We start from the raw sequence: 1,086,624 nt of genomic DNA on the forward strand, positions 1-1,086,624 counted from the left end.
AGATAGCAGCAATAGCAACACCTTCATGTAACAGCAATAGCTTCCTGTGACATCAACAAGTAGATTGAAAGTGGAGGGTGCCCCTCATGGGTGTCTCCTGTTTTGATATAGAAGAAATTATATCTCATCCATCCCTCCAGCAATGTCCCCTGATATCTCATTGAGCAGAATTGGGTCAGATGTATATCTTTAATCATAAAAGCAACTAGGAAAATTATTATCTCAGATGCCAAGAAGAAGCAAATCAGCAAGGAAAGATGGGTGGGAGAATGACTGGTAGATAGGCAGCCAAAAGTAATTATCCTAACTTTCTACTCCTGGAGTCCCTAACCACGTTTCTTTCACCTCCATGCCTCCGCATCTGTGGTTTCATCACTGGAATGTAAATCCCCGTGTGTACAACACTCTCTGCACCTGGCCACCTCCTAGTTTCTTTTGAAACCTCAGCTCAGGCATCATCTCACACTTCTTACACCTCTACCTGCTGGATTAAATGTCTATCTCATTCTAATTCCAAATTTCTGTTCCTTGTAGTAATCTTTAACCTGCTTGATAATACAGACTGAATATCTTCCTCTATTATAGCTATAGCCCATTTTCTTTGAAGGCACTGAAATGTTTTTTAATAATCCCATGAATGGATCTGAATATACCAACAGTGGCTTCCTCTTTGTGGTTGCCCACATCTTTGTTAGCTACCAATGGCCAGTAGAGGGCACTATGGCTTTGGCTAGAGTGCCTTTCAGCCCTCCCTGATTCCTGCAGCAGAAAGCTTGCTTTGTTTTTATTTTCCCTCAAAGAAGTGCCGTTTCTGAGTTACTCAATAAAAAGATTGAAATCATGCATTGTTTATTTAAAGTTATATCTTGCTTGGGTAATGCATCCCTGGACTCCACTGAGGTCATTTAGAGTTATGGCATACCTCCATTGACTTTTCTGAGGTTTATTGCTAATATGATGCACACTTTAAATTCTCCTTCTTAGGCAGAATGTATGCAGCTGTTGAGTTCCTGAGAAGTTATCTGAAGAGCTGAAGTGGCCTGAAGAGCATAGTCTGGTGTCATCTGCTTTAAAGCCTATTCTATGCCTTCACCTCATGGAAAATCACTTAGACCAGGTTGGCCAAGGATGTTGTGCAGGTAAAGGTAAGTGTTATTTCAGAACTGGAGAGCAGTGGTTGTGGGGTTAGGAAATAAAGATAGTATATTGTTCATCCAGTTGTTCATGCCTTTAATACATGTTTGAGAACCTATTGTGTACCTGGCATTATTCTAGGAATAGGGACAAAACAGTTAAAATGAAACAGAATGAACCCCTGACTTCATGAAATTTACTTTCCAGGGAGGGAGACCAACAAATAAACATGTATAATACAGTATCAGGAAAAAATCCTATGGGGGACAGAAAGGGGCATAGTAAAGGGCTGGAGGAAGGTGCTATTAGAAGTAGGTGCCATAGAGGGCATAATAACACTCTGGACAGTTAAGAAGTTGCAGAAAATCCTAAAATCAGAAGGGTGCCTGGCATGTTTCTGTGGCCAGGAGCCAACAGGAGTTGCAGCAAGGGAGTAAGGGTGGGGGTAGATGAGGTCTGAGAGGTAGCAAGGGTGGATAAGGGAGGACCTGGTAGGTTTGGTAAGGAATGAAATTTTTACCTCAAAGTCAGTGGAGTGAGTTGATCTGTTTTACTCTTCAGAAAGAAAATCCCGACTGACCGTGGGAAGGGTGATCTGCAGCTGAAGCAAGCAAGGAGGCTAGCCAAGAGGTTATTGCAGAGAGCAAGGAACACTCAAGAGGTGCTAGAGGCAGGATAGTGGTGGCAGTAGTGAGGTGACCCACAGTGGTCAAATTAGGCTGTACTTGAAAGATTTTAATGATGGAATTGGTTTGGAGTTTTGATGGATGGTTTTATGAAGGGTATTACAAAATGGCCAAAGCCAGAGGACTCATTATTTTTCTTTCATTTTTGAAGGTGTTATTTAAACAAAGTCTAAACGAATCATCTATTTTAAGTTCTTTTGTACCCTAATGCCAAACCTAGAACCAAACAACTATGGTTAACAACAAGGATCTCTGATTTCAAATAACAGGGGTCTTCCTACATCATTCTTCCTATAACGTCCAGCAGTCCATTAGTCAGGCTTGGATGATGTGTAAGATTGGACTATTTTCTCTTGGTGTCCTCTGCTCCTGCCCTCCACCCCTTTCTGCTGTCTCATGTGGAATGGCAGCATTTCATTTCATTAGCTGCAGCAAGAACCTTTATAATGTTTATTCTTAGAGCCGCCCCCCTCCCAAATCATTTCCTATCCTGAGAAAGTAATGAAACCTCAGCATGACGGTTGTCATTACTTCCCAATAGGTTGGCAAAAACACCTTGGTTATACAGTCTCTGGGGTCCTATGCCTGTAATTCCAGAAGCTGCCACCAAGTGGTGCCTGCAAAATTTAACAGGTTACCTCCCTAGGCTCTGGGGAAAGGAGTGAGGAAGAACAGATTGTAAAAATCCAGTTGTTCCTTTCATTAAAAAAGATTTGCAGTTAATAGAAATGAATCTCATTAAAAACTGTACCCAATAACTTGGAAAGACCATTTTAACAGTAATTTATAACAAGAAAAGCCTGCCTTTTCACTCTTTCCTAAGTCAACTTCTCTGCTATTCAGTGCCTATTTTGGTCTCCTCATTTTATCTCCTCTTGTTTTACAAGAACCTCCTGATTGTAGTTTCCAGAATTATAGATTTGAACACATCAACTCCTCCCCCCCCCCAAAAAAAATGTTTGCCCCTGTTGTCTATAAAGTCTGACCTTCAAATGTCCTTCATAATCTGGGCCCAACTTGCCTTGATATTTGCATCTGTTCACACCCATCTTTTCAACCCTGCATTTTCTTGACATAGGACACATTCACATTCCTTCAGTCAGGGGGTCAACTCAGGTCTTTGCTTTCCTTATGCTCTTCCTCCTGCCTGGAATGCTCTTTCCTCTTCCTCACTGGAATAGCTCACTGATTTTCCAATGCTCATCTTAGAGCACCCTGCGGGAAGCCATCTGTGAATTACATGAGGATCTTCTCTCTGCATGGAAGGCAGGGAGATTTAGGCTTGGCCTTGGGATCTATCCATGGCTCTCCTAGGGCAATAGATTGCCCAATGCATGTGACCTTTATCTCTGCTCTGCTAGGAAGATCCCTCATAGTAGTTCCAGAGATGGGTGTAACTCACTGGGAACTGGAAAGCCCAAGTTTAACCTTTTTTGGTGAAGAACATTCTATGGAAGGCCTTTGATGTTTCCAATATAAATAAAGCAGGCACGGGCTCCATTTTGGCCAGAGTCTAGGAATTCCATCCATCAGAACAGCTTGCCTGTCCTGCCCCTGTTTTTGAAACTGCTTTCTGTGCCCTGTGGTCTTTTTGTTATTCTACTTTTCCTAGCTTTTATTTCTCAACCAGCCCATTCCACTGAGGGGAACCCCATTTCCACTGCCTGCATGGGGCATGAGCGGGACACCCCCTTGGAGGATCTTGCATTATCTTCCTCCACCTTTCCTCCCTGTGCTGCCACAAGATCTTTGAAGACTCTTGTGTCTCCATTGTAGCACAGATGCTAATGACTGAAGGAGCTGTTTGCTAAGGGATCTCTGTGTGCCTGTGACTCCTTTAAGCCTTTTCTATTTATGATAATATGAATAGTTTTCCGTAGGAGACTACGGAAGATCATGTTTTATTTACATTCTGTAATTTTTCAGGGTTTAGTAATGTACCAGAGGCATATTTCATGCTTATAAATTGCCTGTTGAGTAAAGGCCCAAAAATTTTGTTTTTGACTTTGTTGGCTCTCACACACTTCCTGATGATTGAAAGAGTTCCTGTAAGATTCTGTGAGAGTTCCTATAAAAATTCAGAGAAGACCTAAAAAAAAAAAAAAAAAAAAAAGAAAAGAAAGAAAAGAAAAAAGAAATGCCCCTTTTCATGGGATGAGGTTTGGGGAATGTTTCACTTTATAAACCTTGGGCTATGTTGCAATTTACAACAGATGGTAAACAAAATCACCCCATCTCCTATCAAGAGTATTTCTGACTTTCTGGCATTCAGTGTAGATTTAACATGTTTTGGATAGTAAGATGAAATGTAATTAAATTATTCAATGTGTTATAAAGTTTTATTCATGTATGTGGTAAGTCAATAACTTGGTTTTTGTCTTCCCTTCTCCTTTTCCCTTGTGCAATTTTAACTCTTTAAGGAGTTCCAATATAAAAACAGAGCATGCGAAGCATTTTCCCTGCATTCTGAAGTTTCAAGGGTCACCCAGAGTTTCTGCACTCTGCTGGAACTCAGAGTGTCACAAATGCAGGGAACTGTGTGGGTTTGGCTTGCTTCTCATGCTGCTTTGGACTCAGAAGGACAGAACATCTGCAAATACCTGCAGGTGTATCTGCAGGAAGAAGAGGAAGATCTGAATACTACCAGGGGAGCTTTGGGTGTGAAGGAATATTTTTCCATGAGAGAATGACAAGGCAAAAAAATGTAGGTAGTTAAATGATTAATTTATATATATATATATATATATATATATATATTAAGACACAAATGGTATTGGGCAGAGGCATCCTGCTGAGTACCAGAGCGGTATGCTCTAGTCCAGGGACAGAGGAAATTGTTTCTTAATGGACCTGAATTCCTTAGGGCAGGACATTCAAATATCATCAGGGGTATATTCCATCTTGGAGTCTATTACAGGGTCATAGATACTGCTATGAAGGGAAGTCTTCCCCTTCGATTCCAGAATAATTGTGATAAAAGAGAATCAGCCTCAAGTCCAAAGGAAACCTCCCTGTGGGCAAGCAAAGAATGGCATCAGTGGTACCAGAGGCACCTCAATGGCTGCTGTGGGGGAAATGAAATATCAGTACCTGAGATGAAGTGGCAGCAGTTACTAATTTTAATGAGTGTCCAAGAGAAGCTAGGATTGGGTTTCTCATTTAAGGACAAAGGAAACAGAAAATGTAGACAAGCACAAAATACCCCCAAACTCATCCAAATGTTGTGATACCAGTCATCTTGCCCAGGCTTGGTTCATAAGGACTGACCTGGGGTGTGTGTTCCTTGGAGCACACAAAGCATTTCCTTCACCATCATGCTGCGTGGCACCTTGCTTTGTTGATTGTGTACCTGTATCCCTTGCCAGACTGTGAATAAAAACTATTCAGTTTTGTACTTCTGAGACCCAACCCAGAACCTGCACTTCGGTTTATCAATCTATCCTGTTGAATGAATGAATTTAGGAGAAAAATCAATGGATGACTATATCAGGAGTTAGTCTGGCCCCTCCAGCACTGAAGCCTGACTCCACATGCTTCTAAAAAAAACACTTCCATGATCTCTGAGAACGTTTACTCCTAGCATAATCCTCTGCATTTCAGAGGCACAGGATTAAGAATAATTGCTTATCTCAGCAGGTGGGGCTGGGGAGAACTGATGCATGTTTGACAGGCCTTTTCAGTGGGTGGAAGACAAAAAGACTTTGTTTTGTTTTTATATTACTGTCTCCAGAAATGCTCTCTAGACTGTGCAGACACAGCCCAGCCTCCCAGAGCTCTGATATAGAACCAAGCACTGCACATTCCTAATCCAACCCTTTTGTCCGGTAGTTCACATGCTTCTCAGTCTCTGATAAGAGGTGAGCTTAAGGGAATGAAAGCTTGAGAACCAGCAGCAACTTCTCATGTGGGTCATGGGCGTCTCCATGAAGGTCAGCAGCAGATGAGGCACGCTACCATGTGTTTTGTTTTTATTTTTCTTTGTTTATGTTCTGCTCCCCTTGCTCCTCGCTTTCTCCTCCTCTTGCCCCTCCTTGTCCTGCATCAAAACCTTTGTGAGGATGCATTAATTTTCAAAAAGACAAACCCCCAAATACAAGCAAACATATGAACATTTTAAAGAGCAGAAAATTGGTAGAGATAATTTACATACTCAGACCCAATCTTTATATAAGTGGAAACCAAATGAAGACAGTTTAGAAAAAAACATCTTTTCATAATAAACATCATTGTATCTCCCATCCCAAGTAACTTAAAGATAACTTACCCTTATGGATGGGCTATGGAGAATCCTTGAATGAGACCTCCATTGACAAAAAACAACAAAAACTCCACTCTCATTTCTAAAATAATTATAAATTAGTTGACAGTTTTTTTTTTTATTCCAAAATGGTGGGAACATCTTACCCTGATGCAGTTATTTGAGCATGAGCTAGGGTGGAATTGTTTGGGTCCATAGCTGTTTTTCAGCACTTTACAATTACCCAACTGTGCTAAATTGTTTTGAAAGTAGTTAGATTTAAATAATTTGATTATAGTGATCAAGGTTTCTATGAGTTGTACAAACATCTAACTCTAAACATCTATAAAATTCTGTAGAAAAGACTTCTATCTAGATTCATAGGTGTTTAGATGACCTGGAAACTTCAGACCCCATCTGGTCCCAGCATTGATCCCCTGGAACCTGAGAAAAGAGAGGAAGAGGCAAGGTGAAAGGCTTGCTAGAACCTAACCTGGTGTCAGGATTGTCCAGCTCTTCTGGACTCAGAGAGTCTCTGACTTTCTGTGCTCTCTTTCCCCAAATGCACACTGAGATCTCAGATACTTAAAGCTTATCCTTAAGGGGGATGGAAAGCCTGAGGAAAAGTATTCCAAGAAAGAGAAGGAGCCACATCCTACAGGAAGCTCTATCAGCAAGAGATCCTCATTCCTTTGAAGAAGACTGTTGGGCCAGTCCTCAAACTAGGAAGCCTACAGGGTTATGGGAGCTAAAACAAAAATGGAAGAAAAAGCTGCCACCAGAAAATATACCCCACCCCAACTCTGTCTTTATATAAGTCTCTTTCATATATGTGGTGTTGTTCCTTGGCTAAATTTTCTAACTTTTTTCCCCCCATACTGGGGACTGGACCCAGAGGGACTCTACCAAGGAACTAACGATATCCCCTGCCCTTTTTAAATGTATTTTTTTTTTATTTTGACAGAGGTTCTCTCTAAGTTGGTGAGGTTGGCCTTGGACTTGTGGTCCTCCTGCCTTGGCCACTTCAGTAGGTGGGATTATCAGTGGATGCCACCATGCCTGGTTTGTAACCTTACTTTTGTAAGCCATTTACTTCTATAAGTGGGAGTAAGAATATTTGATATCATCTAATCAATTAGTTCTATAGTTAGTGCTGTGTTCATAAGGCACTTATAATCTGATGAAATCTGTTTTAGTGACCTAATAGCTATAGGAAAAGAGACAAATGTTATCCCACAGTTTGATAACATTTGTTATCAAATGGGTTAAATACTTTTTATACCATGGCTGCTCCAAACCTGGATAATCACTGGCAACATGGAGAACCTTTCTGGTTGGCCCTTAGAAACCAGTCTTTTTCCCAGTTACCAGGTCTTCCTCATGACCAATCAGGTAAGGACTACACTGTGCCAGGCCTGTTGCCCTGCCAAAAGGTACCGTGTTCACACCCTCTGACTTAGTCCACTTTTTCATTGCTATGACTAAAAGGATCTGACCAGAACACTTTTAAAAGAGGAAAAGTTTAGTTGAGGTTTTAGAGGTCTTAGTCCACAAAAGCCTGGCTTCATTCCATGAGACTAATCATTTCTCCTCTGAACCTTCTTGCATTGAATTTTTCTTTGTTGTTAGTTTTTGGAATTTTGACTCTTAATATATGTTGGTATAGAATTCTTTGAATTTATCATGTTGGAGACTTATTTAACTTCTTGGATCTGTAGGTTTATGTCTTACGCCAAATAGGAGGAATTTTCAGTCATTATTTCTTTGAATACTTTTTCAGTCCCACTGTCTTACTTTTCTTTTTCTGAGATTCCAGTGACATGAATATTAGATGTTTTGTCATAGGTCCCCATGTCTCTGTTGACTTTTTTCAGATGATTTTTCTCTGTAGTTCAGATTGAGTTATTTTATTGTTCTATCTTCAAGTTCCCTTTTTCCTGTTCTCTGCATTGTGCTGTTGATCTCTTTTATTAAATTTCTCATTTCAATTATTGTATTGCTTATTCAAAAATTTAAATTCTGTGTTTATTTACATATTAAATTTTCTTGCTGTCCTTTCTCTTTGAGGACACTATTTTTTTTTCATTTATTTCAGGCATATTTTTAGATTTTTGTTTTTTAGGATTGCTGCTTTAAAATTTTGTCAGATAATTCTAACCTCAGTATCATCTTGCTGTTGGCATCTATTTATTGTCTTTCTCATTAATATTTTCCTATCTCTTGGTATAACAAGTTATTTTGAATTGTACCTGAACATTTTGGTTAATGTATTATGAGACTCTGCATCTTATACAGGAGGGGTGGGGAAAGAGAAGTGTGGCTTGTTCCTGGCAGGTAGGCAAGGAAGCCCATTACCTATTGGGTCTTCATGGACACACAGAAGAGGGCAGGTGCCAACACATTGAAGACAGGAAGATGTTACTGCCATATGGGGGTGGGCGGTCAGGATTCCCACTTTGTCTCTATCGATATTGTGGATATCACCATGATGCACAATCCATTTTCATGCATGCTTGTCTTAAGATGTTGTACACAATAAGCAGTAGGTAAGGTCCTTAGCTTATCTGTATTTTTCTGTCTATCAGAGTGTTCTTATGTTCCTTTTATATACAATATCTAGGATTTTTAGCTAAGTCTAACAAAAAGTGTAAGGAAGAGGGTATTTACTGCTTCTTCACAGATGTAGAAATCTTAAAAAATAGTTTGAACCTCATGCTGTATGTATTTATAATTGTTCCCCTCTGGTATCATTTTACTTATCTTGCTCATCTTTTTCTCTTTTCTAGAGATTAAATCAAAGAAGTCTTGGTCTTTAGGCTCAAGATTTTTGGTAAGATTCTTTTTAGGTGATGCTGTATGGTATCTAAAGAGAAACTTTAGAACAATTAGATAACTTTAGAACAATTAAATACATAACCCACCAGAATTTGTGACATGTAAGTAACACGGTAGAGAAGATAAATATAAGAGCAAATCAAAGGTAACTAGAAAGAAGGAAATAATAAATATGAGAACAATAAACAAACCAGAGAACAAAAGAACAGAAAAATGGAATGAAAATGATAGCTTTTTCTTCAACAAGAACAAAAGATTGAAGAATTTCAAGCTAGATTCATCAAGACAAAAGTAGTAAATTACCAAATTAGTCAATTCTGATAGTGTTTGTTTTGAAATAAAAATTCTTTCCAATGCACTCCACATACAAGGGAACTCTTTCAGCATGATGCCCTTTCATTCTTCATGCTTGTACATGATTTTGTACATAACAAATTCAAGGTAAGCACAATAAACCATACCCAGATAAGCCAAGCCATGTAGGATGCACAAAATGCATACATGCACACATCTACCAGCTAGCCATGTCACTGTCTGTGTCATGAGCTGTAGCTATCCATATCTGGTGTTGGGCCTATCCATTCAGTTTCAAATGATCCTCCTATTACCTCCCAATAGCTCACAAGCTTCCTCCTTACAGATACCCATTTCCATAGGCAAACTTTAGGATTTTTTCAAGGTTAAGAACCATCTATATTTGTTGTGGTATTTATGTCTTTCTTAGTCATTTCACATATGTAACAGTATGCTGCTGTTTTTAATAGGTGCTTCTCTCTTCTTTTAAACATTTCACTAAAAATTTTTTGAATGTTATAACCTAATTTTACCCATAACCTGTGGTTTATATTATATGCAGCGCAGTGATTTCAAAGATTGTCTATGTGGTACAACTGACTGTAGTATCTGGGAACCCAAATTTAGTGTCCTTAGTTGTATAACCAGTTATCAAGTTTTTCTTTGGATAGTGGTGATCCACAGCATCACTGAATCCTACCCAAAATCTCGAGCCTGAGGATCAAGATTTCTAGATTTAATCTCTAGAAAAGAGAAAAAGATAAACAAGATTAGTGAAATGACACCAGAGGAGGAACAATTAGATAAATACAGAATGCTGCAGTCAGCCAAGCAAGTGGCTTGCTCTGATTGAATCCTATTTTGAAAAAAATCAACTATAAAACATATTTTAGTCCAGAAGGACAACTGACACCAGGGTATTACATATATTATGGAATTATTGTTAATTTTAAGAGTAACAATGTTATTACTTTTGAGTCAAAATGCCCTTATGTTTGGAAAGAAAAATGTCTGTATTTAGAACTGAAGTATCCCAATGCCTGTGATTTCCTTCAAAATGCTTCAGCAGTACACATACACACATGCATATATTAGAGCAAATATGAAAACGCACCCAAAAACATAAGAAAACAAATACAGAGAAATGCTATGGGTGTTGATTATACTAACTCTTATTTTTGTATGTTTGATATTTTCATATTATGTTATTATTACTTTACAAAATTCACATGTTAAAAGACTAAAAATATTTTCACCTCTCTTTCACAGAACCTTCAGAACTTCCGGGCCTTGTGAGTCCCAGGGTCTATTTATCCTGTCTGTACCAAGTATACTCAGCCCACTCTTATTGCTCCTGTGTTTTCTGTTATAAAATGCACTCCGCTCAAGCAGCCTGTGCCCATCTTCGGGATTCCTTGCATTCCTCCAGGATATAAGACTCCCATTGTATTCCCTTGTCTGGCCCCACAAGGGAAATTGAGCATAACTTTCTTTCTCACTTGGAATTTTTTTTTCTTTGAGAAAAGGAACAATCAGATCAAAGCAAAATCTGAAAAGTAAATAGAATTGTACTTAATAATCACCAAGAGAAGAGATGATGTATCAGAAGTTTGGACTTAGGGAATAAGTACCAAAGACTTCAGCATGGATGAGTAGCCAAGGGAGAAGGAAGAGTCTGGAAAATAATTCTAAAATGCGTATGCCCAAATCCGGCTTTCATGCAAAACTGGGCACAGCTTTCCCAACTCCTTGACAACTTGGAGCTGCTGGATCTGAGCCAGGACTGAAGGAAATAGATACCTGAGGACACCAGACACAGGCATAGCTCATGTGCCCACTGTTGCAGGGATAGCAGAGAAATCTCAGGGATGGGGGCAGTTACGGGTATTTAGGAATGATTATAGGACTTCCCTTTTTGTTTTCTTTTTCCTTTTTCTCCCACTTTTTTCTCCTTTAATTTTTCACTGAAGAGGTGATTAACTGTTGTGGATCCAGAAATAGTTTAAGCTAAACATAGCAAAGCTGGCAGGCGTTGTTACAAAATAGAACTTGGGTGTGGGAATGCTGCCTCTTAGCTATAATCCTTCCCTTGGGTGAAGCAGTGTCAATGCCATGAACTCAAACCAAGGTCAACTCTGAGAATCAAACACAAAGGTCTCATCACTTCACCTCAGGAGGAAAAGTTTGTTCTTACGGGTATGCAACCTACTTCAAGTCAGAGGACCTTTTTTTTTTTTTTAACAATAAACAGTATTTTTTATTATTTATTCTTTTTAGATGTATGTGATAGTAGAGTGTATTTTGACATATTATACATACATGGAGGTAATCTTTTCTAATTAGAATCCCATTCTTGCCAAATAAGCAGTGTTTTGAGAGGTGACAGAGACCATTATAATCATTATTAAGAACATTTGGAGCTAGGTCTGGTGGCACAGGACTGCAATCCCAGCCTGAGGCAGGAGGATCACAAGTTCAAGTCTAGACTGGGCAATTTAATGAGACCCCATCTCAAAATGAAATAAAATTAAAAGGAATGGGATATCGATTAATGGTAGAGCATCCTGGGTTTGATCCCCAGTACTGCAAAACAAAATAACAACAAAAAGAAGATTTAGTTCAGATTACTGATTTTATAAATGAGAACTATATAGGTAAGTTACACAAACCCACACAGCTAGTTGTGGTAGAAGCAAGACCCTCAGGTCAGTGCTCTTCCTGCCACAGCTTGTGGTTTTTGTTAATTTATGATTATTTTCCCACTAGAAAATATGATCAAACATGAACACAAACAGAATATGATTAAAACCCAGAAGTGATTGTGCATGGGCTCATTTGAAACCCTGTAAAACTTTTATCAGGTTCTAGGGTTGGGGAGGGGTCTGATGCTGAAGAGGGGAAACAATTGGCAAAATAATCAGAAACTGTAGTTAGAGGCATGGGTTGGGTTTTCTGCCCTGGGAGTACTTCGACCTCAGGGGATGCTCAGAGGTGACTCCAGGTGTGCCAACAGAGCATTAAATGTGGTTGCACCAGGGTTAGGGGCCTATAAGCACCATTTCCTGGCAGTATGTACTATGGAATTAGACTAGAGAACATTAGGAAATAGGAAACAGCCAGGAAAAATAACCACTCTGGATCCACACAGGGTGTAAGTAGAAGAGATCTCTTCCTACATCCAGCCATAATCCAGTGCATCCTGTATGGGATTCTGTGCAATTTATTATTATTATTTCAAGTAGAAACCTCACAGAAATTTTCTAGCCATTTATTTTTAAATCTTTTTAAAATATTTATATTTTGAAATAATTTGACTTTCATAAAGGTTGCAAAAATATTTCAGAGAATTCTCATATACTTTTGAGATTCCTGAGATGTTAACATGTTACAAATTTGATTTATAATTCTTTCTTTGAATCAGTGGAAATTACATCAAGACATAATGCCTCCTTATGCCTAATTCTTCAGAGTGTATTTCTTTTTTTTAAAGAGAGAAAGAGAGAAAGAGAATTTTTTTCATATATATATATATATATATATATATATATATACATATATATATATTTAGTTTTCAGTGGATATGACATCTTTATTTTATTTTTATGTGTTCTTGAAACAAGGACTTTCTTTATGTAATGGCAGCACAATTATCAAGACCAGGAAATTAATAGTCATATAGTTATCATTCCACTCTATAGGCCTATCTAAATTTTACCAGTGATCACACTCATGTGTTTTGTAGCACAAAATGAAGGTACTTTTCCAGTGCAGGCTCCAATTTTGGATGGCATGATGCAGTTGGTTGTCTCTCTTTCCCCTTTACATCTTCAATCTTTTTCTTGTCAGACATTTCTGAAAATTACTGGCCAGTTAATACATGGGATCTCTTTCATTTGAGGTTTGTATGATGCTTCTCTATGATTAGATTCATGTTATGCCTATTTGAAAATAATACTCTAGAAAAAAAGATAAGTTTTTCTCAGTGCATAATTTCAGATGGCAAATGATATCTATTTCTCATGATAGAGTTAGAACAGATATTGCTATGTTGCCAAAAGTGATTTTTAAAAATTTGCCTCATTTCTTCTATATCTATTAGTTGAATTTCTTTGTCATTTGTTTATTTAGGTATTTATATGGTATGGACTGATGACTCTCATTGCATTCTATGGGTTATAATCTATAACATCAAAATTTACTTGGGCCTCAAACTAGGACAGTTGAAGCTGGCTCCTTGTCCTTTTGGCAAGTCCCCACATTCTACCAACATGAAGGGAAGAAAATCATAGTTTATGATCATAAATACACTTACAGCCAATAGAAGAATCCAGAAGCTCACAGGATATCTCTTCAGGAACATGTGCTAAGACTGTGGCTATCTGCGTGTGCATGGGGTAGCTGTGTCCTCTGGTAGAGAGGATGCCCTGTGTTCTTCCCCCATCTTGTTATGAACCTACTATTGCACTGTCTTAGCCCAAGGTTTCTGTGTCTGCTTGTGTCCTTGCCATGACTATTGCTTCCCCTAGGAATCTGATCATGTCCATGTCTACTAGAATTGATTTGTTATGTTCCTGAGAAGTAATTAGCCCTATTTCAGGAAGAAACTGCATTTGGGCCAATGTTGGCATTCTAGGCCCCATTGACTCTTTGTCAGCCTGACCATGGAACCGTTCTGAGGTGGGTTCTCTGGATGTCTGCACTCTGAGCTAGAGCTAGATTCTGAGCCCAATGCTGGCTTATCACTGGCTAGGCTTTTCTAGGACCCTCACACCTTGACCTCATAACCTGATTTTCTTTAGCTACAGACACCCTAACTAGCTAGCAAATGTTCTTTTCCTGAACACCTGGGATGATGTTGAGGACATTGTTTCTCCAGCTCCAGACTGTTAATATTATTCATCTAAATAACAGAGCTCAGATGAGAAAGTGCCTGTGAAACATTAAACTGCATGCTAAGCTTAGTTCTTGCTCTGTGGACAAACCACGTGATCTTCCTACAGACCCACCTCAAACACTTTGTCCTTATACATTGTGTGCAGCCACAACACATGGTCAGCAAGTGCTTGCTGTCAGTATGCTAGGCTCTCTCACCCTTTAGGTATTTTCATGGTCTTCTGATGAGACTTGTTCATCTGCTCCATCTTGCTCTATCCAGCTGATTCTTGTAAATTCTTCAACGTCACACTAAAGGCTACTACCTCTCTGTTGCCTTCCTGTTTCCTGCAGCCTTACTCTGCCATCAAATCCTACATCCCCAGCCATCTCCATATTAATCTAATAACTGTAACATAGAGCAACTATGTGTACATCAATATGTCCACTGCAAGCCTAAAGGCAAGAGCCATACTCTTGCAGTTCCATGTATCTGACCTCCTGCACAAAGCCTGGCATGTTCCAAAAGCTTCATTGTTACATGAACGTGGTTCCATGATGAAGAGACTGGGAAGCAAGCTGCCAGGCATATAAGCTTGAAGGTCTACAAGGTCAGCAGAGTCAGGATGTCACCAAACCTTGGGACAGAACTCATGAGAGGTGGGATAGGATGATGTCATTCATTTATGTTCTTCTCAAGTACAGCAAGGAAGGAGGAGAGCATCAGTGATACCAGAGAGGAAAGGTGCAGTTCTCCCAGCAATCACCGTTCAATCAGTGTTGTATTCCCAGCTGCCTACTGGACATTTCTTGGACACTGAAGACTTGGGATGCCCAAAGCTTAATTCTCGGTTACCTTCTCTACCTCCAGGACTTCCTCCTTGTTAAGGGTACCACCACAAATGCAACTCCTGAGCCAGAAATCCAGGGAGATGATGACATCTCTTTTGCCATATTTCCCACATCTCGTCTACCACCAAGACTTGTCAGTGTTTTTGCCTGGACACCTTTGGATTCTGCTTGTTGAATGTCTCTTAATTTCTTCTTTACCCCAGTGTCCCTGTCTTAATTCAGACTACCACCTTGCCCAGACCAAACTGACCTCTCTGTTTTTAGTTCCCACATGTCCTCATTTTCTTAAGAAATATTAGAGGCAACTCATAGTCAACAGAATAAAATATTACTGCTTTAGCATGACTTAGATTCTCCTCCTCACTCTGGCCGCTTCCTCCATGTTGGGCTCTATCAGTTGAGACCATTTTTGAACCACAGGTTTCAGAATATCCTGATGTAAAGACTTGAACCAGCAATTTCCAAACTGGCAGACCAAGGGTATCTGAAATGACTTGTTAGCAAGAGGAGATATTAAAACTTCTTACTCTTTTTCTAAAACTAAAAAGTCAGAATTTACTAATATTTAACATAAAATTATATTAAGTATAATAAAATTACATTAATATGATTATATTTGATATAATTCTTGTCTGGTGGCTTCACTCAGTCTTTATGCCACAGAGTGGCAATTAGATCTCCTATAAGAGACAGCCTGAGGGAAGATGTAGAATTCCAATGGCAAAGAATGCAGTTCATGTGTGTCTGGCTAAGTGAATTCACCTTCTTGGTTTTGTGAATTTTCTTTACTTTTTGGAGGGGGAAAATGGCAAATGACTTCCTCTTTTAATTTTTCATTGAAGTACAATTTATAAAACTGATATATACCATTGATTAATTTTACCTTTTATAGAACTTCTTCAAAACTTCAGATTAATGGAATCTCACAGAGTATGGTCTTCATGTTTGACATATTTTGCTCATTATGGTGTATTTGAGATTGGTAGGTGATGTGTAAATTTGTATATGCTTGACTACCTAGGGTGTAGCCAATTTATTTTCCAAAGTGTACTATTTTACACTGTAAGTCAGTGGTATATGAAAGTTCAAGTGTTCCATATCTCCCCAGCACTTGATATTATTTTCCTTTTTATTTTAGTCATTCTGGTGAAGTGGCATTCACTAGACTTTAAAATTGAAGTTCTCTGATGACTAATGATCTTGAGCACCTTTTCATATACTTCTTAGACATTTGTATGTCTCCTTTTGTAAAGCGTCTAAGTCTTGTCCAACTAAAAATATTTTGGTTGACTTTTGTTATGAATCTGTGGGATTCTATGTATAAGTATTACATCAGATGTGTTTATTGCAAATACTTTCTTCTAATCCGTGACTTGCCTTTTCGTTTTGCTGGTGGTGTCTCTGGATGAATACAAGTTTTTAAATTTTTTTGGTGGGGAGGTACTAGGGATTGAACTCAGGGTCACTCAACCACTGAGCCACATCCCCAGTCCTGTTTTGCATTTTGTTTAGAGACAGAGTCTCACTGAACTGGTTAGTGCCCTACTTTTTGCTGAGGTTCCCTTTGAACATATGATCTTCCTGTCTCAGTCTCCCCAACTACTCGAATTACAGGTGTTCTATAATTTATATATTTTCCCTTGTAGGCTTAGTATTTTTCATATCCCATATAAGAACATATTGCCTGATTCTGAAGATTTTCTTCTATGCTTTTTTCTAGTATAGAATGAGAGTAGAAACACACATAACCTCTCAGCATTATTATGAAATTAATTCTGAATTCGAAGACTCCCTGAAATGGTCTCAGGGAGAAGCTGTGAAAGCTGGACCACATATTGGGAGCCTATGCTCTGTATCTTTACTAATTTTTTTTTCAAATTTTGTTTACTCTTTTATTTGAAGTATAAGGTTCTATAATTCTAATAGTGGATTTTTCCACCCTTTAATTCTGAAAAATTTTTGTTTTTGTTGTTTTGGTGACTCCAAGCTCCTTTCATAGGGAATGAGAAACCAGAGCTCATATAGGTTTAAAAAACACATATATTCTACCTCAGGGATCAGAAAAAGCATAGCTCCATAGTCTGGCCTATAATCTGTTTTTGCCTCACCATGAAAAGAATAGTTTTTATACTTTTAGATATTTAGAGAGGTGAAAGAGGAAGGCAGAGTCATTTTGTTAGATATTGGTGTAAGCATTTACTTCATTCTATTTGAAACATACACATTTGGGATTTTTATGTTTCCTGATGAATTGACATTTTATATGTCTTTTTCTTTAGTAATATACTTTGCCTTGAAGTCTAGTTTGTCTGATTTTTATATACTAAACTACATAGTTTTTGTTTATAGAAGTCTTTATATACTAAATTATATAGCTTTTGTTTATAGAAATAATAATTTCATAGTGATCTTTTTCCAACCATTTGTGTTTAACTTCTCTGTGTTGAGATACATTTTTTTTTCTAGATGGTATATAGTTGTTCTTGCTAATTTTTTTTGAATACCAGTCAGACAATCACTTTCTAAAGTTAGGTTTAGTCCATTCACATTTAATATAATTTAGGTCTTTAGTGGTGCAGCTGTAGTTTGCTCTTGGTATTTGCTTTTTAATTTTTATCTGTTTTGAGGTTATTTTAGACATTAAAACATTTGTATCTAATTTGTTTACCATGGAGTGATATGCTACTTCATATATAACTTAAGATCCTTAGCACCATACTTTTATTTATTTCCTCCGTCCTTTGTGCTATTGTTATCTTATATTTTATTTTTATGTAGATTACATGCCACACAAAACATTGCTTTAATTTGTAGTTTTTACATACAATTATGTGAGGCCTTTCACTATGTAGCCACAAATCCATCTACAACTCAGGAATTTTTCTTCTGTGATTTATCTAATTATGTTTAGTGATGGTCTTACCCCTAAGTCTTCTTTTATTTCCTTTGGGACTCATTTGTTTTTCAAGCTGCCTCAATTAATCCTCAAGAACTTTCATTTTTTTACCTCATGTCTTAATTTTTTACTTTTTGTCTTATATTGTTACTCAGTTCTTTAAAATATTTTTTTCAAATTGTCTGGCTTGTGATTTCAGTCTTAGTGGTGATCATTTTTGTCAATTTGCTCATTGAATTTATAATTTTCAATTGTTTTTCAGTACTGAGTGGCAATTTTTGTGTTGTCCTTTAATCTTTCTAATAACTGGTTTTGCTGTCCCATTTATTGTTAGTCTCCTCCTGCAGCTTCCTGCTGACTGCCAGACACCCTCCTGTATAAGTGTTATTAGGTTTGATTGTCTGCTCACTTGGCTTAGCTTCAACTCTGATGCATATTAAGTGGTGCTGTCCCAGGAGCAACAGGAAGCTCGATGGTCTCTGCTCCTTTGAGACAGTGATGGAGCAACAGATAGTTTATCATTCTCTACTGAGGTGTCAGCATAAAAATGAAGCCTTTCTGTTTCCCATACTCCTTAGGTTTTCCCACCTAAGGAGTAGAGAGAAGAAAGTCCTTTTTAAAAACACGATGGTAAAACATCTCAGGGGTGGGGAGGCAGACACACTTATCCAGGCCCTGTTGCACATTCCTTGGGTAGGGTGAGAGATCGGGTTTCCCATGGATCTCAGTGGTCTAAGTTTCTGGGTTCATGTATTATAATCCTTGACCTTAAGTTCTCCAGTACTGTTTCTAGGTTCTTACCTGGCCCAGGTGGGAGGAGTCCTGTACAGTCAGTAATCTCCAACTTTACCACTGTCAACTGCAGTCATGACAGTGCTAAACTCTGGAGATACAGCTGGATTGGAGAAGGGAGTAAAGCGGTCAAGACACATTCAAGCTGTCAACTTTCCAGGATTCTCTGCCCTAGGGACTATTGTTAAGCAAAAGAAGGAGGACCACAGAATGGCCAAGGTCCACATCATGTTCTCCATTGAATGGTTTGTGAAGCAGTATGGTACTGAAAAGAGGAGGCTTTGGAGCCATTCAGCCCTGGGTTAGAAGCCCAGCTTTGTCACATGCTCATAGGGGGCAAGTTACTTGAGTTTGTGAGCCCTAATTTTCCTTCTCTGTAAAATAAGGAAAATCAAAGTCCCTTCTTAGAGTTGCAAAAATTAAGTCAGACAAAACCTTTAAAGCTCCTGGCATATTCAGGCAGCACCTTCTCCCCCTTTTTAATAAAAACCTTTTTTTTCTGCTAACTTTCCCCTATTTTCATCCCTCATTCCTCAGCTAATAGGCACATTTCAACCCAGAACAGAGCTACCCATAGAATCTCAGCTCCAGCCCAAGTTTTCTGGTTTCAGCATTTTCTCAGTTGTGTGGCTATGCAAAGCTACAATATGTTCTTGTATTGTAAACTGCAGTGCACCACACCCAGGCTGCCCTGAAACAGGATAAATTGATATTACAAAGAAGCAGGGTTTAAAGTGAAGAAGGAATATTTCTCCCAGTGTTGGACTTAGCACCAGATGTAGCCCTTTGTAATTAAAAAATGTGAGAGAAGCCAGGTTTGGGCAGAGGGAGAGGAGCAAAAAGAGTGAAGGAGAATTGAAGATAAAGTGGGACTGGTAAAGGGACAGGGACAAGGATAGAGACTGAGAGAGCAGGGGACTGGAATCAAGGAAGGAATGTGCAGCTCAACTGCTTTCCCTCTGAACAGGTCCTACAGAGCATGCATGGGCCTCAAGGGGAGGCAAGGCAACTGCCTGTCCTCTGTCAGCAGCACACAGGCAGAGGAGGCCACCAGCTGATGGACAGCTTTTCTGCAATTTATAAGGCCACTGGCAGGTCTGGTGAACCCAGAAAGGCAAGATGCAGACTAGTTGGAAATATTCTCCATCCAAGACACTCTTTATTTTTGCAAAGTGCTGCCCTTCATTTATCTTTGTAGTCTCCTGTTGTTAGCTCTGCTCCTGAGCTGGTGCTCACTGAATGAATCTGGTCTCCATGCATTGGCTCTAATGCTTATTAAGGAGGCTTAAAGTCACATCTAACTCCTGGCAGTAACCCCATCCTGGCTTTGCCAGCTGTTCATGGAATTGGGGTTGACTATCAGCCTGACTTAACTCACTTTTCCTTTCTGATGTGACTTTATTTTCTTAGCCCTTCATGATCTGAAAGTATCCTGTTTTAATGTCTAAATTTTCCAAGATACTTCCTTTATCATCTACATCACCACAACAAAGATAGGAATTACATTAAAAACTACTACTTTTTTTCTTTTCTTTTTATGGTGCTGGGGATGGAACCCAGGGCCTTGTTCATTCTAGACAAGTGCTTTACCACTGCACTATACTCTGAGCCCAGCAACTACTGTGAATTGATCACTTATGTGTTCCATTCATAATTATAGCACTTAGTGAAAGTGCTATAATTATGAATGGAATATACTATAATATATAATATATATAATACTATATTATCAGCAGCAATTGTTCAATCAGATTAGCTAATCTATCAATGTGAGTGAAGGAAAAGAGAAACCATAAGTCAGAATGAGGATGGTAGGTAGGAAAGAAGTTTCAAGAAATGACTAAGGATTCAAGTAATTTAAAGAAGACATGGTTAAGTAAGGAGGCTAGAAGGACAACGTAGCTATGTTTCCTTTACATAGTTTATAGTTTGTGAGCTTCAATTTTTATTCTCTGTAAAATAAAGGAAGATAAAGTATAAAATGCTTTACATAGTGTTTTGGTTAGGGAAGGCAAATTGAATGCTGAGGAGAAATTTTTAACATTTTCTGGTTGTTAATACATAAAAAATACTAAGATGCAAGGCTTTCTAAAATCCAAATTGTCCTAAATGCAATTTGTCTTACAATTGATTTGTGCACCCAAAATTAATAATCTAAGCCTCCCCCTGAAGAAATTATGGGGAAGAAAAAGAAGTGAACTCGGTCCAAAGCAAGCAGAAAGTGGGAAATAAGAAAGATAAGAGAGTAGACACCAATGAAATGAAGAATAAAAAATTAGATATAATCAGTGAAAACAAAAGTTGATTATTCTAAATAGATTAAGTTATGGTTCACATTTATTCCTCCAAAATTTATGTATTGGAAACTTAATCCTCCATGCATTAGGAGGTGGGAGTTCTGAGAGATAATTAGGTCATGGGGCTCCACCCTCCTAATGGGCTAAGGCCATTATCGTGGGAGTGGGTTATTTACAAGAAGGGGAACTTGGCACCCTTTTCCTCTCTGTTTCATGTGATAACTTCTGCCATGTTATGACACAGTAAGAATGCCCTTACCAGATGAGATCCTTGATCTTGGACTTCCCAAACTCCGGAACTGTGAGCCAAACACATTTTTATGGTTTATAATTTGCCCAGCATGTATGTTACGTTATATCAGTGAAAAACAGATTAAGATCAACAAAATTGAAGCTATTTAAACCAGTAGTTCTCATCCACAGGTGATTTTGCTGCCCAGGGGACACATGTCAACATCTGGAAAAATGTTTAATTGTCATATCTTGGTGTGTGTGTGTGCGTGTTTGACTAATATCCAGAGGATAGAGTTCAGGAAGGCCACTAAAATCCTATAATGTATAATAGCCTCTTCATCATAAAAATTATTGAGCCCACATATTAATAGTGCTGAGGTTGGGTGACTGCTCAACAACAGAGAAAACACAACTTACCAAAATCAGGAATAAAAGGGGAGACATTATTGATGCACTTAAACAGAAATTAAAAGCATTATAAGGTAATACTACTATGAACAAATTTATTTCAACAAATTAGAAAATTTAGATGAAATAGGAAGATTCATACAATGACTCAAATTCATGAAACTGAGGAAGAAACAAAAAATCTGAGTAGTCCTATAATAAGTAATTTGATTATTAATAGAAAATTTTCCCTCATGGAAAAACCTAAGCCCACCTGGGTTCTATAAAACATCAATTTTTCAAAAACTCTTCCAGAAAATATAGAAAAGAACACTTTCTAACTTCCATGAGGCCATTTTTATCCCAAAACCATAGCCAAAGATATCACAAAAAACCCTACCAATAGTCCTCATTAGTCTAGATGCAAAAATACTCAGCAAAACATTAGCATCATGATTCCAGCAATGTATAAAAGAATTATATACCATGCCAAAATGGGATTTTTGCCCATTATTATAATGTTAGTTTAATATCTAAAAATCAATCAATGTAACGCCATATTAATATAGTAATATGAATAGAGGACAAAAATGTTATCTCAATAGATGCGCACACACACACACACTCACACACACACACAAAAAAACATTTGACAAGGTCTAACACTCATTCATGATTTAAAAAAAAAAAAATTCCAGGCTGGGAATGTGGCTCAGTGGTAAAGTGCTTACCTAGCATATGTAAAGCCCTGAGTTCAATGTCAAAAGACAAAACAAAAACAAAAACAAACCTTTCAGTAATCTACAATGGAAATGAATTTTCTCAATTTGATAAAGGGAGTCTATGAAAAATCTGCAGGTAGCAGCATATTTATTGATGAAAGAGGGTCTGCTTTTCCCTCTAAAACTAGAAGGATTATTATATATTGTTCAATTTCACTTAAACAAAATGTACTAAAGAGTAAATGTGTAAAGTTAGAAAGCGGATTAATGTCTGCGGTGTTGGCAATGGAGAGTGACTGAAATGGGCAGACCCATCGAGCTTTATGAGGTGGTAAAAAGGTTCTAAAAACAAATTGTGATGATGGCTTCACAACTCTGTAAATTTACTAAAAATTATTGGATTATGCCATTTAAATGGGTGAATTTTCTGGAGGCTACATTGTTTTCAACAAAGCTCTTAGAAATTTCATTGTGCAAAGGGTGTGGGTTTTGTGGATGTGTGGGAATGAGCAGAATTTCTGAAGGCTTGAACCCCAGCCTTGGCCTGACCTCTAATTAACTATCATTGGTAAAATTCCTTTATTGTTCTGAGTCTCAGTTTCTTCATCATACTGAAGGGGCAGCACTATTTGATTTCAAATATTTCTTCCCCAGTTCGAACTGTCTATGCATCTGGATACTTTCATGTGAACTGTGGATCATAGATCAGGTAACTGAGGATTAGGTCCTAGACTTCAGAGAATGGTATTCTCTGCTTTAGAGGGTAAGATGTGAGGAGGGGACAACATCTTGGGGATCAATCAGGGCTGAGTCATCTGCTTTAAAATATGGCTGAGGACTGGGATTGAGATTCGTCTAAGCCCAAACAGCTATTGAAGTAGCCCAGTTGGGACTAGGATCCACTCCTCTGAACCCAATGTCAATGCCTTTTCCAGGAGAAGTTGTTCTTTCATTTTTCTTGACGAGGACTTTTGGGAGGGTCAGTTTGGAAGAAAAGTTGGCAGGAAAGGGCTCTTAGCTACGTGTGGATTATGTCTTCATGCAGAGAGATGCCAGCCTGAGTTGGAGGGAGCGGTGGATGGGTGGCAGGAGTGCTGCTGTTGTATGTCCAGCATCTACCTCACGGGAATGTAAACACACGCTTCCCTTTTCTAACCACATTGTCCCACTTTTCTCTTTTTTATGGGGTAAAGTCACTCTAAGCATCAGCTTTCAGCAAAACTTCTATTTATTCAACTGATACTTTATGCCTACAAAAACCAAACAAAAGAGGAACCATATAAAAGTCAAAGCACAGTAAACTTGTCAACCCATGACCTGACTTCACAGTCCCACCCTGATTTGTTTCTGGCTGTGAGCATGTGGGTCCTGGATCGTTTTTCTTCCCCCTTCCATGGTTTACTGCTTTTTCACCGCTTCTTTCCAAACTGGATCCCAGAGCATGTTAGGGAGACCCTCTGTCTGCCACCTTGTGGTTAGAAACACAAGTATTGGTAGCTGAAGTTCCTTGAAACTGAAGTATTCAGAAAGTTTACATCTGACTCCTAGGCTAATTAGAATCCTAATACTTGTGGTTAACTGTAAGAAACAGGTATAATTTATTAAGTGCTATCTACCCAGTGGAATGGGAAGTTCTTTATGTGCATTAATGTATTTATTTTTTAAAACATGAGATAGTCAGCTTTTTCACTGCTGTGACTAAAGAATCTGACCAGAACAACAGTAGTGGAGGAAGAGTTTATTTGAGGGCTCCCGGTTTCAGAGGTCTTAGTTCACAGAAGGCCATCTCCATTCCTCAGGGCTCGAGGTGAGGCTGAATGTCATGGCAGAGTGTGTGGCAGAAGGACGCAGCTGGCATCATGTTGATCAAGAAGCGGAGAGAGAGACTCTACTTGCCAGATACAAAAATATACACCAAAGCCACGCCCCGATTCCCACCTCCTCCAGCCACACCCTGCCACTTTAGTTAATACCCTCAGGGATTAACTCACTGATTAGGCTAAGGCTATAACCCAATCATTTCTCCGCTGATCCTTCTTGCATTGTCTCACATATGAGTTTTTCGGGGGACACCTCACATCCAAACCATAATAGGCTCTACTATCTCTATTTCCTGTTGGGGTGACTGAAGTTCCGTTGAGTGTTAGGGGTCATATTAAAATGGATAGACTGTTTATAGTGCTGAGCTCTTAAAGTAATCGTTGCACTTCTCTGCCTTGTTGTCCATCTCATCCTTATCCAATGTGCACATCTCTCTGCCCTAATATTATCAATGGACCCTCCTCAATGAGTGCAGGGAACTCACTGCACGGAGGGACTCCTTTCCATTTTTACGTTACTTTCTGCAGCTTTTATCAGGTACTTGTCCTGGAAATTTTGTATAAACAAGTTAAAAATCACATGACTGCCTTAAAAAAAAAAAAGGCCTCATATCCCTCTTCCACTTGATTCTCCCTCCCGTAAAGCAGCCCCAGTTCTTGGGAAGTATCTATGTGACAAAGTTTTGCATCTCCTTTCTACCTTAATTTCTCTTATTTGAACCTGGACCAGGTGTTCACTCCTCCCTCTTAGAATCCATGTAGTGTTAGGATTTGAGGTACAGAGGAGCAACATCATCACCGTTCTCTCTCTAGCTTCCGTATTTTCAATGGTACCTAAATTTTGCTTAGTTCTTAGTGGTTACATTATTTGGTTGCTTTCCATGGGAAACCCATTTTTATCTCTATACAGTTAAATAAAAAAATAGGTTTAGAAATCACAACTGTGCATATTATTAGGCCTCCGATACTTGTTAAGTAATATTCTGTATTTACTTCATCTAATTTCAGATTGATTGATTGCCTCTGTGTCTATTTCTACTTAAGCTTTCTGATGATTTTATTCCTTGACCTCATAATACAAATTTGGACAAGGACTTCTGCTGATCCTATTTAAAAATGCCCTTTCCCTCAGAGAGAGAAAGAAACCACAGATCTTGTTGTAAAAAGGGTGACTGGGCTGGCTGACCTTGCGGAAGGCACTGCATCCTGTGCCCATTCCTCTCCTTACTAATTGCCAGGCTGCATATTTGACAACAGAAGAGGCTAAGGAACCCTGCCCAGTCCAAGTTAAGCTTTGATCTTGTTGAGTTGCAAAAATTCTGTGTCAATGGCTAAAATTACCTAGTCAGGCTTCTCACCCTGGTCTAGAGTTTCCATCATTTGTTTATTTGTAGTAGGAAGAGATCATCTTCCAAAGTGGGTCAAAAGCAGATAGATTCAGCTCTACCCCCTGATGAGGCATAATAATTTTCTAAGTCTGCCTGGAAACTCAAATTAGTTCTGGATGCTTTCCTGTCACTTGGGTAGAAGGCTTATGCCCAGCAGTAATATTGATGAAGATATAAATTGTTGCTGTCTATCTAGTTTTTAACCAGCTCTTAAAGTTGTGTTTTAAAGTTCTATAGAGAAAAACAAATGGCCACAAAATGCTTTCTAAATTCTGCTTTTCTTGAAGCACTCATTCAGTAGGCCCTCTTTGTTGCCCTTCAATCATAAGAACATCTCCCCAGCTAGGGTCTTGTCTTGTAATTCTACGGGAAAGCAACTTAATCTGTACTTGCGGTTGTTACACCTTCCTGAGGACCAATGCAGAAGGCAATTCAGTAAGATGAAATTCGAACCTGCCTGGCATGCCTGATTTTTAACACACATCTAAAGCACATATTTAGCTGTCATCAGGAGATCTGACAGTTTATGGGAGAGGTGCTATGTACAAAGGACCAGAAGTGGGCATTCCCGGCACACACCCACTTAGAGCATGCTGTGATCTGAACTTCCCCTTTCCCTGGAGCCAAATACACAGAATGGAAAGGAGTTTCAACCACTGTAATAAAAAACATCCCATTTATAAGGCACCAGAGTAAGCCACAACCATGGTTTTCTTTAGGAGACACTCTTAAACGAGATATATGCAGGTAGAAACAAGTATATCCAAAAGCAAGTTTGCTCATCAAAAGTGTATGTGTGTGTGTTTGGTTTTGGCTTAAAGTAGTGCAAGGGATGTTTGGTTCCAGCCATCATCTGAGATTCTGGAACTCCAGTTCCTTAGCCCTGGGATTTCTCACTCATTGGGCTGCATCCAAGCTCAGCTCCAGACACACTGTCTCTTACAGTCATCAAACTCTTAATAAAGCACCACCTGATCACAAAATGTTGCTCTTTATTATCGTAGTTGATCTTCACAAATAATATTTAAAGTAGGCATTATCATTCCCTTTTTAGAGATGAGAAAAATAAAGTACAGAGGATAAGGATCTGCCCTATAAGGCCATACAACTAGTGGGTGAGTGCCTAGAAAATGGTGGGGCTGTCAATGGAGCCCAAGGTCTCCACCTCTACAGCTCATGTCTTAACTGCTATGCCTTACTGCTTCCATGAGACCTTCTCAAGTCTGAGCTCTAACCTTACCAAACCTCTCCTATTCAAACTAAATGTTAGGATTATACACCATGTCATCTAATGCTACCTCCAGCAAAATGCATTCTCAACTTAAAAAAAAAAAATCCTAGAATTTTCTCGGAGAAAGCAGAGACTCTATCAGGAGAGGGATTTGTACTTGGTTGTCATCTGGTCCAACTGTCCCCACACAGGTACCTGTCCAGCCTTTAGGTGACTCCAGCCCTGGCCCACCATCTGACAGCAACTGCAGGGGAAACACCTTGTGAGAATGGCCCATGTGAGCCCATTCAGGCCAGAAGTATGAGAAAGAAAACTAAATTGTTGTTGTAAGCACTAAGTGTTGGGCAGATTGTTAATCAGCAGTAGACAACCAGAATACTACCTTTAGAGGAAAAGTATTCCAGTTCACTTCACATCATAGTATTTAGTGTGTAATCCAGAAATTTCTCCCACCATTCAATACAAATTTAAAAAAAGAAAAAGGATTTCAATCCCACAGATAACCATTAGCTATTCATTTAAATCTTGTGGCCAAATTTCAAGATTCAAAAAATCTATCATTCTTTGCTGGTTGCGGTGACACATGCCTATAATCCCAGTGGCTCCGGAGGCTGAGACACGAGGATCCCGAATTGAAAGCCAGACTCAGAAAAAGCGAGGTACTAAGCAACTCAGTGAGACTCTGTCTCTAAATAAAATACAAAGTAGGGTCAGGGATGTGGCTCAGTGGTTGAGTGTCCCTGAGTTCAATTCTCAGTACACTGACCCAGCACCAATCTGTCAGTCTTTTACTCTCTTATGTTGTGTATAATATAACAGAACAGGCTTGTTGAGAGTAGAAGTAGGATGGAAAAGTCAAAATCCAAGGTCATTGTGTAGTTATTACATGACATTTATACTTTTGACATGTTTAATGTACTGTTGAATATGATTTTCAAATGATTTACTAACACTGTGAAAAGAAAAATTCATTACTTGAAGGCAGGCTGTGAACTCTCAGAATTTCAGAATAACCATATGGGTCACCAGTGTACAAACAAAGGAAGTGGAAATATTTTTTATAAATGCTTCCTATGTGCCCAAATATTTTCTATGTTCCAGGACTTTTTTGTGAATTATCTCATTTGACCTTCTTTCAAATAAGGGAACTGAAGTTTCCCTCATTTCATAGATAGAACAACTGCCCCAGAGAGGTTGTAATTTGGGGATAATTAGAGGACCCAGGACTTGAACATAAGTCTGATTCCAATGTCTTCTTTACCTGATATCTGAATACACTTCCTGGGTCCTAATGAATGGCTGAGGCCATGTGACATGTTTAATTATCAAAACTGAGGTGACTCAAGCTGGGCAACATCCTCTAGGAACCTCTTTCCTTTGCCGTGGCAACCAGCCATGATCAAGATGGCTGTCGCTCCCTTACTCTAGATCCTGGGCTGTCAAAGGTGGGCTGACTCCCCGGCCATGCTTTCCTCTACTCTGGCTATCCTGTGGCACCAAGGTTGAGTGAGGTGAGTGAGGTGCTGTAGTTCCTTGAGGCTCTCTAGGTATTTCCATCTTGTCCCATCCCATAAGTTTTGACTTGGAGGAGTAAGGCTCAGAGAAAGTCTTTCTGGCTCTCCTTTTATTCATCCCCCAGCCTTTCCTCAGCCAAAGAGGGAATTTTACCTCCTTCCGTGTGATGGAAAAACTTAATGGGGGTGGGAGGTGCCAGGGATTGCACTCAGGGGCACTCGACCACTGAGCCATATCCCCAGCCCCATTCTGTATTTTATTTAGAGACAAGATCTCACTGAGTTGCTTAGCACATCGCTTTTGCTGAGGCTGGCTTTGAACTTGTGATCCTCCTGCTTCAGCCTCCTGAGCCCCTAGGTTTACAGGTTTACCTGGCAGGAAAATTTAATTTGATATCATATCATGCCTCCTACCTGTGATGCCCAATGGCTGGTTTTATAGGCTTGTGCTCTAGTCTTAGAGGCCTGGCTTGTATCTTTAATACCAGCTCTTATAAATCAAAAACACGGGCTGGGGATGTGGCTCAAGCGGTAGCGCGCTCGCCTGGCATGCGTGGGGCCTGGGTTCGATCCTCAGCATCACATACCAACAAAGATGTTGTGTCCGCCGAGAACTAAAAAAAACTAAATATTAAAAATTCTCTCTCTAAAAAAAAAAATAAATAAATCAAAAACACTTGGGCTTCTCACTTACCTTCACCAGGAACTTGAGGAACTTTTTCATGAATCAGACAGCTGAGTTTTTCCACCGAGAACAATGAGCATTGTCCTCTACCTGTTGCTTGGCAGGTAGAGGAAAAGAAGTGAATAATAAAGGCAAAAAATGAACTCTTATTTACACCGCAACCTCCAACCATTTGTGTACCCACCCAGCCTACTCCCTTCACTGTCATCAGAGCCCTGTTCCAGCCTGGCCTCGCCTCTCATTCTCTTCCCCTATCTGCAATCTCCCTGGGTTACTGCTTCCATCACCTCACATTTAATCATCTTTATGTTTTCCCCATCAAGACACATATACAAACACTCAACTAAATTCCCCACCTGATTGTATGTCCATTTTTAATCTCCTCCTTGGGTGTTTTTGAAAGAGGAACACAGCACCCATTACTCCTAACCCCTTCCTTTTAGACTTCCAATCCACTGGGCCTGTGGCAGCTTTATCTCACTTAACCCTTAGCAGCATTTGCTCCTGTTGACCATTGCTTCTTAAAGCTCCTTCCTCCCCTGGCCCATCCTCTTCAGGCTTTCTGGCCACCTCTGGCCTCCCTAGTGAGCCTCTAAGCTTTCCCATGTTGTTGTTGCCGCCTGTATTCTCCTGTGCCTTGCTTTTCTGCCTGCATCTCCCTCAAGTGAACTTATCCACCACCAAGGACTTAGTCCCTCTTTGCCCCAACCACACCTTTTCCATCCTGCATTTTTTTTTTTTTTGCAGGAGTGAGTGTTGTCTCTTTGACTGTTCACTTCCTGGTGGTAACAACCCTGCTTTTTCCAACAAGTTTAGGGTTCTTCTATCTTACAAGCAGAACATTTCTTTTGGTTTGTTTTTTTACTCTCCAAGATAAGTCAAAAGATAAACTTTGTCACATTTTAATTTCAGAGTTTATTTGAGCAGACAGGGATTCATGGATAGGGCAGTTTGAAACTAGAGTGGTTCAGGGCTCCTCCAAAGGAGCACGAGAGTGTGGTTTTCATAGGATGAATGTAAAGCAAGGCAAAGAACCATTTGATTGGTTGAAGTGGAGAAGCAGTCTTACTTGGTTGGGATCATTCTAGTGGAAAGCCTCTGTTTAGAGGTTAGTGGGCAGTTTCTGACCTATTAATCTTAAGTTTCATCTTCCTAGAATATGGAAATGAGTTGGACTTTGGTTTGCTGATGTAGAAACCTAGGGCACTGGAGCTGGCTTGGTCCAATGGGCTCACAATTAATTATTTTAACTGGTCTTATGCATTTCTTTCAAAATGAATTGCAGTATTTGCCTGGGAGGCAGGAAGGGAAGGGCACTGCCTCAATTAGGTCCTGTTATAGCCAGCATTTGGGTGGTGGCCCTTTTGTGAGTGTAAAGATTCTTGTTCTATCCTCCAAAACTTTGCACAATCAACTCCCTCCTTCCATGTCTGGAACATTCTTTACCTCCCCTCCCCACTTTCTGCTTATCTCTGCTGGAATGTAACTTTCTCTAACCACCTTTTATTACCTCGCACCTCTCCATCACTCTCCATCCTCCACCTGACTCCCCACATCCCCTTTTCTTAGCAAATATCACCATGTGACATATTTTAAGTGATGTGTCTATTTTCTCCTTTTGGACTGTAAGCTACAGGAGGGCAGGAAATTTTGCTGCTTTGCTTAGCATTATATCTCCAGTGCTTCAGACAAGGCCTGGCAGACTCAATACATATTTGTTGAGAGGATGAATGAATGAATGAATGAACAATATGTCTTTCCATGAGAAGAGGTAATTCACTGCAATCTATTTAAACTGTCCTACATAAATCACATCAGAAATCTGGGATTCACCTTAGTCTTGTTCCTCTCCTCAATATTCAATATCACTCAGTATCAATATCACTTTTACCCACTCAGTGTCTCTGAACTTAGTTCCTGTCTCTCTGCTTTCATTCCCAGTTCAGATCCACATATCACTATATTGTAGCCTTGGCTTCATGCTAAGTTTCTCCATGTTACTCCTCACTCTCCAAATGATCCTTCCCACTATAGCCAAAGGGCGTTTCCAGCACACAAAGCTGCTGGTGATACTCCCTGGCTCAAAAGACTTCAGTCTTCCTATTCCCCAGGGTTAACCTGATCTCTTTTGCAGACATGCAGCTCTTGACAACCTGGCTTCCTCTTAAGTCTGTCGCCTCACCTGTGAGAGCTTTCTCCTTGGACTCAGAGCTCCACCCAACCAATCTCCTTCTGTGAGTTCAAGAACCAGGACATGCTAGAAACACAGGGGCTCTTGGATAGGGAGTGGCATTATGAGCTGAAAGTCTTCACAGACTCCAAAACAAACAACACACACACAGCTCTTGCCTCCTCCCACCCCAACCCCCTTCTATGTTCACACAGGGCTCTGTTTCCCTTTGCCAATTATGTAATTATAGCACTTCATTGTAATTGTCTGGTTATTAATCTCATCCATCAGACAGTGAGCTCCTGAGGACAAGCTCTTTTCATGTATTGTTTGTTTGCTCAGGGTCTCAAAGGGAAACTAGTGCAGGGTGGGCACAGCGGAAATGTGGGTTGAAAAGATGACGGGTAAATGTAATTTAAACAAACACATTAATTTCATTCACATAAACAGAAAGAAAATTCAATTATCTTTTTTAAATGGGAAAAAAACAAGTTATTTAAAAATAACCCCTCTAATTAGTAAGACAATTTTAATGTTTGACATCTAACTTTCTCCAGGGTATGCAGAATTATTGAGTGTTATTTTGAATTTGTGTACCTATATTCCTTTAAAAGTGAATGATTTTAGTATAGAGAAAAATACAACTTGAAAGAAATCATCCACATAATGTTCCAGCTTTTAATTTAGGTGCTATGAAAACAAACATGTTTAGTGTGTTCCTGCAGCAGGTGTGGGACGAGTGGGGCAGCCATTTCTCTGGGCCACCTCCCCAGCATCCCTCCTTCCTGCCCCGGGGTTGACAGCACTTAGAAACGCGGAAGTGGTTGTACAGTCTCCAAGGTCTATTTAATCTTTGGCCTAGTTACTGAATTTGCCAAAAAGGAGGCCAATTAGTTCCAGGTGTGATGCTGGGGTCTCTGATGTGGAACTTCCCCATTGGGAAGTTGGCTCACACCTGCCTCCGAATGGCTCCAACATTATTACCCAGCCTTTTCTCTTGCCTATGAGCTGGGAAGGAAACTCTGTTCACTTGTTTTATTTCAAAGTCAGTGTCCCATATCTCCTTGAGAATCAAGAATGCATTTGGTAATGATCTTTCCACAATGTGAAAATTCAGTGCTATTTAGGTCATACAAGTTATAAGTTAAGAAATGGCCCTCTGAAAGATTAGATCGCAAAGCTTACTTTTATTGGAAAAAAAAAAAAAAAAGCATTTCCCCCTTTTGACAAGCTCAAAAATACATCTGTGTTGATGAAGCTGGTCTTGCCCCTCATTCATGATGTGGTTCTTTTTGCCCAAATGGGTGATTTGTCTCCAGGGAGACTGATGTAACAGTTTTTCTATGAAGGAGCATAAAGAAAAAAACGTGATGAATTTCACGTATTGTAAAAATCCCTGCTTAATGCTTTCCAGTGTAGAATGCTCATCTTATACACCCTTGAAATGTTCCCAATTATAGTGTTCTTTTTTCCAGCCCTTGGGAAAACCAATTTTACTATTAGTTATACACACTTGTGGATCCATGTTTTCATTCTCAACCAAGAATCATGGCAAATTCTCAGCAGCTGATGTATATATGGGGAACTAACATTGTTCATTCTTTAAAAAGCTCCCTGTAGTATCCGATGTAATACGAAATTCATGGGGGCAAGAAGGCAGCCCCAACTCCCTAAATGCCTGTGGCTCACTTCATTCATACCCCAACTCCTGCCAGGCCCTCAGTCCCTGTGGTTTAAACAGAGGCCTGTAACCTCAGGCTTGAACTTTGGGGAGATTGTCCCCACCCAGATATAAAGAACATCTATGAGGAGAACATGAGGATTTGATTAGAAAATGTGTTCAGGAGGTTGGACGGCTATGTACCAAGAAATGTACTCTCATTCTTATGTAGTGTATAAAACCAGTGAAAAATTTGGGGTTGATGGAGAAATATTGGAATTCTATAGCCTAGGATGTGATGAACTCTTTTCAAATGGAAACAGAAAGTGCCTTAATTGTAGTACAAATATCTAACTTAAAAATCAAACACAGCTAAAAGCAGAATCAGGTAGGTGTGTATTTTCTGCTCCATAAAGATCACAATGCCAGGTGCCAATCTTATAAATGAACTCCAAAGAGCAAATCCTTATTGGAGCTCTAGAAAAAACAATATTTTCATAGTACCAACAAGGAACAAATGACTATTAAGCCACATTCTTATATTCTGTCCTGTATATTTACTTTGGACATCAAATTTTCTAAAAAACACCCAAGATCATTGTATGAAATGTGCTTCTAATACAGTAACTCCCAATCTTTAAAAAGGAAAATAACATAAAGCATAAAACAGTATGGCAATGTTTGTAGTGAAAAGAGCCCCTTTTAGAGTAATGCTCACCTTAGTCCTTTCCTGCTTCTATAACAAAACACTATAGACTGGGTAATTTATAAATAATAGAAATTTATTGCTTGTGGGAAGCCACTCCTGAGCTATTTAGCGTCTTCACTTAGCCTTGAGCCAAGGAGATTTTGGTCTGGCATTGCACACTATTTTGTGGCCCCTCCCACTTAATGGATTATACAATGTGACTTCAAGTCCCTCTGCTAGGAAGCTGCTCTGTTAGCTGTGGAATTGGGCATGACCCATTGGTCCTGGACAGACTACCTCCTACCTAATTTGGCAAAAGAACATTCTATGGAATACCTTTGAATTTCCCCCATATAAATAAAGCAAGTGGGGGCTCTTGTTCTCTCTTTCTGATGTGGAAGTGGACCCTTAAGGTCAAAGAGCCCTCCTGCCCTCACTTTCTAAATTACTTTGGATGTCGTGTGGTTTTTCTGCCACCTTCTTTTCTTAGCTTTATTTCGCGGCCAGCCCAAATCATGCAGAGGAAACTCGAATTCCACCACCTGTGCAGGACGTGGGTGAGAATTGCTCAAAGTTTTAGAAGCTGGGATAAAGATCAAGGTGTCAGCAGATCTGGTGTCTGAAGAGGATGAACCCAGTGTTCTCACAGATGGGACAAAATAGCAAAACAGGTTCCCTTAAAATACTTTATAGAGGTACTAACTCCATTCATGTGGGTGGGTCCCTGATGGCCAAATTACCTCTAAAGGCCCCACTTCTTAATATTCTCATTAGGAATTAAGTTGCAACATGATTTTAGAGGGACACAAATATTCTCACATTGGAGCAGTGAAAAAAAATTAGATAGCCAATGCTGGTGATAATTTACTAAATAAAATATATTCACTCAAACGTCAAGATAAAACTGATTTAGGAAAGTTAGAATTTGGTGCTTTGTAAACTTCTTTAGGTGAACACTGGTCCTAAGTGACAGAATAAGATTCTTTTGCCTAAAAGTTACTGAGAGATTAAAGGCAGATGACACACTGAAGTATCATTTAGATTTTGGATGTGTCTCTGAATCCATGAAAAATTCTGGGAAGAAAATGAGCAGAAATGACAAGGAGGCAGTTGTCATGCAATAGTTCTTTGAAAGACATTCAGAACTTTGCCTCAAATGAGTCTTGGTCCACAATTGGGCCACTGACCATTTGATACTGATGTTGAGATGAAACTTAAAATCATTGATAAGATACATTTCAACAGTCCCCCCATCAGTTCAATTAGTTGGTGTTAGAGATTTTGGAAACTTGACCTTCTGCTTATGAGTATCTGGGAAAACAGTGAGACCCATATCATGGAAGTTTGCCATGTTTATATCATAACTATATACATTATGTAGAGCACATGCATCAGATTCTCTGGAATGAAGTGGAATATAAAAATATTGCTTAATACAATACTAAGGCATAATTGAGCAGTGATTTTTGTTTCAAACATGTAAAATCAACTTTAGGGAAATATTCCTCTCTGATAACACTTGTAGATCTGTACTTGTTTTTAGACTTTGTTTACCTGTGAGTTTTTTGTTTGTTTGTTTTACAAAGTTTCCTATTTTAGTTGAATTAACAATAAGAACAACACTACTTGTTGGGGGAAATGTGATATACTGGAGTGATTTCCTGTAGGAATACAGAAAATGTCCCAAGTATTAAAGTCGAAAGATGTTTCATCTGGGGCATAAGCTCTCCATGGACCATTCTGGATACTCATTCTATTTGAGCAGATGTTCTCTTCATTTTATGTGGCCCTATGATTCATGCTCCAGTAGAAAGCAAAGGTGTTTTCAAAATTTTATGCACATCTATGACTCATTCTTATGCATCATGCATATGTACCTTTAATTCTAAGGAAAAAACAGGAAATTATTTGATTCATCTTGCCTTAATATACTCTTGTTGTTCCAGATAGATTTTTCTCAAGCTAAGTTGAGAACTATAATTAACTTTTAAACCCTTACCTCTTTATTAACACATTTTCTTTTGCTGTGCTGTTGTTGCTTTTTTTCTTTTTGCCTTCTCTTTGAATGAGAGTCTGACTGTAGTGTCCCACTAGCCATAAATCCTCTTGCTGGCCTGCTTCAACGTCCAACTCACTCCCCTTCCAATATTTCAGACCCTTCCTCAGCAGTCTCTTGGTCTGCAGAGCACTTGGCATGTTGGAGAGGAAGATGAAGTGTGTTTCCCTTTGTGTTGGAGGTAAGCTGAGAACAATCTTCTAGTAAATCACTCACTCTCAACCTCTTCATTGTCAACTATTAGCATCTCCTTTCCAAAAACTGAAATAATATCCCATAACCTGGCAGGTACACTATCTTCTAGGTTGAACTCATAGAGCGTTTTTTTAAATTCAATTTAAGTATGATAAAACAATAATTTTGAGTTGTTAACCAATGGAGTTCTCCTTACCTTCTTCTTCCCTTTGCCTCCCTTTAGATGTCTTTTCCCCCATTTGGTTTGGTTCCATTCAACAAGAAGATAACCTCAGTACAGGGATGTAACAGGACTTAAAACTTCCCTAGGTCTGTATCCCCCGAACCTCAGCACATCAACAAGATTATGCTAGGTGCCTCCAATGGGACCTTGAAAGAGAAGGAATGTCATTCAAGAGCATCATTCACTGATATCTCCCTCAAGAAGCAGAGTGAATTCTTCCCTTTCTAGTCCCTAGTCTGGGAAATATCTCCAAAAATTGGAATGAAAATGGAGACAGAGAGGTGCCAACTCTTGTTGGCCTGTGATGTTACATGTTTCTATACAGCATGCTGGGGATTCTCCAGAGACTGACTGTAGCCTGGCTTCTTGTCCATGGAGTAAAGTACAAGGAAGCGGGTAAGACTGCAGGGAAGAAATTGCTCTCTGCTACGTTTAGGTAGATGATGCCAGTCAGCCTCACTGAGATCTTTGTACCTCAAATGAGAACTAGAAAAAGAGAATAAATCTCTAGGGGCCATGATATTATGAGATGAAGTCTGTGGTCTTGGTCCATTTGTGCTGCTATAACAAAATTCCATAGACTAGGTAATTTATAATAAATAGAAATTTATTTCCTACAATTCTGGAAGTTGGAAAGCCTAAGATCAAGGTGCTGGGATTTAGTTTCTGGAATAGGTTCTGCTTCCAAAATGGTACTTTGTTGCCATTTCCTCATATAATGAAAAGTAGGAGAACCAAAAAGGGTGAATGCAGCATGAAGCCGCTGGTAAAAAGCCTTCATCTCATTCAAAGGGGCTCTGCCCTCATGACCTACTCACCTCCTAAAGGCCTCCCCCACAATACTACGACGTTGGTGGTTATGTTTCAAGATATGAATTCTGGGAGACACGCAGACCGTAACAGCTGTGACAGGAAAACCAAAACAGAGAGACAAGCTGAGGATCCAATGTTCCCTTCCCCGTCCAATAAAAATAACTTCCCTTTTTGGATGGCACATGTTCCTGAAAATCATGGAGACCTGAGGGAGGCATTAAACTTTATTAAACAAAAAATGTTAATGTTTTTTAAAGAATTCCTGGGTAGTGAATGAGATGTATACTCACTCATATTTGGCACTGCATTGCAATATTATAATGGTGACTTAATTTCATTAGTAAAAGTGATAAATGCTTATAATGACAATAATAATGAAAGAAGCAATAAATCATGCCAAATACCATCACTTACAGGTGACCTATTGCTTTAATTTGGAGCTGGAATGTCTCCCAAAGGCCTATATATTAAATTCTTGATTCTTGGCTTGGTACTATTTGGAGGTAATGGAACCTATTGGAAGTGGGGCTTAGTAGAAGGAAGTTTGGTCATTTGGGGCATGCCCTTGGGGTGAATATGGAGATCCCCTTCCATATGGATCTTTGCTTCCTAAGGGTCATGTGGTGAATAGCCCTTTTCTGCCACGTGCTCCTGTCATGATGTATTATACATCCACAGGCCCAGAGCAATAGGGCCAAGCAACCATGCATTGATAACTCTGAGACCATGAGCCAAAATAAACCTTTCATATCTTTTTAGTTTTATTATCTCAGATATTTTGTCACACTGATGGAAAGCTAACTAGCACACCAAAATAATGAAGGGGAATAATTTCATTGAAATGGAATCAACCATATGTGGAACAGTAAAGTAAAAGGCATTACACTTAATTTTCCTTGAATTTAGTATTCAATATAGAAAAACACTATAACAAAATTAGAGGAAAAAGCTAAAAGAATTAGGTGTACTTCTCATAATTGCTTCTTTACCACAGAAGATACCAGTTAACACAAGAATCCTTGAAAGTTAAAGGATAAAAACATTAAGAGGTTGAAGTCATTACATTTTGTTTGTAACAACATTTTTGACTTTATAAAGTATAAATTGATTCCCTACAGAAAAGATGAGATTAATATTTTTGTATTTCCTCCCACTCCACTTTCCCCAAATCCCATATTTAGTTAAAGTCCCATCTCAATGACTGTAGGCTTAATCATGTTTCCTACTTTGGCCAATGAACCGTGATTGGACATGATGTTTGCCTCTTCTAAGCAAAAGTATTTAATGTAAATGTATGCTTTGGCTTAGAACCAACTGGTTTGGCCTTCCACAATGAAAATAGCATGTTCTAAAGTGGGGCTATTCTTTCAGTCTGGCTTAAACAAGGAGAAAATATGTGGGGATGAACCCAACAGAACCACAGCTGATTTCCTATTTAATATGTGCAAGCTAACAATATTTATTGTTGTAATCCATTAGGATATTGATTTTTATTACAGCATCAAAAGCAGCAACAGTTGTAAACTTCATATATTTATATTTTGTCCTATAAATATGATTCCTTCACTTATTTAGATTTAGTTTTATATTTAAATATATTTATGGTTTAGTATCAATATTTTACCATGGTATTTCCATTTCTGAATGATTTATTTTGATTCATCTCTTGATTAGCTAAATTTCAACATCAAGTAGGTTTGTCCAGAAAGGTTCATAATTGTATGTTATGTTTTGATAATTTTTTTCAATTTTGTGAATACATTTTGTGGCCTATCTCTAGTTGAATACCAACTTATCTGGATATAGTATTCTTAAATTTTAATTCCTTTATTTTAAAGTGTTGACAAGAAAATTTAAAGAAATAGAAAAATTAGGTAAATGTTGCTATAGAAAACTTCAAAGGACAGGCTAATATGTTTTTTCCTTATAAGCAAATTTTTCTTTTGACTACATTTCTAATATATTCTTTGCTTATTTGTTTGTTTGAAGCCCATTAAAGAAGACAGGATATATATATATAGAGAGAGAGATCTGTGCAGATTATTATATATCAATTTTTTCTGGTCTTTTCTATTTTGAATTTTCTATTTCATGGAATTTTTAAAATCATAGCTCTGAATATCTGTTTCTGTTTCACTGATTCTCTGATGAAAGAATGCTAAATTATCCATATAGTGACTCATTTATTTATTTTAATTTTTAAAAATTGTGGTAAAATAAGCATAGCAAAATTTAACATTTCATCCATTTTTATGTGTGCAGGAGTTCAATGCATTCACATTGTTTTGCAACCACATCCACTATCCATCTTCAGAACTTTTTTATTATCTTACAAAACTGAAACTTTCTAACTATTAAATAATTCCCTATTCAGCTCTCCACCCACTCCTGGGCAACCACCATTCAACTTTCTGTGAATTTGATTATTCTAGGTGACATGTGTAGGTAGAATCATAAAGAACTTCTCATTGTTGCTGGCTTTTTATCCCCCCTAATATAACGTTTTCAGAGTTCATCCATGTTATATATGTGTCAGAATGTTCTTCCTCTTTGAAACCAAACAATAATATTAAACTGTGTGTGTATACCATATTTTGTTTGTTTGTTCTTATTAAATCGGTATTTAGGTTGCTACTACATTTTGGCTATTATGAATAATGCTGCTATGAACATACATACATCTATTTGACTTCCACTTTCAATTCTTTGGAATATTTATCAACAAGTTGAATTGCTGGGCAATTCTATATTTAATTTTTTAAGGAACTGCCATTCCATTTTCTTTTAAAAAACATTTTTTATAACTTAATTTTATTTCTGTATTATTTTTTTATGTGGTGCTGAGGATGGAACCTAGTGCCTCACACATGCTCTACCACTGAGCCCCAGCCCCATCCTCTGCCATGTCATTTTCTATGGCAGCAGCACCATTTTACATTATGTAAAATATAATATATATTTGTATTTGTGTAATCCCAGAAGTAAACAAAGATGCCACTTTTTCCACATCCTTACTCCCTTGTTTCCTGTTTTTTAAAAGCAGTAGCTATTCTAATGTGTCAGGTGATATATTTCTTGCTCTAACTCATCCACATGAATTATTTTTATCTATTTTCTCTCTCTCTCTCTCTCTCTCCACACACACACACACCCCATCTCTTCTCTATTTGCTGTTATCACTTTGTCATTCTCATCTATATTCACTATAATAAATTCTAGTAATTCTTTTTGTTCTTTGTTATTAATTACTTATTGATATGATCTTGTTTTGGTAATCAGTTTCCCTAGCTTTGCAGTGTGTATTTTCAACTCTGTAGTTTTATTATCTTCATTTACAGAATTAAGACATTTTAAAAATGTTGTATTTCAAAGCATTTCCAAGGAGTATCTTTCTGTTTCTTAGGACAGATTTTCTTTGAGACTAGGTTCATCATCTGTCTTTGCCTGCTAAATATCGTTGCTTCTTTTCTCATTTTGTGTCTGTTTGCAAAATTGCTATGCCTCTTCTCTTTTTGTTTATATTTTAATGCATGGTGTAGGAAGCGCTCACCAGTCTTTAAGAGACTACGAGTGCACACTCTGTGACACACATCCTTCTTTTTCTAAATCTACCTTTCTTCCTCTCTCAGCTAAAGTTTGAGGTATAAATTTATATTCTAGACTCTTTTTTTGAAACCTGAAGGCATTGGGAAGAGAGGGAAAGATTATTTGGGATTGGATGCAGTCTTTGTTAGAGCATATAAATTGTTTTAACAGTCCATAAATGCACTATGAAAGGTCCCAGTTCTGCTGAAGCACACCCCATTCCTTTGCTTTGGGCTATTCAATCAGCCCAGAGCCCAAGCAGCATTTTCCTACCTCAGCCTTGGATTCTTCAGGCAGATAGGACTTTCTAATCCTGTATAGGACTTTCGATCCTATAAGACTTTTCCTTGGCTTCTTCCTGAGTGGCCCACTCTCTCCCACAGGCTGCCCTTGTTCAAACTGGGAAATATTTCTAATAAATACAGAATTTTGGCTCTACTTTTTTCTTCCCCTTTGTCTTTCCCCTCCTCCTCCTCCTCTCCTCCTCCTTCTCCTCTTCTCCGTCTTCTCCCTCTCCTCCTTCTTCCTCCTCTTCCTCTTCCTCCTCCTCCTCCTTCTCCTTCCTCCTTTACATCCTCCTCCTCCTCCATTTCTAGAAGGTGGGGTAGAAAGCAAGCCATAAAGCAATATTTTGTTGTTTTTCTTTCACTAATTAACATTTAGGTCATAAAGTTTAATCCCTTTTTATTTTGGGGGAGATGGTTTTGGTTGTCTGCTTCTTATTTTTTTTTTTAATGCAGAAAGAGGAGATTTGTTATCAGAATTTATTCTGTCTTTACTGGATATTAAATTTCCAGTCTCAGGGCCAGAGGAAGTCTCACCTTCCCTCTAAGGAAAAGCAAATTTGTGGCTCTTCAGCACGGAGGGGATGTTTATTAGAAATCGCGACAGCTACGTTGACCTTATATTTTCAGTTACCCAGAATTTCAAGGAAAATTGCATTTTCTCCACCAATAGATGACAAGAGGGGCCTATGTTGTCATTACAGTGCTGAATTCTCGGGCTTGCTGTGCATTTTGAGAGGATCCTTTCCCTTTCCTGATATCTGTCCATCTATTGAGGAGTTATATTGGAGTGAAGTTGGGTTAGGAGGAAATTTGGCCTAAGAAGATGGAGTAGTTGGGGCAATTATTTAGTTGATTGGTGTGTTGGGGCAGCTGCTCCCAAGATGTTGGGTATTTTTGTTAGCTTGTGTTGCTGTGACTGAAAGACCTGAGGAGAACAATTTAGAGGAGAAAAAGTTTATTTGGCACTTCAGAAGTCTCAGTCCATAGATGAGTGACCAACTCTAGGGCTGTAGGCCCAAGGTGAGGCAGCACATTATGGGGGAAGAGTGCAGTCGGGGGAAACTGCTCAGCTCATGGCAGGGTCAGGAAGCAGAGATAGAGAGGGAGGAAGGGGCCTCAGGAAGAACAAGCCTCTAGGGCATGCTCTAGGGATCTACCTCCTCCAGGGATGCCTTACCTGCCTACAGTTACGGCTCAGTTAACCATCTCAGTGGATTAATCCATGGAACAGGTAACACCTCTCATCATCTAACTATTTCCATCTCTGAAAATTCTTAAATTGTTTTACACATAAGTTTTTTAAAATATTTTTTAGTTTTCAATGGACCTTTATTTTATTTATTTATATGAGGTGCTGAGGATTGAACCCAGTACCTCATACATGCTAGGCAAGCGCTCTACCACTGAGCCACAACCCTAGTCCCACACATGAGTTTTGAGGGATATCCCATAAATAAATCATAACACTAGGCAAAAAGAAATAGGCTACAGAAGGGAAGGAGGTGGGCTGTGGTTTGTGAGGGGCTGGGACTAAACTAGATTCTCTGCTGGCCTGCCTTCTGTTTTGCTACCCACCTGCCTTCTCATCCTGTCACGTCTGCCTTGCTGCTTTTACCTCACTGTTTCTCTGCTTTTTTAGATCTGTCCCAATCTGTGGTCAACTCTGTCCATAATTTTGACAAGGTAAAAGACAATGCAGAAATCGATTTTTTAAAATATTATTGCATCATTTCATCTGTATGTCAGTATAGATCCACTTTTGTCAATTATTTTAATCACCTGACAGGCCTTATTTTTGTCTCTGAAATAATTGATGATGATCTGATCTGGACAACTTGTAAACATCAAGATAAGGAATTGCTTTGTGCTTGTATTTTTGTTCCAACAGAAGAGTTTGTCCATATGCAACTAAAATGCCACAAATGCCAAAGGCACCAAAATTTCCACATTGATCCAGGAAGTAATATTTAAAATCTTTTCTGGTATGTGGGAAAAAAAATCATGTCATATCCAGGTGATTGACCCAATATCTAACACATCTGCATTGTTGATGTCTTTTGGCACCATAAATAATAAAACTTTGCATATGTTGGAAAAAGTCCAGAGTCTTCGAAATTCACAGGTGACCATGGGAAAGAAAAATCCCAGGTCACACATGGCTTGCCTTGCCGACCCTCACTGGGGCTGGGCTCACTGGTGCCCATGGGATCTGGCTTCCCAGGGTCACCCATCAGAGTTCCCCGTCACAGCTTGAGACCCTCCCAGGATGACCTATGTGACTACACAGGTGATATTGAGTTTATCTTCCCCTTGAACATTGATTCTTCCAAGAACTCAGGTTTCAGTGACATTCTTGCCTCTCTTCAATGGGGATTGATAGATCTCTGATTGGTGCTGAGAGTCAGGAAGAAGAAGGGACTTGGGGCATTTTGCCACTCTCCTCCCTGGGAGCTGGTTGAGAATTCTCTCAGGGAGATCTGGTGGGGTCATGAATTTTTCTTGGACTAGTCTTATATCTAAGACTCCTTTCCCTAAAAATGGAGTTTTGTGTCAGGAAGTTATGATCAACAGGATCATGACTCTGAGTTTATTGTTCCTGAAAAAAAAAATTCATACTTTCTTGGTGTCATTAGTAAGTGATAGCTCACCCCACCAGTTAATATTTCTGAAGAAATACATTTTATTTGAGGAGATAGAGGTAGTAAGAGGACAGGCCTGAAGCCTGGAGCAATTCTCTTCATAATTTTAATAATAATGATAATAATAATAAAATAATCCAAGAGTAAGTTTGTGTGAGGATTAAGTTTAAATAATAACACAAAGCACATAGCATAGCTCCTGCCACAATAGTATATGTTCAATAATAAAAATAACAGGGATTCTTGGAAACTCACCATAATAGACACATGTGTCTGCTATACAGTTATTGGTTATTTAACCACATAGAGAGTTAACCAATGTGAAATATGTGGGGGAGACTTCCTAAACCTACTACAGTAGGCTTTATTCCATAATTCATAGGAAAGAAATATTATATGTGATAACATATGTTATTATATAAGACTTAATTATGTACTCATGTTGAATGAAATATAGATAAATGGAAACAAGCTGCATTTACTCATCATTTAAAATATTATAGCTGATTTATGGAGCTCAAACATGTACAGGGGTACCTTAAGGCTCTTCTCTATGCTCATGGACCTTCTAAGTAGAAAACCAAAATCTGACTCCAAGTGTGCGGGAGTCATGCCAGGGCTCTGGTTCTCTAACTAAGCACACTGCTTCTTTTGCTAGCTATTGATTTGCTGGGCTATGCTTCAGGCTGTCACTCACAAACTCTTCAAAACTTTAAGGAGCTTTGATGTTGACTCTGACTCTGTGTTTGTTTATCTTATTTACTCCTCTTAGCTGCTCTGCAAGGTGACTATTACTATCATACTTTAGAGTTGGGGAAACAGAGGTTCAGGGAGATTCAGTCACACAGCTTTTTAGTGGCTGATTCCAACCTGGTCCTTCAGGCTCTTTCCTCTTTGACTCACCCATGCTCACCCAACTACCACCCACCCACCAACTTGGAACCTCTTCCCTGTGCAGGCAGGACAGCCAAGCAGGGTGAGGCCACCCCACCAGCTCCAGCCTCCTGGTCATGCGTGCTCTGAAGTTTAATTTAAGAGGAAGAGGACCAACCAGTGAGTCAGTGGTGTGGCTCTCCAGGGAAGCCTGCTTTTGACCCTCTGCTCCAGCCCAGCCCTACTAAGATCATTAGGCCTGACAGCCTCACAGCTGGAGATGTGGCCAGCCTGCCAGTGGCCTGATTGATGATATTTGTTACGGTCCTAACACTGGGTGTTATTGTTTTAGCACTTCATCTGTTTCCCTTTAGATGGCTGGTGGTGGAGATTTTCATCTTTGTCTTTTGATTAACCTCAAATAAAGAGGAAGCTAGCGAGCACCAAACATGTTTGGAAGGATTTCAACCCCAATTAAGTGCATACTGTAGCATGATTTGATTTGTGGGAGATGAAAAATAAGGAATTCAGAATAAATCACATCTAACATGAAACCAGGGACTAAATTTAGGTGCTTAACAACATGGAATGTATGGTTTCCTAGCCTTTAGTTTTAGGCTGCTTGTGTTGGCTGACTCTCCAGATGTTCATTGATATCCCCTAACTTTTTTGCCTTGAACAATAAATGTGGGAGTCACCATTTGAGCCCCATTCTCCTTATATGCTAAAAGAGTTGTAAGGAAGTCTGCTCTCTATGCCTTTATAAAATTTTAATAATTAGTATATATTGATTGTATGAATTAATGGTTTCATTGTGATATTTCCATACATCCATTTAATGTGCTTTGATTATATTTACCTTCTCACCACCCAGTTCCTCCTCCCTCTAGTCCTTTTCCCACCCCTAAAATTTCCCCTTCTACTTTCATATATTTGTATTTGTCTTTTTTTTAAAGATTTTACATGTGAAATGAAACATGTGAAATTGATTTATTTTGCTTAACACAATGATCTTCAATCCCAGTATAATTCTATTTTTTGGGGGGTGTGTGTGTGTATGTGTGTGTGTGGTATTGGGGATCAAACCCAAGGCCTTGTGTATGTTAGGCAAGAACTCTACCAAATGAGCTATATCTTCAGTCTCTATTTTTTTGCTTTTTTGAGGGACCTCCATACTGTTTTCTACAGAGGCTGTACTAATTTGCATTCCCACCAACAATGTATACGGGTTCCTCTTCTTGTCTTTTATTTTCATTGTAGCCCAATTAATGGGCTGAGATAGAACCTCAATGTTGTTTTGATTTGCATTTCCCTGATTGCAGAAGAGGTTGAGCACATTTTCATATATTTATTGGCCGTTTGTACTTCTTCTATTTAGAAGTGCTGGTTCAAATCACTTGACCATATATTGATTAGATTATTTATTGTTTTAGTGTTGACTTTTTTAAAAAATTCTTTTTCTGGATATTAATCAGATGAACAGCTTTCAAAGATATTCTCTCATTCTAATATGCTGTATCTTCACCCTGAGATTGTTTCCATTGCTGCAAAGGTGTTTTAATTTAATGTAATTCTGTTTGTCAATTCTTGCTAGTAGGTACTGAGCAATTGAAGTCCTGTTCAGGAAACCATTGCCTATAGCAATATCATAACTGTTCCCCCTATGTTTCTAAGTTTCAGGTCTTGCATTAAGGTCTTTGGTCCGTTTTGAGTTGATGCTGTCTATTCCTTGATGAAAGTGTGTTGCAAAATTAAGTGCATACTATAACATGATTTGATTTGAGGGAGATGGAAAATAAGGAATTCAGAATAAAACACATCTACTATAAAATCAGGGTCTAAATTTAGGTGCAAAATAAGTTCCCAGAGCAGCACATTCTCCTCTGGGAAATACACCTAGCCTAGGGAACCTGAGATCCACAACTGAGGTACTAGGCATCCTGTTTACGTGCCAAGTTGTTTCTTTATATTCTCTTTTCCTCACTCTAAATTCTTTATGTAAAATTTACCACAAGTAAACAGCAAACTCAGCAGTTACTAAGGAGCTGGTTTTTCTCTCCATGCTGTTCCACTGAACAACCTAGCAGTTTTAGAGAGGTCACAACAATCTAAGAATTCTTTTAGATCTCCATTGAACTCCTAATATATGATGCACTCCTAAACTAATTTGATTTTTAGTTGATGTCAGTTTCTTATTTATTAGTATAGATTGAAATTCTGCTATTCAGTGTTTATTTTCTAAGTAGTCCCTGTCTTACCTATGCATTATTTATTACCTCTCATATATTGTTTTATCATTTTAGCCTCTTTTCAGTAAGGGATTTTTGTTCTTCTATGTCCTCTTACTGAGGATAAGACATGGTTTCCTATGAATTCCTTCTGGTCACTATTATAAATCATCTTCAGATTTTGGTTCATCATGTAGATCTTCAGTGTTAGGGTCACTCTGACATTTTTGTAGGTCTGATGATATCTTTTCCCTCTCATTTCTCATTTTCAAAGAAGGAGAGATACACTGTTTTTCAAAGACAAATTTGTGCTTCCTCTTTGATCTCATTCTTCAAACGAGCACAAGAACACTGTACTACATGCCCAGCTTCTAGATCCATTCTCAAATCTAGGCTGAGAAATCGCAAGTGCACCTGTTACACTGACAAATACCACTCCCACCTCTTGACACTTTGGCCTAATGGAAATCCTAGAAGGCCATAATCCCTAGAATGTGCTGCTCCCTGGAAGCACCCTGTCTATTATGATTTTCTTTGGGGAATTGCACTTTCTACTCACTCTCTGGGATTTCATATCTCTGATGGAAATAGAAAAAGGAGCTGAGGATAGGGAGAAAAATAGGGCAAAGGATGGCACCAGGCCTCAACGTGTATCACCCACAGGAAGATGGGGCGGTGTTGGTAGGGTCTTCTCACCTACCACCTGTTCATTTGGGGGGGGGTGGCAGGGGTGAGTGGCTGACTCTATTTCCGGGAGTTATAGCACAAAGGATCATGGATTGTGTTTTAAATCCCATTTTCCCCAATCTTACAATTAATGAAAATTGATCCTCTATTCTGAAAATAAGTCATTTGTTTTGGTGGTGGTTTACGTTTTCATTTTTGTGTGTTTCTATTTAGGTATTTTGTTAGATGATTGAGAGAGACTGAATAAGGGATCCTAAACCAGATGCCATTTTAAATACAGCTTTTCCCAGTCTTCCTTTCTTAAAAGTAGAAAGCTCTTTATTTCAAAATATGGTTATGTTGAGATCCTCGTAGATAACGTACCACGTATGTGACAGGAAGAAAGGCCTATTCAGCTGAGACTAGTTCTCTAAGGCAGAGAGACGTCTAATGGGGAAAGGTTTCATGTAACAAAGTTCCTCATTGTCTGGAGAGTCTGCATTGACAGAAAGACTACATTGATGAAACCATCTGATCTTTTAACCCATTCCCCTTATGTGGAGAGATCCTGTAAATTATAATGATCTAATAGCAGAGCTTGGAAACACCTGAATGAAAATGTCATGCAACCCCGAGAGCAGATCGTGTTTTCCCTGCTCAGGGGTCAGTTACTGTGGGACACTGACCAATTTCCCTCTCTCTCCTGAGGATTGGCGCTGCAGTTCATTTCAAGCCCGTGCCTTCAGCCCACTATGACTTCATTACCAGGGGACACTTCCCACATGTGGGATGGGAGGAGGAGTACCTTCCTCTAGTCACAGGGATGTTGACAGAGCTGAGTCTTTGCTGCAAGGGAACAGCGTGTGGACAAATGTTTGGCACTGGAACAGGGCTTGGGCTCCAACATTTGAGCTGCTGAAGCCCAGCTAAGTCCTGCAGCCAAAACTGTGGAGTCCTAACAGCTTGCTCTACAAAACCTGAATTTAACAAAGTGTCAGTCTATATTCAGTTTGACGGACTGCCGTGCACACTGGAGATTCATGTGAAGGCCTCGGGATGAGTTTGGTTGGGTGGAATAAGAAGGTGTTTGCATGTGTGCTCCCAATTCCCTCTTAACAGAACTTGATGCCCTCATTCTTCACAGTTTTAGTAAAACACTATAGTTGAGAGGCTCGTCACATAAAAACTTTGAAACATCTTTAACAGTCTATTTTACAGAGGCCACATACTGATTTTTAAATCCTTGAAGTAATTAGGTGTTGTGGGTGTACTAGTGAGAAGTTGGTGGTAGCCTCTCTGCTCACGGCCACTCCATCATCCACACAACTCTCAGTAGAGAATTACATATGTGAGAATACTAATTAGACCTTGTAGAGTTGGCATTGAGATTGTGTGACCAATAATTGAATCAAGGCTTTCGCAGAAATCAGTTGTAGGAGCAAGAAAATGGACTGTTTGTTTCTGTACGTGTGTAGAAATCCTAAAGTACAGCATGCTCTCTCAGTTGTTCTGTCTGGTTGTCAATTTGATGAGCTCTTTAAGCACTTTACGTTTTACCATATTTTTTTTTCTGTCTTATATTAATCTTACTTCCTTCACAATGAGAACGGGGAAGATACTGGAAAACCTACAATCTAATAAAAATCTTAAGTTAATTTCTGGTGAGTACCATCTAGTCAAGAGCTAAGTCTTCAAATGACATTTAGCTTCCTACCATCTCTCTGGAGGTGAGCCATTTGCTGACAGGATGGGCTAAAAATCAGGCTAAAAATCCTGTCCCTGATTTGAGGCAACCAGGTTACTTCATGTTGGTTCTGGAATTTTCCCTGATGTCATTTGAGTTTCTCTGGTGAGGCTTAGACTCTTGGTTGGTTTCAAACTCTTGAGGCTATACTTGACAAACTATCACAGTCAGGGTTTTCTGTGGTTAACAACCAACCTCAAAAACTCAACCACTTACCACAATAAACACTTATTTCTCACTCCCAGTTGGATAAGTCAGCTGCAGCTCTGCTGGTTTGACAGGGCTCAGCTGGAATTTCCTCTGGGCTGTAGGCTGGGCTCATATCTGCTCCGTGTACCTTCTCATTCTACGCATGGGCTAAAGGGTCACCCGTATTCTACAGCATGCTATCCCTGGGAAGGAGAACAGACAGTCAGGAAGAGTGAGGGGGGGCTCTGCTTAAAACTGGCACACTGACACCTCCAGTCACAGATCTTTGGTCAAAGCAATTAATTCACAGAGCCAAGTCCAAGGTCCATGGTGTGGAGACATATATATACCTACTCGGAGGTGTGAGTAATTTGTATGAAGATGGTCAGAGATGTATTTTCCTATTACACAGACAGATCAAAGAGTTGAAAACAATAGTTCTACCCTACCATATCAACTATAAAATGCACTAAAAAAGATTTAACATAATTTACACATAGTTTATTAGATATAGATGTTCTTAGTTTTTCAGGTAACATCAGAGCAGAAGAGTGCCTATCTCAGTCGTGGCCTAATTTAATTTAATTTTCCTAGAGAACTAGAAAAGAGTTTTTCCACTAACCTCCACACTCAATGTCTCCATCTGATCATATACACATACTAGAGGAAATATTCATTCCATTGGAAAAGATTTATTGTTTTTTCTCTTCAGTGGGATATGTAGGGGAAATAGCTTGGGATTTGTTTTCACACAGACGCGAGTTTCAATCCAACTCAGGAACTAAATTATTTTAAGTTAAAAGTAATGTCAGGCTATTTATTGAACCTCCTATCTCCATTTCTTCATAAATGGTATGAGGGTCTCAAGACCTTCTTTACTGAATAACTCTGCAGATTAAAGGAGGTGGCCTATATAAATTATCTATTATAACTCTCACAAAAATTAATTTCCCTTCTCCTAAATCTCATACACCATCCAAGATAAACTTTATATGCAGATACCTTTACTAAACCATCTTTAACATCCTTCAGAATTCATCAAGCTGCTTCTCATCTGATCTCCTACAGTCTTCTAGGGGAAAGATACATGAACTGCTCCTAGGTTCATGAGTGGACTTCAGGAAGTTTAATGACCTAAACTTTTCTACTTTGGAATCAATGTCAAATGTGTATATAAATAATTTGCATCTTTCTGGGACAAACTACATAGCCTTTATGTGAATTTCAAAGTTCTGGAGGTCTCAGAAAAGATTCTAAACTATTAATCAAGGATGAACTGGATAGCTTGGCCCTTATCATACACCATCTTGTATGCTGGGTCTTGCTTCATGCTATTAGCTCCTTTACTCCACCTTAATTGTGACTTTCTTAAGGGGAACAGACATATCTTCCATAGCTAAAAATCTTTTACAACTTGTAGCATGGTTGAATGCTTGGTGATAATTAAAAAATAATGCTTATTACTCAGATTAATGTTTAAAAAATACTACCACCACATGCAGCAAGGGTGAATCAGCAGGTTAAACATTTAAAACAATGATGAGAGTATTTGGAGAAAAAAATCATTAAAAACAAAACAACCAAAAAGCTCTAGTTGCAGTAGTCTGTCTGTATCCATATCTGGGTCCTGGATGAATGGTGCCAACAGATTTTTATACTTGATCCTATTGTAGACTATGTGAAACATTGTATTAGATATGATCTAAATATGACTCTTTACTGATTGAAACTCATATCCTTACTTCACTTCCTATAAGAAATGTGGAATATTTTCAAGTTCATGAGTATGGCCACAGGTTGGAGGTGGGGGAGGGAGGCTGTTGGAGAAGGGACATGTTAACGGTATGTTGGAATGCAGCACAGTCTTGTTAGAGAGCTCTCAGCTCTCTTTGCAAGAGGAGCATCTCCTAATCCATAGAATGATGTTTGTTTGCAAATATGGAATGAAAAGAAAGGGATAAAAGAAGAAATAAAGATAAATTAACTTGGTGCTTTTTCTTCCTTGTCAATAAATATAGGGTTGATATCATTAACCAGAATTATAACCCCCACTCAAAGATGATTTTTTAAAAAAATTGATTTCAGAACATTTAAGGACTTTTACCTTATTGAAAGTACTGGGCAGGCTTAGAGAAGAAAGAATGGTCAGGAAACTTCGTGGATGATGCAAGCATGTTGTCAAAAGTCAAGGAGCCCTTCTGGTTCTATGGTTCTTCTTATTGGCTACGACTCTCAAGATTCTTCACTTCCACAAGATTTTCAGAGTGGTTTTAGGGAACATTGTCATCAAAAGCAGTGTGGTCATAGAATTCATAAGACACATTTTCTACATAAAAAATTCACAAGCATACATTTTCTCAAGTCAATTCTCTAACACTTCTGGAGGGCCAGATTCCATATGCTTAGCAACAATTCTATTTTTTGTGTGTGTTTTATCCTTCTTCTCAGCTTCCTTGCTAGACTTTAGGGAATTAGCAGGACTTACCACCAATTGGATTGCACAGCTTTTTGGCCTGGAGTGAAGCTTGCTATCATCAGGTATGTAAAAACCTTGCCCAGTGTAGTCAGAAGTTAAAGTCAAACCATCATAAACCTGCAGGACTTATGACCCTGAAAGCCCTGGGGGAGGTTCCTGGATCAGACCTCAGTGGAACTTTGCCCAAACCCCCAAATGGGAAATATATATGAACTGATTCCGTGCAGTGTGAAGGCTGAGGCAGCAGCACAGCCCTTTTATAGACTGATACAATGATAGATTAGCACACATTTAATCCTAGGCTGGGGGTTTGGAGGAGTCAGTCTTCCCCGGACCCTCCTCTTTGTTAATGTTAATAGTCCAGAGTGCTGGGCCTAATGGTAATTGGCATTTTTCTTTTGTGACACAATCGTTCTATATTTAAGCCAATTAGAAAGTCATTCCTTAAAGGAAGTGCCAATAGGACACTAGTGGGGCTGAAGTTTTCTGTAGGATTTTAGGATCAGAGAAATTAAAGGAGATCCTGCGTAGTTTAATAGTTATTTTGTGACCAAAAAAACCTTATTTTTACATATCTCAATATCATTGACTTTAAGAAAACCTGCTCACATGTACATTTATAGAACAAATGGATTAAGATCTATTGTTTACATAATCATTTTTTGTTTTGACTGGAGTCTTCATAAAGAATAAGTTTTCTGGTTATATTTAATATGTATCTGATTTGCAAATATTCCATGGGTTGGCTCTTCAGGAACCACCTTAGTGTGAAAAACAAGCTTCTTTGCAAAATTGTTAGAGAAAAGAGATGCCATGATGGAAAATATTTAAGATGTAAACACAAAGTTAAGATGTGATAGACTTTCTTGAGAAAAGCTGAGTCTGTCAACCTGATGTCTGGTGTGTACATGTAATGAAGTATTTTTGATTACGAAAGTGACCTAGCCATACAATCTAAATGGAAAGAGTGTAGTCCTCTATTAGCTTCCATATCGGATTTCATATTCCACCAGAGTTTAAGCAAAAAACAAAAACAAAACCAATTAAATTATAAATCCCTGAAGGAATATCAGAAATCCCTTTTGGATAAAGAATTTGCCTGTAACAATGGAAAGTTCCTTGTAGCTTGCACTCAAAGACACCCAATACACCCTTACCCTGAATTCTAGATATTTCTAGAAATATTCTGAATTGTCAGATATTTTGACTTGTAAGAAGCTCTAAATATCAGCAGTTGCAGCTGAAGACTTCTAAATCCTATTCCCATGTTAAGAGAAAATGAGAAGTAAATATAATTACATACAGAGTGAGTCTGCCAGAAAAACTAGGAGCAATGAACCTTTCTCCCCACAAGCACTGGGTAATTTCCAGGGATCTCTCTAATAGAGGAAGGTTGGCTGAATCAAGTCTTGCAATCTCCCTGATTTTTTTTTTCCTCCCAAGCGCCTTTTCTTCCATCTCTGAGAAATGCTCTGGAAGTCATTAAGAGGAATGAAAGAAACCATAGGATTTGGAGCTGTGCTGCAGTTAGAGTGACAATGAGAGCCTGGGGTGCTGTGTTTGGAAGGCAGAGGATGGGTCCAATGTCTCCATTTGCTTGGGCTACTTTGTCCTCTAAGATTTAGGTACAATTTGCATGAACCATGTGAAATCTACAGTTGTATATCTGGTGTCCTTTCTAACATACGTATCGATTCTTGGTGGTGGTGGACAGACGTGTGTCTGTGTGGGATGGTGATGGGGCTTTCTCTTAGTTCTCCATTGAATTCTTGCAGAGAACTCTCTGGGGCATCAGAGCCTTTTCTTCCTGTTCCTTTGTAGTTCTGTGTCATCCCACTTGGCACAATGCTAATCTCTTTGTGTCTGAAGTATACTGTGTGGAACAGCCCCACTCACGGGTGGGGACTGGGATTCACAATATACAAACCTGAAAAGGAAGCTCCACATCTCTCTCCCTGAAGCTTTTTTTGCTCCCTCGTGTTTTTGTCTAACTCATCCATCATCCTTCCTCTCCTCTCCAGTTCATTCACTGTTCATTCTCTCCCCTCGAATTCCTACTTGTTTTGTAGAGAGACCAGTTTCTCTAATTTTGTGTATTAATTCAAACCCATTTTAGTTTGTCCTTAATTCCCAGACAATTCCACCAAGCCTAAACAAAGATGGTTGGTTCAAAGAAATTCTGTTTAACCAGGGTTAAGTAAGTACATTAGATGAATTCTCATTTTCCAGCTCTGGTGAATGCTTGTCACTCAGCAGTAAAAATATCTTTTTAAAAAATATATTTATTTTTTAGTTGTAGTTGGACACAATACCTTTGTTTTATTTATTTATTTTTATGTGATGCTGAGGATCGAACCCAGGGCATCAAACACGCTTAGGCAAGCACTCTACCACTGAGCCACAACCCCAGCCCCATAAAAATATCTTTTTGAGCACGTACGTAAGCCAAGATTGTGGGGACTTTTAAACTCTTATTCACTCCCTCTGTGGACATGTAAGAGCAGAGGCCCTTTTTCATTGAGCCACACCACCTGGGCGGTGGGATCCTAGAGGCTCTGGAATCTCTCCTCTGCTCATTCCATCCCTTTGGGGGACCAGGGGTAGAACTGAGCAGAATACACAGACCTTTCTTTTCAAGTTCTTTCTTAAAAATCTCCTAGTGGTTCCAAGACACTCCTCCTTCCTGTTTCCAATGCCTTGCCACTTATAGAGCTGCTTCTAAAATTCTCATTCAAATTGGGAACGGACACCTCTCTTGCAGTAGACCAGCCCTGGTTATGACACCTTGATTTGAGCACAAGACAGCTTTAATACACACCTAATACTTCCCTTTGCACAAAGGGTAAGCTTTAAAATGCTGCTTGCAGGTCCGTTTATTCCTAAGTCCTTCATGGCAAAGGGTATAAACTTTAAAACCAGGCATATAGTTTTGTGAATGTTACTGTGGTTCAGTTTTCCAACATACTCCTTTCTTCTGATTTAACAGTAAGCTAGCAGATTTTTGATATTAAGGATAAATATTCCATTTCAACAGTCACTTTTCTTTGTCTCTTGCTGATTACTGTGCTTTGCTTAGGCCTGGAGATCTTCATGTTGCATGATTTGCTCTTTGTGCTTCAAAATTGCTCCTTCTAATGAGTGACTCATCCCACTACTCCGTGGACATCCGTCATCTTCTTGGCACTTTCTTTCCTTTTTTTTTTTTTTTTTTTTTTTAGCCTTTGAATTTTGTTTCCTTTGAAGCTACAGCTTTTTAAAATAGCAATTTCAAAGTTTTCAATGGCTTTATACTCATCAAAAAATTAAGCATTTATCAGAAATAACAGAAATAGAATCATCACTGTGTGGACTAACAGACCAGATGATGTTTGAGTCCAAATCATCCCAATGAGAGAAGCTGCAGGGGGCGAGCAGAGCTCAGGGTATTTTGCTTTGGGGTATCGCTCTGTAAGTTTTGAAACTACACATAGATGATCTCTGCGTATCTTACTACTAGGAGTTCTTGCTGGCTCACGAGAGGCTGGGTCATTGGACAGTGTTGACCTGTGCTATAAAATTAGCATTCCTAAATGAAGCTCCATTCTGAGACGAGCTCACTAATCCTAAACTTAAGTGAAGCTACTTTCTTTCCAAGGGGCCTCCTTCTCAGACACTGGCAATAATTTACTCTCCCTTTCTTTCTTCAAGTGTCTTAATTTGTAACTCAGCGGGAAGAGGAGAGAAGAGGTGGAGTGGACATTATCAATATTTTTTGCTGAAATTTCTCTTTTCTCTCTTCCATGAGGCCTAGATATCTTTATTGCATGTAACTTTCCTGGTGATCATGCTGCTGCTTATCAGAGTTCCTAAGAAAGATTTTCAGATTAAACTTCTCATCAAGATTTTTTTGCTAGACTGATAAGAATTAATATCAGGACCTGCAAGGTTTTTTTCCTCTATTTCTCTCTGGACTAGGCAGTCTCCAGTAGTGAAATACATCTGAAGATTCAGTGAAACCTCTGCTATTCTACTACTTTTCCATCCCAGGGGAATCACAAAGTGGAAGTGGAAAAGCTAGATGTGGTCCCAGATCAAACATTGGTTTGGGCTGCTTGATGTGCTCATAGACCTCAAAAGAGCTCTGTTTCACTAATTTTATTGGCCTTTACCCTATAACTTAACCCAAAAGATGCCAAGTCTTTACAATAAATGGTTACCATGGAAACTCAGGGAAACCCAGAATAAACCCAGAGTATGAAATCATTGTTTAGAATGTCCTGGGCCTGTTCTTTCTAATTCTTGGTCAACGCTTTTTGGACAGGCATTCTTGCTGAGGAGGAGGCTTGAAACTTGACATGCTTCATAAGCAGATGAGATGTCAAACCTTTTCGGAGGGGCCCCAACTTAACAGTCAATGGCCCCTGCTCCAAACTTCATCAAAATGCCTCACTTAGCTTTAATTCCATACTAGATAAAAGGCAAACCCCTGCCTGTCTCTCTTGCCCAAACCTCTCAGCCTAACACCTACTAAAATCCTCTGCTTTTCAGTTTGAAAGCTGTCACATGAATATCTGTGAGACCCATTTTTTCCCTCTGTTTTAAAACATTGGTGCGTGTTAGTTATACAGAATGGTGGGTTTCATTGTGGCCTATTCTTATATACATAAAAATGTCGTTTGATTTATTTCAATCCCTAGTCACACCCCTGTCACTCCCCCTACCTTCCCACCTCCCTCCCCTGATCCCCCTCCTCTGCTCTAAGGATCTCCCTTTACTTCCTTGGTCTCTCCTTTTCCCCTGTTTATTTTTTCTCCTTCTAGCTTCTACATATAAAATAAGGCAAATGATATTTTTATTTCTGAGTCTGATTTATTTTGCTCAAAATTACGATCTGTGGGACCCATTTTTGTTTGAGGAGTGATATCACACCACCACCCCACATGAAAATAACAGGAAAAGACAGCTATTTGCTGCCATGATCATGATTAGTATATCTGTGGCATATTTTTTTTTCCTGTGATTTTATTTTTAACATGTTTGTGTCTTTATGTTAAGATCTATCACAGAAAGTCTTTTCAAAAGATTTATCATAGCTGACCTTGCTTTTATATTCATTATGAAAATTTCTCTCGTACTGTAGTTTACAATATTCACAATCAATCTGATTGGATTTAAGTCAATCATTGTGATTTTTAAAATTTAATCACATCTGTTCTTCCTTGTCCCCCCCCCCCCCCCGCAATTTCTGCCTTCTTTAGGATTGAGAATTTTTTATGATTTCATTTTATGGTCACTGTTGCATTAAAATATTATTATCTAGACCTTGTTAATTTAGTTTTCGTGGTTTTTCTAGGATTACAATCTCTTTTATATAAACTTTCCTCCTCTTCTTCTTCTTCTTTCTCTTCCTCCTCCTCCTCCTCCTCCTCCTCCTCTTCTTCTTTCTTTGTACCAAGGATTGAACTCAAGGGAACTTAACCTCTGAGCCACATACCCAGCCTATTACTTTTTATTTTGAGACAGGGTCCCACTAAGTTACTTACAGTCTTGCTAAGTTTGTGAGGCTGACCTCGAACTTGTGATCCTCCTGCCTCAGCCTCCTGAGCCACTTGAATTACAGGCTGTGCCACTGTATGCTATTTCATGTATAATGAAAGAAACTTCCAACAATATATTTTCATTTCTATAGTCTGTTACATTAGCTATTGTGGTCATACACGTTGTAAAACCTATAATACATTGTTCTTATTTTTACTTTAAAAATATATATGCTATAAGCCATACAATACATTGTTACTAGTTTTGCTTTATCTTTTTAATTGATTTTTTAAAAATAAATGACAGCAGAAAGCATTACAATTCTTATTACATATATACAGCACAATTTTTCATATCTGGTTATATATAAAGTATGTTGACACTAATTCATGTCTTCATAAATCTACTTTGGATAAGATGTCTATCACATTCCACCATCCTTGCTAATCCCCTGCCCGCTTCCTTTCCCTCCCACCCCTCTATCTATAGAAAAGTTTTAAATATCTATCTGAATATATTCCATAGCTGGTGTGCTTCATTCCTTTGTGCAGATTCAACTTTTCAGCTGCTAACATTCTGCTTGCTCTTGAGGACTTCCTTCAATGCAGGATTTCATGTAATGCATAGTAGCTGGAAATGAATTCTACATTTTTGTTGTATAAAATAGTATTTTTCTTAAATTTAAAAAGATATTTTTTCTAGATTTAAAATTTTAGTTTGATAAAGTCTTTTTAAATTCTTTTTTTCAACTTTCAACACTCTAAAAATGTGATTCCATTGTCTTCTGGCTCCCATAGTTACTGTCAATAAATCTATTATACTCTTATGCAAGTTCCAGTTAGGTAATATAGCTTTTCTTTTCTCCTTGCATTAATATTTTTCTTTTACATCTCTTAGGAAAAAAAAACTGTTTAGTGTGTTCCTTGAATAGGTTTTTGTTTTTGCATGCGTATTCTTTCTTTTTTTTAAGGGCTAAAGACCAAACTCAGCCTTGTGCCTGGTGGGCAAGTGCTCTATCACTAAGCTAAATCCCCAAGCATTTTCAGAATCATTGAGCTTTCTATCATCACATTCAGAAAGATTTTAATCATTATTTGTTATAAAATTTTTATTCTTTTAATTGCCACTCTTCTTCTGAGATCCAAAATGTGTATATATTAGACCATATACTATTGTCTCAAAGATCATTGCAATACATTTTATTTTTTGAACTTTTCATCTTGTTCCTGCTTTATTTGGATAATCTGTACTACTGTGTTGTCAATTTAATTATGTTTTCTTTTGAATGTCTAATTGTTTTCATTTTAGATGCTGTGTTTCTTTAAATATTTGCTCCTTTTGGTTTATTTTTGTGTCTTCCATTTATATCCTCATTTGAACATACAGTAGCTAGTGTCTTTGATTGCAATTTCATTCTATCATTTGTTAGCCTTTCAATTGAAAAATTTTCATCTTGGTTATTTTCCTGCTTCTTGGTATTTCTAATATGATATTTGATATGTTAGACATTGGTAAAATTACTTCATCAAATCTATGGATTTTATTGTCAACCTTTTAAGAGTGTTAGTCTCTCCTCTGGTGTTCACTTCAGTTTGCTGATCATTTTGATCTTCTTGAAACTTTTATAAACGTTTATTAGAGTGGTTCTAAAGTATCATACCCTTTAGGGATTTTTAATCCCTTTCTAAAGTGTCTTACTGGAGCTTCTACTAAATGCTTGACAAGATCAAGTCTCCCTACCTTCCAGGTACAACTTGAAACCATAGGTGAGCTCTGTGAGCCACTAAGTCCATAGCTATTGAGCAGCTGCTTTGTTAGTCTTCTGAATTTTAGCCTGTGTGTGCAGATTTCAGTATTCAGCTATGACACAAGCAGGCCCCTCTGCAGGTTCCTGAAGCTATTTCTGCATAGTTTCCTACTCCCAGAATTGCAGCTGGCAATTTCCAGTCACCTTAATTTTCTTAAAGACTTATCTTTGTCTCTTGTAACTCTGCCATGCTCTTCAGGGATGTCCATTTTCCTCCATGGTCTACAGTATACCTTCAGGCAGAAAGCAAGCCTGATTGTAGGGATCATCTGTCTTGTTTCTCTTAGAGAACAGAATCCTGTTGTGCATGTTGGCCAAGGGATGAAAGCGGTTCCCCCATGCCTGATTTTATAGTCATCTATTCAAGATAGGATAATCAAGCCTTTCCTTCTTATTCACAGCTTAAAGAAAACTTTGCAGCTGTGATTAAGTTTAGAATCCAACACAGAGAGTTTATCCAGATGGGATCAATGTAATCATGAATATCCTCAGCAAATGAAAGAAGCAGGTAAAAGAGCCAGAGTTAGAGAGGGAGACGTGATGACAGAAGTAGAGATTGGAGTGGAGTAGCCATGAGAAAAGGAATTTTTTGTATCATCCAGAAGCTTAAAAAGGCAGGGAAATTTTGTGGAGGTCTTTGTTATAACAACAATATAGGAGACTAATATAATTTTAAAGAAGACATAGTCCCTGTCTTCAAAGACATTGTTATCAATGCTTGAACCTTTCCAATAAGCCTATGTTAATCATTCTCAATTCAGTGTTCTTCATACTCCAGTAATAATTCCCAACTGCCAGACATTGGTGCCTGGCCATTATAGCTTTTCTCCTCCTTAACTTCTCCTCTCCTCTCCTTCTTTTCCTTCCTCCCTCCTCCTCCTCCTCTTCTTCTTCTCCCTTCTCCTCCTCCTTCTCTTACTATAACTTGATATCACTTCATACCATATCTATTAATTTGGGGATTGGCCTAAGGTGAATCACCCTGATGGTACCAGTTTCAGCTTCTCCCAAAGCAAATATGTTTGTAAAAATCATGAGCTTGAAATATGAATTATATTCTTTTTGATGTGCATTAAAATGTCCATATTTGCTAATATTATTCTTCCACATAACCGCCAAATTACTTTACAAACCATCAGTGATGCACATCAGTATTTTGGAACATCTAGCCATACTCTTCCCAGCATTTAGCAGGGTTTTCACATCACAGAGTTTTATGTTGGAGAATGCAGCTTGCTTCAATGAGGTGTGGTTTAACCAGCATGACTGCCAGCCAGCATAGCAGCAGTGATGGAAAGATTCCAGGGACTTGGTTTCTTACTGATGTATGATGCTATTAGGCATCAGTATTTAATCAGTTCTACTGAGAGCTAGTAGATATATGTAATTTGGAAAAGGAACACAGCTTTGAACTGTTTTAAATACTCCCTCCCACAGGCAATCTCTCAGTTATTCCATGCTAATATTTTCCTTGAATGAAGAGCAGTTGTGTTGTTGTTTTTTTTTTAAAGCACTCAAAAATGATTTTATGTCAGCATTCAAACTCCTGGAATTTGGTGTTGATTTAGGTAAACTTGCCAAATTCTGGCATGTCCTAAATAAAAGAACGCGCTAGAGACTGGAGAAGACACAGCCCAATTGTACACATGATGCACATCGTCTCCAGATTTTCTGCAGTTGTAGAAATGAGTTGGAACAGCACACAGGAGGCTATAGATTGCATATTCAGCAATTACACAGCTGATCAGACCAGGCCTAACTGAATCTGGCATAGTTTCCCAGGGCCGTGGTTTCCTATTCCTCTTTTCTTTTGTTCCTACCACAGGGTAAGACATTCTTGGACAATCTCTGAACTGTATTTATTTTTCCACCTCATGGACACAGATTTTTATTCTTCCAAATCCTAATATATGGTAACCACAATGAGGAATACATCACCTGTCCCCCATCTGGTTATGGTTTTGATGTGAGGTGTCTCCCAAAAGCTCACATGTGAGAAAATGCCAGAAGGTTCAGAGGAGAAGTGATTGGGCTGTGAGAGTCTTAATCTAATTAGTGAATTAATACCTGATGGAATTAACTGAGTTGTAACTGAAGTCGTAGGGTGTGGCTGGAGGAGGTGGGAATTGGGGCATGGCTTTGGGTATATATTTGTATCTGGAGTGGAATTATTTTCTCTGCTTGCTGGTCACCATGACATGAGATGCTTCCCTCTGCCACACTCTTCCTCCATGATATTCAGCCTCATCTGGAGCCCCAAAGAATGTGGCTGGACGTCTGTGGACTAAGACCTCTAAAACTATGAGTCCTCAAACTTTTCCTCCTCTCCAATTGTGCTGGTTGGGTCCTTTAGTCACAGCAGCAAAAAAGCTGACTGAAATACCGTCTCTCTTGCTCTGTTTTAGCAGAAAGAAGACAAGATCCATGAAACTCAGATTATATCATAGTTTGGCCACTGTTACAGTTTGCATATGAGTTGTTACCCCAAAGCTCCTGTATTTATGTAGGAGGTGAAATGATAAGATTATGAGAGCTATAACTAATCAGTGGATTAATCTCTTTTTAATGAATTGATAATTTGAAAGAACTGCCATACTGGGTGATAACTGTAGACAGATAGGGTGTAGCTAGAGAAAGTAGATTGCTGAGGGTGTGCCTTTGTAATATGACCCTGGCACCTCTCAGTCTGTGCTTCCTGGCTGCCAAGGGCTGAGCAACATCCCTCTGCCATGCCCTTCTGCCATGACGTTCTGCCTCACCTTAAGTCCAGAGGAATGGAGTTGGCGGTCTAAGGAATGAACCTCTGAAACTGTGAATCAAAATAAGATTTTCCTTCTCTGAGTTGTTCTTGTTAGGTATCTCTGTCACAGTGACAAAAAAATCTGACCAAAACAGCCACATACTTACTGTATGAGCTTAAGTAAGACCCTACGCTTTTATAAGCAATTCCTCCTTTATCTACAAGATGACAGTGATAATACCTTAAATTGTAGTTCAAATAACCATATACTATGAGCAAGGGAAAAAAATTAGCACAAAAGCTCTTTGTAAACTCTGAGGTGTCAGCTCTATTACTGTCACATTGTACTCTAGCATCTCTTTAGAAAAATATTTTATTAGTAATTTCTTGATTCTCAAAAATACGAGGAAGAGTGGGAAAAAATCAGACCCTGTTGTTCCCACCTTAAGACTCTTAAGTAGTTTTACATTTTAACTTTGAATCCACATCATCTGACCACGGCTTACCTCTCTCTGACTATATTTCCCCTTGGCTTATACCATTCTAGCCAAACGAGCTTCTGGTCATCTCAGACATGGCTGGAATGCTCTTCCTCTCTCACACAGTGGACGCCTGGTTGCCTCATTAGGCTCATTAAACACCTCACCTACCCAGACCCCCTTTCCTCAATTGTTGTGTCTTAAAGGATCTTCTGGCACCATAATTCTTTATCTTGATATGCTCTGTATTTCTTTCAGAGGGCCAACAGTGCATGTCAATCAGATAGTTCATTGTCTATTGGCAGTGAAATGTAAGCTCTGTGAGGAAAGGAATAGTTTCCTTTTCAGACATAAAAAATAAAGTTGCAGGAGGCATTCATTCTGCCAACAATCACACTGGTGCTCTTGGGAAGGAGCAGGAAGGTGGAGGGGGTGAGTTGAGCAAGAGATTGGAATCCTCTTCTGGATTTCCGTTCAGGAGGACCTGGTCCTGGGAATGCACAGAGCCTTTCATTCTTCTCAGCACCCTCTGTATCTAGCACAGCCTGGTGCACAGTGAGGCCTCAGTGTGTTTTGCTGTGTACAGAACGAAACACGCCTGTTTCTGTAATGGACTGAAGTCATGGCTGTTGTCCTTGTTACCGCGTATCGGCTCCTCATGAAGCTTCACTGCCACCTTGGGGACTCATCCTTTGACCACGCTCCATGCCTGGGTGTGCCTTTTTCTCTCCGACATATTGCTCTGCAACAAATCTTCCCGTGTGGAGACAGCGGGTGCTTCCCACCTTTCATACTACTTACCAAAGGGGACAGTTAGGAGAATTTGTTAACAATAAAAATAATTGATGACAACATTCATAATAAATCAGCTAAAACTTACTGTATAACATGCCCCATGCACTTTTCCAATAGTTTTGCAGATACTAAACTCATTTAATCTTTATAATAACCTTCTAAGGTAAATTACAATTACTTCTTCTTCCATTTTGTAGCAGAGGAAACCCAGATAGAAGGCCAAGTAAGTGATCAGTGACAGAGCTGGGACACAAGCCCTGGGCAGTCTGGCTCTAGGGACTTTGTGCTTAGCATTTAGCTATAAACATTACAGCCCTTCAAGGCAGATCTTCTGGGCTTATCTCCAGCCTTCTTGGGCCAGATGGTATACTTAGCCTTTAATTGACTGTTTAATGTTTCAGTTACATAAGGAACACATGAAATAAATTCTCATGTAAAGCAATTAACACATCCAAATAAAGGAAAAGTCCCCTTTGACCCTATAATAACCTCAACTTCTTCTTCCAGTGAGAGTCATTGTACCCAATCTGTGCATATCCTTTCTAAATATTCCCTATGCATACCTCTATGCCAATAGAGAATACAAAATATAGCTGTGGTTTCTTTGTAAATCTATAGTAACATGTAAAAACAATTTTAGCTGTAAAGTCCTTTCACTGACAACATGCTGTTTAGGTAGGTGGAGGGTTGAAATTTAGTTGGTACCCAATAATATGGCCATGGGTGTAGTTGAAATGTAATTTGGTAAGTAAGCTCTGCTTCTCTCCTGGGACCAGGGCTGACTGATCTATCAGGGCCAAGTTACAGTCAGGAGCACACAATGTTTTAGTTTCTTTTAAAAGTGAGAAGAAAAAAATGAATATAACAATAATAAATATGAAATAATGAATCCAGCCAAGATTGTATTTGTCTTTATACCAACATAGTCATGAAATATGACTTTGGATGTTTCATGATGGATACAGGCTCAAAGGCAAAGGTACCTAGGACAGGGGTAGGGGTCCCACCTGGGTGGTCCCCATAGTCCAGCAAGTACATGGTCAATGCCTGGAAAAAATAGGGGTCTCCTCAGACTTCTCCCTATGTTTAGGCTGGTGTCTGTCAGGACTGGTCAAAGTCATTCTAGGTTTTAGCTCAGTGGTAAAGTGCTTGCCTAGCATGTATGCGGCACTGGGCTTGATTCTCAGCATTGCATATAAATCAATCAATAAATGGGGCATTCCATAGATAGGGGTGAAATTTTTGAATATCACTCATACTCTCCATCTGTTCTGTTTGCTGATAAAGTATTGAAAGATCAACTATATATTCAACCAATCCACTATTTTTTTTTTACTCAAACACAGAGCCACCTCCCCAGCCCTTTTTTTTTTTTTTTTGTATTTTATTGAGAGACAGGGTCTCATTGAGTTGCTTAGCACCTCATTTTGCTGAGGCTGTCTTTGAACTCATGATCCTCTTGCCTTAGCCTCCCGAGCTCCTGGAATTACAGGTATGCGCCACCGTGCCCAGCCCAATACACTTCTTCAATCTTCTCCACGATTTCACAGATGGTAGTCACATTTATTGTTTAGTCAGTCATTTGGCTGAGTAGTTAATTTGAGCTCAGGAGCAAACATCATCTGGAGATAGTGAACTCTGAGAGCCTTGGTCCCAACATCTCTGCAGGCATTGGCTGGAAGGGACTGTGAGTTTGCTGCCCCTGGGAATTCAGAGAGTGTACTTGGGAGATTGTTAGGAAAAGGTTGGTCCATGTTACACAGGGGCATCCACGGCATTGTATGTGTGGGCAGAGGGTATACTGACTGGATGATCAACAGGTTGACAATGATATCTTGAAGAACCTATGCAAGTTCCACTAGATCCACCTCTGCTACATGTCCTTGGCCTCTGTCCCTAGCTTGTTGAATGAGCAACAAACATCTGACTTAACCTGGGCCAAACAGATTCTGTCCCACATAAGGATTTGAAATGAGAAACACAGAAACGCTTGTGTGGGAAGTGAGTTCAGTAATGGCAGAGCTCTAAGGGAGAAGTGAAAGCCTCGTCCAAAGAGAGGGAGAGAGAATGATAGACAAAGCTGAGAGAGTAGAAAAGCAGCCACACAGCCTGAAGGGAGAGGAAGGGCTGCTTGGATTCTGGAAACGTTTAATTCTTTTCTAGGCCTCCATGAGGCCTGGCTGTGTTTCTGCTTCAGGCCCGACACAGAGCCATTTTTGCTCATGCTCCTTTGTGTAGATTTCTGTTGCTTGCCTCAGATATTATCTCCTCTGCATGAGGCAGCACATTTCTTTATTTTAGAACACATGTGACCCCATTTCTTCAATTGGTGATAAACTCTGGATGGTTATTTTCTGTTTAAAGGAAAGCATAACTGAAGAATATTGTGGAAGTCTGACATTAGATGCTTTTCAGGTTTGCGATGAAAATATTAAGGAACCAATTGTTTTGTCATAGAAGTTGATTCTATCAAAGTACTTTCAAGTCTTTCTTAAAATGAACTTGCTTTAGTTTAGCCTGTCTGAGGAACTACTGTAATTTGGATAATACAGCTATTATTTTCTCTGGGTTAATATTTTGAAGAGCCACTAATCTTTTTCCTCCCTTAGGACCAAATCGACAAAACCTCAGTGATTGCTTCAGGGAATCTGTAGCTCATTTCAGGCATATACTTAGAAAGAAAGGAGAGCTAACATTTGGCATTTGTTATTTTGGGGGGTGTTGGATAACTTCACTTAGCATTATCTTCTCAAACGCTATCCATTTACCTGCAAATGTCATGATTTTATTTTCTTTTATTGCTGAGTAAAAAAAATATATATATATATATATATATATATATATATATATATATATATATGCCACATTTTTTTAATCCATTCATCCACTGAAGGGCATCTAGGTTGGCTCCACAGTTTAGCTATTGTGAATTGTGCTGCTATAAACATTGATGTGGCTGTGTCCCTGTAGTATGCTGTTTTAAGTTCTTTGGGTATAAACCAAGGAGTGGGATAGCTGGGTCAAATGGTGGTTCCATTCCTAGATTTACAAGGAATCTCCATACTGCTTTCCATATTGGCTGCACCAATCTGCAGTCCCACCAGCAATGTCCAGTGTACCTTTCCCCCCATATCCTTGCCAACACTTGTTGTTGTTTGTCTTCGTAATGGCTGCCATTCTTAGTGGGGTGAGATGGTATCTTAGAGTAGTTTTGATTTGTATTTCTCTGATTGCTAGAGATGATGAGTTTTTTTTATATATTTGTTGATTGATTATATATCTTCTTCTGAGAAGTGTCTGTTCAGGTCCTTTACCCATTTGTTTATTGGCTTATTTGTTTTTTCGGTGCTTAGTTGTTTGAGTTCTTTACATACACTAGAGATTAGTGCTCTGATGTGTGAGGGGTAAAAATTTGCTCCCAGAATGTAGGCTCTCTGTTCACCTCATAGATTATTTCTTTTGCTGAGAAGAAACTTTTTAGTTCGATTCCATCCCATATATTGTTTCTTGGTTTTAATTCTGACGCTAAAGGAGTCTTATTAAAGAAGTTGGGGCCTAATCCCACACGATGAAGATTAGGGCCTTCTTTTTCTTCTATTAGACGCAGAATCTCTGGTTTAATTTCTAGGTCCTTGATCCATTTTGAGTTAAATTTTGTGCATGGTGAGAGATAGGGGTTTAATTCCATTTGGTTGCATATGGATTTTCAGTTTTCCCAGCGCCATTTGTCAAAGATGCTATCTTTTCTCATGCATTTTTTTGGCACTTTTGTCTAATATAAGATAATCGTAATTTTGTGGGTTATTCTCTGTGTCCTCTATTCTGTACCTTTGGTCTACCATTCTGTTTTGGTGCCAGCACCATGCTGTTTTTGTTACTATTGTTGATATAAGGAGGCTGACTCATAGTGGAGTAGGGAGGGGAAGCATGGGAGGAATAGATGAATTCTTGATAAGGAAGAAGGGTGGGAGAGAAAGGGAGGGGCAGGGGATTAGCAAGGATGGTGGAATGTGATGGACATCATTATCCAAAGTATATGTATGAAGACACGAATTGGGTGTCAACATACTTTATATACAAACAGCGATATGAAAAATTGTGGTATATATGTGTAATAAGAATTGTATTACAAAAAAAACACAAAGTACATGTATAAAGACATGAATTGGTGTGAACATACTGAATACAAAGATATGAAAAATTGTGCTTTATATACGTAATAAGAATTGTAATGCATTCTGCTGTCATGTATTTTAAAAAATCAATTAAATAAAAAAATATATAAAATGTTGATATAACCTCAAAAAGAAAGAAAGAAAGAAAGGAAGAAAAAAAGAAAGAAAGAAAGAAAGAAAGAAAGAGAGGAGAGCTGACTCAACATAGGAGACTTGAACTCCCCTGAAATGTGGAGAGGCTAAAACTTAAACTAAGTTTATATAGTTAATTAGTAAAAGACGGGGAGAGAGTGGACATGGAATAGAGGCAGTATGTACATGTTTGGAGGAATTTGTTTCTAACAATAAATGAAAACCTAGGAGAACGGGCTCAATTGGGCTGCCACATATGATTGAGTGGAATCATTTTATTTACTACCTATAGATAACCTGAATATAATACCACATATTTAGTGGGGAAGCAATTGTTAAGATAAGACCTTTAACTTAACAAAGTTTATAATCAACTAGTTTGTGGGGAGTAACACTTAATGAAAAAGATGATGACAGGCCTTGAAGATAATTTTTAAACTTTTATTCAAATGATTTTTCATTCTGATCATAAACTTTTTATATATTCAAAACACATTACAACAACCAAAAAGGAAAAAAAGTCCCAGAGTATCCCCACAACACAGATGGTACCATATAACTCTGTAATGAAGGTTAATGTTTTAGGATACAGTCTTGGCGGAAGTATTCTTTTTTGTCTTCCCATGAGGACAGAAGGAATATGGGAATATTTGTAGCATCATTATAGACCACATGTGCTGCAGTGACTTGGCACAAGGCAGCTGGTTTACAGGTGCTCTGGTGAGGGCTGCCAGCAAGTCTTCTTTGTATTTCTACTATCACATGCACCAAATGATTTTATTGGATTTTCTGGGCTGAAGTAGATACTGCAGGCATTCCCTTTGGACTGAGCGGTTTGTCTTTGAATGTGGTTTCCAGAAACAGGTGACAGTAACCTTTTCTTTCTTAAGAAGATTCTTTGTTCTGGGTCATGCCAGGGATTGCTAGTTCCCTTTCTCTTTTCCTTTCTTAAAGGGAAGCTTAGACAAAAATGGACATATAAGTGACCTTAGAAGAGACAAATTCAGTAATGTGGTTCTAGTAAGATAATTCAGGCCAAGGCACATGGGTCATAAAAATTAGCAAAAGTCCTTATAAATGATGAAGCAATTATGCACATTCTTAGTCTTTTATCTAGAAGTATCTCAATGTTTGTTTTAAAATTAAATGTACACAGATTTTGCTGCTGGAATGCAATTGGCCTGCAGGAAGAGAAATAGTATAAGCAAACATAAGTCAGAGGGAGGTGGGAAAGGCATTTGTCTTACCTAGATGCCTCGCTGCTCTGTCTGAAATATATTTGCCTGGAACATAGCCAGCTGAGCTCTGATCTCTTAGCGAGTGAAATAAAGAGGAAAAAAAATAGCTACCCATACAACTGTGCTGAAATAAAACTGTTCTTCGTTAGATTCTGACCATTCCCCATTGTGCATTCTCGCTCGATGATGTAAAGTTGTTCGGGTGTGGGAAGCCATACCATGAAGCACAGGAAATAGTTTAAATCTTTGGAAATATTTTTAAGGTTAAATAAATGGGGGAAATGACTAGAGTTACATTGCCAACCACTTCAGAGTAAGTTCTACTGGCAAAAGTTTGCATTGTTAGTGTTCCTCTGAAAACAGACACAAATAAGGTATACTGGGGTAACCTCTCACATGCATTTGGCATGCTTTTGAGAGAGATGGTGGTCCATTTTCCAATTTCTTTCAACTCAGCTCAGCTCTAGGCAGCTTTCTGGGAACACAGTTAGGTACATTTGATCTGAAGGTGTGACCTGGATGTCTCTAGATGGGTGGTGATAAGTGGGAGAGATCTTAAGGGTTTTGGAAAATAGCATTACTTTCAACAAACCCAAGATACAAGTCTAAGCTACTTTTGTGGAAGTATGACACCTACTTGTCCACTATTCAGGTGTGATGAAGGCAAGGAAATCATGGGATGTTGGTTTTAATGACAAATATCTGAATGTCAAATCAAGAGGAAACAGAATCTCATCGGCTAAAAGTGCTTGTAAAACTGCCATGTTTTCTAAGGTAGAAGTAACCATTTGGCCTAAAAATGACAGTTTGTATGTGATCCTCATGACCACCCACTCTTGACGGTGTAAGAACAGGCAAAAAGTTTTCTTGTTCTGTTTCGTTTTTCATTTTTTGATGTACTAGGGGTTTGTGCTCAGGGTCTGGTGCATGCTAGGCAAGTGTCCGACCACTGAGCTACATCTCTAGCCTTTTATTTTATTTTAGTTTAATTTGAGAGATATTCTTACTAAGTTGCCAAGACTGACCTCAAACTTTCCATCCTTCTGCTTCAGCCTCCTGAGTAGCTGGGATTACAGGTGAGTAGCTGGGATTACAGGTGAGCACCTGTGATCTTTAGAGAATAGCTGGGATCACAGGCTTGTGCCACTGCACACTTCTCGAAACAGGTTTCTTGTTGCTCTTCCTTTTCTGTGACATCCTGACAATAGACTGCTTAATCTCCAAAGAGTAAGGCAGGGAAGGTAAAGGAATTAATTCCAAGATACTTTTTTAAAAAATATTTTTTTTTAGTTGTAGTTGGACACAATGTCTTTATTTATTTTTATGTGGTGCTGAGGATTGAACCCGTGCCTCACATGTGTGAGGTGGGTGCTCTACCAATGAGCTACAGCCCCAGCCCTCAAGATACTTTTTTGTTATAGACTAGATTCTGAGCTAATACTCTGTAAATCTGTCATTCTGTTTTATAAAACATATCATATATTATTATAGCTATATTTTAATGTTCATATTAGTTCAGCTAGTCTATTAATTCCTTAGGGTCATTCAGTTGAATTCTCTATTCCTAGTACCTAGCAAATTGCCTATAAATATCAGGTTCTTAATCAATGCTTGTTGAATAACTAAATAAATTATAAAAATTAAGTATAAGATTACAATGTGGCTGGATAATTATGCCAACCTACTATTATGTAAAAAAATTAAAGAAATAGTTTATTGATACATAATTTGCATATTTACTTTTTCAAAATGAATAAGTCAGCAGTAATAATACTGTGCAATAATCACCACTCCCTAATTTTAGAACATTTTTATCACTTTAGAAAGAAACCTCATGGTCTTTAACATTCATTCTCCGTGCCATCCTCCTCCGGGATGTCTGATTCCTTTCCTTTAGCACAATGTTCTCAAGGTTCATTCATGTTGTACCATAGGTCAATACGTCATTCCTTTTTATGGCAGAATAATAGGCCATTGTGTGGATAGACCACCTTGTGTATTTGTTTAACAGTTTAACAATCTTTTTCGGATTTCTATTCTGCGGCTATTATAGATAATGATTATAGATAATACTGCTATAAACCTTTATATACAAGTTTTTACATGAATATAGATATTCAGTTCCCTTGGGTACAAACTTAAAAGAGTTTACATTGACACAAAACAGTATGTGTGACTCTAATAGTATAAAATATCCAGAGGAGGCAAATTCACAGAGACAAAGGAGATTAGCTTTTCGTATGGCCTTGAAAGAGAAGGGTCTGTAAAGTAAATTTAATGGGCCTGGATTTCTTTTTGAGATGATAAACCACTGGGTGAAATGATAACTCTAGCTTTTTAAAGAACCACCAAACTGTTTTCCAAAGCAACTGCACCATTTTATAACCCTACAAGCATTGATGGTTCAATTCTCCTTATCAACCCTTGCTATTACCTAACATTTTTATTACAGCCATTCTGGTGTGCATGGGAAGGATTATCTCATTTTGGTTTTGACTTGCATTTACTAAATGATACTGAGCATCTTTTCATATACTCGTTGTCCATTTCTTCTTTGGTGAAATGTCTGTTAAAATCCTTTTGTCATTTCTAAATTGGCTTGTCATTTTATTATTTATTTTTAAGAGTTCTTCATATATTATAAATTCATATAATTATATAAATCAGTTATATGATTTTTAAATATTTTAATATGTGAGTTTCATTTCCACTTTCTTGATGATGTCTTTTGAAGCACAAAAGTTTTTAAATTTCAATGAATTCCAGTGTATCTAGTTTTTCTTTCTGTTGCTAGTGCTTTCATTGTCATGTTTAAGGAAAAATCACCTAAACCAACATCACCAACATTTACACCTGTGTTTTCTTTAAGAGTTGTATAGGTCTAATTCTTAGATATGTGTCTTTTAATTTTCATTTTTAGTTAGTTTTCTATTTGTTGTGAAGCACCATTTTTTTGGTGGCCCAACTTAATTCTTTTGCATGTAGATATCCCATTGACCAAAAATACTTTCAACAATCAGTAGTGGTTGATTGTTATGATTTGGATATGCCTTATCCCCACAAGCACCTGTGTTATTGCAGGAATGTTCAGGGTGAAATGATTGGATTGAGAGCTATAGCCTAATCAGTCCACCAGGTTTGAATGGATTAAGTGGGGGGTAATGGTAGGCAGGTGGGGCATGACTGGAGGAGGTAGGTCACTGGGGGCGTGTCCTGAAAGTTCATCTTCCCTGCAGCCCCTTCCCCTTGCCCTCTCTGCTTTCTAGCCACCTTGAGCAGAGCAGCACTTCTCTACCAGGTCTCTTCAGCCTTCCCACCATGATGTTTGGTCTCACCTTGGGCCCTGAGCAGTGGACTCAGCCAATGGACTAAACCTCTAAAACTGTGAGTTAAAATAAACTTTTCCTCCATTAAGTTGTTCTTGTCAAGTATTTTGGTCACTGCAACAAAAAGATAACTAATACATTGATAGTCGAGAATATAATAAAATCTCAATAATTCAGATTATATTATACTCAAAAGTAATATGGATATTGACCTTTTGTGTTAATTGTAAAGAAATACTTTATGAAGAAAATTATTAATAAGCAATTTCAGAGGATGTTAGTGTATATATAAGATTCTTCAGTAAATCTGTTAACTGCATCTGTTCATTCTCAACTGTTACTTATTTGTATTCATTCATGGTTAAAGATGGTTGAGTACTTTGGTTTATATGGGCTCTTTGAGTTGCAAAGAACAGAAATGTTCATCATTAACCTTAATAAAAAAGGAATTTGTTGGAATGAGTTGAGAAGCTAACAGAATCCAAGTCTGGTGCCCATACCTTTGAGACGGCTTTTTGTTACTTAGTTCAAATTAGAGAAAGAGGCCTTTTGGTACAATAGATGTAAAAACTATATGGGAAAGAGAGTCCCCTTCTGCCTAATGTCCTCTTTTTCTTCAGATATCTTATCCTGAATCTAAGTGCCTTAATAGACTTCCTTCTCTCCATTCTCAGGAGTACAAACATTTCCATTCTGGCAATAGAAATGGAGCACAGAATGCCAACAGAACGTAGGACTTAGAAGGTGTGTGTTTCACGGAACAGATGAGCAGATGAGTGGTTAAAAAGACGAGGGCTGTAGAGAGGTTTCAGAAGAGAATTTTCCTACCCTTCTTAATGAGTGGCCATGGAATACCCACAACAGGTAGAGTGAGGGTCACCTGTTGTAGGTCGTCTATGAACACACAGGACTCACATTTGTCTACCTTGCCAACTCTAGGTGGTTTGAATTTATTTTTTTGATGCTAGAGTGAGGAATCAGTTGTACAGATTGGGGATCTCATATGTTTCTAGCTGACCTTTATCCTTACTGCACCATATAGAGACATAAGCAAAGGACAAGCACAGTGGGAGGTGATAAATTTCCTCTCTAATCAGTTTAGCTGCCTGACTTCCAATAGTGAGGTATGAAAACAGTCATTAGCCTGCAGTGAGTCCATTTTTTCCCCCTGACTAGTCTTCCTTCCCTCTGCACTGTGTCTGAGTTAAGGGGCACTATCTTGGCACTAATTTGGGAAATTATCTCTTTTTGAAGGACTTTCCCTACTCACTCTCTCATCTATGTAATTTCTCTAAGTTATAGATTCTGAATACTTAAAATCTCTCACAACAGCTTGGTATATCACCTGTTTCCCTTGATTCTACTTCATAGTTCCTCTGTTTTCTTTCAACTTCAGTTCCTATGGCTCATTTCTAATCTCTACAAGAAGGAATAGGGCTGGTCCAGCTCAGCCTTTTGCATTAGACCTCCTCTTCTGTGCCTTATCAGGTGCTGCTTTTTTTTCCCCCCAGGGTGTATTAGGAATTGAACCCAGGGCCTCACGAGTGACCACCGTTTAGATTGCTTGTCCTTGGTTAACTAGCTTACCCAGCGGCAGTTGTGTATTAGAGGCTACTGTGACTTATAATTGGCTACTTAAAGGCCAAGGGGGAGGGTTAACCAGTGCAAGTACCCCATCCTGGAAGCTCCATGATTTCCAAATCTAGTAATTACCTATTATGGGATGGAAATAATTATGTTTAACTTCTGTGGAAATATATATATATATATATATATATATATATATATATATATATATAAGTGAATGTTGTAGATATTCACTTCATTTAAAATAAAAAATAGTAATTTGATCATTTTAAATTCACTAATTCAACCATTTCACAAATTCTCCAGTAAGTGCCAAATGATGAGGCTTATATATCTTTAACAGCTTAATTACTGATGCAGAAGGATTGTGAGTTCAAAGACAGACTCAGCAACTTAGTGAGGCTCTATGCAACTCAGTGAGACCCTGTCTTAAATAAAGTACAAAAAAGGGCTGGGGATGTGGCTCAGTTGTTTAGCACCCCTGGGTTCAATACCCAGTACTGGAAAAAAAAAGGAGCTTGATTATTTTAATCATCCATATTACTTAATATTATAGAAGAAAAGTGATTTTTTTTGCTATTTTTTCCTAAGGTTCCTATATAAGGACTCATTTTTTTTCCCTCCTTGTGTAAGGAAGTTGTTTTAAAGGTAGAAATATGTCATAAACTAAATTAATTTCCCACCAACCCCAAACTTATGTGTTGAAGCCCTAAGCTCCATATGTGATTGTATTTGTAGATAGGGTCTTTAGGAAAGTAATAAAGATTAAATGAGGTCATAGGGTGGTGTTCTATTCTTGGGGACTAGGGCCTTATAAGAAAAAGAAGAGATTCCCGTGCTTTCTTTTCCCTGTATGAATAGAGAAGAGGCCCTGTGAAGCCACAGTGAGAAGTGCACTCTCTACAAATCAGGAAAAAAGGCTTGCTAGGGCCTGAATATTTGCATTCATCTCCCCAAAATTAGTATGTTAAACCCTAAAAGCAATAGTATTAAGAGGTAGAATCTGTAAGCAGTGACTAGATCATGAGGAATCTATAAGTGCCCTTATAAAAAAGGCTGGAGGGATTTATTTGCTCCTTCTGCCATGTAAGGACATATGGAAGCCACCATCTATGTAAAAAAATTGTAACTCTCAACAGCTTCAGAATCAGTTGGTACTTTGATCTTGGTCTTCCCAACTTCCAGAACCAAACAATAATTTCCTATTGTTTACAAAGTACCCAGTCTAAGGTATTCTGTCACAGTAGCCCAATGTAAGACAAAGTCTCACCAGAAACCAGCTTCAAAGGCATCTTGATCTTGAACATCTACAGAACTGTGAGAGGATAAATTCCCATTGTCTATGTGTCCTAACCTGCGTATTTTATTATGGTAGCCCTGGGAAAAGCAAAGGTTGATAGTCACTCACTGTGAATTCAGCTTAATTTTCTTCCCAGCCCATCTATAATGAGGTTTTATAGACAGCATTTATTTGCATGTTTGTTGCTAATCCCTTTCCCCTTTTATGATGTAAACCCCTCAAGCAGAGGAATTGTTTATCTTGGTCACTGAGGTACCCCCAGTCACAATTAGGCAAACTATATAGTCACTGAGTGAATGCACTAGTGATGGTGTTATGGTTGATATGTCATGAGGTGTCTCCCCAAAGATCTTGTGTGAGAAAATGTTAGAAGGTTTAGAGGTGAAATGATTGGGTTATGAGAGCCTTAACCCAACCAGTGAATGAATCCCATGATGGATTAACTGAGTGGTAACTTCAGGCAGATAGGGTGGGCTGGAGGAGGTAGGTGCCTGGGGGTGTGCCTTTGGGGTTTATATATTGTCCTTGTTTAGTTTAGTCTGTTTCCTCATGTGATGTCAGTTGCTTTCTTCCACCACACTCTTCTACCATGATGTTCAGCCTCACCTCAAGCTCCGAGGAATGGAGTTGACCATCTATGGACTGAGACCTCTGAAACGGCGAGCCTCCAAATAAACTTTTCCTCCTCTAATATTCTTGTCAGGTCTTTTAGTCATAGCAGTGAAAAGCTGAGTAAAACAGATGGGATTATATTGGTATGCCTTCATGCATCAGAGAAGGGCACTTTCCTCCAAATATTAATGTTGGACCCAAAAAACCAACATGCTTCTTCTCCTGATGCTTTCTGCATTTGGTCTTTGTAAAACCAAATTTAATCTTTTGCTTCAAAGTCTGCTTGTTCACCTTCTCCTTTGTCAGCACTTTTTTCCCCCAGACATTGGAAAAGTTGAAACTTCAGGTATCAGTTCTTTCCTACATCTCTTCTTCAAGGATGCAATATTAACTAGTGATTCATAGTACAGATTCTGGGCCACCCTCAGCAAATTATCAAGGGCCTAAACAATTTAGTGAAACCCTTCTCAAAAGAAAAATAAAAGGGCTGCAGATGTGGCTCAGTGGTTAAGTACCTGTGGGTTCAATCCCGAGTGTAAAACAAAATAAAACACACAAAAAAACCAGTATAGATTCTACAACTAGATTGCCTGGGTTCAAATTCTGGCTCTATTAATTAAATAACCATGAGGTTGGGCAAGTGAAGTAACCTCTCTGTGCCTCAGTACTTTTATCTGTGAAATTGTGGGCACTGCAAAGCCTTATTAATTATTGCAAGATTTAAATGAGTAATATTTGTAAATCACCTAGAAGGATGGCTGGCACGGAGAACATACTTAACAAGTATTAGGTATAACTTTTTAATATTCACATCATTTTTTTCATCTGCAGTTTCTCTGGGATATTTTATCCAATCCACCAGCCCTGAATTGCCGCTGAATTCTGGTCTTATGTAACCAATTCATATAACCAGCTATTCTACTATGACCTCCAAGAGTCTTGTCCTTTAATATACATGCCCTCTACAGTCTCCTCTCCTTAATTATGGGTGGAACTTGTGAATATGATGTAATATCACTCCTGCAGTTAAATTACTAATCAGATGACTTTGAGATAACCCAAAGGAGATTATCTTGAGTGCACCTGACAATCAGGTAAGCATTTAAAAGAAGGTGAAACACCAGAGAGATGTACTTCTGCTGGCCTGGAAGAAAATAAACAGCTATGGTGTGTGGACTGTCCATGCGAGTCACATGGCAAGGAGTTGTGAGCAGCCTCTTAGAGCCAAGAGCAATCCCTGTATGACAGCCAGCAGGAAAATGGGGACCTCAGTCACACAGCTGCAAGGAAATGAATTCTGCCAGCAGCTAGTGAGTCTGGAAGAGGATCCCAAGCCTAAGATAAAAATCACATCCCTGGCTGATCCCTTGACTTCTGTCTGGTGAGACCCTAAGCATATGACCCAGCCATCCCATCCCTGGAACTCCAACTCACAGAATCTGTGAGATAATAAGCAGGTGCTGTTTCAAACTGTTATGTTTGTGGGGATTTGTTACTCAGCAATAGAAAACACGTGTGCCAGCTGCCAAGTTTACTTCTCCACATCAGTGTCTACAATAGTAATCTCACACTTTACACACCCAAAAAGACTCTTAATCTTTGTCTGCTAACCTGCATTTTCTTTTTTTCCTCTTAGTAAGTCACTCAGACCTAAGAACTAGAATTATCTTTGGTATATCGCCTTCCCTCAGACCCTACCGACAATTCATTCACAAATCTTAGGCTCTGTCATCAAAATATACCCTGCATCTAGTCACTTTTCCCCACCTCCCCTGCTGTCACCTGGCCCAAGCCATCTCCATCTGGTGGTTGGACCCCTAAGTAGACTTCTAACTGTTATCTCTGTTTCATGAAGTGACCCTTCTTCCTGGGATTCCAGTGAGCATTTTAATGTAAATCAGGCCATACCACTTTTCCTAGGATTCACAATGACTTCTCACAGGACTCAGTAAAATCTAGATTGCTTTCTATGACCTCTAGGCCCCAGATAACTTGGTCCCTGGAGTCTTACTCCCTCCGTGTTACTGTAGCAGACTTCCAGACACGGTGACTTATAAATCATGGAAGTGCATTTCTCATGATTATGAAGTCCATGATTATAACAGCAAGTCTGGGATCTGGGGGTCTAGTGAGGGCCCTGATATCCACTTCATGTTTGGGAGGGGAGGAAGGCTCCTTCAAATATGACAGAGGAGCAGAAGAACTGAGAGAGAGAATGAAGATGACAAGGTCAAATTCACCCTTTTTAAGAACTATTCCCTTGATAATGGCAGAGCCCTGGATGATATAATCACCTCTTACAGTACTGCCTCTCAATACTGGCACCAAGCAAGGTTGCATTCCAGGGTGCTCGTACTTGTTTTTCCTTTATCTGGAACATTCCATCCCACATCTTCCATGATTTCTTTCCTCACTTTGTGAAGGTTTCTTCAAATGTTACCTCCACTAGCCCATTTCCCTGTTTGTCTTTTGGGGAAAAAAATCTCAACCTTCCTCCCTGCCCATTTGTCTCCATTGCTTTTTTTTTTTTCCTTAATATTTTTTAGCTGTCGATGGACCTTTTATTTATTTATATGTGATGCTGAGAATCAAACCCAGTACCTCACATATGCTAGGCAAGTGGTCTACCACTGAGCCACGACCCCAGCCCTCCATTACTTTTTGTAGTGGCATTGTTGGTGTTGTGCTTGTGTTCTCTCTCTGCCTCTGTCTCTTTGTCTCTCTCTCTTCTCTCTCTCTCTCTCTCTCTCTCTCTCTCTCTCTCTCTGTTATTTATTTGTTGCCTATCTCCAGTGTTGAAATATAAGTTCCATCAGGGAAATGACTTCAAGTTGATTGTCACTCAGTCCTCAGGCCTTAGACCTGTCTCTGACATAAGCAAGCAGGCACTTAAATAGTCTGTATTGAATTAAGAACATGGGGAAATATTTGATAAGTTTACATTAGAAGCAGAATTGTGACCTCTATCTATTCAAAAAAGTCCTGAACAGGATACTATTTTAAGGCAGGAATTAAGAGATCATACTGTATTGAATTGGGAAATGTTTGTGCTATCAAATTACATGATGTTTAGAGAAGTTTAATGCTATTGAAACAATACTAATGGTATCGCTGATGCAATTTTTGCTGATGTAAGGTTATGGGGGTTGAGCTCCAAGATATAATGTTGTTCTCATGATATCTTTTTTTTTTTGGCTGGGAGAGGTTATTTCAGTAATCTAAATGCTGAAATGTAAACTCTAGCCCTGATCAAGATAGACATGAAAATGGAGCTGCGATGAGTCCATGTCCTCGGTCAAGTACAGTCTCAGTAATCAATAGTAAACAGAACTAGAAAATATCCAAAGTCTATGTGACATGGGAAGTAGAGTTGTTTAGAGTTAATCTCATATTTCAGATATCTGGATGGAGCACAAGTTCAAAATTTCAGCACAACAACTAGATGCCATTGCAATGAAGTTTGATACGTTGGAAAGTTTTCCAGGGTATACACAGGACTTAAGTGATCCAAGATGTATCAGTTTTTAAGACCAAGTTTTCAGGTTTACAACGCAGTTCATATGTAGAGATAGCTCCACCCCCTTCCTCCTTTTCACAATGGAGAACATCTTTAAGAACATTGAGTAAATGGACTCTACCAGGTCAACAGTGAGTTAGCCCCCTGCACTGTAAATCATGACCCACTGTTGATGGAGAAAGCCGGAGGCATGCTCTTTTTCCATGTGGCATTGTAGGTTTTTACCTTTTCAAAACCATGTCAGCTGAAGTAGTGAATTTATTTCTTTTTTCTTAGTATGTCATCTCCTTATCAAGTTGAGAGTGGTGGTTTTTTTTTTTTTTTTTGAAGTGTTGGGGATGGAACACAGGGTCTCATGCATACCAGCAAGCACTCTGTGGCTGAACTACACCCCCAGCCCACCTGAGACTTTTTAAACAATGTAAATTGTTTAATTTCTGAAAGAAATTCTTATTCTAGTCTAGAATGGTGTAATCAAGCAAATCAACTTCTTTCTAAATCATCCTCAGAGAAAGGGAAACATAATGTTGTAATTTTTCAAACTTTTAGATATGAAAATATTTACTGTTTACTCAAAAGGGTCTATTTTGAACTCTAGTCAAGTATGAAAGTATGCTGTGAATTAAAAATCTGATCTGATAAAATGACACATAAATATTTGAACAGGAATTTTGGTCCTAATGCCCAGGGGATGGCTGTAAATCTGCCTGAAATACAAAGCACTCTTTCGTTCGAAAACTTCAGAGAGCCAACTATTTGGGTATTAAAGACTCCTGCCCAGATTACTGTTAATGCTAATCCTGAAGGAATTACTGAATAACTATGATTTTTATTCCTTTTAGAATGTCATAGCTATATGACTATTACTTTGCATGTCTCTATTCTGACTGAATTCTGGCACCTGCATTGTACACATGGATAGAAATCATGCTCTGTTTCTCATGAAGGTAAGTTTTTTTCTGGTTGATTGAAAGTTATAAAAAATATTTATTTTTAACGGATGTCTGTGTTGTACCTGTAACTTATAAACAATTTTATTTTGGATTTATTTAGGCAGTCACAGAATAATATTTTTAAAATTGTTTTTTAGTAATAGATTTATTTATTTTTATTTGGTGCTGAGGATTGAACCTAGCACCTCACATGTGCTAGGTAAGCACTCTACCACAGCTACAACCGCAACCCAGAATAATATTTTTAAGATAAAAAAAATTTACATTGACCAAAAATGATTCAGTTGAAGTAGTGAAAGCTTTAGTGAACAAAGTGGCTAAAGGACTTCGGGTATCTAAGAACATTCTAGCTTGCTCTCATCCCACAAAACTGCAGTTACTCTTGGAGAGATTAAAGCAATACAGACTTTCAGGAACTAACAGGCTATAATGAAATGTTCACAAACAGAATAACAGAAGAGTATCAGTGATCCTCCCCATCACTGGTTCCCACACATTTTGTGGATGAATAAAGAGCTAGTCTTCATTCTCCCTTCCTATTTGTAATAAGTTATGACCTGTGCCTCTTATTTTTGCTGCATGTTACCATGTAGGCGAATGATCACATTCAATATGTCCACATATGATGAGATACAGCAGTAGTAATCCACAGTGTTCAAATGGAATTCACTGGATTCAAATGCCTTAGAACCTCTGTGTGTCGCTGTTATTTTCTCATTAATCTTGACACTCCTGTAAGAGGGTAGAGGCTATGATTCCCAATTGACTTCTAAAGACCCAGATACAAGTAAATAGCTGAAGGTTTTTCAAACGTCACATAAAAAGTTCAAGTAGGGACAAGGTAACAGAATCCAGGCCCATGGACTCTTTTGAGTTTTGCTAGGTCCACAATGAGACAATTCATGGAACTTCACATTTAAAAGAAAATGTCTGTATCCAAGTGGAACAGAACAGGCATCCTGGGATTTTGTTGCCATCTTTTATGTGACTTAACTTCTTTTCACCCTTATTTTTCACAGGGGTCCTGGATGGCTTCCTTATGGAATTTACTTTTAAATTATGTAAAAATGATCAATTTTCGAATTAAAATTTATACAGTTGGGCAAGTTAGCAGGCCATTTTGATTGCCAAACTGCCACCTGTACTCTTACAGTTATGCAGGCCCTCATCCTCACACTTGGTGACCACTTCCACTGGCTTCAACACAGAACTCTAGCAGCTTCTCTAGTGGCTCCTTTTAAAGCATTTTTGAGCTTATGACCCATTTGCTCTGTCATAAAAGGCCAACTCTCAACTAACAGAGTTGGCTGTCAGGGATTTCTACTAATTCTTCTTCTCCCGGTCTCTGTCATTCATTCATTCTTTCTTTCTTTCAGTGACTTTTCATCAGCTGTCCAGGCATATCTAGCTCACTGCTACTCACAGTCCTGGAAACCCTCTGCTTTTATCCCTCAAGGAATTCACACTTTAGTAAAGGGACACACACACACCTATACAAGTGAAATAATGCTTTGAGAGGTGTAATAAGAGGGCGTGTCTGTAGTAGGGGGAAAAACAAATGAAGTAGAGAACTCTTTGAAAGAAATTTATAACTTTGAAGGACAAAAGGATTTGGAAAAAAAAGATTTAGCTATCGGTCTCTTCATTACAGGCTTGTTTATCATGAAAACGAAGCTAAAATATTTGGAAATAACAATCCTAGAATACATTCATAGATAGAAATATTAGGTAGTTTGAAGTGTATTGTTCCTAACCACTACACTGGGTCCTATGTCAGCAGTATTTAAAATCTGCTATTTTATTTGACTGGTACAATTTGTAAAATTTCCTTCCAGATAGATATTGATCCTCCACTTTGCCATAGTGCCACTTTGTTACTATCTAATACATGACCTATTTGCCTGTTTATCTGTCTGGCCCTTGAGGCTATCAATATTTATCATCTCTGTTTTATAGATATAACTGAAGTAGAAAAACTATCCCCCGGACCAGATATTTGACTATCAGGGATTTTTTTTTAGAATATTTTCACCTGGAAAATCAGTAGAAACCAGTAATAAATTCATAGTGGATCTCTTAATCCAACCTTGCATTTTCCAATCCTTCCTAGATAGAGGGAGAGAACTTTCCCAGTACCTGTAAAAGTCTGCCTTTAGTTCTTGAATGGGAGAAAGGAATGTGAGGCCTTACAGATTGGTGTATGAAAGGACTAGGAAATGCAAGCTATCAGGAGTGACATGTAATGGGAATCCGGCCAAGAAATAAAACATTTGCCTTTCAAGCCAGGCACTGGGCCCAAACCACTAGCTGAAACCTTTTATGGTTCAGATCCTCTTCATTTGCTCTCTAACTCTCCATCTTACTAGTTAACTCTGATGTTTTCCAAATATCTAGCAACTGGAATGTAATTCCCCAAAGTGAGGGATTTCCTCTGGGCAGCCACCCTGATCTTGGAAGGAAAGAAGATTTCAGATTCCACACTCTCTTCCTGGAAAGTCCATTTCAGATTCCTTTCTGATAGCCTAGGGGAATGGAAATGCCATGAGGGAAGACCTAAATTTCCCTGTTATTAGTGGAATCTAAAACAGTGGACCCTATTCTCTTTTGTGAGAATTCATGTTGGATTGAAATATTTTCTATGATCTATATTGATCACATAACCCATTTTTTCAGATTGTGTATTCCTTTTGTTTAGAAAACATTAAAACAGAGAAGGAAGATGCTTAGAAATTATTAAAACACACACACACACACAAACACACACGTTAGAATTTTTAGGTGTTAAATAGGACCTGGGAATGTGCACTTTTCACAGCAGGACAGGTGATTCTGATGTAGATGATCTAAGGACAATTCAGAACTCTCACCTCAACTATTGGTTCCAATTTTCCCAAATCCCCACACTCAATTGGAAAGGATTTCACTAGAAGACAGAAGAGAAGCCAATGTCATTGATAATCAAACCATCAAATGGATATTCAAGTCAAGATCATAGTTGAGATCAGTTTAGAATTTGTCTTTGAATGCTAAAATTTCAAAGACAAAAAAAAAATCACAAAAGAAAAAACAGTTTATTGAAATGTGAATAAATTCAGGATTTCTTCAACCTAAGAAAATAATTGGAAATGTGAGTTTATTTGTTATAAAGTTAGAAGAATAACAATGGCAAGAAACGCTGCTTGTAACGAAATTGAGGGATATGGTAATTAAATGAAATCATTAATATACAGTTGCCAAATTGGAAAGATCAATAAGGACTGAGTTTTGGATATAGATGATGTTAATATGGTAAGGGTTATAATTTATAAGCATTTCTTTGGAACTTTTGCTCAGTTTGTGTATTGATTTCCTTTAAGATATTAAGGACTGAGATGAAATGGAAAACTAATTCCTGTTAAAATGAAATATGTGTGGAAATATTTAGGAAAGTGCAAATATTGCATAAATGAGCAAATTCTTGAAATAATTCACAAGTGTTACCCTTTTATAAGGTACTCCTATAAACCTCAGACCTTATTTTCTCAAGTCTACAATTCACTTCAGATGATTAGTAAGGAGCTTTATAATCTCCGATAAGACTCTTTCAGACTTTGAAAAGATTTCAAGTGTGAAAAGCTTCCATAGGTGGCTAAAATAACATGCCCTGTTTGCACAGCCAACATTATAATTTGCACATGTAGTTGATAAATACATTCATGTGCTCTGAGTAGCAGTATCTGAGGCACAAGGATTTCTGAAGGCTCTGTTTGCTTGGTATATTTGCTCACAAATTGCTTTAAAAAAAAACTTCTGAAGGAGAATGGAATTAGGCACACATCACCTTTACTTCCAAAATGAAGTTTTTACATATTATGGTTAAATAAATCAAGATTGGTAGGTTAAGTCTATGTGCCTTCCTTATGTTTTAAATTTATTTCACATAATAGCACATAATGAAAAATAAAAGCTTAAATATAGGCTATATTTTTCTTTCTGTCTTTTTCCCCCAGCATAAAGACATTTAAATGTGTATTTATCACAATTCTGTGGTTTTCTTTTTCCAATTAATATACTTTCTTATAAAGGAAAGATTATAGCCAGTCTTCTAAAATTTAATGACTTTATGAGTCCTTGTGCTTTTTCTTTCTTCATTTTTTTCTCTTTCCTCTCTCCTGTTCTCCCCTCCCTCAGTGGACATGAGTCAGAATCTATTGTGTACCAGGCCCTGTTCTGAGCTCTGGAATATGAGGGTGAGAATATGCAATTCTTGCTGTCATGGAGCTACTGCCTAGTCAGGGCACAGGAAGCAAGCAATTACATCATAGTATGTGACAGTGGGACTTTACCTGGGAAGATGCTTTACCTACTCTTGTCGGGGAAGAAATGAGAATTCCTGGAGAATTTCCATTAGACTGTAACTGATTTATGGGCATTTCCATCTTTCAACTCCAAATTGCTCTCACTGGAAATATTCAGTTTTCTGATGTTCCCTAGACTTTCTTAAAAGCATTTTTCACTTATTTTCAGTCACCATGCTGTTGGCCAAAGTTTACCCATTTTCCTTAAGGAGCTATTATTTTAGGCTATTAAGATTTGGGGATTTATCTCTCAATAGCTGTTTCTATTACCCATCCCTAATCCTTGGCTGATTCAGGACATCTGTGGGATCCCACCACCAAGAGCAGAACCTGATAGAAATGCCAGCTGAGGTTGGGAAGAGGCCCTTCTCCTCTCCCCATCACCTGGACCTAAATCCAGGTAACAATTTGCAATTCCCATTGGCACACTTCTCCCAGCTTCAGTCCTGAATTTCTCTTATGTTCCCCTTCATGTCTTGTCTTGTCTTTGAAAATTTAAATATGCAATTTAAAGGGGAAAATACCTGGAGGGTAGGCATGGGAGGAATGGAGGAACTTTGGATAGGGCAAAGAGGAGGGAGGGGGAAAGGAGGGGACATGGGGGTAGGAAAGATGGTGGAATGAGAAGGATATCTTTATCCTAGGTACATGTTTGATGACATGAATGGTATGACTCTACTTTGTGTATAACAAGAGAAATGAAAAATTGTGCTCCACTTGTGTACTATGAATCAAAATGCATTCTGCTGTTATGTATAACTAATTAGAATAAATAAATAAATTAATTTCAAAAAAGGGAAAATACATGTTCTGAAAATTTTGCTTGCAAGTGGTAGATACCAAGGAATGACAATTATAGTTTCCTTTCTAAATTGTTTAACTGTATCATATTCTGTTAAAAACTATTATATGTATTAATAAACTTTAGCACATAGATGATAAAATCTATGAGACAAGATAAAAAGACAACTCTGAAGCTCTTCTGAATTTTTTCAAGGTTCATAATGTCTTTTGAATGTAACTAGTCTGATTTTCCCCGCACTGTGGCCATTGTAATCTATCAGGTTTCATGACTCTTTGAAAATCAAGAGCCAAATTTGTAGCCATAGTTCTTTATGGGATGTGCATTTGTAGTAAATTCATCCTTGATTCATATTTAAGGTTATATCCTTATTCTTATTTCTCATCCAACTTTTTTTTTCCAAAATTGAGTATCTTTATTGCTTTATTTAGTTATAAATTCAATGCATGCTTTAATTAACAACATTAAAAGAATATCAAAAAGCAAAGAACTTGAAGTATCCCAATATTTCCACACTTGGTCCCTACTACCAGAGAATGCTACTATTCTCACCTATTTCTAATAAACATCTTTTTTATACATTTTTAGTTGTATATGGACACAATATCTTTGTTTTATTTATTTATTTTTTTACGTGGTGATATGGATCAAACCCAGTGCCTCATGCGTGCGAGGCAAGCACTCAACCACTGAACTACAACCTCAGTCCTCTAATAAATATCATGATGTATATTTTTAAATGTTTCTTTAATAGCTGCCTTGAATTCTTCTGGAATATATCAGTGTATCACTGAATAGTGACTAAATGTTTTTAATAGTGCTTTACAATTTACAAAGTATTTTTCATGCTTTAGTTTTTAATCTTATAAAGAATGGCCAACAGTGTCTTTTATAACATGACCATATTTATCATTGCCAAAAATTTTTCTGAATTTCATTTTCTCACCACTATTTTGTTGTTCTTGTTTTAATGCTCCATTGCATCCATTTAGGAAAAACTGTAAGTTAAGCTCCAAACTCTACATTCACATTCTTCTCTGTGGATGTGAGATCATCTGTAGTTGTGTCTTTGAATAGGAAGGACACATAAGGATATGTAAAACAATAGAATAGGTAAAAATAGATTAGTCATTAATTGGAGCTCAAAGTAACAAATACTTTCATGTTATGCCTCATATCACAATTTGTTTTAATTCTGTTCTATGAGAAATTGTCTTAAGTTGTTCATGTGAAGAAACCAAATAAACAAACCCAGTGTTCTCATGTCTTCATCCTCGTTGTATAATTTCCCAGTACAATGTACTGACTCAGTGTTGAAGTTCTGACTTTTCTAGAAAAATCATACCAGGAGCTGGGGTTGCAGCTTAGTGATAGAATACTTGCCTAGTATGTATGAGGCACTGGGTTTGATCCTCAGCACCACATAAAAATAAATAAAACAAAGGTATTGTGTCCATATACAACTAACAAAAAAAATAAAAATAATCCACATATACAAGATGATTTTTCAAAATAAATGAACAGCAGTATAATATATGCTACTGCTTTCTATAGATGACTCTGAAAAAACTGAGGCTATGACTTGGTTCATTTTCCTTTTGTTTGGGCACTGATTTCAAATAACAAGCAAAAGGTGATTATGATAAACAGGAATTCTCACGATCCAATCATAAGTGACTAGTGAATCATTGCTAAGAGGATAGTTATTTGCTTTTATTGTATTTGCTAAGGTGGTTTTTATAAGCCATGGAAATCCAGGTCTCAGGAGTTATTCTGGATGTTTAGAGATACAGTCAAGGAACTTCAGGTGCTGAGCTTAGAGTACATACTGCACTTCATCCACCAGTTTCCTAGGATGCTTGGGAGCAGAGAGAACATAAACTGCTACTGTATGAGATATTGTGAAGCAAAACATACCAAAATACAAAAGCAACAGATTTTAAAATCGCATTCTCTTCTGTGAGAAAAACCCCTGTGTTGCACATTGAATTAACTGATTGAGATTTACCTACTTTGCACTACTATTTTCTGTATAATATTTTAGATTTTATCTTACAGTCTACCACATTACTTCTTTTTTTTTAAAGAGAGGGGGGGAATTTTTAATATTTATTTTTTAGTTTTCGGTGGACACAACATCTTTATTTTATTTTTATGTGGTGCTGAGAATCGAACCCAGTACCCCATGCATGCCAGGCGAGTGCACTACTGCTTGAGCCATATCCTCAACCCCCACATTACTTCTTTGGGGAAGTAATGGCTATGATCATCAAAATATTCCTACATCACCTTTAGGAATCTAGGCATATATACAGAATGAGTGTTTCATTCTCTCATTAACTCATCAATGTGGTTTGCATTAGAACAAATGTTTGGTGTCATTTATCAAACATTTATTTAGTGCACACTATGTGGTAGGTACTGATACAAAAATGACTGCAACAGGATACTGTGCTCTCTAAGGGCTTATACAATAATAGACCACAAGTATTTTGAAGATATAAATTTCTTTCATAAGTGTATTTTGTGAAAATTATCTGTTTTGAAAAAACAGGGATCATACTTTTAGAAAATATTTTTTCAGAATGGCTAACAGAAAACAGACACTGAACATTGTTGTTGACAAACTGAATTAAGAAAAAATTGTAGCCAAGTGCAGGTAAAAGTTTCTGAGGTCTTTTGACTTCTGAACAGAATTAATATGTCTGTTCTAAATGTAATTTGAATCCTTCATTATCTCTGTTGCCTTTTGCCACCCTTTAACATGTGGAGAAAGAATGACAATTTTTCAAAAAGGTTATTATTATATAAGATTTTCTGTGATAAAACCCCACCCAATGGGCCTCACCCAGAGAAGCTTATATATGTTATTAGACTCAAGAATGTTAAGTGTGTTAGATTCGGTTCCTGCTGGGCAACCATAGGATGTGAACAGTGACTCTTAAATGAAGGCATAATATATGGTTTAACCTCTTAACGGTTTGTGATGTCATTTTTTATGTGGTAAGAAAAACAAATGCTGTCACATTTTATACTTGAGACTCCTGCAAGCCAACATGAAGAGATTAAGTATGCACATTACTAACACTCTATCATCCATGCAGTTCAATGGGTGCCAGGAAATTGCAGTGAGCTCAAATACTTCTCAGGAACTCAGTGTTAGAGAATAGAAAGATAAGTCTGCTGATAAGGTCAGGAGACACTGTTTTCCCTTCGATGGAAGCAAAGGTAGCTTAGAATACTTTGATCTAAATGTTAATTCATAGAACTATGTGTATCTAATATTAGCTAACCTGTATGCTTTCAATTTATAAATCAAGAAATACAGTAGCTAAGGCTAAAGAAAAATCTGTATATTTGTTCAAAAGACAGAATTAGAACAGAGATTAAACTGGGGCAGAAAGTAAGTAAAACTGCTGGTTTCCAGTATTTACTTTCTTGAAATATGGTTTTGAGTCATATTTGTGGGATGTAAACATACTACTTTATGTTTCCTATCATTTTTTTATTATGCACATAATTTAACAGTTTGTAATAGTTGAAGCCACATGTCTCTGTGGACTGGGATATTGTTGAAACAGCTTCACTCATGGGAGGAGACTTATAACTATATAACTCAGGTATGTATATTTTCTTTGAACAAAGTATGTGACATTCAGCTTGTCAAAAATGAACATTTTGCTTCGCTGAGTAGCTTTGCTCTGTGTTTTGCTTGTCTACTGAGACAAATAAAGGCTGACAAGAAGGGCATTTCTAGCTAGTTAAAGAGCAAAAGGGGAATAAAGCAGGATTCGAGCCAGTTATCAGAAAATTCCTTTCTTACCGAACATCTTATATTATCATCTAATGATAATATAAAATGATATGCTCACTAGAAATAATTTAATCTTAAATTTGGGTAACAAGACTGTGGATATCCTTCCTCCCTATGTTTCTAAATATTTAGTAAAAAACATAATGTGTATTGTGGTGAACTTTCTGAATATAAAAGTTATATTCTTTTTGTTTTCTCCTCACTGGGGACACTGACATGTTGATGAGGAACATAACTGGCTCTAGAACAACCTTCATCCTGTTTTTTTTTTTTTTTTTTAGAAGAAGGAAGTTTTTGTGACATTTTATTATCTATTAAAGAGCTACATGTAAGACTATGGATTTTTATTGGGAGTTTGTACAACTTCCTGTAAACCAGATCTTGTCAATATTCAAACATATTTGAGCCTCCCCCTGTGTATAAAACAAAGAAATTAACCCTCCTTCAATGAATATACTCCTCCTTCCCACCACAACCATATTTTTTTTTGAAAGTTTTGATTTTACTCCCTGTAGCTCTCCTCTCTTCCTATTTAATCCCCAGTCCACCCCAGTCAGAATTTGACTCCCAACACACTACGCAAGCAGAACCCAGTGACCTTCATGCTGTCATACCATGGAACATTGTTCAGTCCTTTTCCTCCTCGTCCTCACACACTACGGGACATGGCTGAGCATGGCTTTTTTCTCGAAACTCTCACTTCTCTTGGCTGTGCGGGAACATGAGCTTTGAAGGCATTGTCCTTCCCTCCCGATTCCCCTGATCTAGGTGGCATTTGGTTTGTAAGAAGTCGTTGAATATACTATTCAAGGAAGGGAAAAATTGGAGAACGCTTATTTATGAGTTGAAGGCAAGAGAGGATTAGACCCAGAAAAAGACAACACTTAGCAGAGGGGCAGGATGATAGAAAAACACAGAAGTAGAAAGTGTTCCCATTCAACTGATTTGGTTCTGAGTAGCTGGAGCTCTGTTTCTGAAAAGGGGAACGACAAAGGAAGAGTTGGAGATTTGGAGATAGTGGAGAAGATTTGGGGGGAAATGGGTGGGATGATATGAGAGGGAGTGGATGCAGAATCCACAGTTGGGCAGTGTTGGGCATCCCTCTTGAGGGTGGTGAAGAGGATGTTTTGGCAATGCTTACCTGTCCTGTTCTGTGGCTTTACCCTGAAGTGCTTGCTCCTATAGGGCAGGCACCAAAGCAGTTATCTGGGTTCATGTTGAATTGAGTCATGATGGGAGACCAAAGGGTTAAAAGTGTAGGGTATTATAAACAGTGTTATTGAAATAATGGGGTCTAGGAGAAAATACTGGATAAAAAGAGACAAGAAGAAAAGTGAGGACTGGGGGTGAGTGGGATCCGAACAGAGAGCAGTCAATGGAGAATAAGTACTAACAAGATCAACTGAGGGAGTGAGAGCCAGCCTGAGTATCATGTATTCCCATGTTCCATGAAACCATTCTTTCAAGTTCAGCTTGTGGTGGCCAGATCTCTCTCCTGCTGCAAGTTGTGGATGGTCTTGTGGTCTAGAGCAGGGATTGTGGTAGGACAGGCACCGAGGTGAGACAAGAGTCATCAGTGGTGGCTGTGGTCTTCTGATACCCCATTTGGATCCCAAGACCTGAGGAGTGTGACATTTCTCAGGCCTTGTATCATAGTGAAGTTATTAAACTATTAAGAAGTAAAGCATCTGCTTCAAGTAGTCTTCCTACATTTTGTCAAGAGAACTTGGTCTTCAGTGGATAATGAGAGTGCTTCCTTGGTATCCAGTCATTCTTTAAACTATGGATGAGGTATATTGATTGCGAGGATTTAAAATACCTACAGGTCATAAAGCAAAAACTGAACAACTGGTAAAACTGTGCTATATGCTAACATTTAAGGCTGGGGGCTGATAAAAGGATCTGTTGGCCCACTGGTATGGAGATGCTCTGGGGAGATGCTGCCTCTTCATATTATATGAGCACAAACAATGCTTTCCTTCTCTTTTGGGGCTTTTCTCCACTATCCATGTACATTTATAGCACTAGAATTTTTTCCATCTTACACAGTTTATGGCAGTATCTTCTTGGATGGTCTTCCTCCTTTTAGACTTTCACCCTTTTTAAAAATTCTATACTTAACTGCCCTATAATTAACTTTAAATTTTTGTTTTCTTCTATTGCCTCATTATTTAAAGAGTAGAGAAGCAGCTTGCTCTTCTCTAACCACTTTGAGGTAGGAACCAATTCATCTGCCTCTTAAGAGACATTAGACACTTCATTACATTTTTCTGGGTCTTAGTTTCTTCAACTAATTAAAAATAAAGTGTGGCTATTAGATGATCAAATTCTTTGGGGTTTAGAGTATGTGGCTGAGTTAGAGTTCCCTCCCCAAACTGAAATCGTGTTGTTGTACTCCCCTCTAGGGCCTGGTTCCAGTCCTAGGCTCCTTAACCATTGAGTTTCAGTGTTCTTATATGTCATAGTGGGATAATCTACATCTATTTTGAGTATTGCTTAAAGACTTCATTCAGTTTATGTTGCCTAGCACTGATACCTGCTATACTAATTCCTTCTTCCAGCTTGGTGCTGGAGGTATCCCTCACAGAACATGTTAGGTCCACCTCCCCACCAAGCACAGCCTTGCCCTTTTCGGCAGAACCTGGCTCAATCATCCTAACAAGACATTTGTAATCCTCCACAGAAATTCTTTCCTGTTTCTAGCTTTTATGACCTTTGTTCTTTGTGTGTGTGGGGGGGTGGTGGTGGTGGGGGTATTTGGTGTTTTGTTGTTGGTATTATTTATTTTAAAAAATTATGACTTAATAATATTTAATTTTAATAGCTTTTCCTTTTCTCTTCATCAATTGAAATTGAAATTCTGGCTTTAAACCCCTTTAAAAATCTCTAGATGTTTTGACCTTTGAACTTTTTCTGAAATAGAACAAAAGTAGGCTGTTTTTTCACTTCTTTCCCCCCCCCACTTGTTGGGAACTCAATAAATGTGTATAGTATGACTAAATAAGTAAATATACTGGTCTGAGGGCGTAGCTCAGTGGCAGAGCGCTTGCCTCACACATGTGAGGCCCTGAGTTCGATCCTCAGAACCACATAAAAACAAGTAAAATAAAGGTATTGCTCCGTTTACAACTAACTAACCAACTAAATAAAACTAGGTGAATATACTGAAAAACAGCCTCCTTTACTATTTAAAGCACAAAACCTCATGCTGGATATAAATGATGACGCTAGCTCCAGGAACATTCATTTCCTATCTCTTCTACCCTGTCTTTGCCTCTCATTCTCGGTCAGCAGTTTGTGTCTGGTCCCAGTCGTTGGTGGGCTACAACTAAGCACAGCGCCTGGCCTGCAGTAGGTATCCAGGAGTATGTGGATTGAGTGAATGGTTGCTAGGGAGTACGGTGGTGGCGTCTTAATTTCATGCTGGGCTCATCCCAAGGAGCGCACGTGGGAACTTCACAGAAGTGATTTCGCGAGGCTGACTCTCCTTATCCTGTGAGTTTACTGAAGTGGGGCCAGCTGCCCGCCTCTTCCAGCTTCACTGCCAAAGTTGAAGAGGGGTGGAGTGGCCTGGAAGACGGCTGGAAGGAGGGTGGGGGATTTGCTTTCTTATAAAGATGCTTTGGGAGGCTGACTCTGGAGTGTTAGGTTTTGAGGAAAAAATAAGCCTAGGTCCCAATGGTAACCGCCACAGAGCACAAGGTTTATTTTCTGTTAAAGGGAAGGTTTGAAAGCGTCAAAAATGTAATAAAAGTGAGGTGCAAATCAGAGTAGGAGCGCCCTACCTTTACCCCTGTAGCCCCGGTAGAGAAAGACAACTAGGGAAGTCAGTTCCATTGAACCATTTCTTGGGCTCCCAGCTGTGCACCGTTTTCTGTGTCCCTACCCAACTGTGGTGGGTCTCCTTTGCTTTTCCCAAGTCGAGGTTGCAAAACAAATCATCATCATCAAAGAATCCCCATGAGAGCACAGGTCCCCACAGACAAACACAGTAAAACGTTCAGTTCCGTCCCATTATTTGGGGTTGTGAATTTCTTAATCAACTTCCGTCCCTAGCCTCTGGAGGGTCTTACGCTGCGCTGCTCCTAGGGCAGCAACAAGTCTGCAGAGCTTGGGCTCTAGGGAAAGCGCTCAGAGAATGGCCTCGGGGATTCGTTCCCTGGAAAGTTTCAGCATCCTAGGAGAACTTTTCCTTTTCCTTTTCCGAGGGCCGGCAGGGTGGCATTCCAAACTTAAGCAAAGGTGGGCAGCGCGCGATCCTCCCCTAAAGAACAAATAAATAGAAGCTAGAGCGCAGCTCCTCTCGGGTTTCCCAAAACGCGCAAGGCTGTTGCTGCCCGGGCGGCTGGGTGTCTGTGCTCCCCGCCTTTGCTGGGCTGACACCGGAGGGGAGGAGCAGGAGCCGGAGGGGGTGCTGGGGCGGGCGGGGTGGGGGGAGCGAACCATTTTGAGCCAAGACAAGCGGCACATTCACAAATAACGCCCCCACCCCGAGCGCACGCGCTCCCATTGAAAGCTGCCGGGCTCCGCAGCCGCACCGCTGCTCCGAACACGCACCGCCAACCCCAGCGCAGCCTGGCCTCGCGCGGCTCACGCCTGGAGCTGGGTCGCTGACTGCAACCGCGCAGGAGGCGGCTACAGCTTCCAGGGAGGGGTCTCTTCCAAGACTCCCTTTGGTCTCCGCGGGTGACCATGGCACGGCAGGAGGCGCCCAGAAACCCGGGGTTCCTGGCCCGCCTCCTCGGTGGCACCTGGTGCCTGCTCTATGTCGCCGGACAGGTAGGGCAGCCTGCGTTTCTAGCGTCCTTCCTTCCTAAACTCTTGTGCTCTGGTGGGGAGCGTTACAGCTTGGGGCGCGCTCTTTTCCGCGAAGGTCTGTTCCAAGTCTGCGCCACCACCCGAGCTGGGACAGGTGGAGGAAAGCTAAGGCGAGCCCCGGCGGCAAGCTTCAGGCTGGCGGGGTCGATCTGTGCCCTGAGTCCTGAGACCCTGCCCCGGCTTCTCGCCGGTGCCGCCTAGGTCTTGCTTCCCGTGTGTAGAGTCGGGGCGAGAAGGCGGCGTCTGAATGGTAGAGCTGTCATCTCTCGGGAAGCCCGCGACCCCTCCACCTTTCCAGACAGTCTGAGGAGTCCCCTCTCTGGCTCCTGGGGGAGCCTCGGGGCGGTGCCTGCAAGACAAGGGTGCTGGGATACTCCTCCTCACTTCCGCTCTTCAGCGGACTCGGTGAACTTCTGACACAGTCACCCTGGGGCCACCGGTGGCTGAGTGTCAGGGCAGAGCGGACCGCAGACCAGGTGGGCTCTCGGGTACTTCCAGAGAGCAGATGAGGCGGGCGCACGAGGGCTGGTCCCCACCACACTCTGTCAAGTCCTCCCGAGGTTTTCTGCTGGGTCACACAGTGTACAGGAATCGGGGAGTTCTGAGTGGGTTGCTTAGGCCCCCAGGCTGCGTGCGTAAAAGGACCCTGAGAGAAAGTGTCTAAATCACAGTTCGTGGTATATGACTTCCAGACTGGAGGGAGCTGCTTAGGGAAGGGGGCGGGGCCAAGAATCAAGTCAACGTCAAGATGCTTGTGGTATCTAGCCTTGGCTTGTTTTTCAGAGTCAGGTAGCTTTGGCCGAAAACCTACGATTTAGGCAGTTTGTACATAATTTGACGACATAGATTTGCTTTTCATAGGATTACTTGGGTTATTGGGGAAAATACTCAGTTACTCTTGCCCCAAATTATTGCCAGATAGCTTCCTTTTGTTTCCTTAGTGAGACTTGTCCAAATCAGGGGGCGGGGTGGGGGTGGGGGTTCCTGCCCTCACTTTTACTTAGTGTTTTGAAACTTGTTTCGCTATTTCTCTTATTCTATTTCTGTATTTTAATTGTTGAGGTGCACTTCTTGAGGTTGAGAGAGGATCGAAAGTGAATTCTCAGAAGGACCCAGAGCCAACTAGGACCTGAGAGGCTACCTTAATCAGTGATAGAAATTTCCAGCTGGGAACACCTGCTTAGATAGGAAAAGTTTGTCTTAATTAACAGCAGGTTTTATTCCCACCATGCCTTGTTCCAGGCAGGCCTTCTCATCCAAGGCTGCATAGTAGGGTTACCCAAGGGAGCTCTGGAACTCCCTGTGCTAGGGTCACTGCCCCACCTGAATTACATGACTAGGGGAGAGGGGAGGCCCAGGCTCAAGATTCCTAAAGTCTCAGGTGATTCCTTGTGCAGCTAGGTTGAAAACCGCTGTGCAAAAATGACAACTCTTAAGGTGACCTTTTTGGAGAATTATTCTCCAAAAGTAAACAGAGAACAGAAAAAAGGCTCAGGAGTCTTGGCATGTAGTCTCCAGTTCTGGCTCTGCCCCTAACTAGCTGTGTCATTTTGGTCAAGGTCCTTAACCTTCCATTTCCTCATCTGTAAAATAAGGGTGTTGGCCTGTGTTCTCAAAGGTATTGCCAGCTCCAACAACTCCAGGCAGGTTGACTTCAAACCAGATGAAGACAACTTCAGTTTTATTTTTTTTTATACCCACAGGAGAAGTTCTACCTTATCCTTAAGATTTTGTTAACATGTCAACTAATGTTGGATGTAGCAAAAATGCTAAAGAGGAGTTTAATTCAGTTTCTTAGACTTTTGACATATATAATTTTAAATACTTTCTACTTTGCCTGTTCATATCACTTCAAGTCATTCCAGATTTTGGCCTTCAAAACAAATTGATTTTCCTAACATTACACACCTGTCCTTTCTTGCACCAGGTCTCAATCATGTCTTATAGATGAGGTTGATAAAAGCAGATTTGGGCCTTGTGTGTGGGTTGGCAGTGGCTTATTATCTAATTCCAAATGGTTTGGTCCTTTTCCACTCTTCAGGGCTATTCTCCACATGTGAACAGCCTGATTAAACTTGAGGAAAGGGTTTGGGACAGTTTAAAAATGGTAGCTGGTGGGCAGGGGATGTGGCGCAAGCGGTATCACGGCTTGGTTGGCATGCGCAGGGTGCTGGGTTGGATCCTCAGCACCACAGAAAAATACAATAAAGATGTTGTGTCCACCAAAAACTAAAAAATAAATATTAAAAATTTATCTCTCACTCTCTCTTAAAAATAAAAAAGTGTAGCTGGTTGGGTAGAATATAACCTGGTCAGGTGTTTGTCAGAGAAACTCTTTTTTTTTTTTAACCTTGGACATTATGTAATTATTGAATTACATAGATTAAAAAAATGAGGCTAGTTAATCTCAAATCAAGGAGAAATCATCCTATAACCAGGAAACAGTGTCAGATGATTTGAACATTATTTGAAATTTACATATTCTTTAAACTTTTCATTTTTTAAATTAAAGTACTCAATTCATGTACATATTACCAGACCTCTCTTATATATATTGTAGAAGGATAGTCTGAGATCAAGATCTACAAATTAAAGTGAATTACAGCAATAGCTCAGAGAACAATTTTAATACAAATGAAAATTATTTGGAAATCTCAACATTTCTTTCTTACTATATTTCTACTTTCAGAAGTTACTTCCTTTTCCTTCTAATCTGCCTGAATTAGTCTCCTTTCAGATTCTTTTCCGCTCACTCCTTAGGTTTATAAAACTGATTATTTTACTGATTAATTTCACTTCATAAGCTGAACCTGAACTCACCCTCTTAGCCAAATTTTCCCCCATGAGAATGGGTGTAACTAGTGCTTTTAAATAGTAGGTATTATCAACTCTTTAATGATTTCTACAAAACTAACTGTGACAATGAAGAAAGTCCATCAAGAGAGTGGGTTTCCACATCAGTGCAAATCTACTACTATTGCTGTAAAAATGTCACTTAGTGGCAATTTGTGTCCTTTTGGTAGTATATCAATGATGGTTCATTAAAATATAAAGATTGAATATTTTTCACTTCCAGTGGTGTTCTTGGTGCTATACTTGCTAGGAATTCAGTAGTGAAGTAAATAGTTCTAGAATGGCTGACAAGCATCTATGCCTTTATGGATAGATTTTTCAACTAGGGAGCTTGAAAAGGACTTGCTTGTCTTTTATTGGTCTGTTTATGTGTTTGCTGTCATTTATTTTAATTTTTAGAGTAACAACTACTGTGTGGTTAAAAAATACTACTAAGAGCTTAGAAAGAAACAGCAACTTCTTGCTCCACTGTTTTTCTTAAGCTTAGATACCATCCCTAGAGGCAATCATTTTCATTTTTATTGTCTTGAGGTATATCTGGCATACAGTAAACTACACATTTAAAATGTACAACTTAATAAGTTTTGATGTATGCATACACCCATGACACACCGTTATCCCAGTTTCCTCATGACCTTTTGTGATGTCTCCCTCTCATCCATATCATTAGGAACATAATTAGTTTACATTTCTATAAATCAGTTTACATTTCTAGAATTTTTTCGTAAATGGGATCAGACCCCCCACATCCTTTTTGGTTTGGCCTTTTTCACTCAGTATAATTATCTTGTGATTATCTATGCTGTATCATATATCAATAATAGTTCATTGCTTTTATTCCCCCTGAGTTTACACTGTATGGATTTTTCATAGTTTATTGTACATCAACTTTCACCTATTAATATCCAGTGTGTTTCTTTTCGGCTATTATAAATAAAGTTGCTATGAACAGTTGTGTACAAGTGTTTGCACAAATATGTGGTTTTTATTTATATTATGTAAATACCTAGGAGTTGAATGGCTGAATCATATGTCAGGTGTGTGCTTAACTTTTTAAGAAACTTAGTTTTTAAAGATGACACCGTGGTCCCCCCAACCTATGGTTTCACTTTCTGTGTTTTCTATTCTCTGTTGTCAGCTGTGGTCTGAAAATATTAAATGGAAAGTTCAAGAAATCATTTATAAGTTTTAAATAACTTATGATTGTATTGCTAACTGTTCCATATCATTGTTGTTTTTGTTAATTTTTTACTCTGCCTCATCTATAAATCAAAGTTTCCCATAGAAATATATGAATAAGAAAAACCATTGGTATTACCTGAGATTTTAAGCATTCTCTGAGTGTCTCAGAGAATATTCCCTGAGGATAAAGGAAGGCCACTCTATCATTTTACGTTCTTAGAAAAGCTCATGAGACTTAGAATTCTTCTTATCTTTGCCAACCCCTGGCATGTGTGGTGCTTTATTTTAGCCATACCTGTAGTAATAGTTTATTCTGTGTTTTAATTTGCAATTCACTAAGTATTAATGATGTTGAACATTTTTTCATGGGTTTTATTTATTTCATGGGTTTATTTGCATATATATTCATTATCACTTAATGGTGGATAAATGTTCTGAGAAATGAGTCATTGCATGATTTTTGCCATTTTTTGAACCTGATAGAGTGTACTTACATAAACTATGACTATTCTGATGTCACTAAGTGATAAAATCTTATGGGACCACCATCATATAAGCAGTCCATTATCTACTGAAATGTCAATATGCATATTATGCATGACAGTACTCTTTGGAAAAATTTCTATTCAAATATTGGTTCTTTATTGAATTGTTAGTTTTTTATTATTGAGTTTGGAGAATTCTTGATGTATTCTGGCTATGTCTTTGAAGAAATGCATGATTTGAAAAAATTTTTCTCAGTCTGTGGTGTGTCTTTTCCTTTAATAGCATCTTCTGATGAAGTTTTTAATTTTGATGAAATTGGACTTATCAAATCATTTCTTGGTGTATTGTGATTTTGCTCATTTCTAAGAAACATTTGATCTACTCAAGGATCACAGAAACATTTTTCCTAAAAGTTTCTAGTTTTTGGTTTTACATTTAATCTACATATCATATTGAGTTCATTTGTATGCATGGGCCACAGTTCAGTTTTCACATAATTTGAAATTCGATTGTTCTAGCATAATTTTTTGTAGAGATTACCCTTTCTCCACTATGCTGTCTATATACATACCTTCATTAAAATCAGTTGTCTATTCATGAGGGGTCTATTTTTGGGTTTTCCATTGTACTTGAATGAACTCTTTGTCTATTGCTATGCCAGTAGCATGCTCTCTTGTGTACTGGAGTTTTATAAAAGGTCATTAACTCAGGAATGTGATCCTTCCAACTTTGTCCTTCATTTTCATATCATAGATTTGGTTATTTTATATGAATTTTATAATCGGTTTGGTAGTTTAAAAACATGCAGGGATTTATTTGGGAGTATTTTAATTTATAGATTTATTTTGAGAAAATTGGCCTCTTGACAATACTAAGTTATATGATCCATGGATATGGTATATCTCTTTATTTGTTTAGGTCCTTTAAGCCATATCAGATTGTTTCAGTATGTAGTCTTACACATTTTTGTCAGCTTTATTAATAAATATTTCTTTTGTTTTTCTTTTTGTGCTCCTTTATTATCTAATTTAATATTATTAGAGTATGTAGTTATGTTGTCTGACTCATTTCTGCTACTGGTTCTTTCTTTTGTTCTTTCTTTTTTTTCCTGACTAATCTGGAAAATTTTCAATTTTATCAAGCCTTCTTAAAGAACCACTTTTGATTTCATGAATTTTTCTTTGTTGTTCTTGCTTTCTATTTCCTTGCTTATATTTTCATTTCCTCTTTTATATTATTTTTTTCTGATACTATTTTGAGTTTTATTTGGTCTTATTTTTTTAGTTTCTTAAGGCATATGCTGAGATCATAGCTATAAGACCTTTTTAGTTTTTTGATATAGCTTTTTAATGATTTAAATGTTATTAAATTCTTATTTAGTCATATGCCATAAATTTTGATGTATCAGTTTTATTCAGATCAAAATATTTGTTATTTCACTTTGATTTCTTACTTGACCAGTGGGTATTCAGAAGTATATTGTTTTGTTTCTAAACAATACAGGATTTCCCAGATATCTTTATGTTATTGATTTTTTAATTTAATTCCAATCTGGTCAGAGAATACATGTTATGGAACTTGAATTTTTAAAAATTTGTTGACACTTGTTTTATGGCATAGAGTATGTTCACTCTTAGTAAATACACTCATATGTGTGTTTGAAAAGAACTAGATTTTCTACGGATTTGTGTCTTCTACTTTTTTCCTGGCTGTTGTTTGGTGGAATAGTCTATAAATATCGATTAAGTCCTGTTGATAGCATTGTTCAAATCATCTGTACACTTACTGATTTTCTTTATACTTATTATATTGAATACTGAGAGAAGAGTATCAAAATCATCATCTATGTGGATTTTTCTATTTCTCTTTAATATTTATTTTTTAGTTTTTGGCGGACACAACATCTTTATTTGTATATGGTGCTGAGGATCGAACCCAGTGCTGCACACATGCCAGGCGAGCGCGCTACCGCTTGAGCCACATCCCCAGCCCCTACTTATCATATTTTTTTCAGGGAGTTAACAATTGCCTTGGTAGAAAGAAAATTCTTAATTTATGTAATTGTCACTCTTTTCCTCTAATGCTACATAGACCTATCATAATATTACGAATACCTTTTTCAGGTGCCAAGGCACAGTACAATCCTATTTGTTCCTTTGCTGGGGTTTCTCCTTCTACAGTCTTGGGCTGTCTTCCTATCTGATTGCTTTCTAAAGAGTTGCCCACTTAGCTGTCATACCAAGACTTCCCTCTACTGTTTTTATTCTGTCAAATTTCCTATTACAGATTCCACAACCATAAAGTATGAGTATGGAAGTAAAATTTTTAATTAGTTTTGTGTCTAAAAAAATTATTCTGCTCTCACTTGTTTCTTACTTTGCATGGTTTATAGTCCTATGTTGAAAATAATTTTCTTCCTGTATCTACTCTCCACCATACCACCCAAGTTTTGAAGGCATTACTATATCTCTTTGAGCATCCAATGACATTTCTAATCTAGATCCTGTGTTGTTAGTCTGATTTAAAAAAAATATATTTCTAGAATTGTTACTTTATATCTGGTGCTCTAAATGGGGGTTGGTACAATTTTTCTGTAAAAGGCAATGTTGTATGTATTTTAGGCTTTGTGGGCCATACTGTGTCCCAGCTACTCAACTCTGCTGTTGTACATGAAAATAACCATAGACAATATGTAAATGAATGATTATATAAATGGAATAAGGCTCTGCTCCAATAAACTATTTACAAAAATAGGTGATAGGCAAGATTTGGCTTACGAGCCATAATTTGCTGAGTGCTATGTTGAAGTTTCATGATATTGTGGCTTGGTGTGGTTTATTTAAATTCATTGTGCTAGGTTATCTGTGGGCTTTCAATAGATCTATCTCCTTCAGTTTGAGGAATATCTGCTTTCATATGTCTTTGATAATTTATTCCCAATATCTTATATGTCTTCTTTATATGAAATGCCTATTAGTTATGGGTTTCCTATATCAAAAATCTATCTTTAAAAACATTTTCTCTTATTTTTATTTCCTTATTGTTATGGTTTTATTTACAAGATTTTTCTCAGTTTTATTTTCTAACAATCTTCATAGATTTTCAACCAGTATTCCTTTTTGTAGATAAACTCTCTTCTTCCCTCCCTATCTACAACACCAGGTGTCTCCAAGTTGGAAGTCTTCTTTCTTGAAGTTTTACAGGCCAAATTGTCTTGCTTCTCATCATTGTCTTTCTCTGGAGGCACAATTCTGTTCAGCCAGTTACATCCTCCACGAGTTTTCCATATTCCAAGAATTTATTGGCATCTTTTGTCTGCTGTTGTCTCCTTTCCAGTTCTCTTGTCATATTTATTTATTTACTGTTATTTTAAAAGACATTTCTGAAAGAATGGAGAAAATATGGTGTTCAATCTGCCATGTTAGACTAGAAGTTAGCACTATGTATTCTCTTTCATAATTCCATTTTCTCATCCTTACCCGTTTCCAAATCCCATTAAAAATCATTTTGGTTATGATACATACTTTTCCAAGACTGATGCTTTTCAATTCTCAGTGTGAGACTTTGCCCAATATTATAAAGAAGACACTGAACTGGAGTTCTAGAGGTCTGGGAACTGGTTCTGGGTATACTGACCCTCTCTGCAACTAAGAGACTCGGGATTTTATTGAGGGAATGGAATCATTGCTTACCTTCTGGGTTTCAAACACAATAATACATACTTTCTTCATTTTCATTTTTGTGTTTTAGTTTTCATATCTTCAGTAACTGTTTCCATCTTATTTCATGCTGTTTTAAGTAAAACAGAGTCTAACCTATTTGCTGATAGATGCAGCACAGTAATATTTTGTTTTACAAATTTTGGTGTTCATATTTGGAAACAGTTTTATGAGGGAACATGGAGTTAACATGATGTAAAGATCTGGCCTTGAAATATCATCTATTGTATTAAAATTTATTCTCTAAGGTGTGATTGATATTCAGACTTTTTTGTAGTAGAGAATAGAGATGAGGTAAAATGAATGAGGAAATAGTTCTGAATAGATATTAATTCCATATCAGTTTTAATATTTTGTTTTGTACTAGGATGATCTCTAAGTAGAGAATTGTGCATTTTGGGGGATGATGGGGTGGGTGGGACAGAAGCAACATTTCTTTTCTACCCCATTCATGACATGGGACTGCATAGCTGGAAGAAGGCTTAGTGATTCTTTAATCTTGTGGTTCACAAAGTTCAGCATGTGCAAGTCAGTTTGGGGAATATCTGCTTTCATTTTTCTTTGATAATTTCCTTCTCAATATTTTATCTGCCATATTATATACTTCCAGAGGTCACCAAGCATAGAGATATCTGACTAAGTGCTTAGAAACTTTCAATGCAGATTCCTGAGCCTCACACTCAGAGATTCTGATTTACATGAGTAGGATGGGCCTAAGAATCTGCATTTGTTACAGGTACTGCCCTCAGATACCCAGAGTTGGACTAAAGACCACTTTTGGGGACACACTGATCTGACCTCTCTTACTTACAGATGAGAGAAATAAGGTCCTAGGCAGTTGAGTGACTTGTCCCAGTTTGGTGGGAGTGGACCACGTGTCTCATAACTCTGTTCAATGATTTTTCCCAGTAGAGCACACACTATTATTTTAGTGTCTCGTTACATCATGAACTAAAGATATGAACCACCAGCTTAAAGTGTCTTTATTTGTAGTAACCTCAGTTTTTTATAAATGGTTTTCAGATGTTTGGGAATAGCTTCAGCTCATAGTCACTCTGCAGCTGAGGAATGGTCAGGAAAAAGGGAGAGGAAAGCCCTCCACCCTCTCCCGCCCACAAAACCTGCTGGAGACTGGCTTCTGTGTACTTTCTGTTCTAGCCATCATGCCCCTAGAAGATTAACAGATCCTTAGTTAGAAAACTGTCCAAAGCATCCAGGAATCTGACACTTGATGAAATGAAGAGTACATGCTGCTGAACACCTTCCCTTTCCAAGTGCGATGTAGCAACTGCTGCTACATTCTTGGAGGGAGAAAGGAAATGTTTCATGTGCCTATTATTTAGGATGTTCTCCCCATCTCAACCACAAACAAGCCAAACAAAATACACGCATACATTCTACACTGAGTCATGCATAGCATGTGATGTCAACCTACATATGGAAAGAAACGAAATTTTCTGTACTGTTAATAGTCATTGTTATAATCTTGTGCATTTCATGAAGAATGATCATTGTGAATTTTCTTTCAGAAGTCTGTTGCAGAGAAAATGGCTGTTATTAAAGAATGCCTTTTTACTGATACATGCTGAAATTCGATTTCTCATGTTCTAACACTCCTTCTAAAACTCTATATAAGGACGGGAGAGATTATGTGCAACCAATGATTGCGAATCATGGTGGCTTAACACCACAAAGGGTTATTTCCCCATTTGGCCACAGCTCCGGTGCAAATTGTTGGGTACTTGGTCCACTGTGTGCCCACAGTAATCCCTGCTGACAGTAGCTCCATCTCTACCTCCACACCCGTGGCCTCCAGGGCAGGAAAAGGAGGAGTCTAAAGGAGTCTAAACAAATACTTTCACTCTAAGGCCATGGACATTGCTTCTGCTCACATGTTATTGGCCAAATTCAATTCAAGAGGGTGCTAAGTATAATGTTATCTTGAACCTAGAATGTTCACTTTGTGGCTCTGGTTTCAACCTCATTAGCTTTTCCAAATATTGAGACTTCCAAGATGTGGTCTAGATATTTAGGTTTTCTGACTGTGCATACTTGTGAACAGAAATTCTTTGACATGACTGTGAAACCACCTAAAATTATCTTTGACTTTATCATTTAAATTTTTTAAAATTTTTTTATCATTGTAAGACATAAGCTTTACCATCTTAACAATTTTTGAATACACAGTTCATCCCTATTAAGTACTTCATTGTACAACTGTCACTACTCGCCCCTCCAAAATGAACTTTTTTCATCTTGCAGAATTGAAACTATACCCACTAAAAAACAACTCCTATCTTCTCTTCTCCAGCCCCCAGTGATAATCACCATTCTAATTTCTCTGCCTACGAACCTGACTATAGTACGAGGTACTTCATAGAAATAGAATAATCCAGTATTTGTCATTTTTTTATGACTGGTTTATTTTGTTTAGCATGGTATTCACAAGTTTCGTGGGTGTTATAGTATTTATCACAGTCTTCTTCTTTTGGGGGGCTAAATAGTGTTTCTTTGCATAAATACACACACAACATTTTGTTTATCCATTCATTCATTGTTGGACATTTGAGTTCCTTCTGCCTTTTGGCTATTATTATAAACACTGGAATTCCACTTTGAGATCTCTCTCTCTCTCTCTCTCTCTCTCTCTCTCTCTCTCTCTGTGTGTGTGTGTGTGTGTGTGTGTGTGTGTGTATACACACACACACATAAATAAGTTGTCCAAAATCATGTTTATATATATATATATGTATATATATATAAATTTTAAGAAGATTGATGTTATATATATAACGAGAGAGTACATATAATATATTCATATATTTGTATATATATAATATATATTTATACATTTTATAAAAGAGAAACAACACCTGTCTCTGCAGACCTTTTTACTGGGGGCGGGGAAGTCTAAGAAATAATTTTCACTCAAATGTGGATCTAATAGGCTTTCTTCAGCAATCGTCTGCCAATGGTTAAAATAAAGGCTGAATAATATTTCACCCAGTTCCTATGCATTTAACCAAATCAACAGGTCAAAGGATTCTTTTGTTTAGTCTTGTATATAATCTGCAAGATAGGGGACAATATGTAGCTAAGACATTAGTTTTCCTCTAAAGATCCAAAAATGTGACAAAAAGAAATTACATTATATTCTTTTTGTGCATCTGAATCATACTGTGTGAAGGGGTGTCAAATATGAATCAGTATAAAATGAAGTCATGTAAACTAATTGCATGCATGGCATGATGTAGAATCTTGGGAAGAGTGCTAAGGGAAAAGGCAGAAGACCACAATCCAAACTCTGCTTGCTGATTGCATGACTTTGGACAATTACATAGATTTTTGAGTTTTTTTTAATCTATAGAATGAAGTTCTTGTAATTACATGTTCTAGTGTGCCAATGCCAATTAACCACAAAGTTCTAAAATGATAAAAATCAAAGGTTTTCAACTATTTTAATATAAAAAAACTCTTTTTAAAATTGATCTTTAATTGCCATAGTAATTGTATCTATTAATGGGGTATGGTGTGACATTTCAATGCATATATATATATATATATATATATATATATATATATACATATATATATACATATACACACACGCACACACACACACACACATACATATAATATGTAATGATCAGATCAGGGTAATTGGCATGTCCGTAACCTCAGACATATATCATTTCTTTGTGTAGAGAATATTTAAAAGCCTCTCTTGCTTGCTGCTTTGAAATATTCAGTTTTTATCAACCATAGTTGACCTACTATGCTGTAAAACATTAGAAGCTACACCTCCTAACCAATGGCATCCTGGTATGCCTTAACAATCCTTTCTCTATCCCCCTCTTCCTCACCTCTTTTGATCAACCTTTTAGATTCCACATAAGAAAATGACATATTTGTCTTTCTGTGGCTGATTTATTTCACTTAGTCCATTGTCTCACGGATTCATCCATGTTGCTGCAAATGACAGAATTTTATTATTTTTTATTTCATTGTGTATATATTCACCACATGGACACCTAGGTTGATTTCTTATTTAGACATTGGGAACAGTGCTGCAATAAACATGGAGGTACAGATGTCTCTCTGACATAATTGATTTCAATTTCTTTGGCTCTTTACCCAGCAGTGGGGTTGCTAGATCACATGGTAGTTATATTTCTAGTGTTTTGAGAAACTCCAGACTGTTTTCCATAAGGACTTTACTAATTTACATCCCAACAATAATGTGTGACAGTTCTCCTTTCTCTGTATCCTCACCAGAATTTGTATTTCTTTTTCTTTTCAAAAATAGCCATTCTAACTGGGCTGAGATGATATTTCACTGTGGTATCTCATTTTGATTTATATTTTGTATTTATCTGATAATAAATGATGCTGAAAAACTTTATTATATTTGTTGGACATTTGTATATCATCTCTTGAGAAATGTATATTTAGATCATTCACCTATTTATAATCTGATATTTTTTTCTGGAGTTGCTTGAGTCCCTTAAGTATTATGAAAATTAATTCCTTCTTAGATGGATCGTTCACAAATATTTCCTCCCATTCTGTAGATTGTCTCTTTATTGATTATTTCCATTGTTACATGAATTTTTTTAGTTTTATATAGTTACATTTATGAATTTTTGCTTTCTTCTCTGTGTTCTGGGGGTCATATTCAAAGCCTCTTTGCCTAGACTAATGTCCTGAAGTCTTGTCACTATATTTTCTTCCAGTTGTCTCGGACTTTTAGTTCTTATATTCAAGTCTTGGATTTGTTTTTAGTTGATTTTTGCATAGTGAGAGATTGGGGTCTCGTTTTCTTCTGCATGTAGATACCCAGTATTCCCAGGATCATTCATGATACCTAGTATTCCCAGGATCATTCATCTCAGAGATTTTCCTTTCCCCCAACGTATGTATGTTCTTGCTATCTTTGTCAAACATCAGTTGACAGTAAATATATGAATTTATTTCTGGTTGTCTCTTCAATTCATTGGTCTCTGTGTCTGTTTTTGTGCTTTTACCTGCTTTGGTGGCTACTATTCCTTTGTAGTATACGTTGAAATCGGGTGTTTCAATGCCTCCAGATTTCTTCTTTCTGCTCAGAGTTGCTTTTGCTCTTCAGGGTCTCTTGTAGTTCCATACACATTTTCAGAGTGTTTTTCCTAGCTCTGTGAGGAATACCTTTGGTATTTTGGTAGGAATTGGATTTAATCTGAAGATCACTTTGGGTAGTACAAAATTTTAATAATATTCTTCCAATTCATGAACAGGGAATGTTGTTACCCCTTTTTGTATGTCCTCTTCAATTGATTTCATCAGAATTTTATTTTTATTGCAGAGTTCACTAACTTTCTGATCTTCTTTTTTCTTTTTTGAATGCCTTTCATTTTTTTCTCTTATTTCATTGCTCTAAGACTTTCAATCTAAATAAAGTAGATATCTTCATTTTTTTTCCTGATCTTAGAGAAAAGGAAAGGAAAATCTTTTCCCCATTCAGTATAATGTAGGCTGTAGGTTTGTAGTTTTTGCTCTATTGCATTGAGGTATATTCCTTTTATACCTAATTCGTGCATGTTGAACCATCCTTGTATCTTTAGGATAAATCACCCTTGATTATGGTGTATAACCTTTTATGTGCTCTTGATTTGATTTTGTTGAGAACTTTTACATCTATGTTTGTCAGGGATGTTGGTCTATAGTGCTCTTATTGAGCCCTTGTCTGGTTTTGGTATGCTGGACTGGTAGAATGAGCAGGGAAGGGTTCTCCCCCTTTCAGTACTTTGTAATAGTTTTAAAAGTTTGATGGAATTTAGCAGTGAAGCTATCTGATTTTGAACATTTCTTCATATGGAGACTTTTTATTACTAATTCAGTCTCATTATTTGTTATTGGTCTGTTTAGGTTTTTGCCCCCCTGCTTCTACTTTGATAAGTTATAATGAGTCCAGAAATCCATCCATTTCTTCTAGGTTTTTCAGTTTTTTTGGTATACAGGAATTCATGATAGTCCTTAATGAGCCTTGGTCTTCTGAAGTACCAGTTGTACCGTCTTCTTTTTGTCTCTGATTTTATTTACTTGGATTCCCCGACCCCTACCCACTTCTTGGTTAGTCTAGCTGAAAGTTTGTCAGTTTTGTTTATCTTTTCCAAAAACTAACTTTTAATTTCATGAATCTTTTCTAATTTTTTTTGTCTTTGTTTTGCTTAATTTGTGTCTGCTTTTTGTTATTCTACTTTAAGTTTTCTTTTCTTTTTGAATTCTTTGAGTCAGATCATTTGGTTGTTCATTTGAAATTTTTCTCTTTTTTGATGTAAGCATTTATTGCTAAAACATTCCCTCTAAGTCCTGCTTTTGCTGTATCTCATAAGATTTAGTATTTAGTATTTTCATTTTCATTTATTTCAAAAAATTTTGTTTCCATTTTAATTTCTTCATTAATCCATTGATCATTCAAGAGTATTGTTTAATTTCAACATACAGTTGTAATTTCTTAAGCTTTGCTTGTTAATTTCTATTGTTTCACAGTGGTCAAAAAAGATCTATGCTAGGATTTTGACTGTTTTACATTTTTTGAGACTTTTTTGTAGCCTTACATATAGTCTATGTTCCATATGCTGTTGAAAAGAATGTATATTCTGTAGCTGTTAAATGAAATATTCTGTAACTTTTTGATTAATTTGGTCTATAGTATGGTTTAATTTTAACGTTTTTGTGTTGATTTTTTTTTTCTGTGAATGATTTGTCCATTGATGAAAGTTGGGTGTTGAAGTCCCCAACTATTACTGCATTAGAGTCTAGGCTTCATTTTGATCTAATAATTTTGCTTTACCTAATATAATTCAGTGCTCTTGTGTTGGGTGCATATATATTTACAACTGTCATTTCCTCTTTTTGAATTGATCTGTGTGTTTATGTGTGTGTGTATGTTTAGACAGGTTCTCTGTTGTCAGGTTGACCTTGAATAGTAGCTGGTACTGAAGACATGTACTACTTCTCTTGGACTGATTTCTTTATAATTATATGAGATCTTATTTTTCTCTATTTACAGTTTTTAACTGAAAGTATTTTATCAGACAAGAGTATAGCTACTCCTGATATACTCCTTCTATTCCTAACTTCATTACTTTTGAGTTCCAATTTGTATGGTATGTCTTTCCTTCTTTTTCACTCTGTGGTGAAATGGTTTCTTGTAGGTAGCATATTGTTGGGTCTAGTTCTTTTTTACCCTTTATTCAGTTAATGTATATATTTTAATGTGGGAATGTAATATGTTTACATTCAAGATTATTATTAATTAGTAAATACATACTCCCATCATTCTGTTAAATTTTTTCTGGTTATTTTATATATCTGTTGATCCTTTCTTCCTCTCTTAATGATTATCTTTGTGATCTGGGTGGTTTTCTGTATTGACAGAATTCGACTCTTTTTTGTGCATCTGCTCTACTGTTGAATTGTACTATTTTATGTTGTCATCCTTTCCATTTTAATGTAGTAACCTTAATGATTTGTTATAGGCCCAGTCTGGTTGTGATGAAATCCATTTTTCTTGTATTGAAAAATCTTTATATCCCCTTTATTTCTGAAAGACAGCTTTAGATATTCTTGATTGGTATTGTTTTTTCTTTTGGACTTTGAATATACCATTTCATTCTGTCTTGGCCTCTAGATTTCAGCTGAGACGTCTACTATGGGAATTCCCTTATAAGTGATTTGATGCTTTTCTCTTACTATTTTGTAGAATTCTCTCTTGTTCTTATACATCAGAGGGTTTGTACTATGCCTGGGAGGAGCATTTCTTTTGTTTGACTTTATTGAGGATCCTTTGAGATTACTGAACCTGAAGGTGCATATCTTTTCCCAAGATTTGAAAAGTTTTCAGCAATTATTTCATTGAATAGGTTTTCTGTGACTTTTCTCTCCTTCTGTCATGTTCATAATGTGACTGCTTGCTTACTAGTGTCCCATGAATCTCAAAGACTTTCTTTGTTCTTTGAAATGTTTCTTTTAATTTTTTTTATCTACTTAGTTTCAAGAAATCTGTCTCCAGAATCAGAAACTTCTCATTTTCCCTGATCATTTCTGCTATTGTGGATCTTTATTCTTTATTTTATTTATTGAGTTCTTTAATAGCAAGTTTTTTAAAAAAATTCTTTAATCTCTTTGCTGAATTTCTTATTTCTAAAATGAATTGTCTTCTTAAGTTCAATTCTTATATGTCATTGAGTGTCCTTTAAATCATTCCTTTGAATTCTTTGTAGGAAATCCACTGATTTCCTTTTCTTTAGGTTTCTTGCTAGAGTATACTGTGTTCTTTTGGAGGCATTGTGTTCCTTTCTCTTCTCATGCTTCTGTGTACCTACGTTGGTATTTGTGCATCTAGTGTATCAATTTGCCTCTACCAATTTTACAGGGTGATTTTCAAAGGAAAGACTTCCTGTTGACAATCTGTCCTAGGATATTGTTTGGATGTGCTACATTTGCTTTGGTTTCAGGTGGATGCTTTAGTGTCCATGGAGCTTCTTTAGCTGTAATCAGGGTTCTGGTGTCTTAGTGACTTAGGCTGCGGGGATTGTTGGGTTGCACTACCAGCTGGGATGCAGCTACCTTAGGTGTTTTCATCTCGGGATGCAGTACACCTACACCTGGATTTAGCTATGGGTTGTGTGGGTGTCAGTTTCCACAGGTTGTGTGAAGGTAGGACCTCCTTGTGGGCCCAGGAGGATGTGGCATAGCATGACTGGTTGGCATGGTATCTGGCAATATCTGAGGGATATGTGGGTGATTTGTGGGGCCTCTGGGGGACGAACTGCTTAGGGAGGTCTACCCAGCTTGAAGGTAGGTAGGCAGGACCAACCCTTTGCTTCTTAGTGCCTCCATAGTCTCAGCCTCTGAGAATGGTGCTTCTTTGCTTCTTAGGGCCACAGGAGGATGCCCTGAGGACTTGGACATCTGAGCCACTCAGGAAAGGCTGGAGGCAGCTACCTGGCTATATTATAGGACTCCAAGTGGGTGAGACCTCAGGATACTATAACATGAAGCTGTGTCTGGGTTGAAAGGGCACAATGTAAATTGGGTTCTTTCTCTTCGGAAATGCAGCAGCGTGGTAACCCAGCAGCTGCCCAGTGTGGGCTCAGGGCCTGTAAGTCCAGCAGTGAATGCCTCCGGAAACTGGGGTGTGAGTAGGTATTGTTGAGGGCCTCCTGTTTTCACCTTCCCCACTGAACAAAGTGCCTCTTGGGTTAGGGTTGGTCTTGAGAGATGGAATGGTCAATGCTATATGCTTAGCTCCTTTCTATATGAGGCCATCATGCATCTTTGTGCTCCACAATGTCCCTCTTTGGTCCCCAGGGCATTCTAATGCTCTTTCTCAAAAGTCCAGTGCCATAGCTGTTGCTTTTTTTTTTTCTGTTCTGGTTCTTTGTTATGGAAAGAATCACTTCAGGCACCTCCAGTCAGCTATTTTGCCTGGTTAACTCACAAAATCTTTTTTGACACGGAAAAATATGAATAATTCCTATTTGATGGTTTTTCTGTGAAATTAACATTGCATTGTGGCACTTGGCTGCTTCGACTCTTCAGTGACTTCCTGCTGCCTTTAGACCATTATTTCTCAGCCTTGTTTTCTCGTTATCACTTTAATAAGGAGACTTTTTAGTTATTTTCTGCTTGTCTATTCCCATCCTCATGAGATTTTAATGCCATAAATGTATCACCTATTTGTTTACAGTGGCCCTTTGGGGGCCACAAATGATTGTATTATGTAAGATCTACCTTCTCCCACTCCTAAGAGCCAATGTTTCATTTCCTTGGTGGCATTATTGCCCCAGTGAGAATGCATACCTCAGAATAGAATTGATAGTCCTCACTGTGGTCCTCGAAGTCTGGCCCCCTTCCCCCAGCTCTCCACCTCCCCTTTTACTTCCTCCCTTCTCTCCTCCTTGGTCTCCTTGCTCATGCTCACATATCCAGCTTAATGATGCCTTTTTTTTCCGTTTGAGTTCTTCAAGGTCACCAACACTGTTCATACTTCAAGGACTTGGCACAATCTGCTGTCTGCCTGGAGGGTCCTGTCCTTTATTTTTGATGAATTAATGTATGCTCATTGGTGGCCTATTGCTCAAATGTCACTTCCTAGAAAATCGTCCCTCATCTCTCCTAACCCAGTTTGGATTAGGTCACTTCTGACATTTTGTCTCGCGATGCCCAGTTTCCTTCAAGCATTTGTAATTTTTAATGATACCCTTGTTTGTATTTTTTATTATATGTCTGTCATTCTGAATACATTGCAAAATTGAGGACAGGGATTGACTGACTCCTCACTCTGTCTGTGTCACATTTAGTTCAGGGCCTGTAATTGTTGAAAAAAGAAATCAAGTGTTTTTGAGAATACATACAGAGACAAAAACCGTCCTGAAACTGATATTACTTGTAAAATGAATGCATACGGTGTTAATCTCAACAGTACCTATGTTTATATTATTACTTAAGGAACCATTTTATGTTATGGGAGAAAAAAAAAAAACCCTTGAAGTTTTAAAGTTTTAAGAGAATTATTTATTTCTTATTCTCATAAAGCCTAATTGGCAAGACTCAAGCAGAGGTCATTAATGGATCTGGTTTATGGAGGCTTTGTCATCTTTAACACATAGCTTCCAAGGTCACCCAGGTGACTGTGTCTGAATGACAACTGGGGAAAGAGCAGGTTGAGAACGACATGGGGATAGTCTCAGAGAGGAATACGTTGCCTCTGCCCACATTCATTTATTGCGATCCTGAGCAGATTCAGAGGGGTCCAAATCCGTATCGTCCCAGAAGAACTCAGCAAGGGAGGCTGTAAACTCAGGGTTTCACACAAGCTGGTCTCTATGATGATATTCTAGAAGAGGTTCTACCTGCTTCATCATTTAAAAAAATATTTTTATTAGTTATTGATGGACCTTTATTTATTTGTTTGTTTGTAGTGCTGAGAATCGAACCCAGGGCCTTGCATGTGTGAGGTGGGCCCTCTACCCCTGAGCCACAACCCCAGCTCCCACTTCATCATTTTTAAAATTCTAAAGCGAGATGTGATGGAGTAGGAAGAGTGGGTTAGACATGCACTATACAGACCTAACTGAACAAAAGAACTTGTTGCCAAACAAAATTTAATCTTCTCAGGCTCTTCTTGTGTAGCTGTGTTCATGACTATGTACAGATTAGCATTTTGTGAGCTGAATGTAAGCCCAGGTGGGGTTCTGGTTGGGCTGCTGGCACCATTGTCCTTAATAAAATGGGGCCTTTTTACTAACAGACTATTTCTAGTTCCCAAATCACCTGATAAGTCCTAGTCTTTTGATGAATTACAAATAAAAACCAGTGTTCCATCTCTTGGAACTGTTAATAAAATAGTGTCTGTTTGTTGGAAGAAGAAAAAAAAAACACCTCTTGCATGTCTGGTTCATAATACAACAAGGCAATTGTAACTGATCTATGAAATCAAGATACTATACTTTTCTCTGAGCCAAAGCTTACCTGGCCACCCTTCAGGTTTGCCATTCTTTTCTATGCCAGGGGATGCGAGCAGAAATACGAGCCTGGAGGTTTCTTTTGTGCAGTTTGTGAGCCCCTGTCTCAAGTCTCTCAAATCCTTAGCTAAAGAAAGAAAGAATTCAGAGCTTGGTGGATTAGATGGGTGCTGTCAGCTGTAGTTTTTCTCTTTCCACTGTAGCTTTTGAGATAAAACTTTTTCTTTTCCTTTATATCATGCGGCTAACTCTATTCCTAGCTATCTCTTTTGGAAAGTTTTGGGGGGAAACTCACCTCTTTGGAGACAACCTCTTACCTCCAAATAGAGGTTGTATATTTTAAATTGGCAAATTGGATATTTCCAAGAAGTGTAAATATAGTCCACATCCTGCCTCTTTCAGCTTGTCATTTTGTTACTGAACCTGGATTTACAAGCTCATCCCAGGGAAAACACAGTGTCCAAGAGACAAATGTTGGGGAGAAAGAAAGGCTTTATTCAGTGGCTAAAGATTGGAGGAGAGAGAACTTTTGCTCACAAATCTGTTTCTTTGCTCCAGGGAGCCAAGGGGTTACAAAAATAGGTTAGGAGGAATGATGGAGAGGAATGGGCTAACAGAAGGGAAGAATATTCATTCATCTTTTCTGGGACTAGGTGGAGATCTTCCAGAAACTCAGTTGCTACCTCTTTTCACTCCTTTTATAGTCTTCTGTTTCTGGTTAGGGTGGCTGGTAGTTGTCTTTAGCCTTAAAGAGGGGTAGAAAGAGTAGGCAAGGCTAGGTCAAATGAACCCTATATTACAGTTTTGAACAAAACATTTCTCGAATGTTCAACAGGTGTATATGTAGAGCTGACCCAAAAGTTAAGGCACAAAGAAGTCAGACTATATGGAGACAGAGGTGCCAACCCTTTTCATCCCATTTCAGTCACCCATTGGACAAATTCCTCCTAGATCTCGGATTTGGGAATTCCCTCAGTTTTTCTGGCCCTCAGTGGAAGTTCAGCATAAACCTCTGTATTAATAGTACTACAGCATCAAGAAAGATGCCCGTGTGACTTCACCAAGCTATGTTGAGGTGATGCCAGTGAAAAGTCCATGTTTTCAGCAAAAGCCTCCTTCAGGTTCTTGAAGAGGAACCCGGGCAAATGTTGCACCCCACAGATCAGGGACATTATTACTAAAGCTAGTGGGGGGCTAATAATGTATTTCCTAGCTGTTGGAAAATTAATAAGCTTTAAATCAATTAAGAGCAAGTAAACGTGTATGCTCAGAAAAATGAGATATTATATCCCATCTGATTCAAATGTCTGATATGTAAGGTCATTGTACTTTCATGTGTAATTATTTTTTTTTTAAAGAGAGAGGAGAGAGAGACACACACACACACACAGAGAGAGAGAGAGAGAGAGAGAGAGAGAGAGAGAGAGAGAGAGAGAGAATTTTTTAAAAAATATTTATTTCTTTTAGTTATTGGCGGACACAACATCTTTGTATGTGGTGCTGAGGATCCAACCCGGGTCGCATGCATTCCAGGTGAGCTCGCTACCGCTTGAGCCACATCCCCAGCCCTGTCATGTGTAATTAATTAAAACAAATAAAAAAAGAGCAAGTAAAGCTAAAAGGATTCATTTAGATTTTTCCTCAGTAACAATTTGCTTTTCTCCTTTTGCATAAAGTGCAGTTTCAGATCAGTTTTCTGTTCTCTGTGCCTCTAATGAAGCTTAAAAGTGATTGACATTTATCAGAAAGTTATGGCAGCCATGACAAGCAGGTTGATGAGGTCACACTGGCATCTTTTTAATTGGGATTAGTACAGGGGTTTATGATAAAGTTCCATTGATGACCAGAGCTAGACAATGAGGGAACTTCTAAATCCAAAGATCTATAGCTTGGCAATTTCTTTACAGCATTGCTAGTGTGCAACAAGTTGGTGGATAATCATCTTTCCCTGTGTATCATGAAAAATTATCTTTGGAGCAAGACCTCAATATAGAGGTTGAATGGAGAGGGATCTGTGGGCTCCTGCTGTTTAGAGTATTTGAGGTACATTTTATTCATATCCAACTTTGAATGTCCCTGTGTTTGGCCACATGCCATTTCCTCCTGGACTTTGTTCTAGGTCTTTCCCTGAGTAGAAGATCACTGATTAGGTGGAATTTTGGATGCCTGTCAACCAACCATGAGCTCAGGCAGTTCTTCCCTGCAGCTGTACTGGAAGTGTTAAGATCCACACCTGCTGAGAGCAGGTCGCCACTGCAGGGCCACCTTCCCATCAGCTGCTCCAAAGAAGCTCAGGCATGGAACAGATAAAGCTGAATGTTAGCCATGTGGTTCCTTGAGGCTGTTTTTGAGAGACAATAACTAATGATTGAATTTAAACTAAGTGGTTTATGTTTTATGTGTCCTGCTTTTTTCTTAGAAGTCTTAGTGGTAAATTCTTTTTTTCTTTCTTTCTTTTTTTTTTCTTTGTTAAAAGGTAGAGTAGAATTTTTTATCCAAAATTTTAAAAGCTTCTCCTCTAGTGTCTTGGGTGATTTCTGAATCTGGAACCTTAGAAACAGTAACAGGAAGCACTTCCACTAAGTTTATTTCATTTCCAAGTCTTTTCTCTGTGTTGGGTGGGGAAAAATGTATTCCCTGTAGTGCAGGCTATCTTGGAAAATGTTTTCATTTTGAATGCAATGATCTAAGTAATCAGCTTATTATTCTCCATGTTGTTCCTTTTTGAAACAAATACAAGTAAGTTGCAAGCTCTTTGGAATTTCTTCAGGGGTTCACAACCTTGGTACCTCCTCTTCTACTGTGACCGGATGGACAGTCATTTACCCACATTTCAGAACACACTTCAAGGGATTTGACTTCTTATTTTATGGATTTGATCAAACACTTATGTTAGATGATTTTAACTTGATAATTAAACCTTTGAGGAAAGGACTGTACCCTATCCATCTTGGGTAAAAAGTGTCCAGGGTAGCACAGTGCATGTTAGATACTCCTTGATTAAGCCATTAAACTGTATGTGATTCCTACAGATGCTGTAAGGAATTACCACGAGCCAAGTGGCTTAAAACAACAACAACAACAACATCTTTCATAGTTCTGGCAGGTGAAAATCCAAAATCTGGGTGCTAGCAGATGCCATGCTCCTTCTCCAGGCCTGGGGGAGAATCCATTCCTTGCCCCTTCTAGCTTCTAGTAGCTTCCAGCATTCTTTAGTCTTCCTTGGCTCATGGCCATATGTGTTTCCTCAGGTTTGAATCCTGGTGACCAAGATACCTGAAGGAACAACTTGGAGGAGGGAAAGTTTATTTTGGCTTAGGGGTTCAGAGATTTAGTCCATGCTTGGCAGAATTCATTGCTCTGGACCCCCAGGCAAAGGCAGAATATCATGATGGAAGCAGCCAGGAAGCAAAGAGAGGGAAGGGGAATGCAGGGAAGATGAACCCTTCCAGGATATGCCCCTATTCACCCACTTCCTCCAGCCACCCCCCTGCCTATAGTTACCACCTGGTTGGTCCATTAGCACACCTCATATGGCGGGGGGCACCTCATATTGAAACCATTACACCACATCACTCTAATCAGTCTTTGTGTGTATTTCACCTTCTCTTCTATGAGTGTCATTTTCTTCCTCTCTTGTGATGGCATTTTAGGACTCACCTGGAAAACCCAAGAAAAAAGTATCATTTAAAAATCCTTAACTTAATTGCATCCACAAAGATACCTTTTCCAGATTGTAGAGTGTGACATATTCTGGGGAGCCATTGTCAGTCCACTCCACCCACTTGTGGTGGCCAGTCATTGGATCCTTGTCTCAAAGATTCTGGTTTCAGTGTATCTGTTGACGTCAAGTCATTTCAATATCCACGTCTGGTTCTTTATTCTCTCATGTTTACAATGTCATGTCATGGCTCTGATATTGGCAGTCTGTGTTGTTAATACGGTATTTTATAAGCTCTTTGGGACTGAGGGTGAGACATTATAATTATCACCACTGAAACTGCCGTCATCTCCTTGAAGTGCAACCTGGTTATCCATTTGCTCACATGAAAACCGTTGCAATTGATCCTGACTCCTATTTCTCCACACTCCACACCTGATTCACTAGCCATGCTCTGACTCCTCCATCTAGGTGCAAATGCAGGTCACTTCTTATATCTCCAATGTGAACTACTTTGTAAAAAATGACATGTTTTACCTGGATTATTGGAAAAGCGCTATCCAACTGGTCTCAGTGTCAGCTCTGCTCTACCTTCAGTCTCTTCTCAGTGCAGAATCCAGGTGATCCTGGTCACCTTGAGTGGAGTCATGTCACTCTTCTTCTTAATATCCCCAGTGCTTTTCTATCTCCCAGGTGGCTTTCTCCACCCCATCAATCAGTCCACTTCTGTTCTCTACTTTTCTCCTTGTCTCCCTTTTTCTTTTGCTACCAACACTGGCCTTTGTGATGTTCCTTGAAAATGGCAGGCATACTCCTACCTCAATGTAGTATTTAGGCCTTAAAACAAAGCAAAGCAAAAATGTCTTTATTTCTATTCCCCTGCTTTAGGGCAAAAGGTACATGTGTATGTGATTTTTTTTTTCGCCTTCCTAAGTACAATCTCCTTGCTATTTACTAAGTAAAACTGTTTCTATTTGAAGTGAGTTTATATATAAGACTCCCCGTGCCTTATCTCATTTTATAGACTTGTTATATCTCCTCTTTGCAACTCCACAAAGTAACTGAAGTCCTCATTTTCTTATGCCCTTTTAAAAATCATTGCCTCTCATTTCTTAGTTATTGTTCTTTGGTCTTCACCTGTTAGGGTGCACTGTAGATTCACTGGCACATTTGAGCTCAAAGAGTAAAGTTCCTTGTAACCTCAGTAGAAGGGGCTGTGGTATGACCTTGTTTCTCTCATGCAGGGCCTGGGAGGGAGAGATGCAGACTGAGTACAGCAACCACAGAATGGACAGTGCAACCTCAGACAAGCCTCATAACTCCTGTGAGCCTTTGCTGGCCATCTGAAAGGGAAGGGGGGGGGGTTTGAGAATTTGATCTCTGTGGCCCTTTCCAGCCCTCACAACCCATGAATGTGAGTAGCGACACTGCTCAGGCCATAAAGACCTGCTAGATTATATTGTGGTCTATCCCTTTTCTAACCTGCTCTTTGCCAGCTTTTATGTAAAAATTTTCCACCCAACAGGAACACCAGAGGCAAGAGGGTGCCTGCTGCCAAATATCTCCCCAAACTCACCATTGCTTGTACAAATGGGCTTGTGCCAGAATTTGGCCTGCTTTAGTCCCCTTCTACAAATAAACTTTAAAGTACTCCCTTGAAGAGTGAGAAGCCGCCAGTGGTACTGGCAGTGAGTTTTATAATTACTTTATGATGCTTTCCATGTGATTTTTGGTTGAAGGGCCGTGGGCTAGGGTTGGTTGGTTGGTTGGGGTTTCTCACGGACCAGGTTATCCGTCTGGCAGCACAGAATGCAGCATGTACTGGGAGAATCCCTCAATTCACCCCTCTGAGAGCTGCAGTATATAGTGCCCATTGTCTCTGAGTTCCTACTACTAATGGCCTGTCCTGTTGTCAAGTGTCACGAGCTATCTGTGGGCTGTGTGTGTGTGTGTGGCTGTTTCGCATAGTAGCCAAATAAAGGGGGAGGCCTGGCACTGCGAACTCCTTGTCAGGGATTGATCTCAGGATGCAGGTGAGCTTCTTCCTCTAATTCTGCCTAAGATCCCACACTGCACCTGAGATGGGTGTGACTTGCCAGGATGTCAATCAGTCTCCTGACCACAAGACATCACGAAGCAAGACTCCACCCTTGAAACCTTATCCCTGACTCTGATGTCCCTGCTATAAAATAAAGGAAACATGGGCTCATGTTCTCTTTTCCAATACGCTCTCCTTCCCGTGTGGAAGCAGAACCCTTAAGGTCGCAGAGGTGTCCTGCCCTCGATTTAAAAACGACTCTGTGTTGTGTGATTTTTTTGCCGCCTTCCTGAGATGGACCTCAGGCCACTTGGCTTAGACACATTGACTTGGGTCTTGAAAGCATTTTCTCTTAGATGATGCTTCAGGGATAACCACAGGATTGATGAGGGATAACTGCAGCAGGCAGCCGTTGCTGGGGGCCAGCTCTGTGTCTGCCTTCTCTCTCATCCTCACTCTGGCACTTCCAGAGGGGCTCCATCTCTTTGAGGAATGAGGAGAGCCATTAGCAAGCAGTAAGGAGCTGAGCTGAATTTGAACCCAGCCCTTTCTGCCTCCACAGCTCATGTTCTCTGTTTCTGCACACCGCCTCTTAATCTCAGCCAGTGCTGGTCTGGGGTCCCTTCAGGTTAATTTGATGATCATGAAGTTGGATCTTAATTCCATAACATTGTTTATAAGGAAAACGTAGATTTCTATTTTTAAACAAATTTATACACTTTAATACCATTAATCTTTAGTAGATAGAGGAGGACTTGGTGTATTTGCCATGTTCCATTTCTTGATAATTTCTCAGGAACCTTATAATAAAACCTAAGACCATTGAGATAAGTTGTGAATTGGCCTATTGTACATTGTTGGGCATCTCATGCTTCCTCATCTCTCTCTCACTTAAAAAGCAAAATACTCCCCCCACCCAGCAAAATGACACAACTTGAAATCAGGGAAAGAGGAAAACTCTAATGCTATCTTTCAAAGCACACATATCTTGAGGTTTTCATCAAAATTGTAGTGTTTTTATAATTCATGTCCATTTTATTGTGACACAGTACACCTGCTTATTTTTAAAAAGAGAAATAATGGAAGTATAGGGAGAGAGGAAAGTGATGTGGACACTCAATAACTCTTCTCTAGTGATATCCTGATGAGTTAAGCATAAATGAATCAGAAACAGATGATTTTTTTCCCCTTGAAATACACATGGGTTTAAAAACCAAGGGAAAATATGTTTGGAAAAAAATGTTCTTTGTTGAAGTCAAAATGTTTGAATTATAATTTAGGATTTTCATAGGTTCCAGCAAGTAGTTGTGTGCACTCATCTTTAATTTAGATGGGGTGTGTCCATGAGCTGAGTATTTCAACTATTCTGTGGAGCTGCTGTCAGGGAGGTGTAACAGTCCTGTAAAATGACATAAGGCACAAGGGCCTTATGTGCAAACTCGTTTCACATGGGTTCTTGGGTATTGAGTAACATGTTTCATGTAATTTGACTCTTGAAAATTTCATAAAGTTTTACCTCAATCTTTGTGCATGAAAGTGGAAACAGTTTCAAAGGAATCCCTCCAGGTGCAATGCTAGGCATCTTTGCTCTCTGTCCTTCTGCCAAGGGTGGGGTGTCATCTCCATGACCTTGTGCTTAGCTGATTCTCCTTCAGTGCTTCAGGTCTAACGGAAGCCCATATTCCCCACAGTTTGTCCCACCAGCTGCATGTGTTCCTGGGAATTTCAACTTCACTGTGGAGTGGCAAACTACAGAAAGGTGTCAGTCAGATATCAGGAAAGACCCCGGACTTAACTGTAGCTAAGCACCAGAAGAGATTCCCAGGCATCTTCCTTCCACGGCATCCTGCATTGTTTTCTAGGCTTATCTTGTCCTGGGATCTTTGAGGAACTGTGGGAATGTTTTGAGGCTCATTTTTATAAAAATCATGGAGATGTCAATACTGAGAATATCTAAAATATGTCCCATAATACTAGAGGTCAAATTATTGCCCTTCCCTGATATTCTGGAGAGGTCTCTTGCTACCATTGGAAGTTGAACATGGAGAAGACGTTTTTTTGTTTTTTTTTTTTCCCAAATTATTAAACAGTTTCTCTACCTAATGCCAGTGTCCCTGTGTTAGTCAGCTTTTCATTGCTGTGACAAAAATGCCTGACAAGAACAATTCAAAGGGGGAAAATTTATTTTGGCTCAAAGTTTCAGAAGTTCAGTCTATCCTTGGCTGACTCCATTGCTCTTCTAGGGAAAACATCATGGTGGAAGGGCACAGTGGAGGAGAGTTGCTCAGATCCCAGCAGTCAAGAAGCAGGGAGAGAGGAAAAGAGGAACGAGGGAAAATGTGTGTGTGACAGGGGGCAGGAGAGAGAGATAATGAATGAACCAACAAATGAACATGTTCAAGGAGGCCAGAGACTAAACATAATCCCCAAAGGCATTCCCCTAGTGACGTACTTCCTGCAGCAATACCCAGCCTACATACAATCACCACCCATTTAGTCCATTCAAAGTTTATTCCTTCAAAAGAACTAATCTACTGATAAGGGTACGGCTCTCACGATCTAATTATTTCACTGCTGAACATTTATGAATTAACACAGGAGCTTTTGGGGGGAACACCTCATGTCCAAACCATAACAGTCCCTGTTGAAAAATGATCCCTCCTTACATTAATCATCTCTGCACCCTGAACTCCTATCAAATCCTTTCAAATATCCATCACTTTCCATTTTTGTTTTATATGTGTGTCAATTTTTGGTACATTCTATATACAGCTTACTAAGTTAGTCACAGTAACTGCTTCCTTACTTTCAGTTTGTAGAATATTCTGTACCACCAAATTGTTTTATCTTTCTTATTTGGTTTCTTTCTTTTCACTGGCAAAGTATTATTTCTTTTAGTATAAACACAATGTCATTTAGCCTCACAAAACTTCCTTTAACCAGATGCCTTACTTTTTAGCTCTGATACACTATCCAATTTTTCAGCTGTTTTTTTTCTAACCAAACTAGTCTTATTTTCAGTCACCTCCTTTTCCTTTTTTTAATCCATGAATTGTATTTTATGCTACTTTAATGTCTGAAATACTGACTTTTTAAAAAGCCCCTTCTCTTCACAATATCAGATCTTAAATTATACTACAGAGCTGTAATAAAAACAGCATGGGCCAAAACAGACCAGAAGACCAATGGGACAGAACAGAAGGCACAGAGACAAACCCACATTAATTCAGTTATCTCATATTAGACAAAGGCATCATAAACAAACATTGGAGAATAGTGCTGGGAAAACTGGAAATACACATGTAGCAAAATGAAGTTAAATACCTCTCTCTCACCATGCACAAAACTCAACTCAAAGTGGATCAAGGACCTAGGCATTAGAACAGAGAATAAAAAATAGGCCCAATGCTCCATCATGTTGCCTTAGGAACTGAATTCCTCAACAAGATTCCTAAAGCACAAGAAGTAAAATCAAGAATCAATAAATGGGATGTTATCAAACTAAAATCTTCTTTACAGCAAAGGAAACAATGTGAAAGATGTGAAGAGAAAGCCTACAGAATGGGAGAAAATATTTACCACCTGTACTCAGAGCATTATCTCCAGGATATACAAAGAACTCAAAAACTTAATACCAAACAAACAAATAAACAAAAAAACAAATAACCCAATTAATAAATGGGCAAAAGAACTGAACAGGCACTTCACAGCAAAAAAAAAAAAATACAAATGGTCAACAAATATATGAAAAAAATGTTTAACTTCTTTACTAGTTACAGAAATGAAAATTAAAACAGCACTGAGATTCCATCTAACTACAGTCAGAATGGCAATTATCAAGAATATAGAAATAGATTGACATATTGCCTTTCTAGTGTCTGATGTATTCTGCTGTCAGTCCTATTCTCTACTATCCCCCCTCCCTTCCCCTCCCCTCCCCTTTTCTCTCTCTACCCCTTCTACTGTAAATCATTTCTTCCATTTGTATACAGCAATCTGTATACGGGGTAAAGTTGGGAGTTCATAACCCGCTTGAATCAAACTGTGAAATATGATGTATTAAGAACTGTGTAATGTTTTGAACGACCAACAATAAAAAAATTTAAAAAAAGAATATAGAAATAATAAATATTGGCGAGGATGTGGGGAAAAAGCTGCTCTCATACATTGCTGGTAGGACTGCAAATTGGTGCAACCACTATGGAAAGTTGTATGGAGATTCCTCAGAAAAATTGGAATGGAGCTGCTATTTGACTCAGTTATCCCACTCCTTGGCATATACCCAAAGGGCTTACAATCAGTATTCTATAGTGATCCAGCCACATCAATGTTTATAGCAGCTCAATTGCCAACAGCTAAGCTATGGAACCAACCTAAGGGTCCTTCAACAGATGAATAAAGATAATGTGGTATATATACACAACAGAATTCAACTTAGCCAAAAAGAAGAATGAAATTATGAAATTTGCTTGTAAATGGATAGAACTTAGACTATCATGATAAGTGAGATAAAGCAATCCCAACAAATCAAAGGCTGAATGTTCTCTCTGATACGTGGATGCTAACACACAATAAGGAAGAGAGGGGAGGGAAGAATAGAAGTTCATTGGATTACCAAACAGGAAAGGTAGGGGGATTGGAATATGAAAGACAGTTGAATGAATTGGAAAAACTTTCCTTTGTTCATATGTGAATACATGACCAGTATAACTCCACATCATGTACAACCACAAGAATGGGAAGTTATACTCCATGTATGTATAATATGTCAAAATACACTCTACTGTCATGTATATCTGAAAAGATTAAATTATAAAAAGCCACTTCAATGTCTTTACATCTCATTCAAAAGTCTTTAAGATTCTTTTAAAGAAGTAATATATACTTGGTAATAATGATGTATGACTGTTGATATATATAATTCCAAATCAAGGGAGCTTTAGCTCAATGAAAAAAAGTGATTGTAATGATCAAATGATCTTGCTGAGGTTTTGTTTTTTTTCCAGCTAGGTTCTAATGTTCTGCATCTCTCATTCATTTGCTTATTTAGAGAACATATTTTGAACATACACCATAGTCTCATACTATATTAAGCACTGGAGATAGAAATATTAGCAATACATCACATTTGTTTTATAAAGGACATAATCTAAGGGAAGTAGAAAAATATGTTATACTTTACTGTATAAATATCTTATGCTTTAATATATTTGTACAGTATATCTACTGTGATAAATGTTTTAACTTAGTGCTGTATGCATGTGGAAGAAGCAGTGATAAAGTCAGCTCAAGAGAGGAGGGTGTCATTGAGTAATTGATGATGTACTTGAGTTTTCTTGATTGAGTGGGGAAAAGGGGAGAACCACGGTATTGGTAGAGCACAGTGCTGCAGAGGCATAGAAGCATGACAAAGGAGAATGTTTTGTCGGGGTAATAAAGCAATGGGTATGTTTATGTAGACTTTGGTGGCGGCAATAATGGGACATAAGTTAGGTGGTTGGTTATACCAGGTTGTAAAAGCTCTTTGAATCTTGGTAAGGTGTTTGGTTGTTATCCCAGTTACTTCAGGTTGTTTTATGATTGTTTGTGTGAGTTTGTGTGTGTGTGTGTGTGTATGTGTGCTTGTGTGCACGCGTGCTCATAGTTTAGCATAAAGAAATGAAACAGTTTGGTTTTCAAGATGGTAACCTTAGCATCATGGTGGAGAATGGATTTGAGGAAAGACCTCAATTGAGAAGATGGGTGGGGAGGATATATTCCAAAGATCTGGGTGAGTAATAATGAGGCCTTGAAGTAGGCCATGGATGTAGGGGTGGGAAGGAGGAAATATTTCTTCTTGTAGTAGAATTTGGTAGCAAACTGACTTCAAAGGCAACGTAGAGAGAAGCAACTGATAACTCAGAGATAGTATTTGTTTTAGTGGTAGTCATGTTTACTGATGTGGTATTGAAATTTAATGAATTAGAAATATAGGAAAAGGAACAATTTGGGGCAAATAGAGTTTAGTTGTTCATATTTTGAGTTGGAGTTAGTTGGGAGGCATCCAAGCAAACTGCCTGGCTGGCAGTTGGAAATGAAAGATGGGGCTATGAAGGAGGCAGTTTTCATCAGAAGTAGCAGTCTGTCATGTCCTTAGACTTCCATGGCCTGAATATTGTGCTTTCTTTTTTTAAATTGTATTTATTCTAATTTGTTGTATATAACAGCAGAATGCAATTCAACTTACACTTCACTTACAGAGCACAATTTTTCATGTCTTTGCTTGTAGACAAAGTAGTCACACCATTTGTGACCATCTAATTACACTGTCTTCCCTACCCCCCCTTTTCTTCTCTCCCTTTTTCCCTGTCTAGAGTTTGTCTATTCTTCCCAAGTTTCTCCTCACAACCCCACTATGAATCAGCCTACTTATTTCAGAGAAAACATTTGGCATTTATTTTGGGGGGACTGGCTAACTTCACCTTGCATTATATTCTCCAACTCCATCCATTTACCTGCAAATGCCATGATTTTATTCTCTTTTATTGCTGAGTAATATTCCATTGTGTATATATACCATATTTTCTTTATCCCTTCATCTACTGAAGGGCATGTAGGTTGGTTCCACAGTTTAGCTATTGTGAATTGTGCTGCTATAAACATTGATGTGGCTGCATCTCTGTTGTATGTTGGGTTTTTTTTTTGTTATGAGAAAGTTCCATTTTTAAATTTGTTTTAACTAGTTATACATGACAGTAGAATGCACTTATATACTTTGATATATCATACATAGATGGTATATAATTTCTCATTTTTCTGATTATACATATTGTAGAATCACATTGATCATATAGTCACATGCACACATAAAGTAATAGTGTCTGTTTCATTCTACTATCTTTCTTATCCCCACATCCCCTGCCTTCCCCTACTTTCACTTCCCTCTACCTAATCTAAGGTAATGCTATTCTTTTTTTTTTGCATTACAATTCTTAATACACATATACACCACCATTTTTGTATCTTTGTATATAAAGTATGTTGACACCCAATTCAAGTCTTCATACATGTACTTTGTATAATGATGTCCATCACATTCCATCATCCTTGCTAATCCCTGCTCCCTCCCTTTCCCTCCCACCCCCCTTCCCTATCTAGAATTCATCTGTTCCTCCCATGTTCTTCCTCCCAATCCCATTATGAGTCAACCTCCTTATATCAGAGAAAACATTCAGTATTTGTTTTTTTGGGATTGGCTGACTTCACTTAGCATTATCTTCTCCAGCGCTCTCCATTTACCTGCAAATGTCATGGTTTTGTTCTTTTTTAATGCTGAGTAAAATTCCATTGTGTATATATGCTACATTTTTTTATCTATTCATCCATGCTCCACTCGCACTAAGAAAGTCCCATTTTAATAACTGATCTTATATAAGGTTTTGAGTCTCCAGGAACAGTACGATTAACTGGTCTAGGTCTCCCAATTGCTGTCTTTTCCTCAAGTGACACTTTTATTTTTATCATGTTTATCGTGGGACCAACCCAAAGGTAATTGAGCACTATAGCCAAAATAATTAAATCTAGTCACATGGTTGGGGGAAATATGAGTGTCTGCAAGTCCTCTCATCATATATGAGTCATTAGTAAATACTGGGATGGATTCTCCAGTCCACACTGCTGGGTGTACTAGAGGTGGATCTGGAAACTATGTCCAATAAGTTTCTTCCTGATTCCCTTTTACCTGACAGCTCAATAGAACTATTATTGCAGCAAGCATCATCATTGGAGATTTAAATTTCCTTCCTGTTGAATCATTCGCGTAGCCTGTAGCATCAATTTCTTCAGATCCTTCCACAAGATTAGCTTCCTTGTTTGGTTTCTCATGGCCATCACTCTTCTTCTCTTCCTTTGAGATTTCTTCTTTTTGAGGGAAGGCTTCTCTGGGTCAATCTTCAGTCATTTGAATGTTGGTTTTATGTCCTCCATGCCTGATGGTGCATCCAGGTACTTAAATAGGATGAAAAGCACCTTCTGGGAAAATACAAGCATGATCTTTGCCCCACATAATCACTGGCTCTGGTCCTTTCCATCTGTAAGACTTGACCAAATTGACCATCTGTAAGACTTTTCACCAAACTTGGTCTAAAGGGCCTGTTGCTTGGCTGTTCGTAAAAGTATTGTCTGAGTGGAGCTGGCTGGTAATAATGATAATCCACCTTGGTCAGCTGTGATGATGTCAAAGCCTGCAACTCTAACTCCTCCTCCAGTGTGAATCACAGGGCTCCAATTGTTTGGCAGGCCTGGGGTAGGTCCAATCTTCCATTTTTTTTGGCCCTGAAGGAGGTAGAAGTGAGGTCAGAAATGGAGGCGGGCCACTGCCATATCTGTTCCCCTCCCCCCTCACCATGTAGCTTTTTGTTCTTTAACTCCACCTTGGGAACCAGGAGAGATTTCTGCCCTGTTGCACGGAGATTCACAGTCCTGCAGCAAATGCCCAGTCCTACCACAATTAAAACACCACCCAGGAGAATGTCGTCTTTGGGACTGGGGCTGAAGTACTTCCTTTAAAGCAGCTATGAGCATAAAACCTTGTAATTGTGTGGGACCAACATCTGCACAAAGGCAAATGAATTCAGACTGTTTCTTTACTTCGATGAGGTCAGAGTATGTCCTGACAAATTTTATTGGTGTTTTCAAATGCTAGCTATTTAACTATGAATTCAGAAGCATTTGAATCCTGTTAGTTCCCTTGTACAGGTATGCTATGAAATAGGAGAACTGTTCCTCCAGTCCCTGTTTAATTTGGTTAAAAGCTAACTTTGTTTGATCCCAGGAAGATATTTGGAGCCAGGATTTTTTGGCACATGCAGTGATCTGATCACAAATGACTAAATCATAATTTAATTGTATCTCTAGGTCTGCAAATTCTCCGGTGAAAGGCGAGTGACTCACCTGAGGCAGAGATTCAACCAAGAGATTTTGGGGGGCTGCCCAAAGGGGAAGAAAAGGAGAGGCAGAGAGAAAGAGAAAGGGTAGAGAGAGGAGAGAAAGAAGAGGAAGAGGGCAGAGAGAGAAGTATGCTGTTTTTAAGTCCTTTGGGTATAGACTGAGGAGGGGGATAGCTAGGTCAACTGGGGTTCCATTCCCAGATTTCCAAGGAATCCCCATGCTGCTTTCCATATTGGCTGCACCAATTTGGAGTCCCACCAGCAATACATGAGTGTGGCTTTTCCCCCACATCTTTGCCAACACTTATTGTTGTTTGTATTCTTAATAGCTGCCATTCTGACTGGAGTGAGATGAAATCTTGGAGTGGTTTTGATTTGCATTTCTCTGATTGCTAGAGATGATGAGCATTTTTTCATATGTTTGTGGATTAATTGTATATCATCTTCTGAGAAGTGTCTATTCAGTTCCTTGGACCATTTATTGATTGGGTTATTTGTTTCTTTGGTGTTAAGATTTTTGAGTTCTTTAATATATACTAGAGATTAGTGCTCTATCTGATGTGCTCTGAGGTGCAGGTGGTAACAATTTGCTTCAAAAACGTAGGCTTTTAATTTACCTCATTGATTGTTTCTTTTGCTGAGAAGAAGCTTTTTAGTTTGAATCCATCCCATTTATTGATTCTTGATTTTAATTCTTGCACTATAGGAGTCTTATTAAGGAAGTTGGGGCCTAATCCAACATGGTGGAGATTTGGGCCTACTTTTTCTTCTATTAGTTGCCATATCTCTGGTTTAATTCCTAAGTCCTTAATCCACTTTGAGTTGAGTTTTGTGCATGGTGAGGGATAGAGGCTTAATTTCATTTTGTTGCATATGGATTTTCAACTATTTGTTGAAAATGCTATCTTTTCTCCAATATATATTTTTGGCGTCTTTGTCTAGTATAAGATAACTGTAATTATGTAGGTTTGTCTCTGTGTCCTCTATTCTGTACCATTGGTTTACAAGTATATTTTGGTGCCAATACCATTCTCTCTCTCTCTCTCTCTCTCTCTCTCTCTCTCTCTCTCTCTCTCTCTCTCTCTCTCTCTCTCTCTCTCTCTGTCTCTCTCTTTTAACTATTGCTCTGCAGTATAGTTTAAAGTCTGGTATAGTGATGGCATCTGCTTCACTCTTCTTGGTAAGGATTATATTAGCTATTCTGGATCTCTTATTTTTCCAGATGAATTTTATGATTGCTTTTTGTATTTCTATGAGGAATGTCATTGGGATTTTTTGATTGAAATTGCATGAAATCTGTATAGTTCTTTTGGTAGTATGGTCATTTTGACAATATTAATTCTGCCTGTCCAAGAACAAGGAAGATCTTTCCATTTTCTAAGGTCTTCTTTAATTTCTTTCTTTAGTGTTCTGTAGTTTTCATTGTAGACGTATTTCACCTCTTTCATTAAGTTGATTCTCGGGTATTTTCTTTCTTTCTTTTTTATTGTAAATAGGATAGTTTTCCTCATTTCTTTCAGAGGTTTTGTCACTGATATACAGAAACACTTTTGATTTATGGGTGTTGATTTCTATAGACACTTGAAAAAAGTTCATTAGGCCAGATACTATTTATGTATTACTCTTATTTCTCTTAGTCATTTTCAAAATTCCTTGACAAATTGTTCCATTTATGTTTTTACTAAGACCACATGTTTTGATGCTCATCTCCTTTTTGTTAATTAAAAAAGTTGTGAGTTTTTGGGTCTTACAGCCTTTGGAGATAAAACAACTTCATTTCTTTATGCTATTTTGAAGTTGTAGTCATTTGCATAATCATGTTTTTTTTAATTGTTTTGATTTTTGTATCATAAAAGTGAAAAGCCAGGCATCTTTATTTCTTTGGCTTAGATCTTTCAGGTTGGTGATTTCACAATTGTGGTCTTTAAGACATCTTTGTATTCTTCTTATCTCAGTGGACAAATTTGAAACTTCTAAGGTCTGTTATTTTCAATTTGTAGTCATAAAACTTCACAGTTCAGTTTCCAGCGGAAGCAACCAGTGTTGCAGTTAGCCAGTGTCACTTTAAAAAACTTTTTCAGTGTTAATTTCATTTTTGAATACTTGCAGCTTATTCCTTATTTGAGGAAACCACATTTTGTACAGTTTTAGTATAGAAAATATGAATTTTTATAGTTGATATAGTATCCAAAATTTATCCTATAAGTGGGAGGATATTCTGTATGCTACTGCCATACATTAGGCCTCATTTTTCAAAGAGCTCTAAGTATAGAGTCAGGGATAATAATAAATATTTAATAACTACTATAAAGTGGTTGGTTTATGAACAAGAGAAATTTATTTCTCACAGTTCTGCAGGCAGGGAAGTTAGAGAGCTGGCAGATTTAGTGTTTGGTGAGGGCCCACTTCCTGGTTCATAGATGGCTGTCTTCTTTCTATGTCCTCATTTGCCAAAAGGAGTGCAAGTTCTCTAGGATCCTTCATTAGGGCACTAATCCCCTATCAAAGGCCCCAACTTTTAATACTGTCACATTAGAGGTTAGGATCTCAACATATGAATTTTAAGGGACCCCAAAATTCAGTCTATGGCAAATGATTTACAGATATTGTATGATTATTCCTTTCTATATGAGGTATATAATGGGTGAATTCATAGAGACAGAAAGTAGAGTAGAAGTTACCAGGGGCTTGGGAAATGGAGAGTTATTGTTTGATGGGTACTAGGTTTCTGGTTGGGATGATGAAAAGATTCTGGAAATGGATAGTTATGTAATGGTTGTACAACATGTGAAAGTACTTCATGCCACTTAATAGTACACTTAAAAATATTGCCTTCTAATATTAGGTAAAGTGTAAATATGCATCACTAAATAATCAAATCATTTAAATAATTTCTTTTTTAAAAAATTTGTTTTAATTAGTTACACATGACAGTACACTGGTCTTGACATAGCATACATTTGAATCAGATGTGATATAATTTCTCATTTTTCTGAGTGTACAGGTTGCAGAATTACATTGGTTATGCAGTCACGTATATACCCACAGCAATAATAATGTCTATTTTATTCTGCTGTCATTTAAATCATTTCTAAATTGATTGTTGATGCATATAAATTGTTAATATGATTTTTCATTTGATAACCAATGTCCCCGTCTGACCTCTAATATGTGCCACCATGCCCAGTGTAGACCTTATATATTTTTGATTGAGAACTTATTTTGTCAATTGGTTCTCAGGTACTTAAGTAAGAGAATGTTCTGAAAATGGAAAATATTTAAAATTTTATATTTTCACAAATGTATATAATTATATCATCCACTTTTTGTCTTTATATCTCCATTCACAAGATTCTTCTTTGATAAAATTTTTACAAGACAAATTTCATCAAATAACTTACCTCTATTAATGATCCTTTGTAACATATTTGCTAAATTTAGATGCTGTGAAACTTTAAGTCTTCAGAATATTGTTTTTATTGTATTATTGAATGTACAATTTCCAAATAAAGATAGGAATTCTGGAAATTCATAAAAATATTTTTCTCACAATGGAGCAATTCCAAAGTGAAGCTAAAGAATTTCATATTAAATCTTGCATACCATTTGGTGAGTTCTCATCATTTAATTATTTCAGTTGCTCCTTGTATTCATAAGATTAATTCCAAGGTCTTTCTATTTGCAAGCATTGACTTCATAATTGCCATTTGCAAAAAATCTTCAAAAGCTCACATGTTTTGGCTTTTCACTGATTGGCACTTTGAATACTAAAGATTTCTGATTGATTTTGAGCAGAATGCAATACATTTTAGTCTTTTTTTTCCAAACCAATCAATACTCAATACTATTGAAGAACACAAGGATTGATTTAAAAAATAGTTCTACAAGTTTCTAAAGTCTCACTGTTAATAGGGAGCAAGGAGAGAAAACACAGTGTCTTGCAGAAGCATGTTTTAGCAGCATTAGCTTTGCTACCAAAATGTCTCTATTTGCTTAATTGTGTTATGTATGTAAACTATGTGGCTCTATGTACTTATAATTACTAGATAAGTACACAGATATAGTTATATATATTATTGATATGTAGAGAAATAAAATCTGTAAAACTAAATGTGTGTTTGTATAGTTAAACTGAAATTTGTAAGGCATTAACCTTATAAGACATACCTGACAATAATTTTATAAATGACAAGTATTTTTTTGGTATTCTATCACAATTTGGGCACAATTTTAAATTATGTCAAGTATATTTCTCCACTATTCATTTCTTAATTTAGAATGAACCTTATCTTTACCAGGATGTGGTGTTCTACTTCATTTGCATTTGTGATTCTATCAGAAAAACAAATGCTCTGTTTTTGTTCCAGGGATTGGACCCAGGGGCACTTAACCACTTAGTCACATCTCTAGCCCTTACATGCTTATTTATTTATTTATTTATTTATTTATTTTGAAACAGGATCTTGCTAAGTTGCTTTGGGTCTTGTTGCTTTGAACTTGTGATCCTCCTGCCTCAGCCTCTCAGCTGCTGGGATTACAGGCCTGTGCCTCTGTACCTGGCCCAAAAAAATAATAAAATAAAATAAAACAAAACAAAAAAAGAAGCTCTTACCTTCGGTAATAACATTTTTAATTGAATTAGGAACAGTAGTTACAATATGGTTTCACTTAAGACAGAGAAAACCTACCAAACTTATTCTAGGAGTCAATCCCATGAGGAGTCAGGTGATTATTGACATTCATTTAACTAATTTCTCCTTGAAACTTCTGAGAACTTAATTATTTGAAATCTATGATAATAAGTCAAGCATTTAGAAATATCTATGCACAAGATTTACATATGAGTTCATTCAGCATTGCTTATAAATGGAAAATAATGTAAGATATCTAAATGCCCATTATTATTGGACTGATTATATACTCTGCAAAGTGTACCAAGTATTAAGTAAGTCTGTGTACCATTACTTAGGATGATATGACATTAAACTTGAAAGAAAAGAAAACAAAACCAAAACCTTGAGAGCCAGAAACAATACATGCAGAAGGGAAAAGAATATGTTTATTTAGGCATAGAAAAATTCTGGAAGAATACTATTTGTCATCTGTTACTGCAAAACCAACCAACCAAAAAAAAAAAAACAAAACACATTTTTCTTTATGCTATTGATTTTGTGTATGAGAATTTTGATCAGTGTGAGATACATGCTCACCTGTCCAAATCCAGAGAATGAACTTGGAAACATGAGGTACAATGGAATCTAGACTTTATTGACTGTCTTGCAAGATTGGTGTCTGGGTGAATGGGCCCCAAGAAAGCAGTTACAATTAGCATTTAATCCCCTAGTGGTAAGGTTCCTTTTCTGGTTCTTCATTGGCTGAGTACTATAGGATACACTGTCTTCCAGAATGTCACCTAGGTTTTACTGTCTCTAATTGGGTTATTTAAATATATGTATCTTTATTTATCCCACCCACCTTTGTTGTCTTGTGGTGGGAAGTCTTTTTGGGGTGAGTGCATTTTGACCAGTGCTCAGTTCTGATTTCTTAAGTTACTGTTCCTTAACAGATAATTTTATCTCTGTTAATTAGGCTGAACCCTTCCCCTAATTCCTGTTTGTCAAAGGGCTGTTCAGGTATATGGATTTTATATTTGCCACATTCACAGGTTGTTGTGTTATTCTGTGAGTTAACTACTGGTAACCATTTTATTTATTTCCAATGTGGTTGTTTTTCTTACATCCCAGGAATTTTAAATTTAAAGCTAAATAATGTATTCTGAAAATGGGCCACTGGACTTCCTGTTTCTCACAGGTGGGACACTGTTGAAGGCTTGCTTATGTTCCATATTAACTGGGGTCTCAGGTAAGGTAGCTTGAATGAATAGAAGTGGCTTACTTGAAGGGGCCACATTCCTACCCCATTATTGGATTGGTTGATTCTTTTCCACACCACATCCATATTTAATATGGTTTCTTCACGCACAAGTCTGGTGTCTGAGATGGGATATTTGGATGATCGGGTCATCTCTCTAATTTGTCTTTCTCTGTGCCATCTTTATGTGGCTAGCTTGGGTTTCCTAACCACATGACAGTCTCAGAGTAGTAAAACTTCCTATGAGACCATTCGCTTCTCACAGGGTGAGTGTTCCAAGAGGCCAGGTAGATGCCATAAGGCTTACGACCTGACCTTGGAGGTTCCCGAGCATTACTTTTGCCACATTCCATTTATGTGATCATGTTCTTAGTGAGCATATAAATCACAAAGACCAGCCCAAATTCAAGGAATTAGATGCCATTTTCAATGGTGGAATGGCAAGGAATTTTTATCCATCTTTAACCCAACTCGGGTAAGAAGTTAATAGTAACTGTTAATAGTAATTGTTTCTGGAAAGGCACTAAGGGTGTTAAGAATCTCAGAGAGACTTAAATTTCATTGGATATTTTTTTGGAATGGTTTAATTTTTAAAAAACCATCATGACATTTTGAGTTGGAAGAACAGCTCCCAGACCTAGTTATTGATGGAAAGCTCAAGGGGCATAGAATTGTATGACTTGGTGAGGCCTGGAAAGAAATAATGTTTGATTGTTTAATTGTCCCTAAGAATGCCCAAGAAACATCTGCTCTCTTTCCCAAAGAAGGGGGTTTGAGACTGAGAAGTAGGGAAGGAGAGGGCCAGAATGTTAGTGTATGTCATGAAACTTAAATTCCAGGAGGGAAAACAAATTAAACACAGGTATGTTTAGGGTTTTCACTTAAAATGGAAATCCTTCTGTACAGAAAAGCTTCATGTTTCCTGAATTCCTATTCCTTCCAGTTCAGCCATTTAATGTTACTGGACCTGGAGTATGTCAAGCCCAATGTAAAAAGGTACTGGGCTGCTTTGTGAACTCCTGAGGCCCCTCAGTAGCATCCAGATTGCAAGATAGGAGTTAAACACAAATGGTTGTGGCCTCAGCAAAAAATAATGGAGAACAAAGTAAATATACAAGTATATGTAGATATATCTTGTCCTACATATGTATGCTGTATTATACACAGAGAGAGTTATTGGAAGATTTAATGTGCTACCTTTTTTACATGCCATGACTTGCTTTTAATAGTATGGAAGGGCCTGCCTCTTGTGTGACTTTGATACCTATTTCCTGTGACCTTCTAGTTGTTGACAGCTGTTCAGTCTGTGCATCAACAAAGTTCTTCATCCCTTCCTGGACCCAGGGTGGCAGAGACTGTTGGTTATACTGTCAGCAAAGAGAGTTTTGCTATCTTAACTTGTTTAATTTGCCAAGGCTCAAGTTTTGAAAGATTCCAAATTTAGGATTATAGAAACATTATATTTCAGGCTTCTAGTGTGTATATTCCCTTATTCAACTTTAATTTTAGAAAATCACTTTTTTTAAACCTGAAATATTTGAGAGGAAAAGAAAATTATTCACTAAAGTTTTCATAAATGACAACCACATACCATGGAAAAATCCAGATAGTTCATTTTAAAAAGCCAAAAATGCATAATTATCCATGGGACTAATATTTTGCAAATCACATATTTTATCCAGAAATTTGCATTTTTCCTGAGTACATTTAACTCTACTGTACTTCTTAAAAGGTGGTTATAAGACCTTTTTTTGGAGACATGCCATCCATGTTTTGCAGAAAGACGATCCACGTCTTACAGTCAATTACCTACATATAGTGAATTGTTTGAAAACTGAATTTAATTTTTTTGTTTGTTTGGATATACTTCTTGGTATAAACAATATTGACAGTAGTATTGATAGAGTATCAATCTAACAATCGTATTGATAGAGTTGACAATAATTTTGGCGATGCAGTTTTCTTTTGACATAAAACAATTAGAAGTTCTATTGAGATTTCATTTAATTTAAGTGAATAGCAAAAGAGGATTAAAAAAAGAGGATAGCAAAGAAGGTTCCAGTATGAAACACTTTGTGCTTAGGAAGCCAGGTGACTGTACTTGTTTCAGAACGTTTGGGTGCTGGCATGCCTGCCTGTCTTCACAATGACCCAGTTTTAGTGCTCTGTTTCTTTGCTGGGACTGCTGAAAAGCCTCTTCTGTGAGCAGCAGTGGGTTTGCTGCCCTTCACTTGGATTGAACATTCACTGCTCTTCTTACCTCACTAGCTTGCAACAATTAAAATCACTCTACTTTGGTGCCTCTTAATTGTGACCATGAAGATGCAGGCTGAAATTGCATAGATGTCAGATAATCCAGGATGTATATTTTGTTTTCCTAGATTTTCACTAAAGTGAAAACACACACTTGAAAAAATACTCCAGTGTTCTTAATTTTAAGTAAGAAAAGTAGTATTCGATTGATTCAAATTCAAAGATGGATAGATGTCTCTTAAAACTCACAAAAATCAAACAAGTGTTCCCAAAGAACTCCCAGATCCACATGCCTCCAGTCTGAAAAACACTGCTGGAGAATCAGAGCTGGAGAGGCCCCCTGTAATCTCCTCCTCGGGACAGAATGCTGTCCTCCATCCTTCCTGACTTCACACACCCCTAGTGCTTCATGCTTGCTCTTTCTGCACCTGAGCATCCCTTAGATGCTAGTGGACTCTGACAGATACTGCCACAGGGAATGGCTGCCATCTTTGACCTTACAGTTTTGGAGCTCCTGATACCCCGGCTGCTATAGTTTGGATCTTGAATGTCCCCCAAAGTCCCATGTGTTGAAGGCCTAGTTGCTAACCTGTGGAGGTATTGGGAGGTGGTGAAAACTTTAGAAGGAGGGCCTAATGGAATTGAGGGTGTGCCCTTGAAGGGCATGTGGGGACCCAGGCCCCTTCCTGTCTTTCTCTTTGCCTTCTGGTTGCCATGTGGTAAACGGGGTCTCCTCTGTCATGTGCTCCCACTAGAATATACTGTGCTGCCACAAGCCCAGAACAAAAAGGGCCAATTAGTCATGGACTGAAACCTCTGAAACCATGAGCCAATATAAATCTTTCCTCCCATAAATGGATTTTCTCAGATATTTTATCACAGTGACAGAAAACTAACCAACACACGGACCCTCAAGCTTTCTCATCATCTCTACTGCTCAGGCCACTGTTCTCTTTGTAGCCTAGGGTTTGTCTCTCCACAGGTCAGCCTCCAGCAATTAGGAAAATGCTAACTCCAATGTGTTCTTTGTTCTCCCATAATGGGTTGAATATTCTCCTCCCAAGTTCACATCCACTTATAACCTCAGAAGATGACCTCATTTAGAAAAATGGCATTTTTCAATGTCATTGGGATGAGGTCATACTTAATTAGGATGGATCCTAAATCCGATGACAGGTATCCTTATAAGAAGAGGAGAGAAGATGACATGCAGAGGAGGAGGCTGTGTGAAGAAGGAGGTAGATAGCAGGGTGATGCAGCTGCAAGTCTAGTTAAGCCAAGGGTGACCAGGAGCCATTCAGCATCAGGAAGAGGCAGGGAAGTGTCTCCTCTCAATCCTTGAGAGCAGGCATGGCCCTGCCAACATCTTGATTTCAGAATTCCAGCCTCTGGGACTTCAAGAGGATAACTTTTTATTATTTTAAGCCACCCGGTTTGTGGTACATATGACAGCCCTGGGAAACTAAAACACCTACCTACCAAAGTATATTGGTCTTACTGTTTTACTTTTTTCCAACTGCTTTTGTTTCCAAAATGTCTCTTTTTTTTTTTCTTTTCATTTTTTGTCCGTTTCCATTCATGCCCTGCTATTTAAGAAGGAATGCCTATGTTTGGCTGGAGAGTGTAAAGCATTGTTCACATGAAACCGCCTTCTGAGTGCCTATTAACAGCAGTGTGGTATTTCACAATGGAGGACAGCAGAGCTCACTAAATAATATTAGATCTGTTTTTCCACTAGATGAGATAATGGGGAAAAGAAGCAACTTGTAGAAACATTCCCTCCATTTTGGAAAATACTTAGCAATCTTGTTTATCAAAGGCAAAAGTTTTCTGAGCAAGAATATCACATTAATTTTTGTTACAGGAAGATTATTTAGTTGACATTTTTCTTCCAAGAAAAATTTGTGGAGTGCTAACAATGTCTTAGTCTGGATCCCAAGCCAAAATAATTTTGCTTATCCCTAGATGAGGAATGGCTCATTAATTGAGCATTGGACAAAATGTTCTTTTCCTCTGTTTTCCTTAATTACATAAATTAGCTGCGATTTCTATGGCATTGTATGCTTTGTGTATAACACATTCCAGAGCAGTTCAAGTAAGGTGATTTAAAACTTGGATTTGTGTATCAAAACCAAAACCCATATTTATTCCATGCCAAGAAAACGAAAATAAGCCTTAAAAATTACTTTTGAGACCATGTGAGTTCTTGTCTGACATAAACAATGTGCACCATTACAGAAGGGTAACCCTATTAAATTCCATAGGAAATTTGGGCTTGTTAGAATTTGAGGCAGCAGTTTGAGGAGAGAAAAACATATCAGCTAGGTTTTAATACTGACATACTTTAAATTTCTGCCTAGTCACATTTCAGTTTAACCCTGATTTAATTTTTTTTTTAAATCAGGACTCTAACACTATTAAGTATCTCACAAGTAATTTCCAAATTTTAGAGACTTTTTGGATCAATGTTTAAATTTTCTGCCTGAGGGAATATCAAGTTAAAATAATTACTATATAATGCACTATAGTATTACTTCCAATTGCCAACAAATCCTCTACATAATGTAGAATGTGAAAAGGAAACATTATAGAATTTCTAAATACCTTGAGTGCTTAAATTCTCAAGAAAGGCAAACTAAAAGTTAAATTTATACTTAGAATTTTGTAAAATAGCATTTAGATTTTTATTTCTTGAATTAATATCATTTATCATGTAGTATGTGATTTAATGACTTTTTTCATCTTCTGCTTTAGAGATTTGCTTATTTTGGCTTTTATGTATGAGTAAATAATTGATATTATAGAAATAGATGATGACAGTCACCTCTCTCTACCCACAACTTTATTGTTTGAAATATGTCACTATTTTGGCTAAAATTTTCTTTTCTACGTTTTCTTTCTGAAACCTGCATCCTGTCCTACAGTATGATTTTCTGTGTGACTTATTTGTAAAATGTGTCTTTATGATCTTCTGCTAACAGTGCCTTGGCCATTGCTTGCCCCTCAGGTCTATCCCAGAAATAACTGCAAGGAAGGGTTGTGCATTAGTTAGGAAGAAGTTCAGATAGAAAGAAAGTCTAATATTACAGTGATTTAAACATGATATAAAAATGTATTTCTCTTTCTTATTAACACTGATGGTTCAGGGCTGGTTTCTGGTTTCATAGCCTAGGGCTCCCTCTTTCTGGGTTTTCCCATTGTATTATGTTTAACACACTGTTTTCAGGTGTGGTCAAGATGGCTGCTTTACCTCTACTGTCATAACTACCTTCTACCCAGAAAGAAACAACAAAAGGACAGAAGAGGGCATGCATGATTTGGGCAAGATTTGGTCATATGGATGTGTCTAGACTTGAGGGAGATTGAGAAATGTAATTTTTGTGCCATGTGGCTATTTGCCTAGCTAAGGATTTGGGGTTCCATTACTGTGGAAGGAGAGAAAGAATACAAAAAACAACAACAAAAAAAATAGAGGTTTTCATCATTGGTATAGAAAGATAAGTCAGGATGCCTTAGAGAAGGCCTCCAACTTCATCACTGACCACCTTCTATAAGACACCTGCTCTGGGACTCATATACAATTGTCATTCATTGTATAAATCTTAAATATCTCAGCTTCATGAACATACTTACTCAGAATGGCTTGCATAGGAAAGCATGAACACTGTCCTTTACCTTAAGGTCTAAGAAAAATGTTCTTTCTCTCTGTGTTCCTCTGTCTTTTAGCCTCCACCTATACTTTGTGTATTTAATTTACATTTTCACAAATCCCTTTCTTTTCATTCCACATCATCAGCTTGCACAGTGCCTGCCAGCTGGTAAATGCTTAATGAACAGTAGCTGTGTCAGGTCTATGACTGTATGATCTTTTTTCTTTCTTGATCCTTAACTAATGTGATTCTTCCTCAATTTTAAGAAGCATTTGCTAATTTTATCTACTTCTGGAAATAATTCAAGTTAAAAAAATGGTTTTAAAGTATACCTTAACCGTTTACTTTTTCCTGAATGTGCTTTATCTACCTTCGATTGAGAATCTTTGAGGCAGCTTAGTAGAATGCATCCAAAGGACTTTGGTACCATTTGGTCCTAGGTATGAACTTGGGCTCTGCAAAATACTTACTATATGAACTTGGACAAGTTTTCAATTTTTCCAAGCCCCTCCCCCTTTTCTGTTTGTAATGGACAAAATAACTTCGTGAACATTGTGACTGTAAGGAAAGAATGAAGCTACTTGTTTTCGTGCTCCAACATTTTTTAAGTGAATATATTAAGTTTGCAGATTTGGCTGATTTTGATTTGGGACACCCTTTGTCACTGTGCAGTACACCAATGGTGAGAGGGAACATGCTCCAGGAGGGAACTCTCACTCTAATTCCCTGCAGCTCTTTGGCTGGGAGGTCTTTCCCACATCCATCCTATCTCAGGGACTTGTAGGATGGAGCAGCATGGTTGTGGTCACTCCAGCTCTAGCTCATACTGAGAAACCCAAACAGGGTTCCATTTTAGGACACCCTGGAGACAGAAGAGTAGACTGAAGTAGAATGTTCCTGCTGATCCTAGAAAAATAGTACCTCACTGTTAGACAGAGCCTTGTCATGAAATGACATGTTCCCTCAAGCATGGAAATTTGGTCATCTTTATTTGTAGACTAGGATAAGAAGAGATTTGTAGAGGTTAAATGACCTAGTGGAGGATGTCTACAGGGCAGAGCTAGGGATTGGACCTAAGTGTTCAGGTCTTCTTGTATCTAGCTGACCAGGGTAGAAGCCAGAACACCTAGAAGGTCTCAATAGCCTTAGCTGGCCCCTGAAGGGCTATAATGAGATCATACACTATCCTGAAGAGAGAAGGGGAGGTCTGACCAAGAAATTCATTGTTGTGAATTTGCTTCACTCTTCATATCGCTCTTCACTTCCTGTCAGTTCTACTTTTTTCAACTTTTTTGTTTTTGCTCTATTTCTCAATATTGACATATGATCTTTGTCTATAGAAATAAGCCCTGGTTAAAGTCAATTTTCTGACATTTTCCATTTCTCAGTACCCTACATTACCTAATATATATCAAATGTTAGTGCAAAAACTAGGACCTGCTAGATATGTGTAAAAAAATGTCTCTTAAAGAGAATATGATCTAAATTATGAATGTTTCTAATTGAGGAACAATATCATATTTCAGGTTAAGAAATGCTGAGTTTTAGATCTTATAATCCTTTTTGTGGTGATTCCTTGGTCAAATTATACTATTTTTCTCATAAGATATTTTTAAAAATCATGATTTCTGATGTAGTTGTATATAGTTGTTTTAAAATTTCAAGTATGTTTTCATTCATTTTCCTTAATAGGTTCAATTTCTTTTCCTTTGAAGACAGCTTTGCACAGCATGCAGCTATTTCTTGGGTTGAACAGTGACATCATATATAAAGCACACGGCCTTGTTGCCAAGTTTCCTGGTGAAATAACTGTCAGTTGGTATTCAAGGAGCCACATCAATTGAGACTACTTCTCATGACATCATTCTGTGTCAGGGCTACCATCTGCGAGACAGGATTCCCTTTAACCTTCAAGGCACTGAAATGTACAATAAGCTACTTTTGAAAAAAATGCCTTTGGGATTAAAAAATGAGATTAAGAGGCTCATTTGAACAATATTATTAATTTATCATAATTGTCTCTAGTTCCTTTTTAGAGATGGGAGGATTTTCCCCCCATTTTATCTTGAAAAACTGTAAGCATAAGGAAGAGTCAAAAGAATTGTACTATGAAAAACCTATGTACTCTTGCATAGATTCTACAAATAACATTTTACAATGTTGATTATACCTTTACTCATCTATTTGTCTAGGTGGACAGAGTTTACAAACATCATTAGATACTAAAGAAGGCTAGCTGTTATATGGGGATATTTGGAAAATTTGAGGAGAAAATGAGAACATGGTTAATAGTAATTCAAGAAGGTATTCCATTAGAGAAGGAGCTAATTATTGTTCACATAATAAAATTTGGCAGCAGTATTGGTCAAAGTGAGATTGAAGGGGAAAGAATATTTCATATGATAAATTATAGGGAACCAGGAAAAATCAGTGCATTTTCAGGACGCCTTACACTCTGATGTCCCTGCGTTGTTGACTCTTAAGTCCTGCAGTCAGGAAGCAGGAGTCCTAGTGGATTCCTTCATTTTAATGTGGGTCATTTCATTATGTAACGTGGAGTAGTCCAGAATGAGATCCAAACTGAAGCACCCTGAAACTGTGATGGCCCTTTATCCTCTCTCGCTTCACAGAAATCTTTGTTAGTAGAGTCCTTCAATTTTATTGTTGAAAGATTACCAGGAATAACAGAAAGAGCCAGTTTTTTTTTTTAAAGGAATCTTCAGTGACAGCTGGAATAGTGTGGCACTGGCCCTCTTTTCCATCCCACTTAGTGATATTTAGCTGTGCCTTTGACATGCTAATAGACTTGTTCTCTCAAATTATTATTTCTTTCTTTGATATATAGCAGCAAAATTAGACAAATTGTTACAAAGCTTGCTAAAACAACAAAACAAACAAAACTATAAATTATGTTTTCTTGACTAATGTGGTTGTTGAAAATTGATCAAAAACTTTCTGACATTAGTTATTAGTGACACATTATGCATAGAAAAATAACCACTTCTGGGTGGTAAAAATATTTTGTTGGACACTTGACGTAATGCCCCTGTGCTCTGGGTGGCTTTAGTTATAAATGGCAGCTAACATGAGCTATGTCATTTCTGAGTGTGTGTGCTTTTTTAAATTTTATTTTTGCCCATGACTTTAAAACTCTTTTAGTTGAAATACATATTATCCAAACCCTAAAAACAATGTTCTATACTATATGATTCCATTAACAGAGCATTCTTGTAGTGAAATAGTTAAGGATATGGAGAAGTCTTAGTGGTTGCCAATGGTCAGGGAGAAGGGGACAGATCAGAGGTGAGTGTGGCCATAAAAAGACCCAGAAATGATCCCAGTGCGGTGATGAAATTTCTGAGTTTTGACAATGCATGTGTTTGTATCAAACTAAACACACATTCTGTGATATTCATCTTTACATCATTATAACAAATATTGGAGGCAATTTATAAAGAGAAAGGTTTATATTGGCTCGTGGTTTGGAGGTTTGATTATTGATTGCTCTCTTTGGGTTTGAGGTGGTACAAAACCACTTTCCACATGACTTGTCAGCAAAAGAGAGGAAAGGAGGTGCTAAGGTCCCACAATCCCTTTGGGGGAAAGATCCCAATACCTTGCTGACCTTCTATTAAGCTCCACCTCTTATAAGTCCACCACCTCCTAATCACCCACCTTTGGAACAAAGTTTTAACAGCCTTTGGGGGTATTTAAGATTCATACTATAGTACTTAAACACAAATGAGCTTGTGAAAACTGGAAATCTGAGTAGCATAGGTAGGTCATATCAATATCAACATCCTGGTTATGATATTGTACTACAGAATTATAAGATGTCTCTTAAGGTAGAATGTAGAAAAGGGCCATGGGATATGTCTGCATTTCCTCTTATAACTGCATGTGAGTCCACAATGATCTGAAAGTTTAAAAAAGTTTTCTTAAAATTTTTATTTAATGACTTTCTTTTGTGGGAAGGAATTATCTTTTTGAAGGATAGCTTTTCACATTCACTTCATTTAGCATTTTTCAGTCTAGCACATTTACAATGATGATGTACACTGAACAACGTGGAAGTTAAGTAGAATCAAGATGTAGACCAAGATTTGTTTTGTAGCCTCATGGCAATTTTCATTTTCTGTCTATTTCCTCAGGTATCTTTCAACAGAACAGTCCCAGTTTCTTCCCTATGAACATTTCACAGAAGAAAATAGTTTTGTAGTAGAATCAAAACACTATTTATTTTTATAAAAATAAATAAATATGATATTACTCAAATTTAGCATATTTTATACTTTGTATCTCCAGAGAATATACTTACATTAAATTCTAATGAACTATTATAGACCATAAAGGTATGCATATTGATTTTTTATTGATTAAATGTTGAATTTTTGACATTGTGGAATAAAAAAAAAATTCCATCAATGTTGATTACTAACTGATGTCCTATATTTAGCCTGACTTTAGAAACATTAATCATACCACTTATTATTTTAAGCGGTTACATCATTACAAATCAAACCAACTAGGTCCTAGTAAAGGTTGCTAAAAAAAATTCCATCATACATGATAAATTGGGGGTATTCAGGGTTTTAACAATGTCTACAAATAAATGGAAATTATTTTCAGAATTGCAATTCAGTGATGCTTGAGTAATTGATTCTGTGAGCCCTGGGCCCCAAGGGCATGCAGCTACCCACCCACGTATACGTGGTTGACTGCATCTCCAGACTGTGGGAATGCTGCATGACTTTGATTATAACTCTCAGATATCTTGGTCCTCTGGGTGATCTGATTCTACATCCAGAAGGAAAGCCAAGCAACCTTTTTGCTGATGACTATGCATCTGCTAACCAGGGACTACTGCCTGTTGAGTTGTTGCATCTTCTCTTCTTTGTTCTTCTCCTGCCAAATTTTGAACTAAAGAAAAGAAGCAAATTAATTTGCTGTTACTGAGTATCAGTGCAAAGGAATAGAAGTTGTTTGTTATAATGTTGTAAATCTAGTGTGAAGTGTATGAATTTTAGGAATGCTGAGGTCCTTTAAGAGATTCTAGAATAGATCCAGATTAAGTTGGGTCCAAGAAACCTTCTGAATACTTAAAAATGAACACACAAGGTAAGATTCTTGCTTCAAGGAACAAATCCATAGGGAACACAAAAAAGGACTATGTAATTATAATCACTATATATCACAGTGCCATGGTATAAAAGGTTAATTTACTGATTTAAAAAAAATTTTCACTGTAAAAAGGACATACAGAAAACCACGAAAATCAAATAAATTGTTTCAATCATTTTGCCAGTCTAATTTGCCATGATTTTTCTACTCTTCTATTCTTATATATCTATATATGTAATAAATATATATAAATGTATATATTTAGTTGTAGTTGGACACAATACCTTTATTTTATCTATTTATTTTTTTGTGGTGCTGAGGATCAAACCCAGCATCTTGCACACACTAGGTGAGTGCTCTACTACTGAGCCATGACCCTAGCCCCTACTCTTCTATTCTTTTTTTTAAATATTTATTTTTTAGTTGTAGGTGGATACAATATCTTTATTTTATGTGGTGCTGAAGATCAACCCCAGGGCCTCACATGTGCCAGGTGAGCATTCTACTGCTGAGCCACAACCCCAGCCCGCTACTCTTCTATTTAAAAAAAAAAAAAAATTTTTTTTTTTGTTTTAGGTGAACATTTAGATTTCTTTCTAAACAGTTTAGTATATCTTCTTTTCTCCTGTTTATTTACTATGGGATGATGAAAGTCTATCAAGTCTTGGTATTTACCAATAGATAGAATATGCAGCTTGCTCTTGGCTTTGCTCATTGACTACCTGTGAGCTCTAAGATCTCATTCTCTTTAACAGTTAGTGAGCCAGTTACTATGCACAGCTCTTAATCCAATATTTGGGGAAAAGACATTTGTCAATTGCAGCTTTAGTTATTTGAGAAGGAACTTTCTCTTATTTCCTTTGTATTTGAAAATGAAACAGCTGATTGCATCAAAGACTACATATTGCAGTGAGTGTTATTTCAAGGTCTCAGGATCACTGTATCTTTCTCCTCCTCCATCTCACGGTACTATAAGTATTTATTCCACACCTTCCATAATGCATTGTTCACCAGTAGCTCCCACTCTTTCCAGGTATGTATTTTTCCCTAGGTATTGTAGTTTCTAAATATGTATCAGAAGAGAAGAACTGAGAGCATAGAATGAAAATGGTACGTCCAGTAATTTAGATTCCATGTCCATGCTGTGGAGGAACGCATGCTCAGTTTTCTGGTTAGTTGAAATGCTAGGTCTCCCAGCCAAAGGATAGGCAAATTGGGACAGGTAAAATTATATCCCCATGTTTGTTCAGATTGGTGATTGTGCTTCATTTTAGCTGGTAAAGTTGTCATTGGTTACCAAGGTTGGTAGTTTCACTCCATTGACAGTGTAGTTAGAATTTTCTCCCAAGTCTGACCATGTGTTTTTCTCATGTATTGTACCTGGTTTGACTTCTGTCTACTTCAGGATCTTCTTACAGAATTTAGTGTAATATTGGAAAGATTTGTGTCATATAGTAATATATAAAACCAACATCCACGATTGAATTTTGATGATCAGTTTATTTAAAGATCTCTGAAAGACTTCTAATACATCTGGATTTTAAATATTTTTTTAAATGCAGAATAGTATATAACAGCATGCAGGTTTTTTTAAAACAGTTTTTTTTTTTTCTGTTCTAAGTACTTCCGATACTAGTCACTAATTGCACTGACCCATAAAATATTTCTGATATGCTTCACTGAGTCTATCTTTGGAAGATCCTTTCTGAGCTCTGCTTTAAGAGTTCCTATGATGAAACTTCATACCTCTTCCCACAGCTTCAGGTAGTATCTCATGGTTGAATTATATTTCTTATTTTTTTGAGCTTTTTTCAAGATTTATATATTGAGCCTCAGTTTTCTGGATACCATAGCATGAGCACCAACTCTGCATAAACATCAAAGACAAATAGAACAGAAATGTTAAAATCTAATTTGTTTCTCCTACTGGAATAATTAAGCTTTGTAGGGAATAGGAAAGAGATGTAAGATGAGAGACCACTTCTTGGGCAATGTTTGTCCTTCTTCAGCAGGGAGGGTGATGTGGCGATGCTTCCTGGAGTAGGAAATGAGACCAAGTTCCATGGAAGGAAGCTTCCAGGTAGAGAAGGTGGATGCTGCTTTCATGAGGTGTCAGGTTTCAGACACATCATCCAGCCATATTCTAAGAGGCAAAAAGGAATTACAGTCTGTCAACCCACATTCTGGTAGGACTTATGGTTATATGCAGTAATATTCTTTCCTTTACACGTTTTACCTTTTTTTCCCAGAGCTAAGAAATATGCATGAGCATTATTTAGTCTTAAATGTTCTTTGTCCTCTAATAAATGAGATCTGAAGAAATTTTGAACAGTATATTAAATGAGGTAGAACATCTAAGTGTAGATTAAAGACATATGCCTTACCTATATATTACTTTTAGAGAATGTTTTAAATTGAGTATTAAATAATTTTAAGTCTAACATTTGTAATTAACAGGAACACATTTTTATACAAAAAAATAAAGTAGTAGAAAATAATTTTATAAAGTAGGCTGTTATTGTAGCCAAAGCAAATTTTTGGTGATGTTAAGATTCGCTAATACATGCTACATTAAAAATGTACAAAGACTTCTTTATAAAGTAAAAGAAAAAAATTCATATAGCACACCACTAAAATGAAAAGTCACAATACTGTATGTATTGACAGATGAGGTAATATCTATGCCTCACCCCTGGACAACTTACATAATTTCATGTAGAGCCCAATCAGGGTGTAGTTTGGTTTGTTGTGTTAAAGGGACAATCACATAAACTTTCGTGTCTGCACTTTGGAAAAGATAATACAATGTCATAGGATGTTATGTCATATTACTGTAAAGAACTTAGGATTTTCATGAATTTGTTTAAAATAAAATTCTTGGATTTCTGTCTTCTCTAACATCTTGTTAATACCTTTTGGCTTGGAACATTATGTTAATTCAGGGATGTTTTCAGTGTCTCCACAGAATAAAAGAACATGTAGTGCTCTTTCTTATATGACAAAATAGAAGGCTTAGGGGAATACAAGAGAATAAATGACAGATAACTAGGATTTTTATGTAGATAATATATTTTATATATGTAGCTTTATGCACAAAAAAATTGAGTGACCTGGGGTTATCCTATGTGATGCTATATAAACAAAATAAATATAAAATTCTTTCAAAACTTTCAGTCTCTTGAGAAAAATATGGATATGTTAGAGGAAGATAATTTTTGCTGTATTTCTCTCATATGTTCTAGAAATAGTTTAAAGGTAGAGTAGATGACATGGCAACATATTTCCCTTGAGCAAAGAGCCAGGCTTGGTCTTAGTTGCTAATTTATGTCAGTGAGTTCTGCATTCCACTAGGGGTTTAACTTGGTTCCATTGTCAAATGTCCTTATATCTGGTGCCAGTGCCTCTTTCTTTTGGAAATTACACTGAAGTCCTTCTTTCTTTATTAACTGTGTATATACCTATGGAAAATTTAGGACCATCATAAATTACTATAGCAATCTTAACCCTACACCTCTGGGATGATCAGGTTCCTTAGCTTTGAACTGGTGACTTATCTTCCCGTAGTGTATTCAGAGCCTGCTGTACATTTCCACAGGGGATGTAGGAGTGATTTTTCCTTTGTACTCTGACCTCATCCTCCTCCTTCAGTTTCCATCCTTGATCATCAGAATTTCCACTTTAATGAATCTTCTACCATCTCTCCAGTCATGCCAAGAAACACATCGATGCTAGTGTAGACTTTTCCTACCAGGACCCATCATACTTTACTGACAAGTCCTTGAAGTTATCACCTCCACTCTACCCTGATTGCCTTGGAGCTGTTACTCAAAACCTGGCCATATCCTCCTTGTCCAATAATTCACATGAGCATCTCTGCTGTTTTCCTCTTTAAACCCTTCAATGACTCACCAGTGACCTCACTATAAAACTGATGCACTTGGACATGGAGTATAGGCCTTCTGGTGACTTGGCCTGAACCACCTGGACAGCCTGTCCCCTCTCCCCATCACCTTCAACTTTGTGCTTCAGTGATTCCCAACTGTGTATAGATGTGAAGGCTACCATCATGACCTCCCTCCTGGGCTGTTGCTCTTTCCTCTGTACCAGAATATTTCCTATTTCCCTTTTTGATGCCTTCCTTCTCACTCTTTTGTGACAATCTCATGCATTGTCCTCTTGGGGGAGGGGGCAGGTATCAAACTAGTTTTGTTCCCATCAGCTCGTAAGGCTGGACTATGCCTCTGGACTCAGCTGACACTGGGCACTCCTCCATTCTCTGCACTTGCCTATATATGCCTCTGCCATTGCACTTAGCAGAAATGTCTGCTGTGTCTTCTCTGTGAAACTCCATGCTTTTAAGGTAGGAGTCAACATTAATGTAATTAGGAAAGACCTTGGACTGTAGAAAATGGTAAATGAAACTTATCTGTACAATTAGACATATACCACCTGGCTTTCAATGATAGAACTTTTCCTACACATTTCCATATACATCTGCTGTTAAGTAAATGTGGTTATTAGTATGTGTAGAGTTATTTGCGCATATGCGTATGTAAATGTAAATAATTATATATCAAAGCTTTAATTTCTGAAATATAGCCTATTGTGATTTGTTTTGTGAAGGGCAATCAGCTTTGAGAAAATAAAATGAAGCGTCAGAGCACTGTGTTTTTCAAAAGATTGGGGGGAATGAGGTAAATGTGCCAAAGGAGTCAAGCAAACTGCCAAGTATCCTTTGAACATAAAAACAAATTTCTTTTCTGAAGCCAGCTATTGCCATTGAAAACAGAGTTCCTTGTCTCTCTCATCTGACAGGAACAAATTCCTTCAGATTGCAAACGAGTGAGCAGTTTTGTGACTTAAATTTGTTTTGGCTTCTCAGCATCCAAGGTACCTGTAAACTATCAAGGCTCCTTTAATTCTGACTTAAATGGACTTTTAAATCTAGGGCACACATAGTCATAGTTAATTAGAAGTCTTAGAATCTGAACATAACTAAATTGACCTGAGTATAAAATTTTAAAAGAACAATCCTTAATCTACAAAATACGTGTGCTATTGCTGGAAAAAGTAAACATTTATATGACTTTATTAAGGTAATTTTTTCCATGTCAACAGATATTTTTGAAGTGTGGCCAAATTTAAGTAGGTCTGCAAATTTAACTAACTGAAGCTTTTATTCAATTTTACATTATAAATCCTAGTTATATTTTAGTGGTTCTTCTGCCTGCGTACTTGAATATGCTTCTCCAGACACATTTTAACTACTTAAATGTGACCACTGCTCAGGAGGAAATCATACCTTTCTTATTTTATGAAGGGAGAAACCAATTTAAAGCACATTTTGTGTGCATTTTGCTTCTGGAATTCTAGTCAGAATTAGATAAAACCTTTTCCCTGTATTCTCCATATCTTTTTCTTTTATTGTTGAAAATTTTATTTACTTTTTTTCTAGATTTATTGAGGTATAATGGGTAAATAAAAATTGTGTTTTAATATATAAATGTGATATATATTTAGATATATAAATGATTACTACTATCAAGCAAATTAATATACTCATTGACTTTTGGGAGGGGGTTGGATACTGGGGATTGAACCCAGGAGCACTTAGTCTCTGAACCACATCCCTGGCCCTTTTTATATTTTATTTAGAGACAGGTTCTGGCTAGGTTGCTTATGACTTTACTAAGTTGCTGAGGCTGGCTTTGAACTTGTGATCCTCTGACTCCAGTCTCTCAAGCTACTGGGATTACAGGCATGCACCATTGGTCTGGCTTCATTAACTTTCTTGTGTGTTTGGTAAGAAGATTAAAATTTTATTCTCTTACTTATTTTCAAGTATACAATTCAGTATTATTAACTATAGTCACTACGTATACATTGAATCTCCAGAATTTTTCCTCTAAGTAAAAATTTGTTTGTATTCTTGCTGATACAATTGTATCTAGGATTGTTTTAATGTCTTTTTAGGATAGTTGGTTGATAGTGATAGAAACACAACTGGATTTTGGGGCTCGGGATGTGGCTCAAGTGTTAGTGTGCTCGCCTGGCAAGAGTGAGGCACTGGGTTCTATCTTCAGCACCACATAAAAATAAAATAGAGATATTGTGTCCACCTAAAAAAAACTAAAAAATAAACATTAGAAAAAAGAAACACAAATGGATTTTGCATAGAAATTTTTCTATTGTGCAGGTTTTCTGAGTTTATTAGTTCTAACAGTTTTTTTTTTTTTTGGTGGTGTCTTTATGGCTTTCTGTGTACCTATAAAATCATGTCATTTGCAAACTAGACAATTTACTTCTTTATTCCTGATCTGAATAACTTTTATTTTTCATGCCTGATTATTTTGTCTGTAACTATTATATTGAATGGAAGTGGCAAGAGTGGGCATCCTTATTGTCTTCTTTGTTCTGGAAAGAAAACTTTCAGCTCTTCCTTGTGGAAGTTGTAGTTGTAGGCTTGTCACCTAACCTTCATTACATTGAAGCTCCTAGTTTGTTGAAAGTTTTCATCATGACAGGATTTTGAATTTTGTCAGATGGTCATGTGACTTTTAGCTTTTGTTCTGTTAATGTGGTATATCATATTTATTAATTTGCACTTATTGAAACACACTTACATCCCAGGGATAAATTCTACTCGTCATGGTCTGTGATCTGTCTAACCTGCAGTTGAATTTAGTTTGTGAGTATTCTGTTGAGGTATGTTACATCTGTGTTCATCTGGGATATTGGCCTTATAATTTCTTTTCATGTAGTGTCCTTGTCTGGCCATTGTATCAGTATTGCTGGCCTCATGAAACCAGCTTAGAAGTGCTCCCTCCTACTATAGTCTAGATATGATTTGAATGTGTCCCTCAAAGTATCCTGTGCTGCTAGCCTGGTCTGCAGTGTGGTGGTGTTGAAGTGGTGGAACTTTGAAGAGGTAGAACCTAATAGAAGGCAGTTGGGTCAAGGGGGCACTACCCTTGGAAGCAACAAAGGTAGTTCACCCAGGATGGAGTTAGTTCTCCTGAAAACAGGCTGTCAATTAAACAGCAAGCCTGGCCTCTCCCCAACATGTTGTTTTCTGTCTTACCCCATGATCTCTCCTGTATCCAGTTGGTTCCCTTCTGATTTTTTTCCTGTTATAACACAAACAGGGGGCCCCTTGCCAGGATGCCAATACCATGCTCTCTAACATAGAGAACTATGAGCTAAATAAGGTACTTAATCTCATGTATTTGTTATAACAACACAAAACAAAGGTGCTTGCTTTTCATTTTTTTGGAAGATTTTGAAAAAGATTGGCATTAGTTTTTTAAATGTTTGATAGACTTTCCCAGCTCAAGCCATTTGATTCTGGGATTTTCTTTGTTGGAAGATTTTAGATTATTGATTGAGTCTCCTAATTCTCTATTGGTCTTTTAGAATTATCTATTTCTCTAAGATTTAGTCCTAGTTCCAGGTTTCTAGGAAATTTTGCATTTCTTCTAGGTAACCCAATGTGTTGGCATGTAGTTTTACATAGTAGTCTCTTATGATCCTTTGCATTTCTGTGGTGTATGTTGTAATGTCTCCTCTTTCATTTAGGATTTAGAGTCTTGTATTTTTTTCCTAGTCTACCTAAAAATTTGTCAATTTTGTTTACATCTTCCAAGAATCAGTTCAGCCTCATTGATCTTTCATATTGTTTTTCTAGTTTCTATTTCATTTCATTTCTTTTCCAATTTTATTATTTCCTTCCTTCTGCTAACTTTAGACTGTGTTCTTTTTATAGTTCCTTGAGGTACAAAGTTAGGTTGTTTATTGGAGCCCTTTCTTTTTTCTTAAGGTAGGTGTTTATTGCTGCAAACTTCCTTCTGAGTTTTTGTGCATCCTGTAAATTTTTGGTATGTTTCCATTTTTGTTCATCTTAGGCTATTTTAAACTTTCTCTTTGATATCTTCTTTGATCCATTGCTTATTTTGGAATGTGTTTAATTTGCAGTACAATTTTTCCAGTTCCCTTTCTATTATTGATTTCTGCTTTCATACCAATGTGGTTGGAAAAATGTCTGATATTATGTCTTAAGTTTGCTGAGAGAGAAAAAGAAAAAGGCAGTGTGTGGTGGGGTCCAAGATATAATCTATTATGAGAGTGTTTTGTGTACTCTTGAATAGGAACTCCTATTGCTGGTTAGAATACTCTGTGGATCTCTTAGGTCTTTTTGATCTAAAATTCAGCTCAAGACAAGTGCTTCTTTGAGATCTTTGTTTGGAAGACCTATTCAAGTGGGATATTTTTAATTCTCTACTTTTACTGTACTGCTATTTCTCCCTTCAGTTCTATTAATATTTTGCTTTATATACTTAGGTGTTCTGGTATTGGGTATATATATATATATATATATATATATATATATATATATATATATATATATATATGAATCATAGATTATGGTTATTATATCTTCTTGATGACTTGACTACTTTATCATTATGAAAAAACCTACTTTGTTTTTTGTTATAGTCTTTTACTTAAAAAGTCTGTTTGGGCTGATATTTATATCTGTATTCCTGCTCTCATTAGATTTCTATTTGTATTAAATATCTTTTTTCATCCCTTACTTTCATCACTGTTCACACTTCACCTCTGCAGTGTTGTATTATTCAGAATCTGAGTGTGTTCTTAAAGCTGAAGTGAGTCTCTTGTAGGAAACATGTAGTTCAGTCTTTTTTTTTTATCAACAACTTTGTGTCTTCTGATTGGAGAATTTAGTCCATTAAATGTAAAGTTATTATTACCACTGCCATCATTTCACTTATTTTCTGCTTTTTTTTTTTTTGGTAGTTTCTTAGTTCTTTTTTTTCTTACTATTTCCCTTGTGATCTGATGCTATTCTGCAGTGGTATGCTTTACTTCCTTTCTTTTCTGTGTTTCTACTATAGGCTTTTCTTTGTGGCTACATGGGGTTACATAAAACATTTTTTGGTTATAATAGTCAATGTTTTATTGTTAACAACTTGGAAGGACACCTAAGACTGGTTAGATATTCTTGGTTGGCAATTTTACTATTTCAACATTTTGGTATATGTCACACTCTCTTTCCTGATTTGTAGGTTTTCTGCCGAGATATCCACTGGTGGTTCTTAAGGGGGTTACCTTGTATGTGACAAGTGTCTTTTCTCTTGCTACTTTTAAAATTCTCTTTGATTTTGACAGTATGTGTTGGTGAAGTCTTCTTTGGGCTGAACCCGTTGAAGACTTTTGAGATACACAAACCTGAATATCCATCTTTCCCCCAATTTGGGAAGCTTTCAGCCATTATTTCTTGAAATATTTTTTCTCATCTTTTCTCTTCCTCCTCTTTTTTTAATCTGGAAATATTACAATACATATATTATAATACATGTTATAATGAAGGTATTGTGCCTGATGGTATTCCATAAATTCTTTAGGCTTTCCTTATTTTTCAACTCTAGAGTTTTGTTTGGTTCTTTAAAAATATTTCTTACTTTAGTAAACTTTAGGTTTTGTTTATTATTTCCCTGGCATTGTTGTTTTGCCTGTGTTCTCCTATAGCTCAGTGAGCTTTCTTGAAATAATTTTGAATTCTTCATCAAGCATTTCCATAGTGTTACAGGTGTTTTAATTTGTTTCTTTGATGTTGGCATTTCCTGCATATCCATGATCCTTTGGCCTCGGCATCTGTGCATTTAAAGAAATAGGTACCTCTTTCCAGTGTTCCAGAATGGCTTCAACTCAAGAAATCCTTCATTAATCAGTCCATCCAGATATTCAGGATGGGCCAGCTGTTAGCATCTGAGGGCAAGCTCACTGCTGGAGCCCTGTTGGAGTCCTTGGGTAGATCAGCCTATTATCTGGGTTAATGGGTAGATGGCCCTTCTGCCTGGTGTGTAGGGATGTGAAGACTGATCTGAAGCTTAGGACTACTGGAGTTGTCCTCATGCTGGGATTCACTGGAGTAGGCCTAGTATTGTAGTCTACAGTGACATCATGTTGTGACCTCACTCACCAACCCCATATGGAGGATATCAGTTTTTGTACTGTAATGCATGGGCTTGGGAGAGGGTAAAATTGGTAATGTGAAACTGTTCTTCTTGCATTCTTCAGTGTATCATTTTTTATTTCTCTGTCCTACCTATGTGCTGTAATTTCTAACAGATTCTATTTTTCATCTTTTTGTCTTTCTACATCACTTTCTGGCCAGTCTATTTTTCTCTGTTTTCCTATTTACCAATTCTCTTTTCTGTTAGCAAACATAGCTATTTATTGATTGATTTATTTTTGGTAATTATATTTTTAAATTCTAGAACTTAACCCTTTGACTCTTTTTAATCCTTTTTGTCACTGATATGGGCTGAATGGTTGTGTCCCTCCAAACTTCATGTGTTGAAATCATAATTGTCAATGTGATAATGATGTTGAGAAATGGGACCTTTATGCGGTAAGTAGATCATGAGGGTGGAGGCCTCGTGAGTAGGGTTAGTGCCCTTATCAAAATAACCATGAAGAGATGAATATTCTCTCATCCATGTGAGAATTCAATGGGATGGATGACTATCTGCAAACCAGGAAGAAGGTCCTCACAAGACACCAGTAATCAGCCCATCTCATGAACCTGGACTCCTTGTCCTCCAGAACTATGAGAAGTAAATGTTGTTTAAGCCACCAAATCTATTCTGTTATAATAGCCTGAATTGACTAGGATTGCTCATTTTTATGATTCCCTATTGCATGGAGATGTTTTCAAGATTGTCATTTATGTCACTAAGCATGGGACTTATGGTTATTTTGGCTATTTTAATCTCTAAAGTCTCCATAGGTCTCTTCTTGCTTGTATTTTTGTGCTGATTTTTGCTCATGTCACCATATTTCTTTGTATCATTAATTTTGACTGCTACCTTGTCATCAGTCTTGAAAATTATTTGCATGAACCATTGTTATGGTTGAGGATGAATGTGCTATTATTTGGATAGGCTTTTCATTTTCTTCAGCCAGGTACTTAAGGGTACTACCATTGAAAACCTCCTCTATATATGTATGGATTGAGGTTTCTTGACCTTCTCAAGCTGCTTACATTTTGGGTACAAATATTTTTAAGATACAATATATGACCACATATTTTTAAATACAGGTTCTGTTTATAATTTTTCTTCTGCTCTGTTATTTACCAAGGAATCTTTCTCTGCAGTCCCTAGAACCTCTTAAGTAATGGGTGAATGTTTAGTTCTAAGTCACCCTTACCATTAGGATGTAGCTGCTCTGGGCAGACATTTCCTGGACTTTGGCTAGCTCAAGTAATAAGTGCTTGAATGTGAGGGGTTAGTAAATGCCCTTGAGGTAATCTGGCTTGATGCTCAGATGATCTCAGAAGAGATATCATTCACAAATAAATCAGACTATTTGCTTTTATATTTCCCACATGCAAAATTATTTACTTTAAATACCAGTGTTCTTCCATTCTATCTGACAGTTTCCCTTGGAGTTTCCCTGATCCTTCTGGTTATACATATTCACTATTGACAATGACATTAGTTTTGTGATAAAGCCATGAACATTATACAACAATCTATCAAATATCATTTAAATATGTAAAAGTTGTGTCCTGTCAAACAGGAAAACTATGAATAGATTTAAGACTAAAACCAGGCAGGAAATAGACTATCAGAGTGTGTGGGATTGTAGACTCAATTCAAGCGACAGGATCAGTTAATGTGTAACCTGATTACATTTGTAGGGAATGAAATATTTTAAGTTTCATGCAGAATATGCAGTCTTGTGGCCAGCCTTGAAATATTTTTCAAAATAATCAAGCAATTCCAGTTTATTACTATTTACCACAATATACTAGTGCCAGTTCTTTCCTTGGGATTCCTTAGACCAGAGGTTTTCTACCTTATTGCTATCACCTGAATATCTCTGAGTAAGAAAATCATCCACAGAGATTGAAGTAAATTGGTTAGATTGACTCTAGATATTGTGTCACCCCTCTCCTGCCACACAACCTTTAAAGAATTCTAGGTGATTTTAATGTGTAGCCAGGATTGAGAAACTCTTCCTTATTAGATAGGTATGTAATTTAACCCTTGGAAGTTTAGTATTGACTATAACAATTAACAACAAAAAACAAATTAGCCAGACATGATGGTACATACTTATAATCCTAGTGACTTGGGAAATTGAGGCAGGAGGGTCACAAAATCAAGGCCAGCCTCAGAAGCTTAGTGAGACCCAGTCAAAATAAATAAATTAATAAATAAATGCATTGCATTAAATATTTGCATTACATTTTTTGGGGGGTATACCAAGGATTGAGCTAAGGGGCACTCAACAACTGAGCCACATCTCAGCCCTATTTTATATTGTATTTAGAGACAGGGTCTCACTGTGTTGCTTAGGGCCTTGCTTTTGCTGAGGCTGGCTTTGAACTGGCCATCCTCCTGCCTCAGCTTCCAGAGCTGCTGGAAATACAGGCATGTGCTGTCATGCCCGGCTTTGAACGACATTTGAGAATAAACTTTACATGTGTTTAGGTTTTAAAGTCTTTGTTAATACTTAAGAGAATTTAGTGTTATATAATTGACTGGACTTGAGATCATAATTTTAAATGTATAACTTATTTTAAAATTTGAGACTTTTAAATTGGAATGTGATATGGTAATTTTGTTAAATTTATAGACAGAACTAGACTGTTAAGTATACCATAAAAGTGTCTAATCAGATTTATTTAATAGCTCAGGAACATTTTGTTTGTTGGGCATTTGAAGCTGTTGTTTTCTAATTCCATAATTAAGCTTTAAAATGAGTATGATGCATATGGATTTCCAGTTTTCCCAACTCCATTTGTTGAAGATGCTATCTTTTCTCCAATGCATGTTTTTGGCACTTTTGTCTAATATAAGGTAATTGTAATTTTGTGGGTTAGTCTATGTGTCCTCTATTCCATACCATTGGTCTACCAGTCTGTTTTGGTGCCAAAACCATGCTGTTTTTGTTACTATTGCTCTGTAGTATAGTTTTAGGTTTGTTATAGTGATGTCACCTGCTTCACTCTTCCTGCTAAGGATTGCTTTAGCTACTCTGAGTCTCTTATTTTTCCAGATGAATTTCATGATTGCTTTTTCTATTTCTGTGAGGAATGCCACTGGAATTTTGATCAGAATTGCATTAAATCTGTATAGTGCTTTTGGTAGTATGGTCATTTTGATAATATTAATTCTGCTTATCCAAGAGCAAGGAAGATTTTTCCGTCCTCTAAAGTCTTCTTTGATTTCTTTCTTTAGGGTACTGTAGTTTTCTATTTTATAGATCTTTCACCTCTTTCGTTAAGTTGATTCCCAAGTATCTTATTTTATTTGAGGTTATTTTAAATGGATTAGTTTTCCTTCTCAAGGATTTGTTACTGATATACAGAAATGCCTTTGATTTATGGGTGTTGATTTTTTATCTGCTACTTTGCTGAATTCATTTACTAGTTCTAGAAGTTTTCTGGTGGAGTTTTTTTTTTGGGGGGGGGTCTTCTAGGTATAGAATCAAATCGTCTGCAAATAGTGCTAATTTAAGTTCTTCTTTTCCTATACATACCACATTAATTTTTTGATATGTATAGGAAAAGAAGAACTTAAATTAGCACTATCTGTCTAATTGTTCTGGCCAGTGTTTCCGGAACTTTGTTGAATAGAAGTGGTGAAAGAGGGCATCCCTGTCTTGTTCCAGTTTTTAGAGGAAATGCCTTTAATTTTTCTCCATTTAGAATGATGTTGGCAACAAAATGAAATTAAACTCTTATCTCTCACCATGCACAAAACTCAACTCAAAGTGGATCAAGGACCTAAGAATTAAACCAGAGACCCTGTATCCAATAGAAGAAAAAGTAGACCCTAATCTTTATCATATGGGATTAGCCCCAACTTCCTTAATAAGACTCCTATTGCACAAGAATTAAAACCAAGAATCAATAAATGGGATGAAATCAAACTAAAAAGTTTCTTCTCAGCAAAAGAAACAATCTGTGAGGTGAACAGAGAACCTACATCCTGGGAGCAAATTTTTACCCCTCACACATCAGATAGAGCATTAATCTCTAGGGTATATAAAGAACTAAAAAGCTAAACACTGCCAAAACAAAAAACCCAATCAACAAATGAGCCACGGACCTGAACAGACACTTCTCAGAAAAGGATACACAATCAATCAACAAATAAATGAAAACAAATGTTCATCATCTCTAGCAATTAGAGAAATGCAAATCAAAACTACTATAAGATATCATCTTACTTCACTCAGAATGGCAGTTATTATGAAGACAAACAACTTTAAGTGTTGGTGAGGATGTGGGGAAAAAGGCACACTCATCCACTGCTGGTGGGACTGCAAATTGGTGCAGCCAATATGGAAAGCAGTGTGAAGATTCCTTGGAAATATGGAAATGGAACCACCATTTGGCCCAGCTTTCCCTCTCCTTGGTCTATACCCATAAAACTTAAAAAATAGCATACTACAGGGACACAGCCACATCAATACTTATAGCAGCACAATTCACAATAGCTAAACTGTGGAGCCAACCTAGATGCCCTTCAGTGGATGAGTGGATTAAAAAAAATGTGGCATATATACACAATGAAATTTTACTCAGCAATAAAAGAAAATAAAGTCATGGCATTTGCACTTAATTGGGTGGCATTGGAGAAGATAAGGCTAAGTGAAGTTAGCCCAACCCCAAAAAACAAATGCTGAATGTTTTCTCTGATATAAGAGGCTGACTCATAGTGAGATAGGGAGGGGGGGCATGGGAGGAATAGATGAATTCTAGATAGGGATGAAAGGTGGGAGGGAAAAGGAGGGGGCAGGGGATTAACAAGGATGGTGGTGGAATGTAATAGACATCATTATCCAAAGTATGTGTATGAAGACATGAATTGGTGTCAACATACTTTATATACAACCAGAGATATGAAAAATTGTGCTGTATAAGTGTAATAGGAATTGTAATGCATTCTGCTGTCATTTATTTTTTAAAAAATCAATTAAAAAATCAGTTTGAAATGTTTGTGATCTTGTTAATATGAGACCAGATTTAATCAATATATTACTTGGTTTATAAATAGATAGTGAGATTTATAACTTAAATGTAAGTGTTTAAGGAATACTAGAATTTTTAATTGATAATTTAAGTTAATTTAATATTATTTCAAAGCGATAGGTGGTCCATTTTTAAATAAGCATTTAAGAACCATTCTCAAAATTTACTTTGGTGATGGCCAAGTTCTTTTACCTTTGCAAAATTAAAATAGTTTTTTCTAATTATAAAAGGGATACATAATTCAGAATACAGAAAGACATAAGGGATGAAATGAAGCACTCATAGCACCTGGATTGTATTGTGAGCAGGTATAACATCCTTTGTAATATTTGGCTGGCCAACTAATTAGTTTAATCTGTTATCTTTTTTTCTCAGCCATCTATTAAGCTGGATGGACTAAATCAGATGATATTACCTTTGCTGTTTTGTAGAAATGCTTGCTTTCCCTCCTTTCTTACTGTCTTTTGAATATCTTTTTCTTATAACTTTTAACTCTAAGGATTGTATTACATTCCATTATGGGACTTTATAAGTGTGTGTATATACAGTGTACAATTGATACACTTTTCTAATATAAACATTATTTTGAGGAACATATTTGATGACCATTTCCAGAAAATTTATTTCTAGAAGTGCAAATGAGAGATTAATTTTTGAACACCTTATCAAATTGTCTTCTAGAATGTCCACATACCTGCATGATTCTGAGAAATAAGCCCATTCTTTGGATGGTAATTGGGCATTTTCACATCACTTAGGTAATTTCTTCCCTTGGAGGGACTTTTGGTGTCCACAGTCTAGTTCTGATTTAGACTCTTCCTTAATGATGTGAGTTTGGAGGACAGAAGTAAAGTCTTAACCTTAACTTCACCTGCTTTTATCATTTTAGATGTTACTTGCATACTCAAAACCAATTTTACTGTTTGTCAAATGAGGATGGTAATAATTCCTGCCATTTATGTGAGAAGGTAGCTTATGGAAAGAGAATGGCGCACACCTATTTGGAAAGAATCACCACGTATGTTTCTTCTCTACTTAGACATGAGAAGATGGAATTTGGTTAGTTGCTGAAATGTGCAAAAGATTGGCAAACAATTTAAACTTTCAGTTCCTGCTTGAGTATCCCCTCTGATATCTTGTTCTCTTTTTGAGCTGATGTTTAATAAAAAATTTGAATCAACAATGCAATCACCACAGGAGCTTCTTACCTGCTTCTCATGACTGAAACATGTTTTAAAAGATTTAAAACATTAAATGTTACAATGTTAAAACATTAACACTAGATAACTTGGAAGATCATTTACAATAGTTACAGAGGTGATTCTGTTCCTACACATCATAAAATTTAAGTAGGCAGATTCAGTCACAGGAAAAAGAAGATCTTGAAAAATAACTTATAGTTCTAAGTACCACACAAAGAGATACTTGAGCTAAGGTACAAAGTCAGAATTAGCACACAGTGTGTAAGAAAAGGAGAAAAGGGGTGGGAAAATGCAGAAATATCTTGCCTTATGAGTTTGGATGCAGCTTAGTGAAAAGAATTTTTCCTCTGAAAGAGCAACTTTGCATCAGTTGCTTGATTGTGTGTGGACTATCTCAAGCTGTAACTACCACATGGGAAGCAACCTAAGCGATCATATGCTCTAATCCCTTCATTTTTATAGTGAGAAAAATGAAATTCTGGGTGGTTCTGAGGTACATTTGATGATTTCTTTAATGAGCAACTTCTGACATTTTTATCAGTATTAATTATCAACATCAATCTCTCTGTTTCATGGAAGTAGAGACTGACACCTGGAGAATCTGAACCGTGCTGACTGTGATAAGCCGAGTCCCTTGTTGTGATGTTCCTCTTAGCAGATCAGTACCCATTGCTGAATGTCAAGAATTCCAGATGACCTTATTATCTTGAAATTCTTCAATATGTGAAGGAAAATTCAAATGGATTGTGAATTCACTTTGCAATGCACACAGAAGCAAATGGCTAACAAATAACAATTTGGTTATTTGCACCTAGTTTTCTTGCTCCTGGGATATTCCTTGGAGGCTCTGAGATGATGAGTGCAGAAAGGTTTCCAGGAGTGTGTTTTATGGAATGTTACGGTACCAATCCCACATTCTCAACTTTTTCTATCTAGGGGAAAGTGGTTGTTCGAGGAAACACATTTCATGTTTTTAACTGCCTGGCTACAGTGACTATTGTCCTTGAGGTTTAGCTGTGGGTCCTCCCTGGTCACCCATGTAAAGGCTGACCCAGTGGTTTTCTGTGGAAGTCTATGACTTTTGGAAGCAATACCCTAGAGAAGTAGTTCTGGACATATCCCTAAGTAGGAAATGGAGATCATAGGAGAACAAAACTTGATGTGAACAAATACCAGAAAGTAAGAGTGATCTGTGATCCACTATCAAGTAACTAAATGGCCTCAAGTCTTCTCCATTTCTGTCAGATGTACTTGTCAAAGATAAAATGCATGTTCAACTTCAGACTGTTGACTTTAAACAGGACAGGCAGGAAGATCTGTTTAAAATGCCACCTGGTGTCCTTAGAGAGGTCCAAGTCTTCAGGTGAGCCCTCACCTTTTGCCCGTGCTAGCAAATTCTGAGAATGAGGCATGGCAGCACAATAACTTATTTCAAACTCCAGGTGTGTATGCCATACCAGTATTTGGCCTTAAAAAAATTTATTATAGATGTCTGGAATTGAGACTGTTGACTAGGTGCAAACATTACCTCATACTCCATTTGACACTTGCCCAGTTGGAGGGGAGATTATAAAGGTAAATAAAAATGTGCTAAAATGTAAACGTGTGCTATTTCTTCAGCAAATTGGGTTTTCTTGTTATAGCCATTTTAGTGTTTTATGAGTCAGATAATAGAAATCCTGAAATTAAGTACAGATTTACAGCTTGTTAGGGGAACACTTTCCACTAATCCCTTGAATTTTTCTTAGTGAGAATAACTTCTTTTATGTAATGTCTCTTTGAGAGTTTTCAGAGAGTATCTATGAATTTTGATAATGAACAAAGAGTGAACAATTGACATTTAGAGATCCAAAGTAGTGCACAGTGGCAGGATCAGGACAGTTAATGCAAAGTGGTGTCAGCACCATGGTGCCTGCATCTTGTCCCTGTCCTGTTGACAAGTCCCCAGGTGCTAAGCACCATACGGTAATTACGGGAGCTCTGATATCTACAGAGAAGTTTCAAGAACCCCCAGGGACAGCATAATTCTAATATATATAGAACTGAGGCTCTGTGTGCTGGTTTTTTTCCAACACATACATATCTGTGATATAGTTTAATTTATAAGCTAAGCACAGTTAAAGATGAAGAGCAACAACTAATAGCAAAATAAGATAATCAATATACTATAATAAAAGTTCTTTGAAACTTGTCAATTATTTATATCTAAAATTTTCCACTTAATTACTTTGGATTATGATTAACCACCGGTAACTGAAACCCCAGGAAACAAAACTTCAGATAGGGTAGGACTATGGTATTTTGGAGGGCCAAGGAGGCAGAAGAACAATAATAATCAAAACTGTTTGACCATCAGCAGTGAAAGTGGTGACATTGAATTAAATATCACAACAATTTGACATTGTTGTTATATGACACAGTTAAACAATATCACAAAAATCTGATCCATACAGAGAAAGCCAAGAGAATTTCAAATAGGTAAGAAAGAGGAAGGTGTTTGAAATATTTGGTTCAGTTTGGACTTACGGGCTTAGCATGTTTGTAATACATTGTCAAGCCACCTTTCTAAAATGGCTGTTTTGACTGATGTAAACCACCTGAAATGTGCCCAAGAAGCATCTGATAATGGAAGTATTGATTAGTCATCGAATTCTTACAGAACTCTGCCACCAACTTGCTCACGATAGCCCCATCTTCAAAAAGAAATCAAGGTATGGGAGAAGATGCCACCAACATGCTCACAATGTTCTGTGCTTGCTTGGGGGCCCTTAGCACCTTTTCCTGTCTCCCCTTCGAAAAAGTCCATATAATCAAATTCCCTGAATGTGTTGCTTGACTTCAGAGTCAAGTGCAGACTTGGTCATCAGAAGATGAGACGGGTGATTCTTGAAGGAGTTGTTATTTGCTTTGTGATACCATAAGATATGCATGCTCTTCTTTGCTGAGACCCCATCCCAGAATCCTAGCTCATTTTTTTAAAATCTTTGTTTGAATCACCTGGGATATAACAAATTTGTTTTGGTCCTTCAAACTAGTAATTGTAAAAGCATGCTCAATTTAATACTGGGATTTTTTTGAAAGCATGTTGCCTGATTGCACTATTCTGACATTTATGACTGTTTCTCCTTGGAAACCATGTGCAGTTAGTTGTAACTGGGAGTTGGTATAAAGGAGTGAATGAAGGTTTATTGGCATTGTTTTATTTCAGAGAATTTCTTTCAGAAGGTAAAATAAGAAATACTGACTAAATTGGAAAAACTGGAATGTTCTAGCCTATTAAAAGTATGACCTGATTCTTAGTTCATATGTTACCCACTATTGATGTCAATGCTGTAGCAACAAATGTAATATTGGGTTTCAAAAACCTACCTAATAATAATACTTTTCCACAATGAATAGTAACCAGTTAACACAGAGGACCCACAGGGAACGTATTGTAAGTGTCCCTGAGGATTATTACACTGGTGTGAAAAGTCACAGGAGTATACACATCCTGGGCCATGTGTTACTAGTTATATAATTCTTTTATATAAAATGCCTTTTATTATTTTATAAAAAAAAGAAATCAAGGTATGGGAGAAGATGGCCAAGTGAGTGTATCATCATTTAAAGTGAAATATCTTACTTCACCTACCGAGAAGAGCCAGTTTGATGTGAGAATCTGTTAATGACTTCACTTTGCTTCTGCTGATGTCAGCCTGAGAGTGTCTCTAAGCCAGCAGTTTCGAGTGAGATATTTGCCATTTTGGGGAGAAAGAATATAAATAGAAAATGTTAAATGATGATTTTGGCTTTTCTTTTTTTCTTTCTTTTTATTTTTTCTTTCTTTCTCTCTTTTTAAAAAAAATTTTGGTTTTTACACTTTATATGAAAATTGGTAACAAAGTTTCGTGTTGGTCTGGTTTAGCATTTCTCAACTTTTTTCATTATTGACCCCAAGGGAGCTTCTTTTGGGGGCTTTTTAATGTTACTCTATGATTTTACCCATTGCTCTAACTTTACCTGCATACATACGGCTAGGTACATTTAAGTTTGCCATTGCGAACTATCCATGGCTCTCTCGAAATTAAATACTAAGATGGTTTTTTTAATAAACTCCTAAGAACCAATTTTCATCTTTTTTGGAAATGATTATATCCCCACTGAAAATACATGATTTATTTGAAATACTCTTATGTATATAAAACTACATTAATTTTTAAATTTTCTTATTTATTAAAAACTTATATTCATTTCCAAAAAAATCAGAAGATGCAAAGAATATATAAAACTCCTCCCTACGTCTAACCTACCAAACACAGTCCTTGATAACTGCTTGATGTATGCATTTACAAATCCTCATCTTAGTATGTTTGTGTGTTTGGAATTTTAGGTGAATAAAAAAAATAGAATGTACAATATGTAAGGTTTTATAACTTGGTTTAGTCCTTTAATATTATTTTTAAACTTCTTTTTAGGCTAAAAATAGATTTTATGGGATCATTGTCACTGATTGAATGTTTGATTGCTTTATCACAATTTATTCCATAGGATGTTTTTAAAAAATCATTTAAAACATCATTGCACTTTTCTTGTAACTAAAACCTTTTTGCCATTAATTCCTTAAAATAATTTTCCCATAAAAAGAATTAAAAGGCATGCACACTTTAAAGTCCTTTTGCAAAAACCTTGTATCAGTTTATATTCTCACCAAATTGAGAGTGGCCATTTTCTTACAACTTCCCCAACAAAAAAATATTACTTTTTAAAACACTTGCTGCTTTGACAGGCAAATTGTTTTAGTAGGTACTTGTTTACTTCTACAAAGATATGGTCATTTTTTCATATACTTATTGGCCATTGGTATTTGGTTTAGTTTTTTTTATAATTTAGAAAATGAGCATCTGAGTCTTTCTTAAGCATGCAAACGTACAAGGTCATGATAAAAATTGTCTTGATGCAAGAACAAGCAGTTCCTGAATGTAAGTTTCCATTAGGGCAAAACAAGCTTTTGTTTTTAAGCAGAACTGTTAAATGAGAAGTGGGATTATTTAAACAGTCCTTCAAGGAGAGAATTAGGAGGACCAAGCAAGGCCTTTGGATTTAGCTTCATTAAATTTTGTTACGGTTTAGGTATGAGGTGTTGCCCAAATTGTGTGAGACAATGCAAGAAGATTTAGAGGTGAAATGATTGGGTTATCATCAGTAGGTTGATCCCCTGATTGGATTAACTGGGTGGTAACTGTAGGCAGGTGGAGTGTGACTAGAGGAGATTGTTCCCTGGGGGATGGTTTGGGCCATGGCTTACATATTGTCCTTGGTGAGGGGAGCTTGCTCTCTTTCTGCTTCTTGGTGTCATGCTTGCAGCTACTTTCTTCCACCAAATCTTTCCTCCATGATAGTCTGCCTCACTTTGGGCACAGAGCCATAGAGTTGGCCATCTATGAACTGAGACCCCTGAAACCGTGAGCCCCCAATATCTAACCCACCAAACACAGTCCTTGATAACTCCTTGATGTATGCATTTACAAAAAGCCCTCATCTTAGTATGTTTGTGTGTTTGGAATTTTAGGTGAATAAAAAAGAATAGAATATACTATATGTAAAGTTTTATAACTTGGTTTAGTCCTTTAATATTATTTTTGAACTTCTTTTCCTTTTCTGATTGTTCTTGTCAGGCCTTTTGGTCCCAGCAGTGAAAAAACTGACTGAAACAAAGTTTAAAAAATCTTGCTCAAAGGACAAGACATCTTCAGTTACTAATGTGGCACAGAGAAATCATTTCCAGTCTTATGTCTGAAAGATTACTGGATATGTGACCAATTACACCTTAAGAGTTAGAGAAGTAGCTCTTCTGCTTCGATATTTTGTAGATGACCTTTAGTCAATATCTTAATTATCAAATGTTTACATATACTATTACTGGTATGTTTAGAAACCTTTCTTTTCCTTTTACTTCGGGTAAGTCAATTCATAGTCACAAATAATTAATTTTTGCTAATACTCTCTATAGCCAAGAACTATTACTCTATGAGAGGAATCTTAAGGTCTGTGACTCTTTCTCATATTTTCCACAGTAGATTTATGTTTCAAAATATGTTATTGCACACATGTTATTGGCTTCACCTTAAGTTGAACTTAACATACTCAATTTCTTGGTTTTCACATGTAATTACCAAGACCCATTTTCAACAAAACCAAAGTAAATCCAGAAAACCAGTTGAGTTTTTAATGACGTATCTAGAAGTGATCATTTTCATTGCTTTTTTCCCCCCTGAGCTGAGCTTTGTTCCAAGATGATATTGGTTTGCTTTTGCAACTATATTCTGTAAGGATGATTATTGAATTGCTTCTGTCCAAAACTCTCTGATGTCAGCTATTGAGTTTTTGACATGGGGCATCATAAATGTTATACCAATTTTATGTGATAGGGAGGCTAGTGTAGGTAGAAAGATACATACCTTTTATCTGTGGTTAGAATACTATTATAGAAAACCTCAGAAACAAAGGAGATAATGCACTAAATGTAGGAAACATCATTTTTTTGACAGAAAAATCCCAAACACTTCTTAGCTTCATGAAACCTTTTGTTAGGATTTGGTTGGTTTTAGAATTTAATAAAGTGTAGAGACAAAGGGCATAGAATCCAAATCTGGAGGTGCTTCTTCTTATCCTAGACACTACTAGGAGTTTGTTGGATATGTTTTATTCTCACAATATGTTATGAGCCCCATTTAAAATATAAGGAAATTGAAGCTCAGAGAAAATTACTTCTCCTCAGTTCCACGTACACAGTGTATTCCTGGTCTAGAAGCAGTGTTGATATCATTCCAAACCTTTGTCCTTTCCAGGATAATCTGTGTAGTAAATGGAAATACAACATTCCTATTAAAGAAGTGGTCAGTGCCACATGATTATGTGGAGGGAGGTGGGGCTGAGAAGTACCTAGTAATGAGATTCCCACCTTTGGACTGATTCAGGACAATGGAACTACCACCTGGAAAAGCTCAGGAGCCATCTAAAGTACTATTTGAGATTCCATGTTTACCTTTTCTCAGACTTTGAAGAAGCCGAACCTTCTAAGGTATAGCTTATATCTTCTGGAGTCCCTCTCTGGATGGCCCCTGTTTGAGTAACTCCAATTTCCCACTGCATTGCCTGAGGACTCAACAACAACAACAAAATAATAAAATAAATAAAAATAAAAAATAAAACTTGAAAATCCTTGATTTTACTCTTACACAATTTCACTTTTATAGGAGAGCTGAAAATCATGTTCTCAACTCCCTCTGAGTTTTTCAGGCCACCTTCTCCACCAGTGCATACATGCTTGTGTGACTTTTGCTAGCGAGCCTCACATCGTCAGACAGTCTGAGCCTGGGCTGTACTGGAAAGACTTGGCCTTCATGAAGTCCGTCTCTTGTGCCAGGTGTTTTCATGTTCAAGCACTGGTTGGACCCTATGGTTACATGTACATTTTGCTCTTCATGTAACTTCCTTTACTAGATAAAAAAGTGTTCTGATGAATGACTCGGCTAACTCATGAAAATTTCTTGCTGTAACTTGGAGGTGCATTTGGGGAACATGAGTTAGGTCTCCAAATCCCCCAGTACATGTTATCTATCACCTTTGCCCCTGTTTTGGTCCACTTTCTGCTGCTGTCTCAGAGTGCCACAGACCAGGTAAGTTAAAAACAGCAGAAGTTTGGCGCATGATTCTGGAGGCTGAGAAATTCAAGATCAAGGGGCCTCATCTGGTGAGGGCCTCCCTCTTGTATGTTATGTGGTGGAAACATCGCATGATGGGACAGCTTGCACACACACACAGAAGGCGGTGTGAGGGGAGGAGGCCAAACTCCCTGTCTTTGTAGCCATCAAGTCCTGGAGATCACAACATTAATCTGTTCATGAGGAATGTGCCGTGACCTAATCACCTTTTTGAGGTCCAATCTCTCAACACTGTTACAGTGGCAATTAAATTTCAACCTGAGTTTTGGAAGGGACTTTCAAACTACAGCATTGCCTTCCCATTCATCCTCTTTGGAATGGAAACCCCCAGTGTCCAAGAGCTCTGTGCTCCTTCTCTCATGCCAGGACGTGTGCTGCCTTTTCTGCCAGCTTTCCTTCCCACCCAACTGATGTTTATTCCTGCCCTTTCTGCAGGTGAGAGGCCCTACTTTCTCATAGGCCAAACCTAATTGTGTGTGTGTGTGTGTGTGTGTGTGTGTGTGTGTGTGTGTAAAGCAGAAAGGAAGACCCTCTTCTAGCACACAGATTATCTTTTCCTGGTTGTGTGCCAGGCTCCTGTGGCCAGTTGTGGGAGAGCAGAATTGTGGCTAGCATGGACACCTCTTGCTGGGGGCCAGAGTCATGTGAAAGTTTATTTCCCCTGGCTGTGTTGTCTGCAATTCCCATTTGTTTAAGAAATGGGAACCTTCTAGTATTTTATTAGCATAAAATACATTTAATATCATTCACATTGCTTATTCTTAGCCATCCTTTTTGAAAGAATTTAAAAAAAAATCACCCTTGATGGTTTTGCTAACTTTGTTTTTTTTCAGGCAAATGCTCATACTTGGTCTTTTTAATATCTGGGAAGTAGATGCTAGTGTCCCATATCTTACAGAAAGAAAACTGGGAGGGCATGTGGCACAGGAGCAAAGATGAGATTTCCCAGTTTTCTGTCATTCCCAAATCTGTTTTCATTATGTTATCCATGCTGCTTCCCCATGTTATACGTAACTCTTCTCTGAATTTGGAAATGAAAGGGAATAAAAATTGTCAATATGAAGAGAGGAATATTTCTCTATTTGAATTTGATAAGTTTTCTGAAGTGAATAGCCAACCTATGGACTATAAATAATATCATCTATCCCACTGCTGTATTCAAAAACGATAGAGGCAAGTAATACATTCTTGCTAGTGTGGGATTTACTTCTCTAGAGATTTAAATAGCAGCTCTTCATGGAAGAAAGAAAGATCATAAAAATGCTGGTGGGTTATCTCGTCGGGTGGAGTTGTAAGAATTATGAAATCATGCAGAAGGGTGTAGCACACATCTGGCCTTTTATGAAGTTAGGGGAAAGTGTGACATTCATTTCTATTCAACATGTTCAATTATATTTTGGGTTATGGATTTTTTTCTTCCTCATTTCAAAGGTTTTTCCTCCATATATGTTTTCTAAGATTAAATGTGTCCCTCTAATACACTGGTGAAAATTAGGATGAAGTTCATGTCTTTTGTTTTTTTCATAAATAATAGGAACCTGTAATAGCTCATAGAGTTCTATTCAAATAGGAATTCTTTAGGTATTAGAAGTGTTCTTGCATTCATGTTGTTTGGTCATAAATCTCCATTTTTTCAAGAAACCTGTTCCAATCTAATGAAAATTGAAATGATTTTGTCAGTGTCAGAAATCTTGGTCACTGTTAGCCTTTCCTTTAGCTACTTTTCTTGCAAGAATTACATTGTTGTTATTAATGGTGGTGTGCTGGGGGATGGTTGATTCCTTACATTTTTCTAATACAAGTATTCTTTGGCTGATAGCTTTTGTTAATTAAATAGACTATTACATTCAGAGAATGTTTCTTGTGTTCTTTAGCATTTTCAAATTTCCTGTTGTCCTGAATTTCATTATAACAACTGCACCCACATCTTGTGAGATCCTCAGTTGAGGAGTAGTTAGGAATAAGAGATATTCCTTGAAATCTGGTTCACTGTATTAATAAGGTACATATCTTCACTTTGACTATTTTCAGAGAAATCAGAGAGGTCTTCAGAAAGTAACTTTATTGAGGTATTTTTAAATTTGATGTTCCTGCCATTTGTAGACCCATAGTGATACTTTTACTGTGTTTTTCTCCTCATTATAGATTATTTCTACACCTTGGCACAAATATATTTAGATATATTATATTTATTATATATATAATATTATGCATATGTAAGTATATATATTATAAATATATTTATATATATTTGGTCCTTGTCTATGACTGGTAGGGTGATCCTCCAAATATTTAACTATAGGTTCATCAAAGGCATTGACTAGTCTGAACAGCCACTATGGCCAATCACAAGGGACACCAGCTATGAAAAGCTAGAGTGGCTCTGTCCATGCATCAGAGTAGAGTAGTTGCTGTTTGGGGGATATTTGTGTAACATCTATCTCAAATAACCATTCTTTTTTTTTTTTGCCTTTTACTATGCAGTTAGCATCATAGGTCAATGAAACTGCTGACCGAGAAACCATACTAACAGTCATTTAAAGTGACACCAATGAAAGAACAATTAGAAAATAGCTCCTGTGCATTTTCATGTGTAACTATAATAAATAGATGGTTAGATGGTTCAATGCAATTTAGGAATGTATCTATTAGACTCTGGCTATATGCAGCAAAATGTACATACTAATTCACAGCACCATACATAATGTCTGAGAATTAGCTCTCTGTATTTAAGATAAAGTTGACAGGGCAGAGAGATTTGATTTGAATGCTGTTAGTTCAGTGGTAAATTTGGGGTCAAGGTTAAAAAATGAGACGGGTCATTTACAATCCTGATCTTGCACATTACTCTGAAGTTCAGGCACAAGCTCTTATAGGTAGACAGAAAAATTCATTTAAACATTTTGAAGTGATTTAGTAAAGTACACGTGTCAGTATTTTTTGTATACTCGAAATCCTTGAGATGACAAAATTAAAAAGGAAATAGGTGAAGCCACATCCTTTACAGGACCAAAATTCCCTGTGGCTGAAAGAAGACTTGGGATAAAGAGGTTAACTGTTTTTAAAGAGGAATGCAATTTGTTTATATTTATTTCTTTTTCTACACTGGGGATTCCTTCTCACATTCAGAATGTGTTGCTTAGTGCTGTCTAGGGAGTAATGAACATCTCTGACTCCATTTTCTTCTTTGCTTAACAGAAGTTAAGGGCCAGCAAACTCTTTTATTTAACTGTTCTTTGCATTAGTACTTACATATCCCTTTTCTAGATTAAGTAGCTTCCTTCAAACCCCTTCTTCCTTCAGGGCCTGGAAAGAAGACATGAGAACCACTTTGACATCCCTGTTCCTTGTTGTACCCAGTCAAGGCATGGGTAACAGGAAGGTTTTCTTTGAAGCTAGGCCTGCTTTTACTGGACAGATGCCAGAGACTGAGCATACCTAATCCAAAATCAAGATGCTTCAAAATCCACAACTTTTTGAGCAACGTCATGATACTCCAAAAGTTTGGGATTTGGGAGCATTTTGGGCTTCAGATTTTCAGATTCAGGATGCTCAGCCAGTAATGTATTTGCAAATATTCCCAAATTCCAAAAAACTCCCAAATCTGAAACGTTCCTGGGTATTTCAGAAAAGGGATACCCTTAATCTGCAGAGATAATGTAGCTAATTACTACATTATCTCTGCAGATTACAGGAGGAAAGCTGGTGGAATGCAAGGCACAGTGTTTGAAACAAAGGTATAATGTAATGAAAGACTCTCTAAGGAGGAAACTACATTTTGAACTTAAAGAAATTAAATACTCAGTTTCAGCATTTTCCTGAAACCTTTTTCTTTTGGGTTAATTGGGAATAGTTTGGTCTGAATTAATGAAAATAGTGATGAGTAAAATTTCAAGTAACTTCAGCTGTGTTCTTTAAAAAACTATAGTGATTTGTTTTAATTCTAATTTTTAGTCTGCCAATTTCTTGCCAGATTGTTTCTTCTCCGAAGGCATGCAGGGATGGGCCCCGCCAAGATTGCTCAAATTAATAGAGGAGGTACATTTATAATTAGTAGTTTTTCTCCGTAATAGAAGTTAGAATGCTAAAAATGTAAACATACGATCTTATTTGTGGCATAGTGGATAAAAATGCTGGTTCTGGAATCAGATGATCTAGGTTCAAATCCTGGCTTTGCCACCAATAGGACTTTGGACACTGTATCAATTTCTTTATCTCTAAAATGACATAGTATGTATAGCTAAGCCAGAGGGCTGTGCTAAGTCCTTAGAATAGTGCCCAGCCCAAAGTAAGTGCTCTATAAATGTGAGTTGTTATTACTGAGTAAACATCAGTCTTTTTTTTAACTGCTAATATTTTTATCACTCCCTTTCTCATGGATAAACTTGTCTCATCCATGTTAAATTATCACATTCTAAATTACCAGTGTTTGAGGAATGTTTTTACTTTTCTAGGTTTTTTTTTTTTTTTAATCTTTTGCAAGCTTCCTTTTGTTTTTAGTTCCTCATCCACTTTCCACCCAGCCCTTGCCTCCGGCCTTGATTAAGAGACCACACTCTGTATTAGTTATGAGGATGAGTGCAGACCGTGGCTTGTTTTTTTCCTTTAATGCTTTTACTTCCCTGGCACATAGACCAGAATGTTAGACAAGATGGGTTTGGGGATAGCAGAGACCCTTTCAGCACAGGGTGGACATGAGGCTGATGAAACCTCAGTGCTGCTTTTCAGTTCAAGTGTCCACGTCTTTGTTGTTTGTTCAGAATGAGCATGGAGGCAAAGACTAAAAACACAGGGATCCTTGGGCAAGACAATTGATTCTTGGAGAACTTTTAACATTGCACCATGGTTTTGAAAGGTCATTGGAATGCCACTCAGCATTCTTAATGGATGGGTTTCATTTCCCATATTGAATCCCAAAGTGCTTTTAGCTGCTTGTTAGTTGCCAACCATTTTTGAATCAGTTTTCTGTTCCTTCACCTCCCTTAGTTCCCCACTTTCTCCTCCTCATAGATCTTTGTGTTCCACATTTCATTCCCTGTATCCCTCTTACTACCACTTTTTTTTTGCATTTTTATGGTAACTAAAATAATTGTGCAGAGCAAGCACCCTGAGGTAATACCCATTTGTTTTTGCATATCTTTTTGGTAACATAAGCCACAGAAGGATGATGCCCACCCTTTTATTTACAAACAATGTACAAGTAATTCTACTTAACAGGAGATAACAGCTTAGGTTACTTTCTGATTTAACCTTCTTGCTATTTCAGATAAGAACCTACATAAACTTTCATTTGGGCAGGCATGCTGCCTAAAAATTGACCCTTTGATAGTGAAGGTCTCAGGGTAGTTCTGCATTCCACTGGTGCCATTAGCCTTGGATCTGCATGTTGAAAAGGAACATATAGAGTTGGCTTTGTCCCAATCAGTTTGGAATCTAGCTGAAACTCGAATAAAAACACTATTGAATTAAGCCAATTGGTCTAAAAATAGGCTCTCCAATTAGAATTTGAGGGTAGGGCTAAGGACTTTTCATTTTTGATATTATTCATGACAAACCAGAGTGTTGGTAACAATTTTATAAAGCACAATTATCTTGCTGAATAAAGAATGAAGCAGCCTTTGTTGTGATTAAGAATGAGCTTCATATATATTGTCATAGGGAACACACATGTATTATATTATAAAAGGGAACATTTGTCCCTCCTAAATACTCTAGCCAGGAAATTAATTTGTTGGAAGTCTTATTTACACATCTGTTAGTAACATCTATTACTTGTTAATTCTAAATAAGTGGCTCTACATTTATTAAATACAAGTATCTGAAAATAAAAATATTTCTTGGCAGGATCCCCAACACAGTGACACCCATGTTTCATTGCCTTTGTAAACAAGATGCCAGCTCTCAAATTAATGTGCAACCATTCCATGCGGGGGGAAGGGGAGAAATAATGCTTGCCATGAAGGGTTCTTTTGGTGATCATGCATGTAATACACACAGTACTCAGTACCTGCTGCTGTTTCACAAATGGAAATTAGTATTATTTTAAGAAAAATATATTCTCATTACAAATGGAGACCCATGAAAAAAAATCACCTTACTGGATCTCCTGTCTTCCAGCATCTGATGTTCTAAGTTAGTTACTGCCTCCAGCTACTACCTGCCACCAAAGATGCCGTGATGACAGCTGTGCGTTAAAGTCACCTGGAACAACTGGCAGTGCTGTTGATGTCATTAGTAAGGATGGGCTTAGTAATCTCCATTAATAAAACTGGGTCATTCTCCTTTAATAAAAACTGTTAGATATTTTCTATTAATAAAAATTGGACCACTTAGGTACTCACATAGTCCTAACCTTCCCATTCTTAACAATCCAAACAAAGGCAAATTTAACCCACTAAGTGGAAGCAGACGTTTGTTTACAGAATTCATATTTAATATGCACATATGCTTGCAGACATGTGCACACATGTCCACATATAACCATGATTGTAGAAGTTCAAGCACCATGTCATTCCCTAATGGAAACCCACATCTCTAGGAAGTCACAGCACAGCATTCAAAAAGAAAGGAGTGCACGAGAGAAAAGATGCAGAGTACGGTTAGCACACCTGTGAAGGGAATTTGGGGAGTGGAGACAGAGCTGGTACACAACATGCAACTAAAGACAGTGGCTTATTAGCAAAGCACTCCTAGGCTGCTGATCGTGACAAACAAAGTGCAGAAATGGTAGTGAACTCACAGGTAAAGCTCTATTAATTGAGTAACCTTCCTTGAAAGAAAGAAGAAAGTGTCTTATACAGACTGAGAGAATTTCACTAACGTTAGGGTATGTTTAGCTACATGTATTTTTTTCTTTTAATAATAATCTGATTTTATGAAGTCATCTAGGGAGGCTGAATGCTTTAGAAAGGGAAGTGGTAATGAGGGGAAAAGTCTTAAATGTCAGACTGTGGAATGGGTTGGTGGGTTCTTTGTAAGTATTTAATTTCCTGTCTGAAGGTAGATTTCTAGCTTTGTGTCTCACGAGTGAGGTGACCTATTGAGCCATTGGCTCTGACGTCTCCTGCTTTCCTGCCTGCTTTATCTCCTGGATGCCTAGGACAATTTGAGAGGAGACCACAGAGAGCAAGCATATGTGGAATACAAAGGCCCATGAACGCTGTGAGCCTGCTGTGCATCAAGTCGATGTAATTCACTTATTTTTTTTTTTTTAAGCGGTGATGATACACGCTTTCCTCTGGATGACAAATTACAGAGCACATCTGAAAAGCCCTCTCTTTAGGGAAAACATCCAGCCCCTTTGTGGTTCTCTGCATAGTGTCTTTATTATATATGATGATGAGTAAAGAAAAAGTAACATTCACCAAATACCAAAAAGAATCTGAAAACAGTAGAATCCAAAGTGTGATTGTAACAATGAACACAAAAATAATCCACATGCTGCACAGTAGCATTAAGCTAGAAGAAGCAGTCCTCTTACAGTTTTTTTTTCAAATGTCTAAAACATGAATTATGGCTAAATCCTATTATCTTTTCATTGTGTGGACCAGAGACTAAACCGGGTTAAGCCTATGACAGCATGTGTGGCTGTGAAAGTTAACCTCTGTGGGATCTAGTGAGCTAGCTGAAACCTGTGATACTGCCCAAGAAATATACCAAGAAAATGCCTTTACTTTCCCCAAAGAGTACTTTTCCCAGTTGTCATTAAGATCTTCGTCAGTCATCATGTATCTTAGTTATACTTGCAATGGGAAAGCTTTACTGTTGAGGATTTAATAATTGGAGATACTCATATTTGTCTTCAAGTCTCCAGCGATCCTCGTCACCTTTGACTACTTGATATGCTTCTCGGATCATCATTTCAGATACATCTCTTAAAATCTTCCCCACATAATATCTCCTTCCCTAATAAAAGTCAAGGTCATCCTGCCTGATCACCCTCCTTTGCTCTTTCTTTAGCTTACCTATCTCCTGTGGTTCCAGGATCAGACAAAGTGGAAGGATGTCTGTCTCCTGAGCCAAGTCCCTTTGTCAGGCACAACTTAGATCCTCTTTCTTCCGGCCCCAGGGTTCTTTCTGTATTCATCATCTTGATTTTTAGAACATGAATTTCCTCCCAGTCCTTCATGTACCTGGGAATTTGTAGGTCTCTTTTACCTTAGGAAAAATTTCCCTTTGAATCAAATATTCCTTGGTTGTTTTTTTTTTTAATTTTTTATTTTTTTTATTGGTTGTTCACAACATTACAAAGCTCTTGACATATCATATTTCATACATTAGATTGAAGTGGGTTATGAACTCCCAATTTTACCCCAAATGCAGATTGCAGAATCACGTCGGTTATACATCCACAATTTTACATAATGCCCAATTAGTAATTGTTGTAATTAATTCAGCAGATGCCTGTTGAATACTTATTTATCATGTGGTGCTAGTTGTCTGCAAGCAACAGAAACAGACTTTGCTTACCTTGAACCTTTGTTTAAGGAATGTACTGGAAGGCTACCAGTAACCTGTGAAATGCATAGGAAGGAGAATCCAGGTCATAGGAACTAGGGGAAATCTCTTCTAGGATGAATTAGCTTTAATCACTTTCCCCCTCTGTTTCACTTTCCCCAAATTTTAAATTCCTGGGAGTAACTGTCTGATTGTCTTGAGGATTTTCCCACACCTAGACCTGAGTGTGGAATACATGGATTGAGAATCCCACCAGTGTTTCCATTGCTGGAAGGAAGAGAGTAGGTATCAGGGAGGTGAAAAGAGTGATTAGCCCTCACAACCAATGGTATGTCGGGCAGCTTCTAGGCCTTTAGAATGGAAAGAAGAACAAAGTCAAACATATTTATTAAAAAAGGGAAAATATATGATCAAAGAAGTAGAACCGAATGTGAGACTGTAATACTAAGTCTAAGGATAAAATTATATACATATCATGAGTTACGTAGGAGAAATAGTCCCTTTTTAAAAATTAAAACTATAACTGTCAAAACCGAAATCTTGGCCCAGTCACGCTGTTTTGTCCTAGTGTTTAGACAAGATTGGAGCCGGTCCAAGATGAATAAGACAGTCCCTGTCTTCAAGACTCTTACAGTCCTTGAGGAAGCCTCCTGCAAGAATAAGCAATTTAAGAAATTAAAATAGAAAGTTAGCATATCACGCAGACATGGAGAAGGTGCCAATAATGTTAAGATGATGGACCAATTCAGAAGAGCTTTCCAGGAAGAAAACCTACCTTCGCTGGAAACTGGATAGAGGTCTGGTGTGACAGCAGGGAAAAGCATTCCAGGAGGAGAGGACAGGCAGAGGAAAGGCAGGGAGGTGAGAACCCTGCACATGGAAGACCAGCTGAGGGGACCACAGAGGAGCCAGAGGAGGTGGAGAGCCCTGGGCCTGCTGCAGCCTGCAGGAAAGAGCAAGTAGGACGAGGAGTGAGAATACCCGTTAGTGTGCGCAGGTAGGAAGCCAGAGGTAAACTGGGAAAGAGCAGTTGAAGTAGAAAAGAGCAGATAGAAAGCAGAGGTAGGGACTCAGGAGTATAGGGATGGTAAGGAAGTTGATAGGGAGTGGAGAGACTGTGCAGAGAGGATTAGATGAGAAGGAGCAGAGGAAGTTGACTGATGGCTGGAGGGGATGGGTAGTGAGACAGAGGAAGAGAGGGTGTGTGTGTGTGTGTGTGTGTGTGTGTGTGTGTGTGTGTGTGTCTGTCAGAGCAAAAGTATAAAACGTTGACCTTACATGGAAAGGATGACCAATGACTTACCCTCTGATCCTGGAAGTGGGGACTTAAGAGCAGGTGCCAGTTTGCAGGAATCTGGGGCAGGAAGAGAACATTGAGGGAGGACATTATTGACAGTTTCAATTTTGTCAAAGAAATAAAAGACTAAACATTCTTTGGAATTAGGTAAAAAAAAAAAATGAGCTGAGTTTAGATTCTGGTTCCAAAATGTAAGAGCTATGTGACCTTACTCTGTCTCATTTTCCTCATCTGTGGTATGGAGCTAATTAAAGAAGTAAACTTAAAGGACTGTGGTATTTTACATACATTATACCTGATATAATAAGTGTGACCCCCCATTCCTCATAAATACTTAAAGACATTATCTATTATTATTAAAATGTATGTGGACACAGTATTTTAATAAGCTACTTTATGGTATATGTGATCTCATGTTGAGTAGACTTTTGAGCTGTGTATTACAGGTCTGTCATTCATGAGCTGTGTGGCCTTAGGGATTATAATGGTATCTGCTTTATAGGGTTATTATGAGTATTAAATTAATTAATTAATATAAGATACTTAGGATTCTGCAAATGTTCATTATGATTAGCACTTTTATTTTTATCCAAAGTCCAAAAGAGTACTTAGCAGTCCACATTGTTTTCTATTTTGTTGGAAACTGAGTCACAGTGCAGAAGAGTGAAGTAACTTACTTAGAGCCAGATAACTAGGAAATGGCAGAGTTGGGCTAAAACCCAGATTCTTTGTCCCCAGATCACACTTCCTGGTCACTGCACTGTGACTGCTGACCCACTGCCAGCTTTGACCTTTGGCATCTCTTCTCCCATTCTCTGAATCGCTCAGCCTCTGTGAGTTCACCTTGACCCTCAGCTCCAGACCCACCCTTAAGTCCAGCCCAGTTCCACCCTGACTCTAGCTTCTTGTCCTGCCTTTGTGACCTGCTTGTCAAGCTGAAGCTTCTGACAGCCTATAAGTACATGAAGAGCACAAGACAAATAGAAATATGATTCACCCAAAGGTTGTTCTATAAATGCTTGTTGAAGGTCACAATTGCCTAAGAAAGACAGGATACTGTAATGCCTACAAATAGAAAGTATTACATTCGTTTCTGTGAACTAGTGAAAGAAATCTGTGCTGACCAATTCTAATGGTGCTGCCCATCTGGGCATATTCTACCTATACAAATCTGCCTTTCTTTCTTATCCCTCAACCAACTCTTACTGTAGCTCAAATTAGCATTTGGATTGAAGTATGGATGCTTGCTAAAAATCTGACCCTATTTCTGCTCTTATAGAAAATCTGCTGGAAATCTCAGTTCCATAGCTTATATAGCATCTTGACCTTTCTTTGATGTATCCTGCAATAGCAGACAAAAGTACCTAAGCATCAATATTCAGACTATTCCAAACTAACCTTGTTTTTTATAACAGGATTAGGAGACCCACATAGGCCTTCTGTGCAATCCAGCTTTACCATAGGAAAGAACACTTGTGTGAAAAACAGATTCTTCATATTTAGAAATGGGGTTCCTTGGGGTCAGATTTTATTTAATTTAAATACACTTAGGTTTTACATTCATATTGTTTTCCCACTTCGTGGCCTTAAAAAGGCAAATATTAAAGTTGGAAAAAAAGGATTTCAATAGTGTTTTAAAACAATTAAGCTATACCATGTAAATATTTGAACAAGTAAAAAGAAAATATTTCTTTTAATGAATTGTTAATATAATCATTTATATACAAAAGAAATAGTCCATATGGACTATTGAATTCATCAGTGTTTTAGGGAAAAGCAGTTTTTGTTCAACTGCAGAGGAAATGTTTCGTTTTAACCAGGAACAAAAGGGTTTTATACACAAATGAAATTATATAACTACATTAGATGGCAATTTAGCCAAATTTACTAACTTAAGGCCTAGGATTCTTTGACATCCCCTCTGACACCAGTAGGGACTAGTGTTTGCCAGTCTTACAGGGGTTGTGGAGTGGCGCTTTGATGCATGACATGCTGTGATTAAGAACTTGATCCTTACGTTTTCTTGGAAAACATTGGAAACTAGTATCATTTGCTAGAAGAAGAAATATTGAGGCAACAGAGCTTACAAAAGCATTGGCTAAAGGAAGAAAATTGAACAGAAATTTCAAAGTGATATAAAAAAGTAATGTACAAGGTATTACCAGCAGTCTGACCTATTTGGATCATTCATGTACTTAGCAAATACTTGAAAAGCACCAATCATGTGTTAAGCACTGTACTGATCCTTCTGCATAAATTGGTAAGCAAAATAGACATAGTCCCTGAGCTCACAGGGTGTGCAGATGGATGAGTCAGCGGTGACAATGAAGCATCAAGCATACTGGGAAGAATGGACAGCAGAGACCCTGAGGCCTGTACAACTTTCTAGAGAGGTTTGCAAATAAGGCAGACCACTGCTGTAGCATGAAGCTGAAGGACAGGAAGTGGCATTTTATTGAGCCCCTACTATGAACCATGTGCTTTTAGTATAGCATTATATTTAATTTTCCAAGGTAACTTCACCAAGGATGCCCAGCTTAGTGCCAGTCTGTACCGTATTTAGCTTCAACATGTCCCTTGGCTTTTGTTCTCCCCCCCATCATACCTATCTCCCTTAGTTTCAAGTAAATAATGACATATTTTATGTACAAAGATATTTAGATTGCAAACCAAATAGGTTTCAAACTTTAACATATTTTTTCTTTGGAGCTTCATGTCTGGGACATAGTTACTCAGCAAATGGAGGGTAAATATATGGAGCACAGTGGCAAGAATAATTAGAGGCACACTGACCCTGGTTTTGGTGATCAATGATCTTTAGCAATTGCATGATCTTTGGGTGACTTTACTAAATCCAGGCTCAGTCTCCCTTCTTCTCATACTCTTTTAACTGCCATACCGTTGATCATACGATGAACAGAAGACTTTTTATATTATGGTTAGTTTTGCACAGATCTGTGTCTTCTACTAGACACCAAGTCTGTCTCAAAGACTTATTTAGAAGAGACTATGAGATCATGTATGTGTGAATCCTTAGTCCTACCATAAGCTATACCACAATAAAATACACTCCATATGTTAGTCAAATTCAGTAGAGAGGTGGTAAATATTGAACAATCACCTAGGAGGGGGGAAAATCCAGCTTAGTAGCAATCGCCAATTTCCATAGTATAATATTCACTTGATTGTGATGTGACTGAGTGTGGACTTGGAACAGATCTACCAGAGCACTTCATGACATAATAGGTCTGCTCTAAACATACTCATGATGTGAGCAACCACAACAGCATAGAAGTGTAGGGAAATAATTTGAAAGTGCTGTATTTTTTACTTATTACTTTTAATTTCAATATAAATAAATTGCAGGCATACCACGGAATCATGAGTGTCTGAGGCAGGAACTTTCTTATGTTCATCTTTGTGTTTTCAGTGCTTGATATATGGCCTGAAACTAAGATGATTTTAGCAAATCAATAAATGGACCAATAAAATAATGAATAAATGCAAATGTAAAACCAGGTTACCTATGCATATGAAAAATGCCTTGGATACATTCCATGGCTTCTAGTAGCCTCAGTTTCCTCTTCTGGGAGCTAAGGGCCTTAGATGGATGAGATTGACCTAAGCCTCCCTGTATCTCTTACATTCTGCATGAGGCGAGTTCTGTGATTATGTCAACTATTTTCTTAGCTGTATGCTTATATTGTGATGACAACATTTTAACTACCTCATTTGGGACCTATGTACCAAGTGAACAGGATATTCAGAACTGATTTACTTTATCTTGAACAAAAATGAAGACAACTTGTTTTGTGTTACTATCGAATCATTAAAACTTTGTCTAGATTTGCTGAAACAAGACATTATTGTAGGTTCTTATATATTTGAAATTAATGAAACAATCTGGCTATTACAGCAGTAGAAAAAAATTATATAAAAATAGAGAAATTCTCCATTTTCAAATGTTTAATCAAAGCTTAAATATCAACTTTTTGGAGCTGTGAGCCTAAGATTAATTTTGCCAAGCACTTCCTTTGAAGATAAGATCAGAATGAACAATAACATTTTAACATAGTTTAAGCTGGGTTCCCCAAACCCATCTGATCACAGAACTTCCCTCCCCCGTAGAAGGTAGAAAAACTTCATGGAACACTGGTGTTTAGGGGAACACAGTTTGGATGCTTACCACTGATAACTAGCTGTGAAGTGGATCCTCCCACCCCCAGCAAATGGCTTTTAAACGGTTGCTTATATGTTGAGTAGTTTATATCGTTGATCAGTCTGTTTTCAGTCAGGTGCCATATTACCCAATTGTTAACCTGCTATGTAGTAAAATGCAAAAACAGATGGTATGTTAAAGTCATCTCAGAGTAAATGTAGAAAGACTAAGGATCATTTTCCTCATTCAGATTTCCTGAAGATACCCAGTGTAATTTGCCACCTCATTCACCTTATTTGTAAAATGAGGCAGGTGGTTTAGATAAGCCCCAGAGTTCATGATTTATACCTCTGTGTTCTTCTAGCCCTCAAATCTGTGATTTATACCCTTAGCCCATGTAATCATGCAAGGGAAAGTCTGGCAATGGGGAGGATTATGTCTTAAAGCCTTAAACACAGCCATAGAAGTAAAGGGGGAACCAGAGAGGAGTTTAATTAAGCTAAATGTTCTGATGTTTAAATGTTGACACACACGCCATACTTGGGTCCAAGAGAATTTTTTTTTTTTTTAAAAAAAATTTCCCCTGGGGAAAATAGAGTTGATTTACATGGTACTTCTTTCATTAAATTCAGTGAAGCCTGCAAAACTTGCTAATGAAGGGAAATTATGAAGTATTCTGGCTCAATTTACTTGCTCTTTCCATAATAATTTGGCCTCAGACCGTCTGACACAGAATCTGAAGTAATCAGATTTCAAAGAAATTAGCCCATCATTCTTTCGCTTCAAATTCAAAGAAACCATATTTTGCCCTTATCAGAAAGATTAAGAAGATATGATAAAACTGGAATGGTAATTTCATTTCATTGAGAGAGATTTAGGTTACATTAGACATGAGATTTTAAAATATTCTTAGATTTCTCTGTTGAGCATTTCAGTTTTTCTGAGGCAAGTTACAGCTGTGCCAGTAACTTGAAAACAGAGAAAAAAGGCTAGAGATGTTAAAAAAAAAAAAAAAAGGACTGGGTAGTGGGTAAAATGGTTAAATAAGCCTTCACAGTTCAGGAATTTGAGGTGTTTTAGGTGCCCTTCTAATCCATTCTGTACTTTGCAGTAATCAGCAGCAACATGCAAAGTGATTAAAACACAGCTTCAGTTGGAGACAGCCCTGTGCGCTCAGCCTGAGATGAAAACTCTGGAGCAGGGCTTGAGGCCCTGCATGATTCGGCTCTTTATTGCCCCCATCATCTTGAGTACATTAGGATAGGCTTCACATTATGGTTGTAGTTTATTCCATGGTATTATCACCCCAATGTCAGGAGTTCAATGCAGCAGATGATCCCATGAGCCAGGAGCCACTGGGGCCAGAGGGGGGACTCACTCTAGTCCACGCAGGGGACTCGGGCTCACTAAAGCATCCCTGCCTGGAATTGCCAGCACTTCTCCCTGAGGTGAAGAGTGCTCTGAGAGGTCCCACCTCCGCAGTTTGGTGTTCTGACCTAGAAGCCACACTTGGCATTTCTAGTTATGTGACCTTATCCAACCATGAGGGACCTGGATAAACCCGGGGACCACAAGCTTCATGTCTCTTGCTGGCTACTCTCCCCTCTGGGATGTCTCACTGTCATCATTACATTATTCGATTGGTTGTTCTTGACCTTGATGTCAATTTTCTTTAACATAATTTTCCTTCTCTGAAAATTTAGAAAATGGTATAGAGGATAGAGATCATATAAACATTTCTTAGATCTATTGAAAGTAGATGAAGAGGGTTGATGGGAAGGAAGGAGGGACAGGAAAAGGGGAGAACAGTGGAATGAATCTGACCATACTTTCATACATACATACATGAATATACCACTGTGAATTCTATCATCAAGTATATCCACAGGACACTAATTAAAAATAAACAAATTGCAGAAAGAGGGAGGAGAGTGGGGGAAGTGGGAAAATACTGGGGACTGAATTAAAGCAAAATTATAGTCCATGTTTTTGTGATTATGTCAAAATGTATTCTAACAGTGTATATAACTAAAAGGAATCAACAAATAAAATAATGTTGAGGTTTATTTTTATTTTTATTTTATTTTTTTTATTGTTGGTTGTTCAAAACATTACATAGTTCTTGATATATCATATTTCACACTTTGATTCAAATGGGTTAAGAACTCCCATTTTTACCCCGTATACAGACTGCAGAATCACATCAGTTACACTTCCATTGATTTACATATTGCCATACTAGTGTCTGTTGTATTCTGCTGCCTTTCCTATCCTCTACTATTCCCCTCCCCTCCCCTCCCCTTCCCTCCCCTCCCCTCCCCTCTTCTCTCTCTACCCCCTCTACTGTAATTCATTTCTCCCCCTTGTATTATTTTTCCCTTTCCCCTAGCTTCCTCTTGTATGTAATTTTGTATAACCCTGAGGGTCTCCTTCCATTTCCATGCAATTTCCCTTCTCTCTCGCTTTCCCTCCCACCTCTAATCCCTGTTTAATGTTAATCTTCTTCTCATGCTCTTCGTCTCTACTCTGTGCTTAGTTACTCTCCTTATATCAAAGAAGACATTTGGCATTTGTTTTTTAGGGATTGGCTAGCTTCACTTAGCATAATCTGCTCTAATGCCATCCATTTCCCTGCAAATTCTATGATTTTGTCATTTTTTAATGCAGAGTAATACTCCATTGTGTATACATGCCACATTTTTTTTTATCCATTCGTCTATTGAAGGGCATCTAGGTTGGTTCCACAGTCTTGCTATTGTGAATTGTGCTGCTATGAACATCGATGTAGCAGTGTCCCTGTAGCATGCTCTTTTTAGGTCTTTAGGGAATAGACCGAGAAGGGGAATAGCTGGGTCAAATGGTGGTTCCATTCCCAGCTTTCCAAGAAATCTCCATACTGCCTCCCAAATTGGCTGCACCAATTGGTAGTCCCACCAGTAATGTACAAGTGTACCCTTTCCCCCACATCCTCGCCAGCACTTATTGTTGTTTGACTTCATAATGGCTGCCAATCTTACTGGAGTGAGATGGTATCTTAGGGTGGTTTTGATTTGCATTTCTCTGACTGCTAGAGATGGTGAGCATTTTTTCATGTACTTGCTGATTGATTGTATGTCCTCCTCTGAGAAGTGTCTGTTCAGGTCCTTGGCCCATTTGTTGATTAGGTTATTTGTTATCTTATTGTCTAATTTTTTGAGTTCTTTGTATACTCTGGATATTAGGGCTCTATCTGAAGTGTGAGGAGTAAGATTTGTTCCCAGAATGTAGGCTCCCTATTTACCTCTCTTATTGTTTCTTTTGCTGAGAAAAAACTTTTTAGTTTGAGTAAGTCCCATTTGTTGATTCTAGTTATTAACTCTTGTGCTATGGGTGTCCTATTGAGAAATTTGGGGCCTGACCCCACAGTATGTAGATCATAGCCAACTGTTTCTTCTATCAGACACCGTGTCTCTGATTTGATATAGCTCCTTGATCCATTTTGAGTTAACTTTTGTGCATGGCGAGAGAAAGGGATTCAGTTTCATTTTGTTGCATATGGATTTCCAGTTTTCCCAGTACCATTTGTTGAAGATGCTATCCTTCCTCCATTGCATGCTTTTAGCCCCTTTATCAAATATAAGACAGTTGTAGTTTTGTGGATTGGTTTCTGTGTCCTCTCTTCTGTACCATTGGTCCACCCGCCTGTTTTGGTACCAGTACCATGTTGTTTTTGTTACTATTGCTCTGTAGTATAGTTTGAAGTCTGGTATCGCTATACCGCCTGATTCACACTTCCTGCTTAGCATTGTTTTTGCTATTCTGGGTCTTTTGTTTTTTCATATGAATTTCATGATTGCTTTCTCTATTTCTACAAGAAATGCCATTGAGATTTTGATTGGCATTACATTAAACCTATAGAGAACTTTTGGTAATATCACCATTTTGATGATGTTAGTTCTGCCTATCCATGAACAGGGTATATTTTTCCATCTTCTAAGATCTTCGTCTATTTCTCTCTTTAGGGTTCTGTAGTTTTCATTGTATAAGTCTTTCACCTCTTTTGTTAGGTTGATTCCCAAGTATTTTATTTTATTTGAGGATATTGTGAATGGAGTGGTTGTCCTCATTTCCATTTCAGAGGATTTGTCGCTGATATACAGAAATGCCTTTGATTTATGCGTGTTGATTTTATATCCTGCCACTTTGCTGAATTCATTTATTAGCTCTAATAGTTTCTTTGTAGACCCTTTTGGGTCTGCTAGGTATAGAATCATGTCATATGCAAATAGTGATAATTTAAGTTCTTCTTTTCCTATTTTTATGCCTTTAATTTCTTTCGTTTGTCTAATTGCTCTGGCCAGTGTTTCGAGAACTATGTTGAACAGAAGTGGTGAGAGAGGGCATCCTGTCTTGTTCCAGATTTTAGAGGGAATGCCTTCAATTTTTCTCCATTCAGAATGATGCTAGCCTGAAGCTTAGCATAGATTGCTTTTACAATGTTGAGGTATGTTCCTGTTATCTCTAGTTTTTCTACAGTTTGAACATAAAGGGATGCTATACTTTGTCGAATGCTTTTTCCGCATCTATCGAGATGATCATATGGTTCTTATTTTTAAGTCTATTGATGTGGTGAATAACATTTATTGATTTCCGTACATTGGACCAGCCTTGCATCCCAGGGATGAATCCTACTTGATCATGGTGCACAATTTTTTTGATATGTTTTTGAATCTGATTCACCAGAATTTTATTGAAGATTTTTGCATCTAGGTTCATTAGAGATATTGGTCTGTAGTTTTCTTTCTTTGAAGTGTCTTTGTCTGGTTTAGGAATCAGGGTGATATTGGCCTCGTAGAATGAATTTGGAAGTTCTCCCTCTTTTTCTATTTCCTGAAATAGCTTGAAAAGTATTGGTATTAGTTCCTCTTTAAAGGTTTTGTAAAACTCTGCTGTATACCCATCCGGTCCTGGGCTTTTCTTAGTTGGTAGACTTTTGATGGTTTCTTGTATTTTCTCAATTGATATTGGTCTGTTTAGGTTGTCTATATCCTCCTGACTCAATCTGGGCAGATCATATGACTTAAGAAATTTATCGATGCCTTCACTATCTTCTATTTTATTGGAAGTATAAGGATTCAAAATAATTTCGGATTATCTTCTGTATTTCTGAAGTATCTGTTGTGATATTGCCTTTTTCATCCTGTATGCTAGTAATCTGAGTTCTCTCTCTTCTTCTCTTCGCTAGCATGGCTAAGGGTCTGTCGATTTTATTTATTTTTTCAAAGAACCAACTTTTAGTTTTGTCAATTTTTTCAATTGTTTCTTTTGTTTCAATTTCATTAATTTCAGCTCTGATTTTAATTATTTCTTGCCTTCTACTTCTTTTGCTGTTGTTTTGCTCTTCTTTTTCTAGGATTTTGAGATGAAGTATGAGATCATTTATTTGTTGTTTTTTATTTTTTTTTTAAGGAATGAACTCTAAGCAATGAATTTTCCTATTAGAACTGCTTTCAATGTGTCCTATAGATTCCGATATGTTGTGTCTGTGTTTGCATTTATCGCTAAGAATTTTTTAATTTCCTCCTTGATGTCTTCTATAACCCATTGATCATTCAGTAACCTATTGTTCATTCTCCATGTGATGCATGATTTTTCCTTCCTTCTTTTATCATTGATTTTCACTTTCATTCCATTATGATCAGATAAGATGCATGGTATTATCTCTACTCCTTTATATTGTCTAAGAGTTGCCCTGTGACATAATATATGATCTATTTTTGAGAAGGATCCATGTGCTGCTGAGAAAAAAGTGTAACTGCTTGATGTTGGGTGGTATATTCTATATATGTCAATTAAGTCTAGGTTATTAATTGTGTTATTGAGTTCTATAGTTTCCTTATTCAACTTTTGTTTGGAAGATCTGTCCAGTGGTGAGAGAGGTGTGTTGAAGTCTCCCATGATTATTGTATGATGGTCTATTAGACTCTTGAACTTGAGAAGAGTTTGCTTGATGAACATAGCTGCACCATTGTTTGGGAAATATATATTTATGATTGTTATGTTTCGTTGGTGTATGGTTCCCTTGAGCAGTATGTAGTGTCCCTCTTTATCCCCTTTGATTAACTTTGGCTTGAAATCTATTTTATTTGATATGAGTATGGACACTCTTGCTTGTTTCTGAAGTCCATATGAGTGATATGATTTTTCCCAACCTTTCACCTTCAGTCTATGTATGTCTTTTCCTATCAAATGCGTCTTCTGTAGGCAGCATATTGTTGGGTCTTGTTTTGTGATCCATTCTACTAGCCGGTGCCTCTTAATTGGTGAGTTTAAGCCATTAACATTTAGGGTTATTTTTGAGATATGGGTTGTTATTCCAGCCATATTTGTTTATTTATGTTACTAAACATGGTTTGTTTTTCTCTTTGATTATTTTCCCCCCCTTTATTGTCCTACCTCACACTGTTGGTTTTCATTGTTATTTTCCATTTCTTCTTCCTGTAATGTTTTGCCGAGGATGTTTTGAAGAGATGGTTTTCTAGCTGCAAATTCTTTTAACTTTTGTTTATCGTGGAAGGTTTTAATTTCATCTTCCATCCTGAAGCTTAATTTCGCTGGATACACGATCCTTGGTTGGAACCCATTTTCTTTCAGGGTTTGAAATATGTTATTCCAGGATCTTCTAGCTTTCAGAGTCTGTGTTGAAAGATCAGCTGTTATCCTGATTGGTTTACCCCTAAATGTAATCTGCTTCCTTTCTCTTGTAGCTTTTAAAATTCTCTCCTTATTCTGATATGTTGGGTATCTTCATTATAATGTGTCTAGGTGTGGATCTCTTATGATTTTGCACATTTGGCGTCCTGTAGGCTTCTAGGATTTGGGATTCTGTCTCATTCTTCAAGCCTGGGAAGTTTTCTTGTATTATTTCATTGAATAGATTGCTCATTCCTTTGGTTTGGACCTCTATACCTTCCTGTATCCCAGTGACTCTTAAGTTTGGTCTCTTTATATTATCCCATATTTCTTGGATGTTCTGCTCATGGTTTCTTAACAGTCTTAATGAGCTGTCTATGTCTTTTCAAGTTGAAATACTTTGTCTTCATTGTCTGATGTTCTATCTTCTAAGTGTTCTACTCTGCTGGTAGTATTCTCAATTGAGTTTTTAAGTTGGTTTATTGCTTCCTGCATTTCTAGGATTTCTGTTTGTTTTTTATTACCTCTATCTCCCTGTATAGTTGATCTTTTGCTTCTTGGATTTGTTTTTGTAATTCATTGTTGAAGTGATCTTTCATTGTCTGATTTTGCTGTCTAATGTCTTCCTTGAGACTCCAGATCATCTGAAGCATGTATATACTGAATTCTTTATCTGACATTCCATTTGCTACAGCTATTACCTCTTCTAAAGTTGAGTTGACCTGCATTGCTTGTGGTCCTTTCTTTCCTTGTCTTTTCATACTGCTCACATTTCTTTCTGCTTGGTGAAACTGTTGTGTGTTTGAAATTTTCCCCCTATATATTTATATTGCTCTTGTATAGTTGAAAAGTCTCCCTTGCAGGGGCTGGCGGCGGCTCTGCTCCTCCTCCAATTGGGGTGATCTGTCTACCATGCTGGCGGGCTGCTGGGTCTGTTCTGCTGGTTGGTCACAGGTCTGCCTACCTTGTAGGTGCGGGCGGAGGCTCTGCTCTGCCCCTACTCCAATTGGGGTGACGTGACTACTACGCTGGCAGGTCTCTGGGCCTTTTCCTGGCATGGGCAGCAGCTCTGCTCTGCCCCTTTGGCCTGATGACAAAGTGAGAGAGACTTGGGTGTATGTGACTCACTTTCTTTACCAGGAGACCAACTATTTCTGTCGCCACTGGTATCGATGAAGTTATCTTCTCCACCGCTTTCTGATGACCTCAGATCTCTGCCATGTTGGTATCCCATGCAAATGGCAGCATTTCATTCCATTTGCTGGGTGACCAAAGCAACGGGTGAGTCCTGACCGGCCCTCACAAGCCCCATCTCAATCCTGTTGCCATTGCCTATGACGGTTCAGTTGGTATTTACCTCCACAGTATTCAGCAGGACCCGGACCGAGTAGTTGTTTCCGCGGGTTCTTTAGCCCTGGGCCAGAGCATTTCCGGGAGCCGGAATTCAGCCGCTCCGGGCTCGGTGTATGTTCTGATAGGAGCAGGCTCCAAGAAGCAGTTTCAGCGGGTTCTTTAGCACTGAGCCTGAGTAATTTGTCTGCGAGACGCAGGCGAATGGCAGCCTGAAATTACCTGTTCTATAGCTGAATGAGCTGCGATCAGTCGAAAACAGAGATGGTGACGTCAGCTCTCCAAGATGGTGGCCTCTGGCTTCCTCTGTAATCTGACCGGTGTGGAGAACCAAATTGGACTGCTTCCTTCCCCCGTCTCAAACCCAGAATTCAGCACTGAGTACAGTGTTTGCACAGCTGGCAGGAGCCCACAGAATCCGCAGTGCTGTATCTTTGCGTTGCTATCTCATCGTTTCCCAGCGCCCGCCGCAGACTCTAGCCGCAGGGCAATTTGCTGAATAAGCAGCGTGACCCTCTGTGTGGACAAATCGCTCGCATTTGAGCCCCAGTAGCTGATCCTCGTGCGATGAAAATCCTTCCTCTAGGTTTTGGAGCACCCCAATTTTGCGGGATATTCCTAAAAAGATAGCTTTTAGCCGTTCTAACTCGTCATTTTCCCGCACAGTGATGCGGTACACGGGGGTGATGCATTCCCTTCGCTGCCATCTTCCCTCCAAATAATGTTGAGTTAACAAAGAAAAAATATTTGTTGTTCTTCACGATATTCAGAAGAAATCTTTAACCCATACATTAATGTATTGAAAATTTAAACTCAAAGAATAATTCCACAACTGGTACTGTGTGTGATAAATTATGCACAGGGGCAGTTTTAGAATACCAAAGTACACTGGCCTGCTTTTCAAATTCAGTCTCACAATTTTCCAAGTTTCTCAGATGAAACTCAAGTAACTCTGAGAATTAACACAATTGTTTAAGCATATTCTTTTTTTTTATTAGAGCTTTATGGTTACACATAATAGTTGGGTTCATCCTGACAAACGCATAGATGCATTGAATTCAATTTCAGTTCATAATTCTCCCTTTTTCCTACCCCTTTCCCCTCCTGTCCTTTCCCATCTCCCTTTCTTTCCTCTACTAGACTTCCTTTCTCTCTCTATTTATTTATATTGATTGTTTCTTTTTTTACTTACTATTTTTAATTGATTTCATTTTTAAGTACACAATAGCAGAATGCATTACAATTCTCATTACACATATAAAGCACAGTTTTTCATATCTTTGTATATAAAGTATGTTCACGCCATTTCATGTATTTATACATGTTACTTTGTGGATTTTTTTACATTACAATTCTTATTACACATATATACCACAATTTTTCATTCCTCTGTTTGTATATAAAGTATGTTCACACCAATTTGTGTCTTCATACATGTTCTTTAAATAATGATGTCTATCACATTCCACCATTCTTGCTAATCCCCTGTCCTCCCCATTTCCCTCCCACCCTTCTTCCCTATATAGAATTCATCTATTCCTCCCATGCTCCCCCTCTCTACCCCACTATGTGTTAGCCTCCTTATATCAGAGAAAGCATTTGGCATTTTTTTTTTTGGATTGGCTGACTTCATTTAGCACTATCTTCTCTGATTCATAATGTGATCTTATCCTTTCCTCCCCTTTTCCTTTATTTTATTCTATTTTCCACATATGAGATAAAATATTCAACCTTTGAGTTTCTGAGTTGGACTAATTGCATTTAACATGATAGTCTCTATTTCTATCCATTTAGCAGCAAATGCCATAATTTTATTCATTTTTGTGGCTGAGTAGAACTGCATTGTGTGTGTATATACACACATACACATCTCACTATTTCTTAATTCATTCATCTATTGGCAGTCATCTAGGTTGATTCCATAATTTAGCTATTGTGAATTGCATTTCTATAAATATTGATGTGGCTTGGATATTTGAGGAAAATATCCAGGAGTGGGACAGCTGGGTCAAATGGTGATTCCAGACCTAGTTTTTTGAGAAATCTCTAAACTGATTTTTAGAATGGTTGTACTAGTCTGCAGTCTCAACAACAATGTGTGTTTTCCTTTCTCCCCACAATCTTGCCAGCATTCATTGTTGTTTGTATTCTTGATCATTGCCAATCTGACTAGAAGCTGAACATGTAATCTGAATAGAGTGAGGTGAAATCTTAGTGTAGTTTTGATTTGTATTTCCCTGATTGCTAGAGATGTTGAACATTTTTTTCATATTCTTATTGGCCTTTTATGTTTCTTCTCTTGAGAAATTTCTGTTCTTTTATCCATTTATTGATTGGTTATTTGTTTTTTGGTATTAATTTTTTTGAGCTCTTTGTATATTTTGGATATTAATACCCTATTGGAGGAGTACTGGCCAAGATTTTGTCCCATTCTGTAGGCTCTCTCTTCATGCTCTTAATCATTTCCTTAGTTATAAGAAGCTTTATAGTTTAATAGCATCCAACTTAGTGGTTGTTGGTTTTATTTCTTGTGTTTTGGGGGTTCTTGTTAAGGAAGTTGGTGCCAGCATCTATATAAGGGAGTGTTGACCCTATGTTTTCTTCTAGAAGTTGTAAAATTTCTGGTATAATTCCTAAGTCTTAAATCCATTTCAATTTGAGTTTTGTGCAGGGTGAAAGATAGGGGTCTAATTTCATTTTTTTTATATATAGCCATCCAATTTTCCAAAAACTGTTTGTTAAAAAGGCTGTCTTTTTTCTCCAATATATGATTTTGGCATCTTTGTTAAATATCTGACAGCTATAGGTTTCTGGGTTTGTCTTTAGGTCCTCAATTCTATTCCACTGGTCTTTATGTCTATTTTGGAGCCGATATCATGCTGTTTTTGTTACTATAGATCTGTAGTATAATTTCAGATCAGGTATTATAATGCCTCCTATAAATCATATTCTTTTATTTTTATTTTTATGTGGTGCTGAGGATCAAACCGAGGGCCTTGCACATGCAAGGTGAGCGCTCTACTGCTGAGCCATAACCCCAGCCCCTAAATCATATTGCTCTGAGTACTATATTATATAAAAATTACTACAAAATAGGGAGATAATAGCATATAAATTGAAAATGTTTTATTTATTATTGTTTGTATTCTTGATAATTTTCAAACTTCATATACATATGTTTATATGTATATTTAATGCTTTAAAATTTGAGATATTTTTACTAGAAAATTAAACACTGAGGAGATTTATTTTTATGGAAAAGGAACATGTCCAAATAAAGTATTAACAACAAATAGTGTATATATATAAAATATTTCACTTGATTTTGGGAATCTGTCTTGGTTTCCTTGAGAGCTTGAATTGGGAGAGATTAATAGTGAACTGAAGTATATAAGTTCTGGGGCCAAAATTCAACACCTGCTAAAGAATAGGTGTCAAATCATGGGATATTGAGGAAGAGGAAATCGTGGATATATTCTGTCCTGTTTTTCTGCTTTCCCAGCCCAGGAGGTAGAAATAGCCCCAATAGTAAGTTTCAAGCTTTATTATGTCAAATAGGACTCCCAGGCCTAGATTTGTCTCATTTGGTCAGTGCAATCCTGGACTTAAGAGCATTCTTTGCATAGTTACCAAACCCAAACAGTACTTTTCTAGGTATTTTAGTATTCTTTATATGTCATAAGTACTGGGCACAATTAATGTTTATCATGACTTTTGTATAATTATTCTATTTTGATAGTTATTTTATGTATTTTTGATTATTTATAATTCTTGAATATTTGATAATATAATAATTTATAAATATTGAATTATCTTATAAGTTCATTAGATTGTTAGTTTCTTGAAAATATGGACTATATGGAAAGTGAAAACTAAAATTTTCAGTTATAACTCAATATCCGGTATCTTGTAGAGGGTAAAACTATATACAAAAAAAAAAATGAGGAAAAAAAAAACTACCCAGAAAATGATGTGATGATACTGAAAATATTCTCAAAACTTTATAGGTCATCTAGAACTAATGTTTGATTTTGGGAAAAAAAAGTCAAAAAAGATCTTTCCAAACTATGGCAATAAGTCAAAGGTCATTTGACAGCTAATATTTATGACAAATAATAACCTTTGTTTGAATTATTGTCTCAATGACAGCCTTAGTCTCATATATCACAAAAGGTTTTTTACATAAAAGTAAAATGTTCAACATCTTTAATACACACTTGTTGGGTGAGGGACAGGCAACCACTCTTACCCAGTGATAATGGTATATCTATCCCTGAAAAGGACATAGAAGGTACTTCTCCTGCACTGGGAAAAGAATGCAAGATGGCAGCCCAGGTCCATGTTCAGATTCTCACATTGAGAGAAGGCAGGTTGAGATGAGGTCACTTGCTTGGTAGTCTGCCTTTTTTTTTCTCTTTGGGGTCTTTTGCTAGTTGACTCTTGAGCCTGTCAGAGTGTAGCTTGTTTAGTAAGCCCTTTTGCTGCTGCCACCAAAGGACCCAACAAGAACAGTTTAGAGGAAGAAATATTTATGTGACTCTCATGGCTCCATTGCTTTGGGCTCAAGATGAGACAGGACATCATGGCAGAGGTGTATGGTGGAGGAAAGTAGTTTAGGACAAGGTGATCAGAAAAGGGAGTGGGGGAGGGAGAGGGGGAGAGAGAGAATAAGCTCCACTTTCCAGGGAAAAAATATATATCCCAAAGGCATGTCCCCAAAGACCTACCCCCTCTAGTTACATCCTATCTGCCTACAGTTATTACCACGTAGTTAATTCCTATCAGGGGAATTAATGCAATGATTAGGTTAAAACTTTCATAACCCAATCATTTTACCTCTAAACTTTCTTGTATTTTCTCACACCTGAGATTTGGGGGAAAAATCTCATGTCTAAACCATAAAAGAGCTGAAGCTGTCAAGTGGAGAATTTCATAAGACAAGAACTCTAGAACTCAAAAATATTGGAACTCAAAGGAGTGGTAAAGGGCACAGAGCCTACCTCCTTCATTTTATGGATGGGAAGCCTGAAGCCCAAGAGGGTCCTTTCTGTGACTTGCCCAAGTTCACACAGCAAATAACATGAAAGGCAGGCTCTTGACCTCCAGCCCAGTGTATTTTCTGCAACACGTGAGTTATCTGAAGAAAGGAACTTAGAAATGCAAGGGTTGGGAAGAACTTGAGGGAAGATTCAAGTAGGTAGCTTTGGGAGAATGCTCCTTCTTAGACAGAGGAGTCATTCTTGAAAAAAATGCCCCCACACATTAGCATTTGGAGTTTCAAAATGCTCACTGGGATTCTCACATTATATATAACTGTGAAGAGAAGTAGGTTCCTTTCTTTCTAGAGGAAGAAATAGGTCTGCCCTAGCAGAGGGTCAAGAATTACAGTTGCTCTCTGCGGAGCCACATTCACCAGTGTTTGGCTTGGCTTGTCAGAGATGACCCCACTGTGAAAGAGTCTCCTCAAGAACCATGATCTCCAGGCCCCTGTGGCCAGTAATAAGGGTGGCTTTTGGAAGGCTGGTGCCTTGTAACAGATGGCTCCCATCTGACCACCAAGTCAGAACCATTTTTATGAAAAGGCTGCTGCTTTCCAGGGTTTCTGGCATGTGTGTTCCAAACAGGATCAAGAACATCTGGAGAACTTGGAACCAGAAATACACTTAGGTCACGGCCTCTAGGCAAGTGATCAGCAAACTGAGTCACTTGAAATCATCACTCTTTTTATGAAGCATTAGCTGTAGGTCTGGAAGTGGTACTGTGGCAAGCCCTTGTAAGTGGAGTCTCCTTCCCTCCACCCATTTTCTTGGGTTGGGCTTGTACCAGAGCCCAAGTCTCATATGTGAAGGTTGCTTTCCAAGTAAGGAATTTAGTAGCATGAGGAAAGAGAATAGCCATGGATTCACAGGGGAATGCTGAGACAGGTGGCAGGAGATCCAACCCTAGATCCCTTCTAAATGTCTATGGTGGATTTTATGAAGGAAGATGTGGGGTGTGGGCTTCTCCCAAGAGATTGGGAGGCCTCTGGACTCTTTCAGTCTTCTGCATCATCTTTCATAGTGTATTAAAGACAAAGTGGGGCTTTGTCTTTCTTGCTCCTTCCTATATATTCTGTATCTGGCAAGAAGAAACAAAGAAACAAAAACTTGATGCGTAGAGTAGAAATTTACTCAGAAATGGCATTTGTAGAAAAGGATCTTTATACTCAAGTTTGGAATTCAAGATAATTCTCTTTATTTTTTCTCTCCCACGCCCAACCACTATTTATTCATATAGCAGTTATGATTTTGGTACATAATACTTTGTAATTTTTTATTTTATTCTGTCATTCATCCTGTACTCTCAGCATCTAGAGTTGTACTTATTGAAAGACCAAAAGTAATGAAGTAATAAAAAAAATTGCCCATGAGGATCATAATCACAGTATTAATTTACATATGCAGCCTTTTATACATATCTTGCAGAGTACTTTCACGCATGTTGTACCATTTCAACCTTTGACCAAACCTGAGGGGATTTTGACTCCACACCAGGTTTTTGTTTTGTTTTGTTTTTTAGTGGTCAGAAGGATATCTAGGTTCCATAAATTGGGTTCATCAGAGCACAGACTGGTCAATGTCAGTAGTTTATATGTACATATCATGAGAGATGGAGGTATATGCAGGTCTTACTTCAAAGGTTTCAGTAAAATTTTAGAGTAACAAAGCTTTGTAAATTTTTAAATGAAGGAATTTTATAAAAGTAAAGATCCAATTCAAAAACCAAACCAAATAAAACATTTCAAAGGGACTCTAAAACATTACATGAGAAAATTCTTTAGTGTTTCTCCAGTCCCGGGTTTTGGTCCTACCAGCAGTTTTGTCTTTATTTATATCACTTAACTTGTTTTCCTATCTCAAAAATGGCAGAGTTGAAACAAATGTTGCCCCTATTATTTCCAATGAAAAAATTCATGCTTCTATTAGTGTAATTAAAAGAGTTGGTGGGACTGCAAATTGGTGCAACCACTATGGAAAACAGGCTAGAGATTCCTCAGAAAACTGGAAATGGAACCACCATTTGACCCAGCTGTCCACTTCTTGGTTTATGCCCAAAGGACTTAAAATCAGCATACTATGGTGACACAGCCACATCAATGTTTATAGCAGCTAAATTCACAATAGCTAGACTATAGAACCAACCTGAAGTGTCCCTCAATAAATGAATGGATAAAGAAAATGTGGTATATATACTCAATGAAATATTACTCTGCTTTAAAGAAGAGTGAAATTATGGCATTTACCAGTAAATAGTTGGAGTTGGAGAATATTGTGCTAAGTGAAATAAGCCAATCCCACAAAACCAAAGGCAGAATGTTTTCTCTGATATGTGGATGCTGATTCACAATAAGGCAGGGGGCACTAGGGAAGAATAACATCACCTTAGATTAAGCAGAGGGAGGGGAAAGGAGGGTATGTGGGGATAGGAAAGATAGTAGTAGAATAAAACAGACATTATTACTTTATATATATATGTGACTACATAACTAATATGATTCTGCAACATGTACACTCAGAAAAATGAAATCATGTCCCATTTATGTATGATATATAAAAGTGCATAAATGCATTCTACTGTCATGTATAACTAATTAAAACAAATAAAAGATAAAAATAGAATTCAAAAATTAAAGAAAATGAAACTAAAGTTATGTTATTAAAAAAAAGAGAGTTGGAAGGTTAGCCTTTAATCAAGTTGTGTGCTGCATAACATGTTTGTCAATGATAGACCACATATGTAGTGGCAGCACCATAAGATTTTATTGCCTAGTGATACTAATGTAGTAGCTATTTGGACAATGCAAAAATTACTTAATGATGAATTTCTTGGACTGTTTCCCTGTTGGTAAACCACATGTGAGTGTGAGCTATATGAAACATAGCATTGGTTCCTAGTGGGACTACTGCCTTTGTCAAAGTTATTGAAAATGCTGCTAGTGGAATTCTCTATATACAACATGGTTAGGAGTTACAAGTTCACATTTGAAATGTCACTTTTCATTAGTTTGTAACTGTTGGAAAATAGAGAACTGGGGTAAAGGGGATGTTCCTTATTCTTTTGAAGAGTGAACCACTAGAAGGTTTTCTCATTGCTCCCTTCTACAGATTACTTCTAGGCAAGAGGACAGTTAAGCACCTTTTAAAACTTCACTACAGATTGTATACTGAAAACAAGGAGTTCACTAATTGCACTTTTTTTATGTCCTATTTATGGTGTGGCCTCTCTCCAACTCCAGGACCTGAACCTGTGGAGCTGTGTGCCTATCTTGGGAATCACTTCCAGGATGCTGCCAGTAACCAGGACCACTTGCTCTGCTGGCAAGAGGCAATACTTGTAAATCACATGCAGAGTCTGAAATCCAGCACCATATGAAAACTCAGTACTGTTTCGGCAACCTTGTGGAATGGATTTGCAGTCACATCAAAGCATAATTTAGGAATGGGAATCTTGGGTATTTAGGAAATGCAAGTGTAACTATGGTTCTTGTTCCCTTACTGAAATGTTAAAGGATGTCTATTTAACTCCTCTGGAGAGAGAACTCAAAACTTAGAATTATTCCAACAACAAAATTAAGAGCAATGGTTTGAATATGATTCGAGTGTGTCCCCCAAGGTTTTATGTGTTAAAATTTAATCCCTATTGTGAGGTATCAAGAGATTGGAAACTTAATATGACTATGGAATTTACAGAAGGCTCATTTGAGAGGTGATTAAGTTTAGATAAGGTGATTAGAGTACAGCTCCCATGATTCAATTCTGGTGGCCTTTCCAAAAGAGAGAGAGAGAGAGAGAGAGAGAGAGATAGACAGACAGACACAGACAGACCTACCAGAACAAATATACTGGAATGTTCCCTGTCTCTGGCCATGTGGAGTCCTGAACTACTTCGGGACTCTGCCAGCAATAAGGCCATCACTAGATGTAAGTCCTTGACCTTGGACCTCTGGAACAGTGAGCTTAAATAGACCTCTTTTCTTCATAACTCAGTCAGTCTGTGGTATTGTGTTTATTAGAAAACAGACTAATATAATAGATTAGTGAAAAATTCACTACAGGCTTACACCTTATGCATTCAAAACCAAAACAATTTTAATGAACGGTCTAGAAAACTGCAGCTGATATATTAAAGTGGCCATCTCTGCATGCAAAGTATTTTTAACTGTGGGTTTCAAAGCAAAGTTGTTAATGCTGGGGGATCATGTTGGATCAGTGGGAATTGCTTGCAGAGGAATCACAGGGAGGCCAAAGCAGTGCAGGCTGATGACAGCTTGGGTCTGAGTCATCGAGAATGGCCTTCACTGATGTACTTGGGTACATCAGAAGGGTTTTTTTCTCAGTTTTGGAGTCATTTTTAAGAATGCATTGGAGCTTTTTGAGAATTACTCACTTCCTGAGATTTTCTCTTCTCTATTAACATTTTTAATGGATAAACCCAAAGTACATTGAGTATCAAGATAAACCAAGATAAAATTAATCTAGAGGGTAGATGTCAGGAACAGTCTGTGGTTAGTATGAAATAGTAGCAACAATGACAGAAGTAACACAAATGGGTATTTGCTGTGCTGCCCAAAGTATGCTAAAATGTAATTTAATCCTCACACCTACCAAATGGGGTAGGTATTAATGGTCCCGTTTTATTGAATTAGGTAACTAAGACTGAGAGAAAGTAACAGAATGCTCTGGTATACTGATGTGCCTTACCCTCAGAGCTAAAGAAAGGATAGGTAATAAATGGCTTGATTGAAGTTCCTAGGGGAAAGTAGGGAATTTGTATGATAATGATGATCTCATTCCATATTCTGATGAAAACTGAATTAAATTTTAGCTTCTAGCTAACGAAAAACTTCCTTTCCTCCTGTTCCTGCCACTGCCTTGGAGCAGAGGTATCTGATTCCAGAGCTCATTTTTTTTAGTGCCCTTTATTCAGAACTGCCTTTAGCCCAAGGACTATGCACTGACTTGACATACTTTATTGCTCTAGCCTCCTTATGACCATGTGGATTCCTGTTCTACTATGTTCTTCCCATTTCACAGCTGATAAAATGGTCTTAGAATGTTTACTTTTCATAATGCCTTGCACTAAGTTTTGGAGCAGGATATGAATCAAGGGTTGTATGACTGGATTATTTCCACAGGGCCAGAGGTTCCTATTGCAGGCTGCTCACTGGAAACACCTTGGCCTTCAAAAAAAAAAAAAGGTAATAAAAACCTAGATACCTCTCTACACCAATCAAATCAGAAGAGTGAGATGAGAGAGGACCTAGATCTCAGTATTTTCACAACCTCTTCAAGAGGTTCTAAGGTGTGGTCAAGGTTGAGAATTATCATATGCTACCTCCAGGTATCTTGCTAACATAAGCATCTCTTTTTTTTAAAAAAGTATTGCAGCTTACTGATTAACTTCTTTTAGTTACTTGACATTCAGTCACTTCTTTATAATCTTAAATGCCAGGTAAATGACATATGATCATTAATATGATCTGTTAAACTTTCTAAGGATTTGGATAGGCAGGAATTTTCCTAATGTGGGGTAAACACAAGAGAGAAAGTCAAAGATAAATATTTAATGTCCATCTTTCTGATAACTGTTTCTTTTAGAAAGATGAAATAGAAAGTGGAGATAGAAATGGAATTAGTAGGCCTTGAATTCAGGACTTGGGTTCCTGTGACATCAGAGTACCAGCTCCCGAGTATACATGCATGGTCTTAGGTAGACAGAGAGCAAAGTTTTTGTCATTGTCCTGTCCATTTGGTTCAAGGAACCCCTTCTTGAGGTCAGGAGACACAGGTACTTCTTGTCATAGTTTCTAGCATCAGTCTTCCTTCTCAAGCTGATAGTCTGCATGGTGTGGTGTAGTATGGAATGGTGCAGACTCTTAAGACTCTAACAGAATCATGACATAAAGGGTACTGTGAGAAAATATTTTCCCCAGTATTTGTAAGATACATGATAGTAGAGATCCTAATGTATGTAGTATTCTTTTAGTTCTTCCTGTGTACTCCTGCCCTGCTCCCCAAACTCTAGACACAGTAAATAATTATGGAATGGAATAAAAATTATGGGACAAATCTATTCTAGAAGTAAGGGAATCAGTTGGGTTCTTAGATTCCCCAAATTGATAATCTATATCACATCAAGTTTCCATGTATAAAAATGTATCTAATAATTCTTCTTGGTAATTATAATGTGAAATGTAATTTCTTTTCAATGAAGGACCAGAAGAATATGGTCTCTGGATTGAAATAGTACTTTGTGTCAAGTTTTAAGTAAATGTACTAAAACTATGGAAGGTGGCTTTATAGTAGAATTTGTGCTTTAAGTGATGAAAATATATATTATTTAAATTTAACTATAAATAAATTGGAAGATAAATAACAGTGGATATTTGTATACTAGTTGGAAGACAGTCACCTGGCATATGCACCCTTATTATATCTTCCCATGTCCAGGAAGATATTATTCATTTTCCATTATGCTTTTCTTCCTCTCTTTCTGGCTATGTGCTGGCATGGGCTCAGAAATGTTTTCAACACTGAGACCCATGCTGGGACTACCAATAGATTAGGTTTGACTCAAAGGAGAAACCTATTTTGCATTCCGAGAGCAATATAGTTTTCCCAATACCTCATTAACGTTGCTCTTTGCAAAGTTAGAAGTCCTATAAAATATAAGGTTGTGGTAATTATATAAAAGATGGGGGAGTCTTTCATATTCATTTTGATTGTTCAGTACATACCAAAGTATTTTTTAAGAATTTGCTTCCTCCATGTTCCTAAATCCAGCAGAGAGAACATCCTGCTTTCCAAGATCCTGCTTTTAACACCTGCTTACTTACAAGTGATGATGGTTTATTTTATACTCCTTCCATATTGGAGAAGTCAGTTGGGAAAAATCATGTTGCAGCCTTCCAGGGTAGATGTAAGAAAAGAGGCCACAATTCTCTCTACAGCTCATAGCATTGAATCTGTGGCACCTCTTATTCTTCTCTTGGTTTAGCACCAAAGCAAAATATAACTAATGATGTGGGGCCACAAGCATTTTTTTTTTTGCTGGAAATCCTGTCTTTAGAATTGAACATAAAATAATGATCAAATTTTCTCTTGAATTTAATAGGTCACATGGCCCTCCTCTATCCCCATCTAGAAGAGCTGTATACTGTCTAGATTTCAACTTAGGTAATTATATCCAACTTCTCAAATTCCACCTTAGTTTATGTGGTTCTGGTTCTCTTCCTGCCCCCATTAAAGCTGTATCAGCAAAGGAGGATTGTAGCATTCCTCATAGGAATAGACTGTCTTTTCCTGGTATAAGAAGTCTCTGCTAGATGGTATCAGTGCAATACCTGTGCACTGATAAAGCATGCCAATATCAGTGCACAGGTATTGGCATGCTTTATAACATATGGAGTGCCGCAGTCTGGCTGGGCACAATTCATGAGCCACTTGTGAAGCAAGATCTAACTTTATTTTTAGCACCCATGCAGCACCACACGAACTCTCCAGGAATTCCCTCAGAGCCCAGCTGCCCCCACTGGCTCTTCTGGTGAGCACACACAACCAGCACTCTTCCCACTCTTGAGGCCAATTGGCTGGGTCGTGTGGGCAGAGCCAAAAAAGTCCCCCAGTGAGCAGCTCTGTGGTCTGAAAGGGTGGGGAAACAGCCCAATGAGTGTCACCACAGAGGAGCCAATCAGCTGGAAGTTTGCTGGGACCGCTGTGAGCCAATCAGCTGGAAGTTTGCTGGGGCTGCTTCCGCTGTGGCTCTCAACAATGGAGTACCATTTTCTTTATCATTCTCAAACTTCTATCTTAATATCAGGAATTGGCAAACTGGCTTGTGGGCTTTTTTAGTACAACTCTCATGCTTAAAAAAATGGGTTTTATATTTTCAAAGCATTGTAAAACAAACTAACAAACCAAAACCCAAAAGAACATGCAATAGTGATTATATGTATGTTGCAAAGCCTGGAATATTTGCTACTAGCCCTTTGTAGAATAACTTTGCTGACTCCTGCTTAACATGATTATAATAATAGTAATTATGTAAGTAACACTCTTTATTTATATTTGTCATAAGATATCTTAAACATTCTTCATGTTTTCAGTTAGATATCTTCACAGACACTTGGTGAGAAAGTGTGGTAGGCAGCCTCTAAGACTGTTCCCAATAATATTCCACTGGCATTCATGCCCTGTGTACATTTTCTCTCAACTGTAAGGCTGTATTTAGTTATACCCCTCTAATGGATTGTTATTTCCTTCTAATTGCATATGGCAGGAGATTTGGAATGTATAGAATAAAATTATCAGGATGTCACCATGATTAGATTATAGAAGACTGAATTTCTAAGAGTATACTCTGAATTTTGAGAGTCCATTCTCACTCCCGTTGATTCCTTACTATGGGAGAAGCCAGCCAACATTTAGAGATATTGCTCTGGTAAAGGACCAAAGCTTGCCAGTTATACCCCATGGGAGTCAGGAAGCAAATTCCTTCCTCCATCACCCCAGTTGAGTCTTTGGGTGAGATCACATCCCTAGTCATCAACCTAACTGCAACCCTATGAGAGACCTGGAGCCAGAGGCACCCACCCAGTATATTGCATTTAGATTCTTAATCCACAGAAAGAAAGAAAAAAATATTATTTGAAGCCACTTCATTTGGGGGTAAATTGTTATGTACCAGGAGCTAAGTATAAATTTTAATACCTGAAAGTGAGATATTTCCAGTAACAAATACATAAAATGTGGGATTGGCTTTGGAAAACAAGTGCTAAGCAGAGACGAGAAAGGCAGTAGAATTTTTTTTGGGGGGGGGGGGTACCCGGGATTGAACTCAGTGGCACTCAACCACTGAGCCACACCCCCAGCCCTATTTTGTATTTTATTTAGAGACAGGGTCTCACTGAGTTGCTTAGCACCTCGCCTTCGCTGAGGCTGGCTTTGAACTTGGGATTCTCCTGTTTTAGCCACCCAAGTCGCTGGGATTACAGGCCTACGCCACCACATCTGGCAAGGCTGTGGAATTTGAAGGAGAATGTTAGTGTAAGCTTCAAGTGCCTTGAAAATATTGTTCACAGGATTTTGGACTTTGAAGATACCGAGTGATAAATTGCAGGAAAGTAAAGAAAATGCTATTGGAAGTTGGAGGAAGGGAGATATTATTTATGTAGTGGCAGAAAGTTTAGCAACACTGTGACCTGCAGTTACGTAAAAAGTAAAAAATATGCCTGCTGAATTGGGTGATTTCCAAGCAAGATACTGAGCACATTGACTTTTTTTTTCCCTGATAGCAGTGAAATGAGAGAAGGGAGAGAGAAACTGGAGGAAAGACTCTTGAACAAAGAAGAACCCAGATTTGATTGTTTTGAAAATTCTCAGCCTAAGTGGCAAGCAATGCTAAAATTAATAATTTCTAAACAAAGACCAAATAGACAGCATAGTCAGGGAGTTGTGATCTGAAGCTGAAGCTAAGAGTGTGGCTGTAAAACTTTAAGACCTCAGAAAGATCAAAGGTAGGGCCTCAGTGGACTTTTCAGTCACACGAAAGGATCTTAAAAGAGACTAAGGGTGTACCTCACACATCTTCTTAATCAAACATTAGGGCTTTTAGGAAGCTTATGATTCCTCTTAGGCATGACAGCAGGAACCTAAGATAGTAAAGGATTTACCTGCAAGATATTTGTAGATGTGACTTTTGTCTAATGCAAATGAACTAAAGTAGATTCATGGGAAATCCACTAAGGTCTTATAATAATTATATTATTGGATTCAGTGGAGCAGAGATAGTACAGAATGAAGAGAGATCTGTGAATCCTCAAATTCTACTATTAGGAAGCAGGGTGGGAAAATTGTTCAGCTGTGAATGCATGCCCTGCTTCCTTTAAAAGAAAAAAAGTTGACTTAGAGAGTAAATACCAAAGACTAACAGGAGAATTCTCAGACCTTGAGACATAATTAGTGTGCCCCTAATATGTTTATGGCTAGATTTTTGGTAGAATTCCTATATGCCAACAATTCCCTTGTGACTTTCATTTACCCTATTTGAACAAGAATGTGTAGAGGGGTTATCCTGTCACTGCCTCAGTGACATAATTTAGGCATGGAGAAGGGTACTTTTATCTTTAGTTTCACAAGTCTGGAGTTTGCATTTGAGAAACTGTGCTCAGGAAGTACATCTGAGGTGAATAACCTGGACCTGATTCACATAAGAAGATCTGGGCATAAGCTGATGATGTCTTTGTATGAAACTTTTAGGGGCCTTGAGAGAGGGTGGGTGTCATTTCCATGTGGAAGGGATGTGAATCATTGGGGGTTAGAGAGAGGAACATGTTAGTAGGCGCTACCGCTTGAGCCACATCCGCAGCCCAGGCAGTTTTTAAGATGATCTTCATCTACTGGCATTCATTCTCCTGAGTATGAACAGAATTTTGTTGTTCCTTTCTACCAGACTATTGCAGAAGCAATGAGAAGTTCTGATATTAGGTTATGAAGAATACCATGGCTTCTATTCTCTTTTAACTCACTTGCTAAAGAGTAAGCCAGCTGTTGTGAGGAAGTTACAGGTAAAGAGAGTACAGCCTGCCAATAGCCACATGAATGAGCCAGGAAGCAGCTTTCTATCTCTCCCAGTCAAGCCTTCAGATGAGACCATAGCCCAGGCTAACAGCTTGAGTGCAGAGAGTCCTGAGCTAGAGGCTCAGCTAAGCTGCACTTGGAAAGTTGACCCCCAGAAACTAAGAATTGTTTGTTGTTTTATGTTGTTAGATAAATAATTCAGGTAGCTACAAGTATTATTCATATTTTGTAGAAGGTGAAATGGAGGTATCAAGACCTACTCAATGCTATACAAATAATGAGGACTGGAACACAGATTTGAACCCAGGCCATGTGGCTCTAGAATCTATACTAGCAAAGATTATACAGAAACTGAAGCAAAGTTGATGAGAATTTCTACCTGTTGAATGAATAAGGACATAAACATTAAGAGTCTCTTTGCTTGTGTGTGTGTGTGTGTGTGTGTGTGTGTCTGTCTGTCTGTCTGTCTGTCTGTCTGTGAATGGGTATTTGAACATGCACACTTACAAATATACTCAAAGCGAACATTCTTAGAAAACAGAGATGATGTCCTTTGGGAACTTACCTTGTTTCTCTATGTTGCTGGGTACATAGTGTAAGTTTTAAATAGCCCCTTTGTTTTAAGTAGTATTTACTGGAAGCCCAGATTAGTTTTCTGCTACAACCAGGGAATTCATAGAATAGACTTTGGCCTCAAGCACTCAAAATTTAGGGAGAATATGTGGGGGTAAATAAGCTGAAAACAACTGGATAGGTCCTATAACTCAGATTCCTCCCTCCCCACCATTAATGTTTATGACAATGGACACATTATGAGTAAGAAGTGGATTTTAAAATACTAACTTAAGTAACTTTTTGGCACATGCAAAGGGTTATTGTTGTGAAGTAGTGCCTTGCCTAGAAAGAGAAGTCACTCACAACATTAATCACCTTTGTTTTTATTAAATTAACATGTTAAACATTTTTAATAGACTTTTATTTTAGAGCAGTTTTAGCTTCACAGTAAAATTAAGTGGAAAGTATATATATTTCCCGTGTACTCCTACCTCTGCAAATGCACAGCTTCTAAATAAGGCCTTGTAAAAGTGGAGTGGAATTGCCAGGTTTTCACTAAGAAATCTCCAATGGTACCATGTCATACAAGTAATGTAGTCAGTTCATCAGAAATTAATATGCCAGGGACACATGAATTCAGTTGGTTCCAGAGCTACAGTAAAAAGCTAAGCAATAACTTCTTTTTAAAGAATTTAATAAGCCTCATTATTTAATATGCATATGTTGCTCATTTTCTTTTTTGTAGAAGGTTCTACCATGACACCAAGATTTTGTAGACACGGATCAATAAATAGTTACACAGTTCCCATTTTTTCACCTTCTCCTTGGGCTGGGGTTAGAGGGATCTGTGATGTGCAGTAAGGGAGTATATGGCTTTCAGCTAGAGGAGGCTATTCCTGACAGATCTGATATATTGAAGACACTTTTGCATGGTAGCATGCTTTCCTGTGTTCCATAGGATAGGTGTTGACCATCATGGACAGTACCTCTTGAAAAGTGCTCCCCTGGGTTTTCCTGATCATCAGTTCTGTAGGCTTTTCAACCTGCTAACTGAAACAGCATCAGTAACTGTACTCAGTGATAGAGTGCTTGCCTGACATGTGCAAGAAGACCCTGGATTTAATGCACAGCAGGGTATAAAACAAAGCAGAAGACTCTCCAAACCAAAGCAAAACAAAAGATGCAAATGCCCTTGGCAGTATACTTTCAACACCACTTTTTTCCTTCCCAAAATCCCTAGTGGCCAGGGCATGGCATTTCAGTGCCAGTCAAAGGGTCTGCATGCCAGTTGTGTCAACATCATCTGGGATCTTACTAAAAATACAAATTCTTGAGCCCCACCCCAGGTGTACTGAATCAGGCTCTCTTGGGTTGGGCCCTTAGATTTATGCTTTAACAGGTGACTTTTTTTTTTTTTTTAACACACAAGTTTGAGAAGCTCTTGTGAGCCTGGACTGTAAGTTTGATTAGCTTTGTCACAGGTTCCTGAAATCTGAAATACACAGTTCTAGTGCTTTTGGCAAGAGTTACTTTGTTCACAGTGAATTTTTCTCTTCACACCTCATTTTTTCTCCTGCAGAATAGTGATATTTGAAATGTGGTTTGTAACAAATCACTTAAAAAGGGGAAACTCCTTAACAGAATATATCGATGTTCACGTACAGCTATATTTTCTCCCTGTGGTCCCCCTTACAATATTCAGCTGTCCAGAGATCACTTTCTTTTTTCATTTGAAAAATACTGTTGACATTACTAGTTATAACAGACTCAGAATTTAAGTTTGTGGTTGGAACCAAATCAATCCTTGAATCTTCTCTTTTCAAAACAAGTGATTGTTGTCATGGTTCCATGGAAACAAGCATACATTTTATGTGCCATTAAAAAACAATTATTAGCAAGATATAATAATGGTTTATTATAGATAAAAGGTTATTTAGTTATTTAAGTTCTCAGTGATGCTATTTAAAAGAAGACAGCTATCTCCGTATCTAACTGGAGGTCTTCTCATTAATTGTCAGTTGAACTGTGCCAGGAAATTATTCTGCCATTTTAGGTGCTATTTTAAGCTCAATGCAGATGTGGAAACTCATGTCAAGACTGGAAGAGTCTTAATCTTCTCTGTCTCCTAAAACGAGAAGATAATAAACACTTGTGACAAACCGTAATCAGGAACTGGCTTGGTATTAATGAACAGGTCAGAGGTGGCCATCAGGGATATTTCTGAAGAATGTTTATAGTGAAGGCTTATTGGCTTAGACCTGCAGCTCCATGAAAGAGGTGATAACAGGCATTGGCATGGGAGAGGGAGGGTAGAGAGAGGAGAAGTCAGCATGGCTCATTCTTCCCTCTCTTGGCTCCCCGCATCCAGGGGGTCTAGGACATGTCTAAACCACACCCCTGTATTCACCACCACCTTGGAGAGCTAGGTATAGTTTATCTCTTCTCTGTGCCCCATGGGAAAGACCATCAAAAACTAGGAGAAAGAATCCAAAATTGGATTTGGGCATTCCTTCTGCCTCGTATTAACTTGAGGAAGTCATAAATATTTGAGCAACTTCCCTGAAAGGGATGCAGCACTGAGACCTGGCAGGAGGCAAGAGCTTATGTCCTGTGTTTCCCTCCCTTTCCCAAGATAGTTGCTATTCTGTTCTGAGAGGGTGGATACCCCACACCATCTTTGCCTTCGGCTGTGACAACATCCTTTCCTATAGCTGACTATGAAAGTAAGGTAGGAAACCATAAATCCTGCAAAATTCTTTTCCCCTTTTCCATTTTTTTCCAGGTTATAGTATAAATATTAGTTTGTGTGAATAAGGCCAAATACATGATGGATTTGATTTTTATGTGTGTAATACAAGGCTTATAAATTTCTAGTATATTATATAGAAACACTCATTTACTAACAGGTGCCATAAAGCAAAACAACTTTTTAAAAGCTAGTAGCCTTTATAACCAAAATATGCACAGAATTTTGGTTGGCACATGAGCTAAATTATTTCCTATTGTGAACTTGAACCAGAATTCCATCTCTAATTTAAACTCTGAAAATATATATTGTGTGCTTACTATTTGACTGTTTTGGTTCAGGGACCACCATGCATGATTTGGTCTTTCTCTCTTCTATAGGTAATGTTGATCAAGGTCCTGGGCTCACTGGCCCCCTTTCTTGGGCTCCTTGTTCTTCTCCTCTGGCTTCCTGGGTTCCTCTACTCTCAATCTCTCTTTCCCTCTTCCTTTGTCCTTAAACATTTTTCATGTGACTTAGGCCTTTGTTGGTATGACTGGCTTAGAGGTCTTTCTAAAGTGGCAGTTTCCTAAGACTACTTCCAAAAATATTTCTAGATTTCTATTTCAGAATATTTCTCTCACTCTCTCTCCCTTGCCCTCTCTATATATTCAAATACACATATAACATATGTATATGTTCATGTGTGTATATATATATACATATATATGTGTGTATATATATATGCATAATGCTTTAGATTAGAACACTTGTGTACATTTTCTGTTTGTGAAAAATTTCAAGTAGCTGTTCTAATATTTTTCAAAAACTATTTTAGTAATTTATAATGAAAGAATCAGCTAGAGATCTTTCTAAAAGCAGATTGGTAGACCCTACTCCCAAGAAATGAAATTTAGTAGGTCTGGAGTGGGGCTCAAGAATTTGCATTTCTTACAGCTTCCTAGATGATGCTGTGTTTCAGGTCTGGAGAACACACTTTGAACCACTGGTCTAACACATTGTTTTAAGAGTCTATAGTATTACTTTCTTTGTGAAATAATTAAAGAAAAAAAATCTGTGGTAGGATATGTTTCTGGGAATGAATTACTGGATTGGGTTAAGAACTTCCGCACTAGAAACTTTCTCCAGATACTTTTAATAGCCAGGAAATGCCCTGCATCTGGATCATTAACATTTAAACCTCCATTCCTGTTGGAGGAGCCCTGGTGGTTGTTAGCTTTGGGAGCTTTTTCCTCATTGGGGGTAATGGAGTACTACGGCATACTCTCCAGATTTCTCCTTTCTGGTGGACTGGGACCATCTAGGCATACTATTAAGTGTTAGGATACTTGTGTAATTTTTCTATTTCTTTGTGTGAAAATTCCAAATTAGGTGCTCTTATGTTCTTCAAAGACCATTTTAATTATTTGCAATGAAAGTAAACATGAAGTTTGCTAAATGATCTAGACAAAATATAGTAATATAGATACTTCAAAATATAGTAATATAGATACTTCAGAAGAAAATAGTTTGGTAAAATGTAATTGCTGAAGAACGTCTACTTATTAAACTATAACAAAAAGAAAAATGAAAATACTATTTTCGACGAGATATTCAATTAAATTTTTCTTCTGTCTTTATTCAAATGTCTTCCCACCCTCCCAAAGTGCTTCCTTATCTTTATTTCTTCTTTTTCTGTCTTATCATTTTTATTGTATTATATCTGAAATTGATCAAATACTTCAGTATAGTATATTAATTAATGCTTTACTGATAAAATGGATCAATAGAGTTGTTTCTGATAATTATAAATATCATAATTTCTCTGCTTGTTAAGATTAAGACAGAAAGATAACTTTTAAAATCATACTAAAATGATTGTACTTATCATACAATAAGTATTTCTTACTTTACAGCCTGTGATAATGGGTTTCTTCATTTTTCTTTTACCTCCTTTTGAGGACACTCATTAATTGCTTTATTTCAATTAGTGAATAATGCTCCTTTAGATTGAATTAGTTGTACTTTTTGAATGAGCTAATCCAGGTTTTTATAGCAAGGTAGATGTTATGGTATCAATTTAATAAATCACTTAAATGTTCTCATTACGAAGAAATGATACTTACTATGAGATACAATGGATTTGTTAATAAGCTTGATATAATCATTCCACAAATATGTGTGTGTGTCAAAGTGTTATGTTCTACACCTTAAATTATACAATTTTTGTCAGTTAAAATATAAACACAAAGCCTAAGCCCACTTAAGGGCAGGGATCCCTTAGATTGTCGACTCCACTGCTTTGGGCCAAAGATGAGGTAGAACTTCATGGTGAAAGGGCCCAGCAAAGGAAAGCTGATCCCCTCATTGCAGGGTCAGGAAGCAGAAGAGAGAGAAGAGGGAAGGGGGAAAGGGCCACAGGGAAGATGGACCCTTCCAGGGCACACCCCCAATGACCCATGTCCTCCAGTTCTGCCCACCTACCTGGGTTATCAGTCAGTCTGTTCAAACTAGAATGGACTAATTAAGTTACAGTTCACACAGTCCAATCTTCTCACCTCAGAATGTTCCTACATTAACATAGGAGTTTTTGGGGGGGGCAATTCATATCCAAACCATAACAGTAGTTCTTTCTCTGTCATTCATGTCTTCATATTTGCTTCCACTCTCTTTATCCTGGTTTTGTCCTTATTAACTGACATTTTCATTAATGATACCAAGATTATATGAATGGTTTCATTTCTATCCTTCTCACTTTTCTACCCATTTTGGATATCTGGAAGATGTATCCTGGTCTTATGTTTATAAAATAACACGAAAGTTGTGTTTTTCTCTGCTCTGGACATTTCGGGCTCTCTTCAAGTCCTAAGCAATCGTAAACTTTTTGATCTGAAAATCAGAATGCCGAGATGTAACTAGAGTTAGGTGAAGACTGGGCATTCTGATATCCTATATCCTATATTCATATCCTATATTCTAACTGCATTATTGTGATTGTCCTGGGTTTGACTCCAGTGGCTTATAGATTTAGCCTGATGATGGAAGACTTTGCCTACAGGGGATTATAGTCCTTTTTAAAATAGTGATCATTATTTTAACAATTAAAATATATCTAACATTTAATCAAAGTACAAATTATGCTTACATCATTGTATTTAAACAAAAGAACATACAAGCAGTAAATGTCCTTCTTCTCATGGAGACTACTTTGTCATCTTACTTCAAATTGCAGTTTCTTTCCTTTGGGCCCTCCCGATCCCCTTTACCTTGTTCTTTTTTTCTCCCTATAATACTACCCACTCCTAACATTTCTTACAGTTTCCTTGTTTATTATCGTCATTGTCTGCTGTTCCCCCTGGTACTGAAGCTCTAGGAGGACAGGTGTCATTGACTGTTTTATTATGATACACTGAGAATGAAATCTGACAGTAGGTACTTTAATAGTAGGAGTTAGTAGTGGCTCAGTAATTATGTGTTGACTTATGAAACAAATTAGCCTATAAGTCATTTTGTCATGTTTAGTAATGCTAAGAACTATGCTAGAGAGGGGACCAGTAGTGCCAAACAAATAATGTGGTCCTTGTCCTCACCTAGTTTACAATTTAGTCAAGAAAATCTACACTGGCATTATGAGTGTTTTGCTGTAAGGACATTGTTCGAGGGTTTCTTGTGTAGGAGGTTAGTGAATCCTTCCCTGAATAATGATGACCAAGTTGAGATCTGGAAATCAGAATGATTAGAAGGAATTGGCTAAGTAAAGAATGACAGAAGGAGAAGGAAGCCTCTTCTAGGTATATTTAAAACATGACTAGTTCAAGGAATTGCAAGAAGTCAAGGGTCTGGGCAGTAGAAACTGGAGGGAAGGCTGGTGCTAGGAGGGGGCAGGGAAGAGGTTGAAGAGGACTTTCCAAGTCTTCTGTGCAGTTCTCACTTTCCCCCAAAGCCAGTGGACTCTCAGTAGGCTCTCCACTATTCTAGGTAATGCATTTCAGAGTATGAATATCTTCCAGTTGGCTTTGCTCCTCGGTGGAATGGAAAAATACTTTGTAAGAAACATGCACTCGGGTAGAGTAAGTCTAGGCATAACATCATATCTTATTTTTAGTATTTGTGGAAGTAGAGCCGTCACAGTTCTGACCATGGTATGCTTAATTTGTTATCAGCCAATGGCTTGTCGTGTAAGTAATATTCAGATGCTTGCTTAAAACAGCATAGCATGTTTTCACTAATCCCCAGAGTAATCAGATCAGTGACTCATACTGGGGAAGCAAAGAAAGTAGTTTCAGGAGGCATCAAAAAAAATTTTTTTTTTTGATGTAAGCAAAGGACCTACAATGATGCAGGTCTTCTCTATTTAACCATGTGTTAAGATCCTCTGGCGTTCATACAGGCCAAAGTTCAGACCACATTTTTGAGATGGCTTGTTTGAAGCTTTCTCTTAATTCTACTCCTTTCCTTCCTCTCTATTCTTTTAGAGTCCCCTGAGAGTCCTTCTTCCTGGTTCCCTGGAGGGATGACCTATCCCACTATTACACAGTGTTACTTCATGCACACCTGACAACGGATAACTGCAGGACTCCACTCTGTCCCATCTCATCTCTTTTGGTTCCTCTTAAGTGATCTGTTATCCAGTTTTTAGTATTATTAATTTATTATCTCTCTATGACTGCTGTACCCCTTGGAAGCATTTACACTATAAATGATGAAGGAGACATTTAATACATTTCCAGTAATGGGGCTTCCGGGCAAATGAGTTGGAAAAATCTTGTTCTAAGGAAAAAATAATAATATGAGGTGATGGGATCAAATTAGACCCTCTAATTTGATCCTTGTATAGCTAATATTTGTTCCCTTTCTAAAGCCTTTTGTTTCCATGGAGTATATCTTAATTACAATATATCACGAGATTTTTATGATCTCTGAGTATTTGTGGATGACTCTTGTAATTTGGAATGACACTGCTAAGTCCAACACTAGTCTTATAGGAAGAAGACAGGGCTGATTCATGAAATTGACATGTTGCCTAACTTCTGTGAGGCTTATTTATTCCCCACTCCCTTTTCTAAAATGCACTTCTTTCTATAGAGTGTTAAGCAAGTATTGAATGGTCATCAAATTAGTGCACAATTATGCAGTTTATACAAGTAGAAGATGTTATTTAAATACTTCCCTTAGAATTTCAGTGATTTCATTTGTAGAAGATTTACAGTGGCTGCTCTGAAAAATTTCAGTCTATTGCAATTCAAATACTGCCATGTTTAATAAAGTTTAAAAGGCTTATGTTTTATATATATTTAACTAAAACTCACAATTATAACTTCTGACTTGACTGAAGTAAAATCGTTCCATATAAGAAAAATACATTCTCTCTAAATAGAATGTGCAGAAATAGCGTTTAAAGATTTATTACAGAAACAAATGACACATAATTAAAATAAGCATGTTTTCCAGGAAAAAAGGTCCCCAGCAAGCCTCAAAACCGTGACTCTACTTTTGGACTTGTCTGGTCTAACATCTATACCAAGAATCTAAAGTGTTTTGGGTGATGCAATCCTTTATTTTAGTGATCATGATGATATGCCAAATCAAAGGGCACTCAGAAGAGTGATTGTCCTAAGAGAGGCAGTGTCCCCGGAGAACAATGACCTGGCTTAACCTAAGTCCCAAGTTGCTACCATCATGCCCATCAATTATGTGTGTGTCCCTTACTGGGAGGATCAGCCATGCCATCTGCTCATTCTACTTGTACATGTGAGCCTAGGCTGTTTATTCCAAGGTAGCTATTAATGGGGCAGCCGCTGGGAACATTCCAAAGTGACAATTTTGGTTGTTGCCCTTCTGGGCCTCTGGGAATCTTGGAATAGTCCTTTCTGCATGCACTCCAAAGTGACAACCAAAATCAAAACCAAAACTATTCCTGCCAGCATTTTAATTAGGAAATTAAGAAGGCCTAATCTCCCTGAAAGATCAACCTGCAAGATTTTTTTTTTCACTCTAAGTAAAAGTCAGATTTCAAAAGCACATAAACACACTGGTGATCATGATAGTTTTCAGCCTGATGGCAATTTGACTTTTTATCTTAATCTGTAACTTCTACATCTGATCTCTTGAATACACTATTTCAAAGGGGGATACAGAAGAGATGTGGAATATAGAAATCAGCTGGGTGAGGTAGCCTGACCTAGCTGACTCAGAGCCATTCTGGCTTTGGCCAAGTCCCTGTTCTGCTTACCACTAACTTTTCACATGGAGTTTTGGGGAGGATTGATTAGATAATGAACATACAGCTTCTAATAATGAGATGAAGGATTTGTGTTACTTCTCCTTCTCCATAAGAAGGAAAACATTATGGAGAAACCATCATCCAAAATTTACTGAGACCAAAACTCCCCACATAGCTGAAGGTCAGATTTTCAACAGTAATTACCCCTGACATAGCTGTGAACACAAGTGTAAGTTAAAGAATGAACAGATCACCTGCTATATAACTCACATACTTCATAGAAAGAAGAAAGCACTAACACAATGCTAGAAATTAGTGAAAATAAAATGGTAATCCAGGACCTCCGTTATAAGAGCATCTAGATTTTAAAGCTAACACTAAACGAGAAAGAGTTTTACAGGAAGAAAAAACGTGACACCACATAGTCTGGACCATTACTTAAATAACAAACTGTATTGTGGTGGAATGATACCTGTGCCTTTAAGAAAAGACCGAATTATGTTTGGTGTTTTTGTTTTGTTTTAATGCTGAAGATGGAACCCAGGGCCTCATATAAAATAAATACACAAGTGCCCTAGCCCTTGTGTATTTATTTTATAATACTATTAAGTGTTTAAGATTTGAATACATGAGTAGTCATTTTTTGTTTATCTGGAAAAGGTTATCTTGTGGAACATCACGTTGATAGAATAAGGACATATTCTACTTTTTACTTTTCAATGACAACAAGAATATTTTCCTCTAGGTTATTAAAAAAAATTTTTCCTTCTTCAAAGAACAACAGTAAATGAAAAGAGTGAGGCAGTGATTTTGGTGGGTTCAGGAATTAATAATGAGTATATCATTGGTGTATTTTTATTTTATGAACTTTTCTTATGGGATGGAATTTTTTTGTCTGTAGAGCAAACATTACTTACAAGAGGCTTTTCTTTTCCCAGTACATTAAGCAAACTGATTGTATTGGTTCCACAGGCTGCTACTGGTGGGAATTTAGAAAATTGAGACTGAGAAAATTCAACCCTGTGGAGAAACAAATAAACACCAGGAAAAAAAATGGTTTGTTTCAATATGTTTCTCACACTGACTATCATCTATCAAATGATGGTGTTGAAATTATGATTTTTTGATAACCCAATTTAAAAATTAATTTTATTCTTGAGGTAGGTTGATGATTAATTGTATTCTATAAGGAAGGGAGGTTGATGGTGAGGATATTTGTATATTTATTTTGCTAACCAGATACGGAATCTGATTTGTCTCTGTTCTTGGCACATAGGAATTGGCAAGTTTTCCTTTTTAGGCCTGTTTCTTCATATGCTTTGAAAAAACTGGATCTATAAAGGAGGGGGTTAAAATATAGCATTGTTTCCGCAGGAAAATTCTAGTTTATACCTTATCATTTTATCTGGTTTAACATTTTTCTAGTACTATCATTAATGTTACATAAAAATGGTGGGTTCTCCTAGGGTCTCATTCAGAGGGGTGTGAAAGGCAGGTGTAATAAGCAGAGTAGACACCACCCCTTATTAGAAGCAAGGTGACTCATATGTTCCTTGCAATGACAGCTTGCTCTCTTAGAAAATATAGTTCTTCTTGGACATGAGCATACAGGGAGAGAGAACCTCTTCCATCTTGAGTAGTGATCCGGGAAGTTCTTGATGTTCCTATCCCTACTGGACACTTTATTTTCCAAATACCAGCTGGTTGGGCTTTGGCCCATAAGTGCAAGGTACACAAAGTCTTCAGGCTACCAGTATGCAGGATCAGTGGAAATCACAGTAAATCATAGATTATGTGTAGATAAAATATATACAAGACACAGAAGGTGAGGAGTCTTGCTATAGTACATTTATAGCTAAATTTGAATACTCATGCTACAATGATTTTGTCATTTCATGTATAGTGTGAAATCTATACTGAAATATTTGTTCTACCCAGGTAGTTAGGATTATTTCAGAGTTAGCAGAGAAACACAACCTGAGTTATAGCCCTTATTTATTTTAAATATCTTTCTGAAAACCAGGTGAAATGAAAAATTATATTTTGGGGAAGTTAAACTCATTATAGCCTGAAGCTATAATTTCTGCTTGGTTGTCAAATGAGTGAGGTTCAGTTTAAATCATTAGTTGGTCTTCTGTTAACACTTAACAAATGATATTTAGTAAACCTATTTGACACTAATTGAGTTTTAGAAGTGCAGTTTAATAAAAGTTTTCATTTCTCCAATGATCAATGATCAGTGGGAAATATGTTAAAGGCTTGTTGACATTTGCTATCCACTAGGGGTGCCCGGGTGATACCAGTAACCATGTGAAAAACAAAGACACACAATTACAGGAGCATCAGAAGCTCGTTCAGAAATTAGTAGTTATATTCAGAAAACTGGATGTGGCAAGGATGATTTAACACATGCAGCTGCAGAAAGTGCTCTGCCCTCCCTTGGTGGAGCCTGCCCTCTCATTTGGAATAAATGGCTGCTTTCCTCTGAATTAATTCAGCTCATTTATTTCATTCTTTTCTTGTACAAAAAATGAAGCAAGAACCATTAATGTGTTAGATCTATAAATATTTGCAGAAGAATTTTGCAAATACTTAATGATGCTAGTCTTATGTCAGTATTATTAACTGCTTCAAATAGAAAAATTAAGCAAATTCCAGCATTCCATTTATAGATTAAAGGAAAAAAATGGAAACTAATTCTGTTGAAGATGAAATATTTGACACTATTGTAAATGCTATAATAAATTTTGGTTAAATATTCAAACATAATGATGCAATTATTTGTTTTTGCAACAATCCAATCACATATGTTGATGGAGGACTGAATCATAAAATAAATGATGTTCCTAAATTCAGAAGTCTGGAGCGAAAATTAATTGGAATTTATTGTGGAGTGCATGTAATTCATGATTATATCCAAATAAACTGATAGTCTACCAATTGTTGTGAAATTATAATTTTAAAAATTTATAAATATTTTGTGTATACAGATTAAGAATAACTGATTTTCAAAAGTGGCTGATGTTGAATTTTAAAAAATCCCAAATAGCAAAAAAACAACATATAATCACTTCAGCATAAAAGTATATTCTCTCTTTGCCATCCATAAATCAGATTTTGGAAATGTTTGAAACTTTGAAGAATTTCTCTACATCTATATCAGCTTGAATGTCCTATAATCATATTGAACTTTTTTTGTATCAGAGTACTCTAAATGTTGATTACATATTGTTGAAAATCAGTTGAGTGATGTCTTTGTCAAATTATTCATGAAATGCCAGAATGCTTACTTTTAAAGCTTTTTGTGAATTATAATTAATGAAAAAGAATTCTTGCAAAGAGTAAGAAACTGAAATTGTCTTCTCCATAAACATGGGAGGTACTGAACAAATTAAATCATGAAGCTTAAATGATATACAAATTATAAAACACAGAAATAGAGTATAGTAGCACATGCCTGTAATCCCAGCCACTTGGGGCCTAAGTCAGGGGACTGAAAGTTTGAAGCCAGGCTCAGAAAATTAGAGACTTAGTGACTTAGTGAGACCTTGTCTCAAAAAAAAAAGGGACTGGAGATGTAGCTGAGTGGTAAAGAGCCCCTGGTTTCAATTAATCCCCGATACCAAACCTATAAAGCACATTAATAGTTGAGATCCAAAGCCTTTTTAATGTGAATCTTAATTGAGGAATAATTGATTAACCTAGCAAATGATTAAAAAAAGAATTAGAACTCTAATTTTGGTTGACCTTAGTGAAATCATGAATTTCCGCCTTAGAGGAGACAAAAATAATATTTAGTTAACTGTTCATTATATGCCAGCAACTTATTAGGTACTATCTTGCTAAATCTTCACAAGAGCTTTCTGAGATCGGTTAAAATGATCTATTTTCTAGATGAAGACATGAGGGGTTGGAAGTCAAGTCACTTATTGAAGATCATCTATCACTAATACATGGGATCTGAAACCAGGTGAGCTTGATATCAAGGTCCCCTCTTCCTTACCACTCTTTACTGCCTCTGTATAATCAGGTTTATATCAGTTTTATTTAAGAAAGCTCTTATAGCCAGAATGATTCACTGTTACAGCTTTTATTTGGCTTATGTTTCTTTCTGGAAACCAGTTATAATGTAAAGTTATATTTTGTAGAGATTAAATTTATGAAAGCCTTGAGTTACAGTGTCTTCCAATAGTCAAATGGATGCAAATAAGATATCCTTTGAAATCTTGCAGCTCATGACTAATATGTAATACAGAAGGATTAAATTGTGAAGTGACGTCCTTTCAGTGCGTGATGGTTAATGGGTCTTTCACTTTAGAAATCTGCCAGCAGGAAATTATTCACATGGGAACCTGTGTGAATGTTCTGCCCTAAGGAGTAGTAGAAGCCAACATTGATAGCTGGATAATTACATGAGGATTCCTTTTGCATTGCAAAAATTAAGGGGAAAAGAAGCCACTCACTCACCCAAACAAATGATCAAAAAAAAAAAAAAAAAGAGAGAATCTTAAACAGTGTGATGCACACTAATCTTTTTTTTTCTAAATCTGTCACTTATCAGAATTACCTGGGATGCATAAAATAGTACATATTCATATCTCCTCTAAGAGCTAGAATAGCTGGATTCCTGATATATGGATCTGTGTTTTTTCAGAGCTTCCAGTGAGATTGATTGATTAGCTAGGGTTAGGAACTAACTATTGGGCCAGAATCCTGCAAGTACCTGGAAGCTTCTTCACTTTGTTAGTTGGGAAATTATTGCCCCGAGAAAGGGATTGAGTTCCTTAAAATTTTGTGTGTTCAGATTTTGGGGGTATTTAGAGAGACTTTCTGAGGTAACTTGATACTATATCTCTTTCCCTTCTTAGAGCAAGCCAACAAGCTGGTGGCTTCTGTTTACCCACACTAGATAGAGTCTGTGCTTATGAAGAAGCATGTTCCCCTGACTTCTAGAAGAGAGGTTTGGGCGGCAGCAAAGGTTAGAATACTGAATATTACTTCTATAAATACATGAAAAAGTTATTGTCAAAGTTTGCCAGCTGCTGATTAATAAATTATTTAAGGCCAATCCACAAGTAACCAGGTATTTTCAGCCCATTGATAATAAATTATTTTGTCTAATAAAATATAGTAATTCCAGATTTTAGTATATTCTCTTAAATCATACATTAGATAATGGAAAAGGAAAGACTGTCTTTAGAGATACTGAACAATTTTACTGGCACCAACTCAGAGTAACCCAGTAATCATCCATTCTCTTCACCCTGACTCATATTAGTTTCCCTTATTGAATTTCTAGTCAGTTTCAACAGTCATGTTATGTTCCTCCTTATGGATGCATGTCGTCCTACCCAGTAATTTTCTATAATTTCCCCCCTGTTACCCATGGGAACCATTGTTATCATCATGATCAACAACAAATATTTATTGAGCACCTGCTATGTGTAGGCTATTGCACTAGATGTAAAAATAGGCCTAAGTCATATTTCCTGTTGAGAATAGACTTTGATCTAGTTTGGGCAGTAGGTATTCACCAAGATCAAGTGCCAAGTGGCTAAGGACCAAACAGATGGTCAGAAAAGGACCAGGACTAAATAGATGCTATGTGAAATAGCTCAACTTGAGCCCCAAAGGAAAACTTATGACTTCAGTTAATAGAAATGCAGAGGCTATTGAGACATCAACAAAGACATAGGCAGGGATGATGGCAGTGTCTCTATGAAGCAATGAATAGATGAGGTGGAGAATTGTTGGTTGTTTTTCTTAAGAATGATTTCTGAGCTGGAAGATTAGAATTGGGCTTCGGGGCTCTTGTCCTATGTTTTGAACAGGGAGTTTTAGATAGATGGCAATATTAATAATTCATGCATTTGATTTGATTGACTTTTTATAACTTTACCACCTTCTTTAGAGTCTTATTACCAAGTAGCTTAAATATTAGAAAACTTAGAAACAGCGACTATGATAAACTTGAGTTCAAACTGATCAGCGCTTGCTCTTTCAGTTCTAGAATCATAGAACTAGCCACTGGTAGGGGCTTTTGAAAGTGTTATTCAATCCTTTAATTTTACATTATCTAGATTTATCTAACTCATCAGAAACTTATGAGCGGACCCATGCCAACAGTGTAGATTCATTGACTCCCACCCAGATTAAAGCTCTTTCTTTTGCAAGTGTGTTTTTTCTGGACTTATGAAATATTAGAAATTTTTTTCAATTGCTGAAGCTTGTCTAATTTGAAAGAAATTAACTCAGTTTTCTTTATAAATTTTGATCTTGATCTTGACTATAAATCAGTGGAGAGTAGATAGAGAAGACTTGTAGCAAGGTTCAGGACCCCAGGTTCTCCTGCAGAATCTCTTCTGCTGGAATTTGGTAACTCAGATAAGTACTATTCACATCTGTGGGTCTACTGGTGCCTCCTCAGTTAACACAGACAGTTTATTAGAAGAGCACTTAGGTACTGTGAAACTTTATTTGCTCTGAGTTTAATATTTTCCACACCAAATGGGTTACTTACCAGAAAGAAGAACTATGGTGCAACTGAGTATATGTAGTTGGAGAATTCTAAGATTTATTCTTACTACATGTTTCCTAAAGGGATTGGTTATTCTACTATTATTCAAGTTTTTCTTAAATCAGCAGTTGGACTTGGCATTAGTGAATGGGGCACCAATAAGTGTAACTCCGAATTGTTAGCACAAAGAAAGTGGTTTTGCCTTCTTTCTCTGACTCTAGGCAGTTTCAGTAAGAAAGAAAAAAATCTGCAGAGATGGTTTTGACTAAAACTTGGCATTATGTTTTAAGTCTGTCCACAAAGATGCCCATTCATGATCAATGAATGCTTATTAAATTAGATGAATGGGTAGATCCCAGAGGGAATTTCATTGCCCAAATACAAAAGCATTGCTCGTCCATAGAAATTCTCACGTATACTGATAGGTCATGGCTTTCTGCAGTGAATTTAACTCTCTTTTACCCTCATAGGTTGTAGTCATCTTCTTCCATGAGTCATCTCTTTTATTTAAAAGTTTAACCGTAGATTGTTTCCTTTAGGGAAAAGTTATGTGGCCCTTTCCTACTTGTCATGTTCACCTGGTGACTTTATTTTGTGTGTGATATTGACATTGGTAAATTCATGTATGTCAATAATCCCGTCTTAATCAACAATTTTGAAACAAAAATTTTCCCTGATTTAAAGAGAAGAAAGGAAAAGGGTCAGTGGACAGATATTGGAGAAGCCCTTTGTCATTAAAAAATAGAGGCCCTAGTACACAGGGTTGGGGAGGGGGATCTGTTCACAGCTGTCCTGGAGAAAACAGTCTTACTCCTAGATGACATATTTTATACTTACTATTTAAATCCACAAAAGCAAAATCCACAGTGGATTTGTAAGCAAATGGATAATTGGGGCTAAATTATGGGAGACACATCTAATAAGAGGAAATGCATTACTTTAGATATAGTTTTCTCTTATGTAATGGAGAGATTCAAAACAGAGTGGCTTAAATAGCAACTCATTTCTGTCTTACACGAGAGGCTGGCCACATGGTCCCTAGCTTCTGTGGTGCCTCCACAAAGCTGAGGACATGGGCTTGTTCTAATTTGTTAATCTGCCACCCTCCATGCAGGGCTTCCTTCTGGTAATTCAAGATGGCTGTTCAGCTCTGGTCACCATATCGTCAGCAGGAAAAAGAAAAAGAAAGATCAGACATGTTCTTTCATGTTAAGGCATGACCCCAAAATTGAAGTATCATTTCAACTCACATCTAATTGGTCAAAATATGACATATGGTTACATGTAGTTATATGTCAAAGATATATTGTCTTTATTTTTTATTAGTTATAAAGATATATTATCTTTAGTTTGGTGACCATATGCCCAGCTAATAATCATTAGCATGTTAGAAAAGAAGAATTTCACTCTGTCAAAAGAAATAAAATTTGTCAAATCCTTTTTTGTGTACTTAACTATTTATGTTAATAACCATGGAAGCTGTAATAAGAGCAATATAACCTATTTATTGAATTTTACCTCTTTCATTACTGTATCATGTCTAATCTTACAACAGCTCAAGAGAAGCGGTTATCTTACAGAGAAGAAAATTGAGGCTCAGAAAAGATAATCAATTTGCCCAAAGACACACAGTGAGTAATTAGCATATTTGGAACTGTAGATACCTTTACTGATGCATGCATTTCTCTAAAGATCAAGATAAAGAGGCTAGGCTTTCTTTTGTAGAATGAAATTATATCTGGGGCCGGGTGCAATGGTGCACCTACAATCTCAGCTTCTCTGGAGGCGGAGGCAGGAGGATTGTGAGTTCAAAACTAGCCTCAGCAATGGTGAGGCACTAAGCAACCCAGTGAGATTCTGTCTCTAAACAAAATATAAAACAGGGTTGGGGATGTGGCTCAGTGATTGAGTACCCCTGGGTTCAGGGGGGGGGGGGGAGAGAGAGAGAGAGAGAGAGAGAGAGAGAGAGAGAGAGAGAGAGAGAGAGAGAGAAGAAGGAGGAGGAGGAGGAGGAGGAGGAGGAGGAGGAGGAGGAGGAGGAGGAGGAGGAGGAGGAGGAGGAGGAGGAGAAGAAAGAGAAGAGAAGAGAAGAGAAGAGAAGAGAAGAGAAGAGAAGAGAAGAGAAGAGAGAAATTGCATCAGGAATGTGTTTGGGCTCAATCAAGATAGGTTATAATAATGGAGAAATGGAGAACAAGAAGGTGGTCTATGAGATGACTACATTAAGATTGTGGAGCCCAGAGCAAACTGAAGTGGAGAGACAACCATAAAATGACAAATGTAGGAGGTGTTACTCTTGAATCCTGGAGAGATCCAGTCAGAAACCACACCAGATATCTGAACAGAGAGACTTAATACAAAGAAGTGTTAAGTAGGAAGTAGATATAAAGTTAACTCAATAATGAAAGCAATAACAAGTAAAAATCAAAGGTAGTGGCTCTCGATCAAGAGAGCTACGCCAGGGAACGTATGTCCATGTATGATATGTTGTTTGTTGCCACAGCTTGATGGGGAAGTGTTATTGGTATTTTGGGGTAAAGGACAGGTCTGCTGCTAAACGCCTAAAATATACAGGACAATTCCCCATAATAAAGAAACATCCAGCCTGAAGTGTCAGCAGTGCTGAGATTGAGAAAACTTCCTCTAAGATATCAGAAGGTAGTGACTACAGGAAGCAACCACTCCCAAAGTGTAGAAGATTTTTGAAGGGCCTTGCGCTGAAATGGAGCCCTCTGAGAGGGGATGCTGATTGAGTGGTCCCTCTTGGCATTGGTGTGGGCATGATGAGACTAGTTTAGCTAAATGTTTGAAAAACTGCAATCGGGATCCAGTTGATCTAAGAGATAAGTTGGCACACTAGTATGTAATCAGGTTTATGTAATCATATGTACATACAAGCAGAGTGGAATGATGAAGAGTAATGCTCAATATTTCTAACACTGAAAGAAATATTTCCCCAACTATTTAACTTGGGGAGAAAAAGATGAATTTAGTTTGACCATTGACCCCAAATGGAATCATCCAGGTAAAGAGTGGAAGATTGTGGCAGACAGGGAGTGATGATAAAGATCTGAATCTTCCACCCAGAGGTCACCTCCAACTGAAGTCCTGTGAGAAGATGAGATCAGCAAAGGAGAACAGTGTTGAACACACGATTGTCAGAATTGCCTGTTAAGGAACAGGCAGTACATATTTGACATCACATTCCTGGCATTATTATCTTGGAAGAGTTATTAGTATTTTTTTTTTTAAGAAATGTTGCCATTCCAACCCTGACCATTACTGCTTCATAGTGTTTACTGGGTCATTATGGCTTTTATCTTTAAGCTATTCTTTTTTTTTTTTTTTTTTTTGTGTGTGTGTGTGTGTGTGGTGCTGGGGATTGAACCCATGGCCTTGTGCATATAAAGCAAGCACTTTACCAACTGAGTTGTATCCACAGCCCTTTAAGCTATGCTTAAACAAAATTTCTTCCCTGCTGCAATCAACCCACATTTTGTCTTTATGAATCTGTTCTGCTCATGTTTCTTTTAAACCAAAATGCAAGGATACACAAATTTCACGAGCTTTATAATTATACTTCCTCATTATATGAAGAAATTTTGTTAAAGACGAAATTCTAACTGGTTTTATGTACATTAATGATAGGACAGAAAAGAAACTAAGAAAATTTTGACTAAATTTTGATAATAATACTTGGAAATTGGTAAATTATAACAAAGATACTATGTTTGCAAGATGCATCATTTAAATGTATAACATTATATGTAAATGTAATATAAAATATTACTAATAGGGAAAATTGTGTATTACATATATGGCTACTCTGTAGTATCTTTGAAATCTTTCCATGATTCTAAAATAAAAAGTTTATTTTAAAAAGTAGATTTTAGGGGAGAGAAAACTAAGTTATAGATGAATAAAAGGGAACTTCTAGTGTACTGTTGAATAGAAAGGTGACTACAGACAATGATAAGCTACTGTTTGTATTTAAAGGAAGAAGATAGGATTTAGGGAATTTTCACCAAAAAGAAATTATAAATTTTTGAAGGAGTCAGATAAGTTTACCCTAATTGAACATTACACATTATATGCATTTTGAAACTCACACTGAACCCCATACACACACACACACACACACACACACACACAGACACACACAGACACAATTTTGTGTATCACTTTAAACTTAAAAAAAAATTAAAACCAAATTTCGTGAATGGTTGAGGGTTAAAAACAAGACATCCTTCATTGCCTCCCTTCAGCCTTACCAGCTTTGTTCCTGTGTCCATCTTCTCTTCATTGTGATCATGTGCTTCAGGAAGGCCAGTCCATCCCCAGAGAGTAGGTCCTATACTAGGGCTGTTGCAATAAAGTACCTCAAATTGTGTGGCTAAAAAACAACAGAAACTTATTCTTTGACAGTTCAGGAAGGCATAAGTCATAAGCTCAAAGTATCAGCAGGGTCAGTTCCTTCTGGAGTTTCTGAGGGAGGGTTCATTCCTGTCTCTCTCCTGGTTTCTGGTGGATACTAGCAATCCTTACATTCCTTGGCTTGTGGATAGCATTGCTGCAAACTCTGCTGCCTTCCCTGTGTCTCTGCTCTTCATCTCCTTTTTCTTTGTAATGACACTGTTCAATTCAGGATTCGCTCTAAATCCAATCACCTCAAGATCTGTAATTGCTGCTGCAAAGCCCCATTTCAAAACAACATCCCATTCACAGTTACTGGAGGTTACGACTTGGACATATCATTTGGGAGGCATGATTTTACCCACTATATCTAGATGGTTAAAGTTAATAGTAGTGGCCAGAGAAGGGAGAGGTAAGATTTAGAAGGAGCGAGAGCCCATGTGGTTCTACCTCTGAAGCCATCGGTTTTTATACTCCTTATTCTGTGGGTTACAATGTCTTTATTTTGAGTTGAAAGCTTCTGCCACTTCCAACTCGAAGGAACTCAAAGGAAGCAGAAAAGATACATTATCTTTGTTTATGTACTTTTGAGAGAAAACTTAATGACCTCAATCATCCAATGGAAAATTTCAGACAGTGTTTGAATTTTCTCACAACCTACTATGACATTGAATAAAAATTAAATTTATGGAGTTACAAATCTCATCATGCTTAAAATATCCTGCTCAATCTATAAAGGATTAAGTAAAATGTGGTCTCTTAAGCATGAACTAGTAGATTTTGATATAACAAATGCTTTAAGTTTATTCTTCAGTTTTCTGATACAAAGTTAACCTATCAAGAAGAAGCATAGAGAATAATGGGGCTCTATTCAAAGCAGTATCCAATTATCAGTTACTTGTGTTGGAATCAGTAATCTGCCACCTTCTGAATGTGATGTTTTAATGAGGACTCCTCTCTAAGAAGAATGAAAACAATTCATAATTATCTAAAGGATTCTAGCTCAGTTCAGATGCCAAATCTTTTTTTTTTAACATTTAATTTTTAGTTGTAGATTGACACAATACCTTTATTTTTCTTATGTGGTGCTGAGGATCAAACCAGTGCCTCATGCATGCTAGGCAAGCATTCTACCTCTGAGATACAGCCCCAGCCCAGATGTCCAGATACGGCCCCTGCTCCCCAGTGGAAGAGTCTCATTTTCCCTTGAGAGTAAGAAAGATGGAAGGATACAGAAATCTTTTTTTTAAAATTAATATTTTTTTACACAAATGGAGTACAACTTTTCATTTCTCTGGTTTTACGTGATGTAGAGTCATGCCGTTTATGCAATCATACCTATACATAGGGTAATAATGTATATCCCATTCCACCATCTTCCCCCCACTCCCCTCCCTTCCCTCTCCTGTGCCCAATCCAAAGTTCCTCCATTCTCCCTTCCCTCCCCCACACCCACCATTATGGAGCAGCATCCATTTATCAGAGAAAGCATTCTGCCTTTGTTTTGTGGGGGATTGACTTACTTTACTTAGCATAATATTCTCCAACTCCACCCATTTACCTGCAAATGCCATATTTTCATTCTTTAAGGCCAAATAATATTCCATTGTGTATATACACCACAGTTTCTTTATCTATTCATCTATTGAAGGGTATCTAGGTTGGTCCTACAGTTTAGCTATTGTGAATTGAGCTGCTATAAACACTGAGGTTGCTGCATCAGTGTAATATGCTGATTTTAAAAATTTCTATAGGTATAGACTGAGGAATGGGATATCTGGGCCAAATGGTGGTTCCATTCCAAGTTTTCTAAGGAATCTTCATACTGCTTTCCAAAGTGGTGGCACCATTTTGTAATTCCATCATCAATAAATCAGTGTATATTTTCCCCCACATCCTTACCAGCACTTATTGTTACTTGAATTCTTGATAATTGCCATTCTGAGTGGAGTGTGATGAAATTTTGGAATCATTTTGATTTACATTTCTCTAGTTGCTAAAGATGGTGAACATTTTTTCATATACTTGTTGATCAGTTGTATATCTTCTCTAAGTGTCTTCTCATTTCCTCAGCCCATTTATTGATTGGGTTATTTGGGTTTTTTTCGGTGTTAAGTTTTTTGAGTTCTTTAAATTTCCTGGAGATTAGTGCTGTATGTGATGTGCTCGTGGTAACGATTTTCTCTTATTCTGTAGGCTCTCTCTTCATGTTATTGACTATTTCCTTTGCTGGGAAGAAGCTTTTTAGTTTGAATCAATGGCATTTATTGATTCTTGATTTTATTTCTTGTGCTTTAGGAGTGAGAACTTTTTTATAATTTTTTAAATAAATACAGGGAACTCCTGAATTCAATGGTCAATCTTCAAATACACTGAGCTTATTGATTTTATATTTACTATTTAAATGATCCATGCTTATTACATCATTATTCATAGACTAGCCTTGCTCATGGTATATGTAGAATGGATGAAAAGAAAGAGGCACTTGCTTTGAAGCTTTTGGAAAGAAGGGTGACTTTGTGAGAATTTTGGTTTACATCTATATTCTAAAACAACTCGGCTATTTCCCTATGTTGGTGAGTTCCTCAAACCATGTCTGCTTAAATAGGTGTCAGGTAGACCTTAGTGGTCTACCTCTCACCTCATTGGCCATCCATGTCTGTTGAGGTAGGGGAGCATTGTGTTATAGCAATTTTCCAATTATTCTTCTCACAGCACTTTGTTCAGACATATTAAGTGCATATTCAGTATACAAACAGATGAATGTGGAGCTCCTGTTCTTAGAACAGAGTGCATGTACAAAAGAAATAGTGGCTTTTCACTCCACCCTTGAAAATCATCATTAATACTTTTTGGTCATTGAATCAGTCAACAAATATTGATCTAATAATTTCATTTGCAGATGTGGCCCTTGCCTGTCTAGGCCAGAAAGCAGGGACCAAGCACATGGGTACACAGATGAATGCATGCTTGCACCTGTGGAGAACGTCAGTCTGTCTTGTCCTAGACTTCCAGTTCTGTACTTGTGAAGATGATCAGGCTACCTAATGGATCTGTGCCTCAGTTATCTCAGCTGGAACATGAAACCACTAATAAACCCTGGAAGTCTTGTCCTGAATATTGAAGAGTAGTTGTGTACAATGGAAACTACATGGGCATCAGCAGCATTGTAGAAGACATTTAAAAAAAAATGTTGCTTCTTAGTTAATGTAGTCGTATTTCATAGTAGGGATGGGGGTGGGGGACAAACTTTTTAGAAATCAGAGCAAGAAATCCTTTGAACTTTTTGAAAATTATCAGAATTAGCACAAACCAAAGTGAAATTGGCTCAACAAGTTTGTTGTGGCCACCATCTTTGCAGGAGCTCATATTTTTGAACGTGGGATTCTAATTTGGAAATGAACTGTCTTCAGATTTCGCCACTTCTGTTTCCTCTAACTTATTATTTCTTTGATTCTTGCCCTGGTAAAACTGGGTTAAAATCAAAACCTATAAAGCTAAAGGAACAGCATTCTTGTGGTTTGTTCTTGTGCTGGATCTTAGAGCTAGGGGACTCATTCCCTAAGGTTCAGCCTCAACTTCATGGGGAAGGGTCTTCAGGTAGGGCTGTCACACCTGGGGTATGCACGACTCTGATGAGTGCATGCTCTGCTCCAGGTTTTATCCTTTGTCTCAATAACAACACAAAGAGGACGGAAGAGGGTGGGGACATCTCTGTCATTGCTCATTAGGTTGCACTTTTATTTTCTCAGAAAAATAGTGCTTTGGGGAAATAAAAATGTTCATGCTCTTTCACAGTAAAGAGATGAATTTATATTCAAAAATTATAAGAAAATTGGTTCAATATGTTTCATACGTGACACTCTCTTAATTGTAAAATCAAGGGACATATTCTGATTTCATAAAAACCTTATATTGTAATAATTATATAATGTGCTCCACCTTCTTAATTGTTGACCATTCTTTTCTCATTCTGAATATATTCATTTGACCATTGCTTGTCCAAATCATTTTGCTAACAAACAAAATACAAATATTGAAAACCATTATGATTATCCATCACTTTCATATTATATTCACTTATTAATTATTTGAACAAATACTCACTGAGCACTTACAGCATACTCGGCTCTGATTAGACTTCAAGGATATAACATGATCAAGACCCTGGTTTTTCTGGTCTGTATTTTCAAAGCCCTAACGTTTATCAGACAGGCTCTTTTGAAATGAAAGTGTCTTTGCTTTTTCTATAACTACTGGTGTGAGCTCTCATTAGTGGCACGGTTTAGGTGAATGTTGTGGTGGTGTTAAAAGTACTTTACTTTTTTCACAATATTTCAATAGCCTATATAGTTCCAGGTATAAAAGGACACAGATATTTATTTATAGTAGAAAATATCCACATTTTTATGAAACTATCTTTTTTCTGATTACATAGGAAATTTGTGTGTGTGTATACAGTGTGTGTGTGTATGTGTGTGTGTGTGTGTGTATAAATACATTGTAGAAAATTGAGAAAATATGGCAAAGCCCAAAGAAGAAAGCCCAGGAGGAAACCTCTATTATGTATTTTAGATTACAGTCCTTCATGTTTCTAAATATAGATATCATGTGTGTTAAGCAGTAGTGCAAATTATTGCATCTTTCTTATAGTTTAGGTATATTATTAGGTGCTATTTTATCCTTGAATAGTCCCCCTCTAAAAAGTGTTATAGTCAATTAACAGATAAAGAGACTTTGAAGCTCATAAAGGTTAAAAGACTTATTCATGGTCCCTTGGCTATTAAGAAGTTGCGGTTGAATGCAGGTTGATTAAAAAAAAAAAAAAACCTCTATCAAAAACTGTCTTTTCATCATCTAGATAGCTTTTCATATGTAGCCAGATGTGGATAACTAGAAATTGGTTTTATTCTAGTGTGAGGAATGCTTTATAATATGCAATTTTTTTTTTGGTATGTGATTCTTTTTATTTAAGGAAAAGGTTTTTTTTTTTTTTAAATAAATCTCTGTAAAAATAGTAACTGAACTAGTGAAACTTTTTACTTGGAACTTTTCACAAAGTTCTGTAAGCCCATTTATTTTGGTGTCTGAGCATGTGCTTCTTCCCAACTTGCACTGGCAGAGGTAAGGGAGTGGACTGGTGCCTGGGAGTTGCTGCCCAATTGATGTGGAGGGGCCATCACAGGGTGACCCAGCTTATTCAAGCTCAGACCCAGCTCTGCATTCTGTGAGTGGACTGTGACATGCATGTGGCCTCTACTGAGGAGTTTTTCCAAAGGAGCAAGATGAAATGTCAGGAATTGGTATCTCAATCAAAAGACTAAAGTAGTAACAGTTCTTTTTAGCACCTATTCATAGTCAGTTTGGTAAAAGCAGCTCTATAGCTATTCTTACAGACTGAGTTATAAAATAAAAGACTTTGGGCCTCACAAACACACACCAGTTTTATTGGCTCTGTTTTCAAAGCATTTGTTTATAATCTTTGGGCTCGTATTACCTTTTCTTCATGTAGTAAGTGCTGCCACAGGTCTGTCAAAGGAAGTGGGTAAACGGAGGGTCGGTCTCATTGTGCTTTTGTGGATTAATGTTTTCTCATGGAAACTATAAAGGCTAGTCTAAAAACTCTTCTATAAACTATAAATAAGCCCATAAGACCTACTTGAATGTCAGTGCATTAAATGCTTAATACACGTACAAAGACCAAATGGTTTTTTTTGCATTTCTGTGATTCCCTTCTAAAATTCCAGTCTTTCAAAGTAAGAACCACAAGGAGTCATACGCACATGCATCATTGGTGCGTCACCTCATTGTTGGGGTTTTGTCTTAGAGCGTGCTCCACATAAAATCATCAAATCCGCACATGCCTGCAGCAGTTTAAGACCTTTACGATAGAGAAGACTAATGAGGTAAGTTAGGAGGGAGCTCTGGCTTTGCTTTTGAATTTCCCAGGTTTTACAAGTCCATTTCATTCATTTGCCATCCTGACAAGGTTTAATATTCAAAATATGGCCTTGAAGCCCTCATGAGGGCAATCATATATTAACTATGCTTTCATGTTTAGTTTTTTAAAAGTTCAAAAACATACTTATTAGTTTGTGTTGCTACTATTGCAAAGTACATTTTTTTTTTAAATTTACTGCCTGAACACTTGACCAGATAAACATGGGTACAAACATTTTCCTAGGTTCTGCTGTATGAATCTTGGGGGTCTGCAATACATTTCACCAGATTAAGGAAAGAGGCCTCAGATTTTTAGGAAGGGTGACATTTTTTTTTTCCTTTCAGCAAAAGCAAAAAGCCTTCTTTCTTCCTCTGCCCTTTTCCTAAAATATTGATATGAGACGCAGTCTCATGCTTTGAAAAAGGAGAAAGAGAAAACCAAAGCACATTCTTCAAAGTTATGGAATGTTGATATGGCAAGGGTATTTTTAGTGAGGAAATCTGAACTACTACTTCGGGTCTGGTGGCAGGCTGGGATTCATAGAGTGTGTGCTGCCTGCAGGAGAGCTCCTTCCTCATCCCTGGCTGTTCAGGGTTGGCTCAGCCAGGGAGACTGCAGATGCAGCACAGAGGTTGATGTTACCAGCAGCTCCACTCCAGAAAGCAGATGAGTAATTCCACCTTCAGAGGGCGACCTGCTGGCACTTCCTCACACATTCTGCACATAAACAACACATAGGCAGCGGGTTATTTGCTGGCAAGGTATATTCTGTGGGAGGTGGAGAGCAAAAGAAGAAGCAATAAAAAGAGACTTAGATAGTTGAAAACTACAAATCTCACCATGGCAAGCAGTTCAAAACATGGTAACTGGCCAAGAGGAGGAGATGTGAGCACACAAACACGCGTCTGAGCTTTAAGACCCTCCAGGTAGAATCAGAGTGGGGAGATGCGCTGTCACTTCTCATCTAGCACATTCTCCAGACTCACGATGGGGCAACCTCCTGTAGGGCTCTGCTCAGCCTCTCTGCCCACCAGGTTTCTCTCAGTCCTCTCTCAGTTCTTCTTGCCCACTTTCACTTGTCTCCTTTTGCATGTTTCCTTTAGCATTAGAGTCTTAAAATATTACGAAGGCAAAAGAAAAAGGAGACATACTCTTATTGTCTGCTTTTCCCTTTCACCTGCTGGGGCCTCTCAGAATGGAATACCTTGAAGCTATGGATGCCTTAAAGGGGCAACTGTCAACTTGAGCTCAGCTTCCCACTGTCCTGGTAGAGTTGAATGTTCACTTTGGATAAAGCAGGGATCTTCCCCCTGGGGGAGGGGCAGCCTCTCTAGAGTGTGGAGACAACAGGTTTTGTCATCTCCACTAGAGAGAGTTTCTGGTCACTCAAGTTTTCCTGTGTGGGGGACTGATGGGAAGTATTGAGTCAGGTGATTTTTCTCTTCATAATGGAAAACTTTCCAGTGATAGCCTAACAGGAAACTTAATTATTTCCCTAACAACTTGTATTTAGGAAATTGGTTATGGGGTGTCAGCCTAAGGAATGCTCTTACGAACATTGTATATGAAAACATAAATATTTTTAAAGAGTATAAATAGTTTCTTAAAGAGTATAAAGGCTGTTTTCCCAACACGATTGACCAAAGCGTATCTATAAAACACTAGTGAGGACCCAGGGAAAGTTGGTCATAGATGGGTTTATAAATTTCCTTACCTTAGCTAAGATGCATATGTGACTCATGTTAAAAACAAAAGAAAAATTATATATGTTGATTGCACATCTAGTTCCCTGGAAAGAGCTGGGGTTTGATTTCCCAACAGGGAGGTAACTGCCCTTTGGGGTTAGGGTATAGCTCAGTGATACGGTTCTTGCTTAGCATGTGTGAGGCCCTCAGTTAGATTCCCAGCACAGCAAAAAGAAAAAAAAAAAAAAGAATGTCTGATTGTGGCCTGCTGTGGTCCTGTGGGTCCTATATCATGCTGATGCAGTCCAAAGTCACATGTTGCTGGTGGGTGCACCAGCCCTACCTGCTGCACACAACAAGTCTTCCATTCCCTCTCCTAGTAATGATCTCTGCAGTACTCTTCATCTGCTTAATTCTTATTACTGGGGTTCCAGTTTTAATGTTATTTTTTTAGGCAGTCCATCTTCTTTGACTTCCTCATCTTGTTTAGGTCCCTGCACTATTCATCTCAATTGTCTACAATATTTCTTCCTTAAGGCGCTTATTTCAACTGTGACTACATAGTTATTGGTTGTTGGTTTATCATTCTCTCCCTGGTAGGCTATAATTTTTAAGGCCAGGGAAGCTCCACTTCCTCATTTGTTATTTCTTCAGTACCTAGTACAAGGTATGGAACATGGAAGTATCACAGTAACATTTGCTGGAAGAGTAGTAGAAATATGGAAGAATGGATGTTTGGGAGAGTAAGTGAATGAAAGAATGGATAAAACAGCAAGTGTTTAGAACAGTATCTAGAATGTCCTTTCACTTCCTACAGAGTAAGCGACCTGAGTCTGATAACCCTAATTAAGAGTCAGTAGGCAAATGCCTTCATCGCTAGAGAGTTCTGCCAGATGTCAGATGAGTCTGTCTGCTGGTCCTGAAAGTAGGATTTCAACCCAGAGAAGAGACCAGATGGGCACACTGCCTTCCTGGAAATCTTTAAGATATAACTACCCTATTTACTTGAGTCTTCATTCAATCATAAGATTAACCATTGAAGAAAAAATATGATATCTCATCGGTATGTATGCCATTTATTACATTTCAGAATATAATGAATGCTCCAACCCTGTGAGTACTGTGAACATGCTCCCTTTTCAACAAATATAACTATAAATGAGGATTTGGGGATGAGTAGAATTTTACTGATACAATATAAATACTGGCATGGCTCACAGAAGGAAAATTGTGTTAGATCCCACACCTTTGACCCATAAGATGAGTCTTACCGATTCTTTCTAAAACAGAGATCTCACTTTGTTCTTATGCTGTGAATGCACAGAGAGACCATATTAAAACATTTTTGTCTGTACATCTATTGTGTCTCTACATCATTTTCTTTTATGAATAAGCCAGGGAGGAACATTTGCCTCTCATAAATCTTTTTACAAGAACAATTCCAGCAAAAGAAACTACAGATGTAACTGCCAGTTTTAAGTTTCGAACAAAGGACTCTGCCAACCCCACGTGAGCTTCCAAGTTGAAAACTTGCTGCACTTGGAAATTTCAAGGAGATTCTTACATCTTAGCATCAGAATGATGTTTTCCAATTATAAGAGCACGTTCTTATTTAAACCGAAGTAGCCACATAGTGTTTAATGTTAACTTAAGATTAACCTCTGCTACTTGGGCCCTATCTACTGTCCTCCCCTTCTTCTCTCCCTTATTTTCAAATGTCCACAGTTTTCTAGCAAATTCTGTGCTCCATTGGTTTTGGAGAGTATCACAAACCCAAACTCCTGGTATCCAACACTACACTCATTATATTCTCTCCTGAGTAAGTTAGTTTTACTCCTGGATTGTGAGCTCCTTGCAAAGATACAGTCCATTCCCTAGTGCTAGTAAAGCAACTAGTATCTTGATAATGCTCAGTAAATATTTGTAGAATTAAGCTAAAATGAGTATCAATTTTTTGTTGTTGTTGAATCATTTCTGGTACTAATTCGGTGTCAGATATTTTTGATATGTTAGAATATGCACAAAATTGCCATTTCTTAACACAGTGGGGAAAACAGGGATATGGAAATGGATATATTCAGAGCTGGTAATATTTAGATCTATGTGATCTATATTACAATAAAATTTATGGTTCAACTTTGATAGGGAAAATGAAATTTTTTCCTCACAAATGATGAAAGAGAAGTGGAAGGTTGTATACAAATGTGCACGTGTGCACACACCTAACATTAGTTCAAGGTCTATGGATAAAAGCAAGTCTAAGGTCTACTTGTGAATGATTACTCGTGAGAGCTTAAACTTGTAAAATCTTAACAAGGTTATTTGTGTACCCCATATTTTTATTTTTTAAGCGATTCAGTGGATTTTTTTTACCTCACCTCATTAAATTTTGAGACATTACAATTTAGAATTAAATAAAAATACAGAAATTACTTGATTTTTTCCAGCCTATATTATAGGTCTTACTTTGATACCATTTGGTTCTCTTTATGTGCATTTTTTTTTCTACTGACTCAAATGTTTGTAACAAACCTTGTTTAAAAAACAACTTGTATTTTACTTATTTATTGAACAGGTAATACAGTCACATATATAAAATTTAAGAGGTACAAAATAGTGTGATGAGTATATTCTTTCTCTGTTGGAATTAACTACTGTCATGACTCAGGTGCCCTTCTGGAATTGGTATATGCTGACTTATGCTTACACACATACATATACATTCCATGTATATGAGAGTGTACATTTTTTTAAATGCAAGAGGCAGCATACCATTTATCCTACTTTGCACCTGCTTTCACTTTAGAGAATATATTTAATCCTTTAAGCTCAGTCAAATATTTTTGTTTACAGTGACTCCACTTGTGGGTTCATGTATGTGTGTGTTTGTTGCAAGTCTGTTCAGTTACTGTGGTACATAACAAAGGTAATCCATAAAATGACCCTATGACTAAGCCACCTGCAATATTTTGTTTTCTTCATTTCAAAACTGCATGAAAACCTGGCTTCTATCCATTGAGGGTCACGGTCTTTATGATTATCCTTATTACAAGTTTTAGCTTCTGACACGTTGGGCAAGACTAAACACAAAACTACTTTAGTAAACTGCCTATAGAAATTTGGAAAGAAAACAAGAAATGCCTGTCATTTATTTCTTATTATATTATGCCTAATTAAAATTTTTTCATTTATGTTCTCTTCTGATATGTCTACCCTACTAAATTTGGTCAAACTAATGATAATAAATCTCACCATACACCTCTAACTTAAAATTTTCAAGTCTGCTACGAGCTTAGAATATGCTTCATAATATTTTTATATTAAGAATCAATGTCATTGATAATTTTTGCATATTTACTATGTATACATATTATGTTGCATGTTAATTCTTTGGCTTACCCATGCCAAATCATAACATGTCATGATCACAAACCTGTCTTTTGTTTCCTCTCCTTTTTATTTCTTTACCACAGATGTTAAACAGAAATTGCATCATCTAACTTAAAAAGTAACTCAAACTGAACTAGAGCATCATTCTACCTGTTAGTTTACAACATTTTCTTCTGGTTGGAATGTGGTATGGCTGACTACTTGCCTGTGTGATGAGAAGATGCTCCTTTTACACAAGGCTTTTCAGATTAAGGAAAGTCCAAGTTTGACCTTGAGTTACTGAACATTAGATTATTTTGCAGAGTATCACAGAATGTACTTGAATGCTATTGGTAAAGGTACTGAGTATACAAGAATATAATAGATATGTGTTAAATAGAATGAAATAAATATAATGTATAAAGTTGTCTAGTAATCAATTATCTTTATATTCTTCAGATATTTATTTAATGTGTGTCATATACACACTACCTAATATGTTTTAAGCAATCTACCTTTAAGTGTAAGAAGAAAATTGGTAAGAGGAATAACAAACTCTGTGTGTGTGTGTGTGTGTATATATATATATATATATATGTGTGTGTGTGTGTTTTTTCTGGGGTTTGAATCAAGACCTGACCCACTCTGCCACTGAGCTACACCCCTAACCCCCAAGAAATCATTTCAAATAGTGTGTAAATAGAATAATCATAATGATTTGGAATTAAGGAATTACACAGGATTCTAACCTTGAGAAAGTGCCTAGTTGGATAACTGTACTTTATCTATTCAGTCTATAGAATATAGTGATGGCACCAAAACCCAATTCTGATGGTTTCAAATTTTCAGCTTTTTAAAAGTGAATTTTCATCTCTTTCCTTTGATTTGTGATAGATGCCTTGATAAAACTTTCCATGAAACAGGCACTTGTGAACGTTGCATCCTCTTTGGTTTTTCTAATTTCTTTAAATTTAGTATAGTTTGTTCTTTAGGTTGTTGAAAAGAAACTATTTTTCATAATACATTATGCCAAGAAAAATTCCCTTACTAAAATAAATTCAAGTAATTTAATGTATTCTTATTACATAGGGCTTATATCCACTCTTCTGTAATAGTTAACTATGGGCAGCCTTTAGTAACCAGGGAGGAACATATTATATTCTTAAGAATATTATATTCTTAAATCTATTTTCTCTTTCATCTAAACATGTTTGTGGAGTTTTCATTTTCAAACTTGGAAGAAGCCATAGGAAGATGACAGGCTCAAAACAGGCATAATTCACCGCTCTGTTTTGTGAGTGAAGCCAACATAGGAAAGGGCCAATTGATGGGGACATGTGAGAATAGTGAAGAGTCCATCACCCAGGAAAGCATAATAAGACTTAGTTTCTGTGCCACAGGGAAGAGCTCCTGAATAATCCACATGAGTAGCATATTTTGATTTTGTTCATTTAGAGTAAGTAGGGTAAGTAAACTAGAGTCATCTTTAAAGTATCTGCCCATGCCTAAAGGTCTTTGGGCTGAAATTTTTGGCTGTCACAAAACACTTTTTTTTTTCAGCTTATTTCCCTTTGCTATTGCAGAGATGTTTGGCTCTGCACCTCCTTCATGAGTGGGTGTTCTGCACCAGAGCCAGGATTCTGATTTCCATGCACGTTTTGAATCAGCAATAACAGAGCTCACGTTACTCTCCCCCTCGTTGCCTCCAGTCTCTGCCCCCATTTATGGCATCATGTACATTTTTATGCATCCCCTCCCTTTTTCAGAGTGAAGAAAAAAGAAATAGGTAAACACAGATGTTCCTGCCATAGCTCCATATGGAAACCCACTTTCTAAACAAGCAAATTGTAGATCTAGGAAGTGCACTGAGCTGTCTTGAGCTTTCTCTCCTGGGAGTGTGCAGCTGCATGGAATTCTTTATTCAAAAGAGGAAAAGAAAATGGTGTGCTGTTGGGGTGCAATGGAATGATCAATGCAGTCTGCAGGGACGTGCAAGGAGAAATCTGCAAAATGTTCATCTCCTCCATGTCCCTTGGGGGATCCCCAGCCTCTCCAGTTGAAAGTTTACAGTAGCCATCTAGAGCCACTTGGAATTTGAGAACTCAGGTTAAGGTGAACTTTCCAGTTGTTTCTTTTATCATTCATAATTTATGAGTTTCATTTTGTCAGAATTAATTACACAAGGTTATTTGTAGGAACATAAAGTGAAAGTCCTATTACCTCCTTCTTGACCATAGTTTCTGTATTCACTTTTGAGAATACAATAGATTAATATGGATATACATTCTTTGAGGATGGGAACTGTCTATCCTTATTTATATGCTCATAACATAATACTGTGAACATTCACGAATGGATAGATGGATTGATAAAATGATTATTACACATGGCTTAAAAGTAATGAATGACTACATTTCTGTTCCTTTGCTTCCTTGATTTTATAGATTATATCCTCCTTTGAAGTTTAGAAATTATTAATTAAATGTTTTTATATATCTTCTTAGAAAGCTTTATAGACAGTAGGTAGGTTAATATTTTCGGGAGATTTTTTGAGTCAAGAATCTGAACAAAATATCAAATCTGACTGTGGCTCCTTCCCAACAGTATCATACTGATATTTAAATATTATTTCTCACAGTGATATTTGCTTGAGAGCTTTTTCTTTTTGTGAACTGTGAGTAAATCTGGCAACAAGAAAGTTGAAAAAGATGTGGATTTTTATTAAATATGTTTGAAGCAATTCAGTACCTTGGGGAAAAACAACTTCAAACTTCCAAGAGCTTCTCTACAGCTGGGAAAGTAAATTCATATAAAACCTTTTTCATGGTTAACTCCAAACACAAAGGCTGGCTCTGTACACCAGGTTCCTGTCTTACCCAGAGGGACAGATTCCCATCTCTGTTGAGATGTACATGCAAGGATTTCCTGTACACAGAGATGGAATAAGCTATTGCTTTTGCTGGCAATTTCTAGTCACAGAGTAGAAGACTGCAAGCCTTTGAGGATTTAGGTTTTCATGTGCATTAACTTCATGGTGCTTCATCATTCTCTTCTTAAAGATCAATCACTTGCAAGCTGTCTTTATAGTCATTGCCATTTCAGTATACTTTTAATATATGCCATTAAATCAGTTTACTTTGTGATGCAATTAATTTACAAGTGAACTTTAGATCACTACCCAAAAATAAAAACCATCGCGACCGGTCATAGATCAAAAGTAACTGTATGAATAAATTTGAAAAAAGCAAAGGGATGTCTTTAAATTGTGCTTACATGGTATTATCTGCCCAGGTTTCTGTGCTTGAAGTCTGTTCACTCTTTAGAAGATTTTTAAAGTATTAGAAATGAGTTTAAAAAATTGTATCACCACAATGATTCATTATTCTTCACTTAATCATAATGATTAAGAGATGAGAAAAGAAGTAAGCTCATGCTTATGCTATGTGATATAATTTAATACAGTGTCACTATGTCCTTTCAAAGCATCTTTTATACTCCCCACAATGATTTGAGTGTCTCTAAAATCCTGGGTACTGTACGTATTGAGGCATCCAAGTCTTAGGAAACTTCTTTGTAAAAGGAAGAATTTCAGCACAATAGGGTTTTGGTGTCAATATTAAAGAAATAATAAAGTTAGAGAATAACTTTCTCATGTTGCTGAGATTCTAGCATCACCAGGATAGCTAGTTTTGAGTGCATATGGAAAGAGTTATAAATATCCCTATAACTTAGATTCAGATGGTAGGGTTAATTAACTCTAATTAAATTTATGGTAGCTATAAATACCTAAAATAATTATCTCATTTTAATTTTATTTATCTTACTCCAAACCTTTTGAATACATATAATACCTTTATGTAATATATACCTGTATGTACAGCACACATGCTATTAGAAGACTAGCTCTTTATTGAAATAGTATTTTTGTATTTTTGACAGTGATAACTGCTATTCTCATTAGGTATTTTGTTGAATTGTCTTATTGATGTTTATTCCCTTAATTTCAGCAATAATTCCTGAGGAAATTTAAAACCTTTATGGCTAGGAGGTTTTAATGAAGGTAGTAACAATGGATTCAGTAAACAATCTGTTAGATTAGAAACAAAACTGGTTCAGGAGGAGGCAGACTATTTGGATTCTAATCCTGATTCTACTAACTGTGTAACTTTGGTTGAGTATTTAATATTTTTATGACTATTTTCTTATTGGGAAGGTTACGATGACAACAGTGGAACCTACTTCGTTTGTTTTACTTATTTAAAGAGTTAATATTGATAATGTATTGAACAATGCCTGGCATAGTAAACATTCAGAAGCATTAGTAGTACCATTCCTACTACTCCTCCTCTTAAATGAGATGAGAAATGTGATGGCCTAACATGCCTCTCATTCTATTTACACCATAATCATTGCTTTCTAACTGACATATTCTAGTGAGTTTAAATGGTGGGCAATTCTGATTTTGAGAACCATCATGCAAATTCATATTCCACTCTTTTTAGGGCATCATGTTATGTGAAGGGATATTCTTTCCAGTAAGGATGGAGGAGCAGGGTAACAGTCGACATACACACAGCTGTCAGCAGCACTAAGCTTTACAACAGCAGTAGGATAGAGGAACTTGGAGAGTCATGTCTGGAGGCGGTGATTAAAAGCTTGTAAAATAAGATCTATGGAGGAAGGCTGAAGAAATTTGGATTGTTTACCCTGGAGAAGAGAAGACTTAAGGGTGATTTAATGCTGTTATTGAAGCATAAGAGGGTTCTTTTCTAGATCCTTGTGGTAAGCTCCTCTGTAGCTCTCCTGAGATCCAAACAGGAGGGGGGCTGACCATGTAGTGGAGGGATTTAGAGTGGGTAGGAAAAGCTTTCAACAGTGGGATTTTTCTTTTTATTTCTTTCTTCTCTTTTTCTTTTTTTTTTTTTTTTAACAATTTGGAAGAGAGACTGTAAGTTCATTTTGTGTAGGTTTTAATAATAAGAGCCATCTGAAGTAGTTTCATCTTTTCCTGCCCTGAAGAATAGTGATGGGATATATGGCCCCAAAAGGCATCTTCTGCAAATCAGAAGAGGGCTGGTCCACCAGCCTTCTAAAAATATGCTTATTAAGATAGCAGCTCTTCCCACCATTATCAGTATAAATAGTACATATGGCAAATCCTACAAGGAAAGGCTTCAACCAAGTCGAATAGAATATATATCATAATTTTTAGTTATTTAAAAAAGATTATTAGTTATTGATGGATCTTTATTTATTTGCTTATATGTAGTGCTGAGACTCGAACCCCATGCCTCACACATGTAGAAACATGGACTTATTGCTCCTGGGGATGAAGGTTTTTGGCTCAAATCAACAAATTACATGTCCCCCAGATCCTTCCATAGGTTTTCCATAAGAGAGTTAGCAAGTTTTCACTGAAAATTCTCTATATGGCAACAAAATCAAGTAATGTACATTCTTTGCCCTCAAGACACTTCCATTCTAAGTAGTTAAGGTACTATGTAAAAGGACAATTGCTGTGCTATAGGGTCTGCATAGGAGCATTTTATCCTGGGATCCTAGAGAATACCTAACTTGGCCTTTTAGAGACAGAGAAGTGGGCAATGGAGGTGACCTTTGTGGTAAGTATAGAAGACCAGATTGATTAAAAAAGTAAAGGTACAACTGAAGTGTATTCCAGGCTTGGGATACACTTACATATGTACAGACATGAAGGTATACAGAAGAATGGATTATTTAGTTAATATGTATCTAGAACTGCCTTATCAACACAGTAGTTACTAATGAAATGTGGCTATTGGGAACTTGAAATGTGGTATCTGAGTTTTAAAGACAGTAACGAATAGAAATATATATATATATATATATATATATATATATATATCATAATTTTTAGTTATTTTTTAAAATTATTAGTTATTGATGGATCTTTATTTATTTGCTTACATGTGGTGCTGAGACTCGAACCTAGTGCCTCTCACATGCTAGACAAGTGCTCTACCACTGAGCCATAACCCCAGCCTCAATTACATTCTGAAGTGATATTTTGAAGGTAGGAAATTTTAAAATGTTAATAAAACTAATTTTACAGGAATTATTGGAATGTGCATAGGTATTTATGTTTTTTTTTCACTGTCAAATGTGCATATTTACTGCAATCCATTATTTACATACATATATGCACTTTATAGAAACCTGTAAAAACTGAAGCAAATGGTCATAAGTTTATCATTATGCTTTACAATACATCTCTGATATTCTCTATTCTATTCTATTTCATATCCTTTTAATGCTGGTTGCCACTTGTCAAGTTGATTTCCAAGCTCACTAATGGGTCACAATTTATCTGCTCTGCTCATGTTAGCTGAAGTGTGTGTGTATGTGGTGGGGGTTATTGTCAGTACAGTGATATGATTTGATTTATCTTTGGAATTCATAAATATATGCAGAGTGATTTGAATAGAATTGAAGAAATGAGGAGATAAAGACATAGTGTTGAAAATACTATAGTAGTTCATAAAAAAAAGATCGGAGCGCTCTAAACTATGGCCATGGCACTGGTAGTGAAGGAAAGTGAGTTGATATAAAGTTGGCAAAGAGAAGGAAAATGCTATTTCAAAGCTATCTAATGGAATTTTGTGGATGAATGTGAATGGCAAAAGCATAAGCGTCTATCACCAACTAGCCGGGCTGGTGATCTATGCTGGGTTCACAAAATCTGACTGTATCAATAACTGAGACAATGGCAAAGAAAGCACGCAAGAACACAGAAATACCTTTTCAAAATCTGGATGGCTCTTGGCCATAGGGGGCCATTGGAAAGAGATAGAGCACGCCTGAGACCCCTCCCTTTTTAAAATTTATATATGACAGTGGAAGGCATTACAATTCTTATTAAACATATAGAGCACAAATTTTCATATTTCTGGTTCTATACAAAGTATATTTACACCAATTCATGTCTTCATACATGTACTTTAGATAATGATGTCCATCACATTCCACCATTATTTCTAACCCCATGCCCTCTCCCTTCCTCTCCCACCCCTCTGCCCTTACTAGAGTTCGACTATTCCTCCCATGCTCCCCCTTCCTACCCCATTATGAATCAGCCTCCTTATATCAGAGAAACCATTCAAAGCAATTGGTTTTTGGAGATTGGCTAATTTCCCTTAGGATTATCTTCTCCAACTCCAACCATTTACCTGCAAATGTCATGATTTCATTCTCTTTTATTGCTGAGTAATATTCCATTGAATATATATGCCACATTTTTTAATCCATTCATCTACTGAAGGGCATCTAGGCTGTTTTGACAGTTTAGCTATTGTGAATTGTGCTGCTATAAACATTGATGTGGCTGTGTCCCTGTAGTAGGCTATTTTTAAGTCCTTTGGGTATGGACTGAGGAAAGGGATAGCTGGGTCAAATGGTGGTTCCATTCCCAATTTTCCAAGGAATCTCCATATTGCTTTCTATAAATTGGGGATAACAGAAACATATCTCAAATTATAAAGGCTGTCTATGCTAAGCACCAGGCCAACATCATTCTAAATGGAGAAAAATTGAAGGCATTACTTCTAAAACTGAAACAACAGGGATGCCCTCTTTCACCACTTCTATTTAACATAGTTCTTGAAACATTGCCCAGAGCAATTAGATGAAAAAATTAAAGAGATACACATAGGAAAAGAAGAACTCAAATTAGCACTATTTGCTGATGATATGATTCTATACCTAGAGACCCAAAAAGTTCCACCAGAAAACTTCAAGAATTAGTAAATAAACTCAGCAATGTAACAGTATGTAAAATCAACACCTATAAACCAAATGCAATTCTGTATATCAATGACAAATCCTCAGAAAGGGAAATGAGGAAAGCTACCCCATTTACAATAGCCTCAAAAAAAAAATACTTGGTAATCAACTTAATGAAAGAGGTGAAAGATCTATATGATGAAAACTACAGAACCCTAAAGAAAGAAATCAAAGAAGACCTTAGAAGATGGAAAAATCTACCTTGCTCTTGGATAGGCAGAATTAATATTATCAAAATGACCATACTACCAAAAACACTATACAGATTTACTGCAATTCCAATAAAAATCCCAATGGCATTCCTCAAAGAAATAGAAAAAGCAGTCATGAAATTTATTTGGAAAAATAAGAGACCCAGAATAGCTAAAGCAATCCTTAACAAGAAGAGTGAAGCAGGCGGCATCACTATACCAGACCTCAAACTATACTACCAAGCAATAGTAACAAAAACAGCATAGTTGGCAACAAAACAGACTAGTAGACCAATGGTACAGAATAGAAGATACAGAGACTACACATAAAATTACAATTATCTTATATTAGACAAAGGCGCCAAAAACATGCACTGGAGAAAAGATAGCCTCTTGGTTCTGGGAAAACTGGATATCTGTATACAATACAATGAAAATAAACCCTGTTTCTCACCATGCACAAAACTCAAAGTGGATCAAGGAAGTAGAAATAAAACCAGAGACCCTGTGTCTAATGGAAGAAAAAGTAGGCCCTAATTTCCATCATGTGGGATTAGGCCTCAACTTCCTTAATAAGACTCCCATAGCACAAAAATTAAAACCAAGAATCAATAAATGGGATGGCCTCAAAACTAAAAAGTTTCTTCTCAGCAAAAGAAACAATCTGTGTGGTAAATAGAGAGCCTACATCTTGGGAGCAAATCTTTACCTCACACACATCAGATACAGCTCTAATCTCTAGGGTCTATAAAGAACTCAATAAGCTAGACACCAAAAAAAAAAAAAATCAATAAATGGGCCAAGGACCTGAAGAGAGACTTCTCAGAAGATGATGCACAATCAATCAACAAATACATGAAAAAATGTTCATCATCACTAGCAATTAGAGAAATGCAAATCAAAACCACTCTAAGATTTCATCTCATTCCAGTCAGAATGGCAGCTATTATGAATATAAACAAAAATAAGTGTTGTCTAGGATGTGGGGAAAAAGGTACACTCATACATTGCTGGTGGGACTGCAAATTGGCGCAGCCAAAATGGAAAGCAGTATGGAGATTCCTGAGACTCTTTTTATTGAGGAGAAAGACACTTGAGAATGTTCCACCCAAATGAGGCAAGGGATTGGGTTTCAGGTGGGTGTAGTCCAGTCTCTTTGGGTGATGCCCACTCCCAGAGCTTCATTCTCCTGCCTAGCAGAGGTGAGATCCACCTGTTTCTGTGCAGTGGGCCAGTCTCCTACCTCCATTGCTCAAGGATAAGGGTGCTCAGCTCCTCTGTGGCAGCTCTTGACAAGCATCTATAGCTGAGGCTTTGGTTTTGGTTTGAGTGATGGATGTGGGGCCATTAGCAGCAATCAGAAATACAGAGCTAGTTTTGAGAGACTAGCAATACAGTTTTATGTATATTGATTGGAGATGTCCGCATGCCATCTACAGTGACCCGTTGAGCCAAACTGTCAGTGTGAAATTCACGTCTAAGCTAACTTAGATGAGAGGCTGCAGGTGTTATTGGAATAACCTAAGGACACAGTGTGGAACAAAAACAGGCTAAGAAAGAGGACTGGATTCTGAGAAATAGCAACATTTAAAAAGCCAGAAGTGTAATAATATAGAGGGGACCACATGGTCTAGTGTATCCAAGGGAGGAAAGAATATCAAACCAGAATGGGGAGCTGATCATTTCATAGAGAGGCCAGTGCAGGGCAAGGCCCATCTGAAGGAATCTGTAGAAATATTAATAAGAGATGTTTCATAGAGACATGGCAGGGTACTACAGTTGGTTGGAAAATTAACAAAAAGTAAAGAAATAGGGATGATAGACTCTTACACAGTTTTTAAAGAATTTTGGCTGGGGAAGGAATGTTGACTTGAGGAAAGAAAGTGGTAGAAATAAGAATACATGAATAAATAAATGAATGGTAGAATGTGGAAGATGCAAATTTGAGGGTGCGTTTTAGCCATTATTTTTTTTTTCAATTTTAAGAAGGAAAAAGATTTGGGTATTTTTATAAGCATGAGCTAAATGAACCATCAGTGAAGGTACATGTGAAGATACAATCTTGGAAGAGGACACTAAAATAAAGCCCAAAAGGAGACAGCTAAAGCAGAAGCCATGAAATTCACTTAGGCTAAATGAACAGTGAGGGTCCAGGGCTGGACAGGGAGGAGCGAGTGGGATGGGATATAGTGGGGGTGTGTGATGGGTTGTTGTGCAGCATAGAAGGATACCCCCCCCACACACACACACACATAACCCTGGGATCAAACGCTCTGTATAGCTGTGACATCAGACATACAGGTTTTGTCTTTCTCTGGTAGCACTCAGCACTCCAGCACCAGGGCTAGGGAAGAAGGTGATGGATTGGTTCAGGGTCAGATTCATGCCAGACAGAGCCATAGAAACAGAGCTAGACAGAGCAAGGAGGAAAGCAAAGCAAGTAGAAATAGGAGGGATCAGGGGATGAAGGACCTTCAGGAAGTCAAAGATCAAGTGTACTTGGAGAAAGAAAACAGAGAGGAGATTGTATCGGGGTTTAGGGTTTTAGATCAGTGTTCAGAGCCATTGTGGAGAATGGCATGTACTCAAGGGGAGAATTTTTCCATGAAAATACTGAGGGGGATCTAAAACTGTAATTTTTGGTTTGCTATCAGATGTTTCTGGGTCCAAAATATTTAAAGGTTTGGTCACTTCAAAGGATAACTACGTGAGCACTTTCAGAATTTGTTTCAAAACAAGGATGAGTGTGTGTGTGTGTGTGTACCTCATTCATTCTGTGTGGCTACTTGGAATGATAGGGATGCCTGCCTTATCCAAAGGTCTCCATTGTGAAGAAATAGTTAAACAGTTAAGTGAATTATAGCTCAGATACAGCTAAACAATTAGTAAGTGTTCCTGTTGTTATTCAAATCCTCAAATGTAAAAATACTTAGTACATTATGTAAAATGTGGTAACAGTGCAAGGAATGCTAATAAACTCAGAGGACAGTAAGATAAGTCTAGTGGAAGGTACAGGTAAAGGGATACTTGTAAATGGGTCTCAGGTTTTATTCATACACCTAACAGAACATAGGTGAAACACAGGAAATGAGTGTGATCTCTCCAGAGGTTTTCTTCTGTCAGACATTTCCTCAAAAGGAGTAGATAGGGCTGGAATTGTAGCTCAGTGGTAGAGCTCTTGCCTAGCACAGGTGAGGTACCTGGTTCGATCCTCAGAACCACATGCAAACAAATAAGTAAAATGAAAGTTTAATTCTAAAGAAAGAGAAGTAGATAACTGTTGTAAGCCTTTCCCCATACCTTAGAGGACAGCCAGTGAATTATTTGATATACTGTGTGTTCCTGGACAATTCAGTTTGCAGACCTTGGAAGTCAGTGCCACAGAGATCTTGTGCAGAATGCTAAACAAAAAGAATCATTAACCACATTTCCTGTGTGCCCCTTGCTAGAATTTGATTTTCCAACTTCATCCTCATTTGAGAAAAAGACTCTGATCTATTTTAATATAGGGCAAGCTTAATGGTTCCAAGTCCTTAATAGTGCCAGAAACTTCCTAAGGCTCTTAGCTATTCTGGCAACTATTAGAACAAGAACACTGCCCTTCATGTGGCCAAGCTTGGAATTTTCTGGGTGGTCCAAAAGACATGGGCCATGGGGATTTCACTGTTGGACCATATTTGTCATTTTTCTTGTTTTTCAGGGAGAGAATAGTTGCAATATAAAAAAAAAATGAGCTGACTGAAGCCTCTTTGGATATTTTTCATTATTTTCAGTGGCAAATAGTGATTTTGATGTTTTCCTACTTTTTATGCAAAGCATGATTTCATGTGATAGTCACATTGCTCTGTGTGCAAAAACAGGAAGAAATAAGAGTGGCCTCACCTTTGAGTCACAATAGAGCAGCCCAAGATTGGAGAGTACTGCTCACCTTGCAGTTTTTGAACACTTCTCTTCAGCTGGGAGAAGTTCCTCAAGTATAAATCTTGAGGAGCTTTTTCCAGCCATTGTTGGCTCATTCTTCAGAACCAGCCCAGTTTGGTAGCATGAGCTGTGTGAAGGAGCTCACTATAGTGTGCTTTGGTTGGTTCGTTTTTTTGTTTTTAAAGTAGAAAATGTTGCTTTCTACCTTACAAATGACGTACCTCTAACATTGGTGTTGCTAGAGATTAATCATCAGCTGGTTTCTGTGTCAGCACTGCTTAGACAGGAACAGTCTTGGACCACCTGTATTTTTTAATCCAGACGTTTGTGTTGGGTCCACTTCCTTCTGAAAGGTTGGTAGCCATTAGGCTATTTTCAGTGTCCAAAAAGGAGCTGAGTAACACCCTAGTTCCCTAGTTTACACTCCCGGGAACTAATATGCAAACTCTCCTCAGTCTTAGGTCACATCCTTTTCCTTTTCCAAACACAAAATCATATTCTTCCTTTCCAGTGAAGATTGTACCTAGTATCCATTTGCAGCTGAGGGGCAACATTCGGGATGTATTCTGTACTTTGCAGTTTAATGATTGGTTAAGGCTCTTTAGGAAGTGAGTCCCATGAAGGTGATATTGAGATAGTTTATCTTTGGGTAGATTAATAGAATTGTCATCAGGCTGTTATCTTCTTCAAGGAAGGGCATTTAAGTTCGTGACGGGGGCACAGAATATGTTCGCCATGCCTGCCATATGTTTTCCTTTCTCCCAAATTCCAGAACTCCTTGGAATTCATGAATTAAATATAGCCACTGTCAACTCTTCAAAGTTACCCCTGAAACCTAAGAAATACAGCAATTCATAATATGGATTGTGTGCACTATGAGGGGACTGGAGATGAGCAATTCAGCCATGTGGTTGCCCAGCCTGATGAACAAGCACATTGCCACTGGTTTTGCTGCTTTCTTTGGTCACATGATATCTGCTGAGGAGCTGCTTTATAAATCATTTTAGATGATATTATAGAACCATTAAAGATCTAAAGGAGTGATATGCATTTTGTGTACTTTATAACATATGCAAGAGAAATCACATGCCAGAGTGGTGTTTGTAATTGAGGATTGGTTAAGGCCTTTGGGTGGAGCCTTATGTGTGTGCAAAAGCAGCAGAGCTCAGAAGAATCGGGATGCTCTCTTTGCTGGGTGAAAATGTATGCATAACTATATCATGTTATTGAAATTTTAAAAGTATAAATGCATTTTGATATCCATGGAACTATAGTAAAATGAGAGACATTATGGTATATTGAAGGAAATTTGATAAGAAATTAAAAATAATGGGTTTCAACTCCCACTAAATGGGTGACCTTGAGGAGGTCACCTAACTTCTGGAGACTTGGTGTCACTACTCACTAAATAAGATAGTTATAATTTCAGGATGTGGTTGTGGAATGGTAGCTGTATATCAGAATCCTCAGGCAGTATTTCAAGTTAATATAGTAAGAGCTGGCTTTATATAGGAGGTCACTAGCCTTTTGTGTGCCTCACTTTCATAAAACTGTAAACTTTAAATCCTAAAAGGAGGGGAGTATATAGGAGGAAGCAGGTTTGTTTATTTATTTTTTTTTTTAGTAAGTGGTCTATGCTTTTAGCTTCATTTTTTGGAGCATCTTAGAATTTTCTAAAATGTGAGCACTGGGAGCAATACTTCAAATGAAGTCCTTCTCTTCTGCTGCAAGTCCAACATACCCATCAGCTTACATCTGTTCTAATGACAGGTACTCAGACTTACCTTTGTCTTAATAAACACCTTTCTGCATTTCTGGGGTCATTTCCTTTTACTAAACTATAAATGCAGTGCACGAAGGCCATCTGGGATGTCCATGAAATGCCAATGGATGTGGAGCTTGGGGTAAAGGTGCTTGAAAACAGGGTGACTGGAGGAAGGACTCACCTGCAGTGGTAAGAGCAGCGTGAGAGAGGTGGGGCAAGTGTCTTGTGTTTTCAGGGGCTGTGTCTTGTGCCCTGCCCTTGACCCTGGTGAACTAGGTGCTCTGGAATCTCCCCACTGAGTGGTGTAGGAGGTGGGCCCAGGAAGTTCCTGATCTGCTGCTCCCATTGCATCAATCTGCGTTCCAGGAAGTCTGGCTTAGACTCCAGGGTCTTTGTTCATGCAGCAAAGATTCAAATGTGGCAATGGCTGCCTTATTTCACCTCCCACTTTGGTCATTTTTTTTTTTTTGGCAAATTTATTCATTTTACTACTTGATACTTTCATTCATCAGAGAGGGATGCTATTGTCAGCCATGCAGGATAAGCTTATTTGAAATGAACTTTCCTCCTTCCCTCCTTTTATCCCTTATCTCTCTCTGCCTAAATTCTTCCTTTATAAAAGGAAGAAAAAACTACTTCCATTTGGAGCCCGATACAAATTTTCTTACTATGAAAATTGACATTTATGTAATTTCTTATTTATTCTAATGAGTAGCTATTCAGTTTATTAAAGCATCTGTAACATGAAAATGTAATATGCATTTGTAAGCATTTTTTAAAAAACCAAGCACCTAATTTGAGGTTACAGTGAATGTCCAAAAGAGTTTTATTTGAAGCAAAAGCCATAGTGGGAGCCACTTAGGATTTGGGATTTACTCCACCCTATCCCACCCTTTTGAAGCTGTATAGTTTGATTACTATGTAATAAAATGGGCTTAATGTGAGTAGTTTGAAGAAGTCAGTTTCAATCTAAAGGTTTTATAAAAGTCAATTTCATTACTTTATAGCACACCGAAATCATTTAGTTTTGGCATGTACCCTAGCTGACTACACTGGTTTCTCCAAGGAGAAAAACAGTTTCATTTCAAAAGGAAGAAAAGAGAAAAATCATAGCCAACCTCAGAAAATGGATTAGGGAAAGAAAGTAACAACCTTGGGCCCAGGCCCACCCTGGGAGGGCTTGTAACCCCAGGAGGAGGCAGATGCTTTGTGGGGCTGAACCAGCCTCCGTGGCATTTCCAAGCTGAGATTTGAGCTAGTATAAGAAAGTGCCTGTTGAGGGCAGGCCTAGCTATGCCTGTGAAGGGTGCTGACCAAGCTTCGTGGATCAAGCTATTAAGTGAATGCTCAGAGTCCCAAGCCAGCGTTGAATCCTTCTGAGTTCCAAAAGAGGGAATGTCATGTCTGCATGAATAAACACTCACCAAAGTAATGAATAACTAAATGTGTCACACTACCTAAACATCACCTCAAGTCAAATCTCCAACTCAAGAAAGAGGATATTAGTTCTCTTTTATTAATTTATGATGTGGGTTCCCTGAACAATGTTAGCATTTGACAGTTGTGATTTCCTTAAATCCTTCTAAACAAAGATCTGTTCCTGCAGTTAAACCTTTTGTTTTGTTCCATTCTTTTGTGTAGCTATCTGAACCCCACAAAAATTATTGCCCAAACTGGAAAAGACATGGGACATTTTATGAGATTTAGGTCATGGTCATGTTGCTGTGTCACCAGATCATTACATTCTTCTGCACGAATTGCTGAGTTCCTTCTGTAGTCTTTGTGTAGGGCATAGGCAAGGGGCACTGAAAGAAACCTTACATTTAGGGAGATTAAAACTTGAAGGAAAGGACAGTGAGCAGACATATGTTTGAACATAAGTGTTTGTAAGTGCTCTGACAGAGATGAGGACACCATGGCAAAGATGGTGTCTCAGTGGACAATGAAGAAGGGCCGCTCTGGGAGCCGAGCATTAGGGAGCTGAGTCTTAAAAAAGACCAGAAGCACCTGTGCTTGGAAAGGAGCCCTTTAAATGTGTTCCTGCCAGAGAGAAAATAAATTTAAAATAATCTTTAAATTGTGGTATCACTGACTGAGATGGAAAGAATGAAGGGGCCAGCTATGGTGGCACATGCCTGAAATCCCAGAGGCTTGGGAGGCTGAGGCAGGAGCATCGCAGGTTTAAAGCCATCCTGGACAACTTAGTGAGGGTGTAGGCAACCTAATGAGACCCTGTCTCAAAATAAAAAAAATTGAAAGGGCTGGAGATGTGGCTCAGTGGTTAAGCACCCTTGGGTTTAATCCCTGGGCAGGAGGGAGGGAGGGAAAAAGGGAGGGAGGGAGGCAAGGAAGGAAGAAAAAAAGGAAGAAAAGAGAATGAGGGAGAAAGTGGGAGAAGGAGTAGGACCAATTTAGTGGTTTATTTTGTACCAGTAGAGTTTCACATGCCCATGAAATATCTAAGTGCAGGTATAAAATGGGCAATTGGATATTATGATCTTAATTTCCCAGGTAGTACTTATCAATACACCGAAGACACAGAAAGGCACATTTCATGTAGAGAGAAATGGAGAGTGGAGAACAAAGACACAATGGCACAGGTGAGCCTTGAACTCTACCACAGGGAAAGGTCAAGTAGAAGAGAAGGAGGTGGCAAAGGAGACTGGGCAGAAGTGGCCAGAAATTCAGGAGGAAAAGGAGGACAGGGTGAAATCACAGAAGTCACAAATGGATTGGAGAAATGACTGTGACATTGAGATAATGTGTCCCCTGAAAGAAAGAACGAAAGAAAGAAAGAACAAAAGAAAGAGAAAGAAAGAAAGAAAGAAAGAAAGAAAGAAAGAAAGAAAGATTTAATAAGATAAAGTAATTGATGACCTTGTTGAACATTTCAAAGAAAGGATTTCCGGTCAGAAGTCAGAGTGGAGAATTGTATACATGAAGTAAATGCTAAATTTGTGAGAAACTTAGTTGCGAAGAAAAACTGAAAAATGGAAAAATAGTTGGGGCCCAGGATTATTTTTGCAAATGTGTGTTTCCATGGTGCTAGAATGAGTATGGGGAGAGACTGGCTAATTGAAGGATAGTGAGAAGATGGAGACCAACTAACCCTTAGAGGTAAACAATATTGACTGTAGCAGGAAAAGATGGAACACTTTCCTGGTGAGAAGTTAGGGAGTTTCTGGGGTTTCAGTGAATTCTGGGGTATGTTCATCATCTCTGGTGGTGGGGAGGGATGGAAATAGGAGATTTGAGCTGGGAGAGAAGATGTAAAAGTAATGGAGGAAACTGGTGAGGAAACCCGCATATTGGAGGAATGAAAGCAGCAGGGCTTTTGGGGCTAATTCAAGGCTAGTGAATATGCAGTTCAAGAGACACCAACATAGTCAGTATAGAACAAGCATGACTCATGAAAGACAATAAGAAGAATGCTTTAATTATTTCTCCCATTTTCCCTTGTATAGCTAGCTGTGCATTGGGGAGAGTTTTCTCTCTGCCACAGGAAAAAACTTTGGCCAGTCCTTTGTCCCTTAGGAAATACTAGTTCTTACCGTGATGGGAGGTTGAACAAGAGTCTAGACTCAGAAATATGAATGTCTTGTTCTTGTTTGTGTCCTTATTTCAATCTTTGTTAAAAGATAACCCCCGTCCCATGTCCAGCCAGAGCATTGCTTGCTGTGACTTTCAGGGTCACCCAAGTTTGGTACCTGGGAGACAAGAAAGAAAAGAAATATGGAAGGTTTCTGCTTAATAGAGGGACTTATAAAGTACATGGGTATTTGGGGGCACATGGTGTATCATTTTTTCTTGAGTACTTTTGTGGGTTTTTGTAGAATCCCCTTCTAAGCCCTATCCAATCACAATATACTGAAGACACAGAAAGGCACATTTCATGTAGAGAGAAATGGAGAGTGGAGAACAAAGACACAATAGCACAGGTGAGCCTTGAACTCTACCACAGAGAAAAGTCAAGTAGAAGAGAAGGAGGTGGCAAAGGAGACTGGACAAAAGTGGCCAGAAATTCAGGAGGAAAAGGAGGACAGAGTGAAATCATAGAGGTCACAAATAGACTTTCTTGGGATTTAGATATATTGTATTCCTATGACTACCAATCCTTTCTCAGCTTCTAGTTTTCCAGAAATCCAATCCACTGATATTCTCTCTGCAGGAATCCTTTTCCGTCCCACTTGGTTCTCACAACTACAAGCCAAAAGGCATCAAGCTGGTGCTCTTCTGTGGGGCCCATGTCTGGCCTCAGGAAACTATCACCCTTTCTTTGCTTTTACAAATTGCAGCGTGGTAGATGCATGTAGCCACCTCTCTTGGGCTTCCATAGCAAAGCAGTATACTAGTCTATCTCTCTTGTCCTCAAGCTGAGTGGTCCTATAGACAGTTCTTACTAGGGCTGACTTGAGGTGGCAAGCACCACCAGGTACCCTTTTCTTTAGTGGGGGAACTACGCTCAGCATTATAGTAGCTTTACCAAACAAATAATTTTCTTCCCAAAATATGTTCTAAAGCTTTTACTATTATCCTCACAGATGAGGGGTTTCTAAATGTGACAAAATCACTTTCACTCTTTTCTTTGAAAAATTGCTTTCTTGTTAACACTTAATGTTGGAATTTCGTTTCTATTATGTTCTGATATCTCAACTCAAAAGATCCAGTTTAGCATCCTTTCAACTTCTTTGCATAATTTTTAAGTGAAACTTGGTACATATCTGAGGAGTATCATGATGGAGGCATTCAGTTCTAGTTTTTTTCAAGCAGAGTTGGATTTATTCCCAAATGAGATGTCTTTTTGAAGGACTTTAGAATCAGAGGTGGAAAAAAATAAAACAAAACAAACCATCACTACCAACAACAAAACCCGACAATAGGAGAGGACTGATGGGTTGTGAGGAAGTTGGTAGACTGAAGGTCATGTTGAGGTTAAAGAATTGTGGTGGAGGTACTTGACCAGGTGAGCTAGACAGAAAGCAAATGGTAGCTGCAGTGGATTGTTTACTGGTGATGACAAGGATCGAAACACAACTATAGATAAGCATGGCAGAGGTGGAATGGAGGAAAGGTAATTGGAAATCCAAGAGAGAAAAGCCAAGTGATGGGTGCCCATCTTCTACACAAATGCTGACTAGGCGGGGAAGAGATGGGGAGACCAAACCAGAGCACAAATCCTCAGTGAACAAGGAGTATGGATTATAGGGTTGGCAGAAACACCAAGGAGAGATAAAGTGAAGGGTGAAGTGTTTGGATGGTATATGGCTTGGAGGAGCATTGGGTTTTTTGTTCTTGTTTTTGTTCAATAATGAGGGGGAGGAATGATATAGAAGTGAAAAAGGATGAACTAGGAAGATACTTACAAGATGCCTCTGAAACATTACCTTAAAAGCCATTTATACACTACAAATTGTGATTATATCTTCTTTTCTGAGAATGGGTACACAATAGCACAAATAAAGGTACTCTGTGTCAGTGAGGGTCTAAGCAGAAGCAACAGCCAGGAAGCCAGATCAATGCAAATTATCCTATTTCGACCAAGAACTTAACTCTGCCAAAACCCTAGAATAAGAGATCAACTTACAAAGCATGTTCACAATCAGGCCAAGGGCCATTCTATAAGAACAGACCTTCTCTGTATTATTATTTCTTCTTTATCACCATTAGGAAACTGAGATCCAGAGACATTAAGTGACTTCCCCAAACAGAACAATTAGGTCTGAATATAGATTTTCTGCTTTCCAGTTGTGTGTTCTTTTCTCTAGATATAGAATCTAGACTTATTAAACTTATATTTTGAGTTAAAAATCCTATTATTATTATTATAATGTCAATCATAAAACATTATTCTTTGGAGTTCTGAAATATTGTTTTATGTATATGAGTCAATTTTTAAAATATGAATTACCTAGTGATATAACCTCAAGATTTAAACTTTAAGATATTTCTAGTTTACCTTCCACATAAAGATGATATCTTGAACTGATCACTATTCTGGAAAAAGAAAACGTCAAGGTGGGTAGGGGTTGAATATTATACAGCTTGTAGATATTTCTGCAGCATGAAACTTTGGAGATAGACTTTGAGAAGACTAGTGTGTCAGAATTATTGAGCAGATAGTTAATGTGCTCTTAGAGTTGACAATTTCAGCCATTTCAGCTCTGAATTACAAATATAATTTTTAAGGCTGTTTCATGTTTAGTCATTCTTTAGTGTGAAAGACTATCTTTTTGGTCAGGCTTGTGATACAAATAATTTTTCCATTGTTTTTTTCTGCCTTATATTGCTCTCACTTTATAAAACATTCCCATACTTTAAGAACAGTTAACTATCTTACGGCTGACCTTGCACACCAGAATACTCAGTAGTCCTATTAATATTTAACAAGACTTCATGGAAATTGTACACAGGTGGATCTGGGCAGAACTCCTTAAAATCAGCATATCTGAATAATTCTTTTTTCAGATACTCCTAGATTAAGTGCATATTATTTGGTCAAGCTCATCTTGAAGAAATCAGGAACAATTTTAAAAATGAGAAAATGACTTGTTTTCTCATTTTTTTATACTGACTCCAAATCAAAGAACAAAAATAGAATTTATGATTTTTGTTGATTTATGTTTTTGATGTAATTTTAATAGTTGAGAATTTTTTAAAGATTATGATACAATAATATATAAATGGTATCTGCATTATTTCAATCAACTTTTAAATTAAAGAAAGCTGCATACCTATGGAAGTAGAAGAGTATGATTGTCATGGATAAACTCTGGATGAACTCTTTATATGCACTTATGGTATAAGTACAAAGTTGTGATTGATGAAGAGTTTTTATTATGTGATAAAGGTTATAAATTGATAGCTTTGAATGTGTTAAACTGCTTTTACTTTCTTGTATGAATCTTTGGAATATATTCTGATGAATTTTTTAACAAAAACAAAATGCAAATTAACTTATTTTCAACTGAAATAGTTTCTAATGTTGAAAATTGAATTAACATGTTTTAGAAGATAGGATTATATAAGGCTATAGCAATATCTTTATTTTGTCAAATTACACATAGAGGATTTGGAGTATGAAACCATGTATGTGTCTGGAAGAAAGAGAAAATTTAAGATGGGTATTTACATTTAGTTTATTTCCACTTCCCTAGATAAAGTCACCATTTTTAGCTTTATAAGGAGACTTCAAGGCACATACTATGTGAGCATCCTTTGCTTATCTTACACTCTTCAAGCATTCCCAAACCAGATGACCCCAAAGCTGTCCATAAATCCCTGTGCTATTAGTCTTTCTCTAGATGAGTCCATGCTGTAGGCTCAGGCAGATGTTGGACTTGCTGCTCCAGTATCCCTCTGGTGATGAATGTAAAGAGACCTGTAGAAGATGCTCTGGAAGGGAAGAGGTAAAGTAAAAAAGAAGTAGAGAGGTTAAGAGACCAAGAAATAATGTCTTGACTTCAGTATATAATAGGCTGTAAATGTCTCACAACATGAGAAAATTATAAGGAAAATAGAAAAACTCTTACTTAGAAGACCAACATGACCAACTATAAATGAAAGTAATATGTCCTAACTGACTGCAAGGAACTTACATTCAGATACACTCCATTATTATGCAAAATACTGGATGGGGATTGGATAAATGGAGAAAATGTAAGTACATCTTTATTGCAGTATCATTACAATAACATGTGGAGCATAAAACTCGAGAAAGTAATTTTTTTTTTATTTTGAGGATTTAGGACCAAATATGAAAACTTTGTGTCTAATTTGGAGGACTACTCAAAATAATATTTGAGATTTTTAGGTTCTTGAAGAAATGATAGGATGAGAAACTTGTGAGTTTTGAGAACACATTTTTGAGTGGGTTTGGGCACTTCAAAGAAAATTTGTCTTGCATGACTTCAGGTTTCAAAGTTAGAACTATGTAACACTGAGATGATATCTCAAGATAGTCATCTCAAATTGAAGTCATTGAAGAAGAAATTATGTTGGGAAAACTTTCAGTAACAATGAGACTAGACTTTTCTGAATAAAAATGTCCATAAGATTGACTGTGACTACATCACCCAAGAAAAATCTATGTCTGGTTTTGATGTTGATTTTTAGCCTTTGCTTTGGTTCAAATGCTACAGGTAATTTCAGGATTAAACCTTTGCTGTGCAAAGCTCTGGAAATCTCAGAACACTTAAGAGTTATGTGAAAGACAGACCTCTCAGTCATCTGGAATTCCAGTTCTGAACTAGGTGCAGCTAGGACTCTTTATGAGGAACAATTTGCTGTTTTGTTTCTGCTGTTCAAAATTGTTTGAATAACTTTGTCCATAAGACATTCAGTTGAAACAATGTTTGTGGAAGTGCTGCAGAATTTATAAATGTTATTCCTGCTATTAATGTTAGCTTATGTTGCCCTCATCCCTTGCCACAGCATTCTTGCTCTAGCCCTCAAAAGTAGATTATTTATTCCTTTTAAAAAGGTTTACTACCTTAGAAAGCCTTTAGCCCTAGTTCTCAACTTTGTAGACCTAAACCAAGATGGTGGTCGGGTATTCTCTGTATTCAAAGTGTTCCAATGGTAGTCAGTAAAGATAAAATAAGGTATTCTGAAGATTAAGAGAGTATGAGCAAAATATTCACCATGGAAAAGTATTTTCTTCTGATTCCTAAGGAAAGGATTCTTCTCTTCCCACTCCCTCTTGTAAATAAGCTTTCTTGATTCTGAAGCCACTTCACACAGTGCTCTCCAAGCCCTTATCAGAATAAACCCTAAAGTTTTTAATCTTGATTTGCTCCTTTTATATGGATCAGGTGAGGTTGGTGTGCTCTATGTCTGAGGTCAGAGCAAGAGGCAGTGATGGAATTACCCTAGGTTTTCTCTAGTGTCCAAATCATAATCACCTCTGATGCTGTGAAGAAAGTGGATCTGTTACAATAAATGGTTTAGGCTCCCGGTCCTGCCTTATTTTCATTCTCTGAGTGCTAACCATTGTTCTGAGTGCTAGAGAGCAAGTGAACAAAACAAATGACAATCCTCACCATTTGTGTAACCTACATTACTGTGGGGGTAAGGCAGAAACATACATAAGGTAAATACACACACACACACACACACACATGTGTTCAGGTATAAGTGAGTATTAGGGATAAAAATAAAGTTCACAAAGGGGATCAGGTGAGGAGGATGAGGGCTGTCATTTTACCTAGGGTAGATTGGTGAGACTCTACTAATGATCTGATGTTTGAGAAAACCAAGCAGCAAGTATTAATATACTGAGCTGGGGCATGCCGGAGTGTTTGGAAAAGAACAAGGTGGTGAGATGGGAGTGGAGTGAGGAAATTGGTAGGTGATGTATTGAAAGAAGGTCACATTATATAGGACCTTGTAGACTTTGTTTCTACTCAGTCATCTGGGAGTCCCCTGAGGAAGTAACAGAGAAACTAAATTGACTGGGTTTGAATCCCAGCTTTGCCATTTACCCGCTGAGTGACCTCAGGCACAATACTTAACCATTCTGGGCCTCAGTGGCCTCCTGTGTAATTAGGAATGATAATATTACCTTCTTTATGGAACTGTTGTGATGACAAGATGACTTAGTGTAAATAAAGCACTTTGTTCAATGCCTGATACTTGACAAGCCTTACGTGCTTGTTCGCAGGCTGATTGGCCTACGGTAGGCTCACTTTGGCTGCTGTTCAGAAAACTGACAGTACTTGGAACAACAACGATAGGAATAGGAACAACCCTTTGGAAGCCGTGTGTCTAGTGCAGGCCAGAAAGGAGAGTGGCCCACAGCAAGGCAGTAGTAGCATGCAGGTGGGAAGAAATGTTCAGACTGTCAGATGTACTTACTTGGAAAGCAGAATCCACAAGAGCCAATGTTGTAAGACTGGGTGTGACGTGTGATAGCTACAGAGCCCTGAAGGGTTTTGTCTTGAGAAGCTATGTGGCTGGCATTGCCAATGACCTGGAGAGAGAAAATACGAGAAAAGCATTATTTTTTGAAGAAAATGAATTCTGTTTTTAGGCACGTTGAGTTCAAAGTGCCTTTTTGTCAACTAACAAAAGCTGAGTCAGCAGAGGTTGCTTTCACCACAGAAGGAAGCAGGCATCAGATGAAGTCCATACCGAAGGAAAAGTGGATCTTGCCAGGGCCTGGCCCACCGAGTACAGGAGTGAAGACTGCAAGCGTCTGCTAATTGCAGTTGCAGTTTGGAGGAAGAGGAGAATAATCTTAAATAAAAATAAATAAATAAGTAAAAGACCAATGCCTTGAATTCTGTTGCTGTGCTTGTTATGAAGTAGTTTATAATGTCAAAGTCATTTTCACTATAGCCATCACATAATCTTAAGTCTCCTCGAATATTAGGTCAAGATCTCCCTAATGCTGCCTCTCTGAATTTCAAGACTATGATAACTTTATTTTTCTACCTTCTTATTTACTGGCATGAAAATAAAATGAACATTATTGATCAGGAAGATGATAAATTGTACATTCTGATACAGCAGAATATTAAAATATAACCTGAAGTAGTCAGTAACTGGGTTGCTTGGTCCAATTAATTTAATATGCCTTTAAAGGCTTTTAAACAAGTTTATACACCGAGGATGGTAATATTGACTCAAATGCTGCTTATGACAATTGCTGTAAAAAGTTGAGCACTGACCCATAATAAGGGGTGACTGAGTGGTGTTTTAATTTTTCATATGTATTAACTTTATCTTTTTTTTTTTACTTGATTTCAAGTGCTTTGAAAACAGTGAATATTTTTCATTTTTATGTTTTCCATATTTAGGACCTAGATTTTGAAGACTAACAATTGCTGATTGCTTGTAATTTTAAGAAAATGCCAATGTTGGCCTATTACATAACTCTATAATCAACTCTGGGTTTTGCAAAGCCGTTTCCCAATCATAATTCTCATGGATTTGAATTAATTTTTGTTATTAGATATTTAATTCTTGCTTTGGTTGACTTGGTTTAGATAGCCAGTTTATTGTATTAACTTTTTCTTTTTTGCTTTTTTCCCTTCATATAGCACACACTGTAATTTAAGTCACGATCTTATCTTCACTCCTTTTTTAAAAAAATGCCATCATCCAGAAATTTTTCATGCTTACTTTCATCCATCAGTATTATCTGCTGGAAAATTTTACCAAAATTTATTTAGGAATAGATGTTTTATAGATAAAAATAAACTTTCCATTTTAAAGCAATTAAGTTTTGTGCATGAATAGTTCTAGAAATAATAAACTATAAATTGGAAATACCCATATATTTAGCTAGCTTTCTTTGAGGAATTCTTCTGGATCATTGAAGGTGGATAATATAAAAGATATAGATTCTATAAGTCAGCCTGAATTCTCATAAATTTTCAAAGTTTTTAATAGATCTCTTCATGAAACATACTTTCATGTGTATGTTCACAGATCTAGAGCACTGTGGTTTTATAGTTTTGGATTTGCATTTTATTATAGAAATTTAAAGTGGATGTGTTTGAATATAGGATATAGAAAGTTACTTAGCAATTTAATAGAGTTTGGGGACAGATGGGATAATGGATATTTAAGCAATTTTCTTGATGATATTTTCTGATTTTTCAGTAAATAGAAGAAGAAATAAGATCTATTTTTAATTTTACTTGAAAGTCAGAAAGAAATTTGTGCCAGTGTTGTATTTCAACTACTAAAAATTCTTGGTCTTTTGCCATGAGAAGTTGCAAAATTTACAAGTTGTGGTCAATTACTTGTCTGTTTTCAGAGTGGAATAGAGGATGGTTGGCCAACATGGGGAAATTCAGTGACAACAATTCATCCATACCTGGTATCTTTGGGGCTTTTAATTTATATAAAGCACTCTAGAAGCATCACACTTTCTGATATTAAACTGTGTTAAAGATATTACTGTAATAATGACAATAATGCAGTAATTAAAATAGTATATGCTGTCATAAAACTAGACATATAGATCAATGAAACAGAACAGAGAACCCAGAAAAAAAGTCTCCACATAAATGTTCATATGATTTTTGATAAGGCTGCCTAGAATATACAATGGGAAAAGGATAGTCTCTTCAACAAAGCATGCTGGGAAAAGGGGTGTCCACTAACAGTTTTGTAATTTCAAAGACTTGGAATTCAGGTTGGTAAGGGCAAGAGAAGGTAGCACATGATAGTAGGAACTCATATAGGAGCTAAATAGTCCAACCCAGAACTGGAGCAGAGAGAGAGAACAGGGAAGGTCCAGGGCATGCCCCGCAATGGTCTAAAGACCTACCACAAGGCTCCAAATCATAAAGTCCACAGCATCTTTAATAACACTACCCTGGGGACCAAGTCTTTACTACATGGACTTTTGGGGGACACTACTCATATTTAAACCGCAGCACATCCATTAGGATGGCTATAATAAAAATGAAAGAAATGGTGAAGATGTGGAGAAGTTGGGATCCTTTTTCATTGCTGGTGGGAATATAAAATTTGCAACTGCCTTGGAAAATTGTATGATGGTACCTGAAGAGATTAAGCAGAGAATTATCATGTGATCCAAAAATTCCACTCCCAGCAACATGTCTAGAAGATCAAAAGTAGATATTTGAACAGATATTGACCCAGGTCAATGGCAGCATTATTCATAATAGCCAAACGATTAATGCAACCAACATATGTGTCCATTGAATGATCAGTGATAGCAAAATGTGGCGTAAACACAGTAGAATATTATTTACCCTTAAAATGAAATTCTGACTCATGCTACAATGTAAATAAACCTTGGAGACATTATAAATAATCTAGTCAAAAAGACGAATATTGCAGGATTCCACCTATTTGAGGGACTTAGAGCAATCAAATTCAGAAGTAGAAAGTACCACAGAACTGTACACTTAAAAACGGTGTTCCAGTGACAGAAAAATGATATTAGATGGCAACTTGGATTATGAAAAGGATTAAGAGTTCTGGACGTGGTGAATATTTGAGAAAACAAAAATGACTGGTGTTGTTTTGTTCCTTAATTAAAAATAATTGACAAGCAAAACTAATGTTTTGTGGGATTTATACCATATGTAAAAGTAAAATGTATAATAATAGCATCAAGACCCAGAGCTCTCATATACCGAGAGGTTGAATATAAAGTGCTATAACCACTTTGGAAATTTGTTTGGCAATGCCTTGTAAAACATATGCTTCCCATAAAAATAAATAAATAAATAAATAGTAAATTTTATGTTATGTCTATTTTGCCACAATAAAAAAAGTCAATCCCACTTCATTCCAGCTTGGCATTTTAAAACCTTCCCAACTTTATCTCAGCATTTCTTCCTGTCCCTGTAGTAAAAGATATTTTCTTGCTGTTCCTCCTAACCACCTGACTCTTTCTTGTCTTTTGTAGGTTAGGGGTACAAAACCCCAGCATATCACTTTCCCTTTTTACCTGCCCTTCTAGATTTTGCTCACTGCCATTAAGTGTTTCTCTCCAGTAGGAGAGAATCTCTTCTTAAGTAGGTAGCACTATGTGTATGTGTGTGTATCTGATATCAATCAGCAAATTACTGAATATAAATTGGATATCAACCATCATCCCCACTGTACTGTACTGTACTTTTTGTTTGGTATCTGTGACCTAAGTTTTCACCTTGAAAACTGTTGGCTCTATAAGGTTTATATATGATCAATCTTTTTGTTAGTGTTATCTGTGTTTTGAAAAAGTCATTCTGAAGTGTTATCATAGTAAATTATCATTCATATATTTTTTTTAAAAAAAGGGGAACATCGAGGAAACGAGTGTTTGAACTAACAATCCTATCAAGAGTATTGAATTCTCTCTCTGCCTCTGTGCCTCTCTGATACCTCTGAATGTACCATTTAACTTCCCTAATATTAAGGCGTTCTCTCTGTGAGATCAGAACCTTCCTTGTACTCTGGAGAATAAACTAGTGCAGTGTTTAGAACACTAAGATGTCAGAGGAAAAAAAAAAACAAAGACATGTGGGTCCTGATTCCAGTTTGTTCAAGTCATCCAGTTTTTTTGATTCTTAATTTTTCTCATTTGCAAATGTAGATAATTGCCATGATAAACTCATAGAAAAATGTGGCTAAGAGAAATTGGTAAACACATGTACTCAAAGAAAATATAGGAGCATTGTAGTTAGTAAGACATAGTTTCATCAATCTAATAAAGAAATAGCACTTGGGCCTAAAATGATACATAACAAACACAGCTGAATAGGTATTGTAAGAGCAGTGCATACCATATGTTGGAGAGTCAGGGAAAATCATAGAGGTTCAAGACAAGCTTTTAGTTTTAAGGAATCTCCTGAACTCCTCTCCTGATTAAATTCTTTGGAAATGGGCTGTGTTGGTTTCAGATTCCAATTTGATGTTTTTATTCATCTTTAGCTATTATCATGATGCTTCCTCCAAGTTGAGTGGGGATTACCTGGGAAAGAAATCATTAAAAAATGTTTCCCAGGCATTGTCTATGCTTGAGGCATGGCTCTGCGACCAGAAGATGAATTAGACATGGCTTTACCCCAGAGATCTCTCAGGACAGTTAGGAAAACTGATGTATAAAGAGACTATTACAGTTTACATGACACATGCGATAATAAAGGAAGGCATCTAAGGATGTGAGAGTACAGAATGCACAGAATCTCTGCCAGGGAGAGCGAGGAAGTCTTCCCAGGAAAGGTAGGCCATATTTGTAGAGGGTCATAAATGATGAATAGACCTTGTCAGGCAGAGGAGGGTGGCAAGTCTTTCTAGGAAGAGAAAATGGCTTTAGGAGCAGACTTAAGGAGGGGAAATATGAATGTACCATGCGCATTTGTTCCAAAATCAAACATGAGTGAATTGGGAAATTATCTACTGCTTTTGGTCCATTTACTAGTTCTTTTTTCTTACCATGGATAATTGAGAAATTACTCTTATGGCACAGGGAGTTTTGGAATAATCTCTTATACCTGACATTTACACTTTGGATTTTTCCAGTCTTTCTTCCCCAATGCTAATGATTCAAAGAGCTCCTGCTAAGGAATTTTTCATTTGCTCCAGAATCCCCCCAGTTTCACCTCCCACAATGATAGGCTGGTCAGGATACTTTGGGGCCACCAGCAGAATAGAAAGTTGCCAAAATAAATGTTTTCCATCAAGATTTCACACTTGCACTTAATGAAATAGACATTTTCCAAACTGTTTCTTTAGAGCTAAGTTTTTCTTTAAGATTTGTAATGAAAATATTTCATGACCTGTTGACATATTCATATGGTGATTTTCAAAAGGCAGATTTCGTTTACAAAATGGACTTGGCAACAAGTAGGAATATCTGGGAAGTTGAACAAGGCTGTTGACAGGGAAAATTAGGGCTGAATCATAACTGACATTGTTTTGCAGCTGTGCCATTTTTAAGACTGACCAATGGGACAGGGTTTATGGAGCCCTCAAGGTAATAATGCTGAGAGACTGGCAGCTAATGACCATTCATAATGGAACTGTATAGGTAGCAGCTGACAAGTACAGAATATACGTTCCTGTAACCAATTTTTCTTGGTAGAGGCCAAAGAAGTAATGATGCCATTTAGAATAAAGATAGTAAAGAAATAATTTTGTAATGCTTTTCAAAGATAAATTTTTTTAAAAAAATTTCTTTACATTTTTTTTCCTTAGATTTTATCTTCTTTTATCTCATTTGGGTAGTACTGTGGTTGCTGAACAGAGTGACTAACACTTCTGATTTAAACTTTCAGATGCACTGCAGCTTAAGGTAAAATAGATGCTGTTTATCTTTCCGCCAGTAGTTAAAGATTAAAAAGGAGCATTCAAGTTAAGATGCAAAAGGCAGCATTGGAAGTAGTTTTAAACATTAATCAGTTTCAACTCTTCTTTTAGATTCATGAAGTTTATGTTAGATTCATTACCATTTTTCCAAATCTCTGTTCCTTATATCAGTAGGCTATTAGGATATAAGAAAAATATAAATATTACTATTAAAGTTCTTTGTTGACAAATATAACTATAAAAATCTAATCAAATCCTTAGAGTCTGAGAACTAGGCCTCCTAAAGTCTTTAGCCATCTCTGGGAATAGTATTAAAAGACTTAATGAAAAGCATGGTATTTGAGCTTTGGCCTTGGGAAAAAAAAAAAGGAATCACTTTTCAGTGAAGAAAAGATCAGAGAGTGCTTCTTGGAGGAGATAATACATGAACCAAGCTATAGAAGGATCAGGCTGGATGAAGATGAGGCTCAATAGGGGGGAGAGAATATGTCATACAGGGAAGTTGAAATGGTAAAAGGATCTCAGGTGGAATTCTAGGTTTTGGAGTTGATACATTCTCTTTTTTTAGTATTTAATTTTTAGTTTTACTTGGACACAATACCTTTATTTTATTTATTTACTTTTATGTGGTGCTGAGGATCAAACCTAGGGTCTCACATGTGCGAGGTGAGCGTTCTATCTCTGAGCCACAACCCCAGCCCTGATGCATTCTTTTATTCTGTTAGACACTGGAGGATCCTTGAGAAGGAAATTTTGATTGGGTAATATACCCAAAGTCGATTTCAGAAAATTCCATTCACTGTCACAAAAATTTTATGCATATTTTCAATTCCTACAGGAATTTATCTCCATTTATCAAATGAACAGCCCAGAGAGAGTAGATCACTTTTATGTGATAACTCTAGTGGTGACAGGCTGAGACTAACCAGCTTTAACTGACTGTCTCTGCATCCCTGATTACACATCATATGCACTGCCACTGTGAACTGCTTAGTTATGTTCCTAGTTGCATATGTTCATGTCACTGGCATGGTCAATTAGTTGCTAGGCTACCTCAGACTCCGGGAGCTGGTGAGAACTGGCTGGTGGTGACCTAGCCTATTTCCAGTAGCTCTGTTTATTTTTGGAATGCATATAACTGTTATAGATTTTGGGTGGGGAGTGCCTGTCAATCATACATAAGCAAGGTAATATACATAAGCCAATCATCTTCTGCCTAATATAACCACACTGTGAGGAAACTCTAAATACTGTTGTCATGGTGGAAAGCAATCTGGAAAGGTCTTTCTCCCTAAGCGGGGTGGGGGGGGGCAGGGATTACTGAGTCAAGGGTTTCATGCCCTGAAGCCCCTGACTCTCAGTTTTCTGGCCCAGTAGTTGGGCAACGCTAAACACAAGTGCTGAGGATGTGGTTTCACCCCATCCTGCAGGCGCTCCTGTCAGGCCTGAATGAACGTGGATTCTTCAAGCACTCCGAGCTGCTCGTAGCTGCCAGCTGCATCTGAAAGTTATTCCAACACCTAGTAGTCCAGTGCTCTGCCCTCCTCCATTCTTCTTCCCCTTGATGCCTTTCACTTTGGATCACTACCCACTGTTGTGTGGGACAGCTTGTATATGGTCTCTGTGTGGTGATTCTGGATTCTGAATACTTTCTGATTTTCTTAAAGAGGTCTGTGCCTCATCTCATCAGGTTAAATCAAATGCCCCTTGGTTTCTAAATGGAACTAGAGTTGCCCCTTAAAAATACAAAGAATACCTTTCCTATCCCCTACTATCCCCCCCCCCCATCTTCTCTCTCTACCCCATCTACTGTAATTCATTTCTCTAGTAGGGGATAGGAAAGGTAGCAGAATACAACAGTTACTAATAGGGCATTATGTAAAAATGTGGATGTGTAACCAATGTGATTCTGCAATCTGCATTTGGGTTAAAAATTGGGAGTTCATAACCCACTTCAATCTAATGTATGAAATATGATATGTCAAGAGCTTTGTAATGTTGTGAACAACCAATACAAAAATACAAAGAATACCTAGAAATTCATTCCTATTTTTTAAAAACCTTTTTCCTCTCTCTTCTCTCCCTATGTAGCTCACATGTTCAAAGCTAGGACCTTGCTACTAAAAGGGTGGTTCATGGATACAGCTCACAGTGACATCTGAGAGCTGGTTGGAAATGCAGATTATTACATCTGACCTTCTGAATCACAGTCTGATTTTAACTGGGCTCTGGAGGAGTCATACACATACTCAAGACTCAGAGCATATCTTCAGAATTGGAGTTGGCAGCCAACAGATCATAGACAGATACCCATGTTTGAACTAATGGATTTAAAAAATGGTCAAGGAGGAGGCTCATCAATTTGAGAGCGTAGTAGTCCCTGACTTTCTTAGTGCTGCCATGACAATATATTTCAGGTTTCTCTTACAGATGTTTTTGCCCTGGTCCTTGAATCAGACATTTCTCCCCCGCCCCCCAAATCATTTTCTTTTAGTGGGAAATGGTATTTTAGATCCCATTTTGAGAGCTAGAAGTGACTATTGTTGCTGGGTTTGAGGTCTCCTACGTGGAAAATATGAGCTTACTCTGATACTTTAAATCATGATTCAGCTCCATGGCCTTTTTTGTTTGAGATTATAACTATATCTCCTTCCTTTCTTTCTGGTTCTCCTTCCACAGAATTGGAATATTCATCAGTCACTCAACTATGTTTTCCTCTGTTACACACACAAAAGTCTCGGTAACAATACTAGTACTACCAACACCAATACATCAGCAAAGAATTAAAGACCTTGCACATGTGCTCTATGTATTAGATGACCTATGATTACAGTAATTGAGTATATGGTAATTACTTGATATACTCTCTTGTTTTTACCTATTTCTACAATAAATACATATTTAAGTTTCTCCACCGGCTCCTTCCACTTTTTTTTTTTTTTTAACATTTCTCGTCACCAGTGTTGTCCAGTAGAAATTTCTGCAGTGATGGAAATGTTCTGTATCTGTGCAGCCCAAAGTAGTAGCCACTGGCCCACATGGATGTTGAGTATTTAAAGAGAGGCTAATGCAACTGAGTATCTACACTTTTAACTTTAATTCATTTAAATTAAAATAGATGCATGTAGCTAGTTGCTGTATGTACCATAGCACACCTCAAGTCATTTTGGTTATGTGAAGCATGTTGCTAGGGAAGTTCTAAGGTTTTTAAAGATCGCATTTTTCTGAAGTGTACTTTATGTAAAATACACATATTAAGAATTCAAAAGGTTTTGACAAACGTATACATCATATCATCTCTGCCCAAATCAAGATTAGAATATTTTAATTACCCCAGAAACTTTCCAAGTTAATTCCTCCTTATTCCTGCGCCAGATAACCATCTGATTTCATTCACTGCTTTTCTATATAAGCTTCTTTACCTTAGCATATTTTAAATCAACTTTATTGTGGTATAATGTACAGAAAGGAAAAGGCACCTTTGTTTGTGTATGTGCTCGTGGTGCTGGGAGTTGAACCCAGGACCTCATGCATGCTGAGCATGTGCTCTGTAAGGCATTCATTTTAAGTATCATTGTGATGAGTTTTGACAAATGTTTCCACCTGTGTGTCAGATGTACTCTGAAGACAGACAGCATTTCTATCATCAAAATACTTTCCCTGTCTACCTTTCCAGGCAGTGACCCACCCCGACCTGAAAGCAAACCCTAATCTGCTGTGTCACTGAATTAGATTTGTCTTTTCTTGAGTTTTAAACAATGCAACCAGGTATTATGTACTCTTTTAGCTGTGCTTTTCTAGCACAATGTAACCTTTTGAATGTGTAGCATTTCATTGTAATCAAATGTCACAATTTGTAGATCCATCCATCTGTTGCTACATATTGTATTGTTCTAGTTTGAAGCTGCTGTGAACACAATAGTACATCATACTTTGCCATATATTTTCATTTTTCCTGGGAAAATACTTAGGAATAGAATTGTGGGGCAATATGGTAACTGTATGATAAGTTAACTTTCAGAGTATTTTGCAAAGTGATTCCAATTTTACCAGAAATATAAAAATGTGTAATTGCTCCATATTCTTGTTAATACTTTATATGCATAGTTTTTAAATTTTCAATCTAATGAATGTGTAGTGGTATCTCATAATGGTTTAGTTGGTATTTGCCCAATTAATGATGTTGAGCATTTTTGCACAAGTATGTGCCATTCATATGACTTCATTTGTGTTTTACAGATTTTTAAAATTTAATTTCTGTCTCCCTATTACAAGTTGTTAAGAGTTCTTTACATATTATGGATATGAGCTCCTCATCAAATATATTTGTCCAATTTATCATTTTTTAAAATTTTATTGTGTGTGTGTGTGTATGTGTGTGTTGAGAAAGTTTTGCATACTTACAAGGTGGTTAAGATTTTCCTCTATGCTTTTTTCAAAATTTTTAGTTTTGGCTTGCAGATTTAGGCCTGTGAGTTTTGAGTTTTTATATAAGGTGGAGGTCTAGGTTTATTTTTGCTCCAGATTGAGTCCAGTTGTTATAGCAACATTTATTGAAAAGATGACTCAATCCTCCCTGCCCCATAGAATCACATTAGTGCCTTTGTCAAAAAGCAATTATGTGAGCTGGGTGTGGTGGTGGTCTTTTGTAATCCAGCTACTCAACAGACAAAGAGGATCTCAGTTCAAGGCTGCCTCAGCAACTTAGACCCTGTCTCAAAATTTAAAAAGGGGGACTGAGGATGTAACTCAGTGGTAACATGCCCTTGAATTCAATCCCCACAACGATTAAAAAAAAATAGTGTGGATGTTTTCTGAAAGTCTATTTTGTTTTATTTATCTGTATGTTTATTGTCACACTTAATTGACTAATATAACTTTGTAGTAAATTAGTAAAAGTCCTCCAATTTTGTTCTTTGTCAAGATTATTTTGACTATGGTAAGTCTTTTGCATTTCCATATGATGTTTAGAACCAGTTTGTCATTTTTTGCATAAGTTTGTTGGAATAATAACTGGTATAATAATTGGGATTTTTAAATTATTATCAAGCAATTTAGAGGGTAAGGAAATTTTTACAATTTTTAACATTTTTTCCAGTTCATGAACATGATATATCTTTAATTTAGATCTTTAATTTTTCTTTAATTTCTCTTAGCATTGTTTTGTATTTTCAATGTAAAAAATTTGGATAATAATTCTTTTACGTTTATTTGATTATTTATCCTTTTTGATATTCTTGTGATGTCTTTTTTAAAAAATGTTTTTAGTTGTTGATGGACCTTTATTTAATTTATGTATTTTTATGTGGTGCTGAGAATTGAACCCAGTGTCTCTCACATGAGAGGCAAGTACTCTACCACTGAGCCACAGCCTCAGCCCTCTTGTGATGTCTTTTATATTTTCCAGATATTGTTGCTAGTCCAGAGACATGCAATTGGTGAACATTGACCTCATATTACATAATCTTGCCAAATTAACTTTATTTTGTTAAAACTTCGGTTGTTATTTATGATGATAACCACCTCTTTTCCTATGAATAAGCCTTGTATTTCTTTCTTTCTTTCCCTACTGCACTGGTTAGAATCTGCAGAGTACAATATTGAATACTAGTGGTCAGAGAAGATATTATTTTCCTGTTGCTGATCTAAGAGGAAAGTAGTGTTTCCTTAAGTATGACATTAGTTGTGAGTTGTTTTGTTTGCTTGTACATTGATGAGGATAAGGAAGTTTTCATCTATTCCCAGCTTATTGAGAAATTTTTTAAGGCATCATTGTGGAATTTTATTACATTTACTCCTGTAACTATTGAGGATATTCTTGACATGTTTCAAGAATATGGTGAATTACTCTAATTGGTTGTGCATACCTGAGACAAATCCCATTTGGTTGTGATGTATTTTCTGTTTTATATACAGCTTAATTCTGTTTGCTAATTTTGAGAAGTTTTACATTTAAGTTTATGAGAGAGATGTTGTATAAATTTCATTTTATTCAGTATAATAAACATACAAGCATTGGTTAGAAGGTTTTGCAGTACTTCTAAAAGAGTTGGGATACATATTTTCCTTCTCTGTTTTGTGGAATAAAATTAATATAAAACATTAATGCTTAATTAAACTCACTAGTGAAATCATATGTACTTAAATATTTTATTTTCTGGAAGCTCTTTGATTATGCATTCAATTTCTTTAGTAGGCAGAGGCATGTTGATCCTTTCTATGTATTTTGCCTTTTATCTCTCCTTTTTCTTGATCAATCTTTCTGGGATTCATTGATTTTTATTTAATATTTTCAAATAATATACTTTGGCTTTATTTATTTATTCATTTTTAATAGCACTGGGGATCAAATCCAGGGCCTCAAGTGTGCTAGGCAAGTGTTCTATTATTTTGCTATATTTCATGGCCACATTGATTTCTACTATGTATTTTTTTTTTCCTTCTCACTTTGGTTTTCATTTACTCTTTAAATTTGCTTTCTATCTTTTTAAGGTAGAATTTAAAAAATGAGCATGTATATTATTAATTTTAAAGCTTCTTTCTTTTCTAAAATATTTAAAGCAGTATTTTTCCTAAGCATTGCTTTAGCTGTGTCTCAAATTTTGATATTTTTCATTAGTTTGAAATAGTTTGAAATTTCCTTTGTGAATTCTTCTTTCACTCATAGTAGACATATCTTTTAATTTTCAGACATTTGGAATTTTTATATTCATTTTACTTTTATTGATTTCTAATTTGAATCTTTTATGATCAAAGATTATTTTAAGACTCATTTTAAGACTCAGCATATTATCTTTGTATATATTCCAGGGTATATCTCATAGATAACCTAGGCCTTAGCCCAGAACTCTAGGTGGAAAACTTTCAGGTTCCCCAATCTGGATACCTTCTTTATGCTTCTCCCTCCCTCTGGTGTCTCCACCATGAGGACTTCTAGCAGCTCACCTTGAAACTTGGATCCATGAATTCTAATCTCAGCAGGATCACAGTGCTCAGTGGAGACTCTTGCTCACTAAAGCACAACAGAAATTGAGAAATGTCCCTATCCAAATATCCAGGCTAATTCTGGGGTTCAGTTGGTGAGTTTCTGTTAATGTTTGAAGAAAGTTGCCTTATATATTTTGTTGAGTTTTATCATTTATGGCTGGAGCACTAATCTGTTCTATCATATCTGCAAGCAGAAGTCCATTCCATGAATTCTTGCATATTGGTAACAGGGTTTTGTTGTTGTAGTTGTTGTTCTTGCTGGTATATCCTTTGTATTGGAAGTCATTTTTGCTGAATATAAAATTTTAGGTTCATATTTTTTTTTCTTTGAGTATTTAAGTCTGTCTTTCCCTTTTCTTCTGGCATAATTTGTCTTTTATGAAAAAAAAATCTGGTAATAATTAAATTTTCTTTTCCATGTAAGTCACTAACTGTTTTTGCTTTGATGTCAAATGAACTTTTTTCTTTTAATATAAAATTCAGTAATTTTGTTAGAATATATCTTGGTTTTTGTCACTGGGTGGTTGATATTCTCATATTCATTCCATATAAAACTTTCTCTTTTGTCCCTTTAAATTTTAGAAGAGTTTTTGTAAAATTATTTTTAATTTTTTCCCCTGTTCCTTTGTTTTGGTGCACAATAGATTTTTGTCTTCAATATTTCTCACTTTTTCTTGAATCACTCTTTCTCTTTTTAATTTTTAAAGTCTCCTTTTAACCTTCTTTAGTAGAAGTGTGGATCATGTTTTTGTTCCCTCTACTTTGGTTTCATTTCTAATATAAATTTTTCTTATTTTATAATTCTTTTCTGAGTGTACCCTTTCAATTTCTGGATTTTTAAAACTTGATGTATTTTTAAATGTATTTTAACATTTTCTAAACACTTTTAGCCTGTTTTTAACATGGATTGTAACAATTTTAACAATTTTAGCTGTTCTGTGGATATATCTATCAGGCTTTTACAGTTAGTTTCCCTATTTTTTTCTGTAGGTATACCATTTGGCAAATGTATCCCTTTTTGTTTTTAATAACTTTGCATGAAGATGGATCTCATTATTTTTGTCACTCATTTTGATATAAAATTGTTTCCCCTGAACTTTTAGAAGGATCCTGGCATCAGGGTAGGTTCCTAGAGCTCTATCTTCTGCAATTATTTAATGAAGCTTACTTTCTGAAATTTCCTCTTTCACACTCTTATTTTTTGTTTCCTTGAATTTCTTTTTCCTTTATCTTTGTTTTCCTTTTCTTTGCTCAATTTTGATTCCACTCCCAGTAGTTTCTTTTCAGTGTGAAGCTCTGACCTGGAAGAGTTCTGGCTGTTTAATTTTAGTGATTCATAAAAGTCTGCCTGCCTGGTTCCCTACTATGGGTTCCTTGTACTTAGCTCTTATTTATTTATTTTATTTTTTTATTGGTTGTTCAAAACATTACAAAGATTGCAGAATCACATCGGTTACACATCCACATTTTTACATAATGCCATAATAGTAACTGTTGTATTCTGCTACCTTTCCTATCCTCTACTATCCCCCCTCCCCTCCCCTCCCCTCCTCTCTCTCTACCCCATCTACTGTAATTTATTTCTCTCCTTATTTTTTCCCATTCCCCTCACAACCTCTTATATGTAATTTTGTATAACAATGAGGGTCTCCTTCCATTTCCATGCAATTTTTCTTTTCTCTCCCTTTCCCTCCCACCTCATGACTCTGTTTAATGTTAATCATTTCCTCCTGCTCTTCCTCCCTGCTCTGTTCTTAGTTGCTCTCATTATATCAAAGAAGACATTTGGCATTTGTTTTTTAGTGATTGGCTAGCTTCACTTAGCACAATCTGCTCTAACGCCATCCATTTCCCTGCAAATTTCATGATTTTGTCGTTTCTTAGTGCTGCGTAGTACTCCATTGTGTATAAATGCCACATTTTTTTATCCATTCATCTATTGAAGGGCATCGGGGTTGGTTCCACAGTCTAGCTATTGTGAATTGTGCTGCTATGAACATCGATGTGGCAGTACCCCTGTAGTATGCTCTTTTAAGGTCCTCAGGGAATAGTCCGAGAAGGGCAATAGTTGGGTCAAATGGTGGTTCCATTCCCAACTTTCCCAGGAATCTCCATACTGCTTTCCATATTGGCTGCACCAATTTGCAGTCCCACCAGCTCTTATTTAACTGGCCTAAACCTTTTCAGTTTCAGCTTCTGTTCTGAAGTTGGCTAGCCATTTTTTCCAGGATATACATGTTGGATATTTTTAGATTCTTGTCTTAGGAATTTCAAATGTCCTATCCGTTCTCTCCATGGCCTCCCATATAAACAGATAGCATAATATTTTTATCATTGTTGATGACTTATATTTACTTGCTTAAGGTTTGGGATTCATGGGAATACCTTGCTATCTAATTTTGTTTCATATATTGCCTGTGAGATTTATTTTTCTTCCCTTTCTCTCTCCTTCCCTCCCTCTCTAGCCTAGGTGCATTATCTCCTGAAGACTACAATAGTATTCTCATGAAAAAAATGAACCCTAAATTAAATATAGATAAATGTATTAAATATAGACTATATTTCTTGAAAAGTATGAAAACCATCTACTCTATGTAGCACATTCCCATTAAAGTATTTGCTACCTGAACCCCATTTGAGCTCCCATTTTGCTCTAGCAGGTGAACCAGGAAGGAGAACCACTCTGAATGTGAGTGGGATGGAGACAATAAAGGCAGAAGATGGAGGTCTAAGAGATGTCAGACATAAGACAAAGTGGACAATTGTTTTAGGAAGAAGCAAACAAATGTGCTAAGTTCAGAAAGAAGACATGGTTGAGAATCCAGCTGGTCAGAAAATGAAAGGAAAAATTAACTGACCCTTAGCTGTTGGGTTCATAAGAAGGCTGCATCTCCTCACTGTAGGTCAGAGGATGGGGATTCCTTGTCTAGTGTTGATGTTTTTTCATGGTGAGAAGGTTAAGTTCTATGCATAGGTAGAGATAGTAGTCAGAGAGGCCAGAGTTACTTGAGCAAAACTTACTGTATTTAGGGAAAGAACAGAAATTTTTCTTTAGTGGCAAAATATGTGCAAGTATATTGTTCTTTGCATAGTTCATTAAGTATTTTTAGGGAAAGGTGTTACTTAATATTTTCAAAAAATGTCAGTTCCTTAATATACTAAAAAAATTCCTTAAAATCATGCTATTCTAAATCTAAATTATGAGTACAACTTACTATCTTCTCACATGTTCAGGTTCCTTAAAGTAGTTTGTGTTCAATGGTTTTTGTCCCCAGCCCTTTATCTCTCTATGGTTTAAAGTGTTTGTTATGTACTGTATTTGATGCAAAGTCTAAAAAAAATTCATTTATTTTTGAAGATATTATTTTTCAAGTGCCAAAGATAAAGGCATGGTATTTTTTTCTGCACATGTCATGATCTTCTCTTTTACATTGATGTATATACATAGCAGATTGTAAACGCTTCAAAAATGTGTTCAGAATGGGAAGGGTCTCTTCAGTTACTTAGTGGTCACTTCTATGTGAAGGATCAGAAAGCTCCATGAAAGAGTCAAAATTGGTCAATGCCTTGAATTATGAAAAAGATTTTGACCAGTGAGATGTGGGAGTCAAGAATGAGGAAAGAACATAACAAATAATCCAACAGGAGGGACTGGCTTGAAGAAAAGTACCATGGAAAAAAACACTGGGCATGCTCAGAAAATATGACATAGATCAGTCTAGGGAGACTATGTGACATGTACAAGGAAGTTGTAGGAATTGGCCTAGATAGCTTGTACAAGCATTGAATGGTAGGTAGAGGAATTTATATTTAATTGTGTAGATGAAGAGATCTTTCAAAAGCTTTCAAACAATAAAATTGTATGATCAGAACTAGGAAATGATTATATGTGGAGTCCAGTTATGGCAACTTTGAACTTGATTATGACAAAACTGATTATTTTTGCTTAATTTGAATGGATGCCTTGACTCTTAATAGTCTCCATTCCATATTTATATATGCAAGTGTCATTTCTATGTCTGTTGTTTGAAAATTAGACTGTTCAGTGAGAAATAGTTTCTTTTGTATTTCTGGGCCATTTCGTAGAGAGCAGAAATGCCAAAAATTTTCAGGATAAAGAGATCTTTAATGATATGTAGCAAATTAGATTGTGAAAGGTCAGGAAAACACTTTTATTATTTTTTTCATTGAAAATTAAAGACATCTGGTTTTCACTGTAAAATATCATTACATGCTTAGGGATAACTAAACTGATGACTTTAGGGACAATTTTCTGTCCAATATATGACTTTTAAAGGCCATTATATGTTACATATATTTTTTAAAATCAGCATTGATATGATACTTATAACTGTGTTCCCTCAAGACATGATACTCTTTTTGTAGGATATTTATGTCAAAAACGTAGAAGTAGGTGGCAGGAATAGAAATACAGTGGAACGAATCTGTCTTAACTTTCCTATGTACATACATGTATACAATACAGTGAATCTCCACATCATGTACAACCATAAGACTGGGATACTAATTAGAATAGTTGTACTCCATTTGGTATACATACATCAATGTATACTCTACTGTCATATATAACTAAAAAGAACAAATAAAAAATAGATATAATTTAAGAAATAATCTAAGGAAGATTAGGTCAATAGTATATGAATTTCTAAAAAGTAGATATAATCCATTAATTTGTATGGCAATTGGGCATTATAATATTATATTCTTGATCAACAGTTTTAAAGTGTGAGAACTGCATATTTTAGACTTGCCAGCTATAAAGTATCTGTCATTGTAATTTTATATTAGCATTTGAGTACTTGCTGTAGAAATAGCAGTGTTATACATAATGTGAGCCATTTTTTTTTTTATAAAATGATTAGATCCTTTGATCATGGAGTCACTTTTCATTTATGAGCCAAGAGGGCTGTTAGATGTCTCCTAGGCCAGTGTTTCTAAGTATGTATTCTGTGGACATCTGTCCATTCCTGGGGGCATCACGGCACATCATACCCTGTACCTTGGAGGTACACATATTTATTAACATCTGGGAGGGACTAGTACCAGTTTGATTTTATAAAATCCAGATTTCTTCAGACTTACTTGGTGTGTGTGTGTGTGTGTGTGTGTGTGTGTGTGTGTGTGTGTGTGTACATGTGCCTGCACATGTATTTAAAATAAAAAACTACCTAAGGGAGCTAACGTTTAGAGTCTGCTTTTGGAAACTAATTGCTGATTTCTTCATTTTATGAAAAGCTGAGGCCTAGGAGGATTCAGGGACTCTCCCAGGTCACACAGACCTGGACAGATTTGTAGACCATATTTCCCAATTCTGAGGTCGTTTTTCTTTCCAGCGATCCATATGTGATATACCATTTCCAGAACTGTAACCATCTTTTTCTTTTCTTCCTGGTTACTATAAACTTTCTGTTCTACCAATAAACTTCTTACCCAAATAGAGGGATGAAGTCAAGAATCCATCATTTCCATTTTGGTTCTTTTCCTAATGTTCCCATTTCTAGTCACCATCCATGCTTTCTCTAACATACAGGTGGCCACACTCCTACTATTGGTATTTGACTGTCTCTTTAAGAGCTGAAATGTAATCACTCACACCTGGAACATTCCATTTGGAAATCACCTGCGTCCTATGTTTTCTTTACCCTCCTTGGGCCTGATCATTATGTTATCACATGATGCCTCAAACTAAAGGTTAGCAGCAGAAAAGGAAGGCAAATTAAACTTGAAAGGGTTAGTTTGAGTTTGCTCAGCAACTATGCCCCTAAAAACATTTATTTTGGGAAACAAGTCTGTATGCTTAAATTAATTAAATTAAAGGTAATCCATAGGAGAGAGTGAAAAGAGAGAAGTAAATGCTAAGAAACATGATTCTATTCTAAGCTCTACTCCCCTATTGGGTGTGCAAATTTGTGCAAGACACTTAACCTCCTGAATCTTGGTACTCTCACCTGTAAAACAAGTGAATTGGACTATGTGTTCTCTGAGTTCCCTTCTTAGTTCCAGTTTTCTGTGAGTCTATGATCTGTGAGTGCTAATTAGCCATGACCTGATCACTATGAATAATCAGGACTTGGCTCTACTTGTTTAGTCTGACAGCATCCTAAAGGAATGGCCTGCAAAGAGAAGGAAAAGCCAGATCTTCTCAGACCCTTGCCCACCCAATAACCTAGTTCATGTTTTCACAGCCTTTAAATATGTATATACATATATAAGTGTGTGTATATATATATATATATATGTGTGTGTGTGTGTGTATGTATATATATGTTTACATATAAAAATTCATATATATTTATATTTATATATAAAATACATATATTTTAAAGTTCCATATTACAAAATCAAAATCTTTTTTTTTGTTTATAGCAGAGTATTTTTAAGCCCCTTATTTTATAAAATACCATTTTATTATTTTTTTGAGCATTCTGGTCTAGAAAGAAAATTATGATAGGTACTTGAAAGAATATTACTGTAATGAATAAATCACATAGCAACAAGAAAGTGGAAAGTAAACTGGCCTCACAAAGAGTGCTTTGCAGACCTTACCCAGAATGCCAAATGCAATAAAGAACACAGGCTGTTTCCATGGGGAGGATGTTGTAGAAAGATACAACCTCATTAGAATGTATACATAGACATAATTCTATTAAGTTAGTGACATCTCATACTGCATAATCATTTTCCCCCCTTTGGGAAAGCTACACTGACAAATTAATCAAATAATTCTCCTTATCCGGTAGGGGAAAAAAAACAAACAAACAACAACCCACCAGCCCTCTGCACCATGTCAGGATCCTAAAAAATTAGGAATGCTCATCCCACAGATCAGCTGCAGGACAGGTTTAGTTATAGCAGTTGGATGCTTTGTTCTGTGACTACTCTAAGATATTTGTCAGGAGGTTCTTTGTTTATTATCTGTACAGATGGTTCCTATCTTTGAAATCCTAGGGTGCTCTCATCACCTCCTTTCTTCCCTGTGAGCTTCTTGCACTGCTTGTTCAAAGCTTTCCAGGCTACCACTAGGTAGGGTGGTGATTAGAGGGAGGCACTTGTGGGTAAGTGGAAACACACTGCTCAAAGCAAGCATCTCGCTTTAGCCCCCTGGTCCTTGCTTGTTCTCCCAGCTTCTGAATGAAAGCAGCTAACTAGGGGAGAGGGTGAGCCTCCCATGAATAGACACTTGTTTTCAGACACAATGCTACACTGGAATTACTGGCCCATGCTGTTTTGCATCAGCAGATGCTTTAAGAATGCAGTGAAAACATCTTATAAAGTGAAAACCTATCATTTGTAAAGCTGTAAAGAGAGAGCTTTGTTTGCCCACACAGTTATTTCTCAATGGAACCCTGAGGCCATGGGTTTTTTCAGGACAAGTTTCAACTCTGCTTAGCACACATTTATTGTGCTAAGGAGAAAAGGCCCAAATAAGCAGGGCATACTCTCCTGAATCTTGTAAAGACTGCATGTGTTTAAGATCTGTCTGGCTGGCTTTAATTACAGCCAATTCACAATTACCTATAATCAAAATGACAGAGTATAGAAAAATGAAAATGAAGTCTACATAATCTCTTCTTGACATTGCAAATGTCATCCTCACCTTCACTTATTTAGTTATTTCCAACAAAGCATTCATTATCAGAGTAACTAGCCAGTAGTAACCATTGTACATTTGATTTTGTGTTTTTGGATGAAGTGCTAGCCAACAGGAAAAATGGCCTAAGTTTAGATGATAAGAAGGGCCTGAGTGGCCAATCCCTACATAATCAAATAGACTGAATATTGCCAGGATTATAAGTTAAAAGGGGGGAATTTTACAAAAATCTGAATAAATAGAATAGGTTGTACATTACAGAAAGTTGGGCTTTTTAATACACTACCTCCAAACACTTTGGAAATAATATCTCATTTTTTGTTCATTGTTCTCTGCTTCTATTTTTTTTTTTTTTTTTTTTTTTGCTATTCTACACCTGATCTTTCTCAGATATCTACAGAATCCCCTGCCTGTTCTAAGGGTACAGCAAGCTGATTAGATATTTCTAAATTGCTGATGGGATGTATAAATAAATGTGATCCACATATAAGTCTATGATAATTTTCATCTTCCTTCAAAATCTGTGAGCTAGATGTTTTCTAATCCAGTGGTTTTACATTGACAGCATGTATATGAATTTGGTAACTTCAGGATCCCAATGCAGATTTTAATTATATTAGCACAGGGTTCTATTTCTTCATCCTGTGCAGAATCATTTCTTCACATTCATGAAGCTAAAACAGAAATGCCTGGATGGAAATACACAGTGAGAGACACTATTAAATGAGAACAATATTTTGTTGTGGTGTGGAACATGGTAGTCCTTTGGGTAATAATGAGCCTAAGTTCTAGATGGATATGGAAATAATATGAGCTTTTACAACCAAACTCTAGAACTTGAGAAGAGAGGAACATATATCTGAAAACAAAAAAGAAAATAACAGTAATGTAAGCAACACAAATAACAATACACATAATAATTTAAGAAAAGGCCCAAAACCAATATCCTTGAGCTTCAGACCAGAAAGATCTGTGAAATCCAGAGTGTGTTTCATGTGCTGCCTTTTATCCACACATTAAATCAACATTGTGAATGTGATGTTGACTGCATGCAAGGCAGGTATGTAACCTGGTATGCATTAGAAAGTTACACCTCCAGGGGTTCAGTGTAGAATAAGCAGAAAGTCTAGACTGGCCTTTGCACCCACTATGCCGAGCCTCCAGGATACCTCCTTCTCACTGAACTATATAGCCCATTTTGGTGGGTAATAGAATAAAATGAAACCTGCAACAATTCTCTCAAACATTCGAGGAGTGGCTTTCTGTGTAATGATTTCACATAAAGCCTAAAGTGGGACTTTATTAGACTAACGCAAAAGGCTTTCCAGAGCTTAAGCTCTTTTTTTTCTTTTTAAAAAATTTTATTAGTTATTGATGAACCTTTATTTATTTATTTGTTCATATGTGGTGCTGAGGATCAACACGCATGTGAGGCAAGTGCTCAACCATTAAGCTACAAACCAGCCCCTGTTAAAGCTCTTGTTTTTCAGTTGTTGATAAACCTTTATTTTATTTATTTATATGTGGTGCTGAGAATCGAACCCAGTGCCTCACACATGCTAGGCAATTGTACTACTGCTGAGCCCCAGCCCCAGCTCCCCATTAAAGCCCTTTTGAAGAAAGAATTTGTGGTGTTTACATTCCCCAATGCCCAAGAATCTTATACTTTAAAGGAATGGGCAAAAGGTATTTATATTAACTCTTAAAGGTGAGGAATTTGAAAATTACAATCCTATGGCTTTGGGATGTTAAAATACAAAATATTGGTTTGCATTTAGTAAATAGGAGAAGTTTGGAGAGTCTCTGGAATACTATTCTAATGTATTTATTTTTAAAAAGGCTACATCCTCAATATCAAATGTTGGTATTTAGAGGTCATTTTATTTTACTCTTAGAATCTACTTGAACACTAAGTAGAACTTAGTCCATGGGATGAACTTTTTAATATCCCCTGATAATGTCATAGACTCTAAATGAGAGGGTTAGCTGTGTTCTTTTCTCCTCAATGTGCAATTATCTCTTGAGATGAAACTCTTTACACTGTTAATATGAAAATTATCAGAGCACATTTTGTAGTTTAAATTCACCAGCCGTTACCCATGAGAGCATCCTTGTGTGCAAAGTGGGGAGAGATGGTGGTGTTATGTTGTTCCAGATGGTGGTATAAAATGATTTAAAGTTTGGGACTATAATGAATTAATAGGTATCACTGAAACCTTGGTCTTGTCACTACCCTCCATCAAGTCTATGAAATGATTTAAGAGACAGTAACTGTCATGAAAGACACTTATCAACTTCAGAAGTTTAGAACTTGGCTGAATGCAAGTTTTTTTGGACTAATCTATGTTCCTCAAATATCTTGCAGTTTGTTGGAGGAAATAAATTCCCATTAAAACCGCTTCCTTCTTTGCACTTGTGTCGGTACATGCCCTTGTGTTGCACTATCTTTGGGGTTCTTTCTTTTCCTTTCTCATTGTAAAGACACCAGGGAACAGGAAGACGGGCCAGGGATCACATGGGGATATTCAGGTGTTTATTCCTAGACCTCAGAGCTGGAGCCTGTTTGCAACAGCCCAGGGCATAGCTGACTGCAGAGCTTCCTTGCATCATGGGCTTGGATAGTCAGGACATTCTGAAGAATATCAGATGTCCCAGGCCAAAGGACCATGCTCCCTACTTCTATATCCAACTTCAATTTAGGACTCAAGTGTTTCCCTTTCCCTGAGAGCAAATTGAACTCAGGAGGTCTTTTGGCCAGGCCTTTAAAATTCAAAGGATTTGAATAAAACTTTTTTGTTTCCTCAGATTTTGGAGTCCTTGGATTAAACACATTTATGACAATAACAATGAAACAAGTATCTTAAGTTCATGCTGGACAATCTGTTAGTCCCCTTTACTAAATCTGTGTAGCTTACTTCTTAGGTCTGATGAACTCCACATTGCTCAGAATTCTTAGTTGTTGACTGCATGGTACCCCAGTCCTCTGACATCCGCGTGCCAATGATTCATAGTCACTCTCCGGACACCACTTGCCTGTGCCTGTAAAACTCAAGAACAGAGATAGAGTGATAGACTGATATCATATTTCTTTCATTAACACTTTTATCTTTCACTCTTCTGTGCAAATTAATTTGGGAGAGGAACAAAGTAGAGTCATCCAGAAGACAGAGGGTGGAACATGGGTAAAGGAGATGAGGTGAAACTCCTCAGCCCAGAGCTGAAGGATGACAAGCAGCCCTGGCATCCAGATGCCTTTTGTTTATTCATTACTTCTTTGCTTTCTTCTTTCCCTGTAGACTATTTTCGGTAACTCAGTTTTCTTTGAATTGCATTCTCCTCGTGGGTGCCCAGGGGCTCCATTTCTCTGAGTGATTTGTATGGTTATTTGTTGTTTGTTTCTGATCTGGATCTGAAAAGGAAGTTGGCCATGGAGGATCTTGTTCTCAGTTTTGGGACATCTCAGGGCTCGCCCATGAGCATTTTGTCATCTCCAGTTCATGTTGATTCCTGGACAGTCAGGGGATCCTCAGGAAGGAACTGGGTTTGTGAACTGTGGCCCAGAGAAGACTGGGGAACTGTGAGGAGGGAGGGTGCAGGGCCAGGCAGATGTACAGGGTCCCTGAGAATTTAGGCCGAAGGGTCTGGGACTGAGATTAAAATACTCAGTTCAAGAGATGAAGCCCAGGATTAATACATTCCTGGAAGCCATCTATCTCCTTTGCCCCACCCATTGAAAAAGCAATAAGTCCCCTCTGGGACATCCCAGGCCAGATGCTTTCAGGGGTCCAGATTTAAGCCGTCACTCACGGTCTCTTTGAAGAAGAAATACCTGTGGGATGGAATTATAGCACCTGCCATCCTTTTGATGGTGACTGTGGAACTTTGGCTCAGAGGGGAAGCCTCTCTGAGCTACACAGAAGTAGGAACTTTATGCTTCTAGGAATTGTGACCAGATTTCACAAACGGTCTTTAATGAGGACCCAGAGCCCAGTTATGGTTGTTGTTTTTGTTATTATTATTGATCAATCTTTGCCATGTCCACTTGTAGATGATAGAGAAGGAGCAAAAATTAATCTGGCATGACAACCCACCCCTCCTGTAATATTTATCAGTTGGTTTAGGGAAATATTAAAATCTAGGTTTTTTTGTGTGTGTGTGGGTGCTATAAATGTAATCCAGAGTTATATGCACACTGAAAATATATTCTACCACTGAACTATACCCCAACCTCTAAAATTTAGCTTTTGTTCAGTTTTGTTTAACAAACTTGAGTGAAGCAAATACCCCTCTCATCTTCTTCTGAACTGTGATTTGATTTTAGTGAAAAAAAAAGTAGCAACAATTCTATAATGATGCTTTTTCCATGTGTTTATTCCTCAGAGTGAAGGGTAGAAATGTTTTTTCTTGAGCTTCTCTTGCTAAAAATGATAGTACAAAAATTGACCTTTTTGCTTTTAAATGATTTTATTGAAGAATTTTTTCCACCCCAAGTCAAGGCTGCCTTCTCATAACTGTCTATACTATCTTTGCAATCATTATATGACTGGCATTACTTTATAAATCAAGAGTTTATGCTCAAGCTGGATGTATTAAATTGTAATTTGTTTTAATATCCAAACTAAAAATAACTTTTGCAATGGGCAAACCCCCAGATGTGTTTTGTTAGTCTTTTTTCCTTAATGTCTAAAGCTTTATATATTTAAGGAAAATTTTATCCATGTGTTTCTCATTTATTTACACTTAACTCATCAGGATGTTTAGTATGAGTTATTTGATGTTCAAGAAGCCTTTTTAACTATTTTATGTGCTTATTTTATATGCCTATGAAATGGGAAGTCATTTAATGCCAAAAACCAAACTGTGTAAAACCTGTCACCATCATTGTGAACAAATATTTATTCCTAAAATTTCATGCTTGATTAAAAAATCTGAACAAGAATTTTCTGGAGTCCATTCTGGATTGACTAGCATCAAACATACATTTATTCTCTACAATCTTGTATGTTCAGGGGATCTTATAGTTAAATGCATCATTGCATAAAAAAATATGGAGTGAGGGTCTTCATAAGGACATCTGTCAAGTGTCAATGCTCAGGAAATTCGTCCACTGGCTGTTTCCATGCAACTTTTCCTGATACATTGGATGGTGGAGTGTGGAATCCACCCTGTCGGTGTGACCACTACTACCATGTATCCTTCCAAATATGCCAAAAGGGAGGAGGAAACAAATCACCTTTTTTGGGCATCTAATCAATGAGTTTTGTATCTGGCATTTCAACAAGAAAACTACTTTCTCAACATCCACACCCTCACCTGTGCCCTGTTAGCCTTCCATGTTTCAGAACAGGTAACCTGTTGCAAGTGTGTATTTTAACACATCAATTTATCAGAGGTTTGCCCATTCATTTAGCACATGATTTAGTGTTCACTATTTCCCAGAAACTCTGGTAAATTGTATGGATAGTCAGATGGATAATGTGTACCTCTTACAGTTCTTAGAGGGGACTATGTGTGTAGTAGATGTTATTGAGGTCCTGCCATTTTTGCCTCAATCCATCTGAGTTCACTTGAGGCTTGGGCACATGCAAGAGCAACATGGAAATGCAGTGAAGCTAATGTCCCTAAGGGACCATGCTCCATAAGTAATAATTAGGTGCTTCAGCTCTCCTATCCTCTGGTGTGATATTACAGAAACATGACCTACACAGTTTCTCAGATCTCAGGGACTGAGATCAAGTTGCCCAGTCATGAACACACTTTTATTGCATTTTTTTCCCTTTCATATCTCACTCTTCCTTATCTGTACTTTTTGAGATCATCCCCCTTAAAACCACTTGCACCCCAGTTGTTGTCTCCTTCCTTCTGGGAGAAGCCTGAGCTAAGGCATACAGAAAAGCAGAAGTTGCTGCACAACCATATGAGCTATAACAGAAGCAGGGGCAGTAGCAGAGCTCAGAGTACTCATTGCATTTGTTAGAGATTTGTGGGGAATTTACCAACTCAGTGTCCTCCTCCTCCTCCTGAGTAAACCTTATGAAGCCAGGGGTACCAGTTCTTAACTGCTGTATCTCAAGAGCACAGAACAGGTCTGGCATATAAAAGCTTAATGTTTTTGTTGAATGAGTGATAAATCTTTGTCAGAGGGAAAACAGGATGGGAAGGGGACAGTCACTTATAAGTTCAGTTAGTCAGTACTGGCTGCACTGATACTAAATCCATGGGGTTCTAATGTGTAGTCCAGGGCTTTCCCCACAACAGACTCTAAAAACATAAGCAAAAAAGAGGAAGTAGAAGAGACTGGAGTCCCCTAACCCTCTTTTAGAGCCTGTCCCAGTGACCTAAGGACCTTCCACTAGGCCTTATCTCCTAAGGGTCTCACCCCTTCCCAATAGCACCACTCTGAGACCAAGCCTTTGTGGGACATTTGACATCCAAACTATAGTAGATGTATAGGTTCTAGAGAAATCTGGGTTCAAATGTGCTTCTGGAAAAATCATCTGCATGAGGGCAATGATTGAACTATGGGGTTAATATGAAAAATTAAACATTCAATAGTATTTATTAAGTGATAATCAGCATTCTAAGTACTTACAAATATTAACTCTAACTATTAAGTATACTTTACATGAAGTATTAAGTAGCTACTAAGATGATAAATATGAATTCAGTATCTACCTTGACAACCTTTTGAGGTTGATAGTGTTATTTTATCTTATAGATGAGGAAACAAAGGCACTGAGAAGTAACTTTCTCAGACCCATATGGCTAGTGAGCAGTGATGCTGGGATTGCTCTGTGGTGCAGAGCAAAGACAAGTGTCATAACTCCAAGGAATGGAGCAGGAGCTTGAGATGGATTAATAACCATAAGAAGCACCAAAAGAGATAAGAGAAATATGAGGAATAACATAGACTCCCAGGGAACAAAGACGACAGGGCTTTGCACAAAACACCTGCCATGAGAGATCACATAACAAGAAGGCCAAAGGAAATTCACTGGATTTCATACCGAAAAAATCTTACTGACAGCAGTTCCCATGAAATGATGGAGGTTGACTGTTAAACACTTCCCTAGGATCAGGAAAAATAGCTCTGGACCAAGTGATTTAACTAAACAGCTTAAACAAGCTGGAGGAGTAGATTCTAGAGAGTGAATGTGACCTGTCAATTCATGTGGAGAAATTTTAAAGCGAGCCAAGCTATCTACAGGCCGCAAATCTGTACTCTGACCTCAGAAGGGACAAGCCTTAAGCAGCAATAACGCTCAAAGGGAAGGAAGAGGGTAGAAGGTAGTACCTGAGTAAAAACCACATCAAATATAAAAATTAGAGTCTCCCTCATAAGGGATTTTCTGAAAATTCTTATTTTTGAGGCTCACATGCTTTGCCCTTGAAATCAGAATGTTAAATCAGACTTTGGAGCTTAAAATATCAAGGAGAAGAAGAAAAAAAGAAGATTATTCATATTAAATCCTCTGCCAATGTGTATTGGCAGCCCATAATAAGCCTGTGGGAGAAAGTCCTCCTGCCGGGAGCAACAGAGTGAAATGGCCTTTGCACACGCAGGAATAATCCTGTCTAGAGGCAGCCGTGGAGGAGAAGGGGGATATGGGGACTCCATTGGTGGAGGTGGGCCTCACAAGGTGGAGACAACTCTGCCCTCCAGCCTCCTTGACGCATGTCAAGGCAGGGGAGAGCATTTGGACATCAGCCGCCATTGTCAACATTTGCCGTGAGGGACTTTTGCTGATGCCTGCAGCGAATTCGTCAGTTGTCAATGATAATTGAATCAATTCGGGGTGTTTACCTGGAAAGGATTCCACTTTCATTCTAACTTGCCAGGTTTTTTTTTAAAAAAAAAAAAAAACAAACAAAAAAAACCTGAAACTTGAAATCAGTCAGCTGAAATTAGTTTATGAATTGCTGGAAATCCCTAGACAGATTTCCATCAATTCAAAACATCACAGACAATCCTGTATTTGCAGTGGGCTTTGAGTTATTCGTGAAATCCTATTGAACATCTTTTTTGTATTAATTTAGTGATATTTCTCACTGACGTCAAGGTGATGAAAAATAACACTAAACCTCACTTGGCCGACTGTGGAGAACTTGGAACTCCACCAGGCATGCTGCAGGCGATCTCTGGAAGGCAGGCAGGAAGGCAAGAAGGGGGACCCAGCATGCCTCAGAAACTACCTCAGAGATGAGCTTTCAAAAGGAACAAGTCTACAATTATGGGAATAAAACTCAAAAAATATTTAACTTCTGCCAGCAGTTTCAGAAAAGCTATAAAAACATGAAAAACATGCAAAAATGGCAGGAGTGAGCAGAAAAAGATGTACTTAAGAAGAGAAAAATCAGCGTTTTATTTATTTATCAAATAGAGGTACTATATAGGCATAGGATTTACAATGGTCCAGGCATTTTTCTAATGACTACATGAGTAGTAATACATTTAACATTCCCAATAATCCTTCTAGAATGTAATGTTCATTTTATAGACAATGACGGTGTGGCACAGAGAGATTCAGTAGTCTTTTCGTGGTCACACAGCTGATATCAAGCTGGGCTTTAAACCTAGTTGTGTCTGGCTCCAGAGTTCATGCTTTTGGCCACCAGTCATGTTCCCCCTTGCAAAGGAAAACAAAAGCTAATAGCATTTCCTTCCAGGAGTATAAACCTACATTTAATAATACTTAGAATGACTTTTCCATTGGGTAGCTTCTGCTTGATGATGGTGTCACTAAGTTGTGCCTTAAAAAGATTTATTTGATGTTGTGGAGGTAGTTATATCCCATGTCATGCCAGCATTGTTCCAAGGTGCAAAGACTCTCATACCGTGGGTTATGCAACATAGTGGGGTAGTGTTGGTGCTACACCCTGAAATTAAAGTCTTGACTCCAGAACACATTGAAAGATCAGAAATAGCAGTAGTTTAGACATTTATGGACAATTAGTGGACTACATGATTTTGACAAATTGTCTTCAAGGAATGACATTCTGAGTGAGAAGGTGAAATCTTAGTGTAGTTTTGATTTGCATTTCCCTGAATGCTAGAGATATTGAACATTTTTTTTTCACAAGTGAGGGGAAATGTGTAAATAGTTTTCACATAGGATTTTTCTCTTGAGACACATTTTTGAGAACAAAATCATTACATTTGTTATATTGAGTATTTTGAAGATTTGCTGTTCAGACATAAAGGTCCTTGGTTACTTGGTTCATGTTTTATGCACCTGTCTGTTTTATCTAATTGACATTGAAAATGATGTTCTGCTTACTGTGCTCTCATGGACTCTGCCTCTCCATCTTTTTTTCCCCCCAGCTAACAGGATTTCCTCTACAAGTCATGTGGCTCATTAAGGGGCCCATGCATTTTACCTAGTAGAAGTCAAAGAAATAGGCCATTTGTATTAAAATGCTCTATCTCCAGCTTAGACTTCTAACCTCCGACTCGGATACCCGTGTCTTCTTTTCATCCCTGACACTTCTACTGGATATCAGATTTAAATGTCTAAAATGACTGTCTTCCTACCTGTATTCTTCCCCATTTTCCTCAAGGAAGCCCCATCCTTCAAATTGCTGAGGCCTACAGCTCAGAGTCATTTTGACTCTTCTCCTTTTTCTCATATCCACATCAGCTCAGCCATGAATCCTGTCTCTATCCTCAGAATGGGTTCAGAATCCAATCAGTCCTTATTCTCCTTCACGTTCCCACCTGTTTTGAACAAGCTCCTTTTGCATGGATCTCTGTAAGAGTCTCTATGCTGATTCTTTTGCCCCTCTACAGAAGCCAAAGAATCCACAAAAAAAAAAAAAAAAATGTTGGCCAATGTCATTACTGTGATCAACTCCCATAGTAGGTCTCTCTTTGAGAGTTTAGCTTAAAGCTCTTTAAATGGTCTCTGAAGCCTGACATCATTTGACTACTATTTCCTTCTCTTCTACTGCTTTCACACCTGCTTCTCTCATCCAGCCACTCTCATTCTTTTTTTTAAATTAGAGCTTACTAATTATACATCGTAGTTGGGTTTAACCCCAACAAACTCATATGTGCATGGAAATCTAATTCGGTTCATGATCCTGCCTTTCCCAAACCTCTTTCCCTCCTATCCTCCCTCCCTCTCCCATTCTCCTTCCTCTACTAGACTTCTTTTCATCCACCTATTATTTTGTATTTGATTGGTTCTTTATGTTTTCCTATCCTTCCTTCCTTTATTTTACTCTAGCTTCCACATATGAGATAAAACATGTGACTTTTGAGTTTCTGAGTTTGGTTAATTTTACTTAGCATGATATTCTCCATTTCTATCCATTTACCAGCAAATGCCACAACTTCATTCTTTTTTATGGCTGAGTAGGACTCCACAATGGACTCCATTGTGTATATGTATGCACGTATGTATGTATATATACATATACCACAATTTCTTAATCCATTTCTCTATTGACAGGCATCTGTATTGATTCCATAATTTAGCTATGGTGAATTGTGCTGTTATAAACATTGATGTGGTGATATTGCTATGGTATGCCAATTTTAGATCTTTCAGGAAAATATCCAGGAGTCCAGGAGTGGAATAGCTGGGTCATATGGTTGTTCCATCCCTAGTTTTTTTTTTTAATGGAATCTAATACTTTCCAGAGTTTTTGTACTAGTCTGCAGCCCCACCAATAATGTACAAGTGTACCTTTTTCCCTCCACAATCTTGCCAACATTTATTGTTCATTTTCTTGATCACTGCCATTCTGACCGGAGTGAGATGAACTTTTAGTGTAGTTTTGGTTTGTATTTCCCTGAATGCTAGAGATATTGAGCATTTTTTCCTATATTTGTTGGCCATTTGTGTTTCTTCTTTTGAGAAGTTTCTGTTTAGTTCTTTTTCCCATTTATTGATTGTGTTATTTTTGTGTGTGTGTGTTAAATTTTTTGAATTCTTTATATATTCTGGATATTAATACCTTATTGAAGGAGTAACTGGCCAAGATTTTCCTCCATTCTGTATTTTCTCTCTTCATGCTTTTAATCATTTCCTTTGCTGTGCAAAGACATCCCATTAATTGATTCTTGGTTTTATTTCTTGCACTTTGGGGGTCTTATTAAGGAAGGTGGTACCAGTACCTATATTATGGCATGTTGACTGTATGTTTCCTTGTAGCAGTTTTAAGGTTTCTTGTCTAATTCCTAGCCTTTGATTCATTTCAACTTGAGTTTCATTCAGGGTGAGAGAGAAGGGTTTCATTTACTTTTTCTACATATAGTTATCTTGTTTTCCTAGAACCATTTGTTTTTTTAAAAAAGTTGTCTTTTCTCTAAGATATATTTTGGCACATTTGCCAAATATTAGATAGCTATAGGTATGTGGATTTGTCTCTGTGTCTTCTGTTTCATTGGTCTCCATATATATTTTGATGCCAATATCATGCTTTTTTTTTTTTAACTACAGCTCCATTTCAGATTAGGTATTGTGATGCATCTTGCTTTGCTTTTCTTGTTTAGTATTTCTTTGACTATTCTGGGTCTCTTATTCTTTTTTTTTTTTTTTTAAAGAGAGAATGAGAGGGGAGGAGAGAGAGAGAGAGAGAGAGAGAGAGAGAGAGAGAGAGAGAGAGAGAGAGAATTTTTTAAAATATTTATTTGTTAGTTCTCGGCGGACACAACATCTTTGTTGGTATGTGGTGCTGAGGATCGAACCTGGGCCGCACGCATGCCAGGTGAGCGCGCTACCGCTTGAGCCACATCCCCAGCCCTGGGTCTTTTATTCTTTAAATGAATCTAAGCATTGTTTTTTCTAATTCTGTGATGAATACTATTGGTATTTTGATGGGAATTGCATTGAACCTATATTGCTTTTGGTAGTATGGCCATTTTGACAATATTAATTCTGCTTATCGAGGAACATGGGGTATCTTTTCATCTTCTAAGGTCTTCTTTAATTTCTTTCTTCAGTGTTATATAATTTTTATTGTGGAGCTCTTACCTCCTTGGTTAGATTAATTCCCAAGTATTTGGTGTGTGTGTGTGTGTGTGTGTGTGTGTGTGTGTGTGTGTATGTGTGTGTGTGTTTATTGTGAACAGATAGTTTTCTTGATTTCTTCCTCAGCTGAATCACTGTTAGAGTATAGGAAAGCTATTAATTTGTGTGTGCTGACTTGTGTCCTATTACCTTGCTAGACTCTTTTATAAGCTCTAGAAGTCTTCTGGTGGTTTTTCTTTGGGGGGGGGGTGTCTTTTAGATATAGGATGAAATCATCAGCAAACAGAGATAGTTTGATTTCTTTTCCTGTTTGATGCTTGGGTTAATATTTTGCAGGCAGTACTGAATAAGAGTGATGAGAGTAGATAGCCTTGTCTCATTCCTGAATTTAGAGGAAATTATTTTAGTTTTTCTCCATTTAGTATGATGTTGTCTTTGGGTAAATTCAGCTGTTTGGGGGTGCAGTATTCTGTCCATTAGGACCATTTGACTTATAATGTTGTGATAAATGCCCTTTACAATGTTGAGGTAAGTTGTTTTGATCCCTAGCTTTTCTAATTTTTTTTTTTTACATGAATGGGTGCTGAGTTTTATCAAAGGCCTTTTCTGAATCTATTCAAAGATCATATGATTTTTGTCTTTAATTCTGCGTAAGTGATGAATTACATTTATTCATTTGCATATATTGAATGAACCTTGCATTCCTGGAATGAAACTCACTAGATCATGGTGTAATATCTTTTTGATGTGTTTTTGAATATGGTTTGCTAATATTTTATTAAGGTTTTTTGCATCTATGTTCATCAGGGATATTGGTCTGTAGTTTTCTTTCCTTAATGCATCTTTGTCTGGTTTTGGTATCAGGGTTATACTAGCTTCATGAAAAGTATTTGGAATAGTTTCATCTCTTTCAATTTTGTGGAATAATTTGAGGAAAACTGGTGTTAGTTATTCTGTAAAGGTCTGATAGAACTCAGCTGAGAATCATCAGGTCCTGGGCTTTCCTTTTTTGGAAGACTTAATTGCTGTTTTAATTTAATTATTTGATATTGGCTTGTTTAGGGTTTTTATATGTTCCTAATTCAATTTAGGCAGGTCATATATATCTAGAAATTTGTCAGTTTCTTGCAGATTACCAGCTTATTGTAGTATAAATTTTCAAAATAGGTTCTGGTAATCCTTTAGATTTCAGAAGGGTCTGTGGTGATATCTTCATTCATCTCTGATCTTATTGATTTGCATCTTCCCACTTTTTCTTATGGTTAGTTTGGCTAAGTATTTGTCAATCTTATTTATCTTTTCAAAGAACCAACTCCTTGTTACATTGATCCTGTGTATTGTTTACTTATTCTCAATTTCATTGATTTCAGCTCTCATCTTAATTATTTCCTGTCTTCTACTGGTTTGTGTGTTCTTTTTCCAAGGCCTTCGGATAGAGCATAAGTTTATTTATTTGGGTTCTCTAATTTTTGTTTTTAATTTAGGCACTCAATGTTATAAATTGTTCTCTTATAACTGCTTTCATATGTCCCTGAGGTTTTGATATGTTGTATGTCTGTTCTCATTCACTTGTAAGAATTTGATTTCTATTCTCATTTCTTCTTTGATCCAGTCTTCATTTTAAAGAGTATTGTTCAATCTCCATGTATTTATATTGTTGTTTTTCTTGCTGTTGATTTCTAGCTTAATTCTATTATCTAATAGGATATGTGGGATTATATTGATTTTTTTGTGTGTTTTCAAAGGTTTGGTTTGTGGCCTAGAATATTATCAATTTTGGAAAAAGTTTCATGCACAGCTGAGAAGAAGGTCAATTCAGCTGTTTTGGGGTGCAGTATTCTGTAGATGTCCATTAGGACCATTTGACTTATGTTGTTTAGGTTGGATGTATCTTTATTGTTTTTATGTTTTGATGATCTGTCAATTGGTGAAAAGGGTATATGGAAATCAACTGGTATTATTTGTTGGGGTCTATATGGGATTTAATGTCAGGAAGTATTTATTGGGTACGTTGACATTTGGGGCATAAATGTTTACTATCTTATATTTCTTGTTGGATTGTTCCCTTTATGAGGATATAGTGGCCTTCTTTGACTCTCCTGATTAATTTTTGCTTGAAATCTGCTTTGTAAGATATGAGAATACCTAATTGTTTCCCTGGACCAGAGTACTGAAATATTTTTTTTTTTTTTGCCATCTTTTTACCATCACACTGTGGATATCTTTGCCTATAAGATGAGCCTCTTGGAAACAGTATATGGTTGGATCTTATCTATTGATCCATTCTAATTTGTGTCTGTAATAGGAAAATTAAGACCATTAACATTCTGTGTTAGTATGGATATGTTTGTGGTTTCCTGCCATTTTTTTTTTTTTTTTGCTATATTTTTTCTGTCTTGATTCTCATTTAGTGGAATTTTTTCCATGGACTTCTCTGTGAGCTTTGGGATTTTTTTTTTTTTAGTACTCTGTATATAGTTTATCTTTAAGTATTCTTTGTGATGATGCTGGCTTGGTGCTCATGAATTCTTTTAGTTTATTCTTGTTTGGTCTTTTGAAGTTGTCCCAGAGTTCTTGTATATTCTGGTCATGTTCTATAATTTTTTCCCCTTTTCTGCCTTCTGTATATGCAGGATCATATGCCCTTTATTAAATGCCTGAAGTTTTGTCTTCAAGGGCTGAGGTTTTATTTTCTATGAAATCTAATCTGTTAGTGATGCCTTCAAGTGAGTTTTTCATTTGGTTGATCTTGTGTTTTTCATATCTAGAAGTTCTGCTTGGTTTCTTTTCACCATTTCTTTTTCTTTGTTAGAGTAGTTTTCATTTCCTGTAATTGCTCTCTTAATTCCTTCCTTTAGATCTTCTTTTATTTCATTGAATGTTTTGATAATCCGCTTTTTATAATCTTTCTCTGGGTTTTGTTCATCTCACTATCAGTGGGTTCCTTTGTTGGGGGGCTGTGGATTTGGGGGAGAGATTTGTCTGCCTGTTTTCTCAGGTCTTTGTCTTGCACAGTTGAGGTGGATTCCTCTACCTCTTTTTTGGCACTTGTCCTTTTGTATGTGATTATCATATTTATTCTGGGACTTCTGTTTTTGTTGTCTGTGTAGATGCCATGTGGTGGGACCTGAGTTTCCTCTCTGTTTCTCCTTGGGTCCTTATTGTTGGTTTGGGACTTTTGTTTCCTCCTTCTTTGAAATGGAAAATGTCAGGGAATGTTTAGTTTCACAGCAGAATCTCTAACCTGTGAACTTTTACTGTCCCTGTAGATTCCTAGCACCTCACAGAATGGGGAAAAATAAACAATAGTAACAACTTTTGCAAACAACAAACAATACACAGAGTTAAATACCCAGATCTTACTATGACAACTTCAACATGAATTGCTATCAATGAAGAGGAATTGTGTGTTCAGCAACTATTAACCAGCAAAAACAATAACTATGAACTAGATCAGGCTTTAAAGCAATCAGTGGGTGTCAACTATATCATCAACAGCAATAATGATTTTATTAGCATTAATAGTGGGGACAAGAGTTATATAAACCAATTAATTCTGAAAATGGTAAAAATACAGTTAATTAGGGGGGGAAGAAAATGTGATAAGTTAGAAAAGACTTTAAAATTTCAGAAAGTGAACAGATAGAATGCAGAAGAGATGTAGCAGGTGATGTTTATACAGGAAGGGAAATATAGAAGAAGCAGGTATTGGCAGGTATTGGGAGAGAGGGAAAGAGAACAATAGAATTTGACCATTATCAAGAGAAGATGAGAGAGAGAAAAACAAGAAATAAATAAAAATAATACAAAACAAAACCAATCAAAAAACCCAAACAAGACAATCCTTACATTTAAAAAATAAAATGCTAAAAATGAGAGAAAAAGAAACAAATAAGTGTATGTATATATGTCACTAAACCAATCAGTGCGGCCACAGTTCACACACATGTTTGCGTCCTCTAGTCCCTACCCCCCCCCACACACACACAGAAAGAATTTTTAAAAATTTTTTAAATTTATCCAAGCTGGCACTGTGGCCTGTAATCTCAGTGGCTGGGGAGGCTGAGGTAAGAGGATTGCAAGTTCAAAGCCAGCCTCAGCAAAAGCAAGTTGCTAAGCAACTCATTGAAACCTTGTGTGTAAATAAAATACAAAATAGGGCTGAGGATGTGGCTCTGTGGTCCCTGAATTCAACCTCTGGTACAATCAATCCATCAATCAAAGATAAAAATAAAAATCCAACATCTTACTGAAAACTGAAAGAACCTCTCCACTGAGGTGAAAATAGTTGACCAGATTGGATGTGATTCCCCTTACTGTTTCTGTGTTGCTCTCTGAGCTGCCAGTTGGAGCAGCCTAAGATTGAAGCTGTTTGATATCAGACTGGGGTTTCCTTCTCACCAGCATGAGGTGGGATGGGGTAGGATATACTGTCAGTTGGCATTTTGTCCATGGGACAAGATCTGTGCACTTCCAAGGTACCACTTCTGCAGTGTTCTGTGGGGGAAGTTTTCTGCAGGTGGTCCTGACCTCTAATCAGGCCTCAGGGGCTTTGTAGTGTGGGGCCTTCTTTGCTGAGACTAGATTGACCCACCCCTTAGGGCTTGACAGTAGCCAATCTCTGACATGGGTGGGGTTCTCAGGAGCAGCCCAAGAAATCCAATAGGTGGGGAGGGGGGCCTCCTCCATTCATTGCTGCCCTGGAGCACAGCCTTTGTGGGTCTAATCCCTGAGTGTGTTCACCCAGTCACCCTTCGGACTCCCTGCTTGCTTCAGCTGCTGAGTGAGCCTGTAGACACAAAGGAGTGAGTTGGTCTCCCCTTTGCCCTTCCGATTTGAATCCCCCTGGGCACAGTCTCTTCTGCACCATTCCACTCAGGTTCCCTGGTGCCCAACCTAGATCGCTTTATAGATGTCTTCTGGGATATTGTGACTGTGTATTTTTGTTTTTCCCGAATTTTCCAGGTCCCACAGTCACCTTGGTGGTCTGCTCACCCCAGATGGCTCCTGCCTCTGCTCTCCGAGGCTACATGAGACACAGAGCATTTTCAAGTACCTGAATGCTGTGCAGCCTCTGGATCTGCCAAGATTGGGCAGCATTTTTGATCTCAGTTTCTCTGTCCCCAAACTGTGATTCCCCTCCCGCTGCCTGTGGTGAATCCTTACAGGTGGTACCTGTGGGGCTGCCGGATTGGCTTTGATGTTTTCTTTCTTCTTTGTTCTTGTACCCAAATTTATGAGTTCATAAGTCACTGTGAATGCCTAATATTAAATTTTAGTGAAATTCCATTCACTCACCTTGCTGAGGAGCTGTACACTTTGGTCCCACTCAACACACAGCTTGAAATGCAGCTTTCACGTACTCCACCATCTTCCCTCTCCTCTGGTTCATTTTTGCTTCTCATGCAGGAGGCACAATTTTGTGTTTAGCTTCTTTGCACCAGCTCTTTACACTGAATGAAAAGCTCTTCCTCCTGATAGCCCCCAAGTACATTCCCTCTACCTCCTGTTAGCCTTACCTGAACTCACTTTGTTAATGAGTCTCATCCTACCATTTGATTAAATCAGGACTACCAGCTGTCCTCCACATTATCTTTCCCATCACCTAACCAGTGATAGAATTCATATTCATCCCTCAGTCTCTGGGTGGATTCATTCCAGGACCTCTCATGGATAACAAAATACAAGGATGATCAAGTCCCTTACATAGAGTGGCATATAACATTTGTCATGTAACCTATGTACATCATATCTTATACTTTGAAGCATCTCTAAGTTACTTATAAAACCTATACAATGTAAATACTATGTAAATAGTTATTATACTGCATTGTTTAGGAAATAATGTCAAGAAAAAAAAATCTGTGTTCAGTACAGACACAATGGAAATATATTTTAGAGCTGGATTTACTATTGCTTGAGTTTTGTAAATTGTCTATTTTGAGAGTCAAAAAGGATCACTTCTATCATGATTAAAATAAGAGAGCTATTTTTGCTATTCAGAAGTGGAAAAAATAGGTAGCAATTCTGGGTTACTCAGTGATTCTTATTAAAGAACAGACTGGCTGCAAAAGGATTCCAACCTTGCCTAAGGAGACGCATACTGGAAACGGAGGGCCCAGTGTGAAGTCTCCTTCTATTTTGATTTAAGACACTGAGCAATAAACAGTCCTTGAGGCTACCAGTATCCAAGGACACAGGTCTAGTGTTTTCTACCTTGTTTGAATGTTCAGTTTAGGCAACACATGGCAGCTGGACTCAATCCTGTTGTTAGGAACATCCCCAAGTGAAAGTGCTGGTCATTACTCAGGATCCACTTGGTATGCTGAGAGAAGTGGGCCAACCAGCTTTCAGTCTGAGATCGCCTTTAATGGGGGAGAGGGGAAAAACTTTGGAACCAAGAGGCAGAAAACAAAGATAAACATAGAAACAGTATGGCCAAATGTTAAAATCACAAAATGCAGAGGGGACAATTTTATCCTTCTATGCTCAGCCATTAGGATTAGGTGGGACTTAAAGGCTGCAGTGTCATCTGCACTGTCAGTTTGACACAGAGTAGAGCCAATTGCTCATGCACCTCTCTAAATTCATATGCCTTTATTCAAAATTGTAGTTGATTTGAAGGTGGCGCTATTCCCAAGTTGTCCAGGACCCCTGTATTTCTTAACTGAGAGAGCAAATAATGCAAAGCATCTCATATGAACTTAACCAGTGTCCTAGTCTTTTGCATTAACAGTATTTTAGCATAGCAATCATTTGTTATTTATGTGGGGCAGTATAGTTGTGAGCCAGACTGGACCCGTTATATACTGACTACATGACTTTAAACAAATTACTTGACTTACAATTTCTTCATTTGTAAATGGGAATAATTGCTGAACCTGCTCCATGAATACATGAGAATGATATGAACCGACATATAACAGATCAGAGCAGCAACAGAATAGAGCAGTGGCTGTTATTATAATTAACAGTTCTTGTCATCACGATGCTCTTATTTTGGAGCAGACATTGCAGTTTTTATGAACAAATTGGTCTTGCTTTCTGAATATCTTTAACATGAGGTTGTCTTCCTATATGCCATGATGTATTATGGAGAAGGTGGAGTGCTGTTTCCTACTGCTTTAATAACTGTTGAGTTTCTGGAAGAGTGCGGCAGGCTGCTGTACTTGTAGAAAGGACCGTGATAAAGTTGCCAGGTGTCATGCTCAGGGTGTATGTGTGTGAGAAGGTATTGGCTTCATTCTTACTCTCTTCCATCACTGCTCTCTGAATGAGATATATCCTAATCCATTACACACAATGTTCTTTTAGCTGTAGGAGATCAAAACTTCCATTACAAAAATATCATGGGCTATTGGAATAGACTGATTTTCAATGGATTCATCACTCTCTTTATGTCTTTTTTTTTGCCATGTGCTTATTATTTATTGCTATGTAGCAAACTATTCCAAAACTTAGTAGCTTTAAACAACAAACTTTCATGAACTCAGTTTGTGAGGGTCAAGAATCTGGGAGCAGCATAGTTGTGTGGTTCTGGATCAGGCTTTCTCTAAAGTTATAGATGTGGACTGGGGATGCAGTCATCCGATGACTTGACTAGGTTGAAGGATCATTTTCCAAGTTTATGTGTTTGATGACAGGAGGCCCCAGTTCTCTCCATGAGGGCCTCTCCATAGGACTGTGCAACATGGCAGCTGGCTTTGCCCAGAGTGAGTGGTTCAAGAGAGGGAAGATGGAAGCCAGTAGTATGTTCTGTAACTTCATCTCAGAAATGGGATAACATCATTGTTGCTCAGTCCTGTTGATCCCATATGATCCTTTGTACAATAAAAAGGGGTGTAGAGAGGGGTGTGATTCCTAAAAGAGGGATCATTGGGGGGATGTCTTGGAGGTGTGGCTACCACAGCCATATTTAACTTTTTAAACAAGAACTTATATCTTTTTCTTATCAATGAGGCTATAACTACAGAATAGCCTCAATTAAAAACAAAATGATTGAACTTTTATCCAAGACCATGTATTCCTTAAATATTATAATTTTCCGTATATGCATGACATTATGAAACGCACATACTCTCTCTTACTAGAAATATAGAATATTAGTCCTGCTCAAACTTAAAGAATCAGAATCTACATTTTAACTAGATTCTCAGAAATTCATATATACATTAATTTTGAGAAGCACTGATATAAAATATATGTTAAACTTTTTCAGTCAAAAAACCTAATATATCCTTAAAATTAATGATGGAACGGAGCTAACAAAATCATATGTTAAATTAACATTTGATACTAAAATTCTTGATCCACTACCTTCTCCAAACCCTTTCTATAGACTCCACACAGAAATATATTATGAGCCTTCAGGCGTGGAAGTCAAACCGAAGTGGTTTTTTATTTCCTCACAAGAAAATAGGTGGAGTACTGCAAGAATATTTCCAAAAAAACATGTTTCAAGATAAGGTTTGCTTTTATTGATGGCAGATGGTAAGAGACTTCCAAAGGATACAGTTGGCTCTAGGAAAAAGAAATACTTTTGAAATCATCAACTGGTATTTGTAAAATGTCATCAGCAACTTTTTCCCCCATGCCTAAAACAAACACAGACAATTCTACATAAAGAAAAAGCCTGTGTATAAAATTTAGTCATGTGTTTGAAATGATTTCATTTTTATAGGACAGTATTGAAACACCATAACAATTATACAGACAAAAAGTTAATTTGTTTTGTGGTATTAATGAATTTGTTTTGGCCTTTTTGGTTGTGGGACTGAAATATCCACCCACTATTTCATTACAGGTCAGACCTTAAAGAGAAACTTTGGAATGAAGGCAATTATGCAGCCTGTCGTTTAATAATCAAATTATTAAAATGTATTTATCTAAATATAAAAGCATTGCAAACTCATGGTAGAACATTTGAGAAATTCCAAAACCTAAAAGGAAAATAAAGTGTTTGGAATTCGATTGATTGATAAGTACTAAAAAAGTCATAATTACTATTAATATTATCACCTATTTCTTATTAAGCTTTTCTATGATATGTATGCTGAATATATGTGGTAATCACACACAATATACAAGAGAAAATTGCCTAAGGCTCTTTCAAAAAAATCACAATGATGTTTTTTGTTCTGTTATACAAATTCTGAAACTGTGGTGAGTCTATTGGTGACCATTTCAGCTGTTTGCCCACTATCAAACTGACCTTGCACAATGTTTGCAGTCTTCACCACTCTTAAAACTCTTCCAAATATTTTCATCGCCTCACAAAGAAGCCCTGCATCGTTAGCTGTCATCCCCTGTGCTCTCCTTTTCATACCCCTAGCAATCATTCACCTATTTTCTGTATTTATAGATTTCACTATAAAGAACATTTCATATAAAAATAATCAAATGACATATGGCCTTTGGGGTCTGGTTCCTTTCACTTATGGTGTTTCCAGGATTCATTCACATTATACCTTGACTTAATATGTCATTCATTTCTTGATGGCTGAATTATATACCATTGTGTGGACATCCACATTGTGTGTCCACTCATGAGTTTATGGACATATGGGCTTTTTCTACTTTTTGCCTTATAAATAATGGTGCTGTGAACATTCATGCAAAGTTTTGATGGGACATAGATTGTCAGTTATTTTGCATATATACCTAGAAGAAGAATTGTTGTACCATAGTAAACTCTATGTTTAAATGAACTCCATGTTTAACCCTTTAGAAAACTGCCAACCCAGAGACTAATCTAGGTGGTGGGATCTAGATCTAGGTTAATCAAGCACCCTCACAAAACTCTTCTTATCTTCATCACAGAATCCTTATCACTTACTATTCTCCCTAAAAGTAGCCAGTTTCCTTAAGATTTAGCTCATTGCTTCCTCCTGGACATCCTCTTCCAGTTAAGGTTAAATCTCTATGCTTCTAGAGCCCCTTTGATATAGTCTTCATTGCATTATACTGCATCTGTTTGCTTATCTGTCTCCTTCTTACTTTTTCATCTACCACACATTTATAATAGGCATGCAATGAACACTTGGGGAATAAAATCAACTGCTGTTATTTGGAGCTTGTGGAGACAACATCTATTTCATTTTAAACCAGTATTATAATACTTTAAAAGTCTTAGCAGTAGTTCATCCCAATAGCATAGAAATAGGAGGAGCCTGGGTAAACTCACGATTTGGGTACGTTTAAAAGTAAGTAGTTATCCAAACAACTCTGTGTGCATTTTAACTAGTTATCTCCAAATCTTTGGAAAACATGTCTATTCTCACGTCTCTGGATCCAAAAACAGTGTGTTGAAAACTCAGATTGCAACAAATAGTTGTAGTGTGAGAAGATACAGGGAGTTTCCTGCACAAGATACTTCAGTTTATCATCAGCGGCATGCATCATCGTAACCAGTGCACTTTCTGCCAACCTGGGTGGGGAAGAAGTGACAAGGGAGATCTTCAGACTGTGTGTCTGCCGATGTGATGCAGCCAGGAGGGAGGCATCTAGGAGATGTAAAGACAGCACTTGAGCATGCAACCAGGGACTCATTGTTAACTGTGTGTGACACATGGCACAGCTGTGAGGGTTTTATTTTGCCAGGCAGAGTGAGTTACTGTGAAAGCACGTGGAGGCATTTAGCCTATTTAGGGAAGCCAGGGGGAAGCCTGCTGCTTGCTGTCAGGAAGAAAACAGGTGATAAAGCCATTTTCCTTCTCAGCATTGGGGAAAAACTTTGTGATTCACGGTGTAGACTGCCAGATGGATTGTACTGTACTATATCCTTGAGACAGCATTTTCTGATGTAATAGTCATGTAAAATGGGTGTGGGTGTATGTGAATGGAGTGGGAGCAGATTGGGGAAAAAATTAAAGAGAATTTTAAACAAGAAGTGCGTGGATGTGGGGGGGGGGTTGCACGCACAGGCATGTATATGTATGTGCATACATGAACATATGCACGCACATGCTTTAAGAGAAGAAGAATACAAACATTTCTCCCAGTGCCAAAAATATTCTTCTAGCTTGGTGGGCTTGAAAAGTGATCTCTCCCGTTTAGACGCTTGGCATGCTGCATGTGGAAAGTTTTCACATTTTGTCATCCTTGTTTTAAGGAGTCTTCCTTGTCAGCACAGAGAAGGCTGGTGACCTCAGGACTGGGTGGGGAGAAAGGAGAGGTGGATGTCAGTTTGGCAGCATACAGATAATAAAAAGTGGTCATCAGGAAGCTTGCCATGGTCTCAAAATTCTGTTTAAAGCTGGGACAACCAGCATGTCTTTGTTTTTGCTTTGTTTTCCCCTTATGGTGGGACGCTTTCATGCTTCCCTCGTGCCTGAGCCAATGTGTTGGCAGTAAAGCACGAGAAGACTGGATCCACCATGACCTTTGTTTCCATGGTGCATTTGCAAATAGGTTAGGGCTGAATTAAATGATCATTCTAGAAGTTTTTCTTTAAGAGGTGATAGGGTACCCAATGGTTGCTGAGTTTTATGTATACTTTAGGTGTATCAAATGACTCATTGCATAAAGTTTTCAAGTGGTTTGAGTTGTCATTAGAGAGTTTTAGGAAGAAAGACATCTGGGGACACAAAGTCTCAAATCCAGGTGAAATTTGGGGAAAATTCAATTAAACTATCATTTTACCCCAGTGAATCTTAAAAAAAAAATCAGAAAAGTATTTCTTGTTTTCTTATAAGCTACCAGTGGACTGCCAGGATAAGGAAATTTGCATTTATAAACATAGCACCAATGACAGTATTTTGGGGTGACTTTAGTATTGGTGGAAAAAGGCTAAAACTGTACAACATGAAGTTAGGCATTGGATATGGTACATAGATTATCACCTCCAATAAAATAGGGATCCACTAGGATTCCAGAAACTCAGCTGGGAAACAGAAATTAAGGATCTCTCCCTTTTTCTTCTTCTATCCCCTTCCCAATTCCCATTTTCCCATTTCCTATGTTGCTTGCAAATAAGTAAGAAAATAGGTAGTTATTCTAGAGGACATAACCCTTACAAATAATAGCAGGAGAAAGTCAATCATAAAAGGCTTTTTGTGGTTCTTATTAAAATAACACTCAATTAAAAATTATTTGAAAAAGAAAGAAATTGTATTTTGCATGCATTTATAAAGTCTTTTACCAAACAGGTCATAATATGCTAAGAATTTAAGTATGCATCCTTCCTTTTTCTTAATAATTTGAAGAAATTTCTCATTTTAATAACATATTATTTTACCAGTGGTATAATCTGTTTTATTTCGATGTCTATTGTAGAATAAACTCTAGTCAGCTTAGCATAATATTATGACTAAAAGAGATAAAAGGCCCACCTGCTAAATATATCTTTCCCTCTGAATGTAATTCTTACTCGTGTTGAACTGTGAAATCTTTAAAAGCCTCTTTTGAATATAAATATTCTTCCTAGGAGTTCCTGTTATATCTGAAGTTCAGAATTATAGACTGATAGAGCTAGGAGAGAATCTATGAGCACTTTTTGCATTATATTCCTTTTAAAGATGAGCACATTGGGGTCCAAAGGGGAACAGGAGTTATTGGTGTTGAGCTGGGATTGGATACTTTTCCAAGGAAATCAAGGCACTCATGGAGACCTGCTCATCTCACCTCAGTTCTTTTCCTCATTATCTTATTAATATTGTTCATTTTCTGTGGGTTTGTATCTTTTAATTTTGTCAATTCACAGATAAGTTGTGGGCCCATAAGCAATAGAACATGAGAATGGATAAGTTTTGTAAACTTCTATATTTGTATTCTCAATAATATTTAAAATCAGATAAAATATTAAAGCATACCATAAATAGAAAAGCCTCTTACTATTTTAAGAAAAGAAGATGATTGATCTCCTTTTCTACCTTGAGATTCTATAATTCTGAGAGTGAGAAAGGCAAGATGACAAAATACCATAAGTATTTTGAGCTGTATGCTTCATAGCCTATAGGAAATAGCTGGAGGTCAAGGAGTCCTCAAGGAACAGGGAGAAGAAGGGAAATCTAACCTAGGGAGTTGCTTCCAGGAGCTAGTCTTTGTCTGCACTTGCTCTTTTGAGTTGCCCATTGCCAGCCCCTGCAGTCACATGGACTGGAAGTCTTGGTGATGCAGCATCTGAGCCCCTGAGCTCAAGAGCAGGCACTCCCATGCCACCTCAGAGCACAGGCTCAGAGACAGAGTGCAGAACCCACTTCCTGTGGAACATTTGGCCTCCTGCTGACTTCCTGTCCTCACAGTAAATTCTGCAGCTTCTCTTTTTCCTTCTCCCCGGGGACACTCTCTGGCTCTCAGGTGTGTCTTGGACCACCTCTTCCAGAAAACAGGAAGTACAATGGCCATCACAAAGCTCTTGCTTTTTGGCCTGCACAAAACTATGAAGGATCAGGCTGACTTCTTAAAATGGAGAAAGAAAGCATTTCAGGGAGAAAAAGTATAAATTAATTTTGAATAAGCTCTGCTACTGCATTCTCTTATGTTGCAGCTTTTATTGCCTTAATCCTATTAACCAGTTGTCATGCTGACATTTCTTATGCGAACTTGGCCTGCCATGTGTACATGCTTGCCCAGCCCTCCTGGGCAGAACCAGGCTGGCAACAGCTGGAACAGAACATTCATTCTATTGTCAAATGAGGGTTAAGTCTTTCCTAGGTCTGATTTCACAATTTCCTCTATTTCATGATTTGTCTTTATCTTAAGAAGCTAGCGATTTTTAAAAAAAATATACCGATTAAATATTTTGAATGGCCTGGAAAATACATTACTAAAGTATTCAGGGCATTTTAGAAATACGAACTACTAAATAAGATATAAAACCCAATATTACCACCAGACACATAGCATGTTTCTTCCAGCAGACAGTTGTCTCCTCCAACTCCCTTAGGTTACAAAGAACAATCCATTTTCCTGCCACAGCCTTAGACCAAGAGCAGACACAGTGCAGAAAGAGGGGCAGTCTACCTGGGGTTTGGCAGTGACAGTATCCCTCATCTACCTCTGTGAGCTTTCTTGAAAAGTAGTTGCCATTCTTGGCGAGTGGTTTTATTCAGTTTCATCAGAAACTAAAACTTGGGTGGGCTGGAAGCCTCAGGAGCATGCTAAGAAGCCAGAGAAACCAGTGTCCCCAAGGAGTAACCAATCAGAACTAGAAACTGCCCTAGAAATGGAGCAGAGTCCAACTGCTGCTGCCCTTGGGAAAGACTCATCTGGAAAGAACACACATCCTGTGTTCTATGACACCACCTACCTAAAGCAGACATCTTAGTGTCCCTGGGTATTTTTCGGCCTTATTTATTTTGACTAAGTTATTTAAGTTTCGATAAGTTATTTTAACTTTTCTTCCCACATTTTATGGCATAGTAGGCTATTTGGGGATTCCCTGGGAACAAAACCCAAGATTATACCAATCTTTCTGTGGGAAAATTGTCTTTAAATAATGTTGTTTTAAATAAAGGCTTCATTCATCTCCACGAACATGGCCACAACAGCATGGAAGTCAAGGTTGTGTGAGTGCAGAGGATCCTGAGGCAGCCGTGTGTCCGCGGTGTGAAGGTGTCTGAGAAGGTCAGTCTGGTGGGATGTGGGAGCGAGGAGAAAGGAAGCTTTCACTTTGAACTTCCAAAGGCACTTTTCTCAAAGTGCTCTCTTGGAAAAGCTAGTCTCCCCTAGATGACAAGAATGCACTCAGATTTTCTTATGCTTCCCTGAACTCTCTTGGCTCATGGCCATATTATAGAGTAACTGTTATTTCAACTTTTTTCTCTCCATTTTCCCCCAGGACTTTTGGTTCTTACCAAATCCAGTTGATGAATCGATACAATGAAGTCAAAGGATGACCAGGTTAGGTTTCAGGAAGCCTCGTTCACTCTTTGGGTGACCTTGTTTGAGCCACCTTGAATCCCCAGGCTTTGTTTTTTTCATTTTATAAAAGAGCAGGTGGTGCCTGTTGATCATAGTGAGTTCTTCAGGAAGAAAATAAATCACTCAAGTATACAACTGCGTTTTGTAATACCAGCGATCATTCCTGAATTTGTGGAATCGCTTCTGTCACTCAAGCTCTTATCTTCACTTCCATCTTTAAGAGTCAGTCATGCCAGGTGCAGTGGCGTATGCCTGTAATCCCAGCAGCTTGGGAGGCTGAGGCAGGAGGATCCCAAGTTCAAAGCCAGCCTCAGCAACTTAGTGAGGCCCTAAGGAACTTAGTGAGATCCTGTCTGTATATAAAATATAAAAAGGGCTAGGGTTGTAGTTCAGTGGTTAAGGACCCTTGGGTTCAATCACCAGTACCAAAAAGAAAAGTCAGTCATTTTTCTTTACATCTCCTTCAGCCCTGAAATGCAAAATGTCCACCATATTAACTGTCTCCAAACTAGATCCCATTCTTCACTCCTGTTTTTAAAAAGTGCTATCCATGGCTATTAAGGCCTGAGTCCACATGGTTTTCTCTGGCTAATCCTTTTCCTTCATTATTTACACTTTGTTAGTTATCTATTATGCCATATTTTTAATTTTGAAACTGTGTATGTATTTTTCCCTGTCAACTCTGTATGTGTGAGAAAATATACATAATACAAAATTTACCGTATAACCCCTTTGTATTAGTTTAATTATTTGCTTATTGTGGTACTGGAGATCGAACCCAGGAGCACTTTACCACTGAGCTATATCTGTAGCCCTTTTTAATTTTTATTTACAGACAGGGTCCATTTAACTTCTTTATTTTATTTTATTTGCAAACGCGTTGACAGTTTATTTTAAAGCCATCACATTTTTTTCTCTATATCCTGTCAATGCCATTCTGGTATTCTTTTTTATTTAAAATTATTTGTTTCAGTCACTTCTTTACTATTTTTTTTTAAAAAAATTCTTCTGGTTTTATACAAAGTATATTCACACTTTTATACAAAGTATATTCACACCAATTCGAATCTTCATACATGTACTTTAGATAGTGATGTCAATCACATTCCACCATCATTTCTAACCCCATACCTCCTCCCCTTCCCTCCCACAGGGAAGGAAATTTAACTCCTTTAAATTGTCCCGTTTAGCAGCATTAAATGCATTCACATTGTGTGTAGGCTTCCCCAGTACCCATCTGCAAAACTCTGTCAGCATCATCCCAAACTGAAACTCCACCCATGAAACAGTATCTTCCTTCCTGTCTGCTTTCCATTGACATGTATCAGGATGTTAGATCTAAATAGGCTCTTTAATATCATCTACCAGAGCCTTTCATTTAATAGGTTACACATATAAGGCAACCAGAGCCCAGATGGGTTACACCACATCCTCACCAGACCTTCATTTAACTCCTCTGGATTATGTTACTACTCCCCTAGTTTGCTTCTTTATCTCTGGATCCTCCAACTTCCAGTTTTTCACATATATTATTTTGATTTGATTTGTCTGCCTAATATACTTTTTTCCTTTTCATTCCATGCTGATAAACTGTCACTGGAAGCTTCACAGTCAAATTTCACTCAAACTCTCACCATTTGGGGCCTGATGTCTTTACTGTGTGAGGTTAATGCTTCCCCCACCCCACACTTCTGTGTGGGTATGTGATTGTAACATGTTCATTTTACTTTTCTCTGAGGTTCAGATAGGCTCAGGACATTGCCCAGGATTATGAAGCAAGTGCTTCCTTTCCCAGGTTTATGGAGCTAGGGTTCAGATACTCTGTCAGACCCAGAGGAGGCCAACACCTCATTTGACCCAGTGAGGTAGGGAGATGAGCAGTGAGGGCCCACCCCAGCTCTTAGCAGTACTCCTTATCTCCTGTCTTAGCAACAGCACTGAGCTCTATGGACCAGGGGTCTGGTCTAACTCGTTTCAGTGAACCCCATATTTATCTCCAATTTATACATTTAACTAAGTATTAGACTAATGATTTTTAGTTTGGGCTACACATTAAAATCATCTGAGTGCTCTTAAAAATGACGGATGTCCATGTAGACCTTAATCCTTACCTTTTGATGTTGTCAGCCTAGGGTGATACCCAGAAGTAACAGAAATTATTCAAGACCACACAATCAGTAACTTGCAGAACTTCCATTGATAGCTTTCAAGTTACTCTGGCTTCAGAATCCACACTCTGAATTCAGGGATTTCAACCCTGGTTGTAGATTTGACTCTCCTGTGAATCTAGTTTAAATGCACGTGTGTGAATGTGCACATACATGGGAATTATTATGGGTAGAGAGAAAGAGCTATATTAAAATAAATAAATAAATAAATCCAACTCCTCAGGTGCTCTGATTGGCAGCTCTTGTGGTTTGGATATGAGGTGTATTCCCCAAAAGCTGCTGTTAATGTAGGTATAGTCAGAGATAAAGCGATTAGATTATGAGAGCTATAACCTAATCAGCCTAACCTAGTTTGAAGGCACTGAGTGGGTAACTCTAGGCAGGTGGAGTGTGGCTGGAGGAAGTAACTGCTGGCAGTGTTCCCTGGAAGGGTTCATCTTCTCTGTGACCCCTTTCCTTCTCTCTGTCTACTTCCTGACCTCACTATGAGCGGAGCAGTTTCTCTCCACTGCATCCTTGTGCCATGATGCTCTGCCTCACTTTGGGCCCAGAACAGTGGAGTGGCCATCTATGGACTGAGATCTCTGAAATCCTGAGACCCAAAGTTGTTGTTGTTGTTTGGATATTTTGGTCACAGTGAGGCAAAAGCTGACTAAGGGAGCAACTAAATTGAGAACACAGCCTTAGCCATGGTGCAGAATCATGTCTCTTTGGACCTCATTCAATAAATGTGTGACTACTTCTTATCCATTAATGAAACGTGGGAAGGGTGGCATGTTGAAAAGTGTGGAGAGAAGACAGAGGAACAGTAATAACACTGTATTGTTGGATCTTAAGGAATGAAAATGGAACATATAATTCTTTAAGATACCCACATTTGTAAGTCATTATTTGAAATAAACCTCCATTAAACTATATCTGAGTAGGACTAAGTTGACATAAAGCAATTCTTGCCATTTAATAAGAACCTCACATATGGAAGTAGTATCTCTCGTGAAAAGAAATTGGACTATAAACTGAAAGACTTTACTATAAAGATTTGTGGATGCTGTGAATGCAAGAACTGACAAGGGTATTCAGTGTGCTGCTACTTATTGAACTTCTACAGAGGGAAGTTTGTTGTTGGTGCATGCCTTTGGTACCACTTGATTATTAATGTCATTAAGCTGACATCTTGGAAGCATAGCCATTTTCCTCTTTTGGCTTCAGGTTCAATTCTGGGTATTAATAAATGGTGGGATGGAGACAGAGGCTGACTTTGCAGCAAGAAAAACGTCCTAAGACCATCACGTCTGTAACGATCCTATATAAGTGTAGTTATATAATTTGTTGAAAAGAGTTAAGTGGTAATCATCCTGATGTTTGACATTTACAAATTCTTCCCATCATACTAGACATTGCACTTAAGCACACAGTTGACTCTGAAGGAGTACTGCTCTATGTAATGCACTCAAAATGTGCCAGTGGGTGTGGTGGCTTTTCCTTTAAAGTAAACAGTCTTAGATTTACTAAAGCCATTATAAAGTACAGGGAGATAAATTCTCTAGAGAAATGAAACCCACCCTTCAGATGATACTTCAGTTTTCAAAAGTAGAAAATAGAATGGCAGGATTTGCTCTGGAAATAAATACTTCTCTCAGCAGTGACAAAGATATCATCCACTATTGAAGACTTATTGAGGACAACCAGAAGGCTAACCATGTCACAATCAGAACTTCTGCAACTGTAAGGGAGGCGGTGTCAGTTCAAAATTGCACTGACATTCCATCTAGGTAATTGCATTGATCTTTTCTCTTCTAGAAAAGTTATGACTATGGGGGAAACAATGCTCTTCTGGCCTTTCTTTCCTCTGTGGTTGCTAGCACATGGTTTTTACCTGTAACACTTTCTATCTGTGTTTATTGTCTAGTTAAATGAGATATTTCAAAATTGCTAACCATAACCATCTGACTTAAAGCTGGCCTGTGTGTATGAAGCCATATGTGCAATCTGCACTGTTTAAGTGAAGAAAATAAAACATTGCAGTAGGGAGATAGGTCACAATTGAATTGTTATAACTGAGAGTTCCATACATAGTATACATAGAGATCAAGTTGTCAAAGATAAACACAAAAACAGCATTTAATAAGGTTAATAGACTAGGAGGAAAGTAATTACTGTGGACTATAGGTCCAGAGACTCAAAATGTAAATTTTCTTCAGCAGTAATAACTATGAATTCTGTTTGAAAGAGGGCATCATGCACTAGCCCAAAGATGGAGAGTCACTGTATCCAGCTGTGTAATGCATCAAGAATATAGAGATTCATTTATATAAGGTGATTGTAACATGCCTTGGGGATTAGTTACATGATTTCTCTCAGATGATTCCAATGCAGGCAATCAACAGCAGTTGGAAACCACTGGATTAGATAGGAAATATAGAAATAAGCAAAGTGTATTTATGTAAGATGAGGCTGTATTCCTTAAAAACACTATATTTATGTTATGTAGATTTTAGGGCTATGAGATAAGGGTGTGCAAATAGGTATCACAATGCAAAGGGAAAGTGCTTTATTTAATAGAGATAGTATAAAGAATTAATCTCTTTCTCTCTCTTACACACACACACACACACACACACACACACACACACACACCACATACATGCTCAAGTGTGTGTGTGTAAAACCTGCAAATATCAAACCATATATATACACACAAATTCCAACCAAGACACCTTTGAGGAGTGCTCTGTGACCTACCAACTTGAGAAGCTTTGGCCACTCAACAGGAAAAGGAAACCTGATGGTTTCTAGCAAGGCTGGGTGGGTCACACCTTGTACTACATTAGCACATTTCTAAAAGATTTTTTGAATATTTCAAAGTATGATGATATAATACATTTGAAAGGGGTCACTGTACTTGCCTATTAAAATATTCATGGTATATTGCTTTGTTCAGATTTCCTCTCTGGTTATCTAACTGTGGATGTGAGGTACTCTCTTCCTAAGGAGGGGCCTGTTTTATCATCACAGCTTATAGAGAAGCAGTGGCCTCTGCGTAACAGGTATTATAGCAAAGGCTTTAAATAGAGTACCCCTCACTCAGTCTTCAATGGGCCCTGGAGAGATATAGCATTTCTCTCATTTAAAACAAGGAATCCAAGGCACAGATTACTTCATTTATTTGCCCAGGATTGTGTAGTTAGGTGTACAGAGCCCAGATTTAAACTCTTTGACTCTGTAACCAATGCCCCATGTTGCCTCCCTTTCAGCCATGTAATACAGATATGTAAAACGGTGGGAAGAATATTTACAAGACACAGTTAGTTAGATAGTGGTTCTCAAACCTGGCCTTCACATCAGAATCACTTGGGAAGATTATTAAAAATAAATATGGCCAAGGAATACCCTTGCACAGTCTAATGAAGAAGGGCAGAGGTATACCTTGGGAATAATTTTCATAATTTCTTCCAGATGATTTCAATGCAAGCAATCAACACAGCATTTGGAAACCACTGGATTAGATAGTAAATATAAAATAAGCAAAGTGCATTTATGTAAGATGAGGCTGTATTTTCTAAAAAAGAAAACTATGTTATGTAGGTAGTAGGACTATGAGATAAGGAGATAAAGGAATGAAAACAGGTATGAGAATGAAAATGGAAAATACTTTAATTGACATAGACAAGAGAATCAGTCAACCGACATAGCCCAGGAAAAAGAAGGACAACCTCTGTTTGTGGAAGTCAGCAAGGACTTCATACAAGGAGTAACATTTACATAGAGCTCTGAATTGTCTTTACAAAGAGAAAAGAGGAGGAATGGCCTTCCAAACAGAGGAAGCCATGAGGTCAAAGGTTGTGAAGCAGGAAAGAGGTCGATCCTTGGCCAGCCCATTGGAATTTCAGTGTGGTTGATCTGGTGTGTATTGCCAAGGAGAGAGAAGGCAAGGAGAGAGAAGCATATTTTAAACAAGATACTCCAATAAGGACTGCATTGAAGCAATCACTGTGGTGAAGAGTAGGAATGGCTTAAAGGAGGTGAGCTTGGGTGGAGCAAAACTATGCAGGAGACTAAAGTGAAACAGAACATGTCCTGAACTAAGGGAAGGTGGCTGAGGGTGGAAGGAAGGGAAGGTTGGAGCCATACTTCCATCTGAGAGAACACCAGCAGAAGATGGTAACAGAATGGATGGGAGTGGAGGGTGGCAAAAAAAGAGGGATGAGTCAGTGAGAAGACTGGAATTTCTGGATTGGATCATGCAATGATGGTAGTACATGTTTCTGGGAAGATCTGCCTTTGATGGAGATGCTGATCCTAGATTTTGTTTTTCCATTTTATTGGCAGGTTATTTTTCATTTTAAATAGGAAGTACGTTAGTGTAAATTTGAAAACAAATGACGATATAAATGACTTTATTCTTGAAATAATTATAATATTTATAGAAAGAGAAGTGTCTTTCTTTATAGTTTTACTTAGGCTAAAATGGGACTGGTCAAAGCCTTCAGTCTTCAGTGTTCATCTTTGGAAAACACACTAGGGTCTTAAATACATGTTTAAAAAAAAAAAACTGTGATAGACTAATATTGCAAGTCCGGGTTCCATTAATCCCAGTGGTCAAACTTAAATCTCTTAACATGTAAGTCTTTCTGTAGTTGCCTTCCAGTAATAAAGTGGGTGATGGAATTTTTAAGAAAACATTTTATGGCTCTGCTATAGATAAATTTTTCCACTGGGATTTATATAATGACTTTGGAGAAAGCTAAAACAATGTATAAAATAAAACCCTGTGGAAGAAAAAATAATTATAAAGAATTCCCACCTGAAATGATGGAATGACTATAGTGGTAGAGCTCTGTATTTTGTTTCACTATCTACTTTAATAATTAAAGGTCCCTTTAGTCACCAGAAGTTTCACTTTCAAATGCTTTTTTTCTAGGGTGCTAAGAATTCCATTGGTGGAGAGCAATAACTTTTTCCGAATGTGGTAAGAGATACATTCCAGAGAGCGGCATCTTTGACCCCAGACTCCCTCAAGGGAATCTGGACAGGGAGTGTTGTTGGCAGAAGGATCACAGGAGGGATGAATCTCCCAGGGGACAGCTGGGCCAAGAATCAGGAAGCCCAGTGATGAAAACCTTTAGTTCTATGTTTTGAAATGCCATAGGGTGGGGTTCAGGGCCCTGCTGTGTCACTTGCTCCCTGCATGTTCTTAGGCAAATAACTGACTTTCTAAGCTGCACTGTTCTCCTCTGCAAGATACAGATGATAAAGCTTACCTTGTGAGCATATGGTGAAAATTGACCATTCAATGAAATGAGCTGATATGTGTTCAAATTGCTCTACAAATTGAAAAGAGATCTGTAATTGTTAGCTATATACAGCTTTAGCATTTACTCAAAACCAGGTTGTAGTTCAGATTTTTTTTCAACCAAATATACATGTGCATTCACCAGTGGTCTTTTTTTTCCCCTCTCATTACTTATTCATCACAGTAGAATGCATTTTGAAACTTCATAGATAAATGGAGCATAACTTCTTTTTCTGGTTGTACATGATGTAGAATCATACTGGGAGTATAGTCATATATGCACATAAGGTAATAATGTCTGATTCATTCTACTGTCCTTCCTATTCCAATACCCTCTCCCCTTCCTTCACTCTCTTCTGCCTAATCCAAGGTACCTTTATTTTCCCTAGCAAACACCCCCCACTCCTGTCTTATTGTAAATTAGCACCTGCATATCAGAGAAAACATTCAACCTTTGGTGTTTTTGATTGGCTTACTTCGCTTAGCATGATATTCTCCAGCGCAATCCATTTACTGGCAAATGCCATAATTTTATTCTTCTTTAAGGCCGAGTAATATTACATTGAGTATATATACCACATTTTTTAATACATTCATCTGTTGAGGGGCACCTAGGTTCATTCCATAGTTTAGCTATTGTGAGTTGAGCTGCTATAAACATTGATGCGGCTATGTTGCTGTAGTATGCTGATTTTAGGTCCTTTGGGTAAAACTAAGGAGTGGGATAGCTTGGGTCAAATGGTGGTTCCATTCTAGGTTTTCTAAGGAATCTCCATACTACTATTGGTTGCACCAATTTGAAGCCCTACCAGCAATGTATGAATGTACCTTTGTCCCCACATCCTCACCAACATTTATTGTTGCTTGTATTCTTGATAAATTGTAATATAGAGCCATAGTAACTAAAACAGCATGGTACTGGCACCAAAACAGACACATAGACCAATGATACAGAATAGAAGACACAGAGACAAACCCTCATAAATATTGTTATGTCATACTAAACAAGGGTGCAAAAAACATTCATTGGAGAAAAGATAGCCTCTTTAACAAGGTACTGGGAAAACTGGAAATCTTTATATAGCAAAATGAAATTAAATCTCTATCTCTCACTCTGCATGAAACTCAACTCAAAGTAGATCAAAGACTTAGGCATTAGAACAGATACTCTGTACCTAATAGGAGAAAAAATTCTTCATATGTTGCCTTAGGATCTGACTTTCTAAATAAGACTCCTAAAGCACAAGGATCAATAAATGGGATGGATTCAATCTAAAATGCTTCTTCTCAGCAAAGGAAACAATCAGTATGAAGAGAGAGCCCACAGAATGGGAGAAAATCTTTACATATGCACCTCAGAAGCATCATTAATCTCCAGGATATATAAAGAACTCAAAAAACTTAACACTTCACAGAAGAAGAATTACAATAGATCAACAAACATGAAAAAAGTTTCAACATGTCTAGCAATTAGAGGAATGCGAACCAAAACTACACTACACCAGGATTTCAACTCACTCCCCTCACAGTGGCAATTATCGGGAATACAAGCACCAGTGGTTTATCTAGAAAGATGTCTAGGGGGATATTTCTCCATCACCCATGTATCCAGCAGCTAAGATTTTTTCAACCTTTTATTTATTTTTTTATTTATATATGACAGCAGAATGCATTATAATTTTTTAAAATTTCTTACATACATTACAATAGCGGAATGCATTACAATCATAATTATCCATTCACAGCACAATTTTTCGTAACTCTGTATATAAAGTATGTTCACGCCAAATTATGCCATTATACATGAGCTCTCTTATTATTTTTTGCATTATAATTCTTAATACACCTTTATACCACAATTTATCATATCTCTGTGTATAAGGTATGTTGACACCAAATTCACATCTTCATACACATATTTTGTATAATGATGAGGGTCTCCTTCCATCATTACAACTAAGATTTTTAAGGCAGAATATGCTACACTTAGGGAATAATAACATGAAGAGACTCTAGCTTGTGGGTTTTGCATTTTCAATATGAAATATTTGTAATTTGTAACCCAATTAGCCACCTCCATCTTGGTAGTACCCAAAGCAGCTGGTGTGCCACTAAGGGTCTGGCTGCTAATACTAACCATAGATTTTGCCATGGTGTTTCACTATGAAAAACTGATTTCAAAAAAAGTGTTCTCATTTTGGGTCAATCTAAACATACCAAGATGAAGAAAGGAAGCACTGCAGAGACAGTGAGCTAGTTCTAGGTGTCCTGGAGAACAAAAAGAAAAAGGGGAGTTGTGCTTTTTCTACAGTATTCTCATTAATTAACTCTCTTTTTTAATTTACTGGTTTATTCAACATCAGGTTTCTAGAAGAGGTCAAAAATTTTATTTTGGTACAAAATTTTTTTTATTAGTTGCTCAAGACAATCTTGACATATCATACTTTTGACTCAAATAGGGTATGAATTCTCATTTTTCCACATGTACAGATTGCAGGATCACATTGGTTATACATCCATGTGTATACATACAGCAATCCTAGTGTCAGTTGTATTCTGCTGCCCTCCCTATCCACCCCTCCTCTCCCCTCCCATTACCTCTCTCTACCCAATCTACTGTGACACTTTTCTCTCTCTCTTTTTTTCCCTTCCCCCTCACACCATTGTATATGTATTTTGTGTAACAATGAGGGTCTCCTTCCATCTTCCGTGCAATTCCCTTCTCCCTCCCATTCCCTCCCACCTCTCTTCCTTGTTTAGTGGTAATCTTCTTCTCATGCTCTTCCTCCCTACTCTGTTTTGAGTCACCTCCCTTATATTAGAGAAGACATTTGGCATTTGTTTTTTAGGGATTGGCTAACTTCGCTTAGCATAATCTGCTCTGGTGCCATACATTTCCCTGCAAATGCCATGATCTTGTTATTTTTTTAGTGCTGAGTAATATTCCATTGTATATAAATGCCACATTTTTTTTTCCATTCATCTATTGAAGGGCATCTAGGTTGGCTCCATAGCCTAGCTATTGTGAATTGTGCTGCTATGAACATTGATGTAGCTGTGTCCCAATTCTTATAGCAATGTCAGCATTCTGCGGAGGTTATTTAGCTTAAAGTAGATCTTGTGTGTAGTGGTCAAAACATCAAGACCTAGATCTAATACTCTACCTCAAGAGGATTGTTCCATAGCCATCACCTCTTCTGTGTCCCCGTGAATATGCTGTGTGTGTGTGTGCATGTGCGTGTGTGTGTGCGTGCATCCATACACAAGGAAGATTGGGGATCTGGAGATATGGATCCTACTCTGGTATCTGTAACTAAGGAGCTATAAGAAGTAAGAGTAAATCTTATATGCTTAAGTTTCATTTCTTTAACCCAGAAGTTAGGGTAGATAATGTGCTCTTTAATATTTCTTCCTCTAACATTGTATAGTGTTGTGACCAACTGACTCATTGATTCAACAAACTTTGTACTCGTGATATTATGATTCTAAAGGCAATGCTGAAAGGGCAATATTTTGTCAACCTGGTTTCTGAATTTAACCTAGTTTCAGTGTTAATGATGCACAAACTTTTCCCAAATCAGTATTAGATTCTCTTCTTTCCCTCCCAAGGCAGTAGAAGGCACACAGGAACATAAATGCCTAATTCTACAATATCTACTACACCTTCAACTGGAACTGATGACATCACTTGTTTGAAGATTAAACATAATCAAGAGTGTCTTTATTTGATAGATGAAAGCTCTCCAAGTTGGTAAAGGAGACCAGTCAAAGAAAGGGAAAGCCAACTTTATTCTGTTGTCTTCTACCTCCTACTAACTGTCCTATTCTGATTAATCCCTTAAAAATTAATATGAGAATTTTTAATCCTTGTGGATGAGAATCCTCCCAAGGAAAAAAGTTTTGTCCAACTTTTGGGTAAGCAGGAAATCATGAATTAATAGATATCAAATGCATAGCATAGCATATTATAAAACCTTTGTACAAAATAAGAAGTAGAGCTATCCTATGTGACTGCTGTGTGGATTATATGTCAGTCTTACAAACTTCACAAGACAAAGTATAGACATGACATCACAATTTTTTTCACTGTTATTGGGCTACTCAAGTTTGAAATTTGGCTTTATATTTAAAAAAAATCAAAAGTATTTGTTACAATCTTTCTAAAATAAGCTCTGATTCTTCCTTATTTTTTTTTTTTGATCATCAGTAAGTCACCAAAGCTTGCATCTTCCTCTGTCTCTGGAAATTCATGGAGTTTTTAGGTTCTGGACATTTGGAAGAGGCTAATGACCTCACATTCAAATAGGTGAAATAACAGAACATATTTTGAGTTGAGAGGAACATCTAAATGGCATCCATCCATTCATATATCAACTATTTAGTAGGTGTATTTGAGGTATAGTAATTACACTGAGCGGTGCAGAGCAGATTAAGCCCTCCTCTTAACAAATGAATGACCAGTGAGGCTGGACAAAAATGGCAAAATACAAAATAGAAAGTAGCTGAGAGTATGAGAGAAATACAGTTGAAGCAGGAAGTTTCTGGGATTTTAGGAAAGCATCTTTTTCTTTACCTTTTGTGTTGATAGCCCCAAGACTATCCTTAAGTTTATCCAGTTATTTGAAGAGATCCACAGGACTCAGCAAATAGTCCTACTCGTGGCTGTGGTCCAAAGTAAAATCAGCAAAGGGAAGAGGAGCAAGGGACAAAGCCCAGAGGAAACCAGGAACTATCTTCTAGGGTCCTCTCTCCCCAATGGACAGAATCAGGTGAGCTGAATTCCTCCAGCAACAAGATGTGAAAACGTGTGGGGATGGTTATCCACACAGGAGGTCCAACAGACTCAGCATTTTCCTTGGGGGTTGGTCACATAGGCACCTTCTGCCTCAGACATCCCCAAATATCAGGCTCGCAGAAGGAAGAAAGCAGGTGTTCTATATAAATCACACTGTTTGTGCAACCAGTGGAGGCACAGTGGGCCAATCTTTATCGGTTCTGGGAATGGTAGGAACATTCCTGAAATCTGAATTCCCATATGTCAGCCAGGCACCAACCTAGTATGCAGGGGCTTCAGAGGACAGCAATCTCTGCCTATTATCTGCACATCATCAGAAGGGAAAAAAATTGTGTTTGTGTGTGTGTCCACAATTAATGGGGGGGGGACAGGTACCAGAATTCTTAACTCAATCTAAAAGAGCTTCCTAAAACTTAGCTACTTGGAGCACAAAGGTACATCATTCTATATACCATTTCATTCATTTATATATTTTTGTGTCCACATAGTATATGATGAATTCTGAAAATGAGTAAGAATGGCCTCTTATGTACTTAAATACTCCATGAGAATCAACACTGTGGAGTTAAAACGCTCTTTTTCTTAGACATTCACAAGTTTGCATGGACTGTTCTTTGCCACACACTGGACTAGGTGCTGGCATCATGAACCAGTCGGAGAAGATTCCTGCTCACAAGTGAACACTGGTTTCTGAACCCCAGCTCAGCAGTAATGCTGAGCTTAGTGAGAAGAGGGAGGTCTGAAAGAGCAGCGGAAGGAGGTTTGGATCCCTCATCAGGTTCAGGGAACATGATCAGGGTAGCTCCGAGAAGGCAGCTCGGGACCCCATCACACACTGTCCTGCCCCAGAACACCAGACCAGTCTTTGCAGGATGTGGAGAGAGTGACCCTGAGCTTAAAGCATTTAAAATAAACACTAGGCCTTCAGAGAGATGAGAGAACTATCACTCCAGTCCAGGCAACCAGCCACAGCCAGCACAGTGGTGTTCAGCACCCAGCTGCACAGGTGTAGCCAGCATGGACTCTGGGTGGCTTTCCACCTCCATGTTGGTGACCTGATCCCTGCAGAGAGCCCTCTACTTGGACTGGAGAAACACTCCTCAAAATGCCATCATTGGCAAATCCCTCTAGAAAGGCTGCCCAGTGGTATCTCCTATTAACCAGAGACCTCACTGACATCACCAACAAGTGTTACAGGGAAAGGAGTTAGTCTTTCAGAACATCAGCCAGGTCCCACGTCCCCACAATCCTTGTACAACCATGGACGAGGCACTTAGCCTTTCTAAGTAACCATCTTCTCATTGAGACATGAGGGCAGTGGCCAGGTTTAAATGAAACTCTGTGTCTTATCCCACCTGGCTTGCCTTCTGACATAAACTCAGTGGGTTTTCTTGCTTCTTTCTTTGTAACAGTTCACCTTTGATGTTGGAGGACACTGAAAATGTCCCTATAACTTTAAAACCATGGGCTCCAAGAGTATCTGGGCTCTTCTTTTTCCTCACCTGTAATTTCTTCTATGGTTCAGTCATGGATGGAATCTAAAGAGGACTTCTGCTTCTTTGGTTCTGTGCTCCACACACACACAATTTACATTAGGACATTTGATGCTAAGTATTGCCTGTATTCCTTTTCCCATTGCTATTTCTTCAAGTTTCTTACTGTTTTTGCCTTTGATAATTGAGAGAAAAAGTCAATGGATCTAGGAGCAAGGAAATTAAGCTAGGCTCTTCTTTTAATAATCCCTTGTGTCTAACTCCTGTTCTCACTCCTTTGATCTCCATGGTCCAGCCCATCCTGATACACTGCTAGAGCTGATTTCTGACCCACTCTCTGCTGACTGACTCAACCAATCATGCCGTGACTAGAGATGCTCACTGGTGATGCATTCCTAGCTAATTGCCCTTACCTAGTTCTTTATGTAACACTGCAGAGTAGATTGGATCTTCAGGCATGGTCACAGGCAAGAATTCTTAATCACAGTTATTGTTTGGGGGCAATGGGAAGGGAGGAAACCATGTACGATGTTAGAAAGCCAAACTGGCAATGTTTGTGAAGAAACACGGATATTTGTCTTGGTTATGATTTAAAAAAGTAATTAGCAAACTGGTGTAAATTGCTTTTGGCTCATCCTGACTCTCTGAAGCCATGAGTATATTTTTATGTGGATGTTTTATTTTCCCCATGATTTGAAGAGTAAATGACTATTCTTGAACACAGCCAAGAATGTAGTCAAAAGAAGAGTATGACTCAAAGGGAAGAGGAGTGGATTGAGAATTGGGAATTATGGGTTGTGTTTAGTCTAACTATTGATTTAACCTCTGAGCAAGTTACTTAACCTCTTGTTCTCAGGCACTCTTCCCCACCTCTTGTAAAATGATTCTTGACTAACAGATGTTTTAACTACAACATAAAAGAATTGGCAAGATGATTGACTGACTCCAAATTGATTGGCTCTGTCCACAAGCACAGCTCCTAATCATCAAAAGCAATGGCATGGTGGGACTAAGAGCTGTGCTGACATTTTCCCACTTTTTCTATAAAAATCTGTGCTCATTGTAGTATACTATGCTCTTCCTCGTGAACCCATGGATGTGAGGAGTGATTTCCTATGCATTGTTATGACGTATCCCTTTTTCATGAGACTCCTGTAAGGTAGACAGTATTGGGAAACATCCAGTGAGTGTCTTCTGCTGGCTGACTGCCCCACGAAGAGCTTCACATTTAACAGCCATTTCAGCCTCATGACAACTGATGGAGTAGATTCAACTGAGAAAGTAACTTGCCAAAGCTCCACAGCTAAAAGGAGGTAGAGTTTGGGTCTGGAACAAGGAAGTTCTAGAATCGTGCACTTCCCTGACATACCATCCTGCCTCTCTCAAAGGGAGAAGGGGCTTCAACCGGAAACCCACAACAGAGTCCCATCAGAAAGTCACCTTCTCAGGAGACAAATAGAGTAGAGGAAGGGGATCAAGTGGAAAGAGAGAGTGGAGGGTCTGGGCAATGAAACTACCATATTGTGCCATGTCCGTGTACAACTATACCACAAAAGAGTTGCATTTATTTCTATAACTCTAATGAACTAACTAAAATAATAATAAAAGAGAGGCCGGTCGAGTAGAGCAGGTGGATTGGGGGAGGGAAGAAGGGAAGGTACTGGGGAATGAGATTGATCAAATTGTTATGTGCATATACAAATATGGCATCATAACTCACTATTATATATAATTACAGTGCAACAATAAACAAAAAGGAAAATGTCATCTTCTGAACAAGCGACTCAGGCTATGTTGTGTGTGATGTTCTGTAGAGTGTTTAAAAAATCTCAAAGCTTGAAATGAGATATGCATGAGTTCAAATCCTGGCCCAATCTTTCTGAGCATTATTTTTCCAGCCTATAAAATTGTGTAAGAAATGCTTACTTCGGGTATGGTGAAGATTAAATGAGCTAATGTACAGGAAGCAATAGTGTGGGTTTGGGAATCTAGTAAGGACTCAGTAAACATTAGCCATGATAAGGATGAAGATCTTTGGGGGCACTTTCTGTCTATCCTTGACTGGGCAGCATGGAGCCTGGACAAAATAAAATTGATTGATGTTTAACAAGCTTGCAATTGAAGGGTTTAACCACTGTCCACTCGGCAATCATCTAAGGGAGTGGGGCTCCAGCCACAGGACCCTTTTCATTTATTTTAAGACTCTGGAGATTGGCATGCTCAGAGGAACTCCATGGGGCCTCTGGAGCAATCACTTTCTCCTTCATTTAGCAATTACACATGAATTTGAGTCAACTGGCTCTAATTGAAGGGTTTTAAAAAGCAGATCTGCAGCTTCTCTCTATCTGGAGTATATCTTCCTTTCCCACAGTCTGTAACTTCCATTTCACTCTATTTTTATGGCAATTGGGGGTAGGGGCTGGGGAGCAGGACAATGTTGCTTAGCAGCGAATCTCGGGGATGCTGTGTGCTTTTGTGTGTGTATGTGTGTGTGTGTTTTCATCTTGGGCTTTTGTCACTGTGTCTGATGGAATCATATTGGCATCCTCCCTTGTCAAAACCCCATGGGTCGAGTGTAGGCGTGTGCATGCTTTATAGATGGCTCCCCATTCCTGCCTGGTGCCTGCTCAAGACAATGTTCGCTGCTGGTTTTGTTTAACAGACACTTCATGCTGCAAATTCTCAAGTGCAAATCACCTTTTGTTCCTTTTATCCCGGCAATAATGAAGGGCTGTACTGGAGCTTAAATAATTCTTTCAATGAATACATTAAACAGACTCTTTCATTATGCATGTTAGAGGAATGAAAATAATTTGCACAAAGCCACATTTCCTTCACAAAGTTTTAAAAGGAGCGAGGGAACTGCCATTGAGGGAACAATTAATTTTGTTTCTTTAGGAAAATGGGGAGGGGGGCAGGTGAAATATGTTTCAAGGCTTTCAGAAAGATTTCTGGTGGGAACATTTAACAACCAAGTGAAGCATTCCCTCGGGAAAAACAGTCCTATTTGAATCTGTGTTTTTTTGTGGCAGTTTCTTATTATCATCATGGTAGATGAAGAATAGAACTCCCTCCTGATTTTCAGAGTTAAAACTGACTATAAAGACAAGTCACTTTGAGAGAGTTGTTTCTGTAAAGGTACAGAAGCCACTTAGCACATCATAATGTCGTGCATCTCTTTATGACTTTTAAACTTAGGCATTCGCAACACTTCCTATCTAGACCCTCCTTTTCCTATTTCAATGCCTCTTTCATCCTTCCAACTGTATTTTTTTTTTTAATCCTCAGGTACTTTCTTTTATGTATCTTCATTTTTAATAGAATTAAAGCTAATTTTTACAAAGGTATTAATGTTTTAGAAGCAAAATAAAATTTCAAAAACTATATCTACAATGAGAATTAGGACATATAGGACTAAAACAACTCGGGCAGAGTCACCCAGCTCGGATGTGTACTTTAATATCTTTCCCTTAGTTCAGTATTCCTTCAAGGTACCAGGCCAAAGATGTTATTCTGTGTTTGTAAAACATGAGGACTCTGGTGAAGGACAAAGAAATGAGCTGTGACTTGGCACAATGAAGGTATTTTGCTCCTAATATTTGGGGCTGTCAGGAGGTCAGCAGGCTGCTTTCTGAAGAAGCGAACTTACAGATGATAGAAGTGTCCAAACAGAGGCCGAAGACCTGCTGTTGGAGTTGGAGAGATGGAGTGGCCTCAGTCTAGCTAATGGTGTACAGTGCTGTTACTGAGACATAACCTGACCATTCTGATAACAAAAGAGGTGAAACAACTCTCAGGGGTGTTTATCTGTGAAGAGTAGACTGTTGAAAATAGAAGACTCCAAATGTCAAAGGAAGAAGCCATAAAGGTGTGGTCATAACAAGAGTTGAGCCTCCTTGGATAGTATTGCATAGGTGCTATGTTTTGTGCACAGTTAACACCGCCATCTATTTTCAGCTCTTTGAGAATCACGTAGTGGTTTATGTGTTAACTTATTTGGTAAGTTCTGCCTCTACTGAGTCTAGATTTCTTCTTTTGTTAATGACTTACATTAATGACTCCCAGTGCTTTACAAACTAAAAAACATTTTAATCACCACGTTAGTTTTGTTCATTAAACTGATGTTAAAATCCCATACTTAAGGTGCTAAAACAATTCAATATCCATATGTAGCAAAACCAACCCACACATGGTCCTTATACCATTCACAAGCATGACTCAAAGGTGGAGCATAGACCTCCATGTAAAATGCAAAACTATAAAACTACATGAACTTGTGTTTGGCAATGTTTTTAGATATAACACTAAAAGCATGATCCACGAAAGGAAAACTGATAAACTAGACTTATTAAAATTGAAACATTCTAGTCTATGGAAGATACTGTTACAAGAAGTAAAATACAAACCATAGGTTCTGGGAGAAAATATTTTCAAAATACATATAGTTCTATCATAAGTTTGCCTCTTTAGAAAGTAGCTTTCTGACCTCCTGACAGCACCAAATATTTGCAAAATACATAAAAATATTTGCAAAATACATAAAGGACTTCCTAAAATATACAAAGAGCTCTTAAAACTCAGCAATAAGAAAACAAACAGTTAGGCAAAAGCTCTGAATAAACATTTCACCAAAGAGGATGTACAGATGGAAAAAAACATATGAGAAGACGTTGAACATAATCTGCCATTAGGGAAATGCACATTAAAACCAAAGAGATTTTGCCTTAAACCACTTAATAAAAGTAATTAAAAACCACTACATATCTTTTAGAATGACTAAAATTCAAAAGCCCAGCAATAGCAATAGCTGAGGAAGATGTAGAGCAGTGGGAACTACAATAATTTTAAAAGACTTTGGGAATTTTTTATAAACCCAAACAGAGTTTTACCATATAATGCAGCAATCACACTCTTAAATGCTTACCCAACCATTTGAAATTTTGTGTCTACACCATTTCCTGTAGCCTAATGTTTATAGCAGCTGTATTCACTATCATCAAAAACCGTAAGGAACTAAGATTTCCTTCAATAGGTAAATGGAATACTATTCAGCTATTAAAAGGATTGAGCTATCAAGTCATGCAGAAATATTGATGATTCTTAAATGCATATTGACAAGTGAAAGCAGGAAAACTGAGAAGGAAACATGTTATATGATTTCAATTTTTATGACCGTCTAGAAAAGAAAGTAGATGGATGTTTACCAGAGATTTTGGGGGAGGGGGAAATTTTGAATGTTGAAGCACAGGGGACATCTTAGGGTGGTGAAATTATTCTGAAGAATTCTGATATTGGATAGATTGAAGTACAGAACATGTCTTTTGAGCATATGCTACCTTCAGGGCGTGGGCACAAGAAATATTTCTAGAACATTTGGTGACTGTGGTAGTATGCCCTTATAAAGAACACAGAGCATAGGAGATTCTATAGGTTTCTATATGTTTTTGGAAAAATGTATTCATGATTTTGATAATTTTTAGTGCTGAGTAATATTCCATTGTGTATAAATGCCACATTTTTTTTATCCATTCATCTATTGAAGGGCATCTAGGTTGATTCCACAGCCTAGCTATTGTGAATTGTGCTGCTATGAACATAGATGTAGCTGTATCTCTAAAGTATGCTCTTTTTAGGTCTTTGGGGAATAGTCCTAGAAGGGGAATAGCTGGGTCGAATGCTGGTTCCATTCCCAGGTTTCCAAGGAATCTCCATACTGCTTTCCAGATTGGCTGCACCAATTTGCAGTCCCACCAGCAATGTACAAGTGTACCCTTTTCCCCACATCCTCGACAGCACTTGTTGTTGTTTGACTTCATAATGGCATTTGCAGGGAAATGGATGGCATTAGAGCAGATTATGCGAAGTGAAGCTAGCCAATCCCTAAAAAACAAATGCCGAATGTCTTCTTTGATATAAGGAGGGCAACTCAAAACAGAGCAGGGAGGAAGAGCATGAGAAGAAGATCACCATTAAACAGGGACGAGAGGTGGGAGGGAATGGGAGAGGGAAGGGGAATTACATGGAAATGGAAGGAGACCCTCACTGTTATACAAAATTACATATAAGAGGAAGTGAGGGGAAAGGGAAAAAAAACAAGAGAGAATTACAGTAGATGGGGTAGAGAGAGAAGATGGGAGGGGAGGGGAGGAGAGGGGGTATAGGAAGAGGCTAGAAAGGGCAGCAGAATACAACAGACACTAGTATGGCAGTATGTAAAAACGTGGATGTGTAACCAATGTGATCCCACAATCTGTATACAGAGTAAAAATGGGAGTTCATAATCCACTTGAATCAAGTGTATTAAATATGATATGTCAAGAGCATTGTAACGTTTTGAGCAACCAATAAAAAAGAATATATTCATATATAAATACGAATTCATGTATTTACATATTAAAGCATGAAATTTATTGTACAGACTTTCATGGTGTTTTAGAACAAATATAAAGCAAATCCATTGTATCATATCTCTCAGTGGTTACTACCCTTAGATTATATATCTTTGATAAAAGGAATCTTATCTATGAATTATTTACAGCTTTATCACATTTTTTCATGTATTTGGATGCTCAAGAATATTTATTTTATCAAAATTATGCTTAATTTATTTTTCCCCCTCATTGATATTTATTTTAAAAAAAACCTAAAATTAGCCCACTATAGTGATAGATACCAATGTTTATAGCAACACAAGTCACAGTAGCCAAGTTATAGAACTAACCTCAGGGCCCATCAACAGATGAATGGGTAAAGAAAATATAGTTTATATACACAATGAATTTCTATTGAACCATAAAGAAAAATCAAGTTGTTATTTGCTGGTAAATTGATGGAACTGGAGAACATCATTCTAAGTGAAATATGTCAAGGGTTGAATATTTTCTTTCATATGTATAAGCCAGGCGGGGGGTGGGGGAGGGAACTAGGATTTTTTAAGGAGGTGATTTCATAAACAGAAGGGAGGAAGTAGGGGCATAGGGAAGTACTGGGGACTGAAATCTACCAAATTATGCTATGCCCATATACAAATACACTACAACGAAGAAAATGCGTCCTAGATTCAAGTTTCAGTTCTATTACTGAACAGAACATGTAACCTCTCTGAAACTCAGTTCCATCAACAGTAAATAGAATCATTTTTAAGTTATCTTACAGATTTGTGAGAGTTTGATTCTAACTGTAGAACACATAGACCAATTCTTGATATAAATTATGAAGATAATGGTTTGGACAGAAGTGATAGTTACAGTTTGAAAGAGATGACATGGTGTTTCAATTAATCAGGAAAACAAGTTCAACAACTATAACTAGAAAGAGGCTGGTAGGTAAAAGTGTGAGGAGGTGGGGATGGCTCATTGTTCAGCCACTATCAGGCACGGTTGGTTTCCATTAGCCCATCATTGCTTAGGACTGAATTACAGCCAATCTATCTGCATTATCGAAGAATGGACACAATTTCGAGGAATCCCCTTTTCTTTGATGCTGTTCACACTGGTAAAGAACCCAAGAAGTGGATATACTTGACCTCTTATGAGTCACATTTTCACAACCATTGAGTAAGAAGAATAGAACTCTCCATGGAGCTTTGCACACAGAATAAAGGATCAGTTGCTATTCATTCACTAACTCATCCTGTTGCTCCAAAAACCCAAAGCAAACAAATTATCATCCAGAGACTGTCCCAGTCTATTGTTTGGGCTTCCCCTGACGTATACATAAGTAAGCAAATGAACATGGATGGTTTCTGGTCCTCAGAATACATCTTTTGCAAGACACTGTATCCCACCATTCTCTACATATGTACAGCCTGGGGCTTTTATCTCTATAGGGCAGGTACTACCTACTTTTTGGCATTTTAGAAGCTGTTACTTAGCATTCTCTTTCTACAACAAGACTCTAAGTTAGGCAACTCTAAGTTGTATTCACCTTCTACAGCACCTAGTACAGCTCTTACCACATAGTAGTCATAGTAAAGAAGGTTTACAAAGCTTAGAAACATAGTCATGTTTTAACAACCAAAAACCTAATAAACTTTCAGAGTTTAAAAATTAGAGTAAGTGAAGGGAGTGGGCTTTTTGGAACTGAAAGGGAAAATGGTCACATTTTTTCATATCTACATAGTATAAACAAATGGAACATCCTGTTTTCTGCTGGAGTTTGAAAAAGAATGTTTATTTAACATTCAGTCACCTACACTTCACTGACAGCCAAAAGAAAAGATGATTAATCAAGTACAGGCATTTATTTGGTAACTGTAAAACAGAAATGTCTCTTAAAGTCAAGATCAGATATTAAAGTTGAGCCAAATGAGAATCTGCAAAACTATAATTAAAAATCTTTAACACCTGTGAAGAATGAGCAAAAACATTGGAAGCATCCACAGATTCTATCTAGGAAAGAGTAATGAGCAAATTACAAAGTGATAAGGAATCTTACCTTTAATAAATAAATAGGTTTTTTTCATATCTCCCAGGGTATTGATAACAGTTGATGATTAGGTTCCAAGCAAGGAGGCTGTAAAAATTAATAAGCAGGACCTTCAAATGACTCATTAGCTAATCCTTCATTATTATCCATTTTGTAATGGGTGACACATTTAACACATTTAGTAATATACTCAGGGGCACATTTAAATGAAAAGAGTTTGGTGAAGCAATTTGAAAAACATGCAAATATTTTTATTAGTGTTAAATTTGCCTAAATTTCAATCAATTACACATAAAGATAGGATCTAACTCTATATGGAATGCATATATATATATATATACACACACACAAACACACACACACATTATAAGCCTTTTCCACATCTAGTTCCACTTTAGTCTTTGTTTAAACTTTAAAATTAAAGAAACTTTCAAGACTTATCTCACTGAAATTTTTGTTTTATGATGATTAGCTGGCATATTCTCCACTGGAAAGTGATTATGGAGCACTGGGAATTTTTAAGGGGCTTTTGCTTTAGAGGAATAGATCAAGTATCAGGCTTCGGATACTAGCTTCTCTGGCCAGGATACTGTACTAGAATTAGAACCTTGGAGGTAAAAGAAGCAAATTCTTCTCTCAGGAATTCATGGTCTGGTAGGGAAATAGAATTGCCGAGATACAGTTAGGCATTTTCCAATAGACTTTAAGGTGAACACACAAGTCATCTGAAATGAAAGTGTACAGACATGGGGTGCAGATGATCATGGTGGTTCTGAACAACCACAAGCTAACCAGTATTGGTGGCGGGTATGAAGCAGAAAGAAAGAAATCATAGAAAAAAGGCTTCAGGGATAAATAGAGGCCCAACAAGAAAAACTTTGGACCCCTTTAAAAGGATGTTAGATTATAACCTATGGAACCTTGCTACTAAAATGTGACCCACAGCATCAACATCAGCAGGAAATGTATTAGAAGTGCATTGTCTCAGGCCTTAACCAATACCTAAATCAGAATTGATGTTGTAATGAGACCCCCATTTGACTCACCATGTGCATGAAAAATTGATGAACACTGCACGTAGGATGTGGTGGATTGTTGAAATAATGTCAGGGAGCTGAATGGAACCATTTCTTAGATGGCTCATTACAGCAGCAATTCTTAAAGAGAGGATAAGGTGAGAGAGAAACTACCACAAAGAGGGCTGATCATCTAGGGTAGAGCCAAATGAACTTGGGGATGGAGCATTTAAGTAGGAAGAACATTCCAGAGGTCACTGTGCTAGGATTAGCAATTAATTAACTATAAAGAGAAAAGAAAAAGCAAATTCTAGGAAGACTAACAGATTTCTGGCTTGGGCCATCTGGAAGGGTATGGTGCCAGTATGGATAGTTTACAGAACAAAGATCTCATTTAGAAGGGTGAGCAAAATAATTAATTCAACATGAATTATTCAGTTGAGGACTTGTGAAGCATTTGTTCAGTGATGCTTAGTGGGCAATTGGGTGCATGTGTCTGGAGTTTGGGATAGAAATACATATATTTGAAAGTTGTTATCAATGCCAGCTAAATCCATGGTTAAGGAAAAGATTTTCAAGAATAACAGAATAAAATACAATTGGTGTGTTGATCACAAGAGAATGCCAGACTTTAAAGGATGGGCTGAGGAATACCAAACTATGGAGGGGATGGACGAAGATCTGAATGGGTGTGGTATCATGGAAAAGAAAGGAGAAGAAAGGCTGAAGCAAAAGTGAATGGCAACTGCGTCATCAATCACTCATGCAAATGAAGACTGAAAACTGCCTCTTAGATTTGGTACCTAAAGTTTTAACAACTTGAGCCAGGAAAATTCAGTTGCATAATGAAAACTGAAGTCAGAGTTACTGTTTTCTAAGCTGGTGGAACCATTAAGTGCAGTAAAGACTTCATTCTTGAAAAGTAGTAATAAAAGGAAGAAAAATGTTGGCTAATAGACACAAAAGCAGAAAGTCAAGAAAAGCCTACCTCCTTCCCCCCGCCCCCCCCTCTTACATATAAGAAAGGATCAGCAGAGGGGAAAAGAGACCATGGGAGGGAAGCAATGACAATAAGAGGGAGAAAGAATAATAAAATATTGGAACATGATCCTTTGGAGTCATCCCTGAATGAAAGTTAGGGTATAGATGAAAGATATTTGTCTTAGGATGAAAAACATGTCAGGTTGAACAGAAGCAGGGCCACAGAGGCATGCAATTTTGAAGAGTGTTCATATCTAAGGGACTTAATTTGTTTCTTGTGAAATTAAAGACAATAACATTCCATACAAGGAAACCAGACTAATAAAAAAATGGGAGTCCCAAAGGAAAATGAGGAAAGAAGCTGATTGGGAAATGCAATGGTCATGGGCAACACTTAAAACCATTCACCTTAGATTCTTGATTCTGGACAATGTATTATGGTAGTTTCTGCATTGTCTAATCCACTTATTTAATGAGTAAACAGATTGAATATGTTTGAATTATCCATCATTTATGATCCCAATACATAGTCAAAGAAGCTATTTTATACAGATGCCTAAAAACTAAAAAGCACTCTAAAGATGCTAAAAATGAAAAGACCTTTGCCTAACTATGATGTAGGGGCAGTGAAGTCACTACAAATTGCTGTCCACTAATATTATACCTACTGTTGTAAAGGAAGTTGGGAGTGACAGTGGAAATAATCGCCATGAGTCTGTATAATTAATTCACAGATTCTCGGAGATGGAAAGACTTAGAATTCATTGAAATGCTTTCTACAGCTCCTGGAAGAATACCTACAGTACCAGACTCTTCATTATTTACTAAGTAGCCAACTCTGTGTTCAGGATACCATATTTGATTGTTTGAATGGTTTATTATATTAGGATAAGAAACTGATTTCTACTTCTCTGAAATTGAATGTGCCAAATTTATTTTTATTCAATTTAGCTAATAAAAGTGCACAGGGGCTGGGGTTGTGGCTTACTGGTAGAGCGTTCGCCTAGTACATGCGAGGCCCTAGGTTTGATCCACAGCACCACATTAAATAAATAAAATAAAGATATTGTGTCCAACTACAGCTAAAAAAAAGTATTAAAAAATAGAAGTGCACATACTAAATTTATGGTATTGTTCTTGGTGTTTCAGAATGATCACTAGGTCAGGATCCCTGACCTTGTTATCCTTATAGCAGAGTAGGGAAGGTTAACACAACATCCAAAATTACCACAAGAGATATGAAAATACATGCCATTAGAGAAGTAATAATGTACTGTGCTTTTTTGTTTAAAAATGAGGTGCCAGGAGTCATATCTGAATAGATTATGACATATGTCTCCTACAACCCCTCCCCAATTATGTTTACATTGGAATGTCTACATATTTTTCTAGCCAAGTGAAGCACTCAAGATGGGAATACTAATTAATTTGAGTGGACATGCTCTGCTAGGTCATTATATATATATAATATATATATATTCCTGATATTAATGATACTACCAAACTCTATAGCATTTTAGAGCTTACAAGTCACTTTCCATAATTATCAAATTTTATAAGGTAAGTATTGTTATTCTTTATTTGCATATGAAGGACCTAAGACTCAGTTTAAGTGATTTACCTAGATCTCACAGTAGGGAAGCAGTAAGCTAGGATTCAAACATCATTGATAAAATGAGCAACAAAATAATAATTCCCAAATGTATTCAGCATTCCACTACTGTTTGCCCCCAAGAAATATATAAATCAAACTGTAGAAATAAGCTGGAAGTTGAAAGTTAAAAACACTTTGAAGAACCAGCTACCATGTTTGGGAAGTACATCAAGAATGACAGAAATGGGTGTGGAGAAAAGAGTGGACATTTGAGAATGCTTGCTATGCATTAAGTAGGAATCTCCCCCATTCTTGGGTGTTTTCTTGAGATGCTAAGTAAATATTTGAAATTCTTTAAGCCGCATATACAATTTAAATACTTATATACATTTATCTTAATTTTGTATTTACATTTTTTGGAGACTGGAACATGAGGTATGTCAGGGGCTGATGGTGGTAGTTTGCTCACGTATAAAGAGTTACAATACTATTACTATTTCAGTACATTGAATTGTGCTTCAAACATTTCTTTAAAAGGGGAATACATCTGCTTGGGATCAAATTATTTTTTTTCCTCTGAAATACTGGCACACGCTGGTAATACTTCTAGCCAGGGGTAAGAAAAATTTCTAAAGTTTATAAAATAGTAGGAGCTGATTTGCCGGCAAAAATGATTTAGCTTATGACCTTGACACTTTCATACGTAGTTAAAGCCATTGAGTCAATTGGATACGGTGAGTTTCTGATGTGTACCTGTATTTCAAATCTAATATCAACAGGAATGCTAGCATGATGGTAAACTTGAAGCCAGGTGAAATCAGTCTAAAAGAGGGTCATGGGGACAATCAGAGATGTCTCTCATCTACCAGTTCTGGTCATTATTTCAAAATACTGTGAAGAATTAAAAGAAATCTCGATGTGGAGAGAGTAGAGAGAGAAAGAAGCCCTAATAGCATCATGAAAATTGATCACCTTTTTGGTATAGATAGGGATGGTGAATGCAAAACTTGGGTCTAGTCTAGTAGTTCTTAGGCCAAAAGAAGAAAAAGAAGCTGTTCTTTTAGGTCCTCCCAGAAGTGGATGATGAGACAGGATTAGAAATTTATATATCAATAAATCTTAAGATATTTATTCAGGGAAAGGTAGGGGATGCCAAGGAGGCTGGAAGAGTCAACAGACTGCAGTGTGTAGTGTCCTCTGAGAGGGAGGACAAAATGAGAGAGGGAGGACAAAAGAATTGGACAGGAAGAGCCCCAGGCTGCAGGGCAGTGCTGAGAAAGCTTTGGCAAGATGATGAGCCAAAGTCACCCTCAGAAGAGCTCTGAATCTCTTAGGAATGGATGACTCCACTGTGCGTAGTTATCACAGGAGCCCAGGGGGAACATGCCCTTAATGCAGACAAGGAGGTAGGTTCAGAGTACACCCTCTGGGGCCATCTGTGAAGAAAATGGCTCCTTAATTAATCTTCAGCTTTATTCAGAATATGAGTGGCACCTGGACTTCAACTCCTCTTAGTGAAACCACTCACTTTAGAAAAGCAGCACTAATAATGTTGATCTACATAAACTATAAAATCCAAACAGGCTAATTTCTACCACTGCGTGCATCCACAGACATTTCTGTGTTCCATTTTTTCTTCATCTTAACATTCTCATTCAACTATACAACTCTCTTTTTTTAATTCCGGACTATCACATGAGCATTCTATTTTTCTTGTAAGATTAAAGCAGACACATAAACACACATAGACACAAACATGATTTGAAGACCAGGTCTGTTTCTTCTCATCCTTAGATGTGACTATCATGTGTCCGTTCATCTAGGAGGGGAACACAAAAGATTCACCCCTTTCTGTATCACATTTCTGTCATTGTCAATGCGTAGATCTGAATCACACCTGTTATTGGCCTTGTTTTCTGAGGCAGCATCTTTAGATCACTTTGGCAACTGCACCCTATTCCCCTCTTGATAGGAGTGAGGTTATGTACATTTTTAAATGTTTGGAGAAGATAGGGAAGAAAAGAGCTGGCTATATGTTTGGGAAAGTTGCTGCCTTTCTTGAGTTATTTGACTGTTTTGTCATCTTTCATGTCAGGGGAGATAACTCGGGACCCACCGGCTTCCTCTACCCTACATTAGGAAGGCAACTTATGTTCCCCCTCAAAGATCAGAGCTTAACAAACATGGTCTCTAAAGGTATTCCTAGCACTTTAATTTTCAGTGCCCATGTTATAACAAGTTACAGAAATACCATAGCTTATCTATAGATCAGCCTGCATTATACACAATGTGTATTCTCTGATGGAACCCTTTTTACTACTTTTCCTTTTGCTTTGTAAAGGTAAACCTCTCTATAAAATTATATTAGTCCTTTTTTTCTTGATGACTTTTATTGTTTTGTTTTTAGAATCTTGTCAAGGTAGATATCTATTGTAAAGATAAGGTAGGTATTTCTTTAAGTGTAACTTTTTTTTTTCTCCATATAAAGGTTATTTTGCTAGGGTAATGGAGTTTCTTTTCATTGACATTCTGGGACAGATCTTTAAATTCAGCTACATCTGGTCACCTTGCCTCAAACCATGTTATAGCTATTCCTTTAAATCAGACCTGAACTAAGCAGGAACATCTGTACCAAGAATTATGAGGCCCAGCTGAACATTTTGGACCAGCATGTTCCATCTCACTTCTTTCAGCTCTAACCTTTTAGCAATTATCTTTACAATCCTTAGAAATGGTAATTAAAGTTGGTAGAAGAACAAACAGAATACTGAAATGTTTTTCAGCTCTAAACACCAGGTATATAAATGTCAGTTCTGAGAATGCTTTTATTAACTACCTCCACCGATCTTCTCAGGGATCGTATTTAGCCTTTCCTTCAGGGAGTATAGCACTGCTAATCAGCTTGCATAGTTGGCAGCCATTTGATGGGGACACCTGAAGCCACTTCACTTCATTCTCCCCACACCCCCAGACAAGCCTGCCATAGCAGTTGGCATGGAGAGGAATATTGTCATTGCAGGTCTCTGTTGAAAGACCTTTACCCTCCACAACAACCAAAAATATTTTCAAAGATAAGCACATGGCTTTTTAAGTGGACACTTGCAACGTTGAGACAGGTTACTCGTGACTCTGCCTTCCTGCTGTCTCTATAAATGTCTGGGTCACTGCAAAATGGGCTAGCACTTTGGGTGAGTTTGAGTGTATGCTGCAGACAGAGTTGCTGATGCACGTATGATAAACTGAGCCTCCTCTGATGGTGATTATGAATTCATAGACATTTCAAAGTATTGTCGTATTGCTAATTATTACCTCCAAATTACTTCTCCTTCTCCATTATGATGAGGGAATTTCTTTTCTTTCTTTTTTTTAATTGTAATTGGACACAATACTTCTATTTTATTTATTTATTTTATGCGATGCTGACAATTGAACCCAGTGCCTCGCACATGCTAGGTAACCACTCTACCGCTGAGCTACAACTTCTTTAATAAGATTATTCATGACTTTTTCCTATCCTTTGTAATTAAATTACTATTCACTTGCTTCCTCATCTCTCCATGTTAGAACATTCCAACAAAGAATGAGGTTATTTGGATTGATGGAAACGGGCCACTGAAGTCAGACTTGATTTTTCTTCATGGCATTTGGACCTATCAGAATAGTCCTACCAGGAACAGATTATTACATGTCAAAAATTGAGGGCTCATGTTTCCCTACAAGGGGTATTTACTATACCAATCGAACTCAACTTGTTACTAAATTTGCAAGGTATTTAATAAAATTAAAAGTCTTTATATGTATTATTGTAATCTGGGAAATGTAGTTAATCTTTAAAAATTTCAGGTCCTGTTCTTATTTTTGGCTTAGTATTAGAGTGTTTTAATCCTCTGGCTCAGTGTCTTTTAAACCAAAAGTTATTTATACATTCATGTGAGGTCATATTTTCTCTTTCTTCCCTTGGTCTCTGAATCACTTTGATTTTTAGGACCAGGGGAAAGTAAGATGGGGTGACATGCATTGATTTAGGTTCTCTGGGTTCATGTAAGTTCTCACCGTTTCCTCCTATTACTTAGCAGCAATTCTCAGAACTGGAACTAGAGACTGTATTGGCTCCAAAAAAATTTTCTATTTAATTATTTAGCCAGTAAATATTTGAGTGTCCTCCTTCTTGTGCCAAGAGCTCAAATTCTCGACATTAATCATTTCATTATCCACTGGTATTTAAATATAGGTGTACATTCAGATAACACAGGGACCAGTTGCTTAAGTTATTTAAATTGTTATTATAATCCACTGAGAATTTATAGCTTTGTTATCTTAATTCTTAGTAAACTTTGAAGCTAAATATGGGTATAAAACCTACTTTATAAAAATCCTTTTGGTAGGAAAAAGAAGAATTTAACAGTGTGGTTTTCAGTGCTACACTGTGTAAGAAATGTTGAAACCTAAATCCTACCCATGGGATATAAACTTGGCTACATTTCAGTTTTCACAGAAAAGCTACATGAAGAAAGAAGAACAATAAACTGATAATTTGAGGGCATGTTTGTATGTTTAAGCTTCAATTATTTCTACAGCCCTTCCTTCCAGTACAAGTAAATGGCAGCCTCTCCCAGAGTTATAAGAAAATTATAGCTGAATGGAGGTTCCAGCCATAATCAGCTCCCATCATAAACATCACAATTGTTATAGAAATTATGGCTCTTCTTTAATGATGGTAGAGCCTCCCAAATGTGAACCAGTTTCTCTGTATCATAACTTTCCAAATTCTAGTGGCAGCTCACAGAGCAAACTTGTTACAAACAAAAATCTGAGGTGGAGGTGTTTTATCTTTTCATATACTAGATATGTTAATTGTGAGCAGATGAGTCATAATCCTAATCAGTATACTCTGGAGCCACTGAAAGCCAGGTCGTGTCAGGTCAAGGTGGGAGCACATTTAAAGGAAAAGGCAAAACTCTATTGCAGACCAAGTTAAACACACTACCTTCATCACCAAAAAAAAAAAAAAAAATGTTCGGTGACTTTTATTTTTTACTACCTTTACCCCCTTTTTTTCTTTAATGACATAGAGAATAGAAAGTTATTTGAAAGATTTTCCCTACTTTTTTAGTATTTTCCTTTGTCCCTTTCAAACACTGTATTGACTGATTGCTCGGTCCCATTAAAGAGAATATATACCACAACAAAAAAACAATTGTTTCCATGATTTCCTTGATCTAATAGGATTCTCCTCTGGAAGCTGGTATCTCTACATTCCTGGGTTCTCTCAGGGGTACTCTAGTGTGCCAACAGTCAGAAATAGGGCTCCCTGTTTGAAGCAGGAAATCAAGATGGCAATAGGAAAAATAATTCCTCTTGGGGTCCAGATTCTAGTTTACAGCAGTCTTCCTACACCTGGAGAACAGTCCTTAGGAGTCTAGAAATCCCATTGGGAAAAAAAAAAAAAAAGATGTTTCAGTTAAGATTCCATGTTCCTTTCTCTATTACTGTGGGTGGATAATGGGATTTGAATCCAGCAGAGATTTGAGTTTTTCAGAGATACTTTCTGTGGTCCCTTTTCCTAAATAGTCACTGGCAGTGCACACAATTCTTCCACTTATATTTCTGCTTTTCTATCTATAAAACTAACACCACTGAACCATAAAACCCAATTAGTGCCAATTTTGATGCACTTTTATTATATGCTAACTACCTTTTGATTGCAAGGCAATTTCTGACATATCAAAATGAAGCCACATTTTCCAAACAAAAATTCAGGAAACATGGTCTGATCATAAGAAATAGAATTTTCAAATTCAAAGTTTATCCTGGAGGGCTGGGGTTGTGGCTCAGAGGTAGAGCGCTTGCCTAGCATGCATGAGGCACTGGGTTCGATCCTCAGCACCACGTAAAATAAAATAAAGATATTGTGTTCACCAAAAAAAAAAAATTATCCTGGAAATTTTCAAGTTTCACTCAACATTTAGTTGAATTCAGGGTTTGGGAAATGATCACTTGTGGATCCTGATTTCCTTAAGGAACTAATTTTTTTGGGATAAGCTGTCTGTTGTGTTAATATAAGATATTTTCAGAGAAAACTGATAGAAGGAAACCTAGAGACCAAAGTCAACATAAATTAGGTTCTCCTTGTTAATATTTTGTTATAAATGAGCAGTAGAGATAAATCCACATTACATGTGAAATATCATTGTGCCCCAGGGTTCTTAGCGCTTATGTCTTGTAAGTCTCCATGCTTTACCTTGGAAAGCTCATTTGTGTCAAGTTCATCCACTCTTCCTATGATACCAGCACTTACAGAACAGCTTTCCATCCCAGTCTCTTTCCTGTACATCACCCTCATCTTTCTCTGCCCAAGCTCTTCAGACTCCACTTCTCAGGAACCAAACTTACCATCTAACCCACATACTTGTTCCTCTGATAGTTTCTATTTTGCTGGATTTGCTACCATCTACTCTGTTCTGCTACTCAAATCTAAACAGAGGATATAGGTATGGCCTGAGAATTATCTTCTGCTTTCAGTTGGTTGCCAAATATTTTAATCCTTTCCTTCTTCCCTAGCCCCTCAGGTCTTTACAAGTTCTTATCCGATTAATTGCATTTACCTAAAACCTCATCTCTAGACTTACTACCAACTTCCAACATGCAAGTTCAAGCAAGATTCTGGCTGCATAAATCTTTCAGGGACCATGATTCAGAATCGAATCCCTGCCCATTGTACAAACTCAGTTCTTACCACTTGTCCTTGTGTACTCCACATTCCTGCCATGCTAGACTACTTAAAACATACCAAACCAAATAATGCTTCCATGTCTTTGTCCAGGCCGTTCCATCTTCCTAGAGTAAGAATCTTCCCTTCATCACCTCCATTCTGCTTGTCCAGCTGGTAAATTCTCACTATTCCTTTGCCTCCCCCCTTTAAAACCTATTATAATCCTTCCTAGGTTAATTAATCACTTTTGGTCTGTAGACTCATAGGCTTTTGTGTTCATTGACCATTGCTCATTGTATTAGGATAGGTTAACCGCAGTAACAAATAGTCTCTAAAATGGATGATGGTTCAAACACAGCAGCCCTTTACTTCTTAATCACTGTCTTAATTAAGTGACCAGGTCATGGAGTGGGCTTCCTGCATGCAGTCTTTCAGGGAACAAGTTTGATGGAGGCTCTGTTGCCTTTCATCATTGACTGAAATTTCTCTGAGGCCATCTTCATCTTAGACAGACCAGAGACCAAAAGAGCATGGGGAAAGGAGTGTCGGGGAGTTCTATAGGCCAGGCCTATCAGTAGCACACATAACTTCTACCAGTGAAAACTCAGACTCAGGCATCTTAGCTACTAAGGAGGCCTGGCAATGCTATCCAGGTACATATACAGATAAGAAGATGGGAGCTTTGGTGAGCAGCTGGGCCACTTCCATGTACTTGTCAGAATGGCTGTGCCATGAAAAAAGGAAATATGTTCTGTGGTGTAGTGTAGCTCTTAGCAAGACTTTGAATAAATGTGTGTACATATGAATGTGTGGAAATATGAAGGAATAAAAGTATTGATACTTTAGATTTGAAGAGTTTTTAAAAATTGGCTTGAATGTATCTTGATATCTCTCCCTTGTTCCAACAGCATTTGTGAAACATACAGAAAATAATTATTATTTGTGGTTGGTAGATAGATATTCAAAACTAATGATATTAGGTAAACTAATTTTTTAGAATTGCTTAATTAGTAATGATGCACATGTATAGCAATTAAATGGAAAACATGTACAAAAACATGGGGAAATGGCATTATTTATATTCATTTTACTTATATATTCTTATCTAGTCTTAGAATTAAATTAAATTTTAGTTTAAGACCTTCTGCATTGGTATTGCATAAAAGTATTTGATGATCATCTGGTGAGAATTAAGAGATTTCAGCATTCTTAGATAGAAACATGCAGATACTCTGTTAAACATGCAGTTAGGATTGAGAATTACTATATAAATAGAATGGACAAAGTGCTTCATGGTTATCCTATATTATTGCAAGCAGTAATGAGTATTCAGTCTCTATATTTGACATCTCACTGCCTTTTGGGGATGATATTGGAGTTATTTTGTCCATTTCCTTAATTAGTTCAACAAAAGAAAAAAAAAGTTTTCCATAGGGACAAAGGTATTCTAAAAAAAAAAAAAATGCTCCTATGTTCATTAGTTCTTGTTTAGTTCTGAAAACTCTGGCCTTCAAAATTGAGTTGGAGTTTTTGAGATTCAGTATCATCAATGTACATTACTCATTTGAAGACATTACTCATTGGCAGACTAGGGCAACCTAGACTCATTTCTTGGTCTTTCTCAGAGGGTTGTACAGGTATGCTCTCCCTCACCTAGAGCTTGAAGAGCTGAACAGGACCTGACCTGAGTGTATACCTGGCAAGAAGTGGGGAATCAGGAAAGCTTCAGAGCAAGGAAGTTGGATGGTCAAGAAAAGTTGTGAAGTGCATTTCACTACAGACTCAAGCAATGATTGACCCCAATGAGAAAAGAGCTAAGAGAAAATGAATTTTAAACAGCAGGAATTTAGATTAGCTAGAAGGATCCATTTCCAAGAATGAGTTTTTGCAAATTCCATCTTTACATGTATCATATCAGTTAGTTCTTACAAAGTTAATGTAGGAGAGCAAACAATATCACCTCTCATTGCACCCTGCCTCTCAGTGATTGTATTAGTTTTCAGTGCTGCCATCACAAATTGCCACAAATTTAGTGATTTAAAACAACAACAAAATATTACCTCACAATTTTTTTTAAATCAGAAATTTGTCAAGGCATGTTGTATTCTTGGTCTCACTTGGCTAAAATCAAGTTGTTGGCCCAAAGATGCATCTTATCTAGGTATGGAGTCCTCCTCCAAGCTCACTGGTTGTTGGCAGAGATTATTTTCTTCTCATGAATTCCATGTGCACCCCTATCTACAATCCAGCAATAGCAGCTCAAGTCCCTGTTACACTTTGAATCTCTCTGATTTGTTCTTCTACCACATCTCTGACAGATACTTCCCCAGGCAGAGAAAGCTCTATTGTTAGGTGTCCTGTGATTATATACTACCCCACCTGGGTAATCCAAGCTACCAACCCTCCCTTGAAGTCAACAACTTAGTAACCTTAATGATACCTGCAAAGTCTCTTTTACCGTGTAAAGAAGAATATTCACAGGTATAACACCAGGGAGGGAAGGTCTTGGGGGCACGATTCTGTCTACCACAATGAAATTGTCACTACTGTATAACACAGAGGCTATCACATACAAATTATGGAAAATTATACTCCATTCCAAAAGACTTAAAGGTTTAAAATCAATTTATTAAGTACTACTACAGACATTTGAGAAGGTATAAAGTAATATGAACACCTGTCTATTTATTATTGACATTATCAATACCTTAAAAAAGATATAAAATTTGAAATATATAAACATTAAAAAAGTGAAAACACTATGGTGGATACTCACATGTTATAAAAATGGTTAAAGAACTACATGGGGGGGGGCTGGGGTTGTGGCTCAGTGGTAGAGTACTCACCTAGCATGCATGAGGCACTGGGTTCGATCCTCAGTACCATATAAATGTAAAATAAAGATATCGTGTCCACCTAAAACTAAAATATAAATATTAACAAAAAAAGAACTACATGGGCCCAGTGTGCTGGTGCACGCCTGAAATCCCAAAGCCTCAGGAGGCTGAGGCAGGAGTATCGCAAGTTTAAAGCCAGCTTTAGGACTTAGCAAGGCCCTAAAAATTTGGCAAGACCCTGTTTCAAAATAAAAAGTGAAAAGGACTAGGAATGTGGCTTGATGGTTAAGCGCCCCTTGGTTCATTCCTTGGTACAAAACAAACAAAAAACAACGTTTAAAAACTTCTTGGAAATTAAAAATGTGGATTTTTACTTGTTCCTTGAATAGAATGTTGTTTTGATAAAAATAACAGTGGCTATATTTACCAAATGCTTACTATGGGCAGGGAACTGCACTGCACTAATAATCATTGTATACACATGGTCTGTCTTCCAGAAGTCAGAAATCATGGCTGTTTTAGAATGAGTAAACTGAGGCTCAGAGAGGTCATAGAAGGCCTGGGTGGTTTGCTTATTCCTTGAATTAATGAGTCACTTAACAGTTCACACCTAACCAGAGGAGGCCTGGAGAGCCCAGCAACAAAAGGATCAAGTTAAAACATCAGGGTTTTAGAGTCAGACCTGTATTTGAATGTTGATTTCAACACTTACTGGCTTGGCAAATTCCTGTACCTCTAGTTCCTAATTTGTAAAGTATGGCTGATAACAGACACCTCATGGGGCTGTTGCAAGATAACATGTATAAAGAACCTGGAATGAATAAGCTGTAGATAAAAGTTCTCCAATACCTCCTTCCGGAGCAGCTAATGTGAGTGCATCTGGTTCTAAAGCCCTTGAATAACTCAGGAAGTCAGTTCTGGGCTCAGGCCAGCTCCTACTTATTTGGAAGACATGTAACAGGTCATGGGGCCCACCTTGGCTTTCAGATCTATTGGACTAAGGATGGAACCCTCTGAGTCCAAACAGCCTATGTGATACATATGCATGAACAGCCCAATGGGATGCATGTAGGAGCCTAATCACACTAAGACCTGGCCACAAAGATAACGGATAATCACCAGTTTCAGAATGATGTACACCAGCTAGTTAAGAAGAGCCAACTTAGCAGGGGACTTTCCTGGCATCTGTCAGAGGAGCCACATGCCAGAATATTCTAGTGGCTCTCACACTAATATATATTTGTGTGCATTGTTTTTGATTGCTCTAATCAGACTTGAAATGAATCCAGAAGGTTACTACAACTCGAGACATTAATCCCTCAGTGCCCTCTCCCTCCAGGCTCTGACTGAAGGCTTAATTCAGCTACCTTATCTCTCTAGGTATGTGGAGACCAGAGCCAAGGGGCTGTTTTCCTGCGGGAATTTACACTGATTCGAAGAGAGAGCCTTAATGAAGATTTCCTGTCTGACCTCTTGAATAGTCACAAAACCGAAGATCCGGTACAGTGCCTTTTTTATTTATTCATTGAAACACAGAGGTTCATTGGCTGATTCTAACTTGTTGTGATGGTGGGCTTTAGCAAACCTGAAGTAATTTGGATGAAATTTTCTCATATGCATGAGAGGAGGGTGAGGCAGAGTGACAGGGCAGCGGACAGCCTGTATGGGGCAACTTTCTGACTTTTCCTTGGTCTGGCAAGTTTTAAATATTTCACACAAGTGTTAAAGTTTGGGACAGTATGTGGAGGAGTGACTTTAAACTAACTGATGTTTTGCCAGTGAGTCTGAACATGAAATGGTAATAATTTAAATGAGTAAAGAATAAACTGGATTTATATGTAAAGCCAAGATTGTTTTATGGGTCAATGGAAATTCCACCATATTCCATTCCCGACTTCTTCGGGGTTATTTTTACTTCAAAGTGTTAGTCATATTTATTTTATGAAAGTTTGTTTCTCTGATGGTGGTTTAAAAGAAAAAGAAAAAAAGTCAAAATAAAACAAGTAGTATAGTTGACCGTCAGTGTCAGGATACTGGCCCCTATCTTCCTGGAAAACAAACTGTGGTTTGTATTTGGTACTTCAGTGTGTGAACTTGATCAATGACTTCTGAACATTGTAAATGCGGCTCTTTGTGGTAAGAACCTTATCCTCAGAAGTACTCATATTGGAATCAGAGGATGCTGTGTGCATAATCCACAACCTTATTCAGCAATAAAATGGTAGAATCACAGAAAAACAATGTCTTAGAATATCTCCAAAGCAAACCAATAAGTGGCTTTATTTCTCTTTTCTACCCTGCCTCTGTGGTGTCCTCTCCCAAGAGAGATTTTGCATCTTTATCTCATGTTCATCTCTTCTAGACACTGAGTAAAATGGTTCTCTCAGTGGCCAGTGACAGGCCAACCCTTATTATTTTTGTCATTGACACCTTCTTTGTGATGAGCATTCACGTCCTAAAAGCTTGTGTCTCAGCACGGGCAGGAACAAAGGTAAAGTTACTCAAGGGGATTATAATTAATTTTCATATGGTTCATAGGTACTTTATTCTGAGTTCTGAGAATGCCAAGCTACCTTTTAAATTTTCATTGTTTGCTCAGATGTTTCATTGTGATCTACTGTGGGACATACACATTGCCACCTAAATTTTATTACTCCTCCTTGTGAACCATATCTTGCAATATTCATTTTGTTCTATTTTATGCTGTACAAAATCTGAAATATATTAGCGCATGTTGGATTTGGTTTATGCAAAGTCCTGACAAGTGCCATGTAGATGTTACCTGAAAACATCAGAAGCGAGTCTAATTATTAAATTATCATACCATAAAGGAAGTTGGATAATATTAACTAATTATGAACATAATAGAATTAGTCATGGTAGTTCCACCAAAAACAATTATTGTCAATTGGCAAACGCTGAAGGTTTTCACAGACATTATTATTACATATTATTCCATTGATTCCCATTGCAGGAAAATGGTGCATGCTTCTGAATGTCCTCAGTCACACAAGATCATATGTAATTTTGTGGTTGGAAATGTTTAATCTGAAAGACAAATTGCCTACCAACACAAGTAGTCAAATCTAGGGTTGTACAAGAAATGGGAGGGAGAAGAAAAGATCAAAGCTGCCTAAATGCCAGAAGCTAATTCAACCTCCTCAAAAGTTTGTGAAATTCTAACAATTTCTGTGGGAGGTGTGTCTCTATCTGAGGACTTTGTTTGACCAAAAAAGATATAAGACTTTATAAAAGTATAACTTCATCTTCTAAGTCGACATTAAAAGATAAATCACCACAATCTCTGTGTTTGTCGTAGGGGAAAAGTTCAAATGTGAGTGGCCACTTGAATAAAATAGCCAGCAAGTGGACATTCTTTTCATGCCCCTTATTTATGAGTTTCTAGCGCATAGGGAGGAGGCTCTTTAACAGAATGGGATGATCAACAACAATCCTTTCTGGTGTGGATCACAAAAACTATTTGGCAAAGTCAGGTGGGTAAGAGGAACAACGGTTGAGCAACATTATTTATTTGTACAGTTACGTCTGCTTTCATGGAAGTCCTCCCTAGTGTCACAAAGACATTTGTACCCCTGTTTCACCTCCCCTACCAGTACAACAATTCTGTCCCTCAGGGACAAGACAGAGAGCTGATTTTCACCTCACTAGCTGCTGACCCAGCATTCGCATGTGATATGCGCCCAGCTGGATTAAGTGTTTGTTGATGGAGAAAACTCACTGTGACTCTTCTCCATTGCCCTGTTCTTAGATTTTATACTGAAAGTGCTATGAAAATCCCTTTGTAGAATATACAGGAAGAGGGTCTTGTCAACATAAAAATCCTTCTAAATGGAAAGTATTCTTGTTAAAATGCAACAAATGATTTCCATTTTCAAAGAGGTGATAAAAGAACACCTTGGATTATCTGCCATGATGTCCTTTCCAGCCAATGCACAGTTTTTATCATAAATCATGTGAATTCAGGGAGGTTGTGGAAGTAACAAACTTATCCCCATTTGGACAGAAGTAGGAAACATCTTGTCATACTTTTGGATAAAATTATTACTATTGTCTTTTTAGAGAATAATAATTTTTATTTTAGTTTAGTTTTTCTTCTCTCATACCCTTTTTAAACTAACAATTCTTTCAGAAAAGTTTTCTTTCAAAAATTCAAATAATTGTTGACAACCAGAACAGCCTGACTCATCCTATTTGTGGAACTCTTTCACCGAAAGGCTTAATTTATTTTGACCAAAATAAATGGTCATTTTTGACCTTCAAGTGACACTCCCTCAACTTTTCAACTGGGGCCTTTTGGCTTGAATTGACTTTCCATTGTGTTAAAAAAGCTTTCTAGATAGTTTCTTCTGAGGGCTAATTCTATTCACTGCACTTTGAGAAACAGTCTGAGCAGTTTGTCTAGAAGGCTCAGCAGGCAGCTTTATATCTAACCATTTTCTGAAACTCTGCTTGTGTGTGATTTGCATTGTTTGCAGAAAAGAGAAAGGCTGTTTGTCAAAGGCTGCTATTCATTATTGGAATGGTGGGGAAGCAGGTCACACTGGCTTTGGTTGTCAGCCGAGTACAACATCAGGATCATAATTGACATGAATTCATTACAGAATGGGATTTTCTTCAGGATGAAACTAGTACAAATGTCATTTGCCTTAGCTTTGTGATTCCTAAAGTGGTTATATAAGCCCCTGATTTATGTTGGTAGAAAAGTTACTTAAATACTCGTACTAATTGAGGATAGAGTGTTCCTTTGAATGACTGATAAGATAGGGACATCTTTTGTGGAGTGAGGTGATATTGGAGGGACAGCTTTATAAATACCCATTTTAAAACACTGTGTGGAAAGATAGTTTGTTTTTTACAGTGAGTCATTAATTCACTGAAACCCAAGTGAAACAAAAAAAATTCAATTTATTAAAAATGGTTCTGCTTTAAGGGAAATTAATTTTTCTCCCTTGGTTGGACACAGGTCAAAGAGCTAATGGGTTATGGAGTAATATTTCTGCGGATTGAAACATTAGTTCAACACATACATACTTAAGTAAAATGGAATAAAACTATTTCCATGTGTTCTTGAGGCACTCACCAATCTTTTCCCCATCCTGACAATAGAAAGGAAACAGAATTTAAGTGCTAACACCTGAAGATAATAGCTTAATTTGCTTCATTATATTTCCAACCTGGCTCCCATGTTGGAATGTTTAGTGGAAATAAATATAGAGAAGGTAGCAATATGTCAAGAGCAGTTAAGTTCCTGAAGAACATCTCACCTTGTTGCTTTCTCAACATTTTTTTCACCTAAATTCATTCAGCACGTCCTGAGAGAAGTACCTTTCTCCAAAATCAAAGTTTGATCTAACTGCCCCTTCCATAAGTGTGGAATCAAGAACTATCATTTCATTGCAAATGGACACATGCTCAAAGCTGCTTATAACTTCATAAAGTCTTTATTAATTAGTAAGAGCCATATTTTTGCTTAACTGATTTTGTTCATAGGATAAAAGTGCAGTGAAGGGACCAAATGTTTTAAAAGCATAAGTGCTTTCCAATCCAGTCTATGATTTTATGACATGCTAACATGTGTACCCTGGGTTGACTACCAAAATTCCTGCTTGGGTAAGTATATAGTGCCCCAAACACTAGATTGTTTCATAGTATACTTGACATATTGAGTTGTATATGATTTCACAAGAAAAAATTCAAAGCAGCATGCAGAGTATATAAAATACATCATCCCATGGGGTTTTTAAATGTAATTATCTACCTGTGTTTATAAGACTTATCTAATGTATTATGAGTCTAATAATGATATGTGTTACAAAAATCCATTATGGTCTTTATATAAATAGTTTATATAGCTTCATATTTTATGATATTTTTAGTGTTAAGCTAATATTCGGCATCATTTCTACACTTCTGTGGGAAGGATGAAAGAAGGTGCGGAAGAGCAAATATGTACAAAGCAATTTACTAAAGAGTTTATACATATTCCTCAGAACAACCAGAGGAAAGCAATAAATAGCTCCATTTCTAAATAGTAATAACCAATTAGAAATGTAATCTTAGAAAGATATTGCTAATAACAGGAACAGAACTCTTAGAATTTAGGTTGAAAGAGGCACAAAACCTGAATGGAGTGTCACTAATTACTAATCACTCAAAATATACAATTTATTAAGACCATTTTCTTTACCTGTGTGCCAATGAAACCGGTGGAACCAATAGTTTCATCTAATGTGGGCAAATGAGTTGCAATGAGAGGAAGAAAAACAATTGTTTGAAAGAGCAAATTTTGTTTTCCATTTCTTATTGTTTGAAATAACAAAGTGCTGATTAGCTGGCAGCTACCAAAAGGACAGTCAGTCCTCCTTTCCTTGAGAGGCCGAGTGGGTTGTCTGTGTATCCTCCAGGAGAACCTGAATGCTTAAGTGTGACACATGCATGACAGGCTTTTTCTATGATGTGGTCAGTCAGGTTTCCATGTGTGCGTCTCCATTTAATTATGCTGGAAATACATCATTACCTAATCAAAATTTTTCAGAATAAACTTACAAATATTTACTGAAGGATTAAAACATTAAGTAAAGAGATGTAGTATTTATGAATAGGAAATCTTAATATAAGGATACCAGTTGCCCCACAAATTAATCCACATATCCAGTATAGGCAGAACTTTTTTGGAGAAAGAATGGGCCTGTTCTACCAATATTAAGACTTATTGCCAGGCTATAAGTATTAAAAGAGTAGAGATTAAACTGGGAAAGATGGCATATGCCTGTAGTCCCAGTGGCTTGGGAGCTGAGACAGGAGAATCACAAGTTCAAAGCCAGCCTTATCAATGGTGAGATGCTCAACAACTCAGTGAGACCCTGACTCTAAATAAAATACTAAATCGGGCTTGGGATGTGAGTGCTCCTGAGTTCAATCCCTGATCTAAAAAAAAAAAAAAGTATAGATTAGAACATAGATAAACAAAACAACTTAGATGTGTAAATAATCTATAAATAGCCACGCACAATGGTGCATGCCTGTAACCCCAGCTATTTGAGAAGTTGAGACATGAAGCCAGTCTAACCAACTTACTGAGACCCTGTCTCAGATAAAATTTTAAAAGTCTGGAGGTATAGCTCAGTGATAGAGTACCACATTGGGTTTGATCTCCCTGTACCAAATATATTTTAAAATTATAAAAGATGAACCTATGAATAGGCAGGCACATAGGAGAGAACTTGACACATGGCAGAAGTGGCATTATGTATAATTGTTAAGAGATGTATTAACCAAGAAGTGGGCACCAGACACAAAAATAAACTCCAGATGGATTAAAAACCTAATGTGAAGTGCATGACCTGAAAACTTATTAGATTAAAATACACAAGAATTTATTTATGGCCTTGTATTCGGGAAGATTTTCTTAATTAAAACACAAAGAGCCCCAACCTCAAAAGGCAAATAGTGAAGCTCGTGTAGTCATTAAAATTTTAGTATTCCTTAAAAACTCCATGGATGCAGTAAAAGGACAAGACAAAAGCTAGGATATATTATTTTTATATCTATAACATCATGAGTAGTATCTATAATATATGAAAAACTCCCAGGAATTATTATTATTTTTTTTTTAGAGAGACAGACAACCTAGTCGACAAAAATGGATTGTTAGGAGACATGCCTGGCTTATGGGCATTAAAGGGACACTCAGCCTTAAAAAAGTCATCAGGGATTTGCACATGAAAACAATAGAGCTAGCATTTTATACTGTTAGGCTGGCAAAAAAAAAAAATCAGAAGAAGTGTCAAAGAGCAGTGTCAGTGAGGAGGTAATCACTTGAAGGAGCAACTTGGCAAAGTCAGTCAAGTTGAATATATGCCTAAGTCCTAGCAATTTCACTTTAGGTATTTATACTGGAAAATACAAATGCTCAATGAAGTCCTGAATATTATAGAGTAAAACTGATAAAATCACACATTCATAAGAAGGTAAATGGATAAGTAACAGGTGGTTTATTCATACAATAACATGCTATAGAAACAAATACCTAGATTAACATGTGCTAATATATGCAAATTAAAAAATATAGTATTGAGGGGGAAATGATTCCATTTAAAAATATGATACCATTTATATTATTTTCAATGTCACATAAATCTTTACTAGATATTAGGTAAAAATGCTCATGTGTAAAAACAGAATGGGAAAAGTATGCTCCACCTTTGGAATATTGGTTAGCCTCTGGACAAGGAGGAAGGAGAATTGAATTGGGGAATGTGTGTAGCATACTTTAACCAAGTTTATAATAATTAAAAAAAAAAAGAAAATGGTAAATGTTAATTTTGGAAAATGTTAATATTTATTGAAATGGCTAGTAGTTACATAAACATTTGCTTTATAATTCATTGTACCTTTTATGATTGGAATATTTTATAATACATAATAAAAACTTCAGGATGATGTCTGACAAATAGCAGGAAATAAATACAGCTTTTATTAGCAGTGGTGAAACTGGAAAGTCATTGAAACATAGTGTGATAAAGCCCAGTGCCCAAGATTGAATATATATACTATTTACATTTTTGTCTTAAGATATAATTAAGGAATCGTTAAAAGTATGACAGCAGAGCACAAGATCATGGGGCCTTTTATCAGTTCATGAACTGCGGATCTAGTAAATAATGTCAGGATGATGAATCTCAGTATTTAAGGAAAGGGACTATTTTTTTACACTTGACCTTTGGAATTAACTGAAAACCATTATCCTTTAAGGAAGAAAAATATTTTTTCTTTATCGTGTTCTAATTTCCTTATGGCTTGCATAGTCCCTATCTCTTGTTTATGAGATGTCTACCACTTGTGAGGATTCTGTCATTTATTCCAAACAACAAACAGATATCAAGATTAATTATCAAAAAGACACTGGAGACAATAAAATGTGAAGCATTAAAAATTCCAATGCTCATGCAAACAGATTTTTAAGATCAAACAGCCTCATAAACATAAAACAAAATCCCGTTAAAAATTTACCATCAGCTAGAAATGCATCAATAATGTGTGAATTTTATGACTCCTCTTTGAGCACATTTTCATGTTTTACATTGTGAGCTCTCCTTATAGAGGACCTTGTCAATAATGCTGAAACTTTAGTATTAATAAAATCCTGTCAAAATAAATTATATTGTTATATATAACTAAAAAGAACTGAATTTAAAAGTAAAAGTCCTTGTTAGGCATGAGTTCCAATTTTTTTTTCTTTTAGTTTTCAAATTCTTGAGAACATCCTTGTTTGTGGTTATCCTTAAACAGGAAACTAGCACACTGAATAAATGTTAAATATGTTTGTAAAAGTTATATGAATATTTCCTGTATGAGCATACGCTAGATCTAGGGACTACTATTTAAATTAGAAAATCACTTGGGGCACCAAAAAATAATTTATTGCTTCTGTGTACTAAATGTCTTTAATATAAAGGACTAATTTAGTTCATGGAAAGACAAGTATCTTTCAAAGGAGTTTGTTAGTTGTTTATAAGGTGATGCTAAAAATTGCAACCTGTGTGAAGAGTTTAAATGCCTCTTTCTAATAGGCCACTTATGACTAGTCAGTGGATGGGCTTGGAGATTGCTGCAGTGGTTGGACAAGGTCATTTTGCACCAGGGTCTGCACCAAGAGGTGTGGAATAGAATCACTGGTCAGGTAGCCTAAAGGAATTATGTGATGGAGGGTCAGATTTCTGTCACCTGACTTTAAGAAAACGAATGTCCCTTTGATGCAGTGCAGGACAGCACAGCTGTTCAGTTTATTTTTTCAGTCTTCTAGTATGGATAGACCTGATTCTTTTTTTTTTTTTTTTTTTTTTTCAGTCTGTCTGCAGTCAGAGTGAGTAGCAATTCAGCCCATTAAAGTGAGATTGTAATTGAGTTGGCAAATTGAAGCAAAACACTAAAAGTTCATAATTTATTAGACTATTATCAAATAGATGTCATTTCTAAATGTTAATCTCAAAATTCTTTCTCCTATTTTCCCTGTTAATAGTTACCTCTAAGTAGAAAGGATAATATCGTATTTAAATTTTAAAATAATAGCATTATTACTCAATGGAAAGTTGTGAAGAGGGCACATTTTAGTTTTCCTTTGTGTTCTGCTCAGTTTTAACTGATGTTGACAGAGGAAAATGAATACTGAAAGAAGAATAAAGATCTGTATTGCTTAGATGTACATATGATATTTTTGCTAAGAGAAAATCCCTGTATCTACTATTAATTTGTATTACCCAAACTAAAAGCATGGGATTCTATATCAAGGTTTCATTGTCAGGGCCAAAATCCCAAGGAGGTGTCATTTTAGAATCTGGGCTTTATTTACAACTGGCTTTGAGACTTCAACCAAGCAGCAAAGTTGACTTTCTGAATATGGTTTTCATGACCTTTAAAATAAACATGTTCTGGATGACCTTGCAGTCCCTAAGATACTGGGCTACAAATTGGATATTAAATGGAAACTTCAAATTCCTTAGAGTTGCTGTTTGATGAACATTTCTGATTCTACTCAAAAGTTATCTTGGTGTCAGAACCAGTTATGTACTTCTGAAATCAGGCCTTCCTGCCTATGGCAGACTCACCTTCCTTCCAGTTTGCTCTAAACACCCACTGGCTGCCCATCCATTCCACATGTACCATTATGAACATGACATTGGTGACAAATAATATGCACTTTACTCTTCCCTTAATGTCAAAGCCAATTATGTGTTTCTGCAAAGTCACATTCCTCAAATGCAGTTCAACATCAGAAGGCCACGGTCCGGTCCCTGCTTTCCTCTAACCTCACCATAAACAATATCCACTTGGACCTTCTTGGCTCCAGTTTGCTGAGACCACTCTTGGCTCCCAAGTGATGCTCATAGGACTTCTTCTGTCTAGCATGTCCTCCTTCCCTCCTCTCTAGATCTTCCTTTCTTAACACAATCTCCCTCCTACCTGACCCCAGGGCAGGCCAGTACCAGGCTTTTAATCTAGGGGGATGATCTGCCAAAAGGAGAACACAAGTCCAAGTCTCGAGAAAGAAGTAGGGATGTTAAGATCTCGGAGGATAGAACATGGTAGAGAGATTAGAGGAGAGGAGGTGAAAAAAGATAGGAAAGCCTTGGCTAGAGGTTCAGTCAAAACCTCAGCAGTCAAAACCTCAGTTTAGGAATCAGTTCTGCAGTCCTGGTCCACCAGCCCTGTTTATTCACTGCAGTATCCCTCCTGGGGCTGAGACCCTCCTACTTTATATAAATCTTCGCTTATCTTTTCATACATCTGTCCTGCCAAACTTCTAAGCAAGGACTGTGTTTTACAATAGTGTGTTTGCCCAGTCCACAGAACAGGATCTTAAGCAGGGTACTAATATTTACACAACAATAAAATATCAACAATGATATCAAGGACAGCATCTGTTATTTATTGACTGCCTCTTTTGTTACCAGACACTGCCTTAGACACCTAGCTTACATGTCTCATTCATTACTACTAGGAGGAGAGTGATTTATCCCCTTCTAACAGATAAGAAATGAAAATGAAAAGTAGTTTCTGCAAGGTCACAAAGTTGATCTGTTACTCAAGTGCTTAAAATGATGCTCACTTGAGGACTATTGATTCAACTCAAAGACCATCTGCTGATCATCCATTCTGTTAACACCCTAGTCTAGTTATTACCAGGGGATATGAAGAGGAACTAAACATTCTCTGCTCTATAGGAGTTTACTGTATTGTATTAGCATTTTAATTTCTGTCAGAATGTTTTGATTTTTAGGTAAGTTCACCAAGGTAATGGCAGAGGGCTTAGAGTAGAAGTATTGTTATATTGGAATACCTCATCCTTTTCATAGGACAGTCTTCAAAAATAGCACCTGACTCGTTTTGGTTTGTTAAGGAATTTGAACTTGATTTTATATGAAGCAGTTCTGAAGAAGCTGATGAATGCATACGATTTCAGGTGAACCTTATTTCAGCCAGCAGTTGTATCCCCATATAATGTTACTGGTTTGCACACTCCATTACCTCTTAATGGATTTGAGTGCTGATATACAAATGTTCAGATGGCTTCTTGCCTCTGGTTTGAAAGTACAATTTTGTAGATTGGTTTAAAAGTATGACCAATTACCATTACTGCTCAGTGTTCCAAGTTTCTATGGGGACTGTTGAACTTTATGTATTACACATGCCCCAAAGTATGAATGAGCGAGTACATGTGGGAAGCTAAGTTAAATAAGTTGCTGAAAACTTTGGTGTTCCGTGCTGAGCAACAATTTGGTATAATAATTATTTTTAAGAGCAGAAGAAATTGGCCATAGTTTTTCAAGTGCCTTAACATTTTGGCAATTCAAAATGTATGACATTGATGGGAATATGGATAAAAGGTTGGGTTATTTAATATTAAGTCCACTTGCATGTGCCTGAAATCTTCCCATATAGTAGCATAAACATAGACATTTGTTTATCTCCTATGTAGAAGAAATTTTCCAGAGATAAAAATCTCAGGACCAGTATTATCAAGTGTCTCAGGGACCCAGGCTCAATATCCAAAATCATCCTATCCTCTGACTTCCATTCCTGAGTACACCTTGTGATCTAGAGTGGTTTGCCAGAGCTCCAGCTATTATACTTTAATTTTCGGCAATAGGAGGAAGGAAGGTTCAAGCAGTGTATACTGGCTGACTCACAATAGCTTTCCCCTAAGCTGCCACGATTTCTTTCTTTCGTCCTGATTTTTTTTTTTTTTTTTTTTTGGTACCAGGGAATTGAACCCAGCAATACTTAACCACTAAGCCTCATCTCAGCCCATTTTTATTTTTTATTTTGAGACCAGGTCTCACTGAGTTTAGGACCTCACTAAGTTGCTGAGGCTGCCTTTGAACTTGCAGTCCTCCTGCCTCATTCTCCCAAGCTGCTGGGATCACACTCTGATCTAGTCTAGTTTAAGTAAGAAGGGAGAGTGGATATCGAAATAAGCAGCTATCTCCATGACAGTGGTGTGCTGGGCAAAACAAAAATTGAATTCAATACCCTAAGTATGTATGCTGAATACAAAATTCAAATCCCAGTGGCTTTATGATTTTGGGGGTATGTGGAAAACCTTCTGCAATTAGATAGTGGTAGTAGTATATAATATACTAAAACCCTGTCAATTATATTACCTTATCAGATGAATTTAATGAATTACATCTCATTTAAAAACAACAGTCCTGTAATCTCTAAAATTTAAATTTTTAGAGGAGGACAAAGACACAAAAATCTCTTACTTAATACTCAGAGCATAAGGACTGTATCCCCAAAAGTGGAGGGGGAGGGAGAGAAAGAAGGCTCTCATAACATGCCCCAGTGGTTCTGTTTTCTATAAGAGGAAACGTTTATAACCAGTGTTATTCATTATTGCCAAAGCCTAGAACAACCAAGATGCCCTTCAGTAATAAATGGATAAATAAACTGTTGTACATCTATACAATGGAATATTATTCAGCACCCAAAAAAATAAGCTATGAAGCCATAAAAAGACACAGAGGAAACTTAAATGTATGTTGCTGAGTGAAGCCTGTCTGGAGATTCTCCATTCTATATGATTCCAATTATATGACATTCTGGACAAGGAAAAAAATTATGGAAACACTGAAAAGATCAGCAGTTGCCAGGGATTGTAAGGGAAAGTTGAATAGCAAGAGCACAGAGTCCCACAGTGAAATTTCTCCATATGATACGGTCAAGATGGATACATGCCATTAAAGATTCATTCAAGACCACCAAATGTATACTACCAAGAGCGAATCCTGATGTGAATTGTGGAATCTGGATGACAGTGATGTGTAAATGTAGGTTCATCAGTCATACCGAATGTGTCATCCTATTGAGGGATGTTGCAAGGAGAGGATTTGCATGTTCAGGGATAGATGATAAAGGGGAAATAGCTGTACCTTCTTAATTTTGCTATGAACCTAAAACTTTCCTAAAAGAGTCTTTAGGAAAATATTTTAAAAGTGTTTTTTTTCAATTTGCCATGAGATGCCAATCTATGACTAGACACATATGGCTCACAGATTTGTTTTTATTTTTTAAAGGCAGAAATAAAATATTTTAACCAACAACAATGAAAGTGCTTTTTCCAATTTGGTGGAAAAGGACATCATCTTTTATGAATTTTGTGATTTTATAATATATATATTTTAAATTAAATTTAATTATACTCATCCAAGTAATTCCTTGCAGAAGGTCTGGACATATTCTCTCCCAAGATTACATCATTCCCTTTTCACACGAAAATGCTCTCCTGGGCTAATTAGTGACATGACGTCAATTAAGCTATACACACATTCACACACACATACACACATGGCTGGAAATGGTGATCTGCCACATAGGCTTGTTTTTAATTAGATATTTAAAGCACATACTTCCTTTGTCAACCTTAATGTGATGCAATTAGACAAATTCCTTTCATTATTTTTTTTTCTTTCAGATGATCCCATATGGTCCTGGTAAGTTGTATGGCTTGCTTTTGACAGGCATAGCATCTTTTTAAAAAACTGCATTGAAGTTGTTTGCAGTTTTTCTGACCATTTAGAGTTTGATCTTTATTGTATTCTTATTGAAATAATTGAACATTGCATATAAGTCTAAACAGTTTTTTGAGGTAGTTCAAAGTTCGGGCAGTCCTACCTGAAAGTAGAAATATTCTCCTTCATGTTGTGTGTATGTGGAGCTCTTCTGCATGCAATCGGTATGCATGATATGTCAATACTCCTAAAACTTGAATCAACACATTCACATCAATCTCAAGGTTCCTCTTTGGATGGGTTGGGTGCTGCCTTCTCCTTATGGAATTAAAGTGTTTGTAGATACTTATGACATACTTGATCCTGTGTTGTCTCTTTACTCACTCAGTACATTAGGGCAAACATGGGAAAAAGTTGTCCAAATCTAATAATTGCAAAAAAAAAAAAAAAAAGATCACACATAGGAACATGTGGTTTCCACAGAGATATGACAAGGATGGTTTTAGTGAGAAGATAGTTAAACTCTTTTCTTGGCTTTTTCAAGTTTGATAAATGTGCATTATCTCCAAAGAAACAGAACTGTTATTACACAATTTTAAAAGTATTTTCAAAACTTTTTATTTCAGTAATAAGCCAATCCCCAAAAACCAAAGGCCAAATGTTCTGTCTGATATGTGGATGCTGACACACAATAAGGGCGGTGGGGAAAATAGCAGTTTATTGGGTTAGATAAAGGGGAATGAAGGGAAGAGAGGAGGTTGGGAATAGGAAAGATAGTAAAATGAATCAGACATAACTTTCCTATGCTCATATATGAACACACCACCAGTGCAACTCCACATCTTATACAACCACAAGAATGGGATCCTAATTAGAATAAGTTATACTCCATGTATGTATAACATGTCAAACTACATTCTACCATCATGTACATCTAAAAGGAACAAACAAAAAATAAAATTTAAAAAACCTTTTTATTTCAGCATTTGTAATTTTGCATATCTAAATATAGATTTGGTGGGTATACATGTCTCAGGTGTACAAAAAAGTGTTTCCTCTTTGTAATCAAATTTAATTTCTGTTTTTTTAGACCCCCCCTCCCCACTTCCATGGCTCTTGTTCTGATGAAGTTAGTTTAGTTCCTTTCAGGTAATTTTAGACCTAATTTGTGACTTGAGCCCAGGATCATATCCCCCCATTTTCTGGGAGGCTTTTGTAAATGCCACTGCCAAGACGGGAAAGGTACTTGGCTCTAACTGGTCCTCTTGCTCAAGGTGCCGACTCATCCCAGTGGTCCTTGGTCATGGAAGAGGTTCATGGTCACTGAAGAGCAACTTGGGGTAGAGGGAAGGCAACTTGGACCTTCTGCCCATGCTGGCAAAGCTCCAGATCCTTGTTTCCACCTACCTGCCAAGGAGCCTCTCGACCAGTAGCAGGTTCCTGGTGGGAACTCTCTAGTCCCTGTCCATCTGTTGAAGTCCTGTCAAAAATGACCAGTCTGACAGACAGTACACCATTTTATCCTTCACTGATATTCTCAGAGTCCATTTGCAAAACAGATGATATTTTAGATGCATTTCTAGAGCTAAAGGAAAATAGGTGAGAGAGAGAGAGAGAGAGAGAGAGAGAGAGAGAGAGAGAGAGAGAGAGAGAGAGAGTGTGTGTGTATAGTTTTTTGCCCTTTTATGCCTATGGATATGTGTATCATGCTGCTATTTCTGCTCTGGACACCAGCAGCATGGAGGACTTTCTCTGAAATCTGATGTCCCCCCTTCTACTGAGATAAAGTCAGTAGTGCCTTTTTCTGAGAGTCCCAAACATAAAATTTAAGGTAGGATACACTCTGCTCTTTTTCTACAAGCTTTCTGAGGGACAGGAAAGGTATACAGTTTCCACACATGTGTAACTATTTTTAATTTTGTTCTCCTTCACTTCCCTGGTTTTTCAATAAGACATTCTTATCACATGGAAGTAGTTGGAAAAGGGGTACAGTGGGAGAAATGGTTTGTGAAATCACATCTACTGTCAAATACTTCATCATTTACCTGAACCTTAAGAATTCAACCTGATATTTTAACATCTTTGTCTTCTGGACTAATCTAATAATATTGTTGTGGTTTTGTTGTTTTTTTTTGGGGCGGGGGGTACCAGAGATTGAACATTGAACTCAGGGGCACTTGACCACTAAATGTCACATTAATAGCCCTATTTTTGTATTTTATTTAGGTACAGCCTTGCTTTTTGCTGAGGCTGGCTTTGAATTTGTGATCCTTCTGCCTCTGCCTCTCAAGCTGCTGGGATTATAGGCATGCGCCACCATGCCCAGCTAATAATATTATGTTTTTTTTTTTTTTTTTAAAAAGGAAGCTAGGTAGGTGACTAGGGATAATTTCATTATTCCAATTATACCTGGAAAATTCTTACACTCCTCTATTTTTATTTATTATTTTGAATTTTCACAAAGAACTAAATTTTACAAGTTTGTAATAGCAAAAGTGAATTAATATTGTGGCTAGCAAGGAAAACTTTTAGTCACAATTTAAAATAAGACATTGTTTTTCAGACAGGAGTTGGTGATAGAAAAAACTCTCCATGTGGCCTTGTTTCCCAGAGCTGCCTAAGAGAGGGAGAGATTATTTCATCATCCAACAAATAATTCCTAAATGTAACAAATGTTGACAGAAATAACAAGCATCTTTTTTTTTTTTTTTGAATGGATTCCAAAGTTCATCCACTTGCTGCATGTACTTTTTGCTCTCTAAATAACTCTTCCAAAGAATTTAAAGTGTGATAGCAACTTTGGTCCAAAGTAGTTTTGCACACCAAATATTTAATGATACCAAAAGAGACATAGGAGATGATCTCTTAATGCCTGGAAGAGGAAACTAATTTAAACAAGTTTTGAACTGGTGTGTACAGGAAAGAACTTAACAATTTTGTTCAAGTTTATTTAGAATTGTTTAAGTATTTTCTACATGGAACTTTACAAAGGATTTTTATTCAAATCACAAGAATCAAAGTATTCCACAGGCAGTTAAACAGCATGGTGTTTAAGAGGATAATATTTCTAAGAGTGAGAGAAAGAAGGGAGACTTTTGCTTCTACTTTACCTCTATCCTGGGGATTTCATGGTAGGCTGTGCCTCATCCTGGCTTAATGCTGGGTGAAACATTCTTCAGTAAATATTAGCCAGAAGCAGACTTGGTCTACTTCATCACAAGCTGTTTCAGGGTAGGAATGGCAGTGAATTGACTAGTATTTTAACAACTCACCTGGAGAAGAATGGAACTAGGAGGCACAAATGTTGTTTCTTGAAAGATAGTAACTTTGGCTTGAGAGCTCACCCAAATGTTTAAAAATCACATGTTGAATACCCGTATTCTCCAGAGCATAGCCAAGATTTGCAAAGTAATTAGATTTGGAGTCATAAAAGTTGTTATAGTTACCTCATAAAAAGCTCCTTGGTTGGGCTGGAGTTGCAGCTCAGTGGCAAAGAACTTGCTGGCACTTGTAGGACACTGGGTTCCATCCTCAGCACCACATAAAAATAAACAAACAAAGATATTGTGTCCATCTATAGCTAATTTTTTTTTAAAAGCTCCTTGGTTTTGTTTAAGGTCTGTTACTCTAAATTTGCATTTGACACTAAGTGGATTAGTTAATTGGAATAGCTCACAGTATTTAAGGAAGCCCCCAGGATCCCTACCTACTGGCATTTGTAGAGAGGTTTTGTAATCCCTTCACTTTGAGTTTAGGCATGATCTATGACTTGCTTCTAACCATTAGAATGTGGCCCTGGTGACAGACTTTAGTTTCTGTGATGATGTTACACAAGACTCCATCTTGCTATAAGACCTGCTCAAGATTTGTGTTCTACTTCCTACTTTGAAGAGGAAAGCTAGCAAAACTCCTATGAACATAATAACGAATTCTTCCAGTATCCTATAGGCTCAGAGATGCACTCTTTCCCAGATGAGCCATCAGATAAGAACACAGCCTTGACCAACACTGATTTCAGTTTCACAGAGCAGCCAGCAAAGCCCAAAGCAGATCTCTGACCCACAGAAACTGTGAGCTCATCAATATTGAGCTCACATATATTTATGTTATATGGGAGCTCATATATTGCACTTGAATCAGGTACTTATTACTCTCAGTAATAAGAGACAACTTAAACATGAAGGACTCATACATGTTATAAAAGAGAATCCAGAAAATTGAGAGACCAAAGAAGGAGGATCACAAATTCAAGACCAGTCTAGGAAACTTAAGGAGACCCTTTTTCAAAATGAAAAAAAGAAAGAAAGAAAGAAAGAAAGAAAGAAAGAAAGAAAGAAAGAAAGAAAGAAAGAAAGAAAGAAAGAAAGAAAAAGGGCCAGAGACATAGCTCAGTGGTAGAGCCCTCTTGGCTCAAGCCCCAGTATAAATAAATAAATAAGCTCAAGAAGAGGACATGGCTATCGGAATAAATTTATCATAAGAACTAGTAGCTTTCTACACTAGTATAATGTTTGGAAGGAGAACTGAATGATAAATGTTTTCATAGCTATGTCTTTAAGTCTATAAGCATGGGCACATCATGTACAATGCATTCTGCAAGAAGGCAGAGGTCTGTGTGATACAATTGGAAGGAAGGTTTCACAATCTCTGATGTGACATTGGATGTGTTTGATCATGAATCTTGGAATGGCTTGAGAATGTGATGCTTATCCTAGGATTAAATCAAAGACATCTTAAATAAGTAAATATTTATGGTGAAGGAATTGCATGTGCCTTTCTCTCAGTGTGGTATGTCAGAATGCTTAAAGAATTTGAAGTGAGAATTTTAAGTTTTAAATAAATGCCTGAGCTGGGAAGTGCCACTTATGTGCAGTCTGTGGACAACTCTACCTGTTTTTGTTTCCAAGTAGAGAGAACAGTTTCTCTGGGATTGGAAACAAGAAAGGATGGCTGATCAGGGTGGTGGGCTGGAGAGAGAGAGAGAGAGAGAGAGAGAGAGAGAGAGAGAGAGAGAGAGAGAGAGGGGGGGGGGAGGGGAGGGGAGGGGAAGAGGGGGAGGGAGAGGTTCCTGGGTCTATGAAATAGCTAGTAAGGGAAACAAGTATCATCTGCTATCATCTAGTGCTAGTGTTTTTCTTTTTTCTTTTTGTACTGAGGATTGAACTCAGGTGTGCTTTACCAGTGACCTACATCTCCAGCCCTTTTTATTTTGTATTTTGACTTAGGGCTACTAAGTTGCTGAAGCTGGCCTTAAACTTAAGATCTTCCTGCCTCAGACTCCAAGGCACTGGGATTACAGGCGTGCACCATCGTACTCTACTAGGGTTTATTTTTAAAAAGGATAAAACTTGAATTTTATATATATAGTCTTCCCGAAAGCCTGCTTGAAATTTTTTTAATCATATTCTCTATAGCTTGTGGATTTCAGAGTAGGAAGATGTCATGTCTATAAATATTAAAAACATCCTGTGTCTAGAATTTGAAGTCATGTTTTTTATAGTTGCAGCTCAACTAGATCCTAACCATGTTACCTATCTGAAACTTAATTCTGCCAATGGTAAATGACAATATAATTCCCTGCCATAACAGTAGAATTTGTACAGCAACCCCTCTAACAGAACTATCTGTAAGAAAATTTTGTTGCCATATATTTAAAAAAAATTTTTTTTGGTTGTAGTTGGTACAATATCTTTATTTATTTATTTGTATGTGGTGCTATGGATTGGATCCAGTACCTGACACTTGTAAGGAAAGCTCTACCACTGAGCTACAGCCCTAGCCCCTGTTGCCATATATTTTGAGGGGATGGTGCAGATAAAAATAATTAAAAAAACCAATAAACAATAAACTCTGTCTAGGGTGTTTGTGAAATCTGTAAAATAAACTGTTTGAGAGGAGTCCATATGTAATTTGGGTTTGAAATTTATGTGTCACAGTTCATAAAGCATTGGATCATCATAGTTATGCCAGAAGTTCTGCTTATCACTGCACCATGCATGACCACAGAAGCACATGCTTATGTAATATTGATTATTGAAGGATGGAATTGTCTAATATTCCATCACTGCTGATGGAACCAGACCCAGACCCAAGACTTGTAATTCTAAATCCTACATCAAGTTCTGAAATATTTCAGTGGAAAGATATCACTTGCCTATAAGCAGAAGTTATCCTCTCAGGAGAACAAAAGTGTGTCTGGGTCATCATGATGTCTTTTCGTCAGCAACGGTCACATGAAGTTCCTGGTAACTGATACATTTGAAGAGAGACTCCAGCTCAGTCATAGGCCTAACTAACTTCCTCTGTTGATGCAGAGCTGTAAGTAATCAGAAGCCTTGTCATCATCTTTCTGGATACTTCTCTCAAGTGCAGTCCATTCCACAGAGAAGATAGTGAAAACATGATCTTTATCTTTCTTCCTGGGGCCTTGAAGCTAAATAACTCCCACTTAAGATAAAATGGCATCACAATAACAAAAGCTTAACCACGATCTGTCCCTATGTTCATACTGGGAATGACTCAGTCTTTAAAAGATTTAAAGATCTAAAGGAATTCACTATCTAAATATAATAATAATATATGACTTAATAATTCTGCATAGTTAAACATGTAATATGGTCTCTGTTGTGGAATGAAAAGGAAGAGAAAAAAAATTATGTGTATACATTTATATGAATATCAAGAAACATGAAAAAAAAGCCAGATTATTTGCTTTCTCAGGTGCAAGAAAATAGATGGAATGCAATGCTTTACATATGTATATATACATACATATGGATTTTCTTTATTTGTAATAAGGATCAAGTAATAATTTTATAATTTAAAATTGTATAATAAATATACAATAATAAGGAATGACAGAAGGAGAGAAGAAAGTGAAGAAGAAAAGAGAGAAGGAAAATGAAAGTTATTCTCATATCGCCCATGAATCTTGTTTGCTAGCTTATAGACATAATTTTTTCTTCTTTGTCATTATTAAGGAAATAATAGTATAGTGTGTACAGTTATACTGAGTGTTTATCCTTCACTTCAGTTTATTTTTTTAAATGCCACTTATATATTTTCATGATAGCTATTGCTTATGTTACTGAAATTTAAGAACATGAGGTTTTAATGGAGCCTGTAAAGCATGTAAAATATATGATAAAGCCCCTTAGAGTTATGTGCAGGGGAACAAAGAATAAATAAAATATCGTGGGGGAAAAAAAAAACCTAAGAGAGCTCAGGGAGGGCGAATAGTTGACTCACCTACCACCAGCACCACCCACCTCACCTGCTCCCAGCACTCACACTCCTGTAAAAGTATCACATTGATTGTATTACTCTCTCCTACAATGCCAGAGCATCCCTCAAATTCCCTCCATACTACTAGGTACCAGCAGTGATGAGGGATTGGTTGGCTCTGGCATTCAGTCTGCAATAGAATTTAGAAGTTATTAGGAACTGGATTCTATCTGGTTCATCACTGGTACTTTCTCATTGGCAAATGAGAAAAAGAACTGTACAGGTGACCATCGATGAGAAATATGTGGGATCACAAAAACTGTCTTTAGTATCTGTACTGTAGATAATAAAGTTGACTTTTACTAGATAAGAAAGAGGACAGATGGGTGGAAAATCATTGAAAGACAACATTTAGAAGATTTTTATGGCATCATGAGGCCTGCTGCATGAGATAGTGAGTATTGCCAAAGTGATATTGATAATGCCAAAGCTACTTGAGCATTATTTGAGCCAGCATTTTTGTGTCACTGTGACTAAAAGACCTGGCAAGGACAATGCAGAGCTGGAAATGTGTATTTTGCCTCAAGGTTTCAGAGGTCTCAATTCATAGATTATTTATTGACTGCATAGCTCTGGGCATGAGGTGAGGCAGAACATGATGGCAGAGGAAAACAGTTCAGATCATGGCAACAGGAAGTAGAGCGAGAACTCTGCTCACCAGGAACAAAATATATACCCAAAGGGACATCTCCAGTGACCTGCCTCATCTAGCCATAGTCTACCTGCCTACAGTTACTGCCCTGTTAATCCGTATCAGTGGATCAACTCACTGATTAAGGTAAGGCTCTCATAACCCAATCATTTCACCTCTGAAAACTCTTATCTAACAAATGAGCTTTTGGGGGATACCCAGTATCTAAACTTTAACAAGCAGATTCTGGCAGTGACAAACTTCAGGGACATCATACAAAGGAGATTCATAGGCTATCCTTCTTTGGTGCTCTCACTGTATCTTGTACCTGCCTTTTGTGATTTCATTGTTTGTGATGATTTTCGTATCTATTTTCTCATGCTTTAGATGATTTTGTTGAACACTGTTATGGGTGGCACAATACTAAATGCTCCTTGCAGGTTTTTGTTTAATACTCAGAACAAGTGTATGAAGCAGACATGATCCCATTCAACAAGTGAGGAAACTGAGGCCTGAGAGGGTTAAATAACTCACATAGGTCACCTCTATAGCCACTGTGCGCTCTTCACCCCTGCATGATACTGCTTCCCAAGACAATTAGTGACCGAGCAATGCTTGGATGAGAATGGTAATAGGCTTGAGTAAATGGGAAAAGCTGTTTTCTTAAGTAAATCATTTCTATTTCCCACCAGCTAATTGGAGACAGGCGTTAAGAGGAAGGAATTAGTTCCACTCCACAGTTGCCTGGCTGAGCTATGTACTCCTTCCAACTGAGGTTGGGGGTGAGGGGCTCAAGAACATTGTTCTGATAGAGGTCATAGAGAAAAGGGCTCTTGAAATGACTGTGAATAGCCACATTGAAATTTATTTCATTCACTTACAGAGCAGAATCATTTGGTAAATTCTGTCATTTAAATTCACAAAACAGGAAACTTTCCAACTGCTCTGAATTTCTTCTATATAATAGACTATGTGGTGTCTACCTAAGATTTTTCTTGAGCTAACTGGCAACCAAATACAAGTTTTTATATCACACCAGGTCTTGAAAAATCTAAAAAAAGATTTTTATATTATTTCCAAAAGGAAGGATTTAATTCCCCCACTTCCCAATTTTGAAAAATTAAATAAATAAATAAGGCAAATAAGTTATGGATAGGTTTAAAACATGTATGTACTTCTCAGTCTCCATATACATAGCTGCCTGCAACTGCATAGAGTAGAAGTCTGATACAAATGAATTTTTGTTAGCAATTAACTCTTTCAAGTCCCCAAATAACTCATGGCCTCTATTCTATTACAAAGCTGTGACAATTTATGAATTTTTTTTTAAAGCTGTTCAAGTTTCTTTCTTTTATGCAAACTAGTTTTTTGGACTTTTTAACTCTCAAAGAACTGCCCTTTGAAAGATTTTATACTCTCACTATCATGTATTATTCAATAAATCGTTCTTAACAAGTCAAATAAGCATATTAGTCTGTGGGCTGCATTTAAACCGTCCTGTTAGACCAGCTGCATTTTGGCAGCTTGCCCAATTAAAGGTTGTCATAATGAATCTGTGTAGAACCTGAATGAGCCTGGTCAGGTTTCAAATGAAATGTATGTTTCTGTATAAGTAACCTCTAAGGAGACCCAGTGCTGCCAATTGCATAATGTGGTACAATAGTCACAGAAGCTCAAAAATCCAGGGGAATGAAGTATAGCATAGTCTTCCAACTATGTCACATATTAATCAAAATGGTTTAGTGTCAGCTCTTACTTTTAAATCCCAGTGACTAAGAAGACAGCTTATTTTCATAAGGATATCATGATGTGTATGTGTATTTTAAGGGGAATGTTATATGAATGAGTTACGCTTGTCCAACCAACCCCTTTTAATCCTTGACCATTTAAATGGAAAATCCATCTAAGCTGACTTTATTCCTTGGAAGTCACTTTTCAGTGGGGGAGATTAGGAACTGTCATTGTGACCAGCACACTCTTGTACTTTAAACAGAGAACTCTTATTATGCGTGCCTGAATTATGTCCTTTATTTTGTTAATTAGAGTGGCTATTTCAACCAGATTTCAAGCCAGGCTTTTATTGATTGTTCCCAAACAGGGAGAGAATTCAGCTATTTACAAGATAAGCATTAATTTCTGGCACTGAGTCTAGAGACAGATTCTCCCGTTTAAAAACAGTAAATAAATCATGGGGTTTCTGCTGAAAATCACAATTGTTATTTGAGGTTTGACTATAAAAATTTTTATTGCATATTAATTTTTTAAGTGTGAAGTTTACTTTATTCAGTTTCCCTTGCCCACTCTATTGCCAATCTTTTTGATTTAACAAGTTTAACTCTTTCTTATCAGTATTCATAAATTTCATAGCAAGACTGGGAAGACCAGTTTTTTGTTGTTGTTTTTCTGTTTGTTTGTTTGTTTCTTTTGTCCCAGGGATTGAACCCAAGGGCACTTAAACAAAGAGCCACATCCCTAGCCTTTTTTGTATTTTATTTAGAGACAGGGTCTCACTGAGTTGCTTAGGGCCTTGCTAAGTTGCCCAGGCTGGCTTTGAACTCTTGATCCTCCTACCTCAGCCTTCCAAACTGCTAGGATTACAGGGGCACACCACTGTGCCCAACCTAGAAAGACCGATTCTGACCACCCACCATAAGGTGGCACTACACCTTTGTCATTCCAAAATATAGTCATCCCTTGGTGGGATAAGTTCCAGGACCCCAGTGGATACCAAAAATCTTTGGATGTTCAAGTCCCATAGGCTGGTATTTGCATATAATCTACATATATCCTCCTATATAGTCCATATCATCTCTAGATTACTTATAATACCTAATAGACTGTAAATACCCTGTAAATAGGTGTTGTACTAGTTAGATTATAATGACCAAAAATCATATATGTTCAGTACCGATAAAATTTCATACACACACACACACACACACACACACACATACACACACATACACACACATATAAATTTGATCTGCAGTTGGTTGGTTGAATCCATGGATGCCAAGAGCACAGATATGGAGGACTGATTGTAGTGAGTTTTGATCTAACACACCTCTGGGCAAATGGGCCTTCCCATTTTCTTGTTAACCTACCTGCAGATGGCAAAATACTCTAGATCTCCTCATGGAATCTAGGATAATGTTAGAAATAAACAGATGAAAATTATCCTGTTATAATCATTTTTACATGGTAAAAAGAGAGGACTCCAAAAGAAATATTTAGGTCATATATTTCTTCTGGAAAGTGCTATTTGAGGACTAGGTTCAATCAGGGGTGCTTGTGAATAGGTCTAGATATTCAGCTTGGATGGTTGCCCCCCAAGAAGTCGTTGACCTGAGGATGGGGTGAGGGAAAGCAGAAACAGGCTTGCGTGCTTGTTTCTCCCTCCCCTGCACCCTCAGAAACATAGGTCATCAGAGCTCTCACTGATGTGACATGGAGCTTCGCTGTTCTTGTTTTCACCAGACCATTCCCCAACTCTGGAGGCTGAGAAGAGCCCCAGACAGCATCTCAGGCAAGAGAGAGCAACTGCACTAGGCCTCCCTCCCTCAGTCCTTGGGCACACAGGCCTCATGTGAAATCTAGCAGGTGCAGCCTCAGCCTAGAAAGAGTGGCCAGCTACCTTGGATAGGACAGGGATCTTAGCTGAGCCTCAGAACTCTGAACCCAGGAAGTCTCCTTGAAAAGGCTCTGGCCTTGGCAAGAAGGCTTCTTCACTGAATCTTATTACCAGCGTAAAATCCACGCTTGCCAGCCCGGATACCCAGCTTCCGTGAATTTCCAGGCCTGCCTATTAAGATGTCACTGAAGACTGCAAATAATCATGGTAACTGGCATCGATTCTTAAAGGGGCTTTGTGAAGCTTATTATTCCAGAGACTTGTCTCACTATATTCCTTGAAATATTTTATTATGCCCATATTCTCTATTTTTTTTAAACTTATAATAATACAACATTTGAAGGGAGACTTTTAAAGAAAAGAGTAATAAAAGGTATTCTCAGGATCTTGCAATGGAAACTCTATTGTTATTTTAGTCAAATTGCATAACTGGTCAGTCCAAAGACGAATGCAATTAAGATCTGCTTCTGATGAAATAAACTTTTATTTTCATTATAAAAGTGAAATATAGTCATTATAGTCAACATGTTTGACATTGATGGTATGATCTCTCCTGTGAATAGTATGTTTAATGACCATTTTCTCATCTTGCTGTCTTCATACTTAAAATTAATTTCATTTAATTTTTCATAATATGAACATTTAGATTGTTGGTTGCTGATGTTTCTAATCTTACAATGACTTATTCTAGTAAGTTTATCCTTCTATCCTTTCTCCCTTCTGTCCATTAAATAATTAATAATGGTATATTGGTGAGCCCCGTGTCCCCAGACTTTGTTGGGTGTTGAAGACACTGCTTGGAGCATATGAAGTAGTATAAAGAGTTGTAAATTGAGTTCCTCTCTGAACTGGTCATGAACTGTTTGTATTTCAGTTTCTTCAGATCAATTAAAGAAATAATATCAAGTTGACTGTATGGATTATCATTATAAACAGTTTGAATGTAATGCAATTTGAGTATATCATAGGGGTGCCCAGAAATTCATCTTGCCAAATGTGTCTAATGTGGAGCAGAGTGTTAAGTTTATTGAACCATTTTATGATTTAAATTTCAAAATGGGTTTTCTTGAAAAGAAAGAAAATTTTGGAAATTATAATGTTCCCCAGAATTGGTCCATGGAAAGTGGTAGTGACACGGTGAGGACAATTTTAAATTCCATTTACTAGTGTAATTTATGGGTCACTTAGAAAATGTTCAGTACTACATTTTTTACTAGACTAAGGAAACATTTATAGTACCATTTTGAAGAATAATTTGATAGAGAAGAAAATGTAAAAACAGATAAAAATAAGAGGTTTTAAATAAAGGAGAAAAATCATGGTCTACTTCTAATATTTTTATTTCCCTATTCCAAATAAATTTTATTTTTTTCAATATGCATATTATCAAGATACTTTTACCTCAAGTACTTGACTAAACACAAACTCCAAAAGTTGATTATTGATTATATTTCACTTTCCACAATTTTTATTTTAATCTTCTGTATAGTATACATGGGAATTATCACACCAGAAAAAATCAAGGATATAAAGAACATTTAGACAAAATGTGCTGATAAAACCAAAGAGCAGGATATGTGGCCACTGATTCATATCAGACCAGGTTTTTGGGTTGGGCCAAAGAAATAAATAAAGCTACTGTTGTTCCGATCTCCTGTTCCTCTCCTAATTCACTCCCAGAAGATTCAAACAATGTTCAAGATGATACTCAACCCTCAAAGATCACAATGATCTTTGCCAAGTCTATATAAGAAGCAAATTATTTTAATTAATTTTAAATGATTTTGAAAAGATGATTCTGCCTGCTGCAAGGTTAAGATTAACTGTATGGTGACTAGAATGAGAAATAATGACAAAGAAACAATGCCGTGGCAAAAAAGGCAACAGGAGTAAGACGCGATGACAGAATGTGCAGATACAAAGGAGAGATCTTGGAGAGCTTCGATCTGCTGAGACATCACTGGAGGAGTGATGGTGCCTTTGCCAGCAAAGGGGCTGTTAAGGGAGTCTACCTGCCTTGGATGGTGGCTCTCTCCCGCCTGACTCCTTTTCTTATTTTACCTATTGAAGTTCAGATACTGCTATAATGTCCAAATGCAGATGTGAGGAACTACAAAGAAGAGGGAACAACAAATAGAAGCAATATTGGAAGATAGAAGAATTATAATGAGTCACACACATCAGAAAGGAAGGAGCAGCCCGTCTGTCTATAGAGAGCCTGTTATGGTTTAGATATGAGGTGTCCCCCAAAAGCTCATATGTGAGAATGTGTAAGAATTTGCAGAGGCAAGGGGATTAGATCATGGAGGTGTAACCGTGTAACCTAGTCAGTGGATTAATCCACTGATATGGATTAACTGGGTGGTAACTATAGGCAGGTAAAATATGGTTAGAGGAAGTAGGACACTGAGAGTGTGACTTTTGATTTATATTTTGTTCCTGGTGAGCAGAGCTCCTTCTCTGGTTCCTGGTTGCTGTGTCCTGAGAAGCTTTCCTCCACTGCACCCTTGGACCATGCTGTTCTGCCTCACATAGGGCCCAGAGCAATAGATGGGCCAACCATGAACCGAACCTCTGAAATCATGAGCCAAAATAAACTTTCCCTCCTCTATGTTGTCCTTGTCAGAATTTTTCAGTTCAGCAATGCCAAAGCTGACTAAAACAGTCCCTCACTGAGCAACTCACATAGCAACAGTTTGCAACCATAGACTAAGCTCCTGTATGGATTTGGGAATATAGCGCTCGTGTTCTCTCTCTCTCTCTCTCTCTCTCTCTCTCTCTCATATATATATATATATATATCTTTCACTCCCCTCTCTCACTCCTCCCCTCCATAATCCTTGGGGGCTTTTTGGAAGGAATGCTATTCTATTTTTTTCTTCTTCTTCTAGCCTCTTATCATTTCAATCCCAGAATGCAATGTGTTTGCATGCATTTATATTTTGTCATCTTTTTCTGTGAGAGGAGGCAAAATATCTTGTAATTCGTCACTGAGTCCTCTTAACTTTATATATTACATTTAATGGTATTCAGGTGTTCTTATTGCTATGGATAATAACAATGACCATAAATATAACAGAAAGAGCTATTGGATTTGGTTGGCAAAGCATGACCGCTAAATGTAACAAGGAGGACAACTGGAGAAATATTAAAACTTTATAGATGGAGTCCAACTTACAATGTTTGATATAATATTTTTCAAATTTACTATGGTACAAGGTGAAACACTTTCATTAGAAACACTTTGAATTTGAACTTTGATCTTCTGAACTAAGAATATGTGGTAAAATAGTCTTATGAGGCTGGGTAGCAGCAGAGATATTAAGCTTCAGGTTGGCCACATGATCACAAGGGGAGCAAGGATGCTATACACTGTACTATGTTGTAACTGTGATGTCAAGTGAGTTAGGTACTGAATGCATTTTTTACTTAGAATATTTGCAACTTATAATAGGTTTATTGGGATGTAACCTCGTGAAAAGTAGAGAAGCATATATAACAGGAAAAAAGAAATTAGGGTACTAAAAAGAGAAGTCTGTGGGAAGAAGAAGACCCTTAATTTGAACTCAGATACTGAAGTGATGACCTTAGACCAAAGAAAAAAGCAAAATAGACCCTGAGAGAAAAAAGAGTGGCAGAATGAAATGAATATTTTAAATAAGAAATTTGAACATATCTAAAGGCAGACAGAAAGTCACCACTAGAAAAGGGATTCAGAATGTTGGCAGGGTAGTGAGTGGTCATTATAATAAAAGATGAAAAGAACAGAAATTTAACAAAGGCAACACATGCACTCTCCCAGGGTACTGCTGTCTCCTTCTGACCCCTGTATCTCATGTCCCCCTAGTTGGGTTGGTAATAATGGTGACATGTCCTCCTTTCCCTGATGAAGGTGGAAGCATCCTATTAGAGGAACCAGAATCCCAGGAACAGGTTTTCCTGCTGCAGAGATGAAAATCTTAGTCCTGTTCCTCTCCAGCCTGGCACTGTACACACCTCATTCATACCTTCTCCACCACATTGGTGCTGCCTACCTAGACTTCCCTCTCATCCAAGCTCTCCCAGGTTGACTCCCTTTTGAGTCTGCAGTTCCTGTGATTACCTGAGATGGGGAATCATCTCATGAAAGCACTTGGCACTGAGGAGTGGGGACATAAGAGTTTATATTCTCAGGAGTTATTAGTTTCACCAAAAAAATGGCATTGGAACTTCTTTATAATATCCAAATTAAGAATGCATGACATTTGCCAGTAAATGGTTGGAGTTGGAGAATATCATGCTAAGCGAAATAAGCCAATCCCGCAAAACCAAAGGCCGAATGTTTTCTCTAATATGCAGATGCTAATTCACAATAAGGTGGGGGACACGAGGGAAGAATAGCATTACCTTAGATTAGGTAGAGGGAAGTGATGGGAGGGAAGAGAAGGGGATGTGGGGTTAGGGAAAATAGTAGAATGAAATAGACATCATTACTGTATGTATGTATGTATGTGACTGAATGAACAGTATGATTCTGCAACATGTACACTCAGAAAAATGAGAAATTATATCCCACCTATGTATGATATATCAAAGTACAGAAATGCATTCTACTGTCATGTATAACTAATTAAAACAAATAAAAATTTTGAAAAAGAATGCATGGGAGATTAGCAATCAGTTAGTCTTTGTTTATTATTATACCTATAAGTTGAGATAGTTAAATAATATAAACACTTAGCACAATGCCTGAAATGTAGTAAGCACTCAGAAATGCAGGCTGTTTTTTTTATATTATTTATTTATGGAAGAAAGAAGAGTTGTGGTCATGCTTGTCCATCAAAGTTTAAAGTATGTAGTCTACACACTTGAGTTTACAGTTCTTCACCATTGGAGTGGTTCTACCCTCCAGTCACCTGTGTCTGGTCCTTTTTATGGTGGAAACAGACAGTACTCACGTGTTATAGTGGTTCGTCTTATAGTGTTATTCCTGTGAGTAGCCTTGCCTTTGGCCGTGAAGACCACAACTGCCTCCAGGAAGGCCTTCCGTGTGCCAGACTGCATACCAGGCACTTTTACTCTTTCTGATTAGATTTTATGCTCCTGACAACCTGAAGAATAAGTCATCCTTGTCCCATTTTACAGAGAAGGTACTAGGGTCAAAGACCTAAGTTACATGCTTGTAAGTGAAAGAACTGCAAACAGATACAGGTTGTCTGACTTCAAGTCTCATGTTGTTTCCAAGGACATGGTTGAAAATTTAAAGAAAATAAAAGGTTCTGAAAAAGTAAGGATACACTTGCATGGAGACGTGTCTTTTCGTGGTATTTTCTTTGAACTTATAATCTCAAAAAAGCTGGTACTTGCTGAACTTTGTTTGATAGTTAAATCCATCATTATAAGGCAACGTAGGCCAAGCAATGCCATGAGCCATAAGCCTTATTGGTACCAGACATGAGATATTAATGTCGCATTTGAAAACTTGTTTATCTCATTACCCTTTTAAGTTATTTCTCTTTTCTTTGCTAACATTGAAGTCATATGTTCATTTGGTAAGATGTTTAACAGATTTTTAAGCAAGTGTCTATACAATGATTTTCTCCATACATTTCCTTTTTTTTCTTGAAAATTATTTTAACTGATTCATATTATCCCAAAAGAAAAAGTTAAAACAATGTTTTTGAACCTTAGAAGAAAAATAATTCATATATCACTTTCCATTTCCTATGTAGCACCAGTTAACTAACTGTAGATTTTAGGATATTGACTATAACATTCTCTGGATAGAAGTACAGAATTCGAATATCAAGGACTTTGCCATTCATCTACTTACTGTATCAAGCTTTAGTTTAATTATATCACGTATGAAGTTAGAGAGTTCTCCAGGTTTATATTCACCTTTCTTACACCCCTTCCCAAAACAATTGATGTGAGATAAATTGAGTTAACTTAGAATTAGATGAGCTGTTAATATGAATAACTTATGAAATAATATTAGTTTGTCTACATTTAAAGGTGTTGTTGATTTATTCTTTATGCCATTGTAAAATAAGTTTGTGTAATTGGGACTCTGGAAGCTGATCTTTTTAAAAAAATTTTTTTATTAGTTGCCCAAAACATTACAATGATCTTGACATATCATACATTTGACTCAAATGGGGTATGTAATCTTATTTTTCCACATGTACAGATTGCAGGATCACATTGGTCATACAGCCACATTTATACATAGGGCCATACTAGTATATTGTATTCTGCTACCCTTCCTAAACATGGCCATTGTATCAAACCAAATGGAGCAGATTGGTCTCATCAGATACCTTTAAGAATTCCTTTTTTTAGGAAAAGGTTTCTGGTCAGGCAGAAATGAAGAGAACCTGAGGTTGGCCCTCCCTTTGTGGGCCTTTCCAGGATTAGTCAGTGTCCTCCGTCTAGCCTGGCCTGTTTGTCAGTGATCCCCAGCCTTGATGTTGGTGCTCACTTCTCCAGTTCCTGCCTTCTAAATACTTAGCACTGTCTCCAAGCACTGTGAATCCTGTCCCATGCATCTTTCCATCCTCCTCTCACACCTCCCTCTCCATGCTCACTCACTCTCCTCTCTCAGTTTTGTATCCTAAGCCCCTTCTCATTTCAGTGCCTTTGCCCAATATGCTCCCCCTGCCTGAGATGTTTTCTACTCCTACCTTCACATGTACCAGCCTCTTGATACCCTTAGAATCCTCTCCTCAAAGGAACCTCCCAGGACCACAGGTCCTAGGTTGGTACCCACACCTCTACCACTTCACATGCACCATCACTATCCTTGCCTCCTGCAGGATTGCTTCAATATGGTTTTTACCAATCCTGACTATTGCATTCATGCAATTCTTTGCTTTGGTTTTCCTCTTTCTCTTTACCAGTGAAGGTGCTAGAGGCAGAGAGGGACTGTGACTTTCTGTTCACAGTAAAGAGTGAGTGAGTGAGTGAAGAAAATACACTTAAAAATGTGGCTTTGCTGCTGGAATATTATCATGTTCCCTACCTGAATTATGTAAATCACTGTACTGTCCTTTCAGAATTAAAACAAATGTCATTGAGATAATGAAACTTTCACATGTATGATTCAATGACCACTAGGTGGAACAATGCATTTTTTCCTTCCATATTGAGAAATGTTAACATTTTCACAAATTATGTAGGGCCATTAAAAAAAAATCTTTAAAAAGTCACTGATGATCATAAAGTTATTTATATTTTGACATTTTTGTTTTCCTTTCAATGAATGAAATCTGGTTTTCAGTAGCTCTTCGCATTTAAAAGTTATACATCCCATGGCCCAAAACTCCAATGATGAGTAATGTCTTTTGTACTGGAAGAGTTTAATAATACGTGAAACAATGCTTAATATTATTCCTAAGAGTTGATAGATATATTTCATTTAGTTGTTTATTTTTTCTTAGAGTTTTAGCACATAAAAGTATATGCTGAAGACCCAGGGTTATTTGGTCCATGACATAAGATTTGTAAATTTCGTCATTGTTGGTAATTGTATATGCTAAGGGCTAAACTATAAGTATAAGTTCTTGGAAAATAAATTCGAAAATACACACGATCCATGCTTGTTCTGAGTATTTTTCCTGTTAGAGTCACTGCCTAGAGTTTGGTTTCAAGCTTTGTTTAAAGTACCTATGTGAATATCGAGACAGCTCGTCTGCACAGATGAACCACCAATGACCCACACCCCCTAATATTCACATTCTTGCACAGTCCCCCCTTCTCAAATCTAAGCTGATCCTTGACATTTAGAATGTGCCAAAAGTGAGACTGCCTGACTTCTTGGGCCAGGCAGCTCCTAACTGGGTCATTTAGAAGACTGACGCTCAGGACAGTCCCTCTCAGAACCTATTTACCCTACTGTGAAAAGCCTGGGTGACACAGGCCACGTGCGTTCCGGCAGCAGAACACAGCAGGGCTCTAAGCCAATGTTCAGCACCAACCCTGACCTTTGGGTGAAGCACCTCTTCCAGTCAAGCCCTCAGAGGACTGCTGTCAGTGTCATCTGGAGCAGAAGAGCCAACCACCCTGTCAGCCGCAGAAAGTGGGGGCTGTTTGTTTTGTTCAGAAACAACAGACAGCTATAAGTAACAGACTTTGGAAATAAGACAAATAAGAGTCTTTGGAGTTTGGGAGCATTCAGTTTATTTGTTGTTGACTTTATTTCAGTTTTTAAGCCTTAACTTTCATTGTTAATTGAGGAGATTTGCAGCTTTGAGCATCCTGAATTTTGAGTGAAGGAGAAATATTCCTTTTCAGTTGACAGATTTGAATGCCTCTGTGCCATTTCACTGATTTTACCTTCTTGGAAAGACCCCAGGTGACTCGGGAGTGTAATTTTCCTGTGAGTGACTCTCCTGGCATGCTATAATGATCATGATCCTGAGCATTTAAGGAAGGGCTCTGTCTTTAAGATGAATCAAACTCCAGTATCAAAAGAAGACCAAAGTTTAAAAGCCTGGCATTACTAATGACTGGGCTTTATATTTGTCACATCAATATAAGTTCAAGTTACTAACTAGATGTCTCCCCTCATACCCTCATTCACAGGACTGCATTATGGGGTTGGATGCTAGATACACAAAAATCATGCTTTTCAAATTGAGTGTTGAATACCAACCAGATTAGAGGTTTTCTGATTTAAGGTTATTTTTTATTCTTTTGATTTTAGAACAGATCACAGGTAGAACTGTAGCCAAAAACCTGGGTAATATTCCTTCCTGGCTGAACTGAAGTTATTTTTTGTACTCTTTGTTTATATGGAGAGAAGTTGTAATTTGTATTTTCAAATTACAAAGTTGTAATTTGTATAATCTTGATGGCACTCAACTAAATTTCCCTCAAAACATTAATCCTCTTTAGAGAAAGGAGCCCAGACTAAAACAACCTGAGTAAACTTCAAGGCTATGTGATGTGCTATGTGAATATTCTAAAAATGAATTTGTGAAAGCAACCAACAAATCAAGGGCATGAATTTTGTTTCAGTTTTATTATGCTTTCCTTCTCTGCTGATATTTTCTTTTAGAACTTTTATAAAGAGATTTTTCTGCTTGTAATGTTGGATAGATTATAATGCTCGATTTTAAAAGAATTATTAAATAGGAAACATAAAAACTGGACAAATCATTACATTCCCAAACAAACCCAGCTGTACCAAGGAAGATAAGACCACACACCTCTCTTGGTCTACACCGTGGCTGAACTTGGAATTGCAAGCATGAGTCCTGGAGTGCATCACTTTGACTTTGAATGATGTGCTACAGTAATTGCTCACTCAGGAAATATATCTCACCACTGTGCTTCTCTCTTCATGGAAACACTGCAACAAATAAATGTAAGTCAGTAGAGTACTGCTTCAGGGTAGTTTCCAAAGGAATTATGTTTAAGTTGGAAATTAATAGATTTAATTTACATAAAAATAAGCAGATATCTCTTTTCCTTCTTTTTTATGTGGTCCAAGTAACAGAACAAAACAGTAAATTAAATGAAAGACCTAATTAAAACTAACAGTCATGGTGCTTTCTTTAAATATACCCTTCTTTCTCTGCAGAACTAAGTGGGGGTGATTCTCAGAATCATGTTATTTGCATGGATCAGAGACAAAATTATGCTATCTTCAATGCTTGAGTCCTCGTCTTCACTTCTGCTAATCTTTTTCAACACTGAGGAAATTTATCAAGCTATGAAATATTCAATCTGGAAAAATTCCTGATTGAGTCCCTCTGAAAATTCATCTGTGTTGCCTGATGTACTATAACTTAAGATGTCAGGTTTTTTACTGAAAGCATGGACAGCTTATCAAACAGTGTTTTGGAGTTAGAGGAAAGAAACTGATTTCCCAAAGAGAGTGAAATCTAGTCCAGAAATGAATTCAGCACATTGGCCTTGTTAGGGAAATGCTTGCCCGTATCCATTTGGGAATCTTCTTGAGCAATAAATTTGATGATTCTAGTCATGTGCCTTCCAGCATGTCTACTGTGTTGGATGATGTTGGGTTATCTCTGATGAAGGGGGAGCGTGCTTTGTTATGCTAAGCTGCTTTCATCATTATTCATTTTTTAGTTGCTTTCATGCATTTTCCTGATATTCCCTCATTAATAACAAGAGTCAACTTGGATTTTGCCAAATATTTTTGGAAGGCTCTTAAGAACATTCTTCTTCTACTTTTTCTTTGCCCCACCTTCCCTGCTATACAGTATTATACCCTCAGAAGGAGCAATGGATTTGAAAACTGTTCATCTTCTTTTATAAGAGCAGGAATTTAAGAGAATATCCTGGGATTTTGATACATAAAACTAATAAACTAGTAGGAAGAAGCCCTTTCACTCTGTTATAGTCAGAGCATGGGGTTGGGACTTTTTAAAAAGCCTCAATTAAATGCTACCTGTGCAGCTTATTGGCCTGTATGACTTTGTATATTTTATCAAACCTCCAAGCCTTACTTTCTCCATCTGCAAACTAGAAATACTAAAGTGTATGCCCTTGTTTTGCTGTGAAAAAAATTATGTAAAGCTCTTAGAAATACTTGGCATATACTGTTTTTAATTTATCAGCAGTGGACTTTTTCTTTTAAAATCATGCTAAATTGATAAATTTCCTATATAGACTAGTTTATTAAGAAATTACTCAGTATGGCTTGCTTTCACTCTATTACTCAGGATATACACTTTGTGATTACTGGGTAATATACAATGGTTTTGCAATAATTACAACAGGTGAAATAAAAGTGGTTTATGAATAAATATGTGAAAATCTATGCATTCCCAGATAAACACAGTGTTGTAGAGGAAGAAGATGAAAATAGAGTCATAGAGAACTGAATTAAAATTCTGCTTCTAACATATTAAAGCTGTGTGACCTAGAAAAATTTAAAGAGGTTTCTTAGTTTCCTCAATTGGAAAGAAAAAATATGAGGCAATAAAATGTCAAATAATTCTTTTGAAGATAAAATAGGTTAAATACCCAAGTGAACAAGCACATGGAATTTCATACAGAACTCTGTTAATGTAATGAGGCAAACAAAGAAACCATAATTCTGGCTTTGAAGGTGCAATGGGGATACATTAATGTAATGCCCTTCAACAAATGATGATCTTAGTAGTATTTTAATTATCTTTCACATTGTTCACCTCATTGGATTTTATTACTTTAAACTTCTCTGCCCACTCGAATATTATTCTGCCTCCTAAACCATTGTACATGTGCAATCTGTAGATATGCTCTCCTCTCTCAAGAGACAGATTAAAGCTTTCCTGATTCCCCACAGAATGGATGACAACTCCTCTGTACCCCCACTGCACCTGGAAGATACCTCTATCCAGCACTTATAATGCTCTGTTCTTCCCTTAGTCACTTGCATATGTACTTTTCTCCTGGAGGCTCCTTCAAAGCCAGAATAAAAAAATGTCTTCTTTGTTTGCCTTTAGGCTCTGTCCACAAGAGTAGACACAATATGTTTTGAATGGGTTAAATGGAATAATGGATAGATAGGAGAAGTCAATAAAGCAGATTGTCAGAAAAATGGCCCCAGGAGTTCTTTTCAGAGTTCCTAGATACCAATTACCTAAAAACCAAAGTTGCTGCCTCCCTGGACTCTAGAGCTATCAATGTCTCTAGGTAGCCAGGGAGTCACCTTTCCCTGACCATGTGGTATCTAAGCTCAGACTTGAGCCTCAAAGCAGTCCAATCCCACAAGGCACGACCACTTTTGATCTACACAAAGAGGGCAGTGGACTCTACTGGGAGCCCCCTGCTGAAGTCTAGCACCATCATGCATTCAGCTGCACTTCAACTCTAGATGCGTCTAAAGAGATACTGAGAGAAACTGTGTTTACTTGCTGATCCTTTTACCCAGACATGATTTCTAGGTTGCACCATGGTGTTGATGTACTCTCAATGCCTGCTGAATGAAAGATGGACAATTTAATTTGACAAAGTTATGCGTATTAAATCTGTGAATGGTAACTAAGGAATACAGAGTCTGTTGTGGAGGAGATTGACTTATATTAAAAGGTTGGAAGATTAAATATACCAAGAAGCCTAGCCTCTGGGTTTCAGGTATAGTACAGTGGTAGAATGCTTATCTAGCATGCATAAGATCCTGCATTCAATCCCCAGTGCTGTATACACACATACACATATGCATGAGCATGAGTGTGCTGCGCGCGCGCGCGCATGCGCGCGCGCGCACACACATACACACACACACACACACACACACATTCACAGAGGCTAGACGCAAATACTCAGCTGAAAAAAAAATTGGGCACTGGACTTCCTAAGTTCACTAAGTCCTAGAATTGAGCCCCCAGGAGAATAAAACATGTTTGATTATATGGTTGTGTACATACATATATATTTGCAAAGGATTTGAGACAACTCACAGGCTTATGTATAGTAAGTTTTAGAAATATGAAATAATAGAAAACAAGGGACAAGGAAAATACAAATCATCCTGAAAAACAAGCCTGGAGACAGGGAGAGATGGAGTTCTGCAGGCCATACATAGGAGCACAGGTAGATAATGCACATGTGGCTCAGGTTGGAGCTTTACACACAAATACTAATAGTAGAAAAATCTGGTTAGAAAGGAGACTTCACCACAACCCCATGTAGAATTAGAGTTGAGAAAGAAAGAGGATCTCAGTATCCTCCAGGGTTGCCCAGTTAGAAATAAACAGATATAGATAGTTGATGGGGAAGGTGGAGAGGAAAAAGTAGTGTAACTTACTCAATTACACCATATGCTCCATACATGTACCCAGCAGATTCTGAAATGCTCTCAGCTTGAGCTGAGCACTCAGTATCATCTTTGATCCTCTTAATAAAAACACATGGGCTGGGGATGTGGCTCAATTGGTAGCATGCTCGCCTGGCAAGCGTGCGGCCCGGGTTCGATCCTCAGCACCACATACAAATAAAGATGTTGTGTCCACCAAAAACTAAAAAATAAATATTAAAATTCTCTCTCTCTCTTTTTTTTTTTTAAAAAAAAAACATGATAATACTAATGATACTACTCAGTAACTACTATGAGGAAACTGCTCTTTAGAATTTGCTTATGCATTTCTTAACCTTATGTGGTAGCAACAATGTACATGCGAGAAAATTGAGAATTCTAACTTTTATTTCTAGTAAATAGATTCTCACAATTCTTTGAAAACTCCCTGCTCACCATCATGCCACACTGCTTCCAGAAAGGTCCATATGAATATCTAAAGACTGAACTGATGGAAGCCTAATATTACTCAGCATGATATATATGTGAATTCAACTAGAAATTCAAAAGACAGGAGAATCTACTGGCTGTGGTGAAGAACAGGTTGTCCAAAGCTAGCAATCTGATTGCTCCAAAAACAGTTTTCACACAATTCTTGAGGAGCTCCATCTGCTCAGACTTGTTTGTTTGTTCTAGAATAAGCTTGTGAGAACATCTTTGTACATTTTTATCCACTGTGTATTACGGCTTTCATAAAGAGTAATGAGTATGATTGAGTGGATTTGGACATTACAATAGGCAAAATGGTACAAGTACTACTACAACAAAATCATCTTTCTCAAGGTTCCCAGTCTGCAGAAGAGCAGAACCAGATCCACAGCTGAGCCACCAACTTAAGTTCTGCACATGCCTTTGTCCCCTAGCAGGACTCTCTTCCAGGAAGAGATCAAACTGAGCCCTATTTTCTTAATGGGATCTGACAGAATTATTGCCTGGGCGGCATATAAACATTGATTTTACTACTTTAAGACAATTAAAAAGTCATCAAAATACTTAGCATCTGTTAGAGAAGCTTTAATGCTCTTAGAAATACAGTTTACCAAGTTAATTGAACTCAGAACTAAGAAAGGTGAAAGTGAAAATGTACAATAACTCCTTTGGATATGATGCAATAGTTCTCATAATTGGTATTTCCAAAACAAACATATTTTATTATCTTTGTTTTAAAGTAAATAAGCATTGTGATGGATTTCTATTCTCCCTTTCTGTTTTGAATAAGCATCAAAAAAAAAAATTCTCACATCCCTTACCTTTCATCTATTTTAGATGATATACATTGCCAGACTCAATTCTAATGTCAAATCTGATTCACAGACAGTCAGAAAACATGGTCAAGGTCCACAGGGAAAACATAGACCCTGTCTCTCTGATTCCGAAGCCCATGGCTTCCCTGTACTTCATGCCATTCTCTCCTGGGTCTTCACTTGCGTTTTCTGGAGCAACTACAATACTAGCTTTCTCTTCTGAAATTGTACTTTTGTGAGACTTGGGATCAAATGGCTTCCTCACAAAAGTCAAGTCCCTTAATTTTGTTGTGAAAACTCGCCAGCATTAGTTTTGGGTGACTTTATTGTTCATCAAAGTATGGATCATTATTTTATTGCAGAAGCCAAAAGTTGGAACCTCAAGCCAGAAAGGTGTCCCATAGAAGCTGATATTTCCTTTGTCCTCACCCCTTGCCTTCTTTGATTTGAGGAACTTGATTCCCTTTCTTTGGCCTGTGCAGGTGACTGACATGGAGCCAAGGGACTTAGGTTTCCTTGGGTATCTTTTCTGGACACAGATCCTGTACTACCCTCTTTCTCTGTCTCAATTTCCTTCCTTCCTTCCTTCTTTAATAAGCTAGCAATAAAAACCTGTCTCTTTGTTCTCTTTCAACTTCAAGTTCCCATAGCTCCTACTGTGTTTTAGTGTTAGATTTTTTAACTATTGTATATTGTCCCTCTCATCATCTGAAACACTCTCTGTAGACATCTGTCTCCATATTAATCTTATCACATCAAAATTGTCTACCAGTGTCTCTCATTGAGATACTCTATCCTTTCTCATGTCTCAGTCTTGTAAACCCTAAAAATATATACTTTTAACTCTTCACTCATGAATGAATATCTTAAAAACAGAAGTCATATTGGCTTATTTCACATCCTTGAATTTTCTTTAGAAAATTGGCTATAGAGATGATCTCTAAATTACCTAGATGTCTCTTAACCTAGACAGAATTGAAATTTATCCTACAGGTGACCATCCAGGAAATGAAGTAAAAAGAAATAAAGATATGGGAAGAGAGGGAAAAGGAGAAATGAGAAAAGAAATAAAAAGATTGCAAGAATATTATCATGATAACAATGGCTATTATTGAGTCTTACAATATTTGTCCATGCATTTTAAAAAATGGTATCTCCTTTAATGCTCTCAATAACTACGAGAAATAAGTACTTATTTTATAAGTGAAAAAAAACAACAGAATCTCAAATTCAACAAATTATTACTTAGTGTTCAAACTGGGATTAGAACTGAGTTCAGTACAACTCATTTCAGTACATTAAGGACTAATCTATACTTAAGACACATGATAGTGGGGCCCTGCCTAATTTTAACATTGCATGGGTCTTCCAATAATGGAGGATAAGAAGCGAGGCTCTTTCATGCTGGTAAGGAATAGAATTCCTTGTCTGATGCTTATAATTTTATACACCCCTGTAGCATGCAATTCTTATGTTAATCTTGGATCTGGACTCATCTCTATTTTCTCTTTTCTGTTTTTCATCTTCCTAGAAAATTTTTTATTTGATTTATATATTTGTATAAGGAGACTCAGGTCTTTTTGAAACAACATAGAGTTTTTAAAAAAGATAAATAAATCTTGTACAATTTGGCCCTAGGAAGATATAAATATACAGTATTAAAAAACAAAACAAGACAAGGTAAATAAACACTGCACAGCAGTATGAGTGTGAGTTTTATAGTCAGACAGTACCTGTGAGCCAGTTGAATGTTGGTTTTACAACTTGTTGTGTGTCCTTGGATAAACTGATGAACCCTTCAGTTAGTGTTTCTCTCTCTCTGTCTCTTTCTTTCTTTTTGTAAAGAGTACAAAAAAAAAAAAAAACTGCTGAGAATACTTAGCATAGTGTCTCACACCTAGCAGGTGCTGAATAATTTGTACTGCCTGCTGTTTACAATAAATACATATATAAAAGAGTATAACTTCTTGAAAAATAATATATACTTATTTTCCCAGTTTAAAAAGAGAATATGAATCCTCTGTCTGTATGTAGAAGCTAGGGAAATAATATTTAACAAAATGTACAGAGGGAGCTCTCCTGCCACTGGGGCAGGATTCTTGGGGCGAGTCAGCGCATCCATGTTGGGCAACTCCATCCTACTGAAGGCTGAGGCTGGTACCTGTAGCCATGGATCATCAGATATGCAACAACAGGGTCTCCAAGGCGAATGTTGTGCTTTGCTAAACTGAAATTAGAGACTTTTATTTATCGTATGCAAGACAGTGTTAAGTGTTTTGTATTTTAATTCTTATGAGAATCTTATGAGATCAGAGATATTATGACCCCCAAATTGTAGATAGCAAACCAGGCATAGAGAAAATAAGTACTTCGGGATCATATGGCTAGCAATTTGTGGAGTTGGAACTGTAACACAGGCAGTTTGGATTGTTTTCATTGCAATAATGAAAAAAATACCATAATAATTTTTTACACGGATGAGTTATATTTGGAGGCTGAAACGTGAAAATTGGGAACATGAGACCTGGATGTATGTCTCACTTTGCCCCTTTTCAATTCTGTGGCCACAAACTAACTTTGAACCTTGATTTCCTCATCTATAAAATGGAATGATGATAACAATGAATGATCTTACAGATTTAATGAAGAGAATGTACTCAGGTATGTCTTATGAATTATTATGTGCTATGTAATGAAATTGTCACTGCTTATAACTTAGAGATATATGTTAAGCCAAGATCGTGTGTGTGTGTGTGTGTGTGTTTGTGTGTGTGTGTTTTAAATTCAAATTTGCATTGTATAAGCTTGCAGGGACATTATTATACAAAGTTTTTTTGTCTCTCCAAAATGTTTCTTGTGTGTTTTGCTTAGAGTTGGAGAAAACGTTGAGATAAAAATGCACAAAATAATTTTGCAAGACAGACTTGATTGTCATGACTGAAAGAAACCATTTGGGCTTATGATTATACATTATGTCATCACTAGAGCCTTCACTATTGTTCTGCTGAATATAGCATACTTATACATTTTTATGTTACTGTGGAATGTGTGCTATAATGCTTTTTTGTTATAAAGTCAGTACCTATTACTCAGAGCTGTGTGAACACTCATTGCAAAACTTTTATAAATATTTAGACCCAAAGAAGGCAAGCAGCCTAAATATTGTGCATGAGCCAAGCAGCTCAGGAGGCTAAGGCAAGAGGATGGTGAGTTTAGAGCCTGCCTCAACCACTTAGCGAAGCCCTAAGCAATTTTATGAGACCATGTCTCAAAATAAAAACAAAAGCAAACAAAAAAATGGGTTGGGGATGTGGGAATGTGGATCAGTGGTTAAGCACCCCTGGGTTCAATCTCTGGTACCCCCCCCCCAAAAAAAAGAAAAAGAAAAAAATTAGACAAATACAGATTTAGTAAATGGAAGTTATAGGGAGGCCTGATTAACTTAATTCTCGTATCTAAGTAATCACCTGAATTCAACGTAATTATCTTAGTCATTCCAATGAATAGGTTGCTGATCTTTAAGAAATATAAGTTTTAGCTTTGCTGGTTTATTTTTTTCTTATTAAAAGGTATCTTAAAATATACTTCTGATGACCTTTTGCTGGATGTCATTGACTTTTCTCCCTACTACTTTCTCTTTGTACTGTTTGAGTGATATATGGTAATGGATAATTGGTTCATTTTGCTAGCTGGTGACTGTTGAGCCTCCTTGGGCATACTCCTGCTGGCATGTAGACAATGGGAAACTGCACTGCGCTCTGAGTCATCTCCTTGTGTGTCCGCTTCCCTAGGCTGTGGATCTTTAACACGGGTCTGCTTGCCAGTACACAGTACATGAGAGGCGCACATGTTGTTGCTCACGTGTTATATTTATGTTTACACCTCTTTTTTAAACAGTCTGCTTTGTAAGCGGGCTACATTGCTATCTCAAGTTTAGGTCATGCACAGGCTTGCTTTCTGATGCTTATCTTTGCTCACCTCCAAGACTCTTTTTCCCTTAGCATATTCATTCACACCAAGTCACAGCCATCCACCCATGTACTTCCAGCTAATACTCCATGTCCTCCTCTTCTCCTTCATTCTTTCCTATTAGGGTATGATTATTTTTTAATAAAAGGCAAAACCATCATTCCCATATAAATATTAAAATGAATACAAATCCAAGTTTTTATTTAACCCATGAACTAAGGAGACAAACTCGTAAAATATTACCATTGGTTTTGAAGAACATAGACTTATTATAGGCAACCAGAAATGCCAAGGCAAATTTAGTATATGAAAAAAAAACAATATCACTAGGATAATAATCAATTGAGTATTCACCAAGATTTGCTTGCATTTGTGTGGATAAGAATCAATGGATTACCATCAGGTTCCTATAATTTACAGAGCATTAAAATAGCTCAAAGGCGGGGCTGGAGTTGTAGCTCAGTGGTAGAGTGCTTGCTTTGTATGTCTGCGGCACTGCATTCAATTCTCAGCACCACATTTAAATAAGCAAATAAAACAAAGGCCCATCCACAACTAAAAAAATAGCTCAAAGGCCACAAATGGCTCAGACAACTCAGAAGGGTGCACTGGACAGGACAGGATGCCCAGCAATCTTCCTGCCCACCTTAATTCTGCACGGTTCCTTATACATGAGGTGAGCACTTGTCCAAACATTATGCAGCAAGCAATGGCAGAAGTGAAGCTTATCTGCATAGTGCTTAAGGCCCACTTAAAGACAGGCATTAGAAAGACTCAAATAAATATACAAGTACACGTGTAGAAGTACTGTAAAATGAAGGTGAGAAGCAAGCAGGATGAGCAATCATTACAGGGAAATTCTATGAAGTGATGTTCCAGCCATATTTGGGATAAGCAGGAATGGGCTGGGCAAAGGCAGATAGGAATACACCCCAGGCTGGTGCAGGTTGTACCAGTTCCCGGATGACATGTCTAGAATACTCTACGATGGTGCAAAATCCTGAATCCTCTCCATTCATCTTGTCTCTTTTTTCCAAAGCAGTGTCATTTTCACAGTCACCATTTCCTTTTTATTCTTTTTTTTTTACAGTGGAAAGAGGAATTTTTATATTTTTTTATTTTTTTATTAGTTGCTCATGACAGTACAATGATTTTGATATATCATACATTTGATTCACATGGGGTATGAATTCTCATTTTTCCACGTGTACAGATTGCAGGATCACATTGGTTATACAGCCACATTTATACATACAGCAATACTAGTGTCTGTTGTATTCTGCTGCCCTCCCTATCCCCCCTCCCCTCCCCTCCCCTCCCATCACCTCTCTCTACCCAGTCTACTGTGACACATTTCTCTCTTTTTTTTTCTTCCCCCTCACATCATCATACATGTATTGTGTATAACAATGAGGGTCTCCTTCCATCTTCCATGCAATTCCCCTTCTCCCTCCCGTTCCTTCCCACCTCTCTTTCCTATTTAGTGGTAATCTTCTTCTCATGCTCTTCCTTTCTACTCTATTTTGAGTCACCCCCCTTATATCAGAGAAGGCATTCGGCATTTATTTTTTAGGGATTAGCTAACTTCACTTAGCATAATCTGCTCTAATGCCATCCATTTCCCTGCAAATGCCATGATCTTGTTATTTTTTAGTGCTGAGTAATATTCCATTGTGTATAAATGCCACATTTCTTTAATCCATTCATCGATTGAAGGGCATCTAGGTTGGTTCCACAGTCTAGCTATTGTGAATTGTGCTGCTATAAATATTAATGTGGCTATGTCCCTGTAGTATGCTCTTTTTAGGTCTTTTGGGTATAGTACGTCCTCAAAAAAAAAAAAAAAAGAAAGAAAAAAACAACAAATAAATGATCTCACACTTCATCTCAAAGCCCTAGGAAAAGAAGAGAAAAACAACAGAAAATGCAGTAGAAGGCAAGAAATAATTAAAATCAGAGCTAAAATCAATGAAATCAAAATAAAAGAAACAGTTGAAAAAATTGACAAAACTAAAAGTTGGTTCTTTGAAAAAATAAATTAGATCGACACTCTCCTTTTTATTCTTAAAATGTGTTCAGCTCTTCAATTCCATGGCTTTTTTTCTTTTCTTTTCTTTTTTTCAGTTCACTTCGAGTTTTGTTGTTTTTTTTTTAAATATTGTGACCATGACCATCTAAACAGTAAGAAATACATAGTTCCTGCCACATACACATAAACTGAAATATATTTTTCATATAACAATTCTCTTAATATGTGTGATATTCATCAATCTTTTCTTTATAGTCCATTTTTTTCCCTATTTCATTCAAAAAATTCTGGCTACAAGGCTCATTACATTGTTTGCTTAGGCAAATGGGTAGTCACCTTAAAAAATGGAAAACCAATTCTAAAACAAAGGGTGTATTTGTTTAGCTTCAACTTCTCTCTTAGAGAATGTCTACAATATAAAATCTTCCTCTGTAAACCTGCCTCAAACTCTGCTCTTGTTAAGGCATTAAGACTCTCCTGCTGATAGACCACATCCCCACCCTCCAGCCAAATTGATATTTGTGGGAGAGTACCTGAGTGGACATCTGATGTGCCTTTGCTTCCAAAAAATGCAGGAATCCCTTTAAAATTCTTCTTTATCATAGAGTTTCACCATGCCTTCAGTATCTGACCCTAAAAAAAATCTTCTGTGTAATTTTGTGTTTATCACTTCCTTTATAAAACTTTTCACCTTGATAGTATGAATTCAAATGTTCCTTTGGAAATCAGATAGTGAAAACTTTGAACATCTATCCCCAAAGCAGCAATGTTGGAAATGGTTTTTACATTCCTAGGCCAGATCTCAACAATCCAGTTAAACTGTGAAATCAAGAACAAATTGTGCATTCTTACTCCACCTGTTTCCCTGACAGTGTTTCTGTGAGAAGAATGTTTTGATTTGGACTTAGAGGCCCAGGAATGAAAATCTTATGCAAGGACAGAAACCACAACTCCACTAGGAATTATGAAAAATGGCTGAAAGAGGAAATAAGGCCACTTGGAGAAGATGTAGGCCACTGAAAAAAATCTGGAACCCAATCTGAATAAGGGGTATGCATTGACACACATATTTTGAGTTTTCAACCATTCTCTGTTCTCCCAAATGCTAGAAAGAAAGTATTGGGTCAAGGACATCTTAATCTGGAGACAAAGACTTACATCTGGCCCAGGAGAGAAGGTGGTTTTGGTTTGAATGAATAGCACATTCAAAGGCTTCGTGGTTGGAGGAATATTGATATGTTCGAGAAATTAGAAGACTTGCATTTGCACAGTATTTTATAGTTCATGAAGCACTTCCCAATGCATTATCTTCACATTCTCCATTAATCGTGTGGGTAATTGGGCTAGACATTATTTTCTCCCCAAAGGCCAATGAGAGAACTGTCAGTCAGAGATGTTCTATTGAAAGCAAAGTCAAAGAGCTGATGCATGTCAGAGATAGCACCTGATGCTTGGTCTTGGAACTCTATAATTACATTTCTTTCTACGTGTACTACATTCCCCTGAGGACCTAACTACAGATGAAGAAACCAGGGAGTCATATAAATATTGGAATGATGAAGAGTTTGAAAGCAACCAGCCCTGGACCTGATACGTTTTCTATAAATTTCCAGCCTGGATTTCATGTACTCTGAACAATTCTATACCAGGAGACCGAAAATACAACCATGATGCTGAAAAGTCCCTCCTATGGGATTTCCAATCCTCCACTATTCCACATTTATTTAGATTCCTGTACAGTTTCACATGTCCTCCCATTCTCCTGCATCCTCTCTGCCATTACACTGGACAGCTGTCCATCTATCCTTCAACTTCAGCTTAGAAATCTTTCCCATCAAGACTTGGATCTCCTTCACCAATGATGATGATGGTTCTACCTCCTTGTAAAAATATGTTCCTCAGAGCTGCATGAATCTTGTACTCTAAATGTCTATGAACAAGTTGACTTACTTTTAAGAATTAAGATTTCTGAAGGCAGGAATCAAATCTATCCCCTATCATAGGAGGGTAGGGTAGGATGAGAATCATTTTGTAACTTTCTCAGATGGCCTCAAATGAAATACTCATTTACTATGAACCTAAATATTTAGTCTCAGAATACACCTAGAGAACCAAAAGATGTTTGTCTAATAACTGCCGATCTATATCTTTTACTAGGCCATGTGGCCGGCCTACAAGGTGCTGTGAATTAATTTTTTTCATATATTCTATAACAATACTACAAATAGCACTATCATATTGAATTGTTTTTGCATTAAAAGCATTCACTTGCATAAATGTTTAAAACGTTCCACAATTTTGCCTTTGTTCTTTTCTCGTTCATTTTTTACAATAATACATGTGATCTAAATGATAGAAATGAACTAGTTCTTTGTCTACTGCTGAGAGGTCCTGCTTTAGTCTTTAGTTTTTATGTCACCAACTTCTAACAGAATAACTGATGATATTGTTGAAAGAGTACATGCATGAAAGATACATAGTCTGATATTGGGCAAGAAATAAGGATTGGGCAAGAACAAAGAAACATATTATTAAGAACAATTTTTACCCTCTGCCTTTATGACATCAGTTCTATGCAATAAGACCACAGTTTTACCCCCTGGACCAATGTTTCTTGTGTGACATAACTAAATTCCAAGTGTGCCTATGATATTAAACTTTGAAAAGCCTTAACATGGGTTGTGTTTGGCAAACCTATTTATGATTGACTTGCATTAGACAACAAAACAAAACATTTTGCCTATCATTTTTATCGAACAGCTACATTCATTCTAGGACTGTTGGTCCTAGAGACTACTGGATTGGCCATCTCTTAGTAGAATTTTAGTAGCTGTCCTTGGAATCACCCTGTGCAATGGAGACTTTGCAACTGCATACATAATTACAAAAGCAAATTTGGTATTAATCATTTTTCAAATCTATACATGATCCTATAATATTGTAGTTAGAATGTGAGATGTTTTCCATCCAAAGGCAGGACAACTTCTGGTGATAGAGCGTATTTGACTTTTTAGTGTGGATGAACCTTAGTCAGACAGTGCTGAGACCTATTGAGACACTTCAACATCCAAAAGAAAAGGAAAAAGCAAGAGAGAAAATTTTCACATCAGTCATACTACTACAAAGATTTGGGGAAGAATGACATCTGAAAGGCATATTTTAATTTTGTCTTTTTTCAGCTCATGATTCTATATGTGAGTTACTGTAATTTGATCCATAATTTATAATGGAATCTTTTACATTTATGCTGATTGTCGTTTAAAACATTAACTCAGTCTGACTTTAAATAATGCAGTTCTTGGCCATTTGATATTTTGGCAGAAATTCTCACTCACCCACTCACCACACCACAAATCCCCTCATCTGCATGACTTGAAAGAAAGAAACTATGAGTTACAGGTTTTGCTCCTGTCTCTTTGTTTTCCTTGGACACTGTTTAATATCTTTTTCACCTGTAGAATGATAGACTAGAGCCAGTAAGATTTGGGTTCTCTTTCCTTTGGAGTTCAGGCAAAATACATTTACAGTGTCATGATCTCCCTCAGTTGAAGCAGTGAATAGGGGTTCACATCCTTCAGAAAAAACACTTGGTGCACCTAGTGAAGAACCTAGTTGCAAACTGCCAGCGCCCTCTAGTGTTATTTTCCCTCAGAACTCTACAAGAAACAAGGCTTTTTGCTTTTGGAGAAACTAAACTGAAAAGGAGGTTGAGTCTGGAATTACTGAATCTAGTGAGCTGACATGAAAGCATAAGGATACCTTTTTATTTTCTGCTACTTAATAACTGTAACTAGAAAATGAGTCCACTTTTTGTCCACTTTTTTGAAATTCTCATGAGCAAAACTATTTTCACAATATCTCTCTATAAGGGACTTTGGAGAATTTCAAGGTAGCATAATGGGAACACCAAAGCTAGAGAAAGTTGTACCTGAAAGACTTTTAAAGTACTAAAACTCACATAAGTCAATCTAAAATTGTAATTCATGTACTTCTCTTATTTCAATTGTAAGAATCAAAGTCAGCTCTTAGTGATCCATAGGCTAATTTTTCATAGTCAAGTTATCACCCATATTTACTTTCTAACAACCATCTTTCCCTAATCTGTCCATCAATTAACACAAAATTTATAAATGTTTCTTTTTTTAAAAAATGAAAAAAATAAGAAGAGTTATGTTATCATAAAATATATTTAAAAGTCAAACATAATTTATTCTAAAGTAGCTTATTTGAAATTATTTAGAGCATTTGTTATTAGCAGGTATAATTCTGATATGCTCATAGCAATGGCAGTCTTTGGAATAATTAAGAGATAATGGATTTCTAGGTTCAAATATGTGTTCAATTATGGAGCATCTTGTTGAAATACTTCAAAATTGAATTTTAAGCTGCATTCAGACACTTAATGGCAATGCCCAATAAATGCTATTAAAATATTTAGATTAAATTTGGAAAGTTGTACCAGAACAGTTATGTCATAAAACAAATGACTCACAAAGAGTGAATAATAGTCTTTACAGACACTAAGTTTGAATTTGTGCTATTTATGGTTGTTTGATGTGAATTATTATCTGCTATTAAGTTTTCGAAAGTTTTATTTCATGGAAACTCAAAATACAATAGTTACTTCATCTGATGAGGAACTTAAAATAGTGAGCTGTCATGAAAGCATAAGGATACCTTTTCATTTTAGGGAAAATATTTTTACCAAACAGAAGGAAATTGGGAAGCAACATAACAAAAATGACATTTCAATAAATGTCAGTGAACACTATTAAGTGAGAGATTTATGGACACGTAATCTGGAGACTAATTTGTATAGACATCATTTTCTACCTCCCATCCCTGTTATATTAGAAAGACGATTTTAACAAATTGATCGACATTATGATGGCTTGGTTTTCTTTAAAACTCAGCATTGCAAATCTAAAAGAAGAAAACTTAAACACTTTAGGAATCTAGACATTACCTTAAGAGATAGTAGAAATTGTATATCAGATGGTGGATTGAATGATGAAGTTGAAATATTGTTATGTGTTCTAAAAGAATGCTAATTTATCATATGTGGTTCCACAACTGTGTTAGAACATAAAATAATATACAAAACAATCATTTCTGAATTCTATTTAAGAATGTTATTGACAACTTCAACAAAAATTTATCAAGATTGAAATTAATGAAAAAAATCTAAGAACTATAATGGCTCAAGAAAGATGATTTAATTTAGCCTCACTGTCAATACAAGAAAATTTATGTGAAAATCTTTAATATAATAACACAATTACTTTATAAAACTGAAGGCAAAGAAAATTAGATTCCATGCAGCAAACCTATAACACTGTTGAGTTATGTGCCATCTTAATTTATGACTCCTCTAAACATTGCTAACCTACCAAAAGAACCCCCATGTATATATTATAATAATTATCTTTGATGTCTTGTTGGTTATCAATCATTAAAAAAACCTGTATCTTTATACCTTTTTCAATTTTGTTGTAATGGTGGTATATTTATCAAAGTGAGAAGGTAGAATAGTTTATTTAATGCTTTATTAGCTTGACTTGTGACCTTTTAGCTATTTAGATTTGTGATGTGAGAGCTCCTGTGTATTCCTGTTCCCTGCTCTTGCAGATGTTAGGACTGACCTCCAGGCAGAGTCTCTGGGAGTGACCCCAAGTCAGGAGAACCAGCTCCTGTTGTTCCCACAGGGGGCTCTGATCCCCTGTCTTCCATGTTGGATAGAGGCAGCAAGAATGAGAGAGATACAGCATGTCATTTCACTAAATATTCAGGGTTATGGGTCCTCTTCTTCCCAAACAGAGTCAATCATGAGAATGGAGTTAGGGTCTCAAACCTTCATAAATACTAGGAAAGATTCTGTGATAAAATGCTGTGATGAATCCTTTAATTACACTAGTGCTCCTGAGAAACTACCCTATTTTATATTTAAATACATTTCCCCACACACAATCTGTTGATTATTTGAACTAAGATATATCTCTGTCCTAAAGGGATCCTCAATACAACTACATCTAATAATAACAATAAACGCTAGTCTTGTACTAAGTAAAAAAAAAAAAAAATGAGACCCAACTTTTGTTGTTCCATTTCAGGAATGCTTACACAACCTTCATTCCCAGGTGTGTCCTGTTTTAGAAAAAGAGGTTGTCTTTAATCTGAGATTAGAATAGAGCATGAGGTACAAAGCTATAGTATTTCATTTTCAGCAATTTGCAGATAGAGCTGGAAGGAGAAATTCTGCCAATTATAGCTGTTGATCAAGCAGTTTTATCATGACTAATTCTTTTACACTTGCATTGGATGCCTCTAAAAGAAGTGTGTATAAGAGTATTAACAGGAGAAGAATTTAGCATAGGCGTGAGAGAAGCCAACACCAGCCAGTTTAGAAGGTTGGCGACAGCATCAAGCTCCTTTTGACAGGTAAGCCCTGAAGCCAAAGGAAGGGAGCCAGGACTAGCCAGCCCTTACAGGACAGATTCCTGTACGAAGCAGGGAGGTGCCACTCACGCCCTCATGTGATAATCCTGCATGCCCTCCTATTTTTTCTTTCAAGATGACAAGTATTTCATAATTCTCTTCTATTTTCCTTTAGTCTTTTTCCCACTCCCTCCTTTGTTTTTAAACCCCACCATATTGGACACAATTTTTGCACTTACTATATACAGCAGTGTGACCAGGTATAAATTTATTTAGTTTTGAGAGTCACTGTGTTTCTCAGATATGAGGATTAGATTACTTTCTCTAATTCTGGAGAATTCTCACTAATTATATATTTAAATACTATTCATTCCCCCATTCTTCCTATTCTCTTATCATAGAATTCCTACTAGGCATATGTTGAAACATTAATCTTCGTGTATTTTAACCCAATTATCATTCTTTTTTATCTCTATATTATGGAAAGTTGAATGCCTGTGTATATTTTTTTCTACCTTATCCTACCTTTTTAACGCAAGAGTGAATATGTATATTTCTCTTTAACAATTACTTTGCTTTATTCTGCTTATTTTGATATGTAGTATTTTTATCATTCTGTTTTAAATGTTGTATAACTTCCATTATAACTTTTTCTTGGTTAGAAGAGTGTTTGTAAATTTCCAAACACACTAAAGTTACATTTCTGTTATTGGTCAAGTACTAGGGTCAATGATGTCTATTTTCCAGTTGTTGCTGAAGTAAGTCTTCTATATAAGTTCTTTATGTTGGCACTATTTTATTGTTGGAGATATTTCCATTTCTATATCTTTGTGGTTTTATTTTTTGTATGCTCAATTTATAAATTTGTCAGACATGTTTAAATTTCTCATGGTATTAAATTTGCAATTTTATGCATTTTTATAGTTTAGGCTACATTCATAAGTGTGTACACATTTAGGTTTGTGTCTTCTTGGCTCTTAAAATTCATACAAGTGGGATGGGGTTGTGGCTCAGTGATAGAGTGCTTGCCTAGCATGTGTGAGGCACTGGGTTCAATCCCTGGCACCACATAAAACTAAAAACAAATAAAATAAGGGTATTGTGTCCATCTACAACTTTAAAAAATCATACAAGCACTTAAACACCACTTATAGTAATATTTTGTCTTGAATTCTATTTTATTTCAATTTAAAATAGCTGCTATCTTTGATTTCTTTGGGTTTGTTGTTAAATTAGTCTATCTTTTAACTTTTAGTGATTTGTTCCTTGTATTTTAAATATATCTCTTGCATATAGCATGTGACTAATTTTAGTTTTGCTCTTAATCTAGTCTGATCAATTTTTATTAATTAGTTCACTTATATGATTCTTATTATTTTATTCACTTATATTTCTCATAATTCTATTTATTTCTGTTACCTTAATTTTTTCAGCCTTTGGGCACATTTATTTTATTTTATATGTTTCATTCTGTTTCTTTAATAGTTTGGAATTTATAGCTTTTATCTACTTTGTAGTTATCTATCTATCAATCAAATTGCAATATCTAAAGTTAGTATCTTAACATTTAAAGTTAGTATCTTAAGTTTTATGGTTTGGATGTGATGTGTCCCCCAAAAGCTCACTTGTAAAAAAATGCAAGAAGGTTCAGAGGAGAAATGAATGACTGGATTGTGAGAGTTTTAACCCAATTAGCGAATCAATCCCTGATGGGATTAACTGGGCGGTAACTAGAGGCAGATCGGGTGTGGCTAGAGGAAATGATTAATTGGGGACATGCCTGTGGGGTATATATTTTGTATTTGAAGCTGGAGCCTCTCTCTGATTCTTGATAACCGTGATATCAAGGTTATGTGGTTCCCTCTGCCACACACTCCGCCATGTAGTTCAGCCTCATCTCGAACCCCAAGAATGGAGCTGGCCTTCTATGGACTAAGACCTCTGAGACTGTGAGTCCTCAAATATACTTTTTCTCCTTACGATTGTTCTGGTCAGATCCTTTAGTCACAGCATCGAAAAAGCTGATTAAAACACAAGAGCATTTGAACTGTTTTAACTCCAACAGCCCTCTCCAATTTGTTTGCTATTTTTGTATAAGATTTTATTCCTACCTTGATTTTATTTTTATCCCATGAATTAGTAATTATTTATATTGTGTACTCTCAGCTGCATTAGTTTCAATGTATTCAAGTACTCATCGTTATTTCTTGTTATTAGTTTCTCCTTAAACTTAAATTCAAGGATAATTTTTCTTCTTGTTGCAATAAATAATTTAGAAGTTAATTTATTGGGGATGTATGGGAAAAAATATTTTCATACTAGTTTTTCCACAAAGATCTTTGATGTAGCCTAATTCTTTCATTTTTCTTTTTCCTTTTTCCTTTTTTTTTTTTTTTTTTTTTTTTTGGTACTAGGGATTGAACTCAGGGGCACTCAACCACTGAACCATATCCCCAGCCCTAATTGAACTTACCATCCTTCTGCCTCAGCCTCTTGAGCCACTGGGATTAGGTATGCAGTACTGCACTGGGTTTAATCCTAATTCTTGAAAAGTGTTTTTCCACTGTTCCATTAACGGTTATTGTTTGTGCTCTGGAGACATTGTTACATTGTATTGATTTCATATTGTAGCTGTTGAAATAACTTTAACTGCAGTTCCTTTATAGATAATTGTTCTTTTCCCTCTGTCTATTTAAATATTCCCTTTGTTATTGTTCCTTTATAGTTTCATCGTGATATATCTACATTATAGGTTTCATTTTTCTTAATCCTCTCTGAGATTTATTTTTGGACTTTCTAAACTTAAGGATTGGTGTCTTTCATCAATTTCCAATGATGTATCTCAAAGCCTGCTTTTCACCCAGTACCTCTATTATCTTCTCTAAGAACTGTAAATACATAGGTCAGAACTTTCATTTTCTTTTCTTTATTTCTTCACTATCTTTTTGTTCACTTATCTGCATTTCATTTTATATGTATTTATCTATATTCCAGTTTATTAATTCTGGCCTCTGAAGTCTAATTGGTTCTTCAATCTATAACCTGCATTTTAAATATAATTGCTATACTTTTCATCCCAGAAGTTCAGTTTGCTTATTTTTCAAATATTTTTATCAATTCTGATCATATCTTCTTACTTCATACTGTAGGCAATTTTATTATGTTTTTAAATATAGTAGCATGCCCGTTTCGTATTTTATATCTGAAAACTAGCTATGTAGTATATCTGGCTTTAATTCTGTAGTGTTTCTGCTGCTTCACACTAATGGTGGCTTGTTTCCTCATGAGTCCAGAGATGGCTTTTAATTGTGAGTTCCTTTTCTTTTGAAATTATCTGGAAATTTTTGAGGCCCAAGTTTAAAGTGTGTTTTTACATAGAGATTGTGGTTTGCTTCTACTAGTCATCTGAGAGCATTCTGAACCTAGAACTCTTTTGCATTATTTTTTTTAAAACAAAAAGCTATTATAAATCCAGGTTCCAAATCAGAATGATTAAAAATTTATGGTGATATTTTTATTATTTTTCTTATTCTTCTAGAACTAAACCAGAGGCCAGAACATACCCTCTCCTCTTAAGTCAGGATTTTTTCCTGTCTCTGGCCATTTGGGTACTGCCTTAGTCTGTTTGTGCTACTGTAATAAAATATCATGGACTGGAAAATTTATAGAGAACAGAAATTTAATTGGAAACTGGGGAGTCCAATATCAAGGTACTGCCAAGTTCAATGTCTGACCAAGATGGGTCCTTGAATGCTATAGCCTCCAAAGAGGCAGAATAAGCTGGAAGAACCAAAAAAAAACAAAAACAAAGAAACAACAAAAAAATAAGGCAGCAAACTACCTCCATCAAGTCCTTTTATAATATCATTAATCTATAGCATTTACCTTGAACACTTTTGAAAAGGCTCTATCTCCTAATATCATTGTATTAGATATTAAATCCCCAATGTGGATTTTGAAGAGGACAAAATCATTCAAATTACAGCATTCTGTTCCTGGTCCCCCAAATTCTCACAAAATACATGCATTCTATCCCAAAAGCACCAAAACCTATATCTTAACCCATATCAGTATCAACTTTAAAGTCTAAGTCCAAAGTCAATTAAATAGCTTATGGATCCCCTAAAGTGCTAGCTTGGCCACAGTAGCCATTTCTTTAACCATTCCCTCATTTGCATATGAATTTTCTTGTAATAAACCATTCCCAATAGTTAGTAGTAAAGTGCAGGCATGGCCACATTCTTATCTCTGAACATTAGATATAGTTAAGATTTTACCACACTGATGATCTATATCCTATTTTTTTTCATTTAGTTATGTATGATATAACCTAAGGACATTACCACATAATTTTTTAACAAGTGTATAGTATACTATCATTTTTTTTTATTTTGTAATTTATCTTCCATTTTCAGAGGTCAATTTTTTCCCAGTATTTTACTCTTGGAAATAGTTTATTCTGAACATCTTCATGCACAAAGCTTTTTCTAAGTTTACTATTTATTTAAAGTGTATAAAATTGTTCTTATAAATGAATCACTTGCTGCATCAAAATTGCTGAGATAGGACACCTGATAATTAAGTTTGTTAAAGGTAAACCTGGTAAAAGTCTTAGTAGACTCTGAAGCAAGGTTATTTCCAAGGGCATTATGACATTTTGACATTGCACAAGCTTTTCAGGTTTTTTGGTTTTTAAATTTTTTTAATTTTTTAATTTTGTCTTGCTTCCAGCATGGTCCAGATGGTGGATGAGGCCTATTGAATATCTTCCTGAAAAAAGAAGACACTAAATTGCTCTAGACTTGTTTGAAAAACAAAGGACAGTTTGTGGTTCAGATTATTAAAATAATTTAGAAGAAACGTAGATATGAGGTAAAACCTCACTTGTGGAGATTCCCATGAGGTTGTAATTTATATCATCATGTTAAACAAAAATGTACCTTGTCCTAATAATTATTTCTACAATGGAAATAAATTATGTAAGTAGGTATTTTTAAACTTAATGTTTCTAAAAAGTATGTATTTATTCATTAGCATATCTTTGTTAAAAACATTCTACTAGGCAATACCTTATTAGCATAGTTTGAATTATTTGAAAGCAATACAATCACATTTCTCTAAAATATTAAAAATGGTGAACTATGATCTATTTTGATGATGCTCAGTAATTCTAATTACAGAGTTTCCGTAAATTAGGTTGACAGAAGTATTGTTTCATTCAGAAGCACTTTAAATAATGCTGAGAATAATTAAAACAGAAAAGGAAAATTGAATGTTGTTTCTGGACAGTTAAAATTAAATATAATTATTTATGAAATGATTGTTATTTTGCATAGTTCAATTAAAATCCCTAGCAACTTTTCGTTTTTTATTCTTGCCTGAGGTATATATTAAAATAACAAAAGTCTTTGTGAATTAAAGGGATATATTTCACTTCTGTTTATGTCTAATTAATCTTCCTTATCTCTTCTTACCTCTGTAATTATTTGCAGCACCAGATAGGTGGGTTCTGGCTTCACAGGGAAATTTATGTTAGGGGAAAGTTTCTCCTCTGGTGGGCATATATTTAGTTTTTTTCTTTAGTGGTGCCTGCCTTTTTAAAGAGAGGTCAAAATAGTAGCAGATAAAAAGGGTAATTCTTAAGACAACCTAAGTTAACTGTGTTTTAGGGCTTGGAAATGCATTTATGACCATCATCACAGCAGACTGTCTCCACTGCATCCACTCTTCCTCTTCCCTTTTTCTCCTGGCCTTGATGTTTTTCTGGTCACCCAGGTTTGAAATGATAGTTACTTCTGACCTTCTCCCTTCCAGTCTGATGTCAGTTTGGGCAGATTCTATTTTCTTCCTAACTCTTCTATTCATCAACTTCATACTCTCTTCCAGATGAGAGACTTTTTACATCTTTACTGGATGGTTGCAGTCATAACCTAGCTAGTCCTTCTGTTTCTAGAACCATCTTCCAATTTCCAGGTGCAGGTTGAACATTCCTAGTCCCCAAACCCAAAATTCAAAATGCCATAAAATCTGAAATATTTTGAGCACCAACCAACATGATGCTACCTGTAGGAAATTCCACACCTGCCATCATGTGATGGGCCACAGTCAAAAGACAGGTACAGGTGCAGTGAAAATATTAAATGAAATTACTTTCAGTCTGTGTGTGTGGTGTATATGAAACATAAGTGAATTTCATGTTTAGATGTGACTCCCGTCCTTAAGATATATCATTGTGCCAGGCTCAGTGGCACACACCTGTAATTCTAGCAGCACAGGAGGCTGAAGCAGGATGATCTGAAGTTCAAAGCCAGCCTTAACAACTAAGCAAGGCCCTAAGTGACTTAGCGAGACTCAGTCTCAAAATAAAAAGAGTTGGAGATGTGACTGAGATTAATATCTAGAACCAAAAAAAAAAAGGATATCTCATTGTCTATGTAAATATTCCAAAATTTGAAAAACTTCAAGGCACTTCTGGTTCAGTCTTTAGATAAAGGATATTCAACCTGTAATGTCACTTCTATCCTTTCTTCTCATGGCTCTGATCATGTCACTCCATACTTACCAGATTACTTGGTCACTTTTGACCTTTGTGTGTCCCTCTGAGGCTTTTCCAGTTCAGCCTTAACTTATCCTTCCAGACTTACTTAATTTGGCCATAAGGACAAATTTATCCACTCTGTTTGATAACACAGTTCCTGGGACCCCATTTACTTCTAGGTGTTCATAAAAATATTTTAATTTTAATTTATTTTACTATCAGAAGAAAAGAATAATAATGCATAGTCTTTATAAATTCAAACTGAACATATTTGGCTTCATACCAACACAGTGTAGGGTATAATAATATTTTCTAGTGGAGGAGGAAGGCTACAAATGAAAAAGTGCTTAGGATCAGTAATTGTGTATTCCTATTTGCATACATTAAATTCTAGCCCAGTTAGATTGCTCATTGCTCACTGTGCACATTCCCCGCTTTCTAGCTTTCATCACTGTACCCGGGGGTTAGATCAGACTTAACCCTCTTGCTTTTTTTCTAATAAAACTGCTTCAGAAGCATAAAAGACTATTTTCCCTCAAGTCTTCTCTGATTCCTCATCTGTTTTATATTCATCCTAAGTCACTTATATCTGCTATGTCATCCACCTTTAAATCTGGCAATTGTGTATTAATACCTACCATGTGTTAGGCTCTATACAGAAGTTTTAGAATCAAAGAGGAAAAAGACACCTTACCCATGGTGGATTCTTATGTTAGAAGGAGCAGAAAGAGAGCAATTATTAGACTGTCATATGATAATGCTACAGTAGAGGTACATTTAGGGTGTTGCCTGTAGATTGTAAACTCACTGAAGGGAAGTATACTCATTAATGTGCAGATGGTCATTACCCTAGAAACAAGTTGTGTTCCAAGTTACTTTAATCCCAAACTTCACCTATTTCTAGTCTCCACCATATGTAAGATGGCCATCTGTCCCCTGGATGATCAGCAAATACGCCTGTACATCAGACGTGTGTGTTGTTCTGCCTAAAATGCTCAGGACTTACTTAGCTTGACAGTTTCTGTGAAACCTTCTCTAGCACCCCAGGTGGCCTGACCACTTCATCTCCTCGACTCCCCTAGTACCTTGTATGGCATGTATTATAATGAATCATACTTGTTTCAGAACAAAGGAGAAAGCATGGTTGGTAGGTCTTTAAGATAATTGCCTTCCTTTATTTTTGAATCACAGTCTGGTCATATAGAAAGTGCTCATGTTTATTAAGTTACTATAAGAATACTAAGATCAGTTGTTTGGAACCCAAGAGTGTACTTTTCCATGGAAGCATATTATGCAAGGAGTTAGAACCCTCCCACCCATCTTATAAGTGACTAATCAGCCAATAATATGATTGAAGTAGAAATCAAATAGCCATATTCCACCTAAATACTATAGGCTGTGTAACAATGTTTATATGTAAAAAAAAAAAAAAATTCACGATGTCAGTGTAGGAGATCAAGACCCCTCTTCCTTAGAGAGAAGGTGCTGGCCTCAGAATTTGTTGTCTGATGAAAGTAAAAGGAAAGTCTTCCAGATCTTACTGTTCAATGATGGTTCCCGTGTGGTTTAGATCCCAAATTAGAAAGGGCAGGGTGTCAATCAGCTTTCTCTCACTGTGACAAAATACCTGAAATAAATAGCTTATAAGGAGGAAAAGTTTATTTTGACTCACAGTTTCACCAAAAGCTTGTCCCTATTGATTTTGGGCCTGTGGTAAAGCAATACTTTATGGTAGGAGCATGTGGCAGAAGAAACTGATAGCAGCTAAAAGGTAAAAAGCTAGGGTCCCAAATCCCCTTTGAGAGCACACCCCAATGACCTAACTTCCTTCTACTAGGCCACATGTCTTGAAGGTTTTACCACAGACGACCACAGACAACCACAATCTGACAATCAAACCTTTAACACAAGGACCTTTCAGGGATACTTATCCAAACCGCAGCAGCTGGTTATGGGCACCTGGGCATAGAAGAGGCAGAACCATTGGTCATTAAGGAAGAGGAAAGATGAAGTCTGACCCTTTCACTGATTAATAACCACCTTCTCTATATATCAAGATACCTGGTCAAGGCATTCATTATTCTTGGAACTGTTTTCTCATACAAAAATAAAGTCTACTCCTTCTACGCTAATATTCTTCTTTTAACAGAAAATGGAATTTATAATTGGAGTTTCAATGCCATGAAGTACATTTACTTTGTAGATTGTATAGCTGCCCATAAATAATCCCAGTATCATTTTAGGTGGAAGTGGATTAATCAGACTATCCCTGGAGTTTAGAGCACTGAATTCCTTTTGGGTGTGTCAGTTTAAGAATACTGCAGATCAGCTGGTTATGATTTAAGAGAAAAGAGCAATATAACATGCAGACAGAGCATCTATCTATGTGAAGTACTATTGAAGGATGAATTGGAGACATAATGGTGGGAATGAAAAGGCCAAAGGACACAATTGTAGTCTTTAAATACCTTAAGAACTAAGATACCACACTGACTTTATATTTGTTTTGAACTCCCTGGCTCCCCTACATGCCAGGAAATAAATCTAGAAGGAGATAGATTTTAGACCCACATAAGGAAGGACTTCTATGAAAGATTGTTGTTGAAAGAATCGCATCTCACTTTCTGACCTTTATCTTATTTAAGGAATCTAGGACATTAAAAAAAAAAAAACCACCTAGACTTAAGAAATATCAAGGTGGGATGTGGCTCAGTGGTGGAGTGCTTTCCTAGCACACACAAGCCCTGGGTTCAGTCCTCAGCACGGAAAAACTATTTTGATGTATTTTTCAATCCATTCAGTAAATATTCCTGGTGATTTTCCCTAGGGAAGCACTGTGAGGAGTACAGAGTTTCCCACCCTAAAGTAACTCATCATTTCCTGGGTAATGTGGACAAGCAAAGGGGCCATTGTGGAGAGTCAAAGTGATGCGAAGATATTAGCCCAGAGCTGAGGACGTCTTTGCAGATGCTGTTCAGACTCTTCTCACATCTGCCTGGTGCTCATTATTTCCACACCTGCTATATGCTTTCAATTTAAAATACTTGTAACTCTTTAAGGGTGCACTTGCACTTTTTCTTGATGTAATATGATGCCTGACCTGCATGGGGGACACTAGAAATTCCAGAGAATTCTGTACTAGAGACCAGAATGATTGAGGGAAGATTGGTGGGAGGAGAGTGGGGGAAAGGCCCCCTGGCTGAGGAGCAATGTGAATAAAGGTCTAGAAGCCAAGAGATAATGTCATACTTGGGGAAATGCCCTTGCATGGGTGGAATGTAGCATCCAAAATAGAAAACAGAGACAGATGATGTGCTGGCTTGTAATGAGTTCTCAGTAAATATTATGGAACATATAAAAGAGATTGGAGAAAAACGATACTCCATGAAATCTACCTTCCTAAAGCCTACTTAGGAGATATTGTGAGAGAGGTTCTTGGTGCCATATGGATAGCAAGTGTTATCTGTAAATTGGAAAGACAGTAGAGTATGTAAAATCTATATGCACTATCTTTTCCAAATAGTGTTATGATGAATCAAATTCAAATAAAATACTTGTAACTCTTTAAGGGTGCACTTGCACTTTTTCTGGATGTAATATGATGCCTGACCTGCATGGGGGACACTAGAAGTTCCACAGAATTCTGCACTAGAGAGCAGAATGATGGAAGGAAGATTAGTAAACATAGTAGCTTTTTGTCTTATAAATTTTTAGCCACCAGATATTATACTTATATCTATTCTCATGCAAGTAACTAAGAATATTTTATATTAAATGAGAGTTGAAAGGCTGAAATTTGCTAATCTGAAAGGCATATTTGTGTCTCGCATTCTTTTCCTTTGGGGGTATTTTTCTATTCGATAACCAGACACCACTTATCAATTTTGTTTAGCAATTTACTTAATGTACCACTTCCTTCTTTATGCCTCCTTGACAGAACTTTATCACGCTGACTTCCCAGCACCTCAGGCCAGCTAAACCTCCCTGGTTGTCTCCTTTTGCAGTCTCCAGGCATTTGGCTCTTGCTTCTTTAGGAGAATGACTTGGAAATGTCATTGCCAATGTGATCTGCCATCTCACTTCTCTGTACCTTTGTTACAAAACCTTTCAAATATGTTTTATACTTGCTGTTTTCCTTTCTACTCTTTCCTTTCTTCATAATATTATTCCAAATGTGCTTTCACCCCTACCATCCCAACAAAATTATGTTCATAAAGTGCCTAGGATGTAGTTTAAAAGTCTTTTGTTTTTAATTGAATGAATGAATGAATTGGGTAGAATGAATATCTGTAGTTAGGCCTCTAACTACAGATAACCTCTGGAGCTTGGCTTATTTGTATTCCTTCTATTTCTACTCTGAATCATTCTGACAAATACAACATTTGGGTCGCCAAACCTGTCTATCTTTCTGAATATACATGACAGCAGTGGCATTATTATCCTAATGTTTCCTGGCATCTTTATTTAGAAAAATAGCATCCTGCTCAAGTGTACAGTAGTGATTTATATTTATAGTTATTTTGGTTACAGAAAAAAAAAACCTGCTTCCATTTTTCAGCATATTGATATATTTTATAAATAGAATACATCTTCATTCCTTCTGGAGATTTTAGGAGCATCCAAGCTAGACTAGAGAAAGATCTTTCTAAATCTACAGAAAGATCTTTCTAAATCTGTGAAAGAGAAAGACTCGCCTCTTCCTTGCAGGAGCTTGCAAAATTGTGAGGTAAGATGGACAGCAAATAAAGAGATAAATAATTATAAAATGGGAAAACTGCTATGTTCGCCAGCTTTTCATTGTTCAGACTAAAATATCTGACAAGAACAACTTAGAGGAGGAAAGACATATTTTGGCTCGCAGTTTGAGAGGTTCTAATCCATTTGACAAGTCTATTGCTTCGGACCTAACGTGAGGCAGGATAACATGGCCAAATGGTATGGAGGAGGAAAGCTGCTCACCTCATGGCAATCAGGAAGCAGAAAGAGAAGAAGGGACCAAGGACAGGATATAATCCCCAAGGACAACCCCAAGTGACCCACTTTGTCTAACTATCCCTCTTCTGATTACAGTTATCAACCATCTCCCTGTAGTCCATTCAACTATGGACGTACCAATCCACTGATGTGGTCAGAGCCCTCACGATCCAATCACATCTCAAAAGCCCCACCTCTGGACATTGCTACATTGGGGACCAAGCCTTCAACTCACCCAATATGAGTCTTTGAGTGACACTTCATGTCCAAACCATATCAACTGTTCAAGAGGCAATGAGAGAAAAACAGCCCTGAAACACCTTAGTAAAAGGGATGATGAGAGAAGTACAGGTTGAGAAGTAGCCAGCTCTGGGCAGTCCTAGGGGACTAGTACTGCAGACAGAGGGACCACATGTGTACTTACCCCTCTACAGAAATAAATTCTGTGTTGGAAATCAAGAAATATTTGTGTGTCACTGGGGTGGCTAGGAAAGCAAAAATGACATGCCATGCCATGGTGCAGGGATTTGGCTTTATTAATATCGTATTATGAGCAGTCCTTGAAGTCTTTACAGAGTGGGAGTGACACACCCTAATCCTTGGGCTCTCTGGGCACCATGGGGGACATTGATTGATCGTGGGAGACAAAAGTGGATGTAAGAAGACCTATAAAGGGGGCCGCCTACATGAGCATCTGAGGGAAGAGCAGTTGGAACAGGTTGGCAGATGGAGACAAGTGGGCACATTTAAGGACCATCTCATGAGTCAAAGGGCCAGGACTTGCAGAAGGATTGGCTGTGGAGGGTGAGGATGAGAAAAAGGAAGGAATCAAGGAAGACTCACGTTCAGGGCATGAGTTACAGGGTGGCTGTAGGCAGGGAGCTGCTATTTACTAAATCGAGAAGATCTAGGAGAAAATGTGCTGGCAGGGAAGGAGTCTATGAGGGATCGACATTTAGTTTGAAATATGTTACATTTGCAATATCTGGGAGACATCCAGACAGAGAAGTCAATGAGGCAGTCCGACAGCAGTGGCTGAAAATAGAAGTACTAGAAAGGAAGGAAACTGACATTTCTTGAGCATCTGCTGCTCTGGATTCTGCTCAGATGTTCTTGGGGACTGCCGTGAACCTCGGGAGATAAGTACACCTGTTTAATAGAAAAAGACTCTGAAATTCACAGTGTTACAGAGTGACTTGTTCTAAATGGTAAGAGTGCAAGAGTCAGGACTGAGACTTCAATTCCAGTTTGCATTGCTCCAAAAAATATTCTTGGTGTCCACCAAGACTGACAATTGTTCTTATTTGATTGATATTTAATTGAGCCAGATATGGCTATATGAGTATTCAAATAACCATCTTTAAGGAGTATTTAAGAATACAGTAATATGTTATTCATTGACTACAGCAAGTTTTAAAATGTCTGCCTATGGATGATTTAGAACCAGATTTGTGCCCCATCTCATTGCCTGTCCAGTCCTCCATTAAATGTGTCAATTCTGTTGCCATAGGAGGTTGAGTACCAAATTTTCCATGAAGACTATTTTAAAATAGATTCTCTTATGATTAATACCTTACATCTCTACAGTACATTTGTCACAGCTAAGGAACTAACATTGGTTCCTGGCTATTAGTTAAATTCTAAACATTATTAGATTTCACGAGTTTTCCTCTAATATCTTTTCTGGTTCAGCATTACATCTAAGACATAACATTAGTATTAACTATTATGTCTCCTTGGGCTCCTCTTGCCTATGACAGATTCTCAGACTTCCCTTGTTTTGTGACCTTAGCAGTTTTTAGGAGCACTAGCTGGGTGCCTTGTGGAGTGTCTGCCATTTGGGCTACTATAATGTTTTTATCATGACTAGATAGTGTTATGGGTTCTTAGGTGGAAGACCACAGAAGAGAAGGACCCTTCTCAACATATCAAGCCAACCTGCTATCAGCATGTCTTGTTGATGAAGTTAACCTTGATCACTGGCTGTGGTAGTAGTATTTAGATTTTTTTTCACTGTAAAGTTACTACCCCCACTTTCTCTATGGAGCATATTTTAATTGTATTTGACATTTTTCACCTGTTTCTGGAGCTGCTGTGTTGTACCTATACACGTGTTAGCTCTAATAATTAACAGAAAATGGAATTAATACCAGGCATTGAGCAAAGGGATATCTTGAAATAGCCCCGTGTGTGGTACAAACATTCTCCATTTTATATGAGCAGGGAAAAACTCCTGCAGGCTGAGAGAAGCTATGTCCCTGACTGCAGGCAGTGTGACTCTGTGCCCATTTCCCAGGGTAGTCCTGACCCTTCACTTTGCCTCCAACATCGATCTCAGCAGAGCCCCTGGACACTGTAGAAGGGCCATGCCAAAGGCCCTGATGTCTTTGCCATCCTCCATATAAGAATCTGGCTCGCTCTTTGGGGAAATCTTTAGCTTTCAGCTCTCTGTTTCTTTTAGCATTTATTGTTCGTAGCCACATTGCTGGAAACAAAGGAAACACTACATTCATGGGCGGGGGCAGGAGGTAGGGTATGGTACTTTTGCCTGGTTATTACTCTTGGAATAGAAGGCCAGAGTCTTTCATTTTCATCTCTTCAGATTCTGATGGAAATGATTTTTAAGCTCCTGTAATGATTGTTGCCTTTTAATTTAAGCGCTAAATAATCAGCAACCTCACCTAGAATCTGTCAGCATGTTTTGACTTTGATACTGACGTGCTGTTGTGTCTAGCTTGTCTGTGCATTGCAGGTTCCAGGACCCAGCTGAACATGTCTGGATGAACAGGCTCATGCTGTTCACATCAAATACCATCTCATCACAAGCAGTACACGGACCTGCTCCCCTTTCTTGTATGCTTGCACTTTTCATCAAAGTTGAGGAAAAATTCTAGCCAGTTGTTATTTTTAGGTTTCTAAAGGAGATAAGAAGCCACAAGGCTGTCTATTAAATTCAATACCTATTCATACAGGCATGATTAGATCTATTAAGTTACTTTATTTCAGAAGCATGGAAATTAAATTAAAGCTTTGATATAATTTCAGGAAACTATAAAAAATACATCTCATTCATATAAATTATTTTGGAAAATGCAAAATGCAATGCAATGCAAATAATCAATGTTGTTGACATTCCAGTGTTATTCGGTTTCCCATAATGTAATAAATGCGTTATCTTAAGGAGACATAAAGGATCTGGTTCAGAAAAGTTCCAGATTTATCTGTGTCTAAAATTACTGAAATAATCACATGTGGCTAAAATTTTCATATTTTACTTTAATGTGAAAGGCGAAATCCTGACATAGATAATCCTTCTTTCAGAGCCTGACTCTTGACCTACACATTTTTAAACTGCCTAATAAATATGTAGTAACATTTTTGTGTCGCCAAGTGAAAGCAGATCCAGATAACAAATAAATGTCACATTATGTTCTTTGATTTTATATCCCACCAATTTCCAAAAAGATGTCATGTGTTACATGTTGTGTCTCACATGATAGACCACGGGCCCTCCAGTGTGGGAGATGGGCCACCTGCCTGCTTACATCCCTAGAATAACACCATTTGTCCTGTATCACCACATACTCAAGTGAGTGATCTGGTCAGGCATATCTGTTTACTGGCTCAGGAATGACAAGGTGACAGTAGTGTTCATAGATGACTAGGGGCACTGTGTGCAGAATGAATTATTTATTTCACATTGGTACCTTTAGATCTACATCAACATTTTTGTTCTTATTTTCTCACTGTTCTCATGTTTCTTGCTCTATTATTGACTTGAGTTGCTATTGGTATTTTGAGAAGTGTTTGGTGTTCTTTATGTAAATGTTGTGACTAAAACACCTTGAGCTTCTCAAGAAAACTCATTATCTCAATCTAATAAACTTACAGTGTCTTCTTATATAGAAACCTAGTGTAGACTGCCTCTGAGATAAAAATATTTTATTTACTTCTATGTTATATAAATGAAACATGAGTATTTGGAAAAGCCTAAGTAATCAGCTGAATCTTTTTTGCTGATATGGAAAGATTTTTTTTAACTCCAGTCAGCTGTTAAATTCCATTTTACATAGAGCATCTGCACTTAATGATACACTGGGGTTTTTTTGTAATTTTTTTTTATTATAAACACTGTATTTGATGCATCCTTTGCTTTTCCTTAAGTATGAAGCTATTTGGTACATACTTTGGTTAAGGAAAATCAAAATTAAACACAATTGTTTTGCTAAAATTTATGATTTTTTTTCCGCCATGCATCCTTTGAACTTTTCTTGTACTGGGCCAGGCATACAGCTTAATAGTTAAAATGCAGGGATTCAGCCATTGCTCACAATATACCTCCCTCTAGTGGCCAGAAGGAGGAACTTCAACTACCTTCCTGGGAGAACTACTTCATATGAGTGCTAAATATTTCTCTGAATATTTTCATCTAAAATTCCGATTTAACGTCAGAGGCCTAACAGATGTTGGTTGCCCTCCATGCGAATAACTATCTCACTGTTTTCTGTAGAAGATCTTTAAGGAATGAATCTTAGGATGGTGTGGAAATTTCTCTGCTATGTTCAAGATTCTCACAAGTGATTTTGAAACTGTGAAATAGAAATAGAGAAGAAAAAAGAAGTAGGATGCTGTCATTATGCTAACAGCGATGCCATTTTGTACTGTTTGTGGCAAATGAATGTCTCATTGATAGCTCAGTACCTTTGAGAGGAAGAGGAGTTGCCAAGGTCCTAGCCCCTCCCTCCTGAGACTGCAGACATTCCTGGAGGTAACTGGACATGAGCCTCTTCTCTGTACTCTAACCATTAGTCTGAGTATGCTTCTCACTCCTGAGTGGGGCAGGCATGGGGTTGTTAAGAATAGTGGATAAGATAGGTCAGCACTGTGTTTGATGTGTGATAGGTACCAAAAATTGATAGTTTTCTTTCCTATTCCTTCTCTAAAATTCTAGAAAGAGGAAAGAAGTAAAAGAAACCAGTGACATAATACTTTAATTAATATAAATGGGGATGGGGGTGGAGTGGGGAGTCAAAACCTCCTTAATAACTGTCTTCAGATTGCCAGGACTAGAACTTTCTGTTGAAAAGCTAGTACTAGGACAGAGTTATGATCCCTCCCTGCGGTAGTGAAATGGTTAAGTAGTATGAAATAATGAAGGAACATCTTTGTTTTTTTCTTTTTAGAGTGTTTGCTTTTAACTCATTGAAACCTTAACACAATGCACTTTTAAGATTCCCAGTAGAGATTCCTAACTTCAGTTAGGAGTAAACCTCAATGTTCTAGAATAAAGGAGATATAAGTGTATATTTTGATTAAATTTAGGGGAACATTTAGAAGGTCTCAGTCATAAGTTGGTAAAAAGTACCAAGTTTTGTTTTGTTCTGTTTTATATTTACCAAGGGTGTTGGTGAAGTCCACCTTAAATCCTAACATAGTAAGTGTTGATCCTAATAGTAAGATTTTAAGATTACCAGAAGAACCCTCTTTATTCTATTACCTACTCATCCTAGATATGAGAGGCATTTCCAGAATTTTTGTCCTTTAAGCATTCATTAAAATGCAATAATACTAGTGGGCATCATTAAAGTAGTTTATAGTAAGGCATTAGTGATTCTTCCAATTCACTTTCTTTTTTTTTAATTAATTAATTTATTTTTTATATTTCTTTTTTTATTGTTGGTCATTCAAAACATTACATAGTTCTTAATATATCATATTTCACAGTTTGATTCAAGTGGGTTATGAACTCCCATTTTTACCCCGTATACAGATTGCTGTATCACATCAGTTACACTTCCACAGAGAATAGGATAGACAGCAGAATACATCAGACACTAGAATGGAAATATGTAAACCAATTCACTTTCTATATGAGTTGAGATTATGTTTGGGAATGGTGCAGAAGGGAAGCAAGATGAAAAGAGATAAATACGTCATGATATCAAATTCAGAGTGAGCTGTGAAGGATCAGAATAGGGATGATGTAGACTTGTCTGTTTTCACCCATAAAAGTGCTGTAAATAATTTCTCTTACATATGCTATGAGTTTTGCTGTTTTTACTGTGAGAGAAGAGTGTTTTATTCCAATACATTTTGTAAATAGAATATGTTCAGAGGCGAATTGAAGCAAAATTTATTCTAATAGCATTTTAATTAAGCAGTGTTGAAAACACTTTCTAAGTCATTAAGTTTTCGTTTTCACCCCTCCTAATGTGGGAGCTGTATAAGAGTTTGTTGGCTAAAAATATGGGTAGAATTAAGATAAGTTGGCAAAGTAAGCACAGTGGTGAAAGATAGACTGTAGACATACTGAAGAATACTAAGTCTTTTTTTCCACTCTAAATGATGATTTAATTTTGTAGGCAGTACTTCAATATCATATGCATTGTTTAAAAAGTTAAATAAAATAGGCTGCCATCTCCCCTTGCTTTGGGCCCCCAATCATGCATGCTGGTTCTTGACAGACAGTCTCTTGATTCAGTTGTCAGGTATTGTCAGGAGCATGATTGACCAGTGGACATGTATCCGTTCAAGTTTTTTTTTTTTTTTCAAGTTTTATACTGGATTGCCTGACTAGGACAGAGGCCTTGAGCTGGACAGATTGGCCGGCATTTGGTGTTGGCAGAGTGAGATCATCAGAAGAGTGATATTTCCAGTGGCCAATATACACTTTATCCATTAAGCATCTAAAGTAACACACAATCGTAATTGTATCCATAGTGATTTGCTCATTCATTCATTATTCAGCACACGTTTTTCCCAATCTTTTCTCTTTGCCAAATTTCACGAAGGAAGATAAATTTCAGGTACCTTAGGATTCGGGGTCATGTACCCAGATGGGCCTGGACTAGAGTCTGAGATTCCCACTCATATAGTCACTGGTAACTAATTATTTACCTATGCTAAGTTACTGATATTCCTATGTCTCTATCCTTCTCTTTCTTCATTACTGCCTCAAAAGCTCCCTCTTCAAACCCTTCTTACTTTCACCCACCTGTGCCTTTAATCACATTTCATTAAGTGTCATGAGTCTTGCTCCCTTAATTATCATTAATCTTGCCCTTTACAGTAAAAACTTCCTTTCAATTTAATAATAAGCCCTTCTAAAGTCTTCAATAACCTAAAAAAAATGTCAAAATGCATTCCTTCTCTCATTATTGTTACATAAAATTGTGTATTTTTAAGGTATATGACATGCTTTAATAAGGTACATATAAACAAAATTGGCACACCTTTAGCTAATCTCAGAAGAAAAAAAGACTAAAGAGAAGAAGTTACAATGGACACCTCAGATAGATAAATGATCATAAGAACTATTGTGAATAATTATAAACCAAAACAATTGTATTAAATAAAGGAAATCAATAAATACCCACAAAAAATACAAATTAACCAAAATTGAGTCAGAAATAAATATCCTGAACAGACCAATAACAAAGAGTCTGAAGAAGTAGCCAAGACCTCCCTATAAAGAAAGTCTCAGAACCAGACGGCTTCACAGATGGAATTTTACCAAACATTCAAAGAATTAATACCAATACTTGTTAAACCCTTCTAAAAATAGAGCTCCAGAGCATACTTTCAAATGCTCATCATGAGGCTAGCATCAGCTTGATACCTAAGCCAGGCATCCCAAGAATAGACGATTACAGACCAGTTTCTCTGATGAATAATAATTTCCCCAAATCCTGAATAACATATTAGAAGACCAAAGTCAACAATAACATCAAAAAGATTATACATTATGATTCAGTGGGATTCATCCAAAGATAAAAACCACATAGCCTTCTCAATTGACACAGAAAAAGCATTTGACAAAGTCCAATCGAAGGCATTTAGATTAATTAAATACTGAATTTAAAATTGAAATTATGTGGATGAGAAAAAAAATGACTGAGTATGTAATTGAGCAGCTCTCGGGTGCATTGATTGAGAAGCCAGGGTGGAGAAGCCAGCAGAGGGCATCCACGGACTCAGCCTGGGCAGTTGTATAATGATGAACATTAATGCAAAAATCCTTACTGAAATATTAGCAAACCAAAGTCAGCAATACCTCAGAAAAGATTATCCATTGTGATCAACTGGGATTCTCTAAGTGTTACAGTGACCACCTGAATAGCTCATATGAATTTTGAAAGCCAAGAAAACAAAATAAATCCCAAGTGCTTGTTCCAAAGTACCCGACTCTGAGTGCTGCAACACCTGCCCTTAGCTCTAGATGAAAGAAATTTTAAGAAATTCAGAAAAGGATCATTTTAAGGACTTTGCAAGCGGGTGGGGGGGACTTGGAACAAAGAATATTTACAAGAGAACTTGGTCAACTGTTTAGTTGGTTTGTTGAATCTTGAAAGATTTATCTATTTGCTGAAGTTACTTATCTTATTGGAGATATATTTATATATAAGTCAGATTTGCAAAAGAAATCTTGTTGAGGAAAATTCTTTAAAATAAATAAGACCTTAACTTTTCCTAATACTCTTATCTTCTTCCTACCCTCTCTTGGGCAGTGGAATGAACAATGGTGTCACCATGGGGACAAATCATGTCTGTTTTGTTCTTCACTGAGTCCCTAGGACCCAGAAGAACATCTGCCATAAAATGGGTGTGCAGCCTTCATTCATTCTCTCTCTCTCTCTCTCTTTCTCTCTCTCCCTCCCTCCCTCCCTCCCTCCCTCCCTCCCTCTCCCTCTCCCTCTCTCCCTCTCCCCCCCCTCTCTTACTCTCTCTCTCTTTCTCTTTTCAGTGAAAGAGCAGAATTAACAAAGAGCAAAAGAACCTGGTCTGAAGTTTTACTCAGACCACAGTTTGAACAGCAGAAGAGTTTACCATTTCACATTTTCAATCTTTAAATCAAATCCTTTGTGCAAAATTTCATTTCCTTCTTGCCCTCAAAATCATTTAATTCCCACCTGAAAAATCCAAATATCATCTTTTTTTTGTTTTGTTTTTATCAAAATCTTCAAGTCTTTCAGGCAAACTAGCACAGACAATTGTTCTGAAAAAAATGGCAAATTGTTGCTGTTATCATAAATGAAAATAAATTTTGCACTTGTGCCCCTTTATTGGTTGCTGTGGATAAATTACAAACACAGATTAGACACAGATTCTGCCCTTGGGGAAACTATATACAATCAAGATTTTTATTTTTTTAAATAACCATGTCACCCCAGAGCCATCTGGTGTACATTTACAGTAATGTAATTTCTGCTCTTGCCTGATGATACTGATATTATGCAGCAAATATATTGCCATTTTGAAGAATAATTGGGTTAATTTCTGCATGTAATCCAACAGTGATTTAATCTTTCATTCTGTGTGAACTGTAATAAATTCTGAATTAGTTCCATTTTTAGAAAACTCACACACAAAAAAAGGGAACACTTAAAGGCCAAGTTGTATTAATATGGTAAAACTAAAGATGAATTTTAAAATCATTTATATATTAGTCTGATCTAAGAGAACCCAAATAAGAGGAAGATGAGAATAACAGGTATAAGTAAAAATGGTATCTAATTAAGAATAATAACAGTAGTTATCATTTGTTGAGTACTTACCTATGTCAGGCAGGTAATACCAGAAAGACTTCACCTATACTTCCTTTTAAGTAAAAGAAATGAATCAGAAACTAAGTTGCATTTATTTATTTATTTATTTACTTATTTATTTATTTTTATGTGTGTGGTCCTGGGGATTGAACCCAAGGCTTTGTGCATGCAAGGCAAGCACTCTACCAACTGAGCTATATCCTCAGCCATAAGTTGCTTTTATAAACCTGACAGCTGCAAAGTGACATGACCTAGATGAAAACCAAAGTCTTTGCATAATTGTTCCATATATTTTAATATGTGAATTCTAGGAGGAAAGCAAACAAGCACAACCCCCACCACCTACCACCACACTAAAATTAAACAAGTATGTTCAATGAGGGAAGGGGGATTCAGAAGACCCAATAAAACAAATATATGGTTGTGAGTACAAGACCTTCTAATGGATAACTGCAAGACAATATGTATGTAACCCTTTTCAAAGTGAGGTGATAGGATTCTGGAGGGGTTGGGCTTTAGGAAGTCTCGTGAACCCACAATTTTTCTATAGAATTTTGTTGTGCTTGCATTTCTCTGGCTACAGAATCTGCTAGATTTAATTAGACTTAACAGTTTTCTCATTTGTCTCTTTGACAAATCTGATTAAGAACTACCATATTAATACATCTGACAATGGAGAATTTTGGAGGCATGATTTACACAGCATTTCACTCACAAGTAACACAGAAGCAACTGTTCTATGTTCTGATAGTCCTAGTGACTAGTAATGGCAGCTATAAGATTTCTAATTGAGTGTTTATCCACCTATGAGACTTATAAAATTTATAAAACTGCTTTATTGAAAAGCAGGACATAGTCATTAACATAATTATATACATTTTGAAGAAAGGAGAACAGAACATCATATATACACTTATTCTTTTTTCCAACTATTTTTGCCTATTTGGTCAACAAATATATACTGAGAGTTAGCATTTTAGGCATTTGGGTCACAGAACTGGTCACAAAAGTTCCATCTCTGGTGGAGTTTACCTTGAGAACAGCGACAGAGGAATAAATAAATGTCTACTATGAATCTGGCAGGAAATACTAAAATGAAAATTGAACAAGTAAATTTCAGATAGTAAAGGGAAAAATGCTGGCTTAAATGTCATGGTCCAGGGCTGGGGTTGTCGCTCAGCAATAGAGCACTCAACCTAGCACGTGCAAGGCCCTGTATTTGATTCTCAGCACCACATAAAAATAAATAAATAAAGGTATTGTGTCCAACTACAACTAAAAATCAAAAATAAAAATGTGGTAGTCTAAGTGACATCTGAGCAAAGGCATGGAGAAAGTGAGGGGAGGAGGATACGGACATGGATCAGAGACCAGGGTGGTCTGGGTGGCCAGAGTGAGCAAGCAGGTGCAGGGCTGGGGTGGGATGGGAAAAAACAGGTAAATCTGAACCTGGGAGGGCCTGTGCCTATGCATGGTGAGAGACCTGGATTTTATGTGAAGTTGGGAAGCTGGTGGAGTATATCCTACAGAAGGGTTAGTCAATCTGTCAGCCTAGGTGATCATTTTATTTTCCTTTTCCATGACAAGGGATGAGAATCCAAAGCTAATTTTCTTGTATGTGGATCATTTAAAATTTTATCATTTGTATGCCAGCTGAATATATTTTGGTTACCAGGAAATATCTCCCTTCTTGAAGCCTGAGTTTAATTGATTTACAAAATTTGAGTGATGCTAGATTCTTTCAAAAGAAACAAAAATCTGAGCACTCTTGCTGCTCACTCGGGATGCCAATGCAACTGCTGAAGAGGGGTGGCTGACATGTACCCATCTCCCCTTCTGAAAATAGCATCAGGCAGAGCTGAAGAGCAGGACTGTGGATGATATACTATGTCAAAACCCTGGTTTCCCACCCTTGCTATTCCTGGATGTGCACTGGGACCAGTAAAACCAAGTCCTGTTCAATCAGTCCAGCAGGCTCTCCAGGGGCTGTTGCTAAGACTATTCTATCTTTTAAATCAGAATACTGAGCCTGAACATGGCGTGCTAGACTAAGTACTTGACAGTGGCCACCTTTAGTGTAAAGAAGCAGTGAGTGACAAACTCTTTAACCAAAGAAACCCAAAGGCGAGGAAACACAGCAGTAATATTGAAACAACAACAACAAAAAAAAAAAAATAAAAAACACAATCAAATTTTGGAGGTACTCCAGGGTTTGGACTCTCTCAGCATTCTGTCAAGTTTCTGAGCTGCTGCAAACACATCCTCCATGAGGGGGTCTTATAACCCCTGTTTAGCTTGTGTTTTGTCACTACAAAGAGATTTCATGTTCTCTCACTCTCCACTTTTCTCATTGAAAAACTTATAGGAATAGTGAAGAATGTGTGGTGTATATGTGTGTATGTATTTTTTTTTTTTCTGACATGGTTAACTAATCCCGGGCATCTGAACAAAGAAAACAAGTACTATGTGACATAGCAAGGAAAAGTTGTGAAGTGTGAAGGTTTCACTTTCATGTACATTCTACACAGTCTGAAAACGTATACCATCAGTTTTTGGATGTATTTCAGTATGGATTGAGAGATACTAGCTTACTGAGAGGCACCCTGGGTGCTATAAGAGCCAGAGCTCTTGATCCCTGCAGAGACCCCTGTGGCAGAGATGTTCATCTGCCTCCTCTCCCATTTCACCTTCTGACCCAGAATAAACAAGCCACCTGAGCAGTTGCATCATTAATCCTGTGATTTGTTAGTAAGAAATAGAAATGATGGAGTATAGGTAGCACATTATAAAAATATTCCCATTTGCACAAGTCACCGTGCACGTTCTAGACTTGTCAAGGGGAAATTCATTGCTTACAATGCATTTCTTTAAATATTTATTTTTTAGTTGTAGTTGGATACAATACATTTATTTTATTCATATATTTTTATGTGGTGCTGACGATCGAACCCAGGGTCTTGCACATGCGAGGCGAGTGCTCTACCACTGAGCCACAACCCAGCCCTGCTTACAATGCATTTTAATGGTTCACTTCTCAACATACTATCTACAGAGAATTGTCACATCTGTGTAACTCCTGAATGTAATACAAAATCTTTCAAGCCCATAGAATAAGAGAGAGAGGGACATTTCAAACACCAATGTTCCCATCCCCAGATTTAATAAATCTAGCTTTTGCTTTATTTACTTTAGGGTCTTTTTTATTAGGTCAATTCATCAAGAAAAAAATTAGGTTACACTGGCCTCCTGTTATTGGTTCATACCTAGTTCGAAAATTTTATATTTCATGGAAATTCTTGCGTAGTATTGCTAAGGCACTGAGCATCAAGAGTAATCAAATGTTACATTTCTTGAAAACCCTAAGGACACAGAGGTCTCAAGGCTCCTCATGTTACTCTCGACCAAAAGCCAAAACCAAAATGCATGCCTCGGAAACTGTTGAACTGAACTAGTTTTGGAAGGAATAGTCCAGGGTAGAGACTTTGGCTTGGGTTCAGTTATTGACTAGGATGTGATTCCCAGACAGGGACGGGATTCTCTGAGGGGGTGGTCTCTGACTTCTTTGGAATTCCCCATGTATTTCCTGATGAAATTCTGTATTATGAGGTTCTTTAATAACCTATTTTATACACATAAAATGACATAACCACATTTTTTACATTAAATTCTTACTATTAAATCTCCTATCCCTTTGTATGTAATTTGATTTATTCATGACACAGAAAATTGTTACCTGTTTAGCCTATGTTAAAGTTCTTGCTCACTACTCTCTGCAGAATCCTGTTCTCATTCTGGTTTAGACATACAAGCCTGCTCTCTAACCATTCTGTACTTATTTCACTGAGCTTTCTAACTCCTCATAGTTACCACTGAGATTCTCTAAAGCTAGAAGATAACTGTCTAAGAAGTAGCAGCATTTGATCTGTTGAAATTTGACCGTGGTTGAATGTGTGTTTGACTCCCTTAGAGGAGAGATGTCTGAAGTGTACCATACAGAGCTATAGTTCTCTCGGGTTCAGCAGGCACTAAATAGGTAGAGGATGTGTTTGCCATGGTGGTCAAAGAACTTAAGTACGGGAAAAAATTGTCCTTTCCCAAGACAAAGCAAAGCCCCAGCCTTAGATACTACCTACTGAGCATTGAAAGCCTGAAAAATCTGTCCTCTAAAGAGGGTCCTGTCCTACAGAGTGGCCCCTAGGACCTGGAAAGGACTGAATCTATGCTTTGGATACCAGTGGCCCTGGGAGATGTCTCCTATGGACATCAGAAGTAGTGCATGTCTTCTTCAGTGGAGAGGGCTTCTTGTCCCTGGTGAAAGGTCGTCATCCATACACTCCAGTGGGCTAACAGCCCGTGAACTGATTCAGTGGTAGATAGCAAGGGGAGAAGCCACTAGTCTTCCATCACGGGCTTGTTTGCCACTTCTCAAGAGTCTTTACAAACCTGAACTGTGTGCATGGTGAAGAAGCGAACAGTGACAACTCACTAGAGAAAAAAAAAAAAGTAATCTTGAGACAGAACCCCGTGACCATCTTAGAGCAGTTTCAATGAAGTAGAATGAATGGAAGAGACAGGAAAGAACTTTACAAACAATGGAATAGAAGAAAAATTGAAAAATTGCGGAAGATGTAATTACAGCACCAGCATTCAATTCAATTCAAAATTCAATTCAAATTCAAAACTAAAAGGTTTATCATTAAAAATCAATATATAGCCAGGAGAGCAATTACTAAAGAGAACTAGAGTCATAATGTAAATAATCAAGATGAAGAAATACCCCAAATGGAGGGAAAGCATAAACAAACCAAAGTCATGAGGAACCAGGTAAGAGACTTGCAGAATCTAGGACATATATCTTGTACTGATAGAAGTCCTTGAACCAAAAACGGGGAATGGAAAGGAGAAAAATATTAATAACAGAAATAAATTTTCCTGAACTGAAGAATATCTTGACTCTAACAAGAATGGTTTATCAAGGCCCCAAAGAAGAAACACATTTTGACATTCCCCCATGACTTTCTCAACTCCAAGGACAATGAAAACAAATCTTATAATCTTGAAGACAGATAGCACAGACTATTGACAAAGGACATGTTCCTGTATGGCCAGGGAGAACCCCAAAATAGAAGTGGCTTACAAAATAAATTATTAGGATTATTACTCCCAATCCTAATAACTTGAAAATTATTTTAAAATTATTTTTGAGTTCATTTTATACTAGAATATCAACTGGATGTTTGTTTTCTTTGTAGGAAGGGCTGGACAAAATGAATTCAAGGTTCACATAAGAGGAAAGGGAATAAAAAGAGCCAAGAAAATGATAGGGAAAGAATAGCATGAAGAAACTTGACTGAGAGGATATCAAGTTTTCTATAAAGCTACTGGAAACCAAACAGAACAGAACTGGCAAAGGCACAGGCAGAGATATTAGTGCAACATAGTGAAAGTCCAGAAATAGATGCAAACATATGTGAGGAATTAACATCTGACCAAGATGGCATTTCAATCCAGTGGGGAAAGTTTGGTTTGGCTAAATACAATTGGATAGCATTGCTGACATAATGACTCTCCCACATAGGAGAAAACAAAGCTTAATGCCCATACATATTACAAAATGAATTCCAGATCAATTAAAGGTATAAATATAAAATATGAAATAACAGCAAGACAGAAAACCAAGGGGCTAACAGAAAAAACAAATACATTCAACTGTGTAACATTTTAAATTGGATGGTAAAAGAGATTTTAAAAAGAAAAAAGAAAAAAATGAAACCTTGAGGGTAAAGCTGACTTACATATGAAAGACAAAGGGTTAATGTTCCTAATATTAAGAGAGTTTCTTTATTATTTTTTAAAAGCCATAACCCAGTAGAAAAATGGGCAAAGAATGTGGAAGTGGAATCCAAATGGCCTTTAGACATGAACATGCACAACCTCATTTACTTCTCTTAGGAGAAATGCAAATTAATCTTAAAATGAGATATTTTAAAATCATCATATTAAAAGTTTTAAAGTATTCATTCCTCATAAGAATATTACACTTTGGTTGGACATTAGTCATCTTGTAATATATAACACAATTTAAAGAATACATTCGCTTCAACCAAATTATTCAACTTTGGAGACTCTTTGGAAGAAAGTACCAGGAGGCAAAGATGTTTGTTACAGGTAAATTTATTGCTTCACTGTTTTCCAGTGCTGTAAACTAGAAAAAAAGATATTTTCCCTCCATTAGGGAAATAGTTGAATATGACATACCCATGCTATGAAAGATTGCATGCAGCTTTATAAAAAGCATGTTATATTTATGCTTGTCAACTTGGAGAGGTGTCCATGATGCAGTGATAAGTGAGAAAACAAAGATTCAGGAAAATTATTTACAGTACCATCTTATTTTCTTAAAAAAAAAATCAAAACCTGAAATCTCACCTATGTCTGTCTGTCTCTCTCTCTGTGTAAATCTATATGGGTGTAGAAAGAGCAGTGGAAGGGTAAACAGGGACTCTTCATTCACAATGGAACACCAGAGAGAGAGAATCAAAGAGACTGGCAGTAGGAGACTCACTTCTCCTTTATCCATCTTTTGATGTTTTTACTGGTAAAAAGACTATGTATGAGTTTAGTAATAAAAATAACACTAAGAATATAAAATAAACTGTCTAGTTCTATCAAGGAAGTATAAAAAGCTAAGCTTGTATTTCTTAAAGTCCAACAGAGACTTTCACTTTCCCCATCATTGTAAAGAACTATCATTGATTACTTCCTAAGTCCCAAGAGCACAAGTGGCTTACAGAACACAAAACAATCCCCAAGTGTATTATGAGTGATCTTGGTTTTATATTTCTTGTTACTCTGTGGGCAGAATCGGAAGAAAATGCCCAATTCCATAGGCTGTCCATCTCGCCTGTAGTTAGTCCTCTAATCTTCTCAACATGTATTCTATTGGCCCTTGTTTCCAGTCAGAACTACTTTGTAGGATTTTCATTTTAATCCGACTTTACATTTTTTTTTTTAAATGCTACTTGTTTAGAGCATCTCCCAAATTTTCAGAAATCTCCTTGGAAATAACAGTTCCACCAGAATTTCCCCTTCAAGCAGACTCTTAGGGAAAGGACTGAGCTGTTGTTATAAGGTGGTAAAATGAGACAAGCCCCAGGAGTGCATGGTGGCTCCCCATTTTTCTGGAGAGGAGTTGAGACACTACTTTTCAAATATATTACCATTTTCATCTTGAGTCCCTGACAACAAATTTATATGCCATATGACCCATCGATAACCTTCCAAAGCACTCTATGTATGGTATCACTTGATTGGAAGGCAGAATATTCCCAAAATGATTAAGTGTGAGCTCTGGAGTTTTAGACTCTCTATAGGTTTGAATCTCTCCTGAGGCACCTTGTAGCTGTGTGGGCGCACACTAGATCCCTGCCCCCAGGAAGCTGAAGAAGATAATAATGCCTAACTCATTGAATTGTTATGAAATAATCTCTATGCATTCTTAATGGGCAGTGTTAGCCATCAGTCTTTGATTGGCTAACACTTAGAGGTAATCACCTGTTTTTTTTACTATTATCTTAAACAGCCGTATTTGGAACCATCGTCAGCCCTGGTTAATAGACTTTACAATAAGAAGAAAAGTGCAGGAAGAAGGGAACTGTGAGAGCAGCATTTTACAATCATTAAAATAAAACTCACTTGGTATATATAGTGTTTGTCACCTTATAGCAAGAAGGGGAAATCTGATCTTTTTTTTCTAATTTATTCTTTGAAAATTTAAATCCCATACATAAAAAGCTAACTTTACAATATTGTCTACAGCAAGAAGTAAATTAAACGGCTCCCGGTATCCTGACATCAAGGACCCGGAGTTTTAAAGCCAACTCACCTGCATCTGATAATCTATAGGTGTGTGTCGTTTCTGCATTCAAAGTGTAACCTTCGTGTTTTTCAAATGATGTTGCATAGATCTTTACTGCAATAATACATATTGTTAAAATATTTGAGAGTTCAGTTAGCCAACTTGTACTCAGTTTTCCTTTTAACAAAACTTTATACTGGTTGAAATTTTGTTCAGCATAATAACATCAACAAATCCAGGCTTTTGTTGTTTTGTGTTCTGTCAGTCTAGGTAGGAATACTGTAGGGTCCTATTTGCACATTTGTGGGCTGCAACTGGACCCAGCGAGCACCAGGGGGCACTGCTACATTCTTAGCCCTCCAGAAGGGATGTCAGAGTTCACTTAGCATCTCTGAACTTAAAAAGCATGATGTGCTGTGCGTATGCACATACTTAGAAAAAAAAAAAAAGAATGAGTCTTTGAGAGTAAAAACAGATGAAACTCTCAGCAGGTTTCACATGTCAGTACTTAATTTCTGCAGAGTCAGAAAGAAGGCTTTGTTTTTTAGGCTGTACTCCTGTGACCAACTACTTATGTTAACTTCTACTCCTAGAAAAGCTTTGAGCATTTCTGTGAATCCCCAGTGCATTTAGCATTTCCTATGTAATAAGAAATAGGCCTTTTACATTACAGGATATGTATGAATAAAGGTGTGAAATATGAACCAATCATAAATACAGTGGTTTCCTCTCTAAAGGAAATATCTGTGTTTGCAAATCCAGAGACAGGTGAAAATGAGCACTTTGTCTTTTCATATGCTGTTATTAAATCTTATTTATTTGGATGCAGTTCATGGTTCTGTCGAAATCCCACTCTCTGACGACTCCCTCCCCTGCTGCCTCTTTCCTGATCTTCAGAAGACCCTTGGTTAGCCGTCCATCTACCCTGTCTGTCAGAAGGCCCCTGGAGTCTTTTTGACTACCTAACTGAGAAGCGGAGATTATAATCTGTTTCTAAATCTGCTTGTGGTCTTGTTTTTTAGATGCCACTGACTTCTGCCCCATCAAAGGGCCCTGTTTTTGATTTTTCACGTCTGGATCATAAACATTTTCTTTGGCTCTCTTCCTTGTTCCTTATTTTAAAATGTCCTTCCAACAAAAACATATTATTTCTCTTGCTTTTATCATGAGATTTCATTTCTTAAAATCTCCTGAGTGATCCTATGCTTCTCTGAGTAAGTTTACATTCTGAACCTTTAAATGGAAGGTTCCCATCCCCAGTTTCCATGATACCTTAGAGATGACCTCAAAGTCACCTTTATGTGTGTGTGTGTGTGTTGTGTGTGTGTGTGTCTGTGTGCCTGAGTGCATGCATGTGCTAGAGCAAGGGGGCAAAGGGCATTGTGTGGGCAAGGAGGTTTAACTAGGCATGAGGTGTTTAGTGAAGATGGAAGGTTGTACACAGTAACGGGTTGGTTGTATTGAGGAGCAACTGGGACTCTGGATCTCTAGACAGGATTTCCAGAGTTCTTTACATAGAACATGGATGTAGTAGAGGATGCAGAGTGGAAGATCTAATGGGCCCCAAAGTTGGAGGATATTGTTATTATTTAAAGGCTTGCAGTGGTTGTGAACCTTCTCTGTTAACACAATATTCTTGGTGTTGGGTGGTGATATGAAAAGAGATGAGTATAGAAATTAATAGAACATGGTCCCTGCCTTCAAAGGAGTCAATGGTCCAGTGGGAAAGACAGGGAGTCCACACTGTAGAAGGAGAGAGACAGGGAGGCTTAAGAGCTAATTCTGGAAGTGACTAGCCTCAGGCGGTTGTCCTTCTAGCCCCAGGATTCATTGCTTCCATGTGGGCCAGATGAGCCAGCAGTGTTGCCCAGCAACAGTAGTAATATACAGCCGGGGTGCTGGGATGGTGACATCCCCCTGTCAGCACAGCCTATTCCCTGGGAATGTTTTCTTTGATTCATTCTCCCAAGAAATTTCATTAAAGCATGTTCAAAGTAAAAGATCTAAACCCCCACTGACTTCGACCCCTCTTCCGCTCTTGGGCTTTATCTGCTAGCAGAGTGCCTGAGATGGCTATACCCTGCCTCAACCTCACTTACACATTTCATGAGCCTGTACTTTTTGTTCATTAAAAAATAAAATAAAATCACTTCCTGGTATTTGCATCTTATTTTGAATGTTTGCACAAAACATGCTTGATTCACGGACAGATAGAAGGTTGGCTACATGATGGATAGTTAAATACAATAAATAAGTTAAATACAATAAAATCAATGAAAAAAAGTAAGGTGTCATAGTGATATCCATTATATAATGGTTTCAGCTTTTCTGAATATTTGAAACTTAACAATGTCTTAGAAAAACAAACAGAATAATTCATTTATCAAGAGTTCCTTGCTATAGACTGCAGGAGATTAAAAGAAAGGTAACATAAAGGCATGGAGTTCCACAAAAGCAAAAAACAAAACAAAAAAGGCCTCATTTTAAAAACAAGCAATTGATTTCAATAGACCTTTCTACAAAGAAGATATAAAAATAGCCAGTAAGTGCATGCAAGAAATCACTAGTCATTAGGGAAATGCACATAAACACCAATGAGATATTGTTTCACACCCACCAGAATGGCTATCTTCCAAAATAGTAATAGTAATTATAACAGCATCAATATAAAAAAAATAGTGTATTGGTGAGGACAGGGAGAAATTGGAACCTTCATGCATTGTTGGTGGGAATGTAAAATGGTGCCTCACTATGGAAAACATGTTAGTAGATTCTCAAAAAGATAAGCACAGAATTACCAATATTGTTTTGTAAAAACGAGGTCCCATAGTATGAGAACCAGCTGACAAAGGTGGAAAATGCTTTGAGACTGAAGAAAAAGGTAGATAGGTCCAGGATTGCACAAAGAGTAATGTATTAGGAACTTGGAGACAGGTGTAAGTCTTGTGTACCAGAAAGATGAGAGAATCCCAGCACCCCAGGCAAGAGGAAGGGGTTCATATGCTAACATAGACAAGATGGTCCACAACCCACCAGAATGCATCTGGTCTTTCTCAAAATCTGTTAATATATCCAACATCAATTAAGAAACAGTCCAGGTACTAGAGGCCAGCATAACACATTCTATTGATTACCCTAACAACTTTGTTTGTTCTTTAGAGCTGGGGATGCCTGCTATGGCCACCTAGTAGAGTAGCAGGAACAATCCAAATGACTGTAGTCATGTCAAGCTGAGTCCCTATACATGTGATCTAAGTGTTCTCATTCGGCGTATATATTCAAAAGAATTGAAATCGGGGATTCACACAGCCACTTGTATACCCATGTTTATAGTACATGTTTGGGATGATGCTATTTCCTTCTCTCTAAATTTCTGGAAGTGGATCTTGGCAATGCACACATTTTGAATGAATGTACTTAGTACAGCTGAACTGTATACTTAAAAATAGTTAAAACGGTAAATTTTGTTTTCTATATTTATAACAATAAAAAGGGCAAGGATTTCCTTTCTCAAACAAGATGTGTAACTGTGAAAAAAATAAAGGAAAAGGCAAGATAGCATGCTCTGCAAAAGAGGTAAGTGAGGAATTATCTGAGTGAGGAAGAACACAAGCTGGAGCCAACAGATGAATACAAGAAGCAGGTGGGTCCTGAGCCAGGTGGTGATACAAGAGAAGCAAGCTGGGCAAAGCAGGGAGACCACTGACAAATAAGCCTTCCTTTCTGCAGCTGTTGGTATTCTCTACTTTTCCTTCCTTGACCCATCCTTGCCACTTGCCATTCTGTTTTAAAGGAAGAAGTTCTGCGAGTGAAGACAAAAACAGTCCTGTGTGGCCTGGATCCCCACGTTCATGACACCAGGGCCATCAGAATCCTCTGCCACATACAGTCTTTCCCTGGCTCTTGGATTCTTTGAAAAGCACTTCAGTGTGTTTGGATGACTCTTTCCAATAAACCAGCAAAACCTACAAATCCATCTGGGTCATCCACCCCCACCCCAGGTGTCTCTTATCTTTCTCCTCCCCTTCATAATCAGACATCTTCATTTGCTACCTTCATGCCCTTAACGTTTATTCAGTCCTTACCCTAATCTGACTTCTTTCCTGATTGTCAAACAAAATGACTGTAACCCAACTCATCATTGACCTTCATCTCACCAAGTCCACTGAACAGCTGTTGGTCCTTACCTTTTCAGAACTGCCAGGATCATTCAACACAATTGATGATCTCCTTCTTGAAATAGTCTCTGTCCTTGGCTTCCATTAAGATTTCTTGTTTTCATTCTGGGTCTTGATTATTGGCTTCTGCATGTTTCTCCTGGCTCAATATTACATGCTATTTCCTTCTCTCTACATTCATTTCCTGGTTAGTCTCATATGCTCACATTTAAAATACCTTTCATCTGCCTACCAAAGTCACAACCCCAGCCCTAACCATGCTTAGGAATACAAGGTTCATAGAGCCAAACTGCCTACTACCCATCCCTTTTAAAATTCCTTATCCAGCATCTCAAGCTCAATGCACTAACATAATGCAGCTTACAAGCCTATGAGTGAGAACAGTCCACCCTCATTCCCAATGCCCAAATCATGCCCCATGATACCGCCTTTGACTCACTTGGTTTCTGCCACAAGGCCCTTTCTGACCCTCAGATGTGCGAAATGGATCTAATAGCACCTAACCTACATGATTTCATAAAATAAAATGAGATACTATGTATGTTGCAGTTGTTCTGATTGTCATACATACTGGTGTCAGACGAAGAGGCAAGGAGAACAATACGCTTATATAAAAATTCATGACTAAAGTTGTTTTCTTGTCACCCAGAGAGTATGATATTTTTGACAATGACTTGGCATTTTTAACTCATTCAAGGAATTGAGAATAATTTGCTGATACTATTCCTCTCTGGAAGTCTTGGAAATTAGTTCTTATCCTCATTTTAACATTGAGAAAACTGAGGCTGGCAGGTAGACCATCAAAGGCACCAGCCCAATTCAGGGCAAAATAGTCACACCATTATGTACTGTGTAGCCTTGGAAAGTGCTCTAATTCCATTTCAGCTTTCCAGTTAGCAGTGTTGGCATTGTGGAGACACCACCAGAGATGCTAAAAATGGCGGCAGGCCAATGAAAGCCCCCTGCTGTGTCTTCTGCTCTCTGAAGTAGATTCCTTACTTTCAGGCAGTGCAAAGCAAGAATGTTTCACGTACCAAATCATTTGGCAGTCTTCAATGGCATGAGAAACAACCATTGGTATAGCAAAATATTTTCCAGAGCCGGAAGCCCATAAAGATTATTGCCTTCTTTTTAGTACACAGAAATATTCCACAAACATGACTTTCTCAGCTTTCGGCAGTATGGCACCCAGAAGGGAGCAGGCTCTCTCCTCATCCTTTGTGGCATTGTCTACCTGTCATCAGCCCCTGGGCCAGCGGGTTATGGCATCCTCGATGGTGCCTGCTCTCTGAGACCATCCTCCCACCAATCAGGCTCACTGTTGGCCATTCCAACACATGGAGGGAGAAAGTCCAACTTGGCAAGGCTGGCCCCTCCCTGCTGATGCAGGAGCCTTGGCATTGTTTTTGCTGCCAGTCTGGTTGCCTCCTTGTTGCCTTTGGAAGCCTGCACTTTCTCTGTGGCTTTTGTGGTCTTTTCCATCCGCCAGTGTGGTCCCTCTCAGAGGCACTAGCGTGCCAGACCAGCCTATTTGAATTGGTGCCAGGCCACTTACTGGGGAGGTAAAGCCAAATCCCATATATTTAAAACTGTAATGCTTTGCTTGTCCACCTAGCTCCTGTCTCCTGAAGTCATTAGTTGTGGTTTTACTTTACTGTTAAAACACTCTTCTTTTTTTCCTTTCTCTCAGCTCTGGCTATTTTCAGCTCTATATATTTAGTAAGTTGTATGTAGGTAGATATTCTGCTGTTCTACTTAAATCTCTCTCTCTCTCTTTCTCTCTCTCTCTTTTTTTTTCCTTTTCTTCTTCTTTTTGTGTCCGAAGGAAAAAGAATGTGTTTTCTATTAAAGGGGGGAAAAGGAGGGGGAGAAGATAGAGATACCCAATGTTTGACTAGAATAGAAAGTGAGAGAACAGTGGTGGCCTGTCCAGTAACACAGGAATGGAGAGAAGCCCATTTATATGGCCACAGGACCAAGATCATCCCTCATCTCAAATTTCTCTAGGAAAAATGGATCTTGGGTTGCTCAAGGCAGGGCTTTTGTGCTTCATTTTGCTTGGTGCATTTTAAGATCCTTAGAATAGCACGGGGATCCCTCTGCATCATGCAATATCTAAGGCTTTGCAAAGGTAGTATATGATTGCACAATAGAAAGCGGATAAATAATAACATTTCCATTCCACAGCTGAATTGGAGAAGTTAAGTGATTTTCCTGAAATCCCTCAGGAAGCTTGAGACACATCTAGGAACAAAACATGTGAATTCTAAGTCTCAGACCTTTCAACCATGGACATATCACCCTGTCTCTATTTACTCTACAATTCTGCACATGTGTTTTTCAAGTAAATATTTGGTTCTGGGGAGACTTGGGGAGCAGGAACATATTCCAAACTTTTTCAGTTAAAGGTGCTGGGTTAACAGTGCTGTAGACTCAAGCCTGCCATTTATCAGTCTGTAGCCATACTTTGAATAACTGCCCCTGGTGTAGCCACTGTGGGTCTGCACTGCAGACCTAACAGAACTCATGTTTACCAAAAGCAAAAAGAGAACAATGTAGCTGGCCCTCAAGTGTATGTGTTTCCTAAAAAGACCCTAAATAAAATACAAAATGGAACCTTAGAGCCCAGAAAATATACTCTTCAGAGGGTGATGATAAAACAGCTTGCCAATGATGGGCACACATGAAGTCTACCTGAAAAAAACATGGGTCAACGAGTTTCTACCATCAAACCTATGGAATTCTTCTTCTGAAAAACTATGGATTTCCCCACCAGCCTTGAAATTTGCAAATAAAATATAAATGGGGATTTTAAACATATCCAGATTATAAAAGGTGAGAATATGCCTTAAATGTTATGTGACTGATGTGGGCAAGTAATCTGTACATTTCCCTTTATATGCCTCTTTCTAGATTGAGGGTCACAAATCCAAATCCCTTAAGAGCCTAATAAGTAACTTAATAAGAGTATAAGGGAGTAGTGGGCCATATGTTAGGTGTTACAGAGACTGGCAAACTAGGGCACCCATGGTCTTTATACAAAATGCAGTGCCCACAACTTCAACCAATGCTGGTCAGGCAGGAATGCAGGCCCAATTTGGTCAGGTCATCTGTTTTTTCTTAAGAGAAAATGAAAATATAAGTTTTTGTGTAAAACATTCCAATATTTAAAAGTTGGAAACTAATTTTTATTTTAGTATACAATAGTATGTTGGTCAAAGGAAGCATATTCTACAGATACATTCACTAGATAGGCTGCTAGTGAATCTCTTCTCCTTTTGAGGATGAGATTTATGTGATGAAATACAGGAGCTTCCTGGGCAAAGTTAGCAGAGAATTCCAAGAACCAGGGCAGGGAGATATGATTTGGTATAAGCAAGAGATTCTTATGTGACAGCTATAAGTACATTGACTCACAAGTAATGAGTCTATCAAAAATAATTTCAAATAGGAGAAGGGAAAGACACACATGCACACACACACACACACACACACACACACACAAGCTTCTCATTGATGCTTGTGTGTGCAAAAGAGACGCTTTTTTTTTATTGCTTTATGCAAGTAGGAAAGCAAGAGCCCATATGAAGTGTCCAGGTGATCACAGAGAGAATACTTTCAGAATGCGCACACCTGTCTCGCCCTGAAAGAGCACATCATTTGAGTAGTTGAATAGCAAAATATGAAACTAGAAATAGTCATATCAACATCAGATGTAAAACATCTGATTGATGAATCAGGCTGCCTGAAGATGGTTAAACCAGGGAAAACTAAATACAAGTACTCAACAAATATGCGCAGGACTTGTAGCAGCATTTTCTGACAACAGTAAAGTAGTTGTCTTACTGTTATGATCGCTGAAGGCATATACTAATAATGTTTTCACCACAGCCCCTAGCACAGTGGTGGGCACACAAGAAGGCTCAGTAAAGAGACCATAATGGAGTGACAGCCTATGTCAGGCTGAAAGGGACACGGATGACTAATGATCCATTAATGTCAAATTTTTTAAATGACTAATTCTCAGGGTACAAACCTCTCAAAGGAAGAGGCTTAACATTATTCTAACTCCAATCACCCTTCCCTGGAATTTCATAGGGTACCTTTTTCCTTATTTTTTTTCTTTCTGTTCTCATCCCCCCCCCCCTTAATCTAATCCCCTTCCTCCTGCTGCTTCCTCCAGGCACTTCCTCAATATTGGTGTCACCTGGCATTGGGGAACCCCTCAGCCCTACTGTCTCTCCAGTGTTCAGCATCTCATCAGCACCATTGTTTCAGCTCCCATTTATATGTTGATGCCCCCACATTCCAATCTGGACTTAAAATTCCCAAACCCAATATCCAGTTACTATTATGTACTGAATCTTGGTGTCCCACCACAGATTTATATGTTAAAACCCTAACCTTCTGGATGTGGCTGTGTTACTGCTGTTGACCGGTGACGAGTCCTTGCTTCCCCAATGTTGAAGTATAACACCAGAGAAGCACGCCGAGGCAAGGTCTGAGTGGAAAGTAGAGGCTTTATTAAAAGACAGAAGAAAAGACTTCTCCCGGAGGAAGAAGGGGACCCAAGAGATGGAATCCATGGAAGTGTGGTTGTCTCTCCATTTTATAGTTTCTTTCAGTGATGGCATGTAGGTGGGAAGGCCCCAAGGGTGGGACACAGGTGGGCCAAAGAAGTAATCTGGGCAGGAAGGACTTCTGAGTCGGAATCTTCAGGTTTGCTGGGGGCTGTTCATTAACACTTCTTTGGGATGGGTTCTGGGCCTTGGGCTTTTCCTGGACTTCATTAACATTCCAGAGTTGTTCAACTACCCCCCCCCCAATTCATTCTCAACATGGCCTCCATTTTAGATCTTACTCAACATTAGACCCTATTTACCTAACTACACTGACTACCTAACTTTAAATCTGGCTTCAGCTGTATTCAGAAAGAGAGTCTCTAAGGAAGTAGCTAAGGTGAAATGAGGTCACAGGGTGAGCCCTGACCTGATAGGATTGGTTTCCTAATAAAAAAAAAAGGCCAGGTGAGCATCACAAGCCAGGATTAAGTGTCAGGCACCTACAAGCCAGGAAGGGGGCCCTTACCAGAAACCAAATTTGCTGCAACCTTGACCCCAGAGTTCCAGCTTTCAGAACTGTGAGAAGATGAATACCTGGGTTGCTTAAGCCACCCACTCTGTGGCATTTGTCAGGGAAACCCAAGTGGATTAAGACAGTTACCTACTGGACATTTTCACTAGACTAGTCTCTGTGTGTGTGTGTGTGTTTCAAATGCAGCCTCTTTAAAGAGAACACTTCAGTCACCTACCACCTACCCTGACTTCCTTTGTCTGCTCTGTATCAAATACCAAGTTCCGGATTCGCTAGAATTTTCAGTGATTTTCAACTTCTCCCCCTTCATTGCCTACTCAGTTTGATCTTCACAATTGTATTGATTTTATCTTTCCACTGACTTCATATTTCTTGATTTGGGCTCCCCTATCTACATTTCAGACACTCAATGTTTCTTACTGAGATTTCTCTTAACTGATTAATCCCTAACCTCCACTCTCTTTAGACTCTAATTCATTGTCAAACCTTGTTTCCAGAGTCTTAAATCATCCGATAATATACCATATACTATTTCTGCCCAATATCTAAATTCTTTGGTGCCGTTTGGGAGAGCTCTCAGCTGTGGAGTGCTGAATTCAGAAGAAGTACTTATCAGGGTAACAAGGGAGGTCCACAGATGGGACATGGAGGAAAGTCAGGAACATTGCTTCAGAAGGCCCCTTACCAGACCCTGAGGAGGTTGAACCAAGAGGGTCCCCATTTCTATCCCAACAGAAGTGAGTCAGATGACATTAGACACCTGGATCCCATGGGAACTTTCCACCTCCGATTTAATGAGAAAGTTTGTTACAGATTATCTCCTGATGATTAATGAACATCCATACTAAAACTGGGCTTCCCATAAAAATAACGGAAATAGCTGAAACACCTCTTGGTCTCCTCTTCCCATCACCCCCCTCTCCCCTCTCTCTTTTTCTGTCATCTTTCTCCTTTTCTTAAGTATGTAGGCTACCTAGACTTCATGCCTGGCTTCATCACTGAATGACCTTGGACAAGTGACTTTACCTTGCCAAACTTTGTTTCTCTGTTCAATGGCTATAACAATGGTCTGTTTTAATGATGATAACTTACAAAGTCATTATAAGGGTTAAATGTAGTAGAGCATTTGGCAGTGTTTGGACCTATAGCAAATTCTGATGTTAATAATAGCCATAGAAACAGTATTTTCTAATAGTCTTAGTAAAAGTGCTGCCAAGGTCACTTTAGAATTCAAAGGCTTAGAGAAGTCAGTTTAAGAAACACTGAACTAATCTCCAGACATACTGACCTCCTCCTGTCCCTTGAATGTACCTTTTCCCTTTCTGTTCCTTCCTCCTGGATGCTCTGCTGCAGGTTTCTGCACATCTTGCTCCCTCAGTTCACTCAGGTATTTACTACAGAAATACCAGCCCTGATCATCTCATCTGAATTGCAGGCTGCCCCTTCCTACCCACCAATGCTTCCCATCTGCCTTCCTGATTTATCTCTTCTCTACAGTTCTTGTTACTAGCATACTGTTTATTTTACTTATGCAATAAAAGAGATTTCCATTGTCTTTCTCTCCCCTACTATATGAGGCCAGGGACTTTGTTCTATTTTGTTCTTTAGCACTAATAGTTTCTAAGCAAGTGTTTATTGAATGAATGAATGAATGAATATTTGCCTTAATGATTACTCTGTAAACATGATTTGTGAACATTTTAAGTCTAAGATAAGATTTTTTTTTTGCTATTTATTTTTTTTACAGTTGAAAATAAAATGCTGTTATATTTTTAGGAACACTGAGAAATTTTTGCCAAAATACCTTTTAAAATAATCTGAAATGGAATCTTTTTGCATACATGATATATAATTTTTAAAAATAGGAAGACACTTAAATATTGGGAGAAAAGAAGTTATGGGGAAATAGAATTAATCTGCAATTTATTATTATAAACTTTCAGATAGAACATAGGTCCAGTTATCTTGCCTGATATATCATAGCCGTCACCTGAAACAAAGACCTATTCTGTGAGAGTCATACCTAACTGCTGCCAGCAAGGACATGGGAGGCTCAATTCTTTTTAGGGTAATATTTTTTAAGTAAAAATGAAATAAATTAAAAAATAATTTTTAAAATGTAATTTATTAATTAAAAAACTTTTACATTGAAAAAGAACATTTTGGCTCACAGCATTATTGTTATTTTTAGGCACTGATATCTCAGAAGCATTATTTATAAGGATACAGGAGCCACTGCTATCTGTAAACAGATCCTTGTGTCTTGCCTTTGGCTTATGAAAGATTTTTTTCTCATTTGAATTTCTTTACTCACATATCTTTTTCACCTAGGTCAACTGTGGTTTGGTGGAAAGAATACTGTAGAAGGGGATGGGTCTTGTCTAGGAGACTATCACCCTAGCAAAGCACAGTGGACCAGAATCTGGCCCTCAGTCCAAAAACACAGCAGTGTTGGGCAATCAAGAATTATTCAACCTAGAGAACCAAATGAGACTGAAAAACCAAACTGATTTAAGTATGGATATGAAAATTGCCAGCCTAAAAGGCAAGTTGAGTCATACTGAATGTGAGAACAAAAAGTTTATTTGAACCAAATCAAGGTTGGCCACTAGGAAAAAGAACAAATTTTAGTTGTCTAAAAGTGCTCCTGAAAGAGGAGGTGGAAGAGGAGAAGGTGACAGTAAACTGGTTGTTACTATTGTGTTAATTCCAGGTAAGAATTACAATGAGAAAAGGCTTTGGGTCATTAATTATATCTTTATGGGATTGTTTCTAACCACCATGGCAGATCAGAATGATCCAGATGACTATAGTCTCAGACCTTATGTTTCCCACTGGGCTGAAGAATTTCATGATCTTGTGTGCCTTTTAAATCCTTTCTCAAAATGGACATCTACTCCTACCTAAAAATGATACTTTGTGAGTTTCTGGTATGGTGTGAACGATCACATGAGTGTCAGGCACCCTTTCTATAGATGAGTTCTGGCAAAGCTAAAACCAGAATCAGTAGGGTTTTTTTTTTGTTGTTGTTGTTGTTGTTGCTTTATTTGCCTAGTTTTCACAAATATTTGAAGCTAGAACAAAGGAATCTAGGTACCTATAAGGAATTACCCTTGGCTTGCATAGTCTCCATCACCACAATGTTGCTCTCACTTCAGGGGCCATAGTGATTAACCCTGTGGGCCATGACTGATTAAACATGACTAACTTCTGACTCTTTGAAATTTTTCCATTTCTATGCCTCATATCAATGGTTTCCTACCCCTTAAAAATCTTTCCTAGATAGTTGAAATACAGCTGATTGAGGTTCTTGACAGATTACCATCATACTTCAAGCCTAGGATCCTTGAGATAACTACTCCTGGGTCCTTGCCATTGCAAATGCATTGCTTCTAATCTCATCACCTCCTCACCTGCAGACAATGTACATGGCAGGGATGAGTTTGCTCAAGTGCAGTAAGATCCCAGGCCATGGCATCTGACTACTACATTTGAACTGACCTCTATGTGGAGCACTTTGGTAGCATGAGCCTACCATGCAAGGCCTTGCTGCCCTCAGTTTATGATGCTCTTTCCTGAAATGAATTAGTGATATTTTGAATACATGTCTGGACAAGGCCAAGTTAGGTGCAGTGTCATTTGGGGACCATTTTCAGAAGCAATATAGTCAGTCATGCAGTGATTTCTTACCTCATAGTATAGGCATCAGCCAAGCTCAGTTCCAGATGGTATTTAAAGGGTGACATTGAGAGCTTTTATCTTTTATAGTTCTTACAGGTGAGAGAGCTGGTAAATACAAGACCTGAGTCTTGTGAATATCCAAATTGAATTCAGATTACTTCATACTCAGAAATTTATCAGAAACACGTTCTTTTTTTTTCTCCTTGCCACCAGAAGAGAGGACAAATGGCAGGAAATGTAAAATTTGTGCATTACCATGCTTCAGTGCATGGCTTACAGAAATGAGCTTGCCATTGTATTAAGTTCCACTAGAGTTCTTAGTAGGTTAAGAGGCAGACAGTCTATGAAAATACAGAAAGGATAGACAAAATTCAATCTATAAATGCTTTAGATATAAAAAACTCAATTCTGAAATAATTTAAAAACAAATCTGTTTAACATTTTTCCTTTCATTTAGAAAAATTGTGAGAAATTAAGTTATGAATTTTAAGTACTTTCATTTTTCTCAATCTTTTTGCTAAAAAACTATTTGCTCTCCTTTAAAAAAAGAAAAAAAAAACCCTTAGTTTCAGAAAAGTAAAGACACTGAGCCCCAAAACCAAGATATTGTCTTATAAAATTTTTGATATATGCATTTCTCTTTGAAAGATTTCTTAAAAACCTTTTTACTTCGAATCCTAATTCACATAATCTCACTCATCTCTCTCAAAGTATATTCTGGAGCAAATTTTGTCTTTTAAACATTAGACAAAGCAATTTCCAAGTTGCATTTTGTAAAATAAATGTACAAAATTTAAAAATTTGTGTCTTGTGCTGAGAAGTAAAATTCATTTAATTAGGAAAGATATATACAATTATTAAAAATTAGGAAAATAGAAACCTATTGGTATAACTAGCTGCCTTTTTAGCATAGGTTTTGGAACCTGAATATTGTACTCAACATTTGAAATACAATTTACTAACTGCTTTTGGAGACTTTATTTAGAAATCTTTATTTGATTTGTTTCCTACACCTATTTTCAAAACAGTTTGCAATTGAGACCTTGGTACTTTTATTGACTACAACAGTATAACATGTGAGCAGAATAGCCCCTTTTTTCTGTGCATTAGTCCCCAGATCACAGACTTCCCCACTTCCTGCTAGTCTCCTTCTATTTTGATTTAGTAAATTGGTTTTAAATTACAAAATCACAGTAGTGCCACAAAAATACATATGATGAGATTTCAGAATTCCTCTTTCATGACATTTGGTAAGATATTAGTCATTCAAAAATATTTAGGGAAAGAAGGAGGAGAGGACCTTGACAAGAAAACTATGATACACGTGTGAAGCATTCCTATCCTTGGGCACACAATGCCTCTATTCACTTCTCCAGGCTCTGGGGAATATGTTCATCCTTTCTTCCAGGAGTGTGGGTTGGCCAGAGAAAAAGAGAGAAGGGCAGTACAATCCTCTCTAAATCATCAAATACCTTTGCAACTGACAGACTGGCTCATTCTCCATGTATATTTTCAAAGAAGAAAAGTTGTTGTAATAGGTTCTTTCTAAATTGCACAGAGTAGTTCTTGTGCTGCTAAAAGCATTTGTTTATTCTTTAAACTAGAAAACAAAGCAATTAGGTCATAGCTCAATGGGTACTTTCTTAGGTTCTTTTTCTTCACAAGATATAGAATTGTATACCAAACTCCAGTGAACATGTATATCTCACTTAGCTAAACTTTCAGTGGCACCTAAAGTCTCAAAGGACCCTATAGTGAAAAAATTGTCCACTTACAAAATTACATGTCTTATGGTTCTAAGATTCTACATAAAGCACTGTATATTTTGCAGCTTGTCTTTATTATCACATAGCTATAGTAGAGGAAAAAAAGATACGTGCTAATTTTTTTTGGTCAACATTTAACAATAATGATAAATAATCCATGTTTTTACTGAGCAATATTCTATAAATTTAAGTAATGTAATATGCTCAGTAAAATTAAGAGTCTCTTGCTTTAAATTTATATACAGATCTCTTTCTAGCTATACTGTAAAATCCTTGAAGAAGGAAGATACAATTCACTCTATAGCACTCTCAGACATTGGTATACAGTCTCTATGCCATAAATACTCAATAAATATGTACCAAATGAAGGAATAATACTGCAGAGTTCCTTTTCATTGATATCTTAAGACTTCTATAGGTCCTATAAATTAACTTGGAACTTGAATTCTATGAAAATACCTAAAACGTCAAATAAAAATACCTGACAATTGGATACCAGTAAAAAGTACCAGAGGAAGGATATATAATGGTTTCCTGAGGACAGATAACTGTGGTCTCTCTATTGACAAATTTGGCAATAGTTTTCATGCAAAATACAGAAACAATTAGAGCATAATCATCTTGGTCACTAGTTGGTTTTGCAAAAATGTCTCCTTTCATTTTACAACTGATCTACTTGGAAACGTGGTGAACCAGAAAGGACCTTTTCCGTGGAAAAGAGTATGGACAAGCCCCTTGAAGTTTTGTTTGGGTGATGTTCAAAGCCAAACACTAAACCTTTCCCAGAACTTGAAACAAATGTGAGAGCTACCACAAACCAAACTGGGAAACTCCGCTGAGAGTTTGTTTCCTCTTCATCCTTTATTTTTTTCATTTGTGCATCCCAACTGCTTGTTTAGATTTACCCTGATTTCACATGTATGTGCTGTTAGCTCTGCACAGAGAAATCTCTTGGACCACGACTTTGAAGCAGCAACCTTGTGCAGGGCTATGATCTGGTGTCATTTGTATAAGATTCCTTCCCACAGAGGCTACATGGACTTGGTCTTCAACCATTTGTGCTGCCATAACAAAATACCATAGACTAGTTACTCTTAATAACAGAAATATTTCTTACGTTTCTGGAGACTGGAGGCTGGAATCTGGATAGGTCCATTTCCTGATGCACACCTGTGTCCTCACATATGGAAGGGACTAGCTAGGTCTCCAGGATCTCTTTGATAAGGAGAAACTTCCATTCATGACATCTTAGACCTCATGATTGAATCATCTCCCAAAAGGTCTCACCTTTTAATTCTGTCCCTTGTTGGTTATGGTTTTGTTTTTCTCATATTCAGATGGACACAATATCTTTATTTATTTTTATGTGGTGTTGAGGATCGAACTCATGTGCAAGGCAGGCGCTCTACCACTGAGCTACAGCCCCAGCCCCTGGTTATGGTTTTAACACATGAATTTTGGGGCAGGGCACAAACATTCAAACCACAGCAGATTACTAAATGGGACAGTTCAGCTGGGATTTTAAGATCTGTATCCACAAGTATCTTAGTATGTTTCCGTAGAGCCAGAAAACCCTCAATGGAAAGATTAATCTTTCATAAAATCTTTACAAGTTGATAACTGAATAGAATGAATGCCATTAAGGAATATGAGTATTAATCTAAGAGTGAATGATTCCTTTTAAAGCCTCATTAACATTTATATCAGAATCTAGTCAACCTCTTGCCTTATTGGAACTTTTATCTAAAAGTGAAAGATAATTTAGACATAATGGTCTAACATTTATATATTTATAGAGGGGTGGAAAGGATAGATGACTGATCACTGTAGTCTTATGTTGAGTTGTCATGGGGGAGGTAGCTTCCCAGTCAGGGACCACATTTTCTAGAAATAGATTGGAAGTAATCCAAGTCGTTTTGAGAAGTGATGAATTGGCAGATGAAGAGGTAGAAGATGCTGCATTTTCACATCTTTCCTTGTTGTTCTGAATGAGGGAGACTCATTACGAAGGGAACGGGGCTACAGCATGGAAGGAGCGTTGAGTTTCAGAATGACCACGTTGGATAGGGAGGGTGGAAGGCTACCAAACTGGATGAATCCACTTTAGTTTGTATCATAAGCAAGAAATAAATGTCTATTGTGTTAAATCCTTGGCATTGGAGGGCTTGTCTGTTTTAGAAGTCAGCATCACTTTTAACAAATACAAGAGGTAAACAAAAATGTCCAAACAAAGATCATTGTCATCTGTTATATTTGTTCCCCTTCTATATTTATTTGAAAAGTTCAGGATACAAGGCAGGTTTTGAGAGTCACTCTCAAATTGCAGGGGGTTTTTAGACAAAGAAGCTTCCCCTAATGCTGATCCGTTCCTCTTCCCCCTTCACAGGAAACGGTTTCCTTAGAAACCAGTTAGCCCATTCTAGATACTCATCTCTCTTCACTCTCCCTGTCATCTCCTACCCATTTTTCCACATGATTCCACTCTCCTTCATACAGTGTTCACTTACCATTGAAGAGGTCATTTCTTTCTTTATGCTCATACCAAGTAAAACCTATACTAATCTTTGTTCGCTTCATCTGCTGCCTAGTGAGGGTAGTCATCTAATCATTCTGTCTTTAGTGATTAAATGCATCATTTCTCTAAGTTGAAAAAGTAATGGAGGGAAAGACAAACAAGAATTTTAAAAATATGTGGTAGTAGGATACTAGAAAGATACATACTTCTTCTTTTGCCTATAGGAAGAGGATTGTGGGTGGGGGGTGGGAAGTTACAACACTTGTTATACCTCACTGTAATATTGACATTCATATTAGAACACTTTTAGTAGTATTCTGGGATATAGCAACTTCTGAATTTTCTCTTTACTCATAAGAATTAAGACTTTTATTTGTAAGGAGAAAAATGGAAAATTGGTCAGGAGCAGTATGGGTATCTCTAGTAATTTTGATTATGCAGGCCTCCTGGTTACTGTGATCTTCCACATTTGAGAATATATTTCCAAATAATTTATTTATTGGCATAATTCTTATTCTACTGGTGAAAGTGTCAACTGGGGAAATATTAGGATGGCAAGTTTTAAACATTGATTTCACCTAAAAGTTGGAACCAAAATCAGTCTACTCACAGTGCCCATTCAGTTCCTTGGATATGAGGTAGATTTCAGTAGACAAGATGGAATATAAAGGCTCCACATCCAGTTACCTAATTCTGAATGACCAGTCCTCAGTCCTCCACTGTTGGGTATCAAATGTCTACATTTATCCCACCAGATCTTAATCATAGTCAACTAAGTGGACAGACCCTTGGAGATTTTTACATGCACTAAATTCAGGAAATTCTGAGGTGTGTTTCATGAAAAACTGTAAGTCATGCTCTCTGTGTGCATGTAAACAAATTATAATTTGAAAGGATCATTTAATATGTAGGTTTAGGTAATTTGAAGGGTGTGTAGTAGATGAAACTATGGGAGAGAAACAGTTCTTGTAAAAGCAAGAATTCTGAATTCTATTCCACATTATTCAATCCAATCACCTTAGGTTTGTTATGAGAAGATATTTTGAATCATTATTCTTATCTCTAAACATGGTTTATTTGAGGCATTTATAAAAAATATTCTTAATACAAAATACTCTTTCCTCTTACCCATTAAGATTTTGATCAGCATACGGTAATAATGCAGCATTTTTAAGTTGTCCAACTTTTAATAAAGCATAAAATATAGAGTTAAAAAGCACACATATGGAGACTGAGCTAATATTTCTTTCCCCCAAATAAGTAAGTTTTTCATCTAGATTCTTTGCAATTACAGAAATTGATCATATCCTCATGGAAAGCTAGTAGTTTAAAAAGAATTCTGTAATGTCTGAGTTATTTAATACACAACAGAAGTAGGTAAAATGAAAAAAAAAAGGTCTGTACTTGATAAATGAAAAAAAAAGGATTTATTCTGCCAATGTATAGAGCAAACAGTCTGAAAAATTTCAGCACCAAGGTTAATTTTTATTATATAATAAGTACACAAAGACAGTATTGAAAAGATGTGATTTCCAGCCATTCTAAACAACATTGCAAAAACAAAACAAACTAGAATGAAGTGAATTGTTGCAAAGGAAGGAGTCTATCATGAAAGATAGCAAGGAAATTTAACCACCATTTATTATATCATCCTGTGTACAGTGCTACATTTCAGATTGTGTCAACACTTCCATTATAAGCCTGTACTTTGAGGAATTTGGAATTTGGCCAGAAAAAGATCATTCTGAACTAAAAGTTGGCACAGAAAATTTCCTCCCCTGAGCAAAAGTTGTTTTCATTATTTCTTCTTCATCGTTGTCTTCTCTTTCTCCCTCTCTTTACAAAATTCCATAAAACTTCATCTGGTTGCTTTTAAGCTTGGATATCTGAAGTAAAAGTTAAGTATAAGAGAGCCAAGCCAGTGGTTTGAAGACAATACATCTTTTGTCCATCTGGGCAGAATTTGTATTTGGTATTTTATATGAAGGAACCATACTACACAGTTGGGAGTATTTAGAGACAGAGTAAGAACTAATTTCAAAAGGCCTCTCAGTCACTGCCTCAAATAATGAAGTTAAAAGGAATTAAATGATGGTGAGAGGGATCTTAATCAGTTTTTCTATTTATTTAACTTTATAACTATTTATGTAAAAGCTATTCCTTAGCATTTCTACATACTTTCATATCCATTTATTTTCAAGTTTTATTGCTATATAATTTGCATATATTAAAATCATTCCATTTAAAATGTACATTTTATGGGTTTTTTGGGCAATGTGTATAGTCATTTAACTACCAGCAATCACAATCAAGTTTCAGAATAGATTCATCACTATAAAAAGTTCTCTTGTTCCATCTGACAGTCACTTCCCACCTCTGACCCTAACCCAGACATAGGCAACTACTGATCTGGTGTTTGTCACTATAGATCTGCCCTTTCTAGAGTTTTCTGTAATTGAAATGAAACAGTATATAATTTCTTGCATTTATTTCTAACTTGTTTCACATGGCATGATGGTTTTGAGGGTCCTCCGTGTTCTGGCATGTATTAGTAGTCCCTTCCATTTTACTGCTGAGTAAAAAGATATTTTGAATCATTATTCAAATTGTATGGAAGTACATTGATCCATTAATGGGTCATAGATATTTATGGCTACTTCTGGTTGAATCTAGTATGAATATAACTGCTACAAATGCTTGTGTACATGTCTTTATATAGATGTATCTTCCATTCTAATTGCCTACGAGGGGGATTTTTGCACCTTATGATATAAGTTCACATTAACTTTCTATGAAATTGCCAAACTGTTTTCCAAAGAGGATGCACCATTTTGCATTTCCACCAACAATGTAGGAGAGCTCAATTTCTTCTTCACATGTTAACCAAAGTTTTTCTTTTAGTTATTCCTCATTATTCTTACTTGCTATTTGTACATTTTCTTTGGTGGGTTTTTTTTTTAAGATATAGCTTCCTTTTTTTCTTATGTGTTTGCCTTTTTATTAAGTTTCTAAATTCCATCTTATATTTTGAAAAATAGTTCTTTGCCAGATACATGTTTAGCAAATGTTTTCTCCCCATGTGTGACTTGTGTCTGTCTCTCTCTCTCTCTCTTTCATTTTTAATGCTGAGGATCAAACCCATAGCCTTGCACATGCTGGGCACATGTTCTATCACTGAGCTACAACCTTGGCCCCCTGATCATATTTTTAAAATATTTTTTGATCAACAATCTCTTTTGTTGACACAATATATACATTTTTTTTCTTTTATGGTTCATTTACTAATGTACCTTAAAATAGCTTTACCTAAGCCACGGTCTTTAAGATTTTTTTCTGTTTCTTCTAAAATTTCTATGTTATTAGTTGTTAAAAAGAAAGAAACCCTGCCTTAGCATGAATAAGCCTAAAAGACATTATGCCTCAGTGAAATAAGCAAGGTATATAAAGACAATACCACATGCATGAACTTGTACTGATTTGGGACTTGGATCTATTTCAAGTTGGTATTTATTATGGTGTGAGGGTTGAAGTTCATTTTTCTTCCTCATATGAGTGTACAGTTTCTCTAGCCTCACTACTTGAAAAGATTATCCTATCAACATTAAGTTACATTGCCACCCTCCTCAAAAACTTTTTAATTATTAAATCAAGAATTGGTATGTTTCTTGACCTTCATTTCTCTTCAATTGATCTACATGTATATTTTATATTTGTTATTTTTAAATGTACATGACAGTTGAGTGTATTATGACATATCATACATACATGGATTACAACTTATTCTAATTAGGATCCCATTCTCGGGGTTGTACTTGATATATAGAGTTTCACTGATGGTGTACTCATATAAGAACATAGGAAAGTTATGTCTAATTCGTATATATTCTTATTTCAAAACCACATTGTCTTAATGACAGTAGCTTTATAGTAAATTAGGTAGATTATACCCCTTCACTCTGTTTTGTGAATTCACAGAGGAAAATCACTTTAAAATGCTTGCCTTATTAAGGTATAACTGACAAATACAAATTATACCTATGTTTCTATTTTAATTAACTTTTTCACCACTATGACCAAAAGACCAAACAATGTTAGAAAAGGACAGAAGTTTATTCCGGGGATCACAGTTTTAGAGGCCTCAGTCCATAGAGGGCCAGCTCCATTGTTCTGGGCCAGAGGTGAGGTATATCATCATGGTGGGAGAGTGTGGCAGAGGAAAGAAGCTTAGGACATGGCACCAGGAAGCAGAGAGAGAGAATCATTTGATTAATCAGAGACAAAATACATACTCCAAAGGCATGCCCCAGGGATCCACCTCCTCCAGCCACACTCTACCTGCCTAGAATTATCATCCAGTTACTCCCTATCAATGGACCAATACTGATTAGTTTAAGGCCCTTATAAACCCAATCATATCACCTAAGAATATTCTTGTATTGTCTTACACATGAGCTATCGGAGGATACCTAATATCTAAATAATAACAAGATATTTACAATGTACATGTGATGTTTTGACATGCAGAAAACCCTTCATATCTGTGGCTTCTGTGTCCACAGATTCAACCAACCAAGCATAAAAATTTTTTAAAGGACAATTGTGTTTGTACTGAAATGTGTACAGACCTTTTTTATTATTATTTGCTAAATGATGTAGTATAAAAACTATTTACAGAGTATTTATATTGTATTAGGTATTACAAGTCATATACAGGTGTTTTAAAGTATACAGGAGGTTATATGCAAACACTATACCGTTTTACAAAAGAAACTTGAAGATCCTTAGGTTTCGGCATATCTGACAGTGTCCTCAAACTAATCCTTTTGAGATATCAAAGGACAATTGTATGTATGTTTTGAAAGGATTATATCAAACTTAAGAACACACCCATCACCTCACATGCTTATTTTTTTTTACAATGAGAGTCTTTTAATAATTTTTCAAACATAATATCATGTTATTAACTATGTCACCATCCTTTGTGGGAGATCTCCAGAATTTTTCATCTTGTCTAATAGAAACGTTGCACTCTTTGACCACTATCTCCTATTCTCTTCTCCCCTCAACCTGTGGTAATCACCATTCTGCTCTCTGCTTTTAGATTCTATACATGTGTGAGATTATGTGGTATTTGTTTTCATGTGCCCTGATTTTCTCGATGCAGTATAATGTCTTCTAGGCTTATCCATGCTGTCCAAGACAGAATTTCTTTGTTTTGAAGGCTAGATAGTAACTGCCCCTACATGTATACATACCACATTTCCTCATACATTCATCCACTGATGGACACTTAGGTGGTTTCTGTATCTTAGCCACTGGGCATAATGCTTTGGTGTCTATAGAAGTGCAGATGTCTCTTCAGTGTACAGATTTCATTTCCTCTGGATATATACACAGAAGTGAAATTGCTGGATTGTACAGTAGTTCCACATTTTAGTTTTAGAGGAACCTTCATAATGTTTTCTATAGAAGTAGTGCTAATTTACATTCCTACCCAAAGGGTAGATAGGTTCCCTTTTCTCCACAACCTTGCAACACTTAATATCTTATGTTTTTGGTAATAACCATCCTAAGAGGTATGGGGTGATAACACATTGTTGTTTAATCTTGCTTTTTCCTGATAATTAGTAATGTTAAATATCTTCTCATATACCTTTTGGGCATTTGTATACCTTCTTTTAAAAAATGTCTACATAGGTCTTTTGCCTACTTTTTAAATCAGGTTATTTGGGGGAGAAGGTTGTTGTTATCATTTACTGTTTTGCATTGAAATTCTCAGAGGGATTACACTGAGTCTCAAGATATCTTTGGGTATTATGAACATCTTCACAGGCATTAATTCTTCAAATATATGAACACAGAATATCTTTCCATCTATTTGTATCTACTTCAATTTTGTTAATCAGTGTTTTATTGTTTTCATCGTGCAGGGCTTTCACCTCCTTAAACTTATTCCTAGGTATTTTACTTTTTTGAGTCTATTTTAATATGATTGCTTTCTAGATTTCTCTTTTTGGATCATTTGTTGTTATTGTATAGAAATGCTATGATTTATCTTGATTTTTTTTATCCTAAAGCTTTACTGAATTTGCTTATTAGTTCAACAGTTTTGTAGTGAAATATTTAGGTTTTTCTATACTTAAGACCATGGTATCTTCAAACAGAAACAAATTTATTTCTTTTCTAATTTAGATCCCCCCCCCATTTTTTTTTTCTTATCTAACTGTTCTGGCTAGGGCTTCCAATGCTATGTTGAATAGAAGCAGTGAGTGTGGGCAGTTTTGTCTTGTTCCTGTTCTTAAATGAAAGCTTTTCAGTATTAAATAGGATCTTCACTATGGACTTGTCCTATATGGCCTCTACCATGTTGAGGTTCATTTCTTCTATATCTAGTTTTTTTTTTTCGAGTTTTATCATAAAAGGATGATGAATGTTGTCATTTGTTTTTCTGCATCTATTAAGATAATCATGATTTTTAATATTCATTTTGTTAATGAGGTATATCACATTTATTGATTTGCATATGTTCAAGTCCCCCTTACCATGCAGCCCAGTGATAGCCTCTCCTTGATCATAATGTACCATCCTTTTAATGGGCTGTTTAAATCAGTAAGCAAGTATTTTGTTGAGGATTTTGCATCTGTGTTCATCAGGCATCTTGGCCTGTAATTTTCTTTTCTTGTAGTGTCCTTGCCAGGTTTTAATATCAGGGTAATGCTGACCTGTGAAATGACTTTGGAAGTGTTACCTTCTCTTCAACTTTTTGAAAGAGTTTGGGAAGACTGGTGTTAATTCTTCCCTAAGTGTTTAGTATATTTCACTGATGAAGTAAAATTCACTGATTCTGGATTTTTTGTTGTTGCTGGAGGCTTTCCATGCTGATTCAGCCTCCTTACTCCTTATCCATTTGTTTAGATTTTCTATTTCTTCATGGTTCAGTATTGGTAGGTGTATGTCTATGAACATCCATTTTTTTCTAGGTTATCTAATTGTTGACATATGATTGTTCATAGTCTCTTATGATCCTTTGTATTTCTGTGATAGCAATTTTAACATCTCCTAGACCATTTTTTATTTTATTTAATCTAGCTAAAGACTTGTCCGTTTTGATAATCTTAAAAAAAGGTTGATCTTACTTAGCTTCATTCATCTTTCTTTTTTTCTTTTTTCTTCTAGTCTCTATTTCATTTATTTCTACTTTGATCTTTGATATTTCCTTCCTCTAGCTTGAAACTTAGTTGTTTTGTCTTCTAATTCCTCAAGTGGTACCATTTGTTTGCGTGTTTAAAATTGTATTCGTCTTTTTTTTCAAATAGGTACTTGTTGACATAAACTTTCCTCTCAGAACATTTTTGTGGCATTGCATACCTTAGGTTTTGTGTGTTTTCACTTGTCTTAAAATTTTAAAATTTCCCTTTTAATTTCATATTTGATTCACTGGCTCTTCAAGAATATTTTGTTTAATTTCTATATATTTGTGAATTTTTCAATATTTCTCCTGTTTTTGATTTCTGGTTTCATACTATTGTGACCAGAAAAGAAAGTTGACGTTATTGCAGTGTTCTTAAATTTATCCAGACTTATTTTGTGGTTTAATATATGATCCATCCTGGATAGTATCCTGTGTGCACTTGAAAGAAACATGTACGCTGCTGCTGTTGGATGGAATGTTCTATATATGTTAGGTCTGTTGGATCTGGAGGGTGGTTCGAGTTCACCTTTTTCATATTGCTTTTCTGTCTGGATGCCATTACCATTGTTGAAAATAGGATATTGAAGTCCCTATTAAAATTCTGTTACTGTCTAGTTCTCCCTTTAGATCTATTATATTTGATTTATATATTTAGGTGCGCCCATAAATAAGTGCATATATATTTATGATTGCATCCTATTGATAAATTTGCCCCTTTACCATTATTTAATGCACTTCATTGTCTCTTGTGACATTTTCTACTTAAAATATATTTTATTAGATGTAGGTATAGCCTCCCTGTTCTCTTTTTGTTGTTATTTGCATGGAATATTTTTTTTTCCATCCCTTCACTTTCAGCTATGTGGACACTTTGCTCTGGTTTCACTTAAAGATAAAGTGAGTCTCTCAAAAGAAAATTACAAGTGGATCTTGTTTTTATCACAGTATGAATCTGTGCCGGCTTCTCTGAAGTATGGGCCTGAGGGTACCATCCTGAGGTCTGTGTCTCTAGGTGATAACCTGGAATTGGGAGTCTGGAGGCTGAGTAAGTAGTGAGACCCCCATTTCTCCAATCCCCCTTGCCCCATGCAAATGACTTTCCATTGATTTTCATTGCATTTGTTTTGCTTTCAATTCAAAGTCCTGCTTAAATTTAAAAGCATTTATAATTCCTGTTTTGGAGGGCAGTACTTACTCTCTCTTTGTAGTTAATCGTGTTGAAGCAAATATATTCAATGTACTTGTGAAATTTGGAGGGAGATTATTTAACATCATCTATATACCTAAAACCATAAATACAGTCATAATTCTGCACTCAATCTAAGAACATAGTTTATGAAAGCAGGATGTTGATTTGAATTCATAAAATATATTAATAGACTCAGGGAATATGTGTTAACTTATTTTAATTTTGTTTGAATATACTTGATGGTAACACACTTTCTATTGGTTCCCATCTATGTTTGTTTAAAATGGTTCTTCACTGGTTAGCTGGCTCCTATTTACAAATTAGAGGGTGAGAAGAAGCAAAGACAGAGCAAAAGACATCTTCATAGCTCTGCAGAAATTAAAACGTGCATCCAAAGATAATGACGATAGACGGTTTGCATTTGTATGACAATTTGTGGTTTGATAATATGATCAATATGATCAATGCAGTATCCCAAATCATCTAGAAAATAACAGGTCATTCTGAATCTATGTTCATAATGTTTTCTAGAGTTATCTAAATAGCTATGAGGATGATGTGTTCAGCCAGGTCTCTTCCCACATAAAAAATTTCCATTTAAGAGAGCAAATTTATTTTCATTTCCAAACCTTAAGATGACACTCATTTACTTCTAAAAGAAATGTAATTAATTCACTTGAGTAATTCATAGATTCTGTGAGTATGTTGTAAAATACTGACATTTTTCACTCTCTTTGAAATAATAATGGGATGTTCCTTCAACCTGCAATGTAAATAAAACAATATTTATTCTCTGTGGTTCAATTAAAAACAAGTTAAGTGACAAACTGGATGAAATACTGTATGAGTAAGGATAGAAAAGACTGTGATGTGTTTACAGTTAGCCACAACTCTCAGTGTCTTACACTAACAAACGTGAGATGTGCTTCCTATGTCCTGTTATATTCTGCTATAGATTGACTGTGACTTTTCCTCATGGGGTGGCAGTGGAAGAGGGAGGCGGGAGAGAGAGGGGGAGAGGATATGAATAAATGAATGAGAATGTTCTCTCTTACTTTGTTCTTTGGTTCATTTCAGACCTTTAATGAATTGGAGGAGGTCCACCCACATTGGGGAGGGCATCTGCTTTACTCAAGCTACTGATTCAAATGTTACTCTTTTCCAGAAGCACCCTCACAGACACACCAGGAATAATTATTAACTAAATATTTGAGCATCCTGTGGCCCTGTCAAGTTGACAGGTAAAATTAACCACCAGAACTTGTCAAAACCCAAGAACAAGAGAAATAATAGAGATAGTAATGATGCAGAGTTCAACCAAGCATAGGAATCAGAGTATCAGAGTGGCATCTGAAGTTGCTGTTGAAAACAGACATTCCTCAAGAAGCCTGTGTTTTATTAACAGGAAGGATGACCTTACAGCCAGGACTCACACTGCAGTTAGCTAGAGTCAAGGTTGCCTCAAAATCCTAACCTTCTCAAGTCTGGGTGCAGATGATGTCAGGGAGGAAATATTGACATCATGGCCTCCTTTTGTACCCCTAAGTTTTTTCTTTCCATTGTTTCTTTCATTTTGTTTCCACAGCTGCAACTTAGAGATGCACCAAGTGTTCCTCTAAAGTTTTAGATTCATTTCCTTTGATTTCTCAAGACTGGCTGGAGTTTCCAGTTTATAAATCAAGGGAAATCAACATGGAAATAATTGCAAAAGTACCCAGCTAATGAGAAATATTTATTGAGATGTTTTGTTTTTGCCTTTCTTTTGCTCTGGAAGGCTAATACAGCAAATGGAGATGACTCTGTGCTGAGAAGGAAGTTCACAAATTCTTCAGAGCAGGTTCTAGTTATGCCGCAGTCTGGCTGGGCACAATTCAGGAGCCACTTGTCAAAAGAAACGAACTTTATTTTTAGAACCACACACGCCAAACAAAACAGCTCCTCAGGAAAAACCTTCAGAGCCCAACTGCCACCACCGGCTTCCCACAAGCCTCTCAACCTCCCCCACTCCTCCTGCTCTTGAGGCCAATTGGCTGGGTCGTGTGGGCGGAGCCAAAAAAGTCCCCCAATGAGCAACTCCGTGGTCTGAAAGGGCAGGGAAACAGCCCAATGAGCATCACCGCAGAGGAGCCAATCAGTTGGCAGCTAGAAGTTGCTGGGGCCGCTGTGAGTCAATCATCAGCTGGCAGCTGGAAGTTTGCTGGCAGCTGGAAGTTTGCTGGGGCCCCTTCGGCTGTGGCTCTCAACATAGTTAGACAATTTCTTGCTGTGAATGTGCTTGTGTCTTCTAGGACCAAAATGACTAGACTGGCTGGGAATCTGGGAATGTCAGAGGATGCCCAAGAATAGGACACATATCCTTTAATACAAGGGGTAATTCAACTTGGGCTCCCCAAGCCTCTTTTTATTTTTATTTTTAATTTATTATACTTTTTATTTGTTCTTAATAGTTATACATGATAGTAGAGTGTATTTTGACATATTATGCATATATGGAGCATAATTTCACATTCTTCTAGTTATACATGATGTAGAATTATATTGGTTGTGTAATCATATAAGCAAATATGATAGTAAAGTTCAATTCATTCTACTGTCTTTCTATTCCCATTTCCCCTCCCATCTTTTCATTCTCTTTTGTCTAATCCAAAGTAGTTCTAATCTTCCCTAACCCCTTGTCTTTATTGTGAGTTAGCATCCACATATCAAAGAGTCACCAAGCCCCTTTTAAATATTAGGTCTCTCTAGAATTAATATTGTAGAAATGACCATATTACCAAAAGCACTATATAGATTTAATGCAATTCCAATCAAAATCCCAGTGACATTCCTCATAGAAATAGAAAAGGCAGTCATGAAATTCATCTGGAAAAATAAGAGACCCAGAATAGCTAAAGCAATCCTAAGCAAGAAGAGTGAAGCTGGTGGCTTACTATACCAGACCTTAAACTACTACAGAGCAATAGTAACAAAAACAGCATGGTATTGGCACCAAAAGAGACTGATAGATCAATGGTACAGAATAGAGGATGTAGCAGTTATCTTAGACAAAGGCTCAAAAATATGCATTGGAAAAAAGATAGCCTCTTCAACAAATGGTTTTGGGAAAATTGGAAATCCATTTGCAACAAAATGAAATGAAACCCCTATCTCTCACCATGTACAAAACTCAATTGAAAGTGGATCAAGGACCTAGGAATTAAACTAGAGACACTGTGCCTATTAGAAGATAAATTAGACCCAAATCTCCATCATGTGGGATTAGGCCCCAATTTCATTAATAAGACTACTGTAGTGCAAGAATTAAAATCAAGAATCAATTAATGCGATGGATTCAAACTAAAAAGCTTCTTCTCAGCAAAAGAAACAGTGAGGTGAATAGAGAGCCTATATTTTGGAAGCAAATTTTTACCACATGCACATCAGATAGAGCACTAATCTCTAGGATATATAAAGAACTCAAAAATCTTAGCACCAAAAAACAAATAACCCAATTAATAAATGGGCCAAGAAACTGAACAGATACTTCTCAGAAGATGATGTATAATCAATAAATACATGAAAAAACGTTCAATATCTCTAACAATTAGAGAAATGCAAATCAAAACTACTTAAGATTTCATCTCTCTCCAGTTAGAATTGCAGGTATTATGCATACAAACAACAATAAGTGTTAGCAAGGATGTCAGGGGAAAGGCACACTCATGCATTGCTGGTGGGACTGCAAATTGTTGCAGATGATATGGAAAGCAGTATGGAGATTCCTTGGAAAACTGGGAATGGAACCACCATTTTACCCAGCTATCCCACTCCTCCATCTATACCCAAAGAACTTAAAAACAGCATACTACAGGGACACAGATACATCAATGTTTATAGCAGCACAATTCCCTATAGGTAAACTGTGAAGCCAACGTAGATGTCCTTCAATAGATAAATGGATAAATAAACTTTGGGATATAAACACAATGAAATATTATTCCACATTAAAAGAAATAAAATTATGGTATTTGCATGTAGATGGATGCAGTTGGAGAATATAATCCTAATTGAAGTTAACCAATGCCCAAAACCCAAATGCCTAATGTTTTCTCTCATTTAAGGATCTTGATTCATAATGGGGTTGGGGGGGCATGGGAGAAGATTAGATTAACTCTAGATAGGGCGAAGTGGAAAGGGAAGGAAGAGTAAGGGAGGGGGCATGGGGATAGGAAAGATAATGGAATAAGATGGACATCATTACCCTAAGTACATATATGAATATATGAATGGTGTGACTCTACTTTGTGTACAACCAGAGATACGAAAAATTGTGTAATATATGTGTAATATGAATTGTAATACATTTCGCTGTCATATATAACAAATTAAAATTTAAAAAATTTAAAAAAATGGCTTAGTTGGGAGGTAAATTATGTGATAAGACATTTATCTAAGAAAACAAATGAAAATGAAAATGAAACATGTACTCTAATTGTTGCTTCTTGGAGAAAAAATAATATTAGGGCTGCCTATACAGCACAATTACCACTCCCATCATGTCAGAGTTAGAGTTGGTCATTTTCATAAAAGTCATTCTGCCTGAGAGCAGGATTTTTTTTTTGCTGGTATACAGAGGGGTGGAGAAAGTGGCAGGAGCAAGATGACAAAGTTGTGAGGTACAGCTTGGAGAAGGCTGGTATTACTACCATTTTGATATGGTGGGGATATGTGAGTTCACCATAGATTGTATGGATATCAAAGAAAATGTCTAGGGGTACTGGAGATATAGCTCAGTTGGTAGAATGCTTGCCTTGCATGCACAAGACCCTGGGTTTAATTCAAAGAGAGAGAGAGGCAGACAGACAGACAGACAGACAGATGGACGGACGGACGGACGGAGGAAGGAAGAAAGAAAATGTCTGGGGCTGTATCATCTTGCAAGAATCCCTTCCCCACTTGTTCACTTAAAGCCAGGAGCCCTAGTGGAAGCTTGGTTTAGGGTAAGGAAAAGGTCAGACCTGAGATGTCTCTCGTATGAAGGCTTTAAAGCAAAAGTTCTCAATAGCGTCTTCCAAAAAACCAATATATGAACCCTACAGAAGCACTAGGTTCAGAAACCAACCATAGAGCTCAAACCTATGTCATCTGATGCCATGCCTAGAAATAGTGAAACTCAACAAAAGAACAAATCACTGCAGGCATCCTACTCTACCACAGAGTGGAAAGGGCTCATGTTGGAACTGATTTATGAATTGGATGAAAGATCAAATTTTACCATAAGTCATCTAGCTGGGGCTGCAGAGGAAGCAAGGAAGGGTATAGGAAGAGAGCTCAGAATTATAGAGGAGACTCAAGTTCTAAAATGAGTGACACTAAATCCTAATAACTAGATAAAACTCAATGCACATTGGAAGTAGTTATTGGAAAATTAAAACTATTTGCATATACCTGACCAGGCCAAGAGCCCCTCAACAACATCACATGGTTCCTTAGGGAACAGAAAACAGCTTACAAAATATAGACTCTGGTTCTGTCATTCATTCATTTGCTCAATAAATATGTACTAAGCACTATGTAAGCCAGACACCATTCGAGCTGCTGAAAAAAAAATGTAGTGAGTGTGGATCCTATGCACTTTGCTTCTCATCTTGCTGCCTTGAAACATCTTGTCCCAAGGAAATTGAACCATTTCATAAGCACTTTACACGGACTCTTTTGTCTGACTTTATAATCAACACTGACAATAAGACGACTGTATTCTTGTCACCTCTACAATCAAAACCAAAAGACAACCTCTCCTTATCCTCTGACACAAAGACATACCTATGCACATCCATCTTTAAGAGAATCTTCTTAAATTCTGTAGTATAGCCTACATACTAAAAGTGAGGCTGCCTTTCAGGTAAAAGCCCATTTACATAGGAAATGTGCCTTTACTCTTTATAGCCAATAGTGTTCATACAAAAGCTCAGCATCCATATTTCAAGCATCACAAGCATAAGGTAGTAAGAACTGTATGAAGTAGGTGGTGGTCCAGGGAAACTAAAGTGAATAGAACAATAATGTTGAGACTTGGCTGAACTTGGTCTGTCACCAGTGGACCAACCTGGATTGGATCAGTGTCAAACACTCAACTATTATGGAAGACAGGAGCTAGTCATTTGGGTAAATGAATATAAATCTAAGAAAAGATCAGGATCTCGGTGATAATTGTCCAAAAGGAAACTTCAAGCAACCCTCCAGTTTAAAAACTCAAAGTCCACATCCTAAACTGCGTGGAATAAGTGAATAGCAGTTTCTGAATAGGAAAGCACACAGATTCCTGGTCTTAGAGATGTCAGGCTGGTTGTGAAGGAATTGGAAGCATCAAGATTTGAGTAGAACCAGTTGGAAAAAGAAGAGAATGCTAGCCATTGTCTCCCATCTAATCTCATTTTTTCTCTCAGCATCTCTGTAAAGAAAGTCATCTCTTCCTTCCTCACATCCTTCTTTAACATGTCATAACTGACCAAATGATTGGGAATCGGGTTTACGAAGTAGCATATTATGAGATAGGTGTTAAGTCTTTAAGAAAACACATGACAAAAACAAGCACAACTTTAAGGCTGCTATAATTTGGGTGCTAAATGTCTCCCAAAGGTCCATATGTTAAAGGCTCAATCAACTACACGGTGCTGGTGGAAGGTAAGGTGTAGTCAGAAAGCCTTAGGTTATTGGGTATACGTCAGCAAATGGGATCATGGGACCTCATCCCCTTCCTCTTCCTCTTTCCTTCCTGGTCATGAGGATAGTAGTTTGTTGTACCACATCTCTACCACAGCAATTCAGCATCCTCACCAGAGGCCTAAAAGCAATGGGTCCACTAGATCATGGACCAGTATCTCTAAACCCATGAACCAAAAACAGACCTTTTGTCCTTATAAATCAATTTCCTCAGGCATTTTGTTATAGTTAAGGAAATTCGATATTACTGTAGGGTGCTTTCTTTAGGAATGGGGTTAATAACTAGCCATAGGTCACACAACCAGAAAAGTATAAAGCTTTGAATAGTATCCAGGTCTCTCTGACCAGAGTCATTTTTTCCCACTTTCTCATTCTTCAAAAACTTGAGGACAGTAAATAACTAGTCAGTGGCTTCTTATTCTGGGTAGACATTAATGGCATCCAGAAATGGGATAAGATTGCAGTCATAGCAGTAAATTCACAGCACTCATGTTCAGGAGCCAGGCAGGTTATTATAATCATATTATCACAGCAGCCTTTGAGGATGGTTAATTTCCACCATTGGAATCATGCCTTTGAGTTCGGATATGGCAGGTGGTGCCCATGTGTTTTAGGAACGAGGATATACCAGTGAAGTTGGAAGAACTGTAAGTAACAAAATGCCAGATGATTAGTATTATATACACCAAAAGGGAAGGGAGGAATAGCTGTTGTTTAGAACAGGGTCAGAAACTTTCTGTAAAGGACCAGATAGTATTTTCAGGTTTTACAGTCCAACTGTTCAACACTAATGTGAAAGTAGCCACAGACGATATGTAAACAAACAGGGGATGGCTGTGTTCCAATGAAACTTCATTTAGAAAATAAACTACTGACTTGATTTGGTTCCCAGGAGTAGTTTGCTGACTCCTAGTCAAGAAACCCTACCGTGCTAACCCCAGAGAAGTCTTATATATTTAAGAAGAACCAGAGACTATTGAACTTGAAATCTCATGCTGATTGGCAAGACAGGCAGCCATCATCCTGAAAAGAGATAACCTGGGCCAGGCCAATGCAGTGGAGGCCATTGGTGATCAGGAGGCTCTTGGTGCCCAGATATAGGAGAGTAACAATATGTGCCCAAAGAGCTGTGTGGCAAAGAAGATGAACTACACTGACCTCTGCTTTTCTCAGACTATGCCAGAGTGAGCAAATGAGTAATCATAAGGAAAATAAGATACTGAGAACCTCATGTGCTATTTTGTCTTACTTCCACTCTCCAGGATTATAAGGGGGGGGGCCTCTGGCTTCTACAGAAAGGAAAAGGAACTTCTGTTTAATTATTATCAAGATGTTTTATCTCCCGTATGCATTACTTATATAGACTATACAACCAAAGGATTTGCAAGTACTAAATAAGGAGTATGATGCTTCTAATCAGCCAAAAATGGGTTTGGAGGTAGAGTGCAGGAGGACGTGATATATTGTAATAGCCACATTAAACTGTACTAAACTCAAAATAACGGGGGGAAATATTTCCTTGAAGCTAATAAGAAAAATCACTTACCAGACTCAGAACCATGAATCTAAATTGTCATCCAGCTGCACAGGCTTACAGAGAAAGATCCTGTGCTGATTTTTTCATTATAAAACACAGAGGCATTATTGGGGATAAATGAACCAATATGAATGAAATACCTATAATTGCCAACCTGAAATTTCACGCCAAAAATCATCTGAATCCCAGGATAATGTGGACTGGTCTTTTTAAAGTTCAAAAAGAATCTACTTTATTAGTGGAGTGGGATGCTTAGCCAGGAGTATGTTTATGAACTTAGATCCTTCAGGTTTCCGCTAATATTAGAAACAGAAGGAAAGGGAAGTTCTTCATTGAATTGTTTTTCCTGCATGTGGTGACGGTATTCCTTTGTTTGCTGTGCTGAAATAACAGCAGTGATGCTCAGCCACAGGGATGAAGAGCGTCAACTCTCATCCGTCCTCTGTGACCACGCTGGGAGCCACTGGAACGATGTCTGCCCAGGGCTGGTTACCTTTGGCTAATCCATCTGCCCCGAAGGATTTGCCTTTTATTCCCCCAAATTTGCTCAAATCATCACATAATCTAGTGATGACTCTGCTTCCTAATCTAATCATGGTGATATTGGAAGGCAGGGTCCATCTGGGGCTTCTTGGGAAGAGAAAAGGCTGAAAGGCTTGTTGGAGACCTTTCTAAGAAAACCTCCCAGGAAGAGTCAGCAGGATCCACAGGGGTCCAAACTGAGCTCTGCACCTGTGTCCCTCATATCCCCAACTTCTTTATTCTGCAGGACTTTACAGAATTAAGTCACATGATAAATAAGACCCAGTGGAAGACTGATGGTGGGAGGAGGCTGATTAAACAAGTGTTTTATGGGACTCTCCATAGGTTGTAAGAGAAGGAGCAAGGCTGACATGCTTCCTCTCACTTGCTTATATCAGACAGGCTTCAACACCTTCATTATCTTCCCTTCTGTCTTCTTTTTCCCTTGACCCCTTCTGTGCTGTTTCTCCCATCCTCTTATCAGTACCAAACATGAACTTAAATCACAGTCCTTGGATCTCTCCCTCTCCCCTCCTCTTATGCTCTTGTTCTCCCCATTTCCTTTTGCTTCTGTGAGTGTGTGTCATACTGTTGTCTCAATGAAGTCTCACTGATGTCTTTATGAAGCATCAATCTGTGTGCTGCATTATATATCGGGGTGATGGTATGAATTCTCACAAAGCTTTTCCTTCCCAAAGTGATGGGTTCAATAATGTGGCAATGAGGGCACTGGTCGGTAAATCATCAGCTTTCTTGAGAGGTTACAGTGCAGGAGCCACCAAAGAGCCCAAGTAAAGAGAGGGAAAAATCGATGGCATTAAAATGGTATTCATGGAGAAATACTTTCACCTGCAAAAATTTTCCTTAATCACTTTTGTGCCTTCATCTCTTTTGAAAATTGTATGAATTTTGTCTTCCTCAAGAGTGTTGCATACAACATTTTGCAAACAATTTTAAAGAGTTCATGTACATACTCCAAGCACACTTATGGATCTAAGGTTAAAAATCTCTGTGCTAGATGAGTCTATGATGACTTACACATAATATTTTAAGGAACATCTGTTTTTTAAAATGTATTACAAAAAGGAGAAAATGTACCTCACCATGGAGAGATTTGTCACTTACCACCTTAATTGACTAAACAGCTCCACAAATAGTGGGCCAAGCTGGTATTATGTGTCTCCTGATAATGATGCAATATAACATGAAAGGTATAATTGGTGAAGTCTCCTGGCCAAAACTGTTTACCTTGCATATGGCCTTTATATCTAATAGACAGAAATTTCAGGACATAAAGGAATAAGTTAAATGATATTTCAAGAAACAGGAAAATTAAAAATGTTAAACAGTCTATAAGACAGCTGGTCTGATCTGAGAAAGTCAAGATATTTAAAATGCAAACAAATAAAATGACTGTTGGGGATTGTTTTTCACTAAAGGAGTATAGAAACAAAACAATTAATGCAATATGCAAACCTTGATTAGAACCGTTTCAAATAAATGAGCTATTGTAAAACAAATAGGCATTTTGACAACAATTTAAAAAAGTTTAACTAGAAAGAATGTGATATTAAGGAATTATTTTTATTTTCCTTAGTTGTGATAATGGTAATATGGTGATATAGGAAAATTCACAGGAAATAATTTGGAAGTTAACCCTAATGATGCAGGAAACTTGAATGGTTCTGCAAAAATTAATAATATTTGCATATCTATATTAGCCTATGGATGCATACACACGTTAATAAACATGGCATGTATATTTCTAAGGTAAAATCATAATGTTATATCCTTCTTTTAACTTTCCTGTATACAAAAAAATTTTAATATAAACATTTTTAAAAAGGTAGCAGGACAGTGAGTTAAGTTTCTTAGTCATGTATTTTATAAACTTAAAATTCATTGCTGAAATGGCTGGTTCTGCATCATTCACAGAACTAAGACGGAACATTCTATAATAGGCCCTCCTGGACTGAGAAATCACAATCAGCTCTTTTGTTCCTCCATTGATACTAGAGGTAAATGTGATGAAGAACCTGCACCTTTATTGCTAAGGGGGCATACTGCTTTGGGGGGCTCTGTATCTCAGAGCCTTGAACAATGCATTCTAGCAAATGCTGAAGTTGTTTTTAAAAGAAAATATGCCAAAGCTGCCACTGGCCACCACCACCACATCTACCAGGCCCATCTGATGCAATAAAAGGAGATGCATAAAAGCTGAGGAAATGTTATCACCTGAGATCATATTTTCCAACTGGAATTCATTGGGAAATAACAAAGTTGGACTTTTGAGAGTCACAATTTTCCGGCAACCCCAAGTCTAATTAAATCAGCCCATATTATCTCACGTCCCCTTTAGCACAGTGCTGTGTAATGCTGCAGATTACTGGGGATTGCCAGGGACTTACTGCACAGTATTAAATTGTATAGATAATGACTTTTGGCATTTTTGTTAGAAGGGACTGGTTTCAATATGCAGTAAGGCAACATCATCCTACTCTCAATGGTTAGTTCATCACCAACTTTTTCTTTTTTTTCTTAAGCCCTGAAAATAGCTTACCAAAGATTTGTCATTTCCTGCCTGGAGAAAGTTCTGGAGTATTTGTGTTTTTATAAATATCAGATGTGTAATCTCAGACGTGAACTTCTTATAACTAGCCCCAAGGCATCATGAGCTGCAAGTTGCCACACGAAAATTAAAGGGGTCAAATTCAAAAGGGATGTGTGTCAAAAGGCTCTATAAAAGGGCATGAGTTTAATATGCATCCCTCAGATGAACTTGTGATTGCTGCAGAACCTGCCATCTGTCTTTTGCTGTTGGTTAGACTCCCAAATACCTTTTATAGCCCCCCAGTAGTGAATAGTGTCCCTTGGGCTCAATTGGAAGAAAAATATATTAAGTTGGCTCCTCTTAACTGAAGGGGAAGGGAGAGAAGTGTTTAAATGACTTACTATCTCTTGGGCTCTATTTACTCAGTTAAAAATATTGTACCTAGTATTTCAGAAATAAGAACTCTTTGAACCTCAGTAAAAGCCTTTTGGGGGTCATTTGGTATCCTTTTGGAGCAGGGGACTTGATGCTATTGTTTTATTGGCAGCATTTATCATTCAGTTCCACTTCCTATTTTACCTTTTTCTTTAACATGGGATGATAAAGTAGCATCATAAAAACAGACCTGCAGGTTTGAATTAGTCTCCATTCTGCTAACCCATTGTTTCTCAATTGGAGTCTGCTACAATCGGGCACAAATTCTCCGTGCTGGGATATATTCCCAGCAGAATGAATACAGAAAATTAATAACTAGAATGAAGGTGGTGACTAGATTGAGAAGTAAACTCCCAGGAGACTCCAGTTAAGATAAGGGCATGGAAAGTGGTAATGACATGCAGGAAAGGAAGGACCAAGTACCAAAAGTGTCAAGGACTGGTGCCGTATGAAAAATAAAGACATAGCCCTTGAGCAGTGTAGAGAAACAGTCTCTTCTTCTTTAACTGAGACACCAGAAAGCAAAGTCAGATGATCAAATGACCAAAAAAAACCAAACAAACAAAAAGTTTTTATCCCAATAAAAAGACAGAGGAGCTGCTTTGAATTCTTTGAATTCAGTAGCAGAAACCTGGGGTATAAGAGACAGAATTCTGACCCAGAAGCACAATATCTGGCCCAGGGAATGCAGCTCAAAATATTTGACTGAAGAGTCGTGATGTGTGTGTGTGTGTGTGTGTGTGTGTGTGTGTGTGTGTGTATTATTTACTGTGTGTAGTCACTGAACAAGTCTCTTATGATTATTTAACCATCTGTTCTCCAAAATCACCCTGTAAAGCAAAACCCCTCAGAATTCTTTCAAAATTCTAAGTGGAAATGACTTCCATGGAAGATATCTGTGGGTACATGTTACAAAAAACAGCAAATAGGCATAGAACACAGTGAGCAGAAGACCCAATATGGGAGAAAGGCAAAGGGAAGTCACGTCCCAGGATGACATCTGAGCAGAGCTTCTAGCCCAGGGTAGAGCAGAAATGTGCCAGGCTTCAGAGGGAAATTTACAAAAAAATTAAACTAGGATTTAGTTTTGAGCCATGTAGAAAATTTTATTGCGGTTTACAGATATTTGAGAAGAATTGGCCGTAGGTTCAAAAAATTAAGCAAATAAGATTATTGAGCAATTATTTTAGTAGAAGGGGAAAGTTATAGAAGAAAAATGGAAGCAAGTCACTATTTAGCTACAGAGTATATATATTTATGTAGTCATAATAATGAAGTACTGAATATGGATTTACTAAAAGAATATTTCATCAAAGACATGTTTAGTTTTAAGATACACCAGTATTTTAAACAATAATAAGAAATAAAGTATGTCACATTCATTATAAAACACGCCTCAATTTCATAAATGTTGAAATATATAAAAATGACATATCTTAGAATTCATGAAATACAGTTTATTCAAATGATGAGATGGAAGTGAAAAAAAGCTAAAAAATATTCATTTAATATAATTATAAGCCAATAAATTTAGTTTGATAAATCTAAATTTATCTAAATCAGGCAGAAAATAGGGCAAATATCAGAAGAAATTGATTAAAAAATTAAAAGTTGTTAACTTACGGGGTCGGGTAGGAGAATAAGGAAAACTGCTAGAATCTGTTATCTTTGGCTCCAAATTATTGAGCATTTATTGTCCTTTTAAATGGTGTAATATATTATTTTGATAAAATTAAAAATTATTTCAATTTTTAACTGCTTCATATTCTTTATATCTTGCTCTGTGTGATTGGCAATTCTCCTAAACTTCAGACACCTGATCATAGATACTTTAGGATATATTTCAAAGAAAATTACAGAAAAAAATTGTATTTATTTCCAGAATAGTCAAAGCCATACCATCTGTAAGATTCAGTTGAAGTCCTATTTCATTAAAGCTTGTCAAAAGGTCTAATATTAACTGACCTTTTCCTTTCCTGAGTTCCTGTTTCACTTTGGTCTTTTCAGTAATTTTCCATGCCAGAGAGGAGTCCTGATAGAGTGTAGGGAGATGGAAAGGGAGCTCAGCTCTGGTAGTGGCCGTCAGATCTCCTATGCAGCATTTTCAAATTATAGTGTTTTCTGGTTGAGATTGTACTACTCTTCACCCCTCCCCATCAATGTCCAGCTGTCAGAAGATACTGCCTGATCATTGTATATTGGGGCAGAAAATGTTGAGAGATATTCCATACCATTTAGCCTTTCATTACATGGGTTCCCTATTTAGATCCTTGAATACAGGAATTCTTTCTTTTTTCCATATGCTTAGGTCTGTCTCTTCAGCAAAGCTGTGAAAGTGTTTGAGGGCCCAGACACATAATGCTCTTGTGCCAATAGAGTGCTAGGCATATCACAAGTTGACTATAAACATTTACTCTGTGATTTTAACATGGTTTAATTTTTTTTTTGCTTGAGTCTGATAAGAGTTAGCTGTATATGTAATAGCCTAATACCATTTGCTCATATTGTCTTTTAATACCTCTGTATCAAGTTTCTTACTATACTTAACGATGTCTTAGATTTATAGGCATCCTTTAAATCCTGTATTTGGAAGGCTTGTAATGAGAAAATGTTCACTGAAACAAGGCAATTTAATGTTTAATTTTAAAGTCTTAAATTTAATTTTAAAGTCAGAGATTTTTACGTTTTTGTTGTCATTCTTGTGATTGAGTATATGTTGTATATGTTTAGAAGGTAAATCCAGGGCAATAAGGCATCTGTCTCATTTTTTAAAATGTAATTAGAAAGGATAATATAATTCATAAGATACTCAGAAACTTGCACCTTTGCCTTTTACCATTTATCGATTATCCCTATATGATTAAAAAGGATAGGATACGAAAAGTGTCTAGCATTATCTGGTTATTCAGTCGGCACTTATTAAAAGAAAATAATGGAACAGATGCTGAATGCCAGCTTTGACATTTAAAGGAATCAGGAAACCATTAAGGAGTGTTCATGTACCAGAGTAAAAGGCTGAAGATATATAGTTGTGATAACTTTGTTTTAAAGAGTTGTCAAGTTCTCCACCCTAAGTTAGATGGCTTAACGTGGAGATGTTTCTCCAAACTCACTTCTCCCAGTAGACAGAGCTCCACAGGCCTTCCTGCCTCAGCCAGGGAACGACTGGGCCTTCTCTCCTTAAGGAACCCCTCACAGCCTCCTCATTTGGGGAAGCTCCGCAGTGGAATGGGAGATTTGGCCCTTCCTTTTTGCAGCACAGGCAGTGGTGGTTCATTGAGCTCAGCTGGGCCCCAAGGCCATGGGAGGCTTCTTCAGCTGCCATGAAGGTGGACAGAGCGATGGTGACTGGGCTTCATGTTCAGGCACCTCTCTGTAGTTGCCAGAACGCCCAGCTGAGGGATCAAAGCAGCCCAAGGGAAAGAGAAGAATGACTAGGGCCAGGAGAGAAAAAGAGAGCTCAAGGAAAGCATTCATGAGGGTGTGAAATAGCTAAAACAAAGAGAATGGAGGACAGTCCTGTCTAATGAGGAGAAAAGCGATATTTTTATGGCCATTAATGGGTTTAGCAGCAAGTCTTTATTTTTTAATAATCATGGAGTCCATTTGTAATTCCAACCTGGTCGTGGAATGTCCTGCTGTCTTCTCCCGCCCCCTGCTAAGCTGTCTTCCTTTTCTCCCACAGTCTCTCAGCTCTTCCTTCCTCTGCGAGGCCTTCTCAGGTGGAGCTGTAGGGAGGTGACAGCTCCCTTTCCTCAGCTCTCTACCCTTTCAGACAGTTACATTGCCCCACACCAATAAAATGCATTTAACCTTGGCCTGTGGGGAATGTAAATCTTTCTGGGCCTATTTATGTATCAGTTTAATATTTTTATTTTCCTGTCCAAATGTCCTCCTTGTGTCTGTCACTGCTGTAAAACAGTGGTTTTCATTTTTTTTTTTTCTATTACCGTTTTGTCCAAGCTTGTTCTCATGTGGAACTCAGTTTGTTTGCAAAGCAACATAAACCTGGGATTCTTTGAAGTGATGATGGGAAAAAGGGGTCTGGAGCTTGGCCCATTTCTTCTACCCTGACCTATTATCCCAACAGGCCCTCAGGGGTCTCATGGAGAAGAGTTTTGAAAAGGCTACTTTTTGTAAAAGAAAACCTTGCAATTCCTGAACACTGGAAATGTTTATTTCTTTTGTAATTTGCCTAGGGTTGTTTATCATATGATATTCAAAAAGAAAACCTCAACTGAAATTTGAAATTAATAATCCCTCCCAATGAATACAGACTCAAATTCATCTTGAACTATTAGTGAAACAAAAGATTTTCTTAAAAAAATTTTTTTAAATATTACAAGCAGGTTGTTTACCTGAATTCGGAAGCAAACAATCTGGTTTCAGACACATTTGATGCTGTTGATATAGACAAGTCTGGAAACACAAGGATTTTTTTTAAAAACTAGTCTTTAGTATGCTAATAGTCAATCTTATTGTTCCTAATGATTCTGAAAACAAAACAAAAAAACCTTATCTCACTTATTTGTACAGATTTTAAGAATATTCCAGGATTCATATTAGCATTAATTAAATATCACTTTCACATGAGTTTAAATTAGTGACACTTTACTGTATATTACTTTTAGAAAAAAACTTCAGAGAAAAAAAAGTTTTATTTTGTTCTGAGAAAATATATACTTCAAAAGGGTAATCTTTCAGAATAACATGGCTTCATTATTCTCTTCTTTCAAAGCTGGTAGAATCAATTGGCACTTGTCAGTGTTTACCAATCCAGGACTTCCATGTATATGAGGCAACAAGTGCAGTATCTCTCACAGAGCCTGCTATTATTGGAGGTGGCCCATGTCCACCATGTTGTTTCAGTGTAGATCCACATGCTCAGTGTCCTCCATCTCTGAGTGAGGAAATCTGAGTGGGACCCCATGTTGGAATTTTTCAGTGAGTCACCCAACAAGTGTGTCTCCTGAGCATGAGCCACAAGCCCTGAAGGTGTCATATGGATAATGAGGCAGCACCCACCATAAGATGGGTGGGGAATTGAAATGAGAAACTCACAATAAATACAAGGCAATATAGCACTGCAGGGAGGTAACAAAGAACTCCCTCTGCCTACAGTGGTCTAGAGGTACAATTTACGGGCTGAAAAGATATTTTCCAAATGGGCCAAGTGAATAAAGTGCATCCAGGGATAGGACAGCCCAGAAAGGCACAAGATTTACATATTAATTAAATTCCTATTACATTGCTCTTCTAGGTGCTAAGGATAAGACAGCAAGGAAAAAAGTGCCAGCTCCCACAAAACTTCCATCCTCGTAGAATAAGAGAAATGTGCGACGTTCAGATAAGGACAGATCATTGAGTTTAAATGAAGGGAAGGGGTGAAGTTGAGACTGGGGATACAGGTTAGTCCCCAAGTGAAGGGGTATAACGGACAAGCTTAGAAATTTGAACTTAAATCTCTAAAGTGGTTCTCGGGGTGTTGACCAGTGTATCCTCTGGAGGGCAGGATTGCTGACGACTTCCTGAGGATGAAATGAAAACCACATGCTGTATGTAAAAGCTCACCAGTATTCATACTGGCATTTGCTCGGGCAGAAATCCCCAGGCTGATATGTTCATATCCTCTGTTGTGAGGATTTTAAAATGCCACACCACGGCTGGTAAGAAGAGGTAAGGAGGAGAACAATTATAGAGAGGGCAGGAGTTACAGGAAATGGCTGCATAGGGGTGACCTAGTGCACTGGCCTTGGACAAACCTGAATTCCAGTTGCCTGCCAGTGGATCGGAGTATGCACATGACTTAACTTGATGCTGCCAGATGGAGAATAGCAAATGCTATGCCAAGATGTTCCCACTGGGGTACTTTTAAAGATTCCCGGAGCAACACAAGGCTTCTGTGCAAAGCCTGGAAATGTGTCATCTGGGAACCAATTTTTCACCCTTAGTTTGAAAACTGGGTTCAAACCCATTGACTCTAGTCAGCCCCTACCCCAACCTCTCCCACCGACTTGCAGTTTCTTGAAAACACCCCACGTACAACTTTCCACGAGGATGATTGATATTTTTATGGCAGTCACTCTAATAGCTTAGCCTATAATGGAGTGTTTTTAATGATATTTGTATGAATGATGTGCTGTTTCTGGCCAACACCCACCAAACCATGCCCATCTGTTTTTTGGAGTACTAACAAGGGGCACTGACTCATTCATGCTGCCTTTACCCAAGAAAGGCCTGGATTAAAAGTATAGTTTGCAGTCATAATGAAGGTTCTTAATTTATGCAGAGTGAACATTATTTTTAAAAGCTTCTTGGTTTATGTAAATTGACCCCATGACTTTGACCGGATACAGCTCTCTAACCAGAGGTTCTCAAATTTTTGTTCTGCTTTAGAATCACATGGGACTTAGAGAAACCCAGATTGCTGGTTTATACCTCCAGAACTTCTGATTCAGCAGGTGTGGGTGAGGGCCCAAAATTTGCATTTTTAACAAATTCTCCAGCAGTGCTGATGCTCTTGTTTCTCTGGACAACAATTTGAGAAACATGCAGCTTATTCCACAAGTTTACCTGACATACTGAACAATCTTTATAAGATGGAGACCACGGATTCTACTTTTCCAGTATGCCCAGGTGATTCCTGTTGTCAGGCATATTAAGGAAACACTTTCCACTCACCCCAGTAAGTTACATGATGATTATTTCTAAAAACAACTTATTCCAACAATCAGTTAAATCAGTCATTTTCAATTTTGAATGCACATTAGAATCACCTGCAGAGCTTTTTTTAAAAACATTGATCTCCAGTTTAAATGTCTGAAGATTTGATCCACGTGAAGCCCAGAGATCTGTATTTTTTTTAAGTCCCCTAGATATTTCTACTACATAGGCAAAATTTTACTGAGGGCCTATTAAGAAGCCATTAACTCCCATCTTTACCAGACTTATTGCTTGAGCACCCAGCCTGATCTCTGATCACCTCCTCAGAAAGCTTTTCATATATGTCTACTCCCAGGCTGAATGAGTCTCTTCTCTGTAAAAGCAAAAAGGATTCCATCAAAATAGTTGGCATACCCTTTGTGGTCACTGAGGACTTACCAGTCCCCTGTTAGAAGGTAACTTCCTGTGGGGAAAGGCCCAGTCTAAATTTTATCTGATACCAGTGCCTGAGAACAGGATTCAGGCAGTTCTTGAAGAAATAAGTAGATATGCTTTGTTTTCTGCAGCATGTACTACAGTGAATATTAGAGCAGACCTGGCTGCACCACTTAACAGTCCTGGACAGTGGGCATGTCATTTAGTTCCACTGAGGCTCCATTTTCTTCTCTGAAAAATAGACCCCATTTGTGATAGTTATGAAGTTTAGAGGAGATGGTGAAGATAAAGCACTTCTCAAGATGCAAAGCAGAAGACTAGAAAAACAAAAAACCTGTAGCTAGTGTTTTGGTAAATGTTGACAATCTTTTACTTTATGCTAATTTGCATTGGTGATTCACTGTATGTCCTTGAACATTCTCATTGCCAGACCAGATCATAGTTGATCCAGACCTAGCAATACATTTTACACAGCGGCCCCAAAGTTTGCTTTATGGATGGGCGCACCTATTTCATCATCCTCAAATTTTTAGATTAATGGTTTTCCAAGTGTGGTCCCTACTGGCCCAGCATTACCTGGGAACTTGTTAGAAGAGAAAATTGGGGGCACCATATCAGTCCTACTGTATCAAATCTGAGGTCCAGTTTGAACAAACTGTCAGGTGATCTGGGTATACATTGAACTATACAAGTAGCACTACTTTCAAAACACTTTACAGAGAGTTACGTGTTCCTAAATTTATCTGAACCACTGGTTCCTGACCAGGAGAGAGACGGATGCCACCCCTTCCCAACAGTGATGTATCACATCTCCTAGGAATATATTGATTTGAAAGTGTCCCAGAGATCTTGACCTTGTTCTAGAGGCTGTCTTTCCTGTATTGAGAATTTTCTTCATTAAAAAATTTGGGTTTAGGCCATATTTTTGGAAGTGATTCAGAGTCAGCCAACAAATTATAAAGGATATTATATGTCAACCTATATACTGAGTGCTTTATAGATATAATTTTATTTAGTGCATATGTCTCTAACTTTATTAACACTTTACAAAGAAACAGGATCAGAGAATATAAACAATGTGTGCTTGATAATACAGCTAATAACAGTAGAGCTGGGATTTATACCTTTACTAAATCACCCAGAAATTTCCCTTTCAATTATATTTGTATTTACTATTTATGTTTTGTGGCCTTACTCTATTGATCTTTGGGATTGATTAAATATAAAATAATCTTAATTTCATCATCCTATTATTAATTATTTCATTACTTTAAACTATAGGAAAAAGAGTTCTCCAATTTCAAGCCAGAGCCTCCCACATTCTAGGCAAGTGTTCTACTGCTGAGCCACATCTTCAGTCTTAGGTTATGTTAATTTAATCATGAGTTCTTAAAAAGCAAGAAGCATTTCCAGCTGGAAGTATAAGAAGAGCAGAAGAGACCTGAGGGGAGAGGATTTGAGTCACACTTGCTGGTTTTAAAAGCAGAGGAAGGGGCCACAAGCCAAGGAATACAGTGGCCTCAAGAAGCTAAGCATTACACTTGACAAGTAGCCTGCAAGGAAACGGAAACCTTTATCCTACAACTGAAAGGGACTGAATTTTGTCAACTGTCTGAATGAAAAAAGGAAGCAGATTCTCCCCTAAAACCCCCAGAGGGAGTGAATCCCGGCCAAGGCCTTGATTCGGGTCTTGAGAGTTGCTAAGAAAAGGAACAGCATATCCATACTGGTCCTGAACTTCTGACCTACAGAACTGTGAGATAATAAATTTATGTTGTTTTAAGCCACTAAGTTTGTGGTAATTTGTTATGGCAGCATTAGAAAACTGATACTGGAGACAATGTGTCAATATCTTTAAAGCCCTGAAAGAAAAACAAGTCCACATGTAGTTCTGTATCCAACAAAAACATCCTTCAGAAATGAAAGTGAAATAAACACACTTTCAAATAAATGAAAGGAGAGAATTTAAAGCCCATAGACCTACACTATAAGAAAAGCCCAAATATTTTTTTCAAGATGAAGGAAAAATGACACCAGTTATAAATCCAGGTCTCAAAGAAGAAATGAAGAGCATCAGAAATGGCAAATAAGTAGGTAAAAGACAAAAGACTGCTTTCTTAATTTCTTTAAAAGATATCTGATTTTTAATGCAAAATTCCAGTATCACATTATGAGGTTTATCAGTAGCTGGAAAATATATAAAAAAAACATTAACAAAAAGAGTGGGAGAAGTTAATGGAATTATATAATTTCAAAATACTTTTACTTCTTATGATGTAGTATATTTTAATTCTGAATAGGCTATGTAAGTGCATGTATGTAGTAATTGCTAAAACTATGTAAAAAGATCAGTGAAATTAAAATGGAATACAAAAAGAAGTGTGTATCCAAAAGAAGACAAGAAATGGGAATAAGAATATTAAAAAGAGAAGGGAGGGTTGGGGTTGTGGTAGAGTGCTTGCCTAGCATGTGAGGCACTGGGTTCAGTTGTCAGCAGTGCATATAAATAAATGAATGAAATAAAAATCTATCAACATCTAAAAAAATAATTTAAAAAAGAGATGGGAAATATAGCAAATAACATAATAATAGGCATAAATACAACAGTATCAATAATTAAAATTAATTGACTAAAATAAAACAGCTGACTAAATCCAGACTAATAGAGTGGAATGTTATGCTATATTCAGATACACTTAAATAAAATGATGGAAGGAGATATGCTATGTAAATAGTAAGCATAAAAAAAGATGGTAATAAATGACAAAAAAGGATTACATTAGTAAGTGTAGGGAATAGAGTAATCTTTATGGTAATTTTCTATTTGTGTTAAAAGACCAAAAAAAAGAAAAAGAAAAGAATTATGGTGTGACTATAATAATGGCACACAAGAAAGAATTCAGGACAAGAAGTATCACCAGAGATAAATAATGTTATTTCATAATGATACAAGAGTTAATAAGAAGATAAGGGTTGAGCTGGGGATGTGGCTCAAGCGGTAGCCCGCTCGCCCGGCATGTGTGCGGTCCGGGTTCGATCCTCAGCACCACATACAAACAAAGATGTTGTCCACCGAGAACTAAAAAATAAATATTAAAAAATTCTCTCTCTCTCTCTCTCTCTCTCTCTCTCTTAAAAAAAAGAAGATAAGGGTATTATTAATGCATATGAAAATAGGTTGCATAGCTTATACATGAAGAAAATACTGATATACTAAAAGGAGAAATAGATAAATCTACAAATATGATTGAAGATTTAAAATGCTCTCCCAGTAAGTAGTAGATCAACTAGGAAAAATAATTGGGGCTATATAAGATTTGATCCATACCATCAATCACCTTGACCTGATTATCAATTACGAAGCATACATCTAACAACCTCAGAATACATATTATTTTTAAGTGCAGATAAAATATATAAAAAAACTATATGTTAAGTCATAAAATAAGTCTCAATTTCAAGAATTAAAAGGTATAATTCTTGGTAACAGTATGTTCTTTTCAAGCCAGCCTAATGTTGGAATCACTCCAAGTGTCCATCAGCAGGAGAATGAATAACCAAAATGTGATATATTCATATCATGAAATAATACCAAGTAATTTAAAGAATTTTTATTACAACAATATGAATGAGTCTCAGATACTATGTTCAGTAAAAAATGTCAGACATGAAATAATACATACTATTGCTTTGGCCTAAATATTTGTGTCCCTCTAATGTTCATATGTTGAAACATGATCTCCAATGTGATGATACTAAGAGGGGAGCCTTTGGATAAATTAGGTCACAAGGGCTACCCTCATGAATTCCCTTATAAAAGAGGCTTAAGGACTGGGCATGGTGGCACACACCTGCAATCTGAGCAACTGAGAGGCTGATTGTAAGTTCAGTATATATGATTGCAAGTTCAAAGCCAGCCTCAGCAACTTAGCAAGGCACTAAGCAACTTAGTGAAACCCTATCTCAAAACAAAACATAAAAGAGCTGAGGATGTGGCTCAGTGGTTAAGTGCATCTGGGTTCAATCCCTGGTACCAAAAAATAAAATAATATAAAAGAGGCTTGAGGGAGTCTGTTTGCCCCTTCTGCCGTGTGATGATACAGCAAAAACTGTGATCCAAACAGCAGAGCAAGCCATCCCCAGACACTAAATCTGCAAGTGCCCTCATCTTGGCCTTCTGTGCCTCATTACTATAAGTGGCAAGTTTCTGTGTTTGTGAATTACCCACCCGATGGTATTTTTCATCGCAGCAGAAATGAACTAAGACAACTACGTTATATAGGAGTAAGCAAATGTGTGTATAGTAATTGAAATCAGAACAAAAGTGATGAAAATGTTCTGTATGTATTATGCTGGTGGTCACATGGATACATTTCATCAAAACTCATCAGGTTATACACTGAAGACATGTTTTTTCCTATGTATAACTTCTTAAAATAAGAGAGAGAGAGAGAGAGAGAGAGAGAGAGAGAGAGAACAAACTGAGGGGAAGCAGCAATTTGAAACTGGTTTCTAGACAATTAAGAAAAAAAACAGGTCACAGTGTATTAGTGTGACATGGATTTTACTGACTATAAGAAAATATATTTTATTATATGTTTGACATTTAGTATAAATCAGGCATCATATATATTAATCAAAAATTGATTTGGAAATGTTAGAGTGTTAGCACATTCCTCTTGAGTAATGGATTTTCACACATTGGCTTTGCGTGGTTCCACTCATCCCCTCCCTGAATGAATGCAGCCTATTGAGGCTGTTTTGCAGATCAGAGCTCCATTTTCCATATACTTGACCTCTCTACTGTATTTGATTATTTCTCAGAATGCATTTTTCCTAATGTGGAACTTTTATGTAAGAATGTCTCTAATATAGGGCTACTTGCCATTATTTCAGTGAAATATGACCTGTTGCTTGCAGTTGGACTTAAATGAAAAGTCAACCTTGAACAAAGAATTGAGACCAGTTAATATTTTATTCAAAAGCCCTATTTTGGCTAATACAAAGAAAAGAAAGAGCTAACAAAATTATATGTTCAAGATCTGCTTAACAAACAATGAACGATTATTCAGTGTAGAATGGAGAAAAACCTTGGTAAGAGCTGATAAAATTTTCAAATTACTGAACCTCCACTTTTACTGAGTTTCAAGATAGGTCATTTTTAGTTATATGCAGCTGTGTGCTAAAGAGCTGTGACACTCCTGTTTCTGTAATAACTGCCTGGGCACAAACCTTTGCTCTTCTGGTATTACATTTTACAAAAATCAAATGAAATATAGCTGGAGTTTGACTGGTGGGTGTTTGGCATGATGTCAGTATGGTTGTGTTACTCTTGACCTGCATGACCTATTCCAAAAGAATGAACTGAAGAGTCCCATTAATGATCGCATTTTAGAGTCAGTCTCTGTGTGCAAACTTTCTCTCTATTTCGGAGATTTAGAAACTGACCTTCCAACTCAGTGCAAGAGAATCTGGGTTCCTTCCCTGGAAGAATTGCAAATCAATCAACCCTTATCTATGGAAGGTAGCAGTACATCAGACATTGTCTTTCCATTTTATAGGTATAGATTACTGACAATTTTTTTCCTCTCATTTATAGAAGCTAACAATATGTCAGTCATTTTCCTCCCATTTTATAGACACAGATATTAAAAAAGTAGACTGGCAGCAAGGGGTTTCCAAAGCTGCAGAGAGGGCCAACAATTATACTTCAGATTCCCAGTTCTTGCTTTGTTTGTTATGTTAGGTAAATGGATTATAATCAGTTGCTTATGAGTGCCTTTGGGCTAATCTAAGAATAGTTAGAAAAGGTTCTGACCCTGAGATTAAAAGATTAGATTAAAAGAGGTACATTTTGAGTTCAAATAACTCAAAAGCAACCAACTGAGAGAAGAAATGTTAGGAGGAATATATAACTTGCTTCCTGACGTTTACCAAGTTGGCTTCTCATTCGTTCATTCAAGTGTATTTAGCATGGCTTTAGATTGTGTTCAAATGTATTTAAGATATTTTTCCCTGTTTCAATCTAGTTGTATGGACAAGATAAAAACAAGGGAAAACGTAAAGTGGCAGTTTAAGACTTGAAGAATTTGGGAACACATCTGTCATAGGGCTGCAAGTCAATAAAAAGGCAAAAGATGATCAGTGAGTAAGAGGAAGATGTAAATCTTGGGAAGAAAAATGAGTGTCAAGGAAAAATTTGTACAAGAGCTTGCTGAGTGTCAGGTTAGCTACTAAATCAGCATGCTTGTTTTCATGCTGTGGTGAATACATGCACTCTCAGAGAATGTCATGAGCTGTTTTCTATTGTGAGTGTATATTTTTAACCACCAGAGCTACTATCACTCTTCACACCATTTTAGTCAGTTATTTTCCCATTTGTCTTTCCTTCTCTACTCTGTGCTTCTGAGGATACAAATTGTGACCTAACAATAACCAATGTTTATTAAGCCCTATGGTAAACCAGGTATCTTGTTAAATTTCAAGTGTTCTCCATGTATTAACTCATTTGACCCTCCTAATAACCTGATAACATAGATATTATCCCCATGATTACAGGCATGGGTACATACCTTAAGCCCTATCCCCAGGAAGGTAGGTCATATTTGGCAGACCTAGGATAGGAGAATAAGCAGTCTGGTGCAGAAACTCATCTTAATCCCTACATCAGAACACATCTTTTGTGCCTGAAATAATGAGTGACACAACAATAATGGGTGGCTAGATGAACACATGCATGTAAAATAATTTTTATAATTATGAATTTTCTGGAAAAGTATCTGAATATTAAAGTAAGCATTATTGGAACAACCTAGAAAGAGTCATTGACTCAGAAGGATGTGCAACACAGAGGTCCCCATGAAACAGGTTTAGTCACACCTCTATTTCCTCCTATAGCTACTGCTAACATCTTAGCATAGATGGCTCTCTATCAAAGCTTTTTTAAAAAGCAGAAACCCTCTTTGCCCTAGACTGAATGTCTGTGCACCCCAACCTAACCCCAAGACCATGGCATTTGGGAGTGCAGTCTTAGGAAGGTGATTAGGTCATGAGGGTAGAGATCTCCTAAGTGGGACTAATGCCCTATAAAAAAGGATAGAAAAAGCTCCTTTACCCTTCTACCACATGAGGACACAGTGAGAAGACAGCCACTCATGAGCCAGGAAGCAAGCCTTGACCAAGTCCTGAACTGCCAGTACCTTGGTCTTGGATTTACTGGCCTTTAGGTCTGTGAGAAATAATTTCAGTTGTTTGTAGCCCACCATGTCGTGGTATTTTGTTATAACACCTGAATGGACTAAGATACCTTCAATTGTACCTAAGTATATGAAGAGAAATCTGATAGATACAAATGGAGGAAAGTTTACTAGGGGTAGAGGAAGGACCAATTCCCAGAGATGGAGTCCCTTAAATGTTACATGTTTGTTGCATTTATTATCTTACATGTTATAAAGTAACTGTCACTTAAGGATTTCGTTTTTTTCCTTCATGGCTTAGGAAGCTAAGCAATATTCATACTGAAGGCAGTGCTTCAAAGCCCTCAATTAGGTGGTAGCATATGTTTACCATCAACACTGATCTATCTAGTTACATGCCCCAAGAAATCTAGTTACATGCCCTAAGGGCTCTGGCCAAAAATCAATGTTTCAGCCTGTCTTCTGAATATACATTGTTCATCTACTGATATGTTCATTTCCTAGTTTATGTTTGCATGCATTCATTCAACAAACTTCCCCGTTTGTGATTCTTATTTGCCATGGCTGGCAGTGAGTAGAATGCCAGTACTGAGCTGGATCAGCTCTAGCCAGGACCTCTTGGAGTTTACAGTTTAGTGGTGTCAATATATACACGTGTCTTTTACGTTCATGTTATATGTTATTCTTAGGCATTTAATTACTGAGTCCTGTTTCCTCATCTGTCTGATGGGGTTAAAAACTGGCCTTGCCTTTTTCACACAATGAAATGAGATTTAATATAGATGAGATCCCCCTTTTTAAATGTGCAAGCGTAACCCAGAAATAGAATGTTCTTATTTGGCCAGCAAACAGAGATGAATAATGTTGGCAACTGGACCAGTTGTCTGTTTCATGGAATTTAGGAGGTGTCTGATGTGGTACAAGAAGCCTGGCTTTTCAGAAACTAATGTCTTGTTTTCAGACATCACCATGTGATGTGACTCCTTGGGCAAGTTTTGTAACCTCCCTGAACTCAACTTCCTGATCTCTGAGACTGATCATACCTGCCTTACAATGTACTTTGGAAAACCAGAGAGAGTTTGTAAACATTCTGACACAGTCTTAAATAAATGCTGGACATTACGTTCAATATCTTTAGTTATTCAAAAATCAAGTATCAGGTCTCTTGATTTCCTAAGAGTCCTCCTCCTTCCCCTCCCTCCTCTCCCCATGGTTCTACCACTCCTGTATCCACTGCTGTGCAGTCACAAGCTGGAGTGTGATTTGCCAATTAGCATTCCATGCTCCATCAGCAACCTTCCTTATTTCATCAATGAAAACCAAGGTCTTTCTTCCTATTCCCTCAGGGTCTTGTTTACACTCTGGGTGCCACATCCTGATGTTACCATCCCAGGGATGAATCTACAGTTCATTTGTTGAACATTGAGTATGTGCCAGGTGTTTTATCCCTAAAAAATTCCTCCCCCAAAAAATATTATTTCCATTTTATAGACATGTGGGATATTATCCCAATTCCACACTGTTGGAAATGGTAAAACTGGAATCCAAACTCTCACTGCTGAATACAACACCTAGAAACTCCCTATGGACAAGGTAAGTCCAAGTTGTAAAGAAACACAACCTTAGATGCAGCGCTAAACAAGCTAATCGCTAGAGATCATATTTGAAGAAATGCATGGCTTTTCTAGAAAAAAAATCATAAAATTACTGATTAACTGTATTTATTAAGGGCCAACAACATGCCTGGACTGTCCTAGATGCTCAGCATACCAAGATGGATAAGCATCATCTTGCCCAAAGGAGCTCTTGTAACTGGGGGAGGAAAAATACAAATGAACAGTCTGGTGACTGTGACATAATTAATTTAGCCTGTTTAGGGGATGGGACAGTCAGGGCACACTTCACGTGTAGGTTTTGGTGGAGGGTGCTCATAGATGGAGAAAAGAAGAGTGGTGCATTGAAGAGAGGTGTCAAGGTGGCAAAGGTGTGAAAGCCCAGGAGATATGTGAAGTCACATGACTAGAGAGAATAGCATACCTGTAGGGAAGAGTGAAAGAGGAGGCTGAGGAAGCACGTTAAAGTGAGGAAAGATGATAGAAAGCTCTTTGATACTACGATAAAACATTTGGTCTTGAGTCTATAATCAGTAAAGTGCTATAAAAACATCTTTGTTTCGGATCTATGTTTAAAAATAATAACTGTGTAAGTATCATATAACCACATCATGTTGTTATGGTTTCTAAGATACCACAGATCAAATTGTGCCTCTTGTCTTGGATGTGCTATAGGTAAGACCTTGGTACAGTCTAATCTGCATGGACAATGGGAATGGGTCCTGGATCATGCCCTGGTGTTGACATACTCTGATTATAGAAAATAAGTCTTCAAGGACCCATAAAGAAAATGAATGAATTCTTGAGGACCTTATACTAACTTTATCTGCAGTGTCAAAGTTGAACGGTTCATTAAAGCAGTTCCAGAAAGAAAACAAAAGCCCCATTTGCAATAAGACTCCAAATTACCTATTCATTGCCAGTTCTCCTTTCTATTGTTGAGTTCTATTTTAAGCTGTAACTTTCCTAAGTCAGATGCTAAAGTTTTAGGAGTTGAACATCAGTAGCTTTGGCGTGGCTTGGAGTCATCCTCAATCCAGCAATGGAACTAAAATGAAAATAGAATTACCAAAAGGGCAGATGCAGTATCTTATATCACTTTTATTATATTATATTTTAGCAGCTGAGACAGGAGGGAGAACATTATAGAATCAGCCTGCTGCAGTCTCGCCTATAATTATATTTTTCCTTGATAAGGCATTGGCAAAGAGCCCACCAAAATATTGATGCGAAACTTGATCTCCCCGGGCTGTGGAATTTCTCCAGCCCTGGGATTGAGAGTGAGAGGTTTTGGAAGTGTTTGGCAGCTGTAGTAAATTCAGGAGCTGGAGGCAAGGAACAATTCCTCTAGCATAAGCCCAAAGTCAATATATTATATAACTACAGAAGGCACACTCCTCATTGTACTTTCATACTCTTCAATGGATCTTGTCCAGCCCATGTATCTTACATAGATGTAAATATAAACTTTACATAACATCTGGGGAAAAGGGCAGGATTCCTATAAAGGTTTCAAGGTTTTATATTTAGAGATGAGTGTGTTATATATAAATGGAAATGCTGACTTCAAATTTTTCCAAAACTAAGTGGCAGTAAAAACTTTTCTGTGTGCTCCATGCTATCACATATTTAGAGTTTTTCTCTCTCTTGTAATCTTTTTTTTAAAGCACCAGTCCAATTTTTGTTTTTCAAAATATTTACTAAAATTTGGCCATATAGCATGAATAGATTTAGTTGAGGACAAACAATAGACAGCTATAAAGTCATTTAAAATTGGAAAGTATACAGCTATTTCCATAGGTATAATTAACTGAGTGTAGAATGTCCGGCCTATGGACTACCCAAGATTGGTGTCATGGTACCATGATGTTGCTGGCAGAATGAAAAGAGCACTTAGGAACCAGACATACCTACATGTAAAATCCCAACTAGCACTTTTGAGCTGCATGAGCTTAGTGAACATCTGAGTCTCTTTCATCATCTGTAAGCATATGAGGAATAATGAAGATTATGTAAATGAAGCACTCAACCATAGCTGCCACCTTGTAGGAACAATTTTCCCCCAATTTTCTTTTCTTTTTCCCACCTCAGAATGTAACCACTTTTGCAGGAGTGGCCAGAAAGCTAGAAATTTTACATCACAAATTATCTAACCATTAAAAGATAGGGTTACCAAGGTTTTAAAAATGTTCTCAGGTGTTATTTTTTTTAAATGTTGTCATTTATTTATACCAAACCACTTTTGCAAAAATGGTATAAGATAGCTTTCCAAATATCATAAATGCAGTAAGCTTGGTTAAATAAAAGTAAGAGAAAAGATAAAAAAAAAGACAGAGAAACAGGGACAAAAAATACTGTAACCTAGCTGCTGTAACTGAGTACGATATTTAGGCAGGAGAGTTCTCAAAGAATTATTGTTACATGTAATTTCCATTATAAGGAAAAGGGAAGGATAACAATCCATAAGAAGAGACAGATTTTTGCCTGGTGTTCAATTCTTGGGGAGGCGGAGGAAAGTTCTCATTTAGGTGATTTCATTGATACTCTTTCAAGGTACTGTTGATTTTGATATGATGGATGGTCTGGCAGGTCCTGAATTACAGTTTCCAACTAAGAATCAACTAGCTTCACAACCAATCCAGGGAAGACACTATGGCTGAGTGGAGATTTCCTAGGTTTTGAAATGAAATCAACCTGGGTTCAAACCCAAATCAACACCTCATACTACCTGTAAAACCTTGGGCATATTTGCTTATTCTCACAAATCATCTTTAAAAAGGGAATGATGGATGCCACCTACACCTTACAGAGTTAGTGAGCAATTGATGAAGTAAAACATGTAGATAGGGAGGGAAGTAGACCTGACTGATTGGCCTGTGGTCCCAGGAGTGTCAATGTGCTCATTTTCTAGGCACAATACAAATTCACATTGTACACTCCTGACCTAAGTTCCATGCATTCTTCTGTTGGAGATCCATTGACAGATGATTTTCAGCTATCAACTCCACAGCAGTGGCATGCACATGCACACATGTGCTCATACACACATACAGGAGATTAGTCTTTATATGTCTATTTATGAACCACAAAAAAAAAACTTTTACCAAAAAAATTATTTCTATTCTGAATTGTTTTAAGTACTTCTGTTTTCACTTTCCTTCTGAAGTTATATCCTACATTGTTGGCTGGATTACAAATATGAAGTTCTCAGTTCTAATAGTGGTGATTTTCCAGTCAATATTTTGTTTGTTTGCTTTTTAAACATTTAATGCACTTAAAAATAATTTTCTAAATAAACCAGTTCATCTAATTTCTACCATTTCTTTCCAAATTTATGGCAGGCAGAATCATCTTCTACAAGAAGAATCTGTTATCAATTTAGGTCACAAAACTGAAACTTGGGAAAACAGAAATAAAATAGAGTAAACATTTCTCTCTCCTTTTATTTAAAGCTATTGTTTCCATTATACAAAAAAAATGTAAAGAATGACTATAATCAAAGGAGACAGATTTTTCCTGGTATTTAATTCTTGAGAGAAAGTAGTTCTTATTTGGGTAATTTTCTAATTGTACTCTTCTCCGGTGCTTTATTTGGAATATTTTCTATTATTCTTTTAAGCAAGAGAGATCCTAATGCCTATAACAGTAACTGTGTTAATAATTTAGACCTCTTGGTAATCTTAAGGTTAAAATACATGCTGAAAGTATGTTGGTATCTCCGTAATGACAGTGAAAATCAGAGGAGTGATAACAGATCTTGGCTAAAGATATCTCCCTCCTCTCTTGGGGAGGAGCTCCAGTTCTAGTAGAAAAGAGGCAACATATTTACATATTGTTCTTTGCATTAAATATATCCTTCAACTTGTTGCATTAAGACAGGCTACTATAGCAGAATGAATATGATCTAAGCAACTATTCAACTCATTTATCCCTGTTTCTATATTTACCAATAACCAACCTCTTAACATTGATTGGTTCCAAACTGCGAAAACAATCATTCTAATCTTATAGGGTAATCTATACAGAGGTGTTTTGTGGATTTGGTTATTGTGTTAATCAGGGTTTTGTCACCATCACCAAAATGCCAGAATAAACAAAGGATAAAGGCTTTATTTTGTTTCATGGTTTTAGAGTCTTCAGTCCATTGTTGGCTAGGTCTAAGACAAAACATCATGGTGGAAGGGCAAGGAAGAGGAAAGCTGCCCAGCACATGAAAATTAAAAAGGAGAGAGTGTGTGTCTGTCTGTCTGTCTGTCTTGGAGGAGACAAACATTTGCATGGCATGCTCACAGTGACCTACTTCCTCCAGTTATGTCCATCCTAGTAATCCATAATGGATTAATCCACTAATAAGGTCAGAGCTCTCATGATCCAATCACTTCCCTTGAGACTGGAGGACATTTCAGATCCAAACTATAACAGTTTTTAAAACCAATTTTCTGAGGACAGAAAACCCCATAATAACTGAGTAAAGAGAAAAGATTCTAGATACTTATATGTAGTCCACACTCTGGAAGCCTCATTTCAAGACAGTGTTACTATTCACTCTCCCCATTAAATAACCTAAACATTTTCTCACTTTACAACCAGGTGTTCTAAAAGTAAGTCTTCAAAAATGAAATATAAACTGTGCCATACTATGTGAAGAGGAATTAAAAATACAGTCATCCTTTGGTATCCATGGAAGATAGGATCAAGACCTCCATGGTCAAAATCCCAGATGCTCAAGTACATATAAAATGTCATAGAATTTGCAAATAATTTATGCAATCTTCCCATTTACTTTAAATCATCTCTAGATTACTTATAATACATATTACAATGTAAATTCTTTACAGTTATACCATACTATTTCATGAATAATAATCAAAAAATCTACATGTCCACAATAGACACTTCTAAAAAACATTGTTTTCTGTGGTTTATTGAATGAGTGAGTAAATGTGGAGACTGTGGAAATGGAGAGCCAGTTGTATATTAGTCTGTTCAGATTTGAAAGTATTTGGAAGTTGCCATATTTTTTGAAAAAATAATTATTTTTAGGATCTCTAGACTTTCATAGCACAACAGGACAGTTGAAGATTTGAAACTTTGCTAACTGAAGTTGAGAGGTTACAGAAATATTTCCACAAGATACCATTCTGGTCCCTGATTTTTTAAAGGACGAAGTTTATTCTGTAGTCTTATGGGCAAGACTATTTAACCTAGCATTAATGGAAAGGGCTCTGAAACAAGTCTCTTTAGGGCATAGTCTCATACGAAGATGTGTGAAGATGTGTTAGCAGGTTCAGATTTTAATACATTGTACATAGTTTCAATTGGAATTTAATAAAACCCTATACTTTACTCCAAAATCTGAAACCATAGAGTTAAATAAATTCTAGTGAAATGCCTAATTTATTACACATAGCTGAACCTTAGAAGTAAGTACAGTTGCCTTAAGTAAAGTTTATTTCTATAACAAAATTTAAGTAGCTTGTAAGGATCATGCATGACATTTAAACATTTTGCTTTTAGGGAAATGTCAGAGTTTCAGTTCTTTTTTAACCACAGGTACTAATTTTCTACCAAAATAAGAATTAGAAGCTTTGTACACATGAATAGAACTAAGTTGAAGTAGACAAAATGGTCTGAATACTCGAGATGATTCAAGGAAAATACTTAGATATTTCAGTTCTCCAAAAAGAAAGTATAATAGAAATGCTCTAGAACTATGAAAGAAAAACAGTACAACTGTGCATTCAGGGCTAAATATATAAAAGTAGATCCATGTGGCTTAAATCAAATTCCATAGACAATATGCAGATTTTTACTTTGTAAAATTTTTAATTTTGAATGTAGCCCAAGATCTATTTTTATAGGTGGGTCAAGTGATATGACTATGCACACAAGTTAATGCAAATGTTGGACTAGATTTTAGATATATATCTTTGCCTTTTCTTAAGTATCAGACTGTATTTGTAAAGATATCCGTTCACTGGGGTCATGGTGGAGCAGAAGAGCCCTATTAATGATATTATAATGATAACAACTTATATAAATTTGTGTGCCAAACACTATTCCAAATCCTTCAGTTTTATTAGCTCGTCATATGAGCAAATGCAGTAGTTATTGCCCTCATTGTTTCTCTCCTATTAGTATCCTCGTTTTACAGATGACAAAACTGAGTCGTGGTAAGATCGTATTGACAACCCATGGTCACACCATTAGTAAGTGACAAAATCAGGATTTACTCCCAGAGAGGCATAGTTTGCTTTCTTCTTAACCATTATACTATGAGCCAACATTTAGAGTCTTTATAAGCTGAATGTATATAACAAACAGATTTTAGCATGTTGATAATCACTAATGTTATAGTTCACAGAAAAAATAATCTTCCTCTAGGTGATCTGCTGTAACTATATCTTCAAGAACAGACATGTGGAGACATAATGACAAAGAGTGGTAAGAGGGCTAGATATATCATTGAACTTTGGAAATTGGCCAAATGATTTCCCATTGAAATGGGAATTCTGGACTCCACCTGGGCTATGTGAAGGAGCCCTGACAGTATGTGGGTGGGCAAGCCTGGCCTGGTTTGGGGGATGGGGTGAAGATGGAGGAAGCAGGATGAAAGATTCTTCAGGATTGTAAGGACCAAGGAGGAAATCCAGATGCCTTATAGATCACTTAGACTATGGATGCATGGTGCAACCAGTGTTTAAATGTGTTCAGGATGCTCCTATTGCTAGTTTTTTAAAAAAATCCATCCTTTCTCTATTTCACATCTTCTATTCTGTGCTCTTTCTCTTTCTTCCATATCCAAATGTCTTCAGGGTTATGCTCACTTACTGATGTGACTCCCCTACTTCCTATCAGTCAGCATCCCTTTGCAAACTGGATTTCCCACCTCCCACAGTGCTTAAATCCTCTCAGCAAGACCAGCATGACCCTCCTGTTGGTAAGTCCAGAGCAGGAGTCAGCACTGGTGTTTCTCATCTCCTCTCCACATTGTTGATCCTTTCCTCCTTGATGTCTGTAGTGACCTTGGTAGACCAACAAGCAAATGAGAAGGTTTAGACTTTCCAAAATCACCAATTCTTTGACTCTATTCTTCCTTTCTCACCTTGTTTTTAGGTACCTTTTCTTTTTCCCATTTCTAAAATGCCTGAGTTTCCTAGATTATGTCCTAGACTATTTACTCTCCCCACTATATAATTTCCCTGAGTCAATATTCTCAAGGATTTCATCTATGTACTTATTATTTCCTGAATCTATGACTTTAACCCAGGTACTTAACCTGAATTACAAATCTAAACATATATCCACTCTCTCTCAGTTCTATGTAGACTCTAGACTCAGCATATCCCGAGCTGAACTCACAATCTTCTCTTACATTTTGAACTCTCTTCCTCTTCCTGTGGTTCCTATAACCCAAGTAATCAACAAGCTCTCTCAAGTCTACTTACTTATCTTTTCAGTCTGTTTCCAGTTTGTTCTTTAGAACACTGCTGTCATTGCCCAAGACAAGACCCTCATCATCAGTGGCATACTACTACGGTCTCCAAGCCAGTCTGCTGTACTTAGGACTTGTTCCAAAATTGTAGCCAGGATGATCTGTCTGAAATATGAAATTGGTAATTCTAGACCCCATGTAAAATACTTTAGCAGCTCCAGATTTTCCTGTAGTTTAAACCCAATTCCCTATATAATTTGCAAAACTCTTCCTAAGCTGTGCCCTGCTCTTCTCCCCACTTTTATTCTCAGGATTCCTCTGTCAATTCCATGGTCTAGACATAAAGAAAAGTTTTCTGTCCTTGAAAGTTACATGCTATTTCTTTTGTCTGAGTTTTTGCTTATGTTGTGTGTGAACAGGAATAATTTATAATACTTAATAAATAATTAAATTATGTAAACTGAATAACACTTTACATTTTCGTTCATTACTTTAGAAATCAAGTCAGTTAAATCTGAAATGTATCGCTTAACACTATAACCCCAAATATTATGGGTTTGCATAGTGTTATTCTGTTGTTCAATAGACCTTATGGATAAATATTTCCCACTGTTCATAGAATGGAGGAAGGAGAGAGAGAGGATGAGAAAGCTGGACCAAGTGTGTATAAAAAGCAAAGTATTATGTTGAAATTTAAAAAAAAATGAAATGTAATAAGGGTATCTCTTTAAAAAGTTTACTCTTGGTTGATGTAATTGTTGTTTGGTCGATATTTATTGGACATAATAAACTCTATGATTCTATGTTTTCTCTGTACTGAACTCTTTAGTGTGGAAGATAATATTAAGTAACCATATAATTAATACAACAATATTTCATTCTGCCATTCTTTCTCCCTTGTTTCCTCAAGCCCAGTTCCATTTTCTTCATCTTTAAGTAAGTTTTTTTCCCCCTTTATCTGTTCATAGGGCTGGTAGTCCCCAGTACACAGAATCAATAAAATTACAAGTTCATTAAGGACTTAGGAAAATGAAGAATTGTTTTCCTGTTCCTGCTTTGAGCATTTCTCATAACTGTTAAGACAGTGTATAGATCATTTCCTTTATATCTTATAGCTTTGGTGTTGTTTAGTGTCAGATGCCATTACAAACATCAGCTCAAATGGTAGTAACCATCAGTGACATGGAAATGGCAAAGAAAGTGGTAGGGCTGAGAGTCCAATGTATTTTGTAGCTCTTTTCAGTTGCATTTATCTTAGATATTTATGTGTTTTTTTTAAAGTCATCACTTTTTTTAATTACTTAATTATACGTAAATTAAATTTTGTGCATTTACCTTTTTACCTTTTGACCTTAGCACATATGACCATGGATAACTTAGTGAGATATTCCATGAGGTGAGGAGGTGGCAAACATGGCTTAGCCCTGCTTGGCATCCCTCTTTCCAATTTGGCCTATTTGGAGAAGCTGAGACCTTTGAAAAGTTGTGTACTTTTTTTAAAAAAAATCTTCATTTGATTTAAGTTAAAATACTTAAAATTTCCTCAAGCCTTGACACAGAAAAAGTCAAGGACTGAAATAGAGGTTGAAAAAAGGGATAGATTCACTTGAATATTTTCTACCTTCAGTGCTATATTCAGTATCAACTGAGAATTTCTTCCCTCACATCCTGAGTTTAAAAGGAAGTGGATCCAAGGAAGATTCTTTCCCAAATTTCTGACCTATCTGAAGCTCTCTGCCAGGAAGCCCTGGTATATCAATATTTCCTACAGCTAGGCTGTGGGCACTCAGATGGCGAAGTATACTTTTAGTTTAATGGAAAAAAGTGTAATTCTCACTAGGTTGCACATTTTTGTCTTTCAATTTTTTTTTCCTTCTGTGATATGTATATCAATTGGGTGATTGTTTTTGTAGGTCTCAGGGATTTGGGTTCTCTTTTGGGAAAGCGTTGCCCATCTAAATTCTTTGTCGTCCTTTGACTTTTCAAATCTGATCCTGAACCTTTACTTCTTTGCTTTCCTTCTCCCTGTTTCTTCTTCCTTCCTTCCTTCACATGCTAATATCTTAAAATGAGGTTTCCTGCTCCTTGATCTGAACCCCAGCAGTGATCAATGAAGTGAGTATCAATTACAAGCACTAGTCCAGCAGGAGCCAGCTTGGCTTAAAATCAACCTTCCTTGGTAAACCAAGAGAATATATAATCCTGATTGATTACTCCCAGAGAATATATTTGTGTCATTGGTAGTCAGTGCATCTGAACTAAAATCATTCTTAATTCGAAACCCTCCCCTGGATTTTTACCTTCTCACATGTCTATAAACAGTTTAAGAATGAGGAGATGAAAACTTATTTCAGAGCTTTATACAGTAGTGACTAGGAAGCACCATCTGAGTCCCATAAGCTTTTCAGAATTTGTCTTAAAGATGTAATAAACTGTGATGCATTTCATTTTGCCTGGGAGCCCTGTACATTTATTCTTGCAAAACTTCCATCTATTTAGTCTTTGACTCTGTAGCATGTACTCCAAATTTAATCTATTACTAAAACAGCTTTACCTCTTATGACTGTGATAGGCATGTTTGTTCTTCTGGGAAATAGTTCATGGCTCCCTGTGTGGAAATATCTCCTGTGGTCTTGTAGAATGTCTCTTGCTGAAATCTGATTTTATTTCTTCATTTCTAATACCAAGTATTAAAACATCATCTTTGCAACCTAGAACCCACTTCCCTAGTCCTGAGAGTGGGAAATATCTTAATCACCCAAATTTAGGGTTTTTAATATTTAGGGTTTTTAGGTATTTTAGTATTTATTCACTCAAATACTAAGATTTTTTTGTTCAACTAAAATTTGTTAGGCTCTAATGATTTTTTTAAGTTATTCTCTAAATCCTTCTCGTAAAATTCTTCAGGTTCTTTAAGGAATATTCCAACTTTTCCTGACTCTTGCTGTTTTGTCACATTTAGATTATTTCTAATAGCCTCTTCTGACCAAGTCTGTATGTGCCTTTTAAACTTGGAAACTTTTAAAAAAAATATTTATTTTTTAGTTGGCCACAATATCACCTTTATTTTATTTATTTATTTTTATGTGGTGCTAAGGATCGAACCCAGGGCCTCGAAAGTGCTAGGCAAGCACTCTACTGCTGAGCCACAACCCCAGCCCTAAACTTGGAAACTTTTAAGTGCATGATGCATATGTGATATTCACAAATAGGCATTGTTCATGGTGGTGATAGCACAAAATTTGGCATCTTAACATGCAGGGGACCAAGCAGTGCTCTTAGGGTGACAAGGAATTGGAAGTTGTTGAACCCCAGAGCTGGCCATTAAGGTTGAGATAGGGGTAGCAGGGAAGACCCTGAGAAAGACTAAGTGGATCTACAAGGCTGGAAAACAAGCAACAGGGAGTTAGGGGTGGAGCCAACAATAGTAGCAGGTGCCATGTCTGAGCGTACCACATAATTGAACACTAATGTGCAAGAACTGATCTGAGTTCAGAACATAGGGAGTCAGAAGAAAGCTCAGCAGGGAAGCTTGGAAGCTCTGTAATCATCCTGATGGAGCTGTTTAAGCAGAATTCTCCTCTGGAGCCCGCTTTTAAAGGAATGGTGGATATGCCTCCACAAAGCTCAAAGGCATAGTCATGGCTTCTGACAGACATAGGGATAGGAGCCAGGTGATTCAGAGCTCCATCTCCTGTCCCTGGAGGTTTGTTCTGATCATCCAGAGACAGTGGTATACTTTCCTCATCTTTAGCTTCACCCTGAGTTTCAGTTACCTACTGGGTCTGGGTCTTTGTCAGGTGTATGCACAAGACAGGTAATGAGAGGAGCTGCTACCTTAGTGGCTACTACTTGATTGCACATCTCAGATGCCATTGCTCCTACACAGAACCCTGAGCTGAGCTACCTTGGTCCCTTAGCATCCATAAAATGCAAAGACCTGAAGAGGAAAAGAACAAAGAGGCCCCACCTAAGTACTGCAGATAAAAAAGTCAGGAACTCTAGACCAGCCTGACCCTCTCACGCTCCCTCCATTGCTCTCATGTCCTGCCCTGTTCCTAGATCTTCCTACTTTTAACCTCCTTCAATCTGTACCTTCCTTCTGGGCCTTTGGTCTAAACATCCATTTGCCTTTTGCTTCTCGCAAGTTCTATTCATCTGTGTTAATTTTTATAAACACATCAATAGAGATTGATCTGTGTCATATACCAGTGTAAGTGCTTTATGACTATGAACTCTTTCAATTAAGAGGTAACCCTTGTATTTCCCCCTACTTTAGAGATGAGTGTGCCCTCACTTTTGGTTATTCATATTCCTGAACACTGCATATCGCCAGCTCTTTAGGGTCCCAGTGTGGCCAGCATCAGCACTATCAGTCATCAGCAATACCTCCCTAAAAGCAGGGCTAGTGAACTTTGTTTAATAACAAATGACCTTGAGCTTTTGGAATTAGTCAGTCTGAGCTTGCATCCTAGGTTTTCCACCAACTAGCTGAATGACTCATGTAAGTATGAGTTTTCCTGTCTGTAAAAGGAGAGTCACATATACCTCATGGAGGGTCATGGAAGAGTATAGACATTACATAAGAAAAATTCTAGCAGTGTCTGGAGCAGAAAAGCATTTAGTAAATGATAACTACTGTACTCATTGCCATAGGAGTATAGAGAAAATCTTTTTTTTTTTTTTTTGAGATGGGGTTTCACCAAGATACCTAGGGCCTCACTAAGTTGCTGAGGCTGGCTTTGAACTTGGGATCTTTCTGTCTCAGCCTCCTGAGCTGCTGGGATTACAGGTGTGAGCCACTGTGCCTACCTAGAGAAAATCTTGCTGGGTCTAGTTCTAAAGTAGAAACTTTAGAAGTGTAAATGGCCTTAGATTTTGTGTAGTTGGATCCTTTCCTTTTTGAATGAGGAAAATGAAGCCCAGAAAAGTTAGACTGGTTTGTTTAAGTCATCAGCTAATTAATGAGACAACAGAGAAAGAACCTCAGTTTCCTGATTTCTCCCTGGGTCTTTACCTCCACACTCTGCTCTTTGAAGGATTCAACCTAAAGTTGACAGTGCACTTGACTAGAGATGAGCCATTAGAACATGGAAGGCCCTAGCATCTCAGAACTCTCTCTTTGGTTCTTAGAAAAAGAAAGCTTTCATTCAGAAGCAAATACATAAAGCTCTTGCTGCAGCCTGCTTTACAGCCTCAGTGAGTTTTTTGACCCAGTTCTTCCAAGATCTGCAAAGGGGTTTTCATGTTTGAAACAGAAATGTGCCCTAGTCTCATTGGTCTCTCCCACTTGGAGTAGTTACTCTTCTCTTCTAGAGCAATAGGTTACCTTCAGCAGATCAAATTACTTTAGCTTATATCACATTTATTCTCTCCTGGTAATTTAGATTTTGAAATTTACTTCTTAGAGACAAGAAAATATTCCTGAGTGCGGGGCTGAAGTTGAACTATTTGATTCCTTTGGTAGCAAGAATTTGGTTGTGGTGATATTGTTACCATATGGATAGATACGTAACTATTGAAACCTGGGATGAGAATTCCAGGGCATTTTACTAGGACCACCAAGATGATGAATGACATATTCAATTCTCAGAAACTAAGGCAAAGAAGAATTCCATATTTTAAATTAGAGTATCATGTCCAAATGAAAACCTTATCATAAATAAAAGTATCTATACACAGAGGAACAAAACCTCTTTAGTTCTGGGAAGGATCTGCATGACACCAACATAGTTAGAATGTTTCAGAATCATTTAAAAAATAATGAATCGGCATAGCTGTCATCATCACTGATTCCTTTCTTCCTCTATAAGGTAGCAATGCCTTTTTTTTTTTTCCCTGAAATGAAAATTGGTTGGCCCCGATCTGAACTAGTTGAGGGTTTTCAGGCCTCTTGCTCATGCTCTTTATCAGAGGGGCCACTGACTGGTGAGCTGGGCTCTTTGTGCTCTGAGCAGCTTTTGTTTCCAGCGCTGCTTTGTTTTAAGCTGGGTGTTGAATGCAGCATCAAAGGTAGGCAGGCAGACATTTAGAGGCCGATGTGGGCACATTCCCAAAAGTTTGGTGCCAAGGGCCTTGTGTTTCTTAACAGAGGTGACCTGGAAAGACTCCAAAAACAAGATGAAAAATACAAAGTTGAATTTAGTTAAAGGGAAGGAGAAAGGAAAGCATTGAAAGCTCGAATCCCGTTAACTTGAAGAGTTGAGTTCTGGCCTTTTAAAAGCTTCCTTCCAAAACAGAGTTGTATTAGTTTAATCTCTGGCCAATTGTAGATTTAAATTTGGCTTCTCACATGTATTAATCTTCTTAGGAGTGAAAATAACCATTGCTGCTCATAGAGAGCTGACTTAGTATTTTCTCCCTATAATGGGTTTTACTTTTACCTAGATGATTAAAACAGAGAGGGTTGCTACTGATTTTCTTAATGGGTGCCTAGCTGAACAGACAAGGAGCCACAATGTTAAGGGCCAGAACACTGAATCAGTCAGGCCCAAACACAATGTTCATCACTTTATCTAAACAGGTTATGATGTTGAGCAAATTGCTTAATTTCTCTAAATCTCACTACCATCATCCATAAAATGAGAATGTTTTATGACATTTAAGTGAGCAAATAATGTAATATGTGATATTTGCTACATAGCACATACTATATGTCATGGACACATTAAATTGCATGTTTTTTTAAATATATAGAAGCAGTATCAAGATCAACTAAGGAGCTGAAACAGAGTTGTTAGATGTTTCACCCAGAATCCGTGTCCCATGAGTTGTAAAATCAAAGCCAACTTGAGAACCCAGATCTTTGCTTTCTTTCCATTAAACATACTCTGTATAAATATATAAGGCTACTTTAAATTTAATTATTATTCTTTTATAGTGATACAAAATATACCAGTTTATAGATGGGTAGATACATGATAACAACAATTTATCGAGCATATATTGCCATTCATTCTGTTTAATTTTATTATCTAATCAGCATATTGACCTTGCTAGGTAAGTGCTTTTATTATACCATTTTTTTACAATTGAGGAAAGATAAGCACACTTCATTTCAGCACTATGCCCCAAATCATGTCTTTACTAGTGGCAGAGACATAGTTTGAACACAGTCTCTGGAGTCAGCTCTCTAAACTAGCACACTGACCATACTCTAATAATTGTCCAAAGTAAACGAGACTTACATGAAGGGCTATCACGATTACCTCCATAGGTGACCCTGAAAAACACCAAGGTCACATCACAAAGAACAGTAAACAGCCATGCTTTTCTTGTCATGACTTTATGTTTTCATGTAAATGACTTCCCAAAGAACATATGTAGCTGTTACTCATAAGGAAAGCTGTTGATTTAGGCACTGGAAGTTCTCTATTCAGATCCTGCATCTGCATTTTTCTGGATGGCAGAACCTGTGTCCTTACCCTTGCTGGGCCTTGTTTACCTATTTTGTTAAATGACTAAGGTGAACCTCAAAGTACTATTAGGAGAATTTAATCAAGAATACATGGAATTGTATGGCATTTAAGAGGGCCCCTGCTAGTTTCCCTGAATCCTCTACCAGCTTTAGAGAATTAAACCTAGTAAGTCATGTACTTGATTCTACCAAGTTGGGATATATTCAAAGTAAAATTCAGGTATTCATGGATGACCATGCTTAAGACAAACCCTAGACACAGGGCTATGAACCATGATCCTGTCACAGGTTGTTTTAACGGAGGACATTTCTGTACCATCAAGTCCTCAGAGAATTTATCTTTCAGAAATACACTGGGCTCAAATTTAGTTTGAGAGGAACTTTTAAACTTTTTTTGAGCTTAGACCTGAGGGCAAAAAAGCATAATGGAAGTGTTAGCCAGCATAAGGTGGACCCAGCACAACCAGAAAAAATACCCCCAAAGAGCTGGAGGAGGGGAGCAGATTTGAAAAGAGGTTTAACTAGTGCTGCAAATGGCCCGTCACACACTCTCCGCCCTAGTTTGTTTTGATACATCCCCACCTGGTCCCCAGGTGTGTAAGAACCACAAAATGCTGTTCATGCCACGGCTGTGAACCAGACTTGTGCTGGGCTGTGCACCTCTGAACAATGGCTTTATTCTTTTCTACGCCCCAAAGAGGTCTGAGTGTATGAGAAGGAGCGGCTGCTGTTGCTGTGGGGGGCAGGGAGAAGGAAAAAACAAAAAAGTTATATACTTTGAGGAATTTGGCCCAAATGGAAAAAAATGGAAATGTAGTTCAAAAATCCTCCTGGGAACATAAGGCCAGTCCTTCCCTCTTATCCCCACAACCTGCACCCCAAGTTCAAAATAAATGTGAAGGTGAATCATCTGCATTGAGAAGAAAGAGGAGAAAGAATAAAACTTTCTTCTTCGAAAACTCAGGAATTTAAGTCTAGAAATATAAGACAGTTGCCAGAACGGAAAGTTGGGGGGTATTCTTGATCCACATCTGGATTTGCAGGAATAAAACGCGTTCTGGGCAGTTTGTTTTGGCGTTAATTATCTCACACTGGAAACCATCATAACAAAATGGCAAATTCTGGAATTTCCACTTTCCTTCACCTGAAGAGGGTGTATGTTTTGACTTTGGCCAGACAGAGACCTTACATTATTAGAGACAGGAGTGAACTGGAAAGAACAGTTTTCCACCTCACTCTTTTATGGAATTGGCAAGAAAATTTTACTAGTCTCAAGGTAAAATTCAGACTATGATATTTTCAGATTTTTCTATTAGAAGAAAAGGTGGCAAGAACTCGATAGAATTTCGTCTGAGGAGGATTGGCAAAGCATCACATTATATGATGTATAGATGAAATTAAATTTCTTTGTGTGACTTTTAGTGATGGAGGAAAAACTGTGTCTCACATAAACTGGATGGGACATATTATTCTGTTTGTAACTTTATTGTTTTGAAATGACTAAAATTGTAAAGAGACATTTAGTATTAAGTGGTCAGCCTAAACAAGGATTTTCTGGTTTGAAACAAATGCCTTGCATCTAGATTAATAAGGTGATGCAAGACACTACATCATCTGGCAGGGAAAGATTTAAAGCAGGTCAGGTTCCTTGGGAAGAGAGAAAAATAACTATTAAGATGAAAGGCCAGGAAAGAAAAAAAAAAGTTCTGTGTGTGGTCCAAACCTCATTTTTTAAAAACAATTTGCCAAAGGTGTTTAAGCTGCATGGTGATGGTTTTCTCAACGTTTTAATGATTCACTTGTAAGGTGTGATTAGTCACATCTTTGACCAGATGAGGAATGCATAAATAAGGACTTTTTTTTAATCGTTGACATTTAATTCTGAGAGTATTGGGGGATGCGGTGAGAGAAGTTATACTTCACAGTATGTGTTCCCAACTGCAGGAGGGGCTAGGGGATATTGACATATAATAGCATAGTATTCCTTAAAAGCATAATTATAAATATTTAGTATGCTTATACCAAAACAGGAAAGAACTCTTTGACTAAAATAAAGGTCAAGCCTCTCCAAAAGCTTAAATGTAACCTTGTCTGCTCTTTCTTCTTCTGGACACTCATTGGATATGCTGGATAAGAACCTCTTAACCTGTGACTCAGTCAAATCTAATTAGAAATATTTACTGTATTTATTGCCCTGTGAAAATATGTATGCTAGTCTTTCTGAAACCAGACTCTTTTAAGTATCCATTGTGGTATAAAGTTTGTCACCAAAAAAAAAAAAAAAATGAGATCTTTTATCTAAAGAAATAAATTTGTATAAGCTTTTATATTTCACTTGGTAGTGAAGAGTCACAGAGAATGGTTTCAAATATCAGTCATATTCTAGTTATTCAATATCATCATGGGTGTTCATAGCTTCTTTTAGAGCTATGAAAAATAATAGGTGGGATTTCTTCGTATCGATGCACAAGATAGAGTTTAACTTTTTAAAATATCTAGTTCAAAATATGCATTTCTCTCTCTTTTTTACATAGTTATAGTTTCTGTCTTATTATCTTTAGTGTATCTTTGAATGGAAATCAAATCACATATTATAAACATTAATACTTGTTATGATTGGGATATGAGGTATCTCCCCTTAATGCAGGAATATTCTTAGGTGCAATGATTAGATTATGAGAGCTCTAACCTATTTTGGTACCTACTAGTTTGAATGGACTAACTAGGTGATAGCAGTAGGCAGGTGGAGCATGCTGCAGAAGGTGGGTCATTAAGGGATACCCTGGAAGGGTGCATCTTCCTTTCTCCTTCCTGGCTTCCATGAACTGAGCAACTTTTCTCCACCACACCCTTCTGCCATGATGTTCTGCCTCGTCTTGGGCCCAGAGTGATGGAACTGGCCAGCCATAGACTGACCCTCTGAAATTGTGAGCCAAATGAACTTTTCCTCCTGTATGATGTTCTTGTCAGGTATTTTGGTCATAGCAACAAGAAATTGGCTTAACACAATGCTAAAGAGCAATCTCTTAGTATTGGATGAAAGCTTTGGAAGAAGAAAAAAAGCACAATAGATTCTATGGAATTGCAGATTTTACTATTTGGGGAAAAGTGGATCAAGAGGTAGATACTATAAGATTTGGAAATGCTATATGAGCACCCTTTCTAGAAGGATGTTGTTCCAAATCTTCCTTCTACCCGTCTCACAGATCAGTATCCAAAAATGCCTGTAAAGTCAGGTGATTCCTCATGTGTGTGGACACAGATTCCTAGTACAGCCCTAGTCACCATGTATGTCTTCTCTTTAGACTGCCAATTAGTTTAGGTCAGGGCTTGCATTTTAAGTTTCCTTTATATTCCACATACTAAGGTTAATTTTATTTATACATGTTCATGTGCCTTTGTACTTGGGTAATATGTTGATTTGTTTCCTAGCCGTCTCTAAAAACATACTCTATATTAAAACAGTTTTATTTCCTGTAAGTCCCTCAAAAGTTTTTATATTTGATTAGGTAACAAATACATAGGGAACCAAAATGAAAGTTACAAAAGGAAAAACAGGAAGAAATAAGTTAGCTTTCCTCTTTTCCCCAATTATCCAACTTCTCTGGCAGTATGCAATCTCAGTTATGTATTTTGTTTCTTAAGAATCTTCTTAGGGATATTTAACACACATAAACAAATATATATATATATATATATATATATATATATATATACACATATATATGTTTGGTAGGCTATAACTAAGTCCACCACCAGTCCTTAATAAAGTTAGAAATAAACCATGACAAGGTAGAAATTCCTTACCTGGTAGAGGCATAGACTTGTGGGTAAGCATGATGTGTCCATAGGCATTTCTAAAAAAATCAGTCCACATTCTCAGTTCCCTGTTGTGATGCCTCACTCCAAGTGGTCATCCTGTCTCAGCCTCCCCAGGCCACTGGGATTACAGCTCTTTGCAGCTTCTTATTATTGGGGTAAAAAAAAAAAGGAGAAATAATATGGTTAATATTATATATTATTTACTATGTACCAGACATAGATCCAAGTATTTACTTTTTCTTATCTAATTTAAAATGAAGTAAATTCAACCTTCAACCTGGATTCAAGTGTTCTTTCTTTTCAATGACCAAAACTGAAGTAAGCTTTGAGGTTTAACACAGCCTATTCTGATGAATTTACCCCAGAAGAACTAGATCAATAGCTTTTACTTACATACTTTTAAAATAAGAACACGGACATCCATAATTTTGTTATTGAGGACAAGGTGATTTTTCTGACCTAATCTACCAAAATTCAGTTTAGGATGAATATGAACAAGTGTGTTCTTGGTAATAAAGTTATCACTTTTGATTCAAATAGTTCATAGGCAATATCTAGCTAGTAAGGATGGCCATAAAATTACTGTATTGTTCCACCAGGGGGCAATGAAAAGTCATAATCATATTTTTTTTAATTTTCACAGTTTACAAGGTATAAATCAGTGGTTGCCATCTTTGTGTGGCTGAGTGCGTAGGTGTATAAAATCCAATGTCCTTTTCTTTTAAAATGAAAATACCCTTACTATTTCTCCTGTTTATAAAATTAATACATGCATACTACAGAAAAATTAAGAAAATGTAATCAAATATAAAGAAAAACTAAAAGTTATAATCTAGCCTCACAAAAATGGAAATTGTTGATTTTTAGTGAATTTCCAGATTTTTTTCTCTATATATATATAGATAGATATTTATAATTTTTACTGAAACAGAATCAAATTTTACAGTTTTCCTTCATACTACATTATATACATCTATCTCATATAAATACATATTTATATCGCCTTTTAAAGTAGCCATATAATGTTCTCTTATGTGGATATACCATAATTGAGTTATTATCTATTAATATACTTTTAGAGTTTTTTATAGTAGAAATAAAGATTACCATACCTGCAGTAATCTTCCCTTCTACATGATTTTTCATTCTGTGGTTTCAGTTACTCACAATAAATTGTGGTTCAAAAATATTAACTGAAAAATTCTAGAACTAAACAATTCCTATGTTTTTAAAGAACTTATTATGTTTTTAAAGAACTTATAAGTTGCAATTATTTTATTTTCTTATTGTTGCTAATCTCCTAATTTATGGATCAAACTTAATCACAGTTTTCCTTGTATAGGAAATAACATATTATCCATAGGACTTGGCACTATCCACAGCTTCCAATGTCTACTGAGTATCTTAAAAAAAAATCTCCCATGGATAAGGGGGAACTAATATTACCTTTTTCCATATCTCTGGTTGTTTTTCATGCATTCAGTTAAGTTACTAGACAGGTTCTTTAACAACTGCTAACTCCACACTCCATAAGTGATATCTTCCTATGGAGTGACAGTTCAGGAACTTTGCTATTATCCTGGATGTCTCATTGTCTTTTAAAGAAGAATCCATTTCTCATAGCACATCGAGATTACTGAAGTAACATAACATTCACTATTTCATTATTATTTTCTGAGAAAGAATATGGAAGACATAATGATGCAGGGCAGAGAAGAAACAACACAGGAGTTGAGAAGGTGAGAGAATGGTCTGTGCCTCACGTGGCATGGTGGGTGATAAATAGATAAGTGGATGGGGGAATGGGACAAAGCATTTTGGTATTGCCCATCCTCCTTCATGCTGGGTTCAGGAAACCCCAAAAGATGAGAATGGAGACCTCTGGTTTAGAGTCTGGGCCTGAGTGACCCTCATAGAACAGATCTCTGCATCCTGCTTTTTCCCTTCTCTGGGATTATGTCTCTCCTTGTACCACGATGCCACCTTTCTTAGGTAATGCCATAAAAATGAACAAATTTCCAGTTACTTGGAACTTCTAGAACTGACTCTTCAATGATCAAAGGTATAATATAAAGTATATTATTTTTAAAATTTTATTAAAAGTCTGAAGTGGGCTAATCAAATGACAGCATGTCCTGATAGTTATATTTTAGACCTACCAGCGGAACATTAAACTGGCTCCTAAATGGAAGGTGGTACCTTCTTCCATCTCAAGTGTCATTCCATAACAAGAAGAATTCCTAAAATTTTTAAAAAGCTGTAAGTAAATAGAAAGACCAGTAGAGGAGAGGGAAAGGAATCGGGGAGGGAGGGGAGGAGGGAAAGGGGGAAGTACTGGGGACTGAATTGGAACAAATTACATTTCATGCTTTTATAATTATGTCAAATGAATCCCAATGTGATATATAACTAAAAAGAACCAATAGAAAGGGAATAAAATGAAATTATGCAATGCTTTTTTAAATATAAATAAGAGTGTGTGATATTTCTGTAGCTATTTTGAAGTTGTGGGGTTTAATTTGAGGGTTGAGTCAAAGAGAGACACTGATAAGAAATACATAGTATCTAAATCTTCATTCTGTTATAGACCACTCTGTGAATATTCCCCTCAAAAAGACATGTTCCTCTTTTGATGCAGCAAAGTGGGAAGCCATGGGGTAGGAAAGATGAGAGAATGAAATGATCATCATTACCCTAGGTACATGTATGATTGGTGACCCTACTTTGGGTACAACCAGAGAAGTGAAAAATTTGGCACCATTTGTGTACAATGAATCAAAGAGTATTTTGCTGTCATGTCTAACTGATTAGAACAAATAATAATTAAAAAAGAGACATGTTCCTGAACTTATTCCATCAATGTTAGTTTCCATCTTCAGCATACTCTTTAGCACCAGACTTTAAAAGGGTCGTTTGAATCAGTCTTAGTTTCTTTCCCTTTCCTTAAACACATCAAGTAACGCTTCTTATTTTTAAAATGCTGGCATTTATTTTAAAATTCTGTGCATGGTGGTGGATGCCTGTAATCCCAGAGACTTGGGTGGCTGAGGCCAGAAGATTTCAAGTTCAAGGTTAGTCTCAACAACTTAGTGAGGACCTAAGAAACTTAGTGAAACCCTGTCTTCAAGTAAAAATTAACTGAGAATATTGCTTAGTGGTCATGGGTTCCATGGGTTCCACCCTGGGTACCCAAAATTAAAATAATACTACTACTAATAAAAATGCTATTATCTCCACCCAAAGAATTCACCTACTCAATTCCTTAAAAAAAAAAAAAATCTTCTGTACTCAGCTTGTACTACTTTCCAGAGGTGGTAAAATGATAAAGTTGACACATCTCAGGGTTAGGAAGAAAGGAAAAAACTGTGGTCAGAGAGATGAGGTAACAAGAGTGGATCTAAATGAATAAAGAGTTTAGTACAAGTTTCTAATTAGCCTCAGAGAAAATGAATGATCTGTGACCTATCAATTTTTGTTCTGAAAAGCACATAAGTTTTTACATACTATGCACATTGCAGACATCTGTGCTGAGCTCTACTGTGAGTTAAAAAAAAAAAAATCCACCTCTCCTAGAATAACGTGTCTTGGTTGGATCCTGTAACAATTTCTTAGTACTATTTACATAGAGCTCTTTGAATGCATATTAAACAACGCTATCAAAGCTGAGAGGCCTCAAATTTGTCATTGCCTCCCATCTCTCAAGCCTACACACATGGCAGCCATGCAGGGACATTTTCTCTCTGAATTTGCAAAAAGTTATTGGGTGTCTGAAATGTATAAGAGAACGTTTTTTCAAAGACAGGACCCGAGAGTGTATGCTCTAATCACAAACCTCCTTTGGAGGCCCTTGATTAAAAAATGTACATAGGACCATGCCAAGCTAAGTACTGATTTTTTCTATTAAATCAGAAGAATCCTGTTGAAGAAACTGAAAGTTTTGATTAAGAGTTTTAATTTTAAAAAAGAGTTTTAATTAAAAATACATTAAGGTTCAATAATTGGTAATCCCTTTGGTAGTAGCATTATTAACATATTCATTTTATTTCAACAGAAAATTTTAAAGCAAAAAGGATTGATCTCCCCTGCCCTATGGATTCCCAGAGGGCAAAGAGTTCAATGTTAGGGTTTTTAGTTATGCCCAAATGCTTCCTAGGGTTCTACATGGGTATTTTGCAACCAGAGATTTACTGTTAACATTCCTGTGACATTGTTGAAGTATTCTTTGTTTGTTCTTTTGTTGATTTCATTTATTGCTTTGTTTCTGTTTTTACTATTTCATGTTTCCATGATAACATTTCAAAATCTAAATCTAGTTCCTCTTCATCTGAATTTTATCCCTTAGTTATGTATTTGTTTTTAAGTGTAGTCAAATATAATGCCAAAAGTTCAATAATATAATTATTGCCAGCTATAATGTAGAATATGTATTTGATTTGTTTTTCCATGACCTAGAATAGGAAAACACGAAAATGAAGAGGCTTTTCATTCACAGCCATGCACCCTCCATCTCTAAATCTATTGTTCTAGTAGAATGATGCTCCTATCATTTCAGACTCTGAGGCCTCCCCACCCTGGCAAATTCTCTGAATAGCCCCGCAATAGATTAGACTTCAAAGAAGAAAAAATTGTATTCCTTGTTGCCCCATCAAAAGCTCTGCCTCACCTTGTTTTCTGGGGAGGCCATTTTGCATAATGAGCAAGAGCACTGAGCTTTGGACTAAAGTTGACCTAAATGGTTCAAACCTTGGCTGTGCCACTGACTGAACCTGTGACTTTGACCAAGTCTTCTTCAGTGTGAATACCAACACATACTTAGAATTGGGTGAGAATTAAATGTGAAATATATTAGGTTCATTCTAGTGCCTGGCCTGAGGAAGAGCTTAATGAATGTTAGTTAACCACACAACTTTTTTTTCCCAAATGCTGGAGGATACAACTTGCAGGAAATGGTCATTTGATTCAGTTGTTTTTCTGTTCTTTGTTCCTTTGATGGGAAAATTAGGACCATGAAGATTTTTTTTTGTTTTTGCATTTTAATAAGAATAAAATTCATATAAAACTCTGTTTTAAAGTGTGAAATTCAGTGATTTTAGTATACTCATAATGTGGTGCAGCCACAAATTCCATAATGTTTCTGTCACTCCAAAAAGAAACCCTATGCACATTAAAACATTAGTCCCAATTCCTCCTCTCTCTCTCTCTATCTCATAGAAATGACTAATCTATGACCTTGTCTATTCTGGACTTTTCTTATAAATGTAATAATGCAACATGTGGCCTTTTGTGCCTTTTAAATTTAAATTTAAGTTTAAATTTAAGTTTTCATCATAGAATGGAATGTACTATATTACTTTTTAGGTCTAAATAATATTCCATCATCTGCATATACCATGCTTGTTCTTCCATTCATTATTTAATGGATATTTGGGTTGTTTATATATCTTGGCTCTTATGAATATTGTTGCTATGAACCTCTGTATACAAGTTTTTGTATGAACATATGTTTTCAATTAGGACAACTAAGAATTTGTTTCCCAATATCACACTGACTAGTAGGGATTATTGTAATTGCCTAAAGCAGACATTTGAGTCATAGGGATGTATTAAATTTCTATGACTTCAAACAGTTGGAGCCCCCCACGTACACCCTCTGCTTCTCAGAGTCCATACTTCAAGCAGATGTATTGCCAGGCTCTTAACTAGTAAATTTAGGTAAAGATGGACTCATCACAATTTCATTTTTCTAATAACTATATTTAACTATATAACATACATGCAAACACATGGGTGTGCACACACTGAGTTGGAGTAATTTTCTAGTATGAAGTTAGAATTGGTCCTGGGCTGACTTATTGGGAGATTTTGTGTGAACATTATCCTCCTTCCCTCCCTCTAGGCCCTTTTCGATTCTTCAGCCTCAATCTTCTCCATTCCTTTGCACCCCGAATCTGATGCTGTCTTAAGAACATTTGGCACCCATCATCTTCGAGGTAAAATCACACAGTTAAATCATTCACCAGTGACATCCAGATTCACAATGTACTTCTCTTCCCTGAAATAGTGCCACATTACAGGAGGACAAAGAGTAAGGAAAATTCTTGACACAAAGAATGGTTACTAATTGTGGCTTCTTACTAACCAGGGAGTTATATGGATCAGGGTCCTTGCCAGTGTTCATAGCTTTTTAAGGGAAGGGACTACAAGTTTAACTTTCATGTGCACAAAAATTGTGCTTTCAGTTCTTGTTTCATCTTTTGTGAGCCATTAGCCATCTTGAATGTGAATATTTTTCATCATGATTCACACTATTTTAAACCTTTCTATGGGGTGTTGGGTGTTCCTTCTTAAAATATCCATCAGACCATAGTCCCTATTCCAGAGGGTCAATGTCCCCCTCACAAATTCTGCTTTGACACTGGATGCATCTGGGCTGAAGTGTTATTAAACAACTTTGAAAAAGTCACTTTATCTCTTTAAGCCTCGGTTTCTTCAGCTCTATTGCAATAATGATCATGATGATGATGATGATGATGTCAATCCTCCAAAATTATTGTGAGGATTACAGATTAAAACATCTAACAAAGTATTTAGCACTTGATTAGTGCTCAAGATGAAGTAACTTGTAGTAGTGCGGTTGTTCACAGAGGGAAAGCCAGTGGTTGCTTCCTAGGATCCTACCTATCACAAAAGGCTCCAGTGATGGCGTAGCTTTCCTAAGATACACTCTACATCTCTGATCCCCTGGCAGCTGCCTCTTTCTGCTCATCTGTCATTTGCTTTGACTCCAGACTGAGTTGAACTGAAATGGAAGCAAAACGGAAGCAATAGTAATTTGAAAACCTGTGACTTAGGAGCTACACAAAAATATGTTGAAGGAGTAAGAAACTAGTTTCAACAGCCCTGTCATGGTTTCAGTGCACTGGGTTGTAGGAAGTCAGAAATGTAAGTTCCAGCTCTGATTCTGTCATTTGATAAGTATAAGGTTTTGAGTAAGATTTTTAAACTCACTGAACTTCAGTTCCCTTTTCTGGAAGATTGAGCCAGCAGCATTGATATCATTTCACTCTTTGGGGTAAATAAGTGAGGTACCCTATGTTAATAATGACCAAAGAGAGCCAACCATAAATTAATGGAAAGATTTTTTTTTGCTTTCCCAGTGACTGGAGGGGAGAGCATTACTATTTAATTCAGGGTATGGGAACAGGGACTCTAAATAATCTGCATTATAGGAAAGGCAACAAAGTATTATACAAAATACCAGTCACTGCACTTTATGAATATGTCTTGAAAATTCCAACATCTAACATGGGAAATCATACCAATGCCCACCAATCAACACACAAATATGAGTGGCAGGAGAGAGCTATCCCTTCCTATTTGTTCTGTGGATAGTAGATCTTGGGCATAATCCTGACCCTTTAATTTTCCCTTAGGAAAATGGAAAACAAAATCTATTTGTAAACTTCCCCTATTGAGCATTTTATATCATCAAATAAGTATAAGTAAATCTCAATAAGAGGAAATCCCAGGAGTTAACAATTGGTTAAGAAACATATCTCAGAAAAAAATGATGTTGGAATCATGAAATGAAGATTGTTAAATGTGTTTGGAGCCCTGTGGAATGCAGGAGTTTTACAAAATACAAGATGGTATTGTTTTTCCCCTAAATGTGGGTGCCCACGCTAGTCCGACTGTCGACAGGTTTACATTTTACAGCAGTATGTGAATGGCATGAGAAGAAACGAAACCATCTGCAAAATATCTAGGGTTCTTTTCCAATAAGTGTATTTTTCTGTTATAAAGAGTATTAAAGTCACATTATAGAAAATTTGGAAAATAGAGAAAAGAACAGAGAAATCATCTATAATCATTCTACTCCCAAAATAACTGCTATTAAAATGTTGGTGAATTTCCTCTTAGTGTGCTTCACTTGATATACTCCAATTTTCACCAACAGCTTTTTTACTGATCATTATATCTAATGTTTATGATTCTTTTTGAAATTGGAAGTTGTTTTTTGATAAATGTCTGTGGTTGCAGGATTTGATGGGAGGGGATTGTAAGTTCTTCCATTTATGACTTTGAACTTAACGATGTGTTGCTCCTTAAAGCAAATAATAGGGGAAATTTAATTTTTCAGCATCTAGAGTTGTTTGTGCTATGCTCCAAAACCACTTCTCTTTTCCAACTTTTAATCCCCTGGAGTACTTCAAGGAGCACAACTATGAGAAGCAACATCAAACCAATTTAGTTTTCGTGCAGAGAAAGATTCTAGTGCTGGATTCAGATATTTTTGTGAGCAAATAAAAGCTCCAGAGACTTTGTAGGTTAGTGAATAAAGGATTGGCCTCCAACCAAACCCAACTAAATGAATTTGGTGGTCTCAGCTGAGTTCCCAGCAAGTTTTAGCCTGTATTACAAATTCATCATGCACAATTATGTGCAATTTGGCACAATTTCCAATCCCTGCTTAGGAGAGGCCCTCTGTTTGGGATGGAAGGGAAACATAAAAGACTTGTTGTGCCTGGGGGGAGCGGTTCTGTTAGGTCAAGGTTGTGTTACATCTGGAAATGGATGGGGTAGAAGGATTGTCAGACACAATGAATCTGGGAAAATGTGGGTTCTGGACATCAACTGTGCTTACCATTTGAAATTCCTTGTTCTAAGAAACCTCATTCAAACAGAAGGTGACAGTTTCAACACGGATGGGCTGAAGAGTCTTTCCCAGATAATAGCTGATACAGATGAGTCGAAGCATATGAACATTTTTTACTCAGCTAACTGTGGAACATACAGAAGGATACAAAATCAGTTTAGAAGTAGTTGGGGGGGAAAAGAAAAATTCAGATCTGATGAGGTGCCTAATATGTTAGAACAAATATATTATGAATCTTTAGAAATTACAAATATTTCTAGTATTGCAGTAACGCACAATAATTGCTCGATTGAACATAAGCCAACTCAGGAAATGAAAAATTTAACAATTAACTTTTTACCCAGGGTCCACTCCTCTCACATTTCATATAGTCAACTTGATTTAATTATTTGGAGAGAAGTGTACTGAACAGCAAAATGTTCTTTGCTTTGTGCTCTAATTCTTAAGGAGTTGACATTTTACCGGCAATTCACTAAAGACTAAATGATTAGATCCCTAAGTATCATCAAAATTTAGAATCAGGGAGAAAGGCCATTCAATGTCATCATGACTGGATGGAAGAAGAAAGGTAAAGCCCCCCTGGGAGTAGTTCTAGCTGATAAATCAGCATTTGCTTCCCCAAGTGAATTGTGTATTAGAAATTAAGTTAACCAAAATGCTGATACTGGAGTTTCTTGGTAGTTATACATAACCTGAAATTGCCCTAGTTATTGCATTGTCAATAATTGAAACTTAAATCATGGAAACTAACAAAGTGCTGATTGTTATAATAAAGCTAAAATGGAAGAAAAAAAAGCCAAGTAACCAAAGGAAAATAAACCAAATAAGCCTAATGTTGACATTTCAATTCTTACCTTTCTACCTAACAAAGGTCTCAAGCTAGCCACTTGGTATCAATGATAGTAGAGTTTCCTCTCTTTAGCCTCATAGGCACAAGTAATACTGGCAACAAAGAGTTGGTAATGAGACCAAGAACATCCCAATGTGGTTGTCTCAGAGTCCCAGCCATCTCCTTCCCAGGAAAGTTGGTACTTTTCTATGAAGCTGAGGTACTGAGAGAACATACCACTCCCACTTACTCATGCATCAGGCTTCCTGCCTCAAAGTGTTGGCTACAGCTCACGAGATTCTTCTGAGTTCTCTTCTAAGTAAACAATCATAAACTCAGTTGTGTGTGCAATCCAATTTCTTATTTGCCTATTATAAGCTGACCAACATATACAGGATATAATTAATTCTTGGGGAGGCAGCCTGGGAGCAAGGGTAGAACCTAGGTTTAGAAGTCAGATGAATATTCAGTTTTACTTTCCCTCTCCTAAATTGTGCAACCTTCAATTAAATGACCTAACTTTTTGCGGTTTGGTTTACTTGTTCTTAAAATAGGAATAGGCAATGCTTCACATTTAAGGAAGGAATGCTTATTAACCACTTACCATAGAACTTGGCACATAACTGCAGACAATATGGATGACCTTTAAAGTCTTGCAATGGTGCTTATGGGAATCCAGATTGGTAAATTGACACATAGATTCCTACTTAGTGCTTGAGGAAGGAGAGAATCAGAGCTGACAACTCCTCTTTTCTAACATGTTAGATGCCCTTGAGTAATACCTAGCAGCTTTGGTTCAAGAACAGATGAGAGATAAAAATTAAAGAAGGAATAGGTGAAGGAAGTGAAAAGCAAGATAAAGAGGATGCAGAGGTGGCCTCTAAAAACTATCGACAGAGGAGAAAAGAATTAGGATTGGAAGAAGAAAGAGGAACACAATTTCCAGCAATATGGTCTAAATGCCTGAGGTAGAGAATGCCTGAAGATGTTGACTAAAATATTAAGATCATATTTTTAATGCATGTCTAAGCTGAATTGAAAGAGGAAATGAAAGAGGTCAAAAATGAGTGAAAGCATGAATCCATGGGCAGCAGCCTTCTGCAAAGCTCTGATAGCCATGTGTTGACTAGGGGAAGAGACAAAGCCTACGAGCCAGAGAAGAGCAAGAGGTCAGAATGGAGACTCTGAAAGCTGGGAGCTCCCTACCCTTCCAAATAGCAGCCCTCTCCTTGAGAAAACCACATGGCAGAGGGACATCTTACTCTTGTCTTCACTTTGACTCTGAATAATTCTAAGACACCTCGTAATAAACACAGACATGGGCTCCAAATAAAAGCTCAGATGACAATTTAGGCTAAAGTGAATGGACATCGTTAATGCCCCAGAGGTGGTAGAAATCCCAGTCCTTTCTCATACAGTACAATTTAATCTCTGATCTTAAATAATTCTCAGAGATAAAACTCCCAGGGACTTGAGTCACAATCAAGACTCAGTAAATCCATGTAAGCCCTCATAAAATATAATCAGCAAAAAATAAATACATAAATAAACCCTCAGTGCAGATATTAGAATTATTAGATACAGAATAACATGTGCATATTCTATGACCCAAATATTGTGCCCTTCATAGGCAATGACATATGCATCCTGGAGATGTATAGAATAATATTCATATAGCACTTTTCTTAATAACTCTAAACTGTAAACAACCTCAGTTTCTATCAGCAGTAAACTAGGTAAGTAAGTTGTGGTACATTTATTCAATGAGATATTCAAAGCTTATCAACATGGTTTTATCTCAGAAACAGAGGAAAAAGAGGGAAGTCATAGAAAGTTTTTATTAATTATATTTCATTAATATCAAGTTCTAAAACTCACATTGTTCAGAGATGCATTTGTATGTATTAAAACTATATGTAAAAAAACAACTATTTATTGACACGAAATTCAATATAATGCAACTCACAGATTGCAGAGGAAAATAGAATTAGAGGAAAATATGAAGCCCAGTGAAGGTACACAGGTGTTCATTTGTATTGTATTGTAGACATTATTTGGATAATATGATGATTTTGCAAAAATAAGAAAGTAAAAGTAGGAATGAGAAGAAAGAGGCAGAGGAATAAGAGTGATGGTTTAGATTAGGCTGAATTAGAGGGCAGAGTTTGGGGTTCTTAGAGAAGAAAGGAAAAATTTTGAGAGAAAGAAAATGTGGGAAGATTATGTAAATTATTCCTATGTGCTTTGAATATGGAGTTTTTGAGAGATAGTAATAATGATATAATCTACTTTTTATTTATTTTTGGATACCATAGAGAAGTTTCTTTGCAACCAAGAAACAAGGGAGTTTAAAATTGTATGAGTCACCCAGACTTTCTTTTTGCATTTGTAGTTTATATGTTTGCATAAAATTTTCATAACAGAATTTGAGCCTCTCAGCTTGTTGATGTACCCATGACTCAAGTTGGCACCAAGCTTCTCATTTCTTCAGGTGCCCCCCCATTTAAATTTAATTTCTGTCCTCTCTCCTCTTTGGTCCTGTGTACAATAATCCTCATTCGTATGTACATTTCTAAGTATCACCTTGTAACTATTTTCTCCTTTCTGAGACAGGAGTTTTTATATTTTAACACTTAAGGTTTGTGCATTTTGTAATCAGCATGTATGTTAATCATGGTATAATATTTCCTCAAAAAACCTTGTTATTAAATGGGTGATGTCTCTTTAACCACCAACCACTTAGAGTAGGAAAAATATGAAAATAAATCACTAACTCTTATTCTTTTTTTTGTCTCATTCATGTATAGGCAAATATACTGCCTCATCCCCCAATTCACCAAATACTAAATTTGGAAAATCTCAGGAAGAGCCTTTGCTCTTTTACTTCTTTCTCTTTAGACCTCTGTGCATTCTACCTCAGAAATATGTAATTCTCCATCTACCAAAGCATTATGTTCATTTAAAGATTTCTACCAGTGTTCCACAGTCAAAGGCAATAGCCAAATAATAATAATACTTGGAATAAAACACATGTAAATATAAGATTTTGAGACAGGTCTGAGATTAGATTCCCCAGGAATATGCACAGTTGCACAGTTCAAGCTTTTTCACTTACGATAGAGCATAATAATTCAGTTATTGGAGTTAAAGTATTTTGGGAAGGGAATCTTTCAGATAACAGAACATGAGTTGTGTTTTTCTTTTTGGGGAGATTGCCTGATATAATGGAAAGAACTGAAACTTGGCATGCAGAAACCTGCTTGATTTCAAGCTCATGGGTTGCCATTAACTAGCTGTGAAACAGGGGAAGCCATAATTCTCTAGTCTGTTTCTTAATCTTTAATAATATTTTAAAACATTAATAATACCAATAATTTAGCCAGACACAGTGGCACATGCCTGTAATCTCAGTGGCTCAGGAGGCTGAGGCAGGAGGATCATGAATTCAAAGACAGCCTCAGCAAAAGCAAGGCACTAAGCAACTCAGTGAGACCCTATGTCTAAATAAATAGGGTCATGGATGTGGCTCAGTGGTTGAGTGCCCCTGAGTTCAATTCCTGTTACAAAAACAAAAACAAAACAAACAAACAAAAACCCAACAACAACAAAAATACAAATAACTTAATGAACAGCTACAAGGTACCAGTACTGTTGTTCTAATCACATTATTAAGTAACTCTTAATTCTTAAAATTACGCCTTAAACTGTATACTATTATTGTTCTTATTTTGAACAGAGGTGGAAACTGAGGCACCAAGAGAGTGAATGACATTCATAAAAACAGAGTTCCTTGTTTAGTGTCAGAGCCAGGTTTCCCATTCAGGTGATGGATAGTTAGATGGATAAGTAGGTGGGCAGGCAGGCAGACACTCCTCAGTATGAAGAGCTATCTTCCATGTGTAAAGATGAGGTGGTCTTTCTAAATGCATCACAAATATTCCTTTTTCATAATAAGAAACCTTGTGGACATCACTTACTTGTATGAGCACAGGTTACTGCACACTGCTGTCCTACAGAGATGTCCCAGTGGGGAGTGGTTGGGAAGGGCCTTCTGCACCCAGACTGACTGCTGATATAAGAGTATGTCCTTGTAGATCATAGCCAGGGCAAAGAGCAATGAAACTCATACTTGTTGTACAGGTACAATGTGTCTGGCTGTGTGTCTACTTTTCTGCCTGTTTTGTTTATACAGGTTCTATTTCATGGTTTTGCAAGAGGATATCAGACTCAAACAGGTGAAGGAATCAATCAGTCCAGTTTCACACAACTCTAGTAGCAGAGACAGAATTGGAGGGCAGAGCCATCTGCCTACAAAGTTTATATGGATTGTTTATGCTCACATGTTGCCTTCTTTTTTTAAAAGAAGTATATTATTTGGAACTGGCAAATCATAATTGTTTCACATGTTGCCTTTTGTGGTGGGGCTAGGCCCCTTTATTCTGGATTTGATTTTATTAAAGACCTGCGTATAATCCCACACAGTGATCATTTCAGTAACATTTATTTAGTGCAGATGGAGTAAAATTGTAGACATCAGGTACTACCTAAGACCTTAAGGTCCTACAGCTTGGTCCAGGATTTTATTAAGGAAAGCACAAAAAGCATAGCATTTCACTGACAGTTCAAACTGCACAATTTTTCATATCTGGCTATACACAAAGTAGAGTCACACCATTCGTGTCTTCATACATGTATTTAAGGTAATGATGTCCGTCTCATTCCACTGTCTTTACTATCCTTATTCCCCTCCCTTCCACTCCCTCCCCTTTTCCCCTATACCCTATCTAAAGTTCATCTAATCATCCCATGCCCCCCCCAACCACATTATGAATCAGCATCCTTAAATGAGAAAAAACATTAGGCATTTGGTTTTGGGGGATTGATTAACTTCACTTAGCATTATATTCTCCAACTCCATCCATTTACTTGCGAATGCCATGATTTTATTCTCTTTTAATGCTGAATAATATTCAATCGTGTATATATACCACATTTTCTTAATGCATTCATCTACTGAAGTTTACCTATTGGGAATTGTGCTGCTATAAACATTGATGTGGCTGTATCCCTCTAGTATGCTGTTATTTAGTCTTTTGGGTATAGATGGATGAGTGGGATAGCTGGGTCAAATGGTGGTTCCATTCCCAGCTTTCCAAGGATTCTCCATATTGCTCTCTATATTGGCTGCCACCAATTTTCAATCCCACCAGCAGTGTATGAGTGTGCCTTTTCCCCCACATTCTCACCAATACTTATTGTTTGTATTCTTAATAGTTGCCATTCTGACTGGAGTGAGATGAACTCTTAGAGTAGTTTTGATTTGCATTTCTCTGATTGCTAGAAATTATGAGCATTTTTTCATATACTTGTTAATTGATTGTCTATCCTCTTCTGAGAAGTGTCTGTTCAGGTCCTTTGCCCATTTATTGATTGGGTTTTTTTATTTCTTTATATATCCTAGAGATTAGTACAGTATTTGACATGCATGTGGTAAAAAATTGTTCTCAAATTGTAAGCCTTCTATTCACCTCACTGATTTATTTTCTAAGAAGCTTTTTAGTTTGAAAACTTTTACTCCAATAAAATAGAAAATATTGAAGGCATCGACAAATTTCTAGACTCATATGATTTGTTCAAATTGAATCAGGATGATATACACAATTTAAACAGATCAATTTCAAGTGATGAAATAGAAGACACCATCAGAAACCTACCAACAAATAAAAGCCCAGGACTGGATGGATACACAATCAAGTTTTATAAGATCTTTAAAGAAGAATACCAATACTCTTCAAGATTTTTTCAGGAAATAGAAAAAGACGGAGCACTTCCAAACTCATTCTATGAGGCCAATATCACCCTGATTCCAAAACCAGGCAAAGACACATCAAAGAAAAAAACTTCAAAACAATATTTCTAACGAACATAGATGCAAAAATTCTCAATAAAATTCTGGCAAATTAAATACAAAAACATAGGACACCATGATCAAGTGAGTTTCAACATACAGAAATCAGTAAGTGTAATTCATCACATCAGTAGACTTAAAGATAAGAATCATATGATCATCTCAATAGATGGAGTAAAAGCATTCAACAAAATAAAGCAACCTTCCTGTTCAAAACACTAGAAAAACTAGGGATAACAGGAACATATCTCAATATCATAAAATCTATCCATGCTAAGCCCCAGGACAATATCATTCCAAATGGAGAAAAATTGAAATCATTCCCTCTAAAAACTGGAACAAGACAGGGATTCCCTCTTTCCACTACTTCTATTTAACATAGTCCTTGAAACAGTGGCCAGAGCAATTAGGCAGATGAAAGAAATTCCACCAGAAAACTTCTAGAACGAGTAAATGAATTCAGCAGAGTAGTAGGATAGAAAACCAACACCCATAAATCAAAGGCATTTCTGCATATCAGTGACGAATCCTCATAAAAGGAAATGAGGAAAACTATCCCATTTACATAGCCTCAAAAATAAAATAAAAAATTCTTGGGAATCAACTTAACAAAAGAGGTGAAAGACCTCTACAATGAAAACTACAGAATGCTGAAGAAAGAAATTGAAAGACCTTAGAAGATGGAAAAATCTCCCTTGTTCTTGGATAGGCAGAATTAATATTGTCAAAATGACCATACTATCAAAAGCACTATACAGAATCAATGCAATGCCAATCAAAATCCAATGACATTCCTCATAGAAATAGAAAAGATGATTAGAAATTCATCTGGAAAAATAAAAGACCCAGAATCACTAAAGCAATCATAAGCAAGAAGAGTGAAGCAGATCGCATCACTATACTAGACCTTAAACTATACTACAGAGCAATAGTAACAAAACAGCATGGTGTTGGCACCAAAATAGACTTGTAGACCAATGGTACTATCAGAGGACACAGAGACTAACCCACATAATTAAAGTTATCTTATATTAGACAAAGGCATCAAAAACATACATTGGAGAAAAGATAGCCTCTTCAACAAATGGTGCTGGTAAAACTAGAAATCCATATGCAACAAAATGAAATTAAATCCCTATTTCTCACCATGTACAAAACTTAACTCAAAGTGGATCAAGGACCTAGAATTAAACCAGAGACACTGTGTCTATTAAAAGAAAAAGTAGGCCTAAATCTCCATCATGTCAGATTAGGTCCCAACTTCCTTAATAAGACTCCTGTAGTGCAAGAATTAATATTAAGAATCAATAAATGGGTTAGATTCAAACTACAGAACCAGTTTTATTTATATTGCTCTGATTGTTTCAAAATGCTGTCTTGAAAGTCATTGCTTAAGGGTGTAAAAGCTTTTTATAGGAATTCTTAGTAAGCCTCATGTCCAATTCATTATTTGCTATACTTGGGTGACAACATATCTAGATTTAGAAAATTAATTCTTATTTAAGCATCACATGGCTCCATTAGAACGAGGTCCTTAGTTTTGCAGCACTCATACAATTTTTATTCAGGTTCTGACGCTTTGTATTTTGAGCCATATATGTGTATATGTGTTATCTACTCTGACCTTTTTTAAAGATCTTTCTGATATAAAACTCAGCATAGCTATCATGCATTCCCATCATTAGAATAATACTTTCTGATTATGCACCAAATGTCTGACTCCTTCAGCCAGTATTTTAATAAGGGTGGAGTGCATCTGAAATGTATATCACATTGCAAGCTGCATATATTGCCAAACCTTAAAAACACACTAAGCTCAAAAGGGAGGTTTTTCTTTTTAGTTGGAATCTGATATTATCTGAGTTGTTACTCTTAGGTTTACTGGGTATTTTTATTTGCTTTATAAATATATGTTTGCTAAGCATAATAGTTTTATTATTGTGATAGGTTTATGTAATTCTTTGAACATATATTGTTAAACACAAAATGATAATAAAGTTATATTAAACAGGGTTTTAGAATCATGAAATACAGGCCACTATAAAATTTATCAACTTTTTTTTTATGATGTCTTGAATTTTGGAAAATGTATTTCACAATCACAAATAAATGTGGGTATTAGGATGTGAGGAGGCAAAGCTTATTCTAGTTTAGAATCTCTCTTTGGAGCCAGATGCGGTTTTGATGAAACCCAGAACTCACAGGGTAGATATATTATATAAATAAAGCTGCTTCTCTCCCACAAGGGCTCTGGGCTCAGCTCTGATATTAGATCCGTGAGCACGTACGATGCGTTCTTACCACTAAGGCACCACAATAGGCATGAGGTTCCAGGTACTTCTAAAATAGGCAAAATTATCTATACTTATTGACAACAGGAATTTTTACACAATGCAAGAATAACCTTGGACAACAAAGCACCTCAAAAGTTAGAGGAAATCCTTTAGCTGCATTTCTCTGGTGACTAATTTAGCCAAATGTGGGAACTTAGGGGAGTAGCCAAATAAGACCTGTTTTCTAACCAGCACTTAAAAAGAGGAAATTTATAATAAGATAGCCTGGGAACTGACTTAGAAATGGTACTCTTAAGACTAGTAGTACTAGTAGTAGTAGCAGTAAGATCACCAAATATCATCGTTAGCTTTGGAGTGGGGAGACAAGAGGCATGGGACACTAATACTGAGTAGGGTAAACAGCATGTCATGACTTGAATTCTTCTTATAAGAAGAACAGGAACACCTACATTTTTTTAGATGAGAAAAAAAACTAAGGGAGAGAGAGAGGAATACAAATTGGCCCAAGGTCTTGAAAATGGACTTGAACTATGGTCTTCACGCCCCTAGTCCACTAGCGCGCTCAACCAAATCTCTAATTTCACAAGTCCCATTTTCCTATATTGAATGTGTGTTCACCAACACTATAAAAATATATCCTCACTAAGCTCTATCATCAAGGTCTTTTGGTTTGGCTTTTAACTGAAGGCTTACTCCCATCTATTGTAGATATAATACAGTATTGAAGGGTTTGGTTACATGTGGTGCTCTCTAAAATATGTGCTTTCTGTACACATAGCCACTTCCTGATTCCAGATTGAAATCAGAACAATCATAATGAAATCATAACCATTATAAAAATAACACTAAAATGGGACAAAACAGCAAACTATGGAACTCTCTCACCTACTCACTTTTTCACAATGCTTGGCTAGGGGACACAGAAGTCAGATCCTGTCCTGGGTGTGGTATAACTCTCAAAGTGAGAGTGGGGCTGGTGGGCAGGGAATCCTTTATCTTCTGGAACTTGCTGCTGTAATTTCTAAAATTATAGGATCATGTTAGATTATTTCTAGATTTTCTTCCCATTCAATTTTAGTATTCAATTACTTTTAGTAAAGATTCCCAGTCTCCAAAATTTTGATCATTAATTCTTATGTCACAAAATGCCCTCTGAATTAACTGTCACTGCTGACATTTATTGAAAATTTATTGTTGACTGAAAACTATCCAAAGAGCTTCCTATTTTTCTTTGGGGGTTATGTGAAATTTTACCTAGTATAAATATACAAAAAATGTGTTATCATCTTATTAAATTATTTTATCTTATTCATAAGCCTCCTATTCAGTTAGACAATAGTGGAGCTTTTATTTCCTTTATGTTAGTCCAGTCATCTTTCGATTTGTTAACAGTCCTTTCAGATATTCTTTCCCTTTTTTCTTCCCAAGATGCCATCTGAGTACAGGGTGGTTTTGCTCTGCCTTTGGAGTTTGCAAGAGGTCAGAAATTTGCAAGATGCTGGTCCTCAATGGTATCTTTAATTATCCACCTTAGCATTGCCAATAGGGGCTCTCCTAGAACCAAGAGAGAATTTGGAGATCTAAATTCAGCACCCTTGCCAATTTCAGCAGCTTGGCAATACCACACCAAAGATCTTCCTCTGGTTCAAATGCCCTGGTCTAGAGTGAGGGAAACACCACAAGGTAGTCAGTCCCCTTTGAGAGTCCCAAGTTACAAATAGGGCAAACCCCCTCTTCCTTTGCTTCTCCTGTAGCCTATGACATTCTCCATCAGGCTTTTCACCAGGATTCTAGGAATAGTAGGGGGTGGATATGGCAATGACATACACATCTCTCTACCTATATCCCTGGCCTCTGTCCTGAGCTCCAGGTCCTAAAGGGACAATAGCAACCAACCTATGTTGAGCAGTTTTTAAAGACAAGAAATTGGGCTAGTTACTTTCCATCTGAGGAGCTTTCTATTCCATTTTGGAATTTTCCCATTCCTTCTCTTCTGATGTGAACTTGACTTTGGTCAGTACTTCTCAACCTTGGCTACAACTTGAAATCACTTGTGGAATTTTAAAAATCATAGATGACCAGGCCCACCCAAGGAGACTCTTTGTTAATTGGACTTGAGTACAGCCTGAGCATCAGGAGTTTCAAAAATTCTCCACTTGAACCTAATATGCAACCCAAGTTTGAAACCACTGCCCTTTGTAATTGCCTTATCCTCTTTGTAATAGCATTTATCTTGGTCCCTCCTTAGAGCAATAGTGAAAGATATGATTCTGGAAGAGAAACACTGGCTTACAATAAGGGACTGTAATTGACAGATTTTAAAAAGCATATTCCTATTGCACATATATAAGACATTTATTCCTCAAAAGGAATCCATTGAACAAATAAATGGAGTTATATTCAGCCTAGTCCACCTTCATGACCCAGTAAAATAGGAATAAGAAATTCTGGTGTGGTATTGCACAACAGGATGATCATGGATGGCAGTTATGGATTATACATTTCAAAAAATCTAGAAGAAGATAAAAACATTTCGAATGTTTTTATCATGAAAAAAAAATTATAAGACATTTGCAGAGATAGGTATGTTTAACCTGATTTAAACATTATTCAATGTGTATGTATACGAACACATCACATGGTGATAACCTGTTAATATGTATAATTTAATCTATATATATATATATGCTTTTATGCATAAGTTAAAAAATAAATAACAAATATTCTTTTAGTAAAAGAAGGCTTACACAAAAAACAAAATAAAAAAAAACTTGCCTATACATCCAATTCATTTTGGTTAAAGAAGAAAGTGTTACCAATGGTACCAACCACCTATAAATGACCCCTCTCCATTTTTCCATTACGCCTTACAAGGTTATTCATCTCTTTTGGGAATTATCTCCTTTAGATGGATGAAACTGACAATGAGACCATAATTTACAGATTTTGGATACTCCTCGATGCTTGTGTCCAAGGAAAGTGAAGGAATCAGCCTGAGTCACCAGACACCCCTCAACTACACAGAAAGAATGTGCCAACCATAGTTGACTTACCACCTGACCAGAAAGGAGACTTCTTGTGTTATTCCTCTCCAGTGCCCTACTATGGTAGCTCTGTGTCATAATACCATCACTAGCTCATTTTTCCTAAGGTCATCATTTTAGAAGGAAGAAGCAGTGTTTAATTTTCACTAGATTATTACCCAATCTAGTGAAAATTAGTTATAAGCTATTTTAATAACTGATCGGTGATCAACTAAATATTATGGTTTTATTGCTTTACCTTATTCAAGGAGACAAAATATAAAAGTACATAGTTAAATCATTTTATGTCTAATTTGTGCTGGCAAATACAAGGTAATCTCTGATTCATTATACATTATCAACCTTAATATACTAACTGTACAACATATTTAGTATGACTCTTCCCTTTTCTTCTGTAGAAATGATATTTTGTAAAAATTTCCAGTGTAGTTAATAATACATATTCTTTGTTCTTTCCTTATTTCTCACTGCATATGGTCCAAAACAGAATTTTAAGAATTTTCTTATGAATCATAGAGTTTATAAGAATTCATTCATTTAAACATTTATTAAGGTCATTATATTCTAATAGGAAAGAGATGAAAACAAACATCTACAATGTCAGACTGAAATAAAATGGCAGGAGTTATAAGAATGTTCTAGAAACATAGTTGGGGGTAGATTGGGGGATCATGCCTGAAATCAGTGGATTAGGATATGGACAGAGGGGATCAATTTAAGAGGTATTGAAGAGGAAGAAACAGAATAGCCAATAGCTATTGACTTCAATACAGCAAATGTATATGTAATGGACAGAAAAGTTTAATGCTAAATTTTTTTCTGAGAATCAACAGCACTTTTACCATTGGTTAATGATATGTTATATACCATTTTAAGTATGTTTTACAAATATTTATTTAAAATAAAAATGCATTTACTTATGATTTATTTTATACTTGTGGCTTATCAAACATTTTTGTAGAAGTTTCATTTTGTTGTAAGAATATGGATAATGTTTGTGAAAATGAGTTCTCAAAATCCTCGCAAAGAGTATGATAGACTTTTCTTCAATTTTATAAAAGTAAACTATAGACAGATTAAAAAGAGACAGTGATTAAGACCATGGGCTTTGCTATTGCATTATAAGGATTTCAATATCCTCCTATATCATTTATTTGCAATGTGAGCTTGAAAAATATTATTTCATTGCTCAATGAGTTTCTGATCTGGAAAATTAGAATAATAATTATAATTGTGCCATGTGTTAAGGTTATTGTGAGAACAACATGATTCAGCATGTCAAGCACATGGAATAGTGCCTATCCACATTAGGCACTCAGTAAATATTAAAGTTTATTTCTCTATACCTTTTCTGATAGGATAATTACTATCTTCATCCAGATTTTTAGGTCTCCATTTTATTAAGAAATGACTTTGTAAAAACATCAATTGATTGTTCATATTCATTAAATCCAGAGTGGACATTGGAGTTTTTAACTATAAATTCTCTAGGCAAGAGTTTGAGGTGGGACAATACTATGTTTGAATTATAGGTATGTGGTGGTCTATTAGGAGTACATTTGGAAAGGCCTGGTGTTCATGGACACCCTAGCTACAGGTCCATCTCTGTGCCCTGAGATGGGGTGGATAAGACATTTCTCAGCACCCTGGAGACTGCTAGGGGACCCTGACAGTGTTTTGGTGCTCAGCCTTCAAGAGCCCCCAGTGATGAAAGCATGACCATACTCCCCCTTAGGAAGGCACCTCTTTCCTTCCCTCTCTTTGACATCTGAATTGAAAGAGTGGAGAGAAGGCAGGAAAGATTGCTTTTGTTTCCTTTCATCTGCTGTCTCTACCATATTCATGCAAAGCCACTCAACTAAAGAAGGGATCTTATTTTAGTTCTACTTTGGACTAGGAAATAAGTCTTCAACCAAATTAAAATGCAAGGATTGTTATTTGAGTGGTAAAGGAAATAGTGTGTGTGAAGCTCAGGCGTCGGGCACACAGTGAACACTCAATAAATGGTAGCAATTTTGAATCATTTTTCAAAAGTATAATAAGGGTGAGCAAATAGAGACTTGAATAAAGAAAATCTTTCAAGAATTTTAGTTTGATAACCAGAGAAGATATAGGATTGAAGGAGCTTTATACATTTTATTTTATTTTTTGTTTTTAGTGTAAGCACAACTTTGTGGAAGCTACAACTCTCACATCAACAGTTTTCTTCTTTGGTGTCACATTAAAGGAGCACATCTAAATAGTAAAAAATGCATCCTTATTGACATTACTTATATGATACTAAAGCAGGTCCAGATTATTCCCTGGTAGTTTCCCATTTCTCATACCACATTCTCTCCAGAGCAACCCCCTCCCCTCTTATCCTCTTCACTTTAGGCTTTCCAACCTCGTTTTCCTTTCTTCTAATTTCCCATCCTTCCACTCTAGTTCTTTAATTTTAATTCTTTTTTAAAGTTTTATTGACACAATAATTGAACAAATTTTCAAGGCACGCATTTATAGGGGACATGTATACACTGTGTAATAATCCAATCAGAATAATTAGTATATCCATTCCCTTAAACATAATTGGTTTTTTTTTTTTGTGTGTGTGTGTGTGTGTGTGTTGCTGAGAATCAAAACCAGGGGCATGCTGCCACTGAGCTACATCTCCAGCCTTTATTTTGAGACACAGTCTCAGTAAGTTGCTGAGACTGGCCTTGAATTTGCAATCCTCCCAGCTTAGTCTCCCTAATAGCTGGGATTATGCGCGCCATTTATTATTTCTTTTCAATGAAACATTCAGAATAAATTCTCTCTTCTAGATATTTTAAAATTCACAATTCCATCTTTTTTCCTTTAAGTCCTTTGCTTCCTCTTCCTCTCTGATCATCCTCTGATTAGTCCCATATTCATAATTTTTTTAGTCACAAATGCTAATGGGATCAGGTCATAATTAAGGAGCAACATCCTTAGAAAGGGTGGGATCCAAGAGTCCAAGTAAAGGAAATAGCTTTGGACTCAGGACACTTCATCTTGTGAGACCCAGGAGAAGCAAACTGTGGGATGGCTGATGAAGGGTTAGGAACTTGAGGAAGCTCCTGACCAGGACCTCTAGTTTTTTCTGTAAAGATAGGGGTATTGTAATCTTCTGCAAGTAAGGAGGGTGATCACTGAGGTAAGAGGCTTAAACAAAATGTTGTGAACCAAAAATGTATTAAAAGTTACAGGAGGCCACTGTTTGGTCTGAGTTCCTGCCGTAGGAACCAACAGACAGCCCAATCCAAAATGGAGTCACTTCTGCTAAGTGCTACACAAGCAAACAGAAACTTTCATGAAGCACTTGGATCCCAAAACAGACCAATTTTTCTTGAAATTATGAGATTCCAGTCTACCTGAGTCATCAAAATAAAGACATATTTTTTAACACCACTAAACAGATATTAATCAATCAACTTCTTTCTGTAGCTGCTTTCTGGTTCCCACCTCATAAAACCCACTGTTCTGCCATGGCCCAGCGGGAGATCTCATTCTTGTTTGTGAAATGAATTGCAAATAAAAGCCAATTAGACCTATAACTTGCTTGTTGTAATTTTGTCTTTTGACAATGGGGATGAAGAACAGCCATGCGTAGTGAAGGAAATAAAGCCCATGGGATGCAAAAGGATCTCATTGTCTGGAAAGTCCAGGAAGGGGAAGAGGGAAATTGACTTTATCAGAGATGAGAGGATAAGAAAATATAAAAATGATAAACATGGGATGAAGACATTAACTCTTTCATGGAACAAAAGAAAAGGCTCCATCACTACCAGGAGGTGTAAATGAGTGAGGAAATTAGGAAAGCAGCACTATTCCCCCTGGGCATTCTCAGGCCATTTTCTCTACTACATTATCCCATCGGGGATTAAGGGCTTTCATTAAAGTCTCTTTCCTGTTTCCCAATTCCATGGGCATGAAGAAATAACGCACATACTGAATGAGATGGCTGGATTTGGGGAGTACCTAGGGGCTGTTAAAGCATGAAATGTTCACCCCTTTCCTACTTTCTCATTCTTTATCTTTGCTGCCTTATTTGCCTTCTGTGTTTTGTTTCTTCACCTATTTAACTGTTTCAAGATTTCTCATTACTTATTTCAATCACCCCTCCTATGCTTATTCGTTCCCTACACTCTCTTTCACTTAAGTTTGTTGAATACGAATTCAGAAAGACATCTGTAATTCCAGCAGCTTGGAGGCTGATGCAGGGGGATCGAAAGTGTGAGGCCAGCCTAGCTAGGCAACTTAGCAAGAACTGCCTCAAAAAATTTTTTTTTAAAAAAGAGTCGGGGAAGGAGGTGGCTGAGAATGGAGCCCAGGGATAAAATGCCCTTGGGTTCAATCTTCAGTACTAAAAACAACAACAACAACAAACAAACAAACACAGATTCAGAAGCATGAGTATAGGGAAAGGAGGATTGCAAAAGATACTGCATTAGAAGAAATTAGCTAATGAGAAATTGGAAGTTTTAGAATAAATGCACAATTAATGAAACAGAGGATACAGAAGAAATGAGAAGGAAAACAAAAGATATGGAATAAAGGTAGAAATAATAAGTATTAAGGAGATGGGGAAATGATAAAATTAAGAAATATATATATATATATATATATAGAATGAATATTGTAAAGCAATTTTAAATTTATATTCCTTCTCTCTCTTCTTCCACCAACAACCTTAGTAGTTATTTTTAAGTTATAAATAATTTTTACTTGTTGATTCTACTTTTCTGGTCATCCCATCTGGGAAAAGAATATAAAATGTTGCTACCCCACACATGAGGCAAAGAGCAGTTTAATGGAAAGATTGGGGAAGGAAGAAAGTGCACATTTTTATGAATAAACTTCCCAATGACTCAGTCAATCTGGAGGGTTCACATTTTATACACCAGAGCTTCTTTTTTTTGTTGTTTTTTAAGAGTTCTCATGTTTTTCTCATTAAGGCTGAATTCACCTCCATTTCTCTCCATCCTCCTTTCCTCATTTACTCCAGTCCTCCAGGTGAATACCAGCTGCAGACCAATCCCAATGCCTCAGGAGCTGTGACAAAGCAGAGGGAGAGGAATTGATCTTTCCCTCCACCCTTGAAAGAACCCTTATCTGGAAACAGCCACTGAACTCTAATAGGACTTGAAGAAAAGCCCATGTGGGCAGCACGTGGCTCGTCCAGCCCAACTCCTTTGTCCCCCACGGTGTGCAAGAATATTCAAAAATTCACTGGGTCTTCCCTTGTTTTCTCTAGATCATCCAGTTCTCTTCCTGGCTGAAATCATGCAAAGGGAATGCACTTGAGTGGGTGGAAATAACCTGGGGAGAAAAGATAATGTTCTTATGTTTGACTTAAATAATGAAATACTCCTTGAGCTTGAAGTGGATAAACTCATTTTAGAACTTGACCCTCAGTCTACCCCTTGACCTAACTCAATTAGACTTTGTTCATATAAGTGGTTCTAATTCAAACATAATAGAGACAGAATTTCAGCTCATCAAGAGATTGTTATTTGATTTTTCCATTCTCCTTTTCCCTCAAGTTTGAAGATTAATTTTGTTCCTGCTGTGAAAAATAAGAGGTCTTCTTGTCTTTTTAAAAAAGTATGTTAATAGTATCAATGACAGCTACCATTTATTGAGTAGCTATTTTGTGCCAGGTATTATTTGGATATTTAATCTTTAGGTTTTGGGGAAACGCTTTGATGCAGGTGTTGTTAATCCTATTTTATGAATTATATAGCAGAGAGTTGGAAAAGTTGAGGTTCTTCCCTAGATCTCATGCCTACACAGAGTAAGGACTTATTTAAACATAGGACATCTTGGCACCACCTTTATGCTATTTCTCAATATGATATGATCCCACATTGCTGGGTGACTTGGAGAAAATAAAGCAGAAAGAAGAAAACAATTTCTTCTCTTTCACAGAGAATGAGATATTCCCTTTAATGAAAGAGGTACAGAAATCTGGCATATACAGTTGATGGAGAACCATGATCTCATTGACTTTGTAAGGAACAAGGAAAAGAAATCTGAGCCCATTTTAAAAACCTTATATCACTGAAATCTTATTTGAAATAGAGGAGGGATAATTGGATTTTGATTCCCCTGGTTACGTATTTCTCCATAATTAGTAAGTAACTTATTAAAGATAGTCACAGGGGTTGGGCATGTAGCTCAGTGGAAGAGTATTTGTCCAGCTTGTGTGAAGTCCTGGGTTCAATCCCTGCTACTGCAGTCAATCAATAAAATAAATGATTAAAGAAAAATCATCAGTGTTTTACCTTTCAGCTAAAGTGTAATGATTTGAATGTTTCCTGTTTTCCTTCTATAACATACTAAATACTGTTTCTAGACAGCTCAATGAAATATTTTCCCTATACTTCATCTTGACTACTTTCTAAGTACTTCTGCTTTTCCAGAGACTCCTGGCACACAAGGCTGAGAAACAGGACTTGTATGGTGATTATAGAGTTTCATAACCTGCTGATAGAGAATTTTGACAGGTGACAGGTAGCAAAGTGCCTTTTAAAATGACCACCTTTAAAAACTAAACACACTTGCATGAATAAGGATGTGCTTTCTAGATTAGCAAACACAAAACAGTGGCTCAAGGTCAAAGGTGCATGAAATACTTAGGAAGGTGGAGAAGAACATATCTTCCTGCTGTGGACTCTAGCAATTCTTGTATTACCAGTTACCAAGCAAACTGCCACATGTCACAGTCATATCTTCAGGGACTTTCCAATTCAGAATTGTTTAATTTTGCCAGAATCCGAGAAGGAGAGGGAACTCCAAAATGCATGTCTAATTTAGTCATTTTTCCTTTCAATCTTGTTTTTTTTTTCCCCCAATAGTGAGAAGTGCTTGAGATTAGGAAGAGTGAGAGGCATGTTTGTTTTGGAGAATCTCTACAGACACAAGGTTTCTTATGGTAGAGAGAGGACAGAGATGTCAGTATCTCCAAAGAAACAAAGGAGCCATAAAATATAGAACCTGTTTAGGGATATGTTAGTGGCAGGAAGGAGACCAAGGCTTCAGGATATGACCTGAATATGTGTAAGGCTGCATTACAAACAAGATCACCAGGTATTTCTTGTGGTTTCCTTGAAATTACCTCTCAGCCCTCCCGAACACCTACTGCAAAGAGATCCCCACTAACAATGTTCGAATCATGATTAACAATGCTCATTATAACACAGTTCTGCAAGGATGGCTGTCCTTACACAATGGAATTCCAAAAGGCTGTCCAATGCCAATTAAATGATGGCAAATATTCTAAAGGAGCATATGAATGGTGACAGAGGACTGTTTTGAGACAGAACGTTAAGCAATGTCCTTAGACATTTCCTTAAATGAGGTACATACTGTCTTTAGGGGAATTACTTAAACATGCTAAGACTGACTGTCCTCATCTATTAATCCTAAATTATAGAGTCGTGGGGTTTTGTGGGGGTAGAGGATATTAACAAAATTTATATACAAATGTAGTGGGATATTCTTAAACATGAAAAATGTTTTTATCCTATATAGTAGCTTTCTTTAGATACTACTTTGGGCTATGCAAAGTGGAAAGGGTGTTATAGAGATGAAGACACCCTAGAATGAATGTCATTTGCAAAAGGCAGGCCCCAAATAGAGGAAGATTATTTCTGATTATGGAAAGATCAGCTGACCATAGAAATCAGCCACGCCTGCTCAGATCAGAACTGCCCAGCAGATCCAAGAATTGTTAAAAAAACATATTTTGTTAAAAAGTGATAATTTTTTCAGCCACAGCATTTGAAGTTATTTGTCACTGAGCAACAAGTAACAGACATGAGATTTCTGAAATGACAGATCTGTTACTGTCCCCTTTGAGTACAGTTGGATGCTGATTTAATCAAAAAGTTGTCCCAGCAAGACTGCTTGAAACTGAAAGGGACTGCTCTGCCTGGAGGTGAAAAATATAAAGAAGTTTCTGTTGTCACCAGAGGAGTCTTGAGGGCTTCTAAGGAGGCCGAGTGCAGGTCTGGAAAAGTAGAGTTACATTCCTATACTTCTCAATATCTATCCATGAAAATTGAAAACAGTGCCCCTCAAACTTCACTGTGTGTTTGAATCACCTTGGGTCTGGTTAAAGGCAGACTCTGATTCAGGAACCGTGGTTCATGCCTGGGTTCTGCAGTTCTCACAGGCTCTCAGATTGTGCTTCTTCCTCAGCTCATTGCTAGGTGGACCACACTTTGAGTAGCAAGTAGCAAATTCTTGATGCCAGGGCATGGTCGATGATCTGCAACAAATGTTAGCTCCTGCCTTCTTCAAAGCCCTCCTCTGTTTCACAGCTAGCCAGGAATTCTTAGGTGAAGAGTTCTAAATCCATAAATGCCCTCACATCAATGGAGAATGAATTGTTCCCCAGACTCTAACATGTGTCTCCTTCCTTCATCTCCTGTAACCTCATGAGCCTGCTTGCCATTCACTGAACCGTGCTTGACTCCTGGTCAAACTCAATAGGATTATTTTTCCTAGAGTTCTCTTTCCTTGACATTTCTGCTCCCTCCGTCTGTCACTCTTAACCACTTCTTTCCTCTGAAAATGTTCTCTTCTTCTTGTTATGTTTATTGCGTTCTCTTGATTCCAGTGACATATTTTCTGGATCCAGTTACTCTTTCCTGTCCTTTCTCCTTCCCTTTCTCTTCCTACATGCCTTGTAAATGTCTTGGAGAGAACCATCTCCGTGCAAATCTAAACTATGCTCTGGACTTTCATTTCCCAATCTTTTTTCCTGCTCAGTAGAACCATTCATTGAACTCCTCCTGTAGAGTCAGACTCCTGCCTTCCTGCCCTCCTGGGCACATGGGGACAGGTTACAGGCAAAGTTTGAATGGGCAGAGACATTTAAATGATGCTACGATGGAGAGCTTATGGTATTTTTCTCTTTTACCCAACATGATCCACCAATTTTTCTACCTAAATCCTTCTCATAATTGACCTTTTGCCTGCATTTCTTGGACATTTCGCCCGTCCTCTTGTTTAACCATCTATCCAGATTCTTAGCCTCCAAGATCTGGTGTTGCCAATTCCTAGTCACCAATTGAGGACAAGGATGGGACGATGTTACTCATGCTAATGGTGAAATGAAAAGTGTCTCCATGAAAACTAATGAGGAATTTGCTTTTCTGTGGCTTTAAAATATTTCCTCTTGGGCTGGGGATGTGGCTCAAGGGGTAGCGCGCTCACCTGGCATGCATGCGGCCCGGGTTCGATCCTCAGCACCACATACCAACAAAGATATTGTGTTCACCGAGAACTAATATATAAATATTAAAAATTCTCTCTCTCTCTCTCTCCTCTCTCACTCTCTCTTTTTAAAAAAAATTCCTCTTTTGCTCCTTGAAATTGATTTTGAACAATACATTAGCAATAGTGAATTTTTATTTTACAAAATATGCTGCATGTTTATTTACTTTTAGTGTGAAGAATATGTGATAATGAAGAACCAAAGTTTCCAAGCCCTCCCTTTTACAACACCGTTTCCAACAAGAGTCCCCAAAGCATTTAGTAATGTTAGCAGTAAAATGGATATTAAATTTTAATCTCACCTATGAAAATAATAATTATCTATATTTAAAATTTTATCCCTCTTTTTACAAAGCCTAAAATTCATTTTAAATTATTACTATATGATAAATTGTGGTTTTCCCCACTCCAGTAGTATTTGCCTGACATTTTACTCTATGCCTGTCACATTATAGTCCCAAACTAATAACATGTGGTACAGGAAGGGAGTTACAGGCAGTTGGTGGCAGGATTTGTTTTAAATGATGTGAGAATGTCAGTTATTCACTCTTGTTTCTCAAGTTGCTTTCCCCCATCTACATCTTCTCTATTCGAAGCTAAAATGATAATGGTAATTTTATGGTAGCATATATATGTCAGTGAGGTAAAATAAATATAATAAAACAAGCATCCCTGAACCATTAATTGTATAATATCTGTTAATAACTGTTCTTTTTAAAAAATGAACAAAAATATTATTTTAGTTCTAACTGCTTTCTTCTTTGTTATAGGAATATTTTCTTTTAGGATTCACTAACACAGTTATTTGATAAAGAGTGCCCCAGAAATGCTATTTTTTAAAAAGTTGAAAATAACACTGTTGGTTCATGGAAAATGATCACTAGTTCTGCCATTTCAAAATAAAGGCAGCAAAATGACAAATAGCTGAGTGTTGAACCTTCGATTTGATATGGTTCAGCTTTTTAGCCCCCTGATTTCTTAACCACAATGGTTAGTGGTGAGATAATTACTGGAACCAGCATAATTAGGGACTATATCGCATTAAGGACACTGGGACACTAGGACGGAGAACTATTTCCCTGTTCCAAGATGAGTGTCTCCTCCGCAGATTTGCTATCCGATTTCTTTATGCAAAATTTAAAAATATTTATCTTCTTTCTGAGAATCTTGAGTTTACTTGTTTAATAAGGGGCCTCTCCTTTCTTTTTTCTTTCTTTGTTCTTCTTCTTTCTCTTTTTTAACCTGGACTCTTTCCATGATTTCACCTCGCTGTATCTAAAATTACCTTTGTTACTTATATACTTAGCTAATAATCTTATCTAGTTTCCATTTTTTTTTAACCTGGACTCTTTCCATAATTTCGCCTCACTGTATCTAAAATTACCTTTGTTACTTATATACTTAGCTAATAATCTGATACAGTTTCCTTCATTTTGTAGAAGTAATCACTTTACTTGGAATTGTGTATTCTGCCTGCGGGTCATTGTATGTCCTTTTCTATTTCCATTTTCAACATTTTAGTATCCTTTAGACCAACTCCAAGGGATTTTTTTTTTTCTCTTTTGAATTTCTTCTCAGCAATCATTCTCACTCACTCTTGAGTATTATTATTTCTGTAAATCAATATTTTTAATAGTCATCTTCCTTTCTTGTAAGCCCCAAATTTCTTCCTTGGCTTAATTTTCTATGCATCCATTAACAAAAATCAAGAAAGTGTCCAAAAGAGCAATTTGTTAGTATGTATCAGATGTCTCATAAATGAAGTGGTAGAAATATATTTATTGATGTGGAAGAGAAGTTTCAGGAAATATTGTTAAATGGAGAAATAACTTTAAAAATCAATATATACACTGGGACCCTATTTCATATATTTATATAGAACATTAAATATTTTAAATTTAGAATATAATATTAAAAGAAAAACATGAAGGATAGACATCAACGTAAAAATTATTTTATTGTGTGAAATATTTTAAACTTAAAAAATGTATAGAAAACATATAATATAAATAAATAAAATAAATGTAAGGTCACACGTCTTAATGCCCATTGCCAAGTTTCTCCATTCTTAATATTTCGTCACACTTGTTGAAAATATATTTATAAAACATAAATAGTAAAAATGCCGATGGAGCCTCCTGTGTAGCATTTCTATATTTCAGTCCCTCCCTTCCTCACCAGCCATATCATGATCCTGAAGTTGGTATTCATCATTCCCACACACAATTCAAAACCATTACTAAATTTATAGTTATCTGTAGGTCATGTATGGTATTACATTACCTTTAAAATTTTTATTTCCTTAATACCTAACATTACAAAACTTACTTTTTGGTGTTAAAATTATATTGTTGAAATTTATTCATATTGACACATACTCTTAGTCCATTTAGTTTCAACGTAGTATAATACTCTAATATATGAATATGCATTAATGACTTAACAGTTCTACCATTAGTAAGCATTTGGGTTGTTTCCTATGTTGTTGGTTGTATTCACTGCAAATAAAGTTATTATCTCTTTCCATTCTCGATTTTGAATTATATTGCTGTATATTCAATGAACATCACCTATATAATATTAATTCTTTAGATTTTCTTTGAGCCTTATTTCAGGGTCACAGAATTTACTTTTTGTAATTCTTCAGTGTAAATTTGAAAATTCTTTTCAAAATCTGGAAGTTGGTTTCAGGGACATGATGGTTGTTTGCATTCTCTTTGTTCTAAATTTTTATCTGTTTGATATATTAATTAATGACATGGTTTTTTAAAAAACTCCTCTAAAATTATTGACTTCTATAAATTCGGAAAATTTTGCTTATGTATTTTGGGGATGTAGTAACATACACATTCAGAATTGCTATATCTTTCTGATACAGAATTTGTACCTTTTTCATATAATTTTCTTCCTTATTAAAATTTTTCTTCCTATTAAAATTTTTGCTTCAGCCCATTTTGTCTGGCATTTAACATAATTAAACCTGTTTTATTGTGGATAATATTTTCCAGCTATTCAGTTTTTCATCCCTATATTTCAACCTTTCTGTGTCCGTGAGTTGAACACATTATTTTTTAAAAAATATATTTTTAGTTGTAGGTAGACACAATACCTTTATTTTTTTATTTATTCATATGTGGTGCTGAGGCTCGAATCCAGCACCTCACATGCACTAGGTGCTAGCTCTACTGCTGAGCCACAACCCCAGTCCCTGTATACATTGTTTTTTATAAATAGATTTTGGAATTTTATTATTTATATCTAATATGGTAGTGTCTATTTAAAAACAAGTTTAGTCTGTTTACATTTCTCTTTAATAATTATTTGTAGCTATCTTTACTTTTTTTTTTTTTTTAGTTAACCAGGACCTTGTGCATGCTAGGCAAGCACTCTACTAACTGAGCTACAGTCTTACATTCTTAATTTGTCCTTTATATTTGAGACTTTTGCTTTTTTGCTTTTTTCTTTTGCTTCCTTTATAGTCTCTTCTTTTCCAGTATATTCACTACTCTTATTACTTTGAAAGTTAAATATTTTATTTCAATTTTTTGTTGAATACCATTAAATTCTAACATTTTTATTTGGCTTCAATAAATTTAAAATTAATCAATATTTCCATCTTTTTGCAAATGATACAAAAACTTCTGCTTTCTTTTTATTTCAGTCATCCCCATGTCTATGTCTTTTTTCTTTTTTAATTGAACAGAAATTGACTTTCTATTTAAATTTTTATTAATTATTGAAGTATAAAGACCTCTTCAGGGCTACATATTGGTCATGTCAATAAATTCCTATAAAAACTGCTTTTTATCTTCTTGAAAACATAAAGTGGTTAATGTACATAACCCAAGTTAAGTCTAGTCACCAATTTTAAAATCAGTGCTGAATCTCAAGTATTTCCAGAGTTGTATAAAGTATACTGAGAAATATAAGGGATATTCTCATCCCATTTCTCATTTTCTCATCTCAAAATGGCTATTCTACATCCTAATTGTTGAAATACTTTCATCCAGACTTGGGTGAGCCAGTTGCATTGTAGTTCTTATTGGGAATTGAATTCCATAACTCTTACAGCTACACCTGCATCATAGACCCTAAGGATGGGGAGTTGCCTTGTAATATGTGAAGATAAAACCTCATAACCAAAGAGAGAAAAAATATTTCAGGTCACATGTTCTTCTTATTAGCATATTAGTTTTTTAACACAAAAGTTAATTTTTGGTGAATACAAATAAAGACACAAATGACCACCATATTATTATTCAAAGTTAAATGCCATATACAGAAAAATAATTGAAATTACAATCTTATGTTAGGTCATTTTTTAGAGCCTATCTTTAGAGACATTGGCTGAGGACTCGCCACAGAGAGGCAAAAATTGTATCTTCATGGTCATAGCTCTGATGTTCTGTGTTCAACCTGCATTTTCCAAAAAAGAGAATACAAAAGAATAACTACAATTAAAAAAATATATAAATAAGTACAATACAAAGTTTGAGCTATTAAAAATCAGAAACAAAATATTTAATTTAAGCCAGCATTTGCAAAATATCTGTCATGAGGTTCTGTATATTTGTTAGAAAAGGAAAGTAAATTTAACTCTAGACTAACAGCTAATCCAAAAAAAAAAAAAAAAAATGGAGAGACAAGAGATAGTTACATGATTCATAGTATCCATGAGATTAAGAAGAAAAAAAAAATGGTCAGGACAAACATACCATTTCTGGTACAGGGACCAGGAAATTGTTTTTCTCCTGAATAATGATGAATCACTGAAACAGAGGGGTTGGTTATCTCAACCTGAAGGCACAGTAAGTTTTGCAATGAGATGCACAATGTTTTCAGGGCAGACAAGTGGCATCATAGACAGACAAAGATGGTCTGTGGTACTGGTACTGAGTTCTAAATTGATCGAAATTTGCTGGCAGTGGCCCCTTGTTTATGTCCAGTGGGATGATAAACATGAGATGCATTACCAGTGGTAAACATCTGGAGTGGCAGAGTGTGGACCACATGCTGGAACAATTAGCTGCACCAGAACTAATTGGAATCCTCTGGGGAGTGTTGACAAACTCCTAGCAGGAATACCTCAGGAGAAATCCTCCCCAGGGGCTCAAGGAAGATAATAACCAGAGGGCCTATGTTCAGGACACAACTCAGGGCCCACTGTGGCACACAGATAAATATATAAAACCTCCAGCCACTCACAATGGAGCACCCACAGAGCTTGAACTTTTACTAATGTAAGCAAGGCTGTCCAAGGGAGAGCTCCAAGATAAACAGGGCTGGATAAGGGTGTAGGCTGAGATACCGGAGGTGTTAATTTGTTTATGGTGGTAGCTATAGACTGGGTGATGGGGTCATCTAACGGAAATGATTGCTTTGGCTGTAAGATGAACGATCTACATGAGCCCTTCATCCTGGAAGTCATGAGTGAGTTGGGTCTCTTGTCGATTCACACCATTGCTATTTAATAACAGCAAAAACCATGCCTTGTGCCTGGAGGTGAGGAACTCATTTATTTTGTCTGACCTGAAATATAGGGGGCACTTTTGATACCTGACCTGAGTCATTTTTATACCTTTTCCCTGTCGAAACTCTGATGTTTTAAATCTTATTTCCTTTGCCTTTTCAGATTTTAAAAATCTTTAGTGGGAATTACATCCTCGCTAAGAGAGTTGGACAAACTTTGTAAAATTATGTTTATTTAGAATAAATAACTGGAATTCTGTAATTAAAATTATAAGTACCAGGCAAGAGGTTACAAAGCATAATTGGTCAGTGTTTTAGACAGACATCCTGAAAGTAGTTTTCTTAACTCCCAAGAGAAATTATTCTAGCTCATTATTTTTGCATAATTCATTGTTAACATTTCATTTACACTTAGATGAACAAAATAGTTCTAATGAGATACTTCTTTCTTTCAAATAACACTATTATGATTAATGAAACCTAGTAGAGGAAACTCTGAAGACAAATAGGAAGAATTTTATTGTGTGCCTGCTGGGATTAGCTACAGAAAATTTTCATCATTCCAGGTTTAGTAGAAATTTTGGCCTGATGATCCCTAGCAAAGGGCACAGTTTCTTCATGAGAGAAGTTTAAAATGCCAACTCTGTTTTCCTTTAGGAAGAGTAGAAATGTTTTCTTAAAAAAATTTTAATCCTACCCAAACATAAATACTAAAAGGATGTTACTCAAGTTTCAAAAAAAAAAAAAAAAAAGAGTCAACTTTGTATGAAGAATATTTGGAAATTTCGTGCCAGAAAACCTTATTAAAAAGTCAGATATAAAGAATTGAAATGTGAGCTTCTCTGGTCATCATATGCATTGGCACAAGAATTATTCTCATGATTAATACTTCATGCCTTTTCCAAAATCAATGTTTGGGAGCACATTTTTGTCTTAAAAACTAATTTTTTTTTTGTTCTTAAAATATCTTTTAATTAGAAAGTGTCTGTGGATCAGCAGAAAAGACAGTGACCAAGACTCAGATGATTTGGGTTCAAGTTCTAGATTGGCTTTGGACAAGTCATTTAAATCGTCTGTGTTAAGTTTCTTTACTTGTTACAAATATAATTAGCAATATCAATGCCACTACCTCACAGTTTGTTATAAAGACCAAAATGATGTAATGTGTGTAAAAACATTTAAACTATATAATGTTGTCAACATGTTGCTCCTAGTAATATTTTTAATAAGGGGCCATTCACTACCCTGGTTTTGTGGTACTAGAAAAAAGAACAGGGTGACAGGTTGTTTAATAAGTCTTCGGTGGTTCAGAGCTTGTCCTGAACACAGTGGCACCTTCTGGCCTGCTCTCAAATAAAGTTTGCTTTCCTTAACCCTATACTGTGCCTTGGCCTGGCCCGCCCTGCAAACACCCTCCTTATTCCACTTTCCTTGGTTTCCTGACATTTTTTTTCCCCCTGATGGCAGCCCTTGTCTTCATCTGTTATCTGCCAGTTTTGAAACTTCAATCACTGGCCTTGGCATCCTAGGCTTCCATTCCTGGTACCTGTTAAGATAACATTTTAAGGGAAAAAATACTCCTTTAATTATGAGCCAGAGTAGGAAATATCAGCCTTTTTTCCTTTTCTTCACCTACCTACCCTCTGGTCCCTCCTTTCCTTTCTCAGGTGAAAACCAGGCCTTTGTCTCTGCCAATCTTAGGCTACTCCAGGGCTGTTTTAGGTGGCTTCTAAGATGAGAGGATGCTTTACCTTTTTCTACATTTGACTGCTCAGTTCAGGACAATACTTACTGATCATGTGTCATATTCCAGACATACTGCTATGTTCAGGGGACACATAACTTCCCTCTTAGAGTACTTATAGTCTACTTTTAGAAAGGGCTTCTGCTTTGAGTATTCCATTCTGTGAAGTGAATGAATGAATGAATGAATGAGCAGGAGATTAAATAAGGGACCTCTAAAGTTCACCCCAACTGACAAAGTCTAGGAGCCTACAATATACAGATATGATAAAATTATTATTACGGTTGACACATACATAGCATGCTTTTTAAATTTTTTATTAGAATTTTAATTTGGACATTAAAAAGTGCTATTGCATTTCACTTAATTGCCTGAGAATGGATTACTTCTTCTACTTATTCAGGAGAGCACATGGAAGCTTGGTTCTGGGGTGGAAGTAAAGGGCACCTAGAGTAATAGCAAACTATCCCAGTTTGCTCAAGATTCATCAAGTTTTAGCATGAAAAGTCTCATGTCCTGGGAAACCCTCAGTTATGGGCAAACTGGTATCATGAATGCCCCAAGCTAATCGTCTTGGTCCTATTCCCCCTGTATCATACATTCATCTAAATTAGTAAAATATCAGGTAAGAAAGTGTGGCAAGCATTGAGGTTGACTTCTAACATCATAACACCCCTTTGCTGGTGTCTGATAGGAAGTGGGAGGAGCTGAGCCAACAGGGGTGGAGGAGATGTGAGGAGAAGCTTGCTAGGGGCTTCTGAAAATGGCCATTTCTTGTAAGAGAGAAACACAGAAGGGTAGCCTCCCTCCCTTGTGAAACGTCCCAGTATTCCTGGCAGTCATATACAACCTTGAAAAGAACTGGGCTTGGAAGGAAACCAATAGTCAACAATGTAGACCTGGAAAAGAGGCAAATCCCTTGGGGACATTGTTAATCTGTGAAATAAATGGAGTCTGAAGCCACTCTGCCTATGACTCCTGGTTAGTAAACAGGTATTCTCATGTGTAAGTCAATGTGAATCCGATTTCTGCTTTGTTTCTTTGTTCCAGCTAAAGGCATTGCAGATGATGAACATGGAAAATAATAAAGCCTTTTATTAGTGGCTGTCCTGTTTGGGTGGAAAATGTAGCCTGGTATAAAAGGAGGATTACACGCGGGAGTAGCCGAGCTGTATAGAGACAACTGCTTCAGCTTTAAAAGTATAAATTGGACAAGAAACTTAAAAATTAGAAGGAAAAGATGCAAATCTACTGAATGGACTGTTGAACAATATAAATCAGCTGGGGATCACATCATCTTAAATCCGAAATTGAATGGTAAAATGAATAAAAGCTTTTAAAACCTATGTGCTTTGTAAAGGAGTTAAGATCCCCAATTCCAATGGCAAAATCTATCAATAGCATAATTTGTTTAGTCTGATACCCCAGAAATTCCCTTATTACTTTTCAGAGGTTGTTTGTTGAATGAATGCAATATTCCTGACATTAGAAATGTGGGAAAAAGAAAAAAAAGAATAGAGATGTAACTGAAGGGATCTGTTCTGTGAGAAAGAGGAAAGAGACAGAATAAATGAACTATTCTGCTTTAAATTTATCACAGAAAGTCCATTTTTATATTACCAAATGATAGGCAATGAACTAAAATAACGGCCTTAAGTGTAGATAAAAAAAAATTGATTGGAAATTCACTCTGAATTCAGTTATTCATTCTGTATCTTGAGATTGCATTCACCATAAAAGCATATCAATCCAGAAAATAGTTAACAAAATCCCCGTTTTAAATAGCATAGGACAGTAAGAGAACAGCAGAACTGAAGCAAAAGAAAGCATTCTTTGCATTACACTATTAAATGGAACACTTAATCAGCTTTTTTGCCAAGAAAAAAACTTCTCATTATACTCAGTTATAAATAGGGCTGTGGGAAAAGCTGAAAGGCTGCAGAGCCGTGTCTGTTGTCTTTAGTTGTTTCATAAAGAGTTAGGGAGTCAGCATTGGTCAGAGGGGGTAACTCACAAAGACTCTTGGAAATCTTGTTTCTAAGTCATTGTCTATCACTTACTCTGAGGTTTGATATCCCAGCTTGGTAAATAGTGCATTTTTCAGGACAGATCTGTCAGAGAATTCAGAGTGCCCCTCTTTACTCCCGTTTTGTACTTAAGCCGTTTCTAGGCATGTGAGTGTTATTTCAGCTTTCCCGCATTATGTCATGGAAAAGCAACACTAAGATTTGTAAACTGCATTTCAAAACACTCCTCACAGGAAGACAGATGGAATTTACTCAGGTTTTTCAGAAGTGAGGCAAGTGACCACTTGTGGCTTCAAATCCTTTTTTTCTTTTTTTTTCTTTTTTCCTGCTAGAGATAAATGAAAAACATGAGTAGTGGTTGTTGCTAGGCAAGATCTTGACCTAAGCATACAACATTCAGGGTAGAATTAAATTCTCATGCTTTATTCAGAAATCTCATCCATTGAGGAATGAGATCATTTAGAGACAGAGTGGTTGAGGACACCTATTCTCTAAAAGAAGACTTTGGGATCTGCACTTTTTTTTTTTTTTTTTTTTTTTTTTTTTTGCATTTTAAGGAATTCAGGTTGACCCACTTCCTGACAGTGCATTTATTTGACAAACTAAATGACTAGATGGTTACAAAGTCAGTGGCCAAATCAGTTCTGATGCCTCTTGAAGCAGCCCTAGACCAAAGCACATCCTGGGTCAGTTCAGACCTGTGCTTCTCAACAAGTGGGCAAAGAGCTCTGAGCCTGTGCACTGTAGCTGAACAATGGTGGAGAGCATTTTTTAACTAGTCTTGATTTCAGTTGGTTAAAGTGGACACATTTAAGTTTCCTAGGGTCTGTGGCACAGATGCCTGTTGGATGACTGATATGCTAGAAGCTAAACTAAAATTTACAAGTGTGCCGTTTCTCTGTATAGGTGATCAAAGAGGAAATACAAGATTCGAGTATGCTGTCTTCTGCTCTCCAGATGTCCCTGAAGTTATTTACTCTCTTTCAGTCTGGGATTTTTCTAGAAGAATATTTTTGAGGCTGCTCAGCATTTGAATTAGACCACCATGGCTGGGAATTCTTGAGGCTGGCCCTTGGCTCCAAGGAGGACTTTGATGGGCACAGAGGATCTTCCTTCCTGCTGCCTGGAGAGCACTCCGGTCCTTTTCATTAAACTGTCAGCCTGCTTCTGAGGTGTTTCTGCCCTTCCAGAGTTACAGCTGATGCTAAGCCAGAGGGCCCCCAAGGCTGCAGACATTTAGCTGAGTATGGAAGTAGTCAGAAGTCTGACTGCAGCATTCAGGTTTTTGTTGTTGCTGTTGTTGTTGTTGTGCTGTTGGGGATGGAATCCTGGAATGGTTGGATATTCCTCCAGGACTAATTCAATACAAAATTAGATTCTTATTTAATTCAGAGGAAGTTTCCAATTAATCCATAAAACCTAAGACTCTTGAGCTGCAGATTTTAGCATGATATTAACATTGCTTGATATCAGCAGTGTATCAGTCTTTGTGTGCTTAAAAAAACTCTGTCCCTTGCACAACATAGACCCTTGCTGTGCCCTAACACTCTTAGTCATCAGGTTAAATCACTCAAACTTTTCAAAGGCTCTAAAAAAGAGTCTTTAAAAGTTCATTTTGTCACTTTTAAATTATAAGCATCAGAACTCAGCACATTCCTGATGTGTGTTGTACCTATTTGTATTTTAACACTGATCAGGTTTGTTGACTTTCTAGCAGAATCCCTGATAATTTTTGTTTTCCATGCCAAGACATTCACAGTGATCCTGAGATCTGTTATTTTTCAACCCAAATGCATAAATTAGACATTATCACTAAGTTTAGGTTTATTTGGATTTCTTATCCAACTTTTTATTTCTTCTCTTTCCCTCCTCTTTTACCCTTGTCCACAGGTGGTGGTCTTGAAATGATTTCCCAATAGTCTGAGAAATTAAGTTATGAACATAGGCTGTGTTGAAAGTGCCTTGCTTCCTTCCCAATATGATATTATCATCCCAGAAGGAAATTTTGCATCTTGGTGTTGCCCTTTCCAAGAGGAGAAAGGAGCAAATTCACTGAATTTTATGTGTACCAGATTTCTTTAGCCCATGATGCCATGAGATCCACGAGGTCTTGATGATAGATGCCTCATTATAATATGTGTTCTCCAAACAGAAAAAAAAAAAAGCTCAGAATGATGATTCTAATAATAGACTTGCACTTAATAGGGCTAAACCTTTGTGTACAAGTAAATGAAGCGAACAAGCAAAACCACTGTGTACAAAGGAATAGCAAGGAAATTTGCCATTTCTCAACATTGGCAGGAGTAGAGGAAGAGGAAAAAATTCTCCTCTAATAATTTGAACCAAACCCCAGTAAAAATACAGCTTTTTAGTCTGAATTTATGAAAGTAATTGCGAAGTGCCATTGGATTATAAGATATATCTCAATTTCAGATGCTGAAATATGTGAAGAAAAAAAGTTTAATGAAATACATTGATTTAAATAGTTCAGAGTTTAGCGTTTGCCTATATTTTCTTAACTTCCAAAAGGTTTGGGTAAGCATCTATAACCCATTGTCCTCCTCCAAACTGGATTTCCAGATGTCTTAAGGTCATTCATCACTGAATAAACCTCTCTGGATTCAACTTGATGCTTTCTTCCAGCCTCCATAAAGATGGAACGTTTTAGAGGCTAATGTCCATAATGAGGTGTGTACATTTTAAAGACCCCTGGAGCAATGCAGTATTGTCTTGCTTGGGGCAGTGTACATCAAGATGCAATTGCAAATGTAAAATGACACTGAAAATATATTCAATCTAACAGCTGGCTTTATGGTATTGGTTTTCAACACCCTCCATCAGATTCACAATAGACTATCATCTTACTAAATTTCTCAAATTAAGTGGAATCAGACTGCTCATTCACATTAAATGGTAGATCCTCAATGCATACCCTGATGCTTCATGTAACATATGTGCGGTTGAATTACTTTGCTACTGACCCATATGTCCTCCATAAAGTGTCAGAAAAAAATAATGTTTTCATTATGATAAAATAAGTATGAGATCATATCAAGTTAAAATAACTCAAAGTGTTTTTCTTCACACTAAGAATGACCTGAAAACTTGTGTGCTCATTATATAGTATATGTATGCAGGCTTTTCTCTTCTTTGCTCTATATCAGGTTTTTTTCCTCTTTAGACAATCATTCCAGTGATTAATATTAATTAAATTTGGAAAATTCTGCATAGTCTGTTAACCCTCTTAAAAAAGTCATAGTACACATTTAAATATTAAATGTTCTGAGATCTATTTAACTTTTCACAGCCATTTTACCATGATCTGTGTCCTGATTTTTAATTTTCACGTCCATTAGCAATGATTAGAGGTTCAGGCATAGTCAGAACTGGTGATACCTAAAAGGCTGTTTTACTAGGAGGCTATTGATGGGCTTCTTAAGGTAGGGGTGTGATCTAATCTGGTGTAGAGGAAGATAAAGAAACCAAATCCCCTTTATCTACAGAAAGTTCATCGATCATTTGTTCATCCAACAAATCTTAATGAGGGTTCATTATATGTTCATTATATATTGTGTTAGACACCACAGAGTGAAATCAAGTGATAAAGCAAATGGTACAATGTAAAATGATAAAATGATAAGCCATCTCCAGGGCTAGAAACTGAAGATAAATTGTTTTTGGAGAAGTGTCAGGGTGAGAAAATTCAGTTCAGCAAACATTCCCTGTTGGATAACTTTTGTGCTAGATAGAGTGTTCCTTCCTGGAGTTACAGAGATGCATCTGGTACATTCTGGGATGCCGGAAAGCAGACAGGTTTGCGGAACAAGAGTTGAAGAAAGCAGTGCAGCTTTTGCCCTGAGGCAATTCATAAGCTTAAATACTGAAGGAGACTTTAACTGTCTCTAGTTTCAACCACTTACAACAGTTGACCTCATATTTAATATTCTATAGGATAGCTTTTAGAAATGATGTAGTTAATGATCAAAGTTTATATAAAAAAAGAAAAAAGAAAAAGAAAATTTGAGTGACCCCTTGCCACAGAACTGGCTTACTCCAAGACAGGGAAACCAAGGTTTTGTAAGTTTGCCTGAGCTCCTGATAATAAATTTCCTAGTTTGGGTTCGAGCCCACAGAGTTCTTACAATAAACTCCCTTATTTAGTATGTAACTCTGTTTATGCATCAATAACTGCAATAACAATGACAAAAAATAATTATATACACTACAGCCCTATAAATAGTGATAGTTGATAAGAATTGTACTTTGAAATAAAATGTGATTTTTAACTGTTGGGTGCAAGATGGTGTCTTCCACTCTGCCTTAAATTTATCCCCAGTACCTCCCTCTTTTCAGAGCCTTTAAGTTATAGCACAAAAGCAACTTTCTTAAAATTAGTGTTGACTGCCTCTATAAAATTTGTTCTAAGTATGTGGGTTATATATTCATGGATCACCCTGTGATATTTCAACAAGTTGGTAATATATTTTAAAGCAAGCATAGAATTGGAATTTAATCTTTTCTCCAGTATTGTTAATCAAAACAATTTTATTAGTACTTTTGGATGTATCTTTTAACTTCAGTACTCAGTGTTGGTAATGTCATACAAATTTTTAGGATTATTGTGAAATTTAGAAAGCCTTTATCATGATATTTCATGAGCTGCGTGAAGCCTGTAATCCCAGTGACATGAGAGGCTGAGGTAGGAGGATTACATGTTCAAGGTCAGCCTCAGCAACTTAGTGAAGCCCTAAGCAACTTAATGAGATCCTATTTCAAAATTAAAAATAAAAATTGCTGGGATGTAGCTCAGTGGTAAAGCACGCTTGAGTTTAATCCCTGGTACCAAAAAGAAAAAAAAGGTCTTTTATGACATGCTCTTACAGAATAATTGCTTTTTGTAGTACTGCTATAAGTTTGTTCCTTACAGGAATTCAAATAAATTTTATTTTGTACTTAGCATTAAAATGTATGATGTGTTTGTAATTGTATATAGAATATGCTTCTAACAGTAGCAAGTTTCCATCTTGACTTGGTGTCAGTGAAAACCAAATCTTCAGCTTTAAAATTTTTATATGCCTAATGAATGGAAAAATTTTCCAGTCTAGTATCTGGTTGTATACATTCCAAACCTTCCTTCTGTTAATTTTCCACATACTTCTGGTATTTAGTGCCCCTTATATCAGGGTAAATCCCAGTAAGATCTCTGGCCCTATACATTGTTATCATTATGTTGTATGAATCAATATAGTGGGTAGTTGGAGAATTTCTAGAAACTCAGAACAGCTAGGAATTACTGAACTATACCCTGAATTAACTGTGAAGAACATAAATATACCTCACCAGATCCAAACTAAATCTACTCCAATTTTAACCTTCCTTAACTGGATGTCAAACAATGCTCATGATCACTACAGTGGAACTTGACCAGGGATAAAATAGAACAAAGGAGAAACTGAAACAGAGGGAAATGGAAGATTTAACTAATTGTGATATAAATATTTTATTTCTTCAATGAATAAATAATCGTTTTTATAAAACTCATATTCTGTGAACACATTGCTAGGGTTGAGGAGTAGCAACTTGGGAGATACTCATAGGGTTGACGAGTCAGAAAGCTAAAACTTTATTAGCTCATCTCTGGGTTTCAACTTCTTTCTCCAGTTGATTTAGGCTTTTGCTTTTACACCATATCTACTCTCTGTTGCTTAACTTCTGGTTACTAACAGTCTCTGCTAGCTCCCATGGAATCATTTCTACATCCCAAGGATTTTTTTACTGTATCTTTCATCTTACTCTGTCCCACCTTATTCCTTTCCCCTCTAGAAGTGTTGCTCTTGGTTTAAGTAAGTACGAAGGCCTGGATCAGTCACCTATCAGCAGGGTATCGGGCAGTTGGAGACAGCATCACATGATTTAAATGGAATTTCTCCAAGGCAACACCAGGTCCTAACATCAGGAATGTAAGTCAAGGAACAAGGACACCTGGGATAGAGGAATCTGCCACCCTTATTAATGGTGGAGACGTTACATTTATGGTAATACTACGTCTTGACTACTGTGTTCCTCAGTCTTTCTGTCACAATGAATCCTTTTCATCAGAATATTAGTAACTGTCATGTTGATATATTACCTTTAAAATGGTTATAAATGTGCCATTGTAGGAGAATGTGTCCCAGAAGAAGAACCTGCTCCCCTGACCTCAGCTGGGCTTCTAAGGGACTCCCACTTAATGAAAGCTATGAGAGTATCACTTTCACCCAATGAGGCATAGGGGCACACAGGATCCATGACTGGCCTTACTAGTGTAAGTATATACTCAGTTTGCTTGTATCATGTGAGATTTCTCATCTTGCAGAGTTGTTTATATCTAAGAGAAAAGTTATCTAGTGATATATGAACATCTATCTTCTCATTCTAGGGGCCATCTCTAAAATTTCTGCTTCCACCCAGATCTTCCTGCTCTGAGTTTTCCATGAAATGATCCAAGATTCATTAGTCTAGGGTTATACTTATTCCAGATCTACTTTTGCAGCCTTATTAATATTTCCAGTGAATACCACCCCTCTTTTTCCATGCCTGCTTCCCAATACACAAAGCTTGACTTGGGCTTTTTCTTCTTGTTTAGTTAGTCAGTGATATTTATCAGTTCAAAGTCTGAATATCTCTTGAATCCATCTGTCCCTCTCCACTATCATTAGTATCACCATTATCAGTTCATCGACTCTCGAACTGGTCACTCTTCCACCCATTTTGCCCTCCTCATTTCTGTTCTAAATAATTCTAAATGACTAACAAATCATCTTTCTAAATCACTAATCTCTTCTTGTCATTCCTTTGATAGAATTTCTTTAATAACTCATTAGAGCTTTCAATATGATGCCCAATATTTTTAGCAATACCCATCAGTCCTTTCTTACTATTTTCTTCTACCATTCTTAACACCTTTCAGTACATTAGACAAGTCTCTTAACTCCAGACCTTTGTATCTCCTCCAGCACGCTCTTGTCATTAATTGGGTGCCATCTCTTTCAATCCCAACAAGCAGTCTGAAATAGGAATTCTCAGAACATACCCTATAGCTACCTATACTATGATTACCACTGGGCAATAATCAGCATCAGATTATTGTTAGTATTAATTAGATATTTGCTAGATGCTAGACTCAATTATTTTACTCAATCCTTGCAAAATCTTATGAGGTTGATTTCTTTAATTTTCCCAGTGTTTTGTGACATTACTTTGCCCAAGAGGACACTGCTAGTAAATTGCAAGGGTATGATTTAGTTCTAGGCTGATTTAATAGAATCCAAAGCCAATTCTGTTGAACTCAGCCTAACTTCTGTTGATGTCTCACATTTTCTTGATAAAAATCTTTTCCTTATTCTTCTCTATCAAACTTTGAGGTGCTCCTCAAGGCAACAGACCTAGCCTGATTTCTCTAAGTGGCACCCAACACAAAGCCTAACACATGGAATACTGTCACTTAAAAGTCTTTATTGGCTGAGTGATGAATAAACAAATGAATTAATTAATCACTTTGGCATTCTTTTTTAAATACATTCATTTCATTTATTTATTTTTATGTGGTGCTGAGGATTGAACCAAGTGCCTCACATGTGCTAGGCAAGTGCTCTACCACTGAACTACAACCCAGCCCCTAACCTTGACATTCTTAATGACATCGGTTAATTGGACATAGAGCTCTGTGGCTGTTTGTCTCTCCTTACTATACTGTTTCCTCCATGTCAGATTTCCGTTTTTCAGTTTAACTGGCACAAAATTTCTTTTAGTTCTTTCTTTCTAGTTCCTTTTGAAATTTTTCTTTCTTCATCTAAGTTTAAGGACATTTATTATGACGCTCAAAAATATTTTAACCAATATTGTGCTTTTCTACCTTATTAACTTTGAGGGCATTTTACAGGAGAGAAAGTATGATGGTATTAACATATGAGCCTTTCATGCAAAATAAACTTCCAAGGAATTTCTCAAGTGTAGCTCCACAGGAAAAGATAATAGTAATAACGAGGTTATGGCCTCCTGTTCCATCATTTTATGACTTACAATAAAATAATGCCATAATTTTTATAAGGGTGAGATTTTATATGATGTCTTTTTTTTCTCATTGGAACCTCTCCTATGAATTCTGTTCTGCTCCATCACATTCTAGCTTCTCTGTCTCTAATCAACTTATGTCAATTTTCTGAAAGGAGCTTATGCTTTTAAAAAAAACTTCATCATTTTACAAAAACATTTTATCTTTTTACTTAATCTTCAATTTATCTCTTAATTTGCATGATTAACTCTTTAACACTTCACACCTTTTTCCTCTTGTGCTTCCAACCAGTACAATGTAATTATGACAGAAAATGGTTGTGAGGGATTTTATTAATATTTATGACCTCATTGTCCCATAGCTCAAAGAATGCAGGATTAACATTTTGTGAGCTCCTTTGTACCTAAAGGAGCACAATTCTAAATCACATGAAGGTTTTGTCACTAGGTTCATATCAGCCTCTAAAGTGATGCCCTCTTGATCTAAATCTCTTTCTCAATGGCCAAATGATGAATTTGCTCAGGACTTCCTTTCCAGCCACAGTTCTCTCAATCCACCTAAGCATCTTTCAACAAATAGTCTGAGTATCTTAATCAATTTTTCTCCTCTCTCATCACCTCTTTTGTCAGGTCCCTGACCTTATGCCAAGTGTCAGAATAAACAATATTTCCACTAAAACTCATCAGTGAAATTCCACTAGATTTCTAGATGCCACCATTGCATAAATTCCCATTACAGGAGCTGGAGACATGAGGTGTTCTCAGCAATCCTGGCTCACGAAATGGAAAATCAATGCTTACCCTTTTGTCCATGTCTCCCTTTTCCAGATTGTTTTCCTTGCTCCATACACCCCTCCTTATCTTCTTTGATTTATCTCTTTCTTCTTTTCCCTTCATACCTTTCTCAATTTGAATTTCCCTTATATTCATTCTTATTTCCAGAGCTAGACCTCCCTAAGTGCCCCCACATGTTTGTTCTCTCCAACCTCATTAGTTAAGGGTTAAGGGTGTAGTGCATAGCTGCAGCTTTTCTACAGTTCCAGCTACATTCAAAAAGTAACAGAAAGCAAAAATCATTTTCCCCCTGTTATGGTTTGAGTATCCCTCAGAAGCTATGTGGGAGACAATGCAAAAAAAGTTGATGATGTGGATTAACTGGGCAGTCACTGTAGGCAGGTAGGATATAGTTAAAGGAGATAGGTCCCTGGCAATGTGCCTTTGTGGTTTATACTTTGTCCCTGGTGAGCAAAGCTGTCTTTGCTTCCTGCTTGCCATATCTGAGCTGCCTTCCTTCACCACATCCTTCTTCCATGATGTTCTGTCTCACCTCACGCCCAGAGTTATAAAATTGGCCATTTATGGACTGAGACCTCTGAAACTGTGCACCAAATGGGCTTTTCTCCTCTATGTTGTTCTTGTCAGGACTTTGAAAACAGTGATGAAAGGTGACTAAAACAGAAATTGCTACTGAGATTTAGGGTCATTTGCCGTGACTAACCTGACTGTGGTCTGGAAGCATTGGAGCTGGTTTGTGGAGGAGGAATTTTGAAAAACTTAGAGATGCAAGCTGGAAAAGCTTCAGAATGTTGTAAGTGGAGCTTAATGGAAGATTCTGATGAAACTCATAGATCTGAATGCTGATAGGATGTGGACAATAAAGACTGGGCTCATGTGGTTTAAGAGGAGGAGGACTATTGGAAATTGGACCAAACAGCATTCATATTACTTTTTGGCATAGACGTTATCTACATTAGTTTTTCATGTCCTGAGACTTTCTGTGAAACTCAATTTAAAGGAGATGGACTAATTAATCTGATAGAGAAAATTTCCAGGCAACACATCATTCAGGCCATGGCAGCGATATTGCTGGAAGTTTTAGCCAAGTTTGCTGTTATAATCAGGAGCAGAAATCAAGGCAGAAACATTTGAAAAATTTGCAGTTTAGCTAGAAAAATGCAAGTAAAACTGGGGCTAAGGAAGATGTAGTTGTTAAAGATATTATAGCCCCTAAATAGATGGTAAGTGCTTTGAAAAGAGACAGTAGGAAAGATGGATTGAGGGCAACTCTTCTGTTGTCAAGATTCCACCCAACTTAAGCTCAAAGGTGTAAAAGTAAAAATTCCTTTTGAGAAGAGACCATAGAGGCACCCTCTTTGTACAGGGACTCCTGGAAAGCTATATAACTACACTCAACTGCCTAGGCACTCAGAGGTGACTTCAGCCATGATTCCAAGAGTCTTGGCTACTGCTCAAGATGGTGGAAGACTTTGGCATCAACAATGCAGTTCTGAATCTGTAGAAATGTGGGATGTTGGAGTTAGGAGGTCTTGGAGGCTTCCACCAAGATTTCCAAAGGAAGGCCTAAAAGGCTAGGCAAAGTGTGGCAGTGTCAGAGCCTCTGTAGGCTATCCCTAGAGGATGATGTGTAAAGATATAGAAGGAAGGTGAAGCTGCAGTGGATATGCCCTAGATTAAGGGATGTTGATACCATGGGATGTCCACTAAGGAAAGTTGTAGGAAACAAGAAAAAACAAACCAAGAGATGTCATAATGTTTGCAACCAGTAAGGCCCTAGAGGCAGCACTACAGAAGCCCTTTGGAAAGAACATTATAATGCCACATGTCCCAAATGCTGGATGTGTAGTTATGTGTAGTTGTGAGACAATGCTAGAGTTTTCAGACTTGGAATAATTGGATTATGAGAACCTTAACCTAATCAATGAATTAATCCATTAATATGAATTAACTAGGCAGTAACTATAGGCAAGTAGGGTGTGGCTGGAGCAGGTAGGTCATTGAGGGCATATCTTTGGGGTTTATAATTTGTCCCCCGATGAGCAGAGTTTTCTCTGCTTCCTGCTTGCCATGTTCTCAGCCATTTCTTTGCTATTCTCTGACACACACTTCTGCCATGATGATCTGTCTGACCTTGGACCTAGAGCTATGAAGTCAGCCTTTTATGTACTGAGATCTCTGAAACTATGTCCCAAATAAACATTTCCTCCTCTGTGTTGTTCTTGTCAGGTCTTTTGGTCCACAGTGATGAAAAAATTGATTAAAACCCCCTATGAGAGCAAAGGATCATGTAACTCATGTAACTTAACAATCATGCCAGCTATAGCAAATATCTCCTGTTTACTACCCTTTGGCACCTACCTCAACACAGCTGTTTCCTTCTTTTACATAGATAATAGGTACCAAGTTATCTCCAAATCTGAAGGTCCATGCAAGGGTCAAAATGTAGGACAGTAGTGACCACAAAGAAGCATCAGGCAGCAAGTGGCAGGGTCACTTTTCTAAACCTCTATGCATATCTACAGTTTAAATCACAGAATCATCTTTGCAGCTTTGGCCTTGGACCACCCTGTGTGCTGGGATTGTAAATTCCAGTCAGGCCAAGCAACAGTTGAGTTGGGAGGAGAGTATCCTTTTCAGATGAGGGGTAAAAGCATGCCACACTTGTGTTTCAGTACATTTTCCCTTTGGAGAGAAGAAAGGGGAAGACTTGGGAAACATGAAAGAATATTTTTAAAAAGAGTTATATATGGCTTAAATGAATTTAATGCTAGTGCCATACTACTGTAAAGGTCACTTCTAGCAGTGACCAAGATTGTACACAATAGTGTATTTTGTTTAGACACAAGAGACTATTTTAAAAGTAGAGAACAAAATACCACTACTGTCAATTAATGCAATCTGGGATTATTCCTTGCCTGACAATTTCATGGCCCTGAATAGTGTGGTTTGGCTTTATTCCTTTTTGAAAAACAACTACTTTTGGAAAATGTTTTTGCCTTCTCTGAAGGGTCATAAGCAGAGAAAGTTACAGAGAAATTACTCAACTAATTTATCATACATATCTTTGCATTGGGTTCCTCAGCTTTTGTTCAGAATATTTAGTTTTTAACAAATTATCTATCTATTATCAAATTGGCAAACATGCAGTTTGAAAATCATTCAATCATGCTTTAGTTAGTTCTTCTAAACACATCTTCCATTCACCAATTTATGAAGGTTTGTGTCTACAGAGCAATCCCGTGTTCTAGTTATGAATGTGTGATAGAAGGCACAAATCATTCAGCCTTTGGTGAAGAATATCCTATTCAAAGAACATGTCCAAAAAAGTAAAAATTATATGGATTATTAATGTGATGAACTTATCTTTCTTCAATGAGAAACTCCTGTTTTTGTTAGTAGCCTTTAATCGATTCAAATAAGCAAAAGTTGTTATTATTTGATATCTATTATATTCTACTCAATTGTATTTTGCTCAACTACAGTGTCCAGAACCTTAGAGATATAGAGATATCTATATGTGTTCTTGATCCCTCATTTAATATCCCTCATTTAATATATGTATGCTCATGGAAAAGATTTGGTTTTCCTCATTTGTAAAATATGGGTCACAATAATATGATCTTCTCCCCAGGTAATATATTAATCAGGTTCACATTACTATAATAAAATTCCCAAGGCAATTAAGAAGAAAAGATTCATTTAGCTCATGGTTCTAGAGTCCAAGCTTAGGCAACCTCATCCTTTTGAACCCCTTTTGAGGGCACCTTTTGGCCACATGTGGTGTACACAGCAGAACAACCACTTGCATCATCTTTCAGGAATTGGAAAGCTAAAGGACTGGTTGGGGTCTCACTGTCCCTTCAGAGGCATATCCATAAAGAGAAGCCTCACCTTGCACCTCTCAATAGCACTACACTGAGTATCAAGCCTTTTAACACATGTATTTTGAGAAACACTACCAATATTCATACCACCCACAGCAAGAAGACTGAGGGGATTGAATTTAAGAATGGATGAGAAAAGAAGTTTTATAATAAAAAATTATTTATTTATCAAAAAAAACCATGTTTATCAAGTTTCTACTAGGAACCAAGTATTGTCTACATACTGGGACTATAAAGAGAAATCAAAATCCATCTTTAGGCTCTTTGCCAAAGAGGAGAAGGCATATTTAAAGTTAAACAATGAAATAACTCTTATAATTAAAGTACATATGAAGAGCAGGGAATGCTGAGGAAAGCACTCAACCCTGCCTGGGGTTGTCATAAAAGCTTCACAGAGAACATAGACATTTGAGCTAAACTGAAGGATGAGTGAAATTTTGCCAAATAATCAAGCAGTGGGAATTGATCCAGAGAGAAGAAAGAGAATGTGTGCAGACACAAAAGCATAAGGGAACATACTAAAAAAAAAGGGGTAAAGATTGATTCAGAGAGATGATGGGGAAGAAAAAGGAGACACCCATGAAGAAGAATGAGAAGTAGCTGTCAGAGAAGTCAATGGAAAACCAGGGAGAGCAATGTTTTTGAAATTAATAGGAGACAGTTCCAAGAAAAGAGTGGCGATGGTGACAATTATAACTGAGAGATCAAACAGGAAAAAGCCTGAAATATTTTTACTGGATTTAAAAACCTGGAGGTCTTGATGATTTAATAAGTATCAAGTAAGAGATGGAAGTAGAAGTTCCAATGTTTCGAAGTGTAAACTGGGAAGTCAGAAAGTGAAAACAAGTAAATATTTGTTTGTGTTTGATTGACAGTGGAGAAAAATACTGGATCATGTATGAGAAGAATAAGAAGTCTCAGGGAAGGATGATTCTTACCTTCAGTAGGCTTGGCTATGAAAAGATGAAACCACAAAAGGCTATGACTAAAGAATGCAGAACTATTGTAAGGAGTGTTTAAATTCGAGTAGAAAAGACTGGAACATGTTTTATATTTTCACATATAACAAATATAGTGTTTAGAGAATTTTGAGTCCCTCCAAAGGACTTCTTGTTGGTTTCACAGATTAAGAAGAGAGTGAACTTATCATAGAGTAGATCTAAAACTAAATTCCAGAAACATGGGCCATTTTCTTTAAGCTAAAGCTGGGAGAGATACAGCCTTTCATTTAAGAAGAAGTATATTGAGCACCTACATGTGTCAGTCACTGAATTAGCTCCCCGCATTGTGTTCAACAGAATTGTGGTCCCTGCCATTCTAAAGCTTATAGTTCAATGGACACCAAGGGAAATATAAAAACAATTATGGAAACAAAATTATTTTCAGTTTTTCCCTTGTTTATGTAAGGAATCTCATTTCCATCTTTCAAATTTTTAATATCACAACTATTCATATTGCCATCCACAAAGCTTTCTCACTTTATTTCAATAGGTATTTAATGGGGTCTAGACTAGCATCAGGCAATTAGCGAGGCATAGAGGAAGCAAGGAATCATAATACACAGGTTCTGCCATGATGGAACTTAGAAGTAATTATGAAAATTGGATATAAAATACAAATAGGATCACATATCGTAAGTTTAAATGAGAGGTAGAAAAAATTTTAAAGGAGTTCTACATGTTTACTATGATACACGTAAAGTATACATTTTTATTGTCATTTTTGGATTGACATATAATGTACATATTTATGGGATACAATATTTCTAATTTATTGTATAATAATCACATTAGAATAATTAGCCTATCTACCATCTTAAACTATTATCATTCTTTATGATGAATACATTAAAAATCCTTTATTTTAGGTATTTTCAGAGATAAAATGCAACATTGTTAAGTGTATTCACCCTACTGTACAATAGAATGCAAGAACTTCTTGTTCCTAACTGTAACATTTTACCCACCGACCAACCTCGTTCCATTTCTTTTCCCTCCTACTCTCCCCAGCCTCTGATAGCTATGGTTCTCAACTTCTATGAGATCAAGTTTTTTAGTTTCCCCATATGAGAACTGATCTTTTAATTTATTAAGATGATAGGAAGTTAGAACTATAAGGGCCCTTATTGACTGTGCAATCCATGAAACAGGAACATTGTGTATAAAATATAAAGTAATCATTTGTGTGTTATATAATCATTAAAAATTAAGGTACAGATTGTTAATGAAACAGAAAGATATTTATGATGCAGGATTTAAACTTTTGGTTACAATTTTTCTGTAGTAGAACCAATCATAACATCTTTTTCCAGAATTCTTACTACTATGTGTACTAAATGGTTCAAGTTTTAATATGCATAACAGTTAATTTGTGGGTTTTCAAAATAGAAGCTACAGCATATATTTGTATGTGTGTGTATGCATGTATGTATAAAGTTATTATCACCTTAAAAATTATTGACAGTTTATTATTCTGGCTCCATCTATTCCTCCTCTCCTTCCAATTTGTTTTTTAGAATGGTATATTTAAAAGCAAATCTCAGACATCAGGTCATTTCCCCCAAAAATATTATAACATGCATCATTAACTGGTAGGAATTTTTAGATTACATTATTATACCCAAAAGAATAAATGGAAATTTCTTAATATAATCTAATATCTATTTTACTTTATTTTTAATTTTTTGGCTACAGAGATTGAACCCAGGGGCACTTAACCACTGAGCCACATTTCCAGAATTTTTTTTTAAATTGCTTAATTTTTTCTTGCTAAATTGCTTAAGGCCTTGCTGAGTTGCTGAGGCTGTCTTTGAACTTTTGATCCTCTTGCCTCCACTCTCCGAGCCACTGGGATTATAGGCATGTGCTACCACCCCACCTAATATATATTTTATATTCACTTTTTTTTCCAAGGGAGTTACACAGGTGTCTTTTTACATCATTTTTTCCTTCTAAATCATAATCTAAATGAGATTCATTTGTTGCTAATTGCATTAACATGGTTATGTTTCTTAAGTCTCCTTTATTCGATAGCAGTCTCGTGTATACTCCCCCCACACACACATACACATACCCACAAACTTCCTTTTCTTCATGACAATTGACTTGTAAGGGAAACTGGGTCATTAGTTCATTCTGGATTTGGCCGAATGCTTCTTCATGGTATCATTTAACTTCATTTTCCAGTCTTTACTTTTCCTGGTAGCTCAACTGCAGCTCTAAAATCATTATTGAATGTAGGTTCAATTTTCAGGCAAGAATACATCATAGGTATTTCTGTGTAGTTCTTAGTGCATCACATTATGAGGTAGGAAATATCTGATGGTCCTATACTTAGTGATGTTAAGATTGATCAGTGAACTCAGGTGGGGTCAGCCTAACTCCTCCATTGTAAAGTCCCTTTCCTAATGGTGTTAGCATCCACCCATGATTATTGCACACATGTATTCTTTCATTACAGGTTGCAAAATGGTGATTTTCTGACTCTATCATCAATTTTGTATGTGTTAATAAATTCTGTTTCATAGAACTCTTTCTCACCAACCTAGTAGATACAATGATATACAGCTCATACAGGGAAGATAGGGTAAGTTCTTCATTTCTTCCTTATTTATAAGTGTTCAGACTACGAGGTTTTGTCCTGTCAATTGCCAGTGGTAGCTAATGAGGTGATTTTGTTTTTGTTTTTGTATTTATATTTCCGGTGTCAGTATGGAATAAATGGATTTTCATGTTCTTTATGTGTTTCGCTCCAATAGGAGTATTCTTTTTGACTCTCAGATTATCCCATATTGAACCTGTAGGAATCCCTCTACAGTTTTTCCTGTGTTTTTTTTTTTTATTGTTGTTGCTTTGCTCTCTTTTTTTTAAACATAATTTTATTCATCTTCAAAAGTTTCCTTTCTTTCTGCAACAAGACATCCTAGGATAATGGAAGCATTGTTACATTGATTTGGGCATAGTTTGATAATATTTTGTATATGATTTTTGCATTTAAGTTCAAGATTGAAATTGGATATATGCATATAGTCTTGTCCTAAAGAATTTAGTGGCCTCACAGAAAATGAGTGTTTCCTCTCTTTTTATGTTCTTAAAATAATGTGTGTGGAATTACCTATTCCTGAACTCTTCATTTATTTACTTTATAAAACTTCTCAGGATAATGTTTTCTTTATGAAACATGTTTATATTCCATATTTCCTAAAATTATTTTGCCACCAGCTCAGCTATGATTTAAACAAAAGTAATAGCTTTGATGCTTCCCCCAGCATTTTTAGGTATTTTTCTACTGGAAAAGAGTTATCTTAGCCCATCTGGTGCGATATATTGATGCTTGGTTTTTGTTTTGTTTTGTTTTTAAGTGAGGGAAAAGTGGAAGAAAAAGGTCAATTATCCTAGAGCCTTAACTCTCCATTCTTTTTTATTAAATTGCTGTGGCTTCAAAGTCTTGGTTGCAAAGTCTCTTTCCTCACACAACTTCCCATCCCATTTTTCTTGCTTTCCATCACGGCAGAATTATTCAAGGCATGTTTATGGGATTTCCAACAGAGCTTTAAAATAAAAGATTGGCCACAGTATGATATCCTGGCTAAATTTTCTGTTTCTTAGATACTCAGAAGAGGGGAAAAAGCATAATGCTATCTAAACTGCTAAATCTTCTGGAAAATTAGAGAATCTGAATTTGTGGATCATTGCATTGAGAGTCAAAAAAAAACAAAAAAGTTACCAAGTGATCCAGGGCAGTGAAATAGTAGGTATGGTTGGTATTTTTTAATTGGTTTTACAAAGATATTTTCTTTGCAGTTGACCATTCGAATATGAGTGTAATAAAGTCCTTAAAGCTCTTACAGAATTCTGTCACTTCATTAATTTTAAATTCTAATTCCTCAAAAGAGGTTTATGCCACAAAGAAAATAAATCTGTGATGTCATGTGAAATATGCTGATTAATGCATTTGTCAACATCCAGAATATACAGAATGCTCTCTCTATTGATTGATTCCAAAGAGTTAACTACAATGGAAACATGACCTTTTAACAAAATGAAAAATTTCTTAATTATATTCCAATGTAAAATTAGTTATGTAATATTAAGCAGTTTTAAAAAGAAATGAAGGCTTGCACTTCTGGCCAAGATGAAATAAAAGAGAACAATTTACTCTCATGCTTGAAGCAACCAAAAAAAAAAAAAAGAACAGAAAAAAATAAAACAATAGTTTACAAGACACTGGATACTAGGCAGTGAAGGGCAGTGATTTCAGGATGGTAAACCAATTAGACAAGCCCTGAGATTGTGCCAGCTTACCTCCTTGGGAAAGTTTCCAGGCTGTGGTGCAGGGGGCAGAAAACTGTCCTGAGTTTGGCAAGTTCCCCCAAGCTAAACAGAGCTCCTAATTGGGAAGACCAAGACAGAGCTCACACAACAAAGTGCTGACAAGGAGAAAACTACACAGAGAAAGAACAGAAACCTGCAGAAGATTCCCTTTGAGTATCCAGCAGAGTACCAATCACTGTATGCATGCCGAAACCCCAAAAATGCCCATGGTCAGAAAATTTTCCTAAAAGGATTATAGAGAAACAATACCCAGCATTGAATAATGGGGAACAGTGCCTGCTCCCACAAGCCATACTGGGAAGCTTCACAATTTGTTGACCTTTGAGTAGAGAGCTAGGAGAAGCTTGCCTCCGTAATGGAGAATAATTAGCCCTCATCTAAACATGGATTCTGGTTTTGCCTAAGAAATCCTCAAAACAAGACCCAGAAAGGTTAAACCATTTCCAAGTAATTTAAATGCAACCTAGAGCAAAACTTCAAAATATTTAAATAAATATAAAAATTTCCAGTACCCAAAGGTAAAATTCACAATATCTGGCATCCAATCAAAAATTAAAAGCCATGCAAAGAGAAAAATATAATCCATAAAAAGAGCAAAATTTATCAATCAAAATCATGCCAGAATTGTCATAGATATTAGAATTAGCATACAAAGACATTAAAGCAGTTTTATAATTGTATTTCATGTGTTCAAAAAGTAAAACAGAGCATGAAAAATACAAAGAAAAGAACCAAATCAAGCTTCTAAGCATAAAAACTATAATATCCAAGATAATTTCCTAAATGGGATTAGAAACAGATTAATTATTGCAGAAGAACATAGTATTCAACTAAAAGATATTCAAGTGGAAAGATACAAAAGTAAATACAAAAAAAACAATTAAAAATTTTAAAAACAGAATTTCAGTTAACTGTGACACAAAATCCAAGTGGTTGAATATGCATGAAATTTGAGTTCCTGAAGATGGGAGAGTAGAGAGGAAATACTACTTGAAGAATTAATAGAAGTTTTCCAAATTTGAGGTTAAAAAAAGAGAGAAAAGAAATATACAAATGCCCAGGTCAAAATTCTCAAAAACTGTATAAACACTGACAAATAAAGGAGGATACACCAAGTTACATCATAGTCAATGGCTCAAAGCCTGTAACAGAAAATCTTAAATGTCGCTACAGAAAATGACATTCTCATTGGAATCAAGGTATACAAGAAGATAATGGAGTGGTATTCTTAAAGTATTTGGGGAAAAAAGTCAATCTAGTACTCTATCTACCCAGAAGAACATTTTTCATGTATGCAGATGAAATAAAAACTTTTTCAGACATACAAAAGCAAAAAGAATTCATTATTAACAGACTCATACTACAAGAAATAGTAAAGGAAATTCTTCAAGCGGATTAAATATTATATCAAGTAGAAATAGGAAACTACCCAATGAAGAGCATTAGAAATACTATTTACATGGGTTAATAAAAATATTTGATTACTTTAATTCCCATAGAAGATAATTGACTATTTAAACAAAAATAGTACAATGTGGTGGTTATAGCACAGTTAAATAGTTACCCATAAGAGCTAGTACCCTTTCTCTTGAAACACACTGTGAGTAGTTTAAGATGTATACTGTAAACCCTAAAGCAACCCTAAAATAATCACAGAATATAGATGATAGACTAACAAAAGAGATGAAGTAGAATTATGAAAAAATTTTCAAAAAGGGAGCAGAAAAAGAAGGAAAGGTTAACTAAGAATGAATAGCATAAATAAAACACGTAGCAAGACTATAGGTTTAAACATAGCCACAATTATGTTAAATATAAAGTTTACATACCTAATTAGAAGGCCAAGATTATCAAATTGGATAAATAAAGCATTACCCAACTATATGCTGCCTATAGAAGTATACTTTAAATAAAAAGATACACATAGGTTCAAAGTAAGAGAATAGAAAGTTATACCATGCCAATGTTAATCAAAAGAAAGCTGCAGTGGATTATTAATATAGGACAACACGGACTTTATAGCAAAGAATATTACCCAAGAATAAAGAATGTCATGTTTAAATGATAAAGAAGTCATAAAAAGCCCATTAAAGCATGTACTCGAAAGAGAGCTTCAAAATACAGGAAGTATTATAGCTCAGTGGTAGAGTGCTTTCCTACAAGGCCCTGGATTCAATTCCCAGTGCCTAAAAGAAAAAAAAAAAAAAAACTGGATGAAACTGTAAGAGAAATAGACAAAACAAAACAGAGATTTAAATACCTCTCTGCCAAAAAATAATCACTCGAAAATTAGCAAGGAAGGTCTGAAAGACTTAAGTAGCATAGTCAACTAACTAAATCAATACATAGAATGTTCTGGATATTTATAGAACACTCTGTTAGAAGACACATTCTTTTGAAGTATAAATTAAAATTACCACGAGAGACTATATTCTGAGTCATAAAGCAATTTTAATAAAGGTAAAAACTGTCCAAGTCAACAAAGTATGTTTTCTAATTAGAATTAAATGAGAGATGAATAACAAAAAGATATCTGTAAACTACCCAAAATATTTGGAAATGAAATAACCATTGCTAAATAAGCCATGACTCAAAGGGAAAAATAAAGAGAAATTATGAAGTATTTTGAACTGAATGAAAAAGAACACACAGCATATTAAAATTTGTGAAATCACACTAGAACATTACTTAGCAGAGGGAATTTAGAGCGCACGTGTGTGCGAGCGCACACACACACACACACACACACACACACGGCCACAAAATAATGAACTCAGCTTTAGAAAATTAAGGCTAAATGAGACCTAAAGTCAGAAAAAGAAAGGAAATAATAAAGATCAGAACAGAAATTAATTTAAATTGAAAACAGATAAACAATAGAGATTATTAATAAAAATGAAAAGTAGTTCTTTGAGGAGAAAAAAACAATAAAATGGACAAACATCCAGCAAGATCAATACAGGAAAAAGAAGAGTTAAATTGCATGTCAGAATAATAGTGGGAATATTACAGACTGTGCCCGAATTAAAAGGATAAGGGAACACTAAAAACCCCTTGTCTAAATTCAACAACATAGATGAAATGGACTAAATTCGAGAAAACCACAATCAAAATTTACCCAAGATAAAATAGATAACCTGAGTAGTTCTGTAATTATTAAAGGAATTGAATTTGTAGTAGTCCTGCCAAAAAAGCAATTTCCAGGCCCAGATGGTTTTACTGGAATTTTCCATCAATCATTTAAAGAAGAAATAACATCAATTCTACACAGTTTCATCCAATAGCTAGAAAAGGAGATAGATTTCCCCAAATCATTTTCTGAAGTCAGAGTGAACCTGATACAAAAACCAGAAAAAGACAGTAAGATAAAATTTTTTTAAAAAATACTGCAGAACACAAAAATTCTTAGCAAACGTTATCAAATCACTATGAGCAATATAGAAAAAAGAATAATATATAATCCAACCAAGTGTAGTTTGTTCTGAAAATGCTGGGATTATTTGTTTTTTAAAATCAGTCAATGCAACTCACCACCTTAACTGTTTAAAGAAGAAAAATGTTATCAATTGATGCAGAAAAAGCATTTAACAAAATTTAATATTACTCATGATAAAATCTCTCAGCAAACTAGGAATAAAAAGAAACAACTTCTACTTAATAAACTACAGAAAATCCCTTAGCATAAAGAGTAAATGCTTTCTTCCTAGCATTGGGAAGACAGTAAAGATGTTCATTCTTACCACTCAAATATAAACTTAAACTGGAGTTTCTAACCAATGCAATAAAGTAGGAAAAAGAAATGAAAATCATACAGATTGGAAAGGAAAAAACTATTCCTGTTTGCAGAATACATAGTTATGATTGTCTGTGTAGATAATCCAGAGGAAGCAAGAAAGGAAGGAAGGAAAATAAAGAAAAAAAGGAGGGAAGGAAAGAAAAAGGAAGGAATGAGGAAAGAAAGAACACTTGGATGTTTAAGTGATTTTATCAAGGTCACAGGATAGATGACAGTCACATAAAAAATGTAATAGTATCTTTATGAAGTAACCATGTATATTTTGAAATTGAAATTAAAAACCTGTTCTAGTTTAGAAATAGGGTTAAAATGAAGGGAATATATCAAAATGTGTATAGGATAAAATCTTTAAAAATTAACGAATAAAATCAAAGATGAGCTAAATTAATGGAAAGGCATAGAAATTCATGTACTGGACTACTTAGTAAAGATGCTAATTCTCAAACGGATCTATAGAGTTTATGCTATTATAATCACAATCCAAGAAGATATCTTTGTATAAGTTGAAGATATCTTATATAAGAGATAAGTTGATTCTAAATGTATGTGGAAAGACAAACAAATTAAAATAGTTTTGAAAAAAAAAGTATGGAGGAATAACATTACTCAGTTTTAAGGCTTCTTGTAAAGCTATAGAATTCAAAACAGTATAGTATGAACAAAGAGAGAAATGTATCCATCAATGGAACAGAGTAAAAAGCTGAGCAAACATCCAGCAAGATCAATACAGAAAAAGAAGAGTCAAATTGCCATGTCAGAATAATAGAGGGAATATTACAGACTGTAATGTTCTGTAAAGTACCTAGAAATAAATCCATACAAATACGAGTAACTGATTTTTGACAGAGTTGCAAAATAGTTAAATAAAGAATAGCCTTTTCAATAAGCCCTGTTTTTTTTAATTAGATGTTTAATCCAAAAAAAAAAAAAAACAAATAAAGAGTGCAACAAAGGAATAGATGAATTCTAGATAGGGCAAAGGGGTGGGAGGGAAAGGGAGTGGGCAGGGGATTAGCAAGGATGGTGGAATGTAATAGATATCATTATCCAAAGTACATGTATGAAGACACGAATTGGTGTCAACATACTTTATATACAACCAGAGATATGAAAAATTGTGCTGTATACATGTAATAAGAATTGTAATGCATTCTTCCGTCGTTTATTTTAAAAATAATAATAATAAATTTTTTAAAAGAGTGCAACAAAACCCTCAACCTATACCTATACCTTATACAAAATTTAACTCAAAAAGATCATTTATCTAAAGTGCAAAATATAAACTAGAAAGCTTTTAAAGGAAATTAGGAGGAACTCTCTCTGAGACTTACAATTAAGCAAAGAGTTCTTAGATTTGATGTCAAAAGCACAATCCATAAAGCAAAGGCTACTAAATTGACTTAATCAAAATTAATTTTTTTCCTCAAAGTTCTGCTGGGTTTTTTCAGAAATAAAAATTCATATTTACACAAAATTGTAAATGGATATTTATTTAGAAGCTCTTTTCATAATTGCTCCTAAACTCACCAAGATACCATTCAACAGATAAACAAACTATGATAAATCTGTGGCAAGGAATCTACTAAGGAATTAAAAACGAATTACTGATAACATGCAATGACTTAGATAGATCTCAAAGGCATTATACTGACTAAAAGAAACCAGTCTCAAAAATTTACATACTGTATAATCTCATCTATTTGACATCATTTTAAAAAATGTGTGTTGAACATAAACTATACTCATTGGATCTGAGAACTGAGGAAGAACAGCAGATGGATAATCAAGAAATAATTGTATCGAGATTTTGAGAGTTAAATTTTTTTAAAGAGAGAGAGAGAGAGAGAGAGAGAGAGAGAGAGATAATTTTTTAATATTTAATTTTTGGTGGATACAACATCTTTATTTTATTTTTATGTGGTGCTGAGAATCGAACCCAGTGCCCCGCGCATGCCAGGCAAGTGCATTGCTGCTTAAGCCACATCCCCAGCCCCAAGAGAGTTAACTTTTAAGTGATAAAATTTGAACTCCTTGCTAGGAAACTATTCATTTGGGGGCAAGGAACTTGCTTTCAGAATGGGTATTTCAAGGCTTATCATCTAACTGTATTGCTATCCATTTGTTCACTTAGTAAATGTTGACTGCCTACCCTATGACACTGCAAATAAACAGGAGAGAATTTAGTACAATTACCCCTATGTGGTGATAAGGACTTGTACTATGACCAGAACTACTGTAGACCAGGGATCAGCACCAGGAAGTAGAAGCAGATGGGGCTGGCAAGGAACCCCTGTATAGTGCTAGAGGCCTCCTGCATACTACTCCAGTCTCTCCTCCACCCTAGGTAAGAAAGGCAGTAAATCTATAACCCTGAGTTTAGCTGACCTGATGGCTTTATCCTTTTGCTCATACCTTTGTGAGTGACAAGGGAGGCACTGCGGAGCAATAACACAGCAAATCAGCAGTGAACCTGGGTGTGGGAGAGGGCTTGCCAGGCAGGATGTTCTGGACCACCCTGATGCCATGGAAGTCACAGTTTGATTAGTTTATGGAGGAATAAAATCCTCAAAAGTGTTCCTTAAAATGGACTAGATGCAGAAAAAGCAACTCTCATCTCAAATGCTAACTAAAACTGATTGTTAATGGCTGCCCAGAGCTCTGTGTTAGTGAGATTGCAGCTATGTTTAAGTTCTCTGAGAAAATGTGCTGGATTATCATAATCATCAATATCTGCTTAGATCATGGGAGGAGGAATGGAGAACAGGAGGCTAATCAGAGGCTCAAGAAGAGGTCAGACCCAGACTTAGACCTCAGCAGAGGGAAGAGGCATTGCAAATAGAGTAGACGATACAGCCAGGGAGGTCACACATCACTGTAATGTCTTTTTTTAATCACTGTTCTCCCAATTCCCAACTGCCTTCAAGCTAGGCTGGGTGGAAAATGTGGCTTTAGCTGTTTTCTTTAGGCACATTTAATATTATAAGTACTGATTACCATGGATGAGCTGGTTTCCTTACCTGTAAGAGTAGAATCATAACAACTTGTGAGAACTTTACAATATTGCAAATGAAGTCTTTAATAAAATGGTATTCAATAAATAGTAGTTATTACAAAGTTACCCAAATGAAATACTATATTTACCAATGGTATATTACTTTTCTTTGGAAGTAGATCTTTATAAACGGTCAAGTATTAAGAATGTGTTAGCCAAGCATAGTGGTTTGTGCCCGTAGTCCCAGATACACAGCAGGCTAAGGCAGGAAGATCACTTGAGCTCAGGATTTTGAGCCAACCTGGACAATATAATGAGATTCTATTTCAAAAAAGAAAAAGAAAAAAAAAAGTTTTGCAAGATATTTCTTTCATCAGAACCTATATTAGCAAAATAATCTTATTTAGTGGTGTGCTGCTGAAACTGGTGATACCATTGTGATACAGAACTAACTAAAATAATGGTAGTTCTTTACATGTTATACTGCCTTTATCTATTAAACATGTAATAAAATTGGCAACTTCTAACTGCAACCAGCTCATCTCCATTTCATCTCTCCTTTCTCTCCTATAAAATCTCCCTGGTGATTTTCTTTAGTTAAAGGTGTGTAGTATGACCTGCCTGCTGAATAATATCTTAAACATCAAGCAACCTTCTACATGGAAAGCGTATTTCAGATGTTTGCAAATTTCCAAGTTTGGGTGAAGTTCCTAAAATCTCTAGTCACATCCAAAGAGGCCTCTGACTTTCTGATTTGATTCTCTAGTCCCTCCTATGAGATCTTCATACATCTCTAAATCCTGTTTGTCTGAATCAGGACATAGGCATTGAGTCCTCTTTGGACAAGGTTAAACTGTGTTTGTGTGGCATTCAGATACATTCTCCCTGTGGATTTAATAGGGTCTCTTCCTCATCTCTTTCTTTTAATAATATACACCATGATCAGGCCCCTGCCTTCCTGATCCTCACTTCTCACCCACAAATGTCCTGTCTCCTGCTACTCCAGTCATGAGCAGGCCCCCTCATTTTTCTGTCCCATTTCCCATCTTGCCCTCAGCACCCAAAATGCTTTTGCTGGTTCTCATGAAAAGCTCACCATTCATTACCAAATGAGGCATTCTCTAGGAAACTTCCTGGCTGTTCAGCAAAGGATGTGGGTCTTTCTTCTTCTCTGCTCCTAAGTGCCTGATATTTCCTCTTTCTGGCTTTTATCCCATTATTTGATAACTGGTTGCTTTTTTGTCTATCATCCCACCCCTAAAAATAAGCTCCTTGTGGATAAATACTTTTTCTTGCTTCTTTCTGCATTCTTAACACCCAGGACAGCATCTTACAAAGAACAGAAAATACTAAATGCTGTTGAGCAACTAAATACAATATCTTGCCCACCAATGTTCTTCTCATGGTTGACAATAGCACTGAGTTATTAAACAGTGTTAATTATTGAAGCTTATGGAAGATCCCACTTGCCTTCCAGGCTTTGTGAGCCCTGTGTGTAAGACCTTTGTATAGGATGTGAAAACTCCCTCATGTTGTGTTGGCCAATTTCTTTAATTTCTTTCCCCTTCCTGGAAATCTCTTTAATTAAATTTTCCACGGCCTTTTGCTAGTGACCTAAAGGCCCCAAGGGATTACATGTGTAGGAACTAACCTGGCTCTGAGCCTAAAAATAGTTTATTGCTTTGGAGAAAGAAATTACTTTCTGGACAATTTAAACTAGATTTTTCTTTCTGTATATGCTTTAGATAATAATGGAAAAAAATCATAAATTAACCAGAACCTAGGAAAGTGGGCTTTAAACTTGTTATAAGGTATAGGTCACCTGGATAGGAAATGATCATTTTAAGAGATGCCAACAAAGAACTGGAGTCCCTAGTTCAATTGATTCCCCTCTTAGAACCATGTTCTCATGTCCATTAACAATCATATAGGTAAATCTGTACTCATTCCATCTCTGTTTCTTTGATATTTCTTGAGAGAGAATAGCTTACATGAACACATTATTCATTAAATAGACCTTTACTGAGAACCTGTTGGAGGCAAGGAACTTGGAGGGAAACACTTCCTTGAGAACAATATAGGCCCGAGAGGCAAGTTTAAGAAACACATCTCACACAGAGTAAAGATGACATTGTGCCTGAGGAGATGCAGAGAATGTGCTTGTAGAGTTCAAGGAAAGAAAAGGCCACATTTTCCTGAGCTACATTATAGAAGATTGGATGTTAAAGCCAAATCTACTTGTAAAATGGGTAAGAAATTTACATCCTATTTGCAATGGATAGACAAAATCTGATGAGTTCCATGACCTTTTAAAAGAATTTGAAGATTTTAAATGTATACACATCTTCAACCCTTCATATCATATCTTCAGCTTTCCAGTCTGAGATTAAGATATACTTATCCTTTAATGGCATTTATCCTTCATGCTTTTATCCCACAAGCATTAATGGATAGGGTTTTGGTATGTTAATAATGTTTCTGAGTGAAGAGCAAAAATGTAACCCCACATGAGAACATTTGAGTTACTTATTCAAAGATAGGCTAAATTTAAACTCAAAGAAATTATTAGTTCAGTGGTATCTATGAATGTCTTCTAAAATATGATCAATATCCCTCTGTCTGGGATGTTTGAGATATGGCCTGACCTAATGGTGAAGGGATAAATAAGAAGCTAGATGTTAAGGTTTCTTGCATTTCCAAGTCTCTGATGCCCTTCTTAACCAATCAAAGCATAAGCCAGTGGGGCTGGAAAACAATTGCCCTGTTGAACTTATGCTACAAAAAAAAATCCATGCAGTTCCCAGTGACACATTCAGTGGACACTCTGGACTAAATGCTTTGCTTAGCTGGGAAGATGAATCCTGCACAGTCTCTGTGAGAGTACTCACTGCTTAGTAGGGCCATAATGAGTATACATTACCATAAATCATGACATAACTTAATAAACACAATTAAAGTGAAATAAGAATGGTAACTCTGCAGGAAAATCTACATAGAAATTGTGGCATTTTATAATATTGAACCATGAACCTCCATATTGGAAAATGAGAAAATCAACACACCAAATGTACACAAGGGAAGGAAAGCCCTACTCACACTGCCTTGTTTATTACACAGAACCAAGACCTTTCCACCCACCCACAATCTAGGAAGAGGTGCTGATTTGCATTGAGCCTTTCAAACACACCTACCCAATCTCATTTATTCTCAGGGTGGGCCTTATTTTCAAGTACCATCTTAAGGTTTTGTGAGAAGTATTCTAAAACCACCCCTTTCTGACCCACATACTCTTTCTCACCACTGTAGTCCTTGATATCTCATCATTAAAAAGATTGTGCTTTGGAATTTTGAAGGTTTTTGGTCTTCAGATGAATTCTTTTTCAAATATCCTTTAAAAAATTATTGGGATGACCACCATGATTTGGGTATTAGTTGGGAGAAAACAAGGCTGAACTATTAAAGGAGTGAGTGATAACATTTAGAATGTTTAGAAATATTACTAAAGAATCTAAGAGTAAGGATCCTGCTTAAATGTAGAATTAATATCTGGTTTGAAGTTTTGCTATAGAGTATGTGTCTGTCTGTCTCTCTCTCTCTCTCTCTCTCTCTCTCTCTCTCTCTCTCTCTCTCTCTGTCTCTCCATGCAAAATGATTGGAGTCACAACAGTCCAGAAGGTAGAGCAACCTGTGCAAGATGGGTATAAAATTTCATAATACAATCTTAATCAATGCCATTCCTTAATCAAGTTTGCTACCCTAAGAGTTCTCTTTCTAGACTTAGACCAATGGTACAGAATAGAGGGCATAAAGATAAACCCACATAAATATGGTTATCTCATACTAGACAAGGGTTCCAAAAACATTCACTGGAGAAAAGATAATCTATTCAACAAATGGTGCTGGCAAAACTGGAAATCCATATGAAGCAAAATGAAATTAAACTTCTATCACTTAGCCTGAACAAAAATCAACTCAAAATGGATCAGAGACTTAGGCACTAAAACAGAGACCCTGTGCCTAATAGAAGAGAAAAAAATAGGCCCAAATCTTTACCACGTTGGCCTAGGATCTGACTTCCTTAACAAGACTCCTAAAGCACAAGAAGGAAAATCAAAAATCAATAAATGGAATGGACTCAAATTCTTCTCAGCAAAGGAAACAATAATATGAGGAGAGAGCCTACAGATTGGGAGGAAATCCTTACCACATGCACCTCCAATAAAGCATTAATCTCTATGATATATAAAGAACTCAAAAAATTTAACACCAAAAAAAAAAAACAAAAAACAAATAACCCAATCAATAAATGGGCTAAGGAACTGAACAGGCACTTCACAGAAGAAGAAATACAATCGATCAACAAATATATGAAAAAGTGTTCAACATCTCTAGCAATTAGAGAAATGCAAACCAAAACTACTCTAAGATTTCATCCCACTCCTGTCAGAATGGCAATCATCAAAAATACAGGCAATAAATGTTGGCGAGGATGTGGGGAAAAAGGGACACTCATACATTGCTGGTGGGACTGCAAATTGGTGCAAACAACTTAGAAAGCAGTGTGGAGATTCCTCAGAAAATTGGGAATGGAACCACCATTTGACCCAGCTATCCCACTCCTTGATTTATACCCAAAGGACTTAAAATCAGCCTACTATAGTGACACAACCACATCAATGTTTATAGCAGCGCAATCCACAATAGATAGACTATGGAACCAAACTAGGTGACTCTCAATAGATGAATGGATAAAGGAAATGTGGTATATATGTACTCAATGGACTATTACTCAGTTTTAAAGAAGAGTAAAATTATGTCATTTGCCAGTAAATTGTTGGAGTTGGAGAATATCGTGCTAGCAAAATAAGCCAATCCCATAAAACTAAAGGCCAAATGTTTTCTCTAATATGCAGATGCTAATTCACAATAAGGCAGGAGGCACTAGGGAAGAATAGCATTACCTTAGATTAGGTAGAGGGAAGTGATGGGAGGGGAGGAGAGGAGACGGGAAGGGATGTGGGGATAGGAAAGACAGTAGAATGAAACAAACATTATTACTGTATGTATATATGTGGCTAAATGACCAATATGATTCTGCAACATGTACACTCAGAAAAATGAGAAATTATATTTCATCTATGTACGATATATCAAAGTGCATAAATGCATTCTATAGCCATGTATAACTAATTAAAACGAAAAAAAATTTAAAAATAATTCTCTTTGCCTGACACCCCCCACTCCCCAACATATACCATTAGCTAAGAGCCAAAAATTCATTAACCCTCAAACACCGCTAAAATACTCAGGAGAACTTCAAATGCCTGAGATGTGGTTGAGTAAAATTGTTAGTTTCTTAGCAATAATTTTCTATAAGTTTAAGAAAGAAAATTTGATAGATTCTAAGAAAAAAGAGAAGCAAGGGGCAAAGGTTTTATTTCTGAAAGATTAGACCATCAAAGAAAAATTCCCCAGAATGTTCTTAGTCCTTTGAGTTATCTCAAGCTTCAGCATGGGATGGTTATATTTATCTCCTCATATGTTCTCCTTATTCTGTCAAAGTTGTGGTGACAGACACCCATATTTGGTGGAGGGGTACTGACCTTTGAAGTTCCCAGAATGATAAGGAGATCAGATGAAGCAGTGTAATTCATGGAAGTACTTGTTTAAAAATAAAAACTCAGAGATGGGAGGGATTATCTTTGCTAAGAGGACAGTCCACTGGCCAACTATGAAACATTCAGGAAATCTTCATGACCCAAGAGAGTTGGGGGCTGCAGGAGAAGACAGCTATTTATTTATTTTTTTTAATTTAAAAAATCTTTTTTTTATTGGTAGTTCAAAACATTACAAGGGTCTTGACATATCATATTTCAAACATTAGTTTCCAGTGAGTTATGAACTCCCATTTTTACCCCAAACACAGATTGCAGAATCACATCGGTTACACATACACATTTTTACATAATGCCATACTAGTAACTGTTGTATTCTGCTACCTTTCCTATCCTCTACTATCCCCCCTCCCCCCTTCTCTTTCTATCCCATCTACTGTAATTCGTTTCTCTCCTTGTTTTTTTTTTTTTCCAATTCCCCTCACAACCTCTTATATGTAGTTTTTTATAGCAATGAGGGTCTCTTTCCATTTCCATACAATTCCCCTTTTCTCTCCCTTTCCCTCCCACCTCGTGTCTCTGTTTAATGTTAATATTTTCTTCCTGCTCTTCCTCCCTGCTCTATTCTTAGTTGCTCTCATTATATCAAAGAAGACATTTGGTATTTGTTTTTTAGGTATTGGCTAGCTTCACTAAGCATAATCTGTTCTAGTGCCATCCATTTCCCTGCAAATTCCATGATTTTGTCATTTTTTAGTGCTGCGTAATACTCCATGGTGTATAAATGCCACATTTTTTAAATCCATTCATCCATTGAAGGGCATCTGGGTTGGTTCCACAGTCTAGCTATTGTGAATTGTGCTGCTGTGAACATCGATGTGGCAGTATCCCTGTAGTACGCTTTCTTAAGGTCTTCAGGGAATAGTCCGAGAAGGGCAATAGCTGGGTCAAATGGTGGTTCCATTCCCAGCTTTCCCAGGAATCTCCATACTGCTTTCCAAATTGGCCTCACCAATTTGCAGTCCCACCAGCAATGTACAAGAGTACCCTTTTCCCCACATCCTCTCCAGCATTTGTTGTTGTTTGACTTCATAATGGCTGCCAATCTTACTGGAGTGAGATGGTATCTTAGGGTGGTTTTGATTTGCATTTCTCTGACTGCTAGAGTTGGTGAGCATTTTTTCATGTACTTGTTGATTGATTGTATGTCCTCCTCTGAGAAGTGTCTGTTCAGGTCCTTGGCCCATTTGTTGATTGGGTTATTTGTTGGAAGACAGCTATTTAAAGAGCAACTCTTCATTTTATATTTAAGTTATTCCCCTTCCCTAAAAGAACACCTGCATGTTCAACTTCCCTTGTGTTAAATTGGTAAATAATTCCCTAAGCATAAGAAAAGATGATGATGAAGTATCAAAGTGGTATAAAAACTCAATATTTCTTCCTACCTTGGAACTCAGCCTTTTGACTTCCTTGTGGAAACTATAATTTTGAAGTTATCTACTAATAATAGCTACTATTAGTTCATTGCTTGCTTCAGATAAGAGTTTTTCTAATCTTCATAAACACGTTTTTCTCCTTGTGAAATCTCAAATGATGAGAGGGTAGTAACTTGCCAAGGGTCACAGAGTTGTTACTGCAGGTACATAGTGTGAGCCAAGGAGGTCCTGCACCCAATCACAAAACCACACAGTCTCCTGTGAGAAAACTGAGGCCCCAGGGTTTTTCAATTGCTCAAGTTCCCTTGGCTAGTTGGGTTCAAACCCAAGCCTGAATTCAGAGTCTACACACCTTCTAAAATCTCTGTGCTGGTAATTCAAAATAAGTAGCCCCGGTCAAATTACCAAATAAAGAATAGGGAACAGCTTACCACTTTATTTTTTCTAATGAAGCCTATTCCTTAGAGAATCAGATCAACATTATAAAATGTTGTATTACTGGGCTTGGAGAATCATAGTATCTTGGAAGCATTTTTATCACTTGACGAATGCACCTTGCTCTGAAATCACTACTCTCTCTTGAAGGACTTTAAGTGGAAAAGCTATTTTGATGCTTCCAGGATTATTGTTCCCAAAGGGCTTTTTCTTCCACCTACCAGTTTAGTCATTTAAGATTTTAAAACAAAGTGAAAAAAAAAACCACTTGGAATTAAATATATCTAACTAAAACCCACATTTCTTAATTACTTCAAAATAGATATGGTAATTAGCTTTGGTTAGTAAGAATTCCAGTTTAAATTTGTATTACTTAAGTTGTTGAATAAAGATACTCAGAATCACAATCACTTTCTATAGATGCTTCTATGTATCATTCTAGGGATGTGTCATGGTTAGATATAAGGTGTCCCCCCCAAAACTTATGTATGAGATGATGCAAGAATTTCAGAGGTGAACTGATTGAGTTAGGAAAGCCTTAACCTAATCAGTGCATTAATGCTCTTGAATGGATTAACTGGGTGGCAACTGTAAGAAGATCAGGTGTGGCTGGAGGAGGTAGGTCATGGCAGAGGCATGCATTTGAAGTATATATTTTGTTTCTGGTGAGCAGAGTTCCCTCTCTGTTTCCTCCTTGCCATTTCCTGAGTCACCTTCCTCCACCACAGCTTTCCACTATGATGCCCTGCCTTACTTCAGGCAAGATCTCTGAAACCATGAGCCCCCAAATAAATTTTTCCTCCTCTGTATTGTTCCTGTCCAATCTTTTGATCACAGCAGTGAAAAATCTAACCAAAACAGTGTGATCCCTTTATTTTTGGCAGAGAGCAACTTGATGGGCTAAAAAATAGATAATCCAGCTATTTCATAGTAAAATGTTAGGAATGTGACTTAAAGCAAATTATAAAAGTTCCTACAAATAAATATTAAATTATAAAATGCAATATCGTAGTGTATTGCAAAAAAGAAGTATTATTTTTAAAGACCGCAACCATTTTGTGCCTGTTGTCTAACAAATCTGCTTCTTTTACTGCAATTGAACTTACACTAGCATAGCTAGCTGACTCTGCCTACATTCTTCTCTTGCTCTCTTAAGATCTCAAGAGATGTTCGTGCTCAGGCAGGCTCCCAGACCTGCTTTGAGGCTGGAAGTTTCAAGAGGTTGAGTGCAAAGCCCTCCAGGTTACATTTTCCAAAACCTTTCAATTAGGTAAAAAGTTTTACTTAAGGATTGTGGCTAAGGGTTGGCTTTCTATATTAAATAGGGGCTAAGCTTGTTCTGCCATTCAGAATGAATTTAGAGATGATGAAATGCTCAGCCTCCACTCCTTTCCCATGACTGTGTTCAAATGGATTTGGTTTGCACTTAGAACATAGTAGAGCGCCTCTTCCTTTTCCGTGCCTCGTTCAGGTCTTTGATGTCTCATGTCTGCAAAGTTCTGCTCCACTAGAGCTGTCAGGCAGTTTGCCACCCTCCTTCTCCACCCATCCTGCACCCCCTTACACACACACACACACACACACACACACACACACGGTTATTTTTTGAGGGCTACCTTTTGTTTTAAACATCTTCCAGTCATCCAAGCATGGTAAAGCAATTTTAGATCATTATATAATTTTCCTAAAGTTCTATCAGCTTTTGTAAAATCTATTACGTACCTGGCACTAGACTTGGCATTAAAGACAATATAGGAGATAGGCTATATGGTCTCTGATGGTTGTAAGGATTCTCTTATTTGCAAAGAAGAAGGGATGGAGTGGGGGAGTAAGTAGAGAAGAAGGAGGAGGAGAAATTATACATATTCAATTGGGACATATCATAACTGGAAACACTCAAATAGCAAAATGTAAATAGGGAAAGGTAAATTGTGCTATATATAAAAATGAGACAATATACATGATTTTTGACCATTTTAGCTGTATATTTCTTTAATGTGCATAAATAAAAAGGCTCAGTTCTTTTGAATGCCTTCTTTCTTACTCATTCTGATCTTTAGTGTGTAATCCATAAAAGGCCATTGATCCCTTCATAAATCTTCTTTAATTCAAAGCATAACTCTCCAAGTTCAAAAACTGAGCAGATTAGCTATTGCTGCTCCTCACCAAAATTGTCGGTGTATAAACATCTCCCTGGAGTCACAACTACAGTCAGTGTAAAAATAAATCAAAAGTCAACTATAAGTTCCAATGATTTATCAATGAGTTTTTTAATGGTGTGTGTCTGAATTATAGCATTATTACAAGCCCCACCACCAATTTCTATTTTCATTAGTTCATAGCATTTTTAGAGTTTATGTATAGGAATACACATACATACACATATACGTATTTGCATCTATAAATTTTGTATTTCATGACAAATTCTTTGCCACTAGATCAGCTGTACTATTTTTGGAAACATTACTCTCTTTACTTGGAAATCATAACCTCTTAGTCAATCTAAATATGACTTCATAACTTTTACAGCTTTCACCCCATACTTTTACAAAAACTTACTGTGATTGCAAAGTAGTTCTTTATGGTTAACAAAAGAGAGAGAGAGAGAGAGAGAGAGAGAGAGAGAGAGAGAGAGAGAAGCTTCTCATGATGTACCCTAAAACTACTTTGGATTTCTGTTTAGGATCCCAATGTGTCTAATATGTCTAACGTGTCAGCAGAAAATCTCTAAGGTTACATAGGGAATATTGTTGTTGTTGTTTCTTTAAGCAAATCTTTGACTCTACTGCTTTTCCAGTTGCTAATTAAATTAACGTTGAATTAAAGTTGAATTATCCAGAACAATTCTTTCAAGGTTCTCTGGAACCTGGAAAGAAGAATAACATTAATTTAAAATGCTGAACATCATTAATTTCATTTATTAGGCATAAGTAATTTACTTACGGATTCATCATTCCCCTTTGAGAGGTGGTCTAAAAGTTTTATTTCCGTTTTTTTTTAAGCACTCAAGATTTTTTCATGAAAAGAAATTTTATTATAATTCTTCACTGATCTAATGGAAGAAAATTTGAAACAGGAATGCAGAATCTCAGGCCTCATTCCTAATAAGTACCAGGTGATGTGCCGCTGTTGTTGGTCTGTAGACAACACTTTGCACAGCAGGATTTTAGTGTATCATAATCATGTATTGCAAGCCTTTACCAATAGCATTATTTTTCTGTGAACCTCAGTGGTTTCTAGGAGTGTTTGCTTGAATTATCCTTCTAATGCCAAGTTCAGCATTTCTTTTTCTTTTCTTTCTTTTTTTTTTTTTTTTTTTTTGGCATTGCTGAGATTAGAGGTTGCCAAACTGGGTAAACTGGGTGAATGTCTCAGTAAACTTTCTTATGAACTGATCGGGTTCTAACTTTCCTCCAGGTATGTGTTACACAGACCTTGAAAATGTTCTGTGTAGAAAACTAAAGCATGCTGTAGGCACATATTTTATGCATCTAAGCACAATTCAGGTAACTTCGTCCTGGGATTTCATTCCAAAATGACCACTATACTGCTTCTCTGACCCACAAGCATCACAGAAATAAAAGAAGCTCTATAAATTCTTCTATACCACAGATAGTGAGAAAAGGCCAATGCATTCTCTTTCAACCGCCCTAGTCCCCAGAAAACCCCTTGCCCTTGGCATATACCCCTTGAACTGGGATGCAAATTTTTCATCTCAAGGGGATTGTTAAGTGTTTACTTAATGAGAGTGAGTATAAGGTGCAAGAAGTGGATGCTGCTGACACTACTAACCAATACTTACATGTCCTTTTTAAAAAATTTTTTAGTTGTAGTTAGACATGATACCTTTATTTTCTTTATATGTGGTGCTGAGGATCGAACCCAGGGCCCTGCACGTGATAGGCAAGCGCTCTACCTCTGAGCCACAACCCCAGCCCTACATGTGCTTTTAATTGAGGCAGAAAGTAGATTAAAATGGTTAGACGCATAGTGATTAAGCCATGACGTATGTATACAGACATCAAACAGCAGGCTGAATCCGTCATTTGATGTTTTATATATATATATTAGATCCCCCACAAAAATGGTAGGGAAATGGTGTCAAGATGCATGCACTGATCAATGAATGACAAAGTGACTATAGGGGCCAGATATGTAGAACAAATGTAACATGCTCTCCACTAGCAGAACACACTACTTGTGTGCCAAACTGAGCTGCCGGTTCTCAGTTACCTACTGATGAATATCAAAAGCGTAGATTTCACTCAAGATAGACCTAGGGGACCAACCCAAGTTCAGAAGTGCCTCAGATATGTTTGTACATGTTGAGAGAGTGAATTTTTAAGTCCAGAATGCAAACAGAAAGGAGTACTTTTAAATGACTTTCAAGAGTCTGGCACTGTCAGAGACAAATCCCATTAAATATCCCATTGCTGGAAGAAGCTAAAAGTGTATCAGTGTGGCTCATTATTCACAAGTCTCTTTTGGACTAAGCTTGTACATATCCATTCAGAGACAATTATGAACAGCCTCTGTGATGTTTAAAGACCCAGACTCCAGAGATTTGGAAGAAAATGCAGTGGGGCTAAGACTTTATCTATAGGATGCTATACCAGAAACTCCAAATCTTAGAGTTGGAAGACACACTGAAGGTCTTTAGTGCAAACTGCCACTCAAAACCAGAGTCCTCTGTGTCTCATTCCTTGGAAGACAGTCACCCAATCTCTCTGCTTAAACATTTCCAAGGATGGGAATCAGAAATTTTTGAGACATCCATACCCTAAAGACAACTCCAAATGTTGTAACATCCTCCTTATTACAGAGCCCAAATATACCTTTCCTTAATGGCTACCCATTGATTCTGTTTCTGTTATCTTGAGCCTAAAGCATAAATCTTTGCCTTCTTCAAGTTTGATGAAAAAAAATCTCTCAGCTGCCCCAAAGTTCTCAGCTTTATATCAGTAGCTCCAGCTCTTCCAGCTTTCCTTCCCTTGACCAGTGCTTAATGAATTGCTGATTAACCAAGATCCTCATAAAAATGTGATTCTCAAGTCTGGATATAGTGCTAACATGTGTGCTAACAGGAGCAAACACAGCACAACTATTGTCTACATAAGCTGGGGTATTTTTTATTCATTTAGCATAAAATTGCCTTTTTTTTCACCAGCAAATAGCACTTCTGACTTCTATGTTTATAGAAAACTGAAAATCCATAGCATTTTCTCCTAACACTGTTCTTCCATGTTGCAAATTGGTGATAGATTTGGCATATCTCTTTAAAGAGGTCAGCTGATTGTCTTTGATGAGTTCATCAGGAATTTTTTTCTTTTTTTCTTTTTTGGCTATCCTTCTCAGTTGAGTACTAACTGTAAATGACATAAAAAGTATTGTCCATGTTTCTAATCAAATTGTTGATGAAAATGCTGACCAGACCAAGTATGGGGTCTTTCACATTTCACTTTATATTGGCATTGATTTAATAGTTTTGTGAACTTAGAGATCCCATCACATAGTAAATGTTCAGTAACTGTTTGTTGACTTAAGTGTACATTATTTCACCTGTGTATGCATCAAGTACAGTCTCATATAGCTTACTTACATTATTCAATTTTGCCCATAGAAAAATAATGAAATGTTATCAAAGCTTTGCTAAAATCAAGCATAGTCATAAAGTAGAAATGAACAACTAGATTGAACCAATAGGTCAAAATTCGGTTGTTGTTGTTCTTTTTAGATATACATAATAGTAGAGTATATTTTGACATATTATCCTATTCTTGCAGTTGTACGTGATGTGGAGTTTCACTGGTGGTGTGTTCATATATGAACATAGGAAAGTTATATCTGATTCATTCTACTGTCTTTTCTATTCTCATCCCCCTCCCTTCCATTCATTCCCCTTTGTCCAATCCAATGAACTTCTATTCTTCCCTTCCCCACCCTTATTATAGGTTAGCATCTACATATCAGAAAGAACCTTTGGCCTTTGTTTTTGGGGGAGGATTGGCTTATTTCACTTAGCGTAATAGTCTCCAGTTCTATCCATTCACCAACAAATGCTATATTTTATTCTTCTTTATGGCTGAGTGATGTTCCATTGTATGTATGTATCACATTTTCTTTATCCATTCATCTGTTGAGGGGTACCTATACCCAGATTCTAATACATACTTGCTGAGAACCTTAAATAATCTCTTTCAAAGTCTTTGTTTCCATTTTATTTTTAAACACCAATTATTATATCTGCTCTGACATTCATACATTGTGCAGAGTAAATGTGATAGTGTATATGAATTTGATCTCTGACCACACAAATATTAGGGATTATTATTGTGTTTTATCTATTGATTTGCTATCTAATATCATTTGTTCTAAATAAAGCCATGCCTGATGCTAATCATGTTTACTTTATTTTTCTATATGCTCACAGAAGACACTCAAACATAATAATTCTGTATCTGGAAGTAGCTGCTATTTTATTTTCAAGTCCAATTCTAATTCCAAAGCAGGTCTTCTCATGAGCCCACTGAGTTCATTCTGTTATTTCAAAGCAGATGAAGAAGCTGACAATGGATCTGTGTGAAATTGCTGCAACAGTACAGGCAAGAGTGCCTAATTTCATGTCTCTGATAGAGCTCAAAATTCACAGTATTTTTATCAAGCTCTTCTATGAGTTACATAGTACCTTTAGTTGTGGGGTTTGGTGTCTGAAGATAGTAGTAAGTGTCCCTAACTACTTTGTTTTTGATTTGGGCTTAGCTTTTTGAAACCTGATGTTGGAAAATTTAGAAAACAGGAGGTTTCTCTTTGTATGTACTCAAAATATGACACATGACCTAGTAGATAACAGGATTCAGGAGAGAACATTTTCATAATTCTCATCTAATGTGGGCACTATTTTAAATTTCTGAAATGATTTTGGCTACATTTTTTAAACAAACAGAATTTCACATTTATTTTGTTTTTAACAGAAGGGTAAAGCAGCAACAGTCATGCAAAATGAGGACAGATAAGGAGGCTTTGCAGCTCTTTGCCACGCTGATTAAAAATAAAATAAAATAAGAAACGTGGCTGGTAGAACTTTACCACTCAAAGGTTGTGTACAATGATAATGACCATAAATTTATCTTCATGCAGATTCTATAGAAGGCCCATAATAACCAAAATGGTATTGATGTTTTTCTTTCCCCTAAAAGGACAAATCCCTTTTTGAAATGATACTTAGCAGAATTATTCCATATTCTCTCTAGCTTGGACTAGGGAATTTTATTTATGAATTATGATATAAATTATTGGACTTTCTCAAGGACTGCAAAGGATCCATTGCATTTAATACTGCCATTCTTTTTTTTTTAATACTGCCATTCTTAAAAAAAAATACAATCTTGAACTTCTCTGATGAGCTTAAATTGGGGAAGCCAAATCGCTTTTAAGAGACCTGATCTGGATATATTTAAAAATGGTGATACACCTCAGAACCAACTGGGCAACTATTCAGAAAGGTCGAATTAAAGGCACAATTTGAAAAGGAAGCCATGATTTTATAACCAGTTTTATATTAATCCCAGAGATCTGAGCAGAAAACTCAGTTTATTCACACAAAACTAATTAAGCCTGAATACTGGCTAGAATCTAAACTACACACTTAACAGTAGAGTAGGAGAACTTTCAAATAGTTCCACACATTTCAACAAAATGACTCATAAAACTCTAGCAGACCTAGACCGTAACGTGCATATGTCCTGACATACAGAACATGGAATTTCCACTGGATTCAACATAGACTATGTCTACATAGTGCTTTGCTGTTTAGGGGAATGTTAATTGCAATTCTCATATCTTTCCACCAATCCAAGGAGCTGTTAGGACCTATAAATTTTAGTGTTTCACACAGGTGGGTTATGATAACAAGTTGTCTGGCAGGAAAACGCTGAACCTTTGTGCAGCTTTTCCAATGGAGGAAAGGTAGTTGATGGATCACACCTCTAGCAGGGCAGAAAGGGGTAATCAGGGAAGGGGCCAAGTTTACATTTAACCTTGCTCTTAGTTCCTCAAGATTCTGAGAGGCTCTTTAAAGTTTTCAAAATCCTCTCTTTTGAGATAATTCAGTATCATAAAAGCTTTTGACAAAGGCTTTGAAATCCTACTGTCATGGAAAGACAGTTCCAGAAGCCCCCATGCACATCTTTTTTCTGTCTCCATCTCCAGAACAGAAATTAAAATTCAGTTTTGGCAAATTTGTATGGACACCTACTTTGTGCCAAGAGCTGTTCTAGATCCCCCACAGTAAAGAACATAATAGATTCCTGGTCTTGGTACAGCCAACATTCTCCTAGAACAGGAGGATGGGGCAGATAAAAACAGAAAATTGGAAGAAGAGGAGAAAATAGAAAATGTTCATTAACCACAAAGATTTTAGAGACCATGAAGCAGATATGATGGAGTGTCCAGGCAGTTACTGTAGATTCGGGAATTCCACACTCCACCCTGAAGACAGTGATATTTGAGAACTACAGTTGATTGGTGACATTTCCACTTTGATTGAAATGCTGAAATGGATTTTACACTCCTTATCATGACCCACTTGGCCCATTCTACCTATCTTTCCCACCTCATCTCATACCCTCCCCAGTCTGCTGTCATTACTCCATTCAATATTGAAGCCTATGTATCTCAAGTTCATGACCAAAGTTGAAATTTTTCTTATATATAATTCTTTGGTATATGAGTCCACTACTAGGCTAGGAATCCATGAGACAGGGATCATGCCTGGGGTTTCAGGTGGAAGTCTGAGCTTCTGGGTTAACTAAGAGAATTGAAGTCCCAGTAAAGGTTCTGACAGGGTATCCTGGGCAGAATGTGACTTGAAATTGACCTTTGAAGAGGTCTGTGAAGCCAGAACAGAAAGCAAAGCAGAACAGAGTTAGATAACATCTTACCTTTTATTTTAAAGAACAAGTAAACATGCTGAAACAGATAACCCTGTATAAAGCCAGGAGGACGGGTCAAATAAATGGCAAGACCAGGGTCTAGCAGTACTAGAACTGGGGGCATCTTGGAAGATTGGTTTGAAGATTATATGCATGAAATAGATTAGTGGGAAATAAAGGCAGAAATTCATATTGAAGAAAATCTCACAGGACCTTCAGTGTTAAGAAAGGGGATCTGGGACCAGATTAGGGAAATTGTGTCTGGCCTCTCACTTCTTCATCCCCTGTAACACCTCTCTGCAGCTAGTGTCAGGCCCTGGATGGCTTCCCACCCTACCTCCTCAAGCTTTCCTTTCATGATCTGCTCTTTCCCCAGTACCATCATCCCTTTTATTGCCCTTGACTGTTTGGCCTCACTTGGTTCTTTTCTGTTCAAGGGGCCCTTGATCCTGCATCTTCCTTTAACTTGCACTACTTTGTTTCTCTCCAGAGCATCAGAGGCTTCTTAACTGTAGTTTACATGGACTCTCCACTTCCCCTTACTCATTGTAATGAAGTCTCACTGTCTTCTACCCCATGGATCCACTAAACAGCTCCTGCCAAGGTCACCCATGAACACCCCTTCGTTACTCAGCAGTTGCTTTTCATCCCCTGTGTCACTTTACCACTCTGGGCTACTTGGTACTGTGGACTCCTCTCTCTACTTGGAATATCCCTCTTTCATTTCCAGAGCCACATCTTTTTTTTTTTTTTCTCAGTCATCCTCATGGAATCCTTTTCCTCTGTGTTATCCTGTACAGTGTTCCTTGAAGTAGACTCTGAGATGAAAAGTTGTTTGCTAAAAGTTTGTTGGGGGACATCCTTGGGAGACAGACCCACAAGGAAGTAAGGGAAGAGGAAGACTACAGACCCACAGAGAGGTTGTAAGGAGCCTGAAGGGAAGCTCTGGAGCTAGAATAACCCTTCAAATTTGTCCCAAATTGAAGCCAGAGGGTTGGGCCATTGTGCATAGGCATCTGCCAATCATAGACTGTCTGGAAGGGTTGCTATCTTGAACAAGGCAGTTTCCTGTGACTGAGAGTACTTCCCATGGAGGGGCAATGACTCTACACTTTGCACATCAAATCTGAATTCATTACTTCTACTCTAGTCCTCTTGCAAGTCTACTCCCAGCTTTTTTAATGGCAGCAGCAGTGGCTACACAGAGAAGATGCTGAAGCCGGACACCAACTTGTTCTTCTTCTCCTCGTATCCCATATTCAGATAGTCACCATGTCGTATCAATTTTATAGCATTTTTATCCCATGCATCTAACCCCTTCTCTCCATTTCTAATGCTGCTAGAAATGGAGAGAAATTTTATAGCATTTTTCTCCCATGCATCTAACCCCTTCTCTCCATTTCTAATGGTTCAAGACTCATTTTTCCATGCACTTTCTCTCCCAAAGTTCTTCTAGTCATGACAGACCATTTTGTACAATGCTTAAAATCCTTAACTGCCTTCTCTTGGCTACAGGGTCAAGTGTGAACTCCTCGGGAAGTCAGGGAAGTTCTTTCCTGATCTGCCTCCTTGTCCTGTCCCTCCCACTCTGAATTCTCTTTGAATCGTTGCTCCTAACTAGCTGACTTTCTAGTGATTGACTTACAGAAACAACTTTTGATAGTATAGGAAGGCAACCCACACCACTCGATCACATTATATTTGGAAGCAACTTCTTCTCAGTGAGATACGGAGCCCTTGACCCTGAGCAGTGATAAACAAGGCATTTCATTAAACAGCAATATTAATCCCAGAAGATCATATGACCTTTTGAGCTGCCCAGCCTTGGCAAAAAGACAGCACCGCCCCTGCCTGCTAGCTGGGCTAATCTGAGACTGAATGTTGCCACTAAATCCTTACTGAGCATGACTTACGCACCCAGCTGTTAACACTGATACATTCTCAGTGCCAAGACCAGGCGAATGCCATTCCCCAGACACTTATACATCCCTGCCTGCTAATCCCCCTGCCTGCTGGGATGGCCAGGAGAGGAACAAGGTCACCCCCAAGTCAGTCAGGGGCAGGGGGACTCCTGCCACCGTGTGCTTGTTGATGGTGTGCTGTGTTTTATTTATTTTCCACTTCAGGCAAGATAACATGGAATAGAATATAAATTCCCTTCATTGGCTTTATTTGACAAGAAAGCATTCATGGCACATTTCTGGTCTTAATCACAGAAGGAGAAAGAAGAGAGAGAGGTGGAGAATGGAACAAATGAGAGATAATAGGAGAAATAGAGGGCAAGGGAGTATCACCCAAACTTGTTATTTTTGAAAAATAATTGCTGGTGAAAACAGAGCCCCTCTGAAAAGTGCAACTACATTTTGCCTTCAGAGTAGGGAGCTCGCCTTTTGATCTTTTGTGAGGACCAACACCGCCAGGACAGCCAGCCCCACGGATGGCTGGACTGAGCCTCCCAGCCCGTTGGGTGGCAAGGGATGTTTGTGCTTTGGTGTCAGCAGGACCTGAAGGCAGTATTTTGGAACTGTGGCTGGCTTCCACCTCTCTCTCCGGCTCCATCCCCTTGCTCGGGTTTCAAGCGTGTCCCTTCCGCACTGCCCTCTTGCATTCGCTTTCTTCTTGAGCTCTTGAATGTTACCCTAGAGGGGGCTGCAGCACCGCAGGCTTCCTCCTCCCCGCCACCCTTTGCTGTTGTTGGCTGCAAGTCCGGTACCCGGCGCCAGCTCCTCGGCAGCGAGCAAGGACCCTGCGCTCAGCTTACCTAAACAGACAGCCGGCGCAGAGTCTGCACACGCCAGGCAGTCCTCCCCGCCACTGCCCCCGCTACTGCCCCAGCCCAGCGCTCTGAACGCACCGGCGCTCTCAGCTCATGGCATCAAATGTGCATTTCACCAAATGCATGGTCCGTGGCACCAGGCATGTGCAACTGTGATTCACACCACTCAAACGGCTCAGATCCCAGCAGAGCCTTTGTGCCCCACACACGTATGTGCACACACACCCTGTGGCACTGGATGAGTGGTTAGCAGGGTCTTTCTCTTTTTCCAGTGGCTCCATGCAAAATCCCTTTGGAAATTCCCTGGATGTTGCATCCTAAAAACATTTATAAAAACACAGTGTCCGTGTCCTCTTCACTAGGTCATGACTTGCATGACCTGTATTCACAAATTCCACATCCCTGGAGCAAAATGGTCCAGAAACAAATCATCCCTGGTGCCTTTACCTTTGTTTTCCTTTAGTAGATTCCTGCAAGGCAGTGAAATAGCTAACACTCTCACCACTGAATCTGCTCATTGTTATTCCTTCTGGAGAGTATTCAGTGTTTAGAAATACATGGTGGATGTAAGTAGATAAGAAATGCTGTCACAATAGCTATCTTTTTAAAAACTGAAGACTTACACTAAGACTATAAAGCAGGGCTTGGCTCCCAGACACTTACTGAATGAATGCAATGTGCTAGGTACTTTGTTATTATCCCATCTCATCTTCACAGTCATTTGACGAACAACACAGTGGAAACCTAGGGAGGATAATTTGTGTGTCCAGGGTCATATAATCAGAAAGTAGTGAGTCCTTTGATCCCCTCATGAGGTCTGAGCTTTGGTTCTTAGTCATTACTATACTACTTCATATTATCCAGTAATTTGTGATTTCTATTTCATTTTAAACATTCCCCAAGCAATATTCTTCAGGTGTTTTTACTCTAGCATGCGCTAACTAACCACTGCAGATCATGATTAGAGTTTGTTTTTTTTTTTAATAGTATTCTCAGGTAACCTTCCTTGCATTATTATGGTGTTTCATATCCAGGCTGTTCTGCCACAGTACAATATGCATTTCTGGAAAACCTTGCATCCTGGGAAACACGCACTGAAACAAGCAGGACTCATGAGAAAATCAGATGGAGGCAGATCCCTCAACATCCATGCAAACGCATGAAGAGAACACCCACAAAAATAACAGCAAACCTCTGAAAACATTGGCATGGTTTTAAAAGTGTGTTAAATTCCTAATAAATACTACTATGAATATAGGATTTACCTTAAAAAAAAGAAAAGAAAAAGTAGCTTACTAAAAGGGGAGATAAGAATGGATTGAGACTGCTGAGTAATAAAGGAAAAATCAAATGTACAAAGCTGGCAGTGCCATCAAGAGGTTCATGGCCTCATAGTGAGAGGAAGAAGGTGGGGTACATGGGTACAGGGCACAGTACTGCAGCCCTTCACAGGTGGCTAAGTGCAGGTGTGTTAGTGCACCTTGTCTACAGCAAGGCCTGGGAAATTGTATACCAACCAGACCATCTGCTGTGATTCTAAGATGGTTCTACCAACTGGATATACCATTCTGCAGTGGAGGAACACAATATAGCAGGACTCTTCCTCCCCGAGAGAGGGCAAGGAACAAATCATGTTCTTTCTATACTATCAGCACTTAACACTTTGCATATTCCCAAATGCCTGGCACTCATTACCTTTTCAAACCATTGGCTTGCATTTCCTTCTCTCATCAAAGAACATATAGCTAAACATGCACAGATTATTACTTTTATGATACGATAAAGCAGTAGATATGTTCTACCATATATAATTTCTATAACTGACCTTGAAGTATATTTGAGCCCATGTTCCAGAAGGCATACAGGAGTTGTCAGCAGTATCTTTTTTCCTAGATTCACTTTAGCTTCACATTTTGTTTGAAATAAATGTTTCAAACCATGACAGGATATATTCCTAGTCAACACTACAAATTACTTTGTTTTACTGAAAGATATAGTTTGATTTTGAATCGTTATCCATCTGCCCATCAATATATTCATTCAACAAGCCTGCCCTAGACACCACGGTATTTAGGAGACAGTAGTTATCCTAACAGGCTAACTACTCTAATGCCATCAATTTCCCTGCAAATGCCATTAAATCATTTACTTTTTCTAATTCTTTGAAAAGAATTTTAGATTAAAATTTTAAGTAAATAAAAGCACCACTTTATTTAGTAAGTAGTAGATAGTATCAAATGTATTTATTTAATTTGAAATCAAATGCTTCTTACTCTTCTTAAAAAATTGGATTCCCTCAAACTTTCCAAAATTTAACATTATTCATACTACCTTGAAGAGATATTTAAATCATTTACTTTTTCTTTTTTTGTGATTTTATTTTTTCTTATTTTTTTATCTTTTATTGATTTTATTTTTAAAAAATACACGACAGCAATGGAATGCATTACAATTCTTATTACATATATAGAGCACAATTTTTCATATCTATGTATATAAAGTATGTTCATGCCAATTCATGCCTTTCTACATGTACTTTTTTTGCATTATAATTCTATTTATTTATTTTTGTATTACAATTTTTGATACACCTTTATACCACAATTTATCATATCTCTGATTGTATATAAGGAATGTTGACACCAAATTCACATCTTCATACATGTATTTTGTATAATGATGAGGGTCTCCTTTCACCATCCATGTTATTCCCCGTCTCCCTCCCTTTCTCTCCCACCCTATTCTCTATCTAGAGGTAATCTTTCTCCCTTGCTCTCCCTCCCAACCCCATTTCGAATCACCCCCCTTATATTAGAGAAGATAGTCAGCATTTTTTGGGGGGGATTGGCTAACTTCACGTAGCATGATCTTCTCTAATGCCATCAATTTCCCTGCAAATACCATTAAATCATTTACTTTTTCTAATGGTCATCATTGAGGAGTGAGAAAGCAGAAGAGGAGAAAATTTTTTTAAAAAAAGATCTTTGCTTTGTTTTTAAATATCAGACTACTAGGAATTTCTTTACTTAAAATATTTTAGCATATAGTTTTATGTTTCCCTTGTGACCATTCAAAAGAACCACATTTGCTACTTACCCAAGAAGAGCAATAATTTATGATGGGCAATTAGAAAAGAAAATTTAAGAATATTGTTTAGCCATAAATAGGAACAAAGTACTGATTATGCTACAATACAGATGAACTCTGAAAATAGGCTGAGTGAAAGAGGCCAGACCAAAAAAAAAAAAAAAAGGACATAAGATTCTATATTTAATATCTAGAATAAGTCAATCCATAGGGAGGAAAAGTAGATTATTAGGTGTCCACGGCTTGGGGGCAGCAGGGGCAGAGAAGAATGGGGAGTGACTATGAACATATACAGGGCTTCTTTCTAGGATGATCAGAATGTGCTGGAATTAGGATGATCATGGTTGCACAATCTTATAAATATAACCAAAACCACTGAATCCTATGCTTTAAAAGAATGAATTTTATAGTATGTGAATTATATCTCAATTTTTTAAAAAAGAAAAGGAAATTCCAATTCCATTCATTCTTCTATTAACTGAATCTCTGTGGGGAAATCCAGACTCGTGGGAGATTTGTGCAAGCTGGTAAATATTAATTCTCGGTCACAAAGATGCTATACATGTCTTAACTTCTAATCAGTTTTAAAATAAGGCAGGATGTCAGCTCTAGTGCTTTCTTTCTGTTGGGGATAGAAAGGAAGATCTGGGAAATTCACCGTGGACTGGCTCGGAAAGGAAAAGAATTCACTACAGAAAATACAAACAAAGTGAAAGCCTCATGTGTAATGTCAGAAGATGAAGAATGGCATGATGCCTCTTCAAAGTCCTGCTGAGTTGGTAAAAGGAATCCATGCTCTTTCTATAACAGGAGATGTGAAGAAGACAAAACGTTAAATGTGTGTGTCCCAGGAGGGGCAGACATAACGATCTCAGCCAGGGGGGGATAACATTTTGAAACACATTTTCTCCAAACTGTTGAACATAAAGTTTTGAGCTATGTTACCTGGAACAAAAGGTCTTCAGTTCAATTTTTAACTAAGTTTTGATGCTGCACAAGTATACAAGTATCTAAAATCCAGAAAATATAGTGATAGATTTTGATTCCAAATAGAAGACTAAATTCAGTAAATGGATGCTTTAGAATAGCCAGATGACAACGATATTATGCTAACATGCATACTAGTGATGAATAAAGTTTGGCTGTTGGAGAAAAACAGACAGCTTTTCGTTATGGCCTTGAATGTTAAAAGTTGTCCCTCCTTTAATATAATTGATAGATGGAACTCAAAATATGTTCTGAAGACACAAGCTAGGATCCTATTTTAAAATAACCATTGTATCAAAGAGTTTGGTTTAAACTTGAAAGGGAATGTTGTTACACCTCAAAGTAGCTTAAGATGTACAATAAATGTGTATTTTTATCTAATAGCGGACTCCAAACTTCTTCTTGTGGTAAGATTTCCAAAACGTGGGGAAAATATCATAGAGAGAAAAAAAAAATCTGCCATTCTCTGAAAAATTGCCCAGTGTTTATTAAGGAGAATAATATGAACATCTAATGGTTTAAGCCATATCTTCCATGCAGATTTTCAAAGAAAATTGTTAAAGTTCAAAGTTGCCAGGCACCATGTTTTTCAAATGACTACAGAAATCAGCAGAATATATGTTTTGCTTTCTCCCAAGAGAAAGAGAAAAAAGTCCTGGGTTCTCAATTTGGGCCTATTTTTAAAATATTTATCAAATCTCTTAAATGTGCTGGATATTTGTTTTAAAAGACTTAAAACAGAAGCTTACCTCCACGATTTCAAAATGAATTTAACAACTTACCTCCATCTGCTGTGATAAAAGGAAGAGACCCTGGCACATTACTCTTTTCACACTTTTTGACAGGCTGGAGCCACTGACAGGTGGCTTGGCCATCTCCTATCAACTGGGCAGTAAGGAGAGCGCCCCCTAGTGTCATGCAAGTTTTTGGTTGGTGCTGCCATTTAGGGGAGAGCAGGACCGAGGAAAAGCAAATAGAACTGAGTTTAAACTCCACCTTCTGCTACCTGCAGCCAGGCCACATAGTACCTGGTTTTATGGAATTGAATGATGGTTCTGGCTCTCTCCATGCCAGCCCCTCCCTAGTCAGGGCTGGTATTAAACTATCTTTACAAGCCCTTGCTTGCAATTTCTAGCCTTGCCATTGCCATTGCCATCTGCTTAAAATGAAGGCTTTGGGGGCCTGGATATACCTCTTTCCAAATGGCCAGTCATGCAAGGCTTTGAAAATCTGGCCTTTGATGTATTTTATTGGGATAAGGAAACATATATTAAAGTCAGCTCTGCTCCACACACTGGGCCACATAACTGGGTCAATACTGAAGTTGTAATTTCATCTTGGGTTCGTGGAGCTTAACTGTTCTAGCTTTCCTCTTGCTGATGACATCATAGGAAGTCACTGATGAGCTGACAACTTTTTATTATCTAGCTGAGGATACATTACTTTTTGTCTTTCTCCTTTAGTGTGTAATGAATACCAGTGCTTATATAAACGTTAAAGAATTATCTGCAAGAGAAAGCTGAAACTTCTCAGTTAGCCAGAGGAGGATTAAAAGGCAAAGCCAGTGAGGTATTCTTCCCAGGGTTTTATCTTTTGCTCCATAATAAGCCATGGAGGTTATAGGGATAGAACTTGTTCAAAGTTGGAAGGTAGAGTGGGAGGAGTGTTTGTAAGAAGATGACGTTAGAGATTATAGGATAGAAAACAACTTCATAAATCAGTTTGGGGTGAATCAAAGGTCTGGTTACTTTGTAATCCTTTTTCAGCCTAGGTGTGTACTGAATTTTGGTTTCCCAATAAGAGTATGGAGGGATCTGCTGAATACTTGTGGCCCAATTCAAGAATTTGGTGTGCATTACTTATAGCCATATATTGTTAGAGGGGAAAAATTTTCTATCTTATCAGAGAAAAGCTAGAAGGTTCTCTGTACATGGATTATAAAATATTGATAGCATGCATTTAAATATATTCTCTGTGTATGCCATAAACAGAAATGGATCTAAAGTATAAAATAGTAAAGTCTTTTTTCATTATTGATGAAATTGTGAAGTATAAATCAGTAGTTATGAAAGGGAAGTCATTTTGCATACTAAGGAGAGATGTAGATTATTTTCAAATTTGCATAAGAACAATTGTGCTTTTAGCATCTTCTATAGAAATGGTGTCGATGTCTGTGTGTGTCAAAACCATTTTACTTGGAGGATAAGAGGACTGAACACAGCTTGTAGGGGTTTACCATGGCATCAAGTATATATGAGAATGGCTTCATGGTTTTAGAGAATTCTTAGAATCTTTAGTTTCTGTAGTGAATGAGAAAAGAAAAATTACTGAGACCTCCTAAGGGTTAGGCACTGTGCCAGGACCTTTATAAATATCATTTTATTTAATCTTCACATTGATCTTTTGAGCTACTGGGTAATATTTCCCTTTTATTGATGAGGAAATTAGAGTTCACAGGGACTTATGAACTTGCACAAGTTCGTGCAGTTACTAAATGGTGGAGATGGATTGAACTTAGGTCTTCCTGATTCCAAAATATTTATTCTTCCAACACTGTCTTACATGTGAACCAAAGAAAGAAATGTGTATTGTGTACATGTAAATTCTAGCAGTGTTCATCATTTTGAATTTTGGCCATAAATGACAAAGATGCAAGCCTCAAGGACTGGCCACAACCAAATCCTTGGTATTTTATCTGTGCATGCCTTTTCTCTGTTGTAAGAATATTCACTTCTTGTGGACAAGATGATGTCTTTTGGCTTATCTTAAATAATTGGTAAAAGGAGACTAGAGGTAGGTAGTAATGGTAGCACAAAGGAAGACCAGATTGATGGTACATAGACAGGAGGATAGGAAAACAGCCTTAAAATTTTTGTTCAAGTGCAAAAATGCCATATTCAATGTCTTTCCTTCTAAGAAAAAAAAGAAAAAGAGTTCATGACATTTATAAAAGGACTAATAATATCAGCTCTAGCGAAGCTATAGAATGCTTCCTTTTTATGCCAGGCACCTCTCTACATCCTTGACATATCTTATTTAGTTTCTCACAATGATTCATTATGGAGGACAGTATGGGAAACCTCATTTCACATGTGAAGAAACTGAAGTTCACAGAGTTTCTGTAACTTGCCTAAGATCAAATAGAACATCATAGATTCAGTATTCAAACCCAGTGAGTTGAACTCCAAAGCTCAAGTTCTTAAACACTGATATTCTTTAACAGAATAAGTGTTTCTACCCATTTTCCTTGGTGGGGACAATTCTTTCTCAAAATAATTGATATTCTTTGGAATTGTTCTGGGAGTGATAACCAGATTCTCTTTTTACTAGCTCCATGGTGGTCTCCAAAGGTACAAAGTTTGGTTCCAGAACTGAACAATCTGTTACTACCATTAAACATAAAGTATGTTTTATGCTCAGGAAAAAAAAAATAATATCATTGATAATAATGACTTTCCTTATTTAATTCACAAAAATAAATTGAACGTTAGACTTATTAAGATGAAATTTTCATAGTTCACTTAAATATAAAAATTATATCCTTGTGGTGTATCTTTTGACCACAGTACATTTAAAAGAGTTCCTCCATATCCCATTATTTTTTTAAAAAATGAGAAGTTAATAGTGGTCTTTGGCATTAGCTTTATTCTAAGGTTTCAAAGTTCTGTCATTCCATTTTCTTGATGGAGAAACTAAAGACAAAAATCATTATGATAAACAATGAATTAATAAATGTATAACAAAGAAGAAAATATTAACCAAGACTCCTATTGAAAACACTGAAAGCATTTGACTTCCTACCTAATTGTAGACATTTTGAAGTTTTTTGCATGAAATGAATTGTTATAAAACAATTTGAATTGACTTTTATTTTCATGTATGCAGAAAATAAAATTTGAAAAAAAACTGCATTCATACTAAGAAAAATAAAGAGCTGCATTTAATTCTTACTGTAACCTTATTATGTTACTTCCACCCCCCACCCCCATTTTATATAAGAAACTGTGCTTCAAAGGTTAGTAACTCACTTAAGATCACACAGACAGGAAGTGACAGAGCTAGGGTTTGATTCCAGATCTGATCCTAGAACCTAGTATTTTTTTTCCTCTATTGCACAACACTCATATTATCCCAACTGTGTGATTGCCTCCAGCAGGAAGGCAAAAGTTTTAATAAATGTCCTATAGAGTAGAGAAAGGAAAAAAGCAACTCACAATGATCTTTCGGGATTAGAGTTGCAGAAACTCTACATGTGGGCTGAAGTCTAAGATGGAAACTAAATCTCACTCCCAAATTCTCAGTGGGAAGGTATGTCCAAGGAGGAAAATGTTGACATAAATATTGTCTGCATTTGTGCTGGCATGTGTGCATGGTTTTCTCTAAGCATTTAAAGGGATGAACTAAAACTGTTCTGCTACTCTGGATTTATTTTTCTTTCTTTAAAATGCAAAAATAAGCAGGTATGGATTTTACAGGCAGGATTTTAAATCAGTCAGAAGTCTACCAAATTATAAAAAGTGGTCATCATAAAAAGTCAATGAGTAAGGATACTGGCATGGAGAGTTTGGGCTGACATGTTTATTGGGATGTGAATATGCTGAAATTGCACATACAGAAGACCCAGTGGATCCAAATCTGGACAATCTTAAAGGCAATGGAGGTACATAGGGCAGGGTTGGTTCCTGAACTAGATTGCATCAGTAAATCCAGTGGCATATATCTTCATATAGATAATATGCATTTGGTTGCAAACACATTTTGCTTAACACAGCTCTTAGTTATATCTCCTGAAAATGATCCTTTTGAACTTTGGGCTGATAGTGTTTGTCTTAGAGCAAAATTAGTTCTACCTGGCATCTTATCTAGAGATGGTTTGGTTTCAAATGTACCTTGAAAAGAATTGATTTTGAGGTGTCTCTCTAAAAGACAAGCACCAGTAGAGACTGAAGTAGAGACTGAATTTTTATCCTGAGGATGAAAATTGCTTTAAAAGTTCAAATTGACTTGAACGAGCTTCCTCCCTTCTCTTACCCTCTCTTCGTTTTTTTTTTTTCTCCCTTATTTTCTCACTCTGCCACCCTCCCCCAACACCACCGCCACCACACACCCTCTTTTAAACCAAGCTCCTTTTGCTAGAAGGGGAGGTGAGGGGATCACAAGATCTGGACCACACAATCCCTAGGCTGATTGTTTACATAGTTTTTGACTAGTTTGGAACGAGGGCAGTAGAGAGTGTTTTGAATTCTGTTTACCACAAGTAACAAAAATCAAAATAAATATTCAATTGGCTTCATAATGAAGCAAATATTTTCTGTATTATGTAGTAATGAAAATCAGTGTACATTGTAAATAAAGTTTGCTCAAGGGCTCTGTGAAAAAAAAAAAAAAGTCAAATGTGGAATGACAGCCAGAGTTCTATTGCAGAGCAAAGCAAGCTTGGAAATTGGTCGTGATCCCTAAAGCCCAATGTTGCAGTGTGTTTGGTTTGGTGCATTTTTATTTTGTAAAAAGGGGAAAGTGTAAAGTGCCGGTAGGATTGGCGGCATGCCCTTGGTGTCATTACTCACTGAAATAATGGGGAAAGTGAATGCCAAACCTGAGGGGAGGAGGGAGGGAGGCCTACTCCTAAGACCTCAGTTTGGTATTTAAAAGAAGTGGGGGGGGCAGGGAGGGAGAGCTACCAAGGGAAAGAAAAGCAATGACATTTTCTTGAGGATCATCAGTAGGGAATTGGGCTGTTGGATTCACTGGATGCAAAACAAAAATCCCTCACAATTTTAAGTGTGGGTTTGGAGGCTTAGGAGGATATAGGAATGGATTTGCCTTTCTTTGCTAGACCCCTTCCAAGTGTCCCCTTGTGTTCATTCTTTCTTCAATCTTTCCAGAGAGTCTGATAAAGTCTCTCTGCCCAGTGAATTTGCCTCCCTTCTCTGGGTGCTCCTTGGGGACCTGATAATAGGAACTCTCCAAATGCAGAAGAGCCCAAACTTGGATCTATAAAAGTTGCAGCTGTCAAATCCACACAGTTGTGCATTTGTGGGACGAGAGCAGTTCAGTTTGGCTTGCCAGTTTCAGTCCAAACCTTGGAAAACACTTTTCAGGACCCCACCAAAACAAGCAATTTGTGCACTTTCTCTCTATCACTTAATTGTCTGACCAGAAAACATGAGAGGACAAAAATCAATTAATAAACAAAATCCCAAGCCTCAATAATGAATGCTTTTATAAATTTTTTACCCAGTTAAGAATCACTTGTGTGTTTTGTTCTTTTATGGTGCTCAGGAATAATGTCAAGAGGGGCCTTGGAGAAAGAACTTTGGCAAGGACAGCCAAAGGTCTGCTGCCAGGCAGCGAGAGTGGGAAGGACACAGGACACTGGATGAGCTAGTCAGGCACTTGGTGTCAAGGGAAAATTATTGCTATTGTAATCACAAACTGAGAAGCTTGAAAACTGGAACAATGAGATCAGGGCCAAATGTCACAACTGCTAGGGAGAAAAGGGAAAGAATTCTAAAGGTCACGACCCACCTTTCAAAATTTTTACTTTCAGATCTTTAAAAGAATTTAGAAAAATTATCTATTATAGGCACATTTTTTAGGTCAATGTTTAAAATTGGTCATTGTAAGTCAATAAAGCTACAAAAGATGGAAGATCTAGAGAATTATAAATCTTAGCAATTCTAGGTGTTTCAATTGGATTCTGGATACCATACCAATTAGATACTCATGATTATCCATTTAAATATATACACTGCATATTAATTTCATTCTCTTTTCTCTTTGGTTGTATATTATTATAATGTAATTTATTATACAATTGAAAGTTTTTTTCTTTCTACAAATAAAAAAGTATGATCACCCAATCATATATATTATGTAAATACAAATATGTATACATATAATTTTAATTTTTTTCTATGATTACAAGTCTCTAAGATTTAAAAAAAGAATTCTTCCGGATAATGATATTATTTCAATTGTTAATAGTATCAAGCAATATTATTAGTATCAAGTAGTGTGAATTTTAATAAGTAACATACTTTATTGAGAATGCTTCTCTAAATAAAATACATAAGGACTTTCCTTTTTTCTCCAGGTAGCCCATCTATCATTAAAGAGGATAACATTACTTATTGCCATAATGAGACATAGTTGCTTGTAAGCTCTATTTCAACTTTTGCATTTATTCATGTGAGTGCTGAAGAGCACTGATAAAAAGAATGAAATATTGGTTTCAAGGAGGAATTGTGTAATAATGTAACTCAAGTCTTTGAACTTCTTTTGAGTTATATGCCAGAAGTCACTTAAACATCAAAATTATATTTAACAGTTTATCAGTCAACAACTTGATTATATAATTTAAAAATAAAGGATTATGAGTAGTTTGGCTTATAAAATGATTTGTAATACCATCACTAGAGCCATTTACCTTTTCAGTTTCTGGAACATATAGTATAAGTCTTCACCAAGGCTTATCAAATGACTTAATTATATCTGCTGCTTTTCCTCTTAAAGACACCTTGTTTAATATATTCAATAATAATTAGAAAAATATAAACAGTTAATTTGACATATTTTTGCAATATGATACACTGTTAAAAAGCATTATTATAAATCCCATGTTTTAAATATGTTATTATAAAACTTTATAAGTACCTACATCCAGAATGTGTAAAAACACAACTCAGTAATAACAAAACAAATAACTCAATAAAAACTGGATAAAAGATCTAAACAAAGAATAGATAAGGGGGAAAATTAGCACACAAAATGATTTTCAAACTTATGAGTGATTCATAAAATACATATCAAAACTTGCAATGATACACGCTATTACGTACCTAGCAGTATGGCTGACATTTTAAAAACTGACAGTACCTATGGCTGGCAAAGATGCAGGAAAACTGGGGCTCTCCTCCACTATGGTGAGAATACAAAATGAGACAGCCACTTTGGAAAAGAGCTTAGTAGTTGCTTATGTTAAGTTAAATATACACTTGCCATATAACCCAGCAACCCCATTCCTAAGTATTTATATAAGAGGAATTGAAAATATATCTCAATGCAAATATATGAACAGGAATGTTTACAATAGCTGTATTCATAACTATCAAAAACTAGAAGCAACCTACATGTCTATTAACCATTAAATGGACAATCAACTGTGGACTGTCCATACAGTTGTATGAATATTTAGTGATTTAATGTGGAGAGAATTAACAAAGGGACACAAAGAAACTTCATGGCGTGATGGAAATATTCTGTATCTTGATTGTTTAGGTGGTTCCATGATTGCATGTATCTACCAAAACTCAAAGAATTCCAAGCCTGCTACAGGTGGATTTCACTCTACTCCATTATATCTCAATAAATCCAACATTAAAAATGTATATTTTGTAGCTTCAGCTTTAACTCACTCAATTAAGGGAAAAATATTTGTCATATAGCTTTAGCAACAAATCAGGAAAAAATCCAACCTCAGTTTTCAATTGAAAAATGGTATGTTAACACTTTCTTTTTTAATTCTAGGAAGACAGATGCAAGCATATATTTATACGTTTATACTTATATACATATACACATGCTGATTAGCTTTCCATCACTGTGAAAATTACCTGAGATGATCAACTCAGAAGAGGGGAAGGTTTATATTGACTCACAGTTTCAAAGGTTTCAGTTCCTTGACCCTGTTGCTTAGACCTACAGTGAGGCAGAACATCATGGTGGGAACACATGGTGGAGAAGGACTATTCATGTGACTAAGAAGCAAAAAGAAAGACAGGGAAGCCCCTTCATGCCCCCATTGACCTCAACTAGGCCCAATCTCCTAAATGTTCTACCAACTCCCAACAGTACCACAGGCTGGGGACCAAGCCTTCAGCACATGGGCTTCAGGAGACACTCAGGATCCAAACTCTAGTAATACGTACATACCACAAAGAACTTTCTGTGATCTAGATAGAATATGCTGATGACCTTCACCAAACTCATCAAAATCTCTGGGCTCTGTTCTCACTAGATTTCCTCAGAAATGATTCATGTTTTTGACAATGTGCAATTGGGAGAGTAGAAAAGAAAATACAGTTCAATGAAAATTGTCTATTGTCCACTTTCCCAAAGTACATCTGGATTCAGATATCCTTAAATAGACAAAAATACCCTGCTCTTAAAAGCCATGTTTTATTATTACAAAAAAAAATGGTATGAAACAGGAAAAGACAAGAACCGTCAGATGGGTTTATGGGGGCTTTAATTACAAGAGGCTTCACTGAAGTGGATACTTGAATCATTCTTTTATTTGGTGTCCTGAGTTTTTTGCCCTCGGGTCATATGCCAAGGTAGGTTCAGAGACTTCTGAAAAATCAAACAACTATGCTTTACAAAGCAGAACTGGAATAGAAAGCCATCAAAACACATAATTGCATGTGCTTTCTCTTGCAGTTCAGTTTTAGGAAAAAGTATATATGGAAGTCGAGAATATGGAAAATCTTCCCCTTAAAAAGATCTTGTTTACAGCTACCTTGGAAAAATATTAGGTACCCTAATGCATATCTCAATGTGGAAACCACATCAAAGTATTTATTTTTATGATAGGAGAGCCATATACGATAACCAACTTTATTATTTTTTACTTAGCTGATCATCACTTTAGAAATGATTTTGTGTCTGTGATTTTCATGACTTCATACTTGTTAAAATGAGATACAGCTTTATCTGTCTTTATGAGGTTCTTTCTATGTGCTTGCATAATTATGACCATGTGAATTGGTAGAAAAGAGAATTATGTTGCTGAAGTTATTATTTGAGCAATTTCAGAAAAGTTAATGCCATTTAACATAAGAATTAGCTTCAGTGTGTATGACTTAAACAGCTCTTGTGTGTTTATCTGGCTACCCTAGAAATAAAAATCTTAAAAAATATAGCTGTGCAACTAATTTACACTATCTAAACTTGCATGCAATTCTTCTTCAGGTCTGAAAACAATGGAGACTAGTGACTTGATGAAAGATGTCGTAAATATGTCCTAGCATACACCTGTCCTTCTCAGTTAGTATTCTGGCAATGGAGGCTTGCACTTTGGGCTGTGAAATCAAGATTCTTGAGAACAGAGTTCGAATATTTCACCTTATCTCTCACTATTTCTGGTTCTCAATTTTTATATTAGTTTGGTTTTTCCCCCTTTCTTTTTAATAAAGGAGCCAGTATTAAAGACAATTTGAGATTTCATTCTATCTTATACAATAATTATTTTACATAAAAATGAAATCATTACTGATTAACAAAGAAGAAAAATGATTGCAAGCATATGCAAAACCAACCACCTTTACCAAAGATACACATGAACTCCTTAGGCTTCAAATATTGAGGTGAGAACAAAATAGAATTTTATGTTTCACCTGTTTCACTAATACTGCAGTTTCTCCCAACTTTGCACAATTTGTGGAGGGTGAATATTATCTACATGCCTAATCGATAATGATTTTTATTATATCATTTCCTGTGGATCTCCTAAATTTATATTTATTGAAAACTGTTTAATCCATCAGGTTAAAATTACTATTCATTGCAAAGTAAGCATTAAGTACAAGAAATTTAATATGGAACCTGATAGCCTCCTACTTATTAACATTATGATTTCTTTCAGCATTTTACTGCTTGCTTATAAATACATTTTTTGTTAAAACAGAATAGTGCATTCATAGTCATGATTGTATACAGGTACAAGTTGTTCACTTTCTCAAACATTTGGAAGAAATACAAACAAAAAACATATGTTTTAAATATTCCACAGAATACCTTTCTCCCATTTGCTCATGTGTTGCAAATGTTTTTTAAGCTGGTACTATTCCAGAGGAGTACCACCTACCCCTAGTTTTATGACAAGTATTCCTAAATATATGCATAAATGCATTTTTCACTTAAATGTGATTTTTAAAATATAGCATTCAACTCCTTCTCTCTCTCTCTCTCTCTCTCTCTCTCTCTCTCTCTCTCTCTCACACACACACACACACACACACACGCAATCTTTATAGCAGCAATATGTGCAGGTCTCAAAGTCTTCTAAGTAACTCATAAGATGCTAGGCAAACATGAAGTGGTATTTTGTCTATTGTCCTCCTTCAGGTCAAATGTTCTTTCACTGATTCAAACATATAAGAATATAATCCATTTTTATAGGCAGTGCTTTTTTCAACATTTTTATCCAATAAAATTGTCAATTCTCTTCCTAGAAAAAAAATATATATACAAGGGTACAAAAGTACCCACCAAATCTGAATTGACCTGGCAAGACGTACCAATTCTATGTGGAAGGGGTTCAAGGATCTTAGGTTAATAGCCACTGATTAAAGTTTGATGAGGAAGACACAAAATGCTTGCTAGGTAATTCACTGTATTTTGGATGCTTTATAATCAGTATTCTTATCTCTAACCAAAAGCCCTTCCATTTCAACTTGTTCTTTTTGTTGAGGTCATAAAGAACAGTTAGTCACAATTACCTTTCATATTCTTGAAGGCCATATTAAGCCACACCTTGGATGTGTCCTCACCAAGATAAATAATCCCAGCTAAGTAATTCCAGTTTGGCTATACCTTTTCTCAGAGGCCCCATTATTCAATTCTTAATCATCTTCATTGACTTCCTCTGAATAGTCTTCAAGTTTTCCATACTCCTCTGAGGTTAGTGGGGCTATAATTACTCCTCAAACTCAAGAAAGGGTTTATATAAGTGGTGTTCGTGCTTAACAAGCTTTGCATAACCCACCAGCCTGAGTGCCGCCCCATGCACCCTTCTCCTGCCATGGTGGAAATCCCAAGCCAACATGTGGCTGCATATTTCATCAGGGGTACTCTTGATTGCTTGGCCTACTGAATTTTCCTTTTGCAATACATAAAACCTCTTAACTAGGCTGCCAATGTTGTGAGCTGAACTATCCAGGGGTACCATTTCCATAGTTCCAGGGCTTTTATTTGCAACCTGAATGAGAGTAAGTAGAGGACCTTCCCTTAGTGCATGATGGAGCTATTTAAAATAAACTTCTGTGAGAATATTTTAATGATATAGATTTCCTTCCTTTTGTTTTCACAGTTAACACATTTCTATTTCATTTTTTTTTAAGTTAGGATATTTCAAAATAAGGGCTAAATCCTAGTCTCGTTCCTATATGGCTTAATTACACTAGAAACTCTGGATAACTCTTTATTCATTAAGACCTTGGCTCTCAAACAACCTCACTCTTCTTTGCTCTCCAATTCCTCCATGAGGTTACTCTGGCTTTCTCTTTATCATAGAACTTACCATTATATGAAATTACCTGTTTATAGTTTTTTTTTTTTCATTCTTTCCTGACTACAATGTGCAGGTCTCAAAGTCTTCTAAGTAATTCATAAGATGCTAGGCAAACATGAAGTGGTATTTTGTCTACTGTCCTCCTTCAGGGCCAAATGTTCTTTCACTGATTCAAACATATGAGAATAAACAAAATCAGGGGTCTTTTCTGCCTGTCTAATTTATTCCTGCAGTCCCTGTAAAAGTATACTTTGTGTGTGTGTGTGTGTGTGTGTGTGTATGTGTGTGTGTGTGTATGTGTGTGTGTGTGTATATATTTTTGAAAGAAACTATTTCTTCTACAACTTACCATTTTGTCACCTCATTCTTCAAAATCTTTAAATTCCATGGCTGTATAAAAACCCTCTATTTTTACCATGCACTTTATGCACATCATCACTTAATATTGCTAGAATGGTGTGAACTTCCAAGTTATTGAGCTAATACTGAGGTTTTCCTTTTAAAAACACCAAAACCTGTTTTGATAAATACAAGGGAAATCATGAGACATAAATTAAAATAAATCTAGTTACAGAAAAAGTTTCATAGACATAAAAAACTTACATAGAATATATATATATACACTAAGAAGAGAATTTCTCTGCAAAGTATTTCTATTTCTAGAACATCCTTTCCTGTCCTCAAGAAGCCAGTACAGATGCTGAGAAATTCCTTAGACACATGCAGGATGCTAAAGAAAGAGGAGCTGGAGAAAACTATAGTGCCTTTCCTTTCCCTTTAGAATAGAGAAAAAAATTCCTGGTTATACTTTACCGTATGCACATTGTACTTCAATAAAAAGTTTTGGAAAATCTCTCAGCTAGCCTCTCTTCTGTCTTAGCTCAGGCACAATCACCTTTAGGTATAGTTGACATCTACCTTCCACCAGGGACAGAATAGAAAATGTGCCTGTGTCTCCAATCAAATCTATTAGATGGAAGAGGTTGGGGTCAGTGATTCCAGTTTCTGGCATTCAGAATCATTGGGTCCATACAATGCTTCTTTCATTTGAAGAATGAGCTTTTCCATTCCTACCCTCCTCCTTGTCTGCCATTGTAGAGAATGCCCATGGGATCTTCAGGATTTTGTAAAAAGTAATTGGAGTTTGAAGGAACTTTGGAAAGCAATTTTCATTGAAACCAATAGTTTTCCATTTTTTTTTTCAATGTGTCTATAAGAATACAGGGTAACCCCATATGGATATGCCTCCATGAAAAAACACACACACATAACCCACTGAATTAAGTTTCACTGAACAATAACACCCTTACTAAATGAGAGCTATGCCCAGTGCTTTCTGTCCTACCCTGAACTGTTTTTTTCATTTCATCTCTAATGCTGATTGTAACATACTAAGTTGATTTCATGATCTCTTAGTGGATCACTACTCACAGTTGAAAAATAAGGATTTCATCATTTCTTGGAGGAATGAATGTGAGATCAGAGCACTGTGGCTACTTTCGCCCTGACCTTCCATAATGTGAAGTATCTTTCTTTTTTGGGGTGTCAAATTCAGACTCAGTCATGGCTCATGATAGCTTCTCCTTGGCTTATTTCACAAGATTTCTAGAGCATTCTTAAAAGAAAACAGCTTTATTAAGGCTTTACATATGACGAACAAGATTTGGGCCAGAAAATGCTGACTCAGTGAGGTGTTTCTGTCCAATGACAATGAAAAATCTGAGTGACTTACAAAGGTCTACTTCCCCATGGATAATTTTTTTTAAAGCCAGAGTCATAAAATTTTAGAGCTAGAAAGGACGTCAGAAATCTAGTGCAGCCCTTTGATTTTATGACAAAATCATGTACTGAAGGAGTGCAGAGTATAAGTCTTGTTCCCTTATCAACAGTGACAGCATTTGCAGCCACAAGCAGATATATTTTAAACAAACAGAATCTGATAAAAATAAGTTTTCTAGCCTTCAAGATGAAAAGGGGGAAAGTTGGTAACTTACTTCTGTTTTTAAAAGTTGTCTAATGACTGAGTTGTAGAAACTCTGGGCTCATTCCTTACACATCTGCTTAAGATAGTTGTCCTGTGTGCTTGGATTTTTTCCATTATTCAGACATTCAACAAATATTAATTGAGACTGTGATATCTGTTCTCAAGCAACTTATAATGAATTATACAATTTTTAGATTAAAAATTATGTTATCCAGGAAATAATACATCATAAACAATACGTCCTTTGTATTTCATTGGTCAGACTTTCTTGGTATTTTACTGGGCACATTTGATGTACCACTCTGGGTCCTAGTTTATTGGCATGGACTCAACTTTTTCATTTCTAGTTATTTGTTCCTCTTGAGACCTTACCTCATTTCTTATTTTATTCATTAATTCAATAAATATTTACTAAATATCTTAGAACAGTCAAGCACTGTTCTAGATGCTGGGGCTACAGAAGTGAGCAGAGAACGCTAAGTTCCTGCACTCAGGGAACGTACCCATAAAAGGGGCCCGTCGTCATTAATCAAGTTAGTTAACTAAGCCTGTCTGGCTTAATGGGATTCTTTGGGAAAGTATTAAACTATGCTAAATTTTATAAATATCAATTCCCAGATCTCCAGTAGGACTAAGGAATCCAGTGACTAAGAATTTGAATTCATTAGATTATTTAAAAGTTGAGAGCAACATTCCTAGGTGTATTGGAGAGTAATCCCCTAAGTATAGTTCTTCCCATTTAGTTTTAACCAATAATTGACAAAGAAACAGGGAAGGAAGAAAGAATGACATCCTCAGAATGAGGAGGCAAACAAGTGCAAAATGAAAATTACCAAGAATACTATCTCAGTCACATAGTATTCACTCAGGACATAGTAATGAGAAAACCGACTCATGTTCCCAACTTGAATAGGATTGAATCTAGCAGAAGTGGTGGGAAAACTGTTGGCACTCTCTTTCCAGCATTGCATTGTTTTGATGTTCTGACTCAAGCCTTAAGCATGACATTTCATGATCAGCTAAGCCGCTGAGCAACCACACCCTATTCTTGGCAAAAATATATATCATATTACATTACAAAGGAAAGCACAATGGAAAGTTTTCTTAAAATAATAAATAAACACTGTATCTTATTTATAAATCTTGTCAAGATTTTCAAGGACTTGTCCAGCTCTCTGTTTGTTTGCTGTAGAAGATGCAGTGTGCAGAGTAGCTGCCTGAACAGCAAGCTCCTTTTCAATTTCAACTTCTGCAACCCTAACCAAGAGGGACTGTCTTCTTTAGTGGTAAAAGTAGATCCAGGTTTTATGGCTGGAGAGAGTCCAGGGCACTCAAAAGTGAAACAGACGGTTGTGAAGAATTATTTATGGCAGATTGTGTGATGCCTGTGTTGTACTCTGATTTAATGGGGGAGAAAATGAAATCTGAAGCAGAGTGAATCCAATTTCCAGATTTTACTAGGTGTACACGTAGGTTTTACACCGGGGTACCGTGGTGACCCCCAGCTTCTTTACATGGCTCTCATACTTTGCAAAAGTTAAGCTCTTTCTTAAACAGACCCATGAAAATCCTTCACTGGGTTTTCCACAAGAAGTCTCCAAGACAACACTTTTGACATTCTCAGATGGGTCTTTCTCCTGTAAGCAAAATAAAACTTATTTCTTACTAAGAAATGTAACACATAAATACATACATTTTGTTAAATATCAGTATCAAATTTTATTATACACCCTATTTTAATGTATTTTGGTAATCAAGATATGTAGCTGTTCATAAGATTATTTCATATGCAGCCTATTTTTCTCTTTAGTTAGTGAGAAAATTTAGTCTTTATATTTTTATACTTTTGTTTTCTGAATTTTTATTTATTATTTGTAAACATTTATTTTAAATATCAAAAATTATACATATATATATGTATATTGTACCATGTTTTCTTTTTTTCTGAATAGCCTCACATTTATTAAAGAAATCACCTTATGAAACCATTATGATTCTGACATGAAAAATAGTGCCACATGAAAAAGAAACAGACTAGAACTCCTCATGCAGATACAAAAATCTCCTAACAAAATATTAGCAAATGAGGGCTGGGGTTGTAACTCATTGGCAGAGCTCTTTGTCTAGCATGTGTGAAGCACTGAGTTTGATCCTTAGCACCACATAAAAGTAAACAAATAAAATAAAGGCATTCTGTCCATCTACAACTACAAAAAAAGTTAAATATTAGCAAATGAAATCTAGCAATATCTGAATATATAATACACCATAAGATAGGTTAATCCTAGGAATGCAAGATTGTTTTAACATTAGAAATCAATTCACAAAAAAATCAATTTAAAAAATTTAGTATATTTTTAAAATATAGTGGACTAATCACGAGATCTTCAATAAGTGAAAACAAAGCATTTGGCAAAACCCGTTTGTAACTAGAGAAAGAGTGAAACTTAACCAAAGTTGGGTTAACAAAGACTTTATTCCGATTAAATATGCATGTATTGTGAATTGCTAAATCAAGTTAATTAGTATACATATGCCTACCTCACATATATCACTGTGGCCCTTATGTCATTACAAATACATATATTTAAAATATCACTTTTGCTGGGTGTGGTGCACATCTGTAATCCAGCGGTTTGGGAGGCTGAGACAGGAGGATCTGTGAGTTCAAAGCCAGCCTCAGCAGAGGTGAAGTGCTAAGCAACTCAATGAGAACCTGTCTCTAAATAAAATACAAAATAGAGCTGGAGATGTGGCTCAGTGGTCAAGTGTCCCTGAGTTCAATCCCCAGTACCCTAATATTAATAATAATAAAGTATCACTTTTATTTATATGTAAGATAGATGTAGATGATCTTTGAATACTGCTTTGTAAAAATGTATTTATACCTTCAACAAATACTTACTCATTCAACAAATATTTACTGAGCTCTTTCCATATGCTAAGCCCTATGCTAGAGACTAGGATAGAGTAATTAACAAAACTGAAATGGATCCGTCCCTCGTGGAGCTTACAATCTAATGAGGGAGAGAGACATTGAATATTTTATCACACAAATATAAATACAAATGGAAATACATATATAACAATAAGCTATGGTTAGTCCTGTGCAAGAAAGCATTGAAATTGTAAATGTTGGGAAGGACAATTTAGAAGGTCAGATCCAGAAAGGCCTTTCTGAGAGCAAACATAAGTACAAAGTCACTCTGGAGCACAACCTCAGACATATTTACATTTAGAGTACCAAATCCAATCTACGTGCATAAAAACTTAATCCAAAGAAATACTTGCCTAATTCCTACTTTTCCTTTGACTGTGGGTAACACTGCTGACATAGCATTGGTAGAACTTGTTGCTTATTTTTCTTAACTATAAGAAATTTAATAATTGGACCTGTTTATTTGGCCCGAGATTTAGGAGTTTATATCAGGAGATTTAATTAGGATACTAGGATTGCTTTTGCAAAGGTTAAACCTTTTATTCTTCTTTTATATTCATTTTCTTCTTCTTCAAAAAACAGTTGTATTATAGTACATGTGTACAACATAAAATTTACCATTTTAACTATCACTACCATTTGTCTTCAGAATTTTCTCATCTTCCCCAGCTGAATCTCTTACCCCTTAGTTTCTCATTCCTCCTCCCCTCATTCCCTAGCAAACACAATTCTATTTTCTGTCTCTATGAATTTGACTATTTCTGGGTAACTTAAATAAGCAGAATCATACCTGCCTTCAGAGTTCATCAATTCTAAAATTCCAAATAAAAACTCTGGGTCTTTTTGAAGAAAAGACAAAGGATTTATTCTGGCCAGGGCTAAGGGAGCAGAAAGCAGAGGGTTTTGCAGCCCATGACAATGAATGCAGGTGGAGAGGCCATTTAAACAGAAAAACCACAAAGGAGGAGGGTGGGAGAGGCAAGTAGAGTCATAAACACGTTCTCAGAATTGGTCACTTTTTTGGGGAACCAATAAGGAAGTAATCTAACGTCTGCCCCATAGTTTAAAGAGATGTGGTCAGGGTGTGCAAGTGGGTGAGGGTGGAGATGTCAGCTTCTATGCAAGTGGGCTTATTGGGAAAGTCAGGGGGCAACTTCCCGCACAGGGTGAGATGTCTGGGCAGAATGGAGTCAGCCTGACTTAACTTTCCCATCATCCCATAACACATCCATGTGGTAGCACAGGTCAGATTTCGCTTTTTTCTTCAGACTAAGTAATATTCCATTGTATGTAAATGCAAACTCTCCCTATCAACCCATTTATCAATGAACATTTGGGTTGCTTCCATCTTGGGCTAGTGTGACTCATGCTGCTGTGAAACATGTATGTGCAAATATATGTTTGCATCTGTTTTCATTTCTTTGGGGTTTATTCTCAGAAATAGAATTGCCGGATCATATGGTGATTCTATGTTTAATTTTGAGGAATTGACCTTATGCTTTGTAAATTCATGTATTCATTAAATGTTTATTAGATCCTTACTTCATGAATGGATATCTGTGCCAAAAGTTGGAAATGAACAAACAAGTCTGACTACCTTTGAGGCCAAATGTTTAAGTAGCTTACTGTTGTTTTTTTGTTTTGATGGTGATAATGATTTGCAGTTCAGTTCTAATTCCCTTTCCCAAGATCCTTGGGACTAAATATAATAGTATATTTGCATATAAGTAATAAAGTAACATATTAATGTTTATATCAGTGTATGGTAAGAATGCCATCATAAATCATGCTGGGTAAAATATTTTAGTTACCATGAGTATGAAGAAAAAACAACTAGTTTAGTCATGATGAGTATAAAGAAAATGTTTTCATCACCATGAAATTACTCTATAATTCCACCATTTCCTTAAGGGGTCATCATGGTCAGCTTCCTTTTCATAATTACACTGTTTTATTTTGTATGTTTATATTTCACCATCTTCCAAAGAAACTGTAAGATTGTTTGGAGTAAAACTGCAATGCAAAAAAGATTGAACTATTTATATGGGAAAACAGACTATAAAACTCAAGATAGAAATGGTGAGGGGATTTTAAAACTATAGACTAAAGAAATATTTGTCTATTGAATACAAATTTTGTTCTGAGCTGCCTAGTAGCCAAAAGAAAGATGGGAACTCAGATAATTGCATTGCTCTTATGATTTAAGAAATAAAAGATACCAGCCAGTCAGTCATACTTTTTATATTTGACCATTGTGTTTGGGGAATTTGGCGTTGAGGTTTTTATATTACTGAGCTATATAATTTTGTAAAGTCTCAAGCATATTCCATATATACATATCTCCAAACTGGCCAAGATGGCTTCTCCAGCCTTCACATCATTATTCCAGTTACAAAGAGGAGGAAAGAGTGAAGCAGGGTATGCCCCTTTCTTGATGGACATTACTGGAATTTCATCCACTTCTTCCACTTATATCTCATGGTCACACACAGCTTCCAAGAAGAAATGTTTCCCGGGTGGGTAGCCATGTATGTTTGTTAACAAAGCCAAAAAAAAAAAAAAAAAGAACAGATATTGGGAGACCATTAATATTTCTGCCACAGATATTTTATTTGAAAGAATATTTTTCCCTAAAATGCAGACTGGAGTTTAAAATCCAAGCTTTTGAGAGCAAAAGTAAATGCAAATGATCACAGTAAACATTCTTACAAGGCCATTCCATGTCAGACAAGAGCATTTCCATCTTAATCCAAGTGATAGAAAAGTTGGAACAAAGGAAGAGGTGAGGTGGGAGGGACAAAGGAAAGACAATGTAACCAAAACCAAAAGCTAGGCCTCTAGGACCCTTTGCACAAGGATGCACTTCCTTCTTTAAAAGAGACTGTGGAAAATCATCACACTCGTGGTTGTGCTTAAGAACTTGCTGCCACTTTAATTTGCACACCCGAACATACTTCCAGTGGTGGGCCTCTTAGGAATGCTCAAGAGGTGAGCAGGTAGGCATGAAGTACGTGGCCCTCCTTTGCCTGCCTGCCTGCCTTCCTCAAGTGCAAGAAACCTCCAGTCTGGGACCTGCATCCTGTCAAGCAGCTTCCTACTGGCTCCTGGGATGGGTTAACATCCTGCACTCATATCCTGGGATCAGGGTTTCTCCACTTTGTCCTTGGAACTCTATTCTTTCCATAGTTGCTAATTTCTGTGCTGGGAAACAAGTTTTGGATTTTAACTTCCAGGAAATGCACATGTAAGAGATAAATCTCTAGATTCTTTTACCTAAGTTTCTTCCAGCTGCACCCCGTATCTGTCCCTCAGGACACCTACATAGCTGGTAAATGTCTTGCTGTTGGCTTGTATTCAGTTCTCTATATTGTTACCTTATTTCCCCACCCCTTTTTTGCCATACTTACCAAGTTTCACATTCCTTCATGAAAGTTTTTTCAAAAGAAAGGCCCACCACAGTTTCTAATAGGAACCATGCAATATCCAGTTTTCCCTACAAACTCCATGTCCTTTCTGGAAATTTAAGAAATAAACTCTCTACAAAACAGTCACAAGTATGTAAGGTAATGAATATGTTAACTAGCTTGATTTAGCCATTTCACAATGTATGTATATACATACATGCATGTGTGTAAATATATATATGTTTGTATATAAATATTTATATATACACATAAATGTATGTTTCAAATCATGTTGTATATCATAAATAAATGTAATTTTTGTCAACTTAAAAATGTAAATAACTTCAAAGGTAAACTACACTGCAAATTAATCTTGCAAGCTTTTTTCCATTATTCGATTACTTGATAGTTTCTGCTACTCCTATGTGACAGTATTTACAATAGTGATATCACATAATCTTTTTACACATAAAATCATTATTCTAGTTAGTGTTAGCAAATATGACAAACATGTAACTGGAATTAAATTGAAGATCACACGATGATCTATGTTATTTCAGAGGAAGAGTTTTCTGCTTTTCCATGGTTTAATTGCTTTCCTGAAATTCAAGTTATATTTCAATCTTAATCTACATTTTTCTTGGTTTTCAGACATCATCTTTGCTTTTGTAATTCTTTGTTTGCTTTTTACCCCCTTGCTTTTCTTTTCTTTGTGGATGTATCATATGTTAATTAATTCACACATCAACAATTTATCTCATGCCAATTTTTTGTGTGAGATGTTGTGCTCTATTCTGTGTGTGGGCACAAGATTTCATAATCTGTTTTTAAAGATTTTTTTAGTTATAAATGGACACAGTACCTTTATTTTATTTTGTTTTTATTTTTATGTGGCACCAGGGATGGAACTGAGCCTCACGCATTTTAGGCAAGTGTTCTACCAACTGAGCTACAATCCTAGCCCAAGATTTCATAATCTTAATAGTTATCCTCACAGAATTTATAATCTTGTTGAAGGAGAGAGAGAGAGAGAGAGCGAGAGAGAGAGAGAGAGCAAGAACGAGAGAGAGAGAGAAAGAGAGGGAGAGATTGAGATTCTGCTCACAAATGGTGGTATGTGAAAAGTACCTACACATGTGTGGAAGCAAATCTGTCTGGGGAGGTGCAAAACAGAAGCAATTACTACTTGCTATTTAGGCAAGTAAATATTAAAATTCCAAACTAGAAAATAGAAAAAAAATGTTTACCACCAGTGGAGGTGGGGCGGCAAGAAGGGGAACATTTAGAGACCAAAGCAGTAAAAGAAATCAGAAAAATGATCAATAACTTGCAGACAAATTTAAAACGTCTACCCAATAAAAACATCTAAGAATAATATTAATAAAACAACAAAGAAGACTTTTTTTCTGTTAAAAGACTGGCTCATATCTGGGATAGCTAAAGAATGTATCCAAATATATAAAAAGATTCCAGCAACAAAATGACTAAAAGCTTAAAAAAAAAAAAAAGCAGAGGAAGGCTCTGTGGAGTTACTGACATTTTAATTGCATCTTAAAAGGTAGAAAAGCCATTAGTAGGCCATGATAGGAAGAAGGACCATCCAGGCAGAAGAGATATCCAGGACGAACAAACACACAGGAGTCCAAGTACCTGGAGTATTCGGGTGAGATCAGGTATTTCAGTTGGGCTGGTGCATGGCTTTCTATTATCCTGGGATTGGAATCAGATCAGGGAGGTCCTTGAATGCCAAGCTGAAGAATTTGGCTTTTGCATTTCAATCCCACTCTCTCTATATTGTCTATAAATCTGTTAACAGCCCTTCACCTTATTGTCTGGCTCTGGTATAATTATTTTATCTGTGGAGGATGATGTCATGGAAATAGCACAGAACTAGGAATCAAGGGCCTTGGATTTATATATTACACTTGGGTTTAGTATATGAATATTACAACCATAATTCAAGCCTCAGCAATTACATTGATAAGTCTCTTTATGTCAAAAAAAGGCTACGAAAGAGTTTCTTTGTTGTCAAAATTCTCTATAGTGATCTGTCCTGAACACACAGTAGGTACTTAGTGTTTGTTGAATTTAATTCAATAACAACCCTCTGACATCCATAACATAACCCCAGCTATGTCGACAAAGGAAGAACGAAGGCTCCAGGTTTCAGGGTGGTGAACAATTCTATTCTCCCAATTCAGTTTGGGGCTCTGCTATGAGTTTTATTTTGTTTCTTGGGAGGGGGCTTTAGGATCAGAATCTAAATCATGGTAGTAATTTTCCCCAGAATTTATTAGGATTTTTAAGAACACAGAGAAGTTGAGACACAAGTACCACGAGCATTCGTGTACCAACCACTTAGGGAGTGCTATATTGGTCTCTTTGTATCAGGCTCTGAGCTAGACACTGTGCAAACTTCTTACTCCACTGCCCAGCAGTGCCGTGGTGTATTACTCCCGTGACTCAAAAACTTTAAACAAACAAACAAACAACCACCACAAAATAATCCTTGGGCTCAGAAAGTTTTAGCCATTTATTTCCTGAAAGCCCTCTTGGTAATAAGTTGTAACTACTAAAATTTGAACTGTCTGGCTGTAAAATCTTGAGTTCTTTCCACTATACCAAAGCAGTCTTCAGAATTCTTTTCTGCTGTGGCCTGGAGTCACAGACTTTAGCCAAGTACCTACAGGATGAGGAGCATGGAAAATAGCATTTGAGGCCATAGGAAGAAATGTAAATTGAAGACCCAGGTGCTTCAGGCAGTGACAGATGAATCAGATCAAATTGTAAAAGCTGATGAGTTCCTGCCATAAGTGATATCAGTTGCTGGACACTGTAAGGAAAGAGGGTGACAGTGGGGCAAACAACTTAAAATCATGCTCTTTGGCCCTCAAGTGACCTACAGCAGTAAGTGAGGCAGGGTGAGCACCGGCAGTAGCCCCATGCTAGGCCTTCCCTCTGCTTCCGCTATTCTCCACACTTGCTAAACCTTTCCTAGGTTTCTTTTCACTTCTAGAAGCCTCTGTACATCTCAGGTATTTTTCAGTTTCTACTTCTTCCATCTGGGTCTCCTCTCTGAGTTCTCCAACCATCAGTGACCTTTCCCTACTCTGAACTCATGTGGCTCTTTGCTCCACAGACCCAGGGTCGCTTAATGGTTTGGGCACAGATTGCTTGGGCTCATATTTAGATATTTCTCCTCTCTGTGTATGTGATCTTGGACAGATTGTCTAATTTTTTTTAATGCCTCAGTGTTTCCCTCTCTTAAAGGGGATGTATCCATAAGAATTCTGTTGCAGAGAACAGAATCTACTCTTGCGAATATAAACAGAAAGCCATAAATTACAGGGTATTAAAAAACACAGAGAATATTTGAATTGCCACAGGAAAAAACTCGTAAAGTGAGCTTTCTGAAGAGTCCCATGGTGCTTGGCAGAGATAGACCACCATGGGGACTCCTGCCTCTTCTCCACTCAGAAAGTTACCTGCTGATTGCCAGGGTCAAAAAGAAGTTCAAGGGCTGCAACAGCCATACCCATCTTCTCCAATCTAAGTAATAAAATGCACATCTCATTCTGGTTTCTTGATACCCACAAAGTGTGGATATAGACAAACCACATTGCTCTACAGATTTTCACATGCAGAGAGCAAAGTGTGGACTCTGCATCGCTTCCTCTTTCCAAACAGTGCTTCAGAGGAGCCAAATCTAAATCCCATCCAGTACCTTAGCTGCAAGGGAGTCTGAAAATGTAGTATTGGGGTTTCTGGCCTCTGCATGTCAGGGAGGCCCTGGTTGAGATGAATGTCGACTGCTAATCCACCATAAATAACACCTACATACAGATAATAGGTTTACCTACTCTATAGAATTGATGAAGGTTTACATGAAGTGATAAATATAAAGTACTTACAACAGTGCCTGACACATGGAAACTCTCAATAAATAGAGCTATTTTTTTGGCCAGCTCCTAAGATAGTGATCTAGGGAAAGCCAAGCAGCCTTTGATAGATTCCCAAAAATCCCACCTGTTAGTAAGTAACTTTAATGAAACAACTATCTAAGGAACACCTGTTCCCTGGTCAGAAAATTGAGGCAAAGAGTTACTGCACATATCACGTTTAATTGTGTGCAAAAGACAGTTTGAGAATTATAATGAGTGCTCTGGTGGCTTTGCTGTTAAGAGACAAAGGGGAATGAAGGGAAGGAGGGGATGGGAATAGGAAAGGGCAGAATGAGTCAGACATAACTTTCCTATGTTCATATATGAATATACAATCAGTATAATTTCATATCATGTACAACCACAAGAAGTTATCCGCCATGTGTGTATAATATGTCAAAATATACTCTACTGTCACATATATCTAAAAAGAAGAAAAAGAAAAGAAATAAAAAGAGAGGATCCTGGTGAACTGGAATGTTACAGTTGTGTTCAAATTCCAATTCTGCCCCTAAGAACAGCAGTCTTCTTCCTGTGCTTTTTCTCATTCACTCTTCCATCATTTCTCTCCATTTGAATTTCAAAATTAGCCAGAGACAGCACAGAATTTCACCAGGTCCCCATGAAGAAAGCAAGGCTCACCTACTGCCATTGCCACCTCCCTATAGAGGTAGGCCCTCCCCAGCTCTCCAGAGCTCCTGAGCTCTTTCCAGGAGACTCTCTGTCCCCTTTACACCAGTTCCTATAACTGAAGGGCCAAAGAGGCTCAACCTCAAGGAAGAGACAGGTGGCTTTGGAGCAAAACTTGTAAGGCATTCTCCCCAGGGAGAGAAATTCCGAAAGTTGAGCTCACTCTTTCCTGCCATAAAGCACACTGAATGTTAACAGCTTGCTGCTGTCCAAGCTGGTGTTTTTTAAATTAAGTATTGTTAAATCCATACCATTTGGAATGATGCTTCAGACAGCCCTGACACTAGCTCTTGCTGCTGCTTTCATTTCACCTAATATATTGTGCGTGGAGCCGGGAACCAGGATTATGGCTGCAAGCAGCTTCTGCTGCTGCTGCGGCTGCTGCTCCACAGACACTTGCAGACGGCTTTAATTTAGATACCTGAAGAGGAAAAAAGGAACCGGGCCAACGCCCTGCTCACATGCCATAAGGGGCCTTTCCCAGGTGGCTGTTAGTATGGGTCTAGATTACCTAGGGTTTTATGTTATTTTTCCCTTGGCACTGAAAAATGTCTCAGAAATGACAAACTTGGGAGACAGAGACGCTGTAGGCTAAAATAAGCTACTTTCCATCATCAGGTAATATATACTCACTGTAAAGCCTGGTAGGCTGCCTTCTACTCCTCTGCCTATGCTGTTACCAGCCCCTTCCAACACACCTCCCTTTGGCCAGACAGCCAACACCTGAATCTGCATGTATGTACAAATATATAGATGTATATATGTGAATATGAGATCAGAGTGGTTGGAGTCAGAAGACCCTGGTACAAAGTCCAGTTTTAGCCAGTGAGGCCTTAGGTAAGTCTCTTCGCTGAGCCTCAGTTTCACATATATAAAAAGGCACTGGCACATAGCCAACTGCATCAACTAGTCAAAAATGTCAAGCAAGATTGTACATGTAAAAATTATAAACCTTAACAATATCACATATACTTTGGAAAGTATCAAAATGAGCTCATCTTAAAAACATTCCCCATCACCCTTATCCAACTTGATTTGTTTCTCCTTTTTCTAGAGTTTTAAGTAAACTTAGAATTTTCCCGCACTGTGTTAACTCTGGACCTTTGCAATTGCTTTTGCAAGTTCCTCCAGATTCTCCCAACAGAAAAGATGATGTGGTGAGCAGAGAGACCAGAAGCATGTACTGGGGTCGGCCTCCTCTAGCTGTTCAACCAATGATGGAGGCCTTGACTTTAAAATAGTATATTATTTGAGGACCTCATTGAAGGGACCATCTTGCTATAAATTGGCATGCCCAGCAAAACTCAGAAGATGGTATTGATTTCCAAAGCAGAAGAATTTGACATATATGTGACTACCAGTTATTTTCCAAGATGCCAATTTTTTCCCCTCTACAAAAGATGCCTTATCATTAGCATGCTAATGCTACAATTCCTTCTCTTACATCTGACGCAAATGAGCAGATAACATAGTCTCAGACTAAAAGTTCATTTCGGGTCAAAATTTTTTTTACTATGATGAGGATTTCAGATAGCAATCCAGTATTTTCACATCTACTTGTCGATACCCTTTAGCTTGTGAGAATTAGCTAGTTTTCGAGAGATTAGTAAAAATAATCTTTCTGAAAGGGAAAAGCCTATTTCAAAAATAGGACCTCTTTGTGTGTGTGTGTGAATCTGTACTATCATTTTCCTAGTTCAATAAATTTGGTAGTGAGGAGAAAGGTGAATCCTTGATTGCCCTTGACTTTTGTGACAGGTTAACAGTGGGAGTTTTAAAGCTTCTCCCTTGTTAATTGATATACCATATGAAGTAAGTAGCTGAAGTTGAACAACCTGCTTTTCTCTACCTTTTCGCAAAGCAACACTGCAGGTATGTGTATTGACAGACCTGCCTGTATTCACATGTCTGTGATGGCTAGATCAGGTTTTCCATATTTGTGTTTCAGACCTCTCATCAGTATTTTTTAATAATGAAAGGAAAGAACATTAACTGCCTTCTACCTCCACCACATGTATTTCTGGTCTATCAGATCTGTAAAGAAAAGCCTCCTGGTAGTACATGATGAAAATGTATGGCTGGGTTTGCTATTTCATTCTCTCAAAACTCAATAATTTCCCTAGCAGATAAGGGGAAGTATGTCCTTATTTGACACTTAACACTTTCCTAAAACTAATAATCTCCTCCAGTAGGGTTGAACCTTGCTTGTTGGTAGATTAAGTGGCCTCTGAAGATTGCTGAGCTTCTCTTTGCTGCCTTGTCTCTTTGACGCACATAAGTACTTCCTCCAGGGCTCGGCTGCACCTCCGAGGTCAACCTGTCCAGCCCTCTGGCCCTCCTGGACTAGTGGTCAACAAAGGTTTCTCCTTTTCTGCACTATAGCAGCTCCGAAAAAAGGATGTGAGTCAGGTGAAGAGAAGACTGTAACTCTTGGTTAAAAGGTTTGGGGATTAATTGAGGATTTAATTCATCTTTTCTTTCCCTGCCCCTGGAAAGCAGATAGTTGAGAGTTGGCAAGGTGTCAAAACCAGGCAGTTTCTCAACCCCAAATTTCAGCCCCACTCAGTCTGGAGTCTTTGTTCAAGGCTTCTTTTAAACCAGGGGTTCTCAATTTCTAATTGTGCCTTTAGAATCAGTAAACCTTGGATGTTTCAAATTGTCACTTTACAAAGAAGCAACTTGTCCCGTCTCCCCACCATCAAGTCCTTAATACACGAAATAACTTATGCCACTGTTAGGGTTAGTGAGGAATTTTCATGAACTTCTACAGTATTCCTTTTTCTAGTCAAAGGGAAAAATAAAGAGGAACCTTACGAAGAAGAAGAAGAAAGCAGTTGTCCAGAATACGTTTAAAGGGCACATTAAGTCAGTTTTTGACTATGGTTCTCTCCCTTTTATGGCATATGTTATATATTGACAGGGATTAAGTTTCTCTCCTGAATGGAACAATACACGGACACAGGGAGCTACTGTACTTTACAAAGCAGCAGACATCAGCACAGGCAAATGGAAAACAGAAACACATCTCACAGAGAACTGACCAGGTTAGGGAAAAGCCCAGTGCTTTGCTTCGTCTTGTGTACTTCTGCACCTCTGGCATTTCTCTTCTTGCTCTGCTGCTCGCTCTCCTTTCTTTTTCGTCCTTTTCCCCCTTTTTTACTCACACTGTTACACTTTCTCTGTCCCCCTGGCTTTGTTATTCAGCATGTCTGATTAGCAGGAGCCTGATTGGCTGGCTGCCTGCTCCGAGAGAGATTCCATTCAGCTTACCCCCCACCCATCCACCCACCCACCCCTCGGTCAGGAAATGTGAGCGGGGCTGATGGAAGCTGATAGGCAGGGCTGGAGTGTTAGCACCAGGACTGGATGTGACAGCAGGCAGAAGAGCACTTAGCAGCTTATTCAGTGTCCGATTCAGATTCCGGCAAGGATCCAAGCATGGAATGCTGCCGTCGGGCAACTCCTGGCATACCGCTCCTCCTTCTGGCTTTCCTGCTCCTGGTAAATGCCTTTTCATTTCAATATGTTGCTATAGCCATTTAGTCTGGGTGCTGTTGGGGTGGTGTGTGTGTGTGTGTGTGTGTGTGTGTGTGTGTGTGTGTGTTCATCTTAAAACTCCAGGTAAAATAATTTACATGATAGAAAAAGTACCCCAACTCCTTCCAAAACTTTAATTCCAACTTCCCAAGCTGAATAAAGTCTACAAAACTCACAGGAATTAGTTACAGGTATATCATAATATTGTTACTGAGACACAAACTTTGGGATATACTGCATAGAATCTGTGAGCTGAGGACTATATAAATGTTTGGAATTTGGATAATAGATGTCCTGAAATCAAACTCACTCACTGTGCTGTTCCTGGAATTTTTTGAAGGATAGGCTGTGAGGGGCTTCCCTCCAGTGCCTTCTACGGATTATTTTTCCTCTGTACACATGTACTAGGGAACCAGGTGAAAGAGGGAATGAGAGCCCTCTGTGCAGCCAACCCAGATTAGAGCTCTTAATTACTGCACATTATTTGTGGATAAAAGTTAGTTCAAGTATCTATGAACTGAGGATTATAGCCTTTGATCTCAGATCTTCTTTTGAAGAAGAAAAAAAACGATGACTTTCTGTACGGTTAATTTCTACAGTCAATAGTGATAAGATGCTCTGTTCTTGAACATCAGCACATACTACATTTTTGACTCAAAGTAAATGTTCCGTTGTGACTCATACTTGGTTTTATGGGCAGAAAATGAACATTTACTGTCCAAAAACAATCTACACTCAAAATATTAATAGCAATGCACATTTTTTTTAAACCAGAGTGTTCTGGGCAGGCAGTTTAGTAAACCTCATCTGAAGGTTGGATTCCAAAATTTGCACACACTGATTCCAAACAAACGTGATTGTAGCTCTCCTTGTCACATTTATGATATGCCAGAACTTCCTCAGATGGTAACAAGGCAAGAAGGGAACAAGGTAAAAATGCAACCAGAATATAGGTTGTATTGCTTCATTGATGGGGAAGGAATATTTTGTTCTGCTTTGAGTCTGACAAATTTGATCTGCACTATAATTTTGAGGAAAGGAAGCAAGCCATTTGGTAAATTGAAAAGGTCTAGGAAGATTCATCAGATAGAATAGACAGACAGTGTTTAAATATTTTATGCATTCCTGTATCTTAATAATTTGCATCATTATAGCTAAAAATTATAATGCTGCCTTGTGAATCGGAATATATTTTCAGTTTTTTGTAGAAACTTAAAGGCAAGTGAAAGTTTAAGCATGAGTAGACTATAAGTTTTAGCAGTACTGAAGAATATAAAGAGCAGAATGTTTAGGTGTGCTTTATGTCTTGTAAAGCAAGCAATTTATAAAAGGTGTCTCATTTTTTCCATATGGGATGTGTTACTTATATACATCATTAGTTTGTCTCGTCTTTCCTTCTTTGTGATTTTTTTAAAGTGTGTGTTATTTCCCCAGTAAATTGCATCATAAAGCAAATTACCAGTACACATTACTTTTTTTTGATATTTTCATATGGAAGTATGATCTCATTATACTTGAGTAATACTAGCCTACACAGGAATAGATTGTTTTTCTACCCATTTGGTAAATGCATTATATTCCTCTTTGATATCTTAAATTCATATATGTATTTGAGCATATAATTAGACTTACTTGGAAAAAAGGAGTGTTTGCTTATTTCAGAAGGACTTAACACATGTTTGGATTACAATAATTACATTATGAAGTTGAAATGAAATCAAACCCAGGTTTGTTTTAGGCCTGTGTTTAAATGAATTGAGAATCTAAAAGTTATGCCAGGAAAAAAAAAAAAAACAAGAAGTAGTTGTTGAGTGCCTAGATACATCCTATGCAGAGCAAGAACAGCATTAATAAGAGCTGTCATGTGTTGTGTCTAAAGGTGGCAAACACTAGACTTGTTGTTTGAAAAACATTTCAGTGAACCCTCACAATAATCATGTAAAGAGAGTACTTTCAAACCCATCCTACAGATAAGGCAACCAGCTTATATTTGAACCCAAAGGTCAAAGAATGGGGAGAACATAAATTGTTTGCTTTGCACTATGGTCGTAAAAATGTCTGGCAATGATGGAAGCAATGATGAGGCTTGGTCTGCACTCTTTGTTGGAGACAGGCAGTCTTTTTGCATCATCTTGGCTGTTAAAGAGATGTACAGTGTGGTGGATACTTGTTATACTTGCTCATTAACTGCCTCTGTTAGGTTTACAGCCAAAATTAATTATTGGCTTAAGAGAAAGTGAACTTTAGCCTGACCTGTAGTTGACTTAGAACTAGAAGTGTGACTTTGTCAGCTCAACCTTCGGACTTGATAAAGATACTGAATCGGAGGACCTGTTTTTCCTATGATTCTTTTACATAACAGAAGAGTCTGTCTACTCTTAAATTAATTTAAGCAATTTCTAAATGTCTTTTTAACTTAATTGGAAAACATCTCTCTGTATAATGGCAGGTCCAATTGTTACCACATCAAAATAGCCTTCATTTCATTGACAGTTAAATCATATGTCTCATGACTCAGTTCCTCAGCGTGTACACATTAATAGTATTGAGCCTCGGTTTTGACAAAATCCTTTCCTCCCAGCACACTATTCCCTAGAGAATTAGGTCCCAATGCCTTTCGTGTCTATTTTAGATCACCATCGTACTTTCATGCGCAGTGTGCCGGCTGGAGACTTCTTTTTAACTCTGGACACAGTTGGACACTAGTATCAAACAAGAGATTTTATTTTGATATTCAGGTCAAATTAAGCCACATAATATGACTTTCCCAATCTTCTCCACCCTGTTCCCCCTTTTCATTCTCTCTCCTTTGTCTCAATTGTTTAGCTCAAAAGAAATGTGGCAAAAACCATGACCGGCCATTGACATATGTGTCCATCTACACTTGAAGTCAAATCACTTCTTGTCAGAAAGGCATTTAATCAAATTTGCATTTGCTTTTTGTTTCTTTTCAGTGGTTTTTTAAGCTCTTTTGCCTGCTATTGTGAGAGTTGCAAGAGTAACACTAGGAATTATAATAAAGTACATGTGTTTTGCTGTTGAATTTCTTTTTCTTCTCTGTACTAATTTATACATGGAAACTAGTCAAACACAATAGCCCGTTCCCTTCAATTCCTCTGGCACTGTCTTCCACTATTATCTAAGTGAATCTATCTTGGATGGCGAGAAGCTCCATTAGCTTGTGGAATGAATGTTAAATCCCTTATTTACAGCAGATTGTGGCCTGTTCCAACAATGAGAGAGTGTGTGTGTGCGCACGCCTGTGTGCACTAGCACCTCTCTATAACTGTTCATTTCTTATTCTCCACCTATGCTGTCTTTAAATCAAACTTAAAGAATTTCTTGTCCATCTGTGGAGCACAGCAGCATTTATTTAAGAGTGATTTTCTTGATGTTTTCGTGAAGTTTCTTGTCATTTATCGTCATGGTTATTTTCTTGGGCTACTGTTTTTAGTTTCAGTCTGCTCAGGACCACTTCCTGGCTCCCTTACTATTTTCATGTGAACCAGTTCTGTCCCTTCATATAAGATGAGGGAAGAATGTCCAATAGTGGTCACTAGTGAACCACAGAAGAGGCCTGTTACACTGGGGAAGTTTTCCTTGTATGATTCTATGGACAGTGAAGACTTTTAAGAGAGAGAATGAATAAAGGAATGCATATGTTTGTGCTTTTATAAGATTCTTAGTCCATGTTCATGCCCCAAGTGGAATTAGGGAAGAAGGAAGGGATGCCCTTACACACCCTGGGGTAGGCTCTTGCTCTAATTAGGAGTGACACAAAGTTCATTCTTACAGCTTAATATCAAAATTAAAGTCAGAGTTTGTGGAATTTTTTTTTTTTATCAGTGAAGTGTACAAGCTACTCCTTTGTAAAACTCCGTTTATTTTAGCAAGTTTTTGCAGAAGAATTATATCAGATGCGACCTGGCCGGGTATTTGGGTCTTCTTCTTTTTGTGACTTTATCAAAATATAATTTCAAACTCTGACAGGAAAATATAGTGTCTTGTGAATTTCTGCATTTCCTGTGGCACCTAGTAGAATGCCTTTATATTCAGGCAGCAGAAACACTTGTGAACATTTTGAAGAAAGGAAAGGTCTTATAGGGAGAGCACATGGTGCCCTCACTCTTCACATTTTTCCATGTTTTCAGACTTCATTTGTTTAGACCACTTTCCTCAGTCAAATGACAGTTCTGCTTTTAATTTGTGTGTCTTTCAAGTTCCAGGAACATCACTTTCTCGGGTTCAATTATCTAAGTTTCATCCTTCCCTTCCTCTACTGTTTCTGTGGTCTCATGAGTAGGGTGACCTAGGAGTGACCTCTTCTAGTGTGGGGACTCAAGTCTTTTCTGGAGTGAGAGCATTACTTGAATTCTCATGAATAACCTACTGGTTCACTGTGCTGAGATAATCACAGGAAAATGTTTCTAAATCGAGTTTTACAGTCTTGCCCTTGTTACTAATTTTCTTCTTCTAGAGGGCTGGCTTCAAACCGTGTTTTCACCAGAATGAGACAAATTCATGTCATTTTCTGTCTACATCATAAAAATCATACCATGTGGTTGAATTTTGGCTTGATTGGCAGTACTGGCTCATGAGCGGCTTAGGACTGGCATACCAAAGGTGATGTAAGTCCTAAAGGATCCTAATTGAATAGGCCAGCACAGCTGTGCGGGGAGCCTGCCTGCTAACTGGGGTGAGCTGTTGCTATCAACCCCTTCTTTCCATGAGCTCAAATATAAATGACTAAATCTCCCCCAATTCCCGAACTTCAAGATTAAAACTTACAAAGAATAAAGCCTAACTGTTCTGCTTTGCTGGGGCACCCAGCGTGGAAGGCAGTTAGTAAAAAGTTTTCTGACCATGAAGAAGATAACCCTGATAGATATACTCTTAGCCTGTAGCCAACAGTGGCCTCTGGCTTTTCACGTGTTTGACTTCCAAGAAGCTCAGAATTTATAAATCAACTCTTTTCCTCTATTCATTGATTTTCTCTAATTTGGTCACAGAAATATATCTCTTCTCAATAACTAATTGTAACATTTCTTAGAAGAAATACCCTAATTTCTGGGTTTGAATAGTCTCATACAAAATTCCAGCAAGGTATAGTTACATGGATAATCAGCCCTTAGTAATCATGTGACAGAAGGTATCAATAACTAATTGTAATGACGACAATAGTTTAAGTGGTGTTTTAAGTAGTTTTTGTGCTACCTTGCGTTTTTCTCTTGTCATTTTATTTCTCTTCCTTCACTTACATTTCTAGCCTCACTATAAAGCTGTGGACAACAGCAGAAAGAATAACATGTTTCTCCTGTTTCTATAAGAATGTCTGACCATTAGATCTCAATAAATGTTGTTGAATGAATGAATAAATGGATAACTAAGAATGACTCAGCAAGAAAGCACAAGAAAAGGATAAAACACAAGTAGGAAGGGAATGAAGACATTCATTTCCAATGTGAAGCTTTTCACTATTTCTAGTTTTGATAAGACCAAGTCAAAAGCACCAATAAATTCAAAAGAGCAGACATATCTTGTGTTTCTCTTTCTCTCTCTTAAACATATATAGCCACATAGTGAACGGAGCCTTTTACTGTTGTCAATTAGAAGGAGTCAATATACATGTTTCGTATATTTTTTATCCATTAGGTTCTCAAGTGTTTTTCCTTTCACAAAACTTGTCCTCAAGAAGAACATGATATTTACATTACCTACAGTTTTATAAAACTTGAAAGTATTTATAAACTCTCATTTTAGCAGAGACAGTGTTATGGACTCATCAAAACTCTTTTCTTTTTATTACTGGGCATGAAGATAAATTATATTTCTTAACCTTTGCTGTGACTGGATGGTGTTATGTGAGCCCAGTTCTGGCCAATGGAATATAGTTAGGCATGACATATGCATAGAACTCTTCTGCCTGACCTCTCCTCATGATCCTCCAAGCATCAAGTACTCTCTTTTTACCTGCCTGCCAGATGCAGAGATTCCAGAATAGACTTTCAAAACCAAGGAATGGCAGAGACACCAAGGGCAAGGCCCAGGGCCCTGAATGGCTACATGGAGCTCAGCCCCTCACCATTGCTTCTCACAGACTTCACTATGAATGTTAACCATAAGTGGAAAATAAACCTTTGCTGTATGAAAACACTGAAATCTGTGAAAATGTGTTATACTCAAAACTTAAACATGGGCTTCTAATTTACATGCTATGAATGCTAGTACTTAAAAGAACTAATACCGCTTTCCGTTCATTATATGGAAACAGAGAAATAGGAAGATGCCACATCATCCTAATGGTAGCCAGATATTTGCACTTTGCAATTTACTGTGCACTCGGTGTGTGCAAAGTATTTGAATGTCTATTGGCACTGCAGGAAAAGTGGGAAAATGGGTCAGTTTTTCTAACAGAATCCCCAGGTGAGTAGAGAAGTAATGAGGAAAAGCAAAACAAAAAAGAAGCAGGGCTATAGTAAACCAGTTGGAATCTCCTGGAACAGAGCAGAACCAAATAACCAGACCAAGGACCCAGAACCACACAGATACAAGGAGAAGACAAAGGCAGGAGAAAAAGACACCGAAAAGCAGAAACTAAGGTGTTCTACTATCGCTACTCCAAAGACAGAACATCAGAACAAAACAAAGAATGAATAAGTGACAGAGAGAAAATCAGACAGGCAAAGAAATGGTTTCCACAGCAGCAGAGAAAGTAAAACACGTTTTTTCAATATAACCGGTCTCAGACTATCTTTGACATATTTTTCTTGGCGGTGTCTCTATTTATCAGCTCTTCGTCACGATAATAGAATACCTGAAGCAGCTAACTTAATAAGAGGTTTATTTAGCTCACAGTTTTGGAGGCTGGACGTCCAAATGGCATAGCCCAGGCTTTGTGGTGAGGGCCACTCCTTGGGTGCATTACCTCAGTGTATGGAGAGTAATAGTGAGAGGGTGCAGGAAGCAAGAAAAACTGTATCTTGAACTAGGAGTAATCTGGCATCCCACAACCCTTCTGAGGGCACACCCCCAGTGGCCTAAGCCCCTCCTACTAGGCCCCATCTTTTAAAGACCCACCTTGGGTCCAGGCCTCCAATCACAATGCACCCTTAGGGGACATTCAAATCACACCTAGACCATAGCAGTGTCCAAGTGTCATGAAAAAGCTCTGGTTTTAGAATGTAACCATCTGGGGGCTGGGGCTATAGCTCAGTGGCAGAGCGCTTGCTTAGCCTGAGTGAGGCACTGGGTTCGATCCTCAGCACCACATAAAAATAAGTAAATAAAATCAAGGCATGCTGTCCAACTACAACTACAAAAAGAAAGAAAGAAAGAAAAAAAGAATGTAAATGTAATCATGTGGGCTGTAGCACCGATCCCAGCTCCATGCTCTTGGCCCATGACACAACTCCCTACTGCTTCTGTCTGTGCATTCATATAGGATTTCCATTCCATCCAATTCCCACCGGGATGGGACAAGTAAAGGCACCATTAAATGTGCAAGTATTTTGTAAAATCAAAAGTACAATAACATTTCAAGTGATTTGTTTTTTGTTTTGTTTTTTGTTTGCGGTGCTAGGGATTGAATCCAGGGCCTTGTACATGTGAGAAGCACTCTATCAACTAAGCTAAATCCCCAGCCCCGAAGTGATTCGTTTTATTCATGTGAAAATCATTGGTCCATCATTAGCAGTCTACACAATACAAAGCAAAGCTCCACTGGAGACAGATGAAGGCTCCATGGAAGATTAAGACACAGTACTTATAAAGGGGAGCTAGGTAGTTCTTTAGACATTTTGTTGTGATTTAAAACACACACACACACACACACACGCGCGCGCGCGACTGTAGGTAGCAGTTCTGGACTAGACATTATTATTTTCAATTGTCCCATAAACTGTTTTATCCTATAAACAAACCTACTCTACCTACTGAGATGCTATTTGTTTTATGCTATTCCTATTTGTGAATATAAAATATAGCTTCCCACAGATTATGAATGTTATTTCCATGGATATTATCAGTTACTATTTGACTTCAAACATTACTTTTACAATTTCTATAGTTGAGAATACCAAATTGTACAACAAAACACACTGGGATGGTCTCTTAGTTAAGATTAATTCCATTGAGAAAAGCTTTTCTTCAAAGCAGATTCTTATCATTGTGAGAATCATTATGTGTGACTATTACCTAGGGAGTTTTCACCTGCCCACTATTATAGAGGCATCATGACAGACTTCAATCTTACATTTTTAGTACATTGTGTTAACTTTTCAATATTCAAAATCCATGCAATAAACAAACAATTGCCTTTGAAATTTTATTTCTGTAAGTGCAATCATTATAGTTGGTTGCATCTTCCATCCCATCAGAGTTTTACTTAAATTTCTTATAAAGTAATTTAATTACAATAAACCTAAAATGACCTTGTGCATCAAAAGGAAGATAGTTGAGAGAAAGGGAATAGCGGAAAAGTTCCAGGTATGAGACATATGCCATTTATAATGTAGATTTATTCCACTTCTGAGGCAAGAAATTGCAGGGCTCTAATAGTTTCACCACCTGTGAATTATTTGGGTGCACCTCATGAGCGGGTTCTTTCTTCTATTTGTTTAAAGAAATAAGTGGTATGTTCGCCAATTCTACACTACATTAATTTTCACAGAGTTTCCATTTTCATCTTCATTGCTTTTTCAGATTTTTTTCCAAAGCTTCTGCCATTCTCCAGCTAAAGCTTTGGGTATTTTCCCCTTCAATTTTTGTCCGGGGACTTTCTCTAAGTCAATTCAGTCTATTGGCATCAATGTTGGGACAAAGGAGTGTGATAACCTAAGACATCCTGACATAAATTCCAAGAGCACTAAAGAAATGAGACAGGAAATTGTGAGCAATCTATAATAAATTCAAACTGTCCAATAAAATAAATATCCTTCACTTTGTTCTCATAGTAAAGTATGGCTGGGTGTCCGATTTCTCAACCTACTTGCCGACTATAATTTCAAGTCACCATTTGAAGTCTGCACACATATTGTTCATATATTGTACTTCATCAATAGAACCAGAAATGAAAAAAGGGTTATAGAAACAATAAGAACTCCTACTGCTCAGGTGCTGAAGTGAGATTTGGAAGGAAAGTTTTCAGAAATTGCCTGTTCTTTCATTACAGCTGTTTATAGCCATTGGTCATTGAGATCTAATAAAGTTCTCTGATATGCCACACACTTTTTCTTTTCATCTAGGGCTTGTAGCTGCTCTGAGATAACAAACATGCTTTGAATTTACTGTCACAGAATTAGCTTAACAGCATTTAGGTTGCCAGGCCATACATCCAGGGCAATTTTGAATTAAAAGGAATCTAGTCAATTGACTAGGGTCTTTTGGAAGGCAGAAGTTGGGTGTTCTTTTGTCTTGGAAATCTTTGTATCCCTAGAAACAAGCAGAAATTCACATACACAAGGTGCTTAATGTAAGTTTATTGTTTGAATAAATGAACTAATTGCTTCTTCTAGCCCTTTCATTTTGCAGATAATTGAATTTAAACTATAAATGTTTGCAAAAGATTTGAGTCAGATTTGACAGGAACACCTACCAGGATCCAGATCATGGAATTGGGATCTTTTTCTTTTCAGTTCTTTTCTCTTTTTCTATACTGCATGGCCTCTAAGGACTTGGAAACAAGAGCATCAAGCAGGCCTTGGTTGAGAGGGTCTGGAATGTTGCAATACCACATGCAGAAGGAGCAAAGGAAGCTGCTGGAAAACAATCCTGAGTTAACAATCAAGGATCATTGTTGGTTTATGAGCATCAAGGGGACCTGACAAGAAGAGGGGACTAAGATCTGTGGAGTTTCTCTCTCTCTCTCCTTGACCTGATCATAGCAATAGGGTATAACTTCTCTTGTATCCCCATCAATGAAAAGTGTGAATACTTTGGCAATATATACGTACAATAAATTCATAAGAAAGCTTGCATATTGTAGGTCTGTGAGAAGTGTCAGCTTCCTTCTTGTCCCTCAGTGTTAAACAGCATGTTCCTTGAGGGCCTGTGGTATACCAGGCACTGCGCTGGGTGCTGGGTATACCATGTCAAACAAAACAGACATGGTTCCAAAGACGGCTCGTCCTACATATAATATCACAAGAATTTAGGACGGGGTGGGGAAGACAGGAATTAATTGGCCAGCACTTTTCGTTGGTTTTATATTGCTGTCATGATATCATTTTCTTTAAACTGTATATTTAACTATTGCTGATGTAAGGGGGTCTCTGCCTAAAGAAATAGACACATTAATTCATTATTTATAGTGATTCGAGAAAGAATGTGTTAGAAAAACTCTGACTCTAAAGATTTATATTTAAAGTCATTTTTTTGAGCTATGCTTTTTTACCCCTGAAATCCTCTTTTTCAGTAATTCTGAAACCTACACTTAATGAGTGTGTTGCTCTGTGTCTGTGTTTATTTGACACATAAACACCTGTCTTTTCAATCTTGGAGCTATGCTTAAGCAGGGAAACCTTTAAACCAGCCCCTCATTCAAGGGAACAAAAGGCCAATTGGGCCGCATGCAGAATGCTAATGATAATGGGTTGAGGTGTATTAACTTCAACTTGGTGGAGACCTCTCATAATAGCACTGCTTTGGCTACAGGCTCCAAGATCTTATGAAACGTATCCAATAGTTTATGTCCATGTTACAGTTGTAAGTAATTTAAAGAAGCTAATCTCAGACTTTTGCATTTTACAGATCATTAAAATTTCAAAAACACACAAGGAATGATTTTCAAGTGGGCAGAAAGTAAAGAAAACAGGTACAAAATTCCAAAATTTTGTGTTCTGTTACCTTTGGCCATGAATAAAGTTTAAAGAGCTTATTTTTTTATCATTTATAGTTTGGCAAGTGAAATAAAAATAGTTAATACTAAAGAGAGTGCATGCTTCAACATAAGAAGCACTTTCCATAAATTATCTAATTCTCATAAGCCTATGGAGTAGTTATGATTACTTCTCCATCTTACAGATGAGAAAACTGAGGCAAGAAGAGTTACATAGTATGTCTAAGGTCCCTCAGCTAGCAGCAGCAAGGTGCAGATTTAAACACACACAGAGTTCACTCTTGTCCCAACTCCACCACTGTTTCATTCATGCAAGAAATTTAAAGGTCATTTGAAAAGCCAAAAGTTCCAGGAGCATAATTCTAGAAGAATTGTACATCTGTATGAAAAACTCACCAGTGTCGTTAGTTTTCTCTTATTCTATGTATCAGTGAAAACTCTCACGGCCTGATCTATTCTATACCAGTCAGTTTCCTTGACATACAAAGATGAACAAGACCCAGGAGCCCACAGTCACAAAAGTTTAAAAAGAATGCGGAGTGAGGCCAAGTGGAGTGGCTGCAGCAGCACAAAGAAAGAAGCAAGGAACCTGAAGGATGCTGGCATTTGCTCTCTGCAGTGTCCCAAACTCCATCCAGGAGTGGTGAGGGAAGAGGGGGCATCCTAGGTAAAGGGTACCAGGTAGGCAAAGTCCAGGAACCTGGTTGTCCTATTTTAGAAAGACAGATGTGGTGGCCATATGGAGTGGAAAGGCCTGGAAAAAGGAGGCTGAAAGTTATAAAATTATGGTCCCTCAACTGGTAGGAAGTTAAGAAGCAGCAGTGATGAAAAAGAGTGGAGAAAGTCCAGCTCTAAGGTTGTATAGTTATCAAACGGAAACGCCTCCTTTAGGCTCTCCTTGCTTTCCTCTTGCAGCCTAAGATGTTCTCAGAGCTCCAACTACCTGACAGAGCTCTTTAGGTCCCTCTATAGATGCTTAGACAACCAGAGCTGGACTCTCAGGAAGTGCTCAATAAAGCCTTCCTGAATGAAGGAAGATGTGAGTAAACTTTTTCTTCTTTTGTACTTAGGATTGAACCCAGGACACTCTACCACTGAACTCTGTCCCCATCTCACACACACATCCTTTTTTTTTTTTTTTTGAGACAGGGTCTCACTAAGTTGCTGAGGCTAGACTTGAAATTGTGATCCTCCTGCTTCAGCCTCCCAAGTTGTTGTGATTACAGAGAGAGTGAATAGTTTTGCTCAAGCATTCTTGTTAAAAATTGTCATCTGGGTCAGGATTATGTTTTCCAAATTGTGGAAGGTCTTCAGGAGAAACAAATTCATCCATATCCTAAAAAGCAAGGACTTTCTCTTATTCAGCAGAGTATGAATTCAGGCCCAACCCTTCTGAAGAGATCAGCACACTGTTAGACTTAACTCTTTAGTCACAGTGAACCTTTCAAAATAAATGGATGGTATATTGAAGGGGCCTTCCTGTGTCTTCTAAAAGCTTAAAGTCCCTTGTGTGACACAAATATGGAGTCATTTTTTTGCACCTCCACATGGTGAGTAGAGTCTAAAGCCTCAGTATTCTTCAGTGTGTGGTCAGTTATCTGTTCTCTCATCAAACAGTGGCCCATTCAACTCTTCAGATTCATGTCACAATTATGGACCTTTCTTTGGGACATCAGAAAATACCTTTGCCCTATTTCTTGAAGACTCTGCCTTGCCTAATATGGGCACCACATGTGCGACTCTCTTGGAAACCAGCTGAAACTCCCATAAAAGATGTAGCATCAAGGGTCTACATGTATCTGCCCAGATTAAATATTCATTGTGGGCTTTAGGAAAAAAAAATCAAGCTATTTTAGTATAAAATGACTAATTTAAAATTTCAGATGTCTAAGATTGCCAAATCATTTTATATAAAAAACATAATTTGACCAAAAAAAGCAAATTCACAAGTATTTTTTTTTAAGTGTAAGTTAAATGTCATATAAATTCTTCACAAACCCAGTTGCTAAGGGGTCATATTTTTCACCAGCCAATAGAATCCTCGGTATATATAATTTCCTCTTTATGAATAAATAGTCTCCATTTGCATATGGCTCTTCATGCAGCATTAGAATGAACCTGATTATAGGTTGGCCTCACCTCATAACAGATTCATGTTGGAACAGCATCAAACAAATATTTAAGTCATATGGTCCTTCTTTCTTAATAATTTTGGACATCTACCACTTTGACTTTCCTTCTCCCTAAAAATTAACTAGAGAAACATAAAAATCTCTTAATACTTAGCAAAGGGGAAAAAAATGTGATTTTTCAGTCTTCTCCCATGTGCCAAGTGCTGTGCTGTTTATGTTAGATAAGCTATACCACAACCTACTATATTGATAAGAAAAATAGAGTGTTAAAATCTAAAAGGTGGTGTGAATTGCTCTAGTTTTTGACTGTGTGTATTCAATTGTTATAGCAAACAAATCATATTAAAATATGCAGTACAGATTATTTTCCATGTTGTTTGAACTATGTTTTTGGCCTCTTCTGGCAGGAGCCTCCCCAACGTGCTGAGTGATTTCCACAATTTTAGAACCAAGTTCATGAGAGTTCACAGCTTGTACTGTATTTCATCGATCCTAAGATAGTTTTTTTTTTCTTTTTGACTTTAAAACTTGGATGCATCTTATAATTGATAGCAGGTTATAGTTTAGTAGGTGGTATTTCTAAAAAAGAACTTATAATGGCACTCAAACTATGGCATCTTAGATTTGATGGAATATGGTATCAGGGTATTTCCAATATCTAGCAGATGGGAGCAAAGCTCAGCTTAAGATTCAGATGCAGAAATGTGATTCTGGATCTCTCCCTCCCATTCACCACCCTGTGATGCAAATGCTTCCTGCCTTTATCAGCCTCTCCTGATCTGAAGCACTGGAGAAAGTTTGTACTTTGAGCTTACTTTAGTTCTGTTCTGTCCCCTGTCAAGGTCAAAGCCCCCTGCAGTGGATCTCCTTTCTTAGTCTATGTGTGCCTCTGGTTTTGAAATCATTCCTGATATTTTCCAAGTGTCAGAATCAACTGGGCACTGGTTAAAATTCAAAGACCCAGGCCACTCCTATTTCAGGAAGCCTAGGCCTATTGTATTAGCTTTCCAGGTGATTCTGATCTACACCTAGGATCCACTAAAGTAGTGGTTCTGAGTAGTGGTTCCGAGCAATGTATCTTGATCTCGACTACCTGGTTTCGTATTTTGGCTCTACCAGCATAATATTTCTATAATTTTCTGTGCCCCAACTTCCTTGCCTGTTAAATAGGTGTCAACAATTTTGTCTACCTTCGGGATTGTTGTGAGGTTTGTTAAAATGATTCAAGCAACCTACTTAGTACAATAGCAAGTGACAATTAACATCAGCAATTATTATTACTTCCTACTTTAAAAGGCTGAAATTTCTCTACCTCATTTCCAGAAACCAATCTCTTATCTTTTCTTGGATTTAAGAGAGCTGACGATTTCGCCTAGCAACTACATCTTCCATGTAATCTCAAAGAAAGGACTGAGACAAAAAGCTGAGAATCCTTTTTAATTAGGGAGGGAGCCTCTTGAGCCCACTGAAACCAGGAAGTATAAGCAGAATAAAGATGAAGGTCAGCTCAAAAGGATCATAAATTCTATGAATTTACTCGTTCAGGGTTCTCAACCATCCTCTGCATCAAAATTACCATGAGAACTCAATACTAAAAATGTTAGGGAGCCACCAACTTCCCTACCCTTCCCAAGAGGTTCAGGTACAATTCATCTGAGTAGGGAAACAGACATTGACAACTTTTCTCAAGTTCCCAGGTCATTTGAATGTGTACAGAGTTGCTAACCACTACTCTAGTTCTAAAATCCTTCACTGTGCAGGAATTTGTCTCAAATGATGCCTGATCATCTCTTCCTAAATTATCCTCAAAACTAGGGGCCCTTTCCCCTAGAATAGGGATAATGTTCCAATTCTAATAACTCATGTAGTTAATAGGATGCACTTTGTAAATTGTAAATATGTATATGTGAGAGAGAGGGAGAAATAAGATGCATAATGTGAAGGTGATTATCCTGTCATGTGACAGTGTGCACAAAGAGCTCCAAAACTCTTCCCTTAGTACGATGTAATATAATCCATAGTATAATCTACATTACATTACACTATAGTCCACTTGAATATGTAAACATTTTATCTGAAAATGGGAACCATGGACATACTAAATCATGTGGTACAACATAGAAATTAGAACTTTTCTGTGAATGATTTGAAGGAATAAAATAAATCAGATACTGAAGGTATCCAGTGTTTTTCACTTTCTAATCTTCTAACCTTTATTTTCCTTTTTCTAGATTTCCTTTTTCAGGTTAAGTGTTTGGTCTCACTTCCTACTGCTTTCTTCAGACAGCTAAATTTAATTCCTGTCTGGATGGCTTACCCTTAACCTTCCATATCCCCCTTACTTAATTAGAACATGGAGAGATTCTGAGTTTCGACTTATCTGTTGGGAAAGTGGTTGTAGGATGGATTTCTCGCTTATCCTTTTTACAGCAACTCTCCATTTCCCCTTCTTTTTCTAAAATGCCCATAAACCTGCCGTGCCTCATAGGAGTATTATGAGGATCAAATGAATATGTGGAAGTACTTTGAAAACTGTAAAACCTCAATCATATCACGCCCAGTTCAAAACCCTTCATTGGCTCCAGCTGTCAGTCTACTCAAGGACCAATCCCGAAGCCCAAGCTCAAGGCCCTACCCCAGCCCACCATTCCAGGCTTATCTGCAGCTGTTTTGCACACAGAGAGCCATGCTGCAGAGAAACTGACCTGGCCAGGGCTGGGAGACCAGTTATGTATCATGTCCATGACAACAGGAAGAAGATTCTGCATTAGGGCACTAGCAGGAGAAATGGAAAAGAGGCAAGAGAAAGGAGGTACATTACAGAAACAGAATATACAGTACAAGAATTTTTTTTTTCCATTTTTATTTTTTAATTGTTTTTCTGCACATGTGAGAGTGGACAGGTGGATGTATGGGGTGGGGCAGGGTAGAGCAAGGAGACTTGAGCGAAGGGAACTGATTTTAGCAATGTTTTTATGTTTATAACTGGGTGGGGAGAAGGACTCCTAATGGGTTTGAGCCCCAGACATTGAGTTTGGTTTTAGAAATGTCAAGTTTAAAGTTCTAACATGGCATTCAGGTGACTGGAAATAGTATCCTGAAGATTGAAAGAGATAAAGAAAAGTAAGCGCAAGTGAGAGAAAGTGGATAAGGTCAACAGGAATGTAGAGAGAAGAGAACAGGGGCTCAGGGAAAGAACCCCAAGGGATTCCAGCATTGACTAGTCAGAATGAGTAAAAAAGGGTAGGAGGTGGGAAAGGCAAGTTCTCACTGCCAAAGAAGCCAGGGGAATATATCCTGCATCAAGATATGAGGAAAGGTCATAGGATGTGGTCAGTTACAGGATCTGGATGAGTTTCAGAGGAGCCACGTCAGTCAAATAGTGAGCAGAAGCCCGGTGATTGCAAAGCGTTCAGGAATTTGGGGGTGTCAAGGAAGTGGGTTCAGGGGATGTGGATTAGCCTTTCAAGAAGCTCAGAAGTGAAAGGAAGACAGCTGACCGCTCACCCCCCACAGGGTGGAAAGGAGAGGCAGGAAAGCAGAGCGGGAGCTAGGAGATAAAAGTGAGCTTGGTTTTAATAAAAAGAGGAGAAAGTGCTTTCGTCTTAATAGCTCTAAGAACGCTGATAGCAGCCATGTGTGAAATTGATTTCTGAGGCCCAGCACCAGAGACAGGGAGACTATGAGGCAAATGGGGTAGTAAACCATGATTTAGCACCTTCGCTTACTCTGCTTATTACAAAACAGGCTTTAAAAAAGATGCCTGGGGTGCGCCTCTGCAATCTTGGTATTGTCTGTGGCCAAGATCCATTTTAATATATTCCTGGGGCATTTTAGGGACCATAACGCTGCTTTAGACATGAATCTACTAACGTTCCATATTGCTTAGCACGGTTAATGCAATGCACATAAATATTATTCCTCCATTAAGTAATATTGAATGATGCTGAAGGAAAAATAATTCTTGTTGAAAACAGAAAGATGACAGACTCAAAATTCTTTTTTAACTCTTATTTATATATACAGAAGTATATAAAAATATGTTTATAAATTGGTATATATTATTTATACAGAATGGTGGGTTTCAGTGTGGCATATTCATATATACATAAAAACATAATTTGATCAATTTCTCTCCTCCCTCCTCTCCTTGTCACCTCCTGGTCCCCTTCCTCTACTCTAATGGACTCCTAGTGTCCCCCATTCCCTGGTTTTTCCCCCTGTGTTTTTCTCTTGCTTTCACATATGAGAGAAAACATGATGCTTTTCTGAGTCTGACTTATTTCACTCAAGATTATGGTCTCCAGTTCCATCCATTTTCCTGCAAATGGCATAATTTTGTTCTCTATGGCTGAATTAAACTCCATTGTGTATGTAAGCCACATTTTCTTTATCCACTCATCTGTTGACAAATACCTAGACTAATTTCATAACTTGGCTATTGTGAATTATGCTGCGATAAACATGGGAATGCACATATCTCTATGTAGACTTTGATTCTTTTGAATAAACACCAAAAAGTGTTATAGCTGGATCATATGGTAGTTATGTTTAGCTTTTTGAGGACCCTCCACATTGATTTACATAGTGGCTGTACCAATTTACATTCCCACCAACAGTGTGTAAGAGTTCCTTTTTCTCAGCATCCTTGCTGTTATTTGTGTTATTGATAATTGCCATTCTATCTGGAGTGAGATGAAATCTCAGTGTAATTTCAATTTTCATTTCTCTGATAACTAAAAATGTTGAAAATTTTTTCAGATTAATTGTTGGCCATTTGTACTTCTCTTGAGAAGTGTCTTTCCAGTTTATTTGCCCATTTATTGATTGATTGAGGACAAATCATTTGTTTTTTGTTTTGTTTTAGTTCTTTATATATTCTGGATATTAATCTTCTACAGGAAGAGTAGCTAGTAAAGATTTTCTCCCATTGGTAGGTTTCTTCACACTGTTAATTGTTTCCTTTTAGGAAAAACAGAAGCTTTTTAATTTGATGCCATCCCATTTATTGATTTTTGCTCTTATTTTCTGAGCTATAGGGTTCCTATTCAGAGAGTCTTTGCCTGTACCTATATGTTGAAGTGTTTCCTCTATTTTTTTCTTGTATCAGTTTCAAAGTTTCTGGTCTTATACTTAGGTCTTTGATCTATTTTGAATTGACTTTTGAACAGAGGAAAACATAGTAATCAAGATTCATTCATTCTTCTATGGCATTTTTTGAAAGAGGCTATTTTTTTCTCCAATTTATGTTTTTCACACTTTTATCAAGAATCAGTGACTATAGCTATGTGGGTTGTCTCTGTGTATTCTATTCTATAGATATATGTCAGATATAAAATTCTCACATGGTTGAAAGCAAAAATTAAGCTTTATAAATTCTCAAAGTATTTACTTCTACTTTTTTGAACAATAAGTCAGGACACACAAGAATCACAAATATCGTATTATGTTTCATATGCTAACAAACATTTAATAAATGGTTTGACGTAGGACTCCTTGACATTGTCATTTAATTTAAAGATGATAGAATATTATGTTACTTTCCATATATACAATACTTAATGATTTTTTTCAGTTATGATTCAGTTATGATTTTTAAGATGCTAACAGTACATGGAATTAAGCCAGCACAAAAACATGAGTACTTCTGTTGGATGTCATTGGAAAAACAGGAAGAGATGACTGGTATACTTGCCCCTATCATCATTATTTTTCCCATCTTAGTTTAAGTAGTTCTGTACTGTTTAGAGATAATGAGGACAAATCATAATGGGCCTGGAAAGACACATCCTTTTAGAGAGCCAAAATCTTTCTGGCAATAATATAAAAGTAGGGACTTATACTACAATCTACTGTGCAAAAGATTAAAGAAAAAAATTGTAGGCTGATATGTTTGTAAAATAAATGGTTTTATAGCTAGAGAATGCAAAGCCTGATTGCTGTAGTTACAATAAAAGCTAAGCTATATTGAGGCAATAGTATCTAACTCTCAATGGCTACTGATTCAGAACAATATATGAAATATGTGGGGAAATATATCTGTAAATTTAAAGTTTCTGTTCTGGTACAAAAGAAATTATGTCATGGAAATTGTTGAGAGATCCATTACAAAGAAACATCCTGAGAAGACATTGTGTGCTAAAACTAGAATGGGAATTAAGTCAATATAGAAACTTAAAACCTTCAAACAAAGCTTACATTTAGTTCATCATTTGGTAAACTTTTGGTTACAAGTACTTATTTGTTTTCAAAGAAATAGTACACATTAATAAAAAGCACAGAGAATAATTAGCATTTCTTTTATTATTCAGAAGTTATTTTAGGTATTGCAATAGGTTCTGGGTGTAGGAAAGTGCATAAATAAAGGAAGGGAGTCCCCATTAGAGATTCTCTATTTCAAGATTTACTTTTTAACTGTTTTATTTCTAGGGCTGAAATCAGAGGACCACCTCTACTTAAACTTCTTTTAGCAAATGTACCGCTCGATACTCTTTCAACTATTAACACTTTCATTCTTTAAAAAAAAATCTTTATAGTAACTGTGAGTTAAACCAAACAAATATTCATGTACAGTTTACAAAATTAGAAAACTGATTGGAAGCCAGGTGCAGTGGTGCTTGCCTGAAATCAGAGTGACCTGGGAGGCTGAGGCAGGAGGCTAGTCTGAGCAATTTAGTGAGACCCTATCTCAAACATAAATTAATTAAATTAAATTCAATAAATAAAGGGCTGGGGACATAGTTCAGTGTAGATTATTCCTGGTATCACCCCCCTCCCCCCCCACACTCACACAAATTCTGATTTGGAAATGAGCTTCAATAGTTTAATTTACAATCCAAGGTATTATTAAGTTTAGAGGTTTCTTAGAAATTATCTGGCCAAATTTCCTTCTTATGGATTGAGTAAACTGAGGCATAGATAACTAAGTTGCTAACATATAATAATGGCAAAGCCCAGGTAAAACAAAAATACCACAAGCACCAAATCCTGTTGCCCAACCTGTGTTCCTTGTTTAAAAGTTTTTGCCATCAACATTATCCATGTACACTCTCTGTCTGAAACATTTTAAAATTCAAAATGCTCACACACACACACACACACACACACACACACACACACAGAGTTAAGTATTAAACATCCACTGAACACCCATGTCTGTGTCAGATCTTGTGTCTGGGTATAAAGCTGACTTAGTTTCCTATCTTCTAGAGATTCATGTTCATATTTTGCTTCTCTGAATTTCCTTTAACATCAAAGCTTTACTATTTGAATTTTTAGATTTTTTTCTTTCATGGAATCTGTTGTTCTCAGTCCATAACTATTACTTTAAAACTCATATCAAAATTTACTTCTATTTTTCAGATTTAATTCTGCTCAACTTCTACTATCTACACTGCAGTCATTTTTGCATTCATTAAAATGCAATTTAATGAGCATTCTTCATTCTCTTCTTAGTAGTGGCCTGTGCCTTTAATTAAGTCAGAACTGTCTCACCCAACCAGGGTCATTCCCATTCTGAACTGCCCCTCCTAAACCCAGTACACTCAACTCTAAAAAGCAGGCTGCCCAATTGCTGCCCTAAGGACTGATGATTGTTTACTCAGGGTGCTTTGGCAGACAGGCATCTAGGACTTGGATTAGACTAGATTAAGGCAAGATGTGGCAGGTTAAGCATCTTTCAACTTTAAACATTTTGGATAAATTTAGAGTTGGCATAAAAAGAAATGTGAATAAGCAGAAATGCGATCACCTCCCCCTGATGGGTCAGATTTATTTTTGTCTTGTTCCTTTGCTATCTGAAGCTTCTGCATATAGTTTCCCCTTCGGTCTTAAAGAACCTAAGTGCTCACGAACAAGAGCAGAAACTGACATCCATTATGAATTAGGTACTCAATGCAACTTGTCCTAGCCTGCCTTGCATTCATTATTCATTCAATGAATATTCACTGAATCTGATTACATATCGTTCTACAAGGCACCAGGGGTACAAAGGCACATTTATCTTTGTTGTGCCCTTAAGAAACACACAGTGCCTTTCTGGAGCTAGGTGTGTTAGTAAATAAGTATAGTGCAGTGACTAAGGAATGCTAAACCAGCCATGTGTTCAAAACACACAGGAGAAGCCATAGCTGATTCTACCTGGAGATTAGAGACACAGTTTCACTAAAAGAGGGCGTGTCAACTGCATCTTAAAGCAGGAGCAGGAGCACACAAGTTGAAGACAATTTTTAAAAAATGTACAGAAGATGAAGAGGAGGGAATCTAGGCAATAGCAAGATCACAAATAGAATACTAGAGATCCTCACAGGACCTGGTGTGACCAGGAAGCTGTGGTCTGTTCCTGCAGTGCACAGGGCAAGTATGATCAGAAGCAGCAGGAATGAATCTAGAACATTGATTTAGGACTCGGGTTACAAAGTGTCTTGTCTGCCACTCTAACAATTTGGACTTTATCCTATAACCAATGATTTTTTTGCCTTTCTTGAAAAACCTGACGAAAGCTATGAATCCTCTTTCCAGAAGTATAATAATAATGCACACATGCCCAAGATGTTGCATAACTTTCTGAGCCTTTGCAGCCCACCTGAAATCCATTACTAGATTCCACCAGCTATAGACAGGGGAGCCACAGAATGTCTCTTAACAAGGAGTGAACAGTTCAGCTGTGTTTAGAAAGATAAGGGGCAGCACTGTGGAGAACAGGCTGGTGGGAGGAGAGGCTGGCTGGCAGTGGAAAAATCAGATAGGGAGTCTATTACAAAATAGTGGGCGTTAATAGGACACCCAGAATTCAGGCTGTAAGAGTGAGTTTGGATGGGGTGAGAATGGAAGAAAGAGGAATTTCTGAAATGGAATTGATAAAGATTTGCTCTCTGACTAAATATAGAGGATGTTGAACAAATATCTCGTTGATATTTAGCTTCTCACTAAATTATAAATCCTCTAAAAAATATTGCTGTACCAGTCTGGAAGTGAGCAAACATGATAACAAATATGTAGGATTAGAACTTCATATTCATGCAAAAGAATCAGGTCTCTCTAAAAGCCAAGTTGCAGAGGGCTATGGATTAGTGAGTGCTGTGGCTGATAGACACAGAAACTAATCGGGAGCTGTTGCAACCCATGGGAAGCAACCATTTCAAAGCAGCAAGCAACTGGGTGATTGCCATCTCTGGTCTTCCTGGGTCTTGAGCATCTTCTAGATCTCTGGGCTCCTGGACTGGTTTACTTTACATTAGTGATAAGAAAGTGTTGCCAGGACCTATTAAGGAGACCCTCAGACTAATTCACTGCCCAAACTGGCAAAATCAAAATTGCTACTAAGTAACAGCTTTGGGTTAGAAGTAGAAGAAAATGTTATCTATTAGAAATACAAAAATATGGCAATTGAAACAATTGCTGCTTTCTAAAACAAATTTAAAATCTAAAATCTAAAACTCATCTGAGTTACAGGTGCAGAAATTTTGATGGGATTCATCCTGTGGTGTCAGAGAGGTTTTAATTGGGATAGAGTAGAAAACAGTCACTAAACTTGAAACCAGTTGGAAATTTTAAATAACTAGATATTTCTTGTGCATTTTTGCCTCTGCCTCTCCCTTTGCTATGTACATTTTTTTCTATGTACATTTTTGAGAGACAAGTAGCAAATAAGTAATCAGATTTAAAACAAAGCATACTTACAAAACATTTCCTTATCTACTAAATATTTGTCAAAATCTATTTTCCTCAAAGTGGCATTCATGATCATTATTTCAATTATAAATGTACGTAGCTACAAAATAAAAAGCATAACACCTGCTGTCAAAGAGCTTAAGGTCTAATTTGGAAGATAATTGTTATGCAGAATGATATTTCTGGGCTTGGGGTTTGGCTCAGTGGTAGAGCACTTGCCTAGCATGTGCAAAACCTGGAGTTTAATCCCCAGTAATTAACAAACAAACAAACAAACAAAAAAGGGGAGATGTAATACTGTGGAGCCACAAAGTCTTGTTTTAAAGTATTTTATACTAATTAGTTGCAAATTGGTAATGCATGAATAGAACATCAAGGAATTGCAGAATTGCAGGTTAAGCAGAATTGTTGCAGTATTAAGAACTTATCATTCTGTGTTTTCTGAGTGAAGAAAATCTAATGGGGACAAAAGCAGAAGCAAGAATGTAGAAAAGAAGAAAAATAACACTGATAAAGTGAGAACGTTTTAGATTTCAGTTCCAAACATTCATCCCACAATAGCTTAGAGGTATTTGAGAAAGTAAGCAATCATGAGCATCAGAATAGAACCTAAATTACATTCAGAGTCCCACGGAATTTTATTGAGAACCATTTCATCAATTTTTTTTTTTCCTTGACTCTGATGGCACAATGGTCAACTAAAGCAGAGTTGGAAAAGTTCTGCTAAAACCCAAAGCTGACTTGCCTGATAGTGACAGGAACCTAGTGACTCATTTCTTCCAGCTTTTCTAGCATCAATTATAATTTGGACTTTTAAGCCATCAAACCCTAAGCCATATTAATTTATTAACTTTGCAGTCCCTCAACGAATCACAAAATGAGATTTTTTTTTCTTCTTCACCAGAAATTCTTTCTCCATGATTCCAAACCCCAACATGTGCTTTCCAGAGCCTCAGATGTTTCCTTCGTTCTACAGATGTTTTGTAAATTCATTTCAGCAAAATTTGCCAATGCTGCAGAAAAGATCTGTGGCTGATTGGACTCACAGTTTGGACAGAGCTCGAGTTAGATTAGATGGAAATGGAAACTGAAACTTCTCACTGGCTCACCAGGAAGTCAGGAATTCACAAAAAGAGCAGAGAAGGAATTTTGTTGGAGGAGGAGTTTCAAATATGCCTCTTTTGGGGAGTGGAGGGGTGTGGAAGCCCTGGGAGGTGACTCTTCACTGTTTTTCTTGGTGTTGGGCCTACATATTATTTTCCACTGGAGATTTCTTTTTCCTTTTTAAGTATAAGGAAGAAACAACAGCAGCAGCAGCCGTGGCCAGGGAGAAAAGCTTCAGTTTTAGAACTCCAGGTAAAATAGCTAACGCTGCACACCTGAGGCCAACCAGTACAAAATTGTCAAAATAGCCCCATTGGGCAAGGGCCATGAAGGTGATGACTGTCATTGTAAGCATGGGAATAATGAGTTTTTGAAAAGACCATAGGGTACAGTTCTCTTACTGACTTCTTTTCTTTTGTAAAAGAAATGAAATTACTAATTTTAGCTTTCTATTTACAGTTGAGCCATGTCTAGATTCAGCGTTTAGGCAGTTATTGTTGTTATTATAAAGCAAATGTTACAGTGGAAAAAGAAAACCAGACTGACCAGGCCTAGTAAAAATCTCTTTAAGTCCTCCAGACCGTATATATATTCATACACACACATATATAAAAATATATGTGTGTGTATGAAGCCCAAACTAGAATTTGAAATTTTTATCATAAAAAAATGCCTAATACAACTTCTACTAATATTCTATGAGTATTATGGCAAAGCAAAGTGTTTCTATTTATTAAGTTCATGTTTTGAAAGTAATAGAAACAGTGATAGAATATTTTAATCTACGACTTCCCTTGAGCTAAGCTGATCCAAAATATTTTGTGGCCAGTCATAGATTTCCTGAATACTAATCTTTGTTCATATCAGCAATTACGGATTTTAATTCAACTGGCTGTGAAATTGTGTTCTGGTAGAGCTTTCCAAAATGCCCAGAGGTTTCTCAGCTAGAGAGCAGTAATCTAGCCTTGTCCTTGGATAGAATACAAAAAAAATCAAGTTACCATAGTTCTGAAATAAAAATCTTACTGAAGCACTTGACATTGAGCAGAGTCAGGTTTTTATTTCCTAAAAAGTAACAGAGCTGTCTTAATTTTGTCTCCAAGTTGTTATTCAAGGGCTCTGGAAAAACAGTGAGGACACAATAATTTTTTAAATTTTTATAAAGTTACAGCATTAGTTTTTGTCATTTAATAATGAATCTGTACACTGATAAATACTGTTCAAATGGGAAAGGAAAGTCAAAACTTCAAGGGAGAACAGCATAAAAGATGGTTAGGTATGGCTATAAAACCTGGCTTTACTACATACTAACTGTAGGACTTCAGGTTGGGGGAGGTTTGTGTATTTGCAGCATGAGGATGGAGATAAAGTACTTAGAATATGCCAGAATCACACTAGGTACTTTGACTTCATTCTCTCCATTCATCTTCACAGTCCTCCTACCAAGAGAAGTATCAGTGTTCCCATTTTGCAAATGAAGAAACTCTGGCTCAGAGAGATTTGGCAACAAGCCTAAGTCAAGTTTACTTGCGTATAATTAATCAAGTCTAGTTGACTCCAGATCCTGCACTCTTTTCTCCTGAACCATGATGCAAGTTATTCTACCTTAGTTTTCTTACCTGTAAAATGCGGGGGGGTGGGGGGGATTCCCACCTGAATGGCTTATCATGAGGATTAAATACGATAATTTGTGTAAACCCTGGCATACTGCCTGCACATAGGGATTTAATAAATTCCAGCTTTCCCCCACCTCTACTAACCCTCCATGCCTAGATGCCCTTTCAGAAATGTGCAAAGGGGGTGCTTGGGTGTGCACATAGACACACTGAAGGAAAACAGAAGATGGGTACAAAAGTCCCTTTGGCCTGTATAGCTTTTACACCCTATTACAGAATTGACTTCCCTCTTCAGTAGCAAGGGACAGGCTTCATGCAGTGGCCTCTGAAAGACTGTGCACTGTGTCACTGGCAGTTCATCATATCCCCCAACAGTGCAGCTGTGATAAGAACCAGATGATCCAAATTTCCTAAGCAAAACTAGCAGCAAATATCATCTGGGAAGGCGCACGCCTCAGTATCCATACACCATGCCCTTTAAGAAAGTACATCAAAAGCTAATGGACTTTTACAAGAGCCCAGTTACTGCTTAATGTCTGTAGGCTTTAAGGAGCAGGGAATCACCACTCCTACCATGTTTAGTTGGCAGCAGAACCAGTATTCCAAGTTGTTAAAAAAGCCAAGGATTAGATAAGATTTATAGAGACCTGATGTATATAGGAAAGCTAAAAATGGAATCTGCAGATTTGTTTCCAAAGCTTCATATGTACCTGGGCATGAGGTTTCTGTGTATGGGTCTCTCTACTTTGCATGGACACACCACAGGAAAAATGGTTCTCTCATCATTGGAGGGGTTGCCCCCTCTTTTTAATTTGAGGTGTGTGATATCCATTTTGTATAGCCACATGCATAGCCCCAGATGACTTAAACTGATTGCTATTTGGGAGAAGAAGAAAACCAGGGGTTCAGGTACTTTCTTGCTGATCTTACAATTGCAAGCACCACTCCATGCTTCATCCTGTAACCTATTTTGTTGCTTTTTGAGGATCTGTTGATTTCTGAAAAACACTTTTATTATAATATAACTTCATCTGTTATATGACTTCAATTTTACAAATACCTATCAACCAGCCATTTCCTCAACACCTACTTTTATTTTCATTTAGTTCTGTATAGCTTGACCTCTTGTTATAACATTTGGAAAAAATATTTTCCAAGTACTCTGTGTATGTATACCTCTGAGCAAATATAACTCTAGAGACTTTTATTGCTAATTTGTGCTTTATCCTCCAATCCCATAAGTCTTTGATAACCTGTCCAGGTTCCAGTGAAAGAGGTTTCTGGATAAAGTGGTACATTAGAGGTCATTCCAAGGTTAAGTGTCTATTGGACAGGGAAAAGCAGAGAAAATACTACTTCATGTGGTTGCTCAAAGCATTTAACTACTGTAGCTCTCAGCCTTGGATCTTCCACCTGAGACTTTGTTGGTGCAACTGGTTCTGAAATCATCCGCAAAACTATCAGATGAAAACCATGTTTAGATAAGTAAGCAATGGTGAGAAAGTGAGCCCATTCTTAGGTCAAGGGAGGTAGGGAATCTCTTCTAAGATATGTAGGAGGTATGTAAAAAACTGTAACCAAATCTGTATTCCATGCAATTGGCATTTATAGAAGTTTAGTCCCTCCTGACTAGCCTGGAGGAATGGTTCAAGGGTATTTGTAGCATTGGGTGTTGAGTTTTTCAACAAGAAAGCATTGATTTAAGAATCTTCATCAAAAACTACATTTAAAGATCAATACGTGGCACCAAAGATCTAGAAATGACTATGATGTTTCTCTAAGTTGAATAACTCAAGACATCATTTTCATAGACTCAAGATCTAGGCCTTTCTTCTCTCAGTGTTTGCCAGTTTCTCAAATGCTAGCTCAAAAGATGCCCATTGTTCATTTTCACCCATCCAATAACTATAAAGTAAAATAAATGCTATACTAAGAAAAGGGTTTTTCCTCAAATTTATTATCAGATGTGCTTTTGACTTGTTTTGATAGATCTCTTACTGGTGAAACACTGGCTTACACAAAGAACTCAAGACCATCATCTCACATAACATTGCTGTGGAAATGTACTCTCTTAATTGCTGTGTTTAACAGCACCTATAATTTTCTTTTTGAGGCATTTAAATTAAAATATTCCACTCATGTGATAAAAATCAGATTGAGAAATATTGTCTTGGTTATATAGAAAAGCTTAGAATTTGGGTTTCAGAAGCAATCAACATTGCTTTTAGGTAGCCCATTTTCTATTCCTTTTTTCCCTCAAGCCTCAGTTTCCCAAAATAGATACCATTCAAAATTTACACTTGAAAAATGCTTCAATAAAGTCAAATAGACTGCATATTCAAAAGAAAGAGAGAAATAAACATGAATTCTACCCAGACCAGACACAAAAGTTGTTTACATTGAAGATCATCTTATAGACTGAAATAAGCAAATACTGATAGTTTTTAAACGAACTGAAAGACATTGTGAAAATGTTGTTTCTGGTTTTAGATGTAAAAGTCTGGCACAGTTAAAGAAGAGGAAAATCACTTTCTCTAACATTAAACATGGATTCAGTTGAAATGAATTATGTTTATTCCACTAGCTAAAAGAAAACTTGGAATTTGTTCCCCTTTGAGAAGGAGGCCCATGCTTGTTTCCAGAATCATGTGAGATCTCTTTCAAAGCAAAGTGGGCACTTACTAATTGTGCTGAATTTGTAATTTGTAAGATATTTAGTCAGCAAAATGTCACCGTAGAGGCTTTTAGTGCTCTTTAGACAAAACATGAAAAATACCAAGCAACTTTAGCACAGAGTTTGAGACAATTCATTTTTGTAGAAAAACAAAATCACAACCGTACATCATTTCCTAAAGATCTTACCCGGAGAACAGCCAGGGGAAACTTCTCTAAGGCTTTGGCATCCTTGTATTCCTATTTTACAGGGAAATACAGTTCATGTATAAATGCTCCATGTAGGATTTTTTGGTATGGTTTTAATTGAATAGCATCAAAGTTTGTATTCACTCATCACACTTCCATTACTGCACAAACCCTAGCTTTTGTGATACTGGTTTCATCTCAGTCGTTTTGAATTTGGATAAACAAGGAGAATGGCATTATACCAATATATGTTTGTCACACAAATAGTAACTTCATCAGGAAAATACTGAGCCTCTGTCAACAGTTCCATCTTCTAGTCACACAGAGAAAACACAAAGGGTATCAGGAGATGTACAGTAAACTTTTGCAAATCTGAGGAGTGACTTTAATGGGCTTCAGAAGAAGAGACTTAAGTACATATACTTCAATGGCATAGGACTTTCTCTCTCACTAGTTAACTTCTAAAAACCAGGGTACTTTGCATTATAATGATTACAGATTGGTTTTATTAATCCTAAATTTCAGGCTTTGGAGCTCAATAAATAATTCCTATAGAAAGGATAGACTTTGGGGTTACCAGGTATATGCCACATTTTATAGTAACCCAATATTGCTGGCAACTCACAGGCCCCTGGAGATGTAATACCACAGGTGGCTGCAAGGTAACATGGTAGAAAAGTCGGGATTTCAACGAGATGATACCCTAAGAGTGCAGTGATTTAGCCAGGTGCGGTGGCGCATGTCTGGCGCATGGGAGGCTGAGAGAGTAGGATCCTGAGTTCAAAGCCAGCCTCAGCAAAAGTGAGGCTTTAAGCAACCCAGTGAGACCCTGTCTCTAAATGAAATACAAAGTAGGGACGGGGATGTGGCTCAGTGGTCGAGTGCTCCTGAGTTTAATCCCAATCCTGGGTACCAAAAAAAAAAAAAAAGACTGTAGTGACTCTGGTACATTCAACAGAAGAAATCCACATGCCTTACCAGTATACATCCCTGTAACCTTCCAGAGAGAGCACATGTATGTTTACAAATGATGTTAATATCATCAAATAATGTTGAATAATAATAGCAACTCATGTGTATGCAGTGTTTTTCAAAATGTATGTACTTATATACATAAAAGTAATAAAATACACTTAACAAAATTTACTCTCTTACCCATTTTGAAGTATACAGTTAGTGGCATTAAGAGCATTTACATTGTTCTACCACCTCACCACCCACCATCCATCTCCAGAACTTTTTCATCTTCCCATATTGAAACTCTGTACCCATTAAACAGCAACTCATCATGCCTTGTCCCCCAGCCCCTGGTGAGCATCATTCTATTTTCTTAGTCTATGAATGTGGCCACTCTAGCCACCTCATATGAGGGGAATCACATAGTATGTGACTGATATGTCTGGCTTTCTGGCTTACTTCCCTTAGCATAATGTCTTCAAGGTCCATTCCTGATGTAGCATGGGCCAGAATCTCTACTCCTGCTGCTGCTGCTGCTGCTGCTGCTCCTGCTCCTCCTCCTCCTCCACTTCCTCCTCCTCCTCCTTTTTTGGTACTTAGAGTAAATCCAGGAGTGCTCAACCTCTGAACCACATCCCCAGCCCTTTTTCACTTAGGGCCTTTACCTTAGGCTTAGGGCCTCACTAAATTGCTAAAGCTGACTTGAACTTTCAATCCTCCTGCCTCAGTCTCCCACACTGCTGGGATCACAGGTATGTGAATCTATATCCAGCAATCCAGCATCTCCTTCCTCTTTAAAGACTTAGTAATAGTCCATTGAATATATATGCTATATTCTGTTTATGCATTCATCTATTCATGAATATTTGGGTTGCTTCCACCTTATTTGCTTATTGTATATTAACACTTTTAATCTTCACAAGGATTCAGCATTATAGCTGCCTTTATTGTCCCTATTTTATAAGAAAACAAGAATAAAGAGGTTTTGTAGGTACCCAAGTTTAGGCAACTAGGAGGCTCTGGAGCCCATATAACCCCTGGCCCACCCCAGGCTGAGTTGCTCCTTGGTTCGTATTTTCCCACCTCCCCTTCAAATGATTTAGGAATCTAAATGAACCAAGTATCAGTTAGAAAACCATTTATACAAAATTGTAAGCCAAGTTTCTGATTTTATTTGTATAGGTCTTAAATATCCAAGGAGAAGTCAATTAACAACTCAGCCCTATATAAACTATCTTATAAAGCAGTCCATTACTGCAAAATAAAAAATCAATCCCTTACTCTGGGACTAGTTGGGGGCTAAGTTCATTTAGCTAGTTCTCCTACATAGGGTCTGGGTACATGTACTGGCATGCTTATAATATCATCCCCATTTTATCAAAAGTAAAATTGAGGCAAAGGGTGTTGGTAAGTTACTTGGTTCAAGGACACATAATAAAAAACAGAATCCATACCCAAACTGAGTTTCTAGCTCCAGAACTTGTTCTAATTAGCTGTAGCACAAATGCTATCATTTTCTCATCTCTATGAGAAATATTAAGTGCAACATTGAGACCTGTGTATAATAATAATTATCCTTACAGCAGATGCAGATTTTTCTAGGAAGCCTGTAAATAACAAGCAGTCCCTGCAATTTTAAAATTATCTCATATGATCATTCCATTTAACAATCTGAAAAGAATAAATTGCTTCATAAAAAGAGTCTTGAAGAACATATGGTTAGATTTTGGAAAGCAGTGCAGGTATGCACATGTCAAGCTTCTCAAAGCAGGAATACCTGTAGAGCAGATGCTTCTTACAAAGAGAGAAAGAATAAATGCATGCACCCAGGGCAAAATTGTGACTTCAGTGTAATCAATCTTCCTTTAGCCCAGATTGCAATTTATGGCTTTCTTTTTCATTTGCTTCCTTAGTGCAATCTCTTGTCCTCTTCTTTTATAGCCCAGGATATTTGAATATTCCTCCCCTCAAACATAGACACATTATTAAATTGTTAAGAATGGGATACAGAGCTGGGCACAGTAGCCTATGCCTCGGGAGGCTGAGGCAGGAGGATCAGGAGTTCAAAGTCAGCCTCTGCAACTTAGCGAGGCCCTAAGCAACTCAGTGAGACCCTGTCTCTAAATAAAATACCAAAAAATAAAGTGGGAGGGGGGCGGCTGGGGATGTGGCTCAGTGGTTAAGTGACCCTGAGGCTCAATCCCAGGTACTAAGAAAAAAAAAATTGGATACTGGTTTTTACTTCCAGTATGGCCACTACTACAGACATGCAGCCACCCACATTTCAGGATGCGTGTTTCTGGGTTCCATGCGGACAAGATGCTGACCATCCTCTCATTTCTGGCAGAGCTCCAGGGCAGCACGCTCCGAGGAGGACCGCGATGGCCTATGGGACGCCTGGGGCCCGTGGAGTGAGTGCTCACGCACCTGTGGTGGAGGGGCCTCCTACTCCCTGAGACGCTGCCTCAGCAGCAAGTAAGTCCTTTACCCACTAAGGGCTCGGTGAGAACCAGGGGTAGTCCATTGAAGGCACATTTTTGTGGTCGGGATGACACAGAGCGTTTTTGTTGCTCACAAGTCTAGATGAATGAAAGGAAGTGCAAAGAATTAAATTTGAGATTCTTTCTTATGTTCCTCTCCAGCTGAGTATCTATACACTCTTCTGTGATGAGCAATATGCAGTTTATCTCATTTGCCAAGGAAATCTTGTGGTTTTCCTGTTAGAATTGGAAGGAACACTTATTATTTGAAATGGTTCTAGAATCATTAGCTCCATAATGTACTGTATTTTTTTTTCATCCTTTTAACAATCAAGGTGACAATGGTAGCATTAATATTGGCATTATTAACAAACTGAATGTACGTTATTACCTGGTACTTTGCAAATGAATGATATATTGGTTTAGTTTTATAAATGTTCTACCAGAAGTTAATCAGTTCAACGAATGGAGGGAAAACAGCAATGTCAGTAGAAATTACAGCATGAAGACAAAGGCAGAAAGAAGACGGCTGGACATACTACTGGCTTCTAAGTTGAAAGGAAAAGGCCTGAGCCTTAGAATGGAAATGTTTTGCTAACAGTAATAATAATTTGAAACTGCTTCTTGAGCAGTGTGGTCTATGACTAGGTTTGTTTCCAAACTATAAAATACAAAGTGCCATGGTAATATTTTTTTTAATGCAATACTTTATTTGACAGTGAAAAGTGTTAAAGGCAGCAAGAAGGAGGCTTGATCAAAATCACTGTTATAAAAACATGAAACAGAAGAAAAAATGCATCTGCTGATTCTCCTAGACTTTCTATACACAAACAGCAGAAAGCAGTTCAGGAAGATGTCAACTGATTTTAATAACAATGGGAATTTCTTCAGATCAGGGTCTGAGTTTTCCTCTTTTCTGTTTCTCTGCACAGGGTCTGCAGAGTCTAACAGATATTAGAAGCTTAATAGATGGTTCTTCAATGAACCTGTTGAGAGCTAGAAATCATTTTGGTTCCAAACAGTTCGCATTGTAAATGTACCTTGAGAAATGCGACCAAAAGACTTATCCTGCAAGATACCAGATCAGTTCTGGTATTAGGTCTGTTGGATTGTCTCCACTGAAAAGTTTGTTTTGTCTTTTTTGATACCAGCTTCATATCAACTAGGCTTTTGAATTGATAAAGAGAGGTTAGATAATTCTTCCCTATGACTCATTTGTTTTCTTAATCCTGAGCATAAAAACTTCCTAAATCTGCAATATGTAATGCTACATGAGATAATGTAACTGATAATAATCATACAAGTGTTCAAATTTGGAATGTTTCTGCTGTCTAGTTTTCTCAAATTAGCATCCATGAATATTCTGTAGGAATGAGTCAAAACGTGTGTCACAGAACTACTAAGAAATGTGCAAAAAGTTTCATATTGTCTCAGTAATATGAATAATACGTTGTGTTAGAATCTTTCACTGAGACATCAAAAATCAGTTTAAGAATTTATCTAGGGCTGGGCACGTGGCTCAAGCGGTAGCGCACTCGCCTGGCATGCAGGCGGTTCGGGTTCGGTCCTCAGCACCACATACCAACAAAGATGTTGTGTCCGCCGAAAACTTAAAAATAAATGTTAAAAAAATTCTCTCTCTCTCTCTCTCTCTCTCTCTCTCTCTCTCTCTCTCTCTCTTTCTCTCTCTCTCTCTCTCAAAAATTAATAAATAAAAAAGAATTAAGCTAAAAATCACAAGTAAAATTCTATCATTCCACAAATAATAAAATATTGATGCTATGTGAGAATCAGAAATAACAAATTTTGCCACCTAGTAAATTAAGCTCTAGTTGTTAGGATTTTATGAAAATACCATAGAAGATATCAGCTTCCTATGTTCATAATGTATTCCAAATATATTATAATGTATTGAGCAAGTAGAATTTAAATTCTTAAATTATATACACATAGAGGATATGTCTCATTTTATTTTTAAATATGAGAAAATGTATTCAGTAAACTCATACTAAACTGCACAAGAAATAAAAAGAAAAGAGTGGAATTCCCATTCTTTAAGATTTTGAAGAAGAAAAAATCTGCCAAATAGATGACATTTCCAAATTTAGCAAGAATATAAAGAACTATTAATGTGTGTCTTTATTTCCAGACAGCTGGTACTTAATGTGGACCAATACATTACACACATGGATACTTTCATACTCTTAAAAGAATTCTAGTCATTCTTTAGCAAATTACAACTTGTTACCATCATTAAACTCTGGAGCAATCTCCAGAGAAGAATTTCTTTTTTTTAATCATGAAGGGACTGTTTGTATGTGCTTTATTGCATATTTCAATGCCATTGCTCAGTAGGGTTTATGTTGATAGGTTTAGGCTGAGCTGTGCTGATTTCAATATTCTTTAGAACAATGACATATAGGTTGACTCAGCCATTCAGTCCATGATTATACTGGGCTTTCTGCAAACATCATTCCAAGATAAGACTTCATTAGTTCATTATACCCTAATGACAAATCTCACAGCTACAGGTTTTAAAATGAGCAAAACCAAGACTGAGTTATTGCCTCTGTAGCAATTCTAGAAAATCTGCATCTCCAAGACAATTAAAAGATTTACAGTGATTACATAAATGCCCTTGTGATAATACTATGTAAGTATGTTGTGCAATTAAATGTTCAGAGATGTTGCAATGCTGACTTTTAGAATAACTTGGCTCTTATGTAGTATATTCTTATTTTTAGAATGCACTTGATAATTTAGCAACAAAATGTGCTATCCTTAGACAACTTGGATAGTTTCAGCTATAATTCAAGAAGCTTGTGTGTGTTGTATTTTCAAAATGAGGCATGCATATATACATACAAATATATACACTGTGCACATGTGTGCGTGTGTATGTGTGAGTGTTGGGCCATGATAGAAAATATGTATCATTTTTTCTCAGCACAGTGGCTCACACTTGTAATCCCAGCAGCTTGGGAGACTGAGATGGGAGGATCAAGAGGCCAAAGCCAGCCTTGGCAACCTTGAGGTGCTAAGCAACTCAGTAAGACCCTGTCTGTAAATAAAAAATATAAAATAGGGCTGGGGATTGTGGTTCAATGGTTGAGTGCCCCTGAGTTCAATCCCCAGTACTCCCCCAAAAAAAAGAAAAAAAAAAGAAATAAAAGAAAAATGTATCATTTTTTTAAATGTCTGAAACCTGCTGTTGCAGAGAACTCACTCTTATAGGGGCTCTCTGTGAACACTGGTCAGGCCCACTCACCCAGAAACAGCCCTACACAATAAAAATTCAGTTTTCTTTGCTGTGGAATTTTTATATTTGAAATCAGAGATTCCCAAATGTTTGTGTGTTTCCTTGGCGTGCGCGCTCATGTACGCACGTTTTCTCTCTCTCTCTCTCTCTCTCTCTCTCTCTCTCTCTCTCTCTCTGTCTGATATTTCATATCAATTCACAGGTTTTGTAAATAGAATTTTCACCTCTGTATTTTCTTTGTTTATGTGAAATGAACATGTGGAACAAGTCTCATTTGGTACCTATAGATAATCAAATATTCATTTGGCATGAATTCTAGTCTTCAGCCTAATTAGTTTAAATGCTTCTACTCATGGTCTTAGGAGGAAATGTAATAATCTTCATCATCTCCTAAGTTGTCAAGCCCCTAAGAAGCTATTTGTTTTCTTGGTATTTTTCTGGCAGTCACAATCTTCTTCCACTATAACAGCAATTCCTGGGGTTCCAGCCTCATGTTCCAAAAAAAGTTAAGCTTTCAGAAGTCAGTTTGTGGAGAGAGCTAGCATCAAACTTTTCAGTTACATTATTTTATTACAAAATTTAATTTTCCTTAAAATATATAATTCTAAGCAGTGAGAAAGATGAAAAATAAGTATGCGTGTAAAACAAAATGAAAAACATTCTAGTATTTTCTTGTTAATACTTAACTGTAATTAAAACATTGCTTAAATATGGCCCTAGATCTATCCCTCTATTGGATTTAGAACATATTTGACTCTTGTACTTTAGAAATAGATATGTTCTGAGGTCTGTGTTCAGCTTCAAGACTTAAAACCAATTTGATACAAAAGTTTTCTAATTTCTTTCCCAGTAACCAGTACCATCGATTTTACAGTCTTATTTTTCCTAGATCCTTAGTGCTAATGGAAGCTCTTAATTGCTATACCATTTATCTAGTAGCCCAAGACTGTTGCATAACAACTCCTAAACCTCACATTGCTTGGCTAGATGGTTCTGTGATCTTGGATGGGCTCAATCACATATCCACTTACTGCCACTGATCTGGACAGACTTCACCTGAGCCAACATGGGAAACTGGGTTCTGCTCCATTTGTTCCTCATCCTCCACAAGTTAGCCTAGGCCAGTTCTGCTGGTGATAGAAGAGGTGCAAGAGAGAGCAATTCCCAATGCCCATTCCAAGCTTGTTTGTGGATATTCTATTGGCTAAACTAAGCCACTGGTCAATCAGTGAATGGGAAAGCAAACATGTTACGTGAAAAACTAGGAGACACAGGGAAAGTAAAGAATTGAAATGATTATTATAGTTTGCTTGAATGATCTTCTATTGTTTTCTTATTCATTTTTAAATGGGCTTAATGAAAATAATGTGTTCTCTCTTATCTCTCCATTCCAGATTTAGACATCTGAATTTAATTCATTTACCTTACACCTTTGGGAATGATCAGAGGTTATGAATATATGTATCCCTAGAGGCTCAGCAATTAATTACAATGTGCATGGTAGTCTAATAGTAAGCATTCAAATTCAGTCCAACTAAATCCCATCCATCTGCAAATTAACCTGCCAGGTCAATTTTCCAGTCCTGGTCATATGATCTCTTAGGTCACTCTCCCATATGATTTCTTTTTTTTCCTTTTCTTTTTCTTTCTTTCTTTCTTTTTTTTTTTTTTTGTACTTGAGGATGGACAGCATGCCTTGATTTTATTTACTTATTTTTATGTGGTGCTAAGGATCGAACCCAGTGCTTCATACATGCTAGGCAAGCACTCTGCCACTGAGCTATAGCCTCAGACCCTCCAGTCTGATTTTTTAAGTCTATCAATAATAATTATTCTATTCCCAATATGCTAGTACTATAAAGGGAGCTAGATTGCCCTGATCTTACATAACAGATTTAATTGTGTTCTCTGATGGATTCTTCTCCCCCATCCTTTTTTTGGAGGCTTACAAAAAGAAGACAATGTGTGATTCCCCAACTTTTATCATAAGAGTATTGATAATTGCCTTTGTCTGCAACCCAGGTTTAAGCAACAACCAACTTCACTGATTTCTTTAAGAATATATTCAGTTTCATTCACTAACTCAGATAATGCAGCTGTTGCTAATCTTACATCACCAAATAACAGATCATTCTTTTGTTTTATGTTAATTACAAAAGAGACTATACCTACTTGCACTTGATATGGTCCTTTATTTTATTCCAAGAGAATTAAACAATGGACCAACTTGACTAGCTGCTGCTTCTCTCTCTAGTTCTTCACCATTCCCACTATTTTGAAATAATACTTAGAGAACACTCATTTGTCTATCCTTTTCTTTTAAATTTGATGTCAAAGAGCTATCTATGAGAACTCTAGGTTTGTCTTCAGCTGGCTAATTTAGCTTTGCCTATAAGGAGTTCCAGATGCATAAGCACTTCATACTGAGAGTAACATGGTCTGTACAACTGCAGTAGGTAGAGGCCAAGACCAAGGTCAAGAGGGCAACTGCAGCTCATTTGAGATGGCAATGAGTCTGATAGCTATATGCTCTTAAGGACAGTGTTAACCTTTGTGCGCTGCTGCCTAAGAAAGATTTAAATGTCTTTTTGCTTTCTCATATGCCAAATTAATTTAGTTGATTAATCTATATAATTAATCTACTATAGATTAATTAAGCATATGAATATTCTATTAGTGGGCTTGGCTTCTTCATATGTTTCCAAACAGGAAAAATAAAAGTCCACTTGCAAAGAATGACAGCATTTTTGAAAAGTTAATAAATTTTGAATTGAAAATTTGAGATGAATAATCAGATGAATAAGAGATTAAAAATCATCACAGCGTGGGGAGAACCTAAAACCAGTAAGATTATGGAATTATTCCCAAGAGCTGTGGCTGCCAGAATGGTATCAATATAAGCACAGAAAAATAAAATAAAATAAATAGCTCCAAGGAGTGTTATTCCACAGGAATGGGGAAGATCATTCTAAACTCCTTATTTCATAATAATTGTGTGAGGGAAAGTATGCTAACTTCTCATATTTTTTAATTATAACACATATTTTTTCTTCTATGTAAATATTGATACTTTTAGTCATATAGAAGTTAGTAACTGATCTCTACGTCGTAGAATAATAAATGCCAAAATTGTCAATGGTGAGATTTGTCTTCTTAAGCACATATTTTTCTTCTTTATAAGGTATCTCATCTCTCTCATAACAGCAAATTAAGGTTCACAAGATATTTTTTAAAATTTTAAAACTTTTAGCTCAAGTGAGCACCAAAGGAAGATTTATCTTTTTTTTTTTTTAACCATCTAGTTTTGTATATTATCAGCCTTATTTTCCTTGGAAATGTTTGAGTTTTTGTTTAAAAGAAAGATATACAAGTTTGGCATAGACCTGACTACTTGTGTCATTTATATGAGGTGGTCTTTTCATTGTGTTAGAGGAGAATGCTCATTTTGAGACATATGTTTAAGAGTTTGAGGTTGCCTTTATTTTACTTTTTGGGTCAAAGCCTAGTTTAAATGTATTACTAGGACTTCTAATATTCCAGGCCATATATCTTATTAGCAGGGTGTTATTGTTCCAAGGTCCCATCTCCTTTCAGAAGGACAATGAACTAAAGCCAATGACTGAACATTTAGGACTAATTTGTAGTCTTGTTTATCTGATAAACCAGTTTGTAATAATAAAACATAATTGGAAATGTGTTTTGTGTCTGTAACCTTTACTTGCTATTTTGAGAATTTGTAACTCTAATTTTTTTTCTGGGCACTTAAAAATTCTTTATTTGGTTTGTTCAAAAGCTTTTCTAAAGTTTTTTCTCAATTTTAATTAATTCATTCAATAAATATTTCTTGTACTGCTAATATGTATTAGACAAGTTGGTAAGTCTAACTAAGAATATCAATGCCAAGGGGCAAAAGTGTGAAATTATTTGGAATTTACCAAATTATTAATCTGCCACTGAGTTTCTACTGATTGTAGATGCAAGATATTTTGAGAAATAAGAGATTTTCCCTCAAGTTTTGAAAATAATATATCTATAGAATTGGGGTTATGTATTGATATTCTTATATTTACTTCTGTTTTGATAGCATCATTTTATACATCAATCAGGGGAATCCTTATTTTCCCAATTAAGCCATAAAATTTCTCTTCTTTTGTGTTTACAGCATTCAGCACAGAGCAAACATTCAAATGCTTGCTTGATTAATTTGCCTTTAAACTATCTATGCAGTATTGAAAGGCATATGCATTTCTTTAATCTGTACTTCAAGGAGAAGAAGAAAAATATAAAATATTGAAGAAAGATCAGAACCTATTTTTTAAAATTTTTTTTTAGTTGTATGTGGGCACAATACCTTTATTTTATTTATTTCTATTTTTATGGGGTGCCGGGGATCAAACCCAGTGCCTTATGCATGCTAGGCAAGCGCTCCACCACTGAGCCATGACCCCAGCCCCAGGAACCTAATTTTTATGCCACAGAACCAAAATTGGTGAAAGTAACTGTGCCTTTACAGAATTGAGAAAATTTTCCATATTTGGACCTAGATTGAGCTGGGAGAAATCATAGAGCCAATTTCCTCTCACTTTCTTTTTGCTATGATATCTCCTCTTTTTTTAAAAATTGTACTAAGAATTTAACATGAGATTTACACTCAATTCATCTTTAAGTATTGTTAAGTATACTGACAACATTGTTCAGCAAATGTCTAGAACTGATTCAGGTTGCGTATCTAAGACTGTATTCATTGGACAGCAACTCCCTGTTTGCCTGCTCCTTAGCCCCAGCAACCTTTCCCCACTCTGTTTCTATGTTTTTGACTATTCTAGATACCTTATGTAAGTGAAATCATGCAATATTTATGCTTTGTGACTGGCATATTTTATAACACAGTGTCCTCAAAATTCCTCGGTATTGTTGCATACAATGGGATTTCCTTGTTTTTAAAAGCAGACTAATATTGTGTTGTATGAATTTATCACATTTTCTTAATCCACTCACCCATCAGTGGACATTTTTAGGTTGTATGCACATCTTAACTCTTATGGATAATGCTGCAATGAACATGGTATTCATGTTATTCCGATTTATTTTTGAGATTCTGATTTCAATTCTTATGGGTAAGAACCCAGAAGCAGGATTGCCAGATCAGCTAATATTTCTATCTTTAATACTTTGATGAGGGACCTCCAATTGTTCTCCACATTGTCTGCACTGTTTTTTATTCCCACCAATAGTGTGCAAGGGTTCCCTCTTCTCTGCATCCTCACCAACACAGATCTTTTCTCTTTTCAATAACAGCCATCCTAACAGGTATGAGATGATACCTCATAGTGCTTTGATTGCATTTCCCTGATGACTAGTGATGTTGAATATCTTTGCATCTACCTGTTGTCCATTTGTATGTCTTCTTTTGATAAATGTCTATTCAGAAACCATAACCATATTTAAATTGGGTTGGGTTTTGCTGCTAAGATGAAGGAGTTTCTTATATGTTTTGGATATTACCCCTTGTTATATATGTGGTTTGCAAATATTTTCTCCCATTCTGTAGATTGTCTTTTCACTCCCTTTGTTATTTCCTTTGTGGTGGTACTATATCAAATGAAAAAGATCCTTCTTTTTCATTTGATATAGTACCACCTATCTATTTTTGTTCTTGTAGTCTGTGGTTTTTAGTGTCATATCTGAGAAATCATTGCCAAAACCAATGTCATGGAGCCTTTCTCCTATGTTTTTCCTATGTTTTTTTCTATAGTTTCAGGCTTTAGGTTTATTTCTTTAATACATTTTGAATTGATTTTTGTACATGGTGAAAGATAAGAGTGCAATTTTATTCTTTTGCATGTGAATGTCCAGTTTTACCAACAGCATTTGGTGAAGAGACTGTTCTTTCCCCATTGTGTATCCTTGGCACACAGTGTCAAAGATTAGTTGACAACTGTGTGAGTTTACTTCTAGATGTTCTATTCTGTTCCATTAGTCTACATCTGTCTTTATGCTATTACCATACTGTTATAATTACTGTAGCTTTGTCAAATATTTGAAATCAGGAAGTATGGTGCCTCTAGCTTTGTTCTTCCTTCTCAAGATTACTTTGACTCTCCAGGGGACTTGGTGGTTCCATATGGATTTTAGGATTAGTTTTTCGAATTTCTGCAAAAAACTTCCACTGGGATTTTGAGAGAAAATGCATTGGATCTATAGATCATTTGGTAGAGTATGGACATCTTAACAATATTAAGTCTTCCACTCTGTGCACATAGAATATTTTTTCACTTATTTGTTTCATCTTTATTTTCTTTCATCAATGTTTTGTCATTTCCAGTGAAAAAAGTCTTTCATCTAATTATTTCAGTTTATTTATGTATTTTATTTTATTGATGCTATTGTAAATGGTACTATTCTCCCAGATACCTTTCTGTTTACTTCATTGTTAATGTATAGGGACATAACTGATTTTTATGTTGATTTTGTTTCCTATAATTTGATCAAAGTTTTTATTAGTTTTAATAGGTTTTTGTTGTATTTTTAGAGATTTCTACAATGTAATATATGCTATCTTCAAACGGAGATGATTTTACTTTTTTCTTTTTTGTCTGATTGTCCTGCTAGGAGTTCCATTACTATGTTGAACAGAAGTGCCAAGAATGGGCATCCTTTCCTTGTTCTTGATCTTAGAGAAAAAAACACTGAGTAAGATATTATCTGTGGGCTTTTCAAATATGGTGTTTATTTTCCTAAGGAAATTTCTTTCTATTCCAATTTTTTTTTTTTAATCATGAAAGGTGTTGAATTTTTTTCTGTATCTATTAACATGATCGTGTGATTTTATTCCTCTTTCTGTTAAGGAGGTAGTTCTTAACCTTACCTGCCCTTCAGGATCAGCTGGTAAATTTAAATATAAAATAAAAACATGCAGATACATAAATGTGGGGGTGGATCCTTGCCATTAGAAATATTATAAAAATTCTTTAAATGATTTTTAATTTCCATCCAGGGTTAGAAGTGCTATTCTATTGATGGGGATCATTGTGAAAAGATGAGGTTTGTCTCTAGCTCCCTGGGAATTTAGAGTCAGATAATGAAGAATAGAAGGAATTTTCTGATAAAGAAACATGTCAAAATTCTTCATTCAGCTTTCTATGAAGTGACCCTGTCTGCTATGTGGGAGGGATGGTCTGGGTACCAGCATTCAAGGTATAAAACCGATGGTTGCACCAGGTTCTACTGTGAGCCACAGGGATAACTTTTCTGAGCAGTTATACAGGTGAGCAGTATGAATCACTCTCAGCCTTGCCCAGTGAAGCTAATGTATTAAGCACTTTCTGAGATTTCCTTTCATTCCATTGTCAACTAAGCCTATAAAAATGATCTCAGTTTCCAAGTTGGTAATGATTGACCAGATTAATGTTTCCAAATCCTTAAACCTTCCAATCCATAGAGTTGAGTTTAACTTTTCATCTTCCATTCAGCATCCATTCCAATGGACCTTCTCTCCCTGTCAGCTAAAAAAAGAAAGCCTTCCTAATGCTACCAAATTCTATCATTGCCTTTGTTTGGGCCTTATTTGTAGGAAATAGAAGATCTAATTGTTTTGCTTAACATTAATCAGAGAGAGAAGCACAGGTAGACACAGAGATAGACACTGAATATTAAGAGCAAAAAGAGGGATATCAGAACTGTGGGCATTGAGGAAGCTGTAGAACACTAGGTGACATCGATTCATGCACCATCATTAGCAAAAGCCATAATGACATAACTGCCAACATCAAATAGCTGCAGAACTAGGCTCCATCTCTGGGCTGGGGATAGGGCTTCAGGTCAGGAAAGGATCCTGTCCTAGTAAGAGAGAGAGTCATGCTGTGGGCAGCAGAACTAACAACCAGTATCATTGCCTCTGAGATAATTTTTTATCCTACTTTATAGATTATCCCTTTTATTTTTTATGGAACTACTAATTTTGAATCTTGGCCCCACTGTTTTCCAGTTGTATGACATTGGGCTGGATTTTAATTTCTCTGGGATTTAATTTGCTCATCTATGAAGTCCAGGGGGCAGTGCCTAGAACAGAGTAAGAATTTAATAAATATTTGTTGAATGAATATCCCAAATGCCCTTCAACTAAAAGTGAAATGTGTGACCCTGAAAAGAGGCACTTTCTCATCCAGATACATAGTTAAAGCCCATTTGGCTGCTAGATAAGAAAAGGAACAGAAGTTGCTCCTAATATACATGGTTTTAAAGAGAAATGCTGTGATTCTCCAGAACCCCATTTTGCAATGGACATCTGGGTGATATGGAAGGATGAGAGAACTTTTGTCTCTAGCCAAGATAACTCATACATTTCCAACTCAAGGGTTGTGTCGGGTGAGGTTGTTAGAGCCCTAGTGTTTTATAATATACATTTTCCTCCTGGGGAAGATGGAAGAGTTGGACTTGATATTGCTAAAACACATTTGTTTTTATTCTCATTCTTTGCCTCTTTTGGCTACTGAGCAAATATAAGATCATTTGCAAACCTTATGGCTTGTGTGTATGTATTATAAAGTGCACGTCCTTCCTGCTTCTGGATCTCAAGCCAAAGGCTGCAATCGCCCAGCCCCCACCCCAGCCGTCTTTCCAAGGGAGCAAATGCATTACAGTGACAAACACAACTAGAGTAAATACATGAAAATAAACATATCCCTAGCTAAGAGCCAAGAGTGTTTTTTTTTTTTTTCCCCTCCTTTGGTAGCTATTTAGTTTCATTTTAAACTTTTCCTCTTTAACTTATTGTAGGAAGACTTTAATCAGGTTTTGGGGTCCAAATATGAGGCTGAAAGTTCTTCATGGCCTGAAATTATCTTGACAGCATTTCCTTCTGCTTTAGTCCTTCCCTCTTCCTTTCACCATCATTTCTTTGTTCCTTCCTTCAGTGTCTCCTTCCCTCCCTTCCTGTTCTCTTGAGTGCTAACAATGTGCTCCGGCCCTTGCTAGGCACTGCGGCTCAAAGATCCAACACAGACTTCAGGGGAGAAAAGCAGATCGACAGACAGAATAAGGTTTCCTGAAAGTGAAAGGAGACCTGGGTGACTGTAGAACTCTGTCATAGTCCTGGAAAATGCTGGACTCTGCTGCCTCTGTGTCTCTGGTCCTGATGAGCCACTACCTACAATGCCCCTCCCTGCCCATGTGCACCAATCAAATTCCTGAATGTTAATTAAAGCCAGCCTCAGGTTCCCAGGGCTACCTTTGTAAGGTATCCTGTTCACACCACTTGAGTCATCTTTGCATGATCTGGCTGTCCCAACACTGCTCTCACTGGGCTATCAGTGCTGTGGTGACAGGTGGTATCTTGCTTTTAATTAATTAAATTATTTTTTGGTACCTTCCCACCTTGCACATACTTAGTCCATGTTGGGATGAATTTACTGAAAAGCATATGTATATAATAGTTTTGGCAGCAGGAGTAGAGAGGGAGGACTGGTTCTCTAATTCTCTAATTCTCCTTTTTCTATTCACATTCTTGGGACCCCTGCAGCCCATATAGAACATCCTACCTAAGAATCTCCTTTGTAAGTTATTCCCTCTCATTCACCTCTCTCTCTCTTTCAAATCCCTTCTGTATTCAGTGTCCACACCATACCTATCTGTTGTTGACTAGCTGTTAAACTGTTGTATATTCTCTGATTAATGTGGATTGTTTCCAAAGAATTATAGCTCTGTAAGAGTCAAGAGATGTCATCATAGTTATATCTTTCACAACGCCTTACTTCATACTGGTTTAGACTGGATGCTCAATAAATATGTTAAGTGACTGTAAATCAGAAAGCATTATATAAAGGCTTGTTAACCAGGAAGTGCTGCCCAGGGGCTCCTTCTCATGGTGGGAGTGCTTATTGTATATTGTTTCACTAGATGGTCAGGGCCATATTCTCAGAGCAGTTTCTCCTTCGTTAGAAGCCAAGCATGATCATTATGGTTTATGATGTTGTGCTTCATGCTTTTTTCTTATTTTGATTACATAAGCATTCTGCTCATTTTCATAACCCTAACCCATATTTGTGAATACTTGATGCTTTGTTGTAACATGTCCGTCTTTGAAAAAGAGGTAGAGATATATAAAATCATACTTGTTTGGAAAAAAAAAAATCAGTGTGATTTTTCTAGTTGTAATTTGGAACATACCAAACATTCAGAATAGCAAATAAACCAGCCTGAAACTCACAGAACAAACTCCAAATTCAGTGTATAAAATTCCTATATGATCTAAAATTTAGTTTAACAGCTCTAAAACCTTCTAACTATTGCTTAACAATCAAGCAAAAGTCTAAGACAGGTGTAGGAATACACGTTTATAACCCAGCTACTCAGGAGGTGGAGGCAGAAGAATTGCAAGTTGGAGGGCAGTCTGGACAGACCCTATCTCAAAATAAAATAAAAAGAGCTAGAGATGTAGCTCAGTGGTGGAGCACTCATCTTGCATGTGCAAGGCCCTGAGTTCAATCTCTAGTATTGAAAAAAAAAAAAAATCTGTGAAAAGTCCAGAGAACCTTTCTGAATTCCTTCTGGTTGAAAGGAGATCAAGCAACAAGAGGGGATGTTGCCTTAGAATATTTTCCCCCAATCTACATAATTTCCATTGATATCAAATTTAGTTTCCACATTAGGTTTTAGTAACTCTCTATACAAAAGCCAGGGTCTCCAAGTTGGCAGTGCATTCAGTACATTTTTATAATGAGAGATTATTATAGAGCAGAAGTGTTGAAATATAAAACTGAGGTCACAAAACATGTTATCTATGCCGAAGAAGCACTTTTAAGTCTAGTCCACAATTTATGGCATTATTTTTTAATCTGGGCCTCCACCATTCCTGAGTCGATGTTAAGGCTGACTCTTCTTTTGGCTCATTAGGCCACATTGGAGCCTCTGGCAGGCTGTGTCTGTTCCCAGCCAACTCGCCTCCTGACCCATGAAGGCTGGCAGCACGCCTCCTTGTTGTTAGTTGTATTATTACAGCAGAAAAGCTTTCGCAAAAGCCACATTTATCAGCTTGTCATAATAGTTTGGCTTGTGTATCTATCTGTTCAGAAAAAAAAATAATAAATCTCTCCCTTATCCCTAATCTGTTTGAGGCTTGTGATGTATCACATGCCGAAAAAGCAGCGGGAAACATAGAGATCCTGCATGGGACTCAGGGACCTTTCAACCAAATGATTAAGGAAAAGAAGTATTTTTTAAAAATCTTTTTAAAATTATTTGTTCTTTTTTAGTTATACATGATAGTAGACTGTATTTTGACACATTGTACATACATAGAGTATAATTCCCGTTCTTTTGGTTGTACACCATATGGAGTTACACTGTTTGTGTATTCATATATGAACATAGGAAAGTTATGTCCGATTCATTCTGTCTTTCCATTCCCAGCCCCTCTCCCTTCCTCCCTTCCCCCCTTCCCCCGCCCAGTCTAGTGAACCTCTACCCCCTCACCTCCCACCCCATCCCTGCCTATTGCGAATTGGCATCCCAGAGAGAACATTCAGCCTTTAGTTTTTTAGGGATTGGCTTATTTACTTAGCATGATAGTTTCTAGTTCCATCCATTTACTGGCAGATGTCTTAATTTCATTCTTCTTTATGACTGAATAATATTCCATCGTGTATATGTATCACATGGAAAGAGGTATTTTTTTTCTGTGTGCTTTTGAAAGTCCCAGAGCACCAGGGACCTCTATCTCTTGTTTTAAAGCTACTTTTCCTCTGCAGGCTTTGTTTTAGGGATGCATTATTTTCCCAGAATGTTAGTGATTTTGTTTGATAAAGGAGCTTTAAACACAAATGAGAAAAAAGAATTAAGTGTACCTACAAAGAAGTTCAAAGATACTTCTTTAACTGTTTAAGATCAGTTTTTCATAAGTAGATATCACCACATTGTATATTGCTTATTATAGAAAATTTTGTAAGCAAATTTGCTATTATTTGAGGTAGGCAGTTGTCTAAAAGTACACGGCAAAGTGGAGGGAGGTAGGCTCAAAATCATTATTCAGACAAAATATACATTAATTTAATGTCTGTTAAAAACAAATTAAAATCTATTAATATTAGTAGTACTCACTAGAGGTACATACTAGGGCATTTCCAGTTATTTAGAAACATGCTATATAAGAAAAATACAATATAAACATGGTTGTCTGTAGAGATTTTTTGAAGATATAGTGCAGAATTTATTCCTATTGTTGGGCTCAAGCTTCCCCCAAATAATGTTTCCATGTGAACAAGGTTGGTTTTATTTTAAGACACGATAAATCAGAATTAACTCTTGACTATTTTAAACATGGAGTGCCATATAAAGCACATGGAATGACCTTTTAAGCTTGAGAGTGAACCAGAGCAAAGGGAAAGATTAAAAAGTAGACTTGTAGAAGCCCCAAGATGACATGTCATTGAACTCCCTTTCTTTTCACACCAGGCAAGGCCACAGCTACCCATCTGTCACACAGACTACAGCTGTATCCCCAGGTGTCGAGCTTCAAGTTCCAGCCATAGATGAGGATAGTGAGCATCTGAGGATAACTTTATACACAGGGTCCAAAGGGTCACATGGCTTCCTTTGTAGCAGCTGAATTGACTAGTATCAAGTTTTTTTTTCTTGAAAGAACCTCTTGCAATAATGTATCAACAGCAAAAGAAAAGAAGCTGGGGTGCCCTTGCCTTTGGTCCTCTCAGGTGTTCTGAGAATTTGCACTTCCTCTTGAAGTCTTTGTAAAAAGCCCCCAAATGGAGAAGTGTTTGGACTGGCTCCTCTGGGACAACCTCACGCTGTACCTATAGCTCCAAGTGAGTACTGAAATGCTCATTCCAAGTGAAGGACAATAGTGCCACAGTATCATGTGAAATCAATCCTCGCTGTGATTGTGAATCTGCTGGTCTTGTCTAATCCATGGTCACTCACCTCCAACAGTCTAAGTGCCCCAGGGTCCCTCTGGCTTTGTCTGTTCTCCTAAAAAAGAGCTCATAGTTTCCTTTTGGATAACTGAAAGAGATATGTAAGCAGATGGGCCCAGGCCTATTTTGAAATTCTTTACCTAAGGGCCATAATTACCTAAGGTTGGTGTTTAGCAAAATAATGTTACTTGCTCTTCTATAGCAGCTTTCTTGGGTTTGGGAAGTCAGATAAAGTCTGGGTTTCATGAGGCTAAAACAAGTTCGGTTATGCTTAAGGACTTTGAAGTTTCAAGTACACAGTTACCAGATTTAATGACACCAGGTACAAGTCTAATAATGTCACCAGAAGGATCCATTTGCTCAGAGAGGAAATGAGAAGAATTTTAAGATTAAAAAAGAGAGAAATCAGGCTGGGGCTGGGGCTCAGCAGTAGCACACTTGCCTGGCATGTGTGAGGCACTGGGTTTGATTCTCAGCACCACATATAAATAAATAAATAAAGGTCTATATCCAAGTTAAAAAAAAAAACATTAAAAAAAAAAAAAAGAAAAGAGAGAGAGAGAAACCAAATACACTCCTTTCTCTTAATAAAGAATTATATAAGCAGGCAAGAAAGAAAAGAGATCAACAAATGGCTAAAGCAATTTGCAAAAGAGAGTTTTGATTTTCAATGGCAATTCATCTCTTCTTAAGGTTGTTAAATTATGATAATCAAAAATAAGATAGCATGAGGACTTTAAGAGTTAAAGGAATCTGGAGAGTTTTGTTATTTGTTAATGAGAGACAAAATACACCTTAAGTCTACAATAATCTCATTTTAACTAAATTCTGGTAAATTTGTCTAAAGCCTGAATAATTCACAAATAATGATTTCGATTGAGATAATCATTGTCTGAGAGAAGAAATTAAGTCCAAATTAATAAGTAGCTAAGAGTGAAGTATTGAAATAAACAAGGAAATTTCTGGACAGATTTGGATTGGGATATATTCTAATATTTATGTGGTGCTTTTGCATACTCGAAGCAGGCCATAACTGGTACAGTCCTTGACTCACTGAACACCGTCCTGTGTCATGTAGTTGACACTGGGAGAAGGCAGTGACTTCTATTCTGTGTTATCAGTGCTCTGTAATTTTTCTCAGAAATCATTTTGGACTAAAGTTTCTGATGTTTGTTTTCTTCTCCAGAGGTGAACTTTTAAAAATTTGATTAAATGTGCAGGAACCCACTCAGCTGTTTTATATTAGCAAACTTAAAAAAAAAAAAAAGAGAGAGAGAGAGAGAGAGAGAGATTTTGTACTACTTGATTTTCAGATACACAGATAAGGCTTTGTGCCCAGATAAATACCTTGAGTAAAGAAATTCACAGTTGGCAGAAAGTAAAATCTTTGCAGTGGAATAGTCACTTTGCTACTGATATAAAATTTATATTCAAGTTTAATATGTTTGAATTTTTAAAATGAGCTTCTCTGCACTGAAATTCTTTCACATTGCATCTTACTGATGAGTGTTTCTCTTGGAGATATTCCAGTGCGTGTCTAGGTTTGCTTTACTGGAAGTGGATTTACCAGAATTAAGAAGCAGTTGATAAATTGATATAGTATCAATAAAATGCAGTTAAGTCCCAGGCCCCTCCCTGCTCAGCTTCCCAGATTTCCAGTCTCCAGTTAACTTACTACACGTCTGGAACACATCTTGTTCCTTTACTTACTGTTTTACCTACTTTCAAGTTGGTCAAACCAGGATTTAAAATCCCTGGTGTTTTCTGTTTATGTAACTTTAAGGCTCAGTTTTCTTATTTGTTAAACAGAATTGTTAAAATTTTGCAGAATTATTGTAAATTTTTTAGAGTTAGATTTAATTAGACTTAATGTAATAACAGTGGATTAGAGATCAAGAGCAGGCACTAAAATATGGTAGAGGCTAATATTCTGTTAGTAATCAAAATTGGATAATGGTTTTCAATATTGAGTAGGAGCCAAACTTAAGAACTAACATTTTTAATGTTATATTTCAGTCAAATTAAATAAGCTCTCAATTAAATATTAATAGGATATAGTAAAGGGAAGACAGTTCAGAGATATAAATTATTTATAAATCAGTATTAGTTGCTAAACCATCACAGAATATTTCTTTGGAAAATATGGCAAGCACTTTTTTTTCTTGCTTTCTTTTTTGTTTGTTTGTTTTTATTTTGTTTTTCCTGATTAAGAAGTATTTAAGTCAGTCTTTGACATTGTATGCTGTATCTCCTGTCTCCAAGGATGTTTGTAAAACCTGTATAGGTATTTATGGTTTAAAATATCTGGGGAAAAGCTCATTTAAATTATTGAAAAGGCATTTTTCTATTTTCTTTTTTTTCCATTTTGTAAGTGGTATCTCTATTATAATCCTTTGGCATGAGAACAGAGCTTCTGTGTATTATCTCAGTTGGTGTTCAAAAAGTTATGCAATAATGTTACTGGATCCATTTGAGAACTACGAAGTTAAGAGCATAAGATGGCAAAAGGCTTATGCAAGTACAGGAACAAAATCTATAGCCCTAGTCTTCAAATTTCTAATTCAGAATTAATTCTATTATTCATTTCATAGATATGAGTTTAGGAAAAGAAGATTTTTTTTAAAGGGTAGAAAAAAATAGGTTCATTCTCAGTGATAAATATCATCTTTTAAAATCAAGAAGTCATAGTTGTAATTTTTCTGTTTTAAAACCTTCAGTAAGTGATTCCTCTTTGCTTATTATAAAATTCAAAATTGAAATGATATTCTCTTTATTGCAATTTACCACATGAACTCCAAATTCCAAAAACACAGATCTATTTGAAAATTTGCAAACATACCAAATCTTTTCATGCTGCTCTGCCTTTCTTACAACTTTTTCTATATATATTTAACCTCTTTTCAATATCTATCATTTTTATTACATATTAATTAATATATCACATGCTTTCATAATGCTTACTATGACTTGGTCACTGTCTATAATGATTTATGGTTATTGACTAAATCCTCATAATATTCCTGTGATATAAGTAATATTAGCCCATTTTGCAGATGAAAAAAACTGGGGTATAGAATTTGAGGTCATGAGTCCATAAAGAGATGTCTGGTTTCAAAGTGAGTACTCTTACCTACTATACGGTGTTACATATGCACCAGCATTGTAAAATTGAAAAGCCTATCATATGCAAGAAATACCAATGTCTATATGACAAGCTACCAAAGGAACCCCAGTTGCAAAATTCATTATCTTGTAAATTTACCATCATCCCTAGCCTAACTCTCATGTTTTCAGAATCAGGAGCTTGATATTATTTTAAACAATAACACCAAGAATAGATCTTTCTTTTGGGGATGTTCTCACAATGACTTGACCCATGAAAGTAATGTTTCAAACTGAGGTGCCAGTTTATTTAAGCACAACAAGGAATGGAAGAATCTATCATGTGTACCACAATATTCTTGTCAATGTGGCTAGTGCTCTGTACCTCTCAGAAGTCATGAAAATCCAGATCATTCTTGGCTGGCAGTTTGGTCAATATGGCTTCATCATGGGAAACATTCTTCATATGAACTGAGCATTTGTTGGCATCAGCTAGGGTTCCCCTAAGCCATCAAGATAACAACAACCACCTTTCCAATGGGGCATGAAAGACTTGAAATTCATTGACCCTTTGTCTAGGGTATCTTGGGCCTGGGTACTGACAACTACACATCTTGGTCAATTCTCCTTTTTCCTGTGAGTCGAATGCCTTCATTAATATAGTCAATCTAATTAAAGTCTTTAGACCTAAGATAGCCTTCATATAATTGTGTTTTCAGATAACATTTTCCTTCTGTTAACATTCTCAAGACCTAGCACAATTACTAGATAGCATTTTTATGCTGAATTATAATTATATAATTGATTTTCTTAATAGCAGAAACCAAGTGATATTCATTATTCTTTGTACTCCCCTAAGTAAGTTCTTTGCCCGGCACATAACAGCAGCTCTATGGATGTTTGCTGAACAAAATAATAAATTAGGCATTAAAGCTTTGTGATTATGAGTGTTAGCTCTGAGGCCAGATGGCCTAGTTTCAAATCTCATCTGTACAACTTAGCAGTTGTTCGATTTGGGAAAGATACATAACCTCTCTAAGCATCAGTGTTTTTTTTTAATCTGTAAAATGTATTAACAACAGTATCTTCCCTCTCAAGATTTTTGATATTAAATAAAATAATGCACATAACAAATTTAAATTATACCTGGTCTTCCTTAACTATTAGCTATTCATGTGGTCATTCAGAGTCCCATAGTATAGTTTTACTTGTGACCTAGTTTGAAAAGAGCAGAATACTGCTGTTCATGAATTGTCATTACTGGATGTTTTACCAAATATTGATTGTTTTTGTTCACAAGAATTCAGTAAAATGGGAACTCCCATGTATTTCTGGTGGGAGTATGTAATGGTACAACCTTTATGGAATGCAATTTGGCAATAGTTTTCAAGAGCCTTGCAAAAATTCATTCCCTCTAGTTCAGTAATTCCCCTTCTAGAAATTTATTAATTTTAAAGACATAGTCAGAAACTTGGATAAGACATATGCTTAGGGGTGGCTTATTACACTCTCTTTTATCAAACCCTACAAAAATTAATTAAAGGACAGTTAGTAGAATAATGATTTACAAATTGTGTTATACCATTTGATGGAATATTATGTAGCTCTCAATATAGTGTGGAAAATACTTCTAAAAAAATTTAAGTGGGACAAAATTAAGTTACAAAATTGTATAATTGATGTGATTTCCTCTGCATTGGAAAGAAATATCAATCATAGTAATTATCTTTAGATGAGACCATTACAGGGAACTTTTTTTTTTTCATTTTGGTAATCTATTCCAAAATTACTATAATGAGGGTGCATTTTAGAAATAAAAATAACTGTTTAAGAATTATATCTTTTTCTATCCTTAGAAGACATGTTGAATACCAAGTTCACTTTTTATCATATTCAAGTTCTAAGGTTTTTACCAAAATGTCTCTTCAGTTTTATATTAGAAATAATTAAGGATTAATGTAATATAAATATTTTTTAGAAAACCTTACCCTAATATTTATTTGGTTAAATTTATACTAAGTACTTAGTTTGAAAAATATTGAAGCAAGATAAATGCTTAATTTCAGCCCTTCTAGAGAAATCAATTTATAGATACATCTTCCTTAGATCGGCTCCATTTAGTATTTAATGGCAACATCTCTATGAAGCTACTTAGAAGAAAAGACCCTTCCACTAGTATTAAGAGGAAATTGACTTTTACAAAATGGTTCAAGCTTTGATCCTTTCATAGGTAGTAATGAGATTTCTCTTTTCTTTTTATGACTAGGAGCTGTGAAGGAAGAAATATTCGTTATAGGACATGCAGTAACGTGGTGAGTCTGAGGCTCTTTGATTGCAATCATGTACTTTTTTACTCACTGAATAATGTTAAGAAGTTTTATCGCCAAGCACTGTGGTACAGACCTATAATCCCAGCAGCTCAGGAGGCTGAGGCAGTAGGATCGCAAGTTCAAAGCCAGCCTCAGCAATTTAGTGAGCCCTACTTAACTTTAGTGAGACCCCATCTCAAAAATGAAAAAGGCTGGGATGTGGCTCGGTGGTTAAGCACCTCTGAGTTCAATCTCCAGTACCAAAAAATAAAAATAAAAAGACGTTTTATGTATCCTGAGCAGAAAATCAATCAATTAATATTTCACTAAGAATTATTTATCTCATACTATACAGATTACTCAGTCATGTTTAGTGTTTCTCAATATAAACTTAATCATTTGACCAGATTGAAACCAACTAGACTGTTTCAAAACAAGGACTCTGCATTTCCTCTCTGCTTTCTGCCTTTTCACAAAAGGTCTCATGAGAAACCCGTAAGAGCAATGATAAAAGGGAAACATCACGAAATAAATATTAGTTAATCAAATTCAGATTTGACAAACTCATTCATTTGTTCAACAAATATTATTCAATGCCAACTATGTGTGAGGCAATGCACTAGCACAAGGATAAGTAACATGTGGTCATTGTCTTAAAACATCTGCAACATAGTAAGGGGTGTAGAGCAAAAATAGATGTGCACATGACCTCAATCCAGGGAAAATACATGAAAAATGCTGGGAGGGAGGAATAAGGTTGATACAAAACTTGATCTTGAATCAACTTCATTCTGAAGAGAATTCTAAAGGTTCTTACATGGGAAGATGACCTGAGGTAGGTAGGGCTTGCAGGGTTATGATTGGCCATCTTGGATGTGAGGGCATAATAGACCAAAGGGAAGGGACAGACACACCAGTCCCCTTGGAGGCAGGAATGTGTAAGGTGTGTTCTGCACACTAATTTCAGCAGATTGTGCACAGCATAATACAAGAAAAGAACTGAAAGATATCTTAAGGTTACATCATGAAAAGATTTGAATGTCAGACTTCCAAGTTTTGTATTAGCTCAGCAAATAGTGAGAGTCACTAGGGGTTTGGGAGGGAGAGTATGATGCCAAGTTTCAGTTTCCAAAGGTTAATTCTGTAGTGACACAAGGGTTGCACTAGAACAGAGAGTGGAAGGGGAACAAGGAGTAACAAGGGCTTCACCCAGGAGGAAATGAGTTCAAGAGGGATCAAAATGAAGATCACGTTGCACAACTTGAGGAGCATTTGCAGTTAGAGTGATGGGGTGAAGTGGGAATAAAGGAAACAGGCATGTACCCATCTGGGGCTCTGGTACTCCCTAATCCCTTTGTTCAAGAAGCCCTTTCCTCCATATTTTCATGTTGGCCTTTTTGGTATTCCAGTCCCAGCTCAAAGTCTTCCTCTCAGACTGTCATCCTCGACCTCTTTGTCTAATGTTGTCCTGCTGCCCAACCCCATTCTTCAGAATAGACATTCACTTGTTACTTTCTTTACAGCATTTCTCTCTACCAAAATTTGATGATTTTGCTGCCTACCTCCCCACTCTAGAACACAAATTCTACAAAGGGAAGAGCCTCATTCATCTTGTTTGCTTCTTTATAATCAGGGCCTGGAGCTGTTGCCTAACATTTATTAAGCACACAGTGGATATTTGCTGAATGGAAAATAAGGATTCAGGCTTCTAGAAGGGTGGTGAATGCCACATCAGAAATCATAGAGTTGGGAGAAGTTTTTGGAGAGGAAAAAATAATAAACTTGATTTAGGGACACTACTGAGTTTGAATTGTAGGCTTGAGTTGTAAACAGTAAATTTAAGTAGGCACTAGGGATTTTGATCAGGGAAAGAGGACAGGGCTGAAGCCATAAAAAACACAAAATTAGAAGCATAAAGTTTGAAAATTTGGAAGCAGCTTGTTAGGCAGAGAGTATGGAATGACCAGAGAAAGGAACATTGGGCCTTTCTTGAATATCTGCATTCAGATAGAAGAAGAATGTGGAGTGAGTTAAGCCACAAAACACATGTAAGAGAGGTAGAAAACCAAGTTGAGAGTTCCTAAAAGATACTCAGTAGGAAAAATAGGGCCTTGAGGTTGAAGACTGAAACAAAAAGACAAATGGGTCAGCAACTTCTATACTGTATTAGCAACCAAAGCAAGATCAAAGGGAGTAAGGAGGGGTGTTAATGAGGAATGGGGTGGATCACTCTAAGCTATTTGTCTTGATGCCAGTGTCAGGAGGAGACCTCTGTGCTGCGTCATAAAATGGCAAAGGGCAGAGTATGGCTGAGGCATAAAAATTGGGTCAAACTCATCCATTTTGCCAGGACCCACCACTGCAATCACTTACCTACTCCCATTAACAGCATTAATCCATTCTTGAGAGCAGAGCCAGAACCTCTCACCTCTCAGAGTTCCCACCTTCGTACTGTGACAATGGCAATTAAATTTCAGCATGATTTTTGGAGAGGACATTCAGCTGACAGTACTATTTATATAAAGTGGTTAACAGGGATACTTCGCTTACAGAATCACAGAAGGGTCACTGACTTGAGTTTTTTGTTTGCTTGTTTAAAATATGAGGCCCCTGTGATGTGAGTTAATATAGAGAGAGGACCTGACGATGTGAGAGGAAAGGGTCCCCTCAACACCATGCCACAGGTCCCAGAGGAGGCAGTGGGTGATAAGAGGAGTGATCTTGATAAAGGTAAAGGTTACAGAAACAAACTGAACATCAGAAAGTGAGCACAAACATCTGGAATGATTGCTGAGGAACCTGGGCAGAGGCTAGGAAAAGCAAAATGGAAGAACTACTGGGCAGCAAAGTGGCTGGGCTGAGGTTAGGATGACTGATCTCACAAATAGCATGGATGGCAGGGTTTTAAGACTTGGCAGAAATACTAAGAAACACTGAGATAAATAAAATGCACATTGGAAGTGACCAAATGCCAGAATACAGATGAGACAAGAAAGACTAAAATTAACAAAAAAGTCCTATATGTATTTTTGAATGCCTAACTTGGGAGGGTACAGGGGACCAGAAGGTACAGTCATTGGGAGTAAGTGTAATTGTTCAGCAGAACATTTTGCCTAGTTCATTTCTCTATTTCTGTTTAGGATTCTTGATACCAGATAATACAACTTGTGTGAGTCACGGTTTTCTCCACCCTCCCTCCCAAACACATCTCATTGTACTGTTGACTCATTTAAAAATGAAATTGATATATTTTTAAAATTTTTTTAAAATTGATGTTGACAAAGTCCATCTTAGAAATGCTGTGAAAATAAATATTCTTTAGCTCATTGGATTTCTTTACTAGCCTTTTCATAATGATATCTTAAATATCAATGTTTTAAAAAGACACCATGCTATCCATGATATTGCAGAGACTGCTGAACTTCCAGTCCTTATCTTTGCAGCTTTTAGAGGAAAGATCTGAACCATCCTATATTAAATGAATACCTAAGGCATCATGAGCAGAACTCTGCTGCCCCAGCCTCGGAACTCTTCAGAAACTGCCCAGAACTTCCTCGCTGTTATTATGAGCATTTTCAAGCACAGATCCAGACTAAGACTCTGACCTAATATTACTTATGACCTCCAGCATTACCCAAGCCAAACCCTTACAGCTTGTAGAATCAACCCAACACATTTAATTATATATATATATATATATATATATATATATATATATATATATATATATATGAATCTAGAGTTTTCACTTAGTTTGGAGACTTTCCCCCCCTGGTTTTTTTGGCCCTGACAGAAGCAATGGTGCCAAAAAAATAAACAAAAAAATCTCCTAAGAAAGGATCTTTTCATAATCACATTCCAATTTTTCAAACCAAGAAGTTCCAAATAGTTCAGTTAAATATTCCCCCTTAGATGCTTGATTCGGAAAAACTTGAAAGTCTTCTAGCTAAGTTCCCAGGGTCACTCTTCAAACCCTGGATAGCTTCCTGGGACACTTCTGAACCACTTTTCCTCCAAAGATTCAAAATCTTATTTTTTTTTTAATAGAACTGCTTTTGTAGTACATTTCTTTAGGTTCTTATTCCCCAAGACAATCTGAAGAAGAGAAAACATCTAATTTTTCTTTTATATTTTTTGTTTGTTTGTTTTTGTTTCAGCCCACAGACCTTTTAAGCATTTGCTGCCAGTCTCTCTGCAGATAGAGTGTATCAATAAAAGAAAGTCAGAGTTCCCATAATATTTGCATAGTTCTTATAGTCTTGGTTCTTCTGGATCAAGTAGGCTATTTTCATTCCTAAAGACATAGTTCATCAAATCATTTTCATTTTACAGTTCCCCATTTTTTTCTAAGTAAGTAGCAAGGTCTTCTGTCTTTGGAAAGGAAGACCATTTTGGAAGGAAGGACACTAGTAGGAAAAACAACAGATGTAACTAGCAAACCAATCAAGCTGGTCATTTAGGTCTCAAATTTCATACAACAGAGCAATTCCAGGAGGCCCTCAAAAAGGTTCCCATAGGTCACATATTCATGTTTACTCAAACTAAACCTCAAAATTGAGCCCTAGGAACTTAATTTACGTTCTAAATTGACTTCAAAAGTATCTAGAGAACTGTTTTTATTGCTTATATACTTTTTTCTTCACTGTGTTTAAGCTTTCATGTGAGTTGGCATTTAGGAGACACTGTGACCATAATTTGCAACATAATAGGCCAAGGGACTTATGATAGCTGTTGGTGTTCTTAGAGTCTTTATTAAGATTGTATCAACTAGGCACAGTTGTGCACACCTGGAGTCCCATAGTGACTCTGGAGGCTAAGGCAGGAGGATCACAGACTCAAGACCAGCTTCAACAACTTAGAGAGGCCCTGTGCAATTTAATAAGACCCTGTCTCAAAAAATTAAAAAAAAAAAAAAGGCTGGGAATGTTTCTCAGTGGCAAGTTACCCTTGGGTTCAATCCCTAGTACAAATAAATAAATAAATAGGTAGGTAGATAGATAAATAGATAAATAAATACTGTTCTTAAAACGTAGTTATTGAGCAAGAGAATTGTTTTCTGTCTCAAATACTTTGGTAAATAAGACATTTCTGAAGCTTTTGTTCTAATGAAGGAAAAGATAATGCAAACATGCAAACAAATTATTTACAGGAAAAAATATTGAGTGCTGATCAGAGCTATGCAGAATATTAAGGAATTGGTGGCTACTTCAGAATTGGATGTCACTTAGGCAGTGACAATTGATTGTAGGAGGGGAAACTAGCCATATGGATATCCATAGAAGAGCAATCTAGATAGAAGCACAGACTCTGAGGTCTCAAAGAGCTTGTGTTCTGTGTTCAAAGAAAGAAGAAAACCAATTTGTATTTGGGGTAAAAATGGGAGTTCATAACCCACTTGAGTCAAATGTATGAAAGATGATATGTCATGAGCTTTGTAATGTTTTGAACAACCAATAAAAAAAAAAAGAAAGAAAGAAGAAAACCAGTGAATCTAGAATCGACAGAGTAAAAGGTAGAGTATTGGAAGCTAAGAAAAAAAAAGTGAAAGTGGACAGGAGCTAAATCAGGCAGGAAGTTACAAAGTGTTTAGATTATATTTTAAGTACAAAGTGGAGCTACTGGAACATTTTGAGCAGGGAAGAATAGAACTGGACTTACGGTTTAAAGAGAGGTTTAACTGCAACTCTGAAGAGTGAATGGGAAATGTAAATGCCACTGAGAAGAAAGACTAAGGCATTAGTGCAGGTGAGCTAAAGGCAGCTTGGACTAGAGTGGCACTGGTGGCAGATTTGGGATATATTTTAGAGATGGATTGTCTTTTCCTAGGCCACTTTGCCTCATCCACAACTTGATACAATTGACTTTGATGGTCTCCAACATCACTGCTTTGGAGCATCTTATGTGCAGCATCACAGGAAACAGAGGCAACCCCTACTAGGGCCACAGAGAACAGAAGGATCCTGGCAAGTTTGTAACTGTCTTTGGGCCTCAGTTTACCCCCAAACAGTAGGAGGGTTGAACTGAATAACTTCAATGTTCCCTTCCAGCTCTAAAATCATAAATTTTTTGAAAAGCTTCTGTGGGTTATACTGGATTTTGGATCTGAATACAGATCAGTTAAGATATCCATATTAGTGAGTGACCAGCTAAAATCTGGAGTAGAGTGAGGAAAGCCAGTGTGGACAGCAGCAGCCGCAAAGTTCTCATCTTTGCTGCACACCTTGACCATCCATCTTGACCAGTAATTCTTGTCTTGGAGACGGAAAATTCATGGCGTTCACAGAGTTTGTTCACATGGTTATTAACGGTAGACATAAGGTCAACTCCCATTTGGCTCATATGTCCATTTTTCTCATAGGGCCTTTAGACAACATGAAGTCGGGCTATATTTGCTGGTCTCTGTCAGGGGTCAAATAGTAACATGTGGAAGGAATGGTAACTCCGCTACAGGTCTCTCTCGGTCATAACCTGAATAAAGGGTGGCACAACATCCAGAACAATGACATAGCCCAGTAGTCTACACAGATGCTGTGTTAGATAACAACAATTGTGGTTTTCAGTAACTTAGCCTGCATACTGGGCCCTTTCTAGATCCAAGAGGTACTCCAAAATGGGAAGGAGGTTACCTTTCTCCTAATCTAGTCTTTGTTCTAGTGGCTGAGAATGAGCCTGGATGTTACTTTGCAGGTCTCTTTGGTTGCTCGTTCATTTATTTATTCTCTTATTGAATCGTTTGTTTACTGACATTAATTGAGTGCCCAGCTCTCCTTTTGCAGTAGAGATGTTAGGAGTTGCTGCTGTCCGTATAATGGCAGGCTCCCTGTTGTGAGGAAACCAGAGTCTAGTAGTGCACCTACTTTCATGATTTTGCCAGAACCAGTCACAGCCACAGGCCAAAAGGACAACCGGCCAGATTCTATGTTAGAGAAATCAGAGGAGAGGAAACCATTCAGCAGTCAGCCTTCTGAACTTTCTTCAGAGACCTCAGGAATAGCCAGGCCAGAAGAAAGAAAGGCTGCTGTGTGACCGGAAATGACATCACTACCCCACCAAGCCCCGAGATGAAAACAAAGCTTTTGGCCACCACTCAACCTGCAAAGATTTCAACATCGAAAGCCAAAACACAGCCCACTTCTCTCGAAAAGCAGCCAACAGCTCCCACCATTTATGGTGGTTTGAATAATAAAACCTATCAGCCTTTCTTCAGGCTTATTACCAGCTGCCCCGCGTTGGGTGCCAGTATGCTGAGGGGCCCTTCCAGCCACGACTGTGGGGAGCCTGAGGTCATGGAGAAACCATTCCAGAGACGGTTTCAGAGAACTGCATCTGCTTTATTGCACAGCAAAAATAGCTTTTATAGTGGGGATGTGCCAATTTACATATAACAGTCACGATAGGCCAGAGGTGATATTTAACATATCATCTTACAGAAGTCCAGATACCAAGAATCCAGAAACTGCCACACAGGCTGACCTTGCACCAACAGGGGAATAACTCCTTGTCAAAGGAGCAAGGAAATGATGCTTGCCAGTGTTCTGACAGCACTCTGTCCCAAAATATAGTGTTCTATGTTAGAACTTCCCTGATGCACAATGAGCAAGATGAGCATTCCTCCAGGAGGGTCCAAGGTCAGGCAACATGGTAGAAAAGACAAATGCAAACAAATGAAGTATGATACACACTGACAGCTCTGACGTAAGCTCAAGTGCTGGGAAGTCACAGCAGGACCATATCTGTGCCCATTGTACACCCGGTGCCTAGCATTCAGAGTGTGACACTGCGCTTCTGAAACTGTGAGGCCATGACCCAGGTAACACAGCAAACACACAAGGCTACGTTGGGATACTTTAAATATTCAAAGAAAACGCAGCAATGCTTGACATCTTGTGGAGGCTGCATGAATCACTAGACCACGCTGTATTCTTTTTTATGATGTTTCATATTAGCAAAGGTGAGTTTGATAAAAAGCAACAACTGTGAGCTAAGCAGTGTGGGATGGGAAACCGAGCATTGTCCAATCTGATTTTCGGCTTTGAGAAGTTATGTAGTGCCCAACAGCGCACACTTCCCATTAGCAAGCAAGGCTGGCTGTTTAGGAGTGAGATTAGTTATTGTTTTTCTTCCAAGTTTATGTGTGTGGTTTTTTTTCAAAAGGATACTAAGTTGTTAGGGCTATACAATAAATACTTATTGTATAGACCTACCTACTTGTTTTCATCCTTTTTTTTTTTGCTTTTTAGATCCTTTTTTTCCTTTTTTTATTGGTTCTTTTTAGCTATAAGTGACAATAGTATTCATTTTGATATAATTATAAAAGCATGGAACATAATTAGTTCTAATTTAGTCCTCATTATTATTTTTCCTTTCCTCTCCTCCTCTCTCTCCCTTTTCCCTTCCTTCTATTCTACTGATCTTTCTGCTGTTTACTTACAGTTATTTTTTTTAAATTAGTGTCCGGTGGAGGTATTCATAATATACATAGGAATGTTAGGTCAGATTTATTCCACTGTCTTTTCCTATCCCATCCTTCCTCCCTTCCCTTCATTCCCCTTTTTCTACTCAATTGATCTTTCTTCTATTATTTTTTAACCACCCCCCCCCCATTTTGGATTAGCTTCTGTTTATCAGAGAAAATACTCAACCTGTGACTTTGGGGGACTGGCTTATTTCACTTATCATGATAATCTCAAGTTCCATCCATCTATCAGCAAATGCCACAAAGTTGTTCTTCTTTATGGCCAAGTAATACTTCATTGTGCATATATACCACATTTTCTTTATCCATTCATCTGTTGAAGGGCACATAGGTTGACTCCATAGGGAACCTCACCTACTTAATAATGGAACTGGTAGGTTTTTATTATTGTTGTTGTTGTTGTTGTTTTGCATAGAGCTTCCATTAACAAAAAGAAAGAAAGAAAGAAAGAAAGAAAGAAAGAAAGAAAGAAAGAAAGAAAGAAAGAAAGAAAGAAACAACAACAAAAAACCAAAACAACAACAACAACAACAAAAACAAGATGAATAAGCATTAATGGTGCCATGATCAAAGTTTGGGAACTGAAGACTGATCTGATATGTCCCAGGCATTCAACACATCTAATGAATGAATGACAGCCTACATAAGATGACATTGAGCTGAGTCTTCAGAAATGAGATGGATTTTTTTCCAGACTATGAGAGAAAGACTGTTTTGAGAAGGGGGAATGGAATTTACTTAACAATAAAGCAGGAAAATGTCTAGAGAGTGACAAAGGGAGATTGCCAGGCATGAGGTGGTAAGGAAATTCTGAGATGGCATCAAGCCTAGCTAGCATGTGTGAAGGGTGAGGCATAAAGGAGCCCAGCTTGTTTTAGGTCCTGACATGTCTCCTTCTTTTTTTTTTTTTTATTGGTTGTTCAAAACATTACAAAGCTCTTGACATATCATGTTTCATACATTAGATTCAAGTGGGTTATGAACTCCCAATTTTACCCCAAATACAGATTGCAGAATCACATCTGTTACACATCCACATTTTTACATAATGCCCTATTAGTAACTTTTGTATTCTGCTACCTTTCCTAGCCTCTACTATCCCCCCTCCCCTCCCCTCCCATCTTCTCTCTCTACCCCATCTACTGTAATTCATTTCTCTCCTTGTTTATTTACCCATTCCCCTCGCAACCTCTTATGTGTGATTTTGTATAACAATGAGCGTCTCCCTCCATTACCATGCAATTTCCCTTTTCTCTCCCTTTCCCTCCCACCTAGTGTATCTGTTTAATGTTGATCTTTCCTTCCTGCTCTTCCTCCCTGCTCTGATCTTGGTTGTTCTCATTATATCAAAGAAGACATTTGGTATTTGTTTTTTAGGGATTGGCTAGCTTCACTAAGCATAATCTGCTCTAGTGCCATCCATTTCCCTGCAAAATCCATGATTTTGTCATTTTTAGTGCTGCGTAATATTCCATGGTGTATAAATGACACATTTTTTTTTGTCCATTCATCTATTGAAGGGCATCTAGGTTGGTTCCACAGTCTAGCAATTGTGAATTGTGCCGCTATGAACATCGATGTGGCAGTATCCCTGTAGTAAGCTCTTTTAAGGTCTTCAGGGAATAGTCCGAGAAGGGCAATAGCTGGGTCAAATGGTGGTTCCATTCCCAGCTTTCCCAGGAATCTCCATACTGCTTTCCAAATTGGCTGCACTAGTTTGCAGTCCCACCAGCAATGTACAAGAGTACCCTTTTCCCCACATCCTCGCCAGCACTTGTTGTTGTTTGAGTTCATAATGGCTGCCAATCTTACTGGAGTGAGATGGTATCTTAGGGTAGTTTTGATTTGCATTTCTCTGACTGCTAGAGAAGGTGAGCATTTTTTCATGTATTTGTTGATTGATTGTATGTCCTCCTCTTTCTCAATGGAGAAAAATTGGGGGCATTCCCCCTAAAATCTGGAACAAGACAGGGATGCCCTCTATCACCACTTCTATTCAATATAGTTCTAGAAACACTGGCCAGAGCAATTAGACAGATGAAAGAAATTAAAGGCATAAAAATAGGAAAAGAAGAACTTAAATTATCACTATTTGCTGATGACATGATTCTATACCTAGAAGAACCAAAAGGGTCTACAAAAAAACTATTAGAACTAATAAATGAATTCAGCAAAGTGGCAGGATATAAAATTAACACGCATAAATCAAAGGCATTTCTGTATATCAGCTACAAAACATCTGAAATGGAAATGAGGAAAAACACTCCATTCACAATATCCTCAAAAAAAAAAATAAAATACTTGGGAATCAACCTAACAAAAGAGGTGAAAGATCTATACAATGAAAACTACAAAACCCTAAAGAGAGAAGTAGAAGAAGATCTTAGAAGATGGAAAAATATACCCTGTTCATGGATAGGCAGAACTAACATCATCAAAATGGCGATATTACCAAAAGTTCTCTATAGGTTTAATGCAATCCCAATCAAAATCCCAACGGCATTTCTTGTAGAAATAGATAAAGCAACCATGAAATTCATATGGAAAAATAAAAGACCCAGAATAGCAAAAGCAATTCTAAGCAGGAAGTGTGAATCAGGCGGTATAGCAATACCAGACTTCAAACTATACTACAGAGCAATAGTAACAAAGACAGCATGGTACTGGTACCAAAACAGGCGGGTGGACCAATGGTACAGAATAGAGGACACAGAGACTAATCCACAAAGTTACAACTATCTTATATTTGATAAAGGAGCTAAAAGCATGCAATGGAGGAAGGATAGCATCTTCAACAAATGGTGCTGGGAAAACTGGAAATCCATTTGCAACAAAATGAATTTGAATCCCCTCCTCTCACCATGCACAAAAGTTAACTCAAAGTGGATCAAGGAGCTAGATATCAAATCAGAGACTCTGCGACTGATAGAAGAAAAAGTTGGCTCCGATCTACATATTGTGGGGTCTGGCTCCAAATTCCTTAACAGGACACCCATAGCACAAGACTTAATAACAAGAATCAATAAATGGGACTTACTTAAACTGAAAAGTTTTTTCTCAGCAAGAGAAACAATAAGAGAGGTAAATAGGGAGCCTACATCATGGGAACAAATTTTTACTCCTCACACTTCAGATAGAGCCCTAATATCCAGAGTTTACAAAGAACTCAAAAAATTAAACAATAAGAAAACAAATAACCCAATTGACATGTCTCCTTCTGAGGTGCACTACAAGGTCTATTATGGGGAAAGAAGTAAGATATTTATCTGAACTGAAGAGTCTGAGCTCACCCTGAATGTATTTTATACAGGCATTCCTAGCCCCTCCCTCAGGGTGATGGACTTTGTTTGGAAAAACAGAAGGCTGACAGAAAAGTTGGTGCCTCTAACTACCCCTTCTATGCACTTCTTTTCTCCCACACCCAAAGCAGCCAATCTCAAGACAAAATACATAAAAGGCAATGAGGGATTTCTTAACCGCAAGTCGGAAGTCTCTTAAATAGGAAGAAATTCTGAGTAAAAGAACTTTGGTTTCTTCCTAATAATTATTCAGAATCCTCTGCTTACTAGAAGGGGCTTCCAAGGGCACCCTACCATCCTGGCTGGTCCCCCTTGCTGCTGACTCACTCTCTTAAGCTCTGGACCAAAGAAATGTGCTTCTCACCAGATTCAGCCCGGCTTCACTCTTTATTTTTCTATCCATCTCAAAAAACAGGAATCTTCCTTATACTGTAATTTTAACCAAGAGATTGCTCTCATGTTAAAGTCACTAGGACATGTCTTCTGCTTTGTTTGTATTCTGATAGAATAAAATTAGGACCAAACTCTTTTATCCTTTAGATTCCATATGTATTTTTGCATCTGTGCAGTCTCTGAGAGGCCATCAAGATATATGGGTGGGAGAAGGGGTAGAGTGATTTAAAGGACATACTTACTTTTTTAATTGAAAGCAGGATGTGTAACAGAAAAATCATAGCATTTCCTGAGTGCAGGGGCTGCCACTTGCTGGTTATATGCTTTGGACTAAGTTTATTAACTTCTTACCTGTAAAAATACATTTCCTATGTACAAAGAATATGAATGCAGTACTTATGGTAGTTTAAAAATTAGAAACAAATGGAAGTGTGCTAGTTAAAGAAATTGTGGTTTGTTGATACCATAGAATACTATACAACCATTTAAAAGAATGAGGTCTCTCTATTGAGTTTTCTGATTTATCTTGTTGAATGTAAAAAAGGAAAGTTTTGCAGTAATGTCTGTAATGATCTCGACTTTAGAAATCTCTGTTCTGAAGTGTGTGACATGGTCTCAAGGTATTGAAGGACATATATCATGCTGGTCACAGTGATTACCTAATACAGAGCTAGAAGGGACTAAATGAATGAGAGGACTTTCATTTTTTTATTCTATATGCCATTATAGTGTTTTCAGTTTTTTACAGTGAGTACATATTCCTGTGTTAGTAGTATAATTTAAAAAATAATATGTAAAAGAGAAAACTAGATTGGGATAAAGTATATTAAAAGTTACTTAGTGATTTTTTTTGATACACCGAAAAAATCCTATCTCAAAAGTTTTTATGAGGAGTACAAGAGAAAATTCTAGAAACATCTACTCAGCACTGTGTGGGATTTGGTGATGTTGATGCTACTCTTCCTTATTACCTGTTATGGTTTGAATTGTGTCCTCCCGATTATTTGTGAAGTCATAACCCCCTCAAAATGTGACTGGGTTTGGCTTTACAAAGGTAATTAAGCTAAAACAAGGTCTTTATTTTGGGTTCTAATACAACAAGACTGATAGTGTCATCAGAAAAAGAGATCAGGATGCAGACCCCTGCGCTCAAAGGAGACCACATGAAGGCATGTGGGGGTGGGGGAGCCATTCCCCAGGCAGGGAGAGGCCTCAGAAGAAACCAACTGTGCCAACATCTTGATCTTGGACTTCTAGCTCAAGAATTGTATAAAAATGTATTTCTGTTATTTAACAACACCCCTGCCCAGGCTATGGAACTGTGCAAAGGAAGCCCTAGCAAACTAAGATACTACCTTTCTTCAACTTCCTTCCCTCTTGTGACAAAATATTCTTTCTGGTAGACTACATTGTTTTCAAAAAGTGGAAATTAGAGTGCTTTGAAATTCTGAAAATTAACCTTACTCCATGACATCGGGAGGGACTTATGAGAGCTTTGCCAAATGACAAGTTCCAGGTATTCTACAACAAGAGCATGGGACCTCATCTCTAGCTGATCTGCAGATTTCTAGTGCCCCTTCCTTTGGAGAAACTATAGAAAAAAAAAAAGACTTTCTACACCAGGCCCAGTTCTTAGGCTGGTATTCCGTCTTTGACCTATACAAGTTGACTCTTCTTGGCCAGATAAATACTTGTTTGGAATTGCGGTAGAGTCTAAGAAACAATCAGGGAAACAATCGGTATTTACCATAAGAAGTCTAATTTAGAACAAAGCTAGGACAAATGTAGAATGGAAACTAAACTAGCCACAGGATGGTGGTCCTTGAGTGTTTCTTCTTTTTGGTATTGGGAAGAATTTCTGTACTTAGAAGAAAAAAAAAATCTTCTTTAGGAAAAAAATTTTTCAAAAACATGCTAATTTTGTGTATTTGACACACAGGTTGTATTATTATTATTACTATTATTATTATTACTATTTATGAAGACGCTAGCTAACAAAAGAGAACAATTTTTTTTTCAGGAAAAAATACTGAATGACTTTTATTTTCTATGAGGACGGAGGTCCTGTCCAACCTAGGATAGCATCAGTACTAAGTAAGCTTTGAGTATCTTGCAAATACATTAATCTCTGAACGCACACACACACACACACACACACAGCATGCTATGTAGACAACTGGAGGCTGATGTGGTTCAAAACACATCATTTCTTTTTCACTCGTGAAACACTGAGCATTTAGAATAATGGTTGAAAATATTCACAGCAATTACTCTGGGAAAAAAACCTCATATTTTATGACTAACTGTTTTATCATTTGTGGCATAAAGAAATAAACATTTTTTAATGATTCACAGATTCCTCCATTTGGTGGACCTGGTGGCTATAGATCTCTCTGCAGTGCTTGGTCAGGCAGCTAGCCAAGTTTATTGGGTGCCCCCCCAACTCACCCCAGTAGGCCAGGCCTTCTGCTTTTCTTCTCCCCTCAGCTTTCTCCTGACTGCTGTCCACATTTCTTGCCTTCTTAATGCTTTTCCTGACATGTCTTTATTGAAATCTTCCTAATTTCCCCGACTTTTCCTTTCTCCTTAATGTGTTCTCAATTTCTTATCCTTTGCCTCAACCCTTCACTCTCCCAGGAGGGGTCTGGTATGAGCACAATTCAGTGGAAAGAACACAGGCTCGGGAGCTCTGCTACATACTAACCCTGTGGTTTGAGCAAGCTCTTTAACTTTTTGTAGCCTCAGTTTCCTCAATCATAAAGTGGAAATCATAGCAATGCTCATTTTAGACTACTCCTTTGCAGAAAGGGCAATAATGGAAATACACGACAGATACTCAATAATTGTGGGTTTTTTTCGTCCCTGTTACCTTGACAAAGATAAGTAAGTAGCAGCTTTATAGAAACAGGGATAGGTGAAGCAATCAGCGTATCCCATCAGCATCAACATTAGTTCATATATTAAACACATTCTTCCAGAAGATCTAAATTCCCATCCAAAAACAATTTCTTTCTTGTCCGTGACATTGTCATATGTAATATGTAGCTCCAAATTATTGGGAAAGATAAAAAGAAAATATATTGACATGACTGGCTTCTGCTTGATGGCAGCCTTCTGATATATTTCCCCCTAAATTGATGATGGTTGGTTGGTTCTAATCCAGCCTCATCCCATAGAGACCTTCAGAGGGAGTATTGATGATAGTTGAAAATGGTCTTTGAGTGACAGGAGTTGTCTTTCCTGGACCAAAGAGTCATATCCTCCAGCTCGATCAGGTGATGCTGGCTGACAAGAAATCAAAGAGCCTGACACAACAACTATGTTGTTTTCATGTGGATTCATGGCTAATGTCAAGCGTCTTCTTTCCCAAGGCTCTTTTCCTAAGGCTGTTAGTATGAACAGGAAGGCCTATGTGGTCAGCCTAGAATGATATTGCGATCGTCCCTCGCCATATTGAGACACTCTAAAGTGAACATTGAGCTAGACCCTTAATGCATATATCTCTTCATGATGCCAAATTGCCTTGATGGATTTTTGAAGAAAACGAGAAATCATTTATCAGTTAAACTTTCAACTATTGAATAGAATTGAAGGGCGTGTCTGTCATTTTCTAGGGAGATGGGATAAATTGAGAAAAGCTGATATTGAGCCCCATCTCCCAGCTAGCTTCCTGACCTTGTGCACAGAGTCTCTCTACACCACAGTCCTCCTTACTGAAAGTGATAAAGACCTAGCATGTCCATCAAAGGGCTCCTGGCAAAGTTATAGACTCATAGGATATTAGAACGAGAGAGGAATTAGTAATGTACTTTGAGTACACTACTAATTTGCCATTTGCAGCCATATTGCCTAATGACTTTTCACCTCCTAACTCATTGAATTCTCATGACCTCCTTGAAAAACTAGTACAACCCCAATTTTATAGATAAAGAAATTGGAAATTTTAAGAGAAAAATAACAGAACTAAAAAAAAAAAAAAAAGAGGTGGTCCTGCCAAATTTGTAAATGTCAAAGCCCATAATATAAGAGTATATATAAGTGATCTACATTCCCATTCAGCAAATAACAAAACTGAGACAGAAAAAGGTGAAGGCACAAGCGTTTTTATAGCATATGCTTTTAATGAAGAGATATTCAAATGAGTTTACTGTAGCAATTCTAACTCAAGAGTAGAAATATGTGAACGGCTAATAATTACCAATGTGCAAATTAAATACTGCAGAAAAAAGCAATACAAGAATCTCTGATAAAAATCAGCCAATTTTCTCCCCTTTGAGCCTGTGTGCCTGTCAAGGGGATATAAATTTATTTTAAGTCTCTACTCCTTAGAATCTACTTTCCCAAGTTCTGATTTCTGAATTTCGTAAGACTTATGCGGGCCTCTAGTGAACCAGAAAGATGCTTGAAGCAGGGTTTTGACAGTGATTTAGAAAGAAATTACTACTGCAGATCATCCCTTGGCAGAGCGCCCTATGGAATGAAACCAAACGAGCTGCCATACACAGGTTGCTAACAGGCAAATACCTGCCTCTGCTCAGCCTGGCTTCCATGAGCCTAGGGATGATAAGCAGCACCAATTCTTCTGATTACACCAAAATGTGTTGAAACTCAGAGGATAGAAACACTTGGAATTTTTCCTCAGAGAGGTCACTTGCAGACCTCTTTGCTGACTGCTCTGAGCCAGGGCCATTTAGTGAGCTAACTAGCTTTTGTATTGTACTGTGATTCTAGGAATCTTGTCCTTCGTGTGTTTTGCTTTGTGCTTAAGAATTCCCTTCCTTTTCAGAGGATTTGTGAAATTTCAAGAGGTTATCATGGAGGTTTGGCTGTATTTTTCTTGAGGATCTTGCTATGAGCAGTAGCCATCATGGTTCTTGGAAAGTGCTGAGTTCAAATTTCCACTGGGTTTCCAGTGAAAGAGAGTCAGTACACAGGTTAAAGAAGCATTTTTTTTTTTAATTTTATTTTTGGTTCCTTTTCCTTTGAATTTTCACTGAGTAAATGAGCTTTATAACTCTTGAACATTTATAGCCTACCATGTGTCAGACTCCTGCCTCCTTTCCCTAAGCAGTATAATTATTAAAACAAACAAAAACCTCCTTCCTTCCCCTGATAGAAGTTTTTTAATGATATATCAATCAGCGTATTTCATAAAGTATCAATTTACAGCTTTTTAATATTTCATTTTCTTTCTTTAAAATGGTGCTAGAAATTACTTTGAATTGTTATAGACAGTGAAAATAATTTAAATAAACTTCTGAATTGTCATAGAACTATAGTTTGAAAAATGCTTTTAAACTGCTCTCCTGGCAGCTGCCATGATGTCACACCTGGGTCATGAAGGCCAAGCATCCAGGTTTCTAGCACTCCACCCCAGTTTCATCCAGAAAGCTCTGATTGTCCCTGCTTTACTTATTGGCATCCTGTGTAAGATTTCTGGAGGAGGGAGGAATAGTTCTGCAACAACTAAGAAATCTTCTAGTTTCTGCATGATTTTTTTTCTAGGGAAGAAATCCTCTATCTTATATATTTTTGTACAATTATAATAGACAGGAAAGTGTTTCTTACAATAAACTGGTGTGTGCTTTCATAATCCTGTTTGACTGAACTGAACTGAATTGAATTGAAGACTCTGTACAAGGCATTGCCCTGGGAATAAATGAAAATTTAAAGTTTATAGTAGGATTTTCTACTCTCAAATGTTTTGAAATTGGAATAAGGAAGAGAAGATAAACAAAAATAGAGTTATAATCCAATGCAGAATAAGATAAGCCATAAAAGAAAAACAGAAAGGGAAAACTCAGAGGACTTGCAGCCTATTAATCCTGCCTTTTCTAAACAAGCAGCAATCTTAGATAAAATATAAAATGATAAAATCAATCGCCTAGCCAGGTTCCAAAGCAAGATAAAAATGTCCATGGACCAAAAATGGAGCATGAATGCAAGATGAACAGTGCCGATATCACAACTTTGGGGCTCTAGGATTGGAAATATGCAAAGATTGGCAGTAGTTCCATCCTGGTAGGATGACAAAGAGCAGAACATGAACCAGGTAGAGAATTCAGTATCAGAAGTGTAGACAGACTCTCTGTTGAGAAGAAAAACTGAAGAATTAGGTAATGGTAGGGGATGAGTAACCTGTTGCTTAGGGTCAGAGCATTATCTGCAATTGTGGGTCTAAAAAAGGCTGTTTGGTGGATGTGAATATCTATCACACCGTGAACCAAAAGTCCACCAAGCCACACTTCAGTTCTGGGACCCCACTTGCTGTTTCTTCATTATGGATTAAAACCCCAAGTTCCAGAGTCGTATCTGATTCTAGATTTGGGGCTGTGTGAACACATGGAGATAATCATAAAACCATTAGAACAGGTAAGGGCAGAAATGGATGAGAAGACAACAACAACAACAACGAAATCTTCCCACTAAAACTGAGCATGGAAACAAAAATTCCAAAACACATGAAAGAAATATAATACCAAGAAAGTCAAGAGAATTCATACTTACTCCAGAAAAAAATTGTGTGAAACAGTTTGACAAAGATATTAAAACTGATTTATTCATGAATTCTGGTAATTGTGAATTTGTTTACACTCTAACATTTATTTGTAACCCCCAAATCATACTTGCAGCACGTTTATGATCATTCACGGACAAGGGAAGGGCACAGAAAAACCTGAGTAGCCAACATGCATGTTCCAGCTGGGTGGAAGACGGTGGCGCTCAACTCAGCCTTCTTGTTTCATCCCTCATAATGTTAAAAAAAAAAAAAAAAAAAAAAGGTGTCCTTTTGTAATTTGTTTAGTGTCAGAATTTCCACATCTATTTTTGTTCTTTTGGGTACTTTCTGTTTAAAATGGTCCCCAAGCACAGTGCTGATGTGTTGTCTAGAGTTTCTGAGCTATTACGAGCCTTACAGAGAAAAAAAAAAAATGTGTTAGGCAATTTTCCTTCAGAAGTGAATTACAGTGCTATCAGACCTGACTTCAATGTCAGTGAATCAACACGCTCTTTTAAGTAAGGTGTCTTTAAATAGAAATACACATCAAGCAAGGTTATCAATTGATAAGTTGACTAAAATGTTGTCAAGATTTTAAGGAGTTAGAATTCTTCTAGGAGCAATGATTTAGGACTTACTGATTTATGTTCATGGCAACTGTAACAAATAAAACCACCACAAATACTGAGAACTGACTGAGCAGCAAATATGAAATATAAGGAATAAATTGAGGGAGGCAGAATATAAGCAATGAATAGATGGATAAAGAAAAGAAATTTTCTTTCTCCTAGAAATTTTTCATGAAAAAATGTAGTAACTGAAATAAAAAATCTCCATAGATAAGATCAATTCCAGACCAGAAACAGGAGAGAATTATAGACAATTTGAAAATAGCAATTAGAAACTTTATACAAAATTCTGGAATATATAATATGAAAGAGCCCTTAAAAGATAAAGAGAGTGAAGGAAAAGTTCCAATATACATCTAATAGAAATTTCCCAAGAAGATGGAGGGAATGGTATTTATAATATTCCAGGAAAAAAGGGAGATAAGATTCCTCAGACTAAAATCGCCTAATCTCATCACATGACTAACAGGAAAAATAAAAATAGATTCCCGGAGCTGTATTAAGATAGTCCAGGGCTGGGGATGTGGCTCAAGCGATAGCGCGCTCGCCTGGCATGCGTGCTGCCCGGGTTCGATCCTCAGCACCACATACCAACAAAGATGTTGTGTCCGCCGAGAAATGGAAAATAAATATTAAAAAATTCTCTCTCTCTCTCTCTCTCTCTCTCTCTCTCTCTCTCTCTCTCTTAAAAAAAAAAAAAGATAGTCCAATGTTAAGAATAAGAGAGAACGACGTGATTCTACAATCTGCATTTGGGGTAAAATTGGGAGTTCATAACCCACTTCAATCTAATGTATGAAATATGATATGTCAAGAGCTTTGTAATGTTGTGAACAACCAATAAAAAAAGAATATCATATTTAAAAAAAAAGAATAAGAGAGAAATTAAAAGATACCAGAGAAAAGACAGTCACAAGAGAATGAAAATGAGGCTAAAGGTGAAGCTTCTCAGTTATATTGGTCTAAAGATAATGAGTTAATGTCTTCAAAGTACCAAAAGCATTACTGTCAGTGTAGAATTTTGTACCTTCCACTATCAAACACATCCTGGTATACAAAGATGAGAGTTTAGTACCCACAGGCCTTTGCTAAAGTAACTGCTACAGGATGCTTGAGGAAGGAAAAGGAGGACCATAGGAAAGGTAGATACAGAAGAAAATGGTGATAAACCCAAAAGGGGTGTGAGAGTGTGTGTGCATGTGCATTGCTGCTCCTCACCAACACTTCTGATCCTCTTGTCCTACTGAATGTCTGGGGCACTGAACTTTTCCAGCCCCCTGAAGTTAGGTGTGACCACATAAGCTACACTGGCCACAGAAATCTGAGTTGCAGTGATGTATGTTACTTTCAGAATGAAACAATCCAGGGCTAGTGTGACCATCTCCCAGGTCTTTTCCTTGCCCTAGTGACCAAGAGGCCTATATGTCCTAAAAGCTTGCTTTTCAAGGGACATTTGAGGTCTAGCAGCAGCCATATATCAGCTTGATTTCTGTGAGAAATAAGAGAATCTTGGGTTCCATTCTAGGTGTGCAGAATTGGAATCCAGAGTTTAACAAGACCCCCGGTGACTTGTATGTACATTCAAGTTTGAGAAGCAGTGTTCTATCAGATGGTACGCCCTCTTCCTGCTGTACCACCAAGTTACCCTATAGATGACAAGGAAAAACGAAATCTTTGCTGTGTTAAACCAAAGAGATTTGGGAGATTATCTGCATTTTCAGAAACACCTAACCTATCCTGATAGCTGTGGTCAGGGGTGGCAAGCAGATAGTCCTCCAAATATATCTATGCCCTAGTCTCTGGAATGTGGGGATGTATATTATGTTACATGGTAAAGGGGAAGTTGCTGATATAATTAAGGTTATAGACTTAAGACAGGAAGAATGTTCCAAATCATCCACATGGGTTTAATCTAAGCACATGAAACCTTAAAAGTAGAGAACATCCCTTCAACTGGAGGCATAAAAATTGTGAGCAAAACAAATCAGAAATTCTAAGCACCAAGAAAGCATTTTCATGCACTATCTCTGGCTCTGAGACAGAGGGGACAAAGGAAAGAATCACAGAGAGGCTTCTGGGAGCTAATAATGGCCCCTCCCAAATGACCAGCAGTAAAAAAAAAAAAAAAAAGGGATATCTGTCCTACAACCCCAGAGAACTAATTTAGTCAACAAACTAAATGAATGTGGGAGAGGATTTATCTCCAGAGCCAATGTAACTTGGCCTTTCCAGCACCTAGATGTGAGCCTTGGGAAACTCTAAGCAGACAACTATTGAGCTATGCTCTCCCTAGACTTCTACCCTATAGAATTGTGAAATAATGTGTGTGTTGTTTTGAGTGCCTAAGTTTATCATTTGTTATTTCAGCATTAGAAAACTAATAATAAATCTACTGTTAACCATAATTTTGTTTTTATGTAATATTTGGGTATTCAACACTGTTTATTTGGGAGGAGGAAAGAAAAATAAAATTTAGACTTTAAAAGAATTTAAGTAGAGAAGAATATTTAACATTTTAAAGTATACATTAAAAGAATAGAAATATAATCTCTTGCTTCTAAACTGGCTGAAGAAATACTAGAAAAATTTTTTAAAAAACTTACCAATTTAATAGAAGCAAAGAAAATGATGGTGAACAACAACAACAAAAATACAAAACAAGACGACTTGTTCAAGCCTAACACAATAGTGCAGAAGTTTTCTGAAGAGAGCGCTTCAGCTTACACCCCCAGAATTCTGCATGTCCTCTTTGCTCCATATACTTGCCAATGCTTGATAGCATAAGACTTTTTAATTTTTGTCCAATCTTGTGGGTGCATTCCTGGAATATACCCAACTTGCTCATAATATATTTTATTGCTTACATACTTGTGATTTTGTTTCCTAATATTTTGTTTAGAACATTTCATTTACATTTATGAGTTATTTGCTTTCTTATACAGTCCTAATCTGGTTTTGATAGAATGAATTGGGAAGTGTTCCCTCTTTTTTGGACCTCTGGAAGCATTTGTTTTAGGTTAGGGTTGTCTGTTCAACCTTGCTTGTAAATTCAAAAGTAAGGTATTTTCTTTATGGGGAGATTTTTAATTACTGGTCGAATTTCTTTGAAGGCTCTCAGAAGCATAGAATGGTGTAGTAGTCAGGAGAATGAACTTTGGAACCAAACTTCTAGGTTCAACCTCAGCTCTGATTTACTGTATACAGTTATCTAACCTCACGGTGCCTCAGTTTATTCTTCTATAAAGAGGCGTATCAGGTTGTAAGGATGATGTGAATTGACATGTATGAGCATGTAGAATACTGTCTGCATAGTAAATTCTATATAAGCATTTACTTTTGTTATTTCTCTGTCTTTAATAGTTTTATTTTTTCTCATGTCTAAGACTGATTTCAAATCAATTGGCTTAAAATAGGGCATACTTTGGATTACTGTCTCTTTTACTGACTGTATTTGCATTTGTCTCTCCTTTTTCATCCCCAATAGTGTTTTTGATTTCTTGTTTGTTAACGTTATCATTTATTGAAGTTTGTCACAAGTTTGATTATTTTATTAGTCTTTTCAAGTAACAACTTTTGCCTTTGTTGAGGCTGTAACTTCTATATTTTTGGTTTATTTGATATTTATATTGTTTTCTTTTGTCTACTTTCTTTAAACTTACTTTAGTTTTTGCGATTTCTTGTTCTTTTTCTTTTCTGTTTTGTTTATTTTGCAGAGCTAGAGATCAGACCCAGGGCTCCATGTATACTAGGCAAGAGCTCTACCAACTGAGCTATACCCCCAGGCGACTTTTTCCAGTTTCTTAGGTTTGATGTTTAGTGTTTTAATATTCAACTAAAAACTGTTTTGGTTGCATCCCACTACGTGATAAGGAGAATTTTTATTATTATTCAGACCTAGCTATTTTTCAATTTCTATATGTTCTTCAAATCATAAGTTATTTACAAGTCTGTTTGCTAAATTCTAAATATGTAGGGGTTTTAATATTTCTCTGTTAATCTCTAACAATTGCATTGCAATCTTTTTTTCCTGGTACCAGAGATTTAACCCAGGAGCACTTAACCACTGAGCCACATCTTTATCCCTTTTTATATTTTATTTATATAAAATTTATTTATTTACTGCTGAGTCTTGCTGAGTTGTTTAGAGCCTTGCTAAGTTGCTGAGGCTGGCTTTGAACTCATGATCCTCCTCCCTCAGCCTCCCAAGCTTCTGGGATTATAGGCATGCGCTGCTGCACCCATCTTGCACTGTGATTTTTACAAGTTGTCTTTTAATTCTGTTTGAAGTTTGCTAAGAAGTTTGAAGTTTGGTTTCACATCCAGGTGTTCTTAGAGAACATTTATTCTATGCTGGAGGTGTGGGATCTTGTACATATGCACATAGAGCATTTCAAATGTGGTTTAGAAATCCTACTTATTCCCTGATTTTTTTAAATTTACTTGGAAGGATGATTTTTTTAATCTGCTTTATTAATTTGCTAATTTCTCCTGTGGTCTATTTGGACTAGTTTTGGACCAGTCTTAGATAAACAGTAAATCTCATTTTATCTTCCTGGAGAAGTTAACCTTTTTTCATAATTTAGTGACTGTCTTTCTCAGTATTAATAATTTTTGCCTTAATGTCTATTTTGTCTAACATAAATATAGCTAATACACCTTTCATTTGGCTATGTTTGCCTCTTTCTATTTCACTTTTGATCTTTCTCTAGCTTTAGGCTAATGAGTATCCAATGTAAACATATTATTTTTACTTGTAATCTGATGATCTTTGCTTTCTCCAGTCTATTTGCACACAGTATGATTACTGATAAAGTCGGATTTATTTCCACCACCTTATTCTGTGTTCTCTAGTCTGTTTTCTAATTATTTTTCTTTTTTGCTTTCTTTGAACTAATGACAGTCTTTTTTGTTCTTATTGCAATTGTTTCTCTTCTGGTTGAAAAGTTATATATCTATTTCTGTTCTCTTAATGGCTACCCTGAATTCTAATTTATACCTTAAAAATTAAAGTTAGGTAGTTATCTATACCTGCCTATCAAATAATTCACTTCTCTTATGACATTTTAACTCTGATTACTGCCTTTATGTGCTATTGTTATCAAGTGTTTTAGCTCTATTTTTATTAAACCCATGGGTTAGATGCTTTAGATATTTTATACAGTGAACATTTTATTTAGCCAGCAGTTCATCTTTATTAATGACATAGATTAGACACATTTTATAGTCAATGTTTAATGTAGATATGTATATACTTGAAAATATTCCATTTTCTTTGACCCCATTTTTGTTTTTAGATCATAGATCTTTAAGAATCATTTTCTCTCTGCCTAGAGTATATTTTTAAGAAATTCTTTTAATGAAGGTTCACTGGAAGTAATTGCTCTTGGCTTTTTATGTTTTGTATTTTGTATACACTAATATCTGTATTTAGTGTCTTTTCTTATTTGATTCTCATTAGTATTCTGACTCTGAAGATTTGTGTTTTTAACTATTTCTAAAAAATTCTACAAAATTATTTCCTTTATATAATCAATGTCTTTTTTTGTTCATATTTTTTGAATTTTTGTTTCTATGTGCTGCATTTTTCTCTGTGTGGATCCAGTTTGGTTTATGTTTGCTTGCTTGCTTGCTTGCGTTATCCTTTTTTATTTGTTTTCTTTTTACCCATGATACAGGGGACTTCCTGCATACTAGGCAGGTAGATGATCTACCACTGAACTATAACCCTAGTTCCCATTTTATCTTATTTTATTAAGAAATTATATTTTAGAGCAACAAAATTGAACAAAAAAAAGGCAAAAAGTTTCCACATACCCCTTGTCTACCGCATGCACAGCTTTCCTCACTAGCATTATCCCTTTCCTGAGTGGTAAAATTGTTATCATCGATGAACCTACATTGACACATCATTATTACCACAAATGCAGATTTTATATTAGGGTTCACTCTTATGTTTTATATTCTGTGAGTTTAGAAAAAATAATAATCATATGAAGTCACCATTATAGTATCATACAAAAGAGTTTCACTTCCCTAAAAATCCTCTGTGCTCTGCCTGTTCATCCACATCTTTCCCTTAACCCCTGTCAACCACCAGTCTTTTTCCTGTCTCCATAATTGGGACTTTTTGAGGAGATGAGTGTTTTTTCTTTTCCTACTTTATTTATTCTTTCTAAAGACTTTGCCTTAGAGTCTTCACATTATAAGAATATCTCAGTCCTGTTCCACAACAAGACGATAGACTTCACCCCCTCTTCCCTGTTCTTGCTATTAAAATGGAAAATTCTGAACCTCCAGGAGCTAGCAGATTCTACTGTAGAATTCTACAGAATTCTACAATTCTACAGTAGAATCTGCACTTCATCTCTAGATTTGTGTACCTAACAATTTTTAAAATTTTGATTTTTTTTTTTTTACTGAAATCTAGTACTTTTTGGTTTTCTGTAGTTGGAGGTTTCCTCAGAGTATCTTGTCTTATGAATTGTCACAAATGCAAGTCCCTTAATCCATTCTTTGACAGATGTTATTTAGTATCCATTTCATGTCAGGCTTAGGATATGACGCAATTTTTCATGTTTTAATGGTTTCAAAACATAATAAGTCCAAGAAGGTATGCCCAGGGTGTTAGTTTATTCCAAAAACTTTTTCACATGTTCTGCAAATAGGGAATTGTCAGAGAAAACCAAGTAGTGACATTAGAGCATTGAAGGAGTCAGGTGAATAAGAAAAGCCATATTAGATAATTCAGTCAGAAAAGGAGAGCATTGAGGGAAAGGCAAATATTTCTACATAAAGTGTGGGCCAGGTGGTGAGAAAATTGAAGAAGTGAGGTTAGAAAATGGGCAAAACTAGGTCAGCTACTCACAGAAACTCCCTGAAATATTTGTTGCATTGGACACAATATAGAAAGGATAAAAATGAACAGAGGCACTAAAGTCTCAGGATCTGAAAGCAGCAATACTGGTGACTTGCAGGATGAGAATAGTTTTTACATTCCTTTTCCTTTGCTACCTTGTACAGATTCTACCTTAAAGGGAGACAAAATAGGAAGGGGAAATGCCTCTGTCTAAAGATAATCCTCCAAATTTGAGTTGTCTGCCACTTTGTCTATAATTCTGTCATTAAAATCAAGCTTGGCTTTTATTGGTCTCAGCATCTTATTTGCTCTTTTAAATTTTAGGCATCATATGAAGGTAAGGATGATCACTGACTCTTTATGATAGAATTTGGTAAGAGTCTCTGAGGGTTTTGAACATATGCAAATTATTAAGTTATTGAGTGATTAAGTGGAAAGCATTATTAATCACACAAACCTTACTCTAGATATGTTTAATCAGTCTGCTTTACCTAAGTGCAGACTACTCAAGCAAATGGAACTTTTATAGGAAAAGGAAAGGAAAATTAACTTTGGAGCATAATGTTCTTCAGGATGAGGCTGGTGGTGCTAAGAAGCCATACTTTAAGCTTCAAAGGACAACCTAAAATCATTGGGTTTTAGAGGTCATAAAATATATTTCTCTAATTCTTTTTAGTTTCTTAAAATAGGTCCATGCTCCAAGATCAACAAACTAAGAAGTATGAGCACATATGAACAAAGTTGAATGTTGTCATCCATTAAACTTATAACCCAGTAAATTTGGCACATGATATTGTTTGATTAGACTCATATGTTAAGACATAGTATAAGTCACTTTAATTAAGCTTATATTTAAACAACAAAATTAAGTAGTTCTAGAGGCAGCAAGGCATGGCTTCTAACATTTAGTTTAGAAAGTTATTATTATCATACCAAGATGAAGCTTTCAGAACTTGAGGATTCTTCTTTTACAGGATTATTTTTATGCAGTATTAACCATAAGACTGGGTGTGTGCAGTAGGAATTCTGACCTAGAAGTTGGAAGGAGACCAGGAAAGGAAGAGAGAGCAGATCATTAAACTCTTTGTCATTTGTAATCCCACTTATTTTCTTTTTTCCAAAGACAGTAAGGAAAGACCCAGTTAGTCTTCACTGATGTCCTATAACAGTCTGAGAACACATTGCTCCCTCTCTTTAGAAAGTTACCACAAAAAGAGCACCTGACTCTTGCCAGCAGAACTTGTGTTGATGTTCAAGATTAGTGTACTACCTAGAGAGGAATTTGGATGAGAGGGTCACCCTGTTTTATTCCATTGATTGAAGAATAGATGTCTTTCTCCATAGATTAAGGCCTTCTCCTAGTGATGAAGAGCCTCCAATCCTAGTATCATTCTTCAGTGAACTGATGTAGAAGTGATAGTGATTTAAATGGTTTTGCAGAAATTGACCCAGGTTAGCTAGGCATGGTGGCACACGCCTGTAATCCCAGCAGCTCAGGGGACTGAGACAGGAGAATTGCAATTACAAAACCAGCCTCAGTAACTTGGCAAGACCCAGTCTCAAAACAAAAATAAAAATAAAAAGGGCTGGGGATGTTGCTCAGTAGTTAAGAGCCCTGTTACCAAAAAAAAAAAAAAAAAGAAAGAAAGAAAGAAAAAAGAAATTGACCCAGATTAATATAAATTATGCTACAAAAATGTTACCAATGGTGTGCACAGAGGTTTTACAAGTTATTCAGGTGTTCTTACATGCCTCCAAAAAGAAGCATTGTATATACAATTCCAGGAAAATAGACTGCATTGTCAAGATTCAGGGAGAGCCAAAAAGAAGCCTGCAGGTCACATCAGGTGGCTCTTTAAAAATTGAGCAGGAGAGAAAGTGATGAGAGAATTCTGGAGTCATCTCCAAATTGTCCAACACAGCATTTATCTTTGTTTTTTACTCCAAAGAAATCTTTTTATTTGATCCTTATAAAGTCAACAATGCTACATTTTTAAAAAATTAAAATAGACACTAGCTAATGGCTTTTCAGCATTTATCTGGATTGGGCTAGACCATGCCTTTTTCTATTTTAGGTTTGAAGTGACTGACAGAAGAACTACATGTTCTTCAGTTTCCATATTTGAACTCTTTCATAATCTCTCAAGCCTGTCCTTTCCCACTTGTATATAGAAACATAAAGAACTTGTTTTGTAATGCACCTGAGTACCAGTGACAGTATTTATATGCTAACTTGTCTCACTGAACCTTCCCTTCCTGGGACTCTCCACTGCAAATATCTTGTTCCATGCAGTCTGAGAACCCAACACTGTATAATTGTGTGTACTTATAAAATGAAATAGTATGCCACATAACAAAAGGACTCCAAATTATCCCTTCAAATATGTTAATGCTGAGGGGAGAACACTTATTTTAGACTGTAATAAAAAATAGGAAAAAGTCAGAAATGCTGATTTAAGGAAAGATATTGCTAAACTGGAGCAAATTCAAAGAAAGGAACTAAAAATAATAAAAAGCCTCAAGGAATGAATATTTTCGAAATTGAGAGAATTTAAGAGTCTAACATGACAAACTATAACCAGTCTTACAAATACCTCTAGGGAATTAAATTCCAAAAGTCTGCATTGTTCAAAGGAGAAAAAATAAAAGCTCTGAAATAAAAACTACCCAAAGGAAAAAAAAAGTGAACTTTTAAAACTAAATGTTTTCAATATTTTGACTTAGATCAGCTCCCCGATGCCTGGAGACATTAAAAACTCGCCAGGCAAAGCATTTGTTTTCAGATAATAAGCTATAATGGAGCAAGTAGGGTGGGGTTTCTGATTTATTATATCATACATTTTGTACCTCTAATGTCTGGACCTGAATGATCACATTACAACAGTTTAAAGCTGTTGAATATACCTGTAACCAGCACTCAGTAAAGTAGGCGCACAGTAGGGCATATCCAAAGCTTGAATAAATTAGAGTTCTATATTATTTTACAGGATCACAAAATTGTAAGGATATTTTATTGAGCATGAACTTGATTCATACTGAGGCATGAAGATGGTTAATGATTCATTTTCACAGACACTCATTTCCCTTGAATATGCTACTCCCCCGAAGTACTGAGAGTTGGGAAGTAGGGGATTGGATGATGAAAACAAAATCTGTAAACTTTTCGCACCAGGGGAAAAAAAGGAACAAAAACAGGAAATTTTAAACTATAATATTTATGAAAGCATGGTGCACCGAGCCATTTAATATTGGCTTTGTAAAAGGCCTGTGGGTCTTTTCAAAAAAGGAAAAAGGAGTCTTTATCTACCATGGCACCACCCTCCAAACTCCATCACATTTTCTGTTCTTTGCACTCATAGGGATGTATTAGAGATTTAAATATTAGCTCTTGAAATATAATAGAATTGTATCCATACAGACTGTCTAGACAGGGCAGGGACTATGTCTGTTTAATTTCGTTTTACATAGCAGTGAGCAGTCTTGCACAAATAAATGCTTTTGATGATGATGTTGATGTTAGTATAAGCAGGTGGCCAAAATTGGGGGGATAAAGCTTGTTACCTTAACATTAGCACTTTATAGTGTATGTATATAACATTAAGTGTTTAATAAAACTTAAAAATGTCTGGCCATTTTTTGAGTAATAAATGATTTCAGCATACTTTATGTTTCTTAATATTGCCCAGTTAAATTTGTTTACATGGGGGAGGAAATATCAAACTGCCTATTCAGAAACTAGGCAAAATTCCCTACCAAATTTTCCTAGTATCTTAAATATGTAAGTATTCTTGTAGCTTTATTTTTTTTTAAATAAAGAAAGAATTAGACATTCCATAAATTAGAAAACTATCAAGATTTAAACTCCTGCGAGATTTAAGAAAACAGAATTATAGTTTACACAACAAAAAAGTAGAACCTCTATTTCATTTATTCAAAGCGTTAGTCATATTATTTCAACAAATATTTGAGTACCTGACATATAATAGCCAAAGTTGAATTCCCTTGCCCTCCTCAGATTATGTTTTAGTGGAAGGAGACTGACAATTAAAAAACAAAAACAAAAAACAAGAATTACGAGTTCAAAACCAGCCTCAGCAACTTAACAAGGCCCTAAGCAACTCAGTGAGACCCTGTCTCTAAATAAACAACATCAACAAAAACTAAAAAACAAGCATAATAAATAAGCAAATTTAATGGTCTACTTGAAGGTATTTTCGTTTTATGGAGGACAGGGCTGAGCAGAATAAAGAGGAATGAGTAGTGGGAGTGGGTTGCAATATCACATAGATCAGAATAGGACTCATTGAGAAGGTGGTATTTGAGCCAAGATTTGATGAGGTGAGTTAATTAGCTGCTCAGAATCTGGGCAAAATGAATTCTAGAGGAGAGAGATAATGCATGTGCCCAGGAGGAGCAGGGAATCCAGTGTAATGGCCACCAAGTGAGTAAGGACAGCAGAAAGTGGTAGGCCCGAGGCAAAGCGGAAGCCAGATCTTTACCTGTGACAGAAGGTAAATCTAATTGTGGAGTCGCCCACATGAGTTATATCAGAAAGGTGACAAGATCTGCTTTAATAAGATTATTCTGGTTACTGTGTTGACAGAATTCTCCAGAAGAGTGAGGGTAGAAGGGAGATCCGTTATAAGTCAGGTTCTGTACTTTTGGAAATAGAATCAACACTTCTGGAAGGCAGGGTACCCAATGTGTGGATACCAATCAGCATCATTGGCATTGCCTGGTGACTTACCAGGGAACAGCACTCCTAGTCCACTGAATGAGAATCTCTGGAGGGCTCTACCAGCTTGGGTTTAAGAAGCCCTCCAGGAGATTTTGATACACACTTAAACTTTGGAACCACTGCTCTAAGTTTTGGGGGCCTGAAAACAATGGAATTGTCAGAGACTGGGATGGGGCAGGCTTCAGGGGGATCAGATTTGGTGGGAGAAACAGAGGTCTGGGTGAGTATGTGATGCCTTAGACAGACAGATGGCAAATAAACGGTTGTATGTAGGAGTCTAAAATACAGGAAAGGAGGTTTGGGCAGGAAGTAGAAGTAAAAATCTTCGTTATGTTTCTAATATCTTAGTAGATTGGATTGTGTCAATGCTAACTTACTATTCAGTGGGTTTGTCTTAACTTTCAAGGTAAGAAACAGTAAATAAAAGTAATAAAACACAGTAAAGAGGCAGCTCAACATCTATTTAAGTATTCTAAGAGACCAAGAATTTTAGAGGGAATTGTTCCAGAGCCTATATCCACTTATTGTAGAACTTTTTATGGTAAACTTTTCCTGTTTCATTAATTTGAGGATTCCTAATATTCGAAGGTTAAAACTTAAGAACCAATGAGATTTTTCTAGTGTCATGAAACAGCTGATAAATATCTGTATGTTTTATCACAAAGTAGTGATCTAGCATTATTGCAGGATAGTGTATAGACTTTATTAAGCAATTCTAATTTGTTTTCTTTCACAGTAACTTTTATGGAGGGTGAGTGATTAGTACAGTATATACAGTGGTATTGGGTTTAGTAGAATGATTCTATCAGGGGGAAATGCAGAGATAAGATAGTTTTTTTTTTTTTTCTAGTGACTACATTGCATATGTTTGGTCATCTGAATATAATTTTCAGTGTTTTCTTGATCCTATTAGTTATTAATATTAACTCTATAAATAAAAGTATAGAATCAGAATATGATACTTATACAATGACACTCATAAAAGAAGTTAAATGAAGCAGAAAAATTAATAGAATACTTCAATTGCAGAATATTTAAGGACAGAGATAAAGCAGAAGGATGTCCCTCTGAAAGAAAAATATGTTCTTTAAAAAATGAAAAATTTTTTCAAATACTGTTTCTCCTGACCCTGAATACATAGTCTGTATATTTTTTCAGAGCCATTTAAAGGCCTTTCATAGGCTGCCACCTTAGCTGCTGAGACATAATCTTTTACATCTTGCCCAGTGAGTAAGTTCTGAGAAGGCTGACCCTCCTTTGTCCCACGGTGTAATCTGATCTACCTATCATCATCAGGGGACATCTGGGATCCATCTTATCTTTCCCACTGGCTAGCTGATTAACCAGAAAATGTTTTGAATTAGATTCATACATGGCAGAACTCCACTGACTGTATGAATTATAATGGGAGCAAATAAAAGGTCAGGCTTTATTTTTGTGTTTTTAAAGAAGAAAGCTCAGACACAGTTAGGATTAAGTACTTAAAAATTGGAGAGAAAAGCTGTTATATTAAATGGCTGAATAGCGATTCATGGGATCATCTATTACAAAGAAAATATATCTCCACCGAGTAAGGAAGTTCTAGCCTAGTGACCTGATGAGAGCTGTCAAGCCACAGGCGTGTGACAGTGTAAGGAAATGCCTTTGATTGCTTTCTCTTGCTCCATTTCTCCTTTGAATCTTTCTGGAGATGTGTGAGAGGCTGGAACCTAGAGTCTTTAGTCCAGTTCCCCTTTCCTGCACCCTGTTTTTGCCTGGTTCAAGGTGAGAGGTAGCACATGTTTTCAGTAGCTTTGTCTTCATCATTACTGCCTGTGCACCAAGTTCCACATAAAAATATATAAATCATAATTTATTTGTTTTAACTATCTCCATTGAAAACTTAGTATTCCCACTATTAACATTAGATAAGAACAGAAACCCCACATTGTATATATTCGGTATCTTCTGTATTTATTATACATGAAGGACAGCCATTCTTCCTGGGCAGAACTGTGACTTGTGATATAAAGCAAAGTTCAAAGTAATTAGGACATTTGTTTGTAGACCTGACTTTTAAAAGGCTCAGGGAGTATGCTGGTTTAATAGACCAAATTATAATTAAAATCTAAAAACTTTGTAGAAGGTAAGTTTCTATACAAATAAGAGATATCCTGTTGTTATTGTTGTTATATTTATTAGGATATTTGTGGGACTAGAGGCTACAGTGACTTTTCTTGTATTTCCTTTCCTACACCCGGAAGATCTTAGATTATTAGGGATTCAATAAATGTCTTGAACTATACTTGAGAAGTTTTGGACTCAAACAAAGAATGTTTTGCCAAATCCTTCTTCCCTTAATTTTTAAGCACGTGTATTTCAAGGGAAATTTAATTCATATGTTTCTGATTCATTTACACTTAAATCATCAAAATGTTATTTTGTAAGAGCTATTTGATGTCCAAGAAGCTTTCTGAACCTGTTTTATAAGTCCTCTTAAGTCCTTTCCTTAAAACAGGAAGTTGCATTTTGCAGAGTATAAATAAACTCATTATAAAGGTTCAGGTTCAGGTTTTAACTCTGAACTCCAGGTTTCAAGTGCATTTAAAATTTAGCAAACTATATATCCCACTCCAAAAATATATGAGCAGAAGGAGACACAGTAGTGATAAAAGTGAGTAATAGTGTTCTTGAGCATTATTATTCTCAGAGAGATTTTCTATTTATGAAAAATCATAAAACTATAATAGGTATTCTTCTTAACATTATGAGCAAGTGAATTGCAAACAGGAACATCTCTCTGCAAGCTTATTCTCTATATGTCTAAATATATTTACTGATTTGGTCACAGAAAAGAGAATAAAGATCTTAATATTTTTACTTTTTTAAAATAGTTTTACCTTTGACTGCTTTTGAATCTTGTTTTAGGAAAGTGGGATGAATTGACACCTTTTGTTGAATAGGAGGAACTCAAAGGATTTTGTCTGTAATAAGATGAGGTAGTAACATCAATTAAAAAAATGCAGTCCATACTCCTTTCTTGGAATTGTAAAAATGCAGAAAATTACCTGTAGCTCATACTAAGACATCACCTAATTATATTTTACCCTTCTTACTTTAAGGCAAAAGTGATTCAGCCTGACCCTGGAATTCCTTTCTAGCTGGTTCACTTGTATTTATAGAAAAAAAAGAAGCAAAGGTAATTATGAAAGGGATTTGGGACTATTTCAAACAATTTCTTCAATGTTTATGAGTTCACTTCAGTATTTCTTCCTAGGATGACAGGTATTATGCACAAGAAAACACTTGATTTAAACATTATTAAGTAAATTATCAGTTTAAGTGTGGAAGTTCCCATGCACTGACCAACCAGGGAAACTTGTGAACTGGGTAAAGCTAGGTTTATTAATCCTTCTCAGCAAAAGGTAGACAACATTTTGGACTCTGTTATTGTCTTAAATGGGGGGATTTAGGGAAGTATATGTTCATAGTTTGGAGCTGTGGTTATTTAATAGGGTTGTTTTAGGGAGAAGTTAATAAGTGAAATCTAAGCAGATATTGGTAGAATTTAAATAAGCAAGTTGTAATTTTTTGTTTGTTTGGGGTTTTTTTGGAACATGAATTCACAAAGAGTTCATGTTAATTCAAGTTTGTGTTCTTATGTCGGGACATATGGTCTGAAATGAGCTGGTATCAAAAACTAAATTTATTTTGTGCTGTCTGTCATGGTTTGGTACAATTTCCCTGTTTTGTGATTCATAGCTTAGTTTTGAGGATTTTGTTTTTTTGTTTGATTTTTCACAATAAACAAGTAAATATCTTGTATAATATGTGTACATGTACTATTTATTTGTTTCTGGGTCTTTAGAAAATTTAACTATCATTTAAGAAATTAATAAGCAATGAATTTGAATGAAATTTTTTCAGCTAATATTTAAAATCACTTAAGCCTATTGAGTACCTATGTATCTACACCTTTGTTGTTTAAATTGTTCTTTTCCTTTACAACTATGTTTTATTCACCCTGAGAACACATACAACACTAACAGTAAAATGTCTTTGAGGTTTTATGTTGTATTTTGAGCGATTTCATGTTCATCCTAAATAAGTATCTAATTGTTTATCTCCTATCTATTCTTGCCTAGAAAGAATTTATGCTCCCCAGAATATCAGAGCCTTATGTATTACTTGATAAGTTTGGGAAGAGTAAAAAATTCCATTTTATAAAATAAAGAACGATGTTGTTCTCTGAATGCTTATAGGAATGTAAAGAGATTTACAGAAAAAGAGAGTTCTCTTAAGAACTCTCAAAAATGATAATGTAGTAACTGAGAACTATGAAAGGCCAGATGCAAATCCTTTAGAACAACAAGTTATCTAAGAAGCCTCTCTGTGCCTGGATAGTCTAAAATCTTTACAGTAAGAATCATTCTGAGACATATAGAATGAAATAGACGTGTCAAAAAACCTTTCCAAAGAAGACACAGTATTTGCCTTTTTAAGGCAAAATCTTATCTGCTTTCACTGTGTTTTATCATTTATTAAATAATAGCCATTGTTATTCATGGTTTCAGATTTTCAATTACCCTCTCTGAAATATAGGAGAGTCTTATTTTCCATTGATCTCTGTCAATACCTTTTAAAATTTAAATTGAGAGAATCTCTTAATTCTCCAACTCTTTCCTGTGACTTCATTAAATAATCACAGGACTTGCTACCATTTACTAGGTAGCTTCCACAAGCCAGTAATTGGCCAGAATAAACTCATGAGCCTCTCACAGTGACCTTGAGAGCTGATTAGTATTATTAACTCTGCTCTGAGCATGGGCAACACAAGTCAGGGAGACCCACGGTATTGCTGCCACACACCCATGTATAAATGACCATCTCTCTTGGGTTCCCCAAGATTCATTCTAGATACTATGTAGCTTTAATTCTAGAAAAAAATGCCAAACAATACCCCCAATTTTTTTGAATGAAATTATCGTAAATTTTTTCTGCTAGTCATTACAATAACGAATCATTCTAGCTTCCAGTGTCTGGACCAAAGGAGACAAAGGATGCTTTCAGCTAATTCCATGTTCCACTTAAGATACAAGGAAATGCTATTCATGTGGAAGTATTCATGGACCAGTGGACATTTGTCAGAAAATGCATTTCAAGATGGTTACTTTCCCAACAAATATCAACCAAAATAACTATCTCAAACTGGTTACTCTCTCATTTAACTTTAATTAGAAAATTTATTTCCAGGAGATTGTTTTCTCAGCTTTCTTTACTTTGAGGGTCAAATAATCACATGACCTGATATGGGAGGGTCCCTGTGTAATGACAAGGCTTTTACTTTGTTTTCTACAACTTCCACAAACCACGTAGCTGTTCTGGTTTTCTATTTGGGGCCATCCCCTTAACTTTTTGCTCCCCTCCTCTTCTTCTCCAGGACTGCCCACCCGAAGCAGGTGATTTCCGAGCTCAGCAATGCTCTGCTCATAATGATGTCAAGCACCATGGCCAGTTTTATGAATGGCTTCCTGTGTCTAATGACCCCGACAACCCCTGTTCACTAAAGTGTCAAGCCAAGGGAACAACCCTGGTTGTTGAACTAGCACCGAAGGTGTTAGATGGAACTCGTTGCTATACCGAATCACTGGATATGTGCATCAGTGGTTTATGCCAGGTAAGGGCTGAATTCTTTCCATTTAATTTGTATGAAGGGTTCTGGTGACTTTGTTCTTGCATGGTACCACTATCTGAATCATTTAATATTACTCTCTAGAGTTTATAAATCTCTCTTCAGAATATAGAGGTTTAATTTATCTAAAAGTTCAAGTGTTGTATTTTGTATTAAGGAAAAGTAGACTAGAGGGGGTTTTTCTTTCTTTCCTGAGTGTCACTTGAATATGGCAGATTATCTTGTATCATTTATGTACTAGACTTTGAAATTACCTCAGCTTGGTTATCCCCAAAGTTGTGTGTGTGTGTGTGTGTGTGTGTGTGTGTGTGTGTGTGTATTCAGAAGCATCGTCTTTGATTTACCTAGATCTGCAGAATAGCTCAGGTGAGACTGCCTCTAAAAACTCAAAGTGTAGGAGGACCTGTAGCTTCTTCACTGTAACTCCGATTACATTAAAAATCCAAACTGTAGGGAAAGGAATGGCAGTGTCAGCTAGGTTGAATTTCAGCCAGGTTACTCTTTAAAACAGGATATCAAGAAGGACTGGGGTTATAGCTCAGTGGTAGAACATTTGCCTTGAATGTGTGTGGCACTGGGTTTGATACTCAGCACCACATATAAATAAATAAATTACCATCTACAACTGAAAAAAAAAATAATAAAAAAGTCCCAGGATATCAAAGAGTTCTGTTTCCTGGTGTCAATTTATCAGTCTCCACTCTGACTAGAGAGTGAGGTGGCAAAGGGTTAGTAAGTTTGCATGTACTCACCATCTCTATTTTAAGGCCCACCTTTTAGATTATGATGACACATCTAGTTTTTGGAGCAAGCAATTTTTCTGTGTGCTCATATACTTTTATATTTTAACAAAGTAGACATTTTAAAGAATATTTACCTTTCCTTAGATGATATTAATTAAAAATTTCTTTTCAGAATCTGTAATATTACAACTAGCAATATAAGAAAAACATAAAAATAAAAATATGTTTTAGTAATTCGTTTTACATTCTTTTTAAAAAAATATATTTTGTTTTTGTTGAAGTTGGGACACAAATCTATTTTATTTTAATGTGGTGCTGAGGATTGAACCCAAAGCCCTGCATGTGCTAGGTGAGCGCTCTACTGCTGACCCACAACCCCAGCCTGTAAATTCTTATGTTTACTTAAAACTTAAATCCATATTCTGATGTAAAACAAAAAACTAGTACAAATTACTACAAGAAATATGAAATGTCAGGCAAGTTGTTACATATATAAGAAGGGAACAGGTATACTAAGACTTTGTAAGGGTTAAAATTGGGAGACAGGGAAATTGGTCTGTCCAAAAATTTCCAAGATATGAGAATAGAGATGATGTACACATATCTGAAGTTTTCTTTATATACAAAATAGTTGAATTTCAAGTGTAAATTTGAATATAGAAATTTACTACTTTTAAACTAGCAAGGGCTTCAGAGATCGTCTAGTCAACCCCTTAAAATATATTTGAATAATACCATTTGTGATATTTTACAAATATTTGTAGAATTATCTGTGATTATTTATAGGAATCCTCCTCTAGGACCCTCAGTGAGATTAACATGGACTTATGGCATCTGCAAAGGCTTCACCACAGGATAGAATTGTAAAGCACATAGAAAAAGGCTACATTTTAGGGAATGGCAAATAAAAGAATAATATTACTATGTGTATGGACTCTTTGAGTAAAGCAAGGAAGATTTTCATTTTGTAAGTGAAAAAAAAGCAAGGACGAGAAATTTGCATGATATTCTGAAAGTTATATGGTTGGTCAATGGCAGAAACAGGACTAAATTTTGGGTCTTCTAATACCCAGTTCAGTGTTGTTTCTGTTATATTACATTGTCGAATGAACCAAAATAAACAAGACAGATCAGCAAATTAGGTTTCATTTGTTTCTGTTGCATGGGAACTCAATGTGGCATGTTTTTTTTTTTTTTTTTTTTTTTCCTGGACTACTCCTGCCAGCTGGCCTTGTGTGCCTTGGCAACTGAAAGACAATCCTTTCTCAGCAGCTAAAGAAAAAATTTTATATACAGTAAATATGAGGCGATAGTGCTAGACTTTGGATTACATATAAAGATGCCTCTTTAACTTAGATTCTTAATGTAGTAACTGGTTAGATTTGGGCGCAAATGTATATTATACTATAATCAAAAAGAATTGTGACTTATACATAGAAATTATCCCTGGATATTTATTTTCTTCATTTACTTATCTTGTAAGATGCAATAGAATGGTAAGGTGATGGAAAAACTCAAGCTGCATTTGAACACTAAGAAGTAATTCAATTTGGCTAGAGACCACACTAAGTGTGGTAGTTTGGGAGATGATCATGGAGGATTAAGTGGTAGAAGGACTATGGTAAACAGTGGAAGGCCAAGGAAGAGTATTAATGGTATAAAGATACAACCAGGGCTCTTTACAAAGAAGGCTATAGCCAAAATTATATGAACCCAGAATTAGGAAGGGGCAAGGAGACCCATTAAAACAGAGATGCTTGTAGCAGTCTAGGTGAGGCTACAGCCTGACCCAGGGCAGTGACAACAAGAATAGAAAGGAACTGAGTCTAAACTTGAAGCTTTCAGTTTGATTATAACTAGGGTCAGAGGGTACTCCATTATCCTTTATCTTCTTTTTCTGCCCCATTTATTAATGATTATTAGCTTTTTCCTCTAGCTTTATTGTTGTCTTTTTGTAATTTGTTGTAAGCTATTTCAAATACTTTTAATCCCAGATACATACAAATTATAAACTGTAAAGAAGCAAATATTTGGATTTAGACATAGTCTTGCCTTGACAGAAAATGACAGCATAGCTATCGAGTTGTCATTTGTAAGTACGAATTTATTTCAAGTATATTTATTTAATAATCTTCTAAAGCTACTTCCTCAAAACTTCCTTCTTCAACTCTTCAATAGAACCATGTAGTCCCAGGCTTCTTAGAGCCAAAGATACCCCAGAAATTAACAGATGTAGATATTTCACAAAGGAAAAAATTGAGACCATCACAAGTAAATTGTTAACCTGTATTTGCTATAAATTTGTTTAAGGAAAATTCTACAATCATTGCTATTTATAATATTGCTATTTATAAATAGTAGTAATAATAATTAGTAGTAATAGAGCAGCATTCTAGGTAGTATTTCCATAGTAGCAATAGTAATGATGATGGCTTCCTTTTTTGAGTGACTAACAGATTTAGGTACTACATATTGTTTTTCAAAATATTTACAATCTGCATGTTAGATATCATAGTTCTTATTACACAGATGCAGAAATTGAGGCTCAGGTGATCATGTGACTTGCCCAGGGATATCCAATTCTATCTCTAAACCCCCCATTCTTTCTTGTGAGTCCAGGTAGACAGAGGCAAGTACCATTTGATAGTGGTACCCAAGTTTGCCTATAGACCAGAATCACCCAGATTAGGCCCCATCCTCCAGAAATTCAAACCTATTAGTTCTGTGTACATTAAAACACTTATAGTAGGGGCTGGGGATATATCTCAGTTGGTAGAGTACTTGTCATGAATTCATGACATGAATTCATGGTGCTGGATTCAATCCCTAGCACCACCAAAAAACAAACAAGCAAATACTATGATTCTATTGTAAGATCCAATTCATGAACTACTTTTAGATGGAAAGTAGATAGGATTCAAAGTCAAAAAACATGAGATGGAATCTGGCTCTTAAACAAACCATATAATCTTGGTGAAGTTACCTAATCACCTTAAACTCTGTATTTTTAAAATCTGTGGAACACGAGATTGTTTCACAGATCATAGAGCTCCAAGTGATATAATTAATGTGAAAATGTTTAACAAACTATAAAGAGCTGTGGAAATGTAGAAGATTCTGAAAATTTTGAGTTTGAAAATAGAATAGTGATTCCTTGTGTAGTCTATCATACATTTCAAAAAACATTTCAAAAAAAGTTTATAATTAAGATAAAATAGCCAACTTTTTAACAGGTTAGGTAAGGACAATAAAAAAAAATATGGAGCAGAAGTATAGTTCAGTAGTAGGACACTTGCCTAGTATGCACAAAGTCCTAGGCTTGGCCCCCAGAACCTCCCCCCAACAGCACACACACAAATGGAAAGAGATCATTTGCTATCTATTTCACTGTCATTATTTTACAATTGAAATGTTAAATGGTTAATAACAAGAAAGTAATAAGACCCTAATTTCAGACTAAAGGACACTCCTTTGAATTGAATATAGTTTGCCTTATGAGAAAGTTACTACCCTGTACTTTCCTGTTTCTCCAGGACACACATGTTGTCCCCAACAGTGCTTTACAGACAGGTTTTGGAAAGCACTGCCTTTGGGATCTTCTAGCCCAGCCTGAGAAATATGGCTGCACTCAGTTGTGTGATTTTCCCAGGAGTGCCCGGCCAGCCAATGGCAGACTAGAAGTCAGGGAGTGGCAATATTTACCAACATTTTAAAAATATGCTCCCAACTTTTTTTCTTCAGCATATCCCATAGGTTAAGATTTTGTCCATGTTTAATTATGTCATTAATAACTTGAAAACACTAGGTTTAGTGATTATACCTTTTCAAACCACTGTCTCCCCTTTACCTCTCTTCCTCTTACAATCTAGCAATCATCCATGGGCTCATTGTGTTGGTGTCTCTTCTCACCTTACATTTTACACTGAGAAACACTGGGATTTTTACTTGCTTATCATTCTAAACTTGATGAAGTTGGAGATAAGTCAGAATACATGTATGATGATGTGAGGGGAAAAAAAGAAGTGTGTCACATTAGATTGATAGAGAGAAGTGATGGGAGGGGATGGGAGGGGAGGGGAGGGGAGGGGAATGGGGAAAGGAAGGACAGCAGAATAAAATAGACATTATTATTGCTGTGGGTATTCTATAACCTGTACACTCTGAAAAATGAGAAATTATATCCATCTGATTCAAATGTATGATATGTCAAGATTATTGTATTGTCATGTGTAACTAATTAAAACAAATTAAAAAAATAAAATTTTTAAAAAAAGAAATAAGAAGCAGTTGTCATAGTATAAATAATTAAGGAGACAGGTACTAAAATTATGCCCCCTGAATTGGAAAAAAAACTCCATCACTCATTGGTGTATTGGAGCAAATTTTTAAACCTCATTCTCTCACTTACACAATAAGGAGAGAAATCATAAGTACCTGATAGATTGCTGTGATAATTAAGCACTCAAATACATTGAAAGTACTTAAAATGAGCTTCTTAGATATTAGCTATTCATGTATTCTTTTTTCTTTCTTTCTTTCTTTTCTTTTCTTTTTTTTTTTTTTTTTTTTTTTTTTTTGGTACCAGGGATTGAACTCAGGGGCAGGGGCACTCAACTACTGAACCACATCTCCAGCTCTGATTTGTATTTTACTTAAAGACAGGGTCTCATTGAGTTGTTGGTGCTTTGCTTTTGCTGAAGCTTACTTTGAACTCAAGATCCTCAAGCCTCAGCCTCCCAAGCTACTGGAATTACAGACATGCACCACTGTGCCCAGCTAACTATTCATTTTAATAGTACTCAAGTTATGTCTTGTCCTTGTCTTTTTTCTCCTTGTGCCCTTTCTGAGTGTGTAGCTTAGTATGGGGATGCATATAAAAAGGGATACTGACTTCCCAATGAATGAACAAACCTATTAACTTCCTATTGCAACCATTTTTAGCTAATAGCTCCAGATTGTAACATTATCAACTCCTGATCCAAGGCAGTAAATTGCATCCTGTATGAAGTTAATGAGCCATCACAAATAGGATCAGCTCTATTAGTACTGCTGTTATTCATTTATTTTCATTATACAAATCACCCCATTTATATTTGTTGTAAAGCACAAAGCTGGTTTCTGTTATAAATATTTTTTTAAAAAAGAGTGGCATAAATTTACAGATAGAACATGTGCTGCCTTTAAAAATTATGTTGGGGTTATTTTCAAAACAAATAAAGAAAAAGTATGTTTTATTTTCATAATTAATGGAATCCATCAGTTGATACCTAATATATGTGTATCAAAAGCAAAAGTGTGATTATAAACGAGCCTTTTCATAATGAATCAGCATATTTATAATATTGCTTATTGCTATTTCAGAAAATAAAGCATTTCAAAAGAGGAAAAGAGAACTCCTTTTAAGTAATGCCTTATATAATATTGTTCTTAAATGGATAATGCAGTAAAGAAATAAGCAATAACTGAGGTCAAGGAGTTTTGATGTCTATACTTTACTCTGGCAACATTAAAATGAACCATACTCTCAACAAAGAAGTTCTTTTCCATTTTTAATAATTCCTGTGGTGAGTAGTTTGAAATGAATGGAATGGCATGATTATTTCTCCATTTCTGTCTGTGACCTGAGTCACTAGTATCAAATGTCCACCAGTTATTCCAGAGGTGATGATGTCAGAAACAAGGAGTTGGCTGGTTTTTCTTCTGTGTTTCATAATCTCATTCCACGTGGAAGCATTGTGCTGTTTAAAATATTTCATGCATAGTCTCTTTTTCTCCCCTCTACATGATACATTAAAGATAAAAGTAACTACTCAGTGAATTCACTTACTTTCTGAATTTTGATTTTTTTTTGTCTTTTAGCAATCTGCTATATATTTTGTATTGAGGATTCAAAGTTGAATAAGCTCTTTTCCTTCAGGGATGGTATGTTTGGAAGCTTATCATGAAAAGTTCAATCACCTGGGTTTTTATTTATCCATTTAACCAATTTTTACTTAGGAATTAATGGTATCCTATATATTGGAAATACACAAAGGGACAGAAAAAATAAAACATAGTCCCTGCTGCCACAGAATTTAAACTCCAAGAGGAGATATGACATATATACAGGAAAGTATACTATAGTTGCTGTACTATATTTTCCTCACTGTAAATGGGATTCTCTTTCTAAAGTGTAGATTTGACTTCTTGACTTCTTTTGGGTTTTTTTTTTTTTTTTTCATCTGCTCAAATCATTTCAAGGAGGGCATTGCTTTAACTTCAAGGTCAAATAAAGCCCAAATTTCTTTACTTGGTAGCTTTCTTTCCTGGGTGACTTAAGACAACAGAAATTTGTTCTCTCACAGTTCTGACAAAGTCCAAAATCCAAGTATCACCAGCCATACATCCTCTGAGTTCTGGGGGGAATCTCTGCTTGTCTCTTCCTAGCCCCTGATCCATGGAGTTCCTTGGCTTCCTTGACTTCAGTCCCTGACTGTGTGGGCTTCTTGGCTATGTGTCTTCCCCTTCTCCTTTAAGTTCAACAGATGGAACTGGATTAGGACCCAATTTAGGAGACATATGAAGCTTTATTACATCTGTAAAGCATCATTACATCTATAAGACTCTATTTCCAAATAATATCATACTCAGAAGTATCAAGAGTTTTAGACTTTATCCTATCTTTTGGGGGGAGGAAGGACAAAATTCAACTCATAATCTGCCCTTTTGTCCCCAAAATTCATGTCCTTCTCAAATGCAAAATATTCACCTGACCCTAACACACACACCCTGCAAGTTCTTAATTCATTCCAGCATCAACTCTAGTCCCAAAATACCATCTAAATATCATCAACTCCAAAAGTTCAAAGTTTCATCATCTGAACTAGTTACTGGTAAGACTTGGGTGTGGTCCTCTTGGTACACCATTCCTCCCCATCTGTGGACCTGTGAAACTAGAAAACAAGCTCTCAGCTTCCAGAATACACTGATGAGACAGGCATAGGAAACATTCCAGAAGGGAGAAATAGGAAGGAAAAGGAGATCCTAGGTCCCAAGTATACCACAAACCTAGTCAGGCACATTCCGTTGGATATTAAGGCCTGAGAATAATTCTCGTGGCTGGATACTCTGTCCCCTGTGCCTGCCAGGAAGGCAGCTCTACCCTCTCAGCCTGAAAGGAAGCCCAGGCCTCTACCTCCATGCGTCTGCCCTCAGAGTCATTCTCCTTTCATTTTTTGTCCTGTCTCTATCCATTTAATCCAAGCTGGAAGCTTTCTCTTGTATAAAAGCCTCAGATATCATGTCAGTCTATCAAGCTATTCACCAGGGTCCAAGTTATTAGACAAAAGAGTCCTCTACAGATCTTTCCTGAATAATTATCTCTATTCATGTCTCCTGCTGAGATAGATGGTTGATTGGGATCCATGAGTCACATAAGTCATTTTCTTAGCAAAAAAAAAAAAAAAAAGCCAGAGCACACTATTTGGATTAAGTTGAATATTTTTGAAACGATTTAGTGTTGGGATTTTTTTAATTTTGCTTACCGTTCATTCCTCAATTTATCTCCTTCCTATACACTTGCCATACATTTCCTACACATTTTACTATAACAAGGAGGAATCAGGCTGTGCCTTCTACATTTTGCTTGGAAATCTATTCAGGTAAATATCCAAGTTTATTGCTATACATTCTATTTTCCACTCAATGGTGGAATATATATGTAGCCAAATTCTTTCTTTTTGTCATTTTACAAAAAGGGACCACCTCTCCTCTAATGTCCAATAACATGATTCATGATTTCCTTCTAAGGTCTCACCAAAATTGTCTTTAATATCTGTGATGGTTAATTTTATGTGTCAACTTGACTAAATTAAGGGATGCCCAAATGTTTGGTGAAGCATTGCTTTTGGATGAGTATGTGAGGGAATTTTCAGAGATTCTTATGTGAGTTGGTGGACAGAGTGGAGGACGTCTGCTCTCACTTTGTCTGATCAGCTGGGGCTATATGGAACAGAAAAGGTGGAAAAAGGGTGTCTTCCCCAACCCCTATGTCTGTCTCAGTCTCTCTCTCTCCCCCTCTCTCCCTCAGCCCCATTCTCCCACATTCTGCCATAAAATAGCGTGGTAAAAAGGTCCTCACCAGATTCTAGTGCTTTGATCTTGGACTGTGAGGAAATAAATTTCTGTTATTTATAAATCACTCAATCTTAGGTATTTTGTTATACAGCAGCACAGAGTCAAACAACATCTGGATTTATACCAATAGTCTCTCCAATTAAATTTTTTTTCTATGAAGCACTTCAAATTCTTCCATTTTCTACCTATTAGCCAGCTCTAAAGCTACTTTCATATCTTTAGATATTTGTTTTAGTAGCACCTTCTTTATATATATATATATATATATATATATATATATATATATAGAGAGAGAGAGAGAGAGAGAGAGAGAGAGAGAGAGAGATTGAGATTTAGTTGTTGATGGACATAATACCTTTATTTTATTTATTTATTTATTTATGTGGTGCTGAGCATAGAACCCATTGTCTCACATGAGCTAGGCAAGTGCTCTACCACTTAGCTACAAGCCCAGCCCTAGCACCTTATTTTTGTTTTTTTAGGTGTAGGACACAATACCTTTGTTTTGTTTATTTATGTGGTGCTGAGGATCAAACCCAGTGTCCCCAGCTTGCAAGGCAAGTGCTCTACCACTGAGCCACAATCCCCAGCCCAGCACCTCATTTTTGATAACAAACCTATATTAGTTTCTTCGAGCTGCTGTAAAAATGCCACATACTGGTGACTTGAAACAGCATGAATTTATTCTCTCACAGATATGGTGGCTAGAAATTAAAAATCAAGATCTTGACAGAGCCATGTTCCCTCTAAAGCCTGTAAATGAGGATCCTACCTTGCCTCTTCTACCTTCCTGTACCCCTGAGTGGAGGATATCTGCCCTCACTTGTCCGATCAGCTGGGACTATATAGAACAGAAAGGTGGAAGAAGGGTGATCTTCCCCATCCCCTTATCTGTTTTTGTTTGACTTATGACAGTATAACTCCAATCTCTGCCCCGATTTTCACCTGGCCTCTTCTCTCCATGTCTGTATATCTTTGTGTCTCTACATGGACTTCTCTTCCTAATGTCTTTTTCCTCTTTTTATATAAACATAAATGATGTTGGACTAGGACCTATCCAAATCAAATATAACCTTATCTCAATTTGATTACATCTATAAGGGTCCTATTTGCAAGTAAGGTCAGATTCATAGATAACAGTGGCTGATATTTCAACATATCTTTACAGGGACACAAACCAACCTATAATGGCATATATCCCTATTTATTTGTGTATAATAATAATATTTACATATAACTAGGCACAGTGATGCATGCCTGAGGCAGAAGGATTGCAGGTTCAAAGCCAGTCACAGCAACTTATTGAGGCCCTAAGCAACTCAGTAAGACCCTGTTTCAAAATTTTTAAAAATAATAAAATAAAAGGGATAAGGATGTGGTTCAGTGGGTTAAGTGTCCCTGGGTTCAATCCCAGTAAAACACACACACACACACACACACACACACACACACCCCATGTACATATATACAAATATATCTGTATTTGAATACTATGTAGGAGCCACAGTGAGAGAAGTATAGATTGAGGTAAATAGGGAGAGATCTTTTACTGAGACGTGGGTTCAGAGAATGCTCAGAGAAAGAGATGACTGAAAAGACCAAAACCAGTGCCTAGAATTGCAGAAGGTAAAGGAAGAAGGTAAAGATGGAGGGTTAATGAGGTTGTCAGGGTGGATATCATAGAAGCATATGTAATTTATATTATATTATGAATATAACTTATATGAGGAAGACTAGAGTTTTGTTGCATTGGGAGCCAAATGGTACCATTGAAATAATTAAACAGACAAAAGATAAGGTAAGATGTATGTTTTAGGAAGGGTACCCTATCTGCAATGAGGGCAGTGGATTGGATGGAAGAAAAATTGGTAGTATGATAAAGGGAAAGGGAATGATTTTGAGAACAGATCAGGAGGAAAAATCCAGAGACTTGGTGATTGGGAAATACAGAAAAGAGAAAGAATTCAGAGTTGAAGATGATGCCAAGGTTTCTACTTTGTGCAAAGTATGTTGCTACTGTTCATTGGGATGTAGAGCACAGGAGAGAGACCAGATATTGATTTATAGAAATGAATGAGAACATAATGTATATATAGTATAACATCTGCTGTATGATATTCAGTAAATTTATATTCTTTATTCTTCCTTCTTAACTCTGTCTTCTTAATTGAAAAATTTGTTTCCACTAATTTATATAATCACTGGTCTAATTATGTTTGATTAAAAGTGTGTTGGGTTAGTCTTTCCTATGACCATGTACAGTTAGGTAACAGGTCAACTTAAATGTTTGTTTCTTTTATGAAAAACTAAAGTTCAAATGGTGTAGAATGTTTTGAAGATCCTAGAGGATCTTCTCTATTTGAATAACTAATGGATATACAAAGTGGCATTCCATAGAGACTCATTCATCACATAAAATTCCTTCCTGTCTCCTCAGATGTCTTTTGTATATTCAGATATCAGCACTATTCATGAAAATAATTCCTCTGTTGTATCACAAATTTCTTCACACTTCATATTCAGTTTGCGAAGTGGGAGAATTTCTATGGCTTCCAAAGAGAAACTTTTTTTTAACTTTTAAAAAGATATCTATTTAATTTTTCTTTCAAATGTAGCATAAGCTGAGAAAAAACAAAATCATTCATTTTGTTTTCAAAAAAGATTCAATAAAGTAAGCAAAGCAGAGCAATCTAGTTTCTAAAAATATTTCAAACTTTATAATTTTTAATGCTGTATAGTTCATAGAGGATATTCACACATAAAACCTTGGAGTTCTGGGGCCAATTCTGTATATCTTTACTTCCATTTTATAAATGAGGACACGGAGGCTCATAGAAGGTCTTAAAACTAGAAAGAGGCAAAGCTACAATAAAATCCTATTACTTCTGTTTATATGACACTCTTTTCTCCAGGAAAAGATAATATAAAGCATAGTATCAGTAAGCATATCTCTTTGCTAACAGAAGTATGAGTCTATATCTTAGGTAGGGAAAAATGGTTCAAGAATAATATATTCATTTTAATTAATGCTCTTACCAAGATCTAACAACTTTCTTGGTTCATCACACAATGCTTTCTTTCATTTACAGTTATTTGAGCCACTTGTTTTTAGAAACACTGAATATACTCAATATTATCTAATCACCTTTAAGAATTGACAACAGTACCAACTACAAGCTTGGTAGTTTCTTAGACCACTCTCACTTCTGATACAAACTTCAATTTTTAGGGTACCTAAAACCTTCTTGAGGTTTGATAATTCCAAAGATTGATGAAATTCATGGTAAGCTCTTATATTATATTCATATTAATCAATCAAAAGATATTGATCACACTCCAAGAAAGAGGTGCTTAGGCCAGGAACTAGGAGAGTTCTGCTCCCAGTTGTCCTCTCCTAGGACAGCTGTTGCATAATACTTATCCCAGTTACAATGTGTGACAATATGCATGGGGTATTGCCAATCAGGGACACTCACCCAAGTATTGGTGTCCAGAGTTTTTATTGATGTTTGGACACATAGACATAGCGGATCACCTACATGATTGACCTTAGTCTCTAGCACATCCAGAGGTCACACTGGTGGCATTTGGCCCAAAACTCACCACAAATCACTTTGTTAGAATAAGACTATTTGACATGGTCAAAGGCCCTGACAAAGACATTCTTATTGATCACAATATGACAAAGGCTTAGAGATTACCTCTCAAGGGCCGAGAGCAAAGGCCAGATCATTCTTTAAGTTAATCATTTACTACATAGTGACTTTTTATTCATTTAAAAAAAATACTTGGGTCTTAGTATTTGTCACCAGGCTACGTACTAGGGTATGAATAACAATGAAAAGGACTCAACCCCTCCCCATTATACCCTTAACTTTCTGTAGCAATGACAGCTAAAGGAAAATTTTCAGATTTCCCCCTCATTTACTATTTCTACATTTGGAGAGTCATCTTATTACTTAGAGGATTTCATGAGAATTAATGCAACTTTCACCCCAAATAGACTTTGGTGGGGGCAGTGTGAATGACTTGAAAAATGTGGTGCAGACTGATACAGCTGCTTTGGGAAGCAGTCTGATAGTTCCATAAAAGGTTGCATATAGTTACCCTATGACCCAGAAATGGTACTCTTAGATACCCAAGAGAATGAAATCATGTTAAAAAAAAAACTTGTACTCAAATATTTATAACAGCAATAGTCATAATAGCAAAAAAATAAAGTGGAGACAACCCAAATATCTATCAACTGATGAATGGACAAATAAAATGTGGCTTGGACAACAAAGGAATATTATTTCTCCATAAAAAGGAATGAAGTACACGACGTTTCTTCAAGTATAGTGATGAAACTTCAAACATGCTAAGTGAAAGAAGCTAGTAACAAAAGGCCACTGTCTTGGTCTGTTTTTGTTGCTGTAACTAAATGTCTGAGATTGGGTAATTCATAAGAATAGAGGTTTATTTAGCTTGTGGTTCTGGATGACAGGAAGCCCAAGAGCATGATGTTGGCATCTACCCAGCTTCTGGTGAGGGCCATCTTGCGGCATCATAACATGGCAGAGGGCATCCATCACATGACAAGACAGAATAAACATGCTAGCTCAGGATTCTCTTTTTTACTTATGAAGTCACTAATACCATCATGGGAAGCCACCCTCATGACTTCATCTAATTCCAATTACCTCCCAAAGACCCTACCGCCAAATACCAACAATATATGAATTGGGGGATTAAGTTTTCCAACATGTGAATTTGGGAATACACATTCGAATAATACCAATCACATGGTCTATCACTCCATTTATAAAAAAATGTTCAGAATAGATAAATCTATGGAAACAAAAAGTAAATTAATGATTGTCCAGGGCTAGGAGTTAGAAGGTAATAGAGAGTGACTGCTAATGCGTAAGGTTTTCTTTTGGGAGCTGATAAAAATATTCCAAATAAATTTTGGTGATGGTTTCAAAATTTTATGAAATTTTATATTGAAATATACTTTTAATGGGTGGATTTTATGATATATGAATTATATTCAAGAAGCGCATTTTTAAAATGTAGTATAGTAACTCAAATCTGTGGACTAAATCTAAAGACTGTTAGCTGTGAAAATGACTTGGTCTCACTCTTTGGAGTTAAATGAGACTACTAATCCATATTAGTCTATCAGGTATCCCCTTTCATTCATCCTTGCTCCAAAAATTCATTTCTCTGATACTGTTCTGTGTATTAATATTGATTTGGAAATTGACACAAAGCAGATATTAAAAGAGTGTATGCTGAGGGGCTGGGGTTGTGGCTCAGAGGTAGAGCACTTGCCCGGCATCTGTGAGGCACTGGGTTCGATCATCAGCACCATATAAAAATAAATAATAAAATAAAGGTATTGTATTCCTCTACAACTAAAACATTTTTTTTAAAGAGTGTATGCTGAATGAATAGACAGTAATATCAGGCCACAAGTTGAATACCTTTTTTAAAAAAATTATTCTTTCTGGATATACATGACAGTAGAGTGTATTTTGACATAGTATGTGTACATATAATAAATATAACTTGTTCCAATTAGGGTCCCATTATTGTGATTGTATATGATGTAGAGTTACATTGGTTGTGTATTCATATATAAGGATAGGAAAGATATGTCCCACTCATTCTACTGTCTTTTCTATTCCCATCTCCCTTCCCTTCCCTTTATTCCTCTTTGTCTAGTCCAATGAACTTCTAATCTTCCTCTCCCTTGCAGTGGGTTTTAGAAAACTTTTTTTTTTTCTAAGAAACTGGGTTTGAATTTGAGAAGTCTTTTCTCTAGGGTAGTGAACTCTTAACAAAGCAGCATATCCATTTAGCTATATTGTAAATTAATTAACTCCGTTCACTGAGTGATTTCTGAGAGACAGTTTTGAAAGTGAAAGGAATTTGAAATCTTGCACTTTAATTTTGTATATTACTCATAAGATATTTGAGGCCGGAGCAGGTTTAATTAATTTCTAAAATAGGTCTGCTGTGTGGGCCCGAATTATGTTGAATAGGGGATATAAAAGTAAGTGCCATGATATCCCATCTGTAAGGATCTTGTAATCTTATAGTAATAAGGCTCCAACTCATAATTAGCAGTATGTGGTATGGGCTTAAGTCTGAGATTCAACCAGATGTGAGTTTGAGGTCTACATTCTGAATTTACTGTCTGTGATCAAGGACTAATTCATAATGTCCTTTAAGCTTCAGTTTTCTTTTTTAAAATTTTTTGTAGTTGTAGATAAACAGAATGCCTTTACTTGTTTATTTTTATGTGGTGCTAAGAATCGAACCCAGTGCCTCACACATGCTAGGAAAGCATTCTGTCACTGAGCTACAGCCCCAGCCCTAAGCCTCAGTTTTCTTATTTGTAAAAATAGAGATAACAACATCTACTGTTGATAAGAACTGATATTTGCTGAGCACATATGTGCCAGGCACTTTGCTATATAAGCACTTTATTTATATTTTTTACTTTAATCCTCAGACAAACCTACATGGAATGATATTGTTACAGTTTTATAGAGGGGAAAGATAAATTTTAGAGATTAAATACTATTAATTAATTTATTCAAAAAATATTTACTGAGCATCTAGTCATGATGTTATGCTAAAACACTAGGAATGTAACTCTAAGCACCGGACCCTATGGGAACTGTAAGAAGAGCACAATTCAGTTTACTGACCTGCTCTAAGGTAATTCTCTTCCTCAGACTCTCAAGTCCTTCAGTGAAACTCCCTGAGGAGCTAATATTCATCTCTCCACTTGGCACTTGTTTTTCTCCTATCTCTTTTATCTTAAAATAAATTCATGGCCATCTAGCCAGTTATATTGAAACTTTCTCATTGGCAAAGAGTGCAGCCAACTCATCTTTGGTTTCTTTATATTGTCTTGCTCAATATGACTATTGCATGCATACATGGATCAACAAGTCAATAAATCTCTCAGTTGGCTATTTTTGTCCCTTGATGACCAAGCTTTTCCTAAGTCATCACAGAAATTATTCATTTTAAATGTCTTTTTTAATCTTTTTAATATATTTGGGCCTTGTTCTCATTTCCTTCTGGCTGTGAAACAAAGTCTGTTTATGTGAGCTTAATGTTTTTGCTATCAACGGGGCTAGAAATAATTTTGAATTTGGGGGCTCCTGCCATTTACTCCCTATTTACCATGGCTTAGGAGATAGCCCAGAGCTACCGAGACCCTTCTCCACCACAATAACTGCTCATTTGCTTAATATGTTTAGATTCTTCCTGAGAATAAATGTACAAAATGCAAGTCTTCCAAAGGCCATGAATAACAATCAGTATTTCTGATATAGTTTCTTTCCCCACTGTATGTAAGAAAATGGATCTGGAAATCGTTTGTTCCTGAAGGATGTTCCATGATTAAACTTGATGTTATTCCATCATTTTTATTTTAATTAGTTCAACTCTCTCTGTAATTTAATGTCATTATCAAGTTTTTGGCTGTAAAATGCTAGTCTTCCCAGAAATTTGAAGTGCAAATCTTAAGTATGTGAGAAATTTGAAACATTGACAGTTTATCCTTGGCATTAACAAAAAAAAAGTAATTCAATTAAAAATAGACAAAATAGAATTGAGAAAGACTAAATGAGATTGGGTGTCTTATGATACTTCTTTGAAAATGTTAAAAATTAAAATCGAAATAAAAATTAACCATGAAAGGCAATTAACTAATAATTATACATTGGTTGTTACATTACCAAGGAAATATCGAGTGAGATAAAGGGATGATTTTTAAAAATTTTTTTAAATTTTTTTTAAAATTTTTTGCATACTGGAGATGTAGCTCTACTACTGAGCAAAATCCCCATTCCTTTATTTTGAGACAAGGTCTTGCTAAGTTTTCCAGGCTAACCTCAAATTTCCTATCCTCCTGCCTCAGCCTCCTGAGGCCATGGTATTATAGGTGTGTACCATTGCATCCAGCTATCAAAATCCTTAATAAAACTTAAACATCAGGTACCATCCAGATTTTGAGCCATGAACATTATTTTACCCACACATATTTGTGGTTGCCAGAGGTTCTGCTGGAACAATCCTAAAAAGTGCTCTTTGCCAGAGTCAAGAAAATCCACCCAAGCACCTAAAATTAGTGTAATAATCCCCACCTGTCCTCTCCAGTGCCTCTCTGGTTGGAATGCCCTGAGGAGCCCAAGTCAAGACAGAACAAAGTGTTTTTACTGTAGGCTGACTACTTGTGATCCAAGAAAACACTTAAGAATCTGAGAAATCTAGAGAGAATGGTCAGAAATTATCTCTGTGGTTAATAGAACAAGGAAGCCAAGACAAATTTAGAGGCCTTGGGAGATATTTTGAACCTCTCTGCAAAGCTAATCATGAACAGTGGCTCAAAAGGGATCTTAGGGAAATCACCAGCAGAGTCCCTTCATTTTATTGATCAAGACATGGAACTTTGAAGCAGGAATGTGACTCCCCCTAGGCCTCCCAATTAGCAAGTGACAAAACAAAGCCAGGAAGACTTAAAACCTGGTTTTCTGGCTCTAAGTCCAGGGTTCTTTAATGTACACTAAGTAAAAATGTATTTTTGTATACATGTTTTTAAGAATATTTAAACACAAGGTTTAAAACATTTTCTTTTGATTTGGATCATTTATTCATTTTCATTGGTCTTTTTTGCCATTGCTAAGTGCCTTTCAGTCCCTGAATGAATTTCCCTCTCTTGTGGCCAAATTATCACAGGAACATTCCATTCATTTAAAAATAGTTGCATTATAAAAGAAAATTCTAGTGGAAAAGCTTGATAGCAATGCAATAGTCTAAAAACATAGTGCTCACCATTTCCATTCCCACAGAAATGCCAAGTGCAAACTTAGTGCACCTGCAGGCTGAACCCATTTCCAAGTGGCCAGGGACTGGTGGCTGGCTGGTCTCAAGTGTTCTTTGAGTTTCTTATTGAACTTAAGTAAACTAAGTATAATATTGTATATATTGTGCTTCCACTAAACGAGTTTAGTTTCTTGGACAGCAGAATCACAGTTGGTCTAAAGGAAGAAACAGACATTTCAGGGAAAAGGAAGAGATACAGTGGGGAGGGAAGCTTGGGAAGAAGGGGCTAACGTCACATGAAAATGAAGGCATTGTCCCCGTGTTTTGTTTTCTCAGGTTTTCAACTGTACTTGATTGTTGTCTCCCTTTCTGCTTCCAATAATTTAATGGTGGGGGAGCATTTCTGCCTCTTCTTAACCCCTGAAAAGTCAGCTTTAGTGTTGATTAATGGGTTTTATTAATTTGTTCATCCATCAATGCAACAGTCTTTTATTGAGCAACTCATATCCTGTCTGCAGTCATTTCTACTCTACATTTTCATGTGATGTGAACTAAGGATAAAAGCTTTTTATTTATTTTTTCCTTCTTTTTTTTTTAATAGTGGTAATAAGGATTTACTTACCAGAAGTAAAGGATGTAATCTGGCTAATTAAGAAGGCAAAATCCCACTCAGTGGTAAAGTATAGGTCTTGTGGGTAACTGTCTTTAAAAAAAAGTAAGAAAGAAAGAAAGAAAGAGCCTTGGGACAGGCATATGTGTGCATTGCCAAGAGGTTGAGTCCTGCCAGGTTGGAAGACCACTGAGACTTCTCAGTCTTCTCATGCACAAATTGTTTTGTTTTTTTTTTAATTTAGATAAATGTTCTTCTGCTCATTTAAAACATTCTTTCATAGGCAAAGAGTTGGTTGTATGATTTTGACAAGATTATTTAGGGTAACCCTCCCATTTTTTCATAGAATTCCCCTAGTTAATAATTCAAAATATAGGTATTTTACTTTCATCCCTGGATGATTTTAATGCTGTTAAAATAGAAGTCACAAACTAGCAGCCCTTCAGCCAAATAGAGCCCATTGACATGCATAGTGAGGTTTTATAAAGTTTTGAACTAGTTAGAAGTATTTGAGTGTAATATTTTCAAACAAATGTTAAAATATATCTTTAAAAACCTTTGCCAAGAATGTTGGCACACATCTGTAATCCCAGCCGCTCGGGAGGCTGAGACAGGAGATTGTGAGTTCAAAGCCAGGCTCAGCAAAAGCAAGGCACTAAGCAACTCAGTGAGACTCTGTCTCTAAATAAAATATAAAATAGGGCTGAGGGTAGCTCAGTGATTGAGTGCCCCCTGAGTTCAAACCCTGGTACCCAAAACAAAACAATACTCAGATCTGAACATTTGGTCTACACATCAAACCATCTATCAAGAGGTAAGAGTTGTAGCTGCCTTGCAATGTGCTCACCCCTGGGAACTTCCTTCACCCATGGCATAACCTGACCTGCAGTATTTTCATTCTGATGCTTCCCCAAAGGAAATGCAAGTTAGTTATTTCTAAAGGGAAGGCAGAAGAACTAGCATCATTTTCTTGGCAATGATACCTTGTCCTTGTCCCCATTGCCAATTCAATAACAAGGAGAGGATGTTGAGAAAAAAGAAAAAGAAGTTTTATTGATTTGCTTGCAAATGAGAAAGGCAGCAGACTAAGGCCTCTAAGCCTGTGATTCCAACTGCCTGGGAAACAGAGGACTTTAAAAAGGAGGGATACAAGGACTGTTTTTCCAGTATCATTATCAGTAAATAAAATTAATGTTCAACTTGTATCCTTGAGAGAGCTGTTGTTCCAATTTCCAGATCCAGAGCTTCTTTATTCTTGTGGGCAATGAACACTAATCTTGCTTTCTTTCCATGGTTAGGGAAGGGAAGAGAGAGAAAGATGAAGGAGGGGGGTGTCAGTTTTAAGGTAAGTCATCAGTGGTTGAGCAGGAAGATTTATAGTTAATGCATAAAGAAGACCCACTACAGTAATGATTAGAATTCTAAAGTAGCGCTCCTCACGTATGAGTACTAACCATGCCAGACACCATGTGGCGTACTTTACATACCATTTAAACTTAAACAGGAACCTCATCAACAACCAAAAGGGTTAATTAGCTTGCTCAGCTCTATCCTTGAAACTGAGGCAGGATTTGAATATAGATCCATCTGACCCCAAAAGCCTGTACTTTTTAATTTATCATACTACCCCTCAGCACCACAGCTCCCTCCCACATAACCCTGCCTGAATCTTATGCCTCTAAGAATTTCTGGCCGGATACCAAGAATTGGGGGTCCTACTGGGTACAAGTTTTTTCCAAATACTGTCAGGAAGAGGAGCAAGGAGAAACTTGGTTGTCAGGGGGGAGTTCCCTTTGCTTTGATATCACCCTGCAGCGGAGGAATAGCTTCAGGTACTAAAGCATCTGACCATTCTCCTGGGTGAAAGGAACATTAAGAAAATTTGTTCTTCTAAGTCAATGTGAAGGTACATGAAAGGCTTTAAAAAGAGCAAGTATAGGATAAGGAACAATACTCAAATATTAAGATTTGAAAATTTAATTCTGCCCTTAAAACATGGTTATTTCAAAAAGGAAACTGACCTTATTCTTGTAATGATGTGTCTTATTTACATTGTCTTTCCCCCCTTGATTCCTGTCTTGTTTCATTTTTAAACCCTACTGCTTTTCAACTCCAGAACATTATAGATTTGCTATTGATTGCCCTTGGCAGTTTTGTTTTCATTTTTTCCCTTCTATTTCTTTTTACTTTCTGATTTCTCAAAACCTTAAACTAATTCTTGGTTTAATCTCTCTCTTGTTTTCAAAACGTTGGGAACTCATTAACAAAGTTACCTTCCATACATTCACCTCCAGTGTAGGAAAATAAATGCCCCTCCTAGCAAAATGTATTTGTTCTATTTTAGAACTCTTTAGGTTACAAGCAACAGACATTTTGTTCTGCTTACGCTGGTCTTAAAAGGATGGATTATTGAAAGAACAGGAATCAGTGACAGGAACATCAACTATTTAGAAAAATATTTACTGTGTGATAGATTAAAAAAACAAAAACCTGGCCTTAGGGAACATGAGCAGGACAGCCCTGAGGTGTTCATAGACCTGGAAGAAGGTAACTGGGCTCCACCCATAGTCTGTCCATTTGTTCTTCTGTCTGTCTGTCTATCTCTTTCTGGTCTAGTCTAGATGTCCTGTTATCAAATTGGTTAGCCACGGCCATGGGATGGAACAACTAACATTTACAGCCATTGGGGATTTCTTGGAGATGCATGGCACATTTTTCTTGTATATTTATAACTCTATAAGGGCTTTGGTCTATATAAAGGTAGGTTTTATTGAGGGTGTAGTTTATAATCTATGTCTCTGTGTATATACATGGAGAGAAGAATTTATATCTTCTGAAATATAGTAAAATTATTTGACAGAAGGTTCTTAGAACTTTTAAAGATCCAAAATTTTGTTGTTTAGAGATTAAATCTGAGAAATACCCCATCCCTTTTTCTGTAACAGGAAATAAGTATAACACAGTAGTTGTGCACATCACATGAAAGTTCTACCGTTTTCATGGTTGTTAGCAATGGAAACAGGGTAATGCTGCACAGGCTCCTGCATAGGAAATGTCTTCCTTCTTTGTAAATGGATATGATCTGGCTGCCGCCTACTGCTGTGAGACCAGTTGTACCTTGAGTCTTCTGCTCCCTGGCAGTGACTTACATCTTCCCTGCTTCGGTGGGTAAATGTGACAGGGTGAAAATGCTTAGAAGTTAATGCCGATAGACAGACCATGGAAAACCTCTGTCTTGGTTCATGCTAAAAATCATTTTTGTACTAGGACAAGATGAACCTTCTGCTGCAAACATGAGCTTCCTCTCTTCTTCAGCCAAAAGTTCACCAGGGTTCAAACAATCACTTAATGGATTCCAGCAAGATTTTTGTGGGGCTCTAAGAAAGAAGTTTCTTGTGTGCAGCCTAGAGGAATGTGTCTAGCACAGTACCAGCACTGAAATTAGGATCCACCTGGATTCAAGCTCCAGACCAGGCGTTTAGTCTGGTTCCGATTTGGGGGTTACTTGGCAGCCTGCCTTTATTGTTCCAAAGTATTCCTGCCATTCTTTAATTCACAGTTCACATCTCACCTCCTCTATCGATGTTCCCAAGTTGATGAGAAATTAGCCCCATCTGTACCCCAAATCTAATACATAAGACCCTTTTATTCTCCTACTTAAACAAGTATGCCAGACATAGGTATTCTCAGTTGTCCACACTGATAAAGGAGTATGTTCTAGAGATAATCTGTTGTTAGATCAAGTCTATTGAGACTTTCCTTCTTTGTGAGGGTTGTGGGGAGTGGTGCATGACACATGAAGATAAGTTGGTCAGACGTTGAGAAGTGGCAGGACAGGAAGGCTGGTTGGGGACATAATTGATGTGTCTATTATGAATTTTTCTCCGAATTTTTATACCAATCCTCTGAAAAGTTCCATTTTTCCTCTTTGTCTTAAATCAGTAGGCATCTTCTGAAATGGCAAATTAGGTCACCTGCATAATGACTAATAATACCTTTATGTAAAATGAGAACTCAACTTTTGATTGTTGAAGAATATCAAAGGACAATTTTTAGAAACACATATTATCATCTTGTTCTTTTCTTTTTCATTTTTTCAACTCCCATAGTTTCATTTGTTGTTGTTATATTATAATTAATAGTAATCCTAGGTCTTTTTGATTACTTCTCCCATTATTAAACTCCAAGAGCTTTAAGTCCTTTCAATGAAACCTCATAAGGTATGATGGGTACAGTTTTATAGATAAAGAAGTCAAGGCATAGAGAGAAGAAGTAATATGGACAGAACCATGTAACCAGTAACTAACAGAACTTAGATTCACATTTACATCTATCTGGCTCCAAAGCTATGTGCCATACACTACATTATACTGTGCTATGCTATGCTATGCTATGCTGTAACATATTACATACCATGTAATATATTTGTATCCCTATAAATCTTGCTCAGTGAAAGAACAGAAAGTGCAAACACATGGAGCTTTGTCCATATCTAAATGGAAGGAACCCATAGGACCAGAGTAAAAACATCACTATAGAGCTCCACAAGAACAAACGAACATGGTAGCATATGTTTACTTTTATGTGTGTCGTTAATTACATGGTTCCATCTATGGTCTATGTATTCCTTTTGTTAATTATTTGTATGCCTATTGCTTTTGTGTCTCCTCCTCTTTTTTATTGCGGTAAGACATACATAATATAAAATTTGCCATTTTACCCACACTAAGAATATAGCTCAATGTCATTAAGTGCATTCACATTTTGTATGGCTCATCATTATCCATCTCTAGATGGATAATGATGAGCCATACATCTTTTTCATCTTCCAGACTGAAACTTCATACCCATTAAATACTAACTGCACTCCTCCTTTCTTCCAGCTCCTGATATCCCCCATTCTATTTTCTGGGTCTATGAATTTGGCTACTCTACATACTTAATACAATGTAGAGTAGCCAAATTCATAGATCTTTTGTGCCCTGTTTATTTCACTTAGTATAATATCTTCAAAGTTCATCCATGCTGTAGCATATGCCAAAATGTTGTTATTTATAGTTGAATAATATTACATTGTATGTATATGGATTTTTGTTTATCTATTCATCTGTGGATGGACATTTGGGAATTTTTTTTCTTTTAGCTACTGTGATTAATGCTCCCATGAACATGGGCATACAAATATCTATTTAAGGCCTTGCTTTCAGTTATTTTAGGATGATCCACGGAAGTAGAATTGTGAAACCACTGGGCATTCTATGTTTAACATTTTGAGGAATTTCCATACTGTTTCCCACCATCTCTGCCTCCTACTCTCACGCCCATACTTCTGGCTTACAAAGTCCTCTAAAGCACAGAAGTGACTTGTGAGTCTTTTACCCTTTAACAGCTAGTACAATACCATTCCCATAAAGGGTGTGAAGCAAACAACTTGTCTTTTGTGATGGAGATCATGATATTGAGACTTCTTCCTCATTTCCAGACAGATTTACAAATTTTTGAGCTTGGAACTCCTCTCCTCTCTATTCTTTTCCACTTCCCCCATCTCAACTTCTGCTTCCAAACTCAGAAAATAACCATGAAATTTGTGAGATGCCTGTCTGCAAGGAAGAAATAAAAGTGTAACAGTGCCTCTTTGCATACCAATGAGGTGTTTCAGAGAATGGCAGCCTACTTATCCATGCAGATGATGATTTATGATTGCAAGTGCAGGTTTGGCCAGCTGAAGTCACATCTGCAATTTAAATGACTACTTACAGAAAGGAGGCTTTCCCCCCTTAGTACCTAATTAGACTCAATGGCTGGCAATATAGTTGAGAAAGTAGTATGTCTAAAACAAAGTTCTAATCACTTTGGAACTGTCAGCTAAGCACTTGGCCCAAAAAGGCCACCTTGATGGTGTATGTATTTTAAAGCAGAAATATGTTTGTACTCAATGACAGATTCCGTGCTTCACATTGAAAAATTAGAACAAAAGGATACATTGCTTTGATTCAATCCTTTGACCAATTTTTAAATTTTACCTTTACTCTGGAGCTTGCCTTCAACTGTGAGGGATTGGAGCTACTTGTAACTATTAGATGGTGGAACACACTGGAGACAGACTCCGGCCTAGAGGAGTACATGTGGGATGAGCTTCTCACATAACTCTTCCTGGCTCATTTTGTACTTGCATGACTCCTGCTACTGTAATCGTGAATGCTTTGGAAGCTAACACTGCCAATTTTCCTGCTTTTGTGGAATCTTGTGAGTTTCCCCAATAGAACCTGGTGTTAAAATACTCAGCTCAAGTGGTTTCCATGTGCTTGTAATTTACCTTTGCCTGAAGGGGGGGGGGGGTCAGAGCAGAGGGGAAGGTGGATGGATGTTGGGATGCAAGCTCCTTGCCTCAGTCCTTGGGCCTTGACCAAGGTGAAGGTGATAACAGAGGTGGGTACTCTTCGTGTGAACCCTCTGTTCCAGCCAGCATGCTCTGGAATCGACAGTGCGTTTTCTGGATTTTCTTCTCCTTCCTGACACTGTATGGTACAAATCAAAAGTTCACATTGGGGCCATGATCCCTGGGTTTTGGAAGGGTTTGGCAAGAAGGTCTCTGCAGGGGTAGGCCGCCCAGATGTGAGCCACATCTGGGCTCAGTTCAATTAGTTTCCATTCTCTGGTCCATGGTTCCTCCCTTCTCCTTCCTCAGCCAGACCCCCTTCTGCTGGGGAGATTTCTCCCTCTGTTTCAGGTAGGATAAGTCAATGTGAAAGCCAAGCTTTAGGTAAGCATCGAAAATAAGTTTGCAGGGGCATTATTTTCGTATTATTAAAAATAAAAGAAGCTTTGGAATCTTTTTGGTAGTTTTGGTCTTCTGAGAAACTCTCCTTTAAGTGGAGCTTCTTGGGCTGGGGTTGTAGCTCAGTGGTAGAGCACTTGCCTGGCAGTGTGAGGGACTGGGTTCGATTCTCAACACCGCATAGAAAAAAATGAATAAAATAAAGGTCCATCAATATCTAAGAAGAAAAAAAAAACGAACAGCATTCTTTTCCAGAATGCCTTAGATTGTGATGAGAGATAAACTAAGTCAACATTATTGAGATGTTAAAGATAGGCTAGTAGGCTAGGTTTTTAAACAGAATGCCAAAACCATTCCCTCAAAATCATTTCTTTAAGCAGCAGCTGACTAAGCCCTGCAGAGATCCACATGCCAAAGAGCTAGAGTGTGCACACTGTTGGTCTCAGAAGCCTCTGGTGGATCAGGCTGCGAAGATGTTGCCGAAAGGCTGTATCGAAGAGGCTGGAATCCCAGTTGTGACATTTTCTAGGAAGGTAGCTTAGGAAGTTGATTGATTTTGTCATATCTATAGTTGAAGGATTTGTTGTACAGGCCTTAAGACTCAGTAAAACACCTCACTGCGCCTGACCTATAGAAGATGCCTCAGAAAACTGGGCTTCCTGTCCCTTTGCAGTTCATTTGTTGTTGCCTCTTGTCACCAGGTTGGATAAGGGAAGATTGTTCATTGCATAGTCTATGTTTCCTGGAATAGTTTCCGATTCTTCAAAATAAATTTGGGTGCCACTGTTTATTTTCTACCTTTCTATCAACTCAGATACAGCTGCCGTCCACAAGCCACAAAAGAGGGCACTTCATGTACTTTATCAAGAAACAACACCCATTGTCAAGTCAAGCAACTACTTTTATCTTAGGGAGAAAGAAAAACAAGCAAATAATGAGCCATCCATATACAGATTGCTCTTTACAAACTGATTGGAAAGAATAAAAAAATTGAAATTGTAAATCATCCAAAAACTTAATACTCAAATGTTCTAGGAATACCACGTTAATAAAAATTCTCATAACTGATATTAACAAATGTTTTTACCTACTCTTTGACATGTATTTCATTGAGTGGTTCTTATAACATGCCTGCACCTATAGAAAACAGTTTGACTTCCAACTATAGAATTTCAATATTGAAAAATGGCTTGAGGATTCATCAACACAATGCCAAGAATCTATGTAAAATAATAACACTTTTTAAAAAATCTTAAAATTAATGATTAATTAATTTTTTCTATCAATTGTGGCATTTCATAGACCCAGTCTTATAGAATTTGAGGACATTTCTATTTGGAGTCACATAAATCGAAAAGAATATACTACCTATTTTTGCAACATAGTATGATTATCTCAAATTACATATTTTATACATAGTACATGCAGAAAAAATATAAGATGTTACAGTATAGCCAAATGTGTTTACTATATGAATCTTACATATTTAAAATTCTTCTCTTCTTTGAAGCAATAAGTTGGGGTCCAAAAAATGACAATTTGAAAACATTTAGAGGAATTAGAAAATAGTATATATGTAAGCTCCATGTGTTAAGAAAGAATTTGGAGGGGGCAGGGATTGTGGCTCAGTAGTAGAGCACTTGCTTGGCATATATGAGGCACTGGGTTTGATTGTCAGCATCACATATAGATAAATGAATAAAATAAAGGTCCATCAATATCTAAAAAAAATTGTTTTAAATGAAGAAAGAAAAAATTTAGGGAAGTTCAGTAAAAAGCATTACCAAAAATATTATAAAAACTTAAATTTTAAATATTTCTAAATTTAAACATTCTTGTTATTATGTAATTTAATTTCACTCTCAACTTAGACATGGTCTGGGTGCCGCATTCTGTCAGATTTTAAATTTAGAGTTTCAGCTGAATTTAAATTAGAGCCACAATAAGAAAGAATGAGAATTCATTTCAGTGTATTTGAGTAGGTGGTTAGTGGTATTTTCTTTATCTTTCTGAATGGGAAAAATGTATGCAGTCATTTCTTTTTCTCTTTGGACCTTTGATGAATTTGCTTTTGTCTAATATGAAAAAAGAAACATTTCATTTTGCCATTATCATAATACTGCAGTGATTCAGCAAAACAGAATGAATTATCCAGAATCCACAAGCCTAGATTGTGCACGGGTGACCAAATTAGTAAATGTCAGCCTTTGTCCGGCCCAATCCCGTCACCACATCTGGCAGTGAACTTTTTATTTAGTTCTGGGACTGCGAAGCCTATGGAACCAGCCAGTCCATTTTTCTGTTAGGATTTGTGACTCCTGTTATTGATTTGTTATGAATTAATGAACAAATGAAATTCTCAGCTTTAGAAGTGCTACTGTATCTTTTAAAAAATTGTCACTCATTTTTAACTTGCACTTGCCTAATTCACAATTTCTTTCCTATTAAATGCATTTTGAATATTCCCTACACCACAATGGACCCCTGAAGAACCTGTTTTCTTTCATTAGAGTCAGCTGTTATCGCAACACATCTCATTGGCCAATCCAGTGGAGGAAATAAGACTCTAAGCTTTTGTCCCAGTCTCTGAAAATATGACTTTGCCAGGAGCTCAGAATTTAAAAGAGTGAGTTTGAGACATCTCTATTTTGTGTAAATAAATACATTTACTGTTGTTACTTGCTTAGACATATTTGAAAATGGTCCTGGAATGAATTCTTCAGCAGTCCTGGAATTGGGGAGCTAATAAGGAAAGACACTTTCAGTCCCAAACATTCCTTTCTCTTTCAATTGGACCTCAAAGAGATGATTTGCTGCTGCCCAGCAGTTCCAAAGAAGTTATTCATTTTTCAATTTTATCTTAATCTTAAAATTTTTTAGCAGTCCGATTATAATGTATCAATAAAACATATGATAAAAAATAAAAAATCTTAGATGTCATCTCCCAAACCAACAGCCAAGCTCTTGCCTACTCTTTCATTGGCTACTTTAGCTGGATAGAGGGAAATTTTTTAAAAAAAATTCTACTATGAGACTCCATCCATTCTGAATTCTAAGGTAGAGTACATTTCTTCTATAGGATCAGAGTCATGATCTTACTTCACATCTGTTGTCAAATCCAGAGTAGCTGAAATGTACCTGAGCTTTTGCTAACTTGACCCTGTATCTAGAGCTATAGGACAACTAGTCTAGAGGGGCTCAGATTACAAAGGCAACATGACAGCTTCAGGTACACCTCACAGAGATGCTGAGCAAATACCTCCATTTATACAATGACTATGTATCCCCCCAAGATAATCAGCATGCATGATTTGATAACTATGGGTACTATGAAATAAAAGATTTGTAGCTAGAATTATCCCAGAAGTTTCAGGATATATGATCAGATCTTTTTTGTTCTAGCAGTGTACTGGCTCTTTTTTATGTTATTACATCAAATCCTTGCAAGTATATAAAACAAATGACTTTCTTATAATTCATGAGGAAACTAAATCTCATATGGAGAGTGTATGATACCTTCAAGCAAGTGGTTGTAAGCATCACATCCACGTCGAGTTATTTGTTGCCCCCACAATGTCATTCTGCCCCATAGTCAAAATGGGCTATACAAAATCAATTTTTTTAGGACTATACAACACATAGTTTTTTAGGACTATTGCAGCACATAGATTCTTGGTAGAAGTAATGATATCCCAGGGAAGAAGGGCTAGTAAAGTGAATATGTTAACAAAACACTGAGATGTATGTGGTCTTGTTCGTAATAAATGTTATACCTCTGGGGCTGGCGGGGGGGGCGGGGAAATGCCTGAGTCACCATAAGGTTTATGGTAGAACTGAGGGTCATGTCATGGCTCTATTTTGTTCTGTGACATAGTGAAACAAACAAACATTTTTTTTCTTAATCAAAGAAGCTTACTGTCCCATTCAAATATTTTGTTCTATAGCTTATTCCTTAGGGGACACTCTCAACCACCTTTGGCTTCTCAAGCTGATTTGAAAATTTGCTGCCTGGTGCGTGCATTTTAGCAGTGCAGATGGAAGTTTAAAGTTATTTTGCAAATGATGTTTTTGCTTAAACTCTGCATTTGATCAATTTTCTTCAGGCTTGACCCTAAAGAGATACAATGTGGCTAGACACTAGACAAAAATGGCAGTAGAGAATCCAGCAAGGAAAACCATGTAAATGTATCAGTGGAGGGAGGGCGGAGCATCTTGGACAGACTTTGAAGCAGAATACTGATACCATTGTCCAAGAAGCTTCAAATTAGTATAAAATAATATATTGGGATAGAAGTAACTAGAAGTAGACTTGAGACTAAGGGATAGCACATTCCCTCCCAAATTGGTGAACTGAGATACCAGAATAATTATTATAAGATAATTGTTTGGGATACAATCTCTCTCTCTCTTTCTTCTTCTTTTTTTATCTTTGCCTTTGCACACAAATACAGTCAACATACTACTGCTTTGGGAATATTGACTTCAGATAATATATCCAAACATGTAAATTAGAGTTTTATTATGGGTAGAATTTTGCTCAATGATGGCCTATCTTTAGGATTCTGAACTCCTTAGATTTAAATTTCCACCCAGTTTCTCAGAGGTGTGTGTGAGTGAGTCCCAGCCCTCATAGCAGAATGGTTGCTTTGTGGTAATTTACTGAACAGACACGTTCCAGTAAGATCCACATTTGTACCAGGCAGAAGACCAGCTGCTATCCTTTCGCCTCAACAAAGAACTCTGTGTTTGAACAAAAACTACGTACTGTATGCCCAGCAGCAGAAGGGAGTCTGAGCGGTGATGTCAAAGTATACCATGATGTCACCACAATTCACAAAGAATTACAGTTAATGCCATGTGAAGTGAGGCCAAATTCAACACGTTCCCTCTTGGGTACTTCACAGTCTGAGAGACAGAAGCAAGGCCAGAGGTCAGGCCTTTGTATAATTTTGTTTCGCATTCTCCAGACACCCTAATTTTGGAAGCAGGGGAGCAAGAAGACAGCCTGTTCGAGAAAAGTCCCCTGACCATCTGCTGAGAGTGAATTCTAGTATCTGTATGGATGAATGTCTATACTAATTCTTAGGATTTCTGCTGAGAACTACTAGATAAACACATTTAACTAAAAACAATATGCAAAAAAATAATTCCAGATGTGTTTACCAATAAATTTACACAAGAATTTGGCCTGGACCCTTAAATAAATAGAAAAGGAGAAAACTAAATCAGACTGGGAGAGCACCTGAAAGCTTCAGTACAGATTGGAAATAAGATTTTCTCATTCTCTTTTTCCTTCTCTGTGTGTTTATCCAGGCATCAGATGATTTTGATTCCTGACCTTCACAAAGGCAGTACAAGAAAAATTCCTTAAAATGTGTGCAATCTAATTAATTTATTACCCTTTCTCCTTTTGTCTCAGGCCCCTACCATTGACTTCTCCTTTTTATACCATTTTCTTTGTAATATGAAAAGTTAAGCACACCAGGGCCAGTGGAGATCACCCACTTTTCTCTAGAACTGCACAGTGAGCCCGTTAACAAAAAGCTTATTATAAACAGGATAGCTAGGATCCTATAATATAGCAGCACCAGGCAAAATCTCATTCCTAAGAAATCAGGTCCTCCTCTAGAATGTAATCACAGAAGTTGTTGAAGTCCTTTCCATTTAGTGGAGGTAGGAAGAGTTGACACTGGGCCGGCCAGATGATGAGCCAAAGGGCTACATCACATAGGATAATGGAGACAGTCAGGCCAGAGGTTGCCCCAAACGAAGTCCACTGGGAAGAGCCAAGAATCAAGTGCTTAAAGGAGCAAGCATGAAGTGGATCTCTAGATCCAGAGTTGTCAGAGCTAGAGCATAAAGCCCAGAATACAATGGCCCATGGGAAAAAGGTCAAAGAGAGACCCACTTGGAAAAAAGGAGCATTTACACACTAAGCCAATTATGGAATAGTGGACAGTAGACTGAGACAGAGCAGGAAAAGTAACAAGAAAAAATTAAACTCTCAGATTACAGTGCCTTCACGTGATGCCTATCGCCCCACCCCTCCCAGTTTTGGAACCTGTTTTAGTTAGCTTTTTCACCCCTGTAAAAGATATCACAAGAACAACATACAGGAGGAAAAGCTTATTTGGGCTTACCATTTCAGAGGTTCAGTCCAAGATTAGCCTACTGCATAGCTCTGGCCTGAGGTGAGGGAGAACCTCATGGCAGAAGGGCAAGGTGGAGAAAAGCAGCTCAGAACATGGCAACCAGGAAGCAGCAAGAGCAAGCTCTGGTCACCAGGGACAAAATGTAAACTCCAAAGTCCCCCAGCAATCGACTTCCTCCAGCTATACCCCAACTGCCTACAGCGATCACCTAGTTAATCCACTCATGTGGATTTATACATTAATTAGATTACAAATCTCATAATCAAATCACTTCGCCTCATTCTTGCATTGTCTCACACATGAGCTTGGGAGACACCTCATATCTAAACCATAACAGTGAAATAAAGTTTAAATAATGATAGTTGTTATGTTGTAGGTTGGAACCAAAAGGAATATTCTTTGAATTCAAAATATATCTCTGTTACCCATAGCATTGCTTAAAGACTGCGTTAATTCATTCAACAAATATTAACTAGTTGCTTGCTGTATGTCAGGCATAGTTCTAGGCAGAGAGTAAACAAGACATATCCCTGACCTTATGGCATTATGTTATAGTAAGAAATCGAAATCAATAAGCTTAAGATGTGTGCATGTTTATATTGTATTATTAAATAAGTTCTGTAAAAGAAAAAGAAAAAGTGGACAAGGTAAGAGTACTTGGGACTGGAAAGGGAAATAGCTTTCAATGGAATGGTTGAAATAGGACTTACTGAGGAGGTAGATATTTTCTTAAGCAAAGACTTTAAAGAGTCAGGACAGCTTTTGTAGAAAAATGTCTGGGTAAACAGTTCTAGCTCCAATCATAAGCAACAACCATGGTTGTCCTAAGATGAGAACATGCTTGATGCATTTGAAGAACAGTGAGCCGGAGAGAGCTGAGGTTGGAGAGGTGACTCAGTTAAATGATGGAGCACCTCATGGGTACTACACTAGGAAACAGACAGCCTTCACAGAGATTCACAAACTCCAGAGAGACTGACATAGATAGACTGACAAAGATTTTCTTTGGGAAAATCTTTATCTCGTAGAAAGGCAGTTAATGTCTTAACATAAATTTGGTATAGCAGCTCAATTCAGAATAGCTAAACCAACCTAGGTATCCTTCAATAGATAGAATGGATAAAGAAATTGTGGTATATATGCTTAATGGAATATTACTCGCTTTAAAGAAGAATGAAATTTGACAGTAAATGGATAGAGTTAGAGAATATCATGCTAAGTAAAATAAGCCCATCTCATAAAAAAAAACAAAGACTAAATGTTTTCTCTAATATGCAGATGTACGGGGAGCACTAGAGAAGAATAGAGTTACCTTAGATTAGGTAGAGGGAAGTGAAGAGAAGGGAGGGGAGGGGATGTGGGGATAGGAAAGATAGTAGAATGAAACAGACATTATGACTTTGTGTATATATGTGACTGACCAACATGATTTTATAACAAGTACACTCAGAAAAATGAGAAATTATATCCCATCTATGTACAATATATCAAAATGCATAAATGCATTCTACTGTCATGTATAACTAATTAAAACAAAAAAGTAATTTAAAAAATTTTGTATGTTAGAAGGAAAGCTACTTCTCATTCTGAATAGGCCAATAGCCTATTTATCACTATTTCCCTTTGGCAGCAGGTAGCTATACAGAACAAAACCAACTACTTGTTTTGAAATTTACTGAATTAATCCCTTAAAAAAAAAAAGAAGAAGAAAATCCCTGTTTTCACTTTCAAAGCTACTGACTGCAGATAACCCACATTGTTCTTGATGCCCAATATCAGCCCTTCAAGCTACTGTCAGGTGTCACTTTTGGCAACAAGATGTGACTGACAGAAACATATGCATCTCCCTTCCTGTCCCTTCATCTGATTCGAACCCCCAAGAGCAATGCAATATGACATGAACTAGAGGGACCACTCATGGAGGGCCTGATGCTATTCTGCCTGAATTTCAACTCTGGCAATACCATGTCCTAGTAATGAGATCTAGGGCAAGTCTTTCAAAAAATTTTGGAGTCTTAATTTTATTTTTTTTTAAACAGATGTGATTTTAGCTAGTTTTCAGGGCTATTATAAAAATTAAGTGAGAAGATGCACAGTGTACCTAAATATAGTAAGTGTTTGACAAGCACTGGTTGGCTTTCTGTCTGTCTTTCTGCTCCTCTATGCTGCTTTGACCTTTAGTCTTCATGATCTTACTCCTTTTTGACTCTACCTGTTCTGAGAAATAAGCTGATGAATCCCATTCACCTAGGTGGTGACCATGCCTACAACCAGTATGTATTCCCCACAGCACCATAACAGCCAGCACAATGCCTTATACTCAGTTGATTTTATTTAATTTGAGTATAATCAACAGCCTCATGTGTTGCTTTTCCCAAGGGTATGGGAACAACAAACAAAGGGCTTCATGAGCGGTTCTCAACTTTTTGACACAAAGCTGTCTTTGTTATTTTTTCCCCCGTGGAATTTGTGTTTTGGAAGTTTCCATCTACTCAAAATGTGGCATTATTAAGTAATAATTTGTTTTCCTATTTTATGACTTAAAGACCTGAGCAATTAAAATATAAATGCAACAAAGATCAGGATTCAGCTTATTTGTATAATGAGATGGTTGATGTTTTGGTGACCTTATGTGGTTTTATTGCAGGTAAATATATTTCCATGAGGCTTTTGGAAAGAGTAAACATAGCTCATGGACCACTGTTAGCACCTTTGTGAATGACTGGGGAATCCTACTTTCTCATATTGGAAACATTATTTGTAAGTCAAACATGTGTATAAAGGAGAAGGAAATTTAGACACATGAATTAAATTATGAGAGAGAGAGAGAGAGAGAGAGAGAGAGAGAGAGAGAGAGAGAGAGAGAGAGAGAAGTTTAGTTGGTGATCTTGATAAAAATGTTCAACCTGGTTATCACCACTCCATTGTCATACCAATATTATGTAGTATGCCTTTTTGTGGTTAATAGACACCCTACAATATGAAATTTTGGTGTTGTTACTTACCACCATTTGGCCTTGGGGAAGCTTTCTCTGAACTTCAGTGTTACCATCGGTACTTGAAATCATTCACATCTTGTGAGAAATAATATTTGTGGAGAATTGTCTGAAAGGGAGGCAGCCAATTCATTTCCCTAACTCTGGAGTAGTAAATTGGTTTAGTCTCCTCATATGACAACCATAGTCTATTGGATTTGGCTTCTAGAGTACAATAGCATAAAGGATCTGGGGCCACATAAAAGCTCAGTGGCCAAAAATGCTACAGTTGATTAGCAATGTCTGCTGTGGGTCTTGGCAGGAGAAATAGCTGCACATGTGCCGTGTTTTTGCCAGCCTCACCCAGAGTGCACTAAGGTCTACCCTTAAGGACTAGGCCAGACTGTCACAGTGCTTTGCACCTGGCTGATTTGTTTTGGATTCTTAAAATTTGCTTTGACTGAATGTTCTCTGAGCATTAGGCTTAATCAGAGGTTATTAGGAGCCATGTCTTTAAAACTTGTTTTTATTTGCTCACATTGGAACTTTTTTATATGGGAATGTCTTTCAGAAGACTCACAGAAAATAAATATCTAGGATTTGGGTAGTTTGAGTAATTATGGTTCTCCTGAGCCAGTTTTTGATTCAGGCATTCCACTGATATTTATTATATCTGCTACAAGGAACATATAACCTATAAATTTTTGGAAAGATTCAATAGATGCCCTTTTTTTTCAATTCTTACAAGTACTCATGTTTTCCTCTATTTTAAGAAACTCAAATACAGATATGTGACACCCCCTCCCCACCTCTTACAAATTAATAGAAACTTGTGGTGTATGTTGCATGTGGTTCTCGTGTCTGGTATTATCTTTATCTATCTTATCCTTGATTTCCTTTTGACCCATTTATACATTTTTTTTTAAATTTTATGATATCAAATGTATATGCTATAAATCTTTATGGAAAGGTTAGGCATGAACAAACTAATCTCTAAATCTTTGAAGAATAAGGTTAGATGCGTACTGTTAGCCTTATTCATTTATTTAAAAATGAGGTATAACGTGTATAAGTACACACTGTCACCCACAAAGTTTTGTCTGAATTAAATAATTATAAGAGCAGCTGTGGCCAGATTTGTAGAGTTTAGTTTTCCATATTTGTCTTTCCCAGTGCTGAAAATAGAGAGGTTTAAAAGTATCTTACCTCATGGTGTTGGATCCAGAAAATCTTGACATCACTGACTTAGTATTTGATGCTAGAAGCTGAGGTCTTTATGGGAAACCATTTGAAATGAGGCCAGTACGAACCCATCTAAGAATGTTAGTCCAGGGTCTGATATCTGCTTATGGATTATGTTTACTTACATTCTCCAGATTATTAGTGTGTTGATATTTTTCACATAACTACTAGTGAAGATTTTTTTTATATATATACACGTTTTGGTGTCTCAAGAATTCCATCTTATGTTCTGCCTGTTCACTTGCCATAGGGTCTATAATGTGAAGGAAGAACTTCCTGTCAACATCCACTACAGGCCCAAGGCCTGGGTTGGATGCTGTGGTCCTAATTTTTGTTTAGGGAAGATTCTCCATTACCCTTGGTAAATCCTGAATAATGAAGAAAAATCAACATTGTTAAATGTACATATTCTTCTCAAAAATAAGACAAAGGACTACATGTTTGTATACATGTATGCTTACCTGTATATAAGACAGGGCACAGAATACATATGTTTAAGATAGAAAAGCAAAATTTCATGATCCTCTAGTGGTATCTGAACAACAAAAATATTAATCTTGGAAAGTCACAGGGTAAGATTTTGTCTTTATCTAAATTATTGTTGGAGCTTCTCACTTTTTATAGCAGCTGAGATTTTTTTAAAAAATTATAAAATAAGCAAAACTCTACAATCATTTTGGATGAGGATAGGGTTAGATCTTGTATCCAGCTGACATCTAGTAACAGAATACTAATAAGCTGCATGAGGTCAAAATAGTTTTCACCCTTTACAAAAAGATTCCATGTAGTTGCCAAAGTCATGAGTGATCATTATCTCACATAATGTTTTGTCCAGAATGGGTGGGTCTGGGGATTCAGAGACCTGAAAATTGCCTTTCATGACATTTTGCTAACGATGAACATAGGTGCACTTAGCAAATGGTCTCGAAAAAATATTAGCCCTTTACAGTAATTCTTGTTCATACATCAAGATGGAGGTTTAGATTTGGCCAATAGTCGTCACGTTGCATACAGGTGTGCCATCAGTGACTACACCCTATATTTGCCTATCTATTACCTACACTGGAAATGTTAGACAACTCATATGCTTGATGTTTGTGTTTCATTGATTTGCCAGTATTCATTATGTATCTCAAATGTCAAATATTGTGTTAAGCAGCAGAGATATAAAGTTTAGTAAAACACATGCTCTCAATTAACTCATTTTCTGGTGTAAAGACAAACATGTTGGTTAAACTCAATATCAATTATATGACAATTTGAATTGGGTATATATCAAAGAAAGTCCAAACTAATAGACCGAATGTGGTTTAGGAACAGAGCTCTCTCTCTTCCTCTTTCTCTCTCTCTCTCTCTCCCCTCCTCCCTTCCTCCTTCCCTCCCTGCCTCTCTCTTTCTCTCTCTCTCTCTTCCCCCATCAGTGCTCCCATTCTCAAGCTTGTCTTGTTTTTCCAAACGTATACTGGAGCCAACAGGAATGTAAGAAGGTAGTAGCAGAAGGGGGCTCTCCCCAGCTGTTAGTTTCTTTTAAGTATCCTTCCCAGAATACATAACACGTTCACTTTTATTTCACCAATTACAACTTGGTAATGGAGCCAATTCTTTTAACTGGATATATTGCCATCTCAAGTAAAACTGGAGTCCTGCTACAGAGAAAAGTGGGAGAAGGTAGGTATTGAGTGGTGACCAGTAATCTCTGCTACACGGAGATACGACCAAAAGGCTAAGGAAGCATAGAGCAATAAAGCCCAGTTAGCTCTGGACTCTGGAAAAAGACTTTTTGGAGAAAGAGACACTTAATTTAGGGTTTGAAAGATAAATAGAATTTTTCCAAATAAAGAATCGGTCAAGGGGATTCTTGACAGAAGTAACAGCATGTGCAAAGGCACCGAGGGAATCTGGCATTATATCTGCCAATTCTGCCCATTTATGCATTCCTAGTTATTTTTCTCTGTTAGTAATAATTGGTCTTAAAATAACAGTTTAATTTTTAATTAATCTAAGTTACTCAAGATCAACAGATTAAAATATGTCGAAAATGATTACCCTGGTATAATTGCAAACAATTTTTCACTTGGACCAAACAAGAACATTTTATCTGATGATAAAGTCTTCCACATTTGAAAAATAATTGAGTTAGAATATTTTGGCATCTTAAAGAGAAATTGATACAGAGAAAAGAACAAACATAATCGTGTCAGGGAGATGTTTGTCTTTTAAACACCAAAGTTAAACAACGCACGCCCATTTATGGACCACATCCTGGGGTCCATAAACCCACACTGAGAGCGCTAAGTCAGGGGTCTGGCCAAGTTAGCCTTAAAGTATGTCACCTCATATTTAGCTATTCCTAATATGACTGTTACTTTGGATCCATGAAGCTGAATTGTTCATTTCTTAAAATGGATTTGGAACCATAAGAAATCTTTAGGATTAGAGAGGGATTTTCATGATTATCTCCTTTGGCTCTGTTAGAGACATCAGAGTCTGCAAACAAAATTTTCCAGAGAAACTTAAATCTTTCGAGAAACCTGAAATTCCTATAACTTAAGGAGTAAATCCCGTTAGGTTTGAGAAGACTGGGAATATATATTCCCATGCCCACTGCCCAGCTTGTCCTCCCACATAGTTAGGGATCTTGTAAGATTAAACCCATCTCTCTTCAGTTTTGAGCCACCAGAACACGAGGGTCAGTACTCCTTTGCTGACTAAATTAGGACGGCCGTGCTTCTTGAAAGGAGTCCACCCGCCAAGGCAATCCAGTGATTTTAGTCTTGTGACATTCTTTTATTTTTGCCAACTTTGGTTTTTGCTTCCTCTCTAATTAGCTAGGATCTAGGCATTCCTAAAAGATATGGCAAACCTCACAGCAACACCTCCCTCCAGCTGGTAACTCTTGACTCCTCATTCGCTTCTCAGCTCCAAAAATCTCTTCCTCCGTCAATTCCTCTTTGGTCTCTCTAACCAAATAAATTCTCCATATTTTATCCTCTCAGTGTACCATGTGCCTGTGTTTTATAGCTTTTCTCATCATTCTTGTTTTACTTTTATTGTGTGTGATATTTGAGTAATAGCTGCCTCTCTCACTGCCTCTCTTCTGTACGTCTCAGGAGGATGGGCCCATATGTGCTTAAATTCACCATTGAATTTTGCTTCCAGTACAGTGCCTGGCCCATAGCAGGTCTTCAATAAATGTTACTTAAATGGTTAAATGACTTAAAAAAATAGAGACTGTACAATCACATTTCACACTACACTCAGAATACAAATGAATAGAGAATCAAATGTATCATATGTCAGTTCATGTGTGGGGCCATCTACAGATAAGAATTTTTAGAATAATTTTTCTATAGTTACATAGAAACATACCAAAGGTCAAAGCCAGAATGTTCTTGGCTTTACATGGATGAAACCTGGTTGAATTGTGATATGACCTCCTTGCAGCCTCTGAGTAGATTGAGGTGACCACAGTGAACCCACAGGATGGAGCCAATCTGTCTTTGTTCCCCACTTTAGTATTCAGCATGATATTGTCCTAATATCTCTGCTTTAAAAAAATTGCAATTATTGAAGGCATTGTTGCTTTGTCATCTATTTAAGACATGTTTGGGTTTTCAAATGAAAAAAACATATGCATTACTATATTTTAAAAATAGATTCCATATATAACACAGTGCTAAATAATTATTTTTTAAATGTTGGCTTAACGATATGTTTATAATTACGAATTAAAGGTATGAAAGGAAAATCAAGCCTTAAGGAAGGACCAGGTTTACTAAAGAAGGATGAATTGCAAAAACTTTTTGGAGATACACCCCTTCAGATATCACTCCAGTTCTCATAATTTAAACAGTTTGGAATAGAATGAGTCCAAATGTTAGCTCAAACTAGAACTATAACATATAAAACCTGGTATAATTTGAAATTGATTCTTTATTTTATTTCATTTCTTTTTTTTTTTTTTTGGTGGTAGTACTGGGGATTGAACACAGAGGTGCTCTACCACTGAGCTATATCCCCAGACCTTTTTTTATTTTTTATTTTGAGACAGGGTCTTACTAAGTTTCCATAGCTAGACTTGATCTTACAATCCTCCTGCCTTGACCTCCTAAATAGGTAAAATTATAGCCATGCACCACTACTCCTGGCTGGATTTGATGGTTTTAAAAATCAAACATTAGAAAGAAAAGAATAAAGATGCCCTTCAATAGATGAATGGATAAAAAAAAATGTGGCATATATACACAATGGAATATTACTCAGCACTAAAAAATAACAAGGTAATGGATTTGCAGGGAAATGGATGGCATTAGAGCAGATTATGCTAAGTGAAGTTAGCCAATCTCTAAAAACAAATGCCGAATGTCTTCTCTGATATAAAGGTGGTGATTCAAAATGAGGTAGGGAGGAAGAGCATGAGAAGAAGATTATCACTAAATAAGGAAGAGAGGTGGGAGGGAAAGGGAGGGAAAAGGGGAATTGCACGGAAGATGGAAGGAGACCCTCATCGTTATACAGAATACATGTATGACGATGTGAGGAAAAAGGGAAAAAAAAGAAGTGTGTCTCATTAGATTGGGTAGAGAGAAGTGATGGGAGGGGAGGGGAGGGGAGGGGGAGGGGGTATAGGAAGGACAGCAGAATAAAATAGACATTATTATTGCTGTATGTATATATGTGACTGCATGACCAATGTGATTCTGCAACCTGTACACTCAGAAAAATGAGAAATTATATGTATGATATGTCAAGATCATTGTACTGTCACGTGTAACTAATTAGAACAAATAAAAATAATATGGAAAAAAAGAAATATTACAAACATCAACTATAGCCAAAAAAATAAGTTTTCCCACTTACGTTGTAAAGACTTGTGACTTATCAAGTCTAATTTGGAGTAAGCATAAATATTTTATTAGAAGACTTCAGAACTTGGCTTCTTACTAGCCAAGTGACCTTGGGAAAGATTAATAGCCTCAAGTACAAGGTGGGGATATCATATATAATCATTGTGGGAATCAATGACATATCTGTATTGTGTTTGGTACAGGAGAGGCCCAGGCAAAGAACAGGCTCTGCCACCCTCCATTCCAACCCTCCAGTTTCCTCCATATAAATTTATGGACCTCATGTCTGATAGCTGGTTCTGTCTCTTTTTTTCTTAGCTGAAGTGCTAGCTAGAAAAGAAAGTATATTCACTTCATTCATCAATACTTTATTAACTCATAGTCTACTAAACATTCTTCCAATTGCTTGGAATGTGTCAATAAGCCCAACATACAACCCCTACCCTTATGTAGCTCATATTCTAAGGGACATAGAGAACCTGCAGATTATTTGTAAAGTGCTCCCTGCTGCTTACCTCATGACTGAATATTTTATCAGTTTGACAAATCGTAATTATTGACACTGGGAAATATTTTTTTGATTTTTAAAATTTTAGTTTGTTATATATGACAACAGAATGCATTATAATTCATATTGCACATATAGAGCACAATTTTTCATATCTCTGGTTGTACACAAAGTTCAGTCACATTCTTTGTCTTCATACATGTACTTAGGGTAATGATGACCATCTCATTTCACTGTCTTTTCTGCTCTTCTAATCCCTCCCTACCACTCCCTCCCCTTTCCCCTTTGCCCTATCTAGAGTTCATTTAATCCTCCCATCCTACCTCCCTGCAGCATATTATGAATTAGCATCCTTAAATCAGAAAAATCATTTGTTTTTCTTTGGGCGGGGGGATTGGCTAATTTTACCTAGAATTATATTCTCCAGCTCCATTCATTTACCTGCAAATGCCATAATATTATTCTCTTTTATTGATGAGTAATATTCCACTGTGTATATACACCACATTTTCTTTATCTATTCATCTATTGAAGGGCATCTAGGTCGGTTCCACAGTTTAGCTATTGTGAATTGTGCTGCTATAAACATTGATGTGGCTGTGTCCCTATAGTATGCTGTTTTTAAGTCCTTTGAGTTTAGACAGAGGTGTGGGATAGTTGGGTCAAATGGTGGTTCCATTCCCAACTTTCCAAGGAATCTCCATATTGCTTTCCATATTGGCTGCACCAATTTTCAGTCCTACCAGCAATGTATGAGTGGGCCTTTTGACACTGGGAAATATTTTTAAATTAATATTCTGTCATAGCAATAGTTCTTCTCTCCCTTACTCTTTCCCTATCCTTTCCTTTTCCCATTCTCTCCCTTCTACCTTCTTCCTATATGTATATTTGAACGGTAAAGATATCTTTACCCATGTTATTTTTTATTTCTTCTTAGCTTGGTTCAAACTGTGTCATCTCAGTCCCTTTCACAGGAAGTATGTTTTGGGGTCTCTGGGGGAGGGTAATTTGGTGGAAAATAGCCTTGTGGATCCCAGCATTGGGAGAAGCCCGGTTGAATTACACCTCTTTCTCTCTTGTTAGATCGTTGGCTGTGACCACCAGCTGGGAAGCACCGCCAAGGAGGATAACTGTGGGGTCTGCAATGGAGATGGGTCCACCTGCCGGCTGGTCCGAGGGCAGTATAAATCCCAGCTCTCTGCAACTAAATGTAAGACACTACAGAGATGGGGCAATCTTTGGACTTGTTAACTTGTTATCCTTCCCTGGCTCGGCTCTGGTTCCCTGAGCAACCCGGGAAATAACACCTCCACCAAAGCAGAGAAGAATTTGAAAATGCTGAGGAAAGCTTCATATCCCCACTTTGTGGATCAGTTTAAATGGGTCAGGTCAAGTCAGGTCACTGGTTGCAATGCCAAGAAGGAACTCTTTCCTTCTGAGGCTCAGCAGGAGGGAACTGGACATGTGTCTAGAGATGCTGTCTGAGCAAACATGGATTCTGCTGCCCAATAAGAGGATGGACTATATTCAAGCTCCTGCCTGGGATATAGAGGAGAGAGTGGGAAGCCAGAAACCAGCTGTTGCTGTCAAATCACATGATTTTTATTTACTAAGGGGCCTTTCAGGATTAATATTGGTGGTGATTATGTAAAGCCCTTTATTGATCTTTATGTCCCAAATTCTGTACACCAGCAAATATGTGCTTACTATATATATGCATGTGCCGAGAATTTTAGCTGATCATCTCACTTAATCTTTTTAGCAATCACAAGAGCAAGGTAGTATTAATTTCCATGAGGTGGATAAGATGACTGAAGCTCACTAGATTATGTGACTTTCTTAAAGTCACAGAGCTATAAAGATCCAGTTAAGACCACTCTGATACTCAAGGACATAACACATTTAGTTGTATTTTGTCCTTGCTTGGCCTGTTTTCTCCAGATATTACCTTTATCCAGAATCTCAATTGATCTGTGAGTCAGGATCTCTTTCCACCTGTCTCCCCTGACTCAGGAAATGAAAATGAGTATCTTTGCTCCGTATGGTTTTGTTCTCCTGACTTGTCAATTTGTTGGAGAAAAACAATTGGCTTAAGGTGAGTTTGTGGCTTTATATGGACTTGGAGGTCAAGAAGGAAGATAAATGCAATTGTTCTGAGGTGCACTGAAGAGCTATTCAGAGAGGTTATAAGGCGACTTGCCAGAAGGGTGGGTCTGGGGAAGAAGGAGCAGGAAGACAGACCTAGGACCTTCAACACAGGGGGAAAAAAAAACAACAAAAACAGAGGCACTAGCTTCAGGAACTCTCCACATTCTAGCTTCCCAGAAGCCATGAAAAAAAAAAAAGAAAGAAAAATATAATTCTGTAAAAATTAAAAATTTTTAAAAAGACTGTCAGGCTAAACTGAGGATGAGGTAACTTAGACATTAATACAGTACAACCAGGTGAGATTTTTCTTTGGTCATGTGTTGTAACTTTTATAAGATGAAAAATTAAAGAAATTTGAAGATAGAAACCAGGAATGAATAGAGGCGTGATTCTTAGATTCATCTCTGAAGCTATGGTTGGATATTTAAGGGAACCATTACATTGAAAGGGCAACTCTTGGGCTATAATTGTAACTCAATGGTAGAGTGCTTGCCTAGCATGTGTGAGGCACTGGGGTCAATTCATAGCATCTCATATAAATAAATAAATAAAATAAAAGGGCCATTGACAACTAAAAAGAAGAGGAGGAGGAGGAGGAGGAGACGACTCTTGCCTCTTACAGAATTCTTTAAGGAATACTGGAAAAATTAAAATCTTTCTATTTGTCACATAATTGAGTCGGTGCCCATTATCTAGGAATAACCACGGGCACAAAGGCGGATGCCACGTATGTGTAATAACTCCTGTCTGGTGACTTCTGACAGCATGTGTTCCTGGTGGGGATCCTTCTGTATTCTCATGCCCCCCACCTTTCATTTTCACGGAGGAGCCAGGACACTGATCCAATAGACATTCTTCTTGTCCTCCTGTTAGGGAGTGACTCATGACCACTGGGCCTTGAATCACAAAGGTGTAACAAAGGTGAAGAAACTCTTAAGGAAAAAAAAAAATGAAACAAATTGGGAGCCATATGTCAAGTTCAGGTCTGCAAACAAATACCTCAATGAAAAGTGCTCTATTCAAGACCAACAGTGGGTAAATTATATAACACACAAGCCGATGATTATACATAATGACAAAATGCAATTGATTCGTTTACCTGAGCACTCATGATGCCTCATGACAAAATGATTTATATCAATAAAGTCCAGCATATGCAATACACCTCACCACAATCTATAGCAGATGCTGACCAAACTGCCTCACTTATGTTTTCTCCACCCCAGAAGAAACTTCTACCCTATATTTACAGACTGCGAGGCAGCCCACAGGCAGGGAAGATTAGACTGCTCTGCAGGACCCAGAGTGTGGCCAGGTGAGCTGTGCTCCACCCCTGAGGGTCTGGAGGAGTTCTGCCAGGTCTCTCCTCAAGTTCTGCCAAAAGGAGCCATAAGCCAGCCACATGCTCTTTTCGAACTCTTAGCATTTGGATTCCCCACATTGAACTCATTTTCTTTCTAAATTTATATCCAAGGTTTCTTTTTTTTTCCCCTGTATGTTATCAAGACTCAGGGGAACAAAGAAAAAACAGAAGAGTGGAGAAAGACTAAGGTCGAACGTGCCAGAAGGAAAAAGAAAAATCAGAGGAACTTATCAAATGGCTGCCATTTACTAGTGAATAAAAAAGAAACCATTTTTGTAGGAAAAGACATTATAATTGACTATTACAAATACAGACCATGGAAATAAAGAAAAATCAAGGCTCTTCCCTCTTTTTAAAAGTACAAGACTATCTTTACATTTTTTCCTGGTTACTTCTAGACTCGCCCAGCCTAATTAAAGAAAAAAAAATAATCAATTAGTTAACATTACCTTGCTTTTTATTCTTAAATTGTAAATGTTCATTTTCCCATGAGTTTTATTAACTTGTATCATATTATGTCTTTTCCAAATATACTTAGAAAGTACTTTGTCTACAACTTTGTAGACCTCTCATCTCTCTGTATTTTGAAACACCTGGAATCCTAAAACTAACACACTCACTCTCTCTCTCTCTCTCTCTCTCTCTCTCTCTCTCTCTCTCTCTCTCTCTCCCTTTCTTGAGTGGCAGAGGCCAGACAAACTAATTTATATCCAGATAAAATGAGTCTCTAATACTCAAAGATGTGCTACTCAGACTGTGACTCATAGTGATTTATAATGGCTATGGGTAAACATATTCCTGGACTATAACTCTGGCAAATTATTAATAATAAAACAAATACATATAAATCCCTATAGGTACAAAATACATATGATTTTTAAAGACAGCATAAAGCAGTAAATAAATTTCCACCTTGTTCCTAGATGCTTCAAGCTATAACCATTAGCCACCCAAAGATATATATTCATTTGGTCAACAGCAAGTACTTACTGGGCATCTGCTATGTGCTTGGGAACTGTTCTAGGTGCTGGAAACACAGAAAAGACAAAAATCCTTTTGTGCATATACTAGTTTCAGGGGCAGATCAGTGAAACATACATAAAATGCATATATATCATAAGGTGTTAGGAACTATATAGAAAAAGTAAAGCAGGGAGAAGCACATGAGATGGGGATGGGCTGCCAGCCAGGAGTGTTGGAGTGGAGTTGCAATTTTAATAGATTACTAAGGAAATGACTCATTGATAAGAAAGCATATGAACAAGTATTTGATGGAGGATGAGGAGAGCATAATGTAAGTCATGGGGAAGAGAAAAAGCAAATGCAAAGTTCCTGTAGCACGTACATTTGTGACATATTTTACAAAGAACAAAGAAGCTGATGGTGACTACAGGGAAAGTGAGTTTCAAAAACTCTAGAGGAAATTATGAAGGCAGGAAGGTCATGAGGTGGGGTTAGAATGGCCTGGGCATTGCAGAGTCATGTAAGGACTTCGGGTCTTAGTCTGAATGAGAGGAAAAGTCATGTAGGATTTTGAACAGAAAACTGACTTCCCTTGATTTATTTTTTTAAGGGATCACGCCACCCATGCTGAAAGTAGACTGTAGTGGAAGTAGGGAAACAGATGGGGAGCTACTATAGTAGGTCAGGTCACTGATGATGACGGCTTGGACCAGTAACTGTGGAAGGGAATAAAAGTGGTCCAATTCTGGATATAGTGTATTTCTTTGAATCTAAGACATCACTGATTGCAAGATGCACCATTATTTTAGGTGCTATAGGTGGAGAAAAAACAGCCATTGAAACTAAGAAACTATGACACAATGCTTTCAGATCACTTAGGGTTTTTACTTCATAGTTTTTAAAAGATCTATTTTAAATTTAGAAATATTTTTAATCATCTGCTACCCTTATACATACAACTGAAATAAATTGAGAAGTAAAACTAAACTAAGGCTTTTTCTCAAACAACTCTTTTTAATCACTTTTGACTTTGTACAACATCAGGAGCTCTTGTGTTAGAGCATTTTGAAAAGAATACACAAAACAATTCAAATCTTTTGATACTGGTCCTTTAAAAAACAATTTATTGAGCTATTAATTGGCACTTAATGAATAGCATATTTAAAGTGTACAGTGCACACACTGCGCAACCATCACCATGACCAAGGTTATAAACATATCCACCATCCAAAATTTTTTTTGTGCCTCTTGTAATCCTTCCTGTTTCTTCCTGAACCTTCCCCCAGGTAACCACAGATGCTCTTTTGTCATTACAGATCAGATTGCATTTCTGGACTTTCATATAATTTGATTTATACATACATACTTGCTCTGTCTGGTTTCTTTTATTCAGCATTATTTTGAGATTCATTAATATTGCAGTACCAATACTTCATTTTATTTTATTGCTGAGTGATAATTTCATCATATAGACATACCACATTTTTTTACCCATTTGTTGATGGGCAGCTGAGTTGTTTCCACATTGAGGCTTTTGTAAATAAAATTCTTATGAACATTCACGTATGGACATACACTTTGATTTCTGTAGGATAAATTCCTAGGAGTAGGATGGCTGGATCATATGGTAGGTGTATATTTCACATTTTAAGAAATTGCCACACTTTTTTTCCAGAGCGGCTTACTATTTTTCATTTCCATCAGCAGTGCATGAGAATTTCACATGTTCTGCATTCTTGCCATCACTTGGTATTATTGGTATTTTTCATTTTTAGCCATTGTAATTATTATGTAGTGGCATCTCACCACTGTTTTAATTTGCATTTTCCTGAAGACTAATGATATTGAATATCTTTCATGTTTTACTAGTTTACAATTGCTGCATAGCACAACTTAATGACTTAATGCAGCACAAATTTATTATTTTGTAGTTCTTTGAAGGTCAGAAGTTCAAAAGGGGTTTCATTGTGCTAAAATCAAGCTGTTAGCAGGCCTGTGTTCCTTCTGGAAGCACTGAGGGAGAATCCATTTTCTTCTGTATTGATTTTCCATCTTCTAAAGACCATATGCACCAAGGTATTTTAAAGCCAGCAACATAGCATCTAAAGGTTTCTCTCTGACTCTAATCACTTCTTCTGCTTCCCTCTTCTATAGTGAGAATGGTTTTTGATTCCATTAAATCCACTCAGATAATGCAGGACAATCATTTTGTTTCAAAATCAGCTGATAAGAAATCTTAATTCCATCAGCAACTTTAATATACTCTTGCCATGTGACATAGCATGCTCATTAATTGATGGTCATCTTCGGTGGAAGACATATTATTCAACCTAGAATACATGTGCTTATTTACTCTTGGGTATAGTGTCAATTCAAGTATTTTGGGTTTTGTTTGTTTTGGTACTGGAGATTGAACCCAAGAGTGCTCTACCAAGGAGCTATGTCCCCAGTCCCTTTCATTCTATTTTGAGACAGGATCTCACTAAGGTGCCCAGGCTGGCTTCAAACTTTGGATTCTCCTGCCTCAGCCTCCCAAGTAGCTGAGATTACAGGTGTACACCACCATGCTAAGCCTTTTGCTCCCTCAAAAAATAAGCTGTTTTGTTTTAAAATAGGTTGTACTGTGGAGTTTTGAGAATTATTTATATATTCTAGATATAAATTCTTTGTTCTGTATGTGATTTAAAATATTCTCTCAGTCTGTAGCTTTTTATCCCCAAATTACTTAACATTATCTTTTACAGAATAAATTTTTTTCATTTAGATAAAGACCAAGCTATCAATGTTTTTCTATCATGGATTATGCTTTTAATGTCATGTCCAAGAACTCCTTGCCTAACCTGAGGTCACAAAGATTTCTCCTGTTTTCTTCTAAAAGTTGCATACCTTAACATTTTTACCTTTAGATCTACGCCCTATTTTCAGTTATTTTTATGTATGATATAAGGTTTACATCTAGGTTGATTATGTGCATGTGTGTGTCTGTGTGTTGTGTGTGTGTGTGTGTGTATGTATGTATGTATGTGAGAGAGAGAGAGAGAGACCCAATTCTTCCAGCACCATTTGTTGAAAAGGCATCCTTTCCTCCCCTGAATTACCTTTAAATATTTATCTAAAATTCCACTGACCATTTCTATACATCTATTTCTAGACTCTCTATTTTGGTATATGTATCTATCTCTTCATCAGTGCCACATTGTATTGCTGACTATACCTTCAAATGAGGTAGTATAATTCCTGAAACTTTTCTTTTGAACTCATTTTTGGTATTCCATTCTGCTTCTTTGCCTTTCCATATAAATTTTAAAGTCTGCTTGTCCATAGCCACAAAAAAAATCTCTCCAGAATTTTGACTAAGATTCTACAGATTTATTTGGCAGGAAGGGGAATAATTGACTTCTTTATTATGTTAAGTCACCCAATTTCTGAGGACTTCTTGTCTCTCTATTTATGTAGGTTGTCTTTGATTTCCTTCACTAGCCCTTACTACTTTTCAGCATACAGATCCTGTATACTTTAGTTAGACTTATACTTCTTGTACTTTCTTTTAGCTGTTGCAAATGTTGTTATATTCTTTACTTTCATTCTGATTGTATATTGCTAGTCTATAAAAACATGATTGATTTTTGTGTGTGAGCTATGTATTTTGCAAACTCACTAAACTCACATAATCATTCTAAGAGATATTTAGTAGGTTTCTGGAATTTTCTACTTAAACAATAATGTTTTTCACAAATAAGGACCATTTTGCTTCTACTTTTTCAATTTGTAAGTTATTTATTTCCTTTTTTCTGGCCTTATTGTACTGGCTAGGGCATGCAATACAATAGTGAACAGGAGTAGTAAGAATGGGCATCTTGATTTAATCTTAAGAGGAAAGCATTTCATTTCTCACCAGTGAATATGATGTTGGTTATAAGTTTTTGTAAATATTCTTCAGCACATTGAGGAAGTTCCCTTCTTTTCCTAGTTTACTGAGTTATTATCATGATGTTAAATTTTATCAAATTTTCTCTCTGCCTCAAGTGATGATAATGCAGTTTTCTTTTTAATTTATCTTTTATTTTGATGCAGTGCATAAATTAGTTTTAAAATGAAGAACCAACCTTCCATTCCTGGGATAAACCCCATTTGGTCATAGTGATAAACTGGGAAAAATGAGTCTTGGGATAAACTCTTTTTAGTCATTGCTGTTCTATATATAGATCTGGCTTCATTTGCCAACATTTTGTGAGGATTTTTCATATCTATGTTCATGAGATATACTGCCCTGTAGTATTTTTTAAAATTTTTTAGTTGTAGTTGGACACAATACCTTTATTTAATTTATTTATTTGTATGTGGTGCTGAGGATTGAACCCAGTGCCTGACACATGCTAGGCAAGCACTCTACCACTGAGCCACAATCCTGGCCCTTAGTATTTTTTTTGCGGGGGGGGGGGGGGTACTGTTTTGTTTGGTTTTAGTATAATACTGCTCTCATCTAATTAGCTGGAAAATGATCCCTCATCTCCTATGTTCTGGATAAGATTGTATGGAAATGATGTTATTTCTTCTTCAAATGCTCGGTAACATTTACTGGTGAAATCTTGTGGACCTAGATTTCCTTTTTGGTACTTAACTTGTTAAATATATGGAATATAGTTATAATGATTATTTTAATGTCCAATTCTGTGTTTTGATTGTTTAGCTTTTCACTTTAATATGGAATAATGGAAAATATATATATATATATTTGTTTGTTGTTTTATATGCCTGGTAATTTTTGACTAGATGCCAATCATTGTGAATTTTATTTTGGGGGGTACTAGATATTTTTGTATTTCTAAAAATAGTCTTGAACTTTGTTCTGGGAGTAGTTAACTTGAACTTGATCGTTTAGGGTCTTAAAATTTGGTAGGTGGAACCAAAGCCATCTTTGACCTAGACTTAATTATGCCTTTCCACTGAGATAAGTTCCTTCTAGACACTGTACATTCCATGACTTATGAAGTTTTTAGGTCTGGCTGGTGGGATGAGGTGCTAGTCTCAGGCCTGTGTGAGCACCATGTCATCTTCCTTATAGTTCTTTTACCAGCCTAAAGCAGTTGCCTCACATCCATGGTTTGATCAGTGTGCTGCTGGATACACCAAGGAGACCATCTTAGCTCTTAGTTCTCTCTTGTAAACTTTCTCCTGTCTGGTACTTCATTCCATAAATTCTAATGCTTTGATTCCTTGGACTTTTAGTTTTGTCTCAAGTCATGGAATCTACCAACCTCTACTATAGAACTTCCATTTCCAAAGCCACAGCCAGGAAGTTCTTGCAAGGCAATAATCTAGGGCAATATTAGAACTTAGCTCATTTATTCCCTGAATCTCAGGAATTTCTGCCCTTTTCGCCTGATGTCCAGTGTCTTAAAAACCTTGGTTTCATATAATTTTTGTCATGATTTTTTGGTTGTTTCGGGCAGAATGGTAAATCTGGCCCTGGTTACTTCACAGAGGCAGACTGTCCTGGTGCTTTGCTCTTGTCTTTGAAATTATGTCGCTCTAAACACCTTTTGACCCCCTCTATGAAAAGGTTAAGCTCTTCTGATGCTTCACCTCCCTGCAACCACCACAATCATTTGATTCCTGAGAGCTAAATGAGTGTGTTCTACTGTTGTTTTTGACATTTCTTCTGAGCTGCTCCATTTCACAAGTTTGATACTAGATGTTCTGATGTTAGCGCCTCTGTAGGCAGGTAGCTCTGACCAGTTCCTCTCTGGGTCAGAGGAAATTTAAGGTACTACAGTGTGAGAGATACTCTCATTTTATATTTGTTAAAATAGGAAATGTTGTTCGTCTCAGAATCAATGAAATGGGGTAGTTTGACAATAGGATTTTCTAACTTATTAAATATAAAGATGAACAAAAGATTTTGGCCTAGGAATCTGAAAGGATGAAATTTTCCAGTTAGGGAAGCAGAGAACATCTTGTTTGGTCTGTGCAGCATACATTATCCCATACATCCTCTGTTATGCAATTACTGATAAATAAACACACACACACACACACACACACACACACACACACGTGTATATATATTTGTAGTACCAGGGATTGAACCCCAGGGGTACTCTGCCACTGAGCCACACAGGCACACCTTTTTATTTTTATTTTGAGGCAGGGTTTCACTAAGTTGTTCAAGCTAGCTGGACAGCCTCAGACTCCCAAGTAGCTGGTTAGAGGTGTGTGCCACTATACCTGACTACTGGATATATTTCAGGGATAGTAAAATTGGCATGTAGATTTAAAATATATCATTAAAACCTCTCAGTTACAGCAGAAAAATTTTTATGTAGCCAATTGTATTAGCAACAATGGCCCTTTCATTTAAAAAAATGAAATTAAGGATTAGCCCCAACGTTGAGAGGGGAGATTCTTTAAAAACACGAATTTATTAACATCTAAAAATAAGATAAACTCAGATATCAGAATAGGAAGGCCTGTCTTTTCAAAAATTTTAGCATTATCACCTTTCTCTGATACATCAATAAATCTCACAGAACATTCACATATTGAAAAATTTTTAAACTAATATAAAATGTTCTATGTAAAAAAGTATAGAATATACATGTCAATATAGTTTTTTTAGAGGAAATCTTAGGTAAAATTCTTGGTAATCATTTTCATGAGAAAGGACATTTACAATTCATATATGTGAAATGACAGAATTTGTGATTCCCATAGAAAGCTTGTCCATTTAACTGAGAAAGAGGTTATCTAATCTCTGAAGCTAGTCTTTGAATATTATTGACATATTTTAAAAAATACATCTAATAGACTGGCACCATGGTTCTGCCAGAAAAGCCAGGAGATATTTGGCAGGTGTACCTGGTCATGAAACATCGCGCCTTGGGGGCTGGGGATGTGGCTCAAGCGGTAGCGCGGTCGCCTGGCATGCGTGCGGCCCAGGTTCGATCCTCAGCACCACATACCAACAAAGATGTTGTGTCTGCCGAGAACTAAAAAATAATAAATAAATATTAAAATTTTCTCTCTCTCTCTAAAAAAAAAAAAAAAATCACGCCTTTGTAGGAAAGGGTAATCAGAGGAATGAAGGGCACTGTAATAGAGATGTGGCCACCTACCTCACCAGCCACACTGCTACATTAATCACACAGGAGGCAGGTGTGTTACAAGACACCAGATTGCACTTCCATTCTGGTATCTCTCTCTCTATCACTGAGCTACATCCCCAGGCATTTTTATGTTTTATTTTTAGATAGGGTCTCACTAAGTTCCTCAAGCTGGCCTCAAATTTGCCATCCTCCTGCCTCAGGCTCCCAAATAGTCTCGGATCTCTTAAACACTTTTTGGTGTACAACACTATAGTAGAAGCCAAGTAGAAGAATCCCCCAAACTGTCCCAAATTACCAAGAATTTATCAGCAAATATGACAATTTTAATATAAGTACAACTCAAAAAGAGCAGGTTTTTTGTCAGCGTACAAAAAAATGAAAAATTTAACTTTCTTCCCTATTTTGCTTTTCTTAAATTAAGAGCATCATTTTTTAAACTATGTTCAAAGATATATTAGCTGATATTAACAGCTAATATATAAGAAAGATTCTCTAGATTAACCTATTGGGTTTACTCTGGGTTAAATAGAGTGAAATAGGTTCAGGACTCCTTAAGAAACCAAATAATGAGCTTTTGGAATTTCCATGATCAGTACACAGGATTTTCCCACGTTTTTCCTTAGATTCCTTTTTCAGGGACCTTGTGGGCTGATGGTTTTTTGTTTTGGTTTGGTTTGGTTTTTGTTGTTGTTGTTGTTTGTTTTGTGGATGATGATGATGATGAGATGATGATGATGATGGTGATGATGATGATTTGTCTTCTTTGAGTCCCTAGTTCCTAAGTTGGAGCATGACACTAAGAGACAATTTAAAACTATCTGTAGAATAAAGTAATGAATTTATTAATTTTCTAGTGACCTTCCAGGAGCCCATCAGACTTTTTCTCAGTAGAAGAATAGACCGGGAGTCTTCCTGCCTCTGTGCTGCATACTGCCACTGGCTCAAGTTTGCACCAGCCTGAGTTACTCCATTTTTCTCTTTGACTAGACAAGTGCAGAGGGCAACAGAAGATATTCTGATTTTTTCTGGTCTATTTTCTTCATCCTACCCTCTTCCTCACCCCCTACAGAAACTTCTAGGTTCCTAACCCCATCATCTTCCTGGATCATACAAATGTTACCACAACAGCCAAAAGCCCAGGGTCAATGCCTCAGTGTGTGAATGTGTTCCTTCTCAGCAAAGCAAGAGTGAGGCCGCCTGAGTTGTGTGGGGGTCAGAAGCCTGCCAGTGAGCATTGCAGGCCAAACAGACAGCTTCCCTTTTACTTGCACTTTATTTGACCTGTGGATAAACAAAGACTTTCTATTTCTAGAAATCCCATTGTTTTCACTGCTTTGAATTTCTTTTGCAAACTTAAAAATTCAGGTCTTTATGCAAGGCATAGAAGGCTCTGTGGGCCAGCCTGAATATTTTTGAGTTCCTTGTCTATATTCCCCCTTACATTTTTTTGTTTTTATATACCACAAAATCTTAGCTCTGTGGAATTCAGCCTTTTCTTCAACAATGCATGACATTAAAAACAGCTATAAGGGTGTAGTGTGAGTAGAATATTCAATATTGCAGAGAACTCATAAGTGTAACCTCTTCAGGGCAGGAATTAAGATCTGATTCTCCTTCTTCAGTCGGTGGGTCATGTGCTAGGGGCCTTGGAGTATTTAAAAACACTCTAAAAGTCTTTCAGTCCCTATTTTGAAATAGATTTGCAAGAGAGGGAAGAAACTAAAATGTACAGAATATCTAGTGTACCTAGTGTATTCCAGACATTTCATCTATGTAGCTCTATCCATCTTTATATCTTTTCGTGACAATATTATAAAGTAATTGTTGCATTCTTTGTTTTATAAACAAGGACACCAAGGACCAGGAAAGTTAGATAAATTCTAAGATTCACTATTTAAGTTTTCCCCAAACTAAGATGATTATGTTAAGGTTTAGAGGAACTGAGTAACTTTGGGGATTCTTTTATTTAAACTAAATTATTCCCATGAGAGGGTGATAATGTCTAATATTGGAAAGATTTGTAGGAACCAAGAATCAACAGAGCTTCTGAAGTGCTGGTGAGTTCCTGAAAATGGGTCTGTCTTGTCCTTTGAAGGACCTTTCAATCCATTTGACCTTGGACTTCATTATGCTTCTCAGAGGCTGCCTTTTTCATCCTAGAATTATCTCTGGCTACATCAAAGTTGTGGGTGAAAGTAAACAGCATAATTTAAGTGAAAGTGCAATTCTGCAGTGCTATGTAAATATATATTATTGCCATATATATAAATATATATTATTGGGGTATAATTGGGGAGCTTGTAATGTTCCTCTAGTCTTTAAAAAGATCTCTTCTAATAATAATTTGGGCTCAATTGGTAAAGAGTCTAATAATTAATCTACTATAAAATGATCTAGGATTCAGCCAACTATAAAAATATATTTCAAAAGAGAGGGGGTTATATATCAAAAAATGCTAACCACCATATATGGAGTTCTTACAATATGAAGAACTAGGTAGAACAACTAGAGGCATAACTTCTGTCCTTGAAGGGTTTAAAGCACATAATCATATTATCACCTCCTTTTATCTTTCCTACTCATCCCAGAACACTGCCAGTGAGAAGTCCAGATTCTAATGTGATACATTCATAAATTCATCCTTCAAACATTAGAATTCCTTTATATTTTAAAATCCAACACAAATGCTGTAATCCAGGGAAACTTGATGGTTCAAGGCCAGATTTCAAAATCAAAAAGGAAAATATTCAAATCAAAATGTCAACATACCAAAACTCACATTTTCTTTATAAGGCCAAATCCCCACTATGTTAACCAGTGACTGGCTTCTTTGGCATATTTTATTTTGAAGAAGGTAGACATTTTAATACCCAAACACTGTATTTCCCTTTTCAAACACAAAAACAAACTGTCAGTTTTTTAAAAGTTATGTTAAGTCACTGCCTTTGTACAAGAGACAATTAATAGTCTTGTGTCAAATTATGTGCTTTAAAAATTTTGCTGTGTTTCTCTCTAGTGGATGACACCGTGGTTGCCATTCCCTACGGAAGTAGACACATTCGCCTTGTCCTAAAAGGACCTGATCACTTGTGTAAGTAAACCCAATGTTTTCCTTTGGGGATTGGGAGGTTTTGCCATTATTATTTATTTTTGTTCCAGAAAGTATTAAAACACAAGAGTACAAATCTCTCCACTCTTTCAGAATATGATATTTTGTCTCTCTTTTGGCTGCCTGATGAGATGGCAGAAACCTCTATGGTAATTACTGATAGCCACAGTCATCCTGAAAAATGCAAATAGATGGTCCTGATGAGATGTTCGTGGGGGTTAGGCACATGCTTATGCTCTTCTTTCTCTTTAATCCATCTCAATCTTTTTTTTTTAAATCTCACCACTCCTTTCTTCTTCCTCTTTCCAACCCTTCCTTTCTCTCCTTCATTTCCCCCCCAATCTCATATTCCATTGCTTACTCAATCCAGATAAACACAAAACTATCAAACAAACTGAAATCTCCTATGTATTAAACCAGGGCCCTTATATATTAGAATTCAGGATTAGAAGGTAATTAGAAACCCAAGGATCAAGTGATAGCTTTAGCCCTCCAAAGTTTGTGCAAAAATTGATCTCTAGTCATGCCAGGGCAGCAATGCACAGTCAGATTATTTTTTTTATTACTGCTTAGTTCGTTTTAGATGTACATCTGTAAATTACAAGCAGAAACTTATAGGCTATAAATAAAGGTGAAGGTGGAAGAGATTATGCTAACATTTTCTAAGAAATTTGATTTCATTTGAAGGCTTTCACCTCACTTGGTCCCTTGAGCCCTCTAATCTCTAATCTAATTGTTCCTGGATTCCCACAAAGACATCCCTTATCTTCTCTCCTTCTCCTCTCCCACACGTCTATGAAACCAATTTAAATAGCAAGTATTATTTTTTTAGTAATTAGATTATAATGAAATCATGCTAGAAAGATCAACAAGAGGAAGAGAATCAGAACCTGTGAAAGTTAATATAGCATACTCTAGTCTTCAAAAATAAAAATAAATATTTTTCATCAAAAAGATAGGATATGAAGGGTCCTGTGAAACAAAAGAATAAGTGAGGTACAGTTTAGGCAAAATGAAAAAGCACTGATAGGTCACCTTATATTGATCCAAATTATTTTCTATTTCTGAACAATCTTATAAAAGTTAAGATGAAAAAGTTAATATATGCATGTATAGTATTACTGATCAAATGATTTGTTTTTCCCCTTGACACATGACACATGACACATTTGTTTTTCCCCTTTTCACATGACAAAGTTAATATATGCATGTATAGTATTACTGATCAAATGATTTGTTTTTCCCCTTGAGAACTGGACAGAGCTAACTGATGGTGTAACAACCCCACTCAGAAAGAGTATTTTTGTCAGCAGTAACAGAGACAGAAATAAAATATTCAGTCTGAGATTACTATTAAGTGGGGGAATGACTCCTCATTGCAGAAAAAGATTTAAAAGAAAAATTAATTTTTATAAATATATTAGTCTCCCAAGTTTCCTGATTGCATAATCACCAAGAAATTGAAGAATTGTCCTTATTTGGTTTAATTGATTTGCAGATGTGATAGGTAAAGACTGAAATAGTATTCATAAATGCTGAAAAGCAATATGTGGTCTGTTTTTTTTTCCACCCAACATGCATACTGTTGGCAAATGTAGCTGGTGTTTTGTTTTGTTTTGTTTTGTTGCTGTTGTTGTTTTGCATTTGGCATGTATTTCAGCAGAATGAATGTGGAAGTGATTCCCTGTTTCTCCTGCAGCCCTTTTGCCCTTTATTCCCAGAAGCTGGTTCAATATGGGACTAACTTAAATATTGAGTGCTAGATCAGAAGAAGACTAGGTGATCTTGTCCAGCCCCAGCTCATCTTTAATCAAAAGTACATCGAGAACAACAGCTGGGAGACCTCTTCATAAAATTGAATCAGATGTTCAGATCCAGGCCTAGACCTCCAGGATTTTTCCAAAACTATGTTAATTCATGTTCTGGAGCTATTTCTGCAACTGCACGTAAGGCAGCTTGAGGAATAAAGGCTGGAGGAAGGAGATTCAGCACTGCGGCTTTCCTCTTTTGATGATAAATATGATTCCCGAATCCAGCGTCCCCTTGAGGTCCTCCTGTGGGGCCCTGTGTCCTGTGGGGTTCTCTCCATCCTGGGGCAGAATGGTAAAGCCTGACCTATCCCATGAGAAGGGCTCCACAGACTTCATCAGACGGTCACTGTGCATTTAGTTGAATACCAACATTTTCCATCTTTCCTATTCCTTAGAGTAGAGAACTTGAGGTAGTCTTGAGTCTCAAATAAGAAAGTACCAAAGACTTTAGGTGCTTGAGTACCTCCGGAGACCTTAAAATTGTTTTTAACACACAACCCCAATCATTAAACAGATAATAATAGAGCCCTTCTAACTGAAGCTGTGGTAGGAAGCCTGGAGCACCACACAAGCCTTCTGTCTTTCTGATGAACAGGCACTGCCAAGACCAAAGGTTTTGTGCAAGTTTTAGAAACCCTTAGACTTAATCCTATTTTTTCTTCGTCTCCCAGACAATTTCTATAGATCCCCTGTCAGTCACAGGAGAACATAGTCTTCTCTGGCATACACATCATAAGCAATATCATCCCAGCATGCTCTGATTTCCTGCAACAAATGATGTTTCATAGACTCTATCATTGGCAAAATTCAGATTTAAATGCTGCAGGAAGCAAGTTTTCTTTTTGTATCAAGTACTTATAAAATACTACACATGTGTATAACATTGAATTAGTTATCAAAATTGATTTTTTTTAAAGATAAAAGGTGAAAAAGAATAGCCCCTGTCTTTAAGCCACTACAGTTTTGGTTTTTGGTACCAGGGATTGAACCTGCTTAACGACTGAAACACATCCCCAGCCCTTTTTATTTATTTATTTATTTAAATTTTTGACACAGGGTCTTGCTAAGTTGCTTGGGGTCTCACTAAATTGCGAAAGCTGGCTTTGAACTTATGATCCTCCTGCCTCAGCCTCCAGAGCTGCTGGGATTACAGGTGTGTGCCACTGCACCTGGTCACTATAGTTTCTTCACCTTGAGCAATAGCATATATGAATTAGCAACCAGAAAAAAAAATTTAAAAACTCAAGTTAATGCCTAAATATAAAGCCTCATGGATGCTGAGGCAACTCTGAGATGCACCTGGGATCTCATAGGACAAAAAAGAAAAGTGAAGGATAGCCCAAGCTGAGGGCCATCCAAACAGAAATCACTAAGATGTGTATGGGAGACGGTTTAATCAAAGAAAAAGGGTTGCTGTAGATTGGTATTTCCACAGGAGGTCATCTGGGCAAATCAAACTTTTTTTGTGACAGGAGCCTTGAATGCTTGGCTAATGAGTTTTAAAATAATTTTATTTGTAGCATAAATTCCTATGTGATCCAGAAATGCCTCTATATTTTATTTCTATCACAATTTCCATAGCTCAAAACTTTGTTACATGAACTGTGTTTACATGTGGTCTGTGGTAGCCCCGGGAACATCTCTCTCTCCTCTTCATGTGTCTGATTACACAGATTTGGAAACCAAAACCCTCCAAGGGGCTAAAGGTGAAAACAGCCTCAGCTCTACAGGCACATTTCTCGTGGACAATTCTACTGTGGACTTCCAGAAATTTCCAGACAAAGAGATTCTGAGAATGGCTGGACCACTGACAGCAGATTTCATCGTCAAGGTGAGCCCACTTAGGTATCTTATTTTCAAGCTACATCCAAACTGATGGTACTTACTATCTCCCAAAGAGAGATTACACATTAAGTTTTGATATATATTTGAAAAGGCAATTTATTATCCAGGAAATATTTAATTCAAAGTTATTGAGCAGGCTACATCTTAGACTTAATAAGAATATATTATTTTTAGGAATACCTTTATTTGTATATACATGCACATACATATATACATACATACACAATATACATACACATACACTCACGCATATATGTGTGTATATGTCACTATGTATATGTGTGTATGTATGTATTTATAAACATATATTTATATATATTGTTATATATATATATGTATATATATATTGATATATATCAACAATATATATATAAATATATGTTATTGATTTAAAATGACCCCACCTAAGAATCCAGGGTATCATTGGTCGGGGGATATAAACTTTCTAAACAATTAGGATAGAGTCATTGCCTCATACAGTATCCTCAGTAAAAGTAAAATACAAACAGATTATCCCAGACATAGGTTTGGTCCACTAATCATGCTTGCAATGGCAAGTTCTGTTTTCTCTTTTCCTGGCAATAAGACTAACTTGTTTCCTTCTATCAGAGCTTCCCTACTCTTCAAGGTAATATAAAACACATTGCTGGAAGCAACATACACATTCTGTTGGAAAAATGCACACACTGGGAGAACGTTTGGGAATCACAATAAAATAAAACATATTTTTTGCTTCAGTAGGTCAGGAGGACCTGAAGGATTTCAGCTGTAAAGCTGTAAAACTTGTAATGTGTCCAGGACTCCATAAATTTTTTTTCATCATGGGACTTGGAGCCAGAGGACATTTGATTTAAGCTAAGACTTGATGACCCCATGGCAGCTGAAAGTAAAAATGCATATAGGAAAATGTGATAGGCAGTGAGGCTGGAATGGAAGAAGGGTTGCAGAATTCTGTCCTCTGTGCCTAAATGCATGGTAGCTCTTTTTAATCTAGTCCAGATGCCAACCACATGGACATGGACAAGAAGCTACAAACCATTAGAGATAGCTCACAACAGGAATTATATTGTAGGAATTAAATAATTTCTGTTAAGTAAGCAAATTCAGAAAAGAAATGAGATATGTCTTTACTCTTGGAAGTCCTTAGAGTATGTTGAATAGATCATTTATACCATAGTAATTTCCCCAATGGCCTTGCAAGGGTTCATCTAGAATTGAACTCAAATAATATTATACCTTTTTAAATAGTTCATAGCACTTTCAAATACATTTCATCTATCTAGTTGTCTTCTGTGCATCACTACTTGGATACCCTATAGGCCCAATGAGCTCAACATATTTAAAATTGAACTTATCTAGCTCTTTTAGATAAGAAGTGCATCATCTATCCAGGCAAGTCAGAAACCTTTGCTCTGATATTGCCTTCTCTTAAACCAATCACTAAACTTTGCCTGGTTTGCCTCTATTCCACTTCTCAGGATTTTTTTTTTTCTTCTCCATCCTTGCTGTCTCTGTCTTACATAGTTAGGCCTTCCCATTTTCTCACCTGAGCTAATACCATGGACTCTGAGTAGTTTTCCAGCCTCTGATCCATCATGTATGTTGCCTTCAGAATGAGTTTTTGAAGTCATAATTCCACTTTTCATAATCTTTCATAGTTCCTCACCACTACTCACTGCTCTGAAGTTAAAATGCAAAAATGCATAGCATAGTACCTATGGGTACTATCTAGTATCTGGATTCTGCCTACTTTTGCAGCCTCACCTTTAATGTTGCCCTGTTTCAGCCAGTGAATGACTTCATGCCCTCCCACATTCCTTCTCACAGGCTCAGTGGCTTTCTAAAGCACAGTGTTCTCTGCCTGGAATGCTCTCCTTTTTTTCTTGCATTCTCTTCAGTAACTCCTGTTTGTTCTTTGATTTCTTCTTCCAGAAGTATTCCAGAACTTCATCCCAAATTTCTATTTGCATTGGGTTTCTGTATTTGTATTCATATCTCCATAAGAAGAGACCAGTGAGCTCGAGCAAGTGCTGGGTGGATAAGAAATTTTGCACAAAGCAATTGTTTGAGAAGAGCAGATGCTGACATCAGTTTTACCCACCAGAAAACTTAGCTTTGGGGAAGTTAAATGACACCTAAATTTACACCCATGGTAAACCAGAACTGGATCACATCTCTTTTCTTCCAGCCCAGAACTCTTTTCAGTATTCTATGTTGCTTCAGTATTTTATTATTTTCTCTTAAGAGTTCACTAGAAAACATCAGGAATCAAATAAATGTAACCTTATTTTAAGATAAATTATATAAAATTAAAGTGAATTTACATGTTTGGAAAAGAGCCAGATAATTTCAGAAAATATAGAAGAAAAATACCTTTTTCCAATGATTTGTCATGAAATAACTTTTTCTTCTCCAATTTTCCTCATGAAAATTAGCCTTTGATTAGCCTTTGATTTATAATTTTCCACAATTCATTATTAAAAATTATATAATAGTATGTAATTTGGCTTTTAATGTAATTCAAAATTTAGTCTCTTCTGCATTATATATTTTTTATTAATCAGATACCCTTTATAAATTTAAAAGGCAGTGTATCTAATTCTTAAGCCAATTCCACATTACTAAATTTCATTAGAAAGAATCTCTTCTCTATAATCAGCAGCATTCCATGTGTATATGTATTTTCTTTATCTATTAATCTATTGATAGACACTTAGATGAATCACATATCTGCCAGTGTAAATGATGCTGTAATAAACATGGGCATGCAGATGTTTCTTCAATTAGCTGATTTCATTTTCCTTTAGATGTATATCCAGGAGTGGGATTGTTGAAGCATATGATAGTTCTACTTTTAATTTTTTTGAGGAACCCCCATATTGTTTTTAAATAGTTAGACCACTTTACATCCTCACCAACAGTATGAGAGTTCTCTTTTCTATACATTGCTGCTGACACTTATCTTTTGTCTCTTCTATAATAGCAACCATTCTAAAAGACTTGAGATGACACTCATAGCAGTTTTGATTGCATTTCCCTGATGAACTCATGATATTGAGAATTTTTTCATATACCTGTTGGCCATTTACTCATCTTCTTTTGAGAAGTATATATTCAAACCACTTGTCAATTTTTATTTTATTTATTTTATTTTTTTGGTACAGAGATTGAACCCAGGGGTATTTAGCCACTGAACCACATCCTAGCCCTTTTTATTTTTTTATTTTTTTCATAAAGGGTCCCAGGTCTCCTGAGTCACTGGGATTTAGGTGTGCACCACTGTGCCTGGTTTTTGTGATTGTTTCTTTTTTTGTGGGGGGGACCAGGGATTGACCTCCGAGGCACTTGACAACTGAGCCATATCCCCAGCTCTATTTTATATTTTATTTAGAGACAGGGTCTCAGTTGCTTAGCACCTCACTTTTGCTGAGGCTGGCTTTGAACTCACTATCCTCCTGCCTCAGCCACCTGAGCCACTGGGATTACAGGTGTACACTACAGCATCCAGATATTGATTGTTTCTTTTGCAGTATAAAAACTTTTTCATTTGAGGTAATCCCATGTTTTATGTTTTTGCTTTTTTGCCTTTGCTTTGGGGGTCATATCCAAAAAATCATTGTTCAGATCAAGGTTGTAAAGCATTTCTCAATGTTTTCTTCTAGTATTTTTATAGTTTCAGGACATACATTTTAGGTCCTAACTTTTGTGTATGGTGTGAGTTGATTTTTGTGAAGAGTATGAGATAAGGGTCGAATTTCATTCTTCTGCCTACAGATATCCAGTTGTCCAGACACCATTTATTAAAGAGACTCTCCTTTCCCCAGTGTGTGTTCTTGGCAACTTTATCAAATATCAATTGACTATAAGGCCTAGATGAATTTCTGAATTCTCTATTCTGTATCTTTGTTCTGTCTTTATGCAAATCCCATGCTGGCATGATTACCATAGGTTTGTAGTAGATTTTGAAGATAGAGTTATGTCTCCATTGTTGATTTTGGATTAAGACTGCTTTGGCCATTCAGGGTTAAATAGCAAATAGTACAAGTGTTCTTTCTTCTCTCTATTCTTGCCAACACTTTTTCCTTTTATTTCTGTAAAAATATCATTGGACAGAAATTAGATTGAAGATCACTTTAAGTAGTATGGACATTTTAATGATATTAATTCTTTCAATCCATAAACATGGGATATTGTTTCATTTATTTCTCTCTTGCTCAATTTCTTTCTTTGGTGTTTTGGTTTTCAGTGTATACACAATTCAACTCCTTGGTTAAATTTATTCCTAGCTTTTTTTTTAGTAACTATTATAAAAGGGAAATTTTTATTTGTTTTTTGAATAGTTTGTTTTTAGTGTATAGAAATACAATTGATTTTTGTATGTCAAATTTGTATCCTTCAACTTGACTGGATTAATTTATTAATTTGCCTAGTGTTTTTAGTGGATGCATTATGTATTATATTAAGTTGTATCCTCTTTTTAAATAAGATTCCCAGGAATTACAAAGGGCCATTTGTCAATCTCTTCATGGAACTTTATTGCCAAAATACCATTTATGATTTTTTTAAAGGAAATGACTTTTTTTTGGCATAAAAGGGAGATTTTCTCACAACAAAGGAATTGTTACTTATTGCTATCAGTTCCAAAAGAATGTTTTAGGATCTCCTTTTCCAACCACCTTTAAATCTTTCTCATCTTGCTTCCTATGGGAGCATTTCTTCCAAAAATTTAAACTTGATACATTGACTGAGCAAACAGTTTTGGCAATACCAGTGTAGTGTGGTAGAGTAGATAAGCACTCTAGAATTTAATATATCCTGCTGCTTACCGAGTGTCTGACCTTGAGCATGTTGGTTTACTTTCTTGAGCCTGTTTACTCATTTATAAGATGGTAATATAATACTGCTTCCTTCCAATAGAGCCCTTGTTATGGATTAAGTGAGATAATATGTATAAAAGTAGATAGAATCAAATTACTTCCTTCCTGTCTTTTTGAAATACTTTAACCTCCAGTCAAATCAATCACAATATCCTCTCTACACAATAGCAGAAAGAGACTTCTCTGAAGATGACCAAAGATTCATCTATTTACAACCAGCTTTCTCAGGAACCATTTGGCAGATATAACCATTTTAATGTAAATGGAAATGAAAGACGATTGGTTGTGACATCTATCAATACATTAATCATAGGGTGATCTGGCTGTTGGCTGGATGACTGGCTGACCGGCTGACCTAGTATTCCCTTCCTTTTTTTCCCCATGCTCTGTGCATCTTTTCTGAAGCTGCAAATTCAATGAAAGATAATGATTTTTCCTGGTAGGAGAGGGTCTTTCTCAGTCAGAAGTCCTTCCTTCATTAGAACCTCCAACGTAGCTCTACTTGTGAAAACAGCCAAGATAATTTTGTATGTGTTCTGGTTTTGCCCACTTGAAAAACTGAGTCAGAAAACCAGATTAGAATATGATCAAAGTGTGTTACATGCTGTATGATATGCCACAAGGAAACGTATTATCTGTATAATTAAAACATACTACTAAAAATAAATAAATAGAAAAAAAAGACAAAAAAAGGAAACCAGATTAGATAGAAAGTGAAGAGAATCTGAGTTACTCATGTAGTAGAGGTATACAGCCAAAGAGAAAACAATAAGCACATGCAGAGTTAAGACCATCAATCTACAATTCACGTACTGGATGCTGGAGAACAGTTATTTCCTGAAGAGAACAATTTAAAAAAAAATGCATTACATTTTTATAGCTGGAGGATTTAGTTAGGAATATTTGCATCATCTCAACTTTCCCCAAAAAAGCGTTTTGTATGTCTCTCTGTGTGTTTTATAAATTAGCAGATATCATTGGTAGGTTTTCATCATGTGAAACATGATGTTTTGAAGATATGTACATTGTGGAATGGTTAAGTCTACTTAATTAACAAATGTGTTAATTCACAAAGTTATCATTTCTGTGGTTATAGGACTAGAAAATGAGCCTTTTTAGTATTCTAAGGGAATAAAAAGCTCATGGTTTCCATTTGTGTCAGTTCAAGTATTAGGCAGAGATAATGCTCTCAGATTTTGTTTTGAACAGCCTTTAGCATAACCCCAATTTTTTTTTTAATACCAGGGATTGAACCCAGGGCACTTAACCACTGAATCACATCCACAGGCCTTTTTTATTTTTTATTTTGAGACAGGGTCTTTTTAAGTTGCTTAGGGCCTTGCTAAGTTTGGGGCTGACTTTGAACTCACGATCCTCCTGCCTCAGCCTGCCGTGTCACTGGGATTACAGGTGTGTGCCACTGTGCCCAGCTCCAAAAGGTCTTTTTATTATTATTAGGAGAATTATGAGGAGAAGCCTTGAAAGAAGTAACATCAGCAAAGTAATGAGAGTTCAAAGTTCACTTTGCCAGTAAGTTTATGGAATTTCTCTCTCTCTCTCTCTCTCTCTCTCTCTCTCTCTCTCTCTCTGTGTGTGTGTGTGTGTGTGTGTGTGTGTGTGTGTCTGTGTCCATCCTTCTTGTGAAAGAACTTTGATACTTAGGGCTGATTGACTGTCATATATGATATCTTCCCTCTCTTAGTTTACAATGTCATTTGGGAAGTAAAACACTGAATAGAGAAGTTTGAAATAATAATGTATATAATTGAGTGCTGAAGTAAAAAGGGCAGGTGGTAAAAGCTACAGATATTCAGATATTCACTATGCTTTAAGGTGACTAGAAAGAATTCTTAGAAATGGGCAGCCTGTGAATCTTGAGTAATATTGTAATAACAAATTTTTTTCCTCCAGTGGAGGCTAAGCTTTGGCAAAATTTTAAGCCCTGATTGGTTTTGCCCTGCTATCCAGCCTGTTCCAGATGGTCTCCTCATACCATTTAACCTGTGCTCCTAAAGGGAAAAAATAATTGTCCTAAAGCGAGGGTTCTTGAGAGTAAAAGTTGAAATCAGTGGTAGGAAAGCAAAGAAGTAAAGGTAAGTAGTGATTCATTTTCCTACACAACTTTTACATGTAGCGATTCCTCCATTCAGGATTCCCCTTTTTGCTGATAGGTTCCAAGAGTTTAGAACTGAGATTCCAGGACCCTAGGTTTCTTTCTAGGTTTCACAGCCAGCTTTGAGATACAGAGCCAGAGAGCGGCGGAGTACTTGTTTTTTTCCTGCTGAGAGTGCAGACCCCTCTGCAGTCCTGCTGGCTGGCTTGCTCTGCTCCTGTGCTTCCTCCATCTGAGCACTAGGATAGTCTTTCCAGGATCTGGTCTGCTCTGTTTCTCAGCATTTCCTTCCTGGCCCATCTTTTCCACCTTCTTAGTTCCTTACAAACGGCACATCTGTTGTTCCCAAAGAGACATCTCTGGTCCACTATGTTATTGCCCAGGGTCCTGGGCAGCTTCAGCCATAACCAACACCTCTCTTAAGCTGTAGGCCTATGGGCTGAACTGCAGTATATTTTTAACTGAGGTCTAGAGTGCTAGGAGGACTAGAAAACTCTCTAAAAAAAGCACAAAGGGGAAATTGAATACTCACAACTTTTATATCATTTTTATCTAATAATCTCTAACCTTAGTATGTCCAACTGCTAAAATGATCAGGTATTCCAAACAGTAGGTTGATAGAATCTATACTTCATCCCAGTAATAACTGGCATTTTTACAAGCCCTTTACAGTAGACTAAAACAGACTTGACTAGACTAGACCATCGGTGGCCCTGAGAGCACTGTCACCAAGTCAGCACTGAGGTGGGTCCCCTATGCTTCCCTTTGCCCGCCTGCTCTCATCAGAGCAGCGACTGAACTACAGCCATGGTGGATTAGGGGCAGCCCTGCCACCTGCCTCCCTGGGGCAGAAATGTCTACAATATCAGTGAGAGAAAGCAATTTAGTTGGGTAACCAGAAGCTCACAAATTGCCCTTTACTCAACAGAGAAGAAAAATGCTTTTGCTGACCTTTATCTGGGAAAGCCATTGTGTACCTGCTAATGTCCTCATGTGTTTATTTCTCCTTGGTTCCTTTGATTGAACCGGGCCACACACACGCATTCCCACTGTCTCCCAGCTCTCCCTTGACAATGCAATCAATTGCTGTGGACGGGGGCCAGTTTTAGTCTTCTCATCTGCTTTTAGGTGAGATGTCATTACATTGCAGTAGAAACACTGAGACATTGTAATTATGAGAAAAGCTTGGTTCAGAACTTCTTTATTCTTATTAGCAGAGGGAGGTCAAAATTACATATGCCAGATGTGTTCGGCTCCTTACACCAACATTCTAAGGTGTCAAACTGAAGCTTTCAGCATACTCTTGAGAATTAGCACATGATGATTGAGGATTCAGAGTTTATGAAGGTGCAGGACTAATGATAACAAGGGGCCAAACAGGCCAGAATTAAGAAAACCAGAGGAAAGGAGCATGGCAAGCCCATTGACATGAATAACATTTGGCCGTCAGAGTTAGACATCAGATTGGCCTCACTTTTGTTATTTTAAGGATTTGTTTCTACTTTAAAATGAAAAATTAAGAAAATACTATGAAGACAGATGCAAGAATACAACTAAAGATAAATGTATATGTATCATCACAATACCACTGTGGAGACTGCATGAAACTACGAAAAGATTGGCAGCTTTAGAGCTGTGTAGAACCATCTTTCTATTCCATAGCTGTGTGGCCTTCAATAAGTCACTGAAACTGTCTGAGCCTAATTTTTCCCATTTCAACTTAAATATGGAAAATAATATAATACAGTTTTAAGGTTAGATTTAATGTAAATAAAATATACCTCACATGTGGTAGGCATATAGTAAGTACTGCTTGTTACTGTTATTATTACAGAAAGAATGTGATTATAGAGAAGGGGAAACCAGGAATGTTATCCATGTGGCCAAAATCAAGCAAGATTATGTGGCCAGCGATCCAGACACCTCCTGACTGCTTTTATCTATTTAAAATAAAGAGGTCCCAATCCAAGCCAGGTCGTGCACACCCATAATTCCAGCAACTTGGGAGGCTGAGGCAGGAGATCACAAATTCAAGGCCAGCCTCCATGACTTAACTAGACCTTACCTGAAGATATAAAGGACTAGAGTTGCAGCTCAGTGGTAGATGGCCTCTGGGTTCAATCCTCAAAATAAATAAAGAGATCCTTTTACATTTCTAATAAATAAAGAGATCCTTTTTCATTTCTAATCTCTTCAAATGTAAGCATACAGCCTCAGAATTTATGGTTCTTTTTACAGAACTTACTAAGAGCAATATTCTTCCCAACCAGCTTATTTTCTTTCCTTCAGCATGGTGTTTGCTAGCCCTCCCAGTAACACCAACACTCCTCCTCATCCCTTTTTTCCTCTTAGGCTTCTATTGGTAACCTCTAGGGAGCCAAAAAAATTACTTGCTCCACCTTTTTGCCTTTTAACCAGACCAAAAGGCAATCACTGGTCCCAGAATGAGGCTTCTCCAAACGTGGTGATGTTCCATCCTCCTGGCTTTGGCTATAAAGAGATGTGATGCCCACCCCACCCCCACATACATTCTTAGGACTCAGTTTCTAGCATTGTGAAAGGGACTCATAGCAGGGAATAGTGTCTCTGGGTTTAAATGAATTTTCTGATATTTTCATTTTTTTTCCAAGAGGCTGCAGTAGCTTTCTAAGTATGATAACCACACATGTCAAGAGAGCTAAGGGTTTTTGTGAGCTGAAAAAGAAAAATTTTCTAAAGAATGTTATTAATTCTACAATTCTGTATCCCTAAGATACCCTTTTCTAGGTCCGCTGTTTTCGTTTTAAAGAAGGGAATTGGATCACTGTCTATTCTAATTAGAGTGCTCCATGAATCAGCTGCAGTATTCTATGAGATGATCAGTAGGTTTTCTTCCCTCTTTTTTTTTTTTTTCCTCACTAGCAGTCCTAGGCATTCTGAGGAATATTTCCATATTCCCATCCAAACTCTAAAAGCTGACCTAGACTTTGGCACTTACCAATTTTTCTTGGCCCTGTTTCTTCAGTATTCCTATTTCTCTTACATCCTAGGTGTTTAGTCCACATGTCAAGATCAGTAGCAGAGAAGTGGGCTATCTTCAAAATAACCCAAGGGCAAGATCCATCAGTTTACCCTACATAAAAGGAGTTGGAACACTGAGAAAGCTCAGAAACGCTTAACAAAGACAGGCCATGTGATTCAGCTGCACTTGATACTTCTTTATTTATAATGTAGCGGGAGTAAAGAGTGATCCTCTCAATTGTCCGTGGAACTCCCTTTAGTACAATAAATAGTCCAAGTCTTGTCCAACAGTCTAAATATCGTAGGGCGCGTCACTCTGTCTTCATGAGATTAATTGTTCATGTTAGGTACTTTTTCCTTCTCTTTCAGTTTGAGAATGTTTTCTCAACCTTATACTTTTAAGAGTCGTTAAAGAATTCTTGTCTCACATTCCCCCTTTTAAAATAAGGAGTTGTGATTTCCATTAGCACCCATCTTATTTGAGAGTAATTGTTTTTATAATATAAATTGGGGTTTTTAAAGTTTGGTTCTTAAACTACATTTGAATTGCCTGGTTATCTGGGCTTGGGCCCAGGAATTTGCATTTTAGCAAGTTTCCAGCTGGTAGCTTTGTACATTTAAATATATAAGTCACCAAATTGATAAGAAGCCTCCTAAATGTGTCTGAATTAGTTCTTGAGGTTTTTGTTTTTTTTTTTTCTTAACCACAGACATTATCTTTCATTTGGGGCAGTGTCTGGCATTTATAATTTTCTTAGGGCAAATTGTTTATTCCCCAGCCTATGTTTTAAAATGCAGATAATTTTACTTGAGATATATATATATATATATGGAATGGAAATGCTGGCTTGAGATAACATGTGGCAGAATCACAAATTGAGATGTTACCGTTACCATCCTTTATTTTTATGGCAACAGAACTGAGAAGGTAAGGACAGTGGTGACCTAAGCAAGGGCCATTTGCTGGTTGTGTGATAAGATAAGCCAAGTTACCACTGCCACTTCTGTCCCAAGGCAGTTCCTCACATAGCCCAAGACCTTCAGTCCCTCCTCATCCAAAGTTGTTCTGGGATCCAGGAAGCACCACCCTGGCACGCTAGCTCTTCAACTTTCCTGTTGTCTCCTGCAGATCCGTGACTCAGGGCCCACAGATAGCACGGTCCAGTTCATCTTCTACCAGCCTATCATCCACCGGTGGAGGGAGACAGATTTCTTCCCCTGCTCAGCAACCTGTGGAGGAGGTAATGGTGTTGATTTAACCTAGAAACTATGGGCTTCTGAGAGCAGCTGCTGACTATTGTAAGAGTGGAATAACTTCTGCATGGAAGAGATGGACTGTTGGGTGGACCCAATCCCTTCTTCTCAATGGAGACAAATCCTGAAGCCCTCCTGTAGGGCAGACCTCAGTGCAGATGCCACACACACATCTCCTTCTGCAGATACCCATGAAAGGGAGCAGTCCCCACTTCCTTCCTTGATTTCATGGAAAACCCACAATAATTTGGCAGCAGTGTTGTCCTAAGGCACTTTTGGTTGAGTAGACGTCATTTATTCAGGGATCAAGTGAAGAGCGTTTGTCAAGGTGACTTGATTAAAGGAAATAGTCTATTACTAGAACAAAAATATTGCTGACTTAAGGTCAGTCTTTGTTTGGCTCTACCCCATGCATTAAAAGGAATGCCATGACTTTATATATTAATTAAAATGCATCTCTTCTGAAAACTCAGGAAGTGAATTGCTGTCTCCACTCTATCACAACTGAATCATGAATGGTATTTTGTGTTATAGGAAAATGTTTTGTTTTGTTTGTTTTTCTCTCCCATTTTCTGTTCTTTATACTTTACCTGACTATATAATATTTGCTCTGCATTATTTTATAGTAATTTATGTTGTCATTTCCCTATAATAAATCAATTAGGTCATTTAAATCTTCCTACTATTGTAACATAATGAATAACTTCATTCTTAAGTATTTTTCTTCTTTTAGATGATTTCCTTGGGATAAGTGCTCAACAGTAAGGACACTAGATAAAGGAGTTTCAGAAATTTGGGGCCTATTGGCATATATTACCAAACTCTTTTCTGAAAGGCAACAAGCAATATGTGAATATTTTGGATTAACTGCCAACTTTTATAGATTATCTTTTTAAGTTTTCCATATATATAATATATATATGGATATATATATATATCTTTGAAAATTAGCATATCAAATACATTCCACCCTAGCTTCAAATGACTGACTTTAAATAGTTTATCAACATAAGCATTACTAAATTAGTTAGGTAAGAGATAAAAGGATGATACTACAAAATAGAGACAAACAATAATTCAATTTTTTTGAGACAGTAAGAATATATGAGGTAGTTCACCTTTAACTGTCTCCATACATACCATGTGAACAAACCACTAGAAATATTGTTCTACAGAGCAGTGTTGGATTTTAGCTTAAAAGTAGTAAGTCAAAATGCCATCAAGTGCCTATATTCAATTGTTAAATAACTACTGACTCAACATTTTAAGCACTTCAATTGGATAGCTTTTGTGGTTGCTCTATCTATCCTGAATAGAAAATTGCTTTGTTTAAAAATAATCTGTCAATTGCTTTGATGCTTCTTGGGAAGCCATTATTTTGATATATTTATTAATAATTGCCATAGAAAAGAGTTTCAAAGAAAGCAATCTAAGGAAATAATTTTTTTTTCTTTCTAAACAAATACCATGCTTTATGAGAAAGAGCAATTCAATTATTTGCACACTACACCAGGTTCTCATATACCCTGCTGTGAGGGTATAATTTCAATAACCTTGACAATAGCTCAGTATAAAATAAGGCAATCAGTGTTAGATTCAGATATACCCAATCGGTTTGTCCTAGTTTTGCCCACATTTAAGTGAAGAAACAGAACTCTAAGTGTTTTCAAATGTTTTCAAATATCAAATGCTTTGTTCAAAGGAAATCTTACTCAGGAAGCCCAGATAAAAGGAGAACTTCTCTCAGTGAAGCTGTGCAGGCTGTGGAGATCTGCATTTCTCTTATTTCACAGGCCAGTTTGAAAATTACAAAAGAAATGATCTCTAAGTTCTCTACTTCTCACTCCAGATTCAGCTGGTTGTTCATTTTGCCCAATGTAAAGAATTTCTATTCCAAGATAACTTGTGAAACTCCAGAAAACATAGTCATCTGACCATTCTGCTAAATGATTTCATTTTCATTCTAACTTTTCACTTCATATGCACTATAATATCTTCAAAGCATTGGGTTTAGGTTGGCAATTTATGGTTTTGAAAATCATAATCTCAGATTTATAATTTTATTGTTTGTCCCCACATTTGCTGCATGATAAATTCTGCCCTTGAGCATAAATTGCCAGGTATATAAATTATAATGTGTTTACCTTGTCATAAAATTAGCTGCTTTGGAGTACAATGGATTTGAAGACTAAGAGTATGTTTACTCATCTAAAATATCATTTTGCTACTTGATTTTTCTCATAAAACAAAAAGTGTGGTGGAACATGTGTTCTTACCCATTGCTTTCATTACTTTCCATGCTTTTCATCTTTCCAATAGAATTTTAAAAGGTCTTTTTTTAGGTCCTTAATGAACAATTAATTTTTGTGGGTGGTCTGAGAACACTGCCTCAAGCCAGGAAATCTGGCTTAAAAGTCTCCTTCTGATTTCCTAAAATCTTTTGCAAGTCCCTTAACAATATAAATATTGCTTCCTGATACATGTTTAGCAATAACAGGATTCAACTACTGACCAGGGAGGATATACTTGAAGGGTTGATTAGGGTTAGAATGATACGAATATTTTTTTAAGTCTGTATACATTTATTTTTCACCCCAGGAATCTAAGTCTTGATCGTCACCCATGAGAGATGCCCAGGACATTACATGGCAGGTAGAAAAGATAACACATGATAATAAAACTATTACTCAGCAACTTTTAAAAAGAGGCTTCTCCACAATGATTTCCATAGCTATATATAATTATAATGTACCAATAAAATGTTATTTAAAAAGCGGCTTCTCTAAACAGTGCAGATAGAGACTAAGAAATAAGGGCTAGAGACTTAATTTAAAGAGAAATGGCAACAGATTTTGGAGAAGGCAAAAATTAAACAGGGAGAGAATTTTCATTTGATTGTCTTTTTTTTTTTTTTTTGTAGTTCTGTAAAGAAACAGGTTAATGGTGGCTATTGTAGGGATCTTAATTGTCCACTTACTCAGCTCAACCCATTCAGGTTGAATTTAGGCAAAAATTGTGTTCCCTGGCACCTGGCAGAATCTGACCCTATGCTATGCTCCATTGAACCCCATGGTCCAAGGGGCAGGAGATGTTGAGATATATTTTATTTATTTATGTAAGAGTTTATTTTTTCTGGTGTTATAGGTACTAGGGGGGAAGTTAGACATCCTTGCATAAGATTGGTAAATAAATACCAATGGTGTTTTTTGGATATAAAAGTCTATGTTTAATTTTTTTATTATACAAAAGAAATAAAAGGAATAGTTCTTCTCTTTTTATAGAGCCTTATAATCTGACTATGCCCTCATGTAATTCAAGCTCTGTAATATAATTTAATTATTATATTGAGTGGATTACTTGAAGAAAGAAAAAGTATTAAAGGGCTACAAAAATTAATGAGCTTTCCAATTATTTGTCTTTTTTCCTGGAAATGACTGGGGCATTGGAGAATAATTTCCACTAATGTGAGATGGCCAAAACACATAAAGCAATATATTGCCTTGGTATGTGCCTTTAAATTTGCCCGGTTGGTTTGATCCTTGCAGGTTACCAGCTGACATCGGCTGAGTGTTATGATCTCCGGAGCAACCGAGTGGTTGCGGATCAGTACTGCCACTATTACCCAGAGAACATCAAACCCAAACCCAAGCTTCAGGAGTGTAACTTGGATCCTTGTCCAGCCAGGTCAGTCACATTTACTAGTTTATTTATCATAAACATAAATCAGATCCCAATTAAGCTTCTCAAATTCAAATGAAGTTTTAAATCAAAAATAAAATGACCAGTGCTGCTATCCAGTGTCCCTTTCTAGTTTTGTGTCATTAGTCCCTGTGCTCTTGCTCCTGTTGCTGTGTGAAGTCATCTCAGGGTCTGTGGACTTTTCCTTTTGTAAGGTAGTAGGTGAAGCACTCTTCCAAGTCGATCTTCTCTTCTGACTTCTTTTCATTCCAATTCCTTGTTCCTCAGACAAGATCCAGGCCAATGAACAATTTGATGTTCTTAACCAATGTGCTGGCACAATGCTGTCAGGATCTTTCTGTTTTCTCTCTGTCCCTGATCAGGGACATGATCATTACAGACCATGTTTCAGGGTCATAGCTGGCTCCTTCTCACCTGTAGGTAGGTGGTCCACACTGATTAATTAGAATCAGAACCAGCCTTAGAAGAGTTCTGCTACCTTTGAACAAATTCAGCCTTTGCTAAATGGAAAGCAGAACATATTTCCAAGGTCATATTTTTTTAAAAGTCTTTTTAATTAGAAGCTTTAAGTATTTAAACACTTAACACTTTCACACATCATTGTTTGCTTTTTTGGAAACCCCAATTGGCCTTCAGATTATTTTCTGGATCAAGATTTAGCCTGGCCAATGAAACATCTCAAATGATGAGTAATCATGGAAAGTCAGGTCAAGAAACTTGTCATGATGGTACATTTGCCTTAACACCTGCAACTCTTTCTAGGGAGTCTCTTTAGTAATAGTTCATTCATGCTTGATTAATTAGAGAGGACATAGAAAATTCTTCCCTATGAAAGTTATCTAGAAGACCAAAAGGTAAAATATCCTTATCCAAACTCCTTGGATTTCCAGAGAAACACTGCAATGTAAATTTTTAAATCAAAGTTTACTAATTATAATGCATACAAAGAAAACTTTGAATAGTCACTAGTACATGAGCAATGTCAATGCAAATCACTCTATTTGGGGGCTGTAAGTAATGTGGTTTTGTTTTCTGCTGTTAACTTTTTAAAGGTTATGTTCTTATCATCTTTCTACCTTATGCTCATGAATTCTGAATTCTCTAGGTGATATGAAATTGCTATTACTAATTAACTTGTAGGAACTGTATTATCTGCCTCATAAAAGTGAACTTGTTAAAGAAACAGAAAGGATAAATATTTTATAATTTAGGTGAAGTTTAATTTAGTTTCATATTACACCAGAATATTCTATATTAAAAGTTGAATATGATATAAAACTAAATAAGGTGTTAAAATTGCTTTGATTTCTTTATTTTGGAAATAGTCAAGCATTTGATATATTTTTAGCTATGATAATTATAACCCATGCAATTGAAGCTATGTAAAAATTGTCCTATTAAAAAATTTTATCCATACCTATAATAGGAAGACTAGTTTGTAAAAAGCATATTTATCTCAATTTAGACAGGCCAACTCAGCCATAGACAGACATTGGAAGTCTTATCAACATTTTTCATTAAAATTTATATGTATATTTCTAGGAGAAATGAAGAATTAATTCTCTACTATTATATAAAGTTTTCCCCACTAGGTAAAAAACTTCAGTGAAGAAATGACCACAGAAGAAAATTGTGATTTAAAAGCATTTTGTTAAGAATTTGAAGAGAAATCTTTATGACCAGAAAAAAATGCACTCATTCTTTCTGGCATCTGATTTTTACCCACTCTTCTCTGTGGGATGAACATTTTTGGCCCATTTCTTATTAACCAAAAGCAAAAGGGTACATTGGAAGACGTCTGCATGTACAATTTATGCTTTTCCTTTTGTTATTTTAAAACATCTAATACAGCACATGTATAAATGTTGGGACAGGTGGCTACTTAAAAAGAAGTAGTAGAAAGAAAAGTGAGAAAAGGAAAATGAAAAAGTAAGTCATAGGCAAATGTCAGGAAGCTGCTTTTTTACTGAAGAAGTAATTAGACAAAGCTGTAAAAATTAAGACTTACCAGTGGGAGAGGCTGAAGGAAAAACTGCTTTGGGAAATGGAAATATACTACCCTGGGGTTGAGGTACTTTAAGAATTGCTATGGAATTAATGGATCTCTTTTGCATACCTGAAGTGAAGGAAGGGTCTGGGAAAAAGTAGATAGAAGAGACTCTTTAATAGGTCTGCTCTGGATGGAGAGAATTAAACCAACAAAGAACTGATTGCTAACTACAGGCTCAACTGTCTGTTGGTAAAATCAAGGATGACACAATGACATTAAAACCAACATTTTTGTGTCCAAAATTAGAAACTCTCAAAAGAAAAAGCATAGACATTCTTAGTACAAAGCTACATATTTTGCAACCTTATGAGAATTTTATTATTGAGATATTTGCTCATTTTCTGTGTATACTGAGATTTTTGGTCTCTTCTAGTAGTTAGAAGGAAAATACTATTCAGAGAGCCAAGCTTATTCTCTTTCAAGACCAAGAAGTATTATGAACAGCAAAGATAACACTAAATAATTAAGTTTACAACTTTAGTTTTACATCACTTTACCCTTCTGGACTTCAGTTTTCTTACTCATAAGTTGGGAGTGAAAGGGAAAGAGTTGTTTGATACATTCAACTCTTGGTTTTTCAAACACTGCCCACAGAACCTGTTCTGTTGCTTCATTAAGTTTCATTTTATGTATTTTAAAACAATAACTCAAAAAAGATAAATTCAAACATACTGAACAACTGATTTTCACTGATTTAAGCTGTTAAATTGTAAAAAAAAAAAAAACTTTAATAGCAATTGGAAAAATATTCTAGCAAAGTAAATTCTTTTTGTTCTCATTAAGTTCTTCCATTATTTCTGTTTTATTACAAAATTACATATTCTAAGATTGCAAAAGGAGCTGTAAAAACTGTTACTGTTAGCAACCACTTCTCTGTGGTGATAATAATAATCTTCTTATTATATACTTCTAAAACTAAAAGAAAGCAGAAATAAACTGTTCATGAACATCAGTAGCATATCCCTGATTTCACTTTTTGTGTTTACCAAAATAGCTTCATAGTTCTCATTATTTTGCTTTATAATAAGTAAAAGTTGTATCTTAAATCATTTATCAAATTTTATTAGTACATACCATTGGTATCAGGTTTCCATACTGTGGTCTTGTGCATAACATAAAGCCTTTCAATAACAGAATGCCAAAATGTTTTTTAAATAACTGCTTGTTCTTGTGTCCATGGCCCCTTCTAACTTCAAACTGAATATTCATTAAGTTTGTTAAGTATCAATCAATATTTTAGTTTTAGGAAGTTCACAAATCTCTTAAATATATGAACAACTGGGAATTGTCCTAAGTCATAGAGATCTGAGATAGGCACAGATCACGTTGGCATGAAGAATCTCTAGAATAAATAGAGGCATCTCTCCATCTTTCCATCTTACCATTTGTCAGGTTTGGTTTGGGTTCTCATTCTCCTCCTTTTTTCTTTGCTTTTCCATCTTGGGTTTTTGTTTTTGTTTTTGTTGTTCCTTTCTCTACCCTAATTATTCCCTTTCTTACACTTACCCATGACATCCAACAGCTGCCATGGTTATAATTTAGTCCATCCAGTGATTCTTGAGGTGAAAGAGATGATTGACATCTGGCCTGTTCTTATCATGTTTTCCTGGATTTTTTTCTGATTCTCAATGCTAACTTGGAAACACTGATGAGTTAAAAGGCTATAATAAAAACAATAGAACTCACTAATAATCATAAATAGCCATGTTATTCTTTTGCTGTTTCTTTCCAGTCTTATCTCTAGCTCATACTCCACATAATAGACACCTGAATCCCAAGATTTTGATTAATGTTTCCACTCTTTGAAAGGTAAGCTGGAATGGCCATGACGTGTCATAACTTGACCTTTTTCTGAGGCAGGGATTTGAGTCAGCTGCCCTGTGAGACCAACACTGAGCTTAGCTAGCTGCCCAGGAGTTCATCCCAAGGGGACTTTGTGGCTCTTTGCTGGTGACATTTATGCACTTATTTTTATGAAGTGATAAAAATACTTAGTTTCCTAGCCAAAAGTAGTCTTGAAAAGGGAGCCAATACTTGAGGCTTATAAGGGAAGTAAAGAGAAAATGAAGTATAAAGATTTAATGACTTTTAGCTAAAATTACTAATACTTTTTCATTGGCAACCCAAAGCTATGACATCACTAAGGCTGTCATACTCTCTATGCATTCTTATCATATGTTCAAGAAGTGGTCCAGACTTGGGGATTCCCAGAAGTCCAGAGACATATGCTCCCGGTTTATCAGGAATCTGCTGCATATTTAGTTTTCTGTTTTGTACTTTTAACACTATGTTAGTGGGTCCTTTCCCATGTAACTAAGGGAACTAATGTGAACTCCTCTCATACACCTACCATGTTATAATCATGGCTTCTATGTTACACCAAGAGAAGCTTTTATTAAAAAAAAAATGTGCAGCAATCTGTGCCATTTTTATCTTTTGGGTGAAAGGTCAAGTCAATCATGTAGCCAGAAAGCCTCAAAGTGTATGACTATGGTTCAGCATCAACTAAAAAGGCGTCAGTTTAATTCAACTAATAAGCACCTTATGTTTTCAGAGCAGCTTCAGATGCGGAACTTGCAACATCTGGCTTTACATATCATAGTCTATGAAATGGGTAGGACTGTTAAAGCTGTTGGGGGAAGGGGGCGATATTCAGGACTCCCGGAGAAGATCAGAGAACCACCTTTGCAGATTTGTTTGGCACAGACCTTTAATTTTCCTGCCAAGGCAGTTACGAAGGGGGCTTAAATTGGCAAGGCTTTGACAAGTCGAAAAGCTGTCACTCATCACATTACCATAGTCACAATCGCTAGCAAACATATCTGCTCCTAGGAGCTGCATCCAGATTTGCCCTTCCCTCAAAGAATTTGGACCAATAGTCCTAAGCAAATGTCCAAACTTGTATACTCTAGTGGCAGTTCTGGTGAGTTCAAGTGAATTGCAGGAGGGGACTGCAGTTCTATTTAGTTTGATAGTAAATTGCATAAATTATTTCTGGCTAGGTACCAAATTGCAAAAAAAAAAAAAAAACAAGTATCAGAATTGAATACCAATGTAACTACAAAGAAATATTCTGCATCGAGAGAGGTGTTTCATGTAGTAGGCATGTAAAAACCTGAATCCTCGTGCTAACTTGATGACCAACCAGTCAACAGCAATATAGCCAGGTAGTCAGGAGTGGGAGCACTGGAATAAAAGAGGCTGGCTTAAGATCCTGGCTCTGTCACTTACTAGTTGAGTAGCCGCCTTTGGCAAATTACATATTCTCACTAAGCCTCAGTGTTTTCATCCTCTGAAGTGAGGATAATAGCAGTACTTACCTCATAAAGTTGTCATGGCATAACACATTTAAAGAGCTTAGTGGAGTGCCTGACACATGATAAGCACTCAATAAATGTTGGTTGTTGGAGCTATTATGACTAAAATCATGGCTATGATGATGTTGATGTTACCTCAGAGAAACTCCTAAACTCTCCAGAAATCAGCTTTCTCACCCATGAAAGGAAAAGATGGAATTCTGGAATTCTCTGAGTCCAGAAGTGTAGTTGTAACAAGAGACAAAATTCCCAGGAAAATATCATCTTGAAAGTAAATGAGATTTTAAAGTGAAATCAGGAGAAATTAGGATTATTAGCAACCTAAAGTCTCAGTTCACAAGTGTTTGATAACCTCACTTAATAAGTTGTGAGGCATTGCCATTTAATTCCCACGGGATCTACTCCATGTATGTCTCCAAAAAGGAGAACTTCAATGTAAGAATGAGAAAATGGTTGACTTATTTAAGAATTAATGTGCAATAAAATGATTTCCTCGTGGAGGTCATGTAATATCTAATTTTATTACGGTAGATAAATGACTTAGAAAAGTATCACCTTCCTTCCTTCTGGTGAGTCTCATTTAAACCTACTGTTCTGAGCAGCTGCTGAGAAAGCAATAAGAAAAACCACCATGAAATCTTATTTCCATTTCATGCATTATTTATAACAAGATAAATGAAGCAGAGTTCCGGTGCTTTTTAGAATGCATGAGCATATCCTTTCCACACTTACTGATAATCAACAATAAGTCAGTTATGAAGGCAATTCAATTTTTCTAATAAGCCAGCTCATCACTGGGAGAAAGATCACTTCTTATATTACATTTTGAAGTCTTAAAAAGTGTAATTATTTGTGTGATTCTTGTAATTAGCTTGTGAGTGCATAGAATAGGTATTGTCATCATCCTCATTTTTAACTTTGTTCTATCAGTTTTTAGTTATGTGAATTAACTAGCTAAGTTAATGTCTGCTTAATGTCTCTAGGCCTAATTTTTGCTCTATGTAAAATGAATATAATGTTTCTATCAAAGAGTAAGGATTCAGTGAAATAATGCATATAAAGATCTTACCAAGGTGTCAATCCCTCAGTAAATCTCAGCTATCATTACTAAATTGAGGCTCAAAACTGGTAAAATGACTCGCATAGTGTCACTCCTACTGAAGTTTATAAGGTGATTCACATCCATTATCTCCTGTTAGTTTTACAATCCAAAAAAGTTAACAAACCAGAGATTGTCATCTGTCTTACAGATGAAAAAAACTGAAACTCAGAGAGGTTAAGTGACCTGTCCCAATTTGGGGTGAGCAAAAGCAAACTGGGAAGTGGACCTAAGTGCTCCCAGTCCCCAAATGAATACAGGGAACCTGACCCCCAGTATAGCACATATGCCTTCATATCCCACAGACACCATTATTCTGCACAATGCCTTCAGCAACCTGTGAGTTTGGGTTCAATGGCAATATAGACTCCCACAGCCAGGGCAGAAATGCAAACTTTTTTCAATATGAAGTGTGGCTGTTTGAATTGACTTCATATCCAGGTTAAGCAAACTTCTTTCATATCAAAACAAATGCTGGTGTTTACTCATATCAAACAATGTCCAGATTATTTAGTACAGGAAGAGGTAAACAAAATCCAAAGAAATATTAGTCCCAACCATTTAAACAACTCAGAGATTGCATTCATTAATACCAAGAATGTTGAACTCCAGAAATGGAGAGGTGAGGACAATTTTTAATGACTTGCTCAAAATAATACTCTCTAGGAGATTTTTTTGTTTGTTTTTCATTTGTTTGTTTATTTGTACCAGGGACTGAACCCAGGGTGCTTAACCATTAAACATTATCCCTAGACCATTTTTCAGTTTTTTATTTTGAGACAAGCTCTCAGTAAGTTGCTTAGAGCCTTGCTAAGTTGCTGAGGCTGGCTTTGAACTTGTGATCTTCCTACCTCAGCTTGGATTATAGGTATGTGCCACCACACCCAACAACGGTTTAGTTTTCTAGTAGAAAATAAATTTGTGTCTAAGAAAATGTTTAAAGAACTTGACAATGAAGCAGACTCCTTCGGGTCCAGGTTCAGTGCAGTCCAGGTAAATGAATGTTACTTGACTGTTACCAGGTTGAAAAAATTGGAAACTGTTTATAAAACCTTTTCTCATTTACTGGATTGCAAATACCAGTATAAATATTAGAGATACTTATTCTGTTTCAGGATGAGTTGTTGCCAAGTGTTAGAGGAGGAGGGATTCTGAGATTATTATTTCAGTTCAGTCGGTTTTGAGCTATAGGCCATAGAACTCTTGAGTTCTCCCCTCAGAGCCACTAAAAAAAGGAAAGGTAAGATGGAGTCCAATAGGAGTTTCCAGACAAGTGTTCTTACATCACCTTAAAACTTCTGACTTCATCCAACACTTGGATTTTGCAGAAGATCAGAGGAAATGTTCAGACGTGAGCAAAAGTCCACAAGTAAGGTCCTCAAGGTTACATGGAAAGGAACAGAGTACTGACCTTACATCTCCCAGCTTCTCAAGTATCCTTCCCTCTTTGTGCCATGATCCTTTATGCTCATAAAAAGAAGAGTGCTTTTGTCCCTTGTCATACTCCCCATACCATTCTGAAATGTTGCTTAGGAAGAAGTTGGTTTCTATGCCCTGGAGTCACCTAGAGAAAGTGAAACACTCTTGTCTCTGCCAAAATCCCCTCTTTCACCCATAATTTTATTCTTTTTTTTTAATGTACTACCTATCCTGTGTTGTGCCAGGCTTTGTGCTTGGTGCCATGGCAAAGGCAAAGGTGAATCAACTAGAAGATGGCCCCTGCCCTACCCATGGGAAGCTGAGTTACACAGTTAACACAGCAGCATAATATCTGAAAGTCACAGGAAGAAGAAAGGGAAGATGTTTTAATAAAGCTTTCATGGTTTTACTCCAGGGACATCCCCAGTGGGAAGATTCAGAGTTAGGTGAGAAGGCTGAAGCACGATTGGCAGGACTTTCTCCTTTCTCTGCCTAACATCAGCCTATGTTTGAACCTTATTTGAATTCTTTGTTTTGTCTTAGTTTTCATTCTGGGTGATAGCCATATTGCCTGCCTTTGCATCTACTCACCAACGACACAGTATCCTTCGATGAATGCTTGCTTCTTGCCTATGTGCACAGCGCTGTCAGAGTTATGAATTCTGTACTATGGCATTAAAAGAACAAAAGACTTATGCATAGATTGAAGTTAATAGTTAAGAGTGATAAGCAGATTTAGTGTTATGGATATTTGAAAGAGGGAGAGGGAATTTCTGGCTAGATGTTGAGAGGGAATAAGGCAAGATTTTAGAAAAGATAGCATTTGACTAAGAAATTTTACTGGGCCTTACGGAGCCACTGAAGGCTTTTGAGTTGGGAAATAAAATTCAGTAAGACAGCAGTGAGTCGGCTGGAAAAGAGAAGTCAACTCCTACAGATAGAGAGATGTCAGGAGGCTGGTGTGAAAGGGGACAGCTGTCAGAAAAATGCACTTGGTGAACCTTGCTGTGCCAGAGTGACTAAAGAACTGGGCACTTGTAGGGAAAGAAAAGCAGCAAAGGTGTCCCAGAGTGTGTGGGGTGATGGGAGAGTGGCAGTGCCCTGAATAGAACAGTGATGGCAGGAAGAGGACATAGTTTGCAGAGGAAGATAATGAATTTTCCGGGACACACTGATCTCAAAAAGCCTAAAGCACATGAGGAGGTCAGGAAGTCAGGAGTGAGGGATGCAGCTCAGGGGAAGACACAAGCACTTGCTGCCTCTGAAAGGGGTCTCCTTATGATTCATTTCCTGATAAAAAGCCCCCCCCCATGCATAAAGTAGGTGTCCATGTGGTTAGTTACATTAGGATTTTTCTCAAAGAGAGAAGATTTGTCACAATATATAAATTCCACAAATGAGTACAGTGAGCTAATCTTGGCTTCATTTTTAAAGTCAGGGATATTGTTCTAAAGGAGCTTCTTGGATCGTTTCTGTGCAGACTCAATAATCTTTAAGTGACATGTGAAAGTTGAGGTGATGACCTCACAAGTCCAGATGTTCCTTTCATCTTTTTTAAGTTGAATTTTATCATATTGAATATTCCAATTGCTGAGATCATTAAAGTTATTTACAGTACTCAAAAACTTGGGAAACAGAAAAACATAAAAAAAAACAAGCAAAAATTACCCATAATCCAACCACCAGGAACACACGACTGTTGTGAGGTGTTTTTCCACTCTATGTGCAGGAGTCACACACACACACATGTACATATGTGTATACGTGTGTACACACATGATGCATACATATACAAAATCATTTATTAAAATGATTATATGATATATGAACACACATATTTTCTAATATGGTGGGTGGTATTTTACACTTTATTTTGTATTCAAGTTCTTTCAGTTGCCATTACTTCTGAGCATTTCCCACATCATTAAAAATGTTTTGAAAATTTTGTTTATGTGCCACATGATATTGCATTTTATAAACCTCTAATACCATTAAAGCATTTACCTGTCATCTGAAAATTTGGTGGGACATGTACTTGGAGAAGATGAACTGAGATGTATCACATTCCTCCAGAATGATGGCCTTCCCTTCTTACGAATATAGTCCCTAAGGCTGGAAGTTTTAGATGGAGTCAGGCCAGTGCTTGGTGCACAAGCCCATGAGTGGTCAGGTAGTTAAGGCCTGGGAACCCAGAAGGCCTACCCACAAGCCAACTACTTCTTATATCTTCCTTTTATAAAAATTCTTAAAGATCATTTGCCTATTTCACCATTCCTCACACATTCTGACACATGTCTGGATGCCAGCATACAAACACACACACACACACACACAATCAAAACCTAAAAATAGAGAATTTCTTCAAGTCCCTAAATCGATATTTTATCTTTTTTTGTGATATTCACTTTGCCCAAGGAAAAAAAAAACAAAGTGTCTTGAAGGTAAACTGGAGGAAGTTAAGATTGCCTCCCGTTCTGTGACAGTGTAGTGAAAGGCCAGGACCGTGGCACCAGCCCCAGGAGAGAGCAGAGCCCATGCACACAAATATGCATTAGTAGAACTGGACAGAGCACCATTGTTTTGATATCTTTCTGTTTTCACAGGTGCCATGGAGTCATTTTATGAGTCTTCACCATGACCCATGCCATAGAAAGACAAATATAGCTACAGTTTTGCTGAATCCAGGTTGAAAGTTCCTTTTTCAAACAAAAACATAATTTCTAAATCAGTCCAAAGCAAAGCCCAACATCTTGAATTCAGTGAACTCTTCCATTTATTCCCTTCCTTCCTTCTGTTCAACTTGTCTCCTTCAATGTTACTGTCTCCATTTTAAACATCATCAGCTGATAAATCAATTGACAGAGTCCTGTAGCCGTTCATTTTAATATTGAAGATGACAAATTATAGCCATAAATTTTTTCAGGAGAGAAGGTAATGGTATGTACTTGTGCATTTAAAAATTGATATAGGCATGAATAAAGATACTAGGGTCAGGCAAAATAAAACTTCAAAGTCAATTTGATTTATTCCTTGATTGACTGCCTTTAGATAGCAACATCTGTCCAAGGTTCTTCTAAGAACCTTGATAAGTTGGTGTTCTTTAAAATATAGTCTTTTTTAGAAAGAAAACTCCCTTAATTACTATATGTAGCATTATTAGAAAGCGATCACATGATTCTAACAAAAGGCAGGATTAGGCTTTCATCCAATTTCTTGTCTATCAAAGAAGGAAGAAAAGAATGGGATGTTTAACTCTAAAAACAGAAACAAAAGTTTAATGTGGTATTCATTTCATGCTTGTATTAGAGCTCCATGGGATTTTGAGCATGCCCAAAGGTGGCATCCTGTTTCATGAACATTGCTATGTAAGGGTAATAAACATACATACATGCATGCATGTGCACGTGCACGCGCGCGCGCGCACACACACACACACACACACACACACACATTTCATTGTACAAAAGAGTACATTACTGGGGCTGGGATTGGCTCAGTGGCAGAGCACTTGCCTAGCATGTGTGAAGCTCTGGGATTGATTCTCAGCACCACATATAAATAAATAAAACAAAGGCCTCTTGACAACTAAAAAATTTTTTAAGAAAGAGTACATTATTAGTCATAAAAATAAATACATAAAATTTAGCCATGTCAAATAAAGTATATGAACTAGTGCTCTAGTGATTTTCTTTCTTGGGAATAGATGTCTGCTTCGCAACTTTGCTTTCTATTTTCTTTCAAGTGAATTCATTTTCTCTCATGTATCTCCTTGAGTTCTAGTCTGTGCAGCCTCTGTGTCCCTCTTTCTTCCCTCCTTACCTTTCATGATTTCCAGTCAGTGATAGTTTTTATCCTTCTGATCCACAGCATGCCCAGCCCATTCTTTGTACTCAAACACTTAGGTTTGCCAGCCATATGAAAAGGGCCTACTATAGCATCCGGTATCAGAGGATGGGGTCAGAATAAAAGACTTAATTTATTTAAATAGAAGTATAAACATTTATGTTGAATATCTGAAATACATATGTGTATATGTGTGAATTCAATGAATCCCCCCATTCCCTTTCTTCCTTCAATTCAACTTGTCTCCTTCAACATTACTGTCTCTGTTTTAAATATCATCATCTGATAAATCAATTGTCAGAGATCTGCAGCAGTTCATTCTAATATTGAAGATGACAATAGATAGAGATAGATAGGTAGTAGGTAGGTAGACAGATAGATAGATCTCCATCATCCATCCCGGGGATACAGACAGAATGCATGAGTTACTTCAGTAGCTCACAAGAGCACCTTGCTGGCATTTTTCAATTGAGAAAGAAGCATCTCCTGTTTATGCTCTACCATGCTCTGTGTCTGTTTTGAGCTCTTTTCATCTCCTACTCTTGAGAGAGGCTTTGTTGCACTAACCCTCTTATCCAAATTCCACAAGTCACAAATTCTCCACAAGCTAGGAGACCGGGCCTCAGCCAGGACCTAGTTTTACCAACTGGAGGCTTTAATTGAACTGGATTTTTAAAATCTCTAATAATACTCGTCTCTGTGTCCATTGGATTTTTACAATATCTAATAGTACTAATGACTTCTATACAGCCTGGTAATTTCATGCACATCCTTTAACCTCATAGAATATACTGTCATTTCTTTTGGCTCCTTTAGCCTCTATTCTGTCTCTAAACCTCACAGGTTTCCAAGGCACTAGGTATGTACTAACAATTATCACAACCACCATAACCACCACCATAAAATACTATATAACACTTTATAGACTCCACCCCCCGCCAAAAAAAAACCTTTCATATGTATGAAAAGTTTTCATAGCTTTTTTTTTATGTAGTGAATTTGCTTTTGCTGATAATTAAACCTACTATGTTTAATAATTCCTCTCTTCTTTTTATGAAATATCCCAGTGGCTATTTCCCAGGTATTAGGAAAATCTTTACATCTGCCAAGAGAAGAAACTTATTTGCTCATACATGCTGCAGTGTTGTCAATTCTGAGGTACATACTCTCATGCTTCAGTTACTTTCTCTTTCATCAGAAGTGAGACAGTAACTTTAATTGCTTGCTGAGCATCTGGAAGTACCATTAATAATGATGATGATAATAATAATGACCTCATAGGACGTATAATTTGGGGGATTAAAGAACATTTACAAGCTTATTGTGTCATAGTTAATGATGAGGTGCCAACTTTTCTTGCCACCACCCTTTCCAGTGGTATTTCCTGCTTGGATCAGAGAACTAATTTAGTAAACGGTATCCTTTTAAAGAATTTGCCCCATCCAAAAGCATATGCTAGCACAAAGATATTGAACTGTTTTAGTGTTGTTTTTTCAGAGACGATTGATTTATTAATGTTGTTTTGCATTTGTATAAAAATTGTATAATGTAATCATTTAGTGTTTATTTATTGTGTGTACCTTCTACTCAGAGGGTTGGCATTATTGTTCCTAACAGTGACGGATACAAGCAGATCATGCCTTATGACCTCTACCATCCCCTTCCTCGGTACGTAAATCAATCATCCTGATGTTAGAATTAGCAAATCAGTCTTCTGATGCTTTTATATATTTGTATATATAGACAATCTAGAGAGAGATTCTGTGTTTTTCTATAAAAAATAAGATGGTAGATGGTATATTTTGCAGTCCTTCCTGAGCTCTGCTTTTGAGTAACACTGGCCTCCTCAGACTGTAACCTTGTCATTCAAAACCCATTTTAAGATAGGATAAATCATATTACCTTGGAATGGGCACAGTAATTCACTCTGATTACCTACATCATGTGGGTTAATGTTATGCTTTCTCTCACTTGCTTTGCCTTTACTATGTCTCCTCTGCAGTAGGACTCTAGTTATTAAAGCACTGTTGCTAACTATGAAAGAAACACTGCTGAAAATATTATCACCATACCACCAATATAGAATTAAAGATGTGGTATTTTTCTGCATAGTAGCTTTAAATGTCCTCTTTCTATTTAAAATAAATTATAATTAATCACAAAGGGCAGTTTTTCTTAACCTTATTGTTCAGAACAATTTGTATAAATCCTCATTCATGTCCATTTAATGCATATGTATCCACACATATCTACACACACATAGATATTTATATAATACATATACACAAGGGCAAGTTGTCATCCAGTGTCTACTAACATACTTCAGCGACTGGCAAGAGACTCACTTTACCATCCTAACACTAGCATCTAGGAATGTGGGATTTGATTTATTCTAGATACAGTTATTGTTGCTCAGTCCTTCTACTAAATGGCTACCTCATTAGTTAGTTTTCTCACACTTTCCTTTGACTATATTAATAAAGATAATGAATGACTTTAAAATGCTCTTTGATTATCATTTTGCTGATTTGATCCAGAATTCTTCTTCTCCTTGATAATTTAATGAAAATATCCAAAGATTAATTTAATTGAACCAAGATTTCCTTTGATGACAATTTTCATATCTGTAAAACAAGCATTTATAGGACACATGCATCTGTTTGTGTGAAAGTCATACATTTTAAAATAAAGGCAAAGTTGGCTGTCAAAAATGAGCAACATCAAGTTTTTGTTTTTCCTGTAATGGCAGTTTTTAGATTTCTGTCATATCTTCTATGGTCTCTCTTATTTATATTTCTCTGGCATAACTAATGCCTCTCTTAGGTTAGAGTTGATCTCTTATAGAACTGTCCTTTCCCAAAAATGCCTTAAGGCCAGTGGTACATAGAAATGATTCTTCATGTTGGTTTGTACCATGTCCTATGCACACATTTGGCAGGTCCATGTATCACAGTGGGAAAGGACAATTAGCAAATAAAATAAACAGACTATTTCTTACCCCTTGAACTCCTGTTACTGATCTAGTTCTGAAGTTAGAAATTCTGTTTCCTGGCAAAGTACTAGTAATTGGAAGCTATTTCTACAAATGTGTTTTCATTTCATAAAAATACTTAAGTCTCAAAACCGGTTCTCAAATAGCAGCTACCCACTAATTAAGGCAGAAGGCTTTAGTAATTTAAAGTATTTAAGTGGGTTTAAGACCACAAGTGTAGATATAAAACATTATGAATTTTTAGATTGTTATTTCCTGCTTTCAGTTTTTGGCTTTATATGTATCTGAACACAAAAATGTATTCTGATAAATTATCTTGATTCATAATTGACATATTCTACTGCTCATGTAAGTTTTAATTTTGAGAATTTCTTAAACTAAACACATTGTGTTTTTAAAAGAATTAAAGGCTGATGGAGTTAAAATACAAGATGTACAAACTCATTTAACATTCTTCCAGGACAAGATCCCAGGAAATGATTCTTGGATATGTCTTCTTTTATTCCAAGTGCTTACCCTGGTCACTGTTCTAAGAGCTCCTGACTAATGCCTTCTCAGCTTTTATTATATTTTAAAATACCCAAACATATTTTGCTTTAGAATTCCATATAACCCTATTATTATGCAAGGATGCATATGATAATGTTTTACATATAGAACTATATTTGTATGCCGAAACCATACTATTAATTCTTAAAATAATATTAGCCTCATTTCTCTTTTTGGGTTCACTGACATTGAAAAGGATACTTATTTCTATTTGTGAAGTTATACCATGATCAGGTCCAAGTGTAAGATGGAAATTAATCACTCTCCCTTTAGAAGGATCAAATTTAGGGATTTTAGAGTACCAATTAGAAAATGTGCTCTTTTATGGCATCTTAACATCCTAAGACATTAAATATATATTAAAAAGCACATTCTGAATTGTCAGATCAAATCCATTATGAATACTTACTTACTTACATAGTCAGCCTGACTTCAGTCTGACAGGCCTGCTATCCACCACCAAATGGAGGCCTTTCAGGGATTTACATGGAGACAATGAGAACTGGTCTTACACTTTGGAATGATAAACTTTCTGCAGAGCTGTTTTATTCCCTCTCTTAAAGGGCATATTTTAAAAAGTCTCCCAAGAGTTAAACAAAGGGCCTCAGTTTCCCATAATGACACTTCTTTTGTGTCTCCTGGGTAAAAACACATAGGAAAATATTGTATTTGGCAGCATATCTTGACTATTGGCAGTGGAGATGACAATGATTGCCTCAACTTGAACAGCACAGAGTAAAGGTAGTGGAAAACCCTCTTAACTGAGAAAAACACATCATTCTGGCTCCTTCAGAAGAGAAATCAAGTTCACAACCTACATTAAACCTTACTTACAGAATAATTAAAGCTTTCCATGGAACAAATTTAGTTATTCAAGTAGAACAATTGGGTGACATTTTGTTTCTCTCTCATTAAAATTATCTCTCATATCTTTTAAGAGAAATTTTAAAGATCCATAGCAATCGTCATCAACAAGCAGAATACACATAAGAGAAAGAAAAGCTCATTCAATTCCAATGCTTCTGTTGTAAGAAATCCCACGTTCTGTAAATCTACAGGAGAAGAGAAAAGAATTAAGTAAAGAGATCTCTCTGCCTCTGGTTCCCATACTTCAGAACTGTGTAGAGCTCTGAAAAATCAATGGAATTCCCTTAAAAGTTATTGGTAATGTTGTTATTTTCTACCTGAGTTAACTATTTCTTAGACACCATAAACCTTTGAACCAAACTTCGACACTGTTCTAGGAGTTCTTTACCTGAGGAACTCTAACTGCCAGTATCCCCCAACAATGAAGGAATAAGTAGATGATGTTTGCATGAACAGTTTCCTCCTCAGCTTGATAATGACTCAATTTGACCATTGAAATTGTACAGAATCTTCGTCCCCAAACTGACACATACAGAAGCAAGAAGGAAGGAGCTTTTGCTTATGTTGATCTTTTATGAGTTTCTCCTGTCAAAAGTACCCAGAAGTAAAGTAATAAAACATCATCTTGAAAATAAAATTATTTTAGCTAGCCACAGTACCTATGATCCCAGCTACTCAGGAGTCTGAGACAAGAGTATTACAAGTTAGAGGCCAGTCTCTGCAATTTAGAAACAGCTGTCTCAAAGTAATAAATAAAAAGAGCTGAGGATGTAACTCAGTGGTAGAGCCCCCCTGGGTTCAATCCCCAGTACCACAAAATAAATAAGTAAAATATAATAAAAGCATTTTTCCCAGGAGCAAACTACTGGTATGAACTTGTTATCCATCTTATTCTTGACATATGTACTTTATGAGATTTGGTAAAAAAAAAATAAATAAGCTTAAATATGTATAAGATATGAATAATACATATATGTATGTATAAAATCTTGAAGTTATGGGAAGAAGGACTGAGGACTGAACTTCATCTCTTGAGTAGGTTATAGTCAGCACAGATATCCTGGAATCAGCTCCCTAAACAGTAATTTCTTACATATGTGTAAAGCTTCACGGTTTACGGAGCACTTTTGCCAACTTTGAATCCTTATTTCCTATTCCTCAAATTGTAGGCAGTAGGTGTCTTTGGTTCTCTGGACCATAGCCTCTGAGAATCTCACCATCCTAGGCCCAGGGAATAGGGTTGGTGTGACAGGTCACTGAGGAGCTTTGGCAATGTGCATGTCTGCCCTGATGACTCCCCTTGCTTCTGTAGGTGGGAGGCCACCCCGTGGACCGCCTGCTCCTCCTCGTGTGGGGGGGGCATCCAGAGCCGGGCAGTTTCCTGTGTGGAGGAGGACATCCAGGGGCATGTGACTTCAGTGGAAGAGTGGAAATGCATGTACACCCCTAAGATGCCCATCGTGCAGCCCTGCAACATTTTTGACTGCCCTAAATGGCTGGCACAGGAGTGGTCTCCGGTAACTGTGCCCTCTTTCTTTGTTCATTAGGAGAGTAAGTCCACTCTTCCCTCTCGCCATCATGCCCCACTGGGAACCCCGTGCGGCTCTACCCTTCTCTCTTGAGGTGTCTAGAAGCCCACAAGCTTAGCTTCTGGAGTAGACATGTTGTCAATTCAGCATAACCGAAAGCAAATTGATTTTTAATGTCTTTTTTTTTTTCTTTGAGCTACTTCACAGAAGCCTCCTCTAGTCCCCTCTGTTGGGGAAACCAGTGCCATTCAAGATTCATTGAGGCTGAATGACTGATCCTAAAATCTGTGAAAGCTTCTCTGATGATAGAGCTCAGTAGACTAGAGTTTTGATTTTAAACTTTATTTATTATACTCTATTTATATCCCAAAAGAGGCTAGTGGATTAAATTAAACTGTGTCTAATATTCATTGGAGGGTGGATAAAGTGAAAACGGCACAATAAGGAGTACAAAGTGGACTATGAAAACCAGAAAATTATAGACATTAGGAAACCTGCAATAATTAAGCCTCAAATGTTATTCTGGGTTTCCTAACTGCTCATAGAAAAGGGAAATGGCATAGGAGATAGATGTGGAAGTAAATCATTGGGCCCTTATCCATAGAAATGAACAGAACTCTTTATTCAGCCTCATGGCTTTGTGGGAGCAGGTTAAAGCTGTGATGTCTTCCAGTGTCTAGACATGCAGCTAGACATGCAGAACCTTTGGGGGTGCAATCTACATCTGGCCACTGAATCTGTTCCTGTAAACATTTTTTTTTCATCTCAACATTATCAATTAGATTGGCCATACTGCAATTTAAATTAGCCATGATGGCAGTTTAAAAATGTTTAATATCCACATGGGAGCTAGCATTTCCCATATTTTTGGACATTGCAGTCATTTGCTAAATAAAAAGCAATGTTGGCAATTTAACTTGAGAATACTGTATTCTAGTTTCTTTTCTCCTTTTTGGTGCTTGATTTGAGACTTTGCCCACACTGAGTGCCTCAGGATTACTGACAGATGAAACCAAACCTAAGAAATAAAAAGTGATTTAATTTTCAGCCAGCTTCCTCTCAATTAGCCAAACAGAAAAAAGATCCCATGACTGGTAAAAGTGGTCTAAATCCTCCGGGAATCTTCCTATAAGGAGTCCTCATATAAAAAGCCTTAGGTGCAAAGGGAAGAAAAGGAAACAAGGCTTTGCCTATGAGTCTCTTCTCTCTTGCATTCTCTTTGCAGTGCACAGTGACATGTGGCCAGGGTCTCAGGTACCGTGTGGTCCTCTGCATCGACCACCGAGGAATGCACACAGGAGGTTGCAGCCCCAAAACAAAGCCCCACATAAAAGAGGAATGCATCATACCCACTCCCTGCTACAAGCCCAAAGGTAACCTGCTCTTTACTGGTCTAATTGTTGTATGTATTCAGATGCCATTTTAAACTCCTTTAAGTATCCCATTGTATTGTTAACAATGATTTTTTTTAACTTTACTAAATGTGCTTTTTTAAACCTTTCAAATTGTTTTGATTTTAAATTTTATTAAGTACTACATAGAGCAATTTGTTTATACAATTATCTCCCAAGTCATAAAGTTGTTTGAAGACTGTTGCCAAAAAATATCAGATATGTCTGCATAAAAGGAGATCAGATTGTACAGAGAGATATGTGTAATTTACTGTCCACATTTCTTGCTGTTAAGAGCAAAGGAGGGAATCTAGTTGTGTACAAAATACCTTGGGAAGTCTCATACTTCAAACTGATGAAACAGAAAATGTTGCTTTTATATTGGAAATTTAAACATTGAAATGAAACTTAATTCCAGAAGCATATTTTCAGTGAAAATTTGACATATATCAGAATTCAATTTATTAAAGAAATAAATTTTAGAAAAGTTCTTCTTAGTGAGCAAACTGTCTTATAGTCATACTGGGCCTTCAGCTTAACATGAATACTAATCTGATTTTTGTGCTAGTTTTGTTACTAGTCTGTTAATGAAGCAGGGAAATCTAAAGTTACACACCATTTACATGTAAAGGATTCTTCACTATAAAACTCTTATAATTTTGAATGTTAATTTTATAATGTTGAAGTATGTTTTTCTATTCCTTTTTAAATTTATTTCTTAAGCCACTGAATGTCTGTGAAAATCAGCCATATTCTAGCTCTTTATAATACCTTTGATGTGAATGCATAGCATCATGAAATCTAAAATCAATGATGTAAAAGGAAACCAAAAGCCAAACACATAGTAGAAATCCTGATTACTTTTAATAATTACATCTGTCTCTGAGCCTCAATTTCTCCATCTGTAAAATTGGGAAGGTTTTAATTTCTCTCACTCTCACTTAGAGACCATGTGAGAATAAATGAGATATAATGTACCTAGGATGCTCAGCTTGGTGCCTGACATAGAGTAAATGCTCTCCAAATGTTACCTTCAACTTTTGACCATAATTAGTGTCCTCAGATACTAGAGAAATGGCCCTAGGTGAACTGACAGGACTCAAGTCAAGTGAACAGTAAAATATTTCAAGCTCACTCTTAGTTCCAGAGTGAACCCTTGGTCATTGAAAGGCAGGATGTTTGCACTGTCAGAGATAGCTTAATTGATCAAGCCAGTTAATTGGGATAGATGGGGGAGTTGTAAAGTGATATACATACAGGTTCCGTGTTGCTGGATTTCATGTATTAGCAAATCCTTTTGACTTTGGCAATTTTTGTTTCTTACTTTATTTCCCGACTCAAAGCAATAGATGTATGTAGAAGACAAGTAGCGATGCTACCTACCCCAAATAATCAATTATTTACTAGTCTTGTCTTTAGCAAGTTACTTCAGAAAAAGAAAAGTAGTTTGTGGTTAACGATCAGGGAAAAAAAAATCTAGATTTTTCACAACTAACCAGTGAATCTGGCTCTCTACATATTGTTAAAATACCATATAATTCTATGGTGAGTGCATATATGGACATATTTCTTTCATCTTTACAATTATATGGTATAAAATGGTGATAAAGCTTGACTGGCTCATACTATAAAGGCAAATATGCCCATAAATGACCTTAATGAATATGTCAGGTTGGGAATCTTGGCAGTTACTTCTATAGGAGCAGTTAGAACCTCCCTACTTCTTTGTTTCCCTCCACCTTTTCCCCCAGGAAGTAGTTAGGAAGCTTGTTCTGAGTTGTTTGGCCAAAATTACATAAACAGGTGAAACAAGTCGAATTACAGGTTATGGGCTCAAAGTTGCATGTAGTCCAATTGTCAGGGAGCCCTTGGTGTGGTATTGGACAAGTCAGTTAACTAAAGCAATGTTTTGTGAATTTCACAGAAGCCAAGATTGTTAGCTTTTGATAATTGGCATAGATAACACATAGCCAAAAGGCAAAAAGGAAACAAAATATTTTAATGAAAATACCACAATACAGTTTGTTGTGTTTTGTGTTTATTTTTAAAGGTATGAAACAATGCTTTGATGATTCCTGATATGCATATTGAACTAGTGTTACTAAAGCTGTGACTTTCATAATAAAAGGACTTTCCTTTGCTATTTAATGTACTAAAGGGGAACCATGTACACAGAGATTAAAATCACTAATATTTTGAAAATCCAATTTCATTTTTCTTGATATAACCATTATGAGAAACAGCAATTCACCTAAAAGCATTAGTTGCAGTTATCAACATAGTAAGTTTTGAGGTATAGCACACAACTAAAAACTGATGAGAACAAGGAACTTCCCTGAAATCCCAGATTGGTTCTGACTGCTTCTCTTTTATGTGCATGCACTCAATTCTCAGAGAAACTTCCAGTAGAGGCCAAGCTACCGTGGTACAAGCAAGCTCAAGAGCTAGAAGAGGGAGCTGCTGTGTCAGAAGAGCCCTCGTAAGTTCTTAAGCACAAATAGTTCTTCTTTTGAAGCTTATGGGTTAAAAGAAAGCAGTGTTTCACTGTCTGTGGCTCTCGTGGGTGCTGACCCAAGTGTCATTGTCTTCTCAAAGGTGAAGTGAAGTTTCACTTTTGAAAAATCAGAGATTTTTCATTTTCAAAGCATTGATCAAAACTTTGTATTCAAATGCAATTTAGAATTTTCTTTATCTACCCTGTCTGAACCTAAGTACTGTTCAGTTTGGCCAGAAGTAGAAAAATGCAGTGAATTGTTTGTCTTTGTCTCCAAAATCTGAGCTCTCTTCTCTTGGCAAGAAGCCAAAAGTGAGGAAGCCCAGTCATTTGCATCTGATGATGCAACATAATTAGATATGCAAGTCTGGGCAGCATTTCAGTCCCCTTATCTTTATTTCCCAGCTTTGCAGTATAGCCACTCCAAAAAAGAAAGGGCTCACCCTTTCTCACTCATGAAATATAGATGAGGGCAAGGAGAGTTTTATAGCTTCCTTAGACCCTGATCTTTGCCTGACTTGTTCATAGTCCCATAGCTGCTCAGTCTTATCAAAGCAGGATGTTTAATAAGGCCATCAGGCACAGATTTGCCTGTAGCATCAGAAGAAGAGATAAGGAAGAAGAAAGAAAAGCAAGTTAGTTGATGGACTGATAAATTATATATTGATTTCACTAGAAAACACCAATAGGCATGTCTGCTGCCTTATTTTTACAGAAAAGGGAATATATTTTATTGGCCAATTTCAACTATGACCAAAGCAATTTCTCAGGTTGAAGATTTTCTAGATTAATTCATTTAATGTAAGTACAGGGTTCTCTGTTAGTCAATGGGAACATAAGAACTGTTACCCACCCTTCAAGAGTTCATAGTACCACATTTTCTACAGGAAATGTTTTTCAAATCAACCCATAGTTTAAATTTACTAGAGAGATAAATGAACACTGTAATCTATATCATCAAATAAAATTTATGATTTTCTTAGATTTATCTTGTTTGAATCTAAGCCTGATGTGTTTTGTCCAGATCACAAAATAAATCTCACCCAAAACAGCAAGAGATTCAACAAGAATTTCAAAATACAGATTTGTTCAATAATTGAAGTTCATTTTAAAATAAAATGTATTAAATCACTTGATTTCACAGAAAAAAAAACAGTGCATTTATTAAGTAATACATTTTTTTCTTTAAAAGAACAGCTAAGCAAAACAAATTATTTCTGTTCTATAAAGTTACTACAGCAACAACTTCTATTCTTTGAGAAAAGCAGCTAACCAGGGAAGAACTTTGGAGGAAGTACAGTGGTTAAAGATCACATAGTACAATATTTCAATGAATATATGAAAGCTGCACATTTACTTTTCTTGCTCCTGCCTTTTCCTAGTTTGACAGACCTTCTTTTTCCTGGGAGTAGCTCATTTTAGAAGGGCATTAACTCCTTCATCCACTAAGATCCTATTTAAGACACAGAAAGATGCTGTGTATTTGGAGCTGATTACTCCTTATATGTATTCTTTGGTTCAATATGTTTAAAACCAAACATGTATTATTTTTCTTAAACTATCTGCTCTCTTGTGCATTATAATTTGGCATTTGGTCTAAAACATGATCTTATCTATAACATTGCATTCTGACCCATGTTAAATAATAGAACAAAGCTGAAAATAAATGGAAACATCTTGCATCTATAATTATACTCCTTTAACATTAGTATACACATCTCAGTTGAATGCTGTAACTGGAGTTTAATACTTCAGCAGAAGCATTCTGTAGACCTTGGTCACCCATTTTTTGTAATGAGTGTTTTCCACTGGTGCTCTGATTAAGATGATTTATGTTTAACTTTAGTCTTAATAAAATCACTAAAGTAGTTAAACACATAGTTTTATCTATTGAACTATAGCCATGTATTAGACCATTTAACTTTACTCTTGGTGTAATAGAACTGCCATTATGGTATGATTGATCTGAATTGAAGTAGATTGTAGTTGGAGAGCTAGTTCAGCATAAAGGAGCTATATACAGTTATGCTCAGAACAACAATTATTTCTATACCAAAATGAAATAAATACCAGCTGTAGAATGATGTAGTGAAAGGTATATGGTTTCCACATTTTAATAGTTTTTACATGTTTAGTGCACTGAACCCCAAGAAAGATCCTAAGTGTTACATTTTTAATTGATTCTGAATTTTAAAAACATAATTTTGTATGGTCTTAATTCCTTCTTTTTTAATACCACATGGACCAGTCTCTAGATGTATGTAGTAGCCTTAAATTACTCTCCAAAGTATAATGAAAAAAATGATATACTGTCAGCAGGTCATTCCTCTCACCCCCCACCCCACCACCGAAGAGACTCACATTGCTTAAATTAAATGGTAATGTTTAGAAGCTGTGGCTGTCATTTCTGAACTGCTACACTGAAGCAGGAATAGTGATCCAGAACTATTATTTCTTGCATTAGCTCCAGAAACATTGAAGAGTTCTGTAGAAAAGCATCAAATATCATTTATTTGCCCATATGGAAAGTGAAAATATTATCAACAGCCTGTCTCATTAAATAACACAGGAAAATCACTATGTTTAAGTCTTTAGCATATGGAGATACCCTTATGGAGTGTTAGATACTTTTAGTAACCCCAAAATATAAGAAAAAGATTGGTTAGCACTCTAGCCAAAAATATGTTGGAAAGAAACCTCTCTAAGATATGTTTAGAAGAAAACTATGATAAAGGACTAAAACAGAATTGCCAAGAAATAACTGAAACTTTACAGAAAAGAAGAATACACTGACATTGTGTTCCACTAAGCTAAACACCATACAGAATATAAGAATACAGATATTGGTCTCCTAGAATCACTGAAATAATCATGTGGGTTGGGTCACCTGGTGTAAAATGCTTTTAGATTTATCATAGGAAGTTGCAGCTTCAATTCAGAAATACCTTAAGACATTTCTTGTTAATTCAACAACATAATGACTTACTTCTGATGTATCTGATGCAGGTGATACAAAGATAGGAACATTTTGATGAATATATTTTCTTGGTATGTAAAAATGAATCCCTACTCACTTGTGGAAGTTATAACTTCTGAACTGGTTTTTCACTGGTGGCCTTGGTTTGTCTGATTTGGGCACAGCCTTTTATCAAGTTTTCCCCAAACCAGCAGCAAGAATCATTAAGCAAGATTTTTTTCTTTTAATTGCTATGTCTCCCATTGAACAGGACAATGCAACAAGATCCAAACCCCAAACTGAAACAGCCAGGGAAAGGCGTTTAGCCATGAAGCTCGTCAAACACAGGCAATCTTGTAAATAAATAAAATATAATAAATTGTTTTAGCAATTGTCCACTGGGGAATCCATAGAAATCCTTGCTGTCCAGTTAACACAGAAGGAATTGTGATTCAGAGACAGGCTTCATATTTTTCTGAAGGTAATAACAATGCTCTTAGCCCTAGGAAAGGGAAATAGGGGAAATGCTAATGGATTTCTCTTCTTACAATTCGAACTGCCTCTGAAATTGCCTATAGCCTAGTCTATGAGAATGTTGGTAGATTTAGGACACATCACTTCTATGTCAGATTGAGCCCATCTGGTTCTTTCAACTGAAAAATATATGGGAATAACTTTTAACCCTTCAAAGATTACTTTTATTTCATGGTGGGTCAAAAGCATAGTGTAGTAATACATTTATATTCATTAGTCAGAAGCTAAAAGAATCATTGACAGAGTTCTCATCTCTTATTTTTTCTGCCTTTATTTTCAGTCTTGGTTGAGACATGGTTGAGACACAAACATCACTGCCACTTTGAGGCCAGTAAATACTTAATGACCTCTTTGAAAAGTTAATTTCTTGAGGAAAAATGATAAAACAGTGATCTCTAGGGCATTTAAAGAAAATTTATTGAACAGGAAGCCATTCAGCTGGTATTCTTAAGAAGCCTATCTGATATAGGATAGGAAGGAAATTACTCATTTCCTAACTCCTTCAAGCCACTAACACACCACCAGATGCCATGGAGGATAATTTGGTAAGAGAGACAGTCCTAGGAAAAAGGTAATACCTGGACACTTCAGGTACTCTGCCTTTCTCTTTCCAGTTAGTAGATAAAGAAGTTAGAGGAAGTGAGGACTAACTGGGCACCAAGGAAGTCAGGTTCTTTCCAGATATATTTCAGTTGCTGGAGTTCTTCAATAGTTCAGAATAAGCAATAGCATATAGCAGTCCTCTTGGGTACTATGTAGCCGACACAGCCATTTTAACCAGAAATCCCCTCATCAAATAGCTGGCATTCACCAGATAGATGGCCTTATTTATAGATGCCATCCTCTCAAAGGTAAGATTGAGTAGTCCTTGTGCCTTGATCTTGCATTTTGAGCAATTTTGGTTTTCAGTCAACAGATTTGTGTGGTTAAGAAGTCTGCACTAAGGAACGACAAAATCATAGAATTTGGAGGGAAATGGATGGCATTAGAGCAGATTATGCTAAGTGAAGCTAGTCAATCGTTAAAAAACAAATACCAAATGACCCCTTTGATATAAGGGGAGTAAACAAGGACAGGGTAAGGACGAAGAGCTTGAGAAGAAGATTTACATTAAACAGGGATGAGAGGTGGGAGGGAAAGGGAGTGAGAATGATATATAAGAGGAAAGGAAGGGTAAGACAAGATAATACAAATGGAAGAAATGATTTACAGTAGAAGGGGTAGAGAGAGAAAGGGGGAGGGGAGGGGAGGGGAGGGGAGGGGGGATAGTAGAGAATAGGACTGACAGCAGAATACATCAGACACTAGAAAAGCAATATGTCAATCAATGGAAGGGTAACTGATGTGATACAGCAATCTGTATACGGGGTAAAGTTGGGAGGTTCATAACCCACTTGAATCAAACTGTGAAAGATGATGTATTAAGAACTGTGTAATGTTTTGAACGACCAACAATAAAAAAAAAAAAGAAGTCATTTGGGAACTTCAACATAATACTCAGGCCTTAAATGTATTGCCATAACTCTTGGTATAAGCCAGGAAGAAGAAGGAGAAAAGAAGAAAAAAAGAAGGAAGAAGGAGAAAATCAAAGCAGGCAAAAGGCAGCAGTAATATCTGGATGCCAGATGGCATCAGGTTAGCAATGGGCTGATGCAATGAGAAGCAAAGGGAAGTTTCTGTCATGTATCTCTGTGAATAGAATCCACTAGGATTTAGATACAGAGAGAAGGACAAATGAGAGTCATCATAGTGATCTTAAAGTCACTAAGTGCTCTGTTTTCCTTGTTGAAAATAGTATTTAAATGTACAATATTTAATTATATTGTTTACATAAGTTCATATTTATACCTTGTAAATTATTTGAGATTGTGGATGGCTTAACTCAGTGATTAAGAATATGAATTCATATTTTTTAAATGGCTAGAAATATTAACTGTGCTACATACATTTGTATTTCCCCCAAAGAACATGAAGGGGATCAAACATCAGTAATGAATCCAGATAGTGTTGCTGTTTATATTCTTAATATAAGTTATCCGAATAACATTCTGTCCATGAGTCTCAAAATGGAAAATAACAAGGAATATCTCATATATGCATAGAAACATGTCTTCAGAATGGAGAGCCATCTATGATCAAGAAATTTAAATTGTGTTTTCAGATCATTAAACCCACAAAAAAGATGTTCCAGCAGCAACAGATTTGAGCATAGGAACTATAAGACAAAAAAATCACAAATGCATTCAAGTTCAAGAATTGTCACAGAGTAGAATGAAGGCCTCCTGCTGGCCAGACAGAATCAGCCCTTATCCTCAAGAGTCTTGGCCTCTCACTTCCAGTTCCTGACTTCCTAGCCTCCTCCCCCATCTATAAAAATCATTCTCATTCTTTATATTCTCTGAAACAGCAAACAGAGCATTTAGTATAAATTCTCTGGCTAATTATGTACTGTAGATGTTTGGAGAGGCACTGGACCTACTAATTTTTTTAGACATAAATTCACTGATAAATCACCTATTCAGTGTTATGATGCTGTGGCAGGTATTACCAAAGTAACACAGTACTCTTTGCCCTCAAAGAAATCTTTAGTGCTTTCTTACCATTGAAACAACAGGATGGTGACCTAAATCTTGAGTATTGATCATTTGCAGATGGAGCAAATGGAGCTAGTTGTTTTCAGAAATGCCATCTGACTCTAGGGCATGCACAGCGTGAGAATATTGTTGATTTTAAATGGAGTATAAGAGACTAATTGAATTCCCAAGTTCTCTACCACCATATTTTGGAATTGCATCTATCTCTGAGACAAAATATAGAATAGTTAAGCTAGTATGTGGCAATGAACAAATAAAAGAATAAGTGAAAGAAGAGTGGAATACACATACTGAATGAGTTTGAGGGGGACATGATGATGTGAACTAGTATTTAGCAGATGACAGGGTTTATTTGAAACTGGCTTTGACTCCAAAACTAGTTATGTAAGGAAAGATTATTGGATCTTCCTACATAATAAATAATCAGATATTTTATACCACTATTTGTTTCTCCGTGATCCCTACCTATATGTTGAAAACAGCTACAGAAACCACACATTATTTCCTAAAGTGCTTTTTTTTTAGATACATCAAGCTGCCAACTATGTAAGTTGGCAAAGAGAGAGACTATGATTTGTACACTCCCAACGAGGATATAGCCCTGCCAGGATCAAAGTAAAAACTCAACTTATTGATCATCCCTCCATGCAGAACAGCTGTGTGCACAGTGGTTTAGTGTGAGCTCCAGTGACAGACCACTGTGTGTGAATCCAGGTCCCCATTAGCAAGTCACTTTACTTCACAGGCCTCAATATCCTCATTTGTGAAATGAACATAATAATAGTCTCTACTTCCCATAGTTACTGTGAGAATTGAGTTAATATAGTGAAGCCCCTGGTCTGCAGCTAGTGCTACACAAATGACTGTTATGATTAGGCTTTTCTAGCATCATTATCTTCCAGGGAGTCTTTAAGGCAGTTAAAATGAATAATACTTAATGTGAGAAGCTGAGACAGATATTGTATGTATCTACCAGTTTCTACCTTACACATCGTGTCTCTAATGGCATTCAAGCAAGGACCACACTATTTAACCCAAAGCTAAGCTAATGGTTCTCAGCTAATACCATCTCACTACCTCTCTTCTAGGCTACTGAAGCCCTTGGAAGAGCTTGATTACACCACACTTTAAATTTAGCCCAGAGTTTATTCTAAGGGACAAAGATTAGTTGTCTTTATTTGGATAAAAAAGAGATTTATGGAAAATTGCAAATGTGAGTGAGGAAAGTGCAGAAACTGCTTAGGTGGAAAAGCAACCTCCTTCAACTCTGGGTTAAATACATTCAATCCCCATAGATTGCTCCCAGCATGCACAGAGACAGCACAGTCAGTAATAAACTCAAGCGAGCAGACAGAGCCATTTTTATGTAGGCACTAGAAAATCCTGTATTACCATCCAAGAAGTTCTAAATTTGTCAGCCCCTCCCACCATTACCACTGTTGCTCATTCCATAGCCACTTTCAGAAAGCTAAATCTGAACTGTTGCTCAGCTGAGCCCTAGAGAGTGACAAAGACAAATTAATGGGATCCTTGTGTGCCAAAATAAAGTATGGACCTTGTCACCACCAATATATGTTAAGTCCATTAAGGTCATTTTTAATGAACTGAACTTTTCATTGGAAAGCTTTGCCAAACTTGTTGAATTAAGGGAATGAAACCTTTACAAAATTGTAAGATAAACTAATTTCACTCTGTATGAAGAAGAAATGATTCATGAAAAGTATTTGAGTTTATAATACTTTTGATTTTCATCAAAGTTAGGGAAATCATCTGGATTTAAAATATGCAAATATTTTAGAAATAATATGGCATTAAACGGAGAACTGTAAATGTGCTGATAGGATGTCAGTTCTGATGGCATCTGAGTCCTTCTGGGACATGTCCTTTTAAATAGGCTACCCTCAAGGAAAAGCAGACTTTCAAATCATGTCCTGTTTCGGAAAGGTTAGAAAAGCACAGGGAAATAAAGATGGTCAAACAAATCCCCTTATGTTTCATTTGTGAAGAGTCATTTGGCTCCATCTGTATCTGCTAGAGGCAATTAAAGAGTCTATTTTCCTTTTTTCCAAAAACTTTGTATATGTTCAATTTTAAAGAGTAGATAAAAAGGTGAGAGCACTCATGAGTCCCTTTAACCTAGAAACAACTCCAAAATGTTCCAGAGCTTTTCAGTTGAGTAGCTAGTGGTAAGATAAGATAATGTCTGACTGGGAATCATGTACAGATTACTTAGGTCAGCATTTGTCTAAAAATCCTTTCTTCTATAAAATAGCATTTCTATTGGGATTTTAGTAAATTATGATAGGCACAGAACTTAAACTTGCCCCAAACTACCTGAATACCCAACAACCCATCAAGATAAAATGAGACCAGCACATACTTCCCAATTATACCTATAAGAAATGTAAATAAATATCTATTATAGCCACCAAATTTGGGTATGAAAGCTTTAAAAGACCATAAGAAACTTCAACAACAAAAAGGGTTTTTGTTTCCTCATGCCAGTGTCTGAAACAAAGAAGTATAATTTGATTTCTTAACATATTTTAGTGTATTGTCCCTTTTTCTAGATTAGTTTCAGATTTGGAGCCCAAGAACAAGCTCAATACCAAGTCACTTATCATAGAAATTCTTAGTTTCCTAATTAGAATTCATTGAAAAAAAATTTTATCAAGCACTTATATAAAGTTCTGCCTTTACAGTGAGATGCTTATTGCATAGAGATCACACAGTGATTATCATAGACTGGTAATGTTATCAGAAAATGAAGAGGTGCTCTCAGAGAGTCTAACAGGAACCCAATATGTCTAGGGACTGGGAAAGTCCTTTCTGAGAAGGGACACACAAGCTGAGGCCTGAGGATGAATGGGAGTTACTCTAAACCAAGACCAGGGAAGAGGGTCCTGCAGGGAATGACCCACATATGCCCAAATATTGAGCCAGGAAAGAACTACACACTTTTGATGAAGTGAAAGAAGATAGTTGTGGCTGGAAGGTAGTAAGTAGGGAAGAATAGTAGAAGATGAAGATGGAGAATGGTTCTTTTTTTTTTCTGGGCACAGCAGGAAACAATTAAAAGCTTTCCATTTTAAAATCCCCCTGACTACACTATGAAGAACAGACTGGCAAAAGGTAACAGAGGAAGAAGACAGATTAGTGGCTATTGTGGTTGCACAGAAGATAGCATTGGCTCAGTGGTACTAGGTGACACAGCAAAGCAAGGCACAGGACCAGGATGGGTGGAGAGTGTGGATGGAGGAGCAACCACCACCAGTTTGGATCGTGCCTCTGCCATTTACTGAGCAGTGTGACCTTGGAAATCTACAGGTCTCGATCTTATCAAATATTGAAATTAAGATCATACCATCAGATACAGTTTTCCAAAAGGAGAAACCATGACTCTCTTGCAAATATAAAATGGACACGTCAAAAATTTTATTTTCCTCATGAATTATTCATTAGACTAGTTAAGACACTAAGACTAGTTTAAATGAGAACTGGATTTAGAAAAGTTTACATTTTCCAACAGACGAATCATTTGCATTGACATAAACAGGAAAAAATTTCTATCATTATGGACAAGAAACATCTGTAACATCAACAGCTGTCTACAAGGAAACGTCCTTCTCTATGAAGTTGCAAAAGAGATTAACCAAAGACAATCTTAGCCTCATACTTCAGAGAATTAGACCACCCTTAGAAGAGAGCCAGACAATGCTGACATTTATTGAAAAGACAGCCAGAAATATCTTTTGTCTATTTCATAGTGTGTCTAATAGTACCCATCTCCCATCAATGTTATATATGTATGCATATACACATATATCCATATAACCACACTATTACATATATACATACATAGATTAATGTTACATAGACATATATAATGTTATATGTCTGTGTGTGTATATATATATATATATATATATATATATATAAATGAGTAATACATGTGAAATACATAAAACAATAAGTATAATTGTTAGGTATTATTATCATTGTTATATCAATGATAGGTGGTGGCATTGGAGATTGAGAGAAGTAAATGAGGTTAAGATATATTCTCAAGAAAGAACTGATGAATTTTGGCAATCAATTGGAAGTGAGGAGTAAGGGAAATCCAGGGTTCAGGAGTAACTCTTGATTTTTTACTTGAGCCAGTGGAAACATTTGCTGTGATGGAGAAGATAGGAAGATGCAGGGTTGCTGAGGGAGTAAATCAAGAGTTCTCTTTTGAATATTTTAAGTTGACGATGACTTTGAAACATAAAAGTGAAAATGGCAAGAAGAGGTAGCAAAGCGTAGTAGAGAGTGTGAAATCTCAGCAGCCCTGTGGCTTGCACTTCGACTTCCTGGTCTGTGTACCAAGTGAGGATAATAACAGCCCTTGTCTCATTAGGATTCAACAACTTTAATTTGTAAAGTCCTTAGAATAGTTCTGGGCACCTTAGAAGCACTACATTTTTGATAAATAGACTAATTAGTATTTATTATTTTTCAAAGGAAAATGTTCTGAGGTTAAATACTTAGAAATTTCTTGTACATTGATGGTATTTGAAACTGAGAATCCTTGACAAATGCATTGAAAGGCAGTGCAAAACGGAGTCCTGGCTCATGGCAATATTTCGAGTTTGAGAACAGAAGACAGACCTAGAAAAGGAATTGACTGGAGAAGAAGAGTATGATGTTAAGTAATTCAGGAGGAGAAAGTCTTTTGAGAAGGAAGCTGTGATCAAGTGTGTCAAATGCCACTGGAACATGGTAGACTTGATTGGCCGGGAATAGCAGAGAATATGAAGCTGATGTTCTTAGAAGCAGATTATTATTTTCCTGCTGGCTTTTCTCTTACTATTAAAAATGTGCAGACTCTTCACGGTTAACAGGCCCCTCCTATCTTGTCTGAACCAGATCAGAGGAAGACAGGCAGAAACTGTAAGATGACTTTAACAAAGTACTCAAATATCTACGCTTCCAGGACTTGAGAAAGTTCAGTCATCTCTGGTCTCATTGCAACTTTCACCAAACTTATCCCCCTCAACATTGCTTGTAGTGTAAAGTCTCTTTGAAAGGAAGATGTGCTCTTTGATACAGTCAGCTTTTCTTCTCCTACTTCTAGCATTAAGCATTTTCTGCAAGAGGGACATTGAGGCATTCTTACAGAGAGGCCAGCTGTCTCAAAGAACCCAAAATGAATGTCATCATTATCATGAGAAAATGAAGTCTGCTATGTGGAGAATGCCTCTAAATATAGCTCTCCCAATACCATCCTATGCATTTTTTAATTCTTTCCTTCCCTCAAGATATTACTGCATAGTGGCATTAGACAAAGGCAGTCACTGATTTTTGTTTTTTTCTTTTCAAATAGTTGTATTGGTGACTTTATCAAAATTGTCATTTGCTATTTTAATTTCTAGGGTCATTCTGTTCTTGGTTGTATTACTGGGTTACTTTGCAGTGGCAAAGATCCTCACAGACTAGGCATGGTGCTTAAGCATTTAAGGAATCTATGAAAAGAAGTGGCGCTCTCTGAGGTTTTTGTGGAGTGGTGTCCTGGACACCTATAAAGAATTTTGCTTGGAGACCTCAATGAGTTGCATAACTAGTATAAATTATTTGCAGCTCCAGAGAGGTGCAAATAGCAATTGAGAAATATTGCATAATTCCACATTCAGATCAAGTATCCTCAGCTGAAGACCTTTCATAATAAGTTAGATTGTCATTTATGTAGAATGATTCAGAAATAGTCCTAAGGGGATGTAGAATGATATTTTGGGGAGATATTGTCCTAAAACCTTAATGCTCCAGCTGTACTTTTAAATAATGATTTTTAAAGTTGCCTTAGAATTATGGATTTTACAAGTAATTTTGAAAATTTCTAAAGTGATTCAGTTGAAGAGTTGCTTTCCCTTTGTAGCATTCCAAAGGTTTTTTTGTTTACTTATTCTGAAAGATTTTTTGAAGTTTTCCCTTTTAATTTCATTGACAGATATTAAAGAATGAAAATGTTCTGAGATCTTCTGATTGCACATGCAAGTGGGAAGCAAGTGAAGGTAGAGGTAGCCAGAAGAATTTCCCTTCCCTTTTCAAGTTTCTTTTCTCCTGCAGCAGCACTGTTTTCCTAGGTATCCCAATGCCTCTTCAAATGCTAATCTGCCCCACTTGAGTTAAAGTAACTGCCCCATCCCAAAGATTTTGCTCTGTTATAGTTTCAGCAATTGCCCAGAATCAGAAGAACCAACTGTTCAGACTTTAAAAGTTAAGAAAAAATAAGATTGGCTTAAAAGTAAAATAAGGCACTATGGAACAACATATTATTGTCAACAAAGATCATAACTTTTTTAACCCCAAATGATAATTTGTGTAAAAGATTTTTTGCTCAATTCATCATAGAATTATTTATATAATATCATATTTTCTAATTTCCTCTGTGACCCCTAGTTAAAAAAATTTTCAAAAGGGGAAAACCCATAATTCTCATGCAAATATTAAATGAACATTTGTCAAAATTCTTACTTTTAGTAGTCCCGCCTTATCCACAAGGATACATTCTAAGATCCCCAGTGAATGTCTAAAAGTATCATACTGAATCCTACATATATATATATATATATATATATATATATATATATATATATATACATATACACATACATTTTTTTTCTATACTTACATCCCTATGTGATAAAGCTTAATTTATAAATTGTGGTCAGAGTCACAACAATAACTTCATAATGAAATAGAAAAATTATACTAATATGCTCTAATAAAAAGTTGTTTAAAATTTATAAATTATTTATTTCAGAACATTCTATGTAATATTGTTGGACCATAGTTGACTATGGCTAACTGAAACTGTGGAAAATGAAACCTAGAATAAGAGAGACTACTGTGATTCATTGACTAATGAAGGAAACAGTAAGATGTTAAAACCAATTCAAAGGAAATTTTTTAAGATCATGTATATTTAGGTAAATAGGAATGCTAAAATGAATTTTGAAATAGATGCAAAATGGGTCTATCTGCAGAGTGACAATCAACTGTGTTCCAGGTAAACAGACTTAATCCACATTTTTACGAGCATGAATCATTTGTATTATCAGTGTTCTACAACTGTAAATGATAAAAATAGCCCAAAATCAATGAAAGGCTAAGATAACCAGAAGGATGCACTGAACAGGATAGCCAGTAATCTTTTGGGTCCATTTTAAAGTTTTTCACAATTTATTCCTCCTCTTTCCTCACTGTACTATCATGCCCCCCACTTTCATACATAAACATACACCAAAAGTAAAAAGAAATCATCAACCACTCTAGACTCACAGGTTCAAAAATTTAATAAGACTGAAAATTACCAAAGTCCAGTATTTCTAATCTGATTCCCTGCAAATCTTAATTTCCATTTTGAAACTAGAGCATGAGACTGAGACTGTCATGCATCAAAATAACACACCTGCTAAGCTATTCTGATTTTGTATAAAAATCCTGCCCCCAATTTTTTTTTCAAACAGATATATGGAAAAGCAAAAGGGAGGAAAGTAATGAGAGAAAAGAGGAAAGTTAATTGTTAATTACAGACCATGTATCAAGGAGCCTCCCGCTCTTGCTATTATCTGTGGTGACTTGAGACTAATTAACCAAGAGTACCTTGTTTCTATTTAGCATGTTTTAAAACATTTTTTCTAATTGTCAATGGATCTTTTATTTATTTATTTTTTATATGCAGTGCTGAGGATTGAACTCAGGGCCTCACACATGCCAGGCAAGCACTCTACCACTGAGTCACAATTATTTAGCATTTTTTAAACAAAGTAATTGATTTGTATCATTTCATTGAATGCTTCTGATTCCATAATAGCCACTAATAAACCACTTAGGAATTTTATAAGTGAATTTGATTGTTACTGTTTTCTGTTTCATAAATGGGACTATGGTAATGACTAAGTAAATCATAAGCTTTTTGTTTATGGAATGAATAATTAAGCTTGCAAATAGATGACCAGATAAAAACATAGATTATTCATTTGCCAGGTGTGTCTTTTTTTGTTAACTTCCTAGAGATGGGAAAACTAAATGTCAAAATCGTATCATCCCTTCTAATGCTTCTACCCATTTTTTAAAGAACTCACTTGACCAGTTTTTATTCATCTGGCAGTAAAACTGCTAGCAGAAAGAACTTTTAAATTACCCAAATTGAACTTCAGTAATAAGAGTCTTCTTATTGTATATTTTTACATCAAAATGATTAATATACTGATTTAAGAAAACAAAACAAAAATGATTGCATTCCATTTTATATGATCCACATTAAAGGTTCTAGCCCAGCAAGTGCTATTCAAGATGAGACTTCTGAAAGTTACATTTAAGCCTTCTAACTTGCCTGCCCTCTCACTGACCTTGCTCCCTCCCACTTGTGGGCAGAAAACTCAAGATAGTAAATAGAGAGTTGGGAGACCTAGGGACATGGGGGAAAGCTTTATAAGAAAAGCAGTTATTATTCATTTAGCCATTTGCACTATCAGATATTTTTCTTTTGAAATATAATCTCCTGCCTTCAACAAGAGAGAATATATTATATCATACAGTGTACGCACTAGAGAAATTAAGATGACTGCCAAAAGACAGCACCACTTAAAAACCAAATTGTTTTTAATTGGTGTGAACCTGACAAAGACCTACAGATAGTGGGTTGGGCAAAATGCCAGTGAAGCTGTTTTACATTTGATAAGACTCTCATTTGGGAAACATAAAGCAGATGTTTATTGTTTTTTTGCTTTAACCCTAAATGTCCACAAAGTCAAACTGCACACACACACATAGATACACACACAGGCATGTATATATTTTATATACACACACATATGTATGTACATGTGGAGTATATAAGATATATGTCTTAAATGCGTTGCTTTAAAATTAATATTTCATCTACTACAAGAAGTGCATGAGACTTCAGTAGCAGGTTTTTTTCTACTTTGTGTGCTTTTAGTGTATCATCCTGGTTATGGAAAGAGAGCAAATGCAAAAGCATTCATATTGTAGACAAGGGGAGCTGAGGGTGCAGTTTGCACATCAATATGCATTTTAGATTTCATCTGGGTTCTAGATTTAATCTGGGACTTACTTTGGAACATAAAGCACAAACAAATAAAGTTAATTACTTATAATTTTATAAACTTATATATATATAAAGAGATGAACCCTAAGACCTAAAACAAGTTTGGGGATTACCTATGAATCTCAATGTGTGTGGCATCCCTACCAAATGTTCTATTCTGTAGCAGGGAAACTACAACCCACAGACTTGATCCAGACCCTTCCATCATCCCTCCTGCCTGCCCCATTCTTATAAGTAAAGCTTTATTGGAAGTTAACCCCTACTCACTTGTGTGATTCTTTCATGCAACAGTCCTTGCAATGGAAACTGCATGGCCAAAATAATCGAAGTTATTTTTTGTATGGCTCTTTACAGGAAATGTTCGCTGACCCTTGTTCTATTGGTCATTGAAGAGGGCTATTAAAAGTAATAAAACAATATTTTTTATTGTTGGAAAAATTAATAAGGTGCAGTTCTTTTCTATATGAAAACAAAAGTTGGTACTACATTATTAAAGAAGCACTATTCCATACACTGTCATTAAAGTTGTCAGGCAAGTTACTCGTCTTATGTATGGAATAGCTAAATGTGGACCTTCGTGTCTACACCAGTGTTATAAAATTTAGTGCTCATGTATTTGTGTATTTCTTGTTCCAGGAAATCAGGCATATTCAGACTGAATGTGCAATAAGAGGTTTTTGTTGTTGTTGTTGTTTTGGCAGATAGACACAATACCTTTATTTTATTTATTTATTTTTATGTGGTGCTGAGGATTGAACCCAGAGCCTCACACATGCACTCTACCCTGAGCACAACCCCAACCCCTGCAAATAAAAGATTTAAAATGGTTTTCAGATTTTGATTTTATATTTTCAACAAGCTCCTACAGGTAGCATTACTTAAGGAGAAAAGACCTTTTAGTCTTTTAGGGTACTATTTCCCTGCCCCAAGTTCTCTACATACCAGAAGATATAGAAGTCAAAAACAGAAGGGGGAGGTGAAATTGTGATGACAATTTCTTAGGAACAGTTCTGGGTGGCCATCCCATCCTCACCCACCCTTCTGACAGGCCATGATAACCTTTGTTCTCTCCTAGTGGATTCCTCTTCAAAGGTAGCTGGGGTCAAGTCCTTCCTGAAAGGTCTCTTGCTGGGCCTCAGGGCAGCATGTATACTTTAGGAAAGGCTGGATCTCCCAGCCAGACCACCTCTGATGCACATAAAGCCCAGGCTTAGGCCAGCAAACATCTTTGTTATATCCTTTCCAGTATGAAAAGTTGCACCGGTTTGCTGTTTGAAGTTCAATTTTCCTGAACTAGATATAAACCATTTGCACTTGTTAGGATTTAATGCCGTAACTGTCTTATCAGTCTTTTCTTTTCGGCCAAAGTCAAGGTTAAGAAGCCAGGTTTGCATGCCTTCCCAGCATGACTCCCTGAGCAAAAGCATTAGAATCAGGGGGGAAAAAAAATTCCAAAGTTTTTTTCCTCCGATTATTTTACTAACTTTTTGGAAAAGTTAGCGATTCCCTCTGGGGTTTTTCCCCCCCGTAGGCCCCTCTCAAGGTCATTACAGTTATGGCCATGGTTGATTAATGGGGAGGAAAAACTTTTTTTTTTTTTAATTTGGATATTTTCCTACATTCTGGAGAAACTCAGAGAAAAACCAAATTCTTCCTGGTTGTAGCTTCTTTCAAGGTGGAGGGAGGAAGACGTTGAGTTGAACAAACTGATATGAATGCAGAACCTCTCATTTACTGACACATGCCTGTGGATTTAATTTGTAGCATGGCTTTTCACTATGATATAAAAAGAATTGGAGTTCAGACTAATTCAAAGAATGTGTGAGGAAGAAGACTGAACCATTCTTGGAAACTTACAAAAAAAACAAACCTCTTTTTTATAAATATAAATAAATCTTAAGAAGCACATTGAGTAAAAAGCAAAGAAAGTTACAGAATATGAGATCCAGGCTTAAAAAAAAAATCTTCCTTAAATATCTCCCAGGGCTTATTCTGTAATAGTTTTTAGTATCAGTACTAGTCTGCTTTAAGAATAGCCAGTATCATGCAAGAGGCACAAGTGTTGGGATTTAGAGCGAGGAAAGGAATCACCAATTCCCTGCTCTGAAGAGCTACCACTGTGGGTGCAGAGCAGTAAGCAGGTGGTCTGTGGCAGGAATGTCTTGCAGCTGGGAGTTCACATGACATGAAGCAAGCAATCCAGAATCAGTAGCCAATGAGCTCATGAACTAAACTGAAGCTCCCATCACAGGACAGGGTGGAGGAGCCCTGGGCACATCCTGAGCCAGCTCTGGGCAGCAGAAGCAGGTGCCATGCATCCCCTCACAAACCCAGCTCTCTACTGCCTCGCACTTCTTATCCTGTCCTCTTGTTTGCTTGTCGACTGCAGGTTCATCCCAGAGGCCTGGTCAGCCTGCACAGTCACTTGTGGTATGGGGACCCAGGTGCGAGTAGTCAAGTGCCAAGTGCTCCTGTCTTTCTCTCAGTCTGTGGCTGACCTGCCGGTGGATGAGTGCGAAGGGCCCAAGCCAGCATCCCAGCGTGCCTGTTATGCAGGACCGTGCAATGGGGAAATTCCTGAGTTTAACCTGGACTCCACAGATGGACTCTTGGGTGGCCTGCAGGATCTGGATGAGCTGTATGACTGGGAGTATGAAGGGTTCACCAAGTGCTCCGAGTCGTGTGGAGGAGGTAAGGAGAGAGCCCCTGGCTTAGAACCCCCCCCCCCCACACACACACACATCTTTTTTCTGTCTCTTCTCTCCCTGCATTCAACTGTGTCATGTGATTGCCTCTATATCAAGAATGATAAGCAGGGGCAGAAAGGGAGGCAGCCATTCTAAAGGTAAAGCAAGTGTAAATCGAACCAATAGATTTGATTTCTGTGTCTGCTGAGTGGCCCCAGGCTGTCAGCTGTGAGTGGCCAACAACTCACGCCTTTGCTTTCAGTTGTCATTCTGATGTTTTGTACTCAACATTGACTTGTTTATCTGAGCTCTTGCTTCCGTGTGTGTGTGTGTGTGTGTGTGTGTGTGTGTGTGTGCGCGTGTGTGCGTGCGGTGTGAATTAATACCCAAAGTACACCACCACACTCTGCTGTTCTCAAGAACAGGTTAGGGTCCTTACAATTTACTCAGCTGGTTTTCCAAAGAAAGGGAAAGGCAGTGTAAAGATTATCCAGCACAGTGCATACCTGGAGCTGGAAAAGATTTTAGTGATCAAAGCCAAACCCCACTCCATTGTGCAATGATATGCAAAAGAGCCAAGTGACTTGTTCAAGACCTCACAGCTAGTGAGTGACAGAGCTGGGACTAGGCCAAAGCTGCTGCTCTCTGTCTACAATCTTTACATGCTACCACACTTCAAGCATGTAGAGAATTCCTAAAGCTTTCTTATTATAAATATTATTCAACTAATGGCCATCATTTCCAAGTACATTCATCTGGTTCTCTTGGGTATACTCTATGGTGACATACAAGTAGCTTACATAGTGATTTTTTAAAATTACTTAATTAACCACTCATCTATGGGTACCTAGGTGTTTCAATGTATGTATACATTATAATATTACAATACATTGTAAATATTAAACCAAACTGATTAGCGTATCTCTTTAGTAATTTTTTGTTTCAGGTGTTATAAACAGGATTGTGACAGAAAATCAGTTCTTTAAGATCATGATCTTTCTCACCACTGTAGAAAATGCCTTAAATTCATATTATCACTCACTGTCTCACACCTACTCCCAAGAGAGATTTTTGATAGGTTAGGAAGTGCCACTGATGTCCTGTCATATCCCTCTTGCTGTCATCAGTAACCCCTTTGGACATGTTGAGGTTCCACATTCCCAGCAAATTTCTTCCTTTGCTGGTGAAATAAAGTATGCAAATTATTTCCCAAAACTGTTTTCTAAACCATGACATTTGAGAAACTCTTCTAAAGGAATGAATAATGGAATAAGTACCAGCAAAGAATCTATTTAATCCAGCAGGTCTTTTTAAACTTTTAGTAGTTCTGACCCTGAAGTTCTTGTTTGTTTCTGATCTTCCATTTTCCAACCCTGGAATTATAGAGTGATTTAATGGAAATCCCTGGTATCTTAAAACCTAAATTCTTCCAAATAATTCTGGGAGACAGTTTCTCGGAACTCAGCTGATCTGACTGTTTTCACGTGCCGTCCTTCCACTCATTTTCAGGACATTTTTTCTTCTATGCCTAATGAGAGAGTAGTGTGTTTTATAAGCTTTGGTGATCTGTGAGCCCCAGCAGAGCTGAGAGTCAGGGAGAAGAGCTGTGGCCCTGGCCCAAAGGAATGGCTGCAGTTGTTCCTTTCTACGCTGAGCAATGACTCAGAGTTCAGATGGTTGTGTTTTTAGCTCCAATTTCCAAGATCACCTGAATTGAATGATCATTATTTCTAGTAAAAAAACAAATGTGCTTTGGGAAAAAAAAAGTATTTATGGTCTCTCCGTTATGGCTCTCGGTTACAAGTCAAGCCTGGAACTTTATGAGCAGGTGGAAAAAATAGATGCAGTAATGGAATATATAAATAACCGGATGCCTTTATCTTTAAGAGTCAATCCATTCTACTGACCAACCAGGGGTTTAAAACTGAAAGTCCAGAGTGGAATGTATTAATTTTAAGTGCTTTCAGAAGAATTTGATTTAGAAATAAGATTCAAATGTTGGATACACAATTGATCTCTACCTGTAGGATCTGAGTGTCTTTGTATAACAAAAATTATATGTCCTTTACATCTAAGGAAGGGTAAAGTTACTAAAATTCCTTAGGTCTTTAACTGTCATCAATTGATCACACTTACCTACAGTTATATCACTGTGCCAAGGTAATATATTTACACCTGAAATGTTAAGAGTTGAAAATTCCAAAGTGGTGAAAATATACTTTGGTTATATGGTCTTATACTATGCCCATATGCATTAACAAATTAGTTCAATATATGGATCATGTATTTTCAAGTCATTGTTTGGCAGTAAGTTTTTATTGTATTATCAATTTTGATCTTTCACCAAAATATAACCCACAAGATTAAATATAGTCTTAAATCATTTTTGCTGAAATCAACCCTGTATAGGATTAACAAATAGATATTAAATCACTTTTGGGTTGTAGAGCCAGTCAGGCTAATCGTATTGTTTCTGTAATCTCAAAGAGATGAAATTGGCTAGACACAAAAGTCACCTTTCACCTAGAAGAAGTAGTAACCGGAAGGAACTAGTTAGTAATGTGTTTGCCAAGCTGTCATCAAATATCAAATATCATGTAACAATTATGCAGTTCTGGGGATATAAACACAGAAAATCCCATTTTCTGGAAAACTGAAAGTGAGCCTAACCTGCTCAAATCTGTCCTACTATTATCTCATTTTTTATATTTTAATTTCCCACAAGTGAATTGATAAGTGTGGTCAAGGACAGCAGTTTTGAAACTGAGCAGCTGAGTTGAACTCCTAGATGATGAAACTCAAATTTAAATCTAGCTGGGGGAAAACTTGAAACTGACTTTAGCAAAAGTGGAAGGTGAAGACTTGTACCTGTGGCTCCTTTTTCCTTTTGCTTGTCAAGAAAAGGAAAACCCAGGTGGTGTGCATGTACAAATATGTAACAACAAATCCCACCATCATGTACAACTATAACACACCAATAAAAAAAAAAGTGGAAGAAAAGGAGAGAAAAGAAGAAAGGAAGGAAAGCCCAGAGTTGTAAGGAACTGTACTTACACATGGGTTCTCTGTTCAGTTAAAAGTTTCCGTTGCAAGGCATATGTTAACCCTTCTGGAAAGAACACAAACTTAGTGAATTAACCTCTCCCATCCTTGCCTGTGTCTCCTATGCCAGGTAATGGGTGAACCCAAAGGTGAGCTCCTCTTTCCAGGGCAGCTCCTTTACTCCAGGCTCCTGTCCTCAAAGTTCCCATTTGCCTTAACAGTCTGCTTGCTTAGAATACCCTGCTCTTTACCCGTCATATTTTTTCATCCTACAAAAATTTACTATGTATTGATTTTAAAACAAAAAACTGGTCCCAGATACTCCTTAATTATGACAGAACTTCTGTCGTGGGTTTCCCCACACCTCAGGCCCCACCTAAGAATGCAGAGACAGCTGGCCCGTGGCAAGAGATTTAAAGCACAGTGTGGCAGGGGCCTAGTATATTGTTTTATAATACCTTGGATTAGAATTTAGTAACTCTGGAATGCTTCCTAATCTCAGCACTTAGCCACCCCATGGTGATCTTTATCTGGAACTATGATTAATGGTTGGCAATAATGTAGGTTTGTGTTTTACATAGCGAAGAGAGGAGATTACTAATGCCCTTTTAGAAACTTAGCTCTTACCCCCATCCCTTGCAGTCTTAGAAGAACCTAAATTCTATAGCTAAAGAGTCCATCAAGTGGATGGAAACAGCCCATCCCTCACACACTTCATTCCAATAGCAGGTACGTGACAAGCCCCATGGTCCCTTCCTGCCATGGCTGAAAAAAAATCAAACTATATCTTATTTTAGAGCAGCATTTCAAATTTCTTAAACACTACTAAGTAAGCAAATGAATGGAAAACTCCATTTTTAGCATAACCACAGCTCTAGATTCTGTATGGAATAGTAAGCTATATTCAGTGGCTGGTCATCATGACCTTGATGCCAAATGGATCCAGTGAGAAATCAGTGATGATATCAACAGTTTCTTGGGAGCTGTTTGCTGCATCATCATACCATGAATTCCAAATGGTTCAGTCACAGAAATCATCATACTGTCAGTATTACAGAATATGGTGGAGTAATTTGAATATCTAGTGCGAATCTCAAATTCTCCACCTTGAACAGGCCATCCCATAGGCAAATTAAATTTTTTTGAGGTGGGTGGTAGGCATCAAACCAGGATCCAATTAAATTTTGAAGCGATAAAAACTTAGAAGAAAGAAAATGCCAAGATCCCATAATGGCCACAGAAAAATCCTATGATTGAGACCAAAAACATGTTTGATTTATCAGACTTAGAAAAAAGAAAGTAAGTTGATTTGGATCCTGGCTTTAGAATGCCAGTTTTTAAAAGATGGTGTTGCTGAGTAACCTAGATCAATTTAACATCAATTTAGGAAGCATTATCCTGTTGAGTGGGATGAGAATGGCTTGGGAAACCTAGGGCGTGAAAGGGGAAGGACAGTGATAGAGCTAACAAGCATTGGGACAACTTGTGTTATGTTTGCTACCACTGAATAAAGAAATGCAGAAGATAAAAAGAGATCAAGTATGTACATAAATAACTACATGGATAGTGAGACTATGTTAAAACCATATATACAAATGTCTAACTATAGATGGATAATCTTTAGATGTAGGTATCTTTATATATATAATTGTGTATGGATGATAGCAAATTAGCAAGAATGTCTTGTCTCTTAAACTGAACTCTGCTGAAATGATTCCAGACACATGTCTAGGTTATTTCTGAAGATCTCTAGGGAAACAGATATGACAGCCTCTTAGTATTTTTAAATGATAATGCTCTCAGGCAATGCTAAGGGCGCAATCAACCTCCACTTCAACATTTAGCAACTGTATAACATTAGACACATCTTTTACCCTTCTAAACCTCAGTTTCCATTTCTGTAAAGTGGGTATAAAAATAATACCTATCTTGTGGAATTGTTGAAAGAGTTGTGTGCCAAGCCCTCAGCTGTGGTACCTGCCTATTAATGGGCACTCTGTAGATGTTAACTATTGTTATTATGACTTCAGGTAGCAGAATGAAATATTCCATCAATCCATGAATTATTTAAGTGTTTCCATGCTTTATGAAAATCTCCATAAGGGATCTGGCAGAACACTTTGAAAGACTTGTGCTGGTAATTACTCAAAGTCCTATTTCACTATTGCCAATTCAGGTGCTCAGGTATGAATGGAAAGATTGTTTACCATGCCTGTCATTATTATACTTCTTATTCTTCTTGTTCTAGCTTCCAAAGTTGCCTAGTTCCCTACAGAAATGAGCCAAAATCAAAAGGAAATCAGTAGAGGCTGATGTCCTAGATACAAGACCCTAAGAGCACAGCAGTTTATAGAAAGTTAGATATTAAGCTGTGGCCTTTGGCTTCCCTTCCAATACAACAATCTCCTGTTGATTGAATGTGTGAAGAACTTTGCAGTTTTTTTGTTAGATTTGGGTTTCTTTTACCCTGTGCTCTTTCTGCATGAAATGATGACATTTCAGCATGGTGGTTGCATAGATTGGTGGCATATTTTTAAGCACTTCAACAGTGTTGATAGCAGCCTGTCTTTGGGAGGAATTGCCCTTCTCAAGGGGCATACTTATAGTGGCCACAAGCTCATGAGTTCCTCCTTTCAGATCAACTGATGCTTGTGTGTGTGTGTGTGTGTGTGTGTGTGTGTGTACGCGCGTGCGCGCACGTGCGCACATGCATGCATACATGAGTGTTTATATGTGTGTGCATGCATGCACTCATGGTTGTGTTTTGCAGGAGATTGAACCTGGGGCCTTTTGCATGCTAGGCAAATGCTCTACCACTCAGCTACATTCTCAGCCCTGGACAGAGTAATGGTTGACAAGATTGGCAGGCCTGGGCTTTTAACTGTTGCCTCTCACATGGAGCGAGAGTCCTACTGATCACAGAGACCTCCCACCACCTGCCTGTCTACACTTCATCACCCCCCACACACACACCCTCTGCACTATGGCCTAACAGTGTGATCTGTACACAGGTGTCCAGGAGGCTGTGGTGAGCTGCCTGAACAAACAGACTCGGGAGCTTGCCGATGAGAACCTGTGCGTGACCAGCCGCCGGCCCCCACAGCTCCTGAAATCCTGCAATTTGGATCCTTGCCCAGCAAGGTAAGGGACATGTTGCCGGCCCTGCCAGCCAGGAGTGTGTGCAGAACTGGGTGCATCTTTCCATGGGCAAGACCAGAACCCTTATTGTTACCCAATGTTTTGAAAACCAATTAGCATCAGTTCAAACTTTCAGTCAAATCCACTTAAATTTAATTGAAACCAGGGCTTTGGAATTCCAGCCCAATCAATGGTCATGCACAGAGTCCAGAAGGCTTCATGCACTGAAGCGAGCCTTATGGCATGGCTGGTATGTGCACGTGCCACATTGTTGCTTTCCCCTAAAGGCAAAGTGAACTGACCACAGACTTCATAGATTCTGTCGCCTTTTAGCCTGTGTCCTAAGCCCTCTTACCATAGTAATGAATTGACTTGTGACTTGTAGGGTCTAAGGAACTGAAGCATCTGGGTGGTATAATTGACCCACTGTGAAATCTGTAGGCCCACAGCATGCAGATTCATTACAGCACGCTCTGGGGTGTGTGTGTTCATTCCACATGCGTAAAATCAATTAGAGCATTTCATTGTTTGGCCCTGCCTGGGTCTCATTATTGCCCAACTTTGAGTCTTAGTTAATCAATCCAATCACTGCTTCAGTCCACACAATTTTATGGTGTCTGGAGAAATTTGCCTTTTAGATACTTCTTTTTGAGCAACTATCCTCTATGATTCTGCTTTGGAGACATTTAAAGAACCAAAGCCAGACTTTCAAATCCGCTGATGGAATGAAGAATGTGCCTGGATGAGCTCATAGCCTAGATATGAAAGGAATGCTATTTCTGAGTGACGTTTCTCCTCCTTCTGCAAGGTATATCATGAGAAGCAGAATTTGCTTTCAGGCTTTAACAACAGTTTGCTGGTTAAGCCTGTATGCTTCTTGTCTTATTTCTCATCCAGCTAGAGGCCTTTCTTTGTGACTTCAAAGAGACAGATCACAGGCCTTTATCAATCATATGGGGACACACTCCCATAGTGACACTTCTGCGCATCATCAGAATTGTTCAATTTTTCATCAGAATGGTGGTCCTGGGCTTTCCCCTTCAAATACAAAAGTGTAGAGAGCCACTCATGCCACACTGTCCATGGCAACCAGAAAGCAGCCACTTCTTTGAGCAGGATCCCCTTCCCCACCATAAGAACAGCAACCAGTGAAACAGAGTCAGGGCTTGACCAAGCAAAGCTCAGATCCAGTACATGGAATCCTAAGTAATCTCCTTTTCTATCACCGCCCTCATGTGGTCCCAAATCTCTCCTAACCTAATAGCTCCTAGTTTAGTGAGCCCAAGATTCAAGTGCTTGAGCGAAGGGTGCAGACTTTTCTATTTGAATACAGTGGAGTAGATCCAACATGGACAGCCTGCAAGGCCGTTGGCTAGGAGGTCAGGAGGCCTGGCTTATCACCTTCTTCTGTCACCAACTAGCTGTGTGGTGCTCTCTCTTTCCACATTTATGTTGTAAAGATGATCTGAGGTCACCATGTCCTGCTCAAGGATCCCATGATTCTTCAATTTTCTGTAAGCAGAAGTATCAGATCACTACTCCTGCTTCATTGTGCTGATAATGGCTATCATTTCTGTCCTTATTTATCATCACTTAAAAAACAAGAAGGGTCTTTTCTAACCTCATTCCAGTGCTGTGGTAACATCCAAATGCTGTGATGAGCTGAGATGTTGCCAAGGAGTTGGTGCCAAGGACTAGTTGAAAACTCCTGGGGTTTGTGACCACTCACCTGCTCCTTCCTTGTTCAATAAAAGGAATATAACAGAAAGTGTTATTTCCCATCCTCAAAGTACTGACTGTGATTGATAAGTCTAATTCACTCTGTGAGCTTCTTATTGACTCAAGGACCATTGTTGGGTTAGCAGGATTATGTTCTAAATAATCTTTGATTTCCTATCACCCAGCTATGGTAAGACCTCTCAATGGCCACAGATTTCTTGGGTTACTGTACACAGGCAAGTATCTGTAGAATGATGCTAATTAAAACATTAAGGTGGGCAAAGTAGAGCAATCAGATAGGACTCATTCTCTTCATTTCCCACCTGAGAGCCAAAGTTGATTTTCATCTTAAAAGTGAAAAATATATAGGCACCTCTCCTATGGAATATTTTAGTCTAATATCAGGGGAAAAAAATCTGTCTTTCTACTCTCCTTGGTGCAAGATTTATGCAAAAAGGGAAATGTGTTTGATAGAGGCCTAATAGCGCACCATTTATTCCATGCACCTTCCATCCAGTGGGGAATGATTTAGATCTTTGAATCACAATTCTTGTTCCACATGGTTCAGTGTTTCCTCTGCAAATTGGTGTGTCTTCTAATGAGTCCTAACTTTATGTATGTGATCTTTTAGGTTCTTGGTCTGTGTTGATATCCATGTGTTTTAAAAAGAAAGAATAGCATTTTGGGGGGGACATTTAGAAATGTTGCAGGTCTTGACTTTTGCCTCTGAAGTGGTGCTAGGTGAAGATAAGACCCTTCCTGGCAGTTATTAGTCCTGCTGAGCACTAGTGAAGAAGCCATTTTACCTCTTGCATATGGCCAGAGTTATCTGATCCTAAGGAGTGTATCAAGGACTCTGAAGAGTGAAATCTGACTTTTGGAGCTGTATTTCTAAAATTAAACTTGACTTCTCCTGACTCTGTGTGGTCAAAGCTTGTATCAGAAGCACATGTCTGACTTTCACCAGGCTTAGGCAATGACATCGTCCTATCTGGTTATGCACAGCAGGAAGGATGTGTTCTCAAGCTGGAAGGATTCTACTTTTTCCAGTCTGTGAGTATGTATAGACGTGCGCATGTGTGTGCACCTGAGTAAGGCTTACATTTTTAGGGTAATTTTTTAAGTAGTGATTTTCTGTTGAAAAAGACTAGATTTGAAAGTCTTTGGTATCAATTTTATGCCTTGTTCCTCCTTTCTCTATCCCAAGCATCTGGGAATTGACATATAGCAGGTGTTTATTAAGTATTTATTTAATAAGTGTATAGGAAGGACTAGGGCCATATTTGTAAGTTGCAATGTTTAGGCCCTATTATTATCAGTAGCTGGAAGACCTCAGCGCTCTATCTCCTATTCATCCCCCTTTTCTCTCCTCTTCCACTTGATGCTGAAAATACCATTTTTGGACTCCTTTCCTTTATGCCTTTAAATGCCAAACATATAAATATCAAATATTGAAATACCAAAAAAATAAATTGTCTTAGGATTATAAGCTTTTATGTTATCAACCATGTACAGCAAAGTATCCCCAAAGCAAGCATATAAAGGCAACAGAAGGGAGAGCCCTAAAGGTTGAGGAAATTGCTGGCACTACCCAGAGATGAGTGTAATTGTCAAGAAGGATGAAAGGTCCTGGGTGAAGGGTAGATGGTAATATCTTCACGACCTTGCCTAACATTGGCCATAAAAAATTAGGACCACTTTGCCTGTGAATCACCAATGAGAATTTTCCTTTAAAGTTGATGGCAAGGAGTTATCAATACAAGGAGGGGAAAAAAATCACCTGTGCACCTTTACCACTGTCTGAGGACTTTGTGTCCAGAAGCCACACCACCTTTCCAGCCTTTCAGTGGTGCCTTAGACAGGCTCAGGGAAGAAATACCCCTAAACAATTTAAGATCCATCATTGGGAAAGAAGACATCCCCTGTTCCTAATCAAAAAGTTATCTAAGTATTCTAATTATTAATTATACAGGTAACACATAAAGAAACTGATTGGTTAAAACTCAAGTAGAGCAGGATTAATCAAAAAAGCAAGGTATATGCTCCTCTTTTACCTCCATACTTTAGGTTCTAGTTCTTTCCTCTCCAGAGGTAACCACTGCTAATGGCTTGGTGCGTGTACTTTAGGGGGGTTTCTGTGAATACATACATGAGCATCTAAAAATACATAAGGTTTTGTACCTGTATCAATGAGGCTTTTATAAATGAGATCTCATTGCATGTATTGTCCAGCAACCTGATTTTTTTTTTAACTCAATACTGTTCACTAAAGATTTTTCACATCTCTGGGATTCTCAAAATACAAATAATAGAACATACATTTAGACCCAGGATCAAGTCCTACTCTGTCACTTTTAGCTGTCTAACCTTTAAGACGTCATATATACCTTTTTGGATACTCACTTTCCTCATCTTTAAAATAGGATTATAGCAGTCACTATAATCATTAATATCATTATAATCATCAATCAAGCAATCATTGTCTTCTCCTTTTCTTTCATTTTTTTTTGTGTGTGAAACACTTCTAGTTTAAAAGAAAGCATGATTTTTGTAGACTTTTAAGACCCAAATTTGATGTTGTTTTTATTTGACTAACTTTTATTAATTACACTCGCTAACTATCTCCCTGGTTTATAACAGCAGTGACATGAGCAGCCCAAGGAAAACCAGAAAGCACTACCTTTAAAAAAAAGTGCATGGCTGTTATTAATTATAAGCATTTGATAGCTTGGCCAGCGTGTGTTGAAAAGATTTGGTAAATGTATGTGGAGGAGGGGAGCAGAGTAAGCAATGAGAGCCAGATGGCTGAAAATGAAGGAAATTCCAGGCAATTTCTGCAGCTTTGTTCTAACATACTTTTTAAACTAAACTTTTATTTCTGTGCAACAGAGAACAGCTGAGTGGTACAGAATAGATAAACAGTGAGGAGAGACGAAAAGCCCCTAATTCCAGGAACGGTGCTTGGTTTCTGCCCTCTTCCCCACCCCATCTCAGTCTCTTTGCTCAGACCTAGGATGGTTCTTACAACAAGCAAGAATCATAAAAGAAGCCTGAGAATCCCTATTTGGAAAAAAATAAAGAGAGTTCAGAAAAACTTCTTAAAGGTCAGAGTCTCCTCTTTAAAAGCATTCTTCAGAATGCCCGTTTTATTGTACACTAACAAAAGCCATACATACTAGCAGCACACGATTTCCAATTTCCAATTTTTTTATATTAACTTAAAATAGCCAGAGCAGAAGGTGTTGCCTTTTAAAACAAACACATTTTCATTTGGTTGATGGAGGTTTTAAAGCTTTGCGGGCACCCTCGCCTTTGACAACTTGTTTTAAGGGTTGCTGTTTCAGCATGATCTCTGAAGATTGGTTTATCTTCTGCTGTGCTCCCTGTTTCCATATGCTGTTTTTTGGCACTATCCATACTAACTTTTAAGCGCTTAAAGCAAAAGCACACCAAGCCTCACTAGCATCCACAAAAATTGAGTCCAGATTTGGACGCCATATTCAGGCACCTATGGAGAGTTACTGCTACTGACATCTTCTTCCTTGATAAACCCAGATCTGTCATATGTTCTTTCTCTTTTCTTCCTCTGATATGTCTGTTACAAAAGAAGAAGCTGCTTCTTAAACATTGGGACTTACTGGGCCAGTGGGATCCTGTGTTGTTTCCCCTCCATCAATGTATGAACTCAGGGATCAGAGCTGTCCCAGTAGCATTTTGGCATCAACAAGGGTAAAAGTCACATGTGCATTTCCCTCAGGACTAAATTACTTTGCATGCTTAGATAAGTTTTTGCTTAAATGTAGGGTAAAAATCAAGGGATTGGATCTACCTTACCAACAGGTCACCTGAGAGCCTGTATGTTTCATTCTAAAGATAGGAACATCAGCTTTGGGAAAATCCATTCAGTTAAGTTCTGAGAAGGAAACTTTTCTAGTTTCTTAACATCTATATAATTGAGAGACCTCTTAGATCACAAAATAAAAGTTCCTATACAGAGCATTGACAAGAGTCAATCTTCTGCAAAAAAAAATTAAGGCAGAGTGTTTTTAATTTTAATTGAGTAAACAAAAAAATGAAAATGAAAGGGCATCATGTCCAGCAGTCTGCTTGAATTTGGTCTTCAGAAATAACAAGAAGACAAAATCCTGTCTTAAAGGAGTTACGGTTAAGGACAGATTTCAAAACAGTAACTTGTATGCATAGGGGTCTGAGAAGGCTTGAGGCTGATAAGCAGCTTCTTGGAATAGGGGATACCTATGCTGAAGGGTAAGGTGTCCCTAGGATCATGCAAGTGAAGAAAAAAGAAGGAGACGGGTTAGGCAGGAGAGAAAACATGAACGTAGAGAAAAGGTCAGGAGATGGAAGCCAATGGCAGAGGATGGGCAGAGACCAGGTTCCAAAGAGCAAAGGGTGCTAAATTATGTTGCTTGGACTGTATTTCCCTCAGGCAGTGGGGAACCACCGAAGGAGGATAAGCAGGGGTATGAAAAGGCCACATTTATTTGGAGAAAGATGATGCTGGTCACTCATTCAGGACAGCTTAAGTGATCATGTTGGCTCGCTTTTATTATTTATAGGCATTTTTTTTTCTCATGTAACACAACGAGTGCTTGGTGATCTGTTCCTTGAAAAACAAGTGACCTCTCATGCAAGGGATGTGAGCATTTTGTTTGCTTCCTCTGTCAACCCAGCATTTGTTGACTCAGGCTACTCACCTGACAGGAGGCTAGAGCTGTGGGTAAGGACAGCACAAAGGGAGTCATGAGATGCGCAGCTGCCTGACCCCTCCCAGCTCTAATGTTTGTGATTCTTTGAAAATGAGTGTTACCCACAGAATCAAAGCTTTTAGATAAAGAAATAAAAGGTGAACTCTATTAGAAAAATGCCTTAAGTCAAATTTAACATGCTGTTTTTGTTTAGATATGAAGTGTCTCCCAAAAGTTCATGTGTGAAACAATGCAAAAATATTCTGAGGTGAAGTGATTACATTATGAGAGCTGTAACATAATGAAGGGATTAAGTCACTTAAATAGATTGACTCTGTAGTAACTATAGGCAAGTAGGGTATAACTGAAGGAAATAGATCACTGGAAGTAGATCACTGGGGGTATACCCTTGGGGTTTATATTTTGTCCCTAATGAGCAGAGAGAGCTCATGCTTATACACACACACACACACACACACACACACACACACACTCTCACACACTTCTTGGAGCCATGTTCTGAGCTGTTTTCCTCTGCCATACTCTTTTCTCATGATGTCCTGCCCCACCTCAGGCCCAGAGCTATGGAGTCAGCCAACCATGGACTAAACCATAAGCCAAAATAAACTTTTCCTCCTCTAGCTAGTTCTTATCAGGTCTTTAGGTCACAGCAATGCAAAAGTTGACTAAAAGAAATGCAGAGCCTTTCTATTCATCATAAAACAGAAACTGACTTTAACTATAAATTAAACAACTATGAAAAAATCTACAGGAAAAGGACTTAATTTTGCATAAGAAACACTTAGGTAAAAGCATTCAGATAGCAAGGATGGTTAAACATCAAAATGGTAAATATTTTTATAAGCCCTTAATGGTGCTTGTTCATGTGAAGAGGATATGAAATATTCTACATCCCACTATTTAAAATTTTATGATGCACTTCAAGATAAACAATTTCTCTTTATTCAGTCTCTACTGAACAAATATTTATTGAATGCCTCTTTCGTGCCAGGCATTGTGCTGGGTATATAATAATGAACAAAACCTACATTGTGCTCTTCTACATTGTGCGTTTCTATTGGCCTTTTCTACATTGTGCTCAGGGAAAGCCAGAGTGACCCAGGCTTTGTATTTTGGTTATGGCCATTGTTTTTGCTTGTTGGGGAGTGTTTGGAGGGGGATTGAACCCAGGGCCTCATGCATACTAAGCATACTCCATGCTACTGAGAAGCAGCCCCTTGCCCATACAACTTTCTTAAATCTTGAGTGTCTTATATGCTGCCTTTTTCAAGACAGCTATTAAACTAAGCACCTTCCTGCAGTCCTCACTGCAATAAGAGCTGATGTATCTGTACAAGTCATCAATCCCTTTGCTCATAAGCTCCCTGGGGATGAAGCACCACCACCAGACAGCTTTTTCCTGTGGAGATGGTGATGAAACATTGGAGCTTTACAGTTCAAAACTCAACAGCTTACAAATCAATCAACAGATATGGAGTGGAGTCTCCCAAAATAAATCTTTTCTACTTTTTGAAATGTTTGCCTTTCCCTACAATCTAGTATCTCTAAAGTCCTCAAGTAACAATACAAGGGCAGGCAAGGATTTGGCCGAAGCTTTGAAAGGATTATTATTGTTGCCTAAGCATACACAATGCCATCTTAGGAAATCTTAAGTCAAAGGCCTCATGCACAATTTGAGTTGAAGAGCTTTTCCTCTGGCCTTAGGGTTGGAAACATGCTCTGCTATGTTACTTTAATTGGGGGAAAAAAAAGAAATAGGAAAAAGACTTGAGAAAGAGATGCTAAAGAACACAGAAAGGAGGGAATGAAAAGAGAAATTCCTGATTTTTGCCCAGTCATCTGGGGAGTACAGTTCATGAGAAGTTCACCCTCTGAAAATATTATTCCTATCATGGCACTGGTGCTAGGTTGGGCAGTTCTTGGGTTATCTGCTGCAGTTCAAGAGAGATCCATCATGAAGCAGAGCCCAGACAACCCCTTCCTTCCCCATAGAGAATCTGTATTCTTACTTCCTTCCTATCTTTAATACCCACTCTCTTTACTCATTTGGTTAGTTGTCTTCACCTGGGACTACTGTGGATTTGGGTGTTTGTGTTGATGACACAAGGAAACCTAAGGCATGGATGATTGTCACTGGGTTGGCACAGGTCCCCAGCACTAACTGCTCATTGCTTTCTCACAGGGCTTTGATTTCTACTTGGGTAGTTACAGTCCTTGAGACCTAGCCAAACACATGGACTGCATGCTGGAACACATTCTCTGTACCTTCAGGTTATTGACTCTTGTCCCTGAGTGTGTGGACACAGATACCTTTTTGGCTGCCAAAGGAAGCTAGCCATGTGAGTCAGAGAGCCTGGTAGCATCCTCTGCCCAGATTACTTATAGCTTGATTACTTGTTCCAGCATCAGTGAGGGTGTTAAATACAGAGGCCATGAATTGCTTTGCTGATGCACCTGCCTCTGGGAGAGGTAGCATTTGTCATCTCAGCATGACTTTTTCTTTGTTAGACAACGTATTTTCCTAATCGGAGGAATCTTGGCAACCCTTGAGAATGGGGAAACTTCAAGAGAACCAGAACCAAGAGACAGAGCAATATCAAAGCTCTCTATTCCCCATCAGGAAGAGGGAGGCTGCTTGAAATAAGGAGAAAGTCATGGGGTTTGGAGGTCAGACAGATGTAGGGATTCTTATTTCCTTTGTGTCCTTGGACTGGCTACTTACACCTCTTTAAGACTCTGTTATACTTATCTGTAAAATAAAGATGATTATCCCATCCACAGAGGGTGTTTTGTAAGGATGATCACATTTGTAAAGCACTCATCTGGTCCCTACCTCATATGGTAAATGCTTAAAGAAATGGGGATCTGCCAGCTCTCTTAGATTCCTATTCAGGAAGCCATATAAGACCCTGATGTTTATTTTATATGCATTGCAGTTTGTTCCTAACTGTCTTAACCAGCTCATGTGAGAACACAGTGAAGGGAAGCTAAGGATAGAACCTAGCTACAAGCCAGCTTTCGGCCAGATGTCTTAGGCAGTGTTAGAACAGGAAACAGTCAGCTGGTCCTCATGGAGGACAGGGCTTTGGAGGACATTCCACTGGACTTTGACACCTGACCCAAAAATATATATATATATTTTTATGTACTATAATGAGATGATTAAATGAGGGCAAAGGAGCGAATACCCAAATATTCCTTAAAACGTTAATACCCTGTGTGACCTGACTGAAGGAAGAAAGATCCTTGGGCAAGTGAGGTATGTATCTAAAATTGAGTAACTTGTTCAGGTGGTTAGAAAAGCCTGTAATAAATCAAAAGAAATCAGAAAATGTATATAAAGTCTGTTATCCCTTGCCAGTTTTCTCTCCAAATACTTATGAGAAAGAAGAGGAAAGGGAGGAAGTTTAAAAAAAAAAAAAAAAAGATGGAGCATCTTGCCTCCATGTCCCTGAAAACCTTTGAGCAAAATATGGTTTCCATAATACCGGCATTTATTTGGAGATTACAATATGCCAGGCATTCTTCCCTATGGTTTTATAAAGATGATACTATTCCTATCCTAACTTTACAGCTAAGCAAGTTAAATCTTTAGAGAGATCGCTGGTGGTGGGTCCAAATTTACACAAAGTATGCTTAATTCCAAAGCAGTTATTAAGAGCTTGGGGTTCCGTTCCTCCCTTTATCAATGATGTTTATAGATCTATCCATCACTCCATCTCTCACCTCCCATTTTCTTGGCACTTTGCTCTGGGCACAGGAATTAACATAGTGCAAAGAACCAATCCTAGTCCCCTCCTAGCTTATAGCCTCGTAAAGATCACAAACAAGTTAGCAAGGTCTTCTTTCTTCATCTCCAGCAAAGAATCTTTTTCTCATACTCTGTTACCAAGAGTAGAACATGACTTTTGGTGAAAACTAACACTTAAAGGACAGAGTGAAAAATTCATTAGAGTACATACTTCTCAGGGCTGGGAAATGAAGCATGCTAAAAGAGGGACTGAGTAAACCTAAATGGATACCTTAAATCCCAACACTGAGTCATTAGATGAAGAATTCACTTCCAAAAAAACCCCACATTTCTTATAAAGAAATATTAAATCATCCAGAAAGATGGAGTCTGGGCTTATGGATCTGGACGACACTGGAGGCTGTATTAGGGCTTTGGATCTTTTCTCTGCCTCTACCAAAAACTACTGGCCTGGTTTATGCTCATCTGTTTAAGTTATAAATGACCAACACTCTTCCCCACCCTGACCCTGCCCTGCAATGCAAACTGGCCCCTGCCTCCTCTTCTGTGCCCTTCTCTTTTCTGACTTTCCTGTTACCTCCCTGTGTCCCCAAGGCTTATTCTCAACCACCCTGCCTTCTTACTACCCAAATTCCTAGCTGTCCCTTCTCTGTCTTGTACTATCTTCCTGTTTCTTTCAACCCTTATTCCCCTTCCTGTTCCACGTTCATTTAGCTCAGTTCAACTAAGAATTAGGAAGACAAAACTATCTGAGCGAATTCACAAAAAGGTGTATCAGGTCCCCAGCCTTTCATTCTAATCATAATAGCACGGACTTGGGACTCACACAAATCAGGGTTAAAATACAGTTTGTATAATTTATTAGCTCTTTGGCTGGGGCAGGTTGTTTAAAATTTCAGAGCTTGATTTTTTTTCTCTTTAATGCTTTAATTTGTTGTGAGGATGTGTAAGCTTAGCTCAGTACCTAGCACATACTAGGTAAATACTAATAAGTATTAGTTTCAGGGTTGGTAGGATCTCTTATATACCTCTGTAAGAAGTTACTCCTGGTTGGAGAATGTGGGTAATTTTTGTGCACTTTAGAAAATTGTGGTTCCTGTCACTTTTCTTGAGGAAAGATGGACAGTCTCTGTTACAGAGCAAAGGGGGTGCCCAGATTAAACTAAGAATGTCTGGTCTCTGATTGTCTCCTTCTTTTAGCTCTAGTCTTTGGAAGAGTGTGCATCTTCAGCTGGTTAATGGAAAATCCAACTTAGTTCAAAAAACGTTCTTGCAATGTTGTAGGCTCTGAAAAAACAATGGATCGGCCCTAATAGCTTATTTGGAGGTCCATATACCAATAGATCATTAAAGTACAAGTCATAACAGCCATAATAGCGATATGAATGACAACACTATAAGAAGTTATCCCTTTTCAGTCTCCCAGGTGAACCTAAAAATGCTTGATTCCTCTGTGTAAGTCCTCAAGTTACTCTCATTGACCAGGGAGTACATATATTTTTGTCTATAACCATATAACACAGTAACAATTATTCCAGCAGGTAAAAATAGATCAAATTAACTTATTAGAATTTTCACTGGATATTTGTCCCTCTGAACAACACTGATCATTTCTCTGTAACCTCAATGTACCCTCCAAGATATTTTGTTGCCTTGGCTCTGATGGTTTGAGAGATATAAGGGAGACCTAGAAGATAAAGCATCATGTTTGTGTTGCATCTTTGAGCAATGATGGAAAACCATGGAAGACAAAAGGCCACTTGGCTGGTGCAAGCCCAGTACTTTGCCATCTTCCTCTGCTGTGAACTCTTAAGATTGAAGACTTTGGCAAAGTTCTCCAAGTTCTGTGAAATTCAATGTTATGTAAATACAAGATACTGAATTATTACTCTCTCCTTATTTCTTCTATGATATGATCCCTTTATCCCTTGCCACATAAGATATTTAGAGGGTTGGTTTTTAGGACCCTGCTATCTCTGATCAGTCTTCCTAATGCTTGCTTATTCTGCAGATGTCATTGAAAGATTCGCTTAACAGAGAGACAGCAATGTTGCAGAGAAATCTCAGTTCAGGAACTGACATTCAAATTGTTTTGAAGTTTAAGGGGAAAAAAAGTGCCAGGAAATTTATGCCCTGGCCTTAGTAAAAAGCTTACATGGATTGTGCTCCTTTATTAGTGTCTTAAGTGTATGTGGGAGGATTCTGTAGATCATTCCTGAATATGCCCAAAATAGTCTTCGAGAAATTACATGAAAGTTCTTAATGATAGCAAATGAAGCTTGTGTAATAGATGTACTTACAAGAGAAATTTTCTGGAATTTAAAAAGTCATCTCCGTGGGCAATATATACCACATCCCCCCTCCTGTGCACACATGCATTCATGGCCATCTATCACACTTTTCCTGCCTCAACTCCTTCTTTGAGTGAGCAAGCCAGCAAAATTGAAGAAAGCAAAGCCCAAAGCTTACACAATTTAAGCTTCATCAAGCTATGGAAAATCACAGAAGGAAACCGTTATGAACACTGTGTTTATGGATGTAAAATTCACGGCAACTAGACAGATACCGTTTATCAATGCTCTTTTGGGGAGAAAAACTATGCCAGAATTCTAATATGGGGGAGAGGCTGATACACAGCCAGATCTTCACAAGCTGGGCCCCACTGTCAAGTTCAACTTTGCAGGTTTTTATGGGGATAGGCCAGTTATTTGTTTGCAATTGGGGGGATGGTTTGGGGGCCAGGAAAGCCTTCATTTGTCCCTTCTTTCTTCCTTTGTCACCTGCTAAGGCACTTCCACAGGTCTGAAGTCACATCTCAAGCACACCTAGAAACACTTCATGTGAAAATGGGCACTGTCATGCACTTTATCTTTAATTTAATGGAGGTTGAAGATAGAACTGACCCATGGCAAAGTGACTGAAACCACATGTGGGCTGGGTTGACCCTCCCTTGATCTAGGAAAGAGTAAGTGCTGCTTTCCAGCTCACCCTTGTGTAACTTAACTCCTCCAGGAAGGTAGTTCTGCAGAGCAAGGCTGGTGAAAATGTGGCCTGCTTTTAACCACACGTGGCTTCGCTGCAGCTGTATGTTAGGCAGACAGAGAAAGTGTTGGCTGGATTGTATTCCTATCTCTTGACATAAAGAAAAATAGTATGTTGAAGTCTGATATTCTTGGTGATAATATCTTGGCCCTTTTTTTTCTTCCTCAAATGTGTAAAATTCCCTTTCCATTATGCCTCTGTGATAGGTAAACTCTAGATGAAGCCTACCCCAACATTTATGGGGCAGATCCATAATTGCTTGTTTGCCACCCCCTAACCCATTTGAGGAGCCCCCAAACCTTCCTTTGTGAAGAGACTAGTGTCTATAATGGATGAATATTATGAATACAGAATGTGCTCATTTATTTAGAAAGTACTTTCTCAGTGAAAAGCCAATATAAAGCTGTTTTTTTGCTCCAAAGCCCATACCAGATCATATTGATGGATCAAGTCACATTACCAGTGAGTCCACAATCCTCAAGCAACATTGGAAACCCAGCCTTGGTTCCAGTAATTACTATAAACTGGATGCATTGATTTCTGGTGACTGAGAGATTGACTCAGTAAACATAAAATTTACCTCCCTTTCCAGTAGACTGCAGCAGCACTGTTAATACTGTCAATACTAAAAGGCATAAGGCTTTATTTTTTTAAATATTTTTTAGTTGTAGATGGACACAAAACCTTTTTTTTATTTTTATGTGGTGCTGAGGATTGAACCCAGTGCCCCACACGCGCAAGGTGCGTGTTCTACCACTGAGCCACAACCCCAGCCCCAGGCTTTATTTTTTATTTTCTAAGGAGCCAGAGAGTGGCGGGTTTTGGCTGATAAATTTATTTAGAATCTAAAAATTTGACAAACAAGTCTCCTTTGGTGACTGAATTTATAGAATCACAGATCATAGTTTGGTCTAATATTCTCATTTTTTTTTATCTGTGAGGAAAGAGGCCAAAGGTATTAAGTGACTTGCCCTAGAAGTCACACGCTAGCAGGGTTCAAACTAAAAGCCTGAAGGACAATGTTTCCTAACTGTGAGCTCTGTTTTTATCATAGACAGAAAGTCCAAAAAATAATATAAATCAAAAGGTAGTCCCAAGACTTTTTGAGTTCAAATCCTGGCTCATCCACTTACAGACTGTGTTCTTGAGCAAGTCCTTAAACCCCACTCTGTCCTCATTTCCTTATCAGCAAGATGAGGATTGCCGCAGTCTAGCTGGGCACAATCAGGAGCCACTTGTCAAAAGAAACTAACTTTATTTTTAGAACCACACACACCAAACAAAACAGCTCCTCAGGAAAAACCCTCAGAGCCCAACTGCCACCACCTGCTTCCCACAAGCCTCTCTCACCACCACAAGCCTCTCTCACCACCACAAGCCTCTCTACCTCCCACAATCCTCCTGCTCTTGAGGCCGATTGGCTGGGTCGTGTGGGCGGAGCCAAAAAAGTCCCCCAATGAGCAGCTCCGTGGTCTGAAAGGGCAGGGAAACAGCCCAATGAGCATCACTGCAGAGGAGCCAATCAGCTAGATGTTGCTGGGGCCACTGTGAGCCAATCGTCAGCTGGCAGTCTGAAAGTTTGCTGGGGCCCCTTTAGCTGTGGCTCTCAACAGAGGATGTAATGGTACCTGTCTCCTAAGGGTTCCATACAGGTTAATGAGTACATGGAAAGCACTTATTACATGAGTGCCTGATTATATAAGAATAGGCTCTATGTAAGCCTGCTCCAGTTGCCAAAAATGCACCAAGAGTCAGACTCAGGGGACAGAATAGGGGACCCAGATAGTCACAGGTAGACACAAGGGTTTTTCACTAGGAAAGGAAAGGAATTTCTTACTAGACTTCTGCAAGAAATTTTTATTCTTTCTCTTTCCATATTATTTTTTAACACCATGGAAGTGAATTTGGTATTGCATATTATCACTGTAAGATGATACCAGTTACCTCAGGTACAAATCATTCATGATTTCCAAAGATGTGCATATGCATCAACATGGACAAATCCTTACTATGTGAAAAGGAAAAGTAGAAGGTAAGACATCAAATGGAAAATAAAAGAGAAAAAGAAAGAAAATAATTGTATTCATAGAGTTTGGAGATTTTTCTAGTCATTTAATATAAATGAATAAGCATCAAGAATTAAGAATTCAGTTGTCCTCCACATAACATGGGGTAAAAACACTCTCCAATGTTTTCCATAAGCCATATGTTCTTATTCAGAATTCAGTTGTTGGATTCCTAACTGGAAAAGTGGATAATATGCTCTAAGGATCAAAGGGCAGATAGAAAACTCTCTAGCCTGAGGAATGTTGGGCTGAATACTGTCAACTGTTCAATTTTTAAGTGCAGAAAGCAAGCAAAATCAAACAGGAAGGTGGTTACATTAACCTGGGTATAGTGATAGCACTGATTCTAAAAACAAACAAAAAAGAAATCCCAAAGACTCATTTTTCTATTGTTCTCTTATGCCTAAGAATAATATTATAACAGCAATAATGCTGCTGGTGGCTACCACAAGGTGCTTTGCTCCCACCCCTGCACAAGGTGGAGACTAGCAGCAGAGGACACAGGTCAGAACTGAAGAGGCAGACCACTTAGCTCAGCTTCTGGACCCCTCACTGACTCACTGTGAGGCCTTGGTCAAGTTACTTCAATTGCTCCATAGGTAAAATGAGACAATAATAGTACCTGTATCTTATGGTTGCCATGAAGACTAAGTGAATTAGTACATGTGAGGTTCTTACAGCAGTATCTACAAATAGCAAGCACCCAGTAATACTGGAAGCCATTGTTGTTACTGTTGTTACTGCTCCCATTTAATAAGCAAGTTGACATTTGGAGAGGGTAACTTGAGCAGGATTATAAAACACAAATGGAAGCTGATTCTAAGCATAGAATGTTGTAATCCAAAGTTTGGGGCCAGTTTGGGTCTTTGACATTATGCTCTTATGCCCCATGTTTAGTTAACATGACTTAGGGATTAGGGATCTATCAAATCCAAGTATGTTTAAAAATAGTATTCCATGGATAGAAATCCTAGCAATAAATGAGCATCAAGGAAAATCAAAAACAAATGAGAGATTGAATAAGCTAATATAAATCCTGACATGAAGTTTTCAACTTATTCAGACATTAGCCTAATAATAATCCTTTAACTTGTCCTAAAATAACAAAATATCAAAGAGTAAAGCACATTCTACTTAGAGGTCTTTGTACCTAACTTGAAAAATAATCTTAGGTCATATTTGCATGGTCAGGTAAAAAAGCATTTGAGAAAGTCCTCTCTCTCTCAACTCCCACATAAACATCCTTCCAGGCTAGAAAGAGCATGGGCTGCTGTTCCCACACATGTAAGCAGAACACCTGTGGGAACAGAGGCATCATGATCTGTAGAGATTTGTGTGTGTCTGTGTCTATGTCTCTAAGTACATGTGTGTCAGTGTCTAACATCAGTGTGTGTGCATGTCTCAATCAGTGTGTGTCTGTTTCCCTAAATCTCTGTGTAGCTATGTCAACGTCTGTATTTGTATGTGTCTAACATCTGTGTTTCTGTATATGTGTATGTCTGTGTGTGTACATATACTTCTCTATATATGTGATCAAGTCCAACATCCGTGTGTGTGTGTGTGTGTGTGTGTGTGTGTGTGTGTCCCAGCACTGATGGAATTAATTACTCTGCATCAATAGCGAGCTGCTTTCTGTTCTATCTCCTCACATATCAAACTCTTAGAACAGAGGCAGGGAGATCTCTCCAGGGAAAATTGATCTTTTGCTTTTCCTCTATAAGGAATTGGATTTATGTTCTGATCAAACAGGTTGAAGGGCCTCGTTGAAGCGTCATGTCACCCTGTGCCATGGTCCCGTTGGCATTCTCACTAAGCTGACAACTCAGGACAGACAGGAAAGTAGCGTGTTGGCCATCTTTGTCTTTGGCTACTTGAGCATATTCCATTCAGGGGTTTGAAGTGCAAACTTTAAGCCACCTTTGTCATTAGGGGTTTGTCTGCCCAAAGTGCCTCTGCTTCCAGTCTCCCTTACATACCCACATAATTACATCAAGGCAAACAGTTGAGTGAGAATTGGAATTTTCCAAGATCTGCTATGTTTTCTACTTAATATTCTTTCCAGCACTGAGCATGAAAATAAAAAATAAAAAAGTCAGTCCAAAAATGCCTGGTGCTTCCGCACACCTCATTCTGCCTGGAGCACTCTGCTTCTACCTGGGCCTCACTACCTCTTCTTCACCCTTCAAGACTCACTCCAGATATCACAGACCTCAGGAAGCCTTTAGTGACTCTACCTTTCCCTTCTTCCCTATGGACTCCCAATCTGTACTTTTTGTGCTTCTCTAATATCTTGTACTTATTTGACTTATAGACTGTGAGTCCCCAGGATATAGGTATATGCCTGTTTCATTTACTACTCTGTCCTCTCACTCAATATTGGCTCACCAAATGCTAGTTAAATGCATAAGTAAATGGAAAGCACTCATTGCTGTGTTTTATTATCTCTGAAAACCCATAAGACTCAAGAATATTTTTTAGAGCCTGTGCCCAAGTCCTCATTATATTTAGCACACATACTACTAGATTTTCAACAAATGAACCAATAGATACAAGCACACATATGTATGTGAATGGCCAAATAGATGTGGGCAAGAAAAGGTAAGGTCCTGCATGACTGCAAAACACCTATGATGAAAAGAAAGAGGAGGTAAATCTTGTAGAAGATTATAGAATAAAATCTGTGGCTCCTAACATAAAGGACTGAACTTACCACACAATCCACTTGTAGAAAAAACTCACAAATTTCCAGAAAGGTTTCTGTTTACAGGGTAAATGGAGAGGTTAAAAACTGCTCATGAGAACTGACTCAAGGGAATATTCGTTTGCCAGGGTTATTAGCAAAGTATCAGCAACTGTGTGATTTACAATTTAAAAAATAAAGAAAAATATTATTCCAGGTCTATAAGTTTGAAATCAAGGTATGGGAAAAGGCTGTGCTGCGCCTGAGCCCTACAGGGGAGGGTATTTCCTTGCCTCTTTCTCAATTCTGATGGTGCCAGCAGACTTTGGTATTTGTTGACTTGCATCCCTCTAATTTTCCTTTGCATGGCCTTCTTCCCTCTGTGCATCTCTGTATCATGGTCGGAATTTACTCTTTTCCTAAGGACCTCATTCATATTAGATTAGGATCCATTAATAACCTCATTTTATTTATTTATTTATTTATTTTGGGGGGGGGTACTGGGGGTTGAATCCAAGGGCACTTAACCACTGAGCCATATCCCCAGTCCTTTTTATTTCTTATTTAGAAACAGGATATCACTAGGTTGCTTACAGCCTAGCAAAGTTGGTGAGGCTGGCTTTGAACCTATGATTCTCCTGCCTCAGCCTCCCAAGCCACTTTATAGTTGTTTTCCACCGTGCCAGCTTCATTTTAAATAATTGTTGTAAAGGCCTTATTTCTAACTAAGATCACATTCTAATGTTCTGGAATTAGGACTTCAGCTTGTTGGTTTTTTTTTTTTTTTTTTTTTTTTTTTTTGTGTGTGTGTGTGTGTGTTGCGGGAGGGGAGATTACAAAATTCAACCCTTCACAGGAGGAAATATTTAGGCTTGCAGGGTTTTAGTAAACAATGCCAACTATTAATCAATATCTAGATAGAGTGTTGATGTCCTGAGTTGATGAATATCAATGGATTTCCTTAACCCTAAAATACTTGATCTCAAATCTGAAAATCCATATAGTCTCCATGGGATAACTAGAGAAAAATATTTAAGCAAACAGAATTGTAGATAAGAAGCTCTAGCACTTGACTCAGAACTGCTATGTTGTAAGTGTTATAGAATATAAACAAGAGCACAAGAACAGCAAATCCAACAGGACTGCAGAGAGGGTGCAATTGATGTGAGCTGGACAGTGAGGGAAACTTCCTGAATAGGAATGGCTTGAATCAGATGTTCCAGTAGGAGCAGGGAGAACATTTATGCAAAAAATGTTGGAAGAAAATTCACAGATGTGAAAAGAAAATGATGTATTAGGAAGCCAAGAAGCCATTGAGCCCAGCAGAAGCTCTCTCTATTTGAGGGAGGTAATTCTGGAAAAGGAAGGGGGGGCTCAATTAACAGAAGACCTTCAATGTGAAGATATTGATCAATTAAGATAAAATGAGAAAAACTGAAATAAAAATGGAATAAAAAATGTTGTTTGAGAAGAAAAAAACAACAGATGACACTATGTTTATGATTCAAAAAACTTGTTCTGTGATTTTTGACTATAACCCAAGTACTAGTTTTAATAAGAAATTTCTAGAATTCTAGGCAAGCCAGCTGAAATGTTAAACTCCTAAGAATAAAAGTAATAAAAGTAAATTTTTAAATAATCTACCCTACTAACCTGTTTATCAGGAAACTCATCTGAATTATAACAGCTAATAGGAATTATTATTTTTAAATTTTTAATTGGCACATAATACTTGTACACATTTGTGGGATTTAGCATATTTCAATACATGTGTGCAGTGTGCAATGATTAGACAAAGATAGTTGGCATTTCTATCACCTCAAACATTTATCATTTCTTTGTATTGAGAACATCCAAAATCCTAACTTGCTATTTTGAAATATGCATTTGATTGTTATAAATCATAGTTATCCTATTGTGCTATAGAACCTTTAAAGTTATTCCTCCTAACCAACTGTGACCCTGTGACCATTAACCATCTTTTCTCCATCCCTCCTTCCCCCACAATCTTCCCAGTGTCTGGAATCTACTCTTATACTCTTCATCTCTGTAAAATCAACTTATTTAACTTAACATAATGTCCACAAGACTCACCCACATTACTGCAAATGACAGTCTTTCATTTTTTTTTATGGATGAATAGTAAGAAATTCTACCTCCTTTTAATTGACCTTCACCTAGAAGTCAGTGATCAGAGCTTGGAAACCAGAGCACGGAAGATTTCACTGAATCTTTGAGGGAGGGAAGCTATATGTAGTTGAACAAGCACATGGGTATTTTCAGACACAGAAGTGTGTGGAGAAGACTGAAGTCACTTTGTGTGATTGGCACTCTTCTTGACGTTTGTGTTAGTCAGCATTGCATTGCTATGATCAAAATGCTTGACAAGGACAACTTAGAGGAGGAAAAGTTCATTTGGGTTCATGGTTTCAGAGATCTTGGTCCATGGTTGGCTGATGCCATTGCTCTGGACCTAGGTAAGACAGAACTTCATGGCTAAAGGGCATGATGGAGGAAATAAAAAGTAATAAAAGTAAATTTTTATATAATCTACCCTACTAACCTGTTTATCAGGAAACTCATATCTGGATTTAACAGCCAATAATTATAACAGCTCATGGCAGCCAGGAAGCAAAAAGAGTGAAAGAAAGGAGCCATGGACTGATACAGTGACCTCTGACACTAGTATGTCCCACCTGTCCACCCAGTAGTCCATTCAAATTATTAGTCCATCAAATGGATTAATCTACCACTGTGGTTACATCTCTCATAATCTAATTGTTTCAACTCTGAATATTGAAACACATGAGCTCTGTGGGAGACATCTTTAGATCCAATCCATATCAATACTATTCTGCCCTTTGACATTCTCCAAGAAGAAAGTAGGTTTAGAGACAAATGGCATGCTAATAATGATAAGAGACAGTGTATCTTGCTACAAGTATCACTTTTTTGTTAAGAGAGATCATTAACTTAAAAAAATAGCAAAGAAAACTTGATAAGAGATGTTGGTAATGGTTTATTTTATTTTTAGCAACAATTCAGAAGGTGAGGTGAATTGGCCTGAGTGAAACATTCACATGCACCATGCTGTTCACAAGTGGAAATGAGTGCCTTGCCACCTCAGGTGTTTGGTAATCTTGGCTATAATTATTTTTGTGGAGCCAAAAACCTCATGCCAAGCAGGATCACTTCCAAGAGAAGCACGACTCTATCTCCTATTTCCTTGCTGTTTCATATAGGCAGTCCTGTTTCTCCTGGTGTTATTTATCATACATGCTTTTGGTTGATTTTCCTTTTTCTTTTTCTTTTTTTTTGGGGGGGGGGCCTTTAAACACATCTTTCAGTCCCTACTGCCTAAAATCTTTTTAAATTTTATTTATTTTTTATTTGGAGTTCCCTAAAATACAGCGGTCGTAAGTGGCCAGGGAACAGATCTGTTGCTTTAGCTATGTGGTGGCTTTTCTTGTCATCTTCTCTGAGGTCTCCTCTCTAGAACCCTTCATCATTCAATCCACTGGCCCTTAGTGACTGAGGAGCACAGAAGGAGTAACTGAGTTCTCATCCTACTTTGGGGAAACAGCTTCAGCTTGCCTATCCACACAGCAGGGATGACACACCAGCTTTCTTACCTCAGAGTTAGGAGGACTAGATGAGACAACCTAGGCCAAGGGGCTTCGGGAAGCAGATGGGTCACACAGATTCAGTGGTAATGAGTACCACACTGCGTGTCTGCTGACCTCCTGCATTCCCTGTGGTTGAGCCAAATAGTGCAGTGATTAGCTCATTGCTATTACCTAACACTTTCACTATGTCTCCTGGGTTTCTGTCAGTTCTCCCCTCTTTGCTGAAAGCTTCTTGACCATGGTGAGTACTGTTCCCACTTTGGGCAGTGAATGCTAAATAAGTTACATTCAGGCTTCTGACACTCCAGGAAGTCTTCTCACTCTCTCATTTAGTCCCTGTCCTCCCAATAATTATTCCTGCACTGCACAGGTATTTACTGAGCACTCAGTAACAGTAATTCATGTGAGCTCATATTTATGGAGCCTTTTATCTGTGCCAGGCACTGTTTAGCCCATAACATAGAAGTTCTCACTTAAACTTCCTAACAACACTACAAAGTAGGTATTGCTATTATTTCAGAGTAGATTGTTAAGTAACTTTCCCAAGACTGTTCAACCAGAGTGGCAGGGTGCAATTCATTCATGAACACTCTGATCCCAGAACCATGGTCTATGTTACGCCATCATACCCTGCTGAGCATCTGCAATATACCATGAGTAGTAGTAGTTGCTGGAGATATTGAGATAGATAAGGGTCCTTATTGCCCTGTGGAGCTTAGTTTAGGGAGGGAGACAGGCCCAGAAACAAATGCCTACAGCAGAATGGGGATGAGCCTGAGGGCAGAAGAAGTAGCCGCTTTAAAGAGGAAACAGATGGTAGTGAGCTGTGGAGGAAAAGGTCTGCTTTGTGGGAAGGGAGATCAGAGAAGTATTCAGACTGGAGGGGATGTTCAGAATCCAACAGAGAAGACTGGACTCTACTGAGAGAGCGCAGAAGAGGATGCACAGCTGAGAAGAGCAGCAACCTGAAACTAAACTAGAATGACATTTTAAGTTTGTGAGGCACCTTACAGGACAGCCAAGGAGTTGAAATATGGGTGACAAGAAGCGAAACTGATATATTTTTATAACCTTGATAATTTTTTAAATAATTAGTTTTTTTACGTTGCAAAACTGATATATAGTGTTTTCTGTGCCCTGCATCTCATTTTCCTATTTTTTAATCATTTCAAACCATTTGAGAATAACTTTGGATGATACTCCATTGCATCTTAACAATTCAGCATATTTTTCCTAAATACAAGAATACAGTCCTACATAACCACAATATAACCATCAAAGTCAAGAAATGACATTGATTCAATATATCACTATCTAACCCATAGACACCATTCAAATTTTTGCTATTTGTCCCATCATGTCCTTTATAGGTTCAAGATTCAATATAGAATCATAACAGGTTGCATTGGTTGTCATTTCTTTTTGGACTCCTCTAATCTGGGACAGTTCCTCAGTTTTTTCTTAACTTTTATATCCTCCAATATTTTTGAAGAGTACAGGCCAGTTACTTTGTAAAAATCTCCCTCCATTTGGATTTGCTTGACATTTCCTCATGATTTTGAATTTTATTTTAATATTTATTTTTTAGTTGTAGTTGGATGCAATACCTTTATTTCACTTATTTATTTTTGTGGTGCTGAGGATCGAACCCAGGGTCTCGCATGTGCGAGGCAAGCGCTCTACCGCTGAGCCACAATCCCAGCCCATGATTTTGAATTTTTGACATAAGTAATCCACACGTATCCTATTTTCTTCTTCGTGCATTTGAGTTAGTCAGCTTTTCATTGCAGTGACAAAAATACTTGAGAAGAATAACAGAAAAGGGAAAGTTTATTGGAGCTCACGGTTGAAGAGGTTCAGTCCATGCTCAGCTAGTTCCATCACTTTGGGCTAGAGGTGATGGAGAACATCACAGCTGAAGGGTCCGTGTGAAGGAAAGCTTCTTAGCTCATGGCAGGTTCAGGAACCAGAGAAGGGGAGGGCGAGGGGCTGCAGGGAAGAGACACCCCCAGTGATCCACCTTCTCCACCCATCCCCCATCTGACTATAGTTACCTCCCAGTCAGTCCACTCAAACTAGGCTGGACTGATCAGGTTACAGCTCTCATACTCTAATCATTTCACTTCTGAATATTCCTGAATAAACATGGGAGCTCTAGGGTAATACCTCATCTCCAAACCATAACAGCATAATGTCAGGAGAAAGACAGTGGTCGTTATGTCCCATGACTGGTGATGTTAACCCATTGCTTGATTAAAATTATGTCTGCCAGGTTTCTTGACTGTAAAATTAATAAGCATCTCACACCTATTAATAGTAAGGAACAAGTATTTTATGGAGAATATCTTAGTCCATTTGTGCCGCTCTTACAGAATAATAAGAGTCTTTGAGTAATTTATAAAGAATGGAAATATTTTCTTAAACTTCTGGAAGCTAAGAAGTTCAAGATTCTGCCCCTGGCGTCTGGGGATGGCTGCTGTCTTCTTCCAGGGTGCTCCTTGGAATGCTGTGTCCTCACTTGACAGCAGGCTGAAGAGCAAAAGGGGAATGGATTCCCTTCATCAAGCCCTTTTTACACGGCATCAGTCCATTCTTATGACCTGAGCACCTCAAAGGCTGCACCTCTGAACACTGCTGCCATGGAGATCAAGTTTCCCCACACGTCAGTTCAGGGAGACACATGCAGACCACAGTAAGGAAAGAATCTGATCCTAAGTAAATATCTATTCCTCGTTGGCTTTTCACCTACCACATTTAATACCCATCGACTATTCTTACCTGAGTTAATTATCATGATGGCTACCGAATGGTAACTTTCCAAATTCTTCTGTTCCTTCTAGATTATTAATAGGCTTTCCATTGCAGTGACACTTGCTTGAATTTATTTATTTATTTATTTATTTATTTATTTATGAGTTTCTGTTTTACTCAAAGGGTTAAAATTTATTACTATTCAATCATTCCAGACATAGCCAATAGGAGTCCTTCTCAACCAGGCCCCCCACTGTCCTTTTGACATAGAACTCATCATTCTTTGAGTACTTCCCAGTTTTCTGGTCTAACAAGATGTTCCAGGTCCATTTTTCCTTCCCGCAGAACCTGACCTGGTGTCAGCCATTTCTATAGGAACTGGTTGCTTTGAGTAGAGAACTAAATTCTCTACTAAATGGATTCCAGGATCTGGACATGTGATATATTTAATTCTTCTAGGATGCCATTGCTTCTAGGCCTTTCAGTGGAGAGACCTTCGAAGTACTATATAGATAGAAATATTATGTTTACATCATTTATAGCTGTTGATATGACCTTGTCTATGTATTTAAAAACATGAGTTCAACACCAATCCAATTGTACAGGGTTACTCTAGTCTTCCTGCTTTTCATATTTGTAATTCCCCTCACTGACAGTAAGAAACCTGGCTCACATTATTTTCTAGATATCTATGTATTTGTTCAGTTCTCCCTGAATGTTTGACTCCCAGCTACCCTGGCCCAATGCTGAAGCCTATCACATGCCAATTAGCCACTCCCAACCAAACTGCATGCTAAAGTTCATCCCCCACAAAGGGGAAGAAGGAAGGAGGAGGAAGGAGGGAAAAAAGCCAGTTTGAAAGCTCAGCTCCAGAATTATAGGGCTCCCTCTCCTGCTGGACCAAAGCTGAATTTTGCACATACTGGCTCCTTTCCCTACTGAAACTCAGCTCTGACGCCAAAGGAGGTTTGAATCACAGCAAGTAAAATGATCATATTTGCACTAGGACTGACATTTGTAGCTGTGAGCTAGGAATAGATTGGATATTGGGAGATGTGGAGATAAACTGGAAGACACTGGTAAGAAAGATGAAAAACTGAAAGTGGGATGCGTCCTAGGCTGTGTCTCTTTGCCCTACCTTAGGCTTTCTAGACTCGGCCATATCAGTGGTGTCCTATTTATTTCTGTTGCATTGTCCTCCACCTCCTGACCTCAGAGGCATTCTAAAAGAAAGAAATATCTTCAGGGACTTTTTTTTTTTAATCACAGGATAGAAATGGTATGGAGAAATGTCAAATTGAAGTATTACATACAAATTTAAGAAATACTTCTAACAAAAAACTAAAGTTTACAATGGTGTTTCTCTTCCAAAGAAAAAGTGCACTTTAAATTACTAAATTTGGGGGAGGGGAATTTCTTGCAAAAGCCAAGGTAAGAGAAGGTTTTTAGGGCATAATAGCTTGGAGTGGGGAGAGTCTGCCATTAGAAATTATGTGCCTTTATACCAGCTATAATCAGTTGCTGGGAGGCAAAGGTCATTACCTTTTCTGAAAGGCTAAGGCAAAGAAACCAAGCAACTCACATAATGAGCCCTATGCAAAAGAATGCAAAAAGCCTTCCTTTTGTGTAGCTAATACTAATACAAGCTGCTAAAAATGGCCAACCACAGTGGGCCCTTGATTGCCCACATTAACTCTGATGGCCACCTTTAAAAGCAAACATCTCTTTTGGGAGGACCACACACTGCCTTTGCCCATTTCACTGCCAAGGAGCATTGTTGCTTCATCGAAATCATGACTGCAAGTGTATGCATGACCCTGGGTAGTGTCCATGGTTTTGTTTCTGTCATTAAGAAATAGATCTGTCAATGTTGTCATTTATAACTTTCTGAAGCTCAGCACACTGGGGTGTCCAGCCTTAACCACTCAGTCATCCTGGTCTTAAGAGACAGTGTGATGGTTAAGCATGCAGGAGCCAAGCTGCCTGAGTTTGAATCCTGGCTCTCTTGTTTACTTTCTGCATGAGCTTGGGCAATTTACTTAAGGCTTCAGAGCTTCTGTTAGTGTACCTGTAAAGCTGAGAAACTTCTTCAGAAGATTGATACAAATTGTAAATCAGTTATTTTTTTCCCATTTTTTTTTAACTGGGGCAATAAAGTTGTACACAAGGGTGGAATTTGTTGTTACATATTCACACACACATGAAATAACAATATAATTTGGCCAGTATCATTCCCCAGTATTTCCCCTCTCCACATCTTGGGTGGCCTTACTCCCGGGTCCTATGGGAACCTCAGCAAAAGAAGGTGGGATGATGCAGAGTGAAGCTTACACATCCACTGTGCTGGCCTCTATGATGAGGAGCAGCTCCATTTTCAGCGTCCCGTGCCCAAGTCAGGGTAGACTTGGGTATGATGTAGATGACATTGACATCTGCCTGCAGCAAGCATTTCGGGGCCATGATTTGACCTCTCCAGGCCTCAACTCCTTATTGTTAAATCCAGATGATAATCATACCTATCTCATGGGGCTGGGAAGAGAATTAAAAGGAAATAATGCACATAAAGCAGCTAGTACAATCTGGTTCGTGGAAAATGCTGTGTAAGTGTTAGTATGACTGTTGCTGTTGGTGATCATGTGTGAGGTCAGGTAGATGGCTCTGGCTTCTGACTTATGGCTAAAGGTTCTCTGCCCACCCATGACCAGTGACTGGCCAGATGGAGATAGAACGATAGGACCAGTCCAGTTGGCTAGACATTGGGCAGATCTCCATTGCTGTCAGGGAAATAAAGTGAGAATCAGGAAGCCAAGTCTAATGTCTCAAGTCCAGTTACAGTGAAGGTCAACTCAAGAACACCTCTGGCTGGGCAGAGGTAGGAAGGCTAATTCCAATCACTGAGGAGGAGGGTCGCCCGGCTCCTGCATGCCCTGGGTCAGGAGTTGATCGATTGTTCTGGAAGTGGGCAAGTCTGGCAGTACAGAGCACCAACTCAGAACCTCTCCTGCAAAAAGGGTTTGACAAAGGGGACAGTAATATGAAGAAGGGCTCCGAGGAAAGAAAAAGTATAGAAAAAAAATGTGGGGGAAACTAGAGTTTGTGTAACATTCTGGCTAAAAGCCCAACCATGATTGAAACACCTAAAGCCTAGAAGGGCAAGAACCCTACCCATCAGCTCCCACCACCCTCCTCATGCGTGGCGGCGGGCCTCCAGCCAAAACCACGGAGGCAGATGTGTTTCAGAATTCACAATTTTTTTGTATTTTAGAAAGACTTTGGATGACTAAGACATAAATTGTATAATATCCCTAGCAGTTTCTGGAGGAAAATGCCATACTCCAACAGGCTAAAATTACTGCAGTAAAAAATGTATAAATATTTACCCAAAGTGGGATGCAGCCTATCAAAGCATGTCAATTTAGGCTCAGTTTTGTCACAAAAAAGAGTTTGTACCACACTGAAGAAAAATTTATGGTGTTCAGAGCTTTGGAGACTTTGAAACTGGAAGCAAGCAGTTGTGTAAAGGACACTGCTGAGATGCTGACCAGCCAAGTGACTCATCCAAAGGTACACACAGTTCACTGAAAATTCAACTCCACTTAAATGACCACACAGTAACTAACTGCACATCTTCTGTGTTCCAGACACTGTGTGAAGTGCTGAGGTTAAAGTGATTTAGTTTCCTAGGGCTACTGTAACAAAGTATCACAGGCTCAGTGGCTTAACAGGATGGAAATTTATTGTCTCCCAGTTCTGGAAGCCAAAATCAAGTCCAAAATGCAAGATCCACAGCCCATGAGGGCAGCTTCTATGCAGGACAGAAGCAGGGAAAAGTCCCTGCTTTCCCCTTTTTTGGCCTAAGTTGATTAAAATATTTTTGACCCAGAATCAGCAAACGTGCTTAATGTGCAGATGGTTTCTGCTGACCTCCTTCCCTGGGAATGTAAAATGTGCTTTTATCAGGGTAAGGCAGAGAGGTCTGCTTTGTGAGTTTCTCTGTGCAGTGTTTAACTGGCCTAATAGCTGTCAAAATGCCTCTGCTTCAAGGTCCTGGTAACTGGGTTTACAACAGAAGTGGGGGCAGGGGCCCAGGGAGTGAGCATAAAAACCTGTGCCCTGGCACAGGTGAACCTGGGGTCAGCACTAACCATGCAGCAGCTGCCCTCTGAGACACACACAGAGCAGTCATCAGCATCGGGGTGGTTGTTGGACTCTGTTTGACTCCCATGTTTTAGGATTTCACTTAAAGTTGGGGGGAAAACCCCTTTTTGAAACACAGCAAACAAAAAAATGTACAAATATTACGCGTAAGACTTAGTGGTTTTTCATGAACTGGACCCAGACCAGTACCCAGATCTAGACAACATCCGGGAAAGCCCTCCTCACCGTACCCCTCTTCTAGCTCCTACCTGCCAAGGGTAACCACCAGCCTGACTTCTAACACCACGGATTGGTTTTGGTTTTTGAGCTTATATAATTGAAATGAAACATATCAATTTTTGTGTTTGTGGCTTTGTTCACTCCGTTTCGTGTTTATAAGATTCATCCACAGTGTTGCTTATTGCTATGGTTTATTCTTATTGTTTTATATAGTTTTGTATGAACATATCATAATTTTTTATTCATTCATTGGTTAATGAGCATTTGTTTTTCCTCATCTGGGTGGTTATGAGTAGTGCTTCTATGAATATTCTTATATGTCTTTGGATGAATATATATACATTGGAGAGGGGTGCCTACTTGTATTAATTATCTATTGCTGCATAACAAATTTCCCTCCAAACCTAGTGGCTTATAACAACAATGAACATCTACCCTTTCCCACAATTTATTGAGTAAGGTATCTGGAAGAACCATAGACAGTTTGGGCACAAGGCCTTTCCTGAGGCTACAGTCATCCAAAGACTAGCCTGGTATGGAGGATGTGCTATTAAGGTACCTTATGCACATGAGTGGCAAGTTGGGCTGACAGTGGTACCATTCTTCTACAGGTGGACTCTCCTTAAGATCATCTCAGTGTCCTCCTGACATGATGGCTAGCTTCCCCCCACCATGAATAAGCCATTAGAGAGAGCATCATGGGGAACTATATCCTTTATGGTCTAGCCTTGGAAGTCTCAGAGCATCACTTCTGCCTCATTAGAGTCATTGGAAGGGAGAGCCTCTATGTCCAGCCCATGCTCAAGACTCAACCTTTAGAAGGAAGGAGCAGGACATGATATTTGGACAAATCTTATTTATTTACTTATTTTACAGTAGAATGCCTTTTGACATGTTACACACAAATGGAGCACAACTTTTTACTTCTCTGGTTATTACATGGTACAGAGTCATTTCACTACTGTATCTATCCTACATGTATACAGAGTAATAATGTCTGTTTTATTCTACTGACCTTCCCATCCTGACAACCCCACTTTTCCCCCTCACTCTCCTCTACACAAACCAAATTCCTTTATTCTTCCCGACCCACCCCCCACTATGGATCAGTATATACTTATCAGAGAAGACATTAGGCTTTGGGTTTTGGGGGATAGGTTTATTTCACTTAGCATGATATTCTCTAGCTCCATCTATTTACCTGCAAATGCCATAATTTCATTCTTCTTTAAGGCTGAGTAATATTCCATTGTGTATATGTGCCACATTTTCTTTACCCATTCATCTGTTGAAGGGCATCTAGGTTGGTTCCATAGGTTAGCTATTGTTAATTGAATTTCTATAAATATTGATGTGGCTGTGTCACTGTAATATGTAGATTTTAAGTCTTTTGGTTATAAACCCAGGAGTGGGGTGGCTGGATCAATGGTGGATCCATTTCAAGTTTTCTGAGGTATCTCCATACTGCTTTCCACAGTGGTTGCACTGACTTGCAGTCCCACCAGAAATGTATGAGTGTTTCTTTTTCCCCACATCCTTTTATGTTTGGACAAATCTAAAAACCCTTCTTGCACCACAAAATTTATAACTTGAAAATAATTCGCCTGGGGGGTTAAAAATAAGAGAAATTTATATAAATTCACATAAGGATCAAAAAGAACTATATTCCACCCAGCCTTTCTTCTTCTAATCATTTAAAATTTTGTAATGATTATAGGAGAATTTTTAAGGTACTTCCAGGAGACAGCATGGTACAATAGGAAGAACACAGGCTTTGGAGTCAGATGTATCCAAGTTCAAATCCTGGCTTTACTATTTATAAATGATAGGCATTTGGGCATCTTAAGAATTCAGCATTTTGGATTCTCAGATTCCCTCAATTATAAAATGAGTGAAATCAATGGATCCTATGTCTCTGGAGAAAACTGAATAAGCTAATGTGTTTACATGCCCTGTGGGATGGAAGACCCCTTCTATTTGCTCATTTGTCAAGAATTTATTAACCTTCTACATTAATCATCTACAAGGTAGCATGATGGACACTGTGAGTGTTCCAAAACTGACTCAGACACAGGCCTGACCTCAGAAGGTCTGTTCTGTAGCAGAACCCTGGACAGACAGGACAACTATAATGCAACTAAGAAAATCACCAGTGTCTAGAGCAAGTGTGAATGCCATCTTTTAAATATGAGTGAAATTTGAATATGTAGAAATGGTAGAAATTTTGAGGGATAAGGGAAAGACAAAAGGTATTCCAAACTAGGAATACAGCTTACATAAAGATGGAGCTAGAAAACTCTGGGGCATAAATGGATGTAGTTCATTACAGGTATAAACAGTGTAGATGAAAGGAGTAGTGCACATAGGAATAGGACAGTAGGTACCTATTAGAATAGCAGGAAAAGATGAGAGTAGACACTTACTTTTACAGTCTGATGAAAAATCATTAAGGCCAAAGATTGTTAAACCAATTTTCTGAGCTGGCTATGAAAGCTAGGCAGACTAGCTACTCAGGGATCTACTGCCATGCTTTTCTTGGCGAACTCCCGTTTGTAGAATCTTTGTGCCTCCTACCGTAAACAGAACCTTCTAAAACTGATCATTAGAGAACGCTCTGACTTGGAGCCCAAGCAACTGAGCTTTGTACTTATCATTCGCATTTTGGAGGCTGCAACAATGGGGAGGTGCAGTGGGCTGTTTTTATAGGCCCTTAGCTCACTATAAATGTACTTCTCAAGACTCAGCCATTTAGAACTGGCCAATTCATGCACTCAACTCATCTGTGTGTTTGACTTCTATGTCCAGATAATGAGCCGCTCACTCCACTTACTTCCCTTCAGGAAGACTGATCTATTTAGCAGCCTCCATTTCTGTTACATTATCCAGTCCCAGGCAGTGATGATATTTATACATAAGACAGAGATGTTTCTGGACTGTGATGGAAGTTTGAAGAAAGTTGGAGCCAATGACCTTTCACTTTGAAGCCAAAGAATAACAAGCACAATTTTTTTTTTCAGTCTCACTGAAAATGGGGGTTAGAAAAATTAGCAGAAAATCTTTTCCTAGACCCACCATTCAATATGTGGTAGCCAAACTTTTTATGTACATAACTTATTTGTCACATAGCACCTTAATTTTCACAAAGCTTGTGTGTCCCATCAAAGTAGACATGGAGATTTTGTAGGTAAATATTGAATGTTCTACTTTGCCACCCTCTTTGCTTTACTCTAAGTGAATTCTAGAGTATAAAGAGGAAGGACGTGTTCTAGGCACAGGATAGAATTCCTAGCCAATCTTTGCCTAGAACTTCCCACATTCCCAGTTGGAGATTTTTAATCAATTAATAACCCTTGAGTTCATGGGAAATGATCTCTGCATGGGAACTAAGGCAGTCTTGGTCCTCTCTGATTTTTTTTTCTCAGGTGGGAAATTGGCAAGTGGAGTCCATGTAGTCTCACCTGTGGTGTAGGCCTGCAGACCAGAGATGTCTTCTGCTCTCACCTGCTTTCCAGAGAATTGAATGAAATGGTAATCCTGGCTGATGATCTGTGTCGCCATCCTAAACCCAGCACGGTGCAAGCTTGCAACCGCTTCAATTGCCCCCCAGCATGGTACCCTGCACAGTGGCAACCGGTGAGTTCTCAGGTTCCTGAATATTGGAGTGTATGTTTGCAATAGCTATTCATGGCAAAGAATTCTTGTTCCACTAAGGGAATGTTCAAGTGCCGCTCATCCCTTCCTTCTTAGTACTTCTTTAACCTTATTCAAATCTAAAGCTGTTAATTATGAACACCATGTTCTTTCTACTATACCACACCCCACTGATCTCTAAAAGCAACTCAAATGATCCATCTGTTAATCTGAGTGTATTCATGACAGAGTTGGAATCAAGCTAAGGGAAAATTTCTAAAATATAGATAATATGGTGGGTTTTTCATAAAGCTAAATTGTTTCCGAATCCAGGCCCTTTCTACTTTTGCTGTTTAAAAATTCTAAGAAATTTGGCCATGAGATAATGATTTTTTTTAACTTCATTACCTAGCAAAGTAAGTTAGAAATCCAAAGTCAATTTCAGATATCTATCTTCATTTTCCTGTTCCTGTGAATTCTATTAATCTGGGAACCATTGTTTTAAAACAAGAATAGGCAAATTCCAGCCCACAAGCTAAGGCCTACCCTGCAGCCCTTTTTGTAAGTAAAGTTTTACTCAAACATAGCCACTCCCATTCTTTTACTTAGTATCTGTGGCTGCTTTTGCACTATAAGGGCATATTGTGTGGTTGAATCAGAGATCATATGGCTCACAAAACCTAAAATATTTACTCTCCCTCCCTTTACAAAAATGTCTGTTGATGTTGCATCAAAATTTTACATTATAATAATAAAAACCCAACTATTTTATTATAGTAGCCATCTATCTAAAAATCAATGTATATTTCTCCAGTTTGTTAAATTACCTTCTTTTTTGCCTTTGAAGAACACGAAAGGATTTTAAACTGATCACTTGCATATCTTATTTTGCAATGTGCTCGTTCATCATCTGGACATCAGACTTAGCTTTAAAGTGACAAGAAAGGTCACAAAAAGTAAGCCTGAAAGGTGGCAGGGACGTACTTCCTTGTTTGAGATAGTTTTAAACATTCAGTAGTGTCCTAGTTTGGGTGATAAGTTATATGGTCACCACCTGAAGAGAGAGGCTGGCCACTTACAAAGGTTTGCCTCACTGCTGAGAAAGGGGCTGCCACTCCCAGGCAGCCAGATATCCTCCAGGCCCTTCCTTCCTTTCTTCTCCCTGTCCATCTTGGGGCTGTGGTTTAGTTAAGTACTCCAAGGAGCAAGTGAGCAAAGCACTAAAATACAGTCAGCCCTTCATATCCAGATTGTCCACATCTGTAGGTTTAAGCAATGGCACATTATGTACAATCTGGTTAAGTCTGCATGGTTGCCTTTGAGCTAAACATGTATAGACTTTTTTTTCCTTGTCATTACCCCCTAAACGATACAGTATAACAACTATTTACATAGCGTTTACATTAAGTTAGGCATTATTTGTAATCTTGAGATGATTTAAAGTATGCAGAAGGATGTACATAGGTTACATGCAAATACTATGCCATTTTTCATGGAGAACTGGAACCAAATCAGAGGAGGATCATGGAACCAATTCCTTGAATGTACTGAGGGATGACTACAAAATAGCTAGAAACAGACTCTGACTATATATTTTCTTTTCAAGCTTAAAAGTATTATGGCTAAGTTCATAAATTCTATACCACTGTGTGATGGTTTGTGGAAGTAAAGAGAATGTACTATATCTTGAACACCATGTACCAGGACTTTACTAAGAAATATATATATATATATTATTTTACATCTACTTGAAGTTAATTCTCACAACTCTCCAGGGAAAATTAGGCTTTATTATCCTTATTTTAGGTTTGAGGAAACTGGGGTTCACACTGCTAGCAAATTTAGGGGTGGCCATCACTCTTGTTTTATGGGGTACTTTCCATAATACCAAACCCCATTGTTGTATGGCTGAAAGGGGCCTTGAGGGTCATATATGAGCACTCTTGTTCTATGGATGATGTAACCATGGCCTAGGGGTAGCATTGCTCAAGATCATGCCGCCTGGACCAGAACCCAGGTTCCTGGCTTCTAGTGCATTTATGCTGAGCTGTCTCTAATTAGAGTAAACTGATGACCTTAAACTGTGCCACTAACCCTAGGAAAAGGTGAAGATCAGTTCAAATCAGTTTCCACTGTCAGAAAGTCCATGTATTTACCAGTATCATGTCCTGTCATCAGGTACAGAGTAGATTGTAGCTAAAATGTTTATTATGAGACAAAATGAATGAGGAGATCAAGTGTACCTTCCCATGGGCCCTGAATTTCTGGCTTTGTCCTCCAGGTCAGACTCTCTAAGCCTGGAGTAAACCATAGGCTATTCTTCTTATTTTCTAGAATCCTACTCCTTTAGGTAAGCTTTTTTGGGCAAAATTAGTCATTCTCAATCTCTACTAAAAAGAAAGGAAATCATGTGTGCTGAAAAGAGGAGTAACTTTAAGCCCCAGAGCTGATTGGATGTGGCTTAGGACACCACTAGTTAGGATACCAGCTGCTGATGCCCATTTGCCTGGTTAGACCACTGATTCTTCAGCAGTCCCAGGTGGGATAAGGAAACTGGTGTGCGTGCGCATTCTCTTTCCCATTTAGCTATATAGATCTGCCAGAGGATGTTGCTGATGCATCTCATCCTTCAACCAGCCCCCAGCCTTTGTTCAGATGAAAGAAAAGGAGATGGGTTCGAATCCTTCACTTAAAAAAAGGCAATCTGATGGGCATTAGTCTGTTGGCGTGGACACCTCTTCCTCCTTGCTGTTTGAACACAGGGTCACCACAAATTTCTTGTGTATGTTTCTTTTCCTGGATAAAAAGGACAAATTACATGAATTGTCCCCTGCTAGATAGGAACACAATCTCCTTTGTTCTTTGTTGAGCACTTGCCTGACAGATGGTGAATAGCCAATATTTCTATATTCTGCAGGTCTGCCAAGGACCAAGCATTAAGTCCAAGTACTTATATTAAAATTTTGTCTTAGAAACAAACAAGCAGAAATAAAGCAGAAATCAAATTCCAGCTTGGTTGTTAGAGGACCATTTAATTTCATTTTTACCTCTTACTCAATAATTTATCTCTTGGTTTTGATCTCTGATCTTGTATGAAGAACTCATTTAATATTTGCCTATCTAGCTCTAGTATCTTGTTTCTATTTGGTTGGCTTCTGAATACTTATATTTTTCACATTTTATTCTTCTGCCATTTTTTCTAGATTATTAAACTCATCCTTCCCCTCTTCCCCTTCCTCCTCTTCATCTTTGGTGTTGGCTATAAATGAACTCTGAGACACCACACCCTTGTAACACACTGGAGAATTACCACAGCATGATTAAAAGTTCACTGCTATATATTTCACAGATTAATCTGAAACAGTGTGATCACGACTGCCTTCTGCTAGGATTTTTCTCAAGGATTCTCTGTAGCCATATCATAAAGCCACTATGTGAAAGTCTGAGGTCTTCACTACTGAACATCTGCCCGTGCCACATGCCCAGCTGTGGCCCCATCTTGCATTCCTTTACCTGCTCTGCTCCCCACCCACCTGCAGTTTCCCTCCCCTCTGCCTCTCAGAGTCCATCAGAAGCCCTCTCTCCTCTGGCAGGACTCCTGTAACTCTACCATCCCCCCACACTGAAACTACAGAGTGTTCAAAGTCAGTCCTGCTCATGACCTGGACAGGGACTTTCTTGTGGCTTCTGAATTAGATCACAAGGTCAATGAAGGCAGATACCAAGTCTCAGTGGGACACATAACACCCAGTGCATTTAGACTAGACCTAGAAGATGCTGTGGAAAAGGCACATGCCAGGTATGCCAGGCTCATTTATTGATCATTTGCAACATCTTAGCAAGTTATTTTTTCTTTCTTTTTTTTAATAAAAGCAACACATACAGTGCATCACCTGCAATGCAACTCTGGGCTCCTGACATCCTTGACTCACTTAATCCTCACTCTCCTATGTGATGGTGACTAATATTATCTCCACGTTGCACATGAGGAGCCTGGAGCACTGTAAGGTCAACGTGAATTCCAGCTTCACATAGTAGAACTCGTTCTGCGGCTCTTACATTTTCTGTCTTATTCCTTGCAGCCTCCTTGAGAGGAAACAAGGTTTGAGGGAAGGGTTGTCCCAACTCACATAGCTGGCAGTGGAAAAGGGGGCCTCTGAATGCTTCAAAACCCCTTCTTGCTCAGCTTTATATTTACTCTGAAGTATTAAAATGCAAGGAAATTTGAAAACATAATAGCCTAATAATTTGCAGTTTACATAAAACTCAATATTTGATGCCAATATCCAGGGCAGATAATCTGTGTGTTAGCTTTCTATGGACAGGGTAGCAAATTACCACAAATTTAGTGGCTTACAACAGGAATTTAATCTCATGTAGCTCTGAAAGGCAGAAGTCAGAAATCAGACTCACTGGGCTAAAATCAAGAGATCAGCCGACTCCAGGGAGGATCTCTTACATTTCCTTTTCCATCTGGTAGAGGCCACATGCTTTTTGGCTCCTGTGCAGTCCATTCCTCTGTCTTCAAAGCCTATCACCCAAGCCACTGACTCTGTCGTCATATCCTCTCCTGCCTCTTATCAGGACCATAGTGACCACATGGCTCACCAGGATCATCTCTCTATCCCCAGACTCTTAATTGTATCAGCAAAGTCCCTTTCATTATGTTCAGGCAACATGTTCACAGGTACTAGGGATCAAGATGTAGATGTCTTTGGGGTCATTATTCAGCCATCTTTAATGTGGGCTAAGCACATGGTCCTTACCAGCACAAGGTCTTGGAGACTGAAAACCTGCCCTCCGCTACCCCTCCCCCACCACTGTCTATGGCATCTGCAGCAGTATTCCTTATGTTTAATTCTAAAAATTAACTTTTAAAATGGAATAAGAAAAAAAAAGGAGAAATATGCTGAAGGGTTAAACTGAAATGAATGCCCTCAGTCTGAAGCATGATTTAATATTTCTCTATACTGTGTATGTTTTATGTTCAGGATTGTGTCCTCCCAACTGTACATACACATTGCACACATCTGTGCTGAGACAGGAGCAATCTCCACAGCTCCTAGCCCCCTCCACCAGCTGAAAAACATGATTAAATTGCCTTTCCCCATAAACCTTTTTTCATCAGAGTCACAGTTCAAACTGCATAAGTTTAACTGTGTAAAAAGGCAATACAAGAGAGGAATTTCGTCCAGCAATATGAAGGGAAAAAAATGAATGATAACTATAAATGCTTGAAAAATAAAATTTTCATGTTCTAGATTAAAACACAGAGAGAGAGAGAGAGAGAGAGAGAGAGAGAGAGAGAGAGAGAGAGAGAGAGAGAGAGAACTATCTTGGTTTGGATTAGAGGGCTGAATTCTGTTAGAAAGTGACATGATAGTCATCTGAGTTTTTTTTTAATCCCAGTAACTAAAGTATAAATCTATGTAACTCTAACTTAGAGGCCGTATTTATTTGAAATGTTGTGTCTCAAGAGAAGAAAATCCTATTAGGATGGTTGTGCATTCCTCTGCCCACACTGCTCCCTGCCCACCTGCAGTTTTTCCTCCCCTCTGCCTCTCAAAGTCAACCCGGAACCCTCCCTCCTCTGCCAGGACTTATTTTCAAAAATATATTTCATAAGAAAATTAACACTTGATTCTATCTTTAGAATCAACAGTAAATAAAGCAAAACAGAGATCAAAGGTCAAACTTCACGTGTGGAGAAGTTTTTTAAAGTTTATTAGCAGAAAGAGTCTTATCATAATTGCTCTGAATTTTAGTGGATCTGTACTTTACAACATAATAGAAGTATTAACCAGAAGGTGCATCATGCAGGCCTCGTACTTCTGGGGTTAAGAAAGCTTAATCAACAGTAGTTGAATGAGGTAAATCTAATTCACAGACAGGTTGGTGTGAAAATATCATCTTTATTTTAATAATTTTGTTTCGTGAGATCAAGTCCTCGTTTTTTTTTTTTCTCTAAGCCCTAATTTAGTTTGTTATATACCAAATACTGTCTCCACCTGCCTTGGGGCCTCCAATCTCCTCTGTTGCCAAAATGCCTCCATCTCTAAAAGTCTGACACCAAGCTTGGTACACACGAGCCCGTGACCTTCCCCAGCAGACCTGGTCTCCCTGCATTGATCTTTATGGCAGGTTGTCACTTCTATCTAGCCTGTTCCCTAGAAATGGAGCCTTTCTCAGCCTCAAGTATCTGTCATAGTCAATACCCATATCCTCTCGGTTCCAGCTCCTATAACCACCCCCTTGTGCTCTCTTCCTTTCTAAACCTCCTCCTGCAGTGCTGTCCAAGTCCTTACCATCAAGTACCAACTGTTATACACAGCCTCTGGCTGCATCTCCAGTGTTGTCTTGTGTAACTCTCATTCAGAGTTTCCAATGTGAGATGGCAGTTCTTTACTTCAGGCCCTTTCCTGAGCCATAAAAATACTAATATTTGTTGAGAACCTCCAACAAAGGGTATGGTATGTAGTGTTATCTAGATGTATCTAACCAAAATTCCCTTTCTCCATGGCACACCTGTTAATGCCTCACAGGGCAATATTCTTTCTTTGCCTATACTGTCTAAGTCATTTCCTACAAATTGAATCATGTTATCCCTGCTTTAAAACTGTTTTTGATACCTAATGATTTTAAGATTGTGTTCAAAGACCTTTTACCATCTGGCCCTGTTTTGATGTCTCAGGCTAGTTTCCTGACCTTTCTTCCTCATGAACATTCTCTTCTCAGGACAGCTGAGTAATGTGAACACTCATGTTCTTTCATGTGTGCACACACAACTCTGCCCCTGCCCAATCACTCACTGATACCTCCTCTATTGAGCTGCCCCAACTTTTCCATAAAGATTTGGTGGCACTCTCCCTTTTTGTAAAACTGGTCACATTTTGCAGAAAGTATTTCTCCCTCACTGGACTGCAGATACCTGAAGTTTAGTAACCATTGTATTCATCCTAATTTCAAGACACTTAATACAGTGCCTGGCACTTAGCAGGTATTCAATAACTGTTTGCTGAATGAATGAATGAGTGAATGAAGAAATGAGTGAAATGAATTAGAAACTATAAACTGAAGAAGTTATGTTAAACCAGGAAAGTTGACCTTAGAAACAGAAAATAAGTTGCACTTTGTGTTGGATTCAATAATATGATTTGAAATTCTAAGGAAATGAACTCAGCTCTCAGTAAATTAAACAACTGAGATGAAACCAAAAGCATCAATACAGGCAGAATTTATTAATATGCTGATTATGGGAAAAATCTTTAAAAATATAGGTCACTTGAGTCATTGTATTTCTGTATAGGAACATAACTTTTAAGTGTTTTTCTTATTGCACATTTCTTACTTTTCTTATAAAAATAATGAACCCATGACCTTGTATCATGAAACACATGTGGCAGTTAGTATATGCAATATAAATACTATTTTGATATTTACTTTTATTGCATATTTTTAAAATAATACCCCTTTCCAGAGATTTACCTCTTCATATCAGAATATTATTTCAATGATGATTCATAAGGCAAATGTTTTTTCTCTAATTTTTTTAACTTTCTCTTGCTATTGCTCCTTTTGAAACATTTTCTTCTCTGAGTTCTGCCTCTGACCATCAGCATCACTAGGTAATCTCAGCATGTTTACAAAGTTATCACATAATTTGGAGCCTTTATTAATTTGGAAGTTGTCACAGAATTTGGAGCCTTTACTAATTTGAAATTTTTATCTTCCACCATTTTTGAAGATTGACAAAAACCAATTTTTCATCCATGTAAACACACTGGGGAAGATTTTTGAGCATAGACAAGACAAGTGTTTAAGAGCAAGATTCCTGCCAGTATTCCCTTAGCTAGAGGGCTGTCCCCCATACTTGAAGAGTCAGCGGAGCACTTACTGCCACTGGCTCAGATCCACTGCTGACGTCCGGAGAAGCAGCTTCTGACTAACGATAAAACAGCCTCATAAAAGATGGATGATCAGCTGGATGTTTGTTTTACATCTTTGAAACATCTGGATTTGGGGCTCTTTCGTTCATCCAATCATCAATTCAGCAAACATTTATGAAGTGCACGTTCTTTGCCAGACACTGCACTAGGCACTGGGGAGTATAAAGATGAATAAATCCCCTTTCCTCAAAAGGCTCCTAATCCTGTGTGCACGTAGGGAGGCAGAGGAAATTATCAGACATGCAACGAGTCCTTTCAGAAGAAATATAGTACCCTTCCAGGCAGGGGTCAGAGTAGGGTGGAGACGATCCATTTGCCAAGATGCAGGGGGATAGAGAAGTTTTGCTAAGGAGTGGCCTGTGAACTTGGCCTTCAAGAATGTCTTGAGAGTTTCAGGATGAGCCACAGCTGAGGGGCATTGCTCACAGGGTGGACAACATGGTGTAAGGCCTGAGCAGAGAAAGTATCTGCATGTTCAGGGAAGGGAAATTTGTCTATTATAGCTAAAGCACTGGCATGTGGTAGAACCTCAAGGAATGTTCCAGAAAATTCATTGCTGGTTAGGGCATGTGGGCCCTGAAGGATATTCTCAGGAGTCTGGACTTTATATTCTAGGCATTGAGAATCTCCCATAAGCTATTTGTGCAAGTCAAACTTTAAAACAAGATGATTTTTAAATTTTTCATTATACCTGTTTATCATCAGGCTGTTATAGATTACTATATAATTATTTGAGGTCTGTCCCTTAAATCAGGTGCCTTAGCTTATCATCAGGAGCAAAGTGACAACCCAGTACAATTTTATTACATCTCCATTTTTTGAAATATCACAGATTATTTTCATCACCTATTTCCTCTGTTTGAAAGAAAGAAAATTAACCTACCTTTTTCTTTATTCAACTACTTAGTTATTTTCAGAACATTTAATTCATACTGAACAGAAGCCCATATGCTTCATAAAATATTTAGAAAAAGAATTCTTCAGCCACCAAACATTAAAGCAATCTGTACTCCTGCAAATCCAACATCAATAGTGAAGTATCTAAAATTTTGAACAACAAGTTACAAACTTAGCATGTTCTTTATGGATGTTGAACTCAGTAAGGTTTGTGGGGAATTTGTGAATTTTTGTCAAATGAAAAAGAAAAGATGGAATTTTGAGGCTTAGAGGATAATGGTTTTATGAAAAAATCATTACTTCTCTCAAAAATATACTACATTTTCAACTGTGTAAATACTTGTTGATCACATCAAAATACTACATACATCCAGAATCCATTATAAAATGTTACTCTACCATTTCACTTACACCCTGACCACTTCTTTATGATGAAACAAGCAAATTATTAATTAAAAAAAAGATATGGAAAGAAGAAAATGAGTGATGGAGTTTTGAATGCACACTTCAAATGCTTTTAATATGAACAATAAAAGAAGCATAATCCCTTTCTTCATATACTTTGATAAGATAGTGGGTGGTAATTTCTGAAAGAACAAGTAGTATTTAAAATCACTATTTTTAAAATAAACTGAAGTAATAGAATAGAGACTGCCTTCACTGATCTGATTGGGAAGGTTAGAGATGAACTCTCCATGCAGGTGAGAATGGAATTAAACCTGAATGAGTAGAAAGCCTTAGCCACATGCTGATCTAAGAAAAGAATGGTCCAGGTAGAAAGAAGATCATCACCTACCTAGAACCAGGCTTGTTCTATGATTGGTATTTAATCAGTTTATGTGGAATGAGTGAATGAAGTTGGAAGGATTTGACTTCAACAGTCTGAAAGTTCCTTCAGGGTCAGGACCAGAAAACACCCAGGACTTTGCAAGACCAGGTTAGACAAGTTTGGATTTTAATTTTAATTGCAAGGGGAAACCATTGGAGGGTTTTAAATGAGGGAATTATGTGATCTGATTCATGCTTTGATTGAAGAATTTTTCTTTTTGTGTGTCCAAAATATGGGTAGTAACAAATATGATTACAGTGTACTAAATGTGGTCCCAAAATAAGTTGCTAGGAAGACTCCCTGCATGCTTTTATGTCTAAATTGAAAGTATTCTATTTTGAAAGAATGTTGGAAAGAAAATTAAAAACCTGCTGTGGCTCACTTCCAAGCCTGATGTATATTCTGAACTGCAGAATAACGATGTGCCTTAGCTTATCATCAGGAGCTTTACCAGTTCATCTCCCAGCTAGGGCTGCAAGATCCTCATTATCACCATGGAACCCTAGCATGCAGTCACAAGACCTGCAAATTGATAAGTGACAGGGGCTGGACAGAAGCAACTGCAAAACAACCAACCCAGAATGATGAGTATACAGGGAAATAGAAAAGCAAAACTGCACACCATCAACACAAAAAGTTCTTAGTCAAGATTCTAAAATGTGAATAAATATAATATTAGGGAGGGAAAAAGCATTCAATAGATTATTAAATCACTCCAGATGCTTGTTTATTTATGATTGTTAAGCATATCAATGAGAAAAAGACTCATAAAATAGAACATTAAGTATTAAATGTTAAATGAACCAAGAATGGTTGTACATGACGCACTACCACATTAGAAACCCAGAAATTAAAAAGAAAGAGTTTTCTAGAATGTGATAAGACATAGCTGAAAAGAAATACTTGGTTAATTATTACCTTAGTTTGTTTTGTATTGCTAAAATAGACTATGACAGAGTGAGTGTTTTATAAAGAAATTTATTCCTCATAGTTCTGGAGGCTGGGAATTCCAGGATCAGGGTTCCTGCATATCTGTGTGTAGTAAGGACCTTCTTCCTGTTTCATGAATGGCACCTTCTACCTGTGACCTCACACAGTGGAAGGGATAAGGCAGCTCTCTGGGCTTCCTTTATAAGAGCACTAATCCTATCCCTGAGGGTTTTATCATCCTCATGGCCTAATCACCTCCCCAAAGCCTCCACACCCACTTCATAACATTATCATCTTGGGAGGTAGGATTTCAATATATGAATGGGGAGGGGGTCACAAACATTCAGACCACAGCACTGGGAAGCTAGCTAGAAATGTTTGCAATAGTCCAGACAGGAGATGATGGTATCTTGACCTCTTATGTATTTCAAAGCCACAGCTTATTGTTTTGTAGAAAATCTGACAGCATTTGCTTATGAGTTGCGTTTTAGGGGAGGGTAGTGAGGAAGAGGGTTCTCAAGGGTACTGCTGAAGTCTAACCCTGGACATGGCACCATTAAAATAATTAGGGAAGACTGAGAGAGGAACAATTTGGGGGTGAGGTTGGAAAAGTATCCACAGTTCCACTTTGAACATATACAAATAGCCAAGCCTACTTCCATTTAAGCGGACATGTGGAGTAGGCATAGGGGAGAACCTACAACTAAAATTTTTGATTTGCCACAAGGACTTTGTTTCTTTCTGACAATTGTGGCTTTGAAAAATTACATTAGGTTTGTGGAAAAATTTTAGTAATTCACAGAATGGAAAGTATTGTGAAGAATGCAGTCCCTCAGTTTGGCACATCCTTAAGAGTCAATAATCCACATGGTTAGTTATCTAGTTATAAAAGAATTCTGAAAAAGACCGAACAATAAAAGGTTATAACTAATCTGATTACAGCATAACTGGCTGGTTAAAACATAGAATTTGACAGAAATAAGAGAAGGTTGAACCTAAGAAATCATGCAAAAGACTATAAAACTAAATTTAAAACTTTAGTTATCCATAGTAACAAGGATTATTCTAAGTCAATGGAATTCTTAGCCACACTAATTTAAATTTCTCCTAAATACCAACTTCAATTCAATGCTTTAAATATTTGTTGAAACTTAAATTCACAGATGGTACTATTCTAAGCAAGATGGGTACAATCTGAGTTAATATGAAATTCTTTAATATTTTATTGAATTGCATTTAAATAAGAAATACAAATTTTTAAATGTGTTTCTCTAATAAAGTGAAAATTCCATGTCATCACTGAAATAAGCCACAATGAAACCAAAGGTCTAATAGTATAGATTTTTCTTCTTAAGGGCAAAAGTCAGTAGAAAAGTCCTTGGAAGGAACTATTTGGCTCTGTGATAAGTAATAGGTACTCTATAGATTCCCCTCTATTGTCTAGCTTCAACACATTGCTTAGGAGCTATGTTCAATTATAGCCTTTCGACTCAGAAATCAAAAGATTTAGGGAAAACAGGTTTCCAGGGTCAGTCACCAAACTGTAGATAACTATTGTGGAATGTCGGTCCCTAACTTGAATCCTGGGCTAGCACCCTCCCTCCAGTAAGGTGAGAGTTTAAGGCCCACTCTCAGCAGGCCTAGGCAAGAGGCAAAAATATCTTCCATTGGTTCTGCAAGCAGAGAGGAGTTGTTACAAGAATAGGGGAGATAACCCAAATTTGGGCTTGTTCTCCAGTTATGTTCAGGGCATGGTGCTCAGTAGGAGCTTAGTGAATATTGCACTGAATGAAAATAAACCAGTTCCAGCCCCTGTATAGCCTCAGTTGGGCAACTTCATCTCTCTGAACCTTTGTTGTTTTATTGTAGAAATAAGATCTACATCATAGGGTGGTTTCACCTTTTTTGTTAGCCTTCAATGGTAGGTAGGTGATCTTAACCAGAAAAAATACATTTTTTCCCTTTTGAGATTCAATAAGGTTGTTTTTGTTTAGAATTTTTTAAGTTATACATACAAAAAAAAGTTGTTCATCATATGTCTGGATCATTTGAAAGACTCTAGAATTAAAAGGTTAGACCAAACCAATGGCTTTTCAAATGTCATTATCCAATAGCTCTGTGGTCTCAAACCATTCACAATTGTAAACAAGTGACATATTGGCTTAGGTTGGGTCCAAACAACCACTGATCCTAACAGGCCCTTCTGGGTCCTAGATTTTCCTTCCCATGTTATTTTATTCCATTGGGGATAGTAAAGGATCATTAATTTGGAGAAATGGTTCTCAGCTCTGACTGCACAATAGAATTATCTGGCAAGAATGAGCTAGGAAGTCATTTTTGAAAACATAGTACTTGAGACCCACCTTCCACAATTTCTGATTTGTCAAGTTTAGGTTTTTGCCTGGACATCAGCATCTTCCCAGTCTCCTCAGGTGATTTCAACATGCATCCAAGGTTGACACCACCAAGTAAGAGAGTGAAATCTGGGCCCCAGTAGTGTTTTGACTACACACTAGCACACTGTTGTCCCCGCCAGAGCCTTGATGGTAGGCAAAAATACCCATTGCAATTCTAAGTACAGCTGACCACACACAGCCTACCTCACACTAGCAATCACTGCAACAGGAGGGATGACTACTTCAGTGCACGCTCTCTGGCTTTTTAAACCCAGGCCTAATTTCTCAACATAGGCGGCAAGTGAAAGACAAGAGACTCTCCTGAAGAATTTTTTTTTTTTTTTTTTGGTACCAGAAATTGAACTCAGGAGCATTTAATCACTGATCCACATCCCCAGCCCTTTTTATTTTTTGAGACAGGGTCTGACTAAGATGCTGAGGCTAGCTTTGAATTTACAATCCTCCTGTCTCAGCCTCCCAAGCTGCTGGGATTATAAGCATGCACCATGGCACCCAGCTCCCTAAATCAGCCCCGAAACAGAGAAGTGATAAGTAGATATATTAAATAGCTAGGGTTATATCTGACTGGAAGTGGTAGAAAACTCAAGAGAAGAATGGCTTCTGTAAGGTGGAAAGTATTTCTTTCTCACAAACACAGGCAGTCCAGGGCTGATGTGGTAGCGTCACTGTCAGAGGCCAGGCTTCTTTCATCTTGCCGATCATAAGAAGAAAACTGCAATTTCAGACACTGTGTGAACACTCCAGCCTGCAAGGAAGAGAGAGGGAAGGGATCTCTCTTTGCAGGCTCTCTTTGCACACACTTCCCTGATGGTACTTACAGCCAATTGTTTGTATCCCATGGACAAGCATTTAGTCAAATGGCCATGTCTACCTTCCAGGGAGGTTGGCCCAAAATAGCCTATGCTGAAAGCCACGCACCCAGCTGAGGATGGGGGTTCTTTTGCTCTTGAAACAGAAGGAATAGATATTTGGAAATGGCCAACAGTCTATGCCTCAGGGGTCCCCTCTCCCACCTCATGCAGCTGGATTAGAACTATTAAGTTACGTGTAAACAATGTGTTTTACTGGGGTCCCCCAAAAATCACTGACAGGAGGCTATTTTTCTTACATTCTGAATTTCAGCAGCTCTGGCTCCCACTGCCCTAAGAAATCACCAATCCAACAAAAAAATAAGCAGTTGTTCAGAAAACCAGCCCCTAAATCCAATGCCTGCCCAGTGTGGCAGAGTGAGTGCTCACACTCAGAGGGAAAGGACTCTCCTCCCTGCAAATTTCTGCAAATTGATACTGATGGCAGGAGAGCTTGCTCTTATTTATCCTGGAAGCAGCACAAATTATTTTCATGGGGTCGTAAATATGTTGAACACTCTGTTATACTAACCTCTTAAACCAGTTGTCTTGAGCAGCTACAAATCATAGTTCAGGAGCAACTTTCTAAGATTCCAAGGCCCCTGACATTCCTGGATGCTCAAGCTAAATACCTGGGATTAAGAGTGAAGGGTATGTAGATTTTGCTACAAAATTCATTTCAAAGAGAGGGAGAAAAAGTCCTTTGGCCTGATGCCTAGTTTGTCATAGTCATTTTGTTGTTGTTGTTGTTGTTGTTTGTTTGTTTGTTTGTTTTTCAATTTTATTTTATTTATTTATTTTTAGTTTTTAATTTTTATACTCTTTACTCAGCCAAGGCTCAGGTGACAATTGGTGTTCAAACTACCTTCCTGCATTGAATTTCTCTTTCGTCCCTCCCCAGTGTTCCAGGACCTGTGGTGGAGGTGTTCAGAAACGTGAGGTTCTTTGCAAACAGCGCATGGCTGATGGTAGCTTCCTGGAGCTTCCAGAGACCTTCTGTTCGGCCTCCAAACCGACTTCCCAGCAAGCCTGCAAGAAAGAGGACTGCCCCAGTGAGTGGCTCCTCTCAGACTGGACAGAGGTATGATGTCCCCTAGATGGAGAGAACAAGAGGCATGAGTAGGAAAAGTGACCCCAAACACATACATGGGAAAGACAAGAGAACCAAACAATTCTCTGAACACTACAGGGCAGTATTTTGTAACTATTTATACCATAGTATGTAACTAGCTTTTAACTAGGCTACAGGGACCTGTGCTATGTGGCCAGCCCTTACCCGACATTCGGAAGCTGAGGATTGTAAATGGGCTCCTCTTGGAACAAGACCAGAACACGGGGTTCTTCTCCCTAGAGCTCTACTCCCTCCTCCTCCTCCTGACCTCCCGGCACCTCCTACTCCCAGATGTTTCTAGTCTCTGCTCAGGGAGGGCAAAGCCTCTCTAGTTCTTCTCTTCCAAGTTACTGGACAATAAAGGATATGATTTATTAGGAAAAGAAGGCCAAGGAAATCCTGCCTTTTTACTGTTAGTTTCCTGGCTCTTAAGCTTCAACAACTTCCCAGCAAGAGAATTTGAGTTGCCCTGTTGCCCTACATTTGGGGCAGCAATTGCCTCAGTATTCACCACTCCCCGCTTCCCCTCCCACATTAGCATGTACCTCCAACTCACCTATTTTTCTAAATAATTCCTGTTCTACCATCAGCATGAATTAATTCATTTACATGCAGTTTCAACACATTTGTTCTCAGCCCCTGTGACTTCTTTGAGTTGCCTTGACTCCTGCAGCTCAATAGCTCTATGTCTTCCCTAGTGAAGATCCCAACATTACGGGATCACAAGCAAATTAAACCAAAACCAGGATCAGTAGGCTGGAAGTGAGAAAACTCATTGTTTAAAAACAGATTCAAGATCTTCTCCTTTCTCCCATAAGCATTTGAATTGGCCTCCTCCACGCTTGGCCTATTTTATATGGAGCTGCTGATAGTTGAAATACACAGAGACATTTGCTTTTAGAGGGGAAAACTGCCTATGAGAATTAAGATACCAGCTCACTTAACATAGGTCCTGAGAATTCTTGCCCCACACAGTATCAACCTGTTCAGAGTCTAAGGACATCACAATTGAGAGCAACCTACATTACCACAGGTTTTACTGTTTGAAAGAAAAATTATCTCTGGCAGTATCACACTCCAGATGTCCCAGAACAATAAATGATAAAACAAATAAATGATAATTTATTTTTGTATTTAGAAACAATTTGATTTCAGCAGGATGCATACTTAAAAGTGTAGAGAAGATGGACATGTATATACTCAAGTATGTGTCCATGCTCACACATGGACATCTGAGCGACCATTCTTCCATGGGAACATTGATTTGGAGTATGACATATGCATGAAAAAAAAATATAATAGAAACAGCAACTCAGGAAAGATCCCTGATGTATTTGCCAAGTGGCTCTAGGCAAGGACATCTCTCAGTGGAGTACTGTAAATGTATTCCTCTCCTAAGTCTATGAGAAAATAACCTGTCATGAGTGGTATTCCAAGGAAAGGATTCATGTGTGTCATCATTATCCTCTCATCTTCCTGCATTTGATAGTCTTTAGAGGATATAGTACCCAGAAAATTCAGAAAAAGAGTTCTCTTATGTCTGCAGTTTTAAGAGAGAGACACACTCATGATTAGGCACTAAAGGAATACCACTGAAGTGAGGTCCCATTTAATAATGCAGGACTTTAGAAAGGTGTTGTTGGTATTTAGGAGTTAGACTCAAGGCAAGCAAACCAAGCTTTAAATCCTGAGTGCTGATTACTGGTTGTATAACCTGAGCTAATTAACCTTCTGGGTCTTTATTTCCTTGCCTATAAACTGGAGATATAATATTATCCACGTACAAGTGGGAGGCGTAAATTAACTGATGCATATAAAGTACATCATGCCTAGTAAAAGTTACCTCTTATTATGATGATGATTCTCTTCCAGCTGGGCTCATTGTCAGGAGAGGAAATTATAGGAAGCACCAGCATTGATTGACTGGACTCAGGGCCACAGCCCAGGTCTCCCACGGGCTTTCTGGTTTTCTGAGGAGGAAAAGATTATGCTTGGAGAACCAGGAGGAATTACCCAGAGAGTCTAACTAGGTTCTGTGCTATCTGGGTTGGTGAGCAGAAATTCTGAACACTGGGAAGGGGCCTGGAATGGTGGGAAGCAATCACCAAATCACTGGGGTTACTCTCAAGTTGTGCCTGGGAAATGTGCTTCTGGAAGCACTCACAAAGGCCCACTCTGCCATCCCCAGGGCCATTCTGTGGTCCCTTGCTGAGATGAGATGCTCATTCCATACCCCCCCCACACACACACACACACAATGCCTTTTGGATAAAAGAGAACTGGATGATCTATGGGTGTTTTGTCCTTAGCTCTCTGGACTCAATCTCATGGTTATTGCATCAAATTCCTCAGAGACAGAAGTAAGCCAAAGTTTTAGACATTTCAAAAAAAAAAAAAATTACGTACAGATTCTATTTTGAAAGGAAGACCTCTCAAAAGACTATCCTTCTCTTTAAAAGAAACCCTTGAATCTCCTGAAAGAGTTAGCTGCTAGATATTTTTAAATCATATTTTTATGGAACTTGTCCCCATCCCCCAAAATAAAAGAAATTAAAGTCAGGGTAGTCCATTTGAGAATGAGAAGGAACTTGGAAGATCCTGTAATCTAATTTATCTCTTTTGAAATTAAAGCCTCAGGAGCCTTTTAACAAGTGAAATGTTACTATGAAGTCCAAATTCTAAAACGGATAGAATGAGAGCCACTTCAAATGAAGCATAGATGGAACCTTCAGATTTCCAGTGGTTGGATCTCCCCATCCCCTGAATCACTCCCCATTGTAGTTATGCAAGCTAAGCCCTGCTGTGGCTTAGCTTCCCCATTTCAAAGATGTGGAGACTGAAACTAGAAAAAGCCCTAGACTGACCCAAATCATAATGCAATCTTCTGATCTGCAGGCAAACTATTTTTCCGTGTTTTTACTTGGGCAGCACTAAAATGACCATGATTTTAAAACATTCAGCCACCTTTCCCCCATCCCACCTGACCCTTGGATTCAGTACTTTTATTTACAATAAAATAAGTGATGGGTGGAATCTGTAATCTACAATTGTTAGTAACAAAAGCAGCACTGTTTGATTCTCCTCTCCGTCTTTTGCCTCTTAAATTTCTTTCTGAGTGGCCTATGTCGCAGTACTTTGCACAGATTAGTGTCATTTCAGTGTGCTAGCATATAAAACTTGAAAATATAAGGTAACTCTGTTGGGTTTTACCGTCATTTTTCAAGTTCACATGGCACACTGCCATGACCCCAGTTCAGGCCTTCATCATCTCAGCCTGGTCCGTGTGCGACTCCTTCACTGACATCCTTGCCTCCCATCTTTCTGCACACTGTTGCCAGATTCACCTTCTCAAAACACCTCTTTCATCATGTCACTCCCCTCCTCAATGGCTTCCCATTGCCCTGTGGACCAATTCCAAACCTTCTGTCTGAAAATTAAATAAGTCTCCAAAGTCTGGCCCTAAACTACCTGTCAAGCTGCTCAATGCTCTTGGGGTAGCTCCTCTGTTCAAACAGGTTTGGTTCTGCCCCTAAGCCTGCCCTGGCCTTCTACCCTGAATTCTTCTGCCTTTATTCTGGAAATTTCCCTGCCTCCCATGCTTATCCATGTTGCGTTACACCCATCTTCAAGTTCTAGGTCAGGACATCCCTAGTGGACCATAAGCATTTGATAATTGTTAGCATTAATTTTATAATACTTCATTTGTTTTTCTAATTATGAATTCTTATCAAATAGTTTACTATTTAATCCTATAGACAACTTTATTGATATATAATTTATGTATTACATGTAGCACATGTAAGAACTGTATTCCTTTTTTAAGACTGAATAATATTTCATAGTATAAAGGTACCAGATTTTGTTTATTCATTTACCAATTGATGGACATTGGGTTGTTTTCACTTTGGAGCCATTACAAATACAGGAACGTTTGCATAAGTTTTTATGTGAATATATATTTTCACCACTCTTGGGTAGACACCTAGGAATAAAATTTCTGGGTCCTACGTTAAATGAACTTTTCAATAAACTATTAAACTGCTTTCTTGGGGAGCTGTAGGAAGCTGTTTCATCTTACATTCTCAGCAGAACTTCATTTGTTTGCTAATGAAAAGGGTTCACATTTTCCTACCACTTGCCAAAACTTACCATTTTCTGTCTTTTTTAATATGGTTATACTAGTGAATACAAAATGATATGACATTGTCATTTTGATTTGCATTTCCCTACTATACTATTTCTTTTTAACAATACATTTGACCCCCACACATACCTTTCATTTGAATGACCCCTCCTTGAAACTAGCAACTGTCTTTCACTTTCTTCAAACAAAGCAGGTTTTTCATAACAATTGTCTGATGGTAGGCATCAAAATATTAGTTATCTATGAAGGAAGGAGAAGGGTATCCACATTAACATTATTTTGTGTAAGGCATTTTTAAATATATTATCTCATTTAATTTACAGGCTTCTAAATTAAATGTAAGAAATAGAAACCACCTTAGAGATATTAAATCCCTTGCTTTCTAATAAAATGCTGAGCTGGGCTTTGAACATGGTACTCTGTACTCTTTCCTCTAAAGTCATATAAATAAAAACAGGTAAAATACCAGTAGGAAATTTTAGAGTGGAAAATACTAGCGTGGAATGTGTCTACAAGATCTCATGTATTCCACATTGTTATTTCATAATTAATATTTCTCTCTCTTTCAGTGGCTGTCGCTTTTCCAAGCCACTTTTCTCATATTTTGGTGAGTTTGAGAGTCCATACAAAAAACATTAGCCTATAGTTCCCTGAATTTTTATGCATTTGGCCTCTTTCTTTCCTCACCAGTGTTCCACGAGCTGCGGGGAGGGTACCCAGACTCGAAGTGCCATTTGCCGAAAGGTGCTGAAAACCGGGGTCTCCACAGTTGTCAATTCCACCCTGTGCCCTCCCCTGCCTTTCTCTTCCTCCATCAGGCCCTGCATGCTGGCAACCTGTGCAAGTGAGTATGTCAGAGCTCTGGGATGGAGACAGAACCCCACTTAGTAGCAGCCACTGTGCAGGGGCCTTCCCTAAACCAAGACCAGTGGCAGATTGTTGGGCAGCAGAGCTTTTGGAGGGCTGCAGGCTGGAGAGCTCAGCTGGAGGTGGAAAAGGAATCTTAATCACATGTGGCCAGGAAAAGCAGTTTGCAGGGGGGAAAGTTCACTCACTGGCATACAGAGATCTGGAAGCTAGAGGCAGCATATTCCTAATGAAGTCCAATGTTATCCACTCTGGGGTTTTAAACTACTCTGAGCAGATTTGTTCTGTTCAATATTAATCCCTAGAGTTGTAAAGCTTCTGGACTCTCCTCACTGTAATTTAGGGCGCTGGCACTTTGCGGGACCTTAAGTAGACATTTAGTAGAAAATATTCCCCTTCTCTATCCTCTGCCTCTTTTTATGATACTGATTTCTTCTTTCAAATGCTTTTAATGAGAGGAACTGCCTTTTCCCCGGGGGCTCTGTTCCACCTAGAACCCTGCACCTCAGCTTCCAGGCCAGAAAGACCCAGTAGGGTGCTGCTTGGGGTGCCACAGCCCCTCGTTAGTTCTCTGTTTAGGGGTAGAGGTAACTTGATGGTCCACAGCTGGTAGCCAGCTTCTCTGCTAAGCCATGAGGTGTTTGTTAATGGTGGTCCTCGTTGAAATCGCTGCCTAAGAGCTCTTTCCTTTTTGTCCCATTTGTCCCCTCTCACGGCTGCATCTCACTGCGGTTCTTCTCTGCCCTTGTCTTCTCTTCCTCGGTCTCTCTGGCATCCCTCTCATGCCAGGGCCTGGGTGGCCATCCACAAAGCACAGCCCTCACATCGCAGCTGCGCGGAACGTTTACATCCAGACTCGCCGGCAGAGGAAGCTGCACTTCGTCGTGGGTGGGTTTGCTTATCTGCTTCCGAAGACGGCCGTGGTGCTCCGGTGCCCCACGCGCAGGTTCCGCAAGCCCCTCATCACCTGGGAGAAAGATGGCCAGCATCTCATCAGCTCCGCCCACATCACAGTGGCACCTTTTGGCTACCTGAAGATCCATCGTCTCAGGCCCTCAGATGCGGGCATCTACACCTGCTCTGCAGGACCCGCCCGGGAGCAGTTTGTGATTAAGCTCATTGGAGGCAATCATAAGCTTGTGGCCCGGCCCCTGAGCCTGCGGAGTGAGGAGGAGGCCCTGGCAGTGAGGAAGGTCAGCCCCAAGGAGGCCCTGCAGACCCATAAGCACCAGAACGGGATCTTCGCCAACGGCAGCAAGGCTGAGAAGCGGGGCCTCCCTGCTGACCCAGGGAGCCGCTACGACGACATTGTCTCCCGGCTGCTGGAGCAGGGGGGCTGGCCCGGAGAGCTCCTGACTTCCTGGGAGGTGCAGGACTCCATGGAAAGAAACACGTCCTCAGAGGAGGACCCGAATGCCGAGCAGGCCCTTCTGCACCTGCCCTTCACCATGGTGACTGAGCAGAAGCGCCTGGACGACATCCTCAGGAACCTCTCCCAGCAGCCCGAGGAGCTGCGCGACCTCTACGGCAAGCACCTGGTGGCCCAGCTGGCCCAGGACATCTTCCGTAGCCACCTTGAGCACCAGGACATGCTCCTCAAGCCCTCTGAGCAGAGGTTTCCCCCTGTGGCCATCCCTCCTCATAAACACGTGTCTGGCTTCAGCAGCTCCCTAAGGACCTCCTCCGGGGAGGCTGGGGGCGGCTCTCGCCGGCCACACCGCAAGCCCACCATCCTACGGAAGATCTCGGCTGCCCAGCAGCTCTCCGCCTCCGAGGTGGTCACTCACCTTGGGCAGACTGTGGCGCTGGCCAGCGGGACACTGAGTGTGCTGCTACACTGTGAGGCCATAGGCAACCCAAGGCCTACCATCAGCTGGGCCAGGAACGGGGAAGAGGTTCAGTTCAGTGACAGGTGAGCTACTTGGTGGAAGACGGGATGGGAAGAAGTGAGGGGAGGCCAGGGACCACATCTTGCCCAAACCAGGCTGTTCACACATCCTCTGAGGTGTTTCCAAGGGTGGGGCTAGAGCACAGGGCCTGGGAATCTCCTCCTGGGTTTCAGGCCCTCTCTGAGCACTGATGGACTGTTGGAGCAAACACAAGGTATTTAATTTCTGTACACAGTACGTTCTTATCTTTATAAGGCAAAAGCAACACTGCCTACTCACCCCTATCCCCAGAGAATCCCAAAGATGAATGAGATACTCTCTGGATGACTTTGAACTTTTGGCAGAAAGATAACATTCCAGGCCGAGGCATTATTATGTTTCTACTCTGTGAGATGAACCACTGAAAAGTTTCAACACCAGGACACACTCTCCATGTGTAGTCACACAAGGCTGGGGAGTGTGCAGCCAGCACCTGCTGCTCCCCATGAGTAAGCCTGTCCTCTCTCTGAACTAGACAAGGCTATCTATTCCAGAAAGCTTTTATTCCCAGTTGGACCTGTGATTAATTATTGTAATATCTCTTGGGGTCTCCATTTTGATGTGTCCTTATTGGGGTGACAGCATCGTACCATTTACTGGTCTTCCTAGGCCACGGCCATTCGTATTGTTAAAATCAACAGTGGTAGTAGAAAAATAAGAACAACATATTTTTAGCACAACCTGTGTGCCAAGCCCTGTGCCACACGTTCTACATACTTTGTTTTTCTTTTACTATCTGCAAGGACCTTAAGAATAACCATAAGCATCTGCTATTATAACTGAGTAGTTACTATCTACCAGGAAATCTCCAAGGTCCCTTCTACCTCCTCCACCCATTTACAAACAGCCACAGAAGGTTAAAACCCATATGTTGATGGGAATGAGGGAGGGTCTTCAGCATAGTAACTTCAGAATTTGCTATACAAATCGCTTCTGAGTATCCCACAAACCAAGGGTCCAACGATGACATGAGTTTGAGAAGTGCTCAGTTAAAGCTAAACAGATGTATTTACTGCTGCATTTTATTTCTATTTTTTAATATAGCACTTGATTTTTATTATAAAGGTAATAAAAGGGCTATCAAATGATATCCAAATCTATAAAGTAAAAACAGCAAGTCTCCCACATCCCTCCAATCCTATTCCTCAGGGCAACCACTCTTAATAATTTGATATACGTCCTTTTAGAATTTTTATGTGTTTTATTGTATTATATAAAAATGTATATGCACACATAGGATTCGGATTTTTTAATGGGATATTAGTCATGTTCAGAAATTTGACTCGGTTTTTATTTCACATGTCTAGGAGACGTCATAATAGTAGTAGAGATCTCTGTCACCTTTTTAACCACTGATTATTGTTCCTGAATACATTTAACTATCCCCCATCTGAAAATTATCTTGATTTTTTTTCCATTTTTTTAAACTTTTTAAAGCATTCCAGTGTGTGTTGTGACTTTCTAAGTAGACAATAGAGAATGCAGTGTTTCCAAACTTATCCTTTGATCACTGAACAATTTTTTGGCTTAGTAATCTCAAGAACACCAATAATTCCAGAAGCATTTAGAAAGCACTGCCTTAGCCTTTTAGTTTGTACCTTGATGGGCACTGAGAGTCCAACCCTAACCCTAAGGTAGAGAAGGTGCAGCAGCATCTTTCTGGGAAAAGCAACATGGCAGCCAGCTGCTAAAGATACTAAAGTGTTGAACCTAAAACAACAGAGGGCACACCTTGGATCCCCAGTCACCCAGAATATTAATTGGGTGTTGGTGTAGCATTAGAGGGAAGGCATCTGGGGTCCAGAGACAAATAATTTTTGACATCATCAAGATTTCTTTTTCTAGATTTAGCCTTGAAAACACATTTCAATGTACATTAGTTGCATGCAGTTAGGAAAAATAAGACATTTCTGTTTTTCTGATCTTTGGCATTATAATTTTTTTCCATTTTTACTTGTGGCTGGCTGGTAAGAAATGTGAATGAAGCTTGGATTTCTATATACTTTCCCAAGTTCTGTTTGAGAAAAAAGAGTGAGAAAATCTGCTGAGAGTGTGTAGGAGGCATGGGCTGCCACTGGGACTGCTTTGCTGTGGGGTCTTGGTGACCTGCTCTGTGTTGGGTGTCATTGCTTGTCATTACTGCATCTGGTAGCAGTTCAGAACTACTGATTCATTTCTAACAGAAAAGTGCCAAAATACCCAATTGTATGATTCAGTTAGCCTTATTTTTTCTTAGTGCTCAAGTCTACCTTTCTGTGAATCTGTAAGATTCAGTTGCCTGTGGGTCGGTAGGACTTTTATTAAGGTAGACTATAAGTAGCCTGAACTAACAGGAGCAGTTCAAGGTAGAAAGCAAGTGATTGAGAGAATCCTACCATTTCTCCAACTTTGAAATATGCCAAAGCTTCATTTAAAAGAAATTGGTTTTACTAAAGGATCACTAACAATTTAGATACAACTGTGTGTGTGTGTGTGTGTGTGTGTGTGTGTGTGTGTGTGTATAATTTACTAGTTGAAATGAAGTTCACATGATGCTCAGAAGCATATGTCAACTTCTCAAGCAGTGGTTTCCTGAGTATCCCTGAGTGTATTATGACAGGCTGTTTCATCATAATCCCCACTTTCTTCTTCCTTTATTCCACAAACATTCCAATATCAGACCCTATGTTTGATTCTGGGGATAGAGGAAAAGAAGACTAATTCCTTATTGATGAAATTCAACATCTAGTTAGAAAGCCAAAAAAACAAAGGCTGTATTAGAAGTGCTGAGCGAGAGGCACGCATAATTATTTATTCCATAAGTATGTATTAATCTTCCTCCTATATGCAAGCTATACATCAACTCACTGGGAACCCTGTGGTGAGTGAAGCAGGAGTGAGGGTTTTCTGGTAGTTGGCATGCATTTCAAGTTCTGCTCAAATAACCCATCAGAGAGAGCTTCCCTAATCATTCTATCAAAAAGCACACCCCTCATCACTCTTTATCCCTTCAACTCTGCTACTTTATTAGTAGAATTTATCATCATCTAATGTATAATTTACTTGCTGATTGCCTGTCCACAAGGACAGAGACTTTCTTCATTGCTGTATCCCCAGTGCTTGGAAGTCAAATAGGTCATAAATAGTCAATGAATTGATTTGTTAATTGAGCAAGACAACAAACACAGAAAAATAAGCCAGAAAATACCAGATTGGGATAAGTGGGGAGAAAATTAAAACAGAAAGGGTATAACTTGGTGACCACTTTAGATAGGTACTCTGTGAAGATTACATGTAAATCAAGTTCTGAATGATGACCAGTTTCCAGAATGTGATGTCAGGAAGAAGAGCCTGCCTGGACGAGGAAAAACCCTACAGGGAAAAGAGTTTGTGTGTTGAAGGAGCCTTAAAAGAAGGTCATCTGGCTGGAATGTGGGATGGGATGAGGCTTGAGGCTAACCAGAGTCCCAGAGAAGGAGTTGGGGTTTTAGTCTGAGTTCCAAGGGAAAATTCTGGAGGATGTTAGGCAGGGGGATTGCAGAGGAGCATGAGTAGAACCTGGGAGGCTGTGGAGGGCTCCAGGGCATTATTCCCTTCAATGCCATAAATATTTTCTGGATAATACAGTGATAAGTATAAGGAAGTGAGATGAGAAATAAGAGCACTGCTCTCCAGAAAACAAAAAACACTTGAAGTGCTCTGCATGAAACTCCAACAGGCAGAGTACTTTTCTTTAAACTTCTGGACTTTAAATAACTGGACAGAAGGAGGGTTCCCAAATTCAGTGCACATAATAATTACCAGGAACCTGTTAGTATGCAGACTCTCCCCTGGCCCCAGAATATCTTTCTGTAGTAGAAACCCATAATTTACATTTACATTTAAACAGGTTCCTCTACAGCTCCATAGCCAGAGCTCCCAGGACCACCTCTAGGAAGCACTGAAAGAGAAAAGAGAAGATGGTGAATCCCAAAGTAGAACTACATGCTAGATTTTAATCTTGTTAAAAGACTTGGTGGAGGTAGACAAGTCTCACTGCTGAAATGACCCTTGGAAATGGGGGGGGGGGAACGGGGTCGGGGGAGCTCTCCTTTCCACACTCTCCTGTCCTCTTGCCTTCCCTCCCAATATTTCATTCACTCAGGTCCTTGAATTGAAGAGAGACAGGACTGTGAAAATGCAAGAGGCTGGGGTATAAAAGAAGCAGAGCGAGGAGAAGTTAGATTCCAAAATTGCTACCAGTTTTCTGGAAAAGTCCTGGACTGGTTGAAGGTTGAGATGACTGTATGGCCACTTGAGAAAAAGAAGCAGAACTGGACTTCTCAGCACAGCCATCAGCTTGAGTTAGCAGTTTTCTTCAAAGGCCTGTGCCACCTAGGTTTTTCTGTTTGGTTCGTTTTTTTGGTTTTCTTTCTTTCTTTCTTCTTCTTTTTTTTTTTTTGTTTTGTTTTGTTTGGTACCAGGGATTGAACTCAGGGGCACTTGACAATGAGCCACTATTTTGTATTTTATATATCAACTGAATTGCTGAGCGCCTCACTTTTGCTGAGGCTGGCTTTGAACTTGCAATCTTCCTGCCTTAGCCTCCCAAGCGGCTGGGATTACAGGCATATGCCACTTCCCTCGGATGCCACCTGGTTTTGAAAACAAGAGAATGTGGCCTCATTTTCTCTTTGCTGTCATTGCTGAATTCTCCCAGTTATGTGGATCTGTAATTGACAGCTATTACCATGTTGCTCACTGCAAAGTCCCCGAGAAGAGAATGTGCTAGATTCACGCCATGGGCCTTGTACACTTGAAGCTACCTTCATGGTTTGAAAGCATTAATAGTACAGCCCTGGAGTAGCAACTTGAACCCCCAAGATAGTTTACATGTAGAATTCTATTTTCTATGTTTAACTCCTCAAGTTTATTGATCATGGATGTTTTAATATTTCCACTCAGTTTATTACAAAATTGGCTTCTCCTTGCCCCAATCATGTTCTAAGGCTGCATATAGCATACACTTCTCTCCGAAAAGGTTCTTCCCTCCCCAACAAGTTTCCTCTTTGATCAGAAGTTTCTTCTTTCTGACCAAAGAAGAAACTTGTCTCTGTCAAAACATCGCTTATCTGATTGGATAAGCATTCTGCACCAACTTAAGCACCTCTTCTTAAAAACACTTCTTTTGACACTTTGAAAACCACATGAACTTGGTTTTCTTCCTACTCCTCTGGCTGTTCTTTCTCCTTTCTACAACCACTCTTCAGAGGAGACCTCTTATCTAGAGTCTCACTCAACATGTAGTAGTGATGTTAGTAGCTCCTGTGTTCCCCTTTATGCTAGTGATTCCCACATATTTAGCACCAGACCTAATTTCTCTTTTGATTCAAATATGCTACCATGTCCAGGTGCTTCACAAATAGGTCAGCTCATTACATCTAAAACTAAACTCCTGAATCCCTATCTCAATAAGGAATAGCCCTGTCCATTCATGCCAGAATATTTTTCTTTGTTCTTCATCTCCCAATCTGGACTCTCTGGCTCCTCAGAAGCCCTCTCACCCTCTACTTCCCTCTTATCTGGCTACCTCTGCTCAGGTTTGTCTTTGTCAACTCTAATTGCAACAACTTCATAGCTACAGGGCTGCCTTCTTTAGAGCAAAGGATGGCAAATTACAGCCAGTGGCTTTAACATCTTTTAAAGGGTTATGAACAATGGCTTTTTAAAGATTATTAAAAGAGCCAATGAAATTGAGCACAGAGCTATTAAGTTCACTTGCTCAAGGTCTCACGCTTAATAAGTGGTAGAGCTGGAATTTGGACCTGGGTTATATAAAGAGTTATTAAAAGAATAGCTTTTGTGTTTTTAAAGGGACTACTAAAAACAAAAGTTGGAATGTAGAACAAGGACAGCAATGGTCCTCTGTGAAGCCTAATGTGTTTACTCTCTGTCCCTTTACTGCTCTGTGTTCTAGACCATTCACCATGCTACTGCAGAACACCTTTCCAGCAAACCTGTTCCTACTGTCCCCAAGCCTAAACCTCTTTAATGACTTGCCATCACCTGAACATAGGTCCAAATGCCTTTATGTGACATATAAGGCCTTTTATCTTCTAACCTGTGCCTATCTCTCTGGCTTCATCTCTTACCATATCCTCCACCTATGACATTGATCCCTGCTCTCCAGCAATGCCCCATTACTTGCTGTTTATGAATTTGCCTGGGATCATCCAACCCACTTTGTCTGGCTAATTATCTTCTTCCTCACAAGGAGCCTACCCCCTTGGAACCCAAGGGTCCTGATGATCCCTCTAGTACCCACATAGCACCCTACCCTACACTCCCTTCCACTGATTTGAATTAGCTGTTTGGTTTTTTTAAATTACCCTCTGGATTATGTCAGTCTCCTTCCAAGGCAGATGTTTAAGAATATGTCTTAATCATATTTTCTTCAGAATTCTAAAAACAGACACTCAACAGATAAAAAACTAAAGAATGAATAAACAAAGAAATGGATAGATGAATGCCAGCATTTAGGAAAAAGGTTTCCTAATTTCTGGGAGGCTGTGGTCTGCACCGCTTTGCAGACTTGCAACCATGTCAGAGTTCCAGAGTGATACACACTTTTAATGAGCATTTCTGCCTTGCCTATGTGTTCTCCACTACAGAAGTTTCAGGGAACCCAGATTCTAGCAAACAAAGTTGTACATTTTGAAAAGCATTGCTATACGGTGAATAAGTACAAAGAGTAAATACCTTATGGCATCCAGACCATATTTCTATCACAGCCAGACCCATGGAGAAATCTTCATGGTCATCATCAGTATAGCTAACATTTATTGAGCACTAATATTGAGTTTCAGGTGTGCATATATTCTTACAATAAGCTTTTAAGGTTACTATCCCAATTTTATAGATGTTGAAATTGAGGCACAGTGATGTTAGATTAACTTGCTCAAGTTTTCACTCAATGAATGTAGAGCTAGAATTTGAACCCAAAGCATTCTGATTCTAGGAAGTATTCCTTTTTTACTGTTCATTTAGTGGAATACATGGACTTGCCATTGTTTTATAACAAAATCATTGGTGTCAAGTAAACCTAGCATAAAATTAACGTTCAATATTCCAGCCAGGTAACTTCCAACTTATGAGGCTCTCATTTTCATTTCTGCATATTTGTTTTAGGGACAGCCTTTTCTTCTATAGGCATCTCTACCTTAATATATACCCAACCAGCTATAAATACTCATATTGTAAGGCATACTGAGCACTCAGTAAACCTTGCAGTGGTCACATCTATCTGTGTGTGTTTACGGTTAATGATCTATGCATTGTGTGTTTAGAGACTAAGACTTATATAAGCAGGTTGAAGCTAAGTTACTCCTTGATTTTCAGTTACTTTGGATAAATATAAAACTTGTCACCACTTTTTCAGTTAAGATTCAAGTAAAAGCTATCTCCAATTTGCATTTAGATACAACATATACCACACCTTTAGCTAAAAAAATATGGTAAATAACCCTTCCCCCATCTGATACCAGGAGGCTTACATAATGTGGACAAACACATTCAATATTTTTATCAGAACCCAACTCTAGAAAAAAAATACCTTTAAGGACAATGCTGACTATAGAAAAGAAAAGTCAGATTCTCCAAAACTGTCACCCTAGGTTGTATTACCAAATTGGGATGAGATTGATCTTTTCCTCTAAGAAAGATATAAATATTGCTGACACCATCACACTGGCAGGGTAATCCTTGCTCACTATTTAACACTATCAGGTCAACACTGAGCTGACAGTCACATAATAACCACAGTACAGCTGATCACGTCATAAAGCATTTACACAGGACTTTCCTTAAGGTTGTGGGAGTTTTCAAAAGGAATGCAGGTGAACATAAAAAAATAATAACAATATGAAACTAGATAATTTGAAAAAATATTTATTTCTCCTTAAGGATAGGATATAACTCATGAATGATGTTCTACTTACATGGAATGGAGAAAGGGCTAATGCCAAGGAGTTTCTGCCTATTCCTGTTTGCTTCCTCTTTTGAGTCTAGGTGTTTCCACCTTATTTCCTCCTGCTTTCTTCACCTGGAGGCACACCTGATGCTATATCAGTTAACACAGAAGCCCATAGCAGTAGAAAATAGTAAAACTGAATCAGAGCAATTTAGGCACAGGTCCTAGTTCTGCCACTTCCTATTAGAGTCCACCTGAATCTCTCAGAACCTTGGTTTTCTTGCTAGTTAAATGATACTAACAAAGCCAGGCACTAAGTTTTATTTTTCCCTTCAGAATAGCAAGGATGTGGGTGTATTAGTCTGCTTTCCATCACTGTGACAAGATCCCTAAGATGATGAACTTAAAAACCACAAGGGTTTATTCTGGCTCGCACTTTTGAAGATTTTGTTCTATGATCATTTGTTGCTGTTGCTTTGGGCCTGTGGCAGCACAGTATATCATGGTAGGACCACATAGCAGAGGAAGTTGCTCATCTCATGGCAGCTGGGAAGTAGGGAGAGAAAGGGGTTCCAATATCCCCTTCAAAAGTACACCCCAATGACATAACTTCCTCTCACTAGACCCCACTTCTTAAGGGTTCTGCCACCTCCCAATAGTGTCATAGGCTGATGACCAAACCTTTAACACATGGGCCTTTGGGGACCACTTATCCACATCATAGTAGAGGAGAACAGAAATAGTGTCATAATGGATACTCATTTGTCAGCATCCATAATCATTATCAGCTAGACATAGGGCCATTGTATCACACCATCTTCCAGGACATCACAAAGAAAGAAGCTTTGCTATTATTGCAAGGATCATTGGGCAGTTGTTTAAAGAGTTGGGGTAGAAACGTATTCAAGGGAAACAATATGATGCAAGATCATTAGCTAAATCCAGGCATCAGGAGAGGATGCACACATCCTACTGATATTTTCTTGCTATCATTTCTGATCCAGCAAGAAAGAGAAATCTGTAGCCTCTGAAGGCTTACACTTGCCAGAAAGCTTTGGACAGTATTCCAAAGTGGTGTTGAATAGGAGATGAATCAAGAACTATTTGGAAAGCATTAACTTGGGCAACACAAAGTGTCCACAGATGGAAACTTCTCAGATTGGAAGAGAGAATCAGAAGGGAAATTCCTCCAGGGTCAATTTGAGAACCACAGTTGTGAATAATGCTATATGTAAAAGTCATAAGCCCATGAAATGCAGTTTCCAAGTTTGCAGATAATATAAAAACTGGAGGCAGGGAAGATAGGGAAGGAAAAATAAACCAGTTTCAATTTGGTTTGGCTTGTTTCCTTTCCAGAACTAAAGGAAATGGAGATGACAAATGTTTTTCCCAGTTGAAAAGTGTAAGAATAGCAAGGCAGGAAAATAGGGACCATCTCAATAAATATATAAACTCAGTAAAAGGAAAGTAATGGAACTCAATGCAAAGGTCACAGAAATGACCACTGGGCATCAGGCAGGTAGGAGCATCAGAGAACACTAGACAATTCATGACAACCAACAGTAAGAGTAAGGCTCTAAGTCAGAGCTGTCTAATCCCTGAAGGTTTGAAGATCTGCAAAGATCCCACTAGCAATGGGCTTATTCTTCTAGAAGGGTGGTCTTAGCAAATGGCAGATAAAGTAGTTAAGTTTTAGGGAGGATTATTTATTTTTTGTTGTTTTTTGTTGTCTTCATTCGTTTTGTATAAATAAAGAAATTACTGGGACAAACGAAGTGAAGATTCTTTCATGTCGAGGTCAGACATCCACATGTTTACCATTTTTTTACTACTTTTTTCTTAAAAAGGGCCAAATAGTAAACATTTTTGGATTTGTAGGGCATCGTAATTCTGCCTTCATAGTGTGAGAGCAACCATAGACAGTACTTAACTTGTATGGTGGAGTTCCAATAAAACTTTATTTACAAAAGCAGGAGACAGCTGGAGTTTGAAGTTCCCCTATTCTAAGTTAATAGGAAATCCAGCCACAGTCATTTCATGCAGAGGTTAGGAGTTTGAAATGAAATACCAGCAGGCAGAAAAAAACTACACACGTTAGCAAATTCAAGATTTCATGAATTTCTAAAAAGAAAGAAGCTAAAAATGTTGGCAAAAAGCATGAGGACAGGGTTAAGAATGTGTGGTCAGGTGGCCTTTCCCATTCCAAAAATATTTTCTATACTTCCATCTAAGCAATAGTGAAGCTTCCAGCATTAAATAACTCTTTAGTTGGCAAGTACATTAAAAATAGCAAAGGTTAAAAAAAAATTGCCCTAGCCAAATAGTGATATGAAACTCTTCATGAACCTCAAATCAGTTCCCCAAAGTATCCGTACAAAATAAAACTTCCTTGCAAGCCTCTGGGCTACTATAATTTTTGGTTTCATAAAAAAAAAAAATATTCTTGCTCATAGAGGAGGTCTTCTCACAGCATTCCTTTTACCTCATGCTTCAAACTATGTAAAATCCAGACTTCAGTGATTGTCCATTTCCTTGAATAACTACATACCTTGGCACAAATTACCTCCCACCAAAAATGAGGCCAAACCACATGTCTTCCTATTGTGATGCCTCAGTGGATGCTGGGATGTGGTCAGTTTAAGAAAAGGTCAAAGGTCATTCCCCATTCCCGATTCCACTCATGCACCAGCTACACAAATTACTTTATGAGCCTCCTCTCTGAAATGGAAAAATAATATCAATCTAGTAACTTGATAGTGAGAATAAAATGATATAAAGCATATATACTTATCTAATAAATATTGGTTCCCATTCCCCCTTTGTGGTAGGTTTTATCCTAATCTAGGGAATCCCTAAGCAGGAAAGGAAATTTTTCAATTCAGGATAAGGAAAAAACATCTCTTCCTATAAGTAGAAGTTTAGAGCCAACGGTCCTTACTCAGATTGCTTTAAATTTGCTTATTTGCTTATGAGTTCACTGTTTTCCAACTCTCATTCTTTTACTCTTGTTATTTATATACTTTTCTGAAATTGCGGGATTCTGGCTACTTTTTTAGTGTCTAAAATTTCAGAATTTAGTTAATAGTGTTAAAACAGTTACGGAATAACTAGTTGACCTTATTCAGACATTCCTGAATCAAGAATGGAATTAAGGCAGTTAGCAATCCAATGTGCCCTGTGGCCTTTGTTCTCCACAGCTCTTTCCCATGTTCAGGTTTCTCAAACAGAAAACCCTTTGCTCCTTCCCTGTATCCCTGGTCTATGCTTTTTCCTTGAAATCCCTACATTTCTCAATCATTCACCTATGCTAAACAGCTCCTCACCACAGCCAGAATATGTAGGCTCCAGCACAAAGAATGAATACTAATGATGATGGCAAAGTCAACAACAGCTGCAATAACAAAATAATACCCTACCCATCAGCAGCCTGCATTTTCCTATGTGCTTTAAATACATTAACTCACGGAATCTTCACAACATCCCTAGGTAGGTGCTACAGTTCTCATTTTATAGATGAGAAGACTTTGTCACTGGGAAATTTAATAATTACTGGCCCAAGGCATCAAAGCTACTAAGTGGTAGACCTGGGTAGAGCCCAGTTAGTATGGCTCTTGAATTTGAGATCTGGTTCACTCTCCATTATGTGCTATATTATAAACATGGTCACTTCAGCCCCATTGCTTTGAAGGTAACTAAACAAGTACTGATTAAGTACTTAGCAGGCCAGCATCATACTGAATACTGAAGACAGAACTATAAAAGAAATGAGAGAGTCCCCACCTTTGAGGTAATCATTTATTCTCTGAGAAAATGAGACGCTATATTTGGAAATGGCTTTGTAGAGTGGCTTAGAACAACTGGAAAATCAGGAAAGGGATGGAATTTTGTGGATTGTGGTGGCATACAGAGATAGAGCTTGAGTTAGTTCTTAAGGGATGGTGATGTTTTGGAAGGGTAGACAGACAACCTGCCTTTTTGTCCAAAGCTACTGACAAGGAGAGTCAAAGAGGTCATCTTGACTAGAATAAGAAATGTGTTCTAGGATGTGGAGCAGGTAAGTTTGAAAACATGTGGAAGCTACTGTTAAGAAGAACATACCCATGATGCTCAGCTTCCAGTTCCAGGTTGGGTCCCAAAATGTTTTCAAGAATGCTTACCTGTTAGGATAAAATACCTAAGGTGGCACAATATCGGTCCATATAGTAGATGGTATTTCTGATGGGAAATTCCTAGGTAGGTGCTACAGTTCTCGTTTTATTGATGAGAAGACTTTATCACTGGGAAGCTACTTGGTTATCACGGCCTATACCATTAAGAAACAATAAGCAAACAAACAAACAAAACCCACCAATTTATTAAGTATGATACTTAAACGGGCCCTTTTACTTGCAAAACTTTAAGAATGAGTTTATATGCTCTTCTATATACTCTTCACAGAAGCTCTTTGAAGCCAGTATTATCTCCAGTTTACAGTAGGAACTTAGACGCTCACATAGTTGAATGGCTTGCCCAAGACCACAGGACCCCAGACTGGAGTCTAAGTCCCTTGAATCCAACTCTAGAAGTTTTTCCCTTCACACAGCAGCTTCTTGTGGTCGGTCAAGGAGGTCAATTTGAAAAGAGGGCTTGTATAAGGCGGTGGTATTCACACTTGAGAGAAGAATCAAAAAGACATCATGATGCCATCCTGCTTGCAGAATTGCTCAAGACTTTGTACGCCCAGAGCTGCCTCCTTTAAGTAAGATCCCTTTATCATGATACATTGAAAATATAGAGGTGACTTAACCTCAAGGAGATTGTACTTGGCCATGAACATCTTGTCCATATCTTATGCCCATCTATGACAAGGATTTTTATTTATACAATGAAAACAATTTTTTGTAGTCTCTCAAGTGGTCCTTACTTAACTGTAGAATGCTTTAAAAGACATGCTGTCACAAAGAAGCTTACATGTAAAGGACCCAGAAAAGCAAACTCCTCCTTTACTTTCTGGCTAAAAGCATGGGCAAATAAATAAAGCAATTAGTTTTAGCCCAGTAAACCAGAAGGGAAGTGAGATGCGGGTGTGGAAGGAAAGCAGGGAGTATTAGTATACGTAATATTGACCACAGTACCATTTGCTGCGTAGGTCTTAATTACGTCCATTCCATGTCCCCTCATCTTCTGATTTCTTAAATTCCAAAACAACCCCAGAGAGATTTTTCTGGTTTTGCTTGGAAAGCAACACAATGTTTTTCTGCCTACACATTCTAAAACAGGCCTGTCAAATTTGAAACCTAAACACAAGCTGACAGAAATCAGCTACTAACAAATTAAGTTAAATTAATAAAGTAGACGCCTGGAATACAAGGAAACTAATTTTTTTTTCCAGGAATCTTTCTCCTATGATGCCAGGCTAGATACAGAGGCTGAAGAAAACCTCCATCTCCACAGCAGGCCCTGCTTTTCTTTGCCATGCTTCCTAGAGAGCCCAACATGGAAACATTCCAGAACTACTCCTCCCCCTAGTGGCAGCCTCCAACCACCACCCTCCCATTTTCCAGTTTAATGGCATATTGTCACAACACTAGGAGTCAAATCCTCTCCTAGACTAAAAGGATGTATGCCTTCATAGATTGCTAGCAAAAGGGACAGAATATCCGAATGGGCCAAATGTGCAGGGTACACTTATGGGCAGCTTTCTGCTTACAAGAAGAAAGCATGACTAAACAGTTGAACTTTCTGGTAGTCCCAAAGGTATTGGGGAGATGGGGGGGTGTCAAAAGCAAGAAAGCCTATTTCAAATCCTGATTCTAACTCCCCCTTCAGAGAGCTGTGTACACTTGAGCCACAGAACTCAGTTTTGGTTTGGAGGGTTTTTTTTGGGGGGGGGGTGGATTCCAGGGTTTGAACTTGGGCACTGGACCATCTCCAGCTCTATTTTGTATTTTATTTAGAGACAGGGTCTCATTGAGTTGCTTAGCACCTCACTTTTGCTAAGCAAAGCTTTGAACTCATGATCCTCCTGCCTCAGCCTCCCAAGCCGCTGGGATTACAGGTGTGTGCCACCTTGCCCAGCAGAGAACTCAGTTTTATGAATAAAATTTATAGGATTTGTTCCATGTGTATTTTATCTTAATAATTAAGATTTTATGAAGGTCAATACTATAGCTTCTTTATCTTTGCATACACAATTTAGAGAATAAGAGCAAAAATGAATGCAAAAATCTCATGACTTATATTCCTTGCCTTTCATTTTCACTATTCCTAGTTCAAATTCTCATGGTTTTGTGGCCAGTATGATAGATCACCTCCTTCTCTTCATCAACTTTGCAAAAATCCTTTTCCAGGCCTCAGGCCTAGGTAGAAAATATTGTGACTTACCGAGCAGTGCCAGTGCCTAGAGGAACTAAGGTAGTTACAAAAACTGCTAACCCCACATAAGAAAAGGACAAAAAAAGAGTAGGTTAGGCCCAGTGTGGAAGAGGGGTATATCCTCGGCCAGAATTCAGACAGGGGCAGTAATTTTATGTGAAAATAATAATAATAATAATATGAATATGGATATCTAAAAAAAACTAAGGGAGACGGGCCAGTATCATGTGCCCCTCCCACTTCCTCAGGCTCCTCACCTACCTTTCTCAAACTTAATTCACCATCCAGGATTCCAGCATTTCTAACAAAAGGTACTGGAAGCACCAGAGCACAGTGTGGAAGTTCTCTACCTGCCTTATTTTAGCAATTCCTTCTGCTCAGTGGGAAATATATACTGGGTTTTAGAAACTAATAAACTGAAATATAGGAAGTAAAGAGATTTGCCAGTGACCATTACTTAAATCACAGAAGAACCAAAATAAAGTTCAAAAGAACTCTCTTCTAGTATTCTGCTCAAAGTGTTCAATTTAAGAATCCTTTATCAAAAAGAGAGATGTTAGCTGGGCACATTGGTGTATGCCTATAATTCAGGAGACTCTGGAGTCTGAGGCAAGAGGATTGCACGTACAAGGCCAACCTTAGCAATTTAGTGAATCAGTAAGCAACTTAGTGAAATGGGGTCTCAAAAGGGCTAGGAATGTAGCTCAATGATGGTAGAACACCCCTGAGTTAAGTCTTCAATAACCTCCTCCCCCAAAAAAAGAGAGATGTTGCTATTTGAAGAAAGCCATCTATCCTAATGGGTTTGGAGACTTAGTTAGTTTTAATCCCTGCCTTCCAGTGTGCTGAAACTGAATAGTGATCTGTTAAGTTCAATCATCCTGAGTAATCAATTGAAATTTGATTATGCCTGCTTTCATTATTCTTATTTGGAAATTTTTATAGAAGCATACATATTCTTGAAACATCATAAAGATCTAAATCATAAAGTCAAGTTTATTTTTTTAATATAAAACAGCTTGAACACCTGTAGAGACTTAGAATGATATTGCATTATGTTGTATCTGATAAGATTCCTTTAAAAGAGAGTGATACTGTTTTCTAAAGTATTACATGACCTACCAATGATAAGTAAATAGTGTAGTATAGTCATCTTTCTCTTATTAGCTTCTTGGAAATAAACTAACATGTAAGTGTTTGCCTTTGGGGGGAAAAGACAGCTCATGTTTGATGGATGAGAGAGTGAATGCAGGGGTGAGTTCCATCACCATCTCGCACAGCTTTCCTTTCATCCCACACTCAGTCGCAACCCTTACTCAATGCCACAGAATCCTTACTGTCCCCAGTAACGTGATGGTGGTTTAGAATGGTACTGAATCAAGCACAAATCCTCCAAAAGCTTCCCTGTAGCTCAGATGTCCTATTTCCCTCCCCATCTTACCAGCACTGCTGTACACAACTAGATTGACTGGATGTAAGCCTTGCTTCCCCTGCTGCCTGCCTTTCCTCGGGCAGGAGGTAGAAGTAAGCCATGCAGTAGGCCCAAGGCCAAAAGCAGAATGGAGAAGGCCTGACTCAGGGCCAGTCTGGCTACCCACCCCAGGATGATTGAGAGGTGACCAGAGGTGCTGCTGAACTGCAAATGCCAGAGAGTCTCAGGAGACCCAGCAAGAGAAATAGAAAAGAAAGGAAAGAATTGTCTAGTGGGAGAATGTTGCTGGGGCAGGAGATCTGACTGGTAGTCTTAAATTCACCACGAGGTCTTATGAGTTCCCCTGATTTAACTGTTTTCCTTTCTTTCTTGAAAAACAACCCCTGTTGCCTGCTTGCCTCCTAGGGATGGATGTTAACATGGTATTGAGTAGCCAGTTCTTTGAGCTTTTTGAAACTAGGGAAATGGAAAGAATCATTAAGATGGAAATGATTGAGGAGCCCAGAAATCTCCCCAAAACCATCTCTGTGAATGCTCTGTCAACTTAATGCCCTGCCAGGCCTAAGCACTGATCCCCAACCCTATCCTTACCAACCCTCCTAGGTTCCCCATCAACATACACATTCCAGTTATTGTCATCCTCACCAAATCACCAAGACATCAGCTTCAAGCCATTGTTAGTCGCTAATCTACTTAATTGACATGATAAAGCAAGTAGTTCCTAGAAATGGGGGGAAAAATATCTAGAAAAGAAAAATCAGTAGACTGAGATTGCAAAGGGTTTTGAAGTTTATTTTAGGCACTTGCAATTTGATTCTTGTAATTCTTTGGGGGTAAAAATAATATCTGATCTAGACTAATTGTTCTGGAATTGTTTCTTCATGACACAAAAGGGCAAGTTTTCCCTTTATTCTGCTGGACACTTTCTTTACAGAAAGCCCTCTGTAGTATTATGGGAAATGAAAGCAATAAATAAGACCTGAGTTTTGTGCTTCATAGTATTTACAGTCTAATAAAGACTGTGTGTTTGTGTGTATGTGTATACAAAGACACATAAATAAACATATATGCATTTACACACATGCATACACTTACTGAGAACTGAGAGGTAGTTATACAATTTCTTTAAAATATGGGCATCATATACTCTTGTCAAGATCCCACCCCCAAACCTTAACAGAAGCCTCTTTCCATATCTTGAACCACTGCCTTCTTTCTACCACTGTACCAAGCCCACTTCTCCTTTATAACTCTGTATTCTCCTTAGTAAGCCTTCTATAAATCTCTCTGCACCATCTTTTTCTACCATACTCTCTCATCCCTGATGTTTTGTGGGTTATATGTTTTCAGTGCACATGTCATCTGCTTCAACTAGTAGCATTTAGATAAAGTAATTAACAGCCTGCAAAAGCAATCTAAAATCTCCTGATTTGAGATTGCAATAAAAATCACACCAACTGAAGTAGCAAGACAGCCTAGTTTCCCAAATGTCCTAATTGGTCTGTCTTAGTAGTTAAAAAAGAGTTCTAAATATACCTCAAGTTTCCTTCCTGCCTTCCCAATGTTGAATACCAAAAAGGAGTCCACTGACTTGACATTTCTTTTCTGTTGCTCCAGGATTCTTCTTCAGCCAGATGATTCCTTACAGATCTTGGCACCAGTGGAAGCTGATGTGGGTTTCTATACTTGCAATGCCACAAATGCCCTAGGATATGACTCTGTCTCCATTGCCGTCACATTAGCAGGTAACCTGGCAATCCCCATTCAGTCTGTTTAGAAGACTTCTTTGAGTGAGTGCCTATAATAATGTCACACAGGCCCAGGGACATATAGATAAATGTGACCCAGTCCCTACCCTCAGGGAGTTTCTAGTCCATAATCATAATAGGACTGAAATGTGAGGTGGAGTGAAGTGGGTGCTGTAACTGACAACCAAAGGGCGTGCAGAGACAGACAGTTCCTCCCAGCTGGAGTTGGGGTGGGTAGAATTTTGATAAGCAGAAAACATTCTGGACAGAAAGAAAAACATGAGCAATAGTGATGTGTGCAAGTGTATAGCATGTCAGGGAATGTGGAGTGTGAACTATGATTGTTAAATGCTGTTTGTGGATCCTGTCATTTCTCCTTGTTCAAAATAGACTTTGAAACCTACAGGTTACTGGAATTCTGTGGTCATGGCTTAGAGCAGGAATGTTGTTCCAGAGACCTTCTCTCTGATTCTGCTTTGCTTCAACCTCTGGGCCTAATGCACCTGCCAACACTTAGTCTTTATCGGTAGAGGTTAAACAAAACATTCTTCACGCAGGAACTAAGAAAAACTGCAGCTCAGTACAGTGATCCCAAGGCTGGGGTCTCGGAGTAATGTACTTTTATAAAATTTCTTTACATGGGACAAATCTATGCCTTTGAAACTGAAAGAGACTTTAAATACCAGATGGACCAATGCCTTCATTTCTCAGAGGCCAGACAATCTGAGGTCACACAGCTGCCCAGCTAGTGTGGGGACAAGAAGGGAGCAGAGGTCCCCTAAAGCCAGCCTATTGTTCTCTCCACTGCCTTACTGATCCTATCAAAATAGGATCCTTTCTCTTAGAACTGGGCCATAAAGTCCTTGTGGCAGTGTGTCGCATGTGTTTGTATTTATTCTTTTCAATTGCTGCTCCCATCAGATGATTCAGTAGATGCTAGAAAAGCCAACATCACCCTACACTGACCTCATCCGTCCGTGCTGGGATTATGTTGTCACACTGTACTCCCATCACACATGCTACTCCCTTGCATGTCTGTTTAGCAACAGTATTTCTGCCCCCATGACCTAAGGCTGATCTGGGAAGGGACCTTTAGCAGGCGGCTTTGCGAGGAAGATGAAAGTCAACAGTGAAGAAGGCAAGCTAAGGGGCTCTGGGGCGGATTAAAGACTGATATTATTAATGCCTGTTTTTCTGTGGATAAAACATTTGCTTTCCTTCTAATGTATTCCAGTTGCAATCTTTATTCTCCTCTTTTATACAGAGTCCAGATGCTCAGCACTAATTTTGTTAAACCTCTTCTGCCATCCACCCTCCACCCTCCCACCTGCCTTAGCAAGGGTACTGCTGACATCCTTCCAATTGCTGGCAAATATGGCCTTGCAGAATTAACTCTCTTGTTTATATTTATCCAGATATGGTTCATCTCTGTTATAGACTAAATACCCTTTGTTCACCTGAATTTAATACGATTAATGGGAACCTGTCTGGAATTAAGCAAGGCAATTGTAACATCAGGCTTGTCTTCAGCTCTTTGAAGAAGAGCTATTGAAGCTGCCAACAGGTTCAAAGCCAGGGAAGAGAAACAGAGCGGCCAAAGAGGCACCAGGGAAGGGGAGGAAAGGAGCTGGCTGATGAGGTATGATCATAAACAACACACCCAAGACTTAGGGAGCTGTGTCCCTGGATTTCAGCTGCTGGGATTTGTTCAGGTCTGCTGGCAAATCTGTCCAGTGGTGCCTCTCAAAGGAAAGCTCAGAATGCAGGCCTTAAGATCAGGTTTTCGCCTTTATCAGGGATTATCTTCCACACCTGCACGATGTTTACACTCACAGTGGGAGGTAACTCACCAGTTACTGTTCTGAGCATACCCTCTGCCAAGTATTGTGGGACGTATAGAAATACATACAACCTGAATTCTGTGTTCTGTGATGCTTGCAGACTAGTCAATACAGTCAATGGACATGTGATTACCCAACATTTAAAAATCACTACAGTTTGCTTTAAATATATGCATCAAGATCCTGCTCAGTGTACACGATAGAACCTAAATATAAACTAAATTTGGGGTTGGTAATCAAATTTCTGAATTTGATTACCAGTTAGACTGCTTATTAGCTTTGTGATCTTGAACAGAGTGCATAACCTTGTTGTGTCTCCAATCTCATCTGTAAAAATGAAAATACAATTTTACAGGGTTGCTGTGAGGTTAAAGAAGAGTGTAGCTATGAAAAAGTGCTAGCCAGTCACATCATTCATAATAAATGTAGTTTCCCATTCTTTCCCTACCTCTTCTAGAATGAAACACACATTAAAAGCAGTTTGAAGATGTGAGAAACATTAGTCCAAATCTGCTTCCATGTATTTTGCAGTTTAAACCTTAACACTGATGTATTCCAAATATAGACTTAGTTTGCTTGCAGTCAGATCCTCATAGTCAATCTCAATTCTGCTGTTCTTTTAAAGGAATCACTGAACTTTTGCCTGGACTTTATTATAAATATAGGCCAAAAAGAAGAAAAGTATTTTGGAGGCTCAAGATAATCAGGTGTCCCCATGATTTCATAAGGAAAGTATGGACTTCTGCCTCGTCAGTGCACCTGACCAGATTCAGGGATATTTGTTAATGATGATTCACAAGAGCAGGCATAGCATGGCAGTTAAGCCTGTGAGCTCTGGAGCCTCAGGATCCAGGTTTGAATCATGGGTCTGTCACTTCCTAAGCTGCAAAACCCTGAGCAACTTCTTTAAACTTAACTTAGATTCTTCATCTGTTAAATGTACCAGAATCAGAGAGATCTTATGGAGACTGAATGTACTCATTCACATAAAATGCTTAGACTTGTGCCTGATGTGTAGCAAGTGTTTGATATCCTTTGGATATTAATTATTAGGATAATGCATAAAGCCAAAGTCGACTTTGTACAGTAGGAGAGACCCAAATGTTTCAGAGCAACTTTCTCTCCATGTCCCAGTGGCCACTAGGGAGGCTGACTTAGCCATCTGGAAAGTGCTTGGCACACTTGGATTCAGAGCAAGGGAGTTGACTTATGATGAGGAATATTTCACAAGGGCCACAGGGAGAGAGGCCTCATGAACTCTCACTGGCCACAGCAAAAACTTTCTCATTGTGTTTGCCCATCATGACTCTCAGTCTCATTTTACTTCCAGCACTTCCTTTCTATATAATTTAACTTTAAACACAAAAATACTATTTTATTTAAACACAAAAATACTATATTTAGTTTCAGACACACTAACTCCATCAAACCTGTCTTGCTCTGCATTATTTGGGCCTGCAAAATATTGTCCCTTTAGTACCTTTGCTTCTCTCCAAATGGTGTCCATGATATATTCTAAGTTTCAGATTCGAGACACCCTACAAGAGATGGCCAATGTTTCTTTATCTACCTCCCTTGTACAGCCCAGGAAATGCACAGCCATGTGGACCCTGTGGCACACACTTCCTCTATCCTGAGTTTACTTAAGTGAATGCCTGTTTTACTGCTCAGAGTATAGCTGAGATGGCCTACAGTGGAGGGAAGGATTGTAGGGCAGGAATTATGAGAATGTCACCAATATGTCACAGATCTAACATTCTGAGTATGGATTATTGTGTCCAGGTTTAAACCTGGCCAGGTAAAGAGGTGTTTCTGAGGTATACAGAGATTGGAGCGCCACGTTAGCCAGTCATATTTAGCACTCCGCCACGTTCGTTGCTCAGAAACCTTCCAAATCTGAATGGCATAGGCAGTGTTTTGAAGGAAAGCAGTAGTTTCCTGGTAAATTGCTTCAGCCTGGATCAGAGGTTAGCTCCACTTACCAGTGCAGACAAGGGCCTCTCCAGGTGTAGACTACTGATGAAGTCATAGCCAAAAGGGAAATGCTTTCAGTCGTAACTGATTTTATAAGATCACAAAAGAGATACTGTAAGGCCTGCCTGACATCATCAATGGAAAATGAGAAGAAGATGAGGGCTGAGTGTATCTTTCATTGAAAGGAGAGAACACAGATGAGCTCATCTGAATTTTTCACAGGAAGGGAAAGAGAAAAGATTTCTCCTTTCCTGGCATATTTTTCTGTGTATGTGTGTGTGTGTGTGTGTGTGTGTGTGTGTGTGTGTGTGTGTGGTGAGTTGAATAGTTGACACATATTGCGACTAAAAAAGAGATCAGAGAAACCTCATTGGGAAAATAAAAATAAAAAGGTTTTGGTTTTTTTAAATTTTTTCTATCTGCCGCTCTTCATCACGATTTAGTAACTACAATAAAAGAAACCATTGTAAGCTTTTCATAATGTAATTCATTTCAAATTGTCATCTCTGAATTTTTCATCCAGCAGTTCTATTAACCAGAGGTCGGTTTTCTTCATAGAGGGCTAGTTTCAGAGAGGGCCTTGGCACCAGCGACAAAGGCTGACAAAAGAAAATTTGTTCCAGTGCATTCGATCAAAGGGAAACATAGGTTTGATTATGCTCCTGATGTCACTCTGAGCCGGGTGGTAATCACCATTGATGGAATGAAGCTACCATCCAGGAAACCTCATTATCTGACATGGAACTGAGTAGCCAAAAGCCCTTAAGTTTTCCTCAAGTACAGAACTGTGCAATGTCCACCAATGACCCCAAGCATTTAGAGAACTTGCATAAAATCAATAAGAATAGAGCAGGAAAATCAAACTTACTCAGCTCCCCAGTGGACTGGAGGATGTGAAAGAGTACAAATGGCCCAAGCAAACCCCTCTCACTCCCAGAAAAGAAGCTCCTACATCTATCCAAGGGGATGCAGAGAGGCTGTGTGTTCAGATGGGAAGTGGGATGTGTGCCCTGGTTAGTGGTTCCTAGGAGAGGCTGTAGCATCATGTGATGGTACTAAGCATGGGGCCCTGGTCTAGAACTCCACACAGAACACGCAGAAGAAATCACGACACAAACACTTGCTGCCTTGTTCTCCTGGGGGGTCATCTACTTCAACTGAATAATTATAAGAGGTAGTGGCAGAAACCTGAGTAACCTGACACAGAGGCACCAGAGAAGAGAGAGAGAGAGAGAGAGAGAGAGAGAGACACGCACACACACACCAGGTATTCACATATCTATAAAAGTCCTGCAGTCTGGGAATGTTCAGGAATAAGCTAAGCCCTACTCACTTCTTTAGGTCCTAAGGGTCCTGCAGTAGTTACTCTGAAGACACATCAACTAAACAGAATTTCAAATAAATTCTAACAACTCCTCATTTTTTGTGCAAGATAATCAGTAGTCACAATGTTCACCCTCCAATACCAAGAAAATGTTAAATCCATCAAACCCTTTTTGCTCAGTTTTAACCTACCTTAAAACTGTTTTTCCATCTGTTTTAACATGTAATTTGCATATCATAAAATTTGCCCATTGTGAGTGTGCCAAAGATTTATTTAGCAAATTTATATAACTTCGTGAGCATCACTACACTCTAGTGTTTTTTAACAGCTTCACTGAATATAATGTGTATGTACCTTACAACTCCCCTACTTAGAGAACACAATTCAGTTGCTTCTAGTATATTCAGGGTTGCACATCCATTTGTCACCACACTCAACCAACTCTTACTATCTATTGCTTTTGTTACCACTGTCTTCATGATTGTGAAGTGATTTTCATGGTGACTTCTAACTTACATTTCCATAATGGCTAGTGATGTGGAACATCTTTTCACATGGTCATTTATATATCTTCATTGTCTTGATAACTTTGGTGACCTAGACAGTGTATATGGTCTGTGTATTAGTTTTCTATTGTACCATAACAAATTACCACATACTTAGGCTTAAAATAATATAAATATATTATGTTACTTTTCTGTGTATCAGAAGACTGGTACTGGCTGAAATCAAGATATGGACTGGCTACATTCCTTTCTGAAGGCTATCATGGATTTATTTTTTACTATTACTAAAAAAGGAAACTTACTATAGTAATAAATAAGATTCTAAAATAAATAATAAGATTCTAGGGAAAGTATTGGCCTCTTTACCAAATTTAGGAGAAGATTCAGAACTATAACCCTGTTTCCTGATTGTAAACAGAGAAGTTTAAATAGTTGCACTCTTGGGGTCTCTTTTAGACCTAAGAGTTCTATGAATCTCTTGCATACAAAGGACAACCATACCACCCACCACAACCAGCTGTAAACTCCCCTTACCTGAAATTCTAACATTGGAAATTGGCTCTGTTTATCATTTGGGAAATAGAAGCCTAGATAACAAAGGAAAACTACAGCTTTTGGAAAAAAGTCTTGGAAAAAGAACAGATGAAAGGAGAAGTTCTCTGAGGACCCAAGTTAATAGAGTTGACTGAAAACTCAAATGCTAACTCCAAAGACAGAAAATGGAAGTGAAAGAGACTTTCCAAGAAAGGTAGCAGGACAACAAGGAGTTAAGTCCTGAGCTACTCAATGTGAATCAGACCATTGTTCCAGACTATCATCCATGACAAAGCAACACATGTTAAAATTGCCAAGTAGCAAGATTCTGAAAAATTTCTGGCCAGCAAGGAATGGTAATTGGACATTCATAAGCAGTGCCTATGATTATTAACGGCAGGTGTATAAGCTGTTGTTGATAACAGCTGATCTTGGTTCCTTCACCTTAACTCATGAGTCTTAAATTCTTCAACTGAGAATTCTCATTTCAGGAAATTATTGGAGGCTTAATTTTAGTGATTCTTGCGAAAGACCTGTGAAGGCCTCAGTGGAAACTGAGGCTGGCATTTTTAAGACAGGACTTTAACATACTCACTCATTACAAGTTGGTAATAATCCATTGGTTAAGTCTGGAGTAAACATAATTTGCTTAATTTCAGGTGTTGAAAGTATGTGAGATAGTATAATACTTTGTTGCTCTGTGCCAAAATTCTGCTGTATACTCAATATTTTAGTTATAAGGCCCCACTATCTTCTTCACCTTTCTCTTGAATTGAGATTGGAGTCTGCTGGGACATCATGGCTGTCTTCACGAATGGTCTCACAGGGGTCACCAGAGAGGCAGCATCTGTAGGTTCAGCGCTTCTCTGGAAATGGGGATTCTTTGACACCTCCAACATGGCCTGCAACATGTGACTCCCAAGCTTTTGACATTGTTCAGGTACTGATGCCAATCTAGGGAGAATCCATCATGTTTAAATTGATTCTTTGAGTTATATTGAAACCCTTAGCATGCTTCGAAATAGAAGCTGTCTAGTTCCTTCTCTCTATACAATGATGGAGTCCAGACTCCTGACTCTTGACATGCAGGCTATCACTTCTCATGCCTGTATCTACTGCAGGCACCACTAGTTCATTGTGCATTTTTGGCTGCTCATTCCTGATGCACAAAACCCAAAATTCATATCCAAACAGCACTTTAGAAAGATTTTACCCATTACTAGATTTGGTTTCATATCTCCGACTGACTTGCCATTTGGACTTTCTGGAGCTCTCAGTCTCCAAACCTTTCCTGCAGTCCTTGTTTCTATCATTGCTCATTTTCCAAGTCATCTGCAATAAGTCTCTCTTCTTGAGAATGAACACACGTGCACACTTCCTGGCCCAGGTGCCTCTAAATGAACAGCGAGAGCCTGAAATCTTTGAAGTGTAATTTACTTTTGATGGCAAAGGATGGGGAAATCATTTTCAAAAGACATTTGTGACACATAATGTTAGAAGACTGAAAGAAGACTCATTTGATTCATTCAGTAAGTCAACAAATATAATCAGCACTTGCCAACAGTTATAACAAACAAACCTATAAATATATGATAGCTAATAGAGTTGATTTCTTGCTCACATAAAAATCTAAACCAGAGATTTGCACAAGAGCATTTTTGTAGTTTGGGCCAAAAAGTGGCAGCTCTCCACTTCTGTTCTTATTGAATCTGTTAGAACTCAGTCCTGTGCTTCTGTCTAACTGCACAGAGGCTGGGAAATGATCTAGCTGTGTAGCCAGGAAGAAGAGGAAAAGGCCTTGGTTGATAGCAACCCAGTCTCTAATGTAACTTTAAAAAGGAAGGCAGAGTGTCATTGCAAACAGTTTTTACTAGTGGAGGCCTGGAACTCAGCACTGAGGAAAAAAAAAAAAAAAAGGTTACTTACAATGCTCTCTGCCCTTGGCTTCACTTAAAGAAACAAACCTTCCATCTCTTCTGGCTCCTCTCTCAGTCACCTTTATACAGGGCCAAACAGATTTTCAAGCACATATGTTCATATTTTTTTCCCAATGGATTTAATTTGTACCGGAATTACACATAAGGGAAAGTGGCCTGAGCTGGAGCCCAGCCCATGCAAAGGAATATGTTCTGAGCCTTAACTCCCAGGGCCGCCCATCTGTCCCTGCCTGTGTCCAGAGGGCCTTGTTCCTCAGGAGCAGGGCAGGCCCGGTTTGCACATCCCTCCGTTCTAATGGGATCATGAGTTCACAGTCCTTTCTGGGCACGCTTTACATCCGTGGATGCTGACACACATCTCAGGTTTACCCTTCATGCAGAGGTTGGCCTTGCACACCTGTGAGGCTCCAAATCCCCGTTTTTACTTCTAGCAAGAACTTCAGTCCAAAAGCCAAGGAGTATGCTGTGGTCTGGAGGAGATGAGCAAAAAGGATTCTCCCAAAATGCTTCTTTTTCTGTGCCCGACTCTCTTAGAGGAGTTGATTCCTCACACTAGGCCTGACGAATTGAAATGTTTGCCTTTATTTCCATTTTTTACATTTTTCTTAAATTGATGCAGATGTAAAAATTGGCCTATTCTCCTTCTGTGGATAGCTCTCATCCAACTAGAAAATGAGTAATTTTACAGATTAAGTGAAGGAATAATCTGTCAACCCTATCAATATTCCATGAATTATCACAGATTTGATCTGTAGCCCTATGCCAACTTGCTAAAACTGAATGGCTGCTCGCAGCATGTCTGTGACACGGATCTCTGAGGAGCACTCTTGCTTCAGGGACTCTGCCATGGTGACTTCACTCCCACAGCACTTCTTCTGTTTTGCCTACTCTGAATGACTTTTTGGTACAGGGTACCAAGACCATTTTTTAGCGTTCTCTTAGCACCAACACATCATTTATCATTTCACTCCTTTTCTATCTTATTACTTTTTTTCTGCTTAATTAAGTTCTGTAATTAAACTAGTTCTTGTTCATATCGACAATCACACACATACGTGCTGGTGTCCCATGGCAGCCCCCACACAGCTGTTCTCCATGGCCAAGTGATCATGTGACCTAAAATGGGCCAATGTTGATATTTATTTTTTCAGCTGAATGCTAAATTAAGAGTTCTGACTTGAAGGAGAATTTTAATAGAGAACTAGTGATGTCTCAAAAGAAATCCCTTGTCAGGAAGCAGAAGAACCAGTTAAATAAAACTGAGATAGAGCCCATGTACAGAACAGTAACCAGGCCATGTATGGGCATCACCCAGGAACTTGTGCCAAATAGAGATTACAGATTCCACCCCCACCTGAGGTTCAGATGTAGTAGATCTAGATTGAAACTGAAAAATACATACAAATATTTTTCTGAAAGGCATGAGGAGATTGACTGGAAGCCTTGTTTCATTATAGAGTTTTGTTGGTTGTAAATACCTGAGCAATCTCATGCTTTGTCCTAATAATGGCTCATGAGAAGGGCATAGGAACATAGGAGAAGTGGGCTGTGCTAACCACGACACCTCTACTGACAGGAAAAAAAAGGCCATTACTTTTCAGCAAAAGCGCAACATAATTAATTAAGGGCTGGATTTAATTCAGGGACATTTGAATTTTATAGCTATACACTTGCAGCTATAAAAACCACCTTTATTATTAAAATTCCTGTAGGAAAAATAACTTGGTAATTGTGAGTCTAAAACTCTGGTCCCTAACCTCATTTCCCCATTGGTGCAGTTGTTTTTACAACACAGTGAGGCAACTCCTGTGTTGGAGTAGGACAGGTTATGTTTTTAACAAGTGCCCTGGGGATTCAGAGGCAGCCAGTCTGCAGACAAGGATTTGGGACCCCCTGTAGCAAGCACTGGCCTTTAGGTCAAAGATCTGGTGTCCAGTTTAGGCTAATTATTTGCCAGCTCCGTGGTTTTAGACAAACCATGGAGACTTTCTGAGCCTACGTTCCTCATCTATATAAAAGATAGTGATGTTTTAACTGACTCTCCTCAGCATTGCTATGGGGGTGGGGGGTCCAGAAAATACCCATCACACACCATACTTGTTTTTTTTTTTTTATTGAATAGATATTCATTAAGGACCTACCATATTCCAGGACTAGGCAGGAATGAAGAAGATCATGAAATCTCCCTCCTTTTATGGAGGTTACATGATGAGGAACAGTGGAAGAGGGGGGTGTAGTGGACACACAGGGACATTTCTGGTACCTGTAGTCTTGTCAAAATGTAAGTTGTCATTGAGATACATCTGTGTGCCTGAAGGGGAGCAAGTGGGTGTATGCATTAAGTGGAGCAATTGGGAAGAGTCCTACCTGGAGTTATTACTTGCACAGAGATCTGAATGACAGAAGAAGACAGCCATGTGGACATCCGTAGGTGGAGAGTGTCAGAGACAGGGAACAGCCAAGGGAAACAAGCAGCTGGATTAGAGAAGAGGAGGACGGCTGGAGTGCTGGGGCACAGTGACTCACAGGGAGTGTGGTCTCAGTGAGATAGGGGGGGCAGGTTGCAGGGTTTATTGTGTAAGGGATAGTTGATCATAAAAAGGAACTAAAAATTTTATGGCACTGGAAAGCACTGGAAAATTGAGACAGAAAAGCAATGTGACATGATTCATGTTTTAGAAAGATCACTCTGGCTGTCACAAGAAAATTCTATAGTGAGGCAAGAATTGGAGCAAGGAGACCAGGAAGGTTATGCAGTTGTCCAGCCAGAGCTGATGGCAGCATAAATTATAGCCCAGAGATGCAGCTTAGAGTTAATGTAGATTTGAAGGTAGAGCTGAGTAGCTTCCTAAGAGCTGAGAGGGAAGGTAAGTATGCCAAATTCAGTGCTCTTCCATCTGCCTTCTCCTGTTAATTGCCCTGCATTTATTTGTAATGCAGACACAACATAGTAGTACTGAATTACGCATCCTCGCTTCACAGCATACATAATCTCAGATGTACGGAAGATGGGCAGACTAAGGGAACAGGCCCCACACAGCTCCATAGACATGGGGAGCCCATGAACACCCACCATGAGCACTCTTATGCAAGTTTCCTTTCTTAAACACAGTTCCAGTGAGCTTGGTGTCCTACATCTGCAGGGAAATCAAAAATGGGAGAGGAGGATAAAGAGGGACAGCTTCTAACAGGAGGTTATATGACCACAAAAGAGGAATAAAGGAAGTATACATGAGGAGACAGCAAAAAGTATAAAAAGCAGGTGTAAGACTCCAAAGCGCATTTCTAAATTAAGGTTTCCTCCACATTTAACCAGGGCAGAGAAGAGTGGATACCGTTGTAGAATGTCCTGCCTATAAAATCGTTAAAACAAAATTAAATCCACTTGACTTACAAAAGATTAGGCTTGAGGTATATGAAATGATCTCATGTGGACCCTTATTTCCCCAAGGTACTCAGTAAATGAATCTTTTCATTGTGTTTTATGGTCCTGTGCATGAAGTGCTATATTTTCTACTCAGGTGATAAAAGCCCATTAAAATGTAATGTGCACAGAATTTCTACTTCCGGGAAGATGGCCTAGATGGCTTAGTTGAACTTTTCCCTATTCTTCCCATTAATGACAACTAAAACCCCTGATCATTACATATGGAACACACTTAAGAAGTCTGTAAAGTGGAGAGAAGAAAGCTGATTGGTCAGAGACACTAGAAACTAAGGAACAGCTCACACAACTCACTAATTGCAAATTTGTTGAGCTCTGTTTTTGGCTCAGATATCCCAAATTTGGAGCTGAAGAAACTGACTACCAGAAAATGCCAATGTGTACTGGAAAGCCCTGACTAAAAGCTCACTGTTTCCAACTAAAGGACCAGGAAAGGGGCAGCATAGCCAGACAGAAAATGCTTAGAAAATACTGGTCTTCTCTGGCCAAGCACCAGGGAAAACACTGAGACCCACCACCACATACCAGCAAAGGCTGAGTAGGGAGCCTCAACCTCCCTCTTAGACACACTGAAACAGGAACCCCCAGAGGATGGGGGCAGGGAGGGTAAAGATGCTCCTTCCCACCGAGGCACACTGCTTGTGGCAGGTGAAGTGTATAGCCTCTCTGGCAAATGATTCAGCAGTTTCTAAAAACACTAACCAGGTAATTGCCATTTGACCTAGAAATTCCTAGGCATTTATGCCAGAGAAATAAAGACCTGTTCCCACAGATACCTATCCCAAAATATTTAAGCAGCTTTATTAGTATCAGTCAAAACCTGGAAACAACCCAGCTGTCCTTCAGCAAATGAAGGGTAACAAACTGTGGTACGTTCATGCCATGGACTACGACTCAGCAATAAAAAGGAACAAAACATTGGTACATAAACCATGACATCATGTTAGACCTGGGTGAACCTCCAGAGAACTTTTCTGACTGAAAAAAATCCAGTCACAATAAGTTATATACATAAATTATACATGATTTCATTTACATAACCCTCTTGAAATGATAAAATTATGGAAATAGAAACTCTACTAATGTATGCCAAAGAATTAAAGAGGGATTGGAGATATCAAGAGGGATCATTTGTAGTGATGGACATACTCTATAATATAACCTTACTGATGCAATATTGATATTATAATATTATACTCTGGTTTTGTAAGATGTTCCTGTTAGGGGAAGCTGGACAGTGGGCACAGGATTGATTGCTCTGCATTATTTCTTTTTTTTTTTCTTCTATTTCTTTAAATGTTTTATTCTAATTTGTTATATGTGACAGCAGAATGCATTACAATTCATATTACACATATACAGCACAATTTTTCATATCTCTGGTTGTATATCAAGTATGTTTACAGCATTTGTGTCTTCATACATGTAGTTAGGGTAATGATGTCCATCTCATTCCACCATCTTTTTTACCCTCATGTCCCCTCCCTTCACCTCCTTCCCCTTTGCCCTCTCTAGAGTTCATCTGATCTTCCCATTCTCCCCCTCCCAACCCCATTATGAATCAGCCTCCTTATATCAGAGAAAACATTCAGCATTTGGTTTTTTGGGATTGGCTAACTTCACTTAGCATTATGTTCTCCAACTCCATCCATTTACTGCAAGTGCCATGATTTTATTCTCCTTTATTGCTGAGTAAGATCCCATTGTTTTCTTTTAATAATATTAGTAATATTCCATTTTCTTTATCCATCCAGCTATTGAAGGATATCTAGGTTGGTTCCACAGTTTAGCTATTGTGAATTGTGCTGCAATAAACATTAATGTATTGGAGAAAAGATGGTGCTTGGAAAACCATATGCAATAAAATGAAATCAAACCCCTATCTCTTACCATGCACAAAACTCAACCCAAAGTGGATCAAGGACCTAGGAATTAAACCAGAGACCCTGCATCTAATAGAAAAAAAAGTAGACCCAAATCTCCATCACATCAGATTAGACCCCTAATTCCTTAATAAGTCTCCTATAGCACAAAAATTAAAATCAAGAATTAATAAATGGGATGGATTCAGACTAAAAATCTGCTTCTCTGCAAAAGAAATAATCAGTGATGTGAATAGACAGCCTACAGAATGGGAGCAAATTTTTACCACACTTACATCAGATAGAGCACTAATCTCTAGAGTATATAAAGAACTCAAAAAGCTAAATACCAATAAAGAAAAAAGAAACCCAATCAATAAATGGACCAAGGAACTGAACAGACACTTCTCAAAAGGTGATATACAATCAATCAACAAATATATGAAAAAATGTTCATCATCTCTAGCAATTAGAGAAATGCAAATCACAACTACTCCAGTCAGAATGGCAGCTATTAAGAATACAAACATAGTAAGTGTTGGCAAGGATGTGGGGAGAAAGGCACATTCACACATTGCTGGTGGGACTGCAAATTGGTGCAGCCAATATGGAAAGCAGCAGCATGGAGATTCCTTGGAAATCTGGGATTGGAACCACCCTTTGGCCCAGCTGTCCCTCTCCTCGGTCTATATCCAAAGGACTTAAAAACAGCATACTACAGGGACACAGCCCTGCATTATTTCTTATAACTAAATGTGACTTGACAATTTTCTCAAAAAAATTTAAAAACTAAACCCTAAAAGTGTAACCTCCAGAGTCACTTATTAATTTAATGATTAAAATGCATCAATCATCCCAGTTGGTGTACCGTGCTGTCTTCAGACTCTTCAATCCTTGCTTTTTCTGAGAGCTCCAGGGAAGGCAGGTCAGTGAGTGGGTAGACAATTTATCTTGTGCAGAGACAATTTTCATTGGTTTTCCTGTGTTTCAACAAAATGCCCCACAGCCATAGCTGTCAAGTGACACTTCATGCTCTTTCCCATCTTCAGGAAAGCCGCTGGTGAAAACATCGCGAATGACCGTGGTCAACACAGAGAAGCCTGCAGTCACTGTGGACGTAGGAAGCACCGTCAAAACAGTGCAGGGAGCGAATGTGACAATTAATTGCCAAGTCGCAGGTGAGAAATTCATCCCTGTGCTAAATCATTCAAATTAATGGTGCCTTGGGGAAGGTTTGGAGGGTACAAAGACGAATTAGTCACAAATCCTGCTCTGGGGACTCAATGCTGGTAGGAACACTGAAGCAGGACCCTCAGTTACTCAGAAAGTGCCAAGTGCTATGGATGTTGACAGGAGGGAAGAACATTCTGTATGGGACAGATGAGTTAAAAGAGACTGTAGGGGTTTTTATTAATATTATTTTAACAGATATATCATATTTTATATGTTTATGGGGTACAACTTGATGCTTATAGTGCAAGGTAATTAAATCAGGCTAAGTAACATGTTCATCAGTTTGTTTCCCTATTGTTTAAGGTGTTTTGGTTTTGCTTTTTACTCTTTCATACTGATAGAATGTGAACGTGCGAAGATGAGGGCAAAGGGTTCCGAGCAGACCGTCCCTGGCCCTTAGGAAGCCTCCAGGCTGTGCAGGCACACAAAGCTTTAGTCAGGGTGGAGCCTAGATGCAGCTGTGGTGTGGAGGCAAGGTGGGCAGCGCCCGGGAGAACATGAATGCTTGGCCAGGGAGTCCTGAGAAAGGCAGAGTGACTCGGAGGCCTCTGATGGATTGAGAAAGGAGAATAGGACAGAGGGCAAGGTAAGAGTGAGAGAGGACCTACTGAAGAGACGAAATGCCTGTTTGCTCGCCTCTTTAGTAAAGATCAGATGAGCATGAGAGAAGAGAGAGGAGGTCACAGCAAAAGGAAACTGGAGCTTACTCAAATCAGAAGTGGGTAGGAGTCGCTGAAGACGGCAGTGTGTCAGGAATTGTGATGCAGGCATTCCTTTCCAGAAGCCTTGCAGAGGCCACTCAGGACCAGGAAGTCACAGGGCAGTGAGCAGTAGGGGACAGAAGGGTGGAGATTGTGAGTAGTCCATCCCACAGTGGAATGTAGTCAGGAAAGTCTCTTGTGCCAGGAGCAGCTCCAGTACCCCTGTCACTCTGCTCCTCGGCTATGCCCCACTGGCCACCCATACCCAAATTCAAGCTCCCCAGTTACATCCTGTCACTGAGTGTCAAGCAGTGACATGCCCTGCTCTGGGGGTTTCTTCATCTTAGATCTCATCCCCATCATCTACCTCCAATTGTAATTTGCAATGCTAGAAAACCCATTTTATAGTAATTAGGAGGAAAATCTTACTCTGAGACATTTTGTTTCCAAAGAATATCCAGGTCTGATTTTCTCTGAACTGTCCTAGGAGCTTTAACATATCTGAATCAGACATCTATCTTTGTAGCTGTGCATTAGTGCTTTGTAAAGCTTCCCTTGGCCGGTGCATTCAGCCTCCTCAGCAAAGCTTCTAGAACCAGATCCTTGCAGGTCTTGTATTCCCAGGTGGGGAGTAAGACAAAGTCAGTGACAGAGCTTCCCATGAATGAGCTGCCCTTCTGCAGGTATGCGTTGTACCCACCTGACCCCTGGGACAGGCACCTCCAAGACGAACACTGTCCTGAGATATGAGGGACCTTGTGTGTCTCTTTCTGATTGCTGGGGTTGTAAAAGTATCAGAAAGGAACAAGGAGCAAAACACGGAACTGGAAATTTGAAGGAGATTGAGAGAATCAGACCCCAGGTGAGGAGGTATTTCCTCGGGGAGCCTAGAACATTAAAAGAAGCTTTGACCATTCTTGCATTCTACCTGAGGCCCCACCCCCTGGATTTTATCCAGAGACTCAGTTGGTGACCCAGAGCCCAAGTTGTTATTTACAGTTTTTGCCTGACTATGATATTATAGTATTTATTATTATTATTATTGATAAAATGATCCTGATTAACTAAAAATAAATCTTTGTGCTTCTATCATTTTGCCTGTTGTTTCGACAAGATAATTGTTCAAAGCAGGTGGAAAGGAGCCTGCTTTTGGTTACTCAGTAAACTTGCTGGACAAGGAGATCCTCCTGGAGCTGAGTCCCCAGTCACAACCCTGACAGTTCTATTAAATGATAAATGGCAGAAGGAGCTTCTCTCACTTTCCTGCTGTAATTGGCTTTTGTGGTCCTCTCTCTATACTTGATCCTCTCTACCAGGGGCTTAGGGACCTCCCAACCGGCTGGGCAAAATTCTCTAAGCCCCAGCAACATTTGCCAGTAACTGACAATGAACTAGCTTGAGAATGAGCGAGCCAGGCCTGATTTTGGGCAGGGAAGGGACTCCATACGGGCCTGCTTACAGGCTTCATGTCAGATTTACTTGGTGGTTTTTCATTGACTATCTGATCCAGGTCACATTGGATATTTTTAATCCAAGGAAACATGGATGAAAATGGTAGAACTTTCAGGTAGCTCACTGGAAGAAGAAAAGTTAATAAATCCACAATTATAAAACAATGTGATATGTATATACAGTTGTTGCTTTCTTATGAAATATTGAAGTAGTGCGGAAAACAGAAAAATAAAGGGTCATAAAGGAAAGAAAATAACTTATTCAAAGTCCCACTGGCCAGACTCAACCACAGAAGACTTTGAAGCATATTTACTTAATCATTACATTTCATCCATTTCCTTTTCACACAATAATTAACACTGTCTATGTCATCAGCCTAATTTTAATGGATATATAATAGTCTAAGAATATTGCATAATCTACCTAGACTGACTCATGTCCTCGTATCTTTGCCTTGTTAGCAGTTTTTCATTAAACATTGTTCTGCACACATCTTGTGCTCTCAACTTGTTAAATACACTTCAGCAATTCTTTCCAACCCTCAAGCATAAAAAGCATTAAGCCATGAGTATGGTGGGGCTTTTTCTTGAGGATGATCCAACCCATCATACCATTCTCATCCTTGTTCTCTGCTTCATAAGAGTTCAGAACTTACGTAGAAAACAAAAGATCAAGGGAGGACAGCGCATTCCTGCCATTCAGAACAGCATGCACAAAAGGCCTGAGGCAGAAAGAGAATGCTGCATTTTAAAAAGTGAAATATAGCTGGTGTAAAAAATATGACTGATAGTCTGGAAGGCAGAGAGAAAAAGGAGTATATGAGACTGGGAAGTAGAGGCCAGCAAGGGCCAGGTCTTTCATAGATTATGGTCCCATTTAGGTTTTTATCCAGAGAGTGAAGGATACTTTTGAAGGATTTAAGAGATAAGATTAACAGGACTAGTGGTAGAGACATAAATGGTTCAGGAGCCAATTATTAGGTGGTATATTAGTTAGAGGAAGTTAGACTGTGGAATCCTACAGTGCATTCAGGGTCACTGATTCAGAGGGCTGTGTTATCTTGAACATAAGCCCGGGAGGTTATCTCTATCCTGTAAATCAGAGAGGGGAGAAACAGTAGAGGATGGCTGGGCAGGTTTTCAAGGGCCACACCTGGCAGTAGCACTCATTCCTACTTTTCACTTTCCTACATGGGATGCCAGAAAATGTATCCATACTGGGTACTCAGGAAACAGAAGAAAACTGGTTTGTGAATGGCTATTAGCATCTGCCAGTCAGAATTGTGAAAGGCCAAAACCTTTCCAGGCTGCCATAGTTCTGTAAAATAATTGCCAAAGCTGACATCTGAATTACTTTCTCTTTTCTTGCACCAAGTCACCCTCTCCCCATCAAAGAAATTTCTAGAACTTACCATGTAAAAGTACACCTTGGGATGCCCCACCTCAAGATCCTGACAAGCTGCCATAGTACGAGCAGCTTTCCAAATATAACAAATGGTCCAGTTAGCAAGAATATCCTGTCGGGGATATTTTTTAAAAAAAAAAGATATTATAGCATCACACTTCCTGGCAGCTCAGTGGAGATTAAAGGCACTAATCCTCATAATCGTATCCAGTTACAACCCATTCTGACGAGATCCATTTATTGATCCTTTCAAGCAACAGGGAGAACATTGTGTTGTTGGTAAGATATGCCACAAGGGGAGAAAGCAAACACACGTTCTTTTGGTTTCCCTTTTTTTTTTTTTTTTTTTTTTTTTTTTTAAGACACAAATAATACCAGGGAATCCAGTGTGGAGCCAGGCCAAGTCACTAGTCTACAGCTTTGAACTTTGTTTTATGATGGAGTACATTTTCTACCATTTTAAAGGTGTTTCTTTTCTATAGAGTGTACTGTCACCTTACAATTTAGGTGAGGGTTAAAAAAAGAAAAGAAAAGAAAAAAAAAAAAAAAACTCTAGGACCTGACCATGTTTTCCAGCAAAAGAAAACCAAGAAAGCCAATGCTTATGGATTCTGGAACCCTCCTTCCTAACAAAAATATTATTATTACAATGACAGGAGAAAGACTAATTTTGAAGTCAAAAAGTGTTTCAGAATGTCATAGTTCAGAAATAAGAACACAGAAGTTTAGATATTCTCTAAAGAGGCTGTCTGGTGTCATGGCGGGATGTGCTGTAACCTGCTGAGATGGGGATTCTCAAAGGCATCTCCATTTGGACCCATGCTGCCATTGTGGGTTTGGATGGGCAATAGGAGGGCAGAGACTCTGCCCCCGTCTAATTACTCAGAGATCCAAACTAACGTGACTTTAATCCCTTTGAGCCCTGGTTTTCTCATCTATAAATGTAGTTAATAATATAGTACCTGCTTCATGGGATTGTTGTCTATAATTTGGCTTGCAGCAAATGTTTAGTAGATATTACTTCTCCCCACGGTGTGCAGGTTATTTTTCCATAGCTCAGCATACTTGGTACCTCAAGGGAGTCTGAACATTAATATTAGGCAAGCATATTGAATACCTTTTCAGGGGATTCTGTGGCACATCCAAGGCATAGTGAAGTTTCCTAAAACGTCATTGTCACTTTGTCACCTTTCCTCCCTCTTTTCCTCTTCCTCCTCCTTTTCTTCTCCCCCCCCCACCCCATCTCTCATGGGGGGTGGGATATACTGGGGATTAAACCCAAGGGCACTCTGCATTTTAACTCCATCCCTGGCCCTTTTTATTTGGAGACAGGGCGGCCCTCAACTTGTTCTCCTCCTTCTTTCTCTTCTTTCCAAGTCCCTGGGATGACAGGAGTGGGCCCCTGCCCCCAGCTCATCATATCAGCTCTTAAGAGAAAAAGGGAAATGAGCTCTATGATGCCTCAGTTGCTTTTTCTCTTTCTTTATTCTGTGCTCACAATGTCAGCCGAATGTTTCCAAATGTCTTTTAAGTGGCATTCTCTGCCTAAGGTCCACAGTCCCTGGCAGGAAGCCCCCAAAATGTGGCACCGGCACCAGTCCATTAGCAAACGCGTGATGCAGGTCTGTGCTCCAGTGAATCTGGGAGAGGTTTGCTAATGAAGACCCTGGGATGCCTGTCACTGTGTGGCTCCAGTTTTATAGAAACTGCAGGCTCCTTCCTTGTATCCTTTTGTATCCTGAACATTTTCATTTCTGCCGTGAAGATCCTTGCTCTTCCTCCAGAAGAGGAACATACTTAGTCTTGTCCTCTCAAGCCAAATTTTATGGGTTCGTGAGTCAAAGGGTAGTACAGAGAAGGGAAAAGTCACACAGTCAGTTCCTAAGGAAGCTGAGAAGCAGCTCCCAGGCCCTTCTCCATCCCTGGGTTCCCTGGCTCCTTCCCCTCGACCTCCTCCCTCATTTGTTCTCATTTTCTCATTTGTTCTCATTTTCTCTCTCCCCTGCATCTCTCAACCTCTGGCTACCCTGCAGGGGCCCAGGCTCAAACCCAAAGAGGACTGAACAGCCTTCAGTCTCCTTCGGGATGCTTCAATGTCACACCTAGAGGGAGCTGTGGCGGATGCCCGTGGAGATCCTCCCTCCTGCCCTGCGGGGAGGAGTTCACCTGGTGTTGAGAAAACTGGAGGCTCATTTCATCCGGTTCTCTACTCTGCCTGCTTGCTCTAGAATTGTCTTAAGGGACTGTGTGCCTGCTGCCCACAGCCCTCCTCAAAAAAGGATGTCAGCAGGAAGTGCTACACCTAAGAAATTCAAGGGAAGGGAGATGAATATGAATGATATGTAGGACCCCACTTCCCCCTGTGCTTTCAGGAGAGAAATAACTGGAACTCTTTCTTTTTGACCTACTTTTCAGAGGCTTTCTACTAAATACTGTGGATTTTTTTTTTTTCAATGTAAAATCTGAGCTCAAGGTCCAGAGTCCAAGCTGGCATGGTCAGGCATCATGATGCTCTTGCTCTCCCTAGTGGTGCTACATTGAAAAATCAGCTTTTCTGCCCCTCATGTAGGCATCTTTAGAGATGATGCCCGTCTCACACAAATGAGCACCAAGCATCGCATCATTTAGGCTGAATTAGTGTGTGTCTCTCCTTGAGGTGATGACCTGCACTATCTAAGTCTCCACCCCTTTTCATTAGCCCTGCCTCTCTTCTTCCAGCCAGTTTCAAGGACAGGTAACAGGTACACAGGTAACTACTTGAAGACTTCAGTATCCCCAACAGTCATCAGGCCAGTGAAGGCAACACTGCCCTTTGCCCCAGTGGCAAAGTCCAGCCCAACTCAGAGAAAGTGCTGGACTAAAGGTCTGCCTTTTGGGTTTTTCTTGGCATTGACCCCATTTTCCAGGATTTGACATTCTAAACATGCTCTGGAGACTTGCCCAAGAGTTCTAGGAGTAAACTTCATGAACTGGATCAGAAAGCTGGGTGATGTAAGGGATGAAGCTTTCGTCTCCTGGGAGACCTGTGATTCGATGCCATAGACTTTCAGTCTCTCTGTTCACTCAGAGCCCAGCCTCCGACAGAACCTCCCTCAAGGACCATCCAGGAGGACTTACCTTCAACAGGGGCCTGTGTACCAGCTCATCCACCACAGGGAGACTTCCCAAGGAGTTTAGGCTGTTCCAAGAACAGCCTGACTTCCAGAGACAGGCAGCCATCCCACAGCAGCACAGCCTCCCAGCCCTCATAGACCACAGACATGGGTTGTGGTGGGGGACAGACCTCTCCTTTGGACTATTTCCTGCAGTGCCACTGGTGCCCCAGCTCTGTTCTCTCATTCTGAAAATATATAGGCTTCTGTGTTCGTCACCCCCCTGTCACTGTAACAAAGCATCTGCAATAATCAACTTATGAAGACAAAAGTTATTATTTTAGCTCACAGTTCTGGAAGTACTAGTCCATGATCGGTTGGCCTTGTTGCTTTGGACCTATGGCAAGGCAGCACACCATGGTGGGAGCATGTGGCAGAGCTAAACCCATTCACTTCTTGACCAGGAAGCAGAAAAGAATGAGGAGAGGACTGAGGTCCCCCTCCAGTGACTACAGACCTCCCCCTAAGCCTCACATTCTTAAATAGGACCACTCTGGGGACAAGCCTTTGATACATTGCCCTTTGGAGAGTAGTCAAGATCCAAACTATAGCAGCTTCCAAAAATGCAAGCATGGTTTGTTCACAGAGTGTCGGCTCTAATAAGGATCTAGCAGCTTTTAGTTGTCTAGTTCAGACATATATTTTAATGTTTTATAGCCTTTAACTTTTTATTAAACATATCTATATAGGAAAGTACACATATCATAAAGATACCAAGTAAACACTCCCTGCACATCCAGCCAGGTCAAGAAGCATTTCCAGTAGCCCAGCCCACGTCCCCTCTCTCAGTCACAAGCCCTCTGCACCCATCCCACTTCCTTAGGGGAACCACCACCCTCACTACTCACAATGTAGATTAATGTTACCAGTTTGGGGCTTCTACTTACAGAAATGAATTCATAATATATATAATCTTATATGTGGCTTTTCTTAATATTGTGTTGTCTCATGCAGTTGTAGAGCCTTTATTTTCACAAATATATAGATTTGGGGTTTTTTATTTTTAAAAAGTCTTTTCCAAATAATTTGGATACTTTAGCAAGTGCCCTTTACTAGCTGCCTGTTTCCTCTTCTTTTAATTGGCCTCTCTCTTCCTGCCTCATCAGTGTAGGATTTAAAAGACAACTCAAAGGTCCAAGGTGTTATTTGGTTTGGCCAAAAGATACAGAAGACGCCCAGGCAGATGCTTCCTCAGAGTAGCCGCAGGAGGACTAGCCAAGAGGCTGTAAACGCCTCTGCATTCACCTGAATATGTTTGGCTAATGGAGTGGGTTTTTTTTCTTCTTTTTTTTTCCCCTTAGGTGTGCCTGAAGCTGAAGTCACTTGGTTCAGGAATAAAAGCAAACTGGGCTCCTCTCACCATCTGCACGAGGGCTCCTTGCTGCTCACAAATGTGTCCTCCTTGGATCAGGGCCTGTACTCCTGCAGAGCAGCTAATGTTCATGGAGAGCTGACCGAGAACACCCAGCTCCTGATCCTAGGTAAAAACCTCAAAGCTCACTGCCTTGGTGGACACCAGGAGGTAACTCTCCAACCCATCCTCCATCTCCTTGTTTTCCTGATTCCATGAAGGATGTGAAAGGCAAATTCATTATGTCTTCATTTCTCCCCACCTTCAGGCTTTCCAGCAGAAAGCACACAGACCAGGGGCCAGGCAAACATGAGCTTGAACCCTGGATCTGCCTCTTACTTACTGTGTGGCCTTGAGCAAACTCCTGCCCCTGGCTGGTCTTAGTTGCTGGTCTCTATATGGAGGCCTACCAAACAAGGACTGCCCACATTGCAGGGGAAGCAGGAGTGTCAAAAAAGGTAACAGATGTAAAGCAATTAGTCTTAACTCCTATGCTGAAGATTTCTAGAGAACCAGATGAAAACTGGTTCCCTCCACAGAAATATTTGCATGTAAGATTTTTTACATAGTTCCAGGAAGTTTATAATCTAGTCCACATAAGCTCCACAATCATGTCCCAAACAGAGGAACCCCTGTCTAAAGAATCTAGCACAGTTCCTGGCATAAAATAGGTATTTAAAAATAAGAACAATGCTAGGGCACCATCCACCAGCTGCCATTGCTCAGCACTGAGCTCCGCCATCTTGCTTTTTTGTTCTGTAGACTAGGGACCATCTACTGTTCTTCCTACTGAGTCTGGGGGTTAATAAAATAGAGATGGAAAAAGCTTTGGGGGGTCTTACTCTTTAAAAACAAATTATTGGAGTATTTGTGCCTGTTTACTCACCAAAAGAAAGCTGTCATTCTAGGGGGAAAATATGAAAAACAGTTATTTGCCACACATACATACGTAAACATACCTTATGCACTTCCTTAGGGGAAAATAATTAGGCTTCTATTTTTGTATCCAAAGTTGATGATAAAGCAAAGCACAGGTCCTACATCCCCTGCCCACTCAGATTTTATACCCTAGATGGAGGTTTTTGTCACTGGTGGCTGCATAAACCTCCAGTCTTCATAGGAAGCCACAGAAAATTGGCTGAGAGAAAGAAGGATGTTATTTGTTTTGCACTGGGTTTCAGCCAGCTCTGCTGCTAGTGTGGAGCCTAGAGGCCAGGAACTATTGCCCCACACTGAGTTATGGTGCTTGTTGATGGTTTTGTCTCCCTAGTAACCTTTCCATGCTGTTTCTACTAACAGATGAAAGTCTAAGATGGTGGCTGCTCCTGTGGTGTTGCCAGTGAGGTGTGTGTGGTCTGTGAGCCACCTACTTGGTTCCTGTTGCATCCCAACCCTAACACAGTGTGACCATGAATATAGTGTTTGAAGGACACAATGTCTTCCCCATTTTAATCCAACATGGTGGGGAAAAATTCACTATGAAAACTCTTAACTTCAGGACTTTTTTTTTTATTTTTTTAAAAAAATAAATGATAGTGGAATGCATTACAATTCTTATTACATGCATACAACACAATTTTTCATATCTCTGGTTGTATATATAAAATATGATGACACCAATTTGTGTCTTCATACATGTACTTTGGATGATGATGCCTATCACATTCCACCATCCTTGCTAATCCCCTGCCCCTTCCTTTCCCTCCTACCCCTCTGCCCTATCTAGAATTCATCTATTCCTCCCATGCTCCCCCTCCCTACCCCACTATGAGTCAGCCTCCTTAAGATAAACAATAATAAGTGTTGGCGAGGATGTGGGGGAAAAGGTACACTCATATATTGCTGGTGGGACTGCAAATTGGTGCAGCCTATGTGGAAAGCAGTATGGAGATTCCTTGGAAATCTGGTAATGGAACCACCATATGACCCAGCTATCCCTTTCCTCGGTTTATAACCAAAAGACTTAAAAACAGCATACTACAGGAACACAGCCACATCAATGTTTATAGCAGCACAATTCACAATAGCTAAACTGTGGAGCCAACCTAGATGCCCTTCAGTGAATGAATAGATTTTTAAAAATTTGCATATATACACAATGGGATTTTACTCAGCAATAAAAGAGAATAAAATCATAGCATTTGCAGGTAAATGGATGGCGTTGGAGAAGATAATGCTAAGTAAAGTTAGCCAATCCCAAAAAAAACAAATGCTGAATGTTTTCTCTAATATAAGGACTTTTCCTGATCCAGGTCTTCGTTTCTTAGTAAAAGATTGTCAGTTTTTATAGGTATATTAGAAACACAGAAGACATAACTTTTAATCAACAAAAATATGGCTTAATTTTTTAAAGGGGGTATTATGTATAAAGCTGATGGCAATTTCTGTGACTTAATCTATTACATAAAGTATGTAAAATAATGAGACAGAGTCTAGATGAATAAATGAATCTCCATACTGCTTTCCACATTGGCTGTACCAATTTGCATTTATTCATCTAGGTGAATAAATTAATTCATTGGATGAATATTCAGAGTGCTACCTCTATGTCCATGTATGCTCGACTCTGGTAGAGTTTTAGGAGAAATGCAAGAGATGGGCTCTGCCCCTGAAGCATTTCATCTCCCTGGAAAGATAAAATGAACATGAACCAAAAAAGAAATACCGTAGAAGCCATCAGGAGGGGCTGACGTTTGACCCAAGGAGATTAGATTATTTTTGCAGATAGAACGTAAACTCTCCTTTTTGCTTTTACTAAATAAGCAAAGATTTCTTTAGTTTCAAGAGTGACTATTAAGGATGAAGGGAAGAAAAAAGACTAGCTTCGAGTAAATTGATAGCATTAGTTCCAAAAATCATGGTATTCCAGAGTGGAAAAAGAGCTTGGAAAGGTACACACTTTTATTGGGTCAGCAGGATTCAGTGACTTCCCAAGTTAGTGAATGACAGAGCCATATCTCAAACTGAGGATTCCTGAATCCAAGCACGGTGTTTTACCTCTACCTAATGACAAGGGGTTTTCAGAGTTCTATTTCATATAGGGATAAATAATCTCAGGTTCACGATTGTTTTCTCCGTATGATGGTCTTTGGCAGTCAAAGGCAGCAAGACAGAGGGATGTTTCTGAAGTAGACTCGGACACCATCATGGAATAAAATGTAAATCTTATTTATTTACCATCTCAGACAAGTGCCTAACACATGGTATGGACCTCACTCATTCCTGTTGAAATGACCATCAATTGCAAGAGCAATTCTTGTGCTTCTCATTCTACCCCACCAAGTGCTCTGAAGAAAAGAGTGGCCACTGGCCATGGAAGTGGCACAGCAGTGCTTCAAGAGACACAGGGAGAAGGGCAAAAGGATTTTGCTGCTTTTCCAGCAGAATCTGGATTATTCCACCACTAGGTTCAATAAGTGCTTGCCTTTTTATTTGTCCAGTGGAAATGATAAGCTACTGTGTCTCCTATTTCTGTCACTTTTAGCTCAGGTCATCTGTGATTTCTGATGACTTTAGCCCTAACTCCACTTAAGATTTTGAATGACAAGGCATCCAGTGCAAACCTCCTCCTATCCTATTTATTTGGGTTCCACGTGGGCATAAAATCAAGATCTCAAATTAACTTCACAACTGGATATTTTTCTTCATAGAAAAAGCCACTCATAGTGTTTTTGTGTTTCATAGTGTTCTTTCAAATAAGAAACGCCTGTGGCATATTTCTGTGTGAGGGGACAATAACAAAGTGCCTCACTCTAAAGGATGTTATGAGAATTAAATGAAAAATGGGATGAAAACTATTATCTCACAACTTGGCATATAGCGAATGCCAAAGTTATCTTTTTAAAAATGTTTCTTTATAATATGGTTTAATTTATCTGCAAAGTTATACGGAACCAATGGTGATGTGATAAAAAGTAAGGAACCCCTGAAGGTAATGTGCCTGGTTTTTATTATCTCATTGTTTTAGGCATCAAATATTAAGTTTGAAATTCAGATTTGCCTTGATAAGTAGATCTCTTCCTAGGTAAAAGTGATTTTAAGAGTCAATATTAGTAATGCCTGGGGCTGGGGATGTGGTTCAGTGGTAGAGTGGCTGCCTAACATGCACAAGACCCTGGGTTTGAACCCCAGAACTTCAAAAAAAATGATAATTATAATAATAGTAGTTTCTGCCTTACACACACACACACACACACACACACACACACACACACACAACACACACGCCTGCCACCTCTCTCTGTCCCTTAATACAGCCTGTATGCTTCAACCATCTGTCTTCTTACAGATCCCCCCCACGTCCCCACACAGTTGGAAGATATCAAGGCCTTGCTCTCAGCCACTGGACCGAACCTGCCTTCAGTGCTGACATCTCCTCTGGGAACACAGCTGGTCCTGGATCCTGGGAATTCCGCTCTCCTTGGTGAGTCCAGCCCTCTGAAACATTGGGCAAAAATCCAGGGCTGGACAGGATTTATGGATGGGTGACTACTTGCAGGTGGGAGGAGGCAGCAGTGGGGGGTGGCCAACAGGAAATCACTAAATTGCCTACAGAATCCAGACTCACCAGTGGAAACTTGGCTGAGGTTTCATATGAGGTGAGTGCCGTTCTCAGTCTGGACCCTACAGCTTGTCTAGATTCCATTATGGTTCCTTTCTGAGTTAACTTGGGCTGATGCCACAGCTCAGATCCTCTTGATGAGGCTGACTCAGTGAACTCTGAGAAAGGTACAGCAGTAAAGGACTGTTCCTTTGTCTCTTCTCCCATTCTCCAGTACCCCCATGGCTTCCTCCTACCTAAACAGAGCTATCATCAGCTTTCAAGGACAAAGCTGCAATGTCAGCACCCTTCTACAGCCCATGATTCTGTTTGGGCCAGCCTTCTATAACACAGTCTGACATCAGCCCAGATGGATTCCTCAAGGCAAAACCTCCCTGGCTTTTAGCATCGGGAATCTTCACCAAATTGTTGCCTACAGGACAGGTGTCCTCTGGTAGCAGAGAATTGTGCAAAAGCATCTCAGTCCTCTCACCAGAAGCATGGAAATGCCAAAGGAACCTTCACTCATGACCTCTGGAAATAATCAAGGTGGAGAAAGGACTTCTTTTCTCCAAAAAAGTGTGGGGGAACATGAGTCTGTGAATGTTAGGGGCAGGGAGAATATGGGAAAGCCCTGTGCATTCCTCTTGATTGTGCTATGAACCCAAAACATAACACTGCTTAAGATGGGGATTAAAAAAAAAAAAGAAAGAAAAGCTTTTAACGACTTTTAAAAAACAGTAAACAGTAACAACAAAGCCTGCAAAGTGTGGGAAATCTTCACACTAACTCTCTGTGGCCTCAAATGTTGATAATTGTAACTAGAATTGTTCCCTTGGCTCAAAGTTTAAAGTTTCTCTACTCTTCTACCCACGAACTAACAAATAACAAAGTCAAATGGTTTTCTGGTTTTATTGGTGATAACTTATCAACCTGCCCAAAGAAGGACCTCATGAGTTGAGAATTAGAGCACAAAGAGAGTACCTTTAATTTTTCATTATCATCTGAAATTAGCACAGTCCTCATAGCTTATCAGTATATGGAAAAGACTTTTGATTTCTCTGTTTCTGATGCAGAGAAAAAAATAAGACCCAAATACAGTTAACAAGTAGCCATTTTCTGTTTCCCATAACTTAGAAAAGCTTGGCCTTGAGTTTTTCCATATCACAACAATCAAAATTCATAGAAGTTTCAGATTGCATAGTTTCTTTGGCTTATAAATGACAAACTTATTCCAAAGTAAGGGTGTGCATTATGAATTTCTTTTTAGTAATGAGTACTGACTCCTCCCTATAAAAAATTATAACTATTCATCGCAACCCAGTCACCAGCAACTGTTTAGTTTCAAGTTGAATAACTCTTTTGGGTCACTCAGGTGCCATTCAACATGCTGGAAAAGTTAACCTGCTCATATTTTTCCTTGATAGTTTTACTTTCTTTTTCCTTTATTCTGGAATAATATTTTGTCTCATTTTATCCATGGGCAATAAGAATTTATTGTGCTTTATGCTCCTGCATTCCACTACTAGTTTATGGTGCTTTGTTACCTAAGACTGGTATTTAAATTTAACAGTTAAAAGGCACCTTAATATCATAGTCCATATCCAGACTGCTCTATCTGAATGAGACAGTGAGTCAGTACCCATAAAGTCCCTGAATGTAACTGCCTGGGAAAAATGGGATTCTTAGCAGTGAATGACAGTGTTGCATCAACACTATCACAGAAACAGAGAGATCTGCATGGAATCATGGAGGCAAACTAGGGGAGTGATGTCAAATATCAGGACTTAGAGAAGGAGGTCATTTGAGACAGACCAGAGTTTCTGTGGTGTTTTGGAACTGAGCACTTAAGGATGAATGAGATTGAAATTGGCAGAAAGAAAATGAAATGTCATTCATGGTTTAAAAAAAAAAAAAAAAGATACCATGCATCCTGAGATGAAAATGTGCATGCAAAATACCTACCAATATTTGTTCAGAATCAGCCGTGGTGCTGCACTGCTTTAAGGCTGAGGACAGGCAGTTAAATGGGGATAGAAACTACACCATCAATACCAGCAAACCTCAGCTGGATTGGTCGACTCAGCAGTCCTCATGCCCTCTCCCCTTCCTTGAGCTCCCAGATAGTGACTCATTCTGATCTGCTAGTCCAGTTGATAATGCTGGTTACCTTGACAAGTCCTGCTTCCCTGAATGCTGGAGTATAACAGAGAAGCATGCCCACGCAAGTGTAGAATAGAAAGTAAGAGGCTTTATTGAAGGATAGCAGGTAGAACAGACTTCTCCTGGAGGACAAAGGGGATCCAAAAGGGGGAATCCATGGGATGAGGAAATCCCATCCCTTATATATTTAAGGTTTTCTTTTTCATTCTACATTCCAGTCCTTTATGTTGCATGTGATAGGGGGTGCAGGTGGGAAGGCCAAAAGGTGGGCAAAAGGTGGGAAACAGGTGGGCTGATGGGGTTGGAGAGGAGTGATCCAGGCAGGAAGAGGCCTAGGCTGAATTGACTAGCACTTCCCCACCTTCTGGGTGTTGCTTCTTTAACAGTTCTTTAGGATGGGCCAGGGCCTTGGGGACACTAATATTTAAATCTCCCAGGTGCAGTTTCTGCTTTCCCAGACTCAAAGGGGATTCCATTTTCTTTATTAGATTCGACTCCATTTTCTCTGACCCTATATTAGACGAGATTTGCCTAACTACACTAACTACCTATCTTTAAGTCTGGCTTCACAGTCATTCCCAGTGGGTCAGGCTACCATCCCTGGCTCCTAAAGGTAACCCTTTCAGACCAGAGTGTGTGCTCTAAGAAATAGGTCATAGAGACCCAAGAGGTGGTTTTTATGCAGGGTTGCTAAGAAACAGAAACAATAAGCTAAGCGGCATCAGATTATGGAGGGCCTTGATTGGTAGGCTAAAGAAGTAGATTTACTACCGTGGGAAATAGGGACAGATGTTGAGATGGTTTTTAAATAAGAAAACAATGTAGTGAAACTAATGTGCAAGAATGCATCTGACTTTCCATAGGAATAATCAATAGTAGGGGAGATTGAATGAAGAAATCCAACGTTGAGGGTAACAGGTATTCTAGACCAAAGTGAAAATATGTGGCAAAGATACTGTCAATCACTCTCCCACAGCTTAGGCATCTCTAATTATGATGCTTTTCTTTTCTCAGTCAAGTAGAGCCTTGGGATTCATTTTAACATTCCCACCGAGCCCAGTGGCAGTTCATATACAGGATGAAAGTCATTTGCTCACTCTGTTGAGGCCAATGAGTGGTGAAATTCAGGTGTAGGTGTTTCTCCCATGTGCTAGGGTAGCCAGCTGTAACAGATTCGTGGTTCTATAACACTGCGTGGTTCTGTGGCACAGAGATGGCAACTCATGAACTTTGATTCCTGTTTCATGGAAGGAAGGGGAGAAAGGAGATTTGGGGGTCTTTAAAGCCCAGTCTCAGAGCTAACTCTTCTTCACTGAGACTTGAGTATTTAGATTCCACTGGGTGAATTGATTCAAGACATGGCTACTTCAATTATCAGACATGCTGGCTTTGATTCCCCTTTAAGTCTTTTGACTAAGCAACACAGGCATGCACCCTTCTGGGCCTCAGACTCCATAACCATAAAATGGAAATGAGGCTTAAGTGGAAGATGCCCAGCGGGGCCTTAGCCGCACAGAGTGGACCAACCCTCACTGGATCCCTGGATCCATTCTCCTAGGCAAGAGAGGTGCTTTTTTTTTTTTTGGTCTTATTTACAGTGATCTTCCCCTTCGCCCCCCGCCCCCAAACAGAGGTCAAAACTGTCAGCTGCTCTGGAGAGCAAGGCCCATGCCACCAGCTTTGGTGGTCAAGGCCTAAACCAACACTGCCCAGGGCTCCATTTTTACAAGCGCAGCATCTCAGGCCTCCCTGAAGCTCCTGAACCTTTTTTCAGTCTTCAGTTAAATATTGGTTTTGGCTACCAAGGTCTAAGTCTGTTATTTCTTATAGTATTCATTTATAGGGTATTAGCATCGATTTTTTAAATGACTTTATTATTAGAGTTTTTATTATAAGAGCAATACATCTTCATTGTACAACAATTAAAAAATACAAGTGAAAAGAAGAAAATGAAAATTATCTATAATTAACTAACCCTGAGAGAAGCAGTGTAAATCCCTTCTTCCTAGACATTAATATATACATTTTATATTTTTTTACCTAAAATGAAATGTACTCTCTATACTGCTTGTACATTTTTTCACTTACAGAAATATAGCAAAATTTTCCATGTCTCTTAATGTTTTTCTACGGTTTCACATTTAATGGCTGCATTGGCAGGAGATATCATGTTTTATTCAACCAGTTTTCTAGAATTGGATTTTTAGGTTGTTTGCAATCTTTTGTTAGTATTTTAAAAATAGATATGGTAAAAATTCTTATTTCTAAGTCCGGATGTGATTCTTGTTTACTCAAGATCAATCCCCAGAAGCAGGATTACTGTGTCAAATGCTTTGCATGATTTTGGGTTTTGTTGTGTGTTGTCAAATTACCATCCAACAAAGTTTTTCTGTTGGTTTGTTTGTTTTGGTTCTGGGGAGTGAACCCAGGGGTACTTTACCACTGAGCCATATTCCCTACCTTTTTTATTTTTCACTTTGAGACAGATTCTTGATAAGTTGCTTAGGACCTTACTAAGTTGCTGAGACTGGCTTTGAACTTGCGATCCTCCTACCTCAGCCTTTCAAGTTACTAGGATTACAGGCATTTGCCACTATACCCTGCTCCAATAAAGTTTTATCCACTTATATGCTCCCCAGAACTGTATGAGAGATCTCATTCCTCCAAACATTATCAACTCTAAATATGGCCAAGAGTCTTTACATGTAGCATTTTAACTGGTGAATTCACAATAGTATAAAATATAATAGAAAAATGTTACAAAAACATTTTTATTTTTATTTCTTTTTTTAATTCTAATTTATTATATATGACAGCAGAATGCTTTAATGCTTTACAATTCATATTACACTCGTAGAGCACATATTTCATATATTTTTTGTATATACTATTCATGTCTTCATACATGTACTTAAGGTAATGATGTCCATCTCATTCTACCATCTTTTTGAATCCCCTTGCCCACTCCCTTCACCTCCTTCCCCTTTGCCCTATCTAGAGTTCATCTAATCTTCCCATGCTCCCCCTCCCAACCCAACTGTGAATCAGCCTCCTTATGTCAGAGAAAACATTGGGCATTTGTTTTGGGGGGATTGGCTAACTTCACTTAGCATTATCTTCTCCGATGCCATCCATTTACCTGCAAATGCCATGATTTTATTCTCTTTTATTGCTGTGTAATATTCCATTGTGTACATATGCCACATTTTTTTATCCATTCATCTACTGAAGGGCATCTAGGTTGGTTTTACAGTTTAGCTATTGTGAATTGTGCTGCTATAAACATTGATGTGGCTGTGTCCCTGTAGTATGCTGTTTTTAAGTCCTCTGGGTATATACCAAGGAGTGGGATAGCTGGATCAAATGGTGGTTCCTCTCCCAGTTTTCCAAAGAATCTCCATACTGCTTTCCAGATTGGCTGCACCAACTTGCAGTTCCTCCAGCAGTGTATGAATGTACCTTTTTCCCCACATCCTTGCCAACACTTATTGTTGTTTGTATTCTTAATAGCTGCCATTCTGACTGGAGTGAGATGAAATTTTAGAGTAGTTTTGATTTGCATTTCTCTAATTGCTAGGAATGTTGGACATTTTTTCATATATTTGTTGATTGATTGTATATCTTCTTTTGAGAGGTGTCTGTTCAGTTCCTTGGCACAACTATTGATTGGGCTATTTGGGATTTTTTGGTGTTTAATTTTTTGAGTTCTTTATATACCCTAGAGATTAGTGCTCGATCTGATAAGCAAGTACTAAAAATTGGTTCCCATTCTGGAGGCTCTCTATTCACTTCACTGATTGTTTCTTTTGCTGAAAAGAAGCTTTTGAGTTTGAATCCATCTCATTTATTGATTCTTAATTTTAATTCTTGCACTATAGGAGTCTTATTAAGGAAGTTGGGGAGATGATATGATGGAGATTTGGGCCTACTTTTTCTTCTAATAGGTATAGTGTCTCTGTTTTAATTCCAAGGTCTTGGTCCATATTGAGTTGAGTTTTGTGCATGGTGAGAGATAGGGGTTTAATTTCATTTTGTTGCATATGGATTTCCAGTTTTCCCAGCACCATTTGTTGAAGAGGCTATTTTTTCTCCAATGTTTGGTTTTGGTGCCTTTGTCTAATATAAGAAAACTTTAATTATGTGGTTAGTCTCTGTGTCTTCTATTCTGTACCATTGGTCTACCAGTCTATTTTGGTGTCAATACCATGCTGGTTTTATTACTATTGCTCTATAGTATAGTTTAAGGTCTGGTATAGTGATGGTACCTGCTTCACTCTTCTTGCTAAGGATTGCTTTAGCTATTCTGGGTCTCTTATTTTTCCAGATGAATTTCATGACTGCCTTTTCTATTTTGATGAGGAATATCATTGGGATTTTGATTGGAATTGTATTAAATCTATGTAGTGCTTTTGGTAGTATGATCATTTTGACAATATTAATTCTGTCAAGAATAAGTGAGATCTTTCCATCTTCTAAGGTCCTCCTTAATTTCTTTCTTTAGTGTTCTACATTTTTCATTGTACAGGTCTTTTACTTCTTTTGTTTAGTTGATATCCAAGTCTTTTCTTTTTTTTCTTTTTTTGAGGCTATTGTAAATAGGGTAGTTTTCCTCATTTCCCTTTCAGAGGATTTGTCACTGATATATAGAAATACCTTTGATTTATGAGTGTTGATTTTGTATCCTGCTATTTTGCTGAATTTTTTTACTAGTTCTATAAGTTTTCTGGTGGAATTTTTTTGGTTTTCTAAGTATACAATCATATCGTCAGCGAATAATGCTGATTTGAGTTCTTCTTTACCTATACATGTCCCTTTAATTTCTTTTGTCTGTCTAATTGCTCTGGCCAGTGTTTCAAGAAGTGTGTTAAATAGAAGTGGTGAAAGAGGGCATCCCTGTCTTATCCCAGTTTTTAGATGGAATGCTTTCAACTTTTCTCCATTTAGAAAGACGTTGGCCTGGGGCTTAGCATATATAGCTTTTATGATGTTGAGATATGTTCCTATCCCTAGTTTTTCTAATGTTTTGAACATGAATGGGTACTGTACTTTGTCAAATGCTTTTTCTGCATCTATTGAGATGATAATATGATTTTTATCTTTAAGTCTATTGATATGATGAATTACATTTATTGATTTCTGTATGTTGAACCAACCTTGCATTCCTGGGATGAACCCCTCTTGATTTTGGTGCACTACCTTTTTGGTATGTTTTTGTACTCAATTTGCCAGAATTTTATTGAGAATTTTTGCATCTATGTTCATTTGAGATATTGGTCTGAAGTTTTCTTTCTTTGATGTGTTTTTGCCTGGTTTTGGAATCAGAGTGATATTGGTTTCACATAATGATTTTGGAAGTGCTCCCTCTTTTATATTTCACAAAATAATTTAAAGAGTATAGGTATTAGTTCTTCTTTATAGGTCTTGTAGAACTCAGCTGTATATCCATCTGGTCTGGGCTTTTCTTGGCTGGTAGGCTTCTGATGGCATCTTCTATTTCATTGCTTGAAATTGATCTGTTTAAATTGTATATATCATCCTGATTCAGTTTGGGCAAATTATATAACTCTGGAAATTTGTCAATGCCTTTGATATTCTCTATTTTATTGGAGCACAAGTTTTCAAAATAATTTCTAATTATCTTCTGTATTTCTGTAGTATTTTTGTGATTTTTAATGATTTGAGTTTTTATGTTTAATAATCATATATATTCATTTATGAATTGCTCATTTAGACCTTTTGTTCATTTTTAATAGATTTTTATCTTTTTGTTGATTTATAAGATACAAATACATATTTACATGTTTAACATACATCTGACAATTTGATATTTGACATTAAATAAATAGGACATATTTAAAGTCTAAAGTTTTGTTTTGAAATTGGTACATACTTGTTAAATCATCACCACAATCAACATAATGAGTATATTTATTCTCCCCAAAAGTTACCTCAGACCCCTTCATAATTGGTCCCTGACACTCTCACCCTACCACTTTCACCCAGCCAACCATTCATCTGCTTCCTATCAGTATAGAGTAGATTGCATTTTCTAGAGTGTTTCTAGAAAGGAACAAGACTATTGGGAATGTGACTTTTTTCAGTCAGGATAATTATTTTGAGACTTCATCTATATTGTAAAATATATCAATGGAACATTTCATTTTATTGTTGACTAATGTTCCATTTTATAGAACTACTATGGTTTTTTTAATCATTCACCAGTTGAGAAACAGAATGGTTACTTCTACCTTCTAGTTACTACAGATAAAGCTGCTATAAAAGTTCACATGCTAATCTTCACTTGATTAAACACATTTCATTTCTCTTGATTAAACACATAGGAATAACATGACAGGTGTATGATCAACATTTTAATAAACAGCCATACTGTCTTACAATGTGGTTACATTACTTGGCATTGCCACCACCAGTATATGAAATTCTAGATTGTCCACATCTTCGCCACAGCTTGCTCTAGTTGGTCTTTTTAGTCTTAGACTTTCTACTCCATGTATGATTTATCATGGTTTTAAGTTATATTTTCCTAATACTGTTGAACATCTTTTCATGTGCTTCTTTTTTTTAAGAGAGAGAGAGAGAGAGAGAGAGAGAGAGAGAAATTTTTTTAGTATTTATTTTTTTAGTTTTCGGCGGACAAAACATGTTTGTTTGTATGTGGCACTGAGGATCGAACCCGGGCTGCATGCATACCAGGCGAGCGCGATACCGCTTGAGCCACATCCCCAGCCCCTTCATGTGCTTCTTTACCACCTTATTTTCTTGAGTGAAATGTCTGTTTCATAGTATTCTGCCTGGTTTCTTTTATTTATTTATTTATTTTAATTTTTTTATTCTAATTTATTATATCCTGGTTTCTTTTAAATTAGGTTGTTTGCCTATTATTGAATTTTAAGGGTTCATTGTATATTTTGAACACCAGTCTTTTATCAGATGCCCGATTTTCAGATATTTTGCCCCAGTCAATGACTGTCTTTTCATTCTCTTAACAGTGTATTTCAAAGGTAGAGATTTTTATTTTGGTGAAGTTCTGGTTATTTTTTTTCTGTTGTTGATTATTCTTTTGTTGTATTTAAGGAATCTTTGCCTAACCTAAGGTCTCAAAAATTTTCTTCCATACTTTCTTCTAGAAGTTTTGTAGTTTTGGGTTTTATAATCAAGTCTATGATTTAGTTTGAGTTATTTTTTTATTCAGTGAGAAGTATATTTTGAAGTTTGTTTATAAGCATGTGGATAGTCAACTTCTGTATGACCATTGTTGAAAGGATTATCCTTCCTCCAATGAGTTCCCTTTGTAGAATATCAATTTGTCTCTATTCATTTATATATTTGTGACTTTACACCAAAACCACATTCTACTCAATGTTCTAGGAATCATGAAGTTTTCCAGTGTGGATGGTGGCAACAGAAACTGTATCCTACACTGTATGAGTAATGGGCACTGGTGACATTCAGCCAATACAACCTTTTCCCATACTAGGTGACCTACCATGAATTCTCTAGGGTAATTTTTTTTACCCTGCCTCAGGTAGTTTTAAATGCATACATTGATCTGAATTCAGCTGAATAGTCAAGGGGGATCCTATGTAGATTTACAAAAACCACTTGTTTTTAATAAACAAATGGTTTTGCTAACACAACCACACCTATTCAGTCACTTATGTCTTGTCTACGGTTGCTTGCACACCAAGGATAGAGCTAAGTATTTGCCACAGATTCTATGACCACAAGCCTAATACATTTTCTTTCTGGCCCTACACAGAAAAATGTTTGCCAACCCATGATATAATCACTCCACCTTATTTTTAGAAAGGATGCTGAGGCATTACAGTAGTGATCACACATCCTGTTTCCAAGGGTCATATTCTTTCCACTGTATCACTGTTAGGCAGTCTCCATGAGGTCAAAGACCGGGAAAGACCAAAAAAAAAAAAAAACCTGCAAGAGTAGAGAAAAGAGTAGAGATTATCCTCAGGAAGATCAGGAAATAAAGAAAGGCTAAATGCTAAAGGCCCTAAATTTTTATTAGAATTAAATGGCCTCAAGTGACTGCAGCAACAAAATACATAATTATATATGGCTTTAAAAAAAAGCAATTCAGCTAGGAATGGTGGCACACACCTGTAAGCCCAGCCATTCAGGAGGATGAGGCAGGAGGATTGTGAGTTCAAAGCCAGCCTAAGCAACTTAGCAAGACCCTAAGTAACTCAGTGAGACCCTGACTCTAAATAAAATACAAAAAGGGCTGGGGATATGTTTCAGTGGTTAAGTACCCCTGGATTCAATCCTCAGTACCAAAAAAATTTAAAAAGGAAGGAAGGAAGGAAGGGAGGGAGGGAGGAAGGGAGGGAGGGAAGGAGGGCAATTCAGTACTGTTTTCAGCATATCTTATTTAAATCTTAAATCTAAGTAAGAATCTCCTGTAGAATATCCACATAGAGTTGGGCTGCGCCCTCTCTTTCATGACACACTCTCCTTTATCAGTGTTTTAGTTCATTTTTGTTGTTGTTGCTGTGACCAGAAGACGTAGCAAGAACAATTTTGGAGAAGGAAAAGTTTATTTGGCAGTCACTATTTCAGAGATCTCAATCCATAGAAGGGTGACTTCATTGTTCTAGGCCTGAGTGAGGCAGAACACCATGGCAGAAGGGCATGTTGAAGGAAAGCAGCTGGAGACATGGCGATCAGGAAGCAGAGAAAGCTTCTCACCAGGGAAACCATACTCCAAAGGCATGCCCTGTGACCCACCTCCTCCAGCCACCCCCTATCAGCCTAGAGTTACCCACCCAGGTAATCCACTGGTTAGGTTACAGCTCTCATAACCCATTCATTTCACCTCTGAATGTTCTTGCATTGTCTCACGCATGAGCTTTTGGGGGGTACCTTACATCTATATCATAGCAGTGAGTGAGCAAGTTCCCACTCCCCAGTGCAGGCACACATCGCTGCTTGGAGATATGTCACCAAGCCCCAGAGCCAAATGGCACCAACCTTTTCTCATGCTGTGTGATTAACCAAGAGCAGGGAGAGTCAAGTAGTCATTCAAACCTGAATTTTCAGAGTAAAAAAAAAAAACATTTCCTTGAAAGAAGCTATGGTGCCTAGCACAGACGCACAAGACAGCCTCTTGGCTACACTGCATGCTTCCCAGGGCAGCCGGCCCATCAAATGCAGGGCCTCACCTCGGTATAGCTGATCCACTTCCCAAAGGTTTTCCCAGCTCATGAGACCAGGCATTGAGGCCAAGGCTCACACTGCGCTCAGGCAGTGCTGTTTCTGTTCTGGACTCTTGCACAGTTTCTTCTCTGTTCATTTCTCTGCCGAGAACTACAGAAGCTATCTGTCTCTGCTAAGAGCAATAATCTCTTGTAGATCCAAATCTCATGCTAAAAGGTTAAAAACACTGAAGTTAAGGTAGGATATTCCTACAGATAATGTCACACTGGTGAGGGAACTGGGGCTGGAAAATACAAGACTCAGGTCTGGAGTCTAAAGGTGGAGCTACCAGTGTTCACACATAGACCGCTGAGTATATTATCAAACAGTTCAACTAATATTAATATTCTGTGTTAGAATTCCTAATGAAGGGCCTGACAAGGCAATATCTAAAGGATCAGTCCATTTATGTGTTCAACAAATATTTATTTACTATGTGCCAGTCACTGTACTAGGGTCAGGGATACCCAGTTAATAAGAAACACAAACCCAGCCCTCATTCATTCAAGAAAAGTGCACGGAGCATTTATTTACCGTGCACCAGGCACCATTCTTGATACTGAAGATACAGTAAAGAACAAAACTAATGAATGAACTTTTTCTTGTGTAGTTTGATTATAGTGGGTTGTCTGTGAGATGATAGAAAAGGGAAGAACTTTCTAGCTAGGTGCTCTGAGGGCATGTGACAGGACAGAGCCTATTGTCTGAGCAAGATTGGAAAATGAGTAGAAGTAAACCAGATGAAAGAAGTTAGAAGCACTCCAGGTGGAGGAAGCCTCAGGGGTTCTGCAGCAGGAAAACATATACAAGGGAGGACCATTCAGAGAGAACCGAGGGGCACTAACTTTAGGTGAGGCTGAAGAGGGACCTGGGAACAAATTGCTGGCAGTCTGCATCTCATAAGTGTTTGAATGTTTTAAAGGCAGGAGAAAGACATTGTCTGTTTTGTGTTTTCAAAAGCTTACTCTGGCTGGTTTGTAGGGGAAGACACTAGATGGAGCACATTGTTTGGGAAGTTGTCACAGTATTCCAGGTCAGAGATAACCATGGCTGAGAGGAGAGTGGGGGAGAAAATGGAAAGAAGTGGATGGATTCAGGGATACATCAGAAGTAACATCGACAGGACTTGGTACACAGTTCACATGAGAGGGAAAATATTATTAACCTCAGAACCAACAGATTCTCAAAAGCATCCACATTTTTTAGGCTTTTCTCATGGACCACCTAGGTGACTATGACACATCGCACATTGCTCAAGCCAAGTGTCATAGGAATCGGAGAGCTGCTCAGGTATGCACCTGCAGGAAGGGGAGTTATGAGGCAATGAATCATCCATCCACAGCTTCTGCTGCTAAATTCCAGCTCACTCCCTGACACACCCCTGCTCAGCTTCTCCTCCATGCTAGGTTTTGAGACCCTCCCCAGACTGGTGTTCAGAAGTAGCAGAAGAATCAGAAAAGTCAATAAGTGTGAGAAAAGCTCCAGAGAGAGTTGCAGAGGAGGAAGGGGAGCTGCCTTTGGTGAAGGGAGAAATACAGAGGGTTTAACAGAGGAGTTGCTCAAGCTCAATCTCAAAGAACAAGTCAAAGCCTTCCAAGTACTGACTGACACTCCTTACGGAGGTCTGGACAGCACTGTTCTGCACACCATTGAAAACAGCAAGGAATAAAGCAGTCAAAAATCTCCCTTTTTTTAGAACCTAATCACAGTAGGAGAAATAGAAAATAAACAAAGAAGAAAACAGGATCCCATGTTAGAAGGTAGTAAATGCTATGAAGAACAATAAAGAAGATAAGAGAGATGCATGATGTCTGTGGAAGGAGATTGTAAACTAAAATTAGATGGTCAGGGGAGAACTCCCTGAGACATAATCCTTGATCAAAGATGCAAAGAGAGTTATTGAGAGCTCACTTGGATGTGTCTGCAGGAAGAGAAGTGAAGAGCATCCTAGGTACAGGTAGGATAGGACTAGTGTGTCTCAGGAACCACAAAGAGGCCAGTGTGGTTGTAGTGAAGTCCCAGAAAGAGGACAAGGGAGCATTGGGGGTGGGGAGACGACAGAGGTAACAAGGCAGAGGGCAAATTGTGTAAGGCCTTGTAAACGGTCACATTAAAACAATAGTGAGAGAGAAATCTATAAATGCCCAAATATATAAACAGACTCAATATTGCATTGAGCATCATGAGCTTTTCCAGGATTAGCCAAAGGCAGGCAGAAGTGATTTCTTTTATTGGAAACCATGTGGCCAACCGAATGCTATATAGCTGACTCTAGTAAAACAGAGGCTTATCAGGCTGGCTCTGGTACAAGCCAATATTGCTGATTTAATTTGACTCACATGTGTTGGGCACCTGCTATGTCTACCTGGCCCTGAGCTTCTGCAGGCACGTGTCTGGCCATTTCTTTCAGCTAGCAACAGGATCCCAATTGGATAATAGAGCCACCTGGGAAGTTTTTTTAAAAAAAAAAATTCCAATTGAGACCAATTAATCAAAATCCCTGGGTATGGAGCTAAACTTCGGCACGTTTAGAAATTGATTCACAAGGTTTGAGTGGACTTTAAAAGTCACTTCTCCATCTCCTACTAATCATATGGAATGGAAAAGTGGTATGCCTTATCATTTAAAATATTTTGGCTTGGCTTTCAAAGCCGTTGCTTCAGACCTGCCCTCTACATCCACCCATCATCCCATTCCTGACTCTCCATGCCAAACTTCTCCCTAGTCTTTGCCAGGGCCTTCAGCCTTCTTTGACTTCCTTGCCTAGAATCGTGTCCTCTCCCCATCCTCCCTAGCTAAATCCTACAGGTTTTCAAGGAGTCCATGAAGCTTTCTTGGGGTACTCCAGCCTGGAGTGGTCACCCTCCACTGACTTCCTGAAGTACTGGCCCTAAACCAGGCTTGATCAAACTTTTTCTCTGAAGGACCAGAGAGGGAATATTTGGGGCATTTTGTGCCATAAAGCCTCTGTTGCAGCCACTCAATTCTGCCAATTACAGACAGTAAGTAAATGCATGTGGTTGTGTTCTAATGAAACTTCATTTGGAGAATCAGGTCCTCGGGCCATAGTTGGTCAAACCCTGCTCTAGATCAGAGTGACACTTAACTTAGCCCTCCTTGAGTTATTGGAGATAATCTTATCTGTGTCACATCTCCCAGCTAGATTCTAGGTCCTGGGAAAGAAGAGGCTACATAATTATTCTCAAGTTTTTTTTAAATAGGAGTTGGTAGCAGGACCTTGGCTTAGGAGTCCTTTCGGGTTATTTCCATCTCTTATTTCTACTGAAATTGCAGCTTTATCATCTGTCCCACACACCTCCACCCTCACCTCACAAAAGCACACTTCCTGATCCTCCCAGTATGAGCTGGAGCACGCACTTCCTGAATCCAGTTACGAGGAAATGTCCACAGTGACAGTCAGTGACTCCTCAAGCTATATTTTTGGGGAAGCCAATTTTCATCATGGTTCTTTAGAAGACTAAGATCATCACCACTTCCTCTCCAAAGATAGCAGTGGGAACAGCAAGTCCTGATGGTCAAAGGTTAGGTAAAAATTAATCCACAATGGGGACCCAGCCCAGAGGTGGCAAGGAAAATGATGCAGAGGAAGGGCAAGGCAACCGTGAGGGGAGGACCAGCATCCTTGATGAGGAGAGGGAAAGGAAGAAGGTATTTATTCTGACCCTTTCAAAGGGACACGAGTTGGCATCTGTTTCCTCATTTATACTGGGAGGCTGAGGTTTTATGTCACAAGGAAAGTGCTTTTGATTTCCTAAAGCTTTGCCCACAAAGAGAATATGCTTTGCTATTAAGAAAAAAGGTCAGCATTTTGTGGTTGTTCATGGCACATGTTTATGTACTTTTGTCTTAAAAAAAAAAAGGAAATTAAAATCCAAAGTGGAGAACAGAGACACCCCATAGGGACTGCAGGAAGCCTATAGCACATACAGTATAAAACTAAATCAGTATTTTGGAGGGCATTTATGAGGAAGCCACAGGAAGAAGTACAGCAGTTCTTTGGACTGGAGTGTACATCCATAAATATAAAAAGACACCAGAGCATAAGTGACACTTAAAATAGTTGGACTGAGAGAGTAAGGCAGTAAATCTCCCTGCCTAACCACTGTTCCAAGCCATAGCCAGCTTCCAGGCATGGGCTTATTTTAGGACTCCAGATAGTCAGGAAATGGGGACCTTGAGAAAACTCACTCACACTTGCCCCTGCCCTTTCCTGGCACCAGGACACAATTCCCAGGCCCATGTGCCCTCCCTCCCACCACTAACAGGAATGACGTGAATAAGTTTCATGTCCCTGAAATAGACAGGTATTGAAAGTCCATCGGTGGGAAAATGAGGAACTCTACACTTTCTCTAATAAATCCTTCCTCAATCCTGAAATGGCTCTTGGAAATATCTGCTCTTGTTCTGTGCCCCCTTGTTTCTGTGTGGTGCTAGAGTGGCAGTTTTACAGTGGTCCCAGAGCCCAGAGACAGATGGTAGAAGAGAAGGCAGGATTATGACCCAAGCCCTTTCTGTGATCAGCAAAAGGAAAGACAGACCCTCTTGCCTCTGTTCCCAGGCAACTTTGGAGAGTAGAGGACAGGGTGCCTCAAGTAGAACACCATCTATAAATCCTCAGTGTCTGGTTCCTCATTTATGAATAACATCCCTCTCACAGAATTTATTATGGTGAGGGTTCAATGAGAGGCCACATGCAGGGTGACTAACTTGTGCTTAATATTAAGTGGATGCTTGTGATAGCTTTTCATTGCTGTGACCGAAATATCTGACATTAACCATTTAAAGGAAGAGGAAAGATTTCTTTGGCCTCACAGTCTCAGACATTTAGGTCCATGGTCAGCTGGCTTCATTGCTTTGGGCCTGAGGCAAGGCAGAACTTCATGGTGGAAAGACAAAGCAAAAGAAAGTAGGCTCACTTTATGGCAGTCAGGAAACAGAAAATGAGAACACATGAGGAAGGGGTTGGGGTCAAGATATCCCCTTTGGGGGCACACCCCCAGTTAACTACTTTTTCCAACTAGACCCCACTGCCTACAGTTTCTGCCACCTACCACTGTGGACATCAAACCCATCAGTGAATTAATTCATTGCTATGGTGAAGGCCCTCGTGATCCAGTCACTTCCTAAGAGCTCCACCTCTGACCATTCCTGCATTGGGAACCAAGTCTTCAACAAAGCCTTTGGAGGACATTCCAAATCCCAACCATAACAATGCTAATCTATGTTAATTTTCGCCTGTATCTCTTACTTTCTGATCCAGAATCTAGGAAGTCCATTCTCCTCTTCACTGTGATCTACCACAAGTTCTTCTTTATCATCTATAGGATCATACCTTGACTGTCACTACACATATAAATTACTCATTAAGAAGGCATTTAAGAAAGCGGAGCCTGATTGGACGGTTCATTCTATGGCAGGTTCTGGGTAAGAACAGAAATGTACTTACACATGTGTTGCCCAGACATCAAGGAATTTCTTTTTTAGAGGGAAAAGATCAACAGAGAAGGAATGGTGAGAAATCAGTGTAAGTAAGGTAGGAAGGGAAATAAAGAGTGTACTGAATAGACACTTTATGGCAGCCAGGAAGCAGAGAATGAGAACATGTGAGGAAGGGATTGGGGACAAGATAGACCCTTTGGGGTCACACCCCCACTTACCTACCTCCTCCGACTAGACCCTACTTCCTACAGTTTCTGCCATCTACCACTACCATAGCTGTGTAATTAAAGACCAAAGTTCAGTTCTCTCCTCTTTTCTCATCTATCCACCTAACCCCTGTGCTATCTGTTGGGATCCATTACACATGTCTTAGGTCTTTCCTTGCCTCATGATCAGGAGCAGGCTCTGGTGCCAGCATGCCTGGCTCTGCCACTTCCTAACAGTTGCATGACCTTGGGCAAGTTGTGCAAATTCTGTCTACTTTCAAGACAAAATGGAAGTAATGACAGCATTAACTCCAGGGTTTTTAAAAGTAATAAATATGATACTATATTAAAACTGTTCGAATGGTACCTTTGCACACAGTGCATGTCAATTAATGTGAATCACTATTATTCTGGCAGCACATGCTCTTGCCCTAGCCCTTCTCTTGTTGAAGTAGAGGAAACTATTATTATACTTGGGGGCCAGGTCCTGAAATCAGGGATAAAGAAGATGGGTAGATTCAGGTCTAAGTCAGTCTGCCTTTTCATTAACTTATCCATTTCATGCTATTCTTTTTTAAAAATTATTTGTTATTTAACTTATTTTCTAGATAAGTTCCCTTTGACAGTGTCAACCTGTCTTGGATAAATTAATCAAGAAAAGTGATTTTTTTTTTTGTCCTCTACTGAATGAAAAGGTGAAATGAGCATGAACTTTGGCACAGTTCTGTGGTCAAACTCTATGAGTCTTCCTTTCTCATTAATAAAATGGGATGGTAACCTGCCTCTCAGGACTAATTCGAGAATCCAATAAGATTAAGCACACAGAACATTTAGTAAACTCTAAAGCACTCTCTAAAACTCAGTAACTGCCTTATTGCTAGAGCTAGAAGAAAGAATGGCTATTCTAGGTCTCTAAGAAAAAGGCAAAACTGTCAGGGAAATTCTGGACCACTTATGAATCCATCCCTTCTAGCTAAGACGAGATTCCCTACTTGTTCTTTGCGACACACTAGAATACAGGTTATGCTACCTTTTTAAGGATCCTTGGGACGGAGGCATGATGACCATCCTGGAGAGTGTTGCTCATAAAATTCAGGGACCTTGAAGCATCTGAGTATATTTCCTGGGGAAATGGGACTACGCAGCACTAGGAAGAACATGTGGGGTTTAGACAGACCAAGAAAGGGACCTAATTGGGAATTAGACACCCTCCTTGAGAGAATGGGGTGAACATGGAGCAAAGGAACAAGTTCCTGTTCTAAGTCCAACACTTGCTCTATAGATTCCAAATGCCTGGATTTACTTCTTTTGTGTGTACAAATAATCAAAACTTAGCAAGATATTGTCTCCAGTCAGTTACCTGTTACCATTGCCAGGGGTGTGCTGTCTTCCACTTTTACAGGTGCTATATCTTGCCATGTTTTGTTTAAATTTGAGAACATTGAGTTTGCCTAATTATAGAAACCTAGTGAATTTCATCTCCTGCCATGATTAGCTGTAGTTTCTTCTACCTTTTATGAAGCAAAAGAAGCACTACACAGCTTCTGCTTTTTGTCTTCTGAACAAGAATTTTGAAATCATGCCCACCATACACACAGCTTAACCTCCTCTCCTTGTTGTCCATGGATATTGTCATTGATATTCTAACCTGGGGATCCAGAAGCTTTCTTAGACCATAAGACCCCCAAAGTTAAAAGGCAGCCCAATTATTTAATTGTGATTTGCCCTTGAAAGTAAAATTTTTTTAAAAAAGGAAGGTGTGGTTTTCCTTGGGGCATAAGTTTAAATACTTTTGGTCTTATCTCCTTGGCAACAAAATATCTTTTTATTGATTTTTTTAAATAAATGACAACGGAATGCATTACAATACTTATTACACATATATAGCACAATTTTTCATATCTCTGATTATATGTTGACACCAATTTTTTCTCCTCCCAAAAATGCCTTCCTGATACATAGGAGACTGATAACACTGTTTTGCCTGTAAGAAGAAGAACCAGGTAGTTGAGGGAAAAGTGGTATGAGAAAGAATTTTCACAACATTCCCTTTTGGTATTTTTCAAATTTTGAACAAAGTATATGTATTTGTGTATTCACTACTCAAAGATAAATGAATAAAATTGAGATTGGAGATCTAGATCATCTTCACAAATATCTCTCACACATCTACCCTGGGCCAAGAACTCTATGATATCTTGACCCTCAGAGTTTACAGGTGGAATCTCCTGCTCCACAGAGCCTCAGAAGCAGAGCTGGAGGCTCGGGAAACACCCACCATGCGCTGGTAGAAAGAAGACCAGAGAGAATGAGCCAGAATCACATTTTGGCATCATGAAACCCCAGCAAGAAATATACTACAATGGCTTTTTTTTTTTTTCATGTTTTATTCTGGGAGAGACATTTTGCCAGCCCATCGCTACATGAGGGTTGTGGGTAACCTTCATGAAAACAGAAAAGGACTTTCATTCTCTGAAAAGCTATACAGTAAAAGATTTTTTTCTAATTCTTTGCTGTTCCCCACCCACTCTAGCCTGTCAAAACGCATCTTAAAAAGTAGATCAGGCCAGAGGTAGGTTAGGCCAAAGGCACAGAGTGATGATAATTATAATTGTTCTGTTCTCTTATTTGTGAAATATGAACTAGTAATTGTCTATATCTACTTAAGAGGTTCAAACTCTTTCATTCCTCGCCTTTAATACCTTATCTCTGAAAGGAATGTAGAAAGACAAGTTTAACTCTACAAGCATCATTCTATCAAGGATCTTTTCATGTGAAAATCCATTATGATTATGGAATTCTTCATTTCTCTGTTGGCAGTGCTACTCAGAAATAATGAGCTCCCTGTACATTTTGTTGCCAAGGAGATAAGACCAAAAATCCATTCATGGCCCTCCTGGAACCTGGCAGGGACCATTGTGCATAATGTGTGCCTCTTTGAAGTGGTATCAAGAGAGATAAACCAGTTCAAGCCCATGTGTCTGTTGTCCTGCCAGCTTCCTGAGCCCAGAGAATTTAGGCCCAGAAGAAAATGACCGTGGCATTCCTACATGCACGGTAAAGAGACTGTATGTCCCCACTAATTCCTTTCCTTATAATCCTGTTCTTCTCCACCTTAATGAACTTTCCTGCCCTCTCGGATCCTTGCTCAATGCCACGGTTCAGAGACTGGCTTATCAGTTCTCAGGGATATTCAGAGCACCTCGAGATTTTGATGAAGAGTTTCTGCTAAGCACACTGACATCATTCCTAAAACGGTACAACTGCAGAGAAAAAAGGCATCATAAAAAGTTAAATTGTGGAAATGTGAAGTAAAACAAAGACTTGGTTAAGTGATCTTTGCAGAACTTTTTTTTTCCTGAGGGCCTGATATGTTCTACCCGACTCTGGCTCCGCTTCCTCCTTGTGAACATTGCCACCTTTAGTGTTACCCAGCAAGCTAGACTGAATTGTTTAAGAAGGGAAGGGAAATGGATGCGAAACTTTTGGTGAGGACTTTCTAAACAGAAACCACATTGCTTCCAGTGTTAGAAGTTGGAGGGTAAAATAGGTAGAGAGCAAGAAGAGTGGGTGCTGGGCAACACCCTGTGTTGGGCTCCCTGTATCTGGAAGGAGCTGCAAGGTGCTCTCTGATTACTGTGGCTAAGCCAGGCTCTTGTTCATGGGGTCTTACCTGGTGCCAACTGGGAAATACTCTCATGTTTTAGGTTTATGACTTTGAATAAGAGAAGTTATTACTAGAACCCTTTCTACTCCTGCTGTCTAGCTCCAGAGTTCTTAACCTGGGTTCTGTGAGCTTTGGGGGACTGTATAGGCACCTGCAGATATGCTTTTATCTGATGAAAGAATCCAGAACTTTCTCAGATTCTCAAAGAGATCTGTGACCAGAAATATTAACTATTTACTATGTACAAAAGGTTGAAAACAGATTCAATCTTACTGTAATCAAAGAAAAGCACATTAAAATGAGATACTATTTGCTGTGTAGAAAATTAGTAAAGATGATAAGCGTTTATAAAATCTGTATTGATTTCTGATTGTTGCCATAACAAATTCCCACAAATTTGGTGACTTAAAGCAATACAGATGTATTCTTTTTATGTTCTGGAGGTCTAAATCACAAAACAGGTTTTGCTGGGCTAATGTCACATTGGACAAGCTGTGCTCCCTCTGAAGGCTCTAGGGGAGATTCATTCCCTTGCATTTGCTAAGAAAATGCAAAAAAGCCTTCTCTACTCCTTGGCTGTAGCTCTCCCTCCACTCAAGGATGAGAGCAGAGCACCTCCACATCTGTCTCCAATTCTATCATCTAGAAAGGGCCCCTATTATGAGGACCCTTTCAGTTACAGGGAGCCAACATGAATAATCTATGATAATCCTCCATCTCAGGATCCTGTCTTCATCATGTTTGCAATGTCCCTTTTGCTATGTAAGGTAGCATATTCACAGCTTTCAGGGATTAGTATGTAGATTTCTACTGGGGGAGGGGGACAGCCTTCTGCCTGCCAATCATAGTATACAAGAATTTGATAATATATGCTAATATGCTTTGTTGCCCAAGACCCAAAGAGTATAATACCTCTAGAGGGCAATTTGGCAATACACACTAGTATTTTTAAATGATACTTATTGACCCAAAAATGCCACTTTAGTAATGTTACCCAAGGAGCTGTTTGGACTCAGAGATACATGTACTAAGAAATTTACCACAGCACAGTCTACATTAATGAAAAATCAGAAATAATGTAATTATCTATAGAGAGGTGATTACATAAAAGATTCTGATACATTCACATATAGACTCCTAAGCAACAATTTAAAAGGATGGTGTAGATCTATATCCATCAATGAGAAGACTGCCCAAGATTTACTAATATATCTAGTAAAATTTACTAATATAACTAGTGACTTGTGTGCATTTGTCTGATTGGAACAAACAACACAGCAGTTATCTCTGAGTATCTCTGAGCAGTACAATCTGGGGAAGGTTGATTTTTATGTTTTTATGAACTTTAAATCTATAAGGAACATGCATTGATATTTTTTAGAGCAGCAAGTTGAGTCTTTCAACTAGGAAAGGAAGGATTGAACTTTCTTCTCTTGTTAAAATGACTGTTCTCTTTGGAGGTAGAAATGTATCTTGCCCAGGTATTTAGTGGTTTTACTGTACCATTTGTTCTCTGTATACAACAACCCTGATGACCTCATACACACAATCAGAGGTTGGGCCTGGGGCAAAGTCTAGACTATCACCTCTTTATATATAAAGTTTTATTTGGGCACCGGCTCACCAATGCCATTCATTTACATTTTGTCTGTGGCTGCTTTCAGGTTACTTTGGCAGAGGTTAGTAGTTGTGACAAAGACCAAATGGCCCATGAAGACTAAAATATTTACTTTCTAGCCATTCACCCCCAAAAAAATTCACTAATTCCTGCTTTAGGCTTTTACCAACATTGACAAAATCTTTCTAGTACTGAGTTTTAATATATTTTTTGACAGAGTCAGATATTAATATGTGAGGATCTTATAAATGTTTCCTTCTTACAGGGGATTGAATCCCTGCTCCCCACACACCATAATCAAAAAATGCATTTTAAGGGGGAAAAATCTTATTTTTCCAGTATTTCCCAGCTTTAGTCTTTAGAAAGATCTAAAAACAAAACTCTAATAAAATGCTAGTTCCACATATTAAAGTGGAGTATAGGAACCAAATAAGGTTACTGAAAAACAAGCATAACCCTTCCCCCAAGTGAGCATCCTTGCTCTGCCCAAGCCTGGACCTCTGGGCTTCCATTTCTCTGCCATCTTTGGAATGCCTTTGAGAAGCTCATTGGGAACATGAGTTCTCACTTCCATCAGTTACAAAAAGGTCAGGTGCCAGAGGTCAGGTACATGTCCATCTTTCAAAATGCATCTTTTGCTCTAGACTCTCAACCTTCCTAATGAGGAGTGCTATGGGGAATGGGGAATCCCCCAAAAAACAAACTTGGATGAACAGCATATGCATTCCCTCATGTAGGCCTAGAAGGCCCAAATCCCAGATTGCCTGGGGAGGCTGTCTTGCTTTTAGGATCTCTAAATCCAAGTGCCGTTTTTCAAAGATCACAATTGGTCCCAGGGATTTGAACCCTGTTACATCTCCCTTAAACTTTGAAGGAGTCCACTAAATACTCCAAGGCACATCTGGGAACTACACCCGAAGGGAATTAGGAGCCAAAAACAAATCAGCAATAGAAATGTAGATGGCAGAACAAAGATCAGGCATTTGGACAGCTACTGTCTGCTCTTTAGATGCATGTCCTATTGTAACCATGGCCTCCCAGTCTAGGCTGTGGGTGTCTGACCTCCCCTTCAGAAGACATCTCTATTTATGGGTACTTAGAAAACCGCACGCTCTATGGGCTTGGCTACAAAAAGCCAGACATCCCCTGCCAGATGTATTATTGCCCCAGCAGAATCAGCCAGGAGCATCCTTACACATGCACCACAGACCACCCCTGCCCTTGCTCTTCATGAGCCTCCTCATGGCTCTCAGCCCTACTCCAGTGAGCCTGCAAAATTCTCTCCCTTATTCACCTCACTCTCAGTGTTTATTATTTTCTTCACTTTGTTGAGAAGTTTCTGGAGCCTCAAGACCCAGGAGACTTATGTGGGAATAATAAATTCAGGAAAGGTCTTCATGTTGCCCCAGCAGCTCCACCCCTACGGCTCACTCTGGAATTCCTCGTCAGCAGTTGCTCCTTCCTGTGACTTGCCGCTGAACCCTGGGCCGTGCCCCAATGAGGCCTCTCAGGATACCTGCTATGAATATTAGCCATTCTTCATCTCTGCTGCTGTTCTGTGGCTTTGGTTCAGCAGAAGAGAACTGAAATGGGTTGTATACAGAGCTGAGAGTGAATTCTCTTTCTTTGTGCATGTGGGTTTTCATTTCTTTTGCAATGGCTCTCACCCATAAATAGAACCAAACTTTGCCTGAGTTCATGAAGGCATGTTGGCTCTGAGCTACTGCTGGCTTGTTTTTTTTCCCCACCTAATCAGGATACTTTCTAGTTTGCCTCCCCATTGGCTCTAGAGGGGGAGTGAGAACAGATATGTTCCTCTAGGGAAGAATATGCACAGAGTCCAGGGCTTTTACCCTGAAACTGCAGTTTTCTTCTCAAAGGAGTAGCACCTTGAATATTACAGAGAGCACCTATTGGAGTCTTTAAATAATCATTCATTTCAGACCAAATAGAAAACATCAGTCTTATTCCTTATTGAATCTAGACTCAATGGATATGATATAAATATGCACAGAGAGGGGCGATCTGACTTGGGGCCCTTCTCAGAAGGATGGTATGGCTCAAGTACAATTCATATTCTGGGGTTCATTTAAAGGTCATCTCATCAGTGGATGGATTGAAAGTCCTTCCTCAGTCCAGGGAGCTTGCAGAAATGCCTCCCGGGCCATTCTAGTCTCCCCTCCTGCAGGATAGGTAGCACCTGCCAGCAACCTGAGAGTAAAGTCAATCAGGGATTTATAAACCCAGAAAGTTGAAACTTTTTAAAATGCTGATGTGTTTTTAAAAGGTGTTCTTTATGCCAAGATCCTACTGGCAGAGAAGGACACATGGGAACTCTGCATTATCCACTTGTGATAAGTTAAATCCCAAGCAACTTTTACTGTGCATTTTTAAAACTGGACCACTTTCCTAGAGCCTGCCTCCTTTCTCCCCCTCCCAGAGTGGCTCAGTCAACCCTGAGACAAGCATGTTGTTCAATGCCACCAAACTCTACCTTAGACAATGCTATCGTATTTCCATAGCCAGGGCTACATGTGCATGTATCAGATGTGGGTATTTTACCCTCCTTACCTGCAAATAACCAGGTCCTAAGGTGTGGGTCAGAGCATTCAATAAGTAGTAACTAAATCATTTTGGAGACGGTAAGGCCTTAATCAAGTCATAAATCTGGATGGAGCTACTTTTCATGCTGAGAAATATATCAAGTTCTTCCACCAGATTCCCAGGAACATGGGAGACATTACTATACCCCCTGCCAATGGAAACCCAAAGCTTGCCCTAGGGGTAAAAAGACATTTGGGGAATGGAAAATGGGCTTGTATAGTTCCATTTTTCCTGGAATGTTTTAAAGTTAGTTTTCTTTGGGCAAATGTACATGGGAATAGTCTTGGCCTGGTTATTTGACCAGCTTATTGGGAGGTCCCAGAAATCGGAGTAAAAATTAAAGTTGCTTGTCTTCTTCCACAGCCTTCTGGGGTCCAGCTGACAAATGGGGAGTAAGGAACTGAGTTTTTCCAATATAAATTAATCATTTCTCTCAGCCTCCTACCTGGTGCCAGCTCCCGCTCATTCTAAGCCTCTTTAAAGACCATCTCTGTTGCCCCAGGGGACACCAAACCTGAAAGGACCAGGCACCAAAGACTGCACTGAAGCAGTATCCCTTCTTTCCACAGTCACCCCGTGGCCTCAGAGAGAGCCCCATGCACCCCCTTAGACCACTAGCACAACGGAGAGCCCTTCATAAATTTTAAAGGACTGAGTGTTTTCCAGTTTTATAAAATTAAATTAAGGAACGGACTCCCAGACTGACTACACCAAGAGCCAAGTTTCATCCCAGCACACATCATTTTTATAGAAAGTTTTAACTCCGTGAAAAATACAGGATTATAATGAAAATGCTGACAGGCCTGGAGCCAGCTCATGAAGTAATCATGCCACGTCTTTAATATTTTTACACAGCGTGTCCTAATCTGCCACAGCTTTCTTTTCCTTTAGATAGCAGTTAAATAAGTGAAAATTCCCCGAGTACTACTTTTTTCTTCTCCTTCTCTGGGTTATATCTTCCCCATTTTTCAAACCTTTCTTTCTTGTGAATCTTTTTCAGTCCATTTACAGGTATCATTGATTGACCAAAATTTAGCTGCCTTTGTTCAGCTATTTGGTCAGAAAGTAGGGAGAAAGGAGAGGATATGCACTCAGAAACCTTACTTCTGCTCAGGAAGGCTAAGAACTTAGGAAAATCAACTGTGGAGGTGTGACTCACACAAGTGATGGACAGCTAATGAATGCCAGAGTGGACTTGATCTGTCCTACAGAAAAACCCACAAATCAAGCTGCATGCAAAATATCCTGGTGATTTTCCGCTCTTTAAATTTAAAAAAAAAAATAAAAACTGAGTAGTGATTCTCATGAGTTCAGAGCTTCTTTTGAGACAGGTGCCTCAAAGACTGCTCTGTCCTTGCTCCTTTCAAGTTATCCAGCACCTTCTGTGAGGGTGCAAAGAAGCTGGAGGCCAAGTATCCAATTTCCTACCCTCATGTTTCTGTCGCCTGTCAGACTCACACTGTTTCCCTGAGTCAGGTTATTTTAATTACAGAAACCAGTGTAAAATCTGAGGCAAGAGTAAAGAAAGTCAGTGAGGTCAATGGAAGCAGAGACTTCAACGGTGGCATGTTACAGGGTACAGCTGGACTGATGGCTTGTCCTTGCTGGGGCCATTGGCTCTGCAAGGGCAAACAATGTTCCGGGCAAGCAATAATGTGGAATTCCTTGCTTGGTCTTGGACTCATCCTTTCTTCAGTGTGAAAGCTCTGCTTCCTCTCCCCTGTTTTGTATCAGTCTCTTGGGATGTGAGAGCCACAAGCAGAGTTGTTTTTGCCTACCTTTAAGATAAATCAATCACAAATAAAAAGAGGAGGAAACTTCTTATATAATTTGATTTTTCTCAGTGGGTACCTCTCCTCCATTCTAAACTTTTCTCATTCTCCAGTCAATGTGTTAAAAAAAAAAAAAAAAAAAAAAAGTAAATGAATCTAGGGAGAAAAGGAAAAAAAAAAAAAGCCTCACATATGTGAATCACACCTGGCTTTGGCTCAATTTAGAACCACAGAGGGCCTAGGAATGGAGGCCTAAAGGCAATATTTTCTTTCACTGGTTAAGAAGGGTTGATGGAGGGAGGCTCTCTGCTGCCAGAACGCTCATTAGCTAGGCAGCCTTCCCAAGCCCGCTTCCTCCTCAGCCACCTCACCAACGCGAAACCTTTACTAGCTGAGGCCCAAGGAGCGAACACTGTCACTCCTGCAGATTGTCCATTTCCTGGGGAAGGCCTTGAGGTTTGGAGGATGGAAATGGTTGGCACTCGTGTGGCTGGGAGGAAATCAGAAGAAAGAGCTGCTAGCCCCTCCATTAAACACTGTTAACTTCCTCACCAAAGCAAAAGCAGGGCCGGGAGTGGTTTATTATTTGGCCTCTTAGGAGGTGTGGAATACATTAGCACACAGTTTTTGGATGGCCTTGTAAATGGCACACAGAGAGATTGCTTAGCTTCAAAAAATGATTGATACTTCTTTTACTTTAACAAATGAGAAATGTTCGTGACAGTAAGGAACCCTGTTACAAGCCAGGTTTTCTCATTAACAGTGAAACATGGATAATTATTCACTGGGAACATACACAGTGGGAATTCATGTTAGATTCCTTATTTTGACTATTGCTGCTCGCAACCTCAGAGACCACAGTATACACACAAAGACACACACATAAATATGTACATAAAAGCTCAGGGGCCTGCAGTCCATGTGCACTAAGAAGCCACCAATTTTGAGTACAAAGGAAGTTTTTAAGAATAACCTATGTGGTCAGTTAAAAGCCCGGAAAGACAGATCAGCAATGGAGAAGCCAGACAATCAGCAATCTTGTTCATTGACTTTAGTTGTATGTTGTTTATCTTGGTTGTTAATTTCCTTTTGAAAGATATAAAAGTGGACTAAAAGTAGACTTCCCTACAGCATTTCAACCTAAGATGCCTGATCATCCATATAAGTACATTCTCTTTGGTCACTATCCTGATCTGAATACTGTGAGCTACACAGCAGATAGACATGGCCTCAGGACTGAGAAGGTATTTTAGGATTGTTGTAGTTAGTATATTGGCAATTGTAATAAAGACATCAAATAACAGGAACGTAAGGCAGAAGTGTATTTCTGCTTGAATTAGCTTTTTGTTGTTGTAATCAACAAGAACAACTTAGAGGAGAAAAGGTTTATTGGGGGCTGACAGTTTCAGAGGTCTTAGTCCATGTTCATCTGACTCTGCTGCTCTGGGCCTGCGGAGACAGAACATCATGGTAGAAGGACAAGATACAGTCCCCAGGGGCATGCTCCCCATGACCTACTTCCTCCAGTCACACCCCACCTAGCTATGATTAGCAGTCAATAGTCTATTCAAATTATTGATCCCTCAAGTGGATTAATCCACTGATTAGGTTACAGTTCTCATAATCTAATCATTTCACCTTTGAACATTGCTGCCTTGCCACATGAGCTTTTCAGGGGACACCTCATATCCAAACCATAGCACTGCTCCAAGTCATGATTAGAGGAATATGTTCCAAACTTAAGCTGACAACATATTATATTGGTTAGGGTCAGGGTGGAATTTCTTCAAACTCTATGGCTCTGACATCCCTTGGTGTTGTCCTTCCCCTCCCATGCCAAGATGGCTGGCTGTACAGAAAGAAGGCTGGAGAACGCAGAAGAACAAGTTCTTTTCTTTTAAAGATATGCTTCATAAGGTGTACACATCATTTTTCCTTCAATTCCCCTGAATATAACCACATGCTTCACCCCTTACAGCAAGGGAAGGTGGGAAAACCTCTACTCCAAGCAGCTATGTATGTAAACTTCAGGGGTCAGGCAGTGCCTGCCTAGAAAGCAACCAAATTAAAGCTATTTAAATAAAGAGTGATGAAGTTCAAATAAAAGTGATCTCTGACTTCAGTAGAGCTGAATGAATGAAAGTGAGCCAGCAAGGAATTTTAAGTTTCATAGATTATAAAATATTTGGAAAATATTTTTTCAAATAGCAAGATGGAACCACACTCTCTGCTCTCTCCCTTCTCCATTGTTCTTTTAGGTAAATTTTATATCCACTGAAATATATAACCCTAAGTGAAAAATTTTAACATCCATGTAACCATATTCTTATCTAACATACCTTTGACAATTTAAAAATCTCTTTTGGTCTCTTATCTCTTTTTCTTCACTTTGGTTCATTCCTATTACCACATCTTCAGTTTCACAGATCCTTTTCTATAATGTTTAATCTTGAACTAATCCTATTCAGTGAACTTTTCATTTCAAAAAAAAAAAATATGTTAGGGCTAGGGATGTAGTCGAAAGAAGAGTGCTTACCTAGCATGCATGAGGCCCTAGCACCACAAAAAAATTCTATTTATATATACATATAGATGTGTATATATTATTTGTAGAAGTTCATTTATAACTTCCACTTTTTTCTCCATGTATGCATGTTTTCCTTTAAATACTTAAAATATTGTAATACCCTCTTATAATACCCTTGTTTATAACTCATTATCCCTGTAATTTCAGGATCTGTTTCCATTGACCAATTTTTGGGGGGTGGAGTCCTGGTTAGAGGTGACATTTTCTTACTTCATGACTAGTCAAGGAATATTCAGCTATAGATTTTACATCATAAGTGTCTGGGTTTTTTTTTTTATCTTCCTCTAGAGATTATTGGGTTTTCTTCTGTTAATCACTTATTTAAAGTTCAATTTGACCTTCTTAAGATTAGTTAGGGTGGATCTAGAATAGCCTTTACTCTAGGACTTTTCTGAGTTCTCCAGTGAATGCCCCAAATTATCAACAAGAATGACCCACTCTAGCTTATCAGAACTTGAAGCCTTTCCAGCCTTATTTGGGTTCTGGAAAATGTTAAGCTCACAGTTCCCTGGTTGCTCTTAGCTCAGCCTTGTAGAATTTAACCCTGTGCTTATACGTCTTAAGTTGAACAAAGACTCAAGAGGAATTTATGCAGATTTCTAGGGCTTCTATCTAGCACCCCCATTTTCATAATTCTGCTCAAGAATTTCCAGCTGCCTTAGTGTCTTTGAACTTTATCCTTTGTTTCATCATATTGCCTAGACTGTTGTACTTTTCTTAGGATAGTCCTCAGAGTTAAGTTGTGCTCTCACAAAACATGAAATCCTAACGCCCAGCAGCTGTGAAAGGCCCTTATTTGGACTTGTGTCTTTGCAGATGATCAAGTTAAAATGAGGTTAGTAATGTAGGCCCTAATTCAATTTGACTGAGGTTCTTATGAAAAGGTAAAATCCAGATGCAAAGGCAGACTTGAACATAAGGAAGAACACCATGTGATGTTTAATCTGTAATCTCTACCTCTCTTCATCCTACGTAACCTCCATGTATAACATCTCTTCCAGGAGCCCCTCAGTGGATAGCTCTATTGCACTATGCATTGATCCAAGTGATTGGATTAAAAAGGTCTACTTGGCTCCTATCACTTGACTATATTGGGAAGGGAAGAAGAGAGGTGGGGATGATGTCTGATATGATGTTGGGAAATCTTGGGACTTAAAAGCACTTTAAAGATCATTTCATTGGAACCTAAATGTACCTCAAAGATCATCACATGTTCTTGTTTACAAATTTGAAAACTGAAGGCATAGGGCCCTATCAAAACCTAGAATTCTCCTTGAGAATTATGAATTAGTATAACTGAAAATGAAAGTAACAAAATTAGGTTTCTTTTCTAAAACTTTCTGAAAAGCTGAGCTTCACCCTGAAAAGTTTCAGAGAGGCTTTAGTGTGCTTTTTTAAAAATCCTACATTAGCTGGGATCTTCTTGGTAGTCTTAACTATCTTAACTGTCCCAAGAGCAATAAGTAGAAAATAGACATTTTTTCCTAACCAAACTGAGGAAAGACCTCCACAGTATCTTTATTTTTAATGATTTCTCATATTTTAAACTTCCAATAAATATTCTATGGGAGCTAAGTCACTGGGGCCCCAACAGTGAATTTGGCAAGTATTCCAAATTTAGATGAAATGTGTTTTCTCTCATAGTAGCCATCTGTTTATCTTTCCAATTCTGGGATACAAAGGCTTAGGTAGACCCAATGTCTCAGCTTAATATTTTGGAATTTTAATGTATCAAAATATGTTTAATGAGTAGATAACTGTAATATTGTATATATTCAATTGAGGATAAAAGTTATCAAAAAAAAGTTCATGAAGAAATTAGATCAATGTTTAAAATAATTTTCCTAGTCTCAGGTGAAGATTTTTTACTTCAAAAATCATATAAAGAGTAAAATGAAGGCAGATGTTAGACTTTTACCAATTTATGCTTGATTCTTAACTGTTAGTTACCATGTAGTATGTTATTTTCCAATGTATAACATTTGAAGAAGCAATTTCTTAATAAAATCAGCATAGAAGCTAATTTGAAAAACCATGCAATAATGAATGCTAATTTTATCATTTTTTCTTACCAATTAGTACAGGGGCATAAACAGATCTAAGAATTTTTGTAAAATTTAATGAATAAGAATCACTATTCCAGAAGCCCACATAATAAAAATATCTCCTGTTTGTTAGGAATGACTAACATAAGATAAGTGCTAGGGGTAAAGCCACAGTATGTGTATGCCTTCTTGAGTCATAAAGACACGAAACAACTCTCCAGCAAAGTATCTTTTTCAGGCTTTGCCAATGGCTTATTTCTCCTCTCATCTCTTCCTCTAGGCTGCCCCATCAAAGGCTATCCCACCCCCAATATCACCTGGTTCCATGGTGGTCAACCAATTGCCACCACCACAGGACTGACACATCACATCCTGGCATCTGGACAGATCCTTCAGGTTGCAAATCTCAGTGGTGGTTCTCAGGGGGAATTCAGCTGCCTCGCGCAGAATGAGGCAGGGATGCTGATGCAGAAGGCGTCTTTGGTCATCCAAGGTAAGAACCCATCAGGCTTTAGGGTGTCAAAAAGAAAGCCCACCTGGGAACAAGATTCTCCGGGAATAAAGTGATTTCTGAACTCCCATGGTACCTAGGCCATGAAAACCAAAGCTGAATCCCGTTTCAGTGCAATGAAACCGTACTTCTGCCAACATAGCCCTTCAGAAGAGCCACCAGGTCCCATCACAGGAGAACCTGGTCACATCAGCATCGGTGCCTCCCTAAAGCCGTCCTTCTGATCAAATATTACTGTTGCTTAAGACCAAGAAAACACAACTATTTATCAAAGTTAATTCTATTTTCTAATTACTAGTTTAACTAGAAAAGAACACACACACACACACACACACACACACACACACACACACACACACCCCACAGAGTAGCCTACTTAAAATTTCGTGTTCCTTGTTGATTGGGTTAAAAAAAAAAAAATACCTCTTGATTGGAACACTATGGTCATTGTCTCCTGCTGGGGGAGGGGATGGTGTCCTGCCAGCTGCACCTTCTGGAGAGTGGTGGGCTGCAGTCACATGCTGAGGACTCTCCAGGCACCATTCCTTTGACCCTGGCAAGGAACAGTCTGTGAGCTTTCCAGGAATACAGGCAGGTCAGAAAGCCCCTGGGTGGGGCCTGGCATTCACTGCACCAGAAGAGTTGTGAATGAGCCAAATGGTGGGAAGAGAGCCCAAACCAGCCTTTTTATAGAAACTATGGAAGGCTTTTGAGTTTTCCCTAGGCTAGTTCTACCTGTGACCTTATGTGATATGCTTAAGGAAAGTCAAATGCTACTGCATTTATTCCAAAATGGAGGATTCTGTGGGAAGTGTCAGTTTTGTGCCAACATGGCACAAAAGGAGGGAGGAAAGAGAAGTAAGATTTTTCTGAGCACATAGGTTTTCCTCTTAAAAATTCTCCCCTGCCATTTTGCTTTCCAGAGAGGAAAACAAATGTTCCATTTTCTTGCCAGCCAATTATTCTCTGCTAAAAAAACAGAATCCAGGGCCTATCTGCAATGAGAACTTGCAAATAAGCACTCAGAGTTTACCAGCCCACATGTATTTTTAATAGCTTTCCTACCAGTGAGTCCCAGACCATCAAATAGAAAAACCAGAGAAATAGGCTTTTTCACTGACATCATTGTCTCATGTAAATGAGAACTCTCTAAAGAGGCTGTTTTTTAATAACATTTACAAAACTAAAAATCAAAAAAAAAATTTACAAAATCCAGCTCGAATCTCTACTTTTAAAAATGATTATCTCTGATATATTTATATATCTCTGTAGAAAAATAAAGTCCCTTTCTCATAAACCAGTAAGAGTACTTTAGTCAGTATTTTAAAAACAGTAAGGGCTGTGGCTGTTGAGTAAGTCCTCTCTGTGTGTCCGGCACTGAGCCTGGCCCTTTACTTTCTTCATATCCAACCCTCACAGTAACATGATCACGTGAGAGTTATGGTAGTCATTTTTTGGAGGAATCACCTGAGGTTTCTCAAGACCCTGGGGCTTGCCTAATAGGTTGGGAATGGTGCCCACACAGAAGCAGAGCCTCATTTATAAGAACTTCTCCCTCTGCCTACATGCCAACCCCCAGCCTCCTTCCACCTTCCCCTGGCCCTGCTCAGAAGAAATGGAGTGAGGGCAGTGATGTTCTGCTCTCTTCACCTCTGATCCTCCTCTTATGACAGATTACTGGTGGTCCGTGGACAGACTGGTGACCTGTTCAGCATCTTGTGGCAACAGGGGTGTTCAGCAGCCCCGCCTGAGGTGTCTACTGAATAACACGGAAGTAGATCCTGCTCACTGTGCGGGGAAGGCCCGCCCTGCTGTGCAGCCCATTGCCTGCAACCGGAGAGACTGCCCTTCCCGGTGAGTGTGGCCTCCCATTCCCAGGGTGGGCCCTAACTTACAACCAAGTTGACGGTCAGCCCTCGTCTAGCACTTTGCAGGGAGAAAAGCAATCCAGGGAGCCATTCCTTCCTTTAGGTGTGGGTTTTCCAGGCCTCTCTGCCTTGCTGACAGTATCCTCAGAATGAGCCCCCTCTCTCAGCTCTGCTCATGGCCTCTCCCGCCCACCAGCAAATAACTACCTGGGATTTGCAAAGGCCTAAGAGGCTCTGATCTGTTCAGGGAGCAGAATATATATGTTCCCCAGGCCCTGGTCAGAGATATCTCCCATCCTGCAGTGATACACTGACTCTCTGGGCTTTTTATAAGAGAAAGAAATATCTTTCATTGTCAAACTGAGGGGACAGGGATTACTAGGCTCTACCCAAACCCTCTTTTTGTGTGACTTTAAATACCTGTGCAATCAGTGCTCTCTCTTTTCTACAAATAGTTGCATCTCCCTAAAGTTGGAATAAATCTCCATTTTCTATACTTGCCTTAACTTTGGATTTATATTCTCTGTACTTGGGCCCCTTATAGACCCCAGGATAACAAAGAATCTCTGCCTCTTACAACATCTTCTTCATGCTTCAAGAAGCTGTGAGTCCCACTGAGCACCCAGCCCCTAGTCTTAAGAAACTAGCTAAAGGTATGATGTCTGGGCTCGGAGTTGGCACCAGCATGGTGCTCGGAGCCTAGGGGGACTTAGCTTGGCCCTAAAATGCCCGTTTACGACCTATCTGTAGGACTTTCCTACACTGCTCAGGGAACCACTTTGTGTTTTGCCAGCTGAGTCATAAGGAGCAGCTGAAACCAGGAGAGACTCCATGAAATATGAAACACACTCATTAATATCAGCAGTTTGACTTGCTGACGGGAAGGTTTCCACAGGAATGATTAATGTCCTTTTATACCCTTCCTGAATGGGTAACATAGCCCATACCTCTCCTTTCTCAAAACCCCCACCCCAGCTCCCGAAAAAATCGCTGAAATGTATATTTAGAAATAAAAGTTGATTGAAATACAGGCCTGACATTCACCAGGGATCTAGGGGGGCTGGAAGGCTGCCCTTGCCAAGCTGTGTGAAATGAAGAAGAGATCTTGGACGTGCCAGGAACTTTTTGATTTGATTTGGTGATGGTCAGAGTCAATCAGCCTAATTTACTTCTGCAAATGAAATAATAATGGCTATTTCTTCTTTGGTTTCAATGCCCCCAGGAGTTTTAAAACACCTCATGCCTGCTTCCTAAGTGGCTCTGCTCCTGTGGGCTGGAAATTCTGCATGCAGTCATCCCTCTCCAGGGCAGAGGAGCAGGGAAATTGCCACAAAACTAAATAAGTCACAGATCCAGACTCAGGAGGAATTTGTTCCCCTTCCCACTACATGCCTCTCCTGAAAGACAGATGTGGTGTCACTTGGCTAGGAAGTGCCATAGGTTCACCCTCCACTGGTTTTCCTGCCAGGCTATTTGGGCACATTAGCATCCTTCTTTGCACACAAACAAGTGTTGCCCTGACCATCTTTCTAAATAGGACTAGGAAATCCTCCTTTGACCCAAGTAGCTATTTTCACCATTTCATGTTAGATAAGCCCCCAGCCCTTGCAATCAGGCAATAAGAGGGGTTTGGGTTTTTGGTTTTTCCTCCCCAGATTGCCTGAAGTGGCTGAACAACACCACACCTTTCCTCATTTTCACAAACTGTCCCTTTCCCCTTCTCTGAGAACTATCCAAGGATACATTCAAAAAGCACCCCCTTCATATTTGTATATGGATCAAATTCAGAGTGTCCCCAGATTATAGTTTGGCTTTATGAGAAAAGCCCATTTGTCATAGTCTTGGTAAGTCTCACTTCTAAGGACTCAAATCGTAGCAGGAGCCTAAACATTCTGAAAACAAATAATTCTAACACATGTGCAATCCTTTAAGATACATAAGACTCATGGAGCATCGTGATAATGGAAAATTGCCACAGAAAGCAATTTTCTTCATTTCTGAAAGATTAAACAAATTAAATGGGATATGGGTTAAGGTAAGATAGAAAGTATAGATGTTACCAGACAAAACTTTCACTTAAGTGAGACCCATACCTCCTGGGTCAAGAGGTAATAGGTTTGGCTCTGACTTCCCCAGGAAACTGTTCCCACTCAGAGACTAGGAAGTACCAAAACCACAGTACGGTGTAAGTAGCTAGAGGACTATCTCCCAGCCTTTTGGGCAGCTAAGGCAACTGACTCTAAATACTCTTTCCAAATGCACATTTCTGGTCAGTGACCCAAGGTATCATTGTCCTGAAGCCACTGTAACAAATTACCACAAACAGTAGCTTAAAGCAACTAAAACTGATTCTCTCACTGATTTGAAGGCCAGCAGCCAAAAAAATCAAGGTGTCAGCAGAGCCATACTCCCTTGAAGGCTCTATGGTTGAACTGTTTCCTGCCCCACCCCTGTCCCCTGGTGCCTTCCTTGTTTGTGGCTGCAGGACTCCACCTCCTACCTCTGTGGTCACACCACTTTCATGGTCATACTGCCTTCTCCTCTTCCCTGTGTATAACCTCCTCTGTCTTTCTCTTAGAAGAACATTTGTGGTGGCATCTAAGGCCTACCCAGATAATCTCAGAGTTCTTAATTATGTCAGCCATATATTTATCTTATCCAAATAAGATAACACAGTTTCCAGGGATTTGACTTGGATATCTTATGGAAGGTCATTTTTCCAAGTAATTACTGTGAAGAGGCCCCCTAATTAACATCTGTGAGGCAACGGGCACAAGGTTCCTTCCCCAGGCCTCACCTTTGGGGCTCCTCTGATGCTTCTTCCTCTCCCCAGGTGGATGGTGACTTCCTGGTCTGCCTGTACCCGGAGCTGTGGCGGAGGCATCCAGACACGCAGAGTTACCTGTCAGAAGCTGAAAGCCTCTGGGATCTCTACTCCCGTGTCTAACGACATGTGTACCCAGCTAGCCAAACGGCCTGTGGACACCCAGGCCTGTAACCAACAGCTGTGTGTGGAGTGGGCCTTCTCTAACTGGGGCCAGGTGAGGGCCACACCGGCTTTTATTTGAAAGGTCATCCTCAAGGTGTAATCCCTGCCACAGTGGGAAGTAAATGCCACCACTGCCACCTCCTCTATGACATCCCCGCTGTCCCTAATCCCACTCTGTATCATTCCTAACACCCAAGGCACCTGGATCCTTCTCTAACCTTAACACACTCTAACCTTAACACACTGCTTGACCGGGCACACGTTTCCTTCCTCCACCCTGAGGCCTTTCTGTTCTTGGAACCCTCAGACACCTTCTTCAGACTCGCACACTCTCAAGCCACCTTTTCCCACCTGTTGTGCCAGTGTCCCCTCTGCGGACTGCTCTTGGCCAGGGTTCTCCACTGGTCACATAGTTATAAGCAACCTTTTTAACCACCAATGTCAAGATCATAACTCTCAACGAGCCCAGGTCCATTCCTCTGGGGTGTGATCAAGCTTAGGTGATTCTTAGAAACTCCTCAGGTGATGCTGATATACAAACAGGGTAGAGAACCATTGTCCTGAGTCAGGAAGACTTGAAGCCTAGCTCGGTCACCATAAAACAATCAACTCCTTTCACAATTCTCTGCCTAGAAGTGACTTCAGTCCCAGGTAAGCTCAATGGACAGCAGCAATGGGGGCTTATTTGACCCCAGGAGCTCAGTGATGGAGTTTTCTCTAGGTGCAGTGGAGGGTCCATGATGGTTCTACCCATTTGGAGTGAGAATTTTATGTTGGTGATTTTTAAAAGGAGATTGACACAAACTGAAGATTCCCAGGGGGTTGGGGAACCATCCTAAGCAACGGTGGACATTGCACCATGGCAGTAGGAATCCAGGGGGACAGGGTTCCTGTACTCTCAGTGTTTCTGGGCCAGGTGGGACTGAGCATCAGTCAAGAACTCCAGTATACATTAGAGAGGCAGGTTTTTCCCTGTCCAGGTGGATAAGGCCTATTAAGCATAGAATAGTTATCCTACTCAGCTTGTACTCTACTATTTTACAGTGTTATTGGCACCAAAGAAAAATCAGGGGTGGAGGTGCTTAAGGGAAATAATATATACCATTTCTCCAGAAGTCTATGTTCAAACCCTTCTAGAGGCTTAGCAGACATGTAAGAGCTGCCGGCCAGGGCTGATGTTCAGATTTGTCTGGACTGGCACTCATTAGCAAAGGGAGTATTCTGACTTTGAGGCATAGTTTCATGGCTAGCCAGGTGGGACACTCTCCAAATCACAGACTTTACTGTAGGACCAATGTAACAATGTTTTTAGACAATTAATAAACTTGAAACTTGTTGGAATTGGTTTATTCATGTTCCTCTACTGCCAGCCTTAGGTGTAATCTTTGGAAAACAATCACTTGCAACGTCCTATGACATTAACATGCTGTGTCAGTCTCTAATATAAAGATCAAACATTCCTAGCCACAGAGTAAATTTGTATCTCTTAGCCATTTGTATCTCAGGTAAGCCAGGGGGTTAATGCTTAGCCTACTGCCCACCGGCCAACACACCTGTCCAGCCCTTTATTTCCAGAGGCTGGCCTATATGTGCTTCATATTCAGAGCAACATGAGCTCCACCTTGCTTCTATGCTAGAGTAAGGGGGTGCTGGGAAGGTATTTCTCTTATCTTGAAAAGCCCACTTCTGACAGCTCTCACACAACACAGCTCTGCTGCCAGGTCCTCAAGGCTTACTAGCAGTTTGTGAAGCTGGGATTGGGAACAGATCTGGGGACACATGGGAAATGTTTCTGCATTGACATCAAGGTCACTCAAGGGGACATTTGATCATTCTCAGTGATTCCTCTTCCCAACAGAGAGAAAAACACATAAGTCTTTTCTACATTATTTTCCCCTCAAACTCTTCACTCCTTTTTTCTAAAGTCCCTAGGCCAGTATATATAGAGAATCAACATGAATCACCTGGGGATCTTGTTAAATATGCAAATTCTAAATATGATAGGCCTGGGGTAGAGTCTGGGATGCTTAATTTTTTCCACATTTTATTGGTGCATCATAATTGTACATAATGATGGGATTTGTTGTTACATATTCATACATGCACACAAATTAACTATCATTTGGCCAATCTTTCTCCAGCACGTCGCACTCCCTCCCCTTAGTCCTTTTCCTCTACTGATCTCCCTTTGATTTTGGGATTCACACACACACACACACATACACACACACACACACACACACACACACACACACCTTTCTTGTCCTTTTTGCTCTCAAGCTTCCACATATGAGAGAAAACATGACTCTTGACCTTTTGAATATGACTTATTTTGCTTAACATAATGGTCTCTTCTTCCACCCATTTTCTTGCAAATGACATTATTTTTCTTTATGGATGAAAAAATCCTCCATTGTGTGTGTGTGTATGTGTGTATATATATATATATATATATATATATCACATTTTCTTTATCCATATATCTGTTGATGGACACCTAGGCTGATTCCATAATTTGGCTATTGTGAATTGTGCTGTTATAAACATGGGTATGCATGTATCACTGTAGTGTGGTAACTTTAATTCTTTAGGACAAATACCAAGAAGTGGTCTCACTGAGTCATGTGGAGGTGTAATCTAATCTTTTGAGAGACCTCGGTACTGATTTCCATACTGGTTGTACTAATTTGCAATCCAACCAACAGTGTAAAAGTGTTTTTCTCCACATCCTCTCCAGCATTTATTATTTGTATTCTTGATGGCTGCCATTCTGACTGGTATGAGATAAAATCTCAGTTTAGTTTTGATTTGCTTTCCCTAATTATCAATGACGCTGAACATTTTCTTTTCATATATTTGTTGGCCATTTGTATTTTTTGTTTTGAAAAGTATATTTGCCATTTCTTAATTGGGTTATTTCATTTTTTTGGTGTAAAGTTTTTGGGATTCTTTAAATATTATATATTCTGAATATTAATCCTCTACCAGAAGAGTAGTTAGCAAAGATTTTCACCCATTCTGTAGGTTCTCTCTTCACACTAATAATTGTTTCCTTTGCTGTTTAGAAGCTTTTTAATTTAATGTTATCCTGTTTATTAACTCTTAGCATTATTTCCTGAGCTTTAGGCGTCCTATTGAGAAAGTCATCCTGTACCTAAAAGTTGAAGTGTTGACTGTATGACTATATATTGTAGGAGTTGCATGGTTTCTGGCATAATTCCTAGGTCTTTGATCTATCTTGAATTTATTTTTTTGTGCAGGTTGAGAGATAAGGGTCCAGGAGTTGGAGTGTGACAGATGCCAGAGTAATTTGTTTCTTTACTAAGCTGTTGTCCCAGGCCTCTGAATCTTACAAGTCTAGTCTCTCTTGATGATTTCCATTGTTCTCTATGGTCACTCACTTCAAAATGTACCTGTACGCCTGTTACTTTGGTCCATCTTTGTGGAGAAAGAGGCAAGTGCTGGGCACATCTCTGTTGCCAGCTTGTCTTCCTCCCCCAGTAGAAAGATTTTAAACAAGAGTTGCAAGCTCAGAACTCTTAATAGATTACCCTGTCAGCAATTTAGTTACCTAATTGAAAAGTAACAAGAATAGAGAAAGAGAAACCTAATGTAGGTAAGAAATTATGGTGATCAGAATGTATGCTTTGGTCAGTGGAAATGGACAGGAGATACTATGACAGTGTGATTCATATGGTTTCAGTGAGCCACTGGCTGTCAGAGAGAGGAAGCAAAGATGATCCTCGGATTTCTGTTGGAACAATTAGGAATACAGGAAAATGAAGATGGGTGTGATAAATGTGTAGTATGTTTATAAAATATTCCAATAGAGATATTCCTTAGACAGTTGGGTATATGAATATGGAACTTAGAGCTGTGCTGACCAGAGTGTATTGAAAGTCATCAGTATCAAGTGATAACTAGATGTCATGGGTGGTATCACCTTGAAGCATGATCTAAAGAAAAGGCACAAAACAGAAACCTGGGGAACCCTAATCAAACTGTGAGAAGGTGGTAAAGAACATAATAAGAAATAAGTTTTAGTACATTCAGAGCATGATCCAACTCTGTTGTCCACAAGAGACTCTATTTAGATCTAAGGGAAAAATTAATGGAAATGAAAGAATTTATATAAAAGTTCATGTAAATTCTATAAATTCTAACCAAAGGAGAGTTGGGGGTGTCTATACTAATATCTGACAAAGTAGACTCTGTATTTAAAAAAAAGGGTCGACGATTAATCAAAAGTAGGTAGAACATTATGGTATATTCATAAAACAAAATGTTGGTTATCAATGAAAATGAATGTACTTCAGTTACATACCTGATGCTTCATGAGAAAAAGAAGCCAGAAGCAAAAGTAGGAATGAAATATGATTCCTTTATGTAAATTTCAAAATCAAGCATAAAATTGACTGTGTTAAAGGTTCAGCCTTGACAGTGGGTACATTTGGAGAGGAGGAAAGGGGGAAGGGAGAAGACCTCTGGGGGCTTCTGAGTTGCTTACGGTGTTCACTTTCTTCACCTGTGTCCTGGACTGGCCACATAATTTTTAGGGTTCAGTGCAACATGAAACTGCAGGGCCCTTTCTCCACAGACTACAGCGAATGTAAAGATTGACAGTAGAGCACTGAAGCAAGCAAAGATCCCTTCTGAAGGTGTGGCTCTGCCACGCGGCTGGCTCCGTTCACTGTGTCAGAGCTCACCGAGAGCTTCTTTGCTTCACTCATATTTCTCCATGCACACTGTCCTTCATAGTGAGAAGTTATTTTTTAACATGGTTAAAACAATAAATTTTGTAATGTTTATTTTATCATAAAACAAAAATTAATTCTGAATCATTGGTATCAAGGGGTGTTCTTTACATTTCCTCCAACACCCATGTCTCCGTGAACGACCTTGTCAAACTGAGCCCTTCAGAGCCAGGAAGAGCAATCCCTGGCCTGGACAGAGGTGTCAGCCCAGGAGGGATGCTTTTACCTTAAGTCCCTGTCCTTCAGTGGTCCTGGATTTCTCTGAGCATCTAATGAAAATAGGAAGAGACATCTTGCTAGAAAATTTTAACATAAGAGTTGAGAGTTCATATCCCTTTGGATCCCTAGGGATCTAAAGACTCCCAGATTAAGATTCTTTGTTCCAAAATGACCTCCCATTCTCATTAAAATAGAAGGAAGACTGGTGAAGTGGAGGAAGGAGGATAGAGGAGAGGAGGGCAAGGGGAGATGAAATGAAATGTACCAAATTATGTTATGTGTATGTACAAATATGTAACAATCCCATTATTATGTATAATGAACCAATAAAAAACTAATGCTTAGGACATCAATATCCTGGAGGAGTCCTCTCCAGGTGTTCCTGGACATCATGAAATGTGACAGGAAATGCATCTCGTCTCATTATCTTTTCTGTGCATTGGTTTTCTACCTCCTTTCTCCCTTTATAGCAGAAGGTCTTATTTTTAAATAGGCATCTATTAATAAAGCTCTCCATAAACTTTTTTAAAAAATAAAAAGTGACCTTCCAGGGATGTGTGTACCCCTTGTGCTAACATGCCATTTGTTGGCTCAGGCCTGCTGCTTTTGCATTTTATAGACAGTTCTTGGAGGCATTTGTTGCATTAGGGCTAGGTTCTGCCAACTCTGGGGAAAGCTTGGCAAGCACATGGCAGGAGAATATAAGGAGGGACTGTACATACCTCAGTCTGTCTGTGTTCAGTGTCCTGGGTTTGACCTGCAGAAAACAAGGCCAAGGAAAGGAAAGAAATGGTGGACATGGTTACTTGGATGAATTTAGCAAGAAAACAATAAGCCAACTTATTTTCCACACAGAAGGGGACAGGGGCTTGTTTAGATGTCTTCAGCTCTAAGTACATTCCTAGCACATAATGCCAAGTGCATTTTCATTTGGTTGATCTGGAAGTGGGTTGGCCTTCTCGGACTGGCTCCACACTTCCTCTGGCCTTTGCTTGCAAAATGCCCATAGCATAGCTAACTGTCCCACTGTGACATAAAAGAAAACAAGCCAGTGAATATCTTTTAGTTGGTCCAGAGAGGGAGAAGATGAATGATCTGACGACCTCCCAAAAGACCTTGCAAAACAATCCTGCATCCCCTGGGGCCTGAACATTGAGCACTTCGCTGACATGATATGTATTCCTTTTTCTGCTTTCCAGTGCAATGGGCCTTGCATCGGGCCTCGCCTAGCTGTGCAACACAGACAAGTCTTCTGTCAGACGCGGGATGGCATCACCCTACCATCAGAGCAGTGCAGTGCCCTTCCCAGGTAAGAGGAAGCCCTGGGCCTCCTCTCTCAGCCCCTGTGTCAGTAGCACAGAAACAAGTGATGAAAGGATGTTTCTTCTCCAACCTCCCACAGTGCCAAGGGTCAGATGCCCTGTCTGCTCCTTTCTATCACCCAGGCCACTGCCCCCCACTCAGAAATCGATGGGCCATATTATGCTTACTAAAGCAGCCAGTCTGGGCTTTCCTCTCAATAGGATGAAGCATGCAGGAGTGTGTTTCTCAGAGATGGGGGGTGTTGCCCTAATCCCAAGGCAGGCAAAGAAGCAAGGTCTACCTGGGGGCTACTGGACCTCCAGGGCTCCACCAGCTCCTCATTCTTGTTGACCCCTCTCTAGAAGTGAGGCTGAGATGAGGTGCCATATTCTGGATACCAACTTTTCATTCCTATCCAGCCCCCAATCCCTCTTACATCTCTTTGTAGATGTCCCCTGAGAAGAGAGCTTATCACCTCTCATAAGACTCCAGCCCCTGAGGCCAGGTCCAAGTTCTCCCTCTACCAGCCTCCACATGGCATAGAGCTCCTTCTTGGGTCATGTACAGACACAGACATTGTAGAGAAGAGCAGATGGAAGACCACTCAGGGAAAGAAGACTTTTGTGGCCATTCAGTAACAAAATAGAGATCAGAACCTAGGTCTGGTGATAATGGAAGTTCTTAAGGAGTTGGATGACCTTCCTGGTTTGGGAACATTATTTTCACATTTGGCCCCATAGAGACAGATCTTAATCCTGCCACCCTCTTCCTGTAGGCCTGTGAGCACCCAGAACTGCTGGTCAGATGCCTGCAGCGTACACTGGAGGGTGAGCCTGTGGACCCTGTGCACGGCAACCTGTGGCAACTATGGCTTCCAGTCCCGGCGGGTGGAGTGTGTGCATGCCCGCACCAACAAGGCTGTGCCTGAGCACCTGTGCTCCTGGGGGCCCCGGCCCGCCAACTGGCAACGCTGCAACATCACTCCATGTGAAAACAGTATGTTCCAATCCCAAAGACCTTTCTGCAATTTCCCCACAGGGCATCGGGTGCAGAGGGCAATCCCTAGGACTGAGCCTGAACATAGGGCACTGGATCAGGTACCCCAAGGATTGTGAGCTGGAGCCAGAGTTGAGCATTTACAGGCAGGTGTGTGGGTGTGTAAAGAAGTGTGTATACATTTCCTAGCCACAAAAATGGCAGCGTGTGCCCCAGGGGCTACCACCATCTTCATCCTGGTCCAGAGATGGCCAAGTATTGTTGGCCAACTGCTGGGTAAAATTGGCCTCTAGCTCACCTGCAGACCGGCTGATGCCCAGAGGGGACGACCAGACAATGGCAGTCAGGAGCCCGGCTGCTAGAGAAAGCATTGTTAACATTGAAGCAGCACAGAGTGCTTCCCACTCAGCCACTGGCTCCCCTCCCATCGTTGTTTTGCTTCCCATGGAACAAGAACCTGCTGATCATCTCCCTCCTCTCCCATCCTGGGCATCCACCGAAACTGAGCAGAGCCCAGACCCTTGGCATTTGACACTCATTTCACTCCCTCTCCTCACAAGTCTGGAATCTCCTCAACCCAGCATCAGCATTTGTGTTCCAACTGGGTAGGAATCTTATTCTTTTTTTCTTCTTCTGAATCCAAAACCCAAATTGGAGACATTTCCTGACAAGGACCAAAAAAAAAAGGAAAAAGAAATAAACAAATGTGGCTGAATTCAGTTTTCCCCCCAACTGACCTTCACTAAACAATGGATTCACAACACTAAGGCGGATCCCCTGTGAACACACAACCCTTTCCTTATGGTGCACTGGGGATGCATGATCTTTGGTGAAGTGCTGACCCACGTTGGTGTCATTCTCTCACCGTGTGCAGAGAGTACCAGAGTGGAATGCAACTAGCTCAGACTGGCTTCCCAGGTCAAATCGGCACCAGTGATTAAAAACAATAATCTGCACCAGTACTGAGCTGGAACACCATGGAGTTGTGTTTAAGGCCTGGTGGGTAGAAAGAACAAGAATCTTAGGCAGAGAATACAAGAAAACAAACTTAACAGAGAAAGTAAGGTCCCAGTGCCTTGAGGATAAAGGTTTCCAGCCAGAGCCTCACCTGCATCTCCTTCCACGTGGGGCAGAACTCAGTCCTTCTGGGAACCATCTCAGGGAGGAGAGTCACTCACTAAAATACCAAAAGCCCATGGGGAAAAGCAAGCAAGGAAGTGAGGTAGTCCCAAAAGGAGGGAAGAGACAGGAAGTAGAGGCAACTATGAAAGGCAAAGAGGGCCCAGGAATGGATCCCATCATTCAGCCAGAGGACTGCAGGCTGGTGGCTGGCCCTGCTGTTGGCAGCCTGGGAGGCAAGTAGCTGAGCTCTACCAGAGTGAGAGACACCCAGAGGGATGGAGCGCAGTGGCCACAGCAGACCTCAGCAGCCAAATGCCAGTTAGCCTCTGTTTCACATCTCCTTTCTGTCCCCTCCCCACCCCCTCCTTTCCCAGTGGAGTGCAGAGACACCACCAGGTACTGCGAGAAGGTGAAGCAGCTGAAGCTCTGCCAACTCAGCCAGTTCAAATCCCGCTGCTGCGGAACTTGTGGCAAAGCGTGAAGACAGGGCACGGGGAAGAACTCTCCCTGGCCACACAAAGGACTCACGCAACCACCTGGGACAGAACTTAAGCTTTGTTTTATTTATTTATTTCCCCCTCCCTCCCCTCACTCCCACCTCTGCCCTCCCCCCTGAGGACCTCAGCATGTTTTCTCTTTCAGTTAGCTGGAGGACAGAACGTTGGGAAAAGAAAAGGACAGATGTCAAAAGGAGGTTGCAGAGCAGGCCAGGCAGACAGCAGCCACTCCCTTACAGGGCCGACTCCCTCCCAACCTGGTCCTCAGAGAGGCCTAGAAAGAGAAAGCCAGGGCCCCTGGAAACAGCAGGGAGCCACAGGGTTGATAAAGAATTGGTGCAAACATCAGACAACCAGCATTATTGATGTGGTGTTGATCCTTTGTCTCCTCCTCTACCCACCCCCAACCCCTCAGTGGTGATAAGGACCATCTGAGGCAGAAGCCAACCAGAACTGGCTCTTCTCCTCCCATAGAGAACTCCAACACAGGGATAGGTAGTAGTAAAGGAGACAATCACAGTCGGCCTAGAAAACTCAGTGATGCAGGAACTGACCCAGGAAGGGAAAGGAGAGCATGAACAGAAGCCTGTGTCTGCTCATGTCACAGGCTCTGAACTCCAGAGCACTTGGCAGGTTCAGTGAAGGTGCACAAGGATGAGCAGAGCTCTGCTTCACTCAGAGTGCCCTTGCTGCATGGGAGGAGACCTGTCCCTCACAGGGGGAGGTAGGGAGAGTGCTGCCCGCTCCCCACACTACCTGAGTGAACTGTCCACCTATGCAGCTGCAACAAAGCCGGCCAGAGGTCAACACCTGGCTGGGCAGTAAGTCTGCCCAGCATCTCTTCTTTGAAATCAAGAGCCCCCAGCCTTGAACTACTAACTGCTGTGGGCCTGGGGCATATTCTGAGCAGGAGTAGGCCGGGTTTTCTGCCTAAACGGTCTTTGCTACTCTACCTAAGGGCCAAGGATTGGGGTCCCTTTGTAAAAGTCAATTCATACATCCATTTGCCAGAGAGTGAGTATCAGGCTGTGGCAACCATTTCCTTCCTGAGCTGACCAGGGAACAGGGTGGGACAGTGGGTTTGCAGGTGACTGGGGTACACTCTGCCTAATCCAGCAGCCAACTCCAGGGGCTGTGGTTGCCTGACAGAGCACAAGAGCTGCTATACATAGTATTTATGTGGCAGGTTGGGTTGGGGGGATGAAGAGCTGTGGCAAAGCCCAAGGATAGCTCTAGACTCCAAGAAGGTCCTGAAAGGCTTTTCAACCCACCCTCCCCACATGGTGAACACTCTAAACCCAAGGCAATTAACACTCACCAGCTGGGGCAGCTCATGCACTGCAGCAACACCTATTAGCTGTGCTGAGCTGGCCACAGCCAAGTCCGGCAGCAAACACACTTTAGGACTATTCAGCCAATTGCTCATTCAGCAGAACAGCTTTGGGCGAGTGATTTTTTTTTTTTCCTTCCTTCTCCCGCTGAAGGGCCCCAGTTTAGTAGGCTGGGCAGCCTCAGATAAGCCACCCCTCACACACTCGTGGGATGCCACTCACCCCAGGGCCACCACTGACATCAGGGCTGCATTTCCCATCCAGCCTGTAAAGTAAAATTTGGGAGGAAGACAATGTTAATCTCTGTCCTCTCTAGGTGAGCTGTGGACAATTAGGGTGGGTCTTTTAATTCCTCACCACAAACATAGGCTCTAAGAAATCATGTTACTAAAGATCAATGTAATGTTTATTTAAAATAAAAGAGAATGTTTTCTATGTATATCTTTTGTGAATATTTATTAGGATTTCTTGTATAAAAAAGTGCAATATTAATAATTGTACATTGTCATCCAGAAAAAAAAATATTGGGAGATTTTTTTTTTTTGTTATTAACTTCCTACAGCTGTGTTCCTGTAAATTCAGTGGTGATCATTGTATTTTTCCTTCTTTTTAATAGAAGCTGGTGTTTAACTCTGGATCCATTATTCACTTTGTACAGAATACTCTGTAAAAGCTAACATGGGATGCTGGGGCAACAGGTGATTCATTTGTGTCACAGGAGTGTTTTATAGAATGGTAAAGACTTCTTCCATAGGACTCACGTGGTTGATTACATCTAGTTCAACAGGTATTGAAAATTGGCAGCCAATATTTACATTTCCTTTAAAAAAAAAAAAAAACAGCTGTCTTCCAGCTCCACCACATGTCAAGGTGAGGAGTTGGAAATGGGTTTCAGAGCGAGACGGAGAGCCTAGGTGTGGGGTGGGAAGAGTGTGCTCCTTGCATGAGATGAATGTACATGTAATGTTTGTTCTGTGAATCGTGACTCAGCAGTACCGCAGATTATTAGGGCTGCTGGATAATGTGGAAGGAGGCACTTCCTCCTCTAAAACACAAAACTGTATTTATATTTTTTTTGTACAGATAATACAGCTTATTTATTTAAATCTTGTTGTCCGAGTCTCTGTTAAGCTCAGCCTTCCCATCATGTTTTATACTGGGGAGGAAGAAAAGTCCCTGTCAGTTTGGTGGTTCCCAGCCAGTTATGCACGTCTGGCTAAAATAGAAGGATTGCAGTTTTCAGCTTTGCATGGGAAGCTCAGGGCCTATATCTGGAAGGACCAACTCTCTAAATGAACCCAGAGGCGCTGCACTGGTATACAGGCACACATCCAGGCTGAGCCTGTCATCTCATTTACAGCCATATGTGGTATCCTGGGACAGATGACTTAGGTGTGGAAGTACCCTCTCCTCAGGTCAGACTTCCTATCATCAGGGTGTGCGCGGTGTCAAGCATCTGCATCATGAAACTGTGAATATAGACTGTTAATCGAGGCTAACCTTTATAGAGTACTACATTTAATCTTCACATCAACCCTATGAGTATCCCCATGTTCACAGAGGTAAATAAATGCCCAGAAAAGCTCAAGTCACCCATCTGGTGGGACCAAGATTCACGCCCAGGCAGTGTGACTGTAGCCAAAGCCTTGCTCTTCCCCACTGTGCTGTCTCCCATCCCTCTGGGAGGGTGCCATCGCCACCTCAGAACACACACCATCCTTCCCCCACTGATTTCAGGTTGGTAGATGATGAGAGCTGGACATTACAGGACTTGTTGCTTTCTCTCTGTCCTAAAATTAATTTCTTTGATTTATAGGACTCCTAGCTCTCTATTTTAATATCATTTTAAATATAGAAATATAGCTGCTGTAGGAAGTGCAGAAAAACCCAAAGCACCTTTAGAGAGTTCTTTACAAACAGGCTCAGTAAAAGGACAGCATGTCCCCAGCCCAGGTGATGTCCACACAGGAACTGCTGGAGACACTCCAGAGCACCCAACCCTGAAAGCCAAGCTCTGGCCTGTTTTCCAGATATTTACTCAACACTTCACATGCCCACTGAATTGTGTGAAAACATACCCAAAAGCTCTTCCTGAAATTCTGGTCATTTTCTAAGAAATTTTACATTTTGCTTTAAAGAAAATCTAATACTAGAACCATAAACATATGCAGTGACCAAATAATGTCCTACCATGGTCCCAGGGCCAGGGAGAGAACCCAGAAATGCCAGAGCAAAAACTCAAGATGGCTCAAGTTGTGGGAACATATGGAAATTTTTCCAGCCCAAATCATAGAGCTCCACAGGGAGGGGAAAAAAGATTCCTACCAAGCAAGATGCCACAGTATAAATGTTTAGAATTTTAGCCACAGGCCAGTCCTGGGGGTATTTTGTTTTGTTTTGTTTAGTGCAGACGGACACAATACCTTTATTTTTATTTATTTCTATGTGGTGCTGAGGATCAAACTCAGTCCCTCACATGTGCTAGGCAAATGCTCTACCACTAAGCCACAACCCCAGCCCACGGCAGGGGAGGCAGGGTGTAATTAGAGTCCCTGATTACCCTCAGAAGTTTCCAGGCTCTAAATAAGATGAATCCAGGAAATCTGTAAGACCATTAGGACCAGAACAGTCAACAAAGACCATTCATGCCTCAACTTCCTTATCTGTACAAGTAGAATACTTCATAGGTAGGGTTATCGTGAGAAAAAATATTCATTCACGTTGAGAAAATGTAAGGGTGCAGGCATATCATCAAACTACGCATCAAATGTTCATTACTATCATCATCATCCAAAATACCCTGACAGTGATAGGAGATGAAGGGCAGGGTTACACAATGTTAGCTAATTCATGCTATTTCCTGTTGTAATCTTTTAAAGATGGTCTCTCTTATGTTTCCATTTTGGGATGAGAAGTAAACCAGTCATTCTTTTAAAGCACTATACTATACAATAGCATCAATAACAGAGATGTTAATGAATCAAGCTCTGTATCTTGGAAAAACATAGTCCATGTAGTCAACTCAAAGACTCACGAAAATACCAGCAAACCTCCAGGAAAGCTTCCCAGGACAAATGTCCTCTTATACAATATATTACATCAGAGATACATACAGAGATCCCTCTCATAGTGGCCTCCACTTCCTCATCTCAATTCAACATACCCAAACATAAATGCAATTGCCATTTCCTTTGAGTTAGTATAAAAAGTGGCTAAGTACACATTCATGAGAAAATATACAAGTAAAAACTAAAATCAAAGGCGTCTCACTTGCCAAGAAGTAGAGTTTCTCATAAACAATACACTACTATTCCCTTACTTCATCCTGCAAATAAACCCAAAGGAAATAATCCAATTTTGTTAATGGTTCTCAGCCAACAAGAGACAAGTTATACCTCCATAAACAAACTGTGAGGCTCCCAGAAGTAGTCAAAGTCATCCACAAAGGGCAAAGAAAATGAAGGGGTAGACAAAGACATGGAGTTCTTGGGAAATAGTCCTAAGAAAATAACCTGTCAGGTGAATTAACCCAAGGAAGCCTGAACTAATCAGGAAGCAAAATGAAACTCAAAGCCCTTGGGTTTTGTCTTTCTCTGCCCCTCATTTTGTTCAGAGAAGCAGCTATGAAGTAAAGGGTAGAGCCTTGGTACACATTGAACGTGAGTTATGGCAAGAAGTTCATCTACCCATGTCACACACTGCTGATTTGGAAAATATATGATATAAACCTTGAAGTAACACTAAAGAACTTGAATACATGATAAAATTCTACTAATTCTCCAAGTTTAACCCAAAATTTCTCCCTCCCACCCAGCCATCCCATTCAGAGATGATGCTTTTATAGGTCAAATGTGTATATGCTTATCAGAGACAAGTATCTCTCACTAAGCCTCAGCTGCTTATCCAGCACCCCGAGACATTCAACTGTCTTGTTCCTACCCCTGAATTGGAAGACAAATATTGATAATCAAGCCTTTGCTAATAAGAATTGGGCTGTCACTTTACTTGTAAACTAGACATTTATAACTTCACTCAGATGGCTTCTATGAAGCACCTGGTCCCAATCAACCATATGTGTCACGCCTCTGATAACACAATATACAGATGTCACTCACCTCTGTATTTTCAAAGGGCAAAATCCAACTTCAACCAAACATTTCCCAGGCTGCTCCTAAAGATATAGTTTATACATATGTAAACAGAAGTTAAATGTGCAGTTTTATGTGAGTGAAGAGAAAGCAGACAGAGGGGAATGGTTCTCCTGCCGAACGTAAATAATATTTGTTTAAGCAGAATGCTTAGGGCCTGAGAGATTGCACGGTCAGCATTCAGACCAGAAAGCATGCGTGGGGAATCTGCCTTCTCCACTGGGACTTTGGTCAAGTGACCTCGTTACAAATTCCATATAGGTTAGTGGACAAACTGAACAACTCCATTACCGGGTAAACAATTCCAAAAAAAATGTTTAATGGTCAAGGTCAGAAGTGAGCTGATGAAGTGTGTCCTGGCCTTGGTTTTCTTCTCCTTCACCCCCATCATCATTTTTAAAATAACAATGAGAAGGACAAAACTGTTCAATCGCCCATGTAGTTCTGCCCCATGGCTAGAGGTCAGCATGTCACAAAGCCAGTGCAGAAGAGAGTTGCCAGCTCCATGGATTCCTGTGCTGAATTTCTTCAGCCCACCCAGGCTTCTCCAAGAGTAGAGAGACCGAGGTACCCACCTATGAGCAGAGTCCCATGATTAGAATCTGCCCTTGCACTTTAAGGTTTGCTTTTGTGTATGAGTCTGTCTGGGATGAAAAACAACTCAAGTTCTCATCTGGTTTTAGTGATCCTTGCCTGCCTCCTCCCTGCCAAGTGGGCCACTATCCCTGTTCATCTTCTGTTTCCTGGTTTGTTTTTTTTCCCCAATCACAAACTTTTCCTTTCCCTCAGAGTTAGACACACTCTTGCTAAGCACCAACTCTGGGTCCTGAGAACCTAGTACCTGTATTTGGGGAGCTTGGGAGTCCAGTATGTTCTACTGCAATTGTGAAGTCTAGTTCTGGGACTCTCCAGCTCTTCCTCCTCATTTGGTTCCTTCTATAGTCAGTACCTAACAATTTCTCCCTTTAGTCCTAATTCCCTCTCTGGAGCTTTTTGCAAAGTTCTTCTGACTACTCTCCTTAAATTTACTCTGGTCTCCACCAATCCACTCTCCATGCAGCAGCTAGAATTATTGTTATATTGCGTTACTTACTATACTTCTCTATTAACTGATGTATACATGTGAAATTAACTTGAATTTACATCCTAATTAGCTAACATTTAGTATACCTAATCATGAATCTACATTCCAGAAATGGCATAGCAAGCATCTCAGATACCATTATCCAAATCTGCACAAGAGGGTTTATTAGTTACACAAAGCTCTTTACTTACACACAGGTGAGATGTGCAGTGCTGGAGGACTGGGAAGAGTACACAGCACCTCTGTCCTTGCACAAATAACCTAAGATTCCAGCTTCCATGGCTTGAATGGGTCTCTCTCCATCACAGGTTCAACCAATGGGGTGGAATCAAGAGGTGATAGTGAGAATCCAGGTGCAGTGGTGCACACCTGTAATCTCAGCAGCTCAGGAGGCTGAGACAGGAGGATCACGAGTTCAAAGCCAGCCTCAGCAAAAGCAAGATGCTAAATAGCTCAGTGAGACCCTGTCTCTAAATAAAATACAAAATAGAGCTGGGGACTGTGGTTCAGTGGTATAGTACCCCTCAGTTCAATCCCCAGTACCAAAAAAAAAAAAGAGATGATAGTGAGGGTACCTCCCTTCATGGATGGGCTTAGGTCTCCCACAGAGGAGCTTGATGGAAGGAGTTCAGTCTCTCTTTGCCCTTCCACCATATGAGGACATAGTATCCCTTCCCTCCAAAGGAGAGGTGGGTCAATTTCATCTGACAGTCACAACCTCAGAGAAGCCATCCCTGCCCTCGTAGCTAACTTCTGCCCTCCTTCTCCTTCAAAGCACCCAGCACAATCACACCTGCTTGTCCAACCCTGGTACCTGGTAACCTTGACTTCAGAAAAAGCCCTTTCTCTCTCAGGACTGGGGGGAGAAAGAGGAAACAGAACCAGGAGAGGATTCCAGAAATCATAGGCTGCTGCAGTCACTCCTTATGGAGGACCACAGCAGGAGGTAGAAGCGCCATGCCTGGTTCTGCAAAAGCAGCAGGCAAGCCACTCAGCAGCCAGATGTCCTCCCCAGCCCTCCCCAGTCTCAACAGCTGGCAACTCCGTCCTTTCAGTCACTCCAGCCCAAAATTCCAGATTTCACACTTGATTCCCTCTCATTTTCACCCCACATCCAATCAGCAACTGCATCTGGTCTACCTTTGAAACATACCCAGAATCAACTCTTTCCACGACCCCCACTTCTACTTCCCAAGGATGACCCTGCTCGGCCCTCCAGGCAGAAAACCTACAGGGCGCTGCTTCCACCCAGAAATGGCCTCCCCAAGCAGTCAGGGAACTACAGCAAGATTTTCACTGAAATCTGTTCTTGGCACTTCCCAGTTCCAAGCTTTGTATCTACTCGCTTTAACTGACCTCCTTACTGTTCTCTGAACATACCTACTCAGAAATATGCCCACCACAAGGCCTTTGCTCTAGCTGTTCCCTGGTCTCCTCTTGGCTTCCTGCTTATGATCCTCCTTTCTCAGTGATCCTTGCTGACCACATTTCAACTTACATTAACTACCATCTGTCCTTCCTACGCTCCAGAGCCAGTTCATCTCAATTACATCCCTCCTGCCCTTATTGCCTTCTGACATATCATATACTTTTTTGGTTTTAATATGTGTTCATTATTTCACTCTATATAACTGTTCACTGTTTGTCATGCTATTTATTATAAATGAATGTCTATCTCCCCCACTAGACTATGAGCTTCACAAGGGCAATATCTACATCTGTGCTGTTTTTGGTTTGGTTTGGTTTGGTTGTTTTACTGATATAATTCCAAAGCACAAAGAATAGAGCCTGACACCCAAAATACATTTTTTCTGAAGGAACAAATGAATAAATGTATGTATTTATATACATGTGGATGGATGGACGAAGGAAAGAAAGAGGCAGATGTGTGGTCAGTGCTTGACAGTGCGTCCTGTCATCCTGATGACCAGAGCTAAGACAGCCATGTGGGGCTGTGGAGGAGAGTAGGTATGTGTCAGAGGAGCAGGCAGACAGCAGGGTTTCTGAGTCACTGCCCATCATGCAGGGAGCTCACCTGACAAGCAGAAAATGGATGCCAGAAGAAGCTGGAGAGCACCTGGGGACCACCTGGGAGGCATTCCCAGGGCAAGAGTGTGCTGAGGAGTGCAGTCGAACCAGACCCCAAAAGACAACTTGCACAGCCAGAAAAGGGCACCATGATAGCCTCAAGTTGGGGCCTCTTGAGCCCACTGAAAGCAAAGGTGAAATAATCAGGGAGTCTCCAGAAGCTTGTTACCCCAGAAGACAAGACCTCCCTAAATACCACTGGGCAGGATTTTATAATGAAACGAACAGTTGGTGCAACTGTGTATTACTAACTCACCAGATGAAAAGACCTTTTCTGTAAATCTCAAGGGAGCATTTTCTACAGTAAAAAGAATCCAGTCTAAAGTAATTAATGGTTTTCAACCAAGAGCTTAAAAATTCAAAAGAGCCTTTTAAATAACTTTCAGCTCCTAGATGTCACCATGACCTTTTGCGTGTTAGACTTTGAAGTAAACAAGTGGTGTGTAAAGGAGACCTACTGCAATCTCATCAGCTCAGTATTTGTGTGCATGAGTGTGTTATGGTTTGGATGTGAGGTGTCCCCCAAAAGTTCACGTGTGAGATAATACAAGAAGGTTCAGGGCTGGGGCCGTGGCTCATCATAGAGTGCTCGCCTAGCACTTGCAAGACCCTGGGTTTAATTCTCAGCACCACATAAAAATGAGTAAACAAAATAAAGGTATTATGTCCAACTACAACTAAAAAAATAAATATTTTTTTTTAAAAAATGTTCAGAGGAGAAATGATTGGGTTGTGAGAGTCTTAACCAATCAGTGAATTAATCCCCTGATAGGGATTTACTAAGTGGTAACTGAAGTGGTGGGGTGTGGCTTTGGGGTATATATTGGTATCTGGCAAATGGAGCCCCCCCCCCTCTGCTTCCTGATCATAATGTGAACTGCTTCCCCCTGCCCCACTCTCCCACCATGATGTCCAGCATCACCTTGAGTCCAGAGGAATGGAGTTGGCCTTCTATGGACTAAGACCTCTGAAACCATGAGCCCTAAATAAAACTTTCCTCCTCTACAGTTGTGCTGGTCAGAGCACTTAGTCACAGCAGTGTAGAAAGCTGACTAAAACAGTATGTGTGTGTGTCCAGAAGGGATTGTGGAATGGGTTTGTAAACTAACCTGTACTAGGTACAGTGGACTCACACACCACTGCTGTACCCAGAGTTCTCTCTGCATGTTTACTTGAGTCAATACACCTGCCAACTGCATCCCAGAACTTGTTCTTTTCTCTCAATGTGAATAGCCTTTTGCATCTCTCTAGTACTGACCTTCTTCCATGGTGCCATTCAAAAACCTCTTTATTGTCCACAAGGTTTATTTTACAGACTTCATTTCCTCTAACCTCCTGAGCAACCCTATTAGGAATCTGCTTCGTTGTTTAACCTCTCTGAGCCTCAACTGCCTCCCTGTCCTGAGGAGGGGGACAGGGATACCAACAATAGAAGTGGGTCATGTAGATTAACTGAAATGTGCTGGGACTTCATTCAGCTCTCTAAAGGGCTCTACACAGGAGATACCAGAGTCCGTTGTCCATCATACATGAACTTTCCCAGGCCCCATGCATCCTGCCCTCTAGCTGTACCATAACCTCCCATTCATCAAGAAGCTACACAATCTCAACAGTCAATGATCAGGGTATGTTAACACTCAGAGGTGACCTTGAGGCAGGATCCAGTGAGGTCTCTGAGTCATCAAAGATAGACCAAACCACGTTTGCACAGTTTGTGTATTTTACTATATTCCAAACTTATTTTAAAAAATTTATGATGAGTACTTGGCAGTAATTCTCAAAGTGTATTCCAACAGGTTTTAAACAATAAAAAGGCTCTACTGTCTCAGTTTTAAAATGCTGTTTCTGCCTGCTCAGCATTCATTCTTCCTTTCCCTGGAAGCTAAACGTGTGTTTTCTTTTGGAGAACCACCCCCCCTCCAGCCCTCCTGATTTTCATGCCATTCACATGGGTTGACCACATATACACAAGATTAAATCTAGGGGTGGACCTCAGCTGAGGCCTGAGCAATAAGTATTTTCTATTGCCACAATGATCAACTCAGGGATCTACATGAGACACAAGCCAGCAAAAAAACAATTCAGGAATTTTTACTGAAGCCACTGAAAATGGGAAATCTTTTTCTCCCCACTCAAGGTTGCTAGCTAAGGGAATGCTATAAGCTTAGAATCACTAGAAACCACTATATGGAAAGCACCTACCTTACAAAGCAATACAGAGAAAGAAGAGCCAAAAGATGGTGACTAGGACCTCATCACATCATTGAAGCCCTTGCGTCCAATGATATCCAAGAGATAATGTCTGGCAATGTTCCAATGCCAGAGCCAGTAAATTATACCTTTTACTTGAGAACCTGTAATTGTGAGAATGCTGGTTTACACTGAGTTTCACAACATTAAATAAGGTTTCTTTACTGTAGGGCTTCATAGAGACTTTGAAATATTAACATGCATTATGAATCTGAATCAGAGGATATAATATAAAGCATTTCCCAAACTTAGATATCTAATGAACTTATTTTGGAAGGCCCTATCATAGGACTTGTATTCCACAGAAAACACCTTAGAAAAGCCTAATACACATTACCTATAGGTTCAAACTAAATATTAAAATAGTGAAATAAGTGCAGTCACTTATTATTCTGAGTAAATGGGACAAATGGGAATTCATTTATCCAAAACTGTTGATGCATTTTTCAAGTCCTTAAAAATTCTTGTGTATAATTTTTATTTTTACTAAACTAGGGTCATAAGCACAAACCATAGTATATTTTCCAGACTTAATAAAATGTGTGTGTGCGTGTGTGCGTGTGTGTGTGTGTGTGTGTGTGTGTGTGTGTGTGTGTGTGTATACATATATAGAGAGACATTTCTTTATTATATTGGGGTCATAATTCCTGAATGGCTGTATTTTTGAGTTTGGTCTTTTAAAGTAGTTTTAGTTTCTTGTCTCATTGCCAAGCTATCAGCTGTCACTTCTTTCATTCTAAATGTATCTTCTTCTAGCAATAGCCCCTCATACTATTCTGTGGGCACAAACCAGAGAAGAGAAACTAATTGGAATTGTGTATTTAAAAAAAAAAAAGTGGAGGCAGGTCCAATATGCCCAGCACTCAAGCCAGGATAGGTGGTGTGCACTGTTTCTGTTCATGAAATTCATGTCCATGGTGATCTTGGCACCTTCAAGGCCAATTATTTCCAGGTTCCTGCCTTAGTTTTGTATAGCTAAAGTTTCCAAATACCTGACCTTCAAATATGGGAAGTACTACTATATTACTTAGCCAACAAATGAACCACTCCAGCTTGATAGTAAGCACTGGACTCTGCTTAGAAACTATAAAATGAAAAGGGTTTAAAAAAAAGAAAAATAGAACTCATAGTCCAAAAATTTTCAGCTTTAAGTTTATAAGTCATCCATTGGCACTGAAGTCAAATTTCAGTCATTTTTCGGGCATTTTGTCTACCTGTAACTCTCAAGTTGCAGTTTGCCTGTTTGAGGGTATTTGTGAGCTTCCCTGTTTTATGATCTTATAATGTAATGGATGGAGTTTTGGGACTACAGGGAGGTAAACATTCTCCCCCTTGTCCTTGAGAGTGAAGCCTTGACCCTGAGCAGGTAGGTAGGCAGGGGCACAGGCTGGCAGGCTGGTATGGGCAGGAAAGATTCACAAAAACCAGTGCTAGACTCAGCTGGATGAGTGGAAACCTTCTGAATGCTCTCAATTAGCATCAAAGAGGCTTTGCAGCCACACTTTGAGATGTGGCAAGGAAAAGACATCAGGGCTTCTCATGTCTGTGTCTAAAGATCCAGAAGCACCAGAGGCACCTGTGGCCCAGTAGATGGTGTAAAAAGGAGCCCAGCCTCATATTGCCCTAATGCCTTTTCCAGAATATACAACAAATGTTCTGGAAAGTTCATAGGCTCCTGGTCTCCCAATGCACTCCCACAGTGGGGAGAAGCCAGGCACCTGCTTGGACAGCCATGTGCAAACTCTGGGTCTGCTCTGCCAAAGTAAACATCCCTGCCTAGCCCCTGCCCCAGAATTTAGGCTCAGCAGGGCCTCTGTCTTCCCACTTAGAGGCCTGCTGACCAGATGTGGGCTTGGGTGATGGCCGGAGGGTCCAGGGGGCCCATTAATCTGTAATTAGGACTATACATGCCCCCACCTGCCCCTCCTGCTTCCTCTTGACAAGTACACAGCTGAAAAGCACTTTTAGAGGAAATGGATCCCTCAGTTGTCTCCAAGATGTGTCACTTTGGAAATCATTGCTCTGGAGTCATTAGCTCTACTCCTGCCTGAGCAGGAGAAGTGTAGGTTTGGTGATAGTTATTCTTACTGTGTATTCTATTGTAAAAAAATCTTGAAACAATAAAACTATAACAAAGAGATACTTAGAGGGCACTACATGAAAGAAAAGCCCAAAGCCACAGGGACTGCCTGCCCCACCCATAAAGCAGGCTCACCCAGCACTGCCTTGATGTCCTGATGTCAGAACTGGGCTGTGGCCCCTGCTCAGCTGAAGCTGCCCCTGAGTCCCTAACAGTATCTAACAGGGACCGAGAAGGCGACAGTAAGACTAAGGATGGCAATACAAGGCAGCACTGTCTAAAGCTGGCTGCGTAGAACTAAGGAAAGGCCCTGGGGTTCAAATGTTAGTGACTCTCACCAAACTCCCTTCACCTCCAAACACTCCTTAGTACTGATTCTACACTGTCCGGGTTTGCCCATCTGCTCTGCCAGGCGACAAAGTCATCCTCCAGTTACGCTGTGCATTGGAAAAACTTTGATGAAACTGCTTCACTTGGTTCCATGCAGGTGCAGGTGGGATATGCCAACCTGCACTTATCCCCTTCCCACCCTACATGCATATTAAACTAAAGAAATAATGAGATTATAAAATGCTTCAATGGAGAAAATATGGGGAGAGTGCTCAATGAACAAGAGACTTCAAACAATTTGATGATGGAGGACTGACTGGCACTTATAGAAGAAGCCAGCCATATAGAAGAGACAGGTGGCAAGAGAGTAGGAGCTGAGAGGCAGCAGGTCTTCAAGACAGAACCCAACAGGGACTTAAGATTTGAAATTCTAAGCATCAAGGAGGGTGAAGTGACAAATGGTGGAATATACAAGGGAATCACTAGCAATGGGTACATCTTCCCCTGCCTCCCATTACTGGTTGGCCCAAAAGCATGAAGCCAGACTATTAAAGAAAGCTTATCTTCAAAAAGAGAAAATGATACAAAAGCAATAGAATGGAGAGTTCTTGAAGCTATTCTGAGTGCTATCATAAAGTTTAATTAGGAGAGGAGTTGGAGAACAAGTTCTTGATCCCCTAAGACTGAGAGCAAAATGCTAGGATCTTCAACCTGGAGGTGGGCCCACTGTACTCTGAGCCACAGAATAAACTCTGCTCTAACTTCTTAGCCTGCTCACCTGGTGGCAGACCTGTCCACAGCCTGCAGTAAGCAGACATCACCATCCCATGAGGGATCTCACACCCCAGCAGATACCACATCCCCTAAACCAGCAGACCACTTCCAGCCATCCCAAGGCTTCCGCACCAGTAAAGTCCACCATCTCCTGCCACTCAGCCTCACTTGGAGACTGCTTTCCTCTGACAGAGTTGGCCATCTTTCAGCTCTGAAAGCTCTGCCCAATTTTCCTCCCCAGAACATCACCCCCAGGAACCTCCTGAATTCTGTACTAGTGAATATTTTCTTCACGGTCATAAACCTTTTCTATCTTTGATCACTAATAATGTTTTTATTTATCATACCTATGCTTCAGGAATCCTAGGTTACATAAGTGAACGAGCTCCCACTTCATGCTCACAAGTGAAAAATATGTAGTAAAAATAAGTATGGACATAGTTGTAAGAGAAAACAATGTGTTTAAAGCCTTCTATCACCAGGATTTAAAGAGGATTCTATAAGGTATTATAACATTGTGCTCACACGCACACATACACACACACACACACACACACACACACACACACACATGCTTTAATAGCAGAATCTTTTTCCAACAAACTCAACATGGACACACAAATTAAGAAGAAGCTGCTCTGATCAAAGCAGGAAGGAAAAACCATCTGCTCAGCTCTTTTTTCCCTCCTTCTAAAACCAAATTTCCAAGGAGAGCAGTTAGAAGCTCTAACTCAAAACAACTAAAAAGTATCTTAGCAATATGGGAAAAAGTTAGTATTTCACTTTGTAAAATGTACAGAATAAAAAATCTGAGCAGGACACCTTACCTGAATACTTGTGTATACTAACCAAAGAAATCCTAAGAGATTCCACCAGTCAGAACTCAACAATCTTCACCCCAACCTGCACTTTGTGAGCGTTAACCATGAGCCAAGATTAACTGATCCATGTATAATCTATCAATCCAAACAACAAAACTGTGTGACAAATATTGCCATTATCCATATTTCCACATGTTAAACAATGTGACTCAGTCAAGGACAAGAGGCAATCCCAGGTCGCTGGACTCCAGAGACCATGTATGCCTTTAGTACTATGTTGCAGTAGTCCCCATAATAGCTATTTATATTCTTCTTTGAATGTTTTCTGAATTTTTTACTTGAATCAAACACTTTCCTAATATTAAGGATATTTTAATTCAGAAGCAAAAAAAAAAAAGGAGGTTTAGTTTTTAATGCCAAGGGAAGGAGGCAAGGCAAGAATGCCCTGGGTGGCTCATCCCACCTACAGTCACCATGGAGGTGACCATCAAGTCTTCCCCAAAATATCACAAAGACAGGGCTCACAGGAAATCCTTCTTTCCAACAGGGCTCTGCATGTCTTAGCCAAGTCAATCCCACCCTTTAGCTTCTTCCCTAACAGAAATATTAGAAAAGCTTATTATTATTGATTTTACCAAACACTGATACATACCTATACTGAGAAGGAAGAGAATGAAGGAGAGTGAACAAGAATTAAAAATCCTAATCTATCAAAGCAGACCATGTCTAAAATTGATGAATCAGCAAGTAGCCATATATGCATAATTTTTTAGGAACATGAAGGAAAGTATTAGCAAAAACAGATAAAACAACAATTTAAAATTGTTCTCTCTAGGGAAGTAATCATCACAAAGGGTGGAGGAGCTGGCACATAAAGATTATTGCATTTGCAAAAGATTTTGGCACTATTAGGCTTTCCAAATCAAGCCTAATATTTCTGATTAAAAAAAAATTATAAAAAATACCAAAACCTACCTTCATTGGTGTTCTCCATCTGCTTAGTAGACTCTGGTAAGCTTGGCTGCATGGTTTGGCATGGTTTGTGGAGCCAGAAGCTATCTGAGAGATAGAAGATGGCAGGTGTCTGCACCATCAGAAAGCAGATATGATGGAGTCAGAAGACTTGGATTCCGATGTTGGGTCTGCCACTCTGAGTTCTATGGCCTTAGAGAAGGTGTTTGACCACTCTGAGCCTCCCGGCCTCCCTGTCCCATAAGTACAGGTATCTAGATCCCATATAACCAAGGGTTAGGGTTAAATTATGTAGATCTCAACCCAGGAATGCAAACTAAGCTCATAGTGAAGATGCAAGAAGTGGGGACTTGTATAGCCTAGGCCATGTAAGAGGGCGCTATGGACAGAGCCCCAGGTTCCCCAATCAAAAACCAGACCCTGAGAGGAAACCCAAGTCTCTAAAGTTTGGCTGAAATCTCACCTTCTCCACACTGTTCCCAAGTTCCCTAGTACCATAATTTTAGGATTCTACGAATTCAAGAGAGGTTAAGTGTGCCAGGTGTTGGTCTGTGTCCCTCTGTGTTGTGTGAGCCTCATCCCAACCCATAAGTCCATCTGACCCTGGCAAGGAGTCCCCTTGAGCAATTTCCTTCCTCAATTCTGCTCGACAAAAATCCAAATTACTTGGCCTTGAAATCAAATTTGGGAAAACCTGGGACTGGAGAGGGAAATCTCCAAGTCAAGACCTGGTCATCACTATGTTAAGCTTTGTCACAGATCTAACCACAGCTGTCATTTCAGAATAAGCAGGCTTGGAATTCCCAGAAAGAAGCACAGGTTGGGGCAATATGTTCCAGGCTCTAAGCATCTAGAAGAGCCCACAGCTTCTGTTCATAGCCCAGGGACGAGTTCCCACCTGCCTGATTGCCCAGGGCTCTTGTTTTTCCTCCTGCCCCTGGAATCAAAACCTGCATTGGTTTGGGGATGGGAAGAGGTTTGGAAGGTCCATGAACACAGATCCTGTGACTCCCTCTATATCCATGACTAAAGAGACCAGATCTGCAACCCATCAGATAGCACTATTCTTGCTCATATATCAGGCAGGAAAGAGGTAGAAAGATGCCTGTGAAGCAACCCTGGGCAGAGAGGACTCAAAACAAAGCAACAGACCAGGCCTATGGAACCCCCACCAGTCCTAAGAAATCTCAGGTAGTGTAGTGCAAAATCTCCCCAAAGATCCCAAGGAATACAGACTGTTCTCTGCATGGACAACCCATGAGGGTGAACACATGATCTACAGGTACAGTCCCCCCAAAATAAAATTTATTCTTTGACACTTCAGACTTGACAAGGATTGATCATTATGTCAATTCATACAATGATTAAAATAATAAACTGCATCTGGAGTCAGAGAAAAACCTGAGACCACCTTTGATTCCATGAGTACAAGGTAAGGGACCTGAGCGGGTGGCGGGGGAGATGGTAGAGGGAGCATTAAGAGAGGATAGTTAGTGATTAAATGTCATTTTCCTTGAGTCAGTGATTCTCAATTTATTCAAGTGTCCTGGAATTGGTAATGAAGTTGGTTTTTGTTCTGTTTTTCTTTCTTTCCCCACCCCTATTTTGGGGAATTTGGTTTTTGTCCAAGGAATAATTCTCAATAGTTTGCTTTTAAAAGTATTTGTGCAATTTCTAAATAAAAATTTTTCAGAATCAGGCTGACACTGCCAAATCCATCTGGTTAGGGTTTTCTGCATCACCTCCAGAAAGCAAGCTGCTCCTCTGAGAGACTGGCCTAGAAACCGGCCTATACAACCTGTGCCCCAGAGCATCCACCTCCTCAAAGATGTAACCAGGGGGCTCAGGGTATGCAGCTGGGCACTTGCACATTTCCTTGGGAGTGAAGCTGATGGAATAGGTGGTCTGGCCCTCCAAAGGAATATTTGCTCGAGGGCCAGACCAAGGGGGCTTACAGCTTTTGGTACTGATAGGTGGATGGGGCACATAGTGGGCCCGAAAGGTGGTCAGACAGTCCAAGGGCTCTGTGGGAAAGCCCAGGTGGGGGATGGGCTTGGCCATCTCTGTGCGTTTGCTGTCCCACTGCTTATAGTCGTCCTTGGTGGTAGTAGAGCCTTCGAAACGGAAGCTCTTCTTGATGGGGAGCACCGGTCGGCAGGACTGAGCAGGGGCACCCTTAGGGTATGTGTAATGGGCTTGTACTGTTGTCAGAAGATCCATCTTCTCTTCAGGAGGGACATAAGCAACTGGAGCTTTGGAGAATAACTGGGGCGTCGGCCAAGCTTGGTACTTATCTCGAAACTCGGTGGTGTTCAAGAATGGTGTGTCTGTCCCAGGTAGCCTGGCTGGAGGCTTCGAGCTCTTGGCAGGCTCCCCTAGTAGGCCTCGGTAGGACTCTTTGTGTGTGGTGATGCTCTCGAAGGGGATTTCACAGGGTCTAAACTTCTCTGCCTCGTGCACAAAGCGCTTCTCCACAGGGTGTGCCACATAGCTCATCTTGTAGTTGGTCAGGTCCTCCAGGGGGATATTACAAAGGTTGGGCATGGCTGGGGGTTTACAGCTCCTGGTGGTCACGAGGCCCTTCATGGAGTAGTCATCCTGGTGTGTTGTTCTGCTGTCAAATTTGGTGGATTCCAGCCAGTGTTTGTGTTCTGGACGAAGTAGCTCCCGTCTTGGTTGGTTCCAAGGTAAATAATCAGCTGAAATTAAAGCAGAAGAGGTAATTAAAAATAAATCAGGTCCCCCAACTTACATGTAGTCTAAAAGGCCTCAAAGTGATAAGCCCATTTCCAATGAGGTGTTTTCTCAGACAAGACAGTCAGAGCTGGAGAGATAGCTCAGTGGTAGAGCACTTGATTAAGCACTTGACTAGCAAGCATGAAGCCCTGGGTTCAGTCCCCAGTACTGCAAAAAATAGAAAGTCTTCATAACATCCCTAATAAATGGGCACTAACAAAATATCTATTTTATAGATGCAGAAATTGAGGCACAGAGGAATTAAAGAATTTGTCCCAGTTCACTTAGCTAGAAATTTAAAATCACAGATTCAAATCCAGATCCAGAACCCATGGTCTGACCCACTCCAACCTGATTTAACAAAGAACACTGACTATGAGCCAGTCCAGTGTGCTCCAGCCTTTCCAAATGTGATTTTGTTTCGTCTTCACAATAACCCTTTATACTGAGTATGATTGTCTCCACTTTGCAGATTTCCAAAAGCAAAGCTCAGAGAAGCTGAGAAACTTGCCAAAAAGTCACATGGCTAATGAGTTAAAAATTGGAATTTTAAAAATCGTCAAACCTCTCTGGCATTAAGGAAATGCAAATCAAAAATATACTGAGAGTTAGGTCATCTCACTCCACTAAGAATATATAACAATAAATGCTGGTGAAGGTTCGGGGAGAAGGGAACTCTCATGCACTGTTGCTGGGAATGTAAATCAGTACAGCCATTATGGAATTATAAGTATGGAGGTTCCTCAAAAGACTTGGAATGGGGCGCTGGGGTTGTGGCTCAGGGGTAGAGCACTTGCTTAGCATGTGTGAGGAACTCAGCACCTCATTGAAATAAATAAAGGTCCATTCACAATCAAAAATTTTTTTTAAAAGACCAGGAATGGAACCACCATGTGATCCAGCCCTACCACTCCTTGTTATCTGTCCAAAAGGATTAATATTAGCATACTACAAAGATACACACATGCCGATGTTTGTAGCAGCACAATTCACAATAGCCAAGCCTTGAAATCAATTTAGGTGTTCAACAAAAGGTAAATGGATGAAGAAAATATGAGATATGTACACATGGAGATTTATTCAGCCATAAAGAATGAAATTGTGTCATTTGCAGAAAAATGGATACAAATGGGAGCGTCATGGTAAGCAAAATAAGCCAAACTCATAAAATCAAAGGTCATATGATTTCTTTCATATGTGGTAGCTAGAGCCAGGAAAAGCAGAGAAAGGAGGAATTCTCATGTAAATAGCAGAGAGATCAGTAAAGTAGAAGAGGAGAACCAGGAGAGGGAGAGGAGAGGAGGGAAAGGGAAGGTACTGGGGAATGAAATTGATCAAATTATTACTATATGCATATACAAATATGTCACAATGACAGTCACTATTCTGTACAATTATTACACAACAAAAACCAAAAAAAAAAAAAAACAGAATTTAAGCCATACACTTGACTCCAAACTCATGCTCTTCTGACAGCCTATATCAAGTTAAGGGCACCATATTTCTAGGTAAAGATTAAGAAACTAATAATCAGGGAAGGTTTGCAGGAGAACTTCAAAATGTTTTTTTTTTTTGCTTGTTTGTTTGTTTGTTTGTTTTTAATGAGAAAGATTAGCCAGCTGAACTGGGAGACATCCATCTCAAGAAAAACCTCTGTTGTGGGGCTGTAATGGCCAAAATGAAGGAGGTCTGGACCCAAAGAAAATCCAGTGAGAAATGGCCACACAATCTTGAGAAGCAGACACTGTCCTCGGGCATCTCTGCAGGGGATTCTAAATTGACTTTATCACATAGACCTTCAGGGCTGCTCCAGGACTAAAAGTCCAGGTGAGAAAAATCCAACAGTAAGCACTCAATTCAACCACCTCCACTCCTGCTGCCTTTCTTTTCATAATATTTGGCTCACAGCCATAGCCTGCATTGCCCCATTTTGCTCATAAATTACCAGGCCTGAGGTAGCCCTTGTGAACCTGGTGAGCCCTCTGAATCCACAGGGAATCCTCTTACAGCTTTACAAAGGTTTAGGACAAATGCAGCTACCCAGGCGCATTGGATGTATACAGTTAATGTTAGTGAAGTCCACAGGTATATTTTCAACAACTTTATTGAGAATAATTTGCATAACATAAAATATACCATCTAAGAAACCTTTCCCTAACCCAAGATATTAGAAATTTTCTGTTTTAACTGTTACATGTAGGTCTTTGGTCCTTCTGTTTCCTCCCCATCCCCCAGTAGTGGGGATGGACCCCTGGGCATGGTGTATGCTAGACAAGTACAGCACCACTAAGCAAAATCCTAGCCCTTGACCCTTTAATTTTTGAGTATGGCATGATATAAAGGTCTAAAGTTTATCTTTTTGCATGTGGATCTCTGACTGTCTCATCATTTTTATCAAAAAAGACTATCCTCTTCCATACTGAAATGCCCAGTCATCGTTGAGAAAAAATGACAATAAATCTGAGGGTTTATTTGTGTATTCTCAACCCAATCATATTGTCATTTACACCTGTCTTTATGTCAGTATCACATTGTCTTAATTACTGCAGCTTTATAGTAAAGCTTTAAAATTGGGAAGAATAAGTTCTTCAACTTCATTTTATTTTCCAAAAGCATTTATTTAAATTTTATATATAAAGTATAGAATTACCTTGCCAATTTCTTTTTTATAAAAAGAGGCTCCTGGTATTTTGATAGGGATTGCTTTGAATCTATAGATTGATTTTGAAGAAACTCCATTTGAACAATATTGAATCCTCCCATTCCATGAACACAGAATATCTCACCCCTTACTTAGATTTTATTTTTCTCTGCACTCTGGTAATTTTCATAGTACAAATCTTGCACTGATTTTTTTTTACTTATCTTTTTTCACATTTTATTTGTTCTAATTTGTTATACATGACAGTACAATACATTTTGACACATAATACATACATGGAGTATAACTTCTCATTCTTCTGGTTGTACATGATGTAGAATCACATTGGTCACATAATCATACATGTACATAGGGTAATAACGTCTAATTCATTCTACAAAACATCCTACCTCCACACCCCCACTTCACTCTCCTCTGCCTGATCCAAAGTACTTGTATTCTTCCCTAGCCATCCCCTTTATTATGAATTAATATACACATATCAGAGAAAACAATCAGCCTTTGGTTTTCTGGGATTAATTTATTTCACTTAGCATGATATTCTCCAGCTCCAACCATTTACCTACATATGCCATAATTTCACTTTTCTCTAAGGCTGAGTAATATTCCATTATGTATATATACCACATTTTCTTTATCCATTCATCTGTTGAAGGGCATCTAGGTTGGTTCCATAGTTTAGCTACTGTGAATCAAGTTGCTATGAACATTGATGTGACTGTGTCACTGTAGTATGCTGATTTTAAGTCCTTTGGATATAAACTGAGGAGTGCAATAGCTGGTCAATAAATAAACAGGCTAAGTAACTGAACAGACACTTCACAGTAGAAATACAAATGGTAAAAAAAAAAAAAGTGAAAAAGTGTTCAACATCCTAGCAATTAGAAATGCAAATTAAAATTATACTGAGATTTCGTCTCACTCCAGTTAGAATAGTAACAATCAAGAATACAAGTAACAGGGCTGGGATTGTGGCTCAGGGGTAGAGTGCTTGTCTAGCATATGGGAGGCACTGAGTTCAATCCTCAACACCACATAAAAATAAACAAATGTCCAACTACAACTAAAATATACAAGTAATAATAAATGTTGGCAAGGATATGGGGAAAGGGTATACTCATACATGGTTGGTGGGACTGCAAATTGGTGCAGCCATCCTGGAAAGTAGTATAGAGATTCATTAGAAAATTTGGAATGGAACCACCATTTGATCTAGTCATCCTATTTCTTGGTATATACCCAAAAGACCTAAAATCAACATACTACCTTATAAAGCCACATTAATGTTTATAACAGTTCAATTCACAATAGCTAAGCTATGGAATCAACGTAGGTACCCTTCAACAGATGAATGAACAAAGAAATTGTTCCATATATATATAATGGAATATTACTCAGCCATAGAAAAAAGAATAACTTAATGACATTTGCCAGAAAATGGATGAATCTGGAGACTATCATGCTAAGCGAATCCCAAAAAAACCAAAGGTCAAATGTTCTCTTAATATGTGAATGCAAACACACAAAAATGGGTGAGAGGAGAGGAATGGAGGTCCATGGGTTGGGTGAGGTGGGGAGAATGGGAGGAGAAGTAGGGGAACAGGAATGGGGGGCGGGGGACAATGGAATTAATTTGACTTAACACTCCTATGTACATAAATACATCACAGTGAATCTCCATATCATGTACAACCACAAGACTGGGATCCTAATTAGAATAAGACATACTCTATGTTTGCATAAATATGTCAAAATATACTCTGTCAACCAAAAAGAATTAAAAAAATAAAAAGAATATCTTGTTAATGCTCTTTATCAGGCTAAGGAAGTTCTCTTCTATTCCTAGCTTTTTGAGAGCTTTTATGGATATGAGACCTTGCCAAATGTTTTCTATCAACCATCTGGCTTTTGTCTGTTACTTTATTAATATGATATATTACATTGATTGATTATCTGATGTTATATCAATCTTGAATTCCTAAAATAAACCCCACAGCTTTAGTTTGCTCTATAATTGCTTTTTTAAATTAAAAGTAAACATTTACCTAGTTACATTTCCAAGCAACTTTCTTTGTGTAGATTTATTTTACTATCTGTATCATTTCCTTTCAACCCGAGGATTTCCCTCAGTATCTCTCATAAGGGAAATCAGCTTTTTTTTTTCTGAAGGTATCTTTGTTTTGCCTCATTTTTGAAACATAGTATACATTGGATATAAAATTCATGACCTATCTTCTTTTAGTACTTCAAATAAGTCAACCAACTCTGTTCAGTCTTCCATTTTCTTTTTGAAGAGAATCTGTGACTCTTGATGTCCTTACCCTGTACAGGATGAGGTATTTCTCTTCACTATTTTCCAAATCTTTGTCTTTCAACAGTTTAACTCTAATGTGAGTATGTACCTCTGTTGATTCTATTTGGATAATGTGTCTTGGATGTAGAGATAAATATTTTTTTCATTTTTATTGAGGAATTTCGGCAACTAATCCTTCAAACATTTTTATGCCCTTTTCTTCTCCATTTGGGACTCCTATTATGAGTATGCTGGTAGACTTGATGGTAGCCCACAAGTCTCTGATTTCCTATTCACTTTTCTTATTCTCTGTTCTTCAGATTGGATCATTTATGTTGATCTATCTTCATTTATACTGATTCTTTCTTCTGCCAGTTCAAATCTGCTGTTGAGCTCCTATAATGATTTTTTGTTTTGGTTATTGTTCAATTCCAGATATTCATTAGTTATTACTTCCTTTTATTGATATTATCTATTTGATGAGTAATTGTTGTCATACTTTCTTCATTTCTTTTAATATGGCTTTCTGCCGTTCTTTGAATAAATTTGTTCAATATTTGTCTTCCAGGTCCAACATCTGGGTTCCCTCAGAGATCATTTCTATTGACAGCTTTCTTTCCCTTATGCATGGATTGGACTTTCTTCTTTCTGTTCACGTTGCCTAACTTTTTGTTAATGACTTACATAAAATGCTGCAGCAACTCTTAATTCTAACCCCTCCTTTAGAGCTGTTTTTGTTTATGTTTAGGGAAATATGTGCACTAATTTTATAGTCTTATCTTCTCCCTGAAGTTTGTGGTTACTGATATTTTTGCTCATTTTTCAATTCTTTTTATTTTATAATCTGGCTTCACCCTGTATCAGAATAGTTTAGCAATCAGCCAATGATTAATCAAAAGTTATAATTAAGCACCTCAAACCAGTAAAGCTTCCACCATTTGCCAATGTATCTATGTGTGGGTAGAGAACATAGTCAAAGACCAGACATCTTATATGTCTGAAATGGCTTCTGTTTTCTGCTGAAATTTCTTGTGTCTCCTCTGCACAAGCCTAGTACAGAGGTTGATCTCTCTGGAACCTGCTCACAGCCTTGCCCCTATACACAGCCTTTCACACCACTAGGAGTATGTGTAAGTTTATCAAGGCCCACTGTGTTTACCTCATTATCTGGATTTCCCTGATATATTTCTAGCTTGTCTGTTTATCTGTTTCTTGCCACAATTAGTACTGCAAACCTCAGAAGACTTGCAGAATTTGTCTTCTCTGATATTTTCCCATTGAGATCACTACTATTTTTTTTTATCAAAACCTTTTGGTGTGCACTATTCCAAGTCAATTTAGACCTCACTGGCAGCAGAGCTATTATTTGTCACAGCCTAGCCTGCCTAGGCAGGACTGCCCTCAACACGCAATGGGAGGAGGAAGGTGGGAGGATAGAAGCAGCTCCAGGACAACATTCACAGTTGCCCACTGCTCATAACCAAAGTACAATAGTTCCTCTTAAATAAGTACCCTCTTTTTGTCATATAACTTTGGTTGATTTCCAGAGTCTTGCTTTTTTACCACTTTGCCTAATTTTATCATTGTTTTTTGGAGGAGAGGATTTGCCAAGCTTCTTACTCCACCATTCCAAAACTCCTGACATTCCCACCCCCGGGCACATTCTTAAGTTTACTTTAGGCCAGTATAATACTACCAACTATTTATTCAAAATTGACTTCATTTTAATTGAAAATCTAATCTTTCTCCAAAAGCCATTAATGGCTCTATCAGCATCTTGAAAGCATTAGGGGACCTCACAGTGAACCATCTTGCTGAATATAAACCACATGTTCCACACCAGACTTCAAGCCTCAATGAAATGGGGCATCTACCTGTAGATACCTGCACAGTGCCTCAGGGGTAAGTGGGACAGGGCTTTGCTGGCCTTCTTCTGTGATGGATGAGGTGTTAAGAAAACAAGTTCCTAAGCTCAAAGTTGCTTCATGTGATTCCTGATACCCAATAATATAGTTTAAACCACATTATTATTCAGCCTAACTTCCTCCACCCAGCATTTATTATACACATCAGAAAAAAAAAGAAAAAAAAAACCCTCCACAAGGCCCTGAAAAACCTCTGAATTCCACATGACAAACTATTCACATGCCAGGAAAGCCCTTTGGGGCCAGAGTGTCGTGTTGGTAATTGGCAGGAACCTCTTTAAAAGGGATTCCATGCAATAATGTGTCTTTAAAAAAACTTAGCTAAACCTAAAGCTGAGCATCAGTAATTACACTCTCAATCTTTCCAATTGCACAGTGTTTTGGAAATGTCACAAATTACAACCAAATGCTGCTGAAGCATATTTTATTGGTGGTTTTCTGGACCCCAGAAAAGGTGCTGGTCATAAATAGAAACGGAAAAGCTTGAATATTTTTCTGCTTACTAATGTAAACAGAACATATAGACAAAATATAGATAGCACCCATTGAAATATACATATTTAATGACCTTGGTCTTTGGTTTTTCCCTCCTTCCTTTGGAAAGAGAATCGATATATGGCCATAAAACATTAAGGTTGTTATGGGACTTACTAAGGCAGCAAATTTACACAAGAAATAAGTCATCCAAGGGGCGATCACCAAACGCTAAGGCAGGAGTAAGGCCCCTCATACATACATAAAGTGCTTCAGGACTGACCCAAGAGCAATATAAGGTCATGTACTTCCCCAAACTCATCCTGCCTCTGGCCGCGACCTATCAGGTAATTGGATGGGTAAGAATATGGGTGTATCTATTGCCACACACTGTCACTTAGAGCCTGTGCAAACAGTGGTTCAGAACCATTTACTCCTTTATTTATAAACCTTTGAACTCCATTCCCTGTTCTAAGTGCTGGGAAGACAGATACTGGGCATTTAAGACCTAGTTTTGGAAGCCATGATATCATAGGGCAGTAATGGAGCAAATGAACCAATCAAATTAATGAAACTATTTGCTATGCTCTAAATGTTCACCAAAATTCATGTTTTGAAACTTGATGCTGAGGGCCATTACCAAGTAGGAATGACGCATCGAAATTTCCTTGCCAAGCGTACCCCATGCTGCTTAGAGGACATTCGATGGGACATTGCATGCATGCTTTAATAAGGTGACCTTGCTCAAGGACCAAGGCAGATCCGGGTTTAGAGCTGATCAGGTTTGAGGAAGTAACCGGCTCCTTGAGTTTAAGGCGTTGCCAGTTTAAGACAATGGGTTTTAGGGAAGTTAGAGGTTGAAGATTATTGCTGGGATTAGGGTGTTCCTGCTGCTTGTTGAGTTCTCGTGAGATTAAAATGGGATTTGGAGATAGCCTCGTGGAGTAGGTGAATTGTGCAGGAGACGGCAGAACGTGTTTGCCCCTGGTCCTGTGTGGAGGCGGTGTGAGAGCGGGAATAAAGAATTGCTGTTTGAACCTACAAAGGTGTGTGGTGGCTCGTGATTCTGGTGCCAAGCCCAGACCTTGGCACATCCCCATTGTAGTATTAAGAAGTGGAGCCTTTGGGGAAATGAATAAGTCATGAGAGCTCTTCCTTGTGAGTGGATTAGTACCTTATAACAAGGTTAGAGGGAATTGGTGTAAGCCCTTTTTTTTTCCCTTTCACCATTTACCATGTGCTAACACAGCAATAAGATGCCATCATGGAAGCAGAGACCAGGCCTTAACCTACTGATCTTAATCTTGAACTTCCCAGCTTCTAGAATTGTGAGAGGTAAAACTCTTATGATTTATAAGTTACCAGTTTCAGATTTATTGTTATAACAGTGCAAACAGACTAACATAGTCTTATTTAAAACAAGCCATTAAGACATATAGGTTGCAAACTAGCACCCATGAGTCAAATCTAACTACAAATATGTTTCCTTTAGCTATATACGGATCTGTTTTAAAATCCAAATTTTAGAGGAAGTCTATGAAATCCAAACTCAAGTTCCTACGAACCCAGAACAAAAACCTTGCCCATCTATGCATGCCTGCTCCTGAGCAGACTACTTTGGACTGTTACTGTTTTTTTTACTCTGTTGAAGTAAGCAAGCAATTAATAGGTTATCAAAAGTTTAAGAGAAACAAAGAAAATTGTATTTTCTCAATTTTTACTTTAGCAGTAAGGAAATGTCATCCATGATTTGGTTCCAGCAGCGGAATACTTTTCTCTGGTTTTCAGAGAGCAGATTGAGATGTAATATCATAGAAACAGGGAGGAACATGGGAAAGCTAGAGACAGAAGAGATTAAAGCATGAGTGAGGGTTGATTCTGTGAGAGTGTGTGGGGGGTTTATTTTGAGGGCTGAGTAGTTTGCTGAGAAGGAGTAACGTGAGTAACAGAAGACTTGAGTGACGCCATTACACCTACCCTGTTCTTGCTAACTCCTATAGCAAGCAAGGAGTCGTTCTTGTTCCCAGACCTCTCCCTGCTACCTAAGGCCAGGTGGAGGAGACAGAACTGAACTGAGCAGGCAGGTCTCTGACAAGCCTATAGCTACACTATTTTAGTCAGCCTTGTCATTACTGTGACTAAAATACCTGACCAGAACAATTGAAGAGGAGGAAAAGTTTATGTGGGGGATCACAGTTTCAGAGGCCTCAGTCCATAGACAGCTGGGTCCTTTCCTCTGGGTTTGAGGTGAGGCTGAACATCATGGTGGAAGAGTATGGCAGAGGAAAGTGGCTCACAGAAGGATCAGGAAGCAGAAAGAGTGACTCCACTCACAAAATATATACCCCAAGGGCATGTTCCCAGTGACCTACCTCCTCAGCCACAATTACCACTTAGTCAATCCCATGAGGGGATTAATCCACTGACTGGGTTAAAGCTCTCATAACCCAATCATTTCTTCTCTAGACCTTCTTGCATTGTCTCACACCTGAGCTCTTGGGGTCACCTCACATCTAAACCATAACATACTCCAAGACTAACAAACCATGGGAACCCATAAAGAGGGCATACAGGAGAGTTTGTATTCAGACCTGCCCTATCAGCATCCCTCACCCCTTCCCCTCTGGAGGGAAGCACTTGCTCCAGTTTCATCCCTCCATCCCACCTACTCAGTGGTGTTCCATTTCTGTCTTCCTGTAAGCTCTGAATAAAAAAGGAGAATGACATACCCTGTAGAGGCAAGAGGCACACCACCACGTGCCTAGCTGTATTAACTCCTTTATAAAGCACCTACTATGGCATCTACTGTGAGGGGATAATTCACCAAGAAAGCAAAAGAGAGATCCCTGCCTCGTTAGTGCTTACAGTCTGGCTAAGGAGACACATGTTACTTAAAACAAGACTGTACAATGAGTTACAAGACAAAGGAGTGCAGGGCACCTGTCACACATGTAGCTGCCATGTTGGAAGAAGTCTGAAAAGGCCTCTAAGACTGTCCATTTCAGCCACCAGCTAAAAGATGTCACTACACAAGGAGCGACAGACCCAACAGGGGCTTATGGTGAGAGAGAAAGGTTGAGCCATCAACAGACTAGAGGTCCCAGAAAAGCCAAGTTCTGTCCCAGTGAAAGTGAATAAAACAACTGGTCAGGACAGGCTATTGGGATGCACAGAGGCTTTAGAGATAGGGTAATTTCAGTCTATGATAACATGCAGAATGCAGCATGACAAAAGGTGGAGGAAGGCATTAGAGATAGTATGAGAGCTGGGTGCAGTGGCACTCACCTATAATCCCAGCACTCAGGAGACAGACAAGAAGATCCCGAGTTCAAAGCCAGCCTCAGCAAAAGCAAAGCACTAAGCAACTCCAAAAGACCCTGTCTCTAAATTTAAAAAAATGCAAAACAGAGATGGGGATGTAGCTCAGTGGTCAAGTGCCCGAATTCAATCCCTGGTACCAAAAAAAAAAAAAAGTATGGGGACAGTCAGGTTGTCAAAGAGGTTCATGACAGTCTAGCCCCGAAACTCAGCTCATGGAAGAAGCAGAGAAATCAACTACACGTGGGGTCCTGTTGGATGAGATTTAGGACTCCTTTAGGAAGATTCTTACACTCCCCCAGCCTCCTCACTCCTACCAGCTTAAATGCTCATCTTGACCACATAAAAGCAACATTATCACAGTCCTTTAGAGGTCCACAAACATTTCATGTTTAGAATGCCTTGTCAGGGCGACACTGTACCTCATATATATGAAAGTTACTGATTACAAACCTGGCCTCTGTTCCCTGGTTTCAGTCTTTGTAACAGTGTGGGTGACTTGCTACACTCTCGCACAACACACAAGTCTCCACATATCGTCTCTCCTACTAGCCAAGGAGGTCAAGGGCAGGTCATTATGCTTCCTAGGACCATGCCTGGTATGTGATAGATACTTGATAAAACATTTTTATATATTTCAAAAAAAGCTAGAAAACAGGATTTTGAATGATTTCACCACAAAGAAACGATATATGTTTGAGAAAATAGCTATGTGCTCCCTGATTTGAACATTATACCATGTCTTTCAGAAGCCCCATAAATTATTATGTGTAAATTTAAAAATAAGAATATGTTTTTTAAAAAATGAACTAATCCCATTAATATAAGATTAAAAAATAATTTAAGATGCTAAAAGCTAGCATAATGGTTACATTCTGGTTAGGGAGGTAACTGAAAGGAAGGAGCAGTCATGTGACATTTCTTAATCTGGGGGCTTTTTTTTTAATTAGTTTTGAGTTACAGATTTTTTTTTCTTTATACCTTTATTTGTTTATTTTTATGTGGTGCCGAGGATCGAACCCAGTGCCTCACACATGCTAGATAAGCACTCCACCACTGAGCCACAACCTAAGCCCCTGGGGACTGTTTTTTTTATCCAGTTAAAAATTCACTAGTCTATGTAATCATGATTCAGACATTTTTCTGTAGGTATATTACATGTTAATATTAAGTGGATGAATGAAACCATCGGTCAATCAGTAGTAGAATTTGAAATGCTTCCCCATTGTAGGATTCAGACAACAAGCTAAGGCAGGGGTTAGCAAATAATTTCTATAAAGCCCTGCAGCCTGCAGGGTCTCTGTCATGAATGCTCAATTTTGCCACTACAGCACAAAAGTAGCCACAGATGATGTGTGAATGAGTATGGCTGTGTGCCAATAAAATACACTTAGGAACATTGATCTCTGAATGTCAGACAATTTTCCTACTTCCTGAATAATAATAAGCTTCTTATATTTTCCCAATCATTTAAAAACCTTAAAATCATTTTTAACTCTCCAGATACACAAAATCAGGCCGTTGGCCAGATTTGATCCACAGGAAGTTGTTTGGTGATCCTTGCTCTAAGAGGACTGTAGATAGATCATGTTTCCCACCCTGCACACAATATCTCAGCCTACCCTTCCCCACCATGCTCCTCCATCACTCCCCCACCTTTATAAGTAGGCAGACATTCCATCTTGTCACCACATGGATATTTGCTGTCCCGAGGTTTGATGGGGTCCACTCGACAGAGAGGGTAGGGGTTATAATCTTGTTTATAAGTTGTGAGTAAATCCATATTCTCTCCACTTGGGATGAATGGTTCAGGCTTGTAGATTTTCACTGGTGCCATTTTGTGAGGCCCATAATCTCTCCTGGAAGGAAAATGAGTAAAGGTCATTGTCATCGTTGCCTTGGTATAAGGCTGTTTCCTCCATTTAACCCACCTCTAGAAACATCTTCTGAGAAGTATTTTCCTACTCTGTCCAAGCAACTTCTCCTCAATCCCCCACTTTGAAGAGAGGCACCTCCAATCCCTTCTCACCCAAGCCAGGCTCCTGAATGTTATCCTTGACCCCCTCCCCTCATAGCCCCAGAATCTACTATTGGACAGGAAAATTCTCCTCCACCTTCTCAGATTTTCTTTCCTTCTTGGTTCAGATCTGGAATGGTTCTCACTTTAATCATGTGACAGCTTCCTTCTTCATTCTAGCTGCCTCTACTTCAATCCCCACAGTACCTACAGATTCCCTTGCTTAAAAAAAAAAAATCTTCCAGATAACACCCAACTTTCTAGAAGGTTTTATAAGCTGTGCTGGACCTGTCCCCAACCTTACTGCTCACCCTCTCCTATCCCTACTGTACCCTACCTACCCACACTGCACTCTATGCCCAGAAACTTTTGAAAGAGCCCCTCAGCGCCTGCTCCCTCCACCTGCCTTCCATGGACCCCCTTCACTGTAGGGCTAACTCCTATTTTTGAGGTGCTCCCACCTTTATCTCTGTGATCCCAATAGCTCCTCCTGCCAAAATTTATCTCCTTCCTCTACTTGACCTTATAGAAAATGCAGAAAGGGAAAAAGTACAAGAATCAGAGACCTTACATCTTTTGTTTCTTTGCTATCTGGTGCCCTTATGATTCAGAGGGTAAGAAAACAGTAGGATAAAAAAGCAGGATGGTTTTAACTAAATGAAAAACAGTTCCTTCCCAAAGCATTACACAGTTTATAAAAGACCCTGGTGCCACCTACACCACCACCAGGAGCCACCCTGGAAACACCCATCTCAGCTTGGGTTTGTGCTGCCCACCAAAATAGTATCAACTTCCTGCTTCTCAATACTAATGTCCCTGCCCCCTCCAGGGGCTTCTGTTTTATACAACAGACTGCTTTTCCCTGGAACCCATTCATCCAACTGGACAAGGGGAAGGTAGATTTTTCCCTGATGGTGCTTGCCAGAACAGCCCCACCAAGGGAAGGGGAAGGTTTCCGGACAGGAAAACATTAGGCCCAAACACCAATAAAACCTACTTCCCGGCCAAAATCTGGAGCAGCATTACTAAGCCATGCTTGACTAGCAAAGGTAACACGCTCTGCTGTAACCTGTCTTGCATGAATTATACACAGGGTTGTCAATAAACCCAAACCAGGTCCTGAGAATGCTTGGATTGATAGGAGGAGGGAGTTAGGAAGCAGGAGAATTAGTCTCTCCAGGGGTCCAAAGGGGGAAATGGGAGATGCTTCAGTTGAGCTGAAGCATACTACTCTCAGGGTAGATCTTAAAATATATCTTAGTGGCAGGTACAGGGCCTGCAGCCTGGGCTGCCTTCCCAGGGGTTTGCTATTGGCAAATATCAATGGGAGGCTGAGTGACCGGAGCCTCTGGAGCTGACTGTGTATATGTGGGCTTATGGAAGGAATCCGCTAAATGAGAATGAGAAGCCAAGGGTCAGCTCCATACTTCTAACATTCTTGTGAACAAGTACCTCACCCTAGAGTCTGTTCAGTGCTGAATCAATGGCAGCAGGAAATTAGGAGGGTAAGGCTTTATTTAGGCTGCAGAAATAGATAGAAAAGACCAAAAACCAATTAACTGGAAAGTTAACTTTTTGTGCAAAATTTTATGTTTTGAAGGGAATGTCCCCAAGGAAAGTTGAGCTCTCATAAAGGAGGCAGTGGGGTTTCAAGGCAACCTGAAACCATATGTCCCTAAACCATCATAAACCCATGCTCAATCATGGTTACTCAAGCCCACGGACATCTTCACTTCCAAAGCATATCAGGAGATACCAAAGGCAAGAACAAAGCCAGAGGCCCAGGATGCAGTGCAGAGCCCTGCTGACCAAGACAACCCTGGAATGCTTTCTCCAGGCAGGGTCCTGCCACAGCTAAGCCCCAAGCTCAAGGCCATGGCATCTTCTTCTGCTGTTATTCCTACCAATGAAGCAACTGCCTCTTCTCAAGATACCTCAAGAACCTTAACTCAAGAGTGCCAGGCTCTCTGACAATTAAAGCACACTCACTGCTCCTAGCTCCTGGGCTTCCTCAGGAAAAGAGCCAATGAATGCTATCAAATGAGCTCCCCAGCCCGCAGACTATCCCAAAGCTGGCTTCTCAAAGGCAAAAGCAGATGCAGTAAAATCCTTGCTCACCACATTTAGGGAAAGAAATTGTCAGTCTACTTCAGTACAAAATTCAAGTCCCTTTGTAAATGTGTACCTATGGTTGAACCCACTGATCAGCTATAACTAAGACAAACAGTTATGGGTGTTGAGGGGAGAAGTTATCCACTTCCGAAGAGAGAACAATTTTTTAAATCTAAACTTTGATTCACTTAGATCTTACCCCAAAACAGTTATTGTGGCTTATAAGTGAGTCTACTCAGAATTTATGTGTTCCCTCGTTATGTCTTTATGTTGAGAACATTCACTGAAACATATCATTAGCCACAACATAAATGCCTGTCCCCCAATCACGTATAATCTCACAGTTCATGTAAAAGAAAATCTTTATTCTTCCCAGAAATTGCTCAAATTTAGTAGCCCCCACCCAACAAGAGAACACCAAATCTTCCCTTTCTTTCTGTGGTATACTCCCCAGTGCGTGTGCCCACTGTGACTATGAACCTAGGGGAAAAAATGCTTAAAGACCTGAGTTTCTTTGAGGTAAGTAGCTATAAAAGTTATAGAGTATGGAAGGCCAAGAGTTAACCTCAGAGTTAAGCAAAGGTTAAAGTGGCCCTGCTGAGGAAGTCATAACAACTTGACTTCAACTCATTTGGCAAAGCTAAAGAAAGGTGTTTGACAAGACTCTGACAAAAGAGGAAATAGCATAACAGCTACCTAAGGTCACGAGTCTCGAAGTGGGAAATGGAGATTTTCACCATGACAAATAGGTCATGCAACACTTTTTAAAAAAAAAAAAAAAGAAAACTATTTTTAATGTTCATACAAATTTCAGAATTTGTTATAGTGCCCAAGGAATCCATCATATTAAAATGGAATCCATGTTAAGAGGATTCCATTTGCCAAGGCAAATCTCCTACACCCTTACCTGGAATCCCCTCCCTCTAAGGATTCTCTTTTGAGGACCATCTCCTGCATCCTATGTATTCACTTCTTTCCCTGACTCATCTCTTTTCTGTCCATATTCAAACCTGTTCCAGTCTCTTCGATCTTAAAGAAAATATGACATAACCCTCACTGGACTCTATTATAATCTTCCAGTCTTCTCCTCTTCCCCTTCCTCTCTTCCTGAAAGTGTTGTCCATGGGTGGTCTACATGCCTTCCCCAAATCCTCTCATGCCCTGTCCATCTGGTGCTCCTCCCCACACCCACCAAAGCCATCAAGTACCACCTTGTTTCCAGGTCCATCACTATTTCTCATCCTTTTCCCACCGTGCCCTCTTGGAGTTACCTATCCTCTGATCTTTGTAATACTCCCTTTCTGGACTTCACACTCCTCATGGTTTGTCTTTTTCTCCTCTAGAGGGTTTACCTCTTTGTCCGTTGATTTATTTCATTATTTCCACATGTGATTTCTAAACTTCCCAGCGGTCAAAAGGCTCCCTTCTAAGGAAGCCAATATGGTACCCAGGCAAGTTGGGGAGCCCTTTCTAGACCACTGAGAAAAATCCCTTGGCTGAATCACTCTCTCAAATCTTGGCTCTAATCCTGATCCTGGACACACTGAGACTTTCTCATCTTCACTGAAACAGATGGGATTCCAATATGTGCCCTCCAGGATTCAAAGTGCCTTTCTTCTCCTCTACCCTCAACTCCTCCAATGCTACTACTAAGTCAGAAGCTAACATCTGTCACCACTTCACATAAACTCTGGAGGAAAAAAATCTTCAACTATCTGAAAGCACTAAAGAATGATCAAAATAGGCAGATTCTGGAGGAGAGCCAACAGGTGAGAAAAGGAATTGGCTCTGGACGAATCTTCACTGGTTAAGTTTCCATTAACTGCTTATGATTCAAAGCTCCCAGCCTGAAGGCAGGCTCCAGTCTGTGCCAAGTCAGGCAGCTAAAAGGCCAGTGTTTCTTTATTCTCTCTATTGACTGAAGAACAAGAAAACCAAATTGGAAGCAACCATGAATTATAGGACATAAGGAAGAAATCCTGAAAAGGAAAAAACCAAGGACAGGAAGCCAAAATTCTGCATACAACTATGTCCAAATCTCTGCCTGATCTCACGTCTGAGATGGTCCTCAGAAGAGAATCCTTAGAGGGAGGGGATTCAGGGTAAGCATGTAGGAGGTTTGCCTTGGCAAGAGGAGGGACTCCTCTTAACATGGATTCCACTTGCACAGGGCAGACTTTAAACAACCATGCTCAGGACTTTTATCTTTAGGGAGCAAGTTTAGTTCACAGAGGATGGAACTGCTATTTGAGCTGCCACCCAAAACATGAAATTCTTACTTCAAAAGTCCAATCAAGTATTACCTTCCTGATAAACAAGCAAGCAAACAAACAAAAATGCTCTTCAGAGGAATGTAAAAATGAAAAAGAAAAAGGAATCTCCACAACATTGGTTCACAACTTTAATCCAGGATGCATATCATCAAAGACAATTCAAAGGCTCTAAAATTGCCCAGGCAAGTCCAGGGCTGAGAGCTTACCTGCTCTTTTGTGTTCATCCATTCTCAGGCCCAACCTTATCAAGGGGAATAAGTATATTCCCAGTGGAATAGCTCTGAATAAGGAAATAGACTGCCCTTGATCAGAAGATGTATAAAATCCAGTAAGTTGGGAAAAGACTCAAGCCTACTACCAACTTTCTTGCTTCTTTCATGATTTTTGGAAAGGATACCAAACACCCTCTTTTGGTGCTTCCCTCTCTTCTAGTTTATTAAGAAATCTTATTGATAAATGAAAGAATCTATGCTGCCAACTCCCTATCCTCTGCCTATTGGCCAAACCCATCCAGTCAAACCCAATTCTGTTGCCCCTTCTACCCATGGTCCTCCCTTTTAGAATAAAAACCTAATACCACTGACGACTTACCTCTTTTTTGAGATTATTCTTTTTTCCCCATCTTTAGGGAGCAGATTTAGTTCACAGAAATAATGTCCCAAGAGGGGGGCCCAAGTGTTTTACATAATGACATGCCTACGGGGAAATGGAGCTTGAAGTGCAAACCTCTTGTTCATAAATTGATCTGAGAGCTATTTGAACTAAAGGTAAATCCTACTATGCAAGAGAATAACCAAGGGCTTCAAGAAACGTTCATAGTAAGAAGGGCTGGAAATCTCAAGCATTCCCCTTATGGCACCTGCTGTAAATCCCCAAGATTTACAGTCAGTGAGAGTTGTGTGCAGCTGCAATTGTGCCTCATGCTGGGATGATAACCTTTCCAGAAACCAGGTGTTTTTTGTGTCTGGGCTTAATCACCAACCCAGCCAAGCCCTGGGCCACATGACTTTATCATTCAGCAGGTGGGAACCCTGTGTCCAGCCTCAGAAACTTAGCAGACTCAGCCTTTAGATAGGGAGGTAGGTGAGATGCTATGGAAACAGGGGTCCTAAGGGCAAAGGGTGACAATCTGTGCAGATCCAGGGATATGTAGGCACAGGGCTGACCTATTCCTTCCCCCAGAAGCCTCTGGTGGAACACGCAGATAACAGCTTCCCTACATTTCCTGGAAGGAGCACAGTATTATTCTCAGTTCAGGAAAATTAGTGCCCAGCATGGCAGGCACAGTGTTGGTGAAATGAAGGTGCTAGGGAGAGAAGAGATGCCCTTGGATCCTTTCGTCATGGCTTCTCTTTTTGAAGGAAATAGAGGAGAGACCCATGTCTGCTCTTTGTCCTCGCCATGGGTAAGCTTGATTCTACCGCTTTTTTTTAAAGCATTTATGATCATTAATAACACATTTTAGAAATTCTTTCAGTAACTTCCCCCCTTCCCTCTAGCTGCATCTTAATGTAAGTTATATTTATTGTTACTCTGACTCTGGCAGGAGCAAAGGGGCCTTCTGGATAATGTGTTTATTATTGTAAGTGACACAAGGTAGGAATAATTTAGGACAGGTCAGAGGCTAAGTTTTGTTTTGCAAAGCACCATCAGAAGGGAGGTTTGTGGGATACATCTGGGGGCCTCAGATCTAGGCCACAGAGCAGGGGTTCTGCCCCAGAGTGAGGGCTTGTCTTTGTTATCCTAAGCCGTAGGCCACAAACAAAAAGCATCTCCCAACCTCCAAAGCTCAAAGCACCTTTATACTTTTAGGACAGGAAATAGATCCCTAATACCACAACATATGAAGCTTATAACTTTACATCCCACAAGGAGCTCTCCACTTCCTGCTAATTGTATATAAAAAGATGAGAACAGTTGCACATAGCAGAGGATGATGTTGACAAGTCATCCCTCAACACTACTTTGATCCCTTTCTACCAATTGGGGTCTTTCCCATGTGTCTAGGACTCTTCCCTAGAGTTGCCCATGGTTCTTTTAGTATTTGTTCTTTTTATTCATGACAGTAGAATGTATTTTGACATATCATACATACCTGGAGTATGACTTCCCATTCTTGTGGTTGTACATGATGTGGAATTACACTGGGTGTGGATTTATATATGAATATAGAAAAGTTATGTCTGATTCATTCTACTATCTTTCCCATTCCCAACCCTCTCCCTTCCCCAATTCCCCTCTGTCCAAACCAGTGAACCTCAACTCCCCCCACACACACACCCTTATTGTGACTCAGCATCTGCACATCACGGAGAATATTCAGCCTTTGGTTTTTTGGGATTGGCTTATTTCACTTAGCATAAGAGCTCCAGTTCTATCCATTTTCATTCTTCTTTAAGGATGAGTAATATTCCATTGTTTATATATATCACATTTTCTTTATCTATCTATTATTGAAGGGCAGGCATCTATGTTGTTTCCATAGATTGTGGTGAATTGAGCAGCTATGAACATTGATGTGACCGCATCACTAGAGTATGCTGATTTTGTCCTTTGGGTATATGCGGAGAAACTGGGTCAAATGGTGGTTCCATTCCGAGTTTTCTGAAGAATCTCTGTACTACTTTCCAGAGTGATTGCACCAATTTGCAGTCCTATAAGCACTATATGAAAGTACCTTTTTCCCTACATCCTCCTTAACATTTATTGTTACTTGTATTCTTGATAACTGCTATTCTGACAGGAGTGAGATGAAATTTCAGTGTGGTTTTAATTTGCATTTTTCTAATTGCTAGTGATATTGATCATTTTTTCATATATTTGTTGATCATTCATATTTCTTCTTCTATGAAGTATCTGCTCTGTTCCTTTGCACATTCATTGATATTTGTTTTTTTTGTTAAGTTTTTTAGTTCTTTATATATCCTGGAAATTAATGTTATATCTGAGGTGTAGGAGGCAAAGATTTTCTTACATTCTGTAGGCTCTCTCTTCATGTTCTTATTTGCTGTGAAGAAGTTTTTTAGTTTGATACAATCCAATTTATTGATTCTTGATTTTACTTCTTGCATTTTAGGAATCTTGAAGAATTCAGTTCCTAAGCTGACACGATGGAGATTTGGGCCTACTTTTCCTTGTATTAGGCAGAGGGTCTCTGGTCCTTAATCCACTTAGAGTTCAGTTTTGTGCAGGATGAGAGACTGGGGTCTAATTTCATTTTATTACATATAGATTTCCAGTTTTCCCAGCACCATTTGCGAAGAGGCTATCTTTTCTCTAATGTATGTTTATGGCACCTCTGTCTAGTATGAGATAACTGTGTTTATGTAGATTTCTTTCCATGTCTTCTCTTCTGTACCACTGATCTTGATATCTGTTGGTGCCAATACCATATAGCTCTGTAGTATAATCTAAGGTCTGGTATTGGGATGCCTCCTGCTTCACTTTTCTTGCTGAAGATTGCTTTAGCTATTCTGGGCCTATTATTTTTCCCGATAAATTTTATCATTGCTTTTTCTAGTTCTATGAAGAACATCACTGGAAACTTAACAGAAATTGCATTAAATCTGGATCGTGTTTTTGGTAGTATTGAAGCCAGAATTAGCTAGGCAGTCAGTATAGATAGGTAAATCAAGTCAGGTTAGGTCAGATCAAGGAGGCCAATTTTGAGTGAGTCCAGAAAGTTGGAGACTGTGCCCTAAGGGATTGAAATGTTTATTTCTTAGAGCCTTTTCTCCACCCTTATCAAGAACCTCACCCTGCTCCAACCTGTTGCTAAGGTAACCTGTCCCAGGAATTGCCCCACCTATAGGGAGCTATAAATCTGTTAACTAAGGTGTCTTGGGCTGCACCATCCTGCCCTTCCCCCTTCAGTCTAGCAGTTTCTCACCTTTTGACCATCCCACCAGCATTCCTGGGCCTAGTCATGTATGCAGGAGGGAGAAAGATAAGGGGAAGAGGGCAGGAGAACAAAGGAAGCCTAGGGCATGTAAAAAGGGCAGAACACTTCGCTTCTTGGGATACCAGGATACCAGCTATGGTCCCCTTCTCCCTCCTGGGAGAAGTCTATGTTACCCCTTTTTGAATAAACACTGCTTTATATGCTTGCCTTAGCATGTTTCTCTAATGTTCAAACTTCAACATGTGAGGAAGCAGAACTTGTCACCAATAACCAGTGGGTATTGGTATGGTCATTTTGACAATATTAATTCTGCCTATCCAAGAATATGGGAGATTTTTCTATCTTCTACATTCTTCAATTTCTTTCTTTAATGTTGTCTTCATTATAGAGGTATTTCACCTCTTTTGTTGTATTGATTCCCAAATATTTTATTTTCTTGGAGGCTATTGTGAATGGGATGGTTTTCCTAATTTCTCTTTCAGTTAATTCATCACTGATATATAGGAATGCAGTTTATTTATGGGTATTTATGGGATATATAGGAATGCAGTTTATTTGGGGGTATTTTATATCCTGTTCCTTTGCTGAACTCATTTATGAGTTCTGGAATTTTTCTGGTGGAGTTTTTTGGGGTCTTCTAGATATAGAATCATGTTGTTAGCATATAGGGATAGTTTGAGTTCCTCTTTTTCTACTTGTATCCCTTTCATTTCTTTCTTCTGTCCAACTCTGGCTAGAGTTTCCAGGACTTTGTTGAGTAGAAGTGGTGAAAGAGGGCATCCTGTCTTGTTCCAGTTTTTTCCAGAGAATGTTTCAATTTTTCTCCCTTTAGAACCATGTTGGCCTTGGGTTTAGCATAGATAGCTTTTACAATGTTCAGATATGTTCCTACTTTCACTAGTTTTTCTAGTGTTTTGAACATGAAAAGGTGCTGTATTTTGTCAAGTGCCTTTTCTGCATCTATTGAGATAACCATGTGATGCCCACGGTTCTTAAAATGAAAAACAACAATGCTCAGGAACGGCTCATCTCTCTTGATATGGTCTTCAAAAATCTTTAGTTGTTTTCTTGGAAAAATGAAGCCCAAACTGTAAGATTCATATTGCTTAGTAAAATATAGTTTGAAAAGGCTATTCTTTCCATTTATCAGGACCCAGAAACATTGTGCTTAAACCAAATTATTTAATATATATACTTAACGTTGACCTAATCTAGGTCAAGCCTCAGACAAGGCCTTAGCTACCTCCCGTTATCATGCTGCTCCTATCCAACGGTTGCCACTAGGCTCAAAAATCCCTTGTTTTCAGTTCTCCCCTTATGGGTCCTCAATCCCCTGATCCAGACATGGACTTTCTATAGATCTAGAAGAATACATTTTTTAGTACATAAGAATGCCTCCAACTCAAAATCTCAGTGGAAGATATTTCTAGTCCTATTCTTAGGAAAAGTTGTTGTTTCACCTGGGCCATCTGGAATCTGCACTAGAAGAACACAAAGTTAGGAGGCAAAGGGAGAACAAAAGGAAAAGAAGTCACCAGATCCTCAGCACCTGTAACATACAAGCACTGTGCTGGAACTTTTAACACATGATTGTCTCCATACCATAGCAAGTCTGCCCTTTAGGGATAAGGAATAGGAAGGCACAGAAGACATCAATCCTCAAGTCACACCTCTAGATGAATCTACAGCAACTGAGAAACCCTGTACTCAAAGATGTCCCCACCTTACAGAACCCCACCTTACAGAACCTCACCACCTGGAGGTCACTGTTAGGTTGATGAAGGTGACTTAGGAACAAAGCATCAAGCAGTCCAGGCACACGAAAGAAATACCAATCAGGCACCTACTGAACTGCCTGTCAATCAGCAGTGTCTCCTGGCCAATCCTGGATATTAGCCAGCTCCCCTGACCAACCCCAATGGGACAAAGGACTCTAAAAACCCCTTTTCCTATCCCAAGCCGTCCCTTTTATAAAATTTCAGTCCAGTCGAGCCCCCTGCACAGTTTCTTCTCAGACCCTCTTCTTATCTGGCTCTGTGGGTCTGACAGAGTTAGACCCAGGAGTGGAATCTCAATATAGACTGGTTTAGCAGCCTTTTTAATCTTCCTCCTTTTGGTCTCTGCCACTGCCTGACCTTACAGTCACTAGTCAAATTGTCAATGGAAGACTCAGCTAGAATCTTAGAACATGTAGAAGGATGCTCAGACTGAGCATTTCCCCGACCCTACCTCAATACAGACACCTCTGCAACACCTACACACTGTGGTTCTACTTCTGAACACCATGTGGTTCTACTTCTGAACAGACCCAGATCCATCCAATCTTAACTTGAAAGTCAACTAGAGCAAATCAGGAGTATTTTTAAAAGAAATATATTCTTTGTTCATATTTCTTGAACATTCAAGGAGACCCCAATTCAAAATCTACAGCATAGTTGAAAAAAATGGCCATGCTTTCTCTATTATCAATTCACTTCCACCACCACCATCATCCAAACTGACCTGAAACCTCTCAAGAAACCCAAAACTTGTTTTTCTGCATCAACCTCCCCTGTCTTTCCCTCCCTTTACTACTTGACTTAACTTCCCTCCTTTATTATATAGACCATTTTGGCCTTTCCCTTGACCCCCACCCCCTCAGTAAGCAAGAATTCTCTCTCTTTTTTATTGGTTGTTCAAAACATTACATAACTCATGACATAACATCTTTCACACATTTGATTCAAGTGGGTTATGAACTCCCATTTTTACCCCAAATACAAGTTGCAGAATCACATCGGTTACACATCCACATTTTTCCATAATGCCATATTAGTGACTATTGTATTCTGCTATCTTTCCTATCCCCTACTATCCCCCCTCCCCTTCCCTCCCATCTTCCCTCTCTACCCCATCAGCTGTTGTTCAATGCTCTCCCTTGTTTTTTTTCCCCTTTCCCCTCACCATCTCTTATAAATAATTATGTGTAACAATGAGGGTCTCCTTCCATTTCCATACAGTTTCCCTTCTCTCTCCCTTTCCCTCCCACCACTCGTCTCTGTATAATGTTAGTCTTTTCCTCATGCTCTTCCTCCCTGCTCTATAGAATTCTCTCTCTTTAAAAGTGGGTTTAGGAACAACTACATAGTCTAATAAATGCAACATTTTCTTTCAGAGATATACTACATTAATATAACAGCATCTATATTCTATGTTAATATTGTACATTAGTGCACTCATGCTGTACATTAGTACCTGAACATACACATCAGTACCGTACATTACTGCATTAGTGCTGTACATTCACACACCACCATGACTTGCCCTCACCTTGATGTGCTCAGGCCTTCCATCGGTATGGACCCCTTCTGGTACTCCTTCCGGGGCTTGAAGGACTCTCTGGGCACGTAAGAGTGGTAGACAGGGTAGTTCTCGGTATATTCGGAGAGAAGACATGGTTTCTGTGTCTGATCATAAATCTTGGTAGGGAGGTGTGGACAGTGATGCCGCCTATAAAACACACAGGGAGTTCAGTTGGCTACCTTCTAGGGAGGAATACATCCAGTTTAATAATTCCATAATCTTTCAAAATGTGACCCAGATATAAAATCTTCTGGTTGCCTCCTTTGAAAACTAGAACTTTTCCCTACTAAACTATGTGAAGTGGCTAGAATTTGAACCATAGTCTATAACTGCTGTTGGTCAAATACCTTAGCCACAAAATTAGAAATGAGCACTGCTGATATTCAGCTGTTACAAATGCCACACTATTTGCATAAAAACTGAAAGTCTTTCCACACCACAACAATATATCAATGGCTATGGCCCCCGACCTGAGTGCAGGTGTACTTGCCACAGACCCTTTCTTTTTTTTAATATTTATTTTTTAGTTCTCGGCGGACATAACATCTTTGTTGGTATGTGGTGCTGAGGATCAAACCCGGGCCGCACGCATGCCAGGCGAGCGCGCTACCGCTTGAGCCACATCCCCAGCCCTTGCCACAGACCCTTTCTTGAGGCCTCCAACAACACCCGGCAATTAAGGGCTTACTACTGACCTATCAGGAGGCTCTCCAAGGCTTCACTTTTGGGCCCAGCTAGTGTCTTTGCTAACTGATTGGTTCATGTTCCATACAAATGGTATCATGCAAAGCAAAACTGCCTCAGTTCTGAGTCCACTAGACACACTACTTACTATGTGAAATCATTTTCATGGTAAAAGTTTCATTCATTTATTCTTTCAGGTCTCACCTCAATTATGACATTCTTAGAAATATTTACCCTGATTAGATCTTACACCTAAACACCCCCCACACACATCTTCCCTCCCTTCTCCCTGCATGTGCCTTTCTTGTGGCTTACTGTCATCTGCTACTGGCACATCTGTTTGTGAGTTTACTTATTGTCTATCTCATATGTTGGCTCAGGACCTTCCCCCACCATGTTCACACTGCATCCCTCCTACTCCATATCCTGTACGCAGTAGGCATCAGTGAACACCTATCGATGAATGACTGAGTATGTAAATGAATTAAGAAAGTGATAAATAGATAATATTTTAAAGTTATAGTTTATAATGAGCTTTTTCCATTTTACAAGCATGGTAATGAATGAAACTAATTCTACTTACAGCAGGACAATGGGCAGCTGTTGGAGCTGTCAACAACCAAGTAAGCAGCAGCTAAATTATTTGTGTGCTCATACACAATCCCTACAGGCCATCTGGGGCACTTCTAGTCATCAGGCACCAGCACAAATTCCAGGTTAGTGATTTCCAACTTAGTCACATCAAGGAGTGACATGGAATTGTTTTTACATTTTAATTACATAAATATATAGTACTTGGGTAGCATAGGGGGAGAGGAGAGAAAATCAAAGAGAAAGAGACTCAGAACTCATTATTGCTTAATGGAAAGCTATTTTCCAGACAATAATTGGCATGATGCTCCTGTTATCATTAAATCCAATACTTCCATGTGTTGCTGCCACCATTGCTGTTCTATGCATCTCTCTGCACCTTCAGAAATTACCAATATGTATGATCACATGAAAAGACCTGCATGTTAACAAGTACCTTCAGAGATGTTCCTATCTGTTTTCTTCTCATTTGTACACTTGTGTATTAGGAAAAGACTTAAATTGCTATAAAATTGTCTCGTTTACTATTATCTTTATTTAAGAAGTGCTATTGATTTGTGGTAAATATTTTAGATACAGTCTTCCCTCGTATGAATACATTCCAAGACCCTAGTGGATGCCTGAAACCATAGACAGTCCTCACCCCTATTTATACTGTTTTCTCATAGACATAATGTCTATGATAAAGCTTAAGCTACAGTAAGGGATTAACAATAACTTACTGTAGCTCTTAACCTCAGTCTATGATATTTTTTCCCTTATTAAGTCAAGAACTTTCACCTTCTCTCTTAAAGGAATCATTTCACAGCTTCTCTTTGACATATTTGAACTGCTAACATCATTACTCTTGCAACTTTGGGGCCACTATTACATAAAATAAGGGCTACTTGAAAATATGCACTTCATACCACAACAATTGACCTGAAAGCCGAGACAGTTACCAAGTGACTAACAAGTAGGCAACGCGCATTCAGCATGGTTATATGCTGGATAGAGGATGAGTTATGGACCTAGTGAGATGGTGATAGATTACATAACACTGCTCAGAATGGTACATAATTTTAAACTTATGAATTGTTTACTTCTGAAATGTTCCATTTAATATTTTCAGACTGTGGTTGACTGAGTAATCATCAATAAGCAAAGAATACTGTATTCCTAACTATTTACAGGGAGATCTTCCATATGTATCCTGTCCTTATTGTATGAAAACCTAAGCTTTCCAGTATTAAATACAATTAATAAAAGTTTAGTTTTCCTTTTTCAAAGTGCACATCACTGTCATTTTATTACAAAGCTGACTACATTCTACATAATAAAAATAATCTTATTAATAAAATATCTTCTAATTGGTGCATTAGTTAATGATACTTTAAAATATCTTCTGTTCACTCAAGAGATAAATTGATATGTTCACAAATAAACAAAACCACCATTTCCCACTGTATATAAATGTTAGATATTATCATTATTTCTGTGCTCATAATCAATGCAGTTATCTGAGATTTCAATCTGAGCCAGTTAGTACCGTTACTTTAGGATTTCTACAAACCTCAAATCAAAAACGAAGAAATATTGCTTAGCAAAAAAATACCTTTATCTACATTTTCTCCCCTGCACTCCAAGAGAAAAGTCAAGATTTTACTAAGGATTTCTTAGAGTCAAGCATTTGCAATAAAATGGACTCAGGAGTCATAGCCATATAGTCCCCCTCCTAAGTGTCCCTATTTTTTGAACCAGTTCAATTTACATTTTAATACCCCCTTTCCATATTGTTAATTTTTAAAAAATGTAACACACTGTGCTTATTCCAAAAGAAAAATAAATTTAATTGCAAAATACTGCAATGCAGTATCCTGAGAATGGAAGCAAACTTCCAACCAGATGCTGAAATTCCATTAAATGGAATTATATCAACCTATATTTATAGGACATGTGTTATTTGACTTATTATTTTTTAACTGAAACCTTGCCTCACTTTGAAATATTAAAAACAATTATCCATAAATGTTCATTGTCCACATTTGCTCATAGTAACATCTCCTTTTCCTAACTGTACCCATAACAGACTGAATACCCACCAAGACCCATATTTATCCTACCCCTTAAAATAAAAACGAAGTCTGAAATCTCCATGTCCCAGAAGCTAGTCCAGCATCTAGTATATTTATTTAATGGTTGGATGATCTCACAGTTAAGCAGTATGTAGAACTGCTAAAAGAAGGACATTTAAAAGTCATCAGGAAAAGGAAAATGACTGATTTGTTCTATCGGTAGATTCAAAAGGAAAGACACTCAGATTCTCAGTTTTTATGGAACGAGTTAGTGCCTAAAGAAAGTTGTGAAATCACCACACTTGGAGTATTTAAAAGTAGACTTGATGGCCATGAAGTAAAGAACTGAGCCTTCTTCAAGCTGGGACTAGAATCATTTTACCAGCTGCCTTAGCCACCTCACTCAGGTGCATACTCACACAAACCCAGATGGCACCAAGAGGCACACGATGAAAGGGGAGGGTGGGGGTCATCTTAATCTACCAGAACTCTCTGAAGTCTTTCCACTCCAGAATTTATTACTCCAGAGAGAAAAGAAAATATCCTGACTTTCTCTGATACCTGGTAAAGGGAATAGGAGAGATCCTTTGATGAAGCTCAGAAAAAGCTAGTAATTGTTGGCTCTCAGCTTCAACTCCAAACTAGAATCATAGAATTTTAAAATTGAAAGGGGCCATGGAGAATATCTGATCCAATGTCTTCACTATGCAGATGAAAAATCAGAAGCTCAGAAGGATGCTCATTACCTTGCCATGGCTACAGGCCTCAGTCACATCTGAATGACCAAGTACATTCCTGACATGTAGCTAGTTAAGCCTCAGGTAACCCTAGAATGCATGACAAGACTTTAAGTACTTTTAAAAAAAAATAGGTACCTTTAGAATAACACCATCCAATAAAAATAGAATGCAAGCCATACAAGTCATTTTTTTAATTTTCCAGTAGTCACATTAAAATTAATTTTGATTATATTTAAAAATATTCAAAATATCATTTCAACATGGAATCAGTATAAAAATTATTTACAAGTTATTTTTACTCTTCAAACTCCAGTCTGTGCTATACATCTGTAGCACACCTCAGTTTGGATTAGCCATACTTGTACTGGCTTCCCTATTGGAAAGGGTAGGTCTAGAATTTGAAGGTTCAAAGGAACTACAAGCACTTGGTAATAAAAGTTTTCTCTAAAAGTAGAGGAAAACAAAGATGCTTGGAGATAATTTTGTTGATTAGCATAGTATTTGTCTCTTCCTTACATAACCTGCCTTCATGTGATTCAATCAGAGGCATTAAAAGACATGAAAAATAAAGGAGTTTTCTGTGATTCACCTCAATCTATAGCATCAAGTTTCAGTTTTATGCAACTACAACCCTTCCCCACATCTGCTTACCACTGACACTTTGCAGAAATGCATCCTTTTCTTCAAGGCCCCATCTCAGATGCCACCGATTTTTGTGCCCACCCCAAGCTCCCTACAAAACTACTGAAGATCCCTCTAGATAGTTACTGGCTGTGACATTTCTCTGCTTAGAGTGTGCATGGTGTTATGTATGTCTCCAGCTCTTTAGTTTTGCAGCCATCTTTATTTTCAAGACCTAAATTGTTTATTTTTAAAAATTTTTCACTGATACATAATAATTGAACATATTTATGGGTTAGAGCATGATATTCCAATACATATTATACAATATGTAATAGTGATATCAGAGTAACTGGTATAGGCATCACCTCAGACCTTTGTCATTTCTTTGTGTTAGGAATGTTTTCCAAATCCTCTCAACTATTGTGAAGCAAGCAATGAAATATTGTTAATCATGGTTACCCTTCTATCTCTATAGTGTTCCAGCTTCTGTTAGGATCCTTTATCTTCTGTACTTCCTTGCACAAAAAGATGTGTTAAGTATTTTCATGGTTGCAAATGATATTATTCATCAAACAATAGCATGACCATTTTTCCTGCCACCAACAGGTAATATAAACAGAACCTATTATAATATAACTTTGGGTTTTTCAAGCAAATGAATTTCCAATGGGTCTTTTAGAACCTACCTATTTGTAAGGAAAGCACCATCTGCGGATATTGATAACTTGCCTCCAGCATGGCCTTTTAGAATCACCTGACTGTCCACAGTGAAGAGGCAGAGCACAGAGTACAAAGGGATTTCAAAGGCAGCAAGAGCCAAAGTTTCCAATGTTACCTTAAATCCTAACTCCCTGTTAATGCTGAGAAAATTACCTAACTCTTCTTGACTCCAAATTTCTCTTCCATAATAATGTGAATAACAACTCCCACTACTTAATATGATTATATGGATTAAATAAGGTACTGGAAGTGAAATGCCTACCCTAGTCCAAGACAAGCATTCTGTGATTAATAGGCTACATTTACAGAGCAATTTCTGTGCAGCATGTGGGGAGAGTTTTTATCTATTCTCTCAACTAAGCTTCACAACAATACTATGAGAGAGGTGCAGTTGTCATCCCCATTTTACAAACATGAAAACTGAACCTTAGGAGATGTTATCATGCTCAAGACCACATGGCCAGAAAGTGATGAAGCCAAGACTACCAGAACCCAGGTTTCAAACACTGTGCTCTTGAGCATAGCCATGTGCCATGTGGCTCAACAGGATGCCAGCCTGTATCAAATACTTCTATTCCCTGGATGCCCTGATAAACTTAACATCAATCAATTAATAAGCAGGCCTTTGACCTGTCACTTCAAAGTCACCTCAGCTACATTCAGAGTCTTCCAAGACAGCACATCCCCACTATTTCCCACTGGCCCTGAAAAATTCCCATTACAGACCAACAAATAGATGCAACTCCAACAGCTCTTTGAAACTCTGTCGTTCCCTGGAACTTTCCTTGCTGTCTAAACAAGAGGCTGTGATTAGATAAAGTCAAATAGTAACAACCAGAAAAATAAAGAATACAGAATGCTGGACCTGGAAGGACCCTAGAGATCAGTCAGCCCTACCACTTCATCATACAGATGTGAATGCTGACCGAGAGACATCAAATCACTGCCCAGGGTCACACAGCTGGTCAGTAGCAGGTTTCATTCCAGGGCCATATCACACTCCACATAAATGACTTCCATTTAAAATCCAACTGAAAACACAAAGTTCAAACCCTTAAAGAATTTGCAGCCTATTTTTTCCTTTTCCCCTGTAGATGAGATCTCATGAGCTATCACAGCTGCTATGCAAGGAAAACACTGGGTATAGAAAATGCACTCTTAAGTCTATGAGAGGTGGCAAAAAATGGCCAAGCCTCAAGTCATTAAAAATCATCATCTATGCCAACAGCCCAGGAAGACTCTAGGGTGGCTGGAACAGCAGGAACTCTGAAATGCTAAAGGCAAGGCCTCTTAAGAAGAGAGCCTATGTTTCTAGAATATTTTTCCCTCTTAAGAACTCCAGAAAATCAACTCCCATTAGGAATGGTAAAGCCAATACTCCTGAAATGCATGTGTATCTACCCACAGTGTTTTGTAAACCTTTTAAATATTTATTTGCTAAAATTTGCTCTTATATTTATAATATACCAGATGCCAAGAGACAAATAAAAAATAATTTTATGAACTGTAAAATAAGACAACTTTTGAACATACACACATAACTTCATGGCAAGCTTTGAGAAGAGATGTCTCACATCCCGTGCCTTCAACTCATCCATATAGATCTTTCAAGAATTAGAATGGGCCAGACACAGTGGTGCACACCTGTAATCCCAGCAACTTGGGAGGCTGAGGCAGGAGGATTACAAGTTCAAGGCTAGCCTCAGCAATTTAATGAGACCCTAAGCAACTTAGTGAGATCCTGTCTCAAAATAAAGAAGAAAAAGTGCTGGGGATATGTAACTCAGTGGTAAAACCCCTTTGGGTTCAAACCCCAGTACCAAAAAATAAAAAATAAATAAATAAAAAAGAATCAGAACAGTGTGAGACATATGTACTATTCCAGCGCATATGCTACCCTACCCATTGCTGTGATTAACGGGGAAATTTGGTGATGATCTATCCTTATGGAGAACAGATTCTGGGTAATAGAAAGCAAAGCAAAATGCTTTAAGGTATTTCAGAGAACAAGCAACCTTAAAGATTAGTGTAGCATAAATATGACAAATAGGTGCAAATGATATACCAACTAGAAGAGGCTGCCTGGATGCCACACTGAAAATATTCTAAGAATACAAGTTTGAGGACTGAGAACACTATGATTGATTAGCCATGTCTGCCAAGGGCACCAGGTGAGGGGAGGAAGAATGCAGAGGGAAGAAAATGGAATCCTGGTAGAAATGTCCACAGGCTGTCAAAAATGATGACTTGTAGGAATCACAGGTTTGGAAGACATCTGGAATGACAAGGAAGCCATAAAAATGTGAATGAAGTTGCCAAGAAGAGAAGAAAAAAAGGAAGAAAAACAAAACTTTGGAAAACACCATATTTACTAATATGGAAAAGAATTTTCCAGAGGGGAAAAAAACAGACTAAGGAATAAAAAAAAATTTTTAACAAGAGTAAAAATTCAAAGGTCAAAGAAAACATTTTAAGTGTTCAATAGTTAAATGCCACAGAAAAGTCAAAAGGTATTAGGGAAAATACATTTTTTTTTAATGGGACCAAGAAATTGGTGCTGTTGAAGACATGGAATGAGAGATGAGAGATCACCATTTAGAAACATTTGTCGCAAACAGCAAAAAGAGCCAGGCATGGTGGCACACGCCTGTAATTCCAGCACTCAGGAGGTTGAGATATGAGGATCATGAGTTCAAAGCCAGCCTCAGCAAAAGAAAGGCACTAAGCAACTCAGTGAGACCCTGTCTCTAAATAAAATACAAAACAGGGCTGGGGATGTGGCTCAGTGGTTGAGTGCCCCTGAGTTCAATCCCTGGTACCAGCCCACCCCACAAAACAAAGCAAAAAGAAAGGTAAAGTAGGAACTTAAGATATTACCCAGGAGGCACCCCAGAAACTATTAACTATGTGATGGTCATCCTGGGATCATAGGAAAAGAAATGATGTCAGACCATCTTTGCAAGTAGAGGAACAGATAAGCAAAGAGAGATTCTTTGATGAGAAAAATAATTGATGGAGCAAGAGCTCAGATGACCAAGGAGATATGATGAAAGAGGTGAGTGAGTGAGTGAAGTTAAAGAGAAAATTTGAGAGGAGAGGAAGGAATCCAGAAAACTGGATTGAAAAGGTGAGGTGGGGATCACAACATCCCCAGGAGAAATCAGGGCTTTGGCAATGACCCACTGAGTCTTGAAGGGAGGCACAGGAGAGAGAGAGAGAGAGAGAGAGAGAGAGAGAGAGAGAGAGAGAGAGAGAGAGAGAGAGAGAGAGAGAAGGGGTACCTTCTCTTTCCAACTCTTAGAGAACCAATCCCCTGGGGGATGGAAGGTATCATCCTGGGTATCATTTATATGAAATTCTAGAATAAAAGAAACTAATCTTTAGTTGGGAAAAAATAAAGCAGTAGTCATTCATGGGAGGGAGAGAAGGGCTGACTAGGAAGGGACTCTGGCATGCTGGTGAGTTCTTCATCTTGATGGGTATGTAGGTTAAATAGGCACAGGAATTTATCAAATCCCAGCAAATATGTCAAATATGACTTGACATTTCATTGCAAACTATTTCAAAAGAAAAAAGCAACTGTAGTTAATAAATTAAATGCTGAACTATTGAGGGAACTTTTCTGATCTCCATGATTTACTTTGAAATATATAAAAAATGCACACTGACATGAATTGGTAGATGATGAATAATGGAAAATAGACGGAGAGATGCATCAATGGCAATGATAGAATCTAGGTGATATATAGCCATTCACTTTAAAATTCTTTCAACTTTATGTTAGAAATTCACAATAAAATGTTGGGGCAAAAAGGGAGCAAAAGAAATGTTTTTTAAAAATTCCAAATTTTTAGATATGATCATGTCATTATAGTTCTGGAAGGAAGAATCTGTTCTTTTAGAGAGGTACCCTGAGGTATGTGGGGTAAAATGACATGATTTCCGAGTCCTGGGACAGTTGAACTAAATGGGGTATAACCTTCATCATTGTTGGTGCTGGGATTTGGACACACAGTGTTGTTACTTTTTTTTTTTTTTTTTGCAGATTTAATTTTTTTCTAAATTAAGGAAATATGGAAACAAATCCTAAGAGGCAGGGCCTACACAGAACAAGCGTGTATCCGCTTAAGCAAGAGCTTCCCTCGAGGCCAATACGGCTTCAGTCCAACCACCTGGGACTAAGCAGCCTCTTGATTTAAGCTGATGATAAGTGCAGAGCCAGCAACAGAAGGGAGCTTCCCTTCTCACACTCTGAAACTGGTGTCAGCTGCGCTGGGCCTGTTCCCACATGGCCTTTGAGTGTCCTCCAGCCAAAAAAACAGCAAGCTTGCATACTGGACTGGAGTTTCACTCTCTTCCCAAGAAATCTAGTACCCTGTGAATTTCAGAGAAACCCAGCAGCTGCGCTAAAGCTTTCCAAGGCTCTCTTCCAGGCATTACAAAAACAACCAAACCCTCTCTTTAATCCCTATTTTAAAACAAAGACTGTCTTTGACCCACCATCTCACTACTTGGTTGCTTGCACAGTACCCTGTGGTTAATCTTATCACAGCATTAATTCCATTTAAAAATGCTTGGCGGTCACCAAGTCTAGGTTCCTTGCAGGGGTCGGGGTATCTTGTTCACTATTAAATATCCAGCTAAGCACAATGGCTGGAACACCTACACATGTAATAAAATATTTTTGTATAAACAATTTATAAAATACATACAGTTTCTAGAACTTTGCAATGTGGTCTTATTCTTAGTGCAACCCTGTGAGTGAATCAGGGCAGAAATTATGATCCCAACCCACCACCAATATCCCAGGCCCAGGAGAGTAAGTGTTTGTTCAATATTATAGAACAAACAGTGGTAAAATCAGGACTAATGCCTGTTTTGCTAACTCCTAAAAGGATGATCTTTTCATCCTATCAAATTCCTTTCTGAGGAAAACTCAAGTTGATTGCTCAAAATTTGAGACCCTCCTCTACCCACAAATTCCTCGCTCAGAGTTGGGGATGTGTAGCCTCTTGCCTAAGTTATGAGTGAACAGGACCCAGTGAGCAAGGATCTAACTTGGAAAGCAGGAAGAGCAAACAGTTGGATGAACGCCACCATCCATAAAACTCCAGATGTTTGGCTCGATGTGCCAACATGTTAAATGTCTCATGTAATTAATTAAGGTAGAAAGATAACAGTTATGCTAGACAACATGTTAATTTCCACCAGCCATCTAACCTTAACCACTCCACATGTATTAATTCATTTCATAATTTCTCACTACACAGGCCTCCTTCTTCACTTTGCATAAATGACAAGGTGCTATGCTTTCCATCCCTTTGGAGATGCACAGGGACCAGCTAGGATTACCCTGGACTGCCAGCTCTGAGGTTAGAATACCCCCAAGCAATTCATGAAAGATTCCTCCTCTTCTTCCCCTAGCGTCAAGTTTGGGGAAAGAACTAGAAGTTTTGCATGAGTCTATAAAATGGCATTGGCTGCAGTGACCACTGTTGCTGCTTATTCCCCAAATCCCATCAAGATGGAGGGAGTGGTAGAAGGAGAGGCTGACCTCGATTCCTCCACTGGGTTGCAGGAGGTGAACCAGCTACAACTTGAATGAAGCCAAAAGATCCAAAGAATAGGACTCGCAGGACAGCTACATCTATCTTCTCCTGAAAAGCATCCCAACCTCACACATCCCTCTCTGGGGTACAATCACACCTTGTGTGTCCCATCCAGAGTTACTGGAAGGTCTGGGAGTCCACTGAACTATTGATCTTAAGCCATTTACTGGCACATTGCTACGTCCACATTGCTGAGCCACAAAATCCATTGCAGAAGCATCTGACCCTCCATATCAGAGGTTCAGATTTTCCAAGCCACGTTGTTAAAATTACTGGGGGCCTTTCCACCTCTAAACATGGCCCTGCCTCAGACTGTGGGTAATGGAAAGGAAATAGCTCTTGCACAACAAAACTAGTCTTACCCATCTTTCTACCCAATAAGCACCATCTCTCCCTGACAAGCCATAGAAAGGAGCACTTTCTCAGCAGGAAGTGGCAGAGCAAGACAGATAGACAAAGATCTAAACCCAGTAGCCAACATTTAATTCAAATAGTGAGGATTTTCTCCACTGCTCGTAAGCCACTGACTTTACCATTATAAACTAAATATTCCCCACGCTCCAATGCTGCTTGCTTCAATTTTTGAAACCTTCAGAATTTTAATTGATAGCCAAAATTTCAACAACTATTGTATCCTCCATCAAAAAAGATTTATCAGTGCTAATCTACATTTTTTCTCTCTCTCTGCCTCTATGGAGCTTTTTAGAAATTGAGCCAAATCTCCTATAATGTCATTAAAGTAAAAGAAAAATAATTTAAACAATGAGTGGAATGATTTTAGAAAAATAGTCTTATTTCACAAAATTTATTCCTTTGAGTACAATAAATATTTTTAAACAAGTATTTGATTCTTAGGGACTGAAGTCACTGTTATAAGACACCCCCCAACAACAAAAAAAAAGTAGAAGGCTAGACTTCAAGTTTAATTATTACCACAGCTGAGCAGCTGGAATGAAATTACTTCCCTGTGCTGTGTGTCCATAATTCAATATGTCAAAGTGGTCTCTGATTTCATTAATGATTTTTTCTCTATTTCTCTTCAGATGTTTAGCCCAAAGGGAAAATTTTAAATCATCCCTTTCCAACTGTACTTTTTCAATATATTCCTTCTGGAAATTAAAGTTTACTTATAGTATATAAAACTTACTCATTCAATAAACACAGCATTGTAAAATGTTCAAGATGACCCCCTATCTCCAAACAAATCTCCTACTTTCCATTAACTGACCAATAACCAATAACAAAAGACCCAGGTTTTAGTTACTTAAAAAAAAAACACACACAAAGATTTCTGGCATAAAAAACCGTACTTTTTATATTTTAGTTAAAATCAGAACTTGTGAAACCCCTCGGGCTTCTGGAAGAATCCAGAGGATTTAAAGAGCATTTCTTACTGGACCTCCCAGATGCTGGCAAAGTTCTAGGGGATGAAGAGGTGTTAGGAGAAAACAGGCACATATACACACGTGATGTGTGTTAATTCCACGTTAGATTTCTGGTAGAAGACAGCCCTTCTTTACCAAAACTAATATTCACAAAAATAAAATCCCCAGCTCTCTCTGATCTCTGCAAAGTAACCCACTTCTTTTCCTTATCTCAAATCACGGAGGAGACAAACACCATACATTTCCACTAGACTGGCTGAAAACCCTTCTTTATGGATCTTTGCCTTTTTGTTCATAAGTGTATAGCATATGCATACTTATAGATCTGTATACTTTGGAGCACAATGTGAAGACTACTATCGAGTACTATGTACCAGGCATAGTTCTTAACTTTTCTATGTATTATTTCACTTAATCTTTATAACCAACCACCCTTAGACCACAGGGCTCAAAAACTGAAGTTGGGAATCATGCTACCCAGCAGTCTAGGGCTACACGACCATCTGAGAACCAGCTCAGACAAAAAAGGCACAGAAAGACATCTATGCAGGAGTGAACCTGGAGTCCCTAGCCCTCAGCCCCTAAGTCGTCACAGATACCCAGGGTGGGCTTCCCTCGACTTCTATCGACTTCTTCTCTTTGCCCATACTCCTCCCTTTGCTTTTCCTGTCCTATCCCCACCTCTTTTCCTCCTCTTTGTGCCCACAATGCACTAAGCACTGAACCTTGAACTTCAGGCTTTTAGGCCATGACCATTTCCAACTCAGAGGGCATACAAGGAAGTAAAGCCCACCTAAAGAGCATAGTGTCAGCAATAGCAAATACTCAAGAATCCAACCCCCCCCAAAAAACAGGTAAAATAAAAAAGAATGAAAAACATCCCACAAGCCTTCTCATGGACTGGAGCTTCAGAATCAAGCATGTGGCCTCTTCAGTCACCAACAGTAGAAAATAGGCAAGAGAAATGAGGTTTGTGGAAAAGTTTAAGTGACCACGTGACAGATCCATTCTCAGAATGATTCTAACAAAATGTTTTTTACGTATTCTCAATGGAGTACAGGTGGTCACCATGGTATGGGTTAGTGAAAACTCATAGGATGATAATTGGTTTTAGATATGTATAGAGCTAATATTAAGCTGCACACTGTTAAAGAGGAATTACCCATTCTCAAACACTAGCACCTTTAGAGTAGCGACCAACACTGTTGCCAGAAAGTTGTACATCCCAGTAGAACTGGACAAAGACACCATGGAACACTGCAAGCCAAATAAAATGTTAAAAAAAAAAAAAAAAAAAAAAAAAACAGATACACAGGAACCACCTTCTTCGGGGTCTTGTTTTGTAGTAGCTCTGTGATGGTTTGGATATGAGGTGTTCCCCAGAAGCTCTTGTGTTAATTCAAGAATGTTTAGAAGTGAAATGATTAGATCCTGAGAGCTGTAATATAATCAGTTCATCCTACATTGAATGGACTGGACGGTAACTGTAGGCAAGTGGGGCATGGCTAGAAGAGGTAGGGAGATGCCCTGGAAGGGTTATTTTTCCTGTGGTCCCTTCCCCCAACTCCTCTGCCACCCGGCCACCCTGAATAGAGCAGCTTCCCTCCACTATACCCTTCCCCCATGATGTACAGCCTCATTTTCAGACCAGAGCAATGGAGTCAGCCATCTATGGACTGAAATCTCTGAAGCAACAAGCTCTAAATAACATTTTCCTCCTCCAAGTTGTTCTTGTCAGGTATTTTAGTCACAATGATGCAAAACTGACTGACACACAAACTCACCCCAATCTGAAACAAAATGAAGCAGCCAAAGCCCAGACTGCTTTTCACCTGTTATCATTATCATTCCTGGTTAAAGGACTCACGTATGTCTAGTGCTGTGCCATATAAGAGAGAAGCTGCCTTATCCAGCAACTGACTCCAGAAGGAGCTCACTTAATATTATTTTCCCACTGAATAATTGGGTAGGAAAACAAACAAATGATTACATGATTGTAATACAATGTTTTAATCATATTACAAATACACAGAATGCAGTGACTAAAGAAAAGAAAGTACTTGTGGGGTATGGCTGAGGGGCAGAAAGGTGGAAAGGCTTCTGTTATGGTTTGGACATGAGGTATCCCCAATAAATCTTATGGTAATGCAGGAATGTCCACAGGTAAAGTGACTGGATTGTGAGATCTGTAACCTGATCATCTTAGTTTAAATGGACTGACCGGGTGGTAACTGTAGGCAGATGGGGTGTAGCTGGAGTAGGTGGGTCCCTGGGGCATGTCCTGCAAGGTGCTTCTTCCCTGAGCCTTCTTGTTATTCTCTGTTTACTGGCTGCCATGAAGTGAGCTGCTTTCCTCCTCCACGCTCTTCTGAGGAGGTGTGCTGCCTTACCTAGGGCCCAAAGCAGTGGAGTTGACCATCTATGGACTGAGACCTCTAAATTAATTTCTTGATTAATTAATTGATTAATGAGCTCCAAGTTAATTTCTTCTAAGTTATTCCTGTCAGGCACTGTGGTCACAGTGATGAGTAATGCCTTGAATCAAGTGTTGGCAGATGAAGCCACAATCAAGAAACAAGGGGGCAAGGAACTTCTGGCAGAAGTTTGGCAGATTCAAAGTCTTGTTGGTGTGAGGGCATGGGTGATGGGGAGCAGTGCATGCAGAGTGGTAAATGACTCTGGACAGGTTGATAAAAGCCAGATCCAGGAGAGTCCAATGTGCCATGCTTAGGTGTTTAGACCTTGTCCTCTTAGAGAGGGATGACATGGAACACCTGCTATCCCTCCCCTTCCCCACACATCAGACCCTACCAATCACAGCACTTTATTATACTTCACAGCCACTAGCATCACCTGGAATTGGCACCTAAAATGGAATCATTTGCTCTCCCTATTCCAGGTGCTGGGGGCTTTCCAGGGGGTTTTAATAGGTATAACAAAGCTAGACCCTCAACCAGTGCTGACTGATCAAGGAATAAGTGGCAGGCACAGTGATTAGTGAGAAGACCCTGATGACAGTCCCATGCACTACAAATCCAAGAGCTGCACCTCCACACAAAGTCAGATTGAGTGGAACCCCAAGCTTTTGCCTCATCGCTGTCAGAGGCCACACGGTGGTAAAGGAGCACATACAGAACTCTTCCAACAAGAGAACCCAGGACAAGCTGGAGATTGTACTCAGAGGAGAGGAGACCCAGGAGAAAGAACCAAAGCCAGAGGGAAGCAGGCAGTCCAAAGGGAAAAACCTGTGCAAACACAGTGACCGAGAGATCCCAGCAGCACGGCAGCACCTCTCCAGCAGGATGCCTTGTCAACCCCCTGCAACATTTGGACTCAATGAAAGACTCAGCAAAAGGCAAGTAGTCACAGTTTCTATGACTTAGGAGAAGATAAGACTTTCATGTGCACTCTTATGTTAAAACAGACACACCACGATGTACACACCACTGTATGACAAAATTGGGGAGCATTCCTACCTATGATGTGAGCAAGAAACCTCTCTCTCGAGTTTGAGGAGTAGTAAGACCTGGGTATAGTAAGAAGGGTACTGGATGGAACAGGAGATCATCTTTTTTCAGGCCTCAGTTTCCCTGACTGAAAAATAAGAGAACTGAAAAGGTGATATCTTCTAACAACCATGCTGACTCAGAACTCTCTCCGCAGAAGAAAAGAGCAGGGCCATTTGGGAGAGTTCTTGCAATACTACAGTATAGAGAGCTAAATCCTTCCGTGTGCAAGTCGGTGAGCACAGCAGCTCACATCCCAGCCAGGAACTTGGTAATATGATTGAGAAAACTGAAAACACATTGTGAGTGAAGGCCTGGGGAGCATCGAGCATCCAGCTTTAAGATGCTGACTGTTTTTGAAATAAAACTTTAAAACGTGCCATAAAAAGAAACTATTCCTCTGGGGAAAGAGAGTCTAAAGTGTCTTTGATTGTAACGATGGGAAAGACTTTCATCTGCACTCTTTACGAGGTTAATTGTAACTCTCCCCGAAGCTCAGAAACCCTTTTCTCAATCTTGTGGTTGTAATCTTACACTCTGCGTGATAAACCTTCCTTTTGCAACAGGCACATTCCAAAATAAAACTTAGGGCTCTGAAAGCAGTCAAATGAGCAGAAGTTGATAAGAAGAAACTTTGCTAGTGCGCATGCACACACAGCCTGCTGTGCCCAACCACACCAAGTCAAAGTCTTCAAGCTCCATCAGCAAGGAGCCTACCAACCCCAAACCTTAGCAAATGTGAAGCACTTAGCACCATGCCTGGCCCAGGGGACACCCTCCATAGTGCATAACTGTTGTCATGCTAGCCTTTCTCTTCATCATTGCTGATGGATTACAACTATCAGTATATAGCTGTCACTGTGCACGAGTTATGAGGTCACCTTCACGGACTATCTTACCACAGAAACCCCTATGGAATAGTGCTGTGGTTGCCTTCCTTTACAAACTGGCATTAAAAAATGTTACCATAAATTTATTGTCTAACAGTGGGAACCCCCATCATGTTGTTTTTCACAATTCTTTTATCTATAAAACCTCAACTTAAATCTGTGGTTTTTACTTTCCTCCCAGATGCCAATAGATGCTATACTTTTCTGCCTCCCCTACCACAGGCTCACGAAGAATAATTGTATAACCATTTATTGATCATTTACCACATGCCAGGCTTGGTGATAATGTCCTTTTTAAAAAATTATTTTATCTTCACCTCAACCCCATGGGATGGTGCTATTATTCTCCTCTGCATGTGCAGTGTCTAAGGCTCAGAGAGGTTAATTTATCTAAGACCACTCATTTGGCCAATGAGATACATTGCAGGCAAGGAGTGGAACGTGAACTCGATCCATGTGTTTCTGAATCTGATATCCATGCTTATGTTTTCCACTAGATTGTAATTACTAAGTAAAGGACTCAACTTGAAATCTCTCCAATGAACTTCAGGGAATCCATGAATGCCTTTGAATTTCATGTAAAATGGTATGTGTATGTGTACATCTTTCTTAAAGAAAGTCCAAAACTTTTACCATATTTTCAAAGAAATCTAGAATTCTTTTTTTTTTAAGCTTGAGAATGATTATTCTAGACTTTGGCAGGACTCGACCTTACATCCTGTATTTTGTACCACTGCTGCACTCAACCAAGAGCCATCCAATTGACCCAATTCTCTTTTCTAGTCCTTTCTTGGATCTACCCTCTCCACAGCCCACTGTAGATGTAGTGAGAGTGATGAATATTTTAAAGCTGTTTTTCATCCACATACATGAGAGAGCTCCATTAGCAAAGTTCCTAGGCCAGCTTTTCACATCCACTCACGCTATGAAAAAGCAAGCAGAACTCTGTCTTGCCTGCTCACCCCAAAAAACCAAACATCTGCTTGCCCGGCCTAAAGAGCTCACCTGCTGAGGAGAGGCCAGCAAGGAACAGCATAGCACATCTGGCCCTTCCTGCATGAGCTCCAGCCGTTTTCAGGATCAGCTGTCAAGTAATCTTCTGCCTTATAAACAATCTTGCATTTTAATAAGAGCCATTGTACAAGGTGAGTTGTTTAAAGAAAGTTGGTTTCAGTCTGCAGCTGCACTTGCAGATGCCCCCCTTCCTCACTCAACCATGTACAACAGCTATGAAATAAGTGCCCGTTTTTGCCTTTGGGGCATGCCTACTGTGTGCCAGGCACTGTTGTAGATGTTTACATCCATCATCCACAACCTGCACAAGCGCTTAGGCAGATATCCTCCACAGAGAGGTTAAGTAATTGATCAGGAGCCAAGATCTGACCCCATGTTAGGACACAAAACTTTTCCACAGCTTCATCTCTTCATGTTTCCACCCCTCATGGAACTGAAGTTACTTGCTTTTAAAGTCTTCTCAAATTGGAAAATAAGAAAGACTTTCAGGTCTTAGCATCTTGAGTAGGTACAAAGGATATCATTTCAGAGCACTCTACTAAAAACAAAACAAAACAAAAAAAGAATTAGCCCCCATGAGTCTGAGGGTTTGAGCCAAAAGTTGTCAGCAACACAGCTTTATGAATGAGCTGAGCAGCCTCACAGCATGAAAATAACTTAAATACCCAATTTCCAAGCCTCCATGTAAATTAAAAAATCAAGGTGCTGTGCAGAGTGCATCAGAGAACACAAATCACAAGTAGAACCTCCATTAGACCACCCAAGGGGGGAAAAAAAGGATTCTTTTTCTTCTCACTGTTTACAAATAGAGATAAGAAATCTGACAATATTATATTCTTAAAAGTATTCTAGATGTTCATTAAAAGACACTTTCAAATGCCTACTATTCATTACATTCAGCAAATATGGATTCAAGGCACCAGGCTAGACATGATGAAGAGATCCAAGAGTATGATAGTCTTGTCCTGCTTCCTTAGTCACGCAATAATTGGAATAGAATCATATACAAATTTCTTAATTTACTACTAAAGGGAGAGGAAGAAATCATCTCACACTAAGTGAACCTCAAAAGATGGAAACAAGGACCCAGTGGTTTTCATGTGAGGGGAAAGTGAATGGTGTTTGATACATTCAGACTTCATGAGGAAATGGCACCTGAACTGAGAGTGGGTGGGCTCTTGCATGGGAATGAAGAGTGGACAGAGGTGAAGAGAGACTGTGAACAAAGAGAAGGATCCAAGCAAAGACAGGGAGAAGAAGTCACAGAGCACTTGATGGGGTAATCCCTCCTCTGGCCCCAATCCTTGGATTGGAGTATGCACAAGGCTCAGAATTACAAAGGGAAAGGCTGACTTCTCCACCTAATTAGGCAAGGGCAATAGCAAGCTGATTAAGGTCGTGGACTGGGAGTGACCAACCAGCTTTATGCTCCAGGAAGACCATTCTAGCAACAGTGTATGAACTGGAGAAATAAAAGTCTAGACTCAGAGGCTAATTACAACTGTCTGGTTGTGAGATGACAAAAGCCTACACAGGGGTATATGCAGGAGAGAAAGTGAAGTGTTCACTCAAGATCTTTTACAGTGATTGAGTGATAGAACAGAGAAATGAAGAGCCTGGTGACATTACTCTCTGAAATGGGGTGGTTAGAAAGGAAGGATTCAGGTTTTAAAACATTCTGATTCATTCAAGTGTTTAGGACTAACAAATTAGAATAATTAGAAGGCTAAATATACATAGAGGCTGAAAAAATGAGTTATTTAAGTCATTTTCATGCTGTGAGGCTGCCCAGCTCATTCAAAAAGCTGTGTCTCTGGCACCTTTTGGTTCAAACCCTCAGACTCAACAGTAGAAATCAAGGCAGTGTCAGAGTGTATTGGAGCACACAAATCACAAGTAGAGTGGGAGATGGTCAGTGGCTGTGGTAAGTCATCTTTGGAAGCTGTGATTTTAAAGGAAGCTTCAGGAGATGAAGAAGTCAAATTATAGCAGCTCATTAATCCTCCAGGCCTACGAAGCTGGCATGTGACGCTCATTAAACACCCAACTTACAAGGAAGACCTGGCCAGAAGGAGAGTCCGTCCTACTTCTGTCCAGCTCTGAACAGCAGTGGGGAGGACAGGGAGGAGAATGTGTACCATGCTGGGGCTAAAGACAAGTTTTATCAGCCTGGCTGCGCCATGCCTGCCTCCTGGGATCCTCCATAGACACTAGCAGTTTTTGGTTTACAGGCAAGTCACAAATGTTCTAAATTCCCTTTTAGTAATATTAAATAAGAGCATCAATTGCAAAAGGAAATTCTTTTTTTTTTTTTGGTGTGTGCGCATGCGTGTGTGTGTGTGTGTGTGTGTGTGTGTGTGAGAGAGAGAGAGAGAGAGAGAGAGAGAGAGAGAGAGAGAGAGAGAGAGAGAGAGAGAGAGAGAGAAGAGAGAGAGAGAGAGAGAGAGAGAGAGAGAGAGAGAGAGAGAGAGAGAGAGAGAGAAACCCAAAGCTTGAAAGCATAGAAAGGACAGAAGAGTATCAAGAAAAAAAAGAAACTCATGCAGAAGCCCACCATTCACCCATCAGTTGACATTTTAGTATATTACCTTCCAGGCTTTTCCAGTTGCATTTTTAACATAGTTAAAGAGATTTTCACCTTTAAAATGTAGTTATTCTAGTAGAGCATTATCTAAGAGCTAAGGAATAAACTGACTCATGGACTTGTGAAATTCAAGTCTGGCCAGCACCTGACAGCAGAGCAGGTGGAAAATGTTAACCCAACTTCAAAGTCCTGCCTAAGAACCTCCAGAAACTAATACAATGGTATCCACAAGAAACTGCTTCAACAGAAGTTCACCTCCTCCCTGCTTCCCAATTCTTGCTGATAATTAAATAGCTTGATAATGGAAAGAAGCAGAAAGAATAAAAGAAATAGGAAGCAAAGTCCCCTGTCTCCCACCCCACATTACTCCCATGATAAAATACTACTTCGTTACAGTTTCAACAATACTTTCACATCTACATTGTTTAATTTAAAGACTGGTCCCACCCATGTCTCTGCCATCTCAGAGACCTCTCCATTCAGCCCAAACCAGCCAGAAGCCACAACATTAAGATGTCTGGTTAAGATGTGGTTATTCACAACTCACACCCACTGACCAGTCTGGCAGCTGAGCAAATAGAGGGCCAATGACACATCCAAGGTCATACAAGTGGTTGGTGGCAAAGCCTCCCTCTCCTGTTCCTTTCCAGAGGGGTCAGAATAGATCCTCTGTGGAAGTCACCAGGTAAGCCTTCTCACACAGAGCTGGAGTCAAGAGTCAAATCAGTGTGACACTAGGAATTTCTGCCATTTCATTAATCCAGCATGAAAATAAAAAAAGCCACTCCACTCCCCTTCCATGCCTCCATGTACTTCTCAAATATTTAATCAAACAGATATTCACAAACAACAATAACAACTCTGAGGGCCTGGACAGAACTAGGAGTGCTATCAAAATGCTCTCACAATTAATCCTTGCAGCTGTCCCACAGGACAAGGGACCCTATTTCACAAGTCAAAAAGAAAGCAACCCAGAAGCACTCTGTATCTTGCACCAGATCCTACAGTAAGTGCCAGCACCAGGATCTGATTGAGCTCTGCTCAACCCTAAAACCTTTTGCCTCCACATTTTCCTACACTATTGAAATTTAGAGGCAGTTGGCTTTCACGGACTGGGTGAGGTGGACACTGTCAACAAGAAAGGAAAAAAAAAAAATAAACCATCCCAGCACAGACTCCCTTCCCTGCTGGCCTCCCAGAACCTACTAGGAGGGTCAGTACCTGTGACAGCTTTCCCCTGTCTCTTCACTAAGGCCAGGCAGGGCTCCATCCTGAAGACTGAAGATCTTCACTTACCAGGGCAGCCTGCAGGCTGCCATCTCAGAGGCTTCTCTGTCCAGCTCAGCCCAAACCAGCCACAGGCCATAATATTAAGATATCTGATGAAGATATGGTTGTTCCCCAAACCTGGAGATATTGAGAATCCATTGGCCAGGAGTGCAAGAAAACATCTTGCTACAAAACAGCTTGATGGATTAGATGTTTCATTTATTGAATTCCATAGTCCACAACAATTTGTATTGAGTAATACAATATAATCCCCTTCCCCAGAGATAGAAACTAAGGAGGCCCAAATCTGGGTCCCTGGCAGTAGCGCTAAAACATATGGCAGGCAACCAGTCTCTGGAAAACCTTGACAGTACATTGTTGAGGGGAGGGGAGGGGAGAGAAATATTCCTCTACTGAGAACTCTGTCCCTCTCCCAAACTTAGTGGCATCTTGACCCATCTCTACCTTAATCAAAGCCAGTTCTTTCTCTTCCCCCTTCTCTTCACCTATCACAAGAACCCATTCCCAGAGGAAACTGTCTCCAAATCAAATCTATCCCACTGAGACTTTGCCCTGAAACAAAATCATGCAGTTATAGTGGTGGGAGGAAGTACATTGAAGCACTGCAGACAAGAGCTGCTGCCACATGGTCCTGTGTCACTGGCTGAATTCCCACAGTCACCATGACAGAGGGGATGACCCAAGCAGGACCTTTCATCCTGTGACTATACATCACACCAGTGTAGAAGAAAAAGCTATATGCAGAAATGGCAATCTCTTGATTTTTTACCAAGATACCTGACCATTTTCAACAAAATCATTCCATTTGCCTACATTAACCCTCTGGATTCACAGATATCTGATTTTTCAAAGAATTGCTTTTGAAGATTCACTCAGAAGTATCTTTGCAAACTTTCCCTAATTTATTCTTTGATTTTCTATGTACCAAATCTGTGGTATTTTATGGAAGTACAAATTAACAGCTACAGTCTTAGCCCTCAAGATGCTAAGAAACAAGTATTTACACCAGAGTAACTGCTTTGATGGCTGTATTTACATAAAGCTCCATGAGAGCATAGGGTGCCTGCTGAGGACCTGAGTCAGTACAGGAAATCAGGGAGGGCTTCAAACGTGAGGTGGCATTGGGCTAAGCAGAGTCAGCCAGATGGACCACCGGCAGGGAGGATGTGTGAGGAAGAGCAAAGGTACAGAGGTGTGAGAGAGCAAGGTACAGAGGTGTGAGAGAGCAAGGCTCATTCCAAAACTATCTTATTCTCCAGAAGCATAAAACAAAAGTGGAAAAGTGTTGGGAGATTAAACTGGACAAAGCAACAGAAGCGATTTGGAAGGAACTTGAACAACATGTAAAGTAGTTTCCATTTTACACTGTTGGTGATGAGTAACCCTGATGGTTCTAAGCCCAAAAGAGAAAAAGCCAAGCCTTTAAACAAGATTACCGAGGCCACAATGTGAAGGACAACCAGAGAGCACAGAAAGTCCTGCTAGGAAGCTATTGCACCAGTTCAGGAGGGAGATAGGTGGCACGCTGAGCCAGACAGGGATATCGGGAGTGAGAAGCAAGAAAGGGAGACATGTTAGGAAACAGTTGTCAGGACCTGGAACATCTGGATGCTCTTCAGAGTTCACTGCTATTAATGCACCCAGGCAGATCTCCTTTTAGCAGTGTTAGCGGTGGAAACCGGATGCTGGGAGTGGGGCTGCACACAGTATGGCTGTAGTTGGATTGTCCGTAGGGGTTTCATTTTGTTGTCAGGTTTTTCAGTGAACAGAGCAGCAACAGGCTTGGGTTACAGGGCTCCCTGACCGTGTTTCTCCTATAGCATGGAGAAGAGAGGAGGTGCAGGCATTCCCAGCCACCACTGGCCTCCCTGCCCTGGCTGTTCAGGCAGCTGCATTCCAGAGACTAATGAGAACAAGGTGTAACATGGTTTAACAATTTCTATACATTCCTTAGCAAAACACAATGTCTTTAAAACCATATAGACCACATTGCAGTGACTCCATCAGGCAAGACACATGTCAGGAAAAAAGCATGAGAAAATTTGGCAGGTATGTCTGATGTGTCAATAAATTAAACTAAGTTTATTTTCACAAAACTAAATGGTCAGACTTGCTCGTGGTTTCCTACCAAGGAGCAAGAATTACTCCCTAGAGAGAGTAATCAAAGTGCAATTAGAGCAGTACTGAAATTTTTTTAAACATACTATCCTTTCTTCACACATGATTGCTCTTTCATTTTTAGCATAGATCCTTAACTCAGAGAAATAGTAATGGGCTTTCCTAGGTTTGGGTCCTTCCACAATAACATGCAATCATAAAACAGATTTTTTTTAAGTAATTGGTTTACATTAAAATTAAATGTCCTTCACAATGTATCGATTCATTAATTCATTTAACAAATAATAACATTGCCTATTGGGTTGGTCTATTTCAAATACAGGCAGACAAAATCTTTTTTTTTTTTCTAATAACGGCAATAATTGTTAGCCCCTGGGCAGGAATTTTTCACTCTGAGACCATTCTATTAGGGTCCTAGTTGAGTGAAAGATTTTTGAATAAAAAAAGAACTATTATGGAGGAGTTTCAAGATGGTGGAATAGAGAAGGTCGCTTTCCTGCCTGCTCTGTGATGTGAGATCAAGAAAGCAGAAGACAGGCAGCTTTTCAGCAAGGTGGGTGAGCAAAAAAAAAAAAAAAAGGCAGGGAAGGACTTTTCTGGAATTTATTAGTGGATGTTCAAAGCAGATCGGGGACTCAGGAGGTTGGATATAATAAGGAAAAAATCCCAAGCAACACAGCTGCTGCCAGAGTCACTAGCCAGAGTGGTCCCTCCACAAGCAAAGTAGAGAATCAAGGGAATTAAAGGAACTTGCATTTTTAAGAGGCCTGAGGTGTGTCTGGATGCAAAGAGTTCAGAGCTCAAAGACACTACCCAACTGAACTTAAAGGCATGCTGCACAGTATCCTTGCATGGGAAAGCCGCTGTCATCTCTCCAGGCTGCATGCAGAGGACAAAAGTAAGAACCATTTTTCAGCTGAGGCATGGAGGCTGAAGCTGAGGAAGCCAGTTCCTGGCAAACCCAAGTTTGGCCTGGCAAATCCACACTGCACGACATAGAATGTGCCTCAGTGACCACAAGAAAATCAAACACGGAGGGAGGTTTACACAGTAAACTACTGGTCATGGAAACCCACCTGGCTCTACCCCTCCCCCTCCAACCTGGCTGTTCACAGGACTGGCTGGGAGAGCTGTACCTGGCTGGGGAAGGAGAGATTGAGTTGGGACACTGAACCCAAGACAAGGAAGTGAGGGGACTGCAGGAGATATAGTTGACTAATAATTAGCTCCTCAATCACCCAAATGGAACACAGGGGAGATACAGTCAATCAACAAGTACATGAAAAAAAGCTCACCATCTCTAGCAGTCAGAGAAATGCAAATCAAAACCACCCTAAGATACCATCTCACTCCAGTAAGATTGGCAGCCATTATGAAGTCAAACAACAACAAGTGCTGGCGAGGATGTGGGGAAAAGGGTACTCTTATACATTGCCAGGGGTGCAGTCTTTCACTGAGGACTGGCAATTGCTGGGCCCTGGAGGTGAGCTGATTTAAAGTCTCCAGACCAACTGGCATCCAGCCCACCTAAGTCTAAACCCTGCCTCCAGGAGTTCCACATACAGGGTTACTTCTCTCACTTCATGACCCCAACCAACATTGCTGAGAAGGGAAACTGAGAATCTTCTGAACTCCAAAGGACACAATTCTTTAACTCTTCATTGAGATCTTTTTTTCCTCTGTGATCTCAATGGTCTATGGACATTTATACATATTCATATTTGTCTGCTCATTTCTGGCATTTTTGAAGCCATTTACTTTTCATTGATTGATAGTTTGAGGACTAGGGTATTTGATTAGTATATTTCAATTTTGTTTTGTATTTTTTTTTAGTTTTTACTTTGTATTTTTTCTCACTTACCAGTTTCCCTCTTTCCTACTGCTAACAGCCAATCTCTATTGTTCTCTTTCACCCTTCCCTTAATTTTTTAGTTCTATCTTCTCTCTTTCTTCCTCATAATTATCACATCCTATTCATTTCCGTTCTCTCCCAGTCAACCATTCAAAATTGGTAAACCCTTTGGCAAAAAAAAAAAACAACTGTTTTTACTGTGGGTGATAATTGATCATACCATTTCTGTTTATTGTAATAATTATAATAGGAACTATTTGGTTTAATGCTGTATATTGTTTGCATTGGTTGTTGTTATTATTTGTCTCCCCATAAGCTGTGAGAGGTACTGGAAACCTTCAGGAATACTACAAGTCCACAGGGTAGAAGCTTATAGCTCAGATCCATACTTCTAGATGGGTAGACACACAAATAATATAGAAAAACAAGGGAACAAATCACCCCAAACAAATCAAGATATTTCAATAACAGAATCTAATGACACACAGTAGAAAAAATGTCAGAGAAGGAATTTAGAATGTACATAGTTAAACTGATCTGTGAAGTAAAGGACAATGTATGGAGAAATCAAAAAGAAAATACAGAAAGTAAAAGATCACTTCAATAAAGAGATAAAGATTTTGAAAAAAAAATCCTCAAAAAATCGGGCTGGGATTGTGGCTCAGCAGTAGAGTGCTCGCCTAGCATGGGCAGGACCTGGGTTTGATCCTCAGCACCATATAAAAAATAAAGGCATTGAATTGTGTCCATCTACACCTAAAAAATAAATATTTTTAAAAATCCTCAAAATGAAAGAGTCAATAAACCAAATTAAGAATTCAATGGAAAGCATCACCTAGAGACTAGATCACTAAGAAAACAGAGTTTCAGGCAATGAAGACAAAATACATAATCTTGACAACAAAGTTGGCCATGGAGAAAAGATGTTAAGAGATCATGACAGAACTTCTAAGAAACATGGGATAACCTGAAAAGACCAAATTTAAGATTTATTAGAATAGAAGAAGACTTAGAAAAACAAACAAAAAGAATGCACAATCTTTTCAATAAAATAATATCAGAAAATTTCCCAAACCTAGAGAATGAAATGTAAAATCAAATATAGGAAATTTAAAGGACCCCAAATATACTAAATTACAATAGACCCACACCAAAGCATGTTATTATGAAAATACCTAACAGAGAGAATAAGGATAGAATTTTAAAGGCTGCCATAGAAAAACAGCAGGTAATGTTTAGAGGGAAATCAACCTGAATCTCAGCTGATTTCTCAACCCAGACTCTCAGAGCTAGGAGATCTTGAAATAATGTATACCAAGCTCTGAAAGAAAATGGACACCAGCTAAGAATACTGTACCCAGCAAAATTAAGCTTTAGAATTGATTATGAAATAAAAATCTTCCACAGTAAGCAAAAGTTAAAAGAATCCAGATGCGGTGGTGCATGCCTATAATCCCAGAAGCTTGTGAGGCTGAGGCAGGAGATCATGAGTTAAAAGCCAACCTCAACAAAAGAGAGATGCTAAGCAACTCAGTGAGACCCTGTCTCTAAATAAAATACAAAATAGAGCTGAGGATGTGGCTCAGTGGTCGAGTTCAATCGCTGGTACACAAAACAAACAAACAACAACAACAAAAAAAAGCTAAAAGAATTCACAAGTAAAAAGCCTGTACTACAAAACATACTCAATAAAATATTTCATGAAGGAAGAGCCAGACATAGTGGTGCATGCCTATAATCCCAGTGGCTGAGGAGGCTGAGGCCAGAGGATCACAAGTTCAAAGCCAGCTTCAGCAATTCAGCAAGGCCCTAAGCAACTCAGTGAAACCTTGTCTCTAAATAAAATACAAAATAGGGCTGGGGATGTAACTCAGTGGTCAAGTGCCCCTGAATTCAATCCTCAGTACCAAAAATTTCATGAAGAAATGAAAAATAAAAGTGAAGCCCATCATAGGGAGGAACTACACTAGAAGAAACTTATTTTTGAAGGAGAAATTAATTCAAAGTAAACAAAAGAAAAACAACACCAAACAATATCAATGGAAAGGGATAAAAAAATTCTTTAAAAGGAACTATTACAGTGTAATTCCATATTCCCATTAAAATGACAGAGTAAAGATCATTTCTCAATAATGACATTAAATTAAATGGGCTAAACTCATCAATCAAAAGACACATACTGGCAGACTGGATTTAAAAACAAGACCCTACAATATGCTGTTTTCCAGAGTCACTTCATAGGTAAACACATCTGCAGATTGAAGGTAAAAAGATGGACAAAAATGCATCATTCACAATGATCCCATAAACAAGCAGGAGTTTCTATCATCATATCAGATACAAAGGACTTCAAGCCAAAGTTAATCAGAATGGACAAAGAAGGCCATTACATACTGCTTAAAGGAACTATACATCAACAAAACATAACATTCATAACTATTTGTGCCCCAAACAATGGAACATCTACGTACATCAAACACTTCTCGATTTCAAGAACCAAACAGAACACAACACAATAATACTGGGTAAATTTAACATGCCTCTGTCACCACTGGATAAATCCTCCAAACAAAAACTAAATTAAAAAACTATAAAACTAAAAAACACAATTAATAATTTAGACTTAACAGACATATATAGAATATTTCATCAATCAATGACTGAATACACTTTCTTTTCAGCAACACACAGATCTTTCACTAATATAGACCAAGTTATATAAGCTATTACATGTTGGCATACAATTGTAATATTACCCTAATATATTTTTAGCATTTGTAGGGTTGTTTTGATAGCTCCTTTTCCATTGATATTGTTTGGTGGTGTTTGGTTTTTTTTTTTTTTTTTTTTTTTTTTGATCAGGCTTGTTTGATTTTTATCTCATTATTTCTTTTCTATTTCATATATTTCTGCTCCTACTCTTTTTACTCAATAAAGCTATGAAAAAAATTCTTTAAAAGGAACTATTATAACAGTGTAATTCCATATTCCCAAAATGGCACAAATGGTCTTATTATTTCCTTCCTACTACTAACTAATTTGAAAATAACTTGTTAATCTTCTGATACAAATACTTTAAGTTATAAATGTTCATCTGAGTACTGTTTCATCCTAGAGATTCTGATATTTTAAGCTTGTATTATCACTTAATTCAACACTTTTTACTTATTTTTCTTGTGCTTTCTTCCCTATAAATTTCATTTTGAAATAGTTGACATGTGGGGTGGGGTTCTACATGTCTTAAGGTGATTTATTTCTAATGCTATAAATAATGCAGCAAATAGTCTGAATGATTTCATTTTTTAAAAAAAGTAATGGAAATGCTTTTTATACTGATTGCATTGGTTATACACATGTCAAAACATGGCAAAACTGATCAAATTGCATACTTCAAATATGTGCATTTTACTGTACTTCAATTTTACCTCAATAAAGCTATGAAAAAAAATCTTTAAAAGGAACTATTGTAACAGTGTAATTCCATATTTTTAAAATGGCACAAATGGTCACCAACTAGAAACCAATAGAAAGATACAGAGATAGACAGATTTTTTTCTCCAGTACCAAGAACACTCTACTAATAAACTATTGTCCTGTAATTTTAAAACAAACTACCTGAAGATGAATGAGGGATCATCACTGCCTCAGAAAATGGCAAATAGAACATAACACAATAATACTGGGTAAATTTAACACGCCTCTGTCACCACTGGATAGATCCTCCAAATAAAAACTAAATTAAAAAACTATAGAACTTGACTATGAAAAAACTATAGAAATTTTTTTTAATTTTTAATTTGTTTTAATTAGTTACACATGACAGTACAATGACCTTGACATATCATATATTTGAATCAGATGGGATATAATTTCTCATTTTTCTGAGTGTACAGCTTGCAGAATCACATTGGGCTTGCAGTCACGTATATACCCACAGCAATAATAATGTCTATTTTATTCTGCTGTCCTTCCTTTCCCCCTTTCCCCTCCCCTCCCCTCCCATCACTTCTCTCTACCCATTCTAATGTGACTCATTTTTTTTTCCTCATATTGTCATACATGTATTCTGTATAATGATGAGGGTCTCCTTCCATCTACCATGCAATTCCCCTTCTCCCTTTCTTTCCCTCCCACCTCTCTTCCCTATCTAGACGTAATCTTCTTCTCATGCGTTTCCTTCCTACCCCATATTGAGTCACCCCACTTATATCAGAGAAGAAATTCGGTATTTGTTTTTTGGGGATTGGCTAACTTCACTTAGCATAAAACTATAGAAACTTGACTATAAAAAATTATTCTCTTGGGGCTGGGTTGTGGCTCAGCAGTACAGCATACGCCTAGCATGTTCGGTGCCCTGGGTTCGATCTTCAGCACCACATAAAATTAAATAAAATAAAGATATTGTGTCCAACTACAACTAAAAAAAAAAGAAATTTTAATGATTCTCTTGGGGCTGGGGCTCAGCAGTAGCACACTTGTCTGGCATGTGTGAGGCACTAAGTTCGGCTCTTAGCACTGCATATAAATAAACAAATAAAGGTCTATCAACAACTAAAAAAAAAAAGATTCTTTTTCCTATGACTTAACAGAACAAAAATCATATTCTCCAAAAAGGAATATCCCAACCATGTTTACAAAGAGGGGAAAGATTTTTAGCTGAGAATATTTATAGAATTTCAGAAAGACTCAATAGTAGGAAGCAACGAGGGAAAAGGCTGCCACATACAAGTTGCTTAGGTTGTGTACTAAACAAGAGTGACACATCTAAGAGGATAATATTCACTTCAAAGACATTGTGAATTTGTGTATTTATTGTGACAGTTTTTCAGGAAATAACATTGAAAGGTATTATTCTAATAAAATCAAAATTAATAATTTCCTGAAAGATACAAGTAAAATGTATTGAAAGAGGCCTGTTTCTAACCTGCACAAAAGATTCATATGCAATAGCAGTGACCCTGATGGAGAGATTATGATTACTGAGTGAAACAGTCCAAGTAATTCTTTAGGATCAATTACTGCTTTAAATTACTTTTTCAACTCAATTCCTTGCATACAAACACACGACACATGTTTATTAAGCAAACAAAAAGCCACTAAGGTGATTGTCAGGCATGATCAGCTCAAGTGATTAGCCAGGACGCCACTGAAAAGCGTGTCATAATTTTATTGCTGTTGAAGTTGATCACCTCAGTGAGAAGAACCAGCAGACCATGTGCCTCACTCAGAACCAGCCACATATTTTCTCCCTTTCTCATACCTGGAAAAAAAATGAATGCCAACACCCCAGATTTTCAGGATAGCAGCAGCCCTGACCTTTTAGTCACTGTACTGAAAGACTCTGATTTTATATGATAAAATAAACCTTTGTTAGAACAAACAAGATTTCCGGGTTTATTTGCTATTGCAGCATAGATCAGTATTCCTTGACTAATAATACACTTAGGCAAGGAAATGTGACCCCATTTTCCTTCTCCATGTGTCTCTGGCTGCCCATTTGCCCAGCCCACTGTGATCCTTGCCACCACCACTGTGTTCAAATGCCATTTGTAGGAGGGGAGCAAGAAAGGGCAAAGGCCCAAGAGTTTCTGTATGTCTGAATCCTCCTGCCTGAAGTCTTCTGGCTCTGTGACAGTTCCCTTCAAGAGTGATCCCAACTTTGAACACAGTTCTCAGATCCCTGGAATAACTTTATCGGCATCTTTTTACTAGGGGAGACTGTCAGGTCTTTATATATTTGCAACAGCACACAAGGAGGCATCAGAAAGATCAGATTTTTGCTTTAGGTTTTGCTACTTCCTATAGAAAAGCAACCCTGAAGGTACCAATGATGGAAAGCAGTCAAGCAGTGGTAAGGAGCACAGGTGATGAAGAGCAGGTACCTTCCTGAGCATGGAGTCTTCCTCTTCAAGATGGAGATGATTATCTTGAAAGGTTATTATGAGAATTACATTATGAAACACATGTGCAAACACTTTGAAACAAAGCATAAAGAAATATTAACCCCCCAAAAAGCATCAAAACTTCCCTACATATCCTAAGCCACTAGTACCTATACCCAAGTCCTTCCAAATTCTGAGAGCAAAAATATTCCTAGTTAGATATTTAGGAATGTCTTAATATATATGTATTATATTAAGTTACATGCACAAGGCTAATTAATAAGCTTACAGCTTACATCTATGTAGCACTCAACAGTTTAAGTTATTTCACGTACATTAAATCATGGCAAAGCTATATGTTTTATATGCTGAATGTATATTTTATAAAGTGCTTGGCATTTTGGATGATCAAGGTATATACTATTGTATGTAACTAGGAGTATGATATTATATTAAATTATTATAGTTATGTGTATTGCTATATCATTACTTTTATAATATTAGTGGCTACATTTATGGGGTTTACATGATGCTAAACACTTTGCAGGAAAGAAAAGACTTCTATAGGAAAACATGATCTGCTTCATTATGATTCACTTTACACTGGCTTCCAGAATATATAGCACTCCAAACCATGGTATACCTGGATGTAGTTTGTAACAATAATGATTAGAGAAACATGTAAAAATTTTCAGAAATTTCCTGTTTTAAACTCTCCCCCATGACATTTGTACCTTTTATTTTTAATAATATGAATAAAATCGTTTAACTTTAAGGGCACAGAAGAGCAGCCATATAATGAGTTATGTTGGTTATAATGAGGCATAAGGATCTCTCCTATCTCATTTCTTTCATGGAAAATATCCCACCTCCTTTTAATGGAATCATCTAAGAATGGCTTTAGACTAGAAATAAAATAAATAAAATGATGCCAAAACATAACATTCTATGCCTCTTTATTTCCCTGCACCATTGCTTTTTAAGCAAAACTGGAGAACAGACTCCTCATCTGATACCAAATGACTAATTCAATTAAGCTCAAGCTGAAGTAGTGTTTTATATGGATATTAATACAGTCTGCATTGATGTTTATAAAAAGCTTTGAGATTTTTAGGTTATTGATGTTATCTGAACCCTAAAAGCTCAAATATCCATAGTTATTAATGCAGATTTATCATAGAGAACTTCAAAAATATACATTTAATTTATAGAGATGTCCAGTTCATAAAGAACATGACATTTGTACCTTTTATTTTTAATAATATGAATTTATAGTTAAATTTACATTTTTAGCCATTATATACATATACATATGTCTGCCTCATGATACTTCATTCTTTAAATGTTTAGTACTTTTAGGCTTTTTTTTAAAATAAAAACTCAAAAGCTATATAATCACAAAGAACCAAGAAGTAGAATAGTAAATACAGTTCAGACCATGCTGAAATAAATTTTAATCTGAACAGTGTCACTCCAAGATTCTTGACACATAGTTGATGAGCAGCTTTATGTAGAATACAATTTTAGGGGTACAATAAGCTCTTTACCTTCAAAAGTAACCTCCACGACCAATGGCCAGCACTGATGCCATTGCTCTTGAGATGGGAGGAAAGACAACTTTTTAATTAGGTGCCACATGGAAAAGGAATTTATTTTCCTATATAATCATAGATGAACCTTAAAATATAAGGTTTATAAACATGCATGGGTATCACCACTTTTATTTTGCAAAGGAGCAAGCAGATGCTCTGAAGCCTTAGCTGGCCCCATGTTATACAGGGTCATCCTGGAGCCCACACCTGGTTTCATCCCTATCCCCAAACAGGGCTGGGGATTGAACCTGGGGCCTTGTGCATGCTAGGCAAGGGCTCTACCACTGAACCATATCCCCAGGCTCCACACCTGGTTCCAGATACTGCCTCCCGACCCATGCCACACGGGATTCAGCCACTTCATTTTTTTCTTCTAAACACCCAACAATGACAGGCATCTAAAGTAAGAAAATAGTAAGTTCTCAAAGGACATCATACATAACAAAGGCTCCCAGTTAAAATAGTCCTGAGACAGACTGTGTACGGCCTGTTAGCTCATACTGACCTATAGGATAGAATAGTTTTGTAGTTTTGTTGCTGAGTGCTTTGACCCCAATGAAACTCTTAACTGGAACTAGATTTCTATTTGCTTTACACTAAGGCTTGTAGCACTTGGTGGCTTGTGGTCACCAACACTTGACTGAAGAGGCTTCTAGAGAAATTCTGCAAGAAACTGCCATATTGGACGGCAGTCCAGGGCCAAGGCAGGCAGAGGGTTCTTGGGACAGTAACACCATAAGGGTACCTTGTATGAAGGTATCCCCAAAATTCCAAGTAAAATTATGTCCTCAGAAGAGCTCATGATATAGAAATGTATGATTCCTCATATTATCCCAATTTTTTAAACATATTTTTAGTTGTTGATAGACCTTTGTTATACGTGGTGCTGAGAATCAAACCCAGTGCCTCACACGTGCTAGGCAAGTGCTCTACCATTGAGCCACAACCCCAGCCCCCATTCTACTTTTTTTAAAAAAGGTGAAAAAAATACAAAAATATGCCTGCTTCCCATGAGTATTATTTCCTGGGGCTGCCATAAAAAAGTACCACAAACTGAGTGGCTTAAATTACAAAAATTTATTGTCTCAGTACTAGGGTCTAGAAGTCCAAAATCAAGGTGTCCATTCCTTCTAAGGGCTGAGACTCTGTCACAGCCCTCTCTATTGGCTTCTAGTGGCCTCAGATATTGGCTTGTTGGTAGTATTCTCTCTCTTCATACCACCTCCTCACCTCCGCACGTCTCTGAGTCTAAATCCCCCCTTTTTAATAGGAATACCAGTCATACTGGATTGGGGTTCACCTTCATGACCTCCATTACATCTATAAAGACCCTTTTCCAAAAAAAGGACACATTTGGAGGTATTGAGGATTAGAATTTCAACATCTTTTGTGGGGGAAGGAGAGATACACAATTCAACCCACAGCACATAAGTAGTAAGTAATCAGGCCACCTTCAACTAACCACTACTCTAAACTTGGTCCTCAGGAAGATCATCCTGCTCAGGCAAAGAGAAGAGGGCCTCCAAGGGAAAAGCTCTGGAGAAAGAAGGGGCAACCTGAAAGTCACAGGGATGAGGGGGACCACCTGCTGAGTACAGACCATTCTAATGACCAAAAAAAAATTATTTTTTTTTGAAGGGGAGGGGACTAGGGATTTAACCCAGGGGTTTAACCACAGTGAAGCAGACCAGGCACCCACACCAAAAAGACCCTTGCCATAATTAAGCTTCTCATCAAAGATTTTTACGAAGAATTTCAACAGAATGTCAGGATTTCTTCAGAGTGCACTGTAGTTTGAAGCTTCCTCTTTCTTGTAAATGCCAGGTTTGCATTTGTGCAAAAGGTGTGATAGCATTAGAGTCTGCAATCAAGCTTGTTGTGCAAAAAGATATTACCTCTATTTTCTCCATGAAAACTTGTAAAACCTCTGTATAGCCTAAGAATATGAGACAAAGAGTAACTCTTATGTTCCCACCCACTGTCATGTAACCAACCCACTGAGTATAAATCTAAAAGAATTTTCAGATTCAGGGTCCAGAGATTTTTAGGCATTAGCTCCTCTGGACTCCTGCAGCTTAAATAAACTTGCTTCCTGAAAATTCCTCTAGTGTCCAGCCTCATCTATCCTACATCAACTGAACCACACCTCTAGCCCTATTTACATTTGATTTTGAGACAGGGACTCACTAAGTTGCTGAGTGTCTCGCTAAGTTGCTGAAGCTGGCTTTGAACTTGTGATCCTCCTAGCTCAGCCTCCTGAAGCCACTGGGATTACAGGCATGTGCCACCCTACCAGGTAAAAATTTTTTAATTAAATTTTAAATTAAATTTAATTTGTAATTAAATTTTAAATTAAACTACCCCGGTAGTTTGTTGAGGGCTTGTCATGTGAGCAGCACTGCACCAATTCCCTGTTAGGAACTGCAGGGTACAATCAGCTCAACCTGCAGCCTCAGACAGCTTTTTGTCTCACACCTCGGCTGCTTGGAAAGCAGGTGGGTGCATAGACGTGTTCCCTGTAATCACCATAGTGAAAGACATCGCGTCAAAGACTATGTGGGACAGGTACAAGGTGGAGCACACTATGAAAATACAGAGCAGTGCGATTGCCATTCCAACTCACAATGGCTTCAACAAAGAACAGACGTTACTGTAGACAGAATTTCAACAGAAGGCAGTATCAAATATAAATAAAGAAGGCAATCACCCACTAAAAACTTCACATGGAAACAAGTGTTAGGAGTTCTCAGGTAAGCAATCATATTTGATCCTTACAATAACCCCATGCAACAGGCATTTTCATCCCCAGTTTATAGGTAAAGAAACCAGCTTTGGAAATTCCACGGAGGGGATAAGACCAGAATCTTATTCCCACCTTGGCAGGAAAACTCAAAGTCTTAGATGGCTGAAAAGCTCTCAAAAGTTTAAAAAAAAAAATTCAAATCTACAAAATGAATAAAATCAATTCATCTTTTTATCATTTCTGACATGAACACAAATGCAAAAGAATGGTCCAGAATGCAAAAAAATTGAGAAATTTTATTTCAAAAATATCAAGTCTGCTCAAAATCATTGTAGCAAAATAAAACAGATTACAATGGCCAAAGTAGGCGAGACAATCAGAAAGATATACAAATGTCAAGTTTAAAAACAAAAGTTGGGCTGGGTGTGTACCTCAGTGGCAGAATATTTGCCTGGGGTACACAAAGACATGGGGAAAAAAAAAAAAAAAACGTTACCAGCTAGGGTAACTATGCATATGTGGGTGTATTTGTGTACGTGTGTTTTTACATGTACATTTTTTCCCTTGAGCCATTAAAACCCTAGAAAATTTTTATGACAACAATGTGACATGTATGTAAAAGATGGATGAGTTAAAGTTACTGTTTTCTTAGGATCCGTCTGGCATTTGACAGCCATGCACCAGTGCACTCTCTGGAAAGATTTAGGACTTTTACTGTAAAATTATTTATTAGTTGTTATTTATACTACGTGCTCCCTGGCAGACCACCCACTGCTGTAACAATAAAAGCAGTCACGCTGCATCTCTCCAAAACAAGCAAAAGACCAAGGGGGCTGCCTCTGGGTGTCACCACTGAAGGATGTGGCTTCCGGCAGGGAAGTGTGTTATGTGTTTTGAGGTACTGCAGTCCTGACACAGGCCTAGGGAAGTGGAAACCACCAGGCTCCCAGGAGACTGCTCTGCTTGGGATAAACAGTCCTCCTTTAGGGGGCCCTCCATTCTGTCATTTATAACAGGAGGAGCTACTCTGAAAGTCTCTCAGATCTCTTCCCCTCTGAATCCTGGATTTTTTAAAGACTGGAACCTGTTAATAGTTCCACACTAACCCCAGGATGTGATCTGGGGCTAATCTCAGTGCCTGAGGGCCCCAGGATCTGTCAGGCTGCCAGCATCTCCTCAGCCTCCCAGTTTGGCTTGTTAGTAGCTAACAAGGCATGTTTGAACATTCCTGAAGGCCTCAAAAGAAAAGCTCATTGTACAGTGCTTAATTTTATTAAAGATGTCAAGGTTGTGGCTCCACTAAACCATCCAAGAGATCGAGTTTTCCTTTTTGAAATGTAGAAAGAAACTATAGAATGCCACATTCCTTCTATTTATGCTGATTTAAATAAATAAACACAAAAATAAATTAATTATTAAAGCAAGCTTCTCCTTTCCCTCTCTTAAAAAAAATTTTATTTGGAGGAATTTGTCCTTATTTCCCTTGGCCATTTTTTCTTAAAAAAAAAAAAACTCATCAACCTAATACAGAGACATAAATATCTTCATCCAAATGCAGGATTATTCCACATTAATCTTATTTCTAGTGATCAACATCAGTCTCTTGCTGAAGCTCTCATCAGCCAAACTCTCATTTGTGGAATAACTAATTCAGCCAGGGAACTAAATGGTGGCCTTAGTTCAGTGTCCAGGGACTGAACCCAGGAGCACTTAACCACTGAGGCACATCCCTAGCCTTTTTTTTTTTTTTAATACCAAGGATTGAGCTCAGGGACACTTGATCACTAAACCACATCCCCAACCCTATTTTCTATTTTATTTAGAGACAGAGTCTCACTGAGTTGCTTAGCACCTCACTTTTACTGAGGTTGGCTTTGAACTCATGATCTTCTTGCCTCAGCCTCCCAAGCCACTGGGATTACAGGCATGCACCATTGCACCTGGCCCCCCAGCCATTTTTTGTATTTTATTTAGACACAGGATCTCACTAAGTTGCTAGCAACTTAGAACTCATGATCCTCCTGCCTCAGTCTTCTCAGCCATTGGGATTACAGGCTTGTACCACCATATCTGGCTAGGCATCTTTTTTTTCTTTCTTTCTAATGAATTTATTTTATAGTAGAACACATTTTTGATACATTATACACAAATGGAGCACAACTTCTCATTCTTCTGGCTGTACATGGTTCAGAGTCACTCCACTAGTGTAATCATACCTGTATACAGGGTAATAATGTCTGTCTCATTCTACCATCTTTCCCATCCCCACAGCCCCACCCCTCTTCTCACTCCCCTCTGCACAAACCAAAGTTCCTTCATTCTTCCCTATTCCACTGCCATACTATAGATCAGCATCCGCTTTTGAGAGAAAACATTTGGTTTTTGATATTTTGGGGATTGGGCTTATTTCACTTACATGATATTATTAAGTTCTGTTCATTCACCTGCAAATGCCATAATTTCATTCTTCTTTAAGTCAGCATCCTTATTTTACAAAGGTGAAATGGCCCAGAGAGTTTCAGTTACCTGTTCAGCCAAGGCCATCTACACCTACTGGTTGAACTAGAACTTTTGATTCCAAGTCCTGCTTTCCTTCCACTAAAGCAGAATGTTATCCTGACCAGTAGAAGAGAGTACAAAGAGATATTGCTCCCATTTCCTTTCTTAAGACTTACTCATATTTAAGATTTCCAAAACTGGCTGTACACCAGTCACCTCTGGGGACCTGATGAATCCACACATGAGATCTACAATTTTTTGAAAGTTACCCAATTTAGGTTTAGAAATCACTGCATATTCACACTAAGCACCCCTGAGTACACAAGAACCCATTTAATCCACTTCTGGAAACAAGAAGAACATTTTAGGCAGGAGTGAAACTTTAAGATACAACAAACATGAACATTTTCTTCTACCTTGGGAAAAGCATAATATAAATAGAAACTTCAAAAGGGCACAATATTCCCTAAAGTAAGAAAGTAAGTTAAACTAATCAATGACTTTAGAATCAGAAAGATATTTTAATAAGGGCATACAAACAAGAAAATAAAGAGACCTTTAATAAGAGTTCTTTCTTACCAAAATTTTTGTTATGCAAATTTCCAAACATACTCAAAAAGTAGAAATAACTTCATAAATCCCCAAATAAGTATCATCCATTCCTCACAGATTTCCATATTTTGCCAAACTTGTGTCATCAATCTTTTTCCTTTGGTGAAGTATTATAAAATAAATTCCCCAAATCATTCTAGTATACTTTGATATGCATTTTAATAGAGAAAGCATTTGGCAAAGTTCAACATTCTTCCTTGATTAAAAAAATACAGTAAACTAGGAATAGAAGCAAATATCTAAACATGATAAAGACCTATATGAAAAATTTACAACACACATCATATTCAATGTCAAAAGACATAAAACTTTTCCCCTAAGATCAGAAACAAGACCAGGAAGCCCACTTTTATCACTTCTAGCCAACATAGTATTGAAAGTTCTAACCAGAGATCTTAGGCAGTAAAAAGAAAGAAAAAACATCCAATTGTTAAAAAAAAATTAAATTAAATCTGATCACAAATATGATCTCTAATTGAGATACTAAACAAAGTTTTTTTTTAATCTGTCAGAATTTATAGATGAAGTTGCAGGATATAAAACCAACACACAAATCAGTTGAATTTCTATATAGTAACAAGGCACAATCTGAAAAAGAAATTAACAATTCACTTTCTAATAGCATCAAACTAAAAATAAAATATTGAGAATAAACTTAATCATTGTGGAAAGACTTGTGCACTAAAAACTATAAAACATTGCTGAATGAAGTTAAAGACAACACAGATAAGTGGAAAAACATTCCATGTTCATGCATTGGAAGACTAAAAGCTGTTAAAATGACAACACTAACCAAAGCAATCTACAGATTCAATATGAGCCCCATTGAAATCCCTAGAATTTCTTGCAGAAATAGAAAACCTATCCTGAAACTCATACAGAATCTCAAGAGAACCCAAATAGCCAAAACAATTTTGAAAATGAAGAACAAAGTTGGAGGACTCATACTTCCTGATTGCAAAACTTACTACAAGATGATAGGGCATCATTGAGAGTTATTATTTAACAGGTATACAATTTCTGTCTGAAATGATGAAAAGGTTCTGGAAATGGATAGTGGTAATAGTTGCATCACATTATAAATGTTTCAATATTATCAAATTGTACATTAAACATGGTTTAAATGACTTAAGTGTTATATTTTACAGTATCATCACATTAAAATTCATTTCTACAAAAAGACACTTTCTTAATCTCACTTTGAGATATTTTTAAGCATATGACTATATAACCTCTAAACAAAATCTTATATAACAAACTTCTATCCAGAAGAGCAAAATATTGCTTAGGACTTATTTCTACAAATATCATCTAAATTAGGTGTCAGCAAATTGTGGCCCTTGGACTAAATGCAGCTTGCCACCTGTGTTTCTATAGTTTTTCAGTCAAGATTAAATTTTATATTTTAAAATAGTTGAAAAAATTGAAAGGAACAACATTTCATGACATGTGAGAAGTATACATGATTCAATTTGTGTAATAAAGTCTCACTGAAGCACAGTCATGCTTTATGTGTAGTCCATGCTGCTTTTGCAGAGAGACATAGTTGAATAGTTGTAAGGGTGGTGGGGAGTGTCTCTGTGTTAATCAGTTTCCTTTCACTATAACAAATACATGAGATAACTGACTTATAAAGAGAAAAGGCTCCTTTTGATTCACAGTCTTAGAGATTCCAGTCCATTACCGGTAGGCTTCATTGCTTCTAGGCATATATGGCCAGGCAACAACATATCAGAGCACTTGGCACAGCATACCTGTTCATCTCAAGGTCCAAATGTATGAGAAAAAGGAAGATACCCGGATCCCACAATCCCCCTCCAGGGCCTGCCCCCAATGACCTAAGACCTCCCACTAGCTCATTTTTTAAGGTTTCTAATACCTCCCAAATAGTGCCACCCTGGGGTGGAAGCCTTTAACACATGGGGCTTTGGGGGTCAGTCTAGATCAAAACTATAATACTTTGCTGGTGGATTTGAGACAGCAAAGAGGTTGCATTTCCAGTTACTCCACGGCTCTAGATTTAAGCAGCGGAAGATATAAAAATCCTTATAGTGAGATGGGTAAAAGGGAATTCGTTGAAATTCAATATCAGACAGAGGCTCAGAGGGCTAGATATTCAGGTGTATTGAACAAAGTACAAGAAAGAGTACATTGGAGCCTCTGGTGGTGGCAGTGGCTGCAGCAGCACTGGTTCACCATAGAGGGAAGGGATAACACAGAGAGAGAAACACAATGGCTAAATTTGGCATAGAAAAATCTGTAGACAGAAAAGCCATCTGAATTAAGCTGAACCAGGGACTGCACAGCAGGCTGGTACTTGAAAAGTGCTCTGTATTTCTCAAGTAAAGAGTGGAGAGTTGGGCTGGGGGTGTGGCTCAAGCAGTAGCGCGCTCGCCTGGCCTGCGTGCGGCCCGGGTTTGATCCTCAGCACCACATACCAACAAAGATGTTGTGTCCTCCGAGAACTAAAAAATAAATATTAAAAATTCTCTCTCTCTCTCTCTCTCTCTCCTCTCTCCTCTCTCCTCTCTCCTCTCTCACTCTCTCTTTAAAAAATAAAAAAATTTTAAAAAAAAGAGTGGAGAGTTGAGGTAGGAGCCATCTTGAGGAGATCACAATGCAGCTTGCTGCTACAGGGGCCTGGGAGATCACAGAAGATATTGCCTCACTGTCCCAGCAAGCATCTACTGTTTAGCCTAGAGTATGTGTAGCAGAATGTGAGTGAAACAGGAACAAAGAAGATTTTACCTAGGGGAATTAAGGTTACAGATACAGAGGAGTGCAACTCATTTTCCTTTGAGCGTGGCAGTTTACATGATCAGCTCAAAAGAGTCAGAACACTGAACAGATGGGCATTATACTCAGGGATGGAGCCTGAGAAGGCCACATTTGTGGGTGATGGAGTTGTAAGACCTGTGGAGGGTTGACTCACCTGCCCTATGAACAGAAATCTCAGGAGGCCCCTGAGATCCAGATGCCCAGCACAAATGAGCATCTGCCCAGCTCTAGAAATATGTTGATCTAATCTCTCCAGAGCAGATACCACCCAACAAAGTCCCAAAGGCCCTATTAAAGTTAAACCCCAGCCACCAGAATGCTTCATTTAGAACTCTACAGCAGCCCAGCCCTGGGAGTGTATCCATATGTTCTGTCCAGACAAAATTCCAATCCATAGTATTTCCCATTCTATCCTACCTTATACTAGTGAGAAGGGAAGCTGAGCACTATTTCAACCAGCTTCAGCTCCAGTTCACTTCAGTGCCAGCTCAATGAGTGACACAAAGGAGGAAGGATTTAACACCCCAGCCCAAGAAGAAATGGAAAGAAGGGCAGTCTGGCATAAGCACTGAACATTCATTCTTGCCAATAGTCTTAACTACCTCAGAAAATTCTTTCAGTTTAAGAATGTTTTTTCTTTTTTTTTTTCTTTCCTTCTTTCTTTCTTTCTTTCTTTCTTTCTTTCTTTCTTTCTTTGTTCTTGCTATGCTGATTGGTTCATGGGTATACATATGTATACATATTTGTATACATATTGTTTCTTCTAATTTTTGTCTTTTTATGTTTGCTATTTTTGTCTTTTGAAGATTAGGGTTTTTATTTTGGGCTTTTTATTTATTTCTCTTCTTCTCCTTCTAGCCAAATTCACTTGTTTTCTTTTGTTTCTTCAGTTCACTTTTTTCTCCTCCTTCTTTATAGCCACTGTGGGCTACATCTCTTCTGCTTTTTCTGTTCACACTTTGAAATAAACTTTCTTTTACCTTCCTACCACATTTTCTTTTTTTCTTAACTGTATTTCCACCATCTTTTAGAACTCTTTGGCTTATAAAATTCCTGCACCCACCATTCATGTTACTGCTGTTATCAGCACAATAGATAGCATTGTACTTTACTTTAAATACCAAATCTAATTCACAACTATTTATTATTGTTGCTATTATCAATTTTAGGCCCCACCATCCATGTTTTATGGTAATTAGTGTTGCAATGTCATTGTAGGCACTGGGTATTTATTTTAATGCTGCATATTGTTCTCTGCTATTATGTGTTGTTTGCATCCCCTTTCCAAAAGGTGCTAGGAACTACTGGGATACTATGAGTTCACACGATAGAGATGCTTCTGCTAAGTTGCACTCAAAACCCAGTCAACAGACCGAGCACCTTGCTCCACAGACAAACTAACCATGCTTAAACTTTCATGATAACTTAATACAAAGAATAGGGAAGATAAAAACCCCAAACATGTAGAAATGCCCCAAGTATGAAAGTCTATGAGGGCCCTCAGGCCCCACTCATGGACATTCGCTTCTACTGCAAAAACTAGGTATTAATACAAAGACTGTGGACACCATACTACAAGAAATCTCAGTCCAGATCACTCCTCTATTTGAAATGTACAGTTATATTAAGTATAAGAAAGCAACTAAAGAGGGTGTACACCCTTCTGTACACAATTTCCAGATCTAAAAGAAGGACTCCACTCCTGTGATACCTACAGAAAAAGTGGAATCATCAACCTCTGACACAGTACACACTCAAAAGGATACACTAGTCATCACCACCAAAGAACCAGCAGAGAAACTATACTACAAAACCAACGGAAAATATATTGAAAAATTCTCAACAATCTAATATCCCAGAACACTTTGCCAAAAGAAGGCTGCACCCTAAAAAGGCCCTAACATTCAAGTATAGGAGAAATCCATCCAAATTGATGCATAAAACCCAACACAGGAATACAAGAAATACTAAATAAATAAATAACATTACACTCCCTAAATTTCATAATTCACCAGTAGCGCACTCAAAAGATATTGAAGTGGATGAAATCTCAGGTAAAAAAATTCAAAGGAATAATTTTTAAATGATCAGTGAATTCCAGGAAAACAACTGAATAAACTGAGGAAAGCAGTACAGGATATACATGCGAAATTTAATAAAGACATAGAGATACTGAAAAAGAACCAAACAGAAGTCATGGGAATGAAATACAATAAATCAAATAAAATATCCAACTAAAAGTCTAAGCCAGGTGTAATGGTAGCCAACTATAATCCCAGTGATTCAGGAGGCTTACGGGACAATTGTAAGTTTGAGGCCCACCTCAGCAACTCAAAAATTTTAAAAAACAAAAAAATTTTTAAGTGAAAGGGCTGGGGATGTAACTCAGTGGTTGAATATCCCTGAATTCAATCTCCAGTACAAAATATATAAATTAATAAAGTCTAATAGATCAGACACACATATAATCTCAAAAGTGAAATACAAAGTGGCTGGCTTTCAGTGTTCAAACAGTACTTAATAAGTAACTAAAGTCAAAATTATTACAAGAACTCTGGAACAACATTAAGAGACCAAATTTAAGAATCATTGAATTTAAAGAAGGTTGTGAGATGCAGGATAATGGCACATTCTCTTCAGAGAAATAACAGAAAATTTTTCAAACCTTGGGAATGAGATGGATATACAGATAAGGGAAGCATTCAGAATCCCAAATAGACAAAAATCCCATAAGAGATACTTCATGACCCAATTGAAATGCCTAATATACATAACACAAGAATAGAATTTTAAAAGCCTCAAGAGAAAAATGTCAGGTCATATCTAAAGGCAAGCCAATCATAATTACTTATGACTTTTCAGCATAAACTCTGAAATCCAGGCAGTCTTAGAAAGATGTATTCCAAACCCTGAAAGATAATAACTATCAGCCAAGATGTCTATATTCAGCAAAGCTATCCTACAGAATTAAAGAAGAAACAAAAACCTTCCAAGATAAGCAGAAGCTAAAAGAATTCATGACTGGCTAAACTAGCACCACAGAAAATACTTAAAGAAATACTACACAGAGAAGAAATCAAAAATAAGCTCTAGAGCTCACCATTGAATAAATATCATTTGAAGAGTTGCTATATAAATGAGAAATAGGATTAAATTACACACTAGAAATAAATCAAAATGGCAAGAAATTTTTAACAAGCATCTCTCTATAATAACACTGAACATGTTATTGGTCTCAACTCTCCAATTAAAAGACATAGGCTGGCAGAATGTATTTAAAAATAAGACCCAACTACATACTGTTTACAAGATGAAAGGACAATAGGATAAAGGTAAAAGGTGTAAACTGATTTACCATGAAGATGTAACCCCAAAACAAGAAGGAATAACTACTTTCATATCCAGCAAAGCATATTTCAAGCCTAAAATTAATCAGAAAAGACAGTAAATTAATCAGCATGAAGGTCACTTCATACTGCTACTTCATACTGTAGCTATATACAAAATCAATAGCTTTCCTAGACATCAATAATGATTCTTCTGAGAAAGAAATTGAGAAAGCAGTCTCATTCACAATAGGTCCCCAAGAAAATCACCTAGGAATGAATCTAACCAAAGAAGTGGAAGATATCAACAATGAAAACTAGAAAACACTGAAGAAAGAAATTGAAGAGCACATGGAAGATAGAAACACATGGAAGATAGAAATGCTTTCCATGTTTGTGAACAGGCAGAATTAACATTGTTAAAATGGTCATATTACCAAAAGCAATACACAGATTCAATGCAATGCCAATCAAAATGCCATTTATGAGCGGCTGATTTAGTGGCTCAGCAGTAGAGTGCTTGTCTCACATGTGTGAGGCACTATTTGGTTCAATCCTCATCACCATAAATAAATAAATAAGTGGATAGATAGATAAAAGTATTGTGTCCATCTACAACTACAAAAAAAAATTTTTTAATGCCAATTATGAGCTTGGCATGATGGCACATGCCTGTAATCTCAATGGATTGGGAGGCTGAGGCAGGAGGATCACAAGTTTGAAGCCAGCTTCAGCAACTTAGTGAGGTCCTAAGCAACTTAGAAAGGCCCTGTCTCAAAATAAAATATAAAAAGGATTGGAGATGTGGCTCAGTGGCTAAGTGCCCCTGGAAAAAAAATGCCAATTACATTCTTCACAGTACCAGAAAAATCAGTCCTAAAATTAATTTGGAAGAATAAAAGACCGAGTACAGCCAAAACAACTCAAAGAGGCTGGGGGAGGAGTGGGGGCATGGAGCTGGAAGCATCAAAATACCAATTTCAAATTATACTGCAGAGCTATAGTAACAAAAACTGCATGGCACTATCATAAATACAGACACATAAACCAATGTTTCAGATTAGAAGACACAGAAAAACCCACACAGATACAGTCATCTGATCCTTGACAAAGACACCAAAAGCATATGTTGAAGAAAAGACAGTCTGTTTAACAAATGGTTCTGGAAAAACCATTTGTCATCCATATGTAGAAGAATAAGACTATGTTACGTCCCTTTATCTCACCTTTCACAATGTCAAAGACCCAGGAATTAGACCAGAAATTTTGCAACAACTAGAAGAAAACATAGGGTCAACACTTAACATATAGGCACATGCAATAACTTCCTCAATAGGACCCCTAAAGTTCAGAAAATACCAAGAATAAAAGAAATTGATCAAATTTAAAAGCTTCTGTAAGGCAAAGGAAACAATTAAGAATGTGGAGGGAGAACCTACAGAATAGAAGAAAATTTTTGCTGACTACTCTTCTGATAAAAGATTAACATTCAAAATACATAAAGAACTCAAAAAACTTACCATCCAAGAAATAAAATAACCCAATAAATGGGCAAATGAGCTAATCAGACACTTTTCAAAAAAGAAATACAAATGGAAACCAAATACATGAAAAAAAATTATTCAACATCTTTAGCAATTAGGGAAATGCGAATCAAAATTACACTGAGATTTCATTTCACTCCAGTTAAAATGGCAGCCATCAAGACATGCAATGGAATGGGCACAGTGCTGTACACCTGTAATCCCAGCAGCTCAGGAAGCTGAGACAGAAGTATTACAAGTTCAAAGCCAGCCCTCAGCAATTTGGCAAGGCCCTAAGCAATCCAGCAAGACCTGTCTCTAAATAAAATATAAAAAAGGGCTGGAGATGTGGCTCAGTTCAATCCCTGTTACCAAAAATAAAAATAAAAAAGAATACAAACAATAATAAGTGCTGGAGAGGATGTGAACAAAAAGCAACACATACATAGTTGCAAAGATTGTATATTAGTAAGACCACTATGGAGATCAGTATGGAGGTTCTTCAAAAGACTATGAATGGAGATTCATATAACTTAGCTATACCACTCCTCAATGTTTATCCTAAAGAATTTAAGTAAGGGGCTGGGGGTGTAGCTCAGTGGTAGAGCACTTGCCTTGCATGTGTGAGGCATTGAGTTAATCCTCAGCACCACATAAAAATAAATAAAATAAAGGTATTGTCTCCATCTACAACTAAAAAATAATTTAAATAAAAATTTAAGTAAGCATACTATAGCAATATGTACATATACATGTTTACAGCAGCACAATTCTCAATAGCCAAATTATAAAACCAACCTAAGTGTCTATCAATGAGTGAATGCATACAGAAAATGTGGTATATATACACAATGGAGTTTTATTTAATCATAAAGAAGAATGAAATTATGTCATTTGCCAGAAAATGAATGAAACTCAAAAACATTATATTAAGCAAAATAAGCCAAACTCAAAAAATTAAAGATCATATGTTTTCCTCTCATATGTGAAATCTAGGGAGAGAAGAGGGGATAAAAAGGTTGGGGTGGGAATTTTGTGAAAATAGAAGGGAGACCAGTAAAGGAAAGTAGTGGGGGTTGAGAATAATACCGATCAAATTATATTGTTATATTGTGTGTATATATTGTGTATGTATGAATACATGACAGGAATCCCACTACTATACTTAATTATAAAACACAAAAATATGAAAAAATTGGGGGGTGAGGGGTCCTGCCTTATTTAAAGAGTGGACTAATTATGGCAGAAAGTGCTAGATATCCAACTCAATATCTACCTCTTCTTTCTTTGTAAAAGAATCACTAGTTTTTGTTGAGAGCCACAGCCGAAGGGGCCCCAGCAAACTTCCAGCTGCCAGCAAACTTCCAGCTGCCAGCAAACTTCCAGCTGCCAGCTAATGATTGGCTCACAGCAGCCCCAGCAAACTTCTAGCTGCCAACTGATTGGCTCCTCTGCGGTGATGCTCATTGGGTTGTTTCCCCGCCCTTTCAGACCACGGAGCTGCTCATTGGGGGACTTTTGTTTGGCTCCACCCACGCGACTCAGCCAATCAGCCTCAAAAGCAGGAGGGGTGGGGGAGGTTGAGAGGCTTGTGGGAAGCCGGTGGTGGCAGTGGGGCTCTGAGGGATTCCTGAAGAGCTGTGTGGTGCGGTGTGTGTGTTCTAAAAATAAAGTTCGTTTTTTGATAAAGGAGTACCCTCTATGGTGATTTGAGAATGGCATTCATTAGCCCAATGTCTCCCTCTACAGCATCGTGGGCAAATACCCAGTATTCTACTCCTTTGATACCTAGTTTCGTTAAACCCTCCTCCTATGGGGCAATTCCTTTTAAGATGTCCTGTTTGTTCACAATTGTAGCATGTTTTTGGCCTGGCATCCAAAACGTATTGTACTGCAGCTGCCACGACTTGCCCTTGTTCATTAATGTCTCTACATAATTTAATATATGTGTTTAAATCTTCATGTTTCCATGGTCTAATGACTTCTCGGCACCAACGATTCACTTGCTCATAAGCCAGTTGTTCTATTAATGGCATTGCTTGTTCTGTATTCCCAAAAACTCTGGTAGCTGTTTGAATAAGCCTATCTACAAATTCAGCGTAAGGTTCATTAGTTCCCCCAATGAGCAGCTCCATGGTCTGAAAGGGCAAGAAAACAGCCCAATGAGCATCACCGCAGAGGAGCCAATCAGTTGGCAGCTAGAAGTTTGCTGGGGCTGCTGTGAGCCAATCATTAGCTGGCAGCTGGAAGTTTGCTGGCAGTTGGAAGTTTGCTGGGGCCCCTTCAGCTGTGGCTCTCAACAATTTTTAGCTGGGTCTGCTCAAAAGTCTTGTATGACACTTCTATGAGATTCTCTTAAAGGGTGTTTATAATATAGGGCAAAGGGAAACAACTCCTTTCTACTGCCTAGAATGTATGTAATGACTGGAGCTTACACAGCCATCTAGGATCCCAAGGCAGTGCACTAAAGGACAGCAAATCGACCCAACAGAGGAACCTAGGTTTCTGATACTGTGAGCTGGACTTCTCCCAGATGAGAGAAAAACTTGGATTATTTAATCCACAGCTACTTTAGGTTTTCTAAAAGATGCAGCCAAAACTTATCCTAAAATAGACCAAAAAAATTGATCTCAAAAAGAAATTTAAAAATGGATCTCATTCAGAATTAAGATAAATATATCACCTATTTTAGGAGAGCTGAAAGGGCAGGACAAGACATTCATTTATTTGGCCAGGGTCTTATACTAACTAAGAAAATGGGCATATAATATCTCCTTATAATTGTGAATTGTAATATGTAAGCATATGAAATGCTTAAGGAATCAAAGAAAGGAATTGAGGGATAACTTGAACTTTTAAACCATATATTTCCTTTAAAACTTTTTCCTGATGAAATAAAAATGATAAATTAATGGTACATATGCATCAAACTCAAGCATGAATTCTCTATAATACTTGAAATAATATTCATGGAAGATTTGGGGAGACTTGGTCATTTGTTTTATTGTAGCTCAATCAGATTGTTTTCTATCTGTAAACTAACATTTGTTTATTTATTCAACTATTAACAAGGAAGCACTACTAGGTACCACTGTTCTAGGGACCAGGAATACAGAATAAATCACACATCAATTAAAATACAACATGAAAATAGCAAGAAGGAACTTTGAAGTCAGGTATACAGGCGCAGGTAGGACTAAGGTCTCAGTGTGGATCTTTGGCCAGTCACAGGGCACTGAACTTCTAAAGGATAGAGGAAAAGTGAGCCAGAAAGTAGAAGGGATGCAAGGACCCTATGGGAGTTGGGGAAATGTTTCCAAGGTATCACCTCCAACCTCTCAGAGCCCAGCAAGCTGAACTCTCAACTCCCATCAAGCTGTCACACCAACCCACTCAGTCCAACTGCATGAGATATTAAATGAAGAACAGAAAAAAAAAATTCATAAGGGAATGTTATGGTTTGGATGTGAGGGATCCCCCAGAAGCTCATGTGAGAGACAACGCAAGAAGATTTAGAGGACAGATGATTGGGTTAAGGCTCCCATAAATCAATCAGTGAATTAATCTTCTGATGTGATTATTTGAATGGCAACTAAAGGCAGGCAGGGTGTGGCTGGAGGAGGTAGGTCATTGGTAGTGTTTTGTATCTGGTAGGTAGAGTCTCTCTTTTTTTTCTTTGCCCCCCACTCCGCCCCTCCTTTCTGATCACCATGTGAACCACTTCCCTCTATCACACTTTTTTTCTGCTGCTCTTTTATTTTTTGATTAGTTATATATGATAGCAGAATGCATTATAATTCATATAATTTTTCATATCTCTGGTTGTACACAAAGTAGAGTTACACAATCATACATGTACTTAGAGTAATAATGTCCATCTCATTCCACCATCTTTCCTACCCCCATGCCTCCTCCTTTCCCCTCCCTCCCCTTTGCTTGAACTTAAATTCATCTAATCCTCCCATGCGCCGCCCCCCAACCACATTATGAATTAGCATCCTTGAAACAGAGAAAATATTTGGCATTTGGTTTTGGGGGGATTGGCTAACTTCACTTAGCATTATATTCTCCAACTCCATCCATTTACCTGCAAATGCCATGATTTTATTCTCTTTTAATACTGAGTAATATTCCATTGTGTATATATACCACATTTTCTTTATCCATTCATCTACTGAAGGGCTTCAAGTTGGTTTCACAGTTTAGCTATTGTGAATCTATCACAGTCTTCTGTCATGAGGTTCAGCCTCACCTGGAGCCCTGAGGAATGGAGCCAGCTGTCTTTGGACTGAAACCTCTAAAACTTTTCCTCCTCTAAAATTGTTTTTGTCAGGTCTTTGAGTTTCTGCAGTAAAAAGGCTGACTAAAACAGGGAGGGAAGAGAGCTCTAGCCGCTGCAGGGGACTTTTTCCAAGGACAGGTCCAGGAGTAGCTATGTCTAGTAAACAGGCCATATCTTGGGGAACCTCTCTCAGCATGCTTGCAGCTTAGCAACTCAGCGAGGGGAATACTGATCACAGCACCCAAAATATATTAATCCCCAAAATGAAAGTAGTTGATCACTCAGATAACTAATGGATCCATTTAGTCAAAATGGTCCAACTCATTCATACATGCAGCAAACTGTTTTCAAACAAAAACCACCATTTGCATTCAAATAAACAAATCTACTTCATTTTAATCAGTGCCACACAGCACTGGCAGCCACAATTCAATCTACTACCCATGGTTTTCAATCTCTGTGTTCAAAGAATAAAAGAAATATGCAAACAAGACTGTGCTAAAGCTATTTTCTATATCTACGGAAAAATTATCTTTAAGTATAAAGATAATAAAATAAAATTATCTTTATTTTCATAAAATCTGAAAAATTTAAAAATTAAAGAAAAATCTCAGCAGAGCTCAAAAAGGTAAAAAGGGAAATTCAAAAATTAAGTCACCTCAAACATCACAGCAGAAAACCCTCAAGCCGGTTTTGGATTTTAAGCACGGGGAGTCCCGCCACTACTGGGGTTACAGCTTCAGTTGAAACTAAAAACTCAACCAGGAATACCAGAGATAGAGTGCTGATGACATAAACAGCTCAGAAAGAAACCCCCGAGTTATAAGATGTGGCAAAAAGGGGGAAACTGCAGATGCTTTTTTGGCTCCATGCAAACTCCCAAGACCCCAGGTGGAAACTGTGAAGTAATAGAAGCAATTTGGTATTTAAATCTGTGAGGCGAGGAGTACACAGAGTGAAAGGAACAAACATCAGGGAAAATTGAGATTTCTCGCGGTGCTATTCCCTAAGTGCAAGCACTCTGCCTACTAAAACAGCTGCGAGAATCCTGACATTCCTACACTCTTTCATTACCAAAGCCACTCAGATTTTCCTTTACGCACGCAATTTCCATCACCTCAAAGAGAATATTCACCCTCTAAAGAGGTGAAGTCCATTAAAGTTTTTCTTTAAACAAACATTTTAACGCCCCCCCCAAAAAAAGAAATCCCACAAACCTATAAACTTAAGACCTAGTAAGTTCAATTTCACTCATCCTGCACCTTACTCTTCCCAAGAGAGCTAAGCCTCCCCAGGCAGCCAATGTCTGTGCTATACAGGGGCAGCCCTGGCACAGTGTCATGGTTGCATAATTAGAGCTGGAACCCCACTTCCTGCTTCCGAATCTGTTTTTCCACCAAGCTCATTTTCTGGATGGGAAATAAAGATGACCCAGGGGCTACTCACTATTTTCTATATATCTCTGATCCTACTAGACAAACACCCCATTTAGCCAGGTCCACACTTCTAGGAACCCCAGTCATTTAGAACATAGCAAGAAAGTCCAGAGCAAAAGATTCTGAGCACCCCAAAGCCCTTCATAATTAGGCTTCCTACAGTTGTACACTTTACTCCTTGTACAGAAATATATTCTGTGGTTTGCTAGTGCCCCAGAATAGAAGCATCTTATAAAAGACGGGAGTTGTTTGTTGTTGAACTCTCTCAGGGTGTTAGTTTTCTGTACTGAAGGACTGAAGTCAGGGCTGCAGTACCACTGAGATACATCCCAGTCTATTTTTTATTTTGAGACATGGGCTTGCTGAGTTGCCCAGGCTGGCCTTGAACTTGCGATTCTCCCGCCTCAGCAGTAATTAGAGTCACAATTATGTACATACACTGCACCTGGAAAGATTGCAGTTTAAAAAGGAATTACAGGTAGGTATATTGATGGTAAGAAAATACTGTTTTTAAGAGGACAGTTTCAATGAGTCCATATTTCTATTATCAGAAAAAGAATGTTTATCAAAGAAAACAGGGTTCTGGGGTTGTAGCTTAGTAGTAGAGTGCTTGCCTAGCACATGTGAGGCACTGGGTTCAATCCTCAGCACTGCTAAAAATAAACAAAATAAAAGTACTGTGTTCATCTACAACTAAAGAATTTTTTAGGAAAAAAAAATCAGGGAAGCTGGGGTTGTGGCTCAGTGGCAGAGAGCTTGCCTAGACATGTGAGGCACTGGGCTCTATCCTTAGCACCACAAAAAAACAAAAAATAAAATAAAAACATACTGTCCATCTACAATTACAAACAAAAATTTTTTAAAGAAATCAGGAAGATATATAAAAGTATTTTAGAAAATTTTTTTCAACACGATTAACAAGAGTGCATATAAGAAATACTTCCTTTCTCAATAAGACTGCATAAAGGAAACCTTTTATTAGACCCAATTACTATTATTACCAAATATTGAACATTCAACCACATGCCAGACTCTAAGTACTTTATATATATTACCTCATATAATCTTTACAATATCTCCAATTTAAATATTAAGGTACTAAGGCTCAAATATTTTTAAAAATCAGGTCTGTCTAACCCACTTCTCTACACTCTTCACTACACTATGGTATCTGAATTGCCAATTGTTTTATGTAAAAAGTTTCAGATGCCCAGATTTTAAACTCCCTAAAAATAAGAAGTCTTCTACTTACCCTAATAGCACCATGAACCTAAGCCAGACTCAGAGCACTAAAAAAGACCTTTAAATACACGCTTGACTGCACTTTAGTACCAAATAACTCATTTTCTAACTACCCTATTTCTCCAAATCCTATCAAACTACCTAATGAGGCATTTGAGTCCAGGGCCACTCTTTGTGATGGAGAGGGAGAGATGGGCACAGCCAAAATGTCACCAAACACTTATGTCCCACTTTGGCTCTTTCATTGGGAACCACAGGGTCATGGATGAACTTAACAAAACATGAATGAAGGAGACACACCTGGGGCACATGAATAAGTATTTATTAAATTTTTTTAATAAGCATTCAAGTTCCTTATGGGCCTAAGAGCCAAGTCCTAAATTATAAGACCAAGGCTGAGTCAACATCCTTTCTGATTACAGGCAAATTAGTGGAAAGTAGGGTCAAAATCAGGATTCATAAGAGTGTGTGTGTGTGTGTGTGTGTGTGTGTGTGTGTGTGTGTGTGAGAGAGAGAGAGAGAGAGAGAGAGAGAGAGAGAGAGAGCGTGCACGCGTGCAAGTGAGAATAAAAGAGAGAATATGTGTGTGTTCAATTCAGTATATGCTTTACCTAATGGGATAGGGATAGGTTATTCAACCCAAATGGATACAAGAAAAAAACTAAGTTTTTAACAACCAAAGCCAGTTAAATAACCCAAGATTCAATGTATTCCATTGAGGAACCATTCCAGGTCCTTTTCTTCCTCCTCTTACTTCTTTCCCATATTTCCACATTCTGATTAAACCATTTCATATCATTCCAGAATTAAGGATGGATTTTTTAATGATCAAAAAAAATGAAGTAAAGAGATGTTTCCACCAAAGTCAAGAAAGAAAAAAAGATCTAAAGAAAGTAAAATTTGAGATCTTTGTTTTCATTCATCTATACTTAGTTCTCAATTCCTAGATGGTGACTATTTTTATTTTGTGGTATTAGGGATTGAATCCCAGGGCTCACACATGCTAGGCAAGTGCTCTACCACTGAGCTACAACACCACCCTTTTTACTTTGACACAGGGTCTCACTAAGTTGCCCATGCTGGCCTTGAACTTGAGGTCCTTCTGTCCCAACTTCCTAAGTTGTTTAGATTACAAAAGAAATAGTTTTGTTTTCTTAAATATTTGGGATCTGCTTTGGCATACTTAAGAGTTATTAAGAGGCCTCACCCCTAACCCTCCCAAAATCCTTACGCCTAAATTATTTAAATAATTTGTAAGAGATGAGATACAAAAGTCTCACCATGGAAATGTTACAAGCAAAAACAATCTAATTTTTGATGTCAGTATATCTAAGGAGTGCTAACACTGGCTTAGACCATATGGGGCAGGTGTGGGGAGGTGAGCAGAGATGCAGCTTTAGCAAGGTACCCCCAGCACTGTTGGGAGACCTGGCAGAGGCACTCTACCCATCCATTCCCTTGATGCAGAAGGACTTCAGAACATCACAATGCGACCTTCCAACCTTGTTCAGGGTTAGATAAGCAAACTGATTATATTTCAGCTTCTATTGTTAATTTCTCTAAAAGAAAAGGTATACTCTGGTTAGCACATATGAATTTCTAGGCCCCCTCAGCAGATACGTCTCATTCTAAACTAACCAACAGGCATCTTGGTTTACACAGCAATCTCCATAGGCCTGGCTGGTATCAAGCAATGTCCAGGTAGTGTTAAAAATCAAGATGCTAGGGCTGGGGTTGTACCTCAGCAGTAGAGTGCTTACCTTGTATGTGTGGGGCACTGGGTTTGATCCCAGCACTACATATATAAATAAAATAAAGGTATTATGTCCATCTACAACCAAAAAAAAAAGGTTATTAAAAAAAAATGGGGCTGGGGTGCTGGGATTGTGGCTCAGTGGTAGAGCACTTACTGAGCATGTGTGAGGTTCTGAGTTCAATTCTCAGACCACATAAAAAACAAAGGTTAAATTCTTTAAAAAAAAAAATGGGGCTGGGGCATGGCTTAGTGGCAGAGCACTTGCCTAGTTCATGTGAAGCACTGAATTTGATCCTTAGCACCACATAACAAATAAAATAAAGGCATTCTGTCCATCTACAACTACAAAATATTTTTAAAATTCTAGGCCAACAAGAAGTGCCATTGTGGAACACGGGAACATGGCTCCAGAAGTAGAAAACCAATGGGCCCTCTTGGCATGAAGTTTCATCAAACTGGTTTTCAGAGATTTTGGAGGGGACCAGGCCAAAGGAAATGTATTCACAAAAGCGTGACCAAGAAGCTCACACTGCACATGTACTCCTTCCTATCCAGGTGCAAAATGCAGGTGTGTACCTAATCAGGTCTTTAAACTTAGGTGACAAAACCAAGCTACCAGTTTATGCAATTTGTCCCTTTTACTTTAAAGAGATTAGACTGCCCTCTTGTGGAAAAGAGGAGGATGAAGTTTCATGATATTTCCTCTTAACCTTTTTCCATGATTGCTTTGGGAAGAACAGGACCAACCACAAGGCAAGAGCTAGCCACTACCATTCAGGAACACAGTCACAATACTGCCACATCTTTTGATTTTTTTTTTTTTTTTTGTGGTACTGGGGATTGAACCCAGAGGCACTTAACCACTGAGCAACATCCCCAACCCTCTTTTGAATTTTATTTAAAGACAGGATTTCACTGAGTTGCTTAGGGCCTCACTAAATTGCTGAGGATGGCTTTGAACTCGAGTTCTGCCTCAGCCTCCAGAGCCACTGGGATTACAGGTGCTGGGCACATCTTGATTCATCAAGAGTCTGGAAGTTTCGATGATTCAAACTCAGGAGATTTTACACAATGTTAGCAACTAATTCCAGTTTTGGAGGGAAAAGTAAACTGGGGGTACTAATCTTCAAATTTTGGTGAATCTGGAATCCAGCTCGTCTGTATAAATAGTATACAGGGTGTCCGTGAATTGTACTTAGTAGACAGGATGTTAGACTAAGCAACATACTTTGGTGAACCTAAAATATAGGGTGCATGGTGGGGAATGGCTGGAAGAGCAAGGGCTTGCATAAGGCTCAAGTTTATAATCAATGATCTATCAAAGGCAAACAACTATTTAAATTGACAAACTCACACAATCTGAATTTTAGAGGAAGTGCTGGCATAAATAGTCCTGTGACTAGTCCCAGCTAGAGCAAGAAGAGTGGACATAGAAACAAGTAACTCAGGTAACACCCAGGCATGTTTAAAAATTACAAGCAGCTTTGTGGGTAGATGGGATCATCTTGCTTAGATTGAAGGCCATCTCTGAGAGAGGTTTAGAGGCTCAGAAGGGTCACAGCTTTGTCACAGGTGTCACCACACATCTCCTTCCTTCCATGCAGTTAGAATGCCAATGATGATGACAGACACTCTCCTCTGCTCCTGCAGGGGTTGGGAAGCCGGTAAATAAGCCCACAAAACAGGCCAGTGAGGCTCAGACACCATTAAAACCTCCCTGAGAGGTAATGCTGTTGGGGAGTCGGGGAGTAAAAGTTTCCCTCTCAAAGACTGACAAGCAAGTGAGAGCTCAAAACAAGAGAAAACACTTCATGCTGGTGGTGACAGAGAGCAATGAAAACTGCTGTAGAAGTTAATTTCAAACAACCTGTGCTGAAGCATTCTAAGAACTGATAACATCTTTACCTTGTTTCTTTTTAACCAATGGCTAGAAAGTTACGAAAGTCTTAAGACTACACCTCTACTCTGAAACATATGCCTTTTGTTCCTGAAGTTTCTTTATTACTTCACTCAATGAAATAACCACGTTTCTTAAAGTATTGTCCATTGTGGCTAGTTTCACAATCACCCATGCTAATCGTTCAAACTTTCGGATTCTTGGGTCTCAGACCCACAAAATAAAAGTATATAGAGACAGGGCCCAGAAATTTGGAACTTTCGAATACCTCTCCATTTGCTTATCAGATACAATTAAGGTTGAGCACAATGGGGTTTTGGAAATTCACATGCAGATGAAGGGTGCTGTCATGAGAAAAGCTTTGCCTCACTCCAAGGATAGTAGTATGAGCACTATCCCTGTGATAAAAAACCATTATTATTAAATCATAATGGCTTAGGAATTCCGCTAGCCCCATGATTTTCAATCTAGGGCAAATTTGCCCTTCAAAGGACATCTGACAATGTCAATAAACATTTTTGGTTGTCACAGCTGGATGGATACCACTGGCATCTAGTGGACAGAGGCCAGAGGTACTGCCAAACATCCTACAATGCACAGGACAAGGGCCCAAAACAAAAACGTCCATGTGTGGCACAGAAAAGAATCTCTGCTGTATCCTAAGTTGAGCCTTTTATTTTCATAAATGAATATAGAAATTTAAACATGAATTATTAATATTTATCTAGCCATAGTTAGCTGCCTCACATCTGGGGCCCTTATTTGGTAAAATCCCACTAAATCTTGTGGGAAACAGTGCCCATCTCCCACTATAGAAAACAAAAAGTGAGACACCCCTCTAGATCCCACTTCCTGCAATGAGACCTAAGCAGGTGACCAAATTCTGGTCAATAAAAGTTCCCTTCTATAAATTTTAATGTAAAACAAGTGATATTTTAAAAAGAAGAAGAAGAAGGAAAAGGAGGGTAACAATGACGAGTTCATTCATGGGCAGGGGCCATGTCCACGGCTGTGGTTACAGCACAACATGTCCAGTCCAGAGCAGGCACCAACAATATGCTCACCAGACAATCTCTAAAGCCATTTGCGCTATGGTTCTTGCTTCCTGACTGCTTCCAACCCCACCCATCTTCCAAACTGTGGTTCTCCAGACTTCCCTGCAAATCTGCAAACTGTCCTATCACCTTTCATTTGTTTAAACCTGCTTAAACCACCCTTTGTTCATTTCAGGGGCTTCAACCAAGAATCTAGGAATATAATAACAATAATAATATAATATAATATATATAATATATAATAATAATAATATAACCATTCCAGGAGCTTTTGTTAGTACCAGCATCATTGTTTAAAAATGGCCCTGCTAGCTCCAAAGCTTAAGAAGATAAGAACACCAAAACAAACTCTAAATCTACACACACTATGATCAGGAGCATGCATACAGTGTACTATTGCAATAGATGACATGGAATATTCGCCATGATTTTTTTCTTTTGCTTTTGTTTTTTGTACTATATCATTTAAAGTTATTTACCATGCTTCAAATACCTTTGGGGGAAAAAGCATCTTAATAAAAGCCATTTCTAGATAGAGTAATGAAACATAAAGTCTTGATTCATGGAGGTGTCAGAATTTCAGGAATTGCCACCGTTGACAGCAAGGAACACGGAAGGCTTCCAAAACCGGAGCCCAGTTGAGAAAATGCTGCAAGGTGAATGTGAAATGGGACATCATAAGGAAAGAGAGAAACATGGGTCGTTGTAGCTTTGCAATGGAACACATTTCAAAAATCCATTGGAAACTTGAAATACACTTCCTACTAAAGTATCCTTTCACATAGTGGTTAGAGTCCCAGGCTAGCCTGATAAGAACCTCCTTAACATGAACTGCCACATGTAGATTTAAAAATTAGAGAAAGTTGTGGAAGCAATGAGTGAAGTGTTTTTTGTTTTTGTTTTTTGGGTACGCCACCCAAGGGTGATAGAAGGGCTCCCAGAAAACAAGACCATCAAGTGAAAAGGCACATGCCACAGTGGCTACAGACAAGAGGCTAAATTCTGAACGTGTACTTTTCAACTTTAAAGATAGATGCCTCCAGAATCCTCTGAATTTACTTGTTTTTTCAGGCACATATGGATCTCAGCTTATTCTTCATATCACATGCACCCATCATTCTTTGCTCTGTAGTAGCCTTTCAAGTTCAATCATCGTATTAAAATAAATGCTCTTCTCTCTTTCCAGAAATCTGTGTTCCAGTGTTGAAAGGGACCCTGGAGATCATTTTGTCAAACCTCCTGCCCAACAAAGGAATCCTTTTCACAGCATCCTAACAGGCGCACACCCAGCTCAAGGGTCAAAGAAAGTCCACTTGGAGTTCTTATACTTCTGTTCCAAAATTCTTCATTAGTATTGACCCCAAATCAGTGTTCCTGACGTGACCACTCACTGGTCTTCTTTCTACCCTCTGAACCACTCAGGACAAGCTCAAGCCCTTCTCTGCAGGGTACAACCTTCAAACACTAGTTGGCCATCCATCCTTGCCCTGATCTACTCGAGTTCAATTTTTTTTCAATTCCAGAATGCATTTCCTGTAACATGGCCATCCAGGTCACCTTCTGGTATCCTTTAAAAAATAGCATCTGACCAGGCCAAAGTTGAGTAAAGTAATTACATCTTGCTGACCTGGCCCCCTATGTCAATTCAGCCTGAAACTAAGTTAATGCCTCTGCATAGCCACATCATACCATAAGATCATATTAACTTGTGGTTAAGTAAAAACCCAAAGACCTTTTCACAAACTATGGCCAAGACAAACCTCCCCCATTATGAATATGTGTAATTGATTTTTCATCCTAAACATGTTCGCTCTTGATAAGTTTCAGCTTGGTTTTGACCCAGCATTCCAGCCTGTCAAGATAATTTTGAATCTTGATTCTGTCATCTATCATACTTACTATGTTTGTCTCATTTGGTGTTTTCAGTACATTTGATAAGGATTACTTCTATGTCCTCATCCAAATTTTGATTAAAAAAAATGTTGAATAAGAGAAGGCTAATGAAAGAGGCCTATGGTAGGGTTCTGAAGATATTGTTCCAAGTAGGCAAAAAGCCATCAATCAACACTCTTTAGGCCTGTTGTTCAATGAGCTGGGAATCTACCTAATTAGACTATTATCCAACTCATCTTTCACTAGCTTTATCTACAAGAATATCTTGGCAAGAGTCCTCAGAAGACCAATTGCTTCCTCTTCTAATCACTTTCCTCTCTCAGTACTCCTAATTCACAAAACAGCCTTCCCCTTCAGTGACCTGGCTTGTATTTTTAACCTCCTGCCTCTCAAAGCTTAGCTAATGGGACAACAGGAAGAAACCCCAAATGCCAGAGGAACCACATCAGAGCCTGACCCAACCAGGCCCTCTTTCCCTTGGAATCTGGAAACAGTACACTAAAATCCAATTTACCTCTTAGGTTATCTGCAATGAGAAGTGTGAGGCTTGGGCTGGGGTGCCCACAGATGACTGATAAGAGAAAACCAGAATTCCCTGATGAAAACAGGTCAGATATGCCCCAAAAGTCCATAAGGCTCAAAAAAGATTCACATCTTACTAGCCATTTAGTAGTTTCTGGAAAAGGCAGGAAAATCCATCTTGAATTCAGTGACTTATCATTCCTTTTTCCTCTTTTTAAAAATATTTTCTTAGTTGTAGATGAACTTAATACCTATTTATTTTTATGTGATGTTGAGAATTGAACCCATTTGTCTCACACATGCAAGACAAGAGCTCTACCACTGAGCCACAACCCCAGCCCTGTCTTCTCTAGAGTCATCCACAGAGCCTCCAGAAGACCTCTACAGACACCTTTGTAGACTGATGTGGAAATTCTGAGCCTAGAAAAACATGCTGAAGAGAATAGAAGCTACTCATTGTCTGAGGACCATCAGTTTTAAAAGCACAGAGATGTTAAAGGACCTCTTCAGTTCATAAGGCTTATAAGTCATCAAATACAGGACTGAAATGCACACGCTCCAACTCACTACTCCCCAGTTATCTCCCTAACCCTTTGGCATCCCTCCCAATTAAAACAGGATAGAAGAATGAGATTTTTCAATTAGTTCTTTGCTTTCCATTTTGAGCTCTTGTTCACAGATGTTATGTGGATTTTCTTTATTTAGAGAACAGAGCTGAAATGCATCATACTTGAAAAAGAAAATGGATAGTTACAGAGAAAGATTGCGACTTTTTAAAAAATAATCATCTGTAAAGGATAATGTTTCTAAAAATTAAGTAATTGACCAGAACACACAGAAACTTAACTGATCCCTTACATTACAAACTCAATTTGTTAACTAGAATGAGGGGCCTTTAGATATCTGGATATTTAAAATATATGGATGTATTTGGCTAAGTGGTTAACTTGACAGTCATTTAGAAACACTATCCTTTCCTTTTAGGGAAACAATCTTAGAAACTTACAGAAGCAATCAAAGTTATTTTGAAGAAGCTAGTTTTAAAAAAAAAAAGGTGATAAAACAGAATGACAGATTGTGTCATGCAGTGAGGATGTCTTTAATCCTCATTGTTTTTAAGTGTGAAAGCTCTAACCTGAATTAACACTTCGTGTTGGTTAATGTCAGTCTGAACTTGTAATCATGGTTGGACTCAAGTACAGGCATCCCAGGGAAGGCAGAGGGCCTGCCAGTGGTGCGTAAAGAGCAGATCAAATCTTTGTAAACCATCCCTATCCTCTAAATTTAATCCAGCTCCCCAAGCACAAGTGCATAAGTACATCCCCCTGATTTAATTCTCTATGGAGCATCTTGCATTACCTGCCTGATAAACTTAACTCTCTTCCCTAGAATGCAAGCTCCCCAGAGAACAGAGGCCTTATTCACCCACCTCTCCTAGGACTTCATTGCCCAGAACAGCCTGGCACCTTTGCTTCAATTTATACAACACTTACCTATGCCTCACTATGTATGCCTGGCATTGTTCTACTTGGGTCCTTAAAACTGATTCAATCCTCACAAAAACTCTAAGAGGTGGACTCCACTATTGTCTCTATTTGACAGGGAAAGGCACTGAGGCATGTAGAAGACTGCACTGAGACATTAACATGGCACTGTTGGGCAGGGGGAAGGCTGGAGTTTGAACCCAGGCAGTCTGGCTCCAGCACGTTTATCACTCTTGGCTCTGCTGCCTCCTATAGGAAGTCATCACTCCATTCCTTGTTAAATAAAGTTAGAAAAATGATGAGAATGGATTGCAGCTGAAATGTCTTCACAGAAATATCAGCAAACTACAAATCTACTTAGAAGATCTAAACTGAGCAGAGTGGTGCACACTCGTAATCTCAGCAGCTTGGGAGACTGAGGCTGAAGGATCACAAGTTCAAAGCCAGGCTTGATAACTTACTAAGGCACTCTCAAAAAAATAAAAAGAGCTGGGGATGTGGCTCAATGGTTAAGCACCCCTCAGTCCAATCCTGAGGGGTACAAAAAAAAAAAGTGATGATTATGATCTAAAAAAAAAAATAAGGAGATTTAAAGTTGGCCTAATTCAACATTGGGAATTTATTTCAACAGGAAAGAAAAAAAAAAAAGAAAATACTGCTCTTTTATGAACCTAGGGGCACTTAACCACTGAGTCACATCCCCAGCCCTTTTTTTTTTTCCTTAATATCTTATTTAAACACAGGGTGTCTCCGAGTTTCTTAGGCCCTCACTAAATTGCTGAGGCTGGCTTTGAACCATGATCCTCCTGCCTCAGCCTCCCAAACCATTGGAATTACAGGTATACACACTGTGCCCAGCAAGACCATTTTTTAAAAATCCATGTTATTGCCCTGCTCAAAACCCACACTGGCTCTTTGCTGTTCATGTTCACACTGAAGCATTTAGGCCCCTTTGAGCTTGCCTCCATGGATCCTCTGGTCTCTCCCTCTGCAGATTTCAGTGCTCCTGTGGACACATGTACTTCCAGGCCTATTCTGCTCCCAACCTAATCCTCACCCCACCCAAAGAATAAGGTATGACAACGCTGTTGTACAGAAGTAGTGAATGACTGGCACAAGCTCACACAGATAGGCAGAGCCAGGATTTGAAACTGGAATTTGCAATCCTGGTTCCAGCTTTGCTTTCCTAATCATCCCAGGCAACCATTTTCTCTTCCCCTGGCCTCCCTGCAATCTCATCCCAAAGTGACCTCTCCCACCCCTGAAGTCTTCTGTTATTGTATTGGTCTCATTGAAAAGTTGTTTTTCCCCAATGAGATGTACCATCTGTCCAAAGAAACTATAAATCACCTGAAGGTCAGTCCAGTATTTTAATAATCAATGGAGGAAATGGTATTTAAAACCGCCTACTCAGAATGGAATTAGACTGAGGATACTCTAAATTGATCCATTTGCAGACTATAAGGTTGAATAGATCATTTTAACTGCTGTAATTTGAATGACTACAAAATTGTACTTCACAATTTCAATCTGAAATTTGACAACCTATACAGACTTACTCATTTTCTAAGATGAAAGGCAGATATGAATAATTAAATCTTAAAAATTGTTTTTGGTATCAGAATTCAAAAGTATATAACATAGATTAATATGAAAAGTACATAAAATGTACAATAAAAATAATTCAATGTTAAAGTGAAAGAATTTTGTGCTTTTTCTTGGCATCTCAATCTGAATTCAGCTGGGGATAAAAAGTCACCAGCAAGTATCTGTGAAAGGCTGTTCTTTGTCTTTTTTTTTCTTAATCAGAATTTATGAAGTCAATTTTATTTAAATTAAAAACAAGAATTCTCCTTGAAACATGTAATATCAAACCAAGTTCTCAATTTTTTTTCCTTCCTCTTAATTTGCAACAGAAACTCAAAGAAAATAAAATCTAAGGTTAAGGAAATTTCCATCAATGTGAAGAAAATATTTTCCAAAATTAAAATAACAAGTTCCTCCCTGGTTAACATAACTGATTTAAGTTGCAGATACATGACTGCCCCAGAGATCACCTTCCTCCCCAAGCTCTGTGAAAAGGCCGAATCCACATCCTCTGCAGCAATTTTCAAGTCCTCTCTGGGACTACCTCTTTTATGAAATGCTGCACATACTACCAATGCTACATAAATATTTCATGATACATTACCCAGTCCTGGAATTTCCTGCAAGATTGAACAAAATCTTTTAAATGGTGCACTGTAAGCCATAAAATCATCAGATATAAAAGCAAGCTATGTCAATATCCTCATTAACAACCATTCTTTTTTTTAACCAGAATTTTAGAAAAAAAAAAAAGATAGTGTTATTACATTTTAATCTCAGGAGAAAGATTTGCTATTTATATTACTTTACTAAAAGTCTTTTAGAATTACACCTATTTTTATATCAGATAATATTTCTCAATTGGACAGGAGCCTTCATATTATAATCTGTAATCAAAAATGTCCCATATGACTTGAAAATAGACCAGACTGTGAATTATAACATCTACCTGTGTCTGATACACTGTAAAAGATGAATAAAATTTAATTGATCAACCTAAACTTTACATAAAGCTTAACAAAATGTGTTCTCCTATTTAAAATTAAACCCAGTGCTTTGATTTCCTATCTACAAGATTAAAGACAGAGACCACTAAGATCCCTTATAGCTTGAAAAAGCTAATTAACATTCTACTTTTATTTTCTACTGCCACATCCCCACCCCAGTAATTTGAATGAACAGCTCAATCAACTGAAAACATTCTCAAGAAAAACAGGGTAAATCAAGTAATCCAATCTCCAAACTAAGCAATGCTTCCCATGCTGAGGGATCCCCCATAATGATAATAATGGATGAGAAAATATTTTTTAAATTTTCAAACACTACAGAAATGTAAGGTGGTGTAATTCTGTAAAACTGTGAAAGGTAGCACTTCTTCCAATAACCAGAAACACTAGGTATATTTAGATAAAATTGGAAACAGTATCCTCTCCAAAATAAAGGGGGGGTCTCTCAACACCCCCCAGGCCAATGTAGCTCTGTTTTCAAGATAATTAAGGAGTAGATGGGTTTAAACAAAACTACTGACTTTACTATATTGTATAATTTATGAATGTATTTGCTTATTTGATGATTGTATTGAAAATACAATACAAAACAGAATATTATAACATTTTGTGTAATATTCCAGTGGCCAGATTTTGATTGTCAAAGAAAGGAGTGGAGAGTGTTGTACAGGGAGAGCCTGGACCTTGATATAGTGAAATGTGTCTGGCTTTCTTAAACCAGTAAAGCTCACTAAAAAGTTTTATAAGTGGTTAGAATCTTTAGGTTCAAATGTTTGAAACACCCACACTTCGTAATCTGTGATCTACTCCTCAAGGAATACCACCTTCCTGAACTCTGCTGTGTCCTAAACTCTAACTTCTCACTTTAAAAAACTTAAATCTATATAAAAATTTTTAAATAAAACCCAGAACCCCAGAGGTTTTGTTTTCTACTTAGGTTACTCTGATTGAACCAGCAATAAGAGTTGGTTAGGAGAAGGCTGCCATCTTGTGGCCAAATAAAAGAACTTGTTCCTAGATAGCAGCACACTGGTGGCTTGCCCGCAGATCTTGCTGATGGAATGCTTCTTATCCAGCCCTCACAGCATCCCCAGAGCCTCTTCACTAACAAGTACAATGTCCTCAAACGCTACAGTTGACTCCCAACATCAGGGAATCAGCTATAGTTGGAAGCACATTAAAAACAAAAACTCTCTATGCTGGGCATGGTGGCCTACTTCTGTAATCCCAGCAACTCTGGAGGCTGAGGCAGAAAGATTACAAGTTTTGGGCTGGGGATGTGGCTCAAGCAGTAGCGCATTTGCCTGGCATGCATGGGGCGCTGGGTTCCATCCTCAGCACCACATAAAATAAAATAAAGATGTTGTGTCCACCGAAAACTGAAAAATAAATATTAAAAAAAATCATTCTCATTCTCATTCTCTCTCTCTCTCTCTCTCTTCTCAAAAAAAAAAAAAAAAAAAAGATTACAAGTTTGAAGCCAGAATCAGCAATTTAACCAGACCCTTCCTTAAAATAAAAAGGACTTTGATGTAGCTCAAAGGTAGTATGCTCCTGAGTTCAATCCTGGGGGGGGGGGGGGGGAATAACCTCTTGGCTCAAACAAAACCTCAGAAGAAAGTGAGAGGCAGGGGGAATAAATGTATACTTCTTCCTTCACAACTCTCTGAATTTAAAACAAAATGGGGAAAGAGAGGGCAGCAGAGGAAGGGCTAGTGGTATAGCAAAATGACACAGTACTTGCCTAGCATGCAAGCAGCCCTGGGTTCAATTTCAAGCACACAAAAAAATAAAGGGAACTGAAACCCAGAAAGATCAGGTGACACAGCCAGAAGCCCTAATCTCCCCTCATCACTGAAGGCATCTCTCCTCTGACAAATGAGTTCTTCACACATGCCTGTCGTCCAGATTTCTTCGCACCTTTTCCTGTAACCTCAAGTTGGAAAAGCCAAAAATCCTAGACTCTCAGAGCCTAATTCCATCCTAACCAGCCTCTGAGCAGATTTAATTAGAGCAGAGTAGATAAAGACTGCCAAATGATGGGACACAAAAGTAGTGTTGTCCCACAGAACTTTGTGCAATGATAGATAGAAATGTTCTATGTCTGCATGGTACAGTATGGTAGCCACTCAATTCACATGGTTTTTGTTGTTGTTGTTGTTGTTGTTGTTCTAATTAGTTATACATGACAGCAGAATGCGTTTTGACACACTGTACTAAATGGAGCACAACTTTTCATTACTCTGCCTGTACATGGTGCAGAGTTCACACTCTTTGTGCAATCATGTGTATATAGGGTAATAATGTCCATCTCATTCCACCATCCTTCCCATCTCACACGTCTTTTGAACATTTGAAACGTGGATAGTGCCACTGAGGAATTTAAGTTTTTGTTTTTGTATATGAACACTATACCTTTATTTAGTTGTATATGAACACTATACCTTTATTTATTTTTATGTTGTATATGAACACTATACCTTTATTTTTACATGGTGCTGAGGATCGAACCCAGTGCCTCACATGTGCCAGGCAAGCCCTGAGCTACAACCTCAGCTCAGGAATTTAAGTTTTAATTCTTCTTAATTTAAATTCATTGAAATAAAATTGCTACATGTGGCCACCATACTAGATAACACCTCTCCAAAGTTTGAATCCCTAATCCACTATAGCATGTTATCACCTTAACAAAAACATCCATCTGTCCACTCACGAATGCATGGTTTGAGTGTTATATGTGGAATAGTGCTAGGATGGCATAGCATGCAAACATGCACACATATGCACACACAGGAAACATGTTCACTGCTTTCCCATACATAGTATACCATGGGTAGGGCATATGAAGCATGCAAACACATACTTGAAGAAAAGAATGCAGGGAGTGGGGTCTCTACTCTCTAATGGGGAGTTGGAGGGCTGTGTTCAAGGAGACTTAGAACTAAAGCAGGTGCTTCAATGTCAGAGGCAGGAACATGGGGGCACAAGCATTTTAGAGAAGGGAGGATAAGAATAAGGAAAAAAAGGGCACATCAGGAGTTTTGTTCAAAAGATACCAAGAAGCCCCACCTAATTCAAGAAATGGTTTATTTGGAGATTTGTTTTTTGTTTTGTTTTGTTTTGTTTTGGGGGGGGGGTGTTTAAGGAAATCACAGGAGAGAAAACTAAAGAGAAATTCAGATCTGTTTCCAAACCAAAAAGAGAGAGGGAGAGGGAGTACAGGGAAGGAACAATGGAAATAAAAAGAACCAATTAAAGACTGCAATGCAGGGAGGGGACTAGATTTTGGAAATGAATAAATGTTGGGGATGAGTGAACATTACAAATTATTTTAAAATGTAAGCCACAGCAAATGGAAGATTGCTGGAACCATTCAAGGGTAGATACTAGGAGAAAGATGAAATGGTGAACGTTTTGACAGGTGTTGAAGCCGAGGCTATGAAAAATTCAGATGAATCAACAAGCATTTTGACTAGGTGAAAATGAGACTCAAAGTCAGGAGAGAGGGTGGATGTGTCGAACCAGAAGCTTTTGCAGAAACCATAAGGTAAAGAGGTAGATCCAAGAGAAGGAGAGAAGGCAGAAGAAAGAATCTCAAGACAGGCTCCATATCGGATGGAAATGACCTCTTTGCAGGGATTAAAGGGGGATCAGAATCAGAGACAGAACATCCAGATAAGCTGTGCCCCTGTGACAGGGGTTGGAAGAGCCTTCTCACTGTATGTTCTTTGCACCTCTCCGGGCAGCATTCCTACCTTCCTACCTCGATGGTATACTGTGCAAAAAATGGAAAATATGTCTGAGAACTTTCTATTTCAAAGCCTACAAAAAAGCAGGAGGATGATATGATATAAAGAGCCAGGATAGGAAAGCAAGTCTTTTAAAAATTAGATTTTGCCTTAATAGTTTGAAAAATCAGTCCTAGACTAGACACTGGTGTGGTTCCACCTAACGAAGCTCAAAAGCAAGACCCATGTTTAAATGTGATAGGAATCAGTAGTTTCCAATCTTGGGAAATGGTCGGGCTGCTATGGGGATGTCCTCAGAGATCACTGACTTAAACAGCCTGGGCAACTGGTATACTTTTGCAGCTTCCCCAGGAGATTCTAAAGAGCAGCCAGGGTTGAGAACTGTTATGGTTTGGATAACAGGTGTCCCCCAAAAGCTTCTGTGAGACAATATAGGATTGTTTAGAGATGAAATTATTAGATTATGAAAGCTGTAACCCAATCAGCAAATTAATCATTCTAGAGGACTACTGTATTTGGTGGTAACTGTGGTCAGGTGAGGTGAGGCTGCAGGAAGTCAGTCACTGAGGGTATGCTTTAAGGATGATATTTTGTCCTTGGCTTTTCTCCTTATCCCTCTCACTCTCCTGGCTGCCATGAACTAAGAATAAGCTTTTCTCTACCATGCCCTTCTACCATGATGTTCTTCCTGCCCTAGGCCCAGAATCTCTAAAACTGTAAGAAAAAAAAATCTTTTCCTCCTATAAGTTGTTCTTGTCATGTATTTTGGTCACAGCACCAAAAAGTTGACCAACATAAGAACCATTCATTGATGCCAGACACCCTAACCCAGTTTTTACAATGCCCTTTAAATATCCCTACTATTGATAGTTTTTTTTCTTTTTTCTGTAACATGTTACAATTGGTAAACCCACCATTTCTCCCTAGGACTTTCTGCTTCTGCCATGTTTCACTTCTGCATGGTCCTTAATGAAAACTGTAGGGGAGAAACCTAACTGGTCAAGGACAAAACTATGCAAAAGTAATTTCCCTTCATTAGTCTTGTTCAGCTCTATACAATGTAAAAACAAGTTTTACAAATACCTTAAATTCTCTGCCAAGTAACAATTTCTTTTGAGAAATTTAGTTACATGAAAGGAATTCTCTTCCTGATCCCATCTCTTTCTTAAAGAATGACAAGATGGGACTTGGGAGGCTGAGGCAGGAGAATCCTAAATTTGCAACCAACCTCAGCCACTTAGCCAGAACCTGTCTCAAAAATAAAATAAAAGGACCAGGACTATAACTCGGTGGTAAAGTGCCCTGAGTTCAATTCCCACTATTACAAAAAAAAAAAAAAAAGTGAGGGTAATTACAACATGAGAAGTAAGTCTACTGGTCCCAATCTGCCCAGGAGTTTTCTATTCTTGTCTGTCACTTTCTGCACTGGGGGAAGGGAGTATAAACTGTTCAGAGGTGTAGCCATTCTTGACCTTCCCGTAAGTTCTAAAGTGAAGGAACGCAGGAAAAAGGCCCAGAAAACAGCCACACGGACTGATTTGACACAAGTGTATTAAATGCTTGTTGACAACAGTGCCGCCTGATGAACGTTACAAGTGGACCAATGCACTGCGATGGGGCCTCACCTAAGCAGCAGTGTGAGGCCCTGGCCTACCTTCCAGGAAAGGGGCCTAGAAAATCCAGGGGCTTGGAAAATCCAGGCGCTCCCAGTCTTGCCCAGGGCAGAACTACCTTACCCGCAGCAGCACAGGTCACAAATGCACTTCCTCTTCATAGGGGCCATCCCGGATGCCCTGATGTCCCCTCAGAGCATGCTCAACTGCAGCCTCCTGGTGGACCCCAACTCGGCGGCGGGGACAGGCCAAGTTTCCAGGGCTTTGGCAGTCGTTCTAAAAATTTGCTCAAAAGAAGACTTTGGCGGCTGCTCAAAAGAAGATTTCAGCGGCCGTTTTGCAAAGTTCTGTCGTCTGGAAGCTGGCTTTGAGCGACTGAGCAGCACGGAGCATGGACAATGCACAAGCCTGAGCGACCTCCTGCAGGCTGTCGCCGCGCATCTGCTTCCCGGACCCACCCACGCACTTGCAGTGGCTGGCAGGCCAGTGGAAGCCGCAGGACCCAGGACCCAGAGTCCTCTGTGACGTCCGCAGGGCCAGAAGGAGAGTACCTTGGGGCACCAATGATCTCACAAGAGCAGCTGTGCCTCCCTGCACAGGCACAAGGCAAGAGTTCTCCACTGGATCTTGAAGATAGACGAGGACATGATGAACCATTTGGAAAGCTCATGGATTCCAAAGGCAGCAGGTGCCATGGTCTCATGTGCGAAAAAGGCTGAAAACTCCACACCAGCACATTGGGTAACACTTTCTATTTTCTAGGATGCATGATGTCCCTTCTCATGGAAACCCATCCCTGGACTGCCAGAGGTCAACCTTGAATACCATTTCCAGATCTTCCTGTGAAATCTAGCCTTCCCCCTGAGGTGTGGGTTGGTATTGCTCTTTCTTGAAAACAAAGAAGTTTAAGAGTGCCAGACGTTTATTGCTCACGTGGGTGCATAATCACTTCTCCAGGTGCTAATACTGATGCCTTGCAGGAGTGCTTCTCAAATTTTAGTGAGCATCAGAACCACCTGCCTTGATAGAAACCAGATCACCTACTCCACCCTCAAAGTTTCTTCTTCAGTAGGGCTGGGGCTGGGGATAATGTTCATTTCTTACAAGTATACAAATAATGCTGATGCTGCTGGAATACAGAATACACTGTAAAGATCACAGCTTTAGAGGTTGTTCACCCTCTCTGACCTGCCTTCTCCTGGTACGGGGTTTTTCAAGTTACCTGGTCCTGAGAACGACTACAGATTTCTGCCCATAGATAAAACCTCTAGTTTGGAAATCTAGTTATGAGAAGAAGCCAGGTGGTTATGATCATGCAAGTTCAAGAGGAACTAGAGACATGCTCTGATAGGATGTTTGGATTTAAACCCTGAAGTTTCTTGCTTATGAAAATGGAAGCCTAAAGTATTGACAATCTTTATGCTTGATTTTCCTCCCCACACTTCCTAATTCTTTTCACTTATTTTATAAACAAGTGAAACACCTTGGAGTGCAGAACACAGTATTCAAAAGAGTTTGGGAGGTGTGTTGTGGTTATTGTTGTTTTGCTTTTTCTTCCACAGTAGACACTATAACAGAGGTCAACAAACTAATGCCTACAGGTAAAATTCAGCTAGCTGATCACCTGGGTTTTTTGTTTGGTTTTGTTTTTTTTGTGTTTTTTTTTTTTGGCAGGGAGGGTATCCAGGATTGAATTTTGGGGCACTCAACCACTGAGCCACAACCCCAGCCCTATTTTGTATTTTTATTTAGACAGAGTCTTACTAAGTTGCTTAGCACCTTGCTGTTGCTGAGGCTGGCTTTGAACTTGTAAGCCTCCCAAGCCTCTGGAATTATAGGTGTGGGCCACTGCGCCCTGGCTTGATCATCTGTTTTTGTGTGGCCTGTGAGCTAAGAATGGTTTTCACTTTAAATGTGGACACGTTAACATTACATGGCACTTATATAAAATTCATATTTCAGTGTCTATAAATAAATTTTTGAATTTTGTTAAAAATTCCATGAAAACACTCCTAATTTGGTCTCTTGGTCAAATTATTTACTATCTGACTTTTTACAGAAAAAGTTTTCCAATCCCAGCTCTAGAAAGTCAGGAGCAAAGCTTACTGATCATTTGTAAGAATAGTGAAGCTACTCTTTGTCTTCCTGGTAGGAGACTAGAGCTCTAAAGACAAGAAAAAAAAAAAAAAGAGAGGTGGAGAAGGGAGTCAGAGAGTTGGAAGCCAAAGTAAAGCCTTCAGTGCTGTCCATTTCCATAGTCAGGTACATAATGAGGTCTTTACAGAGGAACTACAGTACTGGATGCCAGCCTTCTCTTCACAGCTGCCTAAATATTATCAATAAATCTTCCAGCAGAAGGAAGCCCATTTGTACCCCCTTGTGTTCAAACCACCCCTGTGGATCTTGCCTTGTCAACAACCATCCCCTCAATGAGAATTTTTAAATTTTTCTAATTAAAAAAAAATGCCCTCTACAATGGGTAGAGATCTTGAAAGAAGAAGATGTTGGGTATTAGCTCCAACAATATCTACAAAGCTAGCACTAGACAGTAGGACAGCCTCACTCTGCCTTGTTACACTTACTGCCCAAGTTTTGTAATATCTGGCCAACACTACACCAAATCATCTAAACACCTCCCTAACTTTACTGCTCAAATTTCCCAGCTCTAAACTATTGTCAGTTGTTAGTCCAAAAAACCTTTCTGGAGTCTTTCCTATATGCTGTTTCATTTATCTCTTAAAACTGACATGAACCTATCATGCCCGTAGTACAAATCAAAATACTGAAGCTGGGAGGTAAATGAAAAATCACAGTTAATAAGTACTAGATCTTAGACTCAAGACATACACTGGTCTTTCTTTGCAAACTTCTTCTCCCAAGAAAAGGGCAAAAAGAAAGAATGGGGGCTAGGGATATAGCTCAGTTGGTAGAGTGCTTGCCTTGCATGTACAAGGCCCTGGATTCAATCACCAGCACCACAAAAAAAAAAAAAAAAAAAAAACGAATAAAAGAAAGAATGTTGGTAAGTTGGAGATTTTTGTGACCACTACAAACAGTATTATTTTTAATTTAACTTTTATGGCTGGGGATTTGGCTCAGTGCTACAGCATTTGCCTAGCATGGACTTGGATTCAATCCCCAGCTCTGAAAAAAAAATCACATCTTAATATGGCAATCTTTGTATATTTAATACTTTCCAAAAAAAATTATTCAGTAAATTTTTCAGTGGAACTGCACAATTGTTTTTCTGTGGCCTTATAACCCACATAATCCCAAATTCATTATTGTCTATCATATAAAAAGCTGCTCTTTTTAAAACATTGTTTTTAAAAAAAATTATACTTCTTTGTTTGGGCACAAAGCACTTTTAGCAAACATTGTCTTTCTAGCATCCCTAACTATTTAGGATAGCTAATCTTCACTGACATCAATAGAAGTCTATCCCACCGTCACACAAATTAATACTTCTACCACTCCAGAATTCATTCATTCTACATATTAGATCACCCATGATAAACTCGGCACTGTGCTGAACAATGGAGACAAGAGTCAATGTCCTCATGGAACCTTGTCTAGAGAGAAGATCAGAAAAAAAAATAGTGCCCAAGTGTATCATTAATAAATAATAAATGTCAACAAGAAAAAAATAGGGAGACTTGCTAAATTCTATTAAACATTTAAGAAAGAAATACCAATCCTACATAATCTCTGAGAAAGCAGAGGAAGAAGAAATACTTCCCAATTCATTCTATAAGGACATTAATACTCTGATTCCAAAGCTAAAATATATTGTCACATGAAAACTATAGACTGACATGCCTCAAGAATATAAATGTGAAAATCCTTTTTTTTTCCTATTTATTTTTTTCTGTTTGACATATTCACTTCGCAAGACAAGTTGCTGCCTCAGAAAATCCTTTTTAAAAGTTAGCAAACTCCCATGCATGTCTGAGTTTGTCAGGATGAACTGAACTACTATGTATACACATAAAGACCTAATTTAAAAAAAGAAAGAAGTTAGCAAACTCAAGCCAGCAATATATAAAAAGGACTATACATGATGACCAAAAGAAGTCAAGAATACAAAGTGGTTTTAATGTAAGCAAAAATCAATTAATGTAATACACTGCATCATAAGACTAAAAAAATAAAAACTACTAAATCTCAATAGATTCAGAAATAGCATTTTACAAAATCCAGTACTCATTCTTGATAAAAATTCTCAACAAATTAGGAAAAGGGAATTTCCACAACTTGATAAAGGATAGCATCAAAAAAGCTGCAACTATCACACTTAGAGGTGAAAAGCTGAATGCCCTTTGATATGAATGAAGAACAAGACTAGATGTCTTCTCTTCCCACTTATATTCAACACCCCATAGGAGATTCTCATCAGTGGAATAAAAAAAAAAGGAATTAAAGGCACAGTTGGAAAGAAAGACAACTATCTTTATTTGCATATGACATGATTCTTTATGTAGAAGTTTCTAAGAAACCTATTTTTGGAAAAAGCTAAAACTAAAAACATGAGTCAAGCAAGGTTGCAGAGGATGCAAGACTAATATACAAAAATAATTGAATTTCTGTATACTAGCAACAAACAATCCCAAAGTTAACATAATTTGATTCACAGTAGCATCAAAATGAATAAACATGTTCGTAGACCAAAAATTCAATATTGCTAAGAAAATAATCATCTCTAAATTAATTTAACTTTAAATAAGTTATTGCTCATAGTTAAAATAAATACATTCCTCAATGCATTTAATAATAATTAAATAAATAAATAAATAAAAAATAAATTAATTTATACAGTAAATAAAATCTCTCAGAATTCCAGTAAGCTTTTTTCATAGAAATTGACATGCTGACCCTAAAAATAGCCAGTTTCAAAAATGAACAAATAAGGGGCTGGGGATGTGGCTCAAGCGGTAGCGCGCTCGCCTGGCATGTGTGTGGCCCGGGTTCGATCCTCAGCACCACATACAAACAAAGATGTTTTGTCTGCCGAAAACTAAAAACTAAATATTAAAAAAAAATTCTCTCTTAAAAAAAAATGAACAAATAAAAATGTGCTTCAACTACCCAATTTCAAACTTACTATCAAGATTATTAATCAAGACAGTGGGATAAGGGCATAAAAATGGACATATAGATCAATGAAAGAAAAGTGTCAGGGCTGGGATTGTGGCTCAGCGAGCATGCCTAGCACCGATGGGGCCTGAGTTCGATCCTCAGCACCACATAAAAAATAAAGGTATTGTGTTGTGTCCATCTACACCTAAAAAAATGTATTAAAAAATACTTACATTTAAAAAAAAAAAGGAAGAGAAAAGTCCATAATTAAACTTGTACATTTATGGCCAAGTGGTTTTCAGCAAAGGTAGCAAGGCAATTCACTAAGGAAAGGATGATTTTTTTCAACAAAAGGTGCTGGAACAACTACCCAAATTCTAGGAAAAATTAAAAGAACTTAAACATTGATATCACATCATACACAAATTAACTCAAAATGTGTTTATAGACTTAAATATAAAACCTGAGTTCAATTCCCAGTACCAAAAAGATAAAACTTTGTGAAACTAAGTTAAACACAGATATCTTAGATGTACAGTAAAATCATGATCCATAAAAATAAATATATCAGACTTAATTAAATCTCATAACTTTCTCTTTTTTTTTTTTTTTCTGGTACCAGGTATTGAATTCAAAAACGCTCAACCACTAAGCAACATCCTCAGCCCTATTTTATATTTTATTTAGAAACAGGGTCTCAATGAGTTGCTTAGTGCCTCACTTTTGCTGAGGCTGGCTTTGAACTCTAGATCCTCCTGCCTCAGCCTCCGGAGGCACTGGAATTATGGGTGTGCACCACCTCTCCTGGCATAATTTACTCTTTAAAAGATGTTAAGAGAATGGGAAGACAAGTACAGACCAAAAAATACTTGCCAATCAGCTATCTGATAAAGGACTTGTATCAAGAATATAAAGAACTCTTACAACTCATAATAATAACACAACCCAAGTGCAAAAGATTTTAATAGATACTTCATAAAAGAAAAATAGATGCCTAATAAGCACATGA

At 37.8% G+C, this 1,086,624-nt stretch overlaps 2 protein-coding genes and 1 long non-coding RNA gene across 6 annotated transcripts; 1 reads left to right on the forward strand and 2 right to left on the reverse strand.

Moving 5' to 3' along the window:
• The first annotated feature begins 92,979 nt into the window (after positions 1-92,979).
• Adamtsl1 (ADAMTS like 1) lies at positions 92,980-969,906 on the forward strand. Of its 4 annotated transcripts, XM_078047684.1 has the most exons (32): positions 92,980-93,278; positions 219,516-219,591; positions 223,694-223,769; positions 345,148-345,267; positions 644,860-644,987; positions 666,546-666,591; positions 702,898-703,134; positions 745,032-745,158; positions 758,545-758,619; positions 762,122-762,279; positions 773,413-773,524; positions 777,083-777,221; positions 790,582-790,632; positions 794,685-794,889; positions 796,127-796,274; positions 798,687-798,771; positions 816,375-816,676; positions 822,726-822,855; positions 855,014-855,224; positions 869,990-870,169; positions 875,034-875,187; positions 876,000-877,122; positions 894,469-894,596; positions 909,072-909,200; positions 917,266-917,445; positions 921,604-921,738; positions 953,492-953,704; positions 955,396-955,576; positions 958,424-958,631; positions 964,752-964,861; positions 965,630-965,850; positions 967,347-969,906. In XM_078047684.1, exons 2-32 carry the CDS (start codon positions 219,575-219,577, stop codon positions 967,451-967,453), a joined length of 5,436 nt encoding a protein of 1,811 aa, XP_077903810.1. In that variant the 5' UTR covers positions 92,980-93,278; positions 219,516-219,574; the 3' UTR covers positions 967,454-969,906. The 4 variants fall into 4 exon arrangements, with proteins under 4 accessions (XP_077903810.1, XP_077903812.1, XP_077903811.1 ...); XM_078047686.1 differs by lacking the exon at positions 790,582-790,632; XM_078047685.1 differs by lacking the exons at positions 219,516-219,591; positions 223,694-223,769 and having other exon boundaries at positions 92,981-93,278.
• LOC144377291 (uncharacterized) lies at positions 600,265-613,106 on the reverse strand. Its single transcript, XR_013438141.1, has 2 exons — positions 612,840-613,106; positions 600,265-600,462 (listed from the first exon to the last, which is right to left on the reverse strand). It is a non-coding gene; the product is annotated as an uncharacterized LOC144377291 (long non-coding RNA).
• A 14,724-nt stretch (positions 969,907-984,630) lies between the features above and the next one.
• On the reverse strand, positions 984,631-1,010,488 carry Saxo1 (stabilizer of axonemal microtubules 1). The gene is made up of 3 exons (XM_040285840.2): positions 1,010,368-1,010,488; positions 998,412-998,614; positions 984,631-986,046 (listed from the first exon to the last, which is right to left on the reverse strand). The coding sequence occupies exons 1-3, from the start codon at positions 1,010,388-1,010,390 to the stop codon at positions 985,043-985,045; spliced, it is 1,230 nt and encodes a 409-aa protein (XP_040141774.2). The 5' UTR covers positions 1,010,391-1,010,488; the 3' UTR covers positions 984,631-985,042.
• Between the last annotated feature and the right edge of the window lie 76,136 nt (positions 1,010,489-1,086,624).

This window comes from Ictidomys tridecemlineatus, chromosome 4, assembly GCF_052094955.1.
Source record: "Ictidomys tridecemlineatus isolate mIctTri1 chromosome 4, mIctTri1.hap1, whole genome shotgun sequence".
In the NCBI taxonomy this organism is placed as follows: Eukaryota; Metazoa; Chordata; class Mammalia; order Rodentia; family Sciuridae; genus Ictidomys; species Ictidomys tridecemlineatus.

What these genes read in the sequence shown, in the direction of transcription:
- Adamtsl1 (XM_078047684.1), top strand. An exon ending in AGACGCTGCCTCAGCAGCAA is followed by an intron (nt 644,988 to 666,545) that starts GTAAGTCCTTTA and finishes TTTTATGACTAG; the next exon opens with GAGCTGTGAAGGAAGAAATA. An exon ending in CATGCTGGCAACCTGTGCAA is followed by an intron (nt 875,188 to 875,999) that starts GTGAGTATGTCA and finishes CTCTCATGCCAG; the next exon opens with GGCCTGGGTGGCCATCCACA.
- Saxo1 (XM_040285840.2), bottom strand. Translation starts at nt 1,010,390, where the DNA reads ATGGAAGGCCTGAGCACATCAAG. An exon ending in GAAGGCCTGAGCACATCAAG is followed by an intron (nt 998,615 to 1,010,367) that starts GTGAGGGCAAGT and finishes TTTTCCTTCCAG; the next exon opens with GAGAGATTATGGGCCTCACA. An exon ending in ATGTCTGCCTACTTATAAAG is followed by an intron (nt 986,047 to 998,411) that starts GTGGGGGAGTGA and finishes CTTTAATTTCAG; the next exon opens with CTGATTATTTACCTTGGAAC.